The 1,056,457-nt window shown below is 46.1% G+C and overlaps 14 protein-coding genes and 2 long non-coding RNA genes across 47 annotated transcripts; 7 read left to right on the plus strand and 9 right to left on the minus strand.

The window, feature by feature from the left end:
* Positions 1 to 311: 311 nt before the first annotated feature.
* On the plus strand, positions 312 to 139,850 carry LOC138722451 (uncharacterized). Its single transcript, XM_069860640.1, has 3 exons — positions 312 to 390; positions 16,481 to 16,607; positions 139,376 to 139,850. The coding sequence occupies exons 1-3, from the start codon at positions 340 to 342 to the stop codon at positions 139,504 to 139,506; spliced, it is 309 nt and encodes a 102-aa protein (XP_069716741.1). The 5' UTR covers positions 312 to 339; the 3' UTR covers positions 139,507 to 139,850.
* On the plus strand, positions 139,850 to 194,049 carry VWC2L (von Willebrand factor C domain containing 2 like). Of its 5 annotated transcripts, none has more exons than XM_069860630.1 (4): positions 139,852 to 140,640; positions 142,681 to 143,147; positions 161,661 to 161,790; positions 168,680 to 168,985. In XM_069860630.1, the coding sequence occupies exons 2-4, from the start codon at positions 142,737 to 142,739 to the stop codon at positions 168,703 to 168,705; spliced, it is 567 nt and encodes a 188-aa protein (XP_069716731.1). In that variant the 5' UTR covers positions 139,852 to 140,640; positions 142,681 to 142,736; the 3' UTR covers positions 168,706 to 168,985. The 5 variants fall into 5 exon arrangements, with proteins under 5 accessions (XP_069716732.1, XP_069716731.1, XP_069716728.1 ...); XM_069860627.1 differs by lacking the exon at positions 168,680 to 168,985 and adding an exon at positions 192,947 to 194,049 and having other exon boundaries at positions 139,854 to 140,640; XM_069860629.1 differs by lacking the exons at positions 139,852 to 140,640; positions 168,680 to 168,985 and adding exons at positions 141,547 to 142,028; positions 192,947 to 194,049.
* Positions 194,050 to 196,127: 2,078 nt separating this feature from the next.
* Positions 196,128 to 199,796, minus strand: LOC138722991 (uncharacterized). Its single transcript, XR_011337798.1, has 3 exons — positions 199,713 to 199,796; positions 196,711 to 196,856; positions 196,128 to 196,342 (listed from the first exon to the last, which is right to left on the minus strand). It is a non-coding gene; the product is annotated as an uncharacterized lncRNA (long non-coding RNA).
* A 15,071-nt stretch (positions 199,797 to 214,867) lies between these two features.
* Positions 214,868 to 265,003, minus strand: BARD1 (BRCA1 associated RING domain 1). 3 transcript variants are annotated; one of them, XM_069860599.1, is made up of 12 exons: positions 264,852 to 265,003; positions 263,660 to 263,716; positions 260,687 to 260,832; positions 252,059 to 253,047; positions 241,887 to 241,967; positions 241,023 to 241,195; positions 231,869 to 231,977; positions 230,134 to 230,269; positions 229,038 to 229,130; positions 217,802 to 217,899; positions 216,907 to 217,109; positions 214,868 to 216,797 (listed from the first exon to the last, which is right to left on the minus strand). In XM_069860599.1, exons 1-12 carry the CDS (start codon positions 265,001 to 265,003, stop codon positions 216,785 to 216,787), a joined length of 2,250 nt encoding a protein of 749 aa, XP_069716700.1. In that variant the 3' UTR covers positions 214,868 to 216,784. The 3 variants fall into 3 exon arrangements, with proteins under 3 accessions (XP_069716700.1, XP_069716698.1, XP_069716699.1); XM_069860597.1 differs by having other exon boundaries at positions 214,869 to 217,109; XM_069860598.1 differs by having other exon boundaries at positions 214,870 to 217,109; positions 230,134 to 230,255; positions 231,861 to 231,977.
* Positions 265,004 to 281,193: 16,190 nt separating this feature from the next.
* Positions 281,194 to 375,432, minus strand: ABCA12 (ATP binding cassette subfamily A member 12). Its single transcript, XM_069860499.1, has 54 exons — positions 375,267 to 375,432; positions 370,640 to 370,733; positions 355,777 to 355,924; positions 352,171 to 352,259; positions 349,756 to 349,865; positions 348,458 to 348,643; positions 347,492 to 347,670; positions 343,932 to 344,044; positions 342,911 to 343,007; positions 338,627 to 342,781; positions 337,571 to 337,686; positions 335,788 to 335,894; positions 334,094 to 334,347; positions 333,863 to 333,975; positions 333,134 to 333,258; positions 332,210 to 332,383; positions 331,159 to 331,323; positions 329,971 to 330,172; positions 329,261 to 329,400; positions 328,362 to 328,481; positions 327,102 to 327,192; positions 325,603 to 325,782; positions 323,559 to 323,874; positions 320,960 to 321,074; positions 319,834 to 320,163; positions 318,416 to 318,485; positions 318,179 to 318,313; positions 317,155 to 317,310; positions 316,114 to 316,291; positions 314,359 to 314,577; positions 313,524 to 313,720; positions 312,990 to 313,150; positions 312,119 to 312,343; positions 310,797 to 310,935; positions 309,206 to 309,458; positions 307,898 to 307,984; positions 306,132 to 306,225; positions 303,971 to 304,098; positions 302,901 to 302,988; positions 301,001 to 301,106; positions 296,596 to 296,650; positions 295,728 to 295,905; positions 293,304 to 293,419; positions 292,537 to 292,696; positions 290,658 to 290,926; positions 289,363 to 289,573; positions 287,348 to 287,457; positions 286,522 to 286,666; positions 286,238 to 286,372; positions 284,769 to 284,872; positions 284,407 to 284,499; positions 283,862 to 283,967; positions 283,270 to 283,407; positions 281,194 to 281,987 (listed from the first exon to the last, which is right to left on the minus strand). The coding sequence occupies exons 1-54, from the start codon at positions 375,333 to 375,335 to the stop codon at positions 281,868 to 281,870; spliced, it is 11,964 nt and encodes a 3,987-aa protein (XP_069716600.1). The 5' UTR covers positions 375,336 to 375,432; the 3' UTR covers positions 281,194 to 281,867.
* Positions 375,433 to 408,022: 32,590 nt separating this feature from the next.
* Positions 408,023 to 430,705, plus strand: ATIC (5-aminoimidazole-4-carboxamide ribonucleotide formyltransferase/IMP cyclohydrolase). Its single transcript, XM_069860604.1, has 16 exons — positions 408,023 to 408,087; positions 409,728 to 409,854; positions 411,716 to 411,792; positions 413,077 to 413,143; positions 416,791 to 416,879; positions 418,110 to 418,261; positions 418,395 to 418,551; positions 419,966 to 420,091; positions 420,250 to 420,357; positions 421,886 to 421,971; positions 423,496 to 423,585; positions 425,748 to 425,876; positions 426,813 to 426,905; positions 427,541 to 427,723; positions 429,078 to 429,233; positions 430,374 to 430,705. Exons 1-16 carry the CDS (start codon positions 408,066 to 408,068, stop codon positions 430,491 to 430,493), a joined length of 1,782 nt encoding a protein of 593 aa, XP_069716705.1. The 5' UTR covers positions 408,023 to 408,065; the 3' UTR covers positions 430,494 to 430,705.
* A 4,543-nt stretch (positions 430,706 to 435,248) lies between these two features.
* On the minus strand, positions 435,249 to 698,797 carry FN1 (fibronectin 1). The gene is made up of 48 exons (XM_069860514.1): positions 698,794 to 698,797; positions 493,390 to 493,553; positions 491,811 to 491,939; positions 489,855 to 489,992; positions 488,193 to 488,324; positions 487,381 to 487,518; positions 483,865 to 484,023; positions 481,789 to 481,989; positions 480,803 to 480,982; positions 479,066 to 479,242; positions 478,077 to 478,229; positions 475,365 to 475,493; positions 473,657 to 473,800; positions 471,617 to 471,738; positions 470,246 to 470,423; positions 469,950 to 470,126; positions 467,812 to 467,940; positions 467,613 to 467,702; positions 466,892 to 467,086; positions 465,274 to 465,546; positions 461,576 to 461,842; positions 459,918 to 460,012; positions 459,433 to 459,601; positions 459,004 to 459,090; positions 458,118 to 458,309; positions 455,546 to 455,818; positions 454,324 to 454,506; positions 453,259 to 453,348; positions 452,418 to 452,687; positions 451,453 to 451,569; positions 450,873 to 451,037; positions 450,079 to 450,234; positions 449,278 to 449,391; positions 447,308 to 447,577; positions 445,026 to 445,213; positions 443,865 to 443,952; positions 443,513 to 443,689; positions 443,190 to 443,279; positions 442,792 to 442,971; positions 442,189 to 442,278; positions 441,277 to 441,376; positions 440,910 to 441,141; positions 440,206 to 440,344; positions 438,384 to 438,548; positions 436,871 to 436,996; positions 436,227 to 436,333; positions 435,985 to 436,095; positions 435,249 to 435,617 (listed from the first exon to the last, which is right to left on the minus strand). The coding sequence occupies exons 2-48, from the start codon at positions 493,538 to 493,540 to the stop codon at positions 435,543 to 435,545; spliced, it is 7,311 nt and encodes a 2,436-aa protein (XP_069716615.1). The 5' UTR covers positions 493,541 to 493,553; positions 698,794 to 698,797; the 3' UTR covers positions 435,249 to 435,542.
* On the minus strand, positions 665,857 to 686,094 carry MREG (melanoregulin). The gene is made up of 5 exons (XM_069860635.1): positions 685,975 to 686,094; positions 679,245 to 679,404; positions 668,784 to 668,874; positions 666,572 to 666,735; positions 665,857 to 666,067 (listed from the first exon to the last, which is right to left on the minus strand). The coding sequence occupies exons 1-5, from the start codon at positions 686,058 to 686,060 to the stop codon at positions 665,933 to 665,935; spliced, it is 636 nt and encodes a 211-aa protein (XP_069716736.1). The 5' UTR covers positions 686,061 to 686,094; the 3' UTR covers positions 665,857 to 665,932.
* On the plus strand, positions 694,071 to 697,145 carry LOC138722406 (putative methyltransferase DDB_G0268948). The gene is made up of 6 exons (XM_069860479.1): positions 694,071 to 694,233; positions 694,478 to 694,638; positions 694,851 to 695,064; positions 695,690 to 695,790; positions 696,496 to 696,633; positions 697,028 to 697,145. The coding sequence occupies exons 1-6, from the start codon at positions 694,123 to 694,125 to the stop codon at positions 697,116 to 697,118; spliced, it is 816 nt and encodes a 271-aa protein (XP_069716580.1). The 5' UTR covers positions 694,071 to 694,122; the 3' UTR covers positions 697,119 to 697,145.
* Positions 698,798 to 699,461: 664 nt separating the features above from the next.
* On the plus strand, positions 699,462 to 704,102 carry LOC138722928 (interferon lambda-3-like). Its single transcript, XM_069861759.1, has 5 exons — positions 699,462 to 702,201; positions 702,467 to 702,544; positions 703,080 to 703,223; positions 703,302 to 703,382; positions 703,475 to 704,102. The coding sequence occupies exons 1-5, from the start codon at positions 702,040 to 702,042 to the stop codon at positions 703,568 to 703,570; spliced, it is 561 nt and encodes a 186-aa protein (XP_069717860.1). The 5' UTR covers positions 699,462 to 702,039; the 3' UTR covers positions 703,571 to 704,102.
* A 6,083-nt stretch (positions 704,103 to 710,185) lies between these two features.
* On the plus strand, positions 710,186 to 790,318 carry UBE2F (ubiquitin conjugating enzyme E2 F (putative)). Of its 2 annotated transcripts, XM_069860636.1 has the most exons (10): positions 710,186 to 710,305; positions 714,468 to 714,601; positions 721,388 to 721,417; positions 723,900 to 723,965; positions 731,295 to 731,362; positions 738,074 to 738,144; positions 744,529 to 744,586; positions 759,067 to 759,099; positions 761,620 to 761,682; positions 789,524 to 790,318. In XM_069860636.1, the coding sequence occupies exons 2-10, from the start codon at positions 714,484 to 714,486 to the stop codon at positions 789,572 to 789,574; spliced, it is 558 nt and encodes a 185-aa protein (XP_069716737.1). In that variant the 5' UTR covers positions 710,186 to 710,305; positions 714,468 to 714,483; the 3' UTR covers positions 789,575 to 790,318. The 2 variants fall into 2 exon arrangements, with proteins under 2 accessions (XP_069716737.1, XP_069716738.1); XM_069860637.1 differs by lacking the exon at positions 721,388 to 721,417.
* A 435-nt stretch (positions 790,319 to 790,753) lies between these two features.
* LOC138722420 (RNA-binding protein 44-like) lies at positions 790,754 to 831,324 on the minus strand. The gene is made up of 14 exons (XM_069860494.1): positions 830,666 to 831,324; positions 830,497 to 830,543; positions 829,510 to 829,686; positions 828,633 to 828,807; positions 826,694 to 826,796; positions 825,529 to 825,602; positions 825,354 to 825,427; positions 824,695 to 825,058; positions 823,697 to 823,842; positions 823,438 to 823,582; positions 819,071 to 819,160; positions 818,683 to 818,824; positions 801,288 to 801,426; positions 790,754 to 791,646 (listed from the first exon to the last, which is right to left on the minus strand). The coding sequence occupies exons 1-14, from the start codon at positions 831,314 to 831,316 to the stop codon at positions 791,391 to 791,393; spliced, it is 2,583 nt and encodes an 860-aa protein (XP_069716595.1). The 5' UTR covers positions 831,317 to 831,324; the 3' UTR covers positions 790,754 to 791,390.
* Positions 831,325 to 837,654: 6,330 nt separating this feature from the next.
* On the minus strand, positions 837,655 to 839,595 carry LOC138722410 (uncharacterized). The gene is made up of 2 exons (XR_011337701.1): positions 839,355 to 839,595; positions 837,655 to 838,139 (listed from the first exon to the last, which is right to left on the minus strand). It is a non-coding gene; the product is annotated as an uncharacterized lncRNA (long non-coding RNA).
* Positions 839,596 to 845,651: 6,056 nt separating this feature from the next.
* LRRFIP1 (LRR binding FLII interacting protein 1) lies at positions 845,652 to 970,698 on the minus strand. Of its 21 annotated transcripts, XM_069860585.1 has the most exons (26): positions 970,525 to 970,691; positions 909,761 to 909,847; positions 902,702 to 902,719; positions 898,703 to 898,750; positions 896,596 to 896,640; positions 896,034 to 896,084; positions 892,738 to 892,770; positions 891,618 to 891,665; positions 888,343 to 888,399; positions 886,008 to 886,091; positions 884,877 to 884,921; positions 883,879 to 883,944; positions 880,391 to 880,468; positions 871,075 to 871,107; positions 869,745 to 869,870; positions 868,855 to 868,926; positions 866,588 to 866,758; positions 865,622 to 865,714; positions 865,062 to 865,154; positions 863,806 to 863,898; positions 862,651 to 862,792; positions 852,970 to 853,016; positions 851,831 to 851,948; positions 851,338 to 851,417; positions 850,263 to 850,367; positions 845,652 to 849,028 (listed from the first exon to the last, which is right to left on the minus strand). In XM_069860585.1, exons 1-26 carry the CDS (start codon positions 970,612 to 970,614, stop codon positions 848,918 to 848,920), a joined length of 2,034 nt encoding a protein of 677 aa, XP_069716686.1. In that variant the 5' UTR covers positions 970,615 to 970,691; the 3' UTR covers positions 845,652 to 848,917. The 21 variants fall into 21 exon arrangements, with proteins under 21 accessions (XP_069716686.1, XP_069716687.1, XP_069716689.1 ...); XM_069860586.1 differs by lacking the exon at positions 884,877 to 884,921; XM_069860567.1 differs by lacking the exons at positions 845,652 to 849,028; positions 850,263 to 850,367; positions 851,338 to 851,417; positions 851,831 to 851,948; positions 852,970 to 853,016 and adding an exon at positions 857,582 to 861,023 and having other exon boundaries at positions 970,525 to 970,695.
* Positions 970,699 to 986,641: 15,943 nt separating this feature from the next.
* On the plus strand, positions 986,642 to 995,819 carry RAB17 (RAB17, member RAS oncogene family). 3 transcript variants are annotated; one of them, XM_069860624.1, is made up of 8 exons: positions 986,642 to 986,848; positions 989,532 to 989,617; positions 990,768 to 990,976; positions 991,671 to 991,830; positions 993,094 to 993,245; positions 993,639 to 993,764; positions 994,693 to 994,786; positions 994,935 to 995,401. In XM_069860624.1, exons 4-8 carry the CDS (start codon positions 991,689 to 991,691, stop codon positions 995,117 to 995,119), a joined length of 699 nt encoding a protein of 232 aa, XP_069716725.1. In that variant the 5' UTR covers positions 986,642 to 986,848; positions 989,532 to 989,617; positions 990,768 to 990,976; positions 991,671 to 991,688; the 3' UTR covers positions 995,120 to 995,401. The 3 variants fall into 3 exon arrangements, with proteins under 3 accessions (XP_069716725.1, XP_069716726.1, XP_069716727.1); XM_069860626.1 differs by having other exon boundaries at positions 986,646 to 986,848; positions 995,289 to 995,819; XM_069860625.1 differs by lacking the exon at positions 989,532 to 989,617.
* Positions 995,820 to 1,002,681: 6,862 nt separating this feature from the next.
* MLPH (melanophilin) lies at positions 1,002,682 to 1,033,777 on the minus strand. Of its 3 annotated transcripts, none has more exons than XM_069860602.1 (16): positions 1,033,563 to 1,033,777; positions 1,028,999 to 1,029,220; positions 1,027,680 to 1,027,816; positions 1,026,259 to 1,026,297; positions 1,025,094 to 1,025,188; positions 1,023,958 to 1,024,086; positions 1,021,421 to 1,021,616; positions 1,019,963 to 1,020,123; positions 1,015,218 to 1,015,301; positions 1,013,295 to 1,013,486; positions 1,006,877 to 1,007,032; positions 1,006,698 to 1,006,766; positions 1,006,148 to 1,006,207; positions 1,005,915 to 1,005,972; positions 1,003,870 to 1,003,967; positions 1,002,682 to 1,003,468 (listed from the first exon to the last, which is right to left on the minus strand). In XM_069860602.1, the coding sequence occupies exons 1-16, from the start codon at positions 1,033,670 to 1,033,672 to the stop codon at positions 1,003,442 to 1,003,444; spliced, it is 1,833 nt and encodes a 610-aa protein (XP_069716703.1). In that variant the 5' UTR covers positions 1,033,673 to 1,033,777; the 3' UTR covers positions 1,002,682 to 1,003,441. The 3 variants fall into 3 exon arrangements, with proteins under 3 accessions (XP_069716703.1, XP_069716701.1, XP_069716704.1); XM_069860600.1 differs by having other exon boundaries at positions 1,006,674 to 1,006,766; XM_069860603.1 differs by lacking the exon at positions 1,015,218 to 1,015,301 and having other exon boundaries at positions 1,006,674 to 1,006,766.
* Between the last annotated feature and the right edge of the window lie 22,680 nt (positions 1,033,778 to 1,056,457).

A 1,056,457-nucleotide genomic window follows, 5' to 3' on the forward strand; every position in this document is an offset into this window, starting at 1 on the left:
CCCATCCCTGGAGGGGTTCAAGGCCAGGTTGGATGGGGCTTGGAGCCCCTGATCCAGTGGGAGGTGTCCCTGCCCATGGCAGGGTTTGGAACTGGATGGCCTTTAAGGTCCCTTCCAACCCAAACCAGTCTATGATTCTGTGATATCCTCAGTCACTGTAAAGAATATGTTCCTCATCCAGCAACCAGATGCTGGTTTTTAGCACACACAGTTCCTTGGTTTGCACACAGCCATAAAATTAATGTCTTTCTATTTACAAGGATATAGAATAATTTATATCACTATAACTTACTTAATGGCTTTCTCTTTATGTTTAATTCCTAGGGTCTCCATGTTTGCATGTTCTACGGTCACCTGCATCCCTGTAATCATGCTACATTCAACGTGAAGGTAAGTTCTGTGTATGACTTTTCTTAATCATCATGTTCCTTGCCCTGATCGATACTATTGCGCACTTTGGTGAACAGACACCTCTGTGGCTGAATTTGTTATTAGCAATGACTTCTCGAGCAGTTCAGCGTGATGCTCATCTGCAGCCCGAGCAGAGTTATAACAAAGCTGCCCGCTCCTTGCGCCTTCCTCCTTCCATCGGTATGTGATATCTAAGTTAGCTCCCTTTGTCATGATCATTTAATGGCTTTACTTATATGAGGTTTGCTGCTGGTTTTCTTCCTGGATTGTTAATTTTATAGTTGTTAGTCAAGGCCAAGGTGGATGGAACTTTGGGCACCCTGATCCAGTGGGAGTTGTCCCTGCCCACAGCTGGGGGTTGGAACTGGAGGATCTTTAAGGTCCCTTCCAACCTAAACCATTCTATGATTCTGTGATTTTGGATGGGACTGGTGATAGACTGTGGCACAAGTGCCTGTTTATTTTTTCCTTCTTTGAGTAGATATGAAATATTCTGAAATTATCAAGATATTTATGATGTACAGTTCCTGGAGGTCTCCTGGCCACATTGATCTTTAAAACTGATGTGGAAGTGGTGAGGCATGTGCTGCTCTCTGCTCCCACTTGTGCTTTTTTCTCTCTGGAGCCAGTTTTCCTGTAAAATACCTTGATGCTGTTCCTGCTCCCTGTGGTTTCCCAACCACTTTTATTACACGCAGTGCAAGGTACCCCTTTTTAACTGTTAGAAATCTTGAATATTCTTCTCTTGCTCAGCACCAGCTACTGTTTTACCATCTGCTTACGATGACCCTTTGTGTTTATAGACAAACCCCAGGGGCTGGCATAGCAGAAGGTATGGGAGAAACTTATGCCTAAGCAGAGCACAGAAATTCCCAAGGCGTCTTAATTCCATCTTCTGCCTCTAGGTTTGATGGACACAACCTATCTCTTGTTATTTTGAAGCACTGTGGTATAGAGGAAAGAATATTTAACAGTAGCAAGGATTGTGAGGGGAATGGGATAGCAACGCTACAGCTCTGTCTGTAACGTGAGTGCTTGCAAAGAGCCTCGTGCTCTGCTGTGACCTGTAGTGATTAACTGGAAGCTGGAAGAACGTGCCGATAATCTTCCAGATAAGCATGTTATTTTGATAAAGAATATAATATTTGGTACTAAACTCTAGACTAAAATCATTGGTTGACATTCACAATGTTTGCACGAGTAAAAATGGAAACATCTAGTGCAGCGTTGATTAAACTGAGCGAGGAATATAATTGCAGTTACATAAATTAACTCTGTATGTACTGGGAAGCTGCTGAAAAGACTGAGTAGTTGGTCCTGAGCTGTACAGGTTACAGATGTCACACTGGCTGGCTAGCAAAGCACTAGAGAACTCTTTCTTACCCTCTAGTACTCACCCATTAAGAAATTAAAATATTCCACCCTAAGCAAGCTGGTTAGGGTGTAGTGAGTGACAGGTTTTTTTGTTAAAAGAGGCATGTTTTATGAGGAAAGAAGGTTTTTATAGAAACACTAGTATTTTCAACAACACATTCATGGGAAAGATTTTGGAGATTGATCATGAACAAAGGTGCAACATCGCTTCGAGTGGCCAAAAGAAAGCCTGATGGTTGGACCTCACTAAAGAAGCTTTGCAGCCAGGCAAAGATTTGTTGGAGAAGTCTGGTTTCTTAAGTCCAAACTGGCAAAACTGGAGGCTAATCACTGACAGAATCCTACCTGATTTTTTTTTTATATATATATCCTAGTGCCACAAGTCTGCAGATCCCATGCTTTGTCAGAAGTCTTGTCTACAGGGTAAGACTCTGTGGTGTAGTGGTGAAAGATCCCAAGAAATTAATTCTTTTCTCTGCTAGGATCCAGACTGGTTTAGATAGGCTCCTAAGTCACTTCAGAGGACTTGTAATCATCTTGTAATCACACAGGAACAAAACCCAAATTTTCCAGTTAAAGCAGAACATCATCCATGGGGCGTGTCCAAAAACTAAGGGAAATTTATGGGAAGGGTATTGTGTGAGGAAGAATGAAAAGTAGTGTAATACATTTATACAAATTGAATAAATCCTCATTAAACTCTGTAGAATTCATTAAATCTGAGTTATTTACTACACCGTGCTTCTGGAACTGTAGTTTATTTTTTTGTGAAGCAGCCAGAACTCTGCATAATGCTCATATTCCATAATTAGCCATTCCTCTAAGGAACGTAACTGTGGGTTTGACACCTGAAATGCGGATAGTCACATCTCCCTGATGGAAACTTCTGTAGTTGTGGTTATGACAGGGCTTAGCAGATAACACGTTCAGCAGTGGGTGACTTCTGCCCTTATCCAAGTTGGTTCTCTGCCTGTGGAAAATTCGAGCAAATTTGAGCAAAATCCATATGACTGCTTTTGAATTGAAGTGGTAGAAAAGCATTCTCTTTCCTCCTAGAAGTTAATGTTACCGTCCCTTTTACTCCCATGCCCCCATAGCACAACTCCCTTTGTAGAGAAAAATGTTTCGGATGTTTCTTTCCCACTGAAGGCTGAGCCTTTGAGTAGAAACATGTGTGTGTGCTTGTAAGGATGGTTTTTAGAGGCTACTGTGTGCGCTCTGATTCTCTTCAAAGTTCAGTGAAGGATACGTGTGAGCGAACCTTACCTGGGAAAGCAAAGATACCCGCTCTAGGGAAACCCAGGTGAGTCTGCGCAGAAGAGGAAAAGCAATTTCCCCGCTTTTTGAATGTTACCAGGATTTCAGGTGACCCCATTTAATTGTTGGATTCCATTTGACTACACAAATGTAAGCTCACGGTGGGAAAAAGGTAGTGAAGGGAGCCCTGTTGCTACCAAAGTGCCTGCATCTGGTTGTCAAGGCAGGGGTGTCCATGCCAGCAAAGATGAGAAATCAAAGAACTGAGATCTTTACGTTAGTCAGCTAGGGGAAAGCTATGCCATCTCATACAGTAGAATTCATGCAAGAAATGGTGATCTGTTCTTGAACATGGGAATGTAATGACAGGCTGAGAGAGTTGAGGTTGTTCAGCCTGAAGAAAAGAAGGCTTCAGGGAGACCTTAGAGCAGCTTCCAGCGCTGAAAGGGGCTCCAGAAAAGCTGGGGAGGGGCTCTTGATCAGGGAGGGCAGGGACAGGATGAGGGGGAATGGTTTGAAGCTAAAAGAGGGGAGGTTGAGGCGAGATCTTAGGAAGAAATGTTTTGCTGTGAGGGTGGGGAGGCCCTGGCCCAGGGTGCCCAGAGCAGTGGTGGCTGCCCCATCCCTGGAGGTGTTCAAGGCCAGGTTGGATGGGGCTCAGAGCAACCTGACCAGTGAGAGGTGTCCCTACCCATGGCAGGGGGTTGGAACTGGATGAACTTTGAAGTTCCTTTCAACCCAAACAATTCTATGATTCCTTAATACAAATTTTTTTTTTTTGCTCTATGGGTTGCATTAGGAAAACCCAAAAGACTATTCAAAATATGGTTGCTAGCAAGTGCCCAGTTTTACCTCCCCAAGCCAAAACACAAACAGCATTTCGGTCACTCTTCCATTGATTTAGTGAAGGACAAATAATGTCAGACAGTTTTTAAACAAAAACAAACTTCAATTTTGTTTACCTCCTCAGCAGTCCAGTTGGATGTCAGCTACCATTTAGCTGGGCCAATAATATTGATATTTGGTGTCAGTTCTTATTCATTACTGCACCCAAATGATGCAAAAGTCAGATCTTTCAGATGTTTCTATGGCTGGCCAAGTAAAGCCAGGGATGTCTGACTGCATCTAACAGACACAAACAAGAAGAGAACAGAATACAAAATCAAAAGCCTATCTACTCTTATTGTTATTTATGTATTCAAAGTGTTCAACTCTTTGCATAAACTCAAAGCCAGTTGCTTACAAAGGTTACCTGGTAATACCAAACGTGTTCAATTATACATGCAAAGGGGCTGATAGGTTCTTCCTCTGGTTTATTTCTGTCTCTGTGCATGCAAAATATAATTACAGAACGGAATTACATTTTAAATACAGATTTTTAGTATCATTAGTTAACCATTTTCAGGCCACTGAATGCTGCTGGAAGCAAAAAACCAAATCTGTTCTGTCTCTGTGTCACAGCGAAGAACAAAATCTGCATCAAAATAACCTTGTTACATTTGTTGGCAAAAAGTTCTTTCTGATAATAGTGAAACTCTCAGAGAACTGTGCTAGAATCCTCTTCTACATCCGTTCTCTAAAATATTCATATTATTCCCTGGGTTTGGAAGTGGAATGCTCTCTCCCCTGGGCCTGGCATACTGTTTAATCACTTCCCATCATCTCTGATGCTATTGCTATTCACAGACGCCTACAGTTCACGCCGATGCACCTGGAGACCAGCTAAAATCTATCTGTATTTCGATCAGTTTAAATATTCGTAGAATCATAGAGTGGGTTGGGTTGGAAAGGATCTTAAAGCCCATCCAGTTCCACCCCTGCCATGGGCAGGGACACCTCCCACTGGATCAGGATTGCTGATAGATGTCAAACACCTTGATAAGGCAATGACAGGAAAAATCCTGTTTTCTATCATTTGTAGCTGATGGTGGTGACCAAGGAACTTCCAGTGTCAGTGTTTAAATGCACCGCCTGCTACTAGAGCTTACCTCTGCACTTCTAAATCAGGCAAAATGCAGTCCCCTCTCTACTTTTGTTTGGAAGAAATTTGGCTTCCAGGAGTATTTTTGATCAATTTCCCAGTTGTAATTTCTTCTGAAAAGCAAAATATTTTCTGTTAGTCTCAAGTTTGTTTAATTGAGGCCCAAGTTGCCTTCAGAAACTTGGAATGAACCAGCCTTTCTGTTCTCCCCAGCGTAATTCCCTTGTTTGAGATTTTAAACCCAGTCTTGTCAAGATTGCTAACTCTGAAAATAATCACATGTCAAGTAAATTCACCTTCTTTTGGTTAAACGTTCAATATGTTGTGTTATAAGAGGTGAGGTGAGCCTCTCTCCTCCAGCCCCAGGGTTTATATCTTTCTTTCATTTACCACAGGGTTGACTTCTAATGTTTTTTTTAACCCCAGGGATCCCCCTTCTGCTGCTCTCTGTTGTCACTATGCAGGTACTCACAGAAAATCACAAAGGGTCTTGTAACATCCACTCAAACACACCCGGAGAAGATTAGATTTGGGAAGACCACCTTTTGTTCTTCTTCCGCATGGGAGGGTCTAGAAAGTATTGCAAACCCATCAAGAAACACAGAACAAAGGATCTTACTTTAACATTGATCGCTGCCGAAAAAGCCACTGCTTCGTGTTCCCTTTTCTTGATTTGCCATGGGAAAAAAAGGAATGTAGTTTTTTCCCAGTAATTTTATTTGTAGAGGCATCACTTTCAGCCTTCTGTCACTAGGCAGGACAACATGGATATCTGCCTGTCTGCAGGCATTGCCTCCAGGCCCAACATTCTGTTAGAGGTGTTGCACTCCTACCTGCTCAGCCTTTTCCATCCCTTCTTTGTGCTGTCTACTCTTTCCTGGATCCCAGTAGTTCTGCGTGGCCTGGGTGCTGGGAGTGCAAGACATTCCTTAGGTTCACGTGGTGTCTACTAGACAGAAGGATGAGTCTTTGAGCAGCCTGATCCAGTGAGAGGTGTCCCTGCCCATGGCAGGGGTGGAACTGGATGGGCTTTGAGGTCCCTTCCAACCCAAACCATTCTGTGATTCTATGATAGAAGCACCTGGACTCTATAAACATGAAATAACTGAGGGACAGATGAGTCTTCTGTGCTCCAGGAGTGAACCACATGGAGATGGTGTAGATGACGAATGCGAGATGGGAATCAGGGCAGGTCTCTGCCATCATACTGTCTCATCCATTTGTTTTGAACCGGCAGTAAATGAAATATTTGACTTTTCTAATTGAAGTTTTTAATCAGATTTTGCTCTCATTTAAATATTTGCTTGGGATGAAGCTTTGTCTCAACTCTGAATGATAAAAGTTCGGGGCAATGCATAGACATTGGGATTTTAGATAGCTCTGTGAAGCCAAAGAAGACAAAATATGGCAGTTGAGGGATGAAGACAAAAGATAGAAGGAGACAAAGGAGTGCAGCATTCCATGAAGGCTGGGCCCTTCAGGGTGAGTGCAGCACGATACCAAATACACCATTTGAGCTGTATAGGTGCTAATGTGGCACAGCCACGTGGCTCCAGAGAAACCGTATCCATGCTCAGACCACACTTCAGGTATGTTTTCATAGAATCACCAGGTTGGAAAAGACCCACCAGATCAACACTTCCAGTTAGCTCATGCCCAGGCACACAGACCCCAGAACCAGGCAGTTTTCCATATAAAGGACCCTTGGGACACTGTGGCTAATTTTCAACTAGCTTTGACATAATTTGCTTTTGAGTTACTGTGAAAAACCTCTGTTTTGTATCAGATCGGCCTGTGGAAAGATCCTCCACAGAAAAATCATAATTCACTGACCATGCAGTATTTTGTTTTATTTTTTCAGACTTCATATTTACGAATATATTGTTGTGTCCATTTGCTCCTAAGTGCAACTGGAAGAGGGACTATGTCCTTTAATGTGGTTTTCAAAGCCGTGGTCTGTAGTGAGTGTGACCCTCTGTGCATAAAGTACATGAAGGACACACTGTTGAGCATGCAAAACTGCGAGCAGCATGCAAAACTTTGCCCTTCTTTCTTAAAGAAGAATTAATTTGTGTATCCTAAGGAATAAGGGTTTTTTCACATTGCATCTCCTGGCCCAGCATGCCAGGCTGTCCTGTGGCACGTGTACACTGTGTATCCAAGCCCATCTGGGTCCAACCATTATGTAGATATGTAGCATTATGTAGATATGGTGCTTATGGACATGGTTTAGTGGTGGAGTTGGCAGTGTTAGGTTTACAGTTGGACTTGATGATCTTAAAGGTCTTTTCCAACCTAAATGATTCTATAATTCTATAATTCTATAATTATTCCTTTATTATTCCATTATTCCCAGCGTTATTTTAACAGCAACCTGTTCCCCGGCTTCACCACTCTCATGGCGAAGAAACTAAATTCGGGTTAGAGAAGTGGGTTTAGTTTAGACCAATGTTTTGTGTTTGTTAAGAGGACTCTTGAACTATTTCCCACTTATCAAATCATGGCAAAAGGGAGCAGGGTGCCTGAGACAATGCTGTAGAGGTGGTTGTGTCGTACGTGGCTTTATAGAATACAAAGTTGGATTTAAAGTTAATTTATGCAAGAGTAAAAGTTGGGCCAAATTTGGAAAGGTCTCTCTGTTATGAAAATGCCCTTAATCTGTAGCTGAATAAATATCACTCTTCGAAGGTACTTGAGTATCAGATCGATTTAATCTAAAAATAATTGAGAATGCACAGCTGAAGTCTGTCATGGGCAGGAATGGAGATTATTCTGGTTTGATATTTAGGTCTTTTTATTGTGAGGTAGTTCTCAAAATAATAGGATGCAGCTTGTGGAACGGATCATTCTTTCATCTTAAATACTTTGAAACAGGATTGTCCCCACTCTGCTACACACCGGTGCCGCCCCACCGTGAGTACTGGGTGCAGGTTTGGATGAAAAGGATCTAAAGCTACTGGAGAGTGTCCAGAGGTGGCCACAAAGTTGGTGAAGGGTTTAGAGGGGGAGCTGTGTGAGGAGCGGCTGAAGACACTTGGTCTCTTCAGCCTGGAGAAGAGGAGATGAGGCAAGAAATTATCACAGTTTACAGCTTCCTCACAAGGGGAGGAGGAGCAGGTGCTGAGCTCTTCTTTCTGGTGGCCAAGGACAGGAACCAAGACAACAGCAGGAAGATGCCAGGGGAGGGTTAGGTTGGACATGAGGAAAAGGTTCTTCCCCCAGAGGGTGGTGGAGCCCTGGAACAGCTCCCAGGGAAGCAGGCACAGCCTGACAATATCCCAGAATCATTTGGCCAATGCCCTCAGTCCCACGGTGTGAATGTTGGGGTGTCCTGGGCAGGGACAGGAGTTTGACTCAATGATCCTTGTGGGTCCCTGCCAACACAAGGGGATTCTGTGATACACTTGCCAGAGGACAGAACTAGGCAAGCTTCTGTGAATACATTTTCTATATTGTTGATATTTCTTCTTTATGCATTTAATTTCCCTTAAAAAATGCACAAAGACAAGATGAAGAGCCAAATATTTAGTTCAACTTTTTCATTTTACGTGTTCCTTTCAAAGTTTCTGTTGAAAAAAAAAGCACCTGTACTTTACTATTGCTTTTTTATTTTTTTAGTTACGTTTATGTTCTGTATTTTGAAAAGGACAACTTCAGATTTCAGCAATAGATCTGTTGCCACTAACAGGTCCCCCAGTATGAGAAGGACGTTGAGGTGCATGTCCAGAGAAGGGAACAAGGCATGTGAGGGATCTGGAGCACAACTGTTATGAGGAGGAGCTGGGGTTGTTTAGCCTGGAGAAGAGGAGGCTGAAGAGAGACCTTATTGCTCTCTGCAACTCCCTGAAAGGAGGTTGTAGCGTGGCGGATGCTGGTCTCTTCTCCCCAGTAACAAGTGACAGTATGAGAGGAAATAGTCCCAAGTTGCACCAGGGGAGGTTTAGAGTGGAAATTAGGAAAAATATCTTTACTAGCAGAGTGGTGAAGTATTGAAAAAGGGTGCCCAGGGCAGTAGTGGAGTCTGCTTTCCTGGAGGTGTTCAAAAAACATGTAGATGTGGCACTTTGGGACAAGGTTTAGTTGTTACGATGTTGTTGGGCTTACTGTTGGACTGGATGGTCTTAGAAGTCTTTTGCAATCAGAACAATTCTCTGATTTTATGTATTACATCTGTATTTTATCGTAACTGCTGTAAACACTACCCTGTCTTTAAAAATGTCATTATTTAGACTTCAGGGAACTGGATGACAATAAAATCCCTCTGCGAGAACATGTCATACTCTAGAACTTTCTTACGCTCGCTGCTCTCTGGAGTGTCTAATCAGGTGATGATGGCACCTAACTTCACTTGAGTCGTGGCGTCACTCAAAGTATGCGGAAAAGCCAGTGATGGCAATTACCATTCATCTCCTCCTCTCACTGCACAGCTCCTGCAATTCAAAGGTACTTCTTTGATGGGTAGAAAGGAAAACCAAAATTGATTATTTTAAACCTCTCTGCAGAAGATGTTACTCTCTTTGCGGCACTGTTTCAAGTGCAATGTCAACTGTGGCTAGCAGTAACTCTGCAGGGAGTGCAGTGATCTTGAGTTTCATATGTAAATTTATGCAAAAGGTTTCTGCAAGACCTGCTGTGTTGTTCTCCTTAAACACCACAAGGCACTTCATGCTACTTGATGTGGCAAAGGGAAAAGAGATTCTCTCTGTTTCACACAGCAAGAGGGATCCTGCAGAGTGCGTGTAAACAAGCAGAAGACCCGTGATACGCTGTTATTTTTGAAAGCTGGTAGAACTGGAAATCTGCTTCAACCAAGTTCTGCCGTTTCCATTAATCAATATTAATCATAGAATCATAGAATCACTTGGTTGGAAAAGACATTTGAGATCATCGAGTCCAACTGTACCTGTCCACTACTAAACCAGATCCCTGAGCACCTCATCTGCCCATCTTTTAAGCACCTCCAGGGATGGGGACTCCACCACCGCTTTGGGCAGCTGTTCCAGTGTCTGAAAACCTTTTTGGTACAGAAATTTTTCCTGTTGCCTAATCTGAACCTGCCTTGATCCAACTTGAGGCCGTTTCCTCCCATCCTATTGCCTGTCACTTGGGAGAAGAGACCAGCACCCTCTTCGCCACAACCTCCTTTTAGGGAGCTGCAGACAGTGATAAGGTCAGTCCTCTGGAGAACACAAAGGGTGTTCTTTTATATTCTCTGTATGCTCTGAAAGGATAAAATTAATAACCTAGAAATAACATCATTTTAGAATACTCTTCATCTTGATCAAATTCATCAATGAGAAAATGAAGATCAGAAGTGAAAAGATTCTATCTTAATATCTTTTAGTTTCAGGGTGTGTGATGCCCTACATACCTGCTCATTTATCAGCACAGACACATTGTCCACATAGTTTTTTCTGCTTTTTCTACATTTATTTCTCCTCCACTTTCTAATAGCAATAGCCTTTTCATTGCTGATCGCATTAAAGAGGCATCTGTGTGTTTCTACCCTTCTGTAATAAATTTCCCTTCAGCTTGAAACCTCTCCTGAGGACTCTGTGGTTGTTCCATTTGGTGTGTTAACAGCACTCACTCCTCCATCAGCATTTCTCCACGTGCATCTCTCTCCTTTGTGTTTCCCACCAGGACTTGCCATCTCCAGCTGCACACTTCTGAGTTACCTGCAGACACTCCTCATCTTATAGCTGAAGCTGGTCAGGTCCCAGCATGTCCCAGCAGTAATTGTGAAGCATTTCAACTTGGACCATAATTTAAAGTGGCTTATTTGAAGAACCCTACAATTTTACAGTGCTTCTGATGAGCTGACATTCTTTCGCCTTCGCTACAGTGATCGCTATCTGTGTTCAGGACTGCACACCAGGTGGAAGAGGAAAGCATTGACACAGATTCCCCTATTATGTTTGTAAAGCGTGTTTTGACGTACCACATTCATTAGGAACCCCAGCTGCTGAGATGCCTGAAGGAAAAAAAGCCAGCAGAAGAACTGGAGCAGGGACAGGAATGATCCCTGCTTCCCACAGGCATAAAACATCAGTTATCCTGAGGCATCTCCTTGAAGCTGGTGGGGTAGGTGCTGATATTGCCATCTAAGTGGGATTAAGGGAGAGCTTGGAACGGATTCTGGTAGTTTTGAATCCATAATGGTTTTGAATAATAGATATTGTATTGCCTGTTTGTTCAAATGCTCGCAGTGCCGTAGAGCTGGAGGAGGAGGATGCTTTCCCCCCCAGAGGATGCACAGTCAGTAAGCTCTCAAAACCTGCGTGTTGAACCGTAACATCAAGGGATTGCAGTAGATTATTAATCCCAATAGGTATGGTGAAAGAAGCCAAATTCTTACAGCAAGTAGTACCAGTTCTACACAGTGCGAAATTAGTTATTTTTCATTTACAACTGCTGATAAAGTCGGAGGATTCTTCTCCAGCCAGCAAAGCTGTGAGAGGTGTTGGTTTCTGAATCAAGATCTTGTATTCACTTCACCTCCAGAAGAGCTGGTGCCTCACCAGCTTCTGTCTATTCAGAGCTGAAGAAGGTGGCACAGCAAATGAGGACCAGACCTCAGTTCCTTGAGCTCTGGGCTTTCAAGTTGCTTTCAAACACAAATGGTCCTTTGTCACTTTTGATTGTGATGCAGAAGTCAAAACTATAACAGGAAAAAGCTAGTAAAAAAAGCAGTTGGGGAAACTCTAGTACTGCCCATAAATAACCCTTAATCACCCCTTTTCCCTCACTCTTGATTGACACAATTATTAAAAATAGACTACTGTACTACTGATCAGCGTAGCTCTGGATTTTTGCTGGGATAAGTAATTCCATGTCTTTCTAAGAAGATGCTATTTTCATTTGAAACCGGGATGATTTAAGCCTGAGATTTCAAAAATGGGTGGTGATTGATTAGTCATCAGTCTAATAATGGACTACATGTGCATTTTTTTTCCTCCATCTTTATCATATTTTGCATAATTCATTTGGTTTAATTGAACATTAAAATCTTTTTCCCTGTAATGACTACAGCAGATTCCCTCGCCCCAGCTTGGATTCCCTTGAGATCGCTCTGCTCTGCTCTTTCTCGCTGCTGCTCAGAGAGCCCAATTCCACCCCGAGGGACGGGGTGGCACAGCGATGGGGCTCTGTCTGCCTTGAGCTCATGCCCCCTCTTATTTTTATTGAGTGTAGTTAGCTTTTGCATTACAACAAGGCCTGAGGTAGCAACTCTCATCAGGTTTCTGATGTGCTTCATGCTGTAAATGTGGGAGGTAATGACTCCTTCTCTTAAAAATATTCACTTTAACACGTATAAAATAGTGGTAGAGTTAAGTGACTCAGGATGTGTCCCACAGGGAGCATCTTAGAAATGCAGATTATTCCAGTCTGTCTCAGTGTGAGAAGCTATTCCTCTTGTGGCTACTTTGTCTACTGGCACTCAGTAGCAAGGAGTTTCCACCACACTTCGTGTACACAGAAACTTCTTTTTACTTATTCAGAGACTGGTAAGACCAGTAACAAGCTCATCAACCCTTTGTTATGCCAGAGGTCAACCCAATCCCCCATAGTAATGGGAATAGACCATAATTATCAAGCTTCTTTCTAGTTAGCAAGGGGCCTAGAGCTTGAATCTGTTTCCACTGAGGTTTATGAAAATCTTAGTCTAGTTGTCGTATGAGTCCCTTAAAATACTTCATTCAGCTACATCTGTTTGGAAAACAAAGGACCTGCAAATCAGTAAAAATGACTTATTTGATATGAACTTGCACTAGAGAAACAGAGTTCCCGGCTCACTCACGATTTTGCTGTTTAAAAAGTATTTGCAAAAGGTCCTGAAACAACCGGTGATCTGCCTTCAAATTAAGCTTGGACAAGGGTTCCTCTGGGAGCAGATTATCGCAATCTAAATTAGATAAAGCCTCTCGTTGTGGTTCATATATTATTGATCTTTCAGCAATAAATCCAGAGATGTGTTCAGAAGCAAGAATGATTATTCATATTTTTATCCTTATTGCTGGTATGAAACTGCAATTTTCAGTGTCTGAAGTGTACCTGGTCTGGATGATCTTGGAGGTCTTTTCCAACTTTAATGATTTTATGATTCTGTAAGGAATCAGATTTTTCGAAATCTGTAGAAATTATATAAATCTGTTAATCCCTGATGTTATAATTATTTGTGTTTCAGCGGTTTGCAAGTAGCAGCTGAGATTGGGATTATCATGTGTATGAAGCTGAGCAAACCCACCTTAATGGGAGAGCTTCTGTAATAAAAGGATGTTCTTCAAGTGGGTGGGGAAGGTAAAGAGCGGCAGGTGGAACTGTAAAGGCAGTTAAAGGACTTGCAAAGTCCTTTAAGTGAAGCCTGAACGGAACCAGCCTTTGAATCCAGCTTAATTGAATCCTTGTATAAATTCTTTAATTGCTTCAGCGTGCGCGCACACAAAAGTACCAGCTTGATTGTATAGAATAGGGAGAAGGTCTTACCAGTTTTATGAATCGTTCTACATCCTCTTTGATTCGAGGAAGGAATAGAGTTGAGCTGTGGCTGCTGCAGCGTAAAATATAGCGTAAATGAAAATCAGTGAAATGGGAATCTGCTTTTGCACATTTTTCTCCTTGGATCTCATTGTCTCCTCCTTTTACCTGTAGGAAAATCAGTCAAGCCCTGATAGTCCACCTTGCTGTTCAGGAAAATATGTCATCAAAAAGACATCAAAAAGACTTTAGTGTGGCAAGAAACAAAAAGAAGAAAACGAAGATTAAGGCAGAAGGGCACGCCATGAGTAACTAAAATAAAAGCTGTAAAAAGAATGAAAAGACGAAAAGCTCATAGGAGAACTTAAAGTGATTCCATTTGCAGCACACGAGTTCCTTTATTCTGACTTACCCTTTTCTTTGTCTTTGAACAGCGTGCAGTTTCAAATTATACTTACGCCTGATTACATTCCTGCTTTGTTTTTTCCTACTGAAAAGTTTTCATCCCCTATCTCCAGACTGTTTGATATAGGAAAGGTATGCGACGGAGATGGCATCAAGTGAAGAAGTGGTGAAAAGTAATAGCTGGCTTATTAACAACATCCTTTTGGTGTGCTTTTAGTGCAGCAGCTGCCTCGGTATCAGTGATAATTAATGCATTTAATAATAAGTGTGTGGACAGAGTATGCTGAGGCTGATAAAATACCTCTTGGCATGTGTTGATGTGTTACTGTCAGAACCCTGTGCTTTCTTCCGTCTGTTTGCAGTTGAGCTCTACCTCCTTGTCATGGAAATCTGCAAATTTGCTACTGGGTGTTGGATTTTACATGCGGTCCATTTATACCAGGCACCTGGGTGGAAACTGATAAAAAGTCTGCAGATTTTGGACAGCAAGAGCTGGTTGATCTTATTACGAAGACAGGTTGTAAATGCTTGGAGCGGGACCATCTTCTCTAGCTTCTTTACAAAACACCTCACATGGGTGGTGCTCCCAGACCGGCTTTCTCCAGTGCTGCCTCTGTTTAGATAGAAGAGAAGGCTGCGGGGAGACCTTAGAGCAGCTTCCAGTACTGAAAGGGGCTCCAGGAAAGCTGGGGAGGGGCTCTTGAACAGGGAGGGCAGGGAGAGGGTGAGGAGGAATGGATTTAAATTGAAAGAGGGGAGATTGGGATGAGATCTTACAAAGAACTATTTCCCTGTGAGGGTGCGGAGGCCCTGGCCCAGGTTGCCCAGAGCAGTGGTGGCTGCCCCATCCCTGGAGGGGTTCAAGGCCAGGTTGGATGGGGCTTGGAGCCCCTGATCCAGTGGGAGGTGTCCCTGCCCACGGTAGGGGGTCAGAACTGAATGGGCTTTGAGGTTGCTGACTACTCAAACCATTCTATTCTTCTACAATCAGCAACACTGTGATGTAAAATAGATTTTTCTTGTGTGTTCCTATAGCCATGCATTGCTTGGAAACCACCCCAGAGTTTGTTCTGGTTTGTCCTAAGCCTATTTGGGGCACTTATGTTGTTTGATTCCTGCTTGACTTCGTCGTCTGTGTAGGCTGAACGTCAGGGAAGGAGCCAGATGAAATGAAAGAGAATCAGGCAGGTACAGCGTGAAACGGTTAAATGTGTAGCTCTTCCATAAACATAGAATCATAGAATGGTTTGGGTTTGAAGGGACCTTGAAGATCCTCCAGTTCTAACCCGCCTGCCATGGGCAGGGACATCCACAATGCTCAGCACCATTATGTTGTGGTGCGATGTGGTTATGGGTACCGAGCTTTTGTGCAAAACAGAGAATGCTCATTTCCAGCTGAGTTCTCCAAGCCGTGATTACTTTGTTTCTCGGTGTTTCGCTGGATTAGTCCTTGTTACAAACCAGAATGGAGTTTTGACATTTTAGTGCTCCTCCAAATGAACCTAAAGATTTCATTATACTTGGACCATGATAGTGTTTCGTAGGCCATTACTTTCTACTTGAGAAGGCAATGGATATTTTCAGATCTTAATTCTTCTATTTGCTAGATAACTCCACACATTTTCTTGCAGGTATTATTTACGTGAAAGACATAAAAATTAACTGAATATTAAAAAAGTCATGGATGCAGCATCTGACCCATGTTTTACTTGATTCTCCGATCCATACCATTGTGATTCACCTTCAAAATTATATCCTGTAATCCAATCTGACACTCTTGCGTAAATTGGAAAGGACATTGACTGTGGTAACTCTGAGTGCACACCAGCTGAGCTTGTTCGGGGGGGTTGAATGTTTATTTAGGTTAAAATGAAAGGTAAATATTTCTGCATTGGTAGCTTTCTGTTGTGATGGCAGGAATTAGCTAAACAAATGTCTGAGCATCCTTTACCCTGCGTTCTTTGACTTTTGTATTTGTCCATACGCTGTCTATTCAAAATACTTCTGGTGCTTGTTCAGTTGGTAGTTTTTAAAATGAATATTGAAGAGGGGCACGGGGACAAGGTCCTGCTATCGTTTCTTGCGCAGATAGTCCCTGCATACTTCTATCTCACTGATATGAGTGAGATTGTCCTTAATGTGGTGATTGATGAATGTACAGCAATGAAGGAGTGTCTGTTCTGCTCTAATCTTATGCCTCACATTGAAAACATGAATAGACAGATTAAAAATCAGGGCTAAAGGGCCATTCCCGTGTCTCTGCGAGAAGAAAAGGTTTCCTCACAACCATGTTCTTAGGGGACACTGGCATCAGAATTCAATATAACTTCTTTTCTCTTTTTTTACTTACGGTTTCTCCTAAACTGTTCTCTTTAAAAATCGCACTGTACTATTGCTATTCAAGTCAACTCAGTGTTAAGAAGCTGCGATAACCTCATGTCTAATAACTCACATTTATCTCAACGCGGGCAGTTACTCTGTCTGGCATCAAAGGCTGTCCAGCCCTGTGTCATATGCTTTCTTCTTTTCAGAAGTACAAAAGTGATGCCTTTATTTTGTTTCCAACACTGACAGGGTGATGTGATTGCTTCCCGTGACTCCTCCAGCGTGATGAAGCTCTGGGGCATTCAGAAGTCGGTGCCTCCTTTATCCATAGATGCAGACCCACATCCTGCTAACCAGCTCATCTTTGATCGCTCTGGTAGGATTCCAAACCAATATTTTCTACCTAAGATGTGATTTATTTTGAAATCTCTCTAATCTCTCTCTGGTTCTGAAGCCAGAGAGCGTGTGTGAGACAGCGTGGATGGGTTAATTTTGAAGATGACGTGCTTGACTGTGCCAATGATCAATACTCTTGTTTTTTATGGACTAGGTTGGCCGATTGGACAAGTGGTCTGTTTATATAGAGTGAAAAACGTGCAATAACAAAAATTGCAAATAATCACAAAAATATGACAAGAAATACAGAACTGGGGGTAAAAAACTGAGCGCGGTTACCTGTGTTCTACTGATGTTTATTCTCCATTATTCTTTGTTCTTGTATTTGCTAATTCTGTAGTTGCATTTCATAACCCGTCTTACTAATTCCTCTCATAATTGCCTCAGAACTTAATTGTGTTGACAGGTCTGCTTACTATGCGCAAAGAATTGGAGTATTTTTCATCATCAACATGTATTACCATGTCAGCAATCTTGTGGGTGAACGTGCATTTCTATTTGAAGAGGGGCTGTTGTCAAACAGGGGTTTTGTTTTAAAACCAATATTAACCTTCAGTTCCAAAGCACGAACTAGCACTCATGTTGCAGCACAGAATTAGATCCTAGGTTAGGAAATCATTCTTAATCAAAGGTTGAAAGGAGGTTGTAGCAAAGTGGTCTCTTCTCCCAGGTGACAGATGATAGGAAGAGAGGAAATGACCTCAAATCGTGCCAGGACAGGTTCAGATTAGACGTGAAGAAAAAAAATCTCTTCACTGAAAGGGTTCTCAGACACTGGCAGAGGCAGCCCAGGGAGGTGGTTGAGTCTCCATGCTTTGAGGTATTTAGAAGATGAGTGGATGAGGTGCTCAGGGATCCGGTTTACTAGTGGACAGGTACAGTTGGGCTTGAAGATCTCAAAATCTTTTTCCAACTAAGTTACTCCATGACTCTATGATATACAACAGTAATACATAATGCAATTTATATAGGTATAATAAATATATATATATACACATTTGCATTGTATGTTATGTGCATGAAATATAGTTCTTCAATTGAATATGAGAGATGATTAAGGAACCATTAAACAAAAATAATAGTATGGTATTTTGTCATAATGACCCACCTACTGCGGAGCGCACAATATCAATATATCGAGTCACTTGGCAGAAAGCTTTGCCATCAGATTCTATATTATTTGTGTAGCGATTTCACAGATCTCTCTGCTGCACTGTTAAATAAGGGATTTTCATTTCCAAGGGGAAAAAAATACCTTGACACTGTCCATTCTTGACAGCTTCCCAAAGACAAATTTAACCACTCTCCTATTTATATGTGTAATTTGGAATAAGAGCTCATTTTTTTGTTCAGGAGGATTGGAAGAAGTTTTGTAGGTTTGTTTCTGGAGTGTAATGTTGGGTCATTTGCAAAGGAACCGCATCCCTGAAAAATGCAGCAGCAATATTTCTAGCCAGATGGGAACTTTCCAGCAGAAAGGTGATCTTCAGGTGATCTAAATGAACAAACTTCTCCATCATTTGGATGAAACCCAAACTTTTCTCTGCAGGAGCAACCACACAACAGAGAGATCAGATTGGGATGGAGCCTTAATGCAACAGGATGCAGTCACCCCTAGCTAAAGATAGGAGAATACCCAAAGAAAAGACAGGGTTGTGGTTCCTGTGGCGTGAGGACAGATGGTGCCTACATCACCTACGTAGGGACAAGGACGAGGCATAGCAGGGACTGTCCACACCCAAGGATGGAAAAGGCAGTGCCTGTTCTGAACAGGGACCTTGTAGAAATACAAACAGGCTGGTATCTATGTGTTATGGAACAGGTTTTAATCTACTTGGTGAGTGGCTGGAGGGAATGCGGTTCTGCACTGCATCCTTGGGGGATGATCCAGCAGGTTCCTGCCCTGCTTGTCTAAACAGTAATTCATGGATTTGGTCAATCTAAACTACTCAGTTGGTCATTTGAGTGGAGTTAAATAAAAATGATGACCATGTTGAAATAAGATGAACATCAAGAATACTCAAAAAAATAAATGGTGATGGGAGAATGGTTGGAACCAGATGATCTTTAAGGTCCCTTCCAACGCAAACCTTTCTATGATATCTCAATTCTATAAATAGATCCTGTGTTTGACTAACAGCCCGTTGGGCATGGGGTGTCTATCTCATTCGGGATCTCTGTGGGGTAGCTTGGGTAGGATCTTCCGACCTTATTGAAGTGTGGTCTAATTTCCAGCTGTATCCCTCAGTCTCTTCTGGTGATGTTATACCACCTAGTGTAAAATACTCGACTGCGTTAATAGTCATAGACCCTGGAAATAAATTGTGCAGCATCTTACAAGTGGATTTAATTACTAGATTAGAGAGCCATGGTTGAGCGGATTTTTTTCTTCTGCCCAGTAATTATTTAAATTATAGGTAATGATGATAGGACAGGTTATGAACACTTTGGCAGTATCAGCAAATGAGGTTGAGGTCAGAGATAGTAAGGCCCCAGCTGATGGAAGATTTCCATTTGGTTTTCCTTTGTATTGTTTTCAAGTAATTATCACTGCAAATGCAATCTAGACAAATACATCTCACCTTTTGTTTTTAAGTGGTGCTATCTTCTGTCACTGGGGGTTGCTTCACCAAGAGCTAGTACTGAGAATGAGTTTGTGAGTTACTGAGATTCTCCTGAAGGATTGACTGGGGAAGGTTTTTGCAGACTCCAGTGATCCAAATGTTTTCCATGGTATAAATAGTTGACCATAAAGCCATTTTCTTCTTTATCAGAACCACACTCAGATTTTCAATAAGTTAATGAAAGATGTCATGTGTGAATCTTTCTGCTTTAGATCTGTTCTGCCTTAGCTCGTCTTTAACGCAACGTAGAGATGAACTCTTTAATATGGTGTATTTGTCAAGAAGGACAAATTCATTACATGATTAATTACCATGGCACTTTATGTGGATTTTGTTCCTTCCCCCAGTCTTTCTGAAACGAGCTCATGATCTTGCAATGTGAGGTGGTGATGGAGCTGCCTGGGACTCAGCCCACTGGTGGCAATGAGCTTTAGTATTATGCTGAATTTCAGAAATTATCTTCTTTGTTTTGGTTAAAGTCCTTCCAGTACTGAAAGGGGACCTAGGGGACAGCTGGAAGGGGCTCTTGAACAGGGAGAGGATGAGGAGGAATGGATTTAAATTGAAAGAGGGGAGATCGAGATGAGATCTTAAGAAGAAATTTTTCCTGTGAGGCTGGGGAGGCCCTGGCCCAGGTTGCCCAGAGCAGTGGTGGCTGCCCCATCCCTGGAGGGGTTCAAGGCCAGGTTGGATGGATCTTGGAGGAGCCTGATCCAGTGGGAGGTGTCCCTGCCCATGGCATTACACAGGACCTCACCAGGAGACAGCCACCACCAATGGGTGCTGATTGTTTGCTGTTTGGTCTGGAGTTGGTTTGGGTGTTAAGCAGTTGTCTGAAGAATTTGTTTCTCTTTATCACTCACCCTTTACTGAATACAGAATTCCTGATGGGATTTTCTGGGATGCCATTGCTGAAGCATTTTTAATATTTGCACTTGACATTATTAGGGCTATTGCTGGTAATATTAAAGCCACAGGTGATCTGCAGAGACCTCAGGAGGGATGGAGGCACAAAGATTAAACCTCAGATTGTCAGAAGTTCTGCCAATATTGAGTCTTCAGGTAAAGCTCTAGAATTACAGTTTTCACGTAAACAATTTCTGTGCTGAGAACAGAACTGAGAGGAAGAGTCCTTGTAAATTGAGATTAAAAGTTCAGAAGGAGTTGTATTTTTAAATTCCTATGTGCCCGGTTGAGTATATATTCTATTTCCTAAAGGAAACATAAATAATATTGATTTATTATACGGCAGTCTCATTTATTCAGAGGTTTGATCTTGCAGTGAGCCACCCACTCAATTTTCTCTTTGATTTTCTCAATTTCAGTTGGTATTTTGGCTGCAAGGACGAGCTGGTATTGAGGGGCCGAGTGTTGGATTTTTCTCCTTCTTTCCTTTTTCCCTTCACATTTTTGGTTCATTGATACCACTCAAGAGGCACTGAGTAGGGAAGGCTTCATCTTCACAGAATCACTGAATGCCAGGTTGGAAGGGACCTCATTTAGTCCAACCTTTTTAAGTGATCGATAATTTAAATGACATGGCCTGGGACCCAGTCAAGCTGAATCTTAAAAGTGTTCTTGGATGGAAGAAGCTCTCCTTTGCTGCAAAACAGATGGATTTTTTAGTTGCTAGTTGGACGTGGGGAGATCAGGGGATGCATCTGCACCTCTTGGATCTCAGGAGTGGATTGTGTCCAGGTATCAAGAGAAACAGCGCAGGACAAGGTCTCGATTCGTTATCTCACTTTTCTGTGGTTTCTGAAGCCTGCGTTTTGTATTTGTCTGCCCCCTTGCTTACAGTTAGTCAGGCCTGATAGGGGAAAAAGCCTCTAGTGCAGAATTTACCACAGTAATGTTTTCAGCAGCATCTGATTTTGTTCATGTAGTCCAATTATGTGCTGACATCAATGTGTGTTTTTTCCCTGTGACCCCCATTTCTGACTAAAAAGCTTTTTTCATTACAACACTTTATTGCTCTGTGTTCTTTAATCTCCAAGGCAGATTACTTGATAACATCAATTGATTCCTTAGGGTGCTTTTCCCTCGTGGTTCAGTGCCTGAGTCCCTCCTCGATTCTGACTGTGTCTACGCTGTCGCAGGCGGTACAGTCTCGACTTGGGAAATTGTTCCTTAATTTAAGTTATTGCCAATTAACGCAAACTACTGATCACCGATTCTGGGTATTAAAAAGAAAGAAAACATGGAGAATTAAAGCTTAAGTAAATGCTTTTGCTCCCTTTTTCCCAGTCTCAGCTTAAGCCAAGCATCCTCCCCGTTTTCTAGTCTCTGCTTGCCTTGTTTTCGCTGGGCTGTGCTCCATCACCCCAGCTCCTTCTGTGTGGCAGTGGGTGAATGTGGGAACGGGTGATGCTGGAGGTTGGGGTTGTATGTGGAATTCCTTCTATTTGCTGCTCTCTCTGTGCTCCTTCCCACTCTCCCTCTGCAGCTCCAGGCTGTGCTGCTTCCCTGTAGGTCCCACCCAGGGTGTCCCTGCCCCAGCCTTGCTGTATATCCAGGCATGGACTGATGGGGCACTCATGTAAATTAATTGGGGGTTTATGTGTAAATTAATTGGATGTCAATGCATGAACTGATGGAGCATTCATGCATAAGATAATTGGGTGCCTATGCGTGAACTAATTGACTCTTTGTACATGCATTAATTTGGCGCTCCTGCATGAATGGAGTAAACTGCAGACTTATGCCCGATACGCCAAGAGAGTCTGATATATGAATAAATCAAAAGAGATACAGGTGTAATTCTTTGGATTTGACCTGGCACTTGCTTTTTCACTCAGAGCCTTGACAACTCCCAGTTCTGGCTATTAATCAGTTTGGACTCGCTACATCTCCACCTAACAGGGTGGGAAGGTGACCAAGACATGTTTTTAGAGCTCAGCTTTCCAATTCCTTTGGAACATTTGCTTTTTACTTAGAAAATCGAGGCTAGTTCTGCCTTATTTTGCTGCCTGCTTCGCTTCTCACTCAGGCTTTTCTCAAGTCTATTTGTAAAGCACAAGCTGCAATCTTGTACATCACTCATTCCTCTCCTTTCTCCCACCATGAAATGTTTAATGTCTGGCCCATCAGCACCCTTTTCTTCTCCGTTGGTTCAGCACTGCAAGATCTGTGTCTCTTCACTGCAGCCCTACCCACTTTTTTTTATACAAACTAAGGATTCATGTGTTTCGTGTCTTTTAAATATAATTGATCTACATTCTTCTAAGTTTTGCTGGATGAGCACAAATGAGCCACTCACATCTCTTAGATCTCCATTCTTTATTTGGTGACCAGCATTTTTCGTCTGTCTCCAATTTCTTGGCTTTAGCTCATCTCCGAGTGCCGTGTCAGTGCTCTGTATCTGAGCACATTCTCATGTGAGTCTCCTTTGCCAGGCCAGTGCCGGGGACGCTGCCACAGAAGCTGGGCCAAGTGGCAATTGGTCACAAGAAACTCCTCTTCCTTCCTTCCAAAATGGGATCAGGCTAAAGACCAAAGTCAGGCCTTTTACTTTGCACCAGCAAGTTGCAGGCAGCGATCAGTCTCCATTTCTACGTTGTCTTGTTCATAGAATCATGACGCATGTCCCACCATGAGCAGGGACACCTCCCACTAGATCAGGCTGCCCAACGTCCATCCAACCTGGCCTTGAACCCCTCCAGGGATGGGGCAGCCACCACTGCTTTGGGCAACCTGCACCAGTCCCTCCCCACCCTCATAGTGAAGAAATTCCTCCTTCTGTCTAGTCTAAATCTGCCCCTCTCAAGTTTATACCCATTGCCCCTCGTCCTATCACCACAAGCCTTTGTGAACAGTTCCCAGCTTTCTTGTAGCCCCATTCAGGTACTGGAAAGTTGCTTTAAGGTCTCCTCGGAGCCTTCTCTTCTCTAGGCTGAACTAGCCTAACTCTCTCAGCCTGTCTCTCATGTGGGAGGTGCTCCAGCCATCTCTCTCTTTCTTTTTTTCTCACTACTCCAACTCACTACTTTAGAATCCCTTTACAAAACTTTTCATAGGATCACTAAGGCTGGAAAAGACCTCTGAGATCATTCATTCCAACTGTTGTAAACAAAGGAACCATCAATCAACAATCAGAGAAGGATTAAAAGGAGAATGGAAGACGCTTTTAAAGTCTATTGCATGTGTTTGGTTCGTGTCTGAATGGGCATCCCTACTTTAAACTGACCTGAAGGAAATAAACTCTCAGGTGCACCATGTGTTGACCAAGCTGTTCTTCTGCAAGCAAAAGATTTTCAAAAATTATATCTCGGATCAAGGGAACGGTGGTGGGCTGATGCACCTCACCCGCACTAGCAGAAATGTCTTGTGCTCTGTCCTTTAAACTGAAATCGCTGCTCTGGCAGAGCTTTGCAATAAGCAAATGCTCTCGCCCCAGCTGTGTGCTCTTAGACAATGCTCCAACACTGATGTTTGGTCCCTAGGTAGCCTGCCCAGCTTGCGAGTTTGAGCTGATGAATCCATTAGTGGACTCCCTGAGGAGATTCCCGTGTGGTCTGTGTTGGTTTACACAACCCATGACCTGTTTCCTAGTCCTGATCGTGCTGCTTAGGCTTGGAAGTCAGATTGGTAACACGTCCATATCACCCCTCGCTCTCCCAGGAGAGCTTACAACATCTGTTGACCATCCTTAATTATTCCCGTGGTTAGCATGGGAGTAAAAGGATGTGCCGGAGGACTGCATTATTCAACAGTAATTCCTTGTCTCATAATTCTCACTTCTCCCCTCCGTGCTGTTGTATTTCACTTTTCTCATTCTCAACATTTGTATTCCTGACCATAGAATTCTCTAATTTGTAGGCAGTGGGAAGACTGGAACTTACACAAATAGGAGCTGATTGACAGGTCTTTTTGTCTCCTTGTTTCATGGAGGTATGAAACTATCACTTTCCTTATTTCTGACTGCTGCAGTTTTTCTAAAAGGAAAAAGTCGGCAATGAATTTTTCCTCTTTGCTGATCGGGAGAGGAGTCGTGCCGGGCAGTATTTCTGTTGTGTCACAGCCATTTCTCAACAAACGCCAACTCCACAATATTTAAATACACTAAAAAGAAAAGAAAAGGGATTCTTAAAATATATGACTTTATTTTCACTACACACATGATTTAAAATGCATGAAATATTTGTCCTTTGGAAAAGAGAGGGAGGTGGCTTAGAAACCCCTTATTTTACATTTTTTGCCCTAGCTGCAAGATAGTCTGGCTGTGTTTTCTTTGCTGAGCTAATGAGGGTGGGGACTGGGTACCACTGCAGGCAATTGCTTTGAGCGCTGAGCACTTTGAAGAGATTAGCCCCATTGATATTCCCTTCATCTTTGTTAGAGCGGAATGTTTCCTTCCCTGGAGTGCCAGAAGATGGACAGCTATTTAATAGAGCCAGCCTTTTTCAAGTAGATACTGTAGTACTAAATATTCCCATCTCACCTCCCTGCGTACAACCAGCGTAAAAAACAGTGTTCTGGAAGCCAAGGTTGTGCCTCATTGCAGCCATATATTGACCTGTCAGGGTTTTTTTGAGGGCCCCAGGTTGGATGGATTATTATCTGACTGGTTAAACGTTATTCTTCAAGGAGAAGCAACGGTTTCAGCTGTTCAGGCAGCCAGCCAAAACGTGGTGATGAGCAAATTGTTTGTTCCAAAAGTAAATGAAGGGAATGTCCACATGATTTTTGCCATCCTTGTATTAAACTAACAGAAGCTGAAAATTGGAGCTTTATGCATCCCAAGTGGGGCATAACTGATGAAAATTTTGATTCTCCAGCAGCTATCCACAAACCGAATTAAAATAGTTTGCAACAGGTTGGGTTTTTTCTAATCCCATTTAAACTAGACACGAGTCTTAAAATAATAATGCATTCAGCATCCCATCTCCAGCATTTACTGCCTTTGTAGCTTTACTAGGTCCATGTGCTCTATTTATATTTATTGTTTATATTAATTCCAGCTTACGGAGTGCTGCAATTAGCAAATTCCCATTTTAAATGAATTTACAGTGATTGAATAAGAATGTCTTTCTTTCGCTCAAACTGCACAGCTCAAGCCTGGCTTAGATACAAGAGCTTCATCTCCTGATTAACTTATTCCTGCAGACAGTCAGAGAGTAAGGACCTCTCAAGGTCAGCATGGCATCTATCGTGGAAGCTCCTATTAAATATCACCACGTAGCATGTGTTTTGAGTGAAGCATCTGTATTGCGTGTGAAGAAATGAATCAATAATGCATGCATCATTCATATCCTGTAATAAAAGAAGGGATTTTTGAAATAAGGTGTTATATTGAGCTGGAATTTGTGTATACTTTGTGTGTGTTAAACATGCAAGGTAGAACAGCCGTGGCTTCTATTCCAAGGGTTGGATAGGCCAAGGAATCTGTAAGGGTGCAGCGATTTGCATCTTTCTCACTGTTGAAATTAAATATGTTTTCATCACTAACCAAGAATCCTTAGGTTGAAATTAAATATGTTTTCATCACTAACCAAGAATCCTTAGGTAGCTGATATCAAGAATCATTAGTAGATTGTGAAGCAATCCAGGATTGTGTTGGTCGTGTAGAACATACGCTTATGAAAAGAAGAAATTGGCTGGGTTTATTAAGGGAAGCAAATGGTTAGACAGAAGGAGACAGAGTCCATTGGGATTGGATGCTCTAGAGAAAAAAAAGAATCTTGTGAAAAACAAAGTAATTCAAGTATGTTGTCTCAAACTTAAGGATAATTTAGGTAATTTGGTCTATCTATCCACCATTCTTTTCCCTGCCAAGAGGAAAAGTTGATATTTAGATTGAAAACTTTGCGATGAAATGTCAGGTGCTTTCATGTTAAAAAAAAATCTTTAAAACAATCTGTATTTAGAATCACAGAATGATTTTGCTTGATAAATGGAATACATTCCTGAGCTAGTTCTTGTCAGAGCTTGGAAAGTGGTGTCTCTTTTCAAGAAAGAGATCATCTTTAAATTAAAAGCCTGTCCTTGGCCTTTTTTTTATTTTTATTTCATTGACAGCTTGTCACAGGAGGTAAAATGCATAATCATCAATAGTGAGTGATCCATGAGGTTATGCAAAATAAATTGATTAGCAATCCAATCTCCATGTCCTGGGAACGCGTGTTATTTTTTATGAGCCCATCTGGGAGTCTTGCTCGCATTTCATGGGTCAGGTGGAAAAAGGTGAGTGAGGCAAAGTTCAGGGCATCCCTGCAGTTATTCCATCGCTGTCAGCAGTCCGAGCAGGCTGAAATGAGGATTTAACATACGCAGAAAGGGGTTGTGTTTGCTGAAAAAGGAAAATGGGAGAAATTTGCTCCTACCACAGTATCCACCAGCCTCTTCTTGTCAAGCCTGCACGCCAACAAAACAAACCCCTTGGCTTGAAATGAATTCGAGGCCCAAGATAAAATCCCGTGTCATGAAAGCGTGATTTTCATGTCTTTGTTTTTAATGCCGTTCAACTACTAAGAAAATCAAGAGTTAGATGCCTTTGAGGCATTTAACTTACGCTTATGCAGAACTGTTCCCCTGAGAAAACTGGATGCAATTTTAGGATTAGATAACCGACCTAGGAGAGAGAGAGAGCACAAAAACTTGCATATCCCCTTTTTCCAGATGGATATTCACTAGGAAGCCTTCAAACTGCTCATAAATATTGCCTGTCCTTTTGTAAAAGCTCACCCCAATGAGCACACAGGCGTTTCCTAGGCAGAAATACATGGTTTGTACTAAGATTTCTGGGCAACAAAATAAGGTCTTTTGATTCCCTTTCTTTTTCTGTGGCACCGCTGTGCATGGTGGTGAATGGGGAAATAAGAAAGAAATGAAATTCTATAAACAGACTCCAAAGCTTGACTTAGATATTTGGGCTGTTTGTTTGTTGTCTTCTTTTTTTCCCTTTGGAAAGAGATTTTGTTTTTATTTCTTTGCCTGCCTTTCAACTTGTGAAAATATCTTCTATGCAAAGCTGTGACCTCCCCGAGTATCACGTGCTTGTGGGGAGTAGGGTAAAATCTACTTACCTGTCATCTTTCCTCTCTCAATTAAATCGTGTGAAGAAAAGGAAATATCTTAATTAATTAGACTTTTTTCCCCTTCTAGAATAAAGCAAAAGAGGGAGTGGTGGTGATGAGTGAGAGGTCTTTAGTGTTGGGTTCATGTCAAACATCATTCTCCTTTTCATGTTTTATATTGTAAATGAATATGTGTGGAATACCTGAGTGATCCTGCCTGGAAACACAGAAGAGCAAAACTGGAGTATTTCTGGGTCACAGCAAAGTCCTGCTTTGCCAGTATCCCATGCCTGGCAGTGGGCAGAAGGCGATGCTTAGGGAAAAGAGATAAAACCGAGGTGAGCAACCACTATGGATTCTCTGCTCCTCCTCTCCAATGCCCTATGGATTATGACCTCCCAGAGCTGGGGAACCTCATGCACTTTCTCTGGTGTTCATGGATCTCTCCTCTGTTAAACCTGTCTCATCTTTTGTTTTGGAACATCTTTATATTTCAGCTTCTGACAGATCCCATAACAGTGACAAAGTGCCTCCTGCCTTTGCCCTAAACCTCTTAATGATGCATTCCGATTCTTGTACTGTGGGAATTATGGAATAACTGTTCCTTATTCAGCCTATTCTCGCTGACGCATCTTCCCCTGTCTTATTTGCAGAGCTGAAGAGCCCATTCTTATGTATTTTCCTGAATGTATCAGCCGCTCCTCATCTTTCTTCATTTGCTGCCCTTTTAAAAATCTGATTTCAGGTACATTCTTTTAGAAACAGAGGAGAAGGACAAGGCTTGTACAATGCTTAAGACATGCTTAAATCATGGTTTTAAACAAAAGCCTAATGAGTTTTCCTGGTTTGGTTCTCTAGCTTTATTTTTATTCCCTACAATAAATCTTAGCAGTTTATCGAGCTGATGTTTTCAAAGAAGTACCCACAGTGTCTGTGAGAAGTCTCTCCTGAATAACAAAGGATTACAGGCTGTTGTTGGATTTGTACAATTAAGGATATTTCTGTTCGTTTGAATAATTTTGTGTTTCTCAGAATTCAGTTTCCTCTGCCACTTTATTACTGAATCCGGTGGCATCTTGAGGTTCCCCAGTGAGTCTATGAACTGTGCTGTCATCTTGAAAAACACAAATAATTTTATGCTGTCAATGCCTGTCACCTCGACATTCACCTTCCCACCTTTTTAAAAGATATTTATTAATGTGCTACCTAGCAGTGGTCGCAGAATAGATGTCACATTCTTCTGGTGATCTGCTCCTGTATTTTCCTGAGTGTGTCCTCTTAGAAAGCCTCTTGGGCTTTTTTTTTTTGCCCTCCCACATCTGGTTGTCAAAAACTTTTGGGAATTCAAGTATCGTATGTCAGCCAGGTCACCCTTACCCCTGTGCTTCTCAGCCCCATCAAAGAACCGGAGCAGGTTTCTGATCTGTGGTTTCCTACTAGAAACAACAACTCTTCACTGTGGTATTAGATTTCTCTCTGCATCAACTAAATCAACTCCTCATTAAATGGCTGAGTTTATTAGACCTGTAAAGAAATCAGATGTAGCCGTTGACAGTTTCTCAAGCTCTTTTCAGAGCCACCTTCTATTCTTCAGCTCCTTGGACCAGGTTAAGCAATAGGTCTCGTGCTTCAATAACAATTTCAGTTAATGTCATTGTTAAGGTTTTTATTAAACTTCTGTTTGAATACTCTCTTTTTCTGGTAAATATTTAATCTCTTCATTCTAATCTTTTGGACTTCTGTCTCAGGAGTTACAAAAGCAGTCAGCTCTCTGCAGGTTCTGCTTGCTAGTGTGACTGAATCCATCACGGAGAAGAGGGATTTAGGTTATTGGTACATGTAGCACGTGCTTTCTTTGCATGAACTCATCTTTAAAGGAATGGGTATCTATTCCTAGTGCAGGAATGCATCAACAATTCCTTCAACAAACGATGTCTATCTGTATAATATAAGGTGGTTTGGTTTCTCGGCTGGATGTGCATCTGAAGTTGGATTGTAGCTCTAAAGTTGGGTGTTAAAATCAGGAGTTAAATTCTTAACACTGTCCTTGGAGTGAGAGATTCATTGAATTTGAGAACTTCATTGTGATTTCCATAAAAAAGGAGTAGTTAAACGTAGTGAGTTGAGTTCATTGCCTTCCCTCCTTCCTTGCCAGGACTGTCAGAGCAGTTGACAACAGCCTTTTGTTCAGGATCATGCCTCTCTCTGTCCCAGACTGCAGTCACAGCTGTCTACTTAAAACTCTAATACACAATTATGTGTATTTGGCTAAACAGGTCTTCCCTTCCGTCAGTGGAGTTAACCTTCTTCGTTTTGTGTCCAGTATTTGGAGATTTTTACCTGTATTGTGGGTTCCTTTTCCTTCAATTCCATCTAGTTGGCCTGAATGACATTGGGAATGTCTCTGATAGTATAAATGCGCATTTATAGCAGCTCCTGTAATTAATGATTAATATTTTAGCTGTGCTTGCAAGCTAAGTTTAGGCACTGGCAAAATAAAGAATTGCCTGGAGCCACTGGCGGATGGAGAAGCAAAATAATGGGCTTCATTTAAGCAGATGAGCCCTCTGCCTCATACAGTAGGGAGGGCAGATCCGTGCCAGGGCTGTGGCTGAAGGGGCTCCTCCACTTTGACCCCGAGCAGCTCCACGAGCCAGGACTCAGTGAACTCCTTGGCTTTAGAACCACAAGGCCTTCCCACAGCAGCTTCCACACCTGATGTGGAGCACTGAACCTTGGAACATCTGAGCCCTCTCACAGAAAGCTTGTGATCGATGTAATTTTATTGTGATTTTTAAATATGTATTAAATACATTTATTGGGAGGTGTCCCAGCCCATCCAGTCAGAACTGGATGATCTTTAAGGTCCCTTCCAACCCAACCTATCCCATTCTATGATTCTATGATTATAGACACTTCTGATGCTTGATAGGAGATTGCAGGAACGGTAACGCAAAATCAAGGGAAACAAGGTTATTGAGTACAATGAACACTTCTTCACTGGCATCGGAGCAAAACATAGGGAAAGGAAACAGGAAAGGAGATCAATAAGGAGAATGAACCCAACAGAAATTATGGAACAAGACCTCACTCAGAAGCCCCCAGCAAAACAAACAAAAAGATGGTCTCTTGAAATATCACCTTGAAGCCTTAGCTGGTTGGACTCGATCCGGTGGGTCTCTTCCAACCTGGTTATTCTATGATTCTATGATTCTATGATCTGAAGGTTGGAGAGAAGGCTGATATAGGTAGCTGGGAAGTGCTGAGCGTCCCCATGGCATCACATACCTGGTCCTCTGTGGCAAGCTAAGACTTAGTGGACCAAGCACATTGAGTCTCAATGTGGGTCCTTCCACAAGAAGAGAAATCACAGCCTCAGACCTCTAGAGAGGATGACACCTTGACTTGTGTCATGCTGATAGAACATGCTTTGGGTTGCTGTTTCTGTAGTCCAACCTAGCCAGCTTCTGTCCAGCAGGTGCCATACCATCTGTCCAGGACATTTGAGTGATCCCAACTAAGAAGTTATTGTCTGAATGCTGCAGGAGGCTTCTCTGTCTGGTAGTGGTTCACAGGTTGGACATCTCAGTTCTGTGATGTTTTTCAAAGACCTTCACTGGGAGTCCTGGTTTAAATTTCCTCTGTGTGTGCAAGCTGTGGCCTGAGGGCTCTTAGGACTCCCTGCTTCAAACTCTGATGCTAACCAGGGATTTTTATAATAATTCTTTTTGTTCATTGATCTTTTTTTTCCCTGTTATTATTTTCGTTTTACTGCTATAGAAGCTCTTCTCTTCTTCTATTTCATGTTGACTTCTGTGATTTTGTCCTGACGTTCTCTGCGATTGTAGGTTGTAGTAGGGCTGAAGTGAAGGTCCAATTCAGTGGAATGGATCCAAAATGACACAAACTGGGCTGATAAATAGATGAGAGCGCAATCACACCCATTTACATGGAGCTGACGTCCACCTTAAGTACAAGTATGTGCAGATGGCATCCGTTGGCTCTGTACAGTTTTGCTATTAGCATCCATAGGCTGTTTGGGCTTTTTAGAATGATGTACCAGTGGCTGGATGAGGAGGTTTTATTACCCTACTAGGTGTGTGAGGCTGGTTTCTGTATAAAGATGTGACCACTACGATCCTTCCACTGTACAATAGTAGACACCAGCCTCCCCGTCGCATGATGACTGTGGCTGTATCTGTAAGCTGTGTGATTGAAATTCTTGGAGGAGAGGTGAAAAACATACAGCCTGGCCATGGAAAAGCCTGGAGAAAAGGAGACTGAGGGGAGACTTCATCACTGTCGGCAGCTGCCTGGAAGGAGGTTGTAGTGAGGTGGGTGCTGATCTCTTCTCCCAAGTGGAAGGCAGCAGAACAAGAGCAAATGGCCTCAACTTGCAGCAAGGGAGGTTCAGATTGGATGTTAGGGAAGAATTTCTTCACTGAAAGGGTTCTCGGGTACTGGCAGAGGCTGCCCAGGGAGGTGATGGAGTCTCCATCCCTGGAGGGGTTTAAAAGCTGGGCAGATGAAGTGGCTCAGGGATGATTTAGTAGTGGACAGGTACAGTTGGACTCGATGACCTCAAAGATCTTTTCCAACCTAGAGGTTCTATGATTCTATGATCATCAAGGAAAAATCACGCTTGCCAGGATGTCCTATCTAGAAGAGAAACACCTGCAATAGTTGTTGTACAGAACATACATGCAGGGTAGCCCAGTGGAAATGTGTTTAAGCATTTCCTTTCCTCAGTTGTTCCAGACCAACAAATGTCACAACATCTTTATAAGCTCAGTGATTTAAAGACGGCAAATGCACCTCAGCCCATCTACCACCATAGACATAATCACTTTTGGTGTTCCTAAGCAAAACAAATACTTCCAAAGGAGCTGTTGTGAACAGATGGACTAACATTCATAAAGCAGACAGTCCCTTTTTAAAGTGGTTTGTTTGAATAAAATGTATTGTTTCCACTGAGATTTAAGCTACGATTTGCTTTAATTATTTTTATATTTCTGTTATATTGCGAGCATATGAAATGGGCAAAATGTTAAGAATAATCAAGCAGAGTGGTCCTGAATACCCTGGTGGGTCTGAAAATTCATATATAAAAGAAAGCAGCTATCTGTGGAGCTGCCAATTCTACTTATATAAGCCCATCTGTTTACATCTACGCTCATTCCCTGAAGAAGAATACATCTTATGTGAAGAATTCCCACCAGATCCCTCAGACATTTTATCACTCAAGAATGTTCTTCCTGTTTGTTCTCTCTCTTTCCTTTATAAGAAACTATAGAATTAATGTTTTCAGTGCTGTCTCTTAGAATACTTACAAGACAAATACCAGACTTAGCATATAAAATTAAATGAGTATGTTCCCTTCTAATTCCATAATGAATAAGAATGGGCACAAAGCATCTACATATACCTTTGACTCACGGTGCCTCTAGACTTGTCTTCTATTTATCCCTGGCACTGTTTTAATCTTGAATCACAGAATCATTGAGGTTGGAAAAGACCTCTAAGCTGATCCAGTCGAACCATCAGCCCAACTCTATCGTGCCTACTAAACCATGTCACAAGGTCTACACGTTTTTTGAACCCCTCAAGGGATGGAGACTCCACCACTGCCCTGGGCAGCCTCTGCCAGGGCTTCACCAATCTATCAGTAAAGACATTTCTCCTGATATCCAATCCAAACCTCCCCTGGCACAACTTGAGGCCATTTCCTCAGGCCATCTCTTCTTAAACCTAAAATACTGGTTATTTTTTGTCTAACTGCTCATGTGGAAAGGCTGCTCTTTACATGGTATCTGGACAGTGACAGACTATAATTTTTTTTTTCCTAAAGATATTCATGAGCTCCAGACTTTGCATTTCCCTGGATTCCCCAGTCCTAGGAGTTCTGCAGGTGTGGAGCTCCTGCTTTACTGCTGAGGAGCAGCAGATGTACGTTCCTTGGCTTATGTTTCATCCTCAGAACTACTTCAACAACAAAAATACCTGAATAACATCAGACATAAGCGTGTGGACTTTTTTTGATCTTTTTATTAGATCCTAGTATCAAAGCAGATTTATCTCCTCTCAAAGATAAGATGGAGAGAGGCCAGCTTTTAAAGATCATTTGAATTTCTTTAATTTGGTGGCCTAATCTTCTTCCTACTAGATTGAACTTCAGTAAATTGTTTTAGGATTCTTAGAACAGAAAAAAATACATCTAAGAGTTCTAATTTCTGATTTAATTATGAAAGTGTAAATTCTTTACATAGGTTTAAGTAGCATAGCAAGCACAAAATAAAATGAGGTCAAGTAAAAAAATAAGAGAAAATTCATTTAACTCTTGCAAAGAAATCTTGTCTTGATTTTGGAGTTTTGAATTACAGATTTAGGATAAGGTTGGGGTTTTACCTTGTCAGCTTCTCTGGTACTGAAACGTGTTACTTCATCTCATTTCTAACATTGAGTTCCCAACCAGTTTTAGTGGTTCAGGTACTTGGAAGGCTGTTAACTCAACGTGCTGCTCTCTTTCAAGGTTGATAATTCCATTCTGACCACCAAAATGTTCCTTGTATTTTGGACTTTCTGACACTGAAGGCAGGAGGAGGAGCACTATGTTTTGAGTAAAACCCGTATTTTATTCAGAGGGCTGCATTTTGGAAGCCCTTTTCTTTGGAAGCTGGCATTTTCTTTGCCAGCTTTGCATCACACCCCATCTGCTCCAGCCCACCTCTGCAGGACTCCAGCAGCCTGCGAGGTTAGCTTAGGTCAAACAGAACAACGTGTAGCACTGATTAATTAATGCCTTTGTGCAATTTAAGATAGCTGGAACTAGATGCAATTCTTTGCACGATTCCTGGGAGCTATGGTGGGAAGTGAATGAAGCACATACATGAAGGTCATATTAGTAGTAACCTGTAGCTCTAAAGTGTCATAGAATCATAGAATCACTAGGTTGGAGAAGACTTCTTGGATCATCAAGTCCAACCATTCCTATCAGCCACTAAGTCATGTCCCTGAGAACCTCGTCGACCCGTCTTTTAAACCCCTGCAGGTATGGTGACTCCACCACCTCCCTGGGCAGCCTCTGCCAGTGCCCGATGACCATTTCTGTGAAAAAATTTTTCCTGATATCCAGTCTGAACCTCCCCTGGCGTAGCTTGATGCCATTCCCCCTTGTCCTATCACACTTGTCCATTATTGCTGTTGAGTTTTATTAGTGTTCTTTTCATGCTAGCTTTGGCTAGAAACGTCTGTTGGATGCTTCCTGCTTGCTAAGGGGCTGCTGCTACTAATTTTTGGGTCTTGGTGGGCAATATGCATCCTCTGCAGAGAAAGAGGGGTCCAGCATCCTTTCCCAGCACATGCACTTCTATATCCTCAGCAGAGGTTTTCTGTGAGCTTCCATCCTTCATTTCCTAGGGGACACTGGGGTTTCTGCGCCACTTCAGTAATAATAATAATATTTAATAATATTTATGTGGAAGGTGAAGGAGACCAGTGGGCTGAACGATTCTCAAACTGAAAATCTTCTTGGGATTGGGGGTGTGAATACATTCTTTTTCCATAAAGGGCAAAAGGTAGAGGTAGATCAGGTACTTAAGACAATGAAGTTATAAACATTCATCTCTGTACCTAAGGGCTGCCCTAAGGGGCTCTTCCCTGCCCTGGGGACAGCAAATCTTGGCTGCTGGGGATATTCCTCTAGCAAGTATTTCTCATAAACAGCATTCACCTCTTTTTTGCCTCGTTACTGCGGCGTTGTCTTCTCTAGATAGATTTTAAAGACATCTCTCTGTATCTTTCAAGGAATCTGGATTTCACATTCTCCAACTATTTAGCTGTAACAAAATATTTTTCCCAACCTATCCAATGATTCCAGCAGTCCGAAGCAGGGATTAAAGGAGAGGTTTACGTTTAAGAACAGATCACAGCTAAAGAAATGCACAGCGTTATGGGATTCTCTGTCAAGGCCTTTGAAGATATCATCTAAAACACTTTTTAACTACTTGGCTCTATCAGCTTTGGGGCAGTTATCATCTACTGTTTCCAAAGGTTTAGCAGATAAAGACTTAAAGGCTTGGAGCAATCCCAATTGTGTGGCGAGTCAATTTATGGAGAAAATATCTCTTGAATCAGTAGCTAAAACTTTATTACAGATGGCTCAGATATTGGGCTTGATTGATTCTTTATATCTTCTGTGGTGACATCAGTGAGTTGTCTACAGAAAGGCCACGTCGTGCTGGCTATAGAATAAAGGGCAAGCAGCTAAGGTATTTGCTTCTTCTTGGGCCCAAATCAATTCTTCCGGCAGAACAGAGAATGCAGAAATTGAACTAGATTCTTTTGAGGTTGTTGTAGTAAGTTAATAACACGTTTATTTATACTTAGGATGAGCTCGAAGGTAGCTTATATAAATGTCTTTTATGCATACTGAAGAAAGTTATTTCACCTGGTGGTAGCATCTGATTTGATTTTATTGCTCCCTAAAACTACTGAGCATTAATTTGAGTCACACAAGGCAAAGAGAAGGAAGATCTTAATGATTTTAACTTGGTTATATCTTATCAAATTTGCTTAGAAATGAAAATTCCTTGGACTTTAAGAAACAGAAAGTTTCCTTTCTTTTCCTTTGAAACTCCTGAATATTTGCACTAAATGTACCTTAAGGGAAAACAAACCCACATTTTCAACATTTCTTAAAGTCATATATAATAAAAGATTCCTACAGCCATCGGTTTTGCAGAGTTCTGTGAAGAGAATGCCTGGCAGTCTGGGCAGAGTTCTTGTGAGAATCATAGAATGGTTTGGGTTGGAAGGGACCTCAAAGCCCATCCAGATCCACCCCCTGCCATGGATCTGGTTGCTCCAAGCCCCATCCAGCCTGTCCTTGAACACCTCCAGGCGTGGGGCATATATATATACATATATATATACTTATGAGAACACGCACTGCATTTTAAATTAAAATGAAGACCATACTGGGATTGTAAGCAAGCAGCACTGTTTTATTTCTGATTTCATTTTCATGGCCCATGTAATACCGGCCACAGTTTAGGTTTATATTTGTATTTCAAAATTTTAGGTGATAGTGAAAAATCATAGCTGAAAAAAATTCTCATTTCCATATTTTATGTTTCTGAAGTAAGTTTAAATTTATAAAATATTTCTGAATTAGAACTAGTTAAAATATTTCTCTTGCACACATATTGCAAAAGTGGGAAGTATTACAGAAATAATTTGTTGAAGTCCTTTCCAGTTTCTCTTGACATTTGATAGAGTTCTCTTGACTTTTGAATTGCTAAGCCGGGGATCCTTGGATCAAATCTGTTCTCTGCCTTGACCTTTTAACAATATCTGTCCTTTAAGGCTTGTAATATTGGCTGTTGCAAAGGAAGGCTGAAAAACACCCACTGGGTGATTATGGAGAAACCTAGCCTGTATGCAAGAATCTATGAGAATTCAGCTCCTTGTGATGGACTCACAAGCCAGAGCATGAAGATGTGCAAGTGATACAATTTATTCCAAATATTCAAATACCTATTGTATTTCTAGAAAGTGATTGAGTGGCATAAAATGACATTAATGCCCATATCAGTTAATAAAATAAATGTGATGCTATTATTCACGGTGTTTTAAGAATAAAAATCATTGACGTTGTATGCATAAAATAGACACAAATAATGGCAGAAACTATTAGACTCTAACTTAAAAAAATATTCAGCAATTATGCAACTTAAATTAGCAATCTTAACTTACCCATATATTTACATATTAATGGTCCTAAGTGGCAATTGTAATTGTCTCTCATCATTGCTTCCTTTGACCCTCGTTTTTCAAATAAGAAATATGAAATTCCATTAAGTAACATTAATAGAGGAAAATTAATTTAAGGCAATATATCATCAATTAGCAAGCCCTTAACACATCTCACTGGTTTCACCTGATGCTTACTTGAAGAAGATGATAATTGTTTTATGTTTGTCTGAATAAGAGGAGCTCATCTTGTGGGCGAATGATGGAAAGGAGAAATAAAGCGTATTAGATTTACTGGTCTGGGTTCCAGTAGAGCATCAAACTCCTGGTAGCTTCTCTAGACTATTCATGCGTAGCTGATAAAGGGAAAAGAGCTCTGCAACATATGGAGTCCAGGTTGCCCAGAGCAGTGTGGCTGCCCCATCCCTGGAGGGGTTCAAGGCCAGGTTGGATGGAGCTCTGAGCAACCTGATCCGGTGGGAGATGTCCCTGCCCATGGCAGGGGAGTTGGAACTGGATGGGCTTTAAGGTCCTTTCCAACCCAAACTGTTCTAGGATTCTATGTATCCCACATAAAGGTGTTTCTAGAAATTTGATATCAGATTCTCTAACATTTTGTGTTAGTGGTGCTGTTTTCTGCAGGACAGCAGTCTGCCTTAACATGTGAGATGCCTCCATTTGAAGGGAGTTCCCAAATGAAGAACCATATTGAAATAAGTCAAACAGCCAGAATATGCAAAACATAAATGGTGACAGGAGAATGGTTGGAATTGGATGATCTCTAAGGTCCCTTCCAGCCTAAACCATTCTAAGATTCTATGATCTTTTGTCTGGGAAGGATGTCACTTCTGACAGGGCTTATCTTTACAGCTAGACTCATTTTCTTTTTTTTTTACGGAACTCAGCGTTCTCACAGGTAAGCAAGACCTTCCTTCAGATAATTAATGCATCTAGTTATCATTACACCACTCCTTATGGAATGATTCTCTTGATTCATCCTCCTTCATGGAGAATGACATACCCATGGCTGCTCTGCATTATAGATCAAGATTAGAAAGCAGCGTTTGCATCTGGCCAATAGGTCTTTAGTCATCAAATCGACAAATGGAGCTAATGGAGAATAATAACTTGTGAAGTTCCTTCCGAGTACTGCAGACTGAAATACATTTTACACAGTGCGCTGCTCTCATAAGGAAAAAAAGAAGTACAAAAGCCATTAAAAACTAAATGCCTCGTATTTGTCATGTCAGTGAGGCTATCATCATCTGTTACAGGACATTTATGATGTTTCAGGCTGCAAATGTTACTGTTGTCCATAAAACAAGAATCATTTTTTGTTATTTCTTTAAATGCCAGCCAGGTAAATAATGTCTCTCTCTTTTTTTTTTTTAACCTCTCTATCAAAGGCCACGTTCTCAGGTATTTTAGTGATTTTTGGAAAAGCATGTTCATTGTGAGAGTTTGTTAGTGGTAGAAACATTATTGAGTTGCCAACTATGGGGCAAATTATTAACGATGATTTGAAGAAATTTGTGGTTGCTAGGACAGCAACTGTCACCTGCAAATACTTGGGCAGAAGCTTCAAATCTTCATCCTTGCAGGTTTTAAAGCTGAGTTATGAGATCCAGCGTCAATAACAGCCTAAGTTGCTAGACTTTCAAGGTATCATTAATAAATTTCCTTATGAGGATTAACTTCTCCATGGCCTGATCTCTCAGCTGAGAGCTGGAGATGCTACGCTCCCCTGCTCTGCAAGTGTGAAGAAGCCCATCCCCTGCTCCATAAACGTTGTCCTTGTGGGCTATTGAGTTTCTCAATTCCATCTGTGGGAGGGTTTTGGTTTTCCTCTGATGGCTGCTCATTAATTCAGATTCCACTGTCCTTTGAAAAATCCGAGAATCCTGTTTATCGCTAAGATTTAAACTGGCTGCAATCAACAGATTGACTGGCAAAAAGAATATCGGGTAGCAAGATTAGCACAACATAATGAGCCAATGTGCTGCTACCACCGTGAATGATGACAATGTGCAGGGAATAGATTACAGGGAGCAAAGACTCCATTCTTTTGGAACACGTTAGAACAAGTAACATCTCCAAAACTACACCCACTGGACAGAAAGTTGATGAAAAGTGAAAGCAGGCAAAGGAAGTTTGCGATGGGTTTCTGTCTTTATATGCAGATCTTGCAGTCCAAATGAATTACAGGGAGACATCAGAATAGCTCTGGGAGACACAACAAGCAGAAAAATGGTGAGTGTCAGCACAAGGCTTTGCAACATTATTCATAGCAACTTAGAGGCAATTAACCTGACTTCACTCAACTGAGTTTTGTGGAAGAAAACAAGCAACATAACTCCAGAATAAGAGTTTCCAATTATTTTCTTTTTTATATTACATATTCACTGTAGAAAGTATTTACACATTAAAGATAGCTGTAAAACATTACATTAGGCAAATAAGCCTTATACATGGGGAAAAAAATTGAAAGCAAATTTAGCCTACCAAGTCCCATTTTAATTTATTTTCATATTTTAAAGTGGTTTAACCGTCATGATCCATAGTTCCATTTTATTTTTGGTATTTTAGGTTAGCTAGCTCGGCTCTTTTAACTCGCATGAACTTGATTCTTTCACAGAACAAAAACTTCCTTCATTCAGGCATGAAGTGTATTCTGAGGAGGAAAAAGCTGAGAACTGAGACAGCCCCGAAGGGGTAAAGCTGAGAGGCATCTTCATTCTGCAGACTCCAGCTGACCACATTTCCCCATGTTTTGGGACATGGTTTATTGTTTGATAGGAGTGATTGGACTCGATGATCCGGTGGGTCTTTTCCAACCTGGTGATACTATGATTCTATGATTCTATGATTCTGCGTTCTGGACTGCAGTGAGCAGGCTGGCACCACTGGAGGCTGAGGGATGCTAAACCAAAGATTTAAGAAGCCATTCACCATAGAATCATAGAATCATAGAATCATAGAATGGTTTGTGTTGGAAGGGACCTTAAATCCCATCCAGTTCCAACCCCCCTGCCATGGTCAGGGACATCTTCCACTAGATCTAGGTGCTCCAAGCCCCATCCAACCTGGCCTTGAACACCTCCAGGGATGAGGCAGCCACAGCTTCTCTGGGCAACCTCTTCTAGGCCCTCACCACTCACACAGTGAAAAAATTCTTCCTTATATCAAGCCTAAATCTTCCACTCTCCAGTTTATAGCCATTCCCCCTCATCCTATCACCACAAGTCTTTGTGAACAGTCCCTCCTCAGCTTCCTTGTAGCCCCTTCAGGTACTGGAAGGTCGCTATAATATCACCTGGGAGCCTTCTCTTCTCCAGGCTGAACAACCCCAACTCTCCCAGCCTGTCCTTGTACAGGACGTGCTCCAGTCTTCTAATCATCTTTGTAGCCTCCTCCGGACCCGTTCCAACAGCTCCATGTCCTTTTTATGCTGAGGATTCCAGAATTGGACACAAGACTCCATATGAGGCCTCACAAGAGAGGAACAGAGGAGTAGAATCCTCTCCTTTGACCTGCTGGCCACGCTTCTTTGGATGCAGCACAGGACACGTTTGGCCTTCTGGGCTGTGAGAGCAATCAATAAGAAGAATTGGGCAGAGGCATCTGTGTAGGGGGATGTGGCAGTGTTTATCGACTTCTGAGAAAGCAAAGTAAAATAGGGCCTGAAACGGATTGTTTTAGGAAAGGGAACGTATTGATTGTGGGGGAGCAGGTTATTGATGCTGGAAGAAGGGAATTTGCATGTGCAGCCGTAGCATGCAAAAATAAAATGTGTTTGCTGGCAAGAGCAGACAGGCTGTTGAATATGCAAATGTGAGTTTGCATATACGTGTGCCGGTGTTATGTATGCAGTAAATCTCTGAGTAAGTTTTGCAGGTTCATTTTGTGGGTCAATATGAAACTACACTTGAGCAGAGCTTGACTGGGGAGAGAGCAGCGAGGGGGATCTGTATTGGACTGAAAACAAGGAACATACTGTAATTATGTTAAAGCCAAGCATTACAAGCAGGAAACGCAAAGTTATGATTACTATTAAAAGGGACCCAGGCATGTTAATTTATGGAAATTAGCAGTTTAAGGCATCTAAAAAACTATGTACTGACATAAAATGCCGCTATAAAATTATGATTAAGGCATTTTCCTATTTGTGGCCCCAAATTAGTTTCATTTTTAAAGATGCCCTTTCTCTCCATGATGCCACTTCAGTGAAGGAAGTGAGACATTCAGTCTGCACTCCAGACTTCACAGGAGTGGTGTAAAGCAGGATTATCTTGGTGGACTTAGTCTCTGTATTCTTCTTAATGGATTATTTTTCTCATGGTTCGAGGCTTGACCATTTCTGGTGCTGTTTCTTTTTCTTGACCTTTTGTATTTCATTATTTTATTCGCGTTTAAGTGTACAATAAAGAGATCCAGAACTGGGGACAGGATTGTTAGAACTGAATCTTGTGACAACCACATGAATCATAGAATCATAGAATCATAGCATAACCAGGTTGGAAGAGACCCACTGGATCATCGAGTCCAACCATTCCTATCAAACACTAAACCATGTCCCTCAGCACCTCGTCCACCCGTGCCTTAAACCCCTCCAGGGAAGGTGACTCAACCACCTCCCTGGGCAGCCTGTTCCAGTGCCCTATGACCCTTTCTGTGAAGAATTTTTTCCTAATGTCCAGCCTAAATGTCCCCTGGCGGAGCTTGAGGCCATTCCCTCTTGTCCTGTCCCCTGTCACTTGGGAGAAGAGGCCAGCACCCTCCTCTCCACAACCTCCTTTCAGGTAGTTGTAGAGAGCAATGAGGTCTCCCCTCAGCCTCCTCTTCTCCAGGCTAAACAACCCCAGCTCTCTCAGCCGCTCCTCATAAGACCTGCTCTCCAGCCCGGAGAAGTTGAACAAGGGAGCATCAAGCCCGGCATTGCCAGTTGGCTGAGGGAGGGGATTGTCCCACTCCACGCTGGTGCAGCCCCACAGAGCTGGTGAAGGGTTTAGAAGGGAAGCCAAATGAGGAATGGCTGAAGTTACTTGATCTATTCAGCCTGGAGAAGAGGAGGCTGAGGGGAGACCTCATCCTGGTCTACAGCTTCCTCACAAGTGGAGGAGGAGCAGGCACTGAGCTCTTCTCTCTGATGAACAAGGACAGGAACCAAGAGAACAGCAGGAAGATGTGCCGGGGGAGGGTTATGATGGATTATAGGAAAAGGTTCTTCCCCAGAGGGTGGTGGAGCCCTGGAACAGCTCCCAGGGAAGCAGCCACAGCCTGACAATATTCCAGAAGGGTTTGGCCAACGCCCTCAGCCCCACAGTGGGAATGTTGGGGTGTCCTGGGCAGGGACAGGAGTTAGGCTCCATGGTCCTTGGGGGTTCCTCCAACTCAGAACTTCCTGTGATTCTATGACTCTATGACTATTTTCTTCCTTCATTTGCTTGAAAAAGAAATTTTAAAAACCCCAATTTTTCAGCTGAAATAATCTTCTGTTGGGGAGACCCTTAAACTCCTACATATATTTTAACATTTTTACCTCTAAGTGCAAAGCAATTTCCCAGTCAGCCCTATCTTGAAGTTATTAGTGTTCCAGGTCACAAGGTGTATGTTAAGCGTTCTTCAACTTCCACTGACAGTTCTTCCAGGAAATACAACAGTAGTGGTCCTTTTCTGTCATTTTTAACCATTAGAAAAAGAAACACAGATGCATTTTTGCTCTTACTTCTCTCTTTGTGACATAGTCATCATAATTTCAACAGGCAAAATGATTAGTGTTAGTAAAAACATGGCACTTGAACATCTCTGTACAAGGTAGGAGCTGAAGGAGCTGAAAAGGAAACTTAAATCGTGCTGGTAGAAAGATATAAAAATGGAATATCATTTATCGTGCTATAAATAGGGTGATATTTGTGTTGGAATAAGCAATAGAAAATGAATACGTATAAAAAATTAGATGTATCTTTGTAATCTTATGTTTTGAATGGGTGCTTAAAACCTGGAGCTGGATGTATAACCATGCCTAACGGGTGTAATTCTGATTCATCATCAGTAGAACTTCATTCCTAGGCTATTCAAGGGGCTGTAGACATGTCATGGGATGTGCTGTAAACACAGTTAGAAGGCTGCCTTTCATTTCCCTGTCCTGAAGGGTTGGTTTTCAGCTCTTGGGTCACAGCTGTAGCTCCAAGAGCAGGTCTGGCATGAGCTCACAGCGCTGCCTGGAAGGATGAATGCTGCTTCCCTCACCTTGCATCTCCTGGTGTTGGTGGCTTGTAGCCGCTGTGTGAGCCACAGCAGGGAACCACTTCAGAAAAAATCCCCCCTGGAAAAGTTAGTTTTCAGCTGTATTTGTTTTCAGCTCACAGCACAGGCACTGGGACGTTTGCGCTAGCAAAAAGGAGAGGAGGAGGAAGAGATTCCTGGGAGCAGGTAGAAAGGAAGAACCACTGTTTGTGTCAGCAACATGCTTGCAGCTGGGATAAATAAACTTGAAATTATGCTGCCAGGTGAAATCTTGATCCTGTGCAGCTTAGCCTTAGGCAGCAAGTGGTCTGGCAAACAGCTGAAACCCATTTTGGGGCTAATTGTGACCATAAGAGGCAATTCTGCCCACCTGTTTCCTCCTCCCTCCTTACCCCTTGCCACATCTTCCCTCTGCTTCCTTGAGCTGTTCTGGTCTTACCTGACATCTCAGAGAGCCTCTTCAGGGAGTTAAACCTACAGAAAACTATCACTACAACCAAAAAGGTATGTGTAGGGGTGTTTTGTTCCTTTGCTTCTGGCTCTGTAGCCTGAGTGTAGCCTAAGAGAAGGGACAGGGAGCAAGGAGGACTGGGCGCTGCCTTGTGGGATGGGGTTAAAGATTACGGTAGCTTCATCACCCAAACAGCAGTCATAGCCAGGGAAATAATTGGAATTGAATGTATAAAATGGAAAATGAGGGGATCGGCAGCAGGGTAAGGCAGGGATTTCTTGAGAATATTAGATGCTAAAGCCTTCCAGTGAAATCCAGGTGAGTTCCAGCGTCTTCTTCCCATAGCATCCTTGGAAAAGTTGAGATTAAATTGTTTAACACCTTTACTATAATTACTAAAAGCTTAATTAATGAAGCATTATGTGGTTTTGGATTAAACTCTAGCCTTGCTAAAAAGGAAATTGAGAGTTTAACTTCTCTGTGGCCAATACTTCCCTTCCTGGCTCTAACGAATCCGTTGGCTATAGTGCACGCCATGAGGCTGGCGTGTGCTTCAGAAACCTCCACAACTTTCATTAGAGCAAACCCAACGTGTTTAGCACTCGCATGAAATAAGAATAACACTTTTGAAGTAAGAAGTGCAGGATGTCAATTGATTTAATGGACGATAAGAGGTAATGCTTGCAATTGTGAGACTTTAGAAATCCAATTATTTCTATTAATATGCTTGCGTTAAAGAGCCATATTTCAGTGCTGTCCCATGTCTCGCTTGTCTTGCTGCCTGTTATCAAGCCGAAGCCTTTAAAATGTCCTGTTTGCATTTTAATTGGCTTTGGGAATAAGTAGGAAGAGAATAATGGAAATAAGTGACAAAATTAAAGTGATGCTTTTAAGAATCTGGGAGTATCTAACAGGCATGTAACAGACTGGTTCTCATCGACATAAGCCCCTGCTTCTGATACACTTGTGCCTGAGACAGCTGATTCCTTTTTGTCTCTTCATTTAGAAGAGGGGGAAGCAGGCTTTTTAATTCCGAACGCGCGTTTCAGTGTTAATATCACAGCTGGAGTCTGGAATTACGCTCGCTAAGCCCTGCCGGTATTTCAAGCCAGCGTGCTAAAGTGGAGAATTTAATTCCTACAAACATTGAGAAATGGAAGCGGCGGCAGAGGGAAGTCCGCGGGCAGAGGTGAGGGCAATCAGTGCTAAGCAGATTTCCCGGCTCATGGAACGCGGCTCCTTCACGGCTGAGGATTAAACCCTCCAGGGGCGTGCGGGTCGAGCCTCTGCGATTCTTGTTGTGCTCCCTTGTAATAAAACACAGCAGTTTTAAACCTCAGCTTTTAGGGGATCTACCTGGCAACACAAGGATCAATCTTTCTAGGTGGTGTGGTGCACGGAGATGTTTTTTGTTTCTTTTCCTTTCATTTTTTTTTTTCCTTTTCAACTACTGCACACTCTGCACTTAGCCACAGCCTCGAATCCTGTATTCCTGTCAACTTTGAATCCCATCACGGTATCTGAAATGCAGAATTCCCCAATATAGCGATGCTGTGGTGGGTTCAGGTTGTGCGGCGTTGCCCGATGTGCTTGTTCGTCTTCCTAAAAGGCTGACGGAAGGGTCACAATCCAGAAACTGTTTGTGTAACCTGGTGGTAGAAGAAGCCGTGGGGGCGCATGGCAGCTCTGGGCATTTTGTTTGGCTAGTAGGAGGCTGTGTTACTGCAAATGAACGTCTCTGGGTGCCCCTTTCCCTGCAGATACCAAGTCCCGTGCAAATCAACATAAGAAATTCAATCCAAATTCCTAGGCTGGAGTTAAGGCTGACTGAACTCAGTCCCACTTACAGCAGATGCTTGAGCTGTGTTAGTTATTTGGCACTGAACCTCAAAAGCCTTCCAGCAATTTAAAAGTAGGTATGAATGGTTATTGTTTTATTCAGAAGTTACCACTCATGTGGCCTACAGTATGACTGGACTAAATTATTAATTTCTGGAGAATCTAATGGAAGGAGAGGAAGGGAGTATTATTCAAAGAACTCATTTGGAAACCAAAATGCCATTAGGGCATGTAGGTTTCCAATTTGGACCGAGCAAAGAATAATACATCAGCTCTTTTTCTCCTTCCCTGTCATATTTTGTTCTTAAAGCATGAGCGCGATGCTTTCCAGTTCCAGGTGGAGGGAATAAATTTATTTTATGCTGAAAATAACGAGCATGTACACGTTTGTGTTTGGTTGAATGGGAGGCTGTTTATCTTCGCAGCCCTCCTTGCTGAAAGGAAGAGTTGGAGGGGATCTGAGGAACGGTCAGCAGATACAATGCGCTTTTCTTAGGTTGTCAAAATTGGAGGAGTAGAAGCGACTGGAGCAAAATGCATGATTATGCTTAGAAACAAGGAAAGCCTGGTTTTATTCAGGCAAGGGAGGTCAAGCTGGATCATTGCAGGCTCAGTGAATAGGGTGCATGGGGAGCTACTGGCTTCTCTGCCTCCTGTGGTGGCAGTTGCTCTTAGGTCACTGATGGAGGGGGGCTTGGGCAAGCAACAAGAGGACACGTAACCCAAGCAGTGCTGACAAGCGAGTGCAAGGGAAAACTCACCTATTCTATGCTAAAGCACCATCTCAGGAAACAAATGCGACTGATTTGCATCATTTTGATATATAACAGTTTGCTTTCCTTCTAAAAAACCTGATGAATGAACCTCATTTTTAGGTAGAATTGAGGATCACTTCAGAGTGTTGCTGTTAAAGTGAGCTCCAAAGGAAGAATTTGCTTCCTTTTATTATTCGTATGCTGCTGCATTAATACCGGAGAGCACTAATGCTTGAAATCATCCTCTAAACAATTTTCTGTTTAGCACTTGAATCTATCAGGAAGAAACTGTCTATCTTAAATGAGCATAAAAATCATTAATGTATTTTCCAAAATCTGAGTTTTGTGTATAAATTGCTTTAGAAGTTTAAATACACATCCGAAGATATATTTCAGAATATCAGATGGCTTCATGAGCACTGTTTAATGTTCTTTCTAAAATGTTTGGGGTCTTATGGTAATTGAAATTCAGCAAGAATATCCGAACTGTTATGTTTTATTTAGCTGATGTATATCTGTACAGCTATAAAGTGGGTTTGATTTGCTTTTAAATTTTAAGTGCATCTTACTGGGTGAAATTATGTCCTTTCTCGCTAAAAACTTTGGGTTTGGTTCACTCTATAATTTGATTAGTTTTCCTTTTCTGCAGTACAGGTGGATAAAAGCAGGTAGCAAAAGAGGAACATGAGCTAAAAAGGCATGAAAAAGCTCCAAGGGTTGGGGGTGGGGGAAGAGAAAGGAATACACCTGCATAGTAACTGCAAAGGGAAACCTTTCAGGTGGTTTCTTTTATCTTAGCTGACCCAGCTACAGAGTGGAGTCAGGGTCTGAGCACCAGGAACTGCTTACAGCTCAAAGTTATTCCTGTGTTCTATTAATAGAGCATGGCAGAAGCTTACTGTGAGCAGGCTGCCTCCCTGTAGTTCCTTATTCAGAAAGGTAAGATGGAAGTTAGCCGGACAGGTGGGTGGGATTGGCCTCATGAGGTTCCACCGAGGCAAAGAGCAAGGTCCTGCTCCTGGGCCAGGGCAACCCTCGGTTTTGATACAAGCTGCAGGGATGAAGAGATTGAGAGCAGCCCCGTAGAGAAGGATCTGGAGGTGCTGGTGGATGAGAACCTCAACACGAGGCAGCAATGTGTGCTTGTAGCCCGGAACACCTGGTCCAGATCAAAAGAAGAGTGGCCAGCAGGACAAGGGAGGGGATTCTGCCCCTCTGCTGGGCTCTGATGAGACCCCACCAGGAACCCTCAGCCCAGGAAGGACATGGATGTGTTAGAGCAAGTCTAGAAGAGGCCACAAAACTGAACACCTCCCACACGAGGACAGGCTGAGAGAGCTGGCGTTGCTCACCTTGGAGAAGTCTCCAAGGAGACCTTATTGCAGCCTTTCAATACTTAAAGGAGGCTCAAAAGAAAACTGGGGAAAAACTTTCTAGCAGGCCACGTAGCAACAGGACAAGGGGGAATGGGTTTAAACTTCAAGAGGAGAAGTTTAGACTAGATATTAGGAAGAATGTTTTTATGCTGAGGGTGATGGAACACCAGATAGGAGGTGGATGCCCCATTCCTGGAAACACTGAAGGCCAAGTTGGTTGGGGCTCTGAGCAACCTGATTGAGTTAAAGATGTCCCTGCTCGCTGCAGTGGGGGTGGAACTGGATGACCTTCATGGTCCCTTCCAACCCAAACCATTCTGTGATTCTACGCAGAGGATGGGTTTCTATAAAAAAGGAGAAAGGGGTGAAATCCCTCAAAAAAACCCCTTGCTTTGTGTGTCGTGGTAGATCCTGGATCTGACATTGAACACCCTTGTGTTCCACAGCGAGCCGTGCGAAGGGATGCGCTCTTGGCTTGGCCTACTTGTTCCTCCCAAACCCATGAAAGCCAAATAAAAAGATTACTACCTTTTGTGAAAATACAGACTGTTCCCTCCAGGAGTTTGGATCTGCCAGCAATCATTGTAACTCACTATTAGATTGATTCAGCGCCATGCTGGGCTTCTCCCTTACTTTCTACCAATTATTGAGGTTGACAGAAAGAAGAAGTAGTAGTATTCTGCAATAAATAGGAAAGAAAGTGAGGAAAATATTGGCATTTGCTAAGATTTAGGACACAGTCACAGTAAATCCAAAGACTTAATAGGAACCTGACTTTAATATAAGAAAAACACCAGAATCAGTCTCCAAAGGCAAATAATTTTTGTGAGTTCTTGTTTCTGACAGAAATGCTGGCTCTTCATTTAATCCATCGAGAGATATTGGTGAATCTTCCTCTGTGGAATATGTTAAAATCATGGTACTGAAATGCTTTGCTAACTATCTTCCTGTATTTACACTGGAATATGTTTTGAATTTCCACAATATTCTTTCATAATGATGATTTTATATGCTGCAAACGCGTACCTTAATAGAAAGAAAAGTGGAAAATCATCTCAAGAACTGTGAATAAGACTTTGCATCCTCAATTCTGTGTAACTGGCTGGAAGGCAGATTTCCATTCAGGCATATGTTATTACAGATCGGTTTTGTTCTGCAAGCTGGATTCTCCTTTCCACACACAGCTGGTGTCAGAGATCTCTGTGCAGAAGGTTGTGGGGGTTAATATATTAACTTTTTTCTACTTTGCTAGCACGTTTGTATGTTAGACTTTTTAGAGACATTGCTCAGATGCATATTACGGGATGCATTGGGGCTAGAAATGCCATAACTAGCAGAGGTTTGTACTATGACTCTGCAGTTTCTCTTTCCACTGTTCTAGGTTTTGTGATTTTTCTCCCTAAAATCTGACATAAGCATAGTCCTTTACGCTGTCTCTTCCCAGGGTGGTGTACTCTTTCTGTGGCTTGAATGACTGAGGGAGTTGGGGTGGTTCAGCTTGGAGAAGTCTCTGTGGAGACCATAGAGCAGCTCCCAGTACTGAAAAGGTCTCCAGGAAAGCTCAAGGAATGCAGGGACAGGACAGGTGGGAACAATTTCAAGCTGAAAGAGAAGTTTAGATGAGCTCTTAGGAAGAAATGTTGTGCTGTGAGGGTGGGGAGGCCCTGGCCCAGGTTGCCCAGAGAGTCATGGCTACCTCATACCTGGAGGGGTTCAAGGCCAGGTTGGATGGGGCTTTGAGCCCCTGATCCAGTGGGAGGTGTCCCTGCCCATGGCAGGGGGTGGGACTGGATGGGCCTTGAGGTCCCTTCCAGCCCAAACTCTTCTATGATTGTATGTATCCCACAAAACACTATTTCTCCAAATTCGACATCAGGGTCTCTAACTTTTTGTGTTAAGTGGTGTGGTTTTGTTCAAGGTGGGAGCCTGCCTTAACACTGGAGATGCCTCCATTTAAAGGGAGTTCTCCAAGTGTTATTTTTCTCTTGAACCTGAAGCCCCATAAGAGAATCATAAATTTTCTCTACATCACGTACTCTGTCAGGTCAACAGAGAATGAGAAAACTAATGTGTATTGGACAAATGTCTCAGTGCTGCTTCTCTCTGCTGTTTAATTCTCTGAATTAAATATGGATTTCCTCCTAAAATTTAGCTCCCTGGGGATAGTCTAGGTTCTTCTCTCAGATAAAGAGTTGAGGCAGTGCCTTCACCATCCGAATGGTACACATCTGCCTGTGCAGGAATTGTCTTCAAAATCCTTTAGGTTCATTGAAGTTTTCTGGTTTTCTGGAAATGCTCATGGGATATGGTGCCTGTGGTTTTGGAGCATCTTGTTTTCTGCTTAGCTCTTCTCAGAGATAACTGATCACTAGAGGACCAAGCTGGACAATGTCTTCTCTGTAACCCGATGTGTTTCATATCCACCTCTTTCTATGTCCCTTTCAGTGATGGCATTTATTTGCGTGCATATGCGATATTTGCTTTGGGAAGATGATTTTGCCATCCTTTTTTCATAGAATCATAGAGTAGTTTGTGTTGGAAGGGACCTTAAAGAACATCCAGCTCCAACTCCCCTGCCATGGGCAGGGACACCTCCCACTGGATCAGGCTGCTCGCAGACTCATCCAACCTGATCTTGAACACCTCTAAGGGTGAGGCAGCCACCACTGCCCTGGGCAGCCCCAATTACACTGTAAGTTTTTAAGTATTTCTTGCAGGCAAGGCCCAGAATTTTACATATGAAAGTGTATAAGAGTCACCTTGAAGAAGGACAGGGAGAGATTTCTTATCACTCTCTCTGCTTCTCTACTACGCCATATACTTGGTCGCTTTGCTATTTCTCTCAGAAGTCACTTGTAGGGAAAGTAGGATCATAAGGCGAATCAGGTTGGAAGAAGCTATAGGAGGTGTCTAGTCCAACCTCCTGCCTAAAGCAAGGTCAGATATGACAATAGACCAGGCTGCTCAAAGACTTTGTCCAACCTGCCTTTGAAAGCCTACAAGGATGGAGAGTGCACAACCTCTCTGGGCAGCCACTTCTACTGCTGGACTGTACTCATAGTGGAAAAGTTTCCTTTCACCCAATCTGAACCTGTTTAATTTCATTTTACGCCCCTTGTCTCTCAGTCTCCCACCCTCCTCCACCTCACAGAACAAGTGCTCCAGCCACTGACCACCTTGGTGGCCCTCCACTCAACTCAGTCCAATGTATCTACACCTTTCTCATCCTAGGAGCCCCAAACGGGCTGCGATACCTAGATATGATCTAACCAGTGCCTAGTTAAAGATGGATCAAAATCTGTGCTCCTACTATTAAATCTAAGACTTCAGTGCTGATGGTAGGAAGAACACGGGTTATTATGTCAGTTCTGGACTTGGGTTCCTAGGAAGGATTTTAATTTTCTAAGGGGTTTCCAAAATACTCGGAGCATTTCAAGATAAAGCTTGGACTGATAGCTTCCTAAAGTCCCTTACAACTTCAATTATCCTGAGTCTCTGCATCTGTTAGGGTTTTCCAATAATCCCAGTGACGAGTAGCCCAGTAACCTTTCCTTCACCTGCTCTGTGTCTGAAGTTTGCTATTGAAAAGAAGGCTCTGCATACGCTATGCCTGATTTTTTTATATAAGAAAACAGTTTTCAACAGTGTCAAAATACATATCAAAGCAGTAAAAAGCCAAATATTAAATAGTCAAAATATAGAAAAAATATTAAAATGCTATTGACCAAAAGACACATTAGATTTTACTAGTTAAACATTCATTTTTTATTTCAAATATCTGGTTTTAATTACTGTATTTTTTGCTTATAATTTGCTTTTTCCTATATGTACAGTATGTATATAAAAAATGCCAAAACAAACAGAATACAAGCTCCAGTTTATTTTTTTTTCCCCTGAAATTCCTTAAGGAGCCAGATGAAAAATGAAAATGTACTTCTGGGTACTTTTTACTTTATTGCATGTAGTAGAAATATTACCTGGAGCATCTAAATGTTTAAAAAGACACGAGCGTTTCAATCCCTATAGAGTTTATACTGTGCCATGTAATTATCTGAACTCTTCCAGTGGCTTTTCCTCCTGATCTCACCTCTTTTTTTAAAATGTAGAAGACCATTTCACTGCAGTTTTGTCCTTGTTCACACTGGGAGCTAAAGCGATAACCTCTTTCTGTTTTAAGGCTTCCTTTAAAGTGCAGAATTGTGCTTTTATTATTTATTGCTGATTTCTGTCAGTACTTGAGTACACAGTTTATCAGCTAATATGGTGAATTTGGTTTATTTTTGTACGAAGGAGTTGAGAGGGGGCATTTTAAAACTGTACTTGTTTACACTTGAGAAAGCACTTGCCAAATGGGGCGTGTTGTTCATTGGCCTCTATTCAGGGACTGGATAAGGACTCTGCAATAGCGCTCCGCGAGGGCAAAATCTGCCTTCTGAGGCCAGAAGGAGCCACTGTAGAAATACAGAAATAATAAGAGATATTAATATCTTGAAAGAGATCTTGGGTATCGGGAGATGGATCATCCCAAGCTACGCACATCTAATCAGATCAGGATATACAGACATCAGACTTTTCCCCGGCAGTTCTGCAGAGCATCTAAAAAATTCAAGTGGTGCACCATCACTTCCAGTAACCATCTCAGCATTTAAGAGCACACCGCCGTGAGACTGCATCTTTTTTAGGACCCAGTTTCTCCAGCTTCCAGAGAAAGGGTTTGATTATGCCTTTATCTAAGACAACTGACAAGTTCATAGAATAGTTTGGGTTGGAGAGGACCTTAAAAATTATCTAGTTCCACCTTCTTGCGATGGGCAGGGACACCTCCCACTGGACCAGGGGCTCCAAGCGCCATCCAACCTGGCCTTGAACCCCTCCAGGGATAGGGCAGCCACAGCTTCCCTGGGTAACCTGTTCCAGCGTCTCACCACTCTCACGGTGAAGAAATTCCTCCTTATGTGTCGTTCCCTGCCATCAGTCCTGTAGGCTGCTCTGCGTGTAACCTTACACACACAGCAAGGTCACCTCTCAGCCTCCTCTTTCATAAGCAAAGACTACAATTTCTGAATCTGAGGGGGTTTGCATCTATCCAGCTCGTGATCAGAGCTGGAGCTTATTTTCAACTGTCCCAACTTCCCCTTGGTCCCCTTGCTCTGGATGTGGCCACATGAGGCTGCTAAAGCTCAGGAAAGCCAAGTCATCCTGAGCCCAGTGTCTGCTGAGAAGCAAATACTGGGGGAGTTTTCTGTTCTCAAAATAACTGCTGTTTCCATACTTGTCTTCTGCATGAATTTTACAGTTAAAATCAAGCTCTAATTATTGTGGATGTGATTTTACATGGTGGTTTTGTGACATGTTTTCTCAAGATGCGTTTCCTTCTGCTTCGATCCTTAATCTGACTTTTGTGAATATGTAAAAGGAGTGAATTCACTCGATAACTCCCGTGGGGCCCTGAGGTTGTGGTTCCTATTGTAGAACAGAAGAACCGTGATGATAATTGTATCTGTGGCAGTGTAGTATGGCAGGTAAGATCAAAGCTGGTCTGGGCTGTATCAAAAGAAGCGAGGCCAGCAGCTTGAGGGAGGGGATTCCACCACTAATCAGCTCTGGTGAGACCTTGCCTGGAGCCCTACATCCAGCTCTAGAGCACACGAAGGACATGGAGCTGTTAGAGCGAGTCCAGAGGAGGCCACAGAGATGATCCGAGGGCTGGAGCACCTCTTCTATGAGGCCAGGCTGAGAGAGCTGGGATTGTTCATCCTGCAGAAGAAAAGGCTGCAGGGAGACCTTAGAGCAGCTTCCAGTACTGAAAGGGGCTCCAGGAAAGATGGGGATAGACTTTACAGCAAGACCTGTTGTGACAGGACAGGGAGGAATCATTTTTAAACTAAGGGAGGGGAGATTTAGACTTGGATTTGAAGAAGAAATTTCTTACCATGAGAGTGGTGAAACACAGATTGACAGGTTGCCCAGGTGGTGGATGCCCCATGCCTGGAAGTATTCAGGGTCTGGTTGGATGGGGCTCTGAGCAACCAGATCGAGTTAAAGATGTTCCTGTTCCTGCAGTGCGATTGAACTGGATGACCTGTAAACGTCCCTTCCAACCCCAAGCATTCTATGATTCTATACACCCTGTGAGAGAAAGTGCCTGACCTGTAGGTCTTAAAGAGGTGTCCTCGTAGGCATCAGGTGCCTAAGCACCTTTAGGGACCTAAACTGTACAATCAATACAGAGAATTCAAAAGAAGATGGGCAGAGAAACAGGTAGGGAGAACTTGTCCACGCTTACATGGCAGCACCAGTCGCAGAGCCAATAACTGAGCTGGGTGTCACTCCCTGTGTCTGAGATCACATCTTCTCATTTTTTTTTCTTAGTTCGAGATAGCTTGTCCGTTAAGTTGGATAAATGGAAAAATGAATGATTTTTTGTTGATGGCTTTCTGCTTTTTTCCACCCTATTCTACAATGCTCTATTTTTTAGAAGTAATGCATAGTGCCTGCACAGATTCCAGCAGCTGGGCTCTCCAAGTCCTCAGAATAGCTCTTTATATGTTGCTCAAACTCAGCAAGCAGAGTGAAATGTTTCCTTGCTTTGTGCTTTCTGCAGATTTTTTTCTACAACAATAGGACCGGTAATTGTAATGTAAATTATTCCAGTCTGTCTCGTAACCCTCTGCTATAGAAAACCATGGTTTCCAGCCATTCTGATGTTAGATATTGACTTTATTAAAGGAAGATCCTCTCGCTATCTGAGAGTTTAAGGAGCAGGAATGCCAGGAATGAAGAAGTCCTCCAGGCTTTTTAGCATCAGAAAGACTGGTAATTACAGCTGTAAGGGTCAGGATAGTAGTGGCCCCCACACATCTCAACCTCAGGTTCTCCTTATCAACATTGACAGCAGTCATTGTGTTGCCTTGAATGAAATGCTTCTTTTCTTAAGTCTTTGAGATGTAAACTTCTTCATGTAAGTGAATTTCTAAGGCGAGTTGCTTAACCATTGCTGGAAAACAGAATGCTGAGAAGAGCTCTGGGAGCTCCAGTTTTTTACAGCTCTCAGAACAAAGAACTGTCACAAGGAGTTGCTGTAAAGTTGATCTCGCCTTGAGATGGCAGGAGGAGCGATGACCTCTTCAGCATCCCTCCAGCCCTGACTTCAAGATTCTGAAATGCCTGCTGGATTCCTGGGAGCTATAAGAAAAAAAAAAAAACCATCTTGAGCAGCTAAACCACAGCAGCTCCCAGACCTCTGGCTGGAGGGCTGCTGCGTTGTATTAATGCTGAGTGGCCTCAAACGACTTTTACATCTAATGGAAGCTCATAATTCATTACAGCAGACGGAGTGTGCTGTGTCAGTTCTCTTGCTGTTGAAGGAATGGCAAATGAAGCCACTGAAATGAAGAGTTCTTGTTCGTGTCATCTTACCCAAAATGATGGAAAAAACAAAGTGTGTTCACTTAGGGTGGAAGCACGACTGCGCTGCAGGGTGATGCTGTCTTCTCAGGAGTGGATGTGAGAGGCCAGCCTATTAGTCTAGTGCTCTCAGGCCAGTGCTTCTGGAAAGCTGAGAAATAAGGGGGTACTGCAGATGGGTACAGAGCCTCCTAGAGCTGCTGCTTTCACAGAATCCTTTAGGTTGGAAAAGACCTTTATGATCATCAAGTCCAACCATAAGCCAAGTTGAATGGTTGGACTCGATGATCCGGTGGGTTTCTTCCAACCTGGTGATTCTATGATTCTAAGTCCACCACTGAACCATGCCCCTAAGTGCCACACCTCCACAGCTCTTAAGTCCCTCCAGGAGTGCAGCGTGAAGCTACCACGCACAGTTGTGCCTTATGCTGGAGATGCACAAATTTCTGTGGGTTCTGCATATGCAACACTGCATTTGGGGAGGAACAGGAATACAAACAGGCAAAAGTAGCAGCTGACGAAAGCAGATGCTTGCCTGCTGTGCTCACAAGAACGAGCATTTGCAACGGTACTTTTAGTCCAAGCCTTTTGCAGGCCATTTTCCTTGGAGGGGTAACAGAACTACCGCGTGAACTCTGGCAGCAAGCTAACACACAGTCCAGCCGTGCCTTAGGCACGTTTCCAATCAGGTAGAGATCAGGGCTGAAACTGTGCTTGAATTCAGTGATGGCCCCGGTACAATCGTAATGCCCTTAGAATCATAGAATAACCAGGTTGGAAGAGACCCACTGGATCGAGTCCAACCATTCCTATCAAACACTAAACCATGCCCCTTAGCACCTCGTCCACCCGTGCCTTAAACACCTCCAGGGAAGGTGAATCAACCACCTCCCTGGGCAGCCTGTTCCAGTGCCCAATGACCCTTTCTGTGAAGAATTTTTTCCTAATGTCCAACCTAAACCTCCCCTGGCGGAACTTGAGGCCTTCTTCCTTTTGCAATGGCAAGAGTCTTATGATTTTGTTTCCTTCTGTGAGGAAGCATGTGCCAGTTCATATACGTGAATCGTAGAATCGTTGAGTAGTTTGGATTGGAAGGGACCTTGAAGATCATCTAGTTCCAACACTCCTGCCATGGGCAGGGACACCTCCCACTGGATCAGGCTGCCCAAGGCCCCATCCAACCTGATCTTGAACATCTCCAGGGATGGGGCAGCCACCACTGCTCTGGGCAACCTGGGTCAGGGCCTCCCCGCTCTCATGGTGAAGAAATTTCTCCTTATGTCTAGTCTGAATCTGTCCCTCTTCAGTTTATACCCATTACCCCTTGTCCTTTCCCTCCAAGCCTCTGTAAACAGCCCCTCCCCAGCTTTCCTGTAGCCCCTTCAGGGACTGGAAGGTCTCTATAAGGTCTCCTCGGAGCCTTCTCTTCTCCAGGCTGAACAGCCCCAACTCTCTGAACCTTGTATGGGAGGTGCTCCAGCCCTCTGATCATCTTTGTAGCCTCCTCTGGACCCGTTCCAACAGCTCCATCTCCTTCTTATGACGAGGATTCCAGAACTGGACACAATATTCCAGATGAGGTCTCACAAGAGAGGAACAGAGGGGCAGAATCCCCTCCCTTGCCCTGCTGGCCATGCTGCTTTTGATGCAGCCCTGGACGCAGTTGGCCTTCTGGGCTGCGAGCGCACATTGCCGGCTCATGTTGAGCTTCCCATCAACCAGAACTATCATTCACAATGATCCCTCATCCTGCACTGAAACTGGGGATTGCCCTGAGCCAGTTGTAGGACCTTGCACTTGGCCTTGTTGAACCTCCTGAGTTCATGAATACTTACTGGCAGACATCCAGTGAGATTTACACCACTGTTCGCTCTTAACCCATATACAGCTTTTTATACTTTTTCTTCTTGCTGCTTTAGGGTTTTTTTGAGCAATAGATGAACTTGATTAGTACATTGTGTCATGACTGTGGGAAATAGTGTGCGAAAAAGCACCTCCGTTGCAGTCGGAGAGTCCTCGAGACTTGTCAGCCCCGTTAAAATCGGGAGACTTTACAAGAGCATAACCTATCAGGTTTGCTCTCTTTCCAGGCGCATTGGAATTGCTGTACTTGCCACGGGGAAGTGACGTGTAGTAAAAAGCTAATATTCTGACAAAGTAGAAGATCGATGGAGTAAAAGCATTACTCAGCATGTTGAAGGTTTGCCTTGTCTCAATGCTGCCCTGCTCTCCAAGGCTTTTGATTTATGAGAGCAGGTTTTGGAGTATTTTAGCGTAGTTTTAGGGGATTTCCTCCCCTAAGTAGGGAAATAAAATAGGCGAGGACAATTTAATAATTCCATCTCCATAACAAAGTAATGATTTGTTAGCAACCTCCCTGTACCTGAAGGGGCTGCAAGAAAGCTGGGGAGGGACTGTTTACAAAGGTTTGTGGTGATAGGATGAGGAGAAATTACTATAAACTGGAGAGGGGAAGATTTAGACTAGACATAAGGAGGAATTTCTTCACCATGAGAGTGGTGAGGGACTGGCCCAGGTTGCCAGTGGTGGCTGCCCCATCCCTGGAGGGGTTCAAGGCCAGGTTGGATGGGGTTTTGGGCAGCCTGATCCAGTGGGAGGTGTCCCTGCCCGTGGCCGAGAGGGTGGAACTGGATGATCTTTAAGGTCCCTTCCAACCCAAACTGTTCTATGATTCTATGATTGCTCTTTGCTAAATGGTGAATAAAGCAAGAGTTCTTGCTAACAAATTGAGAGAGAAGAAGTAAGTTTATATTTAATTGTTATTAAACACTATTTTGTGTCTTTCATTTTGTTTATGAACAACTTAACAACAGCTTAATTTTCATCTTTAAGGGTTTGTATGAGAGAGACTGGCACTAGACCACTTAAAATTCGTGGTAACATCACCAAGATATATATTCATAACACTCTGCAACCGAAATCTTTGTTGCAAAGCTCTGCACTTGAGTAGATTTGTTTTCAAGTCATAGAGTGAAACTGCTGTTAGATTCCAGTCACTAAACTACTGGTGAACCTGTGGAGTCTCAGAGGCTGTTGTGGAACATTTTCTGGTGACACGGGGTAACCCTCACCCCTGCCCAGAATGTAGAAGAGCCTCAGTGAGAGCAGCATGTACCGAGTGCTCGCTTTTCGGAGTCAGACCAAAAATCCACCTCTCTACGGTAACATATTCCAAAGCAAGACATGATATTGCTGGATTCATGTGTGGCAGAATGTACAGAATTTCTGCTGCAATCAGAAAAAAAAAAAAAAAGTAGTCATTTAAGAAATTGCATTAATATGTAATTATTTGACATAATGTTAGGTCATAAACATAGTCATTTCTTGTAATGCATGCTTAGTTTTATGAAGGTTTTAAAAAACCTTCACTCAAATAATATGGGAAATCATATGAAAATGACTGCCAAATGCAGAATTAAATAGAAAAAAACCTTGCCTTATTTTAGCCAGTTTGCTGAGAGACTGCAGAGCTCTCCAAAGAGAGTTTTATCCGTGGTGCTATTGGAGATGAAATAGCAAAGCACAGTAGGGTAGGATATGGATTGCGTTTTATTTTGTCTCTGTCTGTCTTGGTTTCTGAGATCTGTAAGTTCAGATCGGGGCTTGGCAGAAGAAATGAAGCTCCATCTGTCTTACCAAGCTGGTTTTGGCCATTTGGAACAGACACTGTTGAAATAATAGGCGGCTCTCTTGGGTGAGCATGTTTACTTCTCCATAATTGCAGGCAAACATGACAAATAATCCTTTTTTTATAAAATTGGCCTTAAAAATTATTAGTTTTAAATAGACTGTTTCAGAACCTTGTTCTTTGGAGCGTTAAAAACTTTATCCTGTGTTCTGGCCCCCTTTTCTTCTCCTGCTTATGTTGGTCCTTCTATCCTTGTTGGTGTTTAGTCAGTATTTCACTGAGCAATCGTACCCTCGTTTAGTGGAGGCAGAATCATAGAATGGTTTGGGTTGGAAGGGACCAGGAAGGTCATCCAGTCCAACACCCTTGCAGTGAGCAGGGACGCCTTCAAATCGATCAGGTTCCTCAGAGCCCCGTCCAACCTGACCTTGAATGTCTCCAGGGATGGAGTGTCCGCCACCTCTCTGGGCAACCTGGGCCAGTGTTTCACCACCCTCGTAAAAAATTTCTTCCTAAACTGAAAGTCTAAAACTAACTAGTCTAAATCTAAATTAGAAGTGTTAACTTCTCCTTTCCCCTTGTCCTGTTGCTACAGGCCCTGCTAGGAAGTTTTTCCCCAGCTTTCTTTTAAGCCCTCATAAGTATTGAAAGGCTGTGCAATAAGGTCTTCTCCAAGTCTTCTCTTCTCCAAGTCTTCTCTTCTCCAAGTCTTCTCTTCTCCAAGTCTTCTCTTCTCCAAGCTGAATAGCCCAAACTTTCTCAGCCTTTCTTCATAGGGGAGGTGTTCTGTTCCTTTGATCACTTTAGTGGCCCTCTCCTGGACCCACTCCAACTTATAGATAACCAAGGCCTTATAATGACCTCTCCTAAGATGGTTACAAGTGAAACTGTGGAGACACTCACACTAAAATACCCCATCACGCACCTCGATGCGACATCTCCTGGGGTTGCATCACAGTGGTATGTATGGCTGTATCACCCTGCAGGAGCATCCTCTTCCTCTGACCAGCCAATACTCCTCCTCTGCCCTCAGTTTACAGCAGAAATCCATATTAATCTCCAGGGCAAGACCTTACACTTCTTACTATCGTAATTTATTTCATTTTTGTTAATCCAGTCCTTAATGTCATCCAGCTCTTCTTGTATGTGACTGTGATCCTCATCAGTATGTTCACTGCCATTTAGCTTTGTGCTATTAATGTTTAATTAGTTTGATTCTTCTATTTTGTGCCAAGATAACTGATGAAAATGCTAAATAAAATAAGTCTTGAGACCAGTCCTGGACATTTTGCATTAATAGGCTTCTCCTCATTGATAGCTTCTCTTTAACCACATCGTATTTGATCCCGTTCAGCTACGTTTGTTTAAAGCATGTTTTGATGCTAATTCCAATATTTTTGAGCTTAATAACTTTCCCATGTAGCAGTCAATTTGACACTTTACAGGAATCCAGATGAAGTTTATTTACTTTTTTTTTGTTGGTCAAAAAAAAAGCAAATCAATTCTCTTTTCACAAAAGGATCGAGTCTCTCTTACTGTGGCAGTAAACCCGCTCCACACAGTGTTCGGTTTTCCATGTACCCCATGTTTTCAGGGCTTCTTTGAACTGATATAATGTGTGATTCACTGATGTAATGGCTGATTCACTGGTCTTCTTCTTTCATTTTAAGTAATGTCAAGCATGTAGGTGAAAATACTATTCCTAAGGTCTGTGCTTTTTTTTTTTATATTATTTAGTAAAATACCCCAAATCTCTAAGCGAATGGTTTGGGTTGGAAGGGACTTTAAAAGATCATCCAGTTCCAAACTCACAAGCCTCCCCAAATCCGTGCAGTTTGAAAGAGTCTATAAAAACATCTAGGAAAAATGGGTGACAATGTCCACTGTATTACGACACGGTTCCCTGGTGTGGTAGGTGGTGTATAGTTTGATTGCTGTACCTGAAGTCCTTCTTTGGAAAGGGTGAAAAATCCCTTACCCTCACACAATGGCCTCTTTTCTTTATTCTGCCTGTTTGCCAGGTTGGCAAACCCTGTTTGTGGGTTTTTTCGTACCCTCTCTCAAGTCTGCATGAACTCCAACACTACAATCTACAAGCCTGAGATGCGAAGCAGAGGAATCCCACCAGTGACCACTTGCTGTTCAGGATCCACTCCTTCTTTCAGGATCCTGTCTGTACTACCATGCACGTGAGGCTAAGCTTTCAAATTCTGCAAGATGATGCATCCAGTTAATGCAACCAGATGGTTAGTACGGTGTCTGTTTACATGTTGCAATTATCTAATCTTATTTCAGTGAGAGGAAATAATTAAATGTGTAAATTGAATTTATTTTTTCCATCTCTTTAAAATTTGGTAATGATTAGATGTTTATTTCTGATAGCTCCTCAAAGTAAATGAATCAAAAAATACTGTTTGTATTAGGGTTTATTCCATAGCCAGCATTGTGTTTCACTATTCTTAGTTTATCTCTTGAGATTCATTTTAGAATCTGTACATCATACAATTTCCTTTGATTCCTCCTGCATAAATACCATCACTGTTCTCTCTTCTGCTCTCCCACATATGGCTTTTCCTTCTTAAAACCCAAACCACTGAGAAATGCTTGGGCTTTGAGGTCCCTTCCAACCCAAACCGTTCTATGATTCTATGTGTAGTTTTTGCCCCACCAGTCTTTTTTTCGGTCCAGATGTTGGTTACATATTTTGATCTGGGTTTTGACCTTTAGGTTCAGGTTGCTGTTGCTTGTCTGTGAGCTTCCTGGCACAGAGGAATACGTGCAAGCCAAGCAAAGCTCTAGATCTACCTTATAGCCCAGCCTGAGCTTGGCTTACCTTTCCACAGTACTGTAAGCCCTTTTGGAGTGCACAGAGGGAGCAGCGGTTCACCTTGATTTCAGATCATGAAACACGTTAGATAAAGGAGAAATAGGAGTATTTTTTTCTCTGTTCCACCCCCGTAACACAATTTGATAGATGCCTCCTTCAGATTTGATTTTGGTAGGACTTTGAGCGTATGAGCCTATGAGCCTTTGCTGAGTCATAGGCTAAAACTCGATTGTGGAGATTTGATTGTGTTCCCTGCACTTTAAGGGTGTTCTTCAGGTTAACAAATACGGCAAATAACAGTGATTCTTTAAACCAGAATGAAGTTATAAGTGCCCAAGATTAATTAATGCATTTCCATTAGTAACGCTGCTGAAAGATGCTGATTAAGAGTTATAATTACATTTAATCAGAAAATCTAATGTAATACCTCTTTCTTTTTGTTAAACTAACATGAGCTTTAATAATACTGCTGAAGTGGATACCGCACGGGCTAAATGAAATACTGGTTTTGCAGAATATGTTGCATACATGTTCTGTACTGTTTGGGTCTGTTCAGCTGACCTTCTCATTTGTTGCTCTCTCTGCCAGCCAGTGCTTTTTCTATTTCAATGAACATTGGTCTTTTTAATGTGAAATGCCACTGTGTTTTTTCTTTGGCAAGAGAATGTCAGTGTCTGCAGAGTAAGAGCTGTTCGGAGCCCTTGCTGGCAATCAGGGTATTAATCATTACCGTGCTTTGCTGTTCCCTATAAAATCCACTCTTTAAAAACATGTCTTTGTAGTAAGATTGAGCTTGTAAGTTCAAAAGATTCACATTGCAACTCCAAGAACTTGTATTTCAGGTCAATGAAATCCACAGAACCGGCTGATATTTGTGTGCTTAGAAGGCTGACATCTGTCTTCGACCAGCTAGGTTGCTCCCTTGGGCTTTAAAGGATAAAAAAAAAAAAAAAAAGGGAGCTACTTGCTCAATTTTGTTTGTTTGTAGGCTGAGGTCTTGGAAATGCCAAGCTGTGTGCTTCATCCTGGTTAGCATGCATCCCCGTGTGCTGGCTTGGGGAAATACCTTGAACCAGATCTCCAGGGACACCCATAACCATCTTCAATAAATCGGAGTCTGAACACATCTCTCCTCCTCAACAGCCTCTGTAAAGCCTGGTGGCTCCCACCAGTCCATAGCATTTCCTTTCCTTGTGGGAGCTGCCTTGGTCCAGATTCTTCCCTGCGTTGTTGGAAAGCAGCGCCGCTGTTTGACCTTCGACAGGGAATCTGGGTACGTGGAGATGACAGAATGGAATGAGCAGACAGTCAGGCTGTACCTCGCGTGTGAGCACGTAGAACACACCCAAGTAGGAGGTCTTTTCCAACCTAGTGATTCTATGATTCTATATGGGTAGACGAGGTGTTCAGGGACATGGCTTAGTGGCAGATATGTATGGTTGGACTCGATGATCCAAGAGGTCTTTTCCAACCTAGTGATTCTATGATTCTAAATCATATTGGGTGCTGACGCTTGGATGTGACTGACAATAGCGTTCTGAACATTTCATTTCACTCTTGAGGCTGGTGTGAGACTGAAGCAACGGATGCTTTTAGGACAAACATCAGAAAATCGTTACGAAGTCCATCTAAGTAATTTACTGTTCGAAGCCGTTAAACCATTAAGACATTGATTTGCATGTTTGCCTTCACCTATCTATTATTTGTGTTGTAGTGTGCCACACATAATATGTTGTTCTATATGATCTTATATGTGATGATTTTTATTGTTTACAGTATTTCTGTATTACATTTTTGTCTTGTTTGTTACCTAGTTTGATCTATTCAGAGGTCAGTAACTTATCTAAAGTACTTCTCTACCATCCATCTTTCTCACATCTTTATTCAGGCAGCTTCCTTAGCTCCCTTTTAGCACAAATTCATGATTAAAAGGTAAATTTTCAAGGTTCCTGTTGAAGAATCCTCATTCCTTGGCTCTTCTTTATTTTTGTGTGCTGATTAATGTTGGTATCTTTGCCCAAAGCCTTATTTTTCAGGTCAGATAATTCACTTCATGTACTGTTTATGTCCTCTGCAGTTTCTTGGTATAGACGTTTCTCCCATTTGAGAAAACAGATGAAACCATATTATGCTTTCAATATGTTTAAGGTCAAACATTAAAAATTCCCTCTATATACTCACTTGAGATGAGACACTTGAAGCATTTCTTTGTTCTGCTTTATACAATCTTGTAAATCACTGTGAAGGGCATTGTTATAAATCAGTAAATAACCACCAAATTTGCAAAGTATCTACCGTCAGATTGCAGAGCTGAGCTGGAGAGGTTCCCTCCTCATTTTATGGAGTTTGACGTCGCGTTTTGTAGGTGACAAGTCTCCTTTTAGGGCAAGAGGTTGCCATTTCTCTGCCAATCCTCCCCTTCCTTTCTTGTCGGAAAATCGTCTTAGGTGGAAAATGACAGTGCTGCCAGATCTTTCCTTTTCATCTGGGAATCGACTGGTTTGGAGAAGTGACAGGTTGGATGGAAACGCAAAGGGGCCTCCTGTCTATGGCAAAAATGGTAAGAGGCTTAGGTTGTGCCTAAAAGCAGCTTTCAGTCTTTGAGCATTAATGCGGCGCCTTGGCATGACGCAGTTTCATCCAGTGCCTCCCACCAGCTAAGACTGAGGTCACGTGCAAACCAGAGGGGTGACACGTTGATGGAAAACTATTATATATCTAGCTGAGCTTTTTCCTCCTTTATGATTCCTACAAATGGCCATGGTGATAATTGAGAGAAATATATTTGAGTTCTCTGTGCAGGCTCCTTAGTGCACTTAATCCTTTGTTTGTAAGCAGTCTTGCTGTTCCTAAATGGCATCTGTCAGGTTTTCACTTGGGAGCAGCTGTCCCCAGCATGAAAAGGTATAATTTGATGTTGCAAAGTCGAGTCCTGTGAGTTTTCAAGCTGTGTTTGAACTGGCTTTTCGTTTACCTTCAACTGTTTCTTTAAGGATTCTCAGCTGCATCTTGTACCGCTGGTAGTTTCTGTGTAAAATGCACAATAATGCCAGGAGGCTTCATTGCTGCGTTTAAAAAAAAATACCCTAAAATCTGTCTTTCTCCAGCAGTCTCCATAACTTGACAGCCTGCTCACATTTCTCTGCCTTCCAAAACCCTTGGATCAGAAGAAGGAATTATCAGTAACGTTGTCTTTCCCTCCGATTGGCAGAAACGATGCACCATTGTGCTACTTGAAATTTGTCCATCTTCAGAAGATTTATATAGGAATTAAGTGGTACATTGACCCTGTGTGTTCATGGAAGCGAGTTTCAACCAGCGAGAAATTTCTTCTTCATGAATAAATCAGAGTTTACTTGCTGTCCTTGGGAAAGAGAGTGTAATGGTCCTGCCTACGCACTGTCCTGCGACGTGACGCGTTCCTTACACCAGGGCACGCTGGATGTAAAATATCATCACTCTGCTTTGACAGCGCTTTGTTTCCCTTCGCAGCAGCACTTGATAAACTGACAACAGGGAATCAGTTTAATGAAAAACTGACCCTCGTTCTTACTCCTGGAGTTATTCACCATGGTAATTTATAGGTCACATCCTACCCACTCAGAAAACCAAGGTGTTTCGTGAGCAAGAGAAACCGACTTTGCATCCTCTAGTACTTCAGAGAGCTTGTAGTGATATATGGGTTTCCATTAATTTAAATATAGTTGAAAGATCAGGTGAAGCATTATTTTAAAGTGAAATACCAGTAAGATACCAGAAGAACCTGCAGGGATTTGTGATCTCTTTATTTGTCATGTCTTCTGACATAATAACACACAGTGGAGCATACAGGAAGGATCTGGCCATCACAAGCCCGCTTCAAACACATTTTCTTTCAGGATAACTAGTAATTTAATGATTCCTGTCTGGTTTCAGCTTCTATTCAGTAGGTCACTGTTAGAATTACATGGACAATTATATCACATAGCTGACTGGTGACTCAGAACTGTGTGTTACATATAAACTAACACTCCCTCCAGACATCAGTCTGAGTGTCATCCTGTTGAAAGAGAGTGGAATTTTAAGCAAATTTAATGTTTCCACAAGCTCTGTGGCACAGATTACTTAGTGGAAGCTGACATAGCTGTATTAGCAAAGAGTAATTTTACAGGCTAAACTGTACAATTACAACTGTATTTTACAGCTGACCTCAACTGTTCTTTAAAACAGCTGTTATCAAAATGAATCGATTGTGTTCCATTTCTAGCGGCTCCTTGTTCTCCCCGCTGACATCTGAAATCACGACGGGTCCTGAACAAACAATTTCCAATCTTGAATCGGATGTTGTGGTCATCAGAGGTTTCGCGTCTCTTCCAACTCAGCTGAAGTCAGTGGCCCCAGGGACTCTGGGAGGTAGATTTGAGCTGTTGACTTTTGATCTGGTTAAGATACACAAGAAAGCTAATGCGAATAGAGTCACTGCGGCTATACTGGTTTGATCTGGAGGATTGCAGTCTTCCTTCCTTGGGGGCTGTTGACACAGAAAAATTAACAATACAGAATTTGACCCTGACTTCAAGGAAGACCCAGGGCAAAGCAAGCTAGCGAGGCTGTTTTGCCATCATTGTCATTTTGGTCTGTACTCCCAGTCCCTGCGCTAGTGTGTAATACAGCACGAAGTCATGAAAGTGCCCTTCACCATTTGCTATAGCTTCTCCAGGCCCCCTGAATTTGGATTCTCCTTGTTTCCACCAAACAGTTCCTGCATAATCCCTGCATTCCTTGGGCAACTGAAAGCTGTCTCATGAAGCTGCATGTTCAGCTTGAGCCTTCTGCAGTGCTTCCTCGTGCAAAGGGGATCCACCACCCATGTGAGATGTGAGCTAACTAATTCTCTGATTAAATTATGGGGCTAGAAAGCTTATGGAACAAATTAATTGTAGGATCGTTGGCATTGGAAGGGACCTGAAGGAAGATTCAGTTCCAAGCCCCCTGCCATGGGCCGGGACACCTCCCACAGGATCAGGGGCTCCAAGCCCCATCCAGCCTGGCCTTGAACCCCTCCAGGGATGGGGCAGCCACCACTGCTCTGGGCAACCTGGGCCAGGGCCTCCCCACCCTCACGGGAAAACATTTCTTCCTCAGATCTCATCTAAATCCCCACCCTTTTGACTTAAAACCATTCTCCCCTCCAATCCTTGACCAAGAGCCCCTCCCCAGCTTTCTTGTAGACCACCTTTTAGTACTAGAAGCAAGAATCCACCAGTTAATTAGCATGAAATCCTGACATAATTATTATTTTTCTTTTCTGAGCTGTTGTTCAGGTTTTTTCTACTCTTCCATGTCAGTTTTAATTCAATTTTCCCATTTATATGTTTTAATGTGTCAAACAAAATATCTGCCTTAGATATCCCTGCTTATCTGATAAGTGGATGGTTTGATTTTGCTTCCTTTTAATGCATCTAGTACCTTGCTTGCTGGAAGGTCCTGTGAGTGGGACTAGACAAAAGTGAAGTCTGTTGGAAGCCTGAAGGGTGTCTTTTCCCATTTTTTGATGGGTTTTGATGGAATTTGTTAATTCTGGTGCAATATGGACAGGTGCTACAAACTTGAAGAGGGAGAAAAGATTATTTGAAGATATTTGGCAAAATATCCGGGAGGAGGACACCAAGAAACAAAGCACAAAGGGGCAAGTTTTGTTGCTCCTTTGTAGATAAAAATATTTTGTAAAAAAATCCTTCTGAAATGCTAGCTATGAGATAAATGTAATGTATGGAAGAGAATATTGCATGAAATTCAGAGCTTTAATTTACTATTAATTAACTTCCAAACACCGCTAAGTAGCTTTAATTGGCACTGTGGCTGGAAGTTTACTTACAAAAGTGTTACTAATGAACAGAATAATCATGATCAGAGGAAGCATATACGGTTTCTCTAATGTTTCATTACAGATCCCCAGAAATGTAAGGGGGGATGACCATGCATCTCATTTCCAGTTTATTCTCTCTGTTCATGGAAGAATATAATTTCGTTATTCAAATTGTATGTACAGACAGTAGTTTGTGCCCAAAGGAAGAAAGTTTAGAAGATGAACTAATTTATCACAACTGTTACTTTCCCAACTTGTGCAACTAACTTGAGAATATTGCAGTATTTCATGGAATCATTTGGTTGGAAAAGACCTCTGAGATCATTGAGTCCAACCGTACCTGTCCTCACCTAAACCAGATCCCTGAGCACCTCATGAACCCTTCTTCAAAACCCCTCCAGGGATGGGCACTCCACCACCTCCCTGGGCAGCCTCTGTCAGTGCCCAAGAACCTTTACAGTGAAGAAATTTTTCCTAATGTCTAATCTGAACCTGCTCTGGTGCAACTTGAGGATATTTGTAGCTATTTGAAGCAGGAAAATGTGATTTCATTTGAAAATATGTGTTTGTTCTGTCTCATGGCAGACAGTTCATCTTTAAAACACTTATGGACTATCACTAAGTCACTGTACAGACTGTGGTGAGGCTGTAGGGGAATATAGCAGGCTTTACTATTAAAATCTGTTAGATTTTTGATACCAAAGCGCATCCCGATGTTAAGCTGTGGCAGCTCCTGCACGGGGCTGAAGTGGTTCCCCAGCTTTCCTGGAGACGCTTTCAGCACTGGAAGCTGCTCTAAGGTTTCCCTGGAGCCTTCTCTTCTCCAGGCTGAACAACTCCAACTCTCCCAGCCTGTCCTCAGATGTGATCACCCTCAGGGGAGTGCGCTTTTGGTTTTATATATAATCATATATATTTTGTTATTCTCTTATTAATAACTATCTCTCCTTTTTTATTGTTATTTTTTCATTGAAGCTGGTTTAGGGATTTTTTTTTTCCCAGCCTGTAAGTCTTTCTCTCCTTATTCCTTTCTCCTTTCCTGTGGGGAGGAGGTAACTGGGACAACCCTGCTCAGTGTTAGCTACTGGCTAGAGGACTCTGCACTAGGGCAGTATGTTAGATTTAAGACATGATGTGCAATGTCTATCGTGGTACCAGGATAAGCAAAATTCAGGCTTGATGGGAGATAAGAAACAGAGAAGTAAACACATGGCATAATAAACTTTGGCGTTACTAATTAGAACATGGACTCACGGTAACTTCTTTGGATTAATCTAGCATTTATGATCTTTTGGTAGGTAATGGAGATTTTTTTAAATAACAGAGAATTACATAGTGTAGTTACTTGAAAAGAAATGTAAAACTAGCAAAATTATGCTTTTTAGTTTGGGTACCTGATCAATTCTGATGTTGGTGTGCCAAATCATAACTTGACAGAGTATTTATTCATAGAATAGAGGGAGGTTTAGTTAATGTACTCTGGGAAACAATGTTGAACGTGCATCTTAAAAATACTTCAAGCACTTGCTCTTCAAATGCCATTGAGTGAAAACCTGTGGTTTGAATAAATGGGTACAAATGAATGAGAGAGGGTTCCCAGAACTGGGAGATTGTCGGTGTGGAATGCCTACAATTTTGGCACACTGCAATTTTCAAAGATTTGTTGTCACTTGAAAGACTATAAAATGAAATATATACGAGCATATGCAAATCAGGAAGCAAAAACTGGGTCAGTGGCATTTGCAGTGATTTCCCCTCAGAGTATAGGGAATCACTGCAAATTCTACAGGTAAGGTAAACACTGGGATGTGGGAAACGTCAGCGTTTTTCATTCTTAGTGCCCCATGTACTCGTAGCTGTGGGATGCCAGCTGTTTCAATTTTGTGGCTTTAGAGCTTGCACTGAAGTGGGGTCCATGTGGAGCTACTTCACTTGTGCAGATGAAAAGAGTAGGGATGGAGTGGTTCAAGTAGAAATAAAAAATAACACAAGTCACAAAGAAACACCCTGTGCGCTTCAGCTGATTCTGAAATCCTCAACATAAGAAGGAGATGGAGCTGTTGGAACTGGTCCAGAGGAGGGCAACACGGATGATGCGAGGGCTGGAGCACCTCCCATACGAGGACAGGTTGGGAGAGTTGGGGTTGTTCAGCCTGGAGGAAAGAAGGCTCCGAGGAGACCTTATAGTGACCTTCCAGTACCTGAAAGGGCTACAAGAAAGCTGTGGAGGGACTGTTCACAAAGGCTTGTGGTGATGGGATGAGGGGCAATGGGTATAAACTGGAGAGGGGCAGATTTAGACTAGACAGAAGAAGGAATTTCTTCACCATGAGGTGACTGCTGAGGCACGGGAACAGGTTGCCCATGGAAGCAGTGGCTGCCCCATCCCTGGAGGGGTTCCAGGCCAGGCTGGATGGGGCTTGGAGCCCCTGGTCCAGTGGGAGGTGTCCCTGCCCATGGCAGGGGGGTTGGAACTGGATGATTTTTAAGGTCCCTTCTAACCTAAGCTATTTTGTGAATTTACTTTAACAATAGGGGCTGTATTCTCAAGCTGTGCTTGCTTTAAATTCTGGTGCAGTTTTGTTGTGCTGGTTAATCAGATTGTGCTGCCTCAGAGCAACAATAGTTTAGGTTTAAACCTTTCCATGTCAGCAAAAGAAGAGTTGCTCTCAGCTTTTTCGTTTCAGTGGTTACCTATAGGCAAATGCTTCTGTTTTGACTTTTCAGCATTCTGAAACGACACTGTCAGCCGCGGTGAAATTCCTTTTCACTGATAGGAAATCAGATGGGAGCCCTGGTCTGAAATTCCTAGGATGTGCCTATGAGCCGTATTCCAGGTTTGGCTCCACATCAGGCTGATGTGCTTTTCAGACTTCAGAATTGACCCTAGTTCATGTATGCATAGAGCAGGTCTGGGACTGTAACAGGCGGCATATGTGTGCTTTGAATTTCCCTGTGTGTCATTGTCCTGTGTTAACACCCTTTCCTTCTTGCAAAGGTGAAAATAAATACTAAATTCAAGGCACTTGGATGCTGTGCTGCCGGCCTTATGAGGTAGATTGTGGGTATTTTGGAACCTATAGCACTATCTAATACCCAGGAGGAATGGCCTCAGCATCTATCCTGCTATTTTCAGTGGACCTACCCTTGAGTTTCAGGAGTGGTGAAGAAGGGCATCAGAATTTGTCTTCAGATAAGCAGAAAACATTTCCAAACCCAGGTATCTAGGGCATTATTTTTTTTTTATTTAGCTTTTAAGCATTTATTTTTAGATGGCGTGGCTCCTCTTGATAGCAGAGTGTGAATTTAAATGTTGTAAAGCAATATAAATGGCCATTAAGTTAGGAAGCACAGTATGACCTTTTTGAAATATTATGCCAAACATTGTGTTTGCTTTGTGAGCTAAGTGGAACTTCTGGAAGGCTGCAGCTGATGAAAGGCACCAGCTAGGTCTCTGGGGAGAGCACGCGTTATTACAAGATGAATCTGGGGATCTGACAAAAATAAAACAAAGCTGTAAGACAGAGTTAGGTTTTAACAGGAAGAAATTCAGATTGATTGCGGTGACTTTCATATACTTTATTTTTCTAGAACACAAGAGCTTTTTTTTTAAACTTAACTTTCTGCCTTTCATAGAATCATCATAGAATGGTTTGGGTTGGAAGGGACCTCAAAGCCCATCCAGTTCCAACTCCTGCCATGGGCAGGGACACCTCCCACTGGATCAGGGGCTCCAAGCCCCATCCAACCTGGCCCTGAACCCCTCCAGGGATGGGGCAGCCACCCCTGCTCTGGGCTACCTGGGCCAGGGCCTCCCCACCCTCACAGCAAAACATTTCTTCCTAAGATCTCATCTCAATCGCCCCTCTTTCAGCTTGAAACCATTCCCCCTCGTCCAGTCACTGCCCTTTCTGATCAAGAGCCCCTCCCCAGCTTCCCTTGAGCCACTTTGAGCACTGGAAGCTGCTTGAAGGTCTCCTCAGAACCTTCTCTTCTCCAGGCTGGACACCCCCAACTCTCTCAACCTGTCCTCAGATGGGAGGTGCTCCAGCCATCGGCTCATCTCCGTGTACTATCAAATCCTGAAAGACCCTCACTATGTGAGGACGTAGAGGATTTGGACTCTTCCTGTTGGTGCAAAAGTAGTTGAACTTTAAGGGACGTCACTGCCAAAAAAGCAAGCAGTGATGAGGAATGGCTGCTGCTTTATTTAAGACAGGAAACATTCAAAGTGAAACCTTAATTTCATTCCAGTCACTTTGTTTACTTGTCTCTTATTTTCAGTTCACGTCTCACCTTAGTCAGTAGATTTGCTCTTGAAGGGGAGCAGAACAACCCAACACTAGCAATGAGTTTCTGTTTGGTGTCCTACCTTTGTGGCTACCACACATAAATAAATAGTTTGCAGGTCAACACAAAACTGTCTTTGAGTCCTTACTTTGTGTTTGAGGCATCACAGTTAAATGAAACAGTCTACATACTTCCAGGGTGGAAGACAGGGTTAAGCTGGAGTAATTGGAGTAAACTTGCGTGAGATTTATGAACACAGGGCAAATATTTGCCATTTGCTCCAAAAAGCTGCATAAGGTGCTGTCCTGGAACAGGTAAATCGCAGCTATAAACATTTTCAATTTGTAGGGTGTGTGGTTTAAGCCATTGGTTCTCAGCTGGAGAGATGCATCTCCCTCAGGAGACATCTCGGCTATAAAGGTCAGGCACATACTGTACCGGAGAAAAAGTACAGCATTCAATTTGAAGAATGTTCATGACACCTTTTTCCTCACCATTTTGTAGAAGATGGAAAAACTTACGTTTTCCAAGTACGTCTGGATCCAAAATTAGCTTTTACCCTTCAGTTGGCTCAGCGTTGTTATGTGTCTCGCTAAGCTTTTGAGCTCATGCATACATAAGCTGTGCACTACAAATAAAACATAGTCTTATTTGCCTCTGCTCTTGTTGCATGAAACTTGCAGACCAGACGTAGGGGTTTAAGTCTTCTTTTTATTCTTGTTTTCCAAAATAATCTTTTTTGCCCTAAAGTTAAAAGAAGATTTAGGAAGGTTGAAATAATCTCAGAGGATTTCCTTAGCGTATCAACGAGACCTGGCAACATATCCTTGCAGACCAGAAAGCCAACCCTACCCTGGGGTGTAGCAGAAGTGTAGCGAGTAGGTAGAGGGAGGGGGGTCTCCCCCTCTACTCTGCTCTTGTGAGACCTCACTTGGAGTCCTGCATTCAGTTCTGGAGTCCTTAGCATAGGAAGGACTTGGAGCTATTGGGGTCACTCCAGAGGAGGCCACAAAGATGATCTGAGGGCTGGAGCACCTCCCATGTGAGGACAGGCTCAGAGAGTTGGGGTTGTTCAGCCTGGAGAAGAGAAGGCTCCAGGGAGACCTCAGAGCAGCTTCCAGTACTGAAAGGAGCTCCAGGAAAGATGGAGAGGGGCTCTTGATCTGGGAGTGCAGGGATGGGATGAGGGGAAGGGTTTGAAGCTGAAAGAGGGGAGATTGAGATGAGATCTTAGGAAGAAATGTTTTGCTGTGAGGGTGGGGAGGCCCTGGCCCAGGTTGCCCAGAGCAGGGGTGGCTGCCCCATCCCTGGAGGGGTTCAAGGCCAGGTTGGATGGGGCTTGGAGCCCCTGATCCAGTGGGAGGTGTCCCTGCAGGGCTTGCAACTGGATGGGCTTTGAGGTCCTTTCTGACCCAAACCATTCTATGATGCAATGATACCCTATACCTCTGATGCTTCAAAATACAGTTTTTCTTAATGTAATCTTGAAAGAGGATAATTATGTATTTATTTCAGAAGACGTTGCTTCTGATTCTGAATTTTTTTTAGAAAGGTGTTAATTTTTCCATCTGAATTCGTAGACAGAGGTGGTTAAGCAGTGCCAGACAACTAGATCGTTAACCAGATTTTCACATTAGGAAGCAGTTGTAGCATCAAGTAACCTTGTTGTATTACACAATCAGTCATCTCTGTGTTTACATAAAAATGATATCAGGTTAGATGAACATTAGTCTTGCATGTGAGACAAGCATGTCAGAAATAATAACTGGTGTAGAGCAGGTCCAAATCGTGAGCAGCTTTCCTAAAATTTCAGCGTATTTAAGAGTTTACAGGCAAGAAGTGTGATTTCTAAGAAAACGTTTAGCCTCTTTTCTAATAGCATGAGCTTAATAACCTTTTGTGTAAAGAGAGATGGAGGCAGGCCTGCTTTTCACATAATTAATGTCTCGTAAAGCTTGCATACACTCCTCGTTGTTCCTAAACTGGAACAGGCTGCCCAGGGAGGTGGTTGAGTCCCCTTCCCTGGAGGTGTTTAAAGGATGGGTGGATGAGGTGCTGAGGGGCATGGTTTAGTGATTGATGGGAATGGTTGGACTCGATGTTCCAGTGGGTTTTTTCCAACCTGGCGATTCTATGATTCTAAATGCATCTTCCTCCCTATATTGTGTTCAGGCAGTTTGACTTCTTTCTAAAATGCGTCTTGAAATAGGATTGCTCAATATGAAGCCAATGCCTCTACCAAACCAACTTCTGTACAAAGAAAGGTGCCCTGGAAAACTAGATATAGATCATAGAATCATGGTATGGTTTGGGTTGGAAGGGGCTGTAAAGCCCATCTATTTCCCCCACTCTGTAATGGGCAGGGACACCTTCCACTGGACCAGGCTGCCCAAGCCCCATCCAACCTGGCCTTGAACATCTCCAGGGATGGGGCAGCCACAGCTTCTTTGGGCAACCTGGGCCAGGGCCTCCCCAGTCTCATCATGAAGAAATTCCTCCATTCATCTCATAAAAGCACCACCAAGGAATGAAATCACTGTGACTGTCAGACCCCAGAGGAGGAATCAAGCCTGCAGCACCTTAACAAGTCCATACTGCTCCTTTCCAGCGATGTCTTCCTCTTCCAGCTAGACCCAGCAATGATTTACGTTGGCTGGGCTGCCCCTACGCTGCAGCTGAGACTGCAGCATCTGCCAGCAGACATCAGTTTGACATTTATACTGCTTAGCTGAGGTGCTGCTGGTCAGGTTTCTGCAGATGAAAAGAGACCGTGCAGGTGGGTCTGCAGTGAGCTTTGCGCTGCTGTGGGTTAACTGGCAGTAGCAGCAGAGCGTTTGCCTACCCGAAAACTGGGGAGGGGCTCTCAGAATTGGGGAGGGCAGGGACAGGATGAAGGGAAAGGTTTTAAGCTGAAAGAGGGAAGATTGAGATGAGATTTTAGGAAGAAATATTTTCCTGTAAGGGCGGGGAGGCCCTGGAACAGATCGCCTAGAGCTGTGGTGGCTGCCCCATCCCTGGAGGGGTTCAAGGCCAGGTTGGATGGGGCTTGGAGCAACCTGATCCAGCGGGAGGTGTCCCTGGCAGGGGGGTTGGAACTGCGTGGTCTTTGAGGTCCTTCCAGCATAAGGCATTCTAAGATTCTATAATTATAACAGGCAGCGAGGCCGGGACATACATACGTATCCTACCCTTGTGGTACAGGCACAGGTCTCATCTGTGCCCCGTGTGCATCAATAGGAGCTTTGTAATTTGCAAGCTAATAATGTTTTTGGTGCAGTTTTAGCTATAGAACAAATCCTTGTTAGTGATGATTGCCGAAGCACAATTTTAATAATGACATTCTTCACTTACATGATGTAGCACTTTTCAAAGCACTTAGGAATTATTACTGAAGTCTCCAAATACATCCTTAGGGTAAGTTTAGTTCCAGCAGTTATTCAGGTTGAGAAACAGAAACACAGGGGTTTAAATAACTTGCCAAAAGTTGTAGGAGGTGTTTGTAGTATTGCTGAAGCGGATTTTTGGATCCCTGCTGGGGATAACTTGGATCCCTAGGCAGGATAACACGTCTCTTTCTCCGTTTCACCCTTGCAGCGCTATCCTTTGTTATTGTCCTTTCTTTGCTTTTTAAATGAAACCGAATTTTGCTTCTTTTTTCTCTTGTACATATCTGTTAACTAAAACACTTTCCTTCAGATACCAGTTAAGCTGTAAAAGCCATTTGTTTTGTAACATACTTCTTAATTGCACCTTTCCAGTTAAGACTGCTACTAGCTTTGGTAATGCAAGTACTTATTTGGAAAAATAAAAAGAATAATTACATGCATTGCCTTAAACAGTTGAACCTGGGTCCCCAGATAGTGTAAATCACCATAGCAACATCGAATTCGGTGAATCTCACTTTGCACAAATGAGAGATCTATTGTGTTTTTCGTTATTCCTTTGTCCCTTGAAGACTTCAACAGTTATTCGCAGCTTCTCTGTCCTCTATCACATCCCCTAACTCATCACTCTCCTTTGGTTACTTCTTGGATCATGTTCCCAGCAAACTTTTTCTCCTGGGATGCTCCTGTCATTGCAGAGCACCTTCCAGCTCCGTATACCTCTCCTTTCAAAACCAGCTGCCTTTTCTGACACGTAGCTCCGGAACCCTTCCAATAGCATCCCCGCCTTCTTCTGCTCATTCCCTTCCTTTCCATCCCCCTTGCTCAATGTCTTTTGTATTCCCTTGCTCCCCCACCCTTTGAGCTACCTACCCACACACTTTCTCTTGCCTCTCGGCGTGATTCCTGTTCCTCGTGCTTTGTCCGATTTGCGGTCTGGATGCTTAAGGAGACAAGACTTATATAATTGTCCATCTGTCAAGGTGTCCGTGTGTTTGTCAGTCCTCCTTCAGCAACTCGGAACTTGTTTGCTGATTGGAGCTAAACCAGAAGGAGAGGCAGTGGGGTACGAGAAGGCCACCTCTTGAAGATTTCCTGGCAATGAGTGACTGGAGAGAGGACCGAGTGTGAGAGGAGGGAGCTGGCCTCTTCTTCCAAGTGACAGGGGACAGGACAAGAGGGAATGGCCTCAAGCTCTGCCAGGGGAGGTTTAGGCTGGACATTAGGAAAAAATCCTTCACAGAAAGGGTCATTGGGCACTGGAACAGGCTACCCAGGGAGGGGGTTGAGTCACCTTCCCTGGAGGTGTTTAAGGGATGGGTGGACGAGGTGCTAAGGGGCATGGGTTAGTGTTTGATAGGAATGGTTGGACTCGATGATCCGGTGGGTCTCTTCCAACCTGGTTATTCTATGATTCCATAAATGCCTTTTCTCCTAAGGAATGCCTCAGTAGTAATTCCAGTCTTGCTTTTCATCCTCCACTCCCCCACATACTCTCTCGTTACTGCTAATTGCGCTCTCTTCCTGGACTGACACTGCTTCCCGAGAGGAAGGAGAGCTGCCGTAATGATTGGTGGCAGCAATGTCTTAACCATCTTCTTAGAGCACAAACACTTGTCACAGTGTTTGAAAAGCTACATTAATTGAACATAGATTTGTTCAAGCTGCTCATTGAATGGATTTCCCTCGTGCCTGGCTTGTGTTACAGCTTATTTTAGCTATAGACTGAATCCAAACAAGAGTTATTACTCCTGCCAACGCCTCCCTCCACTGGATGCTGCACCCCGTTACCCAACTTGATCTGAGAGCACAGGACCTCGCACGCACCAGGGTCGAGACTTGAGCAATCGTGAACATCAGCAACTGGATGCTAAGTGCAGTGCTGGGTTATCAAACCACATACTTGAAACAGAAAGAAAAAGCCTTTTTATAGCACAGATTTTACTTAAGATCAGCTGCTGCAAGGACGTTCATCTGCCACCTGCGTAGCAGGTTGGGGGTTTGGGACTAGAACTGCTAGAGGGGAGGGGGAATTCCTGCCCACTGATGCTTTGCGACCGCTGCAATGTTCTGTTTCTGCTGTGTGCTGGCTTCTCTGAGGTTGTGCATGATTCCTGTGCGCTCTGCACTGTACGAGTATGCTTCTTCCCACCTTTATTTCCTTTGGCGTATAACCCATCACCCTTCTGTTTCAGCCGGCTGCCGGAGCCCCTGTAGAAGCCGCGTTGCCATGCTAAGCGTTCCCAGAGAGGTCTTTCACCTAAGCTCCAGCCCTTTTCCTGCAGCTTAGACTACCCCACAACGGTTTGTTGCAAGCTCAATACTTGCAATGTATAAAATGTAGAGCAGTAACTCAGTGTGTGGAGGTTTGCTCACCCACAGGCAGTGGGGACATCTTGATCCATGCTCATCCATGACTGGCCTCGCTCAGCCGTGTAATCTCCAGGAACTGAAATAGTTCTGCTTCTAATGATAATTTGGCTGTAGCCAGGTGCTTCTTACAGTGCTAGTGATTTCTTACAGCAACAAGCGTCTCCCTTCAGGGTGAGGGAAAAGCAGGGCATGCGGAGGCGGTGGGAGAAGGACTCCAGCCTCTCGCTGCTGTTACTTATTTCAGATGTCTCAGGTCTGTAACTGGAAGCGGTGTCGGTGGCAATCGGTGCTTGCTTGTGTGTTTTGGTTTTATAAACGCTGCATATGCTGGTGGCGTGGTCTTAGGTGCCAACCAAACCCAGCTCTGGGTAACGTCAGTGCCAACCTCGCATCTCTCTGAGCTGCATCCTTGAGGTCTGCGAGCTGGATTGGACTTTGCTGATTTAGGGCTTTAGCTGGGGCACAGGTGCAGTGGCCTCCTATGTGTGAGCACGTCGTATTTGCATTTCATCTCTCTGAATCAGCGCAATTCCCCTAACTACTCTCTTCAGTAAATTCCTAATTGCCAGCAATTTATGTCTTTACCTATTTATTGCGGCTTGCAAAGTTTGCAGTAAATTTGGCTTATGATTTTGTGTTTGTGCGTGTGCATAACAGTTAAATCATTGATAAGCTGAGGACCTTAAAGAAACATATGTCTTAAAATCAGCAAAGCATTTATTACTTTTGCATTCGTGGTGAAGCCTTTTATTTTATTGCTTTACGTTGCTAAATAACCTTGGTTGTTATTCTTCAAGGTCTCAGTGTGTTGAGCCATTAACAACTATAGAATGTATCTAAACTCCATTATAGCTGCATAACTACAAGCTAAGGGGTAATCGAAGCTCTGTCAGGCTTAACATAAGCATATGGACAGCTCTCCACTACTAATATAGGGAAAAAAAGACCCTACTTAATGGGGAATTTTAAGCAGAAGTCCCTAAGGATGCTTTTACCTAAATGATCTTCAACTTCTACAATGAAACTGGAAACAGTGGAGTAGGAGAGTAAGGAACTAGGAGGTACTTTGAAATGGAGAAGGAGCCCATGAATATTTAATCTTTGTATATATATAAAATTAGTACAGAGATAAACAATTTGATGAGTAGTGATTTCATATATTTAATTCATAGTTTTATGCATTTTTAAAGAAAATGTAAGTAGGTGGAAGCTTGAGCTTAATTAAAATAGGAAAAGAAGCATTCAGGCTAGTTCATTCTCTGCTAAACATTGAAATACATGTGACAACTTCTGCAAATTGCAGTTCCTGAAAGGGAGGAACGAGGAGAATCTGTGAGGTTTAACAGGACTTCTGGTTACGCTGTGGCCAAGGGCCTTCTCACGAATTCTGCAGAATTTGTAGAAATACGATATATTGACCCTTTCAGGCATTGCCACGGGACGTGCCTTCCATCATCCGAGTAACGTCAGTGCCAAAGCTGTGGAAGCCGTCAGGCATTCTGGCACTGCAGTGCTATTCTTTACGGTTCCGTATAGATGTTCTAACTTTTGTATTATTAAGAGAAGAAGTGATTAATATAAGGAGAAACGTGGCACCGCGTGGTGGGAAATACATTTTTCTTCTCAGGGTCACTGCCAAGCAACTTTTCAGGAAGAGCGGCACAGTTCAAGAAAGCCAAATCTTGACTTCATACTGACTCAGAGGGGCTCCAACGAGAACTGAACTTTTAATTTCCAGCTTAGCTGCGTGCTTCTTCACATCCAGCAGAGGTTAGAGCAGAACTGCGACCAGAGCACAACAGAAGAGCTGAAAACATCTTCCAAGGGGCAGCAAAGCAGCTGTGAATTGCTGCATCCCTCCTCCAGGTACACCCAGCAATTGCAGCTGGCGAGGTCATAAAGCAAAGCCTCCAGGCTGTAGTCAGAACTGGCAGGGCATTGTGCTGAAGTTATCTTCCTCCATGTAGACATGATTTTTTTTCTCCCAACAACTTGGATAAGCCCTAAGATTTTATATACAAGTGACATATGAAGTATAGGAGTGGAAGTACACCTAATATATACCACTGGGATATAGTATAGTAAGAGGGGTGTGTGTGTGTATATATATATCTCCATAAGAGAGAGGCTCAGTGCAGGAATTACTAGAAGCTATTTTGCTGGAATCAAGATAGATCTTTGCCGTAATACGTTTACCAGCGACTTCTGTTTTGTGATTTATTGAGAAGCTCTGTTATTGCTTTTAATTTTGAAAAGTCATCTATAACCTGTTCACAGGAATGAAGCTCAAGAAAACCATATGTTCGGGATATTGTTGTTAGTGTGTTATGTTTTATGCTTCTTTGAGATGCCTTAAATGACTTCTCTGTTGGTAGGTCTTTATTTTGTGGGTATTGCAGGTAGCTCTAGACTCCAAGTAAATTAAATCCTGTTGTGCTGCTGCTGCTTCTTCAGAAAAGCAGCTGTTTAACGTCTCTATATGGAAAAACCCATCATGCAAATATATCAGGTTTGTTCCTTATATTGTGAATTTGTTGTTTTCTTATAGCCGTTTTGAAATAGGTAGGTCTAAAAGAAGTATGAAAAAGGAAATGGGATGGTTAACAGAGTGATTGAAGAAGGCTGTGCTGCGTGTACAGACTGTAAGGAAGGAGGAACAAAGATGTTTGTGAGAGAAGCTGATAAGCTGATGCTCTGTAGAAAGGACACATGCAAAATCAGGCCAGTCAAGCCAGTCCTCTTGTCTGCTCTGTCACAGCTAAATAGGGACAGAGTACAAGCTGTCTGCTCTATCAGTGTCACAGTTTCTTCGTTTCACTGACATGCGTTGAACGTACATGCCATGTTCTGCCTTTTTCTGTGTTTAGTTGGGCAGTTGCCCACCACTGGCACTGAGCAGAGAAGTTGATGGGTCTGGATCGTACATCATTTACTGCAGGAGCGTTGTTGAGTCCTCACGAGTTCCCCCTTGGGCTTAGGAAGGGTGTTTCTGCAGAACAAATGGAGAAAAGCCTCTCTTTAAAGAGGATGCTTTCAGCTTTGTGCCTCTGGATGCTTTTCCCCATGTAGCAGCTTAAGAGGTATGTAGGTGATGCACAGCAACTCATAGAATCATAGAATGGTTTGGGTTTGAAGGGACCACGAAGGTCATCCAGTCCACCCCCCTGCAGTGAGCAGGGACATCTTCAACCACATCAGGTTGCTCAGAGCCCCATCCAACCTGACTTTGAATGTTTCCAGGGATGGGGCATCCACCACCTCTCTGGGCAACCCGGGCCGGTGTTTCACCACTCTCAGCATAAAAAATGTCTTCCTAATATCTAGTCTGAACTTCTCTTTCAGTTTAAAACCATCACCCGTAGTCCTATTGCTGCAGGTCTTGCTTGAAAGTTTTCCCCATATTTCTTATCAACCCTCTTTAAATATTGAAAGGCTGCAGTAATGTCTCAGAGCCTTCTCTTCTCCAGGCTGAACAACCCTAGTTCTCTCGGCCTCTTCCCATAGAAGGGTCCCAGACCTCTAAAATCTGGAAATATGAGAATCTTCAGGAAAATCTCCTGAATATGAAGTTAAATCCTCTATAGAGAAGGATAAAACTTCTCAGCTCTAGCTACAAGCAACTCTTGCTACAGCCAAGGAGCCACTCTTTTGTCAGAGCTATGATTTGGCTCTGAAGTGCAGGAGGAAATTATTGTGCATCTCTGCTTCAGCGCGGAGAAATCCAGCTGAGGAGAGGTGGGGTGCTTTGTATAATCAGATCGAAGCTGGTAGGTTGCGTCCATCTCTCGTCGACATGTGTATGCAAATGAAGGAGACAAACATCTTGCCGTGCCTGCATATAAATGTGCATTTCTAAAGTTTGAATATTTTTGTGCCTGAACTTCTCAGGTTCAGATTTGAGAAGCAATTGTGTTTCGGGTTTTTTTTTTTTTTCCTAAATTAGCATATCTTGGGTTGATAGGGAAATGCATGCAGTACTTTGTCTGTCGATTGGAGCATTAATTGCCTTAGGCCTTCACACTTTAACAACCTGAATTATTCTTTCATATTTCCCTTCAGTCCTTTAGTTTGAGTGCCTTAGAAACTGTGGAAGCTGGGCTCAACGTGCAGGAGAGCAAGGAGAATTCCTAAGCCTTGGGTTTCAGTCCGTGAATTAACACAGCCACTGGGATAAGGGGACTATATCTTTCCATTTCTCTGAAGCGCTTAGCTCGCTATTTGTGAGCCATAAAATAAGCAGCAATAACAATAATCCATGTCTGACCATTCAGACGAGTGAATCCACCATGCCTTCGAGCAGTTCACTCAGTAAATGGGATCATATAGTGCATATCATCTGCATTTAGTGTGGCCGCCTGGTGCAGAGAATATTGATTATTTTTCCATACAATCGTCCTGAATATATATCTTCATTTCTTTCCTCTCAGAGAACCGCTCTTTTAACCCAGTGTGTTTCTTAGTCAAGAGATGTCTCTGAAAGGTGCAGGTTTGAACTGAGTGTGACTGGTCCCAGTGCTCGGGCTCTGGAGTGCCCACACTTGTGTGTCTAACGGATCAATATGACCAGCTATTTCCAGCAGGAATACTCCTGACCTCCTGATTTCCATGGACTTCACACTGTTTTTCGTATGTTGACCATAAGAACTCAAATAAAGTGACTGTTCCTAGATGACAACCAACATTTGGTTCTGGGGAAACCGTAGAGCAGCTTCTAGTGCTGAAAGGGGCTCCAGGAAAGCTGGGGAGGAACTCTTGGTCAGAGAGGGCAGGGATAGGACAGGGTGGAAGAGTTTGAAGCTGAAAGAGGGGAGATTGAGATGAGACCCTAGGAAGAAATGTTTTGCTGTGAGGGTGGGGAGGCCCTGGGCCAGGTTGCCCAGAGCAGCGGTGGCTGCCCCATCCCTGGAGGTGTTCAGATCCAGGTTGGATGGAGCTTGGAGCAACTTGATCCAGTGGGAGGTGTCCCTGCCCATGGCAGAAGGATTGGAACTGGATGGCCTTCAAGGTCCCTTTCAACCCAAACCATTCTATTATTTTTGTTTCATCAATACTAATTCTGAAAAGTACATCAGATTCTTACATTAGAAGTCTTGGGTTACTTGCTTTACCTCTGGATTGCTGGGTGTGGGTCATATTGAATAAGAACTTCAGATTTTTTCTCTTGTTACACAGGAGATGGTACTTAGCTATCTTAAGACCTTAAATTTAGTTCCAGGGAAAGGTAGAGAGGAGGACATACCAGCTTTTGAGAGAGAGATGAAGGACCGTGGCTGGTTTTCTGCCTTTCATCTTGATATATTGTGTAACACCAATTGGACAGAGAAACACTCTCTCTAATGGAGGGAGCAAGCTTTTCTTCAGGCCGATGGGATCACACGTTTGCAGATGGATGGAAATTCATAAAAGGTGATGACATGAGCCTGCGGCAGCCTCGGGAGGCTGGGTAAAGGTACTGACAGCCCATGCCACTTTGCATTCATAGATGCAGATGGGAACTATCCCCAGTAAAATAATACATTATAGGATACCACTTAATATTGTCGTGATCCTGTTACTACCTTGGAGTTTCCTTGAGTTTGGATGATGTTTCTCACTACCCTTTGCCTACTAAAGTGCAGGATTCCTTTTTTTACTGGCAAACATAGGTAAATTTGTTTTGTTGGTGCATTTTTTAATTATTCGCATGCAGCCTAGCCACTTGAGCTCAAATGGAATAAAAAGCTCTATTCCAAACCAACAATGCATTAGAAGAGTGTTGGCAGCATTTTATATTGCTCCAACACTTTGTGTTTAATGGGGAAAATGCTCTAAGTGCGCACATACCATTGTGGCACAGAGGACAAAGATATTTGAGTAGACTCTGTTCACATTTGTGATCATTCCAATCCTGTCCTTCTTGGTTAAGCAGCAATATAAATTAACGTACAAATAAAAATGTAATATCTAGAGCTTTTAGCGAAGTAGGCACAGACACAGATTATCAGAGGGCAGGAAAAAAATTCAGTAAACTAAAACGAATATTAAGCTTGGCTGGTGTTTACTAAGAGACAGATTCATTAAAACTAATTGTTAATAGGAACATTTCTTGATTTAGAAGCTCTGTGTTCACCAGTTAACCAGGGAGCACTTCTAGAAATCTGTGGTGAACGTGCTGTCACCTCTGCTTTACAAGATTAAAGACACAACTCAAGGGATGCTGTAGCTGATACTGAAAAATCAGGTATATTCAGACTTGATCTTTGAAGGCGAAAAAGACATTTAAACCAATAAACTCAGCTAAGTCATTTGACTGTGACAGTTTTCTCACTCTGAAAAGTTGGCCTCTGCTTTTCTGTTCCATTTTCCTTGCTGGAGAGTTGACGATTGGGCAACTCTAAAGCCCGTCTACTGATGTATAATGGCTGAAGATACAGTTCATAGGCTTTTGAGCATTCTGAGAAATAAATCTTTGTTCAACATACTGATGCTGCTCTGTGCAGACACGGGGCATGACCTGCAGTTACTCAAGTCGTGGTAACAATGTGCAAGCTACATCTCTGTTTAATGATTAAAACTAGTCTAAAAAAATTATAAAAATTAAAAAAAAAAAAAAGTTTGCAGACGACACTAAGCTGGGTGGAAGCATGGATCTGCTGGAGGGTCGGGAGGCTCTGCAAAGGGATCTGAACAGGCTGTATTGATGGGCTGAGTCCAACGGGATGAGGTTTAACAAGGCCAAATGCCGGGTCCTGCACTTGGGGCACAACAACCCTGTGCAGTGCTACAGACTAGGAGAAGTCTGTCTAGAAAGCTGCCTGGAGGAGAGGGACCTGGGGGTGTTGGTTGACAGCAACTGAACATGAGCCAGCAGTGGCCCAGGTGGCCAAGAAGGCCAATGGCATCTTGGCTTGGATCAGAAACGGCGTGACCAGCAGGTCCAGGGAGGTTCTTCTCCCTCTGGACTCGGCACTGGTGAGACCGCTCCTCGAATCCTGTGTTCAGTTCTGGGCCCCTCACCACAAGAAGGATGTTGAGGCTCTCGAGTGAGTCCAGAGAAGAGCAACAAAGCTGGTGAGGGGGCTGGAGAACAGGCCTTATGAGGAGCGGCTGAGAGAGCTGGGGGTGTTTAGCCTGGAGAAGAGGAGGCTGAGGGGAGACCTCATTGCTCTCTACAACTACCTGAAAGGAGGTTGTGGAGAGGAGGGAGCTGGGCTCTTCTCCCCAGTGACAGGGGACAGGACAAGAGGGAATGGCCTCAAGCTCCACCAGGGGAGGTTTAGGCTGAACGTCAGGAAAGAATTTTTCCCAGAGAGGGTCATTGGTCCCTGGCAGAGGCTGCCCAGGGAGGTGATTGAGTCACCTTCCCTGGAGTGGTTTAAGGCACGGGTGGACGAGGCGCTGAGGGGCATGGTTTAGTGTTTGATAGGAACGGTTGGACTTGATGATCCGGTGGGTCTCTTCCAACCTGGTGATTCTATGATTCTATGGTATCAAATGCATCCCTGTGCTGAGGAGAGAGTTAGATCCCAGCAGCTCCAGCTTGTGCTCCTAACGAACATTTTGCCTGGAGTAAGGTGGGGAATTTGCTGCTGGGGTATAATTTAGGGAAGAAGTAATCCAGTGCAATCCAGTCTTGCTGACGTTGTGGATGATGAGAAGGGAATACTACGAAAATCCAATAAGGATAAATACCTCTTGCTCCCTTTCTCTTCTGATCATTTTTGCAGTGAAGTGAAACAAGGGTTGGAGAAGAGAAAAAGTAATGGATGGGGGAAAAAATGAAGGGCACTGCTCTCATCAGGCAGTGGCTTGGAACAAGCGTGTCCTCAACAGGAAGACAAAGAATTCCTTCTCATTTATACCAGCTGCAAACCTGACTTCTGTTACTTTCACATATATATATATTTTTTTTTTCTTTTCACTAAAGAGTTTTCTTGTTTTCTCTAAGTTTCCAGGAAAAATGCCTGCCCAAGAGCGTGGTTTTAATGAATCCTCTGTAATTTCATACTAAAGCAATACTTTCAATGCTAAAAACCTATGTTTGTAAAAGCAGTTCTGGCCAGATTGACTGAAAAAAATGTTTCGAAGATATGCCTGTTGTTAATCCAAGGTTCTTTTTTTGGAGAGAATAACCTGCTTTCCGAGGCAGCTCTCCACCGACATATTTTGTCTTTGAAAATTCTCCCCTTCTTCTCTTGATTGTTATTCAACGCGATCGCGCTTGCCTTTTCTCCTTGGTAGCTGCACAAAGACAAATTCTGCCCATAAATTCAGGAGAAGCTTTCTTCGTATTAAATGAATTTCATTTAATGCATCTTACAGGGAAGCATTTAAAGTGTGGTATTGCTGAACTTTGCCTTTCTCAGTTTCTTTATTAGAATGACCCACCATTCCTTTCTTTTCATGAGTCACTAAGTAATTTCCCCATGTATTTCTAACCTTTTATGTTTGGCTCCATTCTGATTCTCCAGAATGCTTCCTTTCCAAGCCTTAATAATCCCTCTGTTAATACGTGTTGTTTTATGTGTGCCATGTAACTCAAAGGCCTGTCTGTGTACCTGCATGTGTTTTTCTGGTCTTCTTACCTTTTTAACTCATGCTGCAGCTGGTTTTGCTTTTTCCGCATCCAAAAATCTTGAACGAGATCTGTTTTTCTTTAGAAATAAGTCACTGATCTCTCTTTTCTGGGTCAGGAAAGAGAATTTGGAATTGAATCTACAGGTAGGCAGAAGATCATGGAGTTGTAGAATGGTTTGGGTTGGAAGGGACCTTAAAGATCATCCAGTTCCAACCCCCTTGTGATGGGCAGGGACACCTCCCACTGGATCAGGTTGCTCCAAGCCCCATCCAACCTGGACTTGAACTCCTCCAGGGATGGGGCAGCCACAGCTTCTCTGGGCAACCTCTTCCAGTGCCTCAGCACCCTCATAGTGAAGAAATTCCTCCTTTTTTCTAGTTTAAATCTCCCCTCTCCGGTTTATACGCATTGCCGCTCATCCTATCACCACAGGCCTGCTGATGGCTATTGCTACTGGTACATTGAGATGAAAAGAGTTTAACTTTTCAGGGTGGAAATGTTTTTCACAGTAATCAGACTGAACATTCAAACAAAAGAAAATAAAAGCTCAGCCTTTTTATATTGGTCCTGTGAAAGAAGTTGCGATCCTCTCCATACCTCTGGAAGGGAAATGAGTGTGATTAATGAAGCAAATCATACATTTTAATGTGTATGATAAAACAGTTATTCCGAAGAGAAAACAATGTCTTTAGCAATTCAAAATATTGTTATTTGCACCTTTTTTTAATCTGCTTTTTGTTTTCATTGCCTTTGGATTCGGTTAGGCTGGCATTTATTGCCAAGACATTACTATTTCAAGTCCTTCCTTTCCTATTTGCCTTTCCATCTTCTGTGCATATAATGTCTGTGTCCATTCCCTCCCCAGCATTTCAAGCTGAAATGCTTTTTGTATCGCATGTTTTTCAAAGTCTTTATACAGATAAATTAACCACGTAAGGAACTTTGCAGCAATCTTTTCCCTTGCTACTCTGCGAAAGTTAATAGGAGTGTACAAAGGGTGAAATATGTCTCTAAATGTTACATCCATTAACTTACCGACCTTTAAAAAGGTTGGATGCCAAGTGCATCTTGGTACGCCTGGTGATTTTCAGTCACTGGAAACTAACTAAATATATGTATTAGTGAAATACTTAATGAAATACTGAGGATGCAGGTATGAGATGTTTCATATCCCACTTTAAGTACTGGAAACCCACTGGTTTCAAACAGCTTGTGAAAGAGGCTGATATGCTTCTTGCCTTGGTTGGACTCGATGATCCAGTGGGTCTCTTCCAACCTGGTGATTCTATGATTCTACGATTATTGAAACAGAGCGGCTTTTCCTATGGTCCAGTATTCTGTACTCTTCAGAGGTACATGTAGGGTGCTGGTTTCACCTCAGCTCCTGTTGAAGAGCTATTTATGTCATAGAATTTGGGTTGGAAGGGACCTTAAAGCTCATCCACTTCCTAGTGGGAGGTGTTCCTGTCCTTGGCTGGGGGTTGCCCCCCAGCCAAGGACAGGAACACCTCCCACTAGGAAGTTCTAAACTGTAGATGTTATAGTGCCCTTATGGTGTAGTAATCACAGCTGGTTTTCTTGCTTATACAATAAGTTTCAAGCTCCTCGCTAATTATGCTGTAAGGCGGTTCAGAGACCATGAACCTGAGGACAAACTTCCTTCCTTTGAGGGTGGTGGGAAACTGGAACAGGCTGCCCAGGGAGGATGTGGAGTCTCCTTCTCTGGAGGTATTAAAACCTTCCTGGACACAATCCTGTGCAACCTGCTCTGGGTGACCCTGCTTCAGCAGGAAGGGTGGACTGGGTGATCTCCAGAGGGTCCTTTCAATCCCAACCGTTCTGTGATTTCTAATGGTTTTGATTTCTAGATAACATTTATTCATAATTGGTTAATTTGTACTGAGTTATCTTGCTGTATTTTCTTCTTTCACTTAAAATGTTGTGCTTACTCTTGCAGCTTACATTATCAAATCAGACTTATGGGGGTCACTTAAACCACTTTTTTGACCTGCTGCATTACATCTTTTAAGCTTCTTGTTTCCTTGGTCTTCTCTTTGGGCTTGCCAACTGTTCCACTTTGGACTAAGCTGTTAAACTACAGACAGTATTCCAGGTCAACCTGCAGGAGGGATATGGAAAAGGGCATTAATACTCCTTCATTTTTGCTGTTTATCTATGTTTATCCTGTGATTAAAGCATCTTTCTCGGACCTGAACTCTCTTGGTGATCGGCAGGCTGGGTTGCTGTGAAATCATTGGTGAGCTGTTTGCTAGGCTGTAGGTCTTCCCTAGTTTTTACAGAGAATTTCTTCCATATTTAAGGTTATTTATCTTCCCAAAAGCAAGGAGAGTAGCAGTACCTTACAAACATATCCCTTAGCAGGGAATTGTGATGGTCAGTGCAAAACAAATGAGTTCAGATTCTTGGGAAATACTTTGCAGTTGATCTGTAAGGTTCTGGTGCTCAGAAAGGTGAAGTGTCATTGGGCACTGCAAGATAATTGTTTTGCAGTAGCCTTATTTTCTAACAAGCTAAATGTGGGAAAGGAAACGTCTTACCATTCGCTGCTTTTCTATATCCTGCTTTTCTCTGCAGTTTCCCTACGGAGAGCCACATTCCTCGACTCTGGCTTTTGGCATTGGCCAGACTTTCCTCTCTGGAAGGTCTTGGCTTCTCATTTACTTCCCAGACATCTATAAGAAGTTCAAATGCTGCTGCCTTCTGCTGCTTGCCCTTTCTTCTCCCACAGACAATATCAGCTAAGCCTTTGGATTTTGCACATAAATTTTGCATGGTCTGCTAGAGGAGCGGGTGCTTCTGGCAAAAGGGCAGGCTGGGTAGCATAGAGCAGGTGGTTCTTGCACAGATGTGGTTACCTGTAGCAGTCTGTCCTTGTGTTCCTCGGCCAGCATCCCATGGGCTGTCAGTGAAACAGGTCGTTCACCTGGGAGCAGAGCTGAGGTGCTCAAGTTGTGTCCACCTCGCCTGAGTGTGATTTTTTTTTGTTGGGAACACCCTCTCTCAAGTCTCTGCCCATTGCATCACCTTTCCTTGAAGCATCTTTGTGGCCAGTGTGACCTTTTCAAGGCACGAGTGACCACACCTCGGTGTGTCTTTTTAAGGCTGTGAAATTATAACACTTAACCCAGGAACTCCTGTACTGTAGACCCTGCAATCTGGTTTGCTGGTGTGAATTTTGCTGTTCCTGAGTTGTCTACAATGGCTCCTAGATTTTTAATTAAGGGACTGTAACTCATTTAGAACTCCTCTGTTTCTTAGGAGTTGGATTGAAATAAATCTGCAGTAAATCTTTTTTAAATGCTGTCATGGCATCTTAATCATAGAATCATAGAATAGTTTGGGTTGGAAGGGACCTTAAAGCCCATCCAATTCCAACCCCCTCGTGATGGGCAGGGACACCTCCCACTGGATCAGGCTGCCCAAGGTCCATCCAACCTGGCCTTGAACACCTCCAGGGATGGAGCATCCACAGCTTCCCTGGGCAACCTGATCCAGTGTCTCACCACTCTCATCATGAAGAAATTCCTCCTTCTGTCTAGTCTAAACTTGCCTCTCTCCAATTTATACCCATTGCCCCTAGTCCTTTCACTTCAAACCTTTGTAAACAGTCCCTCCCCAGCTTTCTTGTACTGGACGGTCACTATAAAGTCTCCCTGGAGCCTTCTCTTCTCCAGGCTGAACAATCCCAACTCTCTCAGCCTGTTGTTAATGTTTAATGAAAGCAAAAAAAATACGTTATTTTATATTGTTTTGATTTTCTGAGAAAGCTAATTCCACTTTGATGTGTGGCGAGAATCTCTTGTTCACACACTTCTGTAATCCGCGTCTATAATCGAACCGATAACCAATGTTAGGATGGCAACTACTCAATAGTGTGCAGCTGCAGATAGCAGGAATGATCTTTACCAGCTACCTGTGATGTGTTTATATCAACGCAAAAGGAACACTGGATGTGGATGTGACATAGTTACTTCAAGAACAGATTCATTGATTTAGGAGGAGCTTTTCGTAAAGGAAGACTGTTAATTCAGTATGAGGAACCCAGCCATTATAAATTCAACTTATCCCTGTTGATTAGCTGCAACTGGAGTTGCTTTGAATCTTTAAGTTACATCTTTTCAGACTCAGACTAAGCAATACAAATCCAAATTTTCACAGTCCCTGTATCTATTTGGATTTGAATTTGGATCAGAATTTTCTTATTCTTTCCCTATACTATGCATTCATTTGAATGATACGTAAAGCCTTCTCTAGTATGTATCTTGGGTGAAGTAGCAATTCCTCAGTCTTCCCAGAGCCAGATAAAAAACAGTGCAGTTTATCCAAATTCTACTGACCAATTTGATGGATGAATATTTCTGGATTGTGTTCACCGTACTCTTTTATCAAAGTTCTTTTCTTTATTTCATATTGTTGGATCTCTTTTATATTTTCATGTCAGCTGTAAAGTACATTTTGTCAAATTTTTCTCTGCCAGGTTTGGCTCTTAACACTGAACGTGAACAGATTATTTTGTAGCATGAAGAAGATCAGTCATTTAAGACTGAACCAGTCACTGATTACAAAACAAGATTTTCCTGTGAGCCATGTATCTTGTGAGAAAAAACAATTCTGAAGGTGTGTCTTTATGTTTAGAGTCAATTCCCACTTATATCTGACTGCTCCTCCAAAACTTACCAAATTAACATCAGTGCTTCAAAGGAACAGAAGTTGCTTTTCTAACTATGTTCTGTTGTTGAAAGGAGTAGAATCATAGAATCATTAAGGTTGGAAAAGACCTCCAAGATCACCCAGTCCAACCGTCAGTCCAACCCCACCGTGCCTACTAAACCATGTCCTGAAGTGCCATATCTGCATGGTTTTTTAACACCTCCAGGGGTGGAAAATCCACCACTGCCCTGGGCAGCCAGTTCCAATGCTTCATCACTCTTCCAGTAAAGAAACTTTTCCTAATAATCAATCTAATCCCCACCAGTGCAATTGGAAGCCATTTCCTCTTGTTCAGTCACTTGTTACTTTGGATAAGAACCCAGTACCGACCTCACTACAGCCTCTTTTAAGGCAGCTGCAGAGAGCAATAACGTCTCCCCTTAGCCTTGTCTTCTCCAGGCTAAACAATCCCAGTTCCCTCAGCAAATGCAAGTTTAAACAAAGTCAGTAGTTTGTAAATAATAGCCAACTGACATGTTTCACTTGAGAATCAGGCAAAATGTTCCATTACATCTTCCTAGTTTGTACATTTTGTACAGTTTGTTCATTTATCTGTGAAAGACTCTATCTCAGATGACTCTGCTCGTCTAGAAGTTGCTCCCTCTGTGGTCTCTGGAGAGATAAAGAGCTATTTTCTCAATGATGATTCATCTCATCCAAAAATAGTTTAAATATATCACAAGCATAATCTAGACATGCAATGTGTAGATAGCTCAGGCAGGGTGAGATGTGCCTCACCTGTGATATGTGATACCTCGGGATTTTTCATAGGTTTTTATGAAGATTACAAATTTGTTTCAAATGGTGCATAATAAAGAGCAAGACCACTTTCTGGTTCTTGTGTGGTCTGAAGTGATCAACGCCCAGTTTTCAGGACTTTCACGTTTACACAGTTTAATCATGAACCCATACCTTCTGTGGTAAATTTGCATGATGAGGTGAGACTGGAAAGAAAAGGCAGGATGTCTCCTCACTTCTGGAAGAACCTTTCACCTTGTCCTAGTCCAGCCTGGCCTGGCTGCTTCCCTGGGCGCTGTGTTGTGTGCTTTGGGAACTGTGCGTCCATACAAGCTTCAATGAAACCTTGCTTAAGACAATACTTGTCCTTACAAGGTTCCCACTGCAAGGATGGCAAAGGCTGGAGGTCATAGAATCACAGAATCACAAGGTTGGAAGAGACCCACCGGATCATCGAGTCCAACCATTCCTATCGATCACTAAACCATGTCCCTCAGCACCTCGTCCACCTGTCCCTTAAACCCCTCCAGGGAAGGGGACTCAACCCCCTCCCTGGGCAGCCTCTGCCAGTGCCCAATGACCCTTTCTGTGAAAAACTTTTTCCTAATGTTTGAAGATGGAGTTAGTTATTGAGGAGGAGGGAAGTAAAGTTTAATCTCCTGTTAAGGGAACAAGGAGAAGCTGAAACGGGTAAATGATGAGCAGGAGGAAAATAAGACAGCAAGTACTTAACAGAAAGGAGTGATTGAGGGCTCACATTAAGAGGTTTGGAGAGTGGGGTTTGGAGAACAAGTTCTTACCACATTGTCATCTCAGGAGTGTTTGGTCTGTGGTGAATGTTTCACTAGAATGTGTCCTCTCTATAATTCGCTTCAACACGTGCAGGTTGTATTGGAGGAGCAAGCTGGTTTTACCCTTCTCACTCTGAGTCTTCAGTCTTGTGCCCTAGCTCAGCCAGTCTACCTTCTCTCGCAAAGCCTCAGCTTTCTCTGTATGAACAGCAGTATTCTGGAGCTGATTCTGATTCAGATCTAGGCAGTTCGTTTTCAGATCCCAAGATGGCTTTAAAATGTGTCTTAATACAAACTTCTGTTACTGGTTAACTAAGTGAACCGGGGTTTGATTCAATAACCCCACGATCTAATCCAAATCAAATCACAGAATGGTTTGAATTGGAAGGGACTGTGAAGGTCATCCAGTTCCAATCCTTCTGCCATAGGCAGGGACACCTCCCACTGGATCAGGGGCTCCAAGCCCCATCCAACCTGGCCCTGAACCCCTCCAGGGATGGGGCAGCCACCGCTTCACTGAGCAACCTGGGCCAGGGCCTCCCCACCCTCACAGGAAAACATTTCTCCCTAAGATCTCATCTCAGTCTCCCCTCTTTCAGCTTCAAACCGCTTCCCTTCATCCCATCCCTGGGCTCCCTGATCAAGAGCCCCTCCCCAGCTTTTCTGGAGCCCCTTTCAGGTACTGGAAGCTGCTCTGAGGTCTCCCTGGAGCCTTCTCTTCTCCAGGCTGGACAACCCCAACTCTCTGAGCCTCCCTCCTATGGGAGGTGCTTCAGTCCTCACATCATCTTTCTAGCCTCCCCTGGACTTGTTCCAACAGATCCATGTCCTCCCTGTGTTGGAACAGCTTTATTCTACCTTTTTTTTTTTCTTTTTTAAGTACACCTTCTATAATAAATACACAGTCAAAAGAAAATGTGCTAATGCTCTGAACAAAGCAAGCTTTGATTTCATGGTTTAGCAAATCAGTCAAACATTATCATTATCTCTCGCTGGTGCTTCCACAAACACAACCTGTAGCTGGGGTGGTTTTTTTGCCTTTGGAAAGCTTAACTCCCTCACAAACTACCAAATTCCCATTGATCAAAGCAAGAAAGAGGCAAATCCATTTGTACCAATGACAAATGGTTTTAAGATACTTTATTTGGGTCCTTTTAAAGTAAATAATCTCTATGAAAGATCTCTCTGACTTCAGTATTAACTGGATTTCCAATATGAATTTTCCCTATGCTATGGAAATCTCAAAGACAGTCAAAGTACCATGTATAAATACTTATATATCCCTCAAAACTCACAGTATTGTTGAATATCCATGACCTGCAGGGAAAAAAATGACAGGATTGGATCTCGTGGTGGAATAACTGAGACCCTGATTAGTTGTCATTAACACATAGCTCTGCAATCTGCTCGTAACATCCCTTATTGAGAATTTTTGCTCCTTTAAAGTTACACATAGCAATTAGGACTGTGCAAAACTGGCTCTTTCTATCTTTACACTTTCTGTGTTGCCAGGAGATGCAGCATGGGGGGAAGTGGGCACAGGTGGCACTAAATATGTGTGATCACACATCCTTGGGTTGCTGTGGTAATATTTTTAAAATGATTGATGTGCTGAATTGTCTTAACTAGAAATAGTGGGGCGATAGCCTAGAAAAAATGAATTATTGATGTTTTTTCCTCTCCTTTAATAGCCAGAAAATGATAATTAATAAATAAACAAATTTGAGACCTAGCAAAAAAAAAAAAAAGTGGTTGAAGGCTGATCAGAGTCGGCTGAAAAAATAGCTATGAATCTGGAGTTGGAAGGATCTGAGAAGGGAGAATGGTCAAAATTAGAACTTCAAAAAGCCAATTATTTCTTCAAGAATCTGTTCCATCCCCTTTCAAGTGCCGACTTTTTCCCAAAAGTACATTTAAAGAGTGTGGAGGGCCAGGCAGGGAAGAGAGAGAGCTCGGAATAGAAAGCTTTCTCGTAAATGCAGTGTGTACCCAGAGGATATTAGAAGACTTTTGAGTAAACTGTATGATTGTACCCTGGCTGAAAAACACAAGAGCTGGTAATTATGCTGTGTTGTATTTATTCACCGGTGAATTCTTTTAGCTCTTTCCCCCCCTCGCCCATAGGACATTCTTTATTTACAGGTCGCATGTTTTGGATGTACTTCATTTTTAATACCATTCATAATTTTGTTTTGGAGCCACGATATTTATTAGAACAGTATAGCATTTAAAAAACACCTTTTTTTGCCTTTGTGCAGCTAAAATAAATAACATATATAATACATATCCATCTCGGTGCTGAATATATTAAGGCACATTCACAGCACTGTACTTTTCAACACCCGACTCTATGATTTAACTCTGCTCTGTACTATTTTTTTGTTAAATCAGACAGATCGGTGATCTATTTTGCAGTGTGTGGAATGTAAGCAGTCCCCGGTACTCTTCATTCTCTGCACACCCTCTGTTCTTTAAGATATTTATTGAAATGGTTGGTGAGGTGCAACAAGCCAGACATAATATTCCCCCTGCCTTTTGTGTGACTACACTGTAATGAAGAATTAATAACAGATTCCTGAAGAATATTAATCATACTTTCACAAGCCAGCGGGGAACAATTTAAGTACAGGAAAAATAATGGAATGGTCCAACTCATTCTGCCCGTGCAGAAAGTCAGGAAAAATGGGCCCTGCGAAATGGTTTTCCTTCATCTTGGGTGCGGTGAAGCATTAGCACAACGCGTGGTACAGACCAGTGAGCTGCCTCCGTCCTCAGCAGATCTTGGCCTTCCCAAGTGTCTGACCAAGCCGTCAACTCTCCTCCTCTCTTTTCCGCGTAGGTGCTCACCACAAAACCCTCTCTTCACAGGTTGGAGAACACACCTAAATGGAAACCATTCATCTCTGCCTTAGGAATGTTCCCACTTGGCATGAAGGGTGATGATACAGGAGGAAAAATCATAGAATCATAGAATAGTTTGGGTTGGAAGGGACCTTAAAGATCATCTGGTTCCAACCCCCTTGTGATGGGAAGGGACATGTCCCACTAGATCTGGCTGCTGAAGGCTCCATCAAACCTGGCCTTGAACACCTCCAGGGACGAGGCCACTGAAAATATTTACTTCTGTTATTTTCAAAATATTAATTGTAAATATCTTCAAAATATTTCACTACAGCTTCATTCACTGTGGCTCATAGTGAATTGATTTGTCTCTTCCATTTCATGGATGCCCTTATTCCTTCCTTATCACTGCAGTGCCTCTGCTTGTCCCATCAAGTGTGTGATCGTTACATCCTCCTCTCTCCTCGTGTTTTCACGGAGGTGGGAATCTGCAATTTTTTTTTCTAGAAATATTCATGCAACTAGAAAACACAAATTGGGCAGAAAATAAGATATGTGTAACTATTTAGGAGGAACATAGTGAGATGTGGGAGTGCAGGGATAGGATGATGGGTGATGGTTTTAAGGTGAAAGAGAGGGATTTAGATGAGATCTTAGGAAGAAATAGAAACTCAATTCCTGTGAGGGCGGGGAGGCCCTGGCCCAGGTTGCCCAGAGCAGTGGTGGCTGCCCCATCCCTGGAGGGGTTCAAGACCAAGTTGGATGGGACTTGGAGCAACTTGGTCCAGTGGGAGGTGTCCCTGCCGATCACAGGGGTTGGAACAGGATGGCCTTTGAGGTCCCTTCCAACCTAAACCATTCTATGATTCTTTTTCATTTTATGTCTCACTTCTTTGGAAGTATTGTGAAATTAAATTTGAAACAAAAGTGGTTTTATACAAACCTTCCCTTGAGATTTCTCATCTCAGATACATCAGACTGAATATTCTGGTTATCTGTATATTTTATGTGACATTTTTCCAGATCTGGAGAATCACCTGAAACCTCTTCATTGAAGGAAACAGTTTCAATTTTGACAAATGGATGTTTCTAGAGGAAGAAAATAATTCTGTCAGAGCCACTCTGACTAGCCAGAGGGCAAAGTTCCCAATGAGGCTTTACAATAGCGTGGTTTCTTGATGTGATAAATCTATGATAACTAGTGCCTTCCATTTTTGCAAAATGCAGGGTCAGAAGTTGACCCCACGACACATCTTTAATGAAAAATTATAACGATCTGAGTATAACCTGTAAAAGAATTAATTTTGCAGAATCTCTTAAAATATTACACAGAGGGTAATCATGTTAAAAGAATTCTATTAATTAGACACTGTGTTAAGATGAAAAAAGGCTTTATGAAGGAGACTACGGTATTTCACTGCAGTCTTGTTTTTTAAATCAAGATAAACGTATTACATCAGGAAGAGCTATAGATTTTAGTAAGCTCACTGCTGAGGAACTTGGCTAAATCAAGACTCAATCTTGGCCCCATAGTTAAGAAACAGCTGACCAGTAGGGAGAAGGGGATGGGGGCCTATTGGTAAGGAGGATGACTATTTATCATAGAATCATAGAACCACCAGGTTGGAAAAGACCCATCGGATCATCAAGTCCAACCATTCAGGGATAAAAGCTCCCAGTCCTTGCCCAGTTAGGGTTTTGTTGCTGGTTTCACAAGTAAGTTGAATAGAAGAGGCTCCAGGGAAGCAGTCATGAAAAGCTGCTGGTGCTGCAGGGCTCACTCCTGCTCTTGTGGCTTGGCAGGTCCTCCTAAGCCTCTCTGCTGCTTCCCTTGGCCAACTGTCTTCCCTGCTTTCTCACCACCTTGCTTTGGACTGAGTGTTGTGATGATAGGACCATAAACATGGAGCTGTGTCTCCCCAGGGAAACAAGGCAACCAAACCACAGGTGGGCTGAGCAAACAGCCTTGTGCCTGGAGGCTGGTCCCTGAGGAGCTGAGCTGGTCTTCAGTGCTTGAGCCCTCCAGTACTCAAAGAGAGCTCACAGGAGATCTGGGGGGGGCTCTTGATCTCCCTGGGGAGTGCGGGGATAGAATGAGGTAGAATGGTTTGAAGCTGAAAGAGGGGGCATTAAGATGACATATTAGGAAGAAATGTTTTCCTGTGAGGGTGGTGAGGCACGGGTCCAGGATGCCCAGAGAAGTTGTGGCTGTGGAGCTGTTCAAGGCCAGGTTGGATGGGGCTTGGGGCAACCTGATCCAGTGGGAGATGTCCCTGCCCATGGTAGAAGGGTTGGAACTGGATGATCTTTTAAGCTCCCTTCCATCCCAAACCATCCTATGATTCTATGATATCCCGATCAAATTTTGCCATCCTTACTGAATTTTTCATTCAGCTGTAAAGTTGAGTATTGTCATTGTGTGTAGCTTCAGGTGGCCAGCTGCTCTCCCGAGTCATGGATCCTGCTGCTGCAGAGTGGGATGGGAGACTTTGTGTTAACTGGCGAACCGTTAAGGTGGCTCCTGCTGATTCCTCACTGCAGAAGGTCATACTAGTAGCTGCTCCTGGCACTTTCATAGTCATTCATGTCAGGCTTGCTTTCTTCCAGCTCCTTCTTCATGTTCCTTGCTCTTCTGTTGTCTTAAAGGCTGAGGATAACAGCCCAGACTTTGCCTTTAGTCCTGGGCCGTCATGCAGCTTTGCAAGGACTTTAGCCTTTCTGTCGGACTGCAAGTGCTTGTGAACCTGAACTGGATGTGTTGTGGCTCAGAGGAGACACGTATGAAGAGCTGTGTTAAGCCAGCTGAACCCGGCAAGGCTTTTCCCCCTCATCTTTTGGCAGGAGGGGCCTCTATCCTGAATTCTGTGACAGTGTTATTGTAAGACATGAACCCAGATTATTCTTCATCCCTAGTCAGCCAGCTGAAAGGGACCCCTTTGCCCTAGTAATAAAGGTGGTAGATGTGACATATGTCCTTGGAAAAAGCCAATAATACAGTTTCTACAGTCTCCAAGACTGTTAGGATTGCTCTGATTCTTGCTTAGGTATGGGGACAAGGACGTGAGAGTATTAGAAGCTGCTTTCTTCTTCCCTGGTTTGCTTCCTTAGGTACACCGGTTAAATCTCCAGAGATCACACAAGCGGTGGAAAACACTCGTTTTGTTCTTTTTGTCCTTGCCTCGGGGTGGGAGCATCAATGATCCAAAGCATTTGAATATTTCTTCCGAATCTGCATGCTGGATATAGATTTTAGATCTCTCCAGCAAAGGAGGAATGACTTTGCATGTTGAAGGTAGTAATCAAAATGCACAGTATCTGAATCCAAGCTCTAATGTAAATGCTACGCAAAATCCCAATCAGCTCCTCGCAGAATTTCATAAGGGCACGCAAGGAACACCTTGATTAAAATAGCGCTCGGCTGAGCCTACTTTCTAACTGCTTCTTATTGTATTAATTCAAAGTTTTCCTCTTATTGGAAAATTAAGTAGCAGGTGTAGTTTTAATGAACTGTAGCAGACTGAGTTTAGTGGTGTGGTAAATAGATTGTGATATTCATTTCCAATTAAAGTTCTTTTGCAAAGATCAATGAAGCACATTCTCATAAATTGAATCACAGTAAACTAATAAACAAATTTCTTTCAGCCTGCTGATGGCAAATTCTTATTTCCTTAACATGTTAGATCACATCATGGCATTAATTATATGATGCATGAGTAACAAAGAAGCAATCATTTATTTAGCAATAATTTTATATTTATTTTTACCTTGGAATTAGCTTTACAAATAATCCCGTACCTGTAGGCAAGGAACACTAAGCATTAGAAAAAGGAAATCTCAAGTGAATGGTTTTAATGCTTGACTTCTGTCTATCATCCAAAAAGATTTTTGAAATCTCATTAATGGATGTGCTGCGTTATTTGTTTTGCTGATTAAAAGGGCCACTACATCTGGAAGGGCGCACTGTAACCTTTAAACTCAATTAGTACATGCGACATGCACAACAGTGGCAACGGCGTTCATGAATAATAGAGCAAAGGCTTAATTCTGCATCTGTAAACACGCTGCTATAGTCATTTTAAAAAATTAAGAGATTAATTTATCAGTCTTAAATGCCAGCGGCATGTTCTCAGCATACGGTAATGGGGTGACAGTTTATTGGGATGATAGAAGAATAGAGTTTGGTGCCGAACGGAGCCCTGATCATTGATTGAGGTCCTGGGGGAATACTAGCACGCAGAGTAGGCTAATAAAAAATGATAGAATAAAGCTCTCACTGTATAATAATGTCATTTCTTGAGATCCTGTTGTTATTGCAGGCGTGTGAGTTGCCTGTCATGGATTAAGCATCCCCAGAAGGAGGTCTTTTAGGCTTCTGCTGCGGGAGGTTACATAAGCTAAGCAGGGGTTTGGGAGGCCAAACTCTCCGTGATCCCCTTTTAGGAGAGAGATCGGTGTTGCTGGAGGCCGTTCAAAGCCCTGGGGTCAGACTTCTCCGGCGTGGTCTCCGGAGAGGCCCAGGTCTCACCTCCAGCTGTGGTGAGAAGCAAAAGGGAAAACTGCAGCTCGTTTTGTGAATAACGGCTATGTAAGTAACAGTGATTTGTGAATCTTTCTCCGGGTAGATAGCTTTGAGTCAGGACGCACTCAGCTGCAGCCTTCCTCACGGCACTAACGCGTCCACAATGACTTTTGCTTCCACTTAAGAGAACTGCCGCTTTATTGCATTCTGGGGGCTCTGCTTTATTCCGAGTTTTCCATCTGCTGTTTATCTCAGGCTAAGTTTATGGCTAACGACTGACTCCTCCTAGCTAATAGCATCGAAATGCATCCTGTAAGGGCTCCCCAGGTTCTGCAGAGCTACCTAGGAGTTTGCAAGTGGACAGCTGTCATTTCTTGCCTTGGATGGGCACCGTCTGCCGAGAATTCCACTTCTGAAAAGATGAGAACCTTGTGGTTGCCGTTGTCTTATTCTGAATGCAAAGCATGTCTTGAAATTCTGCAGGCAGCCAAAGATCTTTTCCAGGCTTAAGTATAGTCATTGTGCAAGTGCAGGCTATCCAGAAATCCAGCATTTATTTTCCTTATGAGACCAGAGCAAGAGATAAAAGGGAAAGATTTAGGTCACGTAAAAGGGACAATAAAGTGGCTGGTGACTTTGTGGAGCTTGCTTCTGTGTCTCCTCTTCTGCGTTGCCCTTGTCCTTGGGTTCCTTGTGTTCCTTGTGTTTGTTTAAGAGGTGAAGTGTAAAGTACAATCACAGTCATTTTCTTGTTCTTCAGTTCTCTGGCAGATAGCCACAATTCTCTGGTGATAACATATTTTTTGTTCTTCTTAGTGATCTTTGTACAAAAGCCTCCATAAAAGTGATTGTTCTGTTTCAGCCACGGTGTTAGTTTTCTTGTGGGGGGATGTGGAACAGAATAACAGGAATCTGACTGTAATTATTAGGTTCGCAAGACGTGATGGTTTCCAGAGCGGAGGTCGGGTCTATATTTGCATGTGCCAAAGTCCTTCTGGTGATGCAGAGCGGCCACAGTCAGCTGAAAAACGTCGAGTGAGATAGTCCTTGCAAGAGGTGGAACACCTTCTGGCTTCACATTGAGTCTGTCTCACGTCCTAGATGTGTCTTAGCTTCTAGATCTGCCTGAAGTCTTCTCTGAGCCTTATTCTGAAGACTTGAAGTTATGATTTGTCCAAACAAGCCAAAACCCATGTCATCTTCAACCTGTGGATGTCTTTGCTCTGCACGTCAATGCCTGGCCCATTTGAATCATGGTTTAGCATCTCGGTAGTGGATTCACACACCCTCTGGAGGTTTCTCTTCTGCAGCTGTGCATTGTAACCCAATATTGCCCAGTAAGTTTTATGAATGAATATGAATTAGTTGTAATCAGAAGTGCTAGTGTTAATCAAACACTAGCCAGGATAGTGCAACCACTGGGAAGCACCTTTCCAACCCATGCATTCAATTTGAGTTATCCTATTAAGCTAATACTTTTGGAAACAGAAGGAAAGCAACCATTCTAATAACGTAACAGACTTGAGACGGGAGGAAAATTAATCTGCAGCTTAACAGGCTGAGAAATACTTACTGTACTGCAAAATAAGGTTTGTGATATGATGAATTACTTGTGCGATGTGGAACAGGACATGAGAGGAGAGAAAGTTTAACCACAGTTTTCTCAAGAGGGCAGAGTTTGACTTGAGTTCCTTTGATGGCATCATCCAACATCTCTCCTTTGCAGAGAACATCAATGAGCACAACATTTGTGTAACTGCTAATTGGGGTGAATTGGAAGGTGTATATACGTGTGGCTGGCTGGGATGTGTATTTTCTTAGAGCATCCAGCACATAGGCAGAGCCCATAGGAAAGCTGGGGAGGGGTCTTGGTCAGGGAGTGCAGGAATAGGACAAGCTGGAATTTTTTGAACCTGAAAGAGGAGAGAATTAGATAAGATCTTAGGAAGGAATGATTTCCTGTGAGAGTGGGAGGCCCTGGCCCAGGGTGCCCAGAGTTCTGGTGGCTGCCCCAACCCTGGAGATGTTCAAGGCCAGCTTGGATGGGGCTTGGAGCCCCTGATCCAGTGGGAGGCGTCCCTGCACATGGCAGGGAGGTTAGAACGAAGTGGACTTTAAGCTCTCTTCCAATCCAAACCATTCCATGACGATTCTTATGATTGAAGTTTATAGAAAGTCCATGTATACATAAAGCTAAATAGTTACAGGATTTACTTAATGCATTAGCTTGTCTGTGTGCACAGTCATCTCTGATTGGTATGTGAGGAGGAATTTGCTAATTTTATTCAGGGACCTGGTGAGATTTCTCAGCAGCTTCACTACAACACACCAGCAGCAAAAATCTTGGCCGTATTGAAGTCAATGATGGCATTCCCACCAACTCAGTAGGACAAGGGCTTCCGTCTAGATCTTTAGTAAAGTGTATAAGAGCGATTTCTAGATTAACGGATTTTCTCCTCAGAAGTTGGAAACAAAACATCAGAGCTGTATGTTCGTAAAAACATTGATTGTTACTGGAAATACTAATTTATTTTTGCGTGTAAAAGAATTATTTTTGAATCATAAAAGCTCAGAATTATTAGCAGACAACACCAGTCTCCACAGCATGAGGTCTGTAGTGTTGGTAGGAGAAGAACACATGTAGTGCCTCTGAAAGTAGGGCACTGTTTGGTAAATCTTTCTGACTGTGATCTGTATCAACAGAGCAGCCAGTTTCCTTACTTGCTCCCAGCCCTCCCCAAACCTTTCTTCACCATCATCTGAATTACATTCCTTTATTTCAAAGCTGAGCATTTTATCTCTGGCCTGAACTAGCACGGCATCCAAGTCACTCATGGGTAAAATAGAGATGGAGATGGCGTACGTGCTAAAAGCTTGTGTGGGTTCAAATCAGCTGGATGGAATCAGAGAAGAAAAACCCAGTGGGGGCTGTTAAATATAACTAGGCTGCCCCAGCTCAGGAACGTTGCAGGGTGTCGGCAGCCAGGAACCTGCTCTGAGAAGGAAAAGAAGAAATGTCCTTGAGTTGTGCCGGGGAGAATTAGATTGGATATTAGGAAAAATGTCTTTACCACAACAGTGGTGAAGCACTGGCCGAGGCTGCCCAGGGAAGCTGTGGAGTCACCATCCCTAGAGGGGTTCAAAAAACGTGTAGACGTGGCACTTAGGGTTTAGCAGGCAAAGTTGGGTTGGGCTGCGGTTGGACTGGGTGATCAGCTTAGAAGTATTTTCCAATCTCTATGATTCTTTGAGGTAGCACTACATCTCTGCCCTGTTCTACCACTCTTTCCCAGGTAGGGAAGGGTTAGATTAAATGGACTTTCAGCCCTATCTGTATGGACTTTCTTATATTTTTAGGTTTTGATTTACTGTGCTATTCAGATCCCTGCTAAAAATCCACTTCTTCCAGGCATCTTTTTTCTTCCTTCTTTTCATGTTTTGCAAGGAGAGTGTCAGCTTTTGTGACTCTAGAGCCTATGGTAAAACTATGATGTAAAAGGATTTTTAATTCTTAAAAATAGTTTGAGGTATCTGACAGTTGCTGAAATGGAAACGACCTGGGGTGGTTTGTTTATAAATTTAGGCTTCTCTATTCTCTTGGATGATTTGAATGATTCCAGTTTATACAGAGTCTGAGGACTTCGATCACCAGGTAATGATGTGGTTAACAGAAGATTGGATTTCCTGCAAGAAGCAATTACCTTGATTGATAAGAAAATTTGAGAGAATTCATTCAAGACTTAATGATTTTGACAAGGTCAGGGTTGAGCCAGGCATCCACCTTGAACAGATAAGGTTATGTGTTTAGAAGAAGTAATCCAAAGACAATAAGCTCCTCAAAAAATGGATCATTTTTATCTATGCTGAGATGATGAATGAAAACATTAGACTTGTGCCTGTGAAAGAGAGTCTAGGGTGTGAAGATCAGGAGAGATCCTTCACAAAGTCATTTAGAGCAATAGTATTGCAGCTGTCCCTTTTCTATACCATTAAAAAGAATATAAAAATGACTTTCAGGATCTTTGTGGCCTCAAAAATCATCCCAGACCGTTATCTTGCAGCTCTGCGAGGTGTTTTGTCTGTCAAGAAAACTAGAGGTCATAAGAGAAGGGATATTGTTCCTGACTGCGTGCTCATCTCCTGCTCTCCGCAGTGGGATCCCTTAGGGCTGTCAGCGAAGCCAAAACCGCTTTTTAAATTCATGAGTCCTGGACCCTTTCTTAGCCTAGCTTTTAAAAAAAAATATTGCTGAGATAACTAAGTAAGACATTAAAAGGAGATAGAAATAGATGAAAAAGGAGATGATTTATTGTTTCAAACATGCAAGGAGTCATTTATGGAAAAATTCATTTACATAGATGTAATTTCTACCTTGAAGTGAGGCAGTGGGGTTTGTTATTTTGTTTTCTGTTGCAAGTGATAAGAAATGGATGTGGCCAGTGGAAATGGAACCTCATACTTCTCAGCATACTTTAAATATGAGTGTTTGACACCACATGGAAAGTAAAACCCGTGCTTCAGTCCTTATCCCAGATCTAAATATATCATAGAATCATAGAATGATTTGGGTTTAAAGGGTCCTTAAAACCCATCCAGTTCCAACCCCCTCTGCCACGGACCAGGCAGCTCCAAGCCCCATCCAGCCTGGACTTGAACACCTGCAGGGATGGGGCAGCCACAACTTCTCTGGGCAGCCTGTGCCAGGGCCTCCCCACCCTCACAGGAAAACATTTCTTCCTAGTATTTAATGTAAAATCTCCCTTCTTTTAGATTCAAACTGTTCCCCTCATCCTATCCCTGCCCTCCCTAATCAAGAGCCCCTCCCCAGCTTTCCTGGAGCCCCTTTCAGTACTGGAAGCTGCTCTGAGGTCTCCCTGGATGATGCTCTTCTGCCTATTTGTTCTTGATGTGTCATAACCATCAGAACCAACTAGTTTACAAATTTCTACCGATGTCTCATTCTTATTCCTGGCTCATTTTCACTATTTTTTAACATTTACTTGCACATAGTGATTCCAACATAAAGTAGCCTTTTAAATGCACGTGGCTTCTCCCTTGGAGGGAGTCTGGCATAGAAACCTCTTAAAAGGCAGAAAAATTCATTCTGTTTTTATTCCTTATGCAAGATCCTTCCAAACAGCATGCCAAGAAAAGGCACTTCAAACTTTGGAAGAGCTGTATCATTCTTTTTCAGAAAAACATCTCCACAAAGGTTTCTATTTGCTTATATAATATTTTGTTAAGAGTTTGCGTGTAGTGGGGGTAAATAAAAGAAAGGGAGAGTAATTCATAGTAGGAGATAGTTGGATATATTCAATATGTAGTCTTTGTGAGTATTTCTTAATGGCTATAAACTGGAGAGGGTCAGACAGAAGGAGGAATTTCTTCATGATGCGGGTGGGGAGGAACTGGAACAGGTTGCCCAGGGAAGCTGTGGCTGCCCCATCCCTGGAGGGGTTCAAGGCCACGTTGGACGGGGCTTGGAGCTGCCTGGTCCAGTGGAAAGTGTCCCTGCCCATGGCAGAGGGGTTGGAACTGGATGATCTTTAAGGTCCCTTCCAACCCAAACCATTCTAAGATTCTTTGTATACGCCATTGATTTTTCATTTCATAGATCACCCCAGAGTGGATGCGAGGAAGGTAACCATGCATTCATTCCTCAGTGGAGTTGATAGATGCATGCACAGAAACCTGCAGCTCACAATCTGCAGCAGGAAGACGCATCCTGCTTTCAAGGAGCCCATACCAAGCATCTGCCCCTTCATTCTCGATTCGTTTCGCTCTTTTTACAATTACAGAAAGTAAAAAGTATTCTCTGCTCACCACAGCAGGAGTTCTTAATCATTTCTACAGAACCCCATTATGCTCATACAGAACACTTTTAATTTCATCTCTAATAAATTCTGCAGAAGTCTCCTGAAAAGCCTAAACTGTACCTTTGATGAGGCAGTGGTTCTATTTTCAGATTTCAGTAAATAACATATTACTCATACTTTATAGAATTTGTTTATATTATTATCAGTAGCCCTGCATGAAAACACGCTTGAAATACTAATAGATCATCCTACCCTTGGAAGGATCCTACTGCACTCTTAATGTTATTAGGAAGATTAAATTATGAGTAGTTCTACAGTTAATGGACAGGATTCTAACCTAATTTAATGGCTTGAATACCAGGACATAAGACCTAATGCAGACAGAAAATTCAAAATTATGTGGAATTGCTTCTTGTGATGTAAATAACCCTTTTCCAACATTTGCCGGCTGGGTTTGCATTTCTAATGGAAATGGTTTTTCAGCAATAAGAGTGAAGGTATGTCCTCAGCGACAGATAAGTTACTCCAGTAGAAAGACATTTTTGAAAGGAGATCCTGGCCTGGAGGTGTCCAAGGCCAGGTTGGACGAAGCCATGGGCAGCCTGATCTAGTGGGAGGTGTCCCTGCCCATGGCAGGGGGTCAGACCTGCGTGGGCTTTAAGGTCTTTTTATTCCTTGTCAGTTTGTGGGAATTGTACTCCCTTCTCTTACTTACATGGCTGTTCTGGTCAGCTTGGTTACAAACTCCAGCAAATCTCTGTTTCTTCTGAATGAAAACTCCCTGATTACAAGTAGTTATGGACACAGAAACCTTTAGTGCTGTAGCTGTGTTTCCCCAGTGACAAGCATGGAACTCGACTACAGTCATTATAGAATCACAGAATCACCAGGTTGGAAGAGACCCACCAGATCATCGAGTCCAACCATTCCTATCAAACACTAAACCATGTCCCTCAGCACCTCGTCCACCTGTGCCTAAAACCCCTCCAGGGAAGGTGACTCAACCACCTCCCTGGGCAGCCTCTGCCAGTGCCCAATGACCCTTTCTGTGAAAATTTTTTTCCTAATGTTCAGCCTAATCCTCCCCTGGCGGAGCTTGAGGCCATTCCCTCTCGTCCTGTCACTTGGGAGAAGAGGCCAGCACCCTCCTCTCTACAACCTCATTTCAGGTAGTTGTAGAGAGCAATGAGGTCTCATATTACAGGATCTTAAAGACTTGATGTGATGAGATTTCCAAATTATTCTTAGCGGAGCTTAAAAGACTGGAATCCTCCTAGAACTTTTTTCCTAAATTACCAAGATGGTGTTGATATAACTATGTCTTTTGCCCCTTACCTCCTGCTGCATGTCTGCAACAAGTTTGGGGTGCTTAAATACCCCATACATCATGGTGTTTCCCATCCCCATGCAAACCTGCTCAGAAGTTTAATTCTGAACCTGAAACCTTTCTGAGACATCATGTATTGACACTGGTGAAGGGACTGGAGAACAAGGGTTATGAGAGGTGGCTGAGGAACCTGGGGTCATTTAGCCTGGAGGAGAGGAGGCTGAGGGGAGACTTTATTGCTCTCTACAGCTCCCTGAAAGGAGATTGTAGTGAGATGGGTGCTGGTCTCGTCTACAAAGTAACATGTGAGAGGAAATGTCCTCAAGTCAGGTCAAAGGAGGTTCAGATTGGATATTAAAAAAAAATTCCTTTACTGAAAGTGTGGGGAAGCCCTGGCAGAGGCTGCCCAGGGAAGTCGTGGATTCTCCTTGTATGGAGGGTTCAGAAAACATATAGATGTGGCACTTGGGGACATGGTTTAGCAGGCACGGTGGTGTTGGTCTGACAGTTGGACTGGATGATCTTAGAGGTCTTTTCCAATCTTAATGAGTCGACAATTTTATCCCTTAAGATTTGGGTTTTTGATGTTAGCCAGCTGAAACCAAAATATTTCTTAGAGTTCTCAGCTGGAAAGGAGGGTACTGAAGTTTTCCAAGAAGCATTCCTATGCTGTTGGCTCTTCTGTTGTGGCTGTGGTTTCTGGTTATTTATTCCATTTTTAAACTTCAGTGCTGAAGGTCCCTAGAACTTTAGATAAGCAACTTCATCAGTCGGGGTCATGCATAACCACCCAGGACTTTCTTCCTCAAATTTAGAGTTTTATTGCAGAAGTCATTATTTTTCTGCAGCAAGGACTTGTTATTTCTGATCCATTCATTAGGGAGAGCATCTAGAGGGGGAAATACAGACAAGAGAAAGCAAATTTGTCTATCTTTATTGATGGTAAACCCAAGAATCTCCTTGAGCTAGAGATCTACCTCGGATTGATGTCTGGTTGAACGTAAGCTCTCTGAGAAAAGCTTCATTACTTTAATAGGGTTGAAAGACAGTAATTCTGTGTCATTCCTTTTATTGTATGCATTTCCTCTGAAGAAGAGGAAAATGGGTTAAGTTGATGATAGATGTGAAGTCATCAGATCTCCAGAACTTTGTCACCTAGTCATTCATCTGCATGTGATGCAAATTTAGAGGTGACACAAATCAAGAAACAGATTGCACACCAGTGAGAAGCTGCATTTTCCTTCAGCTACCACATTAAACGTGGCCCCCAACTAGTTTAGCTGATTTAGGTTGAGTTGGCTTGGGAGAGGAGAAGATAAGGGTTAATCAGTTTGTGTTTCTACTGTTTGTTTTACCTTTAAAATAAGAATGTTATAGACTGTGAGAGATTCAAAATGAAACTTCCATTCAGATTATGGTGACGGCTTTGACTTGACTTTGCTTTACAAGGTTTAAAATCAAGAGAGTTTTCTCTTTTTCAGAAATTATCCAGCGCCCATTTTTAGCTCAAACCCCAGGAATAATTTTCTGGTTTTCTTGACAGGAACTCTGTTGGCACTGTCAGCCTTGCTATGTTAGCATCCATCCAGGCTTTCTAGTTAATGTTTTCTTTACTATCAAGAACTGTTGCAATCCAGGGGCACCTTTTAGAGGGTTTGTCACAATGCATCTTCAAAGCACCTAAATAGACATCAAACTAATCTCCTCAACTCAATGGGATGAGTTGTCAATTGACTGGGAATACCTGTTGCCTGGCGTTATATTGTACGGTATAACACGATTCTTATTAAAGTCACTTCTAGGCAAAGCCCTTGATACTATATTTTAATTATCCTGCTCACAAAGTATTCTGGGCAGGTTGCTGTCCTCTCTTTTTTCTGAGCTATTTTTATAAAGCGAACCATTTAGCTGAAATCAAAATCGAGTTTAATGCAGGCATTTGTAGGAACACAGACATTGTCATAACGCTTCAGAGCGAAGGTTCATCTAGAGTTGCTAAGGTGTCTTCCCTTTGACAGCAGCCAAGACCAGATGCTTCAGAAAATGGTTTTAAACCCCTAGAATGGATAATTCAGCAATAAGGTGCCAGGGCTCATGGTGTGGTTCTGGCCAACCTCAAGCAGGTAGAAACTGCCTTATGTCCTAAAGTATGAAGCCTGAAATCCCTTAAACCTTTTAACGACAAATCTGCCATGACTGCTCGTAGAAACTTAGTGAGTCATTTAAATGTCACATTTCTCATCTCAATGAGCACATGAATTCCTGTTGCTTCCTCCAAAGCTTCATTTTTTCCAGCATTGAGCTTCTTTAATTATTTACCCTGTACATCTCTTCCCAGCCCACGTGTGTCTCTATGTCTCCATGTGGGGAGTTTATGCCCATTTGAACATGAAACAATCTTCCGTCTTGCAGCTTGGGCAGATGCTTTTGAACCTTTGACAAGTCTCTCCGGTGCCACAGCAGAAGGGCACTCTCATCCAAACCCAGGGCCGAGGATGCTGTCAGCAGCAGCAGCGTGGTTCTGCTGGAGGGTCAGGAGGCTCCAAAGGGATCTGAACAGGCTGGACCGCTGGGCTGAGTCCAATGGCATGAGGTTTAACAAGGCCAAATGCCGGGTCCTGCACTTGCGGCACAACAACCCTGTGCTACAGACTAGAAGTCTGTCTGGAAAGCTGCATGGAGGAGAAAGACCTGGGGGTGTTGGTTCACAGTGACTGAACGTGAGCCAGCAGTGGCCCAGGTGGCCAAGAAGACCAATGGCATCTTGGCTTGTATCAGAAACGGCGTGGCCAGCAGGTCCAGGGAGGTTGTTCTCCCTCTGTACTCAGCACTGGTGAGACCACTCCTCGAATCCTGTGTTCAGTTCTGGGCCCCTCACCACAAGAAGGATGTTGAGGCTCTGGAGCGAGTCCAGAGAGAGCAACAAAGCTGGTGAAGGGGCTGGAGAACAGGCCTTATGAGGAGCGGCTGAGAGAGCTGGGGGTGTTTAGCCTGGAGAAGAGGAGGCTGAGGGGAGGCCTCATTGCTCTCTACAACTACCTGAAAGGAGGTTGTGGAGAGGAGGGAGCTGGGCTCTTCTCCCAAGTGACAGGGGACAGGACAAGAGGGAATGGCCTCAAGCTCCGCCAGGGGACATTTAGGCTGGACATTAGGAAAAAAATTTTCCCAGAAAGGGTCATTGGGCACTGGCAGAGGCTGCCCAGGGAGGGGGTTGATTCACCTTCCCTGGAGGTGTTTGAGGCACGGGTGGATGAGGTGCTGAGGGACATGGTTTGGTGTTTGATAGGAATGGTTGGACTCGATGATGCGATGAGTCTCTTCCAACCTGGTGTTTCTATGATTCTATGATCTGCTGCCAGGATGCTAGAGGAATATTCCTGTTGGTGGGGACAGCTCTCCTACCACCTCTCTGGTCTGTGGCTGTCACAAACCCATGGACAAGGGCCATCCTTTTAGTTGGATGGAGGGATTGATGGGTTGATTCCTACCTACCTGGAAGCCGTAGTAGTTTTGAATCGCCTGGAAAACCTCCCTCTCTCCCTGTGTGGACACGAAATTTCAAATATCTTTAAAAGTGAATTTGGATTGTAGTTTTGAAGTGTCCTTACAGAGAAGTAGGCAGTGCCTGGCTGGTTTTTATTCTAAATGAATATACATTGAGGATGCCTGGGTGGGTTTGTGCAGAATCCTGTGTGTGTTTCAAATGCACAGGTTAATAGGGATTTTGTATGCAAAAGGACCATCAAATGAGAACTGTGAGCGAATCTGCCTTCCAGTGATTTTTTCCCCAAGTATTCGGCAGCCAGCTTTATGCTGAGATTCTAAGTGACTTAATGTAAATGAATGAGAATATGCACTAGTTTGATCTCTTCCTTTTCTTATCTCCTCCTCTGCTTCTGTGGTTGTAAGGAGCACCTAAAGCCAAAGCACTAGCCAGGCAGCAGTAGTTCAGCTCTTTTCTCATGGGAGGAAACCCTTGGCTTTCTGTTTCATGTCTGTGAGGGGCATCAGGGCTTGATTCTCCTCCTTCTTACCCTGGTGCTGCGCCCGTTTGACACTGCTGAAAATCAGCAGAAGAGGAGCAACATCAGGAATGAACACGTCTGCGTAGAAACATGGGATGAAACCCTGAGACGAGGTTCTGAGCTCAGGGGTCTTTTCAATACAACAAAAAACATCTTAGAGGCTGTGGTGGGGCTACATCCTGAAACCGAAGATCCCCCTCCCTAAAATGGACTCGGCATGACCACTGTTAAATTAATCTGGCACTAGAATAGATTAAATACAACTATTGACCTTTTATTTTTTTTCTACCACTCAATTAATCTAGGAGGATAACTGCCTAAATAAAAGCTGAGCTCTGTTGCATTAAATTAAGTTTTATGCTGGCAATATTAAAATTAAAAGGATGACCCTCTTAAATCTGATCTTAATAGAAATCCCCTGATGTTTTTAACGATTTCTCTATTACAGTTCTTATCCTGCCATGACTTGCTTTTGTTTCTCAGTAATTACTCGTGATTAAAATAACACAATATGCAAATGCTGTAGCAGAGCCATAGATTGAGCTTGTTTAAGGAAACATTTATAGCTGTGCTGCCTTTCCTCCCCCTGCTCCCCTTTTTCATGTTGTGCTCTTTCCAGGGTCAAGTATATCTTGGTACAGAAACTGTTTACAGCTTACAGGGTTTTTTTCATAGTATATGTTACTAATTTTTCTTTGAAAATTAATAGCATAATGGAATTCAACAACAGGCCTGTCCTTTGAGTGCAGGCTGACGGCAGGATTCCCTGTAATTCACTTTCATGTGCTGTACTTGACCCTACAGTGATATTTTCATCCTTACATCATAAACAAACAGTGGAAAATATTTTTATTTGCATTGTTTACTTGAAAGAGGGGAAAAAAATTGGCTGACGCTCTCCAGCTTCGCTTTCAAAGAGTCTCATCCTTTTATTTATCCAGTTTCAATACAGGATGGGGGATGACGTGATTGAGAGCAGCCCTGCAGAGAGTCACTTGGGGTGCGGGTTGATGAGAAGCTCAATATGAGCCAGCGGTATACGCTCACAGCCCAGAAACCAAACGTGTGCTGGGCTGCATCAAAAGAAACGTGGCCAGCAGCACGAGGGAGGGGATTCTGCCCCTCTGTTCCTCTCCTGTGAGACCTCATCTGAAGTATTGTGTCCAATTCTGGAATCCTCAACATAAGAAGGAGATGGAGCTGTCTGAACAGGTTGAGAGGAGGCTACAAAGATGATCTGAGGGCTGGAGCACCTCCCATGCGAGGACAGGCTGAGAGTTGGGGTTGTTCAGCCTGGAGAAGAGAAAGCTCTGAGGAGACCTTATAGTGACCTTCCAGAACCTGAAGGGGCTATAAGAAAGCTGGGGAGGGACTGTTCATAAAGGCTTGTGGTGATAGGATGAGGGGCAATGGGGATAAACTGGAGAGGGGCAGATTTAGAATTTCTTCACAATGAGGGTGGTGAGACACTGGCTCAGGCTGCCCAGGGAAGCTGTGGCTGCCCCATCCCTGGAGGGGTTCAAGGCCAGGTTGGATGGGGCTTGGAGCCCCTGGTCCAGTGGGAGGTGTCCCTGCCCATGGCAGGGGTGGGACTGGATGGGCTTTGAGGTCCCTTCCAACTGAAATGATTCTATGATTCTATCATTCTATTTAAGAGAAGTTTGGCATTCATCTATTTCTATTCCAAAGGAAGTTTCTTCAATGCTAGTTCTAAAAACAGCCAAAGCAGACGCAAATCCAGGTGTCAGCTTGCAATACTGCACCTCAACATTTCTATACAGACACAATTTTTAGCACGATTGCAACCTCATTACAAACATTATAAACCTTAATACACTTTTTTTATTTAGCGGACTGTAAATTAGAGGATTGAGAAACTTTTCTCTTTAAAGATAGATTATAACTTCAGTTTAGAGTGGAAAGAGAGGATGTGTTCATTACGTTGGATAAATTGGAGTTTGAACTAGCCTGCCAACAAAGCCACCTTTGCTGCCACTTGACCTGTCACTGAAATTCAGTCCTGTACATGCTTGTCTCTTCCATTGTGCTTTCAGAAATGCTCAGAGCAATCATCAAGCGCCAAGTCAGTTGGGTTCTGTTGATTTATATATAGGGGAGAAAAAAAAAAAAGCATTTTGCAGCTCGCTCTGGGGTTTTGATCATTTTTCAAGTTGGTTCTTTGAAACTTTTGGACAGCTGATGCAAGAAACCTGAGACTGCCATCATAGCCCCAATGTGGTCGGCTGATGTGACCTTCTAGGAATAAAAGTAAAGCATCCCGAGATTGCATAAGAAAATAAAATTAACAAAAATATTTAATCCCAGCACTGCTCAAACTGCAGTTATAGCAAAAGCTGTGTGTCGACAAGCCCTCCAAGGGGAGGCTGAGGTGGAGAGCAGCCCAGCACCTCTCTTTGGGGCTGTGCAGTTGCTTAATGTCCTGGACAAACACTTAACTGCCACGAACAGAGACTTGTACCCCATGGCAAACTGGCACAGCATCACCTCAAATTCAGACTATTTCTCAAACGGTTACCAGCCCCCCTGGTTCTGGTTTGCTGTACTGATATCAAAGTCAATTCCCACCAAACTTGCTTATAATGCAAATCCATTCATAAGAGCAGACCGTATCTTTCCTCCTTAGAATAGTGGCTCTGCCCTGTGAGATTACCATATTTACAAAGCAGATGACTCATATCAAGAGTATTCTTGAGGGCTGCTAAGAAACAGATCTGTTCTTCAAAAAAACCCTTCCTTTTCCTAAAGTGATAGTCAGGCAAGTGAACTTCTTTGCAGAACTTTGCCTCCTACTGTCTTTTGCCCATCGCAGATGGCAGGAGGCACATTTGGGACCATTAATAAGAAAAGCTGTCAGCAATTCTTTTAATGATATAACCACGCTGTCTCCTCTAAACAGAAAAGAACATGATTTGTCTAGCAAAAACTACTGCTCAGTGATAGGGACATCATCATCTGTCATCTCTGTTTGTTTTATTTTTACGGGCGCTAATCAGGAAACTGGCAGTGCTTTAAACTACTACCAACTACCAGTCGCCTTCTCAGCTTCACACACGTTGCAAAGCCAGCATTTGTTTTTCCTGTGATTCATCAGTTCTTCTGAAATACAGATAAATATCATCTCTGCATTCAATCAGTGGGATCCAACCTTCAATATTCTTAATTCTTCCCCAAAGTTGCTTCCGGATCTACTCATAGAATCATAGAATAACCAGGTTGGAAGAGACCCACCGGATCATCGTGTCCAACAATACTCAGTCTAATTCAGCTCTGTTCTGAGGGATTTTAAGTCCTCCATTGATGCTGTGGTTGTCTTGTTCTGCTGCGTTGGCTCTGAGATGTTGTAAGCTCGGATCTGATCTATAAGACAAGAGGAAACGGCCTCAAGTTGTGCAAGGGGGTGTTTTGATTGGATATTGGGAAAAATTTCTTTACTGAAGGAGTGTTGAAGCACTGGAAGAGGCTGCCCAGGGCAGTGGTGGAGTCAGTGGTGGAGTCTCCATCCCTGGGGAGGCTAAAAACTCTGCAAATGTGGCACTTTGTGATATGGTTTAGTAGGCACGATGGTGTTGGGCTGGCGGTTAGACTGGATGATCTTAGAAGTCTTTTCCAACCTTAATAACTCTATGATTCCATCCATTTTAATACCATTTTAGACCTTCCCATTTCACTTGCAAGACTCCTAACTTGGGCTGAGCCCTTTCATGGCAAGTCTCTGATGTAATCCTGGACTCCTGGATTGCTCACAGGCTTCTTAACTAGTTTCTGATTCTCTATTGCATGGCTGGTGTTCATGGGGGCATCACTTTACTCCATAGAGTCTTAATATTTCCCTGAACACAGGCAGGCCAGCACCTAAGTGCACTGACTATCTTCTCTTTTTGTTGTCAAGGGCATCTCTTTGTAGGTTGCTCTGTAGCGTGAACTTCTCCTGAGATCCTTAGAAATACCGGAAAGTAAAGCTTCCCACCCTCAGCAAGTCAGAAAATGGGACACTTTTCTCCCTGATATGATGTTTGTCTATTGTTTTCAGACATTCCATTGGTGGGCAATAATTAATAAATATTTCTCTACAGACACCTAGAAAACAGCCTAGAAGGTACTGGTGGGGAGGAGAACATCAGCGATGGTACATTGCTTTTTATTTTAAAGTCAAATCTGCTGGGTTTGTTTCATATTGTTCCCTTTTATACCAATTTATTTTTAACATGTTGACTTTTCCTGTTGACATAGTATTTTCTTGATCCATATTCTTTAATCCTTTATCATTTTTGCTCTTATTTATATTCATCTCCATTTTGTCTTTTTTTATTCTCTTTTCTTTCCTCCTCTTTTATTTTGCCTTAGTTGAATTCCCTAGCTTTTCTCTGCTTTCCATCCTTCGCAAGACACCAGCCACTCTCCTCGCTGTGCTCAAATACCATAATCGTGCTTTCTCTGACACTGAGGAGATAAACCCTTTGTGCGCGTCCCTTTCTTGCTAAGTGATACAGACAACTCTCAAGTGATGACAAAAGCCAGCTAAGCAGTGATGAAATATAAACATTTGCTGGCACGCTGCTGGGAGCCTGCATGGAGGAGAGGTGGTGCTGGTTTGATTGATTTGCTGGTGGGATCCAAGGGGAGGGATGGAGCTGCCCAAGTGTTAAGAGCCTTTACTAGCAGCACAGATGACAGTCTTAAGACAAGCCCTGAGGAGTATGTCTTTGAAATTTAATAACATAAGAAGAGAAATATTCCACACTTCACTAGCAAATCTAATGCTCCACAGTAAAAGCATTATGAAGGAGGTTTTTTTAATTATTTTTGTTAGATAAAGGAAGAGAGCTGGTTGATGAAAGTTGATTAAGAATGTGGTTTTGACGCTGCTTCGTTTCAGAAAAACATGCTGATGGCTGATGTATGTTTTCCGGCACGTTATAACTTTGGAAATGTATTAATTTTCCCTGCTGGGGAAAACGTCGTTCAAGACGGTTGAGGGAGGAGGATGGGGGCCTGACATCCTTATTATGCTGTCACATAAAGACTGCTTCTCCAGGCTCTTCAAGGTCTGTGTCTCTGAAGAGTGACAGGCTAATAGGTTCTATTCTTAAATTCTAAGTATCCTTGATAGGGCACCAAGCAATTTATCTTTAAAATAAAAAGTGGGGAAAGTTCTGCTGATACGTAGTTGCAGAAAGTCGCTGGGAGATAGCTGAATAAAATTGAATTTCTCCTATCTTGCGAAAATATAAACACGGAGTATTGACACGCTTGTCTCCGAGTGCCTGTATCTCCCCAGGGCAGGACCAGATGTAATTACCAACTTACTATGGATTTCATTCCCATCATGGGATCTTGAGTCAGGAATATCCTGTGCTCCCAAGCCTGCGAGCAACTGCCGTATTTCTAGTGGGAATAATGACTTGATCCATAGTGGGGTGAAACAAGTTCACGTTGTTACATGTATCTGGGTGAAGCACAAACAAGATTTAATAACATAGAAATAAATCATATGCAAAACGTGTTTATTCTCATTCAGGGCCCTATGATCGGAAATCGGGAGCTTAAGAGTAGTGGGAACAGAAAGAGAAGATTTTCAGGACTGATGCTGGTATTTTACCTCTGATGTCAGAGTTTTCAAATCAAGCCCCAGGTTTTTAGCTGTGGGAAAGCAGTAAAGATGCTAAGTGTGCATTTCGAAGAGTAGTAGATAAGCTTCATAAGCATATAAGGAGCAAGAGCTTTGATGGTGCAGGGAACTTGCCTAAACAATTCAGACAGTCAGTGAAATTCCCACTAACCGAATAATGAACGGTTGGACTCGATGATCTGGTGGGTCTCTTCCAACCTGGTTATTCTGTGATTCTGTGTGATAACTCGTACTTAAAAACACCCAGATTGGCCCCAGACTGTGCAAACTAGGCAATATAAATGTAGCTCGTAAAGTTCAGCCACAGACACGATGAGCAAAAAAAAAGTCTTTGGTTTCTAAGCAAATTGGATGCATTCAGATGATTGTCTCAGTTTTGGTTTTTCTTGGAATCGTGGAATAGATGGGAGGAAAATGGGAATGCTGAATCTTGATCGTGGTTGCAAGAACGTATGGGCAAAGCGATTCATGGTTCGTCTCAGGATAACATTGCACTTACGTAGGAAGCCAGTTTTCCTGACTCTTTCCTGATTCTTCTTGGCTACTTTTCTAAGGACTAGGACCACTCAGCAAAAATGCACTTTCTCATTCCACTCTAGTGATCTAAGGCAGCAGGGCCCTGAAGGGGCTACAGCAAAGCTGGGGAGGGGTTATTCACAAAGGCTTGTGGTGATAGGACGAGGGGCAATGGGTATAAACTGGAGAGGGGCAGATTTACACTAGACAGAAGGAGGAATTTCTTCACTGTGAGAGTGGTGAGGCACTGGAACAGGTTGCCCAGGGAAGTTCTGGCTGCCCCATCCCTGGAGGTGTTCAAGGCCAGGTTGGATGGGTTTTTGAGCAGCCTGATCTAGTGGGAGGTGTCCCTGCCCGTGGCAGGGGAGTTGGACCTGGATGCTCTTTAAGATCTGTGATTCTGTGATTTCTTCTAGTGTGGGATCCCTCCTATCTCATCACTGGCACTGTTGTTGCTGTTCAGAGCGAGCTCCAATCCTCAAGTCACTTAGCCATAGTTAGGTTTTTTTCATTTTTTTTAATACTGCCTGTGTTCTGTTCCTTTACAAGTGGCCTCTTGCTTAATTTAATGCACTTCTTTATCTTTTATGCCTATGGCCTCCTAACAGAACTTTCTTCTTCTGCTAGAAACAATTTGAGCAGCTTTATTCCTCTTAATTGACACTACACACTTAAAAATAATTTACCAGCCTGGATAAAATACAGGTTGATTTGAAATGGTTTTAGGTTTCTATGTTTGCCTTTACTACAAAATTAGAGGGAGCTGAAGTTAAAAAAGCAATTGTTACTGTACATCAACAAATCTCTACTCGGACGTGATTTCTTCTAATTATTGTCATACATCAAACTTGGGCCAGGCTTTTAAATAATGAAAAGTCAGCTCTTCAGATAAATCTTTGAAACAAAGAAACATCTCTCTTTCCATTGGGCAGATCAGTGAGATACAGCTAATATCAATAAATGATACGAAGGTGCTGGGGCCACATTCTGTTTTCAGATGTTTTAAAGCTTGAGGATATCAAAAAGGGGACATTGTTTTATCTAACAGAGACACAGGTGAAAGATTTCAGTGCTTGAGCATGTGTGGATTTATAACACACTCTGTGATGCTGTGAGTTTAACAACTGCAATGAGGGAATTATAATTCTCCGTTTGCAAGCCTTTCATCTTTGCTATATGTAATGACACTCTTTTTCATTTAATAATTAATCCAAGCACAGTACAAGCTGCTAATGAAAATAAGATTGAAATATAGTTGTGCAGCAGACAAATCATAGAATAATATAATCACAGAATAATTTGGGTTGGAAGGGACCTCAAAGCCCATCTAGTTCCACCCCTGCCACGGGCAGGGACACCTCCCACTGGATCAGGGTGTTCAAAGCTCCATCCAACCTGGCCTTGAACCCCTCCAGGGATGGGGCAGCCACAGCTTCTCTGGGCAGCCTGGGCCAGGGCCTCACCACCCAGTGTCTCAGTATCTCAGTATCTAAATTCCACTACAAGGGCATCTGAAGAGTCTTTCTTAATATCGCTGCTGCACATCATCATTTCACCACAACCATCCTACGCCTGCAAACGAAGGGAAGAGCCTGGGATAGCGAGCGCCGTGGCTGGTGCTCACAAGTCAGCATGTTTCAGTATCCAACAACTTTGTGGATTTCATTAGCAAGTTAAATCCTATTGCGTTAAATAATTAGATGGATTAACTGATGCCCTCCCCAGTTGTTCAGTCACCTTCACGTGAATGTGTTCTAATAAAGTCCTGGAACCGTTATGTCTCTGGGATGTGAGGCTGGTTCTTAGTTAATTCACTCTTGCCATAATTGCTTTTTAATACAGTGGATTAGAAGATTATCTCTAAATTAAACTGTATTTATAACAACAATAAGAATCGCATGAATTATATGTTAATCAGTAGATTCTAAGAGTTACATTATTTTCTAATATTAGTTATTACAATTACTCGATCTCTTTAGGACCTCATATTTAAACAGTAATTTACCCGTGATTTATTGTGATGCAAACCCAAAATTGTAAGAAACAAAATGTACCACTTGTAGGGATAGAAAAACAGATAATACTAAATTATTTCTAGACATTATCATCTGTCTGCTGGAATTCTCATCCTTATCCCAGACATATTAGATCAGGAACAACAGCAGTAAATACAGAAACTACATTTTTCTTTAGGCTGCATCCCTTTTTAAAAATCCCATTTCTTTGGTAAGTGATTACAAGCTGCAAAGCACCAAAGTCCTTATTTTGTTTGTTGTCTACAAGCAGGCCAGTGTTACATCTTTCAGAGAAAGCATCGATTGTGCAATGGGATGAGGGCCATTCTTCCTTAGTGCACCAAGAGTATTAACCAGAAATATAATTGAGCGTTGGATGCCAAACCAAAGTAACATTCAGCAGAAGCTAAAACTTTGGTACCCTAACTCAGTCTGAAAATCTAGGTTCTATCCTGATAATTAAGATGAAGTGATTATAAAGATGGAGTGATTATATGAGGAGCAGCTGAAGTCACTTGGTCTGTCCAGCCTGAAGAAGAGGAGACTGAGGGGAGACCTCATCTCGCTCTGCAGCTTCTTCACATGCGGAGGAGGAGGAGCAGGTGCTGAGCTCCTCTCTCTGGTGGCCAAGGACAGGATCCAAGGGAATGGCAGGAAGATGTGCTGGGGAGGATTAGGTTGGACATGAGGAAAAGGTTCTTCCCTCAGAGGGTGGTGGAGCCCTGGAACAGTTCCCAGGGAAGCAGGCACAGCCTGATAATATTCCAGAAGCATTTGGCCAATGCCCTCAGCCCCACGGTGTGGATATTGGGGTGTCCTGTGCAGGGACAGGAGCTGGACTTCATTATCCTTGTAGATCCTTTCCAATTCAGGTCATTCTATGATCCTGTAAAAGGGGTGGCATCGTTGCTGCCTGTAGATCTGTGTTCTTGATGTTGGGTAAAACAGAAATAAACAAGCTGATACAACATAAAAGGCGTTTCCCCCATCTCTCCTTCCTACTTGATTTACTGCTGATACATTTCTACCTGTGAAGCCATTTACCATGTCTGCCCCTGTTCAGACTCCTGACTTAGCAGTACATCCCGTGGAAAACTGTTTCCTCAACAAAAAGTATGAAGAATGGAGCAGGTGCCTTTGCTGAAGCAGAAGGAACTCTGTTGAACAGCTTTCTGATTGAGGAAATTTAACATCAGTGGCTTCAATCGATCTTGTTCAAGTCTTCTGTGTTCCCAAAGAAAGCGTCGACAAGTTATTTGAGTCGTGGAACTTGTTGGCATAAAGCCTTTTGGGTGAATCAGGCAAATGAGACATTGAAAGCTAAACAGGTGTAAGGGAGAAAGTTGAAAGAAAGCTAAATGAATGAGATGTCTTTGGAGAAAGAAGCTTGAATTGGTGTAGTTGAGGAGTGGAGGCTCTTGAGCATGGAATGGTGACAATAGTTAACAGTCATGATCTTGGTAGCAGTGCTTTTCTATGGGGAAAGCAGAATGAGAGAGTGAGAATGCCACGGTGGAAGGGACCTCAAGGATCACCTGGTCCAACCTTTTTAGGTGATCAATAGTTTAAAATGAGGTGGCCCAGCACCCTGTTAATCTGAGCTTTGGAAGTGTCCAGTGTAGAGGAATCCACCACTTCCCTAGGGCGATTATTTCAGTGTTTCACTGTTCTCATGGTGAAAAATTCTCTTCTGGAATCCCGCCAGAACAACTTGTACCCCTTACACCTTGTCTTTTCCACATGACTCCTTGTGAAACGGGAGTCTCCATCCTCTTGTCAGACATTCTTTATGTACCAGTACATGGTACTAAGGTCTCCCTTAAGCCTTCTCCTCTCAAGGCTGAGCAAACCCAGTTCTGTCAGCCTTACTTCATATGGGAGGTTTTGTAGTCCTTGGATCATCTTAGAGGCCTTCTCACATCTTTTTTGTATAGCAAGGACCAAACCTGAATGCAGGGAGGATGTTGTGAGAAAGAGCTGAAGGTGATTCACTGGAGATGTCATGGAATAAGTGATGCAATTGTATATAATTGGAATGTTTTGATGGGAGGAATTGAAGCTAATGCTGAGCCTCTTGACCTGTTTATTGCTCATAAAGAATAAGGGAGTCTGGAGAATGCTTTCTTGCAAGCTCTCTGGGTTATGATCAGATCGAGGCAGAGCAGAAACCCGAGTTGGATAGAGTTTTCATGGTGAACTTCGCAAAGAATATTTCATCTGAGCTCTGCTTCAAACATGCTCCTTGATTTTACAAGCAGAAATGAGAACAAATAAACAAACCCTTTAAAATCAAGCTTATCAGGCCAGATTTCATTGTTAGCAGTACTGGCATCTGCTCCTGCATTTGTATCTGAAGTTAAAATCTTGGCCCTTAGCCTTTGAGCAGCAGTTTATGGCCATTCTGGATACAGTTCAGAGCTATGCTAAGTGGTTCCATTTGAAATACATTTTTCAATTACAGAAAAACAATTTTGGGAAGAGGTTCTGCTCAGAAGTACTTGCTGATATTTCGTTTACGCAGCCTGGCATGGTTGCTTTGGTTATGTTGCTACAGCTCTCGTGAAACCAAACTCACTCCCTGGCAAACATATTAGCGCTGCATAAGGAAAACAGGAGCTGAATCTGAATCAGACCTTTGGAGATACATATAAATAGGACTCGAGAGAGTTTGGATATGAAACTGGGGGCTGATTTTTCTCTTCAGTAGCTGCTGTGATATAAACCTCAATCTCGAGCATGTCAAACTTCGGAGAAAAAAACAGGACCAGATTTGAACTCTGTCTTAAAACAAATGTAATTTAATAAAGGGGTGTGAATTTGCTACTTTAACTCTCAGGCAGAACTGAAGACTTACTTATAGTGGGGAAAAAAGAATAGATACAATAAAAGTATTGTCTAATGGAACTGTCAGATTAATTTAATCATAGAGGTTATTAAAAGTTAATAACGAATGTTAACTGCATTGTGGAATCATACATTCACCTAGAGGATCCAGATGAAAGAGATCTACATCCCTGGGGATGGAATCACAGATCTACAAGAAAGATTTAAAACAAAAGATCTCCCAGTGTGGAGGGACGCAACCTAACTCAGTTTCCTTGTACAGAAAAGAAGTTCCTGGAATTCTACCCTAAGATAATCCTTTCTTGTTTACCAGAGGAGAATGTTTAGAGACTTTGTATGTAAATGAAGATAAAAGACAAGGTTTGATGGTTTCTTTGGCCGATGCGGCTGATAAGGCACAGGTGGACAAGGTGCTAAGGGGCATGGTTTAGTGTTTGACAGGAATGGTTGGACTCGATGATCCGGTGGGTCTCTTCCAACCTGGTTATTCTGTGATTCTATAATTCTATGATTCTATGATAACTCTATCCTACCGTACAGCCTAAGCTTTTCTTGGAACAGTAGTGGGGTCTGTAGGCTGCAAGAACAAGACTTGTCCTTTGACACTGAAAATTTGGCATTGTAATACCTCCAGTTCCACACAGAACTATGTCAGTACAATATTAATATTAATAAGCAACTTCCTAATTAAGAATAATCTAGGCAGCATTTAGAGTAGCATTTAATGTTTGCGTGGAGCAATGGAATTTATAAGTGATTTTCTGTAGGATCAATTTTTTTGTCTTATCAGAATAGTAATTTAGGTGATTTAGTAATCTGTGAGGTTACAGACGCCCAGTTGCGTTAACGGGCTAGTTAGGAAGCCAAAGGAAAAAAAGAGTTTTTCAAGAAATAGTCTAAATGTATAACTCGCCAAAAAAAATGCAAACCAAAGATTCAGGTGGGAAAAGAGTAGGTTTTGAATGGGAGCTGGAAGAGCAAAAAAGCTATTTATTAGCCTGATAAACGAAATGCTGGGTGGGTGACTGGAAACCATGGCTTGCAATGGGACCACTTCAGGCATAAGGAGGAATTCTTGACATAAGGAGGAATTTCTTCACTGTGAGAGTGGGGAGGCCCTGGAACAGGTTGCCCAGGGAAGTTGTGGCTGCCCCATCCCTGGAGGGGTTCAAGGCCAGGTTGGATGGGGCTTGGAGTAGCCTGATCCAGTGGGAGGTGTCCCTGCCCGTGGCAGAGGGGTTGGAACTAGATGATCTTTAAAGTCCCTTCCAACTCAAACTGTTCTATGATTCTATGATAGGTGAGAAGATGAAGAGTAAGGAGTGTGAAGCAAAGAACTGGACTGATGCAGAATATGAGAAGGACATAGAAGAACCGAGATACAGTGACAATAACACCTGCAGGTAAGTGTAGAACCTCAGTATAAAGAGAAGGAAAATTATTGATGGAAGGAAAAGAGCTATTGGAACACAGGGTACATTTTCAAAGAAGAGAGAACAGTGAGGTATTCACCAGGAACGTTTTGGGATAAACTGGAAAGAAACAGGAAGGTTGCAGAAAATTACATGTTTAGATACGAAAGATATGTATTGGGACTTGCATTCAGTTCTTCTAGGATCTTACAAGCTAGAATTACCTCCTATCACTGTGGGTTTGCCAGAATATAAACATAGATAAAGCAGTAGGAAAATTTAATACAATGGTGGAGAAGACTGCAGTCTTCCCTCTTTTGGAGACCATGACAGCCTAAATATTAGCTGAAGCCATCCAGCAGATGAAAGGTGGATGCCTCCATTTGACAGGGTTGCTTTGGAAACCTGGATTTAAATGAAAATAATTTAAACTAGCAGTGCTTATGTAGTGCTAGGAATGGGAGGGATTGGACTTACAAAGCCTTCCCTCCATAATTTTCATGTAACTGGCTTTGCAAGCACAGAAAGAACAACTACCATCTCTAAGCAGTCAGCAGGATTGCAAAAGGCAGGCTCAAGGGAAAAGAACACAGTTCAAGTCACATTGTATGTTTTAACCTGGTACACGAGAGACTCCTTGGGTCTCACAGGACATTTTCATTTTGAAAACTGTTACACATCATGAACTAAGGCTTGAAAGAGCAGTCAGTTTACAGACAGAATCGTTCGGACTTGACCTGTGCTGGCTTCTTGGGCAAGGGATGAATAATCCATAAAGAAGTAAAAATATTTTTTGGCTGTGAGTCAGCGCAGTAATGCACCAGTCTGTCCAGGATGATGAGAGAAAAACAATTCTTGTCTTTCAGACACTTAAAGCATAGGAGATACCACAAACAGTCAGAAGTGTTAACCCTGCTTGAAACCTTGGCAGGGAACACTGCAAGGAGCTGCGTTCGAAGTACCATAAATCTGAAAAATGTCCAATGTATTTTTTTTTATGGGGTTTTTTTTTTTTGGTTTTAACTATCACTTAGCTGTAGTATTACAAGATATTTTGTATACCTGAAACTATAAGAACTATATTAACTCAGGATTCCTTTTCAACACTCTTTAGCTACGTCTCATTACCTCACCATAGATTTTTATTGGATGCTATCCAGTGATTCAGTATTAGTGTCATAAATGCCATTATGACATACAACATGCGTTATACTCGACAACGGCATTCATTACTGTAAGCAACAGCAGCCAGACTGCAATTCCTTACATTATTAGCCAGTACTTGATGAGAGGCAAGAGTAATTTGGCTGCTGGTGAGAGCGGAGCAGCCCAAGGAAGCCACGCGGTGTTGTCCTCTGTGGTTCAGTTGATGTCTTGCGTTCACGTGTAGCCAGGAGATTTGTAGCTGGCTTACAGCAATCAACACTTTTATTATTATTAATGGTCCTTTCCAACCCAAATCATTCTATGGTTTTTTATATAATGCCTGGGAGGCTCCACCAGGCAAGCTGTAAGAGGTCCTGCCCCAGTGAGCCCAAGGAGATGACCTGAACAAAGTAGAGCTGTTGCTTTCTGTTGTAGATGGGGAGCTGAGGCACAGGGAAAAGAAAGGCAGTTACTGGAACTGATCTCCCAACCTGTCCTCCTTCTAAGTCAGACACAAGTCTGTTGATTCCCCACTAACACTCTTGCAGGGTGTTCATGGATTTGTGTATATAAAAATGATTAAGTTCCTCCAGCAAATTTTTTTTTGGCAATTCAAAGACTACAGCCCTAAATTTTTGCTCCCTTCTTCTCCGTGAATAGAAACACTTAGAGCAAACCAATACAGATCCTTAAAGCTACATAAACATCCACCTGTGGTTCCTGGTGGTTACCTAACTCATAGCACCTGAAAGTATGTGCTTCACTTATCACATCCTTACTTCTTGCAGGTGGGGCTTCCTAAATCCAACCCCCCCCGCGGCACCTGTGGAGCCAGGCATGCTGGGTGATTAATTTGATTATCAGTAAGAGCAGAGACTGCTCCAGGTCAGGGCACTGCCCTGATGGCTATAAAATCCTTCCTACAGTCTTTTTGATTTATTTTTTTTATACAAAGTGGAATGTTAAAACAGGAGAGGTTCAGCAAAGCCTTCTCCAGGATAGTAATTAGCTCAGGAAATAGTTTGTTCAGCATCACTGGGGGACAGCAGCAGAGCAGGAGTACAGATGCTCTCCTACCTGTGAAGTAAGTACCATCAACTGTGAAGTCTGTTGACTTTTCTGGTCTGATGTGCTCATCTTCTTTTTCTCTTGGTTGCATCCTGTTATTGAGTGAAAGGAGTTTCAGGTTGTGCCAGGGGAGGTTTAGATTGGTTATTAGGAAATATTTATGTCCTGAAAGAGTGGCAAAGCATTGGAAGAGGCTGCTTAGGGCAGCGATCGTATCTCCATCCCTGGAGGTGTTCAAAAAGCATGTAGATGTGGTACTTTGGGACGTTGTTTAGTAGGCTGGTGGTTTTGGGTTGACACTTGGACTGGATGAGCTTAGAGGTATTTTCCAGCCTTAGTGATGCTATGAGTTTTGCATTACAGAAAATGTAGGGCCCAGTGGGATCATCTGCTACGTTACCATACCTACAGACAAAATGGTCCAGGTGTAGAAGGTTTATTTTAAGCAGTGGAGTTTCACCTACGCCTGTCACTGCATAATCGTTACACCTACTACAACTCCCCTCTCCAAGAAAAAAATAAAGTCATAGAAGAAAGTTTAAGAAAAAAAAAACTACATAAAGCTTCGTTTCCCAAATATAACTCCGTGGGCAAGTGAGCCAGCTAACCTCTACGATAGATTTATGCCAGCAGCAGTTGCTAGCATGGGACTCCAAGGGCATAAAAGTCAGATTTTCATTGTAGTAGAAGGCTAATGATTAAAGTATGTGTGGTGGTAGTCACAGTAACAGCGGCGAGCAGGGAAGCACCCGCCTTTCTCCTGGGTGTTCTGACAGGCTGATATTAAAGACCTGCAAGTGTCAGAAGATGTAGGAAATCAACTGGCCTCTTTGACAGATTTTACAGCGTGGTGTTTGTGCTGTCAAGGCAGCGAATATGACAACCCTGAGAAATGACAGTAATAGGAGCGTTTAGGTAAGGGAACAAGCCTAATAGAGATGCTGCTGTTGACAATAACATGCGTATGTTAAAAGTAGACTCTTTGTTTGAGCTTTTACTTGGAGGAGATTTTATTAAGGCAGTTTTTCTACTTCTGTTTCTTTGTTTTGTTTCCTCTGTTTTGTTCTGTTCGTACGACTGTGGTAAAATATTATTTAGCTATAACGTGGGAAAGAGAAACAAGTCATCTTGTAATACTCTATATCACTTAAATTATCATGGTAGTGCTGGCAACACTTGAAGGCTGCGTGGATTAGGATTAAAAATCACATTTTTTTTTTTTTTTAAAATCCTGAAAAGCTTATAAACAGGCAAACCAGTTTAGGGATTGGGAGAGTTGAAGTCTGAGAAGGTTAGAGATTGCATTGAAGGCATCCGTTGGGTTACCTAAGAAAGAGGTAACTTGTTCAAGCTAGTCATGGGGTACCTCTGGAGTCAATGGAGAGTGAGCACATATTATTCCGTTCATCTCTTTCCAGTCACCATGGAAAATGCCCAGGCAGGTGCAATAGACTGGGCATGGAAAATTGAGGGGGGTAACCTCAGGCTAAGCTGCAGGCACAAGCCAGGCTTGGCTTAACCAGCTCTACATCAGCCTTCTTCCCCAGGGAGCATTGTGTAGGGAAGGATTTTGCTTGACAAAAAGCAAAATCTACGTACATTAGATCATCCTCTAAGCTTGAAATAATAATGATAACAACAAACTACCTTTAAGGACCAAAGAGAAGCATTTCCTGATCTTATTTACTAGAAAAGACTGATGGAGGCAAGAGGCATTAGTAATCAACTCTGTTTACTGAGAGCTTCTGCTCTGATCTGGGCTCATAAGGACACCAGACTTCTCTTTAAGGAGTATGTTCAGAGATAAAACATTTAGGCAGAACATTGTGAAGTAAAGCAAGATAAATATTAGCTTTCCTCAAAAGTACTTTTCCTCTGAAGCAGTGGTTTTCGTGCTTGAAACTCTAGTAGTAAACTGAAGTTTGGCTTCCAGGTCTGCATGGGGAAACCCTGTTCTCCGAGTTCACCTTCATCTCGGGCTTCGATCACCTGCTGTGGTTATTAGCTGTGGTGTAAGAGAAAGAAAAGAAGCACTAATTACAGTCTGTTTCGATAAGAGCAGAAATATAGCAGAGACAAATCCATTATCGCAACGTTCCTAGGGTTACAACTTGACGATGCACACGATCTGCTTTGTTACCAAACGCTACTTAGATTATGCCTTGCTGCCATAGCCTGGGATTTGCACCAAATGATTAGGAGTTGGGTTTAACGGACATCATTACCTCTGTAAGTCTTAGTTTCGATGATATTTAGGCTCTTGGAGGTGCACGCAAGCACCTAGTTTCATTTCCAGGAGCTTTTTGAATCCCCCCCTGCCTCAGCTGTCTGAAAATGAGCCACGCAGAGCCCCACAGACCATCACCTGCCGTGGCTGTTTAAAAGAGGCAAGGTGAGCTCCTTCAAAAAGGAAGTTTTTACTCACTGGTAGTGGCAGAAGGAGCCCAGATGAACTAACTCCTCATCTCAGGGTGGCAAGGTTAGATGAGATGAATCCCACCGCGTGTCAAAAAAAAACGATTGCGCATCTGATCATTCCTTTAGAGTTAATGGAAAGGATGATGCATATGCTGTCCTAGGGAAAAATAAATCATTGTTCACAACCTGGTCTCAACTTCTGTAGCACGAGCATATCCATCTTGCTGTTGGAGAAAGGAAGGAGCATCAAAGATGTTTTAACTGAATGACTGCAAGCATCTGAAAATAAACAGGAGGGGAGGGAAGAAAGAATAGAATACTAATAAAAAGCTTGTCTTCACTTCTCTGAATGCTTTCAAAGCAGCGTTGCCATTCGTCAGAGCTATATTTCTGCATACCTGGAATTTTTCTTGTCTTTATATATTGCTCAACTTCACTGAATTTTTAAAAATGATACATCTTGATGCCTAAAATACCTACAGCTGCAGTCAAGTAGGAAGTTCAGAGGAACATAATTTTGCACCCAAAGCTATATTCAGGGACCTCACTTGTAGCAGAAATTGAATAAATTTAGATTTGTAGTGACAATGTTTTTTCTGTGACATAATTTTTCTAAACCCATCAGTAAGTTTTATTTTCCTTAACAAAAATTTTTATTCAAGGTATGCGTGACTTTTTTCCCTCTCAGACTCTTAAAACACCAAGAAATCATCTAACGTGTTACAGATACAGCCTTACACGCAGTACAGTACTTGATATGCTGCTTCCAATAGTTCAGTTTAATAGAAGAGAAAAGCTTATTCTTCAGAATAAGATTTTAGAGTGAACTTTAACCATGCTCTGGAGCATTTGCCATCACATAAAAAGTCCTTAAGAAAATTTCTTTACAAGCAGAGCATTGGCTTGACAACTTCTGCAGATAACTTTATGGTGATTTATTCCTTTTTGAAGATCATCAGAAGGCACTGATCTTTACTTTTTTTCCTCCACTGCTTTCTCATCCTGCAGCATTTTAAAATTTGACATTTTTGTCATGTTGTTGCCCTGGGCAGCTCAAGCACAACTATGGCAAAAACGTTACTGAGTTCACCTTCTCTGCAACTTCTCAGTCAACAAGTGCTACGGAAGTTACTGCTCTGCTGAGGCTCCAGGCAGCTCCTTATTGATAGTGTCATGGGACATGTCCCCCTTTAATAGAATCATAGAATCGTTTGGGTTGGAAGGGACCTCAAAGCCCAGCCAGTTCTACTCCCTGCCATGGGCAGGGACACCTCCCACTGGATCAGGGGCTCCAAGCCCCATCCAGCCTGGCCTTGAACCCCTCCAGGGATGGGGCAGCCACCCCTGCTCTGGGCAACCTGGGCCAGGACCTCTCCACCCTCACAGGAAAACATTTCTTCTTAAGATCTCATCTCAATCTCCCCTCTTGCAGCTGAAAACCCTTCCCCCTCGTCCTGATCAAGAGCCCCTCCCCAGCTTTCCTAGAGCCCCTTTCAGCACTGGAAACTGCTCTAAGTTCTCCCTGGAGCCTTTTATTCTCTAGGCTGAACAACCCCAACTCTCTCAGCCTGTCCTCGTACGGGGAGGTGCTTCAGCCCTCAGATCATCTCTGTGGCTCCCCTGGACTCACTCTAGCAGCTCCATGTCCTTCCTGTGCTGAAGACTCCAGAACTGAATGCAGGACTCCAGGTGTCATAAGAGCAGAGTAGAGGGAAAGAAAAACCAAATGTTGCCTTTTGGAATTTTTTATTTTGGAGGAGCTCAGTGGGACTGAGGTCCTGTACTTGGTAGCAGTCCAAGGAGTTTTGCCAGAATGCCATCTGCCTTGGTCTCATCTGTTTTGGTTTTTTCCTCTTTTGCTTGGAAGTGTAGACCTACACACGTGCCCACAGTCTAGGTAACCCTGAAAGCTCAATAAGCATATTCTTCCCCTTGAGTCCTAGAAAGAAGATGGAGATTGTAGCTCTTTTATTCTCTCTATATATTACTTTTTTAGCGCTTTCTAAATACATTCAAGCATGCCTCATTAACTTACCCAGAAAGGTTTGGATGTCTTGAAGACTCTGCTCCAAAAGTTTCTGCTTTAATACTTTCTGGAATGGTTTGAAACTGTTTAGAAAATCCCAAATGCTACCAAAAGGCCAGCTGAAATCTAATATAAACAAGCTCAAGTCCAGCTGAAAGGTAGCTTTACACTAATGGTTTGGGTCTAGAAATCCTTATAAAAAGGCTTTGAGTTCTCTTATATAAGGATTTTCTTCCATCGGATAAATGCTTTCTTTGCTCTGAGTAGCTTTCTGGTGACTTTTTTTTTGATTGAAAAAGGATTTGTTGAGTTCTGAGATCTGTTTAAGCTCTGGAAATGAGGCCCCTTCATCTAGGTCACATTTTCCACACAGTAAAAAGTTAAGAGTAGTCCTCTTCTTCCATTGGCCAAGCGTTACTCCACACCCTGACCTCTTTTGAGGGAAATGCATAAGGCCAGATCCTGCTGCACACTCACTTTTCATCCAGGAAAATCTCTATATGCTGATTTTTAAAGATGACAACTGAATTTCTGTTAACACGCTGCCTGGGTAAACTGAGTTTTTTGTGTTCTGGGGCATTCACTTTTCACCTTTATAAATGTCTATGGAGCAATTTCTGGAAGAAACTTCCCTGCACTTACTTCTCTGTTATCATAGAATCGTTTGGTTGGAAAAGACCTTCGAGGTTGTGTCCAACCATACCTGTCCATTACTAAATCACATCCCTGAGCACCTCATCTCCTCATCTTTTTAACCCTTGGAGAGATGGAGACTCCACCACCTCCCTGGGCAGCCTCTGCCATGCTGGAGAACCCTTTCAGTGAAGAAATTTTTCCTAATGTCTAATCTGAATGTCTCCCGGTGCAACTTGAGGCCATTCCCTCTTGTCCTGTCGCTTCTCACTTGGGAGAAGAGACCAACACCCACAACAGCGATGAGGTCTCCCCTCAGCCTCCTTTTCTCCAGGCTAAACAACCCTGGTTTCCTCAGCTGCTCCTCATAAGACTTTTGCTCCAGCCCCTTCCTCAGCTTCATTGCTCTTCTCTTCTTCTAACAGCTCAGTCTAGGAAACCTGCATTATATGCCCCTCCTCTGTCTACAAAGCTGCGTTTCTCTTTAAAAGGTTACCCATTAGTGTACTTCTGAAAGCCAAACAAAAGTGAATTTGTTCATTATCAGACCTTGCGCTGTAACTCATTATTGCAATAATGAATTTGTTTGTGATGCCCTGATCCTGCCATCATTTAAGCACATGATTACACTGAATCGAATGACTTCACATGCATAAGGTGAGTCACGAGTTTAAGTGCACGCCGAGATGAGCTAATTTTCCCTAATATACTTTGCCAAATCTCCATCTATTTAAATACTTCTGAGGAAAAAAAAAAAGTCATTACATTAGAGAATGACAAAAGGATTTTATTTTGGTACCAATATATAAAGACCTATATTAGCAGATTGTTGGATGTCTTCTCTGGTTCCCAGCTTGCCTTTTGGTCTCCGTTACTGAGAATATTTAATAAATTGCTGCAAGTGAATTACATCCTGCTCCAGATTATTCTTGTATGCCCTCTCCCATGAGAGATCTAAACAGGCACAGTGGGAAGGCGAAGGGAAGAGGGGATTTCCATTCTTTCCAAGAGAAGAATGTTTAGGGTGTTTTAGTCGCATTGGAGAATGAAGGGCTTGTAAGAACATAAATAATATGCATTCCTAAGCAAAATGTAGTGTGTGTTTGGAAGATGAGAAATAATTGCTATATTTGTTGAAAGCTGTTTACAGAACAATAAAAAATATGCAACATCTATCGTATGGTGAAATCAGTTGCTTGGTAAATAACATTCTGCTTGGTATGACAGTAATGAAGAATTTCATCTACAGCCACTGCAATCATAGTTTGCAGCATCTGTTAAGCGTTTTATTTACTCTTATTTAGGCAAGCACGCTAACAGTTGCGTGAAGAATCTTTGTAGTATTTAGCAACATCTTCACCTGCCTTTCTACCCCACTTAGAAAGGTTCCTCAAAAGTAAAGTTTTGTCCAGGTTTAGAAACGAAATGGCCTCAAGTTGCATCAGGGGAGGTTTAGATCAGATATTAGGAAAAATGTCTTTACTGAAAGAGAGGTGAAGACCTGGCAGAGGCTGCCCAGGGCAATGGTGGAGCCTCCATCCCTGGAGGTGTTCAAAGAACACGTAGATGTGGCACTTCGGTACAAGGTTTAGTAGGCACCGTGGTGTTGGGTTGACAGTTGGACCTGATGATCTCAGAGGTCTTTTCCAACCTCAATGATTCCATGATTATCCTCTCAGATCCAGTTGTTATATTCCTTGTTGTGGTTGGTTGTATTTTAATTACACTTAGTCTGCCGGTTATTCAAGGCAGGGAGTGAGTATTTTTGCCTTCTGCACCTAAGCTGAGAGGTGTTCTGTTCCTAGGAGACTGTCTGCTTTGAGTGACCGTCACGATGATGCAAATGGTTGTGGCTCCAATAATGACAACAGATCTTAATTCAGGGGGAATGTAACCTAATAGGACTCTGATTTGTGATGTTTTCATGAAGAGTGATTCATTTTAAAAAGAAAATAGGAAAGAAAATGTTTGGTACAACGCGTTGTGCAAGGATTTAGTAGCTTCTGGTCAGTAAGGTTAAAAAAAAACCCTTCTCTTAAAATACATTCTATTGACTAACTATCATGTGCTAAAATTAAGCTAAATTACACTTTGCTTATTCTTGGATAGAGTTTAAAAGTTCTGAATAATGACATTGGTTGAACCATTAATGTAAGTCCTTACAATATAAGTAGTTTCTTGATATCTTCCACTTTGGGGCATCATTCTTCAGGAAAAAAACAACCACACAACAAAACCAGATGCTGCTCTACGTGCATAGGAGAAATCAATGGATGGGATCAATATTCCCTCCACAGGTAATAAATGCTGAGAAGCATTTCTGTCTATCTAAATTGATCCTAGAGAATCCTTTAAATTGGTTCTGATGTGTATAAAAATCATTTCCATATTGATCAAAGTCTTTTCTTTCTTTCTTTCTTTCTATCTCTTCCTTTCTTTGATATATTTTTTTCATCTCTGCCATGGGCAATGGTCTTGGGCTTCTCTATACAGTTATGGTAAACAGAATTTCTTAAATCCATGCAAGATTATAATTTTAATGAAACAAGAAATACCAGTGGGTGTGTCTTTGAATATGAATGCTTTGCTTACTGCATCTGAATTATTTACAACCATGTCTACATTAACTGGCATACTTTTATTAGAAGAAATTATCCAAATCCAGCACCTTGATGGGTCCACGTGGTTTGGGAGTAAGAGCTGGTAGAAGGGAGAGGAGAGTTTGCAGTCTTTCACTGTCCTTTTCTTGCTCTCAGTCATAGCAGAAGAGTTCACGTGAGCTGCTGAGTCTATGGAAAAAGGTATTCTGAGGGAGCAAACAGTGGTAGTTATCAGTATGAATGCATCAGCCTAATGTGCTGCACCGACTTGTGAGTTTGTGACTGTTGTGACAATACTATTTATTAACATTTAAGCTGCTAGATTGCTCTAGAAACATTTTCTTGTCTGCTAAAACAGAAATTCTCAGAGTATCCAATAATTAAATGTTATCATAGAATGGTTTGGATTGGAAGGGATCTCAAAGCCCATCCAGTTCCACTCCCTGCCATGGGCAGGGACACCTCCCACTAGATCAGGTTATTCAAAGCTCCATCCAACCTGGTCTTGAAATGTTATGTAATTTGTAAAATAATTTGCCTGAAGAGAAGTTTAATGCTTCAGTGTGTCCATAAAAGGGTCATCAATGACGATTGTGGTTGTTGGCTTGGTTAGCCAAGGCTGGGTGCACTGGGGCAAAGCAGTCAGGCTAGGCTGGTCAGAGCCTTCCCTCTGAAGAGGGCTCCATTTCCAACCGTCTGAGAAATCAGCTGCCTTTACACTTGAGACCTGTTAATTTGTAGATGAAATCTCAAGGGTTTGGTCAATACCACTTGCTGACTGTCAGAGGCTTATACTGGTGAACTGCCCTGCTCATTTTGCTTTCCCAGTCCAAAGATGTCACTGTTGCCAGCTGTCTGGATGCATAAAACCAGTAAAGTATTACTTGTCTTGGCCAGGTTTTGCTCAAAATTCATTTTACAAAGAAGACTATAACCATGGCTGTGATTTCCCTTAGGCTGTTATGGAATACGCAGTGTCAGAGCGGCTTTGGACAGGTATAGGATGGCCAGGGAGGGGGTTGAGTCACCTTCCCTGGAGGGGTTTAAGGGACAGGTGGACGAGGTGCTGAGGGACATGGTTTAGTGTTTGATAGGAATGGTTGGACTTGACGATCCAGTGGGTCTCTTCCAACCTGGTTATTCTATGATTCTCTCTACCTCAAGTAATTTGGTTCCACCAACCCAGCAAACCGATCTGGTCTAGTTTTCTCTTCTGATGAAATGCAGTAACAAATGAGATGACTTCAATGGACCACTGCTATTTTAATTTATCCACCAGTTCAAACTGGGAGATTTTGCGTTGTACTCACATGAGTGGCTTAGATTTTGTTGGTATTTCCATAGCAGCATAGGAAAACGTAGTTCCTTGCAGATGAGGAAAAGCATCTTGCTTACTTACATGTGACGTAGCTGAGCTTCACTGAATGCAGGAGCTTTGACACTAAGCTCACATGTTTAGGTCAGTGTGGACACTCCAGTAAAATTACTTTTTTTTTTTTTTGCTAGATTCCTGCTTTTGACACTTTATGGCTTTTCTTAGGCCTAGAACTTGATGCACTTTTGGAAAATTTACAGGACCAGATTTCCACATGAGCTAATTCATTTTAATTACCCCATTCTCCAAAGTGGGGTACACGTCTTAAATTAATCGCATCTCTTGAGGTGATCGGTTCTGGCCTCAATGCAGGGATATTGGTTCAGGCTTGACATCAGGAAAAAAAATTGTCATGGAAAGGGTCATTTGGCACTGGAACAGGCTGCCCAGGGAGGTGGTTGAGTCACCTTCCCTGGAGGTGTTTAAAAGATGGGTGGATGAGGTGCTGAGGGGCACGGTTTAGTGATTGATGGGAATGGTTGGACTCAATAATCCAGTGGGTCGTTTCCAACCTAGTGATTCTGTGATATCAGCAATAGCTTTTCTAAAAGGGCATTAGTGATTTTTATTTTGTTAAGTACAAATGTATTTCCAGCCCAAACAACAGCACTGCGCTGGTAATTAATCAGGGCCTGAAACCAAGAGCGTTGCCAGTCTGGAGGTGGCAGCCTGGCAAGGTGGCGTGGGTGAGATTAGCAACAGAGTTTTCTTTCTGTAGGACACTTGGAGCAGAAACCTGCTTATGCAAGTGGTGAGGGGAAAAGGGAGCACTGTTTGCTCAGAGGACATTGGGATTCAACCAGGGAGAAAGGTGACTGTTCAGAAATGCCATGTCCCATCCTCTGGTGCTTCTGGCAGCTTTTCCAGCTGCCCAGCAGCTCCCAGGTCAGCTGAGGTTCTGACTGGTGTTTCGGTGGAAACTCCATGTTTCACGCACACCACGTGGATGGTAGTTTAGGATTTGGCTCAGTTCTGGATTTCTCTGTGGATCCCCATGGAGGGAAACAGCAGTGATAGAAAATCATAGAATGTCCTGAGTTGGAAGGGACCCCCAAGGACCATCCAGTCCAGCTCCTGTCCCTGCCCAGGACACCCCAACATTCACACCGTGGGGCTGAGGGTGTTGGCCAAACCCTTCTGGAATATTGTCAGACTGTGCCTGCTTCCCTGGGAGCTGTTCCAGGGCTCCACCACCCTCTGGGGGAAGAACCTTTTCCTCATGTCCAACCTAACCTTCCCCTGGCTCATACTCCTGCCTTCTCCACGACATTGTGACTGAAGCTTGAGGTTTGCCTATGGAGAACGCGTGATCAGCCAAGTGCATTTTAGTGCACGTTTTTGTCAGGGTTGTCATCCCTCCTAACAATTCCTTGCACAGTAGTTGATTATACCTTTCATTGCCTTTGCTGCCTCTCTCTCCCTACCTTTTCTAACTCACTGCATCCTTTCTGAAGCAAATGACCAGATGGTCAGAGCTTATGTTATTCTAAGGACATAATAGGGGTACATCAGAAAAAATAGTACCTATGTTCTAGCAATGAGCAACAGCAAATCGGCTGTAATTAGTACAAAAGCTGCTCCTGTAGAGTCTCTTTGTCATGGCAATGTGCTTTGTCATCACTCCCTTCTGCCAGTTTGAAGAAGAAGGATGAGCTCAGGAATGGCACGATGCCAGGCAAAGCAAAGCTTCATTTTAGCTCCCCATGTTGCCCATCAGAAGGTGCACCAGCAGATCCAGAGCAGGTTCTTTGGAAGCCTCATGAGCTGGAGATCTAGAGGCTGTGACATCTAGAGGTTGGAGTCTTTGAGGCTTTGCGTCTTCTAAGCAGAATCTGTTCTTTTCAATGCAAATCGGCATAACCGCGGAGTTCAGTGAGTTTGCGTAGACCAGCCCCACCTCACAGTTTGGTCTGAGGTATGAAGAAAATTTATCCCCAGGCTTTTATCTTCCTCTGAGTGTTGCATCAAAGTGCCTTTCTTAGTGCACAATTAAATATCCTTCATAAAACCAGAGCTTTGCATGACAATTATGTAATAGTTTTTGTTTGCTTTCCTAATTGGAGAACATTTTGAAAGAACAATAAAACACAATTTGTTCTCTCTTTCCAAAATGAAACATCTCCTTTTGGTAGATAGGAGGGAGTAAATTTACATTATAACGAGCAAATTGTTATGAGCACAGATCAGTGTTGACAGACAGGGTGAAGGAAATTACATGTTCTCATTTTTCGTGTTCCCCTCCCCTTTTGCTGCCTCTTGCACACATTTGCCTGCATATCCTTCTTCTACTGAACAAGGATGTGGCTGTACTCGTGGTCAGTGATGGTAACGCATCATAATTGGCTATCAAAAATTCATGTGACATGAATCATTCTTCGCCAGGGCTGCCTTCTACACCTAAACCCTTCCCCAGTGAGTTCTAGTGATGAAGGCACAGGCAGCTTACTACTGCACCTCCTAGCCAACCTTTTTTCATATGTAGAATCATAGAATGGGTTGGGTTGGAAGGGACCTCAAAGCCCAGCCAGTTCCACCTCAGTTCCATGAGCAGGGACACCTCCCACTGGATCAGAGGCTCCAAGCTCCATCCAACCTGGCCTTGAACCCCTCCAGGGATGGGGCAGCCACCACTGCTCTGGGTAACCTGGGCCAGGGCCTCACCACCCTCACAGAAAAACATTTCTTCTTAAGGTCGCATCTCAATGTCCTCTCTTTCAGCAGAAAACTGTTCCCCCTTGTCCTATCCCTGCACCCTGTGATCCAGAGCCCCTCCCCAGCTTTCCTGGAGCCCCTTTCAGTACTGGAAGCTGCTCTAAAGTCTCCCTGGAACCTTCTCCAGGCTGAACAACCCCAACTCCCTCAGTCTTGCTCTGTTCTCTTATTGGTTTTACCATTTCCCAGTACTGTCAGAATATTGGCACGGACTAACCAGATGAAAGCGCTGCTGTTTTGCTTCAGGCACGTGGTTTTTCCAGCGAAGAGTTTGGGCTCTGCTGCCAAACTGGGAGGGTGAAGGAGACACTGAGGCTGTTGTCTCAGCGATTGCTCCGTCCTACCTTGAAGTGAACTGCAGTTGTCCAAAGCTTTTCTCCTTCCCGTTCCCCTGCCTTCGTAATGAATGGGTTCGTTACTGGTTTTGAGAAGCTGAATGTGACATTAACCCCCTGCCCAGCTGTTGCGGTGTCAGGACTCCAGGCAAAATGGCATTTGTTTGGCTCCTAGAAAAGTCATCCCAGCAATAGCCTGGAGAGTCTGGCTGTGAGTGAAATCCATATGCAATGCTTCTGTCAGCAAAGACTTGCTGGAAGAGAGTTTATAATAAATATTCACATCTGCTGCTTTGGACACTCTAATCCATCCTACAGATCTTTGCTGTGTCAGGCTTTGTTCTAGATGAAGAAGCTGGGTAGTTATAAAGGTTTGCAAATAGGGCATATTTATCATGGTTAGCTCTACTTTCTACTCCCCTTTCTTGCACAAATATCCATGACCAGGCGAAGCATAACTTGTGATTAAATATTCTCCGCGCATTTGTAAAATGTTTTAGACTGTGTGTTTCCCGTGATAAATGGAGAACGTGGCAGTTGTTTACGTCCTGGGCTGTCAAACGAAGCCATCAGACCTCGATGAGCAGAGCAGAGAACATCATTGTTATGAATTAGTTTGAATGGAGGGACGGGATGTTCCGTGGATAAACTATACATCATACCAGCACACCCGAGGCCCTGGGGGCTGCGTATTATTAAAACTGGGACAGATCCCTCCATGCTGACTTCTGTTGGACAATATGTTCCCATTGGCTGCTTGGCAAATAACGCAGATGACTAAAAATAGCCAAGTATCTCCTGTTTTTCATGATCTTCCCAAAAACGATGGCCTTGGAGCCAGATTGCCTTCGTCCGTGTCAATATTAATTATTCCTCTGCTGGTGATGACTTTACGTTCAGAGAGAAAATCCTGATGCATAAGAAGAGCTGTAAACATTTGAACTTGCTCCTAATGGCAAAAAGTGTTTGACCAAGATCACGTCTGCCTCCTTTGTTTCCCACATCATCTTGGAAATGACTGTACTGATCTTCTTTATTTTTTTTTGTGCATGAAACTCACAATTATTATGGTTAAGCTCTAAAAAGAGAGTCTGATGGCTGGATAGGTAAAAGGTGCTTCAAATATATCACCTGCCAGCTGTTGCCCCTGCTTCTATTTAAGCAGGAAGATTATAAACTTATAGAATCTCCAGGTTGGAAAAGACCCACCAGATCATCGAGTCCAACAATTCCGAAGGTGTTTTGCCTTTGAAAAGGGGTGTAGTTTGGTTTGTAAATAAACACCTGGAAACTATGAACTCCTTTAACTTTGGTATGTTTCCTTTTATCTTTTTCCTACTGTTAAACCCAATTCTATATGAACAATTTCGTCGTGGTGTTTTTTTCCTTTAGGATCTAAGGGAACGAGGCGCTTGGTTCAGCTAGATGCCTCGAAATTCAGTTGAAAACCCCCATCTTCATTTCTTAAAGAGCTGTACAAGAAAAGCAGCGTGGTTAAGAGCATGGTCTGATGCCAGTCCCTCCAGGCATCAGAAGAACATCAACTTCTCCAGTGCTCAGCCTGCGTATCGGAATCTGGCCCTGAATAATTGTATCCAAATATAAACCGAATAACTGTGCTCCGAATGAGTAGCGTGCCAGGGTCTCCAAATCCGCTTAATCCCTCCAAAATCCAATCTCATAATTACTGATCTGTCCGACTTTCTCGGAACGCAGGAGTGCACAAAATGTGGGTGTCTTAAAGCTGCAATCTCACAACTTCCAGTGCCGCTCTCTTGCTGTGCCTTTGCAAACCTCAATAACTTTCCTTTGAATTCCAGGTTGTCTCGTGGTTCTGGCGAGCAGCGATGGATCCGTTAAGGCTCCGCAACTGGAGTTTGTGCAGCTTTCCAGCCACAGAGGTGAGGTGCCCGGCGTTCTCTTGGAGCAGAGCAGAGCAGCTGCTTTCTGATGGAGCCGGCGGGATGGTTTGTCTCTGGAACCGAGGACCAGCACGCTGCTTAACGTAAGCTTAATCTCGAGGCGTTATAGGAAAATATGGTTTGACAACAGAGCAGCGAGGGCTTAGTGAAATGTTCTCCTTGCTAATGTTTGCAGTGGGAATAATTGCCTGAACGAAGTATTATTCTGCTTTTTATTCAAATAAAATCCACAATTCCTCCCTCTTTCTATTGACACCGTGGTTTTTTGCACGTCAAGACTCTCTCTTTTGGTGGTTTCTGGAGAAATAGCTTTACAATGACGCCTAATGACAGAGCAGACGAATTGCAAGGCGATTGATTTTTTTTTTTTTTCTTTTTTAATGTAACACAACACGAGACACAAGAGCCGGGCGCCCCTTCCCCAGTGCCAGCCTGTGGGAAGATGTGAAGTTTTCATAATGCAGCAATGGGGGATTTTTTCCTGCAGCAAACGCTCTGGATGCTGGCAGGGCAGCGAGAATGAGTTTGGGAGAGCGGCGGTGAGGGGGGATTTTTTTTTTTTTCTTCCTCTTCCTTCTTTCCACCCCTCCACCCCTGACAATATTAATTATACGGCTAACGGGCGGAGGTGTGGGATGCAGCGCTGGCGATGCCCGGGCTGGGGAGTCCCCGCAGGGAAGCGGGGCTCCTCCGCCCTCTCTCTCCTGCCTGCCTACATCCTAACCAGCCCCCACAACCCCCCTTTCCCCGCCGTGGCAAATCCTGAATCGCAAGAGATCCGCTGGGCATAGGGAGGGGATAGAAATGGGATTTTTTTTTCTCTTTCCCCCCCGCCCCAATCAAGACCTGAGGAAATCCAGCCCAAGTTCGCCACGATGACTGTGCTGCTGGCATCGGGGTTTCTCCGCGGCATCCCTGCCTCTGGACCGCCTCGCTGCTGCTCGCTTTGAATCCTGAACACTGGGTTAAAGCTTAATTCTCATGGTGTGGTTGCTGGGCTGCCGCTTCCCCCTGTTTTATGATGGGAGGTGGAGGAAAAGGGATTGTCCGTGAGTCAACACTGAAAATGTGATTAGGAGGGACTGCTTTCACTAATCTCTTTCTAACCTTTTAGTCCATGTTGGCCTGTGACCCCTTTCAGCTTTCAGATCCAGCCTGATTAGGTAAGTGTAAATTATTCACTTGGGGTGAGGGAAGGCGGATGGAGGCGTTTTACTCGGAGTCTTGCCTCCGATCCCGGCCTCTCTCGTGATGAGAAATGATGAGAAAGTTCAGCCGTAAACTAATTCTGAGCTGAGCAGCATTTGTTTACTTGTTGAAATCTGTCCGTGCGAGGCGTCTGCAGTCTGTCTGGTTTTCGGGATCGCCGCTGAGCCGCGCGCTCGTGAGTTGCTGTGGGACAGCTCAGGTGATTGTGGCAAAATATTCTTATTTATGACCCTTGGAGAACTTATTTAATTTGGGGAGCTTCCTCGTCAAACTTTTAACAGATTCTCTTGATTCTCATTGCCTCAGGTTTTAATCACTTCATTTGCTTTGGGTTTTTTTCCACCTCCACCACCAATCTGCAATATTGCAACCTACCTGTAGCGTTTGGGTGGGTGAGATTTTCTGCTCTGTAAATGCATAAAGCAGCACTATCTGCACGTATCGCCCGACTCCCAAACAACACGTTACGATAGCTACTGCTGATAGTACTAACACAGTGCGTAGTCTTTGTGATGGAAACCTGGCTAGCGCTTCAATTAAGAAGATATCTGGTGGATTTGATAAAGCTTGTGTAATATCCGGTGTCTCCCTCTGTTGTGGCTTTGGGAAAACTGCTTTGTCAACAGGATCCCTGAGCTGCTTTTGTAGGGTTAATGCTTTCTCCTGCTGCTGCTGCTTTTTTTTTTTTTTTTTGCTTCAATTAAGGGAGAATTAATTGCTGGATGTCTGCAGTCCACCAAAAATCCCGATACAAAAAAAAATTATCTCCCAGAGGGGGTGGGAGGTGGGGGAGAATTATTGCATTTGCCTCTGTGTGCAGGTTGATGCGTGTTTGCATGTGCTGTGTGTATCCATGTGTGCATCCTTTGGGAATGGAGGAAGAGAGAGGATGCACATCCAAACAGTCCATTTTTGCTTTTTTTACCTCCATCGTTCCTCAATCCGTATCATGCCAACATCTCATCTCATTTAAAAGTTTCCTCTGCCACTTTGCCCAGCTCTCCGAAGAGAGGTCAGAAACGATTTTGCTGCTGGGGTGGCCGCTGTGCAGGCAGGACGGTGCCTTGGTGGCAGTGATGTGGCACCGTCGGCAGCCAATAGCGCACCCCAGGCGCACACAGACAGGGAGCTGGCTCTCCTGGGGGCAGTGCAAAGCTCCTCTCCCTCTCTGGGTCAGTCCTAAAGCAGAGCTCTCCAAAGGTCGGGCCGTGCTGCATCATTCTTGAAGTTTTAGAAAGGCTCCTGTTCAATGAGACAAACCCATTTCGGCGGCTCCGTGCGTTACACAAGCATTTAACATCCCGCTCTCTGCGCATTACTGAAATGCTGAATAATGGAGAAGGTGAATTACAGCTCTGTTTCTATTGGGATTATATGGATCAGCTCCAGGCTGAGCTGTGTTGACAGCCCAGGAAGTGCCTCTGCCTCTACAGAAATGCCATGTTACAAATTCTTTGCTTTTCCACCTCTCACAAACCAAGTATAACCCAGCGTGATCTTTGGTATTGGCTGCAGATCTACCTAGAGCTCACTTATCTCATGTTTCAGCTTGGTTTTTCCACCTCAGTTTAATGCTATGTGCTGTGCACTGTACGTATCACAAAGGGACGGTGCCTACAGCAGCTTAAGCCTGGCTTCCAGCCTCTCTGAGCTGCCCAGCACCATGGGATTTCAGGCAGCCAGTTTAACTTCTGGTGCATCAGAAAACTCAGCTGCACAAATGAGAAAAGTACAAATTAAATGGTTTTATCAACCACAATTTCTGCAGGGGTATTTTTGTGGGTATATGCTTACGGGCATGTGGGTCTAATGTATGTGTTCCATGTGCTTTATTCTCTTTAGCAATTTAGCTTAATTCAAACAAATCGTGATGGTTGTCTGTGTGGTTTGAAAGCACTGGTTTATGATTGGGTGCTGGTTGAAACTATCGCTGTTCTAAGCCAATATTCCTTGGATTTTTGAGTTTCTTCTCACTTAAAAATATTTGTTTTCAGACCACAAGACTGGTCTCCCTATGGAAGCAGCTGTTTCTGTCCGGCATTGAGCTCCCATGGAGAAGCCGAGGAGGGGGATGGCTCTTCGTATCCATGAAGCCTGGATACTTCTGTTTGTAATCCCTGCTTTGGTCACTCCGGCTGCCATCAATCATGAAGACTACCCCGCCGACGAAGGGGACCAGACCTCCAGTAATGACAATCTGATCTTTGATGACTACCGAGGGAAGGGTTGCGTGGATGACAGTGGCTTTGTGTACAAACTGGGAGAACGTTTTTTCCCGGGACATTCCAACTGTCCCTGTGTCTGTACTGAGGACGGACCTGTTTGCGATCAACCGGAATGCCCTAAAATCCACCCAAAGTGTACAAAAGTGGAACACAATGGATGCTGTCCGGAATGCAAGGAAGTGAGAAACTTTTGTGAATATCATGGGAAAAATTACAAAATCTTGGAGGAATTTAAGGTAAGAAACCCTTTCTTCTTTGTTAATATTAGGATGCTGTAGGAGTTCTGTTTCTGCTGGGGACTCCCCAAGACGCTCTGTATTGGCTTACTGCTATTAATTGATGCTAAATCTGGGGTCCCGTTTAGCTGTAAAACAGGCCTGGCTGATGTAAAAGCTTTCACCTCCCCCCTTCTCACAGGCCGTGAGTGCCAGTGGTCAGTCAGAACCCTTGTGGGAAATGCCAGCCCTCCTGCTCCAGGTAAACTCCTCCCTTGGTCATGGCATGAATCAGGTTGGACTAACAATGGTGTCTGTAAAGGTGGCAGTAAACCAATACAGAGTGCTCGTTAAGAGCCCCTTTTTCGATTTGGATGGCAAAAATTGATGGCGTGGTACTGAGAGGTGTTACTGTCTGAGAATGCGAGTGGGTAGACTGCAAGCTGTATTTAATGTTTTCATTTCAGCTGTGATAAGGCTGTCTAGGGTGGCAGAAGGTGAATTCCTAGGCAGATGACCATCTGGAGTAATGAGAAGTATGGGGTTTAATTGTAATGATTGAGTTCCTATTGGGAATGTTGTAAAGAAATCCTTCTGGAATATATCTTCAAAATAAGACCAGATTTTCAGAACCCATTGCCCTTTACACAACCTGCATCTCTCATTCTAATGAGTATGATCGCATGTTTTCAGCTCTGCTAGGGAAAACAGCATTTCATGATGAAGAACAGAGTTGGCAAAGGCAATAGAAACACCTGACTGTGTTCTCCCAGGTCACGTGGCTTTAGGATTTGTACCTCCTTAATTAACAACAGCCTATAATTCCTCGTGGCTGTATCCCTGATATCATTATACACTTGTTTTCTTTTCCAACAACAAAAATACTTCCACACAGGGCTGTGTGCTTCAAGTTCTAGGTAACGTAGATCACAATTTCCTTTCTCCTAAATATTGTCATTTTCAGTGGACATCTTATTTAGTCCCTTTCTTCTATCATGTGTTGTTTATGTTCATCTTTTCCTGTCCATCTGTAGCTGCAGGCTCTCAATATGGGCAAGACAGTTTAATGTCCTAGACACAAGGCAAAACAAACATATAAGGAACGTGTTATTGAGGGCCATCCTGATCAACCTGTTCTCTGCTTTGCTTTGCCGAGGAATGTGAAGATTCTGATTTTGAGACTTGCTCAAATAACAATCTCTTCTTGCCATAAGAAGGCCTGACCCAGCTTCATCTCACAATCTTGCCTCGGTGGCCCCACGCTGATCGCCGTGTTGTCAAGCGATGGAGTGTCCCACTTGGATGTAATTTTGCCAAGTGGTCTGGTTCTTATGTGAAAGTTTTATAAGGGCTCCTTTTGAGGAGACTTCAGTGAGAGAAAGAGGAGATGAATCTTCTCATTAAAGTATCTTTTGCATGTGAATGAAATACAAAAGTACTGATTGCTTTTTCTGAATGGTATAATTGCACCCTGATAAGAGATTAAAGATTGGAGAAACAGACTTCAGGGGAGAAAGGCTGTTAAAGGGAGTTTGAGACGTCTGGTTCATTGTTTGCTGGGCTCTACAGTGGTGAGGTGTGGTATGGAGAGCAAAGTTCTAGTATCCTCTAAGAAGATGGTGTTACACTACTCTTGCACGTGGTAACCTTCAGTCCAGGACTAACGTGAGATCCTTCACATTTGATTCAGTTGACAGTGGAGCTTTTGACTTGAATCTGTATTCTACTAGAAGCATGGTGCTGGAACCCATGCTTTTAAAATCTGTGTTTGCCTAGAATAAATAGAGGAGAATAGTTTCACTAAGTAGTGGAATAGATTCAGGCAGTAGAATGTGTGCTTCCAGGGGTCTTTAGGGGGAGAAATCGATGAACTGGGAGTTTATAAATGCTGTAGGAAAGACAGAACTTCAAGAAGCAGGAAACTGCTGCTATGAAGTGAAATCTTGGCTTTCCTGAAGCATCCAAGCATTTTGTGGATCGCTTCAACAGAACAAAGATTTTACCTGCAATCTCTATAGAATTTCTGAGCAGTTGATAGGTTTTATGGGTTCTGATTCTGCTCTTCCCTCATCCTGGTGAATTAAGGTCTGCAAACTTTCTCAACTCCGTTTCACACACACCAAAGTCAAAGAGGAGACACAAAACCAGACTGTTTCCAGTGGAAATGGAGGCTCTATTTTATGTGTGCTTGTAACCCTTTCACCCGCTGGCTTTACTTTTGCTAACACGTAGGTTCCAAATCACCATCCAGAGATTTGCTCATCACTGCTCGCTTACAGCTGCAGTTCACCTTCATTTGAGTATATTTTGTGTGTGTTTGTGTGCACGTGCACGCAAACATTCATAATTGCTCCAGTAGTACTACCACGACTGACTCATCTTATGGAGTTTTCAACTCCTTGATCTTTCGCAGATTAGGATTCTCATTTTCTCTAGGAATACTCTTTTTTTTTTTTTTTCCTTTGGGATATCAAAATCCGTGAGAGGTTTCCATTTGGAAGAGTTTTCCTGTCTTGTTTAGGTTTGGGGTGAGTAATCCAAATGCTGTTTAGTCTTTTTCTTATCCCTGTGATTAACTCAGGGTAAAGGAGTAGTAATAAAGACCCATTGAATATTTAGGTTTTTTTTAAGTAGCTGCTCTAATGCATCAGATTATTTTGACTCATTACAATCATAAGTGCAAAATATAAACATGACAACAAGCCATCCAGCTTAGACAGCTGTCCAAATGTTTGTGCTTGTGCCCCTAAATTGTTAACATGTACAAATAAAATGCTGAACTGAAGTCCAATGGTAAATATAAACCCTTTAGTAGTATTTTTTGTATCCTTTGGTAAGACCTCGTGTCTCTGACAGATGGTTTAGTGACCCCGTGTAGCATCTTCACTGCTCTATTATGGGTCCTGGGAGATCTTTGTGGGTTTTGGGCTCCAGCTGCTGATATGGAGCTTGGTGCTTTGACTGGGACTTACCCTGACTTTGGCTGAGGCTACAGTTCCACCTGGAAACCCCTGCCGAGAAGGTCAGCACGGTCTTTCTAATGCGGATCAAGATCTGACTCAAATATGTTTAATATATAGATTGCTGCCCGATGTTCAGGATTTTGGTTTCTGTGGAGCAGTGAGCAAGACCAAGGGGAGATCTGGTGGCTTTACTGGTATCCATTTATCTTTTTGCCATCTCATTTTCCACTTGCCTCCTTGTCAGCCTCGAATCTGGTCTCTCAGATCTCCTCTGGTCCCTCTCAGCAGCGAATGTGGGGTTTCAGGCAGCCGCGGTGACTGCAGGAAAGGTGTGAAGGATGATGCAGGTCTCTCTGTTTTCCTTGGAGAGATGTGGCGGGGGCTCTCAGGGTCACTTTGCAGCTTGCTTTTTTTCTCCTACACATCAACCGTGTTTTGATTTCAGTCCTGGAGGTTAAGGTCCGAGTCCCAAGTGCTCTGTGCTCGCCTGTACTAGCGGAGATCTTTCAGGGAGGTTATTAACCCTCCCTTTTCTTCCCAGAGAGAGAAAAGAAGCAAATAACAACCCAGAGAGCAGTCTTGGTTGCTGTAAGTAGACATGGTTGTGTTTTAAATGAATGTTCCCAGGCAGCAGCTTATGTAAACTTAGGGAGACAGCGTCGCGCCAGCGTGATGGATGTTCACTGGCAGCTTATGGAGGAATCCTGCAAATGTCAGTGAGACAACAGTTTGCTGAAGCGCTGATTAGTTTTCACTCTCCTGCATAACTTACTGACAGAAAAGCACACACCTACCCAGATTTGAGAAGTGCGATTTATGGCGTGGTTTAAGGTAGCCAATTGAAAAAGACTAGGTTGTCAGTTTGAGAAGTCCGTAATCGCTCCTGGACTTCTTAGATCTCTCATCATCCAATACTGGTATATCTAAAATAACCTTCTTCCTATGGACCTGTATGAATTTGCAGCAAAATACCATTGCTGGGAAATGCAGAATCGGCTCACGAGGGGTTGTCAAGCCCACATCTTGAAAGGTTCTCTTCATTTTAGACCCTACAGGCAGGAACTGCTCCTTGTCCCTGCAGGAGAGTGAGTCCCAGGGACATGGTTTTCAGTAGCAAGGTGCCATCCTTCTCAAAGTCAATAACACGAATTTTCTAGCCACAGACTTTCAACTATCTCCATTTGCCTGGTGGGACATTGAGTGAGTTATCCTTTTAGTGGGAAAAGGAGAGGTTTTGGCATCACAGCTTGGCCTTCCTGGTATTATTGGTTGCAGAAGAGCAGCTTCAACATGCAGTTGTAAATCTGAGCTTGGAAACAGCTCGGGGCATCAAAGATGTTAAATATTAGGAAGAAATGTTTTCCTGTGAGAGTGGTGAGGCCCTGGCCCAGTTTGCCCAGAAAAGCTGTGGCTGCCCCATCCCTGGAGGGGTTCAAGGCCAGGTTGGATGGGGCTTGGAGCCCCTAATCCAATGGGAGGTGTCACTGCCTGTGGCAGGGGGGTGGAACTGCATGGGCTTTGAGGTCCCTTCCAACCTTAACCTATGATTCTATGACATTTTTGGGAGGCTTTTCAGTGAGTGCCCTGCAATCTGCCAAGAACAGATCTGCAATTTCTTCCCACCGTTGGCTCTGCCAATACTTAACCTCTGCTGCTTTTCATCTTCCCAATGCCCTTCCCAATGTCTTCTCCACCTCCTTGTGCTCTCCCCTTCCACCTTTACTCCCAAACACATCCTCGCTCAGAGGATCCCTAGATGATGCCCACATATTTGTCTTTTGTGTCAAGCACAGATGTGGAGGGGTGGAAGAAAAACCTTTGCCCCTGGTCAGGCCCTTGCACTGTGAAAAATAAAACCGGGAAAGGGGAAATTTTATCTTCATTCTAGGGCAAAATCTCCACTGACTTGAAAAAAGCCAGGATTTCACTGCTGGAGTTCTAGTTTATTTTTCTTTGACATGTTTCCTGCCACTATATCTTAGGTTCATTGCTTTGGTTACACAAATCATGTGTAATCCTTCAGCTAGGGCTCCTGTATCTCCCGACTTTGTCTTCTCGAGCAGCACTTGGCGCAGTAGGGATCACGGCACTAACAGAGATCTTTGGGGTATAATCAGAATCCAAAATAAATGAGGGACTACATGAGCATAGCTTTATCATATGCTAATTTTCAGCTCTTTATGGAAAATTCTACTTTGGAATAGAGATACCTCCTTCGCCTTTGTTAATGCTCTTAAAAAATGTTTTATTAATGCAATTATCTCAATATAACTTAACAAAGTGAGCCCTCTCATCGAAAGGCGTTAGCACATGCAAGAGCTGCTATCTCGGCATCTCTCTTCTTCTCATCTTCTGCCACTGGAGAAAAGGAGGCAATGAAACCAAAAAGCGACTCCCCACCCCCAAAGCCATGACGGGAATAGAAATTAAGTGGTGCCAACTCCACCCTTGCTCTGACCACTCGGCAAGCTTATCAAATATGAATGAAACACGTGGGATGTTCCCAGGGCAGTACTGATGGGATGATGCTGTTAGGTGAAAAATAAGGGGTGGTTCAGCCTGGGGAGGAAGTGTAGAACCTTCCAGTGCCTGATGTGGTGCAGGGGCTGCTTGGAGAGCCCCCCAGCCCTGTCCTGCTGCAGGTTGGGAGGGTGGGTGCTGCAATATATCCACCTGGAGAACAGAGATACGACACTGTAAATCGTCACACCACTAGAAAAAACAAGTGGGGAGGAAAGGAAGGTTCTTTACCGGCTTTTTTCCTCTGTAATAGGAGCATTTGGTGAATCTTGGAAAGCCCTCAAATCAGGGCAAGCTCATCACCGCGGGAGCTAGCATTATTTAAATCCTCATGGTGGTATACCACCCAGCCATCCAAATCATTAGTAAGGTTTAGATCTTTGCTCTTAAATTACAAGAAACTGATTACTAGCCCAAGGGCATGGGGCCCTGATTTTAATATTGGCATTTTTCTCTCCAAGGTGCTTGCAGCAGGGGTGTTTTGCTACCATGACTCACGCGAATAGGGCTTTTTTTCCCTTCTTCTTCTTCTACTTGTGTGTTCTGCAATTTCACATACGGCTAGAAAATCATAATACAAAAGAAATTTCAATAATGCGCCTGTGCTTTAATAAAAGGAGCCATGAACAATGCCGGCTCAGAAGATTGCACACAGCCATTGAAATCAGACAGGGGAAACAGAACATCACTCAGATGGAAAAGTATGATTTATTATCTCCCTCCTGGCAAAATTACGGTGACAGTGTCTATGCAAAGGAATCTGAAATTACTGACTTACTGTACTTCTGTCATAATTTGTACCAAGAAAACACACTAAAATAGATAGGCATGTCACATATTGATCTACAGTGATAGCTATTTCTTAAATTATGTTATGTACTTAGCTACTGATTCTATAACATCTATATTGCATTATGCACAAGTATGTTATTACAAGAGGTGAAAGAAGGTGGGCTGTATTCAGAATCTGGCTCCAAGAAATCCATGCTGCCGTTTTCCCTGGATCACAGTGATTTGTGGAGGCCCCCAGAGCTCAGTGGCGCTGCACACGTACTCTCTCAAGGCTCCTCATCGAAATAGATTGAGACCCAAAACTTGAGCATCAGCAGGATTCAAAATCACCAGGAATTAAGCCCAAGCCCCCTCAGTGTTTTAGTCATGGTGCACTGGTGCAGAATTTGGCCTCTATGTGCAGCCCGAGGTGCTTTCCCAGTAAATATGACGCAGGAATAAACATGTGCTCAGTGTTTGTACCACTAAAGCTGTCACTGGGCTTTCAGATATGGGTTCCAAGAAATAGCCCGTCAGCTCTGCTTGCTTCCCAAATTGGGGGCTGTTGAGAGAGAATCATAGAATCACCAGGTTGGAAGAGACCCATCGCATCATCGAGTCCAACCATTCCTATCAAACACTAAACCATGTCCCTCAGCACCTCGTCCACCCGTGCCTTAAACCCCTCCAGGGAAGGTGACTCAACCCCCTCCCTGGGCAGCCTCTGCCAGGGACCAATGACCCTTTCTGTGAAAAATTTTTTCTTAATGTCCAGCCTGAACCTCCCCTGGCGGAGCTTGAGGCCATTCCCTCTCATCCTGTCCCCTGTCCCTTGGGAGAAGAGCCCAGCTCCCTCCTCTCCACAACCTCCTTTCAGGTAGTTGTAGAGAGCAATGAGGTCTCCCCTCAGCCTCCTCTTCTCCAGGCTAAACACCCCCAGCTCTCTCAGCCGCTCCTCATAAGGCCTGTTCTCCAGCCCCTTCCCCAGCTTCGTTGCTCTTCTCTGGACTCGCTCCAGAGCCTCAACATCCTTCTTGTGGTGTGGGGCCAGAACTGAACACAGGATTCAAAGCTACTGAAAGAGAGATGTCTGGCACTTCCCTGCCCCTCCATTGCTGCTGGAGCCACGCTGTCAAGAAAATGGGAACGTTTAGTAGGTGCAACTGTTACCAGCTTCTTCCAAGAGCAGTAAAATCAAGGCTGAGGCTTTATTACCACTCCAAGCAATGTTCAGTGGGGCCAAGGAGAGCAGCACTCAGCCTTTGGCTTTCCCAAGCCGTGTCCATCTCCATCACCAAAGAGTTTTTTTGTAGGGCTGGTGAGCTTGAAGTCCTCAGATCACCAGCTCGTGAGGAGGGATTTTCTGCATAGAAATGTTGACACATCGTTTGGCAAGAAGTTTTTTAGACAACTGTTTCCTATCAGAGCGAGGGAAAGCGCAGGTGTGAGTTTGTTGCTGTTGGAAAGTGCTTTGTGTAGAATTGTGTTCATTAAAAATAATGCTCAGCTAGCTAATTATCCTAGTTATTGTTTTTAAAGCTATAATTAGATAAGTCATGTAGTGATAATGCTTGGTCTAGCTGTAAAATAAAAATGCATGTAGCGTTGGGCTCCCTTGTTGTGTGGTACAGCAGAGAGGTAATTCTTTAGGAATTATGATAAAATTGGTATGCTTGGAGGAATATTAGGGTTTGAAACGGCTCAGGGAATCTCTCAGTCTGTTAACTGTGGTCATTCCATGCAGGAAAACCTTTGATTGGGGGTTAACCCAGTGGGTTAACCTACGTTAGCAGACCCCAGTGTATTCTGTCATCGCAGATGATCTGTTCAAACCTCTTTTCACATCACATCCTTCCCAGCTTGTGCTCATAGCTGAGTGTGATAATGTTCTATGACGGACAGAAACCTCCCAGACCCCGCTGGCTTCTCTCTGGAAGGTTTAAGCGATAGGAACTGGATGCACGCAGCAGATGAGAGAATTTGGAAAACACTTCTTCCACAGTGCCCTCCGGTAAAAAGCTGCTTTATTTTGTGGGGCAGGTTCTCTGCTGCTATGAACCGCTGGAGCATCTTGGCTCAGAAGTGGCCCATGGGGATGTCACAGCAGTGTGAACTTCAGTACCACTTCGATATTCCTCTCTGGAGTTTGCATGATGCTGACCTGAGACCAGGATTTCCCTGAGGGAGCTTTCAGGAAGCCTAATGTGCCTTGCCAGCTGCCAGAAAGTAGGAAGTTAGGCTGGGCTATCAAAAAAGTACAGATAATGGAGAATGAGAGGGAAAAAGCAATGAGGAACAGGTCAGTATTTGATATGATGTGTTTGACCTCCTCCTGTCTCTTAACGTGCAATGAAAAAAAGGACTAATGTCAAAGCCCAGGAACAGAGGAAACCAAATCCTGGAACAGGTTGCCTAGAGAAGTCGTGGCTACCCCATCCCTGGAGGCGTTCAAGGTCCAGTTGGATGAGGCTTTGAGCAGGCTGATCCAGTGGGAGGTGACCCTGCCATGGCAGGGAGTTTGGAACTGAATGGGCTTTAAGGTCCTTTCCACACCAAGCCATTCCATGATTCTAAAACCATAGCAAAACTGGTTACTTGGTGAGTAAAAGAGTCGCAGGGCCAAGCGTGTCACTGGTGTAAATCTACGTGGCTGCGGGAAGCGCCTCTGACGATCCAGATGGAAAACTGCAGGAGCAGGAATAGGACCAAGATCCAAATCTCCTCCCCAGGGCTGGCTGGTGTTGTTATACCTGCTTCCTCAACACAAATTCAGTACTTTAGCCACATGCAGAGCTGATCTCATCACCTTCTCCCATCTTTAGGCATGAATGAAGAAGGAAACAGTGGATTTAGGCAGAGGGAAAACACACGTAAAGGGGACCACCCTTCTGGCCAGGTCCTTGGTTCCTTTCTCCTGTCTTAGAGGGCTTTCTTCTAGAAAAGGCTCCTTCTCTACAAGAGCCAACAGAGAGGGAATGGAGAGCAGGAAGCCTCCAGCTGGGCTCGCTTTCCTTATCCATATTAAAAGGAGCTTAACAAATGGGAAGCACACGCTAACATTTTGTCTGTGTCCGAACGGGGCTGCACATCGCACGTTGGAGCTGTGGTTCCATCTGTCATATCTGTAACCTTTCAAAAGGAGTCCTCTTCCCTGTGCGCCGAGCATGTCTGGACTGAAAAACTATTGTAATAGAGTCATAAAAATTATCACCAAAGTAATAGAGAGCTCCATTCCCCTCAGCCCCAGGGTAGGTGAGGTGCAACTATTGTAAGGAATAAAATGAGACATATATCAAAACAACGAGCGCTTTCTTGTGAAAGAAGTGCAAAGTCATGTTGTTATGGAAAGCTCCACTGCTGCTCTTGGGAGAGAAAAGCAACCACGAGGCTGCAGGTGGGTGGCTCCCACAGAAAAAGGGCCAGGGCTGGGTTTGAGGTTGTCTCCCTCTTAGCAACTAATGAAGGAATCACTGTCTGGACCCAGATGTGGTTCCAGGAGTCTTGTAAACCTATCAAGTTGTGTGGCATGTAGCAAATATATAAGTACGAGGTTCTCACTGCCATCACATTCCTGACTCATCAGATGTGGCCCAGGATACCCATGGGGAGGCATTTCTTCTGTGTTTCTCCCCCTCGTCTGGCTTAACCTGATCTGGGGTAGCTCTGCAGGAATTTTTACAAAAGGAGGGCAAGGCTGATGCTCCCAGGTATGGGCAAGCATGGTGTGGGGCTGAGGAGAGGACAGGTATATATGACATGGAACGATCACTGCATCTACAGTCAAGCTGTACTCCAGCTCTACTCTGCAGTGCTGAGCACCGTGTGCAGTTTTGGGTGCTACAGTATAAAAAAAGGATATAAAGCTACTGGAGAGTGTCTAGAGGAGCAGCTGAAGTCACTTGGTCTGTTCGGCCTGGAGAAGAGGAGGCTGAGGGGAGACCTCATCGTGGTCTGCAGCTTCATCGCGTGGAGGAGAGGAGAAGAGGAGAAGATGCAGAGCTCTCTGGCAACAATGATAGGACCTGAGGGAGTGACAGGAAGATGCGTGAGGGGAGGGCTAGGTTGAATATTAGGAAAAAGTTCTTCCCCCAGAGGGTGGTGGAGCCCTAGAACAGCTCCCAGCGGAGCAGGCACAGTCCGACTGTATTCCAGAAGTGTTTAACCAACACCCTCAGCCCCACGCTGTGAATGTTGGGGTGTCCTGCGCAGCGATACGGGTTGGATTTGATTGTCCTTATGGGTCCCTTCCAAAACAAGACATTCTCTGATCTTCATGCCTTTCCATCTCCAGAATCCAAGCCAGGTCAGGCTCTCATCACTGTGAATAGATAAGCAGCAGGTAAGATTAACTAAAATCAATCTTTGACTGGAAAGCCGCAGCATCTGTAGGCTAAGAAAACAGTCAAACCATCTTCAACCTCCTTGCGATGTGGGGCTGCTGTGAGTACAGGATGGAGCCACCGTTTAGAGAAGATGTTTACAGTTATGCACTGTGACTCTCTTGTCCTTTCCCCTGAGTGAGGAATGTGTAATTTCATTTGCAGTCTTACATTAATAATGTTTGTGTGCATGTTGGGGCCTTCCTTAGAAATACAGGATCTCAGCATCCACCTGCTGCTTCTTGGAAGCCAGCTCCTTGTTTTAGCTGAGCTGCAGTATTGGTGCAAGCATTTTTCACTGTTTGCATGGCACAGTTCATTTGTTTTGCTAGTGCTCCATAGAAGTAGGATACAGCTCCAGATTTTCACTGCAAATAAATTATCTAATGACTTGGTAGTTTTTCCTGTTGCAAAATCATTTGCAACCTGATGGTGGTTCCAGTGATTGTGCTCATTTCTAATCACTCACCGGATTGTTTATTTGAGCAGCTTTCCACCTATGGAAAATACAAGTCATTACGGTTTCTGTAGCATAATGGGTGTTGGATCTTCACTAGCTGGATGGATGATTTTTATTTTTAAAGCAAGTGTCAAAAATGAGTGAATTTTTTTCCCCATGCAAGTTCTTGCACTGCCACACACATAAAAAAAGAGCCATTTACTGAGCTTTTAACATGATTCAGATGGTTATTTATGCGCTGCTAATAGTGAGCAGCCCAGAAGAGGAGCAGGCAGCTCAGGTGGGACTCGCTGGCCCGTTCTCCACAGGTTGGCACCTGCAAAATTTCCCAGTTGAAAGCTTTCTCTGAACTTCCCTGCAATCTCCTGCTAATCTACCTGAGATCACAGGCAATTTCAATAACAATGAAAATGATTCTAATTTCGACTCCAGGAATATCTTCGATGAATGCTATCCTGGTTTCTTTTTCATTCATCTCCCCTGGTTTATGACTTCCCACCTCAGCTGTAATGTGGAAACTGCTTTTGCCTCCGATTTTATTCATCAGGTCTTTTTTAACTTTCTTCCCTGTCTTGCTTCCTGCCAATAAATTCACCACCTGAAACTGTAGCTACAAAAATCATTTCCATCAGAATTACCATTGTCCTTAGTGCCATTAAAAGTTACAGCTACTCTTAAGACGTAAGTGCCCAATTTGACAGACTTCGCTTTGTGTGGCTCTGCTTTTCCTGCTGTTTTATCTGCATGGAGCAGGATGCCACCGGTCGAGCCTGTCTGAGAGGGGAGACTGAATGTGATTATCTCTATGAGTGCTGGCGCACACGCTCTTGAAAACTAAAAGATGGAGAGATTGGCAGCAGCAATGGCTTTCAGCTTTCCATCCCTTGGAGCCCGCAGGGGATGGGAGGAATCCAGTCCTTCCCATGGTCATACAGGCAGGAGGCACGTGTGGATCCAGATCTAAGGCAAGGTGTGTGCAGGAGGACCAGGATGGATCCACTGCGTTCAAAACTACCTTGATATCAGGAGAAATGGAGATGGCGTCTCCTTCTTTTTAAGGAGTTTCTACTTCTAACATGTTCTCAAAGGGGGAGAAAGCTTTGCAACTCCTATTCAGTAAAACTACCATGAAAACTTTCTCCCCTTCCAATATGGTCTAGAAAAGGCATATCTTTATGCCCCATTTTCTTTTTATTGTTTAAAGGAGGTGGGAGCTGACACGTCTGATTAAAGTTTGCTGTGATACTATGAGACCCAGAGCCTGCTCTTCATTTGCTCTGGTGTGATGGATCCTTAGGTTTCCGTGGGGTTTGTAAAGCAAGTCCACTGGCTTCATTTCTTTAAATTCCAGCCAAGCAATCCAGTTTCTCCATTCATTCTGCCCCTTTTGTAAATGCACCTACTTGACTGTGAAAAACCTTGCAGGCACCAATAGCAGGTCTCTTCAATTCAATGGAAATACTTAGATTGTCTTCTACTAACTTGAACAACCCCTGCGTGACGTTCAGTATGTGTCTATTGTAACACGATTAGATGGCTGTAAACACTTACATGAAGCTTTTCTGTTTCCTTCCTCAAAAGAAATGTCAAGTATTTGTGAGGCAGTAGTTGTAAAGTTTGTATTGCTCTGTAGCTGATTGCTAGTAGTATGAGAGATGAAGGGCTGTTGTGGAATAGTCAGACAGCACGAGGACGTGGTCCTTCCACGACCACTCCATGGGACCTTGTCAATGAAACGAAATCTTTGAGTGTGGGATGATGGGACGTTCTTGTACAAATACCCTCTTCAGGCTTAGCTGGAGAGTGTAAGGAGAGCAGCCCAGTAAATCCCGATAGCTTCATCTCCGAACGGATGACTGGAAGGCATTTGCAAGAATTTGCAGTGGCTTTGAGTAGCCTGTACGCTAGCTCCAGCGAAGATGTAAACCTTCTTCCATAAGGCTGAAAACTCAGGTACAGGGAAAGTACCAGGTAATTCAAAGTCTTTTCTTGAAAAGGTGAGGGGAGATCCAAAGTCTCAGGAGGTGGCTGTGCCTGGAGGGAATCAGGAGCTAGCATCTTAATTCATAGAGCCTCGAGGAGTCTGTGTAGAGTCTGCTTTAATGATATAATCTCCACTGGCTCTTGAAATACTTAGGTGCCAAATAGCACTTGCTCTCAGAAGGCTGCTTGGAAAATGAGCACCGTTGTCCCAGCTCCTGGAGGAGCGTGAGCCACAAAGCCCCACAACGAGTGAATTAATCACCACTGATCAGAGGACACGGCAACCTTAAAACCTGCTCTGGGACCTTTCTGAGCTGGGTGACAGCCTGTATATTGGGCTGAAATGAGTGCGCTTGGAAACCACAGTCAGCCTGGTGAACGTGACAGCAGAGCAGAAGCTGAGGAAGATTGCTTCTGATTGACAGAACCAACAGCTAAAGAAAAAGCATCAATCAGATGTCATCTTCAGAGTTTTTCATTTATCTTAGGTAAATCACCCCCTTTCCACCTCTCTAGAGATGTTTGTGTAGAAGCAGCCAAGAGTGATTGACAAGCAGCCATGTAGACAGAGAAATCCTTCCTGGAGGCAGGGAAGAGGAGGGCTGCAGTAAATGTTTCATATAAATATATATATATTTTTACTTCCTCCATTCACTCAAGAATACTTACTACTCAGTACTAAGCTTTTGCAGGGTAATCTACATGTTACAGAAGAGTCTTTCATGTGTTTGTGGTAGCAGAGATGTGGCTGAGGCTGCTGTAGTTGTGAACAAGGCGTGAGCTAAAGGTGAAATACAAGGGAGGTTCGGTATTTGGGACAAGAGAATTTCAGTGACTAAATGAGATGGCTCAGATGCTGTAAAGCTTAGGTCTTGAAGAAGCTTCTTGCAAGATCTTGCCTTAAAACATGAAGTGTCGTGTATTGGTTATTTGTGTGATTGTAGCAGCTGCCTTGGTGTAAAAAAAAAATGTTTGATTTAGATCTTTTCAGCTATAGAAAGGCATAAAAGTGTAGATTTAGACACTGAGTTTTGAATTCAATTTTCTTTTCCCTACCTCTCCCTTAAGTTTGGGAACAAGTACTTTTTCAGGCTTGTTTTCCTGAAGAACTGTTTAACCATGCATTTTCTCTGTCCACCATTCCTCTGGATGATTTGAGGTCCTGCTGGAGCCCTCAAGTGTAGATCTCTCTGAGATATGAAATTCCCACGGCTTCATGAAACATAGTAGCTCTCTAAATAAGGACCCACACAGTGCCCAGCCCTATAGGAGAGGGAACCCCTTATCACTGTGATGGATTTGTGATCTCAGCAATCGTAATTCCTACATGTCCTGGCATGTGCTTCCAGAAAGAGGGTGAAAATGTTTGAGAGCTGGTGTGTATGGGAGCGAGAGTGAAGATTAGGAGATAATGATATCCACATTTTGTTTGGCTTCCTCATTTCCCCTGCTTAGGGTAAATCTTACTTTTTATTGTGTGTCCTTTGCTGCTTTTTTCAGTTGTTTGTTTATATCATCTATCAAATTTATCATTATGTGCTCATGCACATAAAATCTTTATTAGCCACGCGTATTCTCTATTCTCTGTTTTAATTTTCTTTCCTTCTTTCTTTGTTAACAAACTCTGCTGATCGCAGATGTTTCCCATTTGGTGGCATCTTAGACCAAGGTTTTCCCATCAAGAAGCCCGATGAGTGGGGGCTCGTTCCTCCGGCTGCCCCGCTATGCGGATGGTAGAAGCAGGGAATGAACCTATTCTCCCAGTCAAACCTGGGGTCACAGTCCTCCTTGAGATCAGTAGTCCAGAAGAGAAATAGAAGCTGGGCCACAAGCTCAGGTGTGGTTATAAACGGGGGCTTTTAGGGTCCACATCCTTGTGGTTCCTTGGTCTCTTTGAAGCAACTGCCCAAAGGAGAGGTGAATAGGGGTCAGGGTGGAGACAGAGAATTTGTCATTTGTGGTCTGTGATCTCCTTCATCTTTTCTCAAAAGCCCTTGAGTTGTGGTTAGATGTTGGCCGTGTCTGGTTCCCACCATCTTGGTTGATTTGGCCTTTGCGCCGACAACAGTATCAAAGAACATATTTCCTCACTAGATTTGAGGGTTGATGCTTTCAACCCTCGTTGTAAGTGAAAACTGGGTAAAAATAATTGGCTGTGCAAAATAATTTGCACTTGGTTTCCCAATTTAGATTGTTCAAGTTGTTCTGCTGATACCTTCTACAAAAGGACCCCGTTTGCTCCTCTGGATTCAAAGACAGCTCCATTTTTTAAAACCTGCCTTGCAGAGTAAGGGACTGTGCGGTTGTTGTGTGGATATGTATCCATGTTATGGCTGGGCACCATGAACATCCTTTGCTCTTGGAACACGGTGAGAAGGATGTTTCTGCACCAGCATCTCTTGAAATCCTTCCTAACAAATCCTTCCCTAGGGAGTCTTCTAAGGTTTTTCTGCCTCGGACAAGTAGAGTGAATGAATCATCTTCTGACCCAAGCCTTTTATGATCCTTTAATCTTAACACTTTTTCTAGCGTATCAGTTTGAGAGATGCCAGTAAAACATTTGCAGTGTCCATGTGGGAATGGCATAGCCTCTGATTTGTGTCCTCTCACCTTCATTCTTCAGAAACCCTCTGTATGTTTTCCACCTTGTTTTCCAGTAGGGATGAGAGATTCTTTTCAGGTGCTGGTGTTAGTTGGTGTTTGAAATTCAGTGGCTTCAGAAGCGTAAACCACCCTTTGTCCCTGGGGGATAAACCTTTAAATCCAGACTCTGGGACTTGCAAAGATTGGCAGAGCTGCCTAGTGTATCCCGTTAGTGCTCCTAATCATATGCTGTACTTGCACTGGAACAGAGAAAGGGAAGCAACAGCATGTAGGTGGGAACACCGGTGACCACAGAAGAGTAACTGCTGTGATGGGGAGGAAAAGAAAAGCGTTTGAGGTAGGTGGGACAGCTTTCGCTGGTTCCCTCTTCTTCACTGGTTCCCAGTTTGTCATTTTGCCACTTGGTCTACAAAATACCTGTGTGAATAAATAGAGGACTTTTTTGGCTGACATTCCATAGTTATTCCACAAAAAGGGTAGCTCCAGGGACATTAATAGCCTTGATGCAGAGCACACAGATGACGATAAAAAGATACTCAGTCAGTGTGCTTGGGTGAAGTCCTTCCTGAAAAGGTCAGGGTTTGATCCTAAAGCACATCCCATGGGAGGAGGTCACGACATAGGTGGATAGGAAGTGGAAATAAGAGATAGGGAGGCTGGAGTTACTGATGGAGGTGAGCGTCTGAGTAGGAACCACAGGAAGGGGCAGTGCCAAGTGAAGAGAACAGTCAGATAGAGGCAAGACCAAGGACCTCGAACTTGATAAAATGGGGAAGAGGACGTGGCTGAGGAAAGTCTTGTGGTTGGTGCCAAAGCAGCCTTTTCTTTTGCTGGCTGCTCATTCCTTGTACCGCTGAGCTGTGTTGTCCTTCTTTAATACTGTGCCACTCTTCCCTCCCGAAAAGCTGTTTTCAGTGCCAAGCAACATCATTGTTTATTACAGTGTCATTTTCAGGTCACACCAACAACGCAAAACCCAAAGATGTGTATGTTGTGTCTCATTAAATCAGTTGCAGAGTCCTTCAGGGGCATCTTCTTCTTGTGCTGATCATCTTTAAGCTGTAGATTGGGTAGCAGTCCTGGAAAGGCATCCCATATTTCTTAGCATTGTAGCCGCTATAGTAGTGAAGATGTCCTGAAGGATACATCAGTGAAAGCCTCCACAAATCACAAGATCTAGTTCTATTGCTCCATATAATTAGCGATTAAAATGAGTAAAAACAAAGCAGCAATTTTCTTATCGATCCCCCAGCAAATAGTTCTGTCTGTTTTCTTCTGTATTGTTTCTTCTTATTAAATAGCCTTGAACAAGAAATGTCAGTCAAATGAATTTAGATTCCTGGTGCTTCAGACAGAAATCAAAGCAAGATTGAATGAGGAAAGATAATTAGAGAGAGGAATTCCACCTCCACAGACTTCTTCCCTTGCTCAAGGAGTGCTGATTTTATCTAAATTGCCAAAGCTGTGAGCAAATGAGAGGTGATGGGAATTATAGACTGCAGATGCTGAGACAAAGCAAGGGAAGCTTTAATTAGTGCATTTTAAGGTAGAAATAAATTCTTAGGAATAAATTATTTGACACAAGACATATGGAGCTTCTTAGAGGTGAACTGAAAAGCTTTTTACCTGCCAGAAACAGATAAAACACAGGTTGTGTCTGTCTTGTAAAAGCAAGTGACGCATCACTAGGATCTGAAACACCTGAGGATGAGTCCTCCTTTTCTTTGCATCTCAGTTTTGTTTTAATATAGAGGAATTCCCATCGCTGCAGATTCCCACCAGTGCAGTAGAAACAATGTTTTCCAACACCTACATTTACTCATCCAAGTGTTAGTGATGGACCGAGTGTTGCTGAGGTACTGGGAGCTATTTATTGAACCTACAGGTACCAAAAGGAAGTGATTTTCATTCCAAACTCTCCTCTTATTCTCCTTTTTTATCCGTGTTGTCATCCTTTCATCACATAATGATACTAGGAACCTTAAAACACTGACCATTCTGATTTTCACCAGATTTCCAAGGGTGGGGCAGTGACAGCTCTCCCCTATTCAGAGGTAAATTAAGATTCCTGTTTGAACGGAAGGAGCCCAAATGAAACCATTTAGCTGGGAGCTTTAATCCAGAATTCCCTGACTCCAGCAGAATTATTCAGGCTTTTAATTATTTACATATTCTACACGAGGCAGTTGCTCACAAACCCTGTTGAAACAGGCAGGAGTGGGGCCAGGTCCAGACCTAATGGATGTGTTCTGGGAGCTCTCACGGTTTTGCCCCTACAATTACACCACCACCGTTCTCCTCTGCTCTGAAAAGCGAGAATTAAATGCACATTGAGAGGGTGACAGGTGGACAGGCCACCCAGAAGCATCTTTGCGACATCTCTGGGTTCGCTGGCGGTGGTGGTCTACGTGAGATATGGGTATGACCTGAGAAGTCTCCCTGTCCTTCTGAATCCACCTCGTCCTTCTGAATCCACCCCTTACTGGGAGGAACTACCACTCATGATATTCCAAAAATGCTGCTCTGCCCCTGGCCAGATGTGTGAGGTTCCAGCAGGTGGGTAGAGCAGAGGTATGACCTGGTGGCTTCAACTCAGTCTTTTTGACGAAGGGACCTAAAGTCTCATGAAACCCCACAACCTCTCTGGGAAAACGGGTATCGCGGTGACTGGGTTTTTTTAATGCTCTGGTTGCCTGTTTCAGATGTTTTGTCCTTTAGGTTAATGTATTACCCATGATGAATGAATGCAGTCAAGAAGTATTGAACGCTGATGTGTTTATCTTATGGCAAGATAGAAATGTTGCAAACTTGTGAGCTCCGGGAGGAAACGGGCTAATTTTAGATTTGTTCCTAGCCCTCGCCATGCGAATGGTGTCGCTGCGAGCCCAGCAATGAAGTTCACTGTGTTGTAGCAGACTGCGCAGTCCCCGAGTGTGTCAACCCAGTCTATGAACCAGAGCAGTGTTGTCCTGTCTGCAAAAATGGTAAGAAAGTACTGTATTGGCTTTAACAAAGAGATTTAAAGGAAATATTTCATTCACATGTTGTTACTGATGCATTGCCAGGAGGTTCACTTCCATCGGCACAGGCTGGGGTTGGGTGTCACTTCTCCTTGCCTGTAGGCTTCAGTTACAAGGTGGCAACTGTGAAAATTGAGGCTGCCCTTCCTGGCCTGTGTCTTCACATGGAGGTTATGGGATTGCTGACTTGAGAAATGCTTTATAGGATTGAGCCCTGATATCGGTGATAGTTGTTTCATATGTTTGCTTTTTGCTTGTAATTAGTCTAACATGAAATCAAGTCTATAAAAAAAAGTGACAGTCATCTTCATCCCAAAATTAAGAAATGAGTGGCTATTTAGCAACCTGATCCAGTGGGAGGTGTCCCTGCCCATGGCAGGGGGGTTGGAACGGGATGGGTTTTAAGGTCCCTTCCAACCCCAACTATTCTCTGATTACCTAAAACCAAGTGAAAACTCACTGAAATCAATGGCAAAACTTTCACGGGGGCCAATAAGACACCCACCAAACCCAAAACATCATTGGTTGTGTGCTGGATGTTTTGCAATGTCTGCGTGTTTAGCATTTGCCTTCATTGTCCTGCTGAAACGGTTTCATGAATTGGAGTCGGATTCAGCGATGCTTTCAAGAGAAGTTTGTGGATGACTGAAAGTACCCTTTTGGAATATAAATCTGTTTCCAAGAAGGTCTTCCTGGTCTTGTACTGCAGCCTGTACACACATATGTCTCTGGAAAAGCACCTTTCTCCTAGTGTAAATATGAAGGCAGATTGAAAGGTGAGGTAGCTTCACATAAACCTCTCCATGGCTTTCTTAACATATAAGAAATGGCTACTTGGAATCATCTTCTTGTGTTTATAATTCACTATCCATATATATTTCCTCTTACATACATCACCACTGCTGGATAAGAGTAATGGCTGGGTTTGGATCTAAATGAAAATGTTTACAAAGAAATAACATTTTCAACACATTTTCTGCTCTTTAAGACAGAGAAAGGGCAGGGAGATGGAAATGCAAAATATTTTTACTAAATTGTCAAAATTAAAACTGATCTTGAAAATTGCACCAATAATACTACTTGACAACCTGAGGTTTATACAAAACCATGATTTTTACTGAAATATACTTTGAAAGGTTTTCATTCAGAGTTTTATGTTTCTATTGAAAAGCAGAAAATGTTTGTAGGAAATTTCATTGGTTTGTTGTTGATGAATTTCAGAGAAAAGTTATGCTAACCAGCTCTATCCACTGCCCGCTGTGCTTGGGTGGGAGGTTTTCCATCACACTCAACAAGATCGATGTCTTGGGTTGATGACTGGGAGCAGTAACGCGGGCATCGCTGTGCCTTTCACTGTAGTTCAGACTCATTTTCAACCGAACGAGCGCTGTTCATGTGTGTTTGGCCTCTGTGTTCCCATCAAATACCAGGTACCGTACTGAATCCCCCTCATTTATGGTGCTGATTCCTTCCCATCTGGTTTGCATCATGTGAATCCAAACCGTGAGCGTCAGTCAGGCTTCCCCAGTGTGCAGACTCAAAAGTGGCTTCACACAGGTCCAGGAGTTGCTGGATTTTCCTACCAACCCTTCACCAGCATGACCATGGAACACTGGAATAGGTTGCCCAGGGAAGCTGTGGCTGCCCCATCCTTGGAGGTGTCTAAGAACAGGTTGGATGGGGCCATGAGCAACCTCTTCCAGCGGGAGGTGTCCTTGCTCATGGCAGGGAGGTTGGAAATGGATGATCTTTAAGGTCCCTTCTGACCCAAACCATTCTGTGATTCATTTTCCTCAATATCCAGACTCCTCCACTTCAGCGGTCGGTGGCTTTCTGTGTTTCAGTCCCCAACATCCCTGTTGACTGCGAATGGGCAGCATCTTGCTTCCAAATACAGTCTGAGTGGCCAGATAACCTGGAGAGAAGGGTAAGAAGCAGGTCCTGCTGATGAGAATGAGGACAGGAGGACAGAAGGAAAACCAGTCACCTGCTAGAGGGACTCAGGGCACAGTGTAGTGATTGGAACACTCAACTAGAAACCAGGAGGCTTCCACCATGGCTTTGCCAAACTTCTCCTCTCCTTTTTTCACTTATACAAAGTTCTCTGCAACCTTTTTCAGGCAGGGAAGTATTTCTTATCATCCTTTAAAGAGCAGCCCGCGCTCCAAGGGAATCCTGGTCTCTGGAGCCAGGGAGGCTGGGGCTTGCAGCACATTTTGAGGCTGCGTAGATGAAGGGGAGCAGCGGCACGGTGGCTGTTCCTTGGGATTGAGGAACACATCTGTGGTGGGTACTGTGGAGGGGAGCTGGACCCCTCCTTATGTCCCAGTGAAAAGAAGTAATTCACGTAGTGATAGAGAGTAGTGGGCACCAAAACAGTCTCTGTTGTCGTAGGGCGTGTGATGAGCAAATTATGTTCTGCCCTTGGATGCAGCTTCGAGCGTGGCGCACGCCCTTCCCTCCTACCTTTTGGGAGCTGCATGTGAGGAGTAACAGATATCGCTGAGTCTCTTCCCCCTCTGAATCCCTCTGACACATCCTAATGAATGAGGATCGCGACGCTTTAAGCTGTCAGTTCGTCTTGAGACCAAGATTTTATCTTTCAGCTCTCCAGTGCAGCCAGTCAATTAAAGCTTGGTTTCACAAATGCGTGAAGATAACACAAGCTGACAGACCCACTTAAATGACTGAAACCTTCCCTTTTTAAAATTTATTTGGCTTTTTCCTTCCATCCAGTAGCTTTTGCGTTCTACCAAAGCAGCAAAGGCAGTTACAGCACCGTGTTTCAGTCTGATGAAAAGATTTTAGCTTAGTCTCACTCCCTCTGGTCATCAGACTGAGGAGCTCAAGGGATACAGCTGTTAGGGGCACAAAAAGTTAATCCCTAGAACAACATGTAGCGCAGATTCTCATTTCAAAAGCTCCTCCTAAATATTTTGGTAAGGAAAATCCTCGCTTTAGATTAAAACACAGCCCTGCATCGTTGCTGCGCTCTGCTAGCAGCGCGGCTTGCCTGCTTGTTTAGCTGTTGCTGCCATTAACAGGAGAATAATCTCCTCTCGATACATTCAGATAGATTTTCATGCCTTTCTTAATTATGTCTTGCCAAGGGCAAAAGTGCTGTGAAGCAGTGAGGTTAATGTGAAAATCTGTCGATTCTACCATACCTGACCTGAAGATTCATAAAAAGCCAATATCAATTTCCCTCCCTCTCCCATCACTTAAGAGCAGTCTGAACAAGTGGCTCCGGAGATTTATTCCTTATTGTCAAAAGAAATAGAATTGTTATCTCGTGCTTTGCTAAATGCGGTGTAGCTGGTGCAAAGCTGGCTCTGCGCGGCAGGGGATTCCGCCTTACACACCGAGCAGGCGGAGTTCACTGGGAGGCTAAAATCTGGGAGTGAGGGAGGGGAAAAAAAGGACGTTTTCTCCTTCGTGTCCCATCGTCCCATTTGGTAGAGTGGATTTTAAGGGCAATGGCTCCAGGTGTTGTGCAGCATTTCTGTCGTGGAGATGAAAGGTCACTGGATTTCGCGTTTCCTGGTAGTGACAGACTGCAGAATTATGGCCCCAAGTTCTTATTCCTCGTCATTGTGACTTCTCCACAGAAAAGCGTGTCAGATATTTTAACTCTCTCCTCTGTGGGATCTAAAACTTGCCTATCACTGTTAAAATCAAGCTCATGGCTGCCATCATCTGTGCTACCCCTCCTGCCCCCACGTTCTCCTGCAGTTCAGCAAGAACATCCATCCGCTCTGCTTATACCAAAACCTTTCAGAGCAAAAATCCCCCATGAGGTTCCCATCCTCTGGTGTCTAGGGCTGTTTACGTGCTTGCATGGTCTCACTCACACCTCCACCGGGTCTTCCAAGTGAGAGGGGACAGGATGAGAGGGAATGGCCCACCAGGGGAGGTTCAGGCTGAACATTAGGAAAAAATTTTTCATAGAAAGGGTCATTGGGCACTGGCAGAGGCTGCCCAGGGAGGGGGTTGAGTCACCTTCCTTGGAGGTGTTTAAGGGACGGGTGGACAAGGCACTGAGGGACATGGTTTAGTGATTGATGGGAATGGTTGGATTCAACAGTCTGGTGGGTCTTTTCCAACCTGGTGATTCTATGATTCTGTGATTCTCACCTGGCCCTGAATGGCTCATTTCCAAACCTCTGCTTGTCCCTCCGCATAAATCCATCCATAGCTGTGAATTCAGCTGGATTATTGGTGGGATGTGTGGTTTTTAAAGCCCTTATGCATTGCTGTGAAGTTGGTTTTTACTTCTTTTTCAAATCTTTGGACAAGGATGCAGGGATAGGGAGGATCCTCAGTGTATCATCACTCCCGTGTCTTAATCTGGATTAATCTGTAAATTGGATTAAATGAGTTCCTCCTCTTTGCCAGCTTGGAACAACTCTCACCTATTGTGATGGCCAAAGGGAGAAATTCATTGCATTTTCCTTGCCCACTGCTGTTTGTTCGAAGCCCAAACCACCCACTTCCAACAAGCCCTTCCCAGGGGGTGCTGTGTAGATAGATGAGTAAATGTATTCAAGAAGCATTCAGACAACACCCTCAGCCCCACAGTGTGAATGTTGGGGTGTCCTGTGCAGGGACAGGAGCTGGACTGGATGATCCTTGGGGGTCCCTCCAACTCAGGACATTCTATGGTTCTGTGTGCTCTGGCAGGGAGTCCCTGGGTGGCTTTGGAGATCCAGCGCTGCTCTGAATTAGTTCTTTGCCAACTGCTCCAAGGGGACTTCATCCCCGATTTGATGCTCTGTGGAATAAAAACCAGCTGCAGCCTTGGAGCTGCTTGGGGAAAGGCTGGAGGTGAGCGGAGGTGAGGAAAGGGCAGCACAGGGTTCCCGGTAACCCGTGTTCTCAGGTTTACAAAGTGCTCCTTCAGAACTGTATCCAAAAATCATCTCAGCATTAGCAAAAATTCATCATCATGGGGGATTTTAGGGCACAGCTGTGTTGGGGAAATTAATTTAGGACTTCTAATAAATGCCACAATAGAATTGTTAACTTCTCCTCCTCTCTAAAGTGTGAAATTCTTTTCAGAGCATTTCAAAGGCGCCTTCACCCATTTACACATGCATTAACGCAATTGCTTAAATAGACTTTGCCTCGGCACTTTCATTTTCTTGAGGGATGAAGAGAATAAGCCTTATAAATTTCTGGGTTGGGGTCTGGTTTTGCTTTTAATTTAATTTTTGTTGCCACCAGTCCTCAACGAAAGGATTTGTTACCCAACAAGACAGATAAAAGCCAACGTGTCCGCAATGAAATACCTCCTGGCAAGTGTGCTTACTCATGGTAGCGTGGGCTTCTGGAGACATTTGTGATGAAATACTGGGCAGCAGGAAGACGTTTTGTAGATAATCTGTCACCGAGTCTTTAATTAAAGTTTTAAATTATCACAGCTGATACAGATTTCAAAGTAAAGAGTCTGGTCCTGCCCTCCACAAGACTCCTTTGACCTTCAACAGGTTTTACCTTGGTAAAACAGCGTGTATTCAGGCAAAGTTCTTATGAGTATTCATTGTAATACGCTATAAATATTAATAATTCCATACAAATGTCTTCATCTTTGAGGGCATGAGCACAAAAGCGAGTAAATAATAATTTATTTCTATGCATATAAAGCCACATTTTACCCAGCCTTCTCTCTTTATTTACTGAGAATATAAACTTGCTGCTCATTATTTCTCAGTTTGAGTTAATTTGCAATAAGCATGCTGCACCCCAGCGCGTTCCTGCTGAAACACAGAGTGTTTTGCCCAGAAACCCCCCCAGGATTTTCCCAGCCTGTCAAAGCTGAGGGCAGCCTCTCCTTTGGCAAACAAATACGTGGTACACGTGTCCCTAAAGTGAGTTCTGCCTGCTCCTGTGTGGAACAACACTCAGGGGCTGACCTTTTCCTAGCAAGCAGGATGTAGAAATGCCTTTTTTGTTTTGAAGCTGGAGGGTTTTGAGGTCCCCGAGGCCAAAGGGGTGTCCTTTGGGAAAAGCTCTGAGGGAAGTTGGTGCCAGGAACCCCCAGGCCAGGCTGTTCCCGTCCTGGAAAAAATTCATCCAGGAACTTAATTTACTTTCCTAAATTAAGCAAGATTAATACTGATTACCACTAGAGCAGGTAGAACTCGAGGGAAAGTCTAGGTGCCCTAAGAAAAGATGTTGGTGATGCAGTCAATGACTTGGACTCTTCCTTCCCAATCAGCGAGACAATCAAGTCAACACCCAGGGATTGTCTTAGAGGAACAATGCAATGTGTTTGTTTTGCAAAACCCTTTGCAATGTTTGGGGGACAAAGGGCTCCATATGAATGTAAAGTATTGATTGCATTTTAGGTGAAGGTAATGGATTTACAGTGCAAGTTGTTAACCAATATGGACAAAAAGAACGTTTCCATGTGGCCTCTATCGTTCCAAATTATCAGCTATCTCGAAAAGTGCCAAGATTTTAATATCAAATAATACAGTGCCTGGATATTAAGTTACCTGTGCTTTATTGCATAAATATAAGTTGTTGTTTATCTGCAAGATGTGGATCACTGAGTCTCCAGGTCATTGTTTTGGAAAGCATCTGCTTCTAACATGATCAGTGATAGAAAAATCAATGGAGTATGAAAAAAAATTGCTGAAATTTTGAGGAAAAAAGAAGGGAAGGTTTGGGGGAGAGGATGTTTTGTCTGCCATTTCATTACATACAAGATAAAGATGACACAGAAAATGTGGCAAGAGGACAAGAGAAGACTTCATGTTCATTTACTTTGTGGAAAACAGTGGTTTGGAGCCATGGGGAAATTCCTTTAGAAAAAACAACTAAATAAAATTCCTCTTCTAATTTATTTCAGAAATTCCTGAAATGGCCAGATTTTAAGATTGCAGTTAAAACCCCTTCAGTCAAAGCCTATGCAATATGCTGATTGATTGTGCAGATGCGATTTGAATGTGACCAGCCAAGAAGAAGATGTATCCCTACAATGGACTTTGCTGGACTCCACGATCCTCTTCATAGGTCCTGGAGGCAGAAGCCAGTAGTGTAGCTTAGCCGCATCCCGCTTCGTTCTTGGTGGATGAGGTACTCACGACAGCCAGACGGCTTTTTGAGTACCTATAAGACTTAAATTTGACACCAACACCCCATTCAGATGGTCACGGGAAGGACTTGCTTCTCGTTGGGTATCCCTTGCCTGGTGAATTAATGAAAAAGAAAATTCCTGAGACTACAAAGGATGCAGTTTTGATTGTTTGTCAGCTAATACTCTCTGTATTTACCAGCAAGAATGTAAACTGTGGTGCCCAATTAGCTCAATTAAAGGAATGATTTGATTACCAACAGAGGGGAAAAGAGAATTGATTTAAAAGTTGTTAGAAGATCAAGACTGAGAACAAGTCAGTCTATTTGGGCCAGGAAGTCACCGACCTGACAAAATACTTCAGTACTTGCTTTACTCTTCCTTGAAAAAGAAGTCTTTTCACTGAAATTGATTTTCAATGGAGCTCGATCACCTCCATCCCTTTCAGCCAAGTGGTTAAAGACACGTAGGTGCTGAACTTGCTGATGAGAGTTAGATGCGTCGGCATCTGTCAAGAGCAGGATCCTCCATGGCTTTTGGAAATCTCACACAGTTGGATTATCCGGGTGCTTAAATGCCTTGCTGACTCGAGACTCTGACCTGCTCCCTGCGGATACAGCAGTTGGAAAAGTCATCTAATGACAGCGAAAAGCTTTGGAAAGGTATATAGAGGTTAAAGCTTCTAAAATTAGCCATCCTGGTGCTGGATAGCATCAAGAAGGGCTGAGTTGAATCTGCCACCTCCTGAGGTTTAGAAAACGGAGAGACTAAAAGAGGCAAGGGAGAGGAAAAGCCTTTAGAGAGCAAGAAAGACATGAACTGAACAGCGTTTAATGTGATTAACTCTATCACACAGCTCGGTGCTCACACAGAGCGGCAGCGGTGTCAGAGTGATGGGGACGCTGCAGGGAAGAGCCTGGTTCAGAGAGTTCTGCGGTAGGGAGCCCGTGGGACAGCAGCCCCTTCTGACCCGACGTCTTCATCTTGCACGCTCACAGGTCAGCTAACGCTTCCCCAGCATTTGTGCTCTTGTCCTCTGCCCAGGGAGCAAGAAAAGGATAATTCTCATATTAAACAAGGCAGGAGAAGACTCCGATGGGCAGCTGAAAACCAGGCAGGAGCCGAAAACCGTCATCCTGAATTTGTACCCAGGTCCCTAACCATGTTTCATGCTTCCACCCCAGCAGAGTTCAAACTGAACATCTACAGGCCCCTTAAAGAGAAGGGTCGAGGAGGACTATGAGAAGTCATTTATTGGATGGCACTTGCTCCAAAGCTCTCATTAAGCGGACGCGGCTCGCAGAGGTGTGGGAAACACATTCCATGGTCTGCATTGCTCTTTAAACTCAGAAATATTTATGAAGGAGTATCTGCTCGCCAATGATTGTTTCTGCTTGGGAAAATGTTGCTGAAATTTGTGTGCGTGAGCCTGTGGCACAGTAGCTCAAATTCCACTGTCGTCATGGTAGTGTATTGTAAAAGAGCGGGGGGAGTTGGGGGTTTTTGGAGGAAAACATCTCTAGATTCGGGTTGGGAAGCCAGGTTCCTTTTTTCAGAATGCAAGCAGCCTTGGAAGTGCTGAAATTAAAGCACCTGATCAGGTGCTTGGTGTAACTTAAAAGACCAGAAGCGACACCCTTATCAAATTACATTGCTATAAACCATTTTGCTGCAAGAGAAGCCTAAAGCCAAATCCTGAGTCCGTGTCACTTTGTGCACCACTCTCAGCGTTGTTTTGCTCTGATTTCCTCCAGCTGAGGATCTGACCTGCGAGAGCCGATATCTCTGAGTGACTCACAGGCAAACTGCAGGAGGCTGGGCTGTTTTGCATGGTCAGGCTTTCCAGAAGCATTAGAGACAGCTCTGCTTTTGCGGCTCTAGGTGGTTGGGATTGTTAAGCATATTGTATGAGAAGAGTGGCAGACACTGTCTTCATGTATTTCTAATTTAATGAATGTTTAATGCTTCTTTTATTGGAGCCCACATATATGTAGAGTAGAGGACTTCAACAAGGGTTTGACTTATGTCAAATAATTGATGTTTGAGCTGCTCCTTTTACACGAAATGCAGACTTTACAGAGCAAAGAGACTGTAATGAAAATATGAATTAAAGATTAGAGCAAAGCAAGTCTGAAAAGACTTGGAATTCCGAATTCAAAAAGGCACTTAGAAGATTTCTCCTCCTGCCTCCTTCCCTTCCCTCCACCTTTCCTACATCTCCATCCTCTCTGCTTCTTTGGTCGGGTCCTGCATTTCAGCCACAGCCTTCTGTCACTTCTACACCTTCACACCTCAGTGAAGGAAATCAGTGCAGTAATCTCATCCTGGCTATCACTGTTGAATATCATCCTGACCCGTTAATGCTTGCCAACCCACCGGTCAGGTCAAGTGGAGAGACTTGAAGGTGTTTTTAAGGTGCGTTTTAATTCATCTCCATCCCTGGTTCCCTGATGGAGTGCAGGATGAAAATAAGTTCGCAAGTTTTGTGCAGAGGGACCCATAATTGGTTAAAGCGCGTCCAGGTGAGGGTGAAAGAACATTATTTACAGGTGCTGTCTGGCAGTGCTGCAGCTGTGCTGCCTGGTGAGGCTTCCTGTAGAACAGGCTCAAGGCTGGTACTGTGCCAAGGCCACCATCGGATATTGCCGGTCCCTATTGTCCAGAGATGCTCTTAGAATCATAGAATCACCAGGTTGCAAGAGACCCACTGGATCGAGTCCAGCCATTCCCATCAAACACTAAACCAAGTCCCTCAGCGCCTCGTCCACCCGTCCCTTAAACCCCTCCAGGGAAGGTGACTCAATCCCCTCCCTGGGCAGCCTCGGCCACTGCCCAATGACCCTTTCTGTGAAAAATTTTTTCCTGATGTTCAGCCTAAACCTCCCCTGGCGGAGCTTGAGGCCATTCCCTCTCGTCCTGTCCCTTGGGAGAAGAGGCCCCAAAACATCAGCGTCCATTTCATTCCACCTCCTTGGCCTCTTCCTCTCACTTAGCTGTCTTTGTGCTCTGGCTTTCCACGTGTGCTTTCAGCTTTTGGTGCAGGTCAGTGAGCTCAGCACCGGGGCATTGCTCCTGCACCATGAGGCTTTTCTTGCCTCAATTCCTGCAGCACAGGCTGCAAAGAACTTGGCTGATTGGGTGTAATATCTTGCTTTCCATGTTTGTGTTTAGAAAACCCTTCTGCAATGTCGGCTTGGATTTGTACCTAAGACTGAAGAGCTTAGGCTTGGTCATCAGCAAATAAAAGCCCGGTGGAAAAGAGGAGAGAATGTTGCTTTCTTGGCTTTGGCTGTGCAGGTTGGTGTGGCAAGGAGGGAACAGTTTTAAGGTGAAAGAGGGGAGATTGAGATGAGATTTTGGGAAGAAATGTTTTCCTGTGAGGGCAGGGAGACCCTGGCCGAGGTTGCCCAGAGCAGGGGTGGCTGCCCCATCCCTGGAGGGGCTCAAGGCCAGCTTAGATGGGGCTTGGAGCCCCTGATCCAGTGGGAGGTGTCCCTGCCCTTGGCAGGGGTGGGACTGGATGGGCTTTGAGGTCCCTTCCAACACAAAATAATGATTGTGTGATTTTTTTTTACCCAATTAATTACTTCAGATGACCTGCTCATATTTTTATTAACACCAAAAAGTGCTTGTGACTTTGACTTTCTCTCCCCATTTTGGTGAGAGAAGAATAGCAGAAATAGCTCCAACTGCAACGAGAAACACCCTTCCCACCAGAGAGAAGAGCTCAGCGCCTATTCCTCCTCCTCCCCATGTGAGGAAGATGTGAACTATGATGAGGTCTCTTGCCCTTGCCTGGCTAAGTAGTCCGGTCCAGGATGGAATTGAAATACTTCTCTGGGGTTTGCTGCCTCTGGGGCCACCACCTTCCTCACCAGACTGGAGAGGCTGCCAGCACCCAGGGCTTCTTTGGAAACTCTCCTCACCTTGCAGGATTGAGCCCACGGGCTCTGCTGTTTGCCAAAGAGCACCTTGAAGAGCACTGTCTCATTGATTGAAATGCATGGGAAATGTCAGGAGGCGCGGGTGGAAGAGCCCTCAGTCGATACCGCTTTGGTATTCCTGAGGCTCATTAGCTCAGGTCAGTGTGTTTGCCTGGTTTCTGACTTGTGAACCAAAACAGCAGCGTGCTTTTGTACCATCCCTTCTCAGAAAGGACTACAATAACCGAGGAGTAAATAATCCCCCCATCAGCTCCTTGGGCTGCGCTGAGCAGAGGCTGAGGAACGTTGCTGCAGCCGACACACAGCGTTTCGATGCCGAGCCAGCTCTGTTTGCAAGTCAAAGGCTCTGATTTCACGAGGGCCAAGCCGGCGCTGGGCGTTCCTTCCAGAAAAGCCTCATTCTCTGATCTCTGACTCATCACGGCCACCACGGACGTCCAAGGGACTCCTTCTGCATGAGGATTATTCATCTGAACCGGGTTCACAGCAGCATCCGATGCGTCATCCCTTATCTCCCGGCAAGCAGAGGCCGGCAGTGGCGCGGGCGCTGTGGGCACCGGCGCCTTCCCCACGGCACTCGCAGACCTGCCCGCGTTCGTTATGGATCAGGGCAGTGGCTGCCAGCTGCTAATGAGCGAATTTAGTTTGCTTTTCTCTGTCACACCACAGCTGAGATGCGAGATGCCTTTGCTGTGCTACGAGGAAAGCAGTGAGAGGGAGGTTTTCATTACTTTTCAAGCTGTTTCAAACCAAAAAAAAAAGAGCTATATTGCAGGAAATGTCAAACGGTAGTTGTTAAGGACTTGGAAACCTGTGATTAAAATTGGAAACCTGTCCACAATAGTAACAATTAGATACATTTACTATGTTGTGCACAGAAGCCACAGCTACGTTTGTGTCCCCATAGGGAGCAAACACCTCCTTCCCTGGAGGTGTTTAAGGCACGGGTGGAAGAGGTGCTGAGGGACATGGTTTAGTGTTTGATAGGAATGGTTGGACTCGATGATCCAGTGGGTCTCTTCCAATCTGGTTATTCTATGATTCTATGAAATACACTGTGGTCCAGTCCCTAAGAATGGTGTAAATTTGCCCAGCTGCCTCACTTCAAGGGAAACCCCCGTGTTCCTGTGGTTTTATAGCACCTGGGGATTCACAGAATCATAGAATAGTTTGGGTTGGAAGGGACCTTACAGATCATCCAGTTCCAACCCCCTGGCCATGAGCAGGGACACCTCCCACTGGATCAGGTTCTCCAAGGCCCATCCAACTTGGCCTTGAACATCTCCAGGGATGGGGCAGCCAGAACTTCCCTGGGCAACCTGTTCCAGTGTCTCACCGCTCTAATGGTGAAGAAATTCCTCCTTATGTCTAGTCTAAATCTGTCCCTCTCCAGTTTATACCCATTGCCCCTTGTCCTATCACTACAAGCCTTTATGAACAGTCCCTCCCAGATTCCTCTTCTCTCTCTCACGTGGACATCAGCAGCCACAAAGCCACAGTGCTTTGAGCCCTTAACAGGGATCGGCAGCGTGTGTCTTGCAGGGACGTTTTCGCTCTTTTTGGTGCTCCTGATCAGTCATTGCCAGCGCAGAGCCCATTGGCGTGTGTCCCTCACATCAACCTGCCCTTATGGTTTCACAGGATCCCTCTCAAAATTTTCCAGCTGAGAAATACCTTCAGTAGAGATGAGTTTCATCACTGGGTTTGGCAATCACTCCATGGCCAGGGGAGGAAGGATGCAAAATAAGAGTCTGTGGGGTATAAATAGACACTGTTTGCTTTCAAAAGCATCCACAGGAGGTTTACTAAGCCCTGGCCTGTGCTCTTTATAAGTATTTAGTCCCACTGGCTGATGGTTCATTTGTGATACGGTGCTGAACAGCCCCGTTCTGCGTGCTCAGGGCATCGATAACCTGCTCCTCATTAGGGAGTTCTGTCGGGCTGCCCAGCGGCAAAACTCAGCTCCCAGCCAGCCAAGCAGGACTGGCCACTAGCAACGAAAAACCCGAGCTTCATTTTATCATTCGGCACCGTAATCAGTGGCTTTTAATTAAGGCAGAAGGCAACGGGTTGAGGAGGGCACAGAAGGCGCAGGGAGGGATTGCCCACAGTATAAATAAGATGCCGCGGGGGACGAGGGAGGGAGGGCGCACGCAGCGAGTGTGCTGGGCGTGACGGCACAAATTGGCTTCATTTAGATGTCAGTGCCCCTCCTTTCTCCTCGCTTCTTTCCGGCGAGTACAAAAAGATCCAAAAATAAACCTCCTTGGGCCTTGCAGCCGGATCTCGGTGACGGTAGGGAGGGGATCCGTCTTGAAAGCGCTGGGGCGGTGCTGTCTTCAAAACAAACATTTCCCCGGCTCTCTTCTGAGATGAAAACCCTCTCTGAGACAGCAATGCTCGTTATTACAGCCCTCTGCGTGCTGACTTGCTCGCTGCGATCGCTGTGGAGGAATTGAGAAAAAAAAAGGAAAAGGAAGGAATGGAAAGGCAAACTAATAGAGCAACTTCTGGTGTTGGCAAGTTTTCCTCTTCCAAGGTCAGCCCTGATCGTGTTCGGAGCGCGCTTTGCTCTTTTTAGCAGTTTTGGCTATCGCAGCCATACATACAAAGGACCATCTGGAAATCCTGTTCTCAACCTTAGCGAGCGCTAACATCGAGTTACCCAGAGTCCATCTCCGTGTTGGGCTTGCTTGGGCTTCCACTCGTATTCCCAACAAATCAGGGACTGCGTGCAACACCATGTGGAGAAGATAACCAGGCATGGGGTGCACAAAGCCCTTGTTCTTCTCCAGGACTCCTACCATCCTTTATTTGTGGGGTTTGGGGCTGGTCTGGATTTGGGGTGCCTTTTTTTCCATCTTTTTTTACTGCATGCAGTAGTTGAACTCGGCTTTTGTTCCGTGCGTTCAAGAGTACAAGAGGGTGTTTCATTTTCCAGATTAGAAAATGCTCAGAGGTATAATCAGGTCCTTCCACATTATTTAATTATCCATAATTAAAGGCATCTACACAAAGCACCGGATTTCCAAAGACCCTTCTTGTGCTACATTGCTAATGAATTAAGTAATTAAATGGCATTGAAAAAATACAATAGGAAACATCAGTCTTTTAAAGTAAAGCATTTTTTAGGTGTTTTATAAAATCGTTAACTTGTATCAGGTCAGTAACTATTCTAATATCTAAACCCCAATTCTGGCTTTCAAAATATTTCTAAAGGACAAAATGAAAGCAGGAAAAACAAGGCGGGGAGTACTTGCTAACGAGTGTGAAGGCATTTGGAAATGGGGAATTGTCAGAGGAGATGGTGAGCAAGAAATGGGCACGAGCGTTTTTTATCTGGCAGTCATTGTCCATCACTTTGCTGCTCTGTCCCGCGGTTCCTTCCCTGCGCCAGTGAGGGCTGAACCAACTTCCATGATGATGGTAAGTTTAATTCTCCCAGTAAATTCATGACTAAACGTTAGTGGGGTGAGTCTGTTGGAGTTTTGGGGACACTGCCCGCCTGGTGAAGGTGGAACAGGGGTCACTGCCCTCCCAACCTCTACCTGGGACAGGAGCACCGTCTCTGCACCATGACAAAAGCTCCTGTAACCAAACACCAAAGCTTGTGGCTATAGACAAGAGAGGAAAATGTAAGGGCTGCGCATCAGCAGCCTGGACGAGCGGGTCCAGGGAGGTTCTTCTCCCTCTGTACTCGGCACTGGTGAGACCGCTCCTCGAATCCTGTGTTCAGTTCTGGCCCCCTCACCACAAGAAGGATGTTGAGGCTCTGGAGCGAGTCCAGAGAAGAGCAACAAAGCTGGTGAAGGGGCTGGAGAACAGGCCTTACGAGGAACGGCTGAGAGAGCTGGGGGTGTTTAGCCTGGAGAAGAGGAGGCTGAGGGGAGACCTCATTGCTCTCTCCAGCTACCTGAAAGGAGGTTGTGGAGAGGAGGGTGCTGGCCTCTTCTCCCAAGTGACAGGAAACAGGACAAGAGGGAATGGCCTCAGGCTCCACCAGGGGAGGTTTAGGCTGGACATTAGGAAAGAATCTTTCCCAGAAAGAGTCATTTGTCCCTGGCAGAGGCTGCCCAGGGAGAGGGTTGAGTCCCCTTCCCTGGAAGGGTTTAAGGGACGGGTGGACGAGGCACTGAGGGACATGGTTTAGTGACTGATAGGAATGGTTGGACTCGATGATCTGATGGGTCTCTTCCAACCTGGTGATTCTATGATTCTATGATCAGGTCAGCACTGTGCTTAGCATTCCTACCATGTAGTTTTAACAACCTGTGTCCCCTCGAGGAGCCTCAGTTTCCCCTGGGCGCTTCCCTGCCTCTCAGGGATGCTGTGATGCTAACAGGCTCTCGACTGTGAGATATTCAGATACCACGTAGCGTGCGCAATGGTTTTCTCCAGTAATTAAGTAATCAAATGAGAGCGGCTAAATGAGGTAACAAAGCATCCTGAAAACTTGGGGGGAAAGATGCGGCACCACCATACACATTCACCAGCCTTCAGTCGATCCTAGTGCAAAATAACTCTCTGGTCCTGGCACATCAGCACAATATCACATGGCATCTGCTTGACTATAAAAGCTCACATAGATTGTGGGAATGCATTTTGTAGTGGTGCCCAGGATTATTAGCAGAGGAAAGGACAATCCTTTTCCATTTGATGACTTTGTTAAATGCCACTATTCACATGCAAAACCAGCGCTGCTTATTTTATTTTTATTAGCAACCTGACGCGGGATCGGAAAGCATTGTGCAAGCGCCATGGATACCATTACATTCAGGTAGCATAATAGGCCCTCGGAAGAGCAAAATCTGGGGACAAAACATGGATTAAAGCCACTTCTGCAGCTGTTGAAGAATCAGGGCAGGTCCCAGCAGAAGGGTTTAGGAGTCTCTTTGTTCACAGAATCATTTAGGTTGGAAAAGACCTTTAAGATCATCAGCTCTGTGTGTCTCACCTGTCCATCAGACTGAGAAGTGCTCGTCCTTGCAGTGGTTTGCTCCCCCTCTGTGTGCTTTCAAGGTCCCATCCATCCTTTCCTACCCCTTCCTCCACCCCCTGTTTCTTCAGGAACCACAGATTTCAGCACAGCAGAGCCATGTCTTCTCTCTAAAATCAAACTCATCTGTTGCTTGGGGTGGAGTTAGAGGGGAGGGTTTTTCTCGAGCTTTTTCTTGTCCCAGGTAGGAAATTAAATTCCCCAAATGAATGAAGACAATTCTATGTCTGTTGTTGTGGTTGTTCAATCAATCTTTTTTATGGATTTGCATAAGAGTGAGAGCTCTGCCGTTGCAGCCCGACCTGAAGGTTGGGGTGGGATTACATCCAGGGGACTTAGAAAGATGGAAAAAAGGCACATCCAAAGGATGCTGCTGCTTGGCTCTGTTCGACATCTTCCAGAAGAGTCCACCCTTTGCCTGGAAAGGGGACCTTTGGTGACTGAATTACATATCTAGCCTATCATTTCGGTGTCCGTCATTGTGGAGGCCAGGAGGGGGTGGAACAGTGGTGGGAATGGCAGGAGATGGGCTTGCTGTGTCACCCCAAGGGTGAAAATTGGGTTCTGCTTAAAACCGGCAGCAGAAACCCCAGCAACTCAAACAGGAGCTGGGAGAAGAAAGAAATGGGTTCAGGAGCCGCTCTCTCCTTACATGAAAAGTTTTTGCTTTGCTTTGAAGTTCCATTTCTAACACAATCCCACGTTCAAGACCTTCATCAGAAAAAGCTGTTGCCAGGTGGAAAAAAAGGAGGTCGGGGTGATGTGGAACGACTGTGCTGATGCTCTCAAAGCATCGCATTTCATCTTACATTGGTGGAAAGGCATAAATGCTTTTTTTTTTTCCTATTGACACATGCCCACAGTCATTGGGATTGTGAGGAAGCTCTGCTTTCCAGATGGGAGATGAAAGTTCCTTCTGAATCTGTGGTTTCCTGCAGCTGAAGATCTCTGCACAGGGGTTTACTGATACCACCAGACAAGGATTCCCACAGTGAATGTGCATAGTTGGCTTTTCAGTTGAGTTTCACATCTAAATGTGGAATGTGAATGTACAGTAATCCTGATTCTTGCTACCCCTCCAGCCCTGCCCCCATTTTGCATTTTTTTTTCTCCTGTTCCATACAAAATTAGCACAGTCACAGTTTCCACTTCATTGGTGACCGATATGAGAAAAACCCGTGCCATAAAACATTGTGCACAGCTGTAGTGACCAAGTTAGATTCAATTCTGGCTCTATATTGAGTTGACGTGCAGCCAGCTCGCTTCCATACATCATCTGTGATTGCAGTTAAGGATGAAATACTGTTTTAATTCTTACACCAAATGTGGGGTTTTTCCGAGGAAAAAAAGACATAAAAATGTTAAAATGGGCCATAAAAACCATTAAATTTTCACACCAAGCACAACCAAGAGGTGAATAAGTTGGCTAAAAGCTCCAAAGACCCAGGGAGAAAGTCCCAGTTGTTATTCTTTTGTTGTTAACCTTCGCCTTTGAATGGAGATATCCAGGCAGAGAGCAAAGACCTGGTACTTTGGCAGTCAAGGGTTATTTTGCCTCTCGCTTTGCTAGATAAGGGTTTCCCCTTCAATTTTCATGGGCAAGGAGCTGTGGCAGCCTGCTGGAGCTGCTGCTCCCAGCCCGTGTCCGAGAAAGGTGTCCTGGGAAGTTGATGAGGCAGGATGAACATCCAGCCAAGTCACCAGCTCAGTCTGCTCCTCCACAGCCCAATTCCTTTCCTGGTTGACTTGGGAAAAAGCAGCACTAAGAGCATGATCACCAGGACCAAGCCTGTCCCACAGCACAGGAATTTCTTCCCGATGAGAGTGGGGAGGCGCTGACACAGGTTGCCCAGAGAAGCTGTGGCTGCCCCATCCCTGGAGGGGTTCAAGGCCAGGTTGGATGGGGATCGGAGCCTCTGATCCAGTGAGAGGTGTCCCTGCCCATGGCAGGAGGTTGGAACTGGATGATCTTTAAGGTCCCTTCCAACCCAAGCTATTCTATGATTCTGAGATATACACACACACACACTTCCACCCCCTCTGAATGTATATTTCATCACTTAAAGGTTGAGTCTCTGGTATTTTCAGCTTTCCTTCTCATTGACTGCTGGTTTTACCTGTGATATTATTAGCTGATGCAGTATTTTAATGGTATTTTCATTAACTGATTTCTTTTAAATTAATCTATTTGATACCAGCTGCAAAAAAAATCCCACCTCACCTTATTTGCCATGTTTCAACCATTAGAAGAATTAATGTACCTTCAGCGCTGCCGGAGTTCATTTTGGCAAATATCTATTTAGACAAGTTTTTAAAAGCCTATTACTTACCTGAAAGGTTATAATGACCTCGGAGTAACTTTCATTGCCCACAATTAAAATCTACCTATATATTTTTTTAAAAAAAATCTATGATATTCTCCCAAAGCTTTATGCTGTCTGCAAAGAGGTTTTTACGAGCTAATCCTTCTCATTTGGTCAGGTAAGTGTGAAACGTATTGCTGTCCCTTAATAGATAGTTATTGCTGCCTTTGAGGTGTTACTGTTTTCCTTCTCCAACCTGCAACGTACACAGTGAAAGTCTGAGTCGGAAAAGCTGTTTCGTATGCGCGGTGGGTGCCTGAGCAAAGCTGAGCACCTCGCCTGGGCATTTTTTTTTTATCGTAAGCTAAAATTTTCCATGCTGCTGAAGGTATTTGCATACACAGATCCGTTTACAATGGAGAGGGATTTGGTGTGCAAACCCCATCGGGGACTTTGAAAATGCCAACCTGCATTTTATATGAAAAGCCGGGAGAAAAACCTTATATTTAAGGCTAAGTGTGTAGCCCTGTGATTTGCTCTTCTGCTGGCTGGGAGCTGATCCTGAGACACGCCGTGTGCTGGCTCGCTCGGGGCTTTGGTGGCAGCGTTTCTGCTTCAAAGCTGCCCTCGATTCAGGTGCACGAGTTGGTTGGCAAAGTGTGTGGCTTGGGTAAATTATTATGAATTTTATATTAGCTATTAATTTGCACCGCAGCAATGCCTCATCCTGCTGGTCCGTAACCAGCCACTGGAGCAGAAACCCAGTATAATGGGGAAACTGGGAGTGAAGGTTTTGCAGGGAGTTCCAAGTGCACTCAGATGTGCTCCCAGCTTTGGTTTCGGTGCTCTTGGGATCACAAACAGGGGCTGGCTGGCTGGGCTTGAGCAAAATGCCCATACAATGAGGCAAATAATACCCTTAATCTCACCCCCTCACCACAAGAAGGATGTTGAGGCTCTGGAGTGAGTCCAGAGAAGAGCAACGAAGCTGGGGAAGGGGCTGGAGAACAAGAGGAGCGGCTGAGAGAGCTGGGGGTGTTTAGCCTGGAGAAGAGGAGGCTGAGGGGAGACCTCATTGCTCTCTACAACTCCCTGAAAGGAGGTTGTGGAGAGGAGGGTGCTGGCCTCTTCTCCCAGGTGACAGGGGGCAGGACAAGAGGGAATGGCCTCAAGCTCCACCAGGGGAGGTTCAGGCTGGACATTAGGAAAAAATTTTTCCCAGAAAGGGTCATTGGGCAGTGGCAGAGGCTGCCCAGGGAGGGGGTTGAGTCACCTTCCCTGGAGGGGTTTAAGGGACGGGTGGACGAGGTGCTGAGGGATGTGGTTTAGTGTTTGATAGGAATGGTTGGACTCGATGATCCGGTGGGTCTCTTCCAACCTGGTGATTCTATGAATCTAAAGCAGTGGGAATGCACCACTTGCCCTGTTTTCTTTAGCATGTCCACATCAGGTTTTTTTAGGTTATCTGCACTAGTCTTGGCGCGCTAAAAATTGATTAAATAGATTTGTCCTCACGGTTGAGACTCCTGGAAGTTTATTATTGTATCTCAATCCACAACATTCCTGCTGGAGGAAAGGTTCTGCTCCTTCTGGGCTTTAACCCTGGGAATTACCCAGCTTAGCGTCCCCTCGTACCTGCGGGCAGCAGTGCTGGCTGTCAATCATTGGCAACGCGTCTGGCTGATCTGCTTTCTGCAGCTGTACTGAACATGCATTTTATCCATCACCTCCGTGTCCCCTACCCTGCAGCGAGCTGTGCCAAACATCTACTCGAGAGCTTTGCTGCCAGAACACTGCTCAGGGATGAGCAGGTTGGAGGTGACCATCAACCTTGGGCTCGGTCGTGCTCATCTCAACGTCACAGTTGATGAAGAGAGGAGCAGGGCTGCAGTTTTCAGCTGGTGCTTTTTAGCTGTCAAAGAACCGCTGCCTTCATTTAACTTGCTGAGTGATAATCTCAAGTCTGTCTGCACTGCTCAGCTCTGTTTTGGTGCTGGTAGACATCACCGCTCCTAAACAGACTGCTTTTAAATTGCACCCATAGATCTTCCTTGCACCAAAACATTCCTGCTCCACTATTTAGTGATGCCTGAAGTTGTGTCTCCACATCAAATTAAGTAACTGCGCTATCAATAAGGAGGAGTAATGCGGTGTATTCCCTTCTGGATGTCTCCCTGTCCCTCATTTGTTTATTGCTTCTGATTAAGATGGATAACGAACTATCGGTAATTTTCTAAGCGCGGTGCAAAGCAGCAAGGATGAAATCAGTCTGTGTCACTGGAAGCCAGGTCATAATTTACAGAACTCGAGTGGGTCCCCGGCATTCATTAGACTCCAAGGCAGTGGATGCTTGGGTTGTCTTAGCAAAGCCTGGATGATGTGAACATCTCTGCATGGGGAGAGCCAGAAGGGGATGAGGGACACACCAGATCCCTGTCCCACTGGGCTGGCTGAGAGCTGCAGGGTGTTTTATCTCATTTATTGTCCTGGCTTCATTGCTGGTGAAAGTCAGTGAAAATTTAGCTTTTCAGCTCAGTTTCACGTTCTTAATGCACTCCTTTTAATGATGTAAGGCTTTCTTAGAGCGAGCAGCTTGCATTTAGATTGCAGGATACTGCAGATATATATATATTTTTTAATGCAGAAACTAAATAACTTTTAGGCATCTTCAGGCACCCAGCAATGTGAATTACGTCTGCGAAAACCTCTCGTGTAAGTAGGCAGTGCTTGAGAAATGCTGTTAGCATCGTCTTGTGAGGAGTGAAATATGCAGGAACGACGGAAAAGAGGTGCAGATCGGCTTTGAAGGAGATTAATTCTTTGGGACAATGGTGCACAAGATCAAAAGCTCAGGGATGGTTAGGAGATATCACCAGTTGTCTCCAGGAAGCTCTTGGCCAGCTCCAGAGAGGGGTTGTCCACAAATAAAAAAAGAAAAGGCTCTCATTTTCATAGAATCATAGAATCACCAGGTTGGAAGAGACCCACCGGATCATCGAGTCCAACCATTCCTATCAAACACTAAACCATGTCCCTTAGCACCTCGTCCACCCGTCCCTTAAACCCCTCCAGGGAATGTGACTCAACCACCTCCCTGGGCAGCCTGTTCCAGTGCCCAATGACCCTTTCTGTGAAGAATTTTTTCCTAATGTCCAGCCTAAACCTCCCCTGGCGAAGCTTGAGGCCACTCCCTCTTGTCCTGTCCCCTGTCACTTGGGAGAAGAGGCCAGCACCCTCCTCTCTTTGCAATGTTTTAGACAGCAGAGTGAAATTTGGGGCATTTATTGGAGGTGTGGCTGGATGAGGCTGTAAGGGAGGAGTGAACTGTGTGCTTTGTGGTCACCTCAGGGAGGTGACACCGGTTACCGCATCTAAGAGTCATCATCATCATACCTAAAAGTAGAAACATCCCAGGCAGAAGGTAGCCTTGTCACAGAAATGTCACTTGGTCCATAGCTGCATGTGGTTCCTTCCAGCAGAGAGGACAGGAGTGACCTCACTGGGAGCTCTTTACAGGGAAGTCTGTGCTGGTGAATGAAAATCGGAGTGCACTGAGATGTGGTTGGAAAGCTTGCACAAAGCACCTGTCCTGCTAGGAAAACACTGGCTGAAAGCAAATTACCTACAAAAACATGCTGCGGGAAACATATCTTTCAACCTTCCTTGGCTTTGCTTGTATGTATATAGACACAAATGCCTTAGGTCTGCACAAGGCTCTCTGAGGGTTTTAAAACATCAATAGCCACAAAAATAGAGAGGCACAGAGGAATTAAGAGAATCGTAGAATGGTTTGAGTTGGAAGGGACCTTAAAGATCATCCAGTTCCACCCTCTGCCATGGGCAGGGACACCTCCCACTGGATCAAGCTGCTCCGATCCCCATCCAACCTGGTCTTGAACAGCGCCAGGGATGGGGCAGCCACAGCTTCCCTGGGCAACCTGTTCCAGTGCCTTACTACTCTCGCCATGAAGAATTTCCTCCTTATGTGTAGTCTAAATCTACCCATCTCCAGTTTATAGCCATTCCTCCTCATCCTATCAGTACACGCCTTTATAAAAATTCCCTCCCCAGCTTTCTTGTACAGCCCTGAATTACTGAGCAGAGGACGAGGAGGGACTGCAGGGCTCTGTGCTTGCCCACATCACCTCCTCAAAGCTTCCTGTGCCTGTCTTGGTTTTATTCCTTCAACTCATAGAGGAGGATGAGAAACCCACAGTGATTTCATCCCACCATGTGCTTGCTCATGAGCCAGCTGCCAAAAAAAGAGCATCATTTTTGGCTTCACCATCCACCCCTCCACGAGACAGAGCCCACCCGCCTGCCAGACCACATTTCTGGCAGCTGCTGTGCTGGGTAGGGCTTCCTGATACCCGCAGGATGCGATTGCCATCCAACAGATCCGTGGCAGCGCGGCAGGGAAGCAGCAGACGACGGCTTGTTTGTGCTGGTGACCACCTTCCACCTACCCACGCTGGAAACATTGACGTGATCCGGCGCGCAGGGCTCCCAAGCTGAGATGTGCTGTGATCTGGGTGGCAGATGGCTCTGTGAAGTGTTTTGCTTACGGCAGTGAGGACTGACACCTCCAGCATCCCCCGCGTGCCGGCTGTAGGGATTTGTAATTTGCAGAGATGAGGCTGATGTGGTTTGGTGGACTCGGCTCCCAGTCCCTCCCAAAGTTGGAGCAGCATCCAGACTCTTGGGGTGGTGGGCGAGGCGTTGCTGCAGTGTCTGTGTGAGCAGCTTACACGCACTAATCTACTGATGGAGAAGGTGAGAGGGCTGGATAAGAGCTTTCAAAGTCTTGCTGGTGAACTGGAGGGGGCACTGACCTGAGACAATCCCGTCTCCAGCCCCGCAGGAGCTTTTTTGCAGGTTGGGTGTTACTGGACTCGGGAGCCCAGAGGGATATTTTCATCTGCTGTATGTATTTGGAACACGTGGGATGAATAAATGTCCTATAATCTGCAAAAAGCTGTGTCCTCTGTAGCCTGCGAGACATGGAAATCGGCTCCAGGAGCAGTGAGACGGCAGAGCCAAAGCGTGCTCCCTTCCCCCCTGCCACCACTAAGAAACAACTGGCCACAGACCAGGGATTAGACCTGGGTGTTATTGGGGTGTAAACTCACCTCTGCACATGCTGTGGTCATGGCATCCCCTTTTCTGGTGCACCCTTGGCCTCCAGTGCTGCTTTGAGCCAGGAATTCCAGCTTCAGGCTCTTTCTAACACAAAAGAGCTCCAGGGTTGTTGTCTTTCAGTGAATTTTTCAGCCCCACATGCATCACCAAATTTAATTTTCAATAAAGCAAAACTCAGCATCGTCAGCTGACGTCTTTATGTCTCACCTCCAGCTTCACCCGCTGCTTTCTCCTCCCCCTGGGGAGAGGTGAGGTACAAGGCAGCAAAACCTGGAGTCCTTCTCTCCACAACTCACTAATTAAAGCCACAAGTTGAGCTATTTTCTTGCAATCCAACGTGATCACATAAATAGCGTTGACAGAGCTAAATGAACATTTGAAAAGATCCTGCTGGATCAGCACAGAGGAGCCGTGTGAACCTCCAGAAACAGGAGTTGTCATTAAAAACAAGATGCTGTTTTTTTCATCCCACTGCGCGCAGAGTTCAGCCTGGTCACGGATGAAGTCCCAGGGTGCAGGCAGTCGATGATTTCTGCCCTCTTCACTAGTGTTTCTGCTGTCATTTGCCTCTTTCTTTGCTTGCCATCCTTGTGTGGGTTTTGGGGTGTGATCCTGACGGAGCTCGTCATTGCTTTGGCCTCTTCTCCCAAGTGACAGGGGACAGGACAAGAGGGAATGGCCTCAAGCTCCACCAGGGGAGGTTTAGGCTGAACATTAGGAAAAAATTTTTCACAGAAAGGGTCATTGGGCACTGGAACAGGCTGCCCAGGGAGGGGGTTGAGTCACCTTCCCTGGAGGTGTTTAAGGAACAGGTGGATGAGGTGCTGAGGGGCATGGTTTAGTGTTTGATAGGAATGGTTGGACTCGATGATCCGATGGGTCTCTTCCAACCTGGTGATTCTATGATTCTATGATTTGTGAGTGGTTGTGTTGGCTGAGTGATGCTGGGTGTGCCAGAGGCCAGCGCTGGAGACCACCTGGCTCGTGGAACGGGATGGCCACAGTCAAGAGATGCACGTTTTGTGGAGACATGCAGAGCAAAATCCTCCTTCCCACTGAGAAGACACTTGGCCCTGTTCACTAGGAACAGCTGCCCCAGTTTGATGCCACTTGCCAGCAGTAAATTCCAATGCCCTGTTGCATTTGCAGTTGAGCTCCAAAAGCAGGTTCGTTGAGGCTCGTTCAACTGAATGAGCATCCATGGGGATGTTTTCAGGTTGCATCCATTCCTAAACACTGTTGGGAAACACCATCATCTTCTGTTTATCCCCTGTGACTTTAATTGTGGGGTACCTCACGCGGGAGCCTGAGGGATGGCTGGCTAAATTGAGTTGCTATTTAGCAGCTATCATCTAAACTACCAGTGCGAGGGAGATAAGCGTAGCCATAAGCACCTCTCTCCTATGACAACGTTATCCATTGCCTGGCTGTGCTAAATTCTCTTGGAGTCAGCCTTAATATTTCCTAAAGGAACGTGGAGGCTTTTAAAGGAGTGGTGGGAGATGTAAGATTATCATCAGAAAATATTTAACTTAGAGGAAAATACCACTCTTTGCTAGAATTCGATGTCGTACCATGAGAAGCGAAGGTGATGAGCTTTGCCTGGTGCAAGATGCTATTCAGAGCAAAGCTGAATATCACAGTTGGCCTCAAGTGATTCGTGCTTGCTCACGGTGCTTAACATTTTCTTTCCTTTTATTGCTTCTCTGCGCACACGAGGCCAAATTCAGAGCTGCTGTAAGCCACAGGCAAAGCCATCGAGTTCAGTAAGACTGACCCAAGAACCAGCTGGGAGCCGCCTGCAGCCCCCAGGAGCCGGGCTGGCATTGGGCACTGAGTGATCCCAAAGCATCACGGTGACACCAGACACCCGTGGCTTTCAAGAGCATCAAACTCCACACTCCTGCTATTTCCACCTTTACTCATCCGCGTGGGGTGCTCTTGAATTTGGATATTTTCCCCTGTGGTGGAAACCGTGCCGAGGAGCTGGGTGGGCTGCTCCTCTTGCGTTTGGGCAAGGGCTGTTGCTTTTCCCACCATGAGAGCATCTGTTTTGGGTTGCTTGGAAGTACCAGCGAGTTCTGAGAGGACTTGATCTCACACCCCTGGGTGGCATTGCATGATACAGCAGGAGTGCATCAATGCCTAAGCACGAGATTAGAGGTATTCCCTCCGTCCCAGGGGGTGCAGTTCACCAGCACAACGTGGGGCATCACCCAAGGATCTGTTCTTACACGTACGGTTGCAAAATTCTCCATCACTCTTCCCAAACAACAAGCCACGTATGATTTGTCTCTTTGCGCTACACGTCTCCTGTCAAAACAGCATCTGAACGCCCCTAATATATCTCCATAAAAATCTTCACAGTTGTTCTAGCAAACAGCCTGGTGTGCTGTGGTCTTTTATGAGTATTAATTACGTTAAGCAAAGCAAATCTCACAATTACGTTGTCTGTGTGAGCAGCAAACTTCTCCCATCAGTCTCCCCGAGCAAGGAAAAGAGAGTGATTACTGTGCTGTTTGCATGGCAGTCGTGGTTTAAGATGCTTTTACAACAGCCTTTGCCCAAAGCAGCTTCTTGTTCCTACTGCTATTACCATAAGTAACTTTCTTGATGTGCTGGACGTGTCATCAAATGTTTTTGAGCAGCGTCTCCCTTTGAATAATAACCAAAAAATGCATCACTGTGCTGTTCTGTCCCTTTCTTTGTGATTTTTAACATCAATTTAGCAGATCCTGGTCTTAGTCTCTTCCTCCAAGTAATACAAAGCCACAGGAAAAGCTCAGCAGCTTGGGGTTGGGACACTGAGTTTTTAGGAGGCTGATCTAATCATAGGATCATAGAATGGTTTGGGGTAAGAAGGGACTTCAAAGCCCATCCAGTCCCACTCCCTGCCATGGGCATGGACACCTCCCACTGGATCAGGGGCTCCAAGCCTCATCCAACCTGGCCTCAAACCCCTCCAGGGATGGGGCAGCCACCACTGCTCTGGGCAACCTGGGCCAGGGTCTCACCACCCTCACAGCAAAACATTTCTTCCTAAGATCTCATCTCAATCTCCCCTCTTTCAGCTTAAAAATGGAAGGAAAAAAAATATTGGAGAACTTAAAGGCAACCAGTTAGAGCAAAACCTTTGCTCCTTGCTGTGGGATCCTGTTGGAGCCTCACAAACCGCAGCACTGTGAAGCCACGTAGCATCCCCAAGTGCTGGATGGTGTCTCCATGAGCTCTATGAAGCCCTGAGGTTGCTGGGTGGTGGTTTCCATAGAAAATGCCACTTGTCTGGGGCGTATTCCACTAAATTCCAGCAGCGCAGTGTGCTCTGAGTGCATCTCATACCTGAGCCCTGGGTGCGATGCTCACTGCCTCTCCCTTTGGACAAACAGGATCCATGTTCCCAGTATAAAGGTGAGAGAGGTTTAGACAGAGAAAAAAAAAAAAGGGGGCTGCTGGCAGTGACTGTGCTGGAAAACTGGATTTCATTGATTCCAGACAGTGGGAATTTAAGTTGATTTAACACAAATGAGGTGTGGGAATTTTACCTTCCATTAGAAATCCATGTGTCTATAGGGGTAGAGGTAGAGGTAGAGGTGGGGGGGGGTGAGAAGAGAGGATGGAAAAATTGCTCCGTTCAGCTCAGTGTGCTGTGTAAAAGAAAACATTTCACTCCAGCAGTGCAGAGGTGGCTGTAACAAGAGAGTGCTGGAAAACTAAATGTCCACAGCAGTGGCAGTGTTGGCTTAAATTAAAAATACTGAGGTCTGACAGAAGAGGTGGGTGTCCCGAAATGGCTATAAAACATCTCAGAGAGCAGATGTCAGTAGACCCCAAATCCAGGTTTTCATCCATGTTGCTAGAAGTCAAGAAGAAGGAAAATCAATCCACTTGCTGTATTTTTTCAGCCTTGATTCAGCCTCTGAATACAGCTCCTTCCAAGGATATTTAGCCAGCCCAGAAATGCTTGGTGATACTTCAACGAGGGGTGGTTTGGCCATGCCTCGATGTTCCTCCCAGTGTTCAGTCCCTAGGATTCATGCAAAATAGCTGTAATTTTTTTCATTTTCACCTCAACCAGACCCTTTGCGGGGACTGGCAGCATCCCAAGGATTTTCCGTCAGACACCGAGCTGCTTGCCAGGACCCTCCTGGCTCGATAGATGCCAGAGATCAAAGGGCAGATTATTAGTGTTTAATTACTATATTGCAGAGCTGCCCTGTGTCCTTGGTTGGGGCAGGGACGTTGCTGCTGTCCCCAAAATGCGTCATTCATTCATTCAAAGGCATGGGTGGTGCTTTTAGTTCCCCACCACCACTGCTTTTCACCATAGTTTCTGCTTTCTGCTTCTCGGCTCTTCTTCAGGAAGAAAAGTTTTGCTGTGAGGGTGGTGAGACCCTGGCTCAGGTTGCCCAGAGAAGCGGCTGCCCCATCCCTGGAGGGGTTCGAGGCCAGGTTGGATGGGGCTTTGAGCAACCTGATCCAGTGGGAGGTGTCCCTGCCCATGGCAGGAGGTTGCAACTGGATGATCTTTAAGGTCCCTTCCAGCCCAAACCATTCTATGATTCTGTGACAGGGATGTTCATGAGGACTGTTTCAACAATTATTTTTTATTCCAAATGACCTCCCCGGAGAAGCTCACAAGGTAGAAGGACCTGGAGCTGTTGGGAGGAGGAGGAAGGGCAGAAGGGCAGCTGTGGCTGTGATGGAGCAGCTATGGGATGAACAAACAAGCAAGATGCAAAGACAAATAAGCTTTTCCCAAGTTTGCAGCTCTGTATCTGCCAATCCCTCACCCTCAGCTGACCGTGACCCACACTGTGCTCTGCCCTTGCAGCGTTTCAGTGCGTGGATGCAGCCAAAACCCCTTTGAGGGGGCACAGGGTCCCCAAATCTGGGGCAGACAGCAAAGCTTTGCCCATGTGTGAGTGAGAAGACATGCTCATTTTTCATGGAAAGGGTCATTGGGCACTGGAACAGGCTGCCCAGGAAGGGGGTTGAGTCACCATCTCTGGAGGGGTTTAAGGGACGGGTGGACGAGGTGCTGAGGGACATGGTTTAGTGTTTGATAGGAATGGTTGGACTCGATGATCCGGTGGGTCTCTTCCAACCTGGTTATTCTGTGATTCTATGATTCTATCACTGCTGGCCTCACGCGTGTTTTCAGCCGTGCTGAAGAGGCCAGCAGCGTTAGAAATCCACAGTTGTTCAGCACCTGAGAAGCCAGTGTCTGGAGATGCATGCAGGAGTTGAGGCAGTATTGGCTTCTCAAATGAGATGATTAACTGGCAGCCACAGGGCAACAAGAAAGAAAACAATCTTCTCCTTTCCTTGCCACCCTAATCCCCAGAGGAAACCTCTTGTTTAAATTTTAATGAAACGATTTTTCTGCTCTGGGAGCACAGAGCAGGTTGCTGTGTGGCGGCTGCCCATCCTGGCTGTCCCCGAAATCAGCAGCCAATTGGAGCATTCTATTAAAGAGGAAAAGGCTCTTCCTTCAGCTTTAAATACCACCAGCTACAGTTTTCAATGCTTTAGAACCTCGGACATTCAGCAGCAGCAAATGAGCCGACCGGAAGGCGAATATCGCGCCACCACCCACGATGAAGCAGAGAATTAACATCTGTGACGAAGAGCACGGCCAGCACCAGGACCCAAAGGCCATGAGATAACACCTTCAGTGAGCTGCCAGAGAAATACCACAGGCTTTCCCACGAGGACTGTGTGTTCTGGGGAGACACCAGCTTCAGCAGAAGAACTTTTTCAACCACACGCATGTAAAGAAAAACATGTGTAGGAAAATAAATGGATGCATACATAGAGTTCAACTTTTTTCTATCACTGTGTGTTCTTGGCTGGTAACTCCTGGCTTCCACGTTCTTTGTGCCATGGGATGACTGAGGTTGGAAGGGACCTTTGGAAGCTGTCCAATCTAAAGCCCAGTTCACAGCAAACCTAAAACATCCTCCCACCCAGTGAGTGTGCTGGTCCTCAACTGCTGATGGAGCAGTGCAGCCTCTAGTTCAACAAGTGATGCTAAATTTCCATGTTTGGAGGAAAAGCCTGCTGCTTCCTGACGTCCTGATGGATTCAGGTGCTGGCCGGGTGAAGAAGGAGGCATCAGCCCCCTTTTATGGAGGGACACAGACCTTCCAACTCAAACTATTCTACGATTTCTAACGCCACAGCCTGCCCTCCGGGTCCTGCCTGTGGATGAAGCAGCAGCCCTGGGATACATCCAGTCACCCCAAACTCTGATACAGAACCCACGAGGAGCACCTTTTTCAGGCCCTTCTGCTGTGGCTTCATTAAAACTGATGTGAAAAGTTGTTGTAGAGCTGATCTGCATTTGAAGAGACCTTTAATAAAGGTGGGAGGTCACTTAAATGCAAACCGATTTCAGGCTTTGCTTACATCTGGATAAGCCCAGTCCTGTCAAACTTGTGGCCTGTTGAGCTTAAGCACACGGTCCTGAGGAGCATCTTTAATAAAGTCAGGGCACTAATAAATCAGCAACTTGGAATGAATAGTTCCCCAAGACTATAAAACATGCGACCCCAGCACTGGGTTGGCTACAGCCCAGTCTCTTTCCAGCTGCATAGGGACCCTATTTTTCCTTTCAAACAGTCCTAAGCCTTATTTTAAGCACTGGTGATATGCCTGTGATTCTGTGTAGTGTATATGCTCTCATCTTTCGAATGCACCTCATGCACAGGAGGCAGAGATTAAAACCGGTGGCCAGCTGAGGGGTGACATTTCAGAGCAGCACTGGAGCCACGAGACGCTTTTCAAATGTCTTCACGCTTCCCTGATGCTGCGAATGCCGCCACCCCGATGTTTTTTGCCATGTGTTGCTGGCACTGACATTAATTCCTGGTGCTAAGTGATGCAGGAGTGAGAGGGGAGGAGGAGAGGGTTCGCAGAGGGGCAGCAGGGCCACAGGCATTCACCAGGCTTTTATGAGAAGGAGGAAAATAAGATTCTTACTTGCTGCTCAGCTTTGATATTGTGTAATAAAGAAGCCCAAAAACTTACCAATAACACACAGGTTAAAGGAATCACCTGTGGGGGAAAAAAAATTATCAGAAAGCTTAATTGGGAAGTAATTATTTTTGTTAATTTGCTGCTATAAATCATTTATGGTTAATAGTCCTGAGCTGGTGGAGGTCCCCAGGGCTACTGGGCATTTGGGCACAGCAGGGAGATGAATCAGCTCTGGTCCCTGCAGCTCAGCACAAGCTCATTGGGCTGGGGGAGCAAAAGCTGGTCTGTGTCCTGATGCTTCTCCTCGTGGTGGTCTTGTCAGAGCCAAATTTTAGGAGAAAGCGATGCTGAATTAGCGGGCAAGTGAGTAGAAAAATCTGGGTGCATCAGTGGGGCATTGGGTGCATTGATGGGGCACCCGGTGCCACTGGTGCTGGCAGCCGGGGACAGGAACAGGAGAAGGAAAGATTCAAGGCTTTTTGTTTCCTTTAGTGCCAGAAAAAGTGGTCAGTGTGGAGTGAAGTCTTGGCCCTGAGCAGGCTGGGAGCTTTGCTGCAGCCGGAGTACAGCGAGGGGCTGTGGCTGAGTGCCTGCTGCCGGGCTCATAGAGCAGAGCTGCTACATCACGTTTAAAAACAAACAAAAATAGATTTATTTCTCTTACTCCCGTGTGTTTCTGCAGGTCCGAACTGCTTTGCAGGAACCACAATCATTCCCGCCGGCATCGAAGTGAAGGTGGACGACTGCAACATCTGCCACTGCCACAACGGGGACTGGTGGAAGCCGGCACAGTGCTCCAAGCGCGAGTGCCAGGGCAAGCAGGCTCTGTAGCAGCAAAACTTCTCCACCAGTGGCACCCACCCGTGACGACGATGACGATGACGAAGGGACAGCCTCAACGCTGCACACGCGTCCGACCTCCCGCCAGCTGCGACAGGGTCACCAGCAAAAATCCTGCGAGGGTTTCACACAAGCAGAGATTTTACTCGCGGGGAAGGGTCTCCTCCTCCCCTCCTCTCCTGCTCTCCTCTTGCTTTACACACTATGTAACCGGTATCTAGGTATCTACTCTGCTTTTTTAATTATCAGTGCTCGGTAGGGATGCGGTGGTCAGATACGGGGAGAAGAAAGCAAGAATGGCAAGTCCTTGGACTGGTGATGCCCCTGAGATGCCAATTGATTCACTGCTCTCACTTTCTACAATGTGGATCACGGGGGTCTCACGTTTATTTATTTAAGGGGTTTTTTTGCTATTGTGATTTCTTCTTTTTCTTTTTGTAAAGCCTCTTCCTAAGCTGGGATCGTCGAGGCAATACAGCGATGAGTGAAGCGATGGATCATTTTAATTGTGTCTCTAAAGAGCGGGGGCCGGTAAGGACAGGAGGGAGGTAGAAAAGAGGAGGAAGGGTTTAAAGAAACCCCAGCTGGGATGTAACCTGCGGAAGGTTCGAGATAGATGCACAGGTATACGACCGGACACTTAAGACACAAGCTGTATCTGTGTTACACTTTCTCCACTGAGTGGGGACAATAAAGTCGAAGACACCTACACAGTCACCGTGACCTTGATCAGAGCACGAGCCGGCACCGGCTGAGCGGGCAGGTGGGGGCAGCGCGCCAAAAGCCTTGGAAAGGCACCAAGAAAGCAACATTTTTTTTACCCTGGGTCACCTCTATGTGATGCCCGGCTGGGGCGTTGGTGATGGAGCAGAGGGAAGAGGGTCCCACTGCAGGACCTGCCTTGCCCCATCCCTGTTTTGCTGGCACCGAGGCTGCTCTTGCTGGAGCCAAGGGCACCGATTTGTTGACTTTGGCGACAGCGGGACTTGGCTGCCATGAGTCAAAATTAAAATATTTGATCCCTCCCCTCTGCCCATTGCGAGCTTTCCAGAAACGTCCCATCACTAAACCAGCTCAGCTGGTGGGTACCTACCCTTGCTGGAGCGCGAGGGAGCTGCCTGGCTGTTCCCTGAGTCCCGGGAGCGTCCGTACTGCTGGGGATGAAGGCTGAGGCTGGGTTGACCACACCTGCAGGGACCAGCTCCCGGGAAAGGCTCTCTAGAAAGTGGCAACGTGCCTGCCTGTCAATAGGAGAAGCCCCCCCAGGGTCCCCTTCGGTCTTTTCAGCCCCGGCGCCTCTTGCTGTCTCAAGCTGCATCTTCCAAGCGATACTGTGAGCAAAAAGCCACCAATGTCATTTCCCTGGGTGCAGGAGCCTTTCCCATCACTGTCCATGCCTGGTTTGCTGCGTTCCAGTCATGGCCATTAGGCTGGTGGCTCTCGCTTTGTTCAGTCTTCAGCCCAGCACCCGCTCTGAACAGCGACGGCAGCAAATCCTTCTCACAGCAGCCTCCCCAGAAGTGGCTTAGCATGGTCGGGCTCAGTTTATGCACCCTGTTGCCTTTATATTTTCATTTCTCCCCTGGTTTTGCATTTCTAACGGTGTGTGGGATGAGCACTAGCGCAGCGGTTGCCGTATTGCAGCTGAGCATTGGCTTCCTGCACTTTGAACTGGTCCCATTAAAAGAAGTCATCGCCACATTTCTTCGTATGCTGTTGCCTGTCAATGACTATCGGGTTTCAAGATTTTCAAACAATAGTGTGCCTGAAACTAGTGAGGAGAAAAAAAAAACAAACCCTATTCTGTAAAACATGGCGGGGTTGGTCTAGAATATTTGATGTGTAAAAGACTATATTATTAAAAAATTATTTTGTTAAATATAAAGTGTGTGAACCAGCAAAAAAAAATCCCTAAAATATATATTTGTGGTTTATTTTACTGTGCTGACCTCAAGGTCCCAGTTCCCCATCGCATCCTTCACTCCAGAGCCCGACACTGCAGCGTTGGTGAGTGCAGCAACGTGGCTGGGGTGGGAGGAGCAGGCTCAGAGCCTGGAAAAGGCTGGGAAATCTTATGGATGGCATCAGTTCCTAAGCAGTTAAGAGTAAATCAGCTTTCCTTTGTCACCAGATATCTACCAAACCAGGATTCCCTTTTGGGGAGCCATCGTGGACTGACACAACTCCTCGTCTCTCGCTTTGACTTGCATATATTTTTGCCTTTTTCTGGAGCCTTTTTTATATTTGATGCCATTTCCTGCACATGGAAATTTGCTTTCAGTTCACAAACTCCATTTAGTACCTCCAGATGCAGCATTATTTACACTGATTAGTAGTTACTCTAATTAATTACAGCTTAATTACTGTAGTTAATGTTTGTACAGTGGTTGGAACAAGTACAGCGCTATACGTGCCACATATTATTATTTTCTTCATAATTAATTAAGCACCATCTCCATCCCATGCTGCGCTACTTCATTATTTCCCAAGGAGTTGCACTAGTGCCCTTATTCCCACCCAGGAGTAGTTTACTCCCAGCTCCCACTGGGATCCCGTGGGGCTGGCTGCCGCGCAGGACGGGAGTGGGAAGAGCAGGAGCTGTGGGAGCGGGATTGCTAAGCAACACGCAGATGAGTTTCCCTTCAACATTTCAGGGCATTGAGTCCAAAAGACAAATGGGGGAAAAAAAAGGCAGATGGTAGAAGGACCCAAGGCCACAGTGAGCTAGACCATGTGGTTGGGTGGAAGGAGTGGGAAGCACTGCAGATCCCACCAGGAATGTTTCTGGGAGGTCTCCATGAGATGCTGGCTCGGAAATCAGGGATGATTCTGAGAGGTCTCCATGAGATGCTGGCTCAGACATCAGGGATATGTCTGAGAGGTCTCCATGAGATGCTGGCTTGGACATCAGGGATATTTCTGAGAGGTCTCCATGAGATGCTGGCTTGGACATCAGGGATGTTCCTGAGAGGTCTCCATGAGATTCTGGCTTGGACATCAGGGATGATTCTGAGAAGTCTCTATGAGATGCTGACTCGGACATCAGGGATGATTCTGAGAGTCCTCCATGAGATGCTGGCTTGGACTGTAGGAGGGATCTGATTCCATGAATCCAGCACCACTGGGCATGTGGTTCTGCTGATGGAGCCTGTTGCTCTCCTGAACGCCAAGGTGGCAGTGGGGCAAGGTCTGGGGTCGCAAGGAGGAGAGATGGGCATGGGTCAGCTCTCCTGGGGATCTGTAGGAAGAGCTGTTGGTCACAGGTGGGCAGCGTTTCCACAGCACCTGGGGTGCTTGAGGTAAAATCCCCCAAAATCATTGCCAGAGAGGTTGGATCGAGAATGGAAATCTCTCTCCGAGAGAGCTGAGCTCTCTCCAGATTTGCTATTTTTGTTCTGAACCAAAGAGTTTCAGCCTCATCTCAATATCCTTTCTTTCTGCCTTTTATTTTACTTTTTTTTTAATGTTTTAGTTCATTTCTCCCTTTAATTAATCACAGCTCTGGGCCAGCCAGACCCATTAACTACTCTTCTCATTTAGACCTTTCAGAGATGCAGTTGCAGATGCAATTTAATTTGTTGACCCATGATCAATAGCAATTAATACCATCTCTTTAATCTTGTTGAAAGGTTCGTCTTGGGCTTCCAGAGGCTGCCATCTCAAGGGAGAGGTGTCTGATACATGTGTTATTAGATGGGGGAGCACAACCTCCTCCACAGGCGCCATCCTTCCCGTCCTCCTGGGGTGACACTCTGGAAAATACAAGAGGAATTCGTCGGAGATGGAGAAGAGGAGGAGGTGGACAAAGATGCTGAGGGGTAGAGAGAAGAGCGAGGGAGGTCAACAGGGCAGAAAGCAAGGGAAGGTGGAGCTGACAGGTTGGAAAGATGACAGATAAAGAGGATGATGTGAGGGGAGATAGAAACGATACAGCCTAAGTGATGTGGATAGAAAAGGGAGCCTAAAGGTCTCCAATTCGAGCAAAAGAGCAGGTAGCTGAGAGATACAAGGAACAGTGAATTTTGCAGAAGAAACACATGCAGAGCCAGAAACAGCCTAGATCCTTCCTCTTGGGGTGCTTTACAGCCAAGTCTCACTTTGATGCTGTTTTTTACCCCCCAAGTGCAGCAGCTGTGTACAGCCTCCCTCCTCCTTCTCTAAGCAGTGGGAAAGCCCTCCCTGAGAGCATCACCTTCACCCTGTCCTCATTAATATGCCATTACCTGCTAATAATTTGATTATTATGAGATTATTTCCTGCACAGCCTGGGCAGGGGAGACCGTCTCAGCTCTGGATCATCCGCAACCCATCACCACATTATTCTCCCCCAAGAGCCTGCAAAGCACACACGAAACCAGGCTATGGCTAGGAAAAAAAACCCTGTTCTTTGAGTACTTTCCACCCTGCAACCTCCTTCCAAGCAGTACTGGGATGCTGAGCATCAGCATCCTGAGTCAGCAGCATACAACAACTTCAGTGACACATAATGAGTCGAGTCCCACCTGACATGACCTTCCCCTGGCCGGTAGGGATGCTGGGTCTGCTGCAGCAACCCCTGTCAAGCCAGAGCTTTGCTAAATGTGAAGGAAAAGAGCAAATCCTCAGCTTCCAGCACAGCACAAGCAATGATAACGTTTCTCTTTGGTGGCCTCTAAAGGGTAAAGAAAGCCCATGTGAACGTATAGCAAATAAATGCCTTTTATACAGCAAAATTATATGTTTGTACAACAGCAAAGCAACATGGAAAATGAAAAATTGATCCAAAACCCACCTTCTTTCGTAGTGTGGAAGGGCAGCTTTTAAAACACAGGGAACAGAGCACATGGAAGTGAAGTAAGTGCCTGTATTTATATATTTAATATTTCATATGTATGTATTTATGTTTGCAGCTAAACTTCCTGCATTTTCAGATGTTATTTTTTTTTAGAATCATGGAATCACCGAACGGTCTGGGTTGGAAGGGACCTTAAAGATCATCCAGTTCCAACCCCCCTGCCATGAGCAGGGACACTTTCCACTAGGGAACAATTCTTCTCACCCCAACTGACTTCAGTCTCTTAATAGAGCTCTGCTGTTCATGGTCCCACTCAGCCGCGCTCTTCCAGGAGAGCCACCAGCACCCCAGTGCCACAGGCCGCAGTGAGAGTTTTGCCTCGGAAGATGCCCAACATGAGACTATGCCCAACACGACATGGTGATGCTCCTTCTCTGTGGGTACAGGAACTCTGGGAACACGACTATTTCAGGTCACGTAAGGTGATAGAGATCCTCTAAGTTCTCTTTAAGGGGCCTCTCAATGCACAGGATTCTGTAGGATGACCGCGAGCTTGATCTGTCCTCCAAGCCACCTAGAGAGCAGCCAACCTTGCCTTGGAAACCTTTTAGCCACTATGGCCACAAGGTTGGCATTGAATGAGTAGCAGAGGAGCACAGAGTAGACAGCTGGTATTTTCTTTCTGGCAACTCCACACAGAGAATGAAGCACCTGAGATCCACAGAAACCCCTACGGCGTATCTTCTTAATCCAGGTAACTCCCCTTGTTCACAAAATTTCTCCTTTCAGCAATAAACTTCCCTACAGCCATAGCCACGCGTGGTGACAGCCCATGAATGTGGAACAGGGAGACCAGCACCAATAACCCATAAGTAAACAACAGAGGCCCTGATGTAGCCAAGGGATCCTTATAAACCAATATAAAATATCATTTTGAGCCTCACTGTGCTTTATGTGCGTAACCAGCCCAAAGCAAGAAAGAATAAGCTGTTGCCAAGACGTGGCATGCTGGTGGACACAGGATCACAGAATCATAGAATCACCAGGTTGGAAGAGACCCACTGGATCATCGAGTCCAACCATTCCCATCAATCACTAACCCATGTCCCTCAGCACCTCGTCCACCCGTCCCTTAAACACCTCCAAGGTGTGAGGGGGTGACTCAACCCCCTCCCTGGGCAGCCTGTTCCAGTGCCCAATGACTCTTTCCGTGAAAATTTTTTCCTAATGTCCAGCCTGAACCTCCCCTGGTGGAGCTTGAGGTCATTCCCTCTCATCCTAGAAAGGATAATTACGCATGAGGAAAATTGGAAAGAAACATAAAATCTAACAAACAAAAATAAAAGCGCTCTCAGGCTCTTTTGAGATGGCACCGAGCTAGACAGTGTCCCCACCAGCACCGCTTTGAATCCTTCCCGCAGAGGCCAGGGGGCCGTGTGGTGTTGCGCCCGTGACGGCCTTAGTCTTGGGGCAGGCAGCCAGCTGGGTGTTATCCATGGCCATTCAGCAAGAGACAGACAAAGCCTCTCCTTTCTCAGGGAGTTCAAGTCCTCTGACCACACTGATTTCCTCAGGGTCACTAATTAATTCATTATCCCTATCGCTGGGGGCTGCTGGTCGATATATTCTTGGTGCTGGGCTTTTCTTAGAAGAAGACAGAAGGTGAGTAAAGTAGCACCAAAAGACATTATTCCACAGTTTCAAGGTAACCTTCCCAACAGAACCTTTCTGATCCACAGCTTGCGCAGCGTCCCTGGGGCCGGCACCCGTGTGTGACCCCATGTACACACTCAGAGCTCTCCCCTCCACGCATCGCACGGTGCTTTTTGCTCACCTGGCTGGCACAGGGCTCAGCAGAGTCAGCTCTCATGAGGTCTCTTTGTTTTTGTGGTCCAACCAGCCGGGCAAAATGACCCCTTGCCATGTGGCTTTCTGATGTTCACTTCGGACCCAGGACCTGGCAATGTCAGAGGAAAGGAGTTAGCAAGAGAAAGAGTGAGCCTGAGCCGTTAGATTTGTTTCCGTGGGACAAATCAGGATTTCAATAATAATTAATGCCCCTATTAAAGATGCTCATTTAAACTCGTTAGTGTCTGGTGCCAGAAAGGACACAGCCAAGGTATTTTTGATCATTCCACACACAATGTTTCACATAGAATCATAGAACGGCCAGGTTGGAAGAGACCCACCGGATCATCGAGTCCAACCATTCCTATCAAACACTAACCCATGTCCCTCAGCACCTCATCCACCTGTGCCTTAAACCCCTCCAGGGAAGGTGACTCAACCCCCTCCTGGGGCAGCCTCTGCCAGTGCCCAATGACCCTTTCACACTGCTGTTCTCTATGGTGATGACCCATGAAAGCTTGAAGAGAAACTGCCAGGCAACTCCCCCCTAATAGGGATTATCCTGTTACCCACATGGATTATCCCTTCAGGTGTTTCGGGGTTATCCTGGCTCTGAATTTGGAGAAATGGCCAAATCCCAGTCTGGGGAGTTTGGAAGAAATCATATAAATCTGGCAGGTGAAAATCCAAGGAAGAAGGTGAAAAGTGGGGCGTGCCAAGCTTTCTGCTGTCCCACTAAATGATGGATGAGCAGAGACTGCAGACAACGGAGCATCCTACCACCAGCGGCAGTAGGGCTTGTGTGCTCCAGCTTCGGGCTCCTCAGGTCCTACCTCGAAGGACTTCAGAAGAGGTTGTAATCAAGCCAGGGGCAGACATTCAGCTGCCCCGCTGAAATGTGTCACCTTCAGTGTTTACATCACCCTCAACGTCACCATCAAGCACTCGGTTAATAAAAATCATTTTGGTTTAATAGGTAGGCTGATGATATTTGCTCTTTTCATTACTTTGCTGGCTTGATGGATGTTGCGTTGCTCAAACTGCTCCTTGGATTTGCTAGAGTTGTGTCCCTGAATTTGCCATTTCTTTTTTTTTTTTCCAGAGGACAAATGCTTTGTTAATTGTTATTTATTTATTTGTTTAGGGTTGTTTTTTTTTTTTTGGAGGGGGCAGCAAATAGCTTCCCAGGGGACAAAAAACATCCTTAACCTTTTGAAACAGAGCTGTCCTGGAGTTGTGCTAATCAACTCTCTTCATCCCAATCCTGGACAGATGGTTGCACTTCCAGGCTGAGCTGGGGTGGGGAGGGAAAGGGAAGAGAGAAAAATGTGAAAAACTTGCACTCCCACAAATAATCCCCTCCCATACATGCTGAAAACGCTCATTTTGCAGCCCATTAAGCACAACTTAGTGCAGGTAGAGCCTGTCTGGCATCGAGAGGATGGTAAAGGTTTCGGGTTTTAATTTTACTCAGATGGAAAATCCTACACGTTCCTGGCTGGTGCCGGTACTTCTGCAGCAAAGACAACAGGCCCCGCAGGAAGCATGAGGCCAAGGTTAAAACACTTCTAAGTCAAGATGCTACGATACCCAGAGAAGCAATTTCCCATTGTATTGCATATCTTCTGGCACTTTATCGGCATGAATAGAAACTGCGAGCGGAAGGGGTGCATGGGGACTCATTGGAGCTGCAGATGGCTTTAAATTTCCCCTAACTTTCTCCGGCTTCAAGGTTATCCTCTTGGCTTGCTGCAGGCCTGCACCCTTGGGCTAATTGCATTTCTAAACAAATAGTAGTGTTGCCCCTCCTCACCCCTATGGCAGGAAAAGAAAGCAGATGGGGACGTGCCTGGAAAATAAAGCATGTTTGTTACCATGCTGAGAAGCCCCACAGGGTATTTTAGCCCTCGTGGTTTTGCTTGAAACATTCTAAATTCTACTGGTTTTCTCAGCAGTGTGCAAAACATGAGGCCAGGCTGAGAGAGGTGGGATTGTTCAGAACGGAGAAGAGAAGGCTCCAAGGAGACCTTAGAGCAGCTTCCAGTGCTGAAAGGGGCTCCAGGAAAGCTGGGGAGGGACTCGTGATCAGAGAGTGCAGGGATACGACAAGGAAGAACGGTTTGAAGCTGAAAGAGAGGAGATTGAAACAAGATCTTAAGAAGAATTTTCCTGCAAGGGTGGGGAGGCCCTGGCCCAGGTTGCCCAGAGCAGGGGTGGCTGCCCCATCCCTGGAGGGTTTCAAGGCCAGGTTGTGTGGGGCTTGGAGCCCCTGATCCAGTGGGAGGTGTCCTGCCCATCACATGGGGGTTGGAACTAGATGATTTTTATTGCCGCCGCTAACTAAAACCATTCTATGATTTTATGATTCTACAGTTTTAGTACCTCCATGTGCAGAGGCAACCAATGGGTGACAGTGCTGGAGTCTTGTCCTAGGAAAACCTTGAGTTGCCACAGCCTTACTGGTACAAACAAAGAGAAAAGAGAAACTAAGCAAGTTAGAAAACACAAAAAGTAAGAAACACAAAAATATCTGAGCCACAGTCCCTTCAAACAAGCAGAAATTTGGACCAGCACCTGCTCCTGGAGAAGATGCAGGGGATAAAGTTTTCCTTGTGTTAAGATTTTCCTGATCTCGTAGGATGCGTCCCTGCCCATCACATGGGTGTTGGAACTAGATGATCTTTAAGGTCCCTTACAACCCAGACTATTCTAAGATACTACAACAAGCACTGGCAACACCAGGAGTCTCTCACTATTCCCCATCCCCAATATTAATAGCTCTACTCACCATGGGAAGTTATTCCCATGAGTATGAGCAACAGCACCCTCAATCCGATTTTCTTATATTTATTTGGTGATAAATGTTCATTAATCTGATGCCTTCAGAACTGTACCACCTCTCTGACCCTGGGAACTCGTGCCTTTTTCAGGTAAAAGTGAACTTTATAGTTTTCCAGATGTTGTTATTCGGATGCATGGTGTAATATCAAAGTAATAATGGCTGGAGATGCAGTTATCAGAAGGCTTGATCACATCAAAAACCAGGCCAATTTAGTTATATTAAATTAGTACCTGGCCTCAAATTCCTAAAGAGAAGTGGCTGGTATAAAAGTGATATAACTATCAATGCAACATATTAGGAGTTTTATCCTTTTTTTTTATTATTATTAACTAATTTTTCATTCTTCCCCTGCTGCGGAAATGCCGTGCAATAAAGGTCGAGGGCTTGCTTACTAGTGGAACAAGAGCATTATTACTTGTTCTGAAATAGATCACAACAACAAGTGGTATTAATAAAGTTTGAGGATAGCTGATTGCGGGGAGCTGTGTTTCATATCACTGCGAGCCAGAGTTTGGGACGGAAAATTAAATGTTAACCAAAAAGCCATTTCCAAGAGAAATAGTCCCACTGTACATCGTCAAACTAATACAGGCATGCAGTTGTAACACAAGGAAATTCCTCCTTCTCCTGGTCACAAATCATTTTTACCCCATTCCCCCATGTTTTCAGCTTCAGAAAACAATTGCAGGCTTCTACCAGTTTTATGGGTGAATTTATGAGGCTCTTCACTGTTCACCTACTTCTTCTCATCTCAATCTTTTTCATTAATGAATCACAGAAGCATTAATTAATGTTTAAGAGGCAGACAGTGGTTTGGTTTTTTTCCTTCTGTGGATCACTTGCTCAAAGGTGGGTGTGTGTTGTTCAGTTATAAGTGGAAATCCAGAAATGGAGAACAGCTCCACGTTCAGGTTATGTTTTACATACCCAGCAGGAAATATCTTAATATAAAATTTTAAATGGAAAGGAGAGACCTAATGAAGCAGCAGTTTCTAGAAGAGGCACAGCCTTCACCCGCTGTGCTGTAGATGCTTTACAAGTGCATTTTTCATGGAAAAAGCAAACCTACTGCAGTGACCAAGGCTCTTCTGACAGTGTGAGTCGAGATATCAGCTCACCAGCTGTCTTGGCAGCAAATGGAAAGCAAAATCTGGAGATGGGGGCTGCTCTTTGATCTTGGTGGTTGAGGGGTGGAAGAGCTCTGAGGCGGACTCCTGCCCAGCTTCAGGCTGTGGGAAATGGCTCCAAGGTCTCAAGAAGGTGGGACACAGGTGTCCCTCAGCCATTGGTACACCCACAGGCTCTTTTCCGCTGGCTTATGCAGAAGTAGGTTGAAAGTTCAGCATAAACAGCTGGATTTTATGGGTTCGTATACAAAACCCGTTCATTGTCATTGAAACAATAAAGGCTGAGGGTTTAACACTTCTGAAAAGTCAAGTTTGTGGTGTTTTTTAAGAGTGACATCCTGAACTGAGCTAGAGAAAAACAAAGGACCCAAAGTAGCTGGATGTGATGGAGTCAAGTGCTTTGGCATAGGCAGGGCTGGACTCCAGGTGTCTCTTAGGATCCTGTCCTCAACACCAGCCACCAGGACAAGAGAAGATGCACAAAGCTAAGTCTAAGACTAAAAACAACAAAGGAGAGCTGCTTCAAGGCAGAACAGGCTACCTCTCTGTCTTCTCATCAGACTAACCCTTTGACAGACCCTCCCAAGGCACAAATCACCGCGCGTGTGCCATCCTTCTAAATGAAATGTTGCTACAATAACAGATCTCAAGTGTCCCCTGAAGGCAGGCTGTTCGATATTTATAATCACTTAATAAACACATGAGAAATGGCACTGCACAGCCCTACATAATCTATGTGCAATGATCCTTGGTGACAAAGTGTAAGTGACCAAATCCCTTTCCAGGTCTAATGATATTTTGCTCTAGTAAGCCAGTGATATATCTCGTATGGCAAAAATAAAGCACTCATGCATAAAATTAATACAGTAAGCTCTGAAGTCATAAAGCTTTCACTTTGTGATATATTAGATGGGAAAATGACTAACCTGTAATTCAAGTTCTCCCACTGCCTTATTCCCAATAGGTTGTAGGGTCACCTAGTCATTGCATGATCAAACTGGGCCATTTCGGAAGCCTATGAATTATTAACAAACCAGTTTAGGAAGCCCATTAGGGTCATGCGCATAAAAAGCCCCACGAGGACACAAGTAACAGCTTCTCCTCATAGAGGTCAAATGTTTCCATTCTTTCCAAACCTGCATGAGAAAACTTAGAGCAAATCACCTCCATCCATTTCGCCCCCCTCGCTCCTTCAAGGAGAGCTTGTGATGCAACCAGAGGTACTTGAACACTTACTGAAGTCTCTGGGACCTCTTTCTAGGCAGCTTTCCCTGCCAATTAATAGCATAGACACCGTTCCCATGTAGATCTCCAATATAATGGAGAAGAGTTTGCTAGAAACACACGAAAAACCATGAGGGCAATGTGCACACCCACTGCTTCCAGAAACACCACCTTATTTTTCACTTCCATTTTACGCACGCCAGCCACCCCAGTGCAGTGGCAGACTGGTGCTGGTTGTCTTTGGACCACGCCTGGACCACGGTTGGGCTTCTGTGCTGTTGCAGACTCACTCATCACACGTTGCGTAGCCCTCTGGCAGCTCCCACAGTGTCCTGGTCTTCATTAATATTGGAAAAGACCTCTAAGATCATCCAGTCCAACCGTCAGGCCAATCCCACAGTGCCCACTAAACCGTGACCCGAACTGCCGCGCCTACATGTTTTTTGAACTCTCCCAGGGATGGAGACTCCATCACTGCCCCAGGCAGCCTCTGCCAGGGCTTCACCACTCTTTTGGTAAAGAAATTTTTCACGATAGCCAATCTAAATCTCTCCTGGTGCAACTTGAGGCCATTCCCTCTCATTTATCACTCGTTACTTGCGAGGAGACACCAGCACCCACCTCACCACAACCTCCTTTCAGACAGATGCTCAGAAGTGTAAAATGCTAAAATTACCTCTCGTGTGTTGCATACATTTTCATTGCTGGTTGTAGTAACTCAGGGATGAGAAATCCAACCCAAAGACAGCATTTCAAGGTCCTTCTATAAGATAATGCTCCAGTTGTGGTAACGGTAGGGATCACACGCAGGAACATCCCGTAGACTCCATTGATTCACAATCCATCCCTTGTTTCAACCAGAAAAATAATTATCCTTTGCATGTGAAATGATCAAAGGGCTTAAAAAAACCAGTCAAACTCCAGCTCCTCAATCAGGAACACTGCCAAGCTATGGAATCAATAGGTTGTTAGATACTTGAAGTATGGGAATATGTGAAAGCTATCAAATGATTTCTTTGTTAATAAACTGCTACAGTAATTACCATTAGAATAGAAATGGAAAGATACAGATCAGAAATGGAAAGCTGTGAATGGTTTCTCATTAAGTGAAATTAAACCACATGGGATTTCTTTTTTTCCCTTGGCCTTGATTCTGTGATGTTTTGAATTCATACACCCAGAACTGTTCATGCACCCAGATTTCACCTAAATACGTTCAAGTGTGTGAGCCTCCAGTAGAGAAGAAGAGAGCATGGGAAGGCTGAGGGCAATGGTGTGGCTCTCCATTAAGGTCTTGGTGGGTGAATCCAAAGGTGAGGGAGGTTCAGCTCATGCTGACAGCTTGCCAAACACAAAGACAGCGAAGCACCAGAGTATTGTGACCCAAATTCTCATCTTTCGAAGGTCTGAGGTGCTAAATCATAAGGTTTCAGTTAAAGGACATGGCAAGTTCTCCAAATCATAAATACATCAAGAGCCCTCCCTACCCTTCCTGCTCGCTGCTTGTGCTCTTCAAAGCAATTAATTTTTTCAGCAAAACGCTTAACCTTGTCTAAAGTGCAGGTCAGAGAATGGAACGAGATACACTTAGGGCTCAGCTTTGCTCCGATTAGCAAGAGAGAAACCATCACATTGGCTTTGGGGCAAGGAGGGAGAAATCACCTTCTGCAGGTTGAGGAACAGTTGAGCTGCTAAAGCCAGCTCTGCTGCCCAGCAACAGCCTGAACTACCCCAACATTGTTCTCACTTACCCTGCCTGTAGTGGATGAAAGCACATGGATGAAAGCACATCTTCCTTCATGATGTAAGAGAAATGAAGCAAGTAGTCCACTCCATGAAGAAGAACAGGTCTCAACCCCCTCAAGTCTTTCTGTGGAGAAAAGAAAAGTTCTGGAGGCTGGAAAACACTTGAAAGGTATCATCCAACACCTGAAAACCCTCCACTTTACTTGCAGTGCTCAGACAGGACAATATTAATAGCCCCACAGTGCTGCACATACAGAATTTGAAGTGCTTCCAGACCCAGTGTATTTACTAAAATTGGTTGTCTTCTATCAGCACGTAAAGAAGGGGGGAAAAAAGGCCTAATGGATGTACATTAACCTTTTGGTATTAGATTTCCCGATACTCGCTACTAATGCAAAATCCATTAGAAGGAAATGTCTGGGAACCATGGTGCGTAAATGTTATAATGCAGCGAATAAGCCTGTAAGAATGTGAAGCAGGCATGGCAGGAACAGAGAGACCCATGCAAAGGTGGTTGCAAATGCAAAATGCTTCAAGAGAACTCTCTGATTTGCTTTGGGCAGAGAAACCTTGCAAAAAAAAAAAAAAAAAAGGTGTGCAGAGGTGAAGATTTGGGAACAGCTTTGCAGCTGCCCCCTTGGCCGAAGAATTTTGTTGCTCCTCCAAGACCAGAGCTTTGAAGAACCTGTAGAAACCTCTTCCGTTGTCACACACACACTGTTTCTCTTGCATCCTTCTCTCTCGTTGCTTACCTGCCTGGGCAAGCGTTGCCCAGCTCACTGGTGGAGACTGTGGTAAGGGAGATGAAACGGCTTTGCTGGCTCCAACACAGCCTTTCACCACAGGTACCTGGCTGACGAGCAGTCCAACACCACTCTACACAGACATGAGCTCCTTCCAAGTTCTCATGCTGGTCTGGGCAGCACCAAAATGATGATTTCCAACTTTTCAGTGCCTGTAATGGGAAAAGTAACAACTCACGGCTTGCAGAAACACCACAAGGATGTGTTTTTCCTAGTGAAACACAGGCATCCTTCTGTGGGGCATCACCCCAAGAATATCTGCCCGGAAAAATCAACTGTTCAGTCCTCTGAGCAGGTACAGAAATGATTTTTATTTTTCAAGATCATTATTTTTGAGATGAAAGAAATGCCAGGAGCAGCCTGGGCACAGTGTGAAGCAGGAACAGAAAAGGTGGGGGTGACCGTAGCACTAAAGACACAAAACAGCCTCATTTGAGGACTTTTTCCACTTGCTGGGTGCTCTGCTTTGAAATAGTAACATTTAAGTGCTTTTCTTCCAGGGATGTGAAGAGAAAGGGGAAAGAATGAGACGAGGAGAAGTTAATATTATTTAATACGCAAAGACAGTTTCAATAGTTACCTTAATGTGCACTAATTAGCTGTGGGAATACGCAACACATCCCAAGGGCTGGTTATAGCCTCTTTCCCTGCTGCACTCAGCCGTGTTTTGTGACCATGATCAAATATTATAAAACGTACAAAGATTTATCACCTGTAGGGCACAGAAGGAAGGTGTGATTTAGCCTCCTTGGCAGTCACAGCTACCAGTTATCTTCCTAGAGCAGAAAAGGCCACGGTGCAGTTTCATTTACCATCTGGAGCCAGCCAGAAGCCATCAGAACCAATCTGGGACTCCTCTCTGCTGCCAGGACAGGAGCTTGGGCATCTTTCTCTGGGTGCTGGCACTCCCAGTACTTTGCTCACCTGGCAGCTCCCCATAAAACCTCTTCAGGTCTCTGGTTGCCATCTCTGTCCTTTCCTCCAACTGGGAAGTCCCTGAAGGACTAAGTGTAGGTACAACTGGTCAGACACCACTGCCTCGAAGGCAGCTTGCCCCTTGAATGGGATCACGATGAGATTCTTCACACCTCCACAATCTTCTGGCCTTGGGGCTTCCTCTGGGGTGCAAACAGCACAGCATCTGGGGCGAGCACGAGCTGAGCAGCATTTACCTTCCACCTAGGGCTCTCTACTGCTATCTTGAGCATTCTCTGCTTAAACACAGAGCGAGGTGCATATTTTTTGCCTTCTTAGGGTTGCAGTGTGCTGTTTGCAAGGAGAAAGTGAGCGAGGACTCTGCACCTCTGTGTTTATGAAGAATATTCTCTCTTTCTGCTCACATGATGCCACTTCTTGTAGTGCAAGTGCCATCTCCAATCTAACAGGTCACTCCGGTGCCATCCAGAGCTGGTAATATCTTGCCTCATCCTCAGTAGGAGCTGTGGTCCCTTCTGATTTGGGAGTCTTATAGAACTTGCCTTTCGGATGGTACGTGCTACAACCATGGCATCTTAATGTAGGAGCTGCTGCATCTGATCACCTATTCTTTCACTCGTGAATTCGGGGTTTCGGAAGCCCAGAGCTCCATTTTGCATTCACAATCTGCCTTTGCAGTCCAAATCCAGTTTAAAGTACCTGACTGAAGGAGCTCAAATCAAGTGAAAATTTACGGCTGCCTCCAAACGTGGTCCCTGCCGATAGGTGACTACAGCTGTGATCACTCTGCCAGTCACTTTTGCACCCAGGTTGTGTTAGGACCAACCTGCTTCCCTGCACAACAATCAGGCTTCGTGCTCAAACACATGAGCCCTGTAATGAGGAAATAAAAGCAAAGTTATGGGATTTCCTGGGATTCGACAAATGCAGGTGGAATGCAACAAGAATCATAGAATCACAGAACGGTTTGGGTTGGAAAGGACCTCAAAGCCCATTCAGTTCCAGCCCCTGCCACGAGCAGGGACACCTCCCACTGGATCAGGGGCTCCAAGCTCCATCCAACCTGGCCTTGAACCCCTCCAGGGATGGGGCAGCCATCACCGCTCTGGGCACCCTGGGCCAGGGCCTCCTCATAGTCACAGGAAAACTTTCCTTCCTAAGACATCTGTCTCCCATCTTTCAGCTTAAGACAGTTCCCCTTTGTTCTGTCCCTGCTTTACCTGATCAAGAGCCCCTCCCCAGCTTTCCTGGAGCCCCTTTCAGCGCTGGAAGCTGCTCTAAGGTCTCACTGGAGCCTTCTCTTCTCCAGGCTGAGCACCCCCAACTTTTTCAGCGTGTTCTCATTGCACAGCTCCAGTCCTCGGATCATCTCCATGGCCTCCTCATTTCCGTGTCCTTCCCATGCTGCAATGAAATAAAACCCTCTCCCCTTTTCTTTCTCCACTTTCTCTGCCTATTGATAGAAGAGTCCTCAACACCCACAGAGACCGGTAGCTCTCCTCATGTGTGGGACGAGCTGCGTGCTACGATCTTCCAGGGCACAGGGTAAGCTGAGGGTTGTCCCCAGCTCCCTGGGCAAGCCTGGTGTCCTGCCATGCGGGGAGAGCAATCACAAGACACAAGTTAGCTATAGACACCACACTTCTGAGCCACAGACCACAGGATCGGCTCATTCGGCGTAAGCAGTTCCTCCTTCTCTCATTATTGAGTCAAGATTGAGTTCATCAAGCAGCTTTTCCTAAAACAGAAGCCAACATCCCACGCAAACTCTTGAAAGAGTCCACAAAAAGATATCGATAGAAAGAACCAAATGGTTATTCCAGGCTGTTCCTGGATATTTTTACCATGCCTTATCCAACAGGTACCCAGCAAGCAAAGAACCAGGGACCGAATAACTTGTGCGGTGGGTAGATTAAGCTGGGGGAACATCTGCCTCTGATTTTTCAGTTAAACAAAACTGTGAATTTTAATTTAATAAAAACCTTCAGCCTATAACCACAGATAAAATCGTTCAAGCTTGGCTGAGTTTAAAACCACAACCTGGCACCTCTTCAGCAGCACATTAGAGAGCCGAGGGTAGAAAATCTTCCCAGTTTGACACATGCAGCGGCTGGGAATCAACTGCGGAGAGCAGGGATAAAGCATTGCATCGCGCCCAAGCTACGGAAGGAACGCACGTGGAGGTCACGGGCAATATTTACATTAATAGCAGTATTGTTTGTGCTGGGCCTTTAAAAACTACGCGTGGCACTAAGAACGGCTGTTTTAAATCCAGGCTGCATCAGCGACCTGATGTTATAAAGTCAACCTGAAGGAGTTGAACCCAGAGTGCAGCCTGGCATTACACAGTTGCACAGCATAAAATAAATATAGGGGAAAAAAAAAAGATCCAGCACTGCAGACTTACTGAATTAAACATTATTGTGGCTAACGCAATCAATACAGCATTGATTGCGTTAGCCATATTAATATTTAATTCAATTAAAAGCCCCCCAATTTATTTATATATTTAAAAAATGTTCTTCCAAATCTTTTATGCTGTGGAAAAAGAAGTCGAATTTTGCTACGGATCATGGATTCCAGCAGGACCCAAACTATAGGTGATCTGAGTTTCAATACTCTTGAACAGGAGCAGGAGAGGCCACTTCCCTGGTCAGGCGGCCACCAGCAGCCAGTACAAACCCTGCAGTGATGCTGGGATCCCCTCGAGGGAATGCGGAATGCACGGGTGTGTACTGCAATCAGAAAAAACTCCTTTCAGAGGCTTCGTAGTGGAGCAGAGCCCCAGCCGATCACCCTGTTCCCCCCCAACAAATACATTTTGACTAAACTGAGAACCAGCAGTTTGCTAAACTAACAGGTAACTAACCCAGCCTCACACTAACCGAAGAAATAAGTAAGTTTTTATCAGTTCAGCAAGCTGAGCAGGATGCCACATCCCAATTTTACATATATATTTACCCCCTTTCTCACCAGGCATCTGCTCTGCTTATGGGCTTGTGATTCTGTCCCTCTACTCCGCTCTCAGGAGACCTCACCTGGAATCCTGCATCAAGTTCTGGAGTCCTCAGCACAGGAAGGACATGGAGCTGTTGGAGTGAGTCCTGAGGAGGCCATGGAGATGATCCAAGGGCTGGAGAACCTCTGCTATGAGTCCAGGCTGAGAAAGCTGGAGTTGTTCAGACTGGAGAGGAGAAGGCTCTGGGGAGACCTCAGAGCAGCTTCCAGTGCTGAAAGGGGCTCCAGGAAAGGTGGGGAGGGGCTCTTGATCAGGGAGGGCAGGGGCAGGATGAGGGGGAACAGTTTGAAGGTGAAAGAGTGGAGATGGAGATGAGATCTTAAGAAGAAATGTTTTCCTGCGAGGGTGGGGAGGCCCTGGACCAGGTTGCCCAGAGCAGTGGTGGCTGCCTCATCCCTGGAGGGGTTCAAGGCCAGGTTGGATGGGGCTTGGAGCCCCTGATCCAGTGGGAGGTGTCCCTGCCCATGGCAGGGGTGGGACTGGATGGGCTTTGAGGTCCCTTCCAACCCAAACCATTCTCTGATTCTAAGGTGAGCACTGCACAGAACACACCCCTGAGTACCAGCCATCCCCTTACCCATCGCTGCCTCAGCATCTCCGCCAGGGAATGTCACCAGGGTCTCCAACATGCGGCAGGAGCTGACAGTTCTCTGCTCCTTCATCAGAGCAGCCCTCCTGCCAGGAACTAAATTGAAGCACAGAAAATGCTTCTTCTCCATAGGGGTAAAAAAGAAGAAAGGTGGGAACCTTCTCCCCCTTCCCCCATCTGATTACATACAAAAAGTGCTTCTGCTTTTAAGGGCAATTTAACACTAGTTAAACTACCGTTAATTTAAATCAAACAAGTCTGAAAAGACAGAACATGCTGTGCTGCTATTAAAAACAGCTGAATCTTCATTTGTTCCACCCGAGACGCTACTGCCCATCTTGTAGCCAGCGCTATCTGGCTGTCCAAAGACCTCCAGTCGTTTTTAAATTGATGTTTAAGCCTGCTTTGTTGGCTTTTGCAACACAGTGCAACCTGCTTTGGTATCAGAGAGAACGAGTCAAGCCTTTCCATCAAACTTTTTTTCTCGCAAAGCACGGGAGAAAACCAGACAAAGCACATGGGGGCCAATATCAATTAATCTGACGTCAAATTCACCCCCTTACCAACAGCCAAACCAGGAGATCCTCCAGCACACAAGTAAAAAATAGCTTAAGGAGGAAAAAAAGGAATAGATTTGCTCTCCCATAGACCTGTTCTCAACAAGATCCTGAGATGCTGCTCTCCAGACTTTGCTGGCAGCTCAGTTGATGCATGAAACAGGCCAGAACAATACTCCTGCCCAGGAGCTCTACTGGCACTGGCAGCTATAAACCCATTTTTCCCCTTCCCTCTACTGCCCTGACAGTAAAGTGAGCCTGGGTGAATTGGAAGCAGCACTGAAATTACAGACGGGGGGAAGACGATCCCTACTTTTCCACGTTTCCCCCCAGTAATACATGCTGATGCGTAGCTTTACAACACTCCGTGGCTTCTATGCAGATGATCTTTGTCCTGAACAGAGTATTTGCAACAGTGTCATTAGCCCAAGTGCCAATCTGCTGGAAGAACAGCTCCAAATTAAGTTTGGTCTTGAATTAAGACACTAGACCTAGGCTGGGAATGCAACCAGGTTCTATTCTTCACCTAGAATTGTTCCCTTCTTTGAGTTATTTCCCTTCAATCACTTTTGCTCCTTTTACGAGCCTTGTCCAGGCTGACCATGACTCACTTCGTGGTGGGTCCCACCCTGCTCAGAAGCTTGCGATAGAGCAGAAGAAACGGGGCTTATCTCAAGCCTAGTGAAGGCTGGGTAGAAGTCAGTTGGGTGAAGCACTCACTGACATTCTTCTTATCAGAGATGCAAGACTTCGCACCCTCCCATGCTTGTTTCTTATTCGGAAGAGGACTATGAGACCGTGAGCACCTCCCAGGAGTGTCAATCCACCTATGAGGCCAAGAGCAAGCACGCTGTGAGGTATTACTCATTTGCCTGCTCTTTCCTTAAAACATTGCAGAGATAACGCAACACCCAGGTCTCCTGAGTTGCTCCAATAAGTTCTTTCTTTTGGGCCACTCACTTCTACCTCAGCAAAGTCACTTCTGAGTATCTCCAGTAACAAATGAATCCTCAATGTTCAGCAACAGAGAACGGATTTTATCTTGTAGCCAGAAGAAAGTCCAAGAACTATTAATATTTTAGGGATATGAGAAACCTATGAGATCTTAGAAAATGAGTAACCAAGTAGAGGTAGAAACAGGCAAAAGTATGAGCCATTCTACGACTATTTCCCGAGACCTACCCAGGACAGTGATGCAAGGAAGGAACTTTCATACCCACAAGTATCTTTCACACCCACAAGTATCTTTCACTTCAATACACAGAAACCAAACCTCACTCAAAACAAACCAACCAAACAACAAAAGGCAAAGCAAATAAACAAACCAGCCAGGCTTCATATATTCCCCCTCAGACCACGCCATTCGTGGCTTTACACAGTATTTATTACAATTTTTTTGTCTCTACTCTCTTAGCCACGTTAAAGTGATGTCACCAAACCCGAGACGTTGCTATGGAAAGAGTTTATCCGGGATGCCCGATAACAAATTCATAATGAGATAAACAGAGAAATTTCAAGGGAAGCTGCCTGAAAATCATTAACTTTTCTGAGATTCACAGCACTTCTAAGATTAATAAGCATGTCTATAACTGGGCTTTCGCCTCTTCAAACGCCCAAGTCATCAATGCACGTTAAGTACACACACTTCAGCAGAACACTAATACAAATTCAGGTCACAGGTAAGGTTCTTTACTAACCTTTAACAGATTCTTTTTGATAAGCTCATCTCCTCCCTGCTTCAGACAACGCCAAAACACACACAGCACCCAAACCAGTTGTCAGTGCCACAATTCCGCTCCCGCTGCATGAAATCCCTTCTGTTTTGAGCCTGCCTCCTACCAGCTCCCTTTAATGCACTTTGGACTGGAAGAGACAGCGAGAAATGATCCCTACACACCCCCTTCCACACGACTCCCGATTTTATAACCTTGCTTTCACGAGCCAAAACCCATCCAAGGGATTAAGGGACTTGATTTATCCTCAGTACAAGACCTTTTTTAGACATGATTTATCAAGTGCTGTCCCTGTGCTTTTAGTGATTAGCAAGGGTGAATTGAGCAGGGGCTGTGTCGCTGACCTCTGCCTTTGGTGCGCTTACCTACTGCTCCAGTCAAGTTCGACACCTGCTGCCATTCTAGCATCAAAAGTCCACTCCCAGCAGTTTTATATGAGTCTACATAAGTTGATCACACTCAAAACTCCAAATTCCTGAAGAGACCTGAAGGAAACAGGCCAGAGTTAAGAGCGAGTGCACTTCAGTGAGAAGGGTAAGTGAGGAACAAAGTTCAGAGTCTGGCTTACAAAAAATAATAAATAAATCGATGGCAATTTTCTAACAGTTTCTTTTCAGCTGCCAAGGAACAACGGCTCTTAAAACCTTGTAAATCTGCTGCCTCTGCTTTCAGCCATAGGACAGGATTACTGATGGGCCAAATTTCTTCCTGGTACACAGCAGGAAAGCTCCATCCTTAAGACCTTTGCCGAGATGCACTGCTGCTGTTGCGAAGCGTACCACATTAGGTATATTGATGTGCTATGAAATGCCAAGCTAAAATGTGCTCCAATTGCTAAAATAAATGACCAAGTCCATGTGGTATCGACTCGGTGCCTGTTTATCCGCACAAAAACCCAAACCACGTTCATCCCATGGGTTGTTCCGTTTATTAATGAGCCTTGCATTTTGGCTCGCTCACACAGACGTGCAAGAACTTGAGAACTGCATTTAGTGAAGAGCAATGATTCAGTTGAGCTGAACTGATAGATGAAGATACTCCAGCTACTGAAGTCTAGAGGATGCTACTGAAAACTGTACCTGTTGTACTCGACAGGTAAAGGTCTAAGAGTTCTACAGAGCGCATTGAAAACTGGCACAGGCTCTCCAATGGCAACAAAGCAGCTGTCTCTTACATTGAAGAGCTCTCTTTGCAGGTGGATATTCAATCTTCACAGCTTTATCGAGTTCACAGAAAAGCGCTTACGCTTCCATTTACCTGTGGAGATAGACATGGACAATATACTTATGCTGCAGCTAAGCTCACGCAATAAGACGCTCCAAACTCACAGGCACCAGAAGTTTTATTATTACAAGAAATACCAAGGCAAACACAAGCAGCTTTGTTTTATCCCACCATTCTCACTGTATCTTATTACAAGACATCATTTTAAGGTTATGAATTCACAAACCAAGGCAATACAAAAGATGCAAGAATCACACGAGCACAAAGTGAGGAAGTAGGAGTCTGACAATAACTTATGATCAATTATAAGAAATGAATCACTATTGTAACAAATATGAAGGAATCAAATATTGCGCCAATGCAGCCAGCTAAGCTGAAGTACAACTGGGCAAAGTGAGGCATAATTCTTTTGCAATCATTAATGTTTTTTCACTTAAGTAACCATGATAGCAAGCATCTGTACTTATACCTTTCATTTTAATAATTTAATAAGCATCCTGATGCTTAGAAACCTTCAGAAAAATAGAATCGAATTTGCGTTACATAATTGCAAGTGCAAAAGAGGACAGAAGTGAACTAATTATTACCTTGCTACAAATAACGAATTTTAGACCGTGATTTTTTAAAGATAGTGTTGTCTACTTTCAAACTAATCCAGGCCATTAGCTCTACCCTAATTTTTGCCAGGCTTACCCCATGCCAAGAATTTCTTGCAAAACCCAGTTCTAAGAAGTCACAAGAAACACCACACGTCGCCTGAGAGACGAGAGGTTTATGCAGGCAAATGCCTCGGTTCAAATGCAGAGTCTTTTTCTTAAAAACTACAAATTCTGGCCTGGCTGGGACATCTCGACACACACAGTAGGTTCTTGTTGATAGATATTAAACAGAAAAGAAACGGAATCACGCTCTGCCACCTAAGAAGGGCTGGTTTAAATCAAGAATGCACAAGGTTTCATCTTGCAAAATCTCGGTTACCAAAAGTCAGTGATTATTATGCTTAAGCTGAATGCAAAAAAAAAGGATACGAAATCACCCGAGGCAAATTTTTCGATGCAGTACATTTATCTCCCTCCTCCGTTCTAAGTTCATTTATCCCAGCGTATCAGTGATCTTAGCAACTCACTTAAATGGTCAAAGCTCTTCTGTATTCCTAAGCGCAAAATATAAATCATTCTTCAGGCCAGTGTTTACCAGAGTGCTCCAGCTGCTCAAGATTCAGCACAAAAACCTCGCTCACGAGACACTGACATTCACTTTACAGGCAGGAGCTGAAATGACATCACACAGTCTATCAGCCAGCTGGACGGGGCCATCCAGACTTTGCCCTGACGAACCTTCTCCGGTTTGAATTTAGAAGACGCATCATAGATTACATACTGAGTGCAAAATCTCTGGTCGGAAGCAGATTCCGCGTGGTAAGCCACCGTGTTGATGGTCTGCGTCACATCGCTGTCTGGTTTTGGCTGCCTAACCAGAATTTGTCCTCCTGCTGCTTTCACCAAGTCCACGAGATCAGCCTTCTGGTGATGCTTGAAAGATCCCAAAAAGTAGAAGTAGCATCCATCAAACAAGTTGGGCAGCTAAGCAGAAGGGGAAAAAAATGTAAAAATTGAGGACTTTACAATGAAGCACGCAGGAAAAAAACAGGGAAAAGAACAATCAGTGCCTATAAAAAGTACAATTTAGAATAACCAACACTGGAAGCTAGAACAGTAACTTAACACGTAAGGTTTAAGTATGCAATCAAGAAAAGCTTGTTTACATGGTAAATTCTTATGTTTAAATATTTCCTAGCACAACAGGGTTTAACTATAAGCAAGGAATATTTACAGCTATTGCTAAAATACATGTAACGAACTTCTCCAGCATCACCCAGAAAGCAACCAGAAATTAACTCAATTAAATATAGAAGGGGCCCTAGATGGAAACAAGAAGTAATAAAAACATTTTTCTTTCAACTTTCAGATAGTTTCAATTAGGCTTTAAAGCTGAGCAGAGAGGGTCAAAGCAGCATCACTTCCTATCCCACAGATTCTTCCCTGAATGTCACACAACATTCCCTCTGACAAGGTTACAGCAACACATCCGCTAATAGAGACAAATGACAGCTTTATGGGTGTTCGCAGTTCTTGCGATCACCTTGCACATAATCAAATTTCGGAACAAGATCACATTAAAATTTTACATCTCCCGCACCTGCGCACGTGGCAAAGGGCAAAACTGTATGAACCAAAGGTCATTAAGATAATCTGTCTCAAGCAATAAAACCCACCAGCTGTTCTCTGTTGAGCCGGCCTTTTCGCGGGCCACCTTGGATTTCGTACTTCTCCTCTTGTTCACGTGCCGTGGTCCGTAGACAGGCTTGTACCCCTAAAAAAAAACACAGGAAGGCAGGCAAAGATTAGAGATCCCATGTTTTAAGAGGCTTGTGTGTCATGTGAGACCTCATCTGGAGTGTTGTGTCCAGTTCTGGAATCCTCATCATAAGAAGGAGATGGAGCTGTTGGAACGGGTCCAGAGGAGGCTACAAAGATGATCTGAGGGCTGGAGCACCTCCCATATGAAGACAGCCTGAAAGAGTTGGGGCTGTTCAGCCTGGAGAAGAGAAGGCTCCGAGGAGACCTTAAAGCAACCTTCCAGTACCTGAAGGGGCTACAAGGAAGCTGGGGAGGGGCTTTTTACAAGGGCTTGTGGTGATAGGACGAGGGGCAATGGGTATAAACTGGAGAGGGGCAGATTTAGACTGGATGTAAGGAGGACTTTCTTCACGATGAGAGTGGGGAGGCCCTGGCCCAGGTTGCCCAGAGCAGTAGTGGCTGCCCCATCCCTGGAGGTGTTCAAGGCCAGGTTGGATGAGGCTCTGAGCAGCCTGATCCAGTGGGAGGTGCCCCTGCCCATGGCAGGAGGTTGGAACTGGATGATCTTTAAGGTCCCTCCCAGCCCGAAGCATTCTATGATTCTATGATTTTAGGGACTAGAGTCACACTAAGATGAAAGGATTACCCACAAAGCACAAGACAGCATCAAAGCTTGTGTGCTTTCAAACTTGAAAAAATGTACATCAGTGGTTGAAGATGCAAGTTAGATGGAGAGAAGCAATATCACGCTCCAATCAGTGCTGTAAACACCAGGAATTATTAGCTTTTCCTCTTATCCACTAAAGGTCAACCACTTACTGTCAAATGTCAAATTGCTGATCATTTGGAAGCTTAGAGCCAGTGTGTAGATCCAACTCCGCAGTTATGGAATGGAAGCAATTGCCTGATAAAGAGCAATTACAAAGCAAGCACAAAGCTGTTTCCGAACAGCTATGGCCTCAAATAACAAATCAGATGGGATTTCAAGGTCTCCAAGATCAGCACAAACTGGAGATTTATGCTAGGGTTTAACACTGGCATTCATTTTTGTTACCACTGCTGCATAATGAGATTGTCTTTCAGAGTCAATGTGTTTCTACCTTGTTTTAAGGCTAGTTATTTTTTCCAATATGGAATGCGCTGATGCTAATGTATTGCTAACATCAGTTAAACATACTACCTGACCTCACTTTGGGAAGAGAAATTGCTGTGGTCACCCATTCAAGGATGGAACGCTTTCCCTGCACATACATTGCACTCATTAATAAAAATTACCCAAGAAAGAAAGTTTGCAAAGCTGATTTTGAGAACCATTCCATGAGGATTTACAGTGTTGTCAAGGCTGGAACTTTTAAAGTAGCACCTCCCTCCTTGCACAAGGTTTCTTACTCAGGCAACTTATTTCTATTCCACAAACACAAAACCCACATGATTCAAAAAGACCTTTACAAATTAAAGAAAATCAGAATTAAAATGTGGGGGCTTGAGCCTAAAAAGGATGGTATGAAGGTGCTCAGGGATCTGGTTTAGTAGTGGACAGGTATGATTGGGCTCGATCTCAAGGGTCTCTTCCAACCGAGTGATTCTATGACTATTCTATACCCCTGTCTTTGTTACACTGCCAAGTCCTCTGAGGAACTTGCATGCCTTGAAGTTCCTTGTCCCAGGTCATGACAATCCTCCATGACAGCAAGAAGACAGACTCATCTACCTGCGTCCTGCTTTCATTACATCTGTAAAAACCAGAAGACACATGTCTTTCCTTGCAAAAAACACAAGCAGATCATTTGTCCAGCCAGCAGCTGTATGATCAGCATTCTCATCAACTTTTCCCAACCAGCCAGAATCAGAACAAATCTGTGTCTGAACAATTTGTAGCACAAAAGCTCTGTTTTACTGATAAGACAAAAAGTCCTGAAGATAAGTTCTCAGTGCCCAGATGTTTCTCTTTGACATAAATATGTTAAGAGGCAACACTGTTAGGCTGACACACACACACATCCCCCTTTGTGGACACACAGACTCCATATGGTTTTTTTGGTGATGAAAAAGCAGCACATTTTCAATTCCCAAACATATTTTTCATACAAGATGTAGAAGCAGAACTGGCTCTGACTCGTGTCATATTTGTTAGATAAGAACAAATGCTTTTTGGAACCGTTGTGCTCAGGGACATTTCAAGCAGTCTCGTCTAAAACTTTATCTACGTGCAGGTAGAGAAAGAGGAGAGAGCCACTGGAATCCTCAAGCTCAGAAGAGGTGGTGCTTCAGGCTTTAGCGCACTTCATGGCATCTTATCACCAACAGAACAACTAATCTGGAGCAAGGGCATCACTTGGAAAGAGACAAGACAGGTTATCGGTGAAAGGAGAGCCTTAGACACAAGGAAATGAGGCAAACGGCATGTCACGTGTCATCAGAATCATGGCCTACGCATACATTCAGAAAACTGATGCCGTAAGCCACGGATGTTTGAGGAAGGTGCTGTAAGGTGAACAGTCAAGGAATATCTACTCACAGGGGAAGGCTTCCTAACTAGAAGCAGGAAGGTAAAATCATTTAAGGTGATAGAGACCAGTATGTCCTCTAATTACCGATTTTTTTTCAGACTGATCTCCTCCCAAGTTGCTCATTTCTCTCCTGCACACTAGAAAGAGATTTTGTATTAAAGAATTAAAGGATTCACACATCATAATATAAAAAGAAATCAGTGAAACAAAAAAGGGAAACATCCCCTGTTCTCACATTTGAGATAAAATGACAGAGGGCCCAAATGGTGTTTCAACCTAACCCATTACGGATTTGCCTGAACAAAAGGTTCATATTTCCCTGTTCTTTCTCCTCTTCTCCACACAAAACTTGGTGTCAAGTCACTTGCTCCTAGATCACCAGTTTTACTGCATCATTCTCAGACACAGTGACTCCAACTGGACGCACAAAAGTGAGGTTGTCCAAGACATTATGATCAGTTTTGGTTGCGTTGTGGTATCATATGGAAGCACCAGGCAAGTACAAGCTTTAACCGTTCTTCCAACAGATGGTACAATCACCACAAGATGACCTTGTGCTAAAACCCCCTCGATTTCATAGAATCACTTGGTTGGAAAAGACCTTTGAGATCATCAAGTTCAACCATACCCGTCCACTACAAAGTCATATCTCTGAGTAAGGGATACAAACAGGAGATTAAAGCATACTCCAACCTTTCCAAGATTTTTTATGCTTTTTTTTTTTTACAGTTAGGGATCTTATTTTGACAACTGAGTGCTAAGCTGAGTTCACAGAATAAAGCCTAGGTCTTTTTTCTTGAGTAAGCATTACTAATTTTAAAGCTGTTAATGTGTATAGGCAGCTGGATAACATGACAGTTCCTTTTTAATAGTCTCTCCATTGGACTGAGACTCATCCCGATCAAGAAGTTGTATAAAAGAAAATAAAATTCTCAAATGTAGATCACTACACAACTTGCACAGAGACACTTCCAGAAGCTCTGCTGACCTTACAGCACTACTGTTAAAGAAAGATGGTATAGAGTCCTTTGACTTCAAGCAGGAGCCACGTTATTTTGATTCCGAGAACTCCTGAGATTACAGCCTCATTTGTTCAGAACTGTACTAAAAAGACACCAGTGAGAACCTGGTGCCAAAATAATGGTCAGATGAATGGACTGAAAAGAATCACTGTTATCTAATTAAAAAGTGACCAGGACACCACCAATATTGCGCTACCTCCCTTCTGAAATCACAGAATCATAGAATGGTTTGGGTTAGAAAGAACCTCAAAGCCCATCCAGTCCCACCCCTGCCATGGGCAGGGACACCTCGCACTGGATCAGGGGCTCCAAGCCCCATCCAGCCTGGCCTTGAACCCCTCCAGGGATGGGGCAGCCACCACTGCTCTGGGCAACCTCGGCCAGGGCCTCACCATTCCCTTTCAGGAAAGTATTTCTGCTTAAGATCTCGTCTTAATCTCTCCTCTTTCAGCTGAAAACCGTTCCCTTCTTTCCCCATCCCTGCACTCCTTGATCAGGAGCCCCTCCCAGCTTTCCTGGAGCTCCTTTCAGTACTGGAAGGATGCTCTGAGGTCTCCCCAGAGCCTTCTCTTCTCCAGGCTGAACAACCCCAACCCTCTCAGCCTGTCCTCATATGGGAGGTGCTCCAGCCCCTGGATCATCTTCGTGGCCCTAAATCAACAGGGGCATCTTAATGCTTACACAAAAAACCCCTTTAGAACAGGACTGAATCTTGGAAGGACAAGGGCATCCTTAAAGGAGGTGTTTGAGAATGGAGTTAAAAGTAAAGTCTTGGAGTCCACCTGTAACTTTAAGAGGAGAGGTAGAGATCAGGGTTACGTTGTTTTCCTTCCCAATCTTGAGTTATTTCTTGAAACTATTGTCAATAAGAGCTGTGGACCTTCTAAGTTTGAGGCTCACCAAGTTCATTTATTCACCACATTCTGTTCCCTAAAGAGAGAGGGCGATTATTGCAGCTAAGCTTTAATGGCCCTCTAGTTTAATCAGAGTAGTTGGATCAATTACCCACAAAAGGATAAGACTTGTACCAAAGCAAGTGGCATTTTCCCATTTCACACAGGTCAGAGCTGCTTGCAAAGCCTAGTTTCAGCATGCAAGCTTGCCTGAAGACCATACTGGGTAAGACCACGTGTGCAGAGGGGTCATGCAAGGTTCTTCCCTAGAAATATAGACCATTAGAATTTTAAAAGCCTCTTAAATCGCTGATTTCACTCTGCGATTTGTAGATATGAACAAGATCATTTGCACCAAATTCTAGCAAAAATCAAGCCTGCATTAAAGTCCCCAGGAAATATTGCAGAAAAAAGGTTTTAACTTAATACATTTTATCTGCATTTTATCTCGATGCCACCACACTTGGCAAGGATAATACCGCTCATTTTTTTTTCCCCTCATTAGCAAGATTGGTAAAGCATCACTGCTTACGCTGATGCTTATTACTTGACTGAACAGCTGCCCCTACCTTCTCACCACCCAGTATATAAGGAGCAAGCAGGTTAAAAGGGCATCTGCTCTAATAGTATCGCTAATTGGCCTTTGATACAGCTGTAGCTACTGGTATAGGAACTACAGAAATCATTATTTGCAAAATTTAAGATCAGAGCCCTGTAATCCTTACTCATACGTGCCTTATTGGTTTACAATGCAACCGACTCCATCAGCAAAAAGAATTTAAGCAGGATGAAGCGCAAAAAGAAATGGTTGCCAAGTACAAGTTGTAATCACCCACCGATACCCAGGGGTGGCTCTCAGTAACTCAATTAGTCTTAGAGGAGTTTTGTTGGATTTGCATTAATAAAGCAAAGAGCAAGGGTTAGTCCCAAAAATCTCTTAGAACAGCTAGAATTAATTTAGAAATGCATGATAGCAACAAAGAAGATAAAGTACTACACATCCAAGATCTAGTAGAACTTCCTCAGCTCAGTGTGTGCTCTACTTACACACAGACTGAGCCAAGCTTGGTGAGATTATTTTCCTAGAAAAGGAAGAAAACTGGACTGAGGGAAAGCCTGAGAGGAATTTGGCATGGCTAGCTTCAATTTGCTTTCATCAACAGCACTGCTGGTCTCTGCTACAGCACAGAGAAGAATTTTCATACTCTTATATGCTTAAAAAGTAACTTGAGAATGATGATTTTCATGGAGTGATGTAGGTATCTCATTTGGTGAAACAAGAGCAGCCCATTTTTCCAACACATGGAAATGACACAAGATGCTGCAGAGACTAAAAATTCAGGAATGGTAGTTAACAAGTTAGTCCAGGTGATATTTATTAGACATGATGGAACAGATGCTCAGGAATCCTTAAACATCAATTCCTAGAAGCGAGGAGCATGTAATACGAAAATCATTACCTCGCTGAAACCCCCCAAGAGTCCTGTCTTCCTGAAGAAACCACTATTTACCTCAGCTGTTTTCCAGATTGATCCAAGTGACTGGAGGCAGCTGTTCCTGAGGTGCAGAGGTCAGGTTAAATTCCAACAGCAGTGCTCATCCTCCAGATCCCCTCACATGCTTTTAAATAAAAGAGGTAATATTGCCTATCCTTTTCCTTACAATGGGCTTCCTTAATGCAATGTTTTCTTCAAACCAAAAGCGAATTAGAGCAATAGGACTCTCTAAGTGTGAAACCCTGAGTATCTGATCATAGAATCACCAGGTTGGAAATGATCATCAAGTCCAAGCATGATGACACAGAAGAGAACAGAGGGAGCAGTGGAAGCAGGGTTTCCTTTTCCTCTAGACCTTATTTCAAACCAGCCTGCTTCCTAGCTCTGCAGACAAAGGCAAACACAACATTTAAGCCGTTCTCATCCCATTTTTCTCCTCTGCAAACACCAGCAGGTTCACGGTCCAAATCTGTGCCAACTTTGAAACAAACCCCTTTCCCCCCTCCTTTCCAGAAGAGGCAGGCACTGCGGGAGCACAGAAGTTCAAGCCTTGTTGATGGGAAACATCCCCCTCAGCTGTGTATGTACAATTACGCACATCAGATTCTCCTCCCACCTCCCACCAAGCTGTGAGCCCTTCTGTACACGCAGGCAGTCGAAGCCTCCGCTACAAAACAAGCATGAAACTCCAGTGATTAAGTTTTGAGCTGTTGTAAGGAAGGAGGGCTTTGCTGAGTCCTGTTATCGAGAAGATGTTTATGCATGGCAGAGAGACAGTCCAGCCGGAGAAGGAGGCAGCTCAGACAGCTTTGTACTTCTCGTGCCTAACAGCCTCAACAAGGATGGGCGCGTTGCTTCAAGAAATTCCGAACGGTGTTTTCGCCTTGAAACATCAGTCATGCAATCCCCTAGGCTCTTCCAGTCAACTCCCATTGCCCCAAGCTATAACAAAAAAACTACAGTGGTTTTGCATTCTTTTAAATGAGCAGAGCTGCTGCTCCAGGTAAGCAAACCAGAGGCAGGAATAAGCAATCGGATGCTTAGAATTCTGTCAGATACTTCACTGCAAAGACTGACACAGGCGTGTTTCATTGCCTATCGTTAGCGAGATCATTTTTCATTCCCTGCTTTAACAGATGACAATCAGTTTACGAAAAAAAAAAAACAAGCTGAGAAGCTATTAAAGGCTTCTGCTGGTTTTAATTACACTATTCTATGCTCCACGAAAAGCAGAGAGGAAATACAATGATGCTCAAATCTTTGTCTCAGCCTACTTGGAGAATAATGATATGCTACTTTGTGCCCTATTACCGTCCCAGAAATAATGAAGGCAATAAAATAATGAAACCAATGAAAGATATGGCCAAGGGCAAGGAGCACAGTGACAGTGTCTCAATTGAATTCCATGCTGCTTTGGAAATGGATATATTGCTGACAGTGTATTAAACATGGCAAATATGGAACTGCAACTGGTAAGGGGAATTTTTTCTTCTGTGAATATCTAATACTACTCAGTGGTGACATCTTTTCAGTCTCATCTTCTACCTAGAGACAAAAGAGAACCCCAAAACTGAAGATACGTATTTAAAACCTGGGCTGCATCAAAAGAAGCGTGGCCAGCAGGGTGAGGGAGAGGATTCTGCCCGACTATTCCTCTCTTGTGAGTATTGTGTCCAGTTCTGGAATCTTCAACATAAGAAGGATGTGGAGCTGTTGGAACAGATCCAGAGGACGCTACAAGGATGATCCAAGGGCTGGAGCACCTCCCGTACGAGGACAGGCTGAGAGAGTTGGGGGTTGTTCAGCCTGGGGAAGAGAAGGCTCCGAGGAGACCTTAGAGCAGCTTCTAGTACCCGAATGGAGCCCAGAGGAAAGCTGGGGAGAGGCTTTTTACAAGGGGATGTCGTGATAGGACGGGAGGGAAGGGCTAAAAATTGAAGAGGGAAATATTTAGACTAGACATTAGGAAGAAATTCTTTACAGTGAGGGTGGTGAGGCACTGACTTCACTTCTCAGCCCAGAGAAGCTGTGGCTGCCCCATCCCTGGAGGGGTTCAAGGCCAGGTTGGATGGGGCTTGGAGCCCCTGATCCAGTGGGAGGTGTCCCTGCCCATGGCAGGAGGGTTGCAACTGGATGGGCTTTACGGTCCCTTCCAACTCAAACCATTCTATTATTCTATGATTAATTCTAAATCTTGGCTCTCTGATACTTCCAGGCCTCAAACTCTGCTAGAAAATTCCACATTACCTCTACTGACACTGATAGGTGCTCTATCTGTTTGTGCAGGCACATCGATGGATGCACCACAGAATTATACAAGAGAATGAAATTTCTTCTTATTAGAGAAACACAAGCCTGAAAGCCTGCTGTAATGGACGAGTTAATGGAAGAAACAGACTCTTAAATGAAACTTTTTTTGCAAGCATGCAATGATTTTTTAAAAAGTGATATCATTATGAGTAAGCTATAAATATAATTTTAGAAATATCAAACGCACCTTCCCTTGTAGTTAAAAATCCAAATACTCGCTTCTGCACAGTCAGCATTTCATTAAGTGCTACACTGAGCTTTGTTTTTTCAAATATTTCAGTGAAGTTTTTGAACATGAGTCTACTTTAAGTGAATGGTTTAGAACAGCAGCTCCTTCAATTTATTTGCAGTGGCTTTGACAGAAGTAAACCAGAATATGCACACACTTTTGGAAGTTTATTTGCATCACATCTAAGGAAACTTATCCAAATAGAAGTCAAAAACCCCACAATAAATAAAGAGAGAAATTACACAAAAGAAAAGCAAAGACTTCTTTTTCCTAGACAAATGTTCCATCAGCAGGAGTCCCATTATTTGTTATAATAATCTTTAACTTGTAATGACTCTGAAGAAGACTAATAACAGACTGGTGGGAACAGATGGAGTGGTGCTGTTAATTATAGGCACTTAGCTGCATCAGACCCCATGAGTTATTACTAACATTTCCCACTAGGGAGGAGAATCACTCGCTTTTAAGTAGTATGTTGCTTACTAAGCTGGGAGCATTAGCAGTCAGGATTGCACTAATCAGTACTAACGACATAAAATAAAGCTCATCTGCAAACACAAAAATATGAAAATATTCCCTCAATATCCCCCCTCCCCCATTCTATTAATTTTTTTTACTGTTACACTTCTAAGTATAAAAGTCCTTCCACAAAGATTGAAATGCAGGTCTCACTAATTAAATCTCCCTACCACTCAGCTGAAGAAAGCTACCAACCTTTACCAGTAATATTAGTTTTCTAAACACCTGACTAGCAAGAAGATAAAAAGAAATAAGGAAAACCACCCAGACATGTATTATAGAAGGTGTGCAGACGTCCTGAGCTGAGCGGAGCCAAGAACCTGTAAAGCGAATCACCACAGAAGCTGAGTATTCAGCCTTAGTTAAATAGGATATCGTTCTGGAGCCCCTGCACACACCTTTCCAATCACACAACCCAAACAACCACTTGCAGGCCCTCTGAGCTTCCTGCTGCATCCCCACCTCCAAGTGGGAAGCCATCTCCTTTCTGCTTACCAACAAAGTGCCTGGAGGTTATTAAATCCATCTGCTTGCTTAAGCATAAGAGGTATTTCTCCACGTTAAATATTCAACAAAAAGCTACTGTAAGAACCAAGGCGCGAAGACAACACAATGTTTTCCTTTTGCAAATGCTGACAGGGCTGCAAACAGAAGTCACTGTTGGTGTTGTAGAAAACATTTCTGAGGAGACATTAATTCAACAGAGCCTTCAGGAAAAAAAAAGCATGGAACTAATCCAGTGATTATCTGGAAGCCAAGTGAACACTGAGAAAGAGTCCAATGTTCAAGGAGTCTGTGTGCTGTTTGAAAAACTAGTATGCACCTTTTGAAGCTTTAAGCAGTGCCTTCACAAACACTAGTGACTGGAATATTTAGACCACTAAAGAATCTTTACATTCTGATGCTTAGTCACACACTAGAAAACTGGAATGAAATTTGTCTGTGAGTTTTGCATGGATAATTAATTCATTTGTAGTGTACTTATTAGCTGAAAGGACTTAGCCATAAAGGTCAAGGGGAGGAAGAGGGCTTTTACAACTACCATGAAAGCAGATAACTAAGAAATACATCAGAAAGAATGAACTCAAACAGAATTAGGGGTCTAAGTCCACAAAACAGCTATACAGCAAGGCATGCACTGTCTAAACTAATTACAGGTTGCATAAAAGGTGACATCAAGACAGCTACTTGCACGCTAAGGGAAAAGGATTCAGTTAATCTTGGAGGTCACTTTTCTAGTTGAAGAGCACTTCAGCCTGCAGGGCTCGTGTGTACAGAAATGGGTATTGGGTATTAATATTAGGTCTGACTAAGCCTGTGACTGCAAAGAGCCTGACAGCTTTCTCAACAAATAGTGACCTTTTTATTAAACAGGGGCTATGGTCAGTTGACAGCACAGCTTTGGTTAGAAGTTACAACTTTCAGCAGATCTCAGCTTATACGCAAAGAGGCAACCCCTTACCTTCCTACTAACCTTGGTCACACGCCCCGGGCAAGCAGAAATTTGCTATCAATTTCAACGGAAGCTTATACTAAGGAATACAAGAATTTAACACATTCTTTCCTCCTCTCCCAGGATAGTTTCTGTAGTCCTCCAAATCACTGAAGCATAGAATCCCTAGGTTGGAAAAGACCTTTGAGACCATTGAGTCCACTACTAAACCATCCTTGAGCACTTCATCTGCCTGGCTTTTAAGCCCCTCCAGGGATGGGGACTCCACCACCTCCCTGGGCAGCCTCTGCCATGGCCCGAGAACCCTTTTGGTGAAGAAATTCTTCCTGATGTCCAATCTAAACCTCCCCTGGTGCAACTTGAGGCCACTCCCTCTTGTCCTGTCGCCTGTCACTCGGGAGAAGGGAGCAGCACCCACCTCCCTACAACAATCACTCTTAATGTAGCGATGAAGGAAGTCAGGAAGTCAGTCCCCACTGATACGTAGGGTATGACCCACTCAATACATCTAATAATGAAATGCTCACATTTGCCAAGGAAGGAGTAGTTGTATTTAATTAAATCTCTTGACAATCAGGAGATAAAAAACCTAAGCCCTCACACTTTATGTTAAGCAAGTATTGATATTAGGGTAGTTGGAGGAAAAGAGGACCTTCTCTAGAATCACATTACAATTTCTGGTTCAAAAGCCTCTGGAATATGATATATTTGATACTTACATTCAAACTTGAGGACCCAACATCCAGTTAGAATGGCCATCATACATTTGACAGTTCTTGGCATCGGAGCATCAGGGATAACAAGATGAGTTACTAGGAGAAAGATTACATCAGTAGAACTAAAAGCACATAAAAATCAGAACTATGCCTGGCTGAAAAGCAATCAATCCCCATTTAAAGAATAAATAGGCTATAATAATTTATCAACCCCTCTTTCCAGCACAAGTATGTGATATTGGAGAGTAAGATACGAGTAAGTAGAAATGCTACTAGAAATATTGTGGGTTTCAACATATACTTGCTGTGAAAAAGGGAAGTCACATTTTTATAGCTCTGAGCTAACACTTAAATCTTCAAAGGAGGCTCCAGTTTATAGGACAGTATTTTTTCAGTTCTTTTAAAGTTAGATTTACCTTTGACAGGAATCTTGCTATGGGATCTCACTGCTTTAACACAAAGGTAAGAGAACTCAACTCCTAATTCTGGAGCAGAAATCAGGGTGTGAGAGATGGCAGGGGAAATTTACCTTAGCATTCTTTCACAAGCAGGAGAAGCAGTACTCCAAAGAAAAACTAATAGGAGCGATTAAGACAATGTCAGCCCCCTAAAAAAGGAACAACACCCCTCACCCAAGCCCAATAATGCACCTCCCTCATCACAATAAAGAACATTTGAAGGAAGGTGGCACGTGAGAAGAAATTCGACAACTTTTAGTCAGTGATGTTTTCTTTCTAAAGGTACCATCTGCTTACGACTCACTTCTGGAAGATAAAATCCTTACATGACGTATGATATGTGCAGAGGCCTTGAAGTTCATAAAAGAAGCGTAAAGAGGTCTTTGAGGAGGACTTACGGATGTTAAATAACAGACAATATACTGTCAAACTGTGGCTCCCCTAGAAGTCTCCTGCCTCAGCAACCAGGCAGGCTTTAAACGTGTTTACATGACACTCCATCACTCCACTACGGCTATAATTCAGGGATTTCAGAAACTGTGCTTATTAGGAACAATAAAAAAACCTGAGGCAGCTAAAGGAGAAAGCACAGAACTGTAGTTATTGCATGTGAACAGAGACAATTCCACAAGGCCACATACCTTTGCTGTTAAATTCAGTGCACCGCTGAGCCTTCAGAACCATGGTGAGATTGTTCAGCAGCTTTTGCTGCTGTGAACTAAGGTTGCTCCCCAGTACACCTAGGGGTCCGTCTCTCGGCTGGCTGGGGCTCAGTGCCTGCAGGAACAGAAAAACCTACAATAAGCTGGATGATTTGGAACATAAAGCAAGCAACTAACTTGTTTGACAGCATCGTTTAATAAAGAATAAACATTCTGAAAACCAACCCACAGCAAGTTTAGTGGATGGGGTCCATAGATAAATCTCCCTATAACAAGCCAGCCCTAGAGGAAAAAAGCTTGACATGAGAGGTACTTCACTTCACTTTTGCAAGGGACTGAAACAGCTTGTGCCTCAGTCTTTCCTCCCTTGCAGTTTTTTGTTTGAAGACACTGGTGTGCACACACGTAGATGGTTGAACATCGTGCAAACAGCCTTGTTGAATGCAGTGTTGACGGGCAAAACCAACTCAAAATAAAGCAGTAAAGCCTCCTACTTTTAGTCAGGTGTTACCAACAGACACGCTACCAATATGCTGAGTAACCTCCAGAATTTACACTTGCCCTTAAATATACTTAAAAAAAGCCTCATATACATTGCCCTGTAAGTAATTAAAGTTTGATTTTTTTTATATGGATACTACTAATGCAATCTAAGAGGAGCTGCTTGCTCAAGTTTTACACTGGCAAGGATGCAATACTTCAGTTCCTGGATCTTCACTAGGACTCCCGGATTCCATAGTACAGAACTACTTTGAGATCTCATTCCCCTAAAGCCTCAGGCTTTGCATCAAGCCATCTGGTAACCAGCCACTGGCACACACTCATCCCAAAGCAAACAGAAATACTGAGTGTTTTGTTGGAGACAGAAGAGCTGCATCTTATATTCGCTACAGGTGGGAGGAACAGTCATATCCTCCCAACTTTGCTCCAACAGTGTACTTTTGGCCGATGGGTAGTTTATAATCTCAGTAAGAAGGGATCATGAATAGGCTATAAAACCTGGAGTAGACTAGGAGAACCTGTATCAGCCAGGTCAGTTTAACCATCATTCATTAGGAAGCACAAAGCATTTCATACTGCAGTAACCTGTTAAGTCTGAACAACCTGATTTTAGTTACAGGATAAAACAAAAACCCCAAAACAATCTTCCAAACCTAGTTTTTGACTACCGGTATCTTCATTGCTGGACAAAGGGAGGTATTGGAACAGCCGTTTAAAGGCACACAAAAAGCACCTGAAGCAAAGACTGTGGCTGCTTTCAGCCAGTTTGGCAAGCAGAAGAAACTCAAATATGCAGAAAGCCAACGACAATAGCAAAGTTCAATCAAGAGTACTTGAGGACAGCGTTTGGTCTCCTATAATAAAGCCGAATTGCAAGAAACCACCACCTTTGTTTTCACAGATAATTTTAGGATGACACAGAATACCATAGCTAGTAAGAGTCCTACATACCTACCAGAAATATTGAGCAGCCTGGTCCAGTGGGAGGTGTCCCTGCGCATGGCAGGGGGATTGGAACTGGATGATGGTCCTTTCCAACCCAAACCATTTTATGATTCTATGATTATCCAAGTTAGCTCCCCAACCTATTTTAGATCTCCCTGTAAAGCCAGGCAATGGACTGTACTTGGGTCCAAGCCTTCAATACTTACAGGGTGAACTTATGTTTTTTTAAAAAGCACAGCAAACCAAAAAAACCCCCCCACACACTCACCTCAGAGGGTTGGTTAAGTGAAAACGATTCATTCTTCACTGGTAACATTAGCACAGACTTCATCTTTTCACTTTCCGCATAGTCCACAGGCCGCAGACCAAATATATTACTGGCAAAACAAGCACAGATGGGTTTAAGTCAACAAAATGTGACTTGATTCTTAACTAACTGGGCACATTAGCTGGGTAGCTTTCCCACCCACTTTCTTATTAATATGTAATTTCAGCTGAAAAACACAAAGCTTCAAGTAAGAATTGCATCCGAGACAGATGGATACTGAATTACAAGCTGCTGCATTCAGCTGAGGAGTAAGAGATGTTCAGAGCAGAATGTTCAGTTAAATAAACCACAGTCCCCATTAAACTGTTTCGAGATGCACTTTGATATCATTCACAAGACCCAGAAATTTCAGATTTAATATTTCATTGCAGCCATATAACCAAGAAAATGTATTTCTGGCTTACCCATTTGCCATAAAAGACGTGTCAGAAGATTCTACAATACATGCTATGTTAAACACTGGAGCTTGATGTGCTTATGCTTTTATGGGAGAAGCTATCTGCTTCCTACTGGGGAACTGTGACTCCCTCACACTTCCAAAAGTTGATTATGCATCTCATTTTCCTCTCAGTGTGCTGTTCCACACAACACATTACAGCCAATTCATTCAAACTTTAGCTGCTTTGCCTGTTTTGTTGAACACGACCCATCCTACGTAGACAGAGTGATTAGATATGCTTCAAGACCCCTTCCCTCCCCCTTTCTTGTAGCATTACTCAAGACACAATTTGCTATAAACACAACATGAAGCACAGCCACGGCTTCTCTCTCTTCTTCACACAACTTCGCAGCTGCAGGGCAGCAGGGAGTGGAGGAAAGCTGGAAACCACCAAACAGATATAATTGCCATTAACAACCATAATCCTCTGTCAGCACTCTTGGGAAATACTCTACTCGCTTTGCCCTTTGCGAGAATAATGGGCTATTCCAGCTGATCCTCTTCTCCCCACCTCATGTAGCTCTGGCTCTCAAAAGGCATCATAAGAGCTCTTTATGAAGGGGAAGCTTGTCACCAAGAATAAAGCCCCAACTCAGTACCTGCAATCCAGAAAGCTTAGTCATCAAACAACAAAATATTTTAAGAGGTGAAAAACAACCCCACACTGCATCTTTGAAATGCTATCTCCTAGTTAGCCACACGTTCCTGTGCAGAGTAGGAATCTAGGAAGCTTTCGAGGGTATTCCATGTAAGGCCATAACCCAAAGCAGCCCAAAGAACAGCTCAAATCATTAAGTTTTCACTCTGATCTAAATGGGGGAGCTTTGGCCAGTGCAAAGCTGGAAGATGCATCTGACCTTTGCGCACACGGCTCACGACACCAGCCTCTTGGGAAACAACAATTCCCAACAATCCCCCCCTGAAGATGTGGGGATGGCATTTTACAATTGCTAATTTTAAATTCTTACCAAGCTCCTCCGTGTTCCTAATGAGGAAAGAGCTGGCATAACGCAAATTCTGCAGACTAAAAGATAATTGGTTAAATCTCAGCCCAGTCCTGGGAGTTGCAGCCCATTGAATACTGTCATGCCGCTTCTGCTTTGTCACGCATCATCAGGGTAGCTCTTGCTTCAAATAAGGGCCATATTCTGCTCAAAACTGCTGCAGGACAGTTGCTTTGAACAATGCATCCAAAATGGGGGGCAAATATATGAAGATATATACTAAAATCACTCTTACTCCTGATGGCTGACCTTGTACCGTGAACTGAGCAGGGGGAGGAAACCATCACATGTCAGCAGCAGAGCTCTAGGAGTGTCATTTTTGGCCCACCAAGCCACACTAAGATCCTTGACTGCTGGAATAAACCTCATGATAAATAGATATAGACAGGACACATCTTGCCAATTAAACCGTACAAATAAATCTCCAGCTCCCCGCTCTTTACTCAGTTTTCTTTTCTCCGTTTTTAAGATCACTTTAATTGCTTTTGACCTGTGTATTCCAAGAAACTATCCCATCATTACACAGAATTAATGGCTAATCATAAGATGTTAAGGTGGCACAGTTAAAGTACAACGTGACCAGCTTGGGAGCTCAGATCTGAAAAAAAGAAAACCAAGGGATGGGTTTAAGAGTTCTGAATATCAGCTTGTTGAGCTGAAGGAACAGAAGAAGAAGCAGCTGAAACACAAGAAAAGAGGGTTCATAAAACAAAATCTAAGGTATCGCATCTAGAATGCACCAAACCAGATTCTGAGCATGATATTGTTTTAATTCACGCATCCTTTTCAAAGAAAAAGGATGAAAACCAGAATTGTTCTTTTCCGTTAGGCACCCACTAACCCTCCATAACAAAATAATCATGATCAGCAAGAGACCTTGTCTGGGTCTCTGTTGCGCTGGTACAATCATCAGTGTGGTTACTTCAGGAACCATTTTTAATATCTTAGGGAGGTATATTATTAAGAACGTGTATTATTTTTAACCCCATAAAGGATGAGATCTATGCAGCCAAAGGAACACCACGGATAGGAATAGCTGTTGGAAAAATGTGTCATCAAATTTGTCTTTATTCAGCCAAGATAAACATGAGAAATCTTCTACCATAGTTAGAGGGAATTTTGACTCAGTTTGCTAAAAACAAGTAGAACATGCACTTTAGGTCCACCCTAACATATAAAGACAGCATTTTTAGAAATACCAATAACTATGCCCGTGTGCTCCTCCCACAGGGCTGAGTTGAGAATCGGAGAATAGTTCGGGTTGGAGGGGACCTCAAAGCCCATCCAGTTCCAACCCCTGCCGTGGGGGACATGAGACACCTCCCACTGCATCAGGGGCTCCCAGCCCCATCCAACCTGCCCTTGAACACCTCCAGGCATGGGGCAGCCACAACTTCCCTGGGCAACCTGGGCCAGGGCCTCCCCACCTTCATCGCAAAGAAATTCCTCCATATGTCTAGTCTGAATCTGCCCCTCTCCAGTTTATACCCATTGCACCTCGTCCTGTCACCACAAGCCTTTGTAAACAGTCCCTCCCCAGCTTTCTTGTAGCCACTTCAGGTACTGGAAGGTCACTATAAGGTCTTCTTGGAGCCTTCTCTTCTCCAGGCTGAAAAACCCCAACTCTCCCAGCCTGGCCTCGTATAGGAGGTGCTCAAGCCTTCTGATCATCCTTGTAGCCTCCTCTGGACCATACCAGCTCCATCTCCTTCTTATGATGAGGATTCCAGAACTGCACACAATACTCCAGATGAGGTCTCACAAGAGAAGAACAGAGAGGCAGAATCCCCTCCCTCGCCCTGCTGGCCTCGCTTCTTTAGATGCAGCCCAGGACACGGTTGGCTTTCTGGGCTGCAAGTGCACATTGCTGGCTCGTGTCGAGCTTCTCATCAACCAGCACCCCCAAGTCTCTCTCCGCAGGGCTGCTTCCACCCAGCTTAGTGTCAACCACAAACTTACTTAGTGCACATTCGATCCCCTCATCCAGGTCATTGATAAAGACATTGGACAGGGCCGGACCCAGCACTGAGCCCTGGGGACACCACTTGTGACCGACCTCCAACTGAAGTTAACTCCATTTACCCACCATTCTTTTTACCATTTAGCATTTTTACCAGTCAGTCATCAAGGCACCAAACAGTCCGTAGAGTGCTCTCACGGCTAGAACAAATTCCAGGGAGTAGGATGTCTGCACCGAGACCAAAGATGAGCCCAGTAAAGAGCAACTCAATGTAATCTGCTGAGTGTGACTTTACATGAGACGACAGATGATATCTTAAGGACTGACAGATCAAAGAACTTCTTAGGAAAAGCTTTAGAAATGAGATTCAGCTTATGGTGTGACATTGCTGGAGTCTTGACTAGGAAGACAACAGCGGTTACGGCTGTAGTCACAAAGAAACTTAACAGTTACCTTTTAAACGTTCCAGTAAACTTTCAGGCAATAAGCAACCAGAGGAGAGAGGATAAACAGGGAGAAGCAGCCTTGTCAGTCCCTTAGAAGCTCCACAGTTCCACAGGTTTTGTCACAAGCAAACACGGACTCACTAATACTTTGTAACCAGGTTTAAGTTGCTCCACTCTGAGACCAGAAGTCATTTGCTGTTCCATTGAATGGAAGTTCCCCAATTGGGTCTCCATGCACTAATTCCCATGGGGAAATCTGACCGGCTTTGGGGTCTCCACTCCACTCCCGTATTTTGAGAGCGGGGTAAGCAGAAAACTTTTTTGAACCTGACAGAAGGAAGAAAATTTAAATCTACTTAGCCAGAAAAACTGTCTCAGATATCCAAACAGGGCCAGGGTTTTAATTAACCTGCTGTCAGCAGTAAGGTAAGCATCATCTTGCACTAAGACATTCTCCCAAGTGACAGGGGACAGGACAAGGGGGAACGGCTCCGAGGAGATCTTATAGCAACCTTCCAGTTCTTAAAGGGAAAGGTGGGAAGGGGCTCTTGATCAGGGAGGGCAGGGACAGAATGAGGGGGAATGGTTTTAAGCTGAAAGAGAGGAGATTGAGATGAAATAGCATGAAGAAATGTTTTCCTGTGAGGGTGGGGAGGCCCTGGCCCAGGTTGCCCAGAGCAGGGGTGGCTGCCCCATCCCTGGAGGGGTTCAAGGCCAGGTTGGATGGGGCTTGGAGCCCCTGATCCAGTGGGAGGTGTCCCTGCCCACGGCAGGGGGTGGAACTTGATGGGCTTTGAGGTCCCTTCCAACCCAAACACTTCTATGATTCTGTGATTCCCACAGGCTTGTTGAGAATCAGACATACAACTACTCAAAGGCAGCGCACACCTGAAAAAAACAGGGCAACACAACCATTTTTACTAATGCTAAACTTATTGTGCATGAAGAACTGGCAAGATAGCCCATTTGAGTGAAAGCAGTTAGGAAGTGCTGTGAAATTGCAAATGCAGAGATCTAATTTTTCAAATCACTTGGTTAGCTGTGAAGCAAGGAAAAAAAAGACAGAATTCAAGAGAGTGAGCACATGAAAAAAAAAAAGCTATAAAAATATAAATTAGCTATGTGTAGGAGATTAACTTAAAAAAATTAAGTAGACCAGCGGGACAATTAATAGGTCCACTGGTCCATATAATATTTTTCATTTGTAGTTCCTATCTTTCTCATTCAGTGAAAACTTCAAATGGCAAATGAAGGGCCACAACTGTTAAATCTTACAGATTTCCAAACCAATTTTTTTTTGCTAAGGAATACTGAAATCCCAGGATTGCTTTCTGGCAAAAGAGGTAGTTCTCATCTGCATTCACTTGGTCCAAAAGATCATAGAATCACCGAATCACTTAGATTGGAAAGGACCACAAAGGTCAGTCCAGTCCAACTCCCCTGCAATAAGCAGGGACACCTTCAGCTTGATCAGGTGTCTAACAGCCCCATCCAAATGTTTCCAGGGATGAGGCATCCACCACCTCTTCCCTAAATTCACTCTCAGTGGTACCCTAGATGTACATTTACATTGGAGTTACTTCTTAACGTACTATGTGCTAACATGCAAGGAGACTGAAAAACTAGGCTGAACACTCAGAATGAGATGTACGCGATGAGTCTGTGAACCTTATAATCTAAATCTGAAATTGCCAAGTCTCACCTCTCTGCTGGCTAGGGTTATGCTAAAATTCACATACCTCATCAACTGAGATCCCTTGGGAAGCGGCTGCGTTTGCTCCCAGATACATCCACATACCTGTAGAGACCAGTGGATCTCACCTGCCTTCGGGCTTGCAGCCAGTAAATCCTGCACATCTTCGTAACAACATTTCAGCTCGCACAACCGAGTACCACACTAAATCTCAAAACTCCTGCTGTAAGCTGGTTATTCAGCACAAGCTCTGTTTTCATTCCAGTAGATTAACTCTCCAACACACAAAGGACATTAAGGCACGGAACCGAATTAATTCTACGGTCAAAACAGCAGCAAGACATCAGTCACTTTTGTGTGGTTTCATGCCAAGTATTTCATAGCGTCCCAAGTAACATTTGAATAGATTCATCATGTTCGCATCTTACTCTGCTTAGATAAAGGAAAGGAATTAAAGAAACCACAGTGAACTAATCCAACTATGCCTCTATGAAGTAATGAAGAGTTACTTTAATACACTAGGATAAGCAGAGCCCTCTCCTGGGCTGAACGTTAGTTCACTGAGACCTGAAGAGCCCATACAAGGACCAGAAAGAGTTTCATACATGAAAAAAGTCTTCATGCAAGTCTTAGGAGGAGCGGTTGAGGGAACAGGAGTTGTTGAGGCTGGAGAAGGCTGAGGGCAGATCTGATTGCTCTCTACAACTCCCTGAAAGGAGCTTGTAGCGAGGTGGGGGCTGGTCTCTTCTCCCAAGTAACAGGTGATAGGACGAGAGGAAATGGCCTCAAGTTGAACTAGGGGAGGGGGATTAGACTGGATATTAGGAAAAAGGTCTTTACTGAAAGAGTGGTGAAACATTGGAACAGGCTTGGAAGTGGTGGAGTCTCCTTCCCTGAAGGTGTTAAAAACATGTGCAGATGTGGCAATTTGGGACATGATTTAGTAGGCACAGTGGTCTTGTGTTGATGGTTGGACTGGATGACCTTAGGTCTTTTCCAGCCTTTATGATTTTGTAATTTAATGATGCTATGATTAAAATTAGACAAAATTATCAGCATGGCAAAATTGCTTTGGTATAGGCTTAGCTCACACCTTGCACACCTCTAAAGTTAAGGCACTCCTCATGGATATTCCTAAAGAAAATAAACCTCTGAGAAGAGATAAGAGTTCTAATAATCGCTGCTCAATTTCTACTTTCAAGATCCTAGGTAATAATGTGAGCAGATCCAGCATTAAGTACAAAGAGGCCAATTATAACAATTTCAGTCAGACTGAAATGAATTATAGTAAAAGTGATCACCCTGTTCCCATCTCCTGTTTCTAAAACTTCAGTCTGCAGGTCTCAGGGATCTAGGGAAAAAAGCCACTGAAGAAAAGCAAGCTTCTTCTCAGATGTGGCTTCATCAAAACAGTACCCACTACAAAAAGATATTTAAACCTTCTACATTAAATAAAGTTCAAATCCACTTGCCCAGACAAATCCAACTACTGTTTAATTAGGACTAGAACTAGCAGAGGCAGAAAAACCCCTGTAGGATTTGCAAAGTCATGATCCAAGGAAAGATCACGGCACAATTCACGGCTGGAAACTAGCTGGGCGCAGGAAGGGAGAGAGGGAAGGAAGCACAAGACAGATTCTTGTAAGTCTCAGACATTTTCTTGTTTCTGTTGTTTCTTCGTAGTGTTTGGAAGATGTGAGCAAAGTCTTACTATTGAGGCTTGAACACTTTGCCTGTACAGCCCTTCCTCTACGCCTCTAATACTCTCTGTAAAAATGGGGGGGGGGAGGGGAAACAACAACCTTTCCATCATCAATGCAATAGTAACATGCACAACAACATTTCAGCCAGAAGCAGAGATCCTACAGAAGATTTGGAAGCCTCGGCTTTTCCAGCGGGTGCAGCTCTTGATCAGGGAGCGCAGGGATAGGAAAAGGGGAAACAGTTTAAAGGAGAAACAGGGGAGAATGATATGAAATAGCAGGAAGAAATGTTTTCCTGTGAGGGCAGGGAGGTCCTGGCCCAGGTTGCCCAGAGCAGTGGTGGCTGCCCCATCCCTGGAGGGGTTCAAGGCCAGGCTGGATGGGGCTTGCAGCCCCTGATCCAGTGGGAGGTGTCCCTGCCCACGGCAGGGGTGGAACTGGATGGACTTTGAGGTCCCCTCCTGACCCAATCCATTCTGATTCTTTGAGAGTCACACGATCAGTTCCTGATATTCCAGTGGCTCCAGAAGTTTCTGGAGCTGTCAGCTATTCAAGGAATAATGTTCTGGTCTTTATCGTTTGAGAACAACGTGAAAGTGAACAACTGACCTTTGTTTTACATTTTCATGCTAAAGTTGTGTGGGTTTGTTTTGTTAGTTTGGTTGCTTGTTTTTTTCTCAAACGCCAGTATATTCAAGATTAAGACCAGTTTTGTAAACCCTATGCTTTTCCAGAGAGTTACTTAATTCTATAAGCTTCAAGAGCAAATGCTGAGGGTTGAAGTGATTAAGCTGAACTTGTTTATGCTGCTTCACGCGGCTGGCAAGGAAATTCACGTCATGCAAGACTTCATCCTAGCATGTTACTATATAGACACATCTATTGACATCATGCATTGGACTCAAATTTTCTCTACACAAGCCTTGGCACAACTGCAATACAACACCTAAAATCACATTTGCTGTCTGAAATACTAATAGTTTGCAGGGTTATTCATAAACTAACAGATTCTTTCGCACCTCCTATAAGCAAATGCCAAAACACTCGAGAGGCGTAACTGTATGGGAGGTTGAACTGAAAGTATTCCTAAGCTTTTGTTCAAATAAAAAGTGTTCCAAGGATTAGTGCTGTGATCCAGAATGGAAAAAATAAAGCACGCTGCTCACACTTCAGCCTGCGTCTACAGCATTTGTGAAGGTAAAAGAGACTGGACTCAAACATCTTCTGCTAGCAGGTAGAGTAGTAAAAGTGGAGAGACAAAAAACAGCTGTAGCAGTTCAAAACTCATCAGGCTCAGCATCATAGGTCTGACAGCAGCTATTCCAAGAAAAGTGTAAAAATAGGGTAAAAGCATATTTTGTTACTTTACTAGTACAGCCTCAAATTCTCCAGCTATCTGCAACTCGTACATCCTCAGAAAGGCTTAGGACAAAGTAAAGAAGAGACATTTACATTAGATAGTAGGAAGAAATGTTTTCCTGTGAGGGTGCGGAGGCCCTGGCCCAGGTTGCCCAGAGCAGTGGTGGCTGCCCCATCGTGGAGGGGTTCAAGGCCAGGTTGGATGGGGCTTGGAGCCCCTGATCCAGTGGGAGGTGTCCCTGCCCATGGCAGGGGTGGGACTGGATGGGTTTTGAGGTCCCTTCCAACCCAAAGCGTTCGATGAAAATGGAAAGGAAACACTTGCCTGGAAAAGGGTGATATAAGTATAGTGAAGTATATGTGTAACACACACCCCCTCCCTTCAAATAAATCAAATCTTGTGACTAGCTTCGCTTCCTATTTACTTCACACACACCCTGGAAGTTGTAGCTGTAGCTAACGGCACATTTCACGCCCCACGCCTGCTTACACGGCATCGCGGGAGGCACCATGCAAAAGCAGCAGCTCCACAATGCTCACGTGCCCGTTCCTGGCAGCGTCATGAAGCGGAGAGTCGTTCTGATACCCCGTCGTATTCACTAACGCCTTGAATTGCAGCAGCAGCTCCACCACCTCCCTGTGCCCGTGATTACACGCCTCGTGCTGGTTGGGAAAATCCAGAAGGAGTAAAGAGAGGAAACACGAGTGAAACAGAATTCAGAGGAAGGACCTCAGTCACACCAGTTAACGCATTCGTTTTCAAACACCTCTCAGTGGATGGTCAGGGAAGACAATGCAAGGATATTATATTCCTGACATGAGTTCACCTTGGCACCCAGCGCTAATAAAAAGCGTAGAGAAGAACTGAACAAAGGCCAACTGTGTGCAAACTACACTATGGGGAACAAAGCCTTCCAGATTACAGACTCTGTCATGGGTATTCTTCAGGAGAGGAACAAGTATGGTCGAAAAGAATCTTTTGTTTATTTTCTATACTTCAAGTGAGCAACTTTTTTCATTCAGCTCCTTGATATTTTGCCAAAATGGTAAAAAAACCATCAAGGACATTAAGAATCCATAAAATACACATATTGTCTACAATTGATCGCTTTCTAGTTATTTCCTGCATTTGCAGAATCGCTAGCTGATAGATCTCTTGGCATGCCTGACTCCAGCAAAGGAGAGATGGATTGGGGCAGGTCAGTAGCTTCTAATACATATTTAAACTTGCTTATCGTCATTTCTTTGATTGACGTAATTCTAAATCGCGCAAAGGGAACTAAAATATAGGAGAGGAAAGCAGGGATGAAATGAAATCTGATCAGACGACAGAAAAATAGTCTTCAACACTCACCAGTGGTGTCCAGCCAGCATGATCTTTGACATTGGGATCTGCCCCGTTTTTCAGGAGCTCTTCAACTGCTGCCAAGTCGCCCTACATAGGAAAAACCCAGTTATTAAAAAGCAATGAAGAAGAAACACAAAGACCGCAAAAAGATGTAGGACTATAAATTTAGCTGCAATAAAAAGGTAATGATACAAATCTTCCATCTAGGTATTGTCAGGATAAAAACCCGGCTTGTTTGGAGACCACAGTTTATCATTACTGTTCGTTTTGAAGCACCCACACATTTTACACAAATATATATTTTTACATAAAAACAATGCACATAACAGACTTAACTTAGAATAAAGGGGCAGCGTTTTGCTGACTGCAATCTGTCCGTAAGAGTCAACAGCAGGGATTAAAATCAGGAACCTCTACTCAGAAATTCCTTATCCTTCAGAGTGGAATTTTTTTCCCAAAGCAATCTAAATAACCGGCTAGAAACATGCATACATGAACGACATTATTAAACATGACAAGCTTCTATAAATTGTTTTCTCACAAACCAAAAGGGAAAGGGGAAAGAGTTTTATTTAACACTTCATTTCCTACTCCTGTTGAATCTCGCAGACACTTTCTCTGACAGTTATTCTACCAAAATAGCTTTCGCTTGTTTTTTGGAAGAACATTAGATTCAGTTTTCACTATAAGCAAGGAAATGTATGTGAAAAAGGGTGGAAGCAGATGCAGAGATTAAGGGAAGAGGAAAGAGGCTGAGTAGAGACAAGGTGAAGGAAGCAACGGAGCAGAATTTGAGAATCAAAGGTCTTGATGCTCTTAAAAGGAAAGCGTAAGAGAGAAAGTTGGTCACAAGACTGGAGCACGTGCAGAGACAGCTATAAATAGGCAAGGAGAAGCCTCCTACGGAAGCTTAGATATGGAAAACTCTGCAGTGCAGGTTGGAAAAGCAACCCAAAGAGACTAAAAAGAGACTCTGACCCCCTTCTCCTTTCACAGCCCCATCCGCACCCCAGCACGGGGATATTTCAAACATTCTGTGCACTGTCAGCCAGTCTCCTGGCACTCGTTACCGCAGAGCAGCAAGAGCAGAGCTCAGCTCTGCTGGAACAGGGGTCACCAATTCTGTTCCAAAATCTTTGCTGTACTACCAGGAACCCTCCAGGGCTGTGGGCACACAACCAACAGAGCCAGCCCGTCCTGCCCCTCACTATCAGATACCACCACCACGCAAGCTTTTCAAAGCCTAAACCAACACAGAGACCTCAAGTTTCTTCCTGGCGTGTCACAAATGCCTCACTTTTTAATATTTATTGTCTTCAGGATCCCCCATCTGCAACCAAGCATTTCACTACAAGGACAACTGACATTTTCCCTAAACCAGGATATTGGGATGCGTCCCTTCTCACGGCAGGGGGTTGGAACTAGGTGAACTTTAAGGTCCCTTTCAACTATTCTATGATTGTGATCCTTAGTGAAGAGACTGATATGTAAACTGGGATATAATCAAGAGGTGGAGCACATCCGCTACAAGGACAGGCTGAGAGAGTTGGGGTTGTTCATCCTGGAGAAGAGAAGGCTCCGAGGAGACCTTAGAGCAGCTTCCAGGACTGAAAGAGGCTCCAGGAAAGGTGGGGAGGGGCGCTTGATCAGGGAGGGCAGGGAAAGGATAAAGGGGAACGGTTTTAAGCTGAAAAAGGGGAGATTAAGATGAGATTTTAGGAGGAAATGTTTTCCTGTGAGGGTGGGGAGGCCCTGGCCCAGGTTGCCCAGAGCAGTGGTGGCTGCCCCATCCCTGGAGGGGTTCAAGGCCAGGTTGGATGGGGCTTGGAGCCCCTGATCCAGTGGGAGGTGTCCCTGCCCATGGCCGGGGATTGGAATTGGATGGGCTTTGAGGTCCCTTCCAACCCAAACTATTCTGTGATTCTATGATCTAGCTCTTGTCTTTGGCCAAAATTGCAGTATATAAGCGATAGGAACTGGAAGGAGGAAGGGAATTTGAATCCATGACACAGAAAGTTCTGTGCTGTTAAGTAGTGGCAAGTCAGGGAATCCCTAACTGTTACTCCAGTGATAGAAAGTGAGAAAATATTACATTAAGCTTTAAATACAACAAAAATAAACTTAATCCCATTTTTCTGTTATCAAGGAACATTTTGGAAAAACAAAATAGCTTTAATCTTTACTCAGAGAAAATACTAAGACTCTGCTCAGCAGAAATAAATCCAGCAAGCAACAACTGAAAACTCAAACTCACTCAAAACAGTGCTGAGGATAAATGGCTTTATAAAAGTCGAGCAAATTGGCACATCAGAGGGAGATTATATTCACAAGCAAGATGTCCCAGCAAAATGTTACCTTTCGCAGCAATTAAAGAATACTCTCCCGGTAGAATACTTTGTGGTTGCAAAGCAAAAGACATGCATCAAATCTGGAGAGTTATTCCCAGGCAGCTCAGCCAGGGCTGAGCGTTAGATCTCCTTCTACGGGGAGAAGATACAATTATCTATAATGAGCGAGATCTGAGCTTATCATTTAAAGTTGAGTTTGCAAACATGTAGAGCAAGGCTTTGACATTTCGAGAGCGCTCCTTTAAAGCAGTAAGCACAGCTAATAATTTGTGGGGGTATGAGGTGGTATTAGAGCTTTTTTGGAACGTGAATGTTGAGTTGTAAAACGTCGCTGCAGCTCTAGTGAAAGGAAAGATTGCTGGTCACGAGCACCAACACTGCCCAGAGTGACACCCAGGTCTCAGTTGCAATTAGGAAACTTCTTTTGAGCTGTTTACAGAAGGAAAATGTTGTCATCCCCTCAACTGTAAATGGAGCCTGCTCTCTGCAACTGGCACCTAGCGATGAGTGACAGAAAGGGAGGGGAAGCTGTCACCCAGCTGTGACTGGATGGGTGCTGCCAATCAGCATTACAAGAGACATTATCTCAGTTGTCCATTGCTAGAAGAATATGCTTTTTATCCCCTCACAGGCTCTTCAGTCAGTTACAATCTTGTGAATATTTAGTTAAAAAGAGGAAGATGAGGTTTCAAGAAGCAATTCCTCAGCAGACCCATATATGGGTCCCTCCAGCTGAGAGGATCAACATGGCCTGACAGTGATTGAAAAGCAAGAAGTGCAGGTAACACATTATCATAGAACCACAGAATAATTTGGGTTGGAAGGGACCTCAAAGCCCATCCAGTCCCCACCTCTGCCATGAGCAGGGATGCTTCCCACTGGATCAGGGGCTCCAAGCCCCATCCAACCTGGCCTTGAACCCCTCCAGGGATGGGGCAGCCACCGCTGCTCTGGGCAACCTGGGCCAGGGCCTCCCCACCCTCACAGGAAAACATTTCTTCCTAAATTTTCATCTCAATCTCCTCTCTTTCAGCTTAAACCCCTTCCCCCTCATCCTTTCCCTACTCTCCCTGATAAGAGCCCCTCCCTACCTCTGTTGTAGACTCCCTTTAAGAACTGGACGCTGCTCTAAGGTCTCCCCAGTTCTATTAGAGTTGATGGAATTACTCAAACATTTAAAGGTGTTTTGCTCAACTCTAAACAAGAAAACTAAGCACCTGGTAGGGGCAAGTCCTAGTCCCAAACACTTACACACCAGGAGTCTGAAGGGACCCAACATGTTGCTTCAAGATCACTAATTCAAACTGTGCCTTGACAAGTGTTGAAATAGACTTTGTAGATTTAGCATCATCAAGCAACACCAGCATCAAATCCCCGGCCCCGAATATGGAGCCAGAGCCGTAGCCGAGGGTATGAGGTGAGGCCATCGCAGCTCATCCTACCAGCCTGTAGCAACAGCAGATACGACTTGTTCAGAAACAGAGAACAGGACAAGCACCAGGTAGAACAATGCCAACATTAACAATTCACAGGGAAACATTTATTTTTAAATCTCATAATCAATGAAGGATTACAACCAGCTCCTGAAGAGGCAGAAACTACTGCATAATGCAAAACTATCCGTTTGGAAGAACAAAGCAAAGGACATTTTAAGCTCATAAACAAGCTTATGTGTAGTGACAACACAATAATGCAAAGGGTTTGTTCTTCCTCTGCTACAGCTTAAGGGAGCTCTGAAAACGACAGAAGCAAGAAAGGCATTGGGGCCATCTGTTGGCAGACCCAGAAGACAGCATTAGCTCACACAGAGAAGGGCATTTACACAGCTTCACAATCGCTTTCCTCCAACAAGAATTTAGCTCCTGCAGACAAAAATGGCATGAGCCCAGAAAACCAGCTTCACTCAGCTTACACAGGGTTTTTCCTTTTGTTTTCTTCCAAGTCAACTGTGTCACGACGCTAATGCAGTCAGATGGTTTAGAAGAACTGCAAGCGTTCTTATAGCTCTATTTTGTATCTGTTTGGGGTTTTTCTCCATTTTACCCTTTACTATTTCCATTAAGCATCGAATTTTTCCACCCAAAAGTCACATTGAAATTACTGAGTTAAAGAAAACATACTCTACCAGTTCAAAAAAGACCTAAGGAATTTAGGCAGTATACAAAAATGAAGGTAAAAGCTTGTATCATGTCAACCAGGCACGTCTCCCTTTATTTGCAAAGATAACCAATTGACTTCAAACTTTAGGTCAAACAAATGAAAAACCCGTATTTCAAACCCAGATACATTTACTTCTTTAGGTTATGGCAAGGGGAAGGAAAACTAGATTATTTACAACTCAGAAGTGGTCAAAGAGGGCAGGTATGAATTTCAGAGCATTTATGGTAATTGTGAAGGCTTCAACCAGCTCTTTCATAGAACCACAGAATGGAATGAGCTGGAAGGGACCTTAAACCCCATCCAGTTCCACCCCCTGCCACAGGCAGGGACATCTCCCACTGGATCAGGGGCTCCAAGCCCCATCCAACCTGGCCTTGAACCCCTCCAGGGATGGGGCAGCCACCCCTGCTCTGGGCAACCTGGGCCAGGGCCTCCCCACTCTCACAGGAAAACATTTCTTCCTGGTATTTCACATCAATCTCCCCTCTTTCAGCCTAAAACCATACCCCCTCATCCTATCCCTGCCCTCCCTGAAAAAAAGCCCCTCCCTGACTGTCCTGTAGGTTTTCTAGGAACCAGCAAGTTTCTCGCCTCAAATTTCCTCAAATTCATTCCCTACCCAGCAGACAATTTATTAATTAACAAGCATACAAGCAGCTATGCTTCACCTTTAACAAAATGAAAACATCCAAGAAGTTTAACCCACCACAGAAGCAAGAGGAGTATCAACCAGAAAATCAGAAAAGAAAGGGCAATTAGTTTCCAAGCTTTCAAGTCACCTGTTGGTAAGATGGATTGCTTTGATTCATGGCCAGTTTTCACGTTCTTAAGTCCTGCTTCTCAAACCATGACGCTGTTTCATATTTGTCTTAACCTACCTGCTGTAAAGTGGGGAACTGCACTGCTAGCCAGGTCAGACACCTGAAAAAAGATCTAAAAGGCACTTGGATGTTGGCCATCATACGCACACAAACCCACAAAATCTTCTCTCACTCTTTCTAATGTGTCATTAGCTGGTAGCAAAGCAATAAAAAAGGAAGAACAGTCTCAAGGGCTCAGAAGGAATTATCTTGTAGTTATTACAGCATTAGGTTTGACAAACACGAAGAGTCCAGCACAGCATGCTAAACGCAGGTGAAGCCTTTATGCAGGCCCTCCTGGTCAGCAGGCAGAACTGAAGGGTCTCTGGAATAGGACATAATCAAAATGGGTCCCAATGCTCCCTTCTCTTTCAGAGAATCATAGAATGGTTTGGTGTGGAAGGGATCTTAAAGCTCATCTAGTCCCAAACCCCCTGCCAAAGGCAGGGACACCTCCCAACGGACCAGGCTCCTCAAAGCCCCATCCAGCCTGGCCTTGAACACCCCCAGGGCAGCCACCTCTGCTCTGGGCAACCTGGGCCAGGGACTCCCCATCCTTCTCACTGTGAAGAATTTCTTCCTAATGTCTAATGTAAAACTTCCCCCTCCCAATTCAAAGCCGTTCCCCCTCATCCTGTCACTCCAGGCCCTTGGAAAAAGCCCCTCCCCAGCTTTCCTGGAGCCCCTTTCAGTGCTGGAAGCTGCTCTAAGGTCTCCCTGGAGCCTTCTCTTCTCCAGGCTGAACAACCTCAACGCTCCCAGCCTGTCCTCATGGCAAAGATGCTCCAGCCCTCAGATCCAAACTAAGTAGATGCTCTGCATAGACGCAATTTCCTCTTTCCTCATAAGAGGGACAATGCTGTAATTCCTTCTAACTTGAACAATAAAAATCAAAATCCTCTTCCAGCTACCTCCCAATCTGGTCCTGTGTAATGGGGCGGCTGCTGCCATGGTCCTATGTTATCCTGTAGCATTGCACCATTCCTCTTTCTGGAATCCATGCGGCAGCGATTCCAATTCCAATTCCACTCAAACTGCCCCATCACCTCCTTTGTCAGTGCAGAAGAAACACAGGCACAACCAAGATCCGAAACACCGTACCAAGAAACTACTGTTTTCTTCTCTCTGTAGGAGACTTAAGACTCTATTAACTAGTTTAGTACTGGGCTGCATTTTTAATTGCCATATAGAAGCTAGAACTGTGAACAGTTAGTTATTGTACTGTAGGAGAAGTCATACTGGGCAATTTCATAGAATCATGGAATGGTTTGGGTTGGAAGGGACCTCACAACCCATCCAGTTCCATCCACCCTGCCATGGGCAGGGACACCTCCCGCTGGACCAGGGGCTCCAAGCCCCATCCAACCTGGCCTGGAACATCTCCCACCAGTTTAGAATGTTAGGAGTGCAATAAGTCATGTTTAGTATTTTAACGAAATGGAAGTTTCAAGTTCAGTGACTACGGAGGAAGACAAACACAGCTGCCATCTGCTACGGGAAGTGCCACATATATTTTAATTTATTAGTTTAACTCTGCAACAAGTTCATCCGCACTGGAACCTTTCTCGAGAATTGTTTTGATTTCAGTCAGTTTATAACTAGCAATGGTAAACAGGGACAATCCCTCAGAATCACTTGAAACAGCACAATATATTTAATTTTAACACCTCATAATGTTGTTTATTATCTCTTTTAAAGAAGAAAAAAAGGGAGAACTCAATTAGCTTTAATTAAATTCAGGGTATTAGACCCTAACAACTAATGAAAACAACACAGATTTATTTTTGTAATTAATGAAGTCCCAGAGAATTAGACTTTATTTCACTTTGGGGGGAGGGTGGCAGCTACAAGCCTGTTTCCCATTACACACATGGAAAAATATCACTGGCTGTGGAGCAAACAAGAAAAAAAAAAGTCAGCTATAAAACAAAACTGGAAGATAAAATACTTGTAGAAACAGAAAAAATGACAGGGCTATTTTGAAAAGAAACAAAAAGAGAATACACATACAGTAAAAAGCCTCGTGTTTGAGACCGGCTTCTTTGAGAAAGCAAGTTTATTAGGTTTATAGCGGGGTTCCTCCAAAGTGATCCAGAAACATGCAGGTTATACAAAAGACACTTGCTTACAAGAAATTTTTGCTTGCAACTGCCACACATCCCCAGCAGATTCATGGCAATTAATCACTGATATTTCTCGTTCACTGCTCCATAAAGTAAAATGTTACCATATCCCATGACAAATAGTTCTTTAGAAAGAGCAAGTCCTCACACCATGCTGGGTTTGAGCAACTCAGTCTTAATCCACTTTGACATGGACCAGTAACTGCACCTACATTTACCAGCTCCCAGGAGAGGCAGGATCTTCAGAATGCCGTAAAACCTCCATGATTAAGCTCCCTAGCAAGAACACCACAAATGAAAGGGCATTATCTCCATCACCTCCTTCTACAGATGAGATGAGGCACAGAGATAGCAAAACAACTTTCTTGGAGTTGCACTGGAAGTTCACTAGCTCGAAACAGAGACGTGTGCGACTAAACCAAGATCATAACCAAAGGACACCTCTCCTTGCCTTATTTTAATTACCATTAAAAGAAAGCGGGGAACTTAGAGGTCACCCCAAAGCCCTGTGTGGTTAAACAAGCCTTTACTAATGAGCACCTCAAAACAAAAGGAATTAACGGATTAAAACCACAGCAGAAGTAATGAGGAACAGAAGCAACTCCCCGTTTTAGCTCAATAATTAAAAACATTAAAAGACGACACCAAAATGAATTCACCCACAGGACTGGAAGAAGAACTAATGTGTTTGCCCCACCGCCCGCCTACACTCCAGCTGGAGTTCAGCTGCTCAGCCCACCAGAATCACCCTCATCCTTCCTCAGAGAGGCTGCACCAATGCCAACAGGCAGTGCCAGCTACGCCACTCAACTTAGATAATCAAAATTTGCTTGTTTCTTCTCTCTACAGCATGAGCTGTTCAGTTTTTACTCATTTACCTTCAAAATGCTTGGCAATGAAAAACCACCGTATTGCCATGTCCCTGTTTACTCCACATCTCACGATAAGCTGCAGAGATGCTCAGTTTCCTCAGATTAAATACCTGAGTTCCAGAGAAATATCAGACATACATATCTCCAACCTCAGAAGGATATGGAAGTGTTGGAACGGGTCCAGAGGAGGCCACGAAGATGATCCGAGGGCTAGAACCAATCTGCTGTGAGGACAGGCTGAGAGAGCTGGGGTGGTTTGGCCTGGAGAAGGCTCCAGGGAGACCTTAAAGCAGCTTCCAGGGCTGAAAGGGGCTCCAGGAAAGCTGGGGAGGGACTTTTTATGAGGGTCTGGAGTGACAGGATGAGGGGTAATGGCTTTAAATTGGAAGGGGGAAGATTTAGATTAGACTTTAGGAAGAAATTCTTCACAGTGAGAAGGGTGGGGAGGCCCTGGCCCAGGTTGCCCAGAGCAGTGGTGGCTGCCCCATCCCTGGAGGTGTTCAAGGTCAGGTTGGATGGGGCTTGGAGGAGTTTGGTCCAGCGGCAGGTGTCCCTACCCATGGCCAGAGATGGAACCAGATGATCTCTAAGATCCCCTCCAAGACAAACAGTTCTATGATACTGCTGGAAACCATAATTGCGCTATAACTTGTTAAGGTAGGTCCACTTTTTACATCCAGTCAATCATAACAGTACTCCTTACAATTTCCCAGAAAATCATGAACGGATAATTTGTAAACGATGCTTTAATAAAGGAGAATATACATGACTTATAATGAAAGGTAACAAGAGACTTATCTTTTAAAGCTCTTGAGCCCTTGGATGGCAAGGTATCATTTTCTCCTCCCTAATTCTATATTAATGGTATCAAGTAAAATATCTGAACTCAGCTCAGCTGCTGCTTCCATTTAATAAGGTCTCCTGCAGCAGGAAGTGGCTCATTAGAATGCCTTTCAAAGAGGATACGGTTATTCAAGAAATTCTTTGTCTCAACAGAAGTGCTGTATGAACATCAGCATGCTGACAGGTGAGTTCCACCAACAGAGGTAGTTTATTAACCAGACAGCATTTTTATATCACGATTTAGCACAAAGTGCACCTGAATTTCCAGACTACAAACTCTTTGAAATCACCTCTTGGAACAGAGCTGCCTTGATGAGTTTGCTTGGAAGCAGCAAAATGAGTGACAAGTCTACTGAAGACATCCCAACTCCATCCTCATCTTCCCTTCTCGGCCCTCTGCAAGGACAACGTGCTCAGGACACAAGGCTCAGCATGGGAATCCCAGGGTGCAGCATTTTGTTTCTCTTGAGCCAGCACTCACAACACATGGAGGATCTCAAAGATTATGAAATAGCTCACCTCAATTAAGGTTGCATAGAATCATCTTTATGTAGATAGTTCAGATTGTGTCCTGGCTGAGTTACCAGGTCGAGCTAATCTGATCGAGATCACTCAGTGAGATCTGAAATACTTAGCTAAACTCCTTAAACAGAGACAGCTTTCTGGCACATAAGGTCAAAGCATTTGAATGCTCATCACTTCCTAGAACTCATGCATATAACCGACACTGCAGTACACTGAGTTTCTCAAGTATAGCCATTTTTTGTCATTCCAATAGTCATTTATTTCTGCAATCAGAAAATCAGGTTGAAATCTCCCCTATACACCCAGCAGAAAAAGACCACAAGATGAGACTTCCCCCCACATCCCGAAACGGGATGTACAGAAGTAACTGGTTTCTAGGCTATTTTTAATATAACATTGTCTTTTTAAACCTCTGTTTAAAGATAAACTAGAAGATGATGGTCCTACCTTGATAGAAGCAATATGGAGCAAAGTCTCTCCTTTGAAATTTCTTCTGGCAATTGAGTTACCACCAGGGGACTTCAACACAGAAGGACTGTATGACAATCCTACTTGAGCCTTGGAAGTTGATGGGGTAGAGGGAGGTTTTGAAAGTGAAGGGCTATTTACTGCTTGAAAGGCTGCAGAGCTTCTTGTCTTCGTGACAGCATCGGTGACTTTTGACGTGGAGGAGGAACTCCGAACTGGGGTCTTGTGTTCAGGCGCTGGGGTGACGGGGCGACCTTGAGGCGATTCCTTTAAGCAATCTGCCTGCCTGCCTGCCTTCCCAGTCGTGCTTCCCTCGGTTCTCCTTGGCCTTTTAGACTGAGGAGTAACTGGAAGTCTGGAGTGCTCCCTTCCACGTTTTAGAGGCATGATTTCATTTTCTACTGACTGCGATGTCTCCATAGCACGATTTTCCTTCTCGCTAACTTGTGCTGGGCACGCAACCTCACTGTTCTCTTTCTTCTCTGAGGACTTTGCCTGTGGTGGTGTTTCCACGTGTTCTGTATTTTTGCTGGAGTCAGATTCCTTTACGGACTCCTGCTGAAGCAGCTCTTCAGGGCTATCGGGTTCTGGAGTGCACAGGACTACAGACTGACTGCAGATGGTCACACACTTCTCCTTGGGAGTCTTCTCCCCAACTCCTCCTTTCTGCTCGGGCTTCTCTAAGCTCCACACTTTATTAATGTCTGCCAGACGTTTCTTCTTCATCTTCTCATTCTGTTTCCGCGATGGCTTTTTTATCGGTTTGGAGGGCTTTTCATGAGGAGGAGAAGGAAAGTAATCATAAACGGAAGACGCATCTTGACAAAGGTCACTGCTTTTAGTCTCAGGCTGACTCCTGTTCAGGATGCATCGAATCTTCCTACTTCTCGGGCTGAACCACATTTTTATCTGTTCCTTCTTTTTTCCACAGTCTGAGACAGTTGGCGTGGACGTATCTTTCATTGAATCTAAGTGCATCAGGGAAGAAGAAAGATAATTTAGAGCACTCTTCAGCAGAACTTTGGAAAGAGAAGACCAGAATAACAACTGCATTAAGTGTTGAAGTGTTACTAAATACAACCCATGAGTGCCTTTGTTTCTGCTGAAGAGACAAACGCGACGGGGCTTTAAAACAACTGTCAAGATCAGATGCCACTCTAGCCCAGGGGTCCCAGCACACCTGAAGCTATCCACTAGGCAAGGGAGCACCCGGGCAGGGAAATTTGCTCTGTGGTCTGGGCTCAGAGCACAGCACGTCCACGGCAAAATTTCTGATCAGATCATACAGAGGAGAGAAGCTGGCTCCGTCACTGAGTTTGCCTTGGAAATAGGTTTAATGAAGTAGTCTGTGCATACACAAAAGAGCAAAGAAACAATTATCATAGAATGTTTTGGATCAGAAGGGACCATTAATGTCATCCTGTGCAACCTCCCTGCGGTAAGCAGGGACATCTTCAACCACATCGGGTTGCTCAGAGCCCTGTTTGACCTGACCTTGAATGCTTCCAGGGATGGAGCATCTACCACCTCTCTGGGCAACCTGGGCCAGTGTTCCACCATGCTCAATGAAAATAAATTCTTTATATCCAATCTAAACTTCTCCTCTCTCAGTTTAAAACCATCACCCCCATCCTATTGCTACAGGCCCTGCTAAAAATTTTCCCCCCATCTTTCTTATCAGCCCTCCTTAAGTATTGGAAGGCTGCAATAAGATCTCCTCAGAGTCTTCTCCAAGCTGAACAACGCCAACTCTCTCAGCCTCTCTTCACAGGGGAGAAGCTCCAGGCCTTTGATCATTTCAATGGCCTCATCTAGACCCCCTCCAACAGGTCCGTGTCTTTCCTGTGCTGAGGGCTTCAGAGCTGGATGCAGGACTCAACTTTGGGTCTCTGGCACTGGCAGAGGCTGCTCAGGAAGGTGGTGGAGTCCCCATCCCTGCAGGTGTTTGAAAGACAGGCAGATGAGGTGCTCAAAGACACGGTTTAGTAGTGGTCAGGTACAGTTGGACTCAATGATCTCAAAGGTTTTTTCCAACCAAGCGATTCTATGATTCAGTGATCCACCAAAGCAGAGAAGAGGGGCATAAAATTATCTAAAAGATATTACAGTTCATCTCAAGACGAACAGAAGAATAATTACAAGCAAGTGAAAACACCATCCTCATAAGAATGCTGAACATTCCAGACAAATTTTGACTGATTCTGCAGATACAGCAGATGAATCAAAGGAATATATAGAAAATCTGTGAGTAATTGTGTCCTGCCATTTGATCCTTTACCTCTTGGCAGTAAATAATTCCAAGGAAGCTACACATTTTGATGATCTTAAACATTCCTTTAAAAATATGCAGTGGAGCAATTTCATAAGTCACATCATACAGCACATTACAAATCAATAGCCAAGATGAGGGAGGAATATCCTGTACTCCCAGCACACGAAATAACAGTTGAGAACAAGGGCTGTAAATGGAGCCCTCAATGCCGTAGGAATAAATTAAGGAACATAAAAGTGACCTCTAAGTTAGACACTAATTTAATTTGATAACTCTTTCAGCGCAAAGAACTGTAACAGATTATTATTTTTACATATTCCTTCTTGGAAACCAAAGTTATTTTAGGTTACTTGGACAAGTTCTCCAAAGTAAAGGCACAACTCAATCTTTCTGCTGCCTCCAGCCTCAGGGGCTACCATTCACAACAGTCTTGGTGATTTATAGCAATCAGTCACAAAACCAATATTAATTTTGCCTAGTGAGGCAAGTATGGTATTAGTATAATTATTTTTAGCAGAACTAAGACCAGGATTAGTGGGTTTTTTAAAACATTCTTGAAATAAAGTACACGAAGTCTTGATTATTCAAAGCGAAAGACAGACACTCGCTGCAATAATGTATCACCTTCACTTCAGTGCGTTAACTTTCCACGGGTAATTTACCTTTTCTGTACCTTCCTTTCCATTTTTGGTGTTAGTAACTAGAGCCTCTTTTCTACAGCAAGCTGTGATAAACTCACAGACAGCAGAAAAACCTTTCACAATCCCTTAGCCACCAAAAAACAGGTCTGAAATTTCACTTAAACCAGGCCTATATAGCTAGTAATTCAATACCAAAATAGACATCTGAGGTTTCCTTTTCAAGCAGTATTTCAAGGTTAAATGCTTCCTCAATCTTGATTTAAATTACCCCACTTATCCCTGGAATTAAACTATGATAGACATTAGGAGATTTAGCTGGAGTAATATCTAAGGCATCAGACCAAAAGTGTCTTTAGGAAGACAGCTTCGGGCTAGCTAATCAATCATTTTGGTATCTGAAGATAATCATCGAGTACAGAGCTGCAGCTATTTGGTTTTCCTGGAGGGCTGAGCTTGGTGCAAACAGGGGAAAAAAGGACTGAAATTGAGACCTAAATCTCATAACTAGCTGGCCTTCAGAAAGCAGTCATATCCAATTTTATCCTGACAATAACATCGGGGGAAAAAAAGCAAGAGCTTGATTGCAAACAGATGCAAAATATAAACCACAGTTACCACTTACTCCTCTTGCCTTCTCTGTTTACACAACTAGAAGATTTCCTTCTAAAATATTTACCCTGCTAGGAACCATCAGTCATCTCCAAGTAAAAAGCGAGAATAAAATCAGCTTGTGAAAGCAATTTGTGCGACAGTTTTGTGATGGCCAGAATTCTTTTTGATGTGTACAGCACAGCAAGACTTTAAAGCCGAAGTGACAAATTCAATCCAAGGCACTGTCCTTCAGAAGTGGGTTCTAAAGCAGCCTAACACAATTAAGTATCTACACTGGAAGCTGTGTATATACCACTTCTGGCAGCAAGAAAGCTTGTGAAAAATCAACCCCAAGGTTTTCTCAAACTGATCTGTTCATTACAGGTTGCTTAGCTGGGATTTAGAAGTCAGGCTATTAAAAACTTGCTGAGAATACACCAAATAAATACTCTCCCAGGATTATTTTTCCTTATAAGCAACTACTTTAGGTGTACGCATGTTTTGGAACAGGGAGGCACTCCTGGAACACGATTAAAAGGCCACATATACTGTGAAGGAGATACATCGCATTGAGAGGGCAGCCAGGGAACCTCTCCAGAGCTTACTGGGGAAGGCAATTTCTGCCAGGCTGAGCACAGTCCCTCAGCCATTCATCAACAACTCCGTCTTTTGGAATGCTCTGTAGCTAACATCAACTTTACCTGAAGAGTTCTGCACAGCATCTGGAATGAAATGTTATTCTTGCAGTCTGCTGCCCCTTTCCTCCGTTTCCAAAGAGCACAAGGTAGGAAGGAGAAGTAATAAGGACAAACAGCCAATCCTGAAAATCTAATCCTTTGATGGACCCAGAGCTGTGACAGAGAGAATATTCTTATGGCTTAATAAGTAAATGTTAATTTATATAAAGAGGATGGCATTTTATTCATATAAAGAGAGTACATCTGGTGAAGAGTTTGGAGCACAAGTCTTATGGAGAGTGGCTCAGGAACCTGGGGTTGCTTAGCCTGCAGAAGCGAAGGCTGAGAGGAGACCTCATCGGTCTCTACAGCTCCCTGAAAGGAGATTGTAGCAAGGTGGGCGCTGGACTCTTCTGCCAAGTAACAAGCAATAGGACAAGAGGAAATGGCCTCAAGTTGCACCAGAGGAGGTTTTTATGGCATATTAGGAAAAAGTACTTCACCAAAATTGTAGGCAAGGATTGGAAGAGGCTGCCCAGGGAAGCGGTGGAGTCTCCATCCATGGGGGTATTTAAAAGAGGGGTAGATGTGCTGTTTAGGGACATGGCTTAGTGATGGAGCTGGCAGTGTTAGGTTTATGGTTGGATCAATGGTCTTAAAGGTCTTTTCCAACCTAAACGATTCTGCGATTCCATTATCTGGTAGGCAAGTGCATACAGTTAAACTACCTTCAGAGAAAATTGCTCACAGAAAAATCGATCCAAAGGAATTCTTTTGCTGTCTTCAAGTTGGAAGCCAGAGCTTGCAACTCAACAGAAATGAAAAAAATTACTATATATGAGTAAGATTCAATTGTATTTTTAAAATATAAGAAGTACCCTCCCAAAAATTTTAGAGGTTTATTGAGACAAGACAAATCAGTAAAGCAGGCCTTACTAATTCTAGATTTTAAGCATTTAGAATATTATAAAAACTATCCACAACAACAGTATTAGAATCAGCTTATAGTAGATGCAGTAAATTTGTTCTCCATTACCTATTAAATGTAACATTCGCATACACAATATATTAACAGAATTCTTTCTAAATTAGACTTATTTGCACATAATAAGCACAAGTTTCTTAATGTTGACATTTAACAGAGCTGAATTTCTTAAATCTTAAAAGGGTTGAGAGTAGACAAAGACATTAGGAGATGCACAGTGCCTCGCAGCTAGAGAGCTACATCTCCAAGTTCGGCTGTAGCGCAATAACAGACTAGAGCAGGAAAAAAAAGGAGCAATTAGAAAATGTGGTTTAGCTATCATTAATCTGCATCAAAGGAATATAATGATGCACATTGTGTGCCTTTCAAATTATTCTCTATTATGGGTTTTAGAACAGAAGTTGAGAAATCTCTTTGACAAACTAGTCCCTTATTAAAAATCAAAGGGAAGTGCTTCGGTACCATCTGTGCAACATTAGTGCCTTCACTGAAGAATGATTATTTTGCAAGTTAAGTATTCAACACAGAGGGGGGGAAAGGGAGAAATTCCAGCTATTCAAAAACTCATCTTTAGCTGTTATGAAAAATGCCACAGCACGCATGGAACCCAATGTAATCTGTTACAACAGGAGCTCAGCATCTTTCCCTCCGCATCGGTAAATGTGGAACTAAATTATGACACTATGAAGGCTAATCAGAAGTTAATCTCTCCCACTGTCCACCAGCATCAACACGAGCTCAGGAAGCTGTGACCAACACCTGCAAGGTCTAGCTCTGTGTGAGAGGAGGAGAGGAAGGTTTGCTGCTTGACTGCATTGGAGTGAAGCAGATGACATTACAAAGAATAAGGTAAAATCATCCATAAATGGTTGTTGTGAAAATTCATGACAAACTCTTCTTTATAAAGAACTTAACACAGAAAAAAATCTGCTGAAGTATTTAGAAATTCTCTAAGTCATTAATGTAAATCAAGCTCCTTCATCTCCAGCGCAAGAGACACACTATGGTCATGATTCAATAAGCTCTCACTAATTACCCACCTGTGAAGCCTATTGTCCCATCAAAGCCACTTCTTAAGATGCCTTGGACTCTGCAACGTTAGAGCTGGAGATTTTGAGGTGCAGACACCTGCCAGCCAGACAGCTTCTCATTATCCTCATAAAGGTACGAGGCTAAGCGGTGAGGAGGTCAGACAGCTCTCCTCCCCTTCCCTCAGACGAAGGATGGAGTACAAAGTGAGATCCCTCCCTGTCCACTGTGGAACGTAGGGGTACAGGGATTTTGTACTTCAAATATTGAACATGGGAGCTCAATTCTATCTTTCTCAGTCCCACTAGTTCTACGTGTTTTTAAAGACAACACACACAACATACTGAGTTCACTAGGTCTGTCTTAGGTTGAAAAATGGGTAGCACAACACGTTTGCAATAAATAGAAACTCCAAAGTCAACAAGGATCTCAAACAGGAGCCCTGAGACAAGCCACAATTGTCTCAAAACAAGGTATATGCAAAAGACATACAATAAATATATAGAAAGATTCCTTTTCCAACTGCTTCTCTCCCTTTTCTCCAGAGAAAGATTGATTCTTTGGTCTGTTTCCTTTACTGGAACATAAAATACAATTTCTGACCTTCTAACAAAAAAGAAAAGAAAATACTGTTGACAGGAATGTGATAGAAGCACGGTGCTGTAAGAACATGATAGAAACTCCTTATCAAGAGACGCCCTGATTCTCCAAACACAAACATATTTCACTTTGTATACATTACATTCATGACACACAGAGAGGACAGATTTGCCAGAGCTGAGTGACAAAACACCCTCAAGGATTTGCTCTCAAAATCTCTAAAGCTACAGCATCCATAGCACAACACATAACTGGCTTTTGTTAGAGGTCTGCTCGTTTATTTACGTATCCAAACCATCCCTGGCAGTGAACTATCACCAGTTTGGGAGGTTTTTCCCTTAACCTCAGTATGAAACATCCAAAAGGCCGTTAATCCTCAGTACACTGCAAAGACTACAAGGGATGGAAAGCAATCTCCCAGTTCATAACTTTACCACCAAACAGAACACTCCCGTAAACTTCAATTTTCTGTCTGCTTTTAAGTCAGAACAAGGAAAAATAAAAAGTACCTCATTTTATTCGGCAGTTCAGCCACATCACATGAACTTTATTTTAGAAGAACTATGGGATTAAATTCAACTTCTAGGACAGTTAAGCATCAGACCAATTTTTAAGAGTTAATCCATCTAGAAAAGTTCTCAAAGATGCCTGAACGGTATTCAACAAGGCACCATGTCATATTTTAAATGCTTTATGTACAAGATCACAAAACAGCTCCTCTCAGAGATTCTCATCCAACTACGTTTTAAAAAGTCTTCACCACTTAAAATGCTTCCCTGAAACCCTATTTAAGCCATTATCTACATTCTCTATGCTCGAGAAGATTTAATCACTGTAAGATATTAAATCTATATAATACGTATTCCCTTACAATTACACATAAGCTTCCAGCCTCCTCACTTCAATGTATTTTGATGTCAATAAACAGCTACCCCATAAATGAACACGAAGATGCGGAGGGGATTAGACTGAGAAAAAGAATCTTTAATTTAGACAAACATATTAGGAAGCAACAGTGAAGGAAGAATTACCTTTTCTATATCTGACAGCTAAATTAACGTTTTCTAAAACTTGGTATTACCTAAAACGTCCTCTCTGGGCTTGTAGAAGACACAGTCACCTACGCTCATTTAATTTCATTTTTTCTTACTTTGACAATCAGCCTAGAATTTGATAAAGAGATGAATTCCCAGAGAACCATCTCTGCCATCTTCTAGCACAGTCAGCAATGACAAAATTCCATTGTAGCAGACCGGCTGATTGTTAGGAAACAAAAAATAAATGAGTTAAGGCTTGCATCCTTCCCCTTTTCAGGCAAGGATCAATTTTTCTGTGTGCAAAAACCCTAAACTGAATATTACTGGGACAGCACGTGCGCACGGATTCACAAACACACAAAAGGCAAGAGAATATATGCATTAATCCTTGAACAGAGCCCCCACAAAGAAGTGCACGCTGCAGAACTTCACCTATTATGCTCCCCTAGGAGCATACGATATGACAACTTGCATCCCTGGTTTGGCAACTCACGGCCACGTGACTTGGGAATATATCCCACTTTCATCTAATTTTGGAAGACAGATTCTAATGAATTATGGACTACCCCGCTCATGCAGATTTCTTCGTGAAACAGATTCAAAGAACGAGCAATCCATACAGCCAGTTCTCTTCAAATCAAACTTTGCAAACGTTGTTTGGAACAGCCTTTCAGCATCTTAAGCAGGGCCGCACTGCTCACTGTCTACAAAGCCCACGGAATGAGACAGAGCGTTGCAGATTCAAGGGCTGTCAGAGGCCCAGGTTTGCCCTTACCTGAGGTGTCCACACCCAGCAGGTGCCGCAGTTTGCTGCAAAGCTGAATCATGTTGTCGAGCTGCCGGTTTATCTGCGCATCTTGCACCCAGGCTGGCATGTGGCACACTGGGCACTCTTTGCCAACGGAGTCACCCACGCAAGATCTGAAAGTCAAATGTAAAAAACCATTATCCAGCGTAAATTATCTACTCTGCTCGCTATCAAACTGTTCAAAGCCAAATGCTCAGCAAGAATCTTTTAGCATTGACAAGTGGCTGCTGTAAAGCCCACATGAGTAAGCCACAAATGGGGGAGAGGACGTATTTATCACGGCAAGTGACAAGCCATAATGAAGCAAGCCAAGCCCAGAGCCCTCTCAGAACACCGTCGTGAAAGACGTGGTATCGTGTGACTCTCACACTCACAAGCTGATGCAAAATTTTCCAGGTATGCTAAAGCTCCAAAGCTCTTTGTCTCCAGGTAACAATTAGGCTCAAACAATTAAAACTCCAGATTCTTTCAGATCTCAGCTAGGGGCAGGGCTATTCTTCCACAGAAAGCCAAGCTATAGTAACCACCATTCCCACTTTTTCCTACTTAACGTTTTCTTGATATCGTGAAGTTTCACTTGTCTGAACGCTTTTCTGTAAGAAGTCCCACAAGGACATGCAGGTGTTCAGAGTATCCCATCATTTTTCCTGAGCATTTATGCCAGGAGATGATAAAGGCAACACAGATGGGGGAACACATCAACTTATTAAAGGTCATTTAACATTCGTAGCCTCTTAGGGAGTCTACTTTCCCTATATGAGCCTAAAATGTTCTATTCATTTGATTACTCCAGTGAGAGAACCTTACGATTTGCCATCTGAACTGCAACATCCAAGGGCCACAGTCACTTTTCAACTCCAATCTATCCTATTAAAGTTAGGCTATAATTTCACATTCTTGAGCCTGAATTAATTTCAAAAGTCACTGTTGCTTTACCACCATGTAACACACACAAGTCTAGCAAAAGGTATCAAATTAAATGTGAGCAGATCATGTTGAACACCGAGAGGAACAGAATGCAAATCAGAGCAAGGCACTGCTACTAGAGAGGAAAATCACAGCCTGTGCATCTAGACTCTAAACATACAGTCAGCTGACAGCCATACACCCCAAAACTAGTAGCAGATCAGTTAACAATACTAGAAGTATAACTACCACCACTTTCCCTACGAGGACAGTTATTTTCAGATGCGTTCTCTGCACCGGCTTCTCTCCCTCAAAGCACGTATCATGCCTTCATTCCAACACAGGAAATCTGGTACATAAAAAATAGCTGCTCGGTCTGTTTTGTGCTTGAAACAGCCTGTTCTGAGCGAGGAAAGGACCTTGCGGTTGAGCCATTGCTATGATCGAGAGACGGAAGGACAATTCTTGGCTCTGACATATTCCAGATGACACTGACAAATCACTCGGAGCAAAGATAAGAGCCGACCGGGTCTTGTTCTGTAGGAAAGTTAGCCTCAGGTCTCCCACATCTGTAAAAGGTAGCGCAAAGGAAATGCTGAATGACTTTTATACCACGACATTTCCTAATTACTTCCAGCTGTTGGGTTTTTACAGTCATTATCCATTAACTGTAACGAACTTCGTAGAGCTACTCAGACAACACTGCAGAAACGGATCTTAATAAATACCCCTGCCCATAATAAAATCCATGCTGAGGGAGAACCAGCCACATTATGTGTGACCCCATTACTGCAGTTCATTAGTTTCACATATTTCACCTCAGATATGAGAAGCCAGCTCTGGCCATTCACCCAGGCATATCAATAAATCATTGAATCACAGTATTGCTTGGTTGGAAAAGACCTTTGAGATCATCAAGTCCAACCATACCTGTCCCCTACTAAACCAGGACCCTGAGCGCCTCACCTACCTGTCTTTTAAATGCCTTCAGGGATGGGGACTGCACCACTTCCCTGAGCAGCTTCTTCCAGTGCCTGGAATGTCTCTTTTTAGTCAGCTCATGTCAGGATACTGCAGGTTCAATCCATGCCCCACCAAAGCCGCTTATAAACAAATTCATCTAAATTTTCTTACTTTTACTTAAAAATTGCCACCATCAAGGACTCTGTCATCAAAGGACACATTAAATTGATGACTAAAAGGCCAGGCACACAAAGAAGGAAAGATCAGATATAACAACAACTCTGGTAATAGCAGATAAACTCTTCTTCTGAAGTACGAGATAGCTGCTAATGAATGGTTATGACTCATTTGGCTACTCTTTCCAGCCTCATCCATGTACTGCATCATCTTCTGATGTCTTGACAAGTTATCTTGAGGGAGGGGATTGTCCCACTCTGCTCCACACTGGTACGGCCCCACCTTGAGCACTGGGTGCAGTTTTGGGCACCACAGAATTAAAAGGATCTCAAGCTACTGGAGAGAGTCAAGAGGAGGCCACAAAGGTGGTGAAGGGTTTAGAGGGGCAGCTGTATGAGGAACAGCTAAAGTCATTGGGTCTGTTCAACCTTACGATCTCTCACGGGTATAAGGAGTATGAGTTGTGTGGAAGGCGATGTTCTGTTGGTCAGTTTGGGGTCACGTCCTGCAGGTGTGACCTTTTTTCACCTCTTAATGGCATTCTATCAAAGATGGCTTTTGTTTCTATAGGAATAAGTGATGGCCTTTCTGAATCCCTGTGCTATCACTTCTAGAGACCAGCCCAGTCTGAAAGACATGCCATTAACGTTCAGAAAATGAAGCTACTTAGGTGAGGCTGAGCTGAAGTGAGAAAACTGATGGTGTTTTAGCTCAAACCACAAGACCTTAACGCCAGGCAAACACACCAAGGCTGGAAACAGCACTTGGAAAGCCAGGATTTTGTTCCCACTGGTGCTCCGGCTCCCTCAGGCAGCTGCCCTCTCCCCCAGGCGAGATGGCAGGGAGGGCTGCGTCCTCAGGGGCTTCCACACCCCAGGACAACATGCTACTCACAGGCAGAAGACATGGTCGCACTGCCCCAGGGACACGGGCTTCTGCAGGACACGAGCACTGTGGGCAGAGGAGGGAGAAACACAGCGGGTTTAACACAAGGCTCCCTTGGGAAAGCAAGGGGAACGGGAAAGGGGGGGTCAGAGAGGAGGGGAAAGGGAAAGGGGGGGGTCAGAGGGGAGGGGAAAGGGAAAAGGGGGGGTCAGAGGGGAGGGGAAAGGGAAAAGGGGGGGTCAGAGGGGAGGGGAAAGGGAAAAGGGGGGGGTCAGAGGGGAGGGGAAAGGGAAAGGGGGGGGTCAGAGGGGAGGGGAAAGGGAAAGGGGGGGTCAGAGGGGAGGGAAGGGGAAAAGGGGGGTTCAGAAGGGAGGGGAAAAGGGGGGTTCAGAAGGGAGGGGGAAGGAAAAAGGGGGTCAGAAGGGAGGGGGAAGGAAAAAGGGGGTCAGAAGGGAGGGGAAAAGGGGGTCAGAAGGGAGGGAAAAGGGGGGTCAGAAGGGAGGGAAAAGGGGGGTCAGAAGGGAGGGAAAAGGGGGGTCAGAAGGGAGGGAAAAGGGGGGTCAGAAGGGAGGGAAAAGGGGGGTCAGAAGGGAGGGAAAAGGGGGGTCAGAAGGGAGGGAAAAGGGGGGTCAGAAGGGAGGGAAAAGGGGGTCAGAAGGGAGTCAGAAGGGAGGGAAAAGGGGGTCAGAAGGGAGGGAAAAGGGGGGTCAGAAGGGAGGGGAAAGGGGGGTCAGAAGGGAGGGAAAAGGGGGGTCAGAAGGGAGGGGAAAAAGGGAGGATCAGACAGGAAGGGAAAAGGAAAGGGGAGGTCAGAGGGGAGGGGAAGGGGAAAAGGGGGGTCAAAGGGGAGGGGAAAAAGGGAAAAGAGGAGGTCAGAAGGGAGGGGAAAAAGGGAGGTGCCAGAAGAGAAAGGAAAGGCGGGGAGGTCAGAGGGGAGGGGAAAGAAAAACGGGGGTCAGAAGCGAGGGGAAGGGGAAAGGGGGGTCAGAAGAGAAGGGAAAGTGGAGGACAGGAGGGAGGGGAGAAAAGAGGTGAGAGAAGGAGAGAAGGGAGGGAGAAGGAAGGGAAACGGGGGGAATGAGGAGGAGAGGAGGAGGTAGGGGAATGAGAGGGTGAAGCGGGGCCGGGCGTGAAGAAAGTTCAGAAGAACAAGCGGAAGCAGAGCGGGCGGGGAGGCGAAGGAGCGGCGGGAGGGCATTACCAGCGGGAGCAGCCCAGCGCCGCCTCCAGCCGGGCCAGCGCGGCGCGGGTGCGGGCCCAGGGCGGCTCCATGGGGATGGGGGCGGCGGAGCGGGGCGGCCCGGGGCCCGGGGCCCGCGCGTTCCCGGAGCGGCCCCGCAGCGCCGCGCGCATGGCCTCCCGCCGCCCGCCTCCCGCGCGCGCCAACGCCGAGGCCACGCCCCCTTCCGCAGGCCACGCCCCTAAAGGCTCGGGGCACCGCCGACCCGCCCTATTTATAGGGTCCGCAGCAACCCCGCCCCCTTAAGCCACGCCCATACGCATAAACCACGCCCCCTTTCCTCAAGCCACGCCCCCTTCACAGACTCTGCCCCCACAGGCTCCGCCCCCTCTCTAACCACGCCCCTTAAGCTCGCGCGCGCGCCCCCGCCCGCCTTACAGGCTCCGCCCCCTCCCCGCTTCCCGCGCTCCGGGGCTGTGGCACGACGTCCGCCATCTTGGAGCGTGGGAAGGGAGCTCCAAGCCCACCCAGTTCCACCCCCCTGCCAAGGGCAGGGACGCCTCCCACTGCATCAGGGGCTCCAAGCCTCGTCCAAGCTGGCCTTGAATGCCTGCCAGGGACTGGGTAGCCACCACTGCTCTGGGCAAGCTGGGCCAGGGCCTCCTCGCTCTCAAAGCTGGTGAAGGGGCTGGAGAACAGGCCTTATGAGGAGAGGCTGAGAGAGCTGGGGGGGTTTAGCCTGGAGAAGAGGAGGCTGTTGTAGAGGCTCATTGCTCTCTACAACTACCTGAAAGGAGGTTGTGGAGAGGAGGGAGCTGGGCTCTTCTCCCAAGTGACAGGGGACAGGACGAGAGGGAATGGCCTCAAGCTCCTCCAGGGGAGGTTCATGCTGAACATTAGGAAAAAATCTTTCACGGAAAGGGTCATTGGGCACTGGCAGAGGCTGCCCAGGGAAGGGGTTGAGTCACCTTCCCTGGAGGGGTTTAAGGGACAGATGGATGAGGTGCTGAGGGGGCATGGTTTAGATTGATAGGAATGGTTGGACTCGATGATCCAGTGGGTCTCTTCCAACCTGGTGATTCTATGATTCTATGATTCATAAAACCCAAACCCAGTGCGGCTCTACGCATATTCCCCCTCTCTGTCACAAACATCTACCCAAGCAAGGTGTAAAATGAGCTGGCAGGCACAACACCACAGTGCTGAGAGCATCTTCTCCTCACACCCAGCAAGGCACCTGCCTCATGTTGATGCCTTTCCTCTCTGTCTTCAAAAAATCTCTTTTCCTTCCCTCTCTTCCACTCATTCAGCAGCTTCAGGCTGACAGAGATGCTCCGCTTGTCACTGAAAATCAGGAATAAAATAAAAACTTCTTAATAGTAATTTATTTATTAAGAAGCAGGTGTTCCTGTATTGAAAGTGCTGGATGCACAGGGATAATTCCAAGCCTCTCATGCGTACTGAACCCCTCAGCCCATTCCTCTTTTGTTACAAGAAAACATGTATATTCATTAGAATTCTGAGAATTATCATACATACTAATTAAATTTCGCAGAACTACTTATAACATTTTTCCTCCCCGTTTCGCATGCCCAGTTATTTAAGGTGTTGGTCTTCAAAGGTCTTGGGTATCTTGAGTGATGTCCATCCTCCAACTGAAGTTTCCTTTGAAGCCTCCATATATGACCTGGTTGTTTCGCCTCCGACTATCGTTGTTGTCAAACTCCACCAGTTTCTGCTGGTTCTCCACGAACTGTTTGGTTAGAGCTCGCCCTTGGGCTTCATCCCCGTCTCTGGCTTTTTACAGGTCACTGGTTTTGAGGTGGTGCCTCCACAGACGCAGCCCCTGCCATGCCCGTATGGTGTAATTACTGAAGCACATAAAGCGGTTATAGCAGGAATTTATCACTTTCAGGTAGAAATACTCCTGGCCAAATAAAAGATAGAGCAGGAATGCCAGGAGCGATTTATAACAGGCTTGCTGACATTTCGCATCGAGAAGCTCTGCTGGTGAATAAGCATCAAGCCATAAATCTTGGAGCAAACATGATTAAAGAAGGCGAGTTATTCTTTGAGGGAGCTTCATCATAAAAGGATGGGGCGGTGCAAAGCTGCAAAATTTGGTTGGTGATGGTGGTGGAAAACAGCCATCGGAGAGGCATCCCAGCAGCCTGCCTGAAGTGTCGATGGTGTTTCTCATCCTGTGACTCCTTCTGTTTGCTCCTTCTGTTCCCCCTCGTCCCTATGGAGTGGAAGCAGCACAGTGCTGGGTACCACCACTCAGCTTCGAGATGGCAGCCTGTTGGAAGGGGCTGATTTGACTGCCAGTAGTAACAAGGGCATTTTCCACAGCTCTTACCTTATCTAGAGAGAAGAACTTCTACTCAGATGGGTGTTATGTAAGCATTTCTTAATAAGTTATCCTTGGCTTCCAAGATGGCTGTTCTCTCTTTTACAGGTTTCACACTCTCTGCTTTGGTAGTTTGTTCCCTCTGTAGCTCCTGAACACCAGGGATGATTTCATAGAATCATAGAATAGTTTGGGTTGGAAGGGACCTCAAGGATCACGCAGTTCCAACCCCCAATTTAAATTGGGAATTTTTTTTTTTTTTGTGGCCTCTTTGTGGAAGGTCAAATATCGATCTTTGCTACTGACATTAGCCAGAGGTGCAAGGAGGCCAGCACCACACAGGACTGCGAAGTATGTAAATCTCTAAGCTCTGTGGATCTGAGATAATTTGCTCCTGTTGTCCGAGGGCATGCCAGTGTGTCACAGGGTGAAACAGCATCATGTTTGATTTGAACGATGGCACAGTCAGCCTTTATTAAATCACTGTCATCATATCTCCTAAGCTGCTTGACCCCGGCCAACGCTGTTTTGGCTTTCTCTGTCTTCATGATAGCTCTTGAGCTTTATCTGTGAGAAAGGAGACTGCAGAGGTCTGTGTGGGGGTCTGATGGGTTGAAAGCAGCCTGTCCATTGCAGGTGACTCTGTCCTTGCAGAATCAGGGCCTGAGCTCGGAGGGAGAGCGAGGGATGGATGCCTCCCCGTCTGCACGTGTCTCATTTTCACCTGCGCAGAGAAGGCGGTTGTTTTGTTGTCATTGACGGCACAGTCCCTTCATCTGTGTGCCTGGATCCAGCTGTGAAAAGTGCGGTCGTATCTCTGTAATAGCCTGTTGTTTGCTGGTGCTCAGGAAACCCCCGCTGTGTTAATAACACTGAGCGGTGTCCCCTTTGCTAACAGCCTGTCATCCGCAGCAGTGGGGATTGGCAGGTCCTCTGCCGTGGAGGGAAGCAGCTCTGGGGAAAGAAACAACAGACTCAGGAGGCGAGCGCAGGATTAAAAACCAAGTGCAAATTGCACCTTGTTAAGAGACGTGCGTTGGTGTCGGCTGCACCTACGTGGCAGGTGAGCTCAGGAACATTTCTGGCGTGAGCTGCTTTGGAGCACAGCGGCCTCCTCACCTGTCTTGGGGACAAAGGGGGCAGGAGGAGGTACTCTGGGCCTGTCCTGCCCAAACAGGAGCTTGTCCCAAAGCCCAGCAAGTTTGGGGACCAGCCTATCCCAGGGTGTCTCTTCCCATCTTGTGTGCAGGCACCAGAACACCTGGATGCAGGATAAGAGTGGCAGTGGGACAGCTGGACAGGACACCCTCCCTTTCTTCTCCAGGCTGCAGGGGGTGGAACCGGGACAGGGACCTGCTCCCTCACAGCACCAAACCCAGGATGAACTCACAAAATAAGCTAAAATAGTCATTTGTCTCTTAAATGCGAACAGCTGACAGGTGTAACCTTAAAGTCCTACTCCCCTTTATGTGGCCATTGCATGCCTGTCCTGTGCTCCAAAAAGCCAGCACCTGGCATCGTAGAATCATAGATTTGTTTGGTTGGAAAGACCTTGGAGGTCATCGGGTCTCCAGTTGCAACAGAGTTACCAGAAGATGGCAAAAGCCTTGCTGCCAAGATGAAACTTTAACACAATTTGAAGCGTTCAGTGCAGGTTACAAACAACACTTGATCCATGGATCTCTTGAGTCAACCTGGCAGTTATGTTCACGAAATATGAGATGCCGATACATACTGTATAGGACAATAAAACAGCTAAGTGCCTCGTCTTCCTTTCCTCTGGCTGAAATATGTTTAGTGTCCCTCTCAATAAATCCACGTCTGCGTGCAGAGTCTCCATTGTGCTGAGATATTATGTGCGAATTTCCAAACATTTACAACTAAGTTAAACTGAGGCCAAGCGCTGCCCTGGGCAGCCAGCGTCTAACAACTACTTGTGTTCGAGAAAGATGTAAAAGTCACAAGTGATTCATGCTCCCTAATTTTATAAAGGTTAAGGAGCTGGCACTCTTGGAAATCTAAGAAACGTCTTCCTCTGCAGTGAATTACTGCAACCAATTGGACAGTCAGAAGCAAAAAAAATGATGCAGAGAACAGGGGGAAGTGAGAAATATATCTCTAAATTTGGTTTATGCAGTATTTAAAGTGCAAGTAAAGCCATTCCAGGCAGTATAAGGCCCACACGCTTTAAAATAAATTTGTTGCGTGACAGAAAGCCGGTAAAATGGTTCCAGCAGTGGTGTGATGTAGTGTGACGGTCGCATTCGGTACGTGCATGAATCAGCTGCTCCCTACCCCGCCGAGGCAACGATCGTCTTCGCCGGGCTGAACTCGTTATGCAATTTTCAAACAATGCGAGGCTTCAGAGCAAAAACCACGCGGAGGGATGCACTCGGCTTCCTGGCTGACGAAGAAGGTAAAAATCCTTGTACACCTCATGCTTCATTTCAAAGCGTTGTCCATCTGGTAAAGACCCCTTTTTTTGGTAAATACACCAGTGCCTGGAATTTTACTCATTAGCGAAGCTCCCCAGCTGTCTTTCAATAAACATACAATTATTACGTGATTCATCATGTAACAGCAAGGAGTGTGCAGTGGGAGGGAGTTCCCTGAAGTCTCACAAGTTAGTTGTTTCTCTGGGGCTTAAAAGGGCCAAAGCATCTGTGAAAAGAAGGTTTCTCTTCTCTTTTCCATCCAAATACTGGGCACATCTCAAAACCACTGTGCCCCACGAGGAATGGGTGCTCAGCTTCAGTGTCCTGAGCACCCAAGCAAGCAGCAGGATGGATCTGCTTCAACAGAAAACTGGAAAAAAAAGAGGAGGAGGAGAGGCCTCAAGCTTTGAATTCCCTCTTTCCCTAAACATGTAAATCAAAGCCTTTAACAGGCTCAGTTTGCTCCTCAGGCTGCACCTCTGGGGCTAATTTTGCCGCATACCCAAAGCCCCGCGAGCTCACTATGGTCTCGGAGGCATCGTGGGCTGCGGCGCTGACTTGAAAGACAGAGGGCTGCTAAGCTCATTTGGCACAGTAATTGGTTAGGGCCATTAGCGTAGCAAGTTTTCAGGTCTCAAATATCAAGGGATTTGATCCCCAAAAGGAAATTAATAATAATAACAATAAAAAAAAAGGCTATTACACTTTCAGACTAAGCAGCATAGTCAGCATTGCATTACACTGCACTAAATTACTAGTTGGGTCTCGACAGCAGGAACATCTGCTGGTGTTGGACGTGGCATTTTTAATTAGAGGCAGCAGCAGAGAAGCCTGTGGTTCATCAGCTCTGCTTTTGCCATGCAAATTGCTAAATCCAAAGGGCATTTGTACAAAAAATTTGGTCAGAGCACATGCTCTGGACCCAGCGCTGCAGAAGCGTGTGTGTGGAAAAGCAACCGAGGTGACAGGTAATTTGCACCTGCGTCCACCAGACCTGTCGCTCGATCAGAGCTCTCTGTGAGTCCCTGGCTGGTTCAAAACTGCAGGGGATTTTATGAAATTGAGAATTACCTTTCTGTGTTTTCTGGAAGAGGGAAAAGAGAGGGTTCTGACAGAAAGGCCGGTAACGGAGAAAAGCCAAGCGGGAGGAAGCCCCACACCCAGCCGTGCAGCCAGGGACCATGCACGCACCTTTGCTTCAGCAGTTACCAATGCTCCCCTGCTCCCGGGGCTCCCCAGCTGGTGTGCACAAACAGATGACACACACCCTGCTCATCAAACAGTGCCCTCCTAGAATTTTACCTTCCAAAGGAATAAATCTTCGAACAGGGAATAATGTACACCCCCTGTCAGCTGCTCAGCCAGACCTCTGGCTCTAAGCGGGTCAAGCAGGACCAAAAATCACCATCAGACCTGGACCAGGGATTCAAGCGTGGCTGGAAAACGCGCAAAGCTCCCAGCAGTGTGGATACATCCAAGAAATACCTGTGTGGATAGAGCCAGCCAAAACAAAGCCTTCATACCCACTTTCCTCTACCACCCCCATGCCCAAGGCAGTCCCACAAGCATGGGGCATCGCTAGGCAATCTCCTTTGACAGGAATTGGCATTGCTGTAAGAAAATTTGAATTTAAAATCTGTTTGCAAAAGGCCAGTTCCCAACACAGCTCAGTGGATGGGCGAAGATGAGGAGCAGAGAACAGCTCTTGTCTCACGGTATGGCTAGCAAAAACATCAGGCCCCGCAGACGTGCACGGCTGCCTTCCCATCGGCACGGAGGGGACCAGGATTTCCCTCAACGAGCCCCGCAGATGGTGTTTGTTTGCTCAGCCACGATAAAAAAGGAAAATATTTGGTGCAATCTGCTAGCAGGCAGAGGCAGACATATGGTCGGTGCGACACAAGACTAGATGCTTGGGAAAACGCAGTCGGAACCTTGCAGTGGCTTTTAGATGTTGGATTGCCCTTGAGTTGCGTACAAGTCGGCCTTTGAAGAACTTGGATGCAGGTTTTGTACAGTAGCTGCTATAGCTTGAACCCACTTATTGTTAACTCCACTGTGATTAGTCCTATTATAATTAACCCAGTTTTAATTAACGCGAGCCTCAGCTCTGGCTCAGCAGTTGGAGAAGTTCTCCCTAGTTCGATGTCTGTTCATGTGGCACAGACAGGTTAAAAATGATGGAGGTGATTGAGGGCAAGTGCTTGGACATCGCAGAGCCAAGGTGCGGGTGCAGCATCACTTTCCTCCTTTTCACTTGTGACTTACGACCCTGTTGTTAAATCCTTCATCGCAGCGTCAGGCATCTGGGAAATCTATGGGCCACCCCAAAACATAAAATCCTTCTTATCTCCTTTTAGTTAACTTTTAAAAACTCAAACTCTAATTATTCTGATTTTTGTTTCCCAAATATCCAAGGCCCATTTCTTAATCAGGGCTCAGGCAGTGCCAGTGACCTTCAAGGTTTGCTGGCTGTGCCAAGGGGCGATGGGGCAGTGACACCAGCCGTGATGGGACTCTGCACCCATCCGGAGTCTCCGCGTCCCTCTGATCCCAAGGGAAAATGCTGAGGCAGCACGTGTTACATTGCTGTTATAGGCAATGTGGGTTGTTTGGGGTTTTTATTAAACAGAGAAAGCAAGACCATTTCCATTCCATCAAGGTGCCTTTGTCAGGATTCAATTTCCTTCCCCTCCTCCCCACTACGTGTCCCTTTGAAGTCCTTGATTTTAAATTTACCTTTTGGTTGCTGTGTGCTCCACCAGGTCAGTCAGGGATCTCCACACCATCAGCACCTCCAGTTTCCTCAGGATGAAAATAGATGACCGGGAGTACAGCACTGGGCTTGTTACAGCTAGAAATTTGCTGTGACTTGTTAACAGCAAATCTACCTCACTTTGAAGAATTTGAGTCATTGTGGGAGGTCGTAGAGCAGATCCACTTGTATATCCGAATGCTCAATGGCAGGAATAGATGCTGAGCCCCAAAGCAGGGATCCCTGTGGGATGAAGTCCCATCCCCACCAAATTCAGAAAGGTTCTGCCAAGAGGGATGGGGCTACCTCACCCTAAACGCTGGGTATGGTCCTACTGGTGCCTCTGCTGGCCTTGCTCTGCTGCAGGAGTGGCTCAGCCCCACCTTTTAGCTTGAATAAAGTCAGAGCAGGGAAAAAAACTAACCCAGTAGAGCAGCAAGGAGCATTTCTGGAGAATATGAAATGCGTGGGTAATGTTCCCTTAATTTAAATCAAAATGCTCCGTCCCTGCTAAGCCTTCCTTCCAAAGGCGGGAGCAAAGGGCTCGCGCATCCCACCAAAACCGTGCCTCGTGCTTTTTAAATGTAAAACCAGGAAAGCCGTGGCATTAGTACAGCGAGACACGGATGCAGTGATGTACCTGGGAAGCACCGGCCCGTGCCCTGGAGGAAGGGGCTGGAGGAAGGGCTGAGGGTGGTGGAAAGAGCAGCCCCTTGGAATCGTGTCCAGAGGCCTCCCGGTCTTCTTTTTCTCCGAGGCAGCACCTTAGCCTGTAGTCACAAAACAGCTTTAGCAGATCTGCAGCGTGGCCTGAACCATTGCACACCCTCCCATGAAAAGCTCACAGGGCATTTTCCTAACTTTTTTTTTGCTTTCTAGTGGGAGGAAACTTAGGAACAAACCTCCCAGCCCATCTATTTGTGTTTACAAGTAAGGGTATATATATTTTAGATAGGTAAGGATATTCTTTTTCCTATACTAATTCATACCAAATCCAAATTAACACAATAGCAGTTTGTGATGATTTATGTTGTTATAATAAATAACAGCAACTGCTGCTTAGCTGATGATTAATGGCCCTTATTTACAACATGTTCAGCTCAGGTCTGCAGTTTACACTGGTGAGAATCAAAGGAGAGTTCAGCTTTCCTTTTCTCCCATATTTTGAGGCCACGTCGTAAATCCTGTACAAGCTGCCTTGACGGCTGCATTTTAATCCACAAATAGGATTGCTATAGACTGCCTGCAGGAACACCATTCTGACCCGAGAGCTCCAGGGCTGTTCCCCTTTGGCTGGGGGGGCAGAAGCGGCTTCGCCAGCCTCTGTGGGGAACAGAGCTGAAACCGTGGCAGCAGCCGACACTATCACACCCTCCCCTGCAAGGTGTCAGCGTCCATCATTCAAACCTACCGTGCTGTAAGCACCAGCCCCTGCTTTTGTGTTCTATAATCCCTCCTCTCAGTCCACCTCCAAGGCAGGCAAGATGGTTTGTGAGCTCCTCCACAGAGAAATACCCCTCTGAGAGCCAGCGCACATCCCCAGCCCTGCTCCATCCCACTGCCAGGACCCTCTGCTCTGAGCCATCCAAGCCCAAGAGGCTCCTTTTTCCCTGCTCCACCCAACAAACAGTTCCTTGGGGATGGGAAAACCCAGTGGCATGGACCCTCCAGTTTTCATTAGGCCAGTGCCAAGCACCTCCAAAGGTCACAGCCTGGGTGGATAGAAAAACAGCTTCCCATTTTTTAAAATGATTCTATGGACTCTGATATCCCTGTAGGCTGGTGTGTTCCATTGCATGGGCCAAGCAGTCTCACCCAGTAAATTCTGCTTGAGCCAGAGCTCAAAAACACCAGGAGAGCTGGGAGGGACACACAACGCAGCAGCTTTGATTTATTGGGATGGACTGATAGGTAACAGAGAAACCTGGCAGTCCTGGGGTGACACCTATCTCTCCCATTGAACGTTGCGTGAGAAGTGGTGGCACGTTGTGCAATGGGGGGCACTGTATCGCCCCATCATATACGAGCTGATTTCGAGCACTGGAAGCACCATGTGTGGCAACTACATGTAGAACAAATTATCCCATCACTCCTCCAGATGGCTGTGGCTGAGCCATTTCCAACCCCTCCGTCCCTGCAGGCGTCTGGGAGCCCAGCTCTGGCACACGAAGGACCTTGGAAGCTTTAGGCTTTTTTGTTTGTTTGTAGGTTTTTGTGTCTTTATTCTTTCAAAAACACTACCTTCCAATTCAAAGCTGAAGCTTGAGAGCAAAACAGATCACAAGCAGCCACCCTGAGCACAGGCTTCTACCTCAGGTGTGTGGATTTTGGGGTTTTCAGCCTAAACCTCCCAGCTAAGGTCCCCATTGCCGTGACTCCATAGTATTCCCTAATCCTGCCCAATTTTGCAAATCCCAGTTTATCACCCAACCTTGAGGAACAGGACGCTCTGTTTAACCCAGTGAACCTCAGATGGACAACCAGTGTGGCTTATACCAGCCATACAAGCTTTGCCTTTGCCGCAATCCACCAATGCGCGTCCAAAAGCTGTTTATGGATAAAAAAGAGCTGTTTGCTGCGTGCACAACAAGGATGGCCAAATGCTCCAGATGTAGAATGGAGGTCCAAGGAGAGGCCTCGCTGCCCATGCGAGGGAGGGAACCCACACAGCAGCGCCAGCGCCTTCACACAGAGGGTTATCGCAGCAGGAAGCACCAGCCCGTGAGTAAACGCTCCCTTGGCTGCGCTGCGCTCCCCAGAGAAGCTGTAATAATTTCTAGAGAGGCTCTGAAGGCTAATAAAACACAAAATGAATAAAGAACTCAGCCCGAGCAATCACTCTCTTCCTCTTTCATGGCAAAGCCTCGAGTTGCCCTTGTCTGGCTGATCAGGCGCGGCTCTGATTTCCTGGGTTCCCGAAGCAGAACGGATTCAGCAGCGTTGCAGCCTGCTTTGCAGTGATGGATGGGAATCATTATAATTGTTAATCTGATTAAGCCTCTGCTCTCAAATTTTGCTCATCTTACCGACTTTGAAGATACTTCATAGAATTATAGAATGGTTTCAGCTAGAAGGGACTTTATAGATCACCCAGTTCCAACCTCTGCCATGGGCAGGGACACCTCCTAGTGCATCAGGTGCTCCAAGCCCCACCCAACCTGGCCTTGAACACCTTCAGGGATGGGGCAGCCACACCATCCCTGGGCAACCTAGGCAAAGAGGAGCATCCTTCAGCTTTGCTTTCTCTCTTTGATGGGATTTTAAGTAGGAATTTTGGGGGATGAAAATGTGGTCCCACAGGCTGCTGCCGTCCAGAGCAGCCTGTCTATGGGATTTGCCTAAGGCTGCAAGCCAAGGGCCGCGCTTCTGGCCAGCACCTGCTGCATCTGGCTGCTCCGAGGGTGTTGTTATGCTCAAGATTAGAGGTAGAAAAATACTTTGAGTTCCTAGACATTGTAAAGCCCCCCAGAGGTGGCTGAGGAACACCTAGAAGTACTCTGGTGTTTTGAGCATGTCTTTATGCTTGCATTGTTCATTTTTTAATGAGTTCTTTTATCTATGTGAACTGAAATGCTTTAGCTTTCACAGTTCCTGGGAGGAAAGGATGTTCAGTCACTGCAAGAGAGAAGGCCCAATGCACCAAAAAGGGTAGAAATGTCTCTTACCTTTCAGAAGCACCTGGATCTTAATTGCTTTCCAGCACTCATTTATTAGAGAAAATTGCTGTTATAAAGCTGAAAATGGTTTCTGTGTTTCTCCTCTGCCGTGCTCCTCAGGGCGGCTGCAGAGAAAGAAATGAGAGTCAGCCCTTTGGGGTTAGGTTACCTGTGACCTCCAGGCTCCCACTGCAGCCACCCAGCAGAGAAAGGATCCTTGAGAAGGTGACTCAAGGCTCCTCCTATCGATCTCCACCCTAACACAGATGCATCCACTGCCAGTCGTCGTATGCTGAGGCTGCAGGAGCAAAGGGGAAAAAGCCCTGGTGCCAAGGTGCTCATGGCTGGGGTGACATCTCGAGGAGCACCGGGTGCCCTGGGCCAGTGGTCGCCCTGCTCCTCATCCAGGCTGGAAGCTCTTCCTCCAGCAGAGGAAGTTTGTGTGGGGTTTGTCACCCCACTTGGTGACACAAACCCACACAGAGCTTCTCTGGAGCCATCCTAGACATGGGTCACCAGGCAGACTTCAACTCTGTGCTGACGGTCCTCCCATCATATGTCTCTCAAACGGCATGGGTATAATTAAAGGTGCTTGACTAATTGAATGTGCAGCCCTAAGGGACCTCTGTTAATTACGTTTCAGTCTGGTTGGCATCATTTTAACTCAAATTCACTGCTGCCTTGCACAGGAATAGCCCAGTTGGGTCTGGTTATGAAGAGGCCATATCATCCTGCTCGCTCCTCCCCATCGCCCTCTGGATGCGCTTCCATTTGTAGGCTCTGGCTGTACATTAAAGCCGAGGGCTGTCAGAAACCCCTTTAGATGGTAACTATGACACAAAGGGGCTGAGAGTTCACCTTGACCTACTAATGGAGGCACAAACCTCAGTTACTGCCCTGTCTTGGCCTGGATTTTCTCTTGCCGGTGTTACCATAAATTCTGTTGTGCCCTGCAGATGTGTTCTTTTGTTTCTTTCTTTGGAAGCAGTGAAGACCTGAGCTCTGAAAGATGCTTCATTCCCACTCAACATACCTGGCTGCAGCGAGACCCACTGCTTAAAATTCCAGAGCTTCCACTATACCGGAGGTTGGGGTTGGCGACGACATTGATGCTTTGAGCCTTAGAGCCGTGTATTTCTCTCCTCTCCCGGCATGGGGCCCTCGGAATTGCTCTCCCTGGTGATGCCCTATTTCCAAAGCAGGCAGCAATTAGCAATGAAGTGGGGCAGTTGCCCCCCTGGCAACCAAGCGCCTGGTTTTGAGCTTCACTCCATGGGTTGCAGGCACGAGCTGAACCTTTTCTTCACCTTGGGCTGCACGCGGCCACTCTGATTCTCCCGTCCTGGTTTCCAGGAGCTGCAGGATTGTGCTGCGACACGGATCAGGCCCCGATCCCAAACTATCAGGGGGGCTTTGTGCAGCTCCCCCTGTGCTACCTGGTCTGTGCTCCCTGTGTTGCTCCGAGCAGGGGCTGATCCTCCTCCCTCATTACTGGCGCTGTGCATGCGAGTAGCGTGGGGAGCAGAGCCAACAGTAACTTAGCGCTGGCTGTGTCCCATACTAATGTTGTTCTTACTACTTCAGTGCCATCTTCCTTATTTTCACTCTCTCCCTGAACAACTAAATTAATTAGTGAGGGTGTTTTTTTATTTAAATACTGCTGTGGAATAATAATTCTGGTGAATTCATTTTTTTTGTCACTGCTCCTTTTCTCCGTTGTGCTCTCTTTTAATGCACTGTTGATATTCTGTTATAGCTATGCAAGATCACAGCTGTTGTCTGCAAAAAAAAGAAGAAAAAGCGAGAGTAAAATCACGCTCTGTGCTGTTGCCATCCAACAACCATTTTTCTTCTTCCACCAGCTCACAAAAAAAACCCTTCCCCTATTAAGTGCAGGAACATACATTTTTCTTGGCTTGTAAAAAGCCAAAAAACCCTCACAGCAGCTTCAGGGAAGCTGCAGCGACGTGAGGAAGCTGAAACCCCTGCAACAGGATGGGCCCCATCCTGAGCCTGTTATCCTGTTATCATAAAATCTACATCATAGAGCGCTTTGGGCCTTTGCAGGTCATCTGGTCCAAACTCCCTGCAGAAGCAGGGACATCGTAACGTCTGTTATGAGGTTGGATCCTGCAAATCCTGGATCTCAGGAGTGAATCCACACTGTAAGAAGGTCTGTGGGCATCACCCGCTCCTGTGCTTCACTGGACACCGAGGCTTCTTTACCTGAATGCGTCCATTTGACCTAAAAACATGTTTTCTGATCTGACCCAGTCACCCACTCCTGCAGTTCTTCTGAAAGCACAAAAGCATCCAGATAGGCCATGAATTTCTATCTGTAGTGGTGTTTATGGCTGAGAGAACCGTTCCTTACCTTTGGCCCTTGCAGATAGCTTGCTTTGGCCCCTGCAAGTTTTCCGACCCTGCAAGTTCAGCACTCGGCGGGGATTTACATCGAGATCGGAGTTAAGCAAGGGTCTGGCTGGAGAAGCGTCGCGCTTTCAGCAGCAGCGCAGAGCGGTAAATGAAGGCGAGCCAGGATGGAGATGGGAATCATCACCTCCAAGTCCACAGTTCCAATTACGAAGCTGATTTCAATCAGTCTCACAATCCACAGAACCAATTACGAAATCCCTCCTTGACCGCCTGGCCCCAGCCTTGTTTAGCGATTGCACCGCCTACACCTCGTGTCTGTTGGGTTTTAGAGCATTTTTAAATCAAGCTCAGTTGAGGCCCATGCAGTTCCAGTTAACACCCAGAGGGTGCACAACTGCTCCGGCAGGGCTCGCTCCTCCCCGGTGCTCCCAGTTGGCTCGAACGAGGGTTGTTGGGGTGGCTGATGTGAGATTGCACTAAAGAAGTGAGATGAAAAGCTTGTTTTCCCCCCGGACTGCAGCATTCATCTCTGGCTCTGGCAGAGGCAATGTGTGGGGGTACGGAGAGCGCTGCTCTGTCCCTTCCCAGGACCCCAGGGTCAGGGACACCTCCCACTGGATCAGGGGCTCCAAGCCCCATCCAACCTGGCCTTGGACACCTCCAGGGATGGGGCAGCCACCACTGCTCTGGGAAACCTTGGGCTAGGGCCCCTCCACCCTCAGCATGAAGAATTTCCTCCTAAAGTCAAGTCTAAATCTTCCCCCCTCCAATTTAAAGCCATTTAACACCAAAGAACCAGATTCAGAGAGAGCTGAGACAGGAGGGCACGTCCTATCACCTCCACCCATGAGCAGGATGAGGATTACTGCAAGTGCTCCAAGAAGTGAGCATCCCCATCCTTCCCTGATGAGAGCCGCCTCCTCATGGGCTCTAGGACAGAGTTATCAGTTATTAGGCAGGGCTCTGTGCGCCTGGTCACCCCTGCAGCTGGAATCAGCCGCCCTCAGGGAGGCAGAGGGACGATGAGAGACCTGGAGCTGGTGTTCAGAGGCAGAAGGGCATTAGATATAACGTTTGTTGTCCTGCAATGGGTTTAGGACAACTCTCCATGGACAACTCTAACCCTAAACCTAACCCTGACCCTAGCCCTATGTCCAACTCGAATGACTCTTCATGGAGAGTTGTCCCTTCCCATCCCAGCATCAAGCTCGGGACGTGTCCTGCCTCCAAAAGGGACAGGTTGAATCTAAGGCTCTGCCGGGGTATCTGTAATGTGGCACACGAGGTAATTCAGCCCCTGGTGATGCTCTGTACAACCTCCGAGCCAGATGCTTCCCCCACCGGAACAGTCATAACTGCTTCTCCACAGGTTCCAATGAAATTCCCTCAAGTGTGGAAACTTTGGCTGGTTTTACTGACACCTACAGACCTGATTGCAACAGCAGATGGTTTATTTTCACCTGCGAGTGGAAAACGGGGAGCGTATTTCTTGGCCATGACACATTTTGGGTGAAGCAGATGTTTCTATTAATGCCAGAATTGGGTGAAAATTCAAAGGATGCTTTTTGCCATTTATTTTTTTATTTTTTAAAAAAAACTTGGTTTTACTCAATTAAACTGGAACTTGCTGAAGTATTCCAATGAATCACTCCCCCCTTTTTTTATTAGTAGGCTCTAAAGGGACAAAAGAATAGCTTTGTACCGGTCTCCCTCAATTAAATGTAAAGTACATCTGGACAGGGTCTGAAGATCCATCTTCCACTGGCAGTTGCGAAGCCATCGACATAATAAAATAATACTCTGATTGGTGTTACAAGGCTGCATTTAAATCATTGGCATTCAAGCTCCGAGTCCTTTGCAGGGAGCGCAAGCCCTCCGTTAGAGAAAAGCTTAATTTTATACTGCGATCTGTGTAAGATACACAATGAAAATGAGAAAAAAAAAAGAGCTTTTTTTTTTTTGCAGAGCTGGAGACATAATAATAGAAGCTACAATGAATGTCTGGGCAGCTTTTGCAGTTACTTATAAACTGCAGGTGTCAAATGCATTCTGGAAAGAAGCCCAATTCCAGTTTTAATTACAGTCAGCGGGTTGAGGCATAAATTCAGGGCTTCACAATACCTTCAGCCCATAACAAAACTCCTCCTGCCGTCACTAAGAAATTCACACCAACATCAAGGAGAAAACGTGACCAGTAGCTAAACTCTGAACTCCAGCATCCATGGAAAAATCCTAGGCACCCCTGATACTTAAAGCTCCCGTTTCTCCCGTGATTATCTCAGCAAGCCTCAACATCTGGTGGGAACTGAACTAGTAGAACATCTCTGATGATCAGGGGGAGAAATATCTGTCCTTGAAGCTTTCATCTGAAGCTTCCTTTGGCTCTAACTGGGCTGATGTTCCCAGGGGCTGCCATCACTCAGGTTTGAGGACACCAAACTTTGTGGTGTTTGGTGTCCTCAAACCTGAGTTGATGGCAGCCCCTGGGAACTTTGGGTTCCTTCGGGTCTCACCAAAGTGGAAGCAGAGAGAGAGAGCCTCTCGGGAGAGGGAGATGTCAGGATTTCTGAGAAAGGGAGCAGCTCGTTGCTTTTGCTCAGCTCAGGGAAACAACCTTATGAAGCAAACTTCATCTCAGAGGGTTCAGCCGATGTGCCTGCCTTGTACCACTCTGCTGCTCTAATGGAGGCTTGATGGAGAAGGGAGCTGGCTGGGGGGGATAAAATTCCCTTGGGAACCAAGAGGAGGGCCTGCCTGGGACCGAACGACCTACTGGAGGAATTACACGGAGCTGGAATAAACCACAGGAACAAACCGAAACCACTGGAAACACCAGTTTCAACAAGAACTGTATTAGTACTGACGCAACCCAGACATACAGATAAGCTTTATCTCATTACCAACGACAGCCCCCGCGGCTCTCGATACGCGACACCTACATCCTCGCAACACCCCAACGAGGCTGGGCAAGGCCACCAGCCCCATCCCACCAGTGGGGAACCCGTCAAAGCCGAGCGACTCTCCCGTGGTCACCCAGGAAGTCTGTTGCTGAGCAGGGAGCGGAGCGAGGGCTTTCAGAAGGGGCAGCCGTGGAGCTGCTTTCTATCAAACACCCTACGCTGCTGGCAGCTCCTCTGCTCCATCACAGCCAGTTCTGCTCTAAGAAACGGCCACAAGCAGCAGGTGGTGTCCTCACAGGTGTTAAAGGGATGATAAACCAAGAACTGGAGAGGGGAAGGGGGCAAAGAAGAACCTGTGCAAAGACCAATCTGATTTGGAACCAAACGCCACTCTTAAATGCCTACTGTGCTCCTAGTAACAAAATAAGTGCATATCAAAACAAAGAGTACTTGAAGAAAATGTGACTTTTTATCCCTGCCATCCCAGAATCACAGAAAACGGGGGGTGGAGGGGTCACATCAGGTCTTTTCCGCAGCTTCTATGATCCCTTGTGGTTGAGTCCCTTCAGTAGATGGAGCTGATGGTGCTATCTTGGCTGTTGGTGTCAGAGCTGTCCAGTGTCACATCAGGACCCGCGTCCACGCCATCCGGATCCACTTGCTCTTTAGCAAAGTTGATGAAAACCTGGAAGTTTAAAGGAAAACATTCATGATGTGATGGCAGAAAGGGTTTATACTGTGAATGAATAAAGAAGGACTAGATATTCAATCCATCCATCAGGAATGGATTCACGCTGGGTCTGAGAACAGCAAGCGCTGGGATTCCACGGGCCAGTGTAAATAAATGGATGCACACTCCAGGACTGCTGAATCAACACTTGGGATGCAAAGGCAGACACTCCTGTACAAATCCTAATCCTCCTGCAGCCCATGTTTACGAAGTGCTAGCGAGGCAATACCCTCATTTTGATCACAGCGCAATACAGTTTTATTATTGCTTTATAAACCCATCTGTCTCTATATAGTCGACATCTGTGCACGCACAACTGCGTATTATATAGATAGGTGTATATAATCACACCTAACAGGCTTCCTTTGAACAGTATCTAATGAATACATAAAATATTCTTACTAGAACGCTACCCGCAGTCATATTTGCATACGCACACATCCAAGCTGTCCTCCCACTCAACAGGACCTGGGGCTTCTTGCGGCTTCGCCCTCACAACTGCTGCCCCTTAATAGAATAGTATTGAGGGCCTCCTTTCCTCCTCCCCTAATCCCTGCTTAATAATCTATAGGATTATAGGGCTGCAGGTTTGCTCCTCTCTCTGGGACAGACCTAACGTATCTGATGTTGATGCCCACCAGGATGATTGAGCAGCCTGGCCAGTGGGAGGTGTCCCTGCGCATGGCAGGGGGGTAGAACCAGAAGATCTTCAAGGTCCCTTCCAACACAAACGATTTTATGATTTTTTTTTTCTTCTTGCAGCAGCTCTTCAGCTCATGTTTTTCCTACAAGATTTTTATGCCAGTGGGACTGTTCTTCTAAGGGAAAATGGAAGGAACTTAACCGTGAAGCTAAGTTCGGAGTAATGCTAAATGAACTCACAACTCAAATACAGAAAAAGTGAAATCAAGCGAATTTCTAGGACTGGTGGGAATCCTGGCACTGGGCTCGGAGGCGATTCCTGCCCTCCATCCACACCCACAAGGCTGCTGAAATCAGCAGTGAGCGAGGGCAGAACAGATCCTTTATGCTACCAGCAGCTTTCTGCATGTATTTCCCTAGCGCCAGCACAGGTAGCTGAGGCAGCAGTGCTGATATAGTATCCCCAGGGGGAATGTAGATGGAAATCCCTTTCAAAACATAGTCTATTGTGTGCAGCAGTCCATTAGGTGTAACCATCAGTCTGCTCCCCTGTTAAGAGGTTTAAATGGACGGGCACACATCCTTAATTCCTTACCTCCTCTAACGTTGTCTGACTCACTGAGAAGTGGCGGATATCGAAGGCGGCTTTGCTGCCTTCCAGGAGATCAAATATATTTGCCACCCCTCCCGCAGAGACTGGAACGTGATACTCCACCATGTTGAAATGCCGATCCTGCGGGAACAGGAATGATGGGGTACGGTTAAGAGGTTGGTGCCTATAAAGAGCCAGCAGATCTGCTGGCTGGCTGAGAATGAAAGCAAATTGGAGCTGGACCAAGGAAGGAAGGGCCAGAGGGCGTGTTCTCTCCTTCGGAGGTGTTTAAAAGGCAGGTAGATGAAGTGCTTAGGGATAAGATTTAGTAGCGGACAGGAGCGGTTGGACTTAATCATCTTAAAGGTCTTTTCCAACCTAAATGATTCTATTATTCTATTTGGCTGAAGGAACTTGGGTGCTCCAGCCCTTGGACATCATTGCTGATGCCACCAAGTGCATGTGTATGAATCCCTTACAATGAGAACATGGATCTACATGCACAGTGTGCTACAAGATGTTTACCTCGCAAGATCCTCTTGGTTCATTCAAAAGGACTGAGAGGGCCTCTCCCAAAAGCATTTTTCCTGCTTACCTTCAGGCACGTATCTGGGAAATGTGACTTCATGAAGTCTGTCAGCGTCTCAGTGCAAACTGTGTTGCTATTTAAGTGCATCTTCACGGTGAATCCTCTTCCAAACCTGGGGGAAAAAGAAAATCACAATTAGCACAGCAGGAAAGAAAAACAGATAAAGAAGCCCCTTTGTGAGTGCTGCACAGCCTCTTCAGGGAAATCTAATCCAGGCAGAGTGCAGCTTGGACGGGGCCAGAGTTGTTAACCTGGAGTGAATCTTAATACGAAGCTGAGCTATTGTGATAACTAATAAAATCGAAACTCGACCCTAACATGCATTTCACATATTCGGCAGGCAACAGATTACTTTAGGGAACACATCTCGGGGAAGGAAGGCTGTGAGAGAGTAGAAAGTGCATTTGTTAACGCAGAATTTCAATGGAGTAGTAAGAAACACAACCCAAACAATGACGTTAGTTTGGTGCCCTGTTAACAAAGGTTGCATTTTCTGAGCTCTCGAAGCTGTGGGTTAGCAACTCCGTATGCTGTTCAGGAGCTTTACTGACCTGCTCTTGATATGCTGCAAAGAGCCAATGCACTGAAAACTCCCGTTCACCATAATAGCCAGCCTGGTGCAGAGGGCTTCACATTCCTCCATGCTAAAATAACAAGAGAGAAACTCTAAGTCACGAAGAAAGTATAAAAAAAAAATAGTGATTTTAATGACTGGAGAACATCACTGATCTTCCCTGGAGGACTGAACTGTTGTGGGTCTCTGTGGGCACCCACGTCCAGCCACAACAACCCCCCAGTGCTGTCCTAGCTTGATGCCCTGGAATTGTGTGTCAACCAACAAGGAGCGTGAAGGCTGGGCCCTTCCACGGCTCCTATAGACCATGAAACAGAGTCAGAGCCAAAGCAGCCCCACCTGTGGGACGTGAGGATCACCGAGCACTTGTTCTGCACTTCCTCACTGATGATTTTCCAAAGGTGGCGTTTAGCATTTGGATCCATTCCAGAGCTTGGTTCATCCTGTTGGGAAAGACCGGACTCAGCATCAGTTTGAACTCAAGGTCTAATCTTCTAAACCATTTTAGGTTCACCATTAGTGTTAGGTTTGCCATAAGGACCCACAGGAGACCTGGCACGGATACAGATCCAGGAGAAGGAGTTAGATCATGGATTTGACCGAGACATCCTCGGAGCAGAAGCAAGTCAGCTCGTCTGCCACCTCCATCCTGCTGCCCTTTGGAGCTGCACAGCTCCATGGTGCCTGGTGGGAACTCCCAACCTCTGTTGGGGCTCTAGAGGAACCCGCTGGCTGTGACAGCACCATCAGATCAACCTTAATGCTCATTCTATACCTGCAGTTCCCACGTGCACTAGCGTTTTGCCTCCTTCCTATAAGCTGATGAAGAGATGGAATATCTTTATCTGTTATTCTATCTCCTGTCTTATGCACTGCTGATAGAATTGTCAGCCAATTTACAATTAACAAATTATTATTCTCAAGGATAAGGCCTTATGTAAGGCAGAAATCAAACAGCTTGGGTTCAGGCAGCAGTCAGTACAGAGGAAATTCCCCTGCCTTCCATCTTCACTGAGATGTTTTTACATCACATCAGCAGAGGGAGGGCTGGTGTATGTGGTCAGAGGTAAAGGCAGTGGCACTGGGCTTGACACGAGTTGGGGCAAGGGAGATTTATGTCCCCTAGGTCCCAAATTTAATATCAGGAAACCTGCTTGCAGAGCACTGCACATATTCAAGGGGAAAAACTGCCCTAAAAGGTTTTTTTAACTATGATGAATTTCGTGGAAGAACTAGAAAGTTCAACATGACAGACAAAAGGGGAAGCAAAACCTAGAAAAACAGATTTATGTTCTAGAATCATAGAACCACTGAGTTCAGAAAAGACCTCTAAGCTCGTCCAGTCCAACCATCAGCCCAACCCCATCGTGCCTACTAAACCAAAGTACCACGTCTGCACACTTTTTGAACACCTGCAGGGATGGTGACTCCACCAGTTCCTGAGGGAAGCTGCTCCTTTGCTCTCCTACAGATTTGGAGCCTTGAATGCCACTTTCCTTACAGCACCATGCAGGGCAGTCGATACAAAACCCCAAGAAAGCACTAGGAACAAGGAGCATTAACCTAGCAAATAGGAGATTTATTTTACTCTCTGGAAGAGCTAAACCAGCAGATTCCCCACTCTCTTACAACCTCAAAGAACATTTGGGTGCTTGCTGGAATGGAAACATCCCTCTGATGTACGTGCTGTCAGGCTCAGTGTGGGCATTTCGGGGTGTCCTGCAAGCTGTGCCTGAAAGGCACAGACTGTCCCAGCCGCCTGCCCGGAGACCTGCTCCTCTTCTCCCCAGCAAAGCCCCATTTCTCACCAGCAGCAGAATTGAGGGATTCCCAATGAGGGCCAGAGCTGTTGACAACTTTCTATTGGTGCCGTAACTGCACATGGAGGTGACTCTGTCCTTGTAGGCCACCAGATTCAGCCGGTGGAGAAGCTGCAGAACAACCTGTTGGAGCAAGAGTACAGCTTTCGTAACAATGTCCAGGCAGAAATTACCATGCACGTGTCTGTTTACTGCAAGACAAATTAAGCCAATGTAAAGGTTCTCAAGAACTTGGAGGAAAATGCTCTAAGTCAAGCCCCAGTGATACTCACTCCCTTGATGTCTCTCTCTGGGATGCCATGGAGCCTGGCATAGTAATACATGTGCTCTTCCACCGTCAGCAAGTCATCCAAGGCATCTTCTTGAGGACAGTAGCCAAAGAGCGACCAATGTGCCTCACTGATGTCATTCAAGGACCTGTGTAAGGAAGTTAGTGACTCATTCCGAACACCGAATTGCCGGTGCGCTCTGGAATCAGACAAGAGAGAGAAAAAAACCCTCTCTGCTGCTTCCTACCCCTTTGCCAACTCTTGAAAGACAATGCTATTAGTTAGCAGGCCTTCAGCTTTTAGGCTCTCAGTCCTGTAAAGGAAGAATCGTTATCATAGAGTCACAGAATGGCTTGAGTTGGAAGGGACCTTAAAGATCCTCTGATTCCAACCCCCGGCCACGGGGAGGGACTCCTCCCACTACATCATCTGTGATATCGGTTCACTGCAATGTCTAGTTCTGAGCTCTGCCAGCATTTCAGATGGCTCAGCTGCCACCAGGCCTTCTCCTGTTAAAGAGCACTCTGAGAAGAGTCCTACTGCTCTGCAGACACTTCCTCAAAGGTGGGATCACACTCAGCTGAGGATCTGAGTCTGATCCCATCTGCAATGAAGTGAAAGATCCACCACTGAGAACAGCAGCAAAACACAAACCCTAGGGAAGCAGCCATGCCATCTTCAAAGGATGAAATCCCCTGCCTTGTTTAGCTTTGCTCCGTTTTGTTTTGTTTCAGACTTGTACATGTCTTTTCCTTTGCCATCTGGCCTTAAAAACTGCTCTCGGGCCCATTTGCTCACACGCCTTCCCCAGAAACGACATCCTGCATACCCAGAATGATCCTGGACCCGCAGCCTTCCGCTGGACGCTCCGATATCGCCTGTCAGCATCTTAAAGATGGTCGTCTTTCCAGCTCCGTTCACACCAAGCAGGCCAAAGCACTGGGTTGTGGGAAAGAAAAGCAGAAATCATAGAAAAGTTTGGGTTGGAAGGAACAAAGCCCACCCAGTTCCACCCCTGCCATGGGCAGGGACACCTCCCACTGGATTAGGGGCTCCAAGCTTCATCCAACCTGGCCTGGAACCCCTCCAGGGATGGGGCAGCCATAAATTTTCTGGGCAGCCTGGGCCAGGGCCTCCCCACCCTCACAGGAAAACATTCCTTCTGAAGATCTCATCTCAATCTCCCCTCTTTCAGCTTCAAACCATTCCCCCTCGTCCTATCCCTGCCCTCCCTGACCAAGAGCCCCTCCCCAGCTTTCCTGGAGACGTGCTGGATTTATAATGCAGAAATACTGCTCCGCGGCGAGTGCTCAGTGCCTCTCGTCTCTCCCCTGGACTCTCGAGCAAGATGAATTGCAAGAGAGGCAGAGGTACTCAGAGTATACGAACGTTATAATGGAGGTTGTTTATGGCGCACTATACTGCCACTTATATTAGGACCATTTGTTTAATATGCTGAAGAATCAAGGATGTGTCTCTAATAGAGTCATTCCTTTTACAGCAAGGTGCTTTTTTTGCAGCGAGCTCATCCGACGGGGCAAATCCTGATTATCTGATGTGTGCAAAGCCTCCCGCTGACAGGAACGGAGCTATTCATGGGCACGAGGTGAGCGAGGTTTGCGCTGTCATTGGTGAAACCGTAATGCGACGCAAGATTTTTGTCCAATAATCTCAGTAATGTGCTACTTTAATAAGATGAAGAAGTGGCTCCGGCAGCCCAGTTCAGTATCTCGTGCTAAAATCAGTGTTTTATTGTGATGGTTGGAGATACACAGTTGTGTGTCGCATGAGCAATCACCATTATGCTGATAATTACTATTATTTTGACACTGTTAGTGCAGACCAGCTGATGTGAACCCCCTGAACGTGCTGGACCCGTTGCAGACGCCCAGCAGTGATTCAGGGCTTATCCCTGCCTCAAGGTGATGCGGAGACAGTATCTGTGCAACCCGAGGTGTAGGGCTGCGGCCTCGGATTGGCACCCTAAATCTCACCAGCATCAAGCTGACTCTTTCCACAAGTTAGAAACCTTGAAATCCTCTGCCAGAAGGATCAGCACCGCAGTCTCCACATAAGGCTGCCTCCCTCCAGCCCGGCACCCTGCCTCCTTTCACATGCCCAGGAACTCAGTGGGAGCCAGGCAGTTAAAAAAACAGGTAGCAAGGGTTAATTCCAACCTCTCCCCCAAGCTGGGTGCTCAGCCTGAGGTAGGATCCCATCTCTAGAAGCTCCACCCGTAAACCTTCTTCCTGGTCTCAGTGCTGCTCTGTGTATTCCTGTCCCTTCTCTTCTCATGAGTCACTGTTTTTGCAGGTAACTGCACTGCCAGGACCAAAATATTTTCCTTAAGTTAGTTTTAAATCCTAATAAATGAAAATGTGTGTTCAGCAGAAGTGATTTGTCTCTTCCTGATGGGAAAACACTAGCAGATAAGCCTGACTCACTGTCTCTCATGCAGTTTAGGTGAATAATTGCAACTGGACAAATCCTGCTGCCTTCATTCGCCACGCAGCAATCCACAGCGACACCCCAAGACTGTGCTGCACAAACACATCACGGAGACATTGTGCTCTGATATGGATCCATCACTGTCCCACCCACCTCTGCTCTTTCTGGGGCCTTCAGACTCTCACTTGGTGGCCCAAATCCACCTTTAGTCACTACCATAACCCCAAGAATCAATAAATGAGACAAAGGAAGGAGGAAGTCAGAGCAGAACAAGCCATAACAGTTGTGCTGGGACAGCGGCAAGGACTGGGAGAGAAGATGACAACAGGGCTGTGGATTTGCTCCGGTTTCGCTGCCCAGGGCGGAAGGTATCCACAGCCTTTTCCTCTCACTTACCTCTCCGGCAGGAATCCCGAGGCTGATGTTTTTCACAGCCGTGATGCGTTTGTGAGGAAGGTGGTAGATCTTTGTGAGATTCTGGAGCTGCACCACGTCGAAGTCAGCTTTGCCGGTCTCCACACGGTTCCTCTCTGCCTGAACATCCTCGTCCTCCTCAGCCACAGGTGACAGGAGAGATGCTTTGCCTTGCACTCTGTCAAACAGGAACCTACGGGGAGGGCAGAGAGACCTTAGCCTCCGGCAGGCAGACAGCAGCGAGCCTGTGTGCTTGGGGTACTGAGGAGCCTTCACAGAATCAGAGAATGGTTTGGGTTTGAAGGGACCACGAAGATCATCCAGTTCCAACCCCCTGCAGTGAGCAGGGACATCTTCAACTCAATCAGGTCACTCAGAGCCCTGTCCAAACCAGCCTTGAATGCTTCCATGGATGGGGCATCCGCCACCTCTTTGGGCAACCTGGGCCAGTGTTTCTCCACCTTCTTCCTAACATCCAGTCTAAACTTCTCCCCTTTCAGTTTAAAACCAGCACCCCTTGTCCTATTGCTACAGGTCCTGCTAAAAAGTTTTCCCCATCTCTTTTGTCAGCAATAATGTCTCCTTGGAGCTTTCTCCAAGCTGAGCAACCCCAACTCGCTCAGCCTTTCTTCATGGGGAGGAGCTCCAGGTCTCCGATCATTTTTGTGGGCTCCTCTGGACCTGCTCCAACAGGTCCACGTCTGCCCTGTGCCGAGGGTTCCAGAGCTGGGTGGAGCCTTCCTGCATGATCCCAGGGAGTGTGAACACACACAGACAGTTTCTGTTCTCTCCTGACATTTGTGCCATTTAGGGAATTGAAAACCCCAATGTTCTCCTTCTGCCTAATTTTTGCTCTTTTTCAGCAAATATTCTGAGCTGCCTTGTGAACAGACTCGTAATGCAGGTGACAGGGCTGTTCCTGCTCCTCCCTGTGTGCCAGAGGAGGCTCTGGGAGATCCAAACAGCTGTTTAGGGACCGGCTGCTCTTACCAACCAGCCGAACATCAGCTCACCACACCCAAAGCCCTTAAACGAGGGTCAGAGTCTCAGCCTGCAAGGACAATTAAGAGACTCCGGTATCCTAAACCTCTATTATTAACGCTCTAATTACTGACAGGTATCGCGACTGCTGCCAGAGAAAACCTAACTGCACGTTTGCAAAGCGTCTTGGAAATTTATGGGTTTCTTAATTGACAAGGATGGTGCAAGAGCCCAGAATTAAACCACTGAGCGCTGGCTCAGTCTGTTTTCATTGCGAGACTCCAGATGTTACTTACTCTAGTACGTTGTTCCAGACTCTCTGAATCATCCTGTCGTGAACTGTAAGACGAATGGCAAAACAAATGGTGCCCTGGAGAAACATGGCAAACAGCTTGGATGTGGTCTTGTCCAGCTCAAAGGTTTTGTCCGGGTAGTCCACTCCGTAGGCTTTTAAGAAGCCCAGCAGCGCCTGATCCTGCGACAGTTCAATCAAGCCATAGCCAAAGCAAAATTGTGGGAACAGAAGGAACGCGTGCCTTAAGTTTTCAGCGAGATCACGCAAGCCCTGAAAAATAAACCCAAAAAAGCAGTGCAGTCAGTCAACGTTTTTATTCATGGAATAAATTCATGGGCTTTGCCGTGGGACTGAAGTGTAACAATTACATTGGGATTTGCTTGTGTCTCAGAGCAGAGATAAATTGAGAGCAGAGATCTCTGGAGACGGCTCGTTTCACAGGCACAAGGTCAGAAAAGTCAAGAGGCAGCTCTGAGGTTGTGATCACCCATAGTAAACAGCAGGCAGTTCGGGGAGCCAGCTCTCACTGCTGCTCCAGCTGCCTCACGTGGTGCGTGCAGCAACCTGAAAGCCACCCGTGAGCCGGAGCCGAATCCTGCCACTGCACTGCATGCTGCCTCCTGAAACTACTGGCAACAGCCTGCTCCCCAGTCCTGCTCCTCTGAGGAACTGCCTGATCTCTTTTCCTTGGACAAACATCTCCATAAACCACAAGACTTGGCTTTAGCAGACATGGAAGGGCAGTCTCAAGCTTCTGAACTCTCTACATAGAGATCTGGTACGTTTCTAGCAGAAGAAAGGATTAGTGCACACAGTAAATTAGCAGGGGAAGAGAATGACTCCCTGCCACTGGGGCACAGAGGGATAAAGATGATCGCAACTGCACATCCTTAAAATCCAGGCGTTGCCAAACAAGCACTGTCCGGCTAGAGAGAAAAATCAAACCCAGCTACTGTTTTACAAAGCAACTGCCCTTTATACAAAAAGAAAACTAAATGTAAGGTGTACAATTTATCCCAGTGATTCCCAGGGACATCTCAGCTTAAGCAAAGGCTTTACTTTTTTAGGGAACCGTCACTGTCTCTGAGTCATTTTTCATCCTTGCAGGGAGAAGATGATTGTGTTACAGATCGAGATGACAAAGAGCCGGTGCGGGCTCGATGCAGCACATGTCAGGCTTGGGGCAATGACACCCAGTTGTCATTCTCTGCAGTTGGTGCTGCAAGGACTTAGCGATGGTTCAAAGTCCCCATCAACTTTTTCTCAGACGTCTGCATCCACCTTCCTGCATGGGCAGCTTTCTAACCCTCTTTATGTATTCTCCCCCTGCTACTGTAATTTCCTTCTTTGCTTGGGATGCGGATTTACAGACAACAAGGTTTGTATTTGACTCCTGTTGTGCCTGCAGGGAATCTCCTTGAACCCTGTGATGAGTGTCACAGAATCATAGAGTGTCCTGAATTAGAAGGGATTCATAAGGATCATCGAGTTCAGCTCCTGTCCCTGCACAGGACACCCCAACATTCACACCGTGGGGCTGAGGACATTGGCCAAACCCTTCTGGAATATTCTGGTGCTCTGCCTGCTTCCCTGCGAGCTGTTCCAGGGCTCCACCACCCTCTGGGGGAAGAACCTTTTCCTCATGTCCCACCTACCCCTCTCCTGGCATCTTCCTGCTGGGTCTGGTCATTGGCCACCAGAGAGAAGAGCTCAGCGCCTGCTCCTCATCCTCCCCTTGTGAAGAAGCTGTAAACTGTATCCTCTGCTTGGTCCATCCTCAAACACCCTGAAACCAGCCAGTCCCTAAGTTCCAACCCACCAAACTCAACAAGAAGCCTCCCGTGGTTTCTCCAAGGGTTTTGTATTTGTAGGATTCCTACCTGATCCGTGGCCTTTTCCTGGGAGAGCAGAAATACAACCGAGTGCGTAATGATGGTGTTGATGCCAAAGAACAAGTTGACGCAGACATAAACGATGAAGGCCATTCCTGTTTCTTTGAAAAACCCAGCCAGCAGGTACATCCATGAAAACGTTGCATATCTGTGAATTGCCAGCAGTGAAGAGAATACAGTGAGGCAAAGTGCGATTGGAAGCAAACAACTAAAGACCTCAGACAACACGGCAGTTCTGCTTTAACACGTGACTGGATTTCCATATTACAGGAGCTTAAGGGAGGAAAAATGGCTTTGTATCTGTTAGACTGTGGATGAAAAGTTGATGATCCATACTTTAGACATGGACTGAACGCAGCCAGCCAGGGCCTGGAAGAGTCAAAGCCAGGGAGACAGTTTAGCCACGTTTTCCTGTACTGGGCTGCTGGGCTTTTTTCCCTCCCTTCTCTGTTTTTGAAATGCTTCTCTATTTTGAACTTTGTAGTAGTTCAATAAACATCTGCTTACAGCTTGGGCTGTCACTGTGACCTTGAATATTTCATACCCTCACGTAGAGTTTGCTTTGAATAAAACAAGCATGGCAGCAGCGGTTTAGCTCGCTGCTCCTGGAAGGAGAAACCAGTCACCATTTGTAAAGCGTACGTGGAAGAAAAAAGCCCACGTATTCCTCCCCTGGATCCCAAACTGCAGCAGTCTGCAGTGTCCAGCTTCTCACTCCGTGCAACGATACTTAAATAACGAAGCTCCACACTTACCCAAACAGTAACAGCAGAAGAAATACTGCCAGCAAGTTATTGTTGTTGCAGAAAGCTGGTATCTGGAAGGATGAAATAACTCCTATTGAGAGTCCAATGGGGACCATAAAAAGTATCTGCAAAATGATATTAAAAAGACGTTATTAGGACAATAATTCTTAAACATTTTCCTAGAACTACGCAGAAGCAACACACCACGTCTGAATCTGGTCCCACCAGTACAGCTGGGCTTTTCTAAGAGAAACCAAATACAGGTGGGGTTTCAGCCCTCCTGAGACTTCGGGGCGTCTTGCAAATGAATTCCTCGAACCGCTCTGAACAGACAAAGCCTCAGCGTTCAGGACTGCAGGCAGAAAGTGCCTTAAGAAAAGGTTGTGAATGAAAAATGCCCCTTTGGGTTTTCTGTTAGCCTTGCAGTCAGACCACTTCATTGTGCCCTGTAAATCTGGTCTTTATAATGTTGAGTTCAAGCCAGGGACCGACCAAACATCTGCCTCGAGAGGTTCCTCTCTTCCCCAGCTTTGGGATTTAGCAGAATTTATTGGCAGGGATTCGCTGAGAAATATCAAGTTGCCGAGAGCGCTGGATTAGTTTCAGCCCGCTGAATACTGATTGTGGCAAGGACTCTGGGGATTTTTCCACAGGCTGATTTACAAATACGCAGTGCTGGAGCAAAAGGAAGGATCAGGGAAGCAGACACTGGCCTGTTCCTTCTTCCCCACCACGCTGTGTCTGAGGGCTGCTCTGCCGAGCCAGACTGCAGCTGTGCTGCCTTCAGATCCCCTTTCAAGCCCCTCATGGAAGGCAGGAGATAGTTGTGCTCCTGCCTAACCACACCAGCCCCTACAAGCAGGCATTTAGGCTACTCGGTAGCAAGCACTGGGTTAGAAAGGATCTCAAACCCATCCAGTTCCACCCCCCTGTAATGGGAAGGGACATCTCCCACTGGATCAGGGGCTCCAAGCCCCATCCAACCTGGCCTTGGACACCTCCAGGGATGGGGCGGGCAGCCACCACTGCTCTGGGCAACCTGGACCAGGGCCTCTCCACCCTTACTGGAAAACATTTCTTCCCAAGATCTCATCTCAATCTCCCCTTCTTCAGCTTAAACCCCTTCCCTCCTTGCCCTGTCCCTGCACTCCCTGATCAAGAGCCCCTCCCCAGCTTTCCTAGAGCTCCTTTCAGCACTGGAAGCTGCTCTGAGGTCTCCCTGCAGCCTTCTCTTCTCCAGGTTGAACAACCCCAACTCTCTCAGCCTGTCCTCATACGGGAGGTGCTCCAGCCCTCAGATCATGTTTGTGGCCTCCTCTGGACCCACTCCAATAGATCAATGTCCTGCCCTGAGGATTCCAGAACTGGATACAGGGCTCCAGATGGAGCCTCAGAAGAGCAGAGCAGAGGGGCAGAACCCCTCCCTCACCCTGCTGGCCACACTTCTGATGCAGCTGAGCAAACGTTCAGCCTCATGGGCTGCGAGCAGATTGCATTTCTGCACATTGCCAGAGATGTCATATTTTCAGGAACTGGTGATATCACTGGGATTGTAGGGACTAGCAGAACTGCATGAGAGCCCAGCACCATTACAGCCAGTCTGCACTTGCAGATCTCTATGAGGGTTCATCGTGCAATTCATAAGACACAAAGCACTGTAGTCTACAGACATCATGCCTATTTATCCTCTCAGCCCAGCGATGCTGTCCAGCAGCGCATTTCAGCCTCTTTACCATGAGGAAACTCAACTTCAGGGAGAACAAGGGCATGGCGACACCACGAAATGCATCGTGGTGCTGGAGAGCTCAACTGTCTACGAGGACAAGGCAGCAAATCCATGCAGCACAGCGCAACACTGTGGAAAGGAGCTTCTCACACCCTGGAAGGCATGTAGAAGCATTAATAGCTTCCCTTGGCCTAAAAACCTTTATGATAGATAGCTTTTAAGAGAGAATTCAGTGCAGCAATGGAGTTTTGCCCAGCAGGGGACTGCCTGCCATGAGATGTCTGCTAATGTCACAGCCTGTGGGCCCAGGGGTTCCAAACAACTGTAGCCTCCAGCCCCAAAGCCCCACCCCGGCTGCAAAAAGCCTGCGTGATAACTAATGTATAGCCCTGAAAGCTAACAAGAAAAGCAGCGTGCTGCTTGCATGCTAAAGCTGAAACCCAGCTCTGGCCCGTTCTGCATTGCTCTCATATAAATGTGCCGAGTGCTTTGCATACACTCGAGAGAGAAGGAATGCCTTCGCTTAGCAAAATCCTGCGTTGCGGTTCACATTTAATGGTCTTCAATGCCTCGGAGAACAATTACTACATAACACTCTTGGTAGTAATAATATTAAGAAGTCTAGGCAACCAGCTTTAAATAAGGAACTCTCTTTCCCCCGCTGCGTAATGCTACCCTTGGTGCACTTATGAACGTGAATTATTTACCAGATCATAAACGAAGTTAGTCACCCAATAGCTCGTCATCCCCATGCCTGAAATATGCTGCAGTTGTTTGGCTTTGGTTTGATGTTCTTTGACCACGTAGAGCACAAAGCTTGCCGTTGTGATAGAGTAGCCAACCAAAACAGACATGGAAACGATGATGTTGAGTAAGCTGTTGAGCCTGGGGAGAAAGTAGAGAAAGTTGTATACGGAGAGCCAAAGCAGCAGGTTTCTCTCACTGCAAAGCTAATGTTTGGAGCTCAGAAGCAAAGAAATGCAGATTCTACACCAATGGCTTTTTTGGCTGATAGCAATCATGCCTGGCAAAAAGGACTCGCAGCACTGAGTCGCAACACTGGATCGCAGCATCAGTAGCACCAGGGTGGGTTCAGATTAGACAATAAGAAAAATTTCTTCACCAAAAGGGTTCTCAGGGCCTGGCAGAGGCTGCCCAGGGCGGGAGATGGAGTCCCCATCCCTGGAGGGGTTTAAAAAATGGGTAGGTGTGGTGTTCAGAGACACGGACCCATACAGTTGGGCACCATGATCTCATAAGTCTTTTCTAACCAAGGGATTCTGCAAATTGCAAATCATGTAATTATTATTACACCAAAGCACAAAAATATGTGATGGCATAACTGTGACCTCCAGATCCATGTGGGATTCCACGAAGAAACCCTAGCAGGAATCTGCAGCTCTGTGGCATGCAAGATGCTATCCATGCACAGAGGGGATGAAGACAAGGAAGAGAGAAGTTTCATCATTTAGAGAAAGATATTCAGTAATTCAGGCTGCTTTATGGTTTCCTAGAAGTTGGTTTGCTTCTCTTGAAGCTAAGCGATTCAGGCACCAGCCAAATGAATCTGCTTACATTACTTGTTCTTGACTCTGTCCTCCAGGATATGGGTGAGCCGCTAAGAAAATACCTAAAAAGAAACAAAAAGAGAAGAAATTAAAATTGTGGCTGACTGAAAGCTTCGTTCACCAGTTCCCGAGGTTGACAGGAACACAGAAAACTTGGGAGTAGAGAAGAAAAGCAGATCAAAACCTGGGGTTTGCTGTCATCTTGGTATGAGCTTGGGCAGAATTCTGAGGGTCCCCATTTTTCCTATGACTTCTTTTTGCTGCACAACAGATCTGAAATTCAAACCCTAGGCCTTGTTTCTGCATCTGCCTGGCTGACTCCACCGTCCACTTCAGTGGGACCACTCCTACACTTAAAACTAGGCACATGCCCATGGGTCCGTGTATTGTAGGCAGGGCTCCTCAACACTGACACATTCAAACTGATGAACATGTTTTGTTTTGAAGCTGCTTTTACTGATCTCACTTCATTTCATTTGTTCTTTTATCATCAGAAGCAAACCATTCCCTACTGGCTTTCTTCACAGCTATTATCTTCCTGCCTTTCTCACTACAGGCATCTGTGGAGGTGCGAGCATAAACCCAAGTCAGCTCCAGGCACCTTTCTTCCCAGTTGGACAGTGAGTTAATTCTGAACTTTTCTGTCTTATGTGGCTAGAGGTAAAAAAAAAGATCATTTTGTCTAAAGGACCAAGCAACTGAGCTACTGTGTTTGCAAGCCCAGTGTGATGTTTTCCAAAAAGACCCCTTAAAAATGGGCTTCTATCAGGCACAAGCTGCGAGAGAGAAACTTTCTGCTCATGTGCAGGTATTGCCATAAGATTTAGTTTAAACACTTCTTAAACAAAGGAGAATGCCTAGCTGAAAGTATCCTGGTTTCATAGAAAGAGCTTGGTTGGAAGGGACCTTAAAGCCCATCCAGTCCCACCCCTGCCATGGGCAGGGACACCTCCCACTGGATCCAGTTGCTCCAAGCCCCATCCTACCTTGCCTTGAACCCCTCCAGGGATGGGGCAGCTACCACTGCTCTGGGCAACCTGGGCCAGGGCCTCCCCACCCTCACAGGAAAACATTTTGTCTTGAGATCTCATCTCAATCTCCCCTCTTTCAGCTTCAAAGCATTCCCTCCTTGCCCTGTCCCTGCACTCCCTGATCAAGAGCCCCTCCCCAGCTTTCCTGGAGCCCCTTTCAGCCTGGAAGCTGCTCTAAGGTCTCGCTGGAGCCTTCTCTTCTCCAGGCTGAACAACCCCAACTCTCTCAGCCCATCCTCATATCAGAGGTGCTCCAGCCCTCGGATCATCTCTGGCCTCCTCTGGACAAGCTCTAACACACTCACGTCCTTCCTGTGCTGTATTGTTAATCACAGTTAATTTGCTACGTCTGGAGGCAAATTGTGCCTATAGAAAGTAATTACTTGGGGGGTGCTGGGAGGCCACTTCCAGCCTCCAGGGAAGGTCTCCACCTTGGTCCCACCAAAGTCACAGCCCAGTCTCTAACACTCCGTCACCTGAAAGGGTTTAGGCTAAGAAATTTCCATGCCTAAACCCAGGGTTCTCAATCCATATTTAAGCATCTAAGCCAATGCCCTATTTCTCAGAGAGCACCAGGGGACCTCCACCTGCTCTTAAATCCAGCGAGATTTGCTAGAACACGCCACCTCTCAAACTTAAGCTCCTTAGAGGCTGGTGCCAGCCTTTCAGCAGTTACACAAGGAAGAACTATTCTGGGCTGTTTTCCCTAGGAACGAGCACTCCGACACAGGGACCAGAAAGGAGGAGGCGGTGGGTTTAGCTGACCAAGTGCCGTACCAAGCAAATAAATGTGAAAGAGAAGATTTCACAGGAAATTCATTTTGGAGGGGGGAAGGAAAAAAAAGCCACTTCAGTCTTGTCATTGGTGACAGAAGTGGAATTAAAATCTTGGGCTGCTGATAAAGCCACACAAACAGCCAGGAAATGTTTCCCTTCTCGAAGAAAGAGAAAGATCCCGCCTGTCTAATCTGTTAATGCTTCACTATAAAGCCATTTCCCTTTACTGAAGCTTAGGCTAGAAGTCAAAATTTCCATTTCAATGCTTTCTCTTTTTTGTTGGTTGGGATTGAGAGAAGAGAAAGCACAATATACGTAAGTCAAAAGCTATTATGACTTGCTTAGTGACAGGGTAAAAAGCTTTTTATGTGTTTTTTAAAAACATACGCAGTCTAAGTCGAACCTTTAAAGCGGGACTGGCACCTTTTTCAAACTGCTGCAATGACAACACACTTTTATCTGCCCATTTCAATGCTTCTTAAACTGTCATTTATTTGTCACAACAGCAAACAGATTTAGCTGCCAGGAACATAGCACGCGGAACGTCTGTTCAATTGTATTTCAAACTGGATTTACACTACCCCGGGGGAGCTATCCTCATCCATTCATTCGATTTCTCCCATTCTACCGCTTGGATCATTAGTGGGAAGCGGAGAATTATCTGTCTGGACATTTACTACTAAGCATTTCTTTCCAAAAATATATAAGCAGCGGGGCAGATGGAATAAAAACTGCTTCTATTCTTTCCCACTGAAAATCGTTACTTTGCTGGTATAAAACTTTCCTTCTGAAAACTTGCTGCCTGTTCACACGAGCTCCCTGCCTTTGCTCTCGCTACAGCGTGTGCTGGGAATACAGAGACAGGGCAAGAAGCTTCAGTGCTTAATAATTCAGCTGCTCTGGGATGTTCCCGCTGCTGGAAGCTCCTGGTGTGGATCTCCCTCTGCACCCAGAGAGGAGCTGCAGCTTTGTGATGTGCTCTTGCAGTGTATAAACCTTCTGACCTAGAGGGCACGCTGTGAATCCCAAAGGCAGGAGCCAGGGGGTGTTTTGGGATGGTGGTGGGGACGAGGCACTGGTTTCGTGTGTTGTGAGGGGAGTTTTAGTATATGTGGAGGTAGGAAGAGAGATGAGATGTTTTGATTTGTAATCAGCATTCCTCTGTTCCTTTAATTTGCGGCATGACACCCAGCACTTCAGACCTGATGCCTTTTCCATTAGAGTTCAGTTCAGAGGCATCAGTGAGGAATGGTCTTATGAGCAAAGAGACACTGTCACCTATTTCACTGTCACCTGGAACGGCAGGCCAGGCGTGACCAGGACATGGCTGGAAGGGCACCATTTGTCAAAGAAAATCAATCTGTAGGGCATTTCTGCACACAATTGCTACTCTTGTCAGATCTTATAAATCTCTGTATAAGATTCCTCAAATCGGCATCACCATAAATCTTTCCTCCCTGCACCCCCTCCGTCTCTAGAGGCAGAAACACACACACGGTTGTGCTCATGCTGCACCCATAATTAAACCCTTCCTAAACTGTAAATGGTGAGGTGGGGTGCCCTGCTTTATCAGCAGGAATTCAGGTCACTGCGTGACATTGCTGAGAAGAAGCTCTGAGAACCGATAACCCCAAATGGGCTGCTGGCTTGCCGTGTGTCAGAGGAAAAATACAGCTGAAAATTATGTTTCTCGCTGAATCTCATTCTCATTCCAACACAAACATGAGCAAACCCACGCATCCTGAGCTGCTCTCGGCAGAAAGGTGACACATTAAAATTTACTAACCTAAACCACCCCCGGAGTGACCTCCAGTAGCCTTCCAATGCATAACTAATGGGCACCGATCAAGAGACGGCTACTTCAGTGCCAGGATGAGAGGCAAGAAATCAAATAGCAACCACTGGCAATCTTTGAGAGAATGAAGCGTTTGACGTAGGAGCTGGGATCCTCCCTTGTCCAGCTCCCCCGAGTCTTTGATGAAGACAAATGAAATAGGATTCCCCTCTACTCCACTCTCATGAGACCCCACCTGGGGTACTGTGTCCAGTTCTGGAATCCTCAACATAAGGATACGGAACTGTTGGAACGGGTCCAGAGGAGGCTGGAGCCCCTCTGCTAAGAGGCCAGGCTGAGAGAGTTGGGGTTGTTCAGCCTGGAGAAGTCTCTGGGGTGACCTTAGAGCAGCTTCCAGTGCTGAAAGGGGCTTCAGGAAAGCTGAGGAGGGGATTTTTCCAAGACCTGGCATGACAGGATGAGTGGGGGATGGCTTTAAACTGGAAGGGGGAAGATTTAGCTTAGACATTAGGAAGCAATTCTTCCCTACGAGGGTAAGGAGACCCTGGCCCAGGTTGCCCAGAGAAGTCCTGGCTGCCCCATCCCTGGAAGTGTTCAAGGCCAGGTTGGATGGGGCCTTCCAACCCAAACCATTCTATGATTCTATGTTTCAATCATATTTTTCAATTCCATTTTTAAAGGAATTGCATAATTGGGAATAAAGAAATGGCCTCATTAAATTCAAGGTAGGTATTGTCATGGATTTCAATAGACCCAGGATATTCCCCCCAAAGGGGAGGAATTATCTTCTCCTGTAAAGGGACACTTACCATATCTGGAAGTCTCATTTTGTGGCAAGTTAGCTCGGAGAATGAAGTTGTTCAAGCTGTTGAGATAGGCTGGAAGGCTGTGATAACCTTCAGGATTATACCACACCTGCACACAATTGAGAAATTGAAACAATTTGGGAGAGAAATTGTTACTGATAACACTTGGGGTTGTTCTGCTTGCACAAATGAATCTTTCCATGGTCATTATCTAAAGTCATAAGCTCTACAAGTTGAAGGCCAATGATTAAACCACATCAAGTACTGAATGAGTATAAAAGCACATTTCCCGTTCAGCACAAGCATTCCCATTAGCTTCATTTTGCCTTCTACGAGAGAAGAAAGAAGGACAAGCAGGATATGTGACATAAAATGTACAGGAACTCCTCTCCTCTGCAATCAGTTGCTCAGATCCAATGAATACCAGCAGTGGGGAACTTCCCAAAGAAGAATAAGCAGCCGAACATCTGACACCCCTTGAAAGCCAGGGGGGAAAAGGTTACTTTAGGGCAAAAAATAGCCAGTCACTCACTTCTCAGTCAGGAGCAGCCTTTCCTTCCCCAGGACAACTTTTCCTACCTATGCCATGATAAACCCTGAGGACTGAGGGGAAAAATCAGATCACAGGATGTGCACTTTGCGGGGATTCACCACCACCAGCTCTAGGCACAACCCACAGCACTCAGGCTGGAAGCCTGTTACCTACCAAACGACAGAAAGCTTGGTCTCTTAAAGTTAGAAATTTAAACACAACCCACAGCATCCACCTTCACATATCCCCAAGTCCTGCCTGCTCAGTGATTTCATTCTCCTCGCAGGGCAAGGACTAGAGTCTGCTCTGCTTCTAACAGTATCACGGTTTCCAGGTATTAAATCTGACACGTGATAAGCAAAGAGCGATAGCTTTCAGATCGAAGATGAAGCTGTAAGAACACAGGGGTGAAAACATCTGCAAATTCCTTGTATGCGCTCTTACATTCCCTTTTATTGGAGCCACCTCCGAGAACATCACTGCTCTTGCAGGAACTCTCTCCTGGTAGCTAAGCTTGGCAACGAGGTCACAGGATCGTGTCAACTCTCTTGCATTTCCCTGCCACCTCAGATTCCAGCCTTGGTGCTTTTAACGCTGATGTGTTACAGCAGTTTCACTGAACACAGAGAAATGGGTATATCAGAACGCACCAGCCAGCTCCAGTTAAGGTACATACGTTCTTTCATGAGATGAAGGTGCTACTAATTGATCTTTTCACCTCTGTATAATAAAGTTATGACAGCAGACATATTGCCTCCTGCTAGCAAGAGAAGTCAGACCAATAAAGAAGAATGGGGAGTGAAAAGGACATGAACTGCAAGTCATCTTTCCCATGCCAAGCGGCAGATTTCAGAGGGTTTTGCTTTATTTTCTGAAATAGCCCTGAAATCACAGAATCATAGAAGGGATGAGTTGGAAGGGACTCACAAGGACCACTGAGTCCAGCTCCTGTCCTTGCCCAGGACACCCCAACATTCACACTGTGGGGCTGAGGGTGTTGGTCAAATGCTTCTGGAATATTGTCATGCTGTGCCTGCTTCCCTGGGAGCTGTTCCAGGGCTCCACCACCCTCAGGGGGTAGAACCTTCTCCTAATGGCCAACCTAACCCTCCCCTGGCATCTTCCTGCCGTTCCTTCAGATCCTGTCATTGGTTGCCAGAGAGAAGAGCTCAGCGCCTGCTCCTCATCCTCCCCTTGTGAGGAAGCTGTAACTGCAATGAGGTCTCCTCTCAGTCTCAACAGACCAAGGGACCTCAGCTGCTCCTCACGCAGCTCCCCCTCTAAACCCTTCACCAACTTCATGGCCCTCAATATCACTTCTCCTGAGTCCCACTCCTCCCAGGCTGGGATGAGCAGACGGAGATCGGTTACCTTAGTCAATGTCCTGTTGGGGGGCACCGGCTTGATATCAAACTGCAGATCTGCTGTTAGAGGCAGCCCGAAGCTCCAGCCACCATACCTGAATGAAAAACAGAGGGGGAGGCATTGTTACCCTCACTCAAGAGCTGTAATACCTTTGGTTGCTGCATGCTTACATGCCACTGTCATAGAATCATAGAATCACAGAATCACCAGGTTGGAAAAGACCCTCAGGATCATTGAGTCCAACCATTCCTATCAAATACTAAACCGTGCCCCTCAGCACCTCGTCCACCCGTGAATTCTAACTTGACTTAAAAGAACTTATCTCAGCCCGCAGTGCGTGCTGCAGGAGCCCTTATCTGGGGGAAGAAAGGGGAACAAACTTGGCAGCACTATCACAAAACTGTGCTGAAAGCCTCCACCTGAGAAATACTTTGGAGCCGTATGGACTCCTAACCTGCTTGCAGTGGAATAAGATGACTGCTCGTTACCCAGCAGACGAGCAGCTCAGTTTCAATCAACGGACAGATGAACATATTCCTTGACAACCTTAACAGCAGGTTATTTCTGCCCCAAGACACGCTGCGCGGCTGTCGTGTGGAGTCCAGACACACTAATAGCTCTAACAGCCCCGCTGTGCGAGAAAATGCTCAGCTTCTAATTTCACTGGAATGGATGCACTTGTTCAAGTGAAGTACACACCGAGACCCTTCAGAGAATCAGACTTGGAGGCAAGTCTCTCCCCAGAGTTTACTTCATGACAGGCTTTGTCAGAATTTCCTCTGTTCAAGAATTTCTGAGCCAGACAAAGGATTGTCTGCAGATCCAGCCATCAACGCGTGTGGTGATTGACATGTTATCCCTAGGCTACCTCTGCTACGATCAAGCAGAGACGTGCAAGAACCTTCAACTCCATGACTGCAGGACATTTTACCTTCTTTCACATCAATAGAGACCACCACCCTTCTAAACCCCAACTGCACTGTCACCTCTTCAAGCCCAGCGGATATGAAAAGCATAAGAGGCTGCTTCTAGTGCAGTCCAGAGGAGGAGGAGAAGGATGGAGATCTGTGCTGTACCGTTTTTGCAGGAAACCCTTGGTCGTTGCCAGGATGTAGGTCTCCACGTTGTGCCCTGTAAGGTTATAAACCGTCCGCGTGGAGAAGGTCCTTCTGTGAGGGGGTGTATAGTTCGTCTGTGGACATGTCTGAGTGGACATAAATGAACATAAATGTTAGTGGCTGCATTTTAATTAAAACCTAGCATATCAGGGCAAGATTGAGAGCAGGCAATGGCAAAACTCTGGTCCTGGGACTGACTTCTACAGAAGCTGATGATTTGCAACCCAGGGTGCAAAGACACACAGCGTCCTCAATGTATTTAGCGAGGTGCTTAAAACCAACCTGTGCTTAAATCTGTGCTTCAGTTCTACTGGCATCAGTGAGACCTTGAAATGTGCTTCGTGCTACACAGGAAGATTTTTGCTGAATTAAGGCTGATACTACTTCGCAGGGTGTCAGAGTGACTGCAGAGGAGCAGAAAACACCATGGTGGCCTCAAACTCTCATCTTGCATTTCACAGCAGCCACACTCTGCATTTATGTCCTATTGTCAGTCATTGGGAATATTTTCCTGAGCTTCAGAGAAATGCTGAATTAGTCCTGAATACATAATTTAACATGCGGAGGGTCAAAGTCACTTTGACTGTTTCACAAGGTTGAAGTGTCCTACTAGACTGCACGCTGGCTGCTCCTTTCAGCTCATCCATAACAAACCCCTGGCCTCCTCCACTGAGTGGCTGCTCATAACTTTGCATCAGAATAGACAAAGCAGCTTCCTTCACGCTGAGGAACACCTGCCTGTGCCTGCTAGAGGTGAGAATCAGCTTTGAACATTACCCTGACTTCCTGCAGAAAGGATGTCAATACTCTGAATGATGTGAAATTAGGTGTATGTCCAGAAAACCACACAAAATAGCTGCATTTTAAGGAATGACTAGGAACACACAACTAAGTAAATTCTTTATCTTACAAATGGCATCACACTGTGCCTTGAGTCTGATTTCCCACTGGAAATATGCTTAAAACAGGCGAACAGCACTGGAGGGAGGAGAGCTCAGCTTCATAGGATCACAGAATCATAGAATGCTTTGGGTGGGAAGGGGACTTAAAGCCCATCCAGTTCCAAGCCCCAGGCCGTGGGCAGGGACACCTTCCAATCATGAGGACAGGCTGACAGAGTTGGGCTTGTTTAGCCTGAAGAACAGAAGGCTCTAGGGAGAACTTATGCACTCATAGAGGAGGTTCTCCAGCCCTCAGATCATCTCTGTGGCCTCTGAACTCACTCTAACAGATCCATGTCCTTCTTGTGCTGAGGACTCCCAAACTGAACACAGGGCTCCAGGTGAGGTCTCACCAGAGCGGAGAAGACAGGCAGAATCCCCTCCCTCACCCTGCTGGTCCCACTGCTTTGGATGAAGCCCAGGACACGGTTGCTTTCTGGGCCACAAGCACACACTGCTGGCTCACATTGAGCTTCTCATCCCCCAGCACCCCAAGCCCCAAGGCCTGCTCTCAATCCATTCTCTGCCCAGCCTGTAGTTGTGTTTGGGATTGTACCAATCCAGGTGCAGGACCTTCACTTGGCCTTGCTGAAGCTTCAAATTGGACTGTAAAATTGTGAAAACCATGGGGCAGAATCTGCTCTTTCCCCATGTGCCTATGAAGACATTAAGCCCAGCAGTGGCCATATCTGGTTCTGTGTGGACCACCAGAATGCCAGTAAATATTATTATTAATCACTACTATTTATAACACAGAGTAGGATAAAAGCAGATTGATGTAGACTTTGCATAAAGTTAAATTCTGAAAAACAAACAGCAATAATAATTGTGCTTTCATGTAAAGACAGAGCTTGAACAAAATGGAATTTTCCTCTTGAAATGCTCACCTCTGCTAAATGAGATGATCATACAACACTCAAAAACACTGCTAAACCTTTTCCCACCACAGGGAGAAAGGCAGATATATTAGCATGTGAATCTTCCGAGGACGCTGTCTCCTTTCCTGGCCCCAGACTGGTGCAGACAGTGGTTATCCAGTGTGCACGACCAACAAGGCCAGAGAGAGACAGGAGGAATCTGAACACCCAGCTCCTCTTAGTATCACACCTGCCCACAAAACCACTCCCAACCTACAAGGCTTCCCAGCCTCCCTTCTCTTTGGGGTTTATTCCAGTTACCTGGATGCCATTTGTGCAGTTGCAGGCAGAATAGTCAGTTGTCTCGTTTCCACTGGTAATCCACTGACCGAGCATGTCCTCCTTTAAACACTGCCTGAAAAGGAACACATTTTCCTCTGAGGTTCTCTGTGCTCAGGTGTGCAAACGATGCTAATTGCTGTCATGTTTAATGACAGCAAGGATGGCAGTGAGTAGCTTCAGCAGAAAAGCAGAGCTTCTTGTCAGCTCTGGGAGCTTCAGGGAATACCCATCCTCCCGCTGCCTTCAGTGCCTCTCAGCAGAGCCCTCGCTGCTGCTCTCTGTGCCTAGATCCGTTCAGCTCATTAAAACGAATCCAGATACCACTTCATTCCCACAGCAGACAGCACAAGGAGTTAGCATGCAGAGGCCAAGATCATCCTAGAGTGCAGAAATAAGGGCTAGGGAGCCCTGTGATGGACTGCATCAAGGAGGCAGCTGCTGTAAATACTCAGCAGAAACACTCGTGTGCAGACCCGTGGCACCCTTGAGCAAGCAAGTCTGGTCAGGATTTTAATACCAATTCTCCAATGATTTATCCGCAGAAGCTGAAAAAGCAATCCCGCTTGGCACAGATTTTAGATATAGATAACAACAGCTATGGCTAAGAACTTTCTGGGTGGGCTCACTGTTAGAACTGGGATTACTGGGGAAGCAAGGACTGCTTCCCAGGTAGGACAATAGCTTGCTCTCATCCTCCTGCCACCACCAAAGCTGCTCCTTTACTACTTGTAGTACCAAAGGAATCCACTTATTGGTGGTGGATACCACTCGAGGCAAAGAACACCAGTGCCAGGGTCCTGGCACTGTATGGAAATCCCAGTCTAAACCTTAAAGAACAGTGGAGTTCCCGTTCTTTGAGGATATAGAATCATAGAATGATTTGAGTTGGAAGGGACCTTAAAGATCATCTAATTCCAACTCCCCTGCCATGGGCAGGGACACCTCTCATGGCATCAGGGTGCTCCAAGCCCCATCCAACCTGGCCTTGAACACTTCCAGGGATGGGGCAGCCACCACTGCTCAGGGCAACCTGGGCCAGGGCCTCCTCACCCTCATCGTGAAGAATTTCCTCCTAATGTCTAATTAAATCTTCCTCTCTCCAATTTAAAGCCATTCCCCCTCATGCTATCACTCCAAGCCTTCGTAAAAAGCCCCTCCCCAGCTTTCTTGTAGCCCCTTCAGGTGCTGGAAGGTCGCTATAAAGGTCTCCCTGGAGCCTTCTCTTCTCCAGGCTGAACAACGCCAACTCTCTCAGCCTGTCCTCATAGCAGAGGTGCTCCAGCCCTCAGATCATCTTTGTAGCCTCCCCTGGACCCATTCCAACAGTTCCATACACTTCTTACGCTGAGGATGATAACTACAGTTCTGTGCTGGGAGATGGAAGCCTTTGCTTCCAGCTGCATGGGAGCCACGTAGACTCTTGGCAGAGCCAACATCTGCTTCACACCATGACTGCTCAGCTCCCCGCTCAGACCTGGCTTGCATCCCACCAACTCAAATCTGTGAGCAGCACAAGCTTGTGCCTGCTTGTGAAAGGCCAATTAGACATCTCCTAATGAGCTGGAGGAGTCTGCAGGTCAGTCTGAAGAGAGGCAGGAGATGTTTTTTCCCTCTGCATGTGGCACCAGTGCATGAAAATTCTGCAGATGATCAAAGATGGTTATTAAGGTCTACTGGCTAATCGTGTTACATCAACTCTCTTGCAGATTTGGAATTTAAATGGAAGAAAACCAAGTGCTACTTACGAATTGCTTTCATTCATGCAAGTGTTATCTGTTCCAGGGAAAGCAAGCATCGAAGCGACTAAAGCATCCGTGGTTTCATTAAAATTCCTAAGATTTAACAAAGAAGACAAAAAGAGAAAAAAAATATTTTCAAGGTACTTCCACTACCACTGAACAGAGAAAAACTGTGTCTGAAGAAAACAAGATTTATTTAAATACTAAATAAATGCTTATTTGTGGTGTTAGCCCTGCAAAACACTTAAGTGCATGCAGCATATGAAGGCAATCACACAGGTTTAAAAGAACTGCTTCCCGCTTAGGGCTGCACACCTACTCCAGTGATTTGCTGCCTCAAGATCAAAGCAAGATACTGATGAACTTCTGGACATTTGAGATTCTATTTCCAGGGAATAGGCAGCTACTGCAATTTACAGGCGCTGCTTCCAGCCTTTGTCTCAATCAGCTCTCTCATCTGTGAAGTCCATTTGGTTTTAGTCATTCAAGAAGATCCTTCTTGCTCCTGACCCAGCTCATTAGCCATGATCCACCAGGAGAAGCTGAGAAGGTTAGGAACTCAGCTGTGCAGCCCTGGTTCATTGCCTCATCTAGCAGGACTAAAGCGGAAAGGCATGAGCAGCCGTGGGAAAGAACACCTCAGAGCAGACACACTTGCTTCAGAGCTAAGTTTTATATCTCTAACTTAAAGCTGAGAACCACTGGAGCAAGACAGCAGCTCACATCATGAAATCAGAATGACACAAATAATCATTCTGGTAATAGGATTTTTCAGGACAATGAAATAATTTGGTGGTGACACCTGAATCACACTGAAAAAATGGAAGTCCTTCACATGACTGCATGACTTGGACTGGCGAGGCCTCAGCAGGAGAGCGTGTCCTGCACACACTGAGAGGAGGGAGATGCAGACAGCTCCAAAATGGAAAGGATTTGGTCCTAGAGTTGTAGTGTGGGAGACAACTGATGTGGGGACCTCCAACTCACATTGAGGAGAGAGTATATATATTTAGAGAATCCCTGTTGGTATGGCTGGTATTGGATGATACAGCTGTCACAGGGCCAGAGGACTTCAGAAGCAAACGCAAAGAATATTCTTAACGTATTTCACAGTTAATTCCAAGAGGTTGTTATTTTAAGGCTTTCTCATTGCTGGCCTGAGCCAAGCTATCTCCTCCAGAGACCCCACAGGAACAGACTTCTGTATCTTACCTGTGTTAATAATTTTCAGCTGGGTCTGTTCAGAAATATCCTGATGGTAAACTGCCTCTTTATAAACAAATGGGTTTAAAGATCACAAAGACCAGCACTCACCCAAAGAAGTCTGCCTGGTCGGATGTTCCGTACAGAGAGGGGGAAAGGACGAGTTCAGGATATTCCGTCTCCTTTGTTCTCAGCGTTCCAAGTCCCATCGCAGCCGTCACAAAGAGGACCGGAAGGACGACCTGAGCGATGAAGCCTCTGACATCCCGCCGGGTGTGGTGGAATCTCTTAATGAACAAGGCTGTTGTCTTCTTAAGCAGCAAAGGCAAACCTTGCAGGCTTTTTGATCTAATCAGGAGCTGATCTAGGTACAAAAGAAGAACGCATTTTGTTATAGATCTGTGACATGCACGGAATTGATGGTTATAGGTCCCTGGGAGCACATTTAGCTCCTTGCGCTCCTTTGCAGATGGCAAATCAAAACCATGATGTTGCAACATATGCAAGGATCAGGCTTGGGACAGAACTCAGATTTTGGCTTGTGAGTCACAGGCTCACGTAACATCATTTTTTGTGTTTAATTTCAAATCTGTACAGGTAATGAATTCATGTTGGGGTCTCACAAGAGGAACACAGGCTTCCCGATGCAACAAGTTATCTCCATCCTATCTACCCAGCTGCTACTTGCACAGCAAACGGATTATTCTTCTATATTTGCCTGGTGAAAACGTTCATAATATAGAAAGCAGGTCCTCAGACAAATCAATAAGAGAATCATTCTGAAACAGGAAAACAAGGCACAAACTAATTGATCGTTTGCATGGACAGGGTTGTGGTACTCTAAAAGCAGAGCCAAATCCTGTGCAACGTATTCCTCTTGGTGAAATATTAACCTATATATAACACAACATGAAGCAAATCCCTTTTAGTGCTCTCATTAGAGGTGACATAAAACAATTATCTACGTATATGAGTTACTGCTTACAGTAACATTTACAGTGCAGGTAAGTACTGAGAAGTAAGTATGAAAATACCTCTGTGTTGTCCCTTATCTGCTTCCCTCACTCAAAATGGTATATTCATAGGTAATAAACGTGTTTCAACTCTGTGAGAAAAGCTGTTCAGCTCATTTTTGGGCCACGCTACCTTTTGCAGCTCTTAAACCCTTAGGGATGCTGGTTTATTGTCTTCCAAACATGAATTTCTCCCACTGTCCAGCACTCTGAGCTGTCTGACTGAACTGCAATGGTTGGGACACAGCCAAAAGCAAAGGAGGACCCAGCTCGGAGCTGTGCCGCTTTTCTGCAACAGGCCAAGGGGTTTCCACAGAGCTTCTCTCCAATTTTAGTAGTTATGTAGAAATAATCCTCTACACCAATTACAGCAATTACTTTCAGAGGTATACATTTATTCTTTCACCCACACACTGCATTGGATTAGATTCAAACCTTGATCAATTTAAAGGAAGGCGGATGCAAACAAACTCTCTCTGTAATTTATTCTGTGATTCAGATTATTCCAAACCAGTGGATCTAAACAACTTTTGAGTGCTGTACTTCTACTGATTTATTGGTTTTGTGATTCCTGGTTGGGTGAAATGTGGCTTTCAAGAAAGAAAGAGGACAGGAAGCTCAAATCAGTCCAGCTGCCACTGTTTGCATCTGCGACAGGTCTGGAATAAAACATAGAGGTAATTCAATACCGTCTCTTTCTGTGAAGGTATCTGTGCTCATGGACAGGTCATCACTGCCCGTTTGACCACTGGCTCCTGGCAGCTTTTGGGGGAGTTCAGCATCTTCACGCTGGTCCTTCCCTAGCTCTTTTGTCAGATTGAGAAACACCTGTGGGGCAAGAAAATAGGAAGGAAAATTGGTCCTAATGACTCCTTTTACCAAAACAATAATCAGAATCTACTCTCCTATTTCATAGCTGTAGCTGGTGCAGCAATTGGGAATTACAATCCTCTTTCCATTCCCTTTGTGGTCCACGGAGAGAAATTCACTTTTCAGTATGAAATTGTTGTTGTCCAGCACCTTGTTACCTCCTGCCTCTTTCCTGCCCCAGCAGTGGAGTCTGAAATCTTTCGTCTTCTGGACTTACCTTGTCCTAATACCATCTCCTACCTGACTAATGAGTAAGGGTAAACAAAGCTGCATTTCAGCTCAGGCCCTAGCTAACTCTGGTCCCTGCACACTCACCCAGCGAGCAGCACACAGACAGCTCTCTCCGGCACAGCAACCTCAAAGAAACAAGGAGAGCCGTTTCCCTGGGACGTTTTTGCCTCTACCCTCAGACAATCCTGGCTGATTCCATGCTGGGACTGTGAACATTTGTGAGGTTTGCACTGTGGGAGCACGCTGGGGAAGCAGCTGAGTACCAAGCTGCATGTGGTACGTGCTGTATAACTCATTCTTGCTGCCTTAGGAAAACACTTTCAAAGCAAGCAAGAATTTCTGAGCAGAAAAGGTAGCAATCTTCCTCCTTCCTGCAAGACAAGGGTCATCACTGCTCATCATTTAAAGTTACTCTTTCTTTCTGATGCAAATAAATGTTCACCTTTATGTGACCAGAGCTTCCCCAGGTGCCCGTGTTACTCTGAGCTGCAGCAGGTGACTCGCTCATACAACACAGAATCCATGCTGAAGTTCATCACTGAGATGGTTTGCTAACTACCCCCCTGCTCACTGCATCTGTAGACAAACCCAGGTTGGTAGAAACCAGGAGAATAGCTCAAAGAGCAACGCATCACCGCTCTCTCCCCTCAGTCTAACTCCAGTATCTCATTTTCTGGGTAAAATACAGAAAGCTGTTAGCGAGGTGAAGCAGCAGCACACTTTGTGTGTTAGTAGATGTGTAGATTTATGAACATATCCATGCACTCACACGTTCTTAAGTATAACACAGTGAACAACCAAACCACCTGCAGCTCTCGCGTCCGTAACAGCCCAGAAAGCAGGGCTACGCAGTGCTGTGAAGCTAATCTCCATAACCTTTCACTAAATCGAGCAGATCCTGAGCTCATACCTCTTCCACGGTTGTGTTTGAAATCCCGTAGCAACCAAGGTGGAGATCACTCAAGCTGGTATCAAGGGCTCTAAGAAGCGCCTGGTAGGCCCCTGAGACTGTGGACTTGAAGGGTGGAAGCACGTACACGAGCTCTCCACCGATATCCTCCTTGAGATAAGCCTCTGGGAGGTGGGACTGGATCAAGGAGGTCACTGCTGCGGTGTCACACTCTTCAATCATGTTCTGAAATAGGAGGAAAACACTCTGTTGTCACTGAAAGCAGCAAGGTCAAACCTTCTACCACAGCATTTAACTTCAATCCTGTCCCATAGGCTGATCAGTAGGTGGTCTCAAATCTAGGTATGCAACATTTCAAGTTGCTGTGAGAGAGCTGACACCTGAACTTGGCTGCCAGCACAAATACACTCTTTTCCCATGAAAAATCCATACAGGCTGTCATTCTGAAGGAAACTTATTTATTCAAAAAGCAAGTGAATTCCAGCATGGGACAGGAAAAGCGAGACAGAGAACAGAGTGCGCTGTAACCCAGGTATCTCAGTGCTTGACACGTATGAAAAATGATCTTACTGGCAGCCCAAGGAAACATTCCAGCACGTTCTTGAACCTGTGTGGCTAAACCCAAGGTTTTAACCCAAACCACACCCCACTGTCATCCAGGTATAAAGTGGACACATAAAGAAGGTATTCCATGAAAGTGGAAGTATACTGGAGCAACCATTCCACTATAGACATCTCAGACTGAGATGGACCCTCCGCAGCCTGCTTCATTTCTGTGGGATGCTATGACGTGCCACCTTCCTTTCTGCAATAAGACTGACTCATTTCCCACCCAAGAAGTTGAAACTTTTGGATCAGTTCAGACACAAACCTTCTTCTTTGTGAGTGTCAGGTGGTATCCATCGCCAAATGTTTCCTTGAGGTAGAATGGTGAACCACAACATTTGAGTCCTCCGTGCTCCAGGAAGGCGATCCGGTCACTCAGAACTTCTGCTTCATCCAAGTGATGTGTTGAGAGAATGATGGTTCTGCCTGGAAAACACAAAGCTGATGTCAGCCAGCACTGAACAAACACACGCAATGGCGTGCGACGGGTGAAAGCTATGCTGAACAAGGGCACAGAAAACCATTTGAGATTTTTGGGAATTATTAGTGAAATGTGATGAAAGGCAACATTAGAGAGAAGTGGGAAGCTACTGTACTGTAAACTCCATATTGTGGTAAAGTTACTTGTCAATTGACACCTTGAAACACAAAAACCAGCCAGGATGCATCCAGAAGGCCTGCAAAATCCCAGTCTCCCACAATTCATTCTCTGTGGTCTCCAAAACCCACTGATATCATAATTTCAAAAGTGACATGAATCATCTTTGCCACTTGGCAGCATTTTGTCTCATCACAGTACCTTTTTTATTCTTGGAGATGATTTCCCAAATGCTTCTCCGAGAGCAAGGATCCACCCCTGTGGTTGGTTCATCCAGTATTACCACCCTTGATCCACCCAGAAGAGCAATAGCTATAGACAATTTCCTCTTCATTCCTCCAGACAGCGAGCCCGCCAGCTTGTGACGATGGCTGTACAGTCCAGTCTCCTTCAAAGTCCTTGAAAACAAAGGAAAAAAACCCCCAAAGGTTGTCCTTCAGGCATCTTTTAAAAGCAAGGGATCTGAAAATATCCAAAAACCCGCAACTACAAATGAAAAACTGCTCAGGTATGGAGTGTTCTACTGAATGGTCACAGTGCAGGGAGATGATTCACCCAGCAGCTCAGTCACTGGGTTTTAAAGTCAAAACATTTTTTTTTAGGATGTGTTCAAAGTTTCCGTCTGGCAAGTCAAAGTTAAGGGCTCAACCTCATCAACTGAGAACATCAAGATCCAAGCTCCCTGGGAAGTTCTAGCTGCTTCACTTCTCCGCAGAAACAATAAACCCAACATCATTTTTTGACTGGTTGATGAAATCTTTTTATGGGGAAAATCATAAAGCGGCAAGAACTAGACCCTTAGGCCTATCAATTCATCTCCAAAGAATTGCCACAGAAGCTTGGAACCCCCCTGGAGAAGAGGCGTTGTTCTCTTACAGCCACAGATATCAATATATTCCTTTAGTCGGACCAAGGCATTATTTGAACTCTGCTCTGCACCTGCAGCAGTCCTCAAAACCATTCGTTTGAGCTTTGCAGTGACAAAGTGACTCATTTTGACAGCCCTCTCTCTTCTCCAACCCTGCTATTTTTATACCTCTTTACTTCTTGGTAGAGCTCCTGTTGACTCCAGTGAGGGACTTTGATGTACCCGTAGAGCAGCAGGTGTTCCTTTGTGGTGAGGTAGTTAAAGAGCACGTTGTGCTGCATACACACCCCCATGTCCTTCCTGATCACCTCCTGGTCACTCCTGATGTCTTTGCCATACACGAAGATAGTACCCGATGATGTAGGGAACAATCCAGTCAAAATAGAGCTGAAAGGGAAAAAATAATTGGAAAAGGAAGTCAGAAAAACAAGAAAGTCATGGGTAATTCTTTCCACTGTAGCTATCATCACTTTCAAAGTTGCCTTACATCACCATCACGCTTCTTCCAGCCAGAGACCACTGGCCACTGCTTCTTCTGCTGTCTGACCATGCTTTGGTAGCACAGAGGCCAATTAATATCAAAGGACACCCCCGTATCCCTCTGTGTGAATGGGGGGCAAGTACCAAGCTCAGACACTGAATTCTGGCTGCTTTTCACATGCACTTCTATCTTCTTTAGCCTTGCCCTCCCTAAGTCATTGGACATTCCATCCATCTATACTCATGAATGCCCTGGCTTCCAGCTTAATCACTGGGAATTCATATAATGCAGCTACTCTTCATTCTTTGAGGTTTGCCTCCAGTATCTGGACAGCCTCACACTGCAAACCACAGCAGAGATCGAAAACCACTTCTTCATCTCACTAACCACATCAAAGCATGGAAACCTGATTTCACTGCCATGATTGAGCAGAAATGAGGGAGGACTTCCAGACAAGATACCTCACAGTGAGCAGCACTTCCATCTAGTTCAAGCAAATAATTACATACCTAGTGATACCCAACAGAGCTGAGTCAAGCACCCCCTGCTCAGAATAACTATTTGCACGTTACAGGTCATTTTTGGTGCTGCCCTGCAAGGGCTAAAGGATAAGATGTGTCTCAGACTGTCCTTCACCTTCCCAGAGCTTCTCTCTCTCCTGGGACTTTTAGCTATCATTAAAAAGCAAAGGAGTAACTTGTGACCTTACTCAGGATTTGAAGCCTGCGCTAAGTTCCAAAAAGCTATTTTACTTTTCTGCATATCACCTTTCGCCTACACTTTGCAAAGAGGATATGAGATGAATTGATAATAAGCTGAGATGAAGCACACATCTGTCTTACTGGTTTTGGCTCTTCTGAGGCTTATATTTATCAGCTTAACGTTGCTTTCAAAGGGATGCACATACGTATCAGTGGAGAAATCAAGTTCTACAGGTCTGTTTTAGTGCTGTTATCTAACAACTCAAATAATAATTTATAAATGGCGAAGCTGGATGGGCTGAAAGGCCAGTGTATTAATCCACTGCCAGTCCAGCCCAGCCAACTCATGACTTTACGCTGCTTTATTAAGCTTTAAGTACACCTTTATTAAGCTTCCTTGCTAACATCCCCCTCAACTTTGGTGCGTGCACAAGCCTCCCACAGCTTTCAGAACAACCCGACCCCAGGCACCAAAGTGTCATGGAACAAAACGCTAGAACAATTCTGTGTATTACAGATATCCTATCACATTAAAAAGCATTTTCCTAAGCGGAAAAAGAAGCTTTAATTCTAATAAAGGGATTGCTGAGGTTATCCACGAGCAGGATAAAACTACAAGAGAGATTTGGCCTAATAAAGTATCTTATTCAGTCTCCCAACACTGCGCAACCCTGCTTGCTCTCTCATTCACCCAAATCATGCCCCACAGGGTAAGAAAAAGCAGCTTTAAAAGATACGCACATGGTCGTAGTTTTCCCGGCTCCATTGTGTCCCAGCAGGGAAGTGATATTCCCTTCATAGAAGTTGAGGCTGAGGTTGTTCACTGCAGCTTTGGATCCATAAACCTTTGTTATGCCACGGAGAGAGACTCCCAAGGTGAGATCAGTGGGCTCGGGTTCCAGGTGAGGCGGGGGGGCACCTTTGACAGCAAAGGGAAGGGAGAGGACAGTTACTGTGCTCCAGCAGGCATCTGTGCTACTTTTTTCACCTCAGAGATAAGCAGGGTTTGTAAAAAAAGAAAATAAAGGAAAAGCAGGTGCCTTTTAGCTAGAGATATAAAGAACATTTCACAGGATCCAGATCACTTTGAGCTCGCTGGGATTTCTCCTCTTTACTTCTGCAGCTTCTAATAACTCCTGACAATAAGCGCTAATCACTTTTGAAAAGGTCTCATATTTAGATGTTTCTGAGCACCTAACTTAATTTAATCTAAGCAAGCACAGAAAATGAGAGGACATACAGCAAAACTACTGAGTTATTTCCAGCTAGGTAGAATCATCAAGCCTTTGTACGTGATCTTACAGTATTTTAGAGGGTAAATATTTAAAGAGATGAAGAAAGAAGTATGCATCCCTTTCACCAAGTGCAAACCTTTATTTGCTTGCACAAAGAAAAGCGTATTTCTACATAGAAGCATCAAATGGTTTGTGTTGGAGGGGATCTCAAAGCCCATCCAGTTCCACCCCCCTGCCATGGGCCCGGACACCTCCCACTGGATCAGGTTGCTCAAAGTCCCATCCAACCTGGCCTTGAACATCTCCAGGGACGGGGCAGCCACAACTTTTCTGGGCAGCCTGGGTCACGGCCTCCCCACCTTCACAGGAAAACGTTTCTTCCTGACATCTCATCTCAATCTCCCCTCTTTCAGGTAAAAATCATTCTCCCTCATCTTATCCCTGAGCATTCTGATGAAGAGCCCCTCCCCAGCTTTCCTAGAGCCCTTTTCAGTACTGGAAGCTGCTCTAAGGTCTCTCTGGAGCCTTCTCATATGCATTCACATACATATCTTATTGTCAAGGGTGGCTTCTTTCCTTAACATCAGCTTGGTGAAGAGCAGATCTTTTCGTTTCTCAGTCCAGAAGGGGAGGTAACTGTTGTATTCAAGCCAGTAAGACGGAAGCAACGGGAAATACCAGGGAGCAGCCATGCCGTATCTACCTGCAAGGAGAAGAGGAACCTCATTCAGGCATCCGTTTCTGAGGAAGAATCACTACAGGGGTGCACTCCAAATATCAAAAATAGACTCCACAGAGATCGGTCCCCTCTTGATGTGCTCATGAACTACTGATACATGGCACAGAATTTGCACAATGGATACAATAGGAAGCACTCACTAATTTGTCATTCTAAGTAACTTCATAGCTGGAGGGCAGGAGTACTTTACATTTTCCACTGGGTAGATTTCCGTATGCCAGCAGACTGCTTCATTAGGTGGGGAAGAAAGGCAAAAGACAAATGTACTGGCTATTGCCCAAGGCAGGAATTACTTTTTGAGATCAAATGATAGAAGTAACACAACACACAATCACTCTGCTGACAAATGCAGGCTGACATGCTCTGTTCTCACTCTCACTGAGCAGACCACAAACCCCATGTCCTTGGCATCAGCCTCTTCAGGAGACCCAGCTATCCATGTGACAAGCAAAGGAACCCTAATTCTCCTTTGCTCTGCTCTGTCTCAGTTTCATTAATAGTGTCAGACACCCACAAAATTATAGAATCATAGAATTTTTTGGTTGGAAAAGACCTTTGAGATCATCAAGTTCAACCGTACCTGTCTACTACTAAATCAGATTCCTGAGCATCTCATTTACCTGTCTCTTACATATCTCCAGGGATGGAGACTCAACCACATCCTCTGGATGTGCTCCAGTAACAACTGTCATGCTCCCTTTGATCTAGGAAGCAGACACATCCTTTATATGCAGGATGTCTTACTGTCTGAATCATGGAATCAGCCAGCGTTGTATTTATCGTCTTCTAAAAGAGTTGGTACAGAGCCAGCCTGAATGCTTTGTAGCCTTACCTGGGAAAACATTCCTTATGTACCATCCCATGATGAAGTAAATGATGGAGTCTATCAGAATGAGCCAGCACATGTAGCCAAAGGAAGTGTTGTCTCCAATCATTGGGGACTTGTACATGTTGTCCCACTGCAGACCTGCAGAAAGGCATTCAGAAATACAAACAGAATCCTTATGAGTTAATGAAACGTCACAACCACAGGAGCCCAGCATCTAAGTTTTGTCTACAATAAACATACCTATGCCCTGTGCCTCGTATCGAGCAATGTATTGACTTGCATAACTGAACGCGGTTGGAGACAAAAGACTCTGTGGAATAAACAAAATTGAAAATACAGAACCATGAATTTGTCTCAAAGAGAAATGAATGCAGTCAATCAGTTGGCTACCTCACTGCGTTGGTCCAGTAGCTAGAAAAATTAGTGGGTTTCTTTTTCCAGCAGTCTCAAAGAGCACTGGACCAGGCTTATGTTGGGTAACGCGTCTAGTGGTGGGCTGTAATGTCTTCTTAGAGCCTGCCCATCTTTTGCTTCCACTCCTACAACCCGTCGCCTGTACAGGGCTGCATTTTAGCCTTTTGAAATAAAGGCTGGCTTTGGGAACCTAAAATGTACCTATTTCTACCCTTGATAAGAAGCAAGGCTTTAGATGAATTTCCTAGGAATTGGAGATACGTGAAATTAAAGGATGAGCAGAGACAGCAGCGAGCAGAGTCAACCCTGCTTCACTGCCCTGCTACCTAAACTGCTTACTGAGACAGCCTCATTTTTCACAGTGCTTTTTCTTTGCAGTCTGAAAGGGCAAAGTACACAGCTCAGGCTGCTGTGACTCAGTTGGCACGTAGGCACTCACTAGAATTCCACAGGGAATGCTTTCAGACATGGGACATAGTTGTGTCTCCCTCAAACAGGCCATGGCCAGCCCCCCTGTCGTGCTGTCGTACCTGTCAGTGCCCAGTGACAGGACTGAGACAGGCACTCAACTCGGGTATATTTGTGACACAAACTATAGCAGGAGCTGAAGTGAATCGAAGGTGAGAGTTTGCTTCCACATACATGTCACTGAAAAGCAGAACTTTGAATCATAGAATGCTCTGGGTTGGAAGGAACTCTTACAAGTCATCCAGTCCAGCCCCCCCTGCAGAAGCAGGGACATCTTTAACCAGATCAGGTTGCTCACAAGCCCCATCAAACCGGACCTTAAAGGTTTCCAGGGGTGGGGCCTCCACCACCCAGCTGGGCAATCTGGGTCAGTGTTTCACCACCCTCATTGTGAAACATTTCTTCCTTATATGGGACGTGTTCCTGCCCATCGCAGGGGGGTCGAAACTAGATGATCTTAAAGATCCTTTCCAACCCACGCTATTCTATGATTTTATATCCAGTCTAAATCTCCCCTCCCTTTGTTTAAAACCATTATTCCACGTCTTGTCACAACACGCCTTGCAAAAATGTCTGTCCCCATCTTTCCTGTAGCCCCTTTCAGTACCAGGAGGCTGCTCTAAGGTCTCCCCAGAGCCTTCTCCAGGTTGAACAACCCCAACTCTCTCAGCCTGTCCTCGTACAGGAGGTGCTCCAGTCCTTGGATCATTTTTGTGGCCTCCTCTGGAGGCTCCAACAGCTCCATGTCCTTTCTGTGCTGAGGACACTGAACTTACCAGTAGGCTCTTCACAGAAAAGCTCAAATGATTCTCGATGACGAGCAGCACGATGAAGGGGAAGAAGGTGAGGATGTACACGAGACTGCCCACCAAGGCTGCTATGTTGGTGTTATTGAAGAAAACGCTGATGAAGTAGCTCATAGCTATGATGGACAGGCTGTAGTCCATAAGATACAGGAACAGGAGCGCTGTGTTTGTTTTGGGAAGGATGTCACCCACTTTTAGAACAACGATGAGGAAGGTGACAGTGATGAGAAGGAAGATGGCGCATTCTATGAACCAGGCGATGAAATGGCTGCTGGCATTAACACCCATCATTTTCATGTACTACAGGGAAAAAAAGCAGATAAAAGAATCATAAGTGACAAGTTTTTAATAAGAGATCTTTCTGCTGATATTGAACTGGTTCTTATTTTGGTTTCTGGACAGGATATGCAACCAAACTGTGCTCTTTCATACTCTGACATGCTGACTGTCGATAACTAGGGAGAAACCACACACTCACTTTTCTGGAATGCTCTTGGTTTCCAAAGCAGTCAGTCGCAAAAGAGCAGCACAGACAGGATCTGCAAGCATGAAGCATCACAACCCACGAGCTCCACGAGTTGACTGCGTTCACACTGAAAACCTGAGTTACCTTAATAAATTTCCCCTGTCTCGGTGATATTTCATTTCCAATAGGCAACCTGACCAAAGAACTTAATTTCAGAGGAGCTCACGTAATACGTAGCACCTTCTGAAATATTAAGCATAATGACTTCAAGGATAGGAAATAAGTCACTTTTCATGTCTTTGTCCTCAACAAGCATGACTCAAAGTCAGTTTTTAGAGAGCTTTAAATCTCCAGAAAACTTGTAATTTGGTGAGCTCCCCATGTCTCCAGTGTTTGGAACTGCAAAGCAATATTCTCACCACTAGAAGGGCAAGCAAACTGCATTTCTCCAGCTTTGAGCTTGGTTACAATATCAGCATCCCAACACTGCAGGTCAAACACTAAATATCTGCAATATTATTTTCCTTAATGTTTGTTTTGCTCCATTTAATATTGCACATTAGCCACACCACTCACTAATAAGGAAAATCTGTTCATAATTTCACACGCCCCAGAAAGTTCCATCCGTACCTCATAAAGCCTCAGGTCTTTCTCTTGAACAAGTGTTTTAACAAAGTCAGCTATAAACAGCACCCAGGCAGCCATCAGAGCAAAAGGAAGAGAGTAGGTCACGCTGGTTAAGAACCTGTAAAAGGCAAAGGGAAGCTTTAGCTGAAGATTAAATGTTCCAGGGATTAAGGCTTTCTACAGAATATAGTTTTCAGAATAATACTTTGGCACAGGAAAAGACATGCTTATATTTCAAAACGTGCAGCATAATTAATAATTACAAAAAAGGCTTTTTGGCCATTGCATCGGATTTTCTATTCATGAAACTCCTGACTGTTCACAATCTTTTTTCTTTTCTTAAATTACAGGGGGATTTGCAGATGTATTTGGGAAGTTTGGCTCAGCAGCCCCACTGGCAGGAGCAGGAACCGCCATGGGCAGCGGCATCTCCTGGCTCTCTGATGGGGTGATTGTGAAACATCGCTGCAGCCAGCCAGAATTCCCAGTTCGGATATAATGGCCAAATTTTATAATCAGGCCATATTTCCTGGAGCTGCAGTTTGGATATAGGTGCTTCCCCACAGAGCATTTATCCTGTTACCCCACCAGACAGGTCTTGGAGATCCAGGTCTACCACGTGGGCTTCACAATTCTTGGCTCTACATTTTCATTAAAACTTCCTTCCTGTGCCAAATGTGCTCAGAAAAAAATACAACAGCCCACAGTAAATTTCTGCTTTTGCGATGAAAAGGAAGTTTTTATAGCAGGAGGTTCACTTCATTGTACCTACAGAGCGTAGGCTTTCCTCCCTCTTTTCTAAGCTGGCTCCAAAAAAAAAAAAAAAAAATCAGTGTTATTCCTGGGCAATGTTTAATGTACAATAACGTAGGAAATTAATAGGATTACATTTGTTTTTAATTTTTTTTACCTGTAAAGCTGAAGCTTTCCCATAAACCAGTGCTTTCAGGAAATGTTTCCAGGCACATGAAGCCATATTTATAATGAACAATGAAACAGCATTTCAGCAGCTCTATTAGTTCTTTGTTGTTTGGGTTTTTTTTTTCTGGCTATGACCTTGTGCATGGTCTCTAGGCTATTAAACATTCAGCATTTCCCAACACCTGCTATGTACCGGTACAAACATTCCCTCCTTCTCCCTACAGGACGGTAACTATGTGATAACAATCAATAAGCAGTCATTTTATGATGACTCCTGCAGGATGCAAATCCAAAGCCTTTAGGTATTTTAATAATTGAGCAAACTCCTGTCCCTCTGAACCTGGGCTGGGGAGGGGAACTTGGAGGCAAGCGGCTTTCTCAGGACCCCAAGAACAAGAAAAGGAGCAGACAGCACTGTAGTAAACGCCTCCAGCAGCCAGATAATCACCATACAAAACTCTCTCACAGCAATAATCCATGTATCGGCTGCAAGAAGCTGACAATTGGTTTGACTGCTTCCTGCCTGCGTATTTGCAGTCACTTTGCATGTTGTTACCTTGAGAAGAGACTGTAGGTCCCCGGCTCTCTTAAGCGACAGGCTGACATGGGAGATTAATGGCTCTGCTATAGCTCCCAGACAATCTTTTAGCTCATGCAGGAGTTTCAATAAAAAGAACTCCAAGGTCTAGTCCATGCTTTTGGTCCAAGGGAGACCCTCGTGGCCCACCAGTGCTGTTTGCTGAACGCCCTTCAGTGCTCTCTTATAGACAAGGAATCCCTTCCCTATGTGTTTTCCACACAGTCTGGTCAGCAGCTGTGGTCAGGGCAATAACTCTGAGGAAGAACCACGCTGCCAGCTTTCCAACGCAGACTGAAATTGTCTTGCCAGAGGGGCAGGTCCTCAGCTGTGAGAGATTCGCTTCTCTCTATTGCATTTGGCAGAGCTGCAGTTTATATTTGCCGCGGACCTGGCTCAAGATGGGCGGAAAGGAAGACAATCCAAAACTTTTTGTTCTGCTTCATGATTCAAAACTTATTCTGGTCCACACACAGGTCACGCTGCAGTGCTCTGTGTAACAGGCTGTTAACCCTGGCAACCATTCCCTGATTCTACGATTAACTCAGCGCATCAGAAGCTTCTCTGTCCTCTCTCATTACAGCAGGGATGAATGCTACAACTTCATCTTCCCTCTTACCCTCCTTAGAGCATCTGAGAGGCACCTGTATTGAAAACAACTCACTGTACACTGAACATTAGCTAGAATCACTGGAATGAACGACAAACATCACAGCTGGAGAGCAATCTCTAGGAACAAAGCTCATAAACGTAGAGATTTTTTTTCCCCCAGTAAATACGTTTTCTAAGTTCTGCTGCACTATCTGCACACAAACACCTGCAGAATAAACCAACACTCATATTTAACCCAAGTCCTGCCAACCCCAGACTCGGTTCTATCGTGTGTAGTAAAACAGGGACAGTGAGTTAAACTAAAGTAAACACGGATCATTTATCCTAGAGTCCAATATTTCCTCTTTTCTTCAAACCTTTGGGAAAAAAAGCACACAAAATGAAATTATTTCTATGCCACGGTGTTAAGGAGACCAGAGCAGCTCGTGAATCCCACCAGCCAGACAAGATGAGCTTACACAAAGCACGAAGACAGAAGCCACGCCAACTTACATATCCTTATTGTAGCAGGGGTAGGGCATGGCCTGGACTTGAACAGCTATTTCCTCTGGTTTCTTGCCAGTCTGTAACTCAATAATGGCTCTTTCGATGCTGTCCTGGATGTAAATGAATGCCCGGCTGTAAATCTGGCTCTGCGAGGTGGAATTGTGTGGGCCCACGGTCCAGATGCGCTCCCTGATCCTGTTGGTGGTTTGCGTGATCCTGCTGCTCATGCGGATGGTGTAGTTGAGCACAGGAGGGAGGGCCAAGCCCCCACGAACTGAGCGTCCGGGGCTGCTATTGCTTGTAGGCAGCTTGAAAATGATACCTTAAAAAAGAAAGGGAATAGGCTTTCCTTCAGAGTCAAAAGCAGGGGAGAAGTACACACAGATAGGTAGGAACCCCTCATTTTTATAAGCCTTTTCTACATTACAACCCCTCGTTTCATCTTTGCTGCATAAATAAAGCCCAGATGGGTAGGCTGTTTATCAAGGGTCTGGAAGTAGAAACCAGGCAGCACTGGAGCTACTCATAATTTCAAATGTGACCAGTGCTTCTGGGTGTGAAACACACTTGCAGAGCCTCTAAATCTTTTCCTACAGAGCATTCAAAATCCAAAAGCTCTCAAAATAACCAGCTGCATTTGGAAAAATCTTGCTGCTAACGTGGTCTGTCACATATCCTTTAGGTACGTCACTCAGCACCCGCACCGCTCACGAACATGCCCGAAGACACTCGATCAACAGAGTTCCCGTAGCGATGCTGCAACATAAAAACCTCAGGAAAGCCGTTCACATATTTATGTGCCCACACAAATTCCTGCAAAGCTGAGATGTCGAAGAATATAAAGCTTTGCAGGTTCCTGTTAGGGAATGGCACACTGTAGATACAGTGTGACAGACAGGACTTTGCTTCCTTTAAAGTGTCTGTTTGAGTAGAGGCAGAGCTACACAAGCTTTTCTCTCCAGAATATCATTCCTGATTATTCCATACATATGGTGAGATGGAGGACAAACGTGTAAGAAAACTGCTTTTGTAGGAACAGATAAATACTATCGGAATTATAAATTCCAAGAATAAAATAGGTTTCCACCATCCCTCAATTATGAGGCATAAAACCAAACAGGTCACAAGACTTATAAATAAATCCTAATTAAGGAGATACTGAGCATTCTTCAAAAATTAAGACACATTTGTATCATTCAAATTAATTTATATTCCTATTCCCTGCTCCCCCTGTCCCGCTCTGTGGTCTGATCTGAAGCTGCAATCCCACAAATGTGAAAAATGTGACTGAGAAAACCCAACATAATATCGACGTGTCTGGCTGGAACATCTCAAGAGCTTTATGATCTTCTAATAAGTTTAAGTGTCTCATATTTGTACAAGAAAGCTGGGGAAGGACTTTATAAAAAGGCATGTAGTAACAGGACTAAGGGGGATGGGTTGGAGAGGGGCAGATTTAGACTAGAAAAAAGGAGGAAATTCTTCACAATGAGGGTGGGGAGGCCCTGGAACAGGTTGCCCAGGGAAGTTGTGGATACCCCATTCCCTGAAGGTCAGGTTGGATGGGCCTTGAGCATCCTGATGCTGTGCGAGGTGACCCTGCCCATGGCAGGGGGTTGGAATTAGATGATCTTTAAGGTCCCTTCCAACTCAAACCATTCTATGATTCATTCTATGATATCTTCGTTGATTAAAGCATCTTTTCCCACGGGGGCCTGAAGAAGGCAGCTGTTATGAAGAACTAAGGGCAGTGGAATTTGTTCAAACCAAAAAATTAACCAAGAGAAAACACCAGTTGACCAAAGGGCTTCTATACAGACAGCTGAGGTGTAAGAGAAAAGGAGGTATAAAAAAAAGAGAGTGCAAAACATTGCCATAAGGAGGTCTCAGCAGGCAGGTCCCACATATACTGGCTCAAAATCAGTTGCTGTGTGGTGGGAGCTGTGACCACAACAGTTGCTGGTGGAAAGGCAAACGTCTTATGCTGGACTGCGACCCTGTTACCGGGATAACTTTAATTTACAGAGGGACTTGAGACTCTGTCACATACTTGCGAAAAGCTCGTTTTTCAGGAAAAGCTCTTTTGCCACCTCTTCCATTTCCTCTAAGCTTTTGACTGCCTGAATGCGATTAAATGAGACACAGGAGGACACGTTTACAGCCAAGGTAGCTAATGTATTCAACTGATCGACAATGTCAGCGTTGTTCTGTAGTTCCAGCCGAATATCATCTGAAAACAAAAGAAAATCAGTAGCATCACTACACACCGCAAAAAAAAAAAAATCCATGACATCATTCCAGTCTTTACACTAACAATGACACCAGAGAGGATGAAAAAAATTCCATCACGCTAAACATTTAAGTGTAAAATTCATTTCTGCACTTAGTAGTGCAAGTGAAGACATGTTGTTGACCCAATTTTTATGTTAATCATTTGTAATATGCTGGTGAGTTTGCCTTTGGGAGGACGCCAGCATGGGGATGTGACAGCCATCCCAAATCACAGGTTGCTACCAACCTGCTGAGGTTTTAGGCTCATGTAGGATGCTCACCATTCCTTCCACATCTTCTGGTTTTTGATGTAATCAGCTCATCCGTTGAGCTGCTCTGTCTCAGGGGAGAAAGTGCTTTATCCAAGCACATCAAGGAAAAGTTAAGTCCCTCGTGCTGATGCGTGTACTAAACCTGATAATGCAGTTTAATGAAGAGGCTGCTGTTTCCTGGCTCTTTTAAAAGGTGACTGCATAACGCCGTGTAACTAATATGGAACAGCTGCTGCAGGCACCACAATTTGATGGGGAGTTAAAACAGGAGCTGCTACTCGTGAAATAACACAGGGGTCATCACGAACAGAATGTAAATATCCTTCTGACTGCAGCAGATGACAGCCACGCTTGGTGTACGTTGGGTTTTGCTGGTGTAACCTAGATTTACGTTGACATGTGTGGCCACTCATTGAAAAAGCAGCTACAGACAACATGACCAGGTAGGAGGGGACTGTGATCACCGTGCTGTGCACTAACAGGGGATTCATCCACCACCCCCCAGCGCAGATCAGTTTTCACCTTGAAGGACCATGCAAGACCACCACAGAACAGCAAATTCCAGCTAAGCATCTTCTGTAATGATGCCTCTAGCTTCATCAGTCTGGGTACCTGATTCCTTGCTTTTCTGCTCTGGAAAACTTTTAAGTTGAACCCTGATGTGAAGCAAGCAAGCTCTCCACAACTTTCCCAGCAGAATCTCAGGTAGCTCATTTGAAGTGATAATTACGGCTAAACAGTGTCCTCCAGTGGTCACACTCTGCTGCAGAGATTCCCATCCTTCTATCCCTTCGACATTCCCAGGGAACATCTCTCCATACAAGCTCTTTGCTTTCTAAGACACCCGTAGACAACAAGATTTTAGAACCACAGCTGAGATTGTCTCCCAGTAAAGCATCCAATACCAACCAAAGAAGACAGTACCAGAGCACAGCTACAGCCTGATGACTTTGGGGCTTCCAGACCTGCAGTATAAATAGGAGGAATACACGGTGGAAAAACTTACCCAGTTCATTTATTTGACTCAGCAGTTCAGCTGCATCCAAATCCACCATCAGCTTGATAAAAACCTGGACAAAGGGATTCTGGAGGGCGTTCTACCAACAAGCACAAAGAAAAAGTATCAGTATGACCAGAAGCCCCATGTGGTTATTCTGTGTATATCTAAAATAAAACACAGCAGCTGCCTTCACCAAGCATTTGCACAACCCTTTTCTACTCCTTTCCTGACTTTCCTTATCTCACCCTTTATATCAGAATGGGAAAACGTTAGCAATGAGAACACCTTACAAAGCCCTGTGAGTCCAAACTAGTGTTTCCTGGAGTCAAGAAGCCTATTGAGTCTCCATCAGGCAGCAGAGTCCCATGGAAAAAAAATCAGGGATAATCTTTGTTATCCTAAAAGTGCACTGAATTTCACTTGTGTCTGTTTTAAGTCCTGTAAACCCAGCCAGAGCACAATGGGTAGGTGACCAACATTTAACTCTGAGACCAACAGACAGACTTGTGTTTGGCTGAACGGTTTATTATTCTGACAATGAGTGCAGTCAGCACAGAAAATTTCATTTCACTTTTGCATATTCTACTCTAGATTTTCACTCAGCACCATGGAAATTACAATGAATTCCAGCTACTGAAATAAACTTCTAATGCTTTAGGGTTCCAGAGACCTCATTTTCATAGTTTTGGAAGAAAAGGAGACAATTTTCACTGCAGAGAACATGAAGTAAGTATGTGAAACATTACAGCCTACTGCTTTCCGTATCCAAGCAAGGCCAGGCTCCTTAGGAGGGGAAAATGAAATTTTATTTACATTCACTGAGGTACAAAGACATTTTCTAGTTCTTATGTGTGTACCCAGTGCTACACGCTTATTATAGATAGTGTTTCATTTTCTGAAAAAGTCATTTCTTGCCTGGTCTTGGCTGGCTGGATCACTCCATCAAGCAGAAAGTTAATTTACAAACTGAAGAGCATTCCCTGCTCATCTGAGCCCTCCAGCCTGGCCAGTGTCAGGGAGCATATTACAAACAGAGCACTTCAGACAGAGGATTTGCATGGAAAGGTGTGTCAAGGGTATTTCTGTTATGGGAACAGGCAGGCAGGCACAAAACCGGGAAGTCAAGGACAAAAGCTTGAGGAAGGTTTCCTTAGCTGGCCTAAGATGTCCTCGAGGTCCCTGGAGCCCCAGGTTTACCTCAGTGAAGAAATTCATCCTCCCAGTTCCCTCCCGCAAAAGAGACAGTGTGGAGGGAGGATCTCATACCTTGATCATTGGAACTGTGTGGTTTAACTTAGTCAGTGAATTCATGATGGCAGGGGACTTGTCCAACCACTCCTGGGACTTCAGGGCTAGATCAGCCATCTGCTTCAGGGTTGCATTAGACTGTAAAAAAAACCCCACAACTTATAAGGATTCATTTATCCATTACCTTAAAGCTTTTTAAAAATAAATAAGTCAATAAAACAGTAAAAGCCCCTTAATACACTGAACTTGAATGCAAATACTTAAAAATACAGCCTCATATGGGATATTTGGAGTATGTGATAGGATGAGGGGGAATGGTTTTAAGCTGAAAGAGGGGAGATTGAGATGAGATCTTGGGAAGAAATGTTTTCCTATGAGGGTGGGGAGACCTTGGCACAGGCTACCCAGAGCAGTGGTGGCTGCCCCATCCCTGGAAGGGTTCGAGGCCAGCTTGGATGAGGCTTGGAGCCCCTGATCCAGTGGGAGGTGTCCCTGCCCATGGCAGGGGATTGGAGCTGGATGGGCTTTAAGGTCCCTTTCAATCCAAACAATGCTATGATTCTATGTCCTGGTTATCAGCTTTCTTTCTACCACTTGTGAACAATACTGACTATTGCAGTTGTGCTGGGAAGCATCTCTTTTACTGCCTGAAAATATGGAGGTGAAACTTCATAAACTGAAGGCTTTAGAAAAATCATATTATAAGTATTAGGCCAACAGCAATGCTTTGGAGATAAGATTCATTCAAAGACAAAATATGACTCATAGCCAGCAATGTAACTAGGAAATGATAATTTGAATAAGACTCCAAAGAGTCAGAAAATAGGCTTCTGCTTCTCAAAGAAACAAGCCCATGCTAGATAAATTACAATCCCTTTGAGTAAGCATATCCTGATGTACTGTAAACACAGCCATACCTTTCTCATGATTGCTCGTGTTTCTATGGTATCTGGAGTATAAAGGATCTTCCCAAGCACCATTGGTTTTAAAAAAGACCAAATTAAAGCTCCCGTCGGTGTTTTGACCAGGTCCACGTAAAAGGATAAGCAAAATGGTGCTGCAAGGGGAGAAAAGCAAACAAATTGTACAGAGCACAAACAGACCAGACATGCGAAAGCTATCAGTGTATATTTTTCCCCATCTACCCTGTTTGTTGCTGCGTCCGACGAATGACTTCATGGCCCTCTCCACTGCCTGATATAAGGGATCTTGACAAAAGCAATCTGCCCCCAAGATCACCCATTGCTGAACTGAAGACAACGTGAGCCTCAGTGTCTGAGCCAAGATTCTCTGCTTGAAGGTTAAATGGAGTTCTGTGAACTCAGAGGAGCTAATAATGTCAGCACCGTCGGAAAAACTACACATCAAGAAAAAGCAGTGACCTGTCAAGCCCTAAGACCACAGCATCGACAAATGGGAAACGCCGCAGTAGCAAATACTGCTCTGCCTCACAGGCTGGTTTCCTTTTGACATCTATGGAAATAAACCACCGTAATCAGGGCAGCAGAGATCTTCAGCCAGAATAAATCACAAAACCTTACAGCCCTCCAGAGAGACAGTGGGGAATAGCTCAGCACTGTATCTCTGGCTCTGAAATGGTTTTGCCTTAAGGAAAAGCCAGACTTACTGGAGTCATGAGGAATCCCATACTTCCTCATCATCTTTTGGACAACGGCATCCTCCACAGAAGAACTGTTGCTTGCAGGGTCTCCAAAATCTGGAAGCAAGGACTCAAAAAACAGGGGTGTGATCTCCTGGTTGCAGAGGACTTTTGACATGGACTTAAACGTGCCACGTGTTATGCTGAAGTTGTTTGGTTTCACTAATGCCTGTGGAAAAGACAAAATGCAAATAAACCCTGCATGATGAAAGCATCCCATTCTGAGATAGAACAGAAAATACAAATAACAATTAGAAGGCAAGGACTAAACATTTTTACACTGCTTTCTTTTGTGAAGGTTGTGTCTACAAAAAAAAAAGGGACTTGCCAAAAAGACATGCTTTTATGGCTAACCTGTGCTGTGACAGAGGCGGGAAATTCATCTCCAGGTATGAGATCCAATGTGGGCAGGGCCTTCAACATGGGTTGACTTGCCTACAGTGTGTGCTTGGTGCCACCTATAGACCCTGGTCTACAGCACACAATTCCTTACACAGATGTGCACATCACCCATCCCCATCCAGTCCCTGACTACACAGGGGTCTGCAACGAGCAGGCAAAAAGACAACCAGAAACAATTCCTGCGATCTATGCTGTCATTGACCATGAACCAGAGAGGGATTGCATCCTGGGCTGGATGAAGTTAGTGCAACCTGAAGTTACTGCAGCCGTCAGAGCAGGACTGGGTTTGTACTGAATGTTTCAGGCAGTCTTGAGGCTTTGGGCATGTTCTAATGTACATTAAAGCTGGAGCCAAGTTTTGCTGTTGACTTATGTGGTTTCGGACAGCCTTTATGGGCAGTTCTCCAGTTGCTTTCACAAGCCGATCTCTTCCAATACACCAGTATATTTTGTTGGAAGTCTACCCTCTTTCAATACAGTCATTCCCTGCATTTTTCTTCTTTGAGTCCCTCCCACAGCACTTGTTCCTAGTGTTCTCCCATCAGGAGCACATGATGGTCCCACGGATCCAAATCAAAGCTCACCCACAAAGGCAAGGTATCAGTTTGAAAGAAATTCTTCTTGGGACACCACTGCTTTAAAACAGAATCGGTAATTATGATTTTAAGTGCCTTTGGCTTCTAGGGCAAGAAATTCCTGGGGAAATTGTTCCAGTGGTGTTTTGCCTCCAAACCACATGCAGACTACACGTACCTTGGTCAGTGGCATGTTCCTTGACTGCCGGAGCTTTTTTAGGGAATGAATAGCCTGTAGCAATGGATCAACGCCAGATTCAACCTGGTGTCTGAAATATTTCATTTTTGTCAGAAGGCCCAGCATCTTGTCCATGGGTTTCTGAAGCTCCTTAGGGAAAAACATCTGCAAGAAGCAGGAAGGGAATCCATTACGATTAGCAGGAACCTGCGCACGTGCACGTACGCACCCATATTGTGTTAATTCCAAGACAAAAGACTGTGGGATGTTCAAAACTGTTAGAAGGTTTAGGGAGCAGATGTCCCACGGGAAACGAATGGCATTTAGATTCCTAAATCCCAAGTGCTTTTGCAAACCACTCCTCTGAATATTACATAGGATGAACAGTGTATGTTTCCAAACACCTACTGTTGGGAAACGTGGATCAGATACCAGCTTAATATCCAAGCCCCTATGAGGTAACAGTCTGCACAGCATAAATGTCAAACGCCACCAGTGACTTCTGATCTGAGCCAAATTCATTCACATTCTCATTTAATAACTTTTTTCCCCCAAGATCTTTAAATATGTATTCAATAGGCACTTCTCTGTGAATGGTATTTTCACATGCTGTTTATATAGTTGCATGCGTGGGATATTTGAATCATCTAATAACTTGGCAGTGCCAAATAGATTGGGAAAATACATTTTACAGGACTTTTTCTAGGGCTTCCCTTTTTAAGGAATAAGGAAATAGATGCCGGTGCCTTATTTCTGGGAAGCCTGCACTCAGATGGGAATGTTCAAGAGCTTGTGATAGCAGATAGAGAGTCATTTAGAGTAGATCCAGTGCCTTTAAATGAGGTTTTCTGGTTTACACCAGCTGGGATCCTCATTTATATCCACACTGTCACAGCATGGGTATGCAATAAAAACTACTGCATGAGCAAAGCCTGATCTTTGGCTTGTGTAAATCAGCATAGCTTCTGGGCCATCGCAATGATATTTTATGACCTTTCAGGCACAACATGCAGCAAAGACTGTGAAAGCACTCCACAAATCCAGCACTAACCTTGTATAAGAAATTGTAAACGTCTAAGTGTCGCAACAGAGTGACCCCCAGGATGTACGTCTCACAAGTCCTCTCTGAAAGAGAGAGATTGCAGAGCTCCTCCGCTACCGTTTGCAGCTGTGGGTCAGCAGGATGGACGCTACAAGACTCCAGCTGGAGGATCTGAGAAATGAGCTGCGTTTGCACAAAGGAAGAAGAGATTTGTTAGGGGGTAGCCTGCTCGCTTCAAGATGCATGGATTAATCTTGCCTTGCTGTTGGTCTTTCTACAATGTCCTATTTCAACCCTGAGGACCAGAAAATACCTACCCACTCATCCCGCTCTGTGGGACAAATCCTAAGGATTGTGTTTTACCGCCCAGCTTGCACAGTAGTAAAAGCCTTTTTGGCTTCAATTTCCCATTGACTGATACATGTGAAGTTTGGAAAAGAGCATGCTCTTTAGGGCTTGGTCCAAACAAGATGACTGGGAAGGGGAAACGCATCTGCAGCTCTGCTTGTGTTGCCGAGGAAGGCAAGTTTATCTCTCATTATGGAGGGTATTTCTGGACCCCGAGAGCTCTCACGAATTGTGGTTGGAAGTGTGCTTTTCCATCTGGACCACCACAACTTCTCAGCGCTGAGGATCCCACTGAGGACCCCACTCAGCCCTCATTAGTCTATTACAGTGAACTGTGGCCTTGCTACGGGCCAGAGCAACCGCTCACCAGGCAGTGCATGGCTGCTTACCAGCCACTGGTGAGAGCCAAAGAGGCCGTGTGGTTCTTGGTCTCCACTGGCTGAACTGACATCAATGACTGCTCTTACTGCAGTCCTGATGGCTATTTTGATCCATAGCATGCTCTCTGTGGGACCCCGTACCTCACTCTGTGCTGTCTGAGAGGTAGAAAGCAACAAGAGATCCCACTAAAGACAGCAAACTTACTTGACTGATGTTTTCTGGGAGAGACGCTTCCAGAAGAGCATCAATACCGGCTGTAGATATTCCTGTTGTGTTTTTGAGCTCCTCTTTGAGCAGGTCCGCATTTTTAAACACATCTCTCAACTTTTCTGTGAAGAACGATCAAGGAACAATTACTCTATTAGATTTGTCCAGGCACACAGCAATCTCAAGCACATAAAGAGGACTTGAGGTGAAGTATGGGAGTGCAGCACATCACTCCTAATTAAAAAAACCCAACCTTGCAAAATGCAGTTCTGTTTCCTAGGATTCCTAGATTTTACAACCCTATTTGTGGGCTGAAGTTGACAAGTCTACTGATAGCAAAAGTTGCTCAAATACAAAGACTCTGGGCTTCAGCACATAGGCCAGTTTGGGCTGTCCAGGAAAAAAAAAGGGTGGGCTAGAACAGGCTTAGAATTATCCTAAGTAAAGGTTCCCAAGTACACGGTGTATGTTTTTTTCATTAATATCACTGCTGTGACAGTCATGGATGTCCCCTCCCTGGAGGTGTCCAAGTCCAGGCTGGATGAAGCTACGAACAGCCTCATGCAGTGGGAGGTGTCCCTGCTTATGGCAGGGGGGTTGGAACTGGATGGGCCTTAAGGTCCCTTCTAACTCAAACCATTCTATGATTCGTGGAAGCTAAACAAGTCCAGGAATTTCCAGCAGAAATTATGATACCAACATTTTAAAGTAAATACAGAAAACCACCTTGCTTACTGGAATCTGTTACATTCTCAGTGTTGTTCAGCATGGAATTCAAAGTAGCCATAAGCTGAGGAATATCTTGAAAGAAAGCAATTTCTGGTACATTTTCTTGAAACCTAAATCAGAAAGACAAAACCACCAACAAAATTAGGAACATGAAAAGAAGGCAAGAAGCAATTTTATCATCTCATAAATAGAACACTAAAGCAGTCTAACTCAGAGGGAGAGTCTCACCACTTCATTTGTGTCTGGATGGTCATGGTATCCCCAATCAGCATATTTTGAAGCTCCTGAGAGATTCTTCCGTGCTCCAATAAATTGGCCACAACTTGATTGCTCAGTTCAACAGCGCGGAGGAGCTGCTCATGAGATTGGCTTTGCTCACACAGTTCTCCGAAGCTAACGTTGGGGAGATGGCAAATATCCTGTATTGACTTGAAGCTCTCGTAGTCACAAAGAAGCGTTGTCAGATCCCGGAGGTGAGATATCTTCGAAGGAAATGTTGGAAAGACAGACAGATGCACAAACATCAGTTAGTTGACAATTATAAAAGGCAAGTTTTAAAGAAGCGAGCTGTCCTTTCCCATTTTTTGTTAGGATTAAAAGTTTAATGTATATCCTCAGTTCATTCAAAAGGTTTCCAAAGGAACAGTTCCTAACAATCATTCCTCCATAAGTTTGCAGCTACACAACATTGCACAGGATCTAATTAACCTTTTCAAGGCTTAACGTATGATTTCCCGTGTCCAACATGCAACAACGCTCCATTTGGACTTAGCTGTTGAACAATTAATCTTCCCAGAGATGAAATAAATCTCCCCTTGTGCAACAAGCTTAGCCTTTCAGACAGCACCCGGTCACCTCTGCTACGGTGTATGAAACAGAGTTGGCTACAAGTCAGGTCTTCTGCATCTGCCAACCTGTGTAAAATGATAGTCCTTCCTCTACTGTGCTATTATGGGCTTCCCTCTTGTTGGACATCACTATTTACAATATCAGCCTCTTACAGCAAGAACTTTTTCCTGGTTTGTGCCTGTAAGTACCTGTCACAAAGGCTCATTGTGTTGCTGTTGCAGATATAGTAAGCAGCAACAGCATGGCATGCTGTTATCTTTGTTTAAAAAGGCTTTTGAATTCTGCTTCTTGTACAGAGAAACAGAACAATGTGCGCATATGTGGTTAATGCACTCATGTATGTGTAGCGCAAGAAGCATTTTATCCAAATGAGGCGTTGCCAAATCCCAAACCAATACGGGAAATCCAGGAAGTGATATTGCTTTGGTGCTTAATCTCTGAGACCACTGCGGTGTTGTGAGACATCCAGGGCTAAGGGAGCATGCAGGCACTTGGACTCCAACCACGCTGCTGCTAGTGTAGCTCCTTAGACAACAGTGGTAGCTGACTTAGGGTGCTTATAATTACCAGTGGGGTACACACAATTCCACTGATTTTCAGCAGGGTAGGTGTATCTAACTGCTATTTGTTCTTCCTCCCAACATAATTCTCAAATGAGGCTGAGGGAGGACTACCAGCTGCAGGTCTGCAAGGTGCTCTGCTAAGTCTCAGTGTACTGAACTTCAAAACCATGGGTGCACTGCTTTATGAGGAATCTGTGTTGTGCTTATCCTTTTGAGACGGCTGGTGGGAAACAGAAGCCATTCTACCAACAGATTGGGAAGACAGGAACACATCTACCTTCACAGAAAAATGTGTGTACGTTGGGTAGAGGCTCTTATAAGAACAAGTTCCTCAGCTCTGTTTAATGTCATCCTTTGAACACAGGCAGAAAACAGAGTTTCGATCCTACTTTTTTATCAGCCATTCTGTTAAGAAACTTCTTTTTTCATACACTGTTTTTCAAAACCTCTATTGCACATTCATGTATCACTGCGGGATGTCCTTCAAGTCAGCATTTTAAGCAGACTCACTTTTAGCTTCAGGAGCTCTGGTACGGATGAATGTTTCTCAGAGGTATTATTTTGCATAAAAGGGTTCTTTTTCAGATGAGTTTGCTTCAAAAGCAGCGTGATGTTTTCTGTGCAAAGAAGAAAACAGAAGTTACAAGAGACAAAACCACCAGACTTGCAGAAACTTCACAGATGGGAACATGAGCATTTTCATTCTTAGGCCTAGTGTGCGTTGCTATTTTGCACCTAATTCATATGGCTGAAGACCTCTGAAATCAAAGACCAAGAGCTGGGTTGTAATCTGGATATCCTGGGTTTGCATCGCAAGGGTTTGGAAGCGGGGAGGCTACAGGGGTGACTTCTGTAAGAAGCTGCTAGAAACTTCCCTCATGACCGATAGAGCCAATGACAGTAGGTTTCATGATGGACCCACTGCTGGCCAAGCCTGTCAGTGATGGTGGTAGCACCTCCAGGATAACATATTTAAGAAGAGGAAGAAGTTGCTGCACAACAACAACTGCAGAGGGAGAGAGGAGGGAGAACATGTGAGAGAAACAACTCTGCAGAAAGACACCAAAGTCAGAGAAGAATAGGAAGGAGGTGCTCCTGGCGTTGGAGCAGAGGTTCCCCTGTAGCCTGTGAAGACCATGGTGAGATAGTCTGTCACCCTATAGGCCCTGGAGGTCTACCTACAGCCCATGGAGGTCCATGGTGGAGCAGGTGGATCCCTAGAAGAGGCTGTGACCCGATGGGAAGTCCACACAGCAGCAGGATCCTGGCAGAACCTGTGGACCCGTGGAGAGAGGAGCCCAGGCTAGAGCAGTTCATGAAGAACTGCTGCCTGTTGGAAGGACTTACATTGAACTTTGTGGATTTCTGTCTCCCATGGGAGGAACCCCACACTGGAGCAGGGGAAGAGTGTGAGGAGTCCTCCCCCTAAGGAGGAAGGAGTGGCAGGAGACCTCATTTCTCATTCCCCTGTGCCGCTGCGTGAGAGAGAGGTAGATAATTTGGGAGAGAAGTTAAGCCCAGGAAGAAGGGAGGAGTGGGTGGAAAGTGTTTTAAGATTTAGCTTTTATTTCTCATTATCCTACTCTGATTTTATTGGTAACAAATCCAATTCAGTTTCCCTAGTCAAGTCTGTTTTGCCTGTGACGGGAATTTGTGAGTGATCTCTCCCTGTCCTTATCTCAACCCACAAGCCCTTTATTATCTTTTCTCTCCTGTGTCTAGTTGAGGAGGTGAGCGACAGAGCAGCTTTGCTGGGCACTTGCACCCATCCAAGGTCAACCCACGAGACTGGATTTTAATGGATTCAGTCCAAGTGGGTGCTTTGCTCCTAAAGAAATCCACCCTACCCTGGAAAATGAACTTCTGGCAGTGCAATATCTCCATTCCGTGAGCAGATAAACCTCTCTCAGGTTCTACAATAAGCTCAGATGATTAATACCTATGAGAAATAACATGTTAACTCTCAAAACCAACTGCTGTCATCTTACAGGTACATAAAGCCGTAGGTTTCTATTCCTAAGATTTCTTTATCTAAGTGTCAGCAACCTGTCATCACAGAGCGAAGAGTACACGTGCCTTTTGGATAGAGTTGGATGGAAAACTTCTATCCGCAACGTGACATAACTCAAACAAAAAAGGAATCTGGCTTGCCAAGGTTTCACAGCCCCGGTTAATTGCCAGCAGATGAAAACATGTAGCACTGTTCCTTCCCACCATTAGAGAAAACACTTTGAAAAGCCAGGCACAACATATTCCAGTTGAGGTCCCTTGACATTAATGAAATCATGATTACCTGTCAATTTGCTGTTTTCAGCTCCAGTGGCATTTATTAAACACATCAGGTAAGGGCTATAGCTGCTGTTCGCTGTCACCTGTGAGATGGTCTTTTCAAATTCTAAAAACAGAAATCTGAAAATAAGATAGAATTTTCAATCAGCTTCTCTTTCACAAACAAGATACGTTAGTGAAATCTGTCAGCTGTGGAGATGCTGCTCCTTGGCAGCGTAAATAAGAATTCCAGATGTGTCTCCCACGACATCCCCCAAGCGGGTACCCTCCCAATTTTATTTCATCAACCCTTTTGATGTTATCTCCCCAAACCTGTCGTTCACTCTCAAATTATATTTATAAGAAAACATTCAAAAGGTTCACTGTGCGCACAAGATACAGGTGGGAAGGCCTAGGGGAGACTAAGAATCTTGTAGAGCCCTTCCAGTACCTGAAAGGGAACTACAAGAAAGCTGGAGAGGGACAATTCATAAAGGCTTGTGGTGACAGGATGAGGAGGAATGGGTATAAATTGGAGATGGGCAGATTTAGGCTTGATATAAGGAAGAATTTCTTCACCGTGAGAGTGGTGAGACACTGAACAAGTTGCCTAGGGAGGGGGTGGCTGCTCCATCCCTGGAGGTGTTCAAGGCCACGTTGGATGGGGCTTGGGCAGCCTGATCTAGTGGGAGGTGTCCCTGCTCATGGCAGGGGCGTTGGAACTGGATGATCTTTAGGGTCACTTTCAACTCGAACTATTCTATTATTCTAAGAATCAAAAATTAGAGAATCATACCCCAAAGAAAGGCTTCCAAAGAGTCTACTACCGGTAGCAAGTGGTGAACAGGATTCTGCTTGCACTGCGAGTGATACAGGCCAACACAGAAAATGTTTGGAAGCCCCACTTCTAGCCATGGAAATTTCCTCTTCAATTTAACCCATGTTACACCCAGTGTCCTAAATTACGGGGATTTCAGGCTTAAGTTGCTCCACTGAAAGAAAGTGACATACTTTTCATGCAGAATGAGGATGGTGGTCACCACCCATAAATGAAATTACAACACCCAAAGAGCAAACTCACTGTGCAATCAGACTGGTCGGTGACAGAGTTTGGTCCCCCTGAGTCCAAGGCAGAGTCTTGTTGTACAGGGTTTCTGCCATGACAGTGAAGTGATGAGCGACAATATCAAACACAGAGTCAAAACTAGTTTTGTTGGAGAGAAAAGCTGAACTGGAACTTATATTGAATTCATTTAGCAGATCAGAGAAGCTCAGCCCCGTGATTATGTAGTGACTGGCTTCTATGATTTCTAGAGCTGACACATTGTTGGCTGCACTGTTTGCCATTGCTTCCAACACCTTTGCAAAGGCAGCCACTTTGGTTAGATTCCTTTTGGTGTTTAGCAAACTGTCAACCACATCCCAGATGCTTGAGTAATAACCCCATTCAGTGAGGTTGAAGGCACCTTGGAGTCCCAGCAGCAGGTTGGTTAGGTGGAGCTCATCCTGTGCTGTGCTGAGGAGCATGGACAGGTTATCCCATCCTGCTGAGCTGTTGGAGAGATTCAGGGAGTTCAGCACCGTTTCATTCAGCATGAAAGGAAGGAGCATGTCCACAAGATGAGATAAAAACTCATCATACACGTCTCCAACTGGGATTGGGCAGGAAGCATTGCTCTGCAGCAGCCCCTCCATCACAGCACTCAGAGCTCTCGCCTTCTCCTGTACCCAGGAATTTTCCACCTCAGAGACAAGGTTTAATTTGGAAAGGAAACGCAGACAAAACTGCAGAGACCGCACCATGCACGACAGTTCCTTGGAAAAAAGCTCACTGCTGTTCTGGTAGACAACAGCAAACTCTTGAGACAGTTTCAGGTTTCTCATGGCAAGCTGGAGCATCTCTGTGAAGGTGCCGTTGCGCATTGTTCCACCCTCCACGTCCATGGAATCAAAGAGGGCTTTGCAGGAGCTCCTCGCCAAGGACTCGCTTAGAGTGGCATTTTCAAACAGCATCTCAAGTGTTACGTGGAGCACGTCCTGAGCAGAGCAGTTCAGGGATGTGCCAGAACCATGGTTGCTGTTGTCAAGAAAAGGACTCAAGGCTAAACGCAAAAACTCCCAAACTTTTTCCTCCAGCGAAGCACTGTGCTGTAAGGAAGACAGGCTGAACTCCTCCTGCAGCAGCAAATGTGAGAAACGATAGACAATGTCCATTTTTTCTTCCAATGTTTTGTCTAAGTTGGTGTCATGAAGGACTTCCATTCCTGCTCTCCATATTTCAACCAGTCTCTGGGTATAGTTATGGTAAGAATCAAATAATAAGTTGATAGTTTCAAGCTCACTGATATTGTAACTTTTCTGCAAATCTTTTAAAATTAAGATACCCTTTTGCATGGCTTGCAGGTACCTGGAGATGTTGGTTCCTTTGGAGTCTTCACTATACAGCTCAAATATGGAGGATGCCAAGTTCTCCAGCTCCCTCAGCTCCTTACTGAAAGGAAGACTGGAGTCATTTTTCATGGTATCGAACTGATTTTGCAGTGTATCTAGAAGTGACTTCAAAGAGACACTGTCTGTGCTACCCCAGTTCATGGACTGGAGTATTTCAGCAATCTGCCAGAGATCATCAAGTTCAATGCCCTGCCTTCCATGAAGAGAACTCTGGAGTTTCTGCATTAGCTTAGACAAAGAGGAGATCAGCAGATGAGGATCACTGGCATTCACCTTTGCCATGGCAGCAAGAAGCTGCTCAAGGGACAAGAGCTTTTCTGCAAAATGTTCAGATGTTTCAGGGGTCAACAAGAAGTCAGAAAATAATGATGATACAGTCTCATTTGCGCTGAGGTAATTTTCGATGTCTCCAAGAGAGATGCCATGAAATGCAATCATTTTGATAACCTCCCACACTTTCTCCGTACTAAAATGACTCCCATTTAAAATGACCTGATTCCAAATCACTGCAGCCATGGTTAGGACATCTTGATTTTCTTTTCCATAGGGTTTAGCATAGAACAATTCTTCACCACCAACCTCATACACTGGGACTATTTCTTGAAGTATTCTTTCCAAGTCCAGTGTGCTGTTTGTGGCAGAAGTTGAATCCATAGAAAGTTTTAACAAACTATACAAATCATTCAGATCTGAGGATTTAATTCCTCCTCTAGACTTCTGAAAGATCTCATGCACTAACGTTTTTCCAGGAGCTACCCCAAAGTCCACAAGAATTAGAGCTTTCCTCATAGTTTCCAGGAATTCAACATATTCACTCACTTCTGTTAGGTTCCACTTGGTGGTCAATAAGTTGCCAGTGGCACGCCACAGCCATGAGAAATGTCCCAACTCAGACTGGTTGGAAGCATCTCTGCCCACCTGTAGCAGTTCATATAAACTGCTGTTCCAGTTGGAGACAATTGGGAATGGACGGGAAAATAAAGGCAGCCTCTGCCAGTCTGCGGAGCTGTTGGAGAGATTTAGGGAGTTCAGCACTGTTTCATTCAGCATGAAAGGAAGGAGCATGTTCACAAGATGAGATAAAAAATCATCATCCACATCTCCAACTGGGATTGGGCAGGAAGCATTGCTCTGCAGCAGCCCCTCCATCACAGCACTCAGAGCTCTCGCCTTCTCCTGTACCCAGGAATTTTCCACCTCAGAGACAAGGTTTAATTTGGAAAGGAAACGCAGACAAAACTGCAGAGACCGCACCATGCACGACAGTTCCTTGGAAAAACGCTCGCTGCTGTTCTGGTAGACAACAGCAAACTCTGGAGACAGTTTCAGGTTTCTCATGGCAAGCTGGAGCATCTCTGTGAAGGTGCCGTTGTGCATTGTTCCACCCTCCACGTCCATGGAATCAAAGAGGGCTTTGCAGGAGCTCCTCGCCAAGGACTCGCTTAGAGTGGCATTTTCAAACAGCATCTCAAGTGTTACGTGGAGCACGTCCTGAGCAGAGCAGTTCAGGGATGTGCCAGAACCATGGTTGCTGTTGTCAAGAAAAGGACTCAAGGCTAAACGCAAAAACTCCCAAACTTTTTCCTCCAGCGAAGCACTGTGCTGTAAGGAAGACAGGCTGAACTCCGCCTGCAGTAGATGTGTTAAGTTATAGACAGAGTTAATTATTTCTTCACTGGAAGCTTCATTTGCACTTGCATAATGAAGGACTTTCCCTGCTGTACTCACAAGTTCAGACAAGCCCTCAAAGGTTTTATTGTCAAAATTGAATAAAAGATTAATAGATTTTAATTTACTGACATTATAATTCAGCTGTAAGTCTTTTAATATGTACAAGGTGTTCTGTATAGCCTGAGCGACTAGTGAGATATTGGCTACTTTAGAGCTTTCCCCAAAGTCTTTAAACACAGCTGTTACAAATTCTGACAGTTGATCCAATTGTTCACTGAAGGCACTATTTGAATTACCATTCACCTTTTCTAAATGGCTATTTAATACCTCTAAAAACTGCCCATAGGCTGCGATCCATGTGTTATTCCACTTCAAGGACCTCAGTTCCTCCCCAATGCGCCAGTAAGTATTGAACTCATCCCACCAGGTTTCACCCATGGAGCTTTCTACTTTCCGCATGAGTTCAAACACGGGCATAAGTAGGTACTGATAACCTATGTTGGTGCCTGTCATTATAAAAAACATCTTCTGGAGAGCTAGGAGCTGATCTGGAAAGTTTCTGTAGGACACAGGCTTAAGGAGATAATCGGAAAACAAAGATGGTATTTCTTGCATTCCACTTAAGCGGTCTCTGAAGTCTTCCAGTAATGATGGTGTGCTACTGGAGAGCAATATTTTGAGGGCATCCTTAGTTTGCTCCGTACTAAAATTAGAATTCTTTAACAGAACTGGATTCCAAATCATTCTAGCTAATTTTAAAGCATGCTGAATTTCTTTCCATTGGGTCATTATATCAAGAACGGAAGTTCCATTAAAGTCATTCCATAATTGCAGTGATGTGAAGTTATAGATTTCATCAATTATTTCCTTATTATATGGTTTCTTTGATTTATAATCATGATGTGGATTCATTCCCAGTTCAAGAATCGCATACAATTTGTGTAATGTTTCATTCTTCAAATTTCTGAATAGATTTAAGCCTTTTAATTCACTTCTATTCATTTTTTCCTCCAAGCCTTTTAAACGATGTAGAGCCTTTTGTATGTCTTCTAAATCATTTGAATTAATGGACCTCTTGGAGTCTTTTCCACCAATCTCTGGTGACTTTATTTTTCTGGAGGGGGAAAAAAAAAGCATTTTAGTGAATATGAAATCAATGCAAGTGGAAATGTAAAGTGATTTAGAGCAAAGATCATAGATTTGAATTATACTGTTAGTAATACCCCTTTAGCTAATGTCTCACCTCAGAACTTCCTCCAATTCAGATACTAGAGCCGGCTTATCTTTCCAGTTAACAAAGTGATTACAAATATATCTGGTCACCAAACTTGTTTCTTTATCTACAACAAACACGTAAAGAGTGTATTAGTGAAGATAACATTAGTTTGGAAGCTGAGAAGAGCTGTATGGCACATCTGTCAAGATAACAGGCACATATGAAGTGAGGCTCTTACAGCACGACACAAGATTCTGGTTAGAAATCTGACTGCACTTTAGGGATCTAACTCCTCTTGGCCTTCCAAAGGAAGTCAGGATGCTATCTGCCAATGTTGAAATCGTTTTCCACCTCAGAGACAGCTCAGTGCCTCTGTGATCTGGGTGCTAATGGAGCTCTCCTCCTGCTTTCAGAGCACTTCACCATCAGTGATGCAGCACAAGCTGGCCTAACATTTAACATTATTTCTTTCCCTTCCTTTGGGAATGCTTTTTTCCCTACCTGCATCCAGGCTGTGTCTGCAGCCTCCTCCCACAGCCAGTTACACTCATCTCGAGGTGCCTGTGCGTCCAGACCTCTCACCAGCCACACCCCCACGCTTCCCCTACTTACACCTCATGAATCTGCTTTTCTTCTCCACCCCAGCTTCCATAATCTCCATCAAACAAGCAGAGAACGGGTGGCATTTACCTGTCTGTCCCTTGCAGCATTTAAATGCGGGATCTCTCCCTTACCTGTTCACATAACCTCAGCTGGAGGTGGATGTCGAGGGTTCAGCCTCTGCTGTAAGCTGGCAGGGGTTTAGAGGAATGGCTAAATCACCGCTTCCCCTTTCCACTGAGACAAACTCATGTTAATTCACTGTCTACTGAAAAATTCCATTTCAAATGAGGTATTTTATTCATTTTGTAAAAAGCTGAAAGAAGGATTCATTATGCTGAGCCCCGACCAGCGCACAAAGCTGCATGGTTACTCATTTGCCTGCAGTTTGCTGCTCCGCAGCACCACAGGTTTTCAGCAGAGATATGACTGTCTGGAGGAGTCTTACCTTGCTCCAAGCAGTTCAGGGAATATGGAAGATCTGTAACCTCATTCTGAACAGTTTGGAATCTATCATCAGTCACAAGCGATGCAGAGACATTCTGAGCTGCCAGTACAACACTAAAGGGAAAAAGAAAACCAACGAGGAAAATAAATTGTGGTTACAGGATTATGAGAAGAAATAAAACAAGTGTTCAAATAGGAAACAGCTGGAGTACAGCCTATCATTCTTAAAGTGTCTGACAGACAAGACATTGCCTCTACTTTTAATTATTTGTTCGATCATGCACAAAATACAAATGCAAAAGGCTTTGATGGGAAAGCCATAGGGATGTATTAGCACAAACATATGCGTTGCACTTATTGGAGATACGTAAAATGGATGGACAGCTTAAACCCTCACAACAGGGTTTAGAAAACACCTAGATGATATGCCAGCCCAGTGACTCAATGCTCCTAAAAGAAACCAAGCAGCAAGCAGACAAGGCTCCAGGGAGAGCAGGGATCCCGAGGGGACATCACCTGCAATCACACACACAACTGTTATCATTTCCAATTCTCCTTTCCTCTTTCAGACAGTAATAACCAGACTGACAGGGAAGCAAGGAATGTTTTTCAGTCTTGGGAAAGAACAAGCTGATAATCAGGTATATTGCATCACAGAGGAAGTCTTTTAAAAGATTCTGCTCAATGTGTGCAGGTTACTGAGAACTTCATGGCGATTATTAGTCCCTTTTGCTTCTCCTGTAGGAAAAGTAGCTCTTCTCTGTAGGCACAGGGTCACTGTGAAATGCACAATCTCTCGCCTGCCTGAAGTTCTCCAGGGAATACACAAAGAACCTAGCTGAGCTGATTTCTGTAGCATGAATAAATACATACTGATTTGTGGGAACAGACCGCGAGTGAGAAGAGAGCGCCAGGAATCTCTTTTCTCCTCATTTAACATGATGTTTCCATGCAGGTTTTCTGGAGTTGGTGCTCAATATTTCCATTCTGCAGAGGTGCTTGTTAGCAGGAGTCTTAGAGGGGGAAGAATCTCCAGTTATAGATGATGTATTTAGTTGAGCAATGGCAGAGAGAAAGAGGGCCTTGCCCAACATGGACAAGTATCGTACAGGTGAGAAGGTGTCAAACATGCAATCATAGAATGGTTTGGGTTGGAAAGGACCTTAAAACCCATCCAATTCCACCCCCCTGCCATGGGCAGGGACACCTCCCACGGGATTAGGTTACTCCAAGCCCCATCCAACCTGGCCTTGAACACCTCCAGGGATGAGGCAGCCACCACTGCTCTGGAAACAAGAGGTGGTGATGGGGCTCTTCTATTTCAGTCTTGCAGGATTTTTGGCTTTAAAGAAAAAGTTCAGCTTGCATACTTACGTGAAAACCTCAAAGAAACAAACAGGAGCATTTGTGAATTCAGTCTGTAAACCAGGTTTGTGCGGGTAATAAGTATTGCTCCTAAACTTTCTATAGAATTCATGACTTCAAAGTTAGTATTTCACAGTCTTGGTGTTTATCACATGGTTAATAGAGATGCTACAATCAGCAAAAATTCTTTTCTTCAGTATCCTCACATTTATACTGCAAAAATTACCCTGAACTGCATTTTGTTAGGAGGTCAAGACTGCCTGAGTGAAAGACACAGCCAGGCTGGCCAAGATGTGCTTTTGCAAGCATCATTAAAAATACTGTTTGTGCAATCTCTTTGCAATAACTCTTTACTCATGCATTTACACTGCCAGATGCTAGGCATAAAAACACTGCACAGTCCTGGTGATGAAATTCTCTGTGCCTCTTTGTTGTGCCTATGATAACTTTGCCCAGCTCTGCAGCTGTAGAGCAGAGCAGCACAGTAAATATTAATTCTTCCCAGGCACTCAAACAGTGTTTGGTTCTCAGATTGGATTCTGCAATCCAGTAAATGCAAACAAACGTGATAATCCTGTGCCTGAAACAGCAGCGTGGACAAAACATCTCTGAGTTCTTGTCACACTGCTGCTGACCCCTTTAAGGATAAAGGCATTGCAACTTACAAATAGTTCTCCCAATGCAGCACAGCAAATTAACTGGATCTTAAATGCACAGGTTTTTAAGTGCCTTACAATGTAGAATAGAATCATAGAATGGTTCAGGTTGAAAGGGACCTCAAAGCCCATCCAGTTCCACCCCCTGCCATGGGCAGGGACACCTCCCACTGGATCAGGGGCTCCAAGCCCCATCCAACCTGGCCTTGAACACCTCCAGAGATAAAGCATCTACAGCTTCTCTGGGCAACCTCTCCCAGTGCCCCATCATCCCCCACAGGAAAATATTTCTTCTTAAGATCTCACCTCAATCTCCCTCTTTCAGTTCAAAATTGTCCCTTCTTCACTCTATCTCTTCACTCCTCGATCAAGAGGCCCTCCAGCTTTCCTGGAGCCCCTTTCAGTACTGGAAACTGCTCTAAGGTCTCCCTGGAGCCTTCTCTTCTCCAGGCTGAACAACCCCAACCCTCTCAGCCTGTCCTTGTATGGGAGGTGCTCCAGCCCTTGGATCACCTGCACAGCTAGAGACGAAAAGGGAGTCCCTCAAAGTCTGGATGTAATCAAAGTGGCAAAGTTTCTACAATGGCTTTTGCATGTTTTCCCAACTGCTCATATATCCAAGGGGGGGATAAAAGGTCTGAAAACACTCTGTTGCTCGCTGTCCTCCATGTGCTGTAATAGTGATTATTCATAATAATTTACAGCAGTGTCCATCATGTATCCAGTAAATTATTTGGAATCATTGGAGTAACTAACCTCTTGAGTAACTCAAGTCACCTAGATATCAGTAAGAGTTTAGCCTAACTATGAGCCAGAGAAGGGATCTGAAGAATAGCTCATTTTAGGAAAGTTTGTTCTGTCCTAGCTGCGTACAGCATCAAATACTTCAGCACAGTTAATTAATGCAATTAAGCCACTTCTGGTTTTCATATAACTGAACATAACCAATACCTTCTTCTTAAAGTCACACATATTCAAAGCCCCATCTGCTAAGAACTATGCTCTCGCTCTACTCTGCTTTCTTGGGACCAATCTTGAAAGATAAACCGGCAGTAAATTAGGCACCCAATCTTTCAATTTATTTTTTAATGAATTTATGGCTCCCCTACAAATGCCTGAGGTTTTCCAAAACAACTTGAATTTGGACCTATGCTTTTCTGGATAAAAAAAAAAGCCAGCAGCTGCTGTCTTTGGCATAACAACTATCCAGCCAGGAAGGCCTTTTTCCAACCAAAGAGAGTGGCTGTTACTCACCACCCTTTCTACCTGCACCTTGGCATGGCACCTGCACTCTTATAAACAAAGAGTTTATATCAAGCTCCCATTAAAAAGTGACAAAAGAGTCATTGAAAATCATAATGTTCCTCCCTGTCTGTAGAGACTTTCAAGATCTCTTAGTAGGGAGCCACATCATCTCCAAAATAAATCACACTTTAAAGCTAAGGCCCTTTCTTCAGGATGAGAGGCAACATGTTCTTACAGTTCAATACACAAACACACCAGCTTTCAGTACCTCTACTGGTATTTTTTGTAGTTTTACCTGCTTGGATTCTGGAGGAAATCAATTACGTCTTGCAGTTCCATGCTTCCCTGAAACACATCTGGGGCCAGCAAAAGGAGATGCCACAGGGAGGTGTCATTCTGCACTTGGGTGACGAGCATTAGAAACGAGACCATTTCTTTGACGAACGCTGCCTGGTACTGTGGGTTGTGTTGCACCTTAACAAATAACAACACAAGAAGTTATTTAAGAACAAGAACCCTTGTTGCCAGTGGGTCTTTTTATGTTTTTCAGCTTGCACTGTGCTTGTAGACAACTCTACAAACAACACATTCAAAAGACTCTAGTGACAGGCAATAATGGAGAGAGTGACTGTGCTTTACCTTCACACTTCAGATTGCACAATAAATTCTCTGTTTAGACAAGCCCTACGATTCACAATGTCCCAAACAGTCCAAAGACTAGGAGTACAAGAAAAATGAATATCAATCCTCACCTTGACCAAAAAGAAGGCATTACCTTTAAAGGATTAATTTGCTTTAATTACATAGCTTACCACAAAGACAAGTACTGCTTCAATCATAAATTGCTGGATCAGATGCAGGAGTTATTGGATGAAGTGATGCAGCTGAGGTAATACAGAATTAAATTTATTGCCTCTCCTAGCTTTAAATATTCTTATTTATACCACATTCTCACATTATTCTACCTACCTGCTGCTGCAGCAGGGCAAAATAAAGAGAAGAAATAAGATCTAGGCATGGTGAGAACACTCCGAGGCCATCAGCTGATGTCCCTGCCTTTCTGAGCTGTGCACTCAAATCCAAGGTCTTTGGGCTAATCCCACTCACAAGATGCACCTCAGCCTCATCATGCTCTTTATCCACTTAGATGTAGAGATGAGCACCTCCTAGCCAGGTGGAGTCATGTTCTATCTCCCAAATACTGCAATAATGTGCATGAACTAACACAGCTACTCGCTGCAGAAAGGTACCAGGCACTTACCTGAGAGAGCTGACTTCTGAACTCTTGGGCTAACGCCTCTAGAAGCGAAGAGTCGGTAAAACAAAACGTGTGGTGGATATTGGCTGCCATCTTCACCTCAGTGAGATCAGGATGTGCTACGTATCGTGACAAGATCTCACACAGAATGACTTTGAGATTTGCTGCAGTTGAATATGGGGTCTGGCTCTAAAAGCAAGACATAATGTTAAAGGTAGTTTTAAAGCAATACTCTATTTGGGATGGTTTTAAATGCAGTGATGAGATGTTCTTGAGGGGTAGTAGTGACATCTGAAAAGCACTGTCATTACAAAAACTCCCACACATACAGAATTCTAAGAGGTGAACAGAGTCACTGAAATCCCTCAGACTTCTCATACAGACAAGGAGAAATGTGTGTGTAAGGGTTTGTAGCCCTTAAGACAAAAACATGAGAGGGCTGGAGCACCTTCCATACAAGGACAGGCTGAGAGAGTTGGGGTGATTCAGCCTGCAGAAGAGAAGGCTCCAAGGAAACCTTAGAGTGATGTTCCAGTACCTGAAGGGGCTACAAGAAAGCTGGGGAGGGACTGTTCACAAAGGCTTGTAGTGATAGGATGTGGTGCAATGGGTATAAACTGGAGAGGGGAAGTTTTAGACTAGACAGAAGGAGGAACTTCTTCACTGTGAGAATGGTGAGGCCCTGGCCCAGGTTGCCCCATCCCTGGAGGGGTTCAAGGCCAGATTGGATGGGGCTTGGAGCCCCTGATCCAGTGGGAGGTGTCCTTGCCCATCACAGGGAGGCTGGAACTGGGTGGACTTTAAGGTCCCTCCCAATCCCAACTATTCTATGATTCTGTAAGCATGGTTGGTGTCCATTACATGGTCCTAAGCTTCTGCAGCAAAGGAGTTGTTCCTCTGCATAGTTACTGTCTGCACAATAAACACATAGAGCCTCTGTGGGCAAACAAAGATTTCAATGGCGAAGCCTGTAACATCAGTTCTTTAACTCCATATAAACCAAACTCCTTAACTCACACAAGTTTTGAGCAAAATATCTCAGGGTATTGTGTGTATGTGGTAATTCAAGGTATTATGTCCCAAAGCATCTGGTCTGCTTAGAGAATAATACACGTACCACAGAGCTTAAAAGTCCACTCACAATAAATGTCTTTCTCTTCCCAAAATAAGGCACTTGCACATAACAGGGGAGATCCAAAGCTATAAAAGCTGTGTGTTTATACTGGGAGCTTCTAACTCTTCAAATATGACTTCAAATAGATAAATACTCATGCTTCGCTGTTGGGCAGATACAGACTTACCTTCCCAAAAGTGAGGATTTTGTTGAACATGTTGATGCTGGAAGTCAAGTTGGATGGTGATGAAATATTCCAAAGGGCTTTTTCTCCATGAGATACTGAATCCTCAAATGCTGCAATAACAGTTTGAAACACTGTATTTTACTTAATGTCTTTTAACCCCTTTGCGACATTAAACCATGACACAGGATAGCTGACTACAGCTTTGGGCATGCCATCATTATGAATCTGTTTCCAAAGGTACAGCCCATGGCATCCTGTAATTACTTACATAAGGGTTTTTTGATGTAATTAAATCCTGGATTACATTATTTCCTTCTGTAACTTTTTAAAAAATTATAACCATTTAATTATCTGCTTGCAGGTAGACTTTAATTCTCCCCTCTCTTCTCCAGTCCTGCAGCTCCCCCATGCAGAAGAGTGATGGGGAACCTCACAAGGAAGCCCACATCAGCACAAGCAAGAGAGATCCCTCCAGGTGTCCTTGGCATCTGTGAGTGGCCCTTGTTACTCAGAAACAGCTCTGACACAGACTTGGAGCACTGCTGCCCACAATATGCAGAGGCTCACAGCCAGGTCCCCAGCTGGTGCAGTGCTACAGACTAGGGGAACGGTGGCTAGAAAGCTGCCTGGAGGAGAAGGACCTGGGGTGTTGGTTGACAGCGACTGAACATGAGCCAGCAGTGGCCCAGGTGGCCAAGAAGGCCAATGGCATCTTGGCTTGGATCAGAAACGGCGTGACCAGCAGGGCCAGGGAGGTTCTTCTCCCTCTGTACTCGGCACTGGTGAGACCGCTCCTCAAATCCTGTGTTCAGTTCTGGGCCCCTCACCACAAGAAGGATGTTGAGGCTCTGGAGTGAGTCCAGAGAAGAGCAACAAAGCTGGTGAGGGGGCTGGAGAACAGACCTTATGAGGAGCAGCTGGGAGAGCTGGGGGTGTTTAGCCTGGAGAAGAGGAGGCTGAGGGGAGACCTGAAAGGAGGTTGTAGAGAGGAGGGAGCTGGCCTCTTCTCCCAGGTGACAAGAGATAGGACAAGGGGGAATGGCCTCAAGCTGCACCAGAGGAGATGATTGAGTCACCATCCCTGGACATATTTAAAAGACAGGTAGACAAGGTGCTCAGGGACATGGTTTAGTGGCACATAGGAATAGTTGGACTCAATGATCCAAGAGGTCTTTTCCAACCTGGTGATTCTATGATACACACCAAAGCCAACACTTGCATGGAGCTGTGCTCTCAAACACCACTAGTCATTGAAACGAAAGGAGCTATGCCAGTTTACACCAGCAGAAGCTGACTTTTGAAACAAGATGTGGAGCTGAATTCTTTCCCGACCACCCATGGCCATCAACATGAGCTGATAATTCTCACAACTATTAATTGATTGCATTTTTCCCCCATGCCTCTGTGCTAAAACCCTTTTGTGTTGTGCTGAAGAGTGAGTGCATTGGCAGGAACGCTACTTAGAACTGTAAAAGGCTGGGGCAGAAGAGCCAACGAATGCAAATCCATGAGTGTTCAATTGATGGCGAGCTCCCTGAAGAAAGGGCTATCCATCATGATGGCTTGCAGATAACGCTAGCCATTACCATTATTAAATAATAATTGTAATGATTTTATGGAAAATTTAAGTCTGAAAGTTCCTTCAGGAACGGAAGTGCAAAGGAGAACATCACCAACAATAAATATCTGCTGTGGCACAGAAGACTTATTTGCTGGATAACTGTGCATAAGAAATACATTTGAAAAACATCATAAGCTGTTTATGGATAATTTGTGGGCAGTAAAAGGGTAATATGCCATAAATAGCCAGGTCTTTAATTAATGTCCAAACAGTCTGCAATCTTGCACTGCTCCTGTGAAGCACAACAATTTAATTCCGGTTTCTCAGCCAAATTCCAGAAGTCTTTTCCACCGAAAGTTACTTGTAATTGTTCCAAAGAATTTACACTAATGTCATGGCCACAGTCTATGTAGAACACATAAATCACTTCTGCAGCTCTCTAGGAATTGCATCTCTGTCCAGAGAGCTTCAAAGATCAGCCTGTATAGACTAGAACTTCGCACAGCAGTGAAAGGAGGGGAGACTTCATCACTATCCACAGCTTCCTGAAAGGAGGTTGTAGCGAGGTGGGTGCTGGTCTCTTCTCGCAAGTGACAAGTGATAGGATGAGAGGAAATGGCCTCAAGTTGTGCCAGAGGAGGTTCAGATTGGACATCAGGAAAAATTTCTTCATGGAAAGGGTTCTCTGGCACTGGCAGAGGCTGCCCAGGGGGGTGGTGGAGTCCCCATCCCTGGAGGGGTTTAAAAGGCAGGCAGATGAAGTGCTCAAGGATCTGGTTTAGTAGTGGGCAGGTATGGTTAGGCTCTAGGATTTCAAAGGTTTTTCTAGACAAACAATTCTATGAATAACCTACCCAGTGAAGTGTTCCTGCTTTTAGGAACCTCTGTACTCCATGGTGATGGGCGGTTGTCCTTTTCCACACTGGATGATCTCCTCTGCTTACTGAGGGAAGGAAGAAGAAAAGAAAGAAAACCAAAATAAACTTGGAACAACTCTCAGAGTTTCATATTATTAAGCTTATATTTAACTACTGTGCAATTCAGAATGGATCTATGATTTGATTTCACAGAAGATGTGTTGAAATCTGGGTTGTGCAAAAGTCTGGTTCCTTCTAGAGGCCTGGGATGTATTTTGGGGAAGGACACTGCAGTGTCCTCAAGCACAAGACAGATGGAGGGGACCCACATTCATGCCTGCTCTGCAGGGACACCAAGGACAGGCAAGGCTTGACAAATGTATTTGGTTATCTTAAACAGATTCCCACTTCTAGAAAGAAGTACTCACTGTATCAAGTCCTTTTCTGTCCTCCACCAACACATTCTCAGCAGAAGAAACAGTGCAGAACTTTGTGGCTCTGTTAATGACACCCAGACTGAGCAGAGAGACCTTGCTATAAGCTGGAACAACTCTAAGCTCCAACAGTAGGCTGCATGTCCCTACCACAAAATCCTTCAAGACTCCAGGACCTTACTTACTCCTTCCCAAACATTTGACCAGAGGGGAACAGAAAGGGCAGAACACGGAGCTCAATTTCTATATTTAGTACCCTTTGCCTTCATGAAAAACTCACCCTTGGTGATTCCTTTTCTGAGGCACAGCTGCATCCACTCACAGAATCATAGAATGGTTTGAGTTGGAAGGGACCTTAAAGCCCATCCAGTTCCACCTCTTGTCATTGGCAGGGATACCTCCCACTGGGCCAAGCAGCTCAAAGCTCCATCTAACCTGGCCTTGAACACCTCCAGGGATGGGGCAGCCACCACTGCTCTGGGCAACCTCAGCCAGGGCCTCCCCACCCTCTTCATGAAGAATTTCTTCCTAAGATCTAATTTAAATCTTCCCCCTTCCAATTTAAAGCCTTTACCCCTCATTCTATCACTCCAGATCTTGGAAAAATTCCCTCCCCAGCTTTCCTGAAGCCCCTTTCCACACTAGAAGCTGCTCTAAGGTCTCCCTGGAGTCTTCTCTTCTCAAGGCTGAAGAACCCCAACCCTCTCAGCCTGTCCTTATACTGGAGGTGCTCCAACCCTCGCATTATCTTTGTGGCTTCCTCTCGACCCGTTCCAACAGTTCTAGATCCTTCTTATGTTGAGGATTCCAGAACTGGACACAGGACTCCAGATGGGGTCTCAAGAAAGCAGAATAGAGGGGCAGAAGCCCTTTACTTGCCCAGCTGGCCACGCTCATTTGGATGCAGCCCATGATAAAAATGGCCTTCTGGGCTTCATATGTTGGCTTCTGAAACTTTCTCCTACCTTCTGCTGAGGTTTTACACTGCTGCATCCTGAGAGACTTGCTGTGGCTACCGAATGCATTTTTTCTTGTTTAATACGATGTATTTCTAAAGCTGACATTGACCACACAAGTGTAGGCACCCACACAGTTGTGCAGTACTTCACACGGCCAACTTTTAGCAGCAATAGCGGTCAAGATGCTTATTAATAACTTGTGTGACTTCAGCTGTATTTTGCCCAAATCCTTTGATTTTCAGTTGGCAGGGGAAACCAGTTATTTCCTAAACAGCTGTACAGAAACCAAAAACAGAAAGCAAGGAGGAGATGTAGCTATTGAAACCCATGGAAGACCTCCAGCTTTGGCACTAGAAGTTCCCATTTCTTCACTTCAATGTGCGAAATTAACCATTGTTTAGCATGCCCAGGAAAAAAAAACAATGACACTGGGGAAATGAGTGAGGAGCTGTGAATCCAGGCACCCAGTCTATGTGTGGCTCTGCCCTCTTCTGCTGTGTGACCTTGAATTTGATTATGATTCATTTTGCGTAAGTTCATTCATCCACATATTTAGTCATCCAGATTCCTTCTAACCAATAGAGAGATCCTGATGATTGGCTCGGCCTGGGAATTGCCAGTCCCTCAGCACTGGCTAAGGAGGATCCTTGAGGAGCTACTGACCCCAGCATCCTCCATCCTGCCTGATAGGCTCTCTGGTGGAAGGCATGCGACCCATCTTAGCTCTTCAAACTCAAGCTCTGGCCAAGGGGGATGTGGAGGTTCTGACATAACCACTGTGGAGCAGCCTCTCACCTGAAAGGGAGGTAACAAGGGGCCTTGTATGTGAGATGCCCAGATTTTCAGCTCTCCATGAACCAGCCAGGCCTCAGAGCAGCATGTTCCCTAGAGCTGTGCCAGAACCTGGCAGTCAAGACATAGACACAACCTTGGGCTGGCATGTCCCAGAGCAAATGCCACTTGGCTCCAACTGGAAAACCACTGAAACTGAAATGCCTTCACTGAACATTTCAATTTCAAAAAACTGGCATTCCTAACAAAACGTGCCCAGCCAGCTCCACATTGCAAATTTACATTCCCTTCTGGGCAAAAATTGATTCTTCATTTTCATGCTTCCTGAGATGTTTGATGACTTGCAGAGAGGACATCCACAGAACCACAGAACTGTTAGATTGGAAAACACCTTCATGACCATCAAGTCTAACTGTAAATCTAACACTAAACCATGTCACCAAGCACCATTCTGGTTGGCACCTGGAGGATCTACTGAAAGGCTGTTGAGGCTCTGAAGTGAGTGCAGAGAACAGCAATGAAGTTGGTGAAGGGGCTGGAGAACAGGCCTTATGAGGAACGGCTGAGAGAGCTGGGGTGGTTTAGCCTGGAGAAGAGGAGGCTGAGGGGAGACTTCATTGCTCTCTCCAACTACCTGAAAGGAGGTTGTAGAGAAGAGGGTGATGGTCTCCTCTCCCAAGTGACAGGGGACAGGACAAGAGGGAATGGCCTTAAGCTCCACCAGGGGAGATTTAGGCAGGACATTAGGAAAAAATTTTTCACAGAAAGGGTCATTGGGCACTGGAACAGGCTGCCCAGAGAAGTGGTTGATTCACCTTCCCTGGAGGTGTTTAAGGCACGGGTGGACCAGGTGCTGAGGGACATGGTTTAGTATTTGATAGGAATGGTTGGACTCAATGATCCGGTGGGTCTCTTCCAACCTGGTTATCCTATGGTATGATTCTATGATATGAAAGAGAAGTTGGTCCATGACAAGTGTATCTCCAGCTTGTGGGGAACATTTGCCACTTCCACCCAAGGGGTCCTGAACCCATTGCCACAGCGGCAGATCAGCACAGTGGCCTGTTCTTAGTGCAAGTCTTATTGAGGCCCCTGCAGAACCCGATTCACCATCACACAAAAGAAGTTTCTTTGCTCTAATTCGGGTGAACAGAAGGTTTTTTTTCTCAGGGAGTAGAATTTTCTTCTAATCTCAAGCCAGGATCAACTGACGCTTTACTGATAGCTGTCCCTGATATGAACTTTTTTAAAGTGTCCCACACTACAGCCCAAATTCTCATTTCTAAGTGTTCAGATATCTGGGATACATCTGTTGTGGACACTCTTACATGTGTACACATAGATACAGCTGCTCCCTCCACCCCAAAGCAAATTCGGCTTTGCAGCCTGTAACACCCAGATACACCAAATTCCCTTACAGCCTGAGAGATGAGATGTCATTAAGTCTTGGCAGCAGATCTTGCGGTGCGTACGGTGTGTCTTTACATCTGGCATCTGAATCACACAGCACAGTCTGCAGGAATGGGAAGAAGCCTGCGCTGGGAAGGTTTCGGGGCGCAAGATAACCTGCAGGAAGAAGAAAGAAAATGCCATTACTATGATGTAAACATTGACTTTTTTTTGTCATGTGTTTCTATCCATATGTGCTACTTTCTCTTCCCAAGCCACACGACTGATTCTCAGTTTTATTGAGGCTCTTTTACTCCAGCCTGGTGGCATTACCTGCCAAGTCCTACCAGAAGGCCCTCCTCTACACTGACAAAGCTATGAAAGGCTATTTAATAGTAAAAAGAATCAAGCTTCCCTCCTCCGCTCCAAAATGCAAGAAACAACAAAAGCACCTTAGGTTTTTGGTATCCTGATTCTGCCTTTAAAAATTACAATGAAATAAAAGCAGGCACACAGCCAGAGTACACCGAAGAATCTATAAGAGCGTGTTCATCACAGTTTGGTTGGATCAGTGTTCACGCAAGGCCACCAGCTTCAGTTCTGAGCCAGGCTGCTAAAACAGGACTTTGTCTCAGCTTTCACCACAGGAAGGGCCAACAGCTCCAAGACCAGAAAGCCTCCTTTGCTTTTTGTGCAGATGTGCCCAGGGAAGGGAGGGAAGCAATCCATCACCCCTAGCCCCTCTGTACTTCCTGCCATCTCCAAGCAGCTCCCACACCATCTGCCTGGTGACCTGCGATGCCGGCAGCCAGCACAGAGGGGTGAGATGTATGTCCCTGCCTCCCACTTCTGCAAACACAGAGTGGACCTGAGCAACTAGAGACTTGAGTGCTTTATACGCCACTTGCCCCGTGCTGCTCACTGCCAGCCCAAAGAGTTCACCGTCTGCTTCTCCTCCCAGTGACAAACACTCTAATAAATCTCAAGACTCTCTTGCTGGATACCAGCAACATGTGATTTTAAATAATCACTTGGAAAATGACCCTGCTAAGGACATTGCTATTATTTCTACAGTGGGAAAAAGGACAGATTCACAAAAGGCCTGCAGGCAGGATTGTGGTAATTGATTACTTTGCTCTTCAGTCTCCAAAGACGACCCATGACTCTTGCCCAGGCACAGCTTTATCTCCAACCCATCCAACAAGGACACTGTAATACATCTGTGCTACATTTATTAATTATAATGATCATGAAAACAGATGTTCCCAAAGCAGATGGCAATGCTAGGTGGAACACGTGGCTGTTGGTCTCCTTGAAGGAAACTTGACTTTGCTGAGCTCTCCCCGCAACATAAGGGGGAGATGGAGCTGCTGGAATGGGTCCAGAGGAGGCCACAGAGATGATCTGAGGGCTCGAGCACCTCTGCTATACGGACAGGCTGAGAGAGTTGGGATTGTTCAGCCTGGAGAAGAGAAGGCTCCGGGGAGACCTTAGAGCAGCTTCCAGTACTGAAAGGAGCTTCAGGAAAGCTGGGGAGGGACTTTTTCCAAGACCTGGAGTGATAGGATGAGGGGGAATGACTTTAAACTGGAAGGGGGAAGATTTAGATTAGACATTAGGAAGAAATTCTTCCCTATGAGGTTGAGGAGGCCCTGGATCAGGGGCCAGAGCAGTGGTGGCTGCCCCATCCCTGGAGATGTTGAAGGCCAGATTGGATGGGGCTTTGAGGAGGCTGGCCCAGTGGGAGGTGTTCCTGGCAAAGGCATGCAGAGTTGGACATGGATGGGCTTTCAGGTGCCATCCAATCCAAACCATTCCATGATTTTTTCCTCAACATAGTTGGTCACAGACCATGAACACGCAGTGCATTATGAGGGCAAAATGCAAAACCTCATGATTCAGCATGAGACCCTCAACTGCTTCAAGCAAGATAGCAACCAGCTCAGAGGAATGCAAAGACCTGCAGAGTCCAAGGCACCTGTTTTGAGTGTTGTTGTGATTCTCTTGTATACCTCAGCAGACAACCACCCTAGAGAACTAAAGGAGGTTCCCTGCCAGAGGAGAAGGCTGGAGCTCTCCCTGCTATGGGAGGTTCCTCCAACACTCCCAGGCCACCAGCAGTTAACGGCAGGCTGAGCCAGCTCCAGGTAATCATAGAATACCAAGGACAGTAAATGATCTCTCTTGTCCCTACAAGCAGTTCATCTGGTGTTGGAGCCAATGGACCAAACATACGTCACTCTAAAGGCTTTTAAGTGTAATTAACTCTGCTGCCCATGAGGGAAACTTTAGAGTAGGGCACTTCAATGTAGAAGCATCCCTTGTGTGAATATTCCAGGGCCTGGAATGTTTGTCCTTTGAGATCACCAATTACAACACTGGAAAATAGTGTTTTGCACACACTGGCATTTTTCGCTCATCTTCATTCTGATCACCCACACCCACATTCCCATGCAGGAAATTGACTCACACCCTAATCCAAAAAATGCAAACCGCGACCTCACTTTATCAGTCTTTCTACCAAAACGCAACTTCAAAGACCTGGGAAGCCATGAGGTTCAGGATGGAGAACAAAACTGCAATGAAGTGAGACAGGTAGGAGCTAAGAGGGAAATGGCTACAACCTCCACTGACATCCACATCTACCAACAACAGCCAGGGCCAGGAACTCTCTTATGAGACCTGGAGCGGCTAAAATTGTGTAACTCCTAGCTAGAAAGCAGAGTGGGGAATACAAGGGTGGGACTAGGAGGTTGAGGAGCAACTGTAGCATTCTTTTCACAGACACCTGTGCAATGAATCCCACCTTTGCTTTCTCACGGGGCAACCTGATGGAGCTGAAGGAGCCACGCTGTGCAGTCTGCCTCCTTTAAGCACAGGCTCCACAGAGCCAAGAACAGGGTGGCCAGGCTGGTGTGACAGGTCTGTCCTTCAGGAGCCACAAAAGATAACATCTCAGTCTAATAGAAGCTGGGCAGCGCAGCCACAAGAAACTCAGCTTCTGACTACACCGCTTCTGGCTGGAGTGCCCAAGACCAGAGCAAGGCACCATTCAGGAAGCATGGCTAGTTTGGGAGTCCAAGTTCCAGTGGAGCCTCAGAGCTCCTTCCTGCAACTCCCTCTCACCCTGCAAACGCAGGAATTTACTGATGAGGAGGTGAGTCAAGAGATAAACACACTCCCTGCTCCATCCTCCCATCCACCAGCTCATGGCAAGGAGATGTGACTCCGTGGAGTCACAGAAGCTGCTCTGTCCTCAGATTCATTACCTGCATCAGTTCCCACACGCTGCTGCAGGGGCGGCTTGGAAGGAAGGTGGTTCCTGAGACCCTTAGAGGCTTCAGGAGACCTTCATTACTACCTGTCCCTCCCTTGACCGAGATTTATCCAGCACATCAACCACACCAGCACGCAGCACAAGCCCTAGCTATGAAATGTTACTAAAGGAAAAGTTATAAACACTCCATAAATTTTGAAGGATGGCATTTTGATGGGAATGGTTTTGCAATCAGAAACACAGCATTTATCACCACTAATTTCAGTTACTGGGAATCTGTCCAGTCTTTCACAAGCTGCAGAAGGCAGCTCCTTCTTCCACCAAAGCACATGGTAATGCCACATCCAAGGAATACGGAATTCCCTAGGACTGTAGTTCCCACTGTTATGATGCCAAATCCCACAAGACATCCGTTTTCATTTGCCCACTGCTCCTAGCTTTAAACCTCTGTGATGAAAACTACAATTACTTTTGGAGGGTCTCCTACACAGACAATGAGCCAAGAGGGAGAGATCAACACACCCGCTGCTGCCAGTCTCTGAACTCAGAGGTCACCAGTGTATTTCATAGAATCATAGAACGGTTTGGGTTGGTAGGGACCTTAAAGCCCATCCGGTTTCACCCTCTGCCATGGGCAGGGACACCTCCCACAGGACCAGGTTGCTCCAAGCCCCATCCAACCTGGACTTGGACACCCCCAGAGATGGGGCAGCCACGTCTTCTCTGGGCAGCCTCATCACCCTCAGCATGAAGAATATTTCCCCTAATATCTAGTCTAAATCTTCTCCCTTCCAATTTAAAGCCATTCCTCCTCATCCTATCACTCCAGGCCCTTGTAAGAAGTGCCTCCCCAGTTTTCTTGTAGGCCCCCTTTCTTATCAAATTGACTTGTCGCCCACCAAAACCTGAGCCCAAGTCTCAATCATGTTAGTCAAGGCTGACTTCTGGGCTTACCAGCAGCTAATCCTAAGCACAGAGGCTCTTGCTGCCCCCTCTCACTGAGAGCTTTCATTTTCTGTCACCACTGAGGGAGCAGCACGAAACCTAAAGAAAACAAAAGACCAGCACCCCAAAGGGCAGGAGAGGCCAGTGCTCAGCGCTGCACAGGCTCCCTGGTTCTCCCTGCCCAGTAGCATCCAGCCAGGCCAGTCCCATCTCCAAAGGCTGAAAAGAAATGCTTGCACAGCAGGCAAAACAAACACCACAGACCTATAATAAATACATGCACAGCCCTGGAAACTCTGGCATTTCCACATTTGCTTTCATTTGGAATAAAATGAAGAAAATTAATTTCTCTTATGTGCTTGAATGCTGTAAATTCCAACATATTTCCCTTCAACACAAGCAAACATTTTGTTTTCTTCAGGTAAAAGTGGCTGATATAGTAATGATGAAAAATGTCAGAGGAATAAACAACATCATACAAGACAGATGAAAATTCCTATTTCAATACGATCCGTAAGATTAATTGAAATGGACTGGAATGTTTAAATCTAAATGGACCATGTTTTACATTGTCACATTGGTTTTGCTTCTTTCAGCGCACTGAGGTTCGGGGCATTTGCATTAGTTTCTCAACCTGGAGAAGCGAAGGCTTTGGGGAGACCTTAGAGGAGCTTCCAGTACTGAAAGGGGCTCCGGGAAAGCCGGGGAGGGGCTTTTTACAGGGGTCTGAAGTGATAGAATGAGAGCGAATGGCTTTGAAGTGGAAGGGGGAAGAATTGGATCAGGCATTAGGAAGAAATATTTCACAATACGGGTGGGGAGGCCCTGGTCCAGGTTGCTCAGAGAAGTCCAGGCTGCCCCATCCCTGGAGGTGTTCAAGGTCAGGTTGGATGGGGGTTTGAGAAGGTGTCCCTGCCCATGGCAGGAGGTGGAACTGGATGGGCTTTAAGGTCCCTTCTGAACCAAATAATTCTGTGATTCTTTGACTCTATGATTTCAAGGAACTGGCCATTTCCACAGAGTACAGTCACAGCCTTTGATTCCACCCCCTCCCCAAGAAGGCAAGTGCTGGGAGGACAGCAGCCTGTTTCATCCACACCAGGGCAAAGGAAAGGAAACAGGTAGTATTTTCTGGTTACCACTTCTTGTATTTATTATTACTGCTGGGCATGAAACCGGGTACAAAGACAGGACCATGTCCAGTTTCCATCAGCCAGTGGTCTCCCCTGTAACCAGTTTCCTCAGACTGCTCTTAGTTCCCTCTGCTCCTTCAGTCTCAGCTCTCCTACTCTGAAAGACTATGTTGTGGCCCCATCACTTGAACGTGCAAATCCCCTTAAATATCACAGAGCTATGCAGACCGTGCTTTTTGCTTTCAAACTATCCTCCTCCCTTTTCAGCCCACACTATTTCTGGTGTCAGGGCTTCCTCCCTAGCTCTGCCATCCATCCAGCAAAACCAGACAAAATCCATTTTCCATTTTATTCATATCGAAGATACGGAATTTCCATTATGAATAGCTACTTATTTAACAATTTTGTTACATTAACTGTATTTTCCTCCTCCTTTACCATTAATTTAAAAAGCCATAATGAATTTCTCTCTTTTCTATCCATCTGTAGTTTATTATTGTATCATTTCCACTCCTTAGGCACGAAAAAACTCTCTTAGCTTCAGAATTCATATTGATACTGCATGTACCCTACACATTAATTCCTTCCATATTCCCTCTATAGCTCATAAAAATCCATACAAATCTCAGTTCCTCCAGTAGTGAATGAGAGGCATTAATGAGCAAAAGAATTCATTAGGAAGTATTGTGTTTAATTGAAAATGCATTCAATCATTGCTACATCAGTCAAAGAGACTGAGACACTCCAGCAAAGAAAAAGATATCCAAAAAGTGAGAAATAAATAGAATTATGATCAGGGATAAAAAGGGTGAGTAAATGATCAAACCCAGGGACAATTAAACACAATGAGATCTGAGGTGGCAGCCAAAGAGACAGAAAGTGCCTTTTCTAACACGCACCAAGATGTGGTGGAACTCACCGCCACAGGGTGGTGGATGCTGAAAAGCAGACACTCGTCCACAAATAACTAGATAAATTCACAAACACAAGTTTGTCAGTGGCTGCTAAATACAATCCCTTGTTTCAACCCCTCAGCTTCTTAAACATGGAAAGGTTTTTTTTTAGCGGAGGGGATGTTTTGTGCTTTATGTCCCTGCATGCCCTCTCCATCACCCTGTGCAGCAGCGGGTTCGATCCAGAAGGACAACTGTGACTGGGATTTGTATTTCTCTAGGAAGTCACAGAACATATCATGAAAATATTTACTGCCACAGTGATCTCCTCCCAGCTTTCTAAGCAAAACACTTAACTATATCACAGAATCACAGAATGGTTGGAAGGGACCTCAAAGCCCATCCAGTTCCAACCCCCTGCCATGGGCAGGGACACCTCCCACCGGATCAAGTTGCTCCAAGCCCCATCCAGCCTGGCCTTGAACATCTCCAGGGATGGGGCAGCCACAGCTTCTCTAGGCAGCCTGGGTCAGGGTGTCCTCATAGCAATAGCAACTTCTGCTTTTGGAGAAAGCTTTAAGAGCAGGTTGGATGGGGCTTTCAGCAACCCGATCCAGCAGGAGGTGTCCCTGCCCATGGTTGAGGGGTTGGAACCGGATGGGCTTTGAACTGACTAGGCTTTAAGGTCTCTCTCAACCCACACCATTCTATGATTCTACGATTTTCAATCTCTCTCCAAAACCTAACCCTGATCATCAAATCTATGAGATGAGATGAATTTCGAAGCATGGTATTTTTCACACACATGAGGAATAATCCAAATAGCCAGCTGGCTTCTCTCTTATTTAGGAAAGGAGAATATTTAATTGCCATTACACTCATATTGCTGTGACATTCATGTGCTCTGAAAATCATATCTGACCTGGAAGCTGGGGATAGGGACCTGCATGTTCCTAATTACCTAGGAATGCAGGCTTTAGTTGGGACAGGGCCAAGAGGCAGATGCCAGCTGAGCATTCCCCTTACCTGTTCCACACCTGTAAGATCAATGCCCACACCAGTCCCACGCTTGTGGCAAAAAAACAGGAGCAAGCATTGCAGCTCCCAGCAGCACCCAAACCTCGATCAGTGTGTCCCAAGTGACAGCACAACCGTCTCAGCCCTACTGAATTTAACGTGATTACACAGACTTCAGGTTAAGCACATCCTTAAGAGCTGTGCTGGATCAGAACTGCAAGTTAGGTATTGGACTCCCTACTCCACTGTGCCTACGCTGTTGCCTTTCCTACCACAAAGTTGATTTTTAAAACCACTCCAGAGGTATAGGTAATTTTTTTCACCCTATTTTTGGCCAGCCAGCAAAACTGTCATTTTCTCCCATGTTTTCACCTGAAAAGAGATTTCTTGAGCTCACCCTGAACTTCTTTCCCTCAACTCTAATTCGATGTTTTTAATCTTCCCCAGACAAACCATCACGTACCAAAAAGACGTTGTGAGCAGTTGCCGCATATACAGCAGTCTCCCCGCACCCCACACCACCCACTCTGATTTCCAAGCCCTTCACCCCTTGCCCAGCTCCTGTTTTCCCAAACGTGAGCTCAGCAGGACCGCAGGTAACTCCACTCAAGCCCCCAGAAACAGCATGTCCAGGGGAGATTAAAGTGCTTGCAATTTTCATCTTTACAGCACCAGCATCCTTGTTTTCTCCAGTGTCCCAATAACACGATGTCCTCACTTCTCTGGCTATGACAGCGAGACCGAAGCAGCAGACAACTTGCTGCAAGACTCCTCCCTGGGTTGGTGGCCTCAGCAGAGGAAGCATTTAATTGCCTAATTCTTCCCTTAAGCACTTCAGGCTCTGCAAATAAGACTGGTCCGGAGCAGACAGCATCTACTTCCACGCTTATTAAGACTAGGCAAGCTAGTTTTGCTCTCCCACAGACCTTCCCCTTCCTGCTGCAATAAATTACACATCAGCACTTGAATCTGAATGTATTGGGTTCACTGACTGATCAGGGAGATCATAAGGACAAGAGAGCATAAAAATTGCAAAGGAGCGGAAGGAAAAGCAGGCATAAAGGGAGGAGAAAGAAGCCCCAAACCAAACATAAAGGAAGGGAGATGGAAACCTTCTAAGAGGTATTGTAAATTCAGGTCAGGATGGGGAAGTGATGGAGCCGATGGCTACACCACGGGGCAGAGCTGATGGGGGTGGATGGCACTGGAGGTTGGCTCTGTGGTGAGGGATGCTCTGTTGCCTGAAGCACAAACACACCAAGAGACAGGAGGAACTGCACACTAGGCCTTTTCCTACAGGGCTTTTTAAAGCAATATTTAATGCAGACAAAGCTAACTTGGTCCTGTTGTAACACAGCCAGCTTCCTCCTGTCTGTACGAGCAGCAGAGCACCGCACAAACACGACCTAAGAAGAGAGTCCAAACATTTCCCACCTGGAAGCTGGAACCTAAAAGCCTAGACCCACATCTAGACTCTGGAAAAAAAACAAAAGCCATGTTTTCTACGCCAACATCTTTCAACACTGAGTGCCTCCAGGTAGTCTCCAGAGTCCAGGCTTAGATCCTTCAAACAACAGTGACCTCCTTTCCAGAAACACAGACATCCCCAGCTGCTAAATTCATGCAAGCCAAACCCTTCAGCCCTTCTGGAAAAAATACTTCTGTGCTCCAAGGTCCCAGCACCTGGATTAAGATGCTTCAGGAAGTCACCAGGATTAAGCGACTGCCTCAAGGCCCTGTTGTCATTCAGTAGGAAGAAAAAAATACTGGTAACTCAGGAGCTCCCATCTCCAACTCTGAACATCCTTCAGTAACACCTCAGCAGGTGGAAGAGTTCATAAAAAGAGATGGAGATGTCGAGATCCATGAAAAGGGAGGCATTATAAACATCGCAGCTCTCTGTTTCAGTTTTGACTCTCCAGTACTACCAGGAGAAGAGATGAGCTCCAGTCCTTCCAATTATGAAGCTAAAAGGAAGCTTGGTCAAGGTGCAGGGAGCTGTAAGGCCAGACACTGCTTACGTCCACAAGGAGACCAATGCAATCATTCAATAGTCCTATACTGTCTAGTCTCAGGGATATGGTTTAGTCATAGACAGGTATGGTTGGACTTGATTATCTCACAGGCCTTTTCCAAGGAAACAATTCCATGACTATGACCTGATGAGGTTGGTTTCCGAATCAGATTGCAGTTGAGAAGACAGAAACCTGGTGTTCGCTTGTCTAGAAAAGAAGAGAAAACTGATGGAAAAGGAGAAGAAAATGAAGACAAAGTTGTAAAGGAAAAGGAAGAGTGGGACTGCTCCACCACAGACAAATGGTGAAGGAGAGCTGGGATTCTGATGCGTGCTTGTCTGTGCAGCGTGGGCTGAGCCCTCGGGGTGGATTATGCCTTGCATAAGTACCCACGACTTACTCAAATGAATGGAGAAGCCTGTGTAGCTGAGCCACCATCTCAACTCCCTGTAATTAACATGGGAAGCTATTAATTTTTCCATTCTACTGGGAAAAGAGATGAGTTCAGGTCCTTCCAACTATGAAATAATTTCCTTTCAAAATGCAAGCATTTTTTCAGAGCTTTCCCATCTCCTGGATGCTATCTGAGGAGCAGGAGAACAGTGCTGGGCCCACCTTGCTCCATGCCCTGCCCTCATCTGTGTCCTAGCAGGGCTGTCACTCCCATAGAGCATTAACCCAGCTCAAGGTCCCTCTCTGTTAACAACAGGACAGAGTTAGTGGAAAGATTTCTGCATTGGAGCAACAGGCTGGGATGGAGGCAGTGGTTTGAGGGCCACAGTTTCACAGACCCAAAGGGCAGAAGCCCCTGAAATCCATCTGCCAGCACGCTGCTGTGACAGCCAGTGGGGCCAGGACATGGACCAGTGACAAGGACGGAGGTCGATAGGCACTGCCTGCCATGCACTTGGCAGAACAGATATGTCACACATCACACCAGCTGCCAACAAACCCTATCTGTGTTTATCCTTTTCTTCTGAGCTACACAGAGCATCTTGCCTCTTCTGACCAGGGTAACTCATGCCTCAGTTACCACTAACACGGTGATAGCGCTCAGCACAGAAGTCAGAGGGCAGCCCTGCCTGCAGGTACAAGCCACAGACTCTCTCAAAGAATCTCAGATCTGTATTCCATGATCCAAACTGATTTTTCTAAGCAGTTCTGGACCGGTTCAAGTCCTAGCTGAATGGAGCGTAGTTCTGAGATGCTCCAGCTCCTCTCCTACTAGCACTGGAGCCAAGAACAAGGGCAGCCCAGAAAGCCAACCTTATCCTGGGCTGCATCCAAAGCAATGTGCCGCCCAGCAGGGAGAGGGAGGGGGTTCTGTCCCTCTACTCTGTCCTTAGGAGAACCCACCTGCAGCCCTGTATTCAGTTCTGGAGTCGTCATCACAGGAAGGACATGGATCTGTCAGAGCAAGTCCAGAGGAGGCCACAAAGATGATCTGAGGGCTGGAGAATGTCCCTGCACAAGGACAGGCTGAGAGAGTTGGGTTCCAGCACTTAAAGGGGGCCTGCAGGGAAGTTGGAGAGGAGGCTCTTAATCAGGGAAAGCAGGGACAGGATGAGGGGAAATGGTTTTAAGCTGAAAGATGGGAGATTGAGATGAGATCTTAGGAAGAAGATCTTAGGAAGAGGCCCTGGCCCAGGTTGCCTAAGGAAGTTGTTGAGGCTGCTCCATCCCTGGAGATGTTTAGACCAGGTTGGGTGAAGCTTTGAGTAACCTGATCGAGTGGAAGGTGACCCTGCTCATGTCAACAAGTTGGAACTTAGAGGTCCCTCCCCACCCAAACCATTCTGTGATTCTAGACTCCCTGCTCCTATGTTCCATTGTGCCATGCAGCTCTAACTCTAAACCAGACCTAATCAGCTACACTGGAAACCAACTATTACAACAGTTCCCCAGAATATTGGCTGCAAGAGCTGCCTTGTGGAGCACCTCGCTTCTGAGCCTATCACGAGTATCTCTGAGTGAATGCAATAAACCCTTGCAGGCTTCTCCAGGGGGGTGATGAAATCTGTGTGGAAATTTTGGGCAGGGGTGAGGAGTCAGATGTGCTCCACTAAAAAGAGTTCAGGTAATGAATTCCCTGGCAGAACAGATTTGCTGGATTTCAAGACTAGAGCCAAGATCTTCACTTCTTTCCATGAAAAAGGAGTGAGTTGTGCATTGGTTGTCCTTTGGAAAGGCACGGGAACACAGCAAGGTTTCTACTGCATCTTCTCCATAGCACTGAAAAGCAAGGTTTCCAAATGAGTGGACAACTAACCACACCCAAGAGGGCTTCTGTGGAGAATAATGATGAAGTCAAACTGACAGGAGGGGAAAGAAGAACAGAAAAGGAAGAAACCAGGAAGGGAGGGCGTGACAGGGTGTGACAGTGCTAGTTAAAGCAAGGAGCATAATTGGGCTTCTCTGTAGACTGAGTAGGTTGAGCCCTGAGGGACAGATTGTATCTCTCCCACAATTCCCATACCTTGCAAAAACCTGCAGTGACGGAAAGGGACTTTTGTCCCTACTCACTCTTACAGGCTACTTACAGGCACAAAAACCTGAAATATACCACCAAATTCAAGTTCAATACTTTCAATACAGTAGGCTGCCAGTCCAGAGCTTCCAATTCCACATATATGACACAAAAGACATCCCAATACATTCTAGGAAACCCAAAGGCTGGAATAAAAAGGTCAAAAGCCTCAACTGCAATCTGCACAGCAAGTTGGATGCGGATTTTGTGTGGTTGGACTCTCAGATCATCACAGGAACCGGGCACACAGAGCAATCTTTTCCATGTCTCTTAATAACGGTATCTGCTGATCTGGAAATACAGCATCAAACAGATGCCTGGGAATAAAAGAAGAGATGGGATTTTTTCTTTCTCTCAGACACTAGAAGCTATAGTTCTAAAGAAAATTATCTATCAGATGGATTTCGGTTGCTTGCTTTCCTCAGCTCTCAGTTTTCCTGAGCAACCTCTTCACCGGGGGCAATTATTTGGCATGTTGTTTCCCCACGGAGTTCTCTCCAGCATGAGCTCCCCCTGTGCCAGGAGCTACACAAACATAATTCAAAGCAACCAAGTTGCTCTTGGAGGCAGCTCTTGCCACTTGATCATTCTTGACTGATATTTGCTACATAATTTCTCTGCATAACCCTCTAAGTGTCCACGCAACCTTTTATTTTCTGATTGATAGGGAAAAAAGTTCCAACAAGATTTCTCTTGCTTTTTAAGCAAGAAGTTGACATGCTTCTCCAGTTATCAAAAAAAAGAAAAAAAGAAAGAAAGAAAAAAGACAGCAATTGTCAAGTGGCTATTCTTATTTAACTAGAAAACCAGCAGAAAGCAGTTGTTTGATGCTCTAATGTTCTTCATCTTCCTGGGATTCTTAAATGGTCTCTGAACATCCAGATCACAGGTATGCACCACAACCATTACTTGCCAGCACAAAACCTCTCTCGCAGAGTTCCTATCATCCACTTCTAGTAGACACCTACTCGCATACTTGCTGAGACTCATCCCGAAAGAGAATTCACCCATTGAAGAGGGTTTTTTTCCAAATATACTGACCAGTTTTCCCCTCTCCTGCAAAGCACAAGTGATGGAGCTACTTGCTGTTCCTAAAAGTCCTTCCAATCCATTAATTCAGAGATGTGGCCATTCACAGCAAACATCCTCCAAATAAATGTCCATTCAAACTAACGGCCACGCGGAATAAAAGAATAAATATTTTACCACCCAGCTGGCCCTCTTGACATCCATCTAATCTGATTGATCAGGGACAGTCAGTACAAGTGATGGAGCAGCGTGGGAGGCCTGTCATTCCCACACATGGCGAAAGCAGGGGTTTTCACAAAGCACATGTTCTGTCTTGCCTGCTCCAACTGGTTCCAGGGAATTCAGGAGAACTTAAAATACAACGTCTAAAGAGGCATTTTCCTGACAGCAGATGGGCTTGAGGTTAAAGGACCACCCTAACACACCAAGAAGTCCTTCTCTACTGAGGACTTCCTGAGATCATTTCATAAAACCACTTGCGCTATTGACAAAACGAGGTACACAAACACCAGTAGACTGTAAAAAAGGATAAGGGCTTTTCTTACTTTATATTCAGTATTTATCAATGCGATCCTTTCTCTCACATCATAGAGAAACAAAGACTTTGTAATCAGAGAATCGCACACATCATTTAATTGGGTCAAATATTTCCAAAGTGCATACATGCCATCAAGCGCAGATCCCTCACGGTCACATCTCACACAGCCGATAGCTACAAACTCAAAGCCCAACTGCTTGTCCTCACTCCTGATCATCTGCCTCCTCTCCCCCTGCATCAACCTCCTTGCCTCAAATAGAAAATTCCAAAATCACCCGTGCCAGGGCTTTGTTGTTGTCAAGCTGATGACAGCCTGATGTAGGTCATCCATGATGGTGTCTCCTATGAATCAGATCCAGCAAATCCTTTAGTAAGGGTAATTTTTGAGGGCCAATGTGTTTCCCTGTGCTGGGAAACTCTGGCTGTCTCTGCACAGCTTGGTGCTCCAACACACAAATGTGATCCAGCAGACTAGATGTGCAACATGAAGCAAGAACCTTGCACGCGCTCACAGGGTCTCCGCAATGATAAGGGCAAGGAACTTCTCTAATGAGCAGATAATAAGCAGCTCAGTGACTGATTTCTCCCAACACAAAGGCAGCCTGTCACTGAAAAGGGGCGCTCAGCCCTTTCACAGTCCTCTCCCGTCCCCTAGGACTGCACTTGTGAGGCCACAGAGAGCAGAATCAGGGGTTTGATCCAACTCAAAATCAACACTGTAGAAGGGAAAAAGGCTTCCAACAGGAGAAGCTCCTTGCTTGATTTTACCACATAACTTCAGGAACAAATACAGCCGGGGGGGGGCATGGTAAGGACTCACCAAATCAGTGTAAGCTTTTAAAAGCAGATTCAAGCACATCCTTGCTCTGAGATGCAGACACGTTCTCCTGACCGGCAAATCAAGGCTCACAAGCAAGAACAACCTGGTGCAAACTCTTCACCCATTTAACCACCAACAACCATTCATCCACCCAAACTGCTGCTCTTTGAGTTACTAGAAAGGGCTCACGCCCCATTGGGTCACAGGAGCCAAGCAAGCTACCACTCTTCAGCTGAGCCTTAGTAGCAAGCTGCTTAAATAGATGCTTTTTGCCTGTAGCACACACAAAGTCAAGTCTTTCATGTCGGCAACCTCACATTTGTTACCTCACCTTCATAATCCCACTCAAAGCCCATGCCCTTACTCATTTTATTGAGTGACATCTCCCCCATATGCCCTCTTGTCTCTCAATTTACCATGTAAATATATGTTGCCCTCTAAAACAGCAGGGTGAGTGAAAGTTTAAGACAGTTTTTTGAAGTTGTTTTCTAATTGTAAAACTAATCTGAAACAAACAAACAGAAACAACCTCACAGGAACACAGATATTTTATTTACAGCACGCCGCATCCCAGGAAATCTCCACTGGAAACCACAGAGAACCAATTTTGTAAAAGTAACAAAACGCATCAAATTAACACATCAGTCACTGAAACATGAACTAAAGCCCAAAGATGTAAAAACAAACCAGTTACTTACAGTTTGGCTGCGGTTCTGGAGGGAATTTGAGACGGATAATGGCCAAGATTATGAAAACAAGCACAGGCCAGGAAATTAAAATGAACGACCATACCTATAAAACAGCAATGAAAATGTATCGGTTACGTTTGTCGTATTGATGTGTTCCAGAGCTTGTCTGGAATGTACAAGTACTACCCTAATGAGTTATAAGACTCATTGTAAATCACATCTGTCTTGGTATGCATACTATTAAACCCCCGAGCATTATCTACGCAGGAAGAAAAGCTACATAAGATTTTAATAGCAAATAACAAGCCTGAAAATAACACCAGTGTCCCGCGTTTCCGTTTGGCTGATAATTACGGGGATGGTGTTTACACAGCTTTGAGACACTGCTAAGCAATAGTAACAGCACACTGAGAAGTGCAAGACTTCTGGATGCACTGATTGCAAGATAAAAGAGATTAAGTGAGAAAGTTTTACTTTCAGTGAGTGGCATTACTCAAATAATGGGTAAAGATGACTGATTTGATTAAACACTCAAATTTCGGGGTACGATTAAGAAAAGGATTGACTAGTCTACAGCATTTTTTTTCCCAGAAGTATCACGATTTGTCACAAACAGCAGTTCAGCCTCACTGCAGAGCTGAGAGGATCTTCACAGTAGTTGTTTACAAGATATGGAGCTCAAGCATGGTGTAGGAAGGAGTTTATGGAGATTTGTAACCAGCCAGCTGGAGAAGTTGCACTTGAACACCTGTCATGAGGATCCCTCATAGGAGCTTCTGCCCCACCAACTACATCCCTGGCACCTTTCTATTTCTAGGCTGTTGCAGATTATATAGATGAGCTAAGACAGAAAAGAGATGATATAAAATTGGCCTAATGCAATGGAAACAACACGAATATTCATAAAGCTCTTGCCTCTGACAAAAGGGTTGACCATTTCAATGGACAAGAAGGAAGAAAATACAGTCTATTAATCATCTAGGGTAGGAAACCAGTCTCCGCAGGAGGCCCAAAGGCAGTCTTAAAGCTACAAACCTTGGAGTTTCATAAGGTAGGAAAAGGCAATTATTCAAATGGTCAACTGCTTTAGTATGAGTTGGCAAGCTCGTACCCTGCACAGTAGATTTTAGAGTTCTCCATCCCTCACAAGTTGAACTCAAACTACTTTGTGTTGCAAAACTGCTGAATTGCTGTGTTACCTTCACACCAATTTTTGAAACCACAAAGAAGTCTTGCTTCAAAATCATCCCATTTTTCATCATTGTGTTGCTATTCTTTTTTTTTTCAGATTAGAACACATTACCCCAAACTGGTTTTCCCCAAGTAATTCCAAGCCCGTAACAGTGTTTTCATTTCCCGTAATGCTTACTGGAACATAAACCCAAACAAACAGACAAACAAATCCTGGAGAGCAATTCAGCTTTAAGATGGCTGTTTCACAGCAACTTCGTCCCTATCATGCCTGATGACACCCAACCATGAAAGTGGGAGCAAGATTCATGCCCCAGAAGAGGCAAATGACAGACATCAAGCCACAAGGCACCTCTCAACACATCCCCTCACAGAGGGTACTCCCATAATTTCTGCATTCAGCATCATTTTAGCTTTTACAGACAGCACTCCTCCTGCCTTTTATATATTCACTGCCAAATTATAACAAGATTCATCAGTGAAAATAACATCTTTTCATAAATTTTTTATATCACAAGCTTTCCCTATAATCAGTGCCCGAACACGCTGTTTAACTCTGATTAAGTCCATGCAATGGTATCATTAACGTATCCTCCTTGTTTAGAACCATGTAGGCTAAAGTAAAATTACAGGGTAACAGCACAGAAACTGATATTAGTCAGAAGTTGCTGAAAGCAAAGGCAAGAGATCTATCATGTTCTTGGGGCAAAAAAATGAATTCTGATTGTTTCTACTCCAGGAAATCTTTCTACCGCCCCATTCTGAGCTAAAACAGTGCTCACCTTAGACCTTAGAGCAGGCTCCCAGTGCTTAAAGGGGCTACAGGGAAGCTGGGGGGAGGTCTTTATTAGAGAATGCAGGGATAGGATGAGGTGGAATGGTTTGAAGTTGATAGAAGGAAGATTGAGATGAGATCTTAGGAAGAAATACTTTCCTGCGAGAGTGGGGAGGCCCTGGCCCAGGTTGCCCAGAGAAGCTGTGGCTGCCCCATCCCTGGAGGGGTTCAAGGCCAGGTTGGATGGGGCTTGGAGCCCCTGATCCAGTGGGAGGTGTCCCTGCCCATGGCAGGGGGTGGAACTGGATGGGCTTTGAGGTTTCTTCTGACCCAAACCATTCTGTGATTCTACTACACTCCCCACTTCCCACACAGCTCTTCCCTCAGTATCTCTGTCCTTTGACTTAATTCTATTTAATAGTTGTTGGGCACATTGGTTGCAACATAACAGCATTCCCACACTCCTAGGCATTTCTAGGTAACAAAAACAAGACAACCACCTTGGCCAAACTGCTTGTAGGTGGAATAAGTTGACTTGAAAGGAGCCATAACCAACCTCAGTTCAGCTCTGGGGACACTAGGCACCAATGTAGGTTGCATAATCCTCTGGTTGCTGGATTATTTCATTGTTAAAAGTAGCTTTAATTGCTCAGACCTTACTTAGTATCTCTGGATGCAAGGCAAATTTTCTCTCCTTCCTGCCTCTATTTAAATAACGAAGCTGTCCAGAAGCAAGATGGAAAGCAGCGGTAGTGCAAGCAGCACTTATTTCTCCAGTTCTCCTTGGTACACAGGTCAAACCTTTGGAGAAGGCAGCCACCTAAACTCATGACCCAAACTCCATTCTTGGCAGGAGAAACCTGCATTGATGCTCTCCCTGGCCATGGATGCAGAGCTTCGGCTGAGCTCAAAACATCACTAGCCAAGCGAGCTGGAGCTCTCTCCACGCTGCACAGGCAGAGGCAGCCTCTTCAGGGGCTCTGCAGAAGAAATAGTATAAAGCAAAAGGCAGATGCAAATGTGTTTGCCAGCCCTGGAGAGACAGATCACAGCAGGAAAGCACTGCAGAGTCTGCAGAGGGAGGACAGAGGCTGCCAGGAACCACCTTCACAGGTCATCAGAAACTGAGAACAGCAATAGAACACTTCCCTTGGAAAACAAGTATGCTGCCAAAAAAAAAAAAATAATCTTTCTCCAAACCTAGTCTGTAAATGAAGTCAGATCACACAGATTACAACACAAGCATGAGGACAGAGACACCAAGATGCGCTTGGGAGCAAATATCTGGGTTTACCTCCTCACACCTCCTCCAGTCTGAGCAAGCTCCTTAATTTGGAGCAAGAGAGGGGAAATAAAGGAGGGTGGCAGGGAAAGCCTGCCATAAAATGATCAGTAGCGGGCAGATTTTTATTTTAATTGACATTTCAGTTCTATAGAATGAATATTTCAACTCCAAAGGAAACCAGAACTAAAGCCAGTGAGATTCCATGGTTAGGAGTGCAGGTAGGGCTTAGGTTAGTGTTTACTCTGGGTACACTCAAGCTGAAAGACACTCAGGTTGCCTGGTTTTAACAAGGCTGTTACAATTTCTCTTGAGAAATTAGAGGTAATTTATTGGGATTCCTCTGCATCTCAAAGTCTCCTGTATCCTCCACAGCAGTGAAAGATGCTCTAAGGTGCACAGCAGGACCACAGCTCCTACAGAGGGTCCCAAGGAGCCAGATGAGCTTGGTACTTCTCTGAATCTAAAAGCCAAGAGGCAGGACAGGGCAGGCAAGAATGGACCTTGCAGAACATGCGGTGTTACAAGGCCTTTCACTTCATCCTCATATCACACCCTCCACAGCCATTTCTCTTCTGTCAGTATTTTCTGCACCTGCCAAGGCTTCCATTCAACCAAAGTGAGTTTAAAACCCATTACATGTGGGTCACTGGAAAGAGGATGGGGTGCAACACAAGCCCATGAAATGCAACACGCTTCTGCTGGAAATCCAGCGCAGCTGCCTTGAAGCATGAGGGGAATAAAACTACTGGGGAGGCTTTGCCTTTTCATGCAATGCCATCCAAAGGAACATTTGCCTCCTGGATGCTGCTGCACCTCAGATTGCTCTGTAGGTGCTGCTGGAAATTGTTTACCTTTTGGAAAGAAGGACCATTGAGGGGTTTGATTTGCAACACACGCTGGGCTGCACTGGAAGTCTCTCCTATCTGCATCTCTCAGATCCACTTTGTGTTTTGTCCATCCCTTACAAATGACTCTATATGAGGGGACCCCCATATTCCAGGGACTCCTTGGAGGCTCTAGCACCAACCTTGTGAGCTGCTCACATGGCAGCCGATACAGAACTGCAGCCTTAATTCAAGTCTGCCCATGAGTTTGTGCATGGTTTTGTTTGCACAGACCACTGCCTCAAGGGAACAACAGTGGCATCTATAGTTCTCCATCAGGGCTCCTGCAACCTCATGTATGAGCTCCAACACAAGACTCAGTCACCTTAGCTAAAAAAGGCCGATCTTTGCTTCCACGCCATTCCCTTATTTCCCTCTACCTCTATAACAGCCTTCAAAATAGTCCTTTTTCAACACCGTGACCTTCCCTTCCTGCAGTGCCCTGCTTACTCTTCAGCTCCTGGGATTCCCAGGTTCCCTCTCCTGTGTTTTCACACTCACCAGCTGCCTCTTGACGCTCAGCCAGTTCTTCCACAGCAGGATCCTCAAGTGCTGAGAGAGCGCAGCCATCCTTGGCTGTCCCAGCCAAAACCGAACAGGCTGCGGATTCTTCCTCCCCAGGCTTAGGAGGTAAAAGCAGAGGCTCTAACCCAAAAGGGCACCCAGCATCCAATATCCAAGCCCCTGCCTCTTCCCCACAGCATAGCTCTGAAGCAGCTACTCCATCCACTTGTGGCTGCGCTGCTCCCAGTTGCTGTAGCTCTTGTCCTCACAGCAATAGCTCCTAGCAAATTGAACAGGTTATTCCTCTCCGGGCAGGCAGGCAGACGCAGCGGCCTGCCTCCACTTGTGTTAATTACAATATCCAGCCTCTCCTAGCTGCTCCTGGTTCAAGCCCTAACTGATAAAATGGATAGCATTCCAAAAAGATGCTTCTGCTTAAACAAAAGGTGATGCATGCCACCTCCTCCTCCTCCTCCCCATGATGAAACTACCTGTCTGCCCACACACGGCTTCTGCTGGAGAGGTGTCATCAACTGCAAAGAGCTAGGCTGCTTGCCAGGCCAGTCTGACTTCCCTGAGTTCACAGGGAAGAGCTGGGAAGAAGAAAGTATCCACAGCCACTGTGTGCATCTTCCTGGTACTCCTGATTTGGAACTGGCAGGGATGAGGGACGATGTGTTAATACTTTTTAATGTCTCAATTAAATCCACCTATCCAGGGAAAGGGACCCTGGGCTGCATCAAGACAAGCGTTGCCAGCAGGGTGAGAGAGGGGATTCTGCCCTTCTACTCTGCTCTGGTGAGACCCCACCTGGAATCCTGCGTCCAGCTCCAGAGCCCTCAGCACAGGAAGGACATGGAGCTGTTGGAGAGGGGCCAGAGGAGGCCACAAAAATGATCAAAGGCCTGGAGCACCTGCCCTGTGAAATGAGGCTGAGAGAGCTGGGGTTGTTCAGCTGGAGAGAAGGCTCTGAGGAGACCTTTCAATACTTAAAGAGGGCTGATAAGAAAGACGAAACTTTTTAGCAGGGCCTGTAGCAATAGAACAAGGGGGGATGGTTTTAAACTAAAAGAGGAGAGGTTCAGATTAGATATGAGGAAGACATTTCTTATGCTGAGGGTGGTGAAACACTGGCCCTGGTTGCCCAGAGAAGTGGTAGATGTGCCATCCCTGGAAACAGTCAAGGCCAGGTTGGATGGGGCTCTGAGCTACCTGATTGAGCTGAAAATGTCCCTGCTCACTGCAGGGGTTTGGAACAGGATGACCTTCATAGCCCCTTCCAACCCAAACCATTCTGTGATTCTATAATGTTAAAGAGTGAAAACATATGTGCAAGTGAAAATCTCAGGGATGGATCTCATTGCTTAATTGCTGCATCTTCCCTTTCCTCTAGGACATCAGTTCTGGGGTTCTTAGTGACTAAACTCACATCCACTGGGAATGGGACTGTAGGATGAGACCCCACAAAGACTTCAAAGCACCAGTGTAGCTCAAACACTGTTATTATTCAGCTGATCACTGAATTTTTCAAGCTAGTGGTAAGATATCTATCAAAATGAGCTAGGGATCAAAGAGTGAACAGCAGGTACAGAGGGAAGCTGTGATAGAAGAGGGAACTGCTCTTTGCACCAAGGACTAAAACAAATCAGAGTTTTGATACCAGACATGGACTTCTTTGACGAGGTCTGGTCATCCAGCAAAGCTCTGGCCCCCGCAGGAGAGGAGCATCTACACACCAAGTACCCCACCTGCTGACACCAAGATCATCCTCAAAGTAGCTAGGCAAGCCATGGAAGACTTCACTGCTCTCAGCACATTTCATAAGAGATCAAAAAAGATTATTCTACATGGCAGTTCTTCCAGCCACAAGCTAAATCTGTGCCTCAATGATGAAAAATGTCTTCAATGAGTCCTTGCCAAACTTCACCCAGGGACAAAAGTGGAGGCGTCAGCCCTGCCATCCACACTGATCTTGAAGCAGAGAAGATTTGATGTAAGGGTTGCAAAATGCAACCAAGTGACAGTAAGAGAGAGATGGGGTACTCGGTGAAGAGAAACAGTTTCTCTGGATTGGTTAGGAAATAGTTCAAAGGTGGGAAGGGCAACAGAGATGGAGCAGTCCCTGCCCCGCATAACATCAGTCTAAATAGGTTGGATATTCCAGTGGTGGGAGTGGACCTGGAGCTAAAGTGAGCCTGAACTGCTCCCACGGTATAGCTTTCACAGTGATGGGAACAAACTCAGACATCTAACCTCCCAGCTCTCTGTGCGTATTTTTTTCCACCACACATCTTTAGGAAAGACGTATCTCACTAGGGTCTGAGGTGAGAACAGGCACTGCTCCTCAGAACACAGCTCTATTTCAGCTACACAGAAGAACAGCAGGATCCACTGCATTTGGTCCAAACACCACTGGTAAACCTGATTCACTCCCTCTCTGAGGCTGAGAAAAGAACCCCAAATATAGAAAACCCTGTTCTGAGGTGAGAAGAGACAAGAAAGACATAATTTCACCATTCACTGCTTTGCCAGGTCTTCCAAGGCAAGCATCCAATTGCTCCTTTGAGGTATTCAAACAACTGTTTAAAAAAAAACCATGTGATTTGAATAATAATTTTAGCAAGCAAATGCACATCCTTGCTTCCTTTTGAACTGACTCAAAACATTCCCTTTGGGAAGGGCCCAAAGGGTAAGTTGCTAAGAGTTCCCCACTGTAAAACTAGAATAACTCAATGTCAACTGGCCCTCAGAGCACCTGCACTCAACTCCTCAAACACCACACTGCTCCTGTTTGAGAACACAAGATCCTCGTTAATGTCATTATGCTTTTTTGCTTTTTAATTCCTTTACTGAACCATTCCTGCAAATGACACAAGGAGGCTGTGCAACCACACTCCTGGACAAAGTGACCAGAGCAGACAGATGTGCCAGTGCAATAAATCCTCAGTCAGATTATTCCTCTAGTTGAGAGGCCAGGGCTCTTCTTGGCTGAGGGGCAATTAGTTAGTTCAGATCACATGGAAGAAAAGCAGAATCTGCTTCTGTGACCATGAAGCTGACTGAGGAAGCCCTCAGGGGAGCTCTGAACTGAGATTTCATGCAGAGCAGCTCTTCAGACTCGTCACAGGTCCCAGAGTGGTGGCTACTGCTCACAACATCAGGCAGGGGCTGCAGCCTCCAGGGGAAAAATGATTCTCCCCATGGAACAAGAAATCATAGACTCGAGATTTTTCCTTGGGAACCTCGTTCCATGCTGAGGTGTTTTTACTTGAGGCTGCACCTTGAATCCGGTATTCGGGTTTGGGCTCCTTAATACAGGAAAGACATTGAGGGGCAGGAGCACATGCAGGGAAGGCCAACGGAGCTGGGGAAAGGTTTGGAGCAGAAGCAAAGGAGCTGAGGGAGCTGGGGTTGTTCGGTCTGGAGAAGAGAAGGCTGAGGGGAGACCTCATTGCTCCCTCTACAGCTCCCTGAAAGAAGGTTGTAGTGAGGTGGGTGCTGGTATCTTCTCCCAAGTAACTAGCAATAGGATGAGAGGAAATGGCCTCTAGTTGTGCCAGGAGAGGTTTAGATTGGATATTAGGAAAAATTTCTTCACAGAAAGGGTTGTCAAGCACTGGAACAGGCTGCCCAGGGAGGCAGTGGAATTGCCACCCCCAGAGGGATTTGAAAGCCCTGGAGATGCAGTGCTCAGGTGCATGGTTTAGTGGTGGGCTTGGTAGCATTGGGTTTATGATGGGACTGTGATCTTAAAGGTCTCCTCCAGCTTAAACAATTCTCCAATTCTGTGAGAAATGAATGGACTCGGGCTTCCCAGGTGTGCCAAGTCACCTCTACAAGACATGAAAGTTCAAGGAAGTGATGCAAGGTAAGAGAAGGGGATAAAGCCCATGAATGAATGACTTGCAAGAGCACTGGAAACCTGCTTGCAGGAGCACATGCCCTCGGGGTCCTACTGTTTGAGGGCCAGCAGCTATGTGTGCCCGAGGCAGCAGCGCTGCGCAACGCAAGGGAGGGATCCATAAACAGACAGAACTGCCCTGCAGAACAACAGCTGCACAGGGCGATGCTGGAGGCACAGGGGAATGTTTCTAGAGGTCCAAGGAGGATGGGAAGTGGGCAGCCTCCTAGTTAATGCTTCACTAGTTGCTTGGACAAACCAACAGGTCCACGCACCAGAACGCTAACAGCACCATAAAAAACAAGCAGCTGTCTGTTCATTAACCTTCTTGGCTTGGCTTTTAAACACAGGAGCACATCTGACAGGGCAGAATATTTACCAGCTTGAAGTCAGGGGCAAGGAGAGACAGAAAAAACCCTTTTTTACTGGCTACCAGGAAAAAAATCCAACCAAAACAGTGATCTTGCAAGGCCTGTGTGTGCTACAACTGAGCCGCAGCAGAGACTTCAGAGGCACATGGGTGAACACATGGGATGCCCCAGGGAAGGAGAGATCCCACCAGTGTGCGAAGAAGCATAACCAGATTAACTACCATGCCCGAAAATACACATAAAGCAGAAAGAATCAAAGATTTGCAAGGGGAGCGATGGGGTAATGCAATGACTCATGACAAGGCATGATCCCAGATGCGGTACTTGGCTCTTACAGGATTTGCAGTGTCTTTACTTACTGAGCTTAGTGCAGGAGCAAGCCCAGGCTGCACATCAGGGCTTTCCTCGTGGCTTGTGTAAGCTAATATTGACCCAATGTTTGACACACTCTCCTTAAGATCTCAGAGATGCCATGCATAGGCTTTAGCTGTGATCTCTTCTCCACAAACCCAGCCAGGCTGAGAATTACTGAGCCAAGAGCCTTCAGCCCCACATTCCATTCTGCAAGCTGCAGGGCACTCACAGACCAGCGCTGAGCAGATCTGCTCCCAGTGAGTGCACGCTTACCTGCCCTATTTGACAGCACTTCGCTAAGCTCACATGCGCTAGCAAGGCGCTATGAAATACCAGTGTCACCATTTCCACCAAAATAGAAAGACAGGAGCACAACAGAGCAAGAAAAGCCTTCATAAAACAGGTGCAAATAATTTTCAGCTGAAAGCCCTTGGCTGCTCACTTTCATAGAGGAGCCTCTATCAATTGGCAGCCTTCAAACCAAGCCTGAATTTTAGGATGCTCTGAAACCAGGATAAGTAGGAATCAAAGAACACAGAATCAGAGAATGGTTTGGGTTGGAAGGGATCTCAAAGCTTATTCAGTTCCAACCCCCTGCCATGGGCAGGGACACCTCCCACTGGATCAGGGGCTCCAAGCCCCATCCAACCTGGCCTTGAACACCTCCAGGGATGGGGCAGCCACCACTGCTCTGGGCAACCTGGTCCAGGGCCTCCCCACCCTGATGGGAAAACATTTCTCCCTAAGATCTCATCTCAATCTCTTCTCTTTCAGTTTAGAGCCTTTCCCCTCATCCTGTCCCTGCCCTCCCTGACTAAGAGCCCCTCCCCAGCTTTCCTACAGGCCTCTTTTCAGTACTGAGGAAGGTAAAAGGTAAAGGTCTATGGCCAACTCAAAGCCCTGCTTTCCTCACAGGCAGAGAAGCACTTGCCCAAGGACTTGACAGCATTAGGCAACACAGGGCACAGTCCTGGATGATGCTGAAATAGCGTAAGACACTTGTTCAAACTGGATCACCATTTGCCTAACGATCAGGAAGGCTTTCTCTGAGCAGCCCACAGCATTCCCCACTGCGTGGCCACACATACTTGCTGGGTCACTCCCAGTTCCTTCCAAATGCATAGCAGGAGCCTAGAAATATAAATTACTTATTCCTGGGTGCTTGATTTTAGGCACCTGAAGAAGGTGTGGTTTTCAGAGGTGCTCACTCAGTATTTCTGAAAAACTCAGAGCCCTCAGAGAACCTAAAACAGGCAGCAATAGCCAGTATGGAAACTGCAGGTGATGTGGCATCACCACGGTACCACTCTGCCACCAGCAAAGACATTTCCACCATTCATTGTGGATTTTTCTTCACCCATTAAAATGCATTTGCAGAACAGCCCCTCCTAGAAGCAGTTTTCCCCTCCAGTGGCCCATAGACATCAGTTAGGTTGGAAATAGAAGTATGTTGTCACACAGGGCCCACTCCAAAAAGTTCCAGGAGAACTGTCCTGCTCATTTACAGCTCAAAGACCTGGGATGTTAACTGCTTATTTCTGCAGAGTTTCTGCCTTGTTTGCAGGATCAAGCCTCCAAACAAAGTAAGAGTTTGGGCATACTCCACTATCAGAGCAGTAAAGCACCAAAATCAAAGCATTTGAGCTTCCTGCAAGTGATTCAGAGGCACCAGAGAATGAAAACATTTTTAAAAAGGGATTTTCAGAAGAGCTCATCACTGGGCTTTTCCTCTCTTATGTCAACAAGCAGATGCAGGAGCAGATTTAGGGAAAGGTAGGGAAGTGCAACTTTTAGCTTTAAACCCACGGTGCCTCTGTTCAGAAGTGCAGCACCACCAGCCAGACCTTTATCCATTTTCTCCCAAGGTCACCTTCACCTACATCTGATCTTAGCAAACCTACAGGTCTGTGAATCATTTCCCACAGCCAGCAGATGAGAGCTTTAGTTGTGAGGCTCCCACATGCACATCTACCTCACCACAGGCTTCACACAGCCTTCATGCTGCTCCTTTTCCACCAGTTACAAACTCCTGGGATACCATTCAAACACAACACTGAATCAGGGTTAAAAGCTGGTCAGAAAAAGAGTTGTGGGCACAAGTAATGGATAGTGAAATGCAGCTGCTACTGATACATCATGGCAGCCACCAATAACCCCAGTTTAGTCTCTCCCTGGCACAGTAAAAATACACCAGTAGAGCCACACACCTCTTCTATTCCACCCTCTTGCTCACCAAATAAGCCCAGCAACTTACAGCTCTTTAGAGTACATCCTCCAGCTTGCTAACGTGGGATTCGTTGGGCTCAGTTATGGTTGATGTCTCCCTAATCAAATCCCTCTTTCAAAATCTTTATTTGTAGGGTCAGTGTGTAACTTTCAGTCTAAACTATCCCATTGATGCTTGGGAAGCAGGCATTACCTAACACACCAACCGGCATCCCTGTTCCAATGCAAGCTTTGCTCCAGAGCCTTGCTTTGCAAGAGCAAGCAGATGATACCTTTGCAAGTTACGTTACTCTGTCGTCTAGCCCTGCTTCCAGATTCAACACCAGATCTAACACCAAGGCTTGGGGCAAGACATTCAACAGCTACCAGCACCCAAACCCTCTGATTTTTCTCTCTCTTTGTGCATTCAGCTTGTTTCCAGGTTGCTCATGTCCCATCTCATGAACCTGGAGAACTGATAGATGGACCAGTTCGGACAGCAGAGGCAAGATGTGCTTGTGACAACAGCTGTATCATGTTGTATAAAGTTAAAAATTAACTATAGTCACCTGCACACAATGGGAAAAGAAACCCTCAATTGTGAGATCTTAGAAGTCTTTTTTCTTTGTTCAATAATAAATACAAGATTGGTTTCATAGCTGGTTGACTGCAAACAGTAGAAGAAATAACACCAAGTGCATATAACCTGATAGGTACGGTAACACAGAACATAAAGCCAGTTTCACCTGATCATCAGTCCTCAAAAAAAAGCTTATTTTGCTTCATGCACGAACGGGCCCAACTAGCAAAGGTGCATTTGTGAGGACAGACTCCCTTCCACTGAACTCAAGACAGGAGACTGAAAGACCCAAATACACATCTGATCTGTATAGAGTGCAGATGACCAACAGCTGCAGAAATTGGGGCAAGACATTCTTAGAAAAGGATTTAATAGTCTTGACTGGATAAGATTAATAAAAGACCTTGTTATTTCAGCTCTAAAGACACCACTGAAAAATACACATAATGAAATTCCACCAAACCAGAGGGAAAGCAAAAGTTCAACTTGTACTGAGGGTACCACTTGATTTTTATCAAGCTAATTAAAAGACAACCAGCTAGACCAAAATCCTGCTCAGTGTTATGAAGACGGCCAGGGCAAAGCTTTGTTTAGCCCCAAACATTATAGTTTTGGGATATACAAGGCCAACTGCATCTGATATCAAATACTAAGAAGTCAAATACCTCAAGGGCAGGCCAAAGGCCCAGGGCAGCTTCAGTGAAAGCCCGTGAGACTCAGTGAACACATGCTGAAGACCACAGAAGCCTATCAAAATAGAAGGCATCGCTAAGCTGCTGAGATAAGAGGACTCCAATATAGCAACAGAAAAAAACATCAGCTGAAGTTATTATAAAAAATAAAATACCTACTTATAGCCCAGTGTGCTGAGATGCAGTAACTGAGTTGCAAGCAATGTTTTTCTCCCCCAGGCTGGGGCATTTACACATGCTCTTCCCTTCTCAAGCATGGGCTTCCCAGTCCAGGCACTTAACCTATTCTTTCTCTTCTGCCTGGTTGTACATCTATGAAACATTTACAGGTCTGATCATTTCTGTGGGATTCATCCACCAGCACAACCTGGCCAAATTCAACAAACAAGTTTGGAAGCTATAGGGAAGGATGGGCAGACAGACAACCAACCCCACAGACTCAATATCTTGAAACAAACAGCAATCTCAGAGAATGCTCTAAGGAGATAGAGTCTCCATGCTCCTATTTAATAGGTTTCTAGGGTGTCGATCCCTATCCAAGTCACCTGGGTGTTATTACAAAATCAGCTAATTAAAACCACACCTTGAGATCTAACCGAGCATAGGGAGTGTTGATGAGTAATGATAAGTTACACAAGGTCTGTCAGCCTCCTGTAGCTGGGAACTTGCTTGTGGTGGAGGAAAAATATGTGTTATAATCATCTCACACAAGCACTGCAGTGATGGAGGAGCACACGCAGAAGCAGAGAAGGGCTTGCTCACCTACAGGCTGTTCTTGAAAGCTCCTTATTTTATAGCAAGGAAAGGTTAAAGAACCCTCTTCACACCATTGATAAAAGGCAGATGTGCTAAAAGCGGGGTTGATTCTCTGACTCGTACAATAGGGCAACCTTCAAGGAACAAGTGATAGAACGAGAGCAAATGGCCTGAAGTTGAGCCAGGGGAGGTTTAGATTGGATATTAGGAAAAAAAATCTTTACTGAAAGAGTGATGAAGCACTGGCAGAGGCTGCCCAGGCCAGTGGTAGAGTCTCCATCCCTGGAGGTGTTCAAAAAAACATTTAGACATGGCACTTTGGGACATGGTTTGGTAGGCACAGTGGTGCTGGGCTGACGGCTGGACTGGATGAGCTTAGAGGTCTTTTCCAACGCTAATGATTCTGTGATTCATGAAAAAGGTGAGGGAGGGCGGCTCATCCCGAGGTTCAGGGATCAGCCTGGGAGAGAGTGCTCACTCCTTTCCCTAATGACTAGCACCACGGCACCCTTCCAGAGCAAAAACAGTCTTGTTCTTCATGAAGGCTCCTAATCCGATTCACTGAGCTGAAGGCTCTGCAGTGTATGAGAAGGGCTTCTTATAAGGCATGCTCCGAGTTTATGGCCCACATTTCAAAACCTGAGCACAAGGCACCCAGCATGGAGCTTGGAGAGCGAGTGGTAGTCGTGCTAGAGTAGCCAGCGGCTCTTGGGAGCTGCTGGAAGATGTGCTGCCACGTGCCTGGGCCCAAGTTGCACAGCAAGAGTTTGCAGTTACTCAGCTGCCTGCCAGCAGAACGCCCTCACTGGTGGTTGCATGATGTGCTCTTATCTTGGGAGTTGCCTTTGATGCACGCAGAGCTCTTCAGCTAAGATATGCCCATCCCTGGATGACCAAATGGGCAAGAAGACCCCACCTTAGATTTACACCTCAGAGAGTTTTCACCGCTGGCCCTTACTAAACACGCTGCAGATTTACTTTTCAAATAGAAATGACAGTAAGATAAAGTCTAGAGTTGCTATTGTGACTTTGCTTCCATCACATGGAAGCTTTCTTGGGTATGGAACAAAGAGGAGAAGGTAAACACAAACGCTGTTGGACAGACTTGCACTAAGGTCACAGCAAGTCTGGATAGCCACACCAAGTCTGGATAACACAGCTTCTGGAAAGCCACAAGTAGCCAATCACACCCAAACCAAGCCGTGCTTGGTGGGCACACAGCAATCCACCATGCAGGACCTCCTCAGCAGGTCGGACAGGTCCTGGTTGCACTGGTCCTACCACACAACTGAAAAGCAAGTTGACTCGAGCCATTAGTCCAGGACCTCTGGGTTAGTTCAGGATCTCCCTGACTGCTTCCAAGGCTCTTTGGTGACTCTATTTTCATGTTCCTTGGTCCAAAGGCCAAGACATCCCAAACGACTTGCTGGGTTTTGCAGCTACCAAGTTGCAGAACTGGGAAGAATTCCTGTCACCTCCAGTCTGGATGTCTGGAAATCACAAACAAAGGACATCCTTTGTTTCTTCTTGGCTTATTTTCTTTCCCAAACACAATTTCTGTCTGGAAAAAAACTTGTAAATTATCAAAGAAAGAAAGAAAAAAACCCTCAATGTGTCTCCTTTCGGGTGCTACCACAACCACCATAATAAGAAACGTGTTGTGTAAGAAATCTATAGCCATGAAATGCTGCTGGGCCAGTGGTGGGAGAGGAGCACGGGACGGACCCCATGCCTGTGCACAGAGATGAATACCTTTTGGCAGAGAATTATTATTTATGGATGGTATCATTATTTAGAGTCCAAAGGTTTGCCCTTTTTCTCCAGCTTGTTTCAACAGACATCAAAGGAGGATTCATCAGTGTTCCCAGAAGGTAGCATTAATAACAGCAATTTGGGCTCTTTACAGTCACAACGCTTACAAAAACCATTCTCTAATTACTTAATAATGAGACATTTGATGATGCACTGGAAGCAACATTCATTGCCTCCAAGAAAACAGAAGCAGCACCAGATGTCTTCTTGAGGAAGAAAATACCGTGAGAGAGTGCACTCTCGATAGAATCATAGAATAACCAGGTTGGAAGAGATCCACCAATCTGCATAAGGAGAAAGCCGATGCCACCTTTTCCAAAACTAGTTTCAAATCAGATTACAGTATCCGTACATCACAGACCAGAAAGCCAGTCGTATGCTAGGCTGCATCAAAAGAAGCGTGGCCAGCAGGGCGAGAAAGGAGATTCTCCCCCTCCACTCCACTGTCATGAGATGCCACCTGAAGCACTGTGTCCAGCTCTGGAATCCCCAACATAAGAAGGATATAGAACTATTGGAACCAGGGCCAGAGGAGGCTACGGAGATGATCAGAGGGCTAGAGCACCTCTGTCATGAGGCCAGGCTGAGAGAGCTGGGGTTGTTCAGCCTAGAGAAGAGAAGGCTCTGGGAGACCTTAGAGCAGCTTCCAGTACTGAAAGGGGCTCCAGGGAAGCTGGGGAGGGGCTTTTTCCAAGACCTGGAGCAATAGGATGAGGGGGAATGGCTTTGAATTGGAAGGGGGAAGACTGAGATTAGACATTAGGAAGAAATTATTCTTGATGAGGATGGTGAGGCCCTGGCCCAGGTTGCCCAGGGAAGTTGTGGCTGCTCCCTCCCTGGAGGTGTTCAAGGCCAGGTTGGATGGGGCTTGGAGCAGCCTGGTCTAGTGGGAGGTGTCCCTGCCCATAGCAGTGGGGTTGGAAGAATGTGGGCTTTGAGGTCCCTTCCAACCCAAACTATTCTATGAGCTCATTAGAAATGAGCCTCAGACTGTACCATTCTGACAATCCAAAGACAGCAGTAAGGACTTCTGAGGGGAAATGGGATTGTGATACTTATCTGGGATATAATGTCTTCTGAGAAGCTAAACCAAAGGATATGTGTGGAGATAATAGCCAGTCCCAGCCAGGTGACATAGCAAGGCATTAACCTTCTCACCAATGCAGGCTGTTTAACTTGTCTGAAAAAACCTAGAGTGCACAAATAACATAATGTGTAATAGCAGAAGTCATCAGCCAACGGATCATCCACTTCCCACAGGGAAAACTTCTCTCAGCACAAGAACACCACCACTGGGGAGTCTGTGACAAGCTTAGATGACCACTCCAGCTACTGCAGAACCAGCACTTTGTTTTCTGCATTTACATGAAGGGAGTTAGGCAGAGATTAATTTGGAAAAAGGCTAGGTTAGCAATGGAATAAAACATTGCAAGCAACTCTGAGCGGCATGAGTATTTTCACATTGCTTTGGGCACCAGGGTTGCCCAGGAATGTATCATTTTGAGAAAGGCAAGAGCCTTCGGCTGCCACTAATGTAAAACATTGTTTCTACACCACTGGTATTTGCAGAGACTTGTCCTGGTGAGACCCAACCTGGAGTCCTGTCTCCAGTTCTGGAACCTCCAGCATAAGAAGGATATGGAATGCATCCAGAGGAGGCCATGAAGGTGATCTGAGGGATGGAGCATCTCTGCTATGAGGACAGGCTGAAAGAGTTGGGGTTGTTCAGCCTGGAGAAGAGAAAGCTCTGGGGAGACCTTAGAGCAGCTTCCAGTACTGAAAGGGGCTGTAGAAAAGCAGGAGAGGAGTTTTTCCCAAGGGCCCGGAGTTATAGGATGGGGGGAATGGCTTTAAATTGGAAGAGGGAAGATTTAGATTAGATATTAGGAAGAAATTCTTCCTTGTGAGGGTGGGGAGACCCTGGACCAGGTTGCCCAGGGAAGTCGTGGCTGCCTCCTCCTGGGAGGTGTTTCAGGCCAGGCTGGATGGGGCCTTCGTAGGACTACAATTAATTTTTCAGTCTCCAACAGGACAACACCCCCTGCCGTGGTTGCACAAACCAGCCTCCAGCCTCTTGCCTTAACAAGCTGTGCAACCCCGCGATCTTCAGCACGACACTCCTTGCGTTTTATTGCCAGCTGGAAAGATTTGGGTTGTGTGTCTTTCAGTGCCAGAGGTCTTTATTGCTAAATAGCCCTGGCTGTTGAGTAATTCGTGAATTTAATGTACTCATACTGGAATGCCTGCTTGGAAGGTAGCAGAAATTCAACTTAAAACTGCAATCACCTCTTTTTATTTTGCTCTTTTTCATTCTGCCTCTGAGTTTTCTCTTTGCTGTTTGTAAACCACTTCTTGATCCGTTTCCCATGCTGTTGCAGCTCTTTACGAAGCAGACTGTCACCTCAGCACTGTTCAGGCACATGAAAGAGAGGATCTAGAGGAGGGAGGAGCAGTGGCAAGTGTCATAAAAGCAGCATGCAACTTGTGCTGCTTTGACAAGACATGAAATAGTCCCATTCTTCCTGACCATCTTATTAATAATCCAAATCCATCCACAGAACAAAGCGCTGCTGGTAACGTTCCAGCCGTCTGTTTGGCAAGACGCATGTAGGGAGGACACAGAAGAATCTTATGAAGAAGAGCACCAAAGCCCACGCGGGACCTGGAAGAGGTCAAGCAAGGTTTCCAGGGGCCAGGCTTTGGAGAGGGAATAGAAATCAAGCTTTTGAACATTCTGCATCAAAGCTCTTTTGAATGTCGCACTGTTGCCTCTGGTATTTTTTGCTAGGAAACAAAAAGCTCCTGTGACAGCGACCAGCAGTTACAAGAGCGGAGCTGTGTTACTGCAGGGGAAAAAGTTCCAAGTCTGTAAACGTGCATCTGAATTTTTAAGCAAGTCTGTTCGGTGCTCTTCACAGAGCCTTTCAGCAAGCAGTGTACACTTCCAGCAGGAGCACTGACCGCTCACTGGGAACAAATCCTGTGTTTCAGTCTGGAAGAACATTTGCAGTTTGCTGTTCTCGGGTATTTCAATTTTCCCTAATGTTCCTGGTGCCGGGATCCGGGGTATAAGTGAGAGAACTGTCTCTCCTTAAAGCAAAAGATCCATTTTCAGCTGTCACAACTGAAAAGAAATCCTGAAAAACTTAAGCTCTAAAAAGATCTGGACATCAGAAAGATCACATAATGCAAAGATGTCACCATTTTTTAATGGTTTGGAACTCCAGTCCCTAACTCATGGTTGCCCCTCTGCCCACCAGATGTGAGGAATTTGGTTCTAAGAGTTATGCACCCATGATCAGTGAAGAGTAACACACTGTGCAACTATCTGCCCAGTAACATCTAAACCTGATGACCGAATATTGCAATGAGCTGCCCTCAAACAAGTCACAGTTTGAGTATTATTTGCAGAAATAATAACAGCCAGCAATTTGGCATCCTCTGAGAAAACTGTTATTTTCTAATGGGCTCTTCACAGTGACCCCAAATAGACAAAATTAATCTAATCAGGTATTCATTATGTATCATTTCCCAGCTTGTGGCAGTGTCAGTCCAAGAACGCAAGACCTCACCTGACCTTGTAATAGACACATTTTTCTAACAGCCACTTTCTATCACGTTGTGTGGTAAAGCAGCTTAGTTTTTATCCTGGTGCCTGATCAAAATATCCCTCCTCCCCTCTAGCATCCTGCTCTGTTAATGCTCCACCGCTCTTATCACACCTCGTAAGTCCTGTTCCTGTGATGAAGAGCAGAAGGAGCATTCATTGTGTCTCTGGGGCCTCCCAGAACATCTCTGTTGCAGGTGGGGGCTACCAGAAAAGAAAAACACAGTAAGGCTTTAAGCACAGAAGCAATCTCCTACTATTGCAAGGTGATGACAGGAGATCGTTCTCTCTGGCAGGTCAGTGTGTGTTGGGATGTCCCAACCATTATCGAAGTGAGTCTGCTCTACGTCAAAGCCCACAGATCAATGTGAAAATGAGATGTTCCTCAGGTCGCTGCCCTCAATCCCATACACTGACGCAAAGAACTGCCTCTTCAAATGTCCTGTCCTGCCCCTGCACTCCAAGTTACTGCCCCCAGCAGGGAACAGCAGAAGCCTCGGTGCCAGCGCTGCAGAATATCGGTGGCACCCACCTCCCATCTGCACAGATCAGCCTTCAAATCAGGAGCCAAGGACACTGGGATGTGTTCCCTGCTGCCAGGCCAGTCACCCTGGGTCTTGGCAGCAGCCGGGATGCCTGCAATCGGGTTTTAGCCATATGCCTCCAAACCACTACAGCCAGAAGGGGTTTACAGACAGACAGCACCACACCAGTTGCCTAGGAAAGAAATGCACTAAACTTCAGTGCATTAAACACTGACTCCTGAGCCATTGCAGCAAAGCATGAAGTTACAACCTAAGTTTGCAACTACCCAGCAGCTCTGAAAACATCAGGGCCGTTCTCAGCTACCATGAGTGCTTTGTGAAGTTCCTCTTCTACGGCTTTGATGTGGGGCTTAAAGCACCTTCCCCCTGTAGGGGAAGAGATATATCTTGAACCCAGGGGAAAACTAGAGCCATTCATCCGAAGCAATGCTTCCCACTCCCAGCTTGGGACCCCAAGGGCTCCTTTGTGGGGTGTTCCCTGTCCCTGTGTGTCCACCTTCACCTCAGCTGCTCTGGGAGGTTTGGAGGCCCCAGACAACCAACTCGTAAATCCTGCTAACCAACACAGACACATGCTGCAAAAAGCAGAGATGAGTCACCTTTAGATTTGCCCTGGGACAAATGCACCCAGGTGCCTGCTCCCATTAGCAGCAGGGTGGCAGATACAATATTTGATTTCTACATCTATGAGAAACCAGGACCTGCATAACAGGGAAAGATAGAGAAGATGGAGGGATTCTTCTTCACCCCATCTTTTGAAGCAGCTGAAACAGCCTCCAGATTGATGTGCTGTAGCTGAGGGAGACTCTTTCTCACTTGCTGAAGAATTGAAGTAGCAACCTGAAGACCATTTTTGTTTTACAATAAACATCAAGGACAGATGGCTCAGGTGTGCCAAGTATAGACAAGCACAGCTCTGAGCTGCTTTCACTCTGTGGGTACTGAAGAGTCTGAATCCAAAAGAGTGATGCTCAGACTCTCCACGGGAATTCCAGCTGATACAGCCTGTGTTTCAGACAAACCCTGGTCTCCCCACAGCTGTCGATGCAGAAGCCGAGGACAGTGTGACAGGTTAAGCAGGGAAAAGGAGGTAAAAGGTTCCCAGTGAATGGTAACCATCATAGCTCTATCTGTGCCACATTAAAGACCATCTTGCATAGGCCAGGGGATTTCTTAATACGGAAGGTCTTTTCCCTTGGGGTAGTTTCCTCTCACTGAATCAATGATCATTTGTTACACTAATTCAGAGGCAGAAATCAGCTACATGGCATTCATGCTCTTTAATTGTCCCGCTGGAGGAATCAATGCTTTTATTGAATTAGCCAGTTGCCACAGAGGGCTTGCTTTGATTTCTGAGGCTTCCGGAGATCGATAGGAATCTGTCCTTGCCTCTAAATGGAGCAAAGTCAGACCTCAAGTCACACTGGCTGAGTGAAAACACAAACCTTCCTGCAAAACTCACTGCATTAGGTGGATATGGGACTACTTGGCAATTTGCTGAAAAACTACCATAAATTCTTCCTCTTCTGCTCCACCAACTGCCCTCAGCTCGTAGCTCCACACCTGCCATACCAATTTCCGTCTCTCACATATGGTAGCTTCTGTTTTTCTGCTTCCTCATCAGCTTTTTTGTGCCGTAGGCAAGATTTTCTGTCACTGTCTCCTTATTGTCTTAGGTGCAGGTGACTGCCAGAAGCATCTTCCTACACAGACCTGCATCTGATAAATCTAAATAACTTTCTAGGGCTCCTTTCCATGTGCTGTTGGCAATAAGTAATCTTTAATTAAAGTGCAGGTACAAATATTTAGGCTTTTATTCTCACAAAGGTAATTTTGCTGCTGTTTTCCAGCCTTCCCAAGAAAGTGGCCATTTTTTATCAGCACAGATGCCTGGGAAGCATGACTCCCACATAAATTACCACTTTTACCACACTCCTTCCCTTTGTCAGCCCTTCAGCTAGGTGGGACAGGCCCATTATTCTTCAGTGTTTAGCAAACACTCTACACCTAATGGGCGATACTGTAAATAAATGAAAATAAGACCTGAAATCCAAGGAAAACTGACTGACAGGACTTTTGTGAAACCACCTGAGCTTTGCAGGTTTTTAATCAGCCGTGCTGCACTGTTACATTGTACTTACAATGGTTCTGCTGTAATTCCGTAGTGTTAGACAGGCTGGCGAGGGGACGGCAATGGAAATCAGCTCTTTAGCTCCTTTACCTGTGGCTGACTTCAGTTGATTAAGAACGATCTGTGCCTTACAGGCTGAGAAGCACCATGTAGCTTGTGACTGGCATAAAATGATGGATGGCCCAGCTTTTATTGCTTAAGCAGAATTTCTTCCTGGAAAATCAAGGGAAAGTGATAGAAATTAATGCTAAGGAATGGCAGGTTGCAGGATATGTCAAAGTTGAAAACGCATGGGGGAAATCTCAAAAGACAAGTTGGTCCATCGTTAGGGACTGCAGAAGTTCATAAAAATCCTGTGCAAACACATTTTGGGAGAGGAGAGGAGAGGAGAGGAGAGGAGAGGAGAGGAGAGGAGAGGAGAGGAGAGGAGAGGAGAGGAGAGGAGAGGAGAGGAGAGGAGAGGAGAGGAGAGGAGAGGAGAGGAGAGGAGAGGAGAGGAGAGGAGAGGAGAGGAGAGGAGAGGAGAGGAGAGGAGAGGAGAGGAGAGGAGAGGAGAGGAGAGGAGAGGAGAGGAGAGGAGAGGAGAGGAGAGGAGAGGAGAGGAGAGGAGAGGAGAGGAGAGGAGAGGAGAGGAGAGGGATTAGAAATGAAAAAGAAGGAAAAAGAAGGAAAAAGAAGGAAAAAAGGAGAAGGGAAGGGAAGGGAAGGGAAGGGAAGGGAAGGGAAGGGAAGGGAAGGGAAGGGAAGGGAAGGGAAGGGAAGGGAAGGGAAGGGAAGGGAAGGGAAGGGAAGGGAAGGGAAGGGAAGGGAAGGGAAGGGAAGGGAAGGGAAGGGAAGGGAAGGGAAGGGAAGGGAAGGGAAGGGAAGGGAAGGGAAGGGAAGGGAAGGGAAGGGAAGGGAAGGGAAGGGAAGGGAAGGTGGAGGATTGCAAAGATGAGAAAGCATTAATCTGAGCACAACTGAAAATCAGGGGAAACGGTAAAGCAGGCTCAGAAGGCTGCATTTTTAGCTACAGGGTAGAAGTAAAAGAAATGAGTAGCAAGATGAAAACAAAACTGGTGCATTGCATGACACAGCTCCAACTGGGATATCACACTAGTATGATTAATATTGCATGGTATCATTTGTTGGAGAAATAGTGATGTTTTCACAGTGCCAAAACCGAGAGCCCCGTGGATGCAGATGTGTTTGAAATGGATGTTGTTTGCGTAGCACTGCCTACCCTGAACACTCAAAACTTTCAAGTTAGGCTTGGAAACTGTGAAACTGGCTTGAAAATTAATGGGTTTATAAAAACACTCCATATATTCTGAATGTCTGCCTTCTAGTTTTCAACTTCATGCAATTTTCAGTTGTAACTTTGTTTCCTGCAGTAAGTGAACCGGAGCTTCATTTTCTGCAAAGAATCCCCAAACCCAAACCCTCAAGCATCTCATCATTCTCAGAAAAAAAAACCAGACCACCAATTATTGCAAGATCTGCAGTGAGATCATGCGAGCAGCAAACGCCAGCTGCAAACCAAGTCAAACAACTAGTCTTTGGACAGAGAAGGGCATAAATACTGCTGGCAGTGAAAAGGTGAAATCAGAAGATGGAGAAGGACTGGAAGGAATTAATATAGTGGTAGCTGGTTCAGATGAGCACCACTACAGCCCCGGCTTATTTCTGCTCTGCGAGGGTAGAAGCTGTTCCAGTTCTGTCTGCAACACAGCTGGAGATGGGACTTCAAATGCAGCCTTGTCATTTATCCCTGCTTCTTTGGGAATACAAGGAAGCCAACGAAATGCAGCATTCAGGGTCATCGCTACACTCAAAAGGCTTAGAAGAGGATCTCTTCAGCCTAAAATGTCTCTGAAGAAAGAGCTGCCCCTCTTTGCAGGTGGGATGACACTGATGATCCATTAAATTTAGGAACAGTAGATCAGTAAAGAAGGACTTCAGCAGAGAAATCTCAAAACAGAACAAAAAGACATGATGTGATGAATCAACCATCCTTTCCCAAAACTATAACAAGACCTGTGCCTCTAATATTAAGCCAGGAGTAAAACACATTTCACATCATTCAATCACACGTAGTCTTAACTCCTACCCTCAGAGTGGTCCTTGCTGTGGTTTCTGGAATCAGTGCAATTTGATGTTGCCCAGCAGTGGGATTTCAGCCCCTCGTAGGAGTTAATCTATAAAACAACTCCTCATGTTCTATTTAAAGGGTTTTTTATCTGACCCACCAGGACTAAACTGCCTCTCACCTGCAGGGATCCTTCTTCCCCTGTGTGTTTGTCACAGTGCTGATGTTTGCTTGTGAGATGAGTTAAATGGATGCTATCAGACCCACACAAGTCTTTCTCCGGGTTCTGAGGGGTGTATTTATGTGAAAAACAGTGTAAATAAAAAAAATTCTACTTGCCAACTCTCCAGAGATAGCTAAATGTTGCATATTGAAGTTGTGGAGAGGAGGGTGCTGGCCTCTTTTCCCAAGTGACAGGGGACAGGACGAGAGGGAATGGCCTCAAGCTCCGCCAGGGGAGGTTTAGGCTGGACATTAGGAAAAAATTTTTCACAGAAAGGGTCATTGGGCACTGAAACAAGCTGCCCAGGGAGGGGGTTGAGTCACCTTCCCTGGAGGTGTTTAAGGCACGGGTGGACGAGACGCTGAGGGACATGGTTTAGTGTCTGACAGGAATGGTTGGACTCGATGATCTGGTGGGTCTTTTCCAACCTGGTTATTCTATGATTCTATGATATTGTCAGCAAAACGTTATATTTCGGGAATTCTGTCCCCAGCATGTTTGCTTCTTCTCAGCTACAACAAGTAAGTCCATAAACCACAGCAAAATAAACTGAAGAGTTACCCTGTCCTTATTAGTCATGCAGGTCTTATAAGACAATAGGATGAGGCCATAATTAAGTGATTTATGGTATTACCATTGATTAAAAACAGGGGCTGGAGAAAACATTACTTCGGTAAATTGAAGAACACGGCTGAAATCTGTAGTTGTGTTTTGCAGAAGTCCCATCACGTTCCCTCTGGCCCTGCTGCCTTGGCCTGAGCCCCAGACTCAGGTTTTACCACTGAACTCATGCAGGGCTAGAATCGTCACCCCTGTGCATGTTAATTCAGCGCAGAACAGCTCTGCCTGCTGGGTGCTGCTTGCATGCCTGCTCCTATGGCAGTGGTGGGAGAGTCCCTCTGCCCCTCAGCCCTCAGCAAAACCTCTCAGAGTGAATCAGAGTGCATCAGAGTGAATCCTGTCAAAGGACTCCTGCTGCTCTCCAAGCGTGACAGAGGCCTGACAGGTACGCTTCCCATCATCTGAACTGTGCCAAAATAACACTTCATCATAATGGCCATTTTCCAAGGCTGCTGTTTTCTTCCCACACCGTCCCACCTCTTGTTCCTCCTTGCCACTGGATTTCAAGTGCCTACAACCACAAAATTTGAATACAGCAGCCTGCGGACACATAGAGGGTTAAAATCCCAACAGAAATCAGGTGCTAGAAAAGCAAAGATGAAGTCACTTTGAAAAACATAATAATGCTTCCCCCTGCCAACGCAATACACAATTAAATCATGACTGGAGAATGAATGGAGAGCAGCCTAGAAGGGAAGAACTTGGGGTGCTGGTGGATGAGAAGCTCAATACGAGGCAGCAACGTGTGCTTGCAGACCAGAAAACCAAATGTACCCTGGACTGCATTTGAAGCAGCGCGGCCAGCAGGGTGAGGGAAGGATTCTGCCCATCTGCTCTGCTCTGGTGAGACCTCACCCGGAGCCCTGAGTTCAGCTCTGCAGTCCTTAGCACAGGAAGGACACAGATCTGTTGGAGCAAGTCCAGAGGAGGCCGTGAAGATTATCCGAAGGGTGGAGCACCTCCCATATGAGGACAGGCTGAGGCTCCAGGGAGAATTTAGAGAAACTTCCAGTAGTGAAAGGGGCTCCAGGAAAGCTGGGGAGGGGCTCTTGATCAGGGAGTGCAGGGATAGGATGAAAGGGAATGGTTTTAAGCTGAAAGAGAAGAGATTGAGATGAGATCTCAGGAAGAAATGTTTCCCTGTGAGGGTGGGGAGGCCCTGGCCCAGGTTGCCCAGAGCAGTGGTGGCTTACCCCATCCCTGGAGGTGTTCAAGGCCAGGTTGGATGGGGCTTGGAGCCCCTGATCCAGTGGGAGGTGTCCCTGCCCATGGCAGGGGGGTTGGAACTGGATGGGTTTCGAGGTCCCTTACAACCTAAACGATACTGTGATTCTATGACTGATAGCTTCTGATTCCAGAGTAAGAGCCACTGAGCAGACACGGGCACAGAGTCACTATTTCAATACCTGAAATGTACGGAGACACCTGAAAGCTGCTGCAGAGGAAAGGTGCACTGCTGCAAAGCCAAAGGGCTCAGACCCAGCCACATTCCTTGCTGCTGATTTGCAGGAATCAACAAGCAAGTCAGGATACAGCTTGCATGCTGGTGGGAACGGCGAGCATCGCCACACTGCACCTTCCAGGTAATTAGTACCTGTCTCAGCTCTCCATAATGAGGGATGGTATTTGTCATCCCCACCTGAAGGCTCCCTGCCTCTTATAAAGGTAGATTTGCCACCTGAACACAGGCACTCTGCACCTACGAGTAATGTAACTCAGTCCTGCCTGGGGCTTTTCATCCATAGATTTCAACTGCATGGCAAACACAAACACATAGTTGACCTCTGTTTGTATGCAGGGAAATACAAACATCCATCACTTAATATGAATGGATTATCATGCAGGAAGCAGAACTTGTGTTTCCCAGCTCTAGAGCTAGGCAAAGCCTGCTCAAAAGTTCTGGGGACCTTGGTTAATGGAGCAGTAGCTGCACGACCTAAGTTTTATTCTTCTGAAATCTATTATCTGGAAAATGATACTGCTTATTCTAGAACGTGAAAATGTTCACTCGAAGGCCGCCTGATCAATCTCAAGTCGTTGCTTCATAGAATGGTTTGGATTGGAAGGGACCTCAAAGTCCATCCAATTCCAACCTTCTGCCATGGGCAGGGACACCTCCCACTGGATCAGGGGCTCCAAGCCCCATCCAGCCTGGCCTTGAATGCCTCTAGGGATGGGGCAGCCACCACTGCTCTGGGAAATCTGGGTCAAGGCCTCATCACCTTCATCATGAAGAATTTCTTCCTAATGTGTAACCTAAATCTCCTCCTTTCCAATTTAAAGCACTCCCTCCATTATCCTATCGCTCCAGGCCCTTGTAAGAAGCCCCTCCCCAGCCTCCCTGGAGCCCCTTTCAGCACTGGAAGCTGCTGTAAGGTCTCCCCAGAGCCTTCTCTTCTTCAGGCTGAACAGTCCCAACTCTCATTCTCTCCTCATATGGGAGGTGCTCCAGCCCTTGGATCATCTCCGTGGCCCAACAGATCCACAGCTCTTCCTGTGCTGAGGACACCAGAACTGGTGCAGCACATACCTGCTTATTAATGAAAAGCTGAAAGATTTGGCTTATTGAAGTGAAAAATAAAAAAGTTTGGCTTAAAGATGTTTTCTGGGGAATAAAGCTCTTCATTTCCCAGCTGTTCCTAGCTATAAAACTTCAATGAGATGATTCCGAACATCCAGAATTTGTCCTGTTGCGACTGGAGACTCTGAGCAAGGAAGTCTGGAACAGAAAGAAGGAGCCACATCTGATTATGGATGCAGGGCATGCAGGATAACAGCCTTTCAGAAAGCACAAGAAACTCCTGGGGAATCCAAAGCCATTGAGTTTTGAACACAGAAAAGAAACAGCATTCATTTCATTATTTTTTTTTCTCCACAGTTTTTCATTAAAATATTGTCCATGTTTCTAAGGCCAAAATACAGCAACCTGTTCCAGTTTCTTGGGAGGAAAGTGTGATTTATGAAAAAACATCTCACTCTCCTTTTTATTCAGGTTTGTTGTTAAAATTAGACCACATGTAAAATCAGCCAAATGTGAAAATGGATTATTTGTTGCAGCTACAAACATCTTCACAATGAGGTTGGGGAGGTCCTGGCCCAGGTTGCTTGGAGAAGTTGTGGCTGCTCCATCTCTGGAGGTGTTCAAGGCCAGGCTGGATGGGCCTTGGGCAGCCTGATCCAGTGGGAGGTGTTCCAGGGTGGAGCTGGATGGGCTTCAAGGTTCCTTCCAACTCAAACCATTCTGCCATCCTATGATCTTCTATTTGAATAAAAATATCTGCCATTTAGAGACTGCTTCAGCCCTTCATCAGCTGTGTGATGCTGGACATGCCTTTTCACCTCACTTTGTCTCTTCTTCCATCCTCCTGTTCAGCCATGATTTCTATTCAAATCACAAGGTCTTGCAGCAAGACCTGTTTTTATCCTAAATCCCAGCTCTCTGGGGTCCGGATCACAGTTCACTCTAATGGAACACACATCAATAACCACCTAGGCCTGCCTTTCCAGGCGAGCCTCCTTGCGCTGTCTTTGGCGAGCTGCTGTGTTTCAGGCATGCTGCGAAATAGCACTCTGTCTGCTTTTGAGGTGCTACGAGCCTGTCAGCAATCTGGCAGTGTTTCCTGGGGCTCCCCATGAGCTGGAAAGGAACACAGGCTCACAGTGTTTGTCCTCCTCTGTAAGCCAGCTCCTCGGTATTAGATGGAAAACTGAGCAGAGTTTGATATAACTGAGTGATGGGGTTTGTAGCTACACCCATCAAAGCAAACATGGGCTGGTCTTCCACCCAGGGAATTTACCTTTTCCCCCCAGTCTCAAGTCTCTCTTACATAGAGAATTGTCTCGGGGACTTTGTGAGCCAAAGATGACTGAAGATATAAGGACATATTCCTTCTTAATCCATTGCAGGGTCTCTCAATGGGCGTCACTGATTTCCAGATGCTTCTTAATGCTTTACAACCAGCTTTGGATCTATTTGTATTGTGCACCAAAAAGAATCCCTCCTCAACTGGAGGCTTTGCTCTTTGCTGTCAATGCCCCGTGTCCTACAACAGCGATGCCTGGTGGACAGTACAATCACGTCTCCTGTCCCTTCAGGCACTTGCTGGGAGACAGGAGAACACCCCACCCAGGGAGCATTTCATCATCTCCCAGATCCTGTCGGAGCAAATTCCAAATATCCGGGGAACCACATGGAATTAACATGCAAATTGAATCCAAAGCCAAGATTCATGTCGCTGTCATCTTTATGTATTAGGCTGTAGATCATGAAAGGAATTGCACTCCAGCTGGATAATTAAGTAAACACAGAGCAACCAAGGGAAGCAGACAAGGGCAAGGGTCCAGGAGGCTGGAGGCAGAAAATCTTCACAAGATGACAGGAAAGTTTGTTTGAGGCAGTTGTGAAATGCCCAAATGACAACAGGAGGCCATTAGTGGGACCTGGAGATGGACTCTTGTCCTTGCTGAAGTACAACATAGGTTTCCAGTTCCTTTCTCATACAGAGCAGTAAGTTAAAACAAATGGACAGTGAGGTGAGATAAGCTAAATAAAAGGCTTGAGAACAAATGTTATCCCTGCCCTCTGTGTGCAGGCTGGGCTCTTTCACAATGTCTTTCCCAGCACTTGGGGCAGCCCAAGCCTCAGTGCTCGTTGCTGCTGGCTTTGCAGCACATTTTGGCTTCCTCCGGGGAAACTGTAGCCAAAAGATGGAGAAAAATAGCCAGATTCGCTGTTTTATAAACCAAAGCACCAAATAAACGATGGCTATAAATTGGAGAGGGGAAGATTTAAACTAGATATTACGAAGGAATTCTTCACAATGAGTGAGGTGAGGCCCTGGCCCAGGTTGCCCATCCCTGGAGGGGTTCAAGGCCAGGTTGGATGGGATCTTGAGCAACCTGATCCAGTGGGAGTTGTCCCTGCTCATGGCAGAGGGGTGGAACTGGATGGGTTTTGAGGTCCCTTCCCACCCAAACCATTTTGTGATTCTATGATTCTATGCGTCACAGGCATCTTTGATGCTTCCAGTCTGGTTCCAGAAGAAAACCGTCCCATTGGAACAGCCCTGGCGCACTCTAGTGGGAGCCCATCCCTGTACAGCCAGGCAGCGTCCTTGCCAGGCTGTGCTCCGGGCTTCTCAGCCGGGAGCACAAACTCATCCAATGCAGGCGTCCAAAGAGCTGGGAGAGAAGGGAGACGGCTATAAAATCAGCTCCACTGCAAACAGGGCAGTGATATCACATCAAACTAGAGAAAGATAAACCAGCCTGGTATCATTTGAGGATGTCATTTGTTAGCAACTACAGCGAAACTCCCTCAAAATATCTCCCCCTGTTTTCTTTTCAACAGTAATACGTCCTTTCACGTGAACAGCTCAAGGAAGCACGGAAAGAAACTCAAAGTGGCTGAGATTTTTTTTTTTACTGCAAAGCCTGTATTTGCAATTACACACAGACCCATTAGGTCACACCATCTTCCTCTCATATCTGCATGCTGTGCACTGGTAACGTAACCCCCCACTGCCTCCACCCTATTCAGCTGCTCTGAGGACTTACAACACTTTGCCCCTTCGCTTATCACATCACAGGCTGCTTCTTTGCTCACCAAGCCAGGGTTTCATGCTGTGGGATTCATTGTCTCCCTGCACGGTGGTTTCAGAGTAAGCACGGATTCACCAACAGGAGAATCCATTCCTTACCTTTTTATTATTATTCTTTTTGTGCTTGGATAGGAACAAGGCTTTGTGAAGTAAGGAATGGGAACATTGAGAAAATGAATTGTTGTTGGGTTTATGCACCTTTGGGTCTCATTCATAACCCAGAGCGTTACGAGAATAACTCAGGCTGAAATCTGCGATATTTATTCTATTACAAGGAAATTGTTTCTTTGGCAGGAAAAGCATTAGAAAGCAATATCAGAGGTTTGGGGAAACCAATCACTTATGTTGGTGCTTGAACAGGAGACATAACCTTCAAACCTCAGGTCAAATCGAACATGCAAAGCTCTTAGGTGTCTAAACTTTACCTATCAGAAGGTCGGAGCACCTCTGCTAGGACAGGCTGAGAGAGTTGGGGTTGTTCAGCCTGGAGAAGAGAAGGCTCCAAGGATACCTTAGAGCACCTTCCGGTACTGGAAAGGGCCCCAGGAAAGCTGAGGAGGGGCTTTTACAAGGTCTTGTAGTAATAAGATGAGGGGGAATGGCTTTAAATTGGAAGGGGAAACATTTAGATTAGACATTAGGAAGAAATGTTTTCCTGTGAGGATGGCGAAGCCCTGGCCCAGGCTACCCAGAGAAATCGTAGCTGCCTCAAACCTGGAGGTGTTCAAGGCGAGGTTGGATGGGACCTTGAGCAGCCTGGTCCAGTGGGAGGTGTCCCTGCTCATGGCAGGGTTTGGAATTGGATGGGCTTTGAGGTCATTTCCAACCCAAACCATTCTGTGATTCTAACAGGCCAGTCAGCGTCTCTGCACCTCCCTGGGATCCGGGCCATGGATTTACCAGGACAGCTGACAGACAGCTCGCCAGCCCCACGTGCGGGATTAAAATCGGACCTCCAAGGAACTCAGTAAAACAAAAGCTGGTCCAAGCTGATAAGGGTTGAAAAAGGAACACAAAATGCACCAGAGCTCTGGAGTCCCAGAGCACTCCCAGCTAGCCCATTCATCACCTCAGCTGTGGCAAGTGGCATGGGCAGCCTGATGCAGCCTTCACACAAGGTCCAACAGAGCCATACTTAGCTCTTTTCCTCCTGGAATACACCAAAAAGACTGCACCCTGCAGTTTTCATGAACCCTTCAAGCAAAAGGCAGGTAAACCAAAAGACTGGATATAGCAGCACACATTGAGAAACAGCCTGTATTAAATCCCTCTCCCATCTCTACTGTTGCCTGACATTTGAGACAGGGAATTTGAAGCCTGCCTGAGCATTCACTCTGCTTTGGGGTAAGTTATAACACTAAGCACAGGGGGATGTACAAGTGCTTGCAAGACTGGGGTCTCTAAGCCTGCAGAAATTGAGCCCCAGTGTCTGGTAAAGAGCACCTTGAAGGAAGATAGCAGGTACCAGAACTAAGCAGATGATAGCAGTGACCCCTTGTGAACATAACAGCTTCCTCACACTTCCTCGCTTCCCATCTAAGTAACTGCCAGTGAAGAAAACAGGAGGCTGGGTAAGACAGAGATGTAGGTATTTGTCTTACATCGTGCAAACCACCACCATGCTGCGATAGGTGACCGCTGCTTGAAGGCAGCTCAGAAAGAGCATTAAAGAGGCACGAGGTGATTTATCTGTGACTAGAGCGCAAGGAGGCACATGAATGAAAGCAGGGCCTGGCTAAGGCAAATAAACTTGCTGTGATGAAGAATGTCGAAGCTGAAGATTGTTTTTACAGAGGCAGAGATGCCCCCAGTAGCCTGATTTCCAAAGCAGCCTCGTGGCAATGAGACACATTAGCAATGAGGGTAAGGCAGGTCCAGATCAAACCACTGCTGTAACACTCACCACTGAGAATGTCACTTCATTTCCAAAGCCTCAAAACAGCCCAGCTAGGGACCTCCACTTCAGTTTCCTACATTTCAGCAGGGTCTTCTTTGGCCCACTGGGCCCATCCCATCCCTCTGGCCTCCCTCAAGCTGCAGTATCAGCTGGAGAAACATAGCCTGTTGGCTTCCTACCCTAAAAATTAATTACATGGCCAAATTAACTTGTTTTCTCTACACTCCTCTTAGTGTGCTGCATGGAAAAAAACAGTAGAGAACAGACTTACAATAGAGACTCAGAGCCAAGCTGAAAAGCATTGCTATTACTCCCTACAGTCTTGAGAGAAGGGAATCTAGGGTAATGGCCTGACAACAGCGAAACCAGGAACACCATTCCTTTTGTATGTGTCTGCTGAGCTTCAACTTCTTTTACTTCTCTTTATTTATGGCAGAAGATATTGCTAATTAAACCTGATTTTTCTTTCTTGGATGTAGGCCCTGGTATGATTTAGAAATAACCTTAACCTGGTATACGTAATTCTAGCATTTACCTCTTCCCATGATTTCCAACATGATGTTACTGTATTCTTGGCTCAAGACAAGCTTCTGCAATGGTTTAAAATACCAGGAAAACACTCCAGCAAGACCTCCATCCTACTGAATAAATGATGGGACAGGAGCAGAGCCCAGGATGTTTGAATATCCTCTCAACACCATCACAACCAGTTCATTAGTTAAGCTCTATAAAGCAAAACTAAACGCTTAGGGAGGCAAAGTGATTGTTTTCCCTGCGTAGCCATCCCAAAACCAGGACATATCCATCACACTCCTCAAGCATACAGTCAGAACCTCCCTTTCTAAAGTCAGTCCAAGAGAGGACATGCAGTAAACCCAAACGACCCCCTGCCACGCAAGCCCCTGCACAAACAGAAACCTCATCTCACATGCCAAGGGACAACAAACTGCGAAGCTAAAAAAACAAATGCTACTATTTACACTGATAACGCCCCTCCGACTGCCTGTCTGGAAGCAGCGGTGGCCCTGTCCCCTTGCTCACAGGCTGGCACGGCCACCCGCTCACACACGGCTTTGCAGTATCACCAACCACCCTGCCTCACAAACAGTGTGCCCGCTGCTCCTCAGCCTCTCCAGCGCGGCACCGGTAAATACGGAGGGCTCTGTTGAATTTTTCTTTTTCACAAACAAGCCAACCTCAGCTGTACAGATCTGTACTCTTTGTGCAACTTCCATTCTCTCAAAGGTGTGTATTTTCATAATGATGGTGCTCATGTACCACTTAGCAGTATATTTTCATTTGGCCCCAGCCACACTTCCGAAGGTAATTTATTACTGCCTGTCACTGGCTGCTACTGAAAGTAACACATGCACTGGGTTTATTTAATCTGTTTAGTATTCCTTGCTTGACTCTTTCCAACACACACAACACTGCCCAAGCACTGAGATTCACTAATCAAAACAGCCAAGTTTCTGGGCCCTCCAAATGCACCTTCTTTGTTGGTGTTTTTTTCTACAGGATCCAGAAACTTTCATTTATTTCATAGAATCCCAAAATGGTTCGGGTTGGAAGGGACCTCAAAGCCCATCCAGTTCCACCCCCTGCCATGGGCAGGGACACCTCCCACTGGATCAGGGGCTCCAAGCCCCATCCAACCTGGCCTTGAACACCTTCAGGGATGAGGCAGCCACAGCTTCTCTGGGCAACCTGGGCCAGGGCCTCCCCACCCTTGTGGTAAAAAATTTCTTACTAACGTCTAGACTAAATCATCCCCCTTTCCATTTAAAGCCATTTTGCCTTGTCCTATCACTCCAGGCCCTTGTAAAAAGCCCCTCCCCAGCTTTCCTGGAGCCCCTTTCAGTACTGTAAGCTGCTCTAAGGTCTTCCCAAAGCCTTCTCTTTTCCAGGCTGAACAAGCCCAACCCTCCCAGCCTCGTATGGGAGGTGCTCCAGCCCTCAGATCATCTTCCTGGCCCTCTTGTGTTCCTGCTCCAACAGGTCCATGCCATTCCTGTACTAAAGGCTTCCGAGCTGGTCACCAAACCCCATAGGCCAGGGCCCCACCATCCCAGAGGTAACAAACATCATGGATGTGCGTTGTCGTACAAAGACAACAAGGTCCCAGGTCGCTGGACCCAATACCTGCAAACATTTGCTGCTTTGCTGGGCAACGCTATCCACTGGGAATGGCAGCGCAGTGACAGGACAGCCACTGAGAGGCTTCCTGCAAACCCTGGCAGGTGATGACTGGGGGCTGCGAATTCCCTGCAGAGATCTCCATCTGGACAGCAGCTTGGACTGCACTGGGATGTGCAGGGATGCAGCAGAGATTTTAACCAGCAATGTAAAACCGACGGTGTTCTGTACAACCTATTAACCACAAGCCAGAGCGAAAACAAAAAGTACTCTTTTGTAAGGAGTTCCAGGAAACTTTGGGGCCTGGAGGGGAGAAAAGGTCTCCCTCTTACACAGCACAATAAATAAAGGGAAGAAAAGCATCATTTCACTATTGGCAAGCTTAATTTTTTACCTCAGACTTGGTAAACACGTGTTTTGCCTTTGCCCTCGCTCATCTGCAGACTGCAAGCTCTGCCAGAGGATTTTCCACAGGTGAAATTCCAGTATTCCTGTATAAAACAAATTGCCCTCATCACATCCTTTTCACTGCAAAGGAGGTTCTGCCTCACCCACCTCTCCTGCCTCAACCCCTCACAATCTGGATCCCAGAAACCCCTGCACCCATGTGCATCCCACAGCGTGATCCCACATCCCACACCAGAATTCCACGTCCCACACTGGGCTCCCATTTTCCCACACAGAGATTCCACACACACTGGGATCGCCCATTCCACACTGGGATTCCCATACCCCACAACAGGATGCCTGTATCCCACACTGGGATTACCCACACACAGGTATCCCTCATCCCACATCTGTGATCCCACATCCCAAACCAGATTTTCACATTCCACACCAGGATTCCCACATCCCACACCTGAATTCCCACATTCCATACCAAGATCCCTTATTTCATACCAGGATCCTACATTCCACACCACGATCTCACATCTCATAACCGGGATCCCACACTCTATGCAGAATCCCACACTGGGATCCCTGCATCCCACACTAGGATTCCACACACCAGAATTCCCACATTAGGATCCCACATCCCACATTAGGATTCCTGCATCCCAGACTGAGATCCTTCATCCCACCCCGGGATCCCATGCTAGGATTTCTGCATCCTTTACACATCCCACACTGGGATTTCTGCTTCCAAGACCAAGATCTTTCATCCCACCCTGGATCCCACATCTCTCTCACATCCCACACCGGGATTCCCACATCCCACACCAAGATCTCTTATCCTACACCAGGATTCCTACAACCGAGACTGAGATCTCTCATCCCACACCAGTATCTCACATACTTCCCACATCCCACCCTGGGATGCCCACATCCCAGACTGAGAACTCCCACCCTTGGATTCCCACATTTCACACCGGGATTCCACATCCCACACCAGGATCTCCCCATACCCCACACCAGGATTCCCACATCCCAGACCAAGATTTCTCATCCCAAACAGGGATTCCATATCCTAGACCGAGATCTCCTCATATCCCACACCAGGATCTCCCATCGGACACTGTGATTCCCACATCCCAGACCCAGATCTCTCATCCCACCCTGGGATCCCACACTAGGATTCCTGCATCCCTTCCACATCCCAGACCAGGATTCCCACTTCCCACCCTGGGATTTCTACATCCCAGACCAAGATCTTTCATCCCACACCAGATCCCACATTGGAAGCCCACACCTCTCTCACATTCCACACCAGGATTCCCACATCCCAGAGTGAAATCTCTCATCCCACACTGGGATCCCATATCCCAGACTAATATCTCCCATCCAACCCCAGGGTACCCACATCCCACCCCAGGATCTCCCATCCCACTCCAGGATTCCCACATCCCAGACCGATATTTCTCATCCCACACTGGGATTCCCACATCTCACACCAAGATCTCTTATCCCACACCAGGATTCCTACATCCCAGACCAAGATCTCTCATCTCACACCAGGATCTCACATACTTCCCACATCCCACCCTGGGATGCCCACATCCCAGACTGAGAACTCCCACCCTTGGATTCCCACATTTCACACCGGGATTCCATATCCCAGACCAAGATCTCCCCATACCCCACACCAGGATTCCCACATCCCAGACCAAGATCTCCCATCAGACACTGCGATTCCCACATCCCAGACCCAGATCCCTCATCCCACCCTGGGATCCCACACTAGGATTCCTGCATCCCTCCCACATCCCACCCCAGGATCCCCAAATCCCACACCAAGATCTCTCATCCCACACTGGGATTCCTAGTTTCCTCACCAAGATCTCTCATCCTTCTGCGGAGAAGGACTTGGGGTGCTGGTGGATGAGAAGCTCCACATGAGCTGGCAACGCGAAGAAGGCCAACTGAGTCCTGGGCTTCCTGCTTTCCAGGGAGGTGGTTGAGTCACCGTCCCTGGAGGTGTTTAAGGCACGGGTGGACGAGGTGCTGAGGGACGTGGTTTAGTGTTTGATAGGAATGGTTGGACTCGATGATCCGGTGGGTCTCTTCCAACCTGGTTATTCTATGATTCTATGATTCTATAAAAAGCAGTGAGGCCAGGAGGGCGAGGGAGGGGATTCTGCTCCTCTGTTCCTCTCTTGGGAGACCTCATCTAGGGTCCTGTCTCCAGCTCTGGAATCCTCAGCATAAGAAGGAGATGGAGCTGTTGGAACGGGTCCAGAGGAGGCTATGAAGATGATCTGAGGGCTGGAGCAGCTCCCATGTGAGGACAGGCTGAGAGAGCTGGGGTTGTTCAGTCTGGAGAAGAGAAAGCTCTGAGGAGATGTTATATCGACCTTCCAGTACCTGAAGGGGCTACAAGGAAGCTGGGGAGGGGCTTTTTACAAGGGCTTGTGGCGATAGGACGAGGGGGAATGGGGATAAACTAGAGAGGGGCAGATTTAGACTAGACATACGGAGGAATTTCTTCACCATGAGGGTGGGGAGGCCCTGGAACAGGTTGCCCAGGGAATTTGTGGCTGCCCCATCCCTGGAGGGCTTCAAGGCCGGGTTGGATGGGCCTTGGAGCCCCTGATCCAGTGGGAGGTGTCCCTGCCCATGGCAGGGGGTGGAACTGGATGGGCTTTGAGGTCCCTTCCAACCCAAACCCTTCCACGACTCTATGGCTCCACCTCACTCCGAGATCCCACCCTGGGCTCCCTCCCCGGGTCACACACGATGTCGTGTGTCGTGTGTCCCCCCCCCTCAAACCTCCCTCGTGTCTCCTCCCCCCGCTCCGCCCCAAGCCGGGAGCCCAAATGGCGCCACCGCCCCCTTCCCCCTCTCCCTTCCCGCCCCGCCATGGCCGCCAGGCAGCAGCTCGGTAATGGGGGGGGGGGGGGGGGGAGCAGCTTCCAGGGGGAAAAGGGGCTCCAGGAAAGCTGGGGAGGGGGCTCTGGGTCAGCAAGGGCAGGGACGGGACATGGGGAAGGGGTTTGGAGCTGGAAGAGGGGAGGTGGAGCTAGCAGGAAGAAGTTGTAAGCCATGTGGGTTGCCCAGGGAAGCGGTGGCTGCGCCATCCCTGGAGGATGGATGGAAGACCAGGTTGGATGGGGCTTGGAGCAGCTTGAGCCAGTGGGAAGGGGTCTCAAAGCCCATCCAGTTCCAACCCATGCCTATGGGCATGGGTTGGAACTGGATGGGCTTTGAGACCCCTTCCAACCCGAACCATTCTGTGATTCTGTGGATCAAGCCCTTAAGCAACAAAGATGCTGTGAGCAGGGTCCTGAGGTCACCCTGGTGAAGAGAAGGGCAGAACTTACAGGACTTATAAAGATTCCCCTCTCTTAGCCCTGTTGTTACTGATAAAGCTTCTGAGGAGACCTCAGAGCAGCTTCCAGAGGCTCCAGGAAAGCTGGGGAGGGCTCCTCGTCAGGGAGGGCAGGGACAGGGTGAGGGGGAACTGGTTTAAGTTGGAGGAGAGGAGATTGAGATGAGGTCTTAGGAAGAAATTCTTCGCGATGTGGTTGGTGAGGCCCTGGCACAGCTTGACAAGGGAAGTTCTGGATGTCCTGTTCTTGGAGGATGGATGGAAACGCCAGGTTGGATGAGGCTTTGAGCAGCCTGGTCCAGTGGGAGGTGTCCCAGTCCATGGCAGGAGGGTGGAACTGGATGGGCTTTCAGGTCCTTTCCAACCCAAACCATTCTCTGATTACATTCTATGTTCTGTGGATCAAGTCCTTAAGTTATAAAGACAGCATGGGCAGGATCCTGAGATAATTGGGGTTGTTCAGACTGGAGTAGAGACAGCTCCAGGCAGACCTTAGAGCAGCTTCCAGTGCTGAAAGAGGCTCCAGGAAAGCTGGGGAGGGGCTCTTGATCAGGGAGCGCAGGGTCAGGACAAGGGGATCGGTTTTAAGCTGAAAGAGGGGAGATTGACATGATATCTTAGGAAGAAATGTTTTCTTTTAAGGGTGGTGAGGCACTGGCACAGGTTGCCCAGGGAAGTTGTGGCTGCCCCTGGGCCAGGTTGGATGGGGCTTGGAGCAACTAGATCCAGTGGGAAGTGTCCCTGCCCATGGCAGGGCGTTGGAACTGGATGTCTTTGAGGTCCCTTCCAACCCAAACCATTCTGTGGTTCCCTTCTGTGATTCTATGGATCAGGCCCTCAAGCAACAACACTAGTGTGGGCAGGTTCCTGAGACATGCCCATATGCTTCTCTCATGTTTTCTTTGTTCATGTAGGTGTTTGCTGTATGCTTGGACTTCCCAGACCAAGCAGACTGTGTTAGGCTCTCCTGTTTCGTTAAAAAAAGAATAACTGAAAGTTTCTGGATCTTGCAAACAAAAAGCTGGGGAGTGCAAACCAAGTGCAGTTGTAAGGCTGAGAAACTTGGCTGTTTTGATTTATGAATCTCAGCGCTTGGGCATTGTTGTCTGTGAAGGACACCATTCTTTGATTCTATGATTATTTTTCTGCTCCGCTTCTAAACACAAAATATTTGTGCTCTTCTCACCCATTAGCTTTACTGAGCGTCTCCGACAAGACCAGCCTAGTGGAGTTTGCAAAGAGCCTGAATGCTCTCGGCCTGGGTCTCATCGCCTCGGGAGGAACAGCCAAATCTCTGAGAGATGCTGGCTTGCCCGTCAGGTACAGGCACTCCACTAAAACACACGTTTGGGTCCTGAGGGCATTTAAATCACTTTCCTGTTTGTGAGCAAAAGTGACTGAAAAGGAGTGTGAAAGCAAGTCTTCGCTTCCCAAGGAAAAAAAAAAGAACCCACCCAGGAGCCCCACAGCAAACTTCAGAACCTCCATGGCCCCAAGTTGGCTGACTGAGGCCAAAGAGCATTGCTGTGCAGGTCAGAGGAGTTTTAGGGGTGGTGTGTTGTGTTCTCTGCCTTGAGCTGGCTTTTTTTCTTGTGAGACAAATCAGTTGTCTTGAAATTCATAATCTGGCCCTAGTGCTGCTCTTCACAGCTGGGTGAAAGCTGATCTTTGCCTGCTCCTGGGGCAGAACTGATGTGTGTCAGGAATATCCTGGAGCTCGCTAGAGATAATTTGTCACAAACATTTTCCTGAGCACGGTGGCCAGCTTTGTCAGACAGAGCCATTAAGTGTTGTGCATCCCCTGTTCGAGAAGAGGCATGTATAGTCTCTGACTGGTTTGGCCCCTGATTCTGGGGTAATGTGTTTTAGTTTCTTCCTTGCTGTGATAATAAATGAGCTCTGGCCAAATAAATATTGATTCCCATACATCGTTGAAAAATCTGTCGATTATTTGGCAGGATGAGGTGATTATAACTCCTTTTTCGCTCCCAGTGAATGCAGTGATAGGCTATGGGGATCTATGGATACACACCACCTCCAGAGCTCCCTGTCCTCACTGTCATCCAGCACTTGTCCGTATCTCTCTGACTTCTTTGCTTGGCTGTGCTGTCAGTGACACCTGAAGCAAAGAGTTGTCACATTTCCCCTTCCCTCTCAAATTTTATTATTCCTTTACCGTCATAGACTTTGAGCAACCAGAACCAGCGGGAGGTGTTCCTGCCCATGGCAGGAGGGTGGAACTGGATGGTCTTTAAGGTCCCTTCCAACCCAAACCGTTCTATGATTCTATAAACAGCCACAGGGAGTGATGAAACTTCAGTTAATGTTTTGATGGAGCTTGGAAGAAGAGTGCTGAAGTATTGCATCTTCCAAGTATGGTCTTCCAGTCCTTCTGTAAACCATGTTCACTTAGGATTTGCTTGTCTTGGTTCTTTCAGTGTATCTCAGAAATAATTGTACTGCTCAGTTGAGCATGACCTGTGAGCTTTCTTAATGGGAAAAGCAGTTTTTTGGCCGTTTGGAATAGGGAGGTTCTGTCATGGAAGTAATAAAGTTCTGTGTATAGAGTCACTTGTTAGAAAGCAGTGTCCTTTCTGTCTCCTGTCAGAGGTCTCTTTCACCTAAGATCTAGATAAACACCCTGTGAAGAGTGAGAGACCATTAAATCAACGTTCTGGCTGTTTTTACTTATTCTTCTGTACCCAGCAGCATTTTGCTAACTACTTGACAGATGCCAACCATAATAAAACAGTCAGAGCTGCTGTAACTTAGGATGCCTCATCTCAGAAGTACTTCCCAGCCTTCTGTAAGAAGAATGTATCTCTGGTCTCTCACTGAGCATAGGTTTTTCCTGGCAGTTCAGTTATAAACCTACCATATGTTGTGTTCTTACTGAGCTACAAGATATTTAGAGGAATCATGCATGGGTTTTCCCTCTGTGTTCCTCCTGTCACAGGTGGGAAGGCCATGATCCTTTAACAGATGGATCAAAAGAAAGCTAAGTTTAATTCCCCAGCCCCTTGCTGCCTTCAAAACTCCTAGGGTTTTAAATCTCTTTCAGGTAAAACCAACATTGCCAGTAGATCTAAATTACTGCCCTGATGGGAATAGTAAATGTTCAACCTACAGACCGAGTCACTATAGCACATCTGTAATTATGTTGTGTTTTCTCACTGAGCAGAGATGTTTCGGATCTGACGGGGTTCCCTGAGATGTTGGGTGGACGAGTGAAAACCCTTCATCCTGCAGTCCATGCTGGTATGTTTCTGCTAAAGTATTTTCAGTTTTAATGAGAAATCCCTGAGCAGTGAGGGTGGTAAGAGGTTGAGAGAGGCCTTTTTTAAGGGTTGTGTGGAAGAGCAGAGTAATGAAGTTCAGACTAGACATTAGGAAGGAATTTTTTCATTGAGGGTGGTGCAACACTGGCCAAGGTTGCTCAGAGGGGTGGTGGATGCTCCATCCCTGGAAACATTGAAGGTCAGGTTGGATGGGGGTCTGAGCGACCTGATCAAGTTGAAGATGTCCCTGCTCACTGCAGGGGGGTTGGGCTGGATGAACTTCATAGTCCCTTCCAGCCCAAACCATTCTAATTATGTTCTGTTCTGGAAAGGACAGGGTGGAGGAGGAGCGCACAGTGGCTGAATTGCTTCCTCTGTTGCTCTGCTGGTACCAATGCAGCTACCAGAGGTTTTCTTCCCCAGGGCTGCAAGTAGCGGGGCTTCTCTGTAAATTCCTTTGCACATTCTTTGCAGAAGCTGTTTCAACCCTGTTCAGGCAGAGAGCTCCACCAAGTTTAACCTGTGGCTGAATCTGGTGTGCAGCATAAGACATGTGATAGCGTAGTCTTTAGAAGGTGATTTCTGCATGTCTTGTCTTCCCTGGCTCTTCTTCAGCAAGGAAGACTGCTGATAATTGGTCAATCTACACATTAACCCATCTGCTTTATCATCTCCTGTTGCTGTGCTGGAGATCCCTCGAGTTGAACCTGTTGCTTGTCATACCTGCGGGCTGGAGACAGTCTCTTTTGATGGCCTTGAACCCAGGGTTGTGCAGCTGCATAATCCAAGTTTCTCAGAGGTCCTAGACTCGTGCCAGCCACCTGCGCTGCTCAGCTCGAGGCACGGTCACTCTTGCTTCTCTCGTTTTGCAGGCTTTGAGTGTTGCTGGCTGGTGATTGGCAGGTGCCCTTTTTCTCTCCATGACCTCTCTAATGACAGTTTTTGTATTTTAAAGGTAGCAACTGAATGCTTGCAAAGTACATTTTTGAGATTGATGTTCAACACTTGATACGCTCTAGGATTTAGTGCTCAGGAAAGAAAACCTGTTCATATGGATTTTGAACAGCAAAAGAGTCAGTAAAATGGGACAAAGGTAGAGGAGTAGGGACTGAGGACTGTTGCCTGGACGAGAATAAAAAAAGTTCATGGTAGAAAGTCTCTGAGGAAAAGCACAGTTTTAAAGAAGATATTGAATTAAACAAATGTTTGTTGGTGATTTAATTCTTTTTTTAATGCAAATGCACTTTTTTCTTTTTGTAACTAGGCATCTTGGCTCGCAACATTCCAGAAGATAATGCTGATATGAACAAACAGGATTTCAGCCTTGTAAGGTAAATATTGGGGAACATGGTGCAATTCACCAGTAATCAAAAATGAACCTCGGAGACCAGTCAGCACCAATGAATAGGAGCAGGAGGGACTAACAGCTGCAGTCTCCTTCCTTCTCAAGGCTGGGAGATACCATGTTTGTTACAGTAAAATATTTCCTACAGATTGTATCACCTGTGATAAGAGCAAACTAAACCAAAGCAGTTACCTTGTGGCTTCTGGTTGTCTGGCAATTTGAGCACTTTACATTTAGTCCATACTGGGCCATATTGCACTTCTTGCAAAGTTGAATTTAGCACTTGTGCTGCTTGAGGGCACATCATAGAATCATGGAATAACCTGAGTTGGAAGAGACCCACAAGGATCATCGAGTCCAGCTCCTGTCCCTGCATAGAACACCCCAACATTCACACCGTGGGGCTGAGAGTGTTGGCCAAATGCTTATGGAATATTGTCAGGCTTGGTTGCTGTGCCTGCTTCCCTGGGAGCTGTTCCAGTGCTCCACCACCCTCTGGGGAAAGAACCTTTTCCTCATGTCCAACTTAATCTGCCCCCACCCCTGTGCATCTTCCTGCCTTTCCCTCAGGTCCTGTCATTGGTCACCAGAGAGAAGAGTTCAGCGCCTGCTTTCCCTTCTCCCCTTGTGAGGAACTTTCAGACCACAATGAGGTCTCCCCTCAGTCTCCACCAGGCTGAACAGACCCAATGATTTTAGCTGCCCCTCATACAGCTGCCCCTCTAAACCCTTCACCAGCTTTGTGGCCTCCTCTGGACTCTCTCCAGTAGCTTTAGGTCCTTTTTATTCTGTGGTGCCCAAAACTGCACCAAGTGCTCAAGGTGGGGCCGTACCAGCGTGGAGCAGAGTGGGTAACACTGGCCCCTCAACTTAGCACTGGATGCCTGATCAGATGACAATTCCCGATTTTGAAATACTTGCTTAGTCAATATACCCTTTGATATTTGCATAATGTTTACCAAGTAAATAATAAACATGAAAAGCGGGTCAGGAACACGCATCGTTTGTACAGGCAGAAAGCACACAGATAACGGATAAGGCTTGCTTTCTGAGAGCCATCATGGGAGCAAGTGAGCTGCAGCCAGAAATTGAAGTAGCACAGTTTGTACAGTAGCATAAATCATAGAATCCTTTGGTTAGAAAAGACCTTTGAGGTTGTTGAGTCCAACCGTACCCGTCCACTACTAAACTAGATCCTTGAGCACCTCATCTTCCTGTCTTTTAAATGCCTCCAGCAATGGGGACTCCACCACCTCCCTGGGCAGCCTCTGCCAGTGTCAAAGATATTTTTCTGGTTTGATTAGAATGTATTTACTCACTACACTTATGTAGGGAACTCTTGGAGTGTGTTTAATTGGTTTTAATATCTAACTAGCAATTGGGATACCCAGTTCTATGTTGGGGGTTACTCCTGGTTCAGAAATGTATGGTTGAATTGAACATAGCAAGTTGTAGGTATAGCCAGGATGGAGGTGTAGTTTGACTGAGGTGATTGGACTAGAATGCATCTTAGCTTTTAAAAGCATTTTTAAAAACCGATGTGCTTGGTATGGATGGATTTCCAGGCTGAATTTAAAAACCTGAAACTTAAAATCACAGGAATCCTCACAGGTGGCTCAGCAGTGGTGGCTCTTCAGAGTACGCTACATATCAAAACAGGCTCTGCTGAATTGCAGGGGGGAGTAACTTGGCTTTACATCAGGGGCTTGGAGTGTACTTGCCTCTGGAGCAATAACTGGGTTTGGGTTGTCTGACCTAAGGCCAAAGGAGCTGATCCTCAGCAGGAGGGTCTTTGCATAGTTGCATAAAATTTATTTGCGCAGGTCAAGGTGGGAAACCTTGGTATTGATTATCTTGATTTACAAGGATAAAAACATTAGCGGTGTTAAAGTCCACAGATTCCTGATGGTTTGCAACAGGTCAGGAGCATGAATGGGTTTAGGAGGAGGGCTTATCAGAGATAGAACAGAGAATAAAAGGCATTCTAGGGAAGGACCAAGGGGTGTTGGTTGACAGTAGCCGAACATGAGCCAGCAGTGGCCCCAGAGGCCAAGAAGGCCAGTGGCTTCCTGGCTTGTATCAGACACAGCGTGGCCAGCAGGAGCAGGGCAGGGATTGTGCCCCTGCACTCAGCACTGGTGAGGCCACATCTTGAATCCTGGGTTCAGTTTTTGGCTCTTCACCACAAGGAGGACATTGAGAGTCTGGAGTGTGTCCACAGAAGGGGAATGGAGGTGGGGAAGGGGCTGGAGAACTGGTTATGAGAGGTGGCTGAGGGACCTGGGGCTGTTGAGCCTGGAGAAAAAGGCTGAAGGGAGACCTCATCACTGTCTGCAACTGCCTGAAAGGAGGTTGTAGAGAGGTGGGTGCTGGTCTCTTCTCCCAAGTGATAAGTGATAGGATGAGAGAAAATGGCCTCAAGTTGTGTCAGGGCAGGTTCAGATTGGACATCAGGAAAAATTCCTGCACCCTAAGGGTTCTCAGGCCCTGGCAGAGGCTGCCCAGGGAGATGGTGGAGGCCCCATCCCTGGAGGGGTTTAAAAGACAGGGAGATGAGGCGCTCAGGGGTGTGTTTTAGTAGTGGACAGGTACACTTGGACTCAGTTATCTCAAAGATCTTTTCCAAACGATTCTATGATTCAGTGAATTTAGAGACATAATGGGTTCTGAAAACCATGCTGGAAGCTGATTATTGCTTCTGTGTGAATTCATCGCCAAACATGGAAACGAAAGAGCATTAAAACTTGGACACAGGCATATACATCACAGCAATTTGCTGCCAATACTGGGCATGTGCTGGAGTTTGATACCTTCCTATGTTCAAATTGAGACAGTAAACTAATTGTCTTGAATCAAAAACATAGTCTGTGAAGGTCAAAAGAGGCAATTCACTGCTGTTCATATATGGGGCGAGTTTTTCCTTCATGCTTCCTGATATGCAGACTGCAGCTTCTGCCCAATCAGGTCAAGAACATAGTTCCAGTAAGTTCCAGCCTTACCTTGAGAAGGGGAAGTCAGTCCTCTCATCGGCTTTTCTGTGCCACGGAGGCCTTATGGGATCCAGGCTGTGTGCTCAGGTTTCACATGCCGTTGGTATTTTTGAGGTCCAGAAGGTGACACGTAGGTCATTTTCTGCTCCTGGGAGGTGGTAGAAAATTAGCCTATGGATCCTTTGTTTACCACAGACCTCACTCTGGGTGCTTCCTCTGTTATGAAGGCTGGCGGATGCCTGTTTTCAGCAGTGCCCAGAGTTGGCTTTGAAGTCCTTTTGAGTTGCGCACCAAAATTGCTAAACATTTAAACAGAGGTCTGTGTATTTAAAGGAACTCCTTTTTTAAACTTATTTGTGTAAATTTGTGGTTTACTCACTGTGATGCTGTTCAATGCAGAATAGTTCAGTTAAATTCTGTAATACAGAGGCTTTTTCACTGTTGTGCCCCTGCTTGGCCTCTGTCTGAACACTGCTGACTCCTCAGTCTTTTAAAGAAAGAAGCCTTGGCTACAGGATTTTGTGTTGCTCCCTGATCTGAGAGACAAGACCCTAAAAGCTCTGGTTGTACCCAGTGCATTCCAAGCTCAGTTTGGTCTTTTTATTTCTCATGGAGTAACCCTGCTTTTCCCCTCCATTCTCAGAGTCGTAGTATGTAATCTCTACCCTTTTGTGAAGACTGTATCTTCTCCGGATGTCACTGTACAAGAGGCAGTGGAAAAGATCGATATTGGTAAGTTAAAGGGAGAGTAAATCTGTTCTCCAGGCAGATTTGATGGTTCTGGTCTCTGAGTGGTCTCAGGTCTTGTCTTTTCTGTTTGGTGGCCTTGCGCATCCTTAAAGGAAGTCTGCTAAAGAGCACAGGAGCTGCAGCATTGTTGGTAAAACCTCGTTGCTTTGAAGCAGACCTGCAATTCAAATGTCAAATCACTGTTGTAACAGGCTGGCAAGCTGTGCTGCCCAAAGGACAGAGCCTGATGCGTTGCAAAGTCCGTGCTGGGAAAGGGCAGGTGGACCGTGCTTCCTCCTGAAACGCAGGAAGCAGCCAAAACCTCTACTGCTGCCTCTGACAGGGTAGTAAAAATAAAACCCATCAGCGTTGGAGAGAAGAAACTGAACCACTGAAAGTGTTCTGGAGATGGCTGACAACTTCACTGCAGGAGGCCTTTGCAGGGAATGGGATTGGTCTGCATATGTGAGAGTAGTTATGAGCACGGACCCCTGTACCGTCAGCAGTTTTGCTTTTCGTGCTGCTTATTAACCCCTGAAGGGTTGCTGTTCCCTCACTGCAGCATCTCTGCTTGGCAGCTTGCGAACGGCACAGGCACAGATTTGTGCTGTGGGGTTGGGTTGGGATTGAATTTTCTCACAGTAGTTTAGTCCAAATGATGCCCAGCAGAGCTCTCTATTAAATGTTTTATGGAGTAATACTCTCTCTGCACGTAGCAGCGCCAGCCTCTACTTTTCCTTCGCAGCAGCCTAGTATCTTGTGTGATTTGAAGTGTTGTAATAGCCGCGCAGAGTCAGATTTAAGGGGAGAGCGTGACATTTTATCTTACACAGAGGACCTGGGCAGAATTCATTAATATTTGCAGCGAGGTTTGAGAACCTCAGCTGTTTGGCAGAGTAGAAGTAAATCTTCCTGCAGACCCTTCCCAGCCCAGTGTGGCAGAGGGTGGTGCTTAAGTGATCCACAGATAAGACAACTGCTCTCTGCGGGATGTGGCTGCACTGCTGGCAGGAGTTTTTGCCCCAGCTGCTCATTGCAGCCTGTGGATTGTGTCAAACTCAGCAGCCTTGTGCATTTTGAAGAGCGATCTTGCAGTCCCCTCTTGCTGGAGAGAGAGGGGGTCACATTCCTCTGGCACAAATGAATGATTCACATCCCTTGCCAGCCTCAGATGTGGCACTTGATGATGCTGTGTCTGGAAGGAGGGTGCTTCATGCCTTCTTTCCCTTGCAGGAGGAGTTGCCTTGCTGCGAGCTGCTGCCAAGAACCACGCTCGTGTGACCGTTGTGTGTGACCCCGCAGACTACTCTGCTGTAGCTAAGGAGATGTCGACATCAAGGGACAGAGATACCTCTGTGGAAACCAGGCGCCTCCTTGCACTGAAGGTTGGTCGTGTCTGCTTCCAGCAAAAGGCTCCGTCAGACTTAATTTGCCTTTCATTCATTCACTTCTTGAAACACCAAATCCTTTGCTAGCTGATGTTTGCAAACTGAATGGTGTTCCCCGTTCTGTCCCCAGGCTTTCACCCACACTGCTCAGTACGATGCAGCCATCTCTGACTACTTCAGGAAAGAGTACAGCAAGGGGATGTCCCAGCTGCCCCTGAGGTACGGTATGAATCCTCACCAGAGTCCTGCGCAGCTCTACACGATGAGACCCAAGCTTCCCCTGACAGGTGAGGCCTGGCCGATGGTTCTGTGATTCTAGGCCAAAAGGGAGCTCGGGTAGGTAGGAAAGGAGGTAGCTGGGCATGTCTGACGGTTTTCTTTAAGAACTAAAATACCACCTTGTGCTTTAGTCCAAGAGGTGGCCAGCAGTGCCTTAACAACGGCTTTGTTACCGAGTGGCACTAGCTTTGCAGTTAAAAGGTTGAGCTGTGTGAGGCAGCAGAGTCTGCTGATCCCCACGAGACTTATTGCAGCTCCATGTTCTCTGTTGGTGTAAGGTGTGTGTCTACACTGAAGGTGCTTTGGGCAGATCGATGTGGTGCACCTTCTGCTTGACATCAGATCCAGATTTTGCAAAGGAAAACCTTGTTATCCTTGAAAGATGCTTTGCTCCTTCCTGTTTTTCTTATTTAGCAGCTTCCCAATCTTCTTGTGTCACCATTTGCTCTGTCTAGAATCAGAGCTGTCCTTCTCTACATCTGAATGGGTTTTGTTCTGTTTTTCTCTCTGGTGGTTTTGAGCGGAGGTTAGTAAGCTTGGTTTTCCAGAATGCTGGTGGTGGCAGAGGGAAGGAGGGGATGCTGGTTTCACTCACAAGAGTCTGGGACAGGTTTGGTGTCTCCTGTTTTCCAGGCTGTGCCACTGCTCACAGCATTGCTGCAGTGAGGGAAACTCCTCTTTTGGAGAGAAAGAAAGTCTGTATGTGCTTGTTCTTGGATTGCTTTAATGTTGCTGAAAACCAGCTCTGCCTTGTGTGTGGGCATTGGCCTGTTGAGCAGAGAATAAAGCTTTGTGTTGCAGCATTTCCTTATTTCAGTTCTGGGATCCCATAGGAAGCTTTTCCGTACTAGATTTATAAAGAATTCACCTGCTAGGGAGCAAGGGTCGTGGTTTTTGTGTTCTTCCCTGGCAGCACTGCCTGTGTCCCTTGGTCACAGTCAAGCTCTAGTAGGCTCCCTCAGAAAGAGATGGCTCTTGTTCCAAATGGCTGCTGGTTGAAGAACTCAGCACAGGAGAGAATGTTCTTTATTTGTTCCCCTTTGACAAGAGGGAAGGCACACAGGGCAGCGTCTGTCTTGCTCCAAGGTTATATCAACAGCTTCTGATGGGGAAAAGAACTGTATGTGCATCTTCTGACTCCCAAGGCTGTGCTTTCCTCAAGTCACTGAAGCTTTTTGGCACAGCTTTTCAACCAGCTGCTGAGGAGCCAGGGTCACTTAACAAGAGCAATTTCATAGAATTAGAAAGGAAGGGTTGGAAGGGACCTTAAACATCATCCAGTTCCAACCCCCTTGCCATGGGCAGGGACACCTTGTAGAGATTTCAGTTCTTAATGGGATAAATACCTTCTACTTGCTCTCCAGGCACTGAGGAGAGGCGTGTGCCCGCTTTAAGGTGTCTGCTCATGTGCTCTGTTTGCAGTGGTGAATGGTTCTCCAGGGTTCATCAACCTGTGTGATGCTCTCAACGCGTGGCAGCTGGTGAAGGAGCTCAAGCAAGCATTAGGCATTCCTGCTGCAGCCTCCTTCAAACACGTCAGCCCTGCAGGTAGGGTGGCTCCTCGTGTTGGTGCTTTTCTCTGAGCAGACTGACCTCTGGCAGGCCCTGGCCTGTATGTATCCCTATCCTGGCCATCTGGGATGGTTCCAGTGGCAGGAACTAGCAAGAGACTCTGGTTTGAGTGCCCTGCTTCTATTTCCCACTAGGTGCTGCTGTTGGAGTGCCTCTCAGCGAAGAGGAGGCACAAGTCTGCATGGTGCATGACTTCCACAAGACCTTAACGCCCTTGGCGTCTGCCTATGCGCGAAGCAGAGGTGAGAAGCCCAGGAAGAAACCAGCGTGTCTGAAGAGCTGAGCTTAAATCTCAGCAGCTGAGCATAACGCTTAGCGCTTGACAGGCTTTTCCATTTGCAGTCTCCTCCTCCTCTGCAGAGATTTCCTCCATAATGATCTGACTGCCTATGAAAAATTGCCCTCCAAGTGATCAGACCTTGCATCCTCTTTTAAAGAGGCTAAAACCACGTTGAATTCTTTCCTGATACATATAGAAGACCTGTTGAGAGTATTTCAATTTACATGTCTGCATATACACACACATATATATAAATCTATGAGGCTTTGGCTAAAGAATGGCTGAACAAATAGCTGTGCTGGTAGCACACTTGGCCTTCCACTGCATATCGGGTGCTCAGGCATCATAGAATCACAATGATTTGGATTGGAAGGAACCTCAAAGCACATCTGGTTCCACCAGGGACACCTCCCACTGGATCAGAGGCTCCAAGCCCCATCCAACCTGGCCTTGAACCCCTCCAGGGATGGGGCAGCCACCACTGCTCTGGGCAACCTGGGCCAGGGCCTCCCCACCCTCACAGGAAACCATTTCTTCCGAAGATTTCATCTCAATCTCCCCTCTTTCAGCTTAAAGCTGTTGTTCCTCATCCTATCCCTGCACTTCATGACACTTAACTTGAGTAGAAATATTTCTGCCTGGTTCTTGTTGTGGGTTTTTTAGATTTTTTTTTTAATGCTTTTGCACTTAGAACTCACAAAAAAAAGATAAAAATAAGCAAATAAAAATAGCCTCCTCTGCTTAGCTGAGATACTTTGCTAATTCTTTCATTTTCCATGGCATTCTTTGAGAATCTGCACAGTTTCTAGAGAGCAAAGCAAACTTGATAAGTATCCTGTTGCCTTGCATTTGCTTTTCACCATTTCAGGGACCACCTTTGAACATTGCCCTCAGAAAAGCATTGTGGGATTGTAGAAAACCAAACCTTTGGAATGGCAAGGACAGAAGAATTGACTTTGTGAAGTAGTACAGCATTAGTGATGGGAGCTGAGTGCTATTAATTAATTGTTCACCTTAGCTCTGCCATTAAATATAGAGAGTATTTAATTTTAGAGGAAGCAAAACCAAATCTTAAATTGCTCTTAGCTGCATTTCTGGACCTGTTTTTTTTGTAGGAAAAGCTAAGTGGGAACATAGGCATCTAAAAGCTTTCTTCTTTTCTCAACTGTCTCCCATCTAAACTCTTTCTGTATGATCCTTGTGGCTCCATGTCCTCTTGCCACCACAGCAGACACACTTCTAGAAGCAGAGGGAGTCATTGCAGAGTTAGAGCTTTGACATGCGCAGGAAAGAAGGAAGACTGTCTGAACTATGGGAATATTTAAAGTGTTTAAGGCAGGATTTTTTCATCCTTGCTACTGTTACATGGCCTACTTTTCCTTGGCTATGGGAATAAATTCTTAGTTCTCATGGAAACTGGTTTGTAGGAGCAAAGGCTTGTTTTGTATTATGGTGTAGTTTGATATGTTACTAAAAAGATGATTTTACAGGTGCTGATCGGATGTCGTCTTTTGGTGACTTCATTGCACTGTCTGATATCTGCGACGTGGCTACAGCCAAGATTATTTCCAGAGAGGTTGGTTAAACAGCAGCAAATCATTTGAGTGTAAAAAGGAAAATCATGCCAGGGGGAATCGCGTTTTAACAGCCATTCTGTTTGGATTGGACCCATTTTACTGAAAGCTGTTTATGGGACCATTTAGGTAATTCAGGATCCGGAGTGCAGAATTTACACTTATTTCTTGATGCTTTTTTTCCTCCTACCAGTTAAAACCTGTCTGTGGGAGAGAACGGGAAATAGCAGTGCTTGAAATGCTGCTTCCAAGAGATGATTGCAAACTTCTGCCTCCGAGTAGGCCTCTGGAAATGAACCCTGATTACACTGTCACAAATACCTGGTTTAACAGCTTTAATCAGAGCAATAGAAGAGGGAGAGCTGATAGCCAGCCTCTTGCCCGAGGCTGGAATGGGGACGTAGATTGCCACCTCCCAGCTGATACAAGCTACATGTGGGCTCAGGCACTTTCCAGTCTCTGCTTTTAACTTTGCTGGATCCAGCCTTAACTTCGTAGCTGACTGCGCTGCACAAGTCACTGATTTAAATACAGAGTTAAATAGCCACGAGTTAATGCTTTGCCAAGCACATCCCTCTACTTAGGAGTTGCTTAGATTTTTTTGAGAGGGGGATGGCATGATGCAAACCACTCTCTTGTACATTGGAGACTTCTTTCATGGAATCACGGAATGGTTTCGGTTGGAAGGAACCTCAGAGCCCCTCCAGTTCCAACCCCCCTGCCATAAGCAGGGACACCTCTCACTGGATCAGGCTGCTCCAAGCCCCATCCAACCTGGCCTTAGACACCTCCAGGGATGGAGCAGCTACAGCTTCTCTGGGCAGCCTGGGCCAGGGCCTCACCACTCTCATTGTGAATAATTTCTTCCTAATGTCTAATCTAAATCTCCCCCCTTCCAATTTAAAGCCATTCCCCCTCGTGCTATCACTCCAGGCCCTTGTAACAAGTCCTTCCCCAGCGTTCTTGTAGGCCCCAGCAGGTAAAAGAGCACGTTTGACTGGTTTGTGAGGATAACATTTGCTATGCTATTACTTAGAAAACAACCCAAAACAAAACCAAACCACCCACATTGTAGGATAAGAATGTACATTAAAGATGTGTATCGCCTCCTGGCACTGATGAATGTTAATGCTTCATCTCAATTTCAGTGCTGTTAACAGCTCTCTTGCCAACATTTGTGTCTCATCAGTAGTGTCACTGTTGAAACTTTAAGCTGTGTTTACTGTTAGAGCTGAGAAGTGGAGATGTCCTGCACGAGCTGTTTCCCGCTGGAGGGGGCTATCAGTTGTTAGTTCCATTCTGATTGAAGTGATGGCAAGATGTTTTCCACTAACTCCTGCCAAAGGCTTATAGTGCTGTGCTGTTTCCAGGCCTGAAACTGATATTATAACTGTGCCTTTGGTGTTGCATGGTACAGGCAGACCCCAAAAGTCAGGCCTTCAGTCCCCTTCTGGAAGCAGCAGGTGGGGCTCGTAGTATTAGCCCCTTTCTTTTCACGTGGAAGCTGAAATCTGCCTGTGTTGCAGGTGTCTGATGGTGTGGTAGCTCCTGGCTATGAGGAAGAAGCTCTCAAAATCCTTGCCAAGAAGAAAAATGGTGGTTACTGTGTCCTCCAGGTTTGTAATCCTCCTCCACTCTAACCCTCTGCTGCTCTCCATACCTGCTTTTCACATGTTAGTGTCCAAATAGCTTGGGGGGGCTGATCCAAGCCCCTCTGCAGTGCGTGGCAGCATTTCCTTAGTGTCTTGAGGAATTCCCATAGAAGCTGGAATTCCACCAGCATTGTGGTCATGTTTAGCCTATAGTCCTAGAACAGACTGTGTTTATAATGCCTTTCTTGGCTTCCAGAGTGATGTGGATTTAAAGTAATTAAATCTATGACCCAGCAAGAATACTTCAAAGAAACAGAATTTCTTGGCTGGCTTTCCACTCTTTGACAGCTTTCCTCTCGCTTTTGCTGAATTGCTTTCCTCCCTGAGTTCTTTTTATCTAAGATGTAGGGCCTCGGTGGTGATGTGAGTCTTGGCAGTGAGAAGCACACTAAACCAAGTCCCAAAGTGCCACGTCTACAAGCTTTTTGAACCCCTCCGGGGATGGAGACTCCACCACCGCCCCGGGCAGCCTCTGCCAGGGCTTCACCGCTCTTTCAATAGAGAAAATTTCTCTAATACCCAACATAACCCTCCCCCTGGCACAACTTGAGGCCATTTCCTCTCATCCTATTGCTTGTTACCTGAGAGAAGAGACCAGCACCCACCTCACTACAACCTCCTTTCCAGGAGCTGTGGAGAGCCATGAGGTCTCCCCTCAGCTTCCTTTTCTCCAGACTGAAAAATCTCAGTTCCCTCAGCATCTCCTCATAACCCTTGTTCTCCAGCCCCTTCCCCGCTGCCATTCCCTTCCTCTGGACACACTCCAGCTCCTCAATGTCCTTGTATTGAGGGTCCCAAAACTGAAGCCAGTGCAGAGCACAGGGGGAAGATCCCTTCCCTACTCCTGCTGCCACACCATGGCTGATACAAGCCAGGATGCTGTTGGCCTTCTTGGCCACCTGGGCCACTGCTGGCTTATCTATCAACCAGCACCCCTAGATATCGCTGAGAGAAGCCTTATCTGGGCACGTGGTGTTTGTAGGGCAGCCTTTAGCACAGTCAGGGGGGAAGTTCAGACAGAGTTTGGAGCTGGGACGATGCATCTTTACATACTGATGCTTGTCAAGGAATATCAATACAGAGCGGTCAAGCCAGTGTCAGGTTGCGTTCCCAGTACCTGCAGTGGTTGCTGGGCTTCAAAATTATCCTGTTTTGGTGAACGTAATGGATTACGTCAGGCTGTCAGAACAGCCAAACAGGTCCTGTTTCTGCCTGACTCCAAGAGACAAACAACTAGAGAACTTCACTATAACTTTACAGAAAGAAAACCCAAGGCTCAGCCAAGGCTGCAGTTGTAGAGTCACTACCAGGGGAGATGTAGAAGGTGGCGCAGGAGTTTCGGGCAGGAAAGGGTGAAATCTTGGCAGTTGATTGCTTCCTGAATTCAATTAGCTTTGCAAGCATGAGGTCATACTGGCTAAGCCTGTATCTTTGGGGCCTGTCTGAAGAGGGATGTCAAGGAAAGTAGATCTGAACAAATACTATTGGGTTATGGAAACCATGTAAAGCGTGTTCACATTCCTCTTCAGAGCTGGTAGCCTTGATCCAGTTACTTTGTGTCTCAGTAACCTGAACTGGGGCTCCCAAAGTTCTAAATAAGCTGACCTGAACGCAGTTTAACATCCCATTTAACTTTTCGCCTCTACACTGGTGTAGATTAACTGTCCTGCATGCACATTTGGAGATCTGCCCCTATGACAGCATCTCTCTGGAAATAATTGCTTTCACTGCTTTCTTTATTGTCAGAGGGCTGCAGGGGTTGTACCTTGAGGCATGTATGAAGCCAAGCAAAGTAATTCTACCTTCCTGTGAAAGACTGGAAGACTCATTGTATGTGTGGATGTTTTCCCCTTCCTGTGGAAGACTTTGTAGATCTTTCTGGCTCACAAAATGCGCATTTGTATGTGAGCATCTAGAACTCATTCCTCTCTTCCCCCTGTAAACATCCCTTTGTGCTGTTAGGACCGTGCTGCTCCAATTAATGCTAATTAGTTCTGATGATTTGATGTTGCCATCTATAAACCGCTCGCTTTTGGATTCTTTAGATAATGTGTTTTAACCTAAGCTTGGATGTTTGCTTTGAAGAGCTCTACGGATGTTTTATTGGCCTCTCCGTTGGCTTTTAGATGGATCCTCGTTATGAACCTGACGACACTGAGATTCGGACCCTCTATGGGCTGCACCTCATGCAGAAGAGGAACAATGCAGTCATAGACCGCTCGCTGTTCAAGAACATTGTGACAAAGAATAAAAATGTAAGTGTGGAAAGAGAAATGAGCTTAAAGATTGAGCTGGTGTGCTTTCCTCAAGGAAATCTTCACTATTTTAAGTGGACTTAAAATATTTTAAGGAGATTTAACTGGCTTTCAATAAAATAATGTAGCCAATATTCTATATTTGGGTAAATCAGCATAGTTTGCCTTTGTTTTGATTCCTTGCATAAATAAGAGGAGCTGGATCTTGCCCTTTATCTCTGACTACAAAAATATTTGTAGTTCTTATAAATAAGAAGCCACCCTGTGTATGTTCTTCTGGTGAGACAGCCGTGTGCGAAGGATCCGTTGCAATCTCACTCTGACTCACTGTTTATTTCTCCCTTCTGCGTACAGCATGCTGTATAAACTCTGGCCTTGTGGGTGATGCTCATCATTTAGAGTTCACATCATCCGAGAGTTATCAGTTATTCCTTTGTCTCTGATCTTGTTCACATTAAGAAACAGATGTTAATGAGCGTGTGATTAGTCACGGGCTCAGAAGCAAGTTCAGATATTGAGGTAATGAAAACCATTTCAATAAATTAGTCATGGAACAGACTTAAAATAATAGTTAATGTGGATATTAGGAGCTATTATCATCATTGCGGTCCTGTGCACACTTCCTTAGCTTTTTGCCTTTGAGCACATCTGATGACAGTGAGCAAACAGATAAGACTTTGCCGGCTTAGAGCCAGTGATTGAGCCCTCTTGACTTGGTAAGATTGCGTCTTCCTCTTGCAGGCTGCAAGATTAGCTGCCAAGCTGAACGTTTAGTTTTAATCTAACCAAAATTTGCTGGTAATGGAACAAACAAAGCTATTTCTGGTTCCCTCGCTTTCCCTCTCTACGGCACAGTACTTGTGTAGGCTCTGGGGGCTGCAGGTCACTAGCCACTTGGCTAGTCATGGTTTTTCAGACAATGGTTTTCTGTTTCAGCTGCCAGAATCTGCTGTCCGAGACCTGATTGTTGCCAGTATCGCTGTCAAATATACCCAGTCCAATTCAGTTTGCTACGCCAAGGACGGGCAGGTAAGGACAAAACCTTGGTGTAATTTTTTTGTGGCAATGATAGGGTTGGCTCTTGAAATTGTAGGGCTGGAAAAGGCCTTATGTGCTTCTGCAAGTCTAGCCTGGAGTAATTTCTTTTGTACCATTCCATCCCTTTATATCTTTTTTTGAGGGCTTGTACATATGTATGTTGCAGTCTGTAGAGAGCCTTAGGAAATGCCAGTCATTTTCACAGCTAGATTGTGATTGTCCAAGTGGTTCTTAGTTTTATTTTCATTTTTTTATATAAGGAAGATGGGATGTGTTTTCTCTTTCTCCCCTTTGGGGCATTAAATATCAGAGACAATAGAAAGTTTCTTTTTTTAAAGCTTATGATGGATGTTGAGGTTTATAGAGGCATTATCAAACGTTTAGCTGGAATATAGAACTGTTGGAATGGGTCCAGAGGAGGCTACGAAGATGACCCAAGGGCTGGAGCCCCTCTGCTATGAGGACAGACTGAGAGTTGGAGTTGCAGGTATTTCAAAGCATTCCTTGCTAATTAGTGAGAAGATCAGATTTGTGGGAGGCCTTTCCTAACTGCTTGGCTGGAATGCAGCTCTGATTGCGTCTCAGTGCAGCAAGATGTGATTGTGCTTTGTGTCTGTCTGCTCCAGGTCATAGGGATCGGAGCCGGCCAGCAGTCCCGGATCCACTGCACGCGTCTGGCTGGAGACAAGGCAAACAACTGGTGGCTCCGGCACCATCCCCGTGTGCTCTCCATGAAGTTCAAAGCGGGTGTGAAGAGAGCAGAGATCTCCAATGCCATCGATCAGTACGTCACCGGGACCATAGGGGAGGTAAGGGCAGGCTGAGAGGTTGCCCTGGTGAGTCCGGCCTCTGCGAAACAGCTGGAACTGCTGCTTGAAATAGCAGCAGTGCACTCTGGGACCTGGCAAGGCTTCCCAATACCTGGGCCTGCTCTCCTCTACCTCAGTTTTTCTTCCAGCCCCAGGAGCGCCAAGCCCTTCTTTCCAAGCCGGGCCAAGTGTCCTCTGGCATAAAATGAAGCTCTTTCTATTTCCACCCTTGGCTGGTACTGAGCCGCTTTGGTGCTGGCTCCACACTGAGACCTTCCTGGATTTGTCAGGGCTTCAGGCAAGAGAGGGGGCTTGGTTGCTTACAGCTTTGCGATCCCTGTTAGAGCAATGGATGTCAGCCACCCCTAACTCTGCTGGAGTCACTGAATTCCCTCCTGGCTGGGAAGGTGTAGGTGCCAGGATTTGGGGGTGTTCTCTGTGGCTGGAAGCATCTGGAGGAGTTCTTGGAGAAGCCAAGCCTCCGTGCTAGGGGTCAGAGCCAGAGGCACTGGGTTCCTCTGCAGGATTTGCTCTCCAGGTGCCACTTAAGAGCCTGGCCTGAGCCTTGTGCCTGGGTGCGGCGATTGATGATCCCAAGGAGTGGCCAGTGGCCAGTGGCCAGGGCCACTCCTTGGGATCATCAATCGCCGCACCCAGGCATTTGCCCCTCTGCTCCTGCAGCCACAGCTCCAGGTGCTGGGACCTGCCTTGATCGTTCCTTCCAGCAATAAGGAAAGGTTAAAGCTACAGCTGGTGTTGGCAGCTCCCACTGCCCTGTCCCTTCCTTTCCCCAGTGGTGCCGTTTGCTTGTGTGGCACTGGGGATTCTTGGAATCCCTCTGATTTCCCTGTTACAAACAACAGCGAGACAAGAAAATACTATGTCCTTTTTAAGTATGGAAAGCCAGGAGGTGGATTGGGGACCTTGTGAATCATCTCTGAGAGCAGCTGCTTGTTTAAGGGGGTAAGAACTGGAGCAGCGGCTGTTTCAGAAGGTGAATCATAAACCAAGCTGCTGTTTGTCATGTGCAAAATCATCTACTGGATCCCCTTTGCGTGTGCTGGCGTTTCCACAGAGCAGCGTGCTGAGCATCTTGGAATTAAAGGCAGGACAGAAGGAATCCCTGAAGCCCTGGGGTGAGGAGGGGGAAGGAAAGGAGCCAGAAGGATGCAAAAAGAGCTGATGGTGCTAATGTGCTCCCGCCACCACTTGAGATTTTAAAATCCCTGGGATGGAGCTCCCAGCAGCAGAGTGGTGGGAGCAGAAGGCAGAGCTGAGCTGGATGTTGGAGGGTGTTGGATGTTGCTTATCCTCGTGTGCTTTGGGGCTGAGCCGGCTCTTTTTGCCCTCGCAGGATGAAGACCTGCGGAAGTGGCAGGCGATGTTTGAAGAGGTGCCTGCGCAGTTAACGGAAGCGGAGAAGAAGCAGTGGATTGCCAAGCTGACTGCTGTCTCCCTCAGCTCCGACGCCTTCTTCCCTTTTAGGGACAACGTGGACAGGGCTAAACGGGTAAGGTCACGGCAGGGTCGGGACGTCAGGGTGACTCCAAGAAACGTCTGGGCTTTTCATTTTGAATTTTGTGTGGGCTGCTGAGGAATATCTCTGCTCTGCATGGCTAGATGGAATAGCACATCCTGGGAAGGGTGTTCCTTGTGGCTACATGGATATAATTATCCTGCCATTGCTCAGTTTGTTTATATCATAGAATCATAGAATCACCAGGTTGGAAAAGACCCATCGGATCATTGAGTCCAACCATTCCTATCAAACACTAAACCATGTCCCTCAGCACCTCATCCACCCACCCCTTAAACAACTCCAGGGAAGGTGACTCAACGTCAACCACCTCCCTGGCAGCCTCTGCCAGTGCCCAATGACCCTTTCTGGGAAAAAAAATTTCCTAATGTCCAGCCTAAACCTCCCCTGGCGGAGCTTGAGGCCATTCCCTCTCGTCCTGTCCCCTGTCCCCTGGGAGAAGAGCCCAGCTCCCTCCTCTCCACAACCTCCTTTCAGGTAGTTGGAGAGAGCAATGAGGTCTCCCCTCAGCCTCCTCTTCTCCAGGCTAAACACCCCCAGCTCTCTCAGCCGCTCCTCGTAAGGCCTGTTCTCCAGCCCCTTCACCAGCTTTGTTGCTCTTCTCTGGACTCGCTCCAGAGCCTCAACATCCTTCTTGTGGTGAGGGGCCCAGAACTGACCCCAGGATTCGAGGAGCGGTCTCACCAGTGCCGAGTACAGAGGGAGAAGAACCTCCCTGGACCTGCTGGTCACACCGTGTCTGATCCAAGCCAAGATGCCATTGGCCTTCTTGGCCACCTGGGCCACTGCTGGCTCATGTTCAGTCGCTGTCAACCAACACCCCCAGGTCCCTCTCCTCCAGGCAGCTTTCCAGCCAGACTTCTCCTAGTCTGTAGCTCTCATTTGGGATGAGTAGCGGATAAAGGTTTATTAAAATGCTTTGGAATGTCAAGACAAGGCCTGTTCCTTCCAGAGGAACCATTTCACTCTTATTCCCGAGCTGTGGAGAGAACAGACTGCTGGCATGAGGGACTGTGGGATGCGGGTGAAGAACTGGGGCTGCTGGCTCCTTTTTGGGGGAGGATTTCGGTTTTCCATCCTCTAATCCTTCCACTGATCTCTGTCTTTGTGCAGAGCGGAGTACAGTTCATCGCTGCCCCATCTGGCTCAGCTGCCGACGAGGTGGTGATCGAAGCGTGCAATGAGCTGGGGATCACGCTCATTCACACCAACCTTCGGCTCTTCCATCACTGAGTTTGCCGTGGGTGCCTGTGGTCCCTCTTTGGTCCCAGGCTCACCAGCAGCAGGGGCTGGAATTTTGGGAGGCAGCTGCAGCCTGCGCTTTGCAGGTGGTTGAGAGCTGTGAGCGAGATCTGTCCCTGTGTTAACAGAGAATTAAGACACAAGAAGCTGGCCTCCAGCGTAGAAAATGAGTTGCTCTGGCAAATAAACATATGGTTCTTGGCTGTGTGGTCTTGTGTTGTGGAGTCATAGAATGGTTTGGGTCAGAAAGGACCTTAAATATCATCCTGATACTGTTGTCCTCAGGGAAAAGGTCTCTTTTTGAGGTAGATGTTATGGTCCAGACTTGCCCAGTTCAGAAGGCCTGTGGAAAGGGATGTACACATGGCTTGCACCCAACTGCTTAATGAACTGATAATGATCTGTGCTGTAAACTGAGCCGAGCTGCCTTGTGTGTGTTTGGAGCCAGCAGGTGGTTTTCTCCAGGCGCTTCTCATCCATTATCCCCTCTCTCTGTGAGGAGAAGGGAGCGGGTCGATTGTGCAAGGCAGTCGGGGGGCTCCGTGCTCCAAATCCTGCCAGAGGCCGGTGCTTGGGCTGAGCGGCAGTGTCGGATCGTGTTCTCCGCTGGGAAAGCCTTGCTCCAGCGAGCCCAACATGCTTGCTCTGAAATGAGGCCTCGAGTTCCATTCGGAGCTCCCAGAGAGGCATCTGGGAAGCACCTTGCCAGAAGCCACTTCCTTTCTCCCCCGTGTGCAGTTTGCATTAAGCAGATTTGAACTCCGATTAGAAAACCAAAGTGAGAATCTGGAGCACAGTGAGATGAACAAAGGAACAGCCCTGGCACGTTTGTGCTGGCAATCGCGGGGACCATTTCAAAGGGACTTTTTGGTTCCGTTTTATAAAATCTGTTCAGTTTTGGCAAGGAATGGCCCACAGTTTTGCAATAAATGCTTCTGTCACGGCTCCGATCGCAGCTGGTGCAGAGCAGAAAGTCTGTGTGAGATAGCAGGGAGGCCTAGGCAGGAGATGGACCTGGGAGAGGGGAAATCCTTGCTTTGGCCTGAAAGGGAGCAGCCTCTGCTGTTTTCTGACCTCTTTAGTGGTTTAATTCCAAGTGGCTGGGTTAGGCAGGGCAGGGTAGAGAGGTTTCTACTGTTGGCCCCAAGTTGAGACAGTGGTCCTCAATAAAAATGGTTTCATTGGTTGCGCCAAGCCCAGCCCTGGCCTGGCGCTTCCATGGAATATTGGCATTTGGAGTCTTCACTGGTTTTATTAGCTTATACTTTGAAAGTTTGGTTTCAGACTCTTCTTCCACTGTTCTCCTTCACGCCTTGTCCATCGCGCTGGTTTGACCGTAGCTAGTGCATTCCCTGCTGTGAGCTTCCCTTGGGAAGCTGTCGGCTCATTCTTCACCTGCATCTTCTAAAGCAACAGCTCAAACAGGGACTGGTAATAAAGATGTGGCAGCTCCTGTTCTCCTGTGTTCCTGCTTATCATTGACCCTTTGTTTGCTGTCCTTGGGGCACTATTTAACCTACTGATGGAAGTTAATCTGCATGGGTCTTCTGGGTGAGATCTCCCATGAGGTGCTAGAAAATGTCTAATGAGGGTGGTGCCTATCTAAGGCCTCTCTGCAACCTGCAGTCTTCTACATACACAGCATCCATAGGGGGAGGCTTGTGCCTCCTGTTGCGCCCTGGGTGAGGCTAACGGGCATCTCCGAGTCCTGCAGAACTGGGGAACGGCAACGGAACATCCCGTGTCCCAAGGCAGTGTCCACTCTGCCTCACTTGTCTGACCCATCTAAACTCTGGTCTAGTTCCAGGAAGGAGGCTACCTCGTAGAAGTGCCCTCTGGGGTGGCTTGTCACCAGGCTGTGGTGACACTTTCAGCTAGCCTGGAGCTTTCCCCTGGAAGGAAACTGGGAGCAAGTCCCTGCTGGCAACGGGGCTTGAAATCCATGAGCCTCTCCTTTTTTGTTGTGAGAAGAGGCTGCGGTGTCTGTAACGGTTCCTTAGGAGCATGAGGATCTGCTAGTGGAACGAATTACATCTCCCTTTGATATTTACCGTGGTTAAAAGCAAACCCCATGGCTCTGCTCTGGCTGTTTCCCATTGGAGAGGGCCAGTCTCCTCTCACAGAGGACAGGGCTGCTGCCCTCGGCTGATGTTCTTTGAAGGGTGTGTTGTTGACAGGCTCTGGTGGAACAGGAACAGCTCCCGAAAGTATGGAAGTAAATGGGGAGCAGGGAGAAATCATTGTCAGCCTTCACTTTCTGTGGCAGCAGATGTTTTCCCTCTTTTTTTCCTTCATCTACTCTCTTCCTTGCTGGTAGAGAGCCCTGACTCTGGTTGTCCTGTGCTCTGATTGCAGCTCTGTGTTAGCTGAGAAGACACACTGTGGAGATGCATCTCCTCTTCTGGAAAAGAAGGGCTTCAATGCCCCTGGGCTTGGTGTACCCATGAGCCCCTTGTCTGGAAGGCAAAAAGCTCCCTGCTAACGGGTTTGTGCTCCCTTTGTCCTCTGCTGGGAAGGTACCTTGGGTTGGGCAAGGTCAGTAGAGCTCAAGTGGACCACGGCCATAAACCAAGCTCATGTTTTAAGATCCTGCTGCTGTTCTGTTGCTGCTTTATGTGCTACGGCCTGGGTGAAATGCAGGAACCTTCCAAAATCTTGCCCCCTTTTACTGTTTCTAAAAGGAAGGAGGTGTGGTTGGTGCTTTGGATCTCGCAAGTTCCTGCTGTCCCTGTGCTGCGCTCGGCTCGTGCCTTTCCACCGTGACTGGAAATAAAAGCTGTGGCTAAAGGATTTACCCAGTGGTAAATGTTGAAGAGCAACGTCAACCCTCACGCTCTGAGGCATGGACAAACCTCGGCGGAGCCGAGGCAAATGTGGTGTTTAAATCATTCCATCCCACCATGCTCACTGCGTGGAGAGGGTGAGGAGATCGGATGGGCTGCAGCTGTGGGATCAGGGAAGCGTTCTGTGCCTCTGTCGATACTGTTGTCAGCTCTCGTGTATTTTAGATACTCATTTGGCTCTGGTGGGATAGAACCAATTCCTGCTGCCATCACTTTCCTGTTTGCAAATGTTTTGGTAGCTCTACAGACAGCAATCTGTGAGCACAAATGCCGTGTGCGTTTCTCATGTCAAGAAGCCAGGTTCTGTTTTAATGCCATGCTTTATTCAATCCAGAGAAATCCATTGCCTCGAGCAATACAGTGAGTTTGTAGCCAAGAGAGGAACGAGGCCTGAGCAGTCACAACAGAACCGTTCCTGTTCTGCATTGGCACATGGTTTAGCAGCAGCAGCAGCACAAGCCGAAAGGATTTAACTACCAACTTTGTTCATGGGGATCAAGAATATCTTTGGTTTATAAAGGCTTTGAGGAGAATTTCATTTACCTCCCGCCCCACCCAGCGAGGCAGAAGCCAAGCAGACTCGGGAGTGGTCTCTGCCCATCACAGGCAGGCATAGAGGGGGGTGCTGTCTGTCCTGCTCCACACTGAGTCCTTCTCCAGAGATGAGGAAAAGGTTTCCATGCTCACTAGTCCCCACCCAGCCTCAGCTCCATATTTGATTACCTGAAGTTACCGCGTAGGTAATGGAGATGGAAGGAGGGTGTGAAGGCCCCTCTGTCAACACTTAGAATCATAGAATCATAGAATAACCAGGTTGGAAGAGACCCACCGGATCATCGAGTCCAACCATTCCTATCAAACTTATTTAGGGTTTACGGGTAAGTTAACCTCCTCTGTGGAGAGGGCTGAACTGGGGTCTCCCCAGTCACAAGAACCCGGCCACCATCTCCATCCCAGTACCATGAAGCTTTGACCACACCCAGCTGCACGGGTGTGGGTGGCCCCACACATTTTAACAACTCAAACACTGCCAGCGTATAAGATTTGAGGTACTGAAGCATCTGGCTGGACTGAGGAGCATCTCCACCTCGGTTCATGCCCAAAGCAGGGGATATTTTCCTTTCCCTCCCGCTCTTCTCTCCTCCTACGCCCACAAAGCAAGCCCCTGCCTCCTGCGGCGTAGCATACATACTCAGCGTGGCTCTGCGCTCTACGGGGCAGGGGTGCAGCCGGCAGTCTGCCGTTAACAAAACTGCTCTACAAACATTCTCTGGAGGTTTACTTCGCGATTCAGTGAGATGTTTGTTCCGTCTTGTTTCAAGGCAATGTTACTCCAGCTCAGAATAATAATCTTCATCCTAGATTCCGTGGTAGCAAAGAGAATTGCTTAAAACTACAGGTCTGGTTTGTAAATCTTTTTATTAAAAGAGTTGTTTTTTATCTTTTCCACAGTAGTAAAGCTTTGGCACTTACAGTATAAAAATAATCACTGATCATAATTACACCAAATTCCTCTTTGTCAACTGCAGACTAAGTGTCCTCAATACATTTCATTCCCATATAAAAACACTCGAAGGTCGGGGGAACAAAACTGATAAATAACAGTATGAGATATAAAGGTACGGCTAGAAAAAGACTAGGATCGTTGAGAGAGAGTTAGGACTGTGCATATTTTAAATATCACAGTGACGGGAGTTGCTGTTCCTATCTTATTGCTGGCTGCAACGCTTATGTGAAAGCAGAAGTGTTTGGTGGACTTTCCTACGGCTGAACTTCAGTTATCGGTGTACTCAGATATGTCTTTGCATGGCATGGGAACCTTCAATTTCTACTCCCTCCCTCCCCCTTGGAATTTTGATCCCCCACCAATTCATGATTTAGCATCTTCCCCTCCCACCCTCCCCCCCTTTTTTTTTTTTTTAACTTTAAATTTGAAAATACTGACTGGTGATTCAGCGGTTTAAACAAACCCAAGACAATTGCTATCGATCGTGAGAAAAGTCTGAAACACTCCAAGAGTGGCGCTTGGAGAAGCTGTGAGTTGAGCTTAAGCTGGGAAAACGGCTCCCGAGCGGAGGGCCGTTCTCCAAAGATGCGGTTTTGCTAGCATCGCTCCAGTTTGGATGGTATTCGTGGCAGATAGGTATTTATGCTTTGGTTTGTCTGTTGCCATTGCCGCAAGAAGTCTTGCTGGATGTTACTTTCCCCGTGGATGTTGTGTGTCTGCCTGTACATCTAGGGGCATGAAACACTCAATGGGGCAGTTGACGTTCTGTCGGGAGGGAAGGAAATCAGTTAGCGCTGTCCTGCGAGGACGGACACTTGGTGGGGTGGTTTGGGCTGAGAACAGATGCCGCGTAGCCGCTCGGCTTTCTCAGCGCAAAGCACAGAGCAGGTGAGGACGAGGAAATGGCCACATGCACTACCGCCTCAGCCCGAGCATGCAGGCACGGCCCCAGCGCTGCTGAACGAGACGCGAGCATGGCACAGAGTGCTGCGTGTAGAAACGTGAGCTCAAGCGAACGTTCTAGGCTGTGTGGAGGGGTGGGTTCATGCACACTACTCTCATCCCTCGAGTCCTACACCGACCGCAGCCCAGAGTGGCGATACGAGAGGACAGAGAAGGAAAAGGTACTCACGGTGTTCGTGGCCTGGTGGTATCTCTGCGTAAACTGTGTGTAGGTATGGCCGGCAGAGCCTTCGGGGGCCACCTCCACGCTGGGTCTGCGGCAGTTGTCACAGCGCCAGCCCTAGGGGAACAGAACACGTGTGCGCTGGTCAGAGCACGAGGATGGGGACGGCTGAGGAGCTGCCAGTGGTGATACACGGGGGTAGAGCTTCAGCAGCACCATCGAGGATGCTCCCAGCCCCCCCTGCCTACCTGCTGTCCTCCGTAGCAGGTGCAGGAGCAGATGGCCCCAAAGTACTCCTTCTGCCACTGTTCTCCAACTTGGTACATCTTCCCATCGTCATAGCACGTGGTCTCATCTGCGGAGGAACAAGCAGAGCTCAGCTGTGTGTCCTCCCCATGGCTCTAAGTATTCTCAGAGCAGCTGGGTGATCAGAGCAGGAGCCTCTGGCCAGCGTGCGCTCCCAGTTTGACCAGAGGCTCGCTGCCTGGCAGAGGAACATCAGTTGATTTTACAAGTCTCCAGACACTTTAAACCAGAACGTGAGGGTGTTTCCCTGACAAGAGCAACACAGTTTAATTTGTGGTGTGAAGTCCAGAGGACCTGCAGGCGACAGGCCCTGCAGAGGAGGCCTGTGTTAGTGATAAGGGTGACCTGCACCCCTTAGGGCAGTGACACGTCCCTCCTGTGTGGCACACAGACACCAAGTTCCTTCTTTTTCAGCTTGGGAGTGCAAGTTCCATGCCTTCAGCTTTTGTGAGAGCAGATTCAATCTGTCCCCCTTCAGAACCTTGATCAGACCTGATGCTCTGGGATGCTCCCCTCCCTGGGAACAGCCCTGAGATGCTGAAACTTCCCGTATGGGAGCTCAATTAAATTAATAACAGAGACTTACGAGGTTCGCACTTGAATTCTCCTTTTCCATTTCCAAGGCAGGTGCAGCTCATCATCTGACCATTCTCCCCTTGCCGGTCCCACTTCTCCCCAATCTTGTAGTTGACACCGTTATCATGGCACCACTCTGAAGAAGGCAGAGAAACAAGAAAAGCACGAGTTATCCCACATGCTGTGTGATGTAACGGGAGGAGAACAACTTGGAGTTATCTCGGGAACAAATAGAGGGGCAGGAGAAAGAATCTTTTCAGCTCCTTCAAGTCCCAAGGAGGAAATGGGTTCAGCTCCTGCAACTTTTAACGCTGAGGACTGTAACAGCTGTAGGGTCTTAGGGAAAAAGTAGGATGTGACAGAGTGCAGAGGACGAATGGAGGGTTCACCAACAGGAGAGGAAGAGAAATGAAAAGGAATTTAACAGACATGGGGTGGGAAGTGAAAGAAAAATATTCTAAATGCTCTTCCTTTGAGCAAATGTCCAGTGGAATTTTATCACAGAGGCTGCAAAACACAATGGGTAAGGCATGTGGGTCAAATGATGGAATAGGAATAGTAATCCTTTAACACAAACATCTTCCCTGCAATCACTCCGAAGTCTCTGCAAATGGCAGGAATGCCCTCTTTGCTCAGCTCACTCCACAATTTAAAAGCACAGTTTAAATCAGTTGGATTTGTGTTGTGTTAAACCACTCAATCACAGACTTCTGTTCCATGTAACCCACAGTCCTGCAATGAATAAAACTTAGCACCCAGTCAGAGGGGTCTAATCCAAATGCCTAATCTAAATCTTCCCCCTTATAATTTAAAGCCATTCCCCCTAATCCTGTCCCTGCGCTCCCTGACAAAATGTCCCTCCCCAGCTTTCCTGGAGCACCTTTCAGTACTGGAAGCTGCTCTAAGGTCTCCTCGGAACCTTCTCTTTTCCAGGCTGAACAACCCAAACTCTCTCAACCTGTCACGACAGCAGAGGGACTCCAGCCCTCGGATCATCTCCGTGGCCTCCTCTGGACCTGTCCCAACAGTTCCATATCCCCCTTATGTTGTGGATTCCAGAACTGGATACAATCCTCCAGGTGGGGCCTCATGAGAGCTGATCCACACAAGTTCTGTTGTCAGGCCCAGTGCAACAATGGGGATAATTAGATGAAAATTCAACCATGATTTAATACTCAAAACTGTCTTAAATGGCTCCTCAGGTGCTGTCACTTAGATCTTGCCTGTCACATTACCCAGACGTGCCTGGCAAGGGAAAGGAATATCAAACAACCATTTAAACTTCAGTGAAAACATTGTTACATATCGATACAACATTGACTATTGCTGATGCCATGGATGGCAAGCCTCGATAAGCTGCACAGCTGAGAGGAAACCAAAGTTTTCCATCACTTCTCATGATGCAAAAAGCTGGTTTGGTTTAAAAACTGAAGAGCCTGCGTTCGTTTGCATCATGTTTGGATCAGGTTGGTTCTGTCAAACATGCTGTTAGTGCTTAGAGTGGCCAGAAGCAAGCTACTCACTAGAAGAATCGCATCTGAAATGCCCGCTGCCAAAGCCTAAACACTGGCACCAGAGTTTAAAGCCAGTTTCTGATAGCCGCTCCCATTCCTCGCCGATGGAATAGAAGGAGCCAGTGTAAGTGTCAAAGCAGGTGTCGTCCGCTGGCTGGTTCAGTCCTTCAGACACTGGAATGAAAGAAAGATAAACAGACATCACACACAGCGATGAGAACTCCTGAAAGACACAATAATTTTCACTGAATAGGTGCTTTCTTTTCCTTCTTGCAGTATCCCAGCATTAACGGAGCTGCCCCACGGGCACATCCTTGATGGTTCTGTCAGCAGTCCAGGCTCCCATTGATTTATTTTCCATTTTGATTTGCCAAGCGTCGAGCAAGTGTGAGTTTTTGCATTTGCTGCTGGAGAGCAAGTACCTGACTGAGCCCAGAGAAATGTGCTGTGCGATGCTGGGGAGCAGCAGGAGGTTAATAGCTGCATGTGCAACTTCCCTGGGGCCCTTAAGACTCCAGCTCGTGGGGGTGGAAGATGGAGACCAGAACTTACAGCCATGATGCTGTACACAGGTTTCCATGTTAGGCATGTGCTTGGATTGAAAAGTGGGTGGCTTACAGCCAGTGTAAACAGATGAGAGGCAACTGGGGTTCTGAAAGGGGAGAAACAGCCTTATTTTCTCTGGGAGGTGGGGCAGTAATGCATGGAGAGGCCTGCTGGGTGGACAACGTAAATCATAGAATAATAGAATGGTTTGGGTTGGAAGGGACCTCAAAGCCCATCCAGTTCCAACCCCCCTGCCATAAGCAGGGACACCTCCCACTGGATCAGGCTGCTCAAAGCCCATCCAACCTGGCCTTGAACACCTCCAGGGATGGACATCCATGACTTCCCTGGGCAGCCTGGGCCAGGGCCTCACCACCCTCACAGGAAAACATTTCTGTCTAAGATCTCATCTCAAATTCCCCTCCTTCACTTGAAAACCATTATCCTTCATCCTGTCCCTGATCATGAGCCCCTCCCCAGCTTTTCTGGAGCCCCTTTCAGCACTGGAAGCTGCTCTAAGGTCTCCCCGGAGCCTTCTCTTCTCTAGGCTGAACAAGCCCACCCCTCTCAGCCTGCCCTCATAGCAGAGGTGCTCCAGCCCTCGCATCATCTTCATGCAGAGCGGCAGAATCCCTTCCCTGACCCTGGTCCCACTGCATTGGATGCAGCCCAGGACACAGTTGGCTTTCTTCACTGCGAGGGCACATTGCCGGCTCATGCTGAGCTTCTCATCCACCAGCAACCCCAAGTCTTTCTCCTCAGGGCTGCTCTCAATCCGTTCTCCAACCAGCCTGCAGTTGTGCTTGGGATTGTCTAATCCCTTACCTTTTTCATTTCTTCTTCTCCCATCCTGCTCTGCTCTTTTTGGCCTCAAAATACACATGGGAGGAGAAGAGTTGTTGGCCTGACCTCTATGCTGGTCCAAGCAAAGCCTGGTAGCACAGGGTGTGTGGGCTCACTTCCTTTGAGAGGAGTAAGTACTAGATCTCTTGATCTCTTGCACACTGACCCTACAGGAGTGTGTGGAGCCTTAAAGCACATTCTTCATGATTAGGCAGCACATCAGAACAGCTCTAGTCACACCATCAAGTGTGTCAGTTATCCAAAACCAATGAACTTCACAAATCACTTCTTCCAGTGCCCTGCTATGAACTCTCCTTGTCAGAAGAAGTTTTCCTTCTGAACTATTCTCAAGCCTGGGCACTGAGTAGGTTCCCTCGAGTAAGGAAAATGAAGCAGGAGCAGCTTCACAGATTCACTTAGACTCCATAAAGCTTCTACTTACCAGTATTGCCAACTGTGACCACCTCCTCCAGCACCTTTTGTCTCCGATGATCTTTCAGGGCTTCCACTATGATGTTGTAGGTGGCCCCTCTTGTGAGGCCCATGAGCGTCGCGCTGGAGGAAGTTCCAGGAACCCTGAACTACAACAAGAGACAATGCCAAGTCACCGGAAAGGGAAGAGCAATTACTCCATGGGTGCCACCTCACTCATAGGAAAGAGGGTATTTTGGTTGACTTCTGTGCTCTACACCATAATGGAACCAGCTCATTCCCTGTAGACATTCTGAGACCTTCAAACAATACCAAGTTAAACTTGACTGCTCTGGACTCTGGTTCCTGAGGGATAAGTTACTACCACCATTTCAGGGAAACAGAAACCAAGAAACACAAAGAAGGGTTAAGAAAGCCTTTGGCTTGGAAAAGCAGCACCTCCATGTTCAAAACTCCTGACTGTCTCCCTGACTGCCCTCTTCCCTGGTGAAATGTTGATACCGCCAACATTTCAAGCACTCTGTTTTAGCAGTTCTATCCTGTAGCTGTCTCCATGAAGGAGAGGAAGGGAGGCATTTATCCTGCTCCCTCTTCAAGAGAGTCTTTAAGCCAACTCTAACCGTCACCCCTTAACCCAGTGAAGGACCAAACTCCCAAAAAACATCCGCCACAGGGGTGCCCAAAACCATCCCTGTGCTAGGACAGTTCCGTTACCTGCAGAGTATCTTCATCCTGGCTGACCGGCTGACATGAGATGATGTATTCGGAGCTCTCCAGCAACGGCCTCCAGGAGATGGTTGTATGAGAAAGAGCTTCTTGACCTCTGGTGTCGTTGCGCCTGGGCCCACGGGAGTGCGGGTACAAAGGTTCGACTGTGATGGGCACTTGGTACCCGGGGATTTCAATGGCTTCATCTACGTTGGGTGGTTGCCGCCTTGAGCCCGGCCTAAGGGGAGTTGCTGTGGTGGGTACAGGCCGTCTGTAGCCGTGCTCCTCAAAGAAGACTTGTTGACCCTGGTGTCCGATTGTCTGCGGGTGCCCAGAGGTGCCTGGAAGTTGGATACCGTTTCCATTGTCATACCTGTTGTTGGTGAAGTAAGGGGTCCCGTCGTCAATGGAAGGCACGTCGAGAATGTCAGGTTGGTTGGGGTGCGGTCTGGTAATCAACGTGGGAAGCTCATCTAAGCCAAAAAAAGGTTAGAAGCCTTAAAGCAAAGCGTAGCAAATTAACGATGGTAAATTAAACAGCTAGATTGGATGCTGTACACCGCTCCAAGCCTCAAAGATTAGCAGTCATCAAGACACAACACACTTCTTATGGCCTTGTGATTGTGAAGGTAATCTCTTATCTCTATATATATTTATATGCTATATAAATATATGGACACATGCATAAGAAGTGTGTTGGTATGAAATATTCATACAGCTGAGCAAGTTTTGAACACTGCAACCCAAAGAAGCCACCGCTGCTCAAATTGAGAAGAAGAGATGATTACAAGAGGTATTCACAGGCTATTTGTTTAAGAAAAATCACTGTTGTGAAGTAAGAAACCAGCTCCTTGATCACATTTGGATACACAGCCGATCTTTTGCTCGCTGCAGGTATCGTAGTCTCACACTGCGGAGGGCGTAAAGTAAGAGAAATGCAATGGGCAGCAAATGAATAGGTTCTGCCTTCGATGCCACCTTGTGCTAGTGTTAACCCTAATTTCATGATCAGATACCCAGGCAAGAACCAAGCACCAAGCATGTTGTTCTGTTCTTAGCGCTCAAATGCACCTAAATGTAACTAACGTAACTTCAGAATCTTACCTCCCGCACGCTAGAAAGGAAAACCTCCTTACAAAGCCTATTTGACTCAAAAAAGTGTGGTTGAATGGCATGAATAGGATGTTTTAAATAACGTTATTACTATTTTGACCCAGAGATTGTATTCCCTGGGTGGAAGACATCACCTTCTCTGGGCACACGACAGTCCAGAGCCTTGTTTTACCTGTTCTTTTCCTGCCAATCAGTGGTTCGCTCTTTTGATTGTTCTTCACAGCAATGATATAGATGATGTATTCAGTTCCTGGCTCCAAACCTAGGGAGGAAGGAAGAACATAATGCAATCTTAAACTTAAAAGCTCCTTTTCTTTTATGACTACGTGTGGGATCTAAGGCAGAAGGAGAGGCAGGAACAACTATAGTATGGGTATGAGCATTTTGGATCCGAGGTTTCTGGACAGCACAGAGTCCAGCCTCCTGCTCTTCAGAGTGAGTTTGAAATCTGACCATGTCTGCTGGGGTCATAGAGTGCAGACACAGAACATAATGAATCTTCAGAATGTGCAGCTGGTGGGGTTACGGGTTTTTTTTCCTTGAATGGATGACAGCTGTGGTGGGAGTGGAAATAAACACCTGTGGATTGTTGATCTGGTCAGTGTACTGTGTTTGTAGGACAGGTGTGCTTACAAAACCGCTGTCTCTCACTAATAGAACAAAAGGTTGTCCTCTTAGCAGGCCAACAACACATTTTATAATCAGGCCTTCTCCCTCTCTCTTCAAATGTAAGTGTTTTAAGTGAAGAGCTCCCCAATAAGACAAAGACAGGTACCAGTAATAGTAGCCTCGGTGGTGCCAGGCCGAGGGCGCGGCTGAACCTCCTTGGGTTGTGAGCCAGGTTTCTCATATCTGATGATGTAGCCTGTGATCTTGGCTCGTGGAGGCTGCCAGGTAACCAGGAGAGAGTTGCTTGTGGTTGTCAGGACACGCAGGTTAGAAGGAGCATCGATAGCTAGGCAAAAAAAAAAAGAAACGGGTCAAATGCAGTAAAAGGCAGGTGTATTCTTCACGTGAACAGCATCTTCTCACATCCTTCTCAAACTCAGGAGCAAAACACATTGCTCTAAGTCATAGCAAGTGTTATATGTGATCAGACATAGATAGCTTCTGCCTGACCACACATAATTACCATGTGTTAGCATGGGAACAAAAGTCAGACAAGATCATTACCGGTGGAGGCATCAATCACTACTGGGGAACTGCGTGCATTCTCATTCAGAGTGTAAAGGTAGATCTTGTAGTCAGTGCCAGGTTGCAAGCCTAAAATGAAGTAGAAACATAAATATTAGCTAACTGGGAAGCCTTCTAAAAAGGGTATCAGAATGTCTTTCAACAGCTGCTTCTTGGAGACTACTCTGTGACTCAGGTAACTTTTCCCACCTTTCATTTCTATAAGTTTTTCTCATCAAGGAAATTCAGCTAATAAACAAGAACCCAGTGTATTAGAAATATGACCCTGGAAGCTCCTGCACCTGCAGAAGCACCTTGCTTACCAGTGATGGTGTAAGACCTAACATCAGGGCTGATGGTTCTTTGAATGGGGCTCTGGCCACTTGCTGGGATGGCATCAACCTGGAAGCCAGTGATGGTCTCAGTCTTGGTTCTCCAGGTAATGGTGATGGTTGTCTCAGTGGCATCTGTCACACGGGCCCTGCGAGGGGGGCTAACATCTGCACCAGAAGGAATAGGTCTCCTGTCAGTACTGTGGAGATTGTGAATCTTACCAGCTACGAGTTTGTGGAGGCCTTAGCTGGAGCTTTGTGTAGATCCATACTTTTGAGACAGAGCAAGATCTCTGTGCCCAGCACGGTACTAATCGGTTGTTTGTGGAGGATCACTACTTACTTTCGAGTGTGGTGACCACCCCCTGGGCTGGCCGGCTGGTCAGAGAGTCCTTCAGGGCGTATACGCTCACTTCGTACTTGGTCGCTACCTGGAATGGATAAAGTTACACCATGTTGTGAGAAGGACCTGGCACGGCGGGACATACTCCTACCCACATCCAGGGTTTGGAGGAGCACATATCTTCCCCCAAGTCACTGAAGTAGTTAGTTAAAATAACTCAAATCAGTGCAGGATTTTATAGGATGATTCTAATTATTTCCAGCTGTAACAAAGGAATAGATATGGATCCTGATAATAGTGATAATACAAGTGCTGCACATGTGCACACCCAGAGCACAGGAAATCCCAGCAGAAGCTTATTTGTCATCCCTCATTTTGGAATCTGTGCTGATTCTTCAGAAAAGAACTAATTTACATTCTATTTTTCCTGGAGTTAATGAATGCCATTTGGTATGATGAGGCGCTCTTGCTGTGAAAAAGAGAGAATGATGGAAGTTACAGCATGGTCTTTCGTCCTTGCCTGCCTCAGCCCAGGAGTCCACTTAGATTAGAGGTTTTTTGAGGCTCATTTTTGAAAATTATTCATAAAGATCCTTAAAAACAGATCAGTAGCTTTTGAAGATAGCAGGAATCATAAAAACAATTCTTTTCAGCCTTTTCCAGTTCAGGAACTCCTGCAATGTTCCAGTAGAGAAGATGGCTGTGTAGCAAATTTAAGCCTAATCACAGAAGACTTGCATTTTTTAGTTACATTTTGCAGATGCCTTAAAAATAGTCAATGGGCTGCCAGAGTTCCCACAGCACAGCGTGAAAACCTCTGCACTAGCTCCCTTCATCTGACCTTGTTTGTGAAAGATGAGTAGAAGCGTTTTACTGCGTTACTGTTGATTTGGAACCTGGTAATTTGCATTCGATTAAGGCATCCAGTGTGTCTGCGCTAAATGAGGAATGGGAAAGCATGCAGATTCAGCAGGGCACTTCCTTGCCTCTGAACAACTTTGGTAACGAGTAGTTATAGCTGTTGGCTAGTGGGACTTCAGTCAGACCCTAAGGAGCTGTAATGATCTGTCAGGAGCTGACCCAGGAATGTGAAATTGTCTCAAATTCTCCTAACATCTCCTTCCCACAACACAGTCCGTATTATGCAAAGAAATGAGTTACCATTAATCCAGACACGACTGCGGATGTGCTGTCCGGAGAAAGGTTGATTTCTTTCATAGGCCCAGTCTTTTCTTTGGGGTTCACTCTGACTCTGTAGCCAGTGAGGCGAACGTTCGGTGCGTTCCAGTTGACGGTAAGACTGGTGGGAGTTACCTGAGTAAACTTCAGGTTTGTTGGAGGTGGGATTGCTGCAAAAATCCAGATTGGCATATAGTTAGTTTAAAGAACACAGTCTTGGATATAACAATAATCTCTCCTGCACACGGGACAGGTTTAGGGCTGAAATACATGGGCAGGAAAGCAGTGTGGCCTCTGCAAACACAGGCGTGAAGCACCGTGAAAGGGGACGAGGTGTTCAGGAGGAGGTTTTCAAATCTACAGTAACACTTCTCAGCAGGAACAAGGAGGTCTCAATGCTTCAGCCCTGAAGTTAGGTGAGTAACAGCACCTGCTGTGATATAAGGTGAAGGCTTCAAAATGTGCTTAAATCTGTGGCAGGCAGGTCAGTTTTAATTTTTCTGCCTGCCTCTGCTTTTCACCACACAGTAATACTTCAGTCTTGCTTCACTTGCCCATCTCTCTTCATTTCTAGAATGCAACTGATGATTTACAAAAATAAGTAGGAAGCAGGCTCAAGACTTGCAAAAAGGACACAAAATACTGCAAACGCAGAGGGGAAGCATTTTGAAGCCAATTACACAAATGTAAATTACTACACAAAGAGCAAGGCAATGGAAAAGCAGAGCTGTGGTGGCCATAAGGCTCATCACACACGAGTCCGTTCATGAGCTAACACATCAGATATCTTTAAAAACAAAGGAGCATCCAATGAAACATTTGCTTGCCTTACTGTTGGCAATGCTTGGGCTGTAAGCAGGATTAAAATACACCTTACCACAGAGCCTGCTTTAACCAAGTTGCTATAAAGTGTTGCAATTTCACAGAGTGGAAATAGAAGACTCACAGCTCAATCTAAAGCCCGTGAGAGTCAATGGGAAGTCTTGAATGACTTCAAAGACACTTTTGAATAGCCCACAAAGGGTAAACCACAGAGAGTGGGTTTTAAAAATCACTATATTTGCTTTTCTAGCAGGTAGTCAGCAAGCTGTTTCAGTCCTCGCAGCACTTTGCTTCAGTTTAGTATCACAATCTGTACAGTACGAACCACTGTCGTCTTTACACCCCTGGAATTCTAGTGCCAGCTTTTCACCCACAAATGAATAGAAGAACTTTATTATAAAGGTGCTACCTCTGTAATAAAGACATGTCTGGTAATGCTGGAAGCTGTGCAATGGATTCCATATTGCTGGAAGTATTTTTATCTCAAGCAATTGGCTTCCTTTTCCTTTTTCACAAAGGAACGTTAAATGTAATCTCCATGGAGTTGGATCAGACTCACACATAAAGGACTGTCCCAAATGGACCATGTCCTCTTCTCATGGAGGTGATGTGAGCACAGATTGTGGACTGCGATCCTCAGGTAAGGGATTTGGAGGTTCTGCGAGACCTGAGGGTTAAGCAACTTCCTCACCCTTCATGCTGATCTTTTGCTCTGTCCAAAAGGGAGGACCCTGGCAGGTCAAAGCTGCCATCAGTGATGCACTTGAGGACTGAGAGGCTGCTTCTCTAGAATCTGTTCCTTTGATCCTGCTGATCTTTCCTGCCGATCTTTCCTGCCTTCCCAAATGTGTATGTAGGATCATAGAATGGTTTCAGTTGGGAGTGACCTTAAAGATCATCCAGTTCCAACCCCCGGCCATGGGCAGGGACACCTCCCAGAGGACCAGGCTGCCCAAGCCCCATGCAACCTGGCCTTGAACCCCTCCAGGGATGAGGCAGCCACGACTGCCCTGGGCAACCTGTGCCAATGCCTCACCACCCTCATTATGAAGAATTTCCTCCTAATATCTACTCTAAATTTTCCCCTCTCCAATTTAAAGCCATTCCTCCTCATCCTATCACGCCAAGCCTTTGTAAAAAGCCTCTCCCCAGCTTTCTTGTACCACCCTTTCAGGTACTGGAAGGCCTTCTCCTCTCCAGGCTGAACGACCCCAACTCCCTCAGCCTGTCCTCACACAGGAGGTGCTCCAGCTCACTCCACAGTAGGCTGACTCTGCTGGCAGGCAGCTTTCCAGCACCAACTTAGCCATGTCTCACGAGCAATCACATCCCCTTGGCTGCCCCTGGGGCTTCCCTGGCAGCAGTTGCACGTGGAAGCACGCTCTGCCCAGCAGGGCAGGAGCCACCACTGCCCTGGCTGGGCGCTGTAGTTGAAGGTGTACCTGTGGACTGGGTCCCAGTGAGGGGCAGGCTCTCCATGTCATCGTATATGGCAACGATATTGATAGTGTACTCAGAACCTGGCCTGAGGCCATGCAGCTCAGCAGTGTCTTCTTCGCCACCTGGGGCCGGCAATAGCTCATGGATTCCATCCTCAGGGCTTGAGTAGGTCACCTTGTACCCAGTGACTTGCCCCTGCGGGCTTTCCCAAGCAACTTTGATGGAATCAACATCCACCTCAGTGAATGTTAGTCCTTTAGGGCGGTCAATGTCTGTTAGGCAAATTAACGGGTAGAGGTTAAGTGATAAAAAGCAGGTTGTGGGTGAGGAAAATCAAAAGCATTTCTATCACATGCAAAGCAGTTCTCAGTTCTGCGCGGGTGAGAGGGGTCTTGATTCTCCTCTGTGCTGCACCTTGCACGCATGCTTACTTGTGCAGCGTAAGGCTGAAAATTTGTGGGTGCCAAACAGCAGGAAGGCAATCTTGGCTTTGTTAAAATCAAAAGGACTTGTGTTACCACCTTCAAAGCAGCCAGGACACCAATCCTTGCCTCTACTGGAGTCCCCTTGGCACTGAAACCCTTTTACACAACTCCAGCAGCATTAAGCTACCTCCCAGTGCTCAAAAGAGAAAAAGAAACAGGAATTTTAAGACTGGTTTCTACCACCAGCACCAGTAACTGGTTCCTAGTGCTAAAGGCAGCCAGAGAGCCCACCTGGCTCGCAAAGTCTGGATTCATGCAGCATCTGCTTTTGACCACTGTAAGCTGCTGTGCAAAGCACCAGTCCAAGGAGAATCAGTCCCACTGTCTTCTTTCATAAATTAATATCCAATTAACACATTTATCAAGAAAGCAAATTACTCAGTATATTATATTTTAAATTCAGTTAGAAAATAAACTTTTCAGCTTTGTATTGAGCGCACAGGGCATGTTCACTGGTGCCACTGGGTGATATGCACACTTCCTCGTAAGACCAATTAATCTGATTTTCCTAGCAAGATGCCAGCTTGGTGCCAGCTAGCAAGGTCAGTGAGCCTTGCTCTGCAGAGTCTAGTGGGGCTACCACAGAGCTGTACCCATTTCTGACACAAAACAGGAGGATCTGGCATAGCACTTTTATATTGGATCCAAATTATGGTTTTTTATAAGATTTTGACCTTATTATTTGCCATGTTCTATTAGGCCTGAATTTTCTAGTTGGCAAAGGTGATTTTTGCCCAGGATTTTGTCAGATTGAAATTGATGTGGGATCTCTTCCCATCTCTGCAAAGCTTCAGAGAAGCTTCTGTTGTCTTTAGGACAATTCTATAAGTGTTGGGGGCTGAGCTGCTCTTCTGAATGCAAGCCTGAGCAAGGGAACAACGTGCAGGCAAATCTCTGCCCCAGAGGCGTCCCTGAAAAAGGGAAATATCAGAGAAATCCCCCTGAGTTATACGTTCCCTCTTGCCTCCTCTTTGTGTCCAGAGCAGTTGTTTTGTACAGGCAGAGAGAGCAATCTGAGGGCTGAGCTCTCCTTTCTTTTGCAGTGCTTCATCCCAAGCTCTTGATACATCACAGAATCATTTAGGTTGGAAAAGACCTTAAAGATCACACACAAGGCAAGTGATCCCAAGCTCAGTCCCTTTAGAGCAATCACCTTTGCCATCCAGCTCCAGAAAGGAGATCTTTGCCCAGTTTTTCCACTGATTGGCTGATGGCAAACAAAAGCCCAAAAGATTTTGTGGCTTTAGTGAAAGAAAATCTGAAGCGCGGCATTTTAAGGGGGCGGCGAATCGCATTTTTGCCAGTGTTTGAAGGAAAGGGACTGCATTTTGCCAGCACCTACAGTTTAGGTGCACAGTATTTCTCGCAGGGCAGAACACCGGGCATTCTCCTGGAGACCAGGTCCCTGCCTGGAACGTGACACTGCTTGGTAGATTCAGAAATGAAGAGATAACATCCGTTATGTTACCATGAAGTGAAATACGTACTGGTGACGGCTGTCTCAACCAAGGGGAGACTCTCTCCATTCTGATTCTGAGCGTAGACACTGACCACATACTCAACTGTGGGCTGCAGACCTTCAATAGTGACTTGCGTTTGATCTGGTAGGAAAGAACAACATCAGTCCCTGTGCACAAAGCTGCAGAGAACTGGCCTCTAAGTAACCTCGAACGGAGGGCCTGTATAAGCTGTATCACGAATAAACATTAAAACAAAAAGGGTTTAACATATCAAGTTTGCCTTTGGCTTGCACTGTGCCTCTCTGGCAGGGCACAACGAGGCATCTGCAATTTGTACCTGCTCGAAGGCTCCACAGCTAAAAGGGCAGGTGAGCACAGCAGGAAAAACAAAGCAAGAAAAGACCAGCTTCCATCACTTTCTGGGATAAGACTGACCATTAACCCAACCGCATCACAAGCCTCTCTGAGTGCTAATCTCACCCCTGAGTGCTATGGCCAAGGGTCACATCATGTGGCCTTCAAAGGACTTCAGAGGGAGTTTTGCTGGATGCTAGAAAAACCAATAGCATTTGTTTGAAATGCAGGTGCATTTCAGAAACACCGAGGTTGCTAAGAGCAAACCTTTGGAGCGCAGACACGTCAAAGAAATGTGAAGCTTTCAGGGCAAAAACATGCCTTAACTTCTCCTGGATGTCAACAGGATAGCAAGAAGGTACAAGCAGGAGAAAGCCTGGCTTCAAGCATATGCCTGGAGCCTGCTGGTGTTGATTCTAGCAGTCACATCTTGCATTCCTTACAGATCTGGTGAAGGATGTCGTGTTGTCTTACCTGCAGGGACATTTTTAGTTTTTGTGGGCCCGTGTCCTTTCTTGGGGACAGCTGTCACCCGATACCCTGTGACTGGGGATGCTGAAGGGAGCCATCTGATGCTGATACTGTTGTCCTGGACATCGGTAACTTGCATCTGGGATGGTGTGTCTATTTCTGGGGAGCAAAAAGTGTTTTTTCTGAGTATGTTGTTACAAGAAAACTTTCCTCCACTGTTGCCTCTTAGCTGAATTTTATTCTGCTGTTCAACTTCTTGTTCTTTGTCCCTTATGCTAGCTCAGAGCAAAAAAAGCCTTAACCATGACATGTGGGTGACTGATCTCATTATCAATGTTAGTTGAAGGTTTTTGTTGTTTTAAAGACTACTAAATGCCTTTTTGTGCAACTACAGTAGGAGCAGGATTAGGCTTTATCCAGATCAGGACTGAGATGACAGTCCTGGAGTTAGAAAGTCAGGTCTCATCAGGATCCCATCATAGGCCAGTGCACCAGAAGCACTAGAGTTAAGCCAACAGTGGCCCCATGATATGAGAGCCCAACAGAATTTCCACTCAATAAACAGTCAAATATTTCTTGTATCCCTATTTGGATTCACGATGTCTCCCTCCTCCAAAAGTCAAACTCCACCATCCCCTTCTGTGTCCTGTCATTACCAAACTGGGCACCATGACAAGCAGCTCCACTGAAAAACACAGGCTTGCAAGTAGCCCATGACTTCTAAACGAAACCAGGGATCAGCAATACGAATTCATGGGGATGGGGATGAGTTTTTGTTTTGTTTAAACAGGTCTCACCTGTTTTGTAGGTGACCGTGACTGGTTTGCTGCTGGCAGGGCTGTCTCCACGGCCAGTTACAGCGTACACGGTGATGGTGTAGTCGACGCCGGGTTTGAGGCCAGTGATGGTAGCCGTAGACATGGTGCCAGGCACTGTGAACTCCTGCACAGGGCTGCTCCCACCTAAGGATGGTAGGATGGAAAAAGAAATGTAACGGATCACCAAATTACACATTTCAAATAGTTACAAAACCCAGGATGATCCTCTGTGCATCAAGCTGAAGACAGGACCCTGCCAATTTCAACAGCTGTTGGGTCCCAGCCTTTTTCAGACCAACCCAAGGAAGACAATGAAATGAGTACACAGAACCACCTCTAAGGTGACTGCAGTGCTCCAGGTACACTTTCTTTTTGGTAGACAAGGAATTATCGGCTTTCCTCTTAAAAAGAAAAGACACACCTATATTTTACAGTCTTCTCTAAATACTCTGCAAGAATCTGAGATACAAGAGGTTTTTGCTCACCTTTCTTATTGACTGAGGCTTTCTAATGGCCTCAGAACAGAGTTTCTGTGAGTGCCATAGCAGCCTGCCCTCACCTGTTTCACCGTAAGTGATCCGGTAGTATCTGACTGTCACTGCAGGAGCATCCCAGGAGATCACAAGGCTGGTTGGGCTGGTGGGGGTGACTTCCAGGTCCCTCGGAACATCAGACACTAGAAAAACAGAATTGAGAGAGAGTTTAAATGCAGTTGATGTACATCAGCTACATATTACACCTATCATGGCGTGCTCCTCTACTGCTCATTTGCCTTAGCTTTAGCCCAGCACACACATCACTACAAGTGATGCATCTGGTTAAAAACCATCCAGCATTGGACTAGATTTGTATTAGATTTAATAAGAAAAGTTCTGCTAACCCTAAAGACATCTGAAAGGAGCAAGGGTCCTCCTACCTTTTTCTAAATCAGGCCCTACCTCAGTATCACAGGCACTTCCTCATGAGCAGTTTCACCAGCTGGTAGGAAAGGTCTGGTTTAACAGCAACTACTTAGCTAGAGTGCACCCAAAATCATAGAATCATAGAATCACCAGGTTGGAGAAGACCCATTGGATCATCGAATCCAACCATTCCTATCAATCACTAAACCATGTCCCTCAGCACCTCGTCCACCCGTCCCTTAAACCCCTCCAGGGAAGGTGACTCAACCCCCTCCCTGGGCAGCCTCTGCCAGTGCCCAATGACCCTTTCTGTGAAAAATTTTTTCCTAATGTTCAGCCTAAACCTCCCCTGGCGGAGCTTGAGGCCATTCCCTCTCATCCTGTCCCCTGTCACTTGGGAGAAGAGGCCAGCTCCCTCCTCTCTACAACTTCCTTTTAGGTAGTTGTAGAGAGCAATGAGGTCTCCCCTCAGCCTCCTCTTCTCCAGGCTAAACACCCCCAGCTCTCTCAGCCGTTCCTCATAAGGCCTGTTCTCCAGCCCCGTCACCAGCTTCATCGCTCTTCTCTGGACTCACTCCAGAGCCTCGCTGTAGCTTTTAGCCAGCGTTCTCTCAAGGCTTACCCGTTGTTTGCTGGCCGACCAAGGGCATGCTTTCCTCCCTGCCGTTAATAGCGGTGACACTGACCACATACTCAGTGCCTGGAAGCAGGTTGGTGAGGGTGATGGAGTTCCGTGAGGGGGGCACGCGGTCCTCCTTGGCCCGGCCAAGACGGTTCTCTGGCTGGTGCCGGATTTTGTAGCCCAGAATGGTGGCACGAGGAGCAACCCAGTGGACAGTGAAAGAGTTAGCAGTTATATCCGAGAAGTCAAGGCCAGTGGGGGAATCCAGACCTGGGTATTTCAAAGATATAAGAGATTGAGCTCAACTAAACTACTGTAGGTCATCTTCACTACTGCCATGTTTCCTTACGCCCAGTACTACAACACTGCCAGATCCTAAGCCAAATGCTACTCAGTCGTGGAACTAAACAAATGTGTTTGGGATCAAAGGGAGATGAAGAAGCACTGGAATGCAGCTGCAGGAAAAGGGTTTGTAGCACACAGCACAGCATAAAACAACACGCATGACCAGCAAACTCATTTTAGCAGTTAAGAAACAAGAAAGACTCAGTGATACATGAGAAAGGCTCTGCCTGGGCTTGCTGACAGGCAGGCACTGTCTGTACATTTGCACTGGGGGTCTATAATGCTCTGTTTAACACAACAGAAGTGCTCCCTCTCAGACACAAAGAAACACAAAGCTCCTTAGTGTTCCCCAAGATGCGCATCTGCACTGCTCTTTGATATCCAGCAGATGACACATCAACAAGGTGACAATGCACAAGAAAAGAGCAACAAAGTCCTGTTAACTGCCTAATGGAGGGCATTAATCACACAGGTGTCTCAGAGTGCATCCAAGTACCTGTTTTCTGGATTCCAGACAGAGGTGCACTCTCATGTTGTTCAGAAACGCTGTAGACTCTCACCAGATATTCAGTGCCAGGGAGCAGATCTGTGGAGATTAAGTACAGGAATTTAGACATAGTTCTTTACGAATAGCTAGAAGTCACTCAGCCTACACAATTTCAAACATATTTCTTGGGCGAGGAAGTCAGGTTTTGCTTGATGAAAGATCTGAGCCTCCAGGCCAGTGAAAATTTAAATCAGTTCTTTTGTAGCATTATGGTTGTTTGAAATGTTTCAGCCTGAAGGAGCACAGCATCCTGTATCATCACTTCATCCTGTGGAGACCGGCTGGAAGCAATTCGTTTTCTGCAAAGTCTCTTCTAGTTACCTAGTTGTTTAGTTATGCATTGGGCAAAAGCTTTAGCTGATATGAACTGGAACAGGGCCAAGGATTTCCAACACAGCTATTCTGTCTCAGATAAGCTCCAGATCCGGTCTCTTACTCTGAAAGCAGGTATTGTCTCTCACTCAACAAATTTGATTCCAGGATGAATAAAAAAACCTTCAAATATAACACAGCTTTTGCACCAGCAAGAATTAATGTCAGCATTTAGAAAATTAATACGTGTTGTTGCCACGTCCTGTAAGGTTCCAACCGTTATTTATTTTCTGGTCCTGAGCATACAAAGCCAGAGGAGCAATGAACTTCTGCGCATTCTGATCCTCTCCCCAAACCTCTGCACTGCAAGTCCTTGACCTTTTTGGCAAACCAGGTGAGTAATATGTATTTACTTTTAATACCTAACCAGGCAGCAAAGCAAAGCAATTGCTCCACAGTCTGATTCATCATTGTCCTTGGATTGACGGGAAAAACTTCCCTGTGGTTTGACTTTAACTTGGACAAAGCAAGTGGCCAAACCCCAATGAGTGTGAGTTTGTATAAGGCTTCTTCGACATCAGCTTAAATCAGCTGAGAATTGGGCCAGTTGCACTTACAGCAAGCAATTTTCTTTTGCCTCATCTTTTGTCATATACAAGGGGCCTCTTGGATTTGTTTGATTTACATAGGTGACCCACTTACTTGTTAAGACCACCATGTTGTCTGAGGGTGAAATTGTCAGCTCTGCAACATCTTCCTCCTTCTTCACAGGCGAGTAGCGTACCAAGAAACTGCTCAGCACAATGGAAGTTGGTGCGGTCCAAGTCACTCTCATGGTATCAGGCCCCACATTAGTGAAGCGGAGATCAGTGGGAGGAGGCACAGCTACACAGCAAAGAACAAATACGCCTTCTTAGTTCCCTGATTCATGAGAACCGATGAAGTGCTATGCTCAGGGGACCACCAGAGAAAGTATCTCATGCATAACGGACTACTGTGTCAGACCCATGCAAACAAGACTTCTAAACTACATACAGTACTACTATAGTTAAAAGAAAAATATGTCTGCGCTACTGTCAGGCTCCTTTAACCTCTTGGCAATTCCTAGCACTTAAAATATACCCTGCGGGGCTAATTTGAAAACAAGGTAGCAAGTTTCGGTAAGGTGCTCCTTGCAGTTGGATTTCCTATTACAGATGCAGAGCCAAGAGAGGCTTAAAGTTGCCGTACAGGAGCTTACAGATGGAAAAGTAATCTCATCTAAAATTCATACATGCACATACAGGAGAGGAGAGGGTATATCACTAATTTCCTATGACTCTACTTCTACTCATGTCGAAGGATTTATAGCCTCAGGATTTTCAAACACAATAGGATTTCATGCAAGAACCAGTTTCCAGCTCGCCTCCTGCTCATGCACTACAGAGACCCTTGATGGTGTGGCACAGCTGCCAGTGGCGTGTACGCAGGGAGCAACGGTCCATCCGCATCCCCTGGGGCATTGTGGAAAGAGAGGGGCCACCACCAAAACAGACTGCTGGGAGCTCAAAGAGCCATCGAGGCTGGAGGGCATCTGCTGAACCGCTCCACCCTTCAGCACTCTGATTTCAGAGAGCCATAGTTTAAATCTGGTGAATGTAGAGATCATCTTTCAGGCTTTTGATTCCAACTGGATCCCGGAAATCTGAATAGCAGAAGGTGAATGAGGCTGGCAAGTCTGCAGTCATTCACAGCGTTAAAATTAGGAGACTGAGCAGCAGGCATCTACCCCCAGATGATGTTTACAACAAGGGGTGCGCTGGCTCTGGCTTCCCGGCAGCGAGCAGCTCGATTGCTCTTTGGACAAAGCCCCATCGTCGCGACAGCCAGTGACAGCGTGAAACACCGTCCACACCACAAAACACAGAAGTTTTCAAAAATTCACCCGTTTGCTGTGTCAGAGTGGTAGGGGCGCTCTCTCCGCCATTAATGAGTGTGATTACACTGATGTCGTAATCAACGCCCGGCTCCAAGCCTGTGACTGTGTAGTATCCTACCGAGGAGTCCACAAAATCTTCAAAAATAGGGACACTTTCTCCTGCCGCAACTACTGTGATGCGGTAACCAATAATGGTGGAAGCATTTAACGGGGTCCACCTCAGGCCGATGCTCGAGTCGGTTATGTCAACAAAGCTTAGGTCAGTGAGTTGGGGCACCTCTAATGAGTTAAAGAGCAGACAGGAGAAGGCAAAGACATACAGAGGCAAAAGAAAGACATGGGAGAGAAAAGCAGTGTTCGTCACTATTAACATTGACAGAAGCAATTGCGGTGATATGCAGAATTTCTTTTGGTGTTTGGGGAAAAACAAGGGGGTTTTGGTGGTTTGGGGATTTTTTTTCTTGTTATATTGTACCTGCAGTGCAGTCTCCAGAGCAGACAGGAGCTGAAACCCCGTTCCCCTGAGACAATGAACTTCCACTTTAGATACACAGTTTTCAAGAAGGCCTACAAGAGGCACTTTTAACCAGCAATAAACTTACTTTGAGCAATGATGAGCCCTAAAGACGCACCATTTTCTGACAAAAATAGAAAAACACATATCTAATTTTATTTTGCAGGTAGAAAACAAGATCTCAAAGTCCATTAATGTATAATTAAAACTGCTCCTTTGAATTATCGGTTGATTGGCCCTCTAGAATTTTTGTCCAGTTCAAACAGTAGGTCTAGCTTTTATCATTTGGATCATAAAAGTAGCAACGCGTAGGAAGGGGCTAAACCAGCCTGCACCCTCAGCTGGTGGGAACCACCACAAAGCTACAGGCGGATCATGCGTTCTCTGAACTATTTACTTGGGAAAAAGTGTCAAATCCCTGTAACAGCTTGAGGATACGGCCCAGAATTCCTCAAGTTCTACTTACCACTAACTGCTGCAATATATGCGCTAAAAAGAGATGATACGGAACAGTGAGCAATAAAACACTTCCTTGGGAAGATGGTAACTGGTTAAAAATGACCTTTAGATGACAAGAACACTGTAAGAGTGACAATATTGCCACATTCAGAGGTTATGCCCAGAAGATGTGGGCAAGAGGCTGACTTGATTAATTGTTCAATAACTCTGAACTGAGCCACTGAATAAGGATCCTCTCTAACAACCTTCTAGCTGTTGCCTCTGTTTCTGCAGGGCAAACAAGCACAGCAGTGACTGCTTTCCCTAACAGTATTACTCCCATTAGCAAAGCTCTTCTCCAGTTTGTTAAAACCAACAGAACTGGGCAGGGAGCGGGGAGTGTTAGACGCATCTTTAATCGACAACAGCCAAACCCTCAGCTGCTCAAGTCAATCGATTGGTATTGATTTAAGCCACAAGATTTGGCCCTGTCACTTCAGCAGGGTGATCCTGAAATCGGTGGGAGCTAATGGATGCTCTTCCTCACTCAGGATCAGGCACCATCAGGTAAGTCAAAGATGCAGGACTCTGTATCCACTCTGTCGGATCATTACAAGTTAGCTTGAAAAGGAATTATGGGATAGTAATGTTGCAAAAGACTGGCTTTACTAACAGTCGTTATGTTCCATTTTAGTGTCCTTCTAAGAAAAGACTTATTTTACAGAAAAGATGCCAAAAAAAAAAGCCAGTTTTCTGTAAAATCATCATTTATCCACATGGAATGCATGTACCATATCACCTTTAAGAAGTGCTAAAAGCCAGAGACATACATTCTCAGCTTTCCCCCACCACAAGATGGTAAAGGGCTAAAGCTGGTACTGCTTTAATTATGCAGTATCACAGTATTAGTTCACCCCAGGGAGAACACAGCACTTCAGTGAAGCACAGAAATTTTAAAGCAGTGTTATAAGAGCAAGCAAACACAGTAGCTGGCATCATTTCAGGGCTGCACAGAAACAAAAACAAACAAACAAAGCCCTCACAAAGGAAAATGAAATGAAACTGTTTGGGGAGATGTATATTAATTTTGCTACTGTGGCTACGAAGTTTCTGCAGGCATCTCAGTGTGTGAGGTGGCACACACCATGTTGTGTCCCAAAAGTGATGGACCTTTCTATCTCGGCTTTCCTCTCCATTGTGCTGACATGGTTTTCTGCCACTATAGCTGCTGGAATTATTCCTGTGTTTGCTTCCCACTTGTACCTCTCTTCACCTACTTCCCATTCTCATCAACTGTGCTGCAGATGCTGCATGGCCAAGTTAAATCTCTCCAGCTCGGTGTATTGATACAACAGATCCATCTCTCTACCTCCACCCTGTTGATAGATAACGTGGGCTGCCCACGCGGAGAAGCGCATAAAAACTGCTGGTTTTTATGGTATAAATGGTATAGATGGTATAAAAACTGCTCTGTCACATGTTGGTACAGGTCTAGTTTGCTTATTGAGACTAAATATAAAGTCTAAGCCCTGTGCCATCAGACTAAGAGGAGATCTGCAGCGTAGTGCTCTCAGGCTTGGCAGTTTGACTCTGAGTAGCTAAAACTGCTGCTACTCCTTTCTTTACCTTGTGTGATGGTTTCAGAGATGGGGAGGCTCTCCTGGTCATCCTTGACTGTGTAAACGCTGACGTTGTACTCCACACCAGGGTTCAGGTTTTCGAAGGTGCAGGTGGTCTGATCTGCACCCACAACCTCCTCCAAGGTAGAGCCCTGCTGCCCATTGGTAGGGGCAGTGGTCACTCGGTACCCGCTGATGCCTGAAACACAGAGAGACCAGTCATCTCACACTGTACCAGTTTACACCAGGTCTCAGTACAAACAACTGAAGAAAATGATGTTTTACAAGTCATTTGGCCACCCTGAGCTCAGCAGGCAAGAGGTTGCTTTGTCAAGCACCCCAAAATGAGGCTTTCAGGAGGTGGGCATGTTCCTTTCACAGCAGAATCTGTTCCCTTTGAGGCCTCAAACCAAAAACCTCATGACAATGTCAGGGAAAGATACATTCATTGACTGAGAGTGGGGTTTTCAAAAGCTGCTGCTGGAGAAGAGTTCATCTTGAGCACTTTCAGAACTTCCACGCTTACTCTCAATGAAATGACCTCATTCTTTACTGCCAGAAATCTTTTTGGTTCATTTTGATTTCCTTCCCTTGGACTTTATTTAAGGCACTAAGGATATTTGTAGAAATCCTTCAAATTCCTAAAACAGCTGAAATATTTAAACACATCCATATTCCAAGATAGCATTTTACATGGAATGTAAATCATGAAAAGTCCTATGGCAACCTATACTTAACTGTGAACTATATCCTTAGATATATCTAGAAATATTTTCCTTCCGTGAATTAAGAGAACAGCAAGCCTCCCTAATGAACTGCGAGGCACGGCAGAATAAATGATACCATTCTGATACAACAGGAGGTTTGAGCACAGTGCGAGTTCACATAATTACCTGGAGTTGTGCTTCTATCCCAAGAGACTATCAGGACTCCGGTATCAGGATTGGGCTCCAGGCGCAGGTTGGTTGGTGGAGACAATGCTGCAAGTGTTCAGACAAATGAGTCACCTTTCATAGAATCATAGAATCATAGAATAACCAGGTTGGAAGAGACCCACCAGATCATCGAGTCCAACCATTCCTTTGGCACCGAGGATCATGCTAACTCCCTCTGCATCCTCCCTCCCCCTTCAGAATCAGCTCAGTGATACTCTCCTGAAGCTGTGACCCTGCACTGCATGAGCTAGTGCAGCTGTCAAAAAGAAAGGCACCTTCCAGACCACAGCTGGAGGAAAAGACACCCAGAAAACAACCATTCAAACAGGGAGCAGAGGGGAAGCAAGTGGAAGGAGGAATAATGGTGGAAAGGCAAACGTGTCGTACGTGTCGTCACTCTCCTGACGATGGGAGTCTCTCCCTCCTGACCGTCCATCAGCACCGTGAGGCTGTAGGTGTACTCCACTCCAGGGGTCAGGCCGGATATCACGATGCTGCCAGAATCGGAGATGACCTCCCGGGGAGCCTCTCCACCTTGGCTTGGGCGCACACCCAGCTGCAGAGAAGCAGCAAAGTTTGCTTTTTAGCCTCAAATACCTATCCCAGGTAACCATCAGCACCCAGACTTATCATCCAACATGAATATCATGGGCCTGTACGCTTCACACCAACCAGTAATCAAGTAAATTGTGTTTTAAAGCCCAGAGGACATGCTTGCACTGACCTCTATGACCTATAAGCAGCACACCTTTTGCACCTCTTTCCTTTGTGCTACTATTCTTCACTGCAGCCCACAGGAACCAGTTTAATCTGTCCTCCCTATAGCAATTAAGCAAGAAGGAAAAGGAACATGGGACTTGAGTTTCTCCTACCTTAAAACCAATCCTCGGGGCAGGCGTCCAGGTGATGACAATAGATGTCTCTGTCACTTCTGTATTGAAAGGAGGAATGGAGCCAACTGGCTGATCTGTAAAGCAAATTGACACGAGTTGAAGTCTAGCTGCTATGATGGTACCAGGCAGGTAGAAAACCTGACCTGTAGCAGTCCGAAGAGCAAAAGGGATGTCATGAGCGCTGAACTATATTCCTTTTGATAATCCAGTGATTTGGAAGCCATCTGGCAGATGACTTCTGTCTGCTGCTGGCCTTTACAGACACAGTATGCATGTGGTCTACTCATAGCCAGTGGTTTTATTTTTCCTGTTGAAAATATTGAACTGGGCCTGGTAAGTCCTCTATGCATCCAGCCCCAAGAATTCAGGGAATATAGTTCCTGGCATGATACCTGAAGTGTTCCTCAAAAAGCAGCTTTTTCCTTTACCCATTATATGCCATTCAATCTGCAGAACATTGCAGCCTTGTCTGTCATCCAGCTGTCCCAGTCAGGACCATCTCATCCCTCACCAACACCTTCAACTCCTTTGAAGTCAGCAGAGTTTAACGGAGCTCAGCCTGAGGAATCTAGTGCTCTCATTGATATCTGTCAGGAGCATCACACAGAAGCCAAAGCCTTTCTGTACCCCAGAATGAGTCCAAATAACTCCACCGAGTTAAATCTGAATTGAACTCATTATTAACAAAGAGACTCGATTTATTAATCTGTAGTCTTAAACCAGACTGATTTCATTCAGATAAGCCAGAATTCAAAAGCAATTTTCATCTAGGATACCCTGTCACATCATAATTCAGAGATATTTACAGATAAGGCTGTTTGTCAGCGAAAAGAACCCTGCCAAGGTTAATGGTGTTTCTCTGATTAAAAGATTGAACCTTTATTTTAGTTTAACATTGTTCTAAAAGAAACCACATTCTCTTTTGAAAAGAGGATGTGGTTCTGTGCTTGGATGGCTTTGAGTTTTTTTAGCTTATATGACTGCTTCATCATTATTTAAACAGTGAATCTATTTGTTCTTTCTAGAAGTATGTGTGGGCTCTTATAGAATTCCCTTTCCTCCCCAAACGTGCTTAATATTTCTTCCAAGCCAGCAGCACAAGTACAGATGACTGAAATTTAAAAAAAAAAAAAATTAAAAGGAGGACAGAATGACACATTTGTATCAGTTTCTGTAACTGCAGCCCAGCTGCCTTAGATGGTTTGGTTGGGCTTGAGACACGACTGCTTTCAGCTTTATACAGATGACAGGCTAATTATTCATTGCCCATTTTAAGGGAGCTGTCTGCTTTCCCTCATTTGTCGTGCCAAACCCAAACAACTGGAAAGATCAAGTAAAACTAAATCTTTTTCATTCAGTTAAACAGAATCTGAGGTACCAGTAGTAAGTTATCCCTTTTGTTTCTAATCACCAAAACATTGAAGTATATTTTACTAAAAGCTTTTTGATGCAAATAACTCTCCTTTTCCTGCCAAATATTTCAGAACGAAGAACAAGCAATATTTCCCAAGCAGTTCTGCTGGAAGACTACTTCAAAAGGCTTCTTCTGTAAACCAATTCACAATAGCCACTTTCAGCACAAGTTCTAAAGAAAAGCCAGGGTGTAGGGAAGAGGAATATGTGTGTGTTATACTCACAAGTTGTGAAGACTCCAGTCGCCCTGGAACTTTGCAAGTCATCTTTAACTGCCACAAGGTACACGGTGTACTCGGTGCCCGGCTGCAAGTTCCTGAGAAGGTACTTGGTGGCAGAAGGTCCCACGTTGTAGGTCCGTGGTTGACCTCCTCTTGTGGGACCTGCAGTCAGCCGGTATCCTGTGATCACCGCACGGGGCCGTGTCCACAGCACTAACACTGAGTGCTCCGTGGTATTAAGGAATCTCAGGTTGGTGGGGGCATCGAGTTCTGGGGAAGAAAAAGTGTAGCACACATCAGCTTTACAGCTGAATCTCTACTTCAAGTACACCCATTACCATGCAGAAAAATGAGGCTACAATGAGGTTGTTGAGCCTGTATTTCCCAAAAGTGCAAGAGAAGTGCAAGAGAGACCATGAGAGAGCTGGGAATCACAGAATTGTAGAATGGTTTGGGTTGGAAGAGGCCTCAAAGCCCATCCAGTTCCAACCTTCTACCGTGGGCAGGGACACCTCCCACTGGATCCAGTTGCTCCAAGCCCCATCCAACCTGGCCTTGAACACCTCCAGGGACGGGGCAGCCACCACTGCTCTGGGCAACCTGTGCCAGGGCCTCCGCACCCTCACAGGAAACCATTTCTTCCCAAGATCTCACCTCAATCTCCCCTCTTTCAGCTTCAAACCATTAAAACAGAAATGAAATAATATCCATGCCTCAGTGCCATCCACAATATCCTGGGCCAGGCAGATGTGTGCATTCTGGGCTGCACTGATCTGGGTTGCTGCCATACTTGCCCCATCCCAGAGGAAGTCAAGCTAACGATGGAGGCGAGACAGAAGAACCCAACCACACTCAGGAATTTCAACAGTTTCTCATGAATGCTGAGCATTTTTTACAAATCTGCTCAGTTTAGACTTGTCAGCATAAGCACGGAAACTTTAGCCCTTTTGCATTGAAAAGATTTATCCTTTTAAATCCTTGCCCCAGTCCTACTCCCTGCCCTCTCAAAATCCCTTCCCAAAACAAAACACCCCACATTGTCATTTTAACGTGAAAATAAATAACAGCCAGTGACTTTCTGCAGAAAACCAGTTCCTAGATCTACATAAAACTAATCACACAGTGGAACTGACTACACAACAATCCTAAGCACGCCGATCTCTCCCATGGGACTCATGCAACAGCTCTTACCAGGCTTCCTCCCCTTTTTATCACTGCCCCTGGGAAGCTGCTGAGACTGATAACCCAGAGAAACAACAGAAACAAGGGGCTGCACCAACACAGCTCCTTCAGCACTGTGCTGGCATGCGGTGAATGGCAGAGACGTCGCTGCCTTTGAACAAGATAAGACGAGGCTCAGAGCAGGGAAAGACACCTCAGCAATTTGCCCCCACAGCAGGCAGGGTAGCACTGACTGCAGTTTATAGCATCTATGTGGCAAGTTTCCCACCTCTTCTAGGTCCCAGTCATATGTTGAAATTAAAAGCAGCAAGAAAAGGCTCTTTTTTTTCATGGCGAATGCTTTTTTCGCCTCCTGAGCAAATAGCATTTCTGTGATAAAAACTGTTTTCATCACTCTCCCAGTGATTCATCGGGAAGCATTTTTTGTCCTTTTTTGTTTTCTCCTCATGTGTTTTCTCCCTTTTTGAGGAGGGAGGGAAAAGGAAGCAAGGGTTTCTGTCCTCCACCACTTGCAAAGACGGGGAGATAGTTCAAAAAGACAAAGGATGAGGGTGACCGTTCTTAGGCTGAGAGTCAGCTTTATCTCTTCTTTGCGCTTAGATCTGTGCTAAGACTCATCTCCCAAGGACTGCATCTCCCTCTCACTTGTAGCCTACGGTCAGCTCCTTTCTGCACGATTTAATTTGTCAGCTCTATTAGGCTTTTATTACTTCCTCTCCCCATCCTAAAGGAAAAAGGGGAAGATTAAAAAGCCACACACACACACTCAGAGTTTATTTCTAGACTACTTTTTTAACGGAAGGCCAAAAAAAGAATCACATTAACATCGTGGGAAGAGGCTGTTGCTGCTGGGTTTTCCTTGGGAACTCTGAATGATTTCTGTTTCCCAGGACTTTCGATTCCAGGATGCAATTTATGTGAATACTTTCTGAAATGTGGTTTAGCCAAAGCGGTTCAGCGGATGATCACAGCCTATGGAAAATGATTCCAGACATCTGTAACTAGCCTTGCGTTCTCTGAATCAAATGTCTATGCTTCCTGGTACACCTCGGTGTGTGGACTTTCAGAGGGGCTCTACACCTCACCAAGGCTCCTGAAAACAAGCACAAAACCTTACAGATCTAACCAGGAACTGAGCTGCTCTTGTTCTAAATGCTTCCAAGAGAGTGCAGACTCCTAAGTCACATTCTTGTTTTTGAAAGCCTCGCTGAAAAGAGGAGGGAAGGTGTTCACGCCATCTGCATTACACTAAGATCAGATACCTATGTCAAAGGACAAACATGGATCCCATTCTCCCAGCACATCAAGGAGGATGATCAGAAGGAGAGGCAACATTCATGACTTCTGACTTCATGGATGTAAGTAAACAGTATTTCTCAAACAGCATGGCTATAGTTACTGATTATCCCCTTTCCTTTCCTTCCCTGTCATCTTTGGAAGAGTTGGGCTGGATTCTCAAAAGCTGCTCTCATTTACTGGCATGTGTCAGAGCAGCAACAGATGTGCACAGGTGAATTTCAGTCTTTTGAATAACATGACCCAGTCAAAGAACACCACAAACACCAAGTCATCCTTCCATCACATAATAAAACAGGACCTGCTCAAATGAACCACATCCCAAGTTCTGCCTGCTCAGCTTCTCCTGTATCAAAAATGGAGATCAGCACTCGAACACATGCTAAACTCCTCTTCTTGCATCTGAAAGCCTACACTGGTTCTCACCTCTGTGCTTCTGCAAAGCAAAAAGCAATGCCTGACAGCAATGCGTGACAGACCGAGTACTTTGCTTGTCATCTTGCCTCACACTGGTGACGTGTCATTAGCAACTGGGTTCTGCGTGACCCTTCCTGAAAAAGATATGCTCCCCGCAGCTCTTGTCAACAGAGCATTGAGGTCACTGCAGACCAGGTTTCACTGGGATGCCAGTGAGATTCCTGGGGTGCTGAAGCAGCCTGTGGGAAGCCAGGCTTTGGCCAAGCTGAAATGCAGTCCTTTTAATGACAAGGCCTGTCCTTACTATGACAAGGCCTGTCCTTACTTGTGCATGCGGGACTCCTACTGCTGACAGGGGAGCCAAATAGGAACGTAGCTGTCAGAAAAGAGATAGGGATTTTCAGAACAATCTCAGCAAGGTTCCTAAGTCACGCTGAAATCCGCCCTAAGGTATCCTCAAAAAAAAAAAAAAAAAAGAGAAATCACAGCTGCGATCTGTGCTGTAAAAGAACTGCAGGGCCCATCAGTTCTCAGTCAGTAATAAAAAAGTTGAATTCCAGCCATACGAAATTGTTTTAAAGTGCCATGAGAGTTAAACTCCCATTGGAAAGCCCTGAAGGAGGATAAATCTGCTGAAGTGATCATTGTTTGAGTGAATGAATTCCCAGCCCTGTCATCCTAGTTATGGGATACCTCCTGGGCTATAACTGCTGCACTTTAAGTGCTCTGTTTATACATTTCTCTAAGCGACAGAGAAATAAGCACTTCAAAAGGCTGAAAAAAAAGCACGAAGGAAAGACACTTACTGGTAGTTTGTTCTCCAGTCAAAGGTTTGCTCTCCCTGCCCTGGCTCACAGCAAAGATCTTAAAGAGATAGGTTGTTCCTGGCAGCAGGTCAATAACCTCAGCAAAAGAGCTCCTGGTGATGGGCAGTCTCTGGCCGTGCTGGCCAGGGCGATTGACGGGGATCACTTCCACTCGATAGCCAGACACCTGGCTGGGTGGTGGGGTCCACATGATCGTGATCTTGATATCAGAAACCTCCACGAACTGCAGATCTCTGGGTGAAGGAACTTCATCTGAAAGCAGAGCAACAGAAGCGTGTTAAGAGGGAGCCCCTCACAACTGAGAGAAGGTCTAGGTTTACATGGAAGACAGTGAATTTTGAATAAACAATGGATGGCCCAAGAATATTTACCAAGTTCAAAATGTCACGGTAACTTTGCTGTAATCATGCATACGCACATTCCCAGGCAATATTCAAGCAGACAACAATTCAAAATGTCATTGTGTAAAGGATTTTGTGCCTTCAGTGACAGAAGGTATCTCACTGTCACAGAAAGAACTGAAAGACCAGATGGAATGAGCTGCAGAACTTCAAGTATATGTAGAACCAAAAGCTTAGGGGGCAAAAAAATACTTAAGGGTCTGGAAACAAGAACCTCTTTTTAAAATTAAAAGGGACTGTTCAAAAACCATGGCATGTTCTGAATGTCTATAATTAACTTAAAATCCATCTTTTATAATCAAACAAGTACAGGGGCTGATCTGGCCTTACTGTAGTCAAAGACTACTCCAGTTCCCTCTGTGTTGGTCCACAGTGCTGCACCCTGGAATTCCTACGTTCAAATTAAGTTTCTTCAGATCAGGACTGATACTGCTCCAAGGTTAACCAATGCACATTTTCGGAAGATGCAGATGCCAAACCATAAAATCATTGAGCTGAGTTGCTTCCTGGTAAATTCCCATTTGCAAACACGTGCTCTCAACTTGTAGGACCATCGAATACCACTGCTACCACATCAGATCCCAGTTCTTTCACTACCCTTTCTTTTAGTTTGGCTATTCAGCCCAACTGGATACTTGAAGAACCCTGAAACCAGCAGTTTTTTAAATTGTGGGTGCCTCAGGTCTAGATCGCATGGTGTTATTTCAGCACATCAGTTAGGGCTAAGGAATCTACCGTCCCCACCAACTGCAATGGAAAATAATGGTTAGGACTGGAAGGGAGAGGCAGAAGTCAGGTGAGCAATTCGCATTTGCCTTGTGGTGTCTGAGTACGTAACCTTAGATATCTGCAGGCTGAGTACTGAGGCAAAATGATTTAGCAGGCTTTTAGCAGAATCCCCTTAAGACAACTTAGAAAACTCTGATCTTGTTTCCATAGACACAACGCAAGACCAACCTTTTGACCTGCCTTCAGTCCGATCCCTAGCATCTACAATCCCATTAATGTAAAGTGGTGGTTTGACTGTGTCACTTCACTGTACAGCTTCAGTACCAGTGACATTTACAATTGAAAAACACAACAATGACAAAAAAACCCTAGAATTAAGTCCATTTAAGGATTCATTTAGCTACAGCAATATAAGCCTGCATTGTGATTTGGCTCTAGGTACCAAAAGAGAACATGCTGACCATTACCTGTGTGTGGGACACCTGTGGTTTCCTGTTGGATGAAGACAGGAGTACTTTCCTGATTTTCTTCCACTGCGTAGATGCTGATGTTGTACTGGACACCTGGCATCAAGTCGCTGAGTGTCACAGAGGTAGCAGTGTCAGGCAGGTTGAGCTCTGTGCTGCTGCCTTCCACAGAGGGCGTGTAGATAATTCTGTAGCCTAAAGCAAGTGAGATATATATAGTCCTTAGCCACAGTCTGCAACCCTGCACAAGGGATGCTAGAAATGATCTGGACTCATCTCCTCACTGAGGTTTCATAAAAATAGCCCTGAACTTCAGTGGCATCTGTGGCTTGCCTGTGGTCACATCCCATCTACAGACCACACACTCATATTGCCTTACAAAGCATAATCTGACCTGGATTAGAATATTTCTGAGCTTTGACATGTGGATTTAGGGCCTGTGCAGCCCTTATGCTTCTTCCGGGACAGTCTGGATGACACATTCAAAGAGAAGGTCATAGGGCTTGGTTTTATTCAACACAAATCCAGAAGGAATCATTTCGTATCCAGCCTCCTAAACTGTTTGGTTCAGGCACTGAAACCAAGCAAATGCTAAACTGCCCATGTGCTTTCCAGCTGGTCTCTCAGATCACCAGCTCTCTGTCCCAGAGTTACTCTGCATTTTCTTATTTACCAAGATCTGAGCTTCTACCAACAGTGAAAAGTAGACAATTAGACAGACCTGTGATGGGAGCCTGTGGTCTGCTCCAGCTAATGACAATTGATGTGTCATCTACGCTTTCCACAGTGTGATCAGGAGGTGCATCAGGAGCTGTTTAAAGGAATAAGGAGGATGGCAAGTGTGAGAATAAGAGGCAACACAAATTTACAGAGCAAATAAACCCAGTTTTCAAAGTGCAGCAACACCCACACACACCTACCTGTAGTCTGTGAAGTAGACAGGATCAGATTCTGCTCACCTTCTTCAGAGATCTGATAGACATTAACAATATACTTGCGGCCGGGAAGTAAGTCAGGGATGTTGACAGAAGTGGCTGTGCTTGGAAGATCTAAAGAAGGGAGGGAAGGAAAAATAGCCTTAGCAATTCTATCTTCTTGCTTTCTCTTCAAATGGAATCACTTGGTTGGAAAAGACCTTTGAGATCATGTCCAACTGTACCTGTCCATACTAAACCAGATCCCTGAGCACCTCACCTACCCGTCTTTTAAACCCCTTCAGGGATGGGGACTCCACCACCTCCCTGGGCAGCCTCTGCCAGTGCCTGAGAACCCTTTCCATGAAGAAATTTTTCAGGACGCCCAGTCTGAACCTTCCCTGGTGCAACTTGAGGCCATTTCCTCTTCTCCCATCACCCATCACTTGGGAGAGGACACCAGCACCCACCTCACTACACCCTCCTTTCAAGCAGTTGTAGACAGTGATGAGGTCTCCCCTCAGCCTCCTTTTCTCCAAGCTAAACAACCCCAGTTCCCTCAGCTCCTCCTCATAATACTTGTCCTCTAGCCCCTTCACCAGCTCTGTTCCCCTCCTCTGGATGCGCTCCAGCTCCTCAATGACTTTCCTGTAGCGAGGGGCCCAAAAGTGAATTGAGACCTGGGCTGAATCACAGTCTTCCTGCAATCAAACAGCAATTGCTCTGCACCCAGTCTTTAGCACACATCAGAGAAGTTGTGTGGAGAGCTGGGATAGGGCTCTATGCTCAGCAGGCAGGCAATATCTAGGATGGCAAGGCCTGATGTGCGATACGACAGGGCAGCTTGAGCAGCAGCCCCTGCACACAGCTGGCATTGAGCCACCTTGGCTAACCGCGTCCTCATTTCATATCCTGACTGTTGTATTTCCAATACAGAAATATATGGAAAAACTTTCACATGAGTAGATTCTGCGGAGAGGTTGACTCATGAGTGGAGAAGAATGAAAATATGAGGATTGATGAACTTCTCCCCCACCTCCCGTTCCTCAGATGTCCACCTACATGCCAGATGTAAAATTCCCCACGAAGCAGACCCTTACTGGCCAGACTGAAGGAAGCACCTGAAGGGAAACTGGGAATTGCCCTTCAATTTGCCTGTAAAACCTTTGTCTGTAGACAGAATAGCTCAGGAGCTACTTCACAACACAGCTCAGTTGTCTGGGCAGCCCGTGAGCAGACAAGAAAGGTGGTGATGGTGCTGGCAGTCCCAGTGTAAGGCACTTCTGTTCGAGTCCAAGCCTGTGAGCTCATGGAGGCAACCGTCCAGGGAGAGTTATTAGTGCACTGTTTGCACTGATGTCCTAATAGCTATTGTAACCTCAAATCCTTGTAAGATACTGCTGTTACCACTGTTGAGCCGGAAATTCAGAAAAACGGGTTGAGATGAAATTACATGTGGTGACACAGGCTCTACTGTGGGAGAAGTGGAATAAATTCCCATGTCTGAGCCCAGTGCCTTTAACCAACTTCCTGGTTTAGCTAAGATGTCACATTATCAAAGATGAATAAGATCTGATCCAAACAAAACAACTGACAGAGTGGACTGGGACAGAAATCCATTAGATGATGAGTAGGCCAGAGAGGGCATTTGGGAAAGTTTTCTCTCTGTCTGTCCTGATGGAAGGACAAAGAAGGAGCAAAGGAAATTGGCTGGGTGGCAGATTCAGAAAATAGGCTTGCTTCTCTTCACATCTGCACTGGGGCTCACTTTAGGAAGCTGTGGAAGCTTGTACGTTTACATGATTTCAAAAGGAGAAAGACTGGACAAATTTAAGAAGCTGAAGAATCAATGTATCTATCCATAGTTATTACAAACCCATGACCACTAGCTCAGGGAGTTCTCCTCTGCGGGATCTGTATACTTGTTCTCATACTCTTCCTTGGACATGAACTTTGATGGAGGAAGGACAAGAAGCTAAGTGAGCTTTTAATCTGAGCCAGTCCTGCCAGTCTCATGTCCTACCAGAATCATACCGAAAGCCAGTGAGACCCTCACTGTTAACACTAGCTACACCGATTGCCACAGCAAACAGCCACGTACTGCTAGCAATGCTTTCATCTCGTAGACTCAAATATTGCCTCACCGAGATACTGTGGCTCATCGCCCTCCTCGCTCAGCTCATACTCCACACGGAATCCAGAAACTGTGTCAGAAGCAGAAACCCAGGAGACGACAAAGCTGTTGGATGTGATTTCAGTGACTGACTCTGAAGTAGCAACCACGGGAGGAAGAAGAGTTGTCTCTCCTGAAACAGTGTTGCCTACAAGAGAGAAGAGACGTTTCATTAATCATCATTACTTCTGTGTTAACTGGGATGCACGAAAGAAAGACTTGGGCAAAGGAGATTAGGTTTATCAGATGCCCTGTGGTTCAACTCACTTGTCACTGCAGTGGTGCTGGTTGTGGTGAAATCAAAGCGGGTGACTTCTTTGTGGCCATATCGCTGGACACTGATGAGCTGTCCTTCATATATCACACCAGGCTTCAGGCCTGAGATGGTGTAGGAGTTCTGGTAGCCAGGGACAGTGGCTTCCTTCCACGGCCTTCCAGAGTTTTTCTGCAAGAGCAAGGACACCTGAATAGCAAAAGACTCCCTGTCCTGCAAGAAGGGGTATCTGGTGACTGAATCTTCTCTGTTGTTACCAAGGACTGTGATATTCAAACACAGATATGGCTCAAACAGCTAACATATAGACAGAGTAAAGTAAAAGAGATGAGAAATGTATGCCAGGAAGCAGGGCTAATGACATTTTAGGTGGTTAAGTTTTACTGGGGTAGACTGAAAAACAACCTAGCTTTGAACTTTGTCCTTTAAAAGGAGCATTATTTGTAATATATACACTAAACTCATGCCTTCATCAAAAATGCCTGGAAAATGCATATTTGAAAGCAGTTCACAGTAACACTCTAAGCCATCATCTGAAAACAATATACAGAAAAGTTCTTCCCTTCTACCCTGTGTTTGAACTCTATGGGAAGCTCTAAAATAATGCTCCATCCTCTGAGGTTTGTACCCCAGTGCTTTAAAGCCCATTTCATTCCGGCCTTGATCCAAGATACACTGAAGTCAGTAGAGAGACTTGAGAGCCTTTAATGGCTTTGGATCAGGGCCTTTATTGTTCTCACAAAAACACGCAGCGTCGAGGTACTAATGTTCTTAATCATCAAGTGGTCTTTTGTGAAGCTGTACTCAGGGGAACTGTAACACAACTCACGTACGTTGGTTAAAACAAATCATTCCTCAAATATGAGTGAACCAACAAGCAGTGGTTAACCAGCATTGGGTTAGACTTCACAGAAGATGGGAGATGACTGTTTATTCAATCCTATGCTGGCTGTTTAGATCTTCATAATCCTACTCATTTTTCTTTCCTCATTCATATGATAAAAACTATCCCAGTTGTCTCTGGAAATTCACATGGTACTAAAATATTGTTTACTTTACACAAAGAAGCTTCCACAAGGATATACAGTGAGGAAGGATATAAACATGGCTGTTACTGCTCTAGTGCTCTGGTGCTCTGGTTAATAAGATACTTCATGAACACGGTGACCAATAAAGATTGGGCAGGAAAACATCAAGTGTTTATACAGCACTGGATGTCTTTGATCCCCAGAGTAACTGTTGACCTCGACAGGACAAGGACATTGAATCAGCAACTAAAGTTCACTGAAATTGTGTCAGCCACTTCTCTTAGACACTAGAAAATGCCAAATGAAGTGGTTTTGATGGATGAATATGGCACTCACGGGTCTCCAGCGCAAGATGTACTTGGTAATGTGAGATCGTTCAGGAGCATTCCACTGGATGGGATGTGAGTCTGGCTGATTTGTACTCTCAGTGATGATCACCTGAACAGGACCAGTTGACCCTAAAAAGAAGAATTGTCATTTTTAACATACCAGGGATGCTTTTCCTCTGCCTTCGTTGTGGAGTCATGAAAAAGCAGGTTGTGTGGCTCACATACTATTTCTATACACAGGAAATAAGTTTTACTATCTTTCCATCCCTAATGCTTCATCACTGCTTGCAGGGGTGATGAATTAAAATATATTCTGTGGATGAATCAACACATGCTGTTTGGGTTAATTGGTTTTGGGCTTGGGTTAATTGTCTGTGAGTTATCAGTGCAACAGAAAACCAGAGTGGTCTAGTATAGAAAAAGCCTGCAAAGCAAAGTCACGTTGCTCAAAGAGAGGGAGCTTCTCAGCAACTAACACCTTTCATCAATTAATATCTTCTGCACTGGGAGCAGGGAAATAGATGGGAAATGTCTGCCCAATGCAGGGCTGATCCAGTGGCAGGGTGAGGGTAAATTCCTGACCTGACACTGAGTACATCTGGCAAAGGGACACTAATCTTTTACTATTTTACTAAATTTTTTAATCAGTTGACTTGAAACTGAATTTTCATGGCTCTGTGGAGCACTCCACAGGTGTGAGGCATGTCTACCACACACAAACCACACCAGAAGGGTTGGTGGAAGCCTTAAGGCAAATCAGGGCCATAAACTCATGGAAATTCAAGTTCAGCAATACTCTAACGCTTAAGACTATTGATTGCATTTAGCTAAATCAGGCTCAAGCGTATTTTCTCCACAAAGCCCTCTAATAAAAGAAGGAAGGGTTTATGATCCCAAGGTTCTCCTTTCAGTCTCTCTCAGCCCTGCTGGGGAGATTTCACCGAATACTCAGCGGCGCTGTGCTCACATTAGTTGTCAGAAAAACCCAGCAGCCTGGAATCAGCAGGAAAGTGTCTTGTTCTAGCCATTAAATACCTTCAACCTCCCCTCACTCCCAGTGTTTCTAATTATAATTTATTTGGTCAACTGTGTAACATCTATACCTGCTCCATATTCAACAGGACTTCCAGGCAAATAAACCTGTGCCCGCAGGCAGAAAATTTCAAAGCTCACCTAAACCCAAACCTACATTCAGAAACATGAGATTTGGTTTATTTACACATTTTCATTCACTCTTGTGTCTAAAAGAGCCCAAAGCCCCAGTCTCCAGTCTGGAGGCATGCATATTTCACATAGCTCAGGGAGATGTTTGTTTAAGCAGTCTGACAGGAGTCACCGAAGCTTAGCAAATCCCAGTAAGAAACTCGCAGGGGGAAAAAAAGAAATTCCAAAGAAGTCGTGCTTCCTGTCCTTGCTCTCATTAGGTCGCTGCCCCAAAGAAAGGCAACCCCTCGTTCTGTCTGCCAAACGTCCTGTTCCCTTGCCTCTGGCTCACTAGCTGTGTGGCCATGAAGAGAAATGCAGTGGGTTCATGGACAACACTGCTGGGTACAGGTGAGGTTCAACAGGCTGCTGTCACAAACAGCTTCTGTAAAATGTGCGTGAAGCAACTCACAGAGGAGAGGCACTCACTTCTGTGAAGCATAAATTATGTGAAGCATCCATTCATTTATGTGAAGAAGCTTTCCAGTACTTAAAGCGGGGCTATAGGAAAGCTGGGGAGGGGCTCTCCCCAGACTACACACACATGTAAGAGCTTTAAGCAACAGAAACTGGTTGTTGCAGGTGTGATATCACTAAATACTGAGAGGCAATGTCAACCCAAGTTATGTGAACTGATAGTCATACTCTAAACTAACCCTGGCCTCAGGAATAGCTGTTAACAGCCTAGGCCCCTGTTTGTAATCATGTTTGTGCCAAGGAAGGGGGAAAACGGTTCTGTTTAAAAAAGAAAACAAAAGGAATAATGTACAGAAACCTGAACAGGTGAGGGGTGGAAAGATTACTTTCCTCATGTCTTGCTCAGCAGATGAGCTGGGTTTCTTACCAGGATAGGTCTGCAGAGGCTGGCAATGCCACTCTCCAATGCCACGACCGTAGCAATAGCACTGGTATCTGACGCCATGGACGTACTTCTCCCAGGAATCACCGATTTGGTAAAAGGTTCGGGTTTCTGAATCCTGGCACTGATCTAAAGGCACAAAAAAACCCAGTTAACTACTGCGTGTTACAGAAATAATAGCGAAAAATCTCTGCTAAGCACAGAAGAACAAGTCACAAGAGACTTTTGCACAAAGAAACGTGACACCAAGCCTTGTCTGCAACTTTAGTGACAGAGAGAGAAAGCAATGACACAAACAATCTCAAAGCAGGGTTCTTGATACACCTCTGTACGTGTGAAGTTGGATGCCGGGGGCTAATTCAGCCGCACCGCATTTCTGAAGATGCTGCTAAGTACAGGCTGCCCACCTGGCCAGCTTCCCAGTGAAGTCAATGGGGTGTTCCCTCAAGAAAGAATTTACACTGAGCTATCCATTGTGAAGCCCAATTCTGCTCCAGTCAACTAAGTTTATCTCTCATCCAAAGCTAAGCCACGCTGCTCTCAAGGAAATCAATGGCAAAATTCCTACTGGCTTAAGCAGGATTCAGTCATGCTTTATAAGTCTGAAGTGACCCATTAGTTTTCAGAGCTTTTCCAGATTTACCATTGTATAAACCAAAGGAGGACAAATCAAATCCTGAAATCAGCTTAGCTAGTGTAAGTACAACACAACCCTAGCGCTTCAGTATGCTTTCTAGTTTGTGTTTCTGGCTCAGTTGGAATTTTCAGTGAGAACTAGCATTGTGCTTGCCTGGATAAAAATGAGTCTTGTTTAGAGACAGCCAATGAAACTAAACCGATTACACTTTTGCTGAAATAATGCCTCCCTTCCCCTCCTTTCGAAGTAGTAGTTTTCAGGAGCTTTGTAATCCAAGTTCCTCCAGTAAACCTGTACAGATATTACTGTAAATAAAGCAGAACTCAGCCACCGGTATGTTCTAATAGATTTTCTTGGCAATAGTTTGATACTCTCTTGGATTCTGTATTTGCAAACCAGTCAGGTCTTATCTTCTGATCTAGGATCGCTAGGGAAGGAAAAGAGGCAGAAGAGACGAAATCTACTCATTCCTTCAGAGAACCGTGATGGTTTTAGCCAACCTCCAGAGTGCTATTAACACATGTTCACATCCTGAGCTTTCTCTCTTTGCCAGAACAATGGGCAGCCAAGAGAATCAATTTAGTCCAAGGTAAGTTTTTATACACTGGTGCTTCTTTCTCAGTTCAGTGAGGAGACGTAAAGATTTTAGGACAGAGAAAGAAAACTGATGCTACTATTAGTACCTACCTGCACATTATGAGCACTCAGTCCTAGAGCCCAACAGCTCAAGAATCAGAATTCCCTCAAATCACTCCAGCCTGAGGCTACCACAACCTGCACCACTTTAAGAGCTATGTTGCATCAATCCATTACTACTGCAACATCATTGGCTTCTGGGTGTGCCTGATAACACAGGATTACCTCCTTAAAACTAGGAATCTCATTTCCCTTACCCTCCAGCAAATCCAGTGCTGTTTCTACTTTTGCACTTGAGCAAACTGGGGCAGACAGTGGGCAATGATGGGTCCAAATTCACACACCAGTTTCACCTGAACGTAACCAGTTTCTACACAGCCCCAGAGCGCATTTGGCAAGCGGGAAGAGACAGTGACTTACCAACAGGATCACATTTCCATCTCCCTCTGCCCTGGCCAAAGCACGTGCAGTTCAACATGTGTCCCTCATCATGACGTTTGTGGAAGGTCTGGTTCACATCATAGGTGATGCCGTCCACAATGCATTGGTCTGTTGGAGAGGGAGCAGAGACAGCTTGTCAGCAATATTTCCAAGACAAAATCCTTCTGCTTGGCATATCGCCCTGTCCTCTCGATCAGCTTACAGAGCCTGACCGTGACAAGCTCCATCCATGCCAAAGGGAGCCCTCCTGATACCCATGATCATCACAGATCAGTGCTGTATACACATCGCTGCTCCCAAGCTCATTTATCAGCAGTGCGCAAACAAGCAACGCTTGCAGAAAAGAGGCCTGCAGGATGCAACCCAAAGTACTGTACATTACTCAAACTACAGAGCTGCCTTGTTGTTCCTTTTGACAGATTCCATGTGTGGAGGAAAATCTGAAACGCCTCACTAACTCCCTCACTGCTGCCTGTGAGGAAGATCACAAAATGTTTCGGGTTGGAAGGGACCTCAAAGCCCATCCAGTTCCACCCACCCTGCCATGGGCAGGGACACCTCCCACTGGACCAGGCTGCTCGAGGCCCATCCAACCTGGCCTTGAACACCTCCAGGATACAGCCCAGGATATGGTTATCTTTTTGGGTACGCTGCCAGCTCATGTTGATCTTCTCATCCATCAGCACCCCAAGTCCTCAGGGCTGCTCTCAACCCATTCTGCACCCAGCCTGTAAGTGTGCTGGCAATTGCAAGTCTAGACTAAAATATCTTGGTGAGCACTGTCTGAAATCACTAGAACTACACAAGAAGAAAGGGGCCACTCAAAATTCATAAAGGTGCCCCGAGGAGGTAAAAATGTGCTTATGATGTTATTCTCCAGGGTCTCTCCGCTACACCTTGTAGTAAACTCACGACGCAATGAAGCTGGTGAAGGGGCTGGAGAACAGGCCTTATGAGGAACAGCTGAGAGAGCTGGGGGTGTTTAGTTAGCCTGGAGAAGAGGAGGCTGAGGGGAGACCTCATTGCTCTCTACAACTACCTGAAAGGAGGTTGTGGAGAGGAGGGTGCTGGCCTCTTCTCCCAAGTGACAGGGGACAGGACAAGAGGGAATGGCCTCAAGCTCCGCCAGGGGAGGTTTAGGCTGAACATTAGGAAAATTTTTTTCACAGAAAGCATCATTGGGCACTGGCAGAGGCTGCCCAGGGAGGGGGTTGAGTCACCTTCCCTGGAGGGGTTTAAGGGATGGGTGGACGAGGTGCTGAGGGACATGGTTTAGTGACTGATGGGAATGGTTGGACTCAATGATCCGATGGGTCTTTTCCAACCTGGTGATTCTATGATTCTAAGACAGGAGCAGATCTATTACACATCCAAGATGCTGCTGGTGGCTACTAACCTACCAGTCCCTCACAAGGCAGTAACCAGACCCTATGCTTGAGTGCAACGCTATCAGTCTGCCAGGTTCAATGGCGACATGTCATTCTGTGATCCGGCCCAGAATTCCTAACATCAGCCTAATTACAGCAAGGAGCAGAAAGACAAAACAAACATGAAAACCACCCCAGAAGAATGTTGTTTTGTTAACGGGGTCCCAAGAGACCCCAGTCCAGTTCCAGAGGCAATCACAGACCATCTGTCCTTGGGGAAGTGACTCAGTTAATCCCAGGCCTTCATTATCCATCATACTTTCCCACACCACGGACATGGCAGAAGGGTAAACCAAGCAGTACAAAAAAGCTCCTATGAGCGTTAAAGACCTTCTCTGGCTACTTAGCTCTACTTAGATAACCTTTGCCTTTTGAAAAAAGCAAAGTATCTCTACCCTCTCTCACCAGGGAAGGCCACTCAGCTCCAGAATGGAACTGCAAAGATAGCTGTGTATGTGGGAAAAAAAAGGAGTTTCACAAACCAGAACTTTAAGCCGTGCATTTCTCACTGTTTGAAAGAAGTACATGAAAAAAAAAAACCTCCTCCCAAAGCCCTCGAGTGAGCCTTTCCCTATGAATTATATCCGATTTCAGCAGTGGTGTTAAAGAGTCCTTTCTTGGCTGCTTGACAGCAACCCCCCTGCCTTTTCCAGACATGAAGCCAATGCTGCAAGCTAGCTGTAGGATGATCAAATGTCTGTGTTTTTAAGTCTTCTTTTTTTGGTATTGCTTAAGCACTTCTTCACTTGGACCTCTCACATAAATAAGTAAATAAATAGAGAGTAATTGCAGTGTTGCCCTGCCAACTTTTCATATAGATTAGCCAGCAAAGGGCTAATCCAACAAAGAAGAATTGAAAATCTCATTGCAGAACAATAAAATTAGACGGCTCTGCATTCAAGCTTCAGACTTGTCTGGGGTTTCGTCTGTTCTTGAGGGAGATGGGTGCCTCTGCTGAGCTCACTGCAAAGTCACAGGGCACTGATCCTAAATGTGGACGAAAGGAGGTAGGGTACCTACTGATTAAGGTAATCCAGGTTTGCCTCTGATTGCTAGCCTGGAAAGGCTCAAATAGTACTTTTCCAGCACATAAATAACACAGGAACTTCACATAACTCCTCTGATTCTCTTCAGACACCAAAGAAATGCTTGACGATACAGTTTTTCAGCCTGGGCTAACTCAAAATGATGCGAGAAACAACAAATTTCTCTCACTTCCCAAACACCTGGACATAAGTGGTGACATCAAGATGGAAATCCGTACCTCTGAGCTGGGAATATGCAATGCAAGTCCACTCTCCGCGGCCATTTCCTACACAAGTACATCTCATCATGTGGCCCATGTCGTGTTGTTTGTCCCACTGGTCCCCAACACGGTACATGACACCATCGTTGGTTGTGCAGATTTCTTCATGGGCTGGTTGAGAAGAAAGCAAGAGGATGTTTTATGGAGCCAGTATTAACAAGATATTGAGAGCAACACCCCTTCATAGTGTGTAGTGTTTTCTGCATCTGCACCCAATTTTGATAGCATTTTTGCTGGGTGATGACATTTTCTAAGCACAGACCCCCTTGTAGGGGTTCATTAATTTTAATTCTCATTTGAAAGCTACTAGGAATAGCTTCTGTACAATGTCCAAGGGGTGCTGTGTGGAAGAGTCAGTTCTCATTACACACACACCTCTGGACATAGCCACGTGAAGACCCCTGTGTTCCAAGAGCTGCTTAAGGACTGTGATGCTACACTGCCACTAGGTACCAAAGGCCTTTCATTTAAGAACTGGTAGCCACATTCCCTCCCACATGGCCCCTCCTGACATCACAGAGGCGCACAGATTGTAGGAACGGACCACAATACGGATTTTGACATGACCGCTCTTTTCAGGGTAACACAGTGATATGAGAAGTACAGATTTATTCCTAACCATAGATTAGGCAAGAGGAAGTGATGAGCCATGAGGGTGAAGCGTTGGCAGATGCAAGATAAAAAACTGCACTCCAATGCTCTCTAACAGATTTACACCAGTTTGTACCAGAAAACTGCCTTCTGGCCTTGCCCGTGTCTCTGCTAGACATGATTAGAGGGGAAAAAGGGACAAAACAAAACTTTGGAAATGCCTTAAAGGATTTTGGGCTGGGATGCGGCTCACTAGAAGACGTCAACAACTGCCCAATGACAGACAGCTCTTTACTTTCCAGCTCAAACAACCACTTACAGGTATTCCACGATCACTTTACAGTTCTTAGCCTTACCAGCCATAGGGCAGAAACCAAACTTCTGGTCAGCGTCGTAGTTCTTGGTGGTTCCGCACCACTTCATGTTGTCTCTCCGTCCCTCCGAAGTGCAGTCAGTGTAGTTGCGGTTGTTGTACAGGAAGGGGAAGTGGCACAGAGCACCATTGGAATTGCCACCACGTGTCTGGACCAAAACTGGAAAGAAAACAGATGCAAATCAAGCCTGCACTCACCCTTAGCATGCAGGAAAGAGCTTTAAAACCAAACCATTAGTACTGTTTTTTTCCCACATGTACCCTGTATATTATCCATGGGCCTCTTTTCTTGGCTTTAATTAATTCAGATCTGGAAACACAAGCCTTGCACAAGGTCAATTCAGTTCAAACATTGCTTTGTAAGGAGTTGAGGATCTCGCTATGGGAATTCCTCGGAAACCGGGAAAACCAGCGTTTACTGTGTTTGGGAAGAGGCTTTGCAGGCCCTTTAGCCAAGGCCTAGGTAATCAAATAAACTCACAGTTCTCAGCACACCTGCAGTATCTCACTGAGGCTGTTACCCAATTGTGCCCTTCGCCTTAATGTAAACCCTCACCCCTCACGGAAGGGTTACAATTCAGTCACGTATAACAGGACTCTGCAGGTCGGAAGCCTCATGTTTTGCAAGCAGCAGCGGAAAGAGAGCTGTAACCTGCCTGAAGTATGCACCTCTTGAGCAATTCTTTTACAAATAATGGGGAAAAAGAAGGCATTTGTTGAGGTTTTTCCATACTGATATTTCTCATTCCCTACAGCACAAGAAGCCTCACTGAAACAAGAATGTGCGCGCAGCCAGGGATAGTGGATTTTATTGTTTGGGTTTCTGGGTTGGAAGTGACTTGAAAGATCATCCACAGTTCTAATCCCACTGCCATGGGCAGGGACACCTTCCACTGGACTGGGTTTCTCAAAGCCTCATCCAGTCTGGCCTTATATACCTCCAGGGCATCCTCAACTTGTGGATATCAGCAAACGTTATACATGCTGCAGAGAAAGGCTTCACTTTTATGATAAATAACTACTGAGGTAGAACAGAGTACAAAAGTAAAAAGTCAGTGCAGTCTAAGGAGCAGGATTTTCACATTGGAATGTGAAAAATTGTCTCCTAGGTCAGACCCCAGAGAAGCTGCCTGGATTCCATTCCACGGATATCTGATGGGCTTCCCAGGAAGAACAACCACACAGGTAGATCTGTGCTGTGAAGGGAACCATCCCCAGAGAAGAGGGAATGCTGCCGCATTAGTCACACGCCAGCTCTTGATCAGTGATCACAAATCACATTAAGATTGCTGCTATATATGGCAACCTGGCGGGATAGTCATGATGGAGGGAGTGACAGAGGACTGCACAGACTGTGCTCCATGGATATCCTCTTCTTCACAGCCTAATATGGGCATTTTTCTAGCAATTCAGCCAAGCAAAGGCGAAGTCTGATTATCCTTTGGGCCAAAGTTTCATCCTGACAAAGCACTAGTATTCTAGGGTCAGATCAGAGGAGAGAGAACAGGATTCAAAAGCAACACCTGGATCACCCTGAGCACCCTCTAAAGGTGCCAAGATCACAGAAGTGCCCTGACTCCTGGCAGCCCTCCATTCACAGGACTGCCTTGCTGTTGAGGCATGTCAGAGTCCCTCCAGACTGCTGGAATTGTTCTCTGCTCCTTCCTCCATGTGTGCACAAGGGTCACAGGCACGTGAAGACCCTCTGAGGAGAACTTACCGTTCTGCTCGGTACAGAAGGAGTATCTCTTGTCCTGCTCAAAGTTGGAAGTGGTGCTACACCAGAGGTGCCCATCTGTTCGTCCTTCAGTGGTGCAGGAATAGAAAGTCCTCCCATCATAGGTGAAAGGCAGAACACAGGGCTCTCCATCAGAATTGCCACCGTACGTTTGGGTCACGGCTTTAAAACAAACAAATCACAGCGTTAGACTCTGGCCTAAAGCAATCTCCAAATCTTAAGGCTCTAAAAGAGCCACAGCCCCTCTGGGCCAAAGCACCGGTTGACACAAACTCACACTGACTGCCATGGATCTGGGCCAACACACACCAACAAACAGCTTAGCCCCACAGCTGTGACATTCTTTTACATTCTTTTCCAAACATATATTATTGCAGCTCAGTTTGAATAAGGTTATTAATGCCGCTCCCCAAGGGCTCTGTTTTCCCTCAGCAGGTTATATATAACTCACTGGGAAACGTTTCTGCCCTACAGAACCAGGCTTCAAATAAGCAAACCAACTCTATCTTCAGCCCTTGCACCTTTTCTCAGTATGTCTTCTACAGAGGACATTTCTGATACACACACAAAAGGATTCTGCTTCGAAAACAAACCACAGACAGTCTCAAAGATTTCACTGGACTGAACAGGGACTAAACAGCTGCCTGGGAGGAGGTTGTGGAGAGGAGGGTGCTGGCCTCTTCTCCCAAGTGACAGGGGAGAGGACAAGAGGGAATGGCCTCAAGCTCCACCAGGGGAGGTTCAGGCTGGACATTAGGAAAAAAAAAATTCACAGAAAGGGTCACTGGGCACTGGAACAGGCTGTCCAGGGAGGGGGTTGAGTCACCTTCTCTGGAGGTGTTTAAAGGACGGGTGGGTGAAGTGCTGAGGGTCATGGTTTAGTGACTGATAGCAATGGTTGGACTCGATGATCCAGTGGGTCTTTTCCAACCTAGTGATTCTATGATTCTATAAACACAAACTCATACCTATTTCCCGGCAGCTGACTCCATTGCCCAGGCAGGTACAAAGCATTTGCTGGCTGCCCTGTGTCTTGAGCCACTGCATGCCCACCGAGTACACCACTCCGTTATCGGTTATGCACTGGCCATACGGCTGAGGCTGGGGCTGTTGAGGCTGGAGCTGGTACAAGGCAGTCTGCACATTCGTGAAGCTAGGAGAGCCAGATCCTGCAGCAGAACACAGGAGAGAAATGAGGTGTTACAAGCAAAGCTAAAGAACAGAATGCTTCAATTAAATGCTGATATAATAAAACATAAGGCACTCCATCAGACCGAAGGCACGACTCTCTTAGCTTCCCTAAACATATTCTATAAACATGGATCGGTTGGAGCGAATCCAGAGAAGGCATAAAGATGATCCAAGGGCTAGAGCACCTCCCATACAAGGACAGGCTGAGAGAGTTGGGGTTGTTCAGTCTGGAAAAGAGAAGGCTCCGAGGCGACCTCATAGCAACCTTCCAGTACCTGAAGGGGCTACAAGAAATCTGGGGAGGGGCTCTTGATCAGGGAGTGCAGGAACAGGATGAGGGGGAATGATTTTAAGCTGAAAGAGGAGAGATTGAGATGAGATCTGAGGAAGAAATGTTTTCCTTTGAGGGTGGGGAGACCCCAGACCAGGTTGCCCAGAGCAGTGGTGGCTGCCCCATCCCTGGAGGTGTTCAAGGCCAGGTTGGGGCTTTTAGCATCCTGATCCAGTAGCAGGTGTCCCCGCCCATGGGAGGGGAGTTGGAACTGGATGAGCTTTAAGGTGCCTTCCAACCAAAACCTATTCTCTGATTTTATGATTTTAATTATTCTGCTCAAGCAAAATTAAAAATTAAAATAAGAGCTCTCAGTTCTGCTAATGATAGCCTCTGGTTTCTACCACCGTACAGCAGCTTTAGAAAGGATTAAGAGCATCAACTGCTTTTCACAGGAATTGTTAAAAAATTTGGAAAAACAATTTTTAGTCAAAGGAATTCTAGAATAGAAAAATCACGATCAGTGACAAAACAACAGAGAAGTACCAAGGAAGACAACGCAGAAAAGATTAATTCTGAATTTTTCAGTGAAAAAAAGTAAAAGGCATAGGTGTTCATTTACTCTGGAATTTTTAAGCAAAGGTTGTGGTGCATTATCATTTGGAATAATACTGAAGACAAAGAGGCTTGTTGTGTACATCATGGGAGTTTTTGTTAACGATTCCCAAAGGAATATCCACAAAGGCAGCTCTGCTGAAACAGGGGAAATAAACAGAAACAAAATACTGGCATCCTTAAATCTTTGTGCATTTTGAAATTTAGACCTTCTTTGAGTCTGAAATCAGCCAGCTGGTATCAAGCAGTTAAAAGTCATCTACTAAGAAAAATTCAGCTTAGGTACTGCAGGAGAAGAGAAGTTTTACTTTACATTTACCAAACGGAAATCTCGATCCTTGAAATGACAAAGAAATAATTTAGAAACTGAAGAATTTAACAAACCTTGTGCAGAAAATATATGCTACCTATAAAGCAGGTAATACTTCACACCAAAATTACGGCCTACCTAATGCACATATATTAAATAGCATTGCACGCATTCCTCGACTTCTCTGGTTTTTAAAGCTCAACCATTAACAGGTGTATTTATCTTGTCAAAGAAACCAGATGGTCTCAGTGGAGTTTAAATTAAGGACATTTCAACAAAATTACCCTGAGGCAAACACATAAAGTTCAAACATTAACTTGAAATGCCATGCCATGCTTCCACAACAAAGCTAGTGGATAGTTCCTGTGGATGCACAGCCCTAGATGTGATTTACTGCACCGTGACCATGCAGGCAACGACATCTGCATGTGCAAGCCTCATTTTTCCTTGGAAACAAGGTAGAATTTAACCTTATCTACACATGCACCAAAAAGAAGCATCTCCTGGACTCTGACCCTCTCTGTTTGCACTCTTTCCCTGACAGGACTCCTAGATGCCTGAATTAGGATGACACAATTCAGCACCAAGTCCTAGACACTCAAAATGTGCCGTTCCTTGTCCACTCCCCTACCTTACACAACGCGATGCCCCACTTACCAGTGCTAGTCGTATGCAGGGAGGTGTGTCTTTCGCATTTCCATTCACCTCTGCCATTCCCGGTACAGACGCATTGAAGCAAGTTTCCACGGTTATCCTCCTTGCTCCAGGTGTCTCCAATTCTGTAGGACGTCTTGGTGTCATGGTCATTGCACCTATCTGTATGAGGAACACGACTGTTAGCTCGTTCTGCATTGGGCGGTTTCACCGTGCAGTCTATAGAACTGAACCACCAACATTATCAAACGAGCTGATAGCTTGAAGCCTTTATTGAAAACCCACCTCATTTTCTGTAGCCCACTGGCACAAGATCTACATGCGCTAAAGCCTGCATTAAACTGCATCAGCTGAGAAAGCACCTAAAAATTCTTTACTCAAAGGGAAAACTGCCATATACATCCAGAACTGGGATTTCACTTCGTAGCCTTCATAAAAACTAGCATAACAGTGTCAATATGGTTGGCTATGTTCAAAATCAATGTTAAAAAGCATATCCTGGATTAAAAGCATTCTTGCTTTTTACTCTTAATGCTGTTGTAAGCTCATTCTGTCTAACGTACACCTTCAAAGCTTAAGCTGTTCTAATACCCTTTTTAAAAAATATTTTTGAAGAAGAATTGCTTGATGCTGGGTCATTTTAAGCCACACACAGGGTACAGTTCAAGTTTGGAGCTTTACTTCAGCTGGAATAAACTAACACTTATTTGAGGTTGTACATTAAATATATGTTAAATTCCATTTCTTCCAAAAAGAAGTGTGCGTGAAGCTGCCAGCAAAGTTCATATAAGCTGCTCATGTCGTACCCAGAATATTAGACTTTCTAAATCTCCCTGTTGTCTTTAATAGCCCACAGCCCCTGACGAATTGTGTAAATGGGTTCAAAGGACAGCATAACAAACTACTTTTGTCTGGATGCCAGATCCACATGGATTAACTAGCTCTTCTTCCATTACAACATTTTACCTTCTCATTCAAGGGCAACTTGATACAGTGGCTCAAATATAATCATGGATCAATGAACAGGGATTTATGAAGAACTGTGGAAGGACATATGCTTCATGCCAGACTGCCACTGAAAGAGCACATGGGATAGAACACGAACGTGGAAAACGCATTACTAATTCGTAGGAGTTAAAATGAGCAAAAAGAGAGCATTTGCCAGAAGAGTGGTAAACTGGTGAGGTATTCATAATGTAACTTGGCAGATGTGAAAGAAAAAGAAAAAAAATCTGTCTTGTGGATTCTCAAGACAGATTCTCGAGTGAGACAATGAAAAGCTGAAACACCCCCCCAAAAATCATCTGTGGTTCTGGAAAGCGCTGGCCATAAAAGATATTTAAGAGCAGCACATAGTGAAGTGTAATGCCAGTCTGTGGGCTACAGCTATCATTTTACATCCATAAATTTGAATTTCTCTACTCGATTATATTTGGAAAACAAAATGAAAAATGAACAGGTCATTATATTGCAATTTCCCCTATGATACAACAGCGCAGACTTGAGTTATGGGAGGAGAGATACTGCCAAATAATTTTTATTAGTAATAATAACTCCTCCAAAATTCACAAACAACACATTCTGTTTTACTCATTCCTATTTGACAGCTAATGATTTTTCCCCATGCGTTTTTAACAGACTTAATATTGTCAAGGCTGGTTTGATTTTTACAGCTTATTTCTTGACCAAGTTTCTCCAGATCTTCAGTTTTAATCCCAACCCTCCTTTGTGTTTTAGTTCTTTACAGGTCTGCTGTTGATATCAGCAGAAACCCATTATCTCTGTGCCCCGAGGCAACTGAATATGAGGCGGATTTAAAGGCTCCAGAAGAGTCCTCAAACCTTGCATAACAAAGAAACTTTCTTGAGGCAACCTGGTGTAAAGCATGATGGCTCCACAAAGGAGCTTGCTCCTACCAAAACTGGGACTAAAGGTAGAGAAACAAGTGAGATTTTGGATTTTAGAAGCCCTAAACAAGTGAGATTTGGGCTTTTAAAAACCCCTTTTGCTTTGCAAATAGAAATAAAAAGGAATATTTATGGTAATACCCTTCAATGATGTAAAAAGTAAAAGCCTCTCCTGCTGAAGCTGCTTACATTGAAGAGAAAATGGTGGGAAAAGCTAACAAGGAGACAAAAAAACCCTGTTTCAGCTCACGTATATATTAAAGAGGAATAAAGAAAAAAAACAACCCCCTGTTTGAGCCAACATATATATTAAAGAGGAATAAAGAGAAAAAACAACCCCCTGCTTGAGCCAATATATATTAAACAGGAATAAAGAGAAAAAACAAACTGTTTTAGCTAATATATATATAAAAAACCGGAATAAAGAGAAAAAAATAAGAAGATCTTTTAATCTGGCAGATCCTGCCGTTGGAGCAGGTAACTATTTCTCTTGAAGGACCTAATTCTACCTCAGGAGGCTACTTAAAAAACAAACAGAAACAGACATATGAGGGCAAACCCTCCGCCATTTTGTAGACAAAACAATTCCCCTGACGTCCAGGGGGATGCACAACTCCGGCTCAACCGGCTTGCGGGTTTCTTAATCTGATTTTTGAGAAAAAGGTTTACGACCCCAAATAATCCAGCCAGCCTGTCACCAGAACAGACCCCACCAGCTCTCTCTGGGGTGTCCCCAGGGATGTAAGTGGCAACTGGGAGGTGGGAATGCTCCCCTCTCACCCCAGAGGGATCCTCTTCCCAGCCCAGGCTGCAAATGGGAGGCTGGAGCGTTTCCCTTTCACCCCAGAGGGGTCCATTTCCCACACAAGGATGAAAAGCCCAGAGTGAGTCCAGAGAAGAGCAACAAAGCTGGTGAAGGGGCTGGAGAACAGGCCTGATGAGGAGCAGCTGAGAGAGCTGGGGGTGTTTAGCCTGGAGAAGAGGAGGCTGAGGGGAGACCTCATTGCTCTCTACAACTACCTGAAAGGAGGTTGTGGAGAGGAGGGAGCTGGGCTCTTCTCCCAAGTGACAAGGGACAGGACGAGAGGGAATGGCCTCAAGCTCCTCCAGGGGAGGTTTAGGCTGAACATTAGGAAAATTTTTTTCACAGAAAGGGTCATTGGGCACTGGCAGAGGCTGCCCAGGGAGGGGGTTGAGTCACCTTCCCTGGAGGGGTTTAAGGGACGGGTGGACGAGGTGCTAAGGGACATGGTTTAGTGACTGATAGGAATGGTTGGACTCGATGATCCGGTGGGTCTCTTCCAACCTGGTGATTCTATGCAATAGGAGGTGGGAAATGGAGCCTCCTCACCTCACAGGGGTCCCTTTCCCACCCCAGTTTGCAAATGGAACAAGATGGTGGGAACACTCCCCTCTCACCCCAAAGGGGTCCCTTTCCCACCCCTTTTCAAGTGAATATCACCTCTCTAAAACCCCACACAGGGCAGAAATCATCTCTTTAAAACAACTGCTGCTTGCAACAGAGCAGGAAAAAAAGAACACATTTTCTTTGCGGTGCAGGACAGATTTGAGGAACGAATAAGATGAATAGAAGGGAACAGCCAGCACTTACTCCTGGAGGTACAGGTGATGCGACCGCTGCCCTCGCCCAGGCAGGTGCAGTCCACCATCATCCAGCCCTGGTACGGCTTCTCCCAGGTCTCACCCACCACGTAGGATGTTCCAGCTGTGTTGTCGTAGCATCGCTCGGCTGCAAGAGGGAAGGGGACAAGAGTCTGCCCAGGGCTCTCCCGTGTGGAGATGATATCAAAAATGCTGGCAAATAAACTCTAAAACTCACTTTGGAGTTTTAGAAAGCAAATACCCTTTATCAGGCCTGGCCAGCACAAGGGAGCGATCTCCATCAGTCACATGCAGGGAGTCAATAGCTGGTTACAGAACATATTTCCCACTTACATGCATATGTATAAAATCTCCCAGAAATCCTATACATATTCTATTACTTTCCAAGCACTAATTTTAATGTTATTATGAACTCCACGATGGTCAAATCTCTTGCTAATTTGGAGTTGGCTCCAGCTCTGCCTGACCTTACACTTGAGGTGGGGAAAAACTGCAAACAGAGGTGTTTACAGAAGACACATCCGTTCAGCACAGAGCAGATTTAAGATATTCTTATCTCCAAATAATGAACAGTGTCTGGAAAACACCGTTTGAAAAAAAAAAAAAAAATCATACTATTAGGAGGACATTCTAACTTTTGAAAAATACCATTACTTAGATGAAATTTAGCTCTACGTTAGCTTCAATCAAAATATTCCACTTTTTGTAATGGTAACTGCTACTTGTACCAGAGACAGCCTCCTGGAAGACAAGAGGGAAGGGCTGTACACCCTGGGGAGATGAAGGGGCCATGCCACCTACCCACGGGCTTGCAGGTCCACTCGCCCTTCCCGTTGCCCAGGCAGACGCACTCCAGCATGTAGCCACCGGTCTCGTGCGGCCGGCGCCAGGTATCGCCGATCTTGTAGGACTGGCCACCCTCGTGGCAGCGGTCTGCAGTGGGAGAAAGGGGGCTGAGGTGAGGGACCGCACGCGGGGCAGCACTGTGGGGACGAGGCGAGGGTCACCAAACCAGGAGCAAAGGGGATCAAGCCAGGGTGCAGGTGGAGGAGAAGGAGTGGAGCAAGTCATAGCCGCTGCCCCCTCCAGCCTCAGGTCTCGCTGTGGCTGAGGGACGTGGGGAATAAGGAGGTACTTGATGTGACACCTCGGTGGGACAACGGTCCTCTTGGGTTGGGAAGCGCGGCCCTGGAAAGCCCTCCATCCTGAGGCAGTCGAGACCCGCTGCCTGGCCCAACCTCAGGAAGGGAAACGTGGTGAAGAGCAGTTTGCAAACCCAGGGTCTTCTTCCAAGGAAAAAAAAGGGCAATGTGCATCTGGTCGTTTATTAGGAGCTTCTAAAATGCTTCTTTGGCTCATTTATGAAAGCAAAGAATCTAAAAGTCATAAGGACTGATTCAAAGCCAGTTGCAGTCACTGAGACTCTCCAGTGAGCTCTAAACCAGGCTGACAATGACGAAACAAGACTGCTCTTATGTTTGTAATTTCCTTACTCGCTCTTTTCTTACAACACTTGCCATCCCTGCCCAATAAAATGACATTAAATTCAGAAGAACTTCAGCTCTACTTGTTGGATTCAATGTTTTTTTCTTTTTCCATGCCATAATGATGGCTGGCTTCCGAATCCTCTGTGGCAAAGCTACTGGGATCAGTATGCGTGTCTTAAACAAGAAACTGGATACTTTTAAGAACAAGACTTCTCTCAAAAGGTGCCTCGGGGACTTTCAAATCTCAGTCTGAAAGTCCTGACACACAGCGATCTTCATCTGTGCTCAAAGTCTAATTATGAACTGAAGGGAAATTGTGAACCACTCTGTGACTCAATAAGGAAAGGATTTCAAGACAGACAGAGACATAAAAGGGAGAGCTGGGAGAAAGGACAAAGGAAGAGAGGGAGGAACAAGAGGAAAGTCAGGCCGGTGAAAAAGCAGTTGCAGAAACACATTGAGCTGGTGTCTGGATATCAAATCCCAGCTCCCTCAGGGACAAGCATTGGCATGACGTTTTTGGAGGACAGCGGACTGGCTCTCAGGTAGTATTTAATTATTATCATTTATTCAGATTAGTCTCATTAAGGCTGGTGGTGTTATTCTGACTCACCAGCTGCAGAGCAGACCCTCATTCCTTTTCCCAGTCAAAAAAACTACTTTCATAAATGGGCTTGTGAAGATAAAACGCACTTTCGTGCAGAGTAATTGTATTAACCTGCACGACTGGACACTCAGAGTAATTTTTGGACTATGTTTACACACACAACACTCTGCCTCGAGTGAAAGAGGAATTGGGCTGTGCAAATGTATGTATAAGGGTCATGGTCTGACAGTTCCAATATTGTAACAGGCTTTGGATTAACACATGTGCCCCTCAACTCCAGCTAATGGGCACTAGGAAAATGGTATAAGTTGCTCCCAAAACATCACAGTAAGGAACAACAGGTCCAGCAAGAGGCTCTCGGTTACGTACTGGCAATGGTGCAGCTGATTCTCCCACGTCCAGCTCCAATGCAAGTACAGTCCCAGATCATGGAGTCCTTGGGGCGCTCGTAAGTCTCCCCTACTTTGTAAGTGGATCCAGTGTATTTGTCAAAGCAAGTTTCTTCAGCTATAAAGGGAGAAAAAAACAACTTCTGTAACTATGCCAGTAACATGTACAGTCAACAGAAACACATATTCCTCATCTGCTCACAAGGATGCTCTTTTTTTCTGGGGAAAAATGCATATCAGACTCCTCTTCCTTCCTTGGATGAAAGCAGAGAGGACATGGGGTGAAATTCTTTCACTCAATGTCCCCATGATGCTGAGTAAGCTGAATAACCTTGGCTTCCTTCCCGCAGTGAGCTAGAAGCTGAGCATGGCACACAGGAAGGCTTGCCTGGAGAGGATCAATCCCAGCTGTCTGAAGTGAAACAATATGGAAGATAGGAGGGAGCAGACATCTCTCCAAGAAGCTGTGTGCCCTGTCACGCTAATTCTCCTCATTCTGACTGCGCAAAAAACTGACTGTATTAATCCCAGATTCTACAGGAGTCCCACTGAAGTCAGCTGCTTAGGAATTGTTCGCATTCGCACATGAGTAAGTGATTACAGAGTGGTTATGTCAGTGCTGCCACCAGAACAAACATAGAATGGTTTGGGTTGGAAGGGACCTTAGAGATCATCCAGTTCCAACCCCCTTGCCATGGGCAGGGACACCTCCGACTGAATCAGGGTGCTCATAGCTTCATCCACCCTGACCTTGAACACCTCCAGGGATGGGGCAGCCATGACTTCCCCAGGCAACCTGGGCCAGGGCCTCTCCACCCTCACAGGAAAGTATTTCTGCCTGAGATCTCATCTATATCTGTCCTCTTTCAGCTTAAAATCATTCCCCCTCATCCTGTCCCTGCACTCCCTGTTAAGGAGCCCCTCCCCAGCTTTCCTGCAGCCCCTTCCAGTACTGGAAGCTGCTCTAAGGTCTCCCCAGAGCCTTCTCTTCTCCAGGCTGAAAAACCCCAAATCTTTCAGCCTGTCCTCACAGGGGAGGTGCTCCTTCTTCACTTCACCACTGGACAAGTAACATTAATTGTGCCAGACAGGAAACTTGCTGGACTTCGAGGAACTTGGGAAACCCTGAAGAGCAAGGTAAGCTAGTACTCCCTGAAATACTCCAGCTGTGAGGCAGGCAGCACACAAGCCTTGTAGAACAGACTGCTGGGACAGCCCCATCTGTCTCACATAAACACTAATCAGCCAGGAACCTCTTTTTCTATTATATCTCCAGAGCAACATAGCGAGTTACAGCAAACCAGTGCCTTCACACCAATAAATATAGACAGATCACATCTGATTATCTAAACTGCACCATATCTCAGAAAGATGCATCCTCCAGCAGACCCTGCATTTAAAGTTCTTTCTGTTAACTCAACTCTTTTTTATGCAGAAGACTAAACAATCTCATTTTACACTCAATTATAGAAAGCTCACAGCATGGCTGGGGGGCTGTGGAGAGCTGTAAGTTGAAATATTTTTAAACAAGCTGACGACACCGCGCAGCTATGAAAAGTTGGGGTGAGGCAATCAAACAGCACAGAGCCAGAGCTGCAAAGTGACTCCAGATTTGAACTTCCCCGTGCGAGTCCAGGAGTCAGTTCAGTTCATTATAGAGAAGAGGTTGGCTCCAAAATTAATGTTTAGATCCAATCCTCCCGAGAGATGAGCGATGCTTGGCTCAGGGTCCTGGTGGCAGGCCCATCGCTAATGAAAAGCATTTCTGAAAATCCCAAGCCAGATCTTCAGTGTAATTGAGTGTAGATCCGTTCCCGACCCTAGAGCACCAAGCTTCAGCTGAAAACCTGGTTATAACCCAGCACCAGGCTTCGCTTACTTGGCACCAAGAGCCGTTCTGGGGTCTCAATGTGGAAAAAAAAGACCCTCAACTTACGTTCAGGCTTGCTCTCACAGTTAAACCCCCTGCTTCCACCATAGCAGGTACAGACCAACGTGTTGCCCAGGTAGATGCGTTCCCATTGCTGGTTTATCTGGTAGTATTTTCCATTGTCGAAGCAGGTCTCTGCAGGGGGGGAGAGGAAAAGGGAATGAGGAGGGAAGAGAAGGAAAAGTCTGGAGTTACCGAGGGAAGGGGCATGGTCCCTGCAGTGCAGCCTCCCACATTTTGGGGTCCCAGGGAGCCCAACAGCCACTGGGGAGCTCGGGCTACCACAAACCCCAGGGCTGGGGCATCATTGGGGTTCTGGGGTCACTGCTAAGACCCAGGGAGCCCAACAGCCACCAAGGTCCCCCAGACAGGTACAACTGGATTTGATGATCTCAAAGGTCTTTTCCACCCAAACAATTCTATGATTGTGTTCTGGCTCCCACGGCATCCCGGGGCTTGGGCATTCCTGGTATCCCAGGGTCACTGCCGAGCCTCAGGGAGCCCAGCAGCCATCAGGGTCAGCGGGCCGGGATTGGGGCATCCCTGGTGTCCTAGGGTCACTGCCAAGCCCCAGGGAGCCCAACATCCCACCAGGGTCACCCTGTAGAGTTGGGGCTCTGGCTCCCACTGAGCCCTGGTGCTTGAGCATCCGTGGCATCCTGGGGTCACTGCTGACCTCCGGGGTCACCCACTGCATCCCGGGGCTCTAACTCCCACCAAACCCTAGGATTCCGGCATCCCTGGTGCCCTGGGGTCACCGCTGAGCCCTGGAGAGCCCACCATCCACAGAGGTCACCCTGCAGAGTCAAGGCTCCTGCTCCCACCGAGCCTCAGGGCTTCAGCATCCCTGGCTCCCCGGGGCTCGGGAATCCCTGCCGCCCCGGGGTCACTACCGAGCCCCGGGGTCGCACACTGCCTCCCGAGGCTCCAGCTCCCACCAAGTCCCAGGATTCCGGCATCCCTGGTGTCCTGGGGCTGAGCATCCCTGGCACCCCGGGATTCAGGCATCCCCAGCACTCCAGGATTTGGGCATCCCTGGCACCCCAATGCTGAGCAACCCTGGCATCCCGGGGCCCGGGCATCCCTGGTATCCCAGGATTCAGGCACTCCTCGTATCCTGGGGCTGAGCATTCCTGGTGCCCCGCGGCTTGGGCATCCCTGGTACCCCGGGGCTGAGCAACCCTGGTATCCTGGGATTCGGGCATCCCTGGCGCTCCAGGGCTGAGCATCCTGGTGTCCCGGAGCTCAGGCATCCCTCGTATTCCGGGATTCGGGCACCCCTGGTGTCCCGGGGACCGGGCACCCCTGGCATCCCGGGATTCAGGTATCCCTGGTGTCCTGGGGCTGAGCACCCCTGGCACTCCCGGGCTCGGGCATTCCTGGTATCTTGGGATTCGAGCACCCCTGGCGCTTCGGGTCTGAGCATCCCTGGCACCCTGGGTCCGAGCATCCCTGGCACCCCGGGTCCGAGCATTCCCGGTACCCCGGGATCGCAGCCGATCCCCGGGCTCCCAGCCCCACCAGGATCGCCCTGCCGAGCCGCTTCTCCCCCGGAGCCCCCGGAGCTCCCCGTTCTTTTACTCACGCTTGCTCTGCGCGGAGTTGACCTGCGGCACCGTCGTGGTCTGCGCCTGCCGGCGGCTCTTCCCCCGCTTCCCCCCGTCCCCGGCGGCCGCCGCAGCCCCCAGGCAGAGGGCGACCAGCGCCAGGCGACACACCGTGCGACCTCCCGGCATCCCGTCCCGTCCCGGCTCGGGATCGCAGCCACGGGACGGAGGCGCCGGGCGGCCGCTTTATATGGGGCGGGCGGCACCGCTGTGGGGGCCGGGCGGGGGCAGGAGGGAGGGGAGACACGGCTCTCCCAGCCCAGAAAGAGGGCTGGAAGGCGGTCGTGCCATTTTGTGCGGCGTTTGGCTTCAACAAAATGGCTTTTTTTTTCTTCACCTTTTTTTTTTTTTGGTCGCTTTTTTTAGGAGAAACGAAGTTTTCCTTGTAAGCGGATGCGGGAGAAATGCGGATGCAGGAGAAATGCGGATACAGCTCCATTCGGGACAAATTATCTTCCACGCAGGGGAGAAAGTGAGTTTGTAACGTGCTGTGCACCTTGGGAACTCCCTAAGGGATGTTTTACCCTGCTGACTGATGTTTTATGCCAGATTAAACCCTTTCACGCTCCACTTGGAGAAAATGGTGTGGTTAGAATTGTAGAATAACTAGGTTGGAAAAGACCTTTGAGATCATCGAGTCCAACCGTACCTGTCCAATACGAAATCATAACCCTAAGCACTTTATCTACCCTTTTTAAACAACCCCGGGGATGGTGACTCCACCACCTCCCTGGGCAGCCTCTGCCAGTGCTGATAACAGTTTTGGTGAAGAAACTTTTTGTAATCATAGAATAGTTAGGGTTACAAGGGACCTCAAAGATCACTTAGTTCCAGCCTCCCCTGCCATGAGCAGTGACACCTCCCACTGGATCAGGTTACCTAAGCCCCATCCAACCTGGCCTTGAACACCTCCAGGGATGGGGCAGCCACCACTTTGCTGGGCAACTTGTCCCAGCGTCTCACCGCTCTCATGGTGAAGAAATTCTTCCTAATGTCTAGCGTAAATCTGCCCTTCTCCAGCTTATATCCATTCCCCCTTGTCCTATCACCACAAGGTTTTATGAATAGTCCCTCTCCACCTTTCCTGTAGGCTCCTTTCAGGTACTGGTGGGTCATGATGTCCAGTCTGAACCACGCCTGGCACAACTTGAGGCCGTACATGAGGGTTACGTCCCATTCAAAATTGATTTAAGTGCATACAGCTCCATTCAGGAGAAATAATTTCCACGCAGGGGAGAAAGTGAGTTGCAACATGCTGTGCACCTTGGGAACTCCCTAAGGGATGTTTTACCAACTGCTGCCGACTCCAGCTTAGACTCTCACACACCTCATTTGGAGAAAACAGTGTGATTACATCCCATTCAAAATTGATATCGTAGCTTCTTTCCCTGACTTTGTTTCTTGCTGTCCAAAATCAATCCTTGAGGACAAAAGAAAAGTGAAAAAATAAATGCTTGGCTTTAAGCCTCCTCTAAGCAGACAGGATCTTCAATGGGATGGGGTAACGTAACTGGGCTGAATGCAAATTTTCATCATAGAATCATAGAATGTCCTGAGTTGGAAGGAACTCTCAAGGATCATCAAGCCCCCTGTCCCCTTCCCATAACCATTTCTGATGGTTTTGCGGCCTCCCTTTTCCCGAGTTTGAAGGAATACAGCAAAGCAGGGAGCACACACCGGGACTGTGGCTCTTAAGCATCCTTGTGTGCAAAGCACAGGGTGCCCTGTTCTGAGGCAGCACTCGGGCTGCAACTCAAGTTCTGATCCGGTAGGAAGGTGGTGCTGCTAACCATTTTCATGCATCTGACACATACTCTGTCTTGGCAAAAAAATCATAGAATCATAGAATAACCAGGTTGGAAGAGACCCACCGGATCATCGAGTCCAACCATTCCTATCAATCACTAAACCATCTCCCTCAGCACCTCGTCCACCCATCCCTTAAACATCTCCAGGGAAGGGGACTCAACCCCCTCCCTGGGCAGCCTGTTCCAGTGCCCAATGACCCTTTTTGTGAAGAATTTTTTCCTAATGTCCAGCCTAAACCTCCCCTGGCGGAGCTTGAGGCCATTCCCTCTTGTCCTGTCCCCTGTCACCTGGGAGAAGAGGCCAGCACCCTCCTCTCCACAACCTCCTTTCAGGTAGTTGTAGAGAGCAATGAGGTCTCGCCTCAGCCTCCTCTTCTCCAGGCTAAACAACCCCAGCTCCCTCAGCCATTCCTCATAATTGTAATAATGATTATTAATGTAAAAGTCTGCTGTGTTTCCTGATCTATTAAGGCAACTCTTCAGACAAACGTGAGTGTGAAGTAGTCTACTGTGTTTCCATACATCTTAAGCTCAGCATCCAGAGGTCTCTGTAAGAGTTCTTCAGTAAGTTGGGCACCAGGCTCTAGTTCCTCTGGCGTTATCTTTACGGCAAGGCAAGCAGTGGTATCTCACTTGGGATGGAGACTCTTCCTGTAGGCGGTGTATGGCCCCACCACATGCTTTGTTCCAGGAAAGCTCGAAGTTGTGATGTCAGGTATCTGTTTGCAAAGGCTTCTCTATCCCTCTGTACAAGGAATGCCCACAGATACCTTAATACAAGCTTCCCTGCTGAAAACTTACTGGAAATTGAAACCTGAGCTGGCAATTGAGGTGAGCTGTGGTGAGCTAATTCCCACCTTTCCTAATTTTTATTTTTAAATCTACTGTACTGCATTTTTTTTTTCGAGTTACCGGACGCACATCATCCCTCAAAATAATCACAGAACTAAGGTGGCCATAGCGACAAGAGCGTTGGCTTTTGAAGCGGGATGTGTCATCACAAACTAGCAAATAGCTGGTCTCTCAAAATGAAAACCTGCTTTCAGAAGGTTTTCCTGGTTTTCTGAGGCTTAAAATATGAAGTGTCATCCTCAAATTCCACATTACAACATATCCAGGTTACAAAAGCAAGGTGAAAAGCACATTATCAGAAAATGATGCTGTATCACCTTTTATAACTGGGACATACTTCACCTAGCCTGCTCCAAAAGTAGCACAACCAAGTGGAAATCAGCGTAAAAGAAGAGTTTTCTTTCTACGAAACACGTATGAGCAATGAGGAGGCAATTTTAGGTCACTTTTTCCTGTTAGTGTGTATAGGTCTTGGTCAGATTTTCAGTTTGGTTTGGGCAGTGGACAGTGTTGCCCTGCTTCTGTCTAGTGCTTGCTGCTGCCTGCCCTTCAATGAGTGTGTGAACAGGTTTGGCTGCTAATTCAGCTCAACTGACATGGAAAAGGAAATGGTAATGAGGAGTCTTCAAGTACAGGGGGATTATGATGACTAAAAATTACTAGGGAAACCTGCTTAAAATGTAAGAGTGAAGTACAGGTAATCTGTAAGGAACAGGCTATGGTGGAATAAGCAAACATGAGGAAGCAACTGGCAGTCATCGGTGGGGAGCAAGAGCCTGAGGGTGTAGATGCTGTGCAAACATATCTGAAGAGTGCCCCGGGGAGTTTACAGCCTCTCCAGGTCTAGGTACGTGCTGCCTACCAGCTCCCTGCAGGCATTAGAGGAGGAGAGTCCCTACTCCCAAGAAACACGGCTTCTAGATGAGTCTTTGAGCAACCTGATCCAGTGTCCCACCCATGGCAGAGGGGTTGGAAGCGGATGATCTTTAAGGTCACTTCCAACCCAAACCATTCCACTATCCTATGATCTCCAGGACACTGTTTTAGTGACCCCCATTTCCAGCATGCTGCTTTCAACAACTATTTTAAATGGCATTTAGAAGGTTCATATACTGGGTACTCTCCCCATGACGGCTAAATGGCCAACAGTGACTGATTTATGTCTCCTTTAAGTCCAGCTCGTGTAATTTTGCATTGCCCTTAGGTCTTCGAGGATAGTAGAAGTATTTACACAAAACTGAAGATGGAATTCAGTCTGAAAATTGAATGAGAACTACAGTGTCAGCAAGTGTGCAGCTGCGTCTAATGCTTTCCACAGCATTAGTTACACAAAAGCAGGGACAAATGTAAGAGTCTTGTTTAAGAAAGCATTACTGGAAGCGCACAAAAGAAAATGATAATTTTTAATGACTCCCAAATTAGTTTCTTGTGTAGCCATCATTTATTAGCAGCCAGAAATAATCTTATGAGTCGTATTTCAACACAATTTGAAACAGCCTGTTTTCACTGCTAAAAGAATCTCTGACAGTAATTATGACACAAACACGTAGTAATTATTATATTGCATGCTGTTAGACTTCCTGAGATGTCTCTTACTTATTTTGGGAAATGGATGTAATTCCTTTGTCTGTCCCTCTCTCATTTTGTCCCTCGAGCTAACAGGGAATGAAAGAAGATTCACCTGAAGTCTTCCTTAGGATGAGATCAGTTTGTATTTAAAGCCGCCCTTCCGCAGGTTTTGCATCCGAATAAGGATTAAGAATCTCCTAAACCTCTGCTGTAGCCATGGGTTTTCTGATTCATGTCCTTGGTCTTCTCAAAATTTTTTTCTGCTGAAATCCTAACTTTTGGATTCTTGGGTAGAAAAGGCACATGTCCTTATAAGGTTCTCCTGACTTTCATTGCTCCATTGTATTGCTCTGCAGATAAACCTCTAAACTGGGTCGACTTAATTTCCTTTACTGCACACACTCGTGGGGGGCTACAGATATGACTGGGAGCAAGATCTGTCCCAGCAATCATTCTCCTGCAAAGTCTGATAGTGAGGAGAGAAGATGAATCAGTACAGAAAAGACCAAGCCGAGTCACTTGTTATTCTTTTAGCAGCCTCAGAAGGTCTACACAGGCTTCATCATCTCCTTCTAAAATTATCACTCATAGGAACAAGAACCGTAAAGACAAGAGGTCAGGATTCCTCTCCTTGACATGGGGAGACCATTAAACGCTTCCTGCAGTTCCCAAATATTTTGCAAGAACTCCTCTTGCGAGCTGAATATTTCTGAATCATCACAATTTCAAGTCTGTGGTTTTTGTTAGGTCACAGCAAAATTCGTTTCAGGGCTGCTGAGGTTCTGCTGCACAGTGCTTCATTCACTCGGAGCGCCTCATCCAGGAATCTGGAACATCGCTCTTTAAATGGAATTCATTCCTTCTGCCGGTTAACTGCCACTTCAGCGGTACGTAACTTTATGCTGGCTCTCAGTGCAGGAATGAATTTCATCGTGTATAAATGGTCCCACGCAGGGCATTAATTAGATCTTTGGCACTCTCGATGGAATGTCCCTTCTCTTCTCCCTCCTCCTCAGTCTTTCCTGATGAAATGTTCAATGTCATCAATGCAGAAGAACGCATTTCCTTTCTCCAGCTGACCGTGGAGTATGTTTTTGAGTTTGGTGTATCTGAACTGCTGTAGTCTGCCAGTGATGAGAAGTTCACAGGCACAGCTCTTGTTTTGCAGTTACTGTCAGCCTCAAGCATTTAACACTCGTGAGTCACAGCCTGCAAAATCAGGAGAACGGCTTTGGAGGGCAGCGGGGAGAGATTTTCATTTTTTTTCCAAATAGAGAAATTATTTGGGGGTGGAGGGTCCCAGGTTGTTTGCTTTCCCGATCCTTTAAGGAGGTGCTTGCATCATGTGATTTAGGAATGGAAACTGAGATTCTGACATGCTTCCAGATGCCAGAACTTCAAGAAATACGGCAACTCTCACCAGACTCATGACTGTGAACTTGCAGGCAAGTAGTGTGTGACAGACCCTCATTCACAGAAGCAGCTTTTGGAAGAGCGATGCCAGCTTGAAAGAGCTGAGAACGTGTTCTTCATCACATTCTGACATGCATGGTGGAGGTTTCTACAGAATCCCAAATATAGTTTGTGTTGCCTAAATTCTGTGGAAATTCCAGCCTGATGCCCTTCCAGGGATGTTCAGTGGCTTTTTTGGGAACTTGTCAGAGCAGCTCTGGAAACCTGAATCAGCATTTTGGGGTGTCTTGTTAGCCCCGTTGGACAGGACTTTGGGACCTGGCTTAGGACACCAAGTGCAGTGTTGCTAACTCTTCAAAGAGATGTTATTTTTGACAGAGTTGGAACTCTCATGTCTTAGTGAGAGGATGTCCCCTCTCCTCAGCTGATAAGATCTCCCCTGCCCAGAGGAAACCTTCCCCTAACTGGCTGCTTGTGCCACTTCCCTGCTTCCAGAGGTTAAGCAGCCCCCAGGGACCACAACAGGGAACAGGGGAGTCCCCTATATTCAACACTGGTGAGGCTGCATCTCAAATCCTGCGTTCAGTTTTGGACTCATGACTCCAAGAAGGATGTTGAGTTGCTGGAGCATGTCCAGAGGAGGGGAACAGGGCTGGGGAAGGGGCTGGAGAACAAGGGTTATGGGGAGTGGCTAACAGAACTGGTTGTTCAGTCTGGAGGAAGCTGAGGTTAGACCTCATCACTCTCTACATCTACCTGAAAGGAGGTTGTAGCGAGGCAGGTGCAGTCTCTTCTGCCAAGTAACCAGTGATAGGATGAGAGGAAATGGCCTCAAGCTGCACCAGGGGTGGTTTAGATTGGATGTTAGGAAAAATGTCTTTACTGGCAGAGTGGTGAAGCATTGGAACAGGCTGCCCAGGGCAGTGGTGGAGTCTCCATCTCTGGAGGTGTTCAAAAAGCTTGTAGACATGGCATTTTTGGACATGGTTTAGTAGGCACAATGGTGTTGGGCTGATGGTTGGACTTGACGATCTTAGAGGTCTTTTCCAACTTCAGTGAGCCTATGATTCTTCTCTGGCTCACAGCCCAGTACTCCTTGTGTGGAAGGAGATGGAGCCCTGCAGCTTCTCCCCAAAGCAAAGATGAGAGAGCCCCAGAAGTCCCTGACACAAGGAAAATGCACTGGAGAGAGGACTTGTGTGAGGGGCCTGGGTAGCACGGCGTTTGCATTACTGAGCACAGGGGTGACAGATCACCCATGGGGAGCCAGACCCTCCGCTTCCCCAATTAACAGGGGAGAAGTAGCAATTGTGTGCAAACACCTGAAGCATGGACAAAGGAAGGAGAAAAGTTATGACAGCTGGAAAAAGCACAGTTTCTTATGGCTGTTATTTTCTCTTCAATTTTTGTGTTTTGGCCTCAATCCCACCCAGCGGTGGTGATGGGGGAAGTCTCCTAATTCCAGCGGCTGTTTTTATTTAGTCATTACATGTTTCTAACAATAATTTGACTTTTGAGTAAGAGAGGGGGGGTTCTTTTAATGGAAGAACAACGGTTGGCTCTGCCCACATTGTCACCATAACTTGCCTCTCCCTCAAAGCCCAAAACCAGAACTGAAACCCCTCCTCTTTTTCCACAGGAGTCTTAACGGTGCTAACGCGAAGTTAAGTAACGGTGACATCACCATCAGCAGCATGAGGTGAGCTTGGCCACACCCCTTGGTGTTTCGAGTGCGATTGCTTTTAGTCTCTCCCAGCGAATATGGCAGATCACATAGAGCCTTGTTTGGTTTTTTAGGCAGGCCTGGTTAACATCCAGCAGTAAATGGTAGTGCTGGGTTGAGCTTGGCTTGCTGCAAGGAAGTTGAACACATCGAGAAGGCAAACAGCTATTTATGATGATGATTATGGGGGAGTGCGTAACGGGTTGAAATTGAGAGTCACAAAGGGCTGAGTGGAGCCAGGAGCGTTCAGAAGGAAAATAGTTTGGCTCCAAGCTGCAGTTTGTCTGCTGTTTCCTTCTTACCCCTTCCACCCAGCCTTACGTGGAGCCAAGGAGCGTGGATAGTTCTTTGCTGCCAATTTTGAAGGGTTTGAGCTTTTTCCCTTCTCTTACTCTTGGTAACCTGATGTTTTGGCTGTGCTGTAAGAGATGAGAGAAACTCTCACTTTCACTTGTTTTTCAGCCCTGCCCAGAAGTTCTTGTTGGCCACCTTTTATACTTTCCAGCTTCTGGGGAACAACTCAGGTCTTCTCCCCGTCTTCATTCTCACTTTCTTTCCCTCACTCTTCCCTTCTGGCAGGCCAGATCTCCTAGGCGGGAAGATTCTGATGTATTTATTGTAACTAGGCTGCTCCTTGGCCCAGCAATAGTGTCACCGCTCCTGTGGGACTGTCACAACTATTTCTCTTCTGTGGTGGGAATCCAGCCCAGAGAGAGGCCCAGAATAAGGCGTAAAGGCTGTTTCTGACTTACCCAAACCCTTTGTGGAAGATGAGCTTCTAGCAAGAAACATTAGTAACGTGAGCTGGAGTTTCATTCTGTGTCAATCAATCAACTCATAATTAATGTGCAGGTGTGGTTTTATGTTAGAATCTAGATGTGCCTTGATTAATTTTTGGTTAAAAGCTGGACCTCATGGTGAAGGAGTTTCTATAGTGACTCGGAGAATTTCTCTCTGTCATTAATCCTTTGGATTAATTCCTTACTTTTGAATGTTGATTATAGTGGGCTAGACCTTTTTTTTATTTTGGCTGGCATTCAAAATTGATAATAGTCAGCATATGTCTTTTGGCTATAGTTCTTCTGGTTTTGGGGTTGCTTTGAATCTTGGACCAGCTTGGAGTTCGTATTTTCAGTCTGTACTAAACCACCTATCCATGAAATCATATAGATTTGGAGCTGATGCTTTCTAACAGACATCACTTACTTTTTTAACCTTTCTGACAGTATTTATGGAGTTGTCAGTGGTTCTCATTCTTGAGATGATGAATTATTGTAGTAACAATAAATACACATGTGTTTTACGGGTGATTTTACATAATTTTTTCTGCCGTCTGTACTGATACGGTCACACCAAAGGGGTTTCTGTGAGCAAATGGAAGTATTGTTTAGGGATATGAGTTAGTAGCAGAGAGGTATGGTTGGACTTGGTGGTCTCAAAGGTCTCTTCCAACCTAGGGATTCTATGATTCTATGATATTATAACTGATGGGATTTAGCCATTGACGTACATACAATCAGCTTAGCTAGAGGTTTTCCGCTGGGACGCCACAAGTGAAAACAAGTCAGTTTGCCCAGAACAAGGACGTGCCCATGTTCCAGGAATGTTCCATTTCACTACTTCCAAGTGCTTAAACACTGATTTAAAGCTGTAAAGCGTTTTGCAGGAAAGCTGGTGATTCAGGCATGTCTTTTCACTTCCAGAATTCTCCTCTCAGTACCAGCCAGCACCTTTAACTGCTGTGTGGGGAAGGGATGGCATCACAATTTAACCTGCACTTTCTTGTCTACACCTCTCCTGGAAAGGCATAGGAGCAGCTGCCAGGCAGGCACTTAGGCATCAAATGGATGGAAAACGAAATCCCATACATGACTGCAATAAGGTGATCGCAGTCCAGCCTGTGGAACTGAACAATAAAATCCATGTTTTTCTTAAAACAAGCAGGATTTGGTCCTGTTAGCAGGTTGATCTAGGGGCTTTCCAAGCTGGATAACCATTTCATTTGGGGAAACATATTATGAATACAGATAAATAGCAGTGTGTTTCAAAGAAAAAAGAGAAGTCTAAGCAGTTTGACACAGTCTAGCTAGAAAAGATTCTCGTTACATTGTCCAGCAAAGCTGCTGGCACCACTAAAAAAGCTGAGCATAATTCTTAAATGAGGCAGATAGCTTTGCAAAGATGCATCATATCTCATGGTCATATGCTAAAAACAAATATCCCAAAACTCTCGATGATGTATCTGATGTTTGTACTCATCGAATGTGTCCCAAGCCAGCCGTATTTATTGGAGGTACATTTTTGCTTAGGCAGGTCATGCAGAAATTAAGGCAAATATTACCTAAATACGTATCATCAAATCAGGGTATTAGTCTGGCTAGATTAGTATAAACCCACTTGCTGTCCAGTCCATGGAAAATTTATAGGGGCAGGTAAAAGCTTCAGAGCTGGGAGATATACAATGCTTCTGCGTTTGATTAAACTCTCCAGATTTATACACAATGTGGAGGGGTCATAGCTAACTTTCCAGGAACAGTGTTCATATTTTCCATAGAGTGCACGAGCATAAAATGCAGATTACATGCACAATAAATGAAGGGAAAGTTTTTGACAGTGTGTCTTTTCAGTTAATTTATAATTCATATGCAAAGTTGAAAAGAAGTGCTACACAATGGCTTTTATCTCCTGACCGATTCTTCCTTCTCACTGTTTTCAGATTCTTTTCCATGCGGGCCAGGTTGGATGAGGCTTTGAGCAACCTGATCCAGTGGGAGGTGTCCCTCCTCATGGCAGAGGGGTGGAACTGGATTATCTTTGATGTCACTTCCAACCCAAATCGTTCTATGATTCTATGACATGGAAAGGTGAGGCTGAAAAGGGCCAGTGTAAGTCTTTAGAAAATATTTTGATGAAACGTAGGTTGTAAAAATTACTCTTTTTTTCCTTTGGCACATGAAACAAGTCTGAGACCTTTCTTATAAGGAAAGTCTTGAAGGAGAAAACAAAATAAAGTGGAAGAGAGAAAGATATATTTGATAGGATTTTTTTATAGAAGATGGAGCATCTGTGCATGAGAAAGAAATATTTGAAATGACAAAATGCTACAGATTACAGGAAAATCAGTAGTATTTTGCTGGTGCTGTTGTGAGGTGACTCTATAGTAGAGCTTTGGGGTCTGGAGTGCTGGTGTTTAGGCACCTCTGAAACGTTTGGGGCTCAGGTTGACACATGGACATCTGCCTCCCATGTGTTTAAGGCACGTGTTTGTTTGACAGGGGGAAGCAGCATCAGGCTAGAGGCAACTCAGTGCACTGAATTCACTGCTGTTGTTGGCTCACAGCTTAGACATCCGTGAGGGACTTTCTGTAGCTGAAAGGCTCAGATCCTCACCCTGCAAAGATTAATTAAATTGTCTTGCTTTACCTGTTGCAGCAATTCCACTCATTGATATACCTCGCTGTCACCTGAATAAAGCTGGCCACATGCTTTGGCTCTCTGGAGTCTTCTCCCCACACCTCTGTGAGCAGCATTTAAATACGTCAGGATCCCAAGCCTCGCCACTGGGAAAGTGTCTATGAATAAGCTGCATGACAGGGTCATAAATTACATGGAGAGTAGAACAAATCTTGGCAGCAGATCATAGCTGCTGGAGAGATGAGAGCTATGGCAGACACATGAGCAGAAAAGGAAAGGGAGACTAATATTTAAGAGGAAAGCAGAAATTTTACTGCAGGAATCTGTTCCATTGAAACGAGACCATTTCTGACCTTGGTTTCTTTGGGAGCAGGCTTGGTCTCCTAATTTGTGTTTAATGTTTTTCTTTTTGTCTAACCTCTCAGGAAAGGATTGATGCTTTAAGACCATTAGAAATTCCCCCTTCTTTATAGAAAAGCCAAAATCAAAACCATAAAGTGCAACCGGTTTTTAAGCAGGATGGAGCAATCCCACAAAAGCACATACACTGTATGCCTATCTCTAAATCCATGGACCACAGTTATATCCTTAAATTCGTGTGTCAACCTACCTCTAAATCCATGGCCAGCATCTATATCCTTAAATTTGTGTGCTAGTCTTCATGGGATGCAGGGTTAAATATTCTTTCCATGACAAGCATCCATCACAAAGCCTAAACATCATTACTGTCTAAAACTCTTTTTTTTTTGCTTTGAAGTTTCATAACCTTATAACATTCTTATAAATGTGTTTGAGAACTCCAGTGTGACTTTAAGACATGCTTGGAAAACCTTCAAACAATTACAAATATGCACACACACAAAAAAAATCTGTGTTTAGATGAGGTAATCCACAGGAGGGTTTCCAGTTGGCCTTTTGGAAACTGACTATTTTATATATAAATGTCAGCGTTAATTAAAAATCAACACAAAACAGGAAGCAAAAACCCCATAATGCTGTATTGGTTATGATCTGGATATACTGATTAAGTCCTACCCCATTACTAAGAGTTTATTCCTGTTCTTGGAGGCAGTCAAGTGTTTTAAAGGAAAGAAATAGATATGCACCCACTGGAGGATGCAGCCCAGCAGATGATTTCATACTGAAACAAACGCATGCAGGACTGTTTTCAAAGACATTGTGGGTCCTTGCACGATGCCTGATTAATAAGGAAAATGGAGCGTCCTAATCCTTTTGGCATCTGGAAAGATCCTTCCCATGATTTAAGCACATTGGCCAAAGTCCCCTCCCGGGAGAGCTGCTGTTGTCTGTGTAGGCATATACCATGAATCAGTGAGACCTCTTGAGTTAATAGTTGTGTGCTTATGCTCTTAGCTGCCTTTTAGGAGTGATACTAAATGGCTTTTTAGCTCCGATCCTCACATACACGAAATGTGCCTTCCAACACTGCTGCTTGTAGCCCAGCTGCTGGAGGGAATAGGAAATGGCCTGAGCTTAATCCATCCTCAAGACAATCTTAAAATGATTCATTTGCGGTTGTCCTCGAGTGCCACACAGCAGGTTTCACTACTCCAGAGTTTTTCCAGAGATCTGCTTATTTATTACTGTTCCATACATTACTGTGGGTTTTTTAGGGATGGAAGAGTACGCCAGTGCCTTCAGGGCACACTTCCCTGCCTCGCTGGTGGGGCACTCATTTGAAAAAGTTCCCAAATCGTTGCACTTTACATCAGAAATCATGTGCAGATAAAATGAATTACAAAACCACGTGCACCATTTCTTTCTATGAATGCACAGGGGTGCTGCAAACCTGCCTCAGCTGAGGGTGACTGCTTACATCTTTACATCCTGTTTGGTTAAATTCTCTCCTAAATGGCAGACAGAACATAAATAAAACAGTGAGCCATGCTCACCTCCTTCCCCAGATGAATTATCCATCTGGGTGACAGGATGGGGTTGGAATGGTGCGTTAAGCGTTGGAAGTCGTGGTAGGGTGTTAGATGAATGGGAGTCCCAGCTTCCTACCAAAGCTGGCTGGCAGAATGAGGTCCCCCAGGGAAGAAGGGGGTGCTGACATCCCTGCTGAGGTTTGCGTTGGATGCCACGGGAGGTTCTGAAGGTGGAAAAGCGACTGATACCTCCCAAACAAGCTGTTTCGCACGATGCTTATAATTGATTAGCAACTTATTATCCTTTCTTCTGCTAGGGGGTTGTGGCAAGGAGGAGTTTTATTTGCCAGCCCACACACTTTCCTGGTGAGGAAAGTTTCCAAGTGTGAGAAGAGAGATTTTGACCTGCTGTAGGCTGCTGTAATGAGTGTGACTTTCCTCACGTTGCTTCCTTGTCCATATGATCTAACATGCTGCCTGGAGTGGTGCCCACAGGCAGATAGGGCTGAGAAAGAATCCTGTGCACCACTCACTCTGTAAAAATGATCCAGTGGATCTCTGGGGATCCTTTTCAGCCCCTGTGTGTGAATGTAGCCGGCTGCACCCGCTGATCAGCATTGAACCCTCCTGCTACGCAGCTGATGTCGTTGCAGTGCAAGTTAGGTGAGAGAGTGTCACCCTGGGCTGAGATTGTGTAGTTCTGTGGCAAGTGTGTTCTTGTGTGCAGATACAGCTCCAGCGAGTTGTGTATTAAAAGAGGAGATTCATCTCCAGGGAACGTAACGCTTTTTGATGCTCAAATGCCACAGCAGCCGTGGCAGGGGGTCTGGAACTGGATGATCTTTAAGGTCCCTTCCAACCCAAACCATTCTGTGATTCCATGACAGCCGTCACTGATTTTTTTTTCTCTCATTGAAAGAAGAGACTTTGTTTATTAAAGTGTTGATGTTGATTTAAAATCCAAGCATAGCTTCAGGGGCTTTTGATCCAGGGCTTTTACATTTGTATTCATGTTTGAATTTAGATTCATATGTCTAGTAGGCATTTGTATTGTATTAATGAACAAATTCTTTAGTGTATATTAGGTGGGAACGAGAAGACGTGACCTTGTTAAACTGATCTGGCTGAGCCCCCACCAGGGACAGCATCACAAGCATCACCTCTGAGCGATGGCTTTCCAAAAGTAAAGGTTTTTGTAGGGAGAAGGCTCAGCAAATGCCCATATGCCTGGAAATTACTAGAAATCAGTCATCAGTCTTTCCTGCTACAAGGCAGTCTGAGTAAGGCTGCAAGCAACTGCTGAATCGTGCAAAGAAGAAAGGAAACTCTTCACCTGTCACCATTTGCAAGTTGCCAGAGGCAATGGAAGCATAAATACAACAACTCCCTGCAGTAGCAATAGCTTTGCAGTGAACTGCAGAGTCACCCTAAACCCCCATGCTATGTCGTAAGGGTAGGCTGAGCATGATGAATGCTTCTGGTTTGAAATATTCCAGAGAGAACATTTTTTATCTCTCTCCTTTTCCAGACTTCTACCCAACTGCATTTGCATCTAATAAAATCCAGATGCTTCTTGAAATAAAATTGCTGCTATATTGGGTTGCAAAGCTTCTTTAAAAATTAAGGTTGCGGCATTTGTAGCAAATGTTCCCTTTCACTGCAGCAGACTCAGAGTAGGGAGAAGCAGATTTTACGACAGTGAGACACAGACAGAAGGTGCTTGTTCTTATCTGGTAGCAGTGGCATTGTTACTCTGTGGTGCTTTCATGCAGAGTTTCTAACACAGCTTGTATCTAATATTTGTAGACAGCAAGATCTTGGAAAAACTGTTTCCTCTGAACAAGTCTCGCTTCTCGTAATATGGTGTATACTTACCTCCATGCAGCTACATGACATTGGAGAAGTCCTATAGGGTGTCAAGATAGCCTGAGGAATTAAAATAAGAGTATACATATGGAACCTGGGAGGCTTACTTCCAGAGGAAGAAATTTTTGGACGCTTCATCAAGGAAGGCGTCGTTGTGATGGTTTGTGACACACTGTGGCAGAGGACCAAGCTAATCAAAAAGTGAATTTACAATGGGTCTATTAAGACTACAGTAATAACCATCTTTTATGCTGGTATCGCAGGCTGTTTTCATTTTGTTTAAAAGACCAGAGGCCTTCATGTTCAAGTCTTGGCTTGCCCATATCTGCCTTAAATCATCTCCATTACCACTATGGTAACATACCCTGACTCCCTGTGTATTTTGTATTGCCAGTCATCTCTGCACACAAATACCTCTCCCAGGAATCCTCCCTTAACCACATCTCCGCTACACGCAGTTTGTCCCCAGCCCAACTGCCCCATTACAAAATATGTTTCATTTTTAAAAAGAACTGAAATATTCTGATTGCAAGAACTGGTGCCCCTGTGTCCAAAAGGAATTCACAAGTGGCCAGATGCTTCTGAAAGCCTGTTTCCCTTTCTGAAACAAATGCATCTCAGATAATCATTGTCTGCTTTTCCCTAGGGTTTCCACTACATGGAATAACATGATGCTAATGATACTCTTCTGTTATCCTCAAATTCTTTTCAAGTTAGAAAACTGGGAGCCCTCCCCTTTGAAAAACAATAAGAGAATCAGTTTTCAAGTTCATCTTTGTAGGGAAAAAAAGTCTTTATTTTGAAAAAACTAAATGCAAAGTTTATGTAAAGAAAAAAGTCATAAGAATGTTTCAACTTGAATGTAATGGCAAACTCTAACAACAGATGAAAAAAAAAATGCCAGTCTGATGTCCATGAAAGTCTCAGTTACCCTAATGCTGACTTGAAAAACAGCATTGAGGGAATTCAGGAAAAAAAGATTCTAAGATCTTCTAAGATCATCAAGTCCAATCATCAGCCCAGCACCACCATGCCCAATAAACCATGTCCCAAAGCACCACATCTACACACTTTTTGAACCCCTCCAGGGATGGTCACTCCATCGCTGTCCTGAGTAGCCTCTTCCAATGCTTCACGACTCCTTCCATAAACAACCTTTTCATAATATCCATCCTAAACCTCCACTGGCACATCTTCCTGCCAGTCCATGCCTGATCACCTTTTATAACTTGCGTACTGCTTCCTTCTAGACTCCTTCCAGTTTGTCCCTAGCCAACTCCTTGAAAGGCTGGAGCACAAGGGTAACCGGAGTGGCATTATAGCTGACCAGGCAGAGCATGGGAATCATCCTTTCTGTCTCACCTACACTGTTCTACTGCTCTTCTCCATTCCTACAGCTTGGAATGAGAACTGTAATTTTTGGCAACAACACTTCACTCATTTATTTTTTTTGTTTGTAATCTGAAGTTTTCCTTACTCCTTCATTCCTGCTAGAGTTGTGCTACAGAGCCATGCAAGCTCCCTTTATCATTGGGCAATCTCCACTTGTCTCTCTCAGATTTCATGTTTTTGATTTCAGAGAGGATGTCAAGGTCACTTTGGGTTCTGTCACCATCCTTGAAATTCTTGGAAGTTTTGATGACTTTTGGCCACACACAAATGTCCCAATTACATTCTGTTTATTCTTGACAGCTGTACTAGGAAACCATGTTTTAATTGGAATAATTTGAATTTTTAGCTTAAAGCCAGTCCCTGAAAAAAGAGCATTCAGGACTGAAGAAATACTAAACATAATCATATTTAATGCAGTCCTTATCCCACCTTATCTCCTCTTTCTTTTGATTTTTGAAACACATCAATGAAGTGATTTATTCACAATCTTTAGAAGTGAGTGCTAGCAGTTATGTTCAATGTGCTGATAATATGCAGCAGCAAAAGAGAAGTGGAAACTGGATTATGTGGCAAATGTTTCTTTTTTTATGCATTTCGATTAGTCGCTGTGGATGTAGCATCCAAGACATATGTGAAGCTTGCATACAGAGTAACAAAAATTTCTTCCTTTTTGGCTGCACTGTATAAATGCAGCAATTCTGCTCCCAAGGCAAACTGTGGTCTACGTGCCTCTTGTATGTATGTTTGTGTATATGTGTGTCTTTTGAAAACAAACTAGGGTGAATCACATTGGAAGAGCTTCACAGACTCGTATTGGCAGAGCCTAGAATAGCACCCTCGCAGAAAAATCATTTGCCAGCGGGCAGGTAGGGACAGCAATTGTTTTCTTCAATTGCATGAATCAGAAGGAGGTTTTTTACCCCCTTCATTTTATATTCCTAACCAGTTGTATCCATATCTGCATTCCCATCAGGATACTGAGGACTGATATTCTTTTGTCAACAGGCTTTTCAACACAGATCCAGCTGCGCTGCTGGTTTAACCGCACTCTATTGCGGCCCATGAATAAGGAGAGGTTGTTTGGTAGGTGTTCAGTGGGTAACTACAGTCATTTGTGAGAACTCCTACCACTCTTCACCATTACAGCAACTAGACTGGCCCAGTACCCTCAGCCACCAATAACACGGAGTATGTGATTCCTTCTAGTGACGTTGTGGGGAATTAATATGGGTAAAAATCAAGATACTGCCAAGACTGTTGCAGTCTCTGGGTTGGAGGCTGCTGCAGGAGAAATGCTCCAGCCTGCCTTTGGAAGAAAAGCTGATTCAGAGAAGGTTTGCATGGGGTAAAGCTTCTGCCTCATTTGTTCAGAGTTTTGCTGATGTGATGTGATGAAAATAGCAGGTTTTGTAGCAATGGTTCTATTTCTGGTGAGCACGCGCAGGCTCTAGGAGCCCTGTGGGTTCTTCTCATGCACCCAGGCTCCTCCAGGGGTACATCCTCCATCCTCTGACCCACCACAGCCACTTCTGACCATGAGATCCTTGTGTTGCCATTCCCTTTTCTGGAGCCACACTCATCCTGCCCATCGCACCATTCCATACTCCCTCCTAGTTTTGTATGCAGACTCAGTTTTGGAGGACGTGCGAGAGGTTATACTGAGCTCCGAGAGAGACAGAGAACATGTGTCTCGGAGTCAGCTGAGAGGATCTGTGAAAGCTTAAGGTGACTGACAGCATTTTGAGCTGCACAGAGATGTTGGTGGAGGAATTACAGCATGTAAAATGATGCACAATCAAACCTCCAGGGTATTTATTGGACCTAAGCTTAGGGCAGATGATTGTCCTCTACACTTTTAATTTCTTAGTTACTTAGCTATTACATCCTGGCATAAAACTCTGGAGGAGCAGATTAGCAGGGCTATTATGCCATCTTGCCTCATACTCCTCAAGATTTATGCCTTCAGGGAGCTATTAAAAATACTGTGTAATCTCCAGGTCACAGAATATATTGGCAGTCACACCTCCCTGATATCAGGACCTTCACTGATTTCAGAGCTAATGGATGACAGCATAGGAACAGAGATAAACTTGGCTCTTGGGTGTACCACAAGTCTGATTGCAAAAGCAGCAATTTTTGCGTAGAGATTAAGTTAAAAGCTTGCAATTTTAGAAGACATTTTTCCAGGGAATCCATGCTTTGGCTCTCCTGAGGAAGCAAAACCCCTCAAGAGAGGTTCTACAGTCAGACTGCTGTTACCCTAATTAATTCTCTTGCACATTGGCATTTACAAGCAAATAATTTGCCTCTCCCTGTTTTATTAAAACACATATTGTAAAGTGCTTAGCTAAAGAGGAAATTAAAATTTCCTTTCACACCCAAGACTTTTCCTGGTGATACAAATACCTTGATATTTCAACAGCCAGCGCGTTGTGTAGACAAAGCAGGGCAAAATGGTCAAAGAGGAGAACTTCACGCAGAGTGCAATGAAGGGCGCTTGTGGAGGCGTGAACTCCTCGTGCTGCGGAGCTGGGGTGAGAAAGGGGAGCACAAATAACCTGAATAGATCTCGGGCTGGTGCGGTTTGGTGTGATTTAATTGATTCCAGAGGAGCCACTCTCCCTGACACAGTGTGAGTGGAAATCCTTGGAAAGGCTTGCACCGAGGACCTAGCTATTCATAATCTGTCACGGAGCTTTATTTTTACCCCAGGCAGCTCTGAAGCAGGCTCGAAATGAGGGGTTCAGGAGAGGCCAAGGATACAGCTATTGCAGCCCCACAGCTGGGACGGGAAACAGGCTCCACAATGGGTTTTGATCAGACACATCTCCATTCTGAAGTACTTTTAATTATTCACTTATAATTCACTTATAATTATCCGGTGGAAATACTTATTCAAGGGAAATAATTACTCAGGAGAAGGCAGCCATGATTGGGAGGAATGAAGCAGCATATCCGCGCTTCACCCGTGCATAACGGCATTTACGAGAACAAGAAAACACCAGCTTCCCTGGTTGAAACCACAAGTGAAATTAGAAACAGGTGAAATCCCATTTGAAACTGAGCCAGGGCTGTGGGCTATCACTCCTACTCTTGTGGCAAGTGTGGCGAGGTTTTTAGTGATGAGATACAATCGACAATGTAGAGTGATGCTTCTCGCAGGAGGATCCCCTTCCACTGATATTTTCTGCCTCCTCAGTGGACCTTGTTGTTAGGTGACAGTCATCAAAAGCGCAGTGCAATGTCTTGTATATCTCCTAGGAATCAGTATCTATCATTTTCTTTAACTTAACAGCTATTACTTTTAATTTTTTTGTGATGCTAGTGTGCTTGGGTGTTGAGTGCCCTCCTGGGTGAGAATCTGTGGGGCTCGAATACCCTGATGGAAGATTTTTCTTTTGAATAGACTGTCTCCTCAAAGTTAAAACTTTGGAAATGTAAGCAAGATGGCCAGAAAATTTATAGACAATGAGATCCAGAGTTCTGATAATATCAAATACACCCAAAACTGCAGGAAATTTGGTTTTTTTAAATTTATGCTTATTTTAAGATTTAAAAGAACATTTTCTTTTAAAAGCTGGCATGAAAGTGAAACACGGGTCAGATTCCTTCTGTTTTTCTCAGAATCTTGAAAAGTAATTTTCCTGTTTAATTTGGAATGAAAATAAATGCTGAGATTGCAGGACTTCTAAAAGCCTGTGGATGCAAATCCACTATGATCGGAAGCTCAAGTTGCTGGTTTGTTCGCTTGCAGGTCGGGACTGAGCCTTACTGCTACACAAGAAATTCTAGGGTTAACTTCACCTTTCTGCACAGATGTGTTCTGCTGTCTGTTCAGTTCTTCTTCTGTGTTACAGTCTTGTAAACTGTAATAAATGTTATAAGGTGAATATATTCAAAAAGCAACAGCCTCTTTCCTCTATTTTTTCAGGATCTTTGGAGCAGCACGAACATGAGATGGTTTGCTGGAGAACAACTCTTATGAGGAGCTGCTGAGGGGTCTAGAGTTGTTTAGCCTGGAGAAGAGGAGGCTGAGGGGAGACCTCATCACTGTCTACAACTGCCTGAAAGGAGGTTGTACAGAGGTGGGTGCTGGTCTCTTCTCCCAAGTGACAGTTGATAGGACGAGAGGAAATGGCCTCAAATTGCACCAGGGAAGGTTCAGGTTAGACATCAGGAAAAATTTCTTCACAGAAAGGGTTCTCAGGCCCTGGCAGAGGCTGCCCAGGGAGGTGGTGGAGTTCTCATACCTGGACATGTTTAAAACACGGGCAGATGACGTACTCAAGGACATGGTTTAGTAGTGCACCGGTACGGTTGGACTCAATGATCTCAAAGGTCTTCTCCAACCAAATGGTTCTATGATCCCTTGGGATATTTTGCCCTGCTCTATTAAATAGGAATTGTAACGTGAAGGATGGGGCTGCTTCTCTTGAAACACTTTATTGTATGGGGTTTATCAACTTCTGATACATTTGTGGACTTGTGTCCCACCTGCTTGCGCAACCTGCTCTATTCCATGCTTAGGGAAGCAACTGGCAGTTCGGGAGTGTGCTGACTTGAAAAATAAGGATGGAACGTGCTCTGAGCTGGGGTGGTGGTAACAGTGGTTTGAATTGAAGGGAGGGCAACTTTACCTTCTTAATCATCCTATGTTTGCTTGATTATCCCAAAGTATGTCTTTCATTCCCATGCCCCCTCTAAGAATGTGAGATGGACTTATTATAAGTATTAGGAAATCCAGAAGGTGAATTTCCCCTTAATTTAACATATTTCTGAGCTGCACGCTCTCCCCTCAGAACACAGCTGCTTTCACCGCTGGGTTTTGTTTGCTTTTCTTCCAGCAGTTTTGCCTTTCTTTGGCCTGTTTTTCCATCTTCTCCTCCTCCTCCTCTTCTGACTCATATGTTGACACAACGCCGCGTTAGCCCTGGTTGTTAGAGTGGGGCATTGTTGCTGAGTATAGGTACAAAGCGGTGTTATTTTCATGCTTGGCAAGTGAATCCCAAAATTCCCTTCCCTTCTGTTTCTTCAAAGTCAGGCATTTAGTGTCAAGATGTTCAGCTAGTTCAAGCTGGTTTTCACAGGGCTCTTCAGGTGGGCACCAGCTGCAGCTGATGGAGATGACTGACGCTGTATGCATGAATCTTTCCTCTTTCCAGCCAGGATCTGCCTTCCCTGAAGTGATCGTTGTTCTCCCCGCAGATTGACGCCAGTGAAAGCTGGCATCATAACTTTGAAAGCTTCCTTTTACGTAGGTCTCTTATTGCCCAACACATATCGCAACAGCATGATGCGGTGCTGTGACAGCAGGTTATTTATATCATAGAATCATCATAGAATGGTTTTGCTTGGAAGGGACATTTACAGGTCATCCAGTCCAAGCCCCCGGCAGAAGCAGGGACATCTTCAGCTCTATCGGGCTGCTCACAGCCCAGTCCAACCTGATCTTGAATGTTTCCAGCAGTGGGCCCTCCACCACCTCCCTGGTCAACCTGGGCCAGTGTTCACCACCCTCTCAGTAAAAAAAAAATTTCTTTATATCCAGTCCAAATCTCCCATCCCTTAGTTTAAAACCATTACTTTTTGCCCTGTCACAATAGGCATTGTTAAAAAGTCCCTCCCCAGCTTTCTGGAGCCCCTTTCAGTACTGGAAGCTGCTCTAAGGTCTCCCTGGAGGCTTCTCTTCTCTAGGCTGAATAACCCCAACTCTCTCAGCCTGTCCTCGTATGGGAGGTGCTCCAGCCCTCGAATCATTTTTGTGGCCTTCTCCAGACCTGCTCCAACAGCTCCATGTCTTTCTTGTGCTGAGGGCTCCAGACTTAGTTCCATATCCTCTGGTTGGGATAGGGAAGAGGACCATTTGTGTATCCCATGTTGAGGTGTATATCATGTCCTGGAGTGACTTGAAGCTTGATTTTTTTTCCCCCAAACCTCCTCACTCTCCTCCAAAGCCTTGTTTTGAGTGCTGCACGAATGCAAAGTGTTTCCAGTAACATGTAGGTATAGAAAGCCCTGCCCTGATGTCAGGTTGTAAATGATGATGAAAGGTAGCTGAGAATTCCAACTGTGTTGTGGATGACCAAGGTCACTTCATTGTGGCATTGATTCCCATCTCAGGATAGCTCAGCCGGGAATCTTGTCCTGATCTGTGGAACTGATCGTTTTGGAAGACCTTAGTCCCTGTGACCACAGGAATGCAGCTTTATGAGGCCCCAGGAAAATAACAGAGCAGGGAGTTGTTGCCCTGAAGATTTAACTGATGTCAGGGGAACCAGCATGCTCTTACCATTCCCTCTGCCACCACTCCTTGGTGCCTTGATTTGCTGTTCCTCTGCCTCTTGCCTTCTGTGCTGAGGCAGTGAATACTTTAAAGAAAAGGCTCCTATAGTTTGTTTTAAAAAGCCCTCTCACATTAGAGAACTTGATGATCATTTTAAGCCTTGTGGTGCTCACATAAAATAAACAGTGAACATCACTGTCACATGTATTAGAGAATGTGCAGTTAATGGAACCTTTTCTCACCTTCAATGATGTGCTATGTTTTTAGAAGGATTTCTGGCCTTTCTGTTCTAGTGTTGTTCCTTCCTCCATATTCTTTCTTCTCTGGGTGATGGCTCGATGTTGTGTGGTTCTTACATCAGTCTTTGCTCTGCTTGGAAGACAGCATACCATGAACATGGGTTGTGCCTTGCTGATAAAGATGGACAAATCTGTGGTTATTTTTTAGTGTCTGCCATGTAAAATGAGGCTGATTTTGCTTTGATGGGCTTTGTGATCCCTTTTCTTTGTTTTCTGCAAACATCTGTCCAACCATTTCTCTTTACGACAGTATATTCATGGAGAACAACATGTCTCAAATATGGAAAGGAAAAAGCATGACACCCTCTGAAAGCATTTGCTCAGCTGTTTTGGAAGTTCTTTGTGGGTGTTGGAGTGTTTTAATCATTCAGTAAAAACAATGCCACGTAATTTAGCAGTTCAGAGGCCATTTACACAGCCTACTCACTATTCTAAGGCTGGAATACATTCAGCTGATCTTGACCACCAAAGATCTACTTAATTACTCAAAAATTGGCTCTATGAAGTTGGGCGGTTTCATCAAGATGGTTTCTAAGTGGAGCCCAAGCAACTCAGATTCAGAAATACTGTCATTCAACATTGTTTTCCCTTGTGGGTCTTTTTAAGGGCATCTTGTAAAATGCTTTACGATCAGTTCTGACACGGCCTAATTTGAAAAGAAGGGTTTGTTGGAAAGGAAATGATTCAAAAACAGGAGAAAGGATCCCAAAGAGATGGACCCACACAAATGAAATAACAATCCTCCATGGGGGTGAATTGGGCGGAGCAGAAGTAAAAATTAAAATAATCAGATGAGTCTCTGGAGGACCAAGTTAACATGAGTTCAGAGCAGGAGAATGAGATGAGTACATTGGAGTTCTTTACAATCCAGGGAGTGACTCTTAATTAGATTAAATCCTGGATGAAAGGCTAGAAGTATAAAAGCAGTCGATATGTCTGAAAATGAGGGAGATTTACTCCCATTTCTTGCAGCAAGAGATTGTTCTGTTCATGCATTTGGGATCTTTGTAAATTTCTGAGACTAAGAGTTTGGGAATTTGTCTTTTACAAGGCAGAAATAATTCCAAAAGGCTGCATTGAGATAAGGACAAATGCTTAACACTTTCCATAGGTAGGGATGGACAAAATTGCTGGAAGGAAAAAAACCCTAGGCAATAACATCTTGCTCTCCTACCACAGTACATAAAACAGAATGCTTAGTTAGGTAGCTGGTGATTAATAGAAACAAGTAGGGTTGTATTAGAACTAGAGTAAGGTGATCAAAGAAAAGACTGAGTTTATCATTCTTTGTAGAGAAACATTCAGACATGAAGGGCAGAAGTGGTAGAAAAGGGAAAAGATTTGTAGGGAATTTTGTTGAGACAAATGAGTGGTGAGGCTGAAACTCTAAACAAGTATTCTTTGAAAGCATGACACATCAGCTAGAATTAGAGAGCTCCTTGTGCAACACTGCTTCCATGGAAAGCCAGTCACAAGTGTCCCTTCAGTGACGGGAAATCAGTATATAAATCATTGCAACATTTATATTTAATTCACTAATACATGGAGTGATCTGCTTTTATACTGTGTCTACACTTAATGTGTTCAATAAATAGTCATGATCTCAGCAGCTGTTTTCCATGCCTCCCACTTCCTAGGATAAAACGTGATATTATCTGTCTACATACCCATACCATAATACTAAAACTTAATATGTTTCATGTAGGAGCTTCCTTGTGATAAACTCTGCTCTCATCTTCAGCCTTGCTTTGAGCCTTTCTGCCTTGCAAGGCCAAGCATTTAAAGAGTATGGAGTGAGTCCAGAGGAGGCCACAAAGATGATCCAAGGGCTGGAGCACCTCACATATGAGGACAGATTGAGAGGTTGGGGTTGTTCGGCCTGGAGAAGAGAAGGCTCCAAAGAGGCCTTAAAGCAGCTTGCAGTACTGAAAGGGGCTCCAGATGGGGAGGAGCTCTTGATCAAGGAGTGCAGGGATAGGATGAAAGGGAACAGTTTTCAGCTGAAAGAGGGGAGTTTGAAAAGAGATCTTAGGAAGAAATATTGTCCTGTGAGGGTGGTGAAGCCATTGCCCAGAGCAGTGGTGGCTGCCCCATCCCTGGAGATGTTCAAGGCCTGATTGGATGGGGCTTGGAGCAACTTGATCTAGAGGGAGGTGTCCCTGCTTATGGCAAGGTGTGGAAATGGATGATCTTTAAAATGTCTTCCAACCCCAACCATTCCATGACTTTGTGATTCTATGATCTCTGAGAAAGACAGGGTTGATTTATAAATTGTGCGATTGTTTTAGCTGCATTGCCTACGCTCTGTTTCCTCACAGAATCCTGCTCCTCTGCCCTCAGCTTATGAGCCCACTGACTAATGTCAACCTACTTCACCAGAACGGTGGAAATGTCAAAGATAAATTTGTTTCTGCAAGTGTCAGCAATAAATTGTTGAGTAGGAGAAAGAGAGAGAGATCTTGTGACTGAAAGGAAAGATTGAAGAGTGGATTCAGGCATGAGTAGGTCTGACTGTGCCCAGGAGAGATGTTATGAAAGCTTCACTAATAGAGAAATGATTGAGAATCCACACATCCGATGTGGCTCGGTAGCAAACCAGCTTTCACTGCGTGTTGAACTAGTAAAATTAATTGGGGCTGCTTTTCACTTGTGGCCTCTGATTTTGCAAGGTTCTCTGTTCTGCTTTCCTCTACAATCTAGCAGGGTTTTTTCTTGCCATGAAAGTCGACATTGTTCTACAGCTCTATGTCTTTAGAAGCTGAGCTGTTAAGAAAAATACCAAATAAATTGAGATTAATGGTAAAATTAAAGGTGTTGATGGCACAGCAGAGGTCTTTGGAGAATCGTGGATTATGATGGCATGGGGGCCCAGAGATGATGTGCCACAGGAAATCCATGAATCTGTGAACTCTCAGGAAACAATTTCATGGCCATTATTCCGGGTAGGATTGATAGAAAAAAAATATGCTTCTGTATACACACTTCACTCCATTTCCCTGTACCTTCAAAGCAACTGACTAACCCTGACTAACACTTGGGAGAAGAGACCAACACCTGCCTCACTACAACCTTCCTTTCAGGGAGTTATAGGGAATGATGAGGTCTCCCATCAGCCTCCTCCAGGCTAAACAACCCCAGTTCCCTCAGCCACTCCTTGTAAGACTTGTAAACTATGAAACTGGCTTAGCTACCGTGAGATTTTTTGAGAACAATAACTCCTGTCCTTTCCCTCTGCCAGGTGCTTTTAGGTGTTGTCTTTAAAGTTGTCACATTAGACTCAAGTTTTGTTGTGTATCTTAACAACAGGAACAGGAATTTAACAACAGAACCTGGGGAGAAAATTCCCAAGTATGGTCAGTGAGTACAGAAATGTTATGCAGAAGCTGGGGCACTAAGGAAAATAACCAAATGTTAAAATATCCATTAGAAAATGGGCAAGAAATTGCAACATGTTTTGTTTTGGGTTTTTTTTTTGTATGCATTTGATTCTCTGTTTTGCTGGCAAGGACTGACTGTGAGAAATGTGATGAACTGGGCTCCAGAGTGTCTCTTTGACCAGGACCTCTGATGTTTTCGTTATATCTGAGAGCAAATGCATATTTCCAAGATAAACTTCAACTCTCTTCCATGGGGTGGTGGGGTGTGTTACTAAAATAATGTACCCTCCAAGCAAAATGAGGGGACAGGGTGGAGAGGACACATGCAAACTCATGGTGTCTGCAAGGAAAAATGCTGACAGAGAACACTTGTCTGGGCAACTTCATTAGAGACAAAGCATTAGCTTCTGTAAATCAGCATAATTTAATGCATGACCAAGTAGTCACTTAGCTTTGCACCAAATGAGTCACTGGACTCGGTCCTCTTTCTGGTGAAGGATTTCCTATGTTCTTCTGAAAAAAAGTCATTACTGCAGATCTGCAGATGTGAGACCCCGTGAGACCTCACCTGGAGGAGCCCTCAGCACAGGAAGAACATGGATCTGTTGGAGCAGGTCCAGAGGAGGCCATGAAGATGATCCGAGGGCTGGAGCACCTCCCATATGAGGGCAGGCTGAGAGAGTTGGGGTTGCTCAGCCTGGAGAAGAGAAGGCTCCAGGGAGCCCTTAGAGCAGTTTCCAATACTGAAAGAGGCTCCAGGAAAGCTGGGAGGGGTTCTTGATCAAAGAGTACAGGGATAAGACAAGGAGGAACAGTTTCAGGCTGAAAGACAGGAGATTCATATGAGATATTATGATGGTGAGGCATGGATTGCTCAGAGAAGTAAGTCATGGCTATCCAATCCCTGGTGCTCAAGGCCAGGTTGAATGGGGTTTCGAGCAACCTGATGCAGCAGGAGGTGTCCCTGCCCATGGCAAGAGTTTGGAACTGGATGATCTTTCAAGTCCATTCCAGCCTGGAAGATCTTTGTGTAAGATGGGACTGCCCTCAAACGGGAGACAAACACCCCTACATCTGTGTAGCAGGTGATGTGGAATGTTACTAGACCAGTAACCTGGAAATATCATCCCGGGTTCCCTTCCAGCCGTGTAATCACCCTTTGCTCCACTGAACCAGGGCGAGTTTTGCCATTCACCTCCCCGGGAGCCGGGCGCGTTGTTCAAGAGTGATGTTAGAAGCATGCAGGAGAACTAATAAAGCTGCTTATTGTGCATCTTCCTGGTGGATTTCTCTCTTCCAGCTTTTCTTAGTGGCAAGGATAGTGTAGAAGCTGTCTGTGTAGCTGTTTAGTTTTGTAAATGAAGAGCGTCAGTTCACAAATTACAGTTTAATTTGGCCACAACCTTCCTTTAAATGAGTAAGAATTAAAATTAGTTTAGAAATGGGTTGTAATAGAAACAAGAGAAAAGTTGTTGTTTCTAGAGGGTTGGACTGGAAATAGATAAATTTGATTAAAAATAAACAGGATGACTTGGTAAACATAATTGTTGAACTCGATGAGGAGATTGATTTGAACCTGGAAGCCCCTGCCTGTTATGATTGTTTGTGTCTAATATGTTCAGGGCAAAGGAAAGCTGCTGGAATCTCGCAGTCAAAGCAGAGTTTTGATGGAAAGTACTGATTTTTCTCAGGCCTACATCATACAATTTAAGTGGAGGACCCCCTAAGAGGACCTCTGCGCATGGCAGGGGGTCTTAGGGAGCACAGCCAAAGGGAGAGCAGTGTGAGAGGGACTCCTTTTCTCTGGAATGCATAATTTTAGCATGTACTGAGCAAAATTTGAATGAAATTAAACTCTGAATTTACAGGAGCTTTTTAGTTGTTTGAAAAGAAAATGTTGGGGGGGAATTACCTCAGCTCCTGTTTCTGGCCAGCTGCAGCAGAAAGCTGATGCTCGTTAGCAGAGCCAGCTCATTACTGGGATGGTGACTGGAGGGGGAGGATAGCAGGTGAATTCCATCATGTGCACCAGGTGATTGCTGATGAACCACTTTAAATGCAGGAGAAGCTCACAAGCTGTTTTTTTTTGTGGAGGAGTCCCTCCTGGGTGTTCATGGAGGTGCAGCACTTGTGGTGGGCTTTGGCTTTCTTCTGCTTGCAACGGGTATTTCTGGGTTATTCCATGTTGTTTTTTCAACTTGCTTTTTTTAATTGGCTTACCAAGCTTTGTATGAAGCTTCCTCTAAGCTCAAAAAATGTGAAAAATTGTTATATAGGACAGCCCTTTCTCTGAAGAAGAGCTCTGCTGCCAAAAGAGCGCAGTGTCTGTTGTGAAGGGGTGTTTTTAGATGCTGACAACTTTGTTTCTTTCTAATTACCCTTAAATGCTAAAAAGCCTTATGGATGCTTGAGATGACTATTTAAATCTCCTGTTGTCTACATAGGTGTTTAAAAGGAGTGATAGGCAATCTCTTGCTGCTTTCAGTGCTACTTGTGCTTTCTGCTCCTACCAGCTAATGGGGGCTGGGATAAACCCTTTTGCCCTTGCTTGCTTTGAGTAGCTCTGAAGTATGAGACTGGCTAGAAACTCCATGAAAGAAGAAGAGTAAAGGTGTCTTAACATGTTTTTTTTTGCATGTGCTCTCTTTTAGCGTTGTCCTTTGCTGTGCATGAACTTATATTTGATGCCAGCAAGCGGTCTACTAAATCCTCATGCCTGAGTGGAGAGGGCAGCCTGGATGTGTGCAGCAGGTAATGCCTTTCTTTTACCAAGCTGTGGGTATTTATTGTGGGTTTTTCCAGATGGGCTTATTGAGTTTTACTAATTAAAGCAATTATTCTTGGTGATGATGTACAAATGAATGAAAAAGATGATGTAGTGGCAGAATTACAGGTATTTTGAAAGATAGAAATACAGGTATTTTGAAATCTTCGTGTTGTCATATGGAGAAATTGAGGCCGTTTGCTCTAGGGAAGCATAAAGACAGGGTCGTCTTCTGTGTGTGGGCGATCAGCAAATGAACAGTGAATGACTGACAATGATGAAGAGATTGATTCACTGGAGATATCATCCATGATGTTCTTAAGAAGTAGTATCACAAGTTCTGGGGGATTTTTTTCTTGCTTTTTCCCTGGCCAAGGTAATGGAGTAGTTTTTCTCTCTGCATGCTTTAGACAGTGTTTGAAAACTTCCTGTTAGCAAAAAGGAGAAAAATATTCTACCTTTTGTCCTGAAAAACCTGCAGCAATTTTGTAGCTTTTATGACAAGGAAACAAATTTCTTGTAAAAAGAAAATGTGTAGGATGCAAATACAAGTTTACTATTTTTTATTGGTTATCCCCATTCTGGTGTTTATTCATTTTAAACTCACTTCTTTGTTCTCGTATGAAAAGGGTGAAAGTCTTGTTTTCTTATTTGGGCAAGTGTGACTGTTTCTGGAGAAAATACTGAACGTGCTTTGTGAGGAGGTCTAGACAGGGTGATCTTTCCCTCTGTGCTGAGTAGTGCATGGAAACACAGCCTGAGACAAAGCCTGGCTTGTTTGTGGAGTACAGCACAGATAGCAGCTGCAAGCAGTTAGGGGTTAGAGGAATCCTTTCATAGCTGCTGTCTTCCATGCAGACCCACCCATTTCTTACACTCCTAGTCCCTGGGGAACAGGCCAAGTAAGGTATTAATGTAAAATGCTACTTTTTCCTATTCCTTTTATTAACAACAATCTATTTGGGCAATGGTATATGTTAAACTTAATTTGATAATAGTCTGGGAAGGCAATACTGCTGAATACTCTTAAAAACATGGACAGAACTGTTACAAGTAATCCTCCCTTCAAAGCTTCTTGCTTTGTTTGGATAGCTGTACAACCAAGGAAAGCAGGAAGGTTTTCTGGTGCTCTGTGTGTTCCTCACAAAATGTATTTTCTCCTGCATGCCAGTTACTTAAAGTCAGATACCACTTTGGTCTTGAGGGCGCTCAGATTTCTGTCAGCCAGTTTCTTTCAGCTTTTCTTGGAAACAGATGTTCATTTGCAGCAAGTCTGTTCTTTTGCTGATGCCTTTGAAGCAAGTGATGTCTGGCCAATTGTCAGAAACAGCCATCCTCCTTGAAGTGTGGGAGAATGGTGCAAAGAAAAGGCAGTATAACCTTTCCCCATGCATCTGGTGCTCCTATCTCTTGTCCATCCCACTTTTCCTGGTGAAACATCAGCCCTGCTCTTCTAAGGTATGTTATTGGACTACAAGGCATGTTTTGAGTGTGGGATGAACTGAATAATCTCCATCTGGAGCACCTGTGAAAAAGGAGCTGTGGTGCAAAGTCTTTTCCAAGTTTGCTGGTGCTTTGTTTGCCTGTGACTGTGGTCACTTAAGCTGGTGGTAAGTCTACTCCAGAGTTAACAGGCTTTGGAGAAGTGCTGTAGTCCAGCCTAAAATGCCAACTCTGATAACTCCTGTCTACTGCAAAGGTGTAGGATCCCTCGTGGGACTTCTGACCTCCCCCTGCCTTGCTCCTGGCTTTTACAACTCTAGCAAGGCTGGCTGTTGAGGGCTTGGGAAGTCAAGTGTGAAACATTGTCATGTTGAGTTTTATCCATTTCAGCTGAAATATGTTGATACTTTCTGTATCTACACATGCTGTAACAAATTCTTGCACTTGGCCAGCTGCGACCACCAATGCCTTTGGGCTTGACCCTGCAGTTCTCTTCTGGGGGAAGATGATGAATCCTTTTGATCTGCTGCTAGGATGGTGGTGGGTTATCAGCTGTACGCTAGCTAAAGCATTTGGCTCACAGCTTGGAGGTTACAAACTTGATATGACTAAATACTATGTTTTTTGTAACTCTGTTGAGAGTCTGTTTGGAGTGCAGAAAGCAATTGGCTAGAATAACAGATGGAATTAGAGCTTACACTGTTTCTGTAGTGATGGCAAACTGTGCAAAATCTTCCTACTGGTAGGTAATTGAGAGATTGGGCCATCAGTATCCACCCTTCCCTACTGCTGCCTCTGGCTTTACACTGATATGGTAGATATCTCATTTCCCAAACTGGCTGCAATCCATCATTCTTGTACCTCATTGACAGCACAGGCAGAAAACACTGGAAATTGTGGCCCAATATTCCTCATTTTCTTTCTGCTTTTTTGGATTATACCAATCTTAATAGCACTGTTGCTAAATCTGTGTGTTTCTTTTTTCTCCTGGCCAGCCTTTTTGTTTTTAGCTTTGACATTCTTTCTGGCTTATTTGCTGATTATGCAAGTAAAATATCAAGACTACATTTTCTCTGCTGGACTATTCCCTTTGAACAAACATAACAAATTGCTCTCACTGGAAAGTTACCAGTGCAATTAATTTATTTGCATGTGTCTAAAATCAGCCTCTTGGAAGCATTTGATACCCTGTAAATACAGGAGAGTACAACAGGGTTATCTGCTGCAACTTCTTTGAATGCAGTTATTTTAAGGACTTATTCCAGGCTGTGGGTTTTGTGCCTGCTCTCATGCAGACACATTTTACCCCTGATTACCTGGTTCCTTCATTCTATAACCAGTTCTCTTGTGCATAGACTGGTTTGGGTTGGAAGGGACCTTTAAAGCCCATGGAGCTCCAACCCCCTGCCATGGGTAGGAACACCTCCCACTGGATTAGATTGCTCCAAGCCCCCTCCAACCTGGCCTTGAACACTTCCAGGGATGAGGCATTGGGCCATCCACACCTTCTCTGGGCAACCTGGAACAGTGCCTCATTACCCTCACAGGAAAATGTTTAATCCTGATATCTTGTCTAAATCTCCCCTCTTTCAGCTTAAAACCATTCCCCCCTTGTCCTGTCCCTGGTCAAGAGCGCCTCTCCAGCTTTCCTAGAGGGCCCCTTTAAGCACTGGAAGCTGCCATAAAGTTTCCCTGGAGTCTTCTCTTCTCCAGGCTGAACAACTCCAATTCTCTCTTCGGAGAGGTTCTACAGCCTTTGGATCATCTCTGTGGCCTCCTCTGGACCTAACAGATCCATGTCCTTCCTGTTCTGAGGACTCCAGGACTGGGCACAGGATTCCAGGTGGGGTCTCACCGGAGCAGAATAGATGGGCAGAACCCCTACCCTCACCCTGCTGGTCCCACTTCTGACACAGCTCTGGATACAATTGGCTTTCCAGGCTGCAGCTGCATGTTGCTGGCTCATGTTGAGCTTTTCATCCATCAGCACCCCAAGTCCTTCTCTTCATGGCTACTTCAGTGTTACAGGAGCTGTAAAAGCATTGTGTGCCTAGTGCCAATGGTTCACCAAATGGGATACTGCAGTGCTTAAGGATGGCTGGTAGAGATGGAGATTGGTTGTTTTATTAATGAGATATTTGTGGTCTTTGGGTTTTTCTTCTTTTGTTGCCCTCAAATGATTATAACTGGGAGGAAATCATGCATAAATGGGGTTGAAGCAATATGCAAAGCCTGGAAGTTGGGCTCAGTGTTTGGGAATTTAAAGCATATGTTGGAGAATGTTTGTGTACACTGTTTGGTGCTCTCTTAGCAGTGTGGTGATGCTGTTCCCTAATAGTCATGTTTGCCATCTAGTGATTCCCCTCAATGGGGGGCATTGCTCAACAGGGACTGGTGCTGACAGCCAGGGAGGCAGGCTCTGGAGAGCAGATGTGGTAGGAAGCCTTCTGACAAAGTTTCCACACAATGAAAATTTGTTTTAACAAATTCAAAACTTTTACGGTAAATTGCTGGCACGGGTGTAGTTGCTCTGTCATGCAAGTGAGTGAATATGAAGGATTTCCTTTCAGAATAATGGTTTCACTGAAAACGTTGAGTTACAGTAATAACGAACTTCAAAACACCATTGTTTGAACAAGTTGTCTTGATTTTATTGAAATAGAATGATTTTCTGACTCCAACAGACGTTTCCCTGAGGTGGTAAATTAATTGTTAAAACATGAAACTTTTCTCTAATTTGGGATGAAAATTGACTTGGCAGTTTTCAGGAAAATTGAAATATCAGTGTCTCCTGTGTCTCTAGTTGGGAGTTCTCCACATTTCCAGCATGTGGAAGGAAACATTAAGGGGAAATGGCAAATGTTTTCAATGTGTACTTTTAAGAATGTGACTTGTGAATGAATTCCTGTGTAATCAGTGACCATACCATGATGCTGGGAATGGTTCACAGAACATCATTAGAAGGTGGTGGAAGAAGCTCAGCCTGCTCCTTTCAGAGATCTTCAGGTCGGTACCTGATAAGGAGATGTGCCGATTTGAATCTTTCAAGCTAGTTTTGACTTCTTTAGCTGTCTTCAAGCTATCATTCTGAACTGGAGAATTAAGTGGCTGTGAGAATGATGAGCGGAGAGTGGAGCACAAAGGAAGTGGTTTGCTTACTGTAGGAGAGGGCTGGTACCCACTGTGCTGGGGAAGGCAGTGTGGAGATGAGCTCAAGCCCTCCTTCAAGTACTCTGTGTCCATGGTATGGATGTGAAATAGCCTTTTGGTTGTGCTCCTGGATGGCTGAAGCAGGGAGTGTATTTGAGTTAAATGGAGACTGAAGGAAACATCATTAGATAGACACAATTTATAATGCTGCTGGTGTGGGGTTATGAAGGTGGTAAGCCTGACGAGGGTGACTTTTTTTAGCCAAGTCTGCCTCTGTGGAAGTTATGAAGGAGGCCACAAAGGTGAACAAGGAGGGCAGACACCTGAAGTGAGAGACTTCCAGGCTAGAAATGTCTGTTGTGGTCATGGATGGCTGAGCAGGGCTCCCCGAGGCCCTCCTGCCATCTAGCACTTGTCTCCATAGCCTGTAGCCCAGGAGCTGTGCTAGCAAACCAGTCCTCCCTGAGGCATGGCTGAGCCTGCCTATTGAGACTGCCCCTGTTTGAGGCTGATGCTGTGTGATTTCTTCCTCTCTCAGCTGTAGAATGAAGGTGCTGGCTCTTGCACCATCCCAGAGCAGCTGATTCTGAGACTGTTCCAAAGCATCGGAGGAGACAGCAAAGAAACAACGCTTTAGCTGTCTTGCCTAAAAATCAGACTGCTGACTATTTGCCAAAGTTTGGAAGGAAAGATGGGAGCCCAACTTTGCAAACCAGCCTCCTTCTGCCCTGTAAGCATTGTAAGTCAGTGCTGAGGAGATAATTACTCTAAAATTTTCTGCAGTATATATGTCTCCTTGGCTAATTCTCTGCCCTGGTTTCTACTTGTCTTGCGCGGGAAGACTTCTTCCCTCTGGACAACTTTCTCCATTGGATCAGCTGTTTGATTTGATAGGGGAGCAAGGGGCCAAATGACTGTTTGCTTTGAGGGAATAAGGCCTATTTAATCAGGATGCTTTTACAGCAGACTGGATCTTCCAAGTATCCCCAGAGAAGAAACAGTTGCTTAACAGTAGTGACAGAAAAATGTGGACTGATTGGAAAACTAAAGGCAGAAGAGATTTTCTGTGTTCATTCAATAAAAAGGTCTCTGGCCTCTGGGTTATAAGGTCAGACCTATCACAGGAGAGGCAGTAGAGGATGGAGGAGGGAGTTTGGTTGCTAGCACAAATTAGAGAAGTTCTGGGACTGTTGTTGCTCTTCACTGTAGTCCCTAGAAAGTTAAGGTTAGAGTTCTGTGATGCACGAAGGAAATGTGCCTGTTGTGAGAAGGCTGTTATCTGGGAAGTTCATCACCTGAAGCAGGAGATGGCTGATGCTTTCTTGCTGATTTCAGGCATTTCAGGCATAACTGGCAAACAATACTAATTGCCAGTCACAATGTGGGAGAAATCTGGTACCTCTGGGCCCTATGGATAAACCGTGAGCTGTATGCTCCCTTCTCTGCCTTTGGCTTCTCCAAAGGAGCTTGAAATAGATAAGAAACCCTTTGAGGCAGGTAGAAAAGATAACTTCAGCTCACAAGGTAGGGGACAGACTGGGACTGGACCTCGGGAAATATTGCTTTGAAAGTCAGCATCCCTACTGTCTGTCACAGGGCTTAGTGTTTGTTTTGGGCTAAGAAAATAAGATGTGGGTGCCCTTCAGATCTCCTGGTGACACATGCCTGCAAACAGCATTTTCTACTTCATTTTACCCTGCTTTGCCCTCTACTCCACCCCTTTCACAGGGCTCAGAGATCAGTCCTGCAGCAGAGTGTTTTCCAGCATCCAAAGCATTGACACTTGGCTGGCTCTGGGTGGATCTTAGGTCACCAAAACAGGTCAGTCCTACTGGGACCAGGGCTGATGGGGCCACTCTTGCAAGACTAGATGTAAATGTATGAGTGTACTGAATGGAGTCAGTAAATGGCAAAAGCTTCTAAGTGTTTAGATCAGGCCTTAAATGGTCACATCAGCCACAAGCCACTCTATGCCAGGATTGTAAACCCATGCTAAATCCTAGCTTGCCAGCTCTTGATAAAAGAGCACAACTGTCATGCAAATTCCTTGCAGATAAAGCTGTGTGTTTAAGCACTTCCACTCTCTAATTTAGTGCTTTTTTAAGCTGTTCAGAATTGATGGCTTTGCTGTGGCAGACAGCTTTGGTAGATAAATGTTATTACTGAGTGGTGTAATGGTGGTTTGTTATTCTAATATTCAGGCAACTCATACTGGTCTACTAGCTAGAATAGCAGAAAGTCACTTCCTTCTACTTTCTTTTAAGTTTCTGGAACTTTCATGATTGTATTTTCAAGTATGTGTTGAAGTGCTTGCTAAAAGTGTAAAGTAACTCCTTGGGCAATACCCAAACGTGCTTCTGATTGAGGATGGACTCGTTTCAGAGAACTTAGGGTTTGATTCTGCTTGTAGGGAGACCTAATGTTCACGTGTGTTTTTCACAGTCTATATAAGCTACTCCTGTTATGTTCTAGAAACAGGTAATTCTTATTGGAATATTGGCATTCCTAACACTGGATATTAGGCAATGTTTCTTTTTAAGTGTGGTGAAAGCCTGGCAGAGGCTGTCCAGGGCAGTGCTGGAGTCTCCTTCCCTGCAGGGGTTCAAAAAGCTTGTACATGTAGCACTTTAGGACGTGGTTTAGTAGGTATGGTGGTGACAGTGGGACTGGATGACATGGAGAGAGATTTTCCAACATCAATGATTATGTTCTGGTTTTGCGTGGAGATGCTTTTTGCTCCTAATCTTCTTTAGGAAAGATTGAGAACTTTCACACACTGTACAAGCAAGAAGTAATCTTGCCTATTCTAAATGGGCAAATGGAGAAAATATTCAAATCCAGTGCTTTAGCATCCCCATGGCTTGACTCCTGGTCTGCTTTAGACATGGCTAATATTTGAGGTGAGGAAGTTTTCTGATGACTTAGGCATGTGTGTTGTTCCTTGTCACTGCAGTATTCAGCCTAGAGTGGTTTCTCTTGACCACTTCTGGGGTAAAAAAAAAAATCTATTGCTGTTGCACTTGCAAACGAGTCCTTACCTCTCACTTCAGTGCAGTTAGTTCTGGATTCAGACACGCAGTGAGCCATGAGACCTGGTGCCAGATAGTGGAAATAGGTGGTAGGCACAATGCTAGGTGAAAATGTGGGTTAGATAGAACTGAAAAATATCCAACAAGATGAATACAAAAGCTTCAAGGGCACTTCATGAAGTGCTCAAGGAAGAGATCTGTTATATTGAGCATTAATTTATTTTTTTCACACAAAATGGAGTGATCCAGAGGGGCTTGAATACATTGATGGGATTGTGTTTGTCAGAATTTGTTTTGAATCGGATGCTTGAGGCAGCTGATCACATGCGGTGTTGGCTTTGTCACAAACTCAAAAGGATTAAAATCACTTGAAGTCCTATTCTGACTTTTGAAGCTTTTGAATTTGGAGTGATTTAATGACTTTTAAGTTGCTGCTTATAACTAGCTTAAGAGTGGATACCCCTGTGTACCTTACACCCAGTCATGTTGCACAGGAAATCCAACCGAAACCCAGAGCACTGATTTCATTATTTTTGTGAGGACACTGCCAGGAATAAGATGCTTTCCTGCATGGTGCTGGGGTTTTGTCCAATACCCATTACACTGGGACCTCTTCTGAGGCTGGATTTGAAGTTCAAGCTTGAAAACATAACAAAATGTCTGATCTAAAAGGGGTGATGGTGGAGGGGGAAGAGACTTCCTATTAGGGTGGAGTGTTTACTTTGCTATGTGAACTGTTTTTATAGTGTTCTTTATTTCTTCAAAGCTCTGTGTGCTCATTTAAACCAGAATGCTGTCAGCCTTGTTAACGATGAGTCCTGGAAGCATTTTTTCAAACTGCCTCTGATTCATCCTGCCGGTCTTCTTTCAGATATCCAGTATGGATATGTAAACAGTTTATTTTTGAAGTTTTATGTTTCATGCTAAAAAGGGTGCTACTACATGTGCTTACCACTTACATTTTTATAATGAAGAGGCTTAATCGGCATCAGTGTAGTTAAATCAGAGCTCTGTCTGTCCAAACAGAATCCTTTCTGCTCAGAACTTTTCTTTAAACTGCTTTTGGCTTTACTATGCAAGAACCTCAGAATATTTAGCTAATTTAAGAACTAATTTAGTGTCATGGTTTAGCCCTGACCTGGCTAACTTTGGCAGCTAAACCTGTGGAGTTTGAGTCCCAAATTGCCCCCTAACACACACCAGGGAAAGGAAAATGAGAGGATAAAGACTAGTGGGTTGGAAACTAAAGCTGCAGCTTTAATGAAATAATAATGAAAATAGAAAGTAATAAAATGCATACAAACATAAGGTTGTGGTTCCTACCCTTTGTGACTGTCACCAGAAATCCTGCAGAGCAGACACAAGGGAATGAGTCTGGCCAGAAGGGAGCTGAGCTCAGAAACTGGATTCAGGAATGCATGGATTTGGGATTGGAGCAACCAGACAGACGAGGTCCTCACTGGACATCAGCCAGTGCAGAAAACAGGGGCCTTCGTGGTCTCATTTTTTGTCGAGTGTGGTGTGTATGGGGTGGAATGCTCTGGCCAGGTTGGGGTCACTTCTCCTGTCCACCCCTCCCTGCAGGTGAAGCCTTTTTTTGCCAGTTGTTGGATGGCTGTGGTTTCTATAGGAATAAATGTAACCAATGGCCTTTCTGCGTCCCAGTGCCCTGTTCTCACTGCTAGAGAGAAAGTGTCTGAAAAACATGTAGTTAACATTAAGAAAATTGAGTTGCTTAGCTGAAACTGACTTGGAGTCAGAAAATTGCCTCTAATATAGTTAACTGTTGTGGTTTGAGCTAAATTCCCATTGACACAGATTTTTATGTGCAGTCCTTCTGCAGGCAAAGCTTTGAAGGGTAGGAGCCCCAGCACCCATGAGGCTGTCTTGTATCATTTTCCATTATATCAAGCAATGATGCGATCACAGGGCATTCAGGATTTCCATTACACTCTCCCTATTCTGTAGGCTGTAAAACTGACCCCAGAGAGATTGTGGCTGAAGCCTATGGACCCTGTTCTTGTGCAGCCACCTCTTTGCCTCCCAGTCTTGAATTATTCCTTGATGGGATCATTTCCAGGATGCTTTAAAGGGGAGGTAGAGCTGGTTTCCAAAAGGACTGCACCCAGCTGCTCTGTGACTGTGCCATGGGGAGCAGTGCCCTCACAAGGATCTAGTCTTTATTTTCTGCAAACAAAAGGTGCAGTCAGGTGGTTGTTAAACTCCTCCAGTAAACGTGAACTCCAGCATTCTGGATCAGCTGATCCTGTCTACGGATGTCCCCTTGATCTCCACAACTGTCATTGACTGTTTGGGACTTGCCCAAACACACTACAAGTATAACTGGTGAGACTGGGTTTTGGGCTCCTCTGGATGTAGTGAGAGGGCAGTAATTATTCCACAAGCTTGGAGGCGTACCAGTCATTCAGAGCCTGCCACTTCCAATAAGCATGTACAGCTCAAATTTACATGCCATTTAATTATGGGCTTGAGTTAAAATGGAAATCCAGAATGAAAGAAACTAATTCCACTAGGAAATTGGATAAGAGATGTTGAGCTTGCTGAAAGAAAACATGTTTCTACAGTAATGCTTCTCCACCAAGATTGTTGGCATAGTTCAGTCTGCAGAACTGCTTACAAGTTGCCACGTGCTATGGGAAGAAGTAATTGTTCAACAATTCCTACCAGAAAGGTGCCTCTTTGATAAGATGCTACCCAGGAACAGTCTGTGTGCCACCAGATCCATGTGTAGTAGCTCTTGTGGGAATTTGGAACCGCAGCTGTGCCTTCAGAGGATGTGCTGTGGGTTTGCAGGGAGTCCTGGGGAAGCCTGCAGTGTATTGGATTCAGTTCGGCTTGCTGAATGGATCAGAAGTTGCAGAGTTGTTAGTTTTAGTTGAACACTAAGCTCCCAGCATCTCTGGGTCAGCAAGGAGTTTTTAGTGTGAATAACACATGGTGGACACAGCCAGCATGTCATGCTGTGCAGAAGTAGTTATGCACATGACTACTAGCATGGGATGGTACAGGTGCATGTGCTTATCTCAGCCTTTCTGGCTCTACAAGTAACTTGGAATCATATAATGTTATGAGTTGGAAAGGATCTTGAAGCTCATCCAGTTCCAACTTCCCCACCACAGGCAAGAACATCTCCCACTGGATCAGGGGCTCCAAGCCCCATCCAACCTGGCCTTGGACACCTCTAGGGATGGGGCAGCCACAACTTCCCTGGACAACCTGTGCCAGTACCTCCACACTCTTGTTTTGTGCAGAAAAAAGAGGAGGAATGACACCATCAGGTAGAGCACTTAGCATATGACTGGTCCTGCTAGAGTCCTGCTGACCCTGAAAAGCATTGCAGCAAATAACACCTGCTTCCCCCATCTTGCTTTAAGATCATAATCTCTTTTACCTTTTTGTTCTCCTGACTGCAGGGGGGCTTAGCTTTTACCTCTGGGCAATATTCAGTCTGAGATTAGCATGATGATGGGGGAAAGAAAACCTTGATGGAGTCTTAAGCCAGTGCCCAGCTCTTGTTCTGACCCTTGATTTCCCCATCTGATAAGAGCTGGCTTCTTCCTCCCACAGAAGACTCTCAAATAGCAGCTGGTTATACAGTAATGGAGATTAAGGAAAAGGAATTTGCTGAAGACCTCAGCACTCTGGGAAATCTCCTTGTTTAAACCCTGTTTTGCACTTTGCTATCCTGGTTTACTTGAGTTATTCCAAACCCACGGAAGGTGTGTGGCCAACTCATGGGTTGTTAATTTCCAAACCAGTCTGAAAGGTGCAAAGTTGAGCATGTTTGTCTTAGTTTTACTGATAACAGATATTTATTTGGAATACATTTGTGAAAGGCAGAGAGTGGGGCTGCTTGCTGGCTCTGAGCTGCTCATCGCACTGACCTGTGGTGGGGCATTTGGAAGACCTTAGTGATGTGTTGGGCCATGACTCACAGGCCTGGCAACCTTCACAGCCTGAGATTTACAGGATGATAACACCTTGTGAGGGGGATTTTGTCAGCTGTATGCTAATATTTTTCCTTTAGTAAAACTTCTCCCTTCCAGTTACTGAATAGAAACTCTACAGCCTGCAGGCTGTGAGATGTTGGAGTGTGATCCTTTCCAGCTCTCATTAAGCTCTGCTAGGCAAAGTCTTGTCTCTTGCCAATGGTGCTCAAACCAATGGTGCTCTCCTCAAAATCAGGATAAACCGTGCAGAGGCACAGTTTTGACTTGCAAATGTGTTGCTAAATACCTTGGGCTAAGCTTTTTGATTAGAGAAATGATGTAAAGTCCAGTCCTGCTCAAGTTTTAACTGTCTTACATTCTGCCTTTCTGTCTCTTCCTTTTCCAAACCTCAAGGCTTCATTTCTTAGTGCTTTCTATGATACAGAGCTGCTCAACAACTTTATCTTGCTTTAGAGGGGTCTGTATATAAGAAACCTTTCCTGCAGACTCACTTCTGCAAATACAGTAACTGGTGACTAATTCTGAATAAATGAATAATCTCACTGAGTTGGGAATATTCCTATGAACAAAAGTCCTCAGGGACTTTCTAGGATTTGAATTGGTTCCACATGTAAAACTCTTTGGGAAGAAAGTTTTTTGTGTAAAATAAGTCTAAGTGTTTGCATTTACATTGAACTACATTCCTTCAAAATTCAAGGAATACCTGCAATTTGTAGCTTAAACAGTGTGAATGATTTGCTATAGGTAGTTTCAAATATCCTATTCTGTATGCCAATTAAGATCCTAGTTATGGTTTCTTATAGTAAAAAACTGTTTTTCTCCTTGTTGCTAAGAGAAAAACCACACAAACAGCCAAGTAAACTAAATACAATCAGTTTAACTATTCATAAGAAAGCTACATTAAATGTAAAACCAAATAAAACCCCTTCTCTTAATTTTTTCATTTTCTCTGCACATACGTCTTGCACAGCAATAGCAAGTTAGATTTTTTTGGACAGAAGTGTAATTAAGCCTATGCACTTTGAGGCAATGATAAATTAGGTTTGTAGAGCTGCAAAACTAATACACGCCTCAAAACAGTGTGACTGCAGAGCTGTGAGGCTCTAAATCAACTCTGTACATTCAAAACCATATCCCTGGTTTTATATTTGATCTTGGACGCTATTTCAGCTGTGAGTGTTGTATTTATATATACATCCACAATGCTGTTCTTAATGTCATCATAAATAAACATAAGCAAAAGTTATTTTAAGTCTGAAATGCACAATAAGTCATCCACCCCAGTGTTTACATTGCAGACTGTAGTTTTCATGTAATCTAGTCCCAAGGGCTGGGGAGGTGCTGTGTTATCTGTAATGTGGCTTTTGTCTGGTGTTTGTGTGCTCCAGTGTCAGGTCTTGGTAGTCACCAGAGAGGGATTTTCATGTGGAAATACCAGGGACTTTGAAATTCCAATCTTTTTTTTTTTTTTAAATAAAAGCCTTAAAAACATGAATCCTCAAACTTTTGGGGTGGAAAAGGAGTGAGTCTTCCAGGAAATGTAGTAAAAAAATGAAGACAAAAAATGAAAACAAAAGGAAAAATGTTAGTTTAATGAGGTGAGCACAGATGAGAGCAGTGTATGTGCTGCACACACCTGTGTGTACCATTGCAGGCAAACCATTAGGTGTAAGAGTGGGAGCAGCTCTGCAGTTCTGCTTGCACCTTTGAGCTGGTTTGGAAGCAGCATGTGTGCAATGAAGCCTCAGGAGACAGAGAGGCTCCCTTGGGAGCCAGAGAGCTTATAATCTGAGTTTTAATAGGGAGCTTGAAGGTAGAGAGTGAGAAATGTCCCCTCTGCCTCACCCCATCCACAAGCAGGAGCTGGTATGCAAAAAGCGTGTGGTTAATGCTGGATATTTCTAAATCCAAAGCATGTGTGATATTTCTACAGGTGTTACTTGTGTAACCCAGTTTACAAGTGTGACAAAAGGTCTGGAACCACTGATCTCCAAATGATGGGAAAGTATAGTGGGGGCTATTTCTGTCTCCTTGCTCTTCTCCCCTGTGCCCCCAAATCTGCTGCCAGCTGAGGTTGGTGAGTGCTGTGTTAGCTCTAACATGATTGTACCCTGGATATGTTGAGGTTAGACCAGCAGATATGAATTATCTTAATAATTTAATAAAGAGGTATAGACACAGGTGAAACTGCTGGTACTCTGGGAATATGAATATATATGGGTGTGAATTGGGAGCTGTCAAGCAGCTATTAACAGTGCAAATAATGGGGTGGGAAGGAGACATCTCTGCAGGGATGCTGAGAGGGTTGGGATTGTTCAGCCTGGAGAAGAGAAGGCTCCAAGGAGACCTTATAGTGACCTTCCAGTACCTGAAGGGGCTACAAGAAAGCTGGGGATGGACTGTTCATAAAAGCTTGTGGTGATAGGATGAGGGGCAATGGGTATAAACTGGAGACGGGCAGATTTAGACTAGACAGAAGGAAGGATTTCCTCGCTAGGAGTGGTTGCCCAGGGAAGCTGTGGCTGCCCCATCCCTGGAGATGTTCAAGGCCAGGTTAGATAGGGCTTTGGGCAGCCTCATCCAGTGGGAGGTGTCCCTGCCCATCACGGGGGATTGGAACTAGATGATCTTTAAGGTCCCTTCCAACCCAAACTGTTCTATGGTTCTATGTTTTTCTAGCCTGGAGAACAACCTGCTTTTTATTGGGGGTCATGTTTAACTTGTAGGCTGCAGTATCTAGTGCAAGCAGTGGCCTCTAGAAGAGACCTTTGGCAGAGCCTGGCCCTGCAGCATCACAGAGGAGACTGTAATTGCACAGTGGTGGCGAAAGTGCGGATAATGCGTGAGAACATGTGTGTCTTCTAGATGTAACTAACAAATGCACATGCAAAAAACACGTATGATAACAGTGTATTCTTCCCCCAAATATGCCACAATGGATACTACAGATTTATATTGCTATACATTGCATACTTTGCTTCACCAGCATGTGTAGATCAGGTATGATATGGTTTTATGAATAAAATGTTAGAGATGTTCTTCAGCTTTTCAGGAAAACAAATTCTCAAGCTTGAATCTGACATCTATCATATCTTCCCTTACAGCCTTTGAGTGACCTTACCTGAGACCTTGCACTGTTGCTGCATGGATACTCTTTCCTCTTTATTTTGTGTCAGGGTGTTCATCCCCTAGTTTGTAATTAAATTATTCCAGCTGTTTCAAGCATTTCTGTGGCTCCAAATGCTGTATTGTCAATAAGACAGTGGGTCTAGTCTTCCAAATGTTATCGTTATGTAAGCAGCAAAGTAGAAAAATATCAAGAACGAGGTTGTCTTCCTGAGAATTTTGATTTCTCTCCAGCTATGGTCAAATAATCCCTTGTTCTTGCAGATGAGCAGTGAATTTCCAGTAGGAATGGTCTTAGGAGGCTGGTTAATCCACATGCAGTTTCATCTCTTCCAGACATTTCTCCTTGCTTGCTGCCAGCCTGCGTTTCTCTTGAACTCTTTAATTTCTGTAGAAAGCCCTCCTTGTCCTAGTCCTGTGATTCTTGTTTTTCTTCCCCAATCTTCAAATGTTTGTTCTCTTAAGCCTAGGCATGAAGTACACTGTCTCATTTTTGGGAAAATCTCTGTTCTGATAAATATGTTCTAAAACTCTGTGTAATTATCAAATTGTTAAGTCTAATTTCTGATTGTTCTTACTTTAAATTGGAGTTTTGGTTATTACTCAACACACGTGGAGCAACCAAGCTATGAACTGTAACCTCTTAGAGGCTTTTTTGGCATACCCAGCAGGGAGAGCTTTTGGTAAATGGTCCAGGCTGAGGAAAAGATGCAGTTGAAACTGAAGCTTGCACTCCTGATTTTTGGACTTCAAAGCTGATGAGGTAGGAAGATGCTCCTGTAAAAAACCTGGGGACAGCTGACATTGTCCATGTGACATGCCAGGCTCGCTTTGCTAGTTTTTGAATGCTCTTAGAAACATTTGGTTGACTCTTCTAAACACTAAGAAGGCTAGTTCCATCACTACGGTTACTATGTCCAAACTAGTGTTCATCTAGCTGATATGTAAGTGATCAGGGAAGGACTAGAGATCAAACTTCAAGAAGGTTGAGGGAAATAAAACCCCCTGGCACCTAGCAATCATGACTTTTCTGGTTTTGGTTTAAGCTGTTCCTAAATGTTTGGATTTGCAGAGATACCACCCAGCTGTTATATCCTCTCTTCTTCCAGAACAACATGTGTCTCCTTATAGTGTCATTTTCAACAAGGCATCCACAGTCTGAGTGTGAGAAGAGTAATATTCCTGTTTCCTACATCTCTGAGAAGAATGGTAGCACACTTGCTTAAGATGGGTACAATCAGAGCTTATAGGGTATTATCTGGTAGCTACCTCCAAACTGGTCTGTATTTGGGAGGGTGAGAGCTCACACATGGTGTGGGATGTTCTTATCTGGTTCTCATGCTTGATAAGATGAGCTTGGAGTAGAATTTTTAGATCTTGGTGTCTCCAGTTTGCAAGCCTGAAGAGGAAACTTCAGCAGGGTGAGAATTTGTGAAATGCCTCTATGGGAAGCTTCACTTTATGTAAAAACAACACAACCATGAAAGATTTTAAAAAACAAACCCAGCTGGCCAGGAGAACAGTAAGTGATTTGATGTTACTGCTCAGTTGAGTCTTTTTTATGGAGAAGGCTGCTCCTCAGGTGAACAAGATGCAGATGAAAGTGGTTTGCTCATCTATTAGATGATATTGGGAGTATTTTGAATGTGGACGAATTTGTGGTAGTTTCATTGGAAGAATTTGAGTCAATCAAGGAATTAATCTCATCTTGCTTGGCTTCTGTCCAGGCACAAGTGTGCCCAATTTAGCAATGGAAAAGCTGTTGGGTTGTATTGGATACATTGCAGAGGTGAGTAGTGAGGGCGAGAGACTTGAGCAAGGAATCTGGACAGATTCAGAACACAAACAGCTTTGGGGAGTGATGGCTTAGCTTGAGCTTACCCACTTTCAGCTTCTGTTGCTGGAAATTCACTGCTTGCTAGAAGAGGCCAGTAGTTTCCCACAACCAGGATGTGAACAAACATACTTAGCAGTAAAAATCTTAACCCATAAGAACATTTGGTTTATTTTACTACCTCGTCCCTCACTCATCTTGGGTACAAATAAAAGTGGTTTTGTGTTAGAATTCTAGCAGAATACATTGCCCTATTTGCCCTTCAGGTGTCTCTTGATGGAAAAATTACATGAGCTTAGGAACAATTATCAAAAGATTTAACTCATGTAGATCATATGTAGCAAATCAATCATATTTCTGAATCTAATTACTTCCAATGAAGTGTGTAATGAAACCCCACATAACACTGGTCATTCTTTGTTTGTCAAGTGGATATTTCCATGTCAATATAATGGTATTTCCATGTCAAAACTTTGTTGCTTCACAGGAGCTGTTGAATAAAGTAAGAAATGATGCTTGTGTCTTAGTACAAGCTGATCAGGTCATTGCAAACACTCATTAAGTCACAAGACGGATAATACTATGTGTAGTGGGTGTTGGGTGCTGTTTGAGTTCTGTCATCTCTTTGTATATGAACTTGACAACCACTTTGAGACTCGGGGTTATTTTCTGTGTCAGGGATTTTGTGGGGCGTGGGGGAAATTTGGGAAAGGGAAATATTTCCCATCAAATATGGAGGGGGAGGCAAAAGTTCTGCTGGGGTGTGGGTGTCAGGTGCTTGTTTGGAGCCAAAGAAAGGCAAGTGCCACTATCTCTGGTAGTGCTGAGAATACCACTAAAACTGATAAGACCTCAGTTTTTTAGATGTGGGGTTTTCTTGAGTACATAATTTGCAGTATTTTGCAGGGAGAGATACTCAGAGATGTAATATCCTAGTTGGAACTGAATTTGTGCACTGAAAAAATGGTAGTACCCCCCACCCCTTGCTACTAAAAACTTAAATCGGTGTTGTGAAAGCTTTGAAAGGCACCAAAGGATTCTGAACTAATTTAACTGAAATTAGGTCAAGTCTTTTGGCCCAGATATTCTCAGTCCATGTTTCTCTGTGATAAGATTGTTTCCAGCTGCATCTGTTTGGAGCCCTTTGCTTTGAAAGATATTGCTGATTTGAGGAATGAGGTGTCATAACCCGTGGGTCTTCCAGCAAAACCTTGAGGTTACAGTGCTGCAGGTGGCTACAGCCAGAAGCCACGGTGCAGCTTGGGAACTGGGATACTTCAGGACACCTAAAACCTCAGATAGGTTTTCTGCTCTGTTAAATATCTCAGAGTGTGGATGTGATGCTATTAAAGTGGGAGTAATGCACAGTTTGAGCAAGTTGGGTGGATTGCACTGGGGAAAGAATATTCTGGGTACTGGTGAGGCAGCAGAAATATTGAAGTTCAATTAATTCTCATATCTTTTAGCTCTTAGACATACTAAAGCATACCTATTCTTATTGCTACTAGCATCTCTTAGCAGTGTACTAATGGTAACTTACTAACTTTTTAATGGAAAGAATGTTTTTGGAGGGTGCTGGATGTTTTGTGGATACTGTGTTGGGAGGAGACAAGCCCTGTGTGGGCAGAAAGGAGAGGACACTGGGATATTTTCTATTTCTCACCTATTTTTTCATTAGAAAAGCAGCAGGTTTGCTTCTATATGCTGTAAACATCCACTGCCGTGGACCTCAAAGGGATGTGAGTGACTGATGTGATCATTTTCCCTCTAAGAGGGTGCTGTGTTCTGATTGGCAGCACTAATCTTAAAGCATTTATTTATGTAGTGATGATAATGAGTGTTAAGCAATTTCTTAATGGTACTTAATGTTAAAATCCTTTGTTTAGAACTGGTGCTTTGTTTGCTTAAGCTGAATGAAGCAATGATCACTTTGGTCTCCTGAAAAGAAAGGTTAGCTTTGAGGAGAATAATAAATTATTTCCCCTTAACAGCACCTCCCTTTCATGTGTTTCTTTCTCTTTCTTAGTTCCTCTGAAGTTCAGAGGTTTCATAGTCTGAAGTGATAGTCCTTTGGGAATGAAAGGTTCGAGTTGAATGTTTCTATCTCTGATTAAACAAATTTCTCTAAATTCTTGTTAATGAGAGAGGCTCTTGGTTTTTTGTTCCCCTCTGGGAGAGATTTTTGGAGCAGTAATGCTCTAAGAATGTATGGCTGAATTATCTGCTGTTCTGATTTCAGTGGAGTTGGGCCAGCAGAGGTTTTGGCCCACTGCTTGTCTAAGTTTCTCAGAAATGCTTTTCTGACCGGATTTGCATTGTTTCCCAGAGGAAGGCAAATTCCACTTAGTGTATTGATCCAGGCAGGTTTGTAAATGCAGGAACTACAAAGTGTATGTATGAGTGAAGGCTGCCTCATGTCCAATTCCCTTAACAGGTTTTATGGTATATGAAACAGTCCATAGTAACTCTTCTGTCTTCACCCAGTTATAATAACCTTAGTCATTTGTCTCCTGAACGAGTCTCTGCAACATTTGAGTACATAAACCGACTTCTTACAGGATCAAATCAAGTCATCAGAGGGTTTTCCTCTTAAATACAATGAGGCTAAATCTGGCCAGTGCTGAATGAGCTGAATAAACAAGCAGGTGCTCATTGTGCAGTGAATTAAGTCTGTTTGGCTCTGATAGACCCATAGATACATGATTGTGCCTTGTGATCAGTAGGGTGAGCTATGAGACCCAGTGACTTTTGGTTTTAAGTGGCTGGTATTTCTTACTGGTTTAAGTGATTTCAGGACACTGTCTTTTTGGAATGATTTTGGTTTGTTATGGACAACTTAGAGACATCTAAATCTGCCTAAAAAGCTCAGCTGGGAGGGGCTTGCATGCTGCATTGCTGCTGTTGGACACCTGCAGGGAAGTCTTGCCATGCATACAACTTAATCCACAAGCACTGGGATATCTGCATAATATGCAATCATTAGAACAGTTTGAGTAGGGACCTTAAAGATCATGATCATCTAGTTCCAACCCCCTGCCATGGGCAGGGACACCTCCCACTGGATCAGGCTGCTCCAAGCCCCGTCCAACCTGGCCTTGAACACTTCCAGGGATGGGGCAGCCACAGCTTCCCTGGGCAACCTGGGCCAGGGCCTCCCCACTCTCATTGTGAAGAAATTCTTCCTAATGTCTGGTCTAAATCTGCCCCTCTCCAGTTTATACCCATTGCCCCTCATCCTATCACTGCAAGCCTTAGGGAACAGTCCCTCAACAGCTTTCTTGGAGTCCCTTCAGGCACTGGAATGTCACTGTAAGATCTTCTTGGAGCCTTCTCTTCTCCAGGCTGAACAAGCCCAGCTCTCCCTGCCAGTCTTCATTATGGGAGGTGCTCCAGCCCTTGGATCATCTCTGTGACCCTCCCCTGGACCTGTTCCAACAGCTCCATGTAAATATTTGTGGTCCTTCATAGTGAAGGACTTAGCGAGCTCCAAGCACTCAGCCCAGTGGGATCAGCCAAACCATGAAGCTTAGACCATGTCATTGTGCTTCCCTCAAGCTGATGTTCCTCCTTGGTGGGACATCTATGTCTTATTGCAGGATGAGGTGCTCGTTACTAAGTAAGGTTACCCACTTGGACTGAATTATAATGAGGGAGAGCACATCTGTAACAGGGAGTTGCAGGAGGTTAAACCTGCTTCCCAACTCCAAAATGAATGGGTCACACACAGCATGGGAGTGCCAGTGAGTACGAACTTTTGTAGGCATCTGACCTGCGTTCCCTGCTCTATAGGGGATTACAAAGTAGGGACCTTGTCTCCAATCCTAGAGCACAGCTTGAAATTCTGGTGCTGGGATCCCCTAAAAAAAGGTTGCATTGGAGATGAGGGAGGGATTGCTTCTATTTCTGCAGCTTTCAGGTCTCGTTGCTAATATCAGGCTGTTTGCACATTTCCCTGTGAACAGATTGAGTTGCTGGCCAGCTCAGCTGTCCCTTTTTGCACAACTGGCAGCCTCTCTCTGCTTGTTTATTGGATGTGGAACAGTTTGTGGCATCTCTCCCTGCTTTGGACAGAGGTGCAACATGGACTTGTGGCTCTGTACAAAAGGCCACAGCCTTGCTGATAAGACGCCATCATATGAGTCACTTAAGAATAATATTCCAAGCTGTCTGAGCAACTGTCAGAAAGGTCCTGGTAGGAACAGTTTTCTAAGCACTAGACTGACCGGATCCATCTTTTCATGCTGTTTCTCATTGTCTGTTGTTGCAGACAGACCCAAGAGCAATTGACTACAGAGCTAGAGGGAAGCTTCCTAAAAGACCTCTCAAAATGCATGCACGAAGATAGGAATGGTAATTAAGCATGAACCCATCGGTATATGAGAAGAAGGGTTATGGCTTGCTGCTGCTGCTTAGAACAACCTTTTTTCTCCTTGTTTGGAAATTCTGGTTATCTTGGTAAGAGATACTTCTCTTGGGGGCTACAACATGAAACCAGACACTGGATGTGTCTGGAGGATCTTCTGCAAGGACCTTCCAAAAGGGGAGCTGACTGCTTGTGTGACTGAGCAGCCTGGGAAGTCTGGAGGGTGTGGGAGTGAATCCACTACTTCCCAATTTGTCTTTCTCTTTGGCAAGCTTCAGAAAGAGATGGAGAAGGAAGAAACGTGATGATGGGGCCAATGTCGTGATACAGTGGATCTGTACTAAAGGGCTAGTCTAAAGCAGACTGGAAGGAAAAATCCTTTATTCAGCAGATTCTGAGTAGATAAGGCACAAGCTATTTCTCTTGCACCTGTGCTGGTTCAAGAATAGGAGTGAGTCTGGTCCACCAGGTCTGTCTCCAGGACACTGTGATCAGTTACCGTAAAACACACTCTGAATAAATATTTTTCTCTGTCTATTTCTGTCAAAAGGGTCTTTTGATGAAAGTATCGTTTGTATGTTTGAAAAAAAAAAACATCTCTGGCATAGTTATTTACTGAGTCTTTAAATACACAGGCTGAATAATTGACTGCTGTGAAAGTGCTGCTGCTGTAGACCAGGCAGAAATGCCCCATGTCTCAGTCTAGAGTCTCCAGTCGCTTCCTCCCCGCGCTGCAGACAGGGATGTGGCTGCATTTGTGTGGATGCCCAAGGGAAGCAGTTCTGCCACCACTCCCTGTCTGACCCACTGGTGTAGGTCACAGCCAGCATCTTGGACCTGGCTTTTTGCTGTGCACCATGTACCTGGCCGTACGAGAACTTGAGATGCACCACAGTGTGAAACCTGCAGGGGAATTCAAGGAGAACTGGGAGTTTTCAACACTCTGTCCCTCTGGTAGCATGTAGGGCTCAAGTTGGTCTCATCAATGCTCAATGCTGAGGCTCCTCTTCTTGTCAGACGGTGACTTTAATGGAATTTAAGGAGTTTCAGCGTGGCTTCTGTAACCCCTGTGGCTCTGCTCAGAAGGGCTGGTGGTGCTTGTCTCTCCTATCTATCTGAGCACTTTCTAAAAGCCTCTGGTGAAGTACAGAGGTCACCCTCTAATCAGCAGTGTTGTCTCCTCTCCAAGATCCTATTCCCAGTGAACAGCATAATGGGAGCTAACTTGGGTGGAAATCTGTGTAAAGGCTGATGTGGCAAAAACTATTTTGGAATGGGCCTTTTGCTGAACATGACTCATTTTTGCTGCAAGCTAAATTTTTCATGTACATATCATGTATAAAAATAGCTGTGAAGCTGAGAGGCTGAAAGGTTACTGTAGAAGCAGTTGATAAACCCATTTCACATCTTGATGAGCTTTTTATGAGTTAAGGAGCTGTGAAATGTGTGAATCCTGGTGACCAGCAGTGTATGAAATGAATAGCCAGCTCATATTGGAGAGCGAAGCAGAAGCCAGTACATGGAAATGCTCTTGGTTTCTTTTGCTGTATGTGTTAGAACTTATTTGCGCTCATGGTCAGCCCCTGTTGTAATGTGCCTGGGGTGCAGTGAGATGCTGGTGGTGAGCAGCTGCAAGGCCTCCTTAGGTAACAATAGATTGTTGCTCCTTATGTGTTTGTACTTCCTTAGGGAAGGATACACCTGGGTCTGTGGAAGGATAAGGCTCTGTGGTGTTGGTGGGAAAGAGGACAATATGCAGGCTCTCCAGCTCCCACCTGTATAACATCATGTCCTGTCTCAGCACTGTGCATGTAGGGCTCATTCTGTCTTCTGCCTGAAGTTTTTGAGGGTATTGGTACACTAAATTCTGTTAGGAATAACTTGTAAGAGGAGCTGTTAAGGTTTATGAACTATGTACCATGTTTAGAGTAAGGTTTTAGCTAAAGCTGTGCCTAATGTTACTTAAACTTTAAAGTACATCAGATGGAACTCAAAACTAGAGGTTTTCTTTGGAGGAAAACCACAAAATACTGATAAGCTAGAATTTGCTTTATGCATGCAATACCAACCAGAGGACACTGGATGTACTAAGAATCACTTAGTCGTTTGAGTCACTGTGGGATCCTTTAAAAATCACACGTACTTGCACTAAGATCTTAAAAACTGCCTTTGTAAATGAGTGTGAGCCTGTGTCTTTATGTGGCTCAGGTAACTCTTAACTTGTACATCTTTAAGGTGTTTAGGTGTCTGCCTGTGTATTCAGGTGCCTAATTCAGCCTGGAAAAATGAGACTTAGGGTCTTAAACTACACAGTGCTTACTAATATATAACTCCCTAGCCAGATGCTGTTATCCAGAAATAGTTACCTGACCGGTTGCCTCCAGAAGCTTGTTCTATTGCTTTTTTCTATTGTGGACAAATAATTATTCCTTTATCCACAACCAGCTTGGTTCTGTAGTGGATTCAATTGCCTGTCTATTGTTTTTTCTGTTAGTCAGGAATACTTTATTCAGCAAGGTTTGGTATTTTTAATACAATCTTAGCAATGAATTTAATAGTTTATTTTGGCCATTTTCTCTTCTCTGTTAATAAAGAGCTGCTCTAATGGTGCTGTTAACAGTTCTGCAGTGCCAGAGCAGCACAAAATCACCAGAACCTACTGCTGAGCCTTGCTCTGTGTATTCTGATATAGGATGGATAAAAATGTTGGCTGTGACTGGGACGGTGAGAAGGTGATGGGTCATTTTGTAATCTGCAACCACTTTCATGATGTGTTTTGGGGGAAAACTTAAATACTTTGTAAAAAAAATAAATCTTAATTTATTAATATCATACACATGTTGAAACGTGGAAACTTTTGAGGTTTAATGATTTATGAAGTGTGGGGAGGATTATTGTGGCCTTCCAGTACCTGAAATGGGCCTACAAGAAGGTTTGGGAGGGACTTTTTACAAGGGCGTGGAGTGATAGAATGAGGGTTGATGACTTTAATCGAAAGGGGGATGATTTAGGTTAAACGATAAGAAATACTTCACACTGAGCGTAGTGAGTCACTGGCTCAGGTTTCCCAGAGAAATTGTGGCTGCCCCATCCCTGGAGGTCTTCAAGGCCACCTTGGATGGGGCGTTGAGTAACCTCATCCAGTGGGAGGTGTCCCTGCCTGTGGCAGGGGGTTGGAACTGGATGGGCTTTGAGGTCCCTTCCGACCCAAACCATCTTATGATTGTTCTGTATGACTAGTAGGGATGTTTATCAAGCAAGCCCTATGCTCTGACTGGGTAAAGAATAACCTGCTTCCATATTGCTGACTCTTCTTATAAGAGGGTCTCCTGCAAGGAGGCTGCATGAGGATGTATATGGGGAAAAATGAGTAGAAATAGTACTGAATATAGCAGGGGTTCTTAAAAAGGCAACATTTTAAGTGTTAGTCTCAATGGGTAAAGTGACTTATCTGGGAAGCCAACAGAAGTGGAGAGGTCTGTGTGCTCTCTGTTTGTAGGCTGTGGGAGTGGTGATGGTGATAGGAATGCCAGCTGAGTATTGGTGCTAGCATTGCTCATTAGCACGTGTAAGGTGAGCCATGGGATCCTTTACATCAATCACAGGTATCCTTGCCAAAGTTGGTGTATAATCATACCGTTTGAGCTGTCGCTTAGTCACTGCAGACAAAACTGGACTGGGCTGGGTGCTATATTTAAAGCAGAGATGATAATAGCACTTTCTATAGTTATGGGCTTCCCACAGTGCTAAGGAAACAGATGACAAATCTGAGCCAACTTTTTTTCCAGATTTTGTGCCAGAGCTCAGTTTGCATAGGTGGCAGGACTGGAAACTCTCCAGAGCAAGCTTTTTATCTGACCATTCATTTCTACTGCCTGTTCTCATCGTGAATCCCACTTGAGTCAAAAGCTGCCACTAGCTGAGAAAGCCAATCACACTGCTATCCAAAACGACTCACCAGTTTCAAACCTACCACAGACTGAGATGTGTGGGTCTCAGATAACGGCAGAGCTGGGCTCTTTTATTTCCTCTGCTTATCAGTGCCAAAAGCCATTTTCTAACCAGTTGAACTCATCCAAAGGAACAAAAAGGAGAATATGGGTTATTGGCTGGCTGTCTTCTGCTCAAATGTGTAGATTTTCGCTGTTGGCCTGGGCAAGTAAAATATATCGTGTCCTGAAGCCCACCCAGTAGACAGGTAGGTGGTCAAATGTGAGTTTGCCTGTGGGCTGGTCCTTCACTTCTGCTCCAAGACATCTTGGAGGTGAGAGTGGGAAGGGAGGAGCTGTAATTGGTCACCTTTGCTGTTGGGAATTGTTTCTATACCTCATCTGGAAGACTAACACCTGAGTAAAAGCACTGAACAATTGATAATGCACTTTGTAAAGACATCTTGGACAAAAGGTCTGTTGTAGTAAAAGTCTGGGGAATTGAGCTGTTGTCCGTTATCTTCAGATACTGAATGCTGTGGTTCCACAAATACAGGAAAAAATTGCAACTCTTCTATAGGTACTCTTCTAGAATATACACATTTGTATGGATAAATCATGATGATTTTACTCTTTCAGCAGTTCCAAGTGGCCACCCACTCAGAAATTGTCCCTTTCTGAGAACCAAAGCTCTTGGAAGCAATCTCTTGTAATCTAGTGAGTAATTTTAGCAGTCTTGTAAACAGTCTACTAGTTTCAGACCAAAGTCTTCTGTCTGTACCTGGAGGGAACCAACAAAGATAGCCATGAATAGGGTCACCTCTGAAATTCAGGATTGTGAATGAAGGTGAGTGGAGAGAGATGGATGAATACATAAGCAGCTGAAGATGAAACAGTGCCCAGTAGAATGAAACCCCTTGTGCAATGTATGCCTTCAGAGCAATAGTTCATAGAATCACTCGGTTGGAGAAAAACTTTGAGATAATCAACTTCAACTGTACCTGTTCACTACTAAATGATGTTCCCAAGCACCTCATCTGCCAACCTTTTAAACACTGCTGGGGATGAGGACTTAACCATCTCCCTGGGCAGCCCATTCCAGTGTTTGATAACCTTTTCTGTGAATAAATTTTTCCTAATGCCTAATCTAAACTTGCCCTGATGCAGCTTAAGGTGATTCTCTCTTGTCCTATCACTTGGGAGAAGAGACCAATACCCACCTCTCTGCAATCTCCTTTCAGGCAGTTGTAGAGAGCAATAAGGTCTCCCCTCAGCCTCCTGTTCTTCAGGCTTCCCTAGTTCCCTCAACCTCTCCTTTAAGACTTGTTCTCCAGTCCCTTCACCAGCTTTGTTACTAAGCTCTCTTAGAATTCCCAAAGCACCAATTATCTCAAGGTTTGAACAGTCTCTGAAGAACTTTGGCTGATGTTCTGTGATATAGGAAAGGAAGGATCAAAATCTTATGAGTATGAGACTATCCTGAATTAAAGCATTTTGAAGGCTGAGGTTCCCTTCTCATCCAGAGATTGTTACTTTGAGTTTTGAAAAAACAGCCCACACCACATCCTAGAAGAGCAGCTAATGATTATGGGTGAACTGGCTGATCTCAAGTGTGGAGTCTGCTCTGGGATTCCCAAAGGAGGGAGGTAAGCTGAGGCATGTGGTAACTTGTTTTCATTATAAAGTAAGAGTCGTTGCATCTTTTATATTCACTTGGCTCTTTACATTTGCTCAGTCTCTTTCTTTATTATATTTTAGTGATTGTAGCACTCAAGTTGGAAGCTCTAAATATGAACCAGTGGGGAAGGAACAGCACAGCTGTGTTGTACAAGCCTGATATGTCACTTGCTCTGACAAACAGCTTTTTTGCCTTGTCAATTTAGAGTATGGCTTTTATATAACATGGTGAAGATACTAAGCAGTGTTCTAGGAAAGTCTGTGGACTTTTAAATTGCGAAGACCTTGATAATGAGGAGGTGTCAGCTGACAACACTTGGCCTTTCAGTCAACAGGCTGCCACCTTCGATCACTATTTATTCAAAACAAGTGGATTTGCCAATTTAAATTGCTGAGGCTGGTCTAATCCTGTGAACCTGCTGGTGACTTCCACCACCACAGCTCCCTGCCGCTGATCTTTTCATTTGTAGCAGGCAGATAAGATCACAATATTTTTAAGTGTGCTTCATATTTACATCTTGGACTTGCAGCTGAAGTATTTAACTGAGGTTTGTGTGTGTAACTGCTCTGTTGATGTTGCTGAGATTACTTGTTAGGCATGTGTTTAGGTAACTCACCGGATCAGTTTAACTCTGTATACAGAGTTTTCTGTTCTCTAGTCCTACAAGGAACAGGAGCAGTGCAAAGCTGGAAGGCATTGCCACTTGGAAGCAAAGGAATCCCTATCATCAGAGGTCTCTAAGCCTCAGGTTAGCAAATAAAGCTGACGCATGATAGGAGTATCAGCATAAGGTAAAACTTGCCAGTAAGAAGTGGAATGCTGGCTAAAACAAGTATCCCTACAAACCTGTGCAGCTGGATTGATTGGTGAGCTTGATTAGTCATCCTTTCCTGTCTAGACAGACCTGGTTTTAAGATTTCATTTTAAAAGTTAGCGTTTATGCTTGATGGCTGTCTTGGTGCTAGGGTCAATTTTTGTGAGTTATTGCCAATATGATTGGAAGTGGAGATTATGAAAGCGTTAGTAAAACAGCCCTACCTTTTGCTGTAGTGTAGTGGGAGAAACATGCTGTTCTCCATGGGGGTATAAAAGAGAGGGAACCTCCTCCTGATTCCTCTTCTGAGTTCAGGAACAGTAAATGCACTCAGCATATTCTAGGCTGGCATATTTATGAAAATCTGTTTGTCTATAAACAAAGGTTTTATCATATGAGGTCTTGACATAAACCTACACAACAGCACGGTTGTCAAAGGCATCAGATATATGGAGAAAGGAAAATAGATTTATTTGTTCCTGGAAGACTTATGTCTTGAGGACAGGATAGCTTGTTTAAAACTATAAAGGCAGAAGGTAATGTGTGTAACCTGAGCTTCATATGACTCTGGTTTTTATTACTTTCTGATTATTCTCATTACTATAACTTCATTTAAGCTGCAATTTTAGTTCCCAACTTGCAAGTCTTTTCTTTTTCTCTCATTTTCCTTACCCCTTTCCTTGGGGGTGAGGGGAAGGGAATTGAGTGCAACTGCACAGTTTTAGCTGCTGAAATTGGTTGGGTTAAATTGGTTTGGGCTAAACTGTAATACAATAAGAAATATCTCTTCTAATGTTGCATGTAAAGTGAATTTCAGAGACTTCAGAAGAGGGAATAAGAGAATGGTCATGGCTGTTTATTCAAACTAGCACAGAAAATATAACACATGGTATTAATTTAGTGCTGCCTATTACTATATTAATTATCTTTCAGACATACTAGGCAGTGATTTACCTTTTGCAAGCCAGCTGATAGTAAAGTATGAGTTAGGGATGTGCAAATACACTTCCCACTTCAAATGGTGTTGCTTTAAAGAGGTAAGGTGGCAAGAGGAGGTTAGGCCCTTTTAGCAGAAGGGGAAATACAGACTTGCAGAGTTTCCAACTCTTAAATGGTAGGAGAACAAGGAGCGCAAAACACCTGCAGTGATCAGAGCTGGAAGGGCATGTCTGCAGCAGAGTTGGGAGCCAAATGAGAATCTCAGTCCAGTACTTAGCTAGATATACTTTCTAGATAACCCTGCACATCTTAAGTCTTCTATGGATATCACTGCAGAATCATTATGAGAAACCCAGCGAAGTCCCAGAGATGATGCTGTGTCGTACAGGAGCGTGAGCTGACTTTGTTAATGGTCTGGTTCTGATCTATCTTCACTTGCTTTGAATTTGAGTGATTCCTTACTGATGGTTTTGGATGCTCCTAGCTCCAAGCATGTCTGATCCTGAAAGGGACCTCAAGAGAGAAGCTTTAAGAGGTATTAGAGCTGTCTTTTCATCTTTTCTAAAGAGTGTTATGCTAAGTGCTCTTTAGCTGCTGTTTCAGGGAGCTGGCACAAGGAAAGAGGTGAGGAGTTCATTTTCAGAGCTGTACTCATTAGCATTCCAGATGCTGAAAGTGTGCACAGCTGGATTGCTGCCAAAGAACAGGCCTCCTCATCTGTGGCTTTCTGCTGGCCTAAAAATAAAGTTCAAACAGACTTTATGAAAAATATCTCTATATGTATTCCTATATAAACCTGTATTTATACATGTTATGGCCAAGCTGATGTCTGCCCATTGACTGTTTAAAGGATGAAGTCCTGCTCTGTCCTTTGCTGGCAGACAGTGTCAGACTGCAAGAACTGTGTTCACATCCAGATTTTGAGGTGACAAGTTGGATTTGCTGGGGTTCCTGAGCTCAAGGAGGGACTGTCACTTTAGAGTACCATGTCACTGTGGTTAATATGGCCCTATCTCCTCTGTGACCAGTCTGGCATTTAGTGATGTGTATGCAACTCTAACTTCTTCAGTCTAAGCCGTATGATGATTCTATGACAATAACTCAGTTGCAATAAGAAGACGACTAGATGATTTTAAGAACTACCAGGGCAAGAATTAAAACATAGAATGGTTTGGGTTGGAAGGGACCTCAAAGCCCATCCAGTTCCAACCCCCTGCCATGGGCAGGGACACCTCCCACTGGATCAGGCTGCTCCAAGCCCCATCCAACCTGGCCTCGAACACCTCCAGGGATGGGGCAGCCATGAAGAATAAAGAATAAATCAGACTTGTGGCAACATACAGATCCTTAGCACATCCTTTCCTTAACTCCATGTTCTATATGATACTCAAAGAGGAAACAGTATGCAGAGAAGGTCGAAAGTAGATTGAGAGTGTGGAGTGGATTTTGTACTAGAGATGGTCAAAAGTGTGGTTTGTTTCACTGTAGAAGAGATGAACAAGGAAGAATTGTCTTTAACTCCATGGTCTGCAGGCAGAAGGTCAGCAGGGAAGGCTTAGTCACTCAGGGTATAAAAATCTGAGACATCAAATTAAATTGCTAGTGAGATTCTTCAAAATTAATGAGAAGAGGTACTTTAACACAACACATGAATCAGGTGTGGAAGTTGTTGCCAAAGGTTATGAAGCAACTACTGAAATCCAACCAAGGCTTTGGAGAAATTACTGGAAAGGAGGTTTATTGGGAAGTATTAAACACCAAGCTTTGTTTTAAGCACGCAGGCTCTGGCTCAAAGAGTCAGAGCTGCACGTTGCCAAAAACCGAGAGAATAATGAGAGGTGTTGCTAAAGGCCTGTCCTCACATGCTTCCCAATGTAGTTGGCTGCAGCAGATGGAAGGAGGTTACTGGGCTTGGATGGCCCTGTGGTCTGGTCCATGGAATGCAAGTTCTCCAAGACAGGTAAAAACTTTCTGATTTAATGAGCTGAAGGTGAAAGGTTGGCTGCAGTGATCAAGAACCAACCAAAGAGGCATTATATCCCCTGAGCCATTTGGATTTCTACCCTCGTTCCTTTGAGGAGCCAATAATCTTGTCTTGATTCTTTTCTTTTTGAAGGCTGATGGCTGCATCTTTAAAGATGCCTGGACATTTTGGTCCCATGTTTTTAAAGGAGAAATCTGCATCCTTATGGACTCTTAAAGAGCAAAGGTCACAGGTGCTTAGACCTACATGCTCGGTTCTTCTGTGCTCTGTTTTATCAGCAGAAAGGAGCACCTTCCTTTAGCTATTTGCCCTGGTAAAGACCCCTTTCTCCACCAAGCTTTGCCCACTCCTGGATTTGTAGAGATGCGTTTCTACTTGGGCACTTAAAAACAGCTGGTCTGTCTGAGCAAGTCACTGTGACCCAAAGCAAGCGGGTGGAAGAAGCTTCGTAAATCACACGTGTGGACAGGGCTGATTTTAAGGGGTGAATAAGAAAAAGCTTAGCAAATTCAGTGTGGAAAAAGGCTGTGGGAGAACAGTGTTGATGAATATTACCCTGCAAAGAGGAGGGATGGCTGCAGAAGGTCAGCAATGCGCTATTGAATCACAGTTATGCTGAAAGATGAATTAGCACCCTTCAGAACAGTGATGGTTTACTGGATTATACTGTGCTATTGCAGATCTTTCCAGGGTGTCTGAGATGGGAAATGTCAGTCTACCATTTGTTTACCTATACATGGTGGCTCAATGAGCATTTACAAATGATCTCTCTTTCCAATAAGATGGTGTTATTGGATATAACCACTATTTTCCCAGCGTAGTCTAGTTCAAAGTTGGTCTTGTGGGTTTATGGCTGTCTAGTTCTCTTAGTTCTGGTGCGTGGTCTCATTTTTAATTAAACACCCATCATTTAAAGAACTAAAAACAGTCCAAAAGTTTTGTTGACCAAAGTCTGAAAATATGAAATGTTCTTTGGGGGGGTTTGGGTGTGGATTGTGAGGCACATTTTCGTAATATTTAGTATGTCATCTTCAAGCTATGTTTTTAAACCTCAAAACTCCAGGGAAGCTCTGTAGGCTTTAGCAAACAGATGTTAGCAGTCAAGAAAATTATGATTCCTGCCCAAAAATATTCCCTCCTGCCTATCAAGATATCCTGACATGCAATGCTTTAAGATATATCTTTTATGGAAGTGGGGACATAATGTTTCTACAGGTTTGTACATCAATAGAATAGAAAGAGGTCTTGAATCCCTCTTAATCAGTCATCAAAGCAACGTATCACTTGGGATGTCCTGCTTAGTGGAGTATGTGTGTGCATTAGGGGAGACTTGGTTGTGTTTTAATAGCTGCCTGAAGTTGTTTTACTCAGCTGCTGTGTGTAACTTGAGTCTTTAAATTTAAATGGGTACTAAGTTCCTACACGTCCCAAGTTCTGTAATCTGCTTCAGGGGTTGATGGGAATTAACTGTGAATCTAGATCCCTGCTGTTATGAGAACTGGGAAAACATTGGCCCCAGAGCTCTTGATGGGAGGAAAAGGACAATATCTCTGTGATGGGACTCTTGCACTAGCTTATTTTCTTTGTAGCATCTCTTGGTTTGGTTAATATCAAAACCTGTAGGTGACTTGCCTGTACAGCCAGCTCTGAGTCTGTGGCTTCTTGCTGCCTGTTGCCTTCTAGGTTGATAACCCTATCCCCATCAAAAGTTGAATAGGATGTGTGGTTCTGCACAGCAGAAGAGCTGTGTTTGAATCCAGGCACAGCTGGACTTAGACCCTGCACGCAGCTTCCCAGTTCGGCTGCTGTTTCCACCTATTCTTGGGCCCAAGAAAAGGGAATGGAGGGCTGATGGGGCATCAATACTTGTTGACTGTGCTATACTTTCCTGTTATACATTACTTCTACATTACTTTTTTGGAGTTCTGTTGCCATTAGAAGTGTATTTTTTCCATTTTTTGTTTCCACTTTGCTTTCTTGTTCCTGAAAATTGCCTTTCAGTGTGGGTTCTAGCCTCACAATTCTTTCAGCTGCCTGTTGAACACTCAGCTTCTGCTCTTTAAGCCTAGAGAAACAGCAGCCAAAACAAAGGTTTTAGGTTTACTGTTAGTGATTTTTGTTGGTGGGAAGCAGAGAACGCTCTTGGGTAGAATCGTTCCTGTTACTTGCTAGAAGTATGGACAGATTTATATTTCTTTTGGAATCCAGTGTCCAGTCTTAGTGTCTCAGTTTTCATCTCATATCTAACCACTGGATCCGTTGATTAGCTATCTCCCCTTTTATCCTTCTGCTTGTTTTCACTTGCCTGATTACTTTTTCACTGAAGGTGAGACTCTAGATATCATATGTTGGGAATTTTGGTTTTTGAACTTGTGGTGGGATTTGTTAATAATTTCAAATGGAGAAAAATTACTCTTTAAAATAGCTCCATTTAATGTAAATAAAGTGTAGGATCACATTCTAATAGTTACCTTAATAAACGTTCTTAATCTTCACATAAAGTTTCTCAGGCTTCTATATTACAGTAAGGTGAGATTGGCTGCCTGTGAAAAGTATCTATCTCTGATTAACAGACACTAATTTTATCTGTGCAGTGTACATATGACCCTCTCATTCATTTTCTAAAAACTTTCCTATTGGTACTATAGTGTCTCATTTTAGAAATGATTCATTCCTTGTGGTGATGGGGGAAGGACATAGGGAATTCCCTGGGAAAACATTGTATTGGCCATGACTCCAGTTTATTCTTGCCTAATGGAAACAGATAGTATTGTGCATGGATCAACTCTTTGGAGACCAGACCAAACTCACTTTAGTACTCTGAAACGAAGTCCCTCTTGATTTGGGATGTGTGGTGGAACTCTTGCTTTGAGAGGTGTTAATTAGAAGATTGCGATGTTTTCATGATGTTTGTGTAATCGTTACTGGCTAGAAGGAAGCTGTTGGGCGTGCAGTGATGAACCTCAACTAAAGAACTGCAGATGGTGGAGGCTAAATAACTGTTTCCCTGATCAATATGAAGGAAAAGGCATGTTCCAAGATCAACATTGATGGTAGTGGTTTTTTGCTTAACTCAATCCATTAAATCTTTGGAAAGGCTCCTTTTTCTGCTTCAGCAGGCTGTGGGTGTGCTTATAGAATCATAGAATAGTTCAGGTTGGAAGGAACTTTTAGGACCATCCAGTTCCAACAACCTTGCAATGAGCAGGGACACCTCCCATGGGATCAGGCTGCCCAAGCCCCATCCAACCTGGCCTTGAGCACCTCCAGGGATGGGGCAGCCACCACTGCTCTGGGCAACCTGGGCCAGGGCCTCCCCACTGTCCCATCATGAAGAAATTCTTCCTCATGTCTAGTCTAAATCTGCTTGTCTCCAGTTTATAGCCATTATACGGGACCCAAGAAAATACATGACTTGGATGCAGGGCTTTGAATGAAGGTGAACCCAGACCTGTGCTGGCAAGTTTTCTGACTTGAGGTGAAATCCCCTTCGAACAGCTCAGTCAACCTGCTGAAAATCAGAACCACAACCTCTTAGTTCAAGGAAGTGCAGCAGAACAGTAATTGTAGCCTTCTGTCTGCACCTCTGAAAAATGAACGACATGCTGAAGAAAGGTTGGATTTGCAGATTTATTTATTGCTTTTAATTCTGTAGTGGCTGGATGTAAAGATACAGTATATGATTGCAAGCCCAAGAAAAGCACTCTCTGCAATGGTTTTGAAAGCTTCCAAAACAGAGTGAAAGTCTGACGAGCTTGGATTGAAAAGCACGAAATTCCAAGCACAGGAGCTCACAAATTTTGTTAAAGGCAAAGAAAGCTGATGTTTATAGCTGGTTCAGGCCTGGTCCAACTCTTGCTGGTGTCACTGGAAAACCCTTTGTTCAAGTTCATCGGCAAGGTTCCGAGCCCCGAGAGAAACAGGATTTATGGAGAAAGCTGTAAATGGGCAGTTTACACCTTTCACCCTCTTTAGTAGAAGGAGCCGCAGAAGATTAATCTCCAGGATTTTCACTGCTGAAAACGTTTGAACCATGAGAAAATGCAAGAGCGCTGGTAATGAGAGCAGGGCTGCTGTCATTTGCATTTCCAGGAGTTTGAAAGGGTGAGCAGTGACTGCTCAAGTGGTGGACTTGGAAAATACAACATCTAGCTTGGTATGTTGGGAAAAGTATGGAGCCTTCTTTTTTTTTTCAGGAGGCAGGGTAAAGTATGACAGCACCACCACCGGGGCGCTGGAGAGAGGCCAGATATACATATTTGGGTAGAGAGGAAAAACAACTGTCTGTCTAGAAGAGGATGTAAACATGAAGTTTTAACTTTTTGCCTTAGCCTCTTCTGCAACAGAAAGGAAGCCTTGTGTGTTGAGCTCTTCTGCTGCTCTGTTAAAAGCTACTGTAATTCAGGCTGTGTTGAAAAGGAGCAATTTAGGGATGGATTTTTATTTTACTATATTTTTCCAAAAGATGACTTTTTCACATTGCTCCCTTCTGACTCTAGAAGGGAGAAATCATTTGGGAGGAAATAAATCTCTGTTGATGGCTACTCAGAAGAGAAAAGCAGCCAGTGAGCACGGCTGATCTAATATTAATAAATGCCATGGATGATGCACTGAATAATTTTGCAGTTGTTTGTTATTATGGTTAAGTTTAGGCTTCTGAGAACTGCAGGCATGCTTACTTTTTCGGGGTGTGTGCGTTGCAGTGACGCTTTGGAGTATTGGTACAAGGAGTGAAGTATGCTCCAGTAGATCCTGACTGTGGCTCGATCAATCTAATGCATGGGCTGTAGGGCTGGAAATCTATTGACTGTGAGGGACCCTTGTGCCCCTTCAGCAGGATTCAGCCTTGGAATGGCTGCTGCCCAGGTGTCTGGCATTGAAAACCAGCCTGGAGATAGCTGAACTGCTGTCTGAAATGTGCTGCTACAGTCATCAGACCAGGAATGGACTTTCACACATTGACTGAGGACCTGACCCTTTTGACTCATTGTGTCTGCTCTTCATCCTCAACCTGGCAGCCGAGGACAGTGAATCTATTCCAGTGTGTTAGGTTAGGTGCAAGCAATCCAGAGAAGGGCAACAAAGCTGGGGAAGGGCGTAGAGCACAAGCCTTTTGAGGAAAGGGTGTGGGACCTGGTGTTTAGTCTTGAGAAAAGACGACAGAGGTGAGACCTTACACTCTACAACTCCTTGGAAGGAGATTGTAGCAAAGTGGGAGTTGGTCTTTTCTCCCTGGTAGCCAGTAACAGGGCAAGGAGAAATGGCCTCAAGATGCACCGGGAAAGGTTTAGGTTGGATATTAGGAGAAAATTTTTTACTGAAAGGGTTGTCAAATGTTGGAAGAGGCTGCCCAGGGTGGTGATTGCATCACCATCCCTGGAAGTGTTTGAAAGACAAGTAATGTCGTACCTGGGGACATGGTCTAGTGGTGGATTTAGCAGGGCTGGATCAATGGTTATACTCAATCTTTTCCAACTGAAGCAATTCTGTCAATCTTCAAACAGAAGACCCCTTTCTGCCCTTACTTATCCTTCATCTTGTGCCTTCTTCTTCTGTAATCCATCAACTTTGCCTCAGGCCCTTTTCTCATATCTTAAAGCTGTTGAACACAAGACCATATCTATTTGATCTGCAACTGCAGTCAGGGGTTGGGTGGCAGATCTAGACCTTGAATCACAAATTCCAAAGAGCTTTACCTCCAAGATTTTTATTATAGGCTTTTACAATGTCCCTTTTTCCATTCTGTTGTACATGAGACAGGTAAATGTCAATTAGCTGAAGCCTGTTATAAACCTGATTTAACAATTCATAAGGGAAAAGTGTTTCCTGCTATAATGTTACAGCTTTGACTCAAATGAAAGACAAGCAATTAAAGTGTCGCTCTTCCACTGTTACTTTAGGTCTGCAGGGACTGGAGAACACTAGATGTGATTTTTGGGGGGTTATTCTGTGAAACAGACAGTGAACCTGAGAAAATACAGGAGAGATTTGATTTTTGATCACTTTACTAAAATCTGAGGAGATGGGAGAGGAAGATTTGGGGAAGGTGTCTGAGGCTGTTTATGCAGTGCTGGGACATCAGTAGGGAAGAGAAATGTGCTGGGAATATAAACACACCCAGGTCCTGATCCAAGGCCACTAGAGGCAATGCACAGGCTCCCACTGCCTCTGTCTTCGTGTTGGACCAGACTGTTTCCTCCACCCTGTGTTGAGCCTGGGGCTGGAGTTGTGTTTTTGCAGTTGAGTCATCCAGTCCCTTGGAATAGGAGCCTAATGTTAATATATCTGGAACAGCAAGAGCCTGGCCAAGCGCCTGTTCTGATTTGGTGAAATATTCTTGGCAACTACCACACATTTTTAAACCAGTTCTTTATTAAATACAGTTTTATGTGCCAGAGTATGCCAGTTCCACTTCACATGTAAACTATTTCAAGGACATGTATGTGCAGACTTATATTCGTAACAACAGCGGGAGCTGCGCTGCCCCAGTCAGGCAGAGACAGCAGTTCCCTGAGGGATGAGAACTGGTGTTTGCAGTTTTGGGCGATGTAAATGTGAGTGTTTCTGTTCGTGCTGTCATCTTTCATCCACCCCATCTGTGTAAGCCCAGATCTGACCACAAAATCTGTTGTATGGACTCCCACTGACTTCTGTGGGGCTCTTCTGGCATGGCAGGGCTTCTCCAAACCAAGCTCAAAGCCCTAATATAAGGCCTTTCAGGGCACTGGCTGCTCCGTTCTGTGGAAGTCCCAGCTGGCATTTCATGTGTGGCTGCAGAGCAAGGGATGGTGATGTTGTTGATGGCTTCTTCCACCTTTAAAGGAGGAATCGCATGCCAGTTCCTTAGAAAGTTAATTTTAGTAAGCCAAAGTTACTTTTCAGAGTATGGAATCATTAAGATTGGAAAAGACTTCTAAGAACAAGTCCATCCATCAGCCCAAGACCAGTGTGCCTACTAAACCATGTCCCGAAGTGCTGAGTTTACACACTTTTTTGAACACCTCCAGGGATGGAGACTCACTGCCCTGGGCAGCCTCTGCCAGGGCTTCACCACTCTGTCAGTAAAGAAATTTTTCCTAAACCTCTCTTGGTGCAGCTTGAGGCCATTTTCTCTTGTCCCATCACTGCTTACTTGGGAGAAGAGACCAGCACCCACCTTGTTATGACCTCCTTTCAGTTTTTGAGGGGATGAATTCTATTTTTTGGTGCGCTCAGAATTTTTAAATCATTTTGGATGGGTCTGAAACAAAATATAGTGTTTTCAAGTTCAGCGAGGGAACCCAAATGTAATTATTTGCACAGCTGTAATCATACTTCAAAGGAGATACGACTGCTTCTGGTGCTTCAGGTGCATGGAGAGGGCACTCCAGGCCCTGGCCATGGGTTCATAGAATCATAGAATAGTTTGGGTTGGAAGGGACCTTAAAGATCATCCGGTTCCAACCCCCCTACTGTAAGCAGGAACACTTTCCACTGGATCAGGCTGCCCAAGTCCCATCCAACCTGGCCTTGAACACCTCCAGGGATGGGGCAGCCACAACTTCCATGGGCAACCTGTTCCAGTCCCTCACCACTCTCATAGTGAAGAAATTCTTCCTTCTGTCTAGTCTAAATCTGCCCCTCTCCAGTTTATACCCATTGCCCCTAGTCCTGTTGCTACAAGCCTTTGTAAGCAGTCCCTCGCCAGCTTTCTTGTGGCCCCTTCAGGTACTGGAAGGTTGTTATAAAAAAGTCTTCTTGGAGCCTTCTGTTCTCCAGGCTGGAGTTCTGCATCCATAGAAATGTAGGACCACTGTCCCACTCTTGATGACCACCACAGCATCCCTACTAACAGGTTGTATTTTACAGTAGGAAACTCTAAGTACATCTCCACTATTTCATCAGGGAACGTGGCTCTTCCTTTGCTGTGGGCTACTGTGCTGGGTTAATGTGGTGCTTCCCTTGTCCTTACAACTCCACCAACCCAATCCTTCCTTGTGGAAAAATCTAGTTGGGATGAAGATGCAGCCAGACAAGGGTGCACAGAGCTGAAGGCAAGGGTGAGGCTGTGTAACATGTGCTCACCTGCACAGGTTCCAAACCTTCTGCTTAAAAATTCCTACTTATAAATAAATAGGGGCAATGTTCATTCTGTAAGCAGCACTCCAAAAAATTGCATGGAAATCAATGGGCTTCTTAAACAAAAATTTACCACAAAAAGGTACCTTTGTGAAAGTGGTTTTTTATGGCAGCATCTGTTTTAAAGTTATAAACTATCTAGGCAAAATTGTTTATTAAAACGCTTTTGCCTTCTGGTAGTCAGAAAGTGCTCCTGATATTTGCATTAAAAACCTGGGGAACCTTCTTAAAAACATTAGGAAGGTTTGGAGAAAAAAAAAAAACACACACACAAAAAAACACCATCAACAAAACAATGGTGCTTTAAGTGCTTTCAGAACAAAAATGGTTTTAAATTCTGTTTATTTTTATACCAGCAAAACAGGTTTATGTAACTGAATCAGCTTGCTTTTTGGCTTCTTCACACCTGCAGTTTGAGCTGGTGTCCCAAGGAATGTTGGCCCTAACCTGTCTCAGAAGAGCACAGCTCCTGTGGCAAGGTGATCTCTGATTATCTTTATACCTGATCATTTTTATTTAATAAAAGAGAGTTTCTCAGGTGCAGGTGGTATTTTAGTGCTCTGCTTAGACATTTGCTTGATTTGAGTGCAGAAATACATGAGTTTTAAGGTATTTTTCTTCTTTGCCTTTGCATTGTTGGTTCTGCTCAAAGAACTGCGATGGATGGTACCTGTTTTTCCACAGTTTGTGTTTAAGAGCTGTTCCTTTCAGATGAAGATGAGAAAGGAGGAGGCTGGGAAAAATAAGAAAAAGGGGATGGAGGCTGAAGGTTCAGATGATCTGGAACACAAGCCTGGTGAGGAGCAGCTGAGGGAACTGGGATTGTTTAGCCTGGAGATGTGGAGAGTGGGGGGGGACCTGAGAGGAGGTTGCAGGAAGATGGATGTTGGTCTGTTCTCCCAAGTAACAAGTGATTGGGTGAAAGGAAATGGTCTCAAGCAGTGCCAGAGGAGGTTTAGACTGGATAATAGGAAAAATTTCTTTACCAAGAGAGTGGTGAAGCACTGGGAGAGGCTGCCCAGAGCAGTGGCGGAGTCTCCATCCTTGGAAGGGTTCAAGAAGTGTGTAGACATGCAACTTTGAGACATGGTTTAGTAGGCACAGTGGTGTTGGGCTGACAGGTGGGTTGAATGATCTTAAAGATCTTTTTCTACCTTAATGATTCTATGATCTGATCTGGTAAAAAGCCACGTAGTTTGATGTCATTGGGGAGTTTGCCTCTCCAGTCTGTTTGCAAATGGATTTTAGTGAAGAGGGAAGAATTACTGAAAGAATTGCAAAGATGCAGCTCTGCAGAGTCCAGGAATGCAGAAAAGAAAGTTTACCAAGTTAAACCCAGTGCATTTCATTTTTTTCTTTAATGCTGACTCCTGTGTCTGTTTTTTAATGGATATTTATTCCCAGTTTATTTTATAGAGTGTTTATTACAAAAACAGCCTCTTAAAAATTATTAAAAATAACGTTTCCTCTGGCAGGGGAATATTTTTACAAACAAGGTATGTAATTACTTTTTTAACTCATGAGGGACCTGCTGTTTCCTTTGGTCACTGACACAACGTAGCTTCGTTTTAATGACTAGGTGCACAAATTATTTTTTTTATTATTATTAAAGCTTTTTGAAGACACTCCAGCTTTAGCAAAAGTTTATTAAAGCGGACTGGAGACTTCTGGGGCACATGCTTCTCCAGCAAAGCTGCTCAGCAGCACTGTGGTCTGGGCAGGTGTCCAGCTGGATGTATTGATACTTTACCAGAATGATCCAGGAAAGTTTTATTGCCTAGTTATATCCTGACTGGTAAATCCTGCTCAGCAGTGGTTTGAGATCTGCCCAGTCTGAGCTTTTAGCATTGCTTGAGATCATTTATCCCACTTAAATGTGGGGTAACAGTGAAAGGTGCTCTTGCGTTGCAGCCTCATTGTTGTCTCATTTTTCTCTCTGAGATCAGAGACCCTTGAATAACTTGAGTTAGTGTTAATTCCTTTGAGGAATCAAATGGGTTTTACTCCTGGTAGCTGGAGTCGCTTGGACAAACAACCCACCCTGTCCTGGCTACCTGTGCCTATGGAACCTTCCCAGTTTCGTTCCCAAAAAGACTGATGAAACCCCACAAGGTGCTGAGCCTCCAGTTTTCATGCAAGTTAAGAGACCATAGGTTTTCTTCCAAGGAAATAAGTTATAATCTGGGGGCAAATGTTTAGAAGCTGCATTTCTCCCTAGATTATCTTCTCTGTGAGAACCCATTTGTCTTTATGTGCCTATATTTTTGTTGTTGAATTCTTAAGCACAGTAGCAAATATTGAATCGTATGCAGGCTTGTGACAGGATGTGGCCTCGAGGAAGACCAAGGAGGAGGTTTGCCTGCCAAGCAAAATCCCTGTAAGGCTGTCTGGCGTTGGTTAGACGAACGGAAAGCAGAGACATCTGCTGTGCTGTCGAACACTGCTCCCTTCGCTATCTCCTGCTGCCACCCACGTTCCCGAATGCGTGTCCCGTCCACCTGACCTGACGTGTGCTCTGTACGTCTAGACAGGAGTCTGCGCATCTGCCTGGCAACTCAGTCTTTCTCCTGGATTGTCTGGACACCCTGGAAATGCTTGCTCTGGGACACAAACATTTGTGGTTTACCTAGAGCTGCACCATAGCCTTAAGCCGTAAATATTTTGTCCTGGAATTAGCCTTGCCTTTACAAGCCTGTTAGTTAAAACAGCAACAGAGATCTAACTGGGAGACCTCTGTGCCCCACAGGCTGCAGGGATGAGAGATCCCCTTTATCTGACACATCTGCCCAGATGGTGTTTCCACACTAACTGCTTCTGCAATACATGCAATTCCCATCCCTGATAACTGTTAATTAAATGGTAGGCTCGGTGCCCTGAAGCGCTGGTCTCTGAGACAAGGAGGTAACAGACTCTGTGTTTATGGCCCTTAACAACATGTGTTTGGTTTTGAGCAACTCATCAACAGTGTGATACTGACTAATTAGTGGGAACTTAGGGAAAATCATACCTAGAAGGCTGGCACAGAGGCATTGTCACAGGGAAGGTTTGAATGTTAATTACAAGTAAGTTAGCTGAGTAGCACTAAAGAGTCTGCTAGTGATTCCCTAGTTCAAAATGAGGGATTTGCCCCAGAAGAGACTGAAAGCACCAGAATGCAGAAAGGGTTTCTCACTTGGCTGCTGCCTGATCTTAGAGGCAGATCCCCCAGTCCTTTCCTACATAGCAATAGTAGCATAAAGTGTTCCCTATGTCCCCTTCCTTTACCTGCTTCTTTCTGACCCAGTGCCTGGCGTTTCTGTTTGGTAATCTGGGCCAGTGAGTTGCTCCAGGATATAAAATAATCCTAGAAGGCAAGTCTAACCTGATCCGTTCTGTAACGCTGTGTCCTGGGTAACCCTAGGATCAACCAGGCCATCAGAGCTGAGGGCATGTTTGATGAGAGACAGGGAAAGACGGGAGCTGTTGAAGCTGCCAGAGCTGCTGAGACTAAGCAGGCTGGCTTCAACTACCTAAAATCCTGCTCGTAGTTAGCTATGCCTGTGGTCTGGACAGTCAGACATTTCAGTTCTTCCTTAATCCTCATCCATAAATTAACCATCCTCCAGTTTGTCTTGCGTACAGGGTTCACACCAGTGCACCTTGCCAGGCAGAGGCAGGCTGGATGCCCAGCAGAGCTCAGGGCAGCAGTGGCATTTGCCTCTACCCAAGAAATTATGGTTACAGTGCACTCCAAAGATGAGCTATGCTGAGCTTCAGGTCTTCCCAAAGCGAATCAAACCCAGCACAACCTCCCCGTCCTTCTCTGGTGGTTATTTTAGCTGCTTGCTTGTACCGTGCTGATGGTGGGATGGAGTAGCCCCACTTAATGTCAGATTATTTATAAGCTTAGGATTTTGTGCCCAAAGTCTCTGTTTCTAGGTCTATGCTTAAAACACTGAGCAACAGTTGTGCAAATTCGCCACTTCTCCTGGCCTAATGGCTGTAGTATGCTAGGAAATGAGGGAATAAGAGCTCCACCTTTTGCTAAAACTTGGATGCAGAGCAGGATCTACAGGTTTAGATCTCTCCAGCAATGAGATTTGCTTAGGGATGTGGTTTAGTGGCAGATAGGAATGGTTGGACTTGATGATCCAGGAGGTCTTTTCCAACCTAGTGATTCTATGAGATGAACCCTTCAGTGCTGGTCACCAAGCACAGAACTTTCAGATGGAGCCTGAGATTGTGCTCCTTCTGCCTTTAAAAGATAAGCTCCCAGGAAACTCTGGTGCTGGGAATCCTAATTAGAAGGAATCGCTTGCAATGTAAGTTAGATGATAAAGTCCTGAGCAGATGATGAGATTTAGGAACTACTGTGTTGCTAGTCCCAAGGCAGGGCAACTTCTGTGGCACTGGATCTGCTCATACTGCTCACGGCAGTGCATCTAACCTGGATGCTTGATTTTCCATAGGTGAAACAGCAATCCAGAGCGGAGCTCTAGGTTAGTGCAAAGTGATTATATTCCTAAATAGATGCTATTAATTATAGGAAAAGCCAGCTTTCAACTGTGCTCAGACTCACTGGCCTGTGTGTGATTGATCCTTCTGCTCCAGAAAGGTCTTTTTGACCCTGAAGCATTTTTATTATAGCTTCTTAAAATTTGCTGTTGAAAACTGCTTTATGAGAACCACTCCTGGCTTGCAGCAAACAGTGGTGGCCTGACTTCTTGCCTGGGAGGAGAAATGAGAGGGAATCTGAGGGCTTTGGCATGAAAGTCATGTAAAGGGTACTAATGACTTCATACATACGGTGTCAATCCTTAACTCCAGTGGCAAGCAGGAGCAGCCAATGAATGGAAAGAGTAGAATTTCAATCCAACTTGCAGGCTGCATCTTTTGCTAGTGAGTGAGGAGGCTGGGAAGGCCGTGGACACATCTTACAGGAGCCTTCTCACCACTGAGCACAGCTGTGGGTGGATTCAAGACCCTTCTCAGGGCTAAACTGCTCTATTTGTCTTGTTTTATCTGACCTTCTAGCCAAAGACTTGGATTGCATCTAACCCAGCTATTTTGCTTTTAACATCTAGGACTGGTTTTCATGGGTGAGCTCTTCAGCCTTTAATCCCTTCTACCCAGGGCAGTGGTGGAGTCTCCATCCCTGGAGGTGTTTAAAATCATGTACACGTGCCACTTTGGGACATGGTTTAGTAGGCACCTTGGTGTTAGGCTGATGGTTGAACTGGATGGCCTTAAGGGTCTTTTCCAACCTTAATGACCCTACGGTTTCAATCTAGGTATCTGTCAGCATTATATGTGGTGTTCAAAATACCCAAGCTATCAGACTGGGCTCTTTCTGCATGGGTTTTGTCTTGAACAGGCGCATAAAAATGCTGGTTTGCTTTGCAGTTCCATAAACAGGCAAGCAGGTTGGACAGAGTAGCTTTGGGTCCTGTTGACTTTGAAGCTCTTTGAAGATGCTTTAAATAAACATCTCTTGCTGGTAGCTCATTATCTCATCAAACAAGGAGATATTATGGTTTGGAGTTATAGAAAAGAAGGAATTGGCTAATGTAGATAACAGTTGATGGATGAAGTGATGATTTTTTTATTTGTCATTGGCAGAAAATGAAGCTGGGACTTAAAGAGCATCACTGTAGTGCCCCCCCAAAAGACTTAGTATAGGCACGAGAGTAACTGTTGCTCAGAGCTGCGGGGATTACCTGATCACAACTCCACGTTTACTGAAAAGTTAAATTCTGCTTAAGTGTTTTGCTGGATTGGGCCCAGGGTATGATTGTCTTGTAATCCAAGTGGCCTTGCTTCACAAATATTTAATAGAGGCATCCCTATCTTAGACCTACTTGTGCGTCCAGAATAGCTTGAAACGAGGGCTGGAATAAGGCTTAAGGAAACCAAATAAATGGACAAAGGATCACACCAGAGCCAAATTCCTGCTTGGCAAAGCTTCTCCAACATTAGAGCATTTGGCAGACAATATTTAATAAAGCACTAGCATCTCCACTTAAAACCTTACACTGTTAGTGTTCCCTGCCTCTCATCCTCTGTATCATTTTTCTTCTGCTGCTATTGAAATTACACAGAGATGACCTTTATAGCTCTCAAGGTGTCTGTGCTACTAGAAAGCAGAGGTGTTGGGTCGTGTGTGTATCGCCACAACAAGTGTTTGGGATGAGTGTTTGCATGTGCAGAGAAGATTCCCCTCTCTTAACTCACCCCTTGGCCAGGAACAGCCAGGGACTGAGTTAACATGGGAAATCTTTTCCCCTCTTGACCTAGGGATAAAAAAGGGATCAGCATTTGATTTTTCTTGCCAGAAACTAGATTATGACTAAAAAAATTTAGGAGGCAATGCCTTTGTAGGAAAAAATGGAACTTGACAGTTGGAAAGGGGGATGCTTGGGACCGTGAGAAGGATCAGTGGTGCGTATAGGAGATAATGTGTTGGTAACTTTGCTCCATCTTCCCCTGCAAAATGCAGCCTGTGGCACTGCATGGCCAGGTGCACTCAAGGGAACACCACCGAGTCCTCCACTCCTTAGTCATTAATTTGGGACCTGAATTTTGCAGGGAAACCCCTTAAGCCTAAAGCAGAATCACTTTACGTGATGAGAAGTTTAACTACTGTCTGTAGAGGGCTTTGAATGTGTATTAAATTCTATTTCTAGCTCCACCGAGAGCCAGAGCAGCTGGAAGATGGCAGGGAAATGGTTAGCTGGTGGATGGAAAGCCTTGCTGGGGAAGGGGAGCCTCCCTGACTCCACTCAAACAATGTCAAAACCCCCACCTATCTTCCTAAAAAATGAAGCATTTTTACAGATGTCCATAAAGGAAACTGATTTGAGCTGCTTTATCCCATGTGATTGAAAGGGTTTGGAAGCTGTTTCTTCTTATTATAAACTTTCAGCCAGAGGAGAGTTTGGTGACCAAAGAGTAACTAATTGTACTGTAGCTTAGGAGGCTTTTTCCAGATGAAAGGAGTATCTCATTCCCTAGATGGAAACAGCCAACAGGGCAGGGAGTGGTGGAGCAGAAGACCTCTGTGGGAACATAGGTCAAGAGCAGGCTTTTGGGCTGATCAGTATAACCATGAGGGTCAGTCTTGTTTTTCTTGGACAGGAAGAAAGTGCTTGCGATGGGCTGGCTTAGGGATAGGTTGATGTACTGCGTACAAGAGACCTGGATTGCTACCCAGCTACTGCACAAAACCAGCAGCAGCAACATTTCTAGAGATGTTTTACACTACGAAAACTTTTGGAGGAACCTGGATTTAATATAAGTGGCTGAGGGTTACATGCAACTTCCTAAGCCTGTCCACCTTAACGTGATGGCTCTTTCCACAGCTAAGGATAAATGGATGTTTATTCCCTCGCTGCCTCAAGACAGCCCTCAGCCCCTCATTGCTGTGTAGTAGGCTTGAGAAAAGGCCACATTGACCACACAGCATCTGAGGCAGGTATTTTTCTGAGCAAATGCTTTCCAGTTACACGGCGTTGGACAACTCATAAGCATTGGTGCATGTTCCTCCCCTCTCTGCTTGCTTTAAGCTCTGCAATATTCAGCAGTTGTGTCTTGGTGCATTCCTGTGCTGTGCCTGGGACACTGGGCCTGGTCTTGATAAGGGGTGAATCCGAAGTAAATAAAAGGAGGGGTAAGCAGTAACAAAGTAGGGCTCAAACACTTTTGGGTTTAAAGCTGGGCTCTGAGCAATCATAATATTTCATTTGTCCTATTGAGAGCAGATGGGTGCTGTACTGTTCTTCCCAAGGGTCCGACCTTCTTCTCCATCCCTCTTGTCATTCACTAGCATTTTGTTTCTCTTGTCCCCTCACCTCTGACTGATAAGGAAGGCTTTTTCTTTGTTTCCCAGTTGGGGAAAAACATAGAGCAATTAGATAAGGGGGATGAGATAAGGGGCACTGCCTGAGCTAGGGCTGAGCCCTGCTTTGGTGTGTTAATTATGAAGAGGTCTTGCACTTGTGCTCAGATTATTTTCTTAAATCCAGTGGTTGCATCTGACTTTTTTTGAGCTCAGAAACACCCATGAGTGAGAAAAAGACCTTCTTGTCTCTCTAGCATTAAATGAAAGGCAAAACATATTCCTCAGTGCAGCTGCTCTCTCTTCTTCTTCCCCAGGCTGCGGAGTTTCTTGCTCAGGCTGCCCACCTCTGCTGTCCCTCTCACTCACCCTAATGTGGCGGGTAAGACCACTCCAGCTCAGTATGTATCTCCTTATCTGCCTGGGTGTTTTTCCTTTGCCTGGACGTTTTTTCCCTGCTGGACATGCCTCAGCTTGTGTCTGGCACCTCGATCAACCTCTGGAGACAGAAGCATTCTTAGACTGACCATCTTCCTTCTGCAGCTGCCCTGGTAGCAAAGGCAGGAAAGGCTGTTTCTGACCACAGCAAGCTGTCCAGAAGAAATGGCTTTCGTGTCATACCCAACAAATTCAAGCTTGTACCCCAGTTGCATGGCTGTGTGTACAACACAGGTGTTAGATTTCTCCTCTTGCCCAGCAAGCTGTCTGGTTTGAGCCTGTCCACACCTTTCTCCCTCCCTCCCTGAGCTGAGCACTTGGTTGCCTTCGAGCACTGCTTGGCAATGGGTGTGGATCTACTGGAAAACTACCAAACCAAACCTTTGGAGATGTTTTTCCAGGGGCTAGGAGCTGTGCCCTACCTGCTCCACCCTGAAAGGATCTCGCTGCAGAGCTGCCAAGGGACAATAGTAGCAAAGACAGAACAGGAGAGAGCCGAACACCAATGGCAAAGGACGTGTTGGAGGTTGTGCAGCCCCTTTTTCTTTCAAACCTGTTAGAGGGCTCCAAGTAGTGCAAGGGGAGACAACAATAGGATTGCTTTACTGTTAATTTTTTTTATAAGAACTAAGTTAGAGAAGTTTGGTTGTAGAAATTGTCTCTCTCCTTTCTCTGCTGAAAATCTGGAAGGGGAGGAACCGGTGAAGGCTTTGTCAACTGAGGAACTATGGATATAAAGCTGCTGAGTAAAGATAGAAGTAGATTTTTAACCAAGCCATTTATCCTGTAGGGTGATCCATGCTGCTTTAGGAAGGGTCTGAGGTGATTTTCACTCTGGAGGTCTCCAGCATCACAAAAAGCGGCATTCCTTCAGCCGGGAAGATGTGACATTCCCTCTTCTTTGCACTGCTCTCAATTAGAGGTGCTACATAGAATCATAGAATCACCAGGTTGGAAAAGACCCACCGTATCATCAAGTCCCACCATTGGTTTATTAACACAGAGGCTAGGGAAGAGTGGAGAAGGCATTTGCATCCGTAAATTTGTGGATGTAAGAGTCTGTGGACCTTACTAAAGGCAGAGAGATGCCTGAATCTTGCTGCGAGCCCTCAAGTGCTGCTTGTGGGTAACACACCTCCTCACTTTGTTAGATACCAGTGCTTGCTGGCACAAAACCTTGGGATAGAGGGGGAGAAAGCAAAATGTCATGTTTGCTTAATGAAACCAGAGTAAGAAATCCAACCAGCCAAAACTCTTGTTACCTTGCAGCCCAAAAGGTCTGTGCCTCCTCCCACATTTTTTCTTTGAGGGCCGTTTTCCTTTTCTTAGAGACAAATCTCAGTTCTTTACCAACTGCTGGAGGGAAACTCCTCCTCTTCCCCCCCACCTACTCCTCATCACCCTTGGTCCCCCCCCTTCCCCAGGAGGGGATGGGAAGCTCAGGGCTCTGCACCACACATCTGCCTGCCAGGCCTTTTGCCTCATTGACAGAATCCTCCATCACTTTTTATTAAGAACGGGAAGTGTTTTTGCAGGCTGGAGGTGACTCTAGGTCTGCTTGTCTCAGGCTTTCTAGTGACTCATCTGTCTGCAACTGATACGACGTCGTCTGATATGTTTTTTTTTTTTAAGCTGCAGACAGCGTTATGTGCTGAGGTATTGAAAGGCTGATTTCTGTTTTGACTGTTGTCATGCTGGCTTGTGAAGCATAAGGTATGTGTCACTTTTTGGGGTTAACTGTTCTCATTCAGCAATTTTATTAATAGCTTCTACGCTCATGAATGAAAAAATGTGCAACTTGTTGAAATTGGAAGGAGTAGGAGGGAACTTCTTGGTTGTTTTCCGGTCTGCTGTGGATTTCAAAGGCTTTCCCCAGAAAGACGCTCAATAATGCTGTGTTTCATCCTGCCTGAATGCAGCCTCTTGCTAATTGCACCAGATTTGAGTCCAGCCCCGTGAGCTACAGAACATATTCAGGCTTAGGAATGAAACCTGTTACACATTAGCATGCAGCACATTAGCTGCAGTCTCAGGAGCCCCAGAGCAGTAGCTTAGAGGAAGAGTAGATTGTATTAAGCTCATTGAAGAGAGAAAGGTAATGTAGAGATTAAAGTATAAAAGATCAGTTTAGAAGAATTGTCTGAGGAAACTTAAAATATTTCATAGAATCATAGAATGGTTTGGGTTGGAAGAGGCCTCAAAGCCCATCCAGTTCCAACCTCCTGCTGTGGGCAGGGACACCTTCTGCTGGATCAGGGGCTCCAAGCCCCATCCAACCCAGCCTTGAACATCTCCAGGGATGGGGCAGCCACCACTGCTCTGGACCAGGGCCTCCCCATCGTCACAGGAAAATATTTCTTCCTCACATCTCAACTCAATCTCTCCCCTTTCAGCTTCAAATCCTTCCCTTTTGTCCTATCTATGCGCTCCCTGATCAGAAGCCCTTCCCCAGCTTTCCTGGAGCCCCTTTCAGTCCTGGAAGCTGCTCTAAGGTCTCCCAAAGCCTTCACTTCTCCAGGCTGAAAAACCCCAACTCCTTCAGCCTGTCCTTGTATGGGAGGTGCTCCAGCCCTCACATCTTCCTCATGGCCTCTTGTTCTAGCAGCTCCATGTCCTTCCTGTGCTGAGGACTCCAGAACTGAACTCGAGGCTCCAGGTGAGGTCTCACCAGTGCAGAGTAGATGGGGAGAATCCTCTCTGTTGCCCTCCTGATCTGACCACTGATTGTTACATCTAATGCAAAAAAAGTAAATGATAACAAATATTCCATTTCTTTTAGAGGTAACTGTTTCTTTTGCTTTTAGTGGTATGTAATTTACATACCCTACCCATTCTGTGATTCCTCTGCTTTCTGAATAAAACTAACCTGCTGAGTAATAATTTGGATGGCATTTACAAAAAAAAAAAAGACCGCAAGTTCAGGGATTGTGCAGCTTTCAATTGAGTAATCATAGAATCATAGAATTGTTTGGGTTGGAAGGGATATTAAAGATCATCCAGTTCCAACCCCCTTGCTACATATTGTATTCTACATTTCAAGGGTGGCCACACCTCGCATCCTTCTTTCCTGATTCAGGATGTTTTCCACCAAGCAGGGAACCTCTTCAGAAACTATGAGCTTGGACAGGAGAGAACCTGAATGGGACTATTGTTTATCTCCTAAGTAACCCCAAAATTCCAGCTAGAGGGAGAGATGCGCTAAAGGTGAGGAATAAATTTTCAGCTCTGCTGGTCCTGATCCAGCTCTGTGAGAGCTTGTCTCTGATCCAACGGGCTGCAAATGATGCCTGTAATCTTTGGTCCCCAAGTGTCTTACCAGGATATTAATAATTCTGTATGTCAGAAGGACAGAGGAAATGAATTAATTAATTGAGGAGCTCAGATTGTACATTAATGAAGCTGCAGGAACAGGCAGGCAGGATGGCTGGAGCCACTCACTTAACAACAGATACACGAGGGTAAACAAAGTATGGGAAAGTACGGAAACAGCTGAAATATTGGAGAGAAAGAGGAACCCCCCCGAGATCCTCACAGTTTTAGCACAATAGTTACATTCCTGCCTCAAAACAGAAGTTCCTGAGGTCGAAGAAACAGGAGGAGAAAGCAGAGTTCTGTTCTGGAAATCTTAGGCAAAGAGGCAGAGGGGCCAGGTTATCCCTCTGGAATTTTTATCGGCTCCAGCTGCTTTTCTCCAGGCTGATTCACCCTTGTCTCTAAGGAAACATGGGGGGAAGAGATGACGTTTCTAGCAATCTGGAGGGACTTGCAATGTGCCTTCAGGGCACTGGGTGTATAAACAGAAGAATTTGAGACCAATTACCTGTGCTGTTTAGGTTGGCTTTTCCCTTCCCTCTCCTCCCTTTGCAGACCTCTAACAGGACTTGCATTGAGGTGATTCCTCCCTCCAAATTCTTAGTTGCTCTGAAATACTTTGCAAACAGCGTATGACATAACCAGTCATACATGTGCTGAAATGGTTATCAAGGAGTCGGTAGAGGGCTAGTATGGAGTTTTCTTAATTGTGTTTTCATTCATATTAGTGAGTTTGCAGTAATTGCAAGGATAAAATTGTGTAAGTAACAGAAAAAAACCGAACGGTTCTTGTGATTCATGGTGGCGTTTTGTTGAAGAGAAGCCCCTGCAAGCAAGATCTTTGAATATATATAATAGGACCATTCTCCATAGGACTTTTAAAATGCATTTCATTCCAGTGCAGTTAATGGGTACAATCAAAGTACCTGGTTTCTTTGCAAATACAGCTCCTAGCAATGTATATTTTAAGAATATTAAAGACCAGAAATTCATAGAATAACCAGGTTGGAAGAGACCCACCGGATCATCATAGAATCATAGAATAACCAGGTTGGAAGAGACCCACCGGATCATCGAGTCCAACCATTCCTATCAACCACTAAACCATATCCCTCAGCACCTCGTCCACCCGTGCCTTAAACCCCTCCAGGGAAGGTGACTCAACCACCTCCCTGGGCAGTCTGTTCCAATGCCCAATGATCCTTTCTGTGAAGAATTTTTTACTAATGTCCAGCCTAAACCTCCCCTGGCAGAGCTTGAGGCCATTCCCTCTTGTCCTGTCCCCCGTCACTTGGGAGAAGACCCCAGCTCCCTCCTCTCCACAACCTTCTTTCAGGTAGTTGTAGAGAGCAATGAGGTCTCCCCTCAGCCTCCTCTTCTCCAGGCTAAACACCCCCAGCTCTCTCAGCCGATCCTCATAAGACCTGCTCTCCAGCCCCCTCACTAGCTTCGTTGCTCTTCTCTGGACTGGTTCCAGAACCTCAACATCCTTCTTGTGGTGAGGGGCCCAGAACTGAACACAGGATTCGAGGTGTGGTCTCACCAGTGCCGAGTACAGAGGGAGAAGAACCTCCCTGGACCTGCTGGTCACGCCGTTTCTGATCCAAGCCAAGATGCCATTGGCCTTTTTGGCCACCTGGGCCACTGCTGGCTCACATTCAGTCGGCTGTCAACCAACACCCCCAGGTCCCTCTCCTCCAGGCAGCTTTCTAGACAGACTTCTCCTAGTCTGTAGCGCTGCATAGGGTTGTTGTGCCCCAAGTGCAGGACCTGGCATTTGGCCTTGTTAAACCTCAATTCTGCTCAATCAGTCCAGCTGTGCTCATTTCAGCAGTGATTTTGGTTTAAACATTATGGTGTTTCAGCCAACCATATCTACACAGCCTTGTAGATCAGTATGTGTATCGTGGGTGTTACATTTGTGCTGTGTTATGTGATAAAAGGCTGCGCTTAAGAACATCCTTAGAGTCCATTATTAAGCAGCACGTCCAAAATCACACAGAGAAATGATCAGAGCCTGCAACGGGGCTCTCGAGTTCTTGACTCAGGGTTTTCATCTGCTTTGTTGGTCTCAAATGCATCCTTACTCTATATGGCCTCCGTTGACTTGCAGTCAAATATATGTCATTTCCCAAGTTGAAGGAAAATGTGTTTAGGAATTAGAGCAAAGCAAAATCCAGCTTCTTGTTTGTTCTCACAGGGCCGTTTCCCTGTGAGAAAGCAGGGGGTGAAGTTGACACTCCTGAACAGGGTTGTACCCTGAGCAGAACAAAGGCCAAAGGGAAGGCTGTAAGAGGCTGAGCAGGCACACACCACACTGGAATTACACTCACTGCTGGGGTTTGCCCCTGGGTGGGCTTTTAGGGGAGTGGGGGGAAATAGGAGTTATTTGTCTGTACGTTGGGCTCCTGTTAATGATTACCAGAAAGCAAACTTACACCAGCTCAATGGGACGTTGTCCTGTTGTCCTCTTGTGTTGGAGAGCAGGTGACCTTTTGTGCTTAGGCAGTTGCCCAGGCCCCTATGCTGAAAAAAATGCAGATGCAAATCCACTTGGTGTTTCTTGGCTCCTACTGTGCTGATTAGATCCTCTACGAAGCTCTAAGACAAAGGGAATTTTCAGACTGTAAAACTGATTTTCCTTGCTTGAAGAAGAGTATGTGGATGCTCCCTCTTTGAGTCAAACACTCTAACTGTATTTTGCACCATACAGAGCCCAAATAAGTCTCACAAAGGTGATGCTGCATCTGGATCAGAGCTGACTTGCACCCTGGCAGCTCCACCATGCTCCTGCTCTGGTCCTTCAGTACCTGCTGTGACCAAGACCCCAGCTTCAGCCTGGAGGGGGATGCAGGGGCAGCTGGGTCAGAGGGTTAGAGTTGTGAAGGCCTCTTGCTGTAGAGGTGCCAGAGGCTGCAATCAGCCTTGTCCATAAGCCCCAGAGAAATAAATCCTGCATTGTCCCCCACCATTGCCTCTCCCTGAAGGGTAGGACACTGAAATTGCCCTTTTCCCCTAGCAGCTTCTACATTTGTTAAACAAAATGTTTTATGAGGGTGCAGTAACAAAAAGAAATTCAGTGCAGAGCTGAATGACCAGAATTAGCTGGAGATGTCTGAATGCTCAGTTTGGTGTGAGTCTGTACACTCGTTCTCTTGTTTTGGCACTTCTAAAGCAAGTGAGGGAGCTGCCCAGTGCAAGGGGTATTGCATAATTGTGCCAACTGATGTTGCAGAAGTGAAATTTTCATTCTCTATCAGATGTATCTTCAATCTGTGATAGGTCTGGGAATCAGTGGCCAACAGCACTAGGTAGCTAAGTTTAATCTCTGCCTGTCTCAGCACTTCTGCAAGAGCAGAGCTGCAGAATCCTACGCTGCAGCATGTTGAGTTTGCATGAATTCTTTTCTTACATTAGAAAAGTTATCTATAAAAGTAGAAGAAAAAGCCCATCCAGTGAATAGTCTCAGTTAAACAAACACATAAATTCATGGTAAGCCTCATGAACTACTGAGAAATACCTACTAGGGCCTATAAATGTGCTGGCTTTCCATCTTAATTACCCTGTGTGGTGCTTTACTATGTATTTCCAACCCATGCAAAGAAAATACATCAGAGCTAGATATAACAGCTGCGCGCCTGTGACAAGGATTCATCCTTTTGGAAAAGTATCTGTTTAATAGTTCTGAAGAGTTAGGTTTGCGTTGGTAGCTGGCTTTCCTTTATTTAATAGGACCACAGAATAAAGGTTGCCCATGGAGGTGGCTGAGTCCCCATCCCTGGAGGTGTTTAAAAGACTGATAGATGAGGTGTTTAGGAATATGGTTTAGCAGTGGACAGGTACGCTTGGACTTGATGATCCTAAAGGCCTTTTCCAACCTGGGGATTCTGTGATCCTTCAGTTCCTTCACACCAAACCTGAAACAAATGTGAGCACTTCTGTAGATGTAGATTTGTGCAGAAAATTGCAGTGCTACTGATTTCTGATGAATACTGACCCCTGTTCAAATGTGAGGTCTTCATAGCAGGGTAGGAAGTGAAAAAGGTCCACCATAAACCCCAGAAGAAGTCTAAAAACTTAATATTTTTTTAGTGGGGTGTGTATTTTAAAGTCTGTTTTCATTTCCTTTTTCCCTGTTTGGTTTGTATCTTTGAAAAATATCTACTTTTTTGTTTTTATTGCTCTTTCCCACACCTTCTCCTCTGGTGATTTAAAAATCTGAGATGTTTATAGGCTCAAATACTCTGATTTTATTGGTCCTCCAAGAGCTCCATGTATGGCTTAGCCTTGCGGTCGGCTGATGTTCTTCTCCATGGTTTAAACAAAGCTCTTAAAGACGTGAAACCTTGCAGGACAAAACCCCCCGAAGGTCATTTATCAGATGCTTGGCAGAGTAAGAAGCAGCTCCGATAATGCTTCTGATGGGCTGAATGAAAGATCTGTAATCCCTTTTCTGCGCTAAATGTGGGCAAATCCAGATCCATCCCTCACAGCAACCAATAATTTGACATAAATTACACAGCAACAGCTTAGCAGGGTTTGGAGGGTGGTGATGTTTTTTTTTCTTTGCCCTGAAGATGAACTTCATTTGCAGCAGGGCTGCCAAATCCATTTCATTGTAAAGAAATTTGCCTTCTAAACTAGATACCCCCAGGGACTGAAATTGTATGGAAACTAAGCCAAATCCCATTGCTCGGCTATCTGCATCGGTTGGATGTACTGTTAACAAACAGTATCACTCTTTGCATCTTCTGTTTACTAAGCTATTTATTTATTGGCCTCAGGCTGCATTCCTGGAAGCCTGTCAAGCTGCTAAAACGTGTGGAGCCTGCTGGGGAGCTCCAGGGGAGGCTCCCACCTTCAAAAAGGTGGCTGAGTTACCACCTGAGAAGCAAACCTGGCCTTTTACAAGGACCCATCTTGTATCCCCTAGAACATTTCTCTTTGTAGGCTGGGGTAGAGGGGGATCTCATCTGCTCTCCTCCTTCCTGGCTGTTTTGGTTGGATGCTTGAGCCCTCACAGCCCAGCTTTGGTGTGGTCCGAAGGCTTTGCTGGCTGATGGTGGGACTTGTAGTTGGTTTTCACACTTCTTTATGTCCCAATATGTGTGTATGTTGGAAACATCTGTCTAGCCTCAAGGAAATTTCAGAGTGACGACAAAATGTGTCAAAGTAGTGATGGGCAATTTTGACCTTTCTTCTAGGACTGTAGTAATGGACTAAAACTTCATTTTTACTTTATTTTTTTCACAACCACAACTGAGAACGCTGTTTCATAGAACTGTAGAATGGTTTGGGTCAGAAGAAACCTTAAAGCCCTTCCAATTTCAAGGCCCTGCCATGGGCAGGGACACCTCCCACTGGACCAGGTTGCTCCAAGCCCCATCCAACCTGGCCTTGAACACCTCCAGGGATGGGGCAGCCACCACTGCTCTGGGCAACCTGGGCCAGGACTTGCCTAACCTCAGTAGAAAACATTTCTTTGTAAAATCACATCTCAATATTTCCTTTTTCAGTTTAAAACAGTTTTTCCTTATCCTGTCACCAACAGGTAGGAGAATGGGTTTGCCTGCTGGCTTTGAACTGATGAGATCCAAACTCCAAGGTATCTGTAGGTGCCACTGCAATATAAATAAATGCTTCAGCAAGTGCTGTTTGTCCCTACACTTTGGCTTTAGATCGCAGCAGCAGGATATGTGGCAATCCTTTCTGCCTTTGGAATTCCTCCCCCTCCATTGCTTTTGACTTACATCCTAACCATATCAGAAAGTGCTCAAACTCACAAAAAAATACAGTCCAAAAGGGGAAAAAATTGTTCTCTCAGCCAATCCGAGCATGGACTAAAGACTGAGTCATGTCTGATGTATTTAAAAATATATGGCCTGTTCCTGTAATGTAAAACATTGCCACAGCTCGCTGTTCTAATACAGTGGAAATTCCATACTTATTTCTCATGAAGCCTATCTGTTATGTTATCCACTCGAGTTACTTAGGAACAGCAGTCGCTCCAGTGTTTTAACAGGGGACTATAACCAAACTTTCCTTTGTGATTTCAGTGTAGGCTTGTCTTGACAATCCATGAAGATGATGTCACCAGAAAACAGCCCATTAATCTCATCTGAAGCTTTACATTCCAAGGTGCAATAAATCAAGTTTAAATGAGTTTCCACTGAAGAAAAGCAAAGGGGCTTTATGTAAAGCTTTCATTTTCAGTGAGGGTTTCTTTGACTGCACATTATTACATAGTTCTTGAAGAAGCAGCTACTTTTGCTGAATTAGGAGGGAACTGATGAATTTCCTTTTGTTCCTGCATCCTTATGTGATATTTTGCTTAACAGATGCAGAAGCTGCTAAAAAGATTTTTTAAAAAAGAGGTAATTTCAGTGTTGTACTCTTAGGGGAAAAAAGTGCAGAATTTATGTCTTTATGGTTTATGGACAAGGCTGATTGTATGTTGGAGCAGTGTAGAATGACCCAAATCAGCTGGAGAAGTCTGGATGCTCAGCTGGGTATGAGCCTGTGAGCTCATTGTTGGGTTTTGGCACATCTATAGCACTAGAAATACAAAATCAGCTGTTTGTAGGCTGTGTTCTTTAAAGCAGTTTCCAGCATTGACTCTTGCCCTGTTCTTTAACACATCCCAGCATTGACTCTTGCCCTGTTCTTTAACACATAAAACTGGGAAATGCAATGAGTACATGGAAGGATAGAGTGGAGGTGTGTGAAAATACAAGTTTCTATGTCTTTGTTAGGTATAAATGCTAGAGAACGTAATGTGTACAAATGCATGTGCTTGACGCTATACGGTTACGTTAAATAAGCCCTTGAGGTTAGGGCTGGTTCTTCCAGCTGTGCAGAAGCTGTTTCTCCCTGTCTGTACACGTCTGTGCTGCCCCAAACCTCCTCTGTGCTCACTCAGCTCCCCCAGACAGAGACACACATCGCTCTGTGGAGACTGACAGCAGAGGAGAGGAGGTCTGAAAACACTCAGGCGGGACAAAACAAGCAGTGCTCTGTTTTTTTGGCTGCGTTTTACGTCTTTTCAGTACCTGCCGCTGTAGGATGTGGAGGCTCTAGGATTACTAATGCCTGCACCAGACCTGTAGGGCTCTGCAAAGCCTCCAGTCAAAGTCACATCAGCCACTCAAGGCTTTGCAAAAGAAACAGGGGGCCCTGCGAGGGGAGTCGGAGCAGGGAGGAAAAGTGCATTTTTGTCCTCTTTGTCCTGTCTTTGAGATTCTTGATGCACCATTACTGGGTGTAAGTGTTATGGAAGCAGGACTTGCATGACTGGAGTAGATCTTTCTGCTTTGGTGGGTCCTTAATAATTTAGGCATTTTTTAAATCTCCCTGAACTGTGTTCAGAACCCAGAGCCACGTTTTGAGTATTTCAGTTCTTCCCCTGTAGCCTCTGCTCAGAATGATGACTTGGGGCAAAGGGGGAGGATGGGAATCAGTAAAGCTGAGCAGCATCATTTTGCCTGGAGCTGTTAGAAAAAGAGCAGGGTTACCAGCAAAATTAGAGAGCCAGTAAGCTCTAAAGCTGGGGTTTTGTTAGAAGGGTGGGAGAGGGCTGGAGCAGGAACCTTTTCCCCAAGCTCAGCTGTAACCAGAGCAGCACACCCTGGGTGACAGAGGAAGGAAACCTTCCTGTGTAAGTGGCTTGTCTGGGTGCACAAAGCTGCTCAGTGACTTCTTGATGCCTGAATTTCCCTGTGCAGAAAGTGCAGACAGCAGTGTTTTCTCACCTCGCAAGGCCGCGGGAAGAATAAATCAACCAGGTCTGAGATGCCCAGACATCACTGCTGCCCAGGCAAGTGTTTTCAATTGGAATTACTGCGCAATTCAGGAGTCCCCTTGTAGGACAAAACCATGCCTGGCATGGGGACAGCCCTGGATCCCAGGAGACCCCAGCTCGGGCACAAACACCCAGGGATTAAGGACAGCTGCCTCTGTTCTTTGGGCACATTTCTCTTGCATGAGACTGTGAGGAGCTGTGGGCACGGCTGTGGTTGTCTGAGGGTCCCCATGTCTGGGTCACTGTTTTCCAGCAGTGATTTTGTTTTTCCGTGAGTAACTCTATACCTGCTTGGCTTCAACGTATTTGTGTTTTATGCAAGGAATAAAAAGTAGGAGAATCTATTAATTTTCCTTGTGAATCGAGTAATGTCTGGAAGCACAGCAGGAGCGAGGGGGTAGGGAGAGGTCTCTCTAGGTGTCGTGATTAAACTGTCATCAGGGAGGGCATCTTTGTTATAGAGGCCAATTTCCCCAGCAGCTGCTGAATGCTTCCCTACCCAGCCAGCTCTTGGAGAAGGTTTAGCTTTGATGGCTGGGGAAGCCACAGAAGCCGTGTGCTTTGTTGCTGGCAGGAGCACAGGTTGCTGAAGTGCTCTTCTCATCTTCACATGGACATGCTTGTGCCTGAGCATCTGCTTTGTTGCTCATTGAGGACCATGCGAGCTGGATTCTTCTCTTCTTCTCCTTCTCTCCCTACAGAGTTTCTGTGTGAACGTGGAGATCTGTGCAGAGGTTGGTGAAGTGATAGGAAACATTTCTCAGGAGTTTATGACTAAGGAAAACCAAACAAGCACCTGAGTCTAATAAAAGTCTTGGGTCACTTCCCAATGGATGGAGCAAAGGGAGGGCATCTTTCTTCATGTCAGCAGTGTCCCAGATAGATGCTAATTGAGCAGGCCTTGGGTATGAGTTAAAAATCATAAACCAGGCTGATAATTGTATGCAGGAGTCTCCTCTTCAGAAAATCAAGTGGAGCTAATCGTTTGAATGGGAAACTGAGTCTGCCTCAATCATGCCTGCTCAGTTTGCACAGTGAGAACAGGGAGGGAAAATTCTGCTGTCACATTCCTTCTGCACTCATGACATCAAATACCGTTTTGTTGGAAATGATGGCAACATCACATTCCTTTGCTGTTAAAACAAAGAGAGCAAAAAGGCTGCAGGAGAAACGTGCATGTTACAGTGCAACCGTTTACATCAGGGCTCATGTTCTTCCCTTAGCTCAAGAACACGTTCCTGAAACATGTCCAAAGCCAGTCACGAGCTATTGGGCCTCTTAGTGGTGACTTAGGTAGAAAAGAAAGGTATTTCCCACCCACAGAGAAGTTACAACAGAAGCTCATAGGCCCGGGTGATGGAAGAGGGTGAAGATGTATAAGCCAAGGGGTCCCTCCTGACCTTAGCAAAATACACAAATCCTGGAATTTCCTCTGATTTGAGTAAAGCTCCCACTGAACAGAGGAAGAGCTGAAGGAAGCAATATTTGGCTGCAGTATCCCTTGTAGTAAGTAGATGCAGTAAGAAATAGCATGAAAGGAAAATGGTTTCCTGATTCAATATGACCTCAGCTCACAGAGCTCTCTAGCCTGGGACCAGTTCTGATGGGCAGGGCGAGCAGACTGGATTTGTGGTCTAACTTACCAGGTGATCTCTTTAACTAAAGCCATGTCAGCTTCTGCTCCCTTCCAAGAACAATTTTTAGACAGCAGGAAAACAATAGCTTTGCTAGTGCATGTTCTTTTCAGCTAACCAAAGGCATATGTGAAGGCACGTCTTCCTTACCAAAATATTTAGTGAAAGGATCTGCTTCTAAAATCAGCACAGGAATTCTCTCGGGAAGTCTAGGTTTCCACAATACAAAACTCTCCTCCTTTTTCCAGTCTTAGGACAATTGCCTTTTGTTGTTCCCTTGCCTCTGCTGGCACAGTGACTTTTTTCTTTATTCAATACTAAGCACCCAGGACAGGCAAACAGGTTCAAAAACATTGTATTTGCTTTTATTTTTTTTTTGAGTGCTTATCAGTGCTGGGACCTTTTCTGTTAAGGTGTCTTCTCATCTAATTTCTACTTCCCTCCATGTAAGCTCTTCCCTGCTTTATTAGCTACACTGCGAGTATTCCATACTCTCCGTTTGTAGGGCTGGATGGCCACATTGCATCCTCAAGCAGACACAGTTTCTGGTTTTGATCCCTTCCTCCCCTGAAGTCAAGACACTCAAAATTGCTTCATTTTTGTTTCTTTAACGGCCAATCCTTGCTACATGCAGACAAGGCATCTCCCTCCAACCCTATTCTTGCAGCAAGAAGAGGACAAACAGGACAGCGGAGCCAGGTCACGTAAAGGGTCCTGCAACATCGGCAGAGGCAAGAGACTAGATGAGTCAGTCTTGAGTCATAAACATTGCAGAACTAAGGTCTGGCTAAAGAGGCCACTCTTACTGTTCTCTGGGTGGGAGGAGTTGCACAGTCTTGAGTAAGAAACCAGACTCCTAGAAGCCCACCAAATCTGAGCTGAAAACCACGTGCTGGAATAAAGGTTGGAACCTGTGTTCCACCTGCGTGATCAAGGGTAGCATCAGTTTTGGGTAAAGGAGATTATAAAGGATTATGAATTTATTCTCTTGAGCGTAATTATGAAGCCCAAGGCATGTGTAGAAATATGAGCAGGCTTTTTGATCTCGGCTTCAGGCTACTGGAGGCATTTTATGTCTCTTCAGGACCTTCTCTGAAGGCAGTTAGGCTTCTGGGACGCTGAGGCCATTGCAGCCTTGCATTGGGTGGAAAAGAATAACAGGGAGTGCAATGAATACTGCAGATTTATGAAAATCTAATTTTTTTTCCTCAATTATAAGTGCATCCTCTTCTGAGTCCCCTGAACTCAACAAAAAGCTCACAACCTCATAAGAGTTATCGAATATTTTCCCAGGGAAAAGCAATGTTTACCCATGTATGTTCATTTCCAGAACAAAATATGATGAGGGGAAGATCTCGTACTTCTCTCCGTCTGTTTGTTATCAAGCGTTAATTGATTTGTATGCTTAAGAAACTCAGATTTATGGTGTTTGAAGGATCCTCTGGACATCATCTAGCCCAAACCTCCCAAGCAAGCAGGGTTAGTGACAGTAGGTTGTCGATGACCACATCCAGTCAAGATTTGGGTATCTTCATTGATTATTTTTATTATGTGAGAAGGTGTTTTATTGAACTGTAGCAGAAAGAAGAAGCAAAAGAAGAGTGGTAGAGCACAGTTCCTTGCCATTGGACCTGTGCTTGCCCTCAGCAAGTACATTTCAAACCCTCAGTCTCAGAAATTTGTCAGAAAGTTGTTTCTATGTAACAGGGAGAAGTGAAGGCGGCGCTATCATCGATTGATGCATTTTCATGCCACCCAGAAGCACTGCACTGGGGAATAGGTCCAGAGAAAGCACGGATCTGTATCTGAGTTCACTGTGAAGGTCTAGGTGGAAGAAGCCTTGCTCTTGGTCATCTATAGTATTTATGGCAGGGTGGCAGGCTGGATGCAGAGCTTCTGCTGTGCAAGAACCAACTGTTGAATCCTGCTGGGCCAGGAATGGTCTCCGGAGGAAAATAGTAGTAGTAGGAATAGTGGTTTTCTTCCTTTTCCCTTTGCATTCCTTATTTTTCCTCTTGGCGAACCTCTAGAGAAGATCAGTCAAGGGGATCAAGCTCCCATGCGAGGCTCTTGGTGAGAGTGCCCACCTCAGCACGGCTGAACAGAGCTGCTGCAAAGCCCCAGCTCCTCACATGAGGGGGTGGTGGTGGGACGCTAGGTCTCTGGCGTATCATACGCTAAGTAAACTGTTTGTATGTCTGTCTTGATCCAATGAGAAAAATCTGTGGAAGTCTGGCATAGTGGAAAATTACCGAGAGTAAACAAAAATGCCAGAAAGAACAGAAATCTCTTCTGATGTACGGCCAGGAAACCTCAAGGTTTGCAGGAAGCTGTGCTGGTGATTCAGGGGGTGGTATTCTTCCCTTTGAGTCAGTCCTGAATCCATGCCTGGTTATGACCACATCTGAAATACGGTTCCTCTGAAAGCCCAGTGCCCACAAACACAGTGCTGGAGGCCTGGCTTCTCAGTGGATTTTTCTTGGAAAACTCCCATTCAGGAAGAGTTCAGGCTTGACCAACATAGCTGGCGGAATCACAGCAAAGGCTTTGTAGCTTTGCTTGAGCAAGCAGAGGAATTCAGAGGTATTAGATCAGATCCCTGCTTGGTAAGAAAACAGTATAACTCTGGCTGAATTGCAGCTGGAAACAACTGGTCTAACACCATTAGTAGTACATCTACTGATTAAATAGAAGGGGAAGAGAAGAGCTGAAGACCTGCTAGCTTGCTGGAGTTGCTAAAACATCACTATTACTTCTAGAAACCAAGCATTACAAACAGTGAGGCAAAAATAAACAGAATATTGGTTATGGTCACTGTTTTTCTGCTAGGTTTGAAGCGTTTTGCTGCACGCAAAGGGAAGTTAATTGGAAGTGGATCTTCCATCTTTATGGAAGCCAGTAATCCTATGACAGCCTGTTCAGACATCTGTGCTAAGTAAATGGGTTTGCTGCAGTGCTGTGGTCAGGATGTAGGATGGCAAATCACTTCACTTGGCACAAAGTCACACCCTGGCTGGAAGGACCACATAGGAGTGATTGGCTCAGGGGCTTAAATACCTTCTCACACCCAGGCATGGTCCTAGAGTCAGCCTTGATTGAAATATGTACAGAGGCTTGTGCTGCTGCTGCTCCTCTGCAGCAGTAGCTGCTCTGGTAGAGTATCTCTGTCTGTCTGTAAGTCAGTCCATGTGGTGCATTGTAGGGAGCAGAAGATCCTTTAGCTGGAGGACTTTAATGCTGTTGAAGAACAACAAATGAGATCTTTTGTGCAGAGAGGCTTCAGTGCTTCCTTACAAATGAAGAACCTATTAATAAAAGGCAGCTGATGTGGGAACACGAGCATGATAAGGCCTGAGAAAATACATGTAATAGTAACATTCCATCACTTGATACTGGAATGGTAAAATGGCAAACAGCTGAGAATTTATTTTCCATAAAAGTTAATACGCCGAAAATAATGGGGCTTTCTACTGGTTAATGCTTTATAAAGCAGTGTGGTGATGCAGACGTAGACCAATGGATGTCGGCGGTGCAGAATATAAATTTTGTTGAAATGTTTTCCTGGTTTAGGTTGAGATTTTAGGACCCATAAGAAATTCTGGAGCTGTAATGGCACTTAAACCTGTCTTACTAACTAGAGACATTTTAGTTTCTTAAAACACAGGGGCTTATGCAATTGTCAGGTCACGTAGCTGTGGCTCAAACCATGTCATTGCACTCAGTAGTGTGACCTTTGGGTAACTCTTGACAAGACTTTGGTCAGGTACTTATGTATGAGTGGACTTAGATGTGCATGGGAGGAAGGAGAGAGGGAGACAGAAAGGGAATTAGCGCTGTCCCTAGATTATTATTTTCCTGTTGTCCTGGGCAATTAGGTGTTTCTGGTAGTATCCCTCTCCAGAGATACTACAATATCTGTAGGCTCCATGCTCTGGTACCTGGGGAACCATCTGAACAGGGAGGAGACTCCTGCATGACCAAAGCCCCTTGTTCACATCCAAGCAGAATCTGCAGTCTGTTTGCCCTCTGGGAACACCTTACAGAGCTGGTGATCCTTGGCCGAGGAACTGGTGCGTCTTCTGATCTGAAAACGGAGGGGATGCTCCAGCACTGAAGTGCAGCAAAGCAGCTTCACAGATTCATTCACTCATTTAATTTCCAAAGCCATAGTGACAGATGTGGTGATGGCCAGAGCAGGCCTAGCTAAACAAATGTGGGAGCATGTGACAGAAACCATTTCTCTGATCCCCAGATCCACCCATGAATATTATGAGCTCAGAAAGAAGGCCAGCAGCCAAACCATTCTTGGTATTGGTTTTGCAAAAGCAAACAAAAAACAAGCGATGAGGTCTGTCCATCTGTTTTTCACCCATTTCTAATTATAGCATGTTTTCTCAATACAATCAATTCCTCCTGTTGCCCTGGTGGGATCACTTAGAGAATCATCAGGAACTGATGGTTCTGGCTGAGCCGAATTCCAAGGAACCTGTGGTTCTCTTTGTGTTACAAAGCAGTGCTGGCATGGCAGGCTGATTTCTAGCTGCCTGCAGAAGCTCGTTCCTTAGTGCCCATCCCTGCATCAGCAGGCTTTGCTAAGTTGGTAGAAAGAGACCGAATAGTGCACAAAGTGGGAAAAGAGCCTTGCTGGCATACTGCTCTGCTCTGGTGAGACCTCACCTGGAGTCCTGCATTCAGTGCTGGGGTCCTTAGTGTAGGAAGGGCATGGAGATGATCCAAAGGCTGGAGCATGTGCCCTATGGAGACAGGCTCAGAGAGTTGGTTTTGTTCAGCCTGGAGAAGAGGAGGGCGCTGAAGAGATCTTAGAGCAGCTTCCAGTGCTGAAAAGGGGCTCCAGGAAAGCTGGAGAGGGGCTCTTGATCAGGCAGGGCAGGGATGTAGAGCAAGGGGGAGCAGTTTTAAGTGGAAAGAGGGGAGACTGAGGTGAGATCTTAGGAAGAAACATTTTCTGGTGAGGCCCTAGCCCAGGTTGCCACACACCTGGAGAAGCTCAAGGCCAGGTTGGATGGGGCTTTGAGCAACATGATCCTGTGGGAGGTGTCTCTGCCCACAGCAGAGGGTTGGAACCAGATGTTCTTTAAGGTCCCTTCCAACCAAAACCGTTCTGCGACTAGGTGGAGCGATAAGTGCACTCTCAAACGCAAGGAGAGTGGTGCGACAAGGCAGGCACAGGTTGATCTGACCAGCTCACGTTACAGGTGTAGCATGTTGGTGTGATTATGCTGCATGAATGTTTGGTGACAGGGAGGCTGTGGCCAGGTGAAATGATTATCTGTAAGCTGCTGTTGGCAGCTTCCCTGTGCATCAGTGCAGAGGCAGCCAGATAATCCAAGTTACAGTATTTTGGGAAGCTGGGCTACTTATGGCAGTAAGATTGAAATTAAGAAAGGGGAAAACTGTGTTGAGGGGAGAGAATGAAAGATTTAAAGAGTTTGCTGAAAGTGATTTTTCTTAATAATTAGTTAATATTATAATATATACATATTAAAGCTATTCAGTACCAGAAAGAAAGAAAAAATCATCTAGATGCTATTCATAAATGCTTGTGGTGATAGGATGAGGGGGAATGGATATAAACTGGAGAAGGGCAATTTTAGACTAGATATTAAGAGGAGTTTCTTCACTATGAGAGGCGTGAGACACTGGCCCAGGTTGCCCAGGGAAGCTGTGGCTGCCACATCCCTGGAGGTGTTCAAGGCCACCTTGGATGGGGCTTTGAGTAACCTCATCCAGTGGGAGGTGTCCCTGCCCATGGCAGGGGGGTTGGAACTAGGTGATCCTTAAGGTCCCTTCCAACCCAAACTATTCTATGATTCTGTACTTGCTTGGATTGCTGTTCTGGTTTAGCCCTGGCCCTGCTAATATCAGCAGCTAAAACCAAACAGTTGGGCTTCCAAATCCACCCCCCACCTCCAGAAGAAATGTTTCTTATTGTCATGATTTAGCCCTGACCTGGCTAATTTTGGCAGCTAAACCCATGCAGTTGCACTCTCAATGCCCTTTCCCTCACCTCCGGGGAAAGGAAAATGAGAGGAAAAAGACTTGGGGGTTTGGAAACTAAAACTACAGCTTTAATGAAATAATAATAATGAAGAAAATAAGAGAAAGCAATAAAATATATGCAAATATATGAGATCACACCCATAATCCACACCTTGATGAGTACATCACCGCAGGGAAAGGGTCTTAGACTAGAAAGAAGCTGGGATCAGGAGCTGGATTCAAAAACGTGCAGCTCCAGGATCAGGAACAAACAGGTAGATGAGGTCCTCACTGGATATTGGCCATCACAGAAGAGTGAGAGACCCTTGTGATCTCTTAAGTTTATACCGAGCATGACATGTTTGGGATGGAACATTCTGTTGGTCAGTTTGGGGTCACCTCTTCCGTCCACCCCTTCCTGCACATGTGGCCTTTCTTCCACCAGCTCGAGGATGGCCTTGGTTTCTGTAGGAATAAGTAAGCAATGGCCTTTCTGCATCCCAGTGCCCCGTTATACTGCTAGAGAGAATGCTGTCTAAAAAACAGCTCAGTTAGCTTTCAGAAAATTAGGTTACTTAGATGAGACTGAGCTGAAGTGAGAAAACTGATCTTATTTTAACTCAAACCACAACAATTGTACAAATGCTTTTTGGCTAAATGTTTTAGGTTTCCTAGTGCTGACTAAAGTAACTCAAACTTGAGCCCAAGCATCTTTTGAGTTTGTCCTTTTATGCTACACAAAAAAAGATATTCCAAGAAGAATTTCTGACCAGGTCTATTTTTAGGCTAATGATCTCTGCAGCAGACGATGGTTCCTTCTGGTGCTCACCCTCTAATTAAAATCAAGCTTCTGGGCAGGATCTTGCTTTTGCGAACACAGACGACCTGATACTTGTAGCTTGTTTGAGCAGAACAGCCAATTCCACCATAAATTATTTGCAGAAATGTTTGTAGTTTGTTTGGGTTCTGTGGAGTAATTTTGTGTTTGGGTTGTGTTTTTTTTCTGGAAACATCCTTTTTCCCCTAGTAATTATGCTATAAGCCTTTAACTGGGTAAGCAGTGCCAATGAAAACCCATCTAAAATATCATTTTTCATGGTCATCCTGCCGGCAGGACTTAAACTTAATGACTCATGTGAATCTGTTCCTCTTTCCCAGTGGGAGCTAATAAATCCTAACGGAGTGGCTGCCACTTTGTAGCTCCAGGAAAGATGGAGGAAACGAGTTTCATTAAGTCTCTTAGTGGATGGAGGATACAAAATTCAGAAGACTGAAGGAGAGTAAAGGAACACATGGTGGTCCTTCAGCTGTTCTACACATCTGTAGCTGGAGACACTGCAGCAATCTCTGTTTGCTTTACCAGGTGTTGGTGCCACCTGACATGGAAGCCTTTGCGTTGGCAGAAATGAGCTGTAGTCTGTTCCTTAAGGACTTGCCAGTTCTCTACCACTGCAAGACCTCAGGACACCAAAATGCCTGTGGTCTTTCACTCCCTTCCAGTAACACATTAGAGTTTTTGAGGGGTTTGCTCTTTTCTGCTAATGACCATATTTTGTTAGGTCTACCTCATGGTTGTGGTGAGGCTGGAATGGATGTGCTGTGGACTAAACACCTCTGCTGTGCTTCTCTGGGATTTGTGGGGAGTGATCTCAGTGTCCCAGCTGTAGTCTGCAGTCCAGTGGAGATAAATGATGTCCATACCCCATTCTCAAAACACCGTCAAAGGAATGATTTACTGAGGGCAGCTTCTTTCATGAGTGATGGCATTTGCACAAAATATCGGTGAGAAGCTCGAATAGAGAACTGGAGTCCCAGTTTGCTAGGCACAGGGATTCGTTCTGCAGGAGGATGGCTTATGTTGTCAGCGTGTTACAAGGAGTAGCAGATGAACCCAGCCAGCCACGGAAGCCCAAATAACAGTGGGAGGATGACTAACGTGTCTGTAATCAGCAGGCAATGCAGCATATTGCCATCATTTATTGCTGTCAGAGCTGAGGCAGCTGCAAAGATGAAGAAGTTATGTCATCCCTCACAGCTTTGCTTCCCCTTGATGCAAGGCTGGGCTGGAGCAGGGTCTACCAAATGCAGGAGATGGGAAGGCTCCCCTGTGAGACAAAGGTCCTCATGATGACCTCGTGCTCGGGTCCAGTTCTGATCTGCGTGGGGTCTAGGCTGCAGTGGGTGTAGGGTCAAGGTAGCGTTACCCTCCTGGCTCTCCAGCTTTCCTCACCAGTTGACTGCAGCATATGGGATGTTTTAATTCCATACCCTCAGAAGAAAATTAGAAGGTATATAAAAATATCACAAATTGGTTAGGTAAGCTGAGAACACATTTTAATAGAAGGTATCAACTGGGAGCTGTTTGAGGGCAATGTCTAAGTGTAGGTGCTTTGTTGTAGACATTACAGAGAAGCTTGTCCTCATGGAGGTTATTTTCAGAAACTGCCTTCAGCTCTTGTGATGGTCAGACCTCGCTGTTCAGGGTTCTCCTCTTTCCTATCAACAAGATGCCTGGCCTCTGCCGGTCATTTATCCACTACTTGTCAATTCAACTCTCATTTCAAAAAGAACAAACTCTTTCTCCTTTCCTTCCCCAACTAAGTCCCCAAAGAGAAGTTAAGTTATTCTTTCTTTAATATGAGACATCTGGTCTCTGGGATCTACAGCAAAAGCAAAGAAAGCATGAAAAAATTTGGGTGGGAAAACATCCGAGCTCTATTATCATGTCCCACAGAAATGCCTCCCACAGAGCTGCGTGAGAAAAGTGAGAGTAGAGCTGATAAAAAGCCCACAGACCAGCCATCCTTTCCTTCCTCTTGCTTTTTACTTTCCATTATGCCTTTCACCTCCCCAAACCGTCATTTGCTTAGCCGAGGTGGAACATCATCTTCCATCCACTGCTAAGGGTCATAACTTTGAGGTGTCTATGTGGTAGATCCAAATATTCTATCCAAAATACTTATAGAAAATTTTTACCTTTAAGATGAGCACTCAAGAAATCCAGAAATGCTTCTGGCTTGCACCCCAAACCACACTTTTTTTTTTTTTTTTTTAATCTGGAAAATACACTGTGCTATTTCATAGAAGCTTTAGCAACACCAAGCTTCCACACCAAGCTGTGTGGTGTTTTCAAGACCTTCCAGTCCTGTTTGGTCTTGTGCTGATGTACCATGGAAGGCACTTGGCTGACAGAAGTTAATGGGAGATGATAGTCATCAGCCAAACCAGAGGTTTCGTGCTGCAGAAGTTTCCCTGAGTGCAATAATTTCAGCTGAAGCAGTCAAGTTCACAGATTTCTGCCCCAAAGTTTGAATTGTCACTAGGCGTGTTGTTGAAGCTGCAGGTAAGCAGTGAAGGCATGTCACAAGATAATTTCACTTTCTACTGGTTTCCTGCAGCGTTCGTTCCATAGCTCGGCTCTGCTCTGCAGCAATGAATTCATCATTACAAGAATAAAGGAAAACATATGAGTCTCAGCCACTTTTGGAATCCCTGCATCATGACTTGGCTTGGTATCCATCCTGACTCTTAGTATAAATTAGAGCAGCCTGAGGTTTGGTTTAAATTTGTACCAAAGTTGGCCAGGGATTGACTTCAGGACTTAAACCAGACTTGTACACACAAGCCAGGTGTGAGGCCACTGAGTGTTAGACAAACTTTTTTCCTATTCTAACAGGCAAACACACCCAGCTCTCCTGGATGAGAATTATTGGCATTTAAACCAGGTCTGGCAACTTCACATCCTGATCCAGACTAAGTAGAGTTGTAGAACAGTTTGGGTTGGAAGGGACCTTAAAGACCATCCAGTTCCAACCTCCTGCCATGGGCAGGGACACCTCCCACTGGATCAGGCTGCCCAAGACCCATCCAGCCTGGCCTTGAACACCTCCAGGGATGGGGCAGCCATCAATTCCCTGTGCCAGTGTCTCACCACTCTCATTGTGAAGAAATCTCTCCTTATATCTAGTCTAAATCCGCGCCTCTCCAGTTTATAGCCATTGCCCCTCATCCTATCACAAATTAAAATGAGGCTGAGAACAGGCTGGTGTGTCTTAAAATCAGTTCCTGTTAGATGGGAAAGAAATAATGCAGGAAGGTAACATTTATTAATTTCAGCAGATGGATATTCAGCAAAAGAGAAAAACCAGGACTCTCTGCTGGACTCTTTGGACCATGATAAGCCTCTGAGGGCCAGAAGGCTTTTGGATCTCCCTGGAGCAGCTGGACAGTCTGAGGAGTCAGAGCACTGGCGGCACAACAGGCAAAACATGATTGCCTGTCAGGCTGAGAGACAAGTTATTACAGGAATCAGAAGCCAGGGAAAGGGTTGGGGTTTGTACCATGTTATTATAACTTACAATGTGCCCCGCAAAAAGCATCAGTTATGATTCAGACCTCCAGCACTTTCCAACAGTTCCCGTAGTTGAGAGGCTGAGGTAGGAAGGATAACCCCACTGAGTTTTTGGGTGGACTCGTTTGGATGTGCAATGTCCTTATTAGGACGTTAGGAAAAATAGGACATTAGGAAAAATTTTTCACAGAAAGGGTCATTGGGCACTGGAACAGGCTGCCCAGGGAGGTGGTTGAGTCACCTTCCCTGGAGGGGTTTAAGGCACGGGTGGACGAGGTGCTAAGGGGCATGGTTTAGTGTTTGATAGGAATGGTTGGACTCGATGATCTGGTGGGTCTCTTCCAACCTGATTATTCTATGATTCTATTAATGCCTTCCACTTGCATGGTGGTTCTAGATATTGTTTGAAGATTGCTAGCTGTCTGCTAGACCTTGGAGAAACCTTCAAGATCTTTCTCTTAAATGTCTGTTAAAAAATGAGAAATGTTGAGGAAAGGGAGGGACTCCTTCCTCAGAAATGTTTGGGAGCCACTCAGCTGTAGCACTGGCAAAAAGCAAACACCGAAGAGGATGCGTTTGCCCTTGGCTAATCTTGTCGTACTGAGAAGGACTATGAGGAACGTTGTAGAAACTTAGGGATGGCTGCTGAGGATTCACCCGTTTCTGAGCTAGGCAATACCTGAATTTCAGAACTTCTCAGGTAGTTAAGATGTCTGAGAAAATGCTTATAGTGGTGGAGCTGAAGTAACTTAGGGGCGTTCCCACCATGGCTACTTGGTGGATCTCCATTAACTATAATGCAATTCTTGGTATTGAATGACAGAAATGAGAAAAACTTGCTTATAACCAAAACCTGAAACTTGCCTTGCTGGAGGGATGCCACGCTTTCTGCCAGGCATCCAGGAGAGGGCAGAGGGTAGACATAAAACCTATTTTAGCCATGGCTGTCACCAACTGCAAGATGATGCCTCTTCTCCTGATGCTTCGTGCAGGCCCTTGGCTTTCATCAGATGGGATGGAGGCTTTATGAACCTCCTGTACAGAGCAGGCCTGTGGGTAACTCTTTCACATTGAGATTGTTTTCTTTATGATTCAAAATTGAAAAGGGACTGTGAGTCACTCTTACTTGAAGTCCTGTGGGACTTTCTGCTGATTTCGGCACCCAAAGCAGGAGACGGGGCACACCCTGCTCCAGGAGGTCCCAAAGGGCAGAGACAGGGCAGTGCAATCATCGCTTCCCTCTCCACAATGCTTCACTGGAAGCGTAATCTTTGCACCCTCTTAGAAACCTCCGGAGCAGCTGCTTGTGTGTGGTGAGAGTTCCTCTTGCTAGTGAGTTGCACTGCCCCATAGGATAACAGAGAAGACTGGAGGAAACAAGGGTTGTTTTCTTAGGTGGTATTTTTTCTTCCACACTTCCAGTACAGATATGAGTCTGGACCAAAGCCAGACTTTGTTTTCTCCTGCTCTTTAACCACCCCTTTCTCATGAATTGGAAGATGCTTAAGCTATAGGCAGGGACCTCTCACACATCAGTGGCTCATCAAATGGGTCCTAACTCTGATCACAGATGTTATTTGCAGTTGTCCCTGGATTGCTGTAATGGAAAGGTCTGGACACGACCAATGCAGTGCTCTTCCTACAAGAACATGTAATGTGTTTCCACCTAGTAGTTGGTGTCTTTCCATTTAAATGGGAAAGACAGAGAAAAGGGGGACCAGGATTGTGGCAACAAGGAAATGCCCAAAGCAAGATGTTTCTGGTAAGTCTGACTCACAAGAGTCAAAATACTTCTCCTTAACCACTAGCCAGCAGAGCAAGAAGAGGAAAAGAAGATAAACAGGACAGGACAACAGAACAGTATCTCGGCGAAGTTTCCAGTCCTCCTGCCCAGTCTCTGAACACAAGTTTCCAAATGTCTTTCCCTCTTTTACAGCTCATTGGCAAGGGCAGTGGGTGCTTCAATAGATTCTTTTCTTATTATATTTTCCAGGAAGGTATATTTTACAGGATTCTTTGGGATTAAAGTAAAATCCAAATAAAACTGAGAATAGTAACAGCTTAGCTTGAGTACAACTCTGGCAACGATATCCCGATTGCCTATAAGTCTTTAAAAACATTTGCCTTTCATTTTCCCTGCTAAACTACGCACACACGTGTTTATGCATATATTTATACACACCTGAAACCTTTGAGAACCAGATACTGCAAGCCCAGATGAGACCAAACAGTTCATGTAGGTGGTTTCTTGTTTACAAGAGTGGTCATTGCTCAGTTGTTGCTTCACAGGAATGTGTAGGAAGCCCTTTCTGAACCAGTTCTGCTTCAGAAAAATATTTTGGCCTGCAGTAGTTAAAGGTCAGCTTCAACCTGAAATATATATTATGACTTTTCCAGGTGCTTCTGATTTATTTGGATAACTCTGGATACAGTTGTCATCTGTAATTTCTTTATGTCCCTGCTAAGCTGTCAGGCTCATGTTCTTCAGTGGATGGGACCAGCCATGCATGAGGCTCATCCTTCTACCTATAGCTCTATCAGCATACTTTGTGGAAAGCTTTCTTTGAGGCCAGAGGAACCAGGCCAGTGCTCTGGTGGACCAAAATGGATCTTCTTCTCTCCCAACAATAGTTCTAGTGGCAGTGGGGTTGGATCTTTAAGCCCCCTTCCAACCCAAACCATTCTATGATTCTGTGTATTTTCTCCAAAACACAATGCCTGAAAGTGTTTTTCTTCCATCAGAAGAAATGTTTTTCTTCTTGGTCTTTGGTCGTGACAGTATTAGAAGCGCTTTCTTTTTCCCAGCAAGATTGAGATAGCTTACAACATCTTAGAATTGAGGATGCCAAAAAGATGAAGTTTTTAAACTGTTCCTTGACACTGGATGAGTTTCCACTGCACTTTTAGCCTGAGCTTGAACCCTGCCTTCAGCCTTTACTCACAGAGAAACCTCTGTGGGGGTGGTTTAATCCAAAGCAAATTCAGCAGGGGGTACAGATAAGAAAAGGATGCTGTGTTGCACTGGAGTTCAAATCGCCCCCTCACAAGGGCTGGTTCTTCTCTATTTCCTTTCAAAGCTGCTCCTTACAGGGCAAGCACATTCTCCCTAGCTGTGTTACACATTTGGATGTTCACCTATGCCTGTGCAAAAGGGGTAGAAATACTTATGTTTATTTTCCTTTGTGGAGAAGCAAATCAAAGCACAAGGATATAGTGTATAGGGCAGAGAGATTTACTTGAAGTTCAAGTCAAATGGCAAATCGTATTGATAGATATCATTGTTCTGATGGCATTTACTGATGTCTAAAACTCAACATAAAAATTCAAACCAAAACTGGATAGAAGTTGGGAAAAAAAAATTATTAATTTGTGGATTTCCTTGGTGCTGTTTTTGTTAGGAAACTTGGAACTTAGCTTTTCAGAAGAAGCAGTTATCCATAGGGATCTGCTTAGCAGAGATCCAAACTGTAAGTGAATTTGGAATGTTCATAGTCGTATATTAATTCCTGCATCGTGCTCACAAGGAAAAGTGATGTTGAATGGATGCAGTGCCAGCACAGATTTCATTCTCTTGTGACATTTTGGAACAGAGACAGCAGCAGCCCAGCACAGAACTAAAGTCAGAAGGTGCTCCTCTTCTGGAGTGTTTCTGACAGGCACTGCAGGCATGTAACCATGAACAGACTCTGCTTGTGTTATCAGCTTTTTGTCAGGAAAGAGCAGCCCCTCAGCCTGTGCTGTTTCAGATATCACACCACAGAAGCAATTAATTAATTACTATAGCCTGAGATTTTCTAAACTTTCTGATATTAAGCTCCAAACCCTCTTTCAGCCTTTGCTGACGTCACCCTAGGAAGGTATATTTTGTACCTTTTATTACCACGTAGGATCAGGCCAATTCCTCTGCCTCAGCCGCAAGCCAGATCTCCCTGAATACAAACTGGGAATACAGGAGGAAGCCTGAAGCGTGGCTGAAGAAAATCAGTGCAGGGCGTCTGGCACCTGATAACACATTTTGCTGACTTTAAATGAGTCGGATTCAGGGTGGGATTTAATTGTTGCCAGCTCAGGGTAGGCACGGCGCTGCAGTGCCCAGCTGCACTCCAGCCTAAATCAATCCCGGCTGGAATTGGGGCTTACAAAATAAAAAGGGACATGAACACTGACACAGCTGTCGAGGCTGCTAATAGAGGCCAAAGTTTTCTTTGTGAAGCAGCTACAGTTCTGACCCTGGGCATAAGCTAAACTAAGAATGCAGAAATGTAGCATCATCTGGGTCTGTGTAACGTTCTGAGGTGACCTTGGGCAGGTTCCTCCATTTCTCTGTGCCTCAGCTCATCATCTAAGTTATAGTTTTCTTGATGTGCTCATATATCTTTTATTCACCTCAAAGCAGGATGGGTTTGCCTCTTTATAGGTTTTTTTCCTCTTTGGATGCGAATGTGATAGTCACACTCTGTAATACTTGCACCAACCTACTCATTAACAGCTCCTCGTCTGGTTCAGTGCTAATGAAACTTGTAAATAAACAGTAATTTTTGCTAGAAATGTTTATAGTACTCAGTACATTCAATGAATCATGGAAGGAAATATAAATATAAACATTTTCTTTATAGTTAGCGGAACCTACAAAACTAGTATCTCAGCTATAATTTCCTTTCAAAGCAATATTTTCAAGCATCCCACGGAGTGCAATCAGTTTCAAATGCTCCAGTATCTCTGAGGAACGGCAACGATTAAGTTCAGAGCATTTGCTGCTCATTGCGTCATGATGGTATGAATGATCGAAAATCACAGCAAGAGCAAAATACGCTAAATTAATCCTAACACAGCCTGCAAAATGTTGAAACCATCCTTTGCTGCTGCCTATGATGTTGTATTTTCAATCCACCAGGAAGTGCTTGTTTACAACCTCAACAATTTCGATGTATTTTGCAAGAACAAGGCCTCATCTTGTCTCGTTCCTGCCTTGGTTATCTCTTGTTGCTCTGAACTTACATTGCTCAAGCTCCAGTCCCGTTTGCTTCAGCAACAAAAGTTGCGGAGATGAAGCAATACTAGGAACAGTGCAAACAAATTAGAGCCTGTTTCTGGGGGGGAGAAATATATAGAAAAATAATAAAAAAAGAGAAGGAAAAAAACCCTCAAGCTGAAGGGAAAGAGACTTGAGAGAAGGATCAAAGCAACTCTGTGACAATGGAAAGCAAGAAAGCAGCAATTGTAACATCCTCCATAGAGAAAATGAAAGTTATAAAGAAAGAACTCTTTGCAGTTGAAGATTGTAGGAGATTACAGCAGTATCTGTAGGAGATAACTGGTTTTGTCAGGAGATTTACAGGAATTAGTTGCATTTAAGCAATTTCTTGCTAACGGAAGTTACAGGGATCATTGTTCATTCCTGGGAGACTTTCCCACCGAGAGTCTTGAACATGATTGGTACGCATTTCTCTGTTGACCATTTGGCCGTTACTAGATTAGACTCAGTCTAGATTAAGTCTTCACTGCAATCCTAAGACTTTAATACGTAGCTTTCAAAGGAGGTGGCTTTAAACTACTGACTGAAGCCTTGATGTGGCCCCACCACTGAGACACAGAGCTTGGAATGGGGTGCATCGCCCGGACAAGAATGGACAGAAGGTTAGGTGTACTTTAAAAGTGAATCTGATGTAGCTCTGAAGTTGCACAGTGAGCTGATGTCATGATACAGTGATATTTCTCCAAGTGCTTAGAGGTAGGAGTAGGCACATTATAGTTTCTCTGAGGTTTTATTTTCCATTGAAGATAGAAATTCAGACTGACATAGGTCTGGGCTCCTGGTCTTTTAGGTGATGTGAATGAATATGTTGCATTTGTAGACAAAGAGGAATGTTGCAATCAAAGATCTGGCTTGGGGACAAAGCTGAAAACTACTGAAAATGAACTGAGAAAGGTGAGCTCGGTACAGCTGCTGTTCAGGATGTCTTGAGTGTCCATGCTGGGTGCCATATGGAAAGTCAGAAGCACTTGTCCATTGAAACGTATCAAGTCGTCAGGCTGGTAGAAACATCTGAAATCAAGGTAGAGAAAACACCAAGCAGTGTGGTTGCAGCTGCAACCCTGACCACAGAACATAATTGTATAGAGCCATACAGTTCTGCTTGATGTGAGCTAGAAACATCTAGCTTGAAGACTAGTCACACCAAAACCTTTCTGTGTACCTTCCCGCTAGGGTGACCTTGAAGCTAGGATGTACTGGGTAGTGTAAAAAGATGCTAATGGGGGTTGCTTTTTCTAAGCTTCACCCTTATCGCATGCAGTAGAGCAGGAAGCAAAGCCTGGCTGCCCAGGAGCCCGATAAGCTATGGAGCGAGTCAGTAGACTGGCTTTCCCCAAGTTATTCGTGTGTCTAACAATTGCATCATTTTTTCCATGTTGAAAAGCCAGTAGTCTTACTGTGAGCACAGAGATGCACGCAGTGCTTTTTCCCTACTGTGCAGTCTCCTTTCTTGATGGTGAAAGCAATAACAAGGGCTAGCATCAGGTTTTTCATGCAGAGCAGAAGGAAAGAGGGTACATTTCGCTGTGCATTTGCAGAAGGTTTTTGCAGTTAGCAGCAATACCTGGGCTTTTGAGGGTATTTTTCTCCTTTAGGGGTGACTTATGTGCTGAACTGTCCAGTGTGTGTGATAACATGTAACACCATGGGACTCTACCTCTAGCTTTGACTAGGAAGAACATATAATATATATAAATATATTCAGTGATCTGTGGCACCCCGACTTCATCCTAATTCTCTCTTGCTGTTGGTACAAAACACCAATTTACTGCCATAAAAAAAAGTCTCTCTTGCAAAAAATAGGAGGCACCAAGCCTCCCAGTTGCATCTGAGTGATGAAGTGTTAGGGCTCTTTCCCATAGCAAGCCTTCAAAGTCTGTAGCTGATCAGATAAACATTTTACAAACATTTCCGCTGGGGCTGCAAAATCTTTACTCTCCAGCGTGCTTCAACCTAGGACAACAAATAAGGACAGCAGATGATGCTGAAGAGATGTGTCTCCTGCATTTCCTGATTGTGGTAGACAAAACACACAGAAGGATTCCCCCCTTTCTTCTCTTCAAATTAATGCTGATCTGACACAATGTTTTCTCTTTCCTTCCCCCTAAATCTGAGACGGCCTCTTGAAATACAGCTTAAAATCTGAGTCGTCTATAACAGTATGATCTTTACAGTTTTCCAGCCTCCATCATCTACTAGCAACTGTGGCTGTGTAAACAGGGAAATCAAAGCTTCCTTTGAGAGGAAATTTAGGCTAAAAAAAGAAGAAATAACAACAAAAAAAAAAGTCTGTTATGTTTAGGGAAAAAAGGAGGTAAATAAATATTATTCTCTTGCAAAATATTACCACCACATCAAGTGATGGCCCAAGAAAAAGAGCCTGTTGCCTGTTGTAGAATCATATTCACAGCTACACATCTAGCTGAGATGTTGTCCAAAAGGTTCTTCAGAAGCTGGCGCGTTGCCATAAGAGGGCATCACAGCATCAGCGCAGCGAATCTCACTCCAGAAACCTGATTGATGATGCCAAATGTTGCTCCCTGTTTAAGGGCATTAATTGATTTACTCTGCAGAAAGCCTTTTGGATGAGCTGGGTTCAGACCTTGCAGAAGAACAACTACTGCAAATACAAGCATTGTTTATAAGTGAGATGGGTCTCGAGGCGCCTATCCTTATCCCTGACATGTCTGCAAAGCTGCCTGGGAAACATCAGCATATTTTGAGGGCAGCAGGTCTTCTTGTAAACACACGAAGCCAGCTTTCTAACTCCCAAGTGCTGGTTTCTGCTCCAGGAAAGACCAGCAGATCGCCTACAACTCAAGAATTCTTTCAGTTCTCACTCTTACAGCACCATGACGCTGAGTCTAGAAAACGCTTGCTAAAATCACCTCTAGAAAAAGATGAGGCTCCAGCAGGCAACAGTGCTTGCTGGCCATCACGCTCATATTTAAGCCACCCTGAAAGTCTATTTTCCAAGTTAAAAGCTAAGGTGCTGTAGCTTTTGTTTGGCACAAAGAGGAAAGGCTGCACGGACACACAGGAGGGGAAAAAGGAGGTGAAATATAGTGTCCCCCTGAGCTTCAGGGGTCTGGTTCCTCTTTCACATAGGAGGCAGCAGCAATTATTTTGGAAGACCTTGTTGTAGCTTAGGATCTAGAACTGGATAGACAAAAGCTTGTGGCAGAGAGCTGATACCCTGCACATCAATGCAACTTGGAGGCTGTGAGTAATCACGCTGTTTGCATTTGGTGCATGAGCAAGGAGTAACAAGCACAAAGGGAATGAGACAGGTATTTTGCTTTCTCAAGCCACAGGAGGTTTGAATGGCCTTTTTTCTTGGTTTCTCTCTCCTCTTTCAATACGCAGCTCGTCCACACAAGCTTTCCCCATGGGTGGACTCAGAGCTGGCCAAAGCATTTGCATATTCTTGTCCTGCAAAGTGCCAATACTTCAGCACGTCTGCGTGTTTTCAAATTCCAATTCTGCTTGCAAAATCCTTCTACACCAGCCTGCAGTTTTAGTTGTATTGTAGATACTGGTTGTTCTGGCAAGTAAAAGCTCCTCCTCGCTTGAGCCAGGCTGTGGGATAAGCCCTTGGTACCATAAGCGTCTTGAAACACAGACTTTTCCCTCAGGCTTTTGGTAATGCCCCGGGATTGACACTCATAAACAAAATGATATCTGGGATCAACATTGTTGTCTAGATTAGGGTCCTACATCTGCAAATATTTGCACAAATGTTTATCCCTAAGCACATGTTTGGGGCCATCAGTTTCGAACTGCTTAACTTGAAACAGCAGGGAGCTGAGTTCAGTTTGGAGGGAGCCTTCTCTGCTTTAAACAGCACCAGAGCGAAGGAAAGACAGAGGCAGACGAGCGGTCAGATGGATGTGTCTCTCCCCACCTCAGTGGGTGCCATCACAGCAGGTGAGACAGTGTCCAGTCTGCATCCACAGTGTCAGCAGAAGGAAACAGAAAGACTAAACTATGGGATTTTAGAATCAGTAGGTTGGAAAAGACCTTGGAGGTCATCAAGCCCAACTGTACCTGTCTGCCACTAAACTGTGTCCCTAAGCACTTCATCTACTTGTCTTAAACAGCTCCAGGAAGCCTCTACCAGGGCTTGATAACCCTTTCCATGAAGAAATTTTTCCTAATATCCAATCTGAGCTTCCCCTGGTGCAATTTGAGGCCATTTCCTCTCATCCTATCACTTGTTACTTAGAAGAAGAGACTGGCCCCCACCTCACTACAACTTCCTTTCAGGCAATTGTAGACAGTGATGATGTCTCCCCTCAGCTGCCCCTTCTCTAAGCTAAACAACCCTCAGCTGCTCTTTGTACGACTTGGATGGCCAAGTTCAGTCGCAAAACATCCTTGTGTGGATCTGAGTAGCTGTATTACACAAAACCTTTCAGTTTAACTGCTGGGAGCAGCCCCCACCGTGCTGTGTTACAAAGCGTGCCCTTCTTTGAGGGTGTTGCCTGGCTCCTGATTCTGCAGTCAAGGGTCACCTTGTTAAGTGTGGGCCAGCTCACAGCCCAGATGGGCAACTGATTTTCAGCAGCTTAACTGGTCAGCTGAGGTGTAGGTAATGGCAGGGTGTGCTCGCAGCCTCCCTCACCTCGGAGGGAAAGCAGCAGGGCCAACATCCAACTCCAGGGATGGGGCAGCCGCAGCTTCCCTGGGCAGCCTGTTCCTGTGCCTCACCACCCTGTGTGGAGAAATTCCTCCTTATGTCTTGTCTAAATCTGTCCCTCTTCAGTTTATACCCATTGCCCCTCATCCTATCACTACCAGCCTTTCTAAAAAATCCCTCCCCAGCTTTCTTGTAGCCCCTTCAGGTGCTGGATGAGTTTCAGTTAATTCTGCATGTCTTTCCTGTTTGTGCATGTGTTATTTAAGTTATTTATTTTGGGTAAAGATATCGGAATATCTCAGGTACAAATGTACTTTTAGTAGCAGTAAAAGGGGATGATGCAAACTTCTCTAAATAACAGGAGAATACTTTCTGCTATAGTCAGCTGTTCTTCATTTTCACCAGGCGGTGCAATGCAAAGGAGCCAGGTAGGATTGGGAGCATCTTCTATTGGTAAATAAAATTGCTTTCCTCTCCATCTCAGCTGAGACTGCTTGTTGGAAATGTGCAACTGCAATTGCTGCAACAGGAAACAGATGTATTCAGTATTGTAACCCTCTGTGGTTTGGAGAAGGGAGGTGGGGAGGGCAGGATAGCTGAGGTCAAAGACATACTGCACAGCAAAGGACTATTAACTTAGAGAATAATAAGGAACACTTGTCTCTTACTGCCGTGCTCTCTGGGGGCCTCAGGGTGTTTGCAGACCGCAACTAAATTACCCATTGACTGCTCTGCCTCCCGTTCATGTTAGGGATATGAAGACTGATGCAGTGATACGGTAAATCCTATCTTGGGTTCCTAGCACTAGAGAAGATAGCAGTCAGATGCAAAACAAGATGATCTGGTATCAAGTCACTTCTTTTACCTTTAAAATACTCTAAAGGTATGTCTGGCTGAATTCTACATTAGCAAATGTTCTGCTACATTAGGAATTGTGTGATTTCTGACAGCTAGGCCAAAGCTAGCATCAAAAGCCAGGCTAAATTCCATCTCGCATACTCTGGATAACTTGATAGAAATGCGATTGCGTGAGCTGGCGTGATGAGGGTTACATCCATGATGTGAGTACACAGTCCTGGCTCTAGTTACTGTGAAACTGAGGTGGCAGGACCCAGACCTGGAGAACAGAGGCGATGGTTCCAGTCCTGACTCCCTACCGGGGGCTCATAAAAGTAGGCTTAGGCCACCCGAGGAGAGCTCTGAGCTGCTCTTGCTTCAAAATTGCTGTTGGGTGGCTTTGGGCTGGGCTTTGACTGTGTTTTAAAGATAAGCTGGTGAGGTTATGTTAGGGATGAGGATGTCTTCAGCCAGCACAGCACAAACCACGGTGTCCCCAAGATCTGATTCAGCAGAGCTTGTATAAGTGTAAGTTAATGCAACCAGCTTGGTCTCGTGTCCACCTTGATGAGCTTTTGCTCCAAACACATTGGCCATTGCCTGGGTACAGGCCTATTCTTTGCTGATGGGTCACGCTTGGAGACGACCCACAAAAAGCTTCTGGCCAGCGATTCATCTCTAGTGGCATCTTTATCTAATGGGTGCTAATGTGTCTCTCACCAGAACACCCAACGTTGAAACTGCTGGCTAGGCTACCTTTGTGAGATAGGGCTGTGCTGCTGTCCCCAATAACAAACAGGGCAGGGAGGCACCAAGGCAAGAAACCCTGGTTCTTAAGGGCTGAGTTGTCCCTACTCTTGGTGCTCTGCTGCCTACTACCCTGCTATTCTACTGGCAAAGGTAGCAAGAAGGAAGAAATTGTTTACAATGCGGGTGGTGAAACACAGGCCCAGGTTGCCTAGACAGCTTGTGGAGGCTCCATCCCTGGAAACATTCAAGGTCAGGTTGGATGGGGCTCTGAGCAACCTGATCATGTTAAAGATGTCCCTGCTCTTGCAGGGGGGTCGGACTGGATGACCTACAAAGGTCCCTTCCAACCTAGAGCATTCTGTGAGTCTATGAACGTAGACAGGAGAAGTGTCTGGATACAGGCTGCAACAGCTGCAGGATTGCGGCTTCCTCAGAGTTCATAGCACAGCAGGAGCTCTGAGACCAGGCCACTCTCCCAAGTTATTCCTTTGGAAGCATCAGGATCTCACAGAGCTTAGCAGGCAGACCTGGAGCCTGAGGTTTTCTTCAGAAGCAAATACCAGTGCTGAGCTGTGTTAGCTGCGAGAGGCAGGGGCACCTAGATCGCCTCCCTTTCTCAAAGTGGTGGTATGGCTACCTCTAGAGCAAAATAAGAGGTCAGAGAAGTGGTGTACCATCCTTTATCTCTCCACCGTGCCCTCAACTGCCGGCCACTCACAGCGTGGCCACCGGTTCTGCTGTCAGCTCTACCTGTTCTTACGTCTGGGCTCCATGGCAAAGCAAGGGGTGCAGATGGACCCGAAGCTTATTCCAGGCTAAATTTCTGAGAGACTGGCGCCTTTCTTTTTCCCAGAAGCCCCAGGGGGCTTTGTTTATGTTCTCTGATTTGTTTCTGCTGTTGGAAGCATTGAGTCTGCTCCAAGAAGCAAAGCCACGTTCCCAAAGCATGAGGACAGGCGGGTGTGAGGCGATGGGAAAAGCAGGCAGAGCTCCAGGAGGAAGAGAATTTTACCTGGACTATGGTTTCTTTTCTGTATCCAACAAGTAAGGGTGTAAGAACTTGACCTGACTTTGACTTTCAGCAAGCTCAGACGGCGTGTTGGGAAAGCGAGGTCAGACGGTGCTGAGTGGGCAGGGGTGGGCAGCACCAAGAGAAGGAAATTGGCACATCAGGTTTTCTTCCTTTATGCCAAGCGAGAGCAATTGGGGGGAATGGGTTGTTGCAGTGTAGGAAAGCGGAAACAGATGCACTTTCTGCTCTGGCGGCGCTCAATCAGTCGCGGCTTGGGAAGGGTGGGAGCCACAAGATGCCCGAGCAGCAGAGCAGGGCAGCTGAGGTCACCAGAGTGGATTTCAGAGCGAGAGCTGGCTGGTGTTGAAACACTATGTGCTATTGCTGTGAGAATATGAAATAAAGCCATAGTTGGAGCATTTGTTGGTCTGTTGCTAGGCGAACGTTTCAAAACCAATCATATTTTGCAAACCGATTCCTACTTGTCTTTTTTTGTTATTTTTTTTCCTGAGGCCCTTAATAAATTGCCTGGGGCAGATTGATTTTTATCATCATATCTGTTCTGCTTTGCAGTGGCTGTGACTGAGCATTTATCCACTTCTCGAGTCACCCGTGAGTTAATTTTCAAAATATTCATCCGGGTATTGAGTAGAATCATAGAATTGTTTGGGTTGGAAGGGCCCTTAAAGCCCATCCAGTTCTACCCACCTCCCACTGGATCAGGGGCTCCAAGCCCCATCCAACCTGGCCTCAAACCCCTCCAGGGATGGGGCAGCCACCACTGCTCTGGGCAACCTGGGCCAGGGCCTCCCCAACCTCACAGGAAAATATTTCTTCCTAAGATCTCATCTCCGTCTCCCATCTTTCAGCTGAAAACCGTTCCCCCTCACCCCACCCTTGCACTCCCTGATCAGGAGCCCCTCCCCAGCTTTCCTGCAGCCCCTTTCAGCCATGGAAGCTGCTCTAAGGTCTCCCCGGAGCCTTCTCTTCTCCAGGCTGAACAACCCCAGCTCTCTCAGCCTGTCCTCGTATCTGGCACATTGCACTTCAATACACAGTTGTGTCAGTTCCTAAGGCACAGCAATTGTTTCTTCTCCATGAGAACAGGCTCAAGGAAATCAGTTTTCACAGCTGTATTGCTGGTATGAATTTTCCTCTGTGTAGGGATTGGAAACCCTTATTTCTTAGACGTTATTAAAGAAAGTGAAATCTGTTCCTCGCAGTAAGGAATAAATCAAACATCCAGTGCTTTAAATGAAACGTACCAGATCAAAGCTATTTACTTTATAAGATTACTTTATAATTGAATTAAGGCTTCTTGTCAAATATCAGGACTCCAGCTATGAAATGGTCCTTTCTTTCTGTCATGAGTGGTGGAAATAAACCTGGATTCAGCCTTTCCCATGTGTTATCCCTTGTGCCATGACGTCCAGCTGCCAACACTGATTTGTTATTTCCCAAACACCCTTTGGCGAATGATCTCTGGTGTCCTCCCAGGCCAGCTCCAGGTCAGCCTGCTCTCCTCACTGCAATCATGCGGCCACGGTGATGAGGGATGCTTGCATCAGGGTACCAGGAGAATTGTGTATGGGTGTTTGTTTGCCAGCAGAAGAAGAAAGGGTTGTGCATTGCTTTTGCTCTGCTGAGCTGCCTCTAAGGCCTGCATTTAATCTTAGGCATCTACCTGGCACCTCTCTCAGTTGCCCTGAGCTCCTTCTCTGGGCTCACAGCCACAAAACCATCTCTGGAGCTGTAAACCCTGGTTGCTGACGCACAGATGATGACGCACTGTGCTGCATCCAGTAGCTTCCTGGCATGTCACCAACCCCAGGCCTCTCTGTCCAGTTTGTCCATCCCAGGGAAGATCAGAAGCACCTAAGCCTGGCTCCTGGGGGAAGAGGTTGTGCCTCATTGTCTGGCACTGGTCAAGGTCACAGCTTGAATCTCGTGTTCAGTTTTGAATCCCTCACTACAAGGATATTGAGGGGCTAGAGCGCATCCAGAGAAGGGGAAGAGAGCTGGGGAAGGGGCTGGAGAACAAGGGTTATGAGAGGCGGCTGAGGGATCTGGGGTTGTTTAGCCTGGAGAAAAGGAGGCTGAGGGGAGACCTTATCACTGTCTACAACTGCTTGAAGTTGAGATCTGGCTTGAGATCACTTCTCTCAAGTAAAAAGCGATAGGATGAGAGGAAGTGGCCTCAAGTTGTGCCAGGGGAGGTTCAGACTGGATATCAGAAAAGATTTCTTTACTGAAAGAGTGGCGAAGCCCTAGCAGAAGCTGCCTGGGGCAGTGGTGGAGTCTCCTTCCCCACAGGTGTTCAGAAAGTGTGTAGATGTAGCACTTCAGGACACGGTTTAGTAGGCACAGCAGGGTTGGGCTGATGGTTGGACTGCATGATCTTAGAGTCTTTTACAACCTTAATGACTTTATGACTTACTAAGTTCATCCCTGGCACAAACACCAGCGTGGAGATCTCCTGCCTTTCTCAAAGCTCCCAGCCCTTCTCTGAGTTGTCTGGCCCAGAAGAGCTGCTGTTTTAATCTCCTGTCTCCCAAGTGCACTGTGTTCTGACCATCCCACATTCCCTGCAGGGAAAGCAGCTGAAGGTAGGAGGTCCATGCAACCCCAGGTCCTGATCAACAATGACAAGGTTCACAGGTGGCCCCCTTTTCGACACAAAGGATGCATGTTGCTTTCTGATGTGGCACCGATTGTCACTGCTGGAGGAGCCTTGAGGGCAGTCATGCTGGTTAGCCACAAAAATTAGCGGCCTGTTTCTTGGTCTTGGCTACAGCTGTGGGTCACATTTGGTTACTATCAGCACAGGGTTTCAGCTCAGATTTATATCTGTCATTCACTGTTCCCAGTCAGTGTCTACACTCTGGTGTTCTCTTCCATCATCCCAAAATGATGATCTGCTCATCCCCAAGGACACACTTGAAAGCACTTGACTTCGCTCTACTCGCAGAGCATAAATTGCTTCCTCTGTCCAAATGCTTCCTCCTAGCATGCTGGTTTCCCAAACCACTTTGAGCGCATTTTATCTCCTCTAGGGCCTCAAAGGAATCTCCATTGTCACACACACACACAAAAAAAAAAGGTCTTGAATGAATTATGTTTGCATCTCAGCTGGAAAATTATAATTTGAACCATTCCGTTGAGACGGTGAAATAATATGTGTAAAGTGTCTAAGAGGAGCCCAGCTTGGAGGCTTCTACTGGAAAAAGAAAGTTCGGATAGACAAAAAAAACCCCTGGCATGAAGGAGAATGTCATGAGATCAGCCCATAGAATATGCTGAGGAAGACAGAAAAGTGGCTGAACAACTCTAATTTGAGTAGCAGTTTGCATTTATTAAGTTCTGGCTCATCAGATGTACCAAATTAGGCAAGTGCACAAGTGCCATGTTTATCATACTGGGCTCTTAACGAGCGTTCCCTGTCTTAAGGAGCTCCATTTAAACAAACAGAGGCAGACAGGGGAACGGCCAGAAGGTAATGAGGTGGTGAGAGGAAGGGATGTTGAATTCAGCATTTCTCTGGCTGCCTATCAAGCCATTAGAAATTCCCAAACATCGTGCATGAATGATAAGCTCCCTTACACCCTGTTGTCTAAGCAGCCTCAGCCACGTGGTGTCTGCTGCTGAGCAAGCCCAGATCCCAGCTCCTGCTTCTGTGAGAGGTTTGGTGGATTCCTAGGGGTGCAGCATTTGCCAGTGATGTGAACCAGGCCTGCCTTTGCCTTCTTCCATGCAGATTTGCTTCCTGCCTTAAACTTTTGCTCTTCAAGTGCTTCGTCTAGTCTAATCAAGCTGCTAGACCGAAGGGAAGTGCTCTGATGTTTAGCATGAGTGTCCCAAACGGTATTTTCATCAGTTCCTCCTGGATGCACACTCTGACTGTAACCGACAGCCATGAGCAAAACTCATTTGAAATCACCCTAGGAAAGACAAATATAAATGAGCCAGGAATAAGTCTCATCCGCAGAGATATGAGGTCTGACACAAAACAATAGAGACTGTGCTTATAACTCTTTTTATTTAACAAATTAAGAAACTCAACTACAATCACCTTCAAATCAGTTCCCTTCTGAGTTGCATATGATGCTGCCAATGTTCCAAGCAATTCTGCACCTCAGTTTCTGAAAGGCTGTTGAGGATCCCCACCGTTTTTGCTTTCACATTTTTACCCACAAGAAATGGGTTGATTTAAGCACAGGTTCAAAAACATATGCACAAGATAAGCACTTTTCATTGTCAGCCTCAGCTAATAATGGAAAAGATTTCGTTGCTGACTTCTTCAGTTTCACAGGAATCATAGAAACATAGAATGGTTTGGGCTGGAAGGGACCTCAAAGCCCATCCAGTTCCACCCCCTGACATGGGCAGGGACACCTCCCACTGGATCAGGGGCTCCAAGCCCCATCCAACCTGGCCTTGAACCCCTCCAGGGATGGGGCAGCCACCACTTCCCTGGGCAACCTGGGCCAGGGCCTCCCCACCCTCATAGAGAAGAATTTCTTCCTAATATCTAGCCTAAATCTTCCCCCCTCCAATTTGAAGCCATCCCCCCTTGTCGTATGACTATATGCCCTTTTAAGAAACTTGTTGTTAACTCTCTGTTCACCCTTGCACACTGAAATTTTCCAGCCAAGCATAAGAAAATGTCTGTATTTGAACACACGTCTGCTTGTACTGAGTAAAGCAATCGAGCTGAGCCTTGTCTCGATCTGACAGGTCGGAACACGTTCTACGCCATCGCTTTGTCTCTCCCCTTCCACTCTTGGCTTCTGAGCTGTGGCATTAGACTTGGGGATTTTTGTGTTGGACCTTGTACATCTCCTTAAATTCATCTTTGCCCCATATCCGTGCAACACGGATATTGGCTGCATGCTTTAAAGTCCTTTCAGATGTGAATGTACTCTCTCCTTTGTATTCTCAAGAAATTAATGAGGTTATTAAATAAAATCAGACACCAACTTTAACCTTTTTACCAGTCCCTTCAATATCTCTGCATTTCAGCATGGAACAGCTACTGTTTTCTATGATTCTTGCATTGGTTTGCTATATGGATGACGGGTTTCACATCTTCTCCACTCTAAATACCTCTTGAGGCATCATCCTAAAAAGCTGTATTTCTTTCACTGCAGAGTCACCTCCCATTAAGTTCAGGACTATTTGTTCATGTCTAAACCAGGGTTGTGGTTTATTTGGCGCGATGAGCTCTCTTCCTGCGTACGTCTGGATATACAAAGGAAACTAAAAATGAACATATGGGCTTAGCACCCCTGCTATTTCTTGTTCATAGTGCTGTTTGTCTCCTGAACTACAATTTGCCCTCAAGGACAGAGCTAGTACAGATTCCTCCTTCCCACATAATGTTCTCTCTGTTATGGAGACAGCAGGAGACATGGGCTGACCTGTTGTGTTGTGTTACCCATCCATGGAGAACAGGGCAGGTTGATCTTGGCAATGTTTTTCAGGACTTTGCACGGACCACCTTGCAATGACTCAAGCTCAGGATGTTCCCTCTGAGAACAGAATTCACAGCCAGGATTCATTTTTGGCCCTTGGTTGTTTCTTTGCTCATTTTATCCCCTTCATTCAGATGTCACATCCCATTCCCTCACCTTTCAATTTGTCTGAAGCCTCCAGCACTTCTGGGACAAGCTGTTTCTGGTGACAAACTTCACATCTCCTCAGAAAATGCCCATGTTTTAAAAAATATTGTGCACATAGATCATCTATTTATCGTTTATTGTGAGACCTCACCTGAAGTCCTGTGTTCAGTTCTGGAGTCCTCAGCACAGAAAGGACATGGATCTGTTGGAGCGAGTCCAGAGGAGGCCACGGAGAAGATCCAAGGGCTGGAGAACCTCCTATACTAGGACAAGCTGAGAGAGTTAGGGTTGTTCAGAAGGCTCCGGGAGACCTTAGAGCAGCTTCCAGTACTGAAAGGGGATCCAGGAAAGCTGGGGAGGGGCCCTTGATCAAGGAGTGCCCGGATAGTGCAAACGGGAAGGGTTTTTAGCTGAAAGAGGGGAGACTGAGATGAGATCTTGGGAAGAAATGTTTTCCTGAGAGGGTGGGGATGCCCTGTCCCAGGCTGCCCAGAGAAGTAGTGGCTGCCCCATCCCTGGAGGTGTCTAAAGTTGGATGAGGCTTTGAGCAACCCGATCCATTGGAAGGTGTCCTTGCCTATGGCAGGAGGTTGGAACTGGGTGGGCTTTGAGGTCCCTTCCAGCCCAAACCATTCTGTAATTCTATGATTTATACATCATACCAAGCTCAGCCCAAAGGAGTGATGCTCCCTTTAGCTTCACGCTCTCTATCAGGTTGGAACACGCAACTATTTCCACTGCATTTTCTGTCTTCCGCTGGCAGCAAAGTTGGAACAACTGTTGAGAAGACATTTATTTTGTGGTTGTTACAGCCCAGACTGTTTTGTATGTAGAGCAATCTTGGACTCCATACTCAGCTACTGAAATGGTAGACAGCCCTACCTAGGTTGTTTCGCTAACACTCTTAGATGTTCCTGAGATCAGCTCATGACAAGGGCTGTGGTATCTGTCTGTGGCCGTGCAAATAGACAGCCACATTATATCATGCAGTGACTTCTTTTTCATGCAAATGGACACCACCGAGTTCTCCCAGCATTTCAAAATGCAGCGTGATTCCGTTCGAATGGAAGTTCTTTGAGGTCATATTCCTATTCCCATGAAAGCTAATGGGAATTCTTCCTCTGGCTTTCATAGAATCCAGACCTGTCACACCATGAACGCAGATCTGTCACATTTCTTTCTCTTTCTCCATTAAGTTGCTGTATTTTTTTTTTTTCTGGGAATCAGGTTAGTGAATTCTCGTTTGACCGAATACCTCTCTGAGGTACCTCAGTGAGGCTGGGACATTTCCTGTGGCTATCGTATCCGCTTCAGTGTCCTTCAAAGTGAATGTCACACCTCTTAACCATTGAAACAGGCTTTTCCTTCATGGCAGCAAAGCAGCCTGGATAAGATGAGAGGGACACCATAGGTATTACATAGCGTCTGAGGCATTTACTGTGAATTCAACAAGAACGTTTCCAGCTTCCCACTGAGAGAGGTTTCTTGGGAATAGAAAACTCTCTGGAGTTTGTAATAACTTCTTAAGTGATACTGGGATTTTTAACATTCCATATTACACAACAGGAAGCAGAATCTTAATAGAAACGCTGCACACAGTTGCCTTTAATGGGAAACAGAGTCCATGTAGTGGTAAAGGAATATTTAAAATATTCTTTTATTTCCTTTTTTATATTTTTTTAAATGAAAACTGATTTGATTTTAGGTAATTTTTACTTTTGTGAGTTGGATTCAGGGGGTACCACTGGGTTCAAGGAAAAGCTGTGCAGGACAAGGCATGACAGTCACAAGGACAGCCTGTTGTGCTCCGCAGGACAACTGGATTCTCACTCCTGTTCCCTCAGAGCTGTGGGTCTGGGCTGGGAAGCCCAGGAGAATAGCCTGTGTAATGAGTGCTTCAGCTTTGTGTTTGCAGATGTCTGGTTCTCGTGTAGATAGGACTTCAGGCTGAATCTGGGCCTTTTTTACAACGTCACCAGGACCTCCTAAACTTTAGATTGAAGCAAGGTGAATTTTCTGCTCAGACCTTCTCAGAGTGGTTTGAAACTTCAAGTTGGCAGCATCTGCTTTGTTTATCTAGACTACGAGTGTGGGATGCAAAAGCCTGACTGAGAACTGCAACCTCACCTGAAGGGAACAGGACACCAGTTAAATCTGCAAGCTAGGCTTCTGACTTCTTACTTAGCCTGAGTTTCAGAAAAGGAAGGAAGAAAGGTAGGGCTGTTCCTGGAAAGGGGTTTCCATGCCCTCACTGAAAATGCCAAATGCCTCCCTTGTGCCATTTTGTACGAGTGAAAAAACACAGTTAGTACAACACGTATATCAAACTGTAGTTAGCAATGTGTTAGTTACTCCTTCACTGGAAAAATTTTTCCTAGGATCCTGATTCACTGAGGTGTTGTGTAGCCTTCATAGAATCTCAGAATGGTTTAGGTTGGAAGGGACCTCAAATCCCATCCAGTTCCAACCCCTGCCATGGGGAGGGCCACCTCCCACCGGATCAGGGGCTCCAAGCCCCATCCAACCTGGCCTTGAACCCCTCCAGGGATGGGGCAGCCACCACTGCTCTGGGCAACCTGGGCCAGATCCTCCCCACCCTCTCAGGAAAACATTTCTTCCTAAGATCTCATCTCAATCTCCCTTCTTTCAGCTTAAAACCGTTCCCCCTTTATCCTATCCCTGCATTTCCTGATCAAAAGCACCTCCCCAGCTTTCCTGGAGCCCCTTTCAGTACTGGAAGCTGCTCTAAGGTCTCCCCGAGCCTTCTCTTCTCCAGGCTGATCAACCCCAACTCTCTCAGCCTGTCCTGACATGGGAGGTGCTCCAGCCTCATTTTTGTGGTCTCCTCTGGACTCACTCCAACAGATCCATGACTTTCCTGAGCCTTGTGCTGCTACATTCGGCAGTCAAAGGGGTCACACGTTGTCTGAGGTTGAGCATGTGGTCAAGGCGGTTTGCTGCCCAGGGTTTGTTGGCCATATGGAAAACAAGTGACAGCGAGAAAGGATTCCCCCTGCTCCTGACCCTGCAGAGCTATCTTTATGCTCTGGCATTCAAGAAACACCCAGACCATTCAATAGTCATAAATGTTTCTCCTGACTTTCAGCTGAGAGAAATTCCTTCCAACTGATGTTGCTTTTCTACACAAACCACAGGGTACACGATCTTGAACCGAACCCAGTCCTTTCGCTTTAAGGTAATTTGTGGCTGTTTCTTGGGTCTGAGCAAAGAACGGGGCTCGAACTTCTCCCTCCCCACAAGCAAGTGGCTGGTGAGTAACGCTTGTGAGTAACCTTCATCAGATGTCTGTGCAAATGGACCATTCCCCCACCCAGTCTGAAACACAGACAAAGTGATCCAAAGAAAGTAGAGGCTTTCTGTGAAAGCGGGCAGGCAGGAGGACTCGAGCAAGCCTTGGCAGCGGAGCTCACCTCCGGCTGCAGGGAAGCTCTGACCGGAATCCAGACTCCTTGCCTCACCCTTGTTTCCTTTCCAAATTTAAATGTGGGATAATGTTTACAGTAAACAGAGGTCACCTCCACGTCTGGGAAGGAATTTCACCTCCATGCATTTCAGTGCTTTCAAAAGAGATGCATTCTATAACAAGTCTTTTATTTATAAGTGGCTGGAAAGGGGCTTGGGTTTTAATGAGTGAGTAATCAATGGGTAGCACCCAGCAGCTTGCTGCCGGTAGCGTATAATTTTCCTGTCTACAATGTGCTCAAGGAGCTCTATTGATCATTTATGATCTCCATGCATCACTTAGAAATGAGACTATGCTCTGAAGTGTACTCGATTGCTGCATACGCTGCTGAGGAGGCAAACATAAGGGGCCAGGCATTAAAGGAAATCTCATGCCGGAGGGTTGCGCGGGGTCCTGGGTGCTTTGGGATCACGTGGTTGGGCCACAGTGAGAAATGGGCTCCTGTGCTTCTCCAGCTTCTGCCAAAATGTACAAGACAGACAGAAATTCTGTCCTGGATGTTTGCTTGCATGGTCATCCTACAGTCTGATACTTTTTACTGGTGTTTGTGGTCATTTCCAGGCAGAGCTGTTGTGAATAATAACTAAACAGAGACTGAAACCTGGTTGCGAGGTGCTTTTTTTTTCCTGTGTGCCAGAGGGTTGTGTGCGGAGTTCAGATTCAGACAAACCTCCTTACCAGGCTCGCCCAGAACAAGGACAGAGGGACAGAGCTGTAGTGGAGCGAAAATTCTTTCCAGTTAAAAATGTGATTATAAAAATGATGCTATGATGGAAAGCAGCTCTGGCCAATGCAGTGGGACTGTGCAGCTCTCTCCATCCTATTTTCCCTTTCAAGTGGAAGTTGCCTGCTTGTCCAGAGTTCAGAGATTCACAGAATGGTTTGTGTTGGAAGGAACCTTAAAGCCCATCCAGTTCCACCCCCTGCCATGGGCAGGGACACCTCCCACTGGATCAGGTTCCTCAAAGCCCCATCCAACCTGGCCTTGAACCCCTCCAGGGATGGGGCAGCCACCACTGCTCTGGGCAACCTGGGCCAGCAACTCACCACCCTCTCAGGAAAATATTTCTTCCTGATATCTCATCTAAATCTTCCCTCTCTTGCCTTAAAGCCATTCCCCCTCATCCTATCCCTGCCCTCCCTGATCCAGAGCTCCTGCACAGCTTTCCTGGAGCCCTTTTCAGCACTGGAAGCTGCTCTAAGGTCTCCCTGGAGCCTTCTCTTCTCCAGGCTGAGCAACCCCAACTCTCTCAGCCTGTCCTTGTACGGGAGGTGCTCCAGCCCTCAGATCATCTCTGTGGCCTCCTCTGGACCTGCTCCAACACATCTAACAGAATTGTACGAGTCCTGTCTTCACCTGCTCCAACTCGCACCTGAGCTTTGGATCAATGGGAGGCACAGCTGGGACTTTTCAGGCTGCTGAGAGGAGACATCAGCCCCAGCCACAGCTGGGAGGGGTGGGAAGGATTGGGTAACACTCTTATCATCTGCTCCTCTGCAGCAAGACATAGGAGGGAAACCCGATGACAGGTCAGACCTTTTACGTCGCTCCAGCTCACACTCTTTCCTGCAGGTCATGTGTGACCTCCATTTCGGCATTTATGTGGCCCCTGGGACCTGGGAGATGCAGATTTCCTTTTCAGTCCTGCTCCTGGCCCATAGCAGGTCTTTAAGAATTTATTTCACAGCTTCCTGCCTTAGTTTTCCCCATGCAGTTTATTTTTCAGCATTAGTTGGCTCATGCCTATCTCTCACCCCTCTCGTAGGGATGGTGAGCATGAGGGCCGTCCAGGCACTATGTGACCTGTTCAAGAGATCAAGGAAAGGTCCTGGTTACTAAATGAGGTTCCTGGTTAGTGACTTCCAATCTTTCCCATTTCTGGGACTGCAGTCCGTTCCTGTTCGCAGTTCTGAGCAAATCTGGACAATTTTGGCAGGTTTGATGTCAGGAGTCTCTGATCTTGCAGCTGTCTGCAAGAAAAGAGAATCTGGGTGTATTTTTGCCATTCCATGACTGAAAACTGCTGTAAGTCCCAGAAAAACTATTCCAACATTAGTAACGCTTTGTGGTGTCTATCCTGAGGCATAGTTTAAAAACCTTAGTTTTCATACGGTAGATAATAAGCTGAAAATCGTCTCCTATTACAATTTCTCACGCCTATCCCCCCTCCTACTTAGTACCAGAACTGCCCCCCCTGCTCCTGAGTGTTAAATTCCACTGCTTAGACTTGTTAAAAACTCTCAGTTTAGCTTCCTGCTTAAAGCTGTAATTTTAGCTCCTCGGTGGGTATAAATAGATTCAAGTGCACGATGCAGACTGACATTAACTGGGAATAAGGCCCAACTATTTACTCCTTCTTTTCACCTCTGCTGGCTGTCTTGGACACGGGAAAAGCTTTGGGAACTTCACGTCCTGCAAAACCTATAGCTTCCCTTCTACTGCATAAACTAATCCGTAGGTTCATTGGTTACATCTATACACAAAATAAAAATGGCCATGACAGGAACTGTGCACAGGCCTTTGATGGAATTTTTAAATGACAATTTCCAAGAACACGAAAGTCTGCCAATTAATGTGGTGACCCACCAGAAACACTGGAAATTTCATCTTTCCTTCTCCATGACTTTATGTATACAGTGTTGGGAGGAGGAGGGTCTGCAGGGGTTTTTCTTCTGGTTTTGGTTGTTGTTGGTTTTTAAGAATAATTATAGCCCAGCAAATGTTTTTGGAGTTAAAGGGGAAATCGTCTCCCATAAGTCTGTCTGGAATGACTCAGCTCTGTGTTGGGGCTCTGCAGTGCAGAGATGAGGGTATGAATGTGTTCCTCAGCCATTTCTCTAGGGACAGGTGCTTCCTGCAAGGTCCTGTGGCTCACACCCTGGCCAAGTGCCACTCTCAGTCCTCAGGGACGGGTGGGAGAAGCAGGAGTCTGTAGGAACCACGTACGTGCTCACATGTCAGTACACATGAACTGCTTTGGCACAGGCAGATGGGTTTTTCTGGCCTAGCAAGTGATGAACATAAAATCTGGGGTCAACCACCACAGGATCAGCAGGGCACGTTGGCCCATATTCATGGGACACCATCCCAAAGGCTCATTCCCCAGCTTGGCTGGAGTCACCAGTCATGAGAAGGCTGCCTGTAGACGGTGGACGTTTCCTATCACACCTTATCTTTGTCTTCTCCCCCTCGAGCTCTAGTTTTGGCAGCTCTCGGCAGCAGCTGCTCCCTGCAGCCTATATGTGCATCAAGCAGCTGGTCAGAAACCTTTGGTCAAGGCTTTTCTTTTCTCCTCCCCCAAGAAAAATGAGTTTTAGACAAACTACTTTCCATGGGGAAATTTCCTTTTGCATGGACATTCCTGGAGGAGGAGGGGATGCCTAGAATGCTGAATTGCCTGTGGAGGATGCAAACATCTGATGATGCTTAAAGGGAGGAAAATAACCCCAAACAGATCCATTTTAACTGGCCTTGAGTGCTCCAGTGTATTTTCTTACAACAATGATGTGTAATTAACCTTAAGTGGTTTCCATTACTTATAAGTCCTTTTCTTAGGGCCTGCTTTGCAATAGGGGGATGAATTCCCAGCATTGTCATACCTGCCCCTTCCCAAGCCTTAAATCGCTCTTGAAGAAGAGTGTCTGAGGGATTGTCCACACTAGGCTGGATTTAAAGGAAGCAAGCAAGAAAGGAGGGGGAATATTTTCACATTCTTTTGAAACACATGCTGGAAAAGTTCCCTAGGAAAGAAAAGTGCTTACACAGCTTTAGTTACTGTACATGTGCTTTGGATTGTGTGAAACCCTATCTGCTTTTTCTCAGCAGAGTCCTGATCCCCATGTGAGAGAGACAGACAGACCAGCAGAGCCAGCGACGGTGACGCACCGCAGAGCCCCTCCAAGACCCCACAGGCAAGCACTGGGAAATGCCCCCACCGCGTGCATTTGTCAGGAGGGTCAGACAAAGAAGAAGAGGAGATAGTCCTCCTTGAACTCAGGCCCACAGACCTTTGGTGGATGAGAAGATCAACATGAGCCAGTAACGTGCCCTTGCAGCCCAGAAAGCCAACCATATCCTGGGGTGCATTAGGAGGGTGGCCACCGGGGTGAGGGAGGGGATTCCGCCCCTCTACTCTGCTCTCGTGAGACCCCACCTAGAGCCCTGTGTTCAGTTTTGGAGCCCTCATCACAGGAAGGACATGGATCTGTTAGAGCGAGTCCAGGGGAGGGCCATCCAAGGGATGAAGCAGCTCCCATATGAGGACAGACTGAAAGAGTTGGGGTTGTTCAGCCTGGAGAAGGCTCCAGGGAGACCTTAGAGCAGCTTCCAGTACTGAAAGGGGCTCCAGGAAATCTAGGGAGATGCTCTTGATCGGGGATTGCAGGGACAGGACATGGGGAAATGGTTTTAAGCTGAAAGAGGGGAGATTTATTTGAGATCTTAGGAAGAACTGTTTTGCTGTGGGGGTGGGGAGGCACTGGCACAGGTTTCTCAGAGAAGCTATGGATGCCCCATGCCTGACAGTGTCTAAGGGCAGGTTGGATGTGGCTTTGAGCAGCCTGATCCAGTGGGAGGTGTCTCTGCCTGTGGCAGAGGGGTTGGAACTGGATCATCTTTAAGGTCCCTTCCAACCCAAACCATTCTATGATTCTCTGAGTCTGTGCAAGCGAAATATTCTGGATGTAGAAAAGACGGGCAGGGCTTCAAAATGCTTCAGAATTTTTATCAAGAGATTAGCTTTAAGGGTTAGAGGGTCCTTTTCCTACTCCATGTCTTGATGCTGCTGGTGCAGCCAGGTGCTCCTAGCCTGTGGCAGAACATGCTTGGGTGGCAAACCCAGGAGAAATCCCATGACAGCAGGTCTGTACAGATGGTCAGACGCTGAGAGCTCAGTCTGATTAGCCTCAAGTTTCTGGTGCTGCTCCATCCTAGGTATTGAAGGTCTCACCTCCTGTCCAGAAGTTTTCAGGGCTAAATGCTCCACTTTGTCTGCCTTTTGGGGAAATGAGGTGATTTCCTCTTCTTCCATGTACAGGTATCTCAAGAAAGTGTCTGGGGAAAGAGGTGATTGTAGGTATGTGTGTGTTTGTGGGCACGGTAGACGCCAGCAAAAATGACACTTTTTTGTTTCTCCTGGCAGGATCCAAGTGTGAAGGCACCTATGAGAGGACAGAGAACCTCTCTCATGCTGTGATGGGAATGCGGGGCTGGAGAGAGCAAGGGGCAACCTCCAGGAGACAATTGGGCTGGTGCTGTGGTTTCACCACTGCTGCTGCCCATGGAAATGTGTGTCCTTCAGCGTATACTTGAGGAGGAGGCAGATCCCTGAGAGGGGGTAAGGCAGGGGAAGCATTGGGAGTGCAAATACCACAAAAGCAAATCCGTTAATCATTACAGCCCGGCAGAGCTGCTGGTAGCCACTGCTTTTCAGGCTGGACCCCAAACAGGTATCTCAGGCACCCCGGCCTCATCTTGGCTGAGAGCTAGGCAGGGACTGGGAGAGCAGCAACTCACTTGGCCTCTTCTCCCAAGTGACAGGGGACAGGACGAGAGGGAATGGCCTCAAGCTCCACCAGGGAAGGTTTAGGCTGCACATTAGGAAAGAATCTTTCCCAGAAAGGGTCATTGGGCACTGGAACAGGCTGCCCAGGGAGGGGGTTGAGTCACCTTCCCTGGAGGGGTTTAAGGGACGGGTGGACGAGGTGCTGAGGGGCATGGTTTAGTGTTTGATAGGAATGGTTGGATTCTATCTGATGGGTCTTTTCCAACCTGGTGATTCTATGAGGGCAGCATCCAGTCTCCTGAATCAGCATTTTGAAGGCTAGACACGCTGAGTTACCCCCCTTCCTTCCTCCAAGGCGTGTGTGCATGCACAGGTATAAAATACACATAGAGCTGTGCGTTAGCAAACACTCCTGCCTCTGTGAAACGTCAGATGAAAAATAATTCAAAGGTTGCTCGGCCTGGTTCAAATGCTGTTAGGCTTCAGAAATTACACCCACCTCCAGGAAAGGGTAAGAGCAGACATAAAGTAGCAATAACCAGAAATTTCCCAGCTGTTTTGTCTGGCTTTTTGAAAACAGGAATTTCTTGGTGGGGAGCCTGAAACCTTACTCTGTCCATTCGGCATTGCCTGAGGGCGCTAGCATTAAAAGGATGTATGAAAAAGGATTTATTGTCGGCAAGGTGCTTGGAGTAACAACATCTTTTTACACGTTAGGAGCGTGGGGGTAACCATTGCTTGGTCTGTTTCATTTCCCAAGGTTGTCTGTATGGAGAGCCACTTGCAAGGACCACATTACGCTCCAGAGTCCCGCGGCTCTACAATACCACAGCTCTTCATGGGTTAGTCAAGTTGTCTGCAGCCAAGGCTAAGGAGACACAAAGCAGAGCAGGATCATCGCAGGAGAGCACTGTGGGATAATAAGGTATGATGTTCTGCTTGGCCTGTTTTACCTGTGTTTTCTCTGGGGACATCGGTTCTCAAAGGCTGGTGGAACAAACGCCACGGATAAATGCAGGAATAGTCTGGGATTCGCTTAGCTGCTGTCAGAATGTGTGCAGATTATTCCTAGAATGTCAGGGACTGAGATGGGAAGCAGATTTTACTAACACCTGGATCGAGAGTGGAAACTGTTCTCTTTTAACCTCCTGGTGCACAGGATGTGAGGCAGGTAGAATCCCTGTGAGAGCACCCCCTGACCAGGCCCACAGGGGTTGTCTGGCAACATGAAGGTACTTTAAAATGCCCCACCCTGTCCCACTCTGCCTTCCATAGGTCTTTGGTTCAGGACTTGATGAACTGAAGCTTCACGTAAACCCGTCACAAGCCCAAGATATTATTGCAGGGGCTGATCATAGAAGTGTAGAATCATAGAATAGTTTGCGTTGGAAGGGACCTTAAAGCCCATCCAGTTCCAACCCCCTGCCATGAGCAGAGACACCTCCCGCTAGATCAGGCTGCCCAGGGCCCCATCCAACCTGGCCTTGAACACCTCCAGGGATGAGGCAGCTACAACTTCCCTGGGAAACCTGGACCAGTGCCTCGCCGCTCTCATCATGAAGAAATTCCTCCTTATGTCTAGTCTAAATCTGCCCCTCTCCAGTTTGTATCCATTGCCCCTCATCCTAACTACAAGCCTTTTTACAAAGTCCCTCCCCAGATTGCTGTGATTGCATGGGATATCTCACCTTAAGAACATAAAAACGCGCAGCTTTTAGAACAGCACATTTCTCCCGGCTTGTAACACTACTGCAATAAATCCAGAGCAGCCAAAACCTGTAGGTTTTTGACCTGGAAGCTTCTTGTGACTTTATGTCTAGCTCAAAAAAAAGTTGTTGGCAATGCCTACACTCACAAAAGCAAATCTGTGAGAGCTCAGAGCTTTCCTCCTCTCAGCCTCCTCCCAGACCATCCACATCTTTTCTCCATCTGAGAGTACAAACATGCAGCTATTTCAGCACGGGCTCCTATTGTTCGCAGAGTGCTTTGATGGCAGAAACTAATTTTTGTACTTAGTGTGCTTAATTGGGTACCAGCGCAAACTCTGATTTATAGCGTTTATCTCTCTACAACTACCTGAAAGGAGGTTGTAGGGAGGAGGGTGCTGGCCTCTTCTCCCAAGTGACAGGGGACAGGACAAGAGGGAATGGCCTCAAGCTCCGCCAGGGGAGATTTAGGCTGGACATTAGGAAAAAATTCTTTACAGAAAGGGTCATTGGGCACTGGAACAGGCTGCCCAGGGAGGTGGTTGAGTCACCTTCCCTGGAGGTGTTTAAGGCATGGGTGGACGAGGTGCTGAGGGACGTAGTTTAGTGTTTGATAGGAATGGTTGGACTCGATTATCCGGTGGGTCTCTTCCAACCTGGTTATTCTGTGATTCTGTGATTCTGTGATAGCAGTATTTAGAGCCGTGTTCTACATTTCATTAATGCTGGGTGTGTGGTCATGCTGCTGAAGTCAGACCCTTTTCAGTCAGAGCGCCACACATCAGGCTGAATGTTGGGATCAGAGCATTTTGATAAAGTTTTGAATAATCAGAATCTCGAAGAGTTGCAAATCACAGTGAACTTTCCCCTACAGTGTTACTTTTAAAGTTCTGTTTCAATATATATATTCAGGAAGAAAAATATGATGCAAAATACTTAGACCTGGTGAGTGTTTTAGCGTGAGATAAGTGTAAAAAATTGGCCTAGGTAGAAATTTGAAAAAGACAAATCAGTATTTGTCTCATGGCTTTAACAACAATTAGTTTGATTTTTTGATAACGAATACTGCAGATACAAAATCCTGGAAGAGAATGTTGAAAAGATCCCGGTGCTTATTTTGGCTCTAAGAAATCCATTTTTTTTTTTGTGGTGAACTGCATCTGCAGCTCCTATTGATGTCAGGAGGACACTACATCCAGGATCTGAACAACATACGATGGAAACAGTGAAACGCGAATCATCCATCACATAAATCAGCACTAAAAAAAATGATCTCACATTAATTTATGTCCCTGGCCAAATTTGTATTCATTTCCTCTGTGAAAGGCAATACGTTGCCTCAGTTGGGGTCTTCAGCATCAAGCTTTTAGGCAACGTAAGGCCCACAATCCCTGTGGCGTTGCTTGTAGTCTAAAGAGGTCACAACTTCTGTAGCTGAGTGGATGGGAAGGGCTGCCGTGATAGGTCCTACGCACCATCTTTCAGTGCCACCTTTTCCCAGGGGCTGCTGGAGGCTTGATCACTAGTCTACACCTTCTTACGTGTCTGAGGAATAATATTTCGGAATTCATCCTTCAGTATCACTGTGACCACGTTTCTCAAATTATCAAACCTTCTAACTATCGCAATGGTCAGCCTGCCTTTCCCTTCAGCTTTGTTCTTGCAGTAGGGAAGCTGAAGACCTGGGATCATCCTTACATCAGGGCCTGGCCCAGGTTGCCCAAAGAAGCTGTGGATGCCTAGAGGTGTTCAAGGCCAGGTTGGATGGGGCTTTGAGCAGCCTGGTCCAGTGGGAGGTGCCTCTGCTTATGGCAGGGGTAGCTGGATGGGCTTTGAGGTCCCTTCCAACCCAACCCATTCTATGATTTTATGAATCTGTGAGTGGAATATAAAGAACTAATCCAATGAACAGTAAAAATGGAATAAATTAGTACAAGCTATTAGCATTTAATGAATAGGATGCCTTTAACCGAGGCTTAAAATCATGTCCATTGCCTACCATCATTTTGTTTCTGACCATCAGTAATTCATACCTATAGTATCTGTACAGCGTCCAAGACTCATTTCTTGTTCAGCCATCCGGGGATTCATCATGGAGCTGGAAAGAAAGGTTCAGTAGTGTATCCAATTCTAAGAGTAATTTTGTCAGATTTTTAAGTCAATCAGCCTTTCCAGTAACTGGCAGGGCTGTGTAAGTGGAGACACACTTGGTAATATTGTAATTATAGTTATATTCCATGATGTTTTATTTAAATTGACTTTTTTCCTTTTCTAGTCTAAGTACCTTTTCTGTGTTATTTTTATGATGTAGCCCTGTGGTTTCTCAGCTAAGGCCCATGGGATTCTGCAGGCTGAGTGTCCCAGAGCTGCTCCATGGGTTGCACCAAGTTGGAGACTGAGAGGCTCCCCGCTAGCTGACGTGAAGCTTTATGTTCCACTGCCACAGGGCTTGGCATGATAGAGCTGTTCCCCACTACATGGTGGGCTCCGATGCTACTGAGTAGTTCCACACATGCAAAAATTAAAACAGATTTGGGAACCACTTACCTACTACATTCTTGCTCTCAAAGGGATATAGCTTTCTCAGTATTTTACATAGAATTAACCCTAAGGCATGGCCCTGGAGAAAGAAGTATTTAATTCATTCAGGAAGAGCTCAAACCTGTTCCCATAGCAATCAAAGGAGGTATTGCCATTGTTTTATGGAGTTGGGAGAGTTCAGATCATCACGTGATGGCTGCCTTGGGTTATGGGAGTTATGATTATGGTTTCTGTTGCTGTTCTGTGAGTCGCAGCTCGCTCCAGGTGCGTAAAATTCAAAAAGTCATGGGTTTTGGTGTATGAAACATACGTTTGGCAGATGGGAGTGGAAGGGATGGGGACTCCAGGTGTGATTTCACCCTGCAGGGTGGAAGGGTTGTGTGGTACCCTTAATTTCCTCTACTGCGGAGCTAATCTGAAACTCTGAAAAGTTCCCTCTGTAAAAAAACTTGTACTTGCTACAGAAAGACTGCTTCTTGGTGGTACCTATGATAGTTCTGCTGGTGTCAACTCAACCGAGAGTCCCGAGACAAATGTTCTTCTGCTCAGTGGTGTGGTTTAGTAGTGGACAGGTACGGTTGGACTCAATGATCTCAAAGGTCTTTTCCAACCAAGAAATTATTCCCTCTGGACGTGCAGGTATGGCAGAAAGGCATTTCTGGAGAAGGATATGGTAGCAACAGTCATTTCTTATAAGCAAGGCATTGTCACAGAGTGCTTTTAGAAGCAGAGTGTGTCTATGCACATCTCCAGAAAGCTATGACACCCCTTTGTATGGTCACTTTCGTACACCTTTTAGAGAGATGTTCATACATGCATTGCACTAGAAATATGCAGGTAACACTTTGCAACACTGTGAGAGTCCAAGAGAAGTTTTTATAAACCACCTGGGCTGGAACTGGCTGATGTGGAAGCTGGCAGTATGGAATTTGTCAGACTATTCCCACGTCCTATTCAAGTTAGGCTTGTTTGTATGTAAAGTGAACATTCTTGTGCACAAATATGTACTTTCAATGTAAGGAGTCCAGGGGAGAATTCATTTTCGTGAAACAATTAATGAAACAAAAGACAGCAAGGAAAAACAGGAATTCTCCCTAAATCACAAGGTTTTTTTCTGGTACAATAGGACAAGGGAGGTGCCAGCCCAGTGTGAGAGGAGAGATGGGAGGCTGTGCCAGTGCCATGTGCCCCTCCAGCCCGGCGGAACAGAAACCACAGTTCATTTTGAAGCCTGGTGTGGGACTGGTTCTCTCTGTTAGCCTGTCCAGCACTTGAGCTAGGTTCAGGGTGGAGGTGCTGGACCACAAGATGGGGCACTGGGCTGGGAGAAGGGAACTCAAAAGTGTTTTTAGAGGCATGTGGCTTCTGCCTTCCACAAAGTTTGGGTGTGCTGGCATCAAAGCTTTTGCCCATCCCTGTCCTAATAGGTGACCATGTCACTGTCTGGCACTTGATTGCCTCCCTCAAACCCTATATTTCAGTGTGGAAACAGCAGTAGAAGGTATCTTGTCTCCTGACACAGGGGGAACTTGCTGTAAGGACTGAACCTGAGTCTCCCAAGCTCCAGGCTCTGACTCCAGTCACCAGACAATTCCTGCCCTCTTCCTCTGCAGCCGCTGATCCGGAAAATGCCGTGGCCATAAGCTGGTGCTAAACCTCTTCAGATCAAATAGCTTTGCTCTTAACAAAATAATCCTATAGAATGCCTTCGCTCTCAGCTGAGAGCAGGGGGGAAGATCTAGGCAGTGTATTACAGTCAGGGCATGCCACCAGGAAATTAAGCTTTATTATGTGTGCTCTGGCAACGCAGCACAGATGGAAGGGATGTTTATGGCGTTCACACCACCATTGTGTTTAATTCGTAATGCTCTGCCCATCACAGTATGGTTGGGAAGTGTTCTTAGGGGAAAACAAGGCTAATTTCTAGGCTTAATGGTAAGAAAACAAAACCAGGCTGTGAAGTTTTCCTCCTGTCTGTTTTTTTAGGCTGCAGGATGAGTTGACTGCTCTGTCCTGCCTGTCTGTTCGCTTCTGAAGTGAGCATGTCAGGTGGGGCATGAGCCAGCTGCATCAAGGGTAGATGTGTCACCAAAACAGCTCAATCTCCAGACACCCACTTTCCTCTTCTGCTGATGACGCCGAGAGAACAAATGTGCCTCCTGTTTGGAGGATACAAATGGGTTTGTGCATCACCACTGCTGCCCCGACTCACAGAGCAAGGGACAAAAGTCACTTAGAGACCAATTGCCTGCCACATGGGAGCATGGATATCCCAACCCTGGAGGCGTTCAAGGCCAGGTTGGATGGGTCTTAGAGCAACTTGATCCAGTGGGAGGTGTCCCTGACCATGGCAGAGGGGGGGGTGGAGCTGGATGATGTTTAAGATCCTTTCCAACCCAAAACATTCTATGATTCTACGTTAATAAGACTGCAGATTAGTGATCTGATATTTAAAAGCATTATCCTATTTTTTTTTCCCCAGCTGTAGGAACCTGGTAGTGGTAGTGAAATTCTGGAGCCGTGACCTTGGTTCCTTTCTAATTTAAAGATTAGATAGCAGACTCTAAGTCAAGAGATTTGGTGACTGGTCGTTAGCTGTATTGTACATCTTTTTCCGTTTCCTCTAGCCAAATCTGGGGGGAAAAAAGCTGGAGTCATGACCCAAAGAAAAATCCCCAGCCGCTGTCAAGTTGCATACTTCTTTGCCTCAGGGAAACTCTGTTATTTTGGTAAATTCCCAGATTTTATTTTAGGGTATCATGATACTGATAATGAAAGAATCTGTCTCTAAGGACCTGTTTCATGGAAATATTTGTGACTCTTGGGAGAATACCTTCTCTAGTAACAATAGTGCTTACTGAACCTTCAGTTAGCTTGCGTCCATGTTCTCCAGTCATAAGACTTGTTCTTCAGAAAAAAAGAGAACAAGTGTTATAAGGAACAGCTGAGGGTGTTGGAGGTGTTTAGCCTGGAGAAGAGGCTAAAGAGAGACCTCATCCCTCTCTACAACTGCCTGAAAGGAGATTGTAGTGAGGTCAGTGCTGGTCTCTTCTCCAAATTACAAGTGATAGGACAAGAGGAAATGGCCTCAAGTTGCACCAGAGGAGGGTTAGGTTGGATATTAGGAAAAATTTCTGTACTGAAAGAGTGGTGAAGCCCTGGCAGAGGCTGCCCAGGGCAATGGTGGAGTCTCCATCCCTGGAGGTGTTCAAAAAACATGTAGATGTGGTGCTTTGGGACACGGCTTAGTAGGCATAGTGGTATTGTGTTGATGGTAGGACTCAATGATCTTAGAGATCTTTTCCACCCTTAATGTTTCTATGACTCTATGTTTTTGAACCGCTTTGCTCAGCATGGCCAAAAGGAGGTGCATACGTGGTAGGTTGATACTTCACAGTAAAATATTTTTCCCAAGAGGCTTTTCAGGAGAACACGAGGAGATGCTTTCAGTATGTGCAGGACTCAGACAGCCAGAGACATCCATATTTCAGACATAGTGCAAGTATCCAATAAAGCAAAATACAGCTTTCCTTAGCTCTAGAGCTGCAAATGTCACACTCGTAATTGGAGCCCCAGGAACAAGAGGTTCATGGTTCAGTCCTACTCAATTAACACTCCTCAATCTCTCTGGGAGCCTGAGCTTTCGATTCATTCAACACATTAATGCTGAGCACTGTTGACGCCACCAGGTCTCTCTCCAATGGATTTCCTATCAAAACCATTTATTTTACAGGATCTGTCTGTTCCCAAACATATACTTGTTTAAAATTGCTGGAAAACATTTGGCCAGGCTTGTTCAAAATGGGACCTTTGCTCACTCACAAGGTTCATGAACCTTCACAGCTCTGGAAGTGAACTTAGCCTGACTTTTCCATGTATAACCAAATCCCAGTCCAGGTCAGACTAATTTGGTTTCATGTTTCACTGCAGACTTATTTTTTACAGCTCTGGTTTTAAAGACCTGAGCATGGGACAGATACAGGGCTCCCGTAAACACAGGCAACAGCCGTGATAATGCTTGTACATGTCATTTGTCATATCTGATGCTGAAATGTATTTCCCTGTAGCAAAATCCTGTAGCAAAATCCTGGAGTAACTGTGATGTGAATTAGTAGCAAAGCACAAATAGAAGAGAAGTGTTTATTGTTCATATGGTAAAATAGTTCCATCAAAGCTTGACTTACTCCAAGACTCTGCTTGGTCTAAGGCATTTGCAAGTCTGGAAAAGGACCCAAAATATTGAGGGGGACAACTCAATTTGTTCTGAAATGACCACAAAAGGGTAAATACGTTGGCTAGAAACGTGTGTTATAATGCATAGTATACGAAGTCTGGCAAAAAAAGTCTGAATTAGACAATTCTCTCATGCTGTTTCCTTATAAGAGCCCGTAGAGGCGGTGCTTTATGTCAAGAAGCATGAGTCAATCCTCAGAGGAGGATGCTCAAATGGAAAACAGATCGAAGGAGCTCTCCGCAAGCTGTGCTGCTGCAGGTCCTGTCCCTTGAAGTGAAAAGCAGAGGAAGGGAGGAAAAGCAGGATCGGTAACAAATGATGTGATGGCAGTGTCAATCACAGCAGAATTCCATCCTGGCCCTATATTACAGTGGCACTGGGAGTGCTGCTCCGGTAAAGGCTGTGTCAGCAATTTGCTAGGTTTGTGCTCCATTTTAATATCTACCCTTCGGGCTGTTTTCTCTAGGAGTTAACCTGGCAACGGTTCTCTTCATGTATTTTCAGCTAACATGTAGTTTAAGAGTTATTTAACCTCTCACGCATGCAGCCTCAGTCCCAGCCTATCCTACCATGCCACAATTTTCTTGGAGCGAGTGGGGTCATCAGCCTGAAATCCAGGCTTTACAGCAAAGACAAGGTTTGTACAGAGCTCCCCCATCCTCACACCCTGTGCCCATCCTGTCCTTAGGCTGGAAGTCCTCAGCAGTCAGAATTGGTGGATATTTTTGGGACAGTCTCCCACTAGTTTGAATATGAGCGCTCTGCGTGCCAAGGGCAGTGATTTACAATTGCAAGCAGTGGAATTGTCCTACCTAATTAGTCACTGGCTGTTGGAAAAACTGGAATAAATGTGTCCTTTTCATCCAATTCTGTCGTGAAGGAAGATGCCGTAGATTAAAATCGCCCATCTTTGCAATGGGACATGAACGCAGCCAGCTTGCCTGGTGGGTGATGGCTCATTAGCTCACCATGACTTGATCAGGCCAAGCTGAGAGAACGAACAGCAATAAATTGTTGGAATGAGATGCTGTTCGCCCAGAAGCTCTGATGTTGCTTAGATAGGAAGCTCCAGCACCATTTGCTGTAGTGTGAAGCCTCTTACTCAAATCAGCCTCCGTGCCTGAAGTTTGGAGCGTGGTAAATGTGTCACCGGTTCTTAAAACGCCTCCTGGGACCCATCTACCAGGAAGCCTGAATTCTGTGTCAGACAAGCTGGCAGAAATTGTAAATTAGTAGGCGCTTGGATAAAACCGATAGACTGGGGAGGAGTTAGAGCAGCATTTCTAGGGACAAATCACACTCCACAAATATATTAGAACTATTTGAAGTGTCAAACAGTCTTTAGCTGGCTGACAGAGTCAGGCGGCTTTCAACAAGAGGAGGGAAAGACTTTTCACCAATTATAGACTCATAATATTAGCAAACAAAGGAGAGGATGAAATCTTCAGATGTTCCAGTGAAGGATTTTACAAACACTCTGGAGCGCGGCAGGAAAAGTGATCATGTTTGCTAATGATACATAATTATATGGAACTAAATCTGACCACAAAGAAGGATCTCCGGGTACCAAGGGGGTATTCAGTGACATGGCAGAGGAGATTTGATTTTGCCAAATGCAAGGTAAAACACACAGGAGAAAGGAACCTCAACCACAAGCACAGCCAGTTATCGCTGCTCCAGGAAGTTTACTGTGGATTGGCCTGTACAAACATCAGCTTAGTGTTCACTGGAGAGCAAAAGGTAGGACTTATCGCAGACAGATAGCAAACAGCACAGAAAACACTCTGTGATTGTATAAATCCCTGGTGTAGGGTTTCTGTGTGCAGTCCTGTTCATCTTGTCTTGTGAAGGATGTGGTGGAAAGACACCGAGAAGGAAAACAAATAAAGGAATGAGTGCCAGAAAGGGAAATGAGAGGGGGCTTTCAATCACGCATGGCATGGAACAGAGAAACTCCTCGTTGGGGACTGAAAATGTGAAAGAATTCAGTGCAGTGCAAGTCAAGTTTGGGAGGAAGGGTCCATCCATGCTGCTGATCCCTGACCCCCTAGTGGAGGAGAGCATGGGAAGGGAAGGATCCCTGCAGGCTCCCCTCTTCTTGCCCTCTCCCCCTAACTGTGGTCAGTGTACTAGGTTTGACGGGCTTTTGATGTGACCTCAATAAAAGCTGTTCCTATTATCCTTTCTACCCTATTCTGTATCTTTTGCTGCCATTGGGCTCCATTCATATGGTCTTTGCCATCTGAAGACCTTTGCCAGCTCCAGCAGCTTGCCTTGACCATCTCCTGAAGATAATCCTCTCCTTTTCCAGCACAGATTGCCCTTGGTCCTTCTCAGTCAAAGCCACGTGTGTAAGCAAAGCCTCTTTATTGAAAGTGCTTAAGCTAAAGGGCCACGCTTGCACCAAAATGCTTTACGGAAACAGCAAGCAACCTCTGCTAAAACAAAGGTGGTGAGAAGCTAAGGACAATAATGCCTTTTTATGCACAGCTACGGGATGGAAGAGACTTCCTGGGACCCGCATTATAAATCAATCCACCTCTTGGCTGGAAGCTCCCACTCTGGTAAAGGTTTGGGTTTATTTAAATCCGTGCCCGGTCAGTGCTTGCTTTTGATTTATGAAACTAAAATCCATTCAAGCTAGGTAAGGTTATTGACCCTTGTTCTTACTGCAGTAGTTTAAACTCTCATCCAGGATCCTGGTAGGAAACTGTTCCTGGGAAGGCTTTTCCCTGGTGGTGGAGGAACCAGGGCCATGAGCTGAGGGAGGTTGTTTTTAGAGTAATAAATGAGACCTCTCTTGTGACCAATCTCACTGTGAAAGACCAACATGGCAAGCAGTAGATCTGGAAAGGAGATCTGACCAGATGAAAGGTATTTGATGAGGAGGAAGAGGTTTTGGCCTGTAATGGGGATGGAAATAGTGATGAAACACAGTACCAGAGGAGAAGGCTGTTTTGGACTATTAGGACTTGAGCTATTCTTATACTGCGTCATCTGCACCAGTATTCACAACAGCTCGGCTGTGTCCCTATATACCTCTGAAGTCTGTCACATAGTTATTATTTCACAGAGATTTTCTGGTCCTTTTAACAGAACAGTTTAACTTTCCCAGGAAAAACATAACAGAATTTCACTGTAAATGACCAAAGTCCTGAAATGGAAGGTTAAACAGCCAGGAGTGAGGGGCCTGTTTCCCAGAAAGCAGGTGCTTCAGGGCTGCAAAGGAAAGACACCCAAATGATGAGCGAAGCTGGAACGCTGAAGCTGCATGCAGGAAGGTATCCAGAGATTGCTGGAGAATAGCTTGTCTTGGTCACTGACCAGGATGATTGCATGTTAAAGTTATTGCTCTTCCCAGATATCCACCACGCACTGCGAGTCAGCAGCCAAAATCAATTAGGAGTGATCACATCACACCAGAGAAGGCAAATAAACTGTCAATCTTTCATTGAGCAGCAGCACTGCTTATTAGCTTATTGAGGAGGTAATAGCAATGGCAACGGGTGAATAGTTCATGACAGATTATTTATGCATCGGATTTCCTCCCGTTCAGTCTGTTTGCAAATTGACCTTAACTTTTCCCGACACATTCATAACTCAGAACTACTTGATAACTAATTTCAGTGGCACAGTTCATTTGAGAAGGCTCCATTTCAGCCTTCTGATATCTGAAACGTGAGCTTTTTTTAATGACTCTTAACTGTTTCCAGCCAAAGGTTTTCAGGGGCTGGAGAACAAGTCTTACGAGGAATGGCTGAGAGAGCTGGGGTTGTTTAGCCTGGAGAAGAAGAGGCTGAGGGGAGACCTCATTGCTCTCTTCAACTACCTGAAAGGAGGTTGTGGAGAGGAGGAAGCTGGGCTCTTCTCCCAAGTGACAGGGGACAGGACGAGAGGGAATGGCCTCAAGCTCCGCCAGAGGAAGTTTAGGCTTGACATCAGGATAATATTTTTCATGGCAAGGGTCATTGGGCACTGGAACAGGCTGCCCAGGGAGGGGGTTGAGTCACCTTCCCTGGAGGTGTTTAAGGCACGGGTGGACGAGGTGCTGAGGGACATGGTTTAGTGTTTGATAGGAATGGTTGGACTCAATGATCCAGTGGGTGTCTTCCAACCTGGTGATTCTATAATGGAGCAGCCGAGTGCCGACAGCAGAATCCTCCACTGTCTTCTTTTGAGCTCAGTCCTTTAGCTCCTGAACTTGGCATCCACGGCCACATGCCTTATGACATCCCTGAGTGCCTTCCCACTGACCCCTACAGGTTTTGGGTCCATGCTGGATCCCCTTGCTCCTCTGCCTGTGATATCACAGCCCACTTTCAAACGAATGAGCAGTGAGGTCACACGTTCAGGCCCCTGTGTCTGAAAGCACTGAGGTCAAAACCTATTTCAGTCAGGAGAAACAGAGCAGAAAAGTATTTGGCCCTACTCGGAGATGAGCGAGAGGAGAGGATGAGCTGGGCAAGAGCCCACATGTGCTTGAACAGAAAGTGTCTGATGTTTCGCAGACGTGGGGAGGAATGCTCTGCGAGAGGCAAGGCACAGCCCAGCCTGCACGAGCTGTTACAGCTCTGACTTCAGAATAAAAGCCCAGCTCCCCCAAGAAAGCCATCTGCTCACACAGAAGGGGCAGAGAAACAAGCTGTTTCTCCTAACGCCTGCTCGTGTGATCAAATCTCAAGCATGATAACGCTGCTCCTTAGCCTGTGCAGCTGGGACACACGATGCTGAGAAGGGATGAGCTTGTCCCTGACACCTAAGAAAAACCAACTCAGAGGTGCTCCAGCATGGGTAATGCTGGCAGCTTCTGTCGGGGGTCTAGGGGAAATTACTGACTAGACACGGCCACTTGCACATTTTCTAGAGTGTCACGGTTTGGGGTTGTTTTGATGAAGGTCTGGTTGCATTCGAAGAGCTCTAATTATCCCTCCCAGGGGTGTAAAGGACCAGCAGGCTGTATGGAGAAAGTTCAGGGTCACCCTGACCCAAGCTCTGGGTCAAATTGCCCAAGAAGTGTCCATTTCCGTGGGCAACGTGTTTGTGATAGCTCTGGTTCAGACTGCACGAGGAGCATCCATCTCCATGGAAAATGTGTTTGTGCTTGCCCTGGTCCAACCCTGAAGGGAAGCAGGGGCCTGGGACAGTCCCAGAGAGGCAGATGGCACAAACACAACCCTCTTGAGACACTTCCTGAGGTAGCTTGGGAAAGGTGCTTTTGTGCTTTAAGGCTGTGAAAGGCAGGAATCTGGGGACACCTGCCCTGGCTGCTATGTGGGGAGTTGGTTCAGCTGTGTTAGGTGCAGCTCTCACCAACCTCTCTGCTCCATTGCTCAACGAGGCCGGTTTTATAGGGCGAGATCTGCACTCTGGCCCTCAGATCCTGCCTGTTCCCAGGAGCAGAGGGATGAAATAGCTGTCTCTAGTGACACAGCCATTAGCGATCGCACAGGTATCACTGGGACACTCTAGGTGCTGTGGTTTATCACGGGTATCTATCATTTTATGATGTTGGGTTTCCTAATGTTCGGCTGGGGCTTGGCAGTTGATATGCAGATATTCCATCTTTTTTTTCTTTCATCCTTCTTGCATGGGTTTGCCAGCCAGAGTCTTTAGCCTGGTGGTGAGTTGTTGGTAATTGAGTGATAAATGTCCTAATCAGGCACTTGAATGTATAATGAGGCTATTCAGGTGATGTGATGGAGGGCTGGGGAAATGATAATGTGACTGTGATCGAAGGTGTTTTGGTAGGTTGTATGAGAGCTCAGAGGTGTTTGTGGGACTAACAGGTCTTGAAGCACCTGGATTTGATGAAAACTATCTGAGGGCTGGAGCTGTGCTATGAGGACAGGCTGAGAGAGTTGGGATTGTTCAGCGTGGAGAAGAGAAAGCTCCAAGGAGACCTTAGAGCAGCTTCCAGTAGTGAAAAGGGCTTCAGGAAAGCTGGGGAGGGGCTTTTTACAAGGGACTGTTGTGGCAGGACAAGGGGTAATGGTTGTAAACTGAAGGAGGAGAGATTTAGACTGGATATAAAGAAGAAATTTTTTACAATGAGGATGGTGAGGCCCTGGCCCAGGCGCCCAGGGAGGTGGTGGAGGCCCCATCCCTGGAAACATTCGAGGTCAGGCTGGATGAGGCTCCAAGCAACCCGATCAAGTTAAAGATGTTCCTGCTCCTGCAGGGGTGTGACTAGATGATCTGTAAAGGGCCCTTGCAACCCAAATCATTCTGTTATTCCATGATCCCAAAGGTATCTTGAGTGGTAAAATAGAGCCTGTGTGTGGCTGCATCAAGAGTTTTGTCTTGTTCTGTGTCTCTTTTGGCTTCTGCAGGAAGAGCCAGTTGGTTTGTGACTTTATGTGGTGCAGTTTTCACACCTCCCCAGTGCAAAGGTGCAGTGGTGGTCAAGTGTAGGCTCAAAGACGGTTGCGTAAGTGCTAGCAAAGTGGGGCAATGCTCAGCAAAGGGGCCGCTGCTGGGGTAGATGCTAACAACAGCAGCCACCCGAATGTAGGAATATGTTCTGAGAGGGAAAGCTTTTAGCAGGACTTAAGAGCAAATAAGAGGACCCCTTGAGAACCCCAAAGTCCTATGAGGCTCTAAGTCCAGTGAGAGAGAAAAGCAAGTTCACGTATATTGTGGTGACAAAACAGATATTAGGAGATGGAAGATGTTGCTCATACTGGCAAGCCTTTCAAGGGCATGTTGATTGCCCAAGCTCCCTTTAAAAGCAATAAATGTGTCCTTTCTTTTAAAAAAAACAAGGCATCACAGCTGTTTTTGCAGGGGGTTTCTCTGTTAGGAAGTAATGAGATCTTGCTGCCTGATGGATAAAACACACGCAGGCTCGGAGTAAAGAGGTTTCATCTGTTGTGGTCTTCCGGGCATCACTGTGCTCTGTCATATTTAAAAAGATCCCTCTCTCTGCTGACTCACGCTCTGCTCTCTGGAAACTGGAGAGCTCTTGGCAATCCCTTTCCTTCCCACCCTCCACCCCTGGCATTTTTTCCCTTGACAGCAGTTTTCCGATTCCTAGGTTTTTTCTTAAACTCGTACTACATCAGGAGAGCCGAGCATGGTGAAGGCAGGGGTTTGTCTCCTCTAATCCTATTGGGAACAGATGGAAGATGACAGCAAAGCGTGCTGGGGGGGCTGGAAAAAGTGCTTCATTAACCATAGCTCCCTGTTTGCTGTTGTCTTGCACACATCTAGACCAGAAGGTGATTTTTTTTCCCAAATTACTCCTGCAAAGCAACATGAAAACAGTTAGTGAGGACTGTGAATGCTTCAAAACTACTTTAATTTCAAAACTTTCTGGAAAACAATGCAATTTAAAACATTCAGTTGCTGTTTTTCCTAAACCATGCAATTTTTGAGCCTTTTTCCCATCGAACTGATGTTTTTACTTGGGATGTGTTTGTAAGATGAAGGCTGCTCTGTTCTAACGGTTGCCACACCAAGGCCTTGATATTTTTCCCCTTTGAAAGATGTTTTAGGGTTTTTTCTGTGTTGTTCTCAATGTGGGCTAATGTGGGAAGAGCTTTGAGCGTCCTTGGAACGTGGTTTGCCCAGGGCAGAAAAGAATTTCGGAACCAAGTTGTGTTTCCAGAGTTCTCATATCCATCATCTCTTCTCAGCCTGGTCTTCAATGTCTATTCCAGTCACTGGTTTCCAGAATAGCAAATCTGTTGGCTGTCAGGAATTCCTGGTCTGACTCAGGGGCCTCGAGCATCTCTGCTGAGAAGCAGCAGGGTGGATAAGTGGTTAAACATGAAGCATGATTAGTGTTTGAGGGACTTGCTTCACAGTGTATTAAAAAAAAACAAAAAACCTGAGAAAGCCACTGTAATACTTAACTTACAGTTGTAATTTTGCCTTGATTACTTTGCCCCTTCTTGCTTATGACCTAGTTAGGGTCATAGAATCGTTAAGGCTGGAATAGATGTCTGAGATTATTCAGCTCAACATCACCAACTAAAACATGTCACAAAGTGCCACTTCTACATGTTTCAGGGACAGAGACTCCACCACTGGCCTGGGCAGCCTCTGCCAATGCTTCACCACTCTGTCAGTAAAGAAGTTATTCCTAATATCCAATCTGAACCTCCTCTGGTGCAACTTGGGGCTGTTTTTCTTGTCCTTTCGCTTGTTACTTGGAGGCAGAAACCAGCACCCACCTCATTACAACCTCCTTTCAGGCAGTTGTAGAGAGCAATGAGGTTTCTCTTTAGCATCCTCTTCTCCAGGCTGAACAATCCCAGTTCCCCAGCCTCTCCTCATAAGGCTTGTTTCAACAGAAGAATAGAATCATGAAGGTTGGAAAATACTTCCAAGATCATCAAGTCCAACCATCAACACTACTTAGCATGTCGTACTTATGCCAGTTTCAAGCTGGTGTCCCCCCACTTCCCTCCAAAAAAAAAAAAACCAACCCCAGCCCTTTTTCAGGTCCTTGTTGTTGTCATTATTGCTACAATGACAGCAATCATTGTGTTCATAATCAGAATGACACACCATCTGGGTAATTTTGGCTTTTGCAATTGTAATGACTAGTTCAGAGAACTGAGTTGAAAGCATAATGTGTATTGGGATTTGGAGGAGGATATAATCCTATGTTTTTACCAGGGATAGCAGGTCAAAATGTGAGTAACTGTTGGCCACTCTCACGCTATTACTAAGTTTTTCCATCTCTTGTGTACCTAGACATACTTTTAAGTCTCCCCTTCTCTTTGCTAACTCAGAGTTTTGTAACTAAATGAGATTCTGAGGGGTTTTTCTTTGTCTTAATGAAAGAAAAGCTTTGTCTTCAGTGTTGCAGAGAAAGTCGTGACAAATGCAAAAGCAAAGTAGATCCACTCAGTTGTGTGATTAGGCTGAATAATCAATGTCTGTTAAGCCTGGTGTTGCCAATAAAAGTCCTTCACATATTTTATTCCTGTAAATAGTCTGTTCAACTCAAACCTTTCCTTGCTCACTCACCTGTTGTGTGTTTCTTCTCTTAGAAGTGTGATGAATCCATAAATTCAGCTGAAAAAGGGGAAGTGATGCTCTCCATAGCATTTGGGGAGTCAAGTACTGGCATATCTACTGAAAAGCCTATTGCAAATGGTCACGCGTGTGCTTTGGTGCTATAATTTGCTTAAAATGATCCTTTTGTTAGGACCTGGAAATTATAGGGTATCTAGGGAGTGGTTGTATTGCTTGTAGGATGCTCACTCAATATAAGACCAGTTTATCTCTTAGTGCAACTGAAGCAATGAGAGTGGGGTGAATTTAGGGGTTGGGGGGGGCGTTGGGAGTTTTTTTTAATTTTCTTTGTGGTAGGTGAGATTCACGATGCTATGGGCCTTTTTGTCTTTTTTTCCCATCTGCTTCTGCTTAGCTTAGTGACTAAACTCGCATCCTAAAAGAAAGGAGAAGCAGTAAGAAGCAATTAATGACTGAAAGAAATTTGGAAGAAAACCACAGTAGGCCAGAACCTCAGTTTCTGACCTGATTATCTGTAAACTACTCAGCAAAGTTGTTCAAGTTCGTACAGGTTAGGATAGCTCAGATTCTGGCCCCAGCTCTTGCTTCTAGAGCAGTGACATCCAACCAGCCTCTTTCAGCATTCATCTGGCATGCAGAGTTTAGATTTAGATGAGATCTTAGGAAGAAATATTTTCCTGTGAGGGTGGGGAGGCCCTGGCCCAGTTGCCCCATCCCTGGAGGTGTTCAAGGCCAGGTTGGATGGGGCTTTGAGCAGCCTGGTCTGGTGGAAGGTCCCCCTGCCCATGGCAGGGGGTTTGGGACTGGATGAGCTTTGAGGTCCCATCCAACCCAAACCATTCTGTGATTCCATGAAGTGACACACTTATTTGGTTTAAGAGGTTATTGTCCTTCCAGCCAAGGAGCAGCTGTATGAGCTTGGACATTATTTGTATAAACTTGTGGTTTCTTCTGACTGCCTTAAAGGAGCCAGTATGATGGGATGCTGAAAGGACTGAGAAAGAATAGAACCATCTCTAAATCTCTGCTCCCCCTTCAGAGGCTGTGCCTTTTTAGGTGGATCTTTACTGGAGACAGAAGAGCAATAGGACTGCAAGATCACTATTCCTCCAACACTTGGATGCATGAAGCCTGTGTATGGGACTACTTGATGTGCTGCTATCGCAGCCTTCCTGGAGAGTCACTGTTTTTGCATGACCCAGAGCATTTGCCATCTGCCTGTTTGCTGGGACTCCAGTGTTTGAGGACAGGCACCATGTTGTTTTGTTCTGTTTCATACAATACTTGGCAAAGAGGAAGAAGAAGGGTGTCTTGGCGCTCTATCAGGTCTCCAAAGTGCTGAAATAATGCTAACCCTGTAATAAATCTAAAATTGTTATTATTGTCTGACATTCCACAGCTTATTTTGGCTCTGAAAATCAGCAAATTTGGACAAATAAATGTGAAAACTTCTCAATGTGGAGCAGATGAGAGCACCCAGCTTTGGTCTGTTTAGCAAGACACAACTGTGAATCAATTACTGCTCCTTGGTGAGAAGAACGCAAGACTTCCTGGAAGCAAGTCCAGACCTCAGTGGAGCTGTTTGATCTACAGTTGATGTTTTGTTTTTGTTTTCTAAGCAGCAATAACATCATTTCAAGCTATAAACGGAGCATTTTCCCTTGGCGTTGAAGTGAGTCATTAATTAGTTAATAACAGGAATTAATTAGTGCCTGTGTGTAATGAAAGGGCCATATTTTTTATCAACTGTGCTCTTTTTTTTGTAGTGTATTTGTATTAATAATCTCTCGATATCCATTTCTCCTTGCTCTCCCTAGAGCCTGGTAGGACACCTGTGCCTGGGACATAATGAAATGCAACCATCAAGCTTACCCAGGGATGAGATATGCAAAATAATTGGTCTTGTGTGACCAAGAGGAGCCCTGAGGGATGGGTTCACAAAAGACACCCTTGTTTCTTCTTGAAGTCTGGATCCCTGCCTGTCCTGCTCACCAGGAGCCACAGTGTTAGAATTGAAAATCCCATCCCAAGAGGAGTTTATGGCCTGAAGCTTTTGACAATTGCTTTGTCGCATTTGGAGGATAAACAAATGGTTTGTCCAATTAATTACTGAGATGTTGCTGATGGGGTTGTGGACTGTTTACTGTGAAAGTTTTATGTGCATGTTTCAAGCTGCTAAAAGAGGACGCTTCATATGTCCTCAAGTAAAATGGAGCTCACTCTTTGGCTGAGATGCTCCTGGTAGACGAGCAGGGAAGAAACAAAAGCCTGGCCAGCCTGGGAATGCCTGTCCTCTTTCTGGGAAGACAGTTTAGCGCTTAGCTTGGGTCCTTGTGCTTGGCTCTTGCTTTGTCCCTCAATGACTGGTTTCTGGCTGACAAGTGTCCTGAATCATGTGCAGTTTTTTGTTCTTTCAACCAAGCTTTGGTAACCTGGTGCCAGCAATGAATGAGACGTGCAGTAACTTCCAGGAACATATCCCTCTGCCAGGTCCCTTCATCAACCTTGTAATTGGGAAGACAAGCCTCTCAGTCTTCAGTTACAAACACCCTGCCATTAGCAGGGACACCTCCCACTGGACCAGGCTGCTCCAAGCCCCATCCAGCCTGGCCTTGAACACCTCCAAGGATGGCGCAGCCACCACTTCTCCAGGCAACCTGGGCCAGGGCCTCCCCACCCTCACAGGAAAAGATTTCTTCCTAAGATGTCATCTCTGTCTCCCTCTTTCAGCTTAAAACCGTTCCCTCTCATCCTGTCCCTGTGCTCCCTGACCAAGAGCCCCTCACAGATTTCCTGCAGCCCCTTTCAGCACTGGAAGCCGCTCTAAGGTCACCCCAGAGCCTTCTCTTTTCCAGGATGAACAACCCCAACTTTCTCACATGGGAGATGCTCAGGACCTCAGATAATGTCTGTGGCCTCCTCTGGACTCAACAGATCTTTTGATGCTTCACTAAACGTGATGCATGCCCCATATCAGCAGTCAGCCAAGACACATGCCTGAACCAAATGCTTGCTTGAGCAGGTGTTCGATGGGTCTTTCTTGTAGGGTTTTTGGGGTAGTTTTGGGGTTTATGCTCCAAGAATTGGCAGGCTGAAAGTAGAAAGGTGTAGTTGGTTGTCACTGTGTATAGTTTGTGTGGACCTTGATGGGAGCTCAAGGAGTGAAGTCCTCCCTCCCCCGTACCTCCCCCTGAAAGATCCAGATATTGTACTGGGACGTAAAGCCCTCCAGAGAGATTTGGAGGGGATCTGTGAGGGGACAGTGCCTGGTAGGGCTGTGGCAGGGGAGCACCGAGAGGTGGCTGAGACCAGAGAACGTTTGGGTTGGGAAGGAGGGAGCGCAGCACTGAGCAGGGCAGCAGTCCAAGCAGATTTGCGACTCCGCCAACTACTAGCAAACAAAATCTTGCTGATAGGTGGCTATCAGCGCATCCTGCCCTCGTTCAGCTTCCCTGCAGGCATGAGTCTTGCTTCCTGGTCATGGGCCCAAGCACGATCTGCTCCCAAGAGAGACAATTGCAGCTTTGCCCTTGAGGCAAGAAGATTACACCAGCATCAGCTGATGACATGATCTCATTACCAAATACTTTTCCACATGCTCGAGATGTGTTTTGCAGGTAAGGGAGAGCTAGCAACTGTCATGGTTTGTGATATAAACTCCTCTGCTTTTTAGCTCCTTCTGGTTCGTTTGACTCAGTGCTCCCCATGGGCTCAGCAAGCCATGCCGGCATCTCCGTGTCTTCCTCCTGGCTTCAAACCCACCCTGTGAAATATTAATGCTGGCTTTGCTACCCGAGCGTGGGATCACACTAGCCAAAAAGGTCAAGGCATTGAAAGCATTATGGAGAGCTTCTACAGCCCCAGAGGTCCAAAGGCTGCTGACTTTCCTCTGTGTGGGGGTTGAAAGAGTATTTGAGGGAACTGATGAGCTGTTTGGGGTGTTTTTCCTGCTGCTATCTCGCAGGTCTCTTGACTGATGTACTGTGCAGAGGTTGTGAGCTTTCTGTCCTCTGTAGAAGGTATGTGTGCTGCCAGGAGTCAATATGGACTCAATATCTGATTATGTGAGCCCTTGAATGCTGGGAAAGTCCTGACAGCTACAGAGCAGATACCAATACCCCATCTCAGGTGCAGCTTCATCCTCCTCTTCCTCACACCCTCTCTTTGCTCTGGAGAAACCAGCCTGAGGCCACTAACCAGCAGTGAATATTAACACAACCAGCCCAGGAGCATGATGTGCTGCTCCCTGCTGTGCCCAAGGCCCCAGTGACAGGAGTCTTTTTTGGTCCCAGCTGCAGGCACTGTGGTGGCCTTTGCTTGATGCTTTGGATCACCTGAAACAGCAATCATTGGGGTCAACGCTTGCTACTACGTGGTTTGGTCTGGTGAGAGCAGATTCTCTGTTGCTCAATAAAGAAGGCATGAAAAACATCCTCACCTATTCTCTTGTGTCCAGCGCAAGCTTCCCAGTGGCTTATGCAGGACGTAAAGAGTTTTATATGGAGTCCCAGGTATTGTTCAGAGCTTCGTGCTGACCCATGGGCAGCAGTAACCCAGTCAGCTGCAACCTGCTGCGATCCTCTCGAGCTGCGTGTGAGGCGTGTGCATGCTGTGGGGAATTAGGGGGGTCCTTCTCAAGGTTGGCTGGGAAGAACCTCTCCAGTTCATCACTGCGAAAAAAAAAAAAATGTGCTTTGCTTCCTGAAAGCAATATTTTGCTGCTCTCCAGGGAAAGCTGAGTGTGAAGGGCTGTCGGCAAATATAAGTGCTGATATTACACCCTCTTTCTCCTGTGGAGAAACGTGGCTATGGGCAGGGCTAGAGTCTGGATGAAGAAGTGAGGATGGCCCATATTCTAATGTTCTTCTGAACTGGCTCAGTGTGTGGCTGGGGAGGGGACGTGGCCGCTTTCCCTGTAACCACCTCAGTTGTCAAACATTATTGCCTCAGCCCACCTTTAAGAGAAATGCCTTGCTTCCTTGGAGCTTCACACAGCTTGCTCTGACCTTAGCGGAGAACAGCTGAAAGCACATGAGCAGCTGGTGGGCTGATCCTACATCTGTTTGTGATGATGTCTTCGTAGAGGGACCACTTTTAAGTGACTCTGGTCCAAGCACGCCTGCTACGCTCGAGGTACAACTTTAGGAGCCAGTGTACGTGTTCACTGCTGCCTTCCCTGTATGTGCTCGTAGTTAAAGAGGTACTGGAGATGAGACTTTCATTTCAGTCCACAACAACTAACAGGTGAGACCTTGTGTTTCCTCGTGTGCTACTGCAGGATAAGCAAATGAAGAAATAGTTTACGAAATGCTTCTTAAACTTGTTTTCATGTGAAATATTTTCTAGGAACTGAGACACATGCAGATTTTCTAGGCAGAATCTCTTGGTTTAGGAACAGCAGAAACTGGGGAGATTATGTTGCTATTTGTTTGTGGTTTTTTGGTTTGTTTGTTTTTTTTTTAATAACAGCTTTCATGGGTAAACCTGCTCAGATCTTTCTCTCTTAGGAAAACATGACAAATGATAAAAGCGTGGTACTCCTGCAGAGGTTGTAAGGGTCCATACCAGTAGATGTTACTGGTAACGAGGGGCTGTGACAATCAGCTGCTGCATGTGGTGACAGGTCCCCACTCCAAGAAGCTTATTCCAGACCAGTTCTGGTGGAACCTGAGCTGGGAAGCAGGGTGTGACTGGCTGCCATGCTTGTGGGTCCTTTTGACTTAGCACGAGGAGCATCAGCCAAAATTCACATGAAGAGTGGGCTTGGCAGCTCCTAGCGAGCTCTTAAAATGAGGAGGTAAAATGGGGGTAGGCAACTTCTCTGGTTGAAAGAAGTTGGTTTAAGAACAACCACTTGGTTCTGCCGCTGGTGCAATGGGGGCCTGATGTGAGGCCCTTCTTACATCCTCTAAAACCTTAGGTACTTCTTCCCCACCTTCGATTCTCAGCTCTGATGAGGGTGTCAGGTACCCTAAAGCGAATCAATAAGCTATTAATATCCGTTTGATATTGACTTTTCAGGCTTTGGTGAGACTGGACATTGCAAATAGAAGTTCCATGAGAATCACAAGACCTGAGGCTGGAAATACTGCATCACAGAACAGTGTTTCTTTTGTGAGCCCAGCCACAAAACAACAAACTCATCTCATGATGATTAGCTGTGTGGGTGTTCTTGTTTTTGAACACAGATTTCCATATGCAAGAGATGTGGGCAGTTCCCACTTCATTTATCTTTGCGCTGGAGTTCATGTGCAAACAACACAGATTCCAGCTATGTTATTTCGTGGTGATGGAGTGAATGGGATCCCATAAGACACAGCTCCTTAAAGGGAGGATAAGTGACCCTAGAACTTTGAGGGGGTACATTCTGAACTGATGTAAACTGAAATGAATGGGATTGCTCCCGATTCTGGCTTTCTGTCTGTTGATTTAACCATGACCATTTCAACACAGCTGTGCCTGGCTTTACTGGATCTTGTTGTCCCCTCTTTCAGGTTCCTTAAAGAAGGTTAATGTTCCATCTAGAGGAGAACAATGCAGAACACTAGGTCTGTAGGGAGGCAACATGGCATGGCATCCTTTAATGCATCAGATGGAGGGGTGGGTGGTAGAATATACAAGAAAAAGAGAAAAAAAAGGCTGGTAGAGAGGTTCTGAATTGTGTTCTGTGTCTAATTCCATCTTCTGGGGTCTGCAAGGATGTGTCTGGGTGAGGGGAAGCTGGAAGGACAGCTATGCTCTTGGAAGATGTGGTACAGCAAGTCATGCCTTGCCAGCACACCTAGGTGCTCCTCAGGATAGCAAGGGCTGGAAGAATTTGCTCTATTTTGGTCTTTTGGAAGACAGAAAATCAAGCTGCAAACAGTGGATTCCCCAGTTTAGGAGACTGGAAGCTTTCTAGAGGGCACATCTGCCTACAGGCAGGATCCTCAGGGCTCTTTGTTTCCCCCTACCAAATCCCTTAGTTTTACAATGTGAGGTCTCCTTTTCCACGTTGCTTTTCAAACAATTGGGTAGGATGCCTGAAGGTTGAAGTCTTATCATAAATTATTGTTCTTGGCTGATTTGCATGTTCTGTTTCCAGCGTGCAGCTCTTGCTTTGTCTCTTCTCCCATATCTACGCTGTACAGATAACGTTACTTGTGATTAAATGAGAGAATACAAGGAAAAACTTAGTCAGCTGAGTAGGAAATAGTGTATCTCCCCCTCAGTGACAGGCAGGCCTTAGCGAGCTTTTGGATCACGTTATTTCATAGTCCTCAAGGCTGAAGCTGCCTTCCAACAATCCCCACTATTCCATTATTCTGATGATGATGGATGTTGTGGGGGAAGACCAGTTGAAGAGCTGCTCAAGAACATCTCAGACGTTCACGTTGTGGCCATAGGACTCATCAGCACTGTTCAAATGCAAAAAATTTCTCCCTGGTTGTACATTCTCTTCTCCAGCAGCTTTCTCCAGAACAAGAGAATCCTGAATTAGACCACTGGCTTAAAGGTGTCATTTTTCAAAGTAAAGGAAAGGCAGAGAGGTATGTGGGAGAGGAAAGGAAGGTCATGTGTGTGCTGAACTCCTGGGTGCCAGATTTAATATCATAGAATCATGGAATGGTTTGGGTTGGAAGGGACCTTAAAGGTCATTCAGTTCCAACCCCTCTGCTGACAGGGACAGGCTGAAGAGAGAAAAGGTTGTTATAAGGGCAATAAAGAAACCTGTGGAGTAATTCCCCGGTACTTTAGCGCCACACTTGATGCAGAGTGAAAGGACTGGCTCTCAGCCCCTTTGGAGCAAGAAGGGAGACACCCGCTAAGGGCAGATGCAGCTCTCCATGCTTTGGGCAACAGCCACAAGTCACAGGCAGAACTGATCTTTCCTCTGTGGAGAAGCCTTAAGAAAAACAAAATTCAGGAGTGAGAAACTTCAGGCTTTTCCCCTACTTTCAAAACTAAGCCAAGTGAGGCATTTTTTCCACTGTATTTTTTTTATAACGGATCTTTTTCTCATAGCTCTATTTCCTGAAGTGATTCCATTTCTCAAGGTCATCCTAGGGCTGCAGATCTTTGCTGGAAAAGCGATGCCACAGCCTCCCTGGCCTGGTGGGCCTGCATCTGAAAGTTGTTAGGGGGACTGAGAAGCACTCATGGTTTGTTCCTGCACTAGGCTGTGCTTTTCTTTATTGCCAGTATCTCCAGCTACCCCCTTCTTGAAGATGGAAATTCCATAGAATTGTTTTGTGGAAATCACAGAATGGTTTGGGTTTGTAGGGACCTCAAAGCCCATCCAGTTCCACCCCCTGCCATGGGCAGGGACACTTCCCACCAGATCAGGGGCTCCAAGCCCCATCCAACCTTGCCTTGAACACCTCCAGGGACGGGGCAGCCACCACTGCTCTGGGCAACGTGTTTCAGGGCCTCCCCACCCTCACAGGAAAACATTTCTTCCCAAGATCTCATCTCAATCTCCCCTCTTTCAGGTTTCAGAACTTAATTTGAGACATTGTACCCATATTTGATACCTCTGTAGAGTACCTGGCAGGATGACTGAAGACTTCACTTGGGCGTCCTCAGCCACTGGGAGCTGGGTGTGTAGTTTCTCCAACTCATTTAGGAGGCTGCAACTGCCTTTTGGAAACGCCAGCCTCTGTTCAGAATGCCAGAAATTGTTGTGACAGCCTTAAAGGACTATGGGCTAAATTAGTGCTTCACTGTGGAGAGGAGCCATATGGTTTCTTTGTACTCTGACAACTGATTAACTCTATTTTATGTTCGCTTTTGTTCCTCACTGACTCTCTTCTCCCTGTCATTCTCCCTTGTTCTCCAAATTCAATGAGTCAAAACCAAAGACTAGAAGACAGGGACTGCAGCAGGGATGAAACCTGAGAGCCTGGGTCTGGCTGTATGGAAGAAAGCAGTTGGCCTTTGTACTCTTGAGATAAATAGTATGGGGGGGATAAGAGTTTGTGGCTGAAGTTTGTAAGTTCACAAATGTTATCTGCTTTGAGGAAAGCAAACATTTGATCAGTTGTGCTGGATGGAAACTTGGGGGTGGAGGGAATATGTCCACAATCTTGACTTTATGCTGTCATTGTTCATATGTGGTCAGGAATGTCTCTTTGGCTTGAACGGGTGTATGAAGGGTCTAGTCAGCAGGATGTGAGATGCCTCTGATAGAGAAGGTCAAGAGGTTTAGCGTTAAAAGAGGAAAAGAGTCCCCACTTCCCCCACGGGAGAAACCTTTAGCTTCTGCTTCCACAGAGATCTTCTGGATGTCAGTAGGCATCAGTGTGTAGGTGTGTTGGGAGGGAAGAAGTCAGAAGAGAGGGAAGTTCATCGGGTAAATCCTGCTTGCTGCAACTCTGGATTGGGAAACACTCATGGTCAATCTCAGGGCTGCTTTCAGGGGGAGAAGCATTTTGAAGGATGGACAGAATTGCAAAGCAAGAGGATGTAAACCCAGATAGAATAAAAACAGCCATTTGCACCTCTTAGTGTGCAATTCCCTATTTTCCTTCAGCCTCTGGTGAAAACCAAGATGTGACCAGTAGTTTCTTGCCTGCCACAAACAGGGACTGGGGACAGGGCTCTAATGTTTAGAAAGACGCCTCCTGAGCCCCCGTATCTCTGAAGTCTGCAAATATGTCAGAGAAACAGAAAGAAGAAACAAGTTAGGATAGGGTTGGTTAGTGACTGCGCTTGGGAAAGCATCACCAAGATCTCCAGTGTCCACTAAGGGTGTTGAATTCAAAATCCATTTTGCAGAGGTGTGGAAGAAGTGGTGGGCAAATTGCAGCCATCTCCCTCCCATGTAGCTGAAGTAGGAGTCCAGGAAGCCTCTCTGAAATGTGGAGATGAGACACATCCAGGGAATATTGCAGCAAGTCGATATAGCAAGACGTGTCTGGGGAATACGCCTGCAGTCCTCGTGCGTACTTGAGGGAAACTCAGACCTCGCCATCTGTCTCCAATTCTTGCTATTTAGTGAAATTACTCCTGAGCTGCTTCCAGCCAAGGCAAAGAGCTGTGCCTTGGACCCCCTTGCTGCTTCAGGAGTTAACCTCAGCAGACGCCAGGACGTGTCTATGTACTTGAGGTGGTTTTCCACCATGTTTTTTTTTTCTTGACATATTTTCCATGCCAGGTCTCCTCAGTGCCAGATGTTGTCCTGTATGTTTGTCCCCGTGGCTGGGACAACATCTCATTGTTCCCATGAGCTTGAGGTACCAGGTATCTGTCCATAAACAATTACGGGCGAGGTTCCTTTTCCAACATTTGCAATCAGCCTGCTTTCAAGGGTGTATTTCTGCTGAATATGGTGGAGTCTCCTTCCCTGGAGATGTTCAAAAGGTGTGTAGATGTGGCACTTTGTGACATGGTTTAGTAGGCACAGTAGTGCTGGGCTGATGATTGGACTGGATGAGCTTAGAGGTCATTTCCAACTAATAATTCTGTGATTCTTTTCTCCTACTTAAGCAGTGCCAGATCAGACTTCTCCAGGCTGAGGTCTAAGGAAACAAATGCTCTCTATCTTTTAGCTCACGCATCAATCTGTGTGATATTTTATAGTACCTGCTGCGGGATACCAAAGAGTTAAGCTGTTGCTTTGGCTAAAACCTATCCAGGAGAAATGTAATAAATTGAATTCTGCTGTATGTGGACTCTGTGATGGGTCTCATAGCATGAGGCGTTGTGCTGTGCAGCCATTCGGTGTTCATCCAGACTGATGCCTGCCTTACATTTTGAATTATTTGCCATAAGTACAAACATGTGCAGTGCATTTTCTTACATATTATTTTAATATTTGTTTCATTTTTGTAAATAGGCTTCCCCCTTTTCTTCCCCTGCTCTGTCATCCTAGGAATCTAGTGCTCTTCTCTTCCTGGTGAAGCTACGCTTTTCAGGATTGCAAAGCCCTTTCTTGGTGTTATCAAGGTCCACTGCAGTGCCCACTCTTGCAGAGCAGCTTGATCTCATGCCATGCGGCATGTAGAGGCAAGAGTTTCCTTGCAAAAGGAGCTGGGATTCAGACTGCAAGATGTTCTATCTTTTCAAATGCATGACCTCTTGCAATTCTAAGAGCAGAGGCCAGCAGGATGCAAGATTTGCTCTCTAAGAGTCACCAGCTCCTGCCACTCTTGTGGTGTTTTGTGCTTGAGGACATTGAGATAAACTGTGGAGGTGAAAAAATGTTAATAAACCCCTAGTTATCAAAGCCTGAAAATCTAACCCTACTGTCTGACAGACTGAAATCAGAAGAACCCAAGTTAATACCACTTGGGAAAGCCACTTGCTGTATTTCTGAAGGTTTGCTTCAGGATTACTTGCAGTCCTTTGCTGTTGGTGAAGGGCTGGGAAGTGAAATAGTGAGTCGTGGTGTGCGCTTCACGTGTGTAACCATAGCCCACGACAGCCTCGGGGTGAGAGTGAGCTGTCCTCAGAACTGGAATAATTCATATCGGTAACAGAAATGATGTGGCTGAGGAGAGATGTCCTCGTTCACTCCCAAATTGTGGATTGATGTGAACGGAACCACTGAGATTGTCCGTTTGGATACTTTTTCATTTGTTTCCCTGCTCTCGTACCTCCTGCCTCCAAAATCTTATGGTGGTGAATATAAGATGAAGGGACCGGTGCTGTTGGGGGATGGAGATGACTGCTCAGGGCATAAAACCCACTTGAGCAGACCTGCTCTTGAACCAAGGGAGCCTTAGAGAAGACCAGGCTGTTTGGCTGGGCAAGCATGCAGCAGCATCCATGTATGCCTGGGCATGTGTTGTTGGGGACAGGGGCTGCTGTGAGGCTGTCGCTTGTCTTTTGATTTATTTATTTGATTCAAATAAGCATCATGGTCCTAATCTTTGTTGGGCTGAAGGACATGGCAGCCTCTTTTTCCCAGACGCTTTTCTGGGAATCTACACTCGCTCCCCAGAGCGCAGAGTAAACAGACTAGAGATTTTGGGTTGTAAAATCAAAATAAATAACTATTGTTCTGCCTTTCCCCTCTGCCTCTTTCCCTTCCCACCACCTCCCCAGCTGCCTTCCCTCAACCAGAGCATCCCTTGGGAACTCCTCCATCCCAGCTGTGCCAGCAATTCTGAGATAACGCATCCCACCATCTCCTCCTGCTGAGGCGCAAGGGCAGGACTCGCTGTGTTATTACCTCCGTGTCCAGGGCTCTGGAAACCAGCTCCAAATAAGCAAAGTGCTGGTTTTCCGTTTGAAGAGCTCCTGCAGCCCATGAGTAATCAACACAGTGATCTGAGGTGGGACTGCACCCTGGGTTAGACTCGATGGCTTTAAAACCTGTCACAAGCGAGTGACAACGGCCTGGTTAGAAAAGGTGCAGGAGGATGATTTTTCCCCTCAACTCATGAGAATTCCTGGTCTCTTAAAACGTGGTGTTAGAAGGACTACAGTCCCCAGTACTGGTGTCTGGGTTGAGGCGGCTTTCTGATGGTGCAAGGTGACTTGTAGACTTGATTTCACAGAATGGCAGGTTGGAAGGGACCTCGGGGATCATCTGGTCCATCCTTTTAGGTGATCTGTAGCCAAGCACCCTGTCAAGCTGAACCTTAAAGGTGTCCTGTGTAGAGGAATCCACCACTTCCCTAGGAGATTATTCCAGTGTTGAACTGTTCTCACAGTGAAAATTTTTCTTCTGGAATCCAACCAGAATCTCCCCAGGAACAACTTCTACCCATTATCCCTTGTCCTTTCCATGTGACTCCTCTTAAGAATTATAGAATCAGAATAGTTTGAGTTGGAAGGGACCTTAAAGATCATCCAGTTCCAACCCCTTGAACACCTCCAGGCAGCCACTACTTCCCTGAGCAACCTGTTCCAGCACCTCACCGTTCTCATGGTGAAGAAATTCTTCCTTATGTCTAGCCTAAGTCTGCCCCTCTCCAGTTTACAGCCCTTGCCCCTCGTCCTATCACCACAAGCCTTTGTGAACAGTCCCTCCTCAGCTTTCTTGTAGCCCCTTCAGGTACTGGAAGGTCACTCTAAGGTTTCCTCTGAGCCTTCTCTTCTGCAGGCTGAACAACCCTCAGCCTGTCCTTGCATAGGAGGTGCTCCATCCCTTGGATCATCTTTGTAGCCTCCTCTGGACACATTCCAACAGTTCCATATCCTTCCTATGTTGAGGATTTCAGAACTGGACACCATACTCCAGATGAGGTCTCACAAGAGAGGAATAGAGGGGCAGAATCACCTCCCTCAACCTGCTGGCCACACTTCTTTTGATGCAGCCAGGATATGGTGCTTGATGCTTTGAGTGGCTCCATTTCTGTGTGGTGCCGGTATCTGAGCCAGAAAGAGCAAGACAGTTCTAATTTGGGGATCGGATGCTGTCAGGATAATGGGGTTTAGTGATTCATGTGCTGGAGGGAGAGCAAGCAGACTCTTCAGGTGCTGCTGGGGAATCGTGGCCATTGAACTCCTCTTCACTATGACCCTACGAGCTCACTGTGTGAAAGCTTTTTCTTGTCAGCAATTCACATCAGTAGCTATTTTTAGACAGTGCCTGGTATGACAGATCCGTCTCAAGCCTTGGGGAATTGGACTGGATTCGTATCCATGAACTGCTGTGACCAAGGGTTGAAATGGGAGGATCAGGGGGTGAGGCAGGGAGCGGGGAAAGTCCATTTGCCAGAAGAGAAAACTACCCCAACCCACCGAGCCCTGCCTACTAGGAGAGGAAGAAAAGGCAGGGGGTGTCTTTTGAGTCCCAGGCAGTGCTAATACAGCATGTAGGATTGTAAATGTGGCGATCAGAAATTGGTACAGAGGCTGGTGACAGCTTCTCACCAAATGTTGCAGTTAGAAAAACATCAGGCAGGGCACTTTCTGGGCTGGAAACACTCCAGGTAATTTTTGGTGAGAGCAAAAGCCTTGCTGATCCATGTGGTGCAGCTCGGGTCCTGCTGGTTATTGCTGTGGACCAGATACATCAGTCAGACTTAAACACATCATCAAAGCAAGGACACGAGGCAGCAATTGGAACGGTTTTGCTGCAAGTGTGTGCCAATGCCAAACCTAAGATGCCAGGCATCTTCACTGAGGCCTTCCTATGAATAAAGGAGTCAGTGGAGCATGACCCAACCTGTGGGCTGTGGTCTTGGTGACTGAGGGTGAGGAAACAGCAGCTGGGAAGTAGGTGGTTGCCTTTAATTGCCGCAGCAGCACAGCTCCTAAGGCCGAGGGCACAAGTGGTTATAAAGAGCCACACGTTCCTCCTGCACCTCCTGCCTCTCAGGGGTCTCCAAACACAAGTGAGTCCAAGTCTGGCTCTGCATTGCTGCAGAGTTCAGGGGATCGCAAGGAAGGAGCATTTGTTTTTAGTGAGTAAATAAGTGTTCCGTGCCTCATCCTGGAAAGACTGAGCTGCTGCCAGTGACTCTGGGTAGTTACACTTCTCTTGAAAGTGTAAATAGCTGCTAGAAGCTCTGAGAGCAAGGGAGGGAACTGGACAATGAAGGTAGATGTTCCCAAACCATGGAGAAAGCAGAGAAATTCTGGGAATACCCAAGTACAAGCGCTACCCCAACCACTGCCTGGCACCCTCCTGAAGCTCTGTAGGAGCCTAGGAAGATGCTCTGGGACAAAGGGATAAGCAATGTTTGCAGGAACCACTGGGCTTGCACGTAACAGACAGACTTGCTTGTGCATGAGAACAGCATGATACAGAGATATTATGGGATACCAAGGCATTTGCCTGTTGCTGACCTGCATCTCTAAGAGCATCTTGCAGAGATCTGAACAGTGGTGGAAGACTCCACCATGGGGCAGCGAAGTCGCAGAAATCTCTCCCAGTCCTTGCTCTGGGAGCATTTAGGATCATAGAATCGCTTGGTCAGGTCCAGCCGTACCTGTCTACTACTAAACCAGATCCCTAAGCAACTCATGTTACTCGTCTTTTAAACACCTCCAAGGATGGGGACTCAACTACCTCCCGGGGTAGCCTCTGCCAGTGCCCGAGAACCCTTTCAGTGAAGAAATTTTTCCTGATATCTCATCTGAACCTGTCCTGGTGCAACTTGAGGCCGTTTCCTCTCATCCTATCATTTGTTATTTGGAACAAGAGACCAGCACCCAGCTCACTACAAACTCCTTTGAGGTGGTTGTAAACACTGATAAGGTCTCCTCTCAGCCTCCCTTTCTCAAGGCTAAACAAACCCAGTTCTCTCAGCAGTTCCTCATATTTGTCCCCCATAGCAGCTCTCCAACACCAGTAGCTCCTGCCTCTTGACTAAGAGGTGATTTGAGGAGGTAAAGCGAAAGCCTTTTCCCCATTGCTGAGCATGACAGCTTGGGTTGCTCCATACCTTTACTCCTAGAGTTGTTCATCTTCATACATGCTCTTTTATCTTTTTGGAGAACTATGCTTACTGAAAGACAAGTGTGATAAAGCAAAGCAGGGTGTCTGGTTTTGGTGGCTTTTTTGGTTTTTCTTTTTGTGTATAGAGTTGGTTTAACGATGTCTGTTGAATTTGATGGAGCTTCCAGGAAACAGCGAGCTGAATCCAAATCACCAAATCACCTCGCCATTTCCTGGAAGCTAATGGCATTTTGGGGGGTGTCTCTTTTACCTTCTGTGTAACTCTGCTGCTGTTTTACCTTTGTGTCTGCTCAACTAGTGTGTGTACAGGTGTGCGAGAGAAAATAGGCAGCACTAAAAGGATGCGCCGCTGTAAAAAGACAGCTGGGTTTGCTGTGGAATACCCTATATACCCAGACAGACAGCAAATATTTGACACCAGGCAAGTATATGGGGTATGCTGGTTGACAAAGCAAATCGCTGCGCTGTCGTGACTCACCAGCAGATCATTTCATAGCCTCACCCAGCCCCATCACTTGAAAATACTGTTTAGGATCAAAGTATCCTGCAGGCAGTCGGGTTTGTTTCTTTAAACAAAGCCAAATCGCGCTTTATAAGGTCAGCAAGCTCCCAACGAGTGACTTGGTGGAATCCAGCTACAGATGGGTAGCTGTGGCATGAGGCTGCTGGGAGAGGCTGTCAGCAGCCGACACCGTTTGCTGGGTGTAAAAGTTTTCACTTTTATGAGCTGATGATTCACTTATGGGTAAAGGAAGCTCACAGCAATTAGAGGTGCTGGTCTGGGCTCTTGGCAGGTAAGGTGGCATGGATTGTTTCCAGCTCTACTTGTTGATTTCTTGAGGCTTTCTGGGTGTTCAGGTGCAGGCTGGAAAATAAGCCCCATCATGGGCTTTTGGAGAGGGAGCCTGGAATTGTAGTTAAATACAGGCTTTGAGCAAGCAATAAGTTACCCAAATGTGTCTGTTCTCTTGTTCTGTGTAATTAGTAGCAATTGAGGGATTGCTGAAATAAAATACAGACCCAGCAATTTGGAAGACCTGGAAGATAAAGCCTGGCTGGAACTGTTGCATCTCCTAAAAGCACCAAGCTGTTTGTTACAGCTTCCACGGCTTGGGACTTCTGTTGTGACCCCACTGAGAGCAGCAAACCAAAGGAAATAAAGCAGCTTCACTTAGAGAAACACCTTCTGGACAGAGATCCAAGTGGCCCCATCTCTTTGCCCAGCTTGGGTGAAAGCAGGCTGGAGTGGAAAGAATTAAACTCTTATTGGAAACCTATTTTTAATAAGATTAGATCCAAGATACAGTATGGGAATTCAGGAGGCCATATCCCATTCTTTGGCTGTCCCTGACATCAAGCAGGATTTCCTACTATTTTATTTATTCACAAAAATGAAGACCTGTATGTTCACTGCTTAACCCTGTGCCTGAACAACCTACAGAGATACACTGGGTCCCAAACCCCCAAAACCTCAGCAGTGCCTGTGGATTAGGAGTGGGAAATGTCTATCTTTTCCCTGGTGTCTCCTTGTAGCTCTTCAAAAATCCAACAAAAGCTACTCGTTCCTTCTCAGAACCTCAACTATCTATTTGTGTGATATTTCTAAAGAAAGGTGCATCAGATTTTGGAGTTATGCTTTTTCAGGCAAAGCTTCTACATCTGGCCTTGACAGGATGAGGCTTACGCTGTTGCTGAAGAGGATCTGAGCATGCAGGGGCTGTTGGGGGGGGAGCACAGCAAAGCCTTCTTCAACACCTACCACCCATTCTGAGCAGCCTGATCTTTTGGGAGGCGTCCCTGCTCACTGCAGGGGGTTTGGACTAGATGACCACGGCCCCTTCCAACCCAAACTGTTCTGTGATTCTATTCTGAGCCTCTGCCAGCTTTCTGCTCCCCCTGGCTTGTTACTGCTGGGTGCACGGTGAAGGAAGAGGTGCTGATGGCTGTGGGAAGTCTGAGAGCTCTGATTTAATTCAGACAGAACACTCAAGGCAGGCTGCTTTCTCCTTCCTTCCCTGCCAAAGAGGGCAGGATGTTTATGTGCTGCTCGGCTAGAGGTGCCCACAGCTTGAAAGCCTCTTGCTCAATTTTGCCTGGTAATTGGGATTTCTTACTGGCATGTCTAGTATCAGTGGATCCAGCTGAAACCTGATGTCCCTAAACAAACCCTGCCTTCAAAGCCCAGCTTGCAACACCCTCTAAGAGGTTTCTGGCTTGATGTCATCCTGCTCAGAGTTCCTTTCAAACGGTTCCTTGTTAGCCCAGGAACAGAGCGCATCGCTTGGACGTGCGTTCACAGCCCCCATCGCTGCTAGGGGGCCAAACAGCAAAGGGATTTATGAGACACGGAACCCAGAGGAAAATATTGGGTAATTGGAGAAGTGGCCTCAAGGAGCCAGCTGGGCTGTTTATCTCAGTGTCAGCTGCACCCTCTCACCTCCGTCACACATATCCCTGCCCAGCCTCATTCATAAAATCCCACAAAAGTCCTATACTGGCGAAGGGAGCCCTGCCCGGGGAGCTGGGATTTGGCGCAGGCAAGCCTGCTTATCAGCATGGTGTGAAAGCAGAGAGAGCTCCTTTCTCCCTCCTGCAGGGATTGAGCTCAACTCGGGGTGCCTCTGTCTCCCCTTGCCCCTTTTTTTGCAAGCTTTGGAAGCAGCAGGATCAGCGATGCCGTAAATCCTCTTCGCAACAACATCTCCAACATCTCATAGAAGGAAGGAGCAAGGAAATGGTGTCGGGGAGCTGGGGAGCTGCCTGCTCCGAATCAGCTCGATGTGAGACAGAGGAGAGAGGGCTGAGCAGTTACTTGTTTGGTGTGGTTTTTTTTTTTAATACCATCACACATAGGCCTGTGGGTCATTCCTGCCCTGCAGGAGCAGCACAGCTGCAGGTCACACTCTCAGGCAGTGTAAATCAGCGTGCCCTGCCGTGTTGGCACTCGATTCGGATCGAAAGTGTGGTTGCCACCTGCCTGCTTTGTTAACTGGATTAGCCGCCTACAGGCAGTCGCTATTTTATGGCTTCAGTGTCTGGGTTTCCAACATAATTCTTCCTTTCCCTGTCTCAGACTCTGTTGAGTCTGGCCCCTCACTCCTGTAATTGAAATATAAGCATTGCTGTGCATCAGACAGACTCTGGCTTTCTTTCTTGTTTTTTTTTCCCTCTTTCTTTTTTTCTAATTTCTTTCATAGCGACCCATGGGACTATGGCTGTAACTTTAAATACCTTCCAGCACCACCAGCTGAAATGAGGTTGGGGAACAGGGAGAATTAAAATATGCTTCAAAGGAGTACATGGGAGGAATACAAATAGGAACAGATAGCCTGAATTTAATCTTTTATAGGGTCTTTCATAGAGAATAATATCAGCTCAGTAGGCACTAGTGCCTGCAAGGGTGGAAGGAGGCAGCTGCCTGCTACCTCCTCCTCTTCCCAAAGTCTTTGATGGAGAGGCTGCTGTGCTCCAGGGTGGGCAGGCGTATGGTCCTGGGGCTTTTTTTCAGCTCTCTCATCAAACTTTGCTGCCTAAATGCTCAACTCTGCCTGGCAAGGAATCCTCCTTTCCTCTCAGAGCAGGCATGTGGTCCTAAAGAAGACTAGAACTAAATAGAACTTCTATTGAAGCTGGTTGTACCCACTGATGTTCTCTAGCCCTACGTGCTGTGGTTGAACAAGGTGCCGACCTGTGCAGTGCAAAGCAAACAAAAAACACACGCAGGCTGTGAAAACATCACATCTGCCTTCTCCTGGGGTGGAAAATCATTCAAAAAAGTTGTAACAGGTGCTGTAAATTCAAGCTGAAAAGTTAATAGTTAGGAAAGCGTGAATTTGCTTCCGTTCCCTTGTTTACTGAAGGCTCATGTCTGAAAGTCAGAGCAAATGCCCTTTGCTCCTCGCTGTCGTATATCACGTATCAACCCAGGGAACAGGTCACCAGCTCTCAGAGGGAGCTGCTGCCCTCACTCAGGATGAAATCAGTTCTGCATCTTCAAAAGACACAAATCATTCAAAGGTAGTCGGGGTCAGGAGAAACTGTATCGATGCAGTGTTTGGGGCCACATCCTGAGACACCTGGAATTGGCAGAGTTGTGGTGATTTATGTGAGCATACTCTAGGGCACGGACCTCTTCACTTGTACATCACTTAGAGAGCTGATCTCACCCAGGATTCCTTGCCAAAACCATCGAGAGGGCTGTGTCCTGAGCAACATCCATCTTCACTGCAGGATAGGAAGGCATCTGATGGGATGGAATCCCAGGAACCCTGTTCCATGAAGGCTGTGCTATCCTGTGGCTGCTCACCAACCTTTGAAGCTGCAGAAACATCTTGAGGGTGATGTTTGCTGTGAGTGATGGAGCTCCATTGCCCTGGGGGATGCAGGCTGACATCCCACTGAACGGGGGAGGGCGTTGAGAAAGGAATCCAAGTGAAAAATTGTGTTTGGTGCACTTAAAGCAAGAAGATAAACTACTTCAACCAGGTGTGTTTACAGCTTAGTCACAAACTTCAATGCTGACCTCTATTTTATCCACAATTTGCTGTTCTTTGCATGTAAAAACCCCTTTCCATGCAAGGTTGTAACATTAAATGGATGTATTATGTCCTTTTGTTTATTTGGAGGAGATTGCCCTGCAGTGCTAGTTCTTGTAGTTGTATCTTAGCAAGTGAAAACCCAACATTAAACTGTTGGCAACCTCAGGATCATTGCCATCCATCTCCAGTTCGCTCAGCTGCATTTTTTCCCCTCCTCGAAGGCTACCTTGTCATCCAGTGCTACTTCACCAAGTGCAACTAGTCCTTAATGTAAATGAAAGGGGGGGGAAATGGAGAATTGCATCTCCATAAGAAGCTGCAAACACAAGAATGAAAAGCTGGGTGGTGTGGACCGCTCTCCTCTTCTGGATGATCCTTCTTCAGTGTTGAGAAATGCGTTTCTTTTTAACTATCAGCTTCATGGTGGCTACCAGCCCTCCTAGATTTAAGCCTTGAGCTTTCCCTCTTGAAGTCGACGCCTGTGTTTGCATAAATCATTATTAAAGGCCAGAGTTTTGTTATCTTGAGCGAGTCTTTCTGCTTAAAGCGGTGAGTGGGAGACTCAGTCCCAGGCTGGCGGCTGCGTCTGTCCCACATATTTCACAGTCGAGCTGTAGGTTTGCCGACTGTCAGCTCACATAGTTTCACGGTTGCGTCTTGCTCTAAATATAAGAAAAGCCTGGTAATCGCTGACGTCAGGCGCTCCTGTTCCCAGTCAGCCCCCTACCACCTCATTAACTTTTTGAACGTGCAATTTGTTATTTACAAGAATAAAAACTAGGAAATAAGGAGGTGCGAAAGGTAAGGCTTAAAGGTAGAAAACATGTCACAGCAAACCCAACATGAAATAAGAATAATGAAATGTAAAGAAAGAATGTGAAAGCAGGCAATGGGTTGAAAAACTAGCCCCAGTATTTATAACCAGTAATGTAAATTGTCAGTGTTAAGAAAAATAAAGGCCGGGGAGGAAAGAAACTGCTGCTCCTCTCCTGGAGATGCTTTGCAGGAGGGTGAAGCACACACGTTGCTGTTAAACTTCTTGAGACCTTAGTGCGTATACGTAACTTAGAGATAAATTAACATTAACAAGTGGTATTCATGAAGACAGGAGTAAAAATTGTGCTGAACTTTCCTTTGTATGTCCTGCTTGTCCATCGTCTGTCTAGCAGGGCTTGGATTGGCTTGCAGCCAGGGTGGCTGGATCCGTGCAGCCCATACAGCCTTTTGAAACCAAGCTTTCTGTGCACCGCTGCTGCAGGAGGAGCAAGCAATAGTGAGAGGATCATAGAATCATAGAATAACCAGGCTGGAAGAGACCCACCAGATCATCGAGTCCAACCATTCCTACCAATCACTAAACCATGTCCCTCAGCACCTCGTTCACTCATCCCTTAAACACCTCCAGGGAAGGTGACTCAACCCCCTCCCTGAGCAGCCTCTAACAGTGCCCAATGACCCTTTCTGTGAAATTTTTTTTCCTAATGTCCAGCCTAAACCTCCCCTGGCGGAGCTTGAGGCCATTCCCTCTTGTCCTGTCCCCTGTCACTTGGGAGAAGAGGCCAACACCCTCCTCTCCACAACCTCCTTTCAGGTAGTTGTAGAAAGCAATGAGGATGCTGCATTTGTGACCATATTTGACCTCTGAAGGGTGTTTGGGTTGGACTGAGCTTATGGGTGACACTGGGGCTTCAGGGGAGGTGGCTCGAGTCTTGCTTTCTCCTGGTGTGCAGCAGCCCAGGTATGTAGGTGCCCTCATCTGCTTTGGGGAAGCTCCTTCTGTTCTGCGAAGCAGAAGCCGCTTGGATACGTCGCACATCCTCGAATTCCTCTCTTTTGTCACAGACTTCAGAGAAGTGACCCAAACTTCCAGCTACATGATTACCCAAACTTGTTTAATTCCTGTGCTGCATCTTGTTGAAGGAGGTAGGAAGGAAAACCGAAAATCTTCTTCATGCTATTGGGCAAGTTAAAGCCAAGCAACGCTGTAGAAGTGTGTGATTAGTTCAGAACCAGTTGCAATGTGTTAACCATCTCTCTGTGCAGCAGATCTGCCTGTTCATAAACATTCATGGAAGAGAGAAGCTGCATCTGCCTTTAATTGGGACAGATAAACTGCAGGGGAGCCAAATTCCTAGGCAAGCTTGCACATGTCCTTTGCAGAGCTATAGTCTATCCTGGTGATCTCACTTAAACACAGTCAAAATGATTAAAAGATGTCCTTCCTTTTATGTTTTGAAATGTAATTTTCACTTGAAAAATAATCTTGGTGCAGCAGAGTCTGTTAGCACGTCTCAATGCAGTTCACAACAAAGCGTTAAGTAGCCGGCAGGGTTAGGATCTAAACCAGAACTAAACTGACTGATTTTCTGTCTGCAAATGCTGATTTATCAGAATTGAAACTATTTGTGGGAATAGGTATTCCCCTGAATTTTTTTAGAAAATAATGCTAAACCTATTTTTGCACTGCTGTGATCTAAATGTGAATTTTTATTTTTTGGAGAGAAACAATGCTTGATTTGGCTTATACTGAAAAGCTGGAAAGCATTAAAAAAAAGTCAAAACTGAAGTAAAACATCTTGAAATTATTATAGCAGAGTCTTTTGGATAATTGCCTTGTGAATGGTTTAGAGATACAAAGATTTGCTTGAAGGCAGATGCAGAAATATCGAGACCTTGACAATCCCTCCAGTGCAGGAAGATTGTTCTGCCATCAGCTCGAGGAGCTTCAACCTCCCATCCTGCTCTTGGATGACCTGAAGGGCAGACAGGGCTGGGGCAGTTCTGGGAATGGAAATGGAGTTTTCACATCATACGCCAGCTCCCTATCACCAAGATAACACCTTTCCCTCCCCTTCATTCCCAAATGGGAACTGGTGGCTCCCTGCAAACCAGATCATAGAATCACAGAACGGTTTGGGTCGATAGGGACATTTACAGTTCATCCAGTCCAAACCTCCTGCAGTGAACGGGGACACTTTCCACAGGATCAGGTTGCTCAAACCAGGTTGCTCAAACCTCATCCAACCTGGCCTTGAATGTTTCCAGTGATGGGGCCTCCACTACCTCCCTGGGCAACCTGTTCCAGCCCCTCACTACCCTCGTGGTAAAATGTTTCTTCCTCATATCCACTCTAAATCCATCCTCCCTTAGTTCCCTCACAGATCACTCCACCGGGCACGTCCCAGGCAGGATGAATCACCCCACATGGCTTCGGGCTCCCATCACTCCTCTATCCGGCTCCTTCACCTGAGGAAGAATGGAAATGCATGTTTAAATCTAGCCCTGGTCACCTGAGCTAAGGGTTATCAAAGGAGCATTTCATGGAGGGATTAATCCGTTCCAAACCTGCCCTCCTGATGAGTTTCACAAATCTTCTATGTAATTTTTTAATTAAAAAAAAAAAGAGTTTAATGGATTTCCTATGTACCAACCACCACTTCTTTGGCTGGGTGGAATAGTGTGGAGCCAATAGTGTTTTCCATGCAAATTGCTGATGCCTTTTTCAGAATGGGAGAGATCATTTCCAGTAAGAAGGTTACTGGCTGAGATGACCTCCTGAGGCCCCCTATGGTCTGAACTTTCCCTGTGATCCCTTGGCCATGACAAATGGTTTGGGCTTGATTTTCTTCCTCCAGGCAAGCACAGGTAGATCCTCTCATCACTTGTGGAAACCTTTGCAGAAACTGTTCTTGTTATTTATGAGGCTTTGATGTAGATGGGCAGCTGGCAGAAGATTTGTTTTTGACTTTGGTGATGTCTGGACTTGCCCTGGTGTTTGTGTCTCTGAAGTCTGACTCAAATCCTGTTAAAGCCAACGGAAAGAATCCCAGCAGCCTAACAGATATAAAGCTGCCACTTTTGAAAGGATAAACTTTTGGTAACACATCATTTCATAAATATCTCTTCTTTCTGATCTGCTGGTGAGCTATCATCAAACAAGGTTTTTAATGATGGTTATTCAGGCAGAGACAAACACATTTTGTCCTGCTGGTGCTACCCGGATGACGCACTCTGAGGCACCATCACAGGGTATCTTGGCACCGATGCTGTACCCATTGCACACAACCTACTCCACCTGCCAAATCACAGAATCGTGGAATGGGTTGGATTGGGTTGGAAGGGACCTCAAAGCCCATCCAGTTCCAACTCCTACCATGGGCAGGGACACCTCCCACTGGATCAGGGGCTCCAAGCCCCATCCAACCTGGTCTTGAACACCTCCAGGGATGGGGCATCTATGACTTCTCTGGGTGGTGTCTGGGCTGTGCCTATTTGCTTCCATTTACTGTCCTCTTGTCTGTGCTTTCATATGGTTCTACCTCTTCAGTTGTTTGCTAGCTAGACTGCCTAAAAATATTTATTTTCACACTGCTGGGATCCTACCATGTTAGGGTTGCCCACAGCCTTCACGGCATCTCCTTTCGTAATACAGGTAAGACAAAATAGTCACCTGAACTTGTTACTACTCTGAAAAATGACTGTTCTCCTTAAAGGGTGAGGATAAGGCTTGTGGGGAGAGGTGGTACCTTCTGTTAGACCAACTGATAGAAAAAACAGACAAGCTTTTGGCCACACAAGTCTTTGCTTGGGGCATTTAGGAGTGGCCAGTGATCAGATTTCTCCAGGCCCCCCTTCTGCAAGGGCAGCTGCCCTAGGGATGTGTCCGCAAGGGCTGCGATTTGTAAGCCAAAGAAATGTTTCTGGTATCCGTAACATGCCTAACAAGGACTCCTCATGCAAAAATTGTTGTTTGTCTTCAAAGAAATGCTTTTGGGGAGCTATTTTGTGGTAAGTCACTTAATGTTACTGATCTTCATTAGATTAGAAATGTACACACTTTCCCTCCAGGAAGAATACGTAGGTGTTGGAATTTCCAGCACTGGAAATGATTGGAACAGAGTGGTTTGAAATGGTAGGGTTTTTTTCTATAGCTGAAATATAAAAGATGACAATTTTCTTTCCCGTGTCCATTCCCATTATTTATCAGAACTTACAGAGTGATTTACATGGAAAGCCTGACTCCTTCCAGGCCAGTGCCTCCCATCCCCTCGCCTGCTGCTGCTCCAGCCTTCACCAAATTCCTCCACTGCCACCTTCTGCCTGTCTTGCAGATCACAGCTGAATTTCCACCTTGATTTTCTTTTTCATCCTGCCAAATTCATGATGTATATGCTAGGAAAATTTGGAATACAAAGAAGAAACCGTGTGTGCATGCGCACAGTCAAGATGATCTGTACGTTGATTTTTGTTTGTAGCTGGTTTGTATTACCGGCGGCGATTGCCATATACATAATTCCTGCTTTGATTTAGAGAAAGGGAACCCTACAGTGTTGCTCCCTGTGATCCAAACCCCTAAAACGCTTTGTTTGGCCAGTGTTAAGCCAACTTTGTGATTAGCCACAAGTGTTTTGGCGTGTTTGCTCGACAGCAAAGGTTGATACAGGCAGCATCTAAAGTGACCAAATGGGTGCTGGTAGGAGACAAAGCTTAGACCTTCAGTTGGTATAAATCAGCATTTCTTGCTTAGTGTTGGAGAAGCTTCCCTGGGTAGGAACCTGATGGTTCTCTGTTTCAAGGTATTACATGAAACATGATAGTTGCGTCTGCTTCTGCTGGCAAAGGAAAAGGAAACCCCAGTGGCACATGTCTATAGCTTATGGATGGCTGACAAAATGTCTTTTTTTTCCTCTTTCTTTCTTTCCAGTTAAAATATTACTTAAAGACAAAGTCAGTTTCAGACAGAAGAAAAGTATCTGAAAGCTAAGTGAACCCAGATGTACTCCAAACTCTCTCATGTTGATCATTTGAAAGAATTCTTGGTATTTTCCCTTTTCTGGCTGAAGAAAAGGTGCCAAAGTCACCCTCTAGTTAGGAAAATAAATGTTCTTTGTGAACATGCTAATTCCTGCAGCAGCCAGCCCCACACGGAGTGGCACTTCCAAGCAGGAGCAGAGTCCTGGCCCCAGCCCTGAAAGAGAGGTGGGCTCACCACCATCTCCTGGAAAGTGCCAGAGCAATTGTTAAGCATCCAAACCCCAGCTTTTAACAGAAAGCCAATTCTTGCAGCCTTGAGGGACTTGATGCATGCAAGAAAAGGGTGGACGAGTTTCCTCTGAATCAGAAATGTGATTTGCCTTTGCACACTGCAGCATGGCTAAGGGAACAGTGGCATCTGGTGTTCGCTGAGCTCTCTTGCAGCCACCACTTCCAAGGTGGGTGCTGACAGGATTTGGCTCCCTTCACACAGGTATCTAGTGGCACATGAGACCTGTAGGATGTCAAAGGTATCTGTACAAGCATCCAGGTGTGATACAGGTCATGAGGGAGGCTCAAGGCTATCTAGATGGCAGTTAGTGGTCTGGATGGGCCATCAAACAAGAGAAACCCAAACTTGATTCTAGTGAAGATGGTCATCGCTCTTGTTGGGGGGTGAATTCCCCCCCACCCAGGACTGAGGTGGTGATGCAGCATCACCAGGGAACCTGTGACTTGAATTCTGTATGAGACATGTACGATTTACGAAATCTTTATTCCATCTTTCTCAGTGGAGAGAAATTTGCTCCTCGTGAGGTGCCCTGATCTATCTGGGGAGGCAGCCTGTCCTCCTATGACACTCAGTCTGTGCTGTAACAGCTCCAGGGTGGGGTGGTCAACTGTGTGCACCTGACTTGTTCTTGCCATCTGAACATCTCCTCCGTGTAGTCTCACAGTCTCTACTTGAGACCCAAAATGCAAATACTGCTTAGGACCCTTTCCTTTGCCAGTGCCAGGGATTTTAACTTGCCCAAAATCTGGAATGAATTTCACAGGGAGATGTTTGCTGGTGCCTTTTTCCATATCTTTGTTCTTGCCCTTAACCAGAATAGTCCCACCATATCTGCTGTATAGACATGGGTAACTAGTAGAGCCTAAATAAGCCTTTTAAACACCTCTAGCAAGGCAGTATCAATAGACAACTGGGCAGCACCTGATTTTTGTGGTGAGTATGTGCCTTCTCTGGGCTCAGAGTGGAGGGTCCTCTGCTGCTGGCCCTGAGACAGAGCCAAAGGAGACAAACTAAGCTGTGTTTCCTTCTCCCGTCAGCAGGGGAAGCTCAAATCTGAGCAAGACAAAAGTTAAAGATGTGCTTCTCCCTGGTAATTTCTATGCAAATTAGGAAAGGCTAATTACCCTCTGCATTTTGCTAACTGAAATTCAGTTTATCGACCTTCTGCCTCAAGTGCATAGAAGACAGAGCGTTTCCTACTGAGATGAACAGAATGACGAACCTGAGCTTGGACCACTATGCAATCTACTTCTGCTGGTTTCTGTAACTTTTCAAGTTGCAGAGTTGTAGAAGTTCCATAGAATTAGCCAAAGCCTGGTTTGTGATATTTGCAGGTTACCCCAGGACCAGTTTTATCTGAGCGCCAGGACTGAGGGGTCTTTTTCTGTTCATGTTGTGATCAGTAGATAACCTGATGCACGAGTCCCATGCCTGGTTACTCCTCCATGCGGCTCCGCTCCGATCTGATGCTGCTGTTCAGTTCTGGAGTCCTCAGCACAGGGAGGACATGGATCTGTTAGGACAGGTCCAGAGGAGGCCACAGAGATGATCTGAGGGACTGGAGCACCTCTGCTATGAGGACAGACTGAGAGAGTTGGGGTTGTTCAGCCTGGAGAAGAAAAGGCTCCAGGGAAACCTTAGAGCAGCTTCCAGGACTACAGGAAGGCTGGGAGTCGGGGGGGTGCTCTGGATCAGGGAGTGCAGGGACAGGATGGGAAGGAGTGGTTTTAAACTGAAAGAGGGGAGACTGAGATGAGACAACAGGAAGAAATGTTTCCCTGTAAGGTTGGGGAGGCCCTGGCCCAGGTTGCCCAGAGCAGTGGTGGCTGCCCCATCCCTGGAGGGGTTCAAGGCCAGGTTAGATGAGGCTTGGAGCCCCTGATCCAGTGGGAGGTGTCCCTGCCCATGGAGGGGGGTGGAACTGGATGGGCTTTGAGGTCCCTTCCAACCCAATCCAAACCATTGCGTGATTCTATTCTGATTCTGTGCTGTCAATTCCTGCTCCTCCCCGTGGTTGCGCTCAGAAACTCAGCACCACCCCTGCACAGGGCCTCACTCCGGTAGCTAAACTCATTCAGAGATCCTAATTGTTGTCTCTCTTAGGCAGTTTCTGCCCTATTCAGTTACAACAAATTGCATTTTGTTGACATCAGAACCGGTTTCACAGCAAGGAGTGGTTCTGCAAAGGCTTCATGGCAACCTTGATGGCCCAAACAAGCAGAACCACAGCCAACAATCTCTCTTAGAAACTCATCAGGTGGCTTTACATACCACGTAGTACTACGAAGTGATAACATCCCAAGGGCTGACTTTTGGGTGGTGGTGTGTACTTTGGCACGGGGTACCTGGGGACTGCTGGATCGCTCTGTTCTACAAGAGTTTGTTCAACTCAAACCCTGGAGCTGCCATGCATTGAAGTTTATTTTCTATAAAAACACAGGAGGGTTTCCAAAGTGCAGCTGAACTTCTGCCAAAAAATTACAAAAATTCAATAGGAAATGGGCACCTAACTCCAAATCCACTGACATTAAATTCAGTCCCCATCGTCTACGAAGACTTTGGTCTTCTTGGGTTGGCAAACGACCCTACTCTTGCAAGTCAACAGGCAATTATAAGTGTTCGGAGAACAGGTCGCAGAGGCGTACGCTCTACAAATATCCCAACCCTTTTGCTATCAGCAGTCAAGATAAATATTGTTGCCCCAACAGGGTTACAGAGAGAGTAAAGAAAGGTTGGTTCTGTAATGTGTTTTGTTTATTAAATTCAGTTTTCACTGATGTCCTGAGCTGACAGAAATGTTTCCCAGGAAGACTCACAAACAGAAACAATTCATAAATATATATATATTTCAAACTCTGTAGGTATAAACAAATAAAAGCTCTGTTTTGCTATTTTGGGAGGTCCTGTGTAACCAGTATTTTCAACTGGTCAATTAGCAGCACACGTATTAACCAGTGAAGAACTTCCACTTGCTTTTCAATGATCAAATCCAGTGTTTTGAAATTTATTGCTCATTATCAGACAAAACCCCCAAAATACAAGGGATGCTCATTAAAAATCTTCATTAACAGCAGGGACGGCACATACTGACATGCAGCTTTATAGTGCTTTTCTTCTTCAATTAAGACTAAAACTTTCAGAAACGAATTAAGATGTTGGGCAACCAGTCTGAGGCAATCCCAGGAGCCACACTGTGAGCAGGTCTGACCTTCTCTCCTTTCTGAAATCTACCTTCTTTTGAGACGCTGGGCTGCGCAGCCCTGACATAAACACCTCCAAACCACTAATGGCAGGGACGGAGCCTGCACCGCTGCTCCAAGGTGTTGCCCCCCAGCATTATCCCCTTCTCAGCTACATGCAGCTCCTGTCTCTTTGCCGAATCCCCTAGGACCTGCCCGGTGGGGCTGCCGTGGGCTGGGGATGAAGATGAGGACCAGTGCACAGAGAAACGCCACGGAGTTGTAGACAACTGAGGTATTTTTCCTTCCTTGTTGGTCCTCCCAGCTAGCAGGGTCGAAGGAGGGGGCAACGGGAGAAGGTGGAAACGCGGATCTCCTTGCAGTGCTTGTAACTAGAGGCTTCTCGGCTTTTGCAGCTACTGGTATCAATGCCTTGTGTAGCAAATTCCCCCCCGTGCCTATCGCATACACTACTCGCTATGGCAGTTGTTGCTCCCTTCTGCTTGGGAAGACCTTGGGACCAGCATCCGCCCTTCCACGCCGTCCCGGTGGGGCTCACTGACCTCCTCGCTCTGCTCCTGCCGGCCCACTTGCTTCTCTGCAGGAAAACACGGAGTGGCCCTCCGTGTGTTTACCTCTCAGCAGAGAAGCCTGGTCCCAGAGGAAAGAAATTCACTGCCCATCTCGCACCAGCGAGGGACGTTCCTCAGGGCACCACGACAGAGCTGCACTGCGGGGCCTTCTGGCTATCGTCCACTCTTTCCCCGCTGGGTCTCTTTGGATACATCATGCTGGCCACCTTGAAGAACTCATCGGCAGCATCCAGAGCTATGAGCCGATCCTGCCAAAGCGAGAGGGTTTTATGGTCACTACAGGCTGCTTTGGGCAGCTGCCTGGTCAGGGTTCTCCCTCCCCAGCTGCTCCCAGGTCAAGCAAGGTGTTGGATCTAATCTTTTCCCACTTTGCTAACAGGCTGCAAGAGCACCCAGTTGCACAGGTTTAAAATCATAGAATCATAGAATTACCAGGTTGGAAGACACCCACCGGATCATCGAGTCCAACCATTCCTATCAAACACTAAACCACACACACTCAGCACCTCATCCACCTGTGCCTTAAACACGTTTAAAAGAAGTAGGGGGGACAAATTTATGGTGCTACAGCACTGACGTTTCCAAGGAAGATGAACAGCTAAGCTACAAGTGCAACACCTGATGGGGACACCCCAGATGCCACCATTCGGCTGAGTATCCTGGCTCCAGTTCACCTACCTGCTTCCCTTCATTTGAACCTCAGCAACAGAGACGGGGGTGGCAGGGAGGAAGGGATGCTCGGAGCTACTCACCACCACGAAGAGGTAGCGCTCAGAAAGCTCCCAGCTGGTGGGGAAGATGTTTGTCTCTTCGGAGAGCTTTAACAAGATGTCCCGGGCTTTGCCCATGTTCTGAGAGTCGCTGATGATGCTGAGTTTGGTCACTGACAAGAGGGAGTCTGCTTCCTTCTGGAAACCTGGGAAAGAGACGTGTTACAGAAGCAACTCAAACATGTGAGCAGGGCCTTCCCTAACCCCTCTAGGCTTTTTGAAGGTTTCCTCTCCACCTTGAGCTGCTGCATTCCCTCCTTGCTAAAGCAAACTAGCGTTTCCCCCAGGCAGGCTCTGTGTCAGCGCTTGGGGCAGGTATGAGCTTGCTGGTGGGGTAAAACATCACGGAGAGATCCAGAGCAAGTTTGTTGCTGGTTTTCCAGAGAAGGCATATGAACACCCACACCATAGGTGTTGATCCAGCTTTTGCATGTTTCTGTGATGCTACCAGAGCTTTCAGGGCTGGTGGGGCTTCCTGAGGCCCCCAGCGATCACTCCAATCTGGTTTTGGGAGGTAACTGTGATAAAAAGCCTGCGTCAGTAATGGATGCACGGCTAATTGTTCTTGTAGCAGTCAGCACCTCTTATAGGAATGGTTGAGTCACCTTCCCTGGAGGTGTTTAAGGGATGGGTGGATGAGGTGCTGAGGAGCATGGTTTAGTGATTGATAGGAATGGTTGGACTCGATGATCCGGTGGGTCTTTTCCAACCTGGTGATTCTATGATTCTACCCAGGGAAGGAAAGGGGGAGGAGAATGAATACAGGGATCTTAAAATGCAGTTGCTACCATTAACTCTTTGGTCAGCTCCAAGGAGCTGGTGGTGATGCGTCTCACCTGAAAAACATTACGAGAAAAGAGCGGTTGTCTTACGATTAAAGCACAGGTCTAGATAGCAAAACACAGCAGGTCTCATATCTGGTTGCACATCTTGCTTCGCTAAGGCCAAACAATCCCTGAGCTTCCCCACCCTTTGCAAAACAGTTCCAGAGCCACTGTGGATGTGAGGGAGATCTGGGAGAGCTTTTGTCAACGTGCAGTAACAGATGTAAGGATGTCAAGTGATCCCTCCTGTGTTTGGTCTGTACAGACTGAGTGAGCACCTCAGTGAAGATGAATATTGATATCTAGTTATGAATTTATAATGTTCCTCCCATCCAGGTGCCAGAAAGGCAGGTACGGCAGGAGTGGCTGAGATACCCATCTCTTTAGCTCCCAGTGATAATCATAGAATGGTTTGAGTTGGAAGGGACCTTAAAGATCATACAATTCTAACTCTCTGCCATGGGCAGGGACACCTCCCACTGGATCAGGCTGCCCAAAGCGCCATCTAACCTTGAACACCTCCAGGGATGGAGCAGCCACAACTTCCCTGGCGAGGGCGTCACCACCCTCATTGTGAAGCTCATAATATCCCTGAACAGCCCAACAAGTGCGTTCGACTCACACATCCTCCTCTCTTTAGCTGCCAACTGTCTCTGGAGCACGAGACAAGTCACCGTGCACGGCACATCTCCTTGGCCCCAGTGTCACGCACTGCACGCAATGCAGTTGGGAAACCCAGGTCACACCCACTGCTGTCTTCTCCAAAGCAGCTGAGCACACAGGACCGGTGGGTGCAGCTCCCTCTTGGCAGGCTAGGAAGTATCAGGAGTGGGAGGGCCACTGTTGAGCAATTTAATTTGGTGAAAGAATATTTCAAACTCACCTAGGAGCAAAGAAGGTGGGTGCTTTAGGCCTGATCAGCTGGCACGGGCTAAGGAAGGAAAACAGATGTATCTGTTCCAAATCTAAAGGAATATTCATCTCTCCCTGCTAATCTTGTTTAGAAAAAAAACAGGGTGAGCTCCCAGGTATCCCTGCTAAGTTTTTATGTGGAAGCTTCAAATAGATAAGACTGTGCAGGCAATTATGGGCTTGAAAGGCTACTCTGCTGGCTGTGGTTCATGGGCTTTTGATGTGCCTGCCAACACAGTGGCCTCATCTCCTTTCAGCTATGCCTGAGCTCTGGGGAGCTTCCTGTAGGCTCTCGGTTGCCATCTGGGCTACCTGATGGTATTGCTTAGCAATCTTCTTTTATTTTCCTCCCTTTCTCCTCTATCAGCCTGATTTTGTGGAGCCGTTCCCATCCTCAGCCATCATGGGATCTCACACTCGGTACCACAGAAATGACATCGTTTTGTCCTCTAGATTACCTAAATCCTCCAAAATGTGTTTCCACCTGCTTCTCACTTCTTTTCGGGTCTGCCGTAGGGTATAAATATCATAGTTGAGCTTTTGCCATTCCTGCAAAACAAAAGGATAAAAGATACTCAGTCATTTGCATGTGAGGGAGGTCTCTGTTGCTTCCCTAGGAATTTCAGCTTTTAGAAATGAAGCCAGAGTTGAACTGGTGTTGGCACCAAGGGGTCGGTGCAAAGGTTGATGGCCAGGCTGATGTTGCCCCCGGAAAAAAATTATGCTGAGCAACGTAGAATATTTTAGCTCAATATTTGGTACAGCATCCCTGTATCTCCTCTGCTCGTTCCAAACAGGCTTCCATTTACCTGGAACTGGGATCACAGAATGTAACTTGGGTGTTGCTGATGACTCAAGTGGTATCATAAATGGTTTGGGTTGGAAGGAACCTTAAAACCCATCCAATTCCAACCCTCTGCCATGGGCAGGGACACCTCCCACTGGATCAGGTTGCTCCAAGCCCCCTCCAAGCTGGCCTTGAACCCCTCCAGGGATGGGGCAATGGAATTGCAGCTCTGTGCTGGAAATTATAACTCTGTCCTATGTTGGAGAACAACAAGAACTTCCAAATGGAGTTCATTTGGAGGACTTCAATCCAAATCCCTTTACACCAAATCTTGACACCCCTGCTAGTATCAAACCCTGAGGTTGTGACAATCCCTTCCTTGGCCTTTAACAGCTTGGGAAGGCATTGCAACATATTAATAATTACCTTCTATAAACTATTGCAACACCTTGTTCTCATACCCTTGCAGTTAAACTGCCGCAGCACATTTTCTTACAGCTGATGAGAGCCCGTGGGAAACTAAGAGTCTGAAATAAAGTTACTGCTGTCTGGGTCATTCATAGAGCAGCGTCCCCAGACTGCTCTGCCCACTGTTTCGCATTTAACAGGAGCGGGCAGATTTTCAAAAAAACCCACTGGAAAACAAGAAAAAATAGAATTTTTTAGATGTGCCCTTTTTTAAATGGCAGAAAGAGGGATGCACGTGGATGTTTGAGGCCTGAGTCAGAGTCGTTTAACATGATAAGGATATGGAACTGTTGGAACAGGTCCAGAGGATGCCATGAAGATCATGTGAGGGCTGGAGCATCTCTGCTATGAGGACAGGCTGAAAGAGTTGGGGTTGTTCAGCCTGGAGAAGAGAAGGCTCTGAGGAGACCTTAGAGCAGCTTCAAGTACTGAAAGGGGCTCCAGGAAAGCTGGGGAGGGGCTTGTTACAAGGGCTTGAAGTGATAGGATGAGGGGGAACGGCTTTGAATGAGAAGAGGGAAGAGTTACATTAGACATCAGGAAATGCCCTGGCCCAGGCTGCCCAGAGCAGGGGTGGCTGCCCCATCCCTGGAGGGGTTCAAGGCCAGGCTGGATGGGGCTTGGAGCCCCTGATCCAGTGGGAGGTGTCCCTGCCCATGGCAGGGGTGGGACTGGATGGGCTTTGAGGCCCCTTCCAACCCAAACTATTTTATGATTCTATGATAACTCTTCTTGGTGACGGCTGGTTGATGCAGTTAATGCCTTGTTGAACCAAACAGCTTAAAGCCTTACTCTTGACCTCCAGCTTTCTATCTGCGTAACAGCAGACGGACTAAAGGGGCAGGTTTTCAGGTTGTTTATTCAAGTTATACCAGCACAACTAAACACATCTGTACAACTACACATCCCTGTGGAAATGCATGTATTCCGCAAGAAATTCCTAGCCAAGTTCAGTCAGTGCCCACGCTGAAAAGGATGCATTAACAGAAGCATCCATGCAGCAGGTCACAGCATCGCTCAGATAATTTCCCTGCAGTAACAACCTTAATTAATGTCATTTCTCAGCAACAGATCACACAGATGGAATCTTGCAGAATAAATGCTGTTCACCTGTGCCGTCTCACTGGGATTTTCCTACATGGCACGCTGGGTCCAAAGGGCTGAAATAATACCCACAAAGGGCAGCTGTGCCTTAGAAATCCCCCTGATTTTCCGAGTTAAAGAGTTGATAAAGAGCATAGACGTCTTAGTGTTTTTTTCCTGGAGCCGACTGACACATCACGGCTGCAGAGAATTAAACGATGAACCTGTTGCCTTGTTGTTCAGCGAAGGCTGCAGGAACCCCTGGGAGATTACGCTTCGGAAGAAGCAGCCAGCAGGGTTAAGACAGCAGTGAGTTGAGGTCAGGAGAGCGAGGGAAATGCAGCTCTGCCTGCAACTGCTCTGCATCAGCCCCAGAGAGCAAAATCTCCTTCATTTTTAGCTTTGTGTTGCTGCCCGCAATGAGCTTTGCCAATCAGAGCTCTCTTGACTGTAGCAGAACTCAAAAAGAGCTTCACTGTTTGCACAGGAGGGCACCTGGGTGCCCGCAGAAGGCATCAAACCACCTCTTCAGCCCTTCGCTAGATCAAGGAGGCAGAGACCAGCCTGTCCTCTCTCGTGGCACTGGTGCATAGCTGGGAACTGAGCTCAGTGAACAAGAAAAGAGGAGTTTTATTGTATTTAATCTTTGCGGGAAGTTTATTGCAAACGGGGAAGTTTTTAAAAAGAAAAGAAAGGCTGCGCAATGCAGAAGATGAGGTGCTTAGGGATGTGGTTTAGTAGTGGACAGGCACAGTTGGACTCGATGATCTCAAAGGTCTTTTCCCACCTAGGGATTCTATGATCTCCCGGCCTTTGCTTCCACTTCCCGGGATGCACGGAGCTGCATTGTGGGGACCTAGGGATTTTTATGGCTTGCTTCCCGCTGGCAGGGATCATTGGAAACATCTCAGCCAGCTTGTGACCCCCTGGCATCAACAGAAAGGAGAGCAAAGCAGCCTGGGCACACTGGTGGGGAAATCAGCTGCGTGTCCCTCCCCTCCCACAGAGATAAACAAGAGCTTTAATGCACATAATCGATCAACACAGCCGCTGTGATTCCAGGCGAGCTTCACGCTCCCGAACTAGCAAGCCAGACGGGTGGGAAAGCTGCTCCTTTCCCTGGAACGTGGCTTGCTGACACAGGACAGCAGCTTTCAGGGCTGCGGGGATTCACCCCCTGTGGGAGTGAACCAGTCTCCTCGCTAAGTTAACCAGCAAGCAGTGCTTAGCAGGCAGGGAAGCTGCTCCTGCTTTTCTCTGGATTAACAGCAGCGTGGTTTTCCCTTATCTATTTTTGTTCTAAGGGAATCTAGGTTACGGCTTTCTTGTACGTCGCCGTTACTGAGTTGCCCCACGGAAGCGAATACGGAGCATATTTAGTCCCAGAGGACCTCTAACAGTGTTCCACTGATGAAGTATTTGGGGAGTATTCAGAAGAGTGGCTTTGGTACAGAAAATAATGGTTAACAGTGGTGCCTTGGGGGCAGGACCTCTAGCTTTAATGGAATTTCTTTTGCCTGAGCATGGAGCTGGATGTATTTCTATTTCTGTAGAGAAAGCTGGGAGGAGATGCTGCACGTGGTGCCAGCAAGAAACTCGAGGTTATCAGGATGAGGATGGGCAGCTCTGGGCTGATCTCTCAATGGGACTCACACCCTGTTCTCCACCAGCCTCAGAAAGCTCTGAATTTTCCCAAGTGATTCCTCGTAGCAGAGACATCCTAAATGCTGTGAGCAGGAAGATTTTCTTCTGTGTTGCTTTAATGAGGGAAATAAAGTTAAGAGCATCTTTCCATCCCCAAAATTACCATAAAAAAGACCATGTCCCTGTAACTGCACAGCAGAGAAACAGCAAAGCTTGTCTCCACGTAGGAATGGAGAACATCAGGGAGGGAGTTCCCCCTGCGCATTCCATAAGTCACCAAGATGTGACCAGGCGGCACCACGAGTCTTGGTGCCAGACCCTGCTCTGCCTCAGCCGTCGCTGCTGCTGGGACGCCAGTAACGCCAGACAGGGCAAGGTGGTCCTTGGGCAGTGTGAGGCCAGAGCAGGCTGCCCTCTGCACCACATCCCAGGCTGGCTCCTTCCCCAAGTCTCTTCCAGCAAGGTGTCCGAGCCCATACGCAGGTGCAGAACAAGCAGCTCTCTCCCAAATTTCACTGGGTTTTGCATCTTCCGTGCACCCCCCGTTCCTCATCCTGTCTCTTGCAAAGTTAGATGGCACTTCTGGAGCAGTGAGGAGACTTCTCAGTACTGGGGAAACCCAGTCTCCTGCTGTACTTCTCCAGACATCTTGGTTTCTATGGGTCTGGGACATCCCAGTGACATATTCAAATATCAGTCCTTTTAGAAAAATACCCTTTTGCCAAAATTTGAACTAACCACAGGAAACCAAAGCAGGTTTGCAGTTCCTGAGTAGGTTTTTTGCAGTCAATTGTGCCCTTTTCATAGAATCATAGAATCACAGAATGACCTGAGTTGGAAGGGACCCGCAAGGACCATTGAGTCCAACTCCTGTCCCCACACAGGACACCCCAAAATTCACACCATGGGGCTGAGGGCATTGGTCAAATGCTTCTGGAATATTGTCAGGCTTGGTGCTGTGACTGAAAAATCCCTTGTGGATGGGTCAAGAATATCCCAGGAGCAGCAGGGAAACCCCACTGCCTCTCACCTCTGAGCACTCAGCCCTTCAAATATTCACCTGGAAAGCTTCCCAGATTGCCTGGTGTGATATACGCAACCTGCAAATGCCAAATGGAAGTGAGGAGATGCTGAGCATGAAATAGAAGCCAGATGGGTACCTAACCAGGAGCTTTGGGAAAAAATGTGCCAAGAGAACAAGCAAGCAGTGTCCAACTCCTCAGCCCTGCCCGTAAGGAAATTTCCTAATTAGCAGGCAGCTTTCTTCATGTTGCTCGAGCAATCCTCCACCAAAGCCTGTTCCTTTATTCCCTTGAAAGCAATTAGTGTCACCATTCTGTTTGAGAGTTATTTTGGAAAGGAGGTCAAATCAGATCAGGGAAAGACCAAAATACCAGTCCAGGCACTCCACCACATGCTGGGATGCTCCTACTCTGACCCCACCAGGAGTAGTGGAGCAAATACAGACTCTAGATCCATGCTCACACACTGAGCCATCGACCGACACCTCAGCTTTGGACAAGCTTAAATTGGATTTAGTTTTAAGACAGGCACGAAGCAGTTCATAAATGATTTTTCATGGTATTAAGTGGATCAGTTCTGAGATTCCCAACCAGCATTATCAACCCTGGGCAAATCCCATCACCTCTCTGCAGCCCAGAAGTAGTGTGGAAGAACAGTGACCTTCTCTGTTGTGTGTTTCAAGAAGAATAATCCCATAGGAGAGCAGGAGGAAGCAGAAAAATAGGCTTTATTGTCTCATTAATGGGCTTCCTAGGAGGACCACGTTGAGCACAGCTCTGCTAGCCAGGCCGCTGCAGAGATGCAGGCAGAGGAATCACCTTTCCTCGTGGCATTTATGATCCCACCTTCCCCAAGGGAACAAACCAAGAGAAGGAAGAAACACTGCATTTACAACAAGCCCTAAGAACAGTGGTTTTTTCCTCGTCCATAGCACAAAAACCAACCTAAACCTTGAACCCGGCTCTTTCTCTGAAGCCAGTACTGGTGCAACATCTCAGCTCACTGCCCACGGCTGGGGAACTTCACGCACCCCACCAGAGGACACTGAGGCACCAGGGCCACCACAAACTGGTCCTTGTGGAATGAGGTATCTGCCACACCGTGCACATGAGCCAAATAAGCCCAGCTCTGGAGGCTTCCCAGAGCCAAATTAGCCCCCCTTGCCCATGAAACGCTTTTCTCCTCACTAGCAGGGTAGGTGCTGGAAGAGAGATCTGGCCTGCATCTATGCAGCATCTTAAATAGCAGCCTGTTTTCCTGGAGATCCTCCTTTCACCTCCAGATCTGGGATTCTACTTTACACTACAACAGATTCCATGATGCTGCAAGGCAGGAAGAGGAAAAAAAAAAAAAATCCCATATTTGAAATGTTGACCCCAGCCTTCAAAAGCTTTGACAAGAGCTTTCATCTCGAAAAACTGCACCAGCCTTACCAGGCCCCCAAAGCCACCCCTTCAGCTATGGCTTTTCTGTTTTTCTCCATGCACACCCTTCCCTTTGCTTCTCAATGTGCATCCAAGCACATGGTGCTCATCAGTCTCAAGCGGAGAGAAATGCAAAGCTGCATGTTGCTCGGTCCTTATGCTTTTAGGTGGCTCCAGTGAATCTTGTCTCGTGTACTTATAGAATCATAGAATCACCAGGTTGGAAGAGACCCACCGGATCATCAAGTCCAACCATTCCTATCAAACACTAAACCATGTCCCTCAGCACCTCGTCCACCCGTCCCTTAAACTCCTCCAGGGAAGGTGACTCAACCACCTCCCTGGGCAGCCTCTGCCAGTGCCCAATGACTTTTTCTGTGAAAATTTTTTTCCTAATGGCACCTTATGGCACGGTGGGTTTGGCAGCTGGTGGGTGCTCCAGCCGGCTCCACCACGGCCACCAGCCCCTGCACCGTCACTCCCAGCACGCAGCACGGAGCAGGATGAGCACGCGGGTGTGAAACAGGGACGTCACGGGGCTTCCTTTGAAGAGCTCGCTGCCCTGGTTCAGCGAGGAGCAGGGTGGTGCAGCCCTGCCAGCCTTATGCAAGCAAAGGTCACACTGAGCTTGGGCTGGAGCTGCCAAATTTCCCAGAGCGGGGCTGTGGGGAGGAGGCAGGGAGAAGAAACAGCCCCACGTGGATCAGGTGTGGGTCCAGCTCCATGGAGAGGGCAAAGAACTGACCCTGAGGGACAACACCACCACTGCTTGTTGCTCGCAGCCCCACCGTAAATGATCTAACAAGCAGAAAATTGAGCTACAGGATGTTGGAGCGCCTGGCCCTTGGCATACACAGTGTGTTTTATTAATTTACAGAGATCCACGACACGGAGGTGCCCAGGCCAGAAGAGAGACATCGTGGACCACACCTGCTGACCTCCAGCACCGTGCCAGTCACCACTGCATCCTGGCCTCCTGTCCTGGCTCACAGCACCTTGTCACTACATGAAAAACCACTTTAAAATGCAGAAAACACCCAGGAAGGCAGAAGTGGATTAGCCAGAGTAAGAAAAACACGATGCTGGTTTGAGGCCATGCAGATAAATCACACGTGATGTAGAGTGACCTGCTCTTTGGGATCCTTCCAAAGTCCTGGGCTGGGAAAACTCAAAGATAAAGGTGGGGAATAGCATTCAGTAAGTACAGAATTTCTTTGTTAAATGAAGGAGCAGAAATGCACAGAATAATTCTCCCTTCAGCTCAATTTTAAGCAAGACCTGTGGTTTTGTAACACTTGTGCAATGCACCAACAAGAAACTGTTCCTCCATCGCTTCTTACAGCATCCCCACGCTCTCCCCAGGGACTTTGGGAGCCAAGCAGCTCCCAAAGCAGATTATGGCTTTTGCAGCCCAGTGCTGGTTTGCAATTAGACTTTTTTTTTCCTCTCTCTCAGGGCTAAAGCCTCATTAGGCGGGGGGGCACCACAATCTGGCCTAGTTTTAAAATGCTCACTGGAGTATGGAGAGATTTTGGCACCTGGGGCTGAAGGCAGGAATGTGGCTTTGCCAGCCAAGTCCTTCCCTGATCTGTTCCCCAAGAAACAGCAGCAGCTTGCTGGGCGTATGTATTTGTGCCTCGGTTTCCCTGCTGTAAAACAGAGGGAGCAGTGAGGCTGGCAACCCCTAGCTGCAACAGGCACTGTGCCATCATTCAAATCAAGCATATCATGTGTTGTCTTCTTTCAAAGTCAGCCTGATGTTGAACTTAGAGTTTTTTAATTCATTGCAATGCATAAAAAAACAGGCTCTGTGATCTTACATCCGTTGTGGAGAGGAAGCTCCACGCTCTTTGTGCTTCCCTTTTCCCCTGGCAGGCACCACGACTGCTCAGAGCCGCTAAAAACCTACAGACACACGGAAGGCAGGAAGAAAGCATAGAGTTAGGGGCTGGAGAACAAGTGTTATGAGGAGCAGCTGAGGGAACCGGGACAGTTTAGCCTGGAGAAAAGGAGGCTGAGGAGAGACCTCCTCGCTCTCTACAGCTCCCTGAAAGGAGGTTGTAGCGAGGTGAGTGTTGGTCTCTTCTCCCAAGTAACAAGTGATGGGATGAGGGGAAACAGCCTCAAGTTGCACCAGGGGAGGGTTAGATTGGATATTAGGAAAAATTCCTTTACTGACAGAGCATTGGAAGCGGCTGCCCAGGGCAGTGGTGGAGTCTCCATCCCTGGAGGGGTTAAAAAAAACATGTAGATGTGGCACTTTGTGACATGGTTTAGTAGGCACCGTGGGGTTGTGTTGGTGGTTGGACTGGATGAACTTAGAGGTTTAGGAGTGATTCTTGGAGTTTAGGACAAGCAGGCACAGGAACACTCTCCTGCTCACCCATAACCGATGCTCTCTGCAGCCTCAGCAAGGCTGAAACACAACCCTCCCTTGCCCAGGGAGCTGTCTTTTTAGCAGCCCATTCACTTTTGATACCATTTTATAAATAATAAGAGCTTTCAGGAGCTGCTGCAGAACAAGCCCTAGATTGAGTTACAAGGCTGCTCGACGGGGCGTGGGCTGAACTGAGGAGCTTCAGCGCTGCCCTGAAGTACAGCCAGCTCTGCAACAGCTCGGGACCCACACAGCCTCCTGAACGGAGTTGCCCTTGTTTCCTTCAGCTAACTTGGGCTGGATGGAGCTCTCTAAGACAAGCAATTGCAAGGTAGAGAAAGCAGCAGTGGAGAGGGAAGAGGACATCTTCAGTCAGAGCCGCAATAGCTGTAAAGGTTACCTGCAACCATGAAAACATGGTTACAAAATCATCTGTTGTAAACACCACAATTAACTCAATCCCCACCAAAAAAAAAGAAAAACGGGGATTTGGTCAATCCTATACAAGGATTGCATTAAAAATTGTCATTTTGATCTGAGCTGTACCTCTGGTGTTTAAAGCTTCTCGTGAAAGCTGAGCTGGCTTTTGGTTTAAGGAGACTGTCACAGCAGGAAGCGTTACAGTCCCGTGGTGTCTCCAGTGAAGTGGGATCAAGCTGAAATTAAAAGTGAAGCCTCCTTCCTACAGACATTTTGAAATCTTAAAAGCAATCAGAGAGGGGAAAATGTGTCACTGTTTGCTGCAGCCTGCTCCTAATCAGGCCACTGAAATCTCCTTTGCGCCGACGTGCTCTAGTGAAGGAAATCAGGGCTGCAAAACAGCCTTTATGTAACAGGGATGATGTTCCCCTTCCGCGGTAAGAGCTGTGCCAGTTCTCCGCTGCTCGATAATTGCCGTATAACCCAGCAGAGGAGTATTTAACTTGACGCGTCACTGGAGCTGCAGTTCAGCTCCAGGCGCCGCCACTGCCGGGCGAACACGGCTGCAGGCAGGGCTGATGCCAATCCCATCATGGAAAGGCCAAACTAGGGGAAGAGCAGCCAAAAAAGGCAGCCTGTGAGGGCAGAAAATGGAGCTGGAGATCCCAGTGCTACCAGTACACATCTGCAGGTAGTGGTGGCAGAGCTGCTTGTCTGAAATTCATAGAATCATAAAATCACCAGGTTGGAAAAGACCCATCAGATCATCGAGTCCAACCATTCCTATCAGTCACTAACCCATGTCCCTCGGCACCTCGTCCACCCATGCCTTAAACCTCTCTAGGGAAGGTGACTCAACCCCCTCCCTGGGCAGCCTGTTCCAGTGCCCAATTATCCTTTCTGGGAAATTTTTTTTCCTAATGTTCAGCCTGAACCTCCCCTGGCGGAGCTTGAGGCCATTCCCTCTCGTCCTGTCCCCTGTCACTTGGGAGAAGAGGCCAGCCCCCTCCTCTCCACAACCTCCTTTCAGGTAGTTGTAGAGAGCAATGAGCCTCTACAACAGCCTCCTCTTCTCCAGGCTAAGCACCCCCAGCTCTCTCAGCTGCTCCTCTTGTTCTCCAGCCCCCTCACCAGCTTCGTTGCTCTTCTCTGGACTCGCTCTAGAGCCTCAACATCCTTCTTGTGGTCAGGGGCCCAGAACTGAACACAGGATTCGAGGAGCGGTCTCACCAGTTCAGTGTACAGAGGGAGAACAACCTCCCTGGACCTGCTGGTCACACCGTGTCTGATCCAAGCCAAGATGCCATTGGCCTTCTTGGCCACCTGGGCCACTGCTGGCTCATGTTCAGTCGCTGTCAACCAACACCCCCAGGTCCCTCTCCTCCAGGCAGTTTCCAGCCAGACTTCTCCTAGTCTGTAGCATTAAGGTCATGCATCCCAGCTCAGGGTGGTGCTCCCTGCTCAGCCAACTGAGACATCCCCAAGCTTCCCGGGGGCGAGATGGCCACAGATGCATCCATATCAGATCCAGGCTAAAAGCTGAAGGGTGATGGAGCAGATGGGAGAACCTGAAGCCTGTGTGAGCCACATTTGGTAATGGGTATCTAAATAAAAGCATTGCCAAGGCATCCTGTGGAAAGCACTGAGCCTTGGTCCATGGCAAAACCCTCCGCGAGGAACAGCCCCGTCTCACCTCTGAGTCCTTGTCCAGCTGGTTCCTGACCACAATCATGTTGTACAGCACCCGGTCATCGTCCGCCTCTGTATGGGTCACGTCGTGTGGGGTGCTCCACAGGTTCTGTTCCTCATCCCGTGCCAGCGTGGCTCCGAAGGAGGCGTAGGGGTTGTTGTTACTGCAGAGAGGGGGAGAGGCGAAACAGCGTTAGCTACGGCAGCATCAAGCTGCCTCCTTTTACCTTCCCAGGGTAAAGTGCCATTTCGTGGCAGCCCCTCTGGCAGCCCAGTGTACTGCCTGGGAGAAAGGAGGAGGAGAAGGAGCAGGGAATAGGAAGACAGTCGGATTTCTGTCTCAGCAAACGTCCTGACCGTACAAGCCATGGTTCAAACCAGGCAGTGCTGCCATGAAACCAAAGACATAGAAACACAGAATGGTTTGGGATGGAAGGGACCTTAAAGCCCATCCAGTTCCAACCCCCTGTCATGGGCAGGGACACCTCCCACTGGATCAGGGGCTCCAAGCCCCATCCAACCTGGCCTTGAACCCCTCCACGGATGGGGCAGCCACCGCTGCTCTGGGCAACCTGGGCCAGGGCCTCCCCACCCTCATCATGAAGAATTTCTTCCTTATGTCTAATCTAAGTCTTCCCCCTCCAATTCAAAGCCGTTCCCCCCCATCCTGTCACTCCATTTCTTTGTAAAAAGCCCCTCCCCAGCTTTCCTGGAGCCCCCTTCAGCACTGGAAGCGGCTCTAAGGTCTCCCTGGAGCCTTCTCTTCTCCAGGCTGAACAAGCCCAACTCTCTCAGCCTGTCCTCACAGCAGAGGAGCTCCAGCCCTCAGATCATCTTTGTGGCCTCCTCTGCACCTGTTCCAACAGTTCCACATTCTTCTGTTGAGGATTAACAGAACTGGACACAACATTCCAAATGACAGTATGACATCAGACACATCAATTTGCTAAAGACACCAGGTATTATTCAGACAGCTGGGATGAAGGAACTGTGAGCATCCATTTGCAAGGGCAAAAGGCAGCATCTCCCCATTGCTCCCACAGCTCCCTGCCCGACTCCCCATCACATCTTCCCTCTCCAAACCCTGTGCAAGCCCCTTCAGCCTCTCCAAGTTTAACATGGGAACAGTTCTAAATAACTAAGACTCCAAAATCCTGGTGGTTCTGGAGGGCATTTTTCTGCTCAGCTAACCCTGAGGCAATGCCAAGATCCCAGCAGCATGATCTGCCCCTGGGAGACTTCATGTGGGGAAGGAGATGGCTGCGTGCAAAGTCTCTCCCTTGCCTCTTGGCCAAAGCACCAGCTTCTACCCATCTTCTCTTCAAGGGCCGTTGGGCATGGGTTTATTTTGAACAAAACACGTGCCACCTCTGCTGAGGGAGCTGGGACTGGTTAGCCCAGGGACGAGATGCTTCGAGGGGATCTTATCCTCCAGGGGAGGTTCAGGCTTGACATCAGGAAAAAATTTTTCACGGAAAGGGTCATTGGGCACTGGCAGAGGCTGCCCAGGGAGGGGGTTGAGTCACCTTCCCTGGAGGGGTTTAAGGGATGGGTGGACAAGGTGCTGAGGGATGTGGTTTAGTGACTGATAGGAATGGTTGGACTCGATGATCCAGTGGGTCCTTTCCATCCTAGTGATTCTGTGATTCCGTATATAAGTACCTGATGGGAAGGAGCAAAGGAGATGGAACCAGACCCTTTGGAGTGCTGCCCCACAATAGGGGACACAGTGAAATACAGGAAATTCTGTTTAATCATTAGAAAGGTGGGTGAACACTGGTACAGGCTCCCCAGAGACGTCACGCAGTCTCCATCCTTGGAGGCACTCAAACCCAACCGGACACAGTCCTGGGCAACTGGCTCTGGTTGACCCTGCTTAAGCAGGGATTGGACTGGATGCTCTCCAGAGGTCCCACATCAATGACCACGTTTCTGTGTGACCCTGCAGCTCTATTTTCTCCCCAGCAGCCCAAACCCCACCAAATCAAGCAGGTGCCACCACCCCAGCTGCTCCTACCTGACAGGTACTGAGCTGCACAGGGACCTGTGCCAAGGCACAGAAAAGACATTTAGCTTCATCTTGATGATCTCAAAGGTCTTTTCCAACCTAGTGATTCTATATCCCCATCCCTGAAGGTGTGAAAAAGACAGGTAGATGAGGTGCTTAGAGATACAATTTTGTAGTGGACAGGTACGGTTGGGCTTGATGATCTCAAAGGTCTTTTCCAACTTATTGATTCTATTATCTTTATCTGGGGGATGGAAAAGTCCGTGCCTGCTTGTGATCTTTGGGCTTTATTTGCTTAGTGGTCAGCAAAGCAGAGTATCGTCTCCTGGGAAAGGTTTAGGTCTTTGGTTTAGGGCTTTATGATTCTATGATTGCTACTGGGATGTGCATTTTTTAATAGAGTTACCAGAACTTTTAGCAGAAGATTTCCATAACGTTTCTAATCAAGATGCCCATAGACTTAAGCAGAACAACACAAATGGAGAACTACTTTTGGCCTTACCCAACAGTCCCATCAGGCATCCTGTGACAACCCCTGCTCGCTTCTTGTTCAAACAGCCCATTCTTTATGCTATTTGCAACCCAAATCCCATTCCTTTCGCAAGGAACCCATCCAGCAAAACCTTAGATAAACACTGTGGGAGCTTCAGCCATGACATCAAACCATTAAGAAGATGCTAAGAGGAGCCCCAGATAAAATAGAGAAAAATCATCCACATCAGTATTCCTGCAGGAAGTTCATTAGACTTTAAACAAACCCAAAACCTGAGCAACAGGTAATAAGGGAAAAGATAATCTCTTGCAATCTCTCATTAAAGATGAGGGAAAGAATGTAACTGGGAGGGTGTGGATGGCGTAACTCAGCTGTTCCTACGCCTGAGCCAGCATGCGTTTGCCCCAGACATTTTTCAGATGTGGAACAGCCAGGATCCCAGCCTGGAAGGGATCACCCAGGAGCCAACCGTGCTACCAGCATGAGTTTGGTTCCATCCTGCCTTTGCCAGGCTTCTTCCCACTCAGGGACTTACCGGTACCCTTAACATCTGACTTACTTTCAAAACCAGTATTGGGCAACAATACTAACATGCCTTAGCTTTGCCAAGCCGCTCCCTCACAGCTTGCAAGGAGCTTCCCAACCCACCTCTATTTCCAAAGCGCAGCACGGAGCATCCAGCAGCCTGCAAGGGATGCGGGCAGCGGCCAGGATTCAGCAAATCCATACAAGCACGGAGAGCTCTGCCAGCTACAAGCACCCCCGGAGCGTGCTGGACTTCCAAGCAACATTTAAAATGAAGAAATAGGAGGAAAAAAAGGACAACGTGTACGGCAGCCTGCTTTGCAGCTTACAGGAGTCTCCGTGGGACCAGAGAGGACTCAGACCATTTCAAACTCTTGGCTCTATCCAGAAAATGCTGAGCGCTAGTGGTTCATCAACAAATTTCTGCTACAGGGGACTTCCAGCCAAGATCAAACTCATTTTGGGATTTGGAGCCCAAACTCTGGGTTTATTTGCATCCTGAGGACACCATCTGAGCCAGACCCCACCTTCCTGCATCTAAAGACTTTGCTGCAGCAGCCTGGCTCCCTGGCTTTGGCCAAGGTATCTTTTCCCAGCCCTGCACTAGCGCTGTGCCTACATCTGTGCTTCGTTCCCACCTCCACGCGCAGCACTCGCTGCTCTCACTGCTCTCATCACGGGTTACAGCCAGCCTCGTATACACTCAGGTAATATATGCACCTAATTACGCACATATTGCCTCCTCCTCATTGCTCCTTTCTTCAATATGTTGGATTTATGAGGCCACAGCCACTCTGCTTGGGGAAAAATAAGGTGAAAAGTCATAAAGTCAACATTTCAGCAGCAACACCAGCTCTCAAAACCCAGAGCTCAGCTGAAAGATCTGATATCTCAAGCAAGTCATTCACTGGGATCACAGAATCAGAGAATTCTTAAGGTTGGAAAAGATCTCTAAGAGCATCCAGTCCAACCATCAGCCCAGTACCACCATGCCAACTAAACCATGTCTCAAAGCACCTCATCTACATGTTTTTTGAACACCTGCAGGGAAGGAGACTCCACCATCCCTATTCCAGCGCTTCACCACTATTTCAGTGAACACATTTTTCCTAATATCCAATCTAAACCTCCCCTGGCACAACTTGAGGCCGTTTCCTCTCATCCCATCACTTGTTGCTTGGGAGAAGAGACCAGCACCCACCTCGCTACAACCTCCTTTTAAGAGAGTTGTAGAGGGCAATAAGGTCTCCCTTCAGCCTCCTCTTCTTCAGGCTAAAAACCCCCAGGTCCCTCAGCCGCTCCTCATAAGACTTAAAAATATACTATAAAAATATGAATACAATATAATATTAATAATATAAAAATACTATATAAAAATATGATATAAAAATACAATATAAAAGTACAGCAGGTGTGCTCTTGCAAGATCCCTACTTTGAAATAAAACCCCAAAGCCTCACGTAGAGGGACGAGCCAGCGATTAGGCTGTTAGATTAATTACGCCGGCACGCTTGTGCAAGAGCAGGTGCCTTGGGAAGGCCCAGCACTCATACAGGCTTTCCGACTTAGAGCCAGCATTAATTGGATCGCCAGCGGAAGGCGTGTTACTAAAGAAAGGTGCCCAGCAAGGGACAGACCCCTGAGTGCACACACGCACTCAGCTCTCGTTAGCTTAATGCCCATTTCCTGAGCTGGATGCCCCATGCTCAGGATTATCTGGTTATTATCGAGGTAACTGCTTTAACAGCTTGAAATCAGGACATTTCAAGCCCTGTTGTCGGCTCTGCTGTTACCTGATACCTATGTAGGCCACCCTGGGAGCATCCCACCCTCCTTCATCACTCTCCTCCTCCTCTTCTAAGTCTTCAAGGCCGGGTTGGATGGGGCTTGGAGCAACCTCATGCAGTGGGAGGTGTCCCTGCTCATGGCAAGGGGGTTGGAACTGGATGGGCTTTGAGGTCCCTTCCAACCCGAACCATTCTATGATTCTTGAATGCCTCTGTCCTACCAATGACACATGGAGGGGACAGTCCCTGCCTCACCTCCAGGCTGGGGCACCCATCACGGGCTCCAGCAGCAGCCAGGACCTGGTCTGGCAGCTGGGAAAGGAGGGAGAGGTGCTGCAAACCCAGGATATTTTGCAACATGCAAAGAGATTGCTTGCCCTACGAGAACACTTAGGGTTGTTCAGCCTGGAGAGGGCTCCAGGGAGACCTTAGAGCAGCTTCCAGCACTGAAAGGGGCTCCAGGAAAGCTGGGGAGGAGCTCTTGATCAGGGAAAGCAGGGAAAGGACAAAGAGGAACTGTTTTAAGCTGAAAAAGGGGAGATTGAGATGAGATTTTAGGAAAAAATGTTTTCCTGTGAGAGTGAGGAGGCCCTGGCCCAGGTTGCCCAGAGAAGCTGTGGCTGCCCCATCCCTGGAGGGGTTCAAGGCCAGGTTGGATGGGGCTTGGAGCCCCTGATCCAGTGGGAGGTGTCCCTGCCCATGGCAGGGGTGGGACTGGATGGGCTTTGAGGTCCCTTCCCACCCAAACCACTCCATGATTCTATGCAAAACCTCCTTGTGTGCTTGCACAGCTCGCAGCTATTCTCCACAGCTCATGGCTTCATCCTTTCTACGAGAATCCCCCTCAACCTCATGGCTCCAGGCACAAGGCAGCAGGAGCGAAAAATCTGCTCTCTAGACAGGAGCGTGCCCGTTGTTTTCACATAAATCCAGCTCCAGCTGCGCCGTGACATCTCCTTTCCAGCATCCCTGGCCCAGGAGCAGAGCTCAGCACCGCACCCACAGCAGGATGAGACCCACCGGCTAGGGATGCGGGGACCTGGGCATCCCTGCTCGCAAGCAGGACCCGACCCGCGGTGTGGGATGCAGGGACCCAGCCAGGCGGGACCCCCTTTTTGTTTGGCACCTCAGCCTCCTCTATCGAAATCCCACGGTGGAAAAACAAAAGCCGAACGTTCCGACAGCGAGGGAGGCATGGGAATCGCCGGAGACGCCGCTCTTGGTTCGCTTGCTGAAACTCAACCGTAAAAAAACAGAGAAGGAACACGGCCCCTATGGGAAAACCAACTCGTGGGGAAAGGGAATTGAAAAGAGGGAGAGAAGGAGCCTTGTCCGGCTCTTGCAGGGGATGGACAAGTTCCCACGGAGAGCAGCAGGTTGAAAACCACTGCAAACTGGCTTGGGTGAAGAAGGGTAAAAGGGGCTTTTCCTGCAGGAAGGGGCTACCGGATTGCAAGAAAGGGGCTACCGGATTGCAAGAAAGGGGCTACCGGATTGCAAGAAAGGGGCTACTGGGTTGCAAGAAAGGGGCTACTGGGTTGCAAGAAAGGGCTGCCAGGTTGCAGGGAAAGGCTGCCAGGTTGCAGGAAGGGGCTACTGGATAGCAAGAAAGGGCTAGCAAAGTGCAGGAAAGGGCTGCCAGGTTGCAGGAAGGGGCTGACAGCTTGCAGGGCTGACAGATTGCAAGAAAGGGCTACCGGATTGCAAGAAAGGGCTGGCAGGTTGCAGGGAAGGGCTGGCAGATGGCAGGGAAGGGCCGAGGAGCCGGGAGGTGCCGCGCAGGGGGGATGCGGGTCCCTCTCGGGCGGGAGCATCCCTCGTCCCGCGGGGCTGGGGGGGCTCCATCCCGTCCCCCCGCGGGCTGGGGGAGGCCGAGGGCTCTCACCCGAGCAGGGGCTCTCACCCGAGCAGGGGCTCTCACCTGAGCAGAGGCTCCTTCTCGGGCGGCGCCGCCTCCCCGCCGCAGCAGCAGCCGCACAGCGAGCGCAGCCACGGCCCCAGCGCCATCGGCTGAGCCCCAGCCCGGCACAGCCCGGCCCCCAGCGCCTCCCCCGGCGCCTCCCCCTGCTTGCCAGGGCTGCCTCGGGGCTGCGGACCCAGCGCCGGGAGGAGCCGTCCCTGCTCCCTCCTCAACCAGCCTGCTCTTTGCTGCTGCCCCCGGGCTGCCTCCCGCATCCCTCTGCTCCCTTCTGTGCAATCCTGCTCCCTCCTGCTCCCTCCTGCCCCATCCTGCGCTTTGCTACAGCCCCCTGCACTCCCTGCATCCTTCTGCTCCCTTCTGTATCCTTCTGTGCAATTCTGCTCCCTCCTGCTCCCTCCTGCATCCTTCTGTGCAATCCTATAACCTTCTGCTCCCTCCTGCATCCTTCTGTGCAATCCTATAACCTCCTGCTCCCTCCTGCATCCTTCTGTGCAATCCTATTCCCTCCTGCTCCCTCCTGCATCCTTCTGTGCAATCCTATTCCCTCCTGCTCCCTCCTGCATCCTTCTGTGCAATCCTGCTCCATCCTGCCCCATCCTGCTCTTTGCTGCATCCTCCTGCTCCCTCCTGCATCCTTCTGTGCAATCCTATTCCCTCCTGCTCCCTCCTGCATCCTTCTGTGCAATCCTATAACCTTCTGCTCCCTCCTGCATCCTTCTGTGCAATCCTGCTCCATCCTGCCCCATCCTGCTCTTTGCTGCATCCTCCTGCTCCCTCCCGCATCCCTCTGCTCCCTCCTGCATCCTTCTGTGCAGTCCTGCTCCCTCCTGCATCCTTCTGTGCAATCCTGCTCCCTCCTGCTCCCTCCTGCATCCTTCTGTGCAGTCCTGCTCCCTCCTGCCCCATCCTGCTCTTTGCTGCATCCTCCTGCACTCCCCGTGCATCCTCCTGCTCCCTCCTACTCCCTGCTGCACCATCCCGCTCCCTCCTTCGCCGTCCTGCATCCTCCTGCATCCCTCTGTGCTCTCCTGCACCCTTCTGTACGCTCCTTCACCCTCCTGCTCTCTGCTCCATCCTCCTGTGCCCTCCTTCACCCTCCTGATCTCTCCTGCCCCCTCCTGCTCCACCCTCTACCCTCCTGCACCCTCATCCTCTCTGCTGCATCCTCCTGCCACCTCTTTCTTCATCCTACACCCTTCTGTGCCCTCCCACACCCTCCAGCATCTTCCCACCCCCTCTTGCATCCTTCCACCCCCTCCTGCACCCTCCTTGATGCCCGTTTCAGCCCGGGGGTCAGGGCCACCACTGACCACCACAGCATGACCAGAAACCAGAAATTCCCCCCTTTCCAAGCAACCATATCACCAGGCTTCCAGGTTTCTTTCTGCTTGGCTTTCAGGACACAGGGCTGTGATTTGGAGAAGTGCAATGGGAAACAGGCAAGGGGTGATGGATTCGGCGTCTCCTGGTGCAGGGGGGTTGGAGAGAAGAACCTAAAAGATTGTTCCATTCCTCTCTATTTCTCCCTTTCTTACAATGAATATCTCCATCGTGTGCCTAGCTCAGGTCCCAGTGAAGAAGAAAAAGGCCTCTTGTCCTGTCCCCTGTCACTTGGGAGAAGAGCCCAGCACCCTCCTCTCCACAACCTCCTTTCAGGTAGTTGTAGAGAGCAACGAGGTCTCCCCTCAGCCTCCTCTTCTCCAGGCTAAACACCCCCAGCTCTCTCAGCCGCTCCTCATAAGGCCTGTTCTCCAGCCTCTTCACCAGCTTTGTTGCTCTTCTCTGGACTCGCTCCAGAGCCTCAACATCCTTCTTGTGGTGAGGGGCCCAGAACTGAACACAGGATTCGAGGAGCGGTCTCACCAGTGCCGAGTACAGAGGGAGAATAACCTCCCTGGACCTGCTGGTCACACCGTTTCTGATCCAAGCCAAGATGCCATTGGCCTTCTTGGCCACCTGGGCCACTGCTGGCTCATGTTCAGTCGCTGTCAACCAACACCCCCAGGTCCCTCTCCTCCAGGCAGTTTCCAGCCAGACTTCTCCTAGTCTGTAGCTGCACAGGGTTGTTGTGTCCCAAGTGCAGGACCCGGCATTTGGCCTGGTTAAACCTCATGCCATTGGACTCTGCCCAGCGGTCCAGCCTGTTCAGATCCCTTTGGAGCCTCCCGACCCTCCAGCAGATCCACACTTCCACCCAGCTTAGTGTCGTCCGCAAACTTGCTAAGGGTGCACTCGATGCCTTCATCCAGGTCATTGATAAAGACATTGAACAGGGCTGGACCCAGCACTGAGCCCAGGGGACACCACTTGTCACTGGCCTCCAGCTGGATTTCACACCATTTCCCACCACTCTCTGGGCCCTCCATCCAACCAGTTTTCCACCCAGGAGAGTGTGCGCCTGTCCGGGCCAGAGGCTGACAGTTTCCGAAGCAGAACGCTGGGAGAAACTGTGTCAAAGGCTTTACTGAAGTCCAGGAAGATACATCCACAGCCTTTCCCTCATCCAGTAGGTGGGTCATTCTGTCATAGAAGGCGATCAGGTTAGTTTGGCAAGACCTGCCTTTTGTGAACCCGTGTTGACTGGGCCTGATCACCCGGTTCTCTTGCATGTGCTTCATGATAGCACTCAAGATCACCTGCTCCATGACTTTCCCTGGCACTGAGGTCAGACTGACAGGCCTGTAGTTCCCTGGATCCTCCCTCCGACCCTTCTTGTCGATGGGCACAACATCAGCCTCCAGTCCAGTGGAACCTCCCCAGTCAGCCAGCACTGCTAAACAGACATTTGGGTCTGTTTAGGGCCATCAGTAATGGGAGATCAATGAGTTCTACATTGTGCAGCAAAGGGCTCTATTGTTAAAATTAAATTTGAGAAACAATCAGCTTTCAACAGCAAATAAGGACATAAGATGAGCCAGAAAGCACGGAGAAACCTCCAGTCCCTGCGTGGGGAATGGGAGATCCCAGCGTGCTCCACCCCAGATTCTCACCTGACTTCTTAATTTAATTTCATTCATCGGCCCCATCATCAGTCTTCCCATCTTCCTTAACTGAAAGGTGAAGTCATGGGAGACAGACTTGTTTCTTAGTGTTTCCAGAAGATCCCAGCTGGGGCTTTGCTCTCAGCCTGGGCTTGCAGCTCCCCCGTGCGCCGTGCATCGATCGTTCATAACGAAAGATTTACGGCAGGATTTCAAAGGAGGGGGCAGGATTTCAAAGTCAAGGGCACTCTGGCTCTGCAGACTTCCTCCTCTGCCCCTGAGCTTGTCCCCACCTGCCTTTATTTCTTCTCCAGCCTTTTGTGTTCTTGAGCACAAGAATAATCAGAGGACGTGCTGGCTGCTATTAAAAGGACCCGGCGATGGGTCATGGCACGCACTTGGACAGGCGTGGAGGCACGTTCCATAAAGCAGGAACTTCTCTTCCCCCCCGAGCACTGATTTTCTCTGGGCTGCAGCTTCCAGGGAATGGGCAGGGACAGCCCTGATCCCAGCCGAGACCTGGAGGCACAGCTCTAACCCTGCCGAGCCATCAGCTGAGCCATCCTTGAGTCGCTGCCATCTCCTTTCCCTTCCAGGAGATTTTATCCCACCACCCACTGCTCGTAAGCCGCGAGAATTATGTTCTTCATTAATTTAAAGTCTGAGCCCTCTAAATTTAAGAAGAGCCTTGTAGAAATACCAAGTATTTTCCAATCCCTTTATTCCTCATGGTGATAATAAATCTTGTTTCTTTTCCATCAGAGAACAAATAAACAGGAAAGTCTCCCAAGAGCCAAAGCCTTACTGGGGTCCTAAAGGCAAATCATTTTCTTCACAAGGTAAGAGAAATATCACTGGCTTCTTCACAGTGTAAATAACCCAGGCGACAGAGGCAGAAGTGATGCTCCAGGGAGCAGCACGCCCGGAATGTTTTGCCCATTCCCCCTCGGGTGCTGTGGTCCCATCACATTTTCATGTCCCCACTGCCTTTTGGTGGGGAAGGACTCCAGGGTGGAGACACTGGCACTGTCTTTGTTTGTTCCTAGTGAGCAAGAGCCTCCTGGTTGCAGACTCTTTTCACTCCTCGGCATAGTTATCACCCAAATCTACACCCCCCCAAGCTCCAAGGCTGTTGCGAGGGAAGGAGGACAGTGCCAGCCCCATCCTGGATCAGTATCATCCCCATGGAGAGGTCCTTTCTACTTGCCCTCTGGGAATCCTCCTGCCAGCATGATCCAGCAGAGAGTTGCTGAGTCAATCGAAGCTGAAATGAAAGTCAAACCAGTTAGGTTTGTAATTATTTGCAGCACCGCGAGGAGGTGGTTTGAGCAACCTGATGCAGTGGGAGGTGTCCCTGCCCATGGAGAGGGATTGGAACTGGATGGGCTTTGAGGTCCCTTCCAGCCCAAACCATTCCACGATTCTATAAATAGGTGTAATTAATTAGAAGGCATTTGTGATTTTTCTAACAACTGGCTTGTAGCTGCAAGGAAAGAAACTGGATAAGAGTTCTCTGAGTGAAATTAAGGAAGGTTTCTCTGCCAGAAAGTTGCTGGGGATGGTGTGAATGCAATGACAGAGCCAGGATTGCTCCCAGAGTGACACTTGTGTTCTGGATAAAACACAGCAGCTCTTCCCATCGGCACCAGATCCGGGAAGGAGGGGAAGGAAATCTTCAGAACTATCAAAGCATCTGCTAAGGTGACGTCAGATGTTTTGTTTTCATGAGGCATCGCTGTTTCGCTTGGATGTCAGGTCATTATGCTGAGAAAAAGAATTCAGTTTAATATTTACTGATGTAGAGTGAAATGAACCACAATAATAGAAACAAAGCGACTTTTCCCATACTGAGATGAGACACTTTGGCACTGCAGAAATGACAGCGCTGTTGATGGAAAACCACCAAGAGATGCAGGGAGACTGACAGGACCCTCATTTGCATTTTTAACTCCCAAAGAGATTGATTTTAATTTTTCTTTTAAATATATTTCAGTGCGGGATGCATTCCCGATGGAAAATAAAACAAACCAGACCTCTCTGGAAATGGTCTGAGTGGCTGCAGTGAAAGCCCGGTGGCCCGGGACTGCCCCCAGCGGAGGAGCAGCCAGAGGTGTCAGAAGCACTCAGGTGAGTACCTCTCTGTTTCCCAAGGACAGGAATTCATCTCCCAGCCACAGGTGAGGTTAGGACTTAGCTTGCTGGTGCTGTTTGGAAAAGGAAAGCTCAGGGATCCAGTTTGCCTCTTCATTCTCAAGAGGCACCAAGGTGTGGAGAAGGCAAGACTTTAAGAAAGCAGGTGCGGAGGGATGCCGGTATCTTACGTTCTCCTTTTCTGCATTGTTAGGGTTTGGTGATCTTTTGATTCAGGACCAAACTGTATAATATAAAACCACGAGGCCTGTAGCTTTGGGCAACAAGCTAGGAAGACCCCAAGCGCTTTGGTGTTCCTTAAAGCCTACGGATTTAATAAGTGGGCTGGTAAGGATGATGGATGGTGTCTGATCCTCTGTGCTGAGGTATAACTCACATGTGGGCTCAGGCTCAGCAATCCAAGGGTTGAGGAGAACAGTTTATTGCGGCATGGTGCAGAGCTATCAGAGATTAGAGGTCACTTGGGGAATATAAATAGGTGCAGAGTTGGGGTAGGGAGGCAAAGGCAGCTGAATCCAGTGTGCTAAAGGCTGGGAGAGCTTTGAAAAGGACTGGTACCCTTTGCAGCCCATGCCTGTTGCACATTTTTTTCACTATAGGCATTTGGCCTCAGCTGTAGCTAGAGGATAATCAGATAAAGTTATCTGCACATCATCCATGAAAGCAGCCCATGCGGGAGCTCAGAGTTAGAAAGAGGACAGGGGACAAACCCAGGACACCTCCCTCCCCGTCTGCATTTATCCTTTCAGCAAAGTAAAGGCAAAATTAGAGTATCCAAACCACAAGGAGGCCAGACTCTTGTCAGATGTTGCAGGACACTGTGGGTTATGAAAACACAGGGGCATTGGAAGCTTGTATGGTATTTCTCTTGATGCACCTCGGTGCAATTAAGCAGCAGGTGATCCAAGTTAAACACTCAGGACACACACCTGGGAAGTTCAACCCATGCTTGGATTCAGCAAACTGCTCCAAGGTGGCCTCCATTTTCAGCCCCTGGCTGAGTTCCACTGATTTCCCCTAAAATTAGGATGGGTTTAAGGGCTGGTCTAATTAGCAAAGATTCACAGGTGCTGTGCAAGACACAAACTTCCAAGGGAAGGATGGCTCTTCAGCTGTATTTCATAATCATTTCTCTAGCGTGGAGAGGGGTAAAATCCTGCCCCAAATCAGGTGAGGGGCTTTGCCTCACCTTTAAATATGAAAGTTTGGTGCTTTTAGAGTTGGTGCTGGGGTTGTAGAGGCTCTGTTTATGCCCTTTCTCTTTCTGCTGGACACCAGGAGGTGGTTTCACTACAACCAGGTCCCCTGTGAGTATGGCTTTAGGTACCTAGAGTATTTGACTCCTGCTACGTTGCAGTGTCATAGAATGACTCGCATTGGAAGGGACCTCAAAGCCCATCCAGTTCCACCCCCTGCCATAGGCAGGGACACCTCCCATCCAGCCTGGCCTTGAACCCCTCCAGGGATGGGGCAGCCACAACTTCCCTGGGCAAAAGGCCTCAAGTTGCCCCAGGGCAGGTTCTGATTGGACATCAGGAAAAAAATAAAACCTCACTGAGAGGGTTCTGGGGCAGCGACAGAGGCTGCCCAGGGAGGTGGTGGAGCCCCCATCCCTGGAGGGGTTTAAAAGAGGGGCTCAGGGAGCTGGTTTAGCAGCGGGCAGGTGCGGTTGGACTCGCTCTCGAAGGTCTTTTCCGATCTCGGGGCTGCATGATGTGCAGCTAAGCATCCCCCGCTTCGGGGGTGGTTTTCTTGGAGCTGCCTCCCCTCCCCAGCCCCTGGAACCGCCCCAGGGCGCGGCTCGGGCTCCGGGGCTCCTCTGGGCGGGCTCTCTGGTGGAAGCAACTCATTTTTCGAGCTCAGCAAGGGCGTGGGCGACGAGAGCTTGGGGAACTGGGCAGCGCGAAAGAGCCCAGCGCCAGGCGGGGAGAGGGGGCGCAGCTTGTGATGCAAGGAGGATGGATCAGCAACGAGGCTGAGCCAGGACCCCAGGCAGGGAGAGCTGCTTCTGGGGTCCTGGCTCAGCCCTAGCTGATCCCCTCCTCTTGCATCACAAGATGCGCTCACTCTTCCCCGCCTGGCGCTGGGTTTTTGCGTGCCCAGCCACAAGCTCTCCGCTCGCCCGCCTTGCTGGCTTGGTTGCCCACCAGATGAGGCAGGGAGCCCTTTAGGAAGGGCTCTTGGGGTCTGTTGTCGCGTCACGGAGCCGTCACCGTCTCGGTCGGCGTCTTCTCGGGCGTTGAGATAAACAGGATACGGCCAAGAGCCTTCCGGCACGATGGGCGACGAGCAACGTTGGCCACTGAGTTGGTGGGACCTTGCCTGGTGGGTGTAGGATGACGATGACGATGGGGTTTATGGCAGCCAGAGGGGTTAAACTGATGGGCGAGCAGCGGAACGCTGGGCGTGTGAAAGCGGCGTTGGTGGCTGGGGCTCAGCTGGCAGCAGCCCAAGGGGCCCCACAGCGAGGCCAGGCTCGCCACTGCGTGTCGTTCTGAGTGACGGGCTTGCTGGGGCTCCTGGGTGGAAAGAGACTTTGAGCCTCCCTGGGGTGGAAAAAGTATCCACGTGGTTCAGAAAGTGCAAGTTGGGGTCACTGGGATTGTGTTGCTAACACTAGAACATGTTTTTTCTTTAAAAAAATGGGATTTTTTTGCTGTTAGTTTTCCTGGTGCTCTGCTAGGTCCCCTCTGATTCACAAATATTCCAGATGCAATGGTGACTTATTTCAGAAGACAGACGGGTTGGTGGGGAAAGCAAAGAAATAAGGAGAATATGACTTTTAAAACCTAGAAAGCTGGCTTGCTCCTGCAGTAGCTTGTTCCTGTGGGAGGGATGCTCGGAGAGCAGGTTCACGCTCCCTATACGAGCCTCATGGGCAAAGTCCTCTCCAGACCTGTGCCAGGAGCCAGAGCCTTCAGTGCCCACGGCCACAGGCAAAGGGGGCAGGAGGAGTTTGATCCCGTGGTGACAAACACAGCTTGCTGCCTCCTCCCAGGTGCTGGGTTACGCCAGCATGGCCACCCAGATGTTTGAGGGGAAAGGGCACGCGGCCGTCTACCAAAAATACAGATTTGCACCGGGCAAAGAGCTGCAGCAAACCATCCTCAGCTACCTAAAGGAGAAGGTGAGTCTGGAGGGGGAAAATGGGGCTGGAACATCTTGTATTGACACTGCTGGGAGTGTTATCTTGGTTGGTGCTATGGGGAAGGATAAATCAAGAGGGTTCAAAGCAAGGTGTGGGCACAGAAGAGCCTTTCCAAGGGTTGTGTTGTCCTGAGGTTGTTCCTCTGTGGATCCTGGGGAAAGGAACTGGGTGAAAGCACAAATTGAGGGGTGATCTGCTGAGATCCATCTGCTCCGCTCCACAGAGGACGAGTCCTGTTGAGCTGGTGGTGGATGTCGGCTGTGGGTCTGGCCAAGGCACCCGTTTCCTTGCGGAGCATTTCAAGAAGGTGGTGGGAACGGACATCAGCGAAGCACAGGTCCAGGAGGCCAAGGACTCCCCCTCCACCCCCAACGTCTCCTACCTGTAAGTGTTGGGGGAGCAAGCTCAAAGGCAAAATTCATGTCCTCACATGGAGCTGCTGTTTTGTGAGTATGATTGATGGGATTCCTGGTGTGAATGGACACTATCCTAGATTTACGGTAGCGATGGTCTTGCATCCCCAAAACATGCTCATTGGCTTCACATCCTACGCAATTCCTGTATTACAGTCTGTTTTTCCTTCCTCTTGCCTTCAGTGTGAGCCCTGCAGAGGTCCTGCCGTTGGAGGATGCCTCGGTGGACCTCATCACTTCATTTACAGCTGCGCACTGGTTTGATATTGAGAAGTTCATGAGAGAAGCAAACCGGGTGCTTAAGCCGGGTGGTTGCGTGGTCCTGTGCACCTACACTGTGGACATGAGTGTGCGCTATGGAAACTGCTCTGAGAAGCTGACCAAGGTCTTCAGGGAGGTGAGGTGATGAAACCTAAACCTTGGAGCTGCCCCTCCTGGTCTAGGCAGGGAGAAATGGGTAGTGCTTAGATGGAGAGAGGAGAGCAATGGGCTTGGGGGTGCAACTAGAGGGCTCCTATTACAGGGTAGGACAGTGGGATGGTTAAATACAAGGACAAGGTTGAGATGGGGTGTTGGTGGATCCCATGTGGTGCTGGCCAGTTGAGAAGAGGGATGTGAGGACTGATAGAGCAGACTTTAGTGTGGTGAGATGGGCTGTGGAGCAGACTTAGGAGGCTGGTATTGTCTAAGAGACGTATCCCTGAAAGGAAAGGGAATTAAACCATTTGGAAAGAGGTTTTCTTAGTTCTGTTTCTTGACAGAGAGCCTTTGAACAACCTGCTAAAAGGAGATGTTCCTCTGAATAACTGCAGCAGAGAGGACAGGACCCTTATCCCTGTAACCAAATAAGATCCTTGAATTCTTGGCACTGAACAAGGTTTTGGTGAATTTTAATGCAAGGAGTATTGAAAAAAATAAAATAAATGTATGAATGCATCAGATCTAGGGCCAAGCAAACTGGCGTTAAGTGGAAACTGAGCTTCACATGTGTTTGTTTGGTTTTTAACATGCTGTCTTTGCAGTCCTGGGAGCAGATTTTAAAATACTCGCATAGTAGAGTAAAACACGTCTTGGAAGACTACAAAGAGATCTTTGAGGCCTTGCCGTTCCCAGACAAGAAGAGGTGAGCAGAAACCTCTTGGTGCAGCACCAGAAGTGGGTAGAGGTTATTTCTGCTCCTCCGCGGGCTGCTCTGCCACCGGCCCAGCGAGGACACGAGGGAGCGGGGTTTGATGGAGCAGGTAGCTGCTGGGTTTTAGCAACTGTCTTTGCCTCATGGGGCATTTCCAGTCCTGCTGGGTTTAATACAGCTCTGTGCTGGCCCAGTAAGTGGTGGTCTAAGGGCAGCAAGGACCTGCTCAAGGCAGAGCTGGGTTAGACCTTTTTTAGCTGGTGGTTTATGATAATCTGAGGTTTCTGGGCAGATGGCTAAATGGATGAAGGGTGGAAAAATGGAGTGAGAGACAGAACCTCACTCAGTGTCTGACACCCCTCCAAGGCATGGGCTGGGACTGACTCCTGAGGCAGAAAGGGATGTGGTGGTGTCTGAGCTGCTGAAGGGCAACAGGCTCTGCGGGTAGCTCTGTGCCAAAAGGGTGTTCTAATCACAGACTACATTAGATGGTCCCTAGACCATCTGTGCTTCTCCAGTAGCTCATCAGTTAAAGCTCCTGACCCACCAAATGCCACCATTAGATTATAGTTCCACCTGGCAGACCTTTAACATCAGGTATTTTCTTCACCACCACCTCAATCTGCAATGGTCCTTGTTCCCCTCCTTTTGAGATTTAACTTGTCAAGGCTCGTTTCTTGCCTGTCTTGTTTCTAGGATCACTGATATCTTTGATAAAATTCCCATGACGGTTGCTGGAGTGGTTGGTTACATGGAGTCTGCCTCTCCATATCAGGTTTTTATGAAGAATGACCCTGAAGCTGCAAAATCCCTCCTCCAAGAGACTGAGAAGAGGTAAGAAAACCATGTGGGGGGGAAACAAACAGGACATGGAAGGATCCCACTTATACAGTGAATGAAGAATGATGTTGTAGAGGAATTTCTTCATGATGAGGGTGGGTGGGGAGGCCCTGGCCCAGGCTGCCCAGAGCAGTGGTGGCTGCTCCATCCCTGGAGGTGTTCAAAGCCAGGTTGGATGGGGCTCTGAGCAGCCTGATCCAGTGGGAGGTGTCCCTGCCCATGGTAGGGGTGGAACTGGATGGGCTTTGAGGTCCCTTCAAACCCAAACCATTCTATGAAGACCTTGGTGTTTTGGGTAGGAAAGACCCATCCTGGGCCTGGATGTCACCCCATGTGAGTTGGGAGCTGGCTGGGCAGGGCAAGACCCTTCCTCTGCTTCTTGTTTCAGGATGCTGGAGACCATGGGAGTTTCTTCTCGTGACACCCCAGTGGAGTTCTGGGTGAGGCACGTCTGCGTGCTGGGGTGCAAGGGCCAGTGAGAGGAAAAACCTTCTCTGGATGCAGTGCTGGGCGGGAAGGAAAAAGGGAGTTGTCTCCCAATACCTGACTCAAATCATGCTTATTCCTTGGGAAGATTGGTGCTGATTTTGGTGATTATAATTGATCTTTGTTGTCCAGTTGGCCCAGTGCTGTGCCCTCAGCACTGGGAGGGTCTGGTTACAGACTGGTGGTGGTTGGGTTGCACAAAAGGGTGAGAATCACAGCAACAGCTGAGGAACTTGCTGCATTTCTTACACAACTAATGTTAATAAAAAGCAGCTGAGAAGTTGCTTGTGGCTCCTCTTTTTAAGAGAGGCTGGGGAGTGTTTGCTGGGGTGGGGATAACCGCAGCCTGTGAGTGTGGCTTAAGGAGGACCTAAGTGGTTTTCTCTTTCACAAGATTTTAGGTGGAAAGAGCTGTTTGCCCCTTTTCCTGCCCAGGCTAAGGTGGGAGCTGTGTCCTGTCTTTGAAGGCTGGGCTGGAGAAGGGCCTCTTTAACCACCAAGAGGTCCCATCCCTGGCTGCTGCAGGCCTATCAGCAGCTTATCTGCCCCAGGTTAGCCTGGTGTGCTGAGCCAGCGCTGCTGCTTTGTCCCTCACCATGTTCCTTGCCCTCAGGAGCTTTTCTGGGATGGCTGCCCCAGGGAAATGGGCCTGTGCTCTCCTGGCTCCCAGCCCTCTTGCTCACCCACGCTGCAAAGGGAAGATTAGAGGCTGTGTTTTGGGGAGGGGCAGATGGAGGCAATAGGGCTCGAAGCCGGGCATGGCCTAGCACATAGTCCCCTCCTGTTTGCTTTCTGGAGGTTTTAAGTGCAGGCACAGCCTCTGGGAGCCTTTCCCGTAATTCCTGCCCCTGGCAAGAAGGCTGTCCTGATGCCACAGGAAAGCTGTGGCCTGGCTCTGTTATGACTCAGTGTGTTATTAAGGAAGATGGAAGTGATGCTGCTGCCTTCTCAAACAGCACCTGGAAGGGAGGCTTTGAGGGGCTGGAGGTGCTTCAGCTGTGCTCCTGGGACCTTCATGTATGGTCCTGCCACAGGGGCAGAGACTGAGTCTCCTGAACCTGGCAGAGGTGCTTGACCATGTTTCTGTCTCCAGGGGGTTAACAAGCACTGGCCCAGCTTGCCTGGGGTGGGAGCAAAGGATTTTGACTCTGGTGGTGCTGAGGAGGAGAAAAGCCCAGTGCTGATGTAAAGCTGGTCTCTGTGGTGGAGAAGAACTCATCAAGCCATGTTGCAGGTCACCAGTAAAGAGGGTGCATGGAGCATGGGTCACGGCTGGGTGAGCAGCACCCATAAAAACCTCCTGTGCTGAGGGAGGGTGTGGCTGGTGGCTTATCTTCACCTGAATGAGCACTAAGAGGTCTACAGGTATGCCTGGGCAGGGAGATGTGCTCCATACGGCATCGGCACAAAGGCTCTGGGGGAAAGGTTGCTTATTTGGGTTTACTTCTTCACTTTGAGGTTTATAAGAGTTTGTTTAAACCATTAACTCGGCAATTAACAGCTCTTCCTAGTCTGGCACGGGTGGGATGCTCAGTGCGTCTCCTAGGATGATGCAGTGGGTGACTGACCGTGATGGAACACCAGGCATTGCATCACCAACGTGTTTGGCTGTGCTGGTAGCAGCCATGAACCAGCCTGAACTGACTGGCTCCAAAGGGGGTTGGGAAGGAACCGGCTCCTCCTTGCTGATCTATTAGGTCCAGTTATTGTTTCCAGTTCTGGAATCTTCACCATAAGAAGGATATGGAACTGTTGGAACAGGTCCAGAGGAGGCTACAAAGATGATCCGAGGGCTGGAGCACCTCCCATACAAGGACAGGCTGAGAGAGTTGGGGTTGTTCAGCCTGGAGAAGAGAAGGCTCTGAGGAGACCTTAGAGTGACCTTCCAGTACCTGAAGGGGCTACAAGAAAGCTGGGGAGGGACTGTTCACAAAGGCTTGTGGTGATGGGATGAGGGGCAATGGGGATAAACTGGAGAGGGGCAGATTTAGATTAGACAGAAGGAGGAATTTCTTCACTGTGAGAGTGGAGAGGCCCTGGCCCAGGTTGCCCAGAGCAGTGGTGGCTGCCCCATCCCTGGAGGTGTTCAAGGCCAGGTTGGAGCCCCTGATCCAGTGGGAGGTGTCCCTTCCCGTGGCAGGGGATTGGAACTGGATGATCTTTAAGGTCCCTTCCAAGGCAAGCTATTCTATGATTCTGGCGGCATGGCTTATGGCCAAGGCTTTTCCACCCTTGTGCTACGCAGGAGCCAATGAGTCATGGGGCGATTGCATCACCCAGTGATGCCTGCAGCATTGCCTATTTTCACTTTCCTTCTCGTATCTGGGACCTTCCACACCTGGGATCTCCCATGGACCCAGGATTTCTTGATTCGAGCAAGTCCAAACCCTGCTGGGCTGTGGGAAGCAGGGGATGGGGCTCCATTATTGCTGGCTCTGCTGCTGTTGTGGTACTGGAGACCCTCTGTGGTGGCAGGAGCTGTGGTGGCACAGTTCGGAGGAGCTGTCTTGAATGCAATCAGGCTTTGCTGGCCATGCTGGGCTATGGTAGAGCACGGCATCGTTGAGAGATGCTTGCTGGTGTGCCAATGGCCAGTAAGGAGACTGAGAGGAGTCGGGGACACACCAGAGGGTCACGCTGCCGTCCAGAGGGATCTCATCAGGCTGCAGAAATCAGCTGCTGGGAACATCATGAAGCTCCACAAGGAGAAGAGCAAAGTCCTGCACCTGGGGAGGGATGACCCTGGTCACCAGGTTGTGCTGGGGGTCACCTGGCTGGAAAGCAGCTCTGCAGAAGAGGCCCTGGGGGTCCTCTGGAACCAACTGGGCACCAACTGGAACATAAGTCAGAAACATGCCCTTGTGCTGAAGAAGTCTTCTCTCAAGTAGCAAGTAATAGCATGAGAAGAAATGGCCTCAAGTTGTACCAGGGGAGGGTTAAATTGGATATTGGGAAGAATTTCTTTACTGACAGAGCGGTGAAGAATTGGAAGAGGCTGCCTGGGGAGCTGGTGGAGTTTCCTTCCCTAGAGATATTAAAAAAAAAAAAATGTGTAGATGTGGTACTTTGACATGGTTTGGTAGTCATGGTGGTGTTAGAACTGGATCTTGGAAGCCTTTTCCAACCTTAATGATTCTATGACTCTATAAGGTGAGTGGTATCTGGAGCTTCATTAGGTACTGTTTCCAGCAGCGTGAGGGAGATGATCTTTCCCCTCTACTCAGCTCTGGTGTGGCCACCCCTGGAGTGCTAATTCTGGGCTTCCCAGTCATGGACAACCTGGAGAGACACTGACTGAGGGCTATAAAGGGGATGAAAGGTCTGGAGCATCTCTCTCAATAGAAAAGGCTGAGAGTGCTGAGGCTGCTCAGCTTGGAGATGAGACTGCTCAGGAGCTCCTGGTGGTGCTGGGACAGTGAGGAATGGGCACAGTCTGAAACACATGGAAGTCCATCTAACTGCAACAGAAGTTTTTTTACTACAAAGGTGGTCGAGCACTGGAACAGGTTGCCCAGAGAGGCTGTGGAGCCTCCAACCTTGGAGGAAGTTAAACTGAACAAGGTCCTGGGCAACCTTCTCCTGCTAGAGCAGGGGTTGGACTGGACGATGTCCAGAGGTTCCAACCCACCTCCACGACAGCGCATCCATGTGTGTTTTCTTGCCTGTAGGTGTATTTTCCACAAACTTGTGTTTGCATTTTCTCATTTGTGTGGATTCCTTGAATTCAGCAGTTTATTTCTAAATATGACCATTAAAAACGGTGTCCCTCGGGAGCAGCATTCTTCTATGGCCACACAAAGTGCATTTATGCCTGTTGCTGCCTTACTGTGTGTTTGCATTTTAGATGGAATCGTAGAATAGCTTGGGCTGGAAGGAACTTAAGGATCATCTAGTTCCAAGATGCTGTATTGCCTTAATTCTCTATATTTAATGTCTGGATGCGTGAAATGAGAAGTGCAGTGAGGATGGCTTCACGTCCCAGGAGGGTGCCTCAGGAGAAGGAAGTGTTTTGCTGAGTGGGGGCATCGTTCCAGCTGTCAGAGATGTCAATATGTGATAATTTGTGTTTATACAATACATAATATCTGTATTTCCTTGCTAAAAGGGGAGGAAACCCCAGCCAGCTCCAGCAGATGGCTGGGAGGCAGCCCCGCTCATCTCCCTGCACAACCCTGCATCACACCTGGAGATTTCCTAGGTGGAAGTGCCTCGCTTTCACTTATTTTCCTGTTTTTGTAGCGACAAAAAGCTCATGCCTACAGCCTTTCTCGCAGTGCCTCCTCCCTGCCACGGCTGTTGCACTGTGCCGTCCATGGGGAAACTGAGGCACGAGCTGCCACTGCTTGGAGGCACTGAAACCCTCCTGGCAGCCTGGAGCTCATGCTCTCTGTGGGGCCACATTCCTGGACATCTCCTGCAGCTTCGGGCGCGGTGCTGGGCTGAGTTGTGCCCTGAAGTGGGTCTGCACCACTCGATGTGGCAGCAGCGTCCTCGTGTCCCCCTCTCTGAGGGGTGTGTGCCGAGGGCATCCCGAGCATCACTCTGCATCCCGAGATGCTGGCTGCGCTCAACCTGTCAAGACGGCTGGCGGAGCAGGAGGCGGGTGCTGCCCACACCTGCAGCAGCGGGATTCCCTCTGATGTCGCTTTCGCTTTCCCGTCTCCGTGAGTGGCAGGCCGTGGATTTTCCTGCCAACGTGAAAGCGCAATCACGTCGGGCAGGCGATATAAAAGCTGGGGAGATGGAGCAGCGAGGCAGCCACAGAGACGAAACACAGCCTCAGCAGCTCCGTGGAAACACCAGCAGGCACCTCTGTATCAAGGATTTAGGAGATCCACCTCTTGTTCATCCTCCCTGGATTCTTGCATCGCGGCCCCATCGTAACCGGCTCACCGACGGGCTCTCATCAGCAAAATGCTGCGCCTCGGCTTCACCCCGCTGCTGGTGCTGGTGCTGGTGGCCAGCCTCGGGGCTGCCTTTCCCATGGACAACGTGAAGAAGAGCTGCAGCATCTCCAAGTACCAGTTCCTGGTGCCCCACGAGCTGAAGGCTGTGCAGAAGATGAAGGAGCAGTTTGTGAGTACCGCTCGCATCAGGGGGCTGTCAGCTGGTGGAGGGCAAGGCAGTGGGGATGCTGAATTCAAGACCCCCGGTGACAAAGTGGATGTTTTCCAGGGCAGTTGGGGATGAGGAGGATGTTTTCCAAGGGAGTTTGGGGGACAAGCAGGATGCTGGGTGGAATTCCATCCTGGTTTCAAACCCCTCGAGGCTGACCAGGGTCACACACCATCACCGAAAGTCAGGGTAAGTTTTTTAAGTCTCTCTTGGTTTATCCCTGCAGGAGGAGATCATGCTGCTGTCAGATCGCAAATGCAACACTAGGCTCTTCCATCGGAAATGGAAGGTAGCGGAGCTGTCGGTAAGAGCAAGGTGATGCTGTAGAAAACCAGTACTTCCCACCCAGTGCCAGGACCTCCCATCAGCCTCTATCCGCACCCCGGGCAGGTCTCCAAGACCCCCATCTCCAGCCCTGGCGCTTTGAGTCTCTCACAGAATCATAGAATCCCTTGGTTGGAAAAGAACTTTGAGATGGAGTCTAACCATACCTGGCCACTATTAAACCAGATCCCTGAGCACCTCATCTGTCCCTCTTTTAAACCCCTCCAGGGATGGGGACTCCATCACCTTCCTGGGCAGCCTCCGCCAGTGCCCGAGAACCCTTTTGGTCAAGAAATTTTTCTTGATGTCCAGTCTGAACCTCCCCTGGTGCAACTTGAGGCCATTTCCTCTCATCCTATCACTTGTCGCTTGGAAGAAGAGACCAGCACCCTCCTTTCAGACAGCTGTAGACAGGGATGAGGTCTCCCCTCAGCCTCCTTATCCCCAGGCTAAGCCCCAGGTCCCTCAGCTGCTCCTTGCAAGACTTGTTCTCCAGTCCCTGCTCCTGCCCACAGGTCCCTGATCGAGTGATGCTGGTGGAAGCCGAGCTGGACCTCGCCACCTCCATGCTGGAGCTCCCTGCTGACCCCAGCTTCGCTGAGACACGACAGCGGCCGCTGACTTTCCTCACCCAAGCCCGGGAGGACCTGCGAGTCTGTGTAAGCATCCTTTAAACCCCCCCCAGACCCCTGCAGCTGGAGGCAGTGCCGGTCCTTACACAACTGCTTTCCTTGCAGATGTCCATGGAGTCTTCTTCCCACCAGCCCTCTGGGAAACTGAGGCACTGGCTGCATAAGCTGCACACGGCCAAGGAAACGGTGAGTCTGGCCGGGAGGGCGAGGGCTTTGGGCTGTGCTGATCTCCCCGCGCCCCGTCTCCGGTGCTAACCCACCACTTCTCCTTGATGTAGGAGACCCCTGGTTGCCTGGAGGCCTCGGCCATCCTCCACCTCTTCCAAGTGCTGAATGACTTGCGGTGCGCAGCCCTCCGGCAGCAATGCACTTAGCCTGGCCCGGCTCGGTGCTCGCCTGCCCCAAAGGATGCCCTGAAGACCTGGGAGAAATGACTTTTATGGCATCCCTGGGCTGCATTTCCTATTTAAGCATTTTTCTTCTTTATGTGAGCTCAGGGAGTAATTCCCTTCCCCAATCTTTTAAGTTATTGTGTATTTATAGTGAGCTCAGGAAGTATTTCCCCCCCTTCCCCAATCTTTTAAGTTATTGTGTGTTTATAGGTAGCTCAGGAAGAGGTAAGAAAATGCCATTCCTGAAGGATTCTATGCCCTAGCAAGGAAGGTTTAATATTTACTGAATGCCTTTGTTTTGCTGGATTACAAAACACTGGCTCTTTATGAAGAAATCTATTTTTGTACCTGCTATTTATTACAGACTGGATTATGTACTTTTGCCTGGATAAATTATTTTTTTTACACGCTATTTAATATGAAAAATAAAATAGGTGTACTATAAACAAGCTGTTGCATCTTTTTATTACGCTTGGCTATGATGCTGTCCCTTTGGAAAGGTGAGTTGGTGGGGAGGGAGGAATCTGAGGCGAATTCTGAGCGTCTGAATGAGCAGAATGAGCTTATGTTCGTCCCAAGCCGTGTGGGGGTGCACCCTGACTGCCCCCCAGGCTTTGCCCTTGGGGACCGAGGGATGTGGTTGTGGCTGGGGCTGTCCCTGCCCCCTCGGAGCCAGGAGGCTCGTGGATGGATGCCCATGTTGGGTGGCACAAACCAGGGTGTGAAGCCTAGAGGAGAACCCATGGCTGAAGTGATGCTCGCATCCTCGTACAGGCTGGGCAAGCCTCTGGATTTGGCCATTTCGGGAACTCTCAAAAGATTTCTGAATGATTTAACCCCCAAACCAGAGTTTGATGAGTGAAGAGCCATGGAAGGCAGGCAACATGTGTGGAGGTCATAGAACTGCTAGGTTGGACAGGACCTTTGAGATCATCAAGTCCAACTGTACCTGTCCACTACGAAACCATACCCCTACGCACCTCATCTACCTGTCTCTTAAACCCCTCCAGGGATGGTGACTCCATCACCTCCCTGGGCAGCCCCTTCCCGTGCCCGAGAACCCTTTCGGTGAAGAAATATTTCCTAACATCCAATCTAAACCTGCCCTGGCGCAGCTTGAGGCCAGATGACAAAAAGAACCCATGAGCAGACCCAAAACTAATTCAATCTCTATTTTCTCAGGTCGGGGAGGCATTTCATTGAAGACAGATCTCCAGGGGGGTGCAGCCAGCAGTAGCAGCCATACGGATGTGCGATGGTGATGCCTGTGATCTCCCAAACCGGGGACCACCCAAGGCCTGAGGACCCAAAAAACTATTTGGGTGTCATGAAGAAAAGAAGCACAAGGGAGGTGTCAGGTAATTTTATGGTTGCTGCTTTTAGGTTGCAGGGCTGGAGACTGAGCTGTCAGCAGATGAGCTGCAGCACGGCCACCACTTCCTGCAAAAAGACAGCTGGAGGTGAGCTATAAATGCTCGTCGTGACATGTGTCCCAGGTACCACTCGTTCATCCCGCTCAGGCTTTGCAAGGACACTGTCAAAATGAAACCTCATTGCTGGTGAGGAGGAGGAAAAGGCTTTCTTTTCCCTTCTGTTTCCAAATTACGCTTTGCACTAAGGCGCAAAGGTGGGGAAATGCTGTTGTCTTTGTCTTTTGCTGCAAGCACACAACTGCACGCCCCTCGGAAACCAGAAACCCTGGGCCACAGGCGTTTCTGTGCTGTGTGGAATGGCTCTGCCAGGTCAAGGAGAAGCCAGAGGCTGGATGCTGGGCTCTTTGGGGAGCTTTAACAGTCCTCATCGCCCAGCCGTGCCCCTGGTGTAGCACCGCGATGAGAAGCCATCAGGATGGAAATGCTGAAGGGTCGGTCGGCCAGGCAGGCGGGTGAGTGGCTGAGCTGGGTCACGGGGCTGGTGGCTGCGGCTTTCTTGGCCCATCCCATCGCCCGTGGGCATCCCCAGGGAAAGAGGGCAAGGGGGAACAGGGCTCTTCCCCACAACTGGGATCCAGCTGGGTGTCGTGTTTTGGGAACCTGCAGCGCAAGCGTCAGCCGGACAGAGAGGGGTCAGTGTCCCCTGCAGCCCCTGTCCCGGGGCTGGCCCTGTGTGGGGACCATGGGGCTGGGCTGGGCTCTCCAGCCTCTCCCACTGCCCCTGAGCTCTGCCTGTTCTCCTTCTCTGACAGATCCTGACTGGGACCTTCCAGGAGAGGAGCAGGACCAGGAGCACCAGGCTGCTGCGACCAAGTGGAGGACAATGGTGTCTACGAGCAGGACTGCAGAGAACGTGCCATGGAAGCTGCTCTATGAGCTGGAGAGCTGGCCACTCCACAGGACGACCACCTCAGATAAGGACAACACAGAGATCTTTGCCATGGTAGTGAGTAAAAACCTTCTGGAGGGGATGCCTCGAGAAAGTCTGCCTTCCCCTCAGCCCCAGTGGGTGCTCCATCACAGCCCTTCCATCCCACCGATGGTCCTGCAGCTGCTGGTGCGAGCTGGGCTTCGCTCTGCACACAGATTTGCAGTGCAGACAGTGAAAGCCCAGCTGTGCTCCCTGAGCTATGAGGCTGTGGTGTCTGAAGTGGAGCATAAACATGGCTGTGACACACTCCTCCCCCATCCCAAGACCCACCACTACGCCGTGGGTGTGCTGGCCAGGTGAGAGCCCTCTTCTCCAAGCTCCCCGTGCCGTCTCTCCCCTGCAGACAGGGTGCCCCACACAATGCCCTTGGTGTCAAGGGAGAGGGATTTCTCAGGTTTCTTCGGGAGCCACAAATCCCGGGGAGAAGCCACTTCTTGGGGGAAGCTGGGGAAAGGACAATGTTCCATCCCTCGGCTGTGTCTCCTCCAGGTGCCCAGGGACGTGAGGTGCATCTACCAGTGGCTCATGTCCAACAGGGATGAATCTGCCGAGGCCAGGCTGGACAACACCCTTCTGCAGCTGACCTGCAGGTACCCTCAGGATGTGGTGGTGACCCTCCTGCACTGTGCCCCATCCCGGGACAGGTATGGGGCCCCTGTCTTGAGGGCTCCAGGCTCACCAGCTTTTAGAACCCACCAGCCTATTGATAAATGGCAAATGGTTGAAAGTTTATCAACGAGGAAGACTTTTGAGCCTTTATCCTTGGACCATAGGAGGTGTCCTCACAACCACTTTAAAGACTGGCTGTGCGTGCAAACAAGGCATGGAGATATGTTATTGATTTCTCGAGAAAGAATAAATATGCAATACATTTTCAGCAAATGAAATGAATATGCATAGATCTGTAACTCTTTTCTTGCTTGGTGTGCGTGTTTTTGGAGGAGCAATTCCCCCCCACACCCAGCGCTGCTAATAAAGGGAATACCTGCTTAATAACGACTAGCCTCCCGCTTTGGTGAGGAGTGTTAGAAAGCAAGGGGGCTTGGAGATTCCGTTCTCTAAATCACTACAGCGCCCAATCCATGTGGGCTGCTGGCGAGGGGCAGCGGGCAGGAGCAGGGCTGGTGGCCACCCCAAGACACGGGGTTGCCCAAGCCGTGCTGCTGTGGCCCAGACGCCACTGACACCGAGCTCTGTGCCTGCAGGGCTGCTGCGACCAAGTGGAGGACAATGGCATCCACGAGCAGGACTGCAGAGAACGTGCCATGGAAGCTGCTCTATGAGCTGGAGAGCTGGCCACTCCACAGGACGACCACCTCAGATAAGGACAACACAGAGGTCTTTGCGCCGGCTGTGAGTAAAAACCTTCTGGAGGGGATGCCTCGAGAAAGTCTGCCTTCCCCTCAGCCCCAGTGGGTGCTCCGTCACAGCCCTTCCATCCCACCGATGGTCCTGCAGCTGCTGGTGCGAGCTGGGCTTTGCTTTGCACACAGATTTGCGGTGCAGACAGTAAAAGCCCAGCTGTGCTCCCTGAGCTATGAGGCTGTGGTGTCTGAAGCGGAGCATAAACATGGCTGTGACACACTCCTCCCCACCCCGAGTCCCACCACTACGCCGTGGGTCTGCATAAACATCCATGTACAGGCTAGCTAGAAGTTATTATTCAAGCTAATCCTATATTTTAGTTCTAAAATCACAAATTCTATGCATAATATTCAAATACATAACAGGTAAGCCATTTACAACGAACCATTTCTTCCTTCACTTCAAAGACCTGTTGTCTTGTTCCTCAAGGGAAATATGCCTTGTTAAGGTAAGACGTTTTAATCTGAAATAATGCTTCTATGACTCTGATCTGCTCATTGAATTCCAGACTTCAGTAGCTCGCATTGCCCTTCAGGAGGGACAAAAATACCATCTGATTGTTGAAGACGTAAAGATTCAACTGTTCAAGCTAGCTTGGAGTCACAGTATCACAATCATTTACTCTCAAATATTAAATGCACCCTTTTCTTTGAACACATTTAATCTGGTTGACCACAGCTCCCACCAAGCTGGTGTGCGAACGCACATATTAATTGAATTAATTTCAGTAGTCAGTAGTGGAAAGGCTACAGCAAGCCCTGTGTTTGGGATGTGGACTATTTCAAATATTTTGATTAAACCAAAGCACAATTAAGTTTCATCTAAACAGTTGTGGTTTTCTGAAAGTTAGACAGAATGTCTCTCTGATAGCATGTTTTTTTTTTTTTAAATGGCATTTTCTAAACATTGTTCCTTGAAGATGATAACATTTTGTGTTCAGTATGCTCTGGGCTAAACAGATGTCGCTTCTTCTGCAATCACTTCTGTTTGAACTTTTTATCTATTGTAAAGCCAAAGTCAAGAACAGAGCTGGACCCAACTCCAAACTAGCAAGACTTTTGACTGTTGAGAAGTTTTATAACATTAAAATTAGCCCTTGAAAAGTAACAGAAGACATGCAAGATTTTTGAGAAAATTCATACGTATGCGTGTAAGTGGGAAACACCTTCTGTAACAAGTCTTGTCTCGCTGCACATCACTGATGGCAATCACTGCCATGCTGCCCAGGCCTGATCAAGGGTACTTGCTTTCTAAAACTCCAAAATGAGTCTTAGTTGCTGGCATTATTGATACCAAAATTGCACTGACTGTTCTTTTTCCCCTGCCGTTTATCACATTGCCCTGGTGACTCTTGGTCAATTCTCCCTCTGTACACGGCACTGGTGAGACCGCTCCTCCAATCCTGTGTTCAGTTCTGGGCCCCTCACCACAAGAAGGATGTTGAGGCTCTGGAGCGAGTCCAGAGAAGAGCAACGAAGCTGGTGAAGGGGCTGGAGAGCAGGTCTTACGAGGAGCGGCTGAGAGAGCTGGGGGTGTTTAGCCTGGAGAAGAGGAGGCTGAGGGGAGACCTTGTTGCTCTCTACAACTACCTGAAAGAAGGTTGTGGAGAGGAGGGTGCTGGCCTCTTCTCCCAAGTGACAGGGGACAGGATGAGAGGGAATGGCCTCAAGCTCTGCCAGGGAAGGTTCAGGCTGGACATTAGGAAAAAATTCTTCACAGAAAGGGTCATTGGGAACTGGCAGAGGCTGCCCAGGGAGGGGGTTGAGTCACCTTCCCTGGAGGTGTTTAAGGCACAGGTGGATGAGGTGCTAAGAGGAATGGTTTAGTGTTTGATAGGAATGGTTGGACTCGATAATCTGGTAGGTCTCTTCCAACCTGGTTATTCTATGATTTTATGAGAACAACACCCTGCAAGAGGGCAGCAGAATCATAGAATGGTTTGGGTTGGAAGGGTCCTCAAGGCCCATCCAGTTCCACCCACCCTGCCATGGGCAGGGACACCTCCCACTGGATCAGGGGCTCCAAGCCCCATCCAACCTGGCCTTGAACCCCTCCAGGGCCTCCCCACCCTCACGGGAAAACATTTCTCCCTGATATGTCACCTCAATCTCCCCTCTTTCAGCTTCATACCGCTCCCCCTTATCCTATCCCTGCCCTCCTTGCTCAACAGCTACTTCCTGCTGCCTCTTTCAGCACTGGAAGCTGCTCTAAGGTCTCTAAAAACACGACACTGCTGCTCAAGGAAGGCAAGAGGCTGACTCCCCGCCTTCTCGCAGCCCAGACCCCGCCATCCCCAACCCTAACACACCCCTAAAATGTCCCCCGCCCCCTCAGGGGAAGGCGCCACCGCCCCAACTCTCGCGAGAACTCATTGGGCGAGCGCCCTTCACCCCTACCCGGGGCCAATTCTCGCGAGAACTCGGAGCGGGGGGGGGGGGGGAGCTCTTCCCGCCGACACGGCTCGAACTCTCGCGATATTTCTGCCGGCACGGCCTCTTGGCTCGAAATCTCGCGAGAACTCGGCTGGCGCGTTCCCCTAGGCATAAGGAAGAATTTCTTCACGATGAGGGTGATGAGGCACTGGAACAGGTCGCCCAGGGAGGTTGTGGCTGCCCCATCCCTGGAGGTGTTCAAGGCCAGGTTGGACGGGCCTGGGGCAGCCTGATCTAGCGGGATGTATCCCCCACACATGAACTAGAGGATCTTTAAATCCGCTTCTAACCCAAACTATGATTCTATTAAGTTCTCGCGAGATTTCGGCCGGCGCAGTCCCTTAGCCCCCCTAAGTCTCGCGAGAACTCGACAAGGCCCCGTTCTCCTCCGGCGAAGTCTCGCGAGATCTGGGCGGTCCCTCGCTCCAAGTCTCGCGAGAGCTGCCGGGGCGGCGTGGGGCGGGCTCAGGGCGGAGCGGAGCGGAGCCGCCCCTGCCCCGGGGCAGCCCCGGGGATGGTGTTGGCCGCGGCAGCCGGGTCCTGAAGCCGCGCTCAGGTGAGTCTAGTTCCCCCCTCATAATCCCCTCGGTACCGGGGTAGTCCCCTCCCTCTCGGCCCCGCTGCCCCCGCGTCGCCTGAGGCGGCGCCGCCCGTCAGGCCTCGGCTCCTCAGGGGTATTGTCGGGGGAGGCTTAATTAAAGTCCCCGGGAAGCTGCTGCTTAATACTTGCGTTGATGACATAGACAGCGAGATCGAGGGCAGCCTCGGTGAGTTTGCAGGTGACGCCAAGCTGAGCTGGGCAGTTCTCACGCCAGCTGGACGCGATGTGATCCAGAGGGACCTGGACAGGCTGGAGAAGTGGGGCTGGGAGAACCTCCTGAGGGTCAGCAAGGCCATGTGCGAGGTCCTGCGCCTGGGTCGGGGCAGTCTGTGGAGTGATAGAATCACTAGGTTGGAAAGGACCCACTGGATCATCGAGTCCAACCATTCCCATCAGTCACTAAACCATGTTCCTCAACACCTCATCCACCCGTCCCTTAAACCCCTCCAGGGAAGGTGATTCAACCCCCTCCCTGGGCAGCCTCTGCCAGTGCCCAATGACCCTTTCCGTGAAAAATGTTTTCCTGATGTCAAGCCTGAACCTCCCCTGGCAGAGCTTGAGGCCATTCCCTCTTGTCCTGTCCTCTGTCACTCAGGAGAAGAGGCCAGCTCCCTCCTCTCCACAACCTCCTTTTAGGTAGTTATAGAGAGCAATGAGGTCTCCCCTCAGCCTCCTCTTCTCCAGGCTAAACAACCCCAGCTCTCTCAGCTGCTCCTCGTAAGACTAGTTCTCCAGGCTTCAGTACAGGCTGAGGGACAACATGATTAAGAGCAGCCGTGAGGAGAAGGACTCAGGGGTGCTGGGGTATGAGATGCTCAACATAAGCTGGCACCGTGTGTTTCAGCCCAGAAACCCAACCATGTTCTGGGCTGCATACAAAGCAGCGGAACCAACAGGGTGAGGGAGGGGATTCTGCCACTCCACTCTGTTCTCATGAGACCCCGCAGGAGTAGTGTATCTAGTTGTGGAATTTCCAACATCAGAAGGCTGTGGAACTGTTGGAATGCGTCCAGAAGAAGCCATCAAGATGATTCAAGGGCTGGAGCACCTCTGCTATGAGGACAGGCTGAGAGAGTTGGGGTTGTTCAGTCTGGAGAAGGCTCCAAGGAGACCTTAGAGCAGCTTGCAGTGCTGAAAGGGGCTCCAGAAAATCTGGGGAGGGACATTTTACACACGCCTGGATTGATAGGACGAGGAGTAATGTCTTTAAATGGGAAGAAGGAAGATTTAGATTAGATATTGGGAAGAAATTCTTCAAAATGAGGGTGGGGAGGCCCTGGCCCAGCTTGCCCAGGGAAGTGGTGGCTGCCCCATCCCTGGAGATGTTCAAGGCCAGGCTGGATGGGGCCTTGAGCAACCTGGTCCAGTGGGAGGTGTCCCTGCCCTTTGCAGGGGATTGGAACTGGATGGGCTTTGAGGTCCCTTCCAACCCAAACCATTCTGTGATTCTGTGAAATGCACACAGGAAGTTAAATGCAGACTCTTGATACAGAGGGTGTTTAAATGTGAAGCAAGCTTGCCTGGAAACTGCTTGAGTTCTTATTTCTTGATATCTTTAAATCAAGTTAAATTAGGGTACAAATTATATGAACAAATGTATTTTTTTCCTATCTTAAATTTGACCAAGCTTTTAATGTAGGTGAGTCGTCACTGTTTGTGGGCATAAGGAAACGTGCTGGTTTGTGGTTATTTGGAAAGGCAGTGTCTCTAGGGTTCATGATCTGTGTTGCTCCAAGTAGATGCACCCAGGCATTTTAATTTTTGTAATGGGGATAATGGCTGTTAAAGGATATAGGATGTAATGTGATCGCAGCCCAAGTATCACAGAATAGCATTGATTAAAATACTCTGATCTGTGTGTAGTGGCAATAGCAGATTCTTCATTAGAAAGGTAATGCTGTTGAAATTTTTCATGTTTTCTCTCAGCAGCAGGGCTGGGCGGCCCTTTGAGAGGATCGGGAGGGCTCCTGGGGCTGCCCTGCCCTCCCCAGTCCCCCCAGTCCCTTGAGAGGAGTGAGAGGGCCCACAGGGCTCTCTTGCCTTCCTGCTCCCCACACTGTTGCTAAGTTTGGGGCCTTCCTCGTTGGTCTCTGTTGATGAAATTCAGGGTACAGCTGGAATGAAGCGTCTGTTTTTCATGCCGGTCACGCTTCTATCTGGTTTTCTAGGACTAGCAGTGAGGAAATACATCTAGAAAGGTACTTAGATATTTGATTCTGAGATTTCAATTGGACTTGGCACCTAAAAGAGGGGATTTGTGGAGGGGTGAATTGGGGAATGGAGCCTGCGGTTCACAGTTTTCCTTTGTCTCCTTTTAGGGCCCTGTGTCCTCACTTCCCAGACCCCCCTACTTCCCTCCTCCTCCTCCTCTTCTTTTTTTTTTTTTTGACACCCAGCTGTTGCCTTTCTCTTCTCCAAGTAAAAAAAAGGCTCTTTTTGTCTGCTTAGTCATTCTTTCTCCAGAGTAGTGGGAGAAAACAAACTTCCTGAACATTTCAGTTGAGCAAGTGGGATTTACGTTTGCCCTGAATTTTACTTTTTATTTTCTTGATCTTGAATCTAGGATGTGTACTTGTCAACTTCAGAGAACTGAAGTTCACTGTTAGATACTGTTGTGAAAGACAGCTGTGCTTTCCTTTTTGTTTTTAAACCTAATTACTCGCTTATCTGGTATGTTCTCAACATCCAAGTGTCACGTCAGTAGTTTCATTTCTCCCTCCTGTCCCTTTGCCAGTGTTTTGGTGTTGGCTTGATATTTCCTACAGATCTCTCAGCTTTCTCACAACCTCGGGAAAGCAGTAGGGCCATCTTTTACAGATATAGTGACCAAATAGGCAGGCCAGAGGCTCTATCTCCTGTTATCTCTGGAGGAAAAAGAAGCAAAATGAGCGAGAGAAGTCACTGCTGTTGCAATGGACCTGTTAGACTTCAGGGCTTGCTGACAAGAAGGGAAGAAGCATGGAGATTATACACAGAGCTAAAGCAGACAGATAAATCTTGTATCGAGTCCTGTCATTTTATAGTGTGCTCCTCTCCATCTCAGTGCTTTTATCCGTGCCTTATGAATATCTCTGCTGATTCTCTGTTTTATACCAACAGAGCTGAAGAGCATCCATTTTTGTCTTGGTTACTGCTGCATCGTACCTGTCTGCTCTTCTGTGCAAATTAATTAGTGTAAAGGCTGCATGCTGACTTCTTACAACCTTTTAGCCGTATTGTTTTCTTGAATTAACTAATATGACTAAAGGGAGTGAAGCTAGAGGGTGTGGATCTTGTCAGCATTGTGTTGGTTTTGGCAAAACTGTTAGGAAGAATGAGTTGCCTTCAAGTAGGAGTGATGTCAAGCTGTACTGAGCCATGACAGACTGAACGTTTTGGTTTATGACTGCTTTTCTGTCCACCTCTTACTGTAATTTATTTATCCATGCAGTTATCTTCTGTAGTGGAGGGCCAACACAGCAGAAAATCTCTTCATTTCAGTTATCCAGTCTTTGTATATACCTTCCTCCACCGTTACTTTGCACTGTGAAGGGTTACTGCCGTGCAGCTGCAGAGATAATTGCACTGTTTGCAGCTTAAATCCCTCTCCACTCTCCTCTCTCCCCTCAGCTGACTCTAAGTTCACTTCCTCGTGTTAGAGAGTTCTTCCAGTAACCCCTCTCCTCCCCTTCCTCCCTTTTTTTGGCCAGCCAAAAAATATCTGAATATTGTCACGTGAAGTGTGGATGAGGAGGTTGTCTGGCCAGAGATCTGGCAGGGGTCTTTTCACAGAAGATCTTTGGAAGGGGGGGATGTCAAGTGGCGCTGTACTGCGTGGATGGCGCGGTGAGACAGGGTTGTAAACAATGATGAAAGGCTGACCTTTCTCCAGTGAAACAGAACTTCCTCTGGGGCCAGCGTTCTCTCAGTAGTCATATCTGAAACAAACTCATTCTTCAAGTGCTCTAGTCCGGCCTTGTCATTAATCGCAGTCATGTTAACTGCATATGTCGTGTTCTTTGTTTGACTGCTAAGAATATGATGGCAGTTTTTGAATAAGGAACTGGGGTTTGTAGTCCCCCCACCCCGTGGTGCTTCAGTTTTGGTAACTGACTTTGTTCTCCTGTTTGTGTTTTAGGTTGACGACAGCAGTAATGCTAACTCTGGCAAGCAAGTTGAAGCGGGATGATGGTGTCCGGGGACCCCGTGCATCCAATCCAGCTTCTGATTCAACTCGGAGGGTGTCTGTTCGAGATAAATTGCTTGTTAAAGGTGAAAGGAGTTTTTATTTAAGTGTTTCGGCATTTCCAGTTTGCAGGTGTTGCAGGTACACACTATTAAATTGCATATAAAATCATTGCCAGAAGGATTTTTTAGATCACTTGCGACTTACCTCATGATTTATACAGTAGGATGTGTATCAATGTGTGTTACATCTCCAGCTGCTCTTTGTAGGACAAGTATTGTCATTGAAAATGCGAAACGTAAAAAGCCTCCTCCTTACCCTATTGAAAAATTGATCCATTGTTGGAAATCGTCATCGATTACAATATTACGATAAAAAATTATCATGTGCCTCTAAATGTGTAGGACAGAAACATCAGATTTGACTTGACAGAAGGGTATTTTTTTTCAGCAAAAGCGTAACTGACTGTGACGGGAAAATCAGTCCTAAAAGTAACATCAGTGTCTTGTTTGTCTCTGATGGGTGGATCAGAGGTAGTGAACCTTAAAAATCTTAAAAATAACAAAACCAAGAAATATTTTTCATAGGCCTGGGGTCACTGGAAGTTGAGTATGGAGTAGAGAATAAAAAAAGAAACACTGATTTTTGTAGCACGGTACAGTCTGTTCTAGGCTTTACTGTAGGTTGTTACTAGCTGGTTAGACACTGGTGGGGAAAAAAACCTCAACTTCTTCGTGGGGACAGCTCACTCTTGCTTTCCAGTTTTTCTATAGCGCAGATAATCTTATATTTAAAAATCCATGGGTGCTGACACTGTATTTACTGTGCACTTCAGCTCAGGTTTACTCCCTCTGGTAACCGTTGTGTGTTTTAATGCGCGAGCTGTGCAGATTGATCTCATGGGAAGGAAGGTGTTTAGGCTGATGTTTCTGCTTGGAATGGTCAGCAGTGAACGCACTTTGTTGATGTGTAAGCTGTCACAGTTAGGATTTGTGCCAATCAAATGAAATACTTGTGTTTCCTGGTCTGATTTCAGAGCAGCTTGAGGCTGACCCTGGTGTATCTGCCTGAATGACGCTGCCTGGCTCTAGTGTTACTGGTGGCTTTTCCTGATTACGGTAGATTCTGCCCTGTAACTATGTCCTGGAGCAAGGTTACATTGCAATTGGTGCTGCCCCAGTGCACTGGGAAGTGCCTCAACTGAACTGCAGGAATGTTATGGTCACAATTTCTGCTCTACATTGGTCTAAGGACAAGGAGTTTTAATTCACTTTAAACCCTGATGTGATAACTCTCACAAAGAGCTTGCTTTAGACTTTTGGAAATCCTCAGTTAACTCCAGTTCTGAGGGGGAAGATATCAAGCTGGAGGCATAAGCTCTTTAACCAGGCTAAGCTACAAAGCCAAATTACTAAATATATATAATCTGAGATTTTCATTAACCTACAGGCGTGGACTTGTAGGGCAAAATAGCAGTATAATATAAAAACACTTAAACTACAATGTCTGGTGTAGTGTGAAGTGCCATAAGAAATTTTAGTGTACCCTTAGTAAAAGCAATCATGCTTTTCACTTTAGTTACTAAAACCTTACATATCTCTGCAGGGGAAGAAGAGAATGTGAGCTACAGAAGATCAGTGTTGGCACTATAATTGCTGTGCCCACTGTTAGCAAACCAGCACAGACTCGGTATTGAGCGCATCGAGTCCCAGTCTGACAAATGTTAAAGGCAGGTCACTGCTGGTGTCCTGATGCGTGCGAATATTGGATCGTGATGTGACTGTGTGTAAAAGTCATGTCACGTGGCGCTTCCTAAAGAGTTGTAGGAGCGGCTGCCAGTCCTGTTAGAATGGTTTCTGGGCTGAGATTGGAATTGACAGTAGTACAGCACTTCTGCTGAAAGTGAGAAGGAAATCTAGTGTGAAAAAGATTTATTGAGGATATTCTCTTTGAGGCTTCTCTTTAAGCTAAATGTGGACCGTTCAATTACAAAAGTTTCAAGACTTGCTCCAGCTCTTTAGGATGGATCAGCTGCAGCAACCTGAGTGGAGAGGGACATCTAATGTTGACTGGTTTTATTTCAAGTATGGATCTGGAGGAATGGGTTTGATGAGGAGTGAAGAGTTGCCTGCTAAAGGTGTGTGTGCAGCAGCGATGCTGTTGCCGCTGGGCCAGCACTAGTGCCTTTTACTTTTCGATTGTATGGAACTGTGATAGCCTAGGGTACGCTCCACTTCAGACAAAGCTGGTGTGAGACTGTAAGAGTCGTTGCAAGTAGAAGTTGTTGCTGATGTTTTGTTTAGACCTGAAGTATCGCACGTGGAGATGACAGTTGCCGAATGGCTGAAAGGCTATGGTCAAGGCCCTGATGAATGAATTAACAAATAATCTGTTCTACAAAAAGTAGGAATCCTGGCCATGAGTAAGTAAGGAAGGAGGAGGAGATGAGAAAAGGCCGGGCATGTGCTCTCCTTGTTTGCCTCAGCTAAGATTGGTGCTGGTTCTGTTGTACCTGTTAACGGTGTTAGAACTGGTGGCTTTATTCTACTGTACAAAGCCTCTGAGGTGAAAGAACAAGGGGCAGCAGTGTTGTGCATTAGAAAGCTCAGTGACAGCTGTGCTCTTTCTGTAGCACATCTGGATCGTTTTTGGCCTCAAGGCTTCTGAGTCAGTAGGAGAAGAGCAGGCAGCTGGGCTGTACAGTGTCCTTCACAGCAGCCTATGCACATAGAAAAAATCATAGGATGGTTTGGGTTGGAAGGGACCTCAAAGCCCATCCAGTTCCAACCCCCTGCCCTGGGCAGAGACACCTCCCACTGGATCAGGTTGCTCAGAGCCCATCCAACCTGGCCTTGAACATCTTCAGGGATGGGGCAGCCACAGCTTCCCTGGGCAACCTGTGCCAGTGCCTCACCACCCTCAGCATGAAGAATTTCTTCCTAATGTCTAATCTAACTCTTCCCCCTCCCAATTTAAAGCATGGACACTCAGCTGAGGGTGACTTTTGGCACAGTGCCCTACATCCTGCCTAGCCCTGGGCGCTGTTGATAGTCTATAAACCAAGGTCAGATAGCTGTTTGCCTCCTGGAATGATGATCTTGATGTGCTGGAGAGAGACTCCCCTGTTCCTGATCCACAGTAAGTTCTGATAACCTCAGAAATTCTGCTGACGGATGCCTGCCAGGTTTGCTAGAGGTATCGCCCAGGCACAGCGTTGGGATTTCATCTGGAGGTAAATTTAAGACAGCCCTGTTTGTGTTGACAGGGAGTCCAGGCCAGGGAGCTATTACAAGATCTCTTTGAAGGCTGTGTTGTCACACTGATAACCCTGCAGTGCTTGAATGTTTCATGTACGCTGACTGGGAAATAGATCCATGTCATTTTGATGAGGGGCTAGATGGCCCTGGCCCCAGACACTTATCAGTGTAAGCGATGCTTCCAAACTTTTAAAAGCTTGGCACAGACCAGCTCTGTATATCTGCCAACTGATACTGGATTAGAGCAGGAAATAAGTGATAGTTTGGGTATGATGTTAGCTGTTTGCACTGCATGAACGGGAAGAAAGTTCAAAATTTGCATTGCAAATTCTTGTAGTAAAAAAGTTGGAAGTATATGAGCTATCAACAGGGTGTCGGCAGGTGCTGCTGTCCTTGGATTTAGTGATGGGTGCGAGTCGATTGGGCTTTTACTTCCACTTCTGTGAAAAGGTACTCTTAAAATACTGATACCCTTTGTTATTTCTAGTCTGTCTCTTTGATTGCTTGGGTGTCTGTTAAACATTGGGAAGAAATTGTTTTCCTGTGAGAGTGAGGAGGCCCTGGCCTGGGTTGTCCAGAGAAACTGTGGGTGTCCAATCCCTGGAGGGGTTCAAGGCCAGGTTGGATGGGTCTTTGAGCAACCTGATCCATTGGGAGATGTCCCTGCCCATAGCAATGGGGTGGAACTGGATGGGCTTTGAGGTCCTTTCCAACCCAAATCATTCTGTGATTCTATGATAATATAAGCATTGGGAAGTGGAAGGACAATGTAATCTCTTACTGTATTGAAAAACTTGTGGTATTAGGCAGCTTGTTTGACTTGTGACACTGATCTGTGTGATCCTACAGTTCAGAGGAGATAAGTAGGGAAAGCTATGAAGATGGATAACAGTTAAGAGGCAGACAGCGTTATACTGCTGGAATTTGATACCTAGAAAATGAAGCTTTAGTCAGAGTGTCAAGGTATTCCTCTATAGCAGTCTTAAAGCTGTACATTAAAAGGGGACACAAGCAGGAGAGGGGGCTTATTGGGCAAAAACAGAGAAGTGAGCATTGTTTTGGCTGAGAAAGTTGATTTCAGTTGAGGAAATAATGCTTTCATTTTGTGTTCTTGAACTCAGAGTCCAGTGGGAGGGGTACGGACTGGCTCTGTGGCAAGGCGAGTAGCCAAAGTGCTTCTGTATTCTGACCTGTCATGTTGGGCTGGGGGAAGAGAGAGGCCCAAGAACGTGACTGGTTTGTGCTCTCCCGAATATAATATCCGAGTGGATCTCCTATAAACCCATTCACGTGTGAGGAGTGTGTGTTCCTATTTCTGTCCTGAGCATTGTCATGGGTAGGGGGACTTATTGGTTGTGAAACAATTTATAAATAGCTTTGGTTGCTAGTGTTGGGGTTAGCTTTCTCCTGATTTATAAAGTTCCTAAGCTATTTCTGAGTCATAGTCAGTTTGCATTCAACTCGTCCAAAGTCTCTGGTAGGTTTAAGTTAACCCTTGCTTTTTTTACTCTTTTTATGATTTAAAATAGCCTTTAGGACTGTTCAAGCCAGTGCAAATCAGGGATGCTTGACTGCAAGGGGAATTGCGATGGTCCACAGTGTTCCTGCACTGCTGCTATGCCAGCGCTGAGCAGGTATTGGCGAACGCTGGTTTCCTGTGGAAGTTCAAGGAGGTTGTAGTGAAGTGGGTGTTAGTCTCTTCTCCCAAGTGACAAGTGGCCTCAAGTTGTGCCAGGGGAGGTTTAAATTGGACATTGGGAAAGATTTCTTCACAGAAAGGGTTCTCAGGCACTGGCAGAGGCTGCCCAGGGAGGTGGTGGAGTTCTCATCCCTGGAGATGTTCGAAAGACCAGTAGATGAAGTGCTCAGGGATGTGGTTTAGTAGTGGTCAGGTAAGGTTGGACTCAATCTCAGAGGTCTTTTCCAGCCAGATGGTTCTGTGATTCCGGAGTGCTTTCACACACTTATTTCCCAAGACTTTGGTTATCCAGTTGTCTTGGCATCTTAAGGAATGGTGAGGTGCCTGGCTGTGAACTGAGGCACTGATTATCCACCCAACACTATGAAAAGCAGTCAAATTGGATTTTCTTTACTATGCAGCTGTAGTTACAGTCAGTTTTTGAAAGCAGATGTGAGAAAGATTTTGAGATTAAGTTTATTCTTTAATTTAGTGAGGCTTTTTGAGCTCTAGGAAGTTGAGTGCATTGGTGCTCTAATTGTTGCTTCTGTTTTGCTTATTTACAAATCTGTTAAGCCGTGCCAGTAAGTTGGCAGACTGCACAAAGGACATTTCTTACGGAGAATATTCTTGTCAGTGGTGTTGATTTATGTAGAAAATACGTTGCTCAAAACATCAGAGCCAGAATGATGTCCAAATGTTTGCTTTCTGAGCAGAAAAACACAGCAATTATTTCAATGTCAAGTCTGTCATTACCAAAGAGTGATAGAATTTGGAGAACTTGCAGATGCTGTAGCTTTAGCCCATTAAATGTGCTAGTTATGGGTAATCCCCAGTGTTTATATGGCACGGTTGATAGTAACATGTTTCCATACTTGATGTTACTGTAAGAGTTTAGATTATTGAACCAAGTCCTTACCTGCTTTTTTTTAATAAAGTTGTTTCATTTTTGGTTTCAGTGGTTTGCTGCAGAGTTGATTAGAAATCTTAATTTTAGGGAATCTGCTATTGTTCCCAAAGCTTTGGTGTGGATTGGTTACTACAGCCTTCCCACGTGATTGCACACCCTTCAAACAGAGAGCTCGCTGTTCCTCACTCATGGGTGTCAGCACCTTCCTTTTCATGTTTTCACAAGAAAATCCACTCATTCTTGTGCCAAGACAGAGGGAACCACAGAAGCGTGAATGCATTACAGGAATTTCTGACACTTCAGGGGAATGATAGGGGTCAGAAAACTCTCTACCAAACCTGACAGGAGGCAGATGTGAGGCCTCGGCTCCAGAGCGCCGCTACAGCTCACCCATTGCTGGATTTGAACACGCTCTGTCCTGCTTTCTGCCTTTCCCTGCCTGTCTTTTTCTCATCATTGAAGCGAAGGGTGAGCAGGCTTCATTAAGTTGAACAACACACAAGCACAGAAAGCAGTAAGGAAAGCAGTCAACACCATGAAATAAGAGCCAGGTCCTAAACTGTGTGCTCCAGTGACGAGTGATACTGCCTCCCGCTATGAAAGGCTGGTGAGCATAAAGAGAGAGGGGTGGAAGAATATTCTTATGGTGGTTCTGCTCTTGTGCATTGCAGGCTGTAGAGTTCTGGCCTTCTGTGTTTTAGTGTATTTAGTATAAACAAGTCTGGAGGTTTGGGTGATGCCACTCATTGAAATGCCAGCGCTCTGTGTGTTCAAAGCCCTGGTGCTTTAGTCTTGGCAGAGCGGAACCTTCCAATCGCGGTAGGAATTGTTGGCATTGTCTGTGGGGCAGATGAGCTTTGTTAGTAATGAATTGCATGGCTTAAAGAGAAATTTCAAAGTGCAACTTAATTATATTTTTAAGTGGAATTTGCTTTGCAGGGTGATTGAAATTAGATCTGCCAGTTTGGGCTTCAATAATGGCTTCATGCTTGCATAAATAACAGTATTTTTTTTTTTCTTTCAACAGAGGTTGCAGAACTTGAAGCTAATTTACCTTGTAAGTATAGCATTTGATGGCATGCATTTTAATCCTGAACAGAATATTTTGACTGAAGTATGAATGCTAGTTGTAGTTGTTAACTTTAGGGAAAGCTGTGCAAAACTCTGCCACCTGGACTAGAAGAGGTTTTCTTTGTTGCTCCCTCTTAACGGGTTGTGGAGACATGGTTCCCTTGTTAGCATCGCTTGGAAGCATTATTGACCTTTTGGCTCTAGAATTTGCTTGGTGCTTGAGTGGAGCTCGTAAAATACCTAAAAGGAACCGAAGAGCGCTTTTACTGCCTCGCTCCTGGTTCTCCTCCATTCTCTCATTTCCAAAATAGGAGATGTTGTTTTAAGGGCAGAGCAAATGGCTTGGTTCTCCAGAAACATATTGAGCCAACCTGGTGCTTTTTCACTTCACATGCAAGGTGTAATCTGATGTGCTCGTTGATAGTGAAAATACTGATGAAAAAGTGGGTTTTTTTCCCCAGAAGTAATCCATATTCCTTAAAAAAAAACCAACAAAACCAAGGTAATGTGGTTTTAGTCCTGGAATCTGTGTTATGCTAGAAGATGAAAATATTAACGGCCACTTTAGACTTTTAAGAGCACGAGGTAAGTGGCTCAGTGCTTTTAAAGCGGAGGATAGATAGTTCAAAATCAAGTGTATATTCTCTGCTCTTTAGCTTTGGAAAGCCTAGTTCTGTAATAGAGAACAAAACAAAAAGCCCTGTTATAAAGGGGAATGAATTTCTGACTGCTCTGTTTGTCGCTGAGGGTGGATGTTGACGGTGAAGCCAAGTTGTTGCTGGCGCTTCTTTTCCCTTCAAGTGTTGACCAGAACAGCATCATTCTGCCATGAGTTCTTGGAATACACACAAGGACTGCAAATTATTGCCTTGTAAGCTCATAGGTACGTTCAGAGCCCTTCACTTGTGCTACATAACTACCTGTGGTGCACGTTGCTGTTTCAGAGTAATCCAAGATGTTTTCCGTGCAGGGAGAGAGGCGCGAGCTGCCTGGAGCAGACCGAGAGTGTACACACGGGTCACTACCGTGCTGTGCATTCACGCTGCCTTGACCATATGCTTATATTGTAGAGAAAAACAGTGAACGTTCTCTCTGATTGTGCTGACAGGTAGCTCAAGATGTTTCTAGTCTTTCCTCGTGAAAGGGAAGCTTTGACCATATTATCTCTACAGGTTAAACCTCTGAGTGCTACTTGTGATTGGTGTCTTCTGTTTGGTAATGATTTTAAACCCAGATCAATGCTTGGATCTCAAAAACCAGGCTTTCCAGTGTCAAGGCTGCCTGATGAGAGGAACTATGAGGGTGAAAGATGCAGAACAGAAGCAGCAAAAAGGGAGGGCAGGAAGAGGCATTATTTAACTCTTCCTTTTCTCTCTGCTGTTCTTTCTTAATGGCAATTATAGAGCTCTTGCTTAGAGTCATTTTGACTTTTGTTAGATTGCTTTGTATAGACTCTTTGGTAGGATAACAAACACCTAAGAAGCTTTTATCAGGGTTTGTATTGACTACAATGTGAATGCATTACTAGGGTTTGTGTACAGCGCCTTGACTACAGAAAAAGAAGAGCCAGCTTTGTGGGTTAAGAAGCTAAAGGCTGCATAATATGGATAATAATGTATCCATGGGTATAGCCATCTCCTAGTGGCCGCTTGACAGCTTATCTGCCCCAGTGAAGAAAGGCCAGCTTTGTGCATAGGAAGGCAACTTCGTGTCATCAAATGCAAACAAAGGGCTGTTATGCTGTGACCTTGCATCCGTTGAACTGAAACCACTGAATCGTTTAATCAAATTGATGTGTTTTTTTTTTCCACACTTATTCTTCATTCTCACTGTTCTTCTTAAATTCGTCTCATCTGAGGACAAAAACTTAGTGTTTGGTTTGCTCTGACACTCCACAGCCTTTGCTGTTAATGTGTGTAATCAGTTATGCTGAAGGACTTGTACAATATGACAGCTGAACCGAGACTTCACTGGCTTTTGGGGGAGGCTTTCAGTAAAACCTGTATCTTGTTATAACTTACAGGTGTAAATAATCCTTTCTTGACGTAGGGCTGTGGCAACATGGCCTCTTGCAGCTGTAGTACATGATCAAATGCTATGGGAGGCTTATTGCCATTAAAGAACTCATAAGGAAGAGATGCTTATCCTGGGGGCTGCGATCTTAACATGCAGCCAGTATACGTACAGAAGACTAAACCCTTTGATGTTTTGAGATCTTTGAGATGGCGTGGTTTACTGAAAGGAAATAAACTTCTTCCTCACAGCTCAAAGAAGTGAAGTCCTGTTACTGCAGGTGACCGGTAACTGAAAGAAAGAAGTGCTTAGAAACAAAGTGTAGGAGGAAATCACTTGACAGGAAGGTAGGGATTAATCAGGGAGTGAATTTGGAGAGTGTGAAAGGTGATGTGCTTGCTTTCCTAACAGCGGAAAAACAATTGTCTGATAGAGATTACTCTTTTTCTTCACAGGTACATGTAAAGTGAATTTTCCCGACCCAAACAAGCTTCATTACTTTCAGCTAACCGTAATCCCAGGTAATTTCTTTAAAAGCCTTACTTTTGGTTTTGTGTCTGTTGATCTTTAGGAAACACAATTCCAAGAGCTTGCTCAAGAATCCTGTAAAGTTTCCAGTCAAAGAAAGGCTGCCTGTAGTGCAGTGATTATTGCATAGAGGCAGTGGGGAAACCGGGCTGGGTTTTGAGGACTGGATACCAATAAAAAAGCCCTCAAAACTGAGCAGGCTTAGGAATTGTTGAGACATTGTGTTCTCACTTTGATTGAAAACAGTTTTCTCTCCCAGCCAATTTCAAACCGCCGTGTTTAGTTGCTGGGAAAAATCTTGCACTACGTTTAGAGGAATTATGTTACAGCCTTTTTGAATATTCATTCTTTTCTGCTGGTTGCCTGAGTCTGCAGAGTTGGAAAGGTGACGTTACATGTGTAACACTATGGGAAACTTCAAACTGTGTGTGTCTGAAGATGCTGAACAGGCTGGAGTCTCTTAGTCTTTGAGTATTTGAGTATGTTGAAATTAGATCTTTTATTATTAATACAGCTGAAGTGCACTGCAAAGCTTCTGCTGGCGAGCTGTTCAATAAAAACAAAACCTCAGACCTACATTTTTTGAGTTCATCACTTCCACATGAGCTAACAGCCATCTGAAATTAGAGTTTGCTGCCGTGGCTGTCCATTTTAGAATAGGAAGTTGTGTTTTCTGGATGAATTTGCATGGAAGATCATTTAAATTTCACATGCACTTTATTTTTGCTGTGTTTTACCTTTGAGACTCTGTGCAGGGATTTGAATGAGAACGTTGCTGTGTTCAGTACGCTGTATTGTTTTGAGTCAGATGTGCCCAGAGCAGGATCTCTCTGCCACCTTGTTCTGGGGGTGCTGACTGGTGAGAAGCTCAACGTGAGGTGCTCCCACAGCCCAGAAGGCCAAATGTAGCCTGGGCTGCCCCTCTACTCTGCTCTCATGAGACTTAGCCTGCAGTCCTTTGTTCAGTTCTGGAATCTCCAACATTAGAAGGATATGAAATTGTTGGAATGGGTCCAGAGGAGGCCATGAAGATGATCTGAGGGCTGGAGCACCTCTGCTATGAGGACAGGCTGAGGCAGTTGGGGTTGTTCAGCCTGGAGAAGAGAAGTCTCTGAGGAGGCCTCAGAGCAGCTTCCAGTGCTGAAAGGGGCTCCAGAAAAGCTGGGGAGGGGCTTTTTACAATGGCCTGGAATGACAGGACAAGGGGGAATGTCGTTAAATTGGAAGGGGGAAGATTTAGATTGGACGTTAGGAAGAAATTCTTTGTGATGAGGGTGTTGAGGCCCTGGCAGAGGTTGCCCAAGGAAGGGCTGGCTGCCCCATCCCTGGAGGTGTTCAAGGCCAGGTGGATGGGCCTTGAGCAGCCTGGTCCAGTGGGAGGTGTCCCTGCCCATGGCAGGGTGGGTGGAACTGGATGGGCTTTGACGTCCCTTCCAACCCAAACCATTCCATGATTCTGTGTGTACGTTTTCTGTAGATGGTAATAGCAGAATTCAGATGCAGTGTCATAGTCATCCCGATGTCTTACCTATACAAATAATGGTTGACACTTCACAGATTGGTAGGAATTTTTCTAATAATGCCGTATCTCAAGTCCAGTGGGCACTAGATGTCACTGTGGCTGCTTTTTACTGGTGCTTACTCCATGGTGAAAATCTTGGGTGGTCTTTGTTACCACGTCTATTCATGGGACTCCCTGTCGTGATTGAAAAATGAGTTAAGACTGCCCTAGTCAGTGTAATCCAAAAGAAATGCAAGCACTGTTACAGAACTTCTCACCTCTCATTCCATGTAGGAGATGTATTCACATCTACTTGGTGAGAATTAAGTCTGCTTGCACCGAATGTCCTTCAGTTCATGTGATGCTGCTTAACTGTATTTTGAAAATGAGTTGCCTTTACAAGATCATCACCTTGCAAGTTAGGGATGTCCTGAATATGAAGCAATAGCTTCTGCGTGCTAATTCTAAGGTGTTTAAATACTTAGTCATTCTTTTTGGTCTCTCAGCTGCTGTGCAGCAAGATGTTGCGGTCAAAAGACACTCATTGAGTGCAGAGCATGGTTTTTGTGCGAGCTTCGTTGCTGAAATGATCTTGGGAATGAGATGATCTTAATTAACATTTTGTTACTCTAAATATAGCTGCACAGCTGAAGTCTCTGCAGCAGTCTGACTGGAGTAAACATCTATTTTCAGCTGTGCATAGTTCAGGTACGGAGTCTTGTGATCAGCTACTGCTTAGCACAGCTCTCTAAAGGCAGAAGGTAACACGTACCAAGAAAATCTTTGTAGCTTTCTGATTCCATTAATTATTTAGGGTATTCTTTAGAGTATGCTAAATCTTAGTTTTCTTGGCAACAGCAGACAGGCAGCAAAGTGGTTACAGAATTTTCCTGGTTCAAGTGGCCAAAATCTTTGCCTGAGGCAAGTGTTTTGCAGTGTCTAAACAATGCTGCATGTTTCTTGACAGTTTGGAGGAAGAGCCAGTTTCCTTCCTCCCAACTGAAACTGTCTTTTGCATTGAGGAGCTGAGTTACTTGTAGAAATGCTGCTCATACACCTGGCTATTAGTGGAGCTTTTGCAAATACCTCTGCAGATTTCCAGCTGTGGAACAAGAGCTAGATTTAGTGCAGCTGTGGTGCCAGGGAATATCTCATGTTGCCTTGCACCTCGAATCCTGTGTTCAGTTTTGGGCCTCTCACTCCAAGAAGGACATTGAGGGGCTGGAGCGCGTCCAGAGAAGGGGAGCGGAGCTGGGGAAGGGGCTGGAGAGGAATGGTTATGAGGAGCAGCTGAGGGACCTGGGGCTGTTTAGCCTGGGGAAAAGAAGGCTGAGGGGAGACCTTATCACTGTCTGCAACTGCCTGAAAGGAGGTTGTACAGAGGTTGGTGCTTTTCAGGTGACAGGATGAGAGGAAATGGCCTCAAGTTGTGCCAGGGCAGCTTCAGGTTAGACATCAAGAAAAATTTCTTTACTGAAAGGGTTCTCAGGCCCTGGCAGAGGCTGCCCAGGGAGGTAGTGGAGTCCCCATGCCTGGAGGGGTTTAAAAGATGGGTAGATGAGGTGCTCAGGGATCTGGTTTAGTAATGGACAGATATGGTTGGACCTGATGATCTCAAACGTCTTTTCCAACCAAACGATTTTGTGGTTCTATGATTGTCTCTATTAGGACTTGGTACAATCAGTGTGTGTGAGCCCCAGGGGTAGAAGTCTGCACAGCAATGACGTTCTTGCTCCCTTGCTTCTCAGAGTTCTCAGTTTGCTTATCTGCAGTTACAGAGATTGCATCCTTCCGTGACGAATCTGTTAATTGGGTGCTAATTATTTTGTATTTATATTTTATGTTCAAGTTCTCTTATATTCTGAATTCTGTAACCACATTTTATAAGGAGTCTTACACTAAGGCTGTTTTTGCAAGCAGCCGGGTGTCAGGTTCTACGAAGGTTCTGACTCAATGTGGTTTTTAACACTAGGAATGCCTTTTGTGGTCAGCGTTTTAGCCTTATGTTACTGACAAAGCCCATTTTTATGCAGTTATTTTGAATGCAGCTGATCTTGAGAGTGACAGAGGCTTCTTTAGATTCTCACAGCAGGTTAATTTGAGAAAGAAAATAAACTCTACCATCAAGCATATACTTTCAACCCCCTTGCTCTCTGCTTCTTACAATAACCTTTCTTGGGAAGTATTTAATGTCACAGAATTAATCTGGTATCAGTGAGTTTTAAATGAAAATGAATTTGTAGAAAATCTTGGAAAGGCTGGCGGCTTATTTCACATAAGAAGTTTACTTGTGCTCAAGACACTTGGATTCCTGCATATCGCAGCTTTCTGCAGTGTACCAGGCGTGGATCAGACTTGAATTTTACTCCCATTCTGTGATTTTATGATTCTGTGCTCTTCCTTTTGCCATCTGAAACAGATGTTCTGTCATTGAAAAATGCCCTTATGCCACCAATTGACTCTGTTCCTGGTTTTGTGCCAGTATGTTATTAGATCAAAAGCTAGGAAAACCAAGGAGGATAGATGCTTATAAGTTGGGCAGCCTGCTGCATGGATATTGGGAGCGCAAAATTGGAAGCGCAAAATTGGAAGCTGAGATTAAGCCATGGTAATGACCTGGAAAAAAGGAGAGGTGAATTTAGGTAGCTTGCACATGAAGAAACCTAGAGGAATGTGTGGAGTTAATGTGATTTTCCTGCAGCTCCCAGGCTGCTGGGGTAGTTCAGGGTTAGTGTGAATATTTTAGAGTCCCGTTCTTCAGGGAATTAAGAAAGAGCCTGTTTTCTGTTTTGCGTGCCATGAAAATGGCAAATGTTATGAACACGGCTGAGCGTTTCAGCGCAGCTGATTCAGGGAGCTGCTATCAAAACCACATCCTTTGTGGCCTGTGCTAATTACCTTGCGTTTTCTTTTAAAGCAACGAAATAATCTGGTTTATGGTTTATTTTCATAGCACTTTTAGTCATCAAAATACATTTCAAACACAAACTAAGATTAGAGCCAGGGTAGAAGCTGCCCTGGGAGGTGGTGGAGTCCCCATCCCTGGAGGTGTTTAAAAGATGGGTAGATGAGGTGCTCAGGGGTGTGGTTTGATAGTGGATAGGTGTGGTTGGACTAGATGATCTCAAAGGTCTTTTCTGACCAAATGATGCTGCCTGTGCTGGGAGTCGATCGCTTGCCTTAATTTTCCTGCGTGCTGCAGGGGCAGTGGGCCTGGTGTTTCCAGCATGCACAGACGTGAAGCGTGGCTTTTCTCTTGCTGTGTGACTGGCAGGAATCTGACAGTCTTTTGGCAAACTCTCCTGCCTTGGAGCCATTCTGGAGTGTTTCTTTTGGACAATTGCATTACAGCAGAGGTTCATTAAATCTGAGGATTTTCTTTGACATAAAACACATGTAGATTCATCCATCAACAGGCATCTATTTCACATTAGCAGGGGTGGGATATGAAGACTGGCTGCCCGCTTTGCTCCAAGTCCACAAATCAAGGAGCAGTTGAAATTAAGGCAAGGAAAATAATTTTCTGCTTTTTAACGGGGCTGATGATTCTCCTTGACCTCAATGTACCAGCAGCAGGCTTCTTCCTGCACCAATATATGGGCATTTCATGTGGTTGCTTGTGTTGTGAAATGATTGCTCGGTGCAACGTGATTTCTTGGTTGGGAGGTGGTTGATCCGAATTCCTGTTTGGGGTTGCTGGCTTGGTTTAGTACCATCACCGAAAGACCCATCTGATTCTTTTGAGCGTGATTTTTATGAGAAATAGTATTGTACATGGAAATCATGGAGATTCCTGGGATTTGGTTAAAAGGCACAATTGCAACATGCTAGATAGTGGATACATCTGTGTTTTGTGGTGTAACTCAGTGGTGGTTGAACTACCAGGTAATCATTCTTGTTCCTTCCTGGAACAGTCAGACTCTTGCTTAAAACGTTTTGCACATCTGATAGGGAGCAGTTTCATCAAAAGGATGTTGGTATAACTTGTCTTTCACATGTTAGAAATGGCTTTACTGATTTTTATCTTAGTGTATTTGAAAACAAAAGATAAATGCTTTTATCTTGCCCTTTTTCCCCTAAAAATCAGTGCATGTGCATTGATTTTCTGGTAAAGTTTAGCATGCCTGGGAAGGCTGCTTTAATAAATCAAGAGCACTTCAAAATTTAATTGGAGTGGAAATGGAGAACGTAGATGAAAAGCATATGTTCTGGACAGGTTATTAAAGTGAGATTTGCAGAGACCCAGGCTTGGAGCTTTGCGCCACACGTTTCAGTGTGGTGGCAGCTGTGAACATGACTGTGTGGGGTGAGGAGGACTGACTGTTCTGGTTTTGTGTGCTGTGCCTGCACTGCTGTTGCAGTTCAAAATCTGATGCTGTTCATGTGCTGTTCATGGGCACAGCGTGCGATTAGGTCTTATCTCTGGCAGCATCAGCTTTCGGTGGCTCATCTCCATCTACAGCTGAGGGTTTGTGGTGTTTGACAGGGGGATGCCTGCTCCTTTCAGTGAGTCAGCTGATAAGAGATTGGGAAGAGCAGGAGAGCAGGAGATGGCTGCTCTAATGTGATTGTGGAAGTTACGATGTGGTGAGGCTGTAGACACTGACATCTGAGCAAGAGGTGATGTTGGTTGGTAGGAGAATGTAGGAGGTCACGCTAATCTGTGGGGACTCGGAAGGTGGCAAGTCTGGAAGGTAACATCCTGAAAATGGGTTTTGATGACCTGTAGTAGAGGAGCTAGGTTTTTCGTGGTTTGCAACAAGCTAGATGATAGTAAAAGTTTTCTTAGAACTCTAAATTGCTTCACAGAATGCTCCTTTACATGAAAACCCTCTGTCATACAATGGTAGCCAGACTTCTTAACCTTCCATCTTTCACCGTGTCTCTACTGTGTGATACAGAGAGCTCGAGTACTCAAGGCAGCTTAAGCCTGAGCATTCCACGAGTGTCCGAAACACCCATTGTGGGCCAGGCACCTCTCTGTTTCGCGTTCTTAGTGAAAGAAATTAAAAAATAGCAATGCCGGACAGACACATTTCAGATCATTTGCAAGCATTTCAACTTTCAAACGCAGCCAGCTCAAGAGTTGCAGGCTGACTGTTACCCTATATCATCATCTCTGGTTAAATGCAAGTAAATATGTTCAGATTTCATATTTTAAAATACAGCCATTTTAAAAATTCAGTGTTGTGTCTGAGGTTGATGGAGAGGCAGGCAAGTGTTCCTAACTGATACACCATCCTAAGATAATTGCAATGAAAGAGCTAACTTGCTCTTTATTGTAGTACACTCTGAAGCGTGCTCTTGCACACCATTATTTATACTATGCATGATATGCGATTGCTAGCACAAGTCTGGGAACAATGATGGAGCAGGATTTAACAGGCATTAGCAAGGGAAGTACACATCCAGCTCATTCTGAGGATCAGTGTTGTGATACTGCCTGCCGTGTTGCCAGTGTGTGCCAGAGTTTTGTTCGTACAGACTGGAGTTCAGTCAGAGGTTCCTCTAGCTTGGTGTTGCCTGGTCCGCTGGTCAGGAAGGTGGATTTTCCAGCACCGCTCTGGGACTGTTCACTCTTCTGACCTTACATTTCTGCTGTTAAGATTTTGGGAGTGGAGGAAGACGCTTTTTGGGAGTGGAGGAAGACGCTATGTTTATGTTATCTGTGGAGTGGGTGGAAGCAAGTGTTACGCTATAACGAGGTTAAATGTTCATAGTAACCCCATGCTGTTGTTTAGATCTCCGTCACGACAGATATATAATATGATATCCATTATTTTCTCTTACTTAACTAGTTTTCTTGGTTTTTCTTGTCTAGATGAGGGCTATTACCAAGGTGGAAAGTTTCAGTTTGAAATTGAAGTTCCTGATGCCTACAATATGGTGGTGAGTATTTGTCATTAATCTCATAGTAGTCATTTTAGATTTCCCTTCCAGGGAACACGACTTAAGAGGGAACTGGACATTGAGACTAAGAAAGGTTCTTCTGTCTGTTTCTGAAATATCAGGGGTTTGTAGAAAAATCTCGTTGCTTGCAGGTTTTGGAGGTCATCTGAGCTCCTGTTCAAAGGTGGGGCACTACTAAAAGTGGGATTTGGTTGCTCAAGGCCTGGGCTGGTTGGCATTTGGAAACCTCTTAGGGTGGAGATTCCACTGCCTCTGTGAATTGGGCCTCTGTTCCAATGTTTAATTGTCTTTGTTGTGAATTGTTTTCCTTTATCAGGTCAGAATTTCCATTTTTGCAGCTTGTCTGCAGCCTCTTGCTTTCTTACTGTGCTTTCTTACCTCTAAGAAGAGCCAGACTCACATTTCCTCTATACCCTCCCAGCAGGGAGCTGTAGAGAGCAGTAAGGTCACCAGCTTCAGCCTTCTTGTCTCCAGGCTGAACAAATCCAGGTCCCTCCGCTCTCCTTGTACTGTGTGTGCCCCAGTCTCATTGCCATCCCAGTGGCCTTCTGCTGGGCTCACTCCAGTTTGCCAGTATAACTGGTACTGGGGAGTTCAAACTGGGACGTGGTCATCCTCGATGCTGTGTTGTGGGGCTCAAGGGGTGGGAATAATAATTTCTCTGGGTATTCTTTTGCAGTCCTGTGTTTGCAACCAAACAGCCCTGAGGCTTTTATTGACTCAATGATATTGTGTCTTAGAGAAAAGAATAAGTGTTTTCAGCTCTTTGGCAGAAGCTGTTTGGCAGTGCAGGTGAGTCAGGCCTGAGAGTCTTCCTTCTGGCTGATGTTCCACTCTCATCTGTTCTCTCCTATTAATTATTCCTGAGACCAGCTCTTAATGATTTTTGTTAAAAAGAATAATATGTGTAAGAGAGATTTAAATAGGTGAAGGGAAAGTTTTCCTCGTTTTGTTTCTGTGGGGCCTTCAAACTGCTGCTCGTAGTTCTGATACTGGACTTGGGTGCTCAGTCCCTTTTGAGAGCACGCAGTGGAGGATGTGGGAAGCACAGATATGGTGACAAGAGGCCTCTTTTGGCACGTTCTTCCAGTTCTGCTGGTTGTCTCACAGGTAGTTTAGTATAAGTATCTTTAAAACATAACAATTTTGGTGGTTCTTAAGCAAACAGCTTTTCAGAGGACCTACAGATGGTTGCGATATTTGATTGCAGATAAACAGAAAGCTCCAGACAGCTTGGCCTTTTCAAGCATGAGAAATGCTGGTATTTCGTTATTGTACTTTACTGAAATTGCAGAAGCTTGCATGGGAGGGGAGGTGCAATTACAGTAAAAATAACTGCAGACATTGTTTTGAGAGTTGAGCTGTCAAAAGAACAAGAGTGACTCCAAAAATGGAAAGCAATTGAGGCTTACATCTGATTCTCAGGAAGTACACCTGCCACTCTGTGTCCTGATAGTTGGATATGTAAGGAAGCTGAACTTATTTGAGCATTTGAGTTACAATATTTGCATTTAGGTCTGTGAATTGCTGGAAGGAGGCCTCATTTTCTTTTAGTTAGAACAGGGTGGAGAGTTTTGCTTGGTTTTGTGACTTTTTTTCCAATCTTTCTCCTTTCTGTATTCTTACTTTTGGTGTTGGTAGTTCAGAGCTCCTCTCTCTGAGAGGCTGAAGAATGTTTAGAGGGGGCTACAAGAGAAATGTGTCCTGGAAGACCCTTGGTATTTGTGTTCAGATGCACCAAGCCTAAATTCAGCATCTTGTATTGGTAGCTGTTGCAGTCACAGCATTATTTACATACATGTACCGAGCAAGTACAGTGGTTGGGGACGTAGTAGTTTGGATTCCCAGACTGAGCTCGGAGAACTTAACCTCACCAAAGAATTTCTTACTGTAGTACTCTAAGGCAGAATCATAGAATCACAGAATGGTTTGTGTCAGAGGGAACCTCAAAGCCCATCCAGCTCCAACCCCCTGCCATGGGCAGGGACACCTCCCACTGGATCCGGTTGCTCCAAGCCACATCCAACCTGGCCTTGAACATCTCCAGGGATGGGGCTGCTCTGGGTAAACCTTACAGGCGATGGGATGAGAGGAAATAGCCTCAAGTTGCACCAGGGTCTGTGCTATAAGGACAAAGGTCATCATTTAAAGTTGTTCTGACTTGGTTGAATCATGCCATCACATACCTGAGAAACACAGCCTTCATGTTCTATGCTGTCTAATTTTTTAGGCATCTTCAGTAAAAGCAGTGTAACCACTGTGGCAGCTGGGCGCAGGGGAACAACAGTGCACAGCATATACATGCATAATATATACTCGTCCTGATTTCTCAAGGTTTTGTATTTAAGGTGTTCACCTAAACAACACTGCTGCAGGAAAGTTGTTTCTTATCCGTTAATGAGAGAGCTGAATGTTAATTTTGGTCTGGGCTTTTTTGATTTTCAATTGCTATAATTAAAAAAATCTTGTTGTTGGTTATGATTCCCTGCTTAGCTCTGGAAGAAAATTTGCAGCAGATGTTAATTAGAGATTTTTCAATTCTGAGCACCTGTCATTCAACACAAAAGTTAAAAGATTTGCCTCTGTGCAACGTAGAATAAAATGTCGTGGGTTGAATATTGGTCTGTGGTCACATTATTAATGAAAATTTATACATTCACAAATATTGAGACAGTTATGCTGAGGCTGTGGTTTGTTTTCTGCCAGGCAAAATAAGATTGAAACAGGTGATGGCAGTTGTAAGAGACTGAATCTTTTTGCTGCCTCAAACCACCTGTTTTCCTGCCCCAAGCCACTTGTTTTCTACTGCAGCAGAGGCAGTGTCCTATAATCCTTCAACCTTACCCCACTCTTGCAAGCAGCTCAGCTGCACGGAGAATTCCTGCTGGCTCCTTGCAGGAGTGCTGAATGTGTTGGTGGCAGGAGTGAAAACACCGGGCAAGACCAGCGAGTCATCATAGCCTTAGCCCAGAGCATGAATCCATTTTCTAACTAATCCTTTTAGCCTACAGGAAAAAAAGCGCACCTGTTTTTAAAGCTACAAAGTGCATAATTTATACTATGTAGTTTCTGTAATGGAATCCTGTAATTTGGCTGCTGCCAAAGCCCTGCATGTTTGCTGCTCCTCTGGGGAATTCTTTCTTTTCCCTTCATTTCTTTTAAGAAGGCATTCAGCTTCTCTACTGGGAAAAGTAGCAGTTGTGTAGGATGATGGCATATCAGAAGAGTATAAGTAACTATAATTAAAGAGGAAAACCTTGTCAGACTGTGCTGTGGACAGCAGCTGTGGCATAGACCTCTGCCCAGGGAGTAATGCTCTGGAGGCCGATTCGTTAAGCAGTGGGTCTGTGCACACAGGGAATAACGGGTCCTTGTGCTTTAGGTGTGACTGACAGGGGTGTACTCTGACTTTTAGCACTGGGGCTAAAAAATATCCTTAATGCTAGGACTCAAGAGCCTAAAATCTGGGGGGCCCGTGGTTTGCAGCATAGGTGCTTTGGAGCAAGTGCTGCTGTCAGGCGCACCCACTTATTTGTGAGCAATGCAGGCAGCTGGTTAGGACTTTGTGGTCTCAAGATGCACCGGTGGAGATTTAGGTTGGATATTAGGAGGAATTTCTTTACTGAAAGGGTTGTCAGGCACTGGCAGAGGCTGCCAGGGAGGTGGTTGAGTCCCCATCCCTGAAGATGTTTAAAAGATGAGTAGGTGTTGTACTTGGGGATGTGGTCTAGTGGTGCACTTAGCAGGGCTGGAGCAATGGTTGGACTCAATGATCTTAAAGGTCTTTTCCAAATAAAACCATTCTGTGATAATCTAAGCCCTGTACCACACAGCTGCCGTACTCAGTATTGGGAATTTTTATTCTGATTATCTGTAAGGCAATAAAGTGTTACATGGATTCTTCCACTGTATCCAGGACTAACTGAACCTTTTGAAGCTGTTTGAGGTCTGGATAATTGTCGAAGCATGCCAGCTTGAGAACTGGAAAGGTCTCCTATTTTTAATCAGTTACTGGAGGCATGAGGATGGTTCAGGTGTGTTTGTGCTACAGGGGAAGCAGTAATTTGCATTGCCCTGCTCCTATGCGAAGGAAGGACTTTTTTAACAATATTTGATTTATGAGATAGCCTGTGGACTGTTTGATGGTGATGGGATGCTGTGTCAGAACAGAAAGCCGGTACTGGTACAGGTGTTGCAGAGAATCATGAGAAGAAAGCTGGAGCAGGGTTAGTTAATTCTCATGCCTCCTCAAACTACCATTGTGTTGGAGATTTAGAACCTGTTGGTAAATCTGTCCCTTGCCATTTTACAGCATTATACTTGTTAGGAAACCATTCATGAGCTTTTGTGTAAAGCAAACAGAACTTTGTTAGTGTTTGTGCTTACAAAGACTGCCAGGAACATTGCTGCCCATGAAACATCAGAGGAAGGTGTGAAACAGCAAGGAAGACATTTAACGGAGGCCATGGCGAATGCCTTTGGCACTGAGTGCAGCTGCCTGACTTCTGTGTCTGCAGCATCTGTTCCCCAAGCACCGCTTTTGTGGTTGACTGGCTGCCCAGAAATAGGGGTCAGGGGGAGATGGCAGAAAAAAAGCAATCAAAACTAATCTGGTGACTGAGAGGTTAATTGATTTTAAGAAACAAGTAAATAAACTCCCATCTTTTCTATCTTGAGCTACAGCTGGTGAAATAATGGACACTACGAGACTGGTGCTTTAAGGAACAGAACCTGAATAATAATAATAATAATCATCATCATCATACTAAGTCACTGACAATAACAACCAACAGTATAATTGTTATTATGTCGCTGACTTCCAGGAGGGAATGAAAGGCCTGGAGCACCTCCACTATGAAGATAGGCTGAGAGAGTTGGGGTTGTTCAGCTTGGAGAAGGCTCTGGGGAGACCTTATTGCAGCAGGGTGGGGTGTAACTGGATGGGCTTTGAGGTCCTCTTTTATGATTCTGCATTCCAAAAAGTGCAGCTGATGAAAAGCTGTACTCCTAGAAACGTTCTAAGCTTGAGTAAAAAGTTTGAGACTGTTTTGTGTGTGCCATTTAATTTTCAGTTGCTGTGCCTTGAGTTATTGGACAAACAGGAAATAAGAGTGGAGAAAAGGCAATGTCTACATTATACGTGGCAGAATTATTGTGGCAATAGGTGTTTCTTCTTTTAGTGCCGGACAGCTCAGTAGCGAACATATTTTCTTATCTCTTTTTCCAAGGATCCTTAGTTATAAGAGTGTTTCGCCATAAAGAAAGTGGGGAAGTTGAGAGCAAAGCGATGGGGCAAACGCATCCTGCTGTTATGCAAATGCAGCTGTTGGAGCTGTTTTGACTCTTGTCTGGAGACTTCATGGAGGAACATAGCTCCACATCCATAACAAGTGATTTAATTGAAGTTATGAAAGGTAACGGTCTGTGCTGATAGATTCCAGTAGACTTGCTACAAGAAATCATCTGCTTGATTGAAAGCTGCGAAGTGTAATTTGGAAAGTGCGGATGGAACAACATGCTGTTGCTAAGCTACCAGGATTTTTATGACCCACTCTTTATTTACTTTATTTACCAGAGCAAATGAGACTGTATTTTAAGAATCTGGATTATTAAATGGTGAGACTGCACTGCTGCACCTTGAATCTTGTGTGCAGTTTTGGGCTCTTCGCTACAAGAAGGACATCGAGGGTCTGGTGTGTCCAGAGGAGGGGAACGGAGCTGGGGAAGGGGCTGGAGAAAAAAGTCGTATGAGAGAAGGCTGAGAGAATTGGGGTTGTTTAGCCTGGAGAAAAGGAGGCTGAGGGGAGACCTCATCACTGCCTGCAACTCCCAGAAAGGAGGTTGTAGCGAGGTGGGTGCTGGTCTCTTCTCCCAAGTGACAAGTGATAGGACGAGAGGAAATGGCCCTAAGTTGCACCAGGGTGGGTTCAGGTTGGAAATCAGGAGTCCCCATTCCTGGAGGCGTTTAAAAGACAGGTAGATGAGGTGCTCAGGGATCTGGTTTAGGTACTGTTCAGGTGTGGTTGAACTCAGTGATCTCAACGGTCTTTTCCAACCAAATGATTTTATGATTCTGTGATTTCAAACTCCCTATGGAATGCGGAGATCTGGTGATCATGCCTGAAAATAAATTTGGTGGCTTTTTATATTAGTGCCTTACGTTTGGCTGTGATGCACCTTCTTGATGCTTCTTGTGATACTTGCTGCTCCAGTGTGAACAGGCTCTTCTGCCGTTAAAAGAATCTGGTCTTTTTGATGTAGTCACTGTCATTGCATCCTCTGCTGGTTTTTAACAAACCCTGCCTTGGATAAGCCTTGGGGTAAAACAGTAGTTGTCTGTGTTAAATTGTTGTCTCACTGCTTAAGTGTTAAGAAACAGAATGATTTGGAACGTTTTCTTTCCTTTGAAGGAGATGGGAGAAGAGAGAAGGTTTTCTTGGCTTTCTTTAAAGAAAGTTATGTTTTCCTAAGAAAAAGTGGAATACCAGCCCAGCTTTTGTCAAGAGCTGAGAGGAGTTAATTCGGAAGAGAAATCTGATGGGTCTCCTGGAGGTTGTTATCGGTGTCTTTATCATACAAACCTGGGCTGTGAATATCAAATAAGTTTGCCTTTTTCAGTTCTGTGACTTGTAACAATGATAGGGTTTCATTTTAAGGGATAACACTGTAATTTGTTTTCTCTTCTGGCAGCCTCCGAAGGTGAAGTGCTTGACAAGAATCTGGCATCCGAACATTACAGAGACGGGAGAAATCTGCCTAAGGTAGCACCAGCATTCTGTGTTTTTTAACCTTGGTGGCTTAGCTGTGTTGTAAAACATTGCACGTTATTTTCATGCCAGCATTGCTTTCAACAGATTCTGCAAATTATTGGCATGTGACCGTTAGGAACTTAGAATTATTGGAAGTATTGTTCTTGCTATTCCATAGAGACCATGTAGAGCCTGGCTTTTCAGGTTCAGACTTAACATTTTGTTCTGTTTGGGGTATAAATGGAAACTCCAGCTTAAATGAAGCTTGGTTGTATTTCTCCCTCCATAAAAGAGGCCTTGAAGGGGGCTCAAGGCTTTACTTGTTTGATGCCTGAATGTGTTAAGTGCTCAAAAACTGTTTATATTTTGAAAAGGAAGGAAAAAGTGTTCCTTAAACTTTGAGAGGAACTATTTTATATTTGCCATTTGTTCTCTTAACATTTAATATCCACCATAAGACATGTTCCAATTACTACAAAACAGGGCTGGGGGAGCATAAGTCAAAATAGGAAGCCCAAAGGCTTTACTTTACAGGTGACAGCTTGTCTGAGGTGTTTTTTGCTTCATAGTAAACGTTTCCTCTTCAAAATCAGTTTCTGAAACTTTGCAATTTCAGCATTTCATCATGAATTGGTGGTGCAATTGGCCAGAAACCAAACATAAACACAAATGAGAAGCACCACTGTCATTTTTCAAGTTAATGGGACATAAAAAAAAAGGTAGATGAAGCAGAAGCAGGGAGTATAAGTGAGATTGAAAGCTGTTCTGAAAATCCAAACCGGTTACCACCATGTGTAGCAAATTAGTGCTTAAAAAGCAGCTAATTTTTTCCTGTAGGTTTAATTTTTCCTTAAGATTTTTACCACTCTAGGGCAATCTGTCACACTTCACGAACAGGTCAGGCTCAGCTGGTGGCAGATAGAGAGCTGATATTAAGGTTTTTAGCCGTAGTGGTCTCCACACTTCATGGAGGGTCATATTAATTGAAGGTTGGTAGAAACCAGCCTGAGGAGGCTGCAGTGTGGTCCTGGTGCTCGACAGTCCCAGCAGGAGCACACAGCGAGGGCTGGTGCCTGTCAGTTTTACCTCACTCGGGGGTCAGAGGGTTTAAAATCACTAGAAAGCGTTCTAAATCCTCTGAGACTCCCTAAAAACCTAGTTGTGCCCAGTCATTTGGAGCTGTGTGCCGGTGGTACAGGAAGGTGGGTTTGGCAAATACAAATTGCTGCTTGTCGTGCATTTGCCAGACCTGTAGTGTCTCAATGCCTCCTGGGACTGCTGCGTTTTACACAGCTGGACTGTTCACTGAGCAGAAGAGAAAGCTATTTGAGGATTGTACTTTTACATAAGTTTAAGTTCCACCAGAGTCCCTGTGGCTCAGACAGCGGAGAAAGGTGAGGCGCTTTGAGTCAAATAGTGCAAGGGAAGGAGCGAATAGGTTAACCGTTCAGAACCAGGAAACAAGAAGAACTAAACACCAAAGGATAGCGAAGAGTTTCAGCTCTGACTACAGTGCAGCATCTTCTGAGATCAAATAAAGCCTTGCATTCTTGCAGATATTTCAGTGTTTCTTGTCTTTTAAATGGCTTTAATTACGAAAGATGAATGTAGTGTCGGAACATCGTAATTGTAATGAAATGAAGTCGATTTTTCAGCATCTGCAGTGGAACATCAGCTTTATTTGATTGTCAGATCCTTTAACACATCCAACCTTCGAGATGTCTTACTGTTTAGATGGAAAAGCTAAAATAGCTTAGATTGCTTTATGCCTGTTATGGAGAATGCACTCTCTATGTAGTACCTGCAATCAGCGTATTGGTCTCTGCTTGAAAATAGCTTCAGTTATTTTTAAAACCAGAAAAAAAATCCCTGTCAGTATTTTTCCCAGCTGTCTTTTACTACACATCTCTCATGCTGTGATAAGGCATTGGTTTGGTAATCGTCCCTGAACTAAAACATACCAAATAGTTAAACTTTTGGTCAAGGGTGATAGTTTTGGGCAGGAAGAGTGTTGTTTCTTTGTGCTTCATAGATTGCAGTTACTTTAGACCATATTAATTAGTTGTAGCATGTACTTATGAATCTTGCCTCCACTGCACAGGTGGATAGAAAACATAAAGATACCCAGAGAGCAGGTGTTTGCTTACTACAGGCTCCAGTTGACTCCTGTTTAGAGCAATATCTAATGTGCATCACTGACTATTTTTCTTCATCCCCCAATTGCCGCAATCTCTGCCTGAGGTGTTTTTTTTCTCCTTGACCACATAAGCTTTCAGAATCGTTTAATCACTCAAAAATTTCCCTGTTTTTCTGCTGCACGGTGAGGTGGTCAGTGTCGGATGCAACTGTCTCAGGAATAGGTGGTATTTGTTAGGGTTTGGTTGCTCCATGATGCAGTGTTGAAGGTTGCTGGAGGAGAAGTGTTCAGAGACTGCTGAATTCTATCATCTGCTGTAGCTCAGTGTTGTGATGTCCCCAGTTATAAAAGCTGATCTAAGTTTATCTCTAATTTCTGTTCCTCAGTGCTGTTGCCAGTCTCTTCAGCCGTGCCAGTGTGGAAACAAAAAGCTCTTTAGGCAGACTTTCCACACGGATTGCCCCCTGCATCCAGTCTGTAGCCTCCAGACTGGCTGCACTGGCGGTGCTGGGTTGAGCAGGGAGATGAGGGAGAGAATAACCTCTGTAACATGTCCCTGCTGGTAAGGGAGGGATTCTGAAGGAGATTTACAGCTTTTTAGTTCAAACTCCCCTTGAATGATACTTTCTGTTTGCAAAAGGGAGGCAGAAGTTTTGTTGGATATGGCGTTTTATGGTGATTAATATGAGACTCATGTTGATTCATCTGAGATCATTACATAAAGCAGATTTTTTTTTTCCTGGACTGGTCTCCCCATTACGGTAATTCTTGGTCATTTAAACTGTAAATCATGTCAGCTGGTCTCTGAGAAAATTTTAAGCTTGTGAGAGCCATGCAGTTCCCAGTTCAGTAGATGTTTTTGCAAGGTCTCTTTAGGATGCTGTGTGTTTGGAAAGAAAAAAAAATCCTCAAAGCCTTTCTCCATGGAGGAATTACTCATGGAATGAGAAGATATTTATGGGGAAAAAAAAGGCTGAGAAGCTGACTGGCTCACATTAGTGGCTGTTTTGGTTACTGTAGGTTCAGAAATAGTGATTTTGCAGTCTTCTCATAGGAACTTTGGTATAAGGGTTTGAAATCACGTTCTGGGAGGTTTCCTTAGGTATGAACACTGGTTGTTAAGGAGCGGTTATCACTTTCAGTCCCACTGTGCCTGAGGACAGTCTTGGATTTTCATAGAATCATAAAGTGGTTTTGGTTGGAAGGGACCTTCCACCCATCCAGTTCCACCTCTCTGCCATGGGCAGGGACACCTCCCACTGGATCAGGTTGCTCCAAGCCCCATCCAACCTGGTGTTTTCTCAGACCCTACTACAGCTGAAGACAAAGCAAATGGGGAACTGCGTTATTGTCCTTCCCCCTTCCTGGTGAAGTTCCTGGCTGCGTCTTCCCCAAGGTGTGCACTCACTCACCTGCTTCAGTCATCTGAAATGCTGCAGAAATTGCACAGTTGGTTTACCCCTGTCTTTCCTTCTGCAAATTCATTCTTGGGCAACACAAGGAAAACTTCTGAAGGTTTATTCCATCTGGATAAGACCAGATGAGTTTTCTGGGACTCCTGTTAGAGACAGCAAAGTCCTGGCAATTTGAGAATTGGCACTTAAAGAGGTTTTTCTGCCCATCAGGTGTCCTGAACCCCTGGTAAAACAGTGGCTTTTGTGGTGGTCCTGGCAGCTCATCAAAGGCAGCTTCTTGAAGCACTGAATCTCTGCTGGTTGTGCTGTCTGAGAACTTCCTAGCAGCCCAGCTGCTCTGTGACAGCAGGATCTGAGGATAACAGGTCTTTGAGCAGAAGCTACATGCAGGTGCTTGTTCATCCACTAAACTGGTTCCATGGTGTGTTTTCTGTATTTCTGCTCATTTAGGTGTTCATTCTGCTATTTGTGTGTATGATGTTCTGAGAGCCAATCCCTATCCAGAGCTCCAGCTGTCTGGCAGTTATATCTAGGTCATGCCCACCGAGAGCAAGAGATGCAGTTTCTCTAGATACCCTGTGCTAGGAGAAGATTTTGATTAGGGGCCTGATCATAAAATCACTATTTTTTGTTGGAAAAGACCTTTAAGATCATAGAGTTTAATCATTGATCCAGCCCTACTAAGTCCACCACCAGCCCATGTCCCCAAGCACATCATCTGCTCATCTTTTAAATCCCTCCAAGGTTGGGGACTCAACCACCTTCCTGGGCAGCCTCTGCCAACGCTTGCATGTGATCCCCTTGATGATTCCTAGTCTGTAGGAAGCAAGTGGATGCTGCTCTAAAAATTAATTACATCAGCAAATGAGAAATATCAGGGGAAGGGATATATGTGCATCCTTGTTGCTTTTCTGCTCTTGAAGAGATATGATGTCTCCTCTCATGTCCGGGCTGCTGATGTCTCCAGCTGGAGATGTGCCAGGAGTGCTCTGAGGCTCTGGGGAGCTGGAAGGATGTTAGTGAAGCTTAGCTGAAAAACTCGGGCACTTTGAGCTCTCTCAGTGGATATTTTTATGCCTTATTTTGTGTGTATTAATTATTCCTCCCTCTCAAGTTCGCAGTGAGGTATGCAAAGAGGTGGAGGGGAGAACTGTAGCAAAATGTTATGACAAACACACAAAGCAATCTAAAAAGTCCATTATTTGCTCCAAACTTGAAAATCCCGGCTCTTGCCTGTTCAGCAACACTTTTGGTTTTACTTTTGTACTGTGAACAATCGCAGCCACAAGATGCTATTTTTAATGCTCTTGAAATTAGTTTTGAGCAGCTCTAGTGGTAATGGTATATTTTGTCTTTTTAAAGGCACATTAGCAGCACAGTTAAGATGGAATAGCCTTGTTCACTGTCTTCCTCCTGTTCCTAGCATCTCTACATTGAGCAAGGACTAATGCTAGTCGTACTGTGTTTCTTTGGCTTAAAACCTCGGCGCATTCAGTAAATAACTATGGATAGACTGTATGGTCCAGTCATCAACTGTAACTTAAAAAATGGCTTCATACACTTCATCCTGAAAGTTGGTAATGCCTGATAGTGTAAGACTGTTTCACTTTAACCCTGTCATTTCAGTAGCAGAAGCTGATGGTGACGATGAATTTTCGTGCTTTGTTATTTTGCTGTCCGAGTTTTCACTTCTAGATAGCTGCTTAATGGATTGTGAACTGGCACATCAAGTTTTCCAGACTCTTTGTTTCTCATTCAAATTATGACTTTGCCTTCCCCAAATGCAAGCAAGGATTCAGCTCACTTCTCACTTATGCTCTGGTCTCCAGTATTTTTACCTCTCACGACTGCTGATGCTTTGACCTGTAAGTCCAGAAATGCCTGACCGACTGATTACACCTCAATTATTTCAACTTGTGAATAGGTCAACAGCATCACTGGCTTAATGTGTAGTGTAATATGCAGGTCATATAAAATTGCTATGCTCTATGCATGGGAAGCCTGTCTTATGCATTTATATCAGTATATCCATATGCATTTATATTAATATATTAATACATATCTATATTAAAATTGAAGAGTGTGTATTATAGCCTATAAGGAACTTTTTCCTCCTGTAAGCAACCTCTCGTGCCCAGAGTAGTCTCCATCGTGCTTTCCAAGTGGGGGATGTTTGATGATGGGTTTGTCTGTAAAGCCTGGCAGCCTAAGTCCATGCAGCTGACCTGCTGGAAGGGGACCGCAAGGCCCTGCCACTTGGCTTTCCAGTAGCTCCAGGTGCAGCTGCTCATGCTACAGAACCTTCCTGAGCAGACAGGCCAAAACTGTTTCACTTTCTATCCCTGCATTCAAGAAGCTGAAGCCCTCCTCTCACAGAAGAGAGGGTGGTAATCTGCTTTCTTGCCAGCCCACCAAAAATACTCTTGTTTGGGTTGAAGTGGGTACATTTGGTGAGGGGTCATTCTCTGAGCCTCTCTCTTCACCAGAGATAAACGTGTTCTGAACTGGAGCACGTGTCTGTGCTCAGGAGACAGTAAAGGTTCGATGTTGAGACTGTCGTGAGTGTTTCTGTCACAGTTATTTTGCTTGGTGAAAAGTATTCTGGGTTTTTTTGACAAAGCTTGAGCTCAGAGTGGGGAATCTGTACTGACACAATGTTGAGTGTGATTCAAGGAAAGCTTACTAACCTTTGTGCTTTAAAATCCCAGTACTAGATACAGAGCAAGCGATCTGTGATGCTTGTGTTGCAATTACTTCTTAAGTGCTTAATGTTTTCTAAGAAGATTCTGACAAAGGCTGTTTAACGCGAAGTTGCACTGTATAATATGTGTGTCTCTTTTCCAGTTTATTGAGAGAACATTCAATTGATGGCACTGGCTGGGCTCCAACTAGAACATTAAAGGTACTATTTCCTTTTAGATACATACGTCGAACTAGATATATCTCTTAAAATACTTTTATGGACTTGGAAGAAAACAGATAATGGGGTTTGCTCTAGAAACAACTGAGGGTTTTGTCTTCAAGTCTTGGTGGCAATACTGAAACAAATATGGTGCTAACTGATTCTAGGAATGCTTGCTAGCTTTAGTGTAGCTGCACAAATACTGATAAAAGGTTCTGTAGAATGGTACGGCTACAGGTGACCCTGAGGAACCTAGCTCAGTAAGACTGGTCTGCTTTTATACCCAGGCAACAAATACAAGAGCATGATGTGAGCAGGACTAACGGTAATCCATAACCCTTCTAGTTTCCGTTGTCTTCACATTCCTGATGAATCCCTATCCCATCTTCCTCTCCCTCCCCAAAGTTCCTCTGAGTGGAAGAACTTGGAAAAGTGAAAGGCAAGTTGCATTTGGGAGAAATGAAACACCGTGTGGAACAGAATCTGTGTACCTACTGCACCGTCCTGAGTTCTGTTTCATCCTTGGTGTTCAAAGTGGGGGAGCAGCGCATCCTCACTTAGGGGTTGCCTAAAGCAGGACACTTGTGGCTGTTTTAGTCACTCTAGCAGGGAGCTGCCTCCTCCCTTTAACCTTGCCTCAAGTGTCATTGCACCCGAGTCACTAAAGTGTAAGTGCGCCCTGGTCCCTGCGGTTGTGCCGCTGCGACTGGGATTGCAGGCTGGATCAGCGGTCGGTCCCCCCAGCCGGGCAGCAGTAACACCCTCAGTCATGGTTCTTGAATGCAAGTTTTATCCAATACTTCCTTTCCATTTTGGTGCTCTGAATGAGATCTGTGAATTTCTTCATCTGTAAAATGTCTCCATGAGTATCTGACTTTCTGCAAAGCAAAGTAGAATCAATGTGTGTAGTGTTTTGTGGGGTTTAAACACCCTTTCCCTATTTTTTTTCATCAGCTAGTATGGTTTTGGTTTGCCTCTGGGGTTTCTGTTTTCATATTAGGTTAATTCAAGACACTGACTGGGTAATTAAGTTAAACGGTTCTGTGCTTATCCCTGTATTTCATTCATTTTTGGATGACAAGTTTTAAGGTTCAGCTGTTGGAAAATTAGTACACAGATACTGCAACTGGACGAGAATGTGCATATGTTTTTATCTGCTCTCCTGGCTTTGCTCACGGTATCTGTCTCATAAAGATTAAAATCCTACTGCACATTAGAGCTCTGGGTGGGAATAACTTTTGACGTTATGTGTACTTATCTTCCTGTCCTCAGGGATGATGTATTAATCTTCTTTTCCATTTCACTTTTACATCAGTTCGCTAGTTGCATGTGATTAATTTCATAGATTAAACATCCTGGAGTCTCAGCTGCCATGAGGCTCAAATTGCTGAATATTATGAAGTATTTTAGGGTGTTTTTACCTTCGGTTAGGAAAAGAAACCTCTGAGACCCCAAACAAAAAAGCTCAGGAACCTTGTGGGTATTGAAAGAAAGATTCAGCCAGAGAGAAGGCAAGAGCAGCTAAACTTTAAAAAGAATAAAATGAATATCCCCTTTGGATTTTGTTTGTTCCCTATGGGTGCTGAAGCACCACAATGGCAAGCTCATGTTTTATAGCTTTAAAGAAGCCCACTCCAAAGAGCAAAGTTCTCGTTCCTTACTTTTTGCCTTCAAGGTCTCAAATTTACGTCAGATTGGGGATTTAGTGAGTGTCCTCTTGCTTGTCATGGAGTTGTTTCGTCCAGGTGCTTAGAGTCCAGTCTACACATGCTTCTGAGATGGAAAATCGGAGAATGGTTTGGGCTGGAAAGAACCTCAAAGCCCATCCAGTGGATCAGGCTGCTCAAAGCCCCATCCAACTTGGCCTTGGATACCTCCAGAGATCAGGCAGCCACGACTTCCCTGGGCATCCTGTAGCGGGGCGTCACCACCCTCAGAATGTGAAGAGTATGGAAAATATGGAGTTGTCCTGGTTTATTGGCAGTGTGGCCACACAGACAAGGTATCTGGCTTTGCATCAATAACTGTGGTGGGTACATTTTAACTACAGACCATGGAATTACATGGACTAGTGAGAGACCAGGAGCAAACCACAGTCAGGAGATGTGACCCAGGTTACTTTTATCTCTCGACATGCCACTAATCCAGCCTTCCTGAGACCTTTGTTTCCAGAAATTTTGGCATTGGAGATTGGCTCATGTGACAAGCAGAATACTGTGTGAATTTGCACAGTAGCACTGTGGGTAGTATCCAATCTTGGCCAATAATGGACTTGAAAGCCACTATTCCATATTTGACTCCTCAGTAATGTGAAGGCAGCCTGATTTTCTGGAGGAATAGCACCCAACTTTGTCCAATAAAAGATTCAAACACTGCTAAGACTTTTGATTTGAGAATGACCAGGTCGAATGAGTCTTTGAGCAGCCTGGTCCAGTGGGAGGTGTCCCTGCCCATAGCAGAGGGGTGGAACTGGATGGGCTTTGAGGTCCCTTCCAACCCAAACCATTCTGTGATAATAGGTGTGTGCTGTATTTCTGTGACAAAAAACCAGCAGATGTTACTGCTGCAGCCACTCCGAGTGTGTCAATAAAACCATGCAAATAGAGAACACAACCCCTCAAAAGCCACGTGCACAAACTAGCTCTGCCGTGTGCTACTGTCTGCGTTCATGTTATGTGCTTAACCTTTTAGAAGGCTGAAGGTTTAGAAGTTTTAGATTGTGTCTCATCTTCTCTATCCTTGTGGTGGCAGCAGAGCTCTTATGTGGAAAACCCTTCAAAATCCTTCAAAATAAACTGCTGTGACCTTTTTAGCACTTTCTGTAGTATCAAATAGGTAGGAGCATGGAGAGGCATTTAAATCTTTCTGAAATAATGAAAATCTTCTAAATACTCTGTAAAAGTTACTTGATAAAATGTATTTTAACAGTAGAGAATTCTTCAGGGGGGTGGGTGGAAGCTGACTCAGTTTTGGTTTCTAGTACTTGGTGTCATCTCATCCCTGATTGAATTCTCTGAGTTACTACATGTTGAGCATTATGTTTTTCCCACTTTACTTCTTCCTGCTACTGCACATGTTTTCCATGGAGCACTGGGAACAGCAGCCTGTGCACTAGTGAGGCCACCACAGAAAGTGCTGTTCCTGAATTCCCATGTCATACCTTTTTAATCAGGTTATGAAGAAAATTGGACTTTAACCCTGAAGGAGATCATTCCTGGATTAAAGTTTTAAAACAATCTAGGTAGACTTTTTTGATCACTGTTGATAGGATTGTAAACTATTTCTTACTCCATAGAAACCCTCCGGAGTCCTGAATGCTTAGGGGTTTCTGGCAGCAGTTTGGTCTATGGATTGTGTAAAAACTGATGCAATGCTTTGGAACTGATCTTTGTGTAACTTTTACTTCTTTATAGCTAGCTGTGAGTTAGCAACAGGAGCTTAATTTACCTTTCAGTCTCCATTCTGTTATGTCCCACATCGTTTTATTGCATACGACAATAATCTCTAATCCAGAGTATTCATAAAGCTGAGGGCTGCTGCAGGTATTCTGTGCCTCTGCTCAGAACGTCTGAACTTGCTTTTCTCCTTTTAGGTTTGATGACCAAAATGGAAAAGAAAGTAAATACATGGTTTCAGTTCCACTAGGAAGAAATTCTTCATGATGAGGGTGTTGAGGCCCAGGTTGCCCAGGGAAGTTGTGGCTGCCCCGTCCCAGATGATGTTCAAGGCCAGGGTGAATGAAGCTGTGAGCACCCTGGTCCAGTGGGAGGTGTCCCTGCCCATGGCAGGGGGGTTGGAAATGGAAAGGCTTTGAGTTCCCTTCCAACCCAAACTATTCTATTGTTTACGTCACCAGAAATACTGGCTTTTAAATAGCTAGAGTGAAGTAACGCTATTGCTGTTACTCTGATAACCTGCTTCTTCCCTCTCAATAATTCCCATTTCAAAGTCAAGTGTAGCTCCTGTCGGTCCTCAACGTGCATTGCTTTGTATGTTGTTCGCCACCAGTATCATCTGCCCGGTTAAGATAGGCCTCCCTGCTGCGCATTGGCTTTCTCTCAAATGCTTGTTTGCACTTTGCTATAGAATTATCTCGGGTGATTGATTTTAAAAAATAAAGGAAGAAGTGATCTGTCTATTGTGATTGCCTAATTGGTTCTAAAAGTCAAGCTGTTCCTCCTGCAATTATCTCTAACAAACTCTAACTGGAAATTGGTTGGTGACTGATTTATGAACCATAAAAATAATCAAAACACACTTATGCAACTCTGACTCTGGGGGCCAGAGCAAAGTAATGTTGAAACCAGCATTTTAAATTCATAGAATCATAGAATTGCTTGGATGGAAAAGACCTTTGAGATCATCAAGTCCAACTGTACCTGTCCTCTACTAAACTAGATCCCTGAGCACCTCATTTACCCATCTCCCAAACTCCTCCAGGGATGGGGACTCCACCACCTCCCTGGGCAGCCTCTGCCAGTGCCCAAAAACCCTTTCAGTAAAGAATTTTTTCCTGATGTCTAATCTGAAGCTGCCCTGGTGCCACTTGAGGCAATTTCCTCTTGTCTTATCACCTGTCACTTGGGAGAAGAGACCAGCACCGACCTCTCTACAACCTCATTTCAGGCAGTTGTAGCCAGGGATGAGGTCTCCCTTCTCCCTTTTTTCCAGGATAAACAACTCAAGGTCCTTCAGCTGCTCCTCAAAACCCTTTTTCTCCAGCCCCTTCTTCAGCTCCGTTCCCCTTCTCTGGACAGGCTCCAGCCCCTCAATGTCCTTCTGGGAGTGAGGGGCCCAAAACTGAACCCAGGATTCAGTAGGATGGATGTTCAAAGGGAGTATTTGGTCCTTGGTTTTGTGTGCCTGTTTTGATGGAGCTGCAGTGGGTTTCAGATGTTTCAAGAACTCTTTTCTGTAAGATCTTTATGTTTGCTAGTGAGGTGTAGATGCATTCTGATTCTTCATTGAGATATTTTACAGAGGTGGTTTTTTGTTATTTTTGTTTTAGTACTGTCAGGAGTGACAAAAGTAGGAATGAAGACATCAAGGTAGTCTTAGACTGTAGATATGCAGGCAGCTTTTTATAGGAAAACCTTTTTTTATTTTTTCAGGAATTCCTTTCCATAGCTTCAGTTACCAGGTTAGGGAATATCTGTCAGCATTATTAGATAATCTCATCTCAAAGGATTCGACTTGTTTACGATAAACTATTGCTCCTTGGAGTTTATGCATGGGAGGCTTCTTATTTAATTAGCATTTAATCCTACATGGGAAAATACCCCTTATTTGTTGCCTTGGTTCTGCTGTCTTCAGACAGGAAAATTACTTTATTTCAAATCATACAAATGTCAAACTGAAATCTTTTGGAGAAGCAAATTGGAGGGTTTTGACTTAATTTTTCCAGTTTAGGCATAAACCTGAGTGGTTTTTAAAAAACTTCTTTATAAGCACTAAACCTTCATTCTTAATGAAAACGGGTGGCCTGCTGTCAAAATTATATGTAATTAGTGCAGAGGAGTGTTTTAAAGAGACAGGAGCTGTCACTGGCTTCAGGATGAAGGGAAAAAGGAAACCTACATGTTCTGTGTGGTTCTCATTAATTTGTGCTCCTGGTACTGTTTTGTCTTGGCCAACATTATGGTAATATTGTTCTGCTGTTGATTTATTCAAATCCTGTTTGGAACAAGTCTTTATACCGTGCGTAGAGATGTCAAAGCACGTGATTGTCAAAGCTGCCTCCCTGAGTGGACTGTGTTTGTCCCCCGTACAGGTGAGGTAGGGAGAAGGTCATCCAAAGAAGAAAAGGGAGGGCTTCATGACAGTGGCAAAGAGCACAAAATCCAGCTTTTACCATGCAGGAGGAGAAGTCACTGGGAAGTCAAGCATAGCCTAGCAAGGAGGTTCTTGATCTTACATGAATTTGATATCTTATCTCCTGGCATCTTCTTAGTCACGATCACAGAGGCTACAGAACAGAGCACTCAAGACATCGTGTGCGGATGGCAAGGGGACGCTGTCAGGCGCGTGCCTCCTCCTGGTGCAGACCAGTACAGAGCCTTTGAGTGCTGGGGAAGAAAAAGTGGCCCCAGGTAATTGCAGTCGGTTATGTGTGTGGTTACAGTAGCTCATGGCATGCAGGTTGCTGCTTTGGGCAGAAGAATTCTTGTTCAGGCAGCGTGCCTTCCTCTTTTTTCTCTGATATCGTGCAGGAATTAACCCAGCTGGGTGGTGTTCCAGGTTCTGTCTCCGTGCCTCTTGGCACTGTTGCCTTCTTAAAACTTTTTGCACCACTTTCTTCCTGCTTGTACCATTTCCAAGAGCATGGTAGTTACTGTCATCCAAGCCTGCCCCTCACCCAGAGCAGCATGCGGCACAGTGAGAAGGAAGGAGAGGGCTGAGCTCTTAATTCTGAGCGGCTACTTCAGGACACCCTGAGTGAGCTGATGCCCAGACATAGAATCATGGAATGGTTTTGGTTGGAAGGAACCTCAAAGCCCTTGACCTCTCCAGGCCCTCGTGAAAAGCCCCTCCCCAGCATTCCTGTAGCCCCTTTCAGCACTGGAAGCTGCGCTAAGGTCTCTCTGCAGCCTTCTCTTCTCCAGGCTGAGCAACCCCAACTCTCTCAGCCTGTCATCATATGGGAGGTGCTCCAGCCCTCAAATCATCTTAGTGGCTTCCTCTGGATGTGTTCCAACAGCTCCATATCCTCCTTATGTTGGGGATTCCAGAACTGGACACAGGGCTTCGAGGTAGGGTGTCGCGTCCTGCTCGCCACACTTCTGATGTGGCCCAGGACACAGTTGGACTTCTGGGCTACGAGCGCCTGTTGCCACCTGAAGTTGAGATTTTTGTAAGGAGTCATTTCCCCTGCTCTGTCTGTGCCCAGACTGTGAAAATACTTGCACAAATCAATGTCTTTGCTTTATAAAAGACTTGAAAAAGTTTCTTCCTGTCTTTAATGGTTTCTGGGAAAGCTAAATCTTTGTTTTAAATACAGTAGCTGTTGTTGCTGGGCTGTTTTTAAAGAGTGATTCAGTAAACAGTGTAGTATGTTAGTAAATCTGATTAAACTGTGCTTGTTTGCCCCAAATTGTTGATTTCTGAATATGCAATTTGTGTTAACTTTAATCAGTTGAGTAGACTGGTCTCCAGAGGGCGATAGCTTCAGTGTTCATAATCACTGTAGTGTAGTTCATTAAGAAGCTATCACAGAATTCCCCTGGGAATAATTTATAGGAGATTATCTGTTTGCTCTGAAGTAACCTTGGGGACGAACGTCAAGGAGTCAGTCAGAAACGTAAGGGCTTTTACAGGAGCGCTCCTGCATGCTTGGCAATTCACAACTGCCTTGGCCTGGGAGAAGAACAGGCTAGAGTTGTTCCTCTTTTCTTCCCTCTGGTATATTCGAGCACAGAAGAAATCGTTTTCCACCCTTCCTCCGCCTTTTGTGTTTGCTAACTGGAGCAGTTCATGCCATTTAAATCACCCAGAGCCCTCTGAGTGAGCTGCTGCCTCGTGTTTGGGTGGGAGGCTTGAGTTGGAGAACTGGGATGGCCTTTGTGGATGATTAAAGAAAGCTGGCGTTCTGTTCAGTGCCTTTATTCCAGGTGGAAACGGTGTTTGACCTACTGTGGGAATTCTGTAAGATGCCGTAGCAGTACTGCATGTGGGATTAGAGGAACCATATAGGAGAGGAAAAGTGAGCGATAATCTTTTATTTAGGAGAAGGCTGCTTGGGAGGGAAGCAGGCTTTTTGTAAGCTGAGAAGTGCCTAACATCTCTGGACTGAAAAGATGCTTTTTTAAACCCAGTGCTGAGTTTTGTGCATCAGTTCCAGCATGGTGGTTGCAGAGAGGTCCTTGATCCACAGGGGATATTGGAGACATTTGAGGAGGCACCTGGAGGAGTCAGAGAAGTCCCACAGAGCCTGGGAAGGTGGGGCAAGCTGGGATGAAGGATGCTTAGTTTTCCAGGCTGTGCTGCAGAGAGAAGAGCTGTAGAGACGACAAAAAAAGGTGAATGGAAGTGGAAACCCACTTTGAGCTGGTGTGTGGGCAGGCAGGACAGCACAGAGGCGCCCCAGGAGGCAGCCGGGCAGTGACCTGACTTGCAGCATATTGGGTTCAGGTGGCATTGCAAGCCCTTTTCCAAAATGTGGTGTACAAAGCTTGGCACTTGTTTAACTGGAGTTACTGCTTCAGTGTGTAGGGAAGAAAAAAACGGCTTCAGACATCTGCTTGTATCGGCAACTGCTGCTCCTTTCATTGCCCTGAATGGATTAAATTGTTTGCACATCAAAAATGGTGTAGTAAAGGGATTTGATTTAATCAGTCTATTAGATCAGAAATGCTGTTTAGAGTATGTGGAGCTTCTGAAGAAGTTTCTTTGATTGAACATTCATTAGTTGTTTTTGTTTGCCTTTTTCTCTGCATAAATTGCTGTATTAGATATAGATATGTATATAGATGTATTAGATAAAGGAAAACCTTGATTTAAAATTTACCTGTGTCACGGCTTAGCCCTGGCCTGGCCAATTTCAGCCAGCTAAAACCAAATGGTTGTGCTTCCCGTTCCCTTCCTCCCACCCCCAGGAAAAGGAAAATGAGAGGAAAAAAAGGCTTCCATGTTGGAAAACTAAAAAAGCTTTAATAAAATAGTAATAATAAAATAGGTAGAATTATCTGAGGTCACATCCTCACCCCTCGTGACTGTCTGTCACCACAAATGCTGCAGAGCGAATATAAGGGAATGAGTCCAAGGCTGGAAAGGAGCTGAGCTCAGGAACTGGATTCAGGAACACACGGTTGTGGGGTCAAGGCAAACAGACAGACGAGGTCCTCACTGGATGGCAGCCATCACAGAGGAGAGACCCTTATGATCTGTTAAGTTTATACTGAGAATGATGTCTGTGGGATGGAACACTCTGTTGGTCAGTTTGGGGGCACCTCTCCAGCCCTTTTTTTGTGACCTTTTTCGCCTCTTTGACTTAGAGCATCCACCAGCTCTGGAATGACTTTGGTTTCTATAGGAATAAGTGTGTTTGTCTTTCTGCATCCCTGTGTTATCACTGCTAGAGAGAAACACTGTCTGAAAAACATGTAGTTTCAGAAAATGAAGTTACTGAGACCAGACAGAGCTGAAGTCAGAAAAATGATTTTGGTTTAGCTCAAACCACAACAATGTGTTTGCCCTCTCTTCGGAAGCGTGTGCAGTTGTATTTCCACATCGGCAGCATCGCTAACACTTGTCTGTTAGATGGTCTCAGTAGCATCACTTTGGGGCAGCGGTTGTGATGCTGCCACTTAAGAAGATTGTCTGGATTGGCACCTCCTACAAACGCAGCGCTCCGAGACTCTGGCCTCGGGAGAGGCTATTTCATAAGCTGTATTTAGTATTTTGGTTCATTGCTCTTCAGCTTCAAGCATTGCTGCAGTGCAGGGTTTTTCCCCTCATTTATCATGCCATAAATATTAATAAATCTGTGGGCAGGGGTTTAATGTAACTTTTCACTCAAATGCAACACAGAAATACTCAAGGAAAAGAGCTGACATGAAGGGTTATTTATAACAGTCTCTTGGCCTTCTGACTTGTTTCTGTTGACTTTCCCATGCTTGAGCTCCAAGTGGTGACAGTGCCATGAGCCCTGTGTTTCCTTCATCACCCCCTCTTCCACTTTCCAGGTGCTGCTCTGCTTGGGAACCCCAGCTCCTTAGCTCAAGTGTAGCCAAGGATGCTGTTTTATTAAATTAAAAGAAAACAGAAGGTTTTGAACTGCTAAATCTGACAGGGTCTGTTCTTTGGTGGTTTGCAAATCCTTTTGGTTAGGCAGGGAAGTGTGAGGCAGTTCAGGCAAGGGTTTATCTGTGAGCATCTCTGTGGAGGTGAAGAATGCAAAATGATTATTTTTCCATTGCAACAGTGTCAGGCTTTTCAGATATGAAATACTTGCTTCACTTCTCATCTGTCCCATCCCACTTCCCTTCCTCAATATCCTAGATTTAAATCCAGGCGAACCTCAAATTCATTACAAAACTGTTGCCTACTGGTAGTAATTTAGCGTTATTTTTCATGGAGCCGTGCAAGGTTATGAAATGAATTCAGCAAATCATAAACGTGAATAGGTGGAAACAGAAGAGAAATGGTATTAAGAATTTCACTCATAAGTTACTCAGTAATAGTAATAGTCCTTTTATGCTTTTTGGTGTCTAGAATAGCTGTGAAAATCTACACTGCTCTGAAAACTCACAGCCCACAGAGGTCTTTGCTGGTTTTTTGGTGTTTGGGGTTTTGGGGTTTTTTTTTGATAGAACTCTTCAAAGCTAGCTTGAGTTAAATAATGAGTCGAGTGTTCCGAAGCCTTAAAACCAGGGTTCAACAAAGGAGGATTTGTGAGCAAGTTAAATTGGCTTCAAAAGGGGGTGCTTGCGGAATGATACGAGGATACAGTTTACACTTCTGCTTGCAGTTGCAGCATTTACTTGTGTGGGGCAGGACCCGCCACCACTTGTCTTAGAGCAGGAGGTGTTTTATCTGGAGGGACACTACCCGTGTCCTGCTGGGGAGGCTCAGGAGACCAGGGCTTCAGCACTCCCACATCTAAAGAGAGGTGATCTCATCAGAATCGTAGAATGGTTTGGGTTGGAAGGGACCTTAAAGTTCCTCCAGTTCCATGCCCTGCCATGGGCAGGGACACTTCCCACTGGACCAGGCTGTTTGAAGTCCCATCCAACCTGGCCTTGAACACGTCCAGGCATGGTCAGCTACAACAATCAGTGTGACCGAGTTTCTCTTTTGCCACGCTGATAAGGGGTTGAACAGTTGTGAACAACTTGCAACCCTGTGAATGTCTTCTTGGTGTTCAGGTGGGATTTGGAAATGGACAGTGCGTGAGTCTGAGCTCCTTGTAGCTCTTCAGGATGTATTTTAACATCAGTATTGCAGCTCAGCATCACATTCTTCAGCTAGTCTTCTCTCACGTGGTGTAGATGAAAGGCAACCCTTAAAAAGCTAATTTATTCTTGCTTCTTCAAGTGGAACAAAGCAAATTACTGTGGTTTAGTGAGGTCCCGTTATCAGAGGTTGCAAGAAACACACAGTAGGTTAAAAGATGCAAGAAGTTCTTAATGGTCCCAAGACATTCACTCTGCCTCTGTGAGGGGCAGTGCAGCCTCCAAGGGCAGCAGTGGAAGGGGCTCCTGATCTCCTGGGGTCAGAGCATCCTCTGTGGCTCTCAGCCATCTCTGGTACCCACCCAGCATCCGTGCTGCCAGCAGCATATGTAGGGACACTCGAGTGGAGCAGTCCCCAAGAGCAGAGGTGCTGTGGCAGCCTGTGCTGCCTAAATGCTGGAGTGTGAAGTGGAGGCTGAGACCTTCATGCCTGTCCCTGTTCTCCAGGCTCTCCACACCCCTGAAATCTTGCTTTAATTGGTGACTTTGCCTTATTTTTTCTCGGACCACCGCCCTGTGGAAATAATTTATTCCCAGGATTGCTTAACGCAGGTGTCCTTAATGCCGTGTTTTGCCAACCTCTTCTGTGCCTGGTTTCTCTGGCAGGAGTTGTAGTTGAACAAGCAGCACAGAACTGGAATAGAGGTCAAAATTATGACTTTCATCCATTATTTGAAATGTTCTGCTTTTTGTCAGAGCTGTGGAGGCAGTGGCAGCGTGATCATTTGGGAGTAGGGCTGACTCTTCAGCACCATACAGATACCTGTAATTCTGAGGTGTCTTGGGTCTGCCCTGCTGGGCAGTTTGTGTGTCTGTGCTGCCATGGAAGGTGATTTCACAGAATGTGCTGAGTTGGAGGAGATCCACAAGGATCATCAAGTCCAGATTCTGTCCCTGCACAGGACAACCCCAACATTCACACTGTGGGGCTGAGAGCATTGGACAAATGCTTCTGGAATATTGTCAGGCTTGGTGCCCTGACTGCTTCCCTGGGAGCTGTTCCAGTGCTCCACCATCCTCTGGGGGAAGAACCTTCTCCTATAATCCATCGTAACCCTTCCCTGGCATATCTTCCTGCTGTTCCCTAGGGTCCTGTCATTGGTCACCAGAGAGATGAGCTTTGTGCCGCCTCCTTCTCTTGTGAGGAAGCTGTTAACTGTGATGAGATCTCCCCACCATCTCCTCTTCTCCAGGCCGGATAGACCAAGTAACTTCAGCCGCTCCTCATGTGGCTTTTGAAAAAGTTGCTCTTTGCCACATTTGGTGCTTGCAGAAGCTCCGTGAGGAGGAGATGCTGAAACTGAAAACACTGCCTGACAATACAAGCTTTGCTAGGCAGATTCATGTTATTGAAAGCTGATAAACCGAGTTGGTTTTTTGTGCAGGATCAAAGGAAAATTGGATTGTGAGTGGCTGCTGTTCGGATAATGCTGACATTGTGTCTTTTTCATTAGGGCATAATTGGACAGCATTCTTGAGGGATATGGGTTTCTGTGGTCCATCGCTCCCAGCGGAGGGCCCAAAGCAGGGAACAAACTGAAATCATAGAATGGTTTGGGTTGGAAGGGACCTTAAAGCCCATCCAGTTCCAACCCCCTGCTGTGAGCAGGGACACCTCCCACTGGATCAGGTTGCTCAAAGTCCCATCCAACCTGGCCTTGAACACCTCCAGGGATGGGGCAGCCACCACTTCCCTGGGCAACCTGTGTAGAGGCCTCTCCTCCCTCAGTGTGAAGAATTTCTTCCTAATATTTAGTCTCAAACTTCCCCCTTCCAATTTAAAGCCATTTCAAGTTCTTCGCTGTGGATGGGAAGTTTTTACTTTGAGGCTTTATCTTTATTGTGAAAGCCATGAAGTCTTTACTATGCAGCATTTGTGCTGCTGCTGGAAATCAGGCAGCGTGGGTTTCATGGGCAGGTGCTCAGTGCTGGCAGGATGTAAGGGCTGGAGATGAAGCACTGGTAGGTGCGAGCTCCAATGCCCAGGCTTCAGCAGGTTTTGCAGCCAGGTAGCTTAGTTCTATTGCTACTGAAGCAGATAATCTTTCCTCTAGGCAGAAAAGCTCAGCCTCGGGAGTTGGTGGTAGGTGGTGCTTTTAAGTTTCTTTCTGTACTATTTGGATCCTGTGTGTTTTCTTGTTCTCCAAAGGTTGAGGATGTGGGCCCTTAGCTCAGTGCTGGTGGAACCCTTTTGGAGGTGCCCAAGCCAGAATAAGCTGGGTTTGGTGACACTGAATGAGGGAGTATTTGGAGGCAGATTCCCCTGGAGCTTCCCATTGGCAGGAATTGTGAACTCTCTCTATTTGGCTATGGTTAAATAGGCAGCAGAATTGTTTAAGACACAATGCTTATATAAGAATGGTGTTTCTCTGTATTAGTACTGCATCACAATCTATTTTCCCTGTATTTTGACAGTTTCAAATATATCTGACACCGTTTTAATATTTAATTTTAGAAATAGAGTGCTAAATTAAGTTTTATCCCCTCCCTTAGAACTAAGCAGCGTGGTTTTCAGTTGGTGGCGTGTATGAAGGGATTTTCGCTTTCCTTGGGTAGAGGAGCAACAGGGATAAGGCTGTTAAACACACGGAATGATCTGAAGTTATATTAAATGTGCAGTATTTCAGGTTTGGTGACTTCTAAATATAAAGAACCCATGAAATGGGAAAGCTTTCTCAATATTTTGATATAAGTTAGTAAAACCTCACCCTTAATCTAGATTTGTGTGCTGGTTTAGACCTGTCCCGGCCAATTTCGGCAGCTAAAACTCAGCAATTGGGCACCCAGTTCCCTTCCTACCACCCCCAGGAAAAGGGTAATGAGAGGAAAGACTTGTGGGTTGGAAACAAAAACTATAGCTTTAATGGAATAATAATAATAATAATGAAGAAAATCATAGAAACTAGTAAAATATATACAAATATGAGATCGTGTCCTCACCCCTCAATGACTCTACGTCACCACAGATGCTGCAGAGCAGACGTGAGGGAAAGGCTCCGAGGTTGGAAGGAAGTTAAAGCTCAGGAACTGGATTCAGGAACGAATGGATGTGGGATCAAGGCAAACAGGCAGACGTGGTCCTCGCTGGACACTGGTTGTTGCAGAAGGCAGAGAGACCCTTGTGAACTCTCATTTTATACCAAGAATAGCATCTGTGGAATGGAATGCTCTGTTGGCCAGTGTGGGGTCACCTCTCCTGTCCACCCCTCCCTGCACGTGCGGCCCTTTTTCACCAGCTCAAGGGTGGCTTTGGTTTCTATAGGGGATAAGTAAGCAATGGCCTTTCTGCATCCCAGCGCCCTGTGTTATCACTGCTAGAGAGAATGCTGTCTGAAAAGCATGCAGTTAACTTTCAGAAAATGAAGTTACTTAGACAACACTGAGTTGGAGTCACAAAACTGACTCTAATTGAGGTCAAACCACAATAATTTGCTTTCTTGTAATTTCATGGATTAATAGAAAAACTAAGTATGTGAACGTGTTCCAAACAGCTGAAATGCATCACTAACCCACTGTGCTTTTCCTTTGCAGGATGTCGTCTGGGGGTTAAACTCTTTATTTACTGTAAGTAAATGAATATTTTTGTATATCCCTTTCCTTTTCCCTGCCTGCTTTGGTTTCAGCCTCACCTGATGGGAACCAATCTGTTGCCTCTTAAACTTGAGGTTGTTGTCAGGGGGTGTTGTTTGTACGCGTGTGAACTCAGCCTGTGCTTTCCTTTGTACAGTTGTGACAGTCATACAGATGGTGTGAAATGCCAGATCTTTTGTACATCACTTTTAGTTTTAGTTACAAATCTGTTATGGGATGTTTTGCTAACAAGTTACCTGGGATCTTCTACACAGGATGAATCACAGAACAGTTTGGGTTGGAAAGGACTCTAAGCCCACTCAGTTCCTACCCCCTGCCATGGGCAGGGACACCTCCCACTGGATCAGGGGCTCCAAGCCCCATCCAACCTGGCCTTGAACACCTCCAGGGGTAACCTGGGTCAGGGCCTCCCCACCCTTCTCACTGTGAAGAATTTCTTCCTAATGTCTAATCTAAATCTTCCAATTTAAAGCCATTCCCTCTTGTCCTATCCCTGCACTCCCTGATCGAGAGCCCCTCCCCAGCTTTCCTGCAGCCCCTTTCAGTCCTGGAAGCTGCTCTAAGGTCTCCCCAGAGCCTTCTCTTCTCCAGGTTAAAATTCCTTCCACTGGTCTGCAGGAAATAGAGATTCACATTGCTCTGAGCAGGAATTGTGTTGTTGGTTTTTAAACACAATACTTAGGAATTAATGACTTCCCAGCAGTCTCATTCCTAGTTTGAATATAGATGTTCAAGGGCCTTGTTACCCACTCCCTGCGTTTTGCATAAACCCTAGTTTGTCACCAAAATGATAACGATTTTGTTCAGGGATCTCATTTCCCCCTTTTGCCTTAGATTGGCAGGAGCAAAACCCTAATTACAACTTGAAAATGGAGGACAGGGCAGGAAGCTGCCCAAGTAGGCAGGATACGGCAGCTGCCTTTGCGCTAAAAGCAGAGAGTGGCCAAGTCCTACTGTGCCGAAGCTGCTTCTTTAGGGAGTGCAGGATTATTGTCCCCTTCAGCAGCGACAGCTGCTGAAGGGGACAATAATCCTGCACTCCCTAAAGTGCTGTTGCTGCTGAAGTGGGAAGGCCAGGAGGAAGCAAAGAAAGGCACTAACTTGGTTATCACTTTTGTCATTACACTGGAGAGAACTGCTCTGGGGTGTCCAGAGGAGGCAGTGAAAGACTTTGGCTGAGAAGCATTGTTGTGGGCTTCGCTAGTCCTGGGCCTAGACCAGGACTGGCTGCAATCTCCTAGCTTTGGTGGCATCCAAAGGCGTGATTTATTGCAACCAGTTTCTTTGGTAAATAGGTTTAGAGGATTGGAGAGCGTTTGCCTTTTCAACAAAGAGGAGTTGCATCCCACAGATAGGCTCCCACTGCGTGCTAGGTGACTGGGAGAAAGTGAAATCCACTGGAGGTACAAAGAAGCGCCTGTAAAAATAATCTGTTGGGCAAACAGCTGCAGCCAGCGATGGTCACGCATCGGGGACAACAGGGATTTGTCACGGCCAGTAGGAACCATCCTGGCTTGTCTGTTGGGTTGCTCTCACCCCCGGCTTCTTACAAGCTTGGAAAAGCTGGCATTGGCTCAGACTGGCCTTGCAGATTGTTGTGAGGCTTTCTTGAAGAAAGGAAGGGAAAATGAGGTGGAGTGGGGTCCTGGCTTGAATTAAACAAGAGGTTCACTGCTTGAAAATGAGTCAGAGAGTGACAGGAGCCTTTCACGTGTTTCACTGCTGTCACAGACTAACCTCAGACTGGGGAGAGTGAGCTGGGGTTTCGGCAGAATGGGGGATTTTGTGATTTTGTTTTTTTATAATGATTCCCCTTCTCTCAGCATCTTCTTTTCCTTTGGTTTCAACTCTAGACCCTTTCTCCTTCTGAAGTGAATATTAATTGAGATTAAACCAGCAGACCTGAGATTCATTTTGATTATTTCTGCTCCTTGTGGTCTTTGCACTCCCTTTCCTCTGGGCCCTGTTTTTCCCATTGCACTAAAACCTCCCTGTCTCCCAGGCTCCAGGTTGTTTCTTCTCAGAAGGAATGAGATTGCTTCGTTCTTGGGGGTGCTATTATGAAACTCTTCCTACTTTATCACCAGGCTGATTGCAAGAGTCTTTTTTGAGGGTTTATTTTACCCTTGAACAAAAATCAGCAGGAATTGTGTGTGCATTCCTTTGAAATTTGATTTAAAACTCAGTTTTCCAATAGAAACGCATCACTGGAGGAGAAAGCAGTGTCACGGGGCTGTGTGTGGTGTGCTGCCAGATAGGGTCAAATACCATGCTGCTGTTGTCCTTTAATTGACTCATTATTTGGTTTGCAATCATCAAACTCATTGACATTTCCCTTTGGCGGGGGTGCCTGTCAAGGTAGTGAGAAAGTGGCACCACGTTTGCTGGTCTTCGCTTTGTTTCATTACCTTGTTCGTTAGGGCTCTGGATTCCTTGTGTAATGCAGGGAGTGGAAACCCTGTAACGTTCTCTTTTTTACTTCCCCCACCCCAGGATCTTCTGAATTTCGACGATCCTTTGAATATTGAGGCAGCAGAGCATCATTTGCGTGACAAGGTGAGTCAGTGGTTTATTTAAAGCACGTTGTTCCTAAACAAATCTGCATACTGCACTGGCGATTCCTAGTCAGTCCTTTTAAAGCATTGGAGCTGGTGCTTCAGGCAGTGACTCATTGTACCAGCAACCCTTTATTCAAACAAAATGTGCTTTATCTGGGAAAGTAAACATGACACAGTAGCGGTGCTCGCCATATGCTAGACTTGATGACCCTAATGTAGTCATAGCTCCAAAATATGTGATCTTTTCCTTCTTGTTCCTGAGATTTTTTCCCTGTGTCATGTTTTAGCCCTGGCCTGACATATTTCAGCAGCTAAAATTGAGCAGTTGGCCTCTCAATTCCCTTCCCCCAGGCACCCAGGGAAAGGGAAGTGAGAGGGAAAATTCTTGCAGGTTGGAAATGAAAACAGCCTTAATAATAATAATAGTAGTAGTAGTAAAGATAATAATAATATATGAAATTGTGCTCTCGATGACTACTTCACCACAAACACTGCAGGGAACACAAGGTGAGTGGCAGGAGGGAGCTGGGCTCAGGAACTGGATTCAGGAACACATGGATCCAGGATGGAGGCAAACAGACAAACGAGGTCCTCCCTGGATGTCAGCCAATGCAGAAGAGAGAGACCCTTGTGATCTCTCAGTTTTAGATGGAGAATGATACGGATGGAATGCTCTGTTGGTCAGTTTGGGGTCACCGCTTCTGTCCGCCTCTCCATGCAGGTGCGACCTCTTTTCTCCTCTTTGGCTTACAGCTCCACCAGCTCAAGGATGGACTTGGTTTCTGTAGGAATAAGTGTAAGCATTGGCCTTTCTGCATCCCCGTGCCCTGTGTGATCACTGCTAGAGAGGGACACTGTCTGAAAAGCTTGATGTTAACTTTCCAAAAATGAAGTTACTCAGATGAGACTGAGCTGAAGTGGGAAAACTCTATCTCCTTTAGCTCAAAACCTGAAGTTGTATGTGTTTTGTGCAGCTGTGTGAGTAGCCTTTACCCCAAAATGCTTGCAAAAAGATCTCATCCTTCTCTTCTCTTCAAAATGCAGCTTTTTTTCTTCTCAACTCTTACATTTTACTTGCTTTAATTAAGCCAGAAGTAATTTTGGCACGTTTGAAAGCCAGGGGTGGAAAATTTATGGGTTTTTTTTTCACTAATCCTAGTTGTTCTGGGCAGAGCAAAGCTTGGTATGGAGTAGTATCCCGATGAACCTCTGTGAGATGCATGTCTCAATTCAGATTGAGAGTGGAGGCAGAAGTGAACAAAGTTCTGTCATCTTCATTGTGTGGAATGCAGTTGTATCGCTTTGCGTTATGTAGATGCATACCTCAAGGATATAAAAAATACACTTGGTATGCTTGCGATCTCTTGTTTTAATTAAACTCTTCCGACGCTTTTGTTCAAGATAACCTTGAAGATTGAAGAAAGCTTCCAGGTGAATGCTGATTTGAAGAGTTGCTTGAAAGCACAGCCAGGCAGTGCACCTCATTTATCTCATTTTTTTCAAGAGGAAGCACCAGGATTGGCACTTTGTCTTCCCAGCTGTTTTTTGTTTAATGAGATCTTGTAGCTTTTCTGGTATTTATCACTGTTTGAGGGCTGGGATGAGACCTTAAGCCTGAGTTGGGAAAAATCTAGTAGAAACCTACTCTGGAAGAGGGGTTTTTTTATGGTTTCATTATACAGTTTTAGCAAAGAGTGCCAGGAAGCCTTCCAAGCCTTAAGACACTGAAAGTAGTTGGGTTACAGCCTGAGAAACAAAGCCAGCACAGTGGAGGGTAGCAGGGTGAATCACTTCCTTTGTTTGCATTGTTAGACTGAATTATTCTCTGGTGTCTTGCCCAGAAAATCAATAGCTCTTTGGGAATGGTGAGGCTACGCAGCTATTGCTGAGGGTCAAACTTGGCACTTGATTTCTTCCAAGAGCCAGGGGAAAAGCAGTTTCTCTGGTGTCTGGGCAGGGTTTTGTAAGGAGTGATGCTCCCATAGTACTGGTAGAATCCTGTGTCAGATCTGCTGAGATTGTGGCGGGTGACTGACCAGCGCTGCCAATAAGTTGTTAGCCCTCAAACCAGCCGAGGAGTGATGAAACACTATGAAATCACTATCCTGCGTCACCTATCCTCATTCAGAAATTGGAAGTCTGGGGAATCCAAAGGAAGGAAGAACGTTACTTGCTTTTAAAAACACACCTTCCTCAAAAACAGAGAGGTGACCACACAAAATAGGTGGTAGCATGGACATTTTATCATAGAATCATAGCTTCAATCAATGATCTGGATGAGGGGACTGAGTGCACCCTCAGTAAGTTCACATGTGACACTAAGCTGGGTGGAAGGGTTGATCTGCTTGAGGGTGGAGAGGCTCCGCACAGGGACCTGGACAGGCTGGATGAGGCCAGTGGGATGAGATTCAACCAGGCCAAGTGCCGGGTCCTGCGCTTGGGTCGCAACAACCCTGCGCAGTGCTCCAGGCTTGGGGAAGAGTGGCTAGAAAACTGCCTGAGGAAGAAGGACCTGGGGGTGCTGGTTCGTGAGCCAAGTGGCCAAGAAGGCCATAGCATCCTGGCCTGTATCAGACACAGCGTGGCCAGCAGGAGCAGGGCAGTGATTGTGCCCCTGCACTCAGCATTGGTGAGGCTGCACCTCAAATCCTGGGTCCAGTTTTGGACCCCTCACTCCAAGAAGGACATTGAGGGGCTGGAGCGCATCCAGAGAAGGGAGTGGAGCTGGGGAAGGATTTATAGCACCAGCCTTACAACGAGCGGCTGAGGGACCTGGGGTTGTTTAGCCTGGAGAAAAGGAGGCTGAAGGGAGACCTTATCACTATCTACAACTCCCTGAAAGGAGGTTGTAGTGAGGTAGGTGTTAGTCTCTTCCCCCAAATGATGGGCAACAGGACAAGAGGAAGTGGCCTCAAGTTGTGTCAGGGCAGGTTTAGTTTACAACATCAGGAAAAATTTCTTAATCTGTAGGTTTCTGAGGCCCTGGCAGAGGCTGCCGAGGGAGGTAGTGGAGCCCCCATCCCTGGAGGTGTTTAAAAGACGGGTAGTTGAGATGCTTAGGGGTGTGGTTTGGTAGTGGATAGATGTGGTTGGACTTGATCTCAAGTGTCTTTTCCAACCAAATGATTCTGTGATCAAGTCGAAACCAATAATTTTTGTCTGGAGAGATTAAATGATGCAAGGTAGAGGAAAGGCTGCTTTTGCTGTTAGCCTCAGAGGGTGCAACTGCAGCATGAGTTGGTTTAGGTCTCTCTGGGGCGTAGCTGTCACATAACGTGTTGGTGAAACTGCTGTGATCCTGTCCTGTCTCTTGCAATGCCCGATGCGATTGTCGCATGAACATTCATGAATTGTTCTTGAGACATTTTGCGTGGGTGATCAGTCATACAAGCAGTAGGTGTGTAACGTCTGTGCCTTGTAGCAGCCAAACCAAATGCACATCGAGCTGTCCACTGTGGCTCTCCTGGAGGAGATGGCTCAGTCTTTCACTGATGTCATTTTGGATTTTCAGTCCTGGGATCCCTTCACTGACATTCCAGGGTAAGTGTGGCTGCCCCAGAGGTTCACAGCTGATCTGGAACCTGCCTCTGGTTATTTAAAATGTGAGCCTGGAGTTTGTTCAGCTCCATGGGCTGATGTTAAGCCATCAAAAATCACTGCTGCCTTGCAGATGCTGGAAGAAGTCACACTGAAGATATCAGATCTTTATTATTGGTTCTTGGAAAGCTGTACTGTGAATGTTTGTGTTATAGACAAGGCTGAGAGGGACAGTTGTGATCTCTTCCTGCTTAAGGAAGCTCAGACCTAGGGCTTATAACTGAGCACATAGTTGTAGTCTTTGGGAAAGCAGCCTTGTTCTAGGATGTAAAAATGATACAAAATTCACAGCTCAACTTATTCGACTGATTGCTTTAGAAACCTATGTCTTATCTGCCGTCTGAGTTACTGCAGCTTCCGCTTCCAGCCCTCGGGGGCCTCCTTCAGCTCGAGGAAGGAGCTGTCTGTTCCTGAGCCCCTTCCCTTGCAGATTCCTTCAGCCAGTGGTCATTAGGTCACTTCTAAACAAATTCTTCTTTAAAGTACATCCAATTGTTTATACTGTTTGAGTGGTTCTACGGCTGTTCCACACGCACTTTGCGAGATGTCAGTAGGTTTTCAGAAGGTCGTACGATAAATTTGGGCAGAGTCATCAAACATCCGTTGTCATAAACACTGGATAAAGAGATTACCTCTGTATTCAGGCTTGCTACTCCTTGCTTATATATCTAAAACCTACTTTTTTACCAGAAGTCCTATGTTGGAGTTGGTTGTTTTCATGAAAAGACCTTTCCAGCAGCAGGGGATGCTGTCTGCCACCTTGTCTGACTCTTAATTGATTTTGCAGAAATAGGACCCCTGGGTTTGTTTGCATTAAGTGGTGCTGATCAAGTGGTTTCACCATCTCTGCCATCAACTTTGGAAGGCTTCAGTTTCACTAGTCAGCACAGGAAGGACATGAATCTGTTAGAGCAAGGCCAGAAGAGGCCATGGAGATGATTTGAGGACTGGAGCACCTCCCATATGAGGACAGGCTGAGAGAGGTGGGGTTGTTCAGCCTGGAGAAGAGAAGGCTCCAGGGAGACCTTAGAGCAGCTTCCAGTACAGCAAGGTGCTCCAGGAAAGCTGGGGAGGGGCTTGTGATCAGGGGGTGCAGGAAGAGGGTAAGGGGAATGTTTTTAAGCAGAAAGAGGGGAGATTGAGATGATATATCAGGAAGAAATGTTTTCCTGTGAGGGTGGGGAGGCCCTGGCCCAGGTTGCCCAGAGCAGTGGTGGCTGCCCCATCCCTGGAGGTGTCCAAGGCCAGGTTGGATGGGGCTTGGAGCAACCTGGTCTAGTGGGAGGTGTCCCTGCTCATGGCAGGGGGGTTGGAACAGACCTTTAAGGTCCCTTCTGACCCAAACCATTCTGTGATTCTGTGATTGTATTTACCTTGGCAATAAAAAACCAAATCAGCTTAGTGGTTCAGGACTTGTGTATTCCTTAGCCGGAGGTGCTGCGGGAGCTGTGACTGCTTTTTGTTAGCTGGAATTTAGGAAATACTTTCCATACGTACATCTATCACGATTGTTTTGAAATTCTGCCTCAGGACATTACAACCTGCTGGATTCCTTGGAAGCCCTTCTGTTTTCTAGTAGCGTTTGCCTTTGCCAAGGCACATTTCAAATCCGTATGTGCAGTTCACAGCAAGAAATTTCAGCACACTTGCCATGTGGCTTAAAGTAGGAATGTTTTTCCAAATGTTCCTTAGCTTTCTTCCTCACCTGGTCCTGCCATGTCAGGAAAGCTAATGCTGTGTCCTGTTTTAATTGTATTCATTTGTTATGTTTGGTACAATTTAAAAGGCTGAAGCAATTTCTGTCGTCCTGCGGATTAGCCAACGCTCATTTACTTGTTCACCCGGCGTTCTTGAGTTGTTTTAGTATGGGAAGCTGAGTAACATCATCCATGTTCTGTTCCTGCGCAATCTTTCCGTCTCAGTGAAACTCGCCTGTCAGCACTCAGTGCACGGGAGCGCATCCTGCTGCTTCGCTGTGCAGGGATAAGATAGCGCTCTGGGAGGGATTTTTCCCCACCTTGTGAAAATCTAGCCTGCCTTCTTTCATTGGACCTTTACCAGCAGTTGTGAAGTGCCAAAGCTGAGAATCCTAATCGGGGTAAGTGTGCATTTGCCAAAGATCCATCTTAAATGCAAATTTTTTACTTAATTCAGCAAGCCCTGATCTGATTTGCATCTTCCTTGGGAGGCTGTGTTATGTATTTCCAATTAGAGAGCACAGGAACGCACTGAACAGTAGGATTGTTGCCTCTTTGCTGCCTCAAGGTAACTTGTGATTGCGTTGACAAAGATCATTAATGCCATGCTTTTGTGGCCCTCTTTTTGCCTGTCCCAGCCAGAGGCAGGAGCTCTGTTGTGTAGTTATTGCTGGAAACACACGGAGGGGTGAGCCTACTGCTTCCAGACACCACTCCAGATGCCAACCATCCCGATCTATGACTGTACTCTCTTATTCTCTGTTTGTCTGCTTGGTTTTAGAGAACAGACAGCACAGCAACTTTATCTCAAAGGGGTCTTGGTTTTACCTTTTTTATTCTCTGGCCATCTTCTGCTACTCTCAGAAAGGTAGTTTTAATTGCCTTTCTACCTTTTGGGCTCATAGCAAGGCTCAGAGATGTTGTTTTGATCCTTTAATTAGTTTTTGTAGGTTTATGGGGGTGAGTTTGGTTCCACTCCAGGTTTTAGAAAGCCTGGAGACTATAGCTGATGAATTTAGCAGCTCTGGTTGTCAGTGACTGCATTTCTGGTCCATCTGTCTTCAAGTAGCTTTATTTGTTGCTATGATGTTGTTTGTAGGCAGTGGGAGGCCAAGCTGAGAGAGTTGGGGGTGTTCAGCCTGGAGAAGAGAAGGCTCTGGGGTGACCTTAGAGCAGCTTCCAGTACTGAAAGGGGCTCCAGGAAAGGTGGGGAGGGGCTCTTGATCAGGGAGTGCAGGGACAGGACAAGGGGGAACAGTTTTAACCTGAAAGAGGGGAAATGAGGATGAGATTTTAGGTAGAAATGTCTTCTTAGGAAGAAAGAGTGGCGAGGCCCTGCCCCAGGTTGCCCAGGGAAGCTGTGGCTGCCCCATCCCTGGAGGTGTTCAAGGCCAGGTTGGATGGGGCTTTGAGCAGCCTGGTCCAGTGGGAGGTGTCCCCATGGCAGGGACTGGAACTGGGTGGAGTTTGAGGTCCCTTCCAACCCAAACCATTCCGTGATTCTCTGATTGTGTTTCACTCCAAGGGAAGGGGGGTTGTACAACAAGAATGTTAAGGGGGAAATCCCAGGGAGTTGGGAGTTTAACTGCAGTTAAACATGACTCTGGACAATTCATGATGTTCCTAAGGCTGTATTCTTTGGTCTAGTTGAACTGATTTGTAGCTCTTATGGTCTTTAGTCCTTAATAAATCATCCTTACAGCTGCAGTTTATACCCGTGCCCAAATTCTGTCTCTCTGACTTCATGCGAGCCGAAGTCCTCCAGAAGACACCAAGGAGAGTATCTCCAGCCTTGTGTCACCTGGGATGCTGGTGTATTTTCATCAGCTGCACCCTCAGATGCATAACACAGGCAGTGCTGGCACCAGTGATATATGAGGACAGAAGCTGATGGGGAAGAGATTTGTTGGGACAGGCTTTTTCTTGTATCACTTGCAAGCTGCTGTCACACCTACTGAATGTTTTTCCTTTTTCCACAAGCCAATACATTACTGCTAGCGTTTTGCATTTTTTTTATTGAAGCTTTCTCTTGATAATTAAGAAAATAAGGTTTTTATTTGAGGTTTGTTTCAGTGGAGATGGGTTTATAATGTTCGTGGTGGTATGGAGTCTGAAGATGCCTCTTAGGGTTTCCTCCTAGGATTTGAGTTGCTCCACATAGCCTCAGCCCCTCAGGAAACCAGGCTTGAAGAAAAAGTCTCTCCTTAATTGCTTGCAATGTTGGGAGGTTGTTTTAATGAGTCTTCTGGGATGAACATTTTACTTGAATTACTTGGGGACTGTCTTTATGTCTTTACAAGTGAGAGCACTAATCTAATCCATTAGAAATTCCGTTGATAATTAGGAACAGTTGCCGACTGAATTATTTCACTAAAGAGCTTTTATAACCTTATGCCGGTTTTTTGAGTCCTGCAAGAGCAAACAGGTTAGGATTTTTGTAGAAGAAGCTTAATTTTTCAGTCTGTACCTTGGGCACCTGACAAACTGTGTGCTCACAGCCCAGACAGCCGCCCTTCTCCTGGGCTGCATCCAACGCAGTGAGGCCAACAGGGCGAGGGAGGGGATTTTTGCCCTCTATTCCTCTCTTGTTAGACCTCACCTGGAGCCCTGTGTCCAGTTCTGGAATCCCCAACATAAGGAGGATGTAGAACTGTTGTAATGGGTCCAGAGGAGGCTACAAAGATGATCCAAGGGCTGAAGAACCTCTGCTGTGAGGACAGGCTGAAAGAATTGGGGTTGATCATCCTGGAGAAGAGAAGGTTTCGGGGACACTTAGAGCAGCTTCCAGTACTGAAAGAGGCTCCAGGAAAGCTGGGGAAGGGCTTTTTACAAGAGCCTGGAGTGACAGGACAAGGGGAAATGGCTTTTAATTGGAAGGGGGAAGATTTAGAATTAGATATTAGGAAGAAATTCTTCACAATGAGGGTAGGGAGGCCTTGGCCCAGGTTGCCCAGAGCAGTGGTGGCTGCCCCATCCCTGGAGGGGTTCAAGGCCAGCTTGGATGGGGCTTGGAGCCCCTGATCCAGTGGGAGGTGTCCCTGCCCATGGCAGTGGGGTGGAACTGGATGGGCTTTGAGGTCCCTTCCAACCCAAACCATTCTGTGATTCTAAAAAAATGCCAGGTTCTGCGGGGGATGTGAATGGGTCTTCTGCAAACAGGTAATTTGTGGGAAGAGAAAGTTGTGGGCAAGAGGCCTGTCTCTAAGTTGCCGTCATAAGTAAGAAACAATACAGATATAGCTGTGGAAGATCTCTGGGTATCCCTTTGGAAATACAGTAGTTGAATTTCTCCCAAATGGTCTCTCTGCATGAGAAACTTGTCGTTGCCCATCATCATCTCTTAGTTCTGGTGCCACCAAGAACCAGCAGCAACTTGAATCTGTGAAAGTCCTTTTTCACCAGGGGTGATTTCATCCTTGCTGAGTTTTTTTCACTTACGGGTTTTGGGTTTTTTTTCCCATCTCAGAAACTATGAAGCTTGGCGTGGGAAGCACGTTCTCAAAGTGGGCAGGAGTTACTGTTCTTCTGTCTCACCTCAGGTTTCATCAAACACTGTAAACCACTCTGGCACACAAACCGGGAGCCCAGAGCTGCCCTGCAGGGTGCTAAAAATGGAGAGCTGAAGCTCTGCTGGAGTTCAGATAACTCCATCCTGAGACTGACCATGCCTTCAGACAGTTAAAAAGCCCCAGGGCTCGCTGCCTGTGTATAATTTCAGATTTGATCTTCCTAAAGACTGTTCCAAAATAAGGTCACGGCCAGCTGTACTTTTATCATTCTGGCTTTTTCTTTCTGTCTTCATACATAATAAGGGCGTAATTACATTTAGATTTAAGTCTACCTCGAAAATCCATTTTTCTGTGTAGTGGAAGAAATACATTTAAGCCTAACTAGTGTCTTCAAATTCAGCTTCTCCTTGATCTCTTGTCATCAATCACTTTGAAGTTAGTTTTCTTCTATTAACGTGCTTTCATATATCAGAAGATTAGTCTGTTTGAAATGTTATTTGATGCATTTGAGTGAGAAAAGGGAGATTTAAAATGGTAGCAGTCACAGGAGTGTTGGATCATCTAAGAAGACAAACTAACACAAAATTAAAACTTGGAAGTTTTGGGAAAAAAATACCTATTATTTGTAATTCTGTCTTCTGATATAAAGTAACTCATTTAACTGATAGTACAGGAACAGGGCAGGTGTCCCTGTCATGGCAGGGGAGTTGCAACTGGATGATGTCTAAGGTCCTTTCCAACCAAAACCATCTATTATTCTCTGTTTTGCTGTCATACCTACTCTTTTTTTGGTTACCATTTTAATATCGAAGGCGTTGGTTTATAGATAGGAATGCTTGGCTTGCTTAGCTCCTGCAGTGATTCTTCCTGTTCAGAGGAGGTTGGGTCCCTTCCTTTGTGCTTCTCCAGAACCATCCCGGGCTTCACAGAAGCAGAAGGAGCAGCCAGCAGCACAGGCACCTTTACAGGCCGATGTCTTCAGTGCAGATCAGCACCTTTGCTTTCTGAAGCAACTGAGGGATCTGACCTCCTGCCCCTCACTTGACACACTGCCTGGCATCTGTGGTGGAAATGAATGAAGCATCTGCAGGAGGATTCTAATAAATAACTCCCTTACTTTTTCCCCTTCCCTCCACACTTTGACTCTGCTTTTTTGGTTTCTCTCGCTGGCTTCTGTGAACCTCAAGGCCACAGTGGCTCAGTTCTTTGCGACTTGGGCCTCAGAGCCCTGAAGCAGAGGTGCTGTGACCATTGTAGGGGGTGCCTCATGTAGAGCCTTCACTTTTCTGGCTTGAAGTGCTTGGATTGGTTTGACTCTTTGTAAAACAGACGGAATGACCTGCAAGAACTTTTCCTCCAGCTGTGATTTAGTTGGGTTTGTGTGGCTGGAAGCAAAAGCTCTCCTGTGGATGTTGTTCTGCTTGCTAGATTTACCTGTTAACGGTAATTTATCTTGAAGTAGATCTGTCTGAAAATTAGAAATGTTATCCACTGATCTATAGTGCCTGTTGGCAAATTCGGGTGCAGAACAGTTTGTTTGGAGAATACCAAAAATGTCCTATATTCAGTAGAAGACATTCCAATATAAAACATCTGTACTATATAAAATATAAGAAATTCAATGTGATCCGTTATCAGGGGTTATGAGGAGCAGCTGAGGGACCTGGGGTTGCTCATCCTGGAGAAGAGGAGGCTGAGGGGAGATGTCATCGCTGTCTACAACTGCCTGACAGGAGGTTGTAGCGAGGTGGGTGCTGGTCTCTTCTCCCAGGTGAAGGGAGATAGGATGAGAGAAAATGGCCTCAAGTTGCACCAGGGGAGGTTAGATTACAACATCAGGAAAAATTACTTCACTGAAAGGGTTCTCGGGCAGTGGCAGAGGCTGCTCAGGGAGGTGGTGAAGTCCCCATCCCTGGAGCTGTTTAAAACACAGGTAGATGAGGTGCTTGGGGATGTGTTTTTGTAGTGGACAGGTATGGTTGGTCTTGATTATCTCAAAGGTTTTTTCCCACCAAGTGATTTCTGTGATTCTGTATTGTCCCTGTACATTTCAGAAGAGGTACAATTTGTGGTAAAAAGCACTAGAAATAGCTCTTTAACAAGCATTCTATATATAATTATGAATTATGTGCAATTGCTGTGTTCCTTAGATGGACAGTGTTTCTTGAGGAAACTGCAACAGTTTATTTTGTGAGGTAGTCAAAGGCATATGGGTAGGTCAGAAGCCAAATACCAGCTCGGTGTTACCCAAGTTTGTATCCTGTTTCTCTCTGGAAGCTTGTTTCTTTATTGGATTGGGTCTGGGCAAGGCGTGCCAAAGTTTTGTAATGACAGTCTGTTTTTTCTAATGCCTTCAGTGAAGAATTCTTTAAAAATAATGCTCGTTTCATTCACTAGTGCATTATTTTTAGCCCAGTTCTCTTTCTCAAACTCAACAAATGGCTTCCCATCACAGCCAGACAATTAAACCTTTCCTGTTGTCCATATGTGAAATTTTGCCTGCAAACAGCGCTAATGGTATTTGACGAATTCTGATCATCCTTGATTTCATTTTTAAGCTCAGATGCCTAGGGTTTAGGGATGGCCCAAGACAGCTGGAAGGCTATCCTGTTTCAGAGGGGGGGGTGCTGAAGTCTGACTGGTTTTTCTTTGCACTGCTTCCCTGAGGCTTCAGGTTACAGAGAAGAGAAGAGATGCCCCTCGGCGTCGCTGTTTCCCCAGCGCTGGCAGTGCTCTTCCCCCACCACAGCAACTGGAAGAGTTATGGATGTAGTTAGGCATCACAGTCCTTCTCTCTGTTTGATGTGGGAGGCTCTTCAGTCCTTTCTATCAGATTTTATCAAAGAGCCTTCTCACTAAACTGTCTTTTCACCATAATAAGCTTGACAGCTCTGTCAGATGAAATGCTTTTGTTTAAAGCAGAAAGTTTGGAGTTTGCGGCTTGGCTAAAGAGGCAGTCGTGTTTCTTGGTAGCTCAGCATTGCACTCGCTGCTTTTTCTGCAGTGTTTTCTGCTTACACGGTCCAAGTAAAGCCCACAAGGTATTATGGAGACATTGCCTGGGTACTCGTGTAGGAGAAAGCGTTTACAGTGACGCTGTGTCCAGTCTGGAAATCATCACTACAGCAGGCGTGTGTGTGTGTGCAAGCGCGGAGCTCTTTGAGTTCACAAGGTCCACAGCTGTTGCCTCCTTTAGTGCTGTGCAGGCTTTTTGCTCCTTGTGGGATGCTGATGGGGTTTTAAAAGGTCAGTATGGTTTTGGGATCCTTCCTGCAGCTTTACAGGCTTTCCCACACAGGTCGGAGTACATTGGAGTCCGTCTTTGTGTAGTTGAATGCCAGGCTCCATCCCATGGTCCCTCACTGAAAACATCCAGCTGTGAGGTGCTTTGAAGTTTATTATTTTTAAGGAGTTAAAAAGTGGGCACGTTCTTGTATCATCTTCAGAGTTTGCTCCCTAAATCATAGAATGGTATGATGAACTGAAAGCTGAAATGTTACATCTGTGAAGCTAACTGAATGCAGAAAGGGCTGGAGCACCTCTGCAACGAGGACAGGCAGTGGTTGTTCAGCCTGGAGAAGAGAAGGCTCTGGGGAGACCTTAGGGCAGCCTCCAGTGCTGAAAGGGGCTCCAGGAGAGCTGAGGAGGGGCTCCTGACCAGGGAGGGCAGGGATAGGCCAAGGGGAATGGTTTTAAGGTGAAAGAGGGGAGGTTGAGATGAGATATCATTGCTGTGAGGGTGGGGAGGCCCTGGCCCAGGCTGGCCAGAACAGTGTTGGCTGCCCCGTCCCTGGAGGTGTTCAAGGCCAGGTTGGATGGGGCTTGGAGCCCCTGATCCAGCGGGAGGTGTCCCTGCCCATGGCAGAGGGTGGAACCGGATGGGCCTTGAGGACCCTTTCAGCACAACCATTCCACGATTTTATGATTCAGAGTTATTCAGGATGGGTTTTTGGTTTCGTATTGATCTTGTAGCAGGAGGCAGAGGTGCAATGAGGATTGTGGATAGGGATTATCTGCCATTTGTTCCTGTCTCCTGTGAGCAATAAGAAAGGCCAATGGCAGTAGGGAGAGGGATCACAAGCTGGGTTCCTATTCCCTAATGTAACCTTGCATAAATGAAGGGAGATAAAACCAAAATGTTACTTTGCTGTTACTGGAAAGATGTAATACAATATCCAGTGTTGTAGCTAGCCTGGAATTCTGTTAACTGTGCAGAGTGATGAGGTCTGGCATGTCACGTTCCCAGCCTGTTTTCTGTTGCATGCTTGTCAGTAACCTCAGGTTCATGACTGACAGCTCTACGCTGCTCGCTTGAATTTCTGCCTTCATCTGATTTATTTTGTGATTTATTGAGACAGAGGAGCTTCCTATTGTAAAAGAGAGACAGATGTGGGCACAGACAGGAGCTGCGCAGGAGAATTTTGCTATGAATCCAGCAAACAAATGGAGTCAAGCAACATCTTCCACCTTGTGTAGAGTAACTAATGGTGCTGGCTGTTCCTTGGCTTAGGGTAGGGATTCTTCAGTTACGCTTTTCTGTGTCTGGAGCGTGAGCCTCTGCTGGTGCTGTTGGGTGAAGTGGCTGCTGGCTCACCTGACAGAACATGAAGGGACAACATCTGACAGCATCTTGCTTCTTTGTGTTCTTCGCTAGGAAGCTGTTTGCACACGTGTCAGTCGAGAGAGGACAGCTGAATGTTTATCAAAATAGTCTGAGATTTCATTTTTGACCTGTTGAATGTGACATGAGAAAGCGATAGATCAGCAAAAAATAAGTTTTCCTACAATCTGTCTTCAGCACTGCTGCTGGTCCTATTTCCACTATTGCCGTGTTGAGCCTCGTATTCGCTTTGGCAAAGGAAACAGAGAGCAGTGGGTTGGTGAACAGCAACCAAGTGAAGTGTTGTCAGGGAGTGGGTCTTCCCTGTGGATTCCAGCCCGGTGTTGGCAGGCTCAGGAGGGAACTATCAGAAAACTTCAGCTTGTCTCCGTGTACCGGCTGCCTTGTCAGGAGTGTGAATGTTCAGGAACAAAATCTGTAAAGCCAGAATATTTTTTTTCTGGGGTCTCCAAAGAGGTTTCTTGCACCAGTAAAACATTTCCTAAGTAACCTGCACATTGCTTTCTATGTGTTTTATTTTATTACTCAGCAGCAGCTACAAGTAAGTTACTACTTTTGAGCTCACAGCCCTCTTTTGAGTATATGGACCGACCATCTTTATATGTACACAGTTGTGTGGCCAGCCCTGTCCATTGGAATCAGCAGTTCTTAGTCCATTGGAATCAGCAGTTGTTAATGTGACACCAGTTTCAGCAGATTTGGTACTGGTTTTTAGCACTGGAAAAAAAAAAATTAGGCTTTCTGTGGGTTTCATTGGCACAATTTAAGAGCCGTATCTGCCCAGCAGCGTTTAAACAAGAGTCGGGGTTGTTCAGCCTGGAGAAGAGGCGGCTCTGGGAAGATTCAGGTGTTCTCCGTTCACTTGAAGTCAGTTTGAGCCAATTAACTCTAAATTAAAAGTGAGCTGTAATGCCTAGCTCTTATTAGGGCATTTCATCAGTGGCAACAAAGGACACTGATGGAGAGCTGATGGCGGTTTTGCTACTTTGCTGGTGGGAACATAGTGATGTAGAGAGGGAGACGATTCACCCCGGGTGGGACAATACAGCAGTGAGAGTCTGGGTATTTGCTTGTGTCCTTTTGCTCCTCAATTAGTGCCCTGGCATTTAAACTGCATTCTCTTTCTCATCTTTTCCTTATTTTTGAGTTGAAAGTGCCTCAGTCTTGCAGTAATGTTCCTGCACAGACATCCTTTCTCACCTGTTTTACCTGTGCTCTGACAAGTTCGGGTTTGAAGGCGTAAAGACAGACCACTTTGCTGTGCTGCCCTTCTTTCTTAGAGGTGCCAAAGATTCCCATTATACAGAGAAGCTAAAATGGAAGAAGCAACCAATTTTGTAATCTAAGCTTGACATTTTGCTTATTTTATCTGCCTGCAGAATAAATCCTTTTTCTGGTTTTCAGAACTGAGGTTGCGCTGTGGGCTAAGTTAGCACCGTGCCGCACTGACTGCGATCACAGCTGAAACTCTTTTCCTAGGGGTTTTCTTTCTTGCTTTCCAGAAACTCCAGCCCTAGAGTCACGCCTGTTGTGTTAAACAGGGAGAGAACACTCGGCAAGGCAATCAGTGCAAGTCTTAAGAGAGTCCCTAACAGTAAGGAATTCTTGTATCTGATCTGGTTCGTGGAGCCGTTCTCCCTTGAGGAGCCCCTCTTGGGCTCAGTGTGAAGCATTGACAAAAAGAGGCTTCACCTGGGTTTTTGGAACCACTTCCCTTGTGCTGACGAGGGGAAAGTTGCTCTCATTGGCTTGGCAGTGACTCCACACGGTTCACTCATCCTTATGATAAGTAGTCACTCATCCATGATGTAATTACTGTATCCTACAGGCAGTCCCAGCTCCAATTCCTCAGCTGAAAGGACATTATCTCTCATGTGTGTGATTAAAGTCTGTGGCCATCTATCTAAAAACAAAAATAAAGGCTGCTGTCATAGAATCATTTGGTTGAAAAAGACCTTTGAGATCATTGAGTCCAACCATACCTGTTCTCTACCAAACCAGATCTGTTGGCATCTCACCTGCCTGTCCTTTAAACAATTCCAGGGATGGGAACTCCACCACCTCCCGGGGCAGCCTCTGCCAGGGCCTGAGAGCCCTTTCCGTGAAGAAATTTTTCCTGATGTCCAATCTAAACCTCCCCTGATGCAACTTGAGGCCATTTCCTCTGGTCCTGTCACCTGGGAGAAGAGACCAGCACCCACCTCGCTACAACCTCCTTTTAGGGAGTTGTAGACAGTGATAAGGTCTCCCCTCAGCCTCCTTTTCTCCAGGCTAAACAGCCCCAGCTCCCTCAGCTGCCCCTGTTCTCCAGCCCTTCCCCGTTTCTGTTCCCCTTCTCTGGAGGCGCTTCAGCCCCTCAATGTCCCTTCTTGGAGTGAAGGGCCCAAAACTGAACCCAGGATTTGAGGTGCAGCCTCACCAGTGCTGAGTGTAGGGGCACAATCACTGCCCTGCTCCTGGTCCGTCAGAAGGGCAATAAAGTACAGATCGCTGCTAAAACAGATGAAAAGGAGAAGAAAGTTTTTGCCTTGATCGTTAAAAGCAATCAGTTTAACATGATTCATGTAAATTATTGTGAGGAGAGATACAGACCTGCAGGCACTTCAGTTTAAAGTGATTTTTTGATTAAAGTTTCCTGCAGTGTAAAACTGTAATTGGGATGGGGAAGAAGGGGAATCCATCCATACATTATAAGCTAAACAATCTGGTCTTGAACATATTGGAATCTGAGATAATAGTAATTAGATGTAGAACAAAAGAATTTCTGTGGAGCTGAGAGGAAAGGAATTGACAAGCCCGACACCTCCCTCCTCCATTCCTCAAACTGAAAATTATGCATTTAACAAAATGTTCTGGTGTTTGGTGCGTCAGTGGTATGGATACATGTGTCAACCTTGGTGCCGCTGTTGAGTGTGAAGGATTTCTGTTTGCTGTCCCTTCAGTTGTGTGATAGAAGTTGGATCTGGTTGGAGGCTGTCAAACTAATATTCATGTAACAGCAGGAGAATAATTTGAGGAAATATAAAATGATGAATAATGATGAAATTGAGTAGAGAGACAATGGAAAACTTTGCTAGGTTACATGAAAATAAGTGTATGTTTTTAATGTTAAAGGTCTTGATAGAAACATGTGTTTATTCTTTCTTGCTTTACCCAGTGTAACCACGTAAACAGTGGTTCTGAATTAAATTAGAAAGGTTGTTTGTTCTGTAACCATAGTTTTCCCAGCATTCCATCCTTGAGATGTTTTCAGAAGGTTTTTCAGAGTCAGAGTCGCTGGAGTTGGCAGGGACCTCTGGAGATCATCTAGTCCTCCCTTGAGCTGCTGCCATGCTTTTCATAGTACAGCCCAGGATGCTAGTCTTTGGCTTGGTGACCACTAGAACCCCAAGGTCTTTCTTTGAAAGTCAGCCCCCCAGCATGTGCTTCACAGGTAAGACTCTGTGTTTCCCCTGTTGAATTTCATGAGGTTCCTCTCTGTTCAGTTTTTCACCCTGTCGAGGTTCTTCTGAATGGCACCATGCTGATCTGGGGTTTCAGCCACTCCTCTCAGTTTTTATCATCAGCAACTCTGCACCCTCATGCGGGTCATTAATGAAGAGGTTACATTATGATACAGTTAAACATTAATGATGAGGCCCCAGTATGAACCCCTTGAGTATTCCAGTAGGACTCTGTGTCGTTGATCAGACTCTCTGAGCCCAGCAGTTCCACTGGTTGCATCTGCCTCGCTGTCCATTTATCTTGTCCATCTGCTTGTCTTGGAGCTCTGCTGAAGCAAACCTTTAGGAATTAAATTGCTTTTCAGGCTTTTTTTGTAAAGGAGTAAGGCTCATGCAGCGATGCCATCTTCAATCCCCTTCCTGCATCATAGCCTCCGCCTCAATCCCTGAACACACACACACACACACATAAAATTTGACAGAGAAGCAGAGTCTTTCTGTCCAGTTCCATAACTGTCACAGGAGCCACCGCAGCAGTAAAGAGAGGGTGGTTTGTGAATGAGCCACCAGGGAAGCGTCCCATGTGAGCTCAGCCAGGACTTGCTCCTGCTGGGCTGTTGTCACGGGCACGTGCAGCATGGAGCAGACCATGTGCTTTGCCTTTCCCTGGGCTGATGACAAGGAGACCTGGGTGCCACCCAAAAGGGCTCCAGGAGGGTGAGGAACCCTCTTGTGGGAGAGAGGAGGTGGTGAGGTGCACCAAGGCAAAGCGGTACTGGAAGGGAGGGAGCAGGAACGATAGTCTGCAGATCAGATTGTGCTGTCTGCTTGCTGAATGTCTTTTAAAGCCCTGGGTCAGTTGTGCTGGGTATTCCCAAGCTGCATGGGTAAAACTATGTGGGTTGCAAACAATCTTGCTTATTGAGTGAGGCTGAGGCATTATTCTGCTAAAGAGGACCACCTGCAAGCTATTCAGACACTGTGGGGAGTTCCAGGCCTCCATACTGATGCATATTTTTACTTGCATTTGTCTTTTTTCCTCTTCATATTTAGCCGCTTTTGCAGTAATTAGCAATCAGACATTAATTTTTGGGGATTTTTGCATTTCTCATTCTCAGCACTGCTGGCTCTTACTCCAGCAATACAGAAGTATCTGCTATTAAGATAGCTTAAGGAATAATTGAGGGTCAAGGCTTTGAAGCTGCTCCTTCTTTATCTTGCATTATTAATTCTCAACATCCACACAAAGAGTGGCATCTTAAAACCCAGTGTGAAACTGTAAAGCATCTGCCTGCATGCTTTCTGCTGTTCGTTTCACAATGTGTGCACATCTCTTTGGGTTACCCCTTATGGATTTCAGTTGGTTTCAGTTCCTCTGTAAACTGTGTTTCTCCTTCTCTGCTTTTATTCTTCCATGTGATCTTGGACTTATTCTGAAGCTAAGTCTTGGTAAGAAATCAGATTGACAAAGAAGGTTCCTAAGAGCTTGCTGAGGCTGCAGAAGAGAAGGATTTGAGGTGATACAGAGGTTTCTATGTACCTGTATGAGCAATAAGAAGATTCTGTTATTGAAAGTTATTAGTGTAAGAAGTGTTTTGTGAAACGTGATTGCTACAATTCAGGTCATTGCATGAGGTTCAACAAAGGCCAAGTGTCGGGTCCTGCACTTGGGTCACAACAACCCCGTGCAGCACTCCAGGCTCGGAGAGGAGTGGCTGGAAAGCTGCCTGGAGGGGAAGGACCTGGAGTGTTGGTTGACAGCAACTGAACATGAGCCAGCGGTGGCCAAGGTGGCCAACAACATCCTGGCTTGGATCAGAAACGGTGTGGCTGGCAGAAGCAGGGCAGTGATCCTTCCCCTGCTCTCAGCACTGGTGAGGCCGCACCTCAAATCCTGTGTTCAGTTTGGGCCCCTCACTCCAAGAAGGACATTGAGGAGCTGGAGCGCATCCAGAGAAAGGGAACGGAGCTGGGGAAGGGTTTAGAGCACAAGCCTCCCTCAGCTGAGGGAGCTTGGATTGTTTAGCCTGGAGAAAAGGAGGCTTGAGGGGAGACCTCATTGCTGTCTACAACTGCCTGAAAGGAGGTTGTAGCGAGGTGGGTGCTGGGCTCTTCTCCCAAGTGACAGGCAATGGGACAAGAGGGAATGGCCTCAAGTTGCATCAGGGGAGGTTTAGGTTAAATATCAGGAAAAATTTCTTCACTGAAAAGGACTCTCAGCCCCTGGCAGAGGCTGCCCCGGGAGGTGGTGGAGTCCCCATCCCTGGAGGGGTTTAAAAGACAGGCAGATGAGGTGCTCAGGGATCTGGTTTAGTAGTGGACAGGTAGGGTTGGACTCCATAATCTCAAAGGCTTTTTCCAGCCAAGCGATTCTATGATTTTTTGAGGACTTGCAGCGTCTTTGGCTGGAGTGCCAACCTCACTTTCTTCCCAGCGCTCCCCTTTGTACTGCAAGCACACAGCAGTTTTCTCCAGTCCAGACAGCCGTCTCCATTCTTGTGACCCATTCTGTGAGCATTTTCTCCCCCTGCTCTTTCAGGGGTGACTTGGAAAGAGCTACCAAGATAGTTCTGCGCCTCCACGAACTCCTCCGGCTCCTGATCTGTGACCTGAATCCAAGAATTTAGGATGCAAATCAATATGTTTTCATCTTCAACTTGTTCAGTGCTGGGCTTTGTCAACAACTTGGTTGGCTCTTAGCCCAAGGGAGAGAGCTGGCAGAAAGGCTGTTAAGTACTTGTCAAGACAGGGATCTCTTAGAGCTGACAGAGGGAGGCAAGCCCAGATCTTGCTCTCATTGTTTGCTTCATGCTGCCTTTGTCAGGCCCTCATTTTTGTCATTGTTTGCATTGTAGAGTATTTGAGTCAGTGTGTTGCTTAAATTAATGTAGTCTCATCCTTGCTGTGCTGCTTTATTCACCTTTGAGCTTCTCTTGCACCAGGATAGGCCTTTGTCCACTGGCTGGGATGAGGTTTTCCACTTAACCTGGTTCCCTTGTTTAAATGGATAGCCCTGCAACAGCCCCTGGCATCCGCAAATCTCTCTTCTTAATAGGAAGGAGCTGTTTCTGAACATTTTCAAGAGTGCTGTTTTTCATGTCTAACGGTACAAAACTGTGATGTGATGAAAGCATGAGGGGTTTTTTTAGCCTTCTTCAAGTAAAATAAGAAACCTGCATTTATTCCTGGACACAGAATCGAGTATCTACTTCCTGATTTCTTCTGAAAGCTGTTATGAAACCTTGAAGAATTGTTCTAATTAAATACACCCATGAAGCAGAGCTGAGGAATTGAAGTGTACACTCACCTTTGGCCAGGCAAACTTGTCCTCGCTGGGTAAGCAAACTCCTTCTCTGGAAGAAGCGCGTCCAGAGAAGAGCAACGAAGCTGGTGAGGGGGCTTGAGAACAAGTCTTACGAGGAGCAGCTGAGAGAGCTGGGGGTGTTTAGCCTGGAGAAGAGGAGACTGAGGGGAGACCTCATTGCTCTCTAGAACTACCTGAAAGGAGGTTGTGGAGAGGAGGGTGCTGGCCTTTTCTCCCAAGAGACAGGGAACAGGACGAGAGGGAATGGCCTCAAGGTCCTCCAGGGGAGGTTTAGGCTGGACATCAGAAGAAGATTTTTCACAGAAATGGTCATTGATCCCTGGCAGAGGCTGCCCAGGGAGGTGGTTGAATCACCTTCCCTGGAGAGGTTTAAGGGACGGGTGGATGAGGTGCTGAGGGGCATGGTTTAGTGATTGATAGGAATGGTTGGACTCGATGATCCTGGAGGTCTTTTCCAACCCAGCGATTCTGTGATTCTGGTCCCTTGTTTGTAATGAATCCCACAGAACTTGTAACTGATCCAGAACACACAGCCTTGCTTTCCTGATGTCTGCAGCCGCTGCTCAGATCAGATGTCAGCTGCTCCACGCAACGATTCCACTTTGTGCTGATGGGGGGATGCGCGTGTGTCGTGGTGATACCCGAAGACATCAGCAGTGTGTGCATCGTCACCTTTGCCCTCCAGAGCTCTGGATTTGGAGGGGTAGGGAAGAAATCAGAATGGGTCTCCAGCTTGTGGACACCACATTTATGGTTTAGGAGTGGGTGAGCATCAGAAGGAGCTTCTCGAGGGAGGAACATGTTCTGCTACATAGGAGGTGAACCTTGGCTTTTCAAGCTTTACCACACTGGGAAAGAATTTAGCTCTGAAAGGCTTTCAAGCTTGATGTGCTTTTTTTGGAAGCGGTTTAATTGTTGTTGTGGGGTTTTTATTACTCTCTGATTACAGCTTAACTATCTTATTAAGAACAACAGTACCATCCCAGTCCAAACCCATCTTTTTGTAAGGATTTGCCCTGTGAGTCACTGCATTTATTTATTTCCATGTTTATTGCTGTAAAACCTTCTCATCCTTTTCACACCCAACCACCCTGCTTGGTGTTTGTTGCTCTCACTAAAACTATTGCAGCCACAATAGAATACATATTGTGGGGTGTTTTTTTTCAGTATTCTTGCTTTTAGAGAACCGCATTGGAGTTTTTCGTGGTTTGCCTCCCCACTTTATGTTCTGTGTCCATGTTTCAGCCTTTGAAGCCTTTTCCCAGTGAGTACATTAAATAGCCTGTGCAAATGAGCAGCAGCACAGTTGCTAATTGTGCTAACAGATGTAGAATAGGAAAACCATTGTTTCTAATGCTAGAAGTATTTATAGAAACCGTTATCCCTCTTTTCCTAACAATTTGATTATGGATGGGGGCCTCTTTGAGGCCCAGCAACGTTGCTGAAGCTTTTGCAGATGGTTTTGACTTGCTGAGGTAACGATGGAAATGTGGAAGAAACGCAGATGCTTTAAAGCATTTGTTTTATGTGCCGTAGGCAAATAAGTGCTCGAAAGGAAAGCTTTTGCTTTGAATTCTTTCAAAATATGTGTGGATTTAAAATGGAAGCAGCGGGGAGGTTGTTGAGTGCAAACATGGAGCCTGAACGCCTTAAGCCGAGTCCCCAAGGTGCCTCTCCTGCCCGCTCAGGTTTGTCTGAATATCCTTTGAGCTGAGTAGAGTGTGACTTGCAAAACCCCCCTCACCAGGCTGAGGCAGCTCCCATTCCTCTGTGCTTGTAATTTAGCCATTCAGATCTCTGATCCCAAGGACGTGTCCTCTCTTGGGAATGAGTGGCATCCTCACGAGTGGAAGAAGAGATAGTTCCAGGGAGACCTTAGAGCAGCTTCCAGTGCTGAAAGGGACTCCAGAAAAGCTGGGGAGGGGCTTTTTTACAAGGACCTGGAGTCATAGGATGAGGGTGAATGGCTTTAAACTGGAAGGGGGAAGATTTAGATTAGACATTAGGAAGTAATTCTTCACGCTGAGGGTGTGAGGCCCTGGCCCAGGTTGCCCAGGGAAGCTGTGGCTGCCCCATCCCTGGTGGTGTGCAAATCCAGGCTGGATGGGGCTTGGAGCAGCCTGGTCCAGTGGGAGGTGTCCCTGCCCGCAGCAAGGGGTTGGAACTGGATGGGCTTTGAGGTTTCTTCCATCTCAAACATTCTGTAGTTCTATGACTTGGAAAATTTTTCAGACAGCGCTGAGACTTAGCTAAATAAAACAATGGCAGGGAAATGATAGCACGGCAGGAAGGTGAATTGGAGAATCACATCATGCTGGAGAACTTTGTATTCCTCCAGGATTTCATTCAGCTCCATTTTTAAATAGGAGTGGGCGTGTGGGGGCTGGTGGGCGTGAATCCTCATTATTTCCTGCTGGATGGAAACGAAAGAAAAGGTCCTTTAAATCTAATTCATAGGGCTAATGGGTAAACCTACCTGGTTATTACATCCTCCTCCCAAATCGTTGGAGCTGAGTAATCAGCTGATTTTTCCTTGGCTCCTACTGTTCCGAAGACCCGTTTACCGAACACTTTAAAGTAAAACCGTAAGTCAGATCCTGGCAAAAATTATTTGGAATTTAACTTCAGTGGTAAACTTTGGATTAAAATTTTGTTAAAATAGAGCTTCTTAAAATTATTATTATGAAAACAATTTACTTGTTTAACACAGAGGAGGGAAGGACACGATGCCACACAAAAATCGAGTATTTGTTTGATCTTTTGTCTCCATTTGAAAATTACCTGATGTAAATCTAAACAGTTGGAAGGTGGCTCAGGGTTTGTCCCCATGCCTGGGTGGCTGCAGTCACAACTGGGGGGAAGATGCGATACTCCATGCGTTTTCCTGCAGGTTCTGGCCAGCATGGCCAGGATTATCTTCTTTGTGTCCTCCTCTGGACCTGCTCTAACAGATCCATGTCCTCCCTGTGCTGAGGACTCCAGAACTGAACTCAGGGCTCCAGGTGGGGTCTTACGAGAGTAAAGATGGAGAATCCCCTCCGTACCCTGCTGGTCCCACTGCTTTGGATGCAGCCCGGGACACGGTTGCTTCCTGGGCCGTAAGCACACGCTGCTGGCTCACGTTGAGCTTCTCATCCCCCAGCACCCCAAGTCCTTCTCTTCAGTGCTGCTCTCAACCCATCCTCCATCCAGCTTGTAACAGTGCTGGGGATTGCCCCGACCCAGGTGCAGGACCTTCACTAGGCCATGTTGACTTTTGAGGTGGGTATATTAAGGATAACGAGCTAAATCTGCTTTGTTTGGGGTGGTTTCACTGTGAATTCTTATACATGCATTTGTTTTAGATAAATTAAAAAATTAATTCCTGAGATAGTTTCCATTCCAGCTTTTCCAGACCTCCCTGGTAGCTGTCTCAGACAAGTCTTGTGTTTGCTTTGGAGTTGAGTGGAGCTTTCTTTTTCAAATTAAAAGCTTAATAAGGAGTTCATCGGTATAAATTGTTGAAAGAAGAAAGCCTCCTCTCGTAGAGGTGCCAAATTGAGTCAAGCCCTGGCTTTCAGAAGGGTGCCCAGATCTTGCATGTGTGCTTCAAGATGCCTGTACAAGCGTAGGCAGGGATTCTGTTCTGGGGTATTAGGGGGCTGTTCTCCTTTTGTTTCCGTAGTCACCTCCGTATCCTTTCCCAAGTGCTCCTCAGAGGTACAGAACTTGTGATAAATCACCAGTCTGGGGGTTCTTTGTGCCTTCAGTGTCGAACAGCTTCTAGGAACAACTTGGTGGACACTTGGCTTCACCTGGAGCCCCATGTCCAGTTCTGGAGTCCCCAGCATAAGGAGGACATGGAGCTGTTGGAACACATCCAGAGGAGGCCAGGAAGATGATGCGAGGGCTGGAGCCCCTCTGCTATCAGGACATTTGGGGAGAGCTGCTCTGTGGGAGAGTTGGGGTTGTTCAGCCTGGAGAAGAGAAGGCTCTGGGGAGACTTTAGAGAAGATTGAGATTAAACATTAGGAAGAAATTCTTCACAATAAGAGTGGTGAGGTCCTGGCCCAGGTTGTCCAGAGAAGTCATGGCATCCCTGGAGGTGTCCAAGGCCAGGTTGGATGAGGCATTGAGGTGGGAGGTGTCCGTGCCCGTGGCCGGGGGTTGGAACTGGATGGGCTTTGAGGTCCCTTCCAACCCAAACCACTCTATGATTTTAAATATCTTTTCCAATATAAACAATTTTGTGGTTCTGTGAATTGTTCTTATGTCAGCCACTATGGTTTTGTTATCTAAAGCTAATTAGATTTTTCCTTTTTAATGATTCATTAATGGAAATCATTGCACATACTTTACCAGTCAGCGTGATAAGTACAAGTGAAAACCACAAAACCAGTTAAGTTGTTTGAAATGGATGTCTTTGGCCAGAGTTCTTACTTAGAAATCTGTGCACATGTATATATTTATTTGCTTTAGGGATATTTGTTAAACTTCTTTGTATAAACAAAACTTTTTTGTTTAAGTACAAAGAAGCCCCCAAGGGCAGTTCTGGGATGTGTGTTTTAACTTCATGGTCTGTGCAGGAACCTGGTTTTCAGCTAATGATGATGTGAAATACGTTGTAGTTTATATTCCACGCTCTTCATCCACTGGCAGAGTTTGAATTTCCCTTTGACTGATTGTTCCCGTGTGGTTTCACCGAACGAGGCGAGGCTTTGGCCAGCAGTGCTCGGGGCTCTCCTCCCCGCAGCCTGGGCTGGGCTGCTGTGGGGCTGGTTCCGATGGTTTTTTCTCTTTGAGAACTGAGCCCTTTGAGAGCTTGGTCTTGCTTATCCTGGGTGAGGACTGGGATAGGATTGGGGCAGGGGTCTGTGCTGCAGCCTGGTGAGGCCGGTGAGGCCCTTGCTCCTCACTGAGCTGCATCTCTGCCTCTTAGGACACAGCAGGAGCTGGGGAGGCGCTGCTCTGCTCTTTTGGAGTGTGCTTAGGGTTATGATGAAGTATTTTTATTCGTTTCCTGTTCCAAACTGATCATCAGGTACCTTTCCTTCCATTTAAAGGTGTGTAGAAGGTGTTTGTTGAATCGTATCACCTCATGCTTGTGCTGTGTGAGGGGATGGCTCAGGGCATCCTAGCGTTGTCCGAGTTCAATTTCCTGCACTGCATGCGAGGCCGGTGCCCAGTTTGGGTGCCTGAATCCTGCAGGAGTGTTCTGTGCAGAGGGGATCTGTCTCCTGGAGGAGCACCCAGCACAGAACCCTCTGCCCTAAGCAAGGCAACGCAGCAGGTCCTGCTCCCAGATGGAAACCCAAGCCCCATCCCTCCCCACTACCCACTGCAAGGAGAATCCAAGGGCAGTTTTGTACACTGCTTGCTCCATATGTGTTTTTATCTGGAAATTTGTGAAGGAAGTGATCTACAGTGTGGTCAGAAGGCAAATTATCATAGAATCATAGAATAATCAGGTTGAAAGAGACCCACCAGATCACCGAGTCCAACCATTCCCATCAATCACTAAACCATGTCCCTTAGCGCCTCGTCCACCCATCCCTTAAACCCCTCCAGGGAAGGTGACTCAACCACCTCCCTGGGCAGCCTGTTCCAGTGCCCAATGACCCTTTCCGTGAAAAATTTTTTCCTAATGTCCAGCCTGAACCTCCCCTGGTGGAGCTTGAGGCCATTCCCTCTCGTCCTGTCCCCTGTCACTTGGGAGAAGAGACCAGCCCCCTCCTCTCCACAACCTCCTTTCAGGTAGTTGTAGAGAGCAATGAGGTCTCCCCTCAGCCTCCTCTTCTCCAGGCTAAACACCCCCAGCTCCCTCAGCCGCTCCTCATCAGGCCTGTTCTCCAGCCCCCTCACCACATTTCAGGTGAACGTGTCTCCAGCCCCTCTCCTGCAAAGCGAGTCCCTCTTCTTTCCCTCAGCATTCTGGCAGGATTTTGCGTGCGCCTCCTCATCATGCAGGACACGTGCCGCTCTGATGATTTCTTTTGCCGCTGATTATTCAGTGCTGCACACAAACAGATGTGCACGTCGAGAAGTGCCTCCTGTTCAGCACCAGGTTCACGTGCAGGGTTAACACTCTCACAAATGCTGTCAGTTCCATGGATTTCTGGAGCCTGCCTCTTCGCTGAGCTCCTGCTTCTGTTAAGTCAGTGCGAGAGCCCATCCTCCCATTTGAAAACCTCGTAAAGGGACAGGTGAAAGAGCTGAGGATGCTCTGAGCTCTTTCCTCTCAGATACTGCCCAGACAGTGGCCCTGTGGCATGTCCAGCAGCGTTTCCTAGTCCGGAGACCAGTTCCCCAGGTGAAGGGATTGAATGTACCCTTAGGAAGTTCACGGGTGACACTAAGCTGGGTGGAAGGGTGTGTCCAGAGAAGGGAGCGGAGCTGGGGAAGGGGCTTAAATTGCACCAGGGCAGGTTCAGATTGGACATCAGAAAAAAAATTCTTCACCGAAAGGGTTCTCAGGCCCTGGCAGAGGCTGCCCAGGGAGGTGGTGGAGTCACCATCCCTGGAGGGGTTTAAAATAGGGGCAGATGAGGTGCTCAGGGATCTGGTTTTAGGACAGGAACGGTTGGACTTGACGATCTCAGAGATCTTTTCCAACCAAACAATTCTATGATTCTGTGATATTTTAACAGACTCGAGGTACCTGGAGATTCTTTTTGCTTGAGGCAGCTCACGATCTGGGAACCACTCTAACAAATGCTTTGTTTATAAGTAGTTACTCAAACCACTTCAACATGATACTTGGCTATCATTATTGTCGTTAAAGGATAGAAGTTGCCTGGTATCTGAAATCTGATTTAAAAGGATTTCTGCAGCCCTAAAGAGTTGTTGGTTTCTGTTCTCATGGGCTTCCTCTCCACACCCAGGCTCCTCCTGCCCGATGCTGAGGTGTCAGGCATCTCACAGTGATTTCCTGCAGTGTGTGCTTGTAGTTTATGCTCTGCCTTTATTTTTTCCACGGCACGGATCCGCTGCGCTCTTGGGAAGAGCTGCTGGCGGTGGGTGGTGTTTCCCTAAAGAGCCATTTCCACACCTGTGGTAGTTTTGGTCATAAACCGCGTTTGAGCATCCATCCCATGTGTCGGCTCGGGTGAGGATCGCGGCAGGAAAGTGCTTTTCCAGCGATGCGGGTTTTCCGTGGAGGGTTGGAGGTGTGGGCACCTTCCATTTGAGCCCCTCCACAGGTGAGCAATGCGAATGAGGAACGTTTAATTCTCCAGGCTGTAAGAAATGCCAAAAAATGCAGTGGTTGATGTAGCTTAATTAGCGGTGGCTGCCGTATTGTACCAGGGACGAGCGTTTGGGACAGAGGCTGCCTCGGGGTGCACAGCTCCCAGCCCTAACCTTGCCTCTTCCGTCCGATAAGGACAATTCCCCTTCCTTCTCTGGAACCACGGCCAGGTCTTCACTGTGTGGCTGGAGCCACCAGCCCCAGCATCTCTTTGCACCCACGCTGAGAGCTGGAGGTGGGAAACCCTTGGTTGAGCTCCGTCCCCGGTGAAGTGCAGGCGCCTGCTCACAAGGACTCGGTTCTCGTCACCTCAGCTCTCGTGCGCCGGGTCTGGGTCTTTTCCCCGATGGAGATTTGACCCCAGTCCCACGCGAGTCCCTTCCTGACGCACTCGGGGTAACTGTGGCTCTGCTTTCCTCCAGGAGGACTTTCGGAATAAAGTTGAAGATTACATTAAGCGCTACGCGAGATGATGAAGGGAGATGGCTGGCAGGACCGCGGCTTCTGCGCTAGAGTCATCCTTAACTTCAACACCACCAACACCAGCCCGGGTTGTACCAGCCCCGTGTCCATGTCGTACTGAAGAAGAAACCCAACTTCATAACTTGTCCATGTTAAAAGGAGAGTTCAGCAAAAATACAGCCAGAAATTGTGTCTGTTGGTTGAAAAAAAAAAAGTCGTTTGCTTACTTTTAAAATGTTTACTCTTCTGAACTGTACTGTATAGCCTGGTAGTGAGACGTGCTCGGGAACGTAAAAGAAATCACTCTCAAAATTGTAATTACACTTTTTTTTAAACTCTTGCCTAGTTTGGAGGGGGAGGAAGGGGGAAAAAAACCCCAAACGGCAAAGGTGGCGCGTGTTTGGAACACTTGGAGTTGGCAATAAAATGGTCTCCTGTGAACCAAATCACCATCCTGTCGCCTTTGATGAGCAGGAACAACGCGAGCTTTGTCCGAGAGTCGTTCAGCTGAGGCGTGGGGCCTGCCCGAACGCAGGCGCTGAAGGGAGTTCTGCTGCTGGCCTTGGAATTCGGGATGATATTCAATCTAAGTACGCTCTGGCACACGGAGGGAGCTCTTACGCTTTTGTTTTCAGCTTCGGTTTGGGCTGCAGTGGTTTTTTGTTTCGATTTGTTGCGTGAAGTAGTTAAAAGGAACGCAGGCTGATCTGTAACTTAAGTAAATGTGCAGTATTAACAAAATCATCTCTATTTTATACATCTATTTCTGTGAAAATGTAATGAAAGGGAGACTTTTTTTCCTTCTAATAAATCCACCTCTGGCTTTCTGAGCCAGATGAGGGGAGGGAGGATCAGATGCTGCTGGATCTGCTGAAAGTAAATTCAAGCCCTGTTATCCAACTGTGTTCTCTGAACTCCTGGGCGGGGAGATCCTTCAGAGGAGCAGCAGGAACTGCTTCGGAGTGGATGCAGTAAGGAGTCTGTGTCCCGCAGCAGTGTCGCTCAGAGCCCAGAACACATTCCGCATCCCACAGAGATGGAACGGAAACGATTCAACCCAACATAAGAAGGAGATGGAACTGTTGGAACGGGACCAACCCTGCTCATGGACCCTCGAGGCCCCCAGGATCCGCCTGCACCCCACAGAGGAGCCGAGCGCTGAGGACTCATACCAGAGACTGGCACCTGGTTTATCAATGTATTTATTTAGGTAGGATTAGCACCTTATTCCCGTGTCCCGGGGCGCCCCCGAGCTCCCACTGCCACCTTCCACCCCTTGCCCAGGAAAAACCCACCCCACATGGGCCTGGCCAGGGGAAAAAGGCACCTTTCCTGGTGGGAAATAAAGGGACAAAAAGAAAAAGCCATGATGGTTTCATCACCCGGGGTAGCGCCCAGACCCCCCTGCCAGCCTCGTGGTTACGCTCACTGGCACCTCCCAACACCACGAGGCCAACAGGATTTCACGCACACAAACCCTTTTCCCTTTTTTCCCCCCTTTTTTTTCTTGGAAAATTTCCCTTTTTTGGCACGTGACGCTGGGGGTGCTGGGATGGAGGCAGCTGGGCACGGCTGAGCGGAGCCGCGGTGATGCCGGCACCGGGATGAGCCGTGCTTCCCACGGCCAGGGCAGCCTGGCCGGCACCGGCATCCCCATTCGCCACACGACTGAGTCTTAGATAACGTATTTATTTGGAAACGGCCGGGCGAGGGAGGAGCGGTGGCGTTACCATCTCTGCCTTGGGATCCCAGGGTGCTCCTCTGCCAGGATCTTCCCAAAATACCAGGGTGGGGGCCCCCCCATCCCGCTCCGGCGGCGCCGCGGCCTTACACGATGCCCTCGCTGCGTTTGCTCCTCCAAACCACCAGCGCCGTCATCATCAGGGTGACGAGGACGGGCAGCAGGATGAAGGGGCAGAGGACGCTGTTGGGGGGATCGTGGAGCGCCCGGCCGGAGGAAGAGCAGTTCTTGAAGTATTGCTTGTGCACGGCCACGAAGAACTCGTCCACCAGCCGGTTGGGCCAGTAGCAGTCGAGCCTCTCGGCGATCAGCACCGTGCAGTTTGTCAGCTCCCCGTAAGTGCTGCAACAGAGAGAGGGGCGGGTGGCACCGGGAGCAACCAGGGAATGGAAAATATTGTGTATTTACCCTTGTAGAATTGTGGAACAGTTTGGGTTGGAAAGGACCTCAAAGCCCATCCAGTTCCACCCTCCTGCCATGGGCAGGGACACCTCCCACTGGATCAGGGGCTCCAAGCCCCATCCAACCTGGCCTTGAACCCCTCCAGGGATGGGGCAGCCACCACTGCTCTGGGCAACCTGGGCCAGGGCCTCCCCACCCTCAGCGAGAAGAATTTATTCCTAATGTCTAATCTAAATCTTCCCCCTTTCAGCACTGGAAGCTGCTCTAAGGTCTCCCCAGAGCCTTCTCTTCTCCAGGCTGAACACCCCCAACTCTCTCAGCCTGGCCTCATGACAGAGGTGCTCCAGCCCTTGGATCATCTCCGTGGCCTCCTCTGGACCTGTTCCAACAGTTCCATATCTTTCTTATGCTTGGGATTCCAGAACTGGACACAGGGCTCCAGGGGGGGGTCTCGCCAGAGCAGAGGAGGAGAATCCCCTCCCTCGCCCTGCCGGCCTTGCTGCTTTGGATGCAGCCCAGGACACGGTTTCAAATCCCACCTGCTTTAAAATTGCCCATGCCTATCAAAAACTAAGTAGATCTAGTTCCCCCCCATCCCAGTGACTCACATCAAATCCTGGAGAGCCAGCGCTGACCAAAACCCAACCATTCAATTAAAAAAACTGCCTGGGGCAAGAAGTATTCCCTAAGCAGCTGCCCAGCTCCACGCCGCAGCCTCTCTGTGTCTCCTTAGCTGTGTTTCCATGCTGGCTGCTTTGCCGTGCCTGTGGGCACACGGCAGCACCGAAGGGAGACCCTGTGGAGCCCTGTGATTTAATTAACGGGGCGCCTGGAGCTGCTAAAAGCAGCTTCTGCTCAGCATCTCACTGTGCACAATTACCATTTCCTGCTCATCAGCACCCTTGGCCGATCACAGCAGCCGAAGCATCTTCAAGAACAACAGGGAAAGAGTTAAGTGAAATGTGACTAAAAGCTGGTTTTATGAGTGAAGGGGGCAGCTGGCGCAGCCCTTCCCCAGCTCGGCCCGCGCTCCCCTTGATGAAGAGCTGCTCCCATTGTCAGACGTGACGCCGTGCGAGCAACCGAAGCACAATGGTGTCAGCAAATGGAAGGATTAATTGGGATCATACTTTGTACCCACGCAGCAGAGCTCAGGCGGCTCCATGTGCAGCGGCTGCAGAGAGGATGGAGTCGAGGTGAGGAGCCACGCTGGCCGTGGGGCTACAACCAGCTGTGGAAAAAGGTCTCTCCATCCCGACAGAGGGTCTGCAGCTGTCGCTTAAGTCACCCTAAGTCTCTTGTCCCTTTATATTCATGACCCCTTGTCTTTGTGACGGCCTCGTCCACAGGGAGCGAACAGGAGGGGCCTGGAGGGAGAAGGAAGCATCTGCAGCAGCGAGAAGTGCAGAAGTGAGTCCTGAGCTCCTGGCCAAGCAGGTCGGAGTGCCCGTCAACAGAAGATTCCTGCCCTTCCCACAAAGCACTGCCTGACCTTCACAGGCTGAGGGAGACCCAACCAAACCCAAAGCCGAACTCTGCACTGCAGCCGAGCGCTTCAATGTCCTCCACTTTTTTCTCCTAAATACACTCGGCCATCCAGAGCCGCGTGTGCCAACAGCCACCGACCGAGTCCATCCTGAGGGGCCTTGAGCTGCTGTGTCTCATAGTTGGAGAGAGGCTCCTCTGAGGCTCCATCCATCCTCTGCCCTCACATGCAGAGCACCAGGACACGTGGCACCGAGGACCTTCAGATGCTCCTGGAAAAGGGATCCCTTTGCTGGGTACAGATAAACCAAGCTGGTCAGACTCAGGCTGCTGCTTGCGATGCTCTGTCAGAAGGGATCAAGTCCCATGGGAGAGCAGCAGTGTTGACACCCGGGGCTGAGCGCTCTTCCCTACCACAGTCGTGGCGAATGTTCATCCCACTGCATCTCCAAAGCAGCGTCTGGGTCTCTCTCTTTCTGCATTATTGCTGTAGCACCATGCCAGCACGGTCCCGCTGGGGAATTCGGCTTGTGCTGATGGTGAAACCCCTTACGGGGGGGTGTTTTGCCACCCAGTACGACTGCTCTGCTCTCCTCTTGCCACCCTACAGGCCAGCGCAGGAGGACACCCTCCCCCTGCCACACAAAGCTGAGCCAAGCTCTGGAGCTGCAGGGCTGATCCTGCTACTTCTGATGTCCACAGAGAGATGGAACCCCCAGTCGCAGAGCAAGAACTGTCTTTGGAGAGAAGTTCAAAGTCCAGCTTATGGCTTTCTGACACCCCTCCAGCTCCCTAAACACCAGCTCCTCCAGCTGAGCGAGAAGGCACAGAGCTACCAAAACGAAGCCTCCAGAGATGATGTTGTTGCAAGCAGGAGAAAATCACCAGGGAATCTCAGTTCCCCATGTCCCACCGTCTGCAGGACCACAGCCCAGGTGGGGACCCTGCTGCTGCTGGGAGACACTGCGGTGTCAGTGACCCCGGCAGCTGCAGAACTGCTGCGTCACCGTGCGCCACCAGCTCTGCCACTGCGGCTCGAGCTGTCACCTGCTGCTGGGCGTTTAGGGAGCCCCCAGATGCAGCTGGGACCACCCTGGAGATGATGGCAAGGACAGAAACCCACACAGCCACTGCCCCACGTTGTGGCATCTCAGAAGGGTCGTCCCTGACTCCCCAGCCTGCCAGGGAGCAAAAGGGAGCCAAAAGAGCAGGTGTTTTTAACACTGTTTGCCAGGGCCAGGAAGAACCAATGCAGCCTGAAGCTACGTGCTCGGTGCTATTCCTAACAACCCAAAGCCAGGCTGCAAAACCTGGCTCCAACGAAGGGGTTCATTAAGATGATATCTGGACTCAAGAGGATGCGACGAAAGCCTTTCCATCGGGCACCTCTGCTCCCGTGGAAAGGGGTTTAAAATCTCTCCCTGCCTTTTGCAAGTTGTATGCGCAGAAACGTCCTGGTCAGAGCGCTCAGACTGATCCTACTTCCCCCCCAACTCCAAGAAGCTCAGCAGCTTTCAAGAGAAGTGTTTCCAAGTCATGTTCTCTTTTCCTAACTGGGCTCGGGCTTCTCTGGAAGCCTTCCTGGCACCAAAAATCCCCCGCAGCCCAGCGAGGACTGGCTGGGAACAGCAGCTCGCAGGGGCTCGCTGTGCTGTGAGATGAGGGATGCCCGGGGCCAGAGAAGCACTGAGCATGGGGGCATCTTTAGCTCGCTGGGATGGTCAGTGAATCCCTAGGGGGGAGGGAAAGGAGACACAGTCTGTGCCCAGGCCACCTCCTTCTCCTGCCCTCCCGCCTCTCCCGTGGTTTTGCATTAAATACCAGCACTACAAACCCTTAGAACTGCCTTAAAAGGCAGCGGCAATATAAGCTTTGATGATTTTGTTAAAAAAATAATAACCCAGGTTTTCCCAGGCCATTCCCCCCTGCCGGCTGTGGGCAGGGGCCCGGGCAGCCTGCCCCGAAAAGGACAGCTTTCATTAGCTCAAAATATTTCCTTCCCTACTCAATATGAACCACAATTAAAACGGTTTTCCTCATCACCATGGAAATGGGTTGAGTTTCAAGGATAGTGTGACGCTACGGATACCGGCTGGGGTTCACAGCTCTCCCTTTTGCCACAAGGATCTTGATTTTTTCCTACCTTCCCGAAATGCCTTGCTTCAGAAGGGAAGAAAAGCCAACCACAATGCAAGGCTTTCCTTTTGCGTTGTTAATTAAAAGAAGCTCAGCGAGGCTGAGCTAAAAGGGCATCCAGAGGGACCTGGAAACCCAGAGTTAAATAAGTAGATAATGAGATAATAAGATCATAGAATGGTTTGGGTCGGAAGGGACCTCAAAGCCCATCCAGTTTCACGAACCCTGCCATGAGCAGGGACACCTCCCACCTCCAATTTAAAGACATTTCCCCTACTCCTGTCACCCCAGGCCCTCATAAAAAGCCCCTCCCCAGCTTTCCTGAAGCCTCTTTCAGCACTAGAAGCTGCTCTAAGGTTTCCCTGGAGCCTTCTCTTCTCCAGGCTGAACAACCCCATCTCTCTCAGCCTGGCCTCATAGCAGAGGGGCTGCAGCCCTCACGTCTCCGTGGCCTCCTCTGGACCAGAAGATAATGGCTCAGCCTGTTGTCTGTAACATAACGGATAAGGACCCTGAAGACGCGCCGTGAGCACATTCCCAGCTGCGAGCGCAGCCCCGTGGCAGGGTAGCAGCGGGCAGGGTACCAGGCGTGCCGGGAGCTGGCAGCTTCGGCACATTTCTGGACCGCCAGCTGTCAGAGCAGCAGGCACAGAACCACACCGGCGACCTCCTTCCCTGCAGCGCTGGAAAAGCATTCCCTGGAGTTTTAGATATACCACAGGACGGATATATTTGGGCTGAAGGCACCCGGCTCAGCTGGAGTGACACCCACAGCTGCGACACGGCTCGGCATAGAGAGCACCCTCCCGTCCGATGCCCTGCAAAGCCCACCGTGCCAAGCCGTCCCTCGGCCACAGGGAGCTAAAACCACGCAGGGAAAATATCTACAAGTCCTCTTGCTCATGCATTGGTGGGTGAGCAGCCAGCGGCCTGCCCCTTCCAGCAGCTCCAGCTCTGCCGGCAGCGCTCCACTCCCCAAAATAGCTGCTCCAAGGGAGACCACAGCTAATCCCTCATCTCAGTCACCACGGCGATGAATCTGGACCTGGAATCAAAATAGCCGACATGGTCTTCGAGATAATTAGTCACACTCAGCTGAGCTCCTGGTCAAGGCAGCGCAGCCACCTCTGTGAAGCAGGGGAGGCCGCAGTGTGGCTGCAGTTCTAAGTAATGAATGTTGCAGCTGCAAGCCCTGAGAAACAGCAGCAAAGTGCTTACTTGGAACTGCTCTCAGCCAGGGATCCATGGGACGATGCCATGAGAGAGGCCACTTTTCAGCACATGAGCTGAGATGGGCAGCCGAGCCTGAAGGCACCGGCACACATGGCTCCAGCAGGAGCATCCAAGGCCAGCCTGGATCGCTCCTCCTTTAGGGATGAAGAGAGGGAAGGAAACCAGAAGACCTAAGGGAAAACACCTCTCAAAGCAGTCCTTCTCCCTTCACAGGAGCCAGCATTCGTGGCCAAATTCTGGAACTAATTATTCCATTAAAAACCATGTAATGGCTCAGCCAAGTTCTCCCTGGTACTTGATTTCATTTATCAAAATCATCAGCTTTCCCCAGATCAGGACAGCTAAGAAAGGCAGCAGAGCTCAGCAAAACTTCTCAGAGAGTTGGTGCTTGTCCAGAGGGTTCAAGACCAACCTGATCCAGAAAGTTCCCTCTGTTACCTCTGAAAACAGAGGTGCTGGTGCTGCAGAAGCTCAGTTAATAATCCTGAGGGTAAGAAAGGAGGATAAGCTGCAGCCTATAAACAGGACCAACAAACCCCAATTACAAACTCTGCCAAGAGAATTCTTTTATCCCGATGTTCCCGTCGTGTCACTCTCAATTGAGCAGTAAATGATGGGCCCCACAGGCATTTCCCTGCTAAACTCCGCATACCAGAAATCCCAGCTCTAAATCCAATGCTGCAGGTCCTGTCAGAGGCAAAACCTTCAAACATCTCTCCTTCTTGTTTCAGACCAGTTTCAAGCATCAAAATTCATAGAATCATAGAATCCTTTGGTTGGAAAAGTCATCAAGTCCAGCCATACCTGTCTACTACTGAACCATATATCTGAGCACTTCATCTTCCGATCTTTAAACACCTCCAGGGATGGGGACACCACCACTTCCCTGGACAGTGTTTCCACTGCCTGATAGCCCTTTTGGTGAAAGTTTCCTGATATCCAGTCTAACCCTGCTGCAACTTGAGGCCATTCCCTCTTGTCCTGTCACTTGGGAGAAGAGACCGGCATCCACCTTGCTACAACCTCCTTTCAAGGAGTTGTAGACAGTGGTAAGGTCTCCCCTCAGCCTCCTTTCCTCCAGGCTAAACAACCCCAGGTCCCTTGGCTGCTCCTCATAAGGCTTGTGCTCTAAACGCTTCCACAGCTCCGTTCCCCTTCTCTGAACGCGCTCCAGCCCTTCAATGTCTGTCTTGGAGTGAGGGGCCCAAACTGAACCCAGGATTCGAGGAGCGGCCTCACCAGTGCCGAGCCCGGGGGCACAATCACTGCCCTGGACCTGCTGGCCACACCGTTTCTGATACAATCCAAGATGCCATTGGCCTTCTTGGCCACTGGGGCCACTGCTGGCTGATGTTCAGCTGCTGTCAACCAACACCCCCAGGTCCTTCTCTTCCAGGCAGCTTTCCAGCCGCTTTTCCCTAAGCCCAGAGCACTGCATGAGTTTGGTGGGAGACAGGGAAAGGAAACAGGCTCTAGGTAGGTCTTTGATTTCCACTTGTTCCTCTCACCCCTGCTGGAAGCCAAGTCCTTCCCCCTAAAGCCAGCGGGACAACCACCCAGCCTGCAGCATTCCCCTGCTCCTCCTGCTGGGACATCTAATGGTGCTTTTGCTACTAGAGGGGGACCATGAGTCCCACACACACCCAGGAGCAGGGGTGTCGAGTGAGGGGGGCCATGCAAAACCCTCATCCCCACAGAGCAGCTGATTTGCAGCAGCAGCTGACCTATTCCTACCTGATTTTCTCAATGTCCTGAGGTCGCAGGAGGATCAGAGGAATGTCATCTCTTCAATAACCCCAAGCTTTGTGTTCGCACAGAGCAAATGGACTCACCCAATCAAATTAAACACTGCAAGTTTATCAACATTTCCTCCAAGTGCCTCAAGGATAACAAGTTTAGTAGAAGCTATTTAGAAGAAAAACAGGATGTCGGAGATAAAGAACAAGCTCTTTAATACACCTCTGCTTCCTGTGCGATGGCTTTGTTGAAGGTCTGGAGGAGGAGATGGATTGCATCTCATCAAGCTTGCAGATAGCACCAAACCAGAACCAAAAGCAAAGTCCTGCTGCAAGGACGCACTCAGCCCCTGCATGGGGACAGCTCTGTCGTGGTGGGAGCTCACCAGGGAGATAATTATTGGAGATAATTATCCCCTTCTCCTACCACTCACTGCATCTAGACCACACTTGGATGCTGCCTCAAAACACACTGACAGACAGGGACAGGTCCTGTGGAGATCCCCACAGTAGCCAGGGTCTGGAGCAACTTCTTGAGGAACAAACAGTTTCTCAGAGCCAAAAAACCCTCCCACAGTCTCTCCACTCTCTTTTCTTCCCCTCCATTTTATCACAATAAAAGGGAAGGAAAATCCAAGCTGTCCTTTTCAAAAGCTGCTGGAAGGTGTCCCTGCCCATGTTAGGGGGGTTGGAATTGGATGATCTTTAAGGTCCCTTCCAACCCAAACAATTCTATGATTCTATGATTTGTATGTTTAGATGCACACGTATATATAGATTTTATCTTGGCACAGAAAGGTGCATGGAGGAGAAAATCAAAATCTTATAAAAACTCTCATTTCTATGATTTTTGGCAACAGCTGCTCACCATTTCCAACTGACCTCAATCCCTTCCTCGTGTCGCAACAGCTCATTTCTGTCTGCCACTTTGTTTTCCCAGAGAAAGGCTGTGGCAGCACAACGCTGGACAATGTAGAAAGCCAGCTCAGAGTGGAGAATGTGGTGTATTTTCCCCTTCAGGCTCTCACGCCAACACATGGACACCCTTGGCCGGGCTTTGCAACTTTAATCAAAACCATCTCGCCAGGAGAATCATCACAGAATCACAGAACAGCTGGTTTGGTAGGGACCTTAAAGCCCATCCAGTTCCAACCCCCTGCCATGGGCAGGGACACCTCCCACTGGATCAGGTTGCTCAAAGCCCCATCCAACCTGGATTTAAACACCTCCACGCTGCTTTGGATGCAGCCCAGGATAACAGCTGGCAATAATTTATGATTTATGAATGACTTATGCCACAGTGGCATTGTAAAATTCAGCTCTGCTGATTATAAATAGGGAAGAGCTAATCCAAAGAAAGCATCATTCAGGTGGTTTGCAATAAAAATTACCACCAAAAAAAGCCTAAACCAAACACATAGAGTGGCACGTTCCCCAAATGCAACATCCCTACTCCTGCTGCATTCAGTAGGGTTCCCTCATCACCCTCATTATTCCCCCAGGGATGCTGCCGGGCGCTCCACCAGGAAAGCAGACCACATCTCTGCTTCTCCTAAATCATCCATCACTGCTAATTCCCTGACACTGATTACAAACAGGAGCCTTAGCAGAAGACGGCCGTGCCGGACCGTGCCAGCCTCTCCCTCTTGTTGCTAAGAGAAATCAACACGCAACTTTTAGAAGCGGCAGGACTGGTGGGACAGCCCGGGAATTTGTCATAGGAAGGATCTGAGAGCATCTCAGGGAGTTGTGGGCTTTTCAGGTTGAGTAGGGGCAGTTTGGACTGTCTGGAGAAGCCGAGTGGCAAGAAAGAAGAAAAATCTCATGGCAAATACATCCAGGGATGCAAACCTGCTGCCTTATTAACACATTGACACCCAGCATGCAGCACACAGCGAGAGCAGAGGTCTTCTCCTGCTGAAGCTCCGCCACTGGGGCATGTGGTTTCTCCACACATGCTGAGCAAGACCGCTATCTTGACTTCCAAACGCTGCTGAGGCCGGGGTCCTTGAAAGCCCATTCAACCCCAGAATGGTTGAGGTTGGAAAGAACCTCTGGAGCTACGTCTCACCCTGTCTAACCCCCTGGTCTAACAGGGCCACTTACAGCAGGTTGCCTAGGGCTGTGTCCAGACAGCTCCTTAGTATCTCCAAAGACAGAGACTCCACAATCTCACTGGGCAACCCATGCCACTGCTTGGTCACCCTCACAGTGAAGAAGTGTTTTCTGATGTTCAGAGGGACCCTCCTGTGCTTCAGTGTGCACCCATGGCCCCGGTCCTGTCACTGGGCACTGCTGAGAAGAGCCTGGCTCTGTCCTCTTTGCCCTTCCCTTCACGTATTTAGAGATTGATAAAAGCCCCCTGAGCCATCTCATCTCCAGGCTGATGATTCTATGATTTCTCCAGCCTGGTGAGATCCCTCTGGATGTCAGCGCAACCCTCTGGAGTGTCCCCCACTCCTCCCAGTCTGGTACCATCAACGAACTTCACTGCAGGCATGCTCTGCCCCACTTCCCTGGGGTTAATTAACGAAAGGGTTAAGCAGGCCTGGACCTAGTTGTGACCCCTGGGAAGCACTGCTGGTTGCTGGCCCCCAGAGATCTCCACCCTCTGGATCTGGCCATTCCACCCAGTTTTCAACCCGCCTCACTGCCTGTTCATCCAACCCACACTTCATCAGCTTCTCAGTGAGGATCTCATGGGACACTGTCAAAAACCTCACTGAAGGCCAAGTAGGCGACGTCCACTGCTCTCCCCTCCAAGCCCACCTTGTGGCTCCTCCACAAGCAACGGGGATGGGGCGGCCCCTTCAGCTGGACCCAGCAGGGACAGAAGCACCAGCACTTGCAAAGCAGAGTGAAATGGCACATCTGTTCCCTCCCCTAAAATAAAACCCCCTGCTGACCTCCTTACACCCCCCAAAACAAGACGGGTGCGGGTGGTTCTGGGATGCCAGGAACGGATTTGGTGAGCAGAGGGACCTCACTTACCCCACGGTCTCATCCCAGTCACACCAGAGCCGCTGCCCGATGCCCTCCATGCTGAGCTGGAACTGCTTCAGGCAGTAGTGCCGGATCATCCAGCCGTAGTCCGCCTCCTGGCACGCCGTCGCCACAATGAAGTGATGGGCTGGAAGACAAGCGAGGGGCGAGCAGGGTTAGGCTCTGCTGTGAGGGGGCATGGCCCAACGGCTTTTTGTGAGGAGGGCATCTGCCAACACAAAGCTGGACATCAAAGCAACCCCGCTCTCAACCAGCTGCTTCAAAACCCCGTGCTCAGGGTTTTATTCCCCTCTGCACATCCCTACAGCATCACCCTCCCTGACAGCAGATAAATCAATTATTCAAAACATGCCAGGTAAGGCATGAATAAGTAAGAACACAGATTTATTCTCCGCTGATCGTTTGCATGCCTTTGGATTTTAAATTCCCAGTTTTTTGGTCCACAAAAAGAGTGTGGGTGAGGGGGAAGGTGGGAACAACTCCAGGGCTCTCAGACAGATCCCTGCTGAGGCCGCCTTCACACTTATCTGCATGCTTGGAAACAAATATCCATCTCCAGTGGAGCCCAGTGAAATTCATCTCTAGGTGCACGGCGCTGATTTAATTCACCTCTGGGTACGCGCCCCTGGCGCACGATGACTTCTGGGACCAGAGGAGGAAGAGATGCTGCCTACTTCACTACAAGTTTGTGCACAATGGGTGCAATGTTGCTAGCGAGTGGAAAGCGAAAAGAACTGCGATGCTTTTGAGGGAAGAAGGAGCAGGACCGAAGTAAAAAAAACCTTTCAGAGGAATGATTTACTGAGCCTGGCTATAAATAATATCTTTCCCTTGGTCCCAAAGTGCCAGCTAGTGCTGCTGTAGCTCCTGGAGTACACTGCAGGCAGGCATGGCATACCAGCTCTATTTTTTGCCACGCATGAATAACTATGCAGAAGAGTGGGGCTTTATTTTTATACAAACCAGAATTTAGCTACTTATGTAGCAGTCTGCATATGAAAAGCATGGAGCATCACCGGTGGCTCCTGCCCAGGGCATGAGCGGTCCCTCTGCAGCCCCCAAATCCTCAGTACCAGCATCTTACGGCAACGGATGGGAACTCTGGACCCACTGGGGGCAGCAAAGGACCAGCCCCAACCCTTGCCAAGGTTGCTGGATGGCTTCAGGATTCCCACGCTACCTCCCACCGCAGCAGTCCAGCTTGAGATGAGGCAATGTGAGTTATCAAGGCAAGAAAAGGGAGTTAAGGAGCATTAAACACTCATCATCGCAGTAATAAACCTGAATATCATCATTTCAAGCTCTCCCCAGCTGATACTGCTCAGGGTTTGACCCTACAGCACTGTGCAACAACTCCTGAGTCAGAAACAAGCCCTGCTCTGAAAGGGGAAGGTTTGGGATACAGAAACAAAGCGCTGAGCAAGGAGGAGGAGGAGGGAAGGTGCAATAATTTAATGTAAGAGCTGACTGCAAATCTCAGTCCAGGCAGGCTGAGAGATGATTGATAGCCAGGAGGCTTTTCTCCCCTTCCCATCCCTTCAAATCTGGATGAATCAAGTGAAGAAGTGACATGGCTGAGTGAGTACCAGCATCCAGGGGAGGATCAGCCGGGTCACTCCTTGGCGAAGGACAAGCACCCTGCAAACATTACGTCCATCACGGAGTCGGGGAAACAGCTTGCAGAGAAAACGCTGCTGGCAAATGCATCAAGTGTGGACACGAGACAGATGCACAAGGGAGAAGGGGGAGCAGGGCAGGTAAACAGATTAAAAAGCAGCCGGACAAGCGGCTGAGGGAATCGTGGAGCAAAGTTGGAAACAGAGCCAGGCAGAAAAGAGCGAGACACACAAACCATAGAGAGAAATTGAGGAAGACCAAGCTGCTTTGAGAAATCCAAGAGTGATAGAGCATGAGCAGAAAGAGAAATTAGATGTTAATCGAGCTGCTCTTTGCCTGGCTTCGCTCCTCCCAACTCCCAGTTAGCACGGATGAGCCTAGAGACAAATCTTCACTTGAACTATAAAAACAACCATGCTCAAAGGTTCTCTGATGCTCCTGCAGAACAGACCTGGAGGAAAATGCCTTTACAGGCTGCTCCACCTTGGGTGGAGAGGAGAGAAATATGAAATACACCATGGGCAGGAAGCAGCCAAAAACCACAACCGGGCTGCAACGCCTGTTTGAGTAGCTGCAAGCCACATCTATCCAGTAAAATGAGCCCTGCTTCTGAAAGAAACAAACACCCAAACCAAGTGAAAACAAAACCCCAGGGAGCTCTAAGCACTCGCCAACCAAAGCAGCTCAAAAGATGCTGCTGGGTTGGATGTGGCCGTGGGCTGAATACAGGTGTGGGCAGCCAGGAGAGAGACAGCACAGGGCTCTGTCACCCCCAGCTGCGCCACTTGTATGCTTGCTCTTTGCTCGCTCCTGCCTCTTGTCCCAGCTCCTTTGCCAGCACATTGCTATCTTTCTTCCTCCTCCCCAGCAGCTCTTTGCAGCTTCTCCAGGAGCTCTCCCTTCCCCACAACCACTTGTGGATGCCAACTTGGCTTGGAAACCCCAAGATACAGAGCAGAAGACAACTTCTTCCTGGAAGATTTCTCCCCCACCGCATCTCCTGTACCTACACATGGGGTCTGCCTGCAAATCCTTTTCCCCATGGGACTGGGGAAATCAGACCCATCAGCCAGTGACCAAAGCATTTCATGAGGACATTTGATTTTTCACTTTTTAACCTCGTGATGGGCTCTTTTGTTTTATACAGCAGAGGCAAAGAGCATCTGAGAAGAGCAAGACTCAACACAGCTCACTGTGTAAATGCTGCGAGGATGAGGCTGGGCAAGGCGAGGCTGAAAACCTCTTTTGTTTTCATCTGGCTAGGGAGAATTTGCTTTAGCTTTAAACGCATATTTTAAGGCCAAAGCAAGAAGCTCCTGCCACATTACCACATGATCTCTACCTAAATCCATGGATATTTCCCTGCTGCTTCCCCAGTTTCCACCAAACTGGCATCTATCAACACATCAGGCCGGGGCGGCTCAGGGTTTCTAACAACAGGGGGAAAAAAAGCAGGAAGGATTTTTTTTTTCCTCCTGGCTCTCATTCCAGAAGATTTCCTCCCCCCTCAGCCCTGCTGATGGAGACGATGTAAGTCAGCTGCAGGGAGCTGTAAATAACTGCAGTCACGTCTCTGTGCTTAGCAGCACCCATTTGTGAAGGCTGTAAGGAGCTGCTAAATAAACGAACTCCAAACCCCAACTACACCCAGGCTGAACGGCCGCCAAGAGCTCCCTTCTCACACGCTCCCGACGCTTCCCTTCCCTTGGGAAAAATGGCACTGGGAGCTGCAGGAACACAGTGACCCCTGGGAACATCCCACTGGAACCAGATGGCACCTCCAAAGCCCTACTTGGTCTTCAGATGCCACCTAGATATGGAGCAGGGGGTTATCTCCACCTTCCCCATCTCCATCCATATGATACAGGTGAGCAGGTGATACAGGTGAGCTGTCAAAAATTCATCCTTGCAGCACGTGAGCATGTTGTCTTCTCAGTGCAAAGACATCTGCTGCTGGAAGAAGCGTTTATCTCAGCATAAGGACCCACACAACCGGTGATGAACGCCCTTCCCTGCTGAGAGAAGCACTGATTGCCTGATAAAAGACATAAATTCAAGGACCCTTAATTTGCCACCTCACAGGGACCACTGCGGGAGTGGCGGTGAGGAAGTGATTGGAGGGAAGGATTTTAAGGCTTCCCAGATCCTGTTGATTGCCCTGGGACTGATGCCCTGGAGAGTGCCAGCAAACATCTACCAGGGCTCAGCTTCCTGAGGGTTAGCTGCCAAAAGGCAAATCACTCGTGTAGTTTGGCAGAAAAACAGAGTTGGCCCTGAATTGTTAGAAAAACCTGGGGAAAATAACTGGAGTTTCTTTTGTTGCACTTCACAGAATCATAGAATGGTTAAGGTTGGAAAAGACCTCTAAGATCATCCAGTCCAGCCATCAACACGACACCACCGTGCCTGCAAAGCCACGCCCTGAAAAGCCACATCTACACATTTTTTGAACCCCTCCAGGGATGAAGACTCCACCACCTCCCTGGGCAGCCTCTGCCAGTGCTTCACCGCTCTTTCAGTAAAGAAAATTTTTTCTAAAATCCAATCTAAACCTCCCCTCGTGCAACTTGAGGCCATTTCCTCTCATCCTATCACTTGTTACTTGGGAGAAGAGACCAGCACCCGCCTCGCTACAACCTCCTTTCAGGGAGTTGTAGACAGGGATGAGGTCTCCCCTCAGCCTCCTCTTCTCCAGGATAAACAGCCCCAGGTCCCTCAGCTGCTCTTCATAACCCTTGTTCTCCAGCACCTTCCCCAGCTCCTTTCCCTTCTCTGGACACACTCCAGCTCCTCAATGTCCTTCTTGCAGTGAGGAGCCCAAAACTGAACCCAGGATTTGAGGTGTGGCCTCACCAGCACCAAATATAGGGGCACAAATGATGCTGGGAAGGAGAATGGTCACTTGCAGCTAACCCCAAACCCGATTGCCAGCCACCCCTGCCAGGACCTGCCACTCACCCTGGTGACAAAAATGATGTGTGGTGTCCACAGTCCCGTGTCTCCACTGGAGGTACCACATGGCTCTGGGAGAGTGGGTTTTGAGTAGGAGGATTTTGCAGGCACAGCCCTGGAAAGCCTTGAAAACCAATTTGTACATAGGGAGCACATGCTAATTAGCCTCACACTCCCTCATTTTGCTTTCCAGCCCTTCCCTTCATGTTGGGACCCACATTTACAAACAGACCAGCCAAGCCAGCCCTCACCAGGTACCTTTCTCAGCACCTTCACTTTGATTCAGCAGAGCTGCTGCTAATTAATAACCCAATGTAATTAAGTTTTCATCTTAAGCCTAGTGAGCATGTGGTACCCTCACATCAGGGTTTGGGCACCCTTGGGAGCATCCCTGGGTCATATCCGAGCGAGTTCCCCAGCACTTTGGTGCTCTGCCTGGTTTGAAGCAAGAAACCAAGGGAAGGATGAGACCCAGCCCAAACCTTCTCATCTGAAACACTCGTGGGAGGGCAGGGAGAGGACGTAGGGGCAGGAGGCAGAAGATGAGCATGAAAAATATCCTGGTTTGCAGCCAAAATAGAGAAAATTTGGGAAGGGGGACACTTTGTTGACACAAAGCCAACAAACCAGCCCCGCTAGAGGCAGCAGATGGTTTCACAGGGGACGGAGCAAGTGCTTGCAGGACTAAAAATAAACCCACTGCTGGCAGCAGCACTCACACGTAAAGGGCTGGGCTGGGCCCACAAACCATCAACATGGGAACTGCTGCTATGTCTGCAAACCCACCCCGGGGACCTCCCTGACCACCAGTCTGTACCAACATAACCCTTCTCCTATGCCCAATCTGGGGACATTTCCAGGCTGCTGCTCCATACTTAGCCTCTGGCCTCCCTGGTGGTGTTAGAAAGTTAGATGTTTTCTCCAAAAAGCAAGCAGAGCCCCAACAGAGGTGCAAGCCCTGGATATTGACCTCCCCTGCAACTCATCCGTCCAAGGAGCAGCTTCTAAAGGGCCCCATGGGGTCCAGCTCCGGATAGGGCTTAAAAACCAAACCACTGCACAACCTCGCAGGAAGCTCAGGTCTTGTGCAAGAAACCTCATACCAAGAAAAAAACAGAGAGAGGAGAAGTCTCCCATGCCAGGTGGGGAGAAGAAGGAAGAACAGCACAACTGTCCCTTCCAGCATCTGCAGCCCTGTAATCCCCAGGAAGGGTCCAACATCCTCTGCTTAAAAATATACTTGTGTCTGGGCTGCTTCGGGCAGCTGCAGCTCAGCAAAGGCTTCAAAGCTTGCAAATGCTACCTTGGTTTGCCAGGAAAATAATGAAGCTGGTGCTGAGCAAATGTGTGACCACCTTTGGCTGAAGCTGGGGGGGCAGGAAAATGCGGATGTTGGTGCTGGGAAACAACAGGGAAACTGGCACAACACTATCCTTTTCTTTATCAGAAAAGAGGGGGCCATCTGCCAACACCTCTGCTTGCCGACAGCCCAGGATGCACCCCCGCAGTCAAACGAAACCTCTGAGCCCTGGCAGGGGATGCTATTTCTGTCCCGGTTTTGCATGGGGAATGTATTTTTAAAGCCTCTCCTGGGATCCAGCAGAGGCTCCTGAGGCTGTCACGGCTGTACAGTGGCTTGTGAACAGCAGGATGGATGGAGATACCCAAATCCCCTTCTCAAGCAGCCTGGCCAAGCCCCACCACCAGCACAGCATCAACCCAACCCCAACCCCATCCCTTCCTGGGAAGGCTGAGCCAAACTTCTCCCCAGACAGCTCCTCTGGTCCTCTCCTCCCTTCCAAATTTGACAATATTTCATCTTCAGCAGCTTTCCCTCTCACTACCAGCCTGCTGCAGGGGAATGTAGAATCGTAGCATAGTTTGGGTTGGAAGGGACCTTACAGATCATCTAGTTCCAACCCCGCTTTCAGCATCTCCTCATGGTGATTTCCAAGCCCAGGTTAGAGGACCATTGCATCACGGTTCTGCACACATTTTCCTCCTGAACTCAGCAAACACAGTGGGAGGAGACCCCAGGGGTCTCCAGGCAGGTGGGCAGTGTCTGGGGAGGACATCATGAGGTGCCTTCCTGCCCCAAGTATCAGCTTTTAACTCAAGACACCTCCCTCTCCTCAGCTGCAGGCAAGGACCATCATCTTATTCTCTTTTGTAAAGGAGAAAAGCCTCATCTGATATTTAACAGGCAGAAAAGGAGCCCACAGCCACCAACCTGCCAGGCCTGCCAGTGACCCTCCAGCCACCTCTGACCAAAGAAAATTGGCCGAGGAAAATGGAGGATGTGTAGCACTTCCAGCATTTCAGAAACTTAATTTATTAACGCACGATTGGATGAGCTGCTGCTGCTTTTGCCACAGCAAAGCACCAGGTTCCCTGCATCTTGTTTAGAGACCTCGGAAATAAGTGGAGGTGTTCCTAGTCCTCGCAGAGATGCTCCTATTTCCCGATCACCGTGGGGATGCGAGGGCTTGGCAGGTGGGGGGAGTCCATGGGGAAAAGCCTGTCCCACACACTGGCAACCCACAAGCTCACAGCCAGAGCCAGGCTCAGGGACATCAGGACAAGGAGGGACTCGCTGGCCACCCAAAGCAGCCACCCACCACCTCATGTAATGTGAAAAAGGGCATTTCTCATGCCAGCAGCATTAATTCAGAGAGCTGCTCTGCTCCAAACCCATTCCCTGATGGTTCTGGATCATTCACAGGTCCAAAACCAGGCAGCCTCTGCCTCCACTGCCTCCTGCACACTTGCTAAGGGGATTTTCCTTCCCATCATAGCCATTAGGGATGTAAATTAAGAGGGAATTCATGAGATTCAGGGGTTTTCAAGTTCTGACAGGGAGTGAGGATTTTTCAACAAGACACCGTTTTTCAACAAGCACAGCAAGGATGGCAGAGGGAGGGAAGAACATCTGCCCATCTCCCAGAACAAGGGAAGACTGATCCCAGCATGTCCTGGACACATTGTCACTGCTTGCTTAGGAGAAGGGAAGGGAGGTGAAGAAGGGAAGGGACGAGAAGCATTCCCTGCTCCCTGCTTCCCTTCCACCCTGGGGGGCTGCAGATGGAGCAGCAGAAGGAAACTACCCAGCTCTGACTTGAACAGAGCAGTCTGTAAGCACGGCCAGAGCTCCCCAGCAAGTTCAGCAGATGGAGGGTTCATCCCATCTTTAACCTGTCCAGCAGTTTCAGTGCTGTGAAGCCACAAAAGCTTTCAAAGGACTCAAGGACTCAGGAAACTTGGATGGGAGAGATGTCACTCAGGCTTGGGTGAAAAAAAAGCCTCACTGCAGGGAAAAAATGTTAAATGAAAAGAGACAGGACTAGGCATGCTCAATTTTAGGAAATAAGATATTCCCCTGAAAACCACACAGTTGGTTGTGGCTTTGCTCATGCTGCTTTAGGGAGAGAAAGTCAGTCCCTGCTCAGCCAGGTTGGAGCCAGTTCCCTGTTACAGCCACAAAGATGATCTGAAGGCTGGAGCCCCTCTGCTATGAGGCCAGGCTGAGAGAGCTGGGGGTGTTCAGCCTGGAGAAGAGAAGGCTCCAGGGAGACCTTACAGCAGCTTCCAGTGCTGAAAGGGGCCCTCCAAAGCAGCCAAAGGCTTCCAGTCTACAGGAACAAAGCGTAACATGTGATGGGTCTGGAAAGCACTGTGGTTCTGCCACTGCCATCCCACTACTGATTCCAGAAGAACGTCCCTACAAGTCCCATTTCAGGGATGACCATGCAGGCAGAGCCAGCATGAGGACTGCGCCTTGCAAAATCCAAGCTGGATGATGAAACGCTTCTGGGGATAAACGTCACCGGGCATTGAAGACTTATTTAAGGTAAAAGGCAGTAACAAGAGAAGGTCAAACGGAAACAAGGGAATCGCGAATAAGCATTGGCTCCAGCTCAGCTGCACACCAGCAGCCAGATACAGCTCTTGGCACGAACATGAGCCTGGTGACCGCAACAGCCTTGTACCAGCACTCTGCATTTCCCTGTCCCCTCACTGTACCTGCACACAGGGCACGCAGCACCAAAGCGCTACCGTTTCCACCCAGGATCACATTTGCTACCTATTTTTTTCAGCTCTGAAACAACACCAGGCACCACATCTTTGCCAAAGCATGTTGAAGACAAGTGCTGCAATTGCTTTCCCCCTGGCTGTGGCAAGAGGCAGGTGGAGTAGCTCCAGTCCCAGTCACTGGAGCTGGCATCTGGACCCCTAACCCCATCCCAGCTCTGCGGACCCAAAAGGAGCAGGGCTGCAGCGAGCCCAGACATCAGTTCTAGAGCCAGACACCTCATTAGGGCCATGTGGGCTAACGAAGCTGGCTGGTACATGGGTCAGGCAACCATTGTCCACATCTCTCTTCCTAGTGTGACACCTTGTCATAGAACACAGAATGGTTTGGATGGAAGGGACCTTAAAACCCATCCAGTTCCACCCCCTGCCATGGGCAGGGACACCTCCCACTGGATCAGGGGCTCCAAGCCCCATCCAACCTGGCCTTGAACCCCTCCAGGGATGGGGCAGCCACCACTGCTCTGAGCAACCTGGGCCAGGGCCTCCCCAACCTCATTGTGAAGAAATTCCTCCTAATATCTAGTATAAATCTTCCACCTCTCAATTTAAAGCCATTCCCCCTTGTCCTGTCACTCCAGGCTCTTGTAAAAAGTCCCTCCCCAGCTTTCCCGGAGCCCCTTTCAGTACTAGAAGCTGCTCTAAGGTCTCCCTGGAGCCTTCTCTTCTCCAGGCTGAACAGTTCTCTCAGCCTGTCCTTATAGGAGAGGTGCTCCAGCCCCTTGGATCATCTTCTGATGATCATCTTCTGCCTCAGTGGCTTAGTAAGGCACTTGCTTAAAAAATTAACAATAACAAAGCCCCCAAGCCTGCACTGCCTTCAGGCAGCTGGCTCTGACCTCAACTGCAACAAACAGTTCAGCTGCCCGGTTTATTTTGTGCCCTCCTGTAATGCTTGGGATAACTATAGATCAACAGCAAAAACTCAAACACTCCCATCCAAGCAAAAACTAAATGAATACAAACCATCAAAGCATCAGCTCGGTGGATCAATCACCACGTTCCCTCGCAGGCACAACAGGATGCCAAAATTAAAACCTCGGATATCCTTTTGGGTCTCTTAATTAGGTTCAGCTGTATGCAAAATAGCTCATTAGAGTCGGCTGGGGAAAAAAAGCCATCTATTTATTTGGCTTTGTGTAATAAAATGAAGGGGAATAAGTGTTCCAGGAGTAGGGTTCCACTGGATGAAGTCCTCCCTTTCTACACCGAGTTAATGAATCAGATTAAAGGCATTTAGGTCCTGTGTGGACAGGACAACTCCAGTTCTCCTAAATATCAAAGTTATTCATTTTCTGAGTATTCGAGGGATTTAAGAAACACGGAGATGTTTTAGCATGGTGTAAGGCTTCCAAAGCACTAAATCACTCCAAGATAAAACAACTCACAAAACCATCAAGCAATTGACTCAACGAGACCATGGAAAACAGCTTCTCCAGCCCCTCCGGTTGGATCCCTGCCATGCCCAGGAGATGCTCAGGAAGCACAGACACTGCTGCACTGCTGCTATTCCTCTCCCAAATTCTATATATGCTATGGAGCACCTCAGAAAGCATCTTTCTTGCACCTAAAGCGTAACAGCCAAGCCCTCCCCAAACCCAAGACAATTAAACATTGTTCTGAGATAGATTTGCACGGAACGGCTCCTGTGAATGCAGAATCTTGGATTAAAATTAAAATGCAAACCAAATGCTGCTGCTATGCCAGGCATCACACGGTGCAGGACAGTCCTACTCAGCTGGGTCATGAGGGATTCACTTTTTTGTAGAACCATGGAATGGTTTGGGTGGGAAGGAATCCCAAAGCCCATCCAGTTCCAAGCCCCTGCCACGGGCAAGGACACCTCTCATCGGATCAGGCTGCTCCAAGCCCCATCCAACCTGGCCTCGGACACCTCCAGAAATGAGGCAGCAACAACTTCCCCAGGGCACACCCTCACAGGAAAACATTTCCTTCTGATTCATCATCTCAGTCTTCCATCTTTCACTTTAAAACAGTTTCCCCTTGTCCTGTTCCTGCACTCCCTGTTAAGGAGCCGCTCCTCAGTTTTCCTGGAGCCCCCTTCAGAAGGCCACAATAAGTTATCTCTGGAGCCTTCTCTACTCCAGGCTGAACAACTCTCTCAGAGTGTTCTCATGTGGGATGTGCTCCAGCCCTCGCATCATCTCTGTGGCCTCCTCTGGACTCACTCTAACAGATCTGTGCCCTCCGAGCACTGAGGACTCCAGAACTGAATGTAGGGCTCCAGGTGGGGCCACACAAGAGTAGAGGGACAGAATCCCCTCCGTACCCTGCTGGTCCCACTGCTTTGGATGTAGTCCAGGACACGGTTGCTTTCTGGGCCGTAAGCACACGCTGCCGGCTCACATTGAGCTTCTCATCCCCCAGCACCCCAAGCCCTTTTTCTCAGGGCTGCTCTCAATCCATTCTCCACCCAGCCTGCAGTTGTGCTTGGGATTGTCCCAGTTCAGGTGCAGGACCTTCACTTGGCCTTGCTGAACTTCATGAGGCTCGCACGGGCCCACCTCTCAAGCCTGTCCAGGTCCCTCTGGATGGCATCTAGTAGTGCTGTTAAATAATATTAACCAATAAACACATGGAAACAGGACCTGGGTGCAATTTTTCCCCTTTCCTCGGTTTCCCCTATGTATCACCACGAGTTACCGTACATCCTTGTTAACCATCAGCAGCTGCCAAGCACGTTTCCAGGAACAGGACTTATCCTACTTGTCCCCAGGCTGAATTCTGCACAGGGCAGAAAGACAAATACTTTGCTTTCCCCAAAAAAATCATTTAGTAAGTAAAATAAAAGCAGCTGAGAAGAAGGGAAGGAGAATGTGTATTCACAACCTAGGCATGCTGAAACCCAGCTGCTGGCTGACTACACATCAGGGGAGAGGAAAGTCTGCCTTGAGCAGCCAGATATAAAGATAATTAGATCCTTAATGAATAGTGGGATCTTTTTAAAAATAATCCACCTTGATTAAATTGATGGAGGAAAACTGCAGGTTTTAAACACGTGCTGGAGATTTGGATGGTAGAGCCTTGGCTTTACCCATTCCTAGTTCAAATTGGGTCTGATTGTTCCCACCACTGAACACGCACCCGCTGACCTAGATGAGCTGAATTGGGGATCCCCATGGAATTCCACACATCCAGAAAGAGAAGGTGCTTCCAGGGGCTGAAGGGATGGCACCCCTGGGAGCCAGCCACAGTGGCTTCCAGCATCAGCATCCGCTTTAGAGTTGTTTATAAAACATCAACAGCACACAGGATGCCACAAGAGGCGTGTTTGGTCTCAAAGCTGGGCTGGTCTTGCAGAAAGCCAGGGAGAAATGAGCAGTCACCACGCTGAGGATCTCAAGACTGTGCTAAAGGCAAACACGCTCTTCTCCCCCTGCCCCCAGACTATTTCTTACTTCCAGCGATTGCAGTTGATTGAGGCTATAATAAGAACAGGGAAACTAACACCAAGGTTAAAAGTGTCTGGCATCAGTTTGGAGACAACATGCTTCGATCCTTGGTTCATGTTTCAGCGGGTTTGTGTGCATTAAACATGGATTATTCTGCTACGTGGGGCTATGAACTGTTTTACTGAACTGCCTTCGAGACAAAAAAAAGTCAATTCCTGAGCAAATATTATTCACTGAAACAGAGTGCATATAAATAAGCACATAAGAAATACATAAAAATTAATCAGGGAGAAAAATAAAATAAATTGCTGTTCTGTTTTGTTGGTGCATTCATAGGATCACAGAAAGATTTGGGTTGAAAGGGATCTCAAAGCCCATCCAGGCCCACTCCACCTGCTGTGGGCAGGGACACCTCCCACTGGATCAGGGGCTCCCAGACCCATCCAACCTGTCCTTGAACACCTCCAGGGATGGGGCAGCCACAGCTTCTCTGGGCAACCTAGGCCAGGGCCTCCCCACCCTCATCATGAGGAATTTCTTCCTAATGTCTAATCTAAATCCAATTTAAAGCCATTTCCCCTCATCCTATCACTCCTGGCCCTCGTAAAAAGTCCTTCCCCAGCTTTCCTGGAGACCCTTTTAGTACTGGAAGCTGCTCTAAGATCTCCCTGGAGCCTTCTCTTCTCCAGGCTGAACAACCCCAACTCTCTCAGCCTGCCCTCATAGCAGAGGTGCTCCAGCCCTCGGATCATATCTGTGTCCTCCTGTGGACCTGTTCCAACATAGGAGAAGAAGGATATGGAACTATGTTGGAGATTCCAGAACTGGACACAAAACTCCAGGTGAGCACCCTGACTAAATGCTTCCAATATACAATTTCCAGACTAAAATCTGTCACTGAGAAATGCAAGCAGCCCGGTAATAATTTATTGTCCTTTTCAACAGGTTTCTCAATGCAGTTTTCTTTCTTTCCAGCTGAATAATGCCCAGAGACGGCAGTTCTCTGCAACTCAGCACACAGAGCGCTGCCGTTTTCCCAGCAAATGCTACCTAAGGGATCTGGAGAATCCCAGAGGGATCACGTCCCACCCTTGGCTGAAATTCAGCGCTGCCAGAGGTTTTGAGCCAGGCTGCTGCCCATGCCCTGACACCGAGCCCTGCTGGGCTGCTTTCCCAGGGTGCCAGGCTGTGGTTTGAAACTCTGAAAAGCTCAAGCTGTAGAAGGGCAGAGACAAGGGACTGAAACCATGAAGCAGGTTCATTACTGGATTTGCTGATTAAGAGCACCGAGCTCGTACGCAGCACCCACAGCAGAGCACTGGCACCTTGGGCTTGGGATTCCCCAGTACTCACCTATCCAGAGCATGAATGTGCCCAGCAACCCCTAGCCGTGATTTTCTTTTAGGAAAGGAAAAGGTATTTAGCCATTTGACTAAGCCAAAACACGCTGCAAGTCCCCTGTATAAGCAGTTTCTAACGCTCCTCTACCCCAAGCCCAGTGCTGCCCCGCAGTGTTTTCATTCCTCGCGCAGTGTGAGGTCTGTGCCGGCAAGGAATGTGACCACAGCCATTGCTTTGGGGCCACAACCTTCCCCCAACACGCTTGCTAACTCCGACGGCGACGGAGGCAGAAGGAACTTGCTAGTGCAAGGTGTTAACTCTGGATTCCCACCCGCAGGTTTCCAAGACCTCCCTCAACTCTGTAATGACACGATGCCCATTTCCAGCCCTGTGAAAACATGATGGATACCAACCCCATTTTTAGTGATTATGAGGTCTCTAATTTCATTCCAGGTCATGGCATTTATATTTTCATTACCCGCAACCTCCAGGGTCATTACAAATACAAGATTACAGTGTCAGCGCTTAACAGCTGTTTAATTCAACAGTATTTCAGAGTTAATAAATGCAATTCAATTTCTCAAAGCCAAGTGGCTTCCTGACTGGATAACACAGCCAGTATCCAACAAACCTATAGACCTCCAGTTTCTATAGGAATAGAGCTGCCATGTATGGGAAATTACATTTTTTCACTACTCACATACTTTTCTTTTAACACATCATGTCCTCTCCATTTCAGAGATGCTCTGAAAAGGAGGAGGAACGTTCTACTTCACTGTCAGGGACACGCTCTAAATATTTCAGAGGATTTTCCCAGAGTAGCCTTCAATCAGGCTTTCAAGCAAAACAGTATTATTCTAAAAGAGGTGCTCGGGCTCACTGCACATGCAGGGATAACCACGCATGCTTTGGGGTGAGGGAAGGCACAAATAATTCTAATGCACCACACAATTTTGCTGTAGCGGTGCAGCCGCCTGGCTCTCAAAGCCGCTCCTGCTGCCAGGCAGAGCTTTCCCTCTCTCATTACTTTTAGTGTTAATGTTCTCTTATTACCATTATTTTTGAGTCCAGGAAATTCAAGCAATTGGCTGACTACAGCCACAAAGCACTGACTGATGGCATTAAGGCATGAGATGCGATGGTTTAGGGATGAGTATAAGACAAAGGGAATATACAGGTGTACAGGTATGCACAGAAAACCCAAAGCATCTCCTCTCACTGCCATCTCCTTTCCCCGAGACATCTTGGACCAAAGCCCAAGGATCGACGTCGCAATGTTTAAATGAGTTAAGACAATTTAAACCACTCCACAGAACTCCAAAGGTTTTAAGTTGCTTCCTTTTCTCCTGACTCCAGGGGTCCCAGCAGCCAAGCAGAGGATACAAGGGCATTCATAATTTTGTATTTTCCTGGACAGATCATAAATGGTGCCAATGACTGTTTTGTTTTTTAAGAAAGAATCATTTTCTGGAAAATATACAAAAAATACATACAGCACATACAGAAGATGCAGGGAGCCAGTGTGATATTAATGCTTTACTGGCCTCATTTGCGATTCCCTCTTATCGCTTTCAATAATACAGTTACCGAAATCTGACAGAAATCAAAGCAGCACAGCACTGCGTGCGACCAGAAACAGGCACAGGAAGTGACAGCAAAAACCAGCATGGGGAATATCTAACCCCATGGCACCTCCAGCCACACGCTAGCACGTTCTTGAGAAGCACTGAACATCACTTGGCCCTTCTCGTGGCTGCCAGCATCCTCAGGCACGCACACGGATGCTACCAGCACATGCCCACAACTCACTCCAGCAAGCAGCGCGGCACTAATGCCATCGGTGTGGATCCAACTCTGCAAACCTGCCTGGGGTTTAGCAAGGTTTCCCTGTTAACTCTCACCTGCCTAACCCTGACCTGGCTCCGAGTCATAATCCTGCTTCATAAATCATCACCAGCAATGACAAGGCTCCGTGTGAAACCCAGCCCTCAGGTAACCCCTTAAACACCAAAATAAGGCTGCAGAGTACAGTGTTAATCACCTCTGCTCCCAGCATGATGAGCAAGAGCATGGCTCATTCCTTCCTCTCAGAGCAGCCTCTGCAGGGAACCACAGGCAAAAAAAAAATGAAAGAGCCAAATTTTACCTCTAATGGAAGCAGTTACCTTGGGATACAGCTGGATCTCAGCTGAATGAGACCAGGGTTACTTTTAGGCAGTCGATGCCCTGACCATCACTGCTTTTTGAAGACTCCACAGCTGGCTGTAAAGTTGCCTAAAGCTTGAGCTTTAAGAAAAAGGCTTGAGCTGCAAGAGAAAGGCTTTTCTTGCATAAAATGAAAGCTCAGCTGATGCTGCCAGGATCTGGATCTCAGCTTCAGTAGGCCAGGGGGTTACGGGAGCAGGGAGAGGGTCTGTGTCATCCTCTCGTAGCTCAGACTGCATGCAAGTTTGGAAGTCAACAGGGCAAAGCTCTCCAGTTGGATAATAAGGTGAGGCAAACAATACAAGGGCTCTGTCCCCACCACCAAGAATTCCTGCGGTGGCTTTGGTCACAAGTCAGTGAGGATGCTGGATGCTCTCAGCTGGCATCAGGAGTTACACTCTGACTCAATGGAGAAATGAGCAACCGGGAGGCACAATGAAACAGTATCAGCCTTAAGCTCACACCCCTTGTTTTATTCTGGATACTGGGCTCCTCAGAGCAGGACACGTCTCCAGAAATACAGCTCTGGGGAGGAGATCATCACAAACCACGGCTCAACACTCACCCTTCATAAACCCCTCAACCATTTGCAAGGGAAGGTGCTTTAGTGACAAAGGAAGCTGTCCAAGAGTGTGTCCCAAGGCAGCAGCTGGGCTCACAGGCTGGCAGTAAAAACACCAACATGCAGGTTTCTGTGCAGGATTGTTCCTTCCTCAGCCAGGCACCCGGAGTCTTTCCCTGCCACTGAGCACGGAGAACACACTTCACCTAACAGCAAGCTCTCCTCCCATGAATAGCCGCCAGCTAAAGAGTAGTAAATAGTTAATTACATGGTACAGAGACCGTTTCATGCAGCACAGCTCAATGCATTATTCACCAGGGTTTGGAGGAGAAAACTAGCAAGAAAGAGCGAAGGGGAAGAAGAACAAACCCACACTTCCTCAAAGATTACTTTGATTTCATATAAGATCAGCATTAGGATAAGCGTATGCAGTTTCCCTTCTAAGTAACCTTAAATAAACACACTTCTTATAGAGAGTACCAAGACGTGACCCTGCTGAGCTTTCTGCTGCAGATATTCAGGTTACAAGCACAGCACAAGGCTCTACCTGTTGCATCTGAAATACTAGGGACAAAGGAACCAGGGCATGCTGCACTCTGTGAAAATAACCAGGCAATACAAGAGCTTCCAACCCAATTTAAAGTTGATCTGCTAAACCCAGCACACCAAATCTCAGCTTGAAAATTCTCGCTTGAACGAGCACTCCTGGCTGCATCCTCTCCCTGTATTTCAGGAACAGGAGAAAAGAGACTCCAAAACCACTCCCTTAGTAATTAATTCCTACTTCGGAAACAAATGGTAGAGAGCATCTTCCCGCATGGACGTACTTCAGTAAATCTTACCTACCAAAGAGAAAATGCCCCACAAACCAGGCTGTGTCCGATGCCTTCATCATCTGGCACACGCAGGGGCCACGTTAGATGTTTTATTACGTCCTGTTGCTCTGGAATGATTTCTCTTTCTAATTTCCACCTGCTTTCTGAGTTGCTAGCCAATCTCAGCTGGAGACGGTGGATTTCTGAGCAGGTCGGCAGGTGGCTGTAAGGTCAGGAGGAGGGCATCAGCGCCGCACACCTGCTCCTGGGGCTGCACGCCCGCTCCCGGTGCTACGAACCCTCTCCCGGTGCCCCACGCCTGCTCCCGGGGCAGAGGCGGCGCTCCCGAGGGGAGGCAGCGGGCTCCCCGCAGCCGGGGTCGCACTTACCGAGGAGGAGGCAGAGGAAGCGGCGGGGGAGCGGGGCCATCGCCGCTGCAGGGGCGGGCCCGGCACCGCCCGGCCCGGGACACCGCCCCGCCGCGCCGCTGTCGGGCCCGGGTCGCCTCGCCGAGGGGCTCGGCAGGCAGCGCTGCCTCCGCGCCGGGCAGGGATGCGGGGAGGGAGCACGAGTTCGGCGGGGAAGCACCGAGAAACCCTTTCCTCTCGCGCCTCCTCCCGAGCCCTCCTTCCAGCCCCACCGACAGCATTTCGCTCCAGCCCAAGGCTAAAATCCATCCCTTCCCTTTCTTTCCAAGGCGGCGAACGCGAACGTAGAGAACGCGATGCGATTGTGGGAGGAAAATAAGTGTTTTGTGGCTTTGGTGGGGTTTTTTACTGCGTAAAAACCCGGTCCTGAGCTTGCAGAGCTCCACCTGCAGCCGGCAGCGGAATCCGTGCCCGAAGAGGAGAGCGCCTGCTTGGGCTCCTGGGATGAAGAGGGGCCAGTAAGCCAGGGCTCCAGCTGTGGGAGCTCTGCCCCACACACTGGCTCTCCCAGTTTAAGTCAGACCTTCCCTTCAAACGGAGAAGAACAAGGATCAGGAAAACGTGAGCGAACACCACAGTGTGCAAACTTCAGTGCTTCCTATCAGACCCGTTTTGCTTTTCCCGTAGAAACAAACCAGCTTGTTCTAGTTCTATCCCAAACTATTAATAACACCCGACTAATTACAGAACCAGGGCTGGGGAACACAAAGGGCAGCACTCGCTATTAATAATGTGGTAGAGCAAAGCCTCTGCCTGCTTTCATCTTGGTATGAATAGAGAAGAGCCAAAGCCGAGGTTTTCCTGCAGCTCCAGGCCAAGTCTGCAGCACAGGCTGTCAGAGCGGGCTGGGGCTCGGAAAACGTTACCTAATGGTGGTTCTGCTGAGAGATGGAAGGGACGAGACCAGAAAACAGCAGAACAGCAGCACAACAGTTCAAAGAAGGAATTTTAACCTTTATTTTCAGCACCAAATGCAGCTGAGATGGAGAATAAAGTACAACAGAGAGCGAGTGATGGACAACAGCGAAGTATCGGTCGTTGTGCAACGTCACAGCACGAGCCTGTCCGTGTCAATCAGGGATAATTCTCCTCACTCCCTGACCAGACACATAGACCTAAACTGCCTTTCTTTCGTTTAGCAGAAGATCTAGATCTCTTCTGTACAGTAACATCACTGACAAACACAAAAGACTGGATACTCGCAGCTTTCCCATTCCTCTCTGTATCAACAAAACCCCAAAGCTTCTGGGGGCGCGTGCTTCCCACTAACACCAGCCCATGGAACACAAAAAGAGGATTTAGAAGCTCATCAAGAGAACTAGAAAACAAGACAACAAAATGCCATGCTTTGAAAAGAAAAAAAAAATTAATGCCCAGGCTTCATCCTGAAGGAAACATTTGGCCGTCTAGCCACGCTGCAGCCTGCAGGATGCTTCCGAATCAGAAGGGACACGAGATGACTGTGCTGCAGCCAGGGATTATGAAACCCAGCCGACCAGCGCTGGCAGCTCCAAAGCCTGGTTTTCTAAAATGAAACCCTTGCTGCCTCCCCTGCTCTGCCCTGGTATTCAGAGGATACGTGGAATTGCTACAGACTATTCCGAATCAGATTATCTGGAACGCATGAGGGTGTTGGCTATTTATTAACATCTTAACAGATACCACCATGTCTAAAATTTAGGGGCATGCAAGCACCAGAGGTTGTTTCAGCCTGGCAGAGCCCTGCTGGTATGAGAGAAGTCTTGCTTCACTCAAGTGGAATCTTTGCATTGAAGAAAACTGCTGAAATGCTTTAACAAATTTTGGAGAACAACAAAACTGCAAAGAGTTATCTAATATGCAATACATAAGCAGTAAAACATCCCAAACTGACCTTCAGGTTATATTCTCTTGGATAACACTGCATGTCGTGCAGTGACGTTACATGAGTTTTCATTAAGACCTGCTGAAATAAACCAAACTAGAAACACAGCACACTCTCAGAACAAGCTGGAGCATTGGACTTGCAAAACTCTTCCCAAGGGAGATGATGGATTGTTCACCATCAGAAAGCCATCTACTGAAACAGAAAAAACAGACAAACAAAAGCAGCGGGTAAATTTTGTGCTCAAACAGAAATAAAAGAAACATCAGCAGTTTTAGGACCCCAGAAAACCACTGGAAGCTGCAATCTTGCTGCAGAAGTAGAAGAGTGAGCTTTCCTAGCTTTGAGAATGGCATGAAGGAAATGACTCCAATAAAATAAAATACATAATCTTTGTGCAACAAATCATATCTGGCGGTAATTTTTTAATTAAATCTATTAATTCAAAATTAGGTTATTAAATCATCATTTGGATACGTAAGCTCTGTGCAGTTCTTTGTTTCTCAAAGCACTGTTGTAGTTACGCTTTGATAAAATCCCTCTCCATTGGTCTGGGTTTAAATTTTCACTGCAGATCATTCATTTCACAGAAAGCTTCCAAGTATGGACGTTTGGCATTGATAAAATTTAAAGAAATGGCCATTTTTAATGCTGCACTGAGTAACTTCTGTAGCATCGCAACTCCTGTCAACTGCTGCTCACCAGGAGGTTTAGAAAACAGAAAAAGGTTGTGTGCTGTTCAGGTAAATATGACAGCAGCTCACTGGTGAGAATACAAAAGGACCTTCCAGCCCAAAGCCTAACTTCCCATTTCTAGTGAAGTTACGCCTTCAAAATTAACAGATACACAGGATCTGTAAGCAGCCAGGTGTCCAACGCTGGGCTAAGTCAGCCAAAGGAAGGAGCTGGATTAAATTCAGCTTTGAAGTATAAAACATTATAAATGGTTACATATTAAATACTCTGCAATACAGCTTGAAACACAAGTACTGTCTGTAAAACTCTGGATGTTCCATCCGCTTGCAAGGACTCCAAGGTGGCATTTCTCAGTGGACACTGACCCTTACGGAAAGCCCGAAGCTGTACACTTACCAGAATCATCTTTTCTTGAAACACATCACAGACTGGTTCCTTACTATAGAAAGTTAAGAATTTTTTTTCCTGATTCCTTACTAATAAACTTGCCTATTTCCCAGCTCCCTCATGGTGGAAGTAAAAATGGTTACGGGTCACAATCTCTTTAGCAATGCAACAGAAAAATATACTATCATGGGAAGTTATGGCTGTAGAGTCCACAAACCATTAAAATGAAAATCACTTGACAAGGAAAGTACAACACATTTGGGCTGTTAAGACCTTACTGTCTGAAATACTTTCAAGTGTGAGATTTTGTTTGGTTTTAATGAGTTTTAACGTGTGTGTCTGCAATCCTGCGGGAGTCAGACAGTAGATTAACATGACACCTTTTCCTTTTCACATATTGATAGAGGCAGCTGTAAAAGCTCACAGGACAGTCAAATGCCAAACTAACAAACCTAGGTTACACTAACCCTTTCAACAGGAACTCAAACAAACATGCACATCGGTTGAGATTCTTTCATGCTCTTCTTCATGTGTAAAATCCTGTCCTATGTCCGTGTATTTGGCACAGTCTACAATCAGTCTTTCTGAAGGACTTTTCCAGTCACTGATATTAAATTCCCAGAACAACACCTGGGATGAATGACTTGTAAGAACTTATTTATTGCTACTAGGGAAGCTTTTCTAGCCCAGGTTTCTCCTTTGTCTTACTGGGCAGAATCGCTCTACTTCCACCACAGTTCTACTACGGAACACACAGCGGTTCTGTTCAAGTTAAGGCTGTTCTATGGTTTACTCATGCACTACAGTAATACACGCGAGGGACTTGAGCAGGAGAATTTAATCTCACAAGCAACATCTAGTTTGCTGGGAAAGCTACTCAGCTATGTAAAACTATTGGCATAAACCTAGTACTACTCATTTTGGAAGAGTTGGTATCGATTAAAACCAGATTGACTCCTTCAAACAGGAGCTTTGAGACCAAAATCGGAGCATTAAGAATTTGGTGCAGCATTGTGAAGAAACACTACAGAAGAATAAATATCATACAACAAGTTAGACTGCGTTTATCGGCAAAAGTGAAGCTGGAGCACTGCTAAGAAGGTTTGGGACAGTGCGGGAAACCTAGCAGTGGCCCTGCTAGCAGCCCTAAAGCAAGGGGAATACCAAGCTTCGGAGACTGAAACAAGCGCTAACTCAAGGATGTCTCCTACAGGAGAATATAAGTCAGTGTCCCGGAATTCTGAGCTGTGGCTCTAGCTGTTCAGCTCGCTGCAGCTTCCTGCAGCATCCAGTGTTATGACATCACACAAGATGTCCTTTAACATGAAAAATCCTGAAAGATGGACAACCTTACTCTGTTAGATCGCTAGTCCAGACCTGAATCTGATACAACAGACAGAAATCATCAGTTTTTAAACCAAAGTGAACCTATGCTGGCATTTCTTCACGAAATGCTATGCAAGGACTGGCCATTAGGCGTCACTTTTGCCCAGAATATGTATGATATCTCCACTTAGTTAATACAACAGTTAACAAACAGCATAATAAAACCCTCTGTATGCCAAGTTTTGTAGAGCACAAACCTAGCAAGCTAATCTGATCCTCTGAAAACCAGCTATCAGTCCTTAGAAACCAGTGTTTCAGTGGATTCATTCAGGTCCTTCTTGCAGAGCTTTATGCTAAGTTACTGATCTAGTCAGGCTACACAGCTACACAAATTCAAGTGGGTTTTATTTCACTCTTTTTCTGTAGGCCCAAATACTCACTTATTTACGTTCCTTCTCCCACCCACAGCTAGGGGTTGATTTCTTCAGAACTGCAGAGGTCCTTTCCACAATAGAATTGATGGACAAGCCGCTTAGGACACCTTTGTTATTTTTCTTCACCTCCAGCAACGCAGCCACAATTTTGTCGCTATATGAATAAAACAAAGAACTGTTTACGTCACATTTTGTGCAACACATTCAGTACCCATGGATATCAGATCCTTTACAAGTCCGGGCAGAAAGGAGATCCAGATGCTGTTACCTGCTGGCTGCTGGGTGAATTTCTTGAAGTTTATTCATTAACTTGGTAAAGCTGCTCAAGTTCAGTGCATTAGGAGAAACAAAGGCATCATAGGAACTTGTGGAGAAAGGAGATGCGATTTTCTGCTGCAAGTTTTCTCTGGTATTCTGGAATTGCATCAAAATAAGCAAAACTTGAATGAGTTAGAGTATTGTACAAGTAATACAACATTTTTTTTACTACTAATAAATATTCCTGTTATGGGAAAAGGAAAAAGAAATGACAGGTACAGATTCAGATCAATATCTTCTTCTAATATGCTGGTCATATGGACTCGATCTCAAAGGTCCTTTCCAACCAAACAATTCTATGATTCTATATTATGCAATCTGTAAATTAGAAATAAGACTACTACACGCATTTATGGGTAACTGACATTCCTGCTACACTGAATTACATCAGATTCATACTTTCCAGAGGACTAGCACATTCAAATATAAATCCCCAGAGCAACATATCTATATAGTTTATGAGCAACACCAGCAATTAATCACTACCTTTACTTTATCCTGCAAGGACCAGCCTTAAGGAATACAAAAAATATATTTCTACATTCAATGTTTCTTTACATTTATATTTAAAATCCCAGAGTTTCCCCTCTAATATCCCCAAATCTTTCCATTATCAAAAGCACAAAACATTGACTTTAAAAGGTGTTACAAGTGGAAACTCAAAAGAGGAGAAAAGCAAGCAGAAAAGCAGCAAATGGCTAGGTTCCCAGCTGGCTTAGGATTAAGAAAAAAAGAAGTATCATGAGTTGACACAGAGGTTCTCGCTCCTCTGCAACACGCCAGAAATTTATTACTTATATATAACATGTTTTCTTATCCTAACACCATTCAGATATACTAAATGTAACACGTTATGGAATAACAAGTTTTAAGGCTCTTCATCTGCCATATAAAGGAGATCTAGCAATAATTATTTACGTTTTTATTAACTCGAAGCAAAAAACGTACCAAATCTTCGGTAGGTGGTTTCAACCCAGGACACCTTGTTTCCGAAGGTACTTGGGTAGAAGAAATGTCTGAAGAAGTTAAGGGGTGGAGATGCACTTTCTCAGAAGTAGAGGTGGCGTCAGGTGCTTTCGCAGCACTGGAGGCTGAAGCAAGTGCTTTATCTTGATCATTTATTTGACTGTTATCAACAGGCTGGATTTCATGCTGAAGCTTAGCTTTAAGTATTTGGGAAACCAAAGACTTGTTCTCTGATGCATCATTTACAAGTTCAACGCTTATTGCTTTTCCTTTTATTTCTTTCTGGTTCATTTCCTCTACAGCTAACTGGGCTTGATTCATCTCTTTGAAGCAAAGAAATGCATATCTACAACATAAAATCAAAATAAAGGAAACTAAGTAAAACACAAGTTACCATCAGTAAGAACATATTATGGCTCTTATCTTGCAAATATTAACTGTATCTCAATTAAACTCAACAGAACATTTCAGACTGCTTAACTTATGAGAAGCTGTCTGGAATGACAAGATTTTGTCAACCTATCTTTATCTACATTAACTACTGAGACAAAATGAAAATAAATTAATGAACAAATTCCTCTTCTCTCCCGCAATTCACTTTGACAGTAAAAAAGTCTGAAACAAGTAAAACATTAATATACCTGTAGTTACCGGAAGCCACACAGATGAGAATGTCAGCAATCTGATACTTCTGGAAATGTGATCTTAGCTCAACCTACAAAACAGAAGCATATTTTGGTTGCAAATGTACAGCGTGAAGGAACTCAGAAAGGAGGCAAGATATGACTATTGCTATGTTAATAAAAACAGGCATACCTCTGACACCGAGGAGCTCAGGCCACCAACACGAATAAATGAACACTCATTTCCACTCTCTGTTATCTTCGCTTCTAATAATGAATGTAAGAACACAAAGCGTTACTGATCTTGTTTCAGTTCAAGATAACACCTTCTCTGTTGATTTTGGAAAGCGTACACATAAAACCTTTAAAATCCTAAAAGACTGAAGAGCATCTTCTAACAGAAAACAAGTGTCCTGAGCAGCACAACAGTTCAGTTCGTGAGATCTCTTTTCCCTGAGTATTTCCTGAGGTTTGAAGAGGCAGAAGAGGTATAACCAGATAAACAATGGTCTGAGCTAACGGTGCCAGTGCTAAAGAGTGGGTACTCACTGGGAGCCCTCACCACAGAACACAAGCTCTCTGTTTTCAGCACACTGGGACTGCCCACCATCCAAGTTTCCAAACAGAGACCATTCCCAGCTAACTCTAAAGAAGCCAGCATGGAGAAGAAGCAGAAAGCAGCTGAAGAAAGAAAAAGAAAGATTTCCAACACGATTGGCTGGACATTTCCTAAAATGAGTTTAACAACTGTAGGTAAAGTTTTCAAGGAAAAAACATGGATGAAGAGAGCTGAACATTTGTACGAGCATGCAAGTTAGTGAAAAAGTAAGTCAGAAAACGCAGCTAGCATTTTTACTATGTTTACTCATTCTCAAGTAACAAACACCGTAACTAGGTATGGCAGCTTAAAGAACACAAGCTCACCTCTTACATCAACCCTGTCTTGTTTTTCTTGTTGCTTTTTAGTTTCTTCAGGTTTTACTGAGGAATCTGCTACTGTCAAGTCCTCATTCCTTTCTTCCATTTTCACACAGCCTTAATAGTTGAAAAAAATCCATTGTGTTAGAACTCAGACCGTGAACACCATATATCACATAAATATATGTGATTTCTGTGCTTAAGAGGATTCCAGCTACCTACATGACTTGGCACTGCATTATGAAGGGTGACACACAACCCGTTCTCACTTCTTATTTAAGTAGCAAATTCTTTTTCAAGATGTAAAGTATAATATCGAGCTGACAACGCATTCCATCACAGAAAGGGTAGTTGAGTATCATACATATGTTTTACACAGGGACTGAGGTTTTCACAAGAACTTAAATAATGTAATATTTGACCAGAAGCAGATCGCCTACCACATTCCACATCCTGATCTTTATGTTGGTCTACAGATGTCTTGGAGGAAGGAGGGTCACTTGGCTGATGGCCATCAAGTAAGCACACAGTCTGTGGATCGACCTACAAACACGTTTCAGTTATGCCATAGCACTTGCACCTGATCATATGCTATTTTTCTGAGCTGCAGAATATTAATTGATTAAAACCAGGTAAATTTTTAAAAGTTAACCTACTGATCACCATCAAGAACGCTCAAATTATTTTGTTTTGAGAAGCAGAGCAAAACTCTGGTCACATCAGTTGCATTTACAATTACTGGCAGAGAATGTCAACTTGGGCCTTGAAGACTGTGATTGTATTTGCAAGTATCTCAGAGGAGACTGTGCTCACAACATCAATGTCTATGAAACTCAATAAGGAAAAAGTCCCTACCATGTTGACAGAAATGTTCCTTTCATTCCATTTTTGTGCTTCGAAGTAAGCTTTTCTTGTGACTGAAACAGAACTAAAACAGATCCAAGAATTTAATATAAAATACTGCACAATTTTAAATTCTACAATCATACCAGGTGCTCTAAATTGGTAAATTAGATATTTCCTTAAGCTTGCAGTAACATAAATAAAATGTGCATAATAAATATTAGCTTAAAATGAATTGGGAACCAATTGAAAACCATTTTTTTTTGACAGATGCATTTTACAGAAGCATTGGTTGCAACCTGAAACATCAAGCTCTGTTCTAGGTATATATTATTTTTTCTTATATCCAGATAGCTTTCTGTGTGATGTTTTGATGTAGGTCTTTACAATGTGAAATTTCCATGCAAGTCTTTATTAATTTTAGTAATGCTTAACAGGAAATTTGAAGTCATAGAATCACAGAATGGTTTGGGTCAGAAAGGACCTCAAAGGCCACGTAGTTCCGCCCCCCTGCCATGGGCAGGGACACCTCCCACTGGATCAGGCTGCTCCAAGCCCCATCCAACCTGGCCTTGAACACCTCCAGGGATGGGGCAGCCACCACTGCTCTGGGCAACCTGGGCCAGGGCCTCCCCACCCTGATGGGAAAACATTTCTCCCTAAGATCTCATCTCAACCTCCTCTCTTCCAGTTAAAAACAGTTTCCCCTTGTCCTGCCCCTGCACTCCCTGTTAAGGAGCTCCTCTCCAGCTTTCCTGGAGCCCCTTTCAGTACTGGAAGCTGCTCTAAGGTTTCCTTGGAGCCTCCTCTTCTGCAGGCTGAACAAGCCCAGTTCTCTCAGCCTGCGCTCAAATGGGAGGTGCTCTAGTTGTTTACTTGATGTAGTAAAAACTTATTGCCAAATTTGTTTTAAAACCCACTTAGTGAAGTTGCTTTATGTGGCTCTTGAATGTGCAGCATGACATATCTGTCTAAATTATGAAGTTATCTTTCTATCATCCTTCATACTCGATTATAATCCTAGCAGAAGACCTGAGTATATACTCAATACTGTGTTTGCTGGCAGCACTCTTTTTGGTTTGGTGGGGTTGTTTTGGTTTTGATTATTTTTAAGACAGCATTAAGATTAGAGACAAACACTTTAGTAGTGAAAGTAGGGAACTGGGGAAAAATACCTGTAAATTTAAATTTTTTGCTATAAAGGTAGTAAAAATATGTCATAGTTTGCATATTGGAAGACTACTCTATAGAGTAAACACTTCCTTAAAATAAAATCCCTGTACCCAAAGTGCTACACTAGTGTTTCAGCTAACCAATTTGAAGCAACAAGATCCATCTCGTAATAAACAAATTCTAAGTTTAACATCTTTTAAACTCACTTCTCATTTATTTTGAATTTTATTAAGTACCACAAAAGAGCACTACTTACTCACAGCAAATATCCTGTCTGAGCACCTGTCAGAAAAAGAAAAGATCTGTCTTAATTTTCTGAAGAAAACAATTTAGATTAAAATCAAAAAGCAATTGATAAAATACCTCGCAGGGGACATAAGAAGAAGAGATTGGGAACAACGTTATCTCAACTGACAGTGGTGGAAGTGCACTTAAAGGTGTGCCCATTCTTATTTCCGTTCTCATACTGTTGTAATCCTTTTTTAGCTCTTCCAAAACCAAAATGAGAGATGAATCTAGTTCGGCATTTCCATTACATCTGTTAAAAATGTATAAGGAAATAAGATTAACTTATCATTTATTTTACTCTTTCCAGAACTGCCTGAACATTTTAGTGTTTAAGGCTTCCTCCACATGGCCTAAGAAGAGGAGCTGAGTCCCACAGCATGGAGTAGCAGCCACCTAGAGCCATTACTCTGCTCCACAGCAGTGCTAGGTGCTGTCTTGAACCCTCGCCCCAGCTACGGAGCAGGCACCACAGTGATGAGGTTTTATAGCTGCCCCTGGCACAGTGAAGCATCCAGAGGCAGGACTTCTTGGTTGAATTCCAGGTTCCTTACAGGGCTTTATCAGCCAGAGCCTCTGCAATCGCCATCCCCTTCCTGCCTCTCCTCTTAGTAACTCTGCACCTCCTCTCTTTCTCCTTTACCACCTCCTCTCCAGCTCCCCTTCTATGCATCAACCACTTCTCGATGGATTCTCTGTCTTATCTTTCTCTACTTTTCCTCTGGCACAGAAAGACATTCCTGGAAAAAAACCCATTTTTCTCTGAGTACTTGGGTGCTACAGAAAATTTTAGGCTGAGAATAAGACTCGGCAGTTAGGAAAATGCAAATTATTTTGGACAATGTTAACTATAAATGCTATTACAAGCTATGGAGAGAATACATCAATAACTATTAGCAATTAATGCCTTTTAAACAAATTATCCATTTCATTTAAAGGACATTAAAGTACATACCTGTGAAAACATATGTTTTCCTCCAAAGCAAGCTTGTAAATCTTCAAGCAGTGCTGATAGCACATCTTATAATGAGCGTTTAGGAGCTGCAATTCTGCTTCAACTGCCCTCTGCAGTATTTTTTGACAGTAGCTTGGTGTGGAATCCTTCACAGCTTGTTTGTCAGGTTGTACAAGCCTTGAAAGTAATAATAAACAAAATCTTGAAACACCCAAATCAGTACCTGAAGTTCATTATGCTTTATTTTGAAACAAGTGCCTTGCCAGAAACTATTTCTGATATGAGTTAAGGAAAACTCATTGGAAAATAAAAATTAAATCCATTCCTTCTATTTACTACACGTTAAAAAATAAGCATCTTCCAGGAGTTAGTACAACATCTTCGCATTATCATTAGCCTTAAATGAGAGGTGAAAACTGCATAAGCACCATAATAACTTCTATCCCTGAAGTGTGGCCATATGAATGAATAGAAACTTGGCAACTCTATTTCCACAGTCAGAATAATTTAGGTTTGGGAACCTCTGTTCAAAGCAGGGCTAACTCCAAATGCAGCTCAGGAGCTTATCCTCCTTTTTTTTTTCTTTTTTTCCTTTTATATCTCCATGAAAGGAGACTGTACAACCTCTCCAGTCCCTTTCCAGTACCACTCTCACTGTAAAAAACTTACAGCGACTTAGAATTCCCCTCACTGTAACTGTTGGTTCTTGCCTTTTCAAAATACACATCTACACAGAATCTGATTCTGCCTTCTCTGCACCCCGCCACCAGATTGCCAAGAGCTGTTGCTTTGGTCTTTGTTCAACTCCAGGAAGCAGGCCTCTTCCAATTTGTTGAGGTCCCTCTGACAGGCAGCCCTACTCTCCAGTGCAGGAGCCGCTGTCCTGCAATCTTTCTGTATCATCAGCTTTGCTAAGTCACCTTCCAATCATGAATTAAATCTTACTCAGCATCTAGAATTCCAAACCAAGAACAATTCACGACCCACCTGTCAGTGCTTATCTTCAAATTGCTGCCACACCACTCACATTGTTCCTAAAGAAGAAACATTAAAAATAAGTTAGATGAGTATTTGTATTGAGAAGTTCTGAAGGATTCTAGGTTAAAAAAAATTCAAATAAAAATTGGTTTGGTTTTGTTGTTTTTTTTTAAATTACTTCAATGTTAGTACTTCTTACAGCTGTTGCAGCGTTGCCATCTGAGCGTTCTTCCACTGTGTCAGAGAACTGTGACTGAATCTCCTCTGTGTTTTCAGCTCCATGTAACCAGTCTGCACTGCAAGTAACGCCTGCACAGGTTTCACAGAGCCATTCCACAGGCTGAGATTTGTTCATCGTTGTTAGCTCTGTATTAATGGCCCTGGACGAGAGACAAACCTGAGCACTGATACTTCTGCTTGTTGTAAAGCAAGCTCGAAAATCAGAACCCACATCAACAGCCTGGTCAATATCAGAGTCACCGGTTTTGTTTTTCAGGTTTCCACGATGCTCCGAGTTTAGACAGCTGCTTTTTCCACAGGAGGATTCACCCGCATCTTCCACCCCAAAAGAGAGATTCTTGCCAGTGAGCATTTCAGAGACTGGAAACCAGCTTTCAGCGTCCTTCATAGCGCAATCAGCGCAGATGATGCCACACATGCACATACCAGATTCCTCACAGCCGTAGAAACCACAGTCCCTTGCACTTATGTGAAACTGCACGGCCTCTGCAGGGATCCTCTTCCGTGGTGAAAGTGAAGGATTGTCTCGCCTCACCGAGGCGCTGCGAATGTGTCTGTCGCTGTGTTCAGCCACTGCACCCACAGCCATCAGGGGCGGCTGCGTGCTGTCAGTCAGCGGGATGCCTTTCACCTCACTGTTTTCTGAACTGTCAAATGCAAGCAGATTTGGACAGACCCTTTTTTTATTCCCACAAGAATGACTTTCAAGTGTACTGCCACAAATAGCACAGTGATACTCCATTTGCTTTTCCTGGCAATCACAAATCATGTCACTGCACTCCTGAAGCAAGTGGAACAGCTTTGGCGTAGCTGCTTCTGCGCAGGTACACACATCTACACCGCACTCAGAAGCAGGTGAACTATCTTCTGACACCTCTAAGGTATTTTGTTCCTTTGTGACTCCACCCTCTGGAACTTCTTGAACTCGATGGATCCACTTTAAGGGTTTGATTCTTACAGCTTCCCTTTGCTCAGAAAACTCCCTTGAGCTATCCCCATCATTAAAATCTTGCTCGTGAGCACTGAGGTACTCCAGCTGTGAATCTTCACTCAGATAGCTTTGTCTGCCACCACCACACACCTCGCAATTCAAGTGCGTGTCGTCGCATGCCTCTCCCAGCACATGGGCTTCTTTCTTGCTTTCATCTGCTTGTGCACAGCAAATTTTCACTCTGTTCTTATTGTACATTTCAAGATCTGCATCTAAAGATGAACTTAAATAAGGCAAGCTTTCCTCTGGCAACTTTGATTCTGACACACTGGCAGAATGGGCCTGGCCAAACCCAATGTTGTTCGCTCCTTCAGCAACCTCTCTGACAGACGTGTGCTCGGCTTCCTCAGGATGAGGAAGAAGATGGGAGGTCTGATTGAACCATTGCCTTTTGCTTTTAACATCACTGTTCTTTTTGGATTCCATGGCACAAACACTTAAGTCGTCCTTGTCATAAGTCATCCACACAACTTGTTTCCACTGCAACTTCTCAAAGTCATTAGCTTTTCTCTTCCAATAAGGTTCTCACCTTAATAAAAATTAAGAGAAATCTGAGTCATGTTAAACAATAGGACACGACTGTTTAAATAATATGTTAAATTAACTATCTTGGTTTTATTCACTGCACGCTAGCATAGAAGCTAGAAATTATACAGTATATTCTCAAAGAAATCCTAAGAGCTCATGGAAGGGCTTTATTGCCACTACTTTTTCCTGGAGAATGAGTATAGCAACCTCACAGCAGTCAAGGGGCTCCACAGCAGCCCAAGGGGCTCTCAAGGTGGCCAAAGGATCCTCACAGCAGCCCAAGGGGTCTCTCAGCAGTCAAGGAGCTCTGCAACAGCCCAGGGCCCTCACAGCAGGGTCATGGAATCATGGAATCACCAGGTTGGAAAAGACCTCTGAGATCACCGAGTCCAACCATACCTATCTGCCACTAAACCATAACCTTAAGCACCTCCTCTACCTATCTTTTAAATACCTCTAGGGATGGTAACTCAACCATCTCCTTGGGCAGCCTGTTCCAGTGCAGCAGGAACAAGCAGGGTTCTTTGCAGCAGCCCAGGGGCCTCACAGCAGTCAAGGGGCTTCGCAATAGCCCATTACCCTCAAAGGAAGGTTCTTGCAGCAGTCAAGGACCCTTAGAGCAGTCAAGGAGCCCTCACGGCAGAATCCTTGCAGCAGCCAAGGACCCTCACAGCAATCAGGGGGCTTTGCAATAGCCCATTGCCCTCACAGGAAGGTCCTTGCAGCAGTCAAAGACCCTCACAGCAGCCAAGGGGCTCCACAACAGCCCAAAGGGCCCTCAAGACAGCCAAAGGACCCTTATGGCAGCCCAAGGGGCTGCACAGCAGTCAAGGAGCTTTGCAGCAGCCCAGGGCCCTCACAGCAGCCTTGGGGCTTCACAAGAGCCCAGGGCCCTCACAGCAGGGCCCTTGCAGTGGGCCAGGGACTTCACAGGAGGGTCCTTGGCCCTCACAGCAGCCAGGGGGCTTTGCAATGTCCCAGTGGCCTCACAGCAGGGTCCTGGCTGCAGCCAAGGACCCTCAGAGCAGTGAATGGGCTCCACAGCAGCCCAAGGGGCTCTCAAGGCAGCCAAAGGACCCACATGACAGTCCAAGAGGCCCTCCGAGGAAGGTCCTTGCAGCAGTCAAGGGTCCTCACAGCAGTCAAGGGGCTCCACAACAGCCCAAAGGGCCCTCAAGACAGCCAAAGGACCCTCATGGCAGCCCAAGGGGCTGCACAGCAGTCAAGGAGCTTTGCAGCAGCCCAGGGCCCTCACAGCAGCCTGGGAGCTTCACAAGAGCCCAGGGCCCTCACAGCAGGGCCCTTGCAGTGGCTCAGGGCCTTCACACGAGGGTTCTTGGAGCAGCCACGGGCCTTCACAGGACTCGGGGCGGGGGGGTGCTTTGCAGTAGCCCAGCGCCCTCACAGCAGGGTCCTGGCTGCAGCCAAGAAGCCTCACAGCAGTCAAGGGGCTTCACAGCAGCCTGGTGCCCTCACGGCAGGCTCTTGAAGCAGCCCAGGGCCCTCGCGTTTGTCCACGGGCCCTCGCAGCAGCCAAGGAGCTTCGAAGCAGCCCAAGGGCCCTCGCAGCAGCCAAGGAGCTTTGCGAGAGCGCAGGACCCTTCCAGCGCTCACAGGGTTTCGCCGCAGCCCGGGGCGGCCGAGGCCCCCGCTCCCTGCGCCGCCTCACGGCCCCGCGCGCGCCCAACGGCCCCGCGCGCGCCCAACGGCCGCTCCCGCCCAGGCCGCGCGCTCGCAGCTCATTGGCTGAACCGCGAGGCGCTCCGGTCTCCGATTGGCTCCTTCCCCGCCCCGCCCGTTCGCGCGCTCGTATCCCATTGGCTGAACCGCGAGGCGCGCGGGGCTCTGATTGGCTCGCTCCCGGCTACCGCGCGGGGGGGGGGCGCAGCGAGCTCTGATTGGTCAGTGCTCTGTAAGCTCCGCCCACTCGCAGCCCATAGGCTGATTAGGGAGGGGACCGGGGCTCTGAATGGAGATGGAACTGCGGGAACGGGCCCAGAGGAGGCCACGGAGATGATCCGAGGGCTGGAGAACCAGGCTGAGAGTCAGACTGAGAGTTGAGGTTGTCCAGCCTGGAGAAGAGAAGGCTCCAGGGAGACCTTAGAGCAGCTTCCAGCACTGAAAGAGGCTCCAGGAAAGCTGGGGAGATACTTTTTACGAGAGCCTGCAGTGATAGGATGAGGGGGAATGGCTTTAAATTGGAAGGGGGAAGATTTAGATTAGACATGAGGAAGAAATTCTTCACAATAACGGTGGTGGCCCAGGTTTTCCAGAGAAGCAATGGCTGCCCCATCCCTGGAGGTGTCCAAGGCCAGGCTGGATGGGGCTTGGAGCCCCTGATCCAGTGGGAAGTGTCCCTGCTATGACAAGACAGCAGAATCAGATCATCTTTAAGGTCCTTTCCAACCCAACCCATCCCATGATTCAAAAGGAAAACAAGCCCATTACCACCAGCATCATCCAAAAAGTCTGTATTCTCCAAGAGGACTTTTACCGATAACATCATCACAAGAGACCAAACCATGAAAACTACCCAAACAGCCCATTTTTTATTGGCGAATTCTGCTAATGAATTTCCTTTTCCACGCTTGTATCTCCAAACAGATTTGATTTAAAAAAAACAAACAAACCAAAGAATCTTGGGGTAACATTCCATTTGCAAACAATAAAATCGTTTAACATTTAGAAATAAAACAAAAGGTAACAATTTAAATACGAATTCTAGGAAAACTTGCCCTGGTTGCCCTGGAACTGTTCCTCACGAGGCTGCCATCACCTCAGCTCTGGGTACCAAGGCTCTCATGCTTGGAGCTCAATTAAAAGGACCGGGGCATGTTCTGTTATTAGCCCTGTTGTACATTCCTCAAAGGAAAACATGAAACAGTTTGCAACAAACCAACCAGTACTTTTTATCTTCTCTTATTCTAAACCTAAGACATACTGAGAGTCAAGGGGTAAAAAGGTGGCTTTGACATTCAGCTACTTCATCACACACAGAGATTTCTACTAAGAGCACATCCAGGTCAAAATACACATCTGATTCCTGTCATGAGGTTAATGCTTATGGGGTGCGAGATGCAACCTAACTCAAAGTAATAAACACATCACTTCTCGATGAGGAAAATATTGTTTATACCCTTTTGGACCAGCGCATAATCACTAGGTTGTTTCTCTTTAATAATCAGGAGAGACAGTTTTCACCCCTACCACAAATAAAAAGGTGACCGGCAGCAATCGCACACCTTATAGTCATTAGTAGGGTGTTATATTCAGGACATTTAATTGCATTCTGTAAAAAAACTTTAATTTTTAGGCCCCAGAGGCTTTGTACACCAGAAATCACACAAGTTGACCACAGAAAATTGTATCCACAGCGATTCTGAGGTATTGCACAAGAAACCTGGCTCTGCACCTGAATGTTCTTCTCCAACCCCACCAAAAAAAAGAGAAAAAGAACCCAGAACCTTAGCTGGAGTGGAAATATCACTTCAAAGATTCCCTTAATACCCGTGTTCCACCACATTTGATCAGCAAGGATATACTTAGTTCCCCAGGGGTACAAAGAAAGCTGCCTTTATCCTTTTCCGGAAATAATTTCAGTATTTCACTCCTAAATTTCCCGGTACGCTCTGAAGAGATGGAGAGGAAGGTGTTACTTTCTAGCCAAACCAGAGAAACTCATTCAGACATCAGTTTTGGGTTGGAAGGGACCTTAGAGATCATCCAGTTCCAAGCCCCCCGCCACGGGCAGGGACACCTGCCACTGGATCAGGAGCTCAAAGCCCCATCCAACCTGGCCTTGAACACCTCCAGGGATGGGGCAGCCACCCCTGCTCTGGGCACCCTGGGCCAGGGCCTCACCACTCTCATAGTGAAGAAATTCCTCCTTATGTTTAGACTAAAACTTCCCCTCTCCAGTTTATACCCATTGCCCCTAGTCCTATCCCCACAAGCCTTCGTAAAAAGTCCCTCCCCAGCTTCCTTGTAGCCCCTTCAGGTACCGGAAGGTTGCTCTAAGGTCTCCCTGGAGCCTTCTCTTCTCCAGGCTGAACAACCCACCTCTCTCAGCCTGTCCTCACATGGGAGGTGCTCCAGCCCTCTGATCATCTTTGTAGCCTCCTCTGGGCTTATTCCAACAGCTCCATCTCCTTCTTATGTTGAGGATTCCAGAACTGGACCCAGGACTCCAGATGAGGTCTCACAAGAGGGGAACAGAGGGGCAGAATCACCTCCCTCGACCTGCTGGCCTCGCTGCTTTTGATGCAGCCCAGGTGAAGGTGCTCTAAGAAGATACCAGCCATCCCCTTATATTGAAATCAGCAGTGGTTTGTACTCTTAACCTCCAGTCTGCGAGGAAGAGGCTTGGGAAAGATCTGGATCAGGAAGTCTGAAGACAAAGTTAAAGAAACTATCTCTGGGGTCTGGATTTGGCTCAATAGAACCGCGTCCCTTGAGGACGGCAGCTGCGACAGAAGGTGGCTCCTGTCTAACAGGAGAGGCTGCTTTGCAGCATCAGGGTCTGTTTGCCTGCCTTATTCACAAGCTTTTGTTAGGGCTGGAGGGGGAAGAGCAGCTTTATTCTTCAGGCAACTGCTGTTCTCCTTTGAGCAGTACATTCAGAACAATTCCCAACGAACCAGAGCTGTAGTGCTAGTTGTGTTTAACAAATTGCCCGCAACGTTTGTATTGATTAGGTTATTTCTCATGAGAAGTGGAAAACCTTCACAATGACCTTAGAAGGAAATCATTCGTTACTTCTGTATTTGTAGAAAAAACATAGGCAGGAGTATTTTCTAAAGTGCTTCTTTACTTACCAGTTACTTCTTTAAAAACTAGACTCGTATGTTGTAGTGGCACCAGTTCCCTAGGAGTTCATGGACCAGTAGATAAGTTTCTGATGTAAAAAGCCCAGTTTAAGCAAACACCACTTGCTCTGACAAATGCACCAAAGTGAGTGATCCAAGTGCAACCCCTACCATTTCTGAAAACGTGGCCTTATGCTGGTTTATTAATGCAACTTTACATCCTTTAAAAGTAGTTTACTTCAAATTCCAAGAGCAGGGATTAAATAATACAAATAAAAGCTGAAAATTCAATGAAGCTATTGCCTATTTACCCTGAAATAAAATAGTCTTATGATTCAACTGGTGCAAAAATCCCTCCAAACACCTTTGTTTTATTGGCAAAGTCTTTTAAGGTCACTTTTGCTTCCAAGACCATCTTCTTCCATGATTTCCACTGAAGGAGTTTTGCTTTGTAATGGCTTGTGGTTCCACAGTGATTTGTAAATGAAAAACCTACCATGAATCACTCTACCATAGTCACTAAATTACAGATACCGTCATGAGAAAGTCCAAAACTTAGTGTTTCTTGTTTAAATTCTCAGCAAGACACAAAATTCCAGTCCCTTTAAAGTGTTTTCTTTGAATGCCATTTTAAATGGCGATAAATGGCTGCTGTGCCTTCTGGATGGAGAACTTAACGCGACGCCCGATGTGCTTCTTGTATGGTAGGCGGCTACTGGACTGCGAATGTCCCCAAAGAAGGGGGCAGAAGGGCTCCCGCAGGCACAGCCATTTGGATCAGCTACTCCTAGGAATATAGTGCAGTTAGGTTTGAATCTGCGCAGAGAGAACCGCAGCTGGGTGGCACGGAGCAAAGGTTGGGGTTGTCTGTTCTCAGAAGGCAGGACACGCAGCATCCCGGACAGCAAGAGGCAGAAGCATCTGCAACGTTGTTCTCGTTCCCTCAAGTAGTAGCAGCTCCCATCGGAAGGTGGTGGTTATTGCTGAGACAGTAAAGCGCTCCGGTTGGCTTTCATCTTCTCCAATCGTTTTACTAGATGACCATTGCTGACTTCAAGCTCTTCCGTTTTATCCAGTGCTGAACGAAGCTGAAGGAAGGAAGCAGAAAAAAAAAAAAAACCCGCATGATTTTGCAGCGTTTTCCCTTTTCAAAGACAAAGGGAGCTTTGTAATTACCAACACTGACCATAATACTGGAATTTCCTCATCAGATAAAGCAGCTGAAAATTCCCATTAGTGGAATTAGAGGTAAATGTTGTGTAACAGCCTGTGCTGTTGCTTTGAAGGCCACACACACACAGAGATCTTTTCTAAGCATCCAAGAATCCAAGGTATTGACAGCAAGTTGAACGAACAGCTCAGAGTTTGCCTCCACTTCAGAGGGAGGATGCTCAGAGGTATCTGCTGGGCAACAGACCCCTGTCTCATGGCCTGGCTTTTGTGTTTCTGGTTCCCAGAACTACAGTCACAGCTGTGAGGACCTTAGTTTTCCCTAAAGGCTACCACGGGATGGGGAGAGGGAGAGAGAGGTGGACTGCTCAGTGCCACATTTGGAGGCAGCATAATATTTATGGTTGGACTCGATGATCCAGTGGGTCTTTTCCAACCTAGTGATTCTGTGATTCCATGATTTAGAGAAAGCAAAGAGCCACACTGAGAATAAAACCTTAGGTAGCAGGTGCAGAAGAAGCTGACAAACATATTTACGCTCGATGTAGCTGAGAACATGAAATTTGGTAAGGGAAATAGGGCCAAAATTAGAGACAGCTTGAAGATGCAGTGTTTTAAGACAGGGAAACACAGAGTCTGTTAATGGACACACTACAATAACAGGCTGAATGGATTGACAGAACAAGAATCCAAGTTTAGTGCTCCCAACTTGAATCCATTAAGCACTCAAGTTTAGACTCCGAAGCGTGTAAGTTTAGACTGTCATTCCTGGTAAGGTGTGCTTAAATAATGAAGCGCCCAAATTAACCTTGCGGCAAGATTTCCAGCTTCCAACCGCTGTAATTTCTGAATCACAAGTTCTAAAAAGACCAGTGGCTTGTATTTAGCAAGCCAGGATTTATAGCACACCCAAAGCTATGAGCCTTCAGGTACGACAAAGGCAGCAAACAGGATTTTTTCAGCGTGATGAACAACAAACCCCATTAAAACTCACAACAGCAAAGCAGTGTGCAAACCTGAGCGTTTGCAGGCTGCTTCTTGATTCAAGCAGCACAAGAACTTGGCTTTGCTCTGAAAACCCAATTCAGATACAGAGCAAGGCATCACATCAGTTAGGTTGCATTTAGAGTTACCTCTCTCTGGAGTTTGCGCTTCTCTGCTTTCAGTTCATCTTCTATTCTTTCAGCGTTTTCAGCAGCAGTTTTGTATCGGGCGACCTGACCTTCCAGTCGTATTACCTAAGGCGAAGGCAAATTGTTTTAATTAAAAGCTGTATTAAGAAGTTCCTTTGAAGCTTTACTCTTCCACGAGTAATTAGGCAAGAACAAGAGATGCACATTTTCCTTTAATAAAAAAGGGCATATTTTGAGGAAAAAGAAAATACATCAAGGAAGACTGGCCATGGTAACTTAACTCCAGATGTTTTCTACATATCCTTATTTAATACGCTTCCAGCAACAAAAAATACAGCCCATTGACTACGTGTATCTTAGCAAGAGTATTGCTGACGTACTCTGGACAAGGCAAACAGTCAAGATTGAACAGTCTTGTATAAAATGCATCTATAATCCATCACATGCCAGGAGCCATTTATGAATTGTTGATTGCTAGGTGTAAGAAAGTATCTTGAGAAGTCAGTAAATGCTCTCGATATACCTTTGTTCACACTTCCCCGTAAATAAATGAAAGCATTTCAGTCGTTATGACTGAAGTGCCATAGTCCTGATGCTCCAGCACTTCTGCTTCTTGTTTAAAGGGAAAATCACAGCAATCATTGAATCACAGAATGGTCTGGGTTGGACCTTAAACATCATCCAGTTCCACCCCCTGCCATGGACAGGGACACCTCCCACTGGATCAGGTTGCTCAAGGTTCCATCCAACCTGGCCTTGAACGCCTCCAGGAATGGGGCAGCTACAACTTCCCTGGGCAACCTCTGGCACAGAAAGACATTCCTGGAAAAAAACCCATTTTTCTCTGAGTACTTGGGTGCTACAGAAAATTTTAGGCTGAGAATAAGACTCGGCAGTTAGGAAAATGCAAATTATTTTGGACAATGTTAACTATAAATGCTATTACAAGCTATGGAGAGAATACATCAATAACTATTAGCAATTAATGCCTTTTAAACAAATTATCCATTTCATTTAAAGGACATTAAAGTACATACCTGTGAAAACATATGTGTTCCTCCAAAGCAAGCTTGTAAATCTTCAAGCAGTGCTGATAGCACATCTTATAATGAGCGTTTAGGAGCTGCAATTCTGCTTCAACTGCCCTCTGCAGTATTTTTTGACAGTAGCTTGGTGTGGAATCCTTCACAGCTTGTTTGTCAGGTTGTACAAGCCTTGAAAGTAATAATAAACAAAATCTTGAAACACCCAAATCAGTACCTGAAGTTCATTATGCTTTATTTTGAAACAAGTGCCTTGCCAGAAACTATTTCTGATATGAGTTAAGGAAAACTCATTGGAAAATAAAAATTAAATCCATTCCTTCTATTTACTACACGTTAAAAAATAAGCATCTTCCAGGAGTTAGTACAACATCTTCGCATTATCATTAGCCTTAAATGAGAGGTGAAAACTGCATAAGCACCATAATAATTTCTATCCCTGAAGTGTGGCCATATGAATGAATAGAAACTTGGCAACTCTATTTCCCCAGTCAGAATAATTTAGGTTTGGGAACCTCTGTTCAAAGCAGGGCTAACTCCAAATGCAGCTCAGGAGCTTATCCTCCTTTTTTTTTTCTTTTTTTCCTTTTATATCTCCATGAAAGGAGACTGTACAACCTCTCCAGTCCCTTTCCAGTCCCACTCTCACTGTAAAAAACTTACAGCGACTTAGAATTCCCCTCACTGTAACTGTTGGTTCTTGCCTTGTCAAAATACACATCTACACAGAATCTGATTCTGCCTTCTCTGCACCCCGCCACCAGATTGCCAAGAGCTGTTGCTTTGGTCTTTGTTCAACTCCAGGAAGCAGGCCTCTTCCAATTTGTTGAGGTCCCTCTGACAGGCAGCCCTACTCTCCAGTGCAGGAGCCGCTGTCCTGCAATCTTTCTGTATCATCAGCTTTGCTAAGTCACCTTCCAATCATGAATTAAATCTTACTCAGCATCTAGAATTCCAAACCAAGAACAATTCACGACCCACCTGTCAGTGCTTATCTTCAAATTGCTGCCACACCACTCACATTGTTCCTAAAGAAGAAACATTAAAAATAAGTTAGATGAGTATTTGTATTGAGAAGTTCTGAAGGATTCTAGGTTAAAAAAAATTCAAATAAAAATTGGTTTGGTTTTGTTGTTTTTTTTTAAATTACTTCAATGTTAGTACTTCTTACAGCTGTTGCAGCGTTGCCATCTGAGCGTTCTTCCACTGTGTCAGAGAACTGTGACTGAATCTCCTCTGTGTTTTCAGCTCCATGTAACCAGTCTGCACTGCAAGTAACGCCTGCACAGGTTTCACAGAGCCATTCCACAGGCTGAGATTTGTTCATCGTTGTTAGCTCTGTATTAATGGCCCTGGACGAGAGACAAACCTGAGCACTGATACTTCTGCTTGTTGTAAAGCAAGCTCGAAAATCAGAACCCACATCAACAGCCTGGTCAATATCAGAGTCACCGGTTTTGTTTTTCAGGTTTCCACGATGCTCCGAGTTTAGACAGCTGCTTTTTCCACAGGAGGATTCACCCGCATCTTCCACCCCAAAAGAGAGATTCTTGCCAGTGAGCATTTCAGAGACTGGAAACCAGCTTTCAGCGTCCTTCATAGCGCAATCAGCGCAGATGATGCCACACATGCACATACCAGATTCCTCACAGCCGTAGAAACCACAGTCCCTTGCACTTATGTGAAACTGCACGGCCTCTGCAGGGATCCTCTTCCGTGGTGAAAGTGAAGGATTGTCTCGCCTCACCGAGGCGCTGCGAATGCGTCTGTCACTGTGTTCAGCCACTGCACCCACAGCCATCAGGGGCGGCTGCGTGCTGTCAGTCAGCAGGATGCCTTTCACCTCACTGTTTTCTGAACTGTCAAATGCAAGCAGATTTGGACAGACCCTTTTTTTATTCCCACAAGAATGACTTTCAAGTGTACTGCCACAAATAGCACAGTGATACTCCATTTGCTTTTCCTGGCAATCACAAATCATGTCACTGCACTCCTGAAGCAAGTGGAACAGCTTTGGCGTAGCTGCTTCTGCGCAGGTACACACATCTACACCGCACTCAGAAGCAGGTGAACTATCTTCTGACACCTCTAAGGTATTTTGTTCCTTTGTGACTCCACCCTCTGGAACTTCTTGAACTCGATGGATCCACTTTAAGGGTTTGATTCTTACAGCTTCCCTTTGCTCAGAAAACTCCCTTGAGCTATCCCCATCATTAAAATCTTGCTCGTGAGCACTGAGGTACTCCAGCTGTGAATCTTCACTCAGATAGCTTTGTCTGCCACCACCACACACCTCGCAATTCAAGTGCGTGTCGTCGCATGCCTCTCCCAGCACATGGGCTTCTTTCTTGCTTTCATCTGCTTGTGCACAGCAAATTTTCACTCTGTTCTTATTGTACATTTCAAGATCTGCATCTAAAGATGAACTTAAATAAGGCAAGCTTTCCTCTGGCAACTTTGATTCTGACACACTGGCAGAATGGGCCTGGCCAAACCCAATGTTGTTCGCTCCTTCAGCAACCTCTCTGACAGACGTGTGCTCGGCTTCCTCAGGATGAGGAAGAAGATGGGAGGTCTGATTGAACCATTGCCTTTTGCTTTTAACATCACTGTTCTTTTTGGATTCCATGGCACAAACACTTAAGTCGTCCTTGTCATAAGTCATCCACACAACTTGTTTCCACTGCAACTTCTCAAAGTCATTAGCTTTTCTCTTCCAATAAGGTTCTCACCTTAATAAAAATTAAGAGAAATCTGAGTCATGTTAAACAATAGGACACGACTGTTTAAATAATATGTTAAATTAACTATCTTGGTTTTATTCACTGCACGCTAGCATAGAAGCTAGAAATTATACAGTATATTCTCAAAGAAATCCTAAGAGCTCGTGGAAGGGCTTTATTGCCACTACTTTTTCCTGGAGAATGAGTATAGCAACCTCACAGCAGTCAAGGGGCTCCACAGCAGCCCAAGGGGCTCTCAAGGTGGCCAAAGGATCCTCACAGCAGCCCAAGGGGTCTCTCAGCAGTCAAGGAGCTCTGCAACAGCCCAGGGCCCTCACAGCAGGGTCATGGAATCATGGAATCACCAGGTTGGAAAAGACCTCTGAGATCACCGAGTCCAACCATACCTATCTGCCACTAAACCATAACCTTAAGCACCTCCTCTACCTATCTTTTAAATACCTCTAGGGATGGTAACTCAACCATCTCCTTGGGCAGCCTGTTCCAGTGCAGCAGGAACAAGCAGGGTTCTTTGCAGCAGCCCAGGGGCCTCACAGCAGTCAAGGGGCTTCGCAATAGCCCATTACCCTCAAAGGAAGGTTCTTGCAGCAGTCAAGGACCCTTAGAGCAGTCAAGGAGCCCTCACGGCAGAATCCTTGCAGCAGCCAAGGACCCTCACAGCAATCAGGGGGCTTTGCAATAGCCCATTGCCCTCACAGGAAGGTCCTTGCAGCAGTCAAAGACCCTCACAGCAGCCAAGGGGCTCCACAACAGCCCAAAGGGCCCTCAAGACAGCCAAAGGACCCTTATGGCAGCCCAAGGGGCTGCACAGCAGTCAAGGAGCTTTGCAGCAGCCCAGGGCCCTCACAGCAGCCTTGGGGCTTCACAAGAGCCCAGGGCCCTCACAGCAGGGCCCTTGCAGTGGGCCAGGGACTTCACAGGAGGGTCCTTGGCCCTCACAGCAGCCAGGGGGCTTTGCAATGTCCCAGTGGCCTCACAGCAGGGTCCTGGCTGCAGCCAAGGACCCTCAGAGCAGTGAATGGGCTCCACAGCAGCCCAAGGGGCTCTCAAGGCAGCCAAAGGACCCACATGACAGTCCAAGAGGCCCTCCGAGGAAGGTCCTTGCAGCAGTCAAGGGTCCTCACAGCAGTCAAGGGGCTCCACAACAGCCCAAAGGGCCCTCAAGACAGCCAAAGGACCCTCATGGCAGCCTAAGGGGCTGCACAGCAGTCAAGGAGCTTTGCAGCAGCCCAGGGCCCTCACAGCAGCCTGGGAGCTTCACAAGAGCCCAGGGCCCTCACAGCAGGGCCCTTGCAGTGGCTCAGGGCCTTCACACGAGGGTTCTTGGAGCAGCCACGGGCCTTCACAGGACTCGGGGCAGGGGAGTGCTTTGCAGTAGCCCAGCGCCCTCACAGCAGGGTCCTGGCTGCAGCCAAGAAGCCTCACAGCAGTCAAGGGGCTTCACAGCAGCCTGGTGCCCTCACGGCAGGTTCTTGAAGCAGCCCAGGGCCCTCGCGTTTGTCCACGGGCCCTCGCAGCAGCCAAGGAGCTTCGAAGCAGCCCAAGGGCCCTCGCAGCAGCCAAGGAGCTTTGCGAGAGCGCAGGACCCTTCCAGCGCTCACAGGGTTTCGCCGCAGCCCGGGGCGGCCGAGGCCCCCGCTCCCTGCGCCGCCTCACGGCCCCGCGCGCGCCCAACGGCCCCGCGCGCGCCCAACGGCCGCTCCCGCCCAGGCCGCGCGCTCGCAGCTCATTGGCTGAACCGCGAGGCGCTCCGGTCTCCGATTGGCTCCTTCCCCGCCCCGCCCGTTCGCGCGCTCGTATCCCATTGGCTGAACCGCGAGGCGCGCGGGGCTCTGATTGGCTCGCTCCCGGCTACCGCGCGGGGGGGGGGCGCAGCGAGCTCTGATTGGTCAGTGCTCTGTAAGCCCCGCCCACTCGCAGCCCATAGGCTGATTAGGGAGGGGACCGGGGCTCTGAATGGAGATGGAACTGCGGGAACGGGCCCAGAGGAGGCCACGGAGATGATCCGAGGGCTGGAGAACCAGGCTGAGAGTCAGACTGAGAGTTGAGGTTGTCCAGCCTGGAGAAGAGAAGGCTCCGGGGAGACCTTAGAGCAGCTTCCAGCACTGAAAGAGGCTCCAGGAAAGCTGGGGAGATACTTTTTACGAGAGCCTGCAGTGATAGGATGAGGGGGAATGGCTTTAAATTAGAAGGGGGAAGATTTAGATTAGACATGAGGAAGAAATTCTTCACAATAACGGTGGTGGCCCAGGTTTTCCAGAGAAGCGATGGCTGCCCCATCCCTGGAGGTGTCCAAGGCCAGGCTGGATGGGGCTTGGAGCCCCTGATCCAGTGGGAAGTGTACCTGCTACGACAAGACAGCAGAATCAGATCATCTTTAAGGTCCTTTCCACCCCAACCCATCCCATGATTCAAAAGGAAAACAAGCCCATTACCACCAGCATCATCCCAAAAGTCTGTATTCTCCAAGAGGACTTTTACCGATAACATCATCACAAGAGACCAAACCATGAAAACTACCCAAACATCCCATTTTTTATTGGCGAATTCTGCTAATGAATTTCCTTTTCCACGCTTGTATCTCCAAACAGATTTGATTTAAAAAAAACAAACAAACCAAAGAATCTTGGGGTAACATTCCATTTGCAAACAATAAAATCGTTTAACATTTAGAAATAAAACAAAAGGTAACAATTTAAATACGAATTCTAGGAAAACTTGCCCTGGTTGCCCTGGAACTGTTCCTCACGAGGCTGCCATCACCTCAGCTCTGGGTACCAAGGCTCTCATGCTTGGAGCTCAATTAAAAGGACCGGGGCATGTTCTGTTATTAGCCCTGTTGTACATTCCTCAAAGGAAAACATGAAACAGTTTGCAACAAACCAACCAGTACTTTTTATCTTCTCTTATTCTAAACCTAAGACATACTGAGAGTCAAGGGGTAAAAAGGTGGCTTTGACATTCAGCTACTTCATCACACACAGAGATTTCTACTAAGAGCACATCCAGGTCAAAATACACATCTGATTCCTGTCATGAGGTTAATGCTTATGGGGTGCGAGATGCAACCTAACTCAAAGTAATAAACACATCACTTCTCGATGAGGAAAATATTGTTTATACCCTTTTGGACCAGCGCATAATCACTAGGTTGTTTCTCTTTAATAATCAGGAGAGACAGTTTTCACCCCTACCACAAATAAAAAGGTGACCGGCAGCAATCGCACACCTTATAGTCATTAGTAGGGTGTTATATTCAGGACATTTAATTGCATTCTGTAAAAAAACTTTAATTTTTAGGCCCCAGAGGCTTTGTACACCAGAAATCACACAAGTTGACCACAGAAAATTGTATCCACAGCGATTCTGAGGTATTGCACAAGAAACCTGGCTCTGCACCTGAATGTTCTTCTCCAACCCCACCAAAAAAAAGAGAAAAAGAACCCAGAACCTTAGCTGGAGTGGAAATATCACTTCAAAGATTCCCTTAATACCCGTGTTCCACCACATTTGATCAGCAAGGATATACTTAGTTCCCCAGGGGTACAAAGAAAGCTGCCTTTATCCTTTTCCGGAAATAATTTCAGTATTTCACTCCTAAATTTCCCGGTACGCTCTGAAGAGATGGAGAGGAAGGTGTTACTTTCTAGCCAAACCAGAGAAACTCATTCAGACATCAGTTTTGGGTTGGAAGGGACCTTAGAGATCATCCAGTTCCAAGCCCCCCGCCACGGGCAGGGACACCTGCCACTGGATCAGGAGCTCAAAGCCCCATCCAACCTGGCCTTGAACACCTCCAGGGATGGGGCAGCCACCCCTGCTCTGGGCACCCTGGGCCAGGGCCTCACCACTCTCATAGTGAAGAAATTCCTCCTTATGTTTAGACTAAAACTTCCCCTCTCCAGTTTATACCCATTGCCCCTAGTCCTATCCCCACAAGCCTTCGTAAAAAGTCCCTCCCCAGCTTCCTTGTAGCCCCTTCAGGTACCGGAAGGTTGCTCTAAGGTCTCCCTGGAGCCTTCTCTTCTCCAGGCTGAACAACCCACCTCTCTCAGCCTGTCCTCACATGGGAGGTGCTCCAGCCCTCTGATCATCTTTGTAGCCTCCTCTGGGCTTATTCCAACAGCTCCATCTCCTTCTTATGTTGAGGATTCCAGAACTGGACCCAGGACTCCAGATGAGGTCTCACAAGAGGGGAACAGAGGGGCAGAATCACCTCCCTCGACCTGCTGGCCTCGCTGCTTTTGATGCAGCCCAGGTGAAGGTGCTCTAAGAAGATACCAGCCATCCCCTTATATTGAAATCAGCAGTGGTTTGTACTCTTAACCTCCAGTCTGCGAGGAAGAGGCTTGGGAAAGATCTGGATCAGGAAGTCTGAAGACAAAGTTAAAGAAACTATCTCTGGGGTCTGGATTTGGCTCAATAGAACCGCGTCCCTTGAGGACGGCAGCTGCGACAGAAGGTGGCTCCTGTCTAACAGGAGAGGCTGCTTTGCAGCATCAGGGTCTGTTTGCCTGCCTTATTCACAAGCTTTTGTTAGGGCTGGAGGGGGAAGAGCAGCTTTATTCTTCAGGCAACTGCTGTTCTCCTTTGAGCAGTACATTCAGAACAATTCCCAACGAACCAGAGCTGTAGTGCTAGTTGTGTTTAACAAATTGCCCGCAACGTTTGTATTGATTAGGTTATTTCTCATGAGAAGTGGAAAACCTTCACAATGACCTTAGAAGGAAATCATTCGCTACTTCTGTATTTGTAGAAAAAACATAGGCAGGAGTATTTTCTAAAGTGCTTCTTTACTTACCAGTTACTTCTTTAAAAACTAGACTCGTATGTTGTAGTGGCACCAGTTCCCTAGGAGTTCATGGACCAGTAGATAAGTTTCTGATGTAAAAAGCCCAGTACATACTTTAAGCAAACACCACTTGCTCTGACAAATGCACCAAAATGAGTGATCCAAGTGCAACCCCCACCATTTCTGAAAACGTGGCCTTATGCTGGTTTATTAATGCAACTTTACATCCTTTAAAAGTAGTTTACTTCAAATTCCAAGAGCAGGGATTAAATAATACAAATAAAAGCTGAAAATTCAATGAAGCTATTGCCTATTTACCCTGAAATAAAATAGTCTTATGATTCAACTGGTGCAAAAATCCCTCCAAACACCTTTGTTTTATTGGCAAAGTCTTTTAAGGTCACTTTTGCTTCCAAGACCATCTTCTTCCATGATTTCCACTGAAGGAGTTTTGCTTTGTAATGGCTTGTGGTTCCACAGTGATTTGTAAATGAAAAACCTACCATGAATCACTCTACCATAGTCACTAAATTACAGATACCGTCATGAGAAAGTCCAAAACTTAGTGTTTCTTGTTTAAATTCTCAGCAAGACACAAAATTCCAGTCCCTTTAAAGTGTTTTCTTTGAATGCCATTTTAAATGGCGATAAATGGCTGCTGTGCCTTCTGGATGGAGAACTTAACGCGACGCCCGATGTGCTTCTTGTATGGTAGGCGGCTACTGGACTGCGAATGTCCCCAAAGAAGGGGGCAGAAGGGCTCCCGCAGGCACAGCCATTTGGATCAGCTACTCCTAGGAATATAGTGCAGTTAGGTTTGAATCTGCGCAGAGAGAACCGCAGCTGGGTGGCACGGAGCAAAGGTTGGGGTTGTCTGTTCTCAGAAGGCAGGACACGCAGCATCCCGGACAGCAAGAGGCAGAAGCATCTGCAACGTTGTTCTCGTTCCCTCAAGAAGTAGCAGCTCCCATCGGAAGGTGGTGGTTATTGCTGAGACAGTAAAGCGCTCCGGTTGGCTTTCATCTTCTCCAAGCGTTTTACTAGATGACCATTGCTGACTTCAAGCTCTTCCGTTTTATCCAGTGCTGAACGAAGCTGAAGGAAGGAAGCAGAAAAAAAAAAAAAACCCGCATGATTTTGCAGCGTTTTCCCTTTTCAAAGACAAAGGGAGCTTTGTAATTACCAACACTGACCATAATACTGGAATTTCCTCATCAGATAAAGCAGCTGAAAATTCCCATTAGTGGAATTAGAGGTAAATGTTGTGTAACAGCCTGTGCTGTTGCTTTGAAGGCCAGAGATCTTTTTGAGATCTTTTTGAGATCTTTTCTAAGCATCCAAGAATCCAAGGTATTGACAGCAAGTTGAACCAACAGCTCAGAGTTTGCCTGCACTTCAGAGGGAGGATGCTCAGAGGTATCTGCTGGGCAACAGACTCCTGTCTCATGGCCTGGCTTTTGTGTTTCTGGTTCCCAGAACTACAGTCACAGCTGTGAGGACCTTAGTTTTCCCTAAAGGCCACCACGGGATGGGGAGAGGGAGAGAGAGGTGGACTGCTCAGTGCCACATTTGGAGGCAGCATAATATTTATGGTTGGACTCGATGATCCAGTGGGTCTTTTCCAACCTAGTGATTCTGTGATTCCATGATTTAGAGAAAGCAAAGAGCCACACTGAGAATAAAACCTTAGGTAGCAGGTGCAGAAGAAGCTGACAGACATATTTAAGCTCGATGTAGCCGAGAACATGAAGTTTGGTAAGGGAAATAGGGCCAAAATTAGAGACAGCTTGAAGATGCAGTGTTTTAACACAGGGAAACACAGAGTCTGTTGATGGACACACTACAATAACAGGCTGAATGGATTGACAGAACAAGAATCCAAGTTTAGTGCTCCCAACTTGAATCCATTAAGCACTCAAGTTTAGACTCCGAAGCGTGTAAGTTTAGACTGTCATTCCTGGTAAGGTGTGCTTAAATAATGAAGCGCCCAAATTAACCTTGCGGCAAGATTTCCAGCTTCCAACCGCTGTAATTTCTGAATCACAAGTTCTAAAAAGACCAGTGGCTTGTATTTAGCAAGCCAGGATTTATAGCACACCCAAAGCTATGAGCCTTCAGGTACGACAAAGGCAGCAAAGTAGAAACAGGATTTTTTCAGCCTGATGAACAACAAACCCCATTAAAACTCACAACAGCAAAGCAGTGTGCAAACCTGAGCGTTTGCAGGCTGCTTCTTGATTCAAGCAGCACAAGAACTTGGCTTTGCTCTGAAAACCCAATTCAGATACAGAGCAAGGCATCACATCGGTTAGGTTGCATTTAGAGTTACCTCTCTCTGGAGTTTGCGCTTCTCTGCTTTCAGTTCATCTTCTATTCTTTCAGCGTTTTCAGCAGCAGTTTTGTATCGGGCGACCTGACCTTCCAGTCGTATTACCTAAGGCGAAGGCAAATTGTTTTAATTAAAAGCTGTATTAAGAAGTTCCTTTGAAGCTTTACTCTTCCACGAGTAATTAAGCAAGAACAAGAGAGATGCACATTTTCCTTTAATAAAAAAGGGCATATTTGAGGAAAAAGAAAATACATCAAGGAAGACTGACCGTGGTAACTTAACTCCAGATGTTTTCTACATATCCTTATTTAATACGCTTCCAGCAACAAAAAATACAGCCCATTGACTACGTGTATCTTAGCAAGAGTATTGCTGACGTACTCTGGACAAGGCAAACAGTCAAGATTGAACAGTCTTGTATAAAATCCATCTATAATCCATCACATGCCAGGAGCCATTTATGAATTGTTGATTGCTAGGTGTAAGAAAGTATCTTGAGAAGTCAGTAAATGCTCTCGATATACCTTTGTTCACACTTCCCCGTAAATAAATGAAAGCATTTCAGTCGTTATGACTGAAGTGCCATAGTCCTGATGCTCCAGCACTTCTGCTTCTTGTTTAAAGGGAAAATCACAGCAATCATTGAATCACAGAATGGTCTGGGTTGGACCTTAAAGATCACCCAGTTCCGCCCCCTGCCATGGACAGGGACACCTCCCACTGGATCAGGTTGCTCAAGGTTCCATCCAACCTGGCCTTGAACGCCTCCAGGGATGGGGCAGCTACAACTTCCCTGGGCAACCTGGGCCAGTGCCTCAACACCCTCACAGTGAAGAAATTCCTCCTTATGTCCAGTCTAAATCTGCCCCTCTCCACTTTATAGCCATTGCCCCTTGTCCTATCACTAAAAGCCTTTGTGAACAGTCCCTCCCCAGCTTTCTTGTAGGCCCCCTTCAGGTATTAGAAGGTCATGATTTCATTTCATCAATCATGATTTCATTTCTTGCATTATAAAACATACTTTCTGTTTGCATTCTCACCATGTCTAAACAAACAGAACAAGCCCAAAACTTACATTCTGCTCCAGTGCTGTAATCTCTTGCTCCGACTTGGCTAGTTTAAATTTGAGATCACTGATCTGTCTGTTGGCGTCTCCTAGAAGAACGGCAGATTGATCAAAGATGTCAGAACAAGGATTAACGGTGTCTAACAAGCCCATCATAAAATCTCCACGCTACAGGAATCTATTTGGTAGCAAATGCACTCTGACAGAAAGGTCCCCAGCAGGCAGGCGCTATTCCTGGTGTCACCCTTCTGACCACTCTGAACGCAGGATTAACCAGGAACTCAAGCCCAACTCTCCTGAGGAACATAAGGGAGATTTCCAATTATTTGAAGGATAATCATTCTGTCCTCTCTAGTAGAGGTGCATGGCCAGCTTCCACTCTGAAACCCTCTTACACAACTGAAGGCTCATTGTTAGTTAGAGCCACACGTTTGCTTACAGATACATTTTGTTGCTCACATGCAGGACATAAAAGTTCTCTTAAAAGCAAAACGCAGCTCACTTTGGAGGTCAATCATGTGCATATCTGTCCCGTTTTCTAGAACTTCATCTTCGGACTGCTTATGTTCCATCTTGCCATTCTTTTGCTTTTCTTCCAGTTGTCCCTTTAATTTTTTAATCTGAAGGACACAAAATAATTAGTTATTAACATCAGTTAGGGAAAATTGTGTCTCAGTACTCAAATTCACTTGAGTATCATAAAACAAATTATTTTTTTTAAACCTAAATTCCAAAAGTTTTTTTTCTTATAAAGTAATTTCCTAGAAATTCATTATGACTCCATCATATTTTAAGCTTTTGTGCTTTTGCACTGTTCAGGACCAAATGTAACGAGTGGAAAATAACTGTTTTATTAGAAAAGCCACAAATATTCTGTAGGCACATTCACTTAAAACATTCTTAAGCCCCAAAACCAGTGTTTCTCTGTGTGTGAAGTCTCAAGGTCAAGGATATCTTTTGTAAATGAAAGCACAGAGCAGCCTGCAGAGAAATAGACCAGCTAATTTTTTTGGAATAAGCTTTATATCCACTATGAAATATCATCGTTCCAGCAATAGTGACTTTAATTGCCATTTATCCATCTACTGCAATTCCTCCAGCACTTCCTTCCACATGACCCATTGCTCACAGATCCAGCGATTAGGAAGGCTTTCTCTTGGAGATAAAATTTGCTTCTGTGGTTTCTGGACCATGTTAGTGTTTCCCTTGGGCTTGGCCAATCTGAAGTACTATTGTTCAGAAATACCCCTGGAGAAGGAGTTTTAGGTGACTAAGGATGCTGAATGCGACTGGTTAGCAACATGATATGGTTTAGTGGTGGACAGGCATGGTTGGACTTGATGATCTCAAAGGTCTTCTCCAACCCAACAAGCCTATGATTCCATGGAATGGGCATCCTGGGTTGTATCTTTCTTCCCCTGTATCCTCAGCTAAGGTGCAGGAAACATTTCAGAGGGAGAATCAAAGTGGCAAGCGATGCTCAGCAAGAGCAACGCAGCCCATGTTCTGAAAGGCAATGGCACTGCCGTTCTATACCTTATGTTTTGATTCTTCCAATCTCGAATACTCCTATTTATTATACACAGAGCATTATTTAGTGTATTTAGTATACACACAGCATTGCAGTTTTCCTGGGATTACCTGGTCTAGTAAGGATTCTCGTTCATCAATGAGTTTTTTCAGCCTGTCTGAAAGAGAAAACCAAATTCAGTGCCGATTTGATCGCGCCACACATCTCAGAGTGCATCTGATATAAAACCGGATGGTTCAGGTTAGTGAAACGAATGATGAAGGTAGTTATGCACGTACCACAGGCAATGAGGCCACAGACAGGGCTGGGAAGGGGCTGCAGCCAGGGGAGTTATGTCATTCTCACAGAGCATGCTTGTCACGGCAGCGGCAGCACCCAGCTGCATGCAAAGAGGCTAATCTTCTACGTTAGGTTAACATGCAAGAACTCTAGGGTCAAACGCAACTGCAACACAAAATCTCACAAATCTTTACGGTTTAACATAACACAAATACGGTAAACACCTATAATCACAGCTAAGCACAACTCAGCACTCTAAATCTTCACTTTACTCATCACCACGACAATAACATTTTGTGTTATCCCCCATATTACGACCAGAAATCATTTCCCCATTGGATTATTTTTGTTTTAAACGTAGCAGTCTGGCAAAATGTTCTTTTCTCTTTAGTCCTTCATGGTTCTCCTGGTCAAACATCAAGCAAGCGACGGGCAATCAACACCAACTGCTGCGTTACAGATTGGCACGTGGATAGATGTGACACCAAGTAATGAAATACACGCTACAGAATGAGACCGCTGGAAAAAAACACCTCGAAGTAAGCAAGCAAATCACTTGGTTTTCTTCTTCCCTGTTGAGGGGTGTAAAACGTGAAAGCTTTTTAGCAACAAATCTTAACTCACGCATTTTCATATCAATCAAATTACCTCATAAATCAACAAGCTTAGTTTGTTCGGGTACACCTCAAGAGAACATAGCATTCAAATATTCTTATCAGAAGAGGACATACTGACCCCAGGAAGGCCTTACTCCACACAAGCTTGAGTGTGTGATTATTTTAGGGTTATTTCAGCTCGCCTCCCTGGCCAGCAAGTGGTCACCCATGCAGAACCAAGCCAGTGGGTGTTCAGAGCTCAACTCCACATCTAATGTCTGGCCTGTTAATTAAATGGTTCAAACCCAAAGGTCACTCAAGGAAAAGGAATTTCTCTCAATGTAAGGAAAGCAATGGGCAAATTACAGGTGAGAGGCTGGTGGCCTTTACACAAGTAAATTCTGCTGACAGACTTCAGTATTTATGGAATGCTTTGAAATCCTCATTTATTGTTAAATCCTGAACGGGCCAAAGTCTTGTGGGTCATCATTTCTCCTGTTAACACGCAAAGCAAAGGGAATAAAGGGTCTGTATTGAATCAAATCATGGGGAAAGCTGAAGTTTTCAGACAGAAGTGCCTCTCTATGTCAAGTTAGCTTTCTCTATGTCTCTATTAGCTACTAATAATATGATAAATCATTCCCCTCCTGGGTATACAAGTTCCCATGCACCAGCAGTCACTCTAGAGCACGGAATGAAACCTTTACCTTGGCTTCGGATGCGATACCCAAACACAGATCTGGAAGTGACATCCCAGGTCAGCAGTTTTGTGCCTTCCTTTTGAACCTCCTCCAGTCCTATCCCTGCTTTTTAGTCATATGTAACACACCCAACATTGTAACATCTGAGCATTGATATGGAAAAACAACATAAACAAAACCAACAAACCAACCACATTGTTGTAAACTATCAAGAGTAACAAAAATTTACCAGCATAAACCCCTTCAAAATACTAAAATCATTTCACTTATCCATATGGGAAGTAAAGGAAGCTCAAGCAAGAAATTCTTTAAGAGATGAAAGTGGGACGTGGGATGAAAGACAGGGACGAAAATAGAACTCAATGAAGAATGCAAGGAGAGCAAACAGTAAAAGAAAGGTCAGAGACATTCAGCCTTGGAAATAGGGTTGGGAGTCACAGGTCAGAAGAGATCAAGAAATTTAGTCCTAAGGACTGGAAAGAGAACAAGGAGCAATGCAGAAGGAGACCTCTAGGCCACTACAAAATTAGCCCAAACTCACTGACTCCAAAGAGGCCAAATAATCCACCTTGACCCTGAAAATTACATAGTCGTGCACACACTGATGTAATTGCCATGAGCATAACCACTGCTGTGGGGTGAAACGCCCACCTGACGAGAGGACACCTCCTCCAGGTTCCAGGAAGGAAGCACGTCAGCTTCCCCCTTCTCTTAAAACCCCACACTGGCACAGAAAATTTGCTTTAACAGATATCTCTGCAGAGCCACCTTATTTTTGCACTTAGGAGACGTTTTTCCAACCAATCAAGGATCTGAGGACCTTCAGAACAGGTGAGCAGAAAAGAACAATCTACTGAATCAGGACATGAAGCAGCTAATTACAATTCTCATCTGTAACAGTCTTATTTCACATAGGAATAATGGATAATTAGAATGTGACATTCACTTCAATTTACCTTTGGTAACGCGATTCCCAGGCTACTCCCTGCACCAGTTCAGGGCTTTCATACGCACTGGAGAAGACTCTGCTATGGTACAGGCCTGTTTGTAAGTCTGTTCTCATCACCTCGATACTGCAGTTGACTCGCAGTGATGCTAATTAGGGTGCTGCTCCAGTGGCACAGTTGACCTACCATCCTCATCAGCCACAGATACCCCAACGCCTCTTTCTACTCGGAGAGGAGAACGGGGTGAGGAGCAGCTGGTTTTAACCAGAATTATTTGTACGATGTACATCCCAGCAAACAATTAACACTGATGCAAATGAGAGGGGTAAACTGTACTTGGAAGGCATCCCATGAATTTGCACCAGCATCCCCAGGCAGCTATTGAGAGCAGTCTGCAAGAACCCGATGGTCGGATCAAGAGCAGGTTGGATGATATTCCTTCTCCAGATCTGTCAGTTTATTTTGAATCAAGAGAAAACAAACAAACACAAAACCATAGAAGAATATCCAGGAATGCCTTCCTCCCTTCTCACAGAAGAGGGATTCTGCTGTGGACAGGCTGTTGGGACAATGAATGGGATTTAGAAGACACCAGCTTGCAACACTGATATTGAGAGGGACAGGAGAACTGCTCTTTTCTGCAATAAAGTATTGACCAAGGCCTTTCACTATTACTTACTGGGTAAGAAATGAAAGGAAAAAAGGGTTTCTTCAGCTATGGCTTTTGAAAGCATTGGATGCTCGCTTTGAATTCACAGCAACGCACAAACCTGGGCGACGGGCTCCCTGTACCACCAGGGACTGAACAGAAAACCCAGAGCCATCTGGAGCCACGGAGCTGCTCCATGAGTGGTGTAGAGTGTCCCTGCTCAAACCAAAATGGGTAACGTCACAGCAGCAAACAAGAATCTTGATTTCAGTTCATCTCATGACTTCTTGGTTTCAAAAAGACTGATTTTTGATGTTTTGCTGTCTTTGAAAGCCAAAACCAATGAAGAAAGGGATAAACTAGTTCTCTTCTTGTATCGGTTAGATATTGCAGGGAAAATACCAAAAGCTGTTTTCAATTGAGTAACTTCACAAAAGATGCATTTTCTAGGTAATTCCTCTTGAGGCACTGCCTTCTTTTCCTTTCTAATTGCACATATTTCACTCAGTTCTAGGTGGCCTATTTTATTAAACTTTGACTATAAAATCTAGGAGTTCCCTTTATTTCCAAGACAATTTTCCTGGGAGACCTCCCCGCCTCCCTTGATGTGCATGTAGTCCAGTGAAAATCAAGGAGGTAAAGAACACCATGACCTTCTCCTCCGCAGTACCTGCAGAATTCCAGAAGTCAGGGATGAGCTGCCAGCAGAAGTACCAAGCAGCTAACACTCAAGGATGTGTTTGTAGTCCATCAGCTACTCTGCACTGTCTGTCCATGTTCCTGCTCCTGCCCAGTGACTGAGAGCTGGCTGGTACTGTGGGATGAGAGCTCATACAGGGACAGTTAAGAATCGAGGTGTTCCTCCCTTCTGTGACCTGGCATTAAAAAGGACTTTTCTGACAGACACTTTGTTGTCTGAAGTGGAAAAGCTAGTTAGAACCAGCTCACCATTGGCTCCCTCAACCACTCAGGAGCATTTCTATTAAAAACAAGCACATATGAAAAGGACAAGAAATGCTGGTGTGCACCTAATTTAACTCAGAGCTGTTTACAGATCCATCCACAAGTACAGGTAAGCACGCTGAATTACATATTTAAGTGTACTTAACCTTTAAATATAAACACTTTCTGCATTAAAGTATACATTACTTTTGCAAGTATCATAGAGAGAAATCTTTAAATAAATACTCCTACTTAGTAAGAAGAGATGCTTTTGAGATCGATGACTTCTTAAATTACAGTGCAACCTCTTAAGAAGAACAACTGCTAATACTTACAGAAACCGTGCTCGAACTGCTGTGAGTTGGAGAGAAGCCATATGAAAAGAGTTACAGGTTTACAGTCCCATTAGAGGTTTGCAGTCACGGGTGCCACCACTTATTAAAAGTCCTCAAACACCAGGGCTGCCTGATCCTAGTAAGACAGATCTTCCCACTATGCAGAGCAATGCAATCAATTTAATAAAGAAAACTGCAGAAAAATGACTTTGAAATGATATAGATTTTAATAAATATTTATGCAGGCTTATAAACAGTGCTCTGGACAGGCAGTTTAAAGTATAAAATATGTTTATTTCAATTATATACAGCTCAGTACATTTTGATATACACCTTGACATTTTGCAGTCTGTTTGGACTCGAACTGTTTTGTAACATCAGCACAAATACGGGCTTCCAGATCCCTTCCCCCAGCTCCTCAACTTGCATTCCCTTGGGATGTTCATCGTTTCAAATAGCTTTAAATGATTTTTTTAAGTATGCAAAACATGCTCTTCCTCCCAAGCACTATCAAAGATGCAAGAAGAAATAACACCAATGCAAAGTGTCCAATTTATGCCAGCAATTCCAAGCAATCCACCTTTTCAAAAGGCACTGGAGCTGGTATAGAGAACAACAATCCTCTTTGGTCTGATATCCAACAAGAATTAAGACATGCAAAGTCATCTTCTATCCAGAAGGGAAGAGGAAAGAATTTTTCAGAGATAAAAACATTCCTTCAGAATCATAGTTTGCAAAAAAATATAATGTAGTAAAGAAATACAATTTTAAGCAAAAATCTTCTTGGAAAAATAGGTATTTTCTGTATTCATAGCTAGACAGTACTTGAAGGCAAACCTATGCACACATGGCAGTGTGTGTGGACAGTTTCAGTGGAAAAGATAAAACAACCATGTGAGCTGTGGTATCAAAGGCCTTTTGGGGTGCAAAGTGCCATGAATTCATTTCAGCAGGCTAAGACCTGTCCCTCAAACTTCCTTCAAACTCTATATTGGTCTTCCAAAGTGCTTAGGCTAAGCAGATTCACAAGGATCTATCTAACTAGGTTTTGGAATGTGACCATATCAGAAATACACACGAAGTGGAAATGACAGCGTCTCTTTTTTTCTATAAAGAATTGGTTCCGAGGCTTTAATTGTTCAGAAAGAAGTTTCCACACCAGATCAGTGTTGCTGACCTACCTAGTTCCTTCATGAAGTGCTGTCTTCACTGTAGATCCAAGGCACATAGATGCGCATAAGCATGAACATAAGTACATTCAAGACATCTATCAGCTAGCCTAGGAAAAAAGGTATTTCCTACAGAATCTCCTCCGGAGCAGCTCTCCACCCTAAAAGAACTTTAATTGCAGGGTGATCTGACTAGCTGATTTGTGAAGGTTGCTCGTTTGGTGATAAGCTTTAAACCTGAGACAGCAAATCCAAACCCACACATATTTCTTGTGGCTAGGTACGCCAGTGAATAACTTATTACTTGCATCATTCCCACTTACATAACATTGAAGTCTGATGAGTTACCTATAAAGAAAAAAACCTTCAGAGATTCCTAAGGTCCTATGTGTTGTGCAAAGTGCATGCGTCTGTACTGGAACTGAGCAAATGGCAGGTAGCTTGCGTAGCCTGGAGATTCTGGAGTTAGGATATTGTACAGTCATCTCTGGATCTCCCCTTACTCCTTCTACCACCCTGCAAATCCTCTTTGCTTTCATCCCTGGTATTGCCAGCACTTTCCAAATCCTGTTCCGAAACATTTCCATCTGGTATTTTTTCCACTTTATTAGAATCTTCCATCACACCACTCTTCTCATCGGTTTTCCATGATGCTTCCTCTTGCAAATGCTCTGCTTCTGCAAGCTCATCTCCTTTTTCATGCTGCAAGCTGTCACCTTCAAACAAGGTGGCTTCGATTTCTGTTTTGTCTCTGGCTTCATCTATTTGGGAAGCTTTTCTGACAGCATCGTTTGCTCCAACACCCTCTCCTTTCTGTGTATCGGCTTTCTCTCCATCACATTTTTCAGCAGTTTCTAGTAGCTGATTTGACTCCTCATCAAAATCAAACACATCGCCATCACCACCTTCCAGTCTTCCCTCTTTTTCACTCTCTAACTTAACTTGTTCACTAACATTTTCATCCTGTTCAGCTTTCTGTGCAAGGGAATTACTTGCACCTTCCTCAGAAGCAAATCTACCACCGTGGTAGTCTGCAAGCTCTACCTCTTTCTCATTTTCTTCCAGTGTTGCTTTATCAACTTTGTTTTCAGTAGTTACCCTAACATCTACACCTGACTCCTCTTTAGATTCACCTGCCTCTTGTTCAACCACATTCTGTGTTTTTTCTTCTAAGGAAATATTTTTCTCTTCCACTTTATCATCTGTTGTTTCTTCACTAAACTGAACCGTTTGAACTTCTACCTTTGGCTTTAAATCTTCTACACACTCTGTCCTATTTTCCTTTCCTTCCCCAGACTCATGCCCCGTTTCCAATTCTGATTCCTGAATTTTGTCATCTAAAAGACTTGGGCCTAAACTGGTTTGTTGAATCGTCACCTCTTCCACAATGTCTGTGTCTGGCTCTGCCTGCTGCACCTCATCTTCTTTTTCCTCACTTATATACCCTCCAGCCTCCACAAATGCCTTATTTTGTTCGCCTGTTTCTGCAGAATCCGAAGACATCTCCAGCTCTTCCGTTAACACTTCCTCCTGCCCATCCTTCTCAGCTGTAGCATTTTCAAGCTCAGTTTTATCTTGCATATTTTGTTCCTCTGATGATGCTAAAGGACTGTCCTCTGAAGAAACTGCTTGGATGTGTGCCTGGTCTCCGCTGCCTTCCTTTTCATTTGCACCTGCTGGGTCATCACTGTCATATGACACCGTTCCCTCCAAACCCATGGGTTCCATTTCCCTCGTCTGAGCCTGAGCTACCTTCCCAACCTCATTTTCTTCTTCAGCTCCATCACCTCCTGTTTTGCCACTTCCCCCACCAGCGCAGTCTTTGATTTCAACACGCTTTTCCTCCAAAACATTTGTAACCTTGTTTTCAGCACTTCCCTCTGAGCCCTGCAGCCCCTCAGCGTGACTCTCCACATTTACCCCACCACTAAGCGAGCCTGGTGCTGCACCCTCTGGTAGCCCTGCCTGCTTAGAAACCAACTCACAGCTCTCACTTGTAATTTCCTGATCCATTTCAGTATCACTCAGGCCATGGTTCGTCTTAAGATCCTCTCGTTCTTCCTCTTTGGGGGCAGCTTTTTCCAGTTCACGCTCCGTACCTAAGACACTGGGCATTTCCTGAGGGGCCTCAAACATCTGATGACCTTGCAGAGAGCCCTCCTCCGAGCTCTGATTTGTCCTTGCATTTAAATCACAGTGTTCAGACTCCGTGCTAGCAGGTTGCTGGACTGCTGAGCCTGCAGACTCAGTCTCCTTTCTCAAATCACCTGCATCGCTATCATCACTCGAAGAAGCGCTCCCTGATACGTGTTCTGTAAGGCTTTCAATTTGCTCTGCAAACCTGCTCCCTGGTAACATCACTGTTGACAGGGCATCACATTCTTCAACCACTTTTTCTGTCTTTGCATTTTCATCGGCATGAAATGTCTGTATTTCCTCCTCCTCAGACTCCTCTTTGTGTTCCTCACGCTCAGTATTCTGCAAGATTTCTTTTTTCCCCACATCCTCCAAAATCTCATTTTTCATGTCCACTTCATTGGCTTTGCCTAAAAGACCATTGAGAAAGTTGAAAGGACCGCAGGATGGCACTTACCTCCCCACTTAAAACCCGAAAGAGAAGGAGTCAAAGAAAAGGTTAATGGAAGAGCAGCTTTTGCCAATTACATGAGGCAAAGCAGCGATTGAATTAGTAAGGGTCTGGGGTTCTTGATCAGTGAGATTCACCACCACCTTCTCAAAGCAAGAAGTCTCTGGTGCTGGCGTGTGTTTTTGTAAAGGAAACGATCTTGCTCTTGGCTGTGCGAATTGCAGCTGCTGGAATGAGCACAACTGCCCTAAGCAGTGGGATTTAATGGTGATACTTCCAGATGGAACACTTAACAGTGAAGATCATTTTTCCTCAGTGATATTATCTACAGCTTTCACCGTAACACCACTCCACGCATGCAAGAGTGTGTGTCTGATGCCTTTAACGAAGTAATGGAGGATTAGTCAGTAATATTTTACTCCTAAGTAACTTAAACCGGCACCATCAGTGCATATGACAAACTCCAAATGTAAAATCTGATTGGCAAGCAAATGGTTCAGCTGTTTAGCATTTACCAACACAGAGCAAAGCTCAGGCACTCAGTGCCCCTCACAGCCACTTCATCCACCGAAGGGACAGTGACTTCTGTGGCTTTGTAACAGTTTTTCCTTCAGCTTATACTTAGAAGCAACAGGTATTAGAATAACAGTGTTTGTGGTTTCCTCAGTTAGCTTTTGGGTCTATGTTGTACCTATTTCCAAAACAAAACAGAATAAGGAGAGACAGAAAACACGATACATTTAAAAACAACCCTTACCTTGGCTTTGGCGTTCCATATTGTTTCCACACAAAAACTGAGTGAGGAAAAAGCAGCCAACAGCTAAAAGCAGGAGTCTGCACTCGCAGCAGTTGGCTGCCAATTGCTATTAATGAGTAAGTTCGTGTAGAACAAAACCAACAGAAAAATCTATTATTTCTTTCCTTTCTACTAATCTAATAGTTCTCCGAGAGGCTGTTTGTCACAACTACTTAAGAAAAAAAGATTTTGCCAACCAGATTTCTCCTTACTAACGCTAATCATCTCTGAGTTATCTGCTTTGAATTTAATAGCATTAATCTTGTTTTAGCAAGTAAAAATGTCAAACTGTTGATATGCCAACACTACCAAGTGCCAAGAACAGCTACTTCATACACTGGTGTGTTTAAACAGTGCCCAGCATTGCTGCTCAGAACACACTGACAGTTGCCAGGTACACAAATGAACTGACCTAAAGTTCTCTATAAAAAACTAAAATGCAGTTTTCCTGATTCTTTAAGATAGGTGCTGAAAAATATTGAACAACAGTGGGATTATTGTGCGACAATTTTCAAACTCAGGGTTTAAATAGATATTTGAATGATCGCTACTTATCTGTAACGCAATATTTGTATTCTTTTCCCATTCAAGGTGACAAAGGATGAAAAGTCTGCCTTTGCAGCAAACTGCACAACATACTCAAAGTGCTAACAATTATTAAGCAGGAAGTGATTCGACAAGTCGCATGCTGCGTGATGTGTTAATTGTCCCACCAACAAATGCCCAGACTCCAAGCAGAGATGAATGAATGGACAGACAGAAAAGACGTGAAAGGAAAGACAGCACTTACCTAGCATCCCATCCCCTCCTGCCTTTAACGCCTGAGTTGTGCCTGGAACATGTTTGGAAGAATCCAAGTGTCCTTCATTGCTGAGAATGTCTGATGTCTCCCCGTTAGTGGCTACGTCAGAGTCTGGGATTATTCCATGTTTCTGCGGAGAAGCAAAAGCAAAGCTTTAGCACCTGCTGTTCAGAAAGGGGAGGATAGCTCAGGTATCCTTGATATTCTGAATATAGAACTGTTTCAGTTGTTCCACTACAAATGACTGGAAGTCAGAAAAGAGCACAGAAAACTACAGTTATAGAATCACAGAATCGTTTGGGTTGGAAGGGACTTTAAAGATCCTCCAATTCCAACCCCCTGCTATGGGCAGGGACACCTCCCACTGGATCAGAGGCTCCAGGCCCCATCCAACCTGGCCTTGAACACCTCCAGAGATGGGACAGCCACAACTTCTCTGGACAACCTGGGCCAGGGCCTCCTCACCCTCATAGGGAAGAATTTCTTCTTAATGTCTTATCTAACTCTTCACCCTTACAATTTAAAGCCATTCACCCTCATCCTGTCACTCCAGACCACTGTAAAAACTCCCTCCCCAGCTTTCCTGCAGCCCCTTTCAGTACTGGAAGCTGCTCTAAGGTCTCCCTGGAGCCTTCTCTTCTCCAGGCTGAACAACCCCAACTCTCTCAGCCTGTCCTCATAGCAGAGGTGCTCCAGCCCTCGGATCATCTTCGTGGCCCCCTCTTGAACCCATTCCAATAGTTCCACATCCTTCTAACGTTGGGAATTCCAGAACTGGACACAGGACTCCAAGGATGAGTCTCATGAGAGAGGATTAGAGGGGGAGAATGCCTTCCTTCAGTTCTCAGTTACCTCAGTTCTCAGCTTAGCCATTATGAGAGAAAGGATGTGATCCCAGCGTTCAAACTCTGCTGCATAAAATGTTCCTCAGAGAAGAGTCTCATACAAAAGCAACTACTTAATACTCCAGTCTGTACAAAAAGCTCACTGTCAATATTAGGGGGAAGGACTTTGTATAGACAGTTCCTGAAATGGCAGCTTATAGGCAACTCAAAACCAGAGTTATTGCTACTGAGCTAGATTAAATTTTCCATAAAAACATACAGCAGTTGGATATACATTTCTTTTATTCCTCTTGCATACCTTCAGTTGCTCCTTCAGCACAACCACTTCATCTCTAAGGTCATCCCGCTCACTCCTTATGCAATCAAAGAAATCTTTCTGCCTCTCTAACGCCTGAGTTCCCAACACAGACAGAGGGCGAGGAGATGTGAAGAAAGTAAAGGAGAGACAAGTAAAGACCATGAAAAGCAAGTGTAAACAAGAACAAGTAGATTTAAGATATTCGGAAGTTCATGGAAGTGGCACATGTGAAAAAGGTAAAGTTTACAGATTAAAGGACCAAGTTCACATACACACAACTTAAAATCCAAGAAATGCACAGCTTGTTCAATAACAAGGAGTCCTCACTAACGACATTCAGAGTCCAATTCCCCACTAGGGATCCTTGAGAATCCACTTTTCATTCCTATCTGCCAGCCAAGGCAATTCGTATCCACAGTACTTCAATGCCCACTTAGAACCATAACGCCATTCCCTGTGTTAACAGAACAGCATGAAAGCAGCCCCAGCAGATTTTAACAGCTTTTTTTATTCCATGGGTTATCTTCACAGGCACAGTATCTTTTAATTAATTTGAAAGCTGCCATTAAGTCATCTTTAGACTGGGATGTACCATGTGCAAATGTGTATTTTGCTACTGAACCCCAAATTTTTGATAGATCGGTAACAAAAATTAGACTATTTTGAGTTTCAAATCACTGCAAGCCACTGGACATGACAAGCACGGGCGAGCTGCCAGCTTTCTTTCTCCTCCTATATTCACAAAGTCTTGCTGTGCTCACTGTCAGAAAATAAAGCCGTGATTTTCTCTAAGAGCAAGTTTTCATTTGGCTTTGGTAGGGGCTGGAGGGAAGGGATGAGAGGGCAAGAGAGAGATGGAGCCTTTCATCCCAAAAGCCCATAAATAGCTCTATTGCTTCTTTATTGCACTCCAGTTTCTGCTCCATCCGCAGATTAAATCCGAATAAGCGAAAATTCAGTGCTGATGGAACGGCATTATAAATAGCACTTCCTTTCTCAATATGGCACATACAAACGTGCACCACAGCAAATAAACTACCCTGGGTTTTGAAGTCAGACCAGCTGCTTATTTTTTCTTGGATTTTATGATGCTGGCCAAAGGCAAACCCTGCTATTTGCCAGTTCACTGGCACTACAGAACGACAGCCACACCGAGTAGAGTCACTGGGGAGGATTTTAAAGTGTTTTTGCAAAAGCAGGACCAGCTGGGTTACAACAGTGCCACTCGGAAAACAATCAGGAGCTGATGGTCCTACCCCTATTTTTTTGTCTTTCCACTCTATTGTCTCCTGGAGATCAGAAATTTCCCTGACATAGCTCTGCTGTTTCTGTTGCAGCTGCTGGATTTCCTGAGGGACAGGAGCAAAACAAGAAGACAGAAAGCAGGTAACAGGTTAGCAAAGAAGGTCAAGATTGCAGTGATGCCAAAGAATGAAAACAGCCAGGCGCTAAAGAGCATCTACATGCACAGTTTCACAGTTCCCGACATCTCAACTCAACCTACGCTCCTGAAGACAATCTTAATGTCCACGAATCGACTTGTAGACACTTCCATCAGTGCCCTCTGCTCGTTTACAAACAGCTGCCTGAAATACAGCTTATTTCATTAACAGACAAAGCAAAAAAAGTCCAGCTTCAGGTAATGCTTATGAAAATATCATTCTGTCATTCTATTCTGAACCTGTCTGGCCTGAAACACTTGTATTTCTTCAGGTGAGAAACTTGAGCAGGGAATATAATTCTCCACGCCTCACCTTCTACACTCCTACTGCTACCTGGGAACATACCAGTCACAGAAGGCATTAAAGTTACTTACTGCAAGCATTTCTTCTCTTTGCTTCAACGCCTCTTTGATTTCCATGAACTGAAACTGCAATATGCTATGAGCATGCTTCTCCCTCTCAAATTCCTACGAATAATGAAAAATTCATGACATTTTTATTGATCAAAAATAGCAACCTATGAATATAAAGAGAAAATAAGCCCAGCCACAAAGAAAATGCTTACTGCAATGCAACCCTTGGATATTCCTCTAACTGCAATCCCACAAGAGTACAATTTTTAATCTTATTTTTCCTTTTTCCAAGGAATTGTTGTTCCATCAAACAGAAAAGTGACAGACATTTAGCCAGTTTCCGAAGCTGAGCGGCAGGCTGGCACTGAATGGCTTTGACACTCAAGTCCTACAGATGAATGGATGGGTATTTAACCCACTCATCCCACAAAACTGCATAGAAAGTTAGTTAGACATTCTGGAAACTGTCCCTTCCAGGAACTGTGTGTTTTCAACTACATAACTGTCAAATGCCCCAAGCTAAAGAGCCTGTTGTGAAGAGCTAACAGAAGCCGCAGCTTTAACGCCAACTCACTCGCTGTCAGATGCTGAATTCACATAAAATTTAATGCAGCATTCAACTTGGTAGCTGCCTCAACAATGTAAACTGCCCAACTCTCCCACGGGCCTTCTGCAGAGAGCTGTGTGTGTAAAAACACTCTAGAAGTCACTATGAACAAATCCTCTGGATAAACTTAAAGATGGAATACAAAAGGGCATGCGACATCCTCTTCACTTCTTCAGAAATTGCTTTGTAAGACAGAAACTTAGGGGAGGTTTGTCTAACCATAACCACATAATATGTTGCTATCCCACTTGATTTAACGATAACTAAACCAATAACTTATTTAAAGTCTTGTATAGCAACTTGGTTGCCTCCTCCCAGAGCTCTCTGCCACACCCCCCAACCCTTCCCAGTTAAAGAACGTGCCGCAGCTATGTACATACTTTACTTTTTTCTTCATATTGCCGCCTGGATTCTGCCAGCTGCTCTTCTAACTCTAAGAGCGCATCCTTCAGGGTATCTACTTGGTACATGAAATTTGTTTTTTCATTGTCTAGTTGAGCATTTGACACCATAGCCTTTTTATATTTCTCTTCAACTTCGGCTAGAGAGTCCTGCAAAGCAGAAGCAGTCACAGTCGGTTATAAAGACACTTTACCAACCAAGATCTTCAACAAGAAAACAAAGCACTAAACCATAGGCGTGCCGCGTACTCCTACAGAAACCAGCGCTGGGCTAGAGAGGCTGAGCAGCTGTCCCACGGTGAGGAAAACTGCCCCTGGGTTCCCACCACACAGCTGTTTATAAGCAAGAAACCTTACCTCAGGATGGATAAAACGCTTCCTGTTCTCTGCTGCTTCAGCTTCTGCCTTCTCAGAGTCTTCTTCCCTCTCCCTCCTCCCCCTGCCCCTGCAGATTGGCAGCTCAAAGCAGCTGCTGAGGATGACAAGCGGGGATGTTTGCTTTTTAAAGGTAAACTGGCCTTCATTTAAGATCATTTTATATGATCTTAGGCCTTAAATTGAGGCAATTTGACAGCCGCTTCACACAGATTTCAGGGATCCTTGCAGTGTGGGAACTTCTAACCATACTGGCTCAGGGACTAGAATTTGCTGTGAAAGAGTTGCAGCTTTTGGGACCTGATGTATCATTTTTCATTAGGTTTCCTGTATTGCATCCCTTCTTTCTAAAGTTACTATGTAAGACAGAATTCCCAGGGTCTGGAAAGCCCTTCCTATCAACTTGACCTGGTACTGAGGTATTTATAACAACAGATGACGGCAAAACCAACATCAGGATCATTTTCCAAAGCTGAACTCTGCAGCATTTGATTTTAATACAGAAAAAAAAAAAGTTTGAGAGACACAACAGTGCAAATATGTAAACGAGGAGGATGCTCACATCAACATTTTAGTTTAGAGATCAAGCAATTTCTCTCAGAACTTAAGTAATTCTATTAATTACACCTGCAGCACAGGTGAGTTCATGCACGTCCCTTCCCATTCGGCCAGTGGAACTGAGGGTGACAGCGGAAAGATGATGATGATACAATTAAGTTTCAATCAGTTTAGCTTACATTTCTATAGACAAATAAGAGGATCAGTCTGTAAGGACATGAATCTGTATAGTTCCAAACACAAGACGTGTTTTGATGCACTTTCCAGCCCAAGAATACCAAGCAAAGGAAAGCAGCCAGGATTTGGGTGTCTAGGATTACACCTCAGAAAGGAGCCGGGAAGGAATTACACGCAAGGAAGCAGTTAAGGATGCTGCTGCACCACTCCTGCAGCAAGATACCTTCTGTTTTCCTAGCACCAAGTGAGGCAGTTTAAGTACAAACCACCCCAAAAGGCAGTCTAAGGGACATGAACTGGAATCTACTTTTTTAATGCAGTGTGATTATTTTGCCTTTTCCTTTTCTTAGGAGAAATTCCTTCATTAAAAGGGTTCTCAGGCCCTGGCAGAGGCTGCCCAGGGAGATGGTGGAGTCCCCATGCCTGGAGGGGTTTAGATGACGGGTAGATGAAGTGCTTAGGGATATGATTTAGCAGGGGACAGGTACAGTTGGAGTTGATGATTGCAAAGGTCTTTTCCAACCTAATGATTCTATCGTTCTGTGATTCCAGGAGGTGGCACACAGATGCACAACTCAGTTGTTGCACCAAATCTCTATTATGGCTTCATGAACTGGTACGAGCATTCACTCTTTGTTAATGAAACAACAAGCTTTGTTACATGAAGTTTTGTTAGACTTGTTTAAGGGTGTCTCCTGTGATCTAAATACAAAAGCAAAGCAATAATCACCACCTCACATGCACAACTTTTCAAAGGCATGCGGGACCGTATCACAACAGAAACACACAAGCTCTTGAACTCTTAGAACACAAGGTTTAGTTCATCTTCCAATGCTGAGAGGTTTCCTGGATTAGAAAACTATTAAAAACCCTAATAATTTTAATGTGCTAGAAAAATTATTACCTCCTCAAAATGGCAAAGCCAACATGCAATAGTCAGCAGCAGCCTTTCAGCATTTCTCACTGCAATCAATCACAGCCAGAAACAGACACTTCTCCAGTTAATGAAATGCTTTTCACACAGGTTATAATCACTCCCTGAAGGAAAGCATGCAAGGTCAGCTCCAGGTCTCAAAACAGCTCTCATGTTTAGCTGGGGTTAATGATCACACTCCCAGTCTGCAGTAAACCAGTACCTTCATTTCTTTCAGTCCCTGCATGTATCTGCCTTCTACATCCTGAATCTGGTCCTTTAACTCATAGATATCCTGAGGGAAACGGGGAGAAAGGTGAATGATGCCACTGAAACTAATGTGCAGGTGATAGGGAAAAGCAGGTATTAAACATTCTCATATAAATATTTCTACCACTCAGCTTAAGCGGTCTGACTCTAACCTGAAGCCCTACCGGACAGTGTAATTCCCTGGTTAGAAATTTATGCTACTTCTGCTCTTTCTTATTGGAAAAAATGGTCACCAGCAAATGGCTGTCTTTCAGCTGGTGTGCAGTGCTGAAACCAGAGGTCCCAGTACAAATCCCAGATGAGAGTTCTAAGTTGTATGCGCAAAAGTTAACAGCATTCAGATTCCCCATTTTAAAGTAGCCTTCAGAATGGGGCATTAAAAAAGCTCACAGAAACAATTTAGCTCCCTAGCTGGGCACACAGGGATACAAACAGTGGATTTCACAGCTATTTGCTATTCAAATGTGTCCAACTTCATTGAATCATGAATTAGATTACAAAATAAACCCTCCTCCCCAAATGAGCATCCCGTAAGTGCAATGCTTCTGGCATCATTTCCATCCTCCTATCAGTGTCTGTTTCCTATTTCTTGAGGTTAGGAAGAGATGTGTCTAACACCATCAGCCTGTTCTGCTATCGCACACCATAGGACTTCACCCAAACACCCCTGCGATGCACATGAGCTTCCCAGCAGCACCTCTCTGACAAAACTCTTCACTGCTCACTCACAGCACACAAGTTCTTTTGTCAGAACTGCCAGGAGGAGGAGACAAGCCAGTTTCTTGTCCGGAAAGAAACCTGAAGCATGTTTAATAATTTATGGTGGGTTTAAGTATCTCTCACCTTTATTTCTCTAATAGATGCCTCTGTGTCAGCAGAGATGGATGTATCTTCGCTGCCTCTTCGTGAAGAAGTCCCACCCAGAGAAGCTAAGGTAGCAGCTGATAAACTTGAGACAGTGCGTGCTCCCTGCATCACACAGAGGATAAAATGGTTATAACATTTTTTTCTAGATATATTGTGATGTTTTTTTATTTAAATGCACATAACACATACCCTTGCACGTCTAAATTATGCAAATTTGATTAAAACATAACTTTCTTAGAAGAAAATTCGAAAGAACAAGATTTAACAAGGGAAACTGAAGAGAAAAGGCTGATCAGCTGCATTTAAACAGTTTTGAAAAAGCAGTTCATAGAATCATAGAATCACTTAGTTGGAAAAGATCTTTGAGGTCATTGAGGCCAACTGTATCTCTCCATTACTAAACCTGATCCCTGAGCTCCTCACCTACCTGTCTTTTAAACATTTCCAAGGATAGCGACTCCACCACCTCCCTGGGCAGCCTCTGCCAGGTCCTGAGAACCCTCTCAGTGAAGAAATTTTTCCTGATCCTCCCCTGGTACAACTTGAGGCCATTTCTGCTCATCCTATTGCCTGTTACTTGGGAGAAGAGATCAGCACCCACCTCACTACAACCTCCTTTCAGGGAGATGTAGAGAGCCATGAGGTCTCTCCTCAGCCTCCTCTTCTCCAGGCTAAACAACCCCAATTCCCTCAGCTGCTCCTCACAACCCTTGTTCTCCAGCCCTTTTTCTGGACGCGCTTGCTCTTCTCTGGGAGCGCTCTGCAGTTTGCATGGCTTAGCTTCTAAATGTTAATTCTAAATTAGATCAAGTCTTTAGGGGCTGCTATCAGCTTGCCAGCTGTTTTCAAAACATGTAGTAACACATCGTGTGGATGCTCTGAGCACCCTTCAAGCCCCTCTCCTGCATATTTATGTATTCTGCAGCAGTGGCTGCATTACCTGCTGCAGTGCACTGAGGGCTCTGCATTAAAGCCCGTTTCTCACTACTGCAGCATCCACCTCTTATTTATTAGTATTTATGCAATACCATAATTAAAATCTAATACACAAAACCATTTTCATGCGGCTTAGCTCAAAGCAATTTCAGCAAACTGTAATTGAAGGTCAACTACCTCACAAACTCCAAATAACCACAGAGGCTTAAAAGTTTGTCTTAAAAATACATAGTAGAAGGCTCCAGTAGTTCAAAGGTTTGCCCCACAGTGCATTTTCTAGAGGATTTCTGTGCACTCACTGTGTATTCTACCCACCACACGAACGTGAAGAAAGCGCTACTGGCAGAATAGCTCAGAAGATCCTTCTTACCTTCTCAAAGTCTTTTTCTGGCCTTTCCTCAATCTGTAAAACAAAGATTCAGAAGGAATTGTTACACATTAGAGGACAAGTGAAGGCAAGAAGAGAACAGAAAGGGGATTCTTAAAACTGTTTCAGACCTCATTAGCAATTTCTACCCACTCAAAATGCAGTCAGCTTGCTCACACAGCAGTGTCCTCGCTGCATCTCAGGGCACAAGGCTGGACAATCCAACTCACATTACTAAGCGGTACATAATTAAGTGGAATATACTTATCGATACAAATCTATTTAGCCTATTAAATAAGACAGAGCAATACTTTTTGCCCCTTCTTCTGCATCCCAATGTCTCAAACAAGACGACGACACTCCATCTACTAAGTAAAATTATGCCTCAAGTGAAGTCCAAACGGCAATTTAATTAAATGGAGAGGTTAACTATTGTAATTGAAAGACCAATACATTTCCAGACCAATAAAGCTTCTTCAAGTATCATTTTTTTAGGACCTAAACTAAAAGGCTACCTCTGAAGCCTGCCAGCACAAACTCCCCCATCCCAAAAATCCAGGTACCAAGTTAAAACTGAACGCCTCTCCCGTGTCTGCATCGCTCCAAAAGAACAACATGGGGGGGAAAAGGCAAACTAAATAAAAAAGCAATCTAAAACTCAGAACCCCTGTAATGTTCTCTGTTCAAGACTAACGACAATTGTGACTTCAAGCAAAGATCCACGTAAGGCTGAGACTACAAAACCACTCAAGTCAAATATCAAGGAGCAGTTCAAAGTCTAAATAAACAGCGCTTTTGTGGTTTCAGTACTTTGCTGGAATTTACTAATTCAGAAGAGAAAACCTACACTAAAACTAGCCTAGAAGAAACAAAACAGACCAAAGCAGCATCTAGGAGTACAGAAAATTACCACGGATACAGACAACTTAAGCATTTAAGAGAAAGTTACAGAGCAAAACCCACATACAACCTGAGCAGTTTTTTTTTTTTGCCTTGATGGAAACCATCCTGTCAACTTTTTCCTGCTCTGAAACCAAACAAAATACATAAGTTCTCAAGGGCAGAAATTTAAAATCAAGTGTTCCATCATTATTCACTTTAGAATTGAGGGAAAAAAAAAAGAAGGGGGAAAGAAAGGCTCGTTTCACAACAGAATCTTTTAATCTCTGTCTAAAATGGAAGGAAAAGCTCAGCAGAACTCAAGAAGTCCAGAATACATCAACTTCTGGGAATATTCAGCACCAGAGCCAAGATGGGTTCCCAAAACACTTTTAGGAGATGAATGGTTTCCCCTGATCGAGAGCCCAGAGCCAAGGGGACTGTGTTTTTTCAAAGACTGAAAAGAAGCAGGAGAAGACAAGGGGAAGACAGGGGACAACGAGGTTATGTTTATAAGTGTCAGTTAAAAAAATCCTACATCTCTTTCCAACCCGTTTACATTTGGCATCAGGTTTTTTCTTTGAATTACAGAGTAATGTGTGGATGATCCCACTCATTATTTTTCATATTGCCCACGGTATCCTGGGAAAAAAAAATCCCAGAAGTGAGAAGTACCTGTAACAAATCAGCTTTTTACACTGACAATACATCTTGTATCATAAATTCCCTTTGACTGGCAATAAGAAAAGTTAAGACTTAGGCTTTGAAGTAAAATAAGGCAGCCTTAAAGCACTAGAATAAACTTTGCAGAGACACTGGATACACAAGGTACTTAAGGGAAAAATAAAATATCTCTGAATCTGGGTGCAATGAGAGGCCTTGAGCAGCCTGGTCCCATGGGAGATGTCCACGCCCACAGCAGAAGGTTGGAACTGGACGGGCTTCGAGGTCCCTTCTGACCCAAACTAATCAGTGATTCTAAGGGAAGGTCACTAACGAAGGCAGATGCGTCAGTTCAGATCCAATAAATACAACGGACTTTTGCAAACAGCCTCCTATCTTCACACCAGTCAGCTCCAGGTGGTGGGTTGGCAGGGTTTCCAGCCCAGCCAAACACTGAGTTGATGTTTATTGAGACACTCATGGCAGCGTAAATATAGCTGTTACCAAAGGTGAGTGTATACACACACATCCACCTCCAGAAATCCACGTCCAGCCTTTTGCGAAGACTACCTATGGGTTCAAGGCACAACTCAAAATACTGTTTTCCTTAAGCCATCTGCAGAATGCCCTCTATTTTCCAGAAAAAACAGGCAACCTCGGTGTTTAATGAACTAAAGAAGGGAGAAAATCCATATATTGTTTTAATGATGTAGCACATGAGTCAAAAAATAGCTTCCATCTACAAAGATGGAAACACTGAAGATGTGGTGAGAGATAGGCACAGCGTGGACATTCCTACTGGGCGCACTCAGAACCACGCCTGGGAGGCTTGCTACACACTGATTGCAAAACAATCTTCAGTAATTCTCTTAGGTGACATAATCTTTAATAATTAAAGCTATTAAGTAACTTCTGAAATTGGGGTGGTTGAAAAAAACAATGCATGAAATATCATTTTCCATAGCGCCGCCCTCGTACCCAGGTCGTTTTGATGCCACGAAGGGAGCACGTGGAGCATTTTGCTCAAAACTGGTGGTCACTGCCACTGCTGATTTATTTAAATACTAACATTTAAAAATGTAATTTGCTTTGAGAAAAGCCAGTGTCTCCATCTAACATCACATCCTTTCCTTACTAAGATGCCTCCCGCTAGGGCAATGCTTTTCTAAGCAAAAAGTCAGTCCGAAACCAGCAACATCTAATTTTACGGCTGTGCAGCAGTGAGACACCAAGAGCTGTGTTGTGTAAAGAGGCATAAGTCTATTGTAGGGGAGTATTTTATATAGTTTTCGGTCTGCTCAACTTTAGATTAATTTATTTGCAGTATCATTCCTTTAAGAAGATGTGCTTTCCAACACCTCTCAGCCACCAGAGGGACCTCCAAGTTTTCAGCCTTCACCCAGCCGCTTCAGCACTTGGTCCAGCAAGAAATCAGACAGTGAAAGGTCAGGAAAAGATGTTCATTTCTATTTGAAGTTGCACAAAATTCTTGCCTAAATGACTTACCTTCTGTATAATCATTCCATAAAGAATACTGTAATGAATAAACACAGAACAACCCCTCTAACTTCCTGGTGCTGTACTCTGCACTGCCCTTCATGCAAACTCCAGAGAAGGGGAACGGAGCTGGGGAAGGGGCTGGAGAACAAGGGGTATGAGGAGCGGCTGAGGGAACTGGGGTTGTTCAGCCTGGAGAAAAGAGAGCTGAGGGGAGACCTTATCACTGCCTACAACTGCCTGAAAGCAGGCTGTAGCGAGGTGGGTGCTGGTCTCTTCTCCCAAGTGATGGGTGATAGGACCAGAGGAAATGGCCTCAAGTTGCATCAGGGGAGGTTCAGATTGGACATCAGGAAAAATTTCTTCACTAGGAAGGTTCTCAGGCACTGGCAGAGGGTGCCCAGGGAGGTGGTGGAGTTGCTATCCCTGAAGGGGTTTAAAAGACAGGAAGATGAGGAGAAGACAGGGAGCTGGTTTAGTAATGACCAGGTATGGTTGGACTCAATGACCTCAAAGATCTTTTCCAACCAAGCTATTCTATGATACTGCGATCCTGGCCTTGGGATTTTCCACATACAAATATAAACGATTGACAGAATACTGGCTAGAGGAGATCTGAAGAGGGATTAATCAAATAGTAGTAGATCTTTAATTTACAGAACAACACCATTTTTTGTTTCCACAAGGTCTGGGTCTGTGTCACAGATTGCTTCCCCCTTCACCAACCATGTGGGTAATTTGCACTGGAGTGCATAAAAAAACAGGAAAAGGAAGTAATTTCCCGAGGAACTCCACACATCTTTGTTTTGGCAAGGGGAATAGGTTGCTTTATGCACAGTAAGTACAATGGGATCAGAGTTCAGCCTCTTCTGACAGCGAGTTCCGAATAAATCCAGAGCCCTGTCACAAAAACATCAGCACTATCAGAGGTTCAGCACAGCTGGAGAGTAAGCGAGAGCAAAGCCAGCCCTCAAGCCTATATATGGGTACATTGCCTATTGTCAGAGATAATAGAAATAGTTTCATATCGTGTTTTGAATAAGCAGGAGCTTAACCCTTGCAGGTATTCACCAATGCCCCTGCAGCGACATCACAGTGCACCCAACACGACAGCTCTCCAACACCTCCTGAGAGGACCAGAAACCCTGGGACAGTTAAGGTTTACAAAGAGAAAAACTATTCTAATCTTTAGTTTGATGGAGGGTTGAAGAGTGAAGCACCATTGCCAACTTCCAGGCTGCTAAACAAGGCTGGAGAGGAAGGGAAATACCAAACTCTTGCAGCTGGGTAGCTCTGTGTAAAAACCTTGGGGATGAGAACAACTTCAGCGCGTTCGCTACGTGGCTGTCACCGCTCAGCTCCATCAAACATGTTGCACTTAGATCAACTTCCTCATAAAGGCAAGGGGTTTTTTTGATGACAAATCAAATTAAGATCATTTCCTGCTCTTAAAGCAGCACAGTTTGAAATGGAGATGTGGCCCACAGTGAAGAAAAAGCTTGCAGTAGGTAGTTCTGAACACAGGATGGCACCTATAAAAACCAGAATTACAAACCAAGCTGTCCTATGACCAATACAACCCCTCCTACAATCCCATCTTACCAGTCCGATCAGCTGGGCTGGGGCAGGCGGTAACTCAAGAGGGTTCCTGCGTGTTTCTCCAGCGAGAGCCACCTTAACAGGAGCAATGAGCAACAAGCCTCGAGAAGTCAGCAGGGGAAAACCAGGCTGAACTTTGTCAGGTCTGAAGTGGATTTGTCAGAAGGATCCTCGCTTAGGAATGAGTGTTATGCCGAACGTCATTGCTTAAACAAACTTATCAGTCCCTGAAATGCAAGTTAGCACTGCAACAAATCCTTGCTCTGGAGGGGCTGAATGCACACCCAGACTGTCTGTGGCTGGGCTAGGATACAAGCCTAACCATAAATCTGTAACTGCAGAGGAGCGAAGGCAAAGCCTGAGCATGCTGACAACTGCTTCTATGAAAATTCAGTCTAATTGTCTTCATTTAATTTGTGGTGAGAATATGAGAAGCTTCTTCAAAAAAGGCTCTTCACAGCTGAGCATTAAAATGGCTTTAAATTGGAAGAGGGAAGATTTAGACTAGACATTGGGAAAAAATTCTTCACAATGAGGATGGTGAGGCCCTGGCACAGGTTGCTTGGAGAAGTGGTGGCTCTCCCACCCCTGGAGGTGTTCAAGGTCAGGTTGAATGGAGCTTTGAGCAACCTGATTGAGTGGGAGGTGTCCCTGCCCATGGCAAGGAGGGGTGGAACTGGATGGGCTTTGAGGTCCCTTCCAACTCAAACCATTCTGTGATTCTATGATTAAGGTCTCCACACTCACCAAGCGGCGCTCGCGCTGTCTGGCACGTTGTACGGCCACGCTGTGGTCAGTGCCAGCCTGCCTGGCCAGGCCACATACCAACTCCTTCAGCCCTCTCCTATTGTTATGCCTTCCTCTACTTAGAAATGCTTCAGCTAAATGCCACTGCATTCTGAGTCTATTTCAAATGTAGAAATAACTGCTTTTCACTGGTAGTTTATTCATTTTATAGGAAGAAAAATTCCAGCAACTCATATCAGAAAGCCCATCCCAAACAAAACCCGCCACTTGCCAGGCACAAGATTCACCTCCAGCTCTGCAGATGGGCCTGGTGCTTGCTCTCAGTGCTCTTAAAATCTGTATTTTATATCAACTGTAACACTTTAATATTAAAACATGCTGCATTTACATCTCTACAGTGATTGCAAGGACAGAGGACAGGAATCATGAGTGGGAATTAATGGGAATCACAGAATTGTTGGAGTTGGAAGGGACCTTAAAGCCCATCCAGATCCAGCCCCCTGCCATGAGCAGGGACACCTCCCACTGGATCAGGTTCCTCAAAGCCCCATCCAGTCTGGCCTTGAACCCCTCCAGGGATGGGGCAGCCACAGCTTCTCTGGGAAACCTGGGCCAGGGCCTCACCACCTTCCTCATGAAGAATTTCTTCCTAATGTCTAATCCAAATCTTCCTCCTTCCAATTTAAAGCCAGTCTGCCTTGTCCTTTCACTCCAGGCATTTTTAAAAATCCCTTCCCTAGCTCCCCTGGAGCCCTTTCCAGTACTGGAAGCTGCTGTAAGGTCTCCCTGGAACCTTCTCTTCTCCAGGCTGAACAACCCCAACTCTCTCAGCCTGTCCTCATAGCAGAGGTGCTCCAGCCCTCAGATCATCTTTGTGGCCTCCTCAGGACCTGTTCCAACAGCTCCATGTCCTTCTCATGTTGAAGATTCCAGAACTGGACACAGGACTCTAGGTGAAGTCTCACAAGAGCAGAGTAAAGCAGGAGAAACCCTTCCCTTGCCCTGCTGGCCACGCTGTTTTGGATGCAGCCCAGGATGCAGAAAAATGTTTAATCACTGCATCAAACAGCAAACTTCATGCAGATAAACTGAAGTCTTAAAAATACATCCAAGAGACAAAGAAACATTCACGTGTTGTGTTTAAGTATCTCCCTGGCTTTTACGGCTACAAACAGGATAACACAAATGGGAATGCGAGCTGGCAAAGCTGCGCGCAGCAGGAAAACTTCAGTCACTCTTTGCTCACTGTTTAATGAGCAGCGATAGAAGGGGCACACAAAATGCTGAGAAAGGATTTAAGGGCTGCAGTAACAAGATATTGCACGATTAAATTTGGAAAGTTAAACCGACTCTTTCTCTCTTCTCAATCTGTAATTTCTCCTGAGAGCTGGTCAGCCTTGGGACCAGTTCCATTTTGGTTTTGTGCCTAATAATGCCCATAATCATACAAAAATCATATTTAACTTCAGTGTCAAGCACTCATGATTACAGCACATGGATTTTGTAAACTTTCAAGTGACATAAGCATGCTGGAAACTCAGCTTTTCATCCCAACAGATACTCCCTTTTCCTTCCTCCTCCACCAGTCGCTTAAAAAGTAAACTTGGAATCAAATCTTTACGCGTGTAAATGCCAGAAGATACACAAAACAGAACCAAGAAAACATATGGCTGCATCCATTAAGGCAGAGAACAGCTCAGTCGTAGACTACTGATATAGATTAAAAACCCACTTTTTTCCTCTCATAAGTCATCACCATCATCCAAGGAGATCCTTACTCTTCCCTTAGGCAGAGGGTTGGAACTAGATGATCTTTAAGGTCCCTTCCAACCCATACTATTCCATGATTCTATGGAAGCACACAGCAACGTATGGGTACCCAGTTGTTACAGTTAGAGAATTTTAATGGAATCCCTGTTATTCTGGTTGGTTTTTGCTTTGGGGACAACTGAAACTCAGTTTGCAAAACCGTTTAAGTAAAGTGTTACTCATGTAAGATATTGCAGGAGCTCATAGCTCAGGGACTCAGGTTCAGGGATTAATTAAAATATTTATTTATAGCTCACTGCCTGCCATACATTATCTGATGGAAATATTTCTTTTAAAACAAAGCATTTAAAAGGCAGATGTACTCTTATCTTTAAGGAACACCAACACTTCAGAGCACGTAGCTCTATTCCATCTGCTTTTGCTCCATTCAGCTTATCCAGCTCCTTCTCACTTAGAAGGAGCTGATGGCAAGGAGTGGGGAGTCCAGGGACCTCTGGCCACTAGGAGATGGACACAATTCCAACCACGGGAGGAAGCACCCACAGCTCACAGACTTTCCCAATCCCAGGCTATGAGTGAGGGAGGAACCAGTGGGGCACACCAGGCACACAGCAATTCCTTGCTGCAGACTGAGTGGCTGCTGAAAAGGAACGCTCCAAACATCCATGTTAGAGCCCACTGTGTGGCACACTGTGGTAGCTCCTCCAACTCCCCAGATACTCCTTTTTAATTAGTCCAGAAGGCAACATTTACAGCATTTAACTACCAGCTCCTCAGCAAAGCAACAAAGGCAACAGGATGTTGTGACTAGAGAAGCACGTTGTGTGTGTTAACTCACAGTATCACCCTCCTCATCACTTCCCACCGCGGGGATGTGGTAAGTGATACGTGACAGGTCCCAGCAGAACTAGCACATTAAAGCTTCATTAGGAGGAATGCTTCCATGAAGCAAAGCCAGCTCACCAAAACAGTGCAGAGCTTCAAAACTCTCTCTCTGTGGAAGATTCATTTTGTTACAGATCGTAAACTGCATATTTCCTCTAAAAGAGATGCTGCTGCACTCGGCTGCTGTCACCACGCTATCAGGCCTTGCTGTGAAATTACTCAGGAAAGCTATTTGGAGTCGTGAACAACAAGATGGAACGAGCACAAAGAGAAAGTGCCAATACGCCACTTTAAAAAACAGAAGACAATTTCTCTATAGAAGTAAAAGGTGTGTGTGTGGGGAAATCTTGTCTTGGTCAACTAGTCACAGGGGTCAGACAAGCCTCTAGCACTTGAGCCTTGCTCAGCCACAGCTCCTTGGGAATCCGCCAAGCTAGACACACCAGGTACGTGGAATCCTTCTAGTGCTTCATCATGCTAATGGCTCTGCAGCACCTGATAAACCTTCAGTCCAATAAATATGATCAAATCCAGCCTCTGGACAGCCCTGCAGCAAAATGCTGCCCACTGGCGAGAAACTGAAGTACCTAAATGCTGAAAGGGGCTCCAGGAAAGCTGGGGAGGGGCTCTTGATCAAGGGGGAGGGCAGGGACAGGATGAGGGGGAACGGTTTTAAGCTGAAAAATGGGAGATTGAGATGAGATATTAGGAAGAAATGCTTTCCTGTGCGGGTGGTGAGGCCCTGGCCCAGGTTGCCCAGAGAGTTGGTGGCTGCCCCATCCCTGGACGTGTTCAAGGCCAGGTTGGATGGGGCTTGGAGCCCCTGATCCAGTGGGAGGTGTCCCTGCCCATGGCAGGGGGATGGAACTGGATGGGCTTTGAGGTCCCTTCAGACCCAAACCATTCTATGTACAGTAAAATGTAAGGTCTCCTGATTTTAATACCTGAAGGAGATGGGGCACCAGCATTAACAACCCAGTTTTCTTCACAGTCCCCTTGTCAATGTGCTTTGTGCCCAACTTAGAACAAACTCAGCACTGTCACCTGAGTCCAATGTGCACTCCTATTGTAAAAATCTGTGCATCTGCATAGAAAATCACTTTGGATTTGCCATTTCTCATCTGTTTCACCCCTTCTTTTTCTTAAACATTGCCCAGAAAGTCCAATTAATACCATAAGAACCTGCCCCAGGAGGCACAGTGACCCCTTTGTACAAAAGAAACCTTGAATAACAGAAGAATTAAACAGTGTAGAGACAAGGAAAAATAGGAGAGCTCACCACCGGACTGGCCCGAGCAGAGCTGGCTCTTGAGGATGCCCGAGATCCTGAACCGAGGTAGCAGCTGTACTCAGAAGGCTGCCGCAGGTAAACCAGGAACAGCAAGCAGAGAAAAGAGAAAAGCATTAGAAGTGGGAAGGGAAGCGAGAGAGGATACAGAGCATTACAGCGGAGTTAGTAATAAAAACGTTCCATGCAGCCGGACGGAGGATTAGCAGTGGAAGTCAGAGAACAGAGACCTCAACTGGTAATTGCAAAATCCAGGCAAGCAGCAATTCCAGTCGACAGACCAAGCAGAGTTTTGATTCAGTTCTTAGCATGAGAGGACACTACAGATTTATCTATATATCTTGAGGTACCAGCTCCAAGTAAATAGCACTCAGGCTCTGTACAAAAGGCTCGACCCTACTGCTCTTCACGAGCTCCAACGTTCTCTGGCTGAGCCTTCTTCCCATGTTCCCAACATTGTGCACATATAAAATGAATCTGTGCTTCACAGGCCAAAGCAAGAAACATCCATCCTACAGAGCCTGAGTATCCCTCCTGCTTTTCCAGCACCTGCAGTCCTCATCCCCTGCCAAAGGAACGTTTTAGTCCTCCTTAACAGTGAACATCTAAGCAGTGATGCAGAACAGGCAGGGCTGGCTCAGTGCGGACAAGGACAAAGAATGCGCCTGCATTGTTTTATTTCTCGAGGTTATGTTGCAGTGGAAGTAGAGAAGGGAAATAAAAGTTTAAAGCACCAGGGAAAACAGAACTAAAACTCATTTGAGAGATGCGCTTTAGAATTCTTCCCTCTGTTTTCAGGTTTCAGAGTAGCAACTTCACACTCAGCGCTGTGTTTAGCTGCACTTTGTAGGCAAAAACACGCAAAGGAGGGTTTGACGCAGTCAGAACAGAGAGGAATTAAAGAAAGGTATGAGGTTTACCAAACACGAGAGCTTTCCTACTGCTACCACCTCGAGGCAGTTGGGAATGCAGAGAGGCACGGCAGTTGTTAAACATCCTGTGCAGCAGCTTGTGCCGCAAAGGCAGCTCAGGGAGAGGAATGAGCCTGAGGAAGTTCATTTTACAGGCGCTTCAGACTCTTTCTCAGCTACAAATCCACTGAAATCTGAAGAATTACCTACTTTTGAGATGCCTGCGTCTGTCTGGATTTAAAGCTTCTCCTGCCGAGCTACCTGGCTGCTACAGGAACCCCCGGACTCCACAGCTACAAGGCTACACCATCAGCAGTCACGCCAACAAAGTAGCATGTTATTACATGAAAATTAAGCTTACAGTGCTAATAAATGATAAGAGGTTAAGCTGGAAATAACCCCAGCTACAGTACAAGCATAAACTTAGCAACTGACCACAAAGCACCACGTTCTGAAGTTAGCAGCCCTCAGCGAGCCCCTCCAGCAGGGCAGAGCGTGACCGAGCCGTGTCCTCTAATGCCCCATAAGAAGAGATGCTGGCTCCCTGCTCCTGAGCTACTGAGCTTCATTTCGGAGATGGGAATATGCAAAATGTACAACAGTGCTGCACGCAGTTTACAGCTATTTTCTATCACAGCCATTTCAATTCTTAACTTAAACCCAACAAGCGCTGACGTAAGGACTTCGATTTTGTGTTTAACTGGTTCTAGCACAGAAACCTTGCGCTGCCACTGCAGTTTTCTGTTTAATGTCATCAGAATGTGGAACAATCTGGAAACACGTGATGGGGAAAAAGGATGAAGTACCACTGAGTCCCATATTAATGCTTCACGGGACCTACTTACTCCATAGACGCTCCTTGTGCGTTACAGGGTAGAACATGGAAACAAGCACCACGTGTTGAGTGGAGACCACACAAGGCCAGGTTCAAGCTCGCCCCTTGCATTCACCTCTTGGGGCAGCTACCCAAACGCCTCACCCTCTGCACCTTCAAGGTGTTATGAGGTTCAGAGGCATTAAAATAACTGCAGATAACTCAGGAATTGCGACAAGGCCATTCCCTGTGAGGCAAACCCCTCATATTTCAACTGCCTCGTTACGACCAGTGAACTGGAAAGGCCGGGTTCTACACAGGCTGGATGGGATGATGGAAGGGGAACAAGCAGCAGGTTTTATTCCTGCTCAAGCCATTAACAGCTGCTGGAAGACGTGTTAACAGCGCTTGGGCTCAGAGCCCACTGTAAATGATTTCTCCTCCCAAGAGAAGCATTATCATCCAGCACTGCAAGAGCCTTATCTCAAACACAGGAAGACGTCCCGTACAACAAGGGGCTAAACCAGCTCAGCTCAGCGCAGCCTCAGCAACAAATTCACTGACTTGCAGGCTGCGCAGCACTCCAGATGGATAAGGATCGATGAATTTTCCAAGATAGACAAATGAAAACAAGGCACAAATGTGAAACAAAAGTAATCTGAAGCTTAACATGGGCAACAGCAAGGAGCACAGCCCCACTGGTGCATCAGTGTGATGGCAAGGGGATGGCACAGCCCTGGGAAGACTGACCAGGGCTTAGTAAGCATTCCTGAAAGTTTGTTTCCTTCTCCAAGTTAATAAAAATGTAACTTTTAACGTTAAATTAATATAGATGTTTTGCCTTGAAGCTTTTTTCTGTTCAAGTCTTGGGTGGTGCTTATTTTGTTTCCTGGGGGTTTTGTTGCATGGTTGGTTTTGTTGCATGGTTTTGACAATCAGCGAAGGAGTCCAGAGGCAGAGGCAGCAGTGGGTCCACACAGAAGCATTTAGAAACCAGAAGAGCCTGGTTTATCTTTCCCAGGCAGATCCAATGGCAGGAGCTGCACTGCCCGGGCCAAACACCCGCTGCGACACTGAGACCTTGTTGAGACAACACGAGGGCGTTCCTTGCCTTCCAAATCTGTAAACAGAGTCCCATAGCCTCTCCTTTTTGAAAAGAACAATTTCCCAGTGTCATTCCTTACACCGCCTCTCCCATAACTGACCGAGCCCTCCTCTCACACACACATACTTCAATAACATTGTCCCAGGTTGCCTGAGACATCACTACAGAACATAAACCCGAGACACAAAGCTGAGCAAGCTGCACGCTCACAGCAATTCTTCACTCCGTGCTAGTGCTACTGGGGAAGCCATTTCATTGACTTATTTAGCAAACCTGCATTAGTCTCAGTTTTCAAAAGTCTCGGGGAGGGAATGGACTATTTTTCCAAAGTGGTTTATCTGCAAACCAAGTGCAAGGCAGGGCTGAACACCCCCCGCCGCAGGGGAGGTGAGTGCCCAGCGCCGGGCTCGGTCGGTGCTGCCCGGAGCCGACGTGCGCGAGGGCAGCTTTACAGCAGCAAAGAAACCACTTTGGATCATCACATGGAAGCACATGAAAGCGGTGCTCGTCCTTTTGCCTGCAGCAGCAGGCTGTGAGTCTCACACAGTCCGTCTTAAGCGCTCCTCAGCCCAGCAAAGGCTGTGTTCTGGCACACACAGGTTACTGGAAGACAGAGACAAGACAAGGGGAAATGCAGAAAACATCTTACAGCACGAGAACTAGAGGCACTATACCGACGGCTCCCGCTGTAAACGCTCTCGTCATACACAGACGCCTACAATTAAAAGACAGAGTCAGAACAGGACGGGCAGCCCCAGTTTGTGGCTTGCATTACAGACTCCCGAGGTGCAGCGCGAAGGAGGCAGCGGAACGAGCAGTTTGTGCAAGTACAGGGACCTCTCCTCTCCGCAACCACAAGCAACATGCAAGTGAGGATTTCACACAACCCGCAGGGTGAGCTGGGAAATGCCAGGAGGCACGGGCAGAGCCTGACATCCCCCCGGTTCATCACACAGACATGCATTCCTAACCCTTCCCAACAGCCTGCATCCCTGCGACAACACGGCTACATCAATTCTTACATCGTCCACATCCGTTGAACTTTCATTTCTGGGACTGGCAAAAAACAGGGGAAAACTCACACCTGACGAACTTTGCTTACAGTCAGTTTACTAAATTAATGAAAAAGGAGGAGGATGGATATTCCAGGACTGGCTCAGGTTTGGCAAATAAATGTATGGCTCGGGAAGCACAGGGAGAGTAACAAACTCTGCCTTTAAGTTTGAGAAAAAACATCCGAGCAGCTCATTTAAAAGTTTGAACAAGGGTGGAATCCGGCTATAAAAATGTTCAAGCAGATTTCTGTCAGCTGTGACACAACCAGGAAGAATTGATGTTGCCCCTCCCCGGCCTGCTCCTGCACAACAACTCATAAACCAAAATGAAGACAATCATCTCCACCCAGAGAGTCTGTGGCAGCATCACAACCCCACGAGCAGTGGTTACACAGTTCCAAGGGGAATAAAAGGGAGGATCAGCAAACACAGGTCAGTGCAAACAGCATCGCACACGTGCATTTGGATGGACTGGACAACAGAGGGTGGAATAAATGGAGCCCAAAGAACGACTGAGGTTAGAGACAATGACATGTGCATGGCTGACGGTGAGTGGTGTCGGTATTTGTGTTTAGAGCAAAGCACAACAAACCCTGTGGCTTCTGGCTGGCAGGGCATCGCTGTACAGCAAGGAAGGCTGAGGAAGACAAGCACAAAACTTTTTTGCATAGGAAATGAAACATAAAAAAGGCACCTACAGCAGAATTAACCACCCTGATGAGAGATCAGGAAGGAAACCCAGCACAGCGGGCGTGTTAGTCATCAGCACTGTGAAAGCATTAGAGCTCAGCTCCCGATGCCGAGGAACACCGAGCAGACACGTGCGCTTCTTGCAGGAAGGGCGGACGCGACAGCACGCAAAAGCAAAACAGCACAGTTTAATATGAGGTTGTTAAATTGTTAGTGTCTCGCACACATGTGGGTACAGCAGCCTGGAAGGGTGCTCCTCCTCACTTCAACCACAGCTGGAGGAAGAGCCACATACAACAGAAGTGCTTTAACAGACACGGTTTAAGTGTTTCACACAGCTGTAACATCATCTCTCGTGTGTATTAGTGTTAAATAAAAATGCAGAGAAACCGCAAATAATCCTAGATAAAACTATAAGCACTTCAGTCACAAACCAACCAACTCTGCTGTTAGTAACCACCCCTCGCAAGACACAGCCAGGAAGTTCCGAGAGCACGCGCTGCATCCAGCAGAGCTCGGTGCAAGAGATGCTCCAGCAGCGGTCCCCAGCCCACGGCGTGCACGGAATCTCCTGCTGCTTGAGCTCTGCTTTGCCAGCGCCCGACTGGCAGAGGACAATCCAACCTCGCAGGGATGCTGAAGCTTCAGCAATCTGCCAGTAGTCTGAGAATTACCTGCTTGTAACATCATTTGGTGCATTGTTCTACACTTGTTAGACCAACATGGTCAGTAAAGTCGTCTCAACCAAAACAGAGAACTTACTTTGGCTAATTACTTACTTTTCCAGATCAGTTGAGGCCAAAAGCAAACAAAATAATGGTAGGAAAGGGAGGAGCGGCAAAGGAAAACCAATTGTGCTCAATTTAAAACAGCTTTCCATTACTCACTCCAATCTTAAAAGGTTGGGTTTGGTTTTGTTTATTTTAAGAGCTACTTAATAACTGGTCCAAAGTCGTTCCTAAGTCCGAGAGGTTGTATTATCCACACAAAGTGAGAATAAGGCCAGGCTGAGTAAAGCCAGAGGGCAACAGACCCAGTTTCCATTCTGGGAAGAAGAAGGCTGGGATGTGGAAGCGTAGCCGCTGTTGTGAAGTCCCACGTCAGAGTAGTAGGAAGCCTGCACCAACAACATACATAAAACCTCCTTGAGAGCTCAGCCTCGTAATAGGAAGGACCTTCTAAATTCCTTTACATGGGAAAAAAGAAGTAAATTAGGTGCTTACAAACTGCAAAGAGTCAAAGCAGTCACAGGTGCCAAAAGAGGAGAGAAGTGCATTAGGAAATGGCATTAAAGAGGGGAGGCTGTGTGAAAACTGTGTGCTCTTTCCATTTGTAAGTCAGGGGGTTAAACAACTAAAAGGCCTTTCCTTCATCCCTGCAGCACCTTGCGCACAAAATACCTGTTTGATTTTCCACGGAAGAGGCTGAAAACCCTCACATTCCTCTCCTCCCTTCCCATTGCTGTGACCCAGTGTGACAGCAAGCTGCAGGACACGGTCTGTGTGGCACGTGGAAGACGCCGGACCACATTCCCAGAAGCAGGACTGCAGGTCACGCACCGTCGCGCTCTCACTCTGGGGAAGCAAAGCTGTATTTGCCAGCAGACTTTGGGAAAACCACCTTTTATGAGAAGCTGGAAACCTTGGCTTCCAGGCTCAGTCATCAAGCTCGGAGATATCATGGCTTCACCCTTGCAAACTCAGGCTCCTGTTTAGGGGGTTTATTTCTTTGCACGTGCAATCCCACTGCTGTGGATGAGAGAAAGGATTGCCACTGCCCAGCAGGCACTGGAGGAACGTATTGGTTATAGAGTAGGTCAGCTGCCATCTGAATTCTCAAGGAGAATGGCAGCTCTTGAGCCAATTTCAAGCCATTCCTGTAAAAAGCCCCTCCTCAGCTTTCCTGGAGCTCCTCTCGGTACTGGAAGCTGCTCTAAGGTCTCCCTGGAACCTTCTCTTCTCCAGACTGAACAACTCCAACTCTCTCACAGCCCGTCCTCATAGCAGAGGTGCTCCAGCCGTCCGACTGCCCTTGTGGCCTTGTTCCAACAGTTCCATAACCTTTTTATGTTGGGGATTCCAGACCTGGTCAGAGGATTCCAGGTGAGGTCTCACCAGATCAGAGCAGACGGGGAGAATCCCCTCCCTCGCTCTGCTGGCCACACTTCTGGATGCCCATTGCTGTCTTGTGTCCAGCTCATCAATCAGCACCCCAAGTCCTTCTCCACAGGGCTGCTCTCAACCACATCATGATACCCCAGAGAAATGCATCAAAACCATATGGGAAAAGCAATTTAAAACGGACATGACAGACAAGGTCCCACTTCACTGTGTGTGCAAGCGCTTGCTTAACTTCATGCTTACAAAGTAACTCGCTGAAGCCTGTCTCGGTTCTGCAGACATTGCTCAAACTCAGCTAAATGGAGTCTTAAGAGGAGTTTATTTTTCCTCTAAACACACAGCTATAGCCTGCATACCGCTAGAGTTCTTCAGAAATCTTGATAGCATAAGGATCAACAGGCTCCGCGCTTTTGTCTGCCTTGTTAAACTAAAGGCGAGGAAACAAAACCCCAAACCGTTCCCCTCCCTGCCCTGCAGAGGCTTTAAATAATTAGCACAAACCCCACTATTTCATAAAGCAGGACAGCAGATTCCTATAATTGACACGACACCCTTGTGCTGGGACAGAAGGGAACATTGTGACCCACATACACACAACGGAGTTAATAATTAAGGGATTTTTAGACAAGAATATTTTAGATATACAAGCACTTCAACGGCAGGCAGATAAGGAGGAACAGTAGCACCGGCTGCTAACTTCAGTGGGAGCTTCCAGAAGCCCTAGGATACAGTTTATAAAGGGAAAAAAAAAAAAGCATTTTGTTAAGGAAACTTCTAATAAACAACACACATTTAGGGAAAATTCAAAGTCCATTTTACATATGCAAATCTCCAGACGTGGGCTAAATTCCAGGGGACGCCTGGGAGTTTCAGTGGTGGAGCCACCATGGACACGTCGTACAGGCTGGGAACAATCGCTCTGCTGTGTAGCACGTGGAAACCCTCCACGCCAGGCGCTGCCAAACCATTCCTTGTCACAATTTAACTTTAATTTCATTTACAAGTTAAGCAGCCCTGGCTTCCAAGGTCTCCTCGTCCCAAATCTGGAGACTTTCCCTTCCCACTCATGGCCTAATTTGTATTTTTTTTAAACCACTTCTTGCGGCACCTCCGCCTCTGACAAACTGCACAACCCGCAGCGTGCGAGACAGGAAAAACCTGCTTTACCACAGAAAAGAATTCGCTAATTAGCTTTAATCCCATTAAACACAGCAACAGATTTTATAGCAATATAAATCATCTACTAACCCTGCTAGATTTCCTACTCTGGGATGATCCGTATGCGTCTTCCTCATAACCATTGCTCTGTCAGGGAAGGAAAGGAGAAAGAAAACAAGGAGAGAAAAGGGAATTTTTAGCAAAAGCCCTCGCTTACGACAAGGACAGAACTTTTCAAGGATAGAGCAGACCAGAAGGACAGGATTAGGTTGCGATTTCAAATAGGGGGACACGAATGCTTGTGTGTCTGTCAGTAATTGCACACCAGCCAAAAATGTCAAGGATGCTCCTGCTGGCCTTGCTTGCCCCCTTTTTTCTTGTTAAGGAACACTTTTGTGTCCCCTGTTATTACTGCACTACAGCACCTGCCTCATCAAATGCTCTGTGAAGGGAAAACAGGAAAAAATTATGACACTAGAGATGGGAGACTACAATAAAAGACAGTGATCGCTGTACTTACTGATGCCTCTGGCAGCTCAGTTGTTAAAAAATAACTAATTGCAGCAAAAGAATAAATTTTAAGATTATATTTGAGAAATTCATACAATGCTGTATGAAATCTTTTCAGCTTTCCCCAGCCACATCAAAACCAAACCCAGACAGCGACATCCTGCCCCATCCCAGCACTTTGTGTGGCACCCAAGGACCACAAAGAGATGGCGGTGGGTTCAGCTGCCCTCCCACCCACTCTGTTGCCAGCCTTGTTCTCATTTACATGTTTTCTCTCAAAGAAGAAAGAACAAACAGGCTCAGGAGGAGCGTTTCACAAGCAGGGTGAGATGCTCCAAGTCCCCAGGGCAGCAGGGCTGGGAATAAATAAAATAATCCCTGGTTTTTATTCTGGAAACATGATGCTGAAGAAAAGAGGCCCAGAGCCCAAAGTCACCCCAACTGATACCATTAACAGCTCAGATGTCTCCAGCAGTTCTCTAGTCTGGCATTACTTCATAGAATCATGGAATGGTTTGAGTTGGAAGGGACCTCAAAGCCCATCCAATTCCAACCCCCTTGCCATGGGCAGGGACACCTCCCACTGGACCAGGCTGCTGAAAGCCCTATCCAACCTGGTCTTGGACACCTCCAGGGATGGAGCAGCCACCACTGCTCTGGGCAATCTCAGCCAGGGCCCTCTCCCCCATCAGCATGAAGAATTTCTTCCTAAAGTCTTCACAAGGCCTGGTTTAACATCCAAACTGAGGAAGCACTCTGCGTATTCCGGGTGGTTTTATTAGTGGAAATTTAATTCCAATTTCTATTCAAATTACGTTTTGAAGTCCCAAGCTTTAATGCATTCCCACATGAAAATCCACTAAACCCAATCTGAATCTATTTCCAAGCGAAATATTTACCATATACTATACAGTGGCTTCCATAAGAAATTAAACTAATTAACTTAGAAGCCAGTTTAGACCCAGGCTGGTAAAGTAACGTCTGGGAAAAGCTCAAGCTCTCTCCAGAAACGCAATAGTCTCACCACAAACAGAGGGCTAACATCCAGGTTCTTTTTTTGAAGAGGAACTGATTTGAAATACTGCTACAGCCTCTCACTCAGCTTGGCTTTTTTCCAGTTTTACTAGGGCTCTTTTTTTCCCCAGTTTCTTGAATTTCTCCAGTTTCTTGAAATTCTTCTCTGAAGAATGGTTAAAATGAACCTTCAGCACCAGGAGCCAACACTCCCACAGCCGTTACCACCACTGCCCTTCCCTTACGATGCTGCGGAATTCAGTTTCCCTGCTCTCAGCATTGTAATAGTGACTGAATGTAACCTCAGTTCATGATCTGAACCATCCCTAGGCACAATTCCTTACATTGCGAGAGTACATTCTTCCCAAATGTGGTATTCCTCGCTTATTTTTCCTATTACTCACTTGCCTGCTTTCCCTCATGTTTATTTTGATTCCAACCTGATGTGAAAGCCCCTTTGCTACCTGCACGATGACGATCAGGCAATAGAGACTCTGGCAGAACTGGTTTTTCAAACAGATGATGCTGTCTTGGATGGGAACAGACTAGATGAGATCCTTCCCAGCCATCTCGCTTCCCAACAGAGTTATTTTTCACCTAATTCTGCATTTCTTTTACACAAACCCCATCTCACCCAAGGCTTCACTGAATGTCACTAATGCCAAAAGCTTCAAAGTCATAGTCGCCTCTAATGCTCTGTTTTATAGCCTGAAATAATGACTCTGCTTAAGAAAATTAAGTTGAATTGACACCACTCATTTCCCACAAACCCAAGTTAACAGTTTACCATGTTATACTTGAGGCACTTCAAAATGTGTCATTTGCCTCGTGTCTTTCAGATGAAGCCCTGCAGCTCAGGTCATTTCCCTCATCACTGTGACCCATACTCCACAGAGACTTCCCCAGCACATATTTCTGCAGGCAAACGCTCCAGCCAATTCTTGAAGCCGTGCAGGGTCGATTTTACCAGACCTCACTGACCTTTGTTCTGCGCTACATTAACATACTAAGAATCCAGTCATAAAACACTGGAACAAATAAAATTACACACTGGGGAGGGTGAAATATTCAGATTTTACATGTTCTCCCTTCATAACTACACAACTGACCCTGGTTTTTTTTTCTGTTTTCCTCCTAACAGCTACAGAAAACTTTCCTAATGCTGTTTTTTCTATTTGTACTAGTAACATTCCAACTTAGCCTGTGGCTAATGCTGGTCCTTCAGGTCTCCTTCTCCATCCCACATTCAGTCTCCACCTCTCAGAAAACTCCCTCCTGTGTATGGAAGAAGCCCAGACCAGCCTGGCAACCTCTCGTGATGAGCAACCCTCCCTCTGCAGCAGCAGGACCCCACTGTGCCCTCTCTTGTGTGCTCTTTCCCTCCATGGAATTGCTCCCCATGAGGTGGAAAACCACCTTATCCTTTCCCTTCCATGCAGGCCTGGCTTTTTGGTGCTCTAAGTACTGCCCTGTGTTGACATCGCAGTCTTTATTATAACACCTATCTATTCCAACTGCCGTTACGCAAGATGCAGCCTTTGCCTCACACTTGTTCTATCAGAACCACCTATTTCTGTGAGAAGCTAACGCTCAGGTTGGGTTTTGAGTTTTTCAAGACGCTCTTTATGTCCAACACTAATGGAAGTGTTTGGGTTGCACCACATTTTGCAGGCTAAGGGATGCTCAGTGTTCTCACAGACCCAATCAATCCCGAGTTACCCCGCATCCTTGGCATCAGGCTGGTGAGTTCTTAGAGCCAACACACTTGCTCGTGGCCTTTGTCCTATCACATGAGATTTATCTGCAAAAAACTCTCTGAGACAGTCAGCCAGGATACATACTGCTTTGGAGTAGCTCTTCTTTTTGGTCCTCTCATTCTCTAATCCAGCCTGCAGTGAGATTAAGAACGCAGGATGAGAAGATCAATGAGTTTATGTGCACCCATCCATAGCCAGGCATGCGGATCAACATGCAAATGCATCAGCCCAGTTCACCTCCAGCTCCACGCAACACGACTCAGTAAGCACACACAAAAAAAAAATCAAATCTCAGAGTCAAATGACCAGTTATTAGAGAATATTGTTAAAAGTAATGATAGAGCTGTTAAATTTACTAGCCACAGTTAAAGTCATTCACGCGTACTGGGTTAAGTCAATTAAGAGAGCGACCAGATGTCCATACTTACTGCATCAATACATCCATGCAAAATCCAAATGCATTTCAACTATTTCTGTATATAGGGCACTCAAACAGCCACTAAGCATTCCAGATTTGAAATAGAGCAGGAGAGTGGAAAAGCGAGAGTCTATAAAACTGCTCTCTGCAGTCTGCTTTCTGCGGAAGCTGAGACACCTCTATTTCAATGCACTGCAAACAGCACGAGGAGATTTTAAATTGACCCTGAAGCCCCAACTCTCACTCTCCCTCCCTGTCTGTTCTTCCAACAGACAGCTTTATCCCAATGCATTCAATGAACGTTCTTGATCTTGCCTTATCAATACCCACAGAGTTTGATTTTAACCCCCAGAGCAGGGATCACCGCTCAAAACACAATCTGCAGCATTGGCAGGCAGCGCATCTGTCCTGCTGCCTTTGTCAGAGCTACTCAGAGTGCGTTTGGGAGAGTTTTATGAGATTTATGCTGAAACAAAACCAGACATGCCTGGTCACACGATGGATAGACTGGAACAAAACTCATCTGTTTGGGGAAAATAAAGGTTATTCAGCTCTATGTCATGGTAACTCCTGAACCAGATCTGGGTGAGAGCTCTCTGATCACTCAGTGCTTTTCATCTGAGCTGCATCAGAGCAGTAGGCAAGGGAAATGGCACCTTCACATCTCAGATGATGAACTGCCTCAGCATCCTTTTAGACAACCCCTTATCTCAGATCAGTTATCAAAACCAATGTTAGTTTCGCCTTCATGGTTAGTTTTTAACACACACTTTAACTTATTCTCACCACTGGGTAGGTGCTGGCATACTCCAAATGAGACTGGCAAGGAGGAAAGAAAATTCAGAACACTGGTGCAAGTTATAGCAATCAAAAGAATCCCTCAAACCAAACCAAACCAAACCAAAACATAAAATACAGGCACAAAGATGTAAATCCCACCTAAAAAACACATTGATAATAAGGACTTGTTGCACAAAGGCAGAAGTCAGGAAGGTTGTTGAGCAAACAAAACGAAGAGAACACACAAACTCCATCACGAGCGATTACGAACACAGCAATATTTCCTGCTGAATGGTCTCAGATTAGAGACAGGCAGCTGGGAATGGAGGGGAACAGGGTGGATGGCAGTAGAAGAGAGGCTGAGGAGAAGCTCTGGTGCCTCAACACACACAGGACAAGGGAGCCTTCAAACACCCTAAAAAAGAAGAGCATTCAGGATTCTCCAACTAATTTCACAAGCTCTTTGTGGACACAAGGTTATAGCTTTTGGTGCTTTCCTCATACTAAAGCAGCTCAGAAGTCAAACTGAACTCTCACCCTCAGAGATCATGTTTTAAGTTGGTCATTTTATTTACTTTCTTATTTTGAGGACAGACACAGAAGAGGCCAAACCTTCACCAATGGCCAGAGAGAGAAACTATTAAAAGTATCCCCAACAAAAGAACGATATGGAATTGTTGGAACAGGTCCAGAGGAGGCCACAAAGATGATCAGAGAAATGGAGCACCTCGTAGCAGAGGTGAAAGAGTTGGGGTTGTTCAGCCTGGAGAAGAGGAGGCTCCAGGGAGACCTTAGAGCAGCTTCTAGTACTGAAAGGGGCTTCAGGAAAGCTGAGGAGGGGCTTTTTACAAGAGTCTGGAGTGACAGGACAGAGGGGAATGGCTTTAAATTGGAAGAGGGAAGATTTAGATTAGACATCAAGAAGAAACTCTTCATGATGAGGATGATGAGACCCTGGCCCAGGTTGCCCAGGGAAGCTGAGGCTGTCCCATCCCTGGAAGTGTTCAAGGCCAGGTTGGATGGGCCTTGGAGTAGCCTCATCCAGCGGGAGGTGTCCCTGCCCATGGCAGGTGGGCTTTAAGGTCCTTTCCAACCCAAATTTCAGCTCAGACTAGCAAACATTTACTTTCTTCTACAATCCCAGTGGCACTTGGATGAGGGAAGGAAGCTCTGTCCAAACTCTTCTGCGCCTGTCCAAGTGTCAGCTTGCACAAGAGAAAACACCAAATGCTGCTTTACAAGGAGAGAGGGAGTCTGTGCAGCATCACTGCAAATACCAGGGTGAAAAGCCTTAGCCAGATCCTTCCGTCGGAAACAGACACTCCTTGCAGAAGCATTAGGAATTTACGGGAATTTATTAAGCTCACCAGAGCAGCAGCTCTTATCGCAGCATGACGGCACGCCAGCAGCCCAGAGTGGCCTCTCCAGGGAAAAACAGCCAGGAGAGTTGCTTCTCCAGGGACGGTTAAACAACTATTTGCACCATCATCACCTTCTACAAAGAAAGAATTGAAACTTCCCTCCAAAAAACACTTTCTTCTACACATCCAAATTGAACTAGAAGTAAAACAGATATTAGTTTTCTAGTTCAGGTGCGAAGCCAAGCTTTTCTTCATCAAGTCTTGAGAGCTTTAAAGCATCTTCTAGCTTTGAAATATGCTCAAATAACTTTGCAGCCTTAAAGAAAGATTTTAACAGCACTTCCTAAGTGCTAATCCTAATAAGGATTCCACTAAAAAGGGAATGAGGCAACACTTTAAGATGTACACCTTGTAGTGGCTGAGAGTCAACTCCATTAGGATCACGGAGCAGGGAAACTTTATCATCATCTTCCAGACTCTTTTAGTATATGACGTGTTCCAATCAACCCTGGTTTTGGGGGATGCTTTGTCAGGAAAATAAAGGTTGTTCTGGCCTGGATAATTATTAGCAAGTTTAAGGAAAAAAATAAATAGTTTTATGACATGAAATCTCCATAACTGCCAGACACCAAGGACTGCAAAATTAAGACCTTGCTATGAACACATAAGTCTTGATTATTCTGTAAAAATATCTGATTATCCAGCTTAACTATATAAACATAGTGCCATGGGCGAGTTAGGAACAACAAATTATCCACAGACAATGGTTTTAGGTATAAATGACTCCATAACATAAACTTGTTGCAGCTGATTCTGGTTCAGGACTGCTGAGAGCTTCCTCTGCAGCGTTGCCATGGATTGTTCCAGTTCTGAGGTTAGCAAAGCACTTCTCCATGGGTCTTGGAAGCATTGAGATCTGATCATCTTCTGAAAGCGACAGGGCGAGAGGATATGGCCTCAAGTTGTGCCAGGGGAGGTTCAGATTTCACACAGGAAAAAATTTCCTCACCAAAGGGCATTGGAAGGGTCTGCCCGGGGAGGTGGTGGAATTATCATCACCAGAGGTGTTTAAAAGATGGAAGATGAGGTGTTGAGGGATCTGGTTTAGTAGAGGTTGGGTACAGTTGGACTCGATCTCAAAACGCCTTTCCCAACTGAGAGATCCTATGATTCTATGAACACACGCCGAGTCAGTAGCTGTTCACAGTTACTAAATTGTCTAAACCGTCTCGGCAGTTCCAAGAGCTGATTACATCCATGCCAGGATGGAGTTAAGATCTGTACACGTGTGTTATCTGGGCAAATACTGAATGGACATTCTAGGAACGAACTCTCAGGCTTTTCCCACACACAAGTACTGATGCAGTGCAGCACTCCGTGCTCTGCTAATCCCTCCCTCCTCAAAACTCAAGTCTGCAGATGAATTTCAAATATCTCTAAAGAAGTTTTGAGGAGAGCCTTCACCTGCAATTCCTATGTGATTAAGACTTACGTCCACTGATAATTTGCTTTTGCTTTTGCTTTCTTGAGTTGATAAACGTTGGTCATGTTCTTCCTCCTCCCAAATTCTCAGTGTCAATAATGAAACAGGGGAGCTCACAAGGTGCGTACAAGAAATAGCGGCACATATCAGCTTTTTGGCTCAGAACCTCCTGTGACAGTAACAGGGAATAGCATTTACCAGACAGGGTTCTACGTAGTCGTGTGCTCTGCTGGGGCTCATGCACAACACATACAAATCTGACAGCTCACCTGGCTGGAAGAACTATTCACCTGCATGTACTCGCGGAAAAAAACCCCAAACCCATATGCCCTGAACATGGAACACGGCAAGACATGGGAAGGGTGATATTACCAGAGTGCTATAACCAGGCTGGTGGCACAGGGGGACAGTGGCACTGGTTCACACGCATGCACACTTAAATTGTACAAGGTACCCACCCTCAGGCTTCCACGGCTACCCACTGACATGCGCTCGTCTTCATCCGAAGCCTAGCAAAAGAAAGTATAAAGACAAGAAAACAATGAAGGAACACAAGTCACAGGCAGCGAGGCAAATGAAGATGGCTTTGATGGAACAGAATGCAAGAAAAGACTTACAGAATGAACATCTCACGTTAAACTGGGAGCAGAAGGTACATGAAACCATGGCCTGCTCAAGAAACACCATCAAGCATTTCACTACGGGATGAATAACAGCCTTGCTCAGTGTTCCCTGCTCTACGCTTCTGGCCTACAGTCTGAATTAATACCCACTAAGCCTCCAAGTGGGTGGTTTCCCCACTTTCCACCCCCTGTGTCCCCTAATTTGCAAAAGCTCCCAGTGTCACCAGGGAGAGGGCAGAGAAGCCAGGATGTGGCTTTGAGGTTTTCACTCAGCTGGGGCGGGGAGAAGGGGAAAGCTAGTTTTGGTTTTTCTTTTAAAAGGGACCTGCCTTATAAGCGTCCGTTTTCTTCATTTGAAATGTCTATCTATAGAGAAAAAGAAAAAGCAGATACTAACCGAGGCGTTTCTTCGGGCTCTACGGGAATAACGCTCACTGTCTTCCTACCAAGGCAGCAGAGAAAAACAAGAGAGTGAAGTGGTGAAAGGACAGACAGACTGACAGAGCGCTTTCACACAGACACAGCGGAAATTCTTCACGATGAGGGTGGGGAGACGCTGGAACAGGTTGCCCAGAGCAGCCGTGGCTGCCCCATCCCCAGAGGGGTTCAAGGCCAGGTTGGATGGGGCTTGGAGCCCCTGATCCAGTGGGAGGTGTCCCTGCCCATGGCTGGGGGTTGGAATTGGATGGGCTTTGAGGTCCCTCCCAACCCAACCCATTCGATGATTCCATGAACTCCAGTAGCGTCTAGGAGTCCATAAGGTTAAACCAAACAACAGAAGGTGACACCTTGTCAAGTCAGAAAAACCCTTCTCACCTCACCTGTGACCTCAACTTTCTTCCCCTCTGTTTTATTCTCCTACACACTTATATATAATTTGACAAAAAATCGTACATAGTGACATCTTAATTTCCATCTCAAAAAGCATTTGAAGTGCACCTGGGAATCAGTTCCTTCCAGTGCTTTTGTACTCAAGCTTTCCACTCTACAGCCTTAAAAAAACAAAACTCAAACCTCTTCTATTTGAAACAACAGGGCAGGGCAAGGGTCCCTCTCTCGTAGGCAGCCCCAAGGGGTGCAGCCCGGCCCCCTCCTAAGCAGGGGAATTAGTGCTACGGTGGAGCTAAGCTCACCAAGCAAGGATTGGGAGAGACTTAATGGCTTATCCACGAGACTGGAGCATCTTGGGTGGGTGGTTGGTCCAGATGGCAGCAGGCTTGTGAGAAGGCACAGAGCAAATCAGCATTTATGCCCATTAATTATCAAGGGTCAAGGCAGTCAGTAAGTTCATAGAATCATGGAATGGTTTAGGTCAGAAGGGACCATCCAATTCCAACCCCCTGCCATGGGAAGGGACACCTCCCACTGGTTCAGTTTGCTCCAAGCCTCATCCAGCCTGGCCTTGAACACCTCCAGCGAGGGGGCAGCCACAGCTTCCCTGGGCAACCTGGGCCAGGGTCTCTTCCACAATGGAATTCAGCCGTTCTGTTTTGCCTTTTCCAGCGTGCGCTACTGAGCTTGTATGGAAAGGCCATGCACAATAGTTTTCATCTGGCATCACTGGTAAATTTAGGAAACCACTTATGTTTGAAAGCCATTAGAAGCCAAAGTCTTCCAGCCCTTTAGCAACTTCCTCACCTTATATTATGGGTGTTACAACAGCCAAATGTTGCTAATGGCCAAGTTCATATCTGGTGTCAACTACCCTGGCTTAGCAAACAATAAAGTCCAGGATGCATTATTGGAAAAAGCAAGCACTGCCAATGTAGCAGCAATAATGGATCCAAACAGTGTCCCTGGGCCAGTGAGCACAAAGGGAACTGAAGAAGCAGGGACAAAACATTCTCAAAATTTAACTTAAGTCAGACCTGAAAAGGTTGAAATTGTGATCAAACCCATAAGAAGTAACATGAGCTGGGGAGGGACGTTTTACAAGGGCCTGGAATGATAGGACAAGGGGGAGTGGCTTTAAAGTGGAAGGGGGGAGATTTAGATTACACCTTAGGAAGAAATTCTTCATGCTGAGGGTGTGAGGCCCTGGCCCAGGTTGCCCAGAGCAGTGGTGGCTGCCTCATCCCTGAAGGTGTTCAAGGCCAGGCTGGATGGGGCTTGGAGAAACGTGATCCACTGGGATGCGTCCCTGCCTATGGCAGGGGGTGGAACTGGATGGGCTTTGAGGTCCCTTCCAACCCAAACCATTCTCGGATCCTATGATTCCTTGTACCACCACTGGCTGTGACAGGGCTAAGCTAATCTTCAAGCAACAGGGTGGACACAGAGGTCTGCAAAAAGAGATGGCTCTAAGCAAACCCATGCCAGGTTTAAGGTGATCATAAGCCACATTGCAGGTATCAATGCAGGCTGCAAGAATCCTTGTGATAAGAGAGGAACTCACTTTATGTTTCCAAAACATGAAAATACCTACTTGGTGGGATTTCAAACTCTATGAACCATACAAAGTTTCAACACGTAAAAGCTGTTTAGCTACGTAGATCAAGGCCTACCATCCATTGCTCGATGTCTCCCCACTTAGTATCCAGACCATAATATTTCTACAGACAGAAAAGGGAAAAAACAGAATTTAGGTGAGAAAGGCACACACAGAACATTCTAGACATGCACTGCCAGGCTTGGCCGAGCCGCACAGCTCCGTGCATCCCGACACGCCAGGGAAAAGCCGTGCCGCGCGCCCCCAGAGCCTGTGGCACCACGTGCCTTGGAGAAGCCACCTGGCAAGGGGAAGGGACTGAGCTTGGGCACTCGACAGCTGCTTCTTTCTCCGCAGGGCAAAGCCCCCCAGTGCTGGGGGGACGGGAGCAAGGAGCACAATGAGCCTTGAATTCCTGACCCAGTTAAGTCAAGTCTCGTTACAAGGAATTCAAACGCAGAACGCTTTCGGGATGAAAAACACTGCCAAATCATGTTTACTGTAGAGATTTGTCAAACGGGGAAGGCAAGTTGAATACAATACAAGTGATCTCCATGCGTTCCTCCTTGGGTTATTCCAAACTCCCCAGCGCAGAGGGTTTTTTGCCTACACTTCAACCATGTGGACAGTGGTGGCACCACCAGCGAGGATGGAAGAGGAACCTCTGGGATGTGGGGCAGCATAGCAGGCAAGGTGGGAAAGCTCTCAGCCATTTCAATGCCATGCCTGTTCTCAGCAGACTGTCTCTCCTGAACCAGTTTTCAGTTTGTATTTTCTTTGCTGAACGCTGGGAACTTCCCTGAACTGAACTCGCGTTCCCACCAGCCAGCAAACTTTTTGGAGAACAATAAGTTGTGCAGGACTTGCCTTCCCTCCCCAAACCTGCATTTTGAATGAAGTTTGCATTTCTAATGGTGACCGCAGTGTTCCTGTGTGAAGGAAATAAATCACTGGCCTAAAGCACAGCAAATGGCAGAGAACCTGCTCAAGGCAGCACGATACGTAATCCAGAAGCACTTAGATGATGTGCTTTGAGGTTTGTGTATTTGTGGAAAAAACAAGCCTGTACTTGCCAGCTTTCTTAGAGGCTTGAGGAGGCAGGAATATCAGCAGCCAGACCTTAGGTAGTGTTTAAAAAGATGAGAGTCCTGCTCGGTGTTATACTCTGCGTTCAGCATTCTCTCCGTGGTATTAATGCCATTTTACTTACAACCTTGAAAGTCTCATTCACTGTTTATTAATAAACTAGAACCGCTGTGCGTGCTTTGATGCTGTATCAGTTTAGTCTCACTTTTTCCTCATTAAACAATAAAATTATTTTTATGTTAAGATCATCTTAATTTCCATCTTAATAGCTCTGGAGAGAAAAAAAGGCCAGGTTGGATGGGGCCTTGAGGAGCCTGATCTAGTGGGAGGTGTCCCTGCCCATGGGACTTGGCTTTAAGGTCCCTTCCAACTCAAACCAGTCTATGATGCTGTTACAAAGAAGAACAGGCTGCGAGGTGCTCAATTATACATCCTGGAAAGCTCATATTGCACAAAGACCTCTAAATGCTGCCAGGTCTAGGGTCAATTTGGGAAAAGGCAAGAGCTCACGGGGATCCATAAGGAAAAATATTAGAAAATAAGGTTTTAGGCCAGTAATTTGGAAACAGGAAATAAATTCACTGCACTGCAGATTTAAATAGTATGCAAATATCTCAGTGGAGCAAGGAAAAGAGACAACAGTTCAGTAAGCTCTTTAACCGCATCCCTGTGAGAACGGGGAAGCATTCCCCTCTGCTTTCCCTGCTGAACAGCTCAGCGTGTGCTCATCCCATACCGCCACGCAAAGCCCAGCCAAATCGCACCCGAGAGAAATTCCTCCTAGAGTGCACCATGTGCAGCAGGGTTTCTTCAAGCCCCACACTTCTCCTCACAAGTGCTCAGACCAGTTACTAACATGTACAACAGCCTGTCATAAAATGAAGTTTTAGGGACATCGCATCCAGACAACGACCCCCGAACATCAGATGCTCTCCAGCTGGTCAGGACTGTAGGAGATCAGGACCTACAGATTATATGCTTTGTAGCAAACCAGGTCAGGCAAAGCCTTATTAGAGGCTTTCCCCAGCCCCCAAGAGATGTGGAATGCTTTCTAACACTAGGAATCAATTAAAAAAACACTCCGAAAAAGGACAACCCTTTCTCATTCACAGGAAGGCTCCCATCCCTGGAGGTGTTCAAGACCAGTCTGGATGGGGCTTGGAGCAATCTAGTCTAGTGGGAGGTGTCCCTGCCCATGGCAGGGGGTGGAACTGGATGGGCTTTAAGGTCCCTTCCAACACAAACCGGTCTATGATTCTATAAACATGCTGATGATTTCTGTAAAATCTGCTGCTTCCTTTCCCCGCTCTCTCATCTCCTTCCTTCCTGACAAAGGCTTCTAAATTCAGTTTTGCAAAGGGGAGCTAAGGATACACCCCTCAAAAGACTTGCTGTGTCAGAAGTTAAGTTCCACATGCAGTCCTTTCCTCCATCATTTAAAATTATACTGCTACGTCCTTAACAAGCCCAAAAGAATCCTTTCTCTGTGCCGACTCTTCTGCCCCGTTTGAATGGCCGTGTGGGTTAAAGGAAGGAGCGGTGCTAATCCATTCATTTGTTTTTCAGTTAGAGGCCTTTGCCAGACTCCAGTTCCCTCCTACCCTGAGAAGTGATATTATGATTAAATAATTAATGGCGTTAATACCATTGAGAGAGAACTCCAGATCCGATCTGCTTCCTAAGTGACAGGAAAACTGCTAGACTTGCAAACTGGCTGCGGGATTCCGCAAGGTTAACCCACTTATCTCCTCATCCGTGGCAGGACACCAGCAGTCAACAACCTCCTTGTCTCCCGGGAGGCTGCAGATGTACCAGAAGATTAAATTAATTCCTATACAGGAGATTGATAACGAGCCTGTTGATCCAGGGGATTGGAAGTGGCTGATCTTTAAGGTCCCTTCCAATCCAAACCAATCTATGATTCTATGTTAATTCGGGTCACTCATAACATAGTCAGCCCCATGAATGAAAACAAGAGTAAGATGTATTTGTTTTTCAAAGTGCTGGGGTCAGGATTCAACACTAGAGCACATGATTTTAGTAACTGTCCTCATGCCCATCTGCGCTGCAAGAGGGAAAGAGCATTTCCAAGGAGCACACACACCGCTGGGTCAAGCGAGTGGAACATGCAGTTAGGGCTGCACCAGTGCCAGAACCAAACAAACCAGCTGTGGGTTTAGAACACGGTGATCATTCCGCAAGCAATGGAATATCTCAAGATAAAAAAAAAAAAAGAGATATTCAATAAGGTAGAAAATGGCAGGCTTGAAGAAACACATGCTCCCTCCCTCCCTGCAAGATCTCTCTGGAGCTTCTCATAGGTACCAAGCCGTTTGCATGCTGGAAGCACGCAAGAGCCAAAGCCCTGCATGATGCAGTGAGTGACCTCGGTTACATTAGCATTATCTTTGCCATCACTTGGAACTACGAGGAGGAAACTGGGAGGAGGGAAGAGATCGTGACTTTAAACTGAGGTGAGAGGGAATTAAACAATATCAAAGCATTAGCAACGCTTAGGTCACACTGGAAGAAAGGCCGTAGGGTTTATTTACCAAGAGATTATACATTCAAACACTGTGTTCCTGATCTCCTTCAGTGCCTTTCTGCAAACAGAGGCTCCTGAAAGTGTGCCCAGCCTGAAATAGTTGCAGGGATACCCTTGGCCTTCCACCCACCCACGTCTGCGTGGAGCTGGGTGACACACAGGGCCACCACCCTGCTATGATGGCCCATTTGCAAACCTCTTTCCTGCTCACGGCTTCTTCCGTGCCAAACACTCTATAGGAAAAATAACATCAAGTGCCCAACCAGACATATTTTACGCAGGTCTTCCCCACTTCCCTTTATCATGAAGATCATGGAAGGGAAGGAATGGCATGGGAAAACCGAGCCTGCAGTGCATCCTTGAGAGGGTATTCTGATACACTAGCCCGGCTCACAATGTGGGAACACACGCATGCAAAGAAGAATGAAAGAGAGCAAGCCCTACCTTCTGAACCTGGTAGATCTAGAGAAAAGGGGAAGGAAAAAACAAGGAGACAAAAGCTAGCGTGAATGCATGAATAGCAAGGCAACATTCCATAGTTCATCCTAAAGGGAAAAAATCATTTACACAGAATAGACAGCAAAACATGAATATAAAACAGTGCACACTGAGGCCCTGTAGAGACAGGTAGAATGAAAGCAGCATTTATATTCCTGGCCTCCTCTGTGTGTCCAGTTAAAACACAGCATTCCTGGTTTCGTACCCGCTCGACTCCCGAAGGCGCAAACAACATTTGCTCCCCAGGCTTTGCAAGGACCAGAGCCGAACCCAGCTGTGAGTGAGGACCTCTCGCTTTTCCAAGCTCCCTCCTTCAAAGTAACAGCTGCTCAAAAAGTCACCGAGGATGACAGTTGTGCATCTCCCACCCCAAGAAAAGCAAACAGCATTTATTAAAACAAATCTGCTCTTCTGTAAGGAGCAATGTCGTCCTTAACCACCTCGGCATAGCTACAGAAGCATCACTGCTGCACAGTGATGCTTGGTTAGCCTCTCTGCAAATCCCTCGCACAGGTATTACCGGCATCGGCAGATGGATCTCTGCAGCTTGCTTTTGCAATTTTTAATGTTTCCAGGGAGCCCCACATCATTTGCAGGCAGTGATCGCTGCTGACTCCACAAAGTTGTTCTTGAGCTGTTTTAATAATACACAAAAGCATTACAGCTTCTCTAATACACCTGAGCTTTGTGTAAGTGGAGAGCTGCCCTTGACCGATCTGCTTTGTAAATCCACAGGAAAACAGCAAGCGTGTTTTTTTCTCACATCTCCCCTGGCATTTCTAAAGCAAGAAACACTTCTTGTTCAAAACCACCTAACTGGCTACACAAATCCAGAAGGAAACGGCTGCTTCATCCTCCCCAGTTCTCTGCTGAACACCTGGCTTGCTCTGTATCTGTAGGAAACGCATCACAGCTCGGGTCTGGAAGCCCTCAGCCGCCTTTGCTTTTTTAACCTCACGTGAACCCAGATCCCAACGCTGGGAAGCAAAGCATCCTTCTCTCAATCCCTGCTCCTGTGGCTTGATCAGGTTCTGCTTCATGACCGTAAAGGAGAACCGTAGAACCTAATTTAACACCTCTGAGGTATTAATTCCCATTCCTACAAGCACAGTGGGGATAAAGGGGACCCACATTTGAAGCTAGCGTTCCCACACAACTCATCACCTCACTTACCTGCTACTAAGAAGACTCTGAAGAGGAAAATGAACCAAACCATCCACACACAGACTTGAATCTCTTGCTTCTCCGTTGCACACACAGTGCCTTCCACTCATGCACAGACGCCAAACACACCGGTTTAGACATGCCAGTTACCTTGGACCTGTTTAAGCTATAACCTTCCCCTGCTGCTGCTTCACTCGTGCTTCAAGCCAACACCACGGCAGCATCATTTTCCAAACCCCAGTGCTCCAGGATTGGAACAGCAGGTGTTCCTGTAGAGCACAAAGCGTGACACACGAGAGATCTTGTGTCCAGGACCCAGCTTGCCAACGGGTAAGATAACAACGTGGCCCTTGTTCGGGGCCAGGCACCGTGGAGGAGGATGGAGGGGGCCGTGGGGACAAAGCCAAGTGCGTCATCCTAACTGTTCCAACTTCATATAAAACCTAGAATTTTGGGGTCATCCATCAGCTAACAGGCATTACAGCAGCTCTGCTCCAAAGTGATTGATCTCTCATCAGTGTACTTAGATTCCATTCTACGGGAAAACCCAAACCCCTTTCAGCAACGACTCCTGCTGCAGGAATGTCTCCCCCAGAGGGTTTAGTGGAGTCGACAGAAATCTGAACAGTCAAATGCCTTAAATAGCACTTTCCTGTAGTACAGGATCACAAAAACCACAGGCTTGTCCATAGTATCAGCAGCAGACTGCCATCCTGGTTTCCTCATCACATAAGGTTTCCCACAAAAATAACATTTTTCCTAGAAGTAACTTCTGAGCAGCACAGAACAAACCAGGGAAGCGTGGTTAGATGGCAGCAGAAGAGAGAAACCCAGAGTCTACTAAAAAAATCTTTCAACATGATTGAGCACTCAACATCCCTTCCAAACTTTCCAGTGCATCCTCACACTGGCTGTATAAGAAAGATACAGATTAACCACCACAAACCTCCTTAATTTCTTCTCTGCATATGCAAGCGTCAAGTTTCATTGCCAGTCTCTCCCTTCCAATTCAAGCCAGCAGAATTCTGCATTTCTCTAGTTTGTCCTGCACCATCTAGGATTTCGAATGGCTTCAAACAATCCACGGCTGTACCATGGGATCCATTGACTCAGATGAAACTTGTGGGCACCAAATCCTAGCAAGGGAAGAAGGGACCTAGGTCACAGAGAGCAGGATGGGTGAGCAGAGCAAAGGTGTTTGCATGTCTTCTGCCCACGTCAGCTTGGCTTCAGTACATTAAATTCACTACATGCTCAAGGAATTGACATAGAAAAAAAGAAACCCACCACAGAAAGCACCGGTAATGTATTTTATGCCAAAGAAAAATGAATCCAAAAGAGGAAAAGTGCGTGCAAATGCGTATGCCAGTAAAGAATGAATTTACAAAATAGCAGAGGCAAGTTTGTGCTGTTAACTTTTAAGCAGGAGCTGAAAATGAAGCGAAGAGACAAGCACAACGCACTTGCCTTGAACTAAAAGTACCGGCTCATCTGCTGTGTGAACTGGCAAGCAAGAATATTCTCCTGCAGATTAAGGAGTGGGAGGAGATCATTCTCTTTTCACTTCAGGCACCAGCATCAGCTTAGACTGCGGTCTCCAAGTGTCAGTCCTCCCAGAGACATTTAAAGCCTTGCCAACAGAACACACAGAAGGCACTCCTACACAAAGCGCTCTCAACAATTATCCCTAATGCCACAGCTTTTACATGTCTTGAAACATTACTGTTAAGTATTTCTTGGAAAAAAAAAGCTTTACTATGTCTTATGCCAAGCTTCTAAGACAAATAAAATACTCTTCTCTCCAATTTACCCAGTAGCACCATGAGGATTAACTATTTCTTACTCAGAAAAACCGGGCTGGCAACTTTTGACTTGCTCTTCGACATGAATTAAAGATAAATACCTAAAAGCCCACGAGTGTTTCATAGAATCATAGAATAACCAGGTTGGAAGAGACCCACCGGATCATCGAGTCCAACCATTCCTATCAATCACTAAACCATGTCCCTCAGCACCTCGTCCACCTGTCGCTTAAACACCTCCAGGGAAGGTGAATCAACCCCCTCCCTGGGCAGCCTGTTTGTCTCGGAACCAAACACAGCTCCGCAGTTCGAGTCAGACAGACTGGCATTAGACCCTGCAACTCTCAAACCAAGCATTTACAGACCAGGGCAGCGTGGTAAAAACCACAAAGCCCGTCCCTGCTCTGAGTCCCACCAGCTGGGTGGGTTCCAGCGATGCGGGAAGGGGCAAGGGAGGGACATCATCTGTGATCATCACTCTTTCAGCCTGGAACACGCAGTGGCAGCTTGCTGAAAATGAGGGCTCATCAGAAAGCCAACCACGACCTCCAGATTAATTATTTACATCTGTGGTGGGGAACAACAGAGCAGCACAGAATAAGAAGCCAGAAACTTTCAAGCTGTTACATTTATTAGATCTGAGCCTTTCTTAGAGCCTCAAGTCCAGGAACCCCTTCTCCACTAAACATATAAACATACACACCTATAGATGATTCAAGACCAACCACTTCCCTTGTCTTCATAAACCAGCACACACAACATCATGGTTCTTGGGCTGATTTTCTTTCTTCAGATCAGAAAACACTTCCCATTCACCCAGACGTCTTTCCTACTAAACTTGTAGTCATGCTCCCTCCTTACCACCTTCCTCTCCCTGGGAAAGAAAATCCCTACACCCCCACCTTGGCATACTAATCCTACTTTCTGCTGCCTGGCATGAGATGAGATGATACCGCCTCTGGAACACACCTGCAATCCTGCCCCACCGCAGCGAACAGCAGCAGCCTTCCACAGCCACTTTCCCACATCTCACACCACAAACCAGCGTGTTCTCCCAAAAGCCCATCTAGTTCTGTACGTAATTTCTCCAGCAGTTTGTTGCTTTGCATGAAGTTTCCAGAGGAATTCTTAGCCACCCCGTATTTCTCCCCAGGTAGGGCTGGGCCCCCAGCAGCAGCAGCAAGCATGCTCACCGTCCTCCAAAGCCAAGCTGCCTGTCCCAACCCCCTCATCGTATGCTCCTTCTGAAAGGCAAGCAGCTTATTAATAGCGTGGCTGATGATTAAGACCATTTTAGATTTCCAAAAGAACAGACTATGCAGCAAATTCTGCTGTCGATTGTGTGTTTCACGCGAAATAACTCCTGCCAAAAGAGCTCGGGATGATATCGTGTAGTCTTCACCATTTTCCAATGAGCTTTACAACTCAGTTGTGACTCAGCCTTGGTGCACTCTTCACATATGGCTTCACGCAGGGCATTCTAAGAGCTTTCTAATAAAGCTGCTGCTCGCTCTCCTTACAGAAAGATTCACAAGAGGACAAAAATCTCAGCTACCTGGTGCCTTTGCATGGACATTTCTTTTACAATGGCAATATCACATCTGTAGACTCACAATGAAAAATTATCCAATTACTTTAAAGTGAAGAAAGTGAAGCACAAAGTTAAGAAACCTCATAAACATTAGACGATGGGCAGGAGAGGAACTGATTTCCAGTTCAAATTCAAATCAGTTGAACACTCTACTTCACTGCCAGCAGGAGCTATGCTGCAGGGTTTATAGCTTGCAATTGTAACATCTGGAAACTTTAAACCTAGACCAACGATATCAACGTATTCTCAAGCAATCCATGCTCCCCAAGAAGCCTGCCAGGGCACGTACGCTGCTTTGTGCATGAACAAGTACATACACATGCAATAAATTTATTTATTGCTTTTTAACTCCTGTAACTGGCTCTAAAAAGCCTCCTGAAGTAGTGAAGCAACTGCTTTAAGTTCTGATTATTCCGCACGGCAGTAGTGAGAATGTGCTATGTATTCCTCTGGGAAGTTTGCGAAGGGAAATGAACACAGCAGACGACAAGTACAGTCACCGGTACCACAGTCCATTCTCCTCTAAGGAAGGGGTCAGCACCAAATCTCTTGCATTGATCGCTGCTTAGGATTTTCTATATTGATATTTTCTCTTACTGTATCTGCAAGAGATTTTTGGCGATGAAAACCTTCCTGCAGCCATCCTTGCTGGCTCTGCCTTGCAGCTGGGGGCTGAGATGGCGGGATGTGAAGAAAATTACAGAATATCTTTGCTTGCAAAATATGAAACAAATGTGCAGTCACCTTAGGTAATTTATGCCAGCGAATTACAAAACTGATTGCAGTGAATACCTGGCTTAGCTTTCAGAGCAACAGCCTGTACCATTTGATTTCTCTCTATACAAACGTTCTCAGATCATCAGCTCTTCAGTTCTTAACCACAGGAGCACACATGCAAACTTTGGCTTTTGTACCAAAACTTCAATTTATGAGGACACCCTTCGCAGCATCAGCATTTCATCTTCAAGGGGGTCATCAGCTCCATTGATGGTAGCTGCAAATTAGATGGTAACAACACTTTCAGGTGCCATGACACCCATATTTAGTTTGCTGCCCCAACAAAACACCTTGTGGTTGTTTACCATCGACCTTCCGAAGGCTGCTCAGCACGTCCCATCAGGCAGAGCAGGAAGGTCAGCAGTAACGATGCTTATCTCCAGTCCAAGCTTTCCGACTGTGATCCAGGTTGCAAGAAATGTCCTTCAAGAGGCAGCAACTGTAGCAGAAAGAGGCCCCTCTCTTCCACAAGCAATGCACTCGCAGCTGTCTTGGTGTGACTGCAGATACATCTAACCCTGCTGCGGCTACTGGGTGCTCAGGCACATCCAGACGTGCCTCAACGAGACAAGACGCTCTAGCACGAAGCTGAGCACAAGCAAACTGCCCAAGTGCTTCTATTCCAGGCTGAGTACTGCAGACTGCACGGACCTCAGTCTGCTGTCACATCCCGATCCACTGTTTGAAAGCTAAACTGAATCCTTCCTTGCACCCTAAAGCACAGATGTACAGTTATTCTTAGCACTTATTCCCACCCGACTCCCCCAAGCTTCTTATTTGCTCCCTTCCCTTCCAAATGTATCTGAAAACATTACGATTGCTGCTGGTCCTGTTACATCTACTGTCCTGTTCCATTAAATGCACCGACACACAAGTTTTAAGCCCTTCTGGTTCAGCCCGCTGCTGCCAACACGTGCTTGCAGCCCCACTCTATTATAGCAGCTCCAGTTTAGTTTCTGGAGCTCCAAAACAAACACTGCTCTCAGTTTCCTGGAGTGAAGGGATGTTTAGAGCAGCTCCTGCTTGTCAAACAGCAGGGGCAGAACAAGCCTTTTGGTCTCTAAGACCAATCCCATGTTGGAAGCCCACACGCTGAACTGCAGGGGTAAAGCACCTCTGCTGATGGTATCAAACAACGAGCTCTTCCAGACTTTAGGAGAGACTACGCTAGGCATCTAATCCCAACACTCTGGAGAAGATAGTGCTTTGCCAAGTCCATTGCTAAGTCCATTACTTCAGCCAGCAGCAACCACTGTTTTCACCAAATGGGAAGATAAAAACGCCAGCATCACGGTAACAAAAAGAAATCCCTTGTTTTAACAAAGGTAAAGAGTCTTCCATATTCATTAGATTGCTAATGAAGTGATAAGAATCCACCCGCCCCAGTGCGCACATAAACAAGCTGCCTACTTCTAAGTTTAATATTAAACAATGATTACTAACCAACCACCAGTTTTCTGTGAATAATTCTACGGGCTTCACCAGAATAAAATTCTTGCCACAACCACATTTTTTTCCAGGCAATTGTATTTGCTACCCTCTGGTCAACATTAGCTCCACGCAGATATTATTAACATCTCAACAAAATATAGACTAACTCTTTCTTCCAGGATCTCGGGATATACTCAGGAAAGTGGATGATCAAACACCCGCCCAAAACCTTGCTCGTACCTCTTTCTGCTGCCGCTCCAGTTCCTTCATGCGGATCTCCCGTGCCTCTGCCCGCGCCGCTCGCTTTGCTGCCAGCCTGGCTTCAGCCTGCAAACGGGAACACAGCAATGAAATAAAGGCTGGACACTCCAAGGCGAAACACACTGGTTAAGCAGGGCATGAAATAAGAAGACCAGGCTCAGCAAGATGATAAACACAACTGTAGGAGTTAATTCTCTGTTGCAAGGGATGGCCCTGCCTTCCGTAACTTGTTATGCTCCACGAGCAGGTACTACACCCTTGTGTAGGCACTACCCTCAGCAAGCAGCTGTGTTTAAGTGCGCTCTGTGTTTCCCTAATTACTGTTTGTGCAGATAGAGAGGAAACAATGAGATTTAGTTTAGAAAGGCAGGTTTTGCTTCCCCCCCCCCGCAACCCTGCGGTGCGGATTATTTTTTATTGATGAATTAATTTCACCAACAGCAAACACACTCTGTGCCCTTTTCCTCACCGCTGACATTGTGTCCACATATACAGGAACAACGGTTGGGAAAATATTGCCATTCAGAATGACTACACACAACTAAAGCTGGAGAAAGGGAGGCAAAGGAGCAGGGAACTTGAGAAAAAGCACTAACTCAAGTCTCCAGGTGTCCATATTCAAGTCCAAACCTCTCTGGAGTGGAAATCTGCCAAGAATGAGGCTCACGGGAGATCTACAGCGCTTCTCCGCTTTGGCCCAGTTGCAAGTCTGGAACATGCTACACACTAATGCTAATGTTGATATTCTGCTTTCAATCCCAGTCAAAACCAGTGTTAAAGAGGAAAATGCAAAATTCACTCAGGCTTGGTGCAGCACAACTTCATGATGAGGGTGGGGAGGCCCTGGCCCTGGTTGCCCAGAGCAGTGGTGGCTGCCCCATCCCTGGAGGTGTTCAAGGCCAGGTTGGATGGGGCTTGGAGCCCCTGATCCAGTGGGAGGTGTCCCTGCCCATGGCAGGGGGTGGGAACTGGATGGACTTAGAGGTCTTCCCCAAACCAAACCATTCTATGATTCTGTGATCTTCACCAAAATACAAAATACGCAGTCGCTAGGCCAAAAACTAAGTTCACACCACTCATTTTCTACAAACCCACCACAAACAGCCCCAACCCCTCAATACTGCAGTTGTTCAGTTGTTGATGGTCTCCCCGAGTTTACTGCCTCACCCCTACACGTGAACGGGTAGGCAGGCAGATTCCTTTTGACGATTCCTGCAGGTCCCTGTGTCGCAAACACAGTCTATTTAAATGAACTGAGTTTTTAATTCTTGCAACCCAGACAACTTCAGCCTGAAAAATCACTTGTAGCAACAGGAAAATCTTCTCAGAGGGTAAAAATGCCCGTGGTGGGAAAAGGGTTGGTTTTGCACAGAGCGTTGCTCTCTCTTCAGTTCATTGCATGAACATCAAGGCAACTGGCTCTGGCGTGGACAGAAATACACCCATGGTCCCACGCCTAGAGCAGACCTTGCAGCCCAAACATTGTCTCCTCTCAGCATTACCTATAGAGCTGTTACCTATAGAGCCAAACGACAGCAGGCGCTGGGGTGAAACCGTATGTTATTGCAGGCATCTTCAAGGGACTGTGGCTTCAACAGCACCGACCAACCTGAAGCAGGACGTCCAAAAAAACCACACAGCCCTGCTGCTGGGCAAACACGAGGTGGAACCCCTGCCAGGCAGCGTTAGAATTTACCTGCAGTGGTTGAAATTGTTATTGACACTCACTGGACAAACATGCTGCGAGCTGCACGCTAAAGGTAAGAAACCACAGTACGGGAACAAGTCCAATATTGACTTGACATGATGCATTTCTGTTTATCTGACACTCAATTCCAGTACCTCAGGAAGCACTGCAGCGGGTCTGTCTGCTGGTACTGCTGTAAATAAAGGATGGTGCCAGAGACCACGACTGCTCTGGGCTATCCATCACGAGAGGGTGCCAGGCGATCCATATGATACCAGGTAACCCCTGCCGCCTTTTATCAGCTGCCATTCACAGGATCATGGAATGGTTTGAGTTGCAAAAGACCTTTAAGATCATCAAGTCCAACCATCGATCCAGCCCTGCTATGTCCACCACTAGACCATGTCCCCAAGTGTGACTTCTACCCATTTCTTAAACACCTCCAGGGATGGGAACTCACACACCTCCCTGGCAGCCTCTGCCAGTGCTTGACAACCCTTTTAGGAAATAAATTCATCCTAATATCCTAATATATTTTGGGCACTGGAGCAGGCTGCCCAGGGAGGTGTTTGAGTCACCATCCCTGGAAGAGTTTAAAAGACGGGTGGATGAGGTGCTGAGGGGCATGGTTTAGTGACTGATGGGAATGGTTGGACTCGATGATCCAGTGGGTCCTCTCCAACCTAGTGATTCTACGATTCTATGATAATATCCAACCTAAACGTCCCCCGGTGCACCTTGAGGCCACTTCCCCTTGTCCTGTCACTGGCTACCAGGGAGAAAAGACCAATCCCCTGCCTTGCTACACCTCCTTTCAGTGAGTTATAGAGAACACAAAGGTGCACACAATCCAGGGAAGGGGAATTGTACTTTAAGGGCTCCAGCTCATCAAGGATTTTTTGAGGAGAAAGGGAACAGGAGACAGAGTTTCAAAAGCAGCACCGTTGACTTCTCACAGTTTAGAGATGCTTTCCCTCACCCTGACACACAAACTGTTAAGTTGCCTGAAGAAACAGCACAGAAGTGAATGCAAACAAACTGAACTCTACAGACATTTGAAAATCCCACATGATCTGCGTAAAGAATAACATCAGTGCAAACAATTAGCTCTATTTTCCCCACATGGAAAACAAGGGAACTTAAAGTCTCCATAAACCAAACACACCAAAGAGTACAGAAATGTGTATCCCAATAGCCCTGCTGTTAAAAGACAGAGAAAAAACTAAGCTATTTTAATGTTGAAATTATTGCAGCTATCTTCCTTCTAAATACCAATAGCCAGAGGAGCTTTCATGTTAGAAAGCTCTCCAGGGAGACCTTAAAGCAGCTTCCAGTACCTGAAGGGACTACAGGAAAGCTGGGGAGGGAAAGCTGGAGTGACAGGATGGGGCGGGGGATGGCTGTAAATTGAAAGGGGGAAGATTTAGATTAAAAATTAGGAGGAAATTCTTCATGCTGAGGGTCGGGAGGCCCTGATCAAGGTTGCCCAGAGCAGTGGTGGCTGCCCCATCCCTGGAGGGGTTCAAGGCCAGCTTGGATGGGACTTTGAGCAGCCTGGTCCAGTGGGGGTTGGAATTGAGTAGGCTTTAAGGTCCCTCCCAACCGAACCCATTCTATGATTCTATTATTTTAAAGCAACTCATTTTCTATTACATCAAAACAAAGAATTACAGGATTGTTGAGGTGGGAAGGGACTTTGGGAGGTGTCCACCCTCCCGCTCAAAGCAGGGGAATGACTGAATTGAGACCATGCTGCTCAGGGCTTTGTCCAGTTGAAAACCTCCAAGGTCGGCGGCTTCACAGCCTTTCCAGGCTTCTTGAAGCCTGACCATCCTCACAGGGAATATTTTCCCTCTAACCCTGCATCACATCAGAACCTGGTATCTGTCAGTTTAAAACCTTGTCTCATTCTCCTGCCTTGCATCCGCATTTAGAGACTGGCTCCTGAGTAACCTCTGCGGGTGTGTTGGGAAGCTGCTGCTCCAAGTTCCTACCTTAACGTCTGCTGTTCTACATCAAACACTGTAAGTAAACTGGCTGTTAACACTTCTAAACATGCTCACAACTCGTGCTATCCAGATGATTACACAATGATCTCCATTGTGGTTCCCAACAAAAACACCAGCTCATTTGTGCCGGACAAAGGTGGTTTGTAAGAAACAGGCAATCCACCCCAAAGGGGTTTTCAAACCCACAGTAAAATGAGACCACAGGTGACAAGAAATAGAGACACATAGACATATAGAGAACAGATTCTCAATGCAGTGATCTGGTCAATGCGATAAGCAACGGTCTCTGATGGCAACAGTGACACAAACAGCACTGAGATAATGATTAACCATGAATCAAACACGTCCATCAAATCAACTTATTTCATTTGCTCACACAACGTTGGTTAAGAAAGACTGAACATGTCCTTGCTCACCATCCACCTCCCGTGGGCACTTCAACAAAACAGACCACAGGAGTCCACAGTGGGGAACGTGAGAGCTCCTGAGCACCCACAGTTCCAGGAAAGTCCTCACCGGACAAAGAGCACAAACAGCCCCCAGCTGCACAAGTCCAATATCTTGTCTCAGTACTTCCAAACCCTGTTCCTCTGAGGCCACCCATCAATCTTTGAGAGAGTTCTCCAACCTTCAGAGAGTGTTCTCCAACCTTCAGAGAGTGTTCTCCAGCCTGGGAGGGTGTTGTCCAGCCTCTGCAGGGTGTTCTCCAGCCCAGCAGAGATACATTATGCCGTAATCAGGCTGGTCATTAAATAATCAACCTGCACCCTCCATAAGCCTGTTTCTACCATGCTTTAATTTATAGTTACTAAACCCAAATGAATACTTCTGATATTCTGTAGGTGGCATCAGTGAAACTTGGCATTGCTCATGAGCTCCGAGGAAGTAAATCCATCAGGGCAGGGATGCGCCCACACCTAATGCTCTGTATGATTTTATCAAAGGCAAACTAAAGGCAGGTAGCAGCCCTAATGTCCAGCGAATTCTGCAGCAAGTGCAGGAGACAAACAGAGCCACTACAGAGGGACTTTCCTGTGCAGAGGCACCGCTCACCTATGCAGAGGAGCAAGCTGCACAGCACGGACATTCCAAACACGACCTCCACCGTCACCTGCAGCCTTTTAGACCAACACACAGAGTGTCAAATTCACGATGGACTTCCTTGAGAGCAAGAGAATTACTTGAACTCGTTAAATTTGGCAAACCACCTTCTTTGAACATCTTGGACTCTGTTTTCACATTAATATTCTGTGCTATAAACACCTGGATACTTTGCACACCCTGCAACAACAACTTGAACTCCACATTTCTCCCCCTTTGCTGACTAAACCGAAACAGGCTTTGCCTGGATGACTTTGGCCTTCATCCAGCTCAAGCACTGGCCAGAGCCCAGACCTAAATCACCTCCAAGGGCAGCAGCAGACACTGCACCCTGCAAGAGATACATCTGAGCATCACAAAATCACCCATAAACTCCTACAGACTTCTGAAATTCAGACTACAAAAGCTAAAATGACAGTCTCAAGGTTGTCAGCATAAATAACTATTTGATGGATTCGAGGTGAAAAAAAAAAATCACTAAGATTGAGGGAGCCAATCTTAAAATCATCTAAAATTCAAGAATGACTCAGTGAGCAATACAGGCCTCAATCAAAAGTGACAGATTGCTGGCAAAAGCAGAAGACTGAAAATATGAGGCCTAATTGCCCTCATTACACAGCTTTTGTAACTTCTCTTTTATGAAGTATTGCTCTTCTGACAGGGAGAACTGGCAGCTTCTGCTGTATTGTGCCTTTCCTACCAAAAAAAACCCCTAAGGGGCTTCTGTAAAGCCCTGTGGGCAAAACAAGATGAGATGGCAACCACACTGCTGAGGTGAACATGGAAACATACACCAGCTGGAAAAGAATCACCTTATTTTATGTAACTCAAATACTACAAGCTACACATCCTCTATTTTATTGGAGCCTTGAGCATCCTGGTCCAGGAGGAGGTGTCCCTGCCCATGGCAGGGCGTGGAACTGGATGGGCTTTAAGGTCCCTTCTAACAGCGAGGAGCAGGAGATCTGCAGCTGCTGAGGAGCACCCCCTACACCCCATTTTTAATTGCCACGCACCCAGAGGAGGGGAGGTCCGGCTGCACCCACAGCCAGCACTGCCAGGGCCGTAATGCACAACTGTGAGAGTAGTGACAGCTTCCTGGCCTCAAGCGCAGCGTTGGGGAAGCTGCACATTCATTATCATTTTGATGAGAGAATTATTTAGGTGACTTCGTTTGGTGGAGGCTAAAAACACACATCCTGGAGATGTGCATTCTCTCAGCTTTTCCCTTCTGCAGTGCCCAGGAGCTCATTGTTTGCTAAGAGCCCAAGAAAGAGCCAACAAAGCCAGGAAATTAAGCTTTTCTAAGCAGTGAGAAATGACTGTGTCGACTTGCCACGCAGCCACATACGTAAGAGTTTGCGATCTATGCAAACCACCCCTTAATTCCAATGCACTCAACATGATCTGCTTCTGAGACCAGCAATCAAAGCCAGCATCATATTTCTTGTGGAGGCCTGAAGCATCAGTTTGCCAGCACCAAACCACACTCAGAAAGCTCTCTTGGATCCCACTGTCTGAGAAACTTTAAAACCAAATGGCACCTGCTCAGGGTATGCAACTACCACAATGTATGTCACAGAATCACAGAATCACTAGGTTGGAAAGGACCCGCTGGACCATCGAGTCCAACCATTCCTATCAAGCACTAAACCATGTCCCTCAGCACCTCATCCACCTGTCCCCTTTAAACACCTCCAGGGATGGTGACTCAACCACCTCCCTGGGCAGCCTGTTCCAGTGTCCAATGACCCTTTCAGTGAAAAATTTTTTCTGCACTCTCAGGCCACTTTAAACTTCTCACCAACACACTTAAAACACAGCCAGCAAGTCCTGCCAGGGCTCTTGACACCTTTCTTCCTAACCGATGCCGCCCCATTCCAAGATTTTGCAAGGGAAGGCTTTTCCACCAACATTATCCAGCTGTTCCCTCCATTACATCTATTATCAGACAAAAGAACTCTGACAAGATTTGTTGTACTTCTAAAGAACTGAAAGCCTAAAGGCCCTGGCCCAGGTTTCCCAGGGAAGTTGTGGCTGCCCCATCCCTGGAGGTGTTCAAGGCCAGCTTGGATGGCGATCTGAGCAGCCTGATCCAGTGGGAGATGTCCCGGCCCATGGCAGGGGGGTTGGAACTGGATGGGCTTTAAGGTCCCTCCTGAACCATTCTATGATTCAATTTAGACAATCAGCACCCGATTTGTACTAATCCTGTAATGCAGCTGACCAGCACAACTCTCCAGTAAAACCAGTGCTAACCCATGGTCCTGCTCCTCCCTTCTCCACATGAGCAACAAGTGAGCTAAACCTGCAGGTTCCAGGAGCTCGCTACGCGTTATCACGCGCTCCTTAGCAAGGAAACAAATGACTCCTACATTTAGAGGTCAAACCAGCATATTTACCTGACATTTGTTGCATCTGAGTTATAAATACAAACGCACTTCGCACCACTTACTCATATGACAATGAGCCTATGAGTCACCTGGGGCTCAGCCAGTCCACATCCTGCTTAACTCCTCACCTTTCCCTTCAATGTGCATCAGCATCAGTAGCAGCACAGTCCTGAACCTTGGCCCACACACAGACACAAGGATTCCCTTCCGATACCCATGCCGGAGCATCCCTGGTCAGGCAGCCAGGCCCATCATAGGCTTGTCCAGTGCTCCTTTCACGCTGTGACACCTGATGCTGAGGGGTGACAACACCCTGCGCTATCATTTTATGGTCAGAGGGGCTGTTTGGAAACTTTATTTAGGAACCATTTCACAGGTTCTACAAGCAGATCGGCTCCTAATTCCAAGCCATGCAGTGAGCAGCTAAGTTTTAAAAGAAAACCTTGCTGAATACTATACACGTTGAAGAACCAGCTGCCTTGCGGAGCTGCCAGCCGGCGGCAGCACCCAGCACCGCGGCAGCACCCAGCTCTTTGACAGCACACAGGCAGAATCTAAACCCCTGAAAGTGCTCAGCTCCTTGGGAGCGCCCAGCACCTCAGCAACCCCCTGGCAGCACCCTGAACCCCTGCAGCTCCCAGTTCTTCAGTAGCATCCCAGCAGCACCCCAGCAGTGCCCAGCTCCATAGCAGCATCCTGGCCGTGCCCAGCGCCGTGACAGCATCCAGCTCTTCGATAGCAGCCAGGCAGAACCCATCACCCCAGCAGCGCCCAGCTCTTTGACAGCTCCCTCACAGCACCCAGCACCCATGCAGCATCCAGCTCTTTGATAGCACCTGAAAACACCCAGCACCCAGCTCCTCAGTAACAGCCTCAAAGCACCCAGCACCCTTGCAGGACCCAGCTCACTGGTAGCACCCTGACAGCACTCAGCAATCCTGCAGCGCCCAGCACCCTGACAGCACCCTGAAAGCACTCAGCACCCCAGCAGTCCCTAGCACCCTTACAGCACCCATCACCCCTGCAGCGCCCAGCACCACCCAGCTCTTTGGTAGCACCCTGAAAGCACCCAGCACCCCCGCAGCACCCAGCTCCTCAGTAACAGCCTGAAAGCACCCAGCACCCTTGCAGCACCCAGCTCTTTGGTAGCACCCTGAAAGCACCCAGCACCCTTGCAGCACCCAGCACCTCCGCAGCACCCAGCTCCTCAGTAGCATCTGGAAAGCAACCATCACCCATGCAGCACCCAGCTCCTCAGTAGCACCCTGACAGCACCCATCACCCTAGCAGCACCCAGCTTTTTGGTAGCACCCTGAAAGCACCCAGCACCCCAGCAGTGCCTAGCACCCCTGACAGCATCCAGCACTCATTCAGCACCCAGCTCCTCAGTAGCACCCGGAAAGCACCCAGCACCTCTGCAGTGCCTAGCATCCCAACAGCACCCAGCACCCTTGCAGCACCTGGAAAGCACCCAGCACCCCTGCAGCACCCAGCTCTTTGACAGCACCCTGAAAGCAGCCAGCACCTCAGCAGTGCCTAGTACCCCGACAGCACCCAGCACCCGTGCAGCACCCAGCACCTCAGCAGTGCTTAGCACCCTGACAGCACCCAGCAACCTTGCAGCACCCAGCTCCTCACCAGCACCTGGAAAGCACCCAGCACCTCTGCAGTGCCTAGTACCCTGATGGCACCCATCACCCTTGCAGCTCCCAGCTCCTCAGCAGCACCTGGAAAGCACTCAGCTCCTCAGTAGCACCCTGAAAGCACCCAGCACCTCAGCAGTTCCTAGCACCCTGACTGCACCCAGCAACCTTGCAGCACCCAACTCCTCAGTGGCACCTGGAAAGCACCCAGCACCCCTGCAGCACCCAGCTCTTTGACAGCACCCTGAAAGCAGCCAGCACCTCAGCAGTGCCTAGTACCCTGACAGCACGCAGCACCCGTGCAGCACCCAGCTCCTCACCAGCACCTGGAAAGCACCCAGCACCTCAGCAGTGCCTAGCACCCTGATGGCACCCAGCACCCTTCCGGCTCCCAGCTCCTCAGCAGCACCTGGAAAGCACTCAGCTCCTCAGTAGCATCCTGAAAGCACCCAGCACCTCAGCAGTGCCTAGCACCTTGATGGCACCTATCACCCTTGCAGCTCCCAGCTCCTCAGCAGCACCTGGAAAGCATCCAGCTCCTCAGTAGCATCCTGAAAGCACCCAGCACCTCAGCAGTGCCTAGCACCCTGACTGCACCCAGCACCCTTGCAGCACCCAACTCCTCAGTGGCACCTGGAAAGCACCCAGCACCCCTGCAGCACCCAGCTCTTTGACAGCACCCCTGCAGCACCCAGCACCTCAGCAGTGCTTAGCACCTTGACAGCACGCAGCACCCGTGCAGCACCCAGCTCCTCACCAGCACCTGGAAAGCACCCAGCACCTCAGCAGTGCCTAGCACCCTGACGGCACCCAGCACCCGTGTAGCACCCAGCACCTCAGCAGTGCTTAGCACCTTGACAGCACCCATCACCCTTGCAGCTCCCAGCTCCTCAGCAGCACCTGGAAAGCACTCAGCTCCTCAGCAGCACCCTGAAAGCACCCAGCACCTCAGCAGTGCCTAGCACCCTGACGGCACCCAGCACCCTGGCAGCCCCCGGCAGCCCTGCAGCGCCCACCCCCGCTGCCCCCGGGCCCCGTGCGGCCCGCCCTCACCTCCAGCCTGGCAGCCGGGCTGAGGCAGCCGCCCGCCGCCTCCATGGCCCCGTGGCCGCCGCCGCTGCCGCCGCTCGGGGAGGAGCCGGGGCGGGGAGCAGCGTCCCCCCAGCCGCGGGCAGGGACACCTCCCACCGGAGCAGCCTGCGCCAAGCCCCGTCCAACCTGGACTGGAACACCTCCAGGGAGGGGGCAGCCACCGCTGCTCTGGGCAACCTGGGTCAGTGCTTCACACCCTCAGCATGAAGAATTTCTTCCAACGTCCAATCGAAATCTCCCTTCTTCCAATTTAAAGCCACGCCTCCTCGTTCTATCCCTGCACTCAATGATCAGGAGCCCCTCCCCAGCTTTCCTGGAGCCCCTTTCAGTACTGGAAGCTGCTCTAAGGTCTCCCTGGAGCCTTCTCTTCTCCTGGCTGAACAACCCCAACCCTCTCAGCCTGTCCTTATACTAGAGGTGCTCCAGCCCTCGGATCATCTCTGCGGCCTCCTCTGAACCACAAAAAGCAATTTTCTGATCAGAACAGACCAAACACAGACCTCTCGACTCTGTGCGCTAAGAGGATTGATGCCCACGGAGTGAAGAACCCTGGTTTGGGGCACAACAGTACGAGAGAACAGAGACAAAGCTGGTGAGGGGGCTGGAGAACAGGCCTTATGAGGAGCGGCTGAGAGAGCTGGGGGTGTTTAGCCTGGAGAAGAGGAGGCTGAGGGGAGACCTCATTGCTCTCTACAACTACCTGAAAGGACGTTGTAGAGAGGAGGGTACTGGGCTCTTCTCCCAGGTGACAGGGGACAGGACGAGAGGGAATGGCCTCAAGCTCCACCAGGGGAGGTTCAGGCTGGACATCAGAAAAGACTTTTTCACAGAAAGGGTCATTGGGAACTGGCAGAGGCTGCCCAGGGAGGTGGTTGAGTCACCATCCCTGGAGGTATTTAAAAGACGGATGGATGACGTGCTGAGGGTCATGGTTTAGTGGTTGATAGGAATGGTTGGACTCAATGATCCTGGAGGTCTTTTCCAACCTAGTGATTCTGTGAAGCTGGGGCAAAGCCGGCCAGCAGGGTGCTGGGCTGCATCAATCAGGGCTTCACCAGGAGTCATTCTTCCACTCAGCGCTTGTCAGGCCACACCTGGAACACGGCATCCAGTTTTGGTCCCAGCTATGCAAAGAAGATGTGGATAGGCTGGAGAACATCCAGACATGGGCCACAAAGATGATCAATGAATTGGGAAGCCTGCCATGAGGAAAGGCGGAGAGAACGCGGTTTGTTCAGCCGTGGGGAAAGAAGACCGAGGGGAGACCTTACCACCGTCTTCCAGTATTTAAAAGATGTCTACGAAGATCCATTTTACAAGGAGTCACACAGGAATGAGATGGGTAACAAGTACAAGTTACTCCTGGGGAGATTCCCATTGGACACATGGGGAAAATGTTTCCCAATGAGAACAATCAGCCATTGGAATAATTTCCCCAGGGAGAGGGTGGATTCCCCAACATTGGGTACCTTTAAGTTTCAGCTGGACAGGGTGCTGGACCACCTTGTCCAGACCATGCTTTTGCCAAGGATCACAGAAGGGCTTGGGTTGGAAGGGACCCCAAAACCCATCCAGTTCCAACCCCCATGCTATGGCTGGGACACCTCCCACTGGATGAGGTTGCTCAGAGCCCCATCTAACCTGTCTTCCCCTTCCAGGGAAGGGGGATCTACCACCTCTCTGGGCAAGAAAGGTGAGATCAGATGATCCTTGAGGTCCATTGCAGCCTGAGATTCTATAATTCTGTGTTACGCTCAAGCAAGATAAAAACCCCCAGCAACAACCCAACAACTCCCTGCTCAGCACAAAACCATCCCGCAAGCTGCTTCTCCCAGCAGACTGGAAAATAACATTCAGAAGAACCCGAACAGATGCTTATAAATACATATTCGCATCAATCAGCACTTGCACCGCAAAAATAAACAATGTAACTGTTGTTAATTTGCTGCAATTATAGCAGCATGGTGCATTGGGCTGTATAGAGCCGAGTTTAAACTGGGCGATCAATACTGGATACGTTGGTGTTGGTTGTACTCTCTAAGAAACAGCATTATGCTCTAAGCAATAAAAGAAAGGAGCAAAAGAAAAGGCCGAGGAGGTGGAAAAACCTCATCTAGTTGGGGTCTCAGAGTACTGCAGAGGAGCAATCAGGAATGGTGACTGGATAATAAAAGGGCGGTCTGCATTTCAAAAGCTCTCCTCATGAGTTGGATGAGCCTAAAACACATTGAGAAAAACCAGAATGATAGAAACATTATGGTTGGAAAAGACCTCTAAGCTCATCCAGTCCAACTGTCAGCCCAACCCCGATATGTTGACTAGCCATGTCCTCAAGAGCTACAGAAGGATTAGAGGACACAGTGTTTAAACAGCAGTAAATGGGACAATGGGCCAAGAACAATTCAAGGCACAGTCAGAGCAGAAATCGTGGCTCCGAGGATATTTGTGCCATGTCTTTATTCTCCCTGATTTCATCCAAAGTGCAAACCCCTACCCCTTCAGAGACAGGAGGAAACCACCAAGCTGAAGCAGCTCATTTTATCCGTTGCAATTTTGCAGCAGCAACAATAGAAAACAGAGAGTCATCTCTTCCTGGCACCGGATTTTCTCCGGTTGCCGAGACAAGCAAATCAGGTTGCTCCGTAGCAACGAAACCCTGCGTTCGGTCTCCTTCCTGGTCAGCCGGTGCAGGTTGGGGAGCCCTATGAAGCCTCCACCCAGCAACTGTGCTCAGTTTTTCCATGAGCTGCCAGGCAAGTACAGAGAATACAGTTTTTCCCACTGGCAGCGCACAAGCTGCTGACGATGTTTCTACTAATTTGGCAGCACTGGCACTATTTTATATTCAGAGAGCAGTACTTCAGCTGGATACATTGACAGTCCCTGGAGCTCAGCCATGTTCCACTGTCCCTGGAAAGGCCAGACACACTTCTCCTTTACAAACAGGGCATCAGGGATGTCTGACTTGCAGCCTGGCCCTGGGAGAAACTCGCTAAGTGAAAAGTTTTGCATTTGTAAAACAGCCTGTGGTTTTACCTAAGTCACAGAACCACAAAATAGTTTGGGATGGAAAGGACCTCAAAGATCAACCACTTCCAACTCCCCACCGGGGGCAGGGACACCTCCCACTCGATCAGGTTGCTCAAAGCCTCATCCAACCTGGCCTTGAAAGCTTCCAGGGATGGGGCAGACACCACTGCTCTGTGCAACCTGGGTCAGGTCTTCGCCGCCCTAGCAGTAAAACATTTCTTCCTTAGATCTAACCTAAATCCACCCTCTTTCAGTTTAAAACCATCCCCCCTCGGTCCTATCACCATGGACCCTTGTTAAAAGTCCTTATCCAGGTTTCCTGTAGACCTCTAAGTACTGGAAGGCTGCTGCAAGGTCTCCAAAGTCTCCATCTTTCATTAAACTCCAAAACCACCTGTTAAGCCTACAAGTTATTTTTCCACTTAATTCATATTTTCCTTCATTACAGAGAAAAGGACCCAACTTCACTTCAAAAAAAGAATCCAAGCTGTCTTAAATGCACTTCAATGCCTGCATGGAAACACAAAGAAACTAATACATTTATAAATAATGTCTGCTGGAACAAAATCACACGCCTGAAAGGTATTGGTTTTTAATTAGAAAGAGTGAGGTCTAAGCTGCTCTGGAGAATGACAGCTGGAGGCTGTACAATACGCCATCGCCTCAGGTTCTGTTTCTCATCAGTAGATATGAGCTGGTTGGAGGGTACGGCAGGTTCACATCCCAGCAGAGCCAAATGAAGGGGACTGGGAAGCACACCATCGTCATTATGGCTTACAGCGATGAAATCAGGAACCACGCACACGTAACACGACCAGGAAACGCTTTCCTATTCAGTTGTATAACACCCAGCACTAAGCCTGTTCTTTTAAGACTGATTAAAGCTCCTGGTCAGCTCAGTTTCCCTTCTCCTCCATCAGCAAGAGCAGAGATCAACAGTGATGTGCCATACCCCAAGGAAAACCCCGGCGTGCCCTGCAGCGCTGCCTTCCACCCCAGCTGGCTGCTTGCCTGGAGAGGCACCTCCAGCCTTAAGGCTGGCAGCCTCTCCCCTGCAATGCCAAGCAAGCCTCTCTCTTACAAGCAGCCTGAGTCCAAGAGGAGGGATGCCCTAACTCCTCAAGACTGCCCAGCATTTCATTTTGGTGCAGTAAACAGTATCAGGCATAGCAGAAATTCAAAAGGGACAATCAGCTCTGAAGGAGGCACTTCTGGGCTATGGCAGCTCACCCCAAGGTAGCTGGGGGCCAGGCACTGAAGCTAATTCTTTGGGAAAAATACATCCTGCATTATACGGAGAGGTTTTAACAGAGAACAAAAGGAAAGGAGATGGATGTTAAGTGTGTAAATCTGAAGCATCGCAACAACTCAGCATGAAGAGGCTTGTATGTTCTCATCTTAGCTTAAAATAGATGATTTGTTCCAGTCTTCCTGGTTAATGCGAATTAACACCCCCTTATGTTTACTGGCAAATCTGTGCAGTTCTTGTACTGTCCAACACTTGGAGGATACAAGGATACACCAGGGATGCGACTGCTTCCTATACAAAGCATAAATTACTGAGGACCCCCCCAAACAACCTTTTTTTCTAAATACTTTCTAAATCAATAGAGAAGCCAAGATGCTGGTTTTTCTTTGGCTTACAGGAAGCTCATCGTACCTCAGGATCCATTCAAACACACAAGCGTGCTGTGAACCTGCTGGGTAGGAACTGAGGGATCAGGTAGTCTTTTTAATACTAGTGAACCGTCATTTTCTGGTAGCAGAGAACTGAGAGCACTCAACCCCCTTTGCTATGAGGACAGGTTGAGAGAGTTGAGGTTTTCAGCCTGTAGAAGAGAAGGCTCCAGGGAGACCTTAGAGCAGCTTCCAGTACTGAAAGAGGCTCCAGGAGAGCTGGGGAGGGGCTTGTTACAAGGGCCTGGAGTGATAAGTCAAGGGGGAATCGCTTTAAAAACTGGAAGGGGGAAGACTTAGATTAGAGATTAGGAAGAAATTCTTAATGATGAGGGTGGGGAGGCCCTGGCCCAGGTTGCCCAGGGAAGTTCTGGATGCCCCATCCCTGGAGGTGTTCAAAGCCGGGTTGGATGGGGCTTGGACCACAGTGGGAGGTGTCCCTGCCCATGGCAGAGAAGTGGAACTGGATGGGCTTTGAGGTCCCTTGCAACCCAAACCATTCCATGATTCTATGAAAACACACACTTCAATGTGTCTGGGTTGATTGCATATACAGCGAGCCCCATTCTGCTTGGATTTCCAAACAAGCCCTGGTTCCAAGAACAGGAATACATACACACTTTCTATTTCATCTCTCCATCCTCCTGGTGCTCCACACCCCACCAAATCCTTCAGACAACTGCTAAATAAAATGAGAGAGAGTGCACGGTTCTGTAACTACAGTAACAGAGCCACAATCCAAGAAGCTGGTGATGCCTTGAGTGCTTCCCAAAGCTGTTTTGCATCGTTAAGCTGATGGCGGTTGTGTATTCACAGTACCTAGAGAAAAATCAGTCTCCTAGACCTTGCCCAGAACTACCCAGGAGCTACGTCAAAAGGAAGAGGGAGAGATCACACAGTCATCTCCCAGGTATGCTACAATCACTGATAATTCCAAGGAAGCTTGGCCTCCAAGCCAGGTCACACCCAATTGATTATTTTTGTCTTCAGGGCGTGTTGTGCCAGAGGTAGCTGCAGATGCATGGAAGCAGGGATTCAAGTAGGAATAAGGGAGAATAAACCTTTCCAGACAGGTTTAAACACCAAGACCTGCAACATCAAGCACGCTGGCTCCAGCTTGGCCCATCCTGGTATTAATTCTTAAGCAATGCCAGCAGCCACTGCCCATCACTTAGACACAGAACTTAGCTTATTGCATTTATATCTAAGAAAAAGCAATACTGTTCTGCACTTCCTTTATTCTCTTCAAGCAGTATTTCTTAGAAGTCCAGTCATGTCCCTCCATATCACATTTACCTACTGGTCTTTCAAACAATGGGAAAAAAACAAGTCTCATTTTGAGGAGAAAAGGGCTGACAAGTACAGCTTATTAGAAGAAAAATTAGGTTACACAAGTCCTTTTTTTTTTTTTTTCTGTTCATAATCTTGTTCTTCTAGTGTTCAAGAAAGTCTATAAAAATCTATGCAGTCACAAAGACAGAAGAAACTACATACGCATCGCACTTCATTATCCCTGTCTGCTGCTGTGGGCATCCTGGCACCCTCGCAGCTCGGCTGGCAGAGCTCACAAAACCTCCTTGTAAACCGTAACCAAGGCAATGAACTCCAGTATCCACAACGAAGTGCTTCTTAGGACAACAATGTCCAGTTTCCATCACCAAAACGTACTGCCAGTATCAACAGATGATTTTTCCCGTGAGGCTACGATGCAAGGTGGCAAGGAACCAGGCTAGCAGGGAAGCTGGAAGGCTCTCGGGTAGCCTAGACAGGGCGTATTTATCATTCAGCTCAGGGAATCCATTCAGCTTCCAAACTCAAAAGCAATGCCATCACAAACATATGGAGATTGAATATATTAACAACTTGCTACCATCAGAAAGCATCAGAGATTGGAGATATGGGTATATGAAAAGTTATGCAACTTTTCCCTTTTGGAAGGGACAGAATTAACAATAGTTCCCAGAAATCAGTAAATTCCTGACCTACTCTTAAACTTTTCTGTTCTTTGCTTAATAATGGGGGAAAAAAACCCAAATCCCCAGACCCCACAGGATTTTAAAAGAGCAGACCAAAAAAAGCGAGCTTTGGTTACCAACATCTCACAGAACCCAAGTATACAGACATCTGTGTACAAAAACCATACACAAAAGTGATCCAGTAAGAGACTTTGCCTTGTAAAAAAGGACTTCTATGCTGGTCTATCCACAATACTGGTCTTTGCCATCTCCCAGACTCTACCTCCAACCTAACCAGCTTTAATATTTGAAAGCTGCACCAACCATCCCCACCACAACTGCAGATTTTGCAAAGAGGAAAACACAGTTATTCAAAGGACACCACGCGGAAAGGCCGAGGTGCAGCACGTCCATCTTACCCTCCATCAGGGCACGAGGGGAACACATGCAGCATTTGAAAACTCTGGGAGCACCCTGGTTCGGTTATCATCTCCCCAAGTGAACAAACAAAATGGGCAACCAACATGAAATTCACACTTATAGCTAAGCATAATTATGGTTTGAGCCCAAGTACCTGCAAATATTCACGGCAGAGAATAGCATCTCAAATATACAGTGATCCTATCTTTACTCTAAGATACTTTGCAAACACTGAAGAATCTCATTATCAAACATCTTATCAAAAGATTAACTATCTCCTTTGAGATGTATCCCATCTCCCCCTCTACTCCACTCACATGGGACTCCACTTGAAGCTGTGTCCAATCTGGAAACCCCAACATAAGAAGGATACAGAACTGCTGGAATGGGTCCAGAGGAGGATGTGAAGATGATTGAAGGGCTGGAGCACCTCTGCAATGAGGACAGGCTGAAAGAATTGGAGTTTTTCAGCCTGGAGAAGGCTCCAGGGAGACCTTAGAGCAGCTTCCACTACTGAAAGGGGCTCCAGGAGAGCTGGGGAGGGGCTTTTGACAAAAGCATGGAGTGACAGAATGAGGGGGAATGGCTTTAAAGGGGAAGGGGGAAGATTTAGATCGGACATTGGGAAGAAATTCTTCCCTATGAGGGTGGGGAAGCCCTGGCACACATCAAGGAAGCTGTGTCTGCCCCATCCCTGAAAGTGTTCAAAGCCAGGCTGGATGGGGCCTTGAGCAGCTGAGCCCAGTGGGAGGTGTCCCTACCCATGGCAGGGGGTTGGAACTGGATGGGCTTTAAGGTCTCTTCCAACCCAAACCATTCCATGATTCTATGATTCTATGAAACAGGGACACCCACATAGGAAAACTGGCCAAAAAAACCATCACGGTTCTTCCCATGATACTCTACTTGTAGCCTAATCCTCTTAATCTGAACTGGACTCATCCGCACCTTGCAATCCTACAAGTTTGGTGCAAGATAAAATAAAATTTTCATGGAAAATTTTTCTTGCAAGACATTCCACTTTGTTTTTAAAGTTTATCAGAATACAACAGCTTTGTTTTTCTCTTTCTGTGAATTCCCAAGAGCCAGGAGCAGGGAGTACGACCGGACAGACGCTCCCCTCCGACATTCCGCTGGTGCTGCTGTGAGTTATCTGTGTTTCAGGGGTCAGCATTCTTGGTCTTCTTGCTCAACATTTTGAGCCAAAGGCAGGGAAGAGGAGGAAGGGAAGAGACCCATGACTAATGAGGAATTTATACATCAACGTTGTCCACTTCAGAGAAACATTTGCTTATCTGTTTGCGAGGAAACCCATTTCCAAGATATAATTCAAGCATATAACCAGAGGCTGGAAAGTCTTGTTGACATAGAGCTTTTTTTCCCCCATAAAGAAGGAGAACGTTTATTTTGCAGAGTGCTCCAGCGAACAGTGTGTACAGCTCTACAACGTAAGAAGCAATTAGGGAGTTGTGCCCTGCCTCATAAATTATATTGCCCTGCAGTCACAAGGGGCTGCTGCTAAAAATATAAGTCTAAATAACTGAACTCCATCATGAGCTTGCATGGGTTACCAAAGGAAACCCTGCCATGAGGAACTGATCTTCAAGCGCTTGTTAGAAGTGAGGTAGCAGGTGATCATTTCCATAGATCCTAGCAGTGGTTTAGCAGCATTTATTCCCTTAGGAAATGGTTTTCTTCCCTTCTGCTCATGGGGTTTAAGAGCAATGTTGTTTAAAATTTACTGGTCACTCGGGAAATTCACCGTGTGACCCTCATTAAGTTCAACAAGGCCAAGTGCAAGGTACTACACCTACTTTACTTGAGTAATAGCCTTGATCTGAAGTATGTGATTGCAGTATTACGTAGGGTGCATAAAATCATAGAATCGTTTGGTTGGAAAAGACCTTTGAGAAGATCAAGTCCAATCGTAACTGTCTACTACTAAGCCAGATCCCTGAGCACCTCATCTACCTGTCTTTTAAACCCCTCCAGGGATGGGGACTCCACCACCTGCCTGGGCAGCCTCTGCCAGGGCCTGAGAACCCTTTCAGTGAAGAAATTTTTCCTGATATCTAATCTGAACCTGTCCTGGCACAACTTGAAGTCCCATCACCTGTCACTTGTGAGAACAGACCAGCATCCACCTCACTACAACTTCCTTTCAGGGAGCTGTAGGCAGTGACAAGGTCTCCTCTCAGCCTCCTTTTCTCCAGGCTAAACAGCCCCAGTTTCTTGAGCTGCTTCTCGTGATCCCTGTTCTCCAGCCCCTTCCCCATCTCCGTTCCATTCTCTGGATGCTCTTCAGCCCTTCAATGTCCTTCTTGGAGTGAGAAGCCCAAAACTGAACATATGATTCGAGGTATGGCCTCACCAATGCCAAATTCAGGTGCACAATCACTGCCCTGGTGATGAAAGATGAAAGGCTCTGCCTTCTTGCTAGCTTGACATCTTAGTGCAATACCACAAATAAAAAGAGCTGAATTCCATGTCTTGGTGCTCGATTGCCATTTCTTTCTAGCGAGGGAGCAAAGCTGCTCCCCCTGTTTCTCAGCAAGACAGATCCACGGGCAGGCAGCACACAGGGAGGGGCAGCTGCGAGGCTCTCTGTAAAGCAGCACGCACGCAAAATTCATTCAGCCGTTGGTTTATAATACTGGAGAGCAAACACATTTGTCTTGACGATGCTCCCAGAGAGAGTAAGCACAACAACCACATTTGGAGCCTGCAGTAAACAGCAGTATTTTATCCGGCTTCTTTACAGCATAAACACAAGTTGGGGATGGCTCCAGGGCTGGGCAAACGCCAACTTCTTTTTGAACATGGACATAAACAGAGATTTTGTCCCCAAGTGGTAAAAATATTTGCAATATTAATATGAACAGAAATAGAGGGACTTCCACAAGCAATGCAGTCTGTGGGTACCACATTCTGGGCTGCACCCAACTGAATAAAAGATGGTAAACCTTGAACACAACTCAGCACTCGTAGTACATTAAAACGTAGATACAAAACTCGGCACCTGCGTAAAACAATGCTCAAACTACTAATCTAGAGAAAGAAAAAGGAAAAACTCAAGGGGTTTTGAATGAAAGGTTACCAAACCTGTTTCAGGGATTGCCAAATCTGTGACAAGAAGCTATACATGGCTTTAAGAAAGGGCATAAATACAAGATTGAGTTCTGTTTTGTTTCTCAAATCAAGTCTTCCTGGTTTAATCACCTTGGAAAAAAAAAAAAAAAGGCAATCATTCCTCCTCTTCTACTTGCATAACAGTGAGAAACTGCATTTGCAGGGAAGTCCATGTCCATCAACATCACCAGGTCTCCACAGAACTGCAGTCTGCATCCAGACAAGATTAAGGCTGATTTATTCTTTTAAGGCCAAGTAAAGCTGAGGGGAGACCTCATCACTGTTTATAACTGCCTGAAAGGAGGTTGTAGTGAGGTGGGTGCTGGTCTCTTCTCCTAAGTGACAGGCAATAGAACAAGAGTAAGCGGCCTCAAGTTGTGCCAGGGCAGGTTCACATCAGACATCAAGAAAAATTTCTTCACCAAAAGGGTTTTCAGAAGCAGAGGCTGCCCAGGGAGGAGGTTGAGTCCCCATCCCTGGAAGTGTTAAGAAGACTGTTAGAGGAGGCACTCAGTTATGTGGTTTAGTAGTGGATAGGTACAGTTGGACTCTATCTCAAAGGTCTTTTCCAACCAAATGATTCTATGATAGAATGAGAACACAAGAAGGAAAGGAAGTAACATACCAGTGAAAACTGAAAATCAGGCCTAATAAAAGCAGAGGAGACAGGCACCAAGGCTGAGAGACCCAAGATTTAATGGCCATATTCCAGTTCTTGTTGACAAACAGTTCAATGTGTGTTAAGTGACTGAAACTTAAGAGCTCCCAACACTAAGATGAATGGTCTTGTTATTTTGAAATGGTGCAAGACTGGAGTTAGATTATGTGAAGTGCTGTGCCTTCAGAGTCACACCGATGCGAGACCTCTCCATTTTGCAATAGGTCAGAACAAGTTGTCTCTTAACTTTCAGCAAGAAGGTTTAGAGCTTCACGCCAAGATCTCGCTAGTGACATTGCGCAGGACTTTGCCATCAGTTAGGAGCAATTCAGAACTCTGCTACGCTTGCTCAGAGACCAGGGATTAAATGTCCCTATGGAGGAAAACAAACACAAGCAGGATTTTGAAATCTGCAGGCACGAGGCGTTACATTAGAGAGATTTTTTGCCAGCAGAGCAATTGAGAAGCTACAAGGAAAAAAAAAATTACTCTTTGGCACAGTGAAGAGATTTGTATTTACTGGGTGTGTGGAAGAGCTCGCAGGGAGCAAACAGAGCTCCTTTTTTGAGTTTACTTTTCAGGAGCAACCTGTACAACACAGCAGCTCCCTGCAGACAAGAGGAATAGCCAGGGAAGTACAACTCAGCAGCGCTGACTACAGGAGAGGAGACACAAGAGAGATTTTAATGTTGTCCTTATGGCAGGCACTGGCCAAGTCTGATAGTTATTATACGGGCTTCTCTCTGCTTTTAGAAGACAATAAAACATACTATAACTATGTTGTACTCTGTACTAACAGCATAGCAGTATAGGTTCTTGGGAAAAAAAAAAAGAAAATTCAGTTTAAAAAGTGAATTAAATGCTTATACAGATTTAGCCCCCTTGATGTAAAGGAATGTTCCAATTTGTAGAAGTACGCAGCAAAGCAAGCCTTAAAGTCAATATTCAACTCAGTAGATCAGAGGAGAACTGCTGATGAATTATTCCATCTAAAAAGACCGAGAATGAACTTCAAGGTTGTTTAAACTGGCCTGGAACCCACAAGAGGGAGCAGCAATCAAGCAAAGCAAATGTCTTCTGTGTTTCAAGAGGCACAGTATTTCATCATGCAAAGCCGGATCCCTGAATTTTCAATACAGAGGTTAGGAGCACCTTTTAATCTGACCTGAGGATAACAAGAGCCCACAGTGGAAGGCATATTGTGATCCATTTTGGGCCCCTCACTCCAAAGAGGACACTGAGGGAGCTGGAGCACATCTGGAGAATGGAAACAGAGCTGGGGAACGGGCCAGAGAACAAGGGTTATGAGGAGCTGCTGAAGGACCTGGGGCTCTTTAGCCTCGAGCAAAGGAGTCTCAGGAGACCTTATCATTGCCTACAGCTCCCTGAAAGGAAGTTGTAGCAAGGTGGGTGCTGGTCTCTTCTCCCAAGTGACAGGTGATAGGATGAGAAGAAATGGCCTCAAGTAGCACCAGGACAGGTTCAGATTGGATATCAGGAAAAAATTCTTCACCAAAAGGGTCATCAAGCACTGGTAGAGGCTGCCTAGGGAGATGGTTGAGTCCCCAATCCCTGAAGGTGTTTAAAAGACAGGCAGACAAGGTGCTCAGAGACATGGTTTAGTAGTGGACAGGAATGGATGGACTCGATCTCAAAGGTCTTTTCCAACCAAATGATTTTACGATCCTGTGATACTCCTCTGCATTCCTGCTGAGGCCATGGTAATTCAGCCTTCCTTATATTATTCCCCTTACCAAATGCATTTCAACCATCAGTGTAAAGAAGCAAACCAACAAAAGTCACAGCAGGGTGGGGATCTTCAGAATTAGTGTTAAGGTTCCAGACCCTCCAGACCCCAAACCCACAAATCCTCGCTAACTTATTTTGCCAGCAATTCCCATTTTGCATCCTCACTCTCCACTTCAGCCTTGCTTTTGACCAACTCCAACAAAACCCCCACATTTTTTCTTTACCTACCAGCCTTTCAAAAGGTAATAGCTTCTGCATTCAGTATCACTTCAACACAGCAGAGAAAATATATTAAGAGGTTTGAAAAGGTTCACACTATTGTCTCTTGCAACCGTATGACAGCCTTGTTTTTACATGAAAGAATAGAAACAGATAAGACAGCTGCGTGCTTCACTCTCGGATAGGTGGGCTTTTAAGTAGGAGAATCTGAGAGCTCAAAGCAGATGCTGAAGTTCAATGCTTTGAGGCAGAACCTCCCACAGAATCACAGAATGTCCTGAGCTGGAAGGGACCTACAAGGATCATCGAGTCCAACTCCTATCCCTGCACAGGACAACCCCAAAGTTCACACTGGGGGGCTGAGCGAGTTGTCCAAATGCTTGGGGAATATTGTCAGACTTGGCACCATGACTGCCTCCCTGGGAGCTGTTCCAGTGCTCCACCACTACCCTATGCGGGAAGAGGCCTTTTCCTAAAATCCAAGCTAATCCCGCCCTGGCACAGCTTCCTGCCATTCCCTTGGGTCCTATCATTGATTACAAGGGAGAAGAGAACAGCAACTGCTCCTTCCCTTGTTTCTAAGCAGTAAACTGCTATGAGGTCTCCCCTAAGTCTCCTCTACTCCAGGCTGAAGAGCAAGTGACTTTAGCTGCTCCACATGTGACTTCCCCTTTAGAACTTCCACCCACTTTGTGGCCTCCTCTGAACAACCTCCAGTAGCTTTAGATCCTTTTTATACTGCAGCACCCAAAACTGCACACAATCCTAGAGGTGGGTCTTCACACCCAGGACTTCCCACATCTCCTTGAGGTCACCGAGAATTCCTTGTGACCTTTGCAAATGCAGATAAATCCATTGGTCTGTCTCTGGTGAACTCCAAACTTCCACCTGCTCTTCCCTGGCAGTTACATAAGGATATTATCATAGAATCACAGAACGGTTTGGGTTGGAAGGGACCTCAAAGTCCATTCAGTTCCACACCCTGCCATGGGCAGAGACACCTCCCACTGGAACGGGCTACTCTGAGCCCCATCCAACCTGGCCTTGAACATCTCCAGGGATGGGGCAGCCACCACTGCTCTGGGCAACCTGGGCCAGAACCTCACCACCCTCAGCATGAAGAATTTCTTCCTGATGTCTAATCTAAATCTTCTCCCTTCCCATTTAAAGCCATTCCCCTTCACCATGTCACTCCCTGCCCTTGTAAAAAGCCCCTTCCCAGCTTTCTTGTTGGCCCCTTCAGGCACTGGAAAGCCATTATAATTATATATATAATTATACATTGTGTTAGTGTAGTTCAGACTGGTGCAAAGCACTCGCCTCCTGCATTACAGCGAGAATGCTGATAAAAATGTACGCTTACCAAGCCAACTCCAAAAATCTATCAGCTGAGACCCAAGTGCACAAATGCCAAGTTCATTCAGTTCCTCACAGCAAAAGCCAGTGAGTCAAGCAGCACCACCTGACCATTTTAAGTGGCTCTTCAAAACATTACCTAAATGTTACCTGTGTCAGAAACAGTGTGGTCCCAGCATGAGCAGTGAGGTGAGGCCGTACCTGAATCCTCTGTTCAGTTTTAGGCTTCTCACTACAAGGATATTGAGGGGCTGGAGTGTGTCTAGAGAAGGGGAAGGGAGCTGGGGAAGGGGCTGGAGAACAAGGGTTACAGAATGCATCTGAGGGAACTGGGGTTGTTTAGCCTGGAGAAAAGGAGGTTGAGGGGAGACCTGTCTACAGCTCCCTGAAAGGAGGTTGTAGAGAGGTGGGTGCTGGTCTCTTCTCCCAAGTGACAGTGATAGGACAAGAGGAAACGGCCTCAAGTTGCACTAGGACAGGCTCAGATTAGGTATCAGGAAAAATTCCTTCACTGAAAGGGTTCTCGGGCACTGGCAAAAGCTGCCTGAGGAGGGGGTGGAGTCCCCATCCCTGGAGACATTCAAAAGACGGACAGATGAGGTGCTCAGAGATGCGGTTTAGTAGTGGACATGTATGCTTGGACTTGATCGCAACAGTCTTTTCCAATCAAACGATTCTGTGATTCTAAGAAGCTGTATGAATACATTTAAGATGGAGCTGCTGAAAGTAGGGAGACACAAATGGAATTATGGAAGGGCATACCTTTCTTTAAGTTCAGCACAGACCTTCTGTTAGGAGTGCATTTTAAATACACCATCTAGAACTTGCAGATTTCACATGCATCTTATGGAGTACAACTTGTTAGGGAATGAAAGTGTGTAAATACAGTGTACAGTCTGGATGTGTTTCATCTACAAGCAACTAAGAAAGCTTACTTCCACCTTGCAAAAGCATTTAACACTACTTTAGGTCTAGCCAGTGCTGAGGTACAGGCTTGTGTGCTATTTATACACAGAGATAAAGGTGCCAAAAAAGGTTTTAACAAGCCTTGAGGTCATCAAGCCTCAGTCCGCCTAGGAGATGTAATGTTCCTCCTACACAGTCAGTTCTTCACAGAGCAGAGAACAGGCAGGATAACGTAAAACAGGGGAGCGACGCACTGCTGCTCTGAAAACCACATTTCAGTGAGCAAAGACAGAAGCTAGAAGTGTCGACTGTTTGCCCAGCATACAAACACATCCAGTTTCGCACGCAATGCATTAGTTAAAAGCAGGTTTAAGATTTCATCTCAATAAAACATGCAGAGCTACAGAGTTTTACACCGTTACACAATTAATGAGATGGTCACTTCACAGCGGGCAGCAATATCACAAAATCACATCACTGCTCCTGTCATCCAGGGGAAAAAAAAGGCCGTGGAATTAATTTCTTATTAACTCGACGGGGCTTTTGAAATCCTGGCAATGTCACGGTTATCTACAAACAACCTCGAGTGTTCAGAGGACGCTGCGGAGCCGTGCTGATGGCTCGACAGGAGCTGCAGTCAGCAAAGTCCACTTCACTGAAAGCCTGGAGTGCTGAACACTGGAAAAGACACGGGAGCACTGGAGGACATAACCACAGTTTATGCAAAACCAGCACAGCATAGAGAGCAGGTCTGGGAAAAGCAAGGCTAAACACCTTCAAATGGGAGCAGCTTTGACGTAAGTCCAGCCACATAACAGCAACAACACGCTAAACAGTCCAGGTTTTGACAAAAATGTCATCGTAATCGTTCAGCTGGAACAAATTTCTTCGAGATTCTCACATCAGATCTCCGTAACATGATGCACTCCACCTGCAGAGCCACTACAGCTGATATGCTGGCAATTCCCTGAACACAGGGAAATGTTATACACAAGAACGGGTCACAAAGAAACCCACAAAAACACACTTAGCAGCTACAATATCAAATAATATTTCTAAGCACGTCAAATCACAGAACCATGCAACAGTTTGGGTTGGGAAGGACCTCAAAGCTCATTCAGTTCCACCACCCCTGCCACGGGCAGGGACACCTTCCACTGGACCAGGCTGCTCAAGGCCCCATCCAACCTGGCCTTGGAGCAGGGATGGAGCAGCCACTGTTTCCCTGGCAGTCTCTGACAGTGCCTCATTACCCTCACAGGGAAGAATTTCTTCCTAATGTCTAATCTCAATCTTCCCTCTTCCCATTTAAAGCCATTCCCTCTCGTCCTACCACTCCGGGCTCTTGTAAGAAGTCCTTCCCCAGCTTTCCTGAAGCCCCTTTCAGAGCTGGAAGCTGCTTTACGGTTTCCTCAGAGCCTTCTCTTCTCCAGGCTGAACAACCCCAACTCACACCACAAGCACAGCACACTGATGCTTATAAACCTTCCTTTCCAGTGGCCACTTCTGAACCAGAAATTGTCATGATTTGACCTCCTCTGACACAGGGTTTCCCCATAAAACCACAAACAGGCCGACTAAATTTAAAAGATTGCACTTAGCTTGGTCATCAGGCACAGGTTTAACACCTTTGGAGAGAAATCATCCAGATTAAGGGAGACCTCATTGCAGTTACAGCTTCCTCACAAGGGGAGGAGAAGGAGCAGGCGCTGAGCTCTTCTCTCTGGCAACCAATGACCGGTCCCAAGGGAAGAGCAGGAAGATGTGCCAGGGGAGGATTAGTTTGGACATTAGGAAAAGGTTCTTCACTCAGAAGGTGGTGGAGCACTGGAACAGCTCCCAGGGAAGCACTCACGGCGCCAAGTCTGACAATATTCCGGAAACATTTGAACAACGCCCTCAGCCCCGCAGTGTGAACGTTGGGGGTGTCCTGTGCCGGGACAGGAGTTGGACTCAATGGTCCTTGTGGATCTATTCCAACTCAGGACATTCTGTGATTCTATGATTAAGTGTAATGGAATATCATTCCAGCCCTGTTGCAGTGTTTACTCTCCCCAAATGAGTATCTATTCCTGCTCTCTTATTTATAAAATATGATTTTAATCATTCATGGTTTGGTGGCATCCAGAGACCAAGATCACAACTCGTCTGTCTAAGTATTTACGCTGCAGAAGGTGCTGTAGTCCTGATGGACAATGCAGCCCAAGTACAACACGAATACCACTATCGGGTCAATAGTATCCAAGTTATCTGGCCGATACCATCATGCACATCAAAACAAACCACTTGTTGATTGGGATTAAACACATTGTCTGCTCCACGTTAGATGTTTCACGCTGTTTAGCTTTTGCTCTCAAAACGGCATAGAATCATAGAATCACAGAATTATTTGGATTGAAAAGGACCTTAAAGCCCATCCAGTTCCAATCCCTGTCATGGGCAGGGACACCTCCCACTGGATCAGGGGCTCAAAGCCCCATCCAACCTGGCCTTGAACCCCTCCAGGGATGGGGCAGCCACGACTTCTCAGGGCAACCTGTGCCAGGGCCTCCCCACCTTCTGCGTGAAGAATTTCTTCCTAATGTCTAATCTAAATTTGCCCCTCATCTTATCACTACATGCCCTTGTAAAAAAATTCCCTCCCCACGTAGATAACAAAGCAGGCAACAGCTTGAGAATGCTATTACTAGAATTCATTTCTCAATTTCATGCAGACTCACGTGGCTTAAATACTATGGATAAGGAAAGTTTTCTTCTGCCACATTCACTGTAAAGGCAGATACCCCCACCTCCTTACAAAACCCACCATACAGCTTTCATTCTAGCCTTCTCTCCTATGAAGAATTTAAAGTATATACAAAATACCACTTTCCCTCACTGCATGGTTCTTCCTAGTAGTGTAAATTTTACATAGTAAACTGTCATTGAGTATTGAACGTTCTGCCCACACAAGAAACCATATCTATTTGACCTTTTAAATCTTGGTACGATATTGCATCCGTTGCAATGACAGCCATTCCTCACCATCGCCAAGCCAGACGACGGGTTTATTTTCCCTTAATGATGTTTAGGATTGAGCTTCTGCAGCGTTCTCACATTAATTTCATTGCGGTGGAAAGAACTAAATAGGCCGATTATCATCAATTCCATAAACCCCTCTATCCATAGGATCAATGAGGTGCACACAGAGGCAGCTGCAGAACCTGAATATTCACGTGGTGAGAGCTTTGGCGTTTACAAGAGGCATTCACACATTTCTCCTGCGCTGAATCCACACCTCCTGCACTATCCCACTTTCACAGCTCGCGGACAGGCACGCTTGATCCCATCTCCTTAGGGCATTAATAAGCACTGCGAGCACGGCAGCTGCCACCCGCCCTGCTCCATCCTTCGGAGCAACGACAGCTCCGCTCTTAACTAGATGGATCCGAGCGACAAGGGACAGATGGCCAAGGCGTACTCACCATGTGCTGCTTTCTGCAGGAGATACAGGGCTTCACAAAGCTGTTCCACTAAGAAAAAAAGCCTGCCTTGGATGCTGATGGATGCCAGGGGATGCTCCTCTACGACCACAGATTACAGCTCCCTTTCCCTTTGTTCTGCTTTCACATCCAGCAGCAGTGAACCCAGACTGCCCAGTACTCCCTGCCCATCCAGACTGCCCCGCAGGGTGGTATGGAAATGATTTCTCTGCTCATTCCCCTATGCTATCACTGTAAGGAAAGGAAAGAAAAAAAATAAAACTGGCCATTTTTCATCACATTCACGCTGTGAAGTTTCCCCATGACAACACAGCTGATTTGCGCAACACTATTTCTGTCGCTAACAAAAGAAACAAGAGATCAGGAACAAAAGGAAAATTGAGTGAGGAAGGCAAAAAAAAGGCCCTAGCACTAGAAATATGATTAAAGCATTACAGAATGGAGTCAGATGTATAAAGGCTACATGACTGGTAACAACCACATTCTCTCACTTGCGTGACGATCCCTAGCAGAGGGGGAAGAAATGAGGTTTCAAAGTCCTGTTTATTATAAATCTAAGGCCTGATGTAGTTGCGAGACTTAACGAGGAGACGGCAAATTTAAGTGCTGAGCTACAGCTCTAAAATTAGTCTCGTTAAATGCATTTACTACTGGCAAATGCCATTCTGATGACACGGAAGCCCAAAGAGGACAGCAGAATGCTGTGTGTTCCTCACAGCACACATCACCCTCCAAAGCCAGATTTCTTAGTGGCCAGCAGGTATCGATGTGCTTCGTAAACCTAATTCTTAGTGGTTTTTTATGGACTCTGCTGTGTTTCCATAGCATGAATGGTATTGAAGCACCCAGCTTCAGTCCCTCAGCGACATACAGCACCAGCACTGCTCCAAATCCAGCAGAACTGCCCAGAGCTGTGACAATAAAAACAGATGTTCAAGTGCTCAGACAGAGGCAGAGCTCTGCTAAATATAAGTAGGAGATTATACTGCTGAACTTAAAGAAGCATCAGAATTGAAAGCATGCAACCGCATTCTCTGACACACACTGTATATAAAAATAAGCCTTTCCTCCTTAAATCGGTCTTTCGTTCTTCACTGTGACATTTAAACCTTTTGTGCTACAGGGGTATTTCATCCTGAATTTAGCACATTTCTTGTGCTTTTTAATCCTTCAAATGTGTTCACTGAAACAGCATCACATGAGATTCACACTGCGCTGCTCCCAGGCACCTGCAGTCTCAGCTCCCCAAGCAGTGGTCTGGCTCCACATCACTGGGCTTTCTAGGAAACTGTGTCCAAGAGAAATTGGAACACTTGCACACCAAAAAATCGTTGTCAAGTTCTTCTTTTTTATTAGTATAAAATATAAGCACCAATTCTCTTCTCGTTACTGCTGTCACCAACAGTTGTTCAGACTGGAAATGATGAGAATCAGTCTTAAATATGAACCTTTTTCCTTGGAGTCAGATATTTCTACACAGGTTTCCAGTCTCATGGACACAAACCTGCAAGGGTCATTTATCCAAAGCATTCAGAGAACACACCAGTGGGATCTGCAGCATTCTCATCATTAAACCTTTGGTTACTAAATGGTGTTGGTCCCAATGGGGTAAAGCCACACTGGAGAGAGGCACTCAGCCTACACATCCTGCTCCACGGTCTCCAAGCTGAGCCTTAATGACAAAGACATGAGCAAAAAAAGCACACAACCACAGAGATGAGAGCATGCGCAAGGTGGTTTTGAAGTCAGAGACCTCAAGAAATCATTTCCAGGGGTCTGAGCATTAGGGTTTTGGTTTCCAGCTCACTGGTAATCGACAGGATTCAAAGGGTTTAAGCTGCTCAAGAAGACTTGTGGACAAAGGCCGAGCGAGTTGATGCTGTTCTGCCTGGAGAAGAGAAGGGAGACCTTAGAGCAGCTTCCAGTACTGAAAGGAGGTCCAGGGAAGCTGAGGAGCAACTTTTTACAATGGCCTGGAGCGACAAGATGAGGGGGAATAGCTTTAAATGGGAAGGGGGAAGATTTAGATTAGACATTAGGAAGAAATTCTTGACAATAGGGGTGGTGAGGCCCTGGCCCAGGTTGCACAGAGCAGTGGTGGCTGCCCCATCCCTGGAGATCTTCAAGGCCAGGTTGGATGGAGCTTTGAGCCATTGGATCCAGTGGGAGGTGTCCTTGCCCATGGCAGGGGGTTGGAACTGGATGGGCTTTGACGTCTCTTCCAACCCAAACCATTCTGTGATTCTATGAAAGCAGACTGAACCAAGAGGTTATTACGCTTTATTAATGCAGAGGTGTTTACAGGACATTGTATTTAAAAATGGGCAGTGTCTTGATTTTTCCATTTCTAAACTTAAACCAAAATCAACAACAGCCTATATTAAAAATTGAAGTGCCCATCAGCTGCATCATTAGTAAAGCAGAGCCCAATAACGTTTTAGTTTCACAACAACTTATAAATAAACCACTTCAGCAAACTCAACAAGACAGGAACCTCAGAGAGCAACACAGTGAATTTTTAACCCAGTTCTCCAGCAAAACCCTGGTTAATCCAGGCAAAACCCTTTTATTCTTATCCCGTGCTCAGCATTAGTTTTTATATTTGCCAGCTGACACTTGGTTCGTTCACATACCCAAGTGGGACAGGTTGCAAAACAGAAGGAGAGGCCCATGAAAACAACCCCCAGGCTAAAGTCAGGCTCCCACCCACACTGTCATAGAATCACTTTCTTGGAAAAGACCTTTGAGTCCAACCGTATCTGTCCACTACTAAACCAGATCCCTGAGCACCTCATCTACCTCTCCTTTAAACATCTCCAGGGATGGTGACTCCACCACCTCCCTGGGCAGCCGTTCCAGTGCACAAGAACCCTTTCAGTGAAGAAATTTTTCCTGATGTCTAATCTGAACCTGCCCTGCTCAATTTGAGGCCAAATCTTCTGTCGATGTAGAAAATACACGGTTTGCAGCACTGGGAGCAGTGGAAGAAGTTCAATCCTTCAAAGCAAAATCCATCTAGGCTAAATTCTTCATGAACACTTGATTTCACCTGCAAGAGGTTTTATTCTCAGCGTCAGGGCTGGAAGCAATGAGAGCATCTGTGCTGTAAAAAGCTTTCCAGAAGCCTAGTGATGCATCCTTGCTTCCACTAGAGGAATAACAGCACCCATCTGATTTCAGTTCCTTCACACAAAGATAAGGCTTAGCCACACCAGACACAAATGGCTCAACTGAACACAAGGCTCTGAGTGTACTTTTCAACTTAACCTCCCTGATCCCCTTCCTGTAGCTGTATTATATGCTCACCGTGAGCCTTGCTATGGTCTGCATAATTCCCACCAGTTTAAATGGGAAAAGGTTTGGGACTTGTCGGGACCCACGAGAAGACACAGTCAACTCCAAGAATCAACCAGCAGTTATTCTCAGCCTTTCCTCTCAAATACTGCGTGAATCTACGTACTTTTTCGATGACGACTGCACCGTGGTACCAGGCAGAGGGGGAATGGGAAACTCCAAACTAAGAAAACAATTTGTCTCGATGACTGTGCAACTGACATTCAAATTCCATCTTGAAATCCAAGAGTTGCCAATATTAAAACAGTATAAAGTGTAAGGAAAAAGCTGAAGTTGCACTTCTATTAAAAATAAAAAGGATTGCGAAACAAATCTGGAATTTATCAGTCAAAAAAAGTTGAATGATTGACCATTTCCTGGTCCCTTATGCAACTAGGACAGAAATACAGGCAAAGAAAAATGATGTTTAGGCATTTCCAAAGTGCAAATAAAGGAACCACAACCTTAGCCCAGCACATCACCAACAGGTTTTTTTTGGTGGTTAAAATCTAGGAATGAATATCCTATCTTTTGATGAATAAGACATTAAATTCATGTTTAACCTTTAAAGAAACTGAAGAAATACCCAAGGGGCAGGACCAAGGCAGCTTTAATATCACAGAATCATAGAATGGTTTGGGTCGGAAGGGACCTCAAAGCCCATCAATGCCCACCCCCTGCCCCTCCCACTGGATCAGGGGCTCCAAGCTCCATCTAACCTGGCCTTGAACACCCCCAGGGATGGGGCAGCTGCCACTCCTCTGGGCAACCTGTGCCACCGCCTCACTGCCTTCATCATGAAGAATTTCTTCCTAATGTCTAATCTAAATCTTCTCCCTTCCAATTTAAAGCCATTTCCCCTTGCCCTGTCACTCCAGACCCTTGTAAAAAGTCCCTTCCCAGCTTTCATGGAGTCTCTTTCAGTACTGAATGCTGGTCTAAGGTATCCCCAGAGGCTCATCCGGGCTGAACAACCCCAACTCTCTCAGCTTGTCCTCATAGCAGAGGTGCTCCACCATCTTCATGGCCTCCTCTGGACCCATTCCACCAGTTCCATTTCCTTCCTATGCTGAGGATTCCAGATCTGAACACAGGACTCCAAGTGAGGTCTCACAAGAAAGGAATAGAGGATCAGAACCCCCCTCTCTGGCCAGGCTGGCCATGCTGCTTTGGATGCAGCCCAGGACATGGTTGGTGAGTGTACATTGGTGGGAAGCTGTAAAACCCTCTTCCCCCCTTCCTTGCAGCATAGTGCAGGGGTGGTGATTAACTTTTCATTAGCAGGAAAAGCGCTAGCACACAGCCTACTCACAATCCTGCCTGGAAGACTGGGATTATCCTCATATAAGGAAAAGTCCTGCAATCGGACGCAATCCTGCAGCGCTTCTAAACCCTGCGCAGGGAGATGGAGGGTAAATTCCTCTCACCGAGACATCAGTGAACTAGCCCAAGACTAACATGCACGTTCCATTTCTGCATCTCTTCCATCCTACTCGTTTTCGCAGGCATCCAACTGCAACCACCTCTTCCTTCACATCACTACAGCTCTAGCAGCTAGAGATGAGAGGTTACAGATCCCACTAACGACCGCCTAAGGCATTAATTCCCTTCCACAGTATCATTTTAAGTTTATTACAAGTGCTCAGGTGACTAATTTGCGCATTCAGACAGTGGCAGATTAAGTTAAGCATCCTCTCTGTAAACACCACACTCTACGGAGATGCAAATGCAACACAAAGAGCAAAAAAGCATCGCAAAGTTACCTCATTTGCCACATGCTTTTGGCTGAAAAATTCCAGCTGTTGGAAGTACAAGCTGTCAGACAAACAATCCTACTTAGGGACAGTCGTCCAAGCCAGCGCTACCTTGCTCACTTCCAGAAATCTGCCTAAAATCTGGAGTTTAGATTAACGGAATGGTTACTAATTTATGGGGTCCCCACCAAGTGCCTGAAGCTGAATAGTTTTTTTAATTCCTAATGCGGTAGTAATAGGAAAGTTATTTTTCCACGTGCTTGGATATTTATACGGCCTTATTTTTGGTGTGGTAAGCTGTTTGAGGATTTATACTGAACCTACAGCAGAGGAAAAGGAAAATATGTTACTCCGTGCATTCCCAGTAAGCCAACTACAGCTCTAGATGCCATACTTCATATATTTAGACTCAGGCAGAAACATCTTTACCTGAAAAAGCAGCAGCTAAAATAATAGGTTCATTTGGGTCTTATTAATGAAGGCTAACTCAAAGTTATTTACTTATTTCTGTTTTGATTAAGAAAAGGGCCTTGGCTTTGAGTGGAATTAACCTCAAAATGAACACACATTGTGAGTTTTCAGCACAGGAAGGACACGGATCTGTTAGAGCAGGTCCAGAGGAGGACATGAAGATGATCTGAGGGATGGAGCTCCTCCCATGTGAGGGCAGGCTGAGAGAGCTGGGGTTGTTCAGCCTGGAGAAGAGAAGGCTGCGGGGCAACCTTAGAGCAGTTTCCAGTCCTGAAAGGGGCTCCAGGAAAGCAGGAGAGGGGCTCTTGATCAGGGAGTGCAGGGATAGGATGAGGGGGAATGGTTTTAAGTTGAAAGAGAATAGATTTAGATGAGAAGAAACATTATCCTGTGAGGGTGGTGATGCTCTGGCACAGGATGCTCGGGGAAGTTGTGGCTGCCCCATCCCTGAAAGTGTTCAGAGCCAGGCTGGATGGGGCTTTGAGCAACCTCATCCAGTGGGAGGTGTCCCTGCCCATGGCAAGGGGTTGGAATTGGATGGGCTTTAAGATCTCTTCCAACCCAAACCGTTCTATGATCCTGTGATGATTCTATGATTTCTTTGTCACATTGGTCTTGTTCTGTCCTTAAGCTTTCACCATTGAGTTGGACATCAATGCACTCTGAATAAAACCAGAGACTGCAGAGAAAAAACTACTTTCACCAGCAGGGAAATCCCAAATGATAAGCTGCCATCATCATGAGTTTTGGAGGGGAGGAAAAAAACAAGGATTTAACTAAGTTTTAGAAATGATGAGCTGACTTTTACTCTTCAGGAGCAACTGCTGCCTCATCTTCCTCCTCCCACTCCCCAAACTCTTTACTCCTCAGGCAAAATTTCAACATTTTGGAAGCTGCTCAGTACTAAGCAAGGCAGCACCCACTTCATTTTGATACTCAGCCGTCATCTGCAACCCAGCAGCCTGGCCAACTCACAGCACCTACACTGCACTGCAGACAGCAGCAGCCCAGCAATCTGCTTTCTATTAGGGGCTACTCTATGTACAGATGGAGTTCATTAAAATAAGCACTGTGACAAAAAGCAAACCATTCACACGATAGCAGAGGGCTGCAGCTGTCGACCGACTCAGCCATCTCCACATAACTCTCATAACTACAGCGTGTAACACAACCCTGCCTTACTGGTTCGCCTCCCTGCAAGGGAATGACTGTGGGAAGATCCTCTCACCCTTCCCATCCAAGAGCAGAAAGGGTAAAGGGACCAGATCAGGTTCAAGATTACGTAAGTCACTCATCCTGCAAGCCCTCACCAATCCAAGCAGAGATTGGAGATACTAGCGTTGACCAGTCCTGGCATGAAAATTCTTTAACGAGGGACTTTGTGCTTGCCTGTACCTATTGAAGACTTTGTCGCACGTTCACAGTGGAAGAACGAAGGGGGCAAAGTTCTGTGATAGTTCTGTTTAATTTTAGAAACCGATTTCCACACCCCACTCCGTGAACCACATGAAGCCTGACCAAAGGTACGGGATCTTAAGCCCTTCCTTTTGTCAAGCACACACAAAGTCTTCATTTTCATGAAAGGTAAAGCCATTCTCAACTCACTGCAGTGTCGAGAAGCCAGACCTTTGTCACAAAAAGCAGCTTTAAGGGCAGGGACACACTAAGACACTATAAAGCTAGAGTTTTAGAGTGATTAGGAGAGTTTACACTGAATATTATTTTCTATTCTCCAGAAATTCAACACTATAAGTACACTTAGCATATCTACTATTATGAAATTATTCAATACAATGATTAATTTTGCTGCACAAGCTACATAAACTATATTATTTCCTCAAACTAGAGGACACAGAGGGTGGTGCTGGGCAGTGCACTTTGTTCTGAGGAAGGAGGATGTTCCATCCTCATTATACCAGTCCTGCTGCTGGTGATGCTGAAAGGAGTTGCACCTTCTGCCAGCAAGGAAAATCACTGTACTTTTGGCCAGAAGTGAGATTTAGGAGAGCTAAGCGGAGAGCAGATAAATAATGCCTTTGTCTGGCAGACCTGTTAACCTCAGACTTACCGGCTAAAGTGGAAAAGTGTTGGTGAACGAAGTCTATGTTCCAGAAATCTGCCACTTGCTCTGTGAAGCCTTGGTTTTAAGCCACAGTTCTGCTACAGCCCATTAGTCCTCACCAACACTGCAACTTCATCTTTACTTCTCCAACATGCAAGTTCCTTTAATTATATATGGAGAAATATTTATAAGAGTTCTAACACTGATTAGAAGAGTCAGAAAGGTCTGTAGCAGTAATTACAGGTACCAATCATAGCTCTATTTTTTCGATCTTTATTTTTCCCCCTTTAAATAATCAATTTGATCATCTATCATACTGGATTGCTCAGGATAATGGAGCTACTTCACTTAAGACAATCAGCAACTGAAATGAGTAAACACAAAGACGCTGATAGACAAGCTTTAGTATCCAAATAAAAGTCTGTATTTCCCCTCCTGTTCCAGCAAATCCCAAAAGCCACCCAGATATAAGAAATGGACTTTTGAGAAAGCATCAGACTGCTCTTAAGCTTTTAGAGAAACTTATCTTATCTCCACATGCATTTGGACCTCAGCTGACAATTTGTAGCAATGAGGGAGTCTAGTTTTTAGCTACAGAGCTATCCTCAAGTGATGTCTGTCTCATTACAGGCATCAGAGGTCTACGGGGGGACTGTCATAAGGGTAGGTGCTGTCACCTCTGAAGAGGAGCAGAAATAGGGGACTTGCAAAGGAGCGAGGCCACCAGGGGACCTCAAACTAGCAGTACAGTATCTGGCTCAACTGTAGTTCGTAGAATCATAGAATGGTTTGGGTTGGAAGGGATCTTTAAGCTTATCCAGTTCCAATCCCCCTGCCACGGGCAAGGACACCTCCCACTGGATCAGGTTGCTCCAAGCCACATCCAACCTGGCCTTGGACACCTCCAGGGATGGGGCAGCCACGACTTCCCTGGGAAACCTGGACCAGAGCCTCACCAACCTCACCATGAAGAATTTCTTCCCAATGTCTAATCCACATAATGCATGGATTTACTGTCCTGCAGCCTTCACTTTCACAGACCCAAACTTGCAACACTACTACCTGGTTTCACCCTATGATAATGTTAGTATCACATCCACAAAGCAGGGAGGTGTCTTCAGACACTCCTGCAGAAGCCCTTAAAAGCATCTGAACAGCAACAAGCGTGACAAGTTCTTCCTCTTTTAGGTGTGTGAGTTTTTTGAGCTCTCAGCTGTCATTTTCAATGTCTTTGACACAGCTCTCAGCTCAGATGGCAAGAGGTTGCAACATAACCTTGCATAAGAAATTAGCTAAGCATTCAGTCTTACTACATGGAGGGAAAAAAACCACCCAACTGCAAACGTAATGCAAAGCTCTGATGTAGTTTTTCACTGTTATTCAGTCTTTTTACCAGAAGGAAAAGGGGTTTCAGGGAGGCCTTATGGCTTCAGAGAGACCTTATGGCAGCCTTCCAGTTCCTGAAGGAGGCCTACAGGAAAGCTGGGGAGAGGCTCTTTATCAAGGAGTGCAGGGATAGGATGAGGGGAAAGGTTTTAAGGTGAAAGAGGGGACATATTGATGAGAACTTCGGAAGAAATATTTTCCTGTGAGGGTGGTGAGGCCCTGGCACAGGTTGCTCAGATAAGTTGTGGCTGCCCCATCCCTGGAGGGGTTCAAGGCCAGGTTGAGTGGGGCTTTGAGCAACCTGATCCAGTGGGAGGTGTCCCTGCACGTGGCTGGGGGTGGAACTGGATGGGCTTTAAGGACCCTTCCAACCCAAACCATTCAATGATTCTATGATTCCATGCAGTACACATACACAAGCTTACAAAGCCCATGCAGAGACATGTGTCATCTGTTGCCAGTAACTGAACTACGACCTTGCTCTTGTTGGTTGCACACACTCCCCACATCCAGGTTTGTTGCCAAGAGTGGGAAGAACAGGTGAAACCAATAGTTCTGTTCCTGAGCCTTAACAGGATGCTTTTCTAGCTCTTCTTTTCCAAAAGCTCTTTGAGACTCCTGCTAAACAGCCATGGTCTAAAGCCAGTAAAACTAGGATCAGGAGAAGAGTCAGGATGCCAAAAACCTTGGATGTGAGGAAATGACTCTGGTCCAAAGGCAGTGATAAAAGGTACACTACATGCAACAGCTGCCAGAACTATTAAAAGTCTCTTGGCTTGTCCTGTCCACTCTTTCACCTCATTCATTAACTCGTAAGTCCTACCGATTCTCTTCTCCAAGATAAATATTTAAAATTCTATAGTATGAACTTGCCAGAGTTTGGGGATGGGGGAGGGATGAGATAGACATGATGACTTCTCAGTCTTGTACTGGAAAAACGATGTATTAGAAATGCAGAAAAACTGTTGAGCACAAAAGCTCATTTTCTTTAGATTTCATTAATAAATAAATATTGCTTCTATATACATACTTGTCTTCTAAAAGTATCGTGACCCAACAACCATCACACAGAGCTCATACTCACAACAAGTAGGACCAAGTGCAATTTTTACTGAGCTCAGGCTATGGTTTATAAAGCACAATTCCATCCAATGTAATCACTTTGGAACAGATTTCAGACGCTAAGGATCAACACCCTCCCTGGAGGTGTTCAAGGCCAGGCTGGATGGGGCTTTGAGCTACCTGATCCAGTGAGAGGCATCCCTGTCCATGGCAGGGGGTGGAACTGGATGATCTTTAAGGTCCTTCCAGCCCAAACCGTTCTATGATTCTGTAACAGTGGATTAAAGCCATCCTGACAAAGTTAAGGATTGGCTGCATCAAGGGTAACTTTCCAACCAGTTTATCTCAATCATAATCCCTTAATTTTGGCTACCTATCTTGCCACATCCAGGCTGGAAAACGAAGTCTTCTACAACAAAAAAAATAAAAGGCCTCAATACGCTCTCACTGATGTCCAAGATGCTGACCCCAAAAAAAGCTGCCACAGATCTCTAATCCGTCTCAGAAGGGAATTGCAAATTAGCCAGCAACACACACAGGGAGAAAAGCTCTGTCACCTGTCTGTGACCCCAACCTGGAGAGTGAGCCTGCTCATGTTTTGACCTACTTCATCCAAAATAACTGGTCAGCACATTTTGAGCTGAGGCAAAACACAAACCCCAAAGGGAAGAAAGGATAAGAAAGAAAAAAAAAGAAAAGAGACTATATTTCACTTCCAGAGAAGTAATTATTTTTCTCCTGTAAGGAGTTATCTTTGTCATTTGATTGCATGTGTGAGTCAGCAGCAGGGAGGGGAAGAAGACAGAACCGTTAGGGCAGGAAGCTCATTCCTGTGACACCCTGCTTAGCAAAAAACCACAGGCATCGCCCCAGCTGAGCTACATGCCCTGCCAGAGCTGGTTTTGCTTCACCCCTCAAACAAAAGGAAACAGCATCGTGGGGGAAGTGATTGCTTAGAATTGCAGAACGACCTGAGTTGGAAGGGACCCACAAGGATCATCGAGTCCAGCTCCTGTCCCTGCAAAGGACAACCCCAGCATTCACACCATGGGGCTGAGGGCATTGGCCAAATGCTTCTGGAATATTGTCAGGATTGGTGCCGTGACTGCTTCCCTGGGAGCTGTTCCAGTGCTCCACCACCCTCTGGGGGAAGAACCTTCTCTTAATGTCCAATCTAACCCACCCCGGGCACAGCTTCCTGCCATCGGTCACTCAGCACCTGCTCCTCCTCCTCTCCTTGTGAGGATGCAGTAAACTATGATGAGGTCTCCCCTTAGCCTCCTCTTTAGGCTGAACAGACAAAGCGACTTCAGCCGCTCCTCATACAACTTTGTGGCCACCTCTGGATGCTCTCCAGTAGCTTTATACCCTTTGTATACTGTGGCACCCAAAACTGCCCCCAGTACTCAAGGCGAGGCTGCACCAGCGTGGAGTAGAGCAGGACAATCCCCTGACCAGCTGGCGATGCTGTGCTGGATGCACCTCAGGACATGGTTGCCCTCTTGGCTGCCAGGTCTCACTGTTGGCTCACAGAATCATAGAATCGCCAGGTTGGAAGAGACCCACCGGATCATCGAGTCCAACCATTCCCACCAATCTCTAAACCATATCCCTCAATACCTCATCCACCTGTCCCTTAAACACCTCCAGGGAAGGTGAATCAACCACCTCCCTGGGCAGACCATTCTATTGCCTAATAACCCTTTCAGTGAAGAATTTTTTCCTTATGTCAAGCCTGAACCTCCCCTGGAGGAGCTTGAGGCCATTCCCTCTCGTCCTGTCCCCTGTCACTTGGGAGAAGAGGCCAGCACCCTCCTCTCTACAACCTCCTTTCAGGTAGCTGTAGAGAGCAATGAGGTCTCCCCTCAGCCTCCTCTTCTCCAGGCTAAACAACCCCAGCTCTCTCAGCCGTTCCTCATAAGGCCTGTTCTCCAGCCCCTTCACCAGCTTCGTTGCTCTTCTCTGGACTCGCTCCAGAGCCTCAACATCCTTCTTGTGGTGAGGGGCCCAGAACTGAACACAGGATTCGAGGAGCGGTCTCACCAGGGCCGAGTCCAGAGGGAGAATAACCTCCCTGGACCTGCTGGTCACGCCGTTTCTGATACAGGCCAAGATGCCGTTGGCCTTCTTGGCCACCTGGGCCACTGCTGTGTGCTCATGTTCAACTGCTGCCAACCAGAACCCCCAGATCCCTCCTTTCTGCAGGGCTGCTCTCCAGCCTCTCACTCCCCAGTCTGTACGGATCCAGTCCCAGAAGCTTGGGAGCTCAGAAACGGAGGATACAGGTGCACCATAACTGGGTTCTGCTCACGTCTGCACAGGTCAGGCAAGACTTAAGCATCATTTTCCCCCTATCTCTTACAGAAGGGCAACTGCTTTCCCAGCGCACTGGATGGACCTGCAGTATCATGCTACCTCCCTTAATGATGCCCAGACAAGGCATAAATTCCAAGGAGCTGTCAAAATCAACACCAGTACTTTGCTCTCAAAGATATTTTAAGGTATCAGATGCATCCCTCCTTTCTCTCCCCTGCTTTTGCATGATCACCAACTTATTTGTCCCTTTTTCCCCTTCGGAATAAGCTCTGCAGTTGCAAAGCGTGGCATCTGACTGTACCCGAAGTATAGATTTTCCTGTGGTACTCTGCCAGGATCACTTTTTTCTTGGTTTGAGCCAATGTCCAAGTGAGGAAAGTTCTCTCTCCATTTCCATGCCACCCATAACCTTTTCAAGTGGAATTTCCAACAATGCTATGGAAAAAAAAGCTAACGCACAACAGAGTAAAACAAGCTCTTGGTAGTTTTCTGCACTCCACTAAAGCATAACCAAAAAAAGACTGAAACTTTTTTATGTGATGAGCTTAGAATATTCCATAATGAGAGGATGAGCTGCATGCAAATGAGAAAGCAGTCATACAGAACACTGATTATCTTCTAAAAGCAGGAACATTAAATGGCATTCAAGCAAAACAAACGCCGAGTACTTTGACATCTGACTACTGAAGCATTTGAAGGCACTACCAGGACTTTCTCTCATGCCCCTGAGCTAGTCCAGTTCTAAAATAAGCACTGTGCGAGAAACTGGGAAGGCTTCTAGGAAGCTGTAGGATATTTTCTTTGCCTTGGGGTTTGATTTTTACGTCGCATAATCTCACAGCATAAGCAGCCAAACAGGATGAGGAGATAAACCACCAGAGCACAACTTGATTGTTGTGCTCAGACTCAGCCTTCAGTTCAGAGAGCTTTCATTTGAGAGGGACTTCTATACTGAAAGCTTGATTTGACTTTATAAATGGGAAAAAGAAGAGTCTCCAGCTCCCTTAAAACTTAAGAAGCAAGGACACTTTGAAGTCTTGATTGAGCTGCAGTGTCACACGCGGCAGTGGCACAGCCTGAATGAACAGCCTTTCAGAACCAAGGAATCCCAGCATCTCACTAATCAAACAACACTCAGGAGGAATACTCATGCATAAATAATTATTTCTGCCCTTCAGAGATAAAGTTTGAATTCAGCAGAATTAAGACCAGCAGTTGATGAGTAAGAGTGCAAAAGCTGGCCAAGAGCCATCACTTCAAGGAATTAAAGTATTTATTGCAGACTCCCACCCAGCCTAAGTATTTTCATGCACTATAAAAACAGGCCTAGTTTAAGAACTATTGTGCAAGAAAAGTTGCTTCAATTTAATAATTAAGAGTACAGAAGACTGTCAACAAGAGCCATTATGTTCTATAAAAGCAAATCTAACTTTTTTACTTCCTGAGGTGTCACCCGTACAATCAGGTTGCACTTCTGGAAGAACTCACTGCAACGCTAGAGAATTGGAAATTAAATGCATTTATGCAAGTGCCCTGCTTTGGCAGCATCAGGATGAATATCCCATCTCACCGCACCCAGTCTGCCAGCAGTTCCCAAAGCAAAACCAAACTGAACACAGTCTGACAATAATTAAACAAATAAACCATATAACTACTCTATTAGACATTTCTAAAGCAAGTACATAACATTTTAGAATCATAGAATGGTTTGGGTTGGAAGGGACCTTAAAGCCCATCCAGTTCCAACCCCTACCATAGGCAGGGACGCATCCCACTGGATCAGGGGCTCAAAGCCCCATCCAACCTGGCCTTGAACTCCTCCAAGGATGGGACAGCCACGACTTCTTTGGGCAACCTGGGCCAGGACCTCCCCACCCTCATCATTAAGAATTTCTTCCTAATGTCTAACCTAAATTTAATTTAATGGCCTCAAGCTCCGCCAGGGGAGATTTAGGCTGGACATTAGGAAAAAATTCTTCACTGAAAGGGTCATTGGGCACTGGAACAGGCTGCCCAGGGAGGGGCTTGAGTCACCTTCCCCGGAGGTGCTTAAGGCACGGGTGGACGAGGTGCTGAGGGACATGGTTTAGTGTTTGATAGGAATGGTTGGACTCGATGATCCAGTGGGTCTCTTCCAACCTGGTTATTCTATGATTCTATAATTTTGAAAGAAGCAATTCAATCTGTGATTTTAAATATCTGGATTCCCCTTTTGTGCCATACCACACCTTCCCTATTCTCCTCAGTATCCATCAAAAAGCAAATCCAGCTGCAGTAACCACTTACTGCATCGCAAATGGAATTCTGTCAAGCTTAGCACATTAAAGAGAAGAGTAGAAGTGTGCTGTTGCTATATATAACCTGGCTACCTGGTGCACAGAATGGCTGAATAATATGGCCTGCGTGACACCGAATGCAAGTTCTCCTGGGTAGGGGAAAGACAGAGGTCTTCCTTTGGACATCCTCGAGAACATTATGCTGTCTTTGGTCATTTGAAAGTAACAGGAGTGCATACAAAACAGAAATACAAATAGGATCCAGTATTTGGAAAGATTCATCACACAGATCGCTTATACTTCTTTATTTAATTACTTCAAGCCAACAAAAGACTTGCTTAAACCAAAGCAGCAGAAATAAAGATTTTAGGATGTAAGTAGACAAAATATTCAGGAGTTAAGTTATACAACGCACAGGGTTTTTCTCAACATAAGAAGGATATGGAACTGTTGGAACGGGTCCAGAGGAGGCTACAAGAATGACCTGAAGGCTACAGCACCTCTCATAGAAGTTGGGTTTGTTCAGCCCGGAGAAGGCTCCGAGGAGACCTTATAGTGCCTGAAGGGGCTACAAGGAAGCTGGGGAGGGACTGTTTACAAAGGCTTGTGGTGATAGGACTAGGGGCAATGGGTATAAACTGGAGAGGGGCAGATTTAGACTAGACATAAGGAGGAATTTCTTCATTGTGAGGGTGCTGAGGCCCTGGCCCAGGCTGCCCAGGGAAATCGTGGCTCCCCCATCCCTGGAGGTGTTCAAGGCCAGGTTGGATGGGGCCTTGGGCAGCCTGATCTAGTCCGCGGTGTCCCTGCCCATGGCCAGGGGTAGGTTGGATGATCTTTAATGTCCTTTCCAACCCAAACTATTCTATGATCTGTCTGCTACCTTGGGCTGCAGCATCAGATCTCATCAGCATCAAAGCTTTCCCTTAAAAGGCCTTTGCTTCCTTCCCCTCACCTTCTCTTTTTCAGAACAACCTACCTAAAAACACGTTCAGGAAACCTTCATGTATGTATTAAGACAAGATTGTGGGATTTATCCTACACAGAAATAAACAAAGACCATTGTGGTTATGCAGTCTGTGAGAGGCTGCAGGCCTTCCCAAGATGACACTCGGATTTGCAAGGCTGCTAGACAGCATCTCTCTGCCACTGCCCACAGTGTACATTCCTGGAACATCCTCAAGTTAATGTCAAAAACCCAACTGAAATGTATTTTTGTCCTGACTACACTTTGGCATGTGTCTCTCCAGCATCTGGTAGCACTGCCCACTCAGCACAGCACGGTTTCTCCACATCTCAGGTGTTGCACAGCCTGTTCTCTCACAGACAACACTTGGCAGCGTTCATGTCAGCCTTACTTTCCCAGACTGCACAAACTCAGTTATACAGATACTGCACTATTTAAACTGTTGAGAAGGCAAAATAATAGTTATATTACCTCTACTAAGCACTCATGGCAACAATTTTGATCCTCAGTCCTACAGCTCGTCACCAGCAACAGGAAAATGAACGTGTTGCGATGCCTAACGTAAGCTGTCACGGTAAGATGGGTGTGCAGAGCCTATCTCCAAAAAATATTAAATATATTTGTTAAAACAAGGGATAATACTACAGAAGCTACTCGAAACCACGGACACTCAATGTTGCTTGACCATCCTTTCAAAAAATAAGTCCGAGATAAGTTTTCAGTAGTGAAGAAGTTTTCATATGCGCTCAGTAGCACTTTCCTTTACCCAGCCATGCATTTGAAAACAGACATTATCCTCCTCCATCATTTAAGAACCTTTTGTCCTGGAAAGGGCTGACCTCAACTTCAGGATTTTAAAAAAAAAAAAAAAGTACTTAGCTGCAAGCAGTAGTTTATAAGGGGGAGTTAAAAACATAAACATTCAAGCTATCAACTCTGAAGAGAGGGTTCAGTCTATGCTTGCACAGCACTTTCAATAAGTCAGAAACATCTACAATGACATAAATCTAATACACAAAATTATTTCCTCAAACCTTGTAGGTACACTTTGATTTTCTGCCACAAACAGAGAGATCAGATAATTTCAAATCATGTTAATAATAATAATATTAATAATGATGATGATTCCCTTCTAGTCTGCTCTTGTGAGACCCCTCCTGGAGTCCTGCATTGAGTTCTGGGATCCCCAATGTAGGAAGGTTATGGGACTGTTGGAACAGGTTCAGAGAACGCTGCAGAGATGATCCATGGGCTGAAGCACCTCTGCTGTGAGGACAAGCTGAGAGAGTTGGGGTTGTTCAGCCTAGAGAAGAGAAGGCTCCAGGGAGACCTTAGGGCAGCTTCCAGTACTGAAAGGGGCTCCAGGAAAGCTGGGGAGGGCAGTTTTACAAGGGTCTGGAGTGACAGGACGTGGGGGAATGGCTTTAAATTGGAGGGGGAAGATTTAGATTAGACATTAGGAAGAAATTCTTCACACTGAGGGAGATGAGGCACTGGCACTGGTTGCCCAGAGAAGTCGTGGAGGTCTTCAAGGCCAGGTTGGATGGGGCCTTGAGTAGCCTGGTCCAGTGGGAGGGGGGGCAGGGGGGGTTGGAACTGGATGAGCTTTGAAGTTCCTTTGAACCCAAACCATTCTGTGATTTAATGATGATAATATCCATAAAGCTATATTCTTACCTTGCTTCAAGAAATGAAAGACAACAGATTCTTACACGTAATGCAAAGATGCAAAACTGCAGATTACCTTTAGTGCACCTTTCTGTGGGTGGAATGTTCTCATTCACAAGCAGATTTAATCAAATTAGACTCATTAGACTGATTAAAATTAACTAAGCAATTTGGTAATAGACTATTTTATTGTGTTTACAATGTGATGTTTTATTGGACTACACAATAAGGCTTATAAGTTGCACAATGCTGTTTTTCATTACTTCAACTCCACTGACTTTATATGAGACTTAAAAAAGGACCTGGAGTCACCGTAATTACTGGAGAAGGGTAGAAGTCTCGTATATAAATTGTGTGAAGGACACTACAAGAGACCTCACCAGGGGAGACTAGTGTTGGTCTATATACAAGACATACGCGTGAATTTACCATATTCCAGAGAACTGTTGTAAAATTATCATTTGTTTTCACGCCCCCTACTACTTTACACTTCAGTCAAGCTCTGGACCACTTGTAACCTGCGTGCAAAAAGTGTTCGGGGACAGCAAGGTGGGAAAGGGTTGTATGTGATTCTTCCAATCGTCTCACCTTCGTGCAAAGAGGCTGCACTTCTGATTAACCTGAATCTTTCAATGACCTGTCACTCTCCCTCGGGCTACCTATGTTCTGATGGAAGAGCCAGGACACAGCAAATATAACCTGAAACCCTTCACTTGTAACATCAACCAAAGCAATGCCAAAACCTGCCTGAGCAAATCCAATTTAAGGAAAAGCATCGATATCCACAGAAACCACCTAAACAAAAGCCTGGTGAGCTTGCCTTTTCTTGTTAATTCAGCTGTAGGCTGCAGAGCACGGATAACAGCTTCTGCCGCATCGTGCTTTACCAGATCTTCTGTCCTTCAAGCACAAACATCAAACTTCAAACATTTAGTAACAGCATTCTAACCATGTCTTTGTAGGCGAGGAGCCAAGTTCTACACTCATTTTACAGAAAAATCACACAGAGGAAAGCTTACAGAGAAAATGGGTTTGAAAATTCACGCTTCTCATGGAATTTTAAGAGACCTGTTAAAAATAACTTCAAAAGATCCCAAAAATCACACTATCCTCCATATCTCCCGATTATATCTATATAAAACATGCTTTATTTACAAGATACACTTACCTGGCTGGCGGACGGGAATCACCCTCTCATGCCTGCTATCATTCCACAACCCATTCCCTCATGGGAAGAGGAATTCCCAGAGAGAGCCAGGACACATCAAGACAACTTGCCCCGACGGAGACAACACTGAGCAACCCATCAGCTCAGATTAAAGCTAAAAAAACAGCGTTGTTTAAGAAATGATTGGACAGCTTTTGTGTGGGGGTGAGACAGGATTAATGTATCCAAACTGGGTCTGAGCTCTAATGGATTACCTGGAGAACATGTTGTTCTAGCCCTTCCTAACAAGTGAGTTCAGTGTGGAATGCACTGCTTGTCTGCACAAGCCTCACTCAGCTGTGAAGTAAAAATGACCTTCGCAGCTATTTAGTGCAGTTCTTGACACCAAGGAACACCAGCAGGGCAAGGAAGACGATTCTCCTCCTCTACTCTGCTCTGGTGAGGTCCCACCTGGAGTCCCGTGGCCAGTTGTGGAATCCCCAACATGGTATGGATATGGAACTGGTGGAATGGGTCCAGAGGAGACCATGAAGGCAATCAGAGGGCTGGAGCACCTCTGCCCTGAGGACAGGCTGAAAGAGTGGGGGTTGTTCAGCCTGGGGAAGAGAAGGCTTTGGGGAGATTTTAGAGCAGCTTCCAGTACTGAAAGAGGCTCCAGGAAAGCTGGGCAGGGACTTTTTACAAGTGCCTGGAGTGACAGGATGAGGGGGAGTGGCTTTAAAGGGGAAGGGAGAAGACTTAGACTAGACATTAGGAAGAAATTCTTCCCTATGAGGGTGTTGAGGCCCTGGCCCAAGTTGCCCAAGAGCAGTGGTGGCTGCTTCATCCCTGGAGGTGTTCAAGGCCAGGTTAGATGGAGCTTTGAGCAGCCTGGTCCAGTGGGAGGTGTCCCTGCCCAACAGGCTGGAACTGGATGATCTTTACGGTGCCTTTCAACCCAAACCATTGCATGATTCTGTATCAACAGCGTAGGATACACAGCAGCAGCTCCCCGTTATCAGGGCTGTTCTTTGCTTGCTCACTTTTCTCCTAAGAAGAGTAGTCACCACCCAGCAGACACAATTACCACTTTTATCCTCAGTCTCTCATCCTATTTAACACTCTGATTGTGTCAATTGGACAGTTTAATGTCAGAACGAGCTGTGATTGAAAAATGACAGGTAACAAGTGGTGAGAGAATGGGAGAAACCAGAGCAACCGCTCAGCCCTTTGAGAATCACATTCCATCAGAAGGAATTGGAACAAACACTCAAGTCCCTTAAGGTTTACTGCCAGCTCCTGAGGTGCTACTAGCAGTCCTAGAAATGAGGTTTCATACCTGATCACTGCATTCACAGAGCATTATAGAATGGTTTGGGTTGGAAGGGACCATGAAGGTCATCCCTGGAGTGAGCAGGGACATCTTCAACCAGATCAGGTTGCTCAGAGCCCCAGACCTTGTACCTGAGGCATTAGAGTATTTTTTTTTTTGCACACTACATTCATTTTAGCCTGAAGAAGAGGAGGCTGAGGGGAGACCTCATTGCTCTCTACAACTACCTGAAAGGACGTTGTAGAGAGGAGGGTGCTGGCCTCTTCTCCCAAGTGACAGGGGACGGGACAAGAGGGAATGGCCTCAAGCTCCGCCAGGGGAGGTTTAGGCTAGATGTTAGCAAAAAAATCTTTACAGAAAGGGTCATTGGGCACTGGAACAGGCTGCCCAGGGAGGGGGTTGAGTCACCTTCCCTGGAGGTGTTTAAGGCATGGGTGGATGAGGTGCTGAGGGACATGGTTTAGTGTTTGATGGGAACGGTTGGACTCGATGATCCGGTGGGTCTCTTCCAACCTGGTTATTCTGTGTGAATTCTGTGTGAATTTTACAGTGGGATATCAAAGAGCAGACCTGTTATGCCAGCAGCACAGCTTGCAGACCTCAGACCAGCAACTCTAGGTAGCACAGAGCTCAACAAGCAGCTCAGTTCTGTGTTAACAGCTTGAACCCTCCCAAAAAAACCCATCAGGATAAACTGCGGCAAGAGCATCTCTCGCTACAAACCTATCCATCTTTGTTTTCTAATGCTAAATGTGTAGATTGCTTGGTTAGACAACAAGTGCTGGGTTACCAGATGCATTTCTGCTCGCCTGAAGATTGTTGTTGAGCCTGACAGGATCTATTTATTCCATCGGTGATACAAAAGCATTTCACTAGCACACTACAGAGAACCTTTCTTCACTTGCTCTCATTCACCAAATCAAGATTTTCTTTTTTCCCCCAGGGTAATTAGACAAGCATGTACAAATATTACTAAAAACACTACATAACCTTCTATAAATAAATCCACATATACCAACATTATCCCTTGTATCCACACACAAGCAGACTATTTCCCAGGGCCCCTGGAATCCTCCGCAGTTCATGTAAAGGTTAGGTCACACCCCTGTTTCGATGCATTCATTTCACACCAGGGCAGATTTAAATTTCGTATTTAATAGACAATGGAACAGCATGACCTTGAGGTGTCACAAAAAAATGTCCCAAAAGCCCACTTCAATTTTCAGCAGACGTTGATTCAGCATATTCATCAATGCAAACCCTCTCAGAGCTCAGCAACACACTCAGTAAAGGAAGAAAATCACAACCACTGCGCACATGCACACATTTCATGTGGGAGAAGGGATATTTTAAATAAAACAGCTTATGGGAAACATGCAGCTGCACAGCAAAGCAATGGGGCTGCACACCATTAAAATTTAAACTGATCTATTTTCTAAAAACACAAAGTTATATCTATTATTTCCCTAGCAACTCAATTGAAAGAGCTTGAAGTTTGCAATCAGAGGGAAATGAGAAGCAATTACACGCATAAAAACCAATCGGCTGTTATCTTTTACTGTCCGCAGTCAGCAAAAGCAAATACGATGCCACATTTCCACATGAAAACCGGAATACATTGGCACCAGCATAAACAGCCATGTCTGAAATACCTCAATCAAAAGCCATGTGTGTTTTAAAAGGGAAAAAATGTGAAGCTACAAGAGTCCGATAGGAGCCCAGAGATTTTTCCACATGTGAAGCACACCAAGAGCTTTTCCTGGCTCTCCTGTCATCCTAGTATGTCAGCTGATAAACGCTCCATAATTAGAAGACCCAAGAGGGGATGCCTGAAATCCATCTGACCCGAGGGAGCGAGTTGAAAAACCTGACCCAGCTTTTAGCGTGCCAGATGCTCCTGGATTCCGTGGCTGTCGACTGGAAGAGGCTGGCAAACGCAGACAGAAGAGACAGGCTCAACTAAATTCGGTATTTGAACGTGGGATTAGAGAAAGGATATTTTGGGACATAGGAAGTACTCAAAAGAGGAAGGCAAAGAAAAAGAGATATTAAATTTAAACCAGATGCTGGTGAAGGGAAAGGTGACAAGATATGCAAGAGCAGAGACCAAAAGGGAAGAAACATTGTTCTTTTAAATTCTCTGTGCAGAGCTTTGCACCGAAGGCATTGGTGGGATTGGGAGAACAGCCTGCCCAGTAAGACTGCTCAGACAGAGGCACCAGCACCTCATTGCAGGTAATATTAAAACTCAAGCCCCTGACCGACCAGCTAAACCAGTAAACGCACAAATAACCTGCTTTTGTGGAACTCATTTCCAGTAAGCTCTTCCATTCCAGGAAGTATAAATCAATGTGACGCTAATTACATCTAAAAACTGCATGTAATGACATTATGGTAGGAAAAACCCAACTCTGAGAATCTATTTTTGATTAGCCAAAAGCAGCTGGAGATACCATCTTGCTTGTTTCTTAGTTTGAATACAAATTGAACAATCCACATTCATTCACATAAACCTTCTGACAGCTAAGCGGAGAGAAAAACATTGCTCTGAAAGTTAACTATCATTTTTGCATTTCTTCACGGGCCAACAATAACAAGCACTGCCCTACCTAATCACCAGGTATTAAAAATAGGAACACAGCAGTGGTGAGGCACCTGGCAATTTTGGTTTTCCAAAAGCTCTGATTTCTTGTACAGCAACACAGAATCATAGAATGCTTTGGGTTGGACACAGGTCATCCAGTCCAACCCTCCTGCAGGAGCAGGGACATCTTTAGCCACATCAGGTTGCCCAAAGTCCCATCCAACCTGACCTTGAAGGTTTCCAGGGATGGGGCCTCCATCACCTCCCTGGGCAACCTCAGCACTCTCACTGTAAACAATTTCTTCCTCAAATCCAGCATAAATCTCCGCTCCCCTTATTTAAAACCATTACTTCTTGTCCTGTCACAGCAGGCCTTGCTACAAAGCCCCTCCCCAGCTTTCCTGGAGCCCCTTTCAGCACTGGAAGCTGCTCTAATGTCTCCCCGCAGCCTTCTCTTCTCCAGGCTGAACAATCCCAACTCTCACCCCAGCAGCTCTCAGGGCAGTGACCTGGCACTGTGGGGACCTGGCTTTCTCCAATAACCCCTGGGGACCAGAGAGGCAGAGCCCCCTCTGTCCCAACACCCTAAGACAATCTACAATACAAAAATGAAATCTAAACATTTCCCCTAAGAGCTCAGGAGCTCATGCAGCATCAAAGAACTTGACAGCACTCAGCATTTTTGCAAGTGCAGCGCCAGGATTAAGCTGTATCATAAAAGAAACCCTCATTTTGCACAAAAAAGCAACATACAGGAAGGAGAAGAGAGCTGTGATGAACGTACAAGGAACAAGAAGCAAGAGGGAACAAAGAGGCTTCCTCGCCACAACCAAGACTGGAACGCAGCTTGGATTTGGCAACATCAGATCACTTTCCCTGCTCATTGCCTCCAGCTCAGCTCTTAAATGCTGCAGTAGTATTTAGGTGGATAAAACCAGAGCCCACGCCAAGCTGCTGGCTCACAGGCTGCAGGCTCGCAGGAGGGCAGAGCGTGTGTGACTGAACAAATCCTTCTCTCTTCAGATCACACCCAGGGTGTTTTACAGAAAGGACAGCACGAAGCATCGGCTTTGCAGGTCTAGGTCAGAAATTGTTAATGAGCAATTAGCTCAGACAGTCATTTTTACTGGCACTGAGCAGTACCTTTAGTCTCTAAATTAGTTATTTCAATCTATTTGGTGGAGCTTCCAAGTCAGAATGAGTTACTCAAGGTTTCAGACCACAGTTGTACCATTTATATGCAATTACACTCGATATCTGAAACATCCATCTCTCCTTAACTCAGAAACAGCCAGTTTTGTTACAAGTTCCATTTTTTTTAATGTCGGACAATAAACTCGACATTTTTTCAAAGGATTTCAGAAGCACCTCCCCTTCAGAGCCCCACACCCCAAAGGGATACACGCTATATGGGAAATTCACTTACAGAAAAACATGGCACACTGATGGATGAAGGGACACAACAGGATGGCAGGCTGGATGCTGATGCACAAGTCAGATCCCTCTCGGGGAGATGCCGTTACACAGACACACTCCTTTCCATCCAGTTTTTGGTTTGGGCGTAGATCCAGTCCCAAACAGGCAACCCTCATTTTTGGAAACCGGGTAAGAGTTAGCTTGTGTCTTCTCCTCTGGCCATGCCCAAATCTCTCAGCCAGTTAGACCATAAAACTGCTCGTGGCTATGCTCACCAGGAAATACTTCCTAAGCCTTGCCCTCCACACTCCATGCCATTTAGATCAGTTTGCTTAACAGCAGAATTGGAAATCCATCCAAATACGCAGAGGAAATGGTGCAAAGGTCTAACCAGCGAGTACTCTAGGTAAGGACAGCTGTCAAACCAGTGCAGTGGTTAGTTGTGGCACGTTCTGACCCATGTGAAAGGATTCTTTCTGGGCTTTTTCCCAGCCTCTGAACACAGGACTGCCGTATGCCCTCTGTAGCCTCCAAAAAATAATACCTTTTAACAGCCTGACCAGAACTTCCACATTTTCATAAGACAAAATGATGTCACATGCTCATTCACCTACTTGAAGTCATTACACATGGCAAGCACCGCATGGCAACTGGACCAGCTCTTCCTAGGTAATTAAAACCTCCACGTTCCCATCAGTGAAGTATTGCCTTACTTAGTACTTACTATGACACCCCAAGCTTTAATTTCAACAGTTAAAGTTTCTACAACCAGGCCTTTGAGAGCTCCCTGTCATTTCTTGCTGCCTCCCAGCAACACTGGTGGTTCTCCATCCTCAAAATATCCAAGAGTACCTGCAAATGAGTTCTGGCACTTGAGATTCCTCAGTTTAAGAGGTTGCACTCCTTGCAGGGCAGAGAAGGAAGAAGCTTACAACAGCTCCTCACCAGCAGCAATTTAGCTTACAGCATCATACTTTTAAGACTTTAAAACAAAATTATGGGCAAAGAGGTTAGATTGGAATCCAGTGATTGCAGTAACCTTGAACTGCAGTGACCTAAACCACAGCATCTCACCTCAGCTGCCCATGGGATGAAAAACGCATCCATCAGGAATTGGCCAACACTGATTTGCAAGACTGAAAACCAAGCCTACCTACACGGATGCTTTAAAATATATATTTTTGCCTGATGTAATAGCCTCATTTCAACACAAACAGTTGTCTTTTCCCCAGCTTTAACTGGGGAAATTCTACAGCTCCTTCTTGTTCTCCAGCTAGAATAAAGTGAAGGAAGAGTGTGTTGAGAGTAGATGGCCACAGATTCTTCCCATAAGAAGCCCTCAGGCTCTTTCTTCATCTTTCCTGTGTGAGGAAAATCCAAACACCAGCTGGTTTTCTACCATGTGTGAGGCCAGCTATTCATCCCCAGTAGAAGCAGGGTGATAAGCAAGAGCACCAGATAACACCAGAAGCAGAGAAAGCTCCCTGACAAAATGACCATGCACGTTCCCTTCCCAGATGTATCTTCAGTATTTCAAAAAAAGGACTCTCACAGCCACATTTACAACCATCTGGCTATCAGAAAATCTGGCTTCCTGCAGTTCCCTTCCCCTCCCCCTCATTCCAATGGGCAACTTCTCCCCCAAAAAGTATTTCAACACAAGTGAGACAACAGCTGATATTTCAGAGCTGCTATTTTAAGGTTTGCCTAGGAGCGCTTATGCCTAGCTAGACAGATTCGCTGCTCCTGGCAACCTGCTGACTTGACAGGAGGGACGAATACCTTGTTCCACAAGCCCAAAATGCAACGTGGATCACACTCCTTGTAACCAAAGGACGGAAAAATACCCAAACGGTGCTGAAAGCCTTCTAAGTACACTTCAGTGCCAACTTTATTCAGCAACAGGCCTGGAAAAACATCCTTTGAGATGAGGTAATGACTAGCATTGCGTCCTGCAGACAAGCTCAGCATCTGGGCTTGCAAAGAAAAAGGCTGGGCTTCCCATGTTGTTAATCCTAACAGTAGTCTCTCACTTGACTGAAATAGGAATCACGGTCCCTAAACAGCTGTTTCCTCGGACAGCAAGAGAACAGCTGAAGAGGACTCAGGCCAGGCACAGACACAAAAAACAGACAACTAATTATCTGAAGTTACTATAGGCGTACTGGGAGGCACATTGTGCACTGGGAGATGGACTACAATCATCCACTTAAGTAAAATGAGATGGATCTTAAGATTTTTGGGTCGCCTCTTAAACCATGCAAAACCGCTCCTTCACGCATTTCCTTTGGGAAAGATTATACATGATACCGATGCTATTTGTTGACTATTTAGACGTAAAATATCAGGAAAAATGAGTGTTCAGCTTGAAGAAGAAAAGATTCTGAGACCTTGTTGTGACATTTCAATACTTAAAGGGGGCTTTTAAGAAAGATGGGGAAAAACTTTTCAGCAGGGCCTGTAGCACCAGGACAAGGGGTGATGGTTTTAAACTAAAAGAGACGCTCAGACTGGATATTAGTTTATATTATTGTCATGGTGAGGATGGTCAAACACAGGCACAGGTTGCCCCGGGAGGTTGTAAATGCCCCATCCCTGGAAACATTTAAGGCCAGGTTGGATGGGACTCTGAGCAGCCTGATCGGGCTGAAGATGTCCCTGCTCGCTGCAGAAGGGTTGGACTGGATGGCCTCTAAAAGTCCCTTCCCACCCAAACCACTCTATGAGTCTATGATTCTAAGAACAGCACATTCGCTTCATAAAATCATCTCAGTTTTAGAACAATTTCCCACACCCTACTGGCAAGCATCGCCTACAAAGTCCTCCTTCCTATATTTAGGACAACCACGCTGAGTCAAGCCCTCCATGAGCACCCCTTGCCTTCATAACTTTCTATTCTAGAAGAGAGACCTACAGCCAGGCATGCTATTCCGGATCATTTGTTCTCTTGGGATGATACATGGACAGTCATAAAGGCAGAAAGTAATGAAATGAAAGCCAAGTAAAAACCACGGGTGCTACATAATAGTGGCTGATAAGAATGGTTGGACTCAATGATCCGGTGGGTCTTTTCCAACCTAGTGATTCTGTGATAAAACAGACTGTTCATAGAGGCTTCTTTTGGAATATTTATCTGGATTACAAAGGTCCTCATGAACCTCTAACACCAAAAACTGCTCAAAAAAGTCCCACCACTACACTAACAAGGCACACAGATGGTGTGTCCCTGCCCATGGCAGGGGGTTGGAACTGGATGATCTTTAAGGTCCCTTCCAACCCAAACCATTCTATGATTACCTAGTATATCCTTAGGGAATATGCTGCTTTCAATGATCTGGTTTGCATAACAGTTCAATAAAGTTTGCGTGGCTTTGGCTCCCACACATAAATATCCATCCTGCTGGTGTGAGCTTCGACTTTGGCCAAATTATTTTCTTCTATATTTATGCAGGTCACCCAAAATGTTGTATAAATCAGAGTGTTCTCCCCCATATTATGCCCTCAAATCTAAATTCCATATACAAAGCTCACAGCATCTCTTCACTAGGCTTCTGAAGTCACATAGTGACTTCTTACTGGAACCAGTAAAGCTGGCTGGTTTCACCTGTTTTTGAGCTATTTCTAATCAGCTACACTTTCTGCTCCTTCGTAAGAGTGTAACACCCTAATTTTTGAACCACTAAGAATGCAAGTCAATGGCAAAACTAAAAACTTCAGTTTGTGGACTGTAAATTTGATTGTTTCACTGATCATGCTGGTTATTTAGAAAATAATTACGTTTGTATGTATAAACAGACAAGTGACAGTTCTTGAAACTCTGGAAGCAGCACACAATGTATGAAGAGTGAAGAAGCAACCCTCATAACATTACTCACTATTAAAAATAAAGTTATGTTCCTTGAAGTACTGCCCTCACACCACTTGATAGCGAGTTCTACTCTGTAAATCACCGGATGAAAAAGAAAAGATTTGTAACACAGAGATGACACACAGCAGGGTTATTTTCCTGAGCAATATAAAACACGTCTGTTTGCAAAATGTCAGCAAAACAAGGTGTAAATGACTTTCCTAATAAAAACAAGCAGTTTACCACAACCTTGTTCTTCCTCATTCAAGGAAATATAAGCCAGTGACTAATATTCTTTGCTCAGAAGAGAAATATCTCATTTCCACAGATGGCAGCTCCTCATTGGGTTTGCAAAAGTCTTCCTGCTCAAGTAACACTGAGCTATTACTGTAACTAGCGAAGAGCAGAGTGGAGGTGAGAAAAAGCAGTATGTTCATAGAATCATAGAATGGTTTGAGTTGGCAGGGACCTTAAAGTCTACCCAGTTCCACCCCCTGCCATGGGCAGCGACCAGGCTGCTCCAAGCCCCATCCAACCTGGCCTTAAACACCTCCAGGGACGGGGCAGCCACAACTTCCCTGGGCAACCTGGGCCAGTGTCACCACCTTCATAGTGAAAAATTTCATCCTGATGTCTGATTTAAATCTTCCCCTCCTCTTCCGCCCCTCTGGGGTCCCCTAGAAATAAAGTCTCAGGTTATCACATCAAACCTATCCAACCCAAGCAGAAGGCCAGTCCAGGAGAAGGTTTAGCAGCCCAGGACTCCGCCTTCCTGAACGACACATGCACCAGCTCAAGAGAACAGAGAGATGACTGCCTGGTACCCACACGCAATTACTGCTGGCACAGAAGACTCCAGGAGTATCAAGCTGCTGGATTTTGCAAACACTGCTGGCATGTATTCACAGAGAGGAATAAAATAGCCCAAAAGTTTCCATTGACCTAAACACACAATAATCTACTGCCGTCAACACGAGCCTGGAAGCGGAGAAGCCTATCACTGACCAGCTCCGCTCTCATCTGCAAGTGCTGACACCTGGAAAAAAACAACCTCAGCAACACAAGGTGTGTGTGCAGCAAGCCCAGAGTGGCAGCCAAACGTGTCCCCTGGACACTCAGAACACCAAGTGCTTACTTTAACTATATTTACACATTTGCCATCCATTTAATTAGCATTAGTGGATGTCAGAAACTCAACAGCTAGATTTCATGGCACAGTACTAATCTTCCCTGCTAGGCAGGTGATTTACAGGAACTGCACCTTCCACCTCCACTCTAGACAAGGTGATAACCTACTCTCAGCTGATCTAGTTCAGAAACAGCCTCAAATATTAAAAATTACTTTTACCGCTGACGTTACTAATACTGCTACTAAAACCCGTTACTACAGTCTGCTTCACTTTTACAGTTTCCTTCCGCTTGCTCAGTGACTTCCTCTAAGAGCATTCCCACAACCCACAAGGCTCTGCTGGTCTACGTGAGACTGCACATACACAGTAAGATGTCCCAGCTGCAAATTCCATAAAGATGTATGCTCCAAATGGCAGGAGTTTAATAAAAGATTCTTTACAAGCCCTGATGTGCCCTTACAGAAGCACACAAAATAGCAAGAGCTGTTGATTTTTCAAGATCTTCTGGCAATTACAAAGCACAACTGGAAAGGGTCAAAGCCACGCAGTCCTTTTGGAGGAAACCTAAAAGGAAAGAAGATGCACTCATTTCAACCTATTCCCAGAGATCCCAAGGTTAAAGTATCTCTGTGAATAAGCCTGGTTTGAGCGCTCCTGGGCTCCCACCTGAGCATGACAAAATGCGATCCTACTAACTTGCAAGCATTCATGGTTCCTGAATAACAAAGGAAGAAAAAAAGGGAAGAGAAGTGAAAAATCTATGCACAATAGCAACGTATCTATGTCTCAGCTTTGCCTAAACACCTGCAAGGAAAGATGGAAGCCCAAACATCAGGAACCCTTGTACCCTTCTTACTATGAAGATTGTTAGCATCTTTTTTAGGAGACAAAAAGCTTACTTTTCAGTTTTAGGAGCACTTAGATTATACTAAGTTTCCTCAGGGATCCCTCACATAGGAAATGGGCCGTTAAACAACAAAACAATTACAAGCACAAAATCTGAGACAGAGGAATGCAAAGAGTTAAAATAATATGGGAAAATGCTGAACCTTGAACTTGGCAGTTCGCAGCTTTAGCACTCAAGGGAAAAGATTAAAGACATGCTTGTGTTGGGCTTTTTGACCAAATGCAGTTGTCCTTTAAACAATCCCTTCCCCTGAAAAAAAAAAAAGCAAACCAAAAAGCAAATCAAGATGGTATTTGATGCCCCAAACCACTTCACAATACAGTGACAAGCAGCACATAAAATAAAGAAAAGTGACAGCAGGAGAGAATCATGCAGCATAGACAGACAACCTAGGTGCTTCGTTACAAACTGATGCCTTCCTTTACCAAATGACAGCACAGCCAGGACACAGCTGTGGAATTTAAACCTTCATCCCAAAGCCATTCCTCAGATGTTACCATGATCAAACTCTAAAAGACAGCACAACCTCTCATTTGCTATCGTACATCCAGGACAAGAGACATTCTCGTCCTCCTACCTCAAACTCCATCCCTAGGCACTTTTCCATCCTGCGACAATAACGTAGCCTCTGGCAGAAAGGGAGACAAGAACAGTAAAGGCTTCTCACATCCGGATTGCCCTTTATAATAACCTGCAAATTACACGATATCACAGCTAACTCCATTTAACACCTGGCTGCCACCAAATCCAACCTGCACACGAGTGTTCATCTGATCCTGCAGCAACTGTGATTCAGGAAAGGCAACCAGGAGTGACTCGCATCCCTTTTGGAAGAGCAATTTATTTCGTAACTCATCTTGGGGCGAGAGCGAGACAAGGCAGAGAGGAGATACGCACAGCCCAGGCTGAGGGAAAAGGACGGCCAGCATCCCATCAGCACAGAGACTGCTCAGAGATAGGATTTAGCAGCAGACAGATATGGTTGGACACAATGATCTCAAAGATCTTTTCCAACCAAATGATTCTACAAGACCACTCCAGGGCTGCTCATTCCGATCTTGGGTGAGGTTGCCCATCTCCGTGTTGTAGGTCTCTGGGAGGAAGGATGCAGAACAAGCCTCCTGCAGCCTTCTGGTTTATGTTTTATCCCTTGGATGCACCTACACAAGCCCGAATGCCCATGCCCTGGGTCCTGATCACTAGCACAGCTGCACAACAAGCCTCTTGAAGCCTTCTGACTCCCAATTTACCCTTTGGATGCAACCACATAAGCCGAATGCCCATGCCCTGTGTACCTGTCACCAACATATCTGCAGAACAAGCTTCATGCAGCCTTCTGATTTATGTTTTTTTCCCTTGAATGAGCCCACACAAGCTAAGAGCCCATGTCCTGGGTTCCAGTCACCGGCACAGCTGCAGAACAAGTCTCTGGCAGCCTTCTGGCTCCTTATTTATCCCTTGGATGGTCACACATCAGCCGAAAGCCCATGCCCTGTGTCCGTGTCACCAGCACAGCCATGACACGGTCCACGTCTGTGGCTGAGGGGCTCACAGAGAAGGGCTGGCACCAGTAACCTCCTCCTCTCCCACAAACACCGCAGCATCACTGAACCCACCGCGAGCAATGCGGGGGTTACTCCCCTTTCACCATTGCTGCCACGGGGAGCCGGGGATGGAAGAAGAGGGGAGAAGGGGACGGGGGAGAGAAGGGGCAGGGAGGGGAGAAGGGGATGGGGATAGATAGAGGGAGGAGAAGGAGATGGGGGGAGGAGAAGGGGATAGGGATAGATAGAGGGAGGAGAAGGAGATGGGGGGAGGAGAAGGGGATAGGGATAGATAGAGGGAGGAGAAGGGGACGGGGGAAGGAGAAGTGGGGAGAAGGGGACGGGGGAAGGAGGTGGGGGAGAAGGGGATGGGGGAAGGAGGTGGGGGGAGAAGGGGACGGGGGAAGGAGGTGGGGGAGAAGGGGACGGGGGAAGGAGGTGGGGGAGAAGGGGAGGGGGGAAGGAGGTGGGGGAGAAGGGGACGGGGGAAGGAGGTGGGGGAGAAGGAGAGGGAAGGAGGTGGGGGAGAAGGGGAGGGAAGGAGGTGGGGGAGAAGGAGAGGGAAGGAGGTGGGGGAGAAGGAGAGGGAAGGAGGTGGGGGAAGAAGGAGAGGGAAGGAGGTGGGGGAGAAGGGGAGGGAAGGAGGTGGGGGAGAAGGAGAGGGAAGGAGGTGGGGGAGAAAGGGATGGGGGAGACTGAGAAATGGATGGGGGATAAAGAGAAAGGGACGGGGGAGAAGGAGAAAGGGATGGGGTGAAAGAGAAAGGGACGGGGGAGAAGGAGAAAGGGATGAGGAGAAGGAGAAAGGGACGGGGGAGAAGGAGAAAGGGACGGGGGAGAAGGAGATGGGAGAAAGGAGAAAGGGATGGGGAGTAGGAGATGGGAGAAACGGATGGGGAGTAGGAGATAGGAGAAGGGAGAAAGGGATGGGGAGTAGGAGAAGGGGATGGGGGGGGAGGAGGAGAAAGGAGAGGTGGAAGGGGGGCTGGGGAGGAGGGGGCAAGGAGCAGGCGGGGGTCTCTCCCGGCGCTCACCTCGCGGGCGATCTGGTTGAGCGCATCGTCCTCCGCCGTCAGGCGCTCGCGGTTCGGCAGCCGCTTCCTCCCGGCTCCCTGCGTCCCCATGGCCCCGCACCGACCCGGCACCGGCACCAGCCCCGGCACCCGCACCAAACAGCGGCAGCAGCAGCAGCAACAACCCCGATGCCGACAGCAGCCCCGGGCTCGGCCCCGCTCCGCCCCGCGCATGCGCGGCCCCCGCCCCGCCCCGGGCCCCGTGGGGCTGGGCAGCCCCCCGGGTGTGCTCTGGGCTGCCCCTCAGCCCCCTGCGTTGGCCTCGCACCCCCCAGCACCCCCAACGTGGGTGGGCTGACCCCCACTGCACCCCATCCTCCTTCACAGCCCCCTCAATGGTGGGCATTAGGGCGCCCATCAGCTCCCTGCATTGGCCTCGCTACCCCTGACGTGGGTGGGGAGGGCAAGGTGCCCTCCATTGCTCCGGTCCCCCTTAGCAGCTCCTCAGCCACGGACAGCCTCTGCCTGCACTTGCCTCACATCCTTCGCCACCCCACAAATAGAATCATAGAATCATACAATAACCAGGTTGGAAGAGACCCACCGGATCATCGAGTCCAACCGTTCCTATCAAACACTAAACCGTGTCCCTTAGCACCTCGTCCACCCGTGCCTTAAACACCTCCAGGGAAGGTGACTCAACCCCCTCCCTGGGCAGCCTCTGACAGGGACCAATGACCCTTTCTGTGAAGAATTTTTCCCTAATGTTCAGCCTAAACCTCCCCTGGTGGAGCTTGAGGCCATTCCCTCTCGTCCTGTCCCCTGTCCCTTGGGAGAAGAGCCCAGCCCCCTCCTCTCCACAACCTCCTTTCAGGTAGTTGTAGAGAGCAATGAGGTCTCCCCTCAGCCTCCTCTTCTCCAGGCTAAACACCCCCAGCTCTCTCAGCCGCTCCTCATAAGGCCTGTTCTCCAGCCCCTTCACCAGCTTCGTTGCTCTTCTCTGGACTCACTCCAGAGCCTCAACATCCTTCTTGTGGTGAGGGGCCCAGAACTGAACACAGGATTCGAGGAGCGGTCTCACCAGTGCCGAGTACAGAGGGAGAATAACCTCCCTGGCCCTGCTGGTCACACCGTGACACAGGTGGGCAGGGGAGGCATCATCCCTAACCCCCTCAGCAGCTCCTCAGCCATGGACAGACTCTCCCTTCATCCATATCACATCCCTCACTCCCTCAAAATGTGCATGAGCAGGATAAGGTGCCTGCCAATGCACCCTGAGTTCCTCAGCAGCTTCTGAGCTGTGAGCACCCTCTTCTCATGGCCATCTCATACCAAGTGCTATCCCTGACATGAGTAGGGAGGGTGGGCTGCCCTTCTTGCACCCTGTCCTCTTCGGTGACTCCCACAGCCTCTCCCCACAGGCCCAGCTCTCCCAGCCCCCATAACCTCCCTCCTGAGGTCTCACCACAACACTGAAGAAAATACCCCCAAAATCAGGGGAACCTCACCGGCTGTGAGCCTGAGGGGCTTTAACTGCCACAAGCACGACGGGGGCAGAGGAGAAACCCGTCTCCTCATGCCTCAAACCCTCACCCAGTCCCCGTGGGATCCCTTCACCCATTAATTTTCATGTTAAGTTTAAGTGGACGTGATTAATTCTAGTGTCAAATACTTCAGTGCTTAATTAATTCACATTGACAAGGAGCATGTATTCTCCGGGATTCTTGACACAGCCCTTGTAGCTCAATTCTCACAATAATGCCTTAAATATTCCTTAAATAAAAGTCCCTCCAGCTCAGGACACAAAACTCATGACACAGTCACCTAACAAGAAAAGGTCTGTGAAGTCCACACCTGTACAGACACAGAACAGCAACCTGCACTTAATCTTTATGACTTAATTCTACCATTGATTACAACCTGGTAGAGGTGAAATGCGATGCCTGCCCATGCTGGTCAGCCCAGTGCTTATCTGACAGTTTTTATGTATAACAATTAATATTGAGCTGGCGATGTGCGCTCACAGCCCAGAAGGTCAACCATGTCCTGTGCTGTACAGAAAGAAGCGTGGCCAGCAGGTCAAGGGAAGCGATCCTGCCCCTCTATGTCTCTCTTGTTAGACCTCATCTGGAATATTGCATCCAGTTCTGGAATCCTCATCCTAAGAAGGAGATGGAACTGTTGGAACGGGTCCAGAGGAGGCTACGAAGATGATCGGAGGGCTGGAGCACCTTCCGTATGAGGACAGGCTGAGAGAATTGGGGTTGTTCAGCCTGGAGAAGAGAAGGCTCCAGGGAGACATTATAGCGACCTTCCAGTACCTCTGCATGCACTCACCACACACATCACAGTTGTTTTGGGACACTGCTCCTTACGCCACGGTCTATTTATCTTTACAAGAAACAAATGATTATTTTGTCAGCAGAAGCGGACAAAACGAAGCAGATGAGTTCTTCACCTTACTTGGGCATTAAAAACAGGTGTGTCACATCCTGAAATTTGGCATCAAGCTTACTCCAACCTCACACAAGTGGAAAAAACTGCACCTGCTTTGTAAGGCAGCGCAGGGGTTTTAAAAACAAGCTCTGACCCTACAACTGAGGCACAGCCTTGCTGAGTCCTCCTGTCCTAGATATCCCACAGGCTTCTCTTCTTCAGCCACCTCAGCTCCAACCTTGCCTCCCCAAGACCTGGTTTAGGACTATCACCCTTTCGGGCTCTGCATAACTTCATCCCTGAGTCCTTATCCTTGCATTTGCCCCTGCCCTTTGAGGAATTCTGGCTGAAGAGGCAAGGCAGTGCCTTATTTTTAGGTCCGTGTTACCCAGGGATTTCAGCCACCTGTGCAGCTGCATCACTGTACCCGTGCAAGGAATTTACAGTTCAGTGGTGCTGTAAGATTTGCATTAACACTGTTTGAATTTCTAGCTGAAAACCTTACAGAAGCTTGGCCTTACAGCCATGCTAAGGCTTGTGCTACGCAGGTTTATGTCCGAAAAGCTGATATTGAGAGCGCTCTGTTAAAAAGAAAGAAAGAGATGACAAAAATAAAGCAGAGAAATTGGGAGAGAAGAAGCCGCTGAGTGGCTGCATTCATATTTCAAATCACGCATTGAACATGCACTGCAGTGTAAGGAATCCTTTTTTCTTGCATTCCAGACACTTACCGTAATTTTTTTTTCTTTTAGTGCAGTCAAAACAAGCCATTTTGTTATAAAAATACTATATATACAGAATTTATCCAAATATATGTGAAATAATGATTCAAAAACGTTAGTTTTGGCTACGCTATGAAGCACAGTGAGTGCAGCTGAAAATGAAACACTGAAATGTACATTTCTTATTTTAACAAGCAGCATGAAGTCGAGGCTCATTTTGTCTGAGAGTCGTAACTGTGATTAATGATACTTGGACAAGACTGAGCATCCCGTGCCAGTTTCAAAGGCTCTATTTTAAGAGCATAGTACGTACCTCATCCTCCAATATCTTGTGTACAAGGAGGCCATGCAGAGCACACCCCAAAGATACAGTTTTCCCCCTGTGCTGATCTTAACTAAGCCATCTTGTAAAATCTCACTCTCGAGGATCAGAACAAGCAATCAGCTGTTAAAACTGCTGCTGCTGGTGCACTCAACAGACCGCTTTTACATAATAAAATGGATGTTTTTACATTCTGTGCAGCAAAATATGTTTACATCTCCATTAGCGGCGAGCCCTGGGATAGCGGAATCCAGCAGCAAGCTGATGGGGTTAAAAGAAAACACAGGGACACCTCTCCACTACACCATAAGATCGTGGCATCAGCCAAACCAGAAATGAAGTCTGACAGCTTTAACAAGATGTCCATTAGTCCAAGGAGAGTGGAACGCTTAAATACCTTGGGAAATCTACACTTAGGAGGCCAGTATTTCACATTGTCAAGATATGTGAATCGAGCAGGGCTGCATTAGCATTGTAATGTTTTGCAAGCATAACAGCAGTGAAATCCAGCAGGGGCTGTGGATTTATTAATGGAAAATAATTACATCACAGACAAGTATGTGCTGGCACTGAAATACAGCAGAAAAAAACCCACTGGTGCAATGAAAGGGCTTGCACTTTATTAGACCTCCTAAGGAGCCCAAGATGATCCTCTTCAGTAAATCAGACCTCCTAGGAAAAGCTTTCCAATATTGTTGCCATGTTTGAGCAGTGTGAAGACAGGGCTCAGGAGACTGGTAGTGTCCAGGCGGATTCTGTCCGGATGAGATTCATTACTGTTGCTTCATCTCTTCAATCAGCAGAGCTCTGGGAACCTTGCTTATCTTCGTCATGTCTAGCCTGGGGCTTGTAGTTACGCAGCGACTCATCACAGCAAAGTCATAACTGATAATTGCCTTTCCAAGAGGCCCAGAAAAGAGGTCAATGAGCTTGGGTTGACCAGGGAGAATACAGTTCATAAAGTGGTGGACTTCCAAGCCAAGCTTTAGGAAAACTGGAAAAAAAAAGTATTCTGCAGCAGATTATCTTCTTCCCTTTTTACCAACAGCAATTTTCTTGCTATACAAAAAAGATGAGGATTTTTTTTTTCTGAACAGGACTTATTTGTTGTCTTCACCTTGCCAAAACTCCTTAATGACTTATTGGCCTCTTCTAGTCACCTTGACACGTTGTGAGAGATCGTTTTTCATCGGTAAATTTTTCACAGGTCACTGACGATGCCACTTTGGGGATCTCAAGGTCTCAGAATTGGATTCTTTTCAAGGTTGAAGAAGAATCTTTCTTTGGAGGGAGTTTTTCAAAGGTTAACCCTGGGGTTGATTTCATTTATTAATATTTTCGTTAGCACCCTGACACAAGTAGGACAGCGGTAATGAAATACACTGATGACACAGTGTTATGAAGTGTTACCTGTAAAGGAGGATAAAGTCATAAAAGAAGAAGTTAAGGACTTGAGAAACAAGTGAAACGAAATCAAGCAGACAGCAAATACCATGTCAAGGACTAAATACATGATCTCATCCCCTGTAAACGAGAGAAGATGAGGAAGTTCTGGGGCTGTAAGCTGGTCACAGTTTGGTTGTGTGCTACCATCACAACACAAACACTGAAGAATTATATTTAATGTTAGAGTACTTCATGTAGGGGGTCTATCAACAGAAATATTTATACCATTGCACATCCATCCACAAGACCTTACCTAACACATTGCCTGCAAGTCTGTTTTTCCATGTGAAGAGGAACCCAAGCTTGCATCGTTGCAGAGAGAAAAGCTCCAAGGATAAGAAGCAGGAGAACTTTTCCTGAGATGAGAAGGGCTTGGCTTGTCCAGCCAAAGGCGGAAAGACTGCATTTCTCTTCTATAAAGTACTTTGAAGAAAAAGGGTGGGGATGATGCTGTGTAAAGCTTAGAGCCAAGTTAGCAGAAAAGCATAATGCTGAACAGGCCGTGTATAATTGCAGTCTGGAAGTCAGAGGTTTCTTGCCAAAGCTCTGGACGTGCATCCAAAAGCAGTTTTCGGGTAGCTGGGGTGAAGTATGTTAAGTCTGTGGTAAGCACTATACTGAGAGTCTGTCTGCGTAACAAGCACTGACCCAGACACCGCAGGCTCTCCACCCTGCCACTAAATTTGGGACGTGAATACCCATCACAGCTGACACTGCAGCAGCCCCACAGAGGTTGTTCTGGCCCCGTTGACTGGAGGACACAAGACAACCTTCACCCAGACCAACAAGTGCAAGCTCTCTGTTACTGTCCTAAGTAGGGGACTTAACTGCAATTTGCAAACCACCACCGAGCTCACTGAAAAACACCCTTCTTGGGCTAAAAATGGGAACTCACTCAGTGCTGCCCCTGGGGAACTAATCTAATTAACAGCAGACTCGCTGTGGCTCAGAGCGTTTCTGTATGAGGCAAAACGAAGCCAGCTCCACAGCAGCTGTAGTTGCAATGGGCCAAACCTATCCAAGGCTGCTGAATAGCACCTGATTACTGCGCCTGGCTCACAAAGACAGCCTGTTATGGTCGGCTGTTCGCTGTCTGCACTCCCATCTGCCTGTCACAGCACCACAGTGAGCTACAAAACCCTGCTATTTCTCCTCCTTTGGCTTCCCTTCTTGCTGAGTATAAAAAGCTGAATTTAAGAGAGTCCTGGGCTGTTTTGAGAAGAACCTTCTAAAAATACATCATGGATCTCTTCCTCCCAGCCTAAAACCACTCATTGTTTCCTACCTCAAGTGCTGTGGTGATAAAACCCATTCTAGGCCACTTGGGTATGACAGTGACAAGACCAGCAACCTCCCTGTCTTTTCTTCTCAGAGCCTTAGCATAAGACAGGCAAGAGACCAATATGCGTATTTAATTTGGGAACACAACCTCTACATCTGCCCCCAAAAAATGGTCCGAACTAGTTAGTCCTTCAGCCAGACAAAATCAGGATGGCTTTGGTGAAAACAATGCATTACATCAGCTGAAGAGGCTGAGGAGCTGGCTCTGCATCACTTTGGGATTAATATATCAAAGCATTGTAGCAGTGTCCTCGCCCCACTGACAGCGCGTAGACACGAGAGCGAGGAATCACGTGGCCTTGCTATGAGGGTTTGATATCGCCTGCTTCTTTGGTTTTCCCTGCGGTTTATCTGCTCCATGCTATGTGGCCTCATCCACTCTCATCCCAAATGTTGTGGAGTTAAGCTGAGCCACATTTTCCAGCCAGGCCTTCCAGGTTTTCTTCAACTCCAGTTGTTTGGGATTGCAGTAAAACATAGCCACAACACATGGTCTAAACACAACCAGTTGTTTGGAGCAGACCAAGTGCTTGCACTCATTAGTCATACTGGTCTGTAAAATGGCACATCAACATCGTTTTGGAAAAGCTTATTTGAAACCACATCACAGGTCAACTCCCTCAGCTGGAGGAAAAAAAAGGGAAGGAGGTCCCATTTGTTGTTCCTGTGGAAATCCATCCAGATTCATCCCAAGTGCAAATAAGAGGCAAAACATCCCTTTTCTCGTGCACAGCAGAACTTAACCACGGTTTGCTTCTAACCATCTTTCATGCTTGACGGGGAAGAGGTATTTTCCACTCACCTGTTTAATAGCAAAATGAAAAATTGCCACGTCTCTTCTCAAGGAACGGTTCCAGACACTTGACATCAGACAGAAGAGCACCCGTGTCTGATGTCTCATGGTTCTGCATTATAAACTGAAGCTGTGCATCACTACGCCATCTCCTGTCTCCTCTCCGGTCACCTACCTGCCCAGAACAGCAGCAAACTGGCAGTGTCAGCTAATAATTCCCAGTTTACTTAAAATAAACCACACTGGTGCTAAAGGATTTCAGATTCCAGCTGTGATAATGGCCAGCAGGGCAGGAAAGGCAGGTCATTATAGTTTCCTGAAATGATGAAGTTCGCCTAAACTGGGAAGTGAAAGAAGATACTGGCAAAAAAACATCAGAGGAAACGGAGACAAAATATTTCAGATGTTGCAGTGTCCTAGGGCTGCTGCATCTGATTTTAAGTCATAACACATTTTTCTGGCATCCCTGTTTTTCCATACACAGTGACTGATGCTTTCCGTGCCCGCTGCTTTGCCACGCACCCCCATGAAAATTCATCTGTGGGTTACTGCACCTCATCCCATCCCTGAAGCAGTCACCATGCTCTGCAATTTTCTTGTAGGCTTTTCCACAGCATTATTACAGCACAAAAGCCCTTCTGATCCTTCCCTGTAGGAATATGAAGGAACTAGTTCCTTCGTTCTCCATCAACAAAGAGCCAAAACAGTCAGGCAAGTGTGGTCAAATTCTCCAGTGTTTACTCTCCCTTGGATTGTAGAAACAATCAAAAGAAGACTTTTTTTTTTTTTTTTGCCGGAACACAGTGAGTTTCCACAGAACCTTTTGCTGCATTAAAAAACACTGAAAAGAAAGAAAAATGTGTGCTTGCATTTAGAAACCACCAACTTCTACTGCTGGCTGAATGGATTGTCAGGGACCAGGCTGGAAACAGATGCCAGAGGCAGGAACCTCAGCCACTCTCTTTGCTTTTCCTTTCTTTATCCTTCTGCCTCTCCTAGCTGTGCATTTTTCCCTAAGGACCACTACTCAATATATAGCTACTTATTGCAGGATTTCCAGCCACGTGGGGCTGGGCACTGAGGAGGCATCTCTCCAAGGATCAACAGACACCGACTTTGTTGCTCAACCTCAATTTTTACAGAAGTTTTCGTCCCTCCTGACCTTGTAGCTGTGGTGACAGAGGGGAAAGACACTTCTCTGTGGTGGCCTCTTTTGGGGCAGTTATTAGTTTAAGTTTCTGAAATGACCTGAGCACATTAATGGCACGACTCAACTAATTAGAAATTCCCAAAATAATTTTTAATACCTTTTTCAATTATAAAAGGAGTTGCTCCAGGTAACAGCAGATAATGGTCCCCCCCCGAGGCATCTTCATTCCTAGTTTATTGGCAACAGATGACTCATTTCACCTCTGCGTAACACAACAACTGCTTTACTACTCTACCAGCAGTGGCTGGTGTTAAATGAGGTTGCTCAGGCTCATGAAGATGAAGTAATTTCTATTCTTGTGCATTTACAGACCTTGCCTGTAACACCCAGTGCATGAGACTGAGATCCAGCTGAAAACCAGCCCAACGTTTAGATGTGACCTGAAAAGGCAAGACTACGATGTAGTCACTTGCCGCGTAAGGCATGGAGACGCAAACCCCATCATGAAATGCTCTGTGAACATGTCTGTACCATACATCCAAGAGCTGGGTGGGGACTTCAGGGAAAACAGCATTATATTCACACCCACACAAGCTTTCCAAGTATGTGCTAGACATCATTACTTAAATATTTCCCTTTCCAAGCTCTGTCAAACCATTTTCAGTTGCGTTCGTTACAACTGTCTCGCAAAACACAGACTGATGAAACACTTCTGGGGGAGATTACTGAGCTGGGAGCAACTTTTGGCTGTCAGTGAGCTCCTCAATAGCCCTTTGTGTAGAAAGGTGCCACCTACAGCTGCCAAGTTTAATGGAGAGGTCAAGATCTATCCCAAACATGATATCCCCACTGGCAAAACAGCAGAACACACAGCTTATGGTAGGCATCAGACCATGCTTGTGGAAGAGAGTGCTTAAGTGCTTTAATCACTTAAAACACTGCAAAACCTGCACCTTGTTAGATAACCTTGTCTCTTATTTCATACACAACTGTTTCCATTGTTTCCATACCACACAAGGTCTGGCTCTCCCTTCGAAGTCAGGTATCTAAGCTAAAGCCAAAGGTCTCTGCATCACAGCTCTCTTGGGAACGTGTTCTGGACTCGCTGGGGGGTTTCCTCCTGGCCAGGCTCTACTGAGGAAAAGAGAACATGAAGTTTGGGATAAACAATGTTCAATGCATATATTTTTCCTAGAGAAAGCCACACATACCTCTCACAAAAGCTGTAATTTACTTATCAGATCTATCAGACATGGCATATTTACTTATCAGACATAGGACAAGGACGCCTCCATGCACTAAAAGAGAACACTGACTACTTTTCGTATTTCTTTTCACTGCACCTCCCGTATGCTCAGCAGGAGCTGTTCATAGCAACTCTTAAACAAGCTTTGAGAAGTCTCCTGTAAATCACAAGGGATTGTGGCCAGCAGGTAACCAGGGTGGTCAAGCAGCTGCCTGCCACAGTCTCTAGTGGAGTGTGGCTCCTCTCCAGAGTAAGGAGGCAGATGTTTCCCACCTCAGCACATCCCTGTGCTTCGAGACTGTTTATTGTGACCTGTCAAGTGTCATTTCAAAGGTGTAAACGATATTTCCTGTCCCTTCAAACAAGTAGCGGACAATGCTACAGGAAAGCCTTTCTTGTGGTTCACATTTATTCCTTTTTGTAATGCAATCCCGTTATGCTCCAAAGGTTTACTGTGCTCAGTAGTTGTTTTCCCTCCTCAGTGTTTAACACATGCTAATGCACAACATCGCTTATCATCCAGGAGCCATTAATATCAAGCTTGTTTAATGTTTCCTTGCCAATCTCTGGAATGTTTCGGTGATGTTAATAATTAATACAGGAAGACTAGCATTTTAGAAGCACGAAGCAGTTCAGGAGTTGAACTTCATCAGTTCATAACATTGCTGCAGGCACAGAAAAGGAGAAAGAGCAAACACCAGGGTGCTTAGAAAAAGCATTTCCATTCCAAGCCAGGCTTCTGTGATTAACTTCTTGCCCGTGTTTTCTAGGAGAACCATCATGCAAACAAGGGGCTACACATTTAACAGGACAGGTACAGCAAACAGTTTTGAGAGCATAGAATCATGGCTTGGATTGGAAAGGACCATGAAGGCCATCTAATCCTATTCCCCTGCAGTGAGTAGGAAAACCCCCTGGAACATAATTTGTTGTGACCTCTGGATGGACTAAGTGTTTTGAATTCATTTTGCTTGCTGTGGTTTTGGATGTTTGCTCTTGAAACAAATAGGCTTTTAAAATGAGAGAAGCCCTAGCCTGTCTCTGAGGCTCTGTATCTGCTGAGAAGGTCCAGGCTGGATTTCTCAGCCAAAGCCGCGTGCCCAACTCTCAAAGCAGGCTGGAGGCTTCCCAGACCAACACTCAGCATTTCAGAGCCCTACTGAAAGGAGAACAGTGAGGTGAGCTGCTCTGCAAGAGAGAGGTCAGGACCCTGGGGTGGACCCTGATTGGTGAGCTCATTTATAGTAATACCAGCCACACCAAACAGTTATAACCCATAAGTGAGGCGTGCTATCATAGAATCATAGAATAACCAGGTTGGAAGAACCCACCGGATCATCGAGTCCAACCATTCCTATCAAACACTAAACCATGTCCCTCAGCACCTCGTCCACCTGTTCCTTAAACACCTCCAGGGAAGGTGACTCAACCCCCTCCCTGGGCAGCCTGTTCCAGTGCCCAACAGCACCTAAATATCTATGAGCATGCACAATAAGATGACAAAAAGTACCCAGGGTGCAATTTGAACTTAATAAAAATTGTTCATAGTTCATATATACATGCAGACAACTGCCTGGTTCCCTTGAAGCTGGCGGTGTGGAGTGACAAGTTATCTGTCCTACAGGTGGTCCAGGACCCAAAATCACTTAGGTGAAGTCATAACGAAAGCCACGCTTCTGTGACCATTAATTCTGGGCTTGACATGCCCACCACCAGCTGTCTAAATCTGACCATAACCTCATTTCTAACCAGCAAGCCAGAGCTCACTATAGACACAGTGTCGGCTTTGCAACAGCATCAAGACGACGTGCGATGCTCTTGGAAACCCTAGCAATACAGAGGCAGCCCACCAGAGCCTATATATAGAGCATTTTGCGACAGTAGAGGCTTTACACCAGGTCAGCAGTGCCCTGTGGGCTTTCAGCACAGCCCAGAGCCTTAAAACCACTCGACCGTGGCACAGGACAACAGCAGGATTCAGACACTATCAAATTTACACCTCATACTTTCTAAAATGCCTGCAAACATACACACATGGTTTATAGATATGTGGCTTTCCGAGAAAACAAACAGATTTCCAGGCCAACATAGCCACTGTGCTCATACTGCTCCATCCTCGTTGTGGCAGCTTCAGTCTGTGCAGGTATAACTTTAAAGCAGCTCTAGAAAATCCCAGCTTTGTGGTTTAGGCCAGAAAATTTTTGCAAAGCCCTTCCACTGGAAATAATACATTTTCTCTCCTCCTCCACATCCCCCAGCAGCAGCAGGAAAACAACCCAAAAAGCCACTTTGTGCTTTCAGATGTTTTCTTCAGAGAGCAAGAGGCGAGGCGGGCAGCAGTGCTCATGGTGTAACCCAGGCAGCTGGAACACCCTCTGGTGCCTTGGCTGTTCTTGTCAGACCAGCCAAATCTAGGAGTGAGATCACAGCCACCTGTCCCCACGGGAAAAGGTGCAGTGGCACTGCAATCCAAGCGGAAAACAAGAGACTGGATGTGCTCTGGCAAGTGGCACAAACAGTGCTCAGCTGTACTCTTAAAACACACTAAAAAATGAGAAATGGGAGTGCTTGGGATGAAAACAGATGCATCAGTCAGCAATATCAGGGGTTCAAAAACGGTAAAGCTGTGGGCAAGGTGTTAACACTTTCTGAGCAATAAAAGGTCTTAGTGTTGGTTCAGCAATGTGGGAGCATTGATGGAGAGTACATCGAGGAGCACACGTAAACTGAGGAGACAAGCCAAGGGGAGCAGGAGAAACAAGGCAGGGCAGACAAAATAACTCTTCCCATGGGCAGACAACAGACAGCTGACAAAGATGAGGTTTTAGCAATTGTTTTCAGCTCAGGGTAGTGGCCTTATTACTGGCCCTTGTTGCATTACAAGCCCTATGAGGAGCGGCTGAGAGAGCTGGGGTTGTTTAGTCTGGAGAAGAGGAGGCTGAGGGGAGACCTCATTGCTCTCTACAACTACCTGAAAGGAGGTTGTAGAGAGGAGGGTGCTGGGCTCTTCTCCCAAGTGACAGGGGACAGGACAAGAGGGAATGGCCTCAAGCTCCGCCAGGGGAGATTTAGGCTGGACATTAGGAAAAAATATTTCACAGAAAGGGTCATTGGGCACTGGGAGAGGCTGCCCAGGGAGGGGGTTGAGTCACCTTCCCTTGAGGTGTTTAAGGGACGGGTGGATGAGGTGCTAAGGGCATGGTTTAGTGTTTGATAGGAATGGTTAGTCTCGATGATCCGGTGGGTCTCTTCCAACCTTGTTATTCTATGATTTTCCACCCAACAGTTCTTCATTAAGCAAGGGATGATTTACAGTGTTCATATCTATGACCTAATGCTTCCTCCCAGCAGTCATAGTCAGGAGGAGCCAAGTGCCACACAACCACTGACAAAGAGGCCTCAAAGACCTCCCAAACTCCTCCAAAAAGATCTGTGTCCTTGTCCCTCCTTTTACTCAGAGAAAGGAGGAAGGAGAGGCAACCTGCTCAAAGTTACACAGCAAGCAGAGCTAGAAATTTGATATTATTGGAATTACTCTTGCATGTTTACTCTAGAAGCTTTATCTTGACCTGTTCTGGCACTCCTGTGCGCTGCTGAAATGTCACCATTTCCTTCACAGTTAAAAATCAAAGAAAATGTTTGAGGTGGAGCAGTGAGGGATGGTCTACTAGGGAGTTCCAGGTGCTCAGATCATCCACTGCTAGGCTGGAGGATTTAATCCATATACCAGCCCTGCAGCCAGACCTGTCTTGTAAATTCTTGTGACATAATTACATCAGGCAAACATAAAATGAAATGCAATGCCAATACCAAAGCCCAATTTTTACTATTAAAAGGTGAAGAACTTTTCACTGTGCAGGCACCGCTGAGCAAGGCGCATCCCTAGCTTTTTGCAGGTCACTCCAAGTGCTCTACCGAACCAGTTTTGATGCAGCCACAGCCTTTACTTGCAAACCACTTGCTGCTGAAGGAGGTCTGATCCTGAGCATACAGGACAGGAAGATATTCACATGCTCAAGCAGCAGGCAAGTGGACTGTAATTCTCCATGAAAAAGCTCCTGGCTTCCTGACACTGCAACAGCATTCACCACAAAGGTTTGTGTCCCAGTTGTTTGAAGAGCAGAGCCCACCCAAATTAAAGCTACGGTGCTGTCAGAAGACCTCAGTCCACCTCTCTCATCACCCTCACTGACTGCTTGGTTGCTCAGTTCAGAAATGGGACTCAGGAGCAGGCATCCCCGTTACCTTCAACAGTAGACGAGCTGTGCCATCTAGTGGGGTCTGGCTCAGCAGGAGCCCATGTCCCAGGCTATGCAAAGGGCATTCTACTCTGGGCTATGAAGGACTCAGAGGCATTTACAGAGCCAGGCAACAGCACTTTGTGCAGGCATCTCACTTACACCATCTCCTTTTATAGACACCTTTGTTAAGGGCTTTTGAGATGCGACATCTGCTCGGGCAGAGGAGACTGGTATGAAAATAACAGAGCGCAAGACAAGAGCTTATTGCAGCAGCGCAAGTTGGAAATGAAGTTCCTCTTAGCAGCTACAAAGCAATCCATTCAGCAGCTACAAAGCAATCCTTCCGTAAGGCTTCAAAGCCTTCCAGCCTAAACAGAGCCTCATTTTCCACTAACAATTAGATGCTTAGTTTAAGTGCATGATGCTACCGTAGCTTGTAGGTCCAAAGCAATGGGTAAGCAGCACCAGATTGCCTTTCAGCATCGCTCATTGCTGTAGGCAAGGCTTTTTGATGCAGCAACACCAGCTTAAGGTATCCATGGCCTCCCCAGCCCTGTTACCTGAGAAGGTAACAGTTTCCTCCCCTCTGGCAGAAAAAGCTGCATGCAGGGTAAGATCTGCTCTCAGGCTAGAAGGACGGTTTTACTCAAGCCAGTTTTGCTGCGATGGTGCAAATCCATGCATGGGCACATCCCCAAATGAAGGGAAATACTCATTTGGCTCACAGACCAAAATCTCTCATAGTGACTCCATCCAGCAGAGGCATCTGTGCAGCTCTCGGGCATCTGTGCTTGGCATTTCATCATCAAAATGGGAAGTTATTGCACTGCAGCAGTCAGGCCTTGGAAGTCACAAGACACACTCTTCATTTCAAAACCAGGATTACATTTTTTTAAGCCTACTTGTAAGACTCCTGCTTTTTGCCTTGCTCCCTATAACTCTTAGGACTAGGTTTTGCAAAGGCTGTTTCACTTCCACAAAACTGTAGGAGCCATTGCTTGAAGAGAAGACACTGACTATGACAAGATGAGTGACAAACACAAAACCTCTTCTCATTTCATAGAATAGAATCATAGAATGGTTTGGGTTGGAAGGGATTTTTAAGCTTATCCAGTTCCAGCCCCCCTGCAATGAGCAGGGACACCTCCCACTGGATCAGGCTGCTCCAAGCCCCATCCAACCTGGCCTTGAACCCCTGCAGGGATGAGGCAGCCACAGCTTCCCTGGGCAACACCTGTGCCAGTCCCTCACCACACTCATAGTGAAGAAATTCCTCCTTATGTCTAGTCTAAATCTGCCCCTCTCTAGTTTATACCCACTGCCCCTTGTCCTATCACCACCAGCCTTTGTGGACAGTCCCTCCCCAGCTTTCTTGTAGCCCCTTCAGGTACTGGAAGGTCACTATAAGGTCTCCTCGGAGCCTTCTCTTCTCCAGGCTGAACAACCCCAATTCTTTCAGCCTGCCCTTGTCTGGGAGGTGCTCCAGCCCTCTGATCATCCTTGTAGCCTCCTCTGGACCCGTTCCAACAGCCCCGTCTCCTTCTTATTTTGAGGATTCCAGAAATGGACACAGGACTCCAGATGAGGTCTCACAAGAGAGGAACAGAAAGGCAGAATCACCTCCCTTGACCTGCTGGCCATGCTTCTTCCGATGCAGATTTAGATTTTAGATTTTTAATTATCAAGTCTTCCTGTTCTCACTCCAGACTCTCACTCCAGTGCATTAACTTGCTGTGATTTCTCTGTTAGAGCTTCAACCAGAGCAGCCTTCTCCAAAGCACCAAGCCCCAGCTGCCTGTGGTAACTGTTACATTAATTAAAAGGCAGTAAAAGCCCAAGTGCTCAGTTTTTGCTTGCTCCACACCACTCCAGCTCATCAGCTGAAATGCTTTGCAAGAGGATCGAGTGTGCCGTCTCCCACCAGCTTGTAAACCAGCCACGCTCCTGATAACAAATCGCTTTGGCAATCCCAACCCCAAGCTATTCGAGCCTGTACCCGGGCACAAGTCCAAAGCCAGCTCGAATGTGCGTCAGCAGAAATTGCCATATTATAAAACCCAGAGTAACCCAGATCCTTGACATGCACTCACTCCAGCTTCCCCCAGTCCTCAAATCTTTATGGTGAGGTCATGGGCTGCCTTTGCTTCCCATGCCCCTGGTAGTCAAGCTGGGCTTGGACTCAAAGGCATGGGGTAAACCCTGTCTGTTTGTCCATCCATCCGTCCGTCCATCCATCCATCCATCCATCCATCCATCCATCCATCCATCCATCCATCCACTGACAGACCCCAGTGTGGAAAGCAGTGAAGGAAGGAAGGGGGCAAGGAGGGTGGGAGAAAGGGATGGATGGATGGATGGATGGATGGATGGATGGATGGATGGATGGATGGAGGAGGTGCAGGGGGCATGGCCACCAGCCCGGTTCACAGTGACGACAGCCCCATGGTCCCGCCTTGCCTGGCTCACCAGCAAGTCTAAGGTCCACTGAACTCCAGTCACCTCTCACCTTTTAACACTGCTCCCTGCGAGCTGCCGGATGGTTTCGCTTTTTCTTGTACTCAGCGAGGAGAGACTCGGGCAGCCGGACGGAGCCATTGCCCCTGACCCCAAGGACGGGATCCCCAGGAGGAGAGCACACCTTCAGGAAGGTAAAGGCATCCTCAAGCTAGGGGATTCCCCCCAGGGCAGCCCCCAACCCACCATCTCCGAGGTGCCTTTCCCAGGCAAGATCCCAAGACTCTCATCCTCCTACTGGGAAGCAACCCTGCATCCCAGCCACAACGTGGCACCCACTGGGGAGGGCAGCACCACCCATGGCTCCCTCGCCGTGGAAAGAGATTTTGGGAAGCCTCTGCCCTACCCCCATGCTCTCAAGCAGCTGAAGAGCTGCTGCAAAGGTCTTCGCAGAGCGCTTGGTCTCACCCACAGCTCAGGGCTCTCTCCATTTATTGCTGCTTTATTTCCCCAGCCTGCTCCAGCCGCGCAGTTAATGACCCTTACTCTGTTCCCCTTGGCTTTGAGGAGGGCTGATTGCATTGAATAAACCTAATGCTGTTTACGCATTAAGCCTTTGCAGTTGGGATTTTCGTATCCCCTGGTAACCTTGGCTTAAGCAAACTTTCCAAACAGCCACGCTCCTAGATGGCACTGGGAGAGCTTGAGCAGGTAGGAGGCAGCTCCCAAAAGCAGAGGAGTGCTTTGAGATCAATACTAGAGGTTATAGAATACTAGAAGTTACTAGGAGAAAGGGAGATAGCTGAAAGAACTTAAAAACATCATATCCAAAAAAATTGCAGGTCTAGACAGTTCAGACTTACATAGGTGGCATTGGGATCCTGCGTTTTCTGAAGAGCTCGTTAACTGTGGTTCTTGTTCACTGCTGCGCCCCTGCAGAAACTCAGCAAATGCCTTTAATGGTTTTAGGATCTTAGAGCCTGTGGTTGAGAAAGGCTTAGGCATCAGTTAGACATCATTAAACTCAACCATCATTAATTTCCCAGGAAGTTAGTCTTAAACAACACTTCTGAGTAGCTCCATCCCCAAAGGTATGCATTGCATTTCTTTTTTTTACTGTTTTCCTTTGGGACCTTGAGCAACCTGATCCAGTGGGAGGTGTTCCTGCCCATGGCAGAGCGGTTGGAAGTGGATGATCTTTAAGGTCCTTTCCAACCAAAACCATTCTATGAATTAAAAAGTTTTGGACTCTGACAATAAATATACCAGGATCCCCCTCCCCAGGCTGAAAATACTGCAGATACCAATTCACTGAATGCGAAAGCCAAGACCTTCCTCTTGCATTCCTGCGTAAGTATCTACCCTGCCACTTCATGTTTCTGGTTTTTATTACTATAATACCATAAAACACAAGTTTGAAAGGATGCTCCTCAGATAAAGTCCACTTTCCTGATAATTATAAACAACTGAGTCATGCTCATAAACAGATTTGTCAGGATCCTTCTTGGAAAAAGTGAGGGCAGGAGGTTCAAGTGCAGTATCACTGATCTGGCACTGCTGCCATACCCAGCAAACTGGTCACCTTTAAGTTGATTTACGTTAAACCAGCAGGCTCCATAGGAGAAACTGGTTAACATGAGTCAGAGCTGCCTCCTCATGCCCACTCATTGCTCAGAGGAAGGAGAAAGGAGACACTGAGATGGGGAAATGGGGTTGTCTGGCTGAGAATACAATTTCCTGGGTGTTTAATCCTCAATTAAGAAGTGAAAAAATTATCTTTCATGCCTGTTTTGATACTCACCTTCTTGGTAAGTGTAAGATCAGGCAAGTCTGTCCCAAATATTTGCTGCTAGGCACAGCTGTCATAAAATATTAAGCTGTATCTGGAGACTAAATCTGCCAGCTGGATTTTTACAGTCAGTTGAAGAGAAATGCTTGCCTAGACTAATCTCTGGCTAATATTGAATCTGAGCAGGTTCAGATTTTCCTGCCCCTCAGCATGGCCTCTAGGCATGAGGACAGGACTTGTAACACCTCAGCTGTTCCTCAGGCTTCTCCCTAAACTGCTGAATGATTCTTTACAAGAATCTAAGTAAAAAAAAGCCCCAAACCCAGCATCTAAGCAATCCCAGTTCAGCTTACACTTCAGCCTTTCAAAGCCTGCATGGGAAAATTTGCTAAAGCCATTTTGCATGGAAGCATCAGTGACTCCTTCAGAGTTTTGAGTTTGCAGTGAGATAGATAAAATTTATTCTAGTAACACCACCAGCAGCTTCCTGGCAGTGTACGTGCACTCTGCTGGGGCTTCACTCACAGAAACTGGCAAGGAAGTTACTTTAAATGTTTCTCCTGGATATGCTCAGTCATTCCCAGCTCAAGGCAGGGAGCTGCTGCAGAAGGGTGACACCCAGCCACATGAGACCTCTGGAGGGATTTTCCCTGTAGTCCCTCAGCCAGCAAGCACAGAGCTCTATTCTCTACGCTCACTTCTTCCAACAAAACAAAACAAAAAAAAAAAAAAGGAAAAAGAACGGTTTCTTCTAAACCCTATTTTCCATTGATTCAGAATAAAGCCATTTGGTTTGCTTCCTTGCTGTTCTCCTCGGGTTGAAAAGGAGACTCACCTTCCACCTCTTAACACAGAAAAGAAATCGTTTCAAATGAGCTTCAGCAAAACTCACCATCTCTTAATGGGTGGCTGCTAGTGTGAGAAGTTTGTGAGGACATTTCCATCCATGGCAGTGATTTTCAGATGAGCTTTGTTCCAGGGTCAGGGCAATCTTCTAGGGTTAAACTGAACAGAGTGAAATAATGAGAAACTGAGGTTAAGAGAGACAAGCTTAGGTGTTTCTCATGCCTCTTCTTGCTTCCCTGTAGAGCTTTATGGCTTATCACCCATAGCAACTAACATAACTGCCCAGAAAGGACTGTGGTCTCAGTCCTAGACCTACAAAGAGGCACAGGTACGTAATTAATTCCATAAGGTATTATAAGGTCCCTTATGCTGTGCCACAAGCTTTATCTTTCTCCTGCTTAAAAAGCAAGCCACTCCTAATTACCTGTTCTGCACAAACTGCAACCCTGCTCTTCATCACTGGGCTGTATGAACTGGGGGAGAAGATTTTGCTCCTGGTTTCTAGGGGATGAAAGCCCATCTCACTGAGTAGTAGGTGGATGTTGGACTCTTCGCCCAAGCATTAGGATGAGAGGAAATGGCCTCAAGCTGCACAAGCGGAGGTTCAGATTGGACATTAGGAAAAACTTCTTCACTGAATGGGTTCTCAGGCACTGGCAGAGGATGCTGGCAGTAGATGAGGTGCTCAGGGATCTGTTTCAGTAGTGGATAGAAGTAGTTGAACTTGATTATCTCAAAGGTCTTTTCTGACCTAGGGATTCTATGAAGTAGAAAAACCATGTGCATCTGGAGATAGAGCCAGCATTGAGGAACAGCCTTAATGACAGCCTCCCTTGATAACAGCTCAGGGAAGGGTAAAGGATTAAAGGTCTGCAGCCTGCCAGATTGTAGGGGGAGGAGAGACAAAGTAAACCACCTGGGATGAGCAGGACATGGGAACAAGAGGCTTTTGTCAGACAAGGGAGCTGCAGAGACCTTCCTGGGCTGGGAGCTACATTGCTAGTGCTGCTGTTAGCTGTCTGAATGCCAAATTCCTGCAAGCCCCACACAGAAACTGGAGTGCGTGCACCACATCTTCGTAATAACTCTTGCAGGTCTCTGCTTTCTGGCTGACCAAGGCTTTCTTCAGAAGCTTGTGGGGGGAAGCAACCCATGCCAGCAGTGTTCACCCTGGTAGGGGAGGCTCTTCTCCTGGCATGCAAGAGTGGCGAGAGGGTCAGGACACAGGTAGGGATCAGCTTCAGGACACAAACATTTCAGCATCCTTTGGAAAGCTTCTCTGCTACCCGTGGGTGATAGAAGATTAGTTCTATAGAAGAGAGCAGTTATGGGCTTGCAGGTGGCTTGTTTCCCCTTTACTGCTGCGTGTGAAGTGGGTTTAAGTGCATGCAAGGTCATCTCACGCCCTTTTGCTCCGTTTGACACCACATGACCCTTCATCTTCAAGCTCTGCATGAACCTCCCTCTCTCCTGCATAGCTCTCCACTGAGAGGAGTGCTCTTAGAGGAGGAGCTTGACAAGGAGGAGCCAAGGCAAAGCTTTGGCTAGCTGCAAGACAACATAATTTGCCACCCTGCACTGACAGCTCCTGCTGAGAGCAAGACAGTGTCACCTGCTTGAGCTCAAGGCTGGAAGAAGGTGAAACGTGCCACCCAGGAAGGATCACACTGACCACCGTCTCCTCAAGGTACAGTCTGCAGTGGTTCTCTTCGAGTCAGGTTTGAGATGACCTGACCATGGTTTTGGACCACGGTCTCCCACCATCCTGGGTCATCGCACAGCGTAGCTCCACCCCGAGTGATGCAGAGTCACGCTCTGTGGTGCGACGGTCACAAGGGGGTGAGACTTCAAGGGTTTAGTCCACCCGGGATTTCTTAATCTGTGGTGGAGGAGCTCGTGGTGTCTGCTTTGTGTGCTGCTGTCCTCAAAGGCGCTCGAGTGACACCTTAGAGTCATCTCAGAGTGAGGTCCCCTCATGCTTTTTCAGCATGGAACATCAACCTAAGCTCTTTACTAGGACTTTGGGTAAGGAGTTTAAGAGCAAAGCTCACCCATAAGTGATGCCCCTCTGCTATTAACTTTCTTCAGCACGTCCTCTCTTTAATGGAGATGCATCCAGTTTAGTTTCCTTGTCTACAACCAAGGCAGCCTCTTGCATCAAATTTCCTCCTAAAGATCTCCACCCTGTGGTCATAACTAACCGTGGCAGGAGGTTTGATGTATTAAATTTGATTCAAGATATTAATGGTTTTATTGTAGCCTATTCTGAGGTTAAACCCCTTCAGTCCTGCTACCACCAGTCAGGAGCTGATGCAGGAGGCCCAGATGATGGATCTGGGATCACTGCAGATGTGTTTTGAGTGGAGTTGTTTTCCTTGCAGGATACAGAGCAGAAGACAATGCCGGGCACCTCCCTGGAGGGGATTAATCCCACCTACATCTACAAAGTGGTTCTACTGGGGAGCACATCGGTGGGAAAGTCAAGCCTGGCTTATCGATACGTCAAAAATGACTTTAAGGAGTCTCTGCCAACGGTGGGATGTGAGTGAACGGCTTCAGTATCTTGATGGCTCTGGATAAGAGACCAGGATTGATGCTTTTCCTTGCAGTGGGATGGGATGCAGGAGGACAGGCTAGTGTATCCTGCAGTATCATTGCCCCACTTTTGAACAGGACACACACGTGCCTCAGAGCCAGACCTCCCCCATCGCTGTCACCTCCAGATCTCTGCAGCCCCTTGCCCTCCGCACCAGGATGTAAGAAAAAACACATCCAAGCTGCACAGATTTGGCTTAGCATTGCTTTTTGGAGCAGGAAAGTGAGTGAAATCTGGGGTCTAAACTGTACATCCCATCTGCCTGTTGCATACTTGGTCCCATGCTGTCCTTATAGCACTTTGGATACTCCACAAGAGTCTCTCCTAGCTATGAGCTGCTCCAGCCTCAGTTTCCTTCTCGAGCTGGGAAGTTCGGGCTAGGGTGCAAACAGGCAGGGCAGCTCAGGAGGAGACAGCCAGCTGTGGCAGGTCCTATACCGCAGGGTCTTGTTCCTCCAACCTGCCTGCAGAGACGAACACAAACCCCACCATGCCCTGGCCAGGCTGCTCTGCCCCAATGATGAGCCCCAATCCATGCACCTCCTCCTCCAGGTCCCACTGACAAGCCATGCTGAATGGCTCGTGTCTGAAAGGAGGGCACTGGAGAGCTGCAAGAGAGCTCTGCTCCCTCTATAACCGTGCCAACAGGCATGCTGGGATCAAGTTGCCTCAGCACAGCTTCCTACACCACCTCAACATGGATGTTCATGGCCTTGGCCCTAACAAGGGATGGAGGTTGTGGTCCTACCTGGAGCCCAAAGAGCTCGGGAGGAGGAGAGAAAGATGCTGCTGAGCGGTTTTCCTTGTCCCTCTGCTTTGGCTCTGGTTGGTCCCCAAGCAGCCACCTGCTTCCTGGGAGCAGGGATGGAGGCTCTTCTCCACATCCTGGTGCCCGTGCAGCCTTTTTCAGCAGATATTGAGGTGGAGGTAGCTTGCTCTCTACCAAAATGCTCTTCTGCAAAGCTGCTCAGAGATATCAGACATCAAACCTGGAGTGCATCCACACAAATCTGCTGCCAGGAAGGGCTCCCAGCTCATCACAGGCTGCTTTGCCTGGCAGCAGACCATCCCATCAATGAGAAACCAGTCCTGGTTTTGCATGTTACAGCATTCTTACTGGCCCCCTCAGTATGGATTTGCCTCCACCAGCAGATCTGAGCTTTCTGCTCTTGCTGCAAGTGAAGGCGTGCCCTGCATCTTGCTTGCAGGCTCCTTCTTCACGCAGACACTCAAAGTGGAGGCGGCCACTATCAAGTTTGAGATCTGGGACACAGCAGGCCAGGAGAAATACCACAGCGTCGGCCACCTCTACTACCGGGGCGCACACGCGGCTCTCCTCGTTTACGACATCACTAATAAGGTGAGGCAGGGGATGACGATGCTGTCCGTGCCAAAACTGCAAGCACTGGCGGGGCAAGTGTGTCCAGGTGGTAGTGGAGCAGAAAGTGGTACCCGAATACCACCTGAGAAGGTGAACACCTCGCTTGGGAGATGCCGGGGGCTGTCCCTGCTCAAGCAGAACGATGCTGCCAACTCAGGGAGCAGTTCCTGCAGAAAGGGCGCTTCCCATCGAAGGCTGATTTATCCCTGAAGGTGTTTGAGGGCTGGTGACCTGCTTCTGAGGGAGAGGGCAATCAAAGCCTCCCCACCATGTCTCTTGAACCCTGTTTAGTTCATCAGCTTTGCTATGCCTGAAGCAAAGGGAATAAATCAAAACCAGGTCATCAGGTGGGTTTTGTTTCCATCTCTCCAGGAGACTCTCAACCGAGCAAAGATGTGGCTGACGGACCTGGAGAAGGAATTTCTTCCAGATGAAATTGTCATCGCTTTGGTGGGCAACAAGACAGACCTTGCTGCTGAGCGAGAAGTTGCCACCGAGGTGAGAACCCACAGGGAGCTACCAACCCCCCTTGCCAGAAAACTGGGATATGTCCTAACAGAGCCAAGAATTTAAAAGGCTCTGGAGGAGGTCTTCCTGGACTTCAGTAAAGCCTTTGACACAGTTTCTCCCAGCATTCTGCTTCGGAAACTGTCACGTCTGGCCTGGACAGGCGCACACTCTCCTGGGTGGAAAACTGGTTGGCTGGAGGGCCCAGAGAGTGGTGGGAAATGGTGTGAAATCCAGCTGGAGGCCAGTGACAAGTGGGGTTCCCCAGGGCTCAGTGCTGGGTCCAGCCCTGTTCAATGTCTTTATCAATGACCTGGATGAAGGCATCGAGTGCACCCTGAGCAAGTTTGCGGACGACACTAAGCTGGGTGGAAGTGTGGATCTGCTGGAGGGTCGGGAGGCTCTGCAAAGGGATCTGAACAGGCTGGACCGCTGGGCAGAGTCCAACGGGATGAGGTTTAACAAGGCCAAATGCCGGGTCCTGCACTTGGGGCACAACAACCCTGTGCTACAGACTAGGAGAAGTCTGTCTAGAAAGCTGCCTGGAGGAGAAGGACCTGTGGGTGTTGGTTGACAGCGACTGAACATGAGCCAGCAGTGGCCCAGGTGGCCAAGAAGGTTTAGGCTGGACATTAGGAAAAAATCTTTCATTGAAAGGGTCATTGGGCACTGGCAGAGGCTGCCCAGGGAGGTGGTTGAGTCACCTTCCCTGGAGGTGTTTAAGGCACGGGTGGACGAGGTGCTAAGGGACATGGTTTAGTGTTTGTTAGGAATGGTTGGACTCGATGATCCAGTGGGTCTCTTCCAACCTGGTGATTCTATGAGCCTGAAAATCATTGACCTGCCATGAAATGCCACCCAAACCAAATCAGCAGCCCCAAAGGGGGTGGGGGAAGTAATTCTCTTTGTCTCCACCTAGGAGGGGGAAGAGTTTGCAAGGACCAAAGGCCTCCTGTTCATGGAGACGTCTGCAAAATCCAACCACCAAGTAAACGATATCTTCATGACCATAGGTAAGTCATGTTAAAGCTCTCACCAAGTGCCATCATAGGTGAACCATGGGTACCAAAGCTCCACTTCCAGTCTGCAAACACCTTTTCCCTCCCACTCAAAGCTGACTCTCTTCACTGCTCGTGCTTGCTACTGAGGTTTGCTTCCCAGCTGCTTCAGCCTGCACAGTGCCTGGCAGTTTCAAAGGCCACAACCACAGCAGCCCATGGTTTCAGTGCAACATGTCACATTTCTCAAGGGAGATGGACAAACAGATCCAACCCAGGATGCTCCAACATCAGAAAGGGATTTTGGGCCCTCCCTCAGAACCAGTTTTCTTTTGCTTTAGTGCGTGATCTGCCTGTAACAGTGTCCCTAGCATAGCCGTTCAGCAGAGACCTCACACTGCTACCATGGGACAGTACCAGCAGCCACCAGTGACTCCCCTGGGGTGGGACGGGACAGCCATTGCATCCCACCACATCAGTAGAACTGAGCCCTTCCTCACCTCATTTCTCTTCCTAGCCCAAGAGCTCCTGCAGCGGAAACAAGAGAAGGCGTCCACTCCATCGCCATGCGTGTGGTCAACAGTCAACCTGGGGGAGAGCAGGGCGAGGACAAAGTGCTGCAGGTTCTGAGGACGGGCAGCTCCGGACCTCGGTAGTGGCTGGATGAGGTCTCTGAGACAGCAATGACAAAGTAGGGGGGTTGCACAAGTGCAAGAGCAGCTCATCCTGACCACCCTCCCCTTCTGAGAAAGGTCAGAGCCCATCCTGGGGGCACAGGGATTCTTCAGCGCACCAGCACTGGCTTCATCCAAGAGGTAAAGCCAAGTGATTTCTTCCACCAACATTCTTCTTACAGAGAGGAGCACAACCCCCTAGCACTGCCACCATCACTCCTGACTGGTGGCATTCCCCTGTTCCAGCTGCACACTGCCTCCTACATACCCCTTCCCATCCAAAAGGGAGGGTTAAACTTCCTGAGTGAAGCAGGTGCATTCAGTGGGTTCTGGGTTCACACCCCAGGTGCAAATAAAAAGAACGTTGTCCTGAAGGCATTATTTTTTTATCCCTAACCTGGATGTTTGCTGCAGGAAGCCTGGAGGTGGCAGGGACTGGTAACGGTGATCCCCTTGCCCCCTGTCCAATCCATTCCAGAGGTGAGAGCCCATCCTTTGGAGAAATAAGTGATTCCTTGCTGATACAAGAGCCAGATCTGGAGATAGAGCAGGGCCAAAGCAAATGCCAGGCCTCCCATTTCTGCTATATGGGGTACATTGTGGGAACACACCTTGGCTGGAAGAGGAGCTACACCAAGAGGAGCTGTAGAGTTGCCACAGCCTCAGCAGAAGCAAAGAGGAAAGAGCTACTGCTCTTACAGGGCAAGATGCTCTCACCACCTCCACCCTATCACACGCAGGCTCTCTCAGAAACCACACCAGTGCCCAGCAAACCCAGGGGAGCATCAGACTCAGAGGAGATATAGCTTTCTCAAGAGAGCTGCAGCAACATCAGCATGGCCATGGGCAAAGGGCAACGCCGCTGCTGAGTTTGGGGCAAGCCCTAACAGCAGTGCCATCCAAAGGCTTGGCTGAGCTCTGCTACAAAGCAACAGACACCCTGGAAGATGCTTCCCAAGGAGAAGAAGGCAGCACAGGACCCTTTGCCCTGGTTTGCCCACACCAGCCCCCCAACAGCACCCACTTGTGATGCTTCTCCAGGGCTGAGCTCTTCCAGGGTAGCACTGGATCTCCTTCCCAGCAGAAAAGAGGGACTCTTGCCTTTTCCAGCCTAAATCCTCTTCTTCAGAGCAGCTGGGAGGTGCTAATTGCCACTCATCCCTCCCATCTCCCCCCTCCCCTCCCGAGATTAACCCTTCCCTCCCCAAAGAGCCTGGACCTCCCGTGCTGGGCCAGCAGCCACAGCGAAGGATGCTGAGACCTAAGGGTCACCCTTCCCCATGGCCTCCCATGGTCCCTCTCACCCCTAAACTGAAGAATGGGGAAAATACTCCGACTTCTCCCTGTGAGAGGACATCTGGGGACATGCAGCGTGAGGGACTAGGCTTCTGTGCTCTCCAAGTGTTTCTGACCTGGGCTGTGGAAATGGTGTGGCTGTTTCTGACTCTGACACCATGGAAAGGAAGATGTTGGGGACACAAAGCCCCTACATTTTATACGTTCATTTATCAACCCATGGGTGTCTGCACGCTGCAGGGACCCCAGGGGATGTACCTGGGAAAGGTGGCCCTGCAGGGCTTAATTTTAGGGTTTTTTTTGGAGGATGTGGGGTGGAAAAACATGCTGAGCTGTGCAGAGAGAAGTACTGGGTGCACTGTTGGAGCAGGCTGCGAAACCACATCAAGACCAGCAAGTTTTGGGGCTGCACCCTCTGCCTCCTGTGACTCCCCATGTTTTAGAGCAGAAAGGCTGGGACGCGGGACAGAGAGGAGAAGGGCTTTTATTGTTGGCTTCAGCTCAGGGGCTGTGCTCCTCCCGGGGCGGCTGGGGGTGTGGGTGGGATGGGGGGCAGCCCTGCCGCCGGCCGCCCCCCCTGGGATGGGTGACTTCACTCAGAGCTTGTCGCCTCCCGAACCGCCCCACCGGCCGGATCCCGCGCCCCGTGTACCAGGAGGGGTCGATGTCCGGATCTGCAAGGCAAAAGCCAAAGAACCATCAGGAAGTGATGGGGTGGGACATAGAATCATAGAATTGCTTGGTTGGAGATGACCTTTGAGATGGAGTCCAACCATACCCATCCACTACTAAACCAGATCCCTGAGCACCTCGTCCACCCGTCTTTTCAACCCCTCCAGGGATGGGGACTCAACCTCCTCCCTGGGCAGCCTCTGCCAGGGCCCGAGAACCCTTCCAGTGAAGAAAATTTTCCTGATGTCCAATCTGAACCTCCCGTGGTGCAACTTGAGGCCATTTCCTCCCATCCTATTGCCTTGGAGCAGAGACCAGCACCCACCTTGCTACAACCTCCTTTCAGGCAGTTGTAGACAGTGATGAGGTCTCCCCTCAGCCTCCTTTTCTCCAGGCTAAACAGCCCCAGGTCCCTCAGCCACCTCCCATAACCCCTGTTCCTCAGCCCCTTCCCCAGCTCCGTTCCCTTTCTCCAAACGTGCTCCAGACCCTCAATGTCCTTCTTGTAATGAGGAGACCAAAACAGAGGATGTGGAGGGGGACAGGGCATTGCACCCATGGGTGAGAGGGATGATGAACACCAGGGGAGTGGGAAAAGAGGCTGGGAGGTGGTATAAAAGCTGTTGCAAATGCTGTATGAAAGCAAACCTTTCCTTCTGCCTAGTGATCCCCTGCTCTGTTCCCCATACGCAGCTGAGTCTGGGGATGCAGGAGAGGTTGAGGGGTGTTGGCTGGAGCAATGACCCTTACTCCTGCTCTCCTTACTCCTGATTTCCATGGAGCGCTCGTGGATGCGGCCGTGGGCAACAGGCAGGGTCAGGCAGGCGAGCAGCAGGCACAGGAGGCAGGCGGCCCCCAGCTTCATCCCCAGCACTTTCTGGCCGCAGCGGCTTGGCCCCAAAGCTTCCCGGCTCCCGGTGCTTCCTACAGGTGCCACGAAGCCTCAGATCCAACTGCAGGAGCAAAGCGGTTCTGCTGTCACAACCTGCTTGGGTGGAACACCCCCAGAGTGAGCAACCCACCAGGAGGGGATGGGGTGACCGTATCCCTGCTGCCGTGGGGCTGTTGTCCCCATCGCTGCATCCCCATCACAGCATCCTCATCACAGCATCCCTCAGGTGGCTGCGATGTGAAGGGCACTGGGTAGCTTGATCAAACCCTAGGGGGGTTTTGCTGGGACTGGTGCTTCTGGGGCAAATTTTCCCTGCAAACATGAGTTGCATTAACTTTATGTTTATTAAAATAGGGGGTTTGTGCTAGGCTAGTGCCTTAGCCCAGGCCTGGCAGCGCCTTTTCTGACCGGGACCCCCAGTGTGCGCGTGGTGGCTGGACCCCACAACCCAGAAGATGGGGAGAGGGTCCAGCTCTGAAACACGGGGCTAGAGGCACAAATAGGGTTTGATTCTGGGTGATGGATGGACTGTGGTCACTTCTGTGCCCTCAGCACCCACCCCTGGACCCAGCTGCTGAAATGATAAACCTGGGAGCACCCTGTAACGTGATTTTTGGGACTGTGGGCTGAGCGATGGGCTGGATTCCTGCAGCCACCTGCAATGAGGGAGCAGGGTGAAGCGGAGCAGCAGGAAAGCCGGGTTAGGAAGGATACAGCAGGAACGCAGCGGCAGCTTTATTTCCAAGGACTTTTGCAAAGGAGCAGCTCGCAATGTGTCAGGCAGGAGCCAATCTGGGTTCCTGAGAGCTCAGATTTGCTGCATCCGCTGACTTTTCCCACCCCTACTGTTGGAAAGTGGCTGGACGGACACAAGGACGCACACGTGCAGGCAAAGCGGCGTGTGGGAAATTATCGAACGACAAAAGCATCACGAGAGAGAGAGAGAGAAAGAAAGAAAAGTGGCGCTGCCCTGCGCCAAGGCTGCACTTACCGCGGCGTGGCGAGGCGAGGTGCCTGGCTGCCGTCCCACGGAGGCGAGTGGCCGCTGTCTGAGCCGGAGGCCCCTCTGGTTGCTGTTTTTATGGCTGGGTTCGTGCTGATGTCAGAGGCGAGACCTGGCAGGGACCGAGCTGGGGCATCTCCCCTCCCCGCCATCCCCTCTCATCAAATCAGCACAGGGATTTTCGTGACTCAGAAGGGACCAGCATTTTATCTTCCACTGGCCAAGGCAGATAGCTTGGGAATATGTTAATCCTTGCCCTTCCTAACCCTGTAAAGTTTTCCTCTCCGTTACCACACTCACAGGGAGCCCCTCACCCAAATTTTGCTTTGGAAATTTGGTGGGTGATGCCACCCCAAATGCTGTGTCCACACAGAGGGGTCCTGCTGCTGCAAACCAGCTCCACTGCTGGGGTTATACTCACTGCTACCACCCTCTACCTTCAAATCCCCCACCCCAAAACCTGCTTTGAAGAAATCAGAGAATTAAATGCAGAGAAGAGGGGAAAGTGACTGGCTGAGGGGTGCAGGAATGGGCAGGAGTGGGCTCCTCACTGCAGTGCGGGGACTTCAAACAGGATATAGAAGGATATGGAACTGGTGGAATTGGTCAAAAGGAGAGCTACAGAGATGATCCAAAGGCTGGAGCACCTCCCATAGGAGGACAGGCTGAGAGAGTTGGAGTTGTTCAGCCTGGAGAAGAGAAGGCTGCAGGGAGACCTCAGAGCAGTTTTCAGTACTGAAAGGGGCTTCAGAAAAGCTGGGGAGGAGTTTTTTACAAGGGCGTGGAATGATAGGATGAGGGGGAGTCACTTTAAATGGGAAGAAGGAAGATCTGGATTAGATGTTAGGAAGAAATTCTTCACAATGAGGGTGGGGAGGCCCTGGCCAAGGTTGCCCAGAGCAGTGGTGGCTGCCCCATCCCTGGAGGGGTTCAAGGGCAGGTTGGATGTAGCTTTGAGCAGCCTGGTCCAGTGGGAGGTGTCCCTGCCCATGGCAGAGGAGTTGGAACTGGAGGGGCTTTGAGGTCCCTTCCAACCCAAACCATTCCAGGAGTCTATGATCGCTGTTTTTAAATGGGTTAAACCACCCCCAGGTTAAAGATTTCTCGTGATGCCCTCAGCTGGTCAGGATCTGAACACACATCCACCCCCAGCCAGGACTACAATTCTTGAGACTTTGAGGGACACCACGACACAAGGACATCTCTCTGTTGGCTGGGTGGGTGTAGGCAGGGGGAAGGGGCTGTCTGCCAACCCCGTGCATGGCTGGGATTGCCCTGAGACAGATCTTCACCTCACACCGCTGCCAGCTCTGATACCCAAGCACAGCCAGTGCTGGGGGACGGTCACAGGAACGGTGTGCGACAGAGGGCACCAGCTGCAGGGGGGTGAAGGCAGGGAAAGGGATGAAGTGAGGAGAAAAATAACCCCATTAGCCAAAGAAACCCAGACCTTGGGCTCAGCAGGGCTCTCTCCATCCCAAGGTTGCTGCTATTCTTTAATGCAGATTCAAAGCATCTTCATGATGTTGTGGGCTTGGATATTAGTCTGCTTTGGCTCCTAGATTTGCTCCTGGGTTTCTATACAAGCCACAGTGGTTGTTTAGCCTGGAGAAGAGGAGGCTGAGGGGAGACCTCATTGCTCTCTACAAGTACCTAAAAGGAAGCTGTGGAGAGGAGGGAGCTGCCCTCTTCTTCCAAGTGACAGGAGGAGAGGGAATGGCCTCAAGCTCCGCCAGGGGAGGTTCAGGCTGAACATTAGGAAAAAATTTTTCATGGAAAGGGTCATGGGGCACTGTTAGAGGCTGTCCAGGGAGGGGGTTGAGTCACCTTCCCTGGAGGTGTTTAAGGGACGGGTGGACGAGGTGCTGAGGGACATGGTTTAGTGGTTGATAGGAATGGTTGGACTTGATGATCCGGTGGGTCTTTTCTGACCTGGTGATTCTATGATTTCAGGGTCAGCCCCTCCTTACCTCCACATGCTGCACATCGCCTTTGCTCACCTGGACTCGTTGCTGGGTACCACTCACCCATGCTTATCCCACCCATGACTCCATCAGCAGCATGTGACAAGTCATGTTGCCACCCATTCATCACTATCTCCCCCCTCTTCTGCTCTGGTGCTGCTGATTTGGGTCCCCTCTGCTTCCAGCTGCCTGGTTTTAAAGCGAGGGGTTGGTTAAAGGTGGTTAACCAGCTGGTTAAAGGAAAGGATGGGGAGAGAATGGAGCATTTGCTCAAGTGGAGCTGAAAGAACAGACACTGCAAAATGGAGCCCAGGTTCTGGACACAAAATTGGCTTTATTGCATGGTTTAGTGTACATATATATAATCTCTACATGGGCAGATGGGGCAGGAAACCAGCAAAGAACAACACGGGTGACTACGGCCTGAACGGCACCTTAGTTTGTGCTGCTGAGGCTCAGTGCTAGGACTGCTCAGGGTCAACCGTCCAAGCGGTTGTGTGGAAGGACTTGAGTTACAGCTGAAGCCAGGTACAGCAAGAGGTGCAGTTGGGTTGAAGGCTGAACCCAGAGACCAGAAGGGTGGGCGCAAAACCATAGTGTTGCTCAGATCATGGTGGAGCTGCTGTGGTAGCACCAAGGGTAGCTGAGCAGCAAGAAACGCACCATGTCTGGGAGAGCAGTGGCTTGCACTCACCCTTTTGAACGTCAGGCCAGCAAGACTTCATTTTCAAAGAAGATACTTATTTTGTTTCCAACTGGGAAGCCCAGACTATGGACTTCCAAGACTACTCTGGGATGACCCGGGACCAATTTCTAAGCAGTTAGCAGTCTCTACTACTACCAAAGCCAAACATACATGTTATTTGCATGAGAATTCACACTAGTGCTCATAATTAAAGTGATTTTAGCACAGATGCACAGGAATGGCCTAAAATGGTCCAGCCTGAGTGGCCTTTGATAGGGAGGTGCCAGCATCCAGCTGCAAGAGATTGTCCCTGCGCTGTGGAGGGAGGGAGGTGGGGGCTATAAATCACACGGATCAATTTTTAACATAAACCTCCTCCAATCTTCTCCCATTTCAATGTACTGGACATGGGGCCAGGCACTGATCCACTGGGGCTCGTGGATATGTGGAATTAAATGTTGGATGAAATCAAATGATTCAGGTCTCTGGGGGAGGGCGTTACCAATGCTGTTGTCACCCAGCAGGAGCCCAGGGCCACCACAGCCACCAAAGGATCAGATGGTCCTACCAGGTTCTACAACCCTATCGCTGGGGACATAGTCATCCACAAAGCACCCTTGGCACAGGCCCCTCTGCAGAGTGGGGAAAGTCTCCAGAGAAGCACCTCTGCTTGCTGGAGTCCTAAACTTGCAGGTATAGCCTCACGCAAAGAGATTACCTTCAAGAGCTAGAAAAACTAACTGGTCCACAACAAGCCCTCCAGCCTTTCTTCCACTGCTTTCCACAAGTCTTCTCTCACTCGCATCCCGAGATGGTCACAGCTGCTTCAGGCATGGTGGTGAGAAGCCTTGGTGGGTGTTATCGTGGCTTTGTGCAAAGATCTGTTGGCCATGTGCTCACTGGGAGGGAGCCAGCACTGCTCTCCCCCTGCTCTGCTGTTCAGGGAAGGGAAGTGTTGCTCCAAGGGATCCACAGGAAGTTGGGACCAATGCTGGGATGTGAATCCCAGTCTGGAATTCCTGGGTCCCTGCTCTACCTTGGGTACCCCAACGGTGTCCTGCACCTGCTGCCAAGTCCTGTCCCTGCTCAGCATCAGCCTGGGAGAAAGCAGGGACAAGCATTGACAGCTTTTGCCAAGTGAGGACCATGTCACTACCCCTGGTCCCCATGCTGGAAAGCCAACTCCCTCCAAGGAGATCACTCCTGCTCTGCGCTCCTCTGACCTGCCTAAAGCCAAGATTTCATGCTTGCATCCTCCCACGAGAGGCCCCGGTCACGTCTCTGCACCCCAGTGCCTCACTCCTCTCCCTAGCAGCTCCTGGCAAGACCTCCTGCCCACAGCCTCTGGCTTCCCTTCTGTCCAAGGTTTCAGGGAGAGATGGGCATGGGAGAAGGAAGAGCAAGCGTGGGGGGAAGGCGGTGAGGCTTTGCGCTGAGGTCTTGTATTGTCAGTGAAATGCGGTGGCAGGAGGGTCCCCGTCTCCTCAGGACAGGTGGGTCATCACAGGCTTCTGCAAGGCAACAAGGGAGAAACCTCAGCTCACTGCCATGCCCACTTCACCCCGACCTCCCCCAGACAATGCAGACAGCACATCCCTTGTCTCCTTCAGCTGCCATCGCGTGGAACAAGGACCTGCCTCATCTCATGGACCACGCAGGCAATGGGAATTCAAAGATGTATGTCTTGTTTGGTTCCCCCACTTTGGGGCTTAGGACATCCTAGACCTCAGCGGGTGATGCCCAGGGCAGGGCTGCCCCCACCAGCCAGTATGGTGAGACCAATGCCGAGGGCTGGGAGCTCCACCAGCTAGAGAAGAGCACAGGGAGGGACAAATCCCTCTGTGCAAGCCCAGGGATGCAGGTCCCATGTGGAGCCCAGGCAAGCAACCCTCCTAGGCAAGTAGTTTTATACCGCAAAGAGCCTCTCCACTCTCCTGTTCTTCCCATTGGGGTTTCTCTGTGTCAGGGAGCCACGGTAAATGGAGTTGCGGTCAAAGGAGTCGTCAAAACCTGTAGTGAAAGAAGAGAGTTGGGCAGCAGGTCCTCATCTACCTCACTAGAGGTTCCAGTCATCCACCATCACTTGGGTTTTATTATCCCCTGCTTGCTTTGGATGCATCACTGAATCTCCCTCTCCTGGAGGGTGATGGGAAGCCCTTTGATGACAGGAAAGCAAAACCTCTTGCTGTCTGGGTTTCCAGAGCACTGTGCGTGTGGGATCGGCCTCTCAGTGGTCAATTACCGAGAGCTCTGCTCTGGAAACTTCCATGGCACAACAAAAGCCCAGTGCACAAAGAGCTCTCATCATCTAAGTCTATTAACACTCTCTCGACCTTCAAAGTCATCTCCCCTTCTCTGCCATCAACCTCACCTCTGCAGGCCTAACTTTGCAAGTCATTGACAGGTGAGGAAGGAGATCAGGAGACTGAGTCTCCTCATGACCCAGCCCAAGCAGAGGGGATTAGGCTCGCATGGTGACGTCCATCCCTATTACGCATCCTTTTATCTCCTCACAGGGCTGACGTGTCCCCTGGGCTCCCTTTATCTGCCAGCCCTTTGCAGGAAGGAGAGAAGCTGACTCCTCCTCAGCATGAGAAGGGACCTTTCCACCTACCAGCATCAGCTTGGGTAATGAGACTGTTAACTGTCTGCATGTACGAGGGAAATGCAATTCCTACTCTCCATTAAATGATCTTTTCCTGCCTTCTCTCCCTTCATCTTCCATTATCTGGAAGAAGAGCCCTTCTTTCAGCCTTCAAGCTTATGAGGTGAGATAAGAAAGAAATAGGAAAGTTATTTCCTAATGGGTCTTGCCGATATTGGTCAGGGTGAAATATTTTCATTGATCGGCCCCTGCCACACAAGCTGCTGTACCAAGTTTCAGGTCACTGTCTACTTTGAATCACTCCCAAGATGCTGTTTGTCATAGCTGGGTGATGAAAGACCTCGGAGCTCAGAGCCTCAGAGAACAGAGGAGCTGAGGAAGATGGGCAGCAAGGTAATGGATACTTTCCCCAAGACGGCAAATTGAGGAAAAAAATGCTGTCAGAAGAGGCTTTGACGTCTAACACCCAACAGGATGACATGAATGAAGTAATGCAGATGCCTCCCTTGACTCTGCTCTTGCGAGACCACACCTGAAATCTTGCATTCAGTTCTGGAATCCCCAACATAAGAAGGAGATGGAACTGATGGAACGGGTCCAGAGGAGGCCACAAAGATGATCTGAGGGCTGGAGTACCTCCCATACAGGACAGGCTGAGGGAGTTGGGAGTGTTGAGCCTGGAGAAGAGAAGGCTCTGCAAAGACCTTAGAGCAGCTTCCAATACTGAAAGAGTCTCCAGGATAGCTGGGGAGGGGCTTTTTCCAAGGGCTTGGAGTGATAGGACAAGGGAGAATGGCTTTGAATTGGAAGGGGGAAGATTTAGACTAGACCTTAGGAGGAAATTCTTCACAATGAGGGTGGTGAAGCCCTGGCCCAGGTTGCCCAGGGCAGTTGTGCATGCCCCCTACCTAGAATTGTTCAAGGCCAGGTAGGATGGGGCCTTGAGAAGCCTGATCCAGTGGGAGGTGTCCCTGCCCGTGGCAGGAGGGGTGGAACTGAATGGGCTTTGAGGTCCCTTCCAACCCAAATCATTCCATCATTCTTCCTGGACTTTGAGGTGGCAGGAGCCCAGGCTGCAGAGAAGGTTCTAGTTCCTGGAAGACTGAGCCAACTCAACCTGATCTCTGTTCTTCCATCACTGTCCTCAGTCCCACTATCTGCCTTCTCCTTTTTAAGTTATCCACCACACGTTTCCCCTGCAGTGATCCTAACAGGTGGCCAGGGCCACAGGGAGTGGGACCCTCAGTACAAAAGCACGACTAGCATCAGAGAGAGAGGACCGAGCATCCCCTAAAGCCCAACCCACCCACCCACAGACCCCCACCTCCCACAGGCAGAGCTCTGGTCCTTACTGGTGATTTCGAGGGGACCGTTGAACTTCCTCCTGAATCTCTGCAGTCCGGGCATCGCCTGCAAGAGAAGGGGAGCAGCCTGATGTGGAGAAGGGGATGGAGGACAGAGGTTTCCCCCAAGGCCACTGCTTCAAAAGCAGTTCCCTGGAGACCCTGGTTATCCCCAGGCTTAATTCCGTGCCACACGCACGTGAGGAGGTGCACTAGCCAGCACAGATTAAACGCATACTCACTTTAATGTCATCTGAAGACTCCCCTGGGCTGGTGGGAACGGGAGATTCGAGGCAGGCAGCCTGTGGGGACAGGAAGGGTAGAGGATTTCTCTAGGGCTGCAGACTTGGCCTGCCTCTCTTTGCATTTTCACCTCTTTTCTTTAGCCTGGATTGATTCTACGGTGAAGCAAAAGAGGCAGCACACCGCTACGGCATCAACTCTGCCTGATGGGCTGCGATTATAAAAATCAGTATGGAAATGTAGGAGGAGTTGAGTCCAGGCTGTTGTGCCTGCATGTCCTCCCTGTAGCCTCTGGAAGAGCACCCCAAATACAATATTCTCCATGGACGCATGGAAGGAACCGGCATTGTCCTCCATCCTCAAAGAGGAATCCATCCTCTGAGGCATGGAGCAGGGTACCAGTTCCCAGGTAGCAGCGAGGGAGCTGGGCACAGCTCAGCAAGCCAGGCAGCCCTTCCCAGCACCCAGAGAAGCACGTTCATCTCAGAGTCAGGATCTCTTATACCTCCAGTCTTCCATGCTCACCTGCCCACTCGACTTCTTCCTCACCTTTTCCACAGACTTCACTGTCAGCCCTGCAGCAGACAGAGCTGCAATTCGAGATTCGATGTCCGATACCTTCAGAAGGAGGAAAGGCCCATACAAACGGTGACTGGAGGATCCATCACCAGCTTTGCCATCACTGTTTGAGGGTCGGGGCAAAGCAGTTCTCAGAACCGAGACCTCACCTCGCTCTCTGCCTGCTGAACCTGAGTAGCTGCCAGGGCCACCTTGTCCTCCAGCTCTGACAGCTCTGAGTCAGTAGTTCCGCTGTGCTGAGCCCCTTCCTCAAGATCCTTCAGGGTCTTCTCAAGCTCGTAGGTCTTCCCAGCAGTCAGGTACACCTGAAATGGGAGTGAAGTATGTCCAAAGAGTGGAGTGTGTCCAGAGAAGAGCAACAAAGCTGGTGAAGGGACTGATGAAAAAGTCTCACAAGGAGCGGCTGAGGGAGCTGGGGGTGTTTAGCCTGGAGAAGAGGAGGCTGAGGGGAGACCTCATTGCTCTTTACAACTACCTGAAAGGAGGTTGTGGAGAGGAGGGAGCTGGCCTCTTCTCCCAAGTGACAGGGGACAGGACAAGAGGGAATGGCCTCAAGCTCCGCCAGGGGAGGTTCAGACTAGATATTAGAAGGAAATTTTTCACAGAAAGGTTCATTGGGCACTGGAACAAGCAGCCAGGGAGATGGTTGAGTCACCAACCCCGGAGGTGTTTAAAAGACGGTGGATGAGGTGCTGAGGGGCATGGTTTAGCGGCACATAGGAATGGTTGGACTTGATGATCCAAGAGGTCTTTTCCAACCTGGTGATTCTATGCAATACAAGTTAAAAAAGCCCACATTGCAGAATTAACCTCCCCGGCATCCTCCTCTCCTGCTGCGACTGCAGACCCAGCCGCAACATCTCCTGCCACTGTTTGACGGCTGACTTGTCTTGCAGCACAGACAGTACCACTCAGCTCTGGTGAGGCTTTTCATCTCATTTCCTCCCTTCTCCAGGCTTTTTGAGAGCAATTACCAATGGGGTGAAAGGGTAGAAAGTTCAATGGGAAGGCAGGCAGGACCTACTAACAGTAGCATCAGCATCTTGATGCTGTGTGCTCAGAGGGGAGGCAGGTACCTGCAAAAAAGCGCAGGTTACCATGACCCATGGTGGCAGTGAGCTGGGAAGGAGATAGGTTGACTCTCCAAATCCATTCAGTGTCTTTAAAGGGGTGAACCAGGGGGTGCTGACTGGGATGCAATATGTTACCTTTGCTGGCTAAACAAGAAGGGTGAAAGGACCCATCCTAATAAAACCATTGGTTCTGCTGTTGCTTGCCAACTCCTGAGCTACTACGAGGATGCAAGTCCATGCAAAGCAGTTTAGGAAACGTTAACATGTTGGTGTGCAGACACCTAAGATAATCAGACTGACTTATGGTTGGACTAGATGATCCGGTGGGTCTCTTCCAACCTGGTTATTCTATGATTCAATGACTGTGGCCGGTCTTTAGCTGACTGATCCCAAAATCTTGGAACTGCTAATGTAATTCCTGCTCCTCCAGCCCTCTCCATTTTTTTGTGGGCTGAATATTGTGCAAAACTGCATGGCAAAAGCTCCCTGCATGCCCTGAAGGATCAGCCATCTCCCCAAATCACAGTAACACCCCCCATGCCCCATAGGTCCCACCCATCCCGGTGCAAACCCTGAGGCCATAACTGATGCCAAAGTTTTGTGGGTGCTATCTGTGAGTCAGAGAGCCACCGTTTGTTCTCAGGTCACCAAACTCTCCCAGTGCCTTCGCAGGCAGGTGGCATCCCCCAGAGTGTGGTGAGCCAGCCCTGACTCAGCCAGGGCCCGAGGGAACAGCAGGATGAGCACACAACTCCCAGGGCTACTGCCTACCCACCGCCTCGCCCCTGCCCCTCTGCTGACGGCAGCAGCACCACCAAGCCCTAAGTTCACATCCTTCCCAGCACCATCCCCTCTCCCAGAGGATAAAACCTTGAAAACCTTCATCCAGCCACCCGGCTTCCCTTGAATGTTGCATTTGGCCAGAAAGCACCTGGGCGGTGCAGTTTCTGAGCACACTCTGCTCTCAGCAGCTCCCTGCTTTTACGTGTACGCTTTCCCTATTGAGAAACGAGCCGCAGAGTCTGCTAATAAACCCTGCTCCCTTTGCAGGGTGTTTCTGACAGCAAAACCCAACCACCCAGATGGAGATGTGACTCTTCATCGAATCTTTGAGCAGTTTCTTTGCAGCTTGGGAAACAGCACTGCAGATGCAACCCATTTACCGCAGGGATTCGACTCATAGGGGTTCACAGTAGCTAAAAAAAATTGCTGGTGCTTCGCGCAGTCACACAAACCTAGCAGGGGATTGTGCTCTAGATGTAAACTTATCACCTGCACTAGCCCATCAGCCCCAGGCACAAGTTGGCCTTAGCAAACAGGTAGGTCACGTTATCCATGTTCATAACAGAAACGGTGCTGGGGAGGAACCAGAGAAGTGGGACAAAAGCTTTTGTTGTGGCTGGAGCACGGGACTGCTGAAGTCCAGCAAAGAGATGGTACAGCAAGCTGAGGACCACACTTAACCTATCTCCCTAGCACTCACTCAGGGGGCACTGAGGAAAGGGAAACCAAAAGACAGAGCGTCTACACTTGCTGTTGTGCCATCTTCCATGTGAGATAGCCCTGGCCACTGTCTGACAAGACTGGATTCTTTAATTCCTCTGTGGTGCCCATCCCTTTAATCCTGACCTACCTACTAAAAAGAAATTTTGGGGGGTTTCCTCTGTATGCTTGGACTTGATGATCTTGAAGGCCTTTTCCAACCTTAATCATAGAACAACAGAATCATGGAATGGTTTGGGTTGGAAGGGACCTTGAAGATCATCCAGTTCCAACCCCCCTACCATGGGCAGGGACACTTCCAACTAGATCAGGTTGCTCAAAGCCGCATCCAACCTGACCTTGAACCCCTCCAGGGATGGGGCAGCCACCACTTCCCTGGGCAACCTGTTCCAGTGCCTCATCACTCTCATCATGAAGAAATTCTTCCTTATATCTAGTCTAAATCTGCCCCTCTCCAGTTTATCCCCATTGCCCCTTGTCCTATCACCACAAACCTTTGTGAACAGTCCCTCCCCAGCTTCCTTGTAGCCCCTTCAGATACTGGAAGGTCGCTATAAGGTCTCCTCAGAGCTTTCTCTTCTCCAGACTGAACAACCCCAATTCTCTCAGCCTGTCATGGGAGATGCTCCAGCCCTCATATCATCCTTGTAGCCTCCTCTGGACCCCCTCCAAGTCTCTCTGATGTTGAGGATCAACCATTCTATGATTCTGTGATTCTACTCCCACCCTCCCAATACCCTCCCTGTTTGCATAAAGCTCTCATGAACCTTACGTTTTCTTCAAGCTCACGATACGCTTCGGCCACCTCTTTCCTGTCTCCCAGGCTGAGAAGCTGCCCGGTGGGGAGGGCAGAGCTGCCGTTGCACTGGCTCTCTCCATGCAACGACTCACACACTGCTTTCTCCGTGGCGTTTATGGCTCTCAGAACTTTGGCTGTGATTTCACTCAAAGCCTGAGCCGATGACCTCTGTGAGCGCCCGGCACAGCCAAAGCGGAGGGTGGGAGGAGGGGAAAAAAAAAATAAGGACATTATTGTGACGTGGTGTACAAAACAGCGCAAGTCAGGGGTGAAGGGGGCATCAAACCTTCAGGAGTTGGAGAAAGGTGGAGAAACGTTAATTAAAGGGCTTACGCTGTTCCTGAAGGGCTCTCCACCAGAGATGTATGTGTGACTAAAGCAGAGCTTTGATCTCAGCCCGTGCTTTCTGAAGGATGACTATGACAAAAGAAGTTGTCTCAAAAGGCTTGGGAAAGAGGTTATCAGGGGTTGTGCTGCTTGCTGGAAGCGGTGCCACCAGAGCTGTCTGACAGCAGCACCTGACCAGCTGAAGGCCACTCAGTTACTCAGCAGTTAAAGTCTAATTGCAGCATATTGCTTTACACTTCAGCAGATCTGAGCAGGGAGGCAAATAACTCCTTAAGTTTGTGGCAAAAACCACCCTAACCCATAAAATTATTGTATTGCTGCACTGCCAGAACCTGGAGCTAATATCCCCTTCCCACATCAAGGATCACCGATGGTAATAACGCTCATAAAGTGCTGCCTTCTGCGTGATAAGGCACTAAACACGTGTAAAATTAGACTGAAGAAACTCATCATCTCTCTCTCAATTGATAATTCCCTAGAAACCAAGGAGATGGGGGTGATATATGCCCTGGTGACTAACAGTTGTGTTTACAACTGCAGATATTTCCAGGGAAGCCATCCTGCAGAGAACCAGCTAATTCAGTCCAGCTATATTTTTATCATTTTATGGTGCCTTCATGGTACAGCAGAGAGTTTTGCACATTTTCCTTCAGGACTGTGTGCTTTCCTTGCTGTTTTCTCCAGTTAGAAGACATTCCCCCCAACAGGAGAGGAGACTCACCTAAACACAAACTCAGAATCACACAAAATCCAACTCTGAATCTGGTGTAAGTATCAGGAAAGTCGATGTTAAAAAAAATCCATGGTAAAACAGCCTTTAAAAAGGGCTGGTCCAGCCGCACATCACTGCAGGCGTTTCTACTTCAGTACTACAAGAAGGTATTTGACACTTTGAGGGTTGCCACAACACAAAAAGCTGAATTTTGCTTCACTTCTCAGGTTTGTTTTTTTCTGTCAACCGTGCCTGCATCCTCCCTGCTTCGTGGCCGGGGTTTGGTTAAAGAAAGCAGCAAATCTAGAGAACGCAGACTTCATTTTATGAGAATCGAGAAGCTTACACTGATACCCCTCTAACAGCTCCTTGTTCCTCAGTGCAGGTCAGGGTTTGGGCCTCTCTGCTGCAGATCAGACACAGGAATTAAGTTACCTCGGTGAGTTACCACTTAGCCCCTGTGCTGCAATTTACTGGAAATGGTTACTAAGAAGATGAATGTGCTTCAGTCCACAAGGGGTAGTTAAGTCTGACTGCAGCAATCATCTAAAAGCAGCTTTTAGGAAAAAGGAGGCAGTAAAAGAGGCTTTTGGTAAGGATGCAGCACAGCAGTAAGATCACAGCAAACGGTACCCAAAATAATGAGGGAAGCTGTCCTGGGAGCAGTCGCTCCCTCTGATCCTGAGGCCACGTAGAGACTTGTACCTGAGACAGACTCACTAAACGTCACCTTCCCTGGAGGGGTTTAAGGGACGGGTGGACGAGGTGCTGAGGGACATGGTTTAGTGTTTGATAGGAATGGTTGGACTCGATGATCCGGTCGGTCTCTTCCAACCTGGTGATTCTATGATTCTATGTGTGCACACGCAGTCACGCTCTCCAAGCCCAGCAGCAGCCAACTTTAGCCTTGTGAGGCTGAGGAACAGAAACACACTAACGACAGGCCTCGTGGCACCATGAAAGTCTCCATAACCTTGGGTAAAAGGAGCTTTGCAGGAGGGGAGAGGGGCAGCACAGCCCCTGTTTGCTCCCTTCGCTGCCCTCACCAGCGATGGATATGTGAGGTGGTGGGATGGGATGAGCTATGAGAGACCCAACAAGGAATGCCGACCTCTCCTCTCTCTTATTGGTACTAATAGATAATCTCAGGAGGTTCTACACTACTGGGGGCACATGAGGTCTCACTTTCTTTCTGAGTCACCTGAGTCGTCATTGGTTGCTCACCCCTGATGCTGTCACCCAGCCCCGTTGCCTACGGGGTGAGGTGTGGAGAGAGCGGTCCAGCACTCTGCTCTTGCTCTCCAGCCAGGGAGGATTCTTCCCTGCAAGGCTGCACACAAACAAACTCCTCTCCAGCCCTGCCACAGGCATTCCCAGGGGGAAAGGAGATCCCCGAGATGCACCCTGCCGGCAAGGGGATAAATCAGAGCTGCACTGGGCCACGGATTGAGGGACCTCTGGGGTGATGGGAACAGGGCTGCACAGTTGCTGTGATCCCTCCTTCTCTCCCTGGCCCACGTCCCCACAGATCACCCACCAAGGGAGAGACGGGAGCCAGCACAGCGCTGCAAGTACAAGAGACGCTGACCTAGCAGAACGCAAGGAGGAGCGTGGATCTTGGGAGTCCCTGACCTAGCACAGGAGCACTCAACAGGCCTGGAAGAGACCTTTCAGGCTGCAGCCTGTGCCTGACAAAGGCAGACAAAACTAAATCATCATCGAACTCTTCTCCCACTCTGGGACTCTCTCCTCTTTAATGATTTCCAGATCCTGAGACGAATCTTCTTAATAGCTATGGAGGTTACGTACCTCTCCAGGACAGGCAGTAGCCTGTAAGACCTCCAAAAGACCTGGAGATCCCAGGAATGGTTGGACTCGATGATCTGGTGGGTCTTTTCCAACCTGGTGATTCTATGATCCTACAAGGACAGAGGTCAAGAACCAATACCCTAAAACTTCCCTATCCTTTGATACCCCATTTAAGCAGGCAGCTGAGCCAGACAGCCCTGAGAGGCATTGAGGTGAAGGTGTGGGACAGGACAAGAGATGCATTGCTGCAGTATAAGCTATAAGAAAGCAGAAGGAACCACAGATGGAGCAGAGAATGTAATGGGTGGGAGAACACAGATTACCTTTCGAGCTTCTCTGGCCATGTCATCACTGGAGCAGCTCATCATTGGTTTCTCCACTCTCTTCTCTTCTTCATGCTTCTCTTCTTCAGAAGAGACTTCTTTGTCGCTGATGTTGCTGGCTAACTCCTCCAGCTTCCTCTTCAACTCTTCCTCCTCAGCATCAGGATCAAGTTGTGACTCTGTAGCTGGAGACTGAAGGAGCAGAAGAAGGGAGTTGTTTAAGAGTCTCCTGTAGTGGACAATGGGGTACACACAGGTCCAGACAAACTCACTGAGACCGGCCAGCAGAAGAGATTGAGGAACGCCCCACAGATGGACTTTGCAAAGGGGACTTCAAGTGCTCTCTAAGCACCCATTTTCACAAGGGTCTTTCAGATCATCCAGGGGAGCAGCAGAGCCCAGTGAGCTGTCTTCCAGCTCTGTGCCGAGGAAAACAAACACTTGATCTAAAGAACCTCTCATCCATTTGCCCCACATGCAGAACAGACGTGGTTTCCTCTGTGGGAAATCACCTTTTCCTCCCTTCCTATAAAGTTGCGTAGGGGCGATTTGGGGCCCCAAATCACCACATTTTCATGAAGAACCATGGTGGCTCTGAGAGCAGAGATCACAGCAACTCAAAGACATAGTCCACCAGGCTGAGGGAAGAGGCCACATGAACTACTGCTCCCTGAGGTAGCTTTCAGAGCATCTATGTAACATTTTTTTGTGATGAGAAAACATGCAGCAGACTTTCCTGTAGGATAGATAGCATATTTCCACCTAGCCCTGTTATTAGATGTACTTCATGTTACCTGGAGAAGAATCCTATTAAAATCCCAGGTACTGTAAGGCATCTCCAGAAGTTACTGAACTCACTGCCCTTCACATCAAATCGAGAATACAATTACCTCTGTCATACCTGATAGGTTTTTGTCTAAGTTGTTCTTCATGACCTTGAACAAAAGCATTCGCAGAAAGCAATCTTTCTCCCAGGCAACCTAATCCCCAGGCTTGGTTATCCTTTCTGCTAGAAAGCTTTGCTTAATAGTTAACCTCAACCTGTCCCACAGCATTCTGGACACATCGCATCTACTCTGATCTGCCCCAGACAAAGGAACAAAGCTTGGGAACTTGCAAATGTGCACATCTCCTGCTCCCTTGTTCAGATTTACTGACAGAAACACTGAATGGTTAGAGATGGCCATCTTCGTTATAAGTCTTAGCAAGGAAAGTAAATTGCATCGTTTCATCTGCGCCTGGGGGACTTTGTAATTATTACTGTCCATTCTATCGAGCCATCGGCTGCCAGAGCAGCTCATGGCAATTGGTTCATCCAAAGGAAAAGAAGAGGCCACAGCCTAAAATTAGAACCCCCAAATCAATGCTGGGTGAACCTAAGTATTCACAGATTCTACATCACCGCCCAGCTTTAACTTAATTTACCTGTTTTCTTCCAAGCTGGATGGCATGATAAGACAAGGGCAGCTCAGAAATGATACAGAAATCTTTCTTGACTCGGATCTCGTATTCACAATAACCAGGTCACTTCCCCATATGTACTAATTGATTCTTCCATGATTTCAAAGGAGCTGTCACAGCTCTGCAGATGTACTGACGCCTACTTGAAAATACTCCTGAAATTAGCCTTTTGCAGAGGATTAAATTGAAAACAGATTTGCCTTGGGCAGAAGGGGCAAGGAAGGCGCTGGCTGGCATAGGGGCCCATATGCACGGGTTAAATTTGCTTCTGTTTCTGTCCTGCCATGCAATGTTTTTTAAAGTTAGAGAAGTGTCTTCAAGGCCAAATCAAGGGATTAAAATCAAACAACCTAAGCCAGCTTTCCAGCTGTTTCAGAGCAGCCCCTCCAGTGACAAGAGGAAGGGAGCAGCACAGCCCATGCTTTTTCCCAGCAGCGAGAGTGCCCGGTTTTGCTCAGTTACCTCATCAGAGCGCACCAGGATTTTTTCCTCCAAGCGGTTCAGCATGCGTTCAATTGCAGACATGCGTTTGTTGAGCTCTTGGATCTACAGGAAAAGGAGAAAGAGAGAAAAGGAGTAGAGAACAGACCAGCCACCACTACCAGGACAGCAAGAAACCAGTACAACCAGCATAAGAAAGCAAGCAGCAAGACACCACCACCACGGGCTGAGGTGAAAGTCATTAAAAGCAAAAGTCTTAAAAAAAATGGCTCTGGATACCCTGATGAGTTCCTGGAGGTGCATGACCTCTCCTCAAATGTGGAAAAGTTAAAGCCATGCTGAGTACCCAGCACATCACAAGAAGGCAAGAATTTCCCACAAAAAATTGCAGATGGAAAAACTAAACCTGAAAGTTTTCCTTCACATGCTTTTCTGACTTCCCCATGAGTTCATTTACCACAGTGCTTGCCCCTCTTTTCTCCTTCACTCTTCCAACTAAAGAAAGAGGCATATGGGGAAGGGAGGATAGGGGTCAAGGAGAGGAGAAAAGGGAACAGAGGACAGACAAAATCCTAAAAAATTAAAGCAGAAGTTACTTTCTGTGCTCAAGAGCCAAACTTCTGTGGTTAAATCACTAAAAGCATTAAAGGAAGCTTCCCCTCCCCCTTTTTAGAAATTGAAAGTTTGCTCTTATTAAGAAAAAGAAGTCTTTCTCCTTTGATCCAAACAAATAAAACAGAAAGGATGACAAATATTGCCCATTTTACATAGATAAAACACCACCTCTCACTTCACAGCCATTCTGAGTGGCTGCCTCCCGTTCAAAGGGGAGAGAGCAGCAAATGCTGTCAGCAAATGCAGTAACAAAGAGATTCAAGGGCTTGGCTTTGTTTTTATAACATTGCCATCCTCTGACTTCCTTTTTTTTTTTTTATGCTTGGTAGTGTTTGATTAATTAGATCTTCACAACAGCTTGGAGAGATTGCACCTGCTTAAGTGAAGATGAAAATAAAAACCTGACACTCCGGAGAGCAGAGGGCTGTAATTACTGCCCCTAACTGAATGAATCTTCAAGCAGCATTAAATCCAGAGGCAGGAAGCAATCCAGCCCATCTGTAAGTGGTTTCTGGGTACTAAGGCTTGACTCTTGCATGGCTCCTACTGACAATGAGAAGTCTGTGATGGGCCATCAGCTTCAGAGGAAGAGGTCATGATGAACTGGCACTGCCCTGTCTCCATAAAGCAGAGGCTGGGAGAGGTCAGAGCATAATGCATGGTCTGATGTTGATGGGCTACAAGGATAGGAGCTGAAGAGCTTCCACCTCTTTCTCAAGCAAGTCTGGTTTTAATGCATACTGGTCACCTCATTAGAGTGCGTTGCCATCACCCTGCACTGCTCTCCGTGCAACAAAGGCTGGCGAATGATGCTCTATATTAAAGCATTTAAAACAAAGAAACTTAAAACACAGCCCATAAGGAGGACATCAGTTAGGGGAAGCCATCACTTGCTGCTGGGGAGGGCAGACAGGTGACTCTAGCAGAGGTGCTGCTTCCAGTCTCTCAAAATACCCAAGACCTCTAAGTAAAGTTTTATGATTCTGTGATTCTCTGTAAAGAAGAGGAGCCAGATGGCATCAAAGCTTTAGGAATCCAGGATGGCTAAGATCCCTTGAGATACAGCAGAATGGGAGAAACTTGTTAAATTGGCGTTACTCCTTGTGGTGTGCTCCTGTTCCTAGCTGGCTTCTAAAGAACTAGAGGGCAAAGGCTGGCATAGTTATCAATTCAAGGCTTCTTTTTATGGCTCATCAGATTTAAGAGTATTTTTAATAGTGTTCTTTTCTTTTATATATATATACACACACACATATACATATATATATATTTTCCTAGCACCTTCAGCTTCTGGATTCAGAAGGCTAGGGAGCAGTCTCTGCTTTTCTTACTGGAAAAGTTAAGTTTCTTGTGTTCGGGACCAGAAAGTGTTTCCTCCTCTCCAGAATTAAAAACTAAAGTGATTTTTAGATCAGGTACATCTTTACAGTCTTGCACCTAAGACAGTTTTAGGAAAGAGGGTTTTCCTCTCTGGGGTCAAAGTGATTCAGGGTAAAGAGCTGAGCTCTCTGCCTCTTGAAACCTTCAGAGGCCAACTAGGTGTCCACCTGGAAAACTTTGGAAGCCAGGCTATGAGATTCGGTACAGGGATAATGGGGGTTGACAAGCATGATTCTAGGCCCTGCTTCCCACAGGCCAATGTCTTGGATTGCCAAAGGGCACAACAGCTGAGAAGAGCAGTTCCAGGAGTAGTTCACCAGCAGAAAAGGGACTGGGCTTCCAAGGAGCCCATCGCTGCTGCTGGTTCTGCAGTGCAGGGTGACCAGAGGCGGACTCAGCCATCCTGTGATGCCCCACCAGGAGCTGATACCCCTGGAAGTGTGTGTAAACAGCTCAAGAGCTACCAACTTTGCTGCCCAGGAGAAAGCAGTTTGCTGTCCCACATCCCTCCTGACCCGTCCCTGCCCTCTCCCAGCTCCAGGAGAGGATGGTAGACACCAGCCTCTTCTGAACCTCTTCCTGCTCTGCCAATTCAGCAGAGCTGACAAGCATCAAAACCTCTGCTTTTCAGTCTGTTGTGGAGGAGCAACCTCACTCTTAAGTTTTGAGAGATGTTTAGATGTTTGAGAGGTTTAGGCTGGACATTAGGAAAAAATTCTTCACAGAAAGGGTCATTGGGCACTGGAACAGGCTGCCCAGGGAGGGGGTTGAGTCACCTTCCCTGGAGGGGTTTAAGGGACGGGTGGACGAGGTGCTAAGGAGAATGGTTTAGTGTTTGATAGGAATGGTTGGACTCGATGATCAGGTGGGTCTCTTCCAACCTGGTGATTCTATGATTCTATGTTCGTGCCTTCGCTCTTCTTTGGGCTTGTGCTTGGCCTCTCCTTGGCCAACGGTGAAAGTGATGCCTGTTGTGCATCATTCTGAAGTTAATGGTCCAGCACAGAGCCAGGTCCCTTCCTGCTGGGTGAGGAGAAGGCTCTGTTGCTAGCTGTAAACACATCAGCAGCACAAAGGGCAGGAAGGATGAAGAGCTATTTTAACATAATGAACGATGTTGGCATAAGAGCAAATGGGGTTAAATTAGGAGTAAGAAGATGTCTTGTAACCATTAGAGTGAGAAAGCTCCACCGCAGCCTTCATACTGATGTGAGGGAGCAAACCACAAAGCATGCTGGACCGCCTTGAAGTGAGACCTTGTCCAGCTGATGGAGGAAATCATCTGAAGCCTTGGTAGGAACTTGGCCCCATTTCCCCACTGCAAAGCACTGTGCACATTTCGTGCCTAACGTACCGTGGCCTCATTAAGGACACCCAGTCCGGGGTTCTTCTATTTACTGCTCACTGGAAAAGGGATAGGATTGTCTAATTAAAACATGTGCCAAGAGAAGTAAAAGACAAAGGAAAGGTTTCCCTACACAGGCACATGGAGTGTGGTGCTGAGGGACAGTTGTGGTTACAGATCCCCCCATCCATTCCCCAAAGCGGGGGGGGCAGGACCAAAATTACCAGCTGTGACCAGAGACTGGCAGCTGGCTCTCCCTGTGTACCTGCAGCCAAACACGACCCTGTATATTGCTGCTCAAAAGGTCTGAAGGATGCTCTACCATTCCCACCACCTAGTCATTTGCAAAGGTGGTGTCAGGAACGGCAAGTCCTTACTTGACAATTAAAACAGGAGCTTGCAGCCTTTTTGACACCCTTCTCTAGGCTGTTCCCCTCTTATCTTCGCTCAGGAGAGGTACGTGACAGGTTGTCCCGACCCAGTCCTACTGGGGCAGGAACACTACACACTGCAGCGGAAGAAAAGCATCTTGATGCTTATTAAATATCCCTCTCCAAATCACCCTCTAATCATAAAGCACCAGCATATTCAATTGAAAAAAAAGCCTTTTTGGGGACATTGAAAACCTTAGGTAACTCTCAGATTAATAAGGACAGACTGGGAAATTAATAGCAATGAGGGCAGGCTCATTACTTTGACAGCAGCGTGGGCAAAGTGAGGCATGGGCAGTGCCTGGTTTTTTCTTTACCATGGGAGCAAGAGCTGAAGGTCCGGGAGGAGAACCTGGAAGAGGAAGCCCAGCTCTGAAATACTTCTGCATCATCCTAATGGTGCAGAGAAAAGTCTATTCTCCCTTGCCTTAATGAAAGAAGGAGCCTTAAACACACCTTCCCAGGTCTCATTTCACAACTACGTTGGCAGATCCCTCACAACACGGAAGGCAGGACATGGCCTGGACATTTATCAATCTGGTGCCACACAACTGTGATGTTACATGTAGATGAGCCAGCTCCTTGTTCACCCAACAGGCCTGCTGTTTTACTCTGGCAATTCAAAAAGGCTGCGCTCCCAGCTTCTTCAGTTCCTGAGCTGAAGAGGAAGAGGGACCTTGAGTCTATAGATATCTGGGATCCCCTCTGCTCGCTCTTGGACCCACACATGGGAAGCGTGGGCATCAAACCACCCCTGTGCGTAAGAGGCAATGGTTGTGTGGATACCTAGGACACACCAGCTTGTCTGCTCATGCTCCTCATCCATCCTGCTGGGAGTTCAGCTACTGTGGTTGCACTCCAGTTCGTCATCACTGCTTCTCTTTTCCAAACCAGACAGCATCATCCTGCACCTCACAGATAACGAGCAACGTTTATGGCAAGAGAGGCTTGGCCACAAACTAGTTCTCACAAGAGGTTTAACAGTTGTTTGGTACCTGATTCCCAGATTGGCTGGTATTCTCCTGGGAGGAGGCTCTGTTTCGGCGTTTTGAATGCTGGGGTGGGTAGGCAGGGAACTGGGCTCCCTTCATGTCCTCATCAGATGTGTCCATATCTGCAGAGTACCGTGACCGGGGCTGCTCGTTCCAGGGGCTGCCTTTGGAGAGAGAAGGCTTCAGCACAAAGGTACAAGAGAGTCAGATCCTTGAGTCACTTCCTAGACATCGGCTCCATCCTTAATAAGAGCAAATAAGGTACTTCTCCAAATCACACTTTCTACACCTTAGCAGGAGATGCTTCTGTAAGAAAGACTGAGGTGAAGGATCGCCACACCTGACCAGCCTTCAGGTCCATCCGCTGTGGCTGCACAGCACCTGGATCAGGTCCCACATAGAGCTGCTGAAATAACTGTAGGCACAAGGAGCATCAACCTTGCTCCCTCATGTTACAAACAGCCTGCTCCCTCACCAGAAACTGCTGAGGTCTTCCCAATTTTGCTGGAGACCAGGTTTGCACACTGCCCTTCATGCATTGTGCAGGTGCTACGTGATGTTTATCTCAGGCTAGAGAGGAACCAGTCTAGGACAGAGCATTTAAAAGAGTGGAGGGTCTCATTTTTAAAGGAGAATTTCAAATAAGACAAAAACCATGAGAGAAAATGGCATTAAAAGGCCAGAAGGCCCTGCTGCTGTGTCAGTGCCCAGTGGGGCAGTGTGGGAGTTTAAACTGAGCACAGTGAGGTTCATCCAACATTTCTTAGCACCCTGAAAATTACGCACTTGAAAAGTGCTGATTGCTGGAGACCTGGAAGGATAGATCTATTCTACAGCTGCATGTGCACAAGCCAGCACCCAACCCTCCTGGCTGTGCTGTCACAGCAGGAAAAACAACAGTAGTAAAAGGCAAACGCTGCACCGTTGTTTGCTGGGGTATTTATAGACTCACAAACCCCCAGTGCACCCTGCCCAGCTACAAGGATGCTACTTAGCAACCCCCAGCGCTTGCCTCCAGTTTTTGCTCCAGTTCAAGTCCACTTAAAACTGTAAATTGTCTGCACCCACCTTGTCCTCCGGCAAGGAGTCCAACTCATCTATCACTGCCTACAGGAGGAAACACATCCCGTTGCTTCTAGCCCTGTCGTTTGATTGTATTTAGCTTGCACCCTGGACAAGAGCTCCACATATGAAAGGGATGGACACCTTAAGAACAAATCCTCTATCTTTGAGCAATGAGTTGGCTGGTGACCAACCAAACACCAGGCCATTACAACTAAATAGCTTCAGCCAATTGTTTAATGAGAAAAATCACTTTTGCAGAGGGATGTTTTACCTTGACACTCAGGCATTTCAGTGGCTTGAGGTTGTTCAAAAAGATCAGAGACATTTATATTTTGGACCAAGTCTTGAAGCCACTTTTTCCCAACATATAAGAGGAGCCTGACCAGAGATACCTACCAGGTTTTGCACTTCTTTCCAGGCTCCTTCTTCGTGAATTAACAGTGAGCCGAACCTCTGTACTGAAGTGCTGCTCTGGAGGGCTCACACCCGGCCCCTGTTCCTGCAAGACGTGGTGGAAGACCAGATCTGCCTCTGCGATCCTGGACTCCTTCTGGGATGCATCTTCAGCTGAACTGTGGAAATCTGGGAAGGACTGAGAGATGAGGATTGCTGCTGAGCAGCTGCCCGCAAGGACTCCCTGCCTCTCCTCACCTTTGCTTGAAAGTTCCTATCTTTATCCTCCAATTGGTGCATGGACCGATCTTTTGTAGATCCAATTCCTAACAAGCCATTGTCATAGAATCAGAGAGCTTTGGGCCAGAAGGGACCTTAAAGCTCAGTCAGTTCCAACTTTCTCCCATAAGCAGGGACACCTCCCACTGGATCAGGTTGCTCAAAGCTCCATCCAACCTGGCCTTGAACACCTTCAGGGATGGGGCAACAACTTCCCTGAGCAACCAGGGCCAGGGTCTCACCACCCTCATTGTGAAGAATTTCTTCCTAACGCCTAATCTAAATCTCCCCTCTTTTATCTTAAAACCGTTCCCCTGTATCCAATCCCTGCACTCCCTCATCAACAGCCCCTCCCCAGCTTTCCTGGAGGCCCTTTCAGTACTTGAAGCTGCTCTAAGGTCTCCCCAAAGTCTTCTCTTCTCCAGGCTGAACAAACCCACAATCTCTCAGCCTGAGGGTTCTCCATCCCTCAGATCATCTCTGTGGCTCCTCTGGACCTGCTCTAACAGCTCCATGCCCCTCCTGTGCTGAGGACTCCAGAACTGAAAGCAGGGCTCCAGCTGGGGTCTCAGAAGAGCAGAGTGGATGGGGAGAGTGACCAATTCAAAGAGCTCTTTGCCTCGCAGATGGACCGTGAGCATTACTTCTCATCACTGCCAGGGGGCACTGTTAATTTTTAAGAGAACTAGGCAGAGTCTGTTCAGCTGGGCTGCAAAAAATCCTAGTCTCTTCAAACAGCTCGACCTTTCGCTTATTCAAAGAGTGGCCCCCTTCTACCCCTCCAATGCTCCGCAGCTGATCAATCCAATCCAGATGATCTCGACAGAGGCCAGTCCTTCCTAGAATCACATTGAATTCTGCGATGTAGGGAGGGGCTTAGATAAAGAAAGAACAAATCTACTTTGTTTGCCCCAAATTCTTATCAATTTGCGTGGAATTATGTGGATTGGGGCACAACAACCCTATGCAGTGCTACAGACTAGGAGAAGTCTGGCTGGAAAGCTGCCTGGAGGAGAGGGACCTGGGGGTGTTGGTTGACAGTGACTGAACATGAGCCAGCAGTGGCCCAGGTGGCCAAGAAGGCCAATGGCATCTTGGCTTGGATCAGAAACGGTGTGACCAGCAGGTCCAGGGAGGTTCTTCTCCCTCTGTACTCTGCACTGGTGAGACCGCTCCTCGAATCCTGTGTTCAGTTCTGGGCCCCTCACCACAAGAGGGAATGGCAGGAAATGACATCTGGAAAAAATTTTTCATGGAAAGGGTCATTGGGCACTGGCAGAGGCTGCCCAGGGAGGTGGTTGAGTCACCTTCCCTGGAGGGGTTTAAGGGATGGGTGGATGAGGTGCTTGGGGACATGGTTCAGTGATTGATAGGAATGGTTGAACTCGATAATCCAGTGGGTCCTTTCCAACCTAGTGATTCTATGATTTTTCTTTTCAAAGCCTCTGTTACACATCTCAGTGCATCCTACTTCTACTCAGGAGTGGAAAAGTATGAGTATCATTAGAAGAAAAAAAGAAGGTGTTTAATATTTCAAAAGTGAAATGTCAGCAGGAAAGGCAAACAGGAGCAGACCAAAAAAACTTGATTTGAAGCATCTCAGGGTAAAAGACGTCCTCCTCAGAGCTGTGATGGCTGAGCCTCTGCCCTTGCTGGGATAATGAAGGGCAGCTCACTGCACCCACACTGCCCATGGGTCAGGAGCTCCTGACGCTAAGACACATACAGTCCTTTATACAGAAATAGTATTCATGCAGCTTTTTTTTCCTTCCCATTTTCTCCCCTCTGACTGATGGGGACCCAAACACATGCCGCCCCTGCAGTCAGGCTGGCTTGGAGGATTCATCCTCTCAATCTCAGGAGAGTAGTGTTCTCCATGAAGCTGCCAGCCAACTACATCCCCAGTGCCAGTGCGTGGCAAAACCAGCCCCCAAATGGATAGGATGATGGGAAAGGAGCCTGGCTTCATTTATAGTGAACCTCCAAAAGCTCACTAGAAACTTGGGTCTTTGGGACAATACAAGAACACTCTTGTCTGAAGGGAGCCTCTTGCTATCTCACCCTTCCACCCATCCTCTCTTCAGTCAGACATCCTACTGTTGACTCAGCCTGAGGCAAAGGACTTGAAATGGGAGAAGAGATAGCAAGTGGGACTGTGGGGATGAAGGATCAGCACCATTTCCTCTCAACACCAGCTGAAGGTAGAGAGGTTGCAAGGTGTAAGAAGAGAGGAAAGGAACCCCCCATCACTCTCCCAGTACCTGAAAACCATCTGGGCTGCTGGCTGCTGGAGAGAGCTGTACAGACTGGCGGCGAGACTGAGCAGAGTAATCCGAGTCCAGTTCAAAATCAAAGGGATGGACAGACAGCAGACGCTTTGTCTTGCGCATCTTTGCGTAGGAAGTGCAAGAAAGGAAAATTCAGCATAAAACACAGTTGACCCTGAAGGGAGGGAGAGGGAAGTCCCTTGTCTCCTTAATCTGTGCAGCCTAAAGCAAGGCTCCTGTTTCTGCAGAGAAAACTTGGGTCTCACATTGTCCTGCTTGTAAGGATCAGGCAGTGTGTGCTTATGCTGGAGTCAAGAGAAAATGGGATCCCAATTTCCAGTCTCTGGCTCAGGACTGTGGCCATAAGCAGAGAGTGGGAAGCTCTCTCCTGGTTTATGAAGGCATGATGGAAAAGCTCAGCCAGGTTACAGCCCAGAGAGAGATCCAGATGCTCTCAAACTCTGAAGCATCTCCGTGTCTTCAGAGGAAGGATGTTGTGGGCAGATCCCCCCAGGATATTTGGGAGGTCATCAGCTGCCTTGGAGCAGGAGCAGCTTGGACATGCCTCTAAGACTTCAGAAGCAGATCAAAATGAAGAATCAAGTGTGTGAAATGCAGCGTTACATCCATAGCCACAGGCTGAGATGGTGCGTATGGAACAGCATGTGTGTAACCGTACCAGCATTTCAAACACATCAGCGGATTTTGCACGTGCTTCAAGGACAACTACGCTCCCTATCAGGCTTCTTAGCCTGCATTTTAATCCACAAACAGTCCCAGGAAACATCAGGAGATAAATGAATGAACACAGCTGTGCTTTGCTACGCTACCAGGTATCTGTTCTTCTAGTAGAAAAAAAGGTGGGTTCTCATCACACAGGTAGGAGATGGGACACATACAATAACTGAGGAGTGTCAGGAGCAGATCTGTTTTCCAGAGGACAAGTATCAGATTTTACTGACTTGTTTTTGTCTACACAGGGTGGGAGAGTGGCTCATCTCAGAGAAGGAGAACAGGGAAAGGCCCAGTTTGGAACGTGGCACAGAAATCCACCACCACCACCCAAGACAGGCCAGCAGCAGCTGAAGGCATGGAGCGAGGCTGAAGGGGCCCCAGAATGAAAAGCTTACTCTGCTGTAACACTCTGCTTCAGCTCCACGAAGGACATTGTCTTCATCATCGCTGTCATCCTCAATGCCACCATTGTTGAGGAGCTGGCATTCACCTGCAAGGGAGACAATGGTTTGCTGTGTGTGGGGAGGTCCTCCATCCTGTTGCTGAGGGAGGAGAGTCCCCACTTGTTACCCACTTGTATGGGGTAAAAAGGTCCAGATTAGGAATACCTCCCAATTTTGTTTCTATTTTTTAATTATTTTACACACTACACCATAGCCAGTAGGTTGAACAAGTAAAGAACAAAGGATGGAAATGAACAGGAACATCTGAAAGTAGCACCCAAGCTGCAGCTGGCATGCAGTAGAAGCTGGCCAAGGTAGAAGCTCTTTGGGGTGCAGTTTCCAGACAGCACTGCAGATATTTACAGGTAGCACGTTATCGTACAAGATCTTGGCTGGCCTCTTATTGCTTCCCCTTCCACCTGTGCACCAACACAGATGTCGAAGTGACCACCAAAGGAAGATGAAAGGCGCTTGCGCCACAAGGAGCACCCCGAGGTCCACCTGGGGGACTCCAGTGTTTGAAGGCACTACAGCTCAGCCCAACATGGCTCTGCCTCCACTGTTCAGAGTTGCCCTCAGCTACCTCTGCTATCGGTGACCTGTTCCGTCCTGGGTTCCCATCTCTGTGCCCAGATGACTGCCAAGCCGAACAGTACATTGGGAACAGCACAAACGCCAGAACAAGTCCCAAGCCAAGGTAGGCAAAATACTCTTTCCTATATCAAATGGGGAGGTGGCATGAATCTTTACTGCAGGAACACAACCTGAAGTCCCAAATTCAGCATCTTCCTTAAGAATATGGCCAGCTTTAAGCTTATGACATCGTCGCATTGAGACGATGATGAGTACTTGCAAGCTTCAAGCTTGGCACGTAACTGAAGACCCTGTTGTATCCTAGAATACTCTTCTGTGCACCACATACTCTTCATTGTGCACCACAATGCAAGAGATGACCATTACAGTCCACCTCCACCACGGTGGAGAGATGTCCTCCTTGGTCCAGCCACACCAAACTGCACCGGAGCGCCCACAGCCAGAGGGTGTGAAGAGAAAAAGGCATCAGAAACATCTCTTGAACAGCAAGCTACAGGCTGCAATTCTCTTTTTTTTTACTTACTGTTAATGTCTGGCAGGCTGTAAACTCTGTCATGAAGACCTACATTAAAAGAAAAATGGTGGGAAAAATAAATAAGCACAATTTCTCCAGGTGCCTCGCGGAGAACAAGCCTCAGAGCGGTGGTTAACTACAGTTCTCATTCTCTAGCCGTCACAAGGCATGATCGTCAAAAAGGCTCTTTCGAGAGAACAAAACAGGCCCTTGGAAACAGGACTTGACTTTTAAAAGTCAAAGTGCTTATTGCCACCCCTTCCACAGTTCTGATGTAACACCCCATGTCTGGCAAGTGCAGCAGCCAACAGCAGCCACCTGCACAAAATGCAATGTTCTAACATCTTTCTGCTCTCTCTCCTGCAACCAGAGATGTGTCCCACAAGGAGATTTTTGCTTGTTCAAGGGGCAAGCCCATTTGCTGGTATTAATCAAGTAATAACAACAAAATCATCTCCTCTTGATCAGAATCTCAATTTTAAGAAGCCTAAGGCACTGTTGACCTCATGCTTGGTTTGGTTTTCTCCTGGATTGTCCTTTCTTTGAGGTCTGATGTATTTTCAGACGGAGAGCTGCACAAGTTGTCTCTCAGTCCTTTAATTTTATATTCAATGCCAATACTTTCCATGCTCTTTCTGATGTTTCTGCCATGGGAGGTTTGGATAGAAGAACGACCGGACCAGCTGAATCAGATCACGTCTGTGGTATTTGTGCAAACTTTTCTGTGGCTCCTCAAGATGAGAGCAGAATCCACATTGGTTTTCAAAGCAAAGGCAGAGCCACAGTTGTTTGGATGGCAACTAACAGCTGCCCAGTAAATAAAACCATATTAACAACAGATTTCAGCGTGTGTTTATGCAATATTGGCCCAATCTCAGAGCTACTGTAGATAAAGCTTTGAAGAACATAACTATGTAGACTGATAACTTGCCAATTTTGATGGAGTTTTGCCAGTGCCAGGGCATCACCAAATTGGCTATAAAAATCATCAGTTCATGGGGAAAAAAAATGAGTGCTGGCTTTATCCAGCCAGCTGGATGGTTTTAGACTTGCAGGTGAAACTTGGGTTAATTTCACAAACTCTCTTCTGTGACAAAAAGAGCTAAAAGGAAGAAAAACAAGAGCTGCCGCTCTCACAAGCTTACAGACTGCAAGACATGAGACTTTCAGAACTAAGCATGTGATATTCTTGAGTCTGTGGTAAGCCTTGAACCTTAACAGAGGGGGAAAAAAGAACACTAGGGACATCTGCTCTGCTGCTCCCAGTATGAACACATCACTTTCAACCTTCACTTCCTCCCCAGAATGTTTTGCACAGCCTCGAAACCTCATGGTACTCAGAGCAGCATCAATGCTGATGTTGCTCATTCCAGTGCCTGCTCGGCTTCTGTATGGAGCAGGGCAGGAGAAAACCCAAAGCTCCTTCTCACCTAGAAACGTGGAGTTCACCCCCTGCCCAGGCTGCAGCCGGCCGTAGAGGGACTGCAGGACTTTGGCACTTCCAAACCTCTTGAAACGGGATCTCACGTGTTCGTAGTACCACTCCAGGGAACCGATCTTCACAATCCTGCTCAAAGAGAGGATGTACAAGTGAGCCAGCCCAGCTACATGGTGACCAAAGTCTCACCTAGAAACCATATCTTAACAAAAACACAGCCTGTTCCTAACCAGCGTAACTGGATTCTAACCAGCCGGTGGCCAGTTACAAGTGGTGTCCCCAGGGCTCAGTGGTGTTCAATGCACCAGCCCTGTTCAATGTCTTTATCAATGACCTGGATGAAGGCATCGAGTGCACCCTTAGCAAGGTTGTGGATGACACTAAGCTGGGTAGAAGTGTCAATCTACTGGAGGGTAGGGAGGCTCCAAAGGGATCTGGACAGGCTGGACCGCTGGGCTGAGTCCAATGGCATGAGGTTTAACAAGGCCACATGCCGGGTCCTGCACTTGGGGCACAACAACCCTGTGCAGCTACAGACTAGGAGAAGTCTGTCTAGAAAGCTGCCTGGAGGAGAGGGACCTGGGGGTGTTGGTTGACAGCGACTGAACATGAGCCAGCAGTGGCCCAAGTGGCCAAGAAGGCCAATGGCATCTTGGCTTGGATCAGAAACGGCGTGACCAGCAGGTCCAGGGAGGTTATTCTCCCTCTGTCCTCGGCACTGATGAGACCGCTCCTCGAATCCTGTGTTCAGTTCTGGGCCCCTCACCACAAGAAGGATGTTGAGGCTCTGGAGCGAGTCCAGAGAAGAGCAACCAAGCTGGTGAGTGGGCTGGAGAGCAGGTCTTACGAGGAGCGGCTGAGAGAGCTGGGGGAGTTTAGCCTGGAGAAGAGGAGGCTGAGGGGAGACCTCATTGCTCTCTACAACTACCTGAAAGGAGGTTGGAGAGGAGGGAGCTGGGCTCTTCTCCCAAGGGACAGGGGACAGGACAAGAAGGAATGGCCTCAACCCCTGGCCTCAACCAGGGGAGGTTTAGGCTGGACATTAAGAAAAAATCTTTCATTGAAAGGGTCATTGGGCACTGGCAGAGGCTGCCCAGGGAGTGGGTTGATTCACCTTCCCTGGAGGTGTTTAAGGCACGGGTGGACGAGGTGCTGAGGGGCATGGTTTAGTGTTTGATAGGAATGGTTGGACTCCATGATCCAGTGGGTCTTTTCCAACCAGGTTATTCTATGATTCTGTGATAAAGGGATGCTGAGTTTGGGCGACTCTTCTTGAATCTTGCCCCTCACCCTCCATCCAAGGAGCGGTACCTGGAGAGGCGGCAGGGATCGCAGACCCAGCCTTGCTCCTTCTTGTTGTAGCGGCTGCAGTTCTTGCAGGTGTAGAAGCCGCAGTCCAGGCACTGCCGCTTACTGTTCAGCAGGAACTTGAAGGGCTGGAGGCAGTGGACGCAGTGGGTTGCGTTGAGGTGGGACTGATTAGTCAGGAACTCTCTCTTGCTGCTTTCCTGGTCAATCTTGCATTTCAGCTCCCTGCACAAAAAAAAACCATCCCCCAAACACAGGAAGTTGTTTTCGTTAGTATTTCACTGCGAACTCTCACGTGGCAAATCCCATCACGCTTCAATCATTTCAGGAATGATTTTCCAGGGAACGTCCCAAGTCTCACAGCTTGTGGAAAAAGCTCTAGGGCAAATCGAATACATGACGTATCAGGATTTAAATAAAAGCTGAACAAAGAAAAGGTTCAGGGCAGGTTACTATACATTAGGATCTGCTGCTGTTAAATTTAAGGTTAGATCTGTCCCATTTGCTTTACAGGGTGTTGATCATAAATGCCAGGAACTTCAGAAGAGCAGCTTTTCTGGAAGTCTCTGCTTGCATCCCAACCCTGGATGATCTCTGAGCCTAAATTACAGCTGGGAATTAAAACCTTTCTGGAACTCTTAATTTAAAAACACCCCAAAAGCTATCTGAGATGAAAAAGGAGTTACAAGAGGTTTCACCTAGTCCTCCACTGCTAAATTTAGCGGAGACTTTTATTAAGGGTGGAAATGATGTGCCATGAGGTCCTGGCTGCTCAGAGGACAGCAGCAGGAGGAGATGCTCATGACAGCCCCATGAAAGCCTGGCCAGCATGAATGCTTTTCAAGAACACCTTCTCCTGGCAGTCCATCACTACAGGCTCCCTTTGCTATCCAGATCTGGCTGGTAGAGCAGGTCTCCTTGTAAGCAGATGCCTGCACAACAGCCAGGGCCAGCGAAAGCACCCGCCAAGCCAGCAAAGCTACCCAAAGGCTTTCTCTTTGTTTCCCATGCCACGCACCACCTCAGGTATGTTTGTCTTTGGGGCTATGGCTGAGAGGCAATGTTTGACTTGTAGGGAAGGTCCTAGAAGGTTGTTTTCTCTCTAGGCAGGGTGAGGGAGCTATACTTTCCAGAGCAGAAGCCAGACTGGGCCAAAAAACTCAAGCAATTAGGTCTGGAGGCTGCTTCAGTGGACCACAGGGTTTCTGGTGATGCTCCTGGTGCCCCACAGCTGCTGAAAAGATGAGCTGATCCTGGAATGACCATAGCAGGAGCCTTGTTGGCCTGGCAGCATGGCACCAGGACATCCACGGGAGCAGTGATGTGGCTGGTGGTAGGGATGATGTCAACATAAATCAAGCTGATCTCTGTTGAACCAGATCAGTTTGCACATCAGGGATCAGCTCTCATTTTTCCTGGGGGAGCCTTGCTGTCAGCTTGCTGCCAGCACAACAGGCTGTGCTCACTCTTACACTGGAGCAAAACCAACTTGCATAACCAAAGATCTGGGGCGTGAAAAACAGTATAAAGATGAATGGAGCACCTAGTTTATGTATTTAGCTATTCATCACAGAATCACGGAATGGTTTGGGTTGGAAGGGACCTTAAAGATCATCCCCCCCTGCTCTGGTCAGGGACACCTCCCACTGGACCAGGCTGCTCAGAGCCCCATCCAACCTGGCCTTCAACACCTCCAGGGATGGGGCAGCCACCGCTTCTCTGGGTAACCTGGGCCAGGGCCTCACCACCCTCACAAGAAAATATTTCTTCCTAAGATCTCATCTCAGCCTCCCCTCTTTCATCTTAAAACCATTCCCTCCCATCCTATCCCTGCAATCCCTGATAAAAAGCCCCTCCCAGGCTTTCCTGGAGCCCCTTTCAGTACTAGAAGCCGCTCTGAGGTCTCCCTGGAGCCTTCTCTTCTCCAGGCTGAACAAGCCCATCATCCTAGCAGTCTTACGAATGACCTGGTGCAAACGTTCAGCAGTACATTTATATGTGGCTACTAAAAACAAACCCCAGATAGAAACCCCTCGAGTTGAGCTCAGTGCTCCTTTTCCACCCTGTGCTTAGGCTGCTTCCAGCAGGATCCCATCTTTCACTCGACTGCTTTATCTGGTTCCCAGAAACCGGTCGGATCCCTTCATCTCCCCTCCCTTGCCCACAAGCCCTGCCGAAGGAAGGCCAAGTCTCAACCAAACCAGTTTAAAACCCACAGGAACCACACGCCTCTTGTCTCCTCTTGCCGGCAGGAGCACAAGCCAGCCCTTTCCCTGCTCTGCTCATGGCAAAATAAATTAGCAGTGGTGGGACACCAAACTGCAGTGGGGTTGATCCAGCTGAGAGCTCCAGGAGAGAAGCACGGAGCCGTACCCCCAAAAACGAGGTTGCTGACAGGGATGTTTATGGGAGGAAGCAGGGAGAGCCCTGACAAAGCGACTATTATTTAATTTCTAGTGCAAAGTATTACCCTTGCGTGGTTGTGCAGCTTCTGGCCAGCTGAAGCCTTTGTTTGTTGTGGATGAATAGCTTCCACCAAAAAAAAGAAAATGCGGAGAAGAAGCAGAAAGGAAAGAAAAAGACCGAGCTGGGGGGGGAACATTTCTTCAAGGCCTGCAGGTTGAGACAAGCCCAGTGAAGAGAAAATCAAATGAACAGAAAATCAAACGGGGATGGCCAGAGCACAGGGAGCAGGGTGAACGGCTGCAGGGTCTCTAATAATGTCACATCATGTCCCAGCTTGTTAGAGGCAGAAAATGCTCTCGTAGCTCCGCGTTTGGCATGCAGGAGCATGGCAGAGTTTCCCAGACCAGCACATTGGTCTATGCCAAGCATTACAGAAATAAATGATGGGTGGTCTTAGCTGAGGCTGTGGAGAGAGGCAACCAAGCAACTAGCCTACAACTGGCAACTGGGCAACACGCTCTAGCCTAGAGACATGGGCAGTGCCAGGCACCACTGGGTTAATGCCAGTCCTCCACGGGGCAGGATTGAACAACAAAACAACAGAAAAAGGAAAATTAAAAAAAAGCCATGACTGCTGGGACACAGGGAACACTGCTAGGGGAGCCAGGAACCAGGTAGAAGGATCTGGAGACCTTCTCTCTATCTTGCACACCCTCTCATACCTCCTATTTCATGGCACTCAATTTGGGAGCCTCCTGGGCTGTCAGAGCAGACCCAGATAAGCCAGTTTGGCACCACGGTCAAGTAGGTAAGGAATTCACCTCGCCCACTTCTTTGCTGCAGGGCACAGCAATGTGGGTTCCCACCTCCTTCCTCCAGGCAGAGCTCAGATCCACCACAAGGAAGACAATCCCCCTTTCCAGGGCGATTACTTTTGTAAACACCCTTGTCTGATCTATGTCCTGCACTTCAGAGCTACCCGCAGAGGAAAGCTGTAGATGATACCGAATTATCTCTGCCTCCCACACAGACTGGGTTTTCTTAGGCAAAAAAATTATCAGGAGGTTCAAAAATATGCGACAAAGAGCTTCTCATGGCTAGTGTTTTATGCGGAAATGCACAAAAGCAAGATTTTGGGGGATGTTTCCACAGCTCAGATGCAGATATCCCAAAGAGGGAAGGAGGATGACTCAATGCTCACCATTCCCTTTGGGTCTGATAGAGAAAATGATGAGGTTGCAATACCTAGAGCATTACTGAGCTATCGGTACCAGCACCAAATCACTGAATTCAGAGCTAGGAGGGCTTGGTGGAGACACAGCACTGCCTAAACCTGGTCTCAGGAATGCAGGCCATCCCGATGGGACAAAAAAGAGAAACTGGCAGATCCTAAACAGGGACGCTGCAGCTTCTTGAAATAAAATGAACAAATTATTGAGTTCAGCACTTGATGTAGTTAATGAAAGCCTAAACCCTTTCAATTTCCCATGTTCATAATTTAATCTAATGGGACTGAATATTTTAAACAGCACTTCTGTCGAATGTGTGGTTATAAGAAATTAAAAGCTACATCCATTTGCTGCTACAGTGATTTTCAGTCTTTTCCCAGCCTGTGGTTCCCTAAAACTTTCCCAGGATAGCATGCCCCCCCATAGAGTGTATTTAAGGCTATCACAATATGTTTACTATGCCTCTCAGTTATTTTTCCATGATTCTTCAGGAGTCCGTGGACTCCCAGGACCCACTCAATTTCCCTTATTGTCTCAACTGAACGAGAACCACCACATGAAACAGAAGCAAGGGAGCCAAATCCCATCCTTTGCTCCCAGGTAAGGGCTCCCTGTGAGAGCCACCCCAGCATCAAGCCCCACAAAGGCAGGGGCCAGGTATTTAACTCCATAAACTAGCACCAATCTGCCTCACTGCTGGTGGCACGGCTCCAGTTTGCACCTTTGCAGCCCAAACGTGTCACCTTCCCATTGATAATGTAATCTATTAACCATCGTGTTTGTTTTTCACAGCCAGATCCTGGCTGTTGCTCCGTGCCCACAATCCCAGCACATTGTTTTATTCCTACAACCCACATACAGCAGGGCAGATAGGGACATGCAACTATAGTTTGCTTGCACCCAACCTCAGGGACCAGAGAGCAGATACTCACTCCAGCCGTTCCTCCTCTTTCTTCCGCAGATCAAAGTCCCGTTGAACAACTTCCCAAACGTGCTTGGCCTCTTCATCGGTTAGCTTGGAGAGGTCCAGCTTCCTCCCCATCTTCTCCTGGTGAAGGCTGGAGCTGGTCCCGTTACTCGCTACCCCGCGCGCTGGCTCTCCTGTATCCCGGGATGCTGAGGGAGTGGGAAGAGCTCAGCTCCACCATATAAACAAGAAGAAGAGAAGCTGCGGGCAGGCCAGCCGGCTCCGGGCAGCACCACAGCAGCTCTGCTGGGTGAGCCTGCCTGCCGAGACGTGTGGCGAGCGGGGCTGGCGTCGTGCCTATCGACTGCCAGGACTCCCTGTCACCCAGGCAGGCAGCCCTGCCTTCCCCGGGGCTCCTGCCCAGAGCTGCAGGCAGCTCCAGACCTCGTCCGCCTGGCTGGGTTTAAAGGAGATGTTTGCTCTCAGCTGAGTTGCTTGCTTTATGAAGGGCGTGCGAATCAAACAAAACCTTCAAAGGGGAAGGGAGGCCACGAGGTTTGGGAGAGGGCTGAGCATCCTCGGGAGGAGCTGTGCCTGCACACCCCAGGGCACTGGCTCTATCGTGGTGGGTTCTGCCCCAACACCAGCCTCTGCTCCCCAGCTCTTTCTTCTGTGTCTGATCTCATTAAAGTAATTTTCCCCTCCTTGCCAACAGCTTTATAAGAAAAAAAAATCAAGAGCATTTGGCTTTTCCCCACCAGTACAGCCACACAGGGACTGGACTCTTGCATTTGTTAACTGCTCTCACAGCAATTTGGGAAGCTGAGCTTTGCTTGTAGCAAACAGCTTCATTAGGACACAGTGCTCCCCTTATTTGCAGCTGGCAAGAAAAGAAGGTTTGAGAGGATTTTAGGAGACATGCTAAATGTATCTCATACCTGAAGGAACAATGGAACAATAATCCAACTGCCAAAGCCATTCTTTTGCTCAGTATCTTGCTCCTGGTGTCTCTAAGCAGGAATCCCCTGGACTTCATGTTTTAAAAGAAAGCCATTTCTCATCTTATTTTGAGCAAATATCAATACTCGCCACACTTTTTTCTTCCCCTGACAGAGATCTAAACAGAGAGCAAGTCAGCAAGACCAAAAAGGAAACCCATTCTGCCTGGTGGGATCGCCCTCCCTGCTGCACAGCCCATGGGTTTAGGGATTATCTACCCTGGTAACTCACTTAAAACAAAGATTAGATTAAACTCCATGAACAGAGACAGAAAAGTGTTTGGAATCTGAATTTGGATGACTTTTGTGTAGAGAAGGTGATGATTACAGATGCAACGTTGAGCTGGATATCAGGAATGCGTGATCTTTGCTGGAAGCCAGGAATTGATTTCTAGCTCCAATTCCAGCAGAGATTCGGTCACAGCAAAAGCAATTAATTTATTGGCAGGAGCCAGACATCAGTTGAGCTGCTCATTATGTAAGCGTATTTGAGAGCCCCTGCTCGCCCCACTGCATCTGAACAGCAGTGGGTCAATAGATACCAATTAACATCACAACGAGACCCTGTTCAGGACCTTTCAACACAATCATGCCAGGAGCTCCAATGTTGCAGCTTGCTAAGCCCACAGTTGAATACTTTCTTCTCCAAAAGGATAAGGAGGCTGCATAAAACTGGGAAGATGTGGCCTGCTACGCAATGAAAATGTGAAAAAAATGCAAGTGCTCAGCAATGCCAATACACTCAAAAGTGCTGGTTTAGCCAGAAAACCACGACATCCCAAAGGCAGGTCCACAGAATAAATGTCGAATATTCTCTTGGCTTGGGAACTGCATCTCTTGGGGAAAACCTCTCCTTCCCAGCTCAGTGGTACACGTACAAGCAGAGAAAGACTTCTTTTTCACCCCTTTTTCAAAGCAGTTTGTTGAATTTTCTAGCAGTTCAGAGCCAGCAACCACCAGCTTCCAGCTTTGAGAAGGACAATTAAACACTCCTGCCCACAGCTCTTTTCCCAGTCATCCAACCATGAATAAAGTCTCCCAAATGTTATGAACTCATGCAAAAGAAAGAAAAAACGAACCCAGAGCCACTCACGCAGACACTATAAAATATCGTAGTGCCAGACAACGTTACGTGAAGTTCACCAGCGCCTGTGGTGACCATGTGCGCATGGGGTAGAAGTTAGGAGCAAGGAGGCAAAGGACGAGGTGAGTTATGTGTTTCTTATTAGCTGGAGGTTCAACTGGACCTCAAAGTCTAGTTGAACTGGGGGTCCAGGCAACTAGGTGGCAAACTGTGAGAGAGAAATGTTACAAGCTAAGTCTTACCTGGAAAAACCAGGCACAAATGGAGCTCAGGCTTGCTTTCTGATATTCAGTCCTGCTGGATGATAAAAGAAGGGGATTTCTGGAGTATCTTCTTTAAGAGAAAGATGGCATTTTAGATGCAGGGCAGCTCTTTAAAAAAATACTATTCACATGAGCTGTTATCTTTACAGTTCTTGATAATCTTTTGTAAGACAACTGTGAACTGATATATAGGACAAGTGGGCTGGACCTTCTCTAGCTGTCCATTTTACAGTGGTTTTTTTGTCCTCGCTAAACAGAGTTCAACAACAAAACTGATGGATGATGATACTATCCAGTTGCCTTTAAAGATAGCAAATGCCACCCCCAGATCAGGTTGCTCAAAGTCCTGTCCAACCTAGCCTTGAAAACAGAGAAAACGGGATCTCTCCATGCATGTAAGAACCAAAACGCTTATTGGGATAAGCTGCTGAAATGATGCTCAAGGGATAGGCTGATTCACAATTGTGTCTACTCCAGCTTTGCTTCTCACTCCATGGATGACTCCAGTGGGTGTTTGGGCTCCCATTAGCATGGGGTCACCCCAAGCATCCGAGCAAGAAGAGGAGTCCTCAAAAGCCAGGTGGAGCCAGACCAGAAGCAGCATCCAGCAGCGGCTCCAGCCCATCCCCACCCACAGGCAGAGGACACACAAGATCCTTATTCACGAGAACATAGCAAAAGCCAGGCAGCTCCAACAAACAAGGCAGCAGTAAACACACTGCTGCTGACCCCGAGGAAGCCTTTGCTGCTGGCAGAGGCAATTTCACACTGTCTCTGCTTCTCCCACCAACCCCTTGCAATCATCTCAGAGTCATGAGATCCCGTAGGGCTGGCTGGGATGGCTTCTCCTTTCTGCTTCTTGGCGGTTTTATAAAGACCTCTTATCATCCTTGTCATGTGGAACAGAACAAACAGGACAGAGACGGGATATACAATGCTCCTGCTATTTCTGTATGTGGCCTGCGAGGGATTGTTACGGGTTTTAGCTATTAATACGACTGTTTAATTATGTTATGGCATGACCACGTCTTGTTTGCAATGACTGCAATGGCCTCGCTTAAAGAAAATGGCCATTCAACATCAATTATCACGGACAATGATGCTTTGACATTCATTTCAATTGGAAAACTACAGTTGCAGAGGACTAGAAAACAAGGTTTGTGGAGTATCATTTATAGGGTGGAAGCTGAAAGGACATTGTCCCTAACCAGGTGAATGTTATGGAGCTTTAATCCGGATGATGATGCAGAAAGATACACACACTCTCCCTTAGCTACTGTAATTTTTCTAGTATGAATTTATTTATATATATTTGATGCATTTTGCCACAAGCCAGTGGTCAGCTTGATGTGAGAACTGCTGTATCTTTACATTGTGTACAGAGAAGTCTTTGCATTAGTCTCTGACAAGAGGGCTGTGCACCAAAACCTGATTCAATTTCACCATGTGCCCTCATACTGCTCACAGCCCTGCATAGAATCGCAGAATGGTTTCGGTTGGAAAGGACCTTAAAGATCATCCAGTTCTGAACGCCCTGCAATAGGCATGGACACCTCCCACTGGATCAGGTTGCTCAAGGCTCATCCAACCTGGCCTCGAACACCTCCAGGATGGGACATTAGTGACTTCCCTTGGCAACCTGGGTCAGTGCCCAGGAAAATATTTCTTCCTGGTATCTATTCTGAGACTCCCCTCTTTCAGCTGAAAACAGCTCCACCTCATCCTGTCCCTGTAATCCCTGATCAAGAGTCCCTCCTCAGCTTTTCTGGAGTCCCTGTCAGTACTGGAAGCTGCTCTAAAGTCTCCCTGAAGCCTTCTCTTCTCCGGACAACCCCAACTCTCTCAGCCTGTCCTCAGAGCAGAGGTGCTCCAGCCCTTGGATCATCTTTGTGGCCTCCTCTGGCCTCAATCAGATCTATGTCTTCCCTGTGCTGAGGACTCCGGAACCAAAGGCAGGACACCCAGGAGGGAGTAGAGGGACAGAATCCCCTCCCTCGCCCTAACGGTCTCACTTCTTCTCAAGCAGCCCAGGATAAGGTTGGCTTTCTGGGCTGCAAGCGCACACTGTGGGTTCGTATTGAGCTTTTCATCCCCCAGCATCCCCAAGTCCTTCTCTTCCACGTATCAGGAATTATTCACACTTTCCTCACCTGTCTTACCAACACAAGTGAGACTGAACAGTCCCAATTCCCTTCCCAGCTTGCCTTTGTAAAAGAGCAAATGCCACAACCTCTATTTACCGATGAACATCTTAATATAAAGAGAAACCCAGACACATGCCTAACAAAAAGCTAGTTAGGAGAGTTCCCACCTGAAATTAAGTTTTTCTTCAGTAACAGATATTTCCCTAGCTTGGCCCTGGGGGAATGTGCCCTTTGCAGTAGTCCAGAAATACAATTCAAGCATCTGCCTTTGGACAGGTGGTAAAATATTAGCAAAGGCCATCATCCTCTGTAGCTGGCAGGAATTACCAAGGCAAACAGTAGCTGAATGAACATGAGTAAATCTCTATAAAGTCAACATGAATTCAATGTCACTTCAGACACAGGTATTGTAATGGATTATGTTTTCATGCATTACTACCAGGCTGCAAAGACTCTTTTATGCTACGTGGACTGCGGTCACCATGCAGAAACCTCACCCATAGTCTGTATGTAATTTGAGAAACACCATCAGGATCAATGTTTAGGTCCTGGTAGAGTTCATCACCAACTTTAACACTAATGTAAGAGCTATGCCAGAGACAAATGGTTAAAAAATATGCCTTAAACACAAAATCCTCACTGATTTGGCCACAAGAACTTTGAAACTTCAAAGACCACAAGATTTAGGATGGAGGAGACTTCTCATTAGACCAATCGGTCCCTTCCCACCTTTCTACAGTCAGCAATGTGAGAGCTGGTCCCCTATCCTGCTCAGTGCTCCTCAAGGACACCAGATCAGATCATGGACCATCAAATTTCTTCCCCTTCCCTTTGGACACTATCTCCTAGCTTAACTCAGGGAGCTGGGCTTTAAACTACATGTTCAAATACCCTCCATTGCAAGAGCCTAGAATAGCCTGAGGACATTCACTGGCAGAGGTCTTTGCAAGTGGCTTCAACACAGTGTAGACCATCAAAATCTTGCCTCAAGGCAGAGGATGGACCAGCTGTGCTGTTCTAGGATAGCCCCATCTAGTTAGCAATAAATCCTAGAGTTCTTCACACTGTTTTGACAGTGATGAAGTGGAAGCTTTGCTGCAGACATCAACCTCGAGCAATCCCAGCAAATTGCCAGGAGTGTCATCCCGACAAATTCAATGCTTTATTTCCCATTAAAATCTTAAATGTAATTCTGCTGTGCCTGGGATCTCAGCCTGCAGAAACAACTTGTATTAACACTGTCTACACAGAAAGTAATGCTGTACGAGGGGCTGGAGACTTTGCCAGTTACACTGGAAATAACCTGAGCACCTACCAAGACGTGAAGATCAGAGTTATCGGGTAAGGGCACTAACTGGATGTTCCTGTTCAGACAATTAGCAGGGTCAAAAATGACACAAGCATGGTTTTAGAGAGCCAGCTGCCTGAGAAATGAAGCATTTATGCATGTCTAGGGTGCTTGCTCCAGGCTGTCTGTAGGCACAGGCAGTCATCACTGAAATCATTCCTCCTTTTCCAGAGGGGTCTCTACCATGATAAGAGGCTGATGCTGCTGCAAAGAAGCAGCAGACCGCAAACGTCTTCCCTTTGCTACTCCCTGCCTGGGAAGAGATGATGTTAGGGAGACAACGTAATGGAACAGATGATAGCGAGGGACTTGGTTTGCCTGAAGAAAACCAGGAGCAATTCCCTGGAGGTCAGGGATCCACAGGTGTCAGAAAGAGGAAAAATGAAGCCTAAAAACAGCTGGGAAAAGGCTTCACAGCTGTGATGAGGAAAAGCAGACCATTACCACCAGAAGGAAACCCCAAACCAAGAACCCTCCTGGAGGTCCTGTTGACTTGCTCATTCAAGCCACCGCAAGTGGCTTCTGTTTTTTAACCCAGCCAAGATGGTGCTCAGGACAGAGGAGTTGGAAGGCGCCCAACATCTTCCATGACAAGAGCCTTGACGCCCTGGAAAGGTAAAGGATCCCATTGCAGACACCATTGACTAAACCACAGTCTCTCCAAGGCCAGGTGGATGGGCCTTGGGCAGCCTGATCCAGTGGGAGGTGTCCCTGCCTATGGCAGGGGGGTTGGAACTGGATGGGCTTTGAGGTCCCTTACAAGCCAAATAATTCTATGATGTTAGGTTGCAATATCCCTGCATCGCATACGGAGCAAGTGGCTCCAGCTCAGCCCGGGTGAGCGGCACCCCAACGCGATGGCCCACAGGGGTAGGCTATGAGCAATGGAAAAAGGACAAGGGGGCTGGTGCTGGCTCTGTGGCCTGGAGCAGCAGACAAGCAGGAACAGTGATGAGAAGCACAGGAGTTTGATCCTAGCTTGAATCTGCTCATCAGACGCTTGTTAGATTAGCAAGGAGGAGCCCTCTGGGCTGTCGCATCCCCAGGGATGGCAGGTTCCTGGGCTCCGGGATATGCCCTGCCTTCCCCCATCACTACAGGGAGTGGTGCCAAGCCAGGGTAATGCAAGGAGCTCTCCAGATTCAGGGAGAAGATAATTGCAAGAAGGATTCTTTCCTCACCCTTCCCCCTCTGAATCCTCTTCATGTGTGGAAGAACAGTTGCGCCTTCCCTCCCCCTGCTTGCTCCAAGCCCTGGCGAGTGGCCACCTTGTCCAGGAAAGTGGCAGGAGCCAGCAGCACATCCAAAGGAGGATGGGAATAATGGTGCTCGCTGGTGGTACAGGGCAGAGACAAATACATGGAAACTCATTAGAGAGTGGATTGACCAGCAAGGCTCTCCTTAGGTGACCTTGCTGGGAGCACTCGCATGGCGCCGTGGCAACCGGCTGCCTCCCACCAGTCCTTCCCATCCCTCCAGGGTCATGTCTGGCAGGGAGAAAAGCAAAATGCTTTATCTTTTCTAGCCAGAAGGCATCTTGCATCTTGAACAAGGAAGAAAATGAAGCTGGAACAGCTTCAGGAGGCTTCTGGAACTGGAGCTTCACAAAAGGGGGTAGGGCAGGTTGGTAGGTTGGAAACAAGCTGCAGCTCAAAACAAATCCCATGGCTGGTGCTCCTCTCCAGTTTATAGCCATTATAGCATCTTCAGAGACATACCTGGCCCTGAGGCTTCATGCTGTGGGGCAGAAGTGGCTGTGCCTGAGCAGACCTGGCTGGGACACGGGGGTACTGCAGAAGGTGTTGGAGAGCAAAACTGGGCTCTGCTCACCCTCCCGTTTCTGTGGACTCACACTTGAGATCTCCAGCCTGCTGCAGCAAGGAGTTGGTGGTGGAAATACCAGCTGATAAGGTCCTTCAGCTGAGCATCACCCATAAAGCTCCCTTAGCAGCAGCTTTGCACTGAGGTCCCCCCCAGCTCAGGTCTGAGCTTCCATCCTCCCTGGCACTGCTGCCACACGGGCAGGGCAAGAGGCCTTCATCTTTGCCAGAGTTTAGGTGCTTGTATTCTGCAAAAGATCTGCCACCTCTCTAAAGCTTCTACAGGCTTTGTCTGCCCCCATGCTTGCTCCCTGCCCCAGCAACACAAGGTCTCTGCTCTGCAGAGGTGAACACAGACCTGGCGACTTGCATGCACCGAGCAGGTGATGGAAGCGATCTGGCATGAAAGGGGCTACATGAAAGCTGGAGAGGGACTGTTCACAAAGGCTGGTAGTGGCAGGACTAGGGGCAATGGCTATAAACTGGAGAGGGGCAATTTAGACTAGATATAAGGAGGAAATTCTTCACAATGAAGGTGGTGAGGCACTGGCGCAGCTTGTCCAGAGCAGTGGTGGCTGCCCCATCCCTGGAGGTGTTCAAGGCCAGGTTGGATGGACCTTGGGCAGCCTGATCTAGTGAGAGGTGTCCCTGCCCATGGCAGGGAGTGGAACTGGATGATCTTTAAGGTCCCTTCCAACCCAAACTACTCTATGCTTCTATAAAACACACCCCCAGCAAAGCTCTCTAAACCACACAAACTACCCGTGACACCCCAGCTTGCTGGGCTGCAGCTCGTCTCTCTCAGCCACTGGAGATACTCAGATAAGTCATCTGCTTATCAACACCCTTGTGTCAGACGCAGTAATAAATGAACATAAGCTGCTTTTCTTTTCCTCCAGCCGTTGAGGCTGGCTGAGTGAGCAAGCTAGAGGGGAAACCAGAAGCCTGGCTGTATTTGTGTGGTTTTGGGTGAGTCATATGAGTCCTGTTCCCCCACATCCGAACTGCCAAGCCCAGTTTGCCCCAGGAATACAGTGACGATGAGAGCGGGCTGGCACAGGAAAGGCATTTGTGGCACGGTATGAAATAGCAGCTTGGGTGGGTTTTTTTTTAAAGGGAGATGCAGAGCTGACGTGCGTAACTTCTAGTGGCTTGAATTGAGCATAACTTGCTCAGTCTGGAGGAGGGAGCTGCCATGCAGAAATACTGTCTAGAGGGGTAAAGCATGGTCTGCAGGAAATGAGACAGATATTGCAGGCTACCACATGGATGGCTCCAGGCTCAAGGAGAAGCACCAAAGCCATGAGCAGCAGGAGAGGCAGAGCTGTCTTGCTAGGGTCTTTGGGCTGATAGGAAATGGGAAATGTTTCATAGAATCACCAGGTTGGAAGAGACCCACTGGATCATCGAGTCCAACCATTCCTATCAAACACTAAACCATTCTCCTTACCACCTCATCCACCCATGCCTTAAACACCTCCAGGGAAGGTGACTCAACCCCCTCCCTGGGCAGCCTCTGCCAGTTCCCAATGACCCTTTCTGTGAAAAAATTTTTCCTAATGTTCAGCCTGAACCTCCCCTGGTGGAGCTTGAGGCCATTCCCTCTCGTCCTGTCCCCTGTCACTTGGGAGGAGAGCCCAGCTCCCTCCTCTCCACAACCTCCTTTCAGGTAGTTGTAGAGAGCAATGAGGTCTCCCCTCAGCCTCCTCTACTTCAGGCTAAAATGGGTTTCAGCCCATTCCATACAGACACTTAAGAGAAAAACAACCTCCCGTGACTCTATAGCTCTGGTTTTCTCCTTTGCTGGCATTTCTGATAAAGCTCCAGCCAGAGCCAGGCTCGCTTTCTTGTGGCATTTTCTAGCACAATTTAGATTTCATCCTGGGGTGCACACAGGGTCAGAGAGCCCCAGTGAACAGCTGTGGGGAAGGGGAGGTATCCCCACGCGGGTGCAGCAGGCAAACTATAACCAGCACCAAATCCTTTCTTATTTTACAAGTTCCCACCACCACCAAAAGCATCGTGCTGCACATCACCCTGCTCAGCATGTCCTTTTTGGGCACCCAGCAAAGCATTGCTTGAGCTAAGAAGGAATAATCCCCACACAGGCTTTGTGCACTGCTGCTGGAGGCTGGAGTGAAGTCCCTCAAGCCATTGCTGGTGCAGACCCAGTGCAGAAATGAGCAATTTGGGGAGCCTCAGCAGCCTGGGGATGCTCCTCTGGAGTTCCCTTGTGCCACCTTGTGGAGTCCAGAAAAAATTACAGGCAGCAAACATGGGAAGCCAGCACAGGAAAAGGGATTTTTTTTGTATTAAAAGGAGTTGTTGTTTTCCAAAAGCAGCTCACTTAGCTTCCCCGAGCCAGGGGTTCTGATTCCTGATCTGTATGTTAACCCCAAGGGAAGAGTCCAGCCCTGATGCACATCTTGATGCTTTCCCATTCTCTCCTGGTTGCTAGCCCAGCAGTGAGAATAGCTCTCTCTAGAGTATGTTAACCCCTCCATCACCTCAAATGATGCTTCAGGGCTGAAGGTGTTTGCCTCAGCACTGGATGCTGAAGCCACCCCCTTACCCTGTTCAGAGAGATCAAATCTGGGCCACGACCCAAGTGTAGAAACATCTAAAATGAGCTCTGGGCCAAGAGCACGGTATTCACACCTGAGATCACACATCAACAAACAGCTCTGCCTGCCTTCTTCCTATCAACCAGACCTAGGACCTCCTAGAAATCTTTCTTTTCAACTACAAGCAACCACGATCTCAGGTGGTGCGATGCCCAGGAGCAGCTCAGCCCAGGTTCCCGAGCTCAGGCACGTTCTGTGTGCTCCACTACCCAGGCTTAGCAACAAAACACTGGTATTTTTGTCTACAGCTGAAGACACCACACATTTTTATTTTCCACAGACAAGTTTTTCACAGCTCTCTTACAACGTACCATTAACTCAGAGGTATCCCCCCACCCTCCCAAAAGCCTAAACCATAGAAAAGAAAAATACCATCATTAAGTGTCCCCCTTAGTTTTTTTTGTCATGTTTGGAAAGCTCTCTCAAGCTCTGGGGAGGGCTTACAACTGCCATTTTCTCCTCACTATTCTTTCTTCTGGTGGAGAAGAAAAATCCCAACTGCTATCCCATGACTGGTGAAGTCCAGCCAGGGTTGGCCTCTTACAGGGGGAAAAAAACCAATGCTCCTCCTCTCTCTTTCTGGTATTTCTCATCCTACTTGAATACAGGCCGAATTGGCATTTCTCTGAAGAGTTTCAGGTCATTTATGTAAAAATTGCTCCTCCTGTTAAATACCAAAGAAGGATTGGTCCTTGTTTTCTGTACATCTGCACCCCCCACCACCCCCCCCAGCATCTGCTTTCAAATACTCTCACTCTCCCATGTAAAAAACTTCACAACCAACTTTGACATCGTTGTGATGCCTGCATGTTATCAGTTTGTGACATGTAAGCCCTTAGTTTGAGAGGGAAACGAGCGTGTTTTTCACTTCTCCCAGTGCCATTGACCTCTTTAGTCTTGCCCTTTGAACTGAGGTCCCTTGGGAACAGCCTTCACCTGAAACAGCACTCCCAGGCTCCACCAAAGCACATTCGGAGGAAAACACTGCCTCTGAGGTGCTCCTCAATACAAGATCTCTGGCCTCCATAGCCATATAAGTCAGTTTAAAACCACATAATACAAGGACAATTTAACCTATGGCACCCCAGACCCTAAAAAAATCACACTAGTCTGGAAGATTTTGGAAACAAGAGATGAACCCTGAACTCCTTCTGAGCAAATTACCTTTCAGGATGGATTTATCCAGCTGCCAGGATGATGGTGTAGGTGCAGCGAGCATCTCCCTGTCAGATCACTGCATAATCTCACCCCAAAAGGTCCTCCTGCTGTTCAGGCGTTGGCTAACTCAGCCTTTCCAGGGGAATGAAACATCAGTGCCCTGCAGACATCCCTGCTGCCTGCTCCAAGACACAAGGCTCAGCAGGGGATTGTTTTCCATACAATGAGTTTTCATTCAGCCCACGACCATCTAATTTGATCCAGGGGTTTGAAGAGCAAAAAGCTGGCGAAATTAAGTGACCAGATGTTTTCTAAGGAGGCTCACGCCTCTGTGGCACAGCGAGATGCACGTTAGCGGCAGCCTTGCTCAGGGATATAGATCAACAACAAAATGAGTGAGAACACGCTGCTGTCAGCGTGAGCGACGTACATACTGTACTTTGTGCATCACTGCACGTTCCTGCTCCACCAAAGCCTCCCCGCTGCAGAGCGGAGGAGGAGGTCAAATTACTGAGCTGGTGCTTTAAGTCCATAAAAATCCTACACGGCAAGTTGCTCTGTCCTGAAACTCTCCCTTAAGCCAGTAGCATGGGCTGATATTTTTATACCCCCTCAGTGCCAGGTTTTAGAGGTGAGGAGGGAGTGTGATGCTCTGCAAGGCTGTCACAGCACCACAACACAAAGATCGGACCACAAGCTGCCATGCAGCAGGGTATCCTCCTTGGTCTGGGCATCATGTAAACACCCTGTTAGACCTCATCTTCTGGTGTGCCTGTCCAAACAGGAGGGGAAATGGCAACTTGAAAAAGCTGATGGGCAGCTTCAGACCTTGATACTTCATGCTGGGCTGTGCCTTTGCAGGGTATGACCTTTTCCACCACGACTGAGCCTCCAAGGTGCATGAGGTCTCCCCCCCATAGCAGACAGGTTTCTGAGTTGCACTCTAACAAATTTATTCACTCGCAGGAGGGTGCTAGCGTGGCCGGCCCTCACTAGGTCAATCCTTACATCGTTAGCACCCAAACTGCTGTTGTCACCAAAGAAGGTGACCTCACTGAAGCAGAAGGTTAGAGGCAGCACAGTGGAGGTTGTGGTGGGACCAGGACAAGGAGACTGAACAGAGAGAAGCTACAGAAGAATTTATCCCCACAGCCCAGTGGCAGTGTTCATCTTGCCTCCCTCCTGAGATAGCTGGAAGTCACTTTTGGGCACAAACATAGAGAAGACAACCTGATTTGGGGTTAGAAAGGGCCATGCATTAAGGCTTAAGACCTGGTCTACCAGCAGCATTTTGTTCCCAGTGGATCATGCTTCCCTTGCAGGCAAAAAAAGGGTCCTCAATCACCCAGTACACAGCACAATTATTTTCTGGTCAAGTGATAACTTCACCTTGACTCAGCATAGCAAGAGAGGCTTGGGACAGGCATCCAAAAGGAACATTTTAATGAGTAGCAAAGGTGGTCCTGCTGGGCATAAGGATGAACTCCTCTTCATGTCCAAAGCCATTTCTGAGGGAGAGGCTGGAGGATGAGGTTAGCCAGAGGACCAGGGTACAGCTGATGGCACTGCAGGTGTGGTTTTGGTAGAGATGGAGATTGCTTCTTGGACCTAGGGGCAAGTATGTACTTCTGTGAAAGGTGATTCCTTCTTTCATTTCTAGGTTTCCGTCTCAGGTAAGGTAATGTACCTCTAGAGCCTTGCATTTGAGGACAGTGAACTCACTTAACTTTCACCTTCCTGCCTGACTCATGTTAGGAGTGATTTTGGGAGAGCTGGCAACCTACCAACATTTCACTTCCCAGGGAGCACTGACTGAAACAACAGCTCGCCAGACACCTGTCCTTGTCATCGGTACCTCTATTTTTCCTTTGCAAGTGAAGCGAAAGGTCGGGAGCTCCATCACCCTAAAATGCCTTCCATTGCCTCCCTGCCAAAGCTGCTCCTGCCCTGACAGCAGGCAGCAAGAGAAAACCCATAATAAGCAGAAGACATTGCTGGCATGAGACTCCACAAAGCCAAAACGCATGTCAACAGTGGCCAGGCTGGATGAGAGTCTTTCTAATTCAAGAACAACAAGTTTGATGGGTTGAGGAATCAAAGTTCTTGAATGCCAAAATACACACAAAAAAAAAAAGTCTTCAAAAGTATTAGATTGCTCCAAAGCCAGGGAGGAAGCCAAATGCAGATTAACTGTGATACAGGAGAGGAAACAAATGAAAGAAATGCTGGAATTTGTGGATGGTGCTTGTTGGCCACTTTGCATCCATCTCCTCTCTGAAGGACCAGAGCCCCCCGAGTGTCAGGTAAAGCGAGAAAACCCACACAGAGTAAAGCAAGGAGATCTTGTGGTCCATCCCCTCAAAGAAAAAAGAGCTCATTAGTGCACAGCCTCCAGTCTCGAGTGCAAATACACACTGGTGCATCCCATGGAGGTAAATACTGGGCTTTGAGCTGGGAGCATCAATTATATCAGACACAAGACCTTGTCCTGGCATGTGGCTGCCTGGCTGGGCAGGAACAATCCATCAAAGCTGTCAGGCTGCAGTTTTTGACATCTTTATGAAGCCCAGAACCGGTTGAAATAGTGGCTTTTTGTGCCCAGCAAGCCTCTGCCAATCCGGTATTCACCAGACTGCTTGGTGGAGAAGGAGTGTTTCAGATGGAGAAGGTTTGCTAACCCACTTCATTTATCAGGCTGGAAAAAGTGGAGTTTTGACTGCTCCAACTTTTTACTGAAATGACTCATTACCTGGTAGAAGACAAACAGCCTGCAGCATATTCACCTTCAACGAGCTTCTAATCATCCCCAGTTTGAAAACTCACAATAAAGCCGTTTCACTTTGCAGATGGTTCAAGACTGGGACAGGATGATGGAGGGAACGTGTATTTAGAGGGGGTTTAATTAGACATGTTTCAGCTTGCTTGCAGGAGGATAAAACATGCCCTGCAAAAGCTGATCAGGCTTGATATGCTTGAAACCTCCAATGTCTGATCTTAGGAGAGCAGGTTCAGAGGAAAGAAGCAGGCTGGACTCTGCCATTGCCAGTTCACCCTTAGGGTGATGGCACAGGGTGCCAGTTCACAGATGGCTTGGGAGCAAGAAATGAGGATAGAGCATCATGTGCCACAGACTTGCTCTCTCCGTGTGTCTCCTCCCTAGGAATGGTGACATGACATCCCAGAGGGAAGGGGACAGCATGCCTGGCCACATTATTTACAGACAACAGGGAGCCAGAACAACTCCATCAGGCTTTTCTGGCACTCAGTCTCACTCCTTCTGAGTTTTACTTGCATAGATGCTCAGTCCTATAAAGATCAGCCCCATCCCAGCATGCTTGTAGCTGACAGGTGATTTGCTGCTCTTTAGGGTGGGGTTTCTTTTTAGGGACAGGCATGCTGTTGTTCTGCCTTGAGGAAATGATGTGATTTTCACATGTCCCCACTGCAGAATGAATGAATGAGACATTTGACAGAGGACACATTAGTAAGGCTGGCAAGCCCGCTGGCTCTGGGTTTTATAAGGAAGTCTGAAGGATTTTTTTCCACCCGTTTCTGCTACGAGTGGTTGGAAAGGGTGATAAACAGCAACGGTAACCATGCAAAGCCATCCCCACCTCTTCCTGCCCCAGTACAGGTTGATCTTTCACATCCAGGGACAGCCTCAGCCCATGGGCTGCAGCATGGTGGCCCCAGAACCCCAGGACCTGCAGGTACCTGTGGGAGGAGGCGCTTGCCCAGTGAGATGCCTAAGGTTGCAAGAGAGAAACTATCATTGCCACAGAGGTTGCTCAGTCATCAGGAGACGTGTCCATAGCTTGCACCTCCACAGCCAACATCTGCTCCCCAAAACCAAACAACAAGATGAAAACACTCCGTTTCTCCTTTGGCTCTGCAAAACCCGGCTGGCTTTCTCAGCAAAACCCACCACAAACAACAAATCCACTTGCCAAACTTACACACTTCAGCAAAACATCATTCCTTTCCCTGAATAAATAATTTGTTAAAGCATTTTCTTTTTACCCACAGTAGCTAGATTTTAAGTGAGAGCCTGTATCTGGTAATTTAGACTCATAGAATAGTTTGGGTTGGAAGGGACCTTAAAGATCATCCAGTCCCACCCCTGCCATGGGCAGGGACACCTCCTGCTGGATCAGGGGCTCCAAGCCCCATCCATCCTGGCCTTGAACCCCTCCAGGGACGGGGCAGCCACCACTGCTCTGGGAGACCTGGGCCAGGGCCTCCCCAGCCTTGCAGGTAGATATTTCTTCCTAATATCTCATCTCAATCTCCCCTCTTTCAGCATAAAAACATTTCCCCTCATCCTATCCCTGCGCTCCCTGATCAAGGGGCCCTCCCCAGCTTTCCTGGAGCCACTTTAAACACTGAAAGGCTGCTCTAAAGTCTCCCTGGAGCTTTCTCTTCTCCAGGCTGAACAACCCCAACTCTCTTAGCCTGTCCTAATAGCAGAGGTGCTCCAGCCCTTGGATCATCTAATGTAGCTCTCCTGCAGAAAAAACATGTCATGCTCAAAATTGCCTAGACCAACCACAAACGCATCTATGCTCCTTGTGAGTTTCTAGATGAATTTTAGCAAAACCCACAGCTTTTTGTCTTCCAAAGCAACTCCAGCCATTTACAGGGGCAAATCCAGCATCTCCGAAATGATGCCCCACCAGCTCTACACAAAGCGGTAAAAGGGACTTTGGAAACAACAGAGTTTTTTCTCCTTGTTTGAAACTCAGCACCTCCAAAAGCCTCAGACACAAACATCTCAAGCACAAACTGTTCCATATGCTCGGTGCAAATCACAGACAAGCCCCCGAGGAATAAATACATACCGACCACATACATGCTATTTCCTGTGGTTTCTTTTTAACGGTAACTCCAAACAAACCAGCTATGATGTAGAGACTCTGTTTATATCAGCTCCCCATCAAGTGACTGGGATATTTATAAGGGATAGAGCAAGATTACACAGCCTGGACTTCTGAGCCCACCCTATGGGACTCCCTGGCATGAGGAGCCCTGTACCACACACCTGGAAACAGCAAGGGCCACTCCACGGAGAAGAGGAGAACCAAGTGCATCCCACCCTGGGGTGGGTTTAGTAATGGCAATGCCAGGATCCAACACACCGCAAGGGTTCTCAGTAACTAACACTACTTTTTGTTATCCCAGGAAATGTGGTGTCACCTTCCATGTTGCAGCAGATCCATGATGACCTGGGGAGCATCAGCCACCTCTACCCACCACAACCCTCCCCAGGCTTTATTGCCAGCTCCTGCAGTCACTTACAGCCTCAGGAAAGAAAATACACATCCCACATTAAGGCTTAAGAGAAGAGAGATGGACTACCTGGTGTGGGATGAAGCCAAAGGGATTAAGTCTAGAGAGGAAGCCAAGAAGCTTCATGATGTGAAAGGTGGATAGGGGAGCGGGTATCCAACTCTGTTCAAATCCAGGTGATCACCTTGAGCAAAATGTGGGGTTTTTCTCTCCCTAATTCACAGCTTTTTTTTTTCAATTCAGGAGAGTGGCCCAGTTCTCACCACTGAATTAACTCTGTTCAACTTAACATTGGCCTCAAAGATAAAAAAAGGAATCAGTATTTCAAGCAGATCACCTGGCAGAAAAGCACAATGAGAGATGATTAAGGACCTGATGCCTCAGGGAAGAAGTAACAGCCCAGGCAAGGTATGGGTCATGATCCCAGGCAGATGCTTTGGACTCTAGTATTGCTGTTCCCCTGGCTTTATTTTCACTCTACCCGCAAGCAAGAGTTGCTCTTGGAAAACTCCATTTATCAACAAAACTCCATACGGGAAAGAAAAATACATATTCCAATAGATATTCTTATTCCTTTCACAGGGAACCCTAGCAAGATACTGGCTGGGGTGTTTAGTACATCAATACAGAGCTTTACATTCCCAGTGCTGTCCGTAACACAATTTCTTCTCCTTCCCACTGGTGCACAATGACCACAGGTTTCCGATGATCTGGCTACAGCAAACTCAAATCTCTTCCCCCTCATATCTTCCCAACTAACGTAACACTCATTCATGGGTACGAATGATTCCCTATATTCCTCTTTGGCTCGTCTGCCGTTACGTCACCCTGTCTGTGTGGGCAGTGAGTATTTCTGGCTTCTCTCAGACTCCAGCTCTTTCCAAGCCACCTCACCTCTCTCCTCAATAATTAGTAACAGTCAGTGCCATCACAAAATAGGAAGTTTCATTGAACTATTGAAATTCAGACCATTTCAAACAGCATTTTACGCAACAGAGGACTCTGAAGCTGCCACAGGACCTGGAGGCCAAGACACTGAAAGGTACTTTGATCCCCTTGTGCAAGGAATCACATGGAAGTATCCAATTCAAGAAAATAAGAGCAACCCAAACAGAAAAGAATCCTAGGATGGTTTGGATAGGAAGGAACTTCAAAGCCCATCCAGTTCCAAGCCCCTGCATTGGGAAGGGACACCTCCCACTGGATTATGTTGCTCAAAGCCCCATCCAACCTGGCCTTGAACATCTCCAGGGATGGGGCAGCCACAACTTCTCTGGACAACCTGGGCCAAGGCCTCCCCCCTCTCACAGGAAAATATTTCTTCCTAATATCTCATCTCAACTTCCCCTCTTTCAGCTTAAAAACACTCCTCTCCCTTCTCTCACTGATCAAGTCCCTCCCCAGATTTCCTGGAGCCCCTTTCAGTACTGGAAGCTTCTCTAAGGTCTCCCCAGAGCCTTCTCCAGGCTGAACAACCCCAACTCTCTCAGCCCTTCATATGGGAGGTGCTCCAGCCCTCAGATCATCTTTGTAGCCTCCTCTGGACGCGCTGGCAATGACTGGCGAAGTCTGCGTTGGCTAAAATGCACCTCACACACTCCCCAAGTTATCTTTTATTCCAAAAAAGAGCTCAGCTTGCATTTTTCCTGGAAGCTGAGCCTCATGGTTCACATTACAGTTTACCAACCTACAAGCTGTGTGCTGCGTTGGATGGAAAATGTTGACATTATTTACATATTTGAGAGGAGCTTGTTCCTCGTCATTACAGATGCTGAAGAGCTCTTGTAGCAGGAAGGATTTATGCAGGATGCTGGTGGTCAGGGCTCCAAGCTTCTTCATCTGAGTTATGACCTATCCTATAGGCCATGGATTAGGAGTGTATACACTCAGATAACACACACAGCCCTGGTGTCGACTTGCTTTTACTGCTTTTGCTAGGGTTAGCCTCAGCTGGAGATGTTGCAGCTAAACATGCATCCTTTTAAGAGATCACTTGTTTATGAAAAGTATTTTCTAGCATACAAAGATTTTAAAGAGCCATGATTTGGGGGGAAAAGACACATAGTGCAATGTATTCCAGTAAGTCTGATAAGAATATTTATTAATAAATAGTAGTATCAATAAAAGTAACTCCTATTAAGCCCCGCTCAGTGAAGATTTTATCACAGCTTTGGTTTTAAATAATAGCACTTAAAAAGAGGGAAGAAACTTGGGAAACCACTTTTCAATTAGCCCTAAACCGTTTCTCTTCCCAGCGAGGGCTTTTCCTCCAGTCACGGAGGAAATGCTGAAATATTTGGTTTCATTCTTAAGGCTTTTTCTGCTGCTATTCAAAAATTATAGGAACTGAGAGCAAACAATTCCAGCCTATGCCCAGCTCCCTAACACAGCTCTTTCCCCTACAGCCATTGTACTGATCCCCACTTTTTGCCCTTCACATAAGCTAGGGAGGCAAACCCCACTCTCTTACAGATAAGGAGCTGAGACAGAGCAGAGGAATTACCTGTAATCATACAGTCAGCGATGGAGAACCCCAGCACCACCCCACGGGGCCCTGGGAATGCACTAACATCCACCCCACCAACTGCTGCTGGGACCAAACCTCCCTTCCCCAATGCCAATTAGGACACCTCTCCTTGACTACAAGTCCCAGGTTGTTGGGATGCTCCTATCATCCCCAAGGCTCTCCCAAGCCTCCTCCTAGCGCAGCCTGTCTTGAACCTGCTATCACAACTTCATCCCTGATGACAGGAGGGAGATTTTGCTTCAGTATTTTAATTTCTTCACAAGGGCTGCGGGACAGGAAGGGCAGAACCAAGCGGCTCCTCTCTTGCCTTAATTCCCACCATGATCTTTCTCCCCATGTTCCTGCCCTTTCCCCTGGCTGTTTCAAAGTCAAGGGTGGCACAGTTACATCAGGAGACATCTGCACAGAGGGAGGGAGACAGAAAGCGTAGGAGAAAGTTAGAACTAAGAAAAGCTTTAGAAAGTATTTCCTGGAGCACTTTCTAACAGAGTTGCTGGTGCGTGAAGAAGTATTTGGACAAATGCAACCGCAAATCCTTTGGAACTAAAGAAAACCTCCTATTGCAAGCAAAACACAAATGCAAACTGCAACCCTGCCCCTGTTCTAGCAGAGCAGCTCTCTGCCTTGCTTTGCAAGCAGGAGAAAGAGCTTGTTCTTAGAAATAGGGGTGTAAGTGCCACAGCTGGACCCCATGCTTTCTGCTCCCTGTGTAAATGCTCAGGCTGGTGATGGAAAAATAATGTAGCGACCCTTGGTTTTAGCAGTACCCCCTAATTTCATAACAAGCAGCAGCCTTATCTTGCAAGAACAGGTTTTATTCAAGAGAAAAGAAAAGGTGACCTTGGGATTGGTGGCTGCCTGAGGAGCCCCTGGAGGAAAAGCCAGCAGATGGTGCTCAAGGATGGAGCCGAAGTGGGATGCTTCTGGGTGCCCCAACACATAGAAAACCTGAAGCCATCGACCCTGAGCTTGTGTGATTCACACAAGGGAAATCCACAGAGCAGTTCTTAAACTGGGGGTAGGAATGGCCCAGCTGAAACACATCCACAGAAAAGATCTCCAGAATTTCACTATACATTGCCTGTTTCACTGTGGTATTTTTTTTTAAGTGTCCCAAGCCAAGATCCTTATTCTAGGGATGGGAGGATGTCAAGGTTCCCTTTGCATTCCAACAAGGAAATCAGACACAAAGCTTTTTTTGTTGTGGGTGGAAAGAGAATTCCTCAAAACCCTCTTCCTGACTCGTAGCATTAATCACATCTAGTTATTATTACACCAGGGAGGATATCTTGCTAAACTTAGTCCCAGCTGCCTCTAGAAGTTAACAATGCGCCATGACTCAGACTTTTACCAATTATCAGAGAGGGTTTATTTGGTGTTTGGGGACTGGAAGAACCCTGTCCCTGCATATGTCACCCCTTCCCTAGGGGTTTTGCTCATGACCAGAACATCACAGCAGCCACAGCGGGGACCTGTCTATGTTCAAGGTTGGTTTCATGAGAGATGAGGACCACGTTGTAGGGGGGTCACCAACACAAACAGACAGGAAGGTTTGCCTGATCTAGTGGAACTTGTCCCTGCCCATCACAGGTGGCTGGAACTAAATGGTCTTTAAGGTTCCTTCCAACCCCAATATTCTATGATGTGATTGTGAGTGGAAGGGGAAAAGAAAAATAACCCCACCCTGAAATGCCCTCAGCCTCCTGCTTGGCTGCTCTTCCTCTGTGCACCAGATACAAAGCCACTATTTGGCAAAGAAAACTTTTCAGCTTGGTTATTACAGTCATAAAGGCAATCAGATGAAAATTTAAGACCTCTCATAGTCTCATTTAGTTATGGAAGCACCTGGTAAAAGTCGCTTCAATATTAAAACCATATTAAGACAAATTCTGCGTTGCGAAAAGAATAAAATGCTGATGTCCAAGTTAAATGTGTTCTCAACTGAGCTGTGACAGGCACACAATGCAGGTCATAGGCATTTTGCCAATATCGTTACATTACTTATCTCCCTTCAATCCTCTGTCTTGGTTGGTTTTCACTACCATTCTGGGTCAGCTGAAGCTTTCCCGTGTTTTATTATTTTAGTTTTTTTCCCCAGTCACATCACAGAATCACAGAACGGTTGGGGTTGGAAGGACCCTCTTGAGATCACCCAGTCCGACCACCTGCTAAAGCAGGGTCACCCCGAGAAGGTTGCATAGGAAGATGTCCAGGCATGTTTGAATATCTCCAGAGAAGGAGATTGCACAACCTCTCTAGGCAGCCTGTAAAAGAAACATCTAAAACCGTTTCCCTCATTCCCTTGATGCCACACAGAAAACTCTGGCTTTTGAAGATTATCCAGTCTAATGGCCGTACAGATCTTGAGCTCAAATGAGCAATCCATAATGGTTTCAACTGGTAGGGGCAAACTGGAACCACTGGACCCTACTCAGTGGAGGTAATTCTTCCTGGGTGCTCTTTACAGGTGCTGGGAGGGCCAAGATGTGCAGGAGAGGCGATAGGTTCGAAGCCCAAAGGCAGAAGAAGATGCAGCACATTGTCTGTGCCTGCTTGTTCAGTAAGAGGCTGGCAAGATTGCAAGTGCCCATGGCTAAGTGCACCCTGGTGCCACCACAGCACCCCTAGTTGGGCTCTCCTACCTATTCTCCTACCTATTCCTTCCCAAGTGACAGGGGACAGGACAAGAGGGAATGGCCTCAAGCTCCACCAGGGGAGGTTTAGGCTGGACATTAGGAAAAAATTCTTCACAGAAAGGGTCATTGGGCACTGGAACAGGTTGCCCAGGGAGGGGGTTGAGTCACCTTCCCTGGAGGTGTTTAAGGCACGGGTGGATGAGGTGCTGAGGGACATGGTTTAGTGTTTGATAGGAATGGTTGGACTTGATGATCCAGTGGGTCTCTTCCAACCTGGCTATTCTATGATTCTATGATTCTATTAAGGAGGGAAATAATTCAGTTTGGATGCTTCTGCTTGCAAAGTGCACTGCCTTTGGATGCATTTTATCCGCTAGCATGTGTCCCTTGCCCATCTTGGCCACCGCTACATGCTTATCATTGCTTTCTGGACCCCTTTTCCTCCATCCACTGTTCAGCTGCCCGCTGACACCCAGCAAAGAGATGCAGGCTCATTTATTATTTGGGAGCACCCTGCCTTCCAGCTCACCGGGTTTGGGGATGGGGATACAACAGCCTGTTTGCTTTCAGGGGCACTGCTGGGGTTGTTTGCACCGGATCCCTCTGCAAGGTCAGCGCTCAGACTCTGCAAGCGCCAAGCCAAGCACCATTTCGAAAAGGAGCTATTACACCAGTTTAAGGGCTCAGCACTTTCCTGAAATGTTCCACCTATTTCTTTATGTGGCTAGTCTTTCAAACAGCACAAACCCCAGAGCAAACGTAATAAATCCCCATTTGAAATGAGGAGAATTTGACTATTTGATTCCAGGGACACCATCTTAGCTGCAGCCTTATATGGAACCAAACAAGGGCGAGATAAAAAATAATGTTTCCATACCACCATTTCTTGCAAAACACAACCCAGCTCAGACTGAAATGTCTTTCTTTGGCCAGCGACATGCTGTCACTCAAGACAGAGAAATAAAAGTAGTCCCTTAAATCCACTTGATAGGCTCTGCCTAGTAAAAGGTTAAAGATATTTTTTCCACAGCT

Source organism: Phaenicophaeus curvirostris, chromosome 7, assembly GCF_032191515.1.
Source record: "Phaenicophaeus curvirostris isolate KB17595 chromosome 7, BPBGC_Pcur_1.0, whole genome shotgun sequence".
Taxonomy (NCBI): Eukaryota; Metazoa; Chordata; class Aves; order Cuculiformes; family Cuculidae; genus Phaenicophaeus; species Phaenicophaeus curvirostris.

Bases quoted from the DNA above. Each gene is read 5' to 3' on its own strand.
- LOC138722451 (XM_069860640.1), top strand. From the start codon at position 340: ATGTTCTACGGTCACCTGCATCCCTGTAATCATGCTACATTCAACGTG. The intron at 391-16,480 runs GTAAGTTCTGTG...CAACACTGACAG, and splicing joins ATGCTACATTCAACGTGAAG to GGTGATGTGATTGCTTCCCG. The intron at 16,608-139,375 runs GTAGGATTCCAA...TTTGAATTCCAG, and splicing joins GCTCATCTTTGATCGCTCTG to GTTGTCTCGTGGTTCTGGCG.
- VWC2L (XM_069860627.1), top strand. From the start codon at position 142,737: ATGGAGAAGCCGAGGAGGGGGATGGCTCTTCGTATCCATGAAGCCTGG. The intron at 143,148-161,660 runs GTAAGAAACCCT...ATTTGTTCCTAG, and splicing joins AAATCTTGGAGGAATTTAAG to CCCTCGCCATGCGAATGGTG. The intron at 161,791-192,946 runs GTAAGAAAGTAC...GTGTTTCTGCAG, and splicing joins TTGTCCTGTCTGCAAAAATG to GTCCGAACTGCTTTGCAGGA.
- BARD1 (XM_069860597.1), bottom strand. From the start codon at position 265,003: ATGCGCGCGGCGCTGCGGGGCCGCTCCGGGAACGCGCGGGCCCCGGGC. The intron at 229,131-230,133 runs GTATGTGGCCTT...TCTTTCTCCTAG, and splicing joins CACTGAATTTAACAGCAAAG to TAACTCATCTTGTTATCCCT. The intron at 217,110-217,801 runs GTGGGTTTTATT...CCTTCTGCTTAG, and splicing joins GGCTCAACAGAGAACAGCTG to CTGCCCAACTTGTTTGATGG.
- ABCA12 (XM_069860499.1), bottom strand. From the start codon at position 375,335: ATGGCTGCGCTCTCTCAGCACTTGAGGATCCTGCTGTGGAAGAACTGG. The intron at 313,721-314,358 runs GTATAAAAATAG...TTTGTTTTCAAG, and splicing joins CTCTACCAAGAAGTAAAGAG to GACTTTGAAGGAGACTGGAC. The intron at 313,151-313,523 runs GTACTGTGATGA...TGTGTTTTCCAG, and splicing joins CATCTCCAAGAATAAAAAAG to GCAGAACCATCATTCTCTCA.
- ATIC (XM_069860604.1), top strand. From the start codon at position 408,066: ATGGCCGCCAGGCAGCAGCTCG. The intron at 427,724-429,077 runs GTAAGGGCAGGC...TTGCCCTCGCAG, and splicing joins TCACCGGGACCATAGGGGAG to GATGAAGACCTGCGGAAGTG. The intron at 429,234-430,373 runs GTAAGGTCACGG...GTCTTTGTGCAG, and splicing joins ACGTGGACAGGGCTAAACGG to AGCGGAGTACAGTTCATCGC.
- FN1 (XM_069860514.1), bottom strand. From the start codon at position 493,540: ATGCCGGGAGGTCGCACGGTGTGTCGCCTGGCGCTGGTCGCCCTCTGC. The intron at 447,578-449,277 runs GTACGTATTTCA...TTTGCCTAACAG, and splicing joins GGTTGAGACAGCCGTCACCA to ACATTGACCGCCCTAAAGGA. The intron at 436,997-438,383 runs GTGAGTAGCTTG...TGCCTTCTTCAG, and splicing joins TTTCAGATGCGATTCTTCTA to AGTGGTGCCATGATAACGGT.
- MREG (XM_069860635.1), bottom strand. From the start codon at position 686,060: ATGGCGCTGGGGCCGTGGCTGCGCTCGCTGTGCGGCTGCTGCTGCGGC. The intron at 668,875-679,244 runs GTGAGACGGGGC...TTTGTTTTGCAG, and splicing joins AGCTGGACAAGGACTCAGAG to GAATGGCAAAAGCTCAACTA. The intron at 666,736-668,783 runs GTAATCTAGAGG...TCTCTTTCCCAG, and splicing joins ACACATTTTGGAGGATTTAG to GTTTCCAGAAGGAAGCAGAC.
- LOC138722406 (XM_069860479.1), top strand. From the start codon at position 694,123: ATGGCCACCCAGATGTTTGAGGGGAAAGGGCACGCGGCCGTCTACCAA. The intron at 695,065-695,689 runs GTGAGGTGATGA...CTGTCTTTGCAG, and splicing joins TGACCAAGGTCTTCAGGGAG to TCCTGGGAGCAGATTTTAAA. The intron at 695,791-696,495 runs GTGAGCAGAAAC...TCTTGTTTCTAG, and splicing joins CCGTTCCCAGACAAGAAGAG to GATCACTGATATCTTTGATA.
- LOC138722928 (XM_069861759.1), top strand. From the start codon at position 702,040: ATGCTGCGCCTCGGCTTCACCCCGCTGCTGGTGCTGGTGCTGGTGGCC. The intron at 702,545-703,079 runs GTAAGAGCAAGG...TCCTGCCCACAG, and splicing joins GGAAGGTAGCGGAGCTGTCG to GTCCCTGATCGAGTGATGCT. The intron at 703,383-703,474 runs GTGAGTCTGGCC...TCCTTGATGTAG, and splicing joins TGCACACGGCCAAGGAAACG to GAGACCCCTGGTTGCCTGGA.
- UBE2F (XM_069860636.1), top strand. From the start codon at position 714,484: ATGCTAACTCTGGCAAGCAAGTTGAAGCGGGATGATGGTGTCCGGGGA. The intron at 723,966-731,294 runs GTAATTTCTTTA...TTTCTTGTCTAG, and splicing joins TCAGCTAACCGTAATCCCAG to ATGAGGGCTATTACCAAGGT. The intron at 731,363-738,073 runs GTGAGTATTTGT...CTCTTCTGGCAG, and splicing joins CTGATGCCTACAATATGGTG to CCTCCGAAGGTGAAGTGCTT.
- LOC138722420 (XM_069860494.1), bottom strand. From the start codon at position 831,316: ATGGCTGTGGGTGCAGTGGCTGAACACAGCGACAGACACATTCGCAGC. The intron at 828,808-829,509 runs GTATGTACTTTA...CATTTTTAACAG, and splicing joins GAAAACATATGTTTTCACAG to ATGTAATGGAAATGCCGAAC. The intron at 801,427-818,682 runs GTAAGTGCGACC...CTTGTCTTCCAG, and splicing joins CTTCCTCTGCCTCCTCCTCG to CCCATCACTTCATTGTGGCG.
- LRRFIP1 (XM_069860567.1), bottom strand. From the start codon at position 970,614: ATGGGGACGCAGGGAGCCGGGAGGAAGCGGCTGCCGAACCGCGAGCGC. The intron at 896,085-896,595 runs GTTAGTATCTGC...TTCTTTTGCTAG, and splicing joins GAGCCCGAAGAAACGCCTCG to GCTTCGGATGAAGACGAGCG. The intron at 869,871-871,074 runs GTAAGAAGGATC...TGTGTGATGCAG, and splicing joins CAGAAAAAGACTTTGAGAAG to GGAGCACGCACTGTCTCAAG.
- RAB17 (XM_069860624.1), top strand. From the start codon at position 991,689: ATGCCGGGCACCTCCCTGGAGGGGATTAATCCCACCTACATCTACAAA. The intron at 991,831-993,093 runs GTGAGTGAACGG...TCTTGCTTGCAG, and splicing joins GTCTCTGCCAACGGTGGGAT to GCTCCTTCTTCACGCAGACA. The intron at 993,765-994,692 runs GTGAGAACCCAC...GTCTCCACCTAG, and splicing joins AGCGAGAAGTTGCCACCGAG to GAGGGGGAAGAGTTTGCAAG.
- MLPH (XM_069860600.1), bottom strand. From the start codon at position 1,033,672: ATGGGGAGGAAGCTGGACCTCTCCAAGCTAACCGATGAAGAGGCCAAG. The intron at 1,027,817-1,028,998 runs GTACCGCTCCTT...CTCTTTGAGCAG, and splicing joins GATCCCTGCCGCCTCTCCAG to GATTGTGAAGATCGGTTCCC. The intron at 1,003,469-1,003,869 runs GTATAAAACTAC...GTTGCCTTGCAG, and splicing joins GAGTGGAGAGGCTCTTTGCG to AAGCCTGTGATGACCCACCT.